The following is a 1,153,433-nucleotide window of genomic DNA, read 5'->3' as shown; positions in this document are numbered from 1 at the left end:
AGACACCCACATTTTCCCTCTGCTCCTGCCACAAAATGTGGACGACTCGTGACTCTTACCCCACGGGGCATTTCTACGCAGATTCCTACCTCCTCTGGCCCCTCCAGAAGTGATTTTCGATAGCTCCCTTATGAATTCCCATCTGGTTCCTCTCTCACTTAACGCTTTCCACCTAATGTGTAATTGTATGTGTATATCTCGTCCCCCAATAGACTGGAACCCACCTGAAGACAGGGGCAGAGTCTTCTCATTTTTGCATCCTATCAGCCCTCTGACTGGGGTTCCCTCCCCCTGAATCAGAGAAGACACTGTGACCCCAGACCAGCAATCTCAACCACTACGGTTTACGTCTGGGGCTACGTCCCAAGCGCCTCAAATTCAGCATGGCCAGCCCTGCAGCCCTCATCCCCAGCCCGTCACACAAGCTGCTCTTCCTGTGCCCCCTGTTGGTTAGTGGCATCGTTCCCCGCCCACCTGGCGGTGCCCACTTCTCTTCATCCTCACTGCACCCACCTTAGCCGGGACCCTCACTGCTGCACCTGTATTACGACACCTTCCCACTGGTCAAATCCTTCAAAGGCCGGTGCACAGGGCTCTCCACGTCCCCTCCTGATTTCCCGATTTCCCCTCCAGCCTCACCTTCTGTCCTGCGTGTGCAAAGCTGGAGCCGCTGCCAGGTGGGAGCCCCTGCAGGTCCTTCACACACCTTGATAACTCCTACTGTCCTCCTGTTACCTCCTGCTCCTCCTTGCCTTGCTTCTCCCAGCTTCTTCCTGTAGTGAAATCCTCCTTGTCCTTTATATACCAACTCAGGTGCTGTCTCCTCTGAGAAAATTTCTCCCAACCCCCAATCTGGGTTTATTGTGTTTCCTATGTGCTCCTTCGTTCAACTCAACAAACATTTCTCGAGCAGCTACTATGTAACAGGCATTATATTAGGCGAGGGTGATAAACCCACCCTCACAAAATGAAACATGGCTTACAGAGGTTCCTGCAAAGAAGTAACAGATTGAAGGTAATGCTAATAGTGTAAGTACAAATGAATAAGAATTTTCTTCTGAACTGACGTTGCCTCATACAAGCTCTTTGTCAACCACATTATGAGATAAAAACAATGATTTAATCAGACCTGACAAGAAAACTGCCAAAAGAATACAAAATTATCACCGAGTCTTCTTGAAATATGGATTTGCATCCTCTGTCGTTAAGGGCAGACCTTGCCCTATTTATAATTCTCATCTTGATATCTTAGTTAATGGTGATAATGCATGTGTACAATTTATAAATAAATATACATACCTTGGAGTATATACATAGCTCTCTCTCTCTCTCTCTCTCTCTCTATATATATATATATGAGCCTAGAAGGTTTTGCTTATTTATTTGTTATTTTCTAGTTAAGGTGTACAATCAAGACTTTAGAAACCATTTCATTCAAGAACTGAAAGAAGACAATATGGTAGAACTGGGGAGTAGAGGAGAGAAATTAATCTAGCAAGGTAAGCAGGGCACATATCTCTATTTTAGTACTTATCAGACTATTTATAATTGTTTATTTTAGGGATTCTTAACCTGGTATGTAGGGTTAAATTATACCCAATAATTTATGTGTATGAGTATTTTGTGGAGATGATTCGTAACCTTCATACAATTCTCTAAATGTCTATGTCTTAGTAAATGTTAACTATTGATTTAGTTAATGGTCTGCATCTCCCAACTAAACTGTGTTCCTTGTTGTCAAACACCTCACCTTTATGATCATCACAATAACAGGTATGAAACAGGAATTCAATAATTATTGGATGAATGAACGATTTACTTATTGCTTTCTCCTCCAGCATTGGAAGACAAACCAGAAAACCACATGCAGCCAAAAGCAGTTCTTTCCCATAGAAAGAAAGTTTTGTAGGTTTTATTCAATACACGCTTACATAGCACTTACTGTGTTCAGAGACTAGTCTAAGTCTTTGAGCAATATTAACTCCTTAGTCCTTGTAATTAAACTGAGGGGGAAGGTACTATCATTGTCCTATTTCTTGAGTGGTGAAGCTAAGTCACAGAGAGGTTAAGTGGCCTGTTGAGGGAACACAGCTGGTAAGTGGCAGAGGTAGGGGTCAAACCCAAACAGTCTGGCTGTAGAGTCTGTGCTTGTGACCACCACACTGTGGCATAACCTGCATGTCAGCTCATGGGTAAAAGTGTCATGTCTTCAGAAGATACTCAGTGTAACCTGACAGCAAAGACACCGGCCGTAACCTCCCTTACTCTGTGGCAAAGAATGCCCTTCGAAAACAAAGTAGGAAAAAGCAGAGCTAGGTTCAAAGGGCTTGGGTTCCTACAGCTGTGAATGATGGGGCTTGAGTGGATAGATGTACTTTGTAAGATAAACTGCTGACAAAGTTGTGAGATTATATTTAACGTTTGATTGTGGAAATTCTCAAACATATCCAAGGGTGTAGAGAAAAATACAATGACCCTCCATGTACCCCTCACCCAGCCCAACAATTACCAACACGTGGCCAATCACATTTCATCCGTACTCTCACTTGCTCCCCCATTTTATTATTTTGAAGTGAACTCCTGATATTGTGTGATTTCATAGTGGGACTTTAAAATATTGTACTACTCACTTAGAAACTGTCTAGCATGGAAGTCAGGAGACTTGAGTTTGAGCCTTGCCTCTACAACTTTCCAGCTGTGTCCTTGGGCAATAACGTCTCTGAGCCTCAGTTGCACCATCTGTAAATTATGGATGATAATACCTGTCTCACCGCATAGTTTTGAGGTTCAGATAATTCAACACATGTGAGAGTAATTTTTAAACTGTAAGGTCTTAATTGAACCTCAGTGTAACTCTGTTTCCATCATGCCCCACCATGAGAACTGTGATGATTAATTTTATATGTCAACTTGGTGAGACTATGGTGACCAGTTATTTGGTCAAATACCTGTCTGAATGTTGCTGTAAAGGTATTTTTAAGATGGGATTAACATTTACAGTCAGTTGATTTTAAGTAAAGCAGACCACCCTCCGTAATATGGGTGGGTCTCATCCAACAAGTTGAAGGTCTTCAGAGAAGACTGAGGTTTCCCCCAAAAGAAGAAATTCTCCCTCCAGATTGTAGCATAGAAATTCTCCCTGGTTTTTCAGCCTTTGGACTATAGGCTGCAATGTTAACCCTTACTCAAACTTGCAGCCTGCCACTCAACTATGGATTTGGGGCTTGCCAGCCACACCGTCATGTTTGACTTCAAATTGGGATTTGCCAATGGGAGTCAACAGCAGGCAATTGGAGGGAGAGAGAGGTTGGGGTATTTATTCCCTTGGCTCTCTCCTGGTCGGTTGTTCCAAGCTGCTCTTCCAAAGTCGTCTTCTCCACTGGCGAGGTTCAGTACTGCTTCCTCCCCTCCCCTCCAGGTGATGGGTGACAATGCTCTCCCCACATTGTCCCCAGCCCCAGGTACTATCCCTTGTGGTTTCCTCACACTGTGCCCACACTTTTGCAAATAGTCCCTTTATTAAACTCTTCTCAACTACCCATTTGAGTATGCCATCTGTTTCCTATAGGGACCCCGAGTGATACACATGGTAGAGAAAGCAGTTTAACAGACAATCACATACGAGGTATGTGGATTAAACAAATTCACCAAGAATTCCATTAGGAACACTTCAAGTGCTCATCAGCATCACTTTTCCGGAGTCCCCAGACTGCCATGTTCCAAGCTCTCCAGCTCTCTGGGAAACTCAGCGAATGCCTCCTCCACCCCCTCCCTCTCCAAGGTGTTCTTTACTGGGAGCTGGCACTCAGATACCTCAAGTCTGCCCTTGACCCTTTACTGCATCTTAGCAGGGGGGGAAACCAACTCCTCCCCTTTCCCACAGTATCACTTCATCTCCTTCCTTCCACGCCACCTGCATCCTCTTTCCCCATCCTCTGAGCCTTGCTCCCTCTGGGACCAGCTAGCCCACAGCCTCTGAAACCAGCTCGGTCAAGGCCAGAATTCCCCATCGATGCCTAATGATCGCCTCCCCAGTTCACCCTCCCTCACATACACATACAAATACAAAAACACTTTGGTTATTTAAGTTGCTACTGTCATTTTTCTTCTAGATGTGGTGACTCAACAGTTCGGCCATTTCTACAGGACTACACGGTTAATTTCCACGCAGAGCTAATTGGATATCTTTTCATTTCCCCACTAGTCCCCTAGCCTGGCTCCTGCCACCCCTCACTCCCATAAATATTTATAACTTCACTCCAAATATTAGCAGTATGTTTTGAAAAACACATCTAATTATACCAGGAATCTGATATTACATTCGAAGCTAGTCACAGCCTTTCCTTCCTTGGTAGCTTACTTTGAAAGCTGGAAAACAAGCTTTCTTTTTTATAAAAATATTAATAAATAAAAACAAAAACAAAAACTTGCCCTCTATTCCACCAACAGTGTGTGGAAATTTTGCTTTAAATAATTAAAAATATTAATAAACTACAAGCAAGAGATATCCATTTTAAGGAGACATTGATACAATGTAGTGATTTTGATGTTCCCCTGATTTCATTAAAATGGGATTATGGGTAGGTGGGTGTGTGTAGCCATAAGAACAAACTCAAAGACCAAAAAGTACAAAAGCTCTTCGAAAGCTGGTTAAAATGGCCTTCAGGATTTGGGGAGCAGCAATAAAGTCAACACCATCTCCCTGCCAACCGCCCTCTCTGTCACAAACATGCAGTTTGGATTCAGCCAGCATTTCTGCTTTTGGAGTGTATTACTCAGCTGGTGAATGGCCCTTGGACACGAACATTACCCACCTCAGAGTCATCAGTCAGCAGGGCTCTCTTTGACATCTTTCTCCACCCAAACCTCCACTAGACCATGGCACCTGGAAATGGGGGACCTTCCCCGAGCAAATCCGCTCAGCCCATGCGGCCAGGGAAGGCTCTTCTACTCAATAGTGGGGAGAAGTAGCGTGGGACAAGGCTGAGAGTCTCTGGGAACCAGGCCTGCTGGGGACCACAGCAGGGACCCAACCCCCCACCCAGCCTGACCCCCTCACCTGGCCTCACTCCCCACCTAGAAGAGGTGGCAGAAACCAGAAGGTCCCCACAAGCTTCACAGCTTTTAAGAGGCAAGTAGCTTTTCTTTGTCCTTATAAGCCATTAGCCTCCACACCTTGGGAGGCACTTAGACACAGTAAGTGAGAAGTAAAGAAATATGCCCAGACTTTCCCCTTCTGCACACACTTCACTATCCTACTCTCTAAACTCTTCTTCTCCAAACCCGCCTCCTTCACTCACTCCATCGTTTCTCTCAAACCCACTTTGAAAGAGGGTATCAAACAGCCAAAGGAAAGAAAGAGGTTTTGCATGGAAATGTTTGTCTTCCACATTTTCTCTCTGGAATTAAACCCCAAGGCTGTGTGATGAGTGTATCTGTTGAGATGTTCAGTTCTTTCTACTAGTCTGTCTTTGCATGTCTTAAGAGGGGCCTGGGCTTCAGGATCAGGTAGATCTGGGTGCTATTAATTACTAGATGACTTTGCAATAGTATTTAACCTTTCTGGGCCTGCAGTTCCTCATTTGTCAATAGAGCCTCATAAGGGGATAATTATGAAGATTAAGTTTAATTAATGAATACAAAGAAACTATGGGCAGAACTTAGAATATTTCGGGGCTTCAATCACATAAAAGATACCATGCTATATACCCAAACCATTACAGGGGCACAGAATTTGCATATTCTTTTCAGATGAATAGTTAAGGCCCATTCTGAATGTAGACAGTATGAGACTTACCAAGGGGGAAGCCCCAGCCTGGAAACTCTGAGAAACAGGCAGAGCGGCTTCACCGCAATACTCCCATCTCCTAGGTTTCTAAATCTCTCCTGACAGTTAAATTCTCCCCATGAGTTTGCATTCTCCCAGCTGCACTGGGCCCCAGTGTCTTCTGTTATTTAAATGGATCAGAAGTTCAAATGTGGACACGATCTTGTTTCTGTGTTTAGCTATGACACTTCTTCCCACCAAGTCTGCAGGACTTGCGTCAGGTCTCCCGGTTCCATTCTTGTCCCCACTACAGTCTGCACTCACAACAGTGGGAGGAAATTTCTTTTTTGTTGTTTTTTTTAACATCTTTATTGGAGTACAATTGCTTTACAATGGTGTGTTAGTTTCTGCTGCATAACAAAGTGAATCAATTACACATATACATATATCCCTGTATCTCCTCCCTCTTGCGTCTCCCTCTCACCCTCCCTATTCCACCCCTCTAGGTGGTCACAGAGCACGAGCTGATCTCCCTGTGCTATGAGGCTGCTTCCCACCAGCTATCTATTTTATGTTTGGTAGTGTATATATGTCCATGCCACTCTCTCACTTCGTCCCAGCTTATCCTTCCCACTCCCCACATCCTCAAGTCCATTCTCTAGTAGGTCTGCGTCTTTATTCCTGTCCTGCCCCTAGGTTCTTCATGACCTTTTTTTTTTTTTTTTTAGATTCCGTATATATGTGTTAGCATACGGTATTTGTTTTTCTCTTTCTGACTTACTTCACTCTGTATGACAGACTCTAGGTCCATCCACCTCACTACAAAGAGTTCAATTTCGTTTCTTTTTATGGCTGAGTAATATTCCATTGTGTATATATGCCGCATCTTCTTTATCCATTCATCTGTCGATGGACACCTAGGTTGCTTCCATGTTCTGGCTATTGTAAATAGAGCTGCAACGAACATTGTGGTACATGACTCTTTTTGAATTATGGTTTTTCTCAGGGTATATGCCCAATGGTGGGATTGCTGGGTCATATGGTAGTTCTATTTTCAGTTTTTTAAGGAACCTCCATACTGTTCTCCATAGCGGCTGTATCAATTTACATTCCCACCAACAGTGCAAGAGGGTTCCCTTTTCTCCACATCCTCTCCAGCATTTATTGTTTGTAGATTTTTTGATGATGGCCATTCTGACTGGTGTGAGGTAATACCTCATTGTAGTTTTGATTTGCATTTCTCTAATAATTAATGATGTTGAGCATTCTTTCATGTGTTTGTTGGCAATCTGTATATCTTCTTTGGACAAATGTCTATTTAAGTCTTCTGCCCATTTTTGGCCTGGGTTGTTTGTTTTTTTTGATATTGAGCTGCATGTAAATTTTGGAGATTAATCCTTTGTCAGTTGCTTCGTTTGCAAATATTTTCTCCCATTCTGAGGGTTGTCTTTTCGTCTCGTTTGTGGTTTCCTTTGCTGTGCAAAAGCTTTTAGTTTCATTAGGTCCCATTTGTTTATTTTTGTTTTTATTTCCATTTCTCTAAGAGGTGGATCAAAAAGGATCTTGCTGTGATTTATGTCATAGAGTGTTCTGCCTATGTTTTCCTCTAAGAGTTTGATAGCATCTGGCCTTACATTTAGATCTTTAATCCATTTTGAGTTTATTTTTGTGTATGGTGTTAGGGAGTGTTCTAATTTCATTCTTTTACATGTAGCTGTCCAGTTTTCCCAGCACCACTTATTGAAGAGGCTGTCTTTTCTCCATTGTTTATTCTTGCCTCTTTTATCAAAAATAAGGTGACCATATGTGTGTGGGTTTATCTCTGGACTTTCTCTCCTGTTCCATTGATCTATACTTCTGTTTTTGTGCCAGTACCATACTGTCTTGATTACTGTAGCTTTGTAGTATAGTCTGAAGTCAGGGAGCCTGATTCCTCCAGCTCCGTTTTTCGTTCTCAAGATCGTTTTGGCTATTTGGGGTCTTTTGTGTTTCCATACATGTTGTGAAATTTTTTGTTCTAATTCTGTGAAAAATGCCATTGGTAGTTTGATAGGGATTGGATTGAATCTGTAGATTGCTTTGGGTAGTATAGTCATTTTCACAATGTTGATTCTTCCAATCCAAGAACATGGTATATCTCTCCATCTGTTTGTGTCGTCTTTAATTTATTTCATCAGTGTCTTATAGTTTTCTGCATACAGGTCTTTTGTCTCCTTAGGTAGGTTTATTCCTAGATATTTTATTCTTTTTGTTGCAATGGTAAATGGGAGTGTTTCCTTAATTTCACTTTCAGATTTTTCATCATTAGTGTATAGGAATGCAAGAGATTTCTGTGCATTAATTTTGTATCCTGCTACTTTACCAGATTCATTGATTAGCTCTAGTAGTGTTCTGGTAGCATCTTTAGGATTCTCCATGTATAGTATCATGTCATCTGCAAACATTGACAGCTTTACTTCTTCTTTCTGATTTGGATTCCTTTTATTTCTTTTTCTTCTCTGATTGCTGTGGCTAAAACTTCCAAAACAATGTTGAATAATAGTGGTGAGAGAGAACAACCTTGTCTTCTTCCTGATCTTAGTGGAAATGGTTTCAGTTTTTCACCATTGAGAACAATGTTGGCTGTGGGTGTGTCATATATGGGCTTTAGTATGTTGAGGTAAGTTCCCTCTATGCCTACTTTCTGAAGGGTTTTTATCATAAATCAGTGTTGAATTTTGTCAAAAGCTTTTTCTGCATCTATTGAGATGACCATATGGTTTTTATTCTTCAATTTGTTAATATGGCGTATCACATTGATTGATTTGCATATATTGAAGAATCCTTGCATTCCTGGGATAAACCCCACTTGATCATTGTGTATGATCCTTTCAATGTGCTGCTGGATGCTGTTTGTTAGTATTTGGTTGAGGATTTTTGCATCTATGTTCTTCAGTGATACTGGCCTGTAGTTTTCTTTTTTTGTGACATCTTCGTCTGGTTTTCGTATCAGGGTGATGGTGGCCTCGTAGAATGAGTTTGGGAGTGTTCCTCCCTCTGCTATATTTTGGAAGAGTTTGAGAAGGATAGGTGTTAGCTCTTCTCTAAATGTTTGATAGAATTCGCCTGTGAAGCCATCTGGTCCTGGCCTTTTGTTTGTTGGAAGATTTTTAATCACAGTCTCAATTTCAGTGCTTGTGATTGGTCTGTTTATATTTTCTATTTCTTCCAGGTTCAGTCTCGGAAGGTTGTGCTTTTTAAGAATTTGTCCATTTCTTCCAGGTTATCCATTTTATTGGCATATAGTTGCTTATAGTAATCTCTCATGATCCTTTGTATTTCTGCCATGTCAGTTGTTACTTCTCCTTTTTCATTTCTAATTCTATTGATTTGAGTTTTCTCCCTTTTTTTCTTGATGAGTCTGGCTAATGGTTTATCAATTTTGTTTATGTTCTCAAAGAACCAGCTTTTAGTTTTATTGATCTTTGCTATTGTTTCCTTCATTTCTTTTTCATTTATTTCTGATCTGATCTTTATGATTTCTTTCCTTCTGCTTAGGGTTTTTTTGTTCTTGTTTCTCTAATTGCTTTAGGTGTGAGGTTAGGTTGTTTATTTGAGATGTTTTTTGTTTCTTAAGGTAAGATTGTATTGCTATAAACTTCCCTCTTAGAACTGCTTTTGCTACATCCCATAGGTTTTGGGTCATCGTGTTTTCATTGTCATTTGTTTCTAGGTATTTTTTGACTTCCTCTTTGATTTCTTCAGTAATCTCTTGGTTATTAAGTAGTGTATTGTTTAGCTGCCATGTGTTTGTATTTTTTACAGATTTTTTCCTGTAATTGATATCTAGTCTCACAGCATTGTGGTCCGAAAAGCTACCTGATACGATTTCAATTTTCTTAAATTTACCAAGGCTTGATTTGTGACCCAAGATATGATCTATCCTGGAGAATGTTGCATGAGCACTTGAGAAGAAAGTGTATTCTGTTGTTTTTGGATGCAATGTCCTATAAATATCAATTAAGTCCATCTTGTTTAATGTATCATTTAAAGCTTGTGATTCCTTATTTATTTTCATTTTGGATGATCTGTCCATTGGTGAAAGTGGGGTGTTAAAGTCCCCTACTATGATTGTGTTACTGTCGATTTCCCCTTTTATGGCTGTTAGCATTTGCCTTATGTATTGAGGTGCTCCTATGTTGGGTGCATAAATATTTACAATTATTATATCTTCTTGTTGGAGTGATCCCTTGATCATTATGTAGTGTCCTTCTTTGTCTCTTGTAATAGTCTTTGTTGTAAAGTCTATTTTGTCTGATATGAGAATTGCTACTCCAGCTTTCTTTTGAGTTCCATTTGCATGGAATATCTTTTTCCATCCCCTCACTTTCAGTCTGTATGTGTCCCTAGGTCTGAAGTGGGTCTCTTGTAGACAGCATATATACGGGTCTTGTCTTTGTATCCATTCAGCCAGTCTATGTATTTTGGTTGGAGCACTTAATCCATTTACATTTAAGGTAGTTATTGATATGTATGTTCCAATTACCATTTTCTTAATTGTTTTGGGTTTGTTATTGTAGCTCTTTTCCTTCTCTTGTGTTTCCTGCCTAGAGAAGTTCCTTTACCATTTGTTGTAAAGCTGGTTTGGTGGTGCTGAATTGTCTTAGCTTTTGCTTGTCTGTAAAGGTTTTAATTTCTCCGTTGAATCTGAATGAGATCCTTGCTGGTTAGAGTAATCTTGGTTGTAGGTTTTTCCCTTTCATCACTTTGAATATGTCCAGCCACTCCCTTCTGTCTTGCAGAGTTTCTGCTGAAAGGTTAGCTGTTAACCTTATGGGGATTCCCTTGTATGTTATTTGTTGCTTTTCCCTTGCTGCTTTTAAAATATTTTTTTTTGTATTTAATTTTTGGTAGTTTGATTAATATGTGTCTTGGCATGTTTCTCCTTGGATATATCCTGTATCGGACTCTCTGCACTTCCTGGACTTGATTAAGTATTTCCTTTCCCATATTAGGGAAGTTTTCAACTATAATCTCTTCAAGTATTTTCTCAGACCCTTTCTTTTTCTCTTCTTCTTCTGGGATTCTGGGACCCCTATAATTTGAATGTTGGTGCGTTTAATGTTGTCCCAGAGGTCTCTGAGAGTGTCCTTAATTCTTTTCATTCTTTTCTCTTTATTCTGCTCTACAGTAGTTATTTCCACTATTTTATCTTCCAGGTCACTTATCCATTCTTCTGCCTCACTTATTCTGCTATTGATTCCTTCTAGAGAATTTTAAATTTCATTTATTGTGTTGTTCATCATTGTTTGTTTGCTTTTTAGTTCTTCTAGGCCCTTGTTAAACGTTTCTTTTATTTTCTCCATTCTATTTCCAAGATTTTGGATCATCTTTACTATCATTATTCTCACTTATTTTTCAGGTACACTGCCTATTTCCTCTTCATTTGTTTGGTCTGGTGAGTTTTTACTTTGTTCCTTCATCTGCTCTGTGTTTCTCTTTCTTCTCATTTTGCTTAACTTACTTTGTTTGGGGTCTCCTTTTTGCAGGCTGCAGATTCGTAGTTCCTGTTGTTTTTGGTGTCTGCCCCGAGTGGCTAAGGTTGGTTCAGTGGGTTGTGTAGGCTTCCTCGTGGAGGGGACTGGTGCCTGTGTTCCTGTGGATGAGGCTGGATCTTGTCCTTTTGGTGGGCAGGTCCGCGTTCGGTGGTGTGTTTTTGGGTGTCTGTGACCTCATTATGATTTTAGGCAGCCTCTCTGCTAATGGGTGGGGTGTGTTCCTGTCTTGCTAGTTGTTTGGCATAGGGTGTCTAGCACTGTAGCTTGCTGGTCATTGAGAGGAGCTGGGTCTTCGTGTTGAGATGGATATCTCTGGGAGAGCTTTCGCCGTTTGATATTATGTGGATCTGGGAGGATCTGGTGGACCAATGTTCTGAGCTCGGTTCTCTCACCTCAGAGGCACAGGCCTGATGTCTGGCCAGAGCATCAAGACCGTGTCATCCACATGGCTCAGAATAAAAGAGAGAAAAAAAGAAAGACAGAAAGAAAAAATAAAATAAAATGAAATAAAGTTATTAAAGTAAAAAATAAAAAATAAATATTAAAAATAAAAAATTTTTTAAGTAATAAAAAAAAGAAAGAAAGAAAGAAAGAAGAGAGCAACCAAACCAAAAAACAAATCCACCAATGATAACAAGAGTTAAAAACTATACTAAAAAAAAAAAAAAAACAAAAAACGGACAGACAGGACCCTAGGACAAATGGTAAAAGCAAAACTATACAAACGAAATCACACACAGAAGCATACACATACACACTCACAAAAAGAGAAAAAGAGGAAAAATATATATATATCGTTGCTCCCAAAGTCCACCTCCTCAATTTGGGATGATTCGTTGTCTATTCAGGTAATCCACAGATGCAGCGAATATCAAGTTGATTGTGGAGATTTAATCCGCTGCTCCTGAGGCTGCTGGGAGAGATTTCCCTTTCTCCTCTTTGTTCGCACAGCTCCCGGGGTTCAGCTTTGGATTTGGACCCGCCTCTGCATGTAGGTCGCCTGAGGGTGTCTGTTCCCGCCCAGACAGGGCGGGGTTAAAGGAGCAGCTGCTTCGGGGCCTCTGGCTCACTCAGGCCTGGGGGGGGGGGGGGGGAGTGGTACGGAGGAGGCGGGGCGAGCCTGCGGCGGCAGAGGCCGGCGTGACGTGGCACCAGCCTGAGGCGCGCCGTGCGTTCTCCCGGGGAAGTTGTCCCCGGATCACGGGACCCTGGCAGTGGCGGGCTGCACAGGCTCCCGGGAGGGGAGGTGTGGAGAGTGACCTGTGCTCACACACAGGCTTTTTGGAGGCGGCAGCAGCAGCCCCAGCGTCTCACGCCCGTCTCTGGGGTCCGCGCTGATCGCCGCGGCTCGCACCCATCTCTAGAGCTCGTTTAGGCGGCGCTCTGAATCCCCTCTCCTCGCGCACCAGGAAACAAAGAGGCAAGAAAAAATCTCTTGCCTCTTCGGCAGCTCCAGACCTTTTCCCGGACTCCCTCCCGGCTAGCTGTGGCGCACTAGCCCCTTCAGGCTGTGTTCACGCCGCCAACCCCAGTCCTCTCCCTGGGATCCGACCTCCGAAGCCCCGCCCGCCCCGGCGGGGGAGCAGACAAGCCTCTCGGGCTGGTGAGTGCTGCTCGGCACGGATCCTCTGTGCGGGAATCTCTCCGCTTTGCCCTCCGCACCCCTGTGGCTGCGCTCTCCTCCGCGGCTCCGAAGCCTCCCCCACCCCCGCCACCCGCAGTCTCCGCCCGCAAAGGCGCTTCCTAGTGTGTGGAAACCTTTCCTCCTTCACGGCTCCCTCCCACTTGTGCAGGTCCTGTCCCTATTCTTTTGTCTCTTGTTTCTTTTTTCTTTTGCCCTACCCAGGTACGTGGGGAGTTTCTTGCCTTTTGGGAGGTCTGAGGTCTTCTGTCAGCGTTCAGTGGGTGTTCTGTAGGAGTTGTTCCACATGTAGATGTATTTCTGATGTATTTGTGGGGAGGAAGGTGATCTCCACTTCTTACTCTTCCGCCATCTTGAAGCTCCTCGGAGAGGAAATTTCTTAAAAATAAATCAGACCGTGTCTCTCCTCTGCTCATCATCCCCCAGGGGCTCCCATCTCCCTCGGGGTAAAATCCCAATTCTCCATAGTGACCTGCAAGGTGCTCCTTGACATGGTCCTCCCCCACCCCACCCCTGCTGTCTCTTCCAGCTCATCCACTCCAGCCACATTGATACCAAACACACCAAGCACATGCCAGCCACAAGGCCTCTGCACTTGCTTCCCTTGATCTGTAAGGGGTTGTGTTTTTTTTACACCAGAAGTTTGTATGACTTGCACCATCACTTTTTAAAGACTTCTCAAGCATCACATCATCAGTGAGGTCATCCCTAACCATCTAAAATATAAAATAGTTTGCACACACACACACACCACACCATTACTTCTATACCTGTGTGTTGCTTTATTTTTCTTCATAGCACACAACATCATCCAACGTACTATGCCGTTTCAAATGAATAGACTTTATGTTTAGGACAGTTTAAGGTTTACAGAAAAATTGAGTAGAAGGTACATAAAGTTCATAGTTTACATTAGGGTTCACTCTTTGTGTGGTACAGTTCTATGGGTTTTGACAAATGCATAAGGTCATGTATCCACCGTTACATGTTATATATCCCTCATTGTGGTATCATACAAATAGTTTCACTGCCCTAAAAATCCTTGTGCTCCACGCATTCTTCTCTCCTCCTTCCCCCAAATCCCTGGTAACCACTGATCTCTGTTCTGTCTCTGTAGTTTTGCCTTTTCCAGAATGTCATACAGTTGGAATCATACAATATGTAGTCTTTCAGATTGGCTTCTTTTACTTAGCAATATGCATTTAAGATTCCCCCATGTCATTTGGGTGGCTTAATAGCTCATTTATTTTTTTTAAATCACTGAATAATATTTCATTGTATGAATGGGTCACAGTTTATCCATTCACCTATTGAAGGACATTGTGGTTGCTTCCAATTTTTGGCAATTATGAATACAGATGCTATAAACATTTGTGTGCAGGGTTTTATGTGGATATAATTTTCAACTCATTTGGGAAAATACCAAGGAGCATGATTGTTGGCTCATACAGTAAGAATATGGTTAACTTTGTAAGAAACTACCAAACTGTCTTCCAAAGTGGCAGTGTCACTTTGCCCTCCCACCAGCAACGAGTGAGAATTCCTATTGTTCCACATGCTCTCCAGCATTTGGTATTGTCAGTGTTTTGGATTTTAGCATTCTAATAGATGTGTATGATATCTTGTTGTTGTTTTAATTTGCAATTCCCTAATGATATATGACATTGAAAAAGCCTCTGTATTTTTTGCCTAGTTCATCAGCCCTATGGTATCAAAGACTCCTCTGTTTCACTCATTGCTATTTCCCCCAGGCCTCAGAACAGCATCTAAATAAGGTAGGCTCTTTGTAAGTGTTTGTTAAATTAATTAATTAATTTTAAGGAGAGCAGATTTTATAATTTTTAATTCTCAGTTGCACCTCATGTCCAAGATGACCCCCCAACATCTTGTGGAGACTGGTCTTCCACCCATAGACCACTGTGGACCTGACATTGTGAGACCGAACACAGCTCCAGAAGGGGCAGGGTGACAAAGGCAGTCTTTTATATTTTTTAATTTTATTAAAAAAATTTTTGTTTTAGTCTTTTTTATACTGGGGGAATGTGGTGGGCTGAATAATAGCCCCCTAACGATGCCCACATCTTAATCCCCAGAACCTGTGAATATGTTGCCTTAAGTGATAGAAGGGATTTTGCAGGTGTGATTAAATTGAGGCTCATGAGATGAGGAGAGTAGCCTGAATTAGCCAGGTGGGTCTAATTAACCAAAAGGGTCCATACATAAGGGAGACAGGTGGGTCAGTCATAAAGGTCACGTGATGATGGAAGCAGAGGTCAGAGTGTTGCAGGGCCATGAGCCAAGGAATATGGCAGCCTATAGAAGCTGGAAAAAGTGAAAAAAAAAGATTCTCTCCAAAGCCTCCAGAAGTAACACAGCCACACCGACCTCCAGACCGGTAAGAGAATAAATTTGTGTTGCTTTCAGCAATTACGTTAGTGGTAATCTGTTTCAGCAGCAATAGAAAACCAACACGGGAGGCACCTGCATATAAGAAGATAATGAAAATGTGTGAGAAATGCTGGAATCAAAACTCATCTCTGTGATAGGCTGAGCTTGAAGATGAGGAAATGATTAAAACCTCTTTAGATGAAAGCATTGTATTTTCAACAGTGTGCTCAAAAGGCAAGGAGGAATAAGGGGTCAGTCCCCTGGAGCTCAGCCCACCAATGGTGCAGAGAAATTGAGCATTTGTTTCCTATAGACTGTGTGTTGTTTACCTCTGTACGCGCAGAGCCTGCTGAAGCTTTAGGCACGGAGTAGGTGCTCACTGAATGCGTCTGGAATGCGTGGCGTGACAGGGAATGGAATAGAAGGGAAAACTGGGGCAGAGGTAGAGGTCTTACTGGAAACGGGAGAGATTTAGTTACTGGCAGCTGTCCAGGTGCCAAGACTCCTCTGAGCCTGTAGAGGCACCTCCTGGAAGAGGGAAGGGGACAGAACTACAAAGAAGGTCAGAGGAAGTGCTTGTTGAGGTCTGTTTTGCTTCCATTTTCAGTAGTGCCTGAATCATTCTGTAGTTCCTAAGCTGCACCTACCCTGACCTACAAACCTGTCTGAGCTCATCCTGGGCCCTGATGGGGCACATCCCCTTGGGCTCAGTTTGTATAATCAAGGACCAGGTGGGCTGCACAGGTTTGATTTCAGACAACGGACCTGGTATAGCTATGCAGATGGCAACTGGCCTGTCTCCCCTTCCTTTATCTGTTTCTGTGGCCTCTGTTTTGCCCAGACTCAGCATATGCACAAGGTCAGCCCCCATTCACTGGTTTCCATAAGAAATCCAAGCAAACCAAGCATTTTATGGTTTTTAATAATATTAGTGAAGAAGAATCCCACTGTGTAACCCATGATCTCCCACCATCTTGGTATCTTATTCTTCCTCCTTTATACTCTCCTCTTTCCCATCTCCAAGACAAAATAAACACATAGATAAATAAGGTTTGCTTTCTTAAGCAGAGTAACTTTGGCTCTTTCCCTGAAACCTTGGCACCAGAGAACAGCTATGCTTCAAACGAATTGACTACACATGTGGGCTTATCAAGGCATTTTTCTCAAAAAGGCAAGTCTCTTCCTAAGATAAATTCTTGTACCAGCTACTAAGAGGATAGCATTTTTTTCATCTCATTGTGCCGGGGAACTGCAGCAGAGTGGAGTAAGTCATCTGTCACACAAACCACCCCCTCCTGGCTCGGACCCCAGGTGCTCATGGCTGAGCTCTGCAATAAAAGAGCAAGTCAAATCTCCCAGAGTTTTTCATCATTATCGCCACAGGGCTCTGAGAACACAAGACACTGCCATACTGGTCCCAGCATCTCTGCAATGGTGGAAGATAGCGCCAGGGACTTCAGAAGTGCCACATGAAAACTCCTTTGCTCAGATAGTTAGGCCTTCAAATCAGACATCAGCTAGTGGCAGCCGCAGTGAGGACCTAGGTGGAGAATTCATGCCTAGATGTTGCTTTTGGAGTTGACCCAATCTGGCATCATCCAATGAACAGGAAAAGGAAAACTGTACTGTGTAACCAAGATAACTAATGCATAGAATTCACATGAGACACCCTCACTCCAGGGTGCCTGGAATATTCTGGGAGGAATTTGAGCTTTAAAAAGATTAACTGCCCTAGGTTCTCAGCAGGGAATAACAAGGGGACACATTGGGGTCTCTCTGCTAGATTTCTATCACGAATGGGAAATAATCCATCAAATAAAACATGTGCTTTGTCAGTTTGTCTTCCATGGCACATAGCAGTGTGGCTTGTCTTGCTCAAGTTTAAGAATAACTGCAAAATGTGGAGGAAAGAGAGCTTGGCTATCTTGGCCCTCTCTTGCCTTCTCTAATGCTATCCTGTCTCTCTTTCTTCTTCCCCTCTGTGGGACACAGATATGGAGACAAAGCTTCTTTTTTGCTGATCCAGGAAAGGGCAGAGTTAGTTCCATCTCTGATTAAAGATACTCCTGAATTTTCATAACAAATTCCTTATCCCTCCATCTTTCCCACACCTCCCAGTCAACTCTGTTGATTCATGTGAGCTAAGGTCTTGGTACCTTTGCATAATGGATGCTAAAAGCTACTTCCGTATGGTTAAAATTCCTGTTTCTATAAACCTCAGATCAAGCCAGTGGCTTTATAGCCTGCTCAATCATATAATCATTTTTACAAAGTGTGAGGTAGAGCCCTTTCTTCCATTTACTCCACACTCATTATATTGTCATCAATATCCTTCTAATCTCTTTAAGTTGTAAATAGATGAGCCACAAATTGGGAAAGATAAGAGATTACTAGAAGAGAGTTGAAAGTTCAATGCTATTGTAAACTTTACTTGGTGTCAATACCAATTTATTTCATCTAATGATCTGCATGGGAATAAGCATAAAGAGTGTAAGCATGTTTGTGCTCATGGTTATAAATCTTGTACTTGAGTTCACAGAGACCCTTTGGTCTGTGCCTGACTCTCTCCCATTGCTCAGGACTGTTTGCGCCTTCCCACATGCATGGGAGCCACCAGACAGAGGTCACCCAGGCGCAGCAGGACCCTCTGACCTCATGCCATCTTCCCCTTCCTCCCCACAACTCTGTGTCCTCCCTAGCACACACGAATGACGTCTTAACTGGCTTCTCAAAGGCTGGATGGGGGTTTCCCTGTTGGCGCAGTGGTTGAGAATCTGCCTGCTAATGCAGGGGACACGGGTTCGAGCCCTGGTCTGGGAAGATCCCACATGCCGCGGAGCAACTAGGCCCGTGAGCCACAACTGCTGAGCCTGTGCGTCTGGAGCCTGTGCTCCTCAACAAGAGAGACCACGACAGTGAGAGGCCCGTGCACCGCGATGAAGAGTGGCCCCCACTTGCCGCAACTAGAGAAAGCCCTCGCACAGAAACGAAGACCCAAAACAGCCAAAAATACATAAATAAATAATTTTTTAAAAAAAGGCTGGATGTTTTAGCGTCAGCATCCTTTCTTTCTCCCAAAGCTGACTTGCCAGTGCTTCTCTGGACCATCCACTCTACCTGCCTTTTCTTCTTTACACCAAACTTCTATGGATTTTCTCTTCTGTGGGTTTATTAGTATTTTTAAACCAGCATTAATATGTATAGTTTTCCCCCATAGTGTACATCATAAAATTTTTAATCTTTATTATTTTTATATTCTCTCTTCCTGCCCCATCACATGCATACAGTGAAAACATTATACCCCATACGTCCCCTGTTAGAATTCCTTTTGCCTACCACATTTATGTATTTTCAACTCATTTTCTACCACCCTGTGATGAGAAACTTAGACTTACAATGACCACAGTCTTTTATACCAAGTAATATTGGCTACCATTTGTCTAGATCTGTGTAATACCTGATATAGAGACCAGGAACTTGGGAGTCTGTGTTTAAGGGACTTGTTTATCATTAGACTGCTAGCAAGTGGAGGAACTGGGGCTAATTTCATGGTCTTTTTGACTCTAGAACACATTTTCTTAACCCATGGCCTGGTTACGGTACGGAGTATTTGAAATCAGCACTGATACTAACATTTGATTGTTGTACTACTCCCCCAGACTTTGAGACTCCCCATCTTTCCGTATAACACTTGTCATTTTAGGAAGGTTGGAGGGAACTTGCGCATTCTGTCCCACATTTATTCTACTAGCCCCAGGCGTCCTGAGCCTAGTCAATCCCACTCAGCAGTTTCCCCAAGCCACACCCCCGATCATCAAAACTCCTATCCTTTCCTTCAGATGGTGGATGAAAGCAACCTGTTTTATTTTTAGACCTTAAGTATAAAACAAAACCTACTTGAGAATCATTCTAGCAGTCACTTTAGAAATTGTTTACAAATGGTAGTGTTTGTCCTTGAGCAATAAAGTTAAAATTTGAACATGGCCTTCCCAATCTTCCAAGCCTGAAGATGAGAAAAACCTATGGACTGAAAATAACCAAAAGGATTTGAAATGGCTTGTGCATGCCAAATCCCTTTTGTGATTAAAATAGACTTTTTAAAATAAATAACAAAATTCAGTAAACACATATGATTCCACTTGAATAAGATCCAGAGATATTTATGGTTTAGGGTTTCACTGTTTTTCTGGGCTCGTTGAGGGACATTGAGCAATTTATTTTCAACCTGTCTTTCTGTTATTAGATTTGGAGGTCTGTGCATCAAAGAGGCAAAAATATCTAGAGCTGGGGCTGAGTAGGTGTGAATTCCAGATTAATGACAATTAGTACTTTAATAAGGTATCAGGTTGAATAAGGTCCTTTTTATACTGATGTCACTCTGCTCTCAAAATAGCTTTTCTTCTGAATCTAGACTGTTCTGATGAATTTAACATTATTAGAATGTTTTCAAAACGTTCTTAGCCACTCTCACCTGTTCTCCAGATGAACCTTGTAATTACATTGCCAATTTCCCCAAAATAGTCCCATCAACATATTGATTGGGTTTTTAATAAATTGATAAACTAATCTGAGAAAAAGTAACATTTTTACAATATTCAGCCCTGTTATATAGAAGTATGCATATGTCTCCATCTTTTTAAAACTTAAATTTATAAGTAGTGAATATATTTTGCTGTTTCACCTCCAAAACTATACTAATTTTATGCTATTTTTTAAAAAAGTGATTTCTGCTTTTATCTCTGCCATTTTATTTCTTGTGTTTTCCTAACATTTGTTTTAATCTTATTATTTTTTTTTTAATTGAAGTATAGTTAATTAATAAATATCATATTAGTTTTAGGTGTATAGCAGAACGATTCAGTATTTTTACAGATTATACATCATTAAAAGTTATTACAAGATAATGGCTCTGATTCCCTGTGCTGTACACTATATCCTTGTTGCTTATCTATTTTATACATAGTAGTTTGCACCTTTTAATCCCATCTTGCTTCTCCCCCTTTTCCTCTTCCACTAGTAACCACTAGTTTGTTTTCTATATCTGTGAGTCTGTTTCTGTTTTGCTTTATACATTAATTTGTTTTACTTTTTAGATTCTACATATGAGTGATACAGTATTTGTCTTTCTCTGACCTATTTCACTAAGCATAATATTCTCTAGATCCATCCATGTTGCTGCAAGTGGCAGAATTTCATTCTTTTTATGCCCAAGTAATATTCCATTGTGTGTGTGTGTATGTATATATACATATTTTTTTCCCCACATCCTCTTTATCCATTTGTCTGTTGATGGACACTTGGGTCGTTTCCATATCTTGGCTACTGTAAATAGTGCTGCTATGAACATTGGGGTGCATGTGTTTTTTCGAATTAGTGTTTTTGTTTTTTCCAGATATATACCCAGGAGTGGAATTGCTGGATCATATGGTTGTTCTAGCTTCAGTTTTTTGAGGAACCTCCATATTGTTTTCCATAGTGGCTGCACCAATTTACATTCCCACCAACGATGTACAAGGGTTCTCTTTTCTCCCCATCTTCACCATCATTTGTAATTTGTAGACTTTTTTGATGATAGCTATTCTGACAGGTGTGTGGTGATACCTCATTGTGGCTTTGATTTGCATTTCTCTAAGAATTAGCAACATTAAGCATTTTTTCATGTGCCTGTTAGCCATCTGTATGTCTTCTTTGGAAAAAAATGTCTATTCAGGTCTTCTGCCCATTTTTTGATTGGGTTGTTTTTCTGACATTGAGTTGTATGAACTATTCATATATGTTGGATATTAACCCTTTGCCAGTAATGTCATTTGCAAATATTTTCTCCCATCTGTAGGTTGTCTTTTCATTTTGTTGATGGTTTCCTTTGCTGTGCAAAAGCTTTTAAGTTTAATTAGATTCAATTTGTTTAGTTTTGCTTTTTTTTTTTTTTTTTTGTCTTGGGAAACAGATCCAAGAAAATATTGCTATGATTTATGTCAAAGAGTGTTCTGCCTATGTTCTCTTCTAGGAATTTTATGGTATCATGTCATACATTTAGGTCTTTAATCCATTTTGAGTTTGTTTTTGTATATGGTGTGAGGAAATGTTCTAATCTCATTGCTTTACATATAGCTGTCCAGTAATTTACTGAAGAGACTGTTTTTCTCCACTGTATATTGTTACCTCTTTTGTGGTAGATTAATTGACCATAAGTGTGTGGGTTTGTTTCTGGGCTCTCTCTTCTGTTCCATTGATCTATGTGTGTGTTTTTGTGCCAGTACCATGCTGTTTTGATTACTGTAGATTTGTAGTGTAGTCTGAAGTCTGGGAGGGTGATACCTCCAGCTATGTTCTTTTTTCTCAAGATTGCTTTGGCAATTCGGGGTCTTTTTTGTAGTTCCACATGAATTTTAGGATTATTTGTTCTAGTTCTCTGAAAAAATGCCATGGGCATTTTGATAGAGATTGTACTAAATCTGTAGATTGCTTTAGGTAGTATGGGCATTTTTAACAATATTTATTCTTCCAATCCAAGAGGACAAGATATCTTTCCATTTCTTTGTATCATTTCTTTGCATTTTTATTATTCTTTTTTTTTTTCTTTTACAAAATAAAAAAATTGTTTGAGTCTCAGTTTATGTATTGGTAGTGCTTTGGCTGCCTTCCATTAGACTTTGTATCTTCATAGCTGATCTATTTTATTATTTTTCTCTTTAAACTTTTATTTGGGGTAAAAGAGGATGTGACCAAAAAATAATAACAATAGTAAAATTACCAATAGCTACTATGTATTGAGTGCTTATTATGTGCCAACCACTATAATAAGCTCGGTAAAACTCATTTTCTCCTCACAATATGCATAGAAGGTAGGTATTATTAAGCCTCACGTCTTACAGATTAAGGAACCAAGGTTCAGTTAGTAAGCCAGAATGTGATGCCGCAGTTTCTGCATTATGTTTTCAATCCACATAATTTCCACTCATCTGAATTTATTGAGTTTGTCATTATGGTCTCGTATTTAAGTTCAGCATTGGTAATGCAGCATAGGTGCTTGACAGAATGCTGTTGAAACTTACAAGCTTTGAAGTAGATCTATTATTGGACATTCTCTTTGTCCTTATTTATATTGCCTCCCTCATCAAAGACTAAGAGGTTTATTAAAGTTTCAGTGATCATGCTTCTCTTTGTCTCCTGAATGTGCCTGGAACAACTAAGCCTTTTAAATTTAGTAAAGGCCCCATCACTGAGCCTATTTCCCACAGTTTCAATTCTGTCCTTTATTGCCTCCAAAGTGAATTTTTAAAAATTCTTTAAAAATGAATGAATGAATGAATAAATAAATAAACAAATAAATAAATAATTTTGCCTTTCATTTCCCTGCAAGCCTATCTCCACTGTCTCCGTTTTTATTTCACCCTGTTGCCTTTTCATCTCAGTTTCTCCCATTACTTTATTCTGTTTTGTAGAGCCAATATCTTCTTACATACTACTAACAATATCACATTACCCACTAAAATTTTCCTCTGATTTCAGAGAACTGTCCTCCCGCTGAGCCATGGAAATTGCATCCTTCTTTCTCCCCATGTTTTCTCTTTCTCTCTGTTTATTCCAAACTTGGTGCCTGCTAAGAGACAGGGCATGGGAGTATTGTTGGCCTTACTCTCTGCCCCTTTCCTGCTCTGTATTTGGCTTGAGTGTCAATGTGCAGAATCCCTTCCCTGGTTCCTAGGTCCTTCAGGCTTTTTGTACTTAACTTTGCTGAACAGAGATGGGACCTCTGCTCTCCCACTTCTCAACTTTCTGATGCTCTGACTAGTGTGAACAGTAAAATACAGTCTATGCTTTCATGATGAATAGAGCTCTTCCTGTCTCCACCTTGGCTTCCAACAATTTTCCTCAAACATGGATCCAGAAATCCATGAGTTCTAGGAGAGTCTTAAAATCCTGTCCTTTTATTTTTATGATAATCTAAAAGCATTTATTATTATAAAGATTAATTTCTGTTTCAGTAATAATTTGCCAATGAAAGATATTTGCATAAAATTGGGTTTCTTTTTTTACATCACAGTTCTTAAAATTATCATGAGTCATTATTGGGATAATTAGCAAGATTGGATTAGATAATACTACTGTATCAATGTCAGATTTCCTGATTTTTGATAAATATTTTTTATAAAAAGAGAAAGTTCTTATCTCTAGGAAATAGACGTTGGAGTAATTATGAATGTGAATAAAGGCTGCAAACACCTTTCAAATGGCTCAGTGAATGTGTGTGTGTGTTTGTGTGTGTGTGTCTGTAGTAGGTTGGTAGATAGATTGATAGATGAGCAAATGGGGCAAAATGTCAACAATACATTAACAATTGGTGAATCTGGGTAAAGGTTATATGGGAGTTCTTTGTATGTCTCACAATTTGTTTGTAAGTGTGAAATTATATAAAAATGAATTTTAAAAAAGCATCATGAATTTCATGGACCTTGGTCCACTAAGTGCTCTTAGAGTGTACAAGAAAAATTTTTTTCCCTTAAAAGTTATTCAAGTTGAGAAACATGAATAAATCCTCCACTCTCCCACTAGGTTGATCACTCATTTAAAAGTTATTCAAGTTGAGAAACATGAATAAACCTTCCACTGTCCCACCAGGTTGATCGCTGGATAGACCAATTTTAGAAACCCCAACTATTTTACTTTCCTGCTTGGAATGTTCTGCTGGCTCCTGAGCACCGTGTTCCTAGCCTGGCCTACAAGACCCTCGTGACATAGCCCTTGCCCAGTCCCAAACGAGGCTACTCATTGCATTTAATTTACAAACCGTAGGTACTTGTGGCTTCCTGGGCAGACTCTGGTTTCACTCTTCTGTGCCTTTGGCCACGTTACTCATGTTGTGCAAACTGCCACTCTCTAACTTGCTCCCCTTACACACCCTTCTCTCTTTAACGGGATAACTGTTAAGCATTTGTTAAAACCCAGTTCAGAGAGTTCCTCCTCCAAGAAGCCTTCCTTGAATCCTCCCAGGCTAAGCGTGTCCACTCTGGGCTCCAAGAGCCCCCCGTGGGACCCTCTGTCACAGTCCTCTTACTACTCTCTTGTCTCCACTAGACTGTGAGCTCCAAGAAGGTAGAGAAGTCTGCTCTCTCAGTGCCCTCCACACCTAGCACAGTGACCAGGAACAGAGAGGACATCAGTTGACCTGAGGAGTAGAGAAGCTTAGCAGGTGGCTCCATTGGTGGGGTCCTGCCGTGTGTGCAGGAAGAGAACATAGCTGCTTTGTGATGGATGAGTTAAAAAGTTCCAGAAAAATCTGCCTCCTTCGAATGTCTTCTGTGGTCTTTTCCCCACAGTGGTCGAAATTTCCACGAAATTTCCACCAGTCCTTTGTTAGAAGTACTGGTTCTAGAAAGATAAAGTTTAGCTACACTTATGTTTTCTGGTGTGGATAACTTATTAGTATGCATTATAACAGCATGAATTATCATCATTAATGAGTGTCCTATAGGTTTGTAGAGCACTTTATGATTTATAAACGATGTAATTTTCTTGAGGGTCTCAACTGTCTTTACATATATTTTTGTTCCTTCCAGCCAAGCAAAGTCCCTAAACATAGTAAGTGCTCGATAAAAGTGTGTTGAATAAATAAATGAATGAACAACTTTCACACGTTATCGTAATAGATGCTCACATAAAAACGCAAAGCCAGGAGAGATCGTGACTACAAACCTCCTGATATCATTTACCTAAAGGAATGGTCTCTTTGGAGTCAGACAGGGGGCTACCCCGATGTGCCACATTTGTCTCATGGGTGTGCATGTTCGCTCACAAACTGGGGCTGGAGAGCGTAAACTCTTTGAAGAGGAAGGACAATGATGCATTTACCTGAGCCCAAAAGAGGTGCTGAGATACCTCTTCTGAATCTCGCCGATTCAGCAAGGGGTTAATGGAAGCTTTGAAGCTGGCTAGGTAATTAACAGGATTAAATCTCTACCTGTCAATTAAGCCAATATATTTGAGTATAATGCTATTTAATTCGGTACCAGGAACAGTGCAATAAATCAAAGTTTACAGATGTCTTCAGCAAGCCCGTGATGGATGAAACACTAACTCAGAGGTGCATAGAAAATCTCAAATAAGATAACCTCCCATGTGATTAATATAGCTGTCTGCATTGGCATTGGCTCCAGAAGGTTCTAATCCAAACATGTGTAACATCACCTACTTTATTGTGACAGATTTAGACACCTGAACTAACTAACCAGGCAAATGGTGCTTAATTATACTGACTCATTACGGACCTCAGCAATAAAGCTGGGACATAGAATTAGGTGTTAATTCCCATCACACACAGTCACATACAGCACAAGCAGCCCAGTGCCCAGAGGGCCTTACAGGGTCTGGTGCACATAGCACAGAGTAGGGGAGCAATCCGATTCCTCTAAGGGACACTTTCCTTCTCTCTGTTCAATGGTGCTTATTTGCAGGCCTCGTCCAGACCACCAAATGCATATTACTGTTCGCAAGGGGAAAGAGCAAGTGGACATGAATGTATCTATGAACACTTCCCCATTAAAAAACAAAAAGAATTGAGGTTCAAGTCGTTTTTTATAAACAAAAGACAGTACGTACATATGCATGACTGGAACTCTGTTGTTGAAGAGGCTAAACCAAATGCTTGTCAACCTTCTGGATTTTTTCTGGAATGCAATTCCAAAAGCATGGCCTTCTCAACAGGTATACAGGTTTGAGTTATCAAAAGTGGGCTAGAAACATCCAGATACAAAACTCAACTCCCAGTCCTGTTTCTAAGCTTAACTTACTCAGAGGGGACCTCTCTCTGTCCCATATGAGTAGCAAAATGTGCACATATAATGTTAATTTTTCCAATAGGATCAGGTTGTTTGATTCCATCTGTGCTAATGTCACAGTGTAACCATGAGGAGTGGGTCTCAGTCATTGCTTGCTGATTGAAGGATCAATCAGGTGTGACAAATGTGCAAAGATGGCATGGGACAGAAACGAAGCAGAACAATAGTCCCTGCTCTCAGGACATGCTTCATTTATTTGGGGAGAGCAGCTCAACACATATTAAGAATCAGTTGTGGTGTTGGCTATACCTGAAGTAAGAATTCGGGGAAGAGAGGTCAGCGTGGGCTGGAGTTAACCAAGAAAACCTTCATGAAGAAGGTGAGTCTGAGATGATTAAAGAAAGCGAAGGGTTCGGACAGACAGAGACAGTGAAATAGGATGTTCAAGATGGGAGATACAACACAGAAGTACAGAAGCAAGGAATGATGTGTTCGGTGAGGGAAGCCGTGTGGAGAGCCACTTGAAGAGCGTGGGTTGCCTCTTAGTGGTGGATGGGGTCCATGTGATAAAACCACCCAGACAGGTAGAAGCACCCAGAGAAGTCTGCGTCTAAAACCAATGGCAAGAGAGAGACATTTGATGTAATTAGATAAAGATGTGACAACATGAGAAGCAGGTTTTAAGAACCTTCATCCAACAGGAGATGTGTACAGCGGACTGGAGAAAAACAAGATGAGCCAGAGCAGGCAGATGGGAAGTTATTGCAAAATCTTGACCTTGGTAGTGATAGAAGAATTAAGATACAAGGGATCAACTCAGGAGAATCAAAAGAAAAAATGACCCAGAATGTCTGTTTCTGTGACTGCAAAATGGAAATAGAGATAATGTCTGTGATAGACTCCCCAACGTCCATTCCACCCAAATGCTCACCCTCTTAAACCTGGCCTAATTGTTCTGAACCAATCATGACAATTTTATCCTTCTCACCAGTGATAGCTTCAGGATTGGGCATGTAACCACTTCTGGCCAATAAGAAGTAGCTTCTGGGAAATGTTTCCTCTCTTAAGTGAGAAACACAAGATGAGACGATCTCTTTTCTTTTGGACATCATCCTGTATGGATGTGGTGTCTGGATCTGCTGAACTACCTCGCTATCAGCTTTGGAAAATAATCTGAGTCCTTGATAACGTGATTGAGTGCTGGATGGGCTAGCCCGGAGCCCCACAAAGCCCGCAGGCCCTCAGTAATGTGAGATAATTCACATCCTGACTATTTCAGCTAGTTTGGGTTGGCGGGGGGGGGGGGGGTTTGCTACTTGCAGCCAAAAACATCCTGACTGATCCACAGTTCTATCTTCTTGAGCCGAGGATAGAAAACTTTTGTAATGCACTATAGAAGGAAAAAGGAGGGGAAAAAAGGAGGAGGAAGTAATGATTCAGAAGGTACAACACAATTTAAGACTTTTTAAAAAAAATTTATTTATTTATTTATTTTTGGCTGCGTCTTTGTTGCTGCATGCGGGCTTTCTCTAGTTGTGGCGAGCAGGGGCTACTCTTCATTGTGGTGCTCAGGCTTCTCATTGCAGTGTCTTCTTTTGGTGCGGAGCATGGGCTATAGGCACGTGGGCTCAGTAGTTGTGGCTTGGGGGCTCTAGAGCGCAAGCTCAGTAGTTGTGGCGCATGGGCTTAGTTGCTCCGCGGCTCCCGGACTAGGGCTGGAACGCGTGTCCCCTGTACTGGCAGGCGGATTCTTAACCACTGCACCACCAGGGAAGTCCAAGACTTGTTTTTAAGTCATTTCATGAGTCTATTGCTAAACAAAACATAAAATTTTAATTATGGCACAACAAACTTAGATTCTTTATTCCTCAGATTCACTAAAATTGGTATCTTCCTTCCATTCCCACCAACAGAGATGCCACTAACTCAAATGGAAATTAGTGCCTTCCTGCTTACCTTGCGGGAGTAATTATTAATGATGGCAACTGATATTTTGATTATTCTTTACGAACGCTGTGGGATGGTGGCTGAGATGTTAACTTCTAATATTCTGTGTGATTTCAGTTCATTTTGAGAGTTGACTCTAGCTATAGCAAGCTAAAAGCCCACACTGTGCCAGTTAGGATAAGCTAGGTGAAGCTGCAATAACAACATGAATATCTCAGGAGCTTAACAATAAACATTTCCTTCTCCCTCACACAAAGTCCACTTCGAATCTAGAAAACTCTCTGGGCAGCTGTCCTCCATGTGGTGGCTCAGTGGTATCAGATACTCTTATGACTCTCTTCACACAGGCTTCCAAGATCATCATGGTAGGAGAAAAGAGGGCTGAAGTTTCTCACCCCAGCAAATAAGCTTTCAGCCCTGGTGAATGACACCTCAGTTACAGCCCACTGACCAGCACTAATCACATCGTCTGCCTCACCGCCAGGAGAGCAAGAACGTGAAACCCACCCACATGCCCCCAAAGAGAGGAGAACTAGGTATGAGTGAGCACCAGAGTCTCTGTCACGCATCCTAACATGTGATGCACCCTACACATGCTCTTTTAGTTGTAAAGTTCTTTTTGAAATTTTTTTATTTTGTAAAGATTTGTTTTATTGAAGTATAGTTGATTTATAATGTTGTATTAATTTCTGCTATACAGCAAAATGATTCAGATGTATATATACATTCTTTTTCGTATTCTATTCCATTATGGTTTATCACAGGATGTTTAATATTGTTCCCTGTGCTACACAGTAGGACCTTGTTGTTTATCCATCCTATATATAATAGTTTGCATTTGCTAATCCCAAACTCCTAATCCATCCCTCCCTGACCCCTCTCGTCCTTGGCAATCACAGGTCTGTTCTCTATGTCTGTGAGTCTGTTTCTGTTTTGTAGATAAGTTCATTAGCGTCATACTTTAGATTCCACCTATAAGTGATATCATATGGTATTTGTCTTTCTCTTTCTGACTTATTTCACTTAGTATGATAATCTCTAGGTCCATCCATGTTGCTGCAAATGGCATTATTTCATTCTTTTTTATGGCTGAGTAGTATTGCATATTGTATTGTATATATGTATCACATCTTCTTTATCCATTCCTCTGTCGATGGACATTTAGGTTGTTTCCATGTCTTGGCTATTGTGAATAGTGGTGCTGTGAACATAGGGGTGCATGTATCTTTTTGAATTATAGTTTTGTCTAGGTATTTGCCCAGGAGTGGGATTGCTGGATCATATGACAACTCTAATTTTAGTTCTTTGAGGGCCCTCCATGCTGTTTTCCACAGTGACTGCACCAATTTACATTCCCACCAACAGTGTAGGGGGGTTCCATTTTCTCTACACGCTCTCCAGCATTTGTTATTTGTAGGCCTTTTAATGATGGTCATTCTGATCGGTGTGAGATGGTACCTCATTGTAGTTCTGATTCGCATTTCTCTAATAATTAACGATGTTGAGCATCTTTTCATGTGCCTGTTGGTCATCTATGTGCTCTTTGGAGAAATGTCTATTTAGGTCTTCTGCCCATTTTTTGGATTGGGTTGTTTGTTTTTCTGTTATTAGGTTGTAGGAGCTGTTTGTGTATTTTGGAAATTAAGCCCTTGTCAGTCACATCATTGCAAATATTTTCTCCCAGTCTGTAGGTTGTCTTTTCGTTTTGTTTATGGTTTCCTTTGCTGTGCAAAAGCTTATAAGTTTCATTAGGTCCCATTTGTTTATTTTTGCTTTTATTTCTGTTGCCTTGGGAGACTGACCTAAGAAAACATTGCTATGATTTATGTCAGAGAACGTTTTGCCTATGTTCTCTTCTAGGAGTTTTATGGTGTCATGTCTTATATTTAAGTCTTTAAGCCATTTTGAGTTTATTTTTATGTAGGGTGTGAGGGTGTGTTCTAACTTCATTAATATATGCAGCTGTCCAAAAGTTGTAAAGTTCTGAAGGACATTGCCCCATCCTGCTAATTAGGGTCTGAAGAGAACTAAAAGGTCTTTAATAAAATGAACATGACTTGGGAATCTGAACCACTCCCATATAACTCTGGTCTTGATGGACTTTCAAAAGTGCTGCCTTTCATTATTATTAGGTCTCCTCACTTGAACAGTTGTCCATCTTGACTATTGTCTTCCCTGTGACTCCTAATTCCCTGACTTCAGTACCTGTATGGAAAATAGAATCAGGGAAACAGTAAAGACAAGTTGGAACTGAATCTAGCTTGAGTGGGAGAGGTACTGGGAATAACATACCCAAGGAAGTCAGATATCTCAGACTTTTAAAAGCTGTACCACGTGGGAAACGTCCTAGATTAGGCAGGCTCTGCTCCACATTCTCCTATTGACAAACTATGAAATGCTGTCGGATGCTTTGAGAATGGACGTAATGCAGTGTGGTAGATTTCCCCCAGATTTCTCAGTATTTGGAGCAAAGAAGCTGTTCAGAAAAAGTCACCTTTCAGTCCTATGGGCTTCAAGTAAGCAGGACAATTTCTTTAACCAAATTCTTGAGGCACAGCCTTCAAAATGTCACTTCTACTTGATAGTTAATTGGCATCATATTTTACCAAAATCTTTGAGTTTCCCTGGCGATCTTTCTTTAAGATGGTTAATAAAAATATAAAATAGTTCTCTCTGAGATTTGGGAGATTTCACTATTTATATTTCTCTTAGAGTCCAATGGAAATGTTGCTCACATGTGAGTGTGTGAATGAGCCAGATGGAGGTGGTAAGGGGGATCCCTCTGCCCTGCCCCCTCCTCACATTTTCACCTCTGACCTCTTTTGCTGCTCTTACTAGCTCCTCCTCCCCAAGGACTGACTGACCAGAGAATAGGACACTCACTGAGCTGCATATTGGGATATCTGCATCTTGAGCCAGTATTGTGGGCTCTACTATCTCTCCTCCTGATTCTTGGGGGCTTAACTAACCATCAATAAAGTGAAAAGCTGAGGGAAAAAAAGGCCCATCTTGATCCGTTCTCCCACTGCAAGCAGCTAGCCTAGCCACAGCCTCTACAGAGCAGGAAGTAGACAGAAAACTCCCAGAACAATCTCTAAAAAGCATCTAGTCTATGTTTAAAGAAGGGTAATCTGCTGGATGTGTCACAAGGATCTACTACAGTGTCTGCCACTTAATAGATGCTCGCTAAACACTTTTTAAAAAACAAATAGCTGAGTAGGTAAATTGGATTTGCATCTGATAATTTTTTTCTCTCTCGTAATGTAAACAAGCCTGTTTTGAATCCCAGCAGCACTTTGTGGCTTTGGGGAAATTATTTAGCCTCTCCAAGATTAGTTTTCACTTCTGTAAAGTGGAAATGAGGACGATGATGGTAAATACCTCACAGTGTTTTTGGGAGGACCAAATGAGGTAAAGTCTACAAAACTCCTGATAAGTAATCATAATAATGCTATGATAATAATGATAATAAACCTTAAGTGAGCTCTCCACCCTCTTTCCACAATCAGTGGGTTTGGCTGGAGCACTTTTTGGTCATTCCTATCAGAGATCCTAATGATAGCAGAGCACTAGGTTTATTAGGTGATTGTGAGTTTGCCCCACGTCCTTTGTTATTAGAATTTCAGTTCTGTCGTCAGTCATCTGGTAAAGCAAGTCAGCTTCTATTTCCTAGCTACCTTTTCCAGTTTTTATTTGACAAAAGAAACCCAGGAGAGAGCTGGTCTTGGTTTTGTTTGTTTGTTTCCATTTTTAATTATTTTTAGGTAGATGATACATTGGGTCAAATATCAAAATAAATAAAAAGTCATACATTGAACAAGCTCATTCTCACCCCTGTCCTTGCCCACTTCGTTCCTCAGCTTCTGGCCTTCTCTGGTAATCATTTTTATTATTTTCTTGTATATTTGGGTTTTGCCCTTCCATATACAAATAGTAGCATACTTTATAAAGTGCTCTGAACCTTGCTTTTATCACCTAACAATATATCCTAGGGTTCTTCCATATTAAAACATACAGAGTTTCTGGATTTATTATTATTATTGTAACAGCTGCATGGGATCCCACTCTGTGGAGGTACCATGGTTTATTTAACCCATACCCTACTGTAAACATTTATGCTGTTTCCAATCTTTTGCTCTTACAAAAAATACTGAAACAAATAATTTTGTACTTAAGTATTTCATGTGTGTGAAGATAATCAGGAGAATCAATTCTTAGAAGTGGTTTTGCTGGCCCAAAGGGTAAATGTCCTTATCATTTTTTGTTTGTTTGTTTTGTTTTTTGTTTTTATTTATTTATGGCTGTGTTGGGTCTTCATTTCTTTGCGAGGGCTTTCTCTAGTTGCGGCAAGTGGGGGTCACTCTTCACCGCGGTGCGCGGGCGTCTCATTATCACGGCCTCTCTTGTTGCGGAGCACAGGCTCCAGACGCACAGGCTCAGTAATTGTGGCTCACGGGCCTAGTTGCTCCGCGGCATGTGGGATCTTCCCAGACCAGGACTTGAACCCGTGTCCCCTGCATTGGCAGGCAGATTCTCAACAACTGCACCACCAGGGAAGCCCTGTCCTTATCTTTTTGATAGACATTGCCAACTTGGTCTTTATATGAATTCTACCATTTTCTACTCCAGTGTCTACAAGTGTGATGCAAGCAATATTTGAAGCAATTTAACGAAGGATAAGTGAGGATAAATAACAAAAAGTAAGCAAGACCATGGGTAAAGAGAATTGGCACATTGTAGACTAAAATTGCACTATCTATTAGAAATGGGGAAGTTGTGTGTTGATTGCATGGAAGGTGAGGAGATGAGATTTACAGCCCAAGCAGCACTTATACCACTTTCTGTAACAGCAACAGCAGCTCATTTGTGTGGTCCATCACAGCCTGCAAAGCTCTCTGTATATATTAGCTCAGTTTGACCTTCACAACATCACTGTGGAATATTTGAGGCAGGCAGAATTACTATTCCTATTTACAGAAAGGTCAAGAACTTGTCCAAGTGAAACAGCTGGATCCCAGCAGCTCTGCGACTTAAGCCCCAGTCTTCTCATTCCAGATCCTGGACTCTTTCTTGAAAGAGAATCTAGGTGAAAGCCAAACACTCCTCCCACCACTAGTTCACACCCCCCCACACATATTTGCCACCCCCCATGCGTCTTCTCATCCAACTACTCACTGACTGTCCTGCCTGCTCTTCATGTCATTTTTTTCCTTGACCCACAACCATCTTAACGGTGGTGAAGCAGACCCTTTGATGTCCAGGTGCCATCCACTCAACCCACCTCTGATTTCAGCTGCCATCTTGGAGGAGAGTTCCGGTGCACACCGTCTCCACCATTCCCACTTCCAACACTGCCACGGCTCTTTACTTTTTTGCCGGCTCTTTACTTTTTTGCCTTGGGGCACCTTCTGAAGCCACAGGATCTCACTCAACCTGGAAATGCAGGGGCAAAGCTCTTGTGAGAGATCCTCAACCAATGGGGGCAGGAGTTGGCAGATCAATACCCCAGCTGCCATCCTTTGGAGGGAAATCTGAAGTGCATTTCACATGGTTCTCTGGAGGACCCCCAGCAGGACTGAGCCCCAGTTGTTACATCTGTAATCAGCTTTTCTCCTTCTTCATCTCACTGTCTCTACACTCTTATTCCTGCTTCCTGGGATCCCTTCCCAAAAGACCACCCACACCAGAGTCCTCGTCCAGGTTCTGATTTCAGGGCAATTTCATGCAGGCAGGTCGGCTCGTGTTTCAACACACATCACAATGCATACTAATAAACTGGTGAGTTTTATGCATTAATAAACTGGTGCGTTTCTTGGGGTGGGAGGGTTGGATAGGGAGCTGTAGAAGCTTTGGACCATCCTGGGACAGGCAAAAGCATGACCAGGAGTCCAGTAAGTTGAACTATTCTTGGTTTGCCTCTAAATTGTTTTGTGATATTGCGCAAATCACTTCACTTCTCTGAGCCTCAGTTTCCTTGGATGTAGAATGGAGATAATAAATATTCCCTGCTGGAACTTCCCTGGTGGTGCAGTGATTAAGAATCTGCCTGCCAATGCAGGGGACATGGGTTTGAGCCCTGGTCTGGAAAGATCCCACGTGCTGTGGAGCAACTAAGCCCGTGAGCCACAACTACTGAGCCTGCGCTCTAGAGACCACGAGCCACAACTACTGAGCCCTTGTGCTACAACTACTGAAGCCCGCACATCTAGAGCCCGTGCTCCGCAACAAGAGAAGACACCGCAATGAGAAGCCTGCACACTGCAACGAAGAGTAGCCCTGGCTCACCGCAACTAGAGAAAGCTTGCTTGCATCAACGAAGATGCAACACAGCTAAAATAAACAAACAAACAAACAAACTGAAAAAAATTCCCTGCTGCCTCATAAGGCTGTTAGTGGTGTTCCTGTCCCATTTAACTTCTGCGGGAGTTCAATGTTTTCTTTTTGCAACACCGACTCCACTCTACCCTTTGGGGAGAATGGTTGATCAAGTCAAAACTCATTCCTGGACCCTGAGTTGGAGGGAGGAATTCTTAGGAGGAGGGCAAAAATGTTAAAATTCTTCTTGTTTTAAAAATTTATTTTATTGAAGAATAGTTGATTTACAATGTTGTGCTAGTTTCTGGTGTACAGCAAAGTGATTCAGTTATACATATATATACATTGTTTTTCATATTATTTTCCATTATGGTTTATCACAGGATATTGAAAATAGTTCCCCGTGCTATACAGTAGGACCTTGTTGTTTATCCATCTTGTATATACTAGTTTGCATCTGCTAATCCCAAACTCCCAATCCATCACTCCCCCTTGACCACCACAAGTCTGTTCTCTATATCTACAAGTCTGTTTTTGTTTCGTAGATAAGTTTATTTGTGTTGTATTTTAGATTCCACATATAAGTGATATCACACGGTATTTGTCTTTCTCTTTCTGACTTCACTTAGTATGATAATTTCCAGGTTCATCCATGTTGCTGCAAATGGCATTATTTTATTGCTTTTTATGGCTGAGTAGTGTTCCATTGTATATATGTACCACATCTTCTTTATCCATTCATCTATCGATGGACATTTAGGCTGTTTCCATGTCTTGGCTATTGTGAATAGGGCTGCTATGAACATAGGGGTACACGTATCTTTTTGAATTATAGTTTTGTCCAGATATATTAAAATTCTTTGTTTCTAAGTGGAGTGCCTTCTTTTGGGGATTGTCTTGCTGTCTTAGAACTGTTCTCACCTTGGATATTTTTTGGCTCTTCTTTTTCAAGATGGTCTTGTATTCTCTCCTCATGTCCCAGTGCAGTAAGACCAGGGGCTGTCCCTACTTGAAAGGGCCCTGCCTTTGGGAGCCTCAGAGGCGTAGGCCAGTGTCCCATGGAGTGGAGGCAGCAAGTGGCTGACCTGGGCCAGATCTGGTCTGGTCCCTAGGAAGAAGGGGTCTGAGTAGTACAACTCAGATGGCTAAGACCAGGGTGTATGCCTTAGGGAAAGGGGGCAGGGACACCCTGCAGCTGAATCCAAACTAAGCCAAAAGCTCAGGGTACTAATGGAGTCATGAACAGTCCCTCCTGGCCTGGCCCAGCTCACCAGGGAGGAAGAAGGGGCTAGAGCCATCAAGGGTGCACATCACTTCCTTGTTACTTGTCTTTCCCTAAGAGACACACCTAACAGAATCAGATGAGATAAAGAGCAACGGGGCCAAAAGGGGTGCAAATCTTACTATGGAACAAAAATGAGGAATCAGCGGGAGCTGTGCTCCATGGCCTGCCATGTTCTGCTGCCTGCCCCCGCCCCTTAACCCCTCTCCTTTTCCTGCTCGGGTCCCCACACCAGTGAGACCTGCCGAGCGAAAGGGCTGGACCGTGTTTGCGTCTTGACAGATGGAAACTTGTGAATGATCTACGGTTTTTAATATCTGCAAGTGGTCTTCAGTTGAGCCTGTGGTAACCCCACTGTCTTTCCATCCCTGTGACTTCTAGAGAGGGAGAGATGGATGGCGTTTCAGCCTGAGGACCTGGAAGTGTGTGGGAACCCAGCCCAGCTTGCCCCAGCCTCAATCCAGGTGGGCAGCCAGCTGATGGACTGTTAGAATTGTGGGCATCTGGGAGGTGCACGGAGCTTTATTTAACCATCACATTTCGAGGAATTTCTTCAAAATCTGAGTCTGCCCTTGAGAGTGTCGAATATGTGAACGCCGTTCGTCGTGTGTGTTATGGGCGGCTGCGGGGCAGGAAAAACTGAGAGCTACTGTCTTGGGGAAGGCTTTTTACATGACCTCTTTCCTATTTGGCTTGCTCAAGTGCCAGTGGCTGGACCACTGGGTTAGGGTACAGCGGAGACTGTGCCAAGAAGAAAACTAATGGGCGGCAGACTTCCACGTGAGGGAGTTCGTTCCTCTCTGAGCGCTAGGTCCTGGGGGGGCGGGGGGGGCTGGCCTGGTGGGAGGGGCCGCTCTGTTCCATGCACTTTCTCCCTTCTTGTTGCCCCCCAACAAGGCGTTGGGTCTGGATGGCCAAAGCTGGATCACCTCACCCACATGCCAGCTTGCAGAAATTTAGGGAAAGCAGTTTTATTTTAAACAACTGTTGCAAATGTAGGGGGACAAATTGCAGTCTGCCACACCCACGCCAGCCAGCTATTCTCTACTCCCTTCTCCTTGGTAATTCTGCGAAGGGCCAACTCTATTGGTTTAGAAACAGCAGGAACCCAGAGTACTAGGGGTAAATATATTATCATAAATGCAGAGTGTAGCATTCGCCGTGACCAGCTGTTCTCCATGTGCCAGTGAGAACAGAATATAAAACATAGACTTAAAATTCAGTGCAGAGACACACAATTGATATAAGAAGGGACTGTCCTATTGGAGGGTTAAAACGTGCAAGCTGGGATATTGAAAAAGACTCTCCAATCATCCTTCCTGCAGACTCTTTCAGAACGCCATTGTTAGTGATCATTTCCGCCTGGAAACCAGAAGCTGAGCAAGGTGACCGCTTGAACTCCCTCCAGATTTATGATTTTTATTATTCTGGTCCCTAACAGGCTTGTCACTCCCTCCATACCCCACAAAAAAATCAACTTAAAAAATAATCTGTGTAAAAAGAAATGCTACCAGAGGGGGAAAAAAATCAATTCCTAGATAATTCATGTTAAGAAATCTCCTTCGTTTTATTGTTCTGATTTAGACCATTTGCATGGAAACTGAATCACCATGCATCCGCTCGTGCTATTTCTCTATGTGTCTGTGTTCTTGTCTGCTCTGGGATGTGACAATTAGTCACCATGGAGATGCCTGCGTGTGGCAGGAATAGGGACTGTCATCATTTCAGGTGTAGGATGACTCGCTCCATCCTTGGCTGATAGCTTCTGTGATAGTTCTGGCTCTTCAGCTCCTCTTGTAAGAGAAAGAAAGGTCCCCTGTTGAAAAGAATTCTTTTGATGAATATTTTGAAAACTTATTGAATTCTTTTCTTATTCTCGACTCGCAGACACAGTGCCGTCACTGTAAAGTCGCCGTCGCTTTACAGTTGTGGCAATTCCAAATGTCGACTGAAGAATATCTCCTGGTTTGCGGTCTTGCAGAAAATAAGGTGATGATATGCATCATATATGATGATATCATCATATCAACAACAGAATCCCCGGGGCTGGGAGTGAGCTGACATCTGGCAGAAGCCCAGAAGGTAACTTATTTCAAGGCTCTGGGTAGATCTCTGTCTCTCCCCCAAAATATTTCTCCATCAGCTGACATTTCATAATTGAAAATTCCTTCTTTGTTCACCTGCTAAAAGGCAAAAGCTGCCTTTGAGCCCCCATCCCCACCCAATTACCTGGAAAGGAGACAGGGAGTAAGGACTCTGGGGGGTGGGTTTGGAAGGGAAACACACGAAGCACAGGAAGAGGGGGAAAGGGGGCAGCTGGGAATACTGGATGAACGTCCCTTTCTTAGAGTTTTCCTTGAAAGCAAGAAGAATACATGGCAGAAGCTGATGGTGGCCCACCCATCTCTCCTCTGCCCACCTGAAGTCACCTGCAACTCAGTAGGAAGTTTCCATACGGGGTGATGGCTGACTCCCTCAAGCACCTGTTACTCTTTTTTATGTTTATGTTTTGTTTTAAATTGAAGTATAGTTGTTTTACAATGTTAATTTCTGCTGTACAGCAAAGTGATTCAGTTATACATATATGGACATTTTTTTTCATATTCTTTTCCATTATGGATTATCACAGGATATTGAAAATAGTTCCCTGTGCTATACAGTAGGACCTTGTTGTTTATCCATTCTATACATAATAGAATAGGTAAACTGTTAACTCCAAACTCCCAATCCATCCTCCCCTACCCCCGCTCCCCCTTGGCAACCACAAATCTGTTCTCTGTGTCTGTGAATCTGCTTCTGTTTCCTAGATAAGTTCATTTGTGTCCTAGTTTAGATGCCACATATAAATGATAGCATACAATATTTGTCTTTCTCTGTCTGACTTACTTCACTTAGTATGATAATCTCTAGGTCCATCCACGTTGCTGCAAATGGCATTATTTCATTCTTTTTTATGGCTGAGTAGTATTCCATCATGTGTGTGTATATATACCACGTCTTCTTCATCTATTCATCTGTTGATGGACATTTAGGTTGTTTCCATGTCTTGGCTATTGTGAATAGTACTGCTACTCCTGAAGGCTTTCTCTGGCCTCATGCTGGGAGCACACTCAGCTTGTGGGTAGGCCAGAGTGCAGGGAGTTAAAAGTCCAGGCACAAACTTCAAGCCAATAAGATGGAACTAAATAGATCAAACCCTCAGCTTTCTCATGCCTCAGTGTGGGACCGTCCTGAAATCTTATTCATGACTGTGTCACTGTTCATTGTCAAACTCCATTGGAATGCTTTAATTATGCTTGATAAATGCATGTTCATTCTCAGCCTTATTTCTAGAAGCTTAACCGCTAGGTCCACCTGGAGTTAGTCTTCATGGACCATTCTCATGCTTCATCTCAAGCTAAATGTAAAGGGCATTTGCAAAGTTTGGATGAAATTCTGTTTACCCATTTTCAGTTAAGTATGAAGAAAAGTGTTGGTATGTTTAAAAATTGAAATTGTTCGTTTTGTGACTCATGATCAATTCCAAGAAGAAAAAAACACTTGAGTGTTCCTCAAGTTTCTGGGAGGACCCCAGCGGGATGAACCCCACTCGCCCACAGTGACAACCCTCTCGTTCACACGCTTTGCTGGCTTTCCCTCCTGCCGTCTCACTTTCCCACTTGCTCGCCATGTTTCCTGGGATCACTTCCCAAATAAACTACTTGTACCCAATTCCCTACTCAAGGTCTGCTTTTGAGGGAACTCAAACCAAGACAGCATGTCTTCTCAAAACAGTAACTACTCATTTGTTTCCCATAATGCTACATAATGCTACCCTACATCAATTTCTCATAAGTGCCCACAGAGAAACATCTGCTTCAGTCACACCCTTTCCCTAGCTGTTCTCCCATGCCCACTCGGTCCTATCTCCACATCTTCCATCACAGTCTTGCCCTCCCTGGAAGGGTGTTCCAGACTTTCTCCCTGCCTAAGTCCTTCAAGACCAGGAGGCCAGTCCTTGACATTTCTGACAAACAAAATGATTTGCCAACATTGTAAACTTTTTGATGACTTCATGTCATCTACTTTTCCTCATGACCATCTCTCTGTTCATTGCTTCATTAGATATAAGTCTGTGCCAGTGATCCTATCAGAAGATAGAAAAAAGAAATCCACCCTTGAGTTAACCTGATGACCGATGGTCCCTCTGTATACCTCAAAGGACAAACGTTAGTAGCAAAAACAGCTGCACAGACATAGCCTGATTAAAACAAGGTGGATTGTGCAGGAGGTGTGCATGATTCTCTTGGCAGAAGCAGTAGTGGGTTCTTATTTTCCATCTTAGTGGAAAATGGTAAATTTTACACTCTTGGAGAACAAATAGAATTATGACTTATGCTTCACAATTTATGTAACTGATTTCTTGGATTTTTGACAGTTCTATCATGCTTTCGACAAATATTTCTTTCCTCTCTAGGAAGTTAGTCATATGGTATTGGAAGGGGGTGGTTCAGGGGGCCCTGATTATTTTCCTTTCTTTCGATTGCAAGGCAGTTACTGCCTAAGTCATTTATTTGGCACTTAGCAGAAGCCATCTTGCATTTTAATTCCTTTTCTACCCACAAAAGCCTAGCTTCCCCAGGCAGGCATCTTGCCTTGTACTTCTCCCAGGATCTGATAATTGCCAGTCATCTAAAATTAGAAAAATAATTTTTTCTTGTTATTGATGAAAATGTTGACACTTTTCTGAAATATATTATGAAATTCTCTGCCTTCCTCAAGAGAGGTGTCAGCAGAATTGGCTCTCAGCGATTGCACCGTGTGCTGTTAGTCTTCTACACTGAGTTTAGATTTCTGCCTTCTTCTCCCTTAACCAACTCTTCTGCTCCCATGGCACCCACCCACCTCAAATGCCTCCTCTTTCTACAAGTCCCTTCCCAGTGTCTAGATTATAGTCTGCTACAGGCTAGCAATCCAGTATCCCAGCTGGGACTTGGCTTGAAGGGAAGAAGGCACCAGATGTCTGTCCTCTGTTCAGCTCCATGATGGACATATCCAGTGGTCAGAAACCATCCCCCTCACATCTCCAGGCTGGGGCTGTCAGTTGCAGAATACCTCCCTCTCTATATACTCAGGGCCTTGGGTGAGTCTCGGCAGTGCATGGTCAACATTAAATGCTGCAGAGAAAGGAGTCATTGACATCCTAAAAGCCAGCGTGAAACCCCCTGTGCACGGCTGTGACTCATGCAACGTCACTTGGTTTTCCACGATTCCAGAACTGGAAAAAATAAGGCAACTCATTAGATTGTTGCTTAGATTTCAGCAACACCGATTGATCAACAGCAGCTCTGCTCACCTAGAACAACCTTCAATGCTCCCCTCTATTAATTTGCTTTGGCCCATGGCTGGAAAACCTCATCCCTTACAGGCAACCTTGGGCAGCCATCTTGGATCCACTATAGAAACTAACTTCAGCCTGTGATCTACTCGAGGTGATATGGTAGCATTAAAGTTCCCATTCCAATGGGAAAAGAAACGCAACATACATGGCATTTTTAAATGTTTGCTGTCTCTTTCTTTTCTACAAATGAATTACATTGGTTGTACAGGCAACCTGCCGTTGCACACAGAAAAAGAGCCTGTCTAACTGAACAACTGGTCTTGTTTGTAATTCAGGATCTTGGGTAATTTGAGCTGCATCATTAGTGGGCATTAGGCTTCTCGGGTTTTTTTTAATTTTTTTTTATATTGGAGTATAGTTGATTAACAATGTTGTGTTAGTTTCAGGTGTACAGCAAAGTGATTCAATTATACATATACATGTATCTATTCTTTTTCAAATTCTTTTCCCATTTAGGTTATTACAGAATACTGAGCAGAGTTCCCTGTGCTATACGGTAGGTCCTTGTTGGTTACCTACTTTAAATATAGCAGTGTGTACATGTCAATCCCAAACTCCCGATCTATCCCTCCCCCCATCCTTCCCCCTTGGTTCATTCTCTAAGTCTGTGAGTCTGTTTCTGTTTTGTAAATAAGTTCATTTGTATCATTTTTTATAAGATTCTGCATATAAGCAATATATGATATTTGTCTTTCTCTCTCTGACTTACTTCACTTGGTATAATAATCTCCAGGTCCATCCATGTGGCTGCAAATGGCATTATTTCATTCTTTTTTATAGCTTAGTGCTCCACTGTATATATGTACCAAAGCTTCTTTATCCATTCATTCATCTGCTGATGGACATTTAGTTTGCTTCCATGTCTTGGCTGTTGTAAATAGCGCTGCAATGAACATTGGGGTGCATGTATCCTTTAGAACCATGTTTTTCTCCTGATATATGCCCAGGAGTGGGATTGCTGGATCATATGGTAGTTCTATTTTTAGTTTTTTAAGGAACCTCCGTACTGTTCTCCATAGTGGCTGCACCAATTTACATCCCGCCAACAGTGTAGGAGGGTTCCCTTTTCTCCACACCCTCTCCAGCATTTATTGTTTCTAGACTTTTTGATGATGGTCATTCTGACTGGTATGAGGTGATACCTCATTGTAGTTTTGATTTGTATTTCTCTAATAATTAGCAATATTGAGCATCTTTTCGTGTGTTTGCTGGCAATCTGTATGTCTTCTTTAGAGAAATGTCTATTTAGGTCTTCTGCCCATTTTTTGATTGGGTGGGCTTCTCAGTTTTAATGGACTTAGTCATCACAATACTTTGTACACACGTACCCTCCTGCAGTGTCAAAACCCTGCCAGAAAAGCTTGCTCTGGCAGAAAGAGAACTGAGAGAACTTTGGTTCTCCTTTGATAGAAAATCCTGGGAAAGTGCCATTTTCATGGATATTTTAGGTGTTGCACATGCCCAATCAGAAACAACCCCTCTGTGCTGCCAGCGTGCTGGTAGTGAGTGTTGGTGGAAAGTTTCTGCAGTTGAGTGAAGTTAGCTAAAATATGTCCCATGTCAACCATGGTCCAACCCAGGAGAATCATGGAAAATGGTAGTGAAACCAGCAATTCCTGGAGAAAATTCACCACCTTTTTGGTAGTCTAAAAGGGTATGCATGCATAACAGATAATTTTGCGAATTCAATGTTAGACCAAGGTGTTCTTGGAGATCCTGTGACTACAACACTAGCTGATGAGCAATATGGCACCTCAGGTAGACTTTGTATGGACAAAGATGAGGCCAACGAGCTCTTGTTACAGCCAGAGGCTTTACCCACATTCATTTAGTCTCACAACATGCTGCATAGGTTCTGGGGTAAGTATTTTTTATTCCCATTTTATAAATGAGTCTCAGAAGATTAAAACAGTCAGACTAGGGTGACCCAGCTAGTAAGAATCGGGGTCAGCGTTAGAACCTGTGACTTTTCCACTGAAATTACATACACATTCTGAGGAAGATGCCTGTTTGGAAACAAAGTTGCTGGTGACACAAATTCTTCTCTGGGTGACAATCAAAATATGTAGCCACCCAAGTGCCAGGGCACCAACCAATTGGAAGCTGGCCAGCAGTGAATTATGTGTATAACCATATGGGGGCATATCTGCTGAATATCCACCCTCGAAGTCCATGAATGAGATTCGGAACTCTCTGGGTGATCAGAGAAGAGATCATGAGTGGCCATTGTCATCAAAATATTTTTTGTTTCAAATAATATTTTCAATGATGAAGAAATTTAGATTAATTGCAAAAAATTACAAAACATTTGAAAGCACAAAAGAGAAAATAAAAATTGCATGTAATTCACCCACCCATACACTCCCACCATGGGTAAGATCTTGCCTTTTTTTTTTATTACATATGTTCCCATGTCACTTAAAAAACCTCTGATGACACTATGTCTATAGCTGCTTAATATTTCATTTTAAGGATGTAACATAAGTGGTTTAATCTTCCTCTTCTTATTTGAACATTCAAATTTTGAATATTTCCAAGTTTTCATTTGTATAAACAATATTTTGATAAATATGTTTATGCCTGAAGCTCTGTTTGCATTTAAGTTTATATCCTTCAGAAAATTCTTAGAACAGTTGCTGGTAATCACCAGTATTATAAACCTGAACTCTAAACTGATTATTATTTCCTCAATTCACCTCCTCAGTGAGGGAAATTTCCCTTCCACTCAATACAGTTACCACCCATGCTAATAATTATCATCATCACTATTACGGTTATTCCCTTTGTGTGATCTCTCACCTGGGACCTGATCACATTGCATCTCATACCTGCCAGCAGCCCTCAGTGGTGCCCCCACTGCCATCAGGATAAGGTTCGATCCCCTGCATGAGGTTTCTGAGGCCATGCATGGAGCTCACTTTGTCTTATCCTTCCTGTCTCATCTCTTGCTCTTCCACCCTTGAACTTCACGCTCTAGTAATATTACCTGACTTACCATTTCCTGAATGTACAGGGAGGGCTCCAGGACTTTGTATATGCAGTTTCCCCTGCCTGGGCCACTTTCTTCACCACCTCCTTAACTCCTACTAATCTCTCCAGTTTATGGTTTGACATTCTTTATTCTAGGAAATGTCTGGGACACCACAGTGTGCCCCCTCCCAAGACTGGGCCACCTGCCCCTCCTAAGGCCCCCATTGCATTGTTCTGTGTCCACCCCATCATCCATCACATTGTAGTGTAATTGACTGTCTTCCCCACTAGACACTAAGCTCCTTGAGAATACGCTGCCTATTGCATCCTCAGTGCCTTTTGCAGGCCTGGCATATGGTAAGCAGGAAATAAATATTTGTTGAATAAATAGAACACCATCTATATTTAAAGTATTGGTTTGCTGCTCTGATTGAATGAATCAGAGAAAGTATTGTACTTAAGAGCTGGGCAGTTGTGGATCTTGAGGAGTTACCATTTTCTTGAAGGATTTTTCCTGATTAGAAAATGATACACTTCAGCAGAAATGGCAAGAAAGTCAAAGCCAAATGTGTAAGGCTCTGGTTAGTGGGAAAACATGGAGAGGAGGGAAGAGTGCATCCACCCCTCATCACACAATAAATATAGATAGTAGATCTAAATGCTGACTTCAAGTTGGAAATTCCCCTTCTCACAGATCAACAGTGCAGGAATAGATGAATGATTTCTACTTTTAAAAGCCCAACCACAATCTGGAGATGATAATCCCATCATGACCTGGAGAGCAAAAAGAACCAGGTTTAGGGAGGGAGCATCCTCAGACCTGCCATACCTGCTTTCCAGATACCAAAGGGAAATATCTTCCCATGTTTATCCAACAGTTGTGAATCAGCCCCCTAACTTGTCCCATCACTTAGAATCTGGTTGAGCTTCTAGATTCCAGCACTTTCTAGAATCTTCAGAAGAGATGGACTTGTGGTGACTCATTTCTCCATGATCTGCCCATGCTCTTTTCACCCTTGAGCTGATGTGTCAGTGCAAAGACCTTGAGGTTGGTCAGCTTCCAAGCTACCAGAAGGCTTTATAGTGCAATGGAAGAATACAAAATTGGACATCAAATAACCTACATTCTGATCTAAGTTTATAATTAACTTGGTTGTATATTTCTTTATGTGTCTGTTTCCTTGCCTCGAAATTGAAGTGTTTGGGACCAGGTCACTTCTGAGATCCCTTCCAACTCTAGATTTTTCTAATTCAACTCCTGCATAACCCTGTGCTTGGCATTGTTGGGAACTGGTTAAATATAAAAAATGATTTCAGTCTTTTGGCAAACTTGGGGAGAAAAGACTACCTGGAGTCTTACTGGAGACTACCTTCACTTATTTTCCCATTTGTGTGAATGCCAAATAAAGGGTTCCTGCCACACTGTCGAGACAAAGGAATGGCTTCAGGAATGGGTGAGACTTGAGCTGGTCTTTGAAGTGAACCATTCAGCAAAGGCATCTGGCAAGAAACAACCTCTGTGGTGAGCTAGAGGCAGAGCATGTTATAGCATTTACCCTCCATCAGGGTCCTAGAGGCTCTCTAAGAGGGGTGTGTGCTCAGGAAAGCTTGTGGGATGGGATGGGACAGGTATATTCATGTCCAATCTGTGCTTTACCACCATACTTGGCTATAATTCCTCATTCAGAGACCAAGTCTCTTAGTGCTTTTCTCTGTGGAACCACTACTAATAATACTTCAAAAAATAGCTTTAGCTCAGCATAGGTATGGCATGCTTATATTTGCAAAAAGTGTTGCCATCAGTCCATGGAAATGGAGTCTCCATCTCTGACCCTTCACCTGGGAGGAAAGAGGGAGAGCGAACTGAAGCTAGTCAGGCTCTGAGTCTGGATTAGACTGCACAGCCCTTCTGTGACCTGGCCCTCTACCTACCTTTCTCCCCATCTTGGCCTCCTGTTACCCCAATGAGTCATCTGCTGCTTCCCTCGTCTGGTAGGTTGGCTGCCTGATGAACCATGGGATTTTAATGGCTGAGAAATTTTCCTACTGTTCACCGTGTCCAGCTTTCACATAAGATCATGCCTCCCTTCCTGTGTCTAAATTTGGATTTCCAACGGGAAAAAAGAGCACAGAGAAATGGAGGAAAGGAAAAGAGAGGGAAAAAAGGGCAGAAAGGACGTTCTGGAATTGTTTATCTGGCTTGGATAGGGGACTGAAGTGAAACCAGTGGAAGATTATCTCTGTGCCACTCCCACCGACCCCCAAGTCCAATCTCAGGCTTCAAGCCTCCCTTCTGTACATGGTTGCCAGGAGCTGCAGCACTGTAATCTGTAAATCACGTCGTGCGGATTCACTTTCTCAATTGCATTTTTCATAGGCTATTAAAACAAATTTGGACTTGACCTTATTAAACAACAGGGAACGATCACAGGTTCTTAGTCAAGGGGAATACTTGAATATAGCAGCTTACGTTTTGTATCTGCCAGAATCGTGGCAGGAAACAAATGGCATGTTCCAAGTGGGTGCTTGAAGAATGTTCATTAAAGAGACTAAGTACAATGGTGTGGGCAGAGAATGGGGAAGCCAGCAAGAGAGAGTGCAGGAGACCAGAAACGGTTACTGCAACAGGTGACTGCCTGCTGGAAGCTGTGGCCTCTGGTGGAGGAGCCCCTGGGGGAGGAGCCGAGTGTAGCTGGAATGGAGGGAGCGGGAAAGAACCTGGCTCTCACCCTCCAGTCTCCTGCGAAAGCCTCCCATTGGCTAAACCCAACGTGAGACCCAGTGAGAGGGCAAGGAAGCCCACAGACACCACCCATTCAGGTCAGCTTCCCAGAGTCGGAGCAGGGTGGGGGCATGAGGTGCTGGGTCTGCAGGGGCAAACAGAGAAGATCTAGTCTACATTTGTGTGGTGTATTATGACATCCGGAGATAGAGCTACCTAGATCTGGAGACAGAGAGAGATAGAGATCTATTGAAAATGGTTTTAAAAATATTTTACAGAATCTATTTTTTTAAAATTATTTATTTATGGCTGTGTTGGGTCTTCGTTGCCGCCCAGGCTTTCTCTAGCTGCGGCGAGCGGGGGCTACTCTTTGTTGTGATGCGCGGGCTTCTCACTGTGGTGGCTTCTCTCATTGCAGAGCACCGGCTCTAGGCACACGGGCTCAGTAGTTGTGGCGCTAGGGCTCCGTAGTTGTGGCTCGCGGGCTCTAGAGCACAGGCTCAGTAGTTGTGGCACACGGGCTTAGTTGCTCCGCGGCATGTGGGATCTTCCCAGACCAGGGCTCGAACCTGTGTTCCCTGCTTTGGCAAGCAGATTCTTAACCACTACAACACCAGGGAAGTCCCCAGAATTTATTTAAAAAATTTTTTTACTTTATAGTGGAGTATGGTTGATTTACAATGTTGTGTTCGTTTCAGGTGCACATCAAAGTGATTTAGTTATACATATACATATATCTATTCTTTTTCAGATTCTACTTGCCATATAAGTTATTACAGAGTATTGAGTAGAGTTCCCTGTGCTATACAGTAGGTCCTCACTGATTACCTATTTTATATATAGTAGTGTGTATATGTTAATCCCAATCTCCTAATTTATCCCCCACCCTCACCTTTCCCCTTTGGTAACCATAAATTTGTTTTCTAAGTCAGTGAGTCTGTTTCTGTTTCATAAATAAATTCATTTGTATCTACTTTTTAATCTCGTTTGATCCTCTCAACAACCTGTAGGATATTCATGATTTTCCAATAAGGTAACAGGCTCTCAGAGATCAAATCATCAACCGGACAAGAGAAGGTATCAAAGTGAGGACATAAGTCCAGGATTTTGACCCTTACAGATGTCACTCCCTGCCTGTCTCTTTTCATACTCCCCTTCTCCTCACCTACTCAGGGTTGACCTGTACTTCAAGTCTAGTTCAAACTTGTATGAATGAAGTAAGTCCATTGATCCACCCCTTCTGACTGCTGAGAGCCCTTGGTGGTGATCAACTACACACAACTTAGCAACTATTTGTTTATTGACTTTGTATTGTCCTGGGGTATTGGTCCCTGAGCTACAGAGTCTCTTTTGTTAAGATCAGTAGAAGATTCCTTTGGACGTCAACTTCTGACAGCAGGTGGCACATTCTACCCCTAAGCAGATGACCGATAAATACTTCCCCAATAGAAATCAGTGGTGTGGGAAGGCAGCCAGAAATACATATGTGTATGTGAGTGAGCATACGTGAGTCAGGCAGGAAACAGAACCACTCCTGCTGAAAGGGACGGAACGTAGGGAATCAGGCACTCCCGAAATCATCGGGCAGGCAGAATAAGGGGCCACCTTTAGACTATTGGTTTCAAGATCAAATTACTCCAGCTGTGATTCCCAGGTCAGGAAGCTGGTATCACTGATGACACCACACAATCACCTCACAGCTCTGTCTGCTTCTCCACTCTTCATGGAAGTTCAGCTCACTGGCACAACAGGGAACGATCACAGGTTCTTAGTCAAGGGGAATACTTGAATATAGCAGCTTACGTTTTGTATCTGCCAGAATCGTGGCAGGAAACAAATTGCATCTAGAACCCTAGCTCTAAGAAAGAATGAGAAGGCAGCCTCCATGTGCTGCCGTCATTCGGAAATCAAGAGAGTCATGGCTGGGTATCTAGGAGTCAGGAGGCTGGGCAAGGTGTATTCTTTTGAGGTATTTTAGATTGAGCACTTTTCTTCCAGTTGGTGAAATTTGATGGGGGTCTTCAAGATCAGCCTTGGAGGGACGTGATGTCAAAAAAGACAATCTGTAGCACGAAGGGGTGTGTGGAGATAAAAGGCAAGCATCCTTCCCTTAGAGCCGCCAGGGGTGCAGTGAGGTGCAGCCAGAAAACCAGAGGCTTTTAGGTATGTGAACCAACTGCTCATTAAAATCTCTCTCCCGGAGCCTTCTACCACCACCCCACCACGCCCTCCACCCCACGCACTCTGGCTTCCATCTTGAGCCTTTCTTGATCAACAGGGCCCCCTAGTGGCATGGCTAAAAACACTGACTTTTCTGTAGCCTAGCAACAAATTAGCTTGGGTTGAACTCAACTTTTACATGGAGGAAAAACACAAATCTAAACTGAGACAGTGAGCAAGTTGGAACTGGACCTCAAAAGGCTTAGCTCCCGGAAACTGGGGCAGGCCCTACCTCTCCTGATGTGTCAGGCTGACTCCAGCCAGTCCTGACTTAGCACAGTGGTTCTCAGCTGGGGGCTGTTCTGCCCCCCAAGACACACTTGGCAATGTCTGGAGACATTTCTGATTGTCACAATTCTGAAGAGGGGCTACTGATATTTAGTGGGTAGAGGGGATTCTGTCTAAACATCCTGCAGTGCACAGGACAAGAAAAAAGTATCTGGTCAAAAATGTCAGTAGTGCCTCAGCTGAGAAATTCTGCCTTTAGAAGAAGACAGTTGTCCCCTCAGGATACTCCTCAGGGTGTCACCAGGCTCAAACCCTCTGCACTACTCACAGTTCTCTTCAAACCTGAGACACGACAGCAAGGACCTACTGTATAGCACAGGGAACTATACTTAATATTTTGTAATAACCTTTAAGGGAAAAGAATCTGAAATATATATATATATATATATATATGTATAACTGAATCACTTTGTTGTACACCTGAAACTAACACAACATTGTAAATCAACTATACTCCAATAAAAATATTGAATCAAAAAAAAATAAAGTACCTCTAGAAAGAGGAGTTTATAAAAAAAACCTGAGGCACGAGAGAGATGCAAAAAATAATGGATAAAACCCCACAAACCTCACACCCATTAAGATGGCCATTATTTAAGGAAAAAAAAAATCAGGAAAATAACAAACATTGGTAAGGACGTGGTGAAACTGAAGCCCTCATACAATGCTGGTGGGAATGTAAAATGGCACAGCCATTGTGAAAAACAGTATGGCAGTTCCTCAAAAAGTTAAACATAGAATTACCATATGATCCAGGAATCCAGTATGTACCCCCAAAGAGCTGAAGACAGAGACTCAGATACTTGTGCACCCATGTTCATAGCAGCATTATGCACAGTAGCCAAAAGGTGGAAACAACCCAAATGTGCACCAACAGAAGAATGGACGAAGAAAGTGTGTTATATGCGTACAATGGAATATTATTCAGCCTTAGGATGTAATGAAATTCTGATAGATGCTACAACATAAATGAACCTTGAAAACATTATGTTAAGTGAAATAAGCCAGACACAGAGGACACATATTGTGTGATTCCACTTATGTGAGGTACCTAGAAGAGGCAAATTCATAAACACAGAAAGTCGAATGGTGGTTGCCAGGGGCTGGGAGATAGGGGGCTGGGAAGTTATTGTTTAATGGGTAGAGTTTCTGTTTGGGAAGATGAAATAGTTCTGGAAATGGATGGCGGTGACGCTCACACAACACTGTGAATGTACTTAATGCCACAGAGTTGTATGCTTGAAAATGGTTAAAATGGTAACTTTTATATTATGTATATTTTATCACAGTAAGAAAACCTCACAAACTTGGGGCTCTCAGCTCTTTTAGACCGAACAGCAGCCATAGTCAGCAGGGCCCCCAGCTGGCCAAGACCCTCTGACAGTGACCCACAAAGGCCCAAAGTGTGTTTACCAGGACTTATGCCAGGTCATGACATATTAGCTGAGGACTGGCTGCACATGGCTTTGATTACCCCGGGCTCAGCCTGGATTTCATGGGAGCGGGTACAGCTGGCAGCCACGTGACCGCTGCTTAAGCTCACCAAGATGGCATTACTTAAAAGTCTGAAATGCGGCTCCTCGGAAGCCCTTTTGGCTTCAGTTGCAGAGTCAGCAGGACTGTCTTTCTGTGGGAAAGAAGATAAAAGAAAGGGGCTAGAACTCGTAGGAGGAATGAGGATGTTGCCAAATCCTTCTGGCTGTTCTTGATTCTCTGCTGTGCCTGGGAGGTGCCAGCTCGGCTCAAGACAGGGCTACATTACTTACCTTAGTCCATTTCTCTGTGGCATCTCACTGTCTGTTTGTAGGTGTGCATGCAGGTGTGTGGGTACAGCCATCAGCGGTTTATTTAACATTTTCCTCTAAGCTAGTGATCTCAGTCTTTAGAATACATGGATGATGGGTCCAAGGTTGTTAGGTTCAATTCCAATTATAAACCAGCTAGCATTACACAGTGAAAACTGTTTTAGGTCACAGAGTACCCTTGCCTCAGCTGGCCAGCTGGCACAGAAATAGGTAAAGGAATAGGATGACTCTGGGCAAGCCATCCACACCCAGCCATGCCCAAGCCCTCCAGGAAACAGAAACCCTTGTAAAGCAGTGAGTGGTGCTGAAGGACACCAGTCACTGGCATATAGCACATGCTGTCGTTCACCCAGAGGATGCTGCAGAACCCAGAAATACCCCATAGCTGATATCAGTCACTACCACCAACTGAATAAGCCTCAAGCAGCATGATTTCACAGTTGTCTTTTTGTTTTGTTTTTTTCAGGTAGATACTTTTTTTTTTTTATACAGCAGGTTCTTATTAGTTATCTGTTTTATACATATTAGTGTATATATGTCAATCCCAATCTCCCAGTTCATCACACCACCACCCGCCCCCCACCACTTTCCCCCCCTTGGTGTCCATACGTTTGTTCTCTACATCTGTGTCTCTATTTCTGCCTTGCAAACTGGTTAATCTGAACCATTTTTCTAGATTCCACATATATGCGTTAATATAGTGTATTTTTCTCTTTCTGACTTACTTCACACTATATGAGAGCCTGTAGGTCCATCCACGTCTCTACAAATGACCCAATTTTGTTCCTTTTCATGGCTGGGTAATATTCCATTGTATATACATACCACAACTTCTTTATCCATTCGTCTGTCAATGGGCATTTAGGTTGCTTCCATGACCTGGCTATTGTAAATAGTGCTGCAATGAACATTGGGGTGCATGTTTCTTTTTCAATTATGGTTTTCTCTGGTTATATGCCCAGTAGCGGGATTGCTGGGTCATATGGTAATTCTGTTTTTAGTTTTTTAAGGAACCTCCATACTGTTCTCCATAGTGGCTGTACCGATTTACATTCCCACCAACAGTGCAAGAGGCGTCCCTTTTCTCCATACCCTCTCCAGCATTTGTTCTTTGTAGATTTTCTGATGATGGCCATTCTAACTGGTGTGAGGTGATACCTCATTGTAGTTTTGATTTGCATTTCTCTAATCATTAGTGATGTTGAGCAGCTTTTCATGTGCCTCTTGGCCATCTGCATGGGGTATTTGTGGGGCCATCTTCTTTGGAGAAATGTCTATTTAGGTCTTCTGCCCATTTTTGGATGGGTTTTTTTTTTTTTTGATATTGAGCTGCATGTGCTGTTTATATATTTTGAAGATTAATCCTTTGTCCGTTGATTGGTTTGCAGATACTTTCTCCCATTCTGAGTGTTGTCTTTTCATCTTGTTTATAGTTTCCTTTGCTGTGCAAAAGCTTTTAAGTTTCATTAGGTCCCATTTGTTTAATTTTGTTTTTATTTCCATTACCCTAGGAGGTGGGTCAAAAAAGATCTTGCTGTGATTTATGTCAAAGAGTGTTCTTCCTATGTTTTCCTCTAAGAGTTTTATAGTGTCTGGTCTTACATTTACATCTTTAATACATTTTGAGTTTATTTTTGTGTATGGTGTTAGGGAATGTTCTAATTTCATTCTTTTGCATGTAGCTGTCTGGTTTTCCCAGCACCATGTATTGAAGAGATTGTCTTTTCTCCACTGTATATCCTTGCCTCCTTTGTCATAGATTAGTTGACCATAGGTGTGTGAGTTTATCTCTGGGCTTTCTATCCTTTTCCATTGATCTATATTTCTGTTTTTGTGCCAGTACCATACTTTCTTGATGACTGTAGCTTTGTAGTATAGTCTGAAGTCAGGGAGTCTGATTCCTCCAGCTCCGTTTTTTTCCTCAAGATTGCTTTGGCTACTCGGGGTCTTTTGTGTCTTCATACAAATTTTAAGATTTTTTATTCTAGTTCTGTAAAAAATGCCATTGGTAATTTGATAGGGATTGCATTGAATCTGTAGATTGCTTTGGGTAGTAGAGTCATTTTCACAATACTGATTCTTCCAATCTAAGAACATAGTATATCTCTCCATCTGTTTGTGTCATCTTTGATTTCTTTCATCAGTGTCTTTTAGTTTTCTGAGCACAGGTCTTTTACCTCCTTAGGTAGGTTTATTCCTAGGTATTTTATTCTTTTTGTTGCAATGGTGAATGGGATTGTTTCCTTAATTTCTCTTTCTGATCTTTCGTTGTTAGTGTATAGGAATGCAAGAGATTTCTGTGTATTAATTTTGTATCCTGCAACTTTACCAAATTCATTGATTACCTCAAGTAGTTTTCTGGTGGCATCTTTAGGATTATCTATGTGTAGTATCATGCCATCTGTAAACAGTGACAGTTTTACTTCTTCTTTTCCAATTTGTATTCTTTTATTTCTTTTACTTCTCTGATGCCATGGCTAGGACTTCCAGAACTATGTTGAATAATAGTGATGAGAGTGGTCATCCTTGTCTTGTTCCTGATCTTAGAAGAAATGCTTTCAGTTTTTCACCATTAAGAATGATGTTTGCTGTGGGTTTGTCATATATGGCCTTTATTATGTTGAGTTATGCCCACTTTCTGGAGAGTTTTTATCATAAATGGGTGTTGAATTTTGTCAAAAGCTTTTTCTGCATCTATTGAGATGGTTTTTATTCTTCAATTTGTTAATATCGTGTATCACATTGATTGATTTGCATATATTGAAGAATCCTTGCATCCCTGGGATAAATCCCACTTGATCATGGTGTATGATCCTTTTAGTGTGTTGTTGGATTCTGATTGCTAGTATTTTATTGAGGATATTTGCATCTATATTCATCAGTGATATTGGTTTATAATTTTCTTTTTTTGTAGTATCTTTGTCTTGTTTTGCTATCAGGGTGGTGGTGGCCTCATAGAATGAGTTTGGGAGTGTTTCTTCCTCTGCAATTTTTGGGAAGAGTTTGAGAAGGATGGGCGTTAGCTCTTCTCTAAATATTTGACAGAATTCACCTGTAAAGCCATCTGGTCCTGGACTTTTGTTTGTTGGAAGATTTTTAATCACAGTTTCAATTTCATTACTTGTGATTGGTCTGTTCATATTTTCTATTTCTTACTGGTTCATCTTGGAAGGTTCTACCTTTCTAAGAATTTGTCCATTTCTTCCAGGTTGTCCATTTGATTGGCATAGAGTTCATTGTAGTTATCTCTTAGGATGCTTTATATTTCTGTGGTGTCTGTTGTGACTTCTCCTTTTTCATTTCTAAATTTCTTGATTTGAATCCTCTCCCTCTTTTTCTTGCTGAATCTGGCCAAAGGTTTATCAATTTTGTGTATCTTCTCAAAGAACAAGCTTTTAGGTTTATTGATCTTTGCCATTGTTTTCTTTGTTTCTATTTCATTTATTTCTCCTTGGATCTTTATGATTTCTTTCCTTCTACTACCTTTGGGTTTTGTTTGTTCTTCTTTCTCTAGTTCCTTTAGGTGTAAGGTTAGGTTGTTCATTTGAGAATTTTCTTGTTTCTTGAGGTAGGATTGTATTGTTATAAATTCCCCTCTTAGAACTGCTTTTGCTGCATCCCATAGGTTTTGGATTGTCATGTTTTCATTGTCATTTGTCTCTAGATATTTTTTCATTTCCTCTTTGATTTCTTCAGTGATCTCTTGGTTATTTAGTAACATATTGTTTAGCCTCCATGTGTTTGTGTTTTTTACGTTTTTTTCCCTGTAATTCATTTCTAATCTCATGGTGCTGTGGTCAGAAAAGATGCTTGATATGATTTCAATTTTCTTAAATTTCCCGAGGGTTGATTTGTGACCCAAGATGTGATCTATCCTGGAGAATGTTCCGTGCGCACTTGAGAAGAAAGTGTAATCTGCTGTTTTTGGATGCAATGTCCTATAAATATCAATTAAATCTATCTGGTCTATTGTGTCATTTAAAGCTTCTGTTTCCTTATTAATTTTCTGTCTGGATGGTCTGTCCATTGGTGTAAGTGAGGTGTTAAAGTCCCCCATTATTATTGTGTTACTGTCGATTTCCTCTTTTATAGCTGTTAGCAGTTGTCTTATGTATTGAGGTGCTCCTATGTTGGGTGCATATATATTTATAATTGTTATATCTTCTTCTTGGATTGATCCCTTGATCATTATGTAGTGTCCTTCCTTGTCTCTTGTAACATTCTTTATTTTAAAGTCTATTTTATCTGATATGAGTACAGCTACCCCAGCTTTCTTTTGATTTCCATTTGCATGGAATATCTTTTTCCATCCCCTCACTTTCAGTCTGTATGTGTCCCTAGGTCTGAAGTGGGTCTCTTGTAGGCAGCGTATATATGGGTCTTGTTTTTGCATCCATTCAGTGAGCCTGTGTCTTTTGGTTGAAGCATTTAATCCATTCGTATTTAGAGTAATTATCGATATGTATGCTTCTATTACCATTTTCTTAATTGTTTTGGGTTTCTTTGTGTAGGTCCTTTTCTTCTCTTGTGTTTCCCACTTAGAGAAGTTCCTTTAGCATTTGTTGTAGAGCTGGTTTGGTGGTGCTGAATTCTTTTAGCTTTTGCTTGTCTGTAAAGGTGTTAATTTCTCTGTCGATTTCTGAATGAGATCCTTGCTGGGTAGAGTAATCTTGGTTGTAGGTTTTTCCCTTTCATCACTTTAAGTATATCATGCCACTCCCTTCTGGCTTGTAGAGTTTCTGCTGAGAAATCAGCTGTTAACCTTATGGCAGTTCCCTTGTATGTTATTTGTCATTTTTACCTTGTCGCTTCAGAAAATTTTTCTTTGTCTTTAATTTTTGTCAGTTTGATTACTATGTGTCTTGGCATGTTTCTCCTTGGGTTTATCCTGCCTGGGACTCTCTGCACTTCCTGGACTTGGGTTGCTATTTCCTTTCCCATATTAGGGAATTTTCGAGTATAATCTCTTCAATATTTTCTCAGGTCCTTTCTCTCTCTCTTCTCCTTCTGGGACCCCTATGATGCGAATGTTGGTGTGTTTAATGTTGTTTCAGAGGTCTCTTAGGCTGTCTTCATTTCTTTTCATTCTTTTTTCTTTATTTTTTTCTATAGCAGTGAATTCCACCATTCTGTCTTCCAGGTCACTTATCTGTTCTTCTGCCTCAGTTATTCTGCTATTGATTCCTTCTAGTGTCATTTTCATTTAAGTTATTGTATTGTTCATCTCTGTTTGTTTGTTCTTTAATTCTTCTAGGTCTTTGTTCAACATTTCTTGCATCTACTCGATCTTTGCCTCCATTCTTTTTCCGAGGTCCTGGATCATCTTCACTATCATTATTCTGAATTCTTTTTCTGGAAGGTTGCCTATCTCCACTTCATTTAATTGTTTTTCTGGGGCTTTATCTTGTTCCTTCATCTGGTACATAGCCCTCTGCCTTTTCATTTTGTCTATCTTTCTGTGAATGTGGTTTTCATTCCACAGGCTGCAGGATTGTAGTTCTTCTTGCTTCTGCTGTCTGTCCTCTGGTTGATGAGGCTATCTAAGAGGCTTGTGTAAGTTTCCAGATGGGATGGACTGGTGGTGGGTAGAGCTGGGTGTTGCTCTGGTGGGCAGAGCTCAGTAAAACTTTAATCTGCTTGTCTGCTGTTGGGTGGGGCTGAGTTCCATCCCTGTTGGTTGTTTGTCCTGAGGTGACCCAGCACTGGAGGCTACAGGCTCTTTGGTGGGGCTAATGGTGGACTCTGGGAGGGCTTATGCCAAGGAGTACTTCCCAGAACTTCTGCTGCCAGTGTCCTTGTCCCCTCAGTGAGCCACAGCCACCCCCTGCCTCTGCAGGAGACCCTCCAACACTAGCAGGTTTGTCTGGTTCAGTCTCCTATGGGGTCACTGCTCCTTCCCCTCTGTCCTGATGTGCACACTACTTTGTGTGTTACCTCCAAGAGTGGAGTCTCTGTTTCCCTCAGTCCTGTCAAAGTCCTGCAATCAAATCCCGCTAGCCTTCAAAGTCTGATTCTCTGGGAGTTCCCCCTCCCATTGTCGGACCCCCAGGTGGGAAGCCTGACATGGGGCTCAGAACCTTCACTCCAGTGGATGGACTTTTGTGGTATAAGTGTTCTCCAGTTTGTGAGTCACCCACCCAGCAGTTATGTGATTTGATTTTATTGTGATTTCGCCCCTCCTACCATCTCACTGTGGCTTCTCCTTTGTCTTTGGATGTGGGGTATCTTTTTTGGTGGGTTCCAGTGTGTTCCTGTCGATGATTGTTCGGCAGTTAGTTGTGATTCCAGTGCTCTAACAAGAGGGAGTCCACAGTTCTCCTTTTGAAGTTGTGGGTGATGTCCACTGTGTAAACCCAAGATTTTCCCACTGATCCCTTTGGGGCCCCATTGAGAGGAGCCAGTGAAAGTAGGAGCTGAGTGAACATGGTTCCTTAGCTGTCAGGACTGGAGATATCTATATGACCAGACCAGCCCCTGCAGAATCCACAGACCCTGAGGACACCCTCTTGGGAGGGTCTTGCCCAGCAGTGCTAGAATTACTACATTCCAGAGAAAAGCACTTTCACCATAGAAATGGGTATAGGGTCAGGAAAGCCATGGACCTTCTAAAGCCTACATGTAATGGTAACGTCATATGGCCACACCCTGGGGTCAAGCAGTATCCCTGTCCGTAGCCTATTTGTGAAGGGTTTATGGCAATATGAGAAACAGCCTATCTCTTAAATATCTTTGCTATACCTCCCCACCTGAAATTCTCCCTGAATAGGATGCCTTCCCATCCCCACTTCTTTGTACAATCTTCCCCAGTTTCTACCCATCTTTATACATCATATTATTTAAGCAAGTCAAAGCAAACCTTCTTACAAACCGTTTTCTTCTGGAGCCTTTTATTTGCAACTCCAAAATCTGCCACCAGGTGGCGGTGGCACGTCACGTTTTGCAATTCCGGTTCCCAATGGAACAGAAACCTGCCAAGTGTCGGGCACTGCGCCGGGAGTGATCCCTGCATGGTCTCCCTTTATTCTACAAGGACCCAAGATATTACCATCCCCATGTTACAGATGAGGAGACTGAAATTCTGAGAGGCTGACTAACCGGCCCAAGATCACACCACTCATTGGAGGCAGACCTGGAGTGTTGAACCCCAGTCTGGATGCCTTCCAGCCCACAGGGTGTGCACTGAGCTTTGCTGTCAGGGCGGAGCTTCCTGAACAGCCTCCTTACTATGTGCCTGCCGCCTTTTCTTCTAATTTTACATGCCGCACGGTTTGCCCACCAATCAAGGCCGCATCTTGTTTGGCTCTCACCTGGGGACTAGATTGCCGGTTTCCACGTTCTGAACCTCCTGACCTTTCGAGCTAAGTGAGACTCACAGAGTGGGTTCAGCGCATTTTGAGGGCTCGCCTGAGCTCTCAGCGTGGGGGTGGGGTGATTACTGAACTTTACCTGTAGGGGAGGGGGGCTGCCAGACATCCCCATCATGAGGAGGAGATGAGCAAGGCTGTGCCTGAGGGTTAGCCCGCCAGGGCAGCCTAAAGCAGCTGCGGTCCAGGCCCAAAGGGTGATGCAAAGACCCCACACACACACACACACACCGGGATCCCCATCTTCCCTTGGGTGCCCACAGCTCTTATGAGCTGTGTGAGTCACGCTTGCTTAAGGAAGTGTCTCCGGAGAGGGGTGAAGGAGGGAGAGAGAAAGTCTGGGGCCAAAGAGCTGTTGAGAGAAGGGCAGGTGAAGTAAGCAAGGAGGAGAGATCAGAGAGTGCTTGTCAAGGCTCTCGGTGTTCCTGGGGCACCGCCAACGGGAGGTGATTACATCAGCCGGAGGCAGGGCAGTGGGAGCAGCTGTGAGGAGAGGGCGCTGGGGAAAGAAGAGCCCGGGATGTGTGGGAAAGTGGCAGAGATTCCAGTCGGTGTCCTGGGCATGAAGAACACGGCGAGTGGGACCTCTTCCCATTCCTGTCCCTATGATCCTCTCGGGCCCAGAGGCTTCTTTCTTGGTTCTGGGTACCGTTCCTGCCCAGATGATCCTAAACAAGCATCACTTGTTCAAATCTCCCATCTCCCCAGAGGAGGGGCAGAGAGGCAGCTAGCTTGATGGGGGCCCCTGCAAGGCAGGTGCACGATGTTTTTCACTAAGTATCTGGATGATCACAAAAGCCGAGGAGCAAATAGAGGCCAGAGCCCAGTTTTGAGCAGAGCATGGAGATCCAGGAGGTGGAAGGGGGAGCTCACAGGCAGGCACACTGGACTGAAAGGACAAGAAGCAGAAAAGAGGTCAGAGAATGGGGCCAGGAGTCCACAGCCAAGGAGGCAGGAGCAGGACACTGGCAGGAAACCGGGAGGGTCCAGCCCTCCCTCCAGCAGGTGCTGTTGGTCTCACCTCCTTTTAACGTGGCTCACGGGGCCTGTTGCCGGGGAAGCTCAGCCAAGTGTGAGAGGCAGGTGGGACCCCATGAACGGAAAACGAGGCTCTGGGGGTCAGCCTCTGACAGTGGCCTCCAATCCTCAGAAAAATCCCCCGAATCCAGCCCCCCCAATTGTACGTGAGACACCCCGCACCTCATGATGTACCTCCATTAAAAGTGGCCCATGATATAGGACAGCAATACCACAACATGCTGCTGCGCTAGGGAAATCTCAAGAAGCCACCGGGCTTCTGAAGTGGCCGGAACGGGATTTAGCTTGAACTAGATGATGGTGCAGGGAGCGATTTCTTATGAACCTTTTGAAGTAACTGAATGGGAAACAAGAGGAGGAGGACCTGGGTGAGTCTGGGAACTTCGGGAAACATCTTTAGGATACTTTTGTAGGAATTCTCTGGGATAGAGGTTCTGAGGAGGGGGAGGAACGTTGCAGGGCATTTACAGAGTCCTCACCTGGTCAGGAAACCAAAGGCAAAGCACTGGAAAGGAAAAGAACACAAACACCAAACAGGACAGACAGACCCCGACTCACTCCCACCTTGTGCCATCAATACTGTCACCAAAAGAGACCCCCAGAACCCCTCGTGACTCCCCAGCCCTTTCGCAGTCAATAGCCCTGTTGCCAGAGAAAGAATACTTCGCCCCTCAAAGCAGAATCTCTGATGAGAAGCCGTACTGTCCGCGCGGCTGGCGTGAAAGCATCTCTTACATCATTTCAGTCCTACAGGAAGGGGAAAATCCCCAGCGTGCCCGCAGGCTCCGGAGTCTGGGTGTAGTTGACCTCTGCCTGCCTCCTGACAATTCACAAAGCCCTTTCACATATGGAATCTCACTGGACCCTCACAACCGTCCCGAAAAGGGGACTTATCGTCCCTGTTTGATGACTGAGAAAACTGAGGCTGAGAGACAGAAAGTACCTCTCCCCAAGCCATGGAACCATGGGTAAGTGGGTCAGGAGTTGAGCCTTGAGCCAAATCTTTTAATCTTTTAATTCCAAATAACGCCCCCCTCCCACTTTTTTTTTTTTTTTTTTTTTTTTTTACAATCAGGGGCAAATGATAAAAAAAAAAAAAATCAATCTGGGGAGTTCCTAAAAAGCTACATTTTTCATTTTATAAGATTGTCCCGTATTCTGTGATTTTTTCCTTCCTGTATTTTTTGGCATTAAAATGTGTTTTCTTCATGAAATGATTCTAATTGTGGATGGAAGATTAACATTTTTTTTGTCAGGTTTACTTAACCAGATTGAGAAAAATGATAACCCTATGTTAGCCCCCAAAATGTGTATTGGGGACCTTCCCTGGTGTTTGACATCGGAAAGCCCAGGAACCAGCAGCCTGCAGTGCGCTGTTCGCAGAGGGCTACTGAGTCCGTTTACACTCCCTGGTAACCACTAGAGGGCAGGCGTGTTATGTTACGGCTGAGTATCCAGCCCCATGCCTGAGGAGTCTTCCCGACCAAAGCCAAGAGTGGAAGCAACATCTTCTTATGAACGTAGGAAAGCTACAGAGACACCCACCCCCGACCCCACCCCAAATGTGACGGGCTTTGGAGTATCCCTGGCACCTGAATGCCTTAAAAACTTATTCCTCTCTCCAGAATGTATGGGTCTATATCGAATTAGCAGCAATTCTTCTTACTGCCAAGGGAAATTTCCAGGTCTATTTTTACATTGTAACACTTTGGCAATCAAAGTTATTCAAAACTCTTTAAGCTCTGGGAAACCTTGAAACTGTGAAAGAAGTAATTTTTCTTAAATTTCAACAGTCAAAGCAATATATTTTAATGAATCTCTGAAAGCATCACTCTGAAGGTGAAAATGGGGAGACATAGTTACCATTTTTGAACAATTGTGTCTATTCTCGGCTGTGTGATGCTTACTTGATTGGCACTCGTTGACTGTATACAGTCTAAACAGCCCATGGAAGATGGTGGGCAAGCATCCATCAGCAGGTCATCACGGGGCGGGCTTTGTCAAGCCTGGATTGGAAGACATTGGTCTGTCCACCAAATCCACATCCACTGTTGTTTGTAGAAGCTTATGGCAACTTCACTGATTATATCAACTTCCTCCCATTTTAAGTTGGAAAAGAGCTGATACATGTGGTAACATCACTTCCAAGTGTAAATGTTATGCAGTCAATGACAAGAAAAACTGGCAAAATTGACATCCTTTTATGAAACAGAAGTTATCAAGATAACAACTGCTCAGGCACCCCCTCAAAAGCCACCAGCCAAGATCATTGCTCTCCCCTTCTTCTTTCTTGTGCCTGTAACTTCATCAGCAAGTTGGCCATGGTGCCCTCCTGACAACTTGTCTGGTCCTGAGAGTGGGCTGAATGTAAGGCTTTATCATCAGCCAGATTTATTTTGCCTTAAGCTTCTCACAGTCAAGGAAAAGAAACGCTCGGGCCATACTGCTTTCTGGCAAATAAGGAAGCAATGTCCACCAGAGGACCCTTTCTGGACCCTGTGCTGTTTTTGTGTTTTTGTGATAATATGGCCCTGGAATGTTTAGTGACATCGTTGTGTCACCTACCAAACCACACAGAGCATGTTACCAGCAAAAATGCAAGATTCTTTTTATAAATAATCTTCAGTTCGCTTTGTGTGAATATTTACATAGATCTGGGGTGGCTTCCTACCTTGGACGAGTGGAATTACATGTATTCTACATTCCACAGGACCTAGCCCTGTGCCTTATGCCAAACAGGTGCATAAGAAATGTTGCACTAAATCCTGGATGGGTTTTAAGTCAGCACATTATAGAATGCCCCGTGGGGCAGACTCCCTAAGAGAATTTCTTGTCATGTTAGAGTTTGGATCTATAGGAAATACGGATGCAGTGTTCCTGAACCATGCCTTCCATCTAAGCATGCAAGAGGAACTTTGAAGATGATCAGAGGAGATTCATATTGGTGAAGGAAATGAAAGCATTTGAATTCCACTTGGCAGTTCCAGAAATGTCAGTTACTCCCAGAGTATATATAGCCCTGGAAGGTTCTAATCCTAACACACCCTAGAACAAGTTGATGGGTTCTGGCTTCAGGATGAATCCAGAGAAGCCAACAGAGCAACTCTAGCATTAAGCACATAAATATTGAATGTCGTGTGCCTATAAGATGCTGCACAAGTGGAAAAAGAATTTTCACTATTTTGATCAACCATTGCTGAAAACTGCAGCTAGTAGCCTAGAGGAGACATAATAATTTCTTCATGGTTCACAGTTTACAAAATACTTTCACATACCATATCACATGGAATCCTTCTAACAACCAGGTGAAGTAGTTGTTATTTTCAGAGAAGGAACGCTTAGAAATGTTGCAGTTTGCCCAGGCTGGGTGGGAAAATAGTGTCTCAAAACCGGGATATTTGACTCCCAGACTAGTTCTCTCCCACTAGGCATGGATTTAGATCATCTGACCCTATGAAACTTACTTAAATGAATCAAAAGGACAATCTGAGCACAAACTCAATTTGGTTAAAAGGTATTATCTTACACCTTAGTAATTCCAGTGCATCGTGGGATTGTTTTGTAGCCTTTCTTGCCTTTTTAGGGAATTCTATCAAATTTTCAGAGTTCCTCGTGAGAAGTTTCAACCCTTTTCTTCTCTACTTATAATTCATTCCCAGTGAGTGATTCCTGATCTGCCTTATTTGTAGTTGCAAAATATTGGAGCAAACAAAACGTCCAGCCACAAAGGGTGTGTTAGATCAACCTCAATAACTTGGCTTCTCTGCTAGAGTATAGGGAATTCTCTCTCTGTTCACTCAGCTGTGATGTTCTGGAATGTGAGTTCCAAAGCCCGCTGGTCTCAGGAACCCCTGCTCTCTCAGGCTCTGGAGTTCAGGGGTCACGTGACCACAAGAGTGACAGACTCTCTGCTCAGAATTGCCCCTCCTCACTGCTGGATGGGGGGAAGCCACTGGTAACATGTGTCACTAACACCAAATATTAAGTGCCACACGGTGATGGGCTAATAAAACATTAAATTGTAAAACAATAAAAACATCCACCCCTTCCCTTTCCTAACTTCAGCTGTAGACCAAAGCGATCTTTTTTATCCTAAGCAAGATTTCATACACTTTTTCTCCTCTCCTCTCCTATCCCCATCCTATTGCATCTGTGTGTTGCACACACACACACACACACACACACACACACACACACACACACACACACACATACACACTCATTTCTGAGGCCCAGTCCTCACATGACCAGAAAGATCTAAAATGAAAAAAGGTGGGGGAGGGATGGTGGAGGAAAAGAAACAAGCCAGCTAGATGGACGGGCCTCCAAATCTCAGGGGGACTGGCTAATGTTACTGTAGCTTAGAGACAGCCTAGTCATTTAATGAAACACAGAGAAGAGAGAGATTCATTTGCTATTCTAAAAAGCCACAAGTCAGTAAATGCAAATGTGCCCTATTGGAGAAAACCAAATTAAAGGAACTGCTGGGAATTCTCTGCATAGTTAAGCAGAACAATTTTCCCCCTTTAAGGCCATGTTTACCCTTCAGAAATCACATACCCTAAAGCACAGAAACCTAGACATGCATCATTTTCAGGAAGGATATGTTGCATTAGCCTGGCCCTGTCCTTCAAAGGCAGAAACACAAAATCCATCATTGCCCTGAATGGCTTCTACAGTGCTGCAGCCGCAAAGAGAACTCCAGGGCTCACATCTAACTCTGCTTCCAGGTGACCGGTGTCTGGGTGGTCAGAGACTTGGCCTTCCTCAGCCACAGCTACATTCCAGCATGAAGACAGTTGGAGAGACTGTAGATCAGAGAAGGGCCCTCCAAAGCCAGAGACAGGTAACAGGCAAATCAATGGGGATGTGGAGAGCTCATGCCCCAGTTCCTGAAATTTGTCACTGGGTCAGTTGCAGCGAGTAGTTCAAGATGTATATTTTTTGCTTAAATTGCTAAGGAAATTTTTTCCAATTGTTCTGTCTCTGTCTCCAACCAGCCCCTGTTGGTTTTAGGTTATAGAAGTGCACTCAGCCTAGCCCAAGCTAAAAGGGGATTGGTGTGAGGATTCTGAGATTTTATAAGGAAAAACAAAACAAAACCAGAGCGAGCAGGGGTGTATCTGCCTCTCTCTGGGTTTCTGTCTCTCCACAACTGGGTCTATGTCACTGTTCTTGTGGGAGTCTCTCCTCTTGCTTTCTCTTCTCTGGCAAGAGACTCGTTCCCACAGCTCCCGGAGGATTTGTCTTCAGTGCAGGCAACTAGCAGAGACTGACACCATCTCTGATTCTCAGTTCCAGATTCCTAGAAAATAGAAACTTGTGAACAACAAACAAAAAAATTACCACCAGCCTTTATGGAGTTATAATTTAGTAGAGAGGAAAAGATACTACCAAAATTGGCACATAAATTTATAAATTACAAAATGAGAGGAAGTAGTATGCAGACGTACAGACTGCTATGGTAGAGAAGAATGGTTGGGGGTGTGCTATAGACTGAATGTTTGGGTCCACCCCCAAATTCATATCTTGAAACCTAGCCCCCAGTGTGATGGTATTAGGAGGGGCCTTTGGGACGTGCTTAGGTCACGAGGGTGGTGCCCTCATGAATGGGATTAGTGCCCTTATAAAAGAGACCCCAGAGAGCTCCCTCACCCCTTCCACTGTGTGAGGACATGGTGAGAAGGTGGCCATCTATGAACCAGGAAGAGGGTCTTCACCAGACACAGAATCTGCCAGCTTGATCTTGGACTTCCTGGCCTCCAGAGCTGTGAGAAATACATTTCTGGTCTAAATAAGCCACCCTGTCTATGGCATTCTGTTATAGCAGCCTCAACAGACCAAGACTGGGGTGTTATATAAATTGGTGGTTCAAAGTGCTATCCTGAGGGAGTGACATTTAAGCTGAACTCTGAACAAGAAGTAGGAATTAGTCATTCAAAGGGAAGGGAAAGAATATTCCAGGCCAAGGAACCACACGAACGAAACCCCACAGCAGGGTAGAGCTGAGTTTATTTGAGAACCTTACATGCCAATGTGGCCAGAGGCTGAATTGGGCTGAGTCTCAGGACTCAGCTAGATCTCATAGGTGTGAGCTAGATCTCACAGCCAGGTTGAAGTATTTTACTGGCAGTGCAATAGGGCACAGTGACAGAGTTTTAAGCAGATGCATCATTTTTTGGTTTAGTTTGAAAGATCATTCTGGTGGCAGCATGAACTGGTTACTGGGAAGGAACAGTGGAAACAGGGAAGTCAGTTAGGAGCAACTGAGGGTCCAGAGGAGAAATGTGCTGGCTTCTTAATCCAAGGTTATAACAACAGAGATGAAGAGAAGAGAAGGAAAGGATTCAAGATAAATTTGGGAGACAGACATAACGGGTGTTGGGATGTATTTTATTGGGAAGAGGGGTGGTGAGATAAAGGGTAGAACCGAGAATGCTCCCCAGATTTCTGGTCTGAGCAACTGGGTGGGGGCAGGTGCCAGTACCGAGACCAGAGCCCTGGAGCAGGAGCAGATGGGGCAGGAGGGGAAAACTGCTCTGCTTCGGACACGTGAAGCAACAGCTGCCTCTGAGACGTCAGAGTTGAAGAGCAGGTCATTGTACATATGAATCTAGTGCTTAGAGAGGGCTCTGGCCAAGATGGATAAATTTTAGAGCCATCAGGATAAAGAGGGTTTTAAAATCACAGCAGTGGGTGAGTTCACCCAAGGAGAAAATACAAAGCAAGTGAGAACATGGCCCAGGGCTGAGAGTGAACAACTCTAACATCTAGAGCTTAGGTAGGGGAAAATCAGCTAGGAAGTCTGAGAGGCAATGGCTGGAGAGTAATGAAGAAAACCAGACAAGTGAGCTGTCACAGAGCAAGGAAAGGGCAGGAGTTAAAAGCTAGAACAACAGCTGCTGATATAGTCACCTAAACCAACACCAGTTCAAGGCCTATGCATGGGGGTGGTGCTGCCAGCGCCCCAGAATTTGTCTATTACACATAGCTAACGATGGCACTATCCATATTTTCCTCCCAGCCCCTTCCTGCTTTACGGCTATTCTAGGTAAACTTTTAACTGTAAACATCCAGTCATCCATCTGCCTGCCTATCCATCCATGCATGCATCCATCCATCCATCCACCACCCACCCAACCACCTATCCCTCCATCCACTTACCCATCTATCCATCCATCCATCCACCTATCCCTCCATCCACTTATTCATCCATCCATCCATCCATCCGTCAGCTCCTCCTTCCATCCAAGTCCCGGACTTCCCACTAAGGTGCAGGTCACACAAGGGTCCACAAGGAGAAGCCCTCAGTCCCCTTTCTTTTCATTTTTCCTTTTCCTTTTCTACTAGTTTTTGTTTTCTGCCTCTGAAGGAATTGTGCAATATTTGCCTCACCTTCACACCATGATATCCATCCTGGTGTTTGGTCTTGGTAAAGCACCTCGGATCCCAGTTTAATTATTGAGTTGAGTTCGCAGTAGTAACCATAGCAATAATAGGAACACCATGACTGAACAATCTTCCTCTTAATGAAGAGAAGGAGTATTTCTAGCTTCCAAATTATGCACACTGTGTTTTCACACAGCCTAGATTGCCTCCAACCAATTTAAGGCTCCTCACCCTCAGTTCACTCAGTTTCTTTCAACATTTGCATTTTCTTTCAGCCTGTCAGCATGAAACACTCTTCTGTAGCGATGCCTTAAAGGTCAGCGTAGTACCTTCACAGAGACTGATGAGTCTCTTTCCTGTTGTGCTACACATGATAGCAAGCCTCCTTCTCCCCTTGCAGCAGACACCATCCTGGCTTAGCCGGCATCCCTGCCCGCGGTCAACGTCTTCCTTAATTCCTGCCACCACTAGAACCACAGGTTCTCCCTTTCCCAGGAGGTCCCTTCCTCTTTCTACCACCTGGACTTGCCTTTTTTTCATTCATCCATCCAGCTTTGGAATGAGGGCAGAATTCACTTGAACTTCCCCACATAGACGCACAGATTCCTTAAGGACCCTCCGTGACACAGGTTATAAACTAAGACCCTAAAATTTGAGGATTACTTCCTCAAACCTTCTACTGTGTCAGAATTTACCTATTGCCACTTTGTTCTTTCCCTAGACTATTTCAAAGCAACTTACAAACGGTTCTTTCACTCTGCACCAGCTATAGCCCTGGGACTCTCTCTGCTCCATTCCAATTATGCAAAGTCCAGCGCAGATGTTCACACACTGAGGCCATCCTTTGTCTTTCTTTAGGGCAATGCATCACATAACGGTCAGCTTTTTTACATTCTCTTTTCCCTAAACTCTGAACCAACTCCATCAGTGGGTTGCCTCACACACATTTTGGAAGTATGTAGGGGTATATATCCTTAGAAAAATAGACCCCCTCAGCTTGTGTTTGCTGCAGCAGGTGATGAATTAGGGGGATTAAGTTTCTGCAAGCGAGAGTTGTTAACACTGCAATGGCTCTACCAAAAAGAGGTTTCTGAGTGTCTTTCCCTGGGAGTCTTTCAAAATAAAATGAACCTGCCTTAGATGATTTAGGGGGACAGATTAGATAACTTTTCAAAATTCCTTCCCGTCCTGAGTTTCTACTATTTGTTTCTCCCCAACTCTGCCCTCTGATTTCAGAAGTTATGCCCTGATGGACTGCACCCATCCCCCTACCTGTGTTCTCTGTTGCCCCGATTTTATTGATGGGGTGAGGTGGACATCCTTGTAAATCCATCAGAAACATATGTTGAAGCATACTCTGGGGTCCATATTAAATCTAAGAAACTTATATCCCTTTTATTTCTGTCCCTGAACAACAGTTAAGCATCTATTCCCATGCTTGACCATATCTTGGACTTGCTGATTTGCTGATTTTCCTTGCCCGTTCATCATTCTAAATTTTGAGTGAATGGGCACTTCTGAAAGGCATTGAAGGTCTCCTGAGATAGTTAAGCCATGGAATGCTTTGCTTGAGAGGGTAACTATGAACTGAGAAGCATATTCCTGTGAAGGCTTCTAAATTTAAAAGCCAAAGAGGATTGACTCTCGCCATCTTGCTCAGCACAGGTGCATTGTGTGGATTAACTGGGTTCATGCTACTCCAGCAATTCACTTGTGCGATGTCCAAAGACATAGCCCAGTGTTGGTGGTGCAGTGGTGAGCACAGCTGCCTTCCCAAGACATAGCATCTTCTATAACAGAGGAAGAACAGAGTGCAGGGAGAGGGAGAACACATGGACTCTGGAGCCAGATACTCCTGCGTTTCTACCGCTTCTACCTTCCTTCACCGCTTCACATCTGTATGACTTTACTAAATTTGCCGGCGCCTTCATCTTGGGTTTTCCAGCCTCCATAACGGTGAGAAATAAATGTTTGTTGTTTAATTTTTTTAAAAATTTAAACCCTGCTAAGGCTTGGTTTCTTCCTCTGTGAAATGGGGATAAATGTAAGAATGCTCTAAGGGTTAGGTGAGCAAATGAACATGAAGTGTTCAACCACTGTCACCAGCGTCCAGGGCACATTAAACATGTCAGGATTACTCCTGTCCCCTGAATTTAGCTGGGTTGTTTTGTTTAAGGCATGTCTCAGTGCAGGGCTGCATTCGAAAGAAACACCAATTCCGTCACAGAAAACTGTGGAAGGTAATATATGCCTTTCCTGAAAGTGTCTTAAGGAGGCAGAGAGAGAATTGCTTTTTCTTTTTAATTTTTTTAAACTTTTTATACAGCAGGTTCTTATTAGTCATCAATATTATACACATCAGTGTATACATGTCATTCCCAATCGCCCAATTCAGCACACCACCATCCCCACCCCCCACCCCCGCAGTTTTCCCCCCTTGGTGTCCATATGCTTGTTCTCTACATCTGTGTCTCAACTTCTGCCTTGCAACTCGGTTCATCTGTACCATTTTTCTGGGTTCCACATACATGCATTAATATACGATATTTGTTTTTCTCTTTCTGACTTACTTCACTCTGTATGACAGTCTCTAGATCCGTCCACGTCTCAACAAATGACTCAATTTCGTTCCTTTTTATGGCTGAGTAATATTCCATTGTATATATGTACCACATCTTCTTTATCCATTCGTCTCTCGATGGGCATTTAGGTTGCTTCCATGACTTGGCTATTGTAAATAGTGCTGCAATGAACATTGGGGTGCATGTGTCTTTCTGAATTATGCTTTTCTCTGGGTATATGCCCAGTAGTGGGATTGCTGGATCATATGGTAATTCTATTTTTAGTTTTTTAAAGAACCTTCATACTGTTCTCCATAGTGGCTGTATCAATTTATATTCCCACCAACAGTGCAAGAGGGTTCCCTTTTCTCCACACCCTTTCCAACATTTGTTGTTTGTAGATTTTCTGATGATGCCCATTCTAACTGGTGTGAGGTGATACGTCATTGTAGTTTTGATTTGCATTTCTCTAATAATTAGTGATGTTGAGCAGCTTTTCATGTGCTTCTTGGCCATCTGTATGTCTTCTTTGGAGAAATGTCTATTTAGGTCTTCTGCCCATTTTTGGATTGGGTTGTTTGTTTCTTTAATATTGAGCTGCATGAGCTGTTTATATATTTTGGAGATTAATCCTTTGTCCGTTGATTCATTTGCAAATATTTTCTCCCATTCTGAGGGTTGTCTTTTCATCTTGTTTATGGTTTCCTTGGCTGTGCAAAAGCTTTGAAGTTTCATTAGGTCCCATTTGTTTATTTTTGTTTTTATTTCCATTACTCTAGGAGGTGGATCAAAAAAGATCTTGCTGTGATTTATGTCAAAGAGTGTTCTTCCTATGTTTTCCTCTAAGAGTTTTATAGTGTCCCGTCTTACATTTAGTTCTCGAATTCATTTTGAGTTTATTTTTGTGTATGGTGTTAGGGAGTGTTCTAATTTCATTCTTTTACATGTAGCTGTCCAGTTTTCCCAGCACCACTTATTGAAGAGGCTGTCTTTTCTCCATTGTTTATTCTTGCTTCCTTTATCAAAAATGAGGTGACCATATGTGCGTGGGTTTCTCTCTGGGCTTTCTATCCTGTTCCATTGATCTATACTTCTGTTTTTGTGGCAGTACCATACTGTCTTGATTACTGTAGCTTTGTAGTATAGTTTGAAGTCAGGGAGCCTGATTCCTCCAGCTCCGTTTTTTGTTCTCAAGATTGCTTTGGCTATTCAGGGTCTTTTGTGTTTCCATACAAGTTGTGAAATTTTTTGTTCTAGTTCTGTGAAAAATGCCATTGGTAGTTTGATAGGGATTGGATTGAATCTGTAGATTGCTTTGGGTAGTATAGTCATTTTCACAATGTTGATTCTTCCAATCCAAGAACATGGTATATCTCTCCATCTGTTTGTATCATCTTTAATTTCTTTCATCAGTGTCTTATAATTTTCTGCATACAGGTCTTTTGTCTCCTTAGGTAGGTTTATTCCTAGGTATTTTATTCTTTTTGTTGCAATGGTAAATGGGAGTGTTTCCTTAATTTTTCTTTCAGATTTTTCATCATTAGTGTATAGGAATGTGAGAGATTTCTGTGCCTTAATTTTGTATCCTGCAACTTTACCAAATTCATTGATTAGCTCTAGTAGTTTTCTGGTGGCATCTTTAGGATTCTCTATGTATAGTATCATGTCATCTGCAAACAGTGACAGTTTTACTTCTTCTTTTCCAATTTGTATTCCTTTTATTTCTTTTTCTTCTCTGATTGCTGTGACTAGGACTTCCAAAACTATGTTGAATAATAGTGGTGAGAGTGGACATCCTTGTCTTGTTCCTGATCTTAGAGGAAATGCTTTCAGTTTTTCACCATTGAGAATGATGTCTGCTGTGGGTTTGTCATATATGGCCTTTATTATGTTGAGGTAGGTTCCCTCTATGCCCACTTTCTGGAGAGTTTTTATCATAAATGGGTGTTGAATTTTGTCAACAGATGCTTTTTCTGCATCTATTGTGACGATCATATGGTTTTTATTCTTCAATTTGTTTTTTTTTTCAGTTTGTTAATATGGTGTATTACATTAATTGATTTGCATATATTGGAGAATCCTTGCATCCCTGTGATAAATCCCACTTGATCATGGTGTATGATCCTTTTAATGTGTTGTTGGATTCTGTTTGCTGGTATTTTGTGGAGGATTTTTACATCTATATTCATCAGTGATATTGGTCTGTAATTTTCTTTCTTTGTAGTATCTTTGTCTGGTTTTGGTATCAGGGTGGTGGTGGCCTCATAGAATGAGTTTGGGAGTGTTCCTTCCTCTGAAATTTTTTGGAAGAGTTTGAGAAGGATGCATGTTAGTTCGTCTCTAAATGTTTGATAGAATTCACCTGTGAAGCCATCTGGTCCTGGACTTTTGTTTCTTGGAAGATTTTTAATCACAGTTTCAATTTCATTACTTGTGATTGGTCTGTTCATATCTTCTATTTCTTCCTGGTTCAGTCTTGGAAGGTTATACCTTTCTAAGAATTTGTCCATTTCTTCCAGGTGGTCCATTTTATTGGCATAGAGTTGCTTGTAGTAGTCTCTTAGGATGCTTTGTATTTCTGTGGTGTCTGTTGTAACTTCTCCTTTTTCATTTCTAATTTTATTGATTTGAGTCCTCTCCCTCTTTTTCTTGATGAGTCTGGCTAATGGTTTATCAATTTTGTTTATCTTCTCAAAGAACCGGGGTTTAGTTTTATTGATCTTTGCTATTGTTTTCTTTGTTGCTATTTCATTTATTTCTGCTCTGATCTTTATGATTTCTTTCCTTCTGCTAACTTTGGGTTTTGTTTGTTCTTCTTTCTCTAGTTCCTTTAGGCATAAGGTTAAGTTGTTTATTTGCGAATTTTCTTGTTTCTTGAAGTAGGATTGTATTGTTATAAATTCCCCTCTTAGAACTGCTTTTGCTGCATCCCACAGGTTTTGGATCGTCGTGTTTTAATTGTCATTTGTCTCTAGGTATTTTTTGATTTCCTCTTTGATTTCTTCAGTGATCTCTTGGTTATTTAGTAACGTATTGTTTAGCCTCCATGTGTTTGTGTTTTTTACGTTTTTTTCCCTTGTAATTGATTTCTAATCTCATAGCGTTGTGGTCAGAAAAGTTGCTTGATATGATTTCAATTTTCTTAAATTTCCCGAGGCTTCATTTGTGACCCAAGATGTGATCTATCCTGGAGAATGTTCCGTGCCCACTTGAGAAGAAAGTGTAATCTGCTGTTTTTGGTTGCAATGTCCTATAAATATCAATTAAATCTATCTGGTCTATTGTGTCATTTAAAGCTTCTGTTTCCTTATTTATTTTCATTTTGGATGATCTGTCCATTGGTGTAAGTGAGGTGTCAAAGTCCCCCATTATTATTGTGTTACTGTCGATTCCTCTTTTATAGCTGTTAGCAGTTGCCTTATGTATTGAGGTGCTCCTATGTTGGGTGCATATATATTTATAATTGTTATATCTTCTTCTTGGATTGATCCCTTGATCATTATGTAGTGTCCTTCCTTGTCTCTTGTAACATTCTTTATTTTAAAGTCTATTTTATCTGATATGAGTATAGCTACTCCAGCTTTCTTTTGATTTCCATTTGCATGGAACATCTTTTTCCATCCCCTCACTTTCAGTCTGTATGTGTCCCTAGGTCTGAAGTGGGTCTCTTGTAGACAGCATATAATGGGTCTTGTTTTTGTATCCATTCAGCAAGCCTGTGTCTTTTGGTTGGAGCATTAAATCCATTCACGTTTAAGGTAATTATCGATATGTATGTCCCTAGTACCATTTTCTTAATTGTTTTGGGTTTGTTTTTGTAGGTCCTTTTCTTCTCTTGTGGTTCCCACTTAGAGAAGTTCCTTTAGCATTTGTTGTAGAGTTGGTTTGGTGGTGCTGAATTCTCTTAGCTTTTGCTTATCTGTAAAGCTTTTGATTTCTCCATCGAATCTGAATGAGATCCTTGCTGGGTAGAGTAATCTTGGTTGTAGGTTCTTCCCTTTCATCACTTTAAGTATATCATGGCACTCCCTTCTGGCTTGTAGAGTTTCTGCTGAGAAATCAGCTGTTAACCTTATAGGAGTTCCCTTGTATGTTATTTGTCATTTTTCCCTTGCTGCTATCAATAATTTTTCTTTGTCTTTAATTTTTGCCAATTTGATTACCGTGTGTCTCGGCATGTTTCTCCTTGGGTTTATCCTGTATGGGACTCGCTGCGCTTCCTGGACTTGGGTGGCTATTTCCTTTCCTATGTTAGGGACGTTTTCGACTATAATCTCTTCAAATATTTTCTCTAGTCATTTCTCTCTCTCTTCGCCTTCTGGGACCCCTATAATGCGAATGTTCTTGCATGTACTGTCGTCCCAGAGGTCTCTTAGGCTGTCTTCATTTCTTTTCATTCTTTTTTCTTTATTCTGTTCTGCAGCAGTGAATTCCACCATTCTGTCTTCCAGATCACTTATCCGTTCTTCTGCCTCAGTTATTCTGCTATTGATTCCTTCTAGTGTCATTTTCATTTAAGTTATTGTATTGTTCATCTCTGTTTGTTTGTTCTTTAATTCTTCTAGGTCTTTGTTAAACATTTCTTGCACCTTCTCGATCTTTGCCTCCATTCTTTTTCCGAGGTCCTGGATCATCTTCACTATCATTATTCTGAATTCTTTTTCTGGAAGGTTGCCTATCTCCACTTCATTTAGTTGTTTTTCTGGGGTTTTATCTTGTTCCTTCATCTGGCACATAGCCCTCTGCCTTTTCATGTTGTCTATCTTTCTGTGAATGTGGTTTTCATTCCACAGGCTGCAGGATTGTAGTTCTTCTTGATTCTGCTCTCTGCCCTCTGGTGGATGAGACTATCTAAGAGGCTTGTGTATGTTTCCTGATGGGAGAAACTGGTGGTGGGTAGATCTGACTGTTGCTCTGGTGGGCAGAGCTCAGTAAAACTTTAATCCACTTGACTGTTGATGGGTAGGGATGGGTTCCTTCCCCGTTGGTTGTTTGGCCTGAGGCAACCCAACACTGGAGCCTACCTGGGCTCTTTGGTGGGGCTAATGACAGACCCTGGGAGGGCTCACACCAAAGAGTACTTCCCAGAACTTCTGCTGCCAGTGCCCTTGTCCCCACAGTGAGCCACAGCCACCCCCCACCTCTGCAGGAGACCCTCCAACCCTAACAGGTAGGTCTGGTTCAGTTTTCCCTGGGGTCACTGCTCCTTCCCCTGGATCCCGATGTGCACTCTACTTTGTGTGTGCTCTCCAAGAGTGGAGTCTCTGTTTCCCCCAGTCCTGTCGAAGTCCTGCAATCAATTCCCACTAGGCTTCAAAGTCAGATTCTCTCGGAATTCCTCCTCCCGTTGCCAGACCCCCAGGTTGGGAAGCCTGACGTGGGGCTCAGAACCTTCACTCCAGTGGGTGGACTTCTGTGGTATAAGTGTTCTCCAGTCTGTGAGTCACCCACTCAGCAGTTAAGGGATTTGATTTTACTGTGATTGCACCCCTCCTACCATCTCATTGTGGCTTCTCCTTTGTCTTTGTATGTGGGGTATCTTTTTCGGTGGGTTCCAGTGTCTTCCTGTCGATGATTGTCCAGCAGCTAGTTGTGATTCTGGTGTTCTCGCAAGAGGGAATGAGAGCACGTCCTTATACTCTGCCATCTTGGTTCCTCCTGTGTGAGACTTGCTCTTTCTTCTTACAGAAAGATGCTATGGAAAAACCCAAATGAACTGTTTGGCCCACCCAGTATAATTAAGAGAGAGCCAGGCTCCCCAACCAGTCTGGTTACATCCCTCCCTCCCCTGAATCCTACTTCTTATTCAAAGACCCTGCCTCTCTACTTCTTATAAATCCTCCTCACCCACCCCCACCCCCTGGCTCTCATGCTTTCCTCTTTACTTCCAAACCACCTCCAGCTCACCCCAGCCACTTTCCTGCAACTAGGAAATCTCCTACAGGGGCGTCCTGTGTTGGTTTTAAGCCATGCTAGACCACGTATCAGCATTTCTAAGGACTGTGGAGACCATTAGCTTGAGGGAAGTGATTTTTCCCATTTGTGTTGAACAAGGCTTGATTGTAAACAGAAAAATCTATAGACGAATCCGAAAGGATGGAGGAGAAAGCAGGAGAAAGTGGAAGGCAAATTTCTCCCCTGCTTCGCAAGACAGAATGACACCTGTCCTGCCAGGGCAGGGAGGGCATAACTGCTCAGTACATTTACTCAGGAGGACAGAAGTGTCACAGGTCACAGGGAGGTAGGAGTGGCTTGTGTTCCAGTCCTCCGCAGAGCCTGTGGCTACTCCCCAGCAGCACCACGAGAGCAAGCCTTCCTGCAGGAGTTCTGAGAATGCCATTGAGCACCCCACACCTCTCTCTTCTCTGGGACCCAAGGTGGAAGTGCACGTGCCTGACCAGGCAGCAAGCATGGAAGAGAGGCGTGTCTGGTCGCTTCACTGATCATCCAGGCTCCCCACGCCCAGGTGAGGCTGACTTCCCCAAGGTCATATCACATCTCCAAAGCGGAATGAAGCATTAAAGGATCTGGATTCTAAATGGAGTTGGTGTGCAGTGAGCAGCTGCCCAGAGCCCCCTGGGGGCCCCGAAGCCTCCTGAGGCTGTGGGTTTGATCTGGCCACCATGAGACCGGGTACCTGGAGGCACAATCAGCAGCAGCTCTCTCACGCAGGAAACAGAGCCTTCTCCATTAACCTCGGCTGTGCATTTCATCTGATGCATCTTAAGGTGGACAGAGGGTGGAAAGAGGTTAAAGTTAATTGAGTGCATCCCATGTGCTGGGAGCTTTACATATGTAATATCACTGAATTCTCGGGTTTATAATAGATGATATTATTCCCTTTTACTGGTGAAGAAACAGAAGCTGCAGGTTTTTAAACAACTTGCGTAACGTCACAACACCTAATAAGAAGCCGACTCAGGGTTTGAAGCCAGCATCTGATTCCAAATATGTGGTTACTTTTCCCATAACTCCACACGGTTTCCCCTTCTTCAGTGTTTTACGTTAAAATTCGAGCCCATTAACTCTTATAGACCAACTTTACGTTCCTAAATTAAAGCTTGATAGAGAGAGCCTCAAAAAAATCATTTGCACACACAAAAAATTACACATACTGAACTCAATTAAAATTATCCCTCCACCCAATGCTCAGAATGCTGCCCACATCCTGCCACTTTCATCTCTGGGTTTATTTACCTCTGTGCATGTTCAGGAAGACATCTGACTGTGACATCTGACATATAAATCAGATAGAATTTCTCCGCAAATGGAGCAGGACATTCTCTTTTAGAGAACTCTATGGTCCAGGTTTCACCTCAGCACAGGCTCACCGAGGAAGCCACAATGCCCAAATCACACTGAACTTTCAACTCTGTCATTCACCATTTCGGAAGCCAAAATAAATCTGTGTAAATTTTTTCCACAAAATGCAGCCTCAAACAGCAAATAGACCTAATTCCTTCCCTTCTAAAGCACATTGCCCAATGGGCTCCCTTTGGCTACCCGGTTAATGAACTCTCCACACTGCCAGGTGAAGAACCGAAAAGAAAAAAGGATATCTTTGATTAAAAAGAAAGAAGAGGGGTCCCTTCATCATTACCCACTTAGTGTGGAAAGTCTGCACAAAGCATCTGAGGTGGCTCCATTAATGCTTTCTTTCAGAAAAGGTACTTCTTAACTGGCACCTGGCTTTTTTGGTCTTGTATTTCTAATTTGACCTTCTCAAATAACATCTGGGTCTGTGAGAAGATGGCGGGAGGGGGGGATCCTCAGAAGGAATAATTTGCAAATCAAGGGAAGTTAATGGGCTCCAGAAACTGTTCTTTTATCATTTCTTCTGCCCCTCGTAAGTGGGACCAAGGGGTCTGCCCTTGCTTGCAGAGCTGTTGGACAGAGAAAACCTTCTGCAAAAATGAAGCGGAGTATCAACTCTCTGAATATCCAAGGCAGTGTTCAGGAGACAGGGAGAAAAAGCCAAGCCCAAATGTCCTCTCTGTCACGCAGCCTCACAGCATGTCCCTGGAGGTTTTGTGTCTGAGACTGGTCCACCCCCCTCCCCTATCACTTCCTGGCCACCCACAGCATATGCTCAGTAAATATTAGCAAAGTGAGTTTACTTGATGTATCTTTTCGGTGTCTCAGAATAAGGGAACCTTATACATTGCACATGTAGTTTATGTCTGCAGCATGTTCTTAATCTCTTAAAATTCTTACCCTTACAATAGTCCTATGGGATACACTAGTGAACTTCTCTCCAATTTATAGATAGGAGCACTGAGGCACAAGATTACACCTCGAGGAAACTTCACATTGTAGGAACTAGATTTAAAGCTAGAGCTCCTGAAATTTTAGAACTATCTTGGGACCCATGGTCATCTCCTACGGGAGTCCAAGTTTTATGTCTATAAGCTCCTTGCCTTCTACTTTGCATAAACTTGTAGAAAGTTGTAAAGGGATTATAAAGAAACTTTTCATGCAGAATTGGATATATGTATAAAGTAATGATCTCATCCTAGGGAAATCTATAAATCCAGGCCAACTCCCCCCTGCTGCTCATCACAGGTACCTGAAGTCTCTGGCACAGGCTGTTTGCACAATGTATACTTCGACTGGCTGTATGTCTCTCTGTTCCAAGTAGCCAGGAGAGTGGAAGAGGCGCTTTGCTGCTGTGCTTTTTCTGCCTTCCACCTGGTTAAGAATCTTAATGGCTGGTAATGTGTTTTCCAACCTAAGTTTTCAATGATTGTCCTCAAGCTGTAAGTTGCTGAAGCATCAAGAGGATTCAGAGGTTTCTCCCCTCTGGTTCCTTTATTGGCAGGTGTCAGCATCCTTTTCATTTTTTGTCCTTAATGCAGAGTCAACAGTATGCCAGGTAGCGATATGGGGACCTGGAGGAGGCGGACACCATCCTTGGTGGGGGCCTCACGAGAGTTGCATAGGAGATTTGAGAAGCAGAACAAGCAAGTGACTTGTTGTCTTGGGAAACGAGGCCGCCATATGCTACTTGTCATGTGGGGAGCCTCTGAAACCACTTCATTTAATCAAGGGTGGAGCAGCCATAGACACAAAACCTCCAGGGACATGCTGTGACACCGTGTGACAGAAAGGACATCTGGCCTTGGCTTTTTCTCCCCATCTCCTGAGCACTGCCTCAGATAGTCAGAGAGTTGATGCTCGGCTTCATTTTTGCAGAAGGCTCTTCTCTGCACAACAGCTCGGCAAGTAAGGACTGACCTCTTTGTCCCACTTACAAGGGACAGAAGAAGTGATAAAAGAACAAAGTTTCTGGAGCCTATGACTTCCCTCAATTTGCAATTATTCCTTCTCTTTGAGACCCTCCCTCCCCCTCTCTCCTTATAGATCCCGATGTCATTTGGAAAGGTCAAATCATTTTGGGAAGGTTAAGTGTAACATCCAATGACATTACTGCTGCTGGTGATGCCACAGTGGATGGAACAGGTAAGCCCCTTTCCTGAAGGAACTTACGTTCTAGTCAGAGGAGACAAAATATGTGATATATGATATGATATGATATGATATGATATATGATATATTTCGAGTGTTGATAAATACGCCTTAAAAATAATGAAGGTAAAGGGCTGGAGGGTAACGAAGTGGCGAGGGTATTGCTATTGTAGAAGGGTCGCCAGATGCACCCTGTCTACAATTTGGCATTTAAGCAGAAAGCTGAATGCAGTGAGGAGGTCAGTCATGTGGATATTGGAGGAAGGAGCATTCTAGGCAGAGGGAACAGCTAAAGGCAAGTCTCAGCACTGCTCAGCAACACCGTCAGAAAAGGGACAGAGATTTGCCTCCTCCAGTGAAGGCTGAGAAAGCTGAGGTCCAGAGAGAGAGACAAGGGACTCTGCCCAATTCCTGAGGGTCCAGGGTCTGGAGGGGAGCAAGGTAGAGACCCAGAGGTCTGGCTGTGGTCCCTGGTCCCTGCCGCTCCGGCAGGTAGCTGACAACCTGAGCCTGTGTTCAGAGCTGAGCTGTAGCAGCCTCTGTGGTTTTCTGAGACCTGTACTTCTCGGACTAGGAAGGTTTTCTTTTTTCTGTAAAACAGGGTTGAATTGTGTGTGTCTCTGAAAATGGCAGCAGAATACTTGGTAAGTGGACTTACTTATACAAAGCAACCCTCTCATCCACCTCCACTCTGCCCGTGAGTAGGCAGCAGGCAAAACATAACCAGGGCTCTGCACTTCATACACAAAGTGCCCATTACCCTCTCACTAAATATTATTTTTTTGCAAAAGCTTTAGCTAAATTACAAGCCGCTTTATAGCCTGAATACACCCCACTGTAGGGTATATATTATACTGAGCTATAAAATGTGTTGAGGTTTCTTGGGACGGGAATAGGTATAAAATTACAGTCTATTGTTATTATATATTTCTTTTCATTACTCGTTGTTGTATTTCTTAGGTCTAACCAAAATAATTCTTACTCTGCTGACTGTTTGCAACCGTCAGATATGAGTAGATGGTCCCCGAGTTCCCCCAGATCATCATTTACGGGTCTCCACCATTCAGCTCTTTTAATCTTTCTTCATAAATCCAGTTTTATAAATCCTCCATCACTCTTGTATCTTTCCTCCCAACACTCACCCCATTTGTCGGTACCCGGCTGGTAATTAGATGCTCAGAGCTGAGCACAGTCTTCCAGGTGGGGTCTCAGCAGGGTCGTCTGTTACTCCAAGTATTGCTTTGCAAATCCATTTCTTTTTTTCCCTGGGCCTCACATTTCACTCCAGACAGGATAAGCCAAAGAGAGCACAAAGGAGAAAAGCACAAATATTATCCAGACCCATTGAATGGGTCCTGGGAGGGAAGATGACAAAGCTGGGCTGAGTTCTACTTAGAGCCCAGAAGCAGTCACAGGAAGATGGTGTGAGGAGAGCAGGGATCCACTTTCTCCTCCATCTTCAGCAACAGAGACATTTTGTCTTAAATGTTATTAAACTCTGAATGGGGCTGAGCTTTCTGAGGTCTCTCCTTCTAGAAGTCACCAGAAGCCTCCTCTACAGTGAGGTGAGATGCAGGGAGGAAGGTCCCATCCCACAAGCATGCTGAGGACACCACTCAGCATTGGCCACGCCCCTGACCTCTGCACCTGCTCCTTCCTCTCCCAAGGCACCTCAAGGGCACTTTCCTAGCTACTCGCTCACCATGATCTGGGATTCATTCATTTTTTCATCAGCAGGAGAGAAAACCACATCAGCAGATAGCCTGGATGAGTTCGTATGAATCAATCACACCTCTCTGGCAATTTTTTTAGCTCTGTTTTTCCTCTTCTTGGGTGCCCACCACAACCACATATGTAAAATTTATCACAGAGTAGGTGTCTGGCAGACACTTGGGAGATGGCCCAAAACCGTGGATTAGAATGTGTTTTTAAACCAGACAGCACTGGGTTTGTCGCCTCATCCTCCTATCAGCCATGTGATTTGAAGTAGGTTATTTCACCATCCAGGCCTCCTTTTCCTCATGGATAAGACAGAAGCAAGCATCTCACTGGGATTCTATGAGATGTGAGAGGGCATAAGTAAAGCCCCTGATACATAACTGCCATTTATACAATTTTAGTTTCTCTCCCCTGGAGGGAAACCCGATAACAGTGGCTGGCTCTGGTAGACCTCACAATCCCTCACGCTTACAAAATTTCTGTCATCATCTCTACTTAGGGAAAGTTAGTGTTTGGAAAGGAAAAAAAATTCAAAGAATGCAGTTAGTCTAATCCATTAGCAAGACAGCACAGAAGTTCATAACCTAGCTTTGATCTGCAATTTGGAGGAAGGAGTTTCCAAATACTTGAGGGATCATTTCTCCCCCTTGATGTGATGTTGGAATTTAACTCCCATTAACCATTACAGGCTTAATGAGTCTCATCCAGGGGAAACATACCTTTTAGTGCTTAATGAACACAAAATAAAACATTTCCTTTTATCTTTGACATCTACCAGAAGCATTTGAATAATGATATTCATATTCATGATGCATAAGACCCTTCCATCAGCTCAGAATTGTCACTAAGGCTTCTATAGAATGCCAATAAAGACACTGAGATCTTTTTGATGATACTGTGGTATGGAAGCTGTTGATGCAGATGAATCACGGGGTCCCAGGTCAATAGAAGGTAAAAAACATTCTACAGTAGCTGTGTCTTTCCACTCAAACCAATGGAATTTGGTGGCCTTGAAATGATAACCTCCAAATAGAGCCCAAATCACCTATAATCCAGCAGGGACGCTCTACCACCTGATAAGATAAAAACAGGCCAGTGGCAATAGTGAAGGCCATTCCTCAAGCATGAGGTTCTGCAGTTTGCCTAGCTGGGACTAGAAGGGGCAGACTTGGGGGTTTAAAAAGGACTGGGGAGGGACCAGCACAAGTAAAGACACAGAGGTGGTACAGGAAGTGGGGGTAGATGGTTCTAGAACAGTGCTATCCAATAGAACTTTCTGTTCTGTTCTAATGTTCTGACGATGGAAATGTTCTCTGATCTCTCCAGCATGGTAACCACAAGCCACACATTTCTACTGAGTACTTGGAATGTGGCTAATGTTACTAAGAAGTGAGTTTTCCATTTTATTTATTTCTAAATTCTTTAAATTTACATAGCCACACAGGGCTAGTAGCTACCAAATTGGTCAATGCAATTCTAGAAGAAAAAGTGAGGGGAAGCGTTCACAGCAAGAGGGCCACAGATCTGATACTATGCTTTGGACATTGTTCTGTGGGTGATGGGAAGCCACTGAGGAGTGTTAGTCTTGAAACGACTAGTGGTCAGATTTGTGCAGCATTGTGCAGGATACACAAAGCACGGGGTGCCACAGGGGCTTTTTTTTTTTTTTTTTTTTTTTGGCTGTGTTGGGTCTTCGTTTCTGTGCGAGGGCTTTCTCTAGTTGCGGCAAGCGTGGGTCACTCTTCATCGCGGTGCACGGGCCTCTCACTATCGCGGCCTCTCTTGTTGCGGAGCACAGGCTCCAGACGCGCAGGCTCAGTAGTTGTGGCTCACGGGCCCAGTTGCTCCGCGGCATGTGGGATCTTCCCAGACCAGGGCTCGAACCCGCGTCCCCTGCATTGGCAGGCAGATTCTCAACCACTGCGCCACCAGGGAAGCCCGCCACAGGGGCTTTTAAGCCAGAGTCCCAACTCAGGATGAAGTCGGGGGAACTGCCTGGAAGATGAGGTCACACCTGAGCAGAATTGAAGAAATGAGCAGACATTTGCCAGGTGGTTCTAAAGCGAGGGCTTTGGAGACAGAAATAACAGATGCAAAGCGGCAAGGCTGGACAAAGGTGGTCAGCGCATGCTGGGGGAGGCCCAGGTGCTTCTCGTAACCCAGGCCCCAGTGCATGGGATGGAGAGTATGAAATGAGGCTGGGAAGATAGGGTGAGAAGGGCCCTGGAAGGAAGTTTGGATTTTTTTTTTTTTTTTTTCTGTAACGATATAGGAGATCAATGAAGGCTTTTAAATAGAGAAGTGAATCTTAGGTAAGTAACCTTGGGTTAACTATCAACCTCTCTGAGCTTCTATTTCACCGTTTGGGGATTGCAAAACTGTGGATAATGAGATCCACCTCAAGGATCTGTCTGTGTAAGGACTGCCTGCAGCCAAGTAGTTTCACATAAATGCTAGTTTCCTAGAATCCCCCAGCTGCCTTGTCAACACATGGCATCTCGGGATTAGCTGCAGCCTCCTTTCTCAGCTGTTGCCCCCACAGGCCTGACGCTGAGCAGACTAGAACTTCCTCTTTTCAGATCCACCCCCCCTCCTCTGTACCACCCTCCACACTGTTGCATGAAACTGTGGGTGTTGGGGGTCTGGGGGAGGAAACCAATGCTGACTCTATAACAATGACAAAAAGAGCATCTGTATTGTTACAGGGTTTGTTAATAATGAAATGCTGAAACTTTTATTTTTAACAAAAACCCAGACTACCACATTGGTGCCTCAGGGTAAACAGAGTTGATATTAATTCTGGGTTGTTTTGATTTTGCAAGAAAGAACTGCCTTCCCTCACCCTTCCCCTTAAGACCAAGCTAAAGCAAGTGGGGTAGGTTTGTTAAAGACGGAATCTTCCAGGTCCACATTCAGAGAATAATTATTCTCCAGCAGGAGATCAGGGACCAATGCTCCACTCTCCAAGGGCCTGATGCAACTTCCAGCAATCAGAGCAGTGCGAGGAAAGCAGGATGCAAAAACCACACTTGGAAAAAACACCCGTTGACACATCATTGAAAACTTTGGAAAATATTCTGCGTAGGAACAAGCTTTCCTTGTATTAAAGAGGTGGGTAGGAACAAAAAACCTCCTCTGCCTTGGAAGTGCTCTGGCCACTCTCCTCTCCTGGTTACTGCTCACGGAGTTATTTGTTCTTGATAAGCCATCTGTCACGGCTGAAATAAAAAGTAGGGCCATCTAAAGCATCCTGGAGGAAATCGGTCCTGGACAAGCAGCTGTCCCATGTGCTGACCCTGGTGAGGCTGTGCCGTGGACGTTAGGCTGAAGCTTAAAGCTCGTCTTCCAGTTATCTTCTCTGTACTGCTAGAACTTGTTGAAATCAGTGCAAAATGGAAGAGAAAACTACTTTCTGCTAAAAGTTTTAGAGATATAGACTGTAGCTCTGCCGGAAAAATAAGCCTGGGGAGAATGAACTCTCAGGACATGATCCATAGTGGGAAAGAGCATGTTCACATGCCAGCTCAGCCAGTAACTGCCCTGGAGCAGGTTATTCAACCTCTCTAAACTTCGGTTTCCTTGTCTGTACCTATAAAGTGAGAAGAGGTGGGGTCAGCAGACGCTCTGAGGCCGGAGCAGGGGCGGGAACATCAGCATCAGGCCCAGCGGCTGGAGGCCAGACTCACCATACACACCACTCTCTTTTGAAAGCCGTGTGGCTGACAGGGTCTTGGTGCTCTGGCCTGGTGTCAGGCCTGAGCCTCTGAGGTGGGAGAGCCGAGTTCAGGACATCGGACAACCAGAGACCTCCCGGCCCCGTGTAATATCAGGTGGCAAGAGCTCTCCCAGAGATCTCCGTCTCAAGGCTAAGACCCAGCTCCACCCAATGGCCAGCAAACTCCAGTGCTGGACGCCCTATCCAAACAACTAGCAAGACAGGAACACAACCCCACTCATTAGCAGACAGGCTGCCTAAAATCATACTACGTACACAGACACCCCAAAACACACCACCAGATGTGGCCCTGCCCACCAGAAAGACAAGATCCAGCCCCACCCACCAGAACATAGGCACCAGTCCCCTCCACCAGGAAGCCTACACAAGCCACTGAACCAACCTCACCCACTGGGGGCAGACACCAAAAACAACGGGAACTACGAACCTGCAGCCTGTGAAAAGGAGACCCCAAACACAGCAAGCTAAGCAAAATGAGAAGTCAGAGAAATCAACAGCAGATGAAGGAGCAAGGCAAAAACCCACCAGACCTAACAAATGAAGAGGAAATAGGCAGTCTACCTGAAAAAGAATTCAGAGTAATGATAGTAAAGATGATCAAAAATCTTGGAAACAGAATGGAGAAACTATAACTTTTAACAAGGACCTAGAAGAACTAAAGAGCAAACAAATAATGATGAACAACACAATAAATGAAATTAAAAATTCTCTAGAAGGAATCAGTAGCAGAATAAGTGAGGCAGAAGAACGGATAAGTGACCTGGAAGATAAAATAGTGGAAATAACTACTGTAGAGCAGAATAAAGAAAAAAGAATGAAAAGAATTGAGGACAGTCTCAGAGACCTCTGCGACAACATTAAATGCACCAACATTCGAATTATAGGGGTCCCAGAAGAAGAAGAGAAAAAGAAAGGGTCTGAGAAAATATTTGAAGAGCTTATAGTCGAGAACTTCCCTAACATGGGAAAGGAAATAGTCAATCAAGTCCAGGAAGTGCAGAGAGTCCCATACAGGATAAATCCAAGGAGAAACATATCAAGACACATATTAATCAAACTATCAAAAATTAAATACAAAGAAAAAATATTAAAAGCAGCAAGAGAAAAGCAACAAATAATATACAAGGTAATCCCCATAAGGTTAACAGCTGATCCTTCAGCAGAAACTCTGCAAGCCAGAAGGGAGTGGCAGGACATATTTAAAGTGATGAAAGGGAAGAACCTACAACCAAGGTTACTCTACCCAGCAAGGATCTCATTCAGATTCGACAGAGAAATTAAAACCTTTACAGACAAGCAAAAGCTAAGAGAATTCAGCACCACCAAACCAGCTCTACAACAAATGCTAAAGGAACTTCCCTAGGCAGGAAACACAAGAGAAGAAAAAGACCTACAAAAACAAACCCAAAGCAATTAAGAAAATGGTAATAGGGACAAACATATAGATAATTACCTTAAATGTAAATGGATTAAATGCTCCAACCAAAAGACATAGACTCGCTCAATGGACACAAAAAGAAGACCCGTACATATGCTGTCTACAAGAGACCCACTCCAGACCTAGGGGCACATACAGACTGAAAGTGAGGGGATGGAAAAAGATATTCCACGCAAATGGAAATCAAAAGAAAGCCAGAGTAGCAATTCTCATATCAGACAAAATAGACTTTAAAATAAAGACTATTACAAGAGACAAGGAAGGACACTACATAATGATCAAGAGATCACTCCAAGAAAAAGATACAACAATTGTAAAAATTTATGCACCCAACATAGGAGCACCTCAATACATGAGGCAAATGCTAAGAGCTATGAAAGAGGGAATCGACAGTAACACCATAACAGTAGGGGACTTTAACACCCCACTTTCACCAATGGTCAGATCATCCAAAATGAAAATAAATAAGGAAACACGAGCTTTAAATAACACATTAAACAAGGTGGACTTAATTTATACTTATAGGACATTCCATCCAAAAACAACAGAATACACTTTCTTCTCAAGTGCTCATGGAACATTCCCCAGGATAGACCATATCTTGGGTCACAAATCAAGCCTTGGTAAATTTAAGAAAACTGAAATTGTATCAAGTATCATTTCCAAATGCAACGCTATGAGACTAGATATCAATTATTGGAAAAAACTGTAAAAAATACAAACACATGGAAGCTAAACAATACGCTACTAAATAACCAAGAGATCACTGAAGAAATCAAAGAGAAAATTTAAAAATACCTAGAAACAAATGACAGTGAAAACATGACGACCCAAAACCTATGGGATGCAACAAAAGCAGTTCTAAGAGGGAAGTTTATAGCAATCCAATCCTACCTCAAGAAACAAGAAAAATCTCAAATAAACAACCTAACCTTACATCTAAAGTAATTAGAGAAAGAAGAACAAAAAAACCCCAAAGTTAGCAGAAGGAGGAAATCATAAATATCAGATCAGATATAAATGAAAAAGAAATGAAGGAAATGATAGCAAAGATCAATAAAACTAAAAGCTGATTCTTTCAGAAAATAAACAAAATTGATAAACCATTAGCCAGAATCATCAAGAAAAAAAGGGAGAAGACTCAAAGCAACAGAATTAGAAATGAAAAAGGAGAAGTAACAACTGACCCTGCAGAAATACAAAGAATCATGAGAGATTACTACAAGCAACTATATGCCAATAAAATGGACAACCCAGAAGAAATGGACAACTTCTTAGAAAAGCACAACCTTCTGATACTGAACCAGGAAGAAATAGAAAATATAAACAGACCAATCACAAGCACTGAAATTGAAACTGTGATTAAAAATCTTCCAACAAACAGAAGTCCAGGACCAGATGGCTTCACAGGTGAATTCTATCAAACAGTTAGAGAAGAGCTAACACCTATCCTTCTCAAACTCTTCCAAAATATAGCAGAGGGAGGAGCACTCCCAAACTCATTCTACGAGGCCACCATCACCCTGATACCAAAACCAGGCAAAGATGTCACAAAAAAAGAAAACTACAGGCCTATATCACTGATGAACATAGATGCAAAAATCCTCAGCAAAATACAAGCAAACAGAATCCAACAGCACATTAAAAGGATCATTCACCATGATCAAGTGGGGTTTATCCCAGGAATGCGAGAATTCTTCAATATATGCAAATCAATCAATGTGATACACCATATTAGCAAACTGAAAGATAAAAACCATATGGTAATCTCAATAGATGCAGAAAAAGTTTTCAACAAATTTCAACACCCATTTATGATAAAAACTCTCCAGAAAGTAGGCATAGAGGGAACCTACCTCAACATAATAAAGGCCATATATGACACACCCACAGCCAACATCGTTCTCAATGGTGAAAAACTGAAACCATTTCCTCTAATATCAGGAACAAGACAAGGCTGCCCACTCTCACCACTATTATTCAACATAGTTTTGGAAATTTTAGCTGCAGCAATCAGAAAAGAAAAAGAAATAAAAGCAATCTAAATTGGAAAAGAAGAAGTAAAACTCTCACTGTTTGCATATGACATGATACTATACATAGAGAATCCTAAAGATGCTATCAGAAAATTACCAGAGCTAATAATGAATTTGGTAAAGTAGCAGGATACAGAATTAATACACAGAAATCTCTTGCATTCCTATACACTAATGGTGAAAAATCTGAAGCAGAAATTAAGGAAACCCTCCCATTTACCACTGCAACAAAAAGAATAAAATACCTAGGAATAAACCTACATAAGGAGGTAAAAGACCTGTATGCAGAAAACTATAAGACACTGATGAAAGAAATTAAAGATGATACAAACAGATGGAGAGATATACCATGTTCTTGGATTGGAAGAATCAACATTGTGAAAATGACTATACTACCCAAAACAATCTACCGATTCAATGCAATCCCTATCAAACAACCAATGGCATTTTTCACAGAACTAGAACAAAAAATTTCACAATTTGTATGGAAACACAAAAGACCCCGAATAGCCAAAGCAATCTTGAGAAAGAAAAACGGAGCTGAGGAATCAGACTCCCTGACTTCAAACTATGTTACAAAGCTACAGTAATCAAGACAGTATGGTACTGGCACAAAAACAGAAATATAGATCAATGGAACAGCATAGAAAGCCCAGAGATAAACCCACGCACATAGGGTCACCTTATCTTTGATAAAGGAGGCAAGAGTATACAATGGAGAAAAGACAGTCTCTTCAATAAGTGGTGCTGGGAAAACCGGACAGCTACATGTAAAAGAATGAAATTAGAACACTCCCTAACACCACACACTAAAATAAAGGCCAGACACTATAAAACTCTTAGAAGAAAACATAGGCAGAACACTCTATGACATAAATCACAGCAGGATCCTTTTTGACCCACCTCCTAGAGAAATGGAAGTAAAAACAAAAATAAACAAATGGAACCTAATGAAACTTCAAAGCTTTTGCACAGCAAAGGAAACCATAAACAAGACGAAAAGACAACCCTCAGAATGGGAGAAAATATTTGCAAATGAAACAAGTGACAAAGGATTAATTTCCAAAATATACAAACAGCTCATGCAGCTCAATATCAAAAAAACACACAGCCTAATCCAAAAATGGGCAGAAGACCTAAATAGACATTTCTCCAAAAAAGATATACAGATTGCCAACAAACACATGAAAGGATGCTCAACATCACTAATCATTAGAGAAATGCCAATCAAAACTACAATGAGGTATCATCTCACACCGGTCAGAATGGCCATCATCAAAAAATCTAGAAACAAGAAGTGTTGGAGAGGGTGTGGAGAAAAGGGAACCTTCTTGCACTGTTGGTGGGAATGTAAATTGATACAACCACTATGGAGAACAGTATGGAGGTTCCTTAAGAAACTAAAAATAGAACTACCATACGACCCAGCAATCCCACTACTGGGCATATACCCTGAGAACACCATAATTCAAAAAGAGATGTGCACCACAATGTTCATTGCAGCTCTATTTACAATAGCCAGGATATGGAAGCAACCTAAATGTCCATCAACAGATAAATGGATAAAGAAGATGTGGCACATATACAGTGGAATATTACTCAGCCATAAAAAGAAATGAAATTGAACTCTTTGTAGTGAGGTGGATGGACCTAGAGTCTGTCATACAGAGTGAAGTAAGTTAGAAAAACAAATATCATATGCTAACACATATATGTGGAATATAAAAAAAAATGGTTCTGATGAACCTAGGGACAGGACAGGAAGAAAGACACAGACATAGAGAATGAACTTGAGGACACGGGGAGGGGGAAGGGTAAGCTGGGATGAAGTGAGAGGGTGGCATGGACATATATCCACTACCAAATGTAAAATAGCTAGTGGGAAGCAGCTGCATAGTACAGGAAGATCAGCTCAGTGCTTGATGACCACCTAGAGGGTTGGGATAGGGAGGGTGGGAGGGAGACGCAAGAGGGAGGGGATATGGTGATATATATATACGTATAGCTGATTCACTTTGTTATACAGCAGAAACTAACACAACATTGTAAAGCAATTATACTCCGATGAAGATGTTAAAAAAAAAATAAAGTGAGAAGAAAATCATATACCTCTCTCATAGGGATGTGGCAAAGTAATATGTGACATAAAACATCTGGCAAAATACCTGGCACAGAACTGCTGTTTAATACTTGCCAATTATCTTAAAGGATTATTATCTTAATGATCTTAATTCATTCATTTGGCAGGTATATTAAGTGCTACTATGTACCAGGCACCGTTCTCATTGCTGGAGGTGTACACAAAGTCCTTGGCTTCCTGGAGTCTGCTATCTAGTGTAAGACACAGGAAATAAAAAATAAATCTATAAAAAGGTAATTACCATCATGTTAGGTAATGGTAAAATAAAGAAAATAAAGCAGGGCAGGGCCAGATAGAACGTCAGAATGTCTGAGGAAGTACCATTGAAGCACAAAACTGAATGAAATGAGGAAGAAAGCCATGGATGTACCTGGGGGAAGAGTGTTCCAGGCAGAAGGAATAGCAAGTGCAAAGGCCCTGGGGCAGGAATGTGCTCAGCATCCTGCAAAAAAAGCAAGGAGCCCAGAGTGGCTGGAGAGCAGATGCACCGGGAAGAGTGGTAGATGAGCGGAAGAGAGGTACCAGGGGCTGGGTTATATCTGGAGTGTTCTGAGACGCCTTGGTGGTTTCACGTGTGTTTATCTTGTCTCTCTGATGAAACTGAAAACCTCGTGGGTCACTGGAGCAGAGCAGTTATGACTCTGGTCTCTAGTATCAGATAGATCTGGGTGTTAACCAAGTGCACAACTTTATATCACCTTGGAAATATCTCTTAATCTCTTTGAGCCTCAGTTGCTTCCCCTAGAAAATGGAGATCATAATAGTGCCTATGCCTATCTCCCTGGATTTTTATGAAGATTAAATGAGATAATTTGGGAAAGGTGCCCAGCATTCAGTAAGTGCTCCATATGTTAGTTATTATTATTGAGGGTAGCAGACCCATTCTCTGCACTTTTCCTTTATCCGTCAACAGATCCGTATGAAGCTCTTACCATGGGCAAGCCTTAGTGATGTATAATCCCATAATTCCTAGCATTGTGTTGACCACATAACCCAACGCCTACTGAATTTTTGTAGACTTACAAAACAGCAATAGCTTTCTAACCCAGCAATCAGCTGACTGACAACTCTATTCGGAACCCAAGAACCAGAAGGAAAACGAAATATGTCTTTAAATTCCCAAAACACCTGTTAGAAAGATTATGCGCTAAAGCTGTAAACTTGAATCATGCAGAGCTCTCTATTCCTAACTTGTTTTTAAACCCAATCACGTGGTCAGTCAGTCGGGTTTCTTGGGTTAGAGAGAGTTGGAAGGGACAGTGGCCACAGGCCAACATGCTTAATGTATACAGAGCAACAGTGCAAAAGAAGATCAAATTAAAACCATAAAAAGCAGGGAGGAGAACTCAAAAAAGGAATGCAGGAATCTATTCACTCACTCCTTCATTCATTTATTCAATAATTCATTCACTCAACAAATATTTATGGGTGACGATTGTTGGCGAGGCACTATTGTTGAGAGCTGGGTGCACAAAAGTGGTAAGAACACCATACTTGCCTCACAGAGTTTGCGGTCTGGCGCGGGAAGATAGGCAAGGAAACAATTTCAATACAGTGTTAAGTGATAGACCAGGGTGAGCACAGGACACTAGAGGGCGCCAGAGGAGCATCGATCAGCCTTCACCGGGCACAGTTCGTTTCCTGGAGAAAATGGGAGGCCATTTAGTATCAGGGCGCTCAGAGGCTGTGGTTCATCCAGTGACTCAGTAAGAATCACCACACTGCAATAATGGATGCTCAAAACCACAATGTTCAGTGCACAAGATAAGGACAGTCAATGTTCCCTGTATTAAATGTGATAAAGCAGGGAATAACATGAAGATTTCCATTAAAAATTATTTCAGTACAATTTTCAGTTCTCAAATTGATGCATTATCTGGAAATTTGCTTAGCTGGAATCTTGCCCTTGTGGCACTAACATTTATTTCCTAGTGATAGTATACCTATGAGGAATTATTGTTAGGCCATAGTTTTAAAGACAATGTATGAAGCATACTATATAATATTTTGTCTTATACATAAATATTAGATAAAATATCTACTTTGTTTTTGTTTTTTTCACTATCTGGTTATGGGAAAGGGTTTAGGAAGAAGTATCCTTTGGTATGGGAGTCCTGTGAAAGCTTGGCACTATTTTTTTTTTTTTTAAACATCTTTATTGAAGTATAATTGCTTTACAATGGTGTGTTAGTTTCTGCTTTATGACAAAGTGAATCAGTTATACATATACATATGTTCCCATATCTCTTCCCTCTTGCTTCTCCCTCCCTCCCACCCTCGCCATCCCACCCCTCTAGGTGGTCACAAAGCACCGAGCTGATCTCCCTGTGCTATGCGGCTGCTTCCCACTAGCTATCTATTTTACATTTGGTAGTGTATATATGTCCATGACACTCTCTCACCCTGTCACATCTCACCCCTCCCCCTCCCCATATCCTCAAGTCCATTCTCTAGTAGGCCTGTGTCTTTATTCCCATCTTGCCACTAGGTTCTTCATGGGCTTTTTTTTCCCCTTAGATTCCATATATATGCGTTAGCATACTGTATTTGTTTTTCTCTTTCTGACTTACTTCACTCTGTATGACAGACTCTAACTCCATCCACCTCATTACAAATACCTTCATTTCATTTCTTTTTATGGCTGAGTAATATTCCATTGTATATATGTGCCACATCTTCTTTATCCATTCATCTGTCGATGGACATTTAGGTTGCTTCCATGTCCTGGCTATTGTAAATAGAGCTGCAATGAACATTTTGGTACATGACTCTTTTTGAACTATGGTTTTCTCAGGGTATATGCCCAGTAGTGGGATTGCTGGGTCGTATGGTAGTTCTATTTGTAGTTTTTTAAGGAACCTCCATACTGTTCTCCATAGTGGCTCTATCAATTTACATTCCCACCAACAGTGCAAGAGTGTTCCCTTTCCTCCACACCCTCTCCAGCATTTATTGTTTCTAGATTTTTTGATGATGGCCATTCTGACGGGTGTGAGATGATACCTCATTGTAGTTTTGATTTGCATTTCTCTAATGATTAATGATGTTGAGCATTCTTTCATGTGTCTGTTGGCAATCTGTATATCTTCTTTGGAGAAATGTCTATTTAGGTCTTCTGCCCATTTTTGGATTGGGTTGTTCGTTTTTTTGTTATTGAGCTGCGTGAGCTGCTTGTAAATCTTGGAGATTAATCCTTTGTCAGTTGCTTCATTTGCAAATATTTTCTCCCATTCTGATGGTTGTCTTTTGGTCTTGTTTATGGTTTCCTTTGCTGTGCAAAAGCTTTTAAGTTTCATTAGGTCCCATTTGTTTATTTGTGTTCTTATTTCCATTTCTCTAGGAGCTGGGTCAAAAAGAATCTTGCTGTGTTGTATGTCATAGAGTGTTCTGCCTATGTTTTCCTCTAAGAATTTGATAGTGTCTGGCCTTACACTTAGGTCTTTAATCCATTTTGAGTTTATTTTTGTGCATGGTGTCAGGGAGTGTTCTAATTTCATACTTTTACATGTATCTGTCCAATTTTCCCAGCACCACTTATTGAAGAGGCTGTCTTTTCTCCACTGTATATGCTTGCCTCCTTTATCAAAGATAAGGTGACCATATGTGCATGGGTTTATCTCTGGGCTTTCTATCCTGTTCCATTGATCTATATTTCTGTTTTTGTGCCAGTACCAAACTGTCTTGATTACTGTAGCTTTGTAATATAGTCTGAAGTCAGGGAGCCTAATTCCCCCAGCTCCATTTTTTGTCTCAAGATTGCTTTGGCTATTCGGGGTCTTTTGTGTTTCCATACAAGTTGTGAAATTTTTTGTTCTAGTTCTGTGAAAAATGCCAGTGGTAGTTTGATAGGGATTGCATTGAATCTGTAGATTGCTTTGGGTAGTAGAGTCATTTTCACAATGTTGATTCTTCCAATCCAAGAGCGTGGTATATCTCTCCATCTATTTGTATCATCTTTAATTTCTTTCATCAGTGTCTTATAATTTTCTGCATACAGGTCTTTCGTCTCCTTAGGTAGGTTTATTCCTAGATATTTTATTCCTTTTGTTGCAATGGTAAACGGGAGTGTTTTCTTAATTTCACTTTCAGATTTTTCGTCATTAGTGTATAGAAATGCAAGAGATTTCTGTGCATTAATTTTGTATCCTGCTACTTTACCAAATTCATTGATTAGCTCTAGTAGTTTTCTGGTGGCAGTTTTAGGATTCTCTATGTATAGTATCATGTCATCTGCAAACAGTGACAGCTTTACTTCTTCTTTTCCGATTTGGATTCCTTTTATTTCTTTTTCTTCTCTGATTGCTGTGGCTAACACTTCCAAAACTATGTTGAGTAATAGTGGTGAGAGTGGGCAACCTTGTCTGGTTCCTGATCTTAGTGGAAATGGTTTCAGTTTTTCACCATTGAGGACAATGTTGGCTGTGGGTTTGTCATATATGGCCTTTATTATGTTGAGGAAAGTTCCCTCTGTGCCCACTTTCTGGAGAGTTTTTATCAGAAATGGGTGTTGAATTTTGTCGAAAGCTTTCTCTGCATCTATTGAGATGATCATATGGTTTTTCTCCTTCAATTTGTTAATATGGTGTATCACATTGATTGATTTGCGTATATTGAAGAATCCTTGCATTCTTTTCCTGTAATTGATATCTAGTCTCATAGCGTTGTGGTCGGAAAAGATACTTGGTATGATTTCAATTTTCTTAAATTTACCAAGGCTTGATTTGTGACCCAAGATATGATCTATCCTGGAGAATGTTCCATGAGCACTTGAGAAAAATGTGTATTCTGTTGTTTTGTGGTGGAATGTCCTATAAATATCAATTAAGTCCATCTTGTTTAATGTATCATTTAAAGCTTGTGTTTCCTTATTTATTTTCATTTTGGATGATCTGTCCATTGGTGAAAGTGGGGTGTTAAAGTCCCCTACTATGATTGTGTTGCTGTCGATTTCCTCTTTTATAGCTGTTAGCAGTTGCCTTATGTATTGAGGTGCTCCTATGTTGGGTGCATATATATTTATAATTGTTATGTCTTCTTCTTGGATTGATCCCTTGATCATTATATAGTGTCCTTCCTTGTCTCTTGTAACATTCTTTATTTTAAAGTCTATTTTATCTGATATGAGTATAGCTACTCCAGCTTTCTTTTCATTTCCATTTGCATGGAATATCTTTTTCCATCCCCTCACTTTCAGTCTGTATGTGTCTCTAGGTCTGAAGTGGGTCTCTTGTAGACAGCATATATATGGGTCTTGTTTTTGTATCCATTCAGCCAGTCTGTGTCTTTTGGTGGGAGCATTTAATCCATTTACATTCAAGGTAATTATCGATATGTATGTTCCTATTCCCATTTTCTTAAATGTTTTGGGTTTGTTATTGTAGGTGTTTTTCTTCTCTTGCGTTTCTTGCCTAGAGAAGTTCCTTTAGCATTTGTTGTAAAGCTGGTTTGGTGGTGCTGAACTCTCTCAGCTTTTGCTTGTCTGTAAAGGTTTTAATTTCTCCATCACATCTGAATGAGATCCTTGCTGGGTAGAGTAATCTTGGTTGTAGGTTTTTCTCCTTCATCACTTTAAGTATATCCTGCCACTCCCTTCTGGCTTGCAGAGTTTCTGCTGAAAGATCAGATGTTAACCTTATGGGGATTCCCTTGTGTGTTATTTGTTGTTTTTCCCTTGCTGCTTTTAATATGTTTTCTTTATATTTAATTTTTGACAGTTTGATTAATATGTGTCTTGGCGTGTTTCTCCTTGGATTTATCCTGTATGGGACTCTCTGTGCTTCCAGGACTTGATTAACTATTTCCTTTCCCATACTAGGGAAGTTTTCAACTATAATCTCTTCAAATATTTTCTCAGTCCCTTTCTTTTTCTCTTCTTCTTCTGGGACCCCTATAATTCGAATGTTGGTGCGTTTAATGTTGTCCCAGAGGTCTCTGAGACTGTCCTCAGTTCTTTTCATTCTTTTTTCTTTATCCTGCTCTGCAGTAGTTATTTCCACCATTTTATCTTCCAGGTCACTTATCCGTTCTTCTGCCTCAGTTATTCTGCTATTGATCCCATCTAGAGTATTTTTAATTTCATTTATTGTGTTTTTCATCGTTGCTTGGTTCCTCTTTAGTTCTTCTACGTCCTTGTTAAATGTTTCTTGCATTTTGTCTATTCTATTTCCAAGATTTTGGATCATCCTTACTATCATTATTCTGAATTCTTTTTCAGGTAGACTACCTATTTCCTCTTCATTTGTTAGGTCTGGTGTGTTTTGACCCTGCTCCTTCATCTGCTGTGTGTTTTTCTGTCGTCTCATTTTGCTTATCTTACTGTGTTTGGGGTCTCCTTTTCACAGGCTGCAGGTTTGTAGTTCCCGTTGTTTTTGGTATCTGTCCCCAGTGGCTAAGGTTGGTTCAGTGGGTTGTGTAGGCTTCCTGGTGGAGGGAACTAGTGCCTGAGTTCTGGTGGATGAGGCTGGATCTTGTCTTTCTGGTGGGCACGTCCACGTCTGGTGGTGTATTTTGGGGTGTCTGTGGCCTTATTATGATTTTAGGCAGCCTCTCTGCTAATGGATGGGGCTGTGTTCCTGTCTTGCTAGTTGTTTGGCATAGGGTGTCCAGCACTGTAGCTTGCTGGTCGTTGAGTGAAGCTGGGTCTTGATGTTGAGATGGAGATCTCTGAGAGATTTTTGCTGTTTGGTATTACGTGGAGCTGGGAGGTCTCTTGTGGACCAGTGTCCTGAAGTTGGCTCTCCCACCTCAGAGGCACAGCCCTGATGCCTGGCTGGAGCACCAAGAGCCTTTCATCCACACAGCTCAGAGTAAAAGGGAGAAAAAATAGAAAGAAAGAAAGAAAGAGGATATAATATAGTGAAGTAAAATAAAGCTATTATAAAGCAAAGCTACACAGACAAAATCTCACCCAGAAGCATATACATATACACTCACAAAAAAAGGAAAAAGGGAAAAATTAATATATCCTGCTCCCAAAGTCCACCTCCTGAATTTCGGATGATTCGTTGTCTATTCGGGTATTCAACAGATGCAGGCACATCAAGTTGTTTGTGGAGTTTTAATCCGCTGCTCCTGAGGCTGCTGGGAGAGATTTCCCTTCTCTTCTTTGTTCGCACAGCTCCCGGGGTTCAGCTTTGGATTTGGCCCCGCCTCTGCGTGTAGGTCGCCTGAGGGCGTCTTTTCCCCGCCCAGACAGAAAGAGGTTAAAGGAGCAGCTGCTTCGGGGGATCTGGCTCACTCAGGCCGGGAGGAGGGAGGGGTACAGAGGAGGCGGGGCGAGCCTGCGGTGGCCGAGGCCAGCGTGACGTGGCACCAGCCTGAGGCGCGCCGTGCGTTCTCCCGGGGAAGTTGTCCCCGGATCACGGGACCCTGGCAGTGGCGGGCTGCACCGGCTCCCGGGAGGGGCGGTGTGGATAGTGACCTGTGCTCGCACACGGGCTTCTTGGTGGCGGCAGCAGCAGCCTTAGCGTCTCACACCCGTCTCTGGGGCCCTCGCTGATCGCCGCGGCTCGCGCCCGTCTCTGGAGTTCGTTTAGGCGGCGCTCTGAATCCCCTCTCCTTGCGCACCAGGAAACAAAGAGGCAAGAAAAAGTCTCTTGCCTCTTCGGCAGCTGCAGACTTTTTCCCGGACTACCTCCCGGCTAGCCGTGGCGCACTAGCCCCTTCAGGCTGTGTTCACGCCGCCAACCCCAGTCCTCTCCCTGCGATCCGACCAAAGCCCGAGCCTCAGCTCCCAGCCCCACCCGCCCTGGCGGGGGAGCAGACAAGCCTCTTGGGCTGGTGAGTGCTGCTCTGCGCCGAGCCTCTGTGCGGGAGTCTCTCCGCTTTGCCCTCCGCACCCCTGTGGCTGCGCTCTCCTCCATGGCTCCGAAGCTTCCCCCCTTGGCACTATTTTTTTTTCAATTTTTTTCTTCTGGTAAAAAGTAATATTTTAATGCAATGTTTCAAAAAATCAAAATCAATGCAGAAAAATACACAATGAATGAAATGACTGTTTTAAATATAGTAAGGTGGGTGAGGTGAATATGCAAGTTGAGGGTTGGATCCTGGTGTTTTGTTTTGTTTTTATTGATGTACAATTGACATAAAATGTTATATTAGTTTCAGGTGTGCAACATAGTGATTCATTTGTATACGTTGAGAAATGATCACCCTAATAAGTCTAGTTGCCACATGTCATCATACAAAGTTACTATAATATTACTGACTATATTCCCCATGCTGTACTGTACATCCCTGTGACATTTATTTTATAACTGGAAGCTTGTACTTTTTGATCCCCTTCACCCATTTTCCACCACCCTCCCAACTTCCCTCCCCTCTAGAAACCACCAATCTGTTCTCTGTACCTATGAGTCTGGGTTTGGTTTGGTTTTGTATGTTTCTTTGCTTTGTTGTTTTAGATTCCACATGTAAGTGAAATCATGTAGTACTTGTCTGTCTCTGACTTATTTCACTTAGCATAATACCCTCAAGGTCCTTCTATGTTGTTGAAAATGGCAAGATCTCATTCTCTTTTATGGCTGAGTAGTGTTCCTGTGTGTGTGTGTGTGTGTGTGTGTGTGTGTGTGTGTGTAAAACACCTTCTTTCATCCATTGATGGGAATTTAGGTTATTTCCATATCTTGACTATTGTAAATAATGCTGCACTGAAAAAGCTTGGTACTATTAATCGTACCAATCTAAAACATGAAACTGAAACATGAGTCAGTCAGTTAACTGGACTATGTTTCATAACTAAGGCATGACCAATTGTCCACTTCTTCAGTTTACTCAAAAATACATGCCATTGATATTCAGTGCAGTGCTGTTTGTTAGAACAAAATATTGGAAACAACCTAAAGATCCAAAAACAGGGAACTGGTGAAATAAAAGACAGCACATCCATAAATAGAATATTATGCAGTCATTAAAAAGAACAACACAACACTAAAATGGAACGTTCTCCAAGATGTATTATTAAAGAAAAAAAAATAGTGTCTGAGTGAGAAAAAACCTACATATTTTGTAGTAAATGGAAGAATGCACAAAACATTAGTGACAACGGTAGCCTCAAAGTAGGGGTGCTGGGTGATGGAGGTTCAGGAAAGGGAAGGAAATTGTTTTACACTGGTATCCTTTGTGCCTTTTGAATTTTGTACTATGTGCATGTGTTACAAATTCAAAAATAAATCTACAAAAAAATTTTTTTAAATGAAGAAAAAGTAAGAAGTGTCATCAATCGCAAAGGGAACCTGTTTGGGTGAGATGGTGGAGCAGATTGAGCAGGTGCCAGGTGCGGCTGGGCAAGGACTGCCTCCTTCTCGTCCTGGCTCTGTTGCTTGGGGCGTGATCTGGGGTCAGAAGCCATCAGCCCGCAGAAAGAACCTGGCTCAAAATTCCATGCTTTAAAAATGTGAATTCGAAGGTCTTGAATGCACCTTTCTCCAAAGCAGATATACAAATGGCTGGTGAGCACACGAAAAGATGCTCAATGTCACTAATCACTAGAAACTTGCAAATCAAAACCACCATGAGATGCCACCTCACACCCACTAGGATGGCTACTATTTAAAAAGAAAAGAAAAGAAAAGAAAAGAAACCAGAAAATATGTGTTCACGAGGAGACAGAAAACAGGGAATCTTTGTGCGCTGTTGGTAGAAATAGAAAATGGTGTAGCTGCTGTGGAAAATAGTATGATGGTTTCTTTAAAAATTAAGGATAGAATTACCATCCGACCCAGCAATTCCACTTCTGAGTATACTCCCAAAAGAGCTGAAAGCAGGGTCTCAAAGAAAAATTTGTACACCCATGTTCATAGGAGCATTACTGACAACAGCCAAAAGATGGAAGCCACTCAAGTGTCCATCAATTAATGAATGGATAAACAAATTGTGGTGTATACAGACAGTGGAATATTATTCACCCTTAAAAGAGAAGGAAATTCTGACACCTGCTACAACATGGATGAACCTTGAGGACATTATGCTAAGTGAAATAAGCCTGTCATAAAAAGATAAATACTGTGTGATTCTATTTCCATGAAGTACCTAGAGTAGTCATATTCACAGAAGCAGAAACTAGAATGGTGGTTGCCAGGGGCTGGGGTGGGCGGAGGAAGTAAGGCTGAATGATTGTTTAATGGCTACAGAGTTTCAGTTTTGCAAGATGCAAACAGCTCTGGGGATGATGGTGGTGATAGTTGCACAACAATGTAAATGTATTCAATACCAGGGAACTGTTCACTTAAAAAGAGTTAAGATGGTAAACTGTTTGTAATATACATGTTACCACAATTAAAAATAAAATTAAAAAAATTTGAATTTGAATGTACCCAGACACGGATTACACCTTCCGATTCCCAAAAAAACTCAATACATTCTGCAGTCAGTTTCACCATTTACCTTGAAAATCAGTTTCATGTTGACCTCACATGCATTCAAATTTGTGAGCCTTAGCAAATATATTTAAACATTTTGACCCTCAGATTTTCTCGTAGGAATAATAATCCCCATCTACCTCACATAATTGATGGAGGGGTAGATGGGCTCTGGGCAGAAGCATTTAGAAACTGAAACAGTCACTGTGATGTGCTACGTTCACCCCTGGGGAATAGCAGATCAAAGCGTGTTTCAGCAGGTGGGTTAGTAACATAGCTTAATGCCTGAGATGGGGAAAAGGTGATGGAACCAGGGTAGGAAAATCAAAATGAAATGACCCCATGGGTTCGTTTTATTCTCTTAAAATATTATCAGTTATCCTAGGGTTGGGGAAGATGGAAGCATAGTAAGTAACTTAGAGACATGTCACACGTGATGCAAACACTAGATTCTCTGACATCATTTTTTTCCTAAAAGTGGTTTAACAGTATCTTTTCCTCGTAGTGAGATTTGCCACCTCAATCCAATAACACAATTTAACAAACATCAATTCAGCAACAATGAAGGGGAAAACTGGGAGGCACACAGTTCAAGTAGACATAGTTCTTGCCACCAGGAGCTCGCCCATAGCCCTGAGCACTCAGGATTATTTCTTCAGGTGTTTAACCTGCTTAGTAGTTTCTACCATAGCAGGTACCATTTTCAACCCTTCACCTGTTTTGCATATGAGTTACTTAAATAGGAGCTGGTTTTCCTAAAGGTCCTTCATTCTCCCTCGCTCTCTCCCTCTCTCTCTCCCTCACTCCGTCCCTCCATCCCTCTGTCCCTCCATTCCTTTCTTCCTTCCTTTCTGCCTTCCATCCAAACTCAGTGAGCATCTGCTATGAGCCAAATGCCATAGAGATGTAGAGGGTACCGTGGCTAATAAGACAAAGTCCTTGACCTCATACCACTAACATTCTGGTCAAGAAAGTTTCCTTCCTGGCCAAAACTCCATGTGCCTTAACTACAGTACTCTGAAAAAGGTCATCTGTCTTTGAATAACATCCTTGAAGAAGCTAGATTACATAAATCAATCAACACACTGGGGCATTGCTTGAATCTGACCTATGAAACAAGTAACAAAAATATTTGACTTTATAAATAATACCTCACGTATATTTATAGTGTGCCTTCCCCATGCACAGCGCCAAGCATCTCAAGATTTATGTGATAGAGGAGAAAATCATCCTCACATAATAGATATGAAAACGTTTGTTTTTTTTTAAATCAAGTGACAGATCTCTGTAGGCTTGTCAACTTGAGGACACTTGTCAAGCAGTATCCCACAGGAGTCATCTTACTTAATTTTTTGTCAACAACTTGGTTAAGTGGATTTAATAAATGATTCAAAATATGTCTGAGTGGCTGGAGCTAGAAGCAAAAATGGCTTTTAAGACAACCTTGACAGCTTTTTCCTGCTGACAACACAGGAGCAAAGATGATGGACATTCCCAAAGCAATAGGTCCCTCCACACAAGGGAAGCGGATTGTGCGAGGGTTTAAACACGTTGAGCCCAGCTGCTGTCTAAGATGTCGCTATTCATTCAAAGATGCTTGAATTTTGAACTCAGAGGGGAAAGCAGAAAAAAGCCTGGGAGATGAAGCCTTGCCTGCACTTTGTAACTTTGGTTTTACGATGAAACAATTAAAATATGGAAGTTGAAATGACCCTAACCCCCACCCCACCCCCCCCCACCCCATGGGAGTCTCAGTTGTCGATTTACAACCTCCCAGCTCAAAATCCACCCCTCACGGCCCTGCTTGTGATGCTGGAGTTGGATCCTCTGGACATTTCCCCTCTGCCAGGTGGCACAGTGTGGACCTTTGTCATGACAGCACTGCAGGAACACTGCGGGAGGAGGGGCCTTGTCTTCCTGGTTCTGGTGCTTTTTCCTCTCTTCTTGTTCCTGCAGCACGTAGGACATCCCGTGGCACTCGCCTCAGTGAATTCAGTGGTATCCTTCCAGGTGGTTACCAGGAAGTTCTCCAGAGCCCCAGCCAGCTTCCTGGAAAGTACAACAACCGATGACTTGGCCGGTGCCCCAGCCGGACCCCAGAGGGTGGTTCATGGCTAGTTTTATCAGCACCTGACGGAACTTCTCTGCTAGCTAGTGGGCTATAGCCATGCCCTCTTCAGTAAAGCCTGAGTCTCAATGTGCAAGAGAGAAGGCCCTCTTCCAAATTTGTTCCTTCCTTGAGTGGTCTGCTTCAGTCCTAGGTTGTAGTTACTATTCCTATAATTTTGGGAGTTTCTTAACCCATTATGTTAACTAATCCTCTGTTACTGTTAATAATTCTTTATATTAAACTTTCCTTGTTCGTTACTGTATGACTTCTGTTTCTTGACTAAGGACCTTGATTAACCCACTGATATCCAACAGAAATGTGTGTTTATGTTCACCAAAAGTTATGTACAAGAAATTTCATAGTTGCACTCTTCATAATGCCCAAAATGTCCATCACCAGGAGAAGAGATATATTGTGGTACATTCATACAAGGGAATGTTATCCAGCAATGAGAATAAATGAACTACAAGTACATGCAACAACACATATGAACTGACAAACATATTGTTGAGTGAAAGAAGCAGAAACAAAAGAAAATATTCTGTATGATTCCATTTATTGTCAAGTCTAAAACCAGGCAAAACTAATCTCTGTTGCTAGAAAGTAAAAAACGGGGTTATTCCTGGAGGGGATTAATGATTTGAAGGGGGCACAGGGATCTTTTGGGGTGCTGGTAATGTTCTGTTTCCTGGCCAGGGTATTGGTTATATATCATTGTTTATGCAAATTATTGAGCAGTATATTTTTGATGTGTACATTTTAGAAATGAGTCAAGCTGAAAAATATTATATATTTATTGAATTTATGAGGTGTGAATTATTTGACTCAAATAATGAACTCAAGCTCACTCATTCATTCATTCAACAAAAAGCATATGTACATATTATATACCAGTCACTGTATATAATGCTAAGGATCTAGAGATGAATTAGCTATTCTTGGTTTCTGTTCACAAAGGGGCATGGTCTAAAGGGGGAGACCAACATGAACATGTATAACTACAATACAACATGATTCATGGACTGGTTTAGGTATGGATGGGGTGCTAGAGATATAGAGGAGGGAACCGTGAATGGTGCTTTGAAAAACTACACACAGAAAGGTGATGTCTGAGCAGGGGCCTTCCCCCTGTACAGTGTAGAAGTATCTACTCACTCCTGTGTCCCCCATTGCCATAAAAGGATGAGTAGGAGATGGCCAAAAAGAAAAGGGTTTTCCGAGCTAGCAGAACAGCATGTGCACAGAGGTGAATTTTGAAACTCACTAGAAACTCAGAGAACAGAGCATTTAATGTGGCAGGAGTCCAGGTAGCACTGGAAAGAATGGCAGGAGAGGAAATTACAAACGTAAACTGAGGCTTGATGGTGACATGTTTGTATGCCTTCTACAGAGTGTGAATTTCACACAAGGAGCCAAGAAACATTGTATAGCTAGTCTTCAAAGATGCCCCTTCCCCCCCCCCACAGATGATGCCTTTGCTAGTCCCCTCCCACAATGAATCTGGGTTGGCCAACGGAACCAACAGAATTTGGTGCAAGTGACACTGTGTGTCAGTGTCACACACTGAGGCCACTACAGCTTTTGACTTGATCTCTTGGAACGCTTGTTCTAGGGGGAGCTAGTCATCTTGTAAGAAGTCTGGCTAACCTGAGTCCACAATATTGTGAGGAAACACAGCCTAAGAGAGGCCATGAGGAGAGAGCCATTCATCAGCCCAGTCACACCTTCGGAAGGCTCCAGCCTTAGCTGGCATCTGACCACAACGGCATCCGAAACTCCAACGGAGAACGGACTAGGTGTATGTCGAACATTGTCAACATACAGAACTGTGTGAGAGAGAGAAAATCTTTTTGTTCTATACTACATTTTGAATCACCACATTTTGGGGTGGTTTGTTACACAGTACTAGTAATTGGAACAGACATCTTGGAATAGCAGTGTGACATAAAGAGTTTGAGTTTGTTTTTGGAAACAGTGTGGCGACAGCATGGAGGATGGGTTGAAGAGGGAAGAGGCTGAAGGCACCAAGATATGTTAGGAGGATAAGTAGACATCGATGTAAACTGAAAGGAGAGATTGGAATCTAGAGATACTTGTGAGGCAGAATTGACAGAATGTAGAGATAAAATAAATGTGTGATGGGAAGGCAAGGAAGACTGTGAATATCTTTTAGGTTTTTGCCCAAAGAGAACAGATGGTGGATAATGTCCTTAGTAGAAATAAGGGCCCTATTTGGGAGGGTAGATAATGAACAGTGTATATGCTGTTGTTGAGGGGTTTACAAGGATTTATTGGTGAAAATGTCAAATAAGCAGTTGGAAACTTCGATTTAAGGCACACAGGAGATTGGGGCTGTACATACACATAAGATCTCAGTTACATATGGTGATGGTTGAAGTTATGGAGATGAGATCACCAATAGAAAATGTTCAGGGAAACAAGAGGAGGGACAAATGATGGAGCTCTGTTAGGAGAACTCAGTGGGCAGAGGAGGAAAACCCAAAAAGAAAACTGAAAAATATAAGTCAGAGAAGTAGAAAGAGAAACAGGACGCTCGTGTCTTATGAGCCGAGGGACAGGAGAATGTCAAGAGGATTGAGCTTTCATTGTCAAAAGCCGTGGCAAGATCAAGTAAGGTGAGCCTGTGGTATTTGGTTTGGACAATTAAGAGGTCATTAGGGCTCTAAATGAGACTACTTTCAATAACCTGGCTTTGATGAGAGTAAAAAGCAGAGACCGTGAATATAGATTACTCTTTAAAGATATTCAGTGTTAAAGTGAAGGAGAAGGACAAGTTAGTTTGAGCCTGACTGTAGGCTACAGGGAAAGAGGAGCCTGGGTGGCTGGTTGGCTGGCCCAGAGTCCCTGAGCCGGTGAGACGGGTGGGATGGAAAGGTCTCCAGAGTCAGCTGGTTTATAGGCATGTGCTCTTCAAAGTTTGGTTGACAGATCTGTAGCATCACCGACACCTGGTAACTTGTTGGAAGTGCAGAACCTCAGGCCCCACAGCAGGTCTAGTGAATCAGAACCTGCATTTTAACAAGATGCCCAGGTGATCATCGCTTTTAATCCTCACAACAGCCAGGTAAGATGGGCATTACTGTTCCCATCTTTACCTATGATGAGAAAGCAGTTGCCTGAGATAGCCGAGCTGATTAGTGTCTAAGCCAAGATTCAATCCCAGAACTTCCCGAGTCCGATGTTCTTTTCAAAAGGTAGAGAAGGAAGTTCAGAGAATTTCTACTTTCTCCCAATTCAGGAGAATTTTCAGATACTAGAATACTTCCAACGACCAAGCAATCACAGGTGTGTAGCTCTAGTGCCGTCAGCTGTGAGTTTACCGTGAAAGTGCTGGACGAATCCCTTTCACAGCCCTTGGCGGCCTCTTAAGAAACAACGTTAACAGCGTTGGAACTTCACTTCCCAGCAAGCCCCGCGGCTTGCTACCGCGCGAGGCATGACGGGCACCTCGCTTCTCTCTCCGCTCCGGTGGAGCTGCCGGGCAGAGGCGAGTTAGGACGCAGCCGGTCGTACGGGCGCGCAGCATTCTGGGAAGTGTAGTCTGGCCCGGACTCGGACACCCCTTCGGATGAATGGGGCCCCGCTGACAGCTAACTACAGCTCCTCGCCGGCAGCGTTGGTGGTGGCTGCCGGGAAAAGGGAGACCGCGACGGCCCCGGGAGAGCAGCACTGCGGGACGGTGGTGATGTTCAGTGCCGCGGCGAGGCGGCAGCCGGGTTTCCTGGGGTAGCAGTCTAGGCGGGCGCTTCCTCTGCGCGCTTGCTCCCCTTACCCTGCCCCGGCCATGCGCCCGGCCTTAGCGGTGGGCCTGGTTTTCGCAGGCTGCTGCAGTAACGTGATCTTCCTAGAGCTCCTGGCCCGGTAAGTGACCCCCGCCGGTCGCACTAAAGAAGCCGGAGGAGGGGCGCCCCCACGCGCCGTTCCCCCCGAGCCGGGCGGGGCCCGGGGTGGGACCGCCTGCGCCCAGTGTCTGCCCTGGGCTGCTTGGGACGCGGCTGAGTCGGCTGCTCCGTCATCCTGCGCACCTTCCGCTCTCCCGCCCAATAGTTTCTTAGCATCCCTCGACGGAAACACTGGGGGTGTTTGCTGTCGTCACCCCCTTTTCACATTCTGGGGGATTGAAGCCTGGAGAGTTTTTTTCCCCAAGGTCGGCAGGGAGCTCGTGGCAGAACCCAAGGTTCCTCCAGCTCTTTTCTCGATCCTGCTAATGCCATATATATAACGTGAGCAAAGCTTGGACTTAAAAAGCAGTCTGATTTGGTACACGCTGCAAAGAAAGTTTCAGTTGTTTTAAAGTGGCCTGCAAAGAAGTTCTTTTATTGGCCTTAGGGATGGTTATGAGTACTTTGCCCAACAATGCCTCTCGCGGATGTAGTAGAACGAATTCTTATGCAGGTCGGTCCAATTGACCGGGGATAGCCTTTCCAGCATTAAGATATTAAATCAGGAAGCTTGCATTTTGAGGTGTAACTTTATAAATCAAGAATGGTTATGACACTTTCCCAAAGGGACACCAGGGTAGTTTTATTGAGGTGGCATGCAAATAATGTTGAGTAATAATGTGCAAAGTTCATTGAGTAGAAGCTGTTAGAGAAAAGGCAACAGGTGGACTCTAAAAGCTCAGGACTGAAAATCTCAGGAGTTCCTGTCTTTGGCTCTGTCATCCCCTGGCTGTGTGACGTTTTCAAGTTATTTAGCCTCTCTGGGCTTCCTTTTTCCACCTATAAAATAATATCTATGGTGCTGTTTAGCACCATGTTTTTAAATCTGCACATTATCTCCATTGACCATCAGAACAAGATAGGTCAAGAATTATATTCTCTGTTTTACTGAAAGTGAAACATGTCCCAGGAAGTTAGGTCGTCTCTTACTACTTGTAAGTGGCAGAACCAGAAGTGGAATCCAGGAATCTAAACTCCTAGCCCAATACCTTTTTCAACTTTCCTGTTATTTTTGAGCTTGAGCAGCCCTTAGGCTTTGGTGACCCATTTCCTCCTGTGGTGCCTGCTAGAAATGTATTTTATTTTCATGATAACATTGATTAAGTCATTCTGAAGCAACCAGTTTGCTTAAGGTAAACTCTGTGGGATTAATTTTTGCGATTACAGAGCTTGAAATTTTAATGTGCAAAAAGTGTTGATTAAAATCTTTTATTTGTCATTCTCTGGAGTAGGCGGTGAGGGATGTGAAAATGAAAAAAAAAATGTATCCAGCTGTCAGCTGGTACACTTCAAAGGGAGGTCACTTTGGAAATTGGTTTAAAAATATAAAAATGTGATAAAATCAGGCCAGCCATGGAAATGAAGGTCAGAGAATAATAGTGTAATGTTTGTGTTGAATATGCCATTGAATTAAACCTTGCCAAAGGCTGTATGACATCAGAATATGTTATGTTAGTAACTGAGGGCCTTTTTTAATTTATTTTTTAACCAGTTGTGAGCCCTTAGCTAAATTACATGGTCTCCCTGAGTCTGTTCTCTCAGCTGTGAAAGGGCAGTGATGGCTCTGCCAGCCTCACAGGGTTTTGAAGGATTAAATGAGATGCCGGTGCAAAGCCTGAAGCTCGCAATAGGTTCCCCTTCTAACAACTTTTGTTTCAATATACATATACCCTGTTTTATGAGCTGTTCCTGAAAAGTTGTGGGTAAATCTAACTTTACAGGATGTTTTTCTGCATTATTGGATCTTCTATTTAGAATACTTTGAATAATTTGTTAAACCCAAAAAAACCATCATTCCTTATCTTTCTTGTACATCTGAATGTTTGCATACAGCAATGGGTTTTCATAATGTGGTAAGGGGTACATTTGTTAGTTTAATGAGTGGTACCCCAAACTGAATAGCAGCTTTGTGCTGATTTGCTTGGGCAACTCCAACTTACCATATTTCAGATCAAGAAAATAAGAGCTGGTTGGACCAGATGGTCTTTTAAGGTTCTTTGTAGATTTGGCCTTCTCATAATTTGTGACTTTATCTTGGGACATCACAGTGGAACGCTAATAAATTTTTATAGAGCAGGAACTGTGCTTCTTATATAGCTTCCTTGGGACACTAAGTATGAATTGAAATGCTAAACTGACTTGTAGGGAGAAGTGAGCATTTTTAACCATTTTCCCCCAAGTTGGAGAACAAATTTAGGTTTTTCTTTCTTATTTCATACTTATAATTGGGACCTATAATAAAATATAAAGCACCAATGCAGTGTACAGGGCAGATGTGAAGTAATGAATGAGTGCCTTGATCTCCCTTCTGAGAGAGTTTACATTCTACCTTGGAAACAAGATACACATCAGCTCACTAACTAGGTGAGGTGTCTTATGTCAGGAAAACAATCTGAAACATTTTCTTTTTCGCATTTTATTTTTTCATCAAGTGCCTAATGTTGAATCAAATAAGGAAGTTTTCTAAATCTAGAATAAGAAATACAGAAGCCATAAACTATCTGCCTAAATCTTTCTCTTCAGAGTTCTTTTTTAAAGAAGTAAAAATTTGGATTCTTGCCAAAGAGAATTCAAAGAGAAACTGTTTGCAGTTAGTGATTATAATACCTGAGGAATAAAGTTGAAGATAACAAACAATTCAGGGGAAAAGGATCCAGGTTTGTACTCTGAAGTTTTAAAGTGAATTGTTCAAATTAAAATAAATAGTTCCATTGGTAGCTATACAGCATTGTGTTCTTAAAAAGCTCTGTAAGTTGATTTTTTTAAAAATTGAATTATTTGAGTACATTAGGGAGATATAAAAATCCTATGGAAATAGAGACAAAGTAGATTAGAATTGTCAAGGGGAGGGGGAAATGGAGAGTGATTGCTAATGGATATGGGATTTCTTTTGGAAGTGTCCTAAAATTAAATGATGGTAATGGCTGCACAACTCTAAATATAATACTAAAAACCACTGAATTGTTAAAAAAATAAATAATAACAATGATAATAATAAGGAGGTCTGCAAACACCATTTATTTGCCAGGTGGCTCTGGGAGACTTACCTAATTCTGTGCCATTTGGCGCTCAGTGTCTTAGCAATGAACTGGGCATAATAATAGCTACCTCCATAAATAAAGATAAAATTAAAAATTATTATGATGCCTTTTATTTTTTATTTTAATTTTTTAAATGTTTTCAGTAGCTTTAACTTTTTTATATGTTTGTTGAAGTATATTCATAAACAAAGATTGGACACATTTAATGTATACCAATTGATGAGTATGCATACACCTATGAAACCATCATCATAATCGAGGTAATAAACATATCCATCACCTCCAAAATTTCCTTGTGCTCCCTTTTTTTTATGGTAAGAACACTGAGCATGAAATGTACCCCCTTAACAAATTCTTAAGTGTGCACTACTGAATTGTTAACCATATGCACTACGATGTATAGAGATCTTTTGAACTTATTCACCTTGTATAACTGAAAACTTATACCCATTGAACAAGTCCCCATTTTCCCTTCCCCCCTGACCCTGGCAATCCCCATTCTATTGTCTGCTTCTGTAAGTTTGACTATTTTAGATGCTTCATGTAAGAGGAATCATGCAGTCCTTTTGTCCTTTTGTGACTGACTGACTTCATTTAGCATGCCTTCCATGTTGTTGCAAATGGTGTCATTTCCCTCTTTTTTAAGGCTGAATAATATTTACTGTATGTTTATACCGCATTTTCTGTATCCATTCATCTGTCCATGGACATTTCAGTTGTTTCTGTATCTTCACTAGGTATTGCAAATAGTGCTGCAGTGAATATGGGGACGTTGCTATCACTTTAAGATCCTGATTTCAATTATTTATTTTTAACATTTTTTAACAAATTGAAGTATAGTTGATTTACAATGCTGTGCCAATCTCTGCTGTACAGCAAAGTGACTCAGTTGTATACATATAGACATTCTTTTTCATATTCTTTTCCATTATGGTTTATCCCAAGAGATTGAATAGAGTTCCCTGTGCTATACAGTAGGACCTTGTTGTTTGTCCATCCTAAATGTAATAGTTTGCATCTACCAACCCCAAACTCCCGGTCCATCCGTATCCCTCCCTACCCCCCTTGGCAACCACAAGTCTGATCTCTATGTCTGTGAGTCTGTTTCTGTTTCATAGATAGGTTCATTTATGCCATATTTTAGATTCCATATGTAGGTGATATCATATGGCATTTGTCTTTCTCTTTCTGACTTATTTCACTTAGTATGATAATCTCTAGTTGCATCCATGTTGCTGCAAATGGCATTATTTCATTCTTTGTTATGGCTGAGTAGTATTCCATTGTATATATCACATCTTCTTTATCCATTCATCCATTGGTGGACACTTAGGTTATTTCCATGTCTTGGCTGTTGTGAATAGTGCTGCTATGAACATAGGGGTGCATGTATCTTTTTTTTTTTTTCACACACACACACACACACACTGTATTTTATTTTTACAAGAGATAAATAAACTGACACCAAGCATTGTAAATGGATGACCACGACAAAAGCAACAATGATTGCAATTACCAAACTCGAAACACACTCATACTATGTCATAATACTGACATTCAGTCCAGTAATCCTCCACTGTAACAGCTCCTTTACTTTGAAGTGAAAATTGATTTGTATATTTTTTGCCTCTGAGTCCTTGTGGGATTTTTTTTTTATTCAAACAGAAAGACACAAAAATTATAATCATCCTCATCAGTTCACTCAGTCCCATGTAATTAATTTTTTTTTTCATCTTGATCTTTTGTTAGCAATTTTATGAGTTCATCAGTTTTCCATTAGAGTTCTGAAAATGCTTATTCATTCAGTTCAGCAGTATAGTCAGTTACCAGAAACCTGCACTTGTCAGAGTCTTTTCCATGAATTCCTTGAAGATGAAACCCTTTTATAGTAACATTTTTGCAAAAGCATCAGAGTACACCCAGAACTGTCTGTAAATGAAAAAAGACTTAAAAATGACCACGGTTAAAGATTTGATGAAAGTTCATAATAATGCAATTGACAAGGAAACTTAGTTATTTCTGAGATACACATTTTAAAGTAAGAACTAGAATTATGACTTATAACATTATACCAGAACATATAAGATTTTTAGAAATTTCATGTAATGTCTGAAACATTTATATTAACATAATTCCATACAAATAACCCAATGAAAGTTTAGTATTACTTGTTTTGTTTGTTTGTTTGTTTGTTTATACCATAGGTTCTTATTAGTCATCCATTTTATACACAACAGTGTATACATGTCAGTCCCAATCGCCCAATTCAGCACACCACCTTCCCCACCCCCCTGCCGCTTTTCCCCTTTGGTGTCCATACGTTTGCTCTCTACATCTGTGTCTCAACTTCTGCCCTGCAAACCGGCTCATCTGTACGATTTTTCTAGGTTCCACATACATGCGTTAATATGCGATATTTGTTTTTCTCTTTCTGACTTACTTCACTCTGTATGACAGTCTCTAGATCTGTCCACGTCTCAACAAATGACCCAATTTCGTTCCTTTTTATGGCTGAGTAATATTCCATTGTATATATGTACCACAACTTCTTTATCCATTCGTCTGTTGATGGGCATTTAGGTTGCTTCCATGACTTGGCTATTGTAAATAGTGCTGCAATGAACATTGGGGTGTATGTGTCTTTTTGAATTATGGTTTTCTCTGGGTATATGCCCAGTAGTGGGATTGCTGGATCATATGGTAATTCTATTTTTAGTTTTTTAGAGAACCTCCATACTGTTCTCCATAGTGGCTGTATCAATTTACATTCCCACCAACAGTGCAAGAGGGTTCCCTTTTCTCCACACCCTCTCCAGCATTTGTTGTTTGTAGATTTTCTGATGATGCCCATTCTAACTGGTGTGAGGTGATACCTCATTGTAGTTTTGATTTGCATTTCTCTAATAATTAGTGATGTTGAACAGCTTTTCATGTGCTTCTTGGCCATCTGTATGTCTTCTTTGGAGAAATGTCTATTTAGGTCTTCTGCCCATTTTTGGATTGGGTTGTTTGTTTCTTTAATATTGAGCTGCATGAGCTGTTTATATATTTTGGAGATTAATCCTTTGTCCGTTGATTCGTTTGCAAATATCTTCTCCCATTCTGAGGGTTGTGTTTTCGTCTTGTTTATGGTTTCCTTGGCTGTGCAAAAGCTTTTAAGTTTCATTAGGTCCCATTTGTTTATTTTTGTTTTTATTTCCATTACTCTAGGAGGTGGGTCAAAAAAGATCTTGCTGTGATTTATGTCAAAGAGTGTTCTTCCTATGTTTTCCTCTAAGAGTTTTATAGTGTCCGATCTTACATTTAGGTCTTGAATCCATTTTGAGTTTATGTTTGTGTATGGTGTTAGGGAGCATTCTAATTTCATTCTTTTACATGTAGCTGTCCAGTTTTCCCAGCACCACTTATTGAAGAGACTGTCTTTTCTCCATTGTATATCTTTGCCTCCTTTGTCATAGATTCGTTGACCATAGGTGCGTGGGTTTATCTCTGGGCTTTCTATCTTGTTCCATTGATCTATGTTTCTGTTTTCGTGCCAGCACCATATTGTCTTGATTACTGTAGCTTTGTAGTATAGTCTGAAGTCAGGGAGTCTTATTCCTCCAGCTCCGTTTTTTTCCCTCAAGACTGCTTTGGCTATTCGGGGTCTTTTGTGTCTCCATACAAATTTAAAAATGATTTGTCCTAGTTCTGTAAAAAATGCCATTGGTAATTTGATAGGGATTGCATTGAATCTGTAGATTGCTTTGGGTAGTAGAGTCATTTTCACAATATTGATTCTTCCAATCCAAGAACATGGTATATCTCTCCATCTGTTGGTATCATCTTTAATTTCTTTAATCGCAGTGTCTTATAGTTTTCTGCATACAGGTCTTTTGTCTCCCTAGGTAGGTTTATTCCTAGGTATTTTATTCTTTTTGTTGCAGTGGTAAATGAGAGTGTTTCCTTAATTTCTTTTTCAGATTTTTCATCATTAGGGTATAGGAATGCAAGAGATTTCTGTGCATTAATTTTGTATCCTGCAACAGTACTAAATTCATTGATTAGCTCTAGTAGTTTTCTGGTGACATCTTTAGGATTCTCTATGTATAGTATCATGTCACCTGCAAACAGTGACAGTTTTACTTCTTCTTTTCCAATTTGTATTCCTTTTATTTCTTTTCCTTCTCTGATTGCCGTGGCTGGGACTTCCAAAACTATGTTGAATTATAGTGGTGAGAGTGGACATCCTTGTCTCCTTCCTGATCTTAGAGGAAATGCTTTCTGTTTTTCACCATTGAGAATGATGTTTGCTGTGGGTTTGTCATATATGGCCTTTATTATGTTGAGGTAGGTTCCCTCTATGCCCACTTTCTGGAGAGTTTTTATCATAAATGGGTGTTGAATTTTGTCAACAGATGCTTTTTCTGCATCTATTGTGATGATCATATGGTTTTTATTCTTCAATTTTTTTTTTCAATTTGTTAGTATGGTGTATCACATTGATTGATTTGCGTATATTGAAGAATCCTTGTATCCCTGGGATAAATCCCACTTGATCGTGGTGTATGATCCTTTTAATGTGTTGTTGGATTCTGTTTGCTAGTATTTTGTTGAGGATTTTTGCATCTATATTCATCAGTGATATTGGTCTGTAATTTTCTTTCTTTGTAGTATCTTTGTCTGGTTTTGGTATCAGGGTGGTGGTGGCCTCATAGAATGAGTTTGGGAGTGTTCCATCCTCTGGAATTTTTTGGAAGAGTTTGAGAAGGATGGGTGTTAGCTCTTCTCTAAATGTTTGATAGAATTCTCCTGTGAAGCCATCTGGTCCTGGGCTTTTGTTTGTTGGAAGATTTTTAATCACAGTTTCAAATTCATTACTTGTGATTGGTCTGTTCATATTTTCTGTTTCTTCCTGGTTCAGTCTTGGAAGGTTCTACCTTTCTAAGAATTTGTCCATTTCTTCCAGGTTTCCATTTTATTGGCATAGAGTTGCTTGTAGTAGTCTCTTAGGATGCTTTGTATTTCTGTGGTGTCTGTTGTAACTTCTCCTTTTTCATTTCTAATTTTATTGATTTGAGTCCTCTCTCTCTTTTTCTTGATGAGTCTGGCTAATGGTTTATCAATTTTGTTTATCTTCTGAAAGAACCAGGGTTTAGTTTTATTGATCTTTGCTATTGTTTTCTTTGTTTCTATTTCATTTATTTCTGCCCTGATCTTTATGATTTCTTTCCTTCTGCTAACTTTGGGTTTTGTTTGTTCTTCTTTCTCTAGTTCCTTTAGGTGTAAGGTTAGATTGTTTATTTGAGATTTTTCTTGTTTCTTGAGGTAGGCTTGTATAGCTATAAACTTCCCTCTTAGAACTGCTTTTGCTGCATCCCATAGGTTTTGGATCGTCATGTTTTCATTGTCATTTGTCTCTAGGTATTTTTTGATTTCCTCTTTGATTTCTGCAGTGATCTCTTGGTTATTTAGTAACGTATTGTTTAGCCTCCATGTGTTAGCGTATTTTACGTTTTTTTCCCTGTAATTCGTTTCTAATCTCATAGCATTGTGGTCAGAAAAGATGTTTGATATGATTTCAGTTTTCTTAAATTTACCAAGGCTTGATTTGTGACCCAAGGTGTGACCTATCCTGGAGAATGTTCTGTGCACACTTGAGAAGAAAGTGTAATCTGCTGTTTTTGGATGCAATGTCTTATAAATATCAATTAAATCTATCTGGTCTATTGTGTCATTTAAAGCTTCTGTTTCCTGATTTATTTTCATTTTGGATGATCTGTCCATTGGTGTAAGTGAGGTGTTAAAGTCCCCCACTATTATTGTGTTACTGTCGATTTCCTCTTGTATTGCTGTTAGCAGTTGCCTTATGTATTGAGGTGCTCCTATGTTGGGTGCATATATATTTATAAGTGTTATATCTTCTTCTTGGATTGATCCTTAATCCTTGATCATTATGTAGTGTCCTTCCTTGTCTCTTGTAACATTCTTTATTTATTTTAAAGTCTATTTTATCTGATATGAGTATAGCTACTCCAGCTTTCTTTTGATTTCCATTTGCATGGAATATCTTTCTCCATCCCCTCACTTTCAGTCTGTATGTGTTCCTAGGTCTGAAGTGGGTCTCTTGTAGACAGCATATATATTGCTTGGAGCATTTAATACATTCACGTTTAAGGTAATTATCGATATGTATGTTCCTATGACCATTTTCTTAATTGTTTTGGGTTTGTTTTTGTAGGTCCTTTTCTTCTCTTGTGTTTCCCACTTAGAGAAGTTCCTTTAGCATTTCTTGTAGAGCTGGTTTGGTGGTGCTGAATTCTCTTAGCTTTTTTGCTTGTCTGTAAAGCTTTTGATTTCTCCATCGAATCTGAATGAGATCCTTGCCGGGTAGAGTAATCTTGGTTGTAGGTCCTTCCCTTTCATCACTTTAATTATATCATGCCACTCCCTTCTGGCTTGTAGAGTTTCTGCTGAGAAATCAGCTGTTAACCTTATGGGGGTTCCTTTGTATGTTATTTGTTGTTTTTCCCTTGCTGCTATCAATAATTTTTCTCTGTCTTTAATTTTTGCCATTTGATTAGTATGTGTTTTGGCGTGTTTCTCCTTGGGTTTATCCTGTATGGGACTCACTGCGCTTCCTGGACTTGGGTGGCTATTTCCTTTCCCATGTTAGGGAAATTTTCGACTATAATCTCTTCAGATATTTTCTCTGGTCCTTTCTCTCTCTCTTCTCCTTCTGAGACCCCTATAATGCGAATTCTGTTGCGTTTAATGTTGTCCCAGAGGCCTCTTAGGCTGTCTTCATTTCTTTTCACTCTTTTATTTAGTCTGTTCCGCAGCAGTGAATTCCACCATTCTGTCTTCCAGGTCACTTATCCATTCTTCTGCCTCAGTTTTTCTGCTATTGATTCATTCTAGTGTCGTTTTCATTTCAGTTATTGTATTGTTCATCTCTGTTTGTTTGTTCTTTAATTCTTCTAGGTCTTTGTTAAACATTTCTTGCACCTTCTCGATCTTTGCCTCCCTTTTTTTCCCCCAGGTCCTGGATCATCTTCACTATCATTATTCTGAATTCTTTTTCTGGAAGGTTGCCTATCTCCACTTCATTTAGTTGTTTTTCTGGGGTGTTATCTTGTTCCCTCATCTGGTATATAGCCCTCTGCCTTTTCATCTTGTCTATCTTTCTGTGAATGTGGTTTTTGTTCCACAGGCTGCAGGATTGTAGTTCTTCTTGCTTCTGCTCTCTGCCCTCTGGTGAATGAGGCTATCTAAGATGCTTGATGGGAGGGACTGGTGGTGGGTAGAGCTGACTGTTGCTCTGATGGGCAGAGCTCAGTAAAACTTTAATCCACTTGACTGTTGATGGGTGGGGCTGGGTTCCCTCCCTGTTGGTTGTTTGGCCTGAGGCAACCCAACACTGGAGCCTACCTGGGCTCTTTGGTGGGGCTAATGACAGACTCTGGGAGGGCTCACGCCAAGGAGTACTTCCCAGAACTTCTGCTGCCAGTGTCCTTGTCCCCACGGTGAAACAGAGCCACGCCTCGCCTCTGCAGGAGACCTTCCAACACTAGCAGGTAGATCTGGTTCAGTCTCCTCCGGGGTCACTGCCCCTTCCCCTGGATCCCGATGTGCACACTACTTTGTGTGTGCCCTCCAAGAGTGGAGTCTCTGTTTCCCCCAGTCCTGTCAAAGTCCTGCAATCAATTCCCACTAGGCTTCAAAGTCTGATTCTCTAGGAATTCTTCCTCCCGTTGCCGGACCCCCAGGTTGGGAAGCCTGATGTGGGGCTCAGAACCTTCACTCCAGTGGGTGGACTTCTGTGGTATAAGTGTTTGCCAGTCTGTGATTCACCCACTCAGCAGTTAAGGGATTTGATTTTACTGTGATTGCGCCCCTCCTACCGTCTCACTGTGGCTTCTCCTTTGTCTTTGGATGCGGGGTATCTTTTTTGGTGAGTTCCAGTATCTTCCTGTCGATGGTTGTCCAGCAGCTAGTTGTGATTCTGGTGTTCTCGCAAGAGGGAATGAGAGCACGTCCTTCTACTCCGCCATCTTGGTTCCTCCTCCGATCTTCTGAGACATTAATGTTGATCACTCTCTTGAGTTCCTCTGCAGATACTCTAATTTTTTGCTGTGTCCAGTGTGCTCTCCAAACTCTGGATCACCACACTCCAGAGGCCCTCCTTTCCACATCCTGCCTCTCCCCTTCTGTGCAGGTCCTACGCATGTATCATTCTGAATTATAGTTTTGTCCAGGTATTTGCCCAGGAGTGGGATTGCTGGATCATATGGTAATTCTACTTTTAGTTTTCTGCGGAACCTCCATACTGTTTTCCATAGTGGCTGCACCAATTTATATTCCTACCAACAGTGTAGGAGGGTTCCCTTTTCTCTACACCCTCTCCAGCATTTGTTATTGGTAGACTTTTTAATGATGGCCATTCTGACCAGTGTGAGGTGGTACCTCATTGTAGTTTTGATTCGCGTTTCTCTAATAATTATTGATGCTGAGCATCTTTTCATGTGCCTACTGGCCATGTGTATGTCTTCTTTGGAGAATTGTCTATTAAGGTCTTCTGCCCATTTTTCAATTGGGTTGTTTGTTTTTTTGTTGTTGTTGAGTTGTATGAGCTGTTTGTATACTTTGGAGATTAAGCCCTTGTCAGTTGCATCATTTGCAGATATTTTCTTCCATTCCATTGGTTGTCTTTTTGTTGTTTTGTTTTGTTTTGCTTTTATGGTTTCCTCTGCTATGCAAAAGCTTGTAAGTTTGATTAGGTCCCATTTGTTTATTTTGTTTTTACTTCTGTTGCCTTGGGAGACTAACCTACGAAAACATTGGTATGATTTATTACAGAGATTTGCCTATGCTCTCTTCTAAGAGTTTTATGGTGTCATATCTTACGTTTAAGTCTTTTTTTTTTTTTTTGGCTGTGTTGGTTCTTCGTTGCTGCACGTAGGATTTCTCTGGTTGCAGCGAGCAGGGGCTACTCTTTGTTGTGGTGTGCAGGCTTCTCATTGCAGTGGCTTCTCTTGTAGTGGAGCACGGGCTCTACGCACATGGGCTTCAGTAGTTGTGGCACGCAGGCTCAGTAGTTGTGGCTTAGGGCTCTAGAGCGGAGGCTCAGTAGTTGTGGTGGACGGGCTTAGTTGCTCCGGTGCATGTGGGATCTTCCTGGACCAGGGATCGAACCCGTGTCCCCTCCACTGGCAGGCAGATTCTCAACCACTGCGCCACCAGGGAAGTCCCTTTATTAATGTTTTATAGTTCTCAGCATATAAGTCTTTCACCTCCTTGGTCAGGTTTATTCCTAGGGGTTTTGTGTGTGTGTGTGTGTGTGTGTGTGTGTGTGTGTGTGATTTTTGAAAGGTATTGCTTTTTTACATTCCCTTTCTGATATTTTATTGTTAGCATAAAGAAATGCAACTAATTTCTGAATGTTATTCTTGTATCCTGCTACTTTGCTGAGTTCATTTATTAGATCTAGTAGTTTTTGTGTGGAGTCCTTAAGGTTTTCTATATATAGTATCATGTCATCTGCATATAGTGACAATTTTACCTCTTTCCTTCCAATTTGAATACGTTTTATTTCTTTTTCTTGTCTGATTGCTGTGGTTAAGACTTCCAATATTGTGTTGAATAGAAGTGGTGAGAATGGGCATCCTTGTCTTGTTCCAGATTTTAGCAGGAAGGCTTTCAGCTTTTCACCACTGAGTATTATATTGGGTGTGGATTTGTCATAAATGGCTTTATTATGTTGAGATATGTTCCTTCTATACCCATTTTGGTAAGAGTTTTTATCATGAATGGGTGTTGAATTTTGTCAAATGCTTTTTCTGCATCTGTTGAGATGATTATTTTGTTTTCGACTTTTCTTTTAAGTGGTGTATTACATTGATTGATTTGCCTATGTTGAACCATCCTTGTGAACTTGGGATGAATCCCACTTGGTTGTGGTGTATGATCTTTTTTATGTGTTGTTGGATTCAATTTGCTAATATTTTGTTGAGAATTTTTGCATCTATATTTATCAAAGATATTGGCCTGTAATTTTCTTTTTTTGGTGGTATCTTTGGTTTTGATATCAGGGTGATGGTGGCTTCATAAAATGTCTGTGGGAGTGTTCCCTCCTCTTCAGTCCTTTGGAAGGGTTTGAGAACGATCAGTATAAGTTCTTCTTTGTATGTTTGGTAGAATTTGCCTGTGAAGCCATCTGGTTCTGGACTTTTGTTTGTAGGGAGTTTTTTTGTTTTTAAGGTTTTTTTTGATGTGGACCATTTTTAAAGTCTTATTGAATTTGTTACAATATTTCTTTCTGTTTTATGTTTTGGTTTCTTGGCCATGAGGTATGTGGGATCTTAGCTCCCTGAGCAAGGATCAAACCCACACCCTCTGCAATGGAAGATGAAGTCTTAACCACTGGGCCACCAGGGAAGTCCCTGTAGAGCGTATTTTTAAATTGCAGATTCGATTTCTCTTCTAGTGATTGGTCTGTTCAAATTATCTATTTCTTCTTGATTCAGTTTGGTGGGCTGTATATTTCTGGAAAGTTGTCCATTTCTTCTAGGTTGTCAAATTTGTTGGCATATAATTGTTTATAGTATTCTCTTATGGTTTTTTGTATTTCTGTGGTATCACTTGAGCTTTCTCCTTTTTCATTTCTTATTTTGTTTATTTGGGTTCTCTCTCTTTTCTTCTTGGTGAGCCTGGCCAGAGATTTGTCAGTTTTGTTTACCCTTTCAAAGAACTAGCTCTTGGTTTTATTGATTTTTTTTCTATTGTCTTTTTAATCTCTATCTTATCTATTTCCTCCCCAATCTTTATTATTTCCTTCCTTCTGCTGACTTTAGGTTTTGTTTGTTCTTCTTTTTCTGATTCTTTTAGGTGGTAGGTTAGATTGTTTATTTGAAATTTTTCTTATTTTTTGAGGAAGGCCTGTATTGCTATGAACTTCCCTCTAAGAACTGCTTTTGCTGCATCCCATAGATTTTGTACGGTTGTGTTTTCATTGTCATTTGTATCAAGGTAATTTTTAATTTCCTTTTTGATTTCCTTGTTGACCCATTGGTTTTTTAGTAGCATGTTGTTCAGTCCCCATGTAATCGTTTTTTGTATTCTTCCTCAGTTCTTTTCCTGTGGTTGATTTCTAGTTTCATACTGCTTTGGTCAGAGAAGATGTTTGAAATAATTTCTATACTCTTAAATTTGTTGTGGTGAGTTTTGTGCCCTAGTATGTGGTCATTCCTAGAGAATGTTCCATGTTCACTTGAAAAGAATGTGTGTTCTGGGTTTTTTTTGGATGTAATGTCCTGCAAATATCAATTAAATATAACTGTTCTGTTGTATCATTTAGCATCTCTGTCCATTGATGTGAGCAGGGTGTTAAAGTCTCCTACTATTATTGTGTTCCCATCAATTTCTCCCTTTATGTCTATTAGTATTTGTTTTATGTATTTGGGTACTCCTATATTAGGTACATATATGTTGACAAGTGTAAAATCCTTTTCTTGTATTGATCCTTTTATCATTATATAGCGTCCCTGTTTATCTTTTTTTATAGCCTTTGCTTTAAAGTCTATTTTGTCTGATATGAGTATTGCAACTCCTGCTTTCTTGTCATTTCCGTTTGCATGAAATATCTTTTTCCATCCCCTCACTTTCAATCCATGTGTGTCCTTTGCCCTAAGGTGTGTCTCTTGTAGGCAGCATATTGTAGGCTCTTGTTTATTTAATCCAGTGTGCCACGCTATGTGTTTTGATTGGAGCATTCAGTTCATTGACATTTAAGGTAATTATTGATACATATGTATTTATTGCCATTTTAAACCTTGTTTTCCAGTTGATTCTTTGTATCTTCTTTGTTTTTCTTTTTGTGGTTTGATGATTTCCTTTTATGCTTGTGTTCTTTTTGGTTTTTGTGAATCTATTGTATGTTTTTGATTTATGGTTGCCCTGTTATTCACGTATGTTAACCCCCCTTCCTGTATCTGCTTGCTTTAGATGGATAGTCATATAGGCTCAAACATATTCTAAAAAAAAAAAAAAAGAATCTGAATTTTCTTACCCTCCTTCCCCACATTTTATGATTTTGACGTCTTTTTTACATCTTCATGTTTATCCTTTTGCTGTTCCTTGTGTTTATCTTCACTTTCACAAGTAGGTTTTGTTTTTTCTTTTTGATCTGTATACTGGCTAATTTAAGTGATTTACTTTCCAGTTGTGATTTCCTCCTTCCTGTATCTTCTTGCTTCTTTTCTATTTAGAGCAGACCTTTCAATGTGTCTTTTAGGATAGCTTTAGAATTGCTGTATTCTTTTAGTTTTTACTTGTCTGAGAAATTCTTTATTTCTCCTCCTATTCTAAATGATAATCTTGCTGGGTAGAATATTCTGGGCTGCAGATCTTTCCCTTTCAAGACTATGTATATATTTTGCTACTCCCTTCTGGCCCTCAGTGTTTCTGTAGAGAAATCAGCTGATAGCCTTATGGGGGTTCCCTTGTAATTAACTCTTTGTTTTTCTCTTGCTGTCTTTAGAATCCTCTCTTTAACTTTTGCCATTTTTATTATATGTCTTGGTGAAGGTCTGTTTGGGTTCATCTTGTTTAGGACCCTCTGTGCTTCCTGTATCTGGATATCTGTTTCCTTCTTTAGGTTTGGGAAGCTTTTAGCCATAATTTCTTCAAATACATTTTTAACCCCCTTTTCTCTTTCTTCTCCTTCTGGAATCCCTATTATATGTAGATTGGCATGCTTTATATTATCCCACAGGTCTCTTTTATTGCTTTCCTTTTTTTTTTTTTTTTCATTTGGCTTTCTGTCTGCTATTTTGATTGGGTAATTTCCATTATTCTATCTTTCAGATCACTTATTCTTTCTTCTGTATTATTCATTCTATTCATTGCCTTTACCTCAGCTTTTGTCTTGGCAAATGATTTTTAAATTTTTCTTGGCTCCTCCTTATAGTTTCTAGTTCCTTTTTACAGTAATTTGCATTTCTGTCAATAGCCTTTCTTAATTCTTTCAGTATTTTCATTACCTGTTTTTTGAACTTGGTGTCTATTAGACTGAAGAGGTCTGTTTCTTCAGGGGAATTCTCTTGGTCTTTTAACTGGGAGTCGTTCCTCTACTTCTTCATTTTGCTTGTATTTCTCTTACTGTGTGAGTTTAGGAGGAACAATTATCTACGGTAGTCTTGGAGGGCTATTTATATGCGGGAGTGTCCCTGCGTAGCTTGTGTGGGTTTAATTTTTTTTGGCGTGAGGGCTGTTTTTGGTTTGGATATTTGCTGTCTCTTTCCTCAGGGTGTGCTGGCTGTCTCCACACAGCCAACCCCAGTCCTCTCCCCGGGGTCTGACCTCCGAAGCCTGAGCCTCAGCACCCAGCCCCGACCCTCCCCAGTGGACAAGCGACCCAAGCTGGGGAGTGCTGGCAGCACTGACCTTCTATGCAGGTCTCTCTCTGCAAACAGGGTGCTGCGCTCTTCTCCGAGGCTCTGAAGCTCCCCCTCTGTCCCAGCTGATTTTGCCACCAGTGAGGGGACTTCCCCAGGTGCAGGAACCTTTCCTCCTTCACAACTCCCCCAAAGGGGTGCAGATCCCGTCCGGATTCCTTTCTCTCTCTTTTTTTCTTTTTTCTTTTGCCCTACTCAGTTATGTGGAGATTTTCTTGCCCTTTTGGAAGTCTGAGGCCTTCTGCCAGCGTTCAGTAGATATTCTGTGAGAATTGTTCCACATGCAGATGTATTTTTGATGCATTTGTGGGAGAAGGTGAGCTCCATGTCCTACTCCTCTGCCACCTTGATATGATCCTATTATGATGCCTTTTAAAACATCCTATGAAGAATACACTTTAGAAGTGAATCATTTTTTGAAATAGTTTATTTTTAACTTTCATACAGTCCTCATATTCTAGATCATGTTTGCTTAAAGTGAGGCATCCCACATTCATTCAGTTGCTTGGGTGAAAGCCAGACTCGGTGCCCAGAGATCGGTGGTGTGAAGATGAATAGGACGGTTCTCTAACCATCCCCACAGGGCACTGGGTTCCTACTGTCTCACAGTCCATGTTTGGCAGGGATCAGGTCTCATTCAATTGGCAGCTCCCTCTCAGCCAGCACCTGCCTGCACACAAAATAGGTTCTTGATAATTACTCTTTAATTGAATTGTCCTAAGCTTTCAGGAAAGAGAAAATGGAAGGGAAAACAAGAAGTATAATGAGCTCTTTTTGGACTAAGTCTTGTGCTTGGCGATATATTTTCTCATTGAATCCTCACTATGACGTTAAAAACACATCACTTCTATTTTACAGGTGAGAAAAATTGCTCAACATAAATTTCTTTAAAAGGGTTCCTATACTTAGATTGAAGGTATCCTGGTGTTTTAGTCTTTGCCTTTTTCCCTCTGTTAAGTGCGTTTCAGGGACTGGCTTATTTACTCTACCATAAACCAATGAGATAGGCCCTAATACTGTTCCCATTTTAAAGATAAGAAAACTAAACTTAGGGTAATAAACTTCTACTGTCATAAGGTTAGCAGCATAGCTGGATATCCGGCATGTCATTGTGTGCTTTTAAGCACTGTGGACTGGCTGTCAACGCTGTGACAACAGGTAAGAATTACCTGTGCATCTTACACACACACACACACACACACACACACACACACACACACACACACACACACACACACACACACACACACACACACACACACACACACACACACACACACACACACACACACACACACACACACACACACACACACACACACACACACACACACACACACACACACACCCCTCCAAGCCCTTTCCCCAGACCTGCACTAGTGGTTTTCAACTCTGGATGCACATTAGGATCTAGTGGGAAGCAAGCTTTCAAATCCAGAGCCCCACCCCACCTGGGAGGGTGAGGCTTCTCAGGCTTACGGTTGTTAAAGAGCAGCCTAGCCAGAGTTGAAGAGCACTGTGCCAGGAGCTATCTGGAGCTAAAGCTCCCTCTCCTGTCACTCATATTTAGGCTAATGGTTTTAATTAGCTCCTAGAATGAGGTAAATGTCTTACATGGTTATTTATGGATTCCTGCAACGTTTAGCCCTGTCCCTCAAACATAAGGAGTGCTAAAAGAAAACATTGAATTGCATATAGAGCAGTAGTTTTCAAGGAAACCTTCATAGGTAGTAGAGCCTAAAGCGGGACAAGAGTTCCGCTTCCAATGGTAAGCACAGCTCTGTACGGGAATGGCTTATGCTTGGCGTTATTTATTTTTATGCCTGATGGGAGTATTTAAGAATGTGATCCTTGGCATTGCTGTTTGATATTAATACCACCAATAGAGAATGGAGTTGTTTTTAATAAATAGCATTATATTAATATACAATAATACAATTAAATCCCTCTCATCACTAGGTTTGGGTAAATGTCTTTGGTGAAGATGAAAATACAGAACAGGGCGCTATATTTCGTAATATGGGATTATTGGTAATGTGGGAACTCTGGAGGCCTCAGGAGAGCAAAGACAACTGCTCCCTTTGTCCTTCTTCCAGTGATTGGGCAGTGCCTCATGGAGGACAAGCTCAAGAAAACCACAACATTTTAAGTAACTGACTTTCACAGAGTGCCTCAAGAGGGATGTCAGAGGAATTTTTCTGCCTTGTAGATTTGCTCCTAACAGTCACTGTGGAAGATTCCCCAGCCCTTAAGTAGATCACTGAAGAGGTTCCATTGAATTCCACGAACGTTTGTTGAGTCCCTGATACGTTTGCATTAAGGGTGGTGGAGACTAGTAAGACAGCCGCAGTGCTCCTCAGTCTTGCCTTCATTATTGCCCCTCCCCCCAGCCCCACCAAAGACCCTTTGTAGACATTTTTTCCTAATCATCCCTCTGCAGGTACACTATATATGGACTTATGTGCTGTATGTATATCCCTTGCTTTATACTTAGAAAAATAGTAAGATTCCGCCCCCAGTCTCCCACCATTGTTGCCCCCATGGGGATTCTGTCTAAGGTAACATCCCTGTCATTAACACTGGGTAGGAGTCTTTGATTGACAGCAGTCTCGGAGATATCCTGGTTGGGAGGATATGTAAACATTACAGGAGACCTGAGCATATTTCTGACCTTGGGCCTTGTGCCCAAGCTGACGAGGATCTGGACTAAAGCCCTCTTGGTTAAGTGAGGATCTCAATGAGAACCTATGACCACCTTCCTACAGTTCACTGGGAAAGTTGTATCATAGTTCTAGGAACGAGCGTTATCATTCTTACTCATGGCCTGCTATACCTGTGGAAGAGTAAAGGAAGAAAGCTGACGTTCTTCTCTGTGGGTCTGTTGCTAAGTGTGTGTGATCCGTGGGATATGAAAACTGAGATAAAGCAGGACAGTGGGTAACAGAAATCCATCTTCCCTGTTATTCTGAACTATGAATAAAACAATTCTTAGTGCTCTTTATCTCAGTTTTCTGTGTCTTTTTTTTTTTCTTTTTATTATTCACTACACAGGAAGCATCCAGGATGCGGGAACATTGTGACATTTGCACAATTTTTATTTATCGCTGTGGAAGGCTTCCTCTTTGAAGCTGATTTGGGAAGGAAGCATCCAGTTATCCCAATAAGGTATGGCACATTGAAGTCTCTTTTTAGCCTTTTTTTTTTTTTTTTTAAGTTAAGAGCTTTTCTGGTACCTGTATAAAAGGAATATGAGGCATTGTTTTATAAGATTGGTATCAAAGATATCAGTAGAATAATTCATTTTCTGAATTTAATACATTGTGACGCTCCAGGGAGCCTATTTTTAGAATAAAATTCCTGCCACGACACTTAAAATAACTCTGATGGAGGCAACTATAGATATGTGTGTGTGTGTGTGTCTGTCTGTCTGTCTGTGTCTGTCTGGTATATGGTCAAAGGCCTGGTATAACAACCAATTTTTAACCAGTTATGCATATTTTCCTCTTGTTAGTAAAGTTATCAAATATGTTAAGAGTGGTATCGTTGTTACTTTTAAAAGACTAATGGCTTTTGGAGATAGAGCTGGTAGTTATACAACATTGTAAATGTACTAAATACCACCGAATTGTTCACTTTAAAATGGTGGATTTTATGTTATGTGACTTTCACCTCAATCAAAAGAAAATGAACGGCAAGCTAAGGTAAAATTGTTGCTTCCAGACCTCCATCCATTAGTCCAAAGTTGCATAACTATACTCATGGGGCCAAACAGAAAACAGGGCAGATCTTATAATAAACAGTGTATTGAAAACAGCATTCTTGCTGTGAGAGACTTGAAGTCAAAAGTGTATTTTTAAAATTTAATTTAATTTTTATTTTATATTGGGGTATAGTTGATTTACAATGTATTAGTTTCAGGTGTACAGCAAAGTGATTCAGTTATACATATACGTATATCCATTCTTTTTCAGATTCTTTTCCTGTATAGGTTATTACAGAATACTGAGTAGAGTTCCCTGTGCTGTACAATAGGTCCTTGTTGTTTAATTAAATTAAAAGAAAAAGAAAGAACCACACACATACAAAGTGTAATCCGTCCAGTTGTATTTAGTAGGATAGTGTCACTTCATCTCTTTGAGAGGGATGCTCTGGTGTGAATGCATCCAAGGACTGGCTAAGATTCATTGGTGTTATTTTGCAGCCTTCCTGAGTGGCCCGCTATAGAAAATCTGGCTGAATTTTGTTACTAATATTGTATTTTTAAATATCCCAAGGTGATGCTAAATATTCTGAATACTTTCCCTTCCCCCATTGGCTTTAGTATCTGCATAAAACTTTCTGCTCCCAAGACCAGCATTTATATCAGAGTAGGAGCCCCAGCATTTTTTGATTCCTCTGGTCCTTTCTTCCTCCTTCCACTATTTCTTTCTTCTCTGGCTGCCACTAGCGTAGTTCAGGAATGTATTCACTCTCACCATGACTTTTATAGTAATAGCCTGGTTGGCTGACCTCCTGCCTATCACCTCTTCATCCCTCCATTTCAGCTTCCTACCATTGTATCATGACACCCACTCCACATGCACTCAGGTCACGATTAGATTCAAAGTGAAGCCCAAACTCCCTAACCTGCCCTTGGAGGCTCCCCATGAACCTGCCCTGACAACCATGCTCCCATGTGTGCAATTCGTGCCGGCTATTTTATTTTCTATCTGAGAAGCCCTAATCAAAATCTTGCTTGTGTCATTCATCCCCGTGAGCGATTTCTAGGCAATACTATGTAGGTAGCGATGTGGAATAGTTGGAATTAATTATCCTGAAAGAACTTGATGACCTCTATCTCCAGATGGCATCTTTTCAAGACGGAACTAGGAAAATTGGGCAAGAAAGCTTGTGAAATCACCAGTAGTATATTATTTAGAAGCTGTGAAGTAGCTCTCACCAGTAACTTTGCATGTGTGTATTACTGTGTTCTGCATTCATTGTGAAGCTCTTCAGACTTTCCACACTGTGTTCATTTAGCCCTGGTGTGGCTGCGATAGCCCCCTACCTCACCAGGAACGCAAAATTGGTTCTTGTCAGGGAAGATAACTCAAGACTCAGTGCTGTCACCTTCTCCAGATGTGCGAAGGTGAAAAGGATGGGGATCTGTGCTCAAAGACTTCCGACATTTCCTGAAGAATATGGAACCACTTATTCACTTTTGCCCTGCATTCTTTAGCCATGTACTTCAAATATTATTTTTCTCTTTTTGAATGTATTAGGTTGAATCATATGAAATTGCTGATGTTCAACCCCTTTTGACCTACCAAAAAACGGCATTTTAAATGGTTTAAGCTGATTTGTGTGAAAGGCATCTTAAAAATTATTTAATTAATATTAATTTATTTATAACTTGTTATTTGTGTTCATCCCTTTATCTTTCTAAATGATTAGAGTTCCTGGATTTCTTTTAGTTTTTGCTTTTTATTATTATTTAAAGACCTATACATTCTCAAAAAACAGGGGCCCTAATTTTAAATACAAATCTATGCAAGTCAAATGATGCCCTCATTAATTTGGAGGCCACTGGTTCAAAAGGTGGGATAATTTTAACAGTTGCTAGGGTGAAAGTAACTCTTGACTTAGCACATCTTTTCTTTAGAAACAGTGAAAATTAATAGTATAAACAAGTGTATAGAGGAAATATTTGAGAGAGTTTAACAATTTTTAAGTTCTTTAGAGCTACATGAAAATTATACACAAAGAACTGATACAATAATAAAAATTATCCATTCACTTTAAAAAACCTATTGCTGCCTATCAGGTAACTCTTTTTGAAGCCTCGTTTATAGTTGCTGTACGTACTAGAAAAATATTAAAATAGTGTTTCTTGGAACACATTCTATAGTTCAAACTTTTTCCATGTTATTCTGGCTTTGTGAAGTATTTTCAAATGTACTTGGTGCTTGACTTCACATTATAATAGTGATACGATCTTTTAATCCAGAGGAAATAAGCACAATACTTTTTTAACCAAAAATATGTATTTCCTTCTCTACTTGATTTTCTTGAAATCGTGGATCCTGTGTGATGAGCTGCTGTCTCTGCCTCTCAGGTACTACGCCGTAATGGTGACCATGTTCTTCACCGTCAGCGTGGTGAACAACTACGCCCTGAATCTCAACATCGCCATGCCCCTGCACATGATATTTAGATCTGTAAGTCTGCCGGCTCATGTGAACCTGTTCCTCTGGAAAATGCAGCAAAGTGGGTCCATTAAACACATGACAAAAGTAGAAAGGGCCTATAAGGAGTAAAGTCTAGGGTGTAAGAATAGGTCCATGGATGAATAAGCAGAGGCTGGCTTTCATCTGAGAAGCAGGGCAAAAAGAGAAATATGAAAGTGGATGGTTTACTTTTATTTATCAGAGGTCTTACAGGTGATTAATAAAAGGAAAGTTAAAATTTCCCTGGATAACAGATTTTACCTTTAATTTTCTTCATCTGGTTGGTTTTATATTCGTTCTTGCTATGAATGTTATTTAACTTATTTCTCATCACTTTCTGTTTCTTCCATGAAATTACGTTTACTTCTAGTACATGATATAGATACTTCTCTTTTCTGATTATTTTTGAAAATAGAAACTTCAGATAATTACATAAAAGGAAATTCTTGACGAAGGTAGGGTTTCTCCCAAAGCAGCAGAGGTTTTCATCTTTGCCTCATGCATGGTGGGAGAGCCAGTTTGCATATAAATAAGAACAGAGTGTTCCCTGAAGAACAGGAAAGGAACTCAAGAGGGAATATAGTTAGGATTGCAGAAGAATGCAAAATGGGTAAAAATTGGAATTATAACTTTTCTGTGTGGCCTGAGATTTTTGTGAGATGGAATGTGTGGTCCCTAAAGCAACTTTCCAGAGCTGATTATAATGACTAAGATGACCTTCAGAGCATTGATCACAGAATAGACTTTCAATAGACACTTGCTGGTTGATTGACAACTTTCCAGACAAGAGACAGACCCCTGCACAACTTCATTCAGTCAAACTGTGGGTGAGGAGAAGCTTATTAAAGGCTCTTATAAATTAGATGGGAAATTGGACAAAAATAAGTCTATAACATACTTCATTCCTGCTAGCCCAGCTTCAGCTTTGACCCCTTATTGAGAATTGATCATTTTTATTCTCATTGTCAACTTTAACATGTTGTATTATTTTACGTGTAGATTGTTATGGTTTGTAATTTTTGCCATCCTAACAACATAGTGAACCTCACTGATCATTCATCCGAACCTCCTCCTTTCCAGCTATTTCCCCCACCTTGCCCCTGTTCATACTTATCTTGAATTGTGTTATCTTCTTTCCCTAGTGCACTAAAACTCTGTTGTCTCTTTTCACAGGGCTCTCTAATTGCCAACATGATTCTAGGGATTATCATTTTGAAGAAAAGGTAAACAATACTCTTCTATATTTTGTGTATAGGAAGGATAAGCTGAGCCCCAGCCATAAGCTCATCTGGATTCCTTTTCTCATAGTGATGATAAGTTTGCACTTGGCCATCTGCCTTGTTTCTTAGTTCTGTCTGTGACAGTGGTGCCCATTCCTGAGGCAGTGGACCAGGTAAGAGGCCCCACCTGTGGCTTTGGAGCAGCATATTCTCTGTGTAGAATTAATAAACTCTTGTCATTGTTGAATCTCTAGTACCATACTAATCTACGAAGCCAATTGATCTAGAACTTCAGTGTCCCACGTGGTCACCACCAGCTACATGTGACTATTTACATTTAAATTTAAATATTAAAAAGTAAATAAAATTAAATATATAGTTTCTCCATCTCACTAGTCACATTTTAAGTGCTCAGTAGCCACATGTGGCTAGTGGTGACCGTCTTGGAGAGCCCAGATGTGGAACATTGCCAGCTTCACTGAAGGTCTGTGGGACAGTGCTGTCCTAGGAAGTGTACAACACAATGAGCTAAGAAATAATCGTACGTATTATAAAGAAAATTCCTAACAAAGGCCCAAGTGGCCAAACAAGATGCAATGAAAAGTTTCAGGACCGTTCTTTGTAACTGTCACCAGTGGCTCTATCTGGGTACGGTTGGGAAATATCAGAAGTATCTGGGATGCTGTTTCCAAGCATTTGTCTCTCACCTTCATTCGGAGCCTCACTCCCAGGGAGGAGAGGTGTGTGGGGCAGAGACAGCCCATGCAGTCTGGAACACTTCTCAGGGGGAAGTTCATCCTCACTGTTCAGACCAAAATCGTGCAGGTTGGTGCCTGCTTTTCAGTGTATTCAGTACCCAGCCCGAAGTATTAAAACTCTACCAGCTTGGAAAGTAGCTGTCAGTTCAGTGTGGGAAGCTAGAGTTTTTAAGTAATAAGGGCTGTGTCATGAAAAGGCTCCTTATCATGAGCTCTTTATCTCCTGAGGCTTATGTATTCCCCAGATAAGCACCATTGTAGTTGATTTCTTTTCTAGGTTCTCTCTATTCATGCATACGGAGGTAATGGTCAGGTTCATTATCTTTGAAGTGACCCCTGTGCTTCTTGGTAGTGTAAAGTTCACATTGGGACAGACCCGTGGTCTTTCCAACTTTTGATTTTGGCGCATAGCAGGGATACATATATATATGTATAATATATAATTCCTTATTATAAAAGGAATGTATTCTCCTGACATACCCCAAATGTCAGGGGCCTTAAACATTGCAGTTTTCCTTAAGAGCTTGTTTTTAGTCTGTCATCTTGAATCTCTCTAAGTCTTTTTTGACTCTCTCCAGTCTATATCACCCAGAGAACAGGAATTCCCTAAGCTAACTGTCTAATATCATGGATTAGTAATTATCTCCTTTTGTTTATCTTGAGTAGCACCCTTCAAGTTTATAGTGTGTTCCCCTTTCCAGGATTTGAAGACCAAATCTATATTCACCTTAACCATGACCTTCATTATTGTTTAGACCTCTCTGTCTGATCTTTGCAGGCTGAAGAGTTCCCTTATGTTTCTCTCTGCCTGCAGCAGTGCCTGTGTCCTCGCCCGCCCCTCTTCTCTAGCGTGGTGCTCTTGGTCCCTTGCTCTGCCCCTCAGCCAGTTCCGTTGGCCTTTTTCTGAGGCGCTGTGACCAGAACTATACAAAGTATTTGAGTAGAAAACTTCAGATGTAAGGTTTTAACTTCTTTTCATTCCTGTCTGAGGCCTTTTGCTTTATCACCAAGAGCCTGAGAGGGATGTTAATTGATACTATTTTAGTTAATGTGAAATGCCGCTGTTATTACTGGTAATAGTCCTATTAGTTTAATATTACTTGCTTTATCCAACTATGCCAACATTTAAAAACAATATTTAAGAGACGTAAAAACAGTCCCCTCCCCTGAAAAGGGACAGTTGAATTCTTTTCTGCGTGTGGAGTCCTGCTGCTGGTCCCTGACATTCCTTCCGTCCTTCCTCTGCCTGCTGTGTCTCTTCACACTCAGGTCTGGGCCCCAGAAGCCAGGAGAAGCAACAGGCATCCCTTAAGATCTATCAGGCTTTCATCTGGACTCGAGAGCAGGATGGGCTGTCATGTCTGGTCTGTCTTTGTTTTCTGATGAAACAATCTATTGGTGCCCAAACTATGGGAAACAAACTGTCTTAAACACCACCAGAAAGGGCGTTGTTTAGAAACTCGTCAGCATCCTGATTCTTTCACGCACAGACTTACGTGGACTCTGCTGGGAAGTGATCCCCTTGATTGTGTTTAGGTGATGTGTGCTCTCATGAACCATCTGACTGTCAACATCATGTGGAAATTTGTATCTGTGCTTTCCTGAGGTGCTCTTTTTCTTATTTTTGCAGATACAGTGTATTCAAATATACCTCCATTGCCCTGGTGTCTGTGGGGATATTTATTTGCACTTTCATGTCAGCAAAGCAGGTGGTAAGAATCTGTTCACAAATGATTTCTATTCACTACTTGCCTTGGGGGCCCAGGTACTTATTAATGATATAATAAATGTAAATGCTCATGTAATACAAGGATTTAAATCTCTGAAAGAGAAGAGTAGAGGGAAATGGGTAACATAAATATTTCCCTTGTATTGAGGCCCCTTGAATGTAGTTCTGGTCTCTGTACCTCGTATTTTTTCTTATTTCCTAGACTTCCCAGTCCAGCTCGAGTGAGAATGATGGATTCCAGGCATTCGCATGGTGGTTGCTAGGCAAGTACAGTAATTACAATAAAGCTAATTGCCTCTGCAGATCTGTTTTCAGAGGTTTCTCCTAAGGGATATGTTTCTTGGCAAGAAGCTTCGGCTAAACAAATTATGCCATAGAAGAGAGAGGCATCTGGGATTATTTATCTCTGAACCTTAGTGTTCAAGAAACGAAAAAAAAAAAAGTGTGTATTCATGGTAGCGTGTTCTACAGCATGGATGCTTTCTTGGTTGCCACTGGTGTAGAAAGAAAGTTCTGTGTCTAGTTGTCCATCACACTCTCTGGGAGCAATAGAGTATCATCCATTTCTTTATGATCTGTCTGCTGAGCGGAAGCTTCTACAAAAGGAGGGCACATTACAGCAGTTGACTCTTTAAATTTCCAAGAGACCCATTTCGAAATCTTAGATTTATTTTCCTCATAAGCTGTTCCACGTGGCAATGTTCCCAAACCTGACGGATCACCACAATCTCCTGGGGAGTTTTTAAAAATACAAATATCTCTTTGTTGAATTAATTAAACAACTCCTATAGAGCTTTGCCCTTGCTGTGTATGATAGAGAGGGGAAAGTTAGTGATGGCAATAAGATATTGAGACTGACCAAATGGAAGGAAAGTAGCAATGAAAGAACTGCATTCTCCTCACCTCTTGACTTTGAAACTTTATCTCTTTAGGTTGTTGTTCTTAACATAGAAAGCTCTTTATCAACTATTAGAAAGATACTTTATCCAATAAGAACTTGCAAAAGACATGAACACACAATTCATGGGGACAAAATTAATGTTCAGTAAACTTATGTTCAGCCTTGCTAGTCTAGTAATCAAGGAAATGCAAATTGAAACCAAAATGCAGTACCTTTTAATTTTGGTCTCTTATATTGGCAAGATAATAAATGATTATTCTCATTGCTGCTGAGGATGCAGTTAGGGCAACCATTTTCATATAAACTGTTTATGGTAAATTGGCACAGCCTTTCTGGGAAAAAAGGTATGTGTATGTATTGAGTTTTTAAAATGTCTACAACCTTTGACTCAGTAATCCCCCTTATGAGAGTTTATCCTAAGGAAATAATCAACATTTTGTTTAAAGATTTGTGTTCTAGGGTGTACGTTGATTTTAATGATGAAATAATTGGAAGTAATCTAACCATTCTCCTATTATAAGACATTTAAGTATGGTACATCCACATGATAGAATAATATGCAGCCATACTTTTGAAAAAATTTTAATGAATGACTTGAAGGAAAATCCAGGAAAAAGGTCATGAAGAAAGCAAGATATAAAATTATATATTCATTATGATCCTGTCTCAGCATAAAATATCTACCTAAGTATATATACAGAGAGAGATAGTATTGTGGTTGATTTTTATTTCTTTTAAAATTTTGTACGTGTTCCACATTTAGTGTGTAATGTTTGTAGAACTTAACATTCATTAAGAAAAGATCTGGAAGTTAGCAAATGCAGGCATCTTGTAACCCGATGTTTGCTTTTTAGGTATTGGGGCACTGACTTTCGCTCTTCTGATGTCAGCAAGGATGGGTATTTTCCAAGAGACTCTGTACAAACAATTTGGGAAACACTCCAAGGAGGCTTTGTTTTATAACGTAAGCAGTTTCTTGAACCCAGGGAAGATGAAAATTACTGAGTTGTTATTGTTATTGTAATATGTTATTTCAAATGTGATATGTCATCCTTCTGATGTAGTCGAAGGATCAATTTATTATCCAATAAACTGTTTTGGGGCCCACGGACTTTGGCACTTTTAATAGGCTGCCACAGTTCTCTACACGAGGTGATCATCATCAGTCAGTGTGAACAGAACATGTCTGCCAACCAAGAACAACCCCAAGGGACAAGGAACCCAATGTTCCTATAGATGAAATCAAGTTAAAACCAATATGGAAACCTAGAAAGGGAATAGAAGTTTCAGAAACCCCATGCCAAGGAGAATATGTACGGCCAGGCATTTGGGAGAGTTGGGGAAGATGGGATTTGAGGAGTAAGTCCCTCAGATGGGCTTTATTCCTTTGACGGAGAGTTTAATTAGTTAATTATATATGCTTTCGCTTCTTGTTTGAAACTGCTGATCTAGAGCCACCTCCTCTAACTTTCCTCTTTCTCCTCCGTCTTTTCTGTTGAAATAATGCCCGGCTCCTCAAGGTCATGGTGATATCATTGCCTCCAGATTCAGTAATCTCAGGGATTCCTTCCCTGCCAACCGTTTGTACTGAAGTTGCAGACAAGCAATTTGAGATATTTAATTAGAACTAGAGTATGCAGCTGAGAATTTAAAAAATAAAGGAACATTCTGTTTGGTTTCCGTGTTTCTTTTAGCATGGTACCTGCTGTATAGTTAACTGCTTGGTAAATGTTTACTGTGATTCCTTATTATTGTGGTGGTAGTAGTGGTGGGTTGTTGTCAAGCACCTTATCTTTGCTTACCTATTGTTTCCCCTTCCTCTTCGATCTCTTTTTATTCTTGTCTTCATTTCTTTATCCCTAACTTCATATTATACTCCAATCTCTTTTCCCACTAGTTTCCTGAACTCCCTAAAATCTGCCTGCACATTCCATATAATTTTTAAATCTGTTATATTTGTTGAACCGTTCTCAAAAATAGTAAAATGTAGCAGATCCTTTGGGCAGAATGACTGTGTGTTTCAATTTTCCATTCCCTTTTGTTGAGGAAAGGATGCTGGCTCTATTTTTTTGTTTTGTGTGTAATGACCATCAGACTTCGTAGGGCAAGAACTGTCAGTTGGGGGTTGATATCATGCCCTACAATGTAAGTGGTCAGTAGCACTGGATACTTTTAACTTAACAAATAAGTCTGACTTGCTTTTCTTGATATTGCTTGTTAAACAACTTGTAAAACTTTCAATCATTGTAAAGATACTCTAATTCTTCTATAATGTTTTTGCATTTAAATTTACATGAAATGTTTCTTCCCCTAGCATGCCCTTCCACTTCCTGGTTTCATCTTCTTGGCTTCTGACATTTATGACCATGCAGTTCTATTCAATACTTCTGGTGAGTTTGGGGTTATCCAGTAGAATTACCTAACAGTGTTCAGAGGCAACGTCTTCATTTTACTCTCGACTTGACCACTGCTTTTTTCATGATCTTATCCAAATCATCTGTCCCCCCGGGAAACAGTCCCCGTTCCACCTTCCTGGAACATAGTGCCATTAATCAGTGGTTGCAGCAGCAAAAGCTTTTATAGGCACTTCTCAATTATTTGCAAATGAAGTAAGACAGTATCTTCAAATTTTCTGTTTTGCTGTGGAATTTGTGTTTGCATTTGAAGGTGGAATGTATGATGTTCTGAGAATGCAAACAAATAGTAATAATACTGCAGTGACTGGAGCCGTGAGAAGCTGGGCAGCAGTCCAGCTTCTTTACTCCTGTTCATCCCTCTTTGCTGGGAAAGGCAGTCGCTCACAGATCCAGGCCGAGCTGCCTCTGAGCAAGGAGGAACAAAAATGATGACAGGGCTTTTTCCTAGTTACAGGGTAGGTAGGCAGCAGGAGTAAACAAAATTAGTTCAAATGTCTACAGTGTAAGTTAGCTATTACTTTTTAAAGTATTTAATAAATAAGGTAATAATTGCCAGTTAACTTGAAAGAAATTACTGATATAATCCGATTAGCTACTGAAAGACATAGCTTGTTATACAGACAGATGAATACACAAGGAACAAATACACATTTTAAAAACTACGTCTTTTATGTTGCTCAGACCTAAAATGGTAAGTGTATTTTGTAGAATGACAGTAGGTGCTGAGTAAACATTTGTTTGCTATCTGGTCACAAGTTGTGAAGTTGTGACTGTTCTCTGAGTTTGCAGAATTGCCTGTCCCGTGTGCCTGCAAAAAAGTGTGTGATGGCGGCAGTGTGTAAGAAAGTTTTTAAGGCTCTGAATTACTCAATCATTTCTGACTTTTTTTTATTGAGGTATAATTGACATATAGCTGATTTTTGACACTGGTTTTTAAGGTCTCTTAGAGTCCCCACATAGCAAAGGGCTGGATATAAATACATTATCAAATTCCTTAGGATTGATATTGATTTAGTTACTAGAATGCTCCTTCTAAAAGTCACAGGGATGGGTATTTTTATAAAAAATTTTTTAAGGTCTGCCTTCAAAAAATTGAATCTTTAGAATCATTCCTAAGTTAAGTATACATTTTCTTCTCTTGCTTAAATGTCTCAGATGAACGTGTTATCCTTGAATATTCTAAGGGAACTGTACATCTGTCTAAATACTTTATGTCATATTGATTGTCTTTCCTCAGCAAATTGATACAGTGACTCTCTGAAGTTATTAAACAGTAATAACATTTGTTAACTTTCTTTTCATTTCAATACTTGCTAAGTGTTTCAAAGACAATAGAATACCAAATTATGGGGATTTCCCACTAATCCAGACATACAATTTTAATAAGTTATTTATATATATGAATTTTTATTTTTTGCAAAAGAAAATTAATGTTCATTTACTAACCGGATCTCAACATCACTTTGTTACACTTTCTTCAGTTATGCTGTATAATTCAAGCCCCACAAACAATTTAGCAATATAAAAAGAACTGACCCTTCGAGGATTACTATGTCCTTATTCTCTGATCTTGGATATTTTATTTCCTCCCACATATTTACTGTGCAAGTCTCATGATATAAAACTAACATAAGAATGTATTTAAAGGAAGGAAAGTTACAGTTCCTCACCCTACACGTGAGCTAATTTCATTTTACCAGTTTCCTTCCTGACTCTATTCGCATACATTCTTACATAGTCGTAATCCTTGTGTAGATATAATTTTATACTTGCTTTTTCACTTTCATTCTGAGTTTTTTATATGATGATATATAATCTTTACGATTTTTTTTTTTTTTTGTCAAGTATATAACGCCTCATCTAGTTTGCTTCCCTTTGCTTACATAGTCCTTGCTCTATCATTGGACATTTAGATTGATTCAGAGTTTTTCCTTATTATAAATATGACTGCAAAATATATAAAACCTTTTTCTTTTGAATTAACTAGGATTGATTCCTAAGAATAAGAAGCGATACTTTTATGGCTCCTTAATGCATATTGTGAAATTGATTTTTAAAACAACACCAGGGCTTCCACGGTGGCGCAGTGGTTAAGAATCCACCTGCCAATGCAGGGGACACGGGTTCGAGCCCTGGTCCGAGAAGATCCCACATGCTGTGGAACAACTAAGCCCATGCGCCACAACTACTGAGCCTGTGCTCTAGAGCCTGCAAGCCACGACTACTGAAGCCTGTGCTCTGCAACAAGAGAAGCCACCGCAATGAGAAGCCCGCACACCGCAACTAAGAGTAGCCCCCGCCTGCCGCAACTAGAGAGAAAAGCCCGCGCACAGCAACGAAGACCCAACGCAGCCAAAAATAGATAAATTAATTAAATAAATTTATAACAAAAAAACACCAACTTATACTGTCACCCACTGAATGGCTGCTAGTTCCACTACCACCTTGCCAGATTAGGATGTTATTTATAAATGTTTAATTGCTAACTTAATAGATATAGAATGGTACAGCCTTGTATAATTTAGAATTCTTTGATTAAGGATTGAACATATTTCCAAATGGCATTTAGTTATGGGTTATCTTACATCTTGTGTTAACTGTCAGTTAAGACCATATCATTTTGAACCTCTCTGTGTTTCACAGTCTTTCTCTGTGAAGTGGGGTCCTATTCAGGTGAACGGTAAAGAGTTTACTTTAAAAGTAAAATAAATTATAATTTGTTTTAAGAAACCAGTGTAATGACTCTTGAGGCTGGTGTAGCCTCGAATCAAGGCAAGTAAGTGGTGTATGATCCAAAGGTATTTGCAAGAGAAATAACGCCTCTATTTCTATTATGTTCATCTGTGTTACTTTGTTCAAAAAGATGAAAACATAAGCTGTCAGAAGTGATATAACTCTCTCTCCTCTTAACCTTTGCAGAATTATATCAGGTTCCAGTGGTTGGTGTGATAGTGCCCATCATGTGGTTCTACCTCCTCATGAATGTCATCACCCAGTATCCTTTGCACCCCTCTGCCATATGGCCTTTGCTGTGGTATTTTGGCATAGGAATGTTTATTCTTTTCTTCTAATGGTGCAGTGCCATGAGTTTCGTTTTTGCCTTGATCTCTTCTGCAGTAAGCAGGAGACAGACAGGCCCATCCAGTGAGCTCCTTTGTTGCGAGAAGAGGGGGGGAAGAGATGCTGGTGGTGTGGAGGGTCAGTAAGTCCCAGGGCACCAGGAAGGAAAAGCTCTGGGTGGAGGTGTAGAAATCAATGGGTAATGAAGGATTAGTATATGACAGAAATGCGCTGTGATTTCTACATGGAGTTTTCCAGTGTCCTAGGATGTTTCACAAGCTGCCACAAAATCCTGCAAGAAATTTCAAATTAACTAAAACCTAATTTTTAAAATGGCTCTTTGGAACCACCGTTAGGTCCATTATAAAAATCACTTGAGTCTTTGAAACAGTGAAACAGATTGAGATTGACCTCATTGCTCTGAAGTCATCTCATTCGTTTGCCCTACAGAGTTCTTTTTGGGAAGAGGTGTGATCACCTTTACCGAGAGTGTTACCTTCTGTCATTACTGGGGAGGCGACTTCTCTGTAAACTCTGGCAAGACTCCAGGATAAGAATAATAGGAGGCTTTCAGGCAGTTTCAAGTTAGGATCCACAAATGCAATGGCAGGCCAGGAATTCTGCAGGCTGTTCTAGCAAGGAAGTGCCTCAGGGCAGCTGTAGCCAACCCCCATGTTTTTTGGTTCCTAGAACATGAATGCTGAAGCCAAGAACCTTGCCAGAAGGTTCTCCCACTGATCTCTGGGTTGTCTACAGAAAACCACCTTAACTCTGCCCCTCCAGGTACGTGTGCATCTGGGGCGTCTTCATCCTGACCACAGAATGCGCCTCCCTCACCGTCACCCTCGTCGTGACTCTACGCAAGTTTGTGAGCCTCATCTTTTCCATCTTGTACTTCCAGAACCCTTTCACTCTGTGGCATTGGCTGGGCACCTTGTTTGTCTTCACTGGGACCCTAATGTACACAGAGGTGTGGAACAACCTGGGAACCACCAAAGGCCAGCCTCAGAAGGAGGCCAAGAAGAACTGAGGCCTTCCTGGAGCAGAGAGACCAGAGGCTAGTGAGCCAGGGCCTGGCCACCATTTCACCTTGGTTAATGCTGAATCACCCCCCATGTGCCAGAGAATCCTCAGAGGGACGGACTTCTCAGATTTCTCATGACGATACAGACCAACATTTGTGGACCCTGAATAGAAGCCCCCAACCCTGAAATAGGAAAAAAGAACAGTTCTCCACTATTGAACAGCCTTTCCATTTGTTGTTTCTACCAAAATTTCAGCATTGTAGTTGCTTATTGAAATCTGAGTCCCCAGAGCTACTAGTTTTACATCCACGGTCTTGGACAAGATTTTCCCTGTCCTGATGATTCTCTGCTGTAACAGCCTTTATCCTCCTGTGGCCTTTCCCCTTGTTCCATCACCCTGCCACCCACAGCAGCACTTTTCAGGCAGACGCTCCAGGCACCACCCCCCCACCAGGAACAACCGAGTGGCCGGGTGAACCGAGGCACCAGTGATGCTGGGGTTGGGCTTTCTCCTGTGTGTCGGGAAAGAAGCAGGTGTCCCTGTGCACCCTGGTGACCCTGGGGCAGGACTGGTGGGAATCCTTTCCCACATTTTTCCTTTTTTTGTTTCTATGCAAAAGTAATATGCTTTCACACCTTTTGCTTTCTGTACTTAGAACAAACCTGCAGCATCTCTGTATGGCACAGTGTTAATAAGAAAGAAAGGTTGTGTTTGAATTGGGAAAGAGAGACTTTTTCTCTGTGTCTTCTCTCAGTTTTCTGATTCATTAGCCTCGAGCTGAGATGGTGACGCCAGGATGGCCCAGGAGAAGCTGGCCCCCGGGGCAGGGGCACCCAGAGAGCACAGACAGGCACTGAGGGTGGGCTCCACGTGGGGGAGGTTAAGCCTTTGAAATGCTTCTCAACCAGAGACGTTCAGCTCTGCCTGGCAACTCTGATAGTTATGACCAGCCAGGCTAATGAGTGAACCAACATATTCAGTGGGTGTGGATGTGGTGTATCAGGCCAAATCACAACTAAAATGGAAATTTTTTTTTTGGGGGGGGGGGATGTCATCTTAATGTTCTTGATGGGTATGGGAGTGTGTGTGTTTTATCATATGTATTAATAGAAACATGCCCCCCTTCTGCTAATCATCTCAAAGGTCTGGTTTTCCTCCCATGGGATAACTTTGAGAAAGAAGAACAGTGTCAGGATGGCACATGTAGGTGTGTGTGTGCTCTCGTGTGGTTTGTGATCACTCGGGAGAAGAGGAGAGCATGAAAGTGTTTTTATTTCCTTGTCCTTCACTCAGTTCGGACCTTCATTGTCTTACACAGGTACGTGCTCTGGAGGCCGTCAGACTTACCAGCCCATCTTTTCGCACACAGACAGAGGCCCCTCCTTCTGCGCTGGGTTCAGGTTGTGTTCTTATATCGAGATTTGGCTCTCAGGGTCTCTTGAGCTCACCCAGGGTGTGGTGTGTTTACTATCTGGAGCTGTTCTCTCATGGGTCTGCGATAAGTGTCCTAGAACCACCGGGTTGCTTTGGGGAAGTCACTTAGGCTGCTTGGGTTTTTTGTTACATAAAATGTGGATGCTGTTTCTCCACCTAAGTCACAGGGTTTTCAGATCAATTTGTCGTTCTGGACATTGACAGCTGTTCAGTGCCAGTGAAGGTCTACACTGAAAGATGCGGAATTAGGTGTGAACTTGTTCATGGACTCAAAAGGTACTGTAGAGTTCCTCAGACTGATGGTGCTATAAATACCATGTGTTAAATATCCTCTTAAAAACAAGAACAACAAAAGCTGCTTTTCTTATTGTTTAATAGAAGAACCTGTCCCCAGGGGCTATTTGATGGCTGCACATCTGGAGTCTTGACAGGGTAACTCCTAACAGGATAGAGCCTTACATGACGTAGTATCACTTTTTTTATGTTGATGGGAAATATTACAATTTTTAGTTACTGAAACAGTGTTGATGTACACAGACAGCATTTAACTGGGTCCACGAGGTTTTAGATTCTGGCTTTAGAGAGTGTGTGTTCCTCAGTCTGAACACCTCTGCTGGTCTTATTAACAGGAGGATATGTATGGGCAGATTAAGGCACTCATACAGCGAAATGAGCACGTGTAAGAACAGAATGTCTTAAATGCCCTGGGAATTGGTTTTTTTCTCTAGTATTTGGTTATAAGGAAATAAATCTAACAGACACTAGTTAATACTTCTTTAAACAAGTTATTCCCCTTGGTTAACTTATTTTTCATTCCAAGTTGAAACTGATTTCAATCCCTGTTAAAAGGGCAAATAAACTGTTTTATAGAGGGTCAGACTCATCCCTAATTGGAGGAGAAATGTCCATTAAATGCCTTTCATCTTTCTCTGGGTCAAGACCATGTAATTTTGTGCCCCAGAGATAGAGGGTTTAGTTTGTTTACAAGAGAGATTGGTGTTTAAGGCATCCAAAACTCTACCCTTAGAACAAAGATCAAATAGCAAATGACCAGCCAGAAAATACAGTGTGTGTGGGGGGGTACACCCGTGTACTCACTTCACAGCTTGATCAGAGTCGTGAGGTACCAGGAGAATATGGGAGATATTTGAATTATTTAATGTGTACAGAACCTTTACCACAGTTCTACTGTCATACTAGAAATGCTTTTTCATTTTTTATTAGGAATTTATTTTTGATCCTTTCTTTTCTTTTTCATCCAACTAAAACCATTAATGCATTTGATAAGTTTCTATCTAGTTCTAAAGTATTTAGACACAATCCAAATAGTTTCTTCCTTCTTCATGCCCAGTTATCCAAAATGAATACGGTACTTTAACTGGGTCATTTTGTCGAGTGAAGAAAAACCACGAAAGCTGAGCTGATCTGTGCCACCCCTACCAGACCCCTTCCATTCTTCTGGGAAGGTCACCTGATAATTTTTAAGGATTCTAATAAATATCTCGCGGTTATTCCCTGAGCACGTTTCCTCCCTTCTGCGTATTTTTTTCACTTCTGATCCCCCACTTCCAGTTTCTTCAGCAACCTCTGGTCACTCGCGTAGTTTTCTACTGAGCAACACCTATAATCTTGTATCTGTTTATGCCTCTATTCTTTGGGGCCTCTGGGTGTTTCTCTGTGGATTTTTACAGGGTATACATATCTGTGTAGCATGTATCTTGTTATACATTGTTACAAGCATTGATACTAGGGGGGTGTGTCCATAAGGATGTGAATATCTGGCAGAGTATGTGAATGTATGTGTAGATGAATATGAACGGGATATAATGTAATGTGAAAATATTTATATGTTCTGTTGCAGCTCAAAGTGGGGCTGAGAATCCTTACCACGTTCCTGTCTATATTTGGAAAGCAGTAGTATCCGTATTTTGCTCATTTTTACCCTGCCTCTAGCTGACTTCACTCTCAGTGCCAAATGCCTGTGGTGAGGGGAGGTGGAAAGCATTAGGTCAGGAGTAATTGTAAACCAGTGAATTAGCTCTGGGCTGGTGGACATGCTCATTGGTGGACAGCTGGCATATGAGACAATGTAGCAAAGACCTGAGCATCTCCACAGATGCACATTGAGAGGCACCCCAACGTAGAGATCTGAAATCAAGATCCTACAATTTGTTGTAGTTTGTTTCTCTTTGGCTAGGAGTAAATAGAATTAGGAGCATTTTGGTCTCAATAGCTTTATTCTGAAAATTGTGCATGGAATTTACCTGTGGCAGTTCAGTCTTGGGTTGAAAGAACTGTCAATATAGATAAAATCCATTTTTATTACATATGCGTGACCTTTGAAAAGGAGTATAAACAGTGTCAGTAAAATAACTAGTCATAAGCATTGGAATATGTTCAGTGTGTACCAGGCTGGGGTGGGAGACTCTGTAGTGTGCTGTCTCTTTCTAGCAGCTTCCTCACAGTGGACATTGCAGAGAAGGGAGGGACCAGGGTCTGACTTTTGTCCCATGAATAAATAAACCCTTACCAAGATCTCTTATTCCCTCAAGTTTCTGAGAAACCTTCTAATGGGTTCCTGATACCCATTCCCACTCTTCATCAGTTGATTAGCAAGAAAACAAATAAGACGAAACATTCCTAAGATTCTAAGCCAGAGAGGGAAGGAAGGATACACACCAGGAGTTGTGGGTGTTCGGCTTTTTGTTCTCCAGTTGCCTGGTGGGAGGAGGGCAGAGAATTACAAATTTAGCACCTTCCATCTATTTGATGCTCTGTGCAGGAGCTGCCCTCCGGGTACCATTAAAGATGCTTAAAAGTTTTTGGAGTAGGCTGCCTGGGGTGACCCTTACGTCTCCGAAGCTGGTATAGTTGGTTTGCATCAGCTGATGCCTAGAGCTCATTGTCTTTTTGTCTCCTCAGTATCATACGGAGACACTCCTCTGAGCTTTACCTACTTAAATCACTAAGATCCTGCAAAATGTCCTCAATTTCAATCAAGTAAGGCAAGCTGTGAGGGTACCAGCGATAGGTGGGGGGAAAAGCTTGGTCTACATTTAGAAGAAATAAGACCCATATTTTTTAAGGGAAAAGTTGTAATAATTCTTTGGCACATTGGATTATTTATAGTTTTTAAGATGTAAAGAAGACTCCCGTGAACCGAGAGAAGCAGTAGTTATTCCCCAACGTGATAAAAATGTCTTTGTGTATCACTTGCAATCACAAATCATTTCTGTGTTAGTTGCTTTCATTCCAGAGAATGGCATCATCCTCCAAAGAAAAAGAGGATGATTTTTAAGTAGGATTTCATAACAGATTATGTGTTGTGGGGCTGGGGAGGGATGATGGGGATTTGATTTATCCAGCCTCCGAGCTCTTCATTCATATTGTGATTTAAGAACAGAGATCGGGGGAGGAGGGGACTAGACAGCAGCAGAGTATGTAGAACAGCTAAGACATTAGTGAGTATTCAGATTTTGAGCTGTGTAAACATCAGATGTCGGCTCCCAGCCTTACGAGTTATTTGAGCAGAGAGTTAAGGAGGAAAGGGACATTTTGTGAATAAATTGTTTTGCCAAACAAATTGAATGAGTCTTTTTACCATGATTTCTTATACAGAGCTATTTTCTACCTTCAGAAACAACTCATCAGACACCTGGTTTTTTATCTGGAATTGTACAATCATTGCTTTTTAATAAAAGTGATAAATTTCTTGCAGGTGTTTCCAGTCACCATTACCTTTCAAGTGCTTGTGTGCAGTTTCAAAAGCTCTACAATTTTTGCCTTGTATAGTGGTGGGCCATTTTACTACAAACGATGGTAAGCAACGTGTCTTCTAATGCCTGGCAGCTGGATCAATCACAAACCACTTCTCAGGCTACAGGTCAGTTTCTATTTAAGAAATTTAAAGAGGATTGGCTTACTTTGGGAGATTTTAGAGGTTCATGGCAGTAAGTTTCTGTAGCAAATCTCTCAAAACCTCTTTGCCTTAATAGAAAGGTATTTTTGTAATGTTGCAATGGCCAGCTCTCTTTATCTTCCATCTGTTGCCTTTAAATGAATCTTTTTTTTTTTTAAACATCTTTATTGGAGTATAATTGCTTTACAATGGTGTGTTAGTTTCTAAATGAATCTTAATGCAAAAGCAACTTTCAAAGCAGTTTACCACACGCAATCTTTTTTTTTTTTTTGCTGTATAGTTGATTTACAATAATATATTAGTTTCAGGTGTACCACATAGTGACTCAAAAGTTTTATAGATTATACTCTGTTTATGGTTATTACAAAATACTGGCTGTATTCCCTGTGCTGTATATATAATATATCCTTGTAGCTTATTTATTTTACACATAGAAGTCTGTATCTCTTAATCCCCTACCCCTATCTTGCCCCTCCCCCTTCCCTCTCTCCACTGATAACAGCTAGTTTATATATCTATATATCTGTGAGTCTGTTACTTTTTTGTTATATTCACTAGTTTTATTTTTTAGATTCCATATATAAGTAATAACAAACAGTATTTGTCTTTCTCTGTCTGATTTATTTCACTAAGCGTAATACCCTCCAGGTCCATCCATGTTGTTGCAAATGGCAAACTTTCATTCTTTTGTTTGGCTGAGTACTGTTCCATTGTGTATATACACATCTTTATCCATTCATCAGTCAATGGACACTTAGGTTGCTTCCATGTCTTGGCTACTTTAAATAATGCTGCTGTGAACATTGGGGTGCATGTATATTAATGTTTTCATTTTCTTTGGATATATACCCAGGAGTGAAATTGCTGGATCATAAGGTAGTTCTGGAGCTTTTTTGAGGAACCTCCATGCTGTTTTCCACAGTGGCTGCACCAATTTACATTCCCAGCAACAGCGCATGAGGGTTCCCTTTTCTCCACGTCCTCTCCAACATTTGTTTTGTATGGTCTTTTTGATGATAGCCATTCTGACAAATGTGAAGTAATATCTCATTGGGTTTTGATTTGCATTACTAATCTGATGATTAGTGATGTTGACCATCTTTTCATGTGCCTGTTGGCCATTGTATGTTTTCTTTGGAAAAATGTCCATCAGATCTTCTGCCTGCTTTTTAATTGGGTTGTTTTTTGATATTGAGTTGTATGAGCTGTTTATATATTTTGGATATTAACCCCTTATCAATCTTATCATTTGCAAATATCTTCTCCCGTTCAGTAGATTGTCTTTTTGTTTTGTTGATGGTTTCCTTTGCTGTGCAAAAGCTTTTAAGTTTAATTTTTGCTTTTGTTTCCTTTGCCTTAGGACAAAGATCCAAAAAAATATTGCTACGATTGATGTCGCAGAGTGTTCTACCTGTGTTTTCTTTTTGGTTTCCGGTCTTACATTTAGGTCTTTAATCCATTTTGAATTTATTTTTGTATACGGTGTTAGAGAATGTTCTAATTTCATTTTTTACACATAGCTGTCGAGTTTTCACAGAACCACTTATTGAAAAGACTGTCTTTTCTCCATTATGTATTCTTGCCTCCTTTGTCCTAGATTAATTGTCCAGAAGTGTGTGGGTTTATTTCTGGGCTATTATGTTCCATCGATCTATGTGTCTGTTTTTGTGCCAGTACTATACTGTTTTGATTACTGTAGCTTTGTAGTATAGTCTGAAGTCAGGGAGCATGATACCTTCATTTCCATTCTTCTTTCTCAAGATTGTTCTGGCTATTTGGGGGTCTTTTGTGTTTCTGAACAAATTTTAAATTTATTTGTTCTAGTTCTGTAAAAAAATGCCAGAGGTATTTTGATAGGGAATGCATTGAATCTGTAGAGTGCCTTGGGTAGTATGGCTATTTTAACAATATCAATTCTTTCAATACATGAACAGGGTACATCTTTCCATCTGTTTGTGTTGTCTTCACTTTCATCAGAGTCTTATAGTTTTCTGAGTACAAGTCTTTTACGTCCTTACGTGGGTTTATTCCTAGGTGTTTTATTCTCTTTGATGCGATTATAAATGAGATGGTTTTGTTAATTTTGCTTTCTAATGGTTTGTTTTTAGTGTATGGAAATGCAACAGATTTCTGTGTATTAATTATGTATCCTGCAACTTTACTGAAATCATTGATGAGCTCTAGTAGTTTTTTGGTGCTCTCTTTAGGATATCCTATGTATAGTATCATGTCATCTGCAAACAGTGACGGTTTTCCTTTTTCCTTTCCAGTTTGAATTCCTTCTCTTTCTTTTTCTTGTCTGATTGCCATAGCTAGGACTTCCAATACGTTGACTAAAAGTTGTGAGAGTGGGCATCCTTATCTCATTCCTGACCTTAGAGGAGTAATTTCAGCTTTTCACCATAGCGTATGATGTTAGCTGTGGGCTTATCACATAAGGCCTTTATTATGTTGAGTTATGTTCCCTCTATACCCACTTTCTGGAGAATTTTTATCATAAATGGATATTGAATTTTGTCAAAAGCTGTTTTTGCATCTGTTGAGATGATCATATGCTTTTTATTCTTCATATGGCTTTTATTCTTCAATTTTTGTTAATGTGGTATATCACATTGATTTTCTGATATTGAACCATTCTTGCATCCCTGGGATAAATCCCACTTGATTATGGTGTATGATTCTTTTCATGTATTGTTGGATTTGGTTTGCTAGTATTTTGTTGAGGATTTTTGCACCTGTTTTCATCAGTGATATTGGCCTTTGTTTTCTTTTTTTTCTGATATCTTTGCCTAGTTTTGGTATCAGGGTGATGCTGGCCTAGTAGAATGAGTTTGGAAGAGTTCCTTCCTCTGCAGTTTTTTGGAATAGTTTCAGAAGGATAGGTGTTAACTCTTTTCTAAATGCTTGGTAGAATTCACCTACGAAGCCATCTGGTTCTGGACTTTGGTTTTGGCGGAGTTTTGGGGTTTTTTTGATTATTGATTTGTTTCATTACTGAGACTGTCCATATTTCTAGTTCTTCGTGGTTTAGTCTTGGGAGATTGTATGTTGCTAGGTATTTGTATGTTTCTTATAGCTTGTCCATTTTATTGGCATATAGCTGTTCACAGTAATCTCTTATGATCCTTTGTATTTTGTAGTTTTGGTTATAACTTCTTATTTCATTTCTGATTTTATTGAGTTGATGAGTATAGTTAGAGGTTTGTTACTTTTGTTTATCTTGTTTATCTTTTCAAAGAACCAGCTCTTACTTTCATTGTTCTTTTCTATTGTTTTTTCAGTCTCTATTTCATTTATTTCTGCTCTGATCTTTATGATTTCTTTCCTTCTACTAACTTTGGGTTTTGTTTGTTCTTATTTTTCTAGTTCCTTTAGGTATAAAAAGTTAGGTTGTTTATTTGAGATTTTTCTTGTTTCCTGAGGTAAGCTTGTATTGCTATAAACTTCCCTCTTAGGACTGTTTTTGCTGCATCTCATAGATTTTGGATCTTTGTGTTTTCATTTTCATTTGTCTCCAGGTATTTTTTAATTTCTTCTTTGATTTCTTCAGTGATGCATTGATTGTTTAGTAGCATATTGTTTAGCCTCCATGTGTTTGTGTTTTTTGCAGTGTTTTTTCTTGTATTTATTTGATTTCTAGTATAATAGTATTGTGGTTGGAAAAGATGCCTGATTTTGATTTCAGTTTTCTTAAATTTACTGAGGCTCGCTTTGTGGCCTAGCATGTGATTTTTCCTGGAGAATGTTCAATGTGCACTTGAAAAGAATGTGTATTCTGCTGCTTTTAGATGGAATGTTCTGTATATAGCTGTTAAGTCCATGTGGTCTAATGTGTCATTTAAGGCCAGTATTTCCATATTGATTTTCTGTCCGGATGACCTGTCTGTTGATGTAAGAGGGGTGTGTTACTACCATTACTGTGTTACTGTAAATTCCTCCCTTTATGTCTGTTAATATTTGGTTTATGTATTTAGTTGTTCCGATGTTGGGTGCATATATAATTACAATTGTTATATATTCTTGGATTGATACCTTGATCATTATGTAACGTCCTTGTTGTCTCTTTTAACCATCTTTGTTTTAAAGTCTGTTTTGTCTCAGATTAAGTATTGCTACCCCAGTTTTCTTTTGATTCCCATTTGCATGTAATAACATTTTCCATCCCCTTATTTTCAGTCTAATGTGTGTCTTTATATTTAAAGTGAGTCTCTTTTAGGCAGCATATATACAGGTCTTCTTTTTGTGTCCATTCAGCGACCCTATGTTGTGTGATTGGAGCATTTAGTCCATTTACATTTAAGGTAATTATTGATATGTATGTACTTTTGTAGTCCTTTTTTGTTCCTTTCTTCTTTTGTTCTCTTCCCTTGTGATGATGACTATCTTTAGTGTTATGTTTGGATTCCTTTCTGTTTGTTTGTGCATGTACTACAGATCTTTGGTTTGTGGTTACCATGAGCTGTATGAATGTATATATATATATATATATATATATATATATATATATGTGTGTGTGTGTGTATATGCATAATTTGTATATACACATATATATGCGTATACACATAAATATGATTAAGTTGCTGATTTCTTAATTTTAAACACATTTTAATAACCCTGCCTTTTTACTCTCCTCCCCTCATAATTACTGTTTTGGGCATCATATTTTACGTCTGTTTGTTTTGTGTATCCTTTAACTGCTTACTGTGGATATGTTTTCCTACTTTTGTCTTTTAACCTTCCTACTAGCTTTGTATGTGGATGATTTCCTACCTTTACTGTATATTTGCCTTTACCAATGAGCTTTTCCCTTTCATGATTTTCATGCTGCCTTTTCTTTTTTTGCTTAAGAGAAGTCCCTGTAACATTTCTTGTAAAGCTGGCTTGGTGGTGCTGAACTTTTAGTTTTTGCTTATCTATAAAACTTTTGATCTCTCCATCATATCTGAATGAGAGCCTTGCCAGGTAGAGTATTCCTGGCTGTAGGTTTTTCCCTTTCATCACTTTAAATGTATCATGCCACTCCCTTCTGGCCTACAGAGTTTCTGCTGAAAAGTCAGCTGATATCCTTACGGGAATTCCCTTGTACATAACTTGTTGATTTTCCCTTGCCACTCTTAATAGTCTCTCTTTATCTTTAATTTTTGCCATTTTAATTACAGTGTGTCTTGGTGAGGTCGTCTTTGAGTTGATCCTGTTTGGGACTCACTGTGCTTCCTGGACTTGGATGTCTGTTTCCTAAGTCAGGAATATTTTCAGCTATTATTGCTTAAAATATGTTCTCTGCCTATTCTTGCTCTCTCCTCCTTCTGAGACCTCTATAATGCAAATGTTAGTATGCTGATGTTTTCCCAGAGGTCTCTTATCCTTTCTTTTTATTCTTTCTGCTGCTCAGCTTCAGTTATTTCCACTACTCTGTCTTCCAGCTCACTGATCCATTCCTCTGTATCATTTAGTCTTCTGTTGATTCCTTCTAGTGTATTTTTTCATTTCAGTTACTGTATTCTTCATCTAGTTCGTTCTTTATATTTTCTAACTAACTCTTTGTTCAAAACTTGTAACTTTTCACTCGGTACTCTCAAGTTCTTTGATTATCTTTATGATCCTTACCTCGAACTCTTTCTCAGGTACGTTGCTTATCTCTACCTCACTTAGTTCTTCTTCTGGGATTTTTATCATCTTATTCCTTTGTTTGTTTGGAACATGTTCCTCTGTCACCTCATTTTGCCCAACCTGCTGTTTTTATTTCAGTGTATGGCAGGTTGGTTACATTTCCCGACCTTGGAGAAGTGGCCCTTTGTAGGAGACTTCCTATGAGTCCAAGCAGTGCACGCCTCTCTGGTCACCAGAGCTGTGTGCTCTAGCGATGCCCCCTATGAGGGCTGCGTGGGTCCTTCTGTTGTGGTGGGCTGGCTGACTACTGTGAGAAGTCTGATTGATAGGCATGGCTTGCCCCCGCTCTGGTTGGTTGCCTCACGTGGAGGCTGCTGGCCACCACGGGTTGTTAGGGCCAGATCATGATGCAGCTTGCTGGGAAACCCCTGAGAGCCCCAGGGCTAATGCTGGCACACTGGTGGGTGGATTCAGGGTCCAGGAGATCTTGGGACTGATGCCTATCCACTGGTGGGTGAAGTCAGATCCTGGGGCTAGTTGCAGCCCACTGGTGGGCAGAGCTGGGTCCCAGAGTCTGGCTGCAGAGCTTTGGGTGTCCCAAGCTTGTGTTGGCCTGCTGGTAGGTGGGGCCAGGGCCTAGCAGGTCCCAGAGCTTTTGTCTGCCTTCTGCTGGTAGATGAGACTGGTCCTGAGGCTACAGCAGGCTTGCTAGTGGGTGAGGCCAGAGCTCCGGCAGTTCTAAGTCTAGGGCCTGTGCACTTGTGTGTGGGACTGGGTCCTCTGGTGGGCAGGGCTGTGTCCCTTCCCAGTTGGTTGCTTGGCCTGAGGTGTCCCAGTACTGGTGCCTACAGGTTGGTGGGTGGGGGTGAGGCTGGATCCTGAGGCTAATAAGCTAGAGGGAGGATTCCAAAATGGTGCTTGCCAGGACCAGTGTCCACATGGTAGTAAGAGCTCCCCAAAACGGCTGCCGCCAGTGTCTTTGTGCCCAGGGTGTCTCCAGTTGCCTCCTCCCTCTCCAAGATCAGCAGGTATGTCTGCCCCAGGTCCTGGAGCATGTGAGATTTTGTGTGTGCCCTTTAAAAATGGACTCTATATTTCCCACAGCCCATTGGGTCTCCTGAAAGTAAGCCCCACTGGCCTTCAAAGCCAAACGTTCTGGGGATTCATCTTCCCAGTGCAGGACCCCCCCCCCCCCAGGGTGTGGAGCCCTCTGTGGGGCTCACATCCCTTGCTCCTTTGGGAGCACCTCTGCAATTGTAATTATTCTCCCATTTGTGGATTGCCTACCCAGGCAGGGGTGCGGATCTTAACCATACCGTGACTCCACCCCTCCTACCCATCTGGTTGTTCCTTCTTTATCTCTTTAGTTCTAGAAGATCTTTTCAGGTTCCAGTCTTTTTCATTGATAGTTGTTCTGTAAATTGTTTTAATTTTGGTGTATCCATGAGAGGTGAGCTCCGGGTCTTTCTACTCTGCCATCTTGAGCCTGTTCCCCAGTCTATATTTAATTATGATGTTAGTCAGGGGCCCCTAGGTACAGAACACTAAAAGAATAAAACAAATAGATTTTGCACTAAATATAGCATAATTAAAATTCATCTCTTTCTTTAAGAATCAGCACAGATGGGGGAGACAAGATGGCAGAGTAGAGGGAGGTGAGCACAACTCCTCTCATGAGAACACCAAAACCACAAGTAACTGCTGAACAAGTGTCAACAGAAAAACACTGGAACCTACCCAAAATGATACTGTACATCCAAAGACAAAGGAGAAGCCACATCGAGATAGTAGGAGGGACATATTAGCAATAAAAGCAAATCTCATACCTGCCAGGTGGGCTACCCACAAACTGGAAAATAAATATATCACAGAGGTTCTGCCACAGGAGTGAAAGTTCTGAGCCCCACCTCGAGCTCCCCAGCCTGAGGGTCTGGCATCAGGAGAAGGAGCCACCAGAGCATCTGGCTTTGAAGGCCAGTGGGATTTGATTGCACGAATTGCACAGGACTAGGGGAAACAGAAGCTCCACTCTTGGAGGGTGCACACAGGGTCTCATGCACACCAGGACCCAGGGGAAAAAGCAGTGACCTCAGAAGATCCTGGGCTCAACCTAACTGCTGGTATTCGAGGGTCTCCTGTGGAGGCACGGGGTGGCTGTGGCTCACTGCGGGGACAAGGACACTGGTGGCGGTAGTTTTGGGAAGTGTTCACTGGCGTGAGCCCTTCTAGAAACCACCATTTTCTCACCAATACCTGGCCCCAGCCAACAGCCTGTAGGCGCCAATGCTGGAATACCAAACAACCAACAGGGTGGGAACACAGCCCCACCCATCAGCAGATAGGCTGCCTAAAGTCGTCCTGAGCCCACAGCTGCTCGCTAAACACCCCTTGACACAGCCCTGCCCACCAGAGGGACAAGACCCAGCTCCACCCACCAGCAGGCAGGAATCCACCCACAAGGAAGCCTGCACAAGCCTCTTAGACCAGCCTTATCCACCAGGGGGCAAACAGCAGAAGCAAAAAGAACTACAACCCTGCAGCCTGCAGAACGGAAACGGCAGTCATAGAAAGTTAGTTAGACAAAATGAGATGGCAGAGGAATATTTCCCAGACAAAGGAACAGATAAAACCCCAGAACAACAACTAAGTGAAGTGGAGATGATTGATGATAGGCAATCATCTACCCAAAAAAGAATTCAGAGTAATGATAGTAAAGATAATCCAAATCTCAGAAAAAGAATGGAGGCACACACTGAGAAGATACAAGAAATGCTTAACAAAGAGCTAGAAGATCTAAAGAACAAACAGAGATGAACAATATAACTGAAACAAAAAATACACTAGAAGGAATCAATAGCAGAATAAATGAGGCAGAAGAATGGATAGGTGAGCTGCAAGACAGAATGGTGGAAATCACTGCTGTGGAAGAGAGTAAAGTATGAAAAGAAATGAGGACAGTGTAAGAGACCTCTGGGACTACATTAAATGCACCAACACTTGCATTGTAGGGGTCCCAGAAAGAGAAGAGGGAGAGAAAGGACCTGAGATAGTACCTGAAGAGATAATAGCTGAAAACTTCCCTAACAAACATGGGAAAGTAAATGGTCACCCAAGTCCAGGAAGCAGAGAAACCCAAGGAGGAACACGCCAAGACACATAGTAATCAAACTGACAAAAATTAAAGACAGAGAAAAAATATTAAAAGCAACATATAATATACAAGGGAAATCCCGTAAGGTTATCAGCTGATTTTTCAGCAGAAACTCTGCAGGCCAGAAGGGAGTGACACAATATATTTAAAGTGATGAAAGGGAAGAACCTACAACCAAGAATACTCTACCTGGCAAGGCTCTCATTCAGATTTGATGGAGAAATCAAAACCTTACAGACAAGCAAAAGCTAAGAGAATTCAGCACCATCAGACCAGCTTTGCAACAAATGCTAAAGGAACTTCTCTAGGTGGGAAAGAAAAGGCTACAAACAGAAAAAAGAAAATTACGAATGGAAAACTTTACTGGTAAAGGCAAACATACAGTAAAGGTAGGAAATCATCCACACACAAATATATCAAAACCAGCATTTGTGCAAAGGGAGAGTATAAATGCAGGATATTGGAAATTCATTTGAAATTAAAAGACCAGCAAGTTAAAAAAGCCTTGTATATACATAAGAGACTGCTATATCAAAACCTCATGGTAACCACAAACAGAAAATCTACAATAGATACACACACACACACACAAAGGAATCCAGACACAACAATAAAGTTCGTTATCAAATCACAAGAGACCAAAAGATGAAGGGGAGAAAAAAGACCTACAAAAACAAATCCAAAACAATTAACAAAATGGCAGTAAGAACATACATATTGATAGTTACCTTAAACATAAATGAATTAAATGTTCCCACCAAAAGACACAGACTGGCTGAATGGATACAAAAATCAAGATCTGTATATATGCTGTCTACAAGAGACCCACTTCAGATCTACGGACACATACGGACTGAAAGTGAGGGGATGGAAAAAGGTATTCCTTGCAAATGGAAATCAAAAGAAAGCTGGAGTAGCAATACTCACATCAGACAAAATAGACTTTAAAATAAAGAATGTTACAAGAGACAAAGAAGGGCACTAATTAATGATCAAGGGATCAATCCAAGAAGAAAATATAACAATTGTAAATATTTACGCACCCAACATAGAAGCCACAAAAGGGGAAATTGAAAGTAACACAATAATAGTGGGGGACTTTAACACCCTACTTACACCAATGAACAGATTATCCAGACAGAAAATAAATAAGGAAACACAGGCCTTAAATGACCAGATGCACTTAATTGATATTTATAAAGCATTCTATTGAAAAGCAGTAGAATACACGTTCTCTTCAAGTGCACATGGATCATTCTCCAGGATTGATCACATGCTGGGCCACAAAGCCAGCCTCAACGAATTTAAGAAAATTGGAATCATATCAAGCATCTTTCCCAGCCACAACACTATGATATTAGAAATCAACTGCAAGAAAAAAAGAAAAACTGCAAAAAACGTTAACACGTGGAGGCTAAACAATATGCTACTAAACAACCAGTGGATCACTGAAGAAATCAAAAAATACCTAGATACAAATGAAAATGAAAGCACGATGATCCAAAACCTATGGGATGCAGCAAAAGCAGTTCTAAGAGGGAAGTTTATAGCAATACAATCTTACCTCTGGAAACAAAAAAAAAATCTCATAAAAAAAAAACCTCACCTTACACCTAAAGCAACTAGAGAAAAGAAGAACAGACAAAACCCAAAGTTAGTAGAAGGAAAGAAATCATAAAGATCAGAACCAAAATAAATGAAATAGAGAGAAAGAAAACAATAGAAAAGATCAATGAAACTAAAAGCTAGTTCTTTGAAAAGATAAACAAAATTGATTGATAGACATTTAGCCAGACTCATCAAGAAAAAAAGGTAGAGGGCTTAAATAAATAAATAAAATTAGAAGTGAAAAAGGAGAAGTTACAATGGACATCACAGAAATACAAAGGATCATAAGAGACTACTACAAGCAACTCTATGCCAATAAAATGGGCAACCTAGAAGAAGTGGACAAATTCTTAGAAAGGTACAATCTCTTAAGACTGAACCAGGAAGAAACAGAAAATATGTGAGTAGACCAATCACAAGTACTGAATAGAGGAAGGAATACTCCCAAACTCATTCTCTGAGGCCACCATCACCCTGATACCAAAACCAGACAAAGATACCACACAAAAAAATTACAGTCCCAAATCACTAATGAACATAGATACAAAAATCCTCAACAAAATACTAGCAATCCAAATCCAACAATGCATTAAAAGAATCATACACCATCATCAAGTGGGATTTATCCAAGGGATGCGAGGGTTTTTCAATATCCACAAATCAATCTGTGATACACCACATCACTAAATTGAAGAATAAAAACCATGTGATCATCTCAGTAGATGCAGAAAAAGCTTTTGAAGAATTTCAGCACCCATTTATGATAAACACTCTCCAGAAAGTGGGCATAAAGGGAACATACCTCAACATAATAAAGGCTATATATGACAGACCTACAGCTAACATCATACTCAGTGGTGAAAAGCTGAAATCATTTCCTCTAAGATCAGGAAGAAGACAAGGATGTCCACTGTCTGTCACCACTTTTATTCAACGTAGTTTTGGAAGTCCTAGCCATGGCAATCAGAGAAGAAAAAGAAATAAAAGGAATCCAAATTGGAAAAAGTAGAAGTAAAACTGTCACTGTTTGCAGATGACATGATACTATACTTAGAAAGTCCTAAAAATTCTACCAGAAAACTACTAGAGCTCATCAATGAATTCGGTAAAGTTGCAGGATACAAAATTAATACACAGAACTATCTTGCATTCCTGTACACTACAGAAGAAAAATCTGAAAGAGAAATTAAGGAAACAATCCCATTCCATTTCTATACACTAACAATGAAAGATCAGAAAGAGAAATTAAAGAAACAAACCCATTTACTAGCACATCAAAACAAATAAAATACCTAGGAATAAACCTACCTAGACAAAAGACCTGTACTCTGAAAACTATAAGATGCTGGTGAAAGAAATCGAAAACAGCACAAACAGATGGTAAGATATACACCATGTTCTTGGATTGGAAGAATCAATATTGTCAAAATGACTGTTCTACCCAAGGCAATTAATTTGTGACAAAGGAGGCAAGAATATACAATGGAGAAAATGTGGTGCTGGGAAAACTGGAAAGCTACATGTAAAAGAATGAAATTAGAACATTCTCAAACACCATATACAAAAATAAATTCAAAATGGATTAAAGACCTAAATGTAAGACCAGATACTATAAAACTCTTAGAGGAACACAGGCAGAACACGCTTTGTTTATTTTTATATATAAAAATAAACATATATACTCTATATTTTTCAGTCTGTCTCCTAAAATAATATAAATAAAAATAAACAAATAGGACCTAATTAAACTCAAAAGCTTTTGTACAGCAAAGGAAACCATAAACAAAACAACAACCCACGGAATGGAAGAAAACTTTTGCAAATGATGCGACCAAAAGGGATTACTCTGCAAAATTTACAAGCACCTCATGCAGCTCAATATCAAAAAAAAATCCAATCAAAAAATGGGCAGAAGACCTAAATAGACATTTCTCCAAAGAAGACACACAGATGGCCAAGAGGCACGTGAAAAGATGCTCAAAATCGCTAATTATTAGAAAAATGCAAATCAAAACTACAGTGAGGTATCAGCCCACACCAGTCAGAATGGCCATCATCAAAAAGTCTAGAAACAATAAATGCTGGAGAAGGTATGGAGAAAAGGGAACCCCCCCCTACACTGTTGCTGGGAACATAAATTGGTATAGCCACTATGGAGAACAGTATGGAGGTTCCTTAAAAAACTAAAAATAGAACTACCATACGACCCAGCAATCCCACTACTGGGCATATACCCTGAGAAAACCATAATTCAAAAAGAGACATGTACCACCAGTGTTCACTGCAGCACTATTTACAATAGCCAGGACATGGAAGCAACCTAAATGTCCACTGACAGATCAATGGCTAAAGATGATGTGGTACACATATACAATGGAATACTACTCAGCCATTATAAAAGAATGAAATAATGCCATTTGCAGCAACATGGATAGACCTGGAGATGATTATGCTAAGTGAAGTAGTCAGAGAAAGACAAATATCATCTGATACTGCTTATATGCAGAATCAAAAAAAAAAAAAGATACAAATGAACTTATTTACAAAACAGAAACAGAGTCAGACTTAGAAAACAAATGTATGGTTACCAAAGGGGAAAGGGGGGAGGAGGGATAAATTAGGAATTTGGGATTAACAGATACACACTACTATATATAAAATAGATAATCAACAAGGACCTACTGTATAGGACAGGGAACTCAATATTCTGTAACAACCTAAATGGGAAAAGAATTTGAAAAAGAACAGGTATATGTATATGTATAATGGAATCACTTTGCTGTACATGTGAAACTAACACAGCAGTGTAAATCAGCTATACTCCAATATAAAATTAAAATGTTTAAAAAGAAATCACACAATTAAAAAAAAAAGAATCAGCACAACTTTATCAGATAGACAGGACTCAATGTTCTTAAACAATACTAAGCCTGTAATTAATTGCATCTTTGGAATGGTCTCAGCTGCTTCTGAAGCCCCTTCACTCTGAAATACAGGCATAGAGGGTGGTAATTCTAAAAAGTTATGAACCACAAGCCTAAAAAAAAGTAGCCCTTTGGGAGACTAAATCATGGTTTAACTCCCCAGCAAAATGTATGATCTCGTCAGTGGAGCAGTCTTCTATAGCAGGGGTCCCCAAGCCCTGGGGAACTCTATTAGGTTGGGTTAGGGTTAGGAACCCTATTAGGAACCCGGCTGCACAGCAGGAGGTGAGTGGTGGGCAGGCGAGCAAAGCTTCATCTGCCGCTCCCCATCGCTCACATTACTGCCTGAACCGTTGCTTGCATCACCACCTGAACCACCCCGTCCGTGGAGAAATTGTCTTCCGTGAAACTGGTCCCTGGTGCCAAAAAGGTTGGGGACCACTGTTCTATAGGGTACCCTGTGATTCCAGGGCCAGCAGCAAGACATAACTGCAGATACTGCAGCAGTGTCTCAGCCTTAGATATCCCTCATTAATAAGGGCTCAAGCACACAGGTGGATATCAGAAAAGATTCAGTTTCTTTGTCCTCGTCTTACATTCAGCATTCAACTATCAGAAATAAACACAGATGAATGAATGGAGTGTGTATCAAAACTTTTCTTTAAAAGAAAAAAAGCACATCTGGCTGTGCAAGTATTTAACAGTCAAAGATTTTCAGTGATGTTCTTTATCTGCAAATTAACTTAATAAAATCATCCCATCATCAAAATTATGTTCATCTTTGATTGTTTTTTAATCAGCACTTCAAGAACTTAGCATCTGGCTTTATTATTGCATGTGACTACATGGTGCACAGATGCTTTCTGAAGCTGAGGGAGCATATGATGATAATTATTGGAGGTTTATTATTTCCTGTAATAGCTTCAAATGAAGTTTACTGCATGAACACACTCCTTTCATGAAGGCCACACATCTATATCAATTTCCCAGAATCTTTAACACTGTTACAATAATGGGTTTCATTCCAACAATTAAATGGCATGAAATAGTAGCAATAGCAAATGTATATTTACCATGTGTGAGGCACCTTGCTCCACTTATATTAACTGATGTAATCCTCATGACAAATCACTGAAGTTAGAAAATTACCCTAGTTTCTTAGGCACAGAGGAGCTAAGTTGCCTCAGATACTCATATGTGGGATTGGAGTCTGAATTTGAACCCATGAAGACCAAGTCCAGAACCTACACTCTCGTCATCACTACACTATGCTACCTCTAGAATCTTAGTAAGAAACTGACTGAGCTTCCTTTGCCTTATGTCTCTCTGTTTGGTGTTGATCTCTATATGTCAAATGTCAACAGTTAGTCTTGAATCTGTTTTCTCACCATTATGTTAACCTGTGTCTTTGAATTCATCTTATTATCTACTTTTCCTCCCAAGAGTTTATGATTTGTTCTGTGATACAAGCAAGAACAAAGTATTGGGCTTCCCTGGTGGCGCAGTGGTTGAGAATCTGCCTGCTAATGCAGGGGACACGGGTTCGAGCCCTGGTCTGGGAAGATCCCACATGCCGCAGAGCACCTGGGCCCGTGAGCCACAATTACTGAGCCTGTGCATCTGGAGCCTGTGCTCTGCAACAAGAGAGGCCGCGATAGTGAGAGGCCCGTGCACCGCGATGAAGAGTGGCCCCCGCTTGCCCGAACTAGAGAAAGCCCTCGCACAGAAAGGAAGACGCAACACAGCCATAAATAAATAAATAAATAAATAAAAATTTTTAAAAAAAAGAACAAAGTATTGATAGTAGAGGGGGATCAGAATGGCAGAGTAGGGGGATGTGGAGCTCACCTCCCACCACAAACACATCAAAAATACATCTACATGTGGAAAAATGCTCACAGAAAACTAACTGGAAACTGGCAGAAGATCTTTCATACAACCAGGGTTGCCTGAAAGATTCTCACGTAATTGGGAAGGACAGGGAAGAAACATGAGGTGGGGACCTGTACTCCTGGGAGGAGATTAAGAGGAAAAGGGAGATTGCAAGGGTGGACACATGTCCTGGGGAGTAAGCAGGTCAAGCCACAGACTAGGCACCCCAACCCTGGGGTCCTGCGCAGAGGAGACGAGCTCCCTTGGCTGCTTGGAGAACCCCTTGACAGGTGGAAAGGCTGAAGGAGCCTAGAGTCCACTTGTCAGGAGTGTGTGGGTGCTGGCTTGCCACCAGACAGGGCAGAGAGAGGTCTGCCCTAGCGGCTACCACCTTGCCATGCCCCCAAATCCAAGGGAAGTGAACACCCCAGCCCATTCATTCCATGTCACAGCCTGGCACTGGATCTAGGATGGCCAGGTCCTGGGAAAAGATCCAACCTATTGAGGTAAAGGTGGCCCAGGGGCCTGGGGTGTGGTCCAGATGGGGAGGGGGTGGGTATTGTTGGTGCTTACTCAAAGATACAGAAATTAGTGCATTTCTACTAATTTAGAGAAATTTAAAAAACAATCCTGTTTAAAATTGCCTTAAAAAAATACCTAGGAATAAACTTAACCAAGGAGGTGAAAGAAAGACCTATATTCTGAAAACTATAAAACATTGATGAAGGAAATTGGAGATGATTCAAAGAAATGGAAAGATATCTTGTGCTCTTGGATTGGAAATATTAAGATTATTAAAATGGCCATACTATCCAAAGCAATCTACAGATTTAAAAAATCCCTATCAAAATACCCAGAACATTTTTCACAGAACTAGAATAATCCTAAAATTTATATGGGACCACAAATTGCCAAAGCAATCCTGAGACAAAAAGAACAAAGCTGGAGGTATAACCCTTCCTGATTTCAGACTATACTACAAAGCTACAGTAATCAAAACAGCATGGTACTGGCACAAACACAGACAAATAGATCAATGGGATAAAACAGAGAGCCCAGAAATAAACCCATGCACCTATGGTCAATTAATATGCAACAAAGGAGAGAAGATTATACAATGGAGTAAAGACAGTTTCTTCATCAAGTGGTGCTGGGAAAGCTGGATAGCCACATGTGAAACAATGAGATTAACATTACCTCACACTATATACAAAAATAAACTAAAAATGGTTTAAAGACTTAAATCTAAGATCTGAAGCCATAAATCTCCTAGAAGAGAACATAGGCAGAACACTTTTGACATAAATCATAGCAGTATTTTCTTAGATTAGTCTCTAAAGGCAAAATAAAAGCAAAAATGAACAACTGGTACCTAATTAAACTTAAAAGTTTTTGCACAGCCAAGGAAACCATCGACAAAATGAAAAGACAACCTATGAAATGGGATAAAATATTTTCGAATGATGCAACCGACAAGGGGTTAGTGCCCAAAATATACAAACAGCTTATATAACTCAATATTAAAAAACAAAACAGTCCAATCAAAAAATGGGCAGAAGACATGAATAGGTATTTTTCCAAAGAAACCCTACAGATGGCAAACAGGTATATGAAAAGATGCTCAACATTGCTAATTATTAGAAAAATGCAAGTCAAAACTACAGTGAGGTACCACCTCACACTGGTCAGAATGGTTATCATCAAAAAGCATACAGATTACAAATGTTGGAGATGATGTGGAGAAAAGGGCACCTCGTAAACTGTTGGTGGGAACGTAAGTTGGTGTAGCCACTATGGAAAACAGTATGGAGATTCCTTAAAAAACTGCAAATAGAACCAGCGTATGATCCAGCAATTCCACTCCTGAGTATATATCTGAAAAAAATGAAAACAGTAACTCGAAAAGATACATGCACCCAAATGTTCATAGCAGCCTATTTACAACAGCCAAGAAGTGGAAGCAGCCCAAGTGCCCATCAACAGATGACTGAATTAAGAAGATGTGATACACACACACACACACACACACACACACATACATACACACACAGAGGAATATTACTCAGCCATAAAAAAGAATGAAATTCTGCCATTTGCAGCAATGTGGATGGACCTAGAGAATATTATCCTATTGAAATAAGACAGAAAGACAAAAACTATATGATATCACTTATGTGGAATATAAAAAATAATACAAATGAATGTATATACAAAACAGAAACAAGTTCACAGGTAGAGAAAACAAACTTGTGGTTACCAAAGGGGAGAGTGAAGTGGGGAGGGACAAATTATGGGTATGGGATTAATAGATGCAAATAACTATTGTTATGTATATAAAACAGATAAGCAACAAGGATATACTGCATAGCACAGGGAATTATACCCATTGTCTTGTAATAACTATAATGGAATATAATCTGCAAAAATAATCACTATCCTGTACACCTGAAACTAACACAATATTGTATCAACTATACTTCAATTAAAAAAGAAAAAACCTCTGGGTTTTTTGGCCGTAAAATGCTATTTTGTATACCCAAAGTTGATTTTTGAAATCTTAAAAAATAAAGAAGAAAATAAATACCAGTGAAAACAGGACTCTGAAACAGTTCTGCTTCTTAAATGCTCACATCAGAATGTTCCTGTTATTCCTGGTATCTGAAGCACATGACTTTTGGGTTAATCAACATTATCAAATGTGCAATATGGAAGCATAGGTAATTAAATCACAAAGTCTTTATCAATGATTTGCCTATGTAGCTGTAATTTACAGAATGTTTAATGTATGTGTTAATCATTCTTTTAGTTTCTCCAAGTTCTGTCTCAGAAAGCATTTAAATTATGTTATCTCATCTACCTGGATAAATGCCATCCCTGAATTACACTTTGATAATAAACCTTCAACCATTATAAGAGTTTTATAAGATCATTACAAGAGTTTTCATTTTCAGTGATTCAGTATCTTTGGTACAAATGGAGTTTAATGCATTATACATTATCCACTGGATTGCCTAATATCCCCTTTTCAAACAAGAATAAGTGTTATAGTATTGCTCAGATTTCAGTTCTGGAAAACATTTGTCTCTGCAGATGTGTTTGCATATGTAATTTTGTCAGAAAGTAAAAACTTAACTGTCATCCATTTTATACAAATTTTATCAGAATTAGGTTTAACTACATGTAATAGAAACCCAAACTACAGTAACTTAACCTAATGGTTTATTTTTCACAGGAAGTAGGCAGGTTGGGGCTGGTTCAGCCACTCAAGAAAGTCACCCAGGAAAGCAAGTGGAAGCGTCCATAAAATGGCACATCTGCAAAAGCCCACGTCTGCCTACTGTCACCAGAGGAGCAGCTATACGGCTCCTGTTTCATTTCTGCCTTCCACATCACACGAGTACATGTCATTAGAGGGATCTGTCCCAGAACACTGCTGGCAAAGATTCTGTGGACTGTAGATTCCAAGACTCCCAAACAGGGGAGAGAGTAGGATTAGATGGGGAAACAGCTGAATTGCCAGCAGGCAGACCAGCACAGTGTGTCCCATGGCTGGACTATTAAACAATAATACTTAACTTCCAGACTAACAATTCGAGTAAAACAGCATGCCTCTGCCTAATAAGATGTGACATCCCTCACACAAATGAACATGCGCTCATTCTTTCCCCTTAAGTCCCCAGATCCATTTCTAGTTTGGTTGAAATTCCCCTTTGATATCCTGTAACCTAAAGCCAAAATTTAAAGTTAACCACCACATGTCTTATGTAAAATGAAACAGGTTGAGGGCTGGGGATTTGTTGCTGAAAATAAAACTAATTTGCTAATGTTAATACACTAACATATTCTTAACAATGCAAGGAGCAACACAGGCAGGCTTATTGTTAGTCCTCATTTTAGCTACCGTTTGTGAGGCCATCACTGGTATTTATAACTTTTTATTCTACTCCTTATGTTTTGTTCCCTTTGGTCAAGGGTCTTTACCTTGTGGAATGACCCAAACCTTCATTCCTGAAGGGTCTGAGCCAGTTGCTGCCCGCACTGGTGGTGTCTTCCATTAACTTGAACCTCTGGGCACGTAAACACTAAGAAAGTTTCCCAGAGGATGCCTTGAGTCGCAAACATTTTTTATCTCCATGATGTGGCAGGACCTCTGTTTCCCCTTCATAATCAGGCTCAATCCCCACCCTGTCATCCCCCACCAGCAACGATAACAATCCCCTACTTTGCCTATGGCTTCAGTGACATAAACAAGTCAAAAGTGACCAGGTGGCAGTCTCAACTTCCTCCTCAACTGAACCTGTTGCATTCCTTGGCATTCCTCCCTTGGGACCTAAAACTTGTAGACCGCAGCACTTACAGTTGTGAGAACAAGAAACACACATTTTACAAGTGTTTGGTTAGGGGTAATGGTGTGAAACCACTTCACATCTACCTCCTAATTCTTGGACCCATGTTTTCTCTCTGTGGGTGGAAAGGGAAGGTGTATTGGTTGCTGGTTTAAGCAGATACTTGGCAGGACAGCAGGTTTTAATTGCTCTTGTAATCAGCCCACGTTGAGACTGAACCAAAGGCAAACCAGAGCCTTTTTTTCCTGGCTGTCACACAAGCAGCCAGGGCTCAGGTGTTTGTTCTGGTTTAGAACAGCTTGAGTGGCATGGAGTTGGCCTAGCTTAATATGTCTGTATCTGCATCTTCCTCAAATGCTACTTAAACACATGCAAATGAAACACACACTATTTACAGTGTTTCTGGTGTAAAAAAATCCTGAAAGTGACATTTTTTCTTTTTCTTTTGAAGGCTCCCCGGTCCCCCCAACCCCCTCTCTTTCTTTGGTGGGCCCATTTTAAATGTGTTAAATCTAGGAAAAGATGTCATCAAAAGGAGGAAAACAGGTGGGGAAGAAAGAGATGAAAACACTCTTTGACAGTTCACTTCTGTTTTGCAGCTGTGAGAGCCGCAGATTTGAATTGTGTTACCTCCCTCACCAAGCTAATTAATTCTCTTAAAAAAAAAAAAAAAACCCACATCTCCTTCCTTCAATCAATGTCAACAGCCAATTACAATCTTTCATCACCCAAAGTGCAATAACACAAATGTTATCAAGGAAGGAAACAGTTGGACTGACAAGATTAGCAATTCACTCCTTCTTTCTTAATCTTGTAATCACATGGTAGGCAGCAGTTTACAATAATATACACCCAAGTTTGCCAGTGAATTACTCTAGAAAGGTCTTGTGTAAATTCCCTGTCATGTCATGTCTACTTTTGGCATGGAAGCACGTGTCTTCCTACAGGAGGCACAGGATGAATTAAGATCGGCTCCTTAGGAGAGCTTTTTCCTCATCCATTAACCACTGCAGAAGGTTGTTAATTACGTAAAGAGGGGCACCCTTGGTGGAATATATAACCATGAATGGCATTTAGGGGCGTCAGAAAACCAAGACAGCTGACGGTGACAGAAGGTATTTCACCGATGCTAAGACTAGCACTTTGCTGTCATGTGCTGTATGACAGAAGGCTTCCTGCCTTATGGGGATTTGTTGATATGATTTGGGTTTTTTCCCTAACGTCTTTGGGAAGCCCAACTTTGTTATCGGTGCTCAAAAACCACACTCCCCACCATCCCAGGGGGGTGTGAGTGTAATGGGTATGAATTTTAGATCACACGCGGGATTGTGAAAGCAATGTCACATATAATTGATATAAAGAAATTGACTTAAAGAACTGATTCCCAGCCCCCATCCTGCCAGGCTGGTGGGAGTCCCAAGTTCTGTCTTTGCCATGGCTCCCACATCTCCCTGGGGTTGAACAAAGACCCAGGAGGCTCATGTGATGTTTAGAAAATGAATGGGGGGGGTGTGTTTCTGAATTTCTGATCATTCTTAATGGTGAGGTCCCTGAAGCCTGGTGACCTTGTATTTCCAGTACCTGCCCTGGAAACCCTGTCTTGGTGTCCCCTTGGCTGTGTTACTCTTAGCATTTCTGTGGGTCCAAATGCCTGACTTACCTCAGGTGCAGGAGCACAGAGGCTCTGGAGGGGGAATTAGAGCCAGGCAAAGGCTTTGAATGGAGGAAAAGAATGGAGAGGCAGAGGCAGATCAGTGCTCAGAGAAACAATGTGTGCAATTGTAGATCTTGTTCCTCCTGCCTTGGGAAGAAGGAATGGGGGGGCTCAGTTTAGAGCCTTCTGTCTGCCTGGAGTTCTTCTAGCTTCCAAGAGGACCTAACCACCCTGCCATTAACCCCCCCTCCCCCAGACTGGGGATGGTGCAGCTGGTGCCCAGTGGGGTCTGGGGGGCCCCTGGCATCTGCTGATGCATTCACGCCAATTCCTTGATTCTCGATCCTGAAGGAGGACTTCTCCTTCCTCAGTGGCTACAGCAATTTCGGCGAGTCTTAGAAGAGCTTATCTGAGAGCGAACACACTGTTTTCAGAGCCGCTCTACTGTGGAAACTGGAACACACTTCTTACTTTCCTAAAGCCCTCTTCATCATTTCTGCCAGGGCTCCTCGACGGCCCTCGTGCCAGGAGAACTGTGATCCTAGAACTGAATAGCCCAGGAAGACAGGAAGATCAGGCCTAACATGAACCAATGCTGGAGTCACATACTTTTGATACAGGATCATATCTTGGCAGTCAACAGGTAAGTCAACGAAATCAGAATATTTCTTAATGAAAACATATGTCCCAAATCTCTGAATCATCCATAAGTAGCCAAAATATAACCACTGTAGACAATTTACGGAAGACACGAATTATCTGAGCTCAGCATGCTTAGTGCCTTGTGCTTGACAATCTCCCACCAAGAGTGAATGAAAATACATCTATTTCAAATCAAAGATGTACACACGCTGCTGTGGATACCGCATGTTGAGTTCATTTCACATAGCTAAAGCATAAGTTTCACAAACACGCTTCACTGAAACAGTTCGCAGGCATTTGAAGGTGCTGGTGACAAATCTGCACCTCTGCCATTTCCAGTACCCAGCAGAATGCCCTTGGTGGATGTGGCTGGCGGGGCATGCCAGCTGCTTGTTTTGCAGGCAGGAATATATGACGATAAAGGAAGTTTAAAAATACACGATCAGGGCTTCCCTGGTGGCACAGTGGTTAAGAATCCGCCTGCCAATGCAGGGGACACAGGTTCGAGCCCTGGTCCGGGAAGATCCCACATGCCGCGGAGCAACTAAGCCCGTGTACCACAACTACTGAGCCTGCGCTCTAGAGCCCACGAGCCACAACTACTGAGCCCACGTGCCACAACTACTGAAGCCCGCGCACTTAGAGCCCATGCTCTGCAACAAGAGAAGCCACTGCAATGAGAAGTCCGCGCACCGCAACCAAGAGTAGCCCCCGCTCGCCGCAACTAGAGAAAGCCCGCGCGCAGCAACAAAGACCCAATGCAGCCAAAAATTAATTAATTAAAAAACACACGATCAACGACAAGTTATTGATAATGGGCTATGAAGGATTAAGAATTCTTACTAAAGTGTACTATTCTAATTGATTGTTGACTGTCAACAATTCACAAGTGCTGTGCCAAACTATAAAAATACCAACCTGGAAAACATTGGAACTAATTTCAAGGCACTTACAGTCTAACGCAGCAGTTATACTTATTGGTGGTCCCCATCACCCAGAGACAACTACTGAAAAATATTGGTATATTTCTTTCTAATGAGTTCTATGCCTAGATACCATATACCAAAAGTCAGATAATTAAATATACAGTTTTATGTCCGTTTTATTTACTTCACACCATTTTGTATGCAGTTCTTATATTCTTTGAAAATGTGCGGTTCTTGTATTCTTTGAAAATGGGAGTTTTAATGACTTCATGTCATTCTATTACATAGATGCTCCATAACTGTTTGAACAAATTCATTATCGTTGAATATTTAACAACAGTTAACAATAGTTTCCAAACTTACTTTATTATAAATAGTGATGGACACCCTTGTATATAAATCTGTCTGCCTTAATCAGATTCCTTTCTTAGATTGCATACCTCGAAGTAGATTTATCGGTCCATAGGCTGTGAACGTTTCTATTATAGATTCTTAAAGACATATGGCCAAGTTTTAGTGGCTCTGTAATTCACATAATTCATTAGGCAAGTATTTTTTGAGCAAGCTACTAACGTGCAAGGTATGGTGCTCCACCACTAGGAGAATACTGGTGAGCAAAATCAACGGAATCCCTATCCTTATAGAACTTATAATCAACTGAGAGTCTAGACCTAACCTGAGAACAAGAATCTTTGTAAATTTATTGTTAAATTTCATGCAGAATTAAGAGCTTTGGAGAAGGTAAAAAATAACATAATGAAAACTTTGGCTCCCAAAATACCATTTATGCAAATAATTCCAACAAATTAAAATTTGCTAAGCGCTATAGCAGCTGTCAGATTACTCATAAATTATGTGATTACCCATAAATTATGTGTTCAGTTGGTTAAGGCTATGGAGGAATATTAGAAATTGGTTCAACTCCAAATGGTACTCGGAGAAATGAAAAAAATTATTATTGTACTTTCACAATTTAAAAATGAAAATGACTAACTCGTATGTCAAAAGAGTTGTCTATCTTTCCAAAAAGTTATCTAGGAAAAATTGCCCAAAATGCTAGTAATGGGAAAATTTAAAAGGAAGGGTCTGTTGTGAATTTCTATATAATGTGATGGGTTGAGCTGACATGGATGGGTCCCCCTTCTGTTCCAAACCCATAGATATTCTGGGGGAAAGTGTAACAAGGAAGGTAGGGAGGGAGGAAAGAGGAAAGGAGAAATATTAAGCTATGAAATAGGAGAACATATTTGTTATATATGTATATCCTTTATATATATATATAAAATAAAGACTATCCAGCATTTATAAAGAACTCCTAAAGTCAATAAGGAAAAGACTAACAACAGAACAGAACAACAGGAAAAAAAGACATGAACAGTATTTCACAGAATAAAAAACATCCATTGGCCTCTAAACATGAAAGGATGCTCAATCTCATTAATAATTAGGGAAATACATCCTAAAACCAGAGTGATGTATCATGTTACAGTCATCAGATTGGCCAACATTGGAAAGTCAGAAATTGGCGTGTGGACAAGAAATATATCAACAGGAAGTTTTTATATACTGATGTGGAGTGTAAATTGGTACAGCTGACTTGGAAAAGAATTTGATGTTACCTTTTAAAGCTGAAAACATGTCTGTCCTGGGACCCAGAAATTCCACTCCTGGCTCTACCCAATGAGAAGCTCTTGTACATGTGTACCAGCTGACAAAGCCAAGACTGTTCATAATAGTGCTGCTTGCTTTCCAAAATAAAAATAAAAATAAATGGAAAAGACCAAAATTGTCATTGACAAGACAATGAGAAAATGGAAAAGGAATGAATGAATGAACTATAGCTTTACCCATCAACAAAGATGAATCTCAAAGACAGACATACTGTTGAATGAGAAAAGCAAATCTCAGAAGATGACAAACTGAATGATAGTATTTTCATAGCAACACCAAACAATATGTACTATGAAAAAAACACAAGGTAATGGGAAACTGAAAATTGAGAATTGTGGTTATCTCTGCCTCCTGGAGCTTATATTTAATAAGGGGAAATATACAATAAACAAGATAAATAATGAAAATGAATGTTAGATGGTGAGAGTGCTGGGGAGACAAATGAAGCAGGGAAAGGGGGTGAGGGGATGGGGGCTTTAGACAAGATTTTACATGGGTTGATCAGAAAGACCTAAGACAGTGATGTGTGAGCAAAGACCTGGAAAGGTGAGGGAGCGAGCCGTGTGGTTATCTGGGGGAAGAGTGTCCGAGATAGGGTTACAGCAAGTTCTGATCAGTAGCTTAACTTCATATGTGCGTCAGAACCAACTAGCATCCTTCACCTTAAAGCTACCTTGCCTTTCTGTTTTTCCTTCTTTTGTCTAGCTTTCTGAATTATATATTGATTGGGTTTTTAAGGACCTGCCCCCCAAACAAGCAAGTAGAGTTATTATTTAGGTAAAATTATTGGCCCAAGAAAAAAATCTTTATTTGGCAGAATCCATAGTTAGATCAGGAATTCTGCTACAATTTACAAGTACTGTAATTTCAGGAAGAATAGATTGGATCTCTGTACCTAAGTTCAGTGATCCAGTAAATAAAGAATTTAAATATTCCACAGTGGCAGTTGAGAATACTTCTGATTTTACAATTGGTAGGAAGTACTATTTCTTATAGGAGTTAGAGAATTAGAGGTATGTATTAGATAATAGAATTTTCAAGAGAACGTTACAAACTAGGGTGAAAATTAGATTTGGGGCTTTAGTATCTGGGATTCTAATTTAACATGCTGTGGAATTCACCTCATCAAATTGCTGAACTAATCTCTCATGCCAACAACTGCCCAGGTTAACAAAAAACCTGGAGCTTTTCACATGTTAATAAATAGGAGAAAATATAAAACTGCAGACCTTTCTCCTTCTTAAATACAAGCAGGAAGTACGTGACCTTAGCTGAGCCACTTTGATTGCATGGAGGCATTCTAATTAGTGGATCAAATTGCTCTCATCTTTCATAGTTCTTGTTCAACAAGACTTGCTGCATACGCTTTTTAGAAGCAGTGATACCACAGATTCTGTCTTGGTGCTCGGCTGATTATTATATCAAGGAGCTGTTATTTATGTGTTGATTTCATCATCTTTCTAAACAACACCTTTTGCTATCAGTACAGTTTGGGATTGGGGTGTTTTCATTAATCAGGTACTTCAGGGAAGAGATTTTACACATGGGACCACTTCTCCAAAAAGTATGAACATGATAATATATGATGCTTACGCACTTGGAGATCTGAGTGGCAAAAATGCAGCATCTCACCGACACTGCCATGAGAAGTCTTTGTGTAGGGGGTTTGATATGGTTTGGGAGAAGAGGGTCAGGTCATTCTCTGGGTGCCCTCACACCTCCTGCCCCCCACAGGGACTCTGCTTGAGTCCCGTACTGAGAGAAAGCACCTGAGTACAGAATTCTAGGTGGTGTTGGTGTTCAGTGGCTTTCAGACACAGCCCAGGTTTCATTGTTTCCCCACATTTCTCTTTTAGTTTTTGGCTTATTTGTTTTATTAAGGAGATAAATATTGTGTGTATATAAAACTATTCCATAAATATAAACCTATATGTGTGTATTATATACAGAGATATGTATTATTTTAGTGAGTTTTTCTCTATTTGTATTGTTTATATTCTTATCCTATTTTGCAGTTTATTTAATCTCTGTGTTCTACATTTTGTCTTTTAAAATGTATTATTACACGTCCTAATGTAACACTTCTAAGACACTTATTTTGAGCTTTTAGTTTAAAATAGTTGTTTCACTTTCTCAAATGTTTTTCATTTAACAAGTCCATGGAGAAAAGTCCATATGGAGACTTTTTACTATGGATTTTTTTTTCTTATTTGAGTTTTTATTTATTCTTATTTCTTGATTTTTAAATTCTTGTTCTTAAGCTTTTATGTATCTCACTAATTCAATTTTTAATCTTGCTGTATTTAAATTATTTTATTTCTCACATTGTATGAATAGAAGTGGAAAGACTGACTCCACATGACCTACACATAGCGTGAGCATATCAATTATTATCTACATTAGGATGCTTTTGAGAACGAAAGGGAGCCCTGTTAAGAATTTTGCTGGCACAACAGGTATAAACTGGGACAGCCCGAAGCAAACTGGGATGCATGATGACTCAACCCATAAGGGAATTTTTAGGTCCTCCCCCACCTCAGCATTCCTAGGCACCATGAAACACAGCAGCATTTCTGGTTTTCCCTAACAGATTCTTCATATCTTCCAAACATGTGTTGCCAAAAGTACTTATAAAAATAAAAACAGCTAAGATTTATTGAGCATTTATCGTTCAACAAGCACTTTATATGAACAGTTCTGGAGGGAACAGGGTGTGAACTTCCCCTGAAGGTAGATGTAGTTTCTTCCCAAACTGGGATGGTGTAGCTATTCACAGTATGCCCTTCCCGTGCTGATGTGAGTTTCTGAATGCTCAAACACAGTGGTCTCTGATATCCTTCCCAGTGGATCTGGGGTCAGCCTTGCCAACAACATGCTACCACACAAGAGGGAAAAGTCAGAGGGATGGTCTACTGGCAATGATCGCTCAACAGTCCGGGCTGACTTGGTGAAATAATACATAACCATAGGGAAGTGGCCCCAGAGGGGCCCCTAGCAGGCTGTCCACTTACTCTGTACCTTTTTCTAATTGCATATTCTTATGCTTCTTTGTAGTTTGACTCTTCTCCCTGTTGACAAAAGGAATTTCCTGGTACATGCAGTTCTTTCCTCTCATTATAAGGCACCTGGGGAAGATGGCTAATGCAAGGGTTAGCCCTAGTGGGGCTTCTTTTTAAAATGGGAGAACCAGGGACTTCCCTGGTGGTGCAGTGGTTAAGAATCCACCTCCCAATGCAGGCGACGTGGGTTCGATCCCTGGTCAGGGAACTAGATCCCACATGCATGCCACAACTAAGAGTTCGCAGGCCACAACTAAGGAGCACACATGCCACAACTAAGGAGCTGGTGAGCTGCAACTAAGGAGCCCGTGAGCTGCAACTAAGGAGCCCACCTACCACAACTAAGACCTGGCACAACCAAAAAAAAAACAAATTAAAAAAAAAAAGAGAGAACCATATATCTGCTGACTACCTTCTCAGACAGAGCCTTAATTGGACAGCCATGGCCCTCTTAGATGGCCAGAAGTTTAGAGGAATCCATCCTACTCCCACAAACAGACCTTAGCTGCCCCTGAGGAAAAGCTGGTCTCTTGCAATAATTATCACTATCATATTTTATGGAATCTAAGATGTTACAAATTATACACCATCATTTTACATTCCACCAAGAAAGAAAAACAATGCTGCCAATTCGGCTATGGCATGCCATCAATTTAAAAACGTTCCCTTAGTTTTAAAATATTAAAATATTTAATGTTGAATTAGTCAATTCTAATTTATCAATTAGAATTGAGGAAACACTTTCTTTTTCCTTCAGTTTTCTACCACTTGATTATTAATTCTCCACCAAGACCCAACACAGGGGGTTGGAGACTTGAGGCTGGAGACCTCATCCATTACAGCGGGGTTCATTACAGCCCTTACACCACTACCCCACCCCCAGGTCTGTGAAATGACATCTCCATCAGTCCCTCCATGACTGAGCCCGGCAGTGGAAGAGACGGAGACTTGAGTGAGTTGCCTAAGGTCAGACTCCAAGCTAATGGCTGAATCAGGGTTTGAACTCAGGAATTCTGACAGCAGCCTCACATAGCTAATAACCATTATATCATAGCGCCTCTCCACATATTTAGACAGGGCCTCTCAAAAAATTGCTTTTTTGGGGGTGGGATGAGGTGGGTAGGGATTGTGATTTTATATTACATAGTCTACATTGCAGGACATTACAAGAGATAGCTGTGTCAAACTCAAGACTCTTCAAGGCCTGTAAGGTATGGAGAATGTGGTCCACATGTTCAGACAGCACCCCCTTTGGGAAAACTAGGAAAGAAATGTCCCCCAAGTCTCATTACCAAGAAAGGCTGTGCTGCTTCTGGGCAACTACTTGTCTTTATCTTAAGGTCACCATGAATCTTGAACCTGTGGAACTGCTCGTGCTTCCTTCTTTACTGTGACTACTAGGAAGCTTAATTTTGTGACCCTCCTCCAACAATTAGGGCTTGCACTTGACATATTAAAGCATCATCTTTTTTCTCTTTGCCTCAATATCCTTACTTTTTCATGTGTTATCTGATTGAATTGAATGCACCACTGTACACGTCCTCAAACCTTTTTGGAATGCAGTGGTAGACCATATATACGTACATACATACATATGTTCATCTTTATGAACTCTTGAAAATTTTGTGCTTCCTGGAAATTGAAACGTACATGTCCAGGTTAATATGGCAGCATATTACCAGCTACCTATCCTAACTTCCCATTCAATAAATAGTGAAACACACTGTCCTTATAAAGTCCAAACAAAATAACAGTAACAAAAGTAACTGGTACTCGGAATGAAATCGAAAGTTAAGCTCATATATAAAGTCTTGGAATATTTACTGAGTGCAGGATCCTGGGAGAGTAGAAAGAAAATATATCCTGGGAAAAGCAGAATAAATATTTTAAAAATGTAAAAAGAGTTCAGTCAGCTCTCACCTCTTGTTTTTCCTACTAGAATACAGAAATAAGATTACTCTATTACTGTAGAACTATTTTCTGAAATGCTTCCCTTCCCTCACTTTCCCTTCAGGCTTTTAGATTAAGAATTTGACCATAAGAAAGTAATCATATAAAAGAATTGGTAGTAAATATTGACATTACTGAAAAATCCAGAGAGAAATAAAATAACGTTAAGTATTGAGTATAAAGCCAAAACATCTCTTAAAGATTTATTTGGGGAAAATAGAAAGAGGGCTGAGGTTCTATAAACTGAGTCTACAATTCCTAATTAAATTTATAACTGTGGGAATGGAAAAGGCAGGGAGAATGACAAACATTTTAAATTCCATGATATACATCAGGGTAGGGAAAAATATACCTTCCAAATTACTATAAATGAAAAGAACAAAAAAATATATAGCAAAAGACATATACCAATAAGTGAAATGGTCAAAAAAGAGTCTCAAACTGTCAAAATTTAAGATGAAACGATAGAAAAGGACTGAACTCATCAGTATTAAAAAGAAATAAAAATAGTTTTGCTCCACAACTGAAGTAAAAGGCAGAAACCCAGACTGAGTTAAAAAAGAACATCCAACTGCATGTGTCTTACAACAGTGAGACCAAAATCAAATCACATGGAAAGAATAAGAGTAAGAGGATAGAACAAACTGTATCAGGCAAACAGAAATAAGCAGAGGTGACACTGATATTATCAAAGGAAAGTTCAAAGGAAAAAGGATTCGATGAAACAAAAAGGACTCTTTTAGAACCCTTTTATATTGAAACAAGGTGAAATCCATAATTATGAAATAATAGTCCAGAGCATTTATGAGCTGGTTAACATAACATCAAAATCTAAATAGCAAGAAAACTAAAAAACTATAAAAAAGCAAACAAAATAAAGGAAAAACATTTATATAGCGAAAAACTATTTGATATGTAAGAAGGAAGAGACAGAAACATAACTACAGTGAGATACTATAATACCAAGATCGTTTATGACAGAGCAAATTGATAAAAATAAGAGGATATATTTACTCAGCCATAAAAAGGAACAAAATTGTGCCATTTGCAGAGACGTGGAGAGACCTAGAGACTGTCATACAGAATGAAGTAAGTCAGAAAGAGAAAAACAAATATTGTATAATATCACTTATATGTGGAATCTAGAAAAATGGTACAGATGAACTTATTTGCAAAGCAGAAATAGAGACACAGATGTAGAGAACAAACGAATGGATACCAAGGAGGGAAGGAAGGGGTGGGATGAATTGGGAGGCTGGGATTGACATATATACACTACTATGTATAAAAAGATAAATAATGAGAACCTACTGTACAGCACAGGGAACTATACTCAGTGCTCTGTGGTGACCTAAATGGGAAGGAAATCCAAAAAAGAGGGGATATATGTATACATATAGCTGATTCACTGTGCTGTACAGCAGAAACTAACGCAACATTGTAAAGCAACTATACTCCAATAAAAATTAATTTAAAAAAAAGATGAGTATAAGTCCAAACTCGAAAAAAAAGAGGATATATGTAGATAGTTTGAATAATGTAATTAGAAAAATTGAATTAGTAGATGTAGCAAAATTTTATACCATAGACTTTCTTTTCAATCCCATTCACGATTTTTAAAAATTCAGCACATGCCAAGGCATAAGGAACATAAAGTTTTAAAAATGTAAATTACAAAAGCCATATTTTCATTTCTTCATTATAATCCACCAAAACTAGAACTTATAAGAGAACTCTCAAAATAACTGTCAGCCAAAAAAAAAAAACTCCCAAGACTATGAAGATAAACCCTTTAGAATTGTACTGTTCAATGTAGTAGCCACTAGTAACATGTAGTTATTCACATCTAAATTAATTAAAAGTATGTAAAATTAAAAATTCAGCTCCTCAGTCATACCGGACAATGTAGATATTTTTACGTATTTCCATCATCACCGAGAGCTCCACTGGACAAGCACTGCTTTTAGAGAATAGATTTCATGATCATACATAAGCAAACGCTTTATAAGAAAACATAGAGTTAAAATCTTCTCTATTTAAAAAATCTTCTCTATTTAAAATAAATACAGACCAATGACAAATTGGGATGGATATTTAAAACAAATGGGGACCACATAGTTAATATTTAATAGACAAAGCTCTCACAAAAATATAAAACACTGACATCCCAGGATAAAAATGTAACAAAGATATGAACCAACAATTCACTAAGATGGAAATACTAATAAAAAATAAGCATATGAGAAATATTAAACCTAATCAATAAAATAGCATTTTTCAACTATCAAGTTAGTAATGATAAACAATTATGTGGGAATGTAAACTGGTGCAGCCACTATGCAGAACAGTATGGAGGTTTCTTAAAAAACTAAAAATAGAGTTACCATATTATCCAGCAATCCCACTCCTGGGCATATATCCAGAGAAAACTCTAATTCGAAAAGATGCTTGTACCCCAATGTTCAAAGCAGCACTATTTACAATAGCCAAGACATGGAAGCAATCTAAATGTTCATCAACAGATGAATGGATAAAGAAGATGTGGTACATACATACTATGGAATACTACTCAGCCATAAAAAAAATGAAATAATGCCATTTGCAGCAATGTGGATGGACCTATAGAGATTATTGTACTAAGTGAAGTAAGTCAAAGACAAATATCATATGATATAATTTATATGTGGAATCTAAAAAAAAATGATACAAATGAACTTATTTACAAAACCGAATTAGACTCAGACATAGAAAACAAATTTATGGTTACCAAAGGGGAAAGTGGGGGGGAGGGATAAATTTGGAATTTGGGATTAACAGATACATACTACTATATATAAAAGAAATGACGAGGACCTACTGTATAGCACAGGGAACTACATTCAGTATCTTGTAATGACCTATAATAGAAAAGAATCTGAAAAAGAATACATGTATTTTTATACATATGTACAACTGAATCACTTTGCTACACACCTAAAACATTGTAAATCAACTATACTTCAGTAAAATAAAAATTTAAAAATATAAACATTAAAAAATTATAATATAGTTTATGCTAATAAGGGTGTGGTGAGATGGTCAGTCATCTGCTGAAGACAAAAAAAAAAAAATTTGATAAAATCATTCTAGAAAAGCCCCCACTCTATCTTCCAGGAGCAGTGGTTCTCAATCCTGGCTATCCAATTGAATCACTCTGGGAATTTTTAAAAAATACAATGTCTTAGCCGCCATCCCCACAGATCCTTATTTAATTGGCTTGGGATGGAGTCTGGACACTGGTGTTTTTTAAACTTATGGAGAGAGTGATTTGCCAATCCAGTTGAGAACCATTACTCCACAGATAACTTCAAGGTCTAGGATACAATAGAAATCCTACTTGAATGTGGGACCTGAAGAGCAGGGGTCCACTGCTTGGCTTCCCATATGGAGCTCTACCAGGCAGCCAGCTGACTGAGCTCCCAATATATCCATGTTCTGGGAACTCGGCAAAGAAAGAAGACTGCAAGGGTGTCAAGGCAGAGAGGGCCTAAGACAGACCCCTTGACCCAGATTGGCACAGCAGAGCAGTTGGTTTCTTATGTGCTTTCACAAAGAGAATCAAAGTTACATTAAAAAAAAAAAAGTCAACATACCTGGAGTGGTCAAAATAATAGGGATGTGTCAGCAGCTATAGGCATGGTCCCCGGAGAGTAGGCAAGACCCAAGAATTCCTCATTAATGCAGGAACCAGATGCCTCCCGCTGATGCCTTAAAACTCCCTAAACCCTTAGAAGTTGGATGAAATCCCAGGTTAAAAGCAAGAGAGAGGCAACAGAATTGATTGAGATTGTCCTGAATTGATAGGGAATAAGATTAAATTTCTTTCACTTTGGATTTGAGCTTAAAATTAAGAGTTTGTGGCCTGAGGTACTTGTACTCACCACACACACACATCATCCAGCTTAATCATCAAAAAAAATCCTAACAGGCAATCCCGTTATAATCGTAGGTTTATGCACGAGAGCACTTTCAGATAGAAAGCAATTTACATTTCTAACATTTTTTTGCTTTATATACTTTGATGTTATATGACCCAATTCCTAAGCGTTCATGACTGTTATACCTTAGTAATGGGATGCACCTGTTTTAATGTAAAAGGGTGTCTTATGTATCGTTTAATGATTTTCATCTTGACCTCTTATTTTTTCTGATCATAAAATCACTACCCTACTGTTTTTTTTTAAATTTGTGAGATGTTTATTTTTGATGCTTCTGTAAGCATGCTTTTTTTTTTTTTTTTTTTTTTTTTTGCTGCATTGGGTCTTCATTGCGGTGCACGGGCTTCTCGTTGCAGAGCACAGGCTCTAGGGTGCACAGGCTTCAGTAGTTGTGGCGCATGGTCTCAGTAGTTGTGGCTCGTGGGCTCTAGAGGGCAGGCTCAGTAGTTGTGCACGGGCTTAGTTGCTCTGAGGCATGTGGGACCTTCCCGAACCAGGGCTTGAACCCATGTCTCCTGCATTGGCAGGCAGATTCTTAACCACTGCACCACCAGGGAAGTCCCGGTAAGCATGTTTTTTATGTACCACTAACTTTCCTACGGTCAGCATGTAATCTGGGAAGGGAGGGAGGAAGGAGAAAGAAGAAAGGAAAGAAGGAAGGAGGAAAGAGAAGGGAAAGGAAGGAAAGGGGAGGAGAGGGAGACTCAATCATAGTGAGAGGGTGTTTTTTTTAACATTTCAGTATGAGTAGGTAGAAAAAAAAAAAAAAACTAAGAAAATAACAGTTCGGGGACTTCCCTGGTGGCACAGTGGTTAAGAATCTGCCTGCCAATGCAGGGGACACGGGTTTGAGCCCTGGTCCAGGAAGATCCCACATGCCGCGGAGCAACTAAGCCCGTGCACCACAACTACTGAGCCTGCGCTCTAGAGCCCGTGTGCCACAACTACTGAGCCTGCGCTCTAGAGCCTGTGAGCCACAACTACTGAGCCCACGTGCCACAACTACTGAAGCCCATGCACCTAGAGCCCGTGCTCAGCAACAACAGAAGCCACCACAATGAGGAGCCCGTGTTCCGCCATGAAGAGTAGCCCCTGCTCACCACAACTAGAGAAAGCCCGTGTGCAGCAACAAAGACCCAACACAGCCAAAAATAAATTAATTAATTAATTTTAAAAAAAAAGAAAGAAAATAACAGTTCAAATAATACAATTAATATGATTGAATTAATATATACCTCAAATTTTTGTACCCTACAAAGACAACACCTTTTCAATACTCTTTCATGGTAAAACTCATGGTAAGTCAGGAATTAAATGAAAATTTTTTCCAAAGATTATCTGCCAAAAATCTACAGCAAATTTCACACTTAATAGTGAAACATTAGAAATATTCTTTTTAAAATCAGAAGTGAGACAAGGATGTCCACTATCATTGTTTCTACTCAACATTGTATTGGAGGTTCTCTCCAGGGAAGTTTTTAAAAGAAAAAATAATGAAATGAAATTTTAAAAACAGAATAATAATAGGAATGTAAAGAAAGGGGAAAAAATTGTCATTTTTTATGGTATCTGCATGGAATCCTGAAATAATCTGCAAATATACTGTCAGAATATATAATACACATGATAATTATAGAAATGAACCGCATTCCATATACCAGTCACAGAAAATATAATCTTAAAGAATATTCCACTTAAAATAACCAAAATAAAAGGTACCTAGGAATAAACCTCACTAAAGATACATATATCCTTTATGGAGAAAAGTATACAACTTCATTAAAGGAATTAAAGAAAACGTACAAAAGGGAGCATGTTTATAGAAAGGGAGATTCAATATCATACAGAAAACAAGCCTCCCCAAATTTATGAACTAAATGTAATTCTAACTAACTTCAAATAAGGCATTTGCAAGTTTGATAAAGTCTAAAATTACTTGGAAAGCAAAATGTGAAGAATAGTCAAGATAATTTTGAAGAAAATCAAAGTGCATAACTTGTCCTAACTTGTCCTACCAGGTTGTAAGTCTTATTATAAACGTATAGTAAATAAAACAGTAACATAGAGCAGAGAGCCCAGAAACAGACCCAAACATTTGTAGAAATAATATGAGAGACAAGGTCTTACAGATTAGAGAGAAAAAGAGGTGCAACAACTAGAAAAAAATTAAGTCCTACCTCAGAGCATACGCAAAACTCTATTGCAGGTAGAGTATAGACCTAAACTGGGAGGGCAAAACTTTTTTGAAAAAAGCATTTAGAATAATATCTAAGAGACTATAGTTATGACTATGGCATAGGGAAGGAACACATAAGACATAAAAAAGCACAAACTATCAAGAAAAAGTTTGAAAAATCTGGCCATATTAATAACTTTTACTCATTAAAATATAACATTTTTAAAAGGTGAAAAGATAAGACACGGCCTTTGAAAAGATGTGCAATTCATATAACTAAAGAATTAATAACCAGAATATATAAATAAATCCTGCAAATTGGTAAGAAAAAGATAATAACCCAATTTAAAACTAGACAAAACATATAAATAGGCAACTCATAGAAGATGAGCCATAAATGGCCACTAATCTTATAAAAAATGTTCAACTTTGGAGAAATCCAAAGTACCACAATGAGTTTACATTAACACCTATTGGATTAGCAATAAAAAGATTGTCAATTCCACTCATTGCTGACGACGTAGAAAAATAAAAACTCTTACATATTTGTGAGGGCATATTAGAGTAACCAATATCTGGTAAAGTTAAAGATTTTATACCTATAACACAGCAATTCCACTCCTATAGAAGAATTTTTTCAGCTGCACCTTTTATAGTAGAAAAAAAAAGTGAAAACAAATTTAGCATTCATCAACAGGAAAGTGGATAAATTGCGGTATATTCTTACAGTGGAAGAGTATACAGCAGTGAGAAACCTTAAAACTAAACCAACACAATGTTCATGGATTAAACCCATAAACATAAAGTTGAGAAAAAGTTAATTGATGAATATATACAGTATAAAATAAAGTTTAAAGTCATGGTGAACAAAAGTGTATATTGTTTAGGGATAGAGACATGTACCAAAGTCTTTATCAAATAGAAGAAAGTCTCCTCTATTCCTAGATTTTTATCATGAATGGGTGTTAATCTTTGTTAAATGCTTTTTCTGCATTAATTGATCTGATCATGTAAATTTTTCTTGTTTAGCCTGTTATTATGGTAGATTACACCGGTTGATTTCAACTAGTGAATCAGCACCCCTGGGTTAAACTCTACTTGGTCATGGTGTATAATTCTTTTTATGTAGTGCTGAATTTTATTTGCTGAAATTTTTTAAGGATTTTTTGCATCTATTCATGAGTGATATTGGTTTGCAGTTTTCTTTTTTTGTACCATCTGTCTGACTTTGGTATCAGAGTAATATTTGCCTCAGAAAATGAGTTGGGAATTGTTCCTTCCTTTTTCATTTTCTAAAAGAGATTATGTAGAATTGGTATGAATTCTTTTGTAAACATTTGGTAAAATTCTCCAGTGAAAGCATCTGGGCCTGGAGATTTCTTTTTCATAATTGTGAATTCTTTAATTCAATTTAATTATTCAATTCCTATAATATATCAATATTTATAGGGTTATTCAAATGATCTATCTCATACTGTGTGAGTTGTGGTAGTTTGCTTTTGAGGAATTGGTCCATTCCATCTAAGTTGTCAAATTTATGTGTGTAGAATTGTTTGTAGTATTTCCTATTATCCTTCTGATGTCTGCAGAATCTGAAGTTTCATCCCATTTCACTTATAATATTGGTAATTTGTGTCTTCTCTCTCTTTTTTCTGTCAGTTTAACCAGAGAGAGGTTGTCAATTTTACTGATCTTTTCTAAGAACTGCTTTTTGTTTTACTGCTTTTTCTCTATTACTTTTATGTTTTCATTTTCAATGATTTTTGCTCTGTGTTGTTTGTTTCTGCTTATTTTGGGTTTATTTTTATTTCCCAGGTTCTTGAGGTAGGAGCTTATTGATTTAAGAATCCTCCTCTTCAGTTTCTTTCTTTTTTTTTTAACATCTTTATTGGAGTATAATTACTTTACAATGGTGTGTTAGTTTCTGCTGTATAACAAAGTGAATCAGCTATATGCATACATATATCCCCATATCCCCTCCTTCTTGAGCCTCCCTCCCACCCCTTTAGGTGGTCACAAAGCACCGAGCTGATCTCCCTTTGCTATGTGGCTGCTTCCCACTAGCTATCTATTTTACATTTGGTAGTGTATATATGTCCATGCCACTCTCTCACTTTGTCCCAGCTTACCCTTCCCCCTCCCCGTGTCCTCAAGTCCATTCTCTAGTAGGTCTGCGTCTTTATTCCTGTCTTGCCCCTAGGTTCTTCATGACTTTTTTTTTTTTTTTTTTTAGATTCCATATATATGTGTTAGCATACGGTATTTGTTTTTCTCTTTCTGACTTACTTCACTCTGTATGACAGACTCTAGGCCCATCCACCTCACTACAAATAACTCAATTTTGTTTCTTTTTATAGCTGAGTAATAAATAGAACTACCATATAGTTCCATGTATTTTTTAATTCCCTTGAGACTTTCTCCTAGGCCCATAGATTATTTAAGACTGTGTTGTTTCATTTCCAGATGTTTGGAGACTTTTCTATTATCTGTTATTAATTTCTAGTTTGATTCCATTGTGGTCAGAGAACATACTTTGTATGATTTGAATTCTTTTAAATTTGTTAGGTTTCTTTCATGGTCCAGGGTATGGTCTGTCTTGGCAAATGTTCCATGAGAACATTCATGAAACACTCTTGAAAAGAATGTTTATTCGGCTGTCATTGGAGTGGAACGTTCTATAAATGTCAATTAAGTCCTACTGGTTGATGATGTTGTTGAATTATTATATACTCTTGGAGATTTTGTCTAATTGTTCTATCAACTGTTGAGAAAGAGATGTTGAAATATACAACTGTTTCTCCTTTCGGTTCTGTCAGTTTTTGCTTCACATGTTTTGTAGCTCCGTTCTTTAGTGCATACATAGTTAACCACGTTATGTTTTCTCGGTGGATTGACCCTTTTATCCTTATGTAATGTATCTCTATATCTCGTAATTTTTTTTTCTCTGAAGCCTACTTTATCTGATAACAAATATTACCACTCTTCCTTTCTTTTGATAATGGTTGCATGATATATGCAAACACTTTTCCATTCTTTTATTTTCAACCTATGTTGTTAAGTTTCAAGTGAATTTCTTGTAGACATGATATAACTTGGTCATGTGTTTTTAATCCCCTCTGCCAACCTCTGTCTTTTAATTGGTGTATCTAGACCATTTACTCTAATGTAATTGTTGGTATGGTAGAGCTTAAGGCTGCTTTTGGTATTTTGTTTAGTTTTTTGGTTCTCTGTTTTCTATTTCCTGACTTCTTATGTGTCACTTGAACATTTTTAAAATTCCATTTTTATTTATCTATAGTGCTCTTGAGTGTATCTCACAAAGTAGCTTTTTTAGTGGTATCCTAGGTATTACATTATTCATATATGACTTATCACCGTCTCCTGGTGTTGACATTTTAACCGTTTGAGTGAAATGTAGAAAGCTTACCTCCTTTTAAGTCCTTTTATTCCTGTTTATAATATAATTGCCTTAAGTTATATATACCTTCTACATATATTGAGAACCACATCAGACGTTATAATTTTTGCTCAACCATCAAACATAATTTAGAGAACTCAAGATGAGGAGGAACTTCTATTGTATTTATCCATATTTTCACTATTTCCACTGTTCTTTTTTTCTTTATGTTTCAAATTACCTTCTTTTATCATTTTCATTCTGTTTCAAGAATTTTTTTTTTTTTTTTTTTGCCATTCTTTTAGGCTAGGTCTGCTGTCAATATATTCTCTTAGTTTTCCTTCAGCTGAGAATGTCTTGATTTCCTCCTTCACTCCTGAAGGACATTTTTACTGAATAGAGAATTCTAGATTGACAGGTTTTTTTCTCTTAGCACTAGAAAATGCTGTTCCATTTCTGTGGTTTCTGGCAGTACTATAGTTTCTGATGAGAAATATGCTATCATTTGATTTGTTTTTTCCTTATAATTAAGATATTGTTTCTCTCTTGCTGCTTTGAGATATTTTTCTTTGTCTTTTTGACAAAGTTTGATTATGTGTCTTGTTGCAGATTTATTTGGGTTTTTCCTGTCTGGGATTCATCATCTTCTTGAATTTGTAGGGTTTTGGCTTTTGCAAAATTGGGGCAATTTTCAGTAATAATATTTTAGCCCCATACTCTTTTTTGTTCTTCTGGATCTCTAATGACATAAGCATTAGATCTTTTCATATAGTCCTACATGTCCTTGGAGCTCTTTTTTTTTTTCAGTCCATTTTCTGTTGTTCAGATTAGGTAACTAAAATTGCTCTGTCTTCAAGTTCACTGATTTTTTTCTTCTGTCCTCTCCATTTTACTGTTGAGTCCATCCAGTAAGTTTTAAAATTTCAGTTATTGCATTTTCAGTTCTAAAAGTTCCATTTGTTTCTTCTTTATATCTTCTATTTCTTTTCAAGACTTTCTATTTCTTTGCTAAGATTGTCTCTCTTTTTCAGTTGTTTCAGTCATGTGCATAATTGCTTGTTGAAACATCTTCATCACAGCTGCTTTAAAATCCTTGTCAGATAATTCCAAGATCTGTTTCACCTCTGTGTTGGCATATGTTGATTGACTTTTCTCATTTAAGTTAAGGTTTTCCTGATTCTTGATAAGTATTTTTTTATTATTATATCTTAGACATTTTGGATAGTATGAGACTCCGGATCTTACTTAAATCTTCTGTTTAGTTGACCTTCTCTGACACCATGCCAGTTGGGGAGAGAGCACTGAGTCATTACTGCCAGGTGGAGGTGGAAGTCTAAGTTCTCCACTTGGCCTCTCTTGACACTTAGGGTGGGAAAAGTGGGAATGATGCCGTATTAATGCTGAGTGGGTGTGGAAGTTTAGGTCCTCGCATGGCCTCCATTGACACTGCAAGGAGATGGGTCAGTGGTGAAGGTGCTGGACCTCCACAAGACCTTCTCTGACACCACCTGATGGGAAGGGGAAAAGGTGTGTCATTACTACCAGGTGAGGAATGGCAGTCTAGGTCCCTAAGTGGCCTTCAGTGATACTCTGAGAGGGGGTTCTTATTAACACTGGGTGGTGGTAAACATCCTGGCTCTCCACAAAAATTTCCCGGATACTATCACAGCAGGGAAGAGAAGGGGAACATTGTTACAGCTAGAAAAGAGTGGAAGCCTTTGCTAACAAGGGTGAGAAAAAGGATGGAGCCAGAATTTTATTCACAGTATTTAGCTGGAGTAAAGCAGTCCTTGTCTAAAAGGTTTCTGTGTTGCTAGTCTGCTCCTTTCCTAGTCTTTTAGCTAGAAAGAGCAGGCTCTTTGTTGGAACTATTGTTGTCTGTATCATTAGTGTTTTGGGGTTGTAGCTTCTCCAGCACCCAGTTTAGGATATCTAAGGCAAAAGGAAACCCAGGGAAATTACCATTATGTCATTACTCAGGTCCCAGGGTCCTCAGGTGGTCTGCCTTCTTCCTTCTAACTCTCAATCTTACCTTTGTTTTATATATAATTTCTATGCTTTTAGCTGTGCTTAGTAGGAGAAATTTTTTTTAAAAAGCATCTCTTCCATATTGTTTGAAATCGAAACTATTATTTTTATATCTTCCAGTGTGTCTAAAATATTTCATAATAACTTTTAAAAAGATTAGATGATGCTGGTGAATCCTTGGGGCACAGCGACCCACTCTCTGCACCCCTACTTTTCCAGAGAGCATCCATTGCCTCCCTTCTCCACTCAGCCTTGTACTCTCCTCCACGTTCCCCCTCCCAGCCTCTCCCACCCACCCCAAGAAAAGAACTTTAGCCAGCTCCTGTTGAAAACAGGGCTAGGTGGAAGATAGGAGCCAATAGCAAATCGTGTTACATCCAAATGTGAGTTATGGGAAAGGGGATTATCAAAGGAGGCTTTGATATTTTTTAAAAAGGAAAGCATTAGAGGATTTTGATATTTAAAATATTTAACAATTAGTGCTGTACTATGGGAAGGCTCTTGTTCCCATGAATCACCATGCACAGAGGATTCAGAGGAAAGACCATTTACCCATCCAAAGGGGTGCATTCCAGTGTTTTAACAACCAGCATAGTCTTGCTCACACAAATCAGCCGAATACCAGCCTCGCCTATAACTGCTCAATTTTTCTTCTGCAGATGGCAGGAAGTGAAACCACAAAGACAATGAAAATTGCTTATAAACCTTTCATAATCAGAGTCAAAAAAGGGTGAAATAAAAGAAATACCTGATACTCTTTATTCCTTCATATTGCTAAAGGAAGTTGAGGTATCATGTTGGTCAGAAGTTAAATGGAACTCTATAATTTTTTCATAATGAGAAGAACAAAAATATTTCAATCCTGTAAAGTATACACTAATGTTATAAATGGACACATTGAAATTTCAAGAGCACAATCGTCATTGGCTTTATCCCACAATCACTATGCATGTAGTAAGGCAGAGATCTTGGGAGATTTTGCCATCTGATATTTCAGAGCAGGAAGCAGCTAGAAAATTCATTCATAGCTGTGGGAAAAACTGAAATTCCATTTATAAAAGCTAAGAAAAACTTACATTTTAAAAAAGATAGACACTATTCAGAGAATCACAAAAGAAACTGAGAGAATTAAGGCATATAGAACATTCTTTTGTAGGTAGTTGGTTGAGTGAGGAATAGCCAGGATCCACGGCCAGGTGAGACAAAGGGACTGGACATGATCAGAGCAAGTTTTCCATGTTAAGATCAAACGTCAGGTACGGGTCTACTTGCGGCCCTGAGGGATCGGGGGGAGGGTGGGTTTGGTGTTGGAACCTGGGCGACTGATGCCTGAGATTGTGTGTCTTCTGTGTTGGAGAGATCCTTTTTCACATGGAAATACCTGTTTATGTAGTGCTGTAAAACATTAAGAAAAAAAAGATACAGTATGTATAGTTAACTCCTTGGTACACTAAACAAAGAAAATAAGCATTGCATGATGTAAGAACCAGAATAACTTTTAGAATTCATTCATAACAAACTATAAGAAATAAATGACACCCAAATAAGAAAAATAAGGGCTGAGGTTGAGAATATATCATGTGCGTGGCTGGACAAACCTTGGGCTGGGTAGACTTGCCCAATGACCAGAAGGTTGCTACAGCAAGCAATTCCTATGCTACTCTTCTACCCTGCTCATTCATACCCTCTGTAATAATGCCCTGCACAGTATTCCTTTTCAATCATATGTGAGTAGACTTAGCACACACACACACACACACACACACACACACACACACACACACACACCCTGAAGTCCTTCCTAGAGAAACCTCATCTAATGCCCTTTAAGATTGGCTTGTTCACCCACGAGGAAGACACCAAGGATGAACCACAGAGCTAGGTTCCTCTGGGGACTGTGGAAGCAAGAGGAGTTTGGAAGATAGAGACTGAAGGTGGAAGCATAGTGGCCACAGAGGAAGCCGAATTCTCACTGGGGAGAAAGCAGTGTAGGAGGGATTGAGAGAGTGAGGCAGAGGATTCTACAGGAAGTAAGCAAAATGGAGTGACCTATAATATAAGATCGGGAAGATGCAGCTTATTAAACAAACCAGTGCAATCCAAAATGTTAAAGGCAAAATGGACCTTTTTAAGGTATATTTAGAGCAAGAATGGCATACTCCTTGAGAAGATGATATCATGTTAACAGAGGACAAAAAAAGATAAAAGGGACTTCCCTCGTGGTCCAGTGGTTACGACTCCACGCTTCCACTGCAGGGGGCGTGGGTTCAATCCCTGGTTGGGGAACTAAGATCCCCACATGCGGTGCAGCCAAAAAACAAAGAAAAAAGAAAAGGCTCCTCCTTATTTTCTACTTTTTTTTCACCATGGAGATATTTTTTTAAGCTGGAAAGAGTAACAAAAACATCTTAAGCAAATAAAGACCCCGAAGAAGAAAGAAGACAGTAGAAGAGCAGGCCTCCCTTCTACATCAGTTCCCTTGTCCACACCCAGGTAAGCTACCTCCCAGGGTGCTGAAATAACTGACAGAAGTAATTTTAGAGTGTCTGGTCTTTGAGAATTCATTGCAATGAGAAAAGTACTGGAGGCAAATAATATTGCCATTTAAAAAATGGAAATAAAGGTCTACAAACCAGCACACCTGACTTTAAACCTCAGCAAATTCCAGTTTATTAAAGAAATGGTTTGTGCATTCAGAAAGAACTGTAGTGAGTGATAAGTGTTGGAAGGGATTTGCAAAGAAAAATTATTTCGAATTAACTTAATTTCCTTTTTACTTAGGCAGGGGTCAACAACCTATATAGCCCATAGGCCAAATCTGGTCTGCAGTCCATTTTAGTAAATAAAGTTTAATGGAAACCAGCCCATGCCCATTCATTTACATATTGTCTATGGCTGTTCTCACACCGCAATGGTAGGGTTGAGTAGTTGCAAAAAAGTCTATGTGGTCCACAAAGCCAAAAGCATTTACTGTCTGGTTCTTTACAGAAAGCTTGCTGACCTCTGAGTTAGAAAATACGACTGATATAACGCAAGGCACGCATCGCAGTTTCTAGTGTGAATGCACTAGAGAGATGTGAGTAAGCGTCACAAAGCAGGTAGACTCTCCCTGGAAGTCAGTGTCCAGAGACTTGTCACAGGATGTTTCTCTTGGCCAAGTCCTGGGTCCCAATGTTGACAGCAACAATGACAAAGGCATAGGTGGCATGTTTGCTGGCTGAATAGAAATCTATAAAGTGGTAAATATGGAAGATGAATCAAGACCCCAAATGATCTAATCAAGTTGGAATGTGGGGCTGAAACCAAAAGGATAAAAAGCTGAAGATAAAAGTTGCATTTATGTAAAAAAAAAAAAAAAATTAACAGCACGTATACTGGATGATATAAACTTGGTTTGGCAGTTCGTGTGAAAAAAAAAATATGAGGGTTTAACTGACCCAGAGCCAGTAGTGTGATGTGATTTCTGAGAAAATCACCACAGAAAGATGTTGGCAAGATGCAGGTTAGGAAGCTCCAGGCCCTTGTTCTCCCAGGGAAACATTAAAAGAAAAACTAGAGACTAGCTAAAATAACTTTATAGGAGCTCTGGAAATCAGTCAATGATCTACAACAACCAAGTGAACGCCCAACCATGAAAAAACCACATTAGCAAGGGTAAGAAATCTCATGAAGTTTTTACTCACCTTTGCCCCTACCCCTCCCAAAGGGTTGAAGTACAGTTTGGGGGAAGAGAGGCCTGGCTCCCAGTTCCCTCCTGAGAGCCCATCTAGGGGCAGCCTGATTGGCCTCTGTGTCACCTAACTCATAGCCCAGATGGCTAGAGGTGGCACAGCTGGGATCTCAGGCTAGAGGAAGCCATAGGAAGCAGTGGGCAGGGCTCCTGAAAAACCCTGAGGGGGCACAGACCTAAAGACGCCTGGGACAAGAGATTCTTACTTGAGGAACACCATAGAACAGCTAAGGCCCCAAGAAAAAGCAGGAGGAAGACGCTTAGGGAAATTAATACATTCATTTAAAAGCATCTGTGTATACTGGGGAACTGGAGAAAAGCACACACAGAGGTCAGGGAAAGGGCATGCCCGGAAAGGGGCTGAAAAGACCCTGAGCCTTCACACTGGACTGATCCTGGGCTCAGAACATGCCCCGCCAATCAGTGAAGGGCGTCCCCTGCACGGAGCCGGTCTACGTCCTGGGAGCGGTAGTTGCTTTTTCAAATGCCCAATTTTCAACACGAGATCACAATGCATATAAAGAAACAGGAAAACTTGGCCCATTCACATGAAATAAATCTCCAGAAACCATCCCAGCAGAAAACAACCACAACCTTTTATGTGTATAAAAATTTACAATCATAATACCTAGCAGATATCTAGCACTTTACTACTTACTTACACCATACCGCATCTTGCTGGTCCTGTATTATTATATTATGTATTACATTATAATATATATATATTACAGTAATATAGGATATTACTATATTATTGTGGGACGGATATTATTATTCATAAGGCTCAGACATTAATTGATTTTTCCCAACACTGTACAGCCAGACAATAGTAGAAATGGAACCAAAACCCAGGTCTTCTGATTCCTAATGCAATGTTCTTTCCACAGCTCTGCCCCACGGGTAAGAGCCCCCCTTTGCTCTGGCCAGACTATGTTTGGAATGTAGTTTTCAACTCTAAGTATCCCATTTATAAGTAAGGATACAGGCAGAGGAGAGAAAATGAGATGGGAAAGGTCTGGGAACACGACCTGTGGGAAGCCAGAACCATGATGAGCTTTGGGGACATGTCTGTTCCAGGGCTCCTGGGTTCCCTCAGGTTCTGAAGTGGCAGCTCACAGCCTTTAAAAGAGTTCCCAGAACACTTCACACATCTTGTGAGATGACATAGTATGTCTACTTGAGAATTTGGGATTATATCCTGGAACTTGAGTCTTGGGACTTGTAAAAAATTAATTAACAGAAACCTCCATGAAATGGAGTTGGGAGACCAGAAGGGGGAGCTCTCCCGCCCTGCGACCATAGCAGAGCCCAAAAGGAAGAAGTCTCTTCTTTCCTGGCAAGGACTCAGTCAATGAAAAGCCATGGACTCTTGGTTTACTAAAACTCTCCCAGTTCCCTTTCCCTCTCTATAAAAAGCTTTCTCCTTCCTTTGCCCTGTGGGGCCTTGCATGTGGCTCACTGTGGTTGTAGACCCCGAACTGCAATTCTCTGCTTGATCCCTAATAAACCCATCTTGGCTGGAGAAATACCTGGCAGTCTGTTTATTTCAGGCCAACAGATTCTAATTTATTGCTTCTGTCCTCCCTTATGAGTAAAATGCTGGAAAATACCCTATCTCGGTCAGCTGTCCTGAATACAGCTACACCTGAAGAGGGAGTCCACCCCTGAAATGGTTAGAAGGTGCCTGATTCAGGACCTTCCTTCTGGAGATGCCACCTACTGTGTCCTCTTGTCCCTGGCAACCTAACACGTCTGTACTCTCTTTCTGGCTCCCGTGGTCACCTGAGCAAGCAGGGGATCCTCAAGTCTTCTTCCGGTCTCAGGCAGACCACCCCCCCCCCCTCAGGCTACCAATGGTGGCTCCTCCGAGCCTCCAGGTTCTAGAGAATTCCCCCCAATTTATTCATTCCTCTATCAGTTGCTCACAGAGCCCCATAATGGGTTACTCTCTCCCTTTTCCATTTTCACCTCTAGCCCTTCAGTCTCCCCACACTGTTTAAGGTCTTTACTCAATGTTCTTTATGAACATTGCCAGAGACAAAAATGCGATGGCCATCCTGTCTGTGCCAGGAGACATGCATTCACAAGTCTGTTGGGGAGCAAGGTGTAAAAAGGAGGTGAAGAGGAGGGGCTGGCCTGATCCTTCAAACACAAAACCGTCAGGATTCTGCCAGACCCCCAGAGCAGGAGACTGGTCAGTGATATGAAAACTTCCCTGCGTTTCTTCGCCTTCACTGAATGCAACCCAAGTTGCTAAAACCTCCTTTCGAGAGCACGTGCCCCTCAACCCAGAACGTCCCTGCAGACGGTGTGGCCAGATGGGCAGAGCAGCAGCGTCCACTCTAAGTAGCGAAGTAACCTTGGGCACATTCCTGATCTTTTTTAACTTTGTTTCTCATCTATTACAATGGGGGATAAATAACCCATCCTGCCTCAAAGGAGAGATTCTCACTTTAAGCACTCAATTAATTTAAAAAAATCAGAAACAGAAAGACAGTGGGAAATAATTATAATATTAATATTTATATGAGAACCATATGTAAATGACTCATACCTTTTAGGGGCTGATCCTCAATATCACCTATTGTTGATTCTGGGTGTGAATAAATTCTGTCTTCTGGAGGATGAGAAGGCAAGTCTTTTGACCGTGGACAAGACTCAAATAATGCAGAGTATTTCATGGAATCACTGGAATCCATGCCACTGAAAAATGAAAAATGAATATATCTTTGAGATGCAATACCATTAATGGCCATATGATCATTGGGTTATCTTTGTCAAATCATTCAGTAGTTTGCAAACATATCTCTGTTGAGCTAAAGTTTTCAATGATACATAGGTACCAAGACCTATTAGCAGCTGATATGTTAAGTACTGTATATATTAGCATAAGCTTCTCATCCATTATACAAAACATCACTGAATATTTTCTAAGAGCAAGGCATCCTGAGAGGTGCTGGAGTCTATAAAACAAGATGAGTCAGGCACGGATCCTAATTCCTAGGACTTCAGAATCCAGTGCAATTTATATAGGGCAGTCCCTGCTATTTCAAGGACAGAGAAAAATGAAAGCGTGTTAGAGAGCCTGATCTGGACCACACATTGGGCATACCTAAGGCTAGCTTTTTGTCCCCCTTTTTAGGACAAGGTTGGGGTGTGACCTGGGTGCCTGAAGTCTCTGCGTCTGGGCCAGTGGGCTTCCTACCAGTACGCTGCCCTCCTTTGGGCTCCACCTGCTTCCTGGCTTCCTCTGGGGGAAGCAGCTCCACTGAGGCGGAGCTCATCCTGCAGAAGGGAGCACTGTGAACAGCTGAGCTTTGTTCATGGCAAGATTAAACATTATTTCTTGTATTTATTAATTAGCTTTTGTGAACTATTTACCTCTTTTCTTCATTTCTCTTTTGAGGATCTGAATGTTTTCTATATCAATTTATGTGAATATGTATGTTATATATATTATATATGGAATTGAATATATTATATATTGAATTACATATTAGAAATTGAATATATAACATATAACATATATGAATATTATATTCAATATATTATATGTTAGTTGTTACATATACTATATATCATATATAGTATATTATATAAGTTATTAATATATATTTTATATAGCTTCCTGTTTCCCTTTTTAATTTGTTTTGGACCTAGAGCAACTTGAAATGTTTATATAATCAAAATATATTCATCTTTTCTTCTGCGATTTTACTCATTTCTTTAAAAACATTTCATTAACACTTTAATCAGCCTACTAAATACATATAGTTAGAATTAAGTCATATAGAAGGGCTTAAAATAGAAAGTAACAGTGACCCCAATTTCATTCTCCAGAGAGCCAACCATTCTTAACTGTTTTTAGATATTCTGACAATAACCTTTTTATTTCTAAATAACATGTCACTGACTTTTATTGACTTGCCAGTTTTAAACATATCTTTGATAGAGATTTCTGCTATGATCAGAAAGGATTTAGCTCACTTAATAACCTCCCCCCATTTTTCTCCCCACAAACAGTTCTATCACTATTTTCAGTTCCTCCATCGGTCAGATCTACACCTTCATGTATCGTATTTAAAAATCCCCATTTCTTGTTCCATCAACAGCAGATGATATGTACTCACTTGCCATCTCCACCTCCTAAACTTTGTCATTGGAAATTTTTACTGTCAAAATTCATTGTATTAAGTTTTGTATTCATAGTTATGTCTTTTCATAATTTAGCTAAAGGTTGATTTAAAATGTTGAAAATCAATAGATAATTGTCTACTGCAAAGCCTAGTAGTTGCCTATGATTATGCTTTCTTCTCTGTATCTCCAATGTAATGATTCCCATCTCAGCAAAGTAGTACGAGTCTAGGATCAAGTTCAAGTTGACCTCCACTTGTTCACATTCCACATTTAACTTCAGTTACAGCCTAGCAGTAGCAAAGGCTGATCCAAAGTGGGTCTACTCAAGATAAAGCCTGTCATTTAAGTGAGGGTGTCCACATCTTATCAGGATGATGTTATGACTACCAGAGATGTAAAGGGTAGAAGCAAGTCTCAAGGAGGTGTTCCCAGGAGCTCTATCACTGGAAACACAGTCCAATTAGCTCTCTGGGCCTGTCCTTGACCCAGGATGAAATACAGTGGGTGGTGTAGGCATACTAAGGGGACACGTCCAATGTGTCTGAATGGCAAGCAGAGGCTGCAGCTCTTGGGCGGTAGTTCATGGCTGGAATCCAGAACCAGCGCTCCTGGAAAGCTTCCATATTGCTGAGCATGGACATGGCCTGCTCGCTGGACCTAAGCTTCCTATCAACTACAGCCAGGGCCAGATGGCACCAACATTCCCAGGCAGACATACTCCAGGATGGGGCAATCTCCCTGTGCCTATGGGCTCTGCTTAGAAGTTTTGACTACTGGTTATCAACTAGAGAAGTCTAATGGCTTGCTTGAAGGTGGGGGTACCTCTTACTAGATTGGACAGAGTTCTTGGGTCTGTCTTCCTGTTACTGGACAACAGCTTTTGGACCCCCTCACAGAATGCTAGCCCCCTTCAGGCAGAACACCCATGCTCGTAGAAGACTTTGTTTCCCAATTTCTTGCTTTCACGTAAGGTAAGTGAGCTTGTCCAAGAAGCGCTTCCTAGAGAAGTATATAAACTGAGACCAGTACCGCCAACATCTGGATTTTCCAGTCACTGAATAACTCTTTCCTCTACCCTTGCAGTGGAAAAGGGCCATGATTAACCCATGCTTGGGGTCTTCTCTCTAGAAGTATGACTAGACTGAGTCTTTTCCCCCTGAACACAGCCTTAGACGCATTTAGGTTTTACGGGTTACATCTTTTATTCCAAACTATAGAAGCATAAAGATGTTCTTCCTTCTTTTAGTAAAAAACAATAATCCATAGATTTTATGGCCAAATCTCTAAAGTGATATCAATAGAGTATGTTGAAGGGAACTTAGAAAGAAAATGGCACCAAAAATTTCACTGGATTTTTAATATATATTTTATTTGCCTGCTAGGGTTGCCGTAACAAAGTACCGAGGACTGAATGGTTGAAAGTCATTGTCTCACAATTCTGGAGTCTAAAAGCCCAAGATCAATGTCAGCAGGGTTGGTTCCTTCTGAGGCTGTGAGGGAGAGTCTGTTCCAGGTCTCTCTACTAGCTTCTCTCGTGTTTTGCTGGCAATCTTTGACCATCCTTGACTTCTGCATCACCCAAGCTCCCTTGCTGTGTGTGTGTGTGTGTGTATGTGGACACCAATTATATTGGATTAAAGGCTCACCCTTCCTAAGTCTGACCTCATCTTAACTAACTGCATCTGTAATGACCCTACTTCCAAATAAGGTCACACACTGAGGTACTAGGATTAGGACTCCAATATGTACATTTGCGGGGAGTTGAATTATGTACACGATTCAACCCAAAATACATATGTTTTGGTCTCTTATTTTTGGAAAAGAATACCTCTTCATTTAAAACACATACCAAAAAAGGGATCACAGAGCAAGTTCTGCCTTTCAAACAATTACTTTTCTTTTGTATCAAAGGAAGTATTAAGAGTAAATGAAAATGCTTTGAAAGTCAGGAGTCAAAAAGTGGCTGGGTTGAAAGGCACATGTGTTACCACGAGGGAAGGGTCAGACTTGAGTGAACGTCTGACCCACCCTTTTCACTGTGGGAACAGATGTTAAATAAGCCCACTGCAGCCTAGTAGGCAGTTTTTAATTTTTTTTTTTAATTCTGCTATGGACTGAATGTTTGTGTCCCTACCCCACCCTGCCCAAATTTATATATTGGAATCCTAACCCCCAATGTGATGGTTGGTATAAGGAGGTGAGACCTTTGAGAGGTAATTGGGTCAGGAGGTGAAGCCATCATGAATGGGATTAGTGCCCTTATAAGAAAAGACGAAAGACAGCTTGCTTCCTCCCTCTGTTTTCCACCATGTGGGGACATAGCAAGAAGCCAGCCATCTGCAAACCAGGAAGAGGACCCTCGTCAGAACCCGGCCACGCTGGCCCCCTGATCTCAGACTTCTCAGCCTCCAGAAGTGTGAGAAAGAACTGTCTGCTGGTTAAGCCACTCAGCCTACAGTAATGTGTTATAACAGCCTAAACTAAGATATTCTTTCTCTCACTATACTCCTATCAAGCTACCTAACTGTACTAAAAATCCAGAGTGTGAATAAATCCTCAGAGATCTACAGTTTCAACACTGTCATTATAATTCGTTAACTAACTATAATCTAGAGTCTCTAGTATCCAGTGAGATGTGCAGACTTGGGTGGCCATTTAGTGGGTCCTGTTGTTTTTCATCATCAAATTTATGAAAGGAAACCCAAAGTGTTACAATAATAAAATTCAGAAATAAAGGAAAGCATTACTTCTTTTTTAAATTGACATTCTCATTATGACATACATCACCCTCACAAAACATCTCTTTGCTGTGGCAGACTTTTAAAATTACATTTTATATTAATACTTCAAAAATTATAAAATGCTCATTGTTGAAAATATCGGGAAGAACAAAGAAAATAAAAATTGGCCATAATCCCACCACTAGAAGATAATAACTGATACTATTTTAGTATATATCTTTTTAGTGTTTTTTTCTATACATACACATGAATATTTTTAAACCTATATTATGTTGGATATACATGTGCACCTGACTTTTAACACACCATTTATATTACAAGCACTGATCTGTATTTAACTCTTTATAATTTATCTAAAATTTGTTTTAACATATAGAGTGATGTAAGAAACTTACTTATATCTATAGGACCAATTTTTCCCATTTACTGAATATTTCATCAAATTCTCATGGATTTTTAATAATTTTTTTAGGATATAAAAATAAAACATATATATCCTGTGCAGACGATTTAGAAGTTACAGAAAAAAAAGATAAAGAAGAAAATAAAAATAACTGATAAATCTAGAGGAAGACCCACTGCTAATGTTTTAGTGTGCTTGCTTCCAGTCACCTCTTGTCTATTTTGTTGCCATGCATTCAGAGAGACCAAACCCACGGACCCCTTCTAAAGAGTTCTTTACTTGATTCTCTGTCACTGCTCTGGCCACAAATGATAAGGGCAACAAATCTATAGACCAGCCTGTTACCTATGAGGGCTCTGGCTAGAGATTCTACTCAAGAGTGGCACCCGTAGTAGGTAGTGATTGCCTCAACCAGCCAGATCTTTGCTTGGGAAGTGTGGATTCAAGACCTACAGAGACATAGTCAATGGTAGTGGCAGGCACAGCTGAAGTAGAAATGGAATGTAATAGAATACCCACAAAAGCCAAGCACTAAAATCAGTGGTGAAGGGTCTGATCTGGTCTATAAGGGGTTTAAATATCAAAAAGGGAGTTATTGAAAAGCTATTTGGTAGTTTATAGATTTAATGGACAACTAGAGAACCAGGTTTTTAAACCTGGCAAGAGCAAAGGTAAGCCAGGTGCCAAGAACACAGCCAAGTTGCAGTACAGGAAGAGACTGGTAGACACCATTGCTTGCGCTCCACAATGGATTCTTGATTCTTCCACCACTGGTGATTTGAATGATCTCTAACTGCCCCTGTATCACTGTGTCACTCCCTCAAGTTTCAAAGTCCCAAAGAGAAGCTTCTTAGGTTCCAGTGAACCTAGGTTATAAGCCTGTGCCCTCCTCCCTAGAGGGCCAGGATCTATTCTATTCAAATTCCATGGTGGGAGTTGGGGCCCTGCTTCCCAGCTTTAGGAATTCCCTGAAGTCCAAGGATGAGTGCCACCATTTTAACTAACCAGCAGAAAATACCTTATTCTATTCAATAAAACTCAACTCACCTCTTTTCAGAAGGTCCAAAGGGAGTTTTAAAGTAATCTCCATAAAGCTCAAAACTTTTCTTTAGTTCTAAAGCTGTAAAATAACGTAGACTGTTGATGATGGGTGCTGGTACTAGACCCCTGAAATTGGAAATTTAAAAAAAATCCACAGAATTTTGTGATAATACCAAGCATACACACATGTAATACCTAAATACTGACCTTTACACGTCCCAAGTAAATGCATACGCCAATAAAACCTATTTGGAATAATGTAATATATATACTCATAAGCATTCACGTCAGAGCTTGTCTTAGACACTGGCATTATTACATTCTAATTTGTAGATTAAGCAAATTTGAATTTTTCTGAATATTCCTTATCAATTAAGACATTAATATAGGCAGATTTTCTTCCTACTGATTAGTACATATTCAATTGTAAACCCCCATTCATTTGTTATGTGAAGTCCAGCAATATATCAACTGCTATAAAAACTGAAATAGATATTTTCCAGTTTTCTTTATAATCTAATGCTTTGAAATAATTCCAGAATAAAATATTTACACAAATTCTAATATTGTACTTTCAACTGAACTCTAGCATAAAATATCTATTTTTCATCTATACTAGCCTGTTTCCCCAGAGTGACTTGAAAGAATCATTAACTATTTTTAGTGAATAAATCCTACTGCTATTCACTCTAGACTTGCTAAATAGAGTTGCTATGTGCAAAGTAGCCCGACTGCATATAAATGCATGAAAATTCAAAGCATCCTTCTGCCCTAGTATAACCCATTTGGAGCTCAGATTTAAAACAGCTTAGTGTCCACAGCGTTTCAATAGGCATGGCTGCTCTGCTGGTGAGAAGTCCCACAGGCCCCAGCTTTAGCTGCCCTGGGGGACACTGCCCATCTCCTGGCCACCACCCTCCCATCCCCCCGGTAGAACTTTGTCTATTCCACACAGCCTGCCTTTTGAATCAGACTATCCAAAGATAGCTTACCAATGTGGAGAAGATTAATCACACTTTTTTTTGCTATATAGCAGACAAAGACAAAACTTAATTTATATTGGTTAAAGATTTTTAACAGAGAGCTTAATATTGCAGACAATAAAGAGAAGTGAAATTGAAAAACATTTTTAAATGGCTTTTTTATTCTGCTTCCTCGACTCACCGCACTTTAAAAAGCTCTTTAAAACACTATAATTAAGGTCTTGTCAGTGCTCTTAGTGACTCTCTGAAAACAGGGATTTCACTTTATTACTCAAATTTTCCAAAAGGTCACACAGAAAAGAGAATTCAGAATACTGAAGCCTATAACATTCATGAGAAAATAAAACACAAACATTTCATAAACATCGTGGTTATTCATTTTGAGTAAATCTTAAAGTCTTAAATGTGCCTCTTCACATGTAATAATTAATAGTACAATAATTATTATAGTCACTAATATCTATGAAGCCTCTACTATGCATCAGGAACTAAGTGAAACATTGCATATTAAGGACTAAGAATTCATGGCTTTAAAAAGATAAAATGGTCCCCATCCTGATGGAATTTACAGTTTAATGTGGAAAGGAGACATTAAACAAATGATCCCACAAATCATTAACGACTATTTTTTGAGATTCATGAAGGACAAGTATAGGATATTCAACAGGATATAATTAACCTTCCATCATCAAAGCCTTGGCGAAGGCTGATACTTATATTCAAACACCACCAGAAATATCATTCTTTGCAGTCTTCAAAGACTGCAAAAAATCATCAGTTTCTAGTAGCTGTGAGTATATTGTGCCTTTAAAAATATATATAAATGAAAGGGAAATACAACTTCTAGAACTAGGTTTACTATTGAACCACTGGGTCCATTTTAGTACAAACGTCCCTGTTTGTGTTGATGATTTAAGATTCATTTGGTATATCTGGATACTAAAAAAATCAATCTAAAGATGCCCAGGTGTAAATAAATGTGAGAAATCACTACCTTTGAAACAAGAATGTGTGATGAGGAGGTGTCTTTCCCATTAGGGCCTGCCGGGCTGTCTCATACTGTCTCGCCATAGACTCTCTTTCCTAGGCAAGAAATATGATTTAAAATTATATTGATGTTAAAAATATGTCAGATGATTAAAATAGCTATAATCGTTGTCTTCTTTCGAGAGACTGCCAAATGTGTGGAAAGAAAAAGGGAAAAAACATAGGCCTAAAAAACAATATTTGTTCAGTGGAAAGAAAGAAAACTTTATAAATAAAATAGAAATATTTTTATGAAGACTAAAATTTAATACATAAACTTTATCTGACATCTAAATAATAATGAGGCAATTTTTTATTAAGATATCGTGTTTATATATGTATTTTAATCTTTCTAATGAGATTATCTCTCAAGGATACAGACTATTATTGTCTTTTTAGTTTTACCAGATCTTAGCACACCTAGTAACTAACTGATTGAATATATCCAACGATGTTAAGTATGATCCTGAAATAGGACAGATTGGGAGGTCTTCCTCCCGTGTTTCACCAACACCCCATCACCATCACTAAATACTTGGTGAGCATTTGATTATGGGGATACAAAGATACAAAAAACATAGTCTTGGGACTTCCCTGGTGGTCCAGTGGTACAGAATCCGCCTTCCAATGCAGGGGACGTGGGTTTGATCCCCGGCCAGGGAACTAAGATCCCACATGCCACAGGGCAACTAAGCCCACGGGCCATGACTAGAGAGCCCTCATACCACAACTACTGAGCCTGTGTGCCTCAACAAGAGAGCCCACGTGCCACAACTACAGAGCCCACATGCTCTGGAGCCCGCACGCCACAACTAGAGACAGAAAACCCACACGCCACAACTAGAGAGAAGCCTGTGCGCCACAACAAAAAATCCTGCATGCTGCAACTAAGACCCGATGCAGCCAAAAAAAAAAAAAAAAGAGAGAAAAGAAAGAAAAGAAAAAAAAACCCCACATAATCTCTGCATTCAAAAGGTTTATAATCTGGTGTCAAAAGGCAACTGAAAAGAGGGAAAAACCAAAGATAGCACATGTTGTTTTATAACTGTACATGCTGTTGAGAAATTCTAGGTCAAGCTTTTGAAATTGTTCCTTAGACACATGACATGAAAGCTAACATGCAGACTCATTGAACACAGCCTCTCAGGTGGATATTTGATTGCCAAGACCACTTTACTGTTCCCCTGACCATTATCTCCGTGGTTCTGTGTAAGCATAATGAGGAGAAAATGTCTGCTGGGTAGGAGGGAGGGGATTTATAATGGGATAAGAAAGGAAGAAACAAACTCTACTTACATTTTACCACTTAAAAACTGTATTTTAAATAGCTCCATAAATCCATGTAAATTGTCTCATATTACTATAAAAGTACTACATATCAACTAAATCCACTGTCTTATTCTCATGTTGATTTGTTATTATTTTTCTCCCAAATCACTCTATACTAGTATATACACTTTGTATTGTGATTTTACTTTATACCATCCTTAGTTTTTTCCTATATTGATCCTTGATCTAAATTATATCATGACTGGGAAGATGACAGTGGTAGTGGAAGCATAGTTTTTGGACCTTCCAGAATTTCCACATAAAAACAGATATAGCAACTAAATAGCAAAATGAAAACATATCAAACCTTTACAAGGAAACTAGGTGACAAGCTCCCCTCAAACCCCCCAATACAGGTGACAATAACCACAACACCTGCACGGTATCAGTGTCTATGTAAGAGGAAGGCAAAGAAAGCAACAGGGTGACTAAAAGACCTGAGAACAGGAGAGCCCCAAGATAGCTAAGTATTCACTAGGAAGCATAGCAGGACAATTTGGAAACCACGGCTGAAACATAGGAGGGGTTGTTTCCGTTCTAATAGTAGGTAAGAATAAGGGGTCCACAGTAAGATCTGCAGGAGCTGGATCAACTGTGAATTCTTGAAACTAATTCACTAGGGCTCCCTTCTAAGACACGGTTTTACACTAAAAAAAAGCTGATGGGGGTGGAATAAAAATTAATTGGGAAAGAGCAAACAGAGACATAAGAAAGAGGAAATCTAGACCAAAGCGGGAGAGTGGAACAGAGCCAGGAAATCTCAGGAAGGAAACTGCCATATACCTTGACACTATTTGAAAAAACCACCTTCCTTCTAAATATTTGAGAAAATGAATTTCACATAAAAATGAGAAATTCTCCAGTCAAATCCAATGCAAAGTTATTATAAGAAATAAGAGGAAAAGGAGAATAACATCTCTGTACACAATGAAGGGGAAACAGATAAAATCTTTAATCTACTGTTTCAAAATAAACTAAAAGACATTAAGAAAATGACACAAAACACTAAGGGACAAATAAATTACAATTTTACAAACTCACAAATGAGGTGCTGGAACTCAGGAAAGAATTAGAATATGTGGGAAAAAGTCGCTTAGGAAATGAAAACTAAACTAGAAGAAATACAGGAGTGAATAAACACAACAAATAATGACTTAAGAGAAATAGAAAATGAAGGAAAAACTTTAACCTCAAAAAGAAATGAAGAAAGAGGTAAAAAGATTCAAGAGAAAATGACAAATATTTAAGATAGACAAAGAAGATCCAACATATCAACAATAAGAGATCTTGATAAAGTAAACCAAAACAAAGAGACAGGATAGATGATAAAAACTACAATTCAAGTGTAAAGTGTAACAGACTGTTATCAACAGGCAAGAATGCAGGAAATGGAAATAGTTTTCCCACAGCCCTTTCTGTATCTAGCAGAGAATAAGCTTAGGCAATAAAACAACTAGAGAGACACTGACCTGAGGTCTAATGATGAGTATTAAGTATGAAGGTATTTGATAACTAAGACAAAATGAGAGTTAAAAGGGAGAGAGGATATGAGGGCATGCTCTGATAGTATAGCTATAACATAATCACAAACAATGGCGGGAGGAACATTTGTAAAAAAACTTTTTTATAAACTGTTTTCAGTTTTTATAATGGGTGCTGGTAGTATTTAGTATTGTTATTCTGAGACTCTTCTGTGTGTAATGTGGTTAAAACAAATGAGAAATTTAGTAAGATACTATAATTCTATCATCGCCTCTGTCTTTGAGAAGCAGGACTCTCAGTATGGAGAAAAGAAAAAATATGTAACAGAGAAGGAGTTAAGTAAAAATCCTGAAGTCTTGAATCCAAATGGGAAATATTAACTTGAACTCATGAAATATTTTATCTATCCACAGAATAGGCCTAGAAACAATGGCCACCCCAAGAGCAATGAGCATTCCTAGCAACCGTGATGTGTTCTTTCTTGTACAACCATCTCCCACTTGAAGAAACCAAGACTTCTTGGACAAAAGACTGATTCCAGGTCTAGGACAGGTAATGAACAAAAGAGCATAGACTATCTTGTCATACCAACCAGCAAGATAGGTCATGTTAAAAGGACACAGGTGTCAACCTGCAGAAGCTCTAGCTGGCCAAAGGTAGAATAATTTGAGTTTTGATAAGGATAAGAAATGCAGTGGGTGGATAGCCTTCAATATGCACAAATCAAAATCATAATGATTACAAATGATATTTAAAAATTAGTTGGTCACCTTCAGAGAATAACAGGAAACCAATTCATTATCTTGAAAAAGGCACTTGGACTGCTGATCCTACATGAACTGTACCACTTGGTAACTAGGTGGCAGATAAGAGAAGTATCTCTTTATAGTGTTATTCCAGCTAAGAAATATAGTGTTGAACACCATGCCCTAAAAAATGCACTGAGGAGAAGAAAGCACTTTTCTTTTGGAGTTGAAATAGACACTTCTAAGCTGTGTAATCTTAGACAAGCTCCCTGAGCTGACCTGCCTCACAGCAGTGAAAGAAAATAGTGCTTAGTAGACGTAGAGCCCAATATTTTGTCATTACAGGTCCACTTTCTCACTGGCCTTCATATCTTTGGGTGCTTTTTTGGATTGCACTGGCCTTATCTGCCACACACATACATTCACTAAATTGGCTTTCAATGAATTGGTCATTCAGCAATTTGTTTTCTAGAAAATTGGCTTTCAGTAACTTGGCCTGCCTCAGGAGTAAGGCTGTCCCCTAAGGAGATCAGAGAAGCTGGTTGGAGAAGCAGATACAACTGAAGTTCTGAAAATCAAGCTTCTCCTAGAAGGCAAAGATCTACTCACAATAATTCCACAGCAAAAAATCTTCACACAAACACACACATAAATATACACTTACCCAACAAGTTATGACATGTGGCTATGTGACTACCCAGGAATAGGGCTGGTTTTCAGAAGACACACACAAAACCAGCTCCGTTATTTTGTAATCACACCTTGACATGCACGTAGTGACAAACCACACACAAGGAAAGAGTAGAATATTAGAATAGAGGGGGTAAACTGAAAGACCTCACATACGCAGTGAGTTTAAGGTAGGTTTCAGGAAGAATGCAGTGTTCAACATAAGTGGAAAGGGTGCTTTTGAAAGAAACAGGACCAAAAAAAGCATTGACAATGGGAATTCCTATTTAGTCCATCACTGTCAAATGGCTCTCTTGATAGTTTCTACGGGTAAATACGAACACATTAAATCTACAGTTAAGACCCCAAAAAAGCACAAACATTTCTATCTTTTTTTTTTTTTTTGGAAGATTTATGATATAGGTTTTTGACAGAGATAGTTGCAATTACTTTCCTCAATCCACCATAAAGTTCCAAAAATACCTAGGGATTTATGTTGGGAAAGTAAATGAATAACAACAACATCTCCTAAGGGTTTCAATAAGGGGTACATGAGATAATTTACACAAAAGCCCTTTCCAAACTATAAGTGACGTATAAAGGCTATTTATGGCCTCCAATATAATCATAGTATCTCGTTAAAGTTCTGTGGTGATGATCTTAAAAAGGTTTTGCTCATTTTGCAGCATTATAATGGCTAGGCAAGAGGTTAATAACTTACGAAATATCTTAAAATTTGATAAATACTTAAAATTTCAAAATAGCATTGAATTAATAATCTTTACAAGAAAACGAGGTACTAAAAATAATCTTAGGCAAATTCACCCCATATATATGACAGTGGCAATTAAGTACTACCTTTGCTCTAATTTTTGAGGGGTGAATCTGTTGGTTCTTGGGCGATTTGATTTGCTCTTCTATGAAACTACTCTGTTACATTATATCTCCACCAGTACTGGCAGGCAAAATTACCAGAAGCTCAGGCTGCAAGGGGTTTGAGCGCTGTTGCCATCATGGATGAGAAACTGCCCACCCTCTAACAGAGGACACAGTAGATTTCTACACTAGGCTCTAGATGCCCTGGATTATGGGGGCTGAACAGTTTCTCAGGGAGGTGACTACAGGTAAGGAGTGACACTGGACATGTCAAAATTTCATGAGAATTTTTGACAACACGTGGTCCACATACCTTCTCCCCTCCCGCCACCAAGGTGGCCCCTCTACTCTCGCATTGCCTTTTTATCATACCCTCCACTCTCCAGTTCCCGCATACTGTTCATTAGTTTTACATTGAGATTTTGGAGATGAATTACAGCTGTGTGTGTGTTGTGTGTGTGTTTTTCATCTGTTCCTCTGTTCCTGCTCCTGGGTACCTGAGTGCCCTTGACCAGAGAAAAGCTATCTTTAGGGACTTCCCTGGAGGTCCAGTGGTTAAGACTTCACTTTCCAATGCAGGGAGTGTGGGTTCAATCCCTGGTTTGGGAGCTAAGATCCCACATGCCTCGCAGCCAAAAAAACCAAAACATAAAACAGAAGCAATATTGTAACAAATTCAATACTTTGAAAAAAATGGTCCACATAAAATAAAATCTTAAAAAAAAAAAAAAGAAAAGCTATCTTTAATTAGGCCTGAAAATTTTCTAACAGGTAATATTCAGATTTGTCATATTTAAATAAATCATGGGTACCCACCAACAGGCAGAGGGTGTGACTCAATGGTGTGTTTCTCATCGGTATGATGTTGTGCGGCAGGACAGTCTAACTGGGACATGAGCTGGCTCTGGTTGTCAAGACACAGACTTATCATTAAAGAATAAAGGTGGCCAAGGATGTGTGTTCTGGAGTTTTTACAGTCTGGATATGCCATGTCCTGGGAGATTAAAAAAAGACCTTATATTTGAAAGTCTAAGCTCCAAGAAGCCTAAAGCTGTACAGGACAGCAGGTGCAGAGAGGAAGTGGTAGACTGACTTGAAAAGAGCTGGGTTTCCCAGGACTGCAAGGACACAGGCTGACGGGCTCCTCATGTCGAGTGCGCTCCCAGGGTGTGGCGAGATCTTGGGGGTCGGCACTGGGTGAACATACGAGCATGAAAGGACCTGGAGAATACCAGAGCCCCTGGCTCAGAAAGGAACTCAGGGTTTCAGACAAGGAACATCCCCATGGTAATCATGATAGTCTGGAGACCAGAGGCCCTTCCCTAAGTTTCTAGGATGACATAAACCTCAGGATTCTTGAACTTAATCCAAAGAATGGGAGTGATCCCCATTCCTAATGATTGATGTTTGATTTCCCACAGATCCTGGTAGGTGGGAACAATTCCAGATTTAATTTATTTTGGATAAATAAATAGGACATTTCCAGTACTCCAGTATCATGATACAAATTTATATTATTCTTAGATGTTTAGAGTGCACCCATCCCCTGCTGCTTCTAAGAAGCCAGAATCTGTACCAAGTGGCCCTGCCTTTTGCCCTGCCACAGGTGACAGGACAAGCAGTTTAATTTGATCTGTGTGGTATGGCTTAAAAAGTCCAGCTGTGCCAATTAGATTGTTTTGCCTTCCACAGTATGAATTAAAGAGACAGAGAGAAGTGGCCAGGAATTGTGGGCATAGAGCCACAGGCAGAGAGCCATGGTGAGTCAGGGCTGGCACGCATGCAAATGAGTTCAAATTATGTGGGAGGGAAGCTGAGTGAGTGTAGGAGGCCAGCCAGGAGAGAGAGGACAACAGAGCACGGGAAAAAGAGAAGCAGAGATGAGAGGAACTTGATGCCTTTGGGATGCACTTTCCAGTCTGGTTCCTGTGAGATCTGTACTTCATCCCTGCTCACGATGCACTGTGAATCCACTCATCATATTTTTTTTAATAATGGAACTACCTCTTACTTAAGCTGACTTGAATGGGTATCTGTTCCTTGTACTTCAAACACCCCATTCTTATGACTTAATCAGAGCAGAATGTATAGCTATGCCCATGTACACCACGGCCCTAGACTTTTCATCTGAAGTAACCAGTCTGATTCTTGTGACCACTGCCTATGGTTCTGACTTTAGAAGACAATGTGATTATTTGCTTAGAACAGGCAAGGCTTAGGGAAACACGACCAAGGAGTTGACAACCAAATCGGAAGTTCTGTCGCTTCTGAGGCCAATGGCAACGATTTAGGTCTCTGTATTCCCAGACCATCACAGAAAAACCATCACAAACAGAAAAGAGCATGACCTAATATGGAGGTAGGGCCAACTTCCGCATATCCTGACTTCCCTGAGTTCTCAAAGAACGGGATCCGAAATACGTCATAGGATGGGTCTAAGTACTGCAAGGTTATAAGACATGGACTCTTTGAGTGGACTCACTTTGAAGCCTCAGCACAAGAATACTCAAAATTATATCCCAACAGTAAAGCAAGTTTTCCCTTGAAATACATATTCTACAGCATTAATTCTATGTAGTTCTTTTCTATGCTTGTTAAATAGGAGAACTGAGTGTCAGAACTTCCACTAGGAGCCTGGGGGAAAGGTACTCAAAAAAATCTACACTGTATACTCTGTTTTTAGATCCCATGCCTATTCTTAGAGGTGTAGAAAGAGGGAGAAAAAACTTGTCTTCAGCTGACACCAGTCAGAGGACAGTTTTGGTGAAACTTATTAGTTTTGAAATATCCAATGCCCTTTTTGTCTGACTTTTGTAATGCTCAGTTACAGCTTCCCTCACCCCTCTATCCCTTCTTACCGCTGGCATGTTTTTGCCTGAAAGTTTGGCCCAAAATTTCACAAAGTAGCTTCTGTCTGCAAAATCCAGGGACTCAAACTCACTCGAAGCTCTAAACTTCTTAGAAGTCTTTTCAGCTTTCAGCTGAGGTTTCTTAATATCTGCTAGGGAAAAAAGTAAAGTTTAAAATAAAAGGCATAAAATTGGATAAAGCAACTTTCTGAAGTAAGAGAATGTTTTATATCTGGATTTGCCCAAACACAACAAAGTGTATACTTAAAGTCTGTGCATTTCAACTTGAAAGTAAGATAACTAAAAATTTATGTCTCAGAACACGATAACAATAATAATTATTATTGAAAATTATAAAGTCAGCCTGCAGCTCCTAGTAGACATGTCCTGGGAGTACCCTTAGTGTTCAAATAATACAGACTTATGAATTAAAGGAATTAAAGGAAGTAAAACTTGACAAAAACAATGGCTTACAGATACTTAAGTGAAAAGTCCCCTTTATAATTACTTTCCATTTGACAAAATTGTCCTAAAAGGCTAAAATCATCATCATCATCATCATGCAACACTAAGAAAAAACTTTTTAAAAGAATGGAGTGGATGATGAGGTCACCATTTAACAGAATTTACACATAAATACTGTCTAACGTTCCCTGTAAAACATCAGAATGTCCAGAGGCCTAGAATATAAAGAATCTAAATTTCTATCACTGCTCATGTATAGCGGGCCCAGTCGTACATACCTTTGGATTTATTAGGAACATCAACACTTTCAGTATTGCTATAAAAATGCCAAAATAAATAATCTCCACATGTACGCTAGCCAATGTGGCTGACTGAGCAGATGTGGGAAGCTATCCCCACCCAAGACAAAATAAATACAGGACAATATATAACAGAAATTTGTTTTTATCACATAGCAAAACTGAAAGCAAGCAAGAAAAATTTCCAGGTGCTGGAAGTGAAGTGAAGATTCCAAGTCAGAGGAGTGGAAATTGATGCCAAGAGGTCAGAGTGCCTCAGGGGCTGAGGTTTCTGGACTGAGAGGCGAGGCCAGTCCCTGTGTGCTTAATGTACGAGACCTGGGCTCTCTATTAGGCGAGAAGTTGGAAAGGGAGTGTCTGGAAATCTCAGCCCACAGACCTCAGGACTTAGCCTGGGCACAGTCTCACCTGGACTGAGGGTGGAGACACCTGTGGGAAATCAGGCCTCTACTCCTGGGCTGTGTGCTGGTATGGAATCTGAAATTGAACTCCTACCAAATTGTGTGGCAATCCCCAGCTGACAAAAAGAAGGTAAAAGCTGGACTTCCCTAGTGGTCCAGTGGGTAAGAATCCACCTGCCACTGCAGGGGACATGGGTTCAATCCCTGGTTCGGGAAGATCCCACATGCTGCGGAGCAACTAAGCCCATGCGCCGCAACTACTGAAGCCCGCATGCTCTAGAGCCTGCAAGCTGCAACTACTGAGCCTGTGCACCACAACTACTGAAGCCCGCGCACTCTAGAGCTTGCGTGCCACAACTACTGAGCCCGCGCACCACGACTTCTGAAGCCTGCACACTCTAGAGCCTGCGCACCACAATTACTGAACCCATGCACCACAACTACTGAAGCCCACATGCTCTAGGGCCCGTGTGCCACGACTACTGAGCCCGTGTGCTGCAACTACTGAAGCCCACGCACCTAGAGCCTGTGCTCCGCAACAAGAGAAGCCACCGCAATGAGAAGCCCGTGCACCTCAACAAAGAGTAGCCCCCGCTTGCCGTAACTAGAGAAAGCCTGCATGCAGCAACGAAGACCCAGCACAGTCATAAACAAATAAATTTTTTAAAAAAAAGTAGGTAAAAGGTGTTGCAGACAAGTACAAGTATTGAACCATGGTAGGGAAGCCTAAAGCTCCACAACCCAGCACCAGTCTTGAGAGAGGGGGAGAGACTCAGAAGACGCAACAAATGGGCAAATCCACAGTCAAGGAATTCCAGGTGATAGAGCATTCTGGAAAGGAACATTGAAGTAATTATGTTCATAACAATCACAGAGATAATAGGACACAATTATCATGTGGAAACATACTCTGCTAAATCTTCATAATGGAAAAGCCATTCAACCCGTATTGGTTGAGCACCTACTATGTGCCAGACAGCACTCTGGGTGTTGGGATAGAGCAGTAAATAAAATGTCCTTGACCTGTGGGACTTACATTCTAACGTTGGAGACAGACAATAACACCAGATAATGTCAGGTAGTAGTGATTAAGTGCGATGAAGGACCAGGCAGGCAGATAAGGAGACAGAGTGAGAGACAGCATGATGGTCAAAGGAAGTCCTCCCTAAGATGGTGACATCTGCACAGTGATCTAAAGTCATAAAGAAGGAAGGCATTCAAATATCTGGGGCAAAAGCATATCAAGCAGAGAGAGTGGCTTGGTATAAAGACCCAGAAGCATGCTTAACACAACTGAATTACAGTAAAGAATTCAGCATGGCTGAAACAAGGCAAACAAACTAACAACCAAAAAAGAAATGGAAGGGCTGAATCTTATGCTCATTAAAAAACAAACAAACAAACAAAACCAAAACACTTGTCCTCTTGATGGGACTCTAAGAACAGAGCATTGTGAAAAACACCAGATGAATTTGAAAAAAAAGATGAAATTTAAAGAAATAGAAGCTATATTTATATAATTTCCATAGAAATGACCCTCTCTATATATAAAAGCTTATTTAAAATATAGTATATATTTGTGTCAGGGTTCCTTCTTCCAGCTTTCTCAGACGTAAGCCAAATGTACTATGATGTAAACAAACCAAGTTCTATCTGATGATACAATGCAGCTGTAATTCAACAGTTTAATGTCTTAATGGTTTCTTAGCAACAAAACAATTTGGGTAAAAATAATGTGTTTAGATTACTATTAAACTACATTGTAATGCTACCACTTTAGGGACTCCGACTCCTATAACAAAGAGTTTCATACAGTTCTTAATATAGTTTCAAATGTCTTAGTACATTAATGAACAAGAGATCTTCTCAATTAAAAAAAAAAACACAATTACCAGTGTTATAATACCCTGCAACGAAGTTTCTTAAAGTGATCTTATTCGAAGTATCTAAAAGTCAACCTTGAGGCAACATTAAATTATATATATGTTACTGTACAGTCCACAAAAATTACCAAGTTCTTCAGTATATAAGCTAGTTACATTTACTTAAACACCTACAATGAAGCGTAAGTGAATTTAATGATGTATGACAGATTTTCAAGTTATTTTATGGATTGGTGTCATTACCAAATGTAAGAAAATATAAATGAAATATCTGGAACAACCAGAACTACATCTCAAATTAATTCAAAATAACTTAGACCTTTTGTTTAGAATTATATCCCTTTGCAGTCAAGTGAATTAACATAATATTCGTATAAAACATTTTAAAAGAATAACCACAGAATCCAACCAAAATAACAAATGCAGTAGAAGCCATGCACCTAAGATAAAACATTTGTGTATATTTCATAACACATTATGACACAGACTATACAGGGCCCTTTACTGCAAAAAAGAAAGGAGAAAACAAAAGATGCTGATGATCTGATATTATAGGCACACAGCCATTTCAATAACTAGTAATAAGATTAGAATTTGGGGGTCAGATTGTGCATATTTTGAAAAACAAAAATTCCTATTTTGATAACCAATTTTTCTACAGCAGTAAGATTACTTGTATAGCAAAGCAACTAAGTCAGTCTCCTGTCTAAAAACATGAGAGCAAATTAATATTTAAATAAAACTTTGCCAAAAAAAAAAAAAAAAAAATCAGCACCAGCGTTTGTCTCTCTTTGAAAACACTTGGAAATGTATGACTTGGAAGTAGGCTTTAATTTTCATACAAAAGTTCTCAGATAGCCAGAATCATTCACTTTTCCCCACTCAAATGGGGCTTAAAAAACATGTTTATTTTGGTAGTAGTGCGGTTTTTTTTAATTAGCAAGAGTAATTTATACTACCATGATTAAATACATATACATACATAAAATGTAAATCGCTATAAAAATCCCTGTAAAAGTCTCAATGCGGAAATATGTAACCATAAAAAGCAAATTAAAGCATAATAATCTGCTACACAATTTAAAATATTTATTTATTTTTAATAGGATAGTTACATAATTCGCAGTAAGGGAAACGCTCAATTCATTAGAAAGTATTATCACAAAACTGAAGGTGCCAAAAGAAGCCATTTTTTTCCAGGACAGAATTAAATCTTATAAGTCTTGACTATCTGTGCTTCTGAGAAAGGAATAATGGCAACTAGAAAAATAATCATTTCACATAATATCCATAATAATTTTCCATAGCAAAATAAGCTTTTATAGTAGAAAGCTATCATACAGTAATAATGTTCATGCTATACATGATAAAATGAATGCACATACTGAACTATTCTAACAGTAAAGTGCTATATTCTTGAGTGTCCGATCAAAGGAATAATCAGCTATTTAAACAGAGAACAGATTCTACATCAGGACAAAGGAAGCATGTGAATGTGCCTTCTCACACAGAAAGAATGAGGTACAAAAAGAATGCTTTTTTCCATTGAACTTCACACTTTGAAATGTCTTCAGTAGAGCTGAACTAATGGGTTAAATATTTGGACACTGTATAGAGGATGTCCTAAATAAAACATATAACAATAGTACCCTGAATTTCAGGGTTTTTTTCAAATGAATGAGTTTATCATGAAGTAGTTAACTGACACTTTGAAGGAGAGAGGATGCAGGACAGATAAATTTCAAGAGTGGAAACTTGATGCATAAGATCTGGATGTGTACAGAATTTGGGATAAGGAGAGGAGAAGGAAAGGGTAGCTATGGCTGACAGAAATAGGACAGAAACCTTCAAGGAGCTAGAACACAAACTAAAGGCTTCCTCTCCTTTGAGCAGTACATTTGATAACTAAATTTCTGATGTGACTTCCACCCAACCCTACAGCCCCACCTCTGCTAAGTGTAGTTTTCGTTTGCAAGAGCTCATCCTTCAAGAACAACATTTTCAAAGACGTTGTTTCATTGGTCACTTCTCAAGCAAAGACATTTTTTGTCTTTCTTCCCTTTGCTATCTTTGTCCTTGGAAACCAAGGGTCTTTAGATCTGGTAGCATGTAGAAGCCAGTCTCTGTTTCAACCTACCACAAAAAGAAAACAAAATGCCAGCTATCTGGTAGTTTATTCCTGAGTCAAGTAACTTGATGGCATTTACCATTTAACCAAGATGAAACACAGAATGTAAATGCCTTTGATATTATCAATGACATAATAACAATAAAAATAATAGATAACACTTACTGAGCATACCATGTTCTAGGTGCTATTACAAGTCTCTTCCATGTGTGTCACATGTCAATTTCATAATAACCTCGGAACTGATGTCTCCTCACTCAATTCTCCAAGTGGCAATACTACCTGTGAATGTGCGTGAAAGAATCTCTTGATCTCAGTAACATTTTCCTGAACTGCAATTTCTTTCCAATATAATCCTAATTCTGTTTAAGGCCCTTTAATTCAATTAAGGTTGTCAAAATTTTTAAAGGATTTTCAGAGAAGACCACACCATTTGCCAAATATTTCCACCCAGTCTGAACTATGTTGTCCTCTCCAATTAAGGATAAAATGCTACTGGGACTTCCCTGGCCATCCAGTGGTTAGGACTTCGCCTTCCAAAGCAGCGGGCTGTGCGGGTTTGATTCCTGGTCAAGGAGCTGAGATCCCACACGCCTTGTGGCCAAGGAACCAAGACATAAAGCAGAAGCAATGTTGTAACAAATTCAATAAAGACTTTAAAAATGGTCCACATCAACAACAAACAAACAAAAATCTTGAAAAAAAAAAAAAAAGGATAAAATGCTATTTAAAAAACTTTTTTTACTGCTTACATGTTAATGCTAACAAACACTCATATAAGTACTTACTATGTGCCAGACATTGTTCTGGGTGTTTTTCAATATATTAACTCATTTAATCCTCACAATAATCTTGAGGCAGGTACTACTATTATCTCCATTTTATAGTACATGAGACCTTTGTAAACTGCTCAAGGTCACACAGCTAGATTGTAGTGGAACTGGAATTTCCAATGATAATTTTGACTCAGTGTTATCTGAAATCATGAATTTCTAAAGTTACAAACTTTTTAAAAAAGGTCTCCAGCTTTTGCTAATCAGGACTGCTCTCTCATCATCACCTTTGAGATGAAAGATTTGGTGGTCTAACATTATTTATCATCAACACAAAGAAATAGTCTCTTCTTATTCTCTTTTCTGAATGCCTGGTCACTAAAGAAATGTGATTTCTAGAATGATGTCTTTAAATTCATTTATGGACAGACTGTGATTTGGAGGAAGCTTTATAGTAATGAGGTGATTTTCAGTGTTGTCGTGGAACAAAAGGAAAGGGAACCAGCTAAGGACTTAGTGCTTAAAACACTATCGATCAAGATTGGTTTTTTTAGCTTTACATAAGAACTTTATACTGTGCACAAAAAATTTCAATATACCTTATCCAGAGTCCTAACACTGACAAAGAGCATAACTGCTAATACACTGAATCCTTCTATTGTCACAGAAAATAATTCAGTATAAATCATGCCAATCCATCCCACCTCACTTGAAGGCAACCTGAGCAGGGTAGTATCTGGTCAATAGACCTCTAAGAACAGAACCATAGCAAAGCTCCAGAGCACTCAGTACAGGGTTTTTCAAAAACTGCAGGCTTCAGACTACATTGTGAAATCAATTTAATAGGTCATGACCAGCGTGTTAACGAATTAAGATTGAATAGAATAGAGAGTATCAGAGTTTATCAGCACAGTGAAGGTATTTCATTATACCTTTGTTTCCTATGTGTGTAGGTCTGTGTGTAGGTCATGATATTATGAGCTGTATCCCTAGTTACGGGTTTTGGACTAGAAAGTTTGAAAGCCACTGATCTAATGAGTACTAACTCTGCAATTTTCTAGTACTAGGCTCTCTATTTAATAAAATAGGCTGCTGGGTTCTTCAGAGCCAGCCAGTAGAGCTAGTTGTAGTGAACAGATCACAGATTGTAAAAGGAACCTTAAATTTCAGCCAGTCCAACTAATCACCCAACCTAAGGAGACTTTCTGTGAGATTCCCATCACAGAGCATCTAAGTTATGGAGAGAGCCAGTCTGCTCCTCTGTACATGACTCTGACTCCTAGAAAGTTCTCGTTAAGCCAAATCGAAATAGAATATTAGGGTGCTGCTTTCACAGGACAGCTTTTCATGTGTGGGAATTTACTTCTCTATAACTTTTTCTGAATAAACACAGGCCTGTTGTAGAAAATTTACAAAATACTAAAAAGCATAAAAGAGAAAATAAAGATTACCCATAATCTAACAACCCAGAGCTGACAACTGGAACCATACTAGCTGTACCTCCTTAACCTGCTTTCTTCTTAATAAGTGACAAATATTTTCCTCTTCCAAAATTCTACAACATGATTATAATGGCAACATACAGCTGAACCAGAACTTTTGGCCCATAACTTATTTTTGAAATCCCATTAGCTGGCTTAATTATTTCCAGGTTTTATTACAAAGACATTAATATGAACACCCTTGTACATACCTTATTTCCTTATAATTCTTGGATTAGAATTGCTAGGTTGAAGACATGCAATATTTGAAGGCTTTGACAGGTACTGTTAAGCTGTCCCCAGAAAAGTTGTGCCCATTTACCTTCTCAATGATGACAGAGAAAGTGCGCTGACCCTCAGCCTCACCAAGAATAGGCATTTGTTTTCCATCTTTGCCACTTTGGTACCCAAAAAAGTCTATTCTGTTTTGATTTACAGTGATAGTGAAACTTAAATACTTTTTGACGTATTTTTTGGCCATTTCTATTTCCCCTTTTGTAAATTACTACCAAATTACCCTTTGTCCAATTATCTTTTGAGGTTGAAAAGAACTGATTTAGCTCCTTAAATATTTGAAGAAGGCTCTTGCACCCAGTGGAGGTATCCTCTCTGTTGATTCCAGTACTAAATGCCAGACTTCTTTTAAAAAGCTGAAGATTGTATTAGCTAACAGAATGACTATAAAGTCCACAGCGTTCTTTTTTTTTCCCATAAAGATCACTTTGCTGAGGAACATAGCATATGAAAGTGATATGAACTTTGTTTGTAAATGTAGATGGAAAATGACGATTTTTAAATATTTATATTCTACAATTAAAAAGCACAAGTTCCCCTTATACCGAGAAAATCAATAATAGCTGTTAAAAACCTCTCACCAAGGGAGGAGTTGGTAATCTTTTCTATTCCTTTCCTTCAACAACAAACAAAATGTCCAGCTGCGCTGAATCTGAGATGTTTATACGACCAAAACACAAACACCACCCTGACACCATCATGGACCCCAGGGAAGGGCGCTAGAACTTCTTCCAAGTCAAAAGAAGGGAAATTTGGCATCTCACTTTGCATTAGAACCCTAATGAAAATGCAGCCCCAAATGCCTTAAGGAGCTTCAGAAATAGCTGCCCGAGAAGGAGACCAAGGAAATTTCTAAAGTTTTTCACCTAAGTGAGGTACTAGTGCCTCTAAAATGCCCCATACACAGGTCATAAAAGTGGGTGGGTATCCTGATTTTCCTCCTCTCTTTCAGTCTGCACTCCCCCTACATACAGTCCAAATATCTTGAATCTGCCCCTTCCTGCCACAGTGCCTTATTTCAGCCCCTCACCATCCTGTCAGGACTAATGCAATGGCTTCCCAGCATTTCTCCTGCCATCTAAATTGCCCTCCTTAAAATGATCCTCTATGCTGACTCAAAACAGATACCTCTAAGATAAAAAAAAAAATTTCACCATTCAATGGCTCCGCATTGTCAGAAGATCAAGTTTCCAATCTCATTAGCACAGCACAATGTGCCCTTTGGAGCTACGTATACCTATAGCTCTCCTGACATTTCGGTCCAGAAGATGCTACGCCCGCTCTTCCCTCCACGCTTAGGCACATGCTGTTCCCTCTTCTGAGACCTTCCCTTCTCTCCCATCAGTCTGCTGACTGCTCTGCAACCTTGGGGACTTGGCTGAAAGGAGGACTTCCTCTTGGAAGTGTTTTCTGATCCAGTTCTCACATCCCAGCCTGAATTCAGTGTCCTTAGTATTCTTATGACTTTCTGGAAAAGTTAATAAATGAGTTTCCTTCTCCGTTTGATGCTAAACCTATCCTCGCATGCTGTGGGGCCTCCAGCTGCCCTGATCACATGGTGTTGTAATGAACCCTCCTATCTGTCTCCCTTGATAAGAGAGAGAGCTCCTTGAAGTGTCCTCACCATCTTACTCTATGTAGAAACTATCACAGTGTCTGGCATATATGAAGTACTCAATCAGTGCTTGTTGGGGGACTTGAACTAACTTAAGAAAAATAAGTTATGAGATGCCAAAAAATTCACCTTATTCATTTCGTCTTGGACAAACCAGATAAATCAGAGGGTAATTATTAGTATAACATAGGCTCTTCATTATACAAGAAGAGTCCTGCATCCTGGATTGTAAAAATATCAATTTCCTCTACTGCACTTGAAATAACACTTGACATACACACAATTTTCGTGGACACATGCTCTTTGTGTAAGATAAGACACATTTATACAGGCATGTAGTCATCAGTTACATTTTTAAAATACAGGATGCCAAACACAGCTTAACATGTACACATAGTAAGTACTCAATAAATATCTTGTAAAGTCTTAAGAGTCGAATATTAAACTGGTTGCTTTGCTTACGGTTATTCTCTTTTATGTGCATGCTAGGGTTCACAGGATTGAACCCAATGAGTATATCTAAATGTGCCCTGTCCCCAGCCAGAGTAAATTGGCTGCGGAATGAGCATCTGACCCACGCTGGGCCAATCAGTGTCTTTCCCTGCATATAATTTTTTAAACCTTAGGACCAAGGAGCATGTGAGTTAATCCCTTTCTGGTAGTGGGAGGTGCCAGACGTAAAACCAAATGTAAAATTTAAGAGCTACTGACGGTCATATTCCCTGCCGTGTGCAGAAACTGATATATAGTCATTTATATCATAGAGATGAAGCCAGCACGGAGAAAAAAACAGAGATGAGAAATGCTAAGAGTCCTGGAGATGACAAGATTCTAGGAGATGACAAGGGTCCAGGAGATGACGAAAATACTGGAGATGATGACAGTTCTGGTTATGTTCAGAGATGGTCCCCAATCTCTCTGAGGTCCTGCTGCCCCTCTGCCCTCCCCAGAGTTTGGTTGTGTGACATACTCCCCTCCCTTCTAAAAGATTCACATAAGCTGGCTCAGGTTGGATTCCTGTCACTTGCTAGCAAAAGAATCCTGATGGTATGAAGAGATAAATAAAAAAAGGATTCACCTCAGTTTTCTCCCTACTAATTCTTTTAACCAGCTGGTTTGGCATAACGAAGGCATGAGCTAATTTACGTGAGGTTCCCGTTCAAAGAGAGAAGGAAGGTGTCCATTTCAAACAAAGTTAAGTTTCAGGCGGTATAAGCCAACGCAAATCGGGAGCCCTCGATCACTTGTCATGGGTGTAAAAAACCTGTCCTCTTCCCACAAATTAACTGTGGGTTTGGAATGTTTGTGGGAGAGACCAAGACCCAGAAACCCAGAGACCAAGACCCAGAAAGGATTCCTTTCTCAGAGTTCTTTTTGCTTCTGGACCCCTCGATAACGCAAGAAGCATGAGAGAATTTTCTAATCTAAAAGTGGATTTTCCTAATGAACCAAAGAAAGCCTAATGGCAATTCAGCACTGCTTCAGCCAGAGCCTAAAGTCATGTTGGAATGTGTCCAAGTCTGGACACAAAGCCTCCTTGCTGGCACCAACGTTCCAGACCAGCTCTCTCTGCTGGAGCAGGGGCACCGCTTGCTGGTGTACCCCACCACAGGGCTGCTCTTCCAGGCTGCGAGGGCGAGCCACAAAAGAGGCACACAAGCGCAAAGATTAACTGCCTTCTAATAATCCAACGGCGGGCCTCCCATCTATGCTGACTAGGGGTTGCAGAGGGAAGCCGGTGTACAGACCATAGCGCCCTGGCCATAGCTCTCCATTCTGGATGGCACTGCTTTAGGGGGCGCAGACGTTCATGACCTGGTGGCCCCGGGACAGCTTACACCTTGGTGCTCCGACTGCCCCGGGCTCACAGCCTTCCCTTCCAGCTGCCCTGCTCTCCAGCAGATGCCTGATTCTGGGGTGCTCCCCTGTGTTTCCGGGTGCCTCTCTCTTTGGCTTGCTGCCTGGAAGCACTGTCCCTTTGGACAGAGCTCTCTCTGGTCTGACTGGTCCCCTGATGGGCTTGAGTCTCTTTGTCAGGCTGCTGGGCGGGGGCCACACCATGCTCCTCTGGGGGACCCGAAGCAGCCTCTCCCTTCTGAGACCTTCCCCTTCTATGAACCTCTTTTTTTCCACCTTGTTTGCTCCCTGGCAGCAGAAGCAGCCGGTGCTGACTCTGCAGAGGTCTCCTTTGTGGGGGATGACCCCCTGGAGTTGGCTGATCACCGCTGAGGGTAGCTGTATTTTCTTGAGATAATCCTCCAGAATTCTCTCTTTTCAAAGATGGTCCTTTCTTGGACACGGCTACTTTCCGAACCAGGTCATTTGCGAGGAGGTTGGCATGGGCCTTTCTTCTGGAATAATGTCCTTTTCCCCTTTTCTCTTCCTGTATCTGGGCATCTTTAGGCAATGGTTCAGCGTGGGATGGTTCAGGAATGGCTGGTGTATGGACTTTTCCTCTCCAGTTCCCCTGAGGGCTCCGAGGAGGGCTGCGGTTAGGGTGGCTGGGGGCCTCTGTGGGAGTCGGCTTACTCTGGGATTCTGGCTGCAAGGACGCCTCGTGGCCTCCAGGTGGCGCCCTTCTCAGCTGTGAGGGCCCTTTAGCGGTCTCTGTGGATAGGGTTTTTTTTTTTCCTAGCTCCTGTCTGCTGTACTGGCTCTTGGTTTGGGGGCAAGGCCTGTACATCTGGGATCCTTTTGCTGGAGGAGCGGCCTGCCTTGGGAGCCTGCCTCTCCTTTGCAGGCCTCAAATCATGAGCGGCCCCTGTGTTCTGAGGCAGCTGTTCTGAGAAGGGAGCGGGAATTCGAGGGAGCTTGATTACCTGAACCCCCCCTTCCTCGGGCGGATCGGGGGCGGCCTGTGGTGCCAGCTCCTGCACCGGGGGGCTGATAAGGGGGAGCTTCACCTCCCTGACTCTCTCTTCCTGGACTTGCTGGGGACTGTGGCCCGGATGGGGGCTCAGGTTGTGTGGCTGTTTGGAATGGGGGCTGCTGGTGGGAGGGAGTTTACTGGGGTCTCCTTCCTGAGCTAGCGGGGGCCTGGGAGAGAGAGTCATAGTTTGATCTGAGGCTGTTCCGAGAGCCTCCTGTCTGCTGGGTGAGGGGAGTTTGGGTGTGCGCCTCCGACTCTGGAGAGGAGCGAGGACGCGGGGCTGGGGCAGCCTGGTGGGAGCCAGCCGGCTTCTGGGAGGCAAAGCCACCGGGTCTTCCCTGTCCTGGGTCTGTGTGGTATTGGCTGAGTCCTGGGGATGTGGCAATTCTGGGTAAGGAGCGTCAACCCGAACAACTTCTGCTTTAGGGATTCCCTCCTCCAGAGGTTGCTGAGAATCTCCCAGAGGTGGTCCAAGCTTCTTGGCCTCGTCGGGACCAGAAGGATCTCTTGGGGGATCATGATGGGAACTGCTGGGTGGGAGACTGGCTGGCCCAGTTTCCTCATCCTGGGTTCTCTGGGGGCTAAGGGATGTGGGGTCAGATCCCTGTGGAAGTTCAGAGTGGAGAGGGCCAGTGGGGGTTACCTTGGCCTCCCTTGATTCTTCATCCTGGTCCAGCTGAGGGCTGTGGGCTGATGGTGGGTCAGGGTGCTGAGAAGGCCTTTGGGAAGGAGTGATGGCAGACTGCCCCCCTTCACCTGCTTTCACCTCAGATGTCTGGGCCTCATTCTCAGGGAGATTTGTGGTTACTGTTTTTGAAGAAAGATCTGATTGTTGAGCGTCCCCTTCCTTCCAGTTTGGGGATAAGTCTTGGGCCTGCTGGAGAATACCAAGCGCTGATGAGCTGGGCTGCGGCGGAGGCACAGCGCTGACCTGGCTATTGGGAGAAAGCTCTTTTTGATGGGTTGCTCCCTCCTGAGTCAGCTCCTGGTTCTGGGAGGGAGCTAGGCTCTGATTTTCAGGGACCTTTGCAGGAATCTGCATTCCAGAGAGATGCTCTGTTATCTGGCCATCTGCTTGCAGTTTCGCCAAGCGCCTTGGGGATGGAACCAGGTGTGCTGGCACCCCAGAGGCAGTCTTCTTGCTAGAGGCAGCTCCTGCTTTAATATAAAAAGAAGTTTGCTAAAAACATCTTAACAAATATGACGATGTAACTTTAGAAATTAATAACCAAAAAGATCTTTTCTTTTTTTTGATGCACCTAGGATCTTGAAAAGAATAAAATTACACATATCGAAGAATTTAACCGTCCCTTCTCCATGGGGATACTAGTGCCTATAATTCACTTATTTAGTGGAATTAGAGCAATTTTTAGTCAACTGAAAACAGAAACTTTTACGAATAAACACAGAGAGGCTTCTTCACAGAACCAAAATTTATATCTAGGTCTGAGAGCGGCCAGGAAATTTTCTAAGTGAATGAGATTTTAAATTTCACCACCTTAGGGGGTCAGTGCTGCTTTTCATGGTAGAAACTAGAGGATGGACAGCTAAGCCAGACGAAGCCCCATTTGTTTCCTTGTTTAATGGCCTTTTTCCTTGTCCCATAAAGAAACTGCGAGCTCTGTGAGGAGTCGTGCCAGTTTACCAGTACCTGGCAAGGTGCAGAAGCTCAGCAGGCACTCAGTAAATAGGTGACAAATGGAGGAAGGAAGGAAAGAATAGATCTGATGGAATCACAAGGCACCATGGCTCAGGGAAGCTGCTGCTGGGGATCCACCATCCAAGCTGCTACCCCACCCCCAGGCCAACCGCTTCCCTCCAAGTACTACCCTGCCTTCAAAAACGGCTCTCAGGGGCTTCCTTGGTGGCGCAGTGGTTACGAATCCACCCGGCAGTGCAGGGGACACGGGTTCGAGCCCTGGTCCGGGAAGATCCCACATGCCATGGAGCGACTAAGCCTGTGCGCCACAACTACTGAGCCTGCGCTCTAGAGCCTGTGAGCCACAACTACTGAAGCCCGCGAGCCACAACTACTAGAGCCCGCGAGCCACAACTACTGAAGCCCGTGAGCCACAACTACTAGAGCCTGCGAGCCACAACTACTGAAGCCCATGCGCCTAGAACCCGTGCTCCGCAACAAGAGAAGGCACCGCAATGAGAAGCCCGCGCACCACAACAAAGAGTAGCCCCCGCTCACCGCAACTAGAGAAAGCCCGTGTGCAGCGACAGAGACCCAACACAGCCAAAAATAAATAAATAAATAAATAAATTTATAGAAAAAAAGAAATGGCTCTCAGAGGCCACTAGCCATGCCAGAGTTGCAGAGCGGGGTTGCTTCCTTCAGTCATCGCCACGGGAGCACGTTCTCAGAGTGATTCTGGTCTCCTGACACAATCGCCCCAGCAGGCACTTGTTTAGGGTAGAAGCCCTGGTATATTCTGGTGACCCGTATATCATTGTAACCCAGTCCTTAGGACACAGCTCTGAAATGCCAGTGGTCACTTCAGAGGCGGCACACCGGTCTGGAACAGCCTTGAAGAAACTAGTCTCAGTTTACTCTGGGGGAGACCTGATACTCAGAGAGTCCAAACCGCATCAGACCTCTGCAGTGAGCCCAGGGTGGTCTATCCCCAGAAGCCAGCCAGGCTCCTGGCCACCAGCCCTTCTCTCCCCACAAAGCAGGAGGTGCTTGGACTACTCTGGGTTCTTCCTGAACCTCCTAGGCTGGGAGTGTACCCCGAGCACCCAGTCAAGCCAGATGTCTCCAGGGACGGGGAGGAGAGGGGGAGAAAGGAAAACCTTACCACTTGGTGGGGTTTCTGAGAGGCTGCCCTGTTCGTCATTCTTATCACCCTAGTTTACAACAGTTATAAGTTAAAACACAAACTTAGTCAAGAAACAAGGTTAAAATAAAATGTGAGAACAGTAAAAATATCTAGACTAGGCAAGTTCATAGAGACAGAAAGTAGATTAGAGGTCACCAGGGGCTGGCCGGGGGTGGGGCGGGGTGTGTGTTGGTTATTTTGCCCAATGGGTATAGAGTTTCTGTTTGGAGTGATAAAAAAATATTTAAAATAGGCAGTGAATGTAATTAACGCCTTTCAGGTGTACATCTAGAATGGCTAAAATGGAAAATTTTATGTTTTTTTTTTTTCTTTTACCACAATAAGAATGTATTTTTTAAAAAAAATAGAAAAATATAAGAATAGTGAAATCCAATGCTGAAGGTTCTTCCCATCTATAAGCCCTCCTGGTTTCCTATAATCAGACACACAACGAGTTTTTCCCCCCACCTTCGCAATTTAACAATTCACATAATTTGCCAAATGATACCATGACCCTTATTAGGGACAAAGGCACCACTTTATGGACTAGTAAATTGCTCAGTTTTCCCCTATTTGACTCATCATCACCATCGTCATTTTTCTCTATCATTAGTCAGAATTCTAAATAATGATTTTCAAATAAAATTTTATTTTATGATCTCTGTAGCGAGAACTCAGGGTGGTGGTTGGATCAGCTTTTTAAAAGCTTTGCAGGAAGTACTATTCCAGAAATCAGTTGTAAAGAGACAAATGGAGAGTAAAGGCATGCCATATACTGAGTTCTGAATATAGCGAGTTTTTCCTTATTTTATAGACATAATATTGTTTTACTTAGGATTTTTTTTAAATCTTCCTGCTTTAGAAATGAATATTACCTGCATTGTTATAGGGGAAAAAAAGACAATTCTGTACCTTAATTGATATACGTTTTTAAGTAACGGTAGATCTTGAGGGTTTATAATCACTCTGTACCCAAAGTTACTACTTTATACATGTATCAAATGAAAATTTAATTAGTCTCTCCTCTGGTGAAGGTTTGCACTTCTGGGTCCAGGCTGATGGGCCGCTGTACTCAAATCTGGATAAACATTGGGCTTTCTTTCCTCACTTTATTCCACTCTCATCATTAAGAGTAGAATTTAAAATTGCATTCTCAGTTACAAATTAGTAACATGAAATTACTAAAGATAAAGCTATGTATTATTACTTCAAGTGTTTGGCAATCATTTTCAGTTTGCACTGACACAGGATTACTGCTTCTGTGAAAACAACGCCATTGGCCATCAGATTTCTCTCTGTACTGAGGCTGAATATACAGATGGACGGTCTAACCTAATTAGGGAAAACCTCAACTCTGGAAGATCAGATTCTAAAATGTTCCATAATATTATATATAGTTGTTTGGGGTTTTGTTTCTTAGAAATGGGAGTTCAAGTGCTTTCTCTAATCAAATTAATCATTACTGATGAAAGCTAGAATGCAAAACTAAGGCTTCCCATTTCCAGTCCAGTTTTCTAATTGCTCAGACAAAAGAACTGGCTTTCACAGAATCTTAAATATTTTTTATTTCAATTTCTTACCTTTGACAGCTCAGTTATACATAAAAATTATTCCAGTATACTAAAATTATGGATTTTTGCTTCTAGGGATCCCATTTACATTTATGTAAGTTATGTAAGTCTTTATGTAAATATAGCTAAACCACAGACCCTAAAATCAGAGTGATCCAGCTCAGAGGGGAGGCCAAGAGTTGAGAGCCAGCCAGGCCTGTGGCAGTGAACCTCTGGGGCTCTGGGCCCCCCTCAGGGAGTCACGAGATTCATTTTGAGGTGATTATGGTTGGGCCCTGCTCTCCTGCAGTGAACCTGTTAACATCTGGCCCGTACCTCACAGCCCTGAGACTCAGAGGGGCCGCTGGCTCTACTCCTGGGCCGCTAGAGACACTTATAAGCTTATTAATAAGGACTATGTTAATTACAATTTTTAAATACTTGAATAATATCTGGCCTCCACAAAAATCACCTTATGTGCAAATTTATCCTTAAACTATCAACTGAAAAAAAGTGACTTCCTCCACAGATGAACTGTATAAATAAAATAAAGTGTTTGGCTTCTTAAGAAAACACATTAGTTTACAAATAGTAAACCTGTCAGAAAAACTGGCATCTATTGAGGCCAATGATTTGATATATTAAGTACAAACCTGCCCATCTACTTTTAAAAGCTGGGATTCAATTAGTCAGTAACTGGATGGACCAGTTTCAGGTATTAAATGTATCTGAGAGCGAGAACACTCTTACTTACAAATTCCATAATTCATTAAATCAGACAGGTCTAACCTAATTAGTCCGAATAAATGAAGTTTCATAAAACCCTTCAAAACAGGAGTCTATTTTCCTATGCACACATTATCTGGTCTATTAATTTGCCAAATGGCAGCTACAACCAGTACTCAGTGTTCCTGATGGCTGCAGAGTAAGACCAGCTGGGGGCCGCACCCCGCCGCCGTGGAGGTTGAGTCTTGCTCAAGAACCACAGTTCAGAGGCGCCCTCAGTGCTGCTGATGGAAAACCACGCTTGTCTCAGTTGCTCGGAACTGCTCAGGCTCAGGGGACCGACTCAGGTTTCTCCAGACCCCCGAGGGGCTGATTTAAAAGCCACGGCACCAACTTATTAATTTACAATGGGAGATGGGCCTGGCACAGGGATGGGGCAGGCTGCTCTCACCTAGGGGACAGCCCCATGGGAACAGGTCCATGCAGGGGACCATATTAAACATCAGAGGTTGTTGGGCTAGCAAAGACTTGAAGCAAAGGGAGCCAGATTTCCTCAAGAGAAACTTCCATGGAGCTTCCACGGAAGCCTCATTAGATACACTGCGCAACTGGACAGGATCAGCTTTCTAAAGAACAGACCTGACGTGGAGGAAGAGGCCGTGCGGGACGGACGCCGCCCAACGCGCACTGGACGTCCCCCTCCGCGACACAGCACAGCCCTCCCTCCGCCAGAGGGGCCCACTTTCACAGCGCGCACTTTCTTCTGGTACTTTCCGGTTACTCGTCTCCTAGGAGACGCACCTGGAAGGAAAACCTCGGTCATTATCTGTTGGTTGTTACCATTTTCACACCGACCTCATTCCAGAATTCCATGGGCACCTGAACTGGAGAAAGTGTGTAGAGTTGCAAAGCAGCACCATTAGTCTGAATTCCGGCAAAACCGTGACCGGGCCTGCTTCTGCCTGGCCAGGATGCAACGCGGCCAGCAAGATCCTACGTGGGCAGAGGCACAAAGGCTAAACCACACGTACACACAAAGCAGTGGAGCATCTGCACAGCAGCAAGAGTCTTCCATTATATTCTACATTATGTGATACGTGAATGCAGTTCAGTCCACTGCATGGGGGACATGCTTTTTATTATTATTATAGTGGTGGTAAAATACATGGAACATAAAATTTGCCATCTTAACCATTTTTAAGTGTATGGTTCGATAGTGTTAAGCACACTCACATTGTTCTGCAACCAATTCCCAGAACTCTTTCCATCTTGCAAAACGGAAACTCTGCCACCATTAAACAGTGCCCCTGGTCCTCTCTCCCCCAGCCCCTGGTAACCACCCTCCTTCCTTCTGTCTCTATGAATTTGTCTACTCTGGGTACCTCATATAATTAGAATCATGCACGATATGTGTTTTTGGTTATTTCACTTAGCAGAATGTTCTCAAGGTTTATCCATGTTGTAGCGGGTGTCATAATTTCCTTCCTTTTTAAGGCTGAATACTAGTCCCTTGTACATATAAACCATATTTTGTTTATCCATTCATCTGTCAATGACTGCTTGGGTTACTTCCACCTTTTGGCTATGTATCGTGAATAATGCTGCTGTGAACGTGGGTGTACAAAAGCTGTGCAACACCTTGCTTTCAGTTCTTTCGGGTATATACCCAGCAGTGGAATCACTGGATCATACAGTAATTCTATTTTTAATTTTTTTGAGGAACCACCATACTGTTTTCCATAGCAGCGACACCATTTTACATTTCTAATTTCTCCACATCCTTGCCAGCACATTTTCTATTTTTTGTTTTGTTTTGCTTTTTCATAGTGGCCATCCTAAGGGGTGTGAGGTGGATTCGGGGGGAAACTGTTAAATACATCTCAAAATACTCATGTACTAAAATTCTAATTTAGGGCTTTAGAATTCCTAGATTCCAAGGAGATGCGCTCATATATCCCATGTCATTTGCTGTGCATGATTCATGAGGCAGGTGGGGAGCATTAATTCCACCTAACAAGATGGAAGCTCAGAACAGCTAAGCAGCCTGTCCCAGGGGGCAGCAGGGCCAGGACCAGGCTCACATCCCCTGACCAGTGCTCTTCCATTATACTCTGTAGTGCAGCATTTTGAGGACTATGGAAATGCAAAGAAAGGGGGAGAGAATCTCTTGGATTGGGACAATGCTGTCAAGCAGAACACCACCTCAGCCCCCTTAGGAGCCAAACTTCCAGAAGGTGGAGTTCTGAACTGTGGGGCTGACCCATACCTACTATGAGTAGGTACTCCAAGGTACTGCCCAGCGTGTCCTTAAAGGACAGTCTTGTGAGGTCCATTATGGTCACCTTGACAAGCAGAGGGACTGGTCCAGAGGGCTGATTCATGCAGCTCATTTGTGGGGACCAGAGGAAGTACACGGATTAAAGAGTCAGAACCAGCTTTAGCCTGGTTGATGAGTCCCCAAATAACAACCCACAGATTTGTTTTCCTTTCCATGCCAAACAAAAGGGATGGAGCGGTACCTGTGGTTGGAGCCAAACTCTTGGCGGTTGCCTCAGACAATCCAAGGTATTCTCTAATGAGCTGACTCAGATTTTCGTAGGCAACATCCAGATCATCTACAGTAAAGAAGAGAATGTATGTTAAAGCAACAGAATTATATCAAAATAGAGCCAATCTGTGGTGATGATTTTTTAACTAGATCTAATTTTATGAATAACCGTGGTAGGCAGAATTCTAAGACCCAATGACACTTCACCCTTGTATAATCACCCACCCCACCCCCCCAACTTGAGTGTGGGCAGAACCTGTGAACATGATGAGCTACGACTCCTGTGATTACGTTAGGTTATATGGCAAAGGGATTTTCACGAATGTAATTAAGGTTACTTATCAACTGAGTTTGGGCTAATCAAAAAGGAGATTATCTAGGTGGGCCTACTCTAATCACATGATCCCCATAAAAGGAGGTTTTCTGGTTGCAGAAGAGGAAGGCAGAGACTCGAAGCATGAGTAGGATTTGATGGGCTATTGCTGGCCTGAAGATGGAGGGGGCCATGTGGGTAGGACCTGAGAGCAGCCTCTAAAAACTGAGGGTCACCCTTGGCAGATAGCCAGCCGGCAATCAGGGACCTCAGTCCTACAACCACAAGAAACTGCATTCAGTCAACAATAAGAAGGTACTTTAGAGCAGATTTTTCCCCAGTAACCTTACACTTCAAAAATAAAACTTTGTTGAAAGTTACTGACCTGCATTGACTACTGCATCAAAATATCCTGGATATTTCTGATTAATTTTAATATAAAGGTCTACTCTGGAGACAGCAAATTCGATCTCTATACGACTGAATAATCCTTTTCTCCTCAAGTAGCCCTCATATTTTTTCTTGTCCATGGGTACCACCAGGATGTACCGAGGCTCAAAATAGGAATGTTTTAAACTTCTGACACCCTATGCATTTAAAGAAAAGATAATCAGTTAGAAACAGAGACACAATTTAGAAATCATTTAGGAGATACGTGACAACATGGGTATAATAAGTAGTGTTGTACTGAGGAATTTATTTTACCTGTATAATTAGCTACTATTTTCCTACAAATATCCCAGGATTAGATTACTTCTCTCTGCTCATCAAATATCACGTTATCACTGGAAAAATAAGGATTTGTCCTACCTGGTTATCCTCTAACTAATCATTCTAATGCATATGACTCTTAAAAGAGAAAACTGCTAGAGACAAATAGGTATGCTCACTGCATCTTTATTACTGAAAAGTAATTTCAATTCTACATTTCAAAAGGCATCCTTGCAGCCCCAGGAGACAGAGATCTTACCATAGAGAAAGGCTCCTCTGTTACCCTTGTGTCATCAACTTGGGCCCTTCCTGTTCCTAAACCAGCAACCTGGTTGGCTGGTTCCTATCCTATCTCACAGCCTGTACCCAGAGCATGGGAAGGCCAAGCTCATGACACCCCGCTAACCAGGAGCCCACACGACCCGGGAAGCAGTGGCAGGTAGTGCTCGAGGACCTGGAGGGCTGGGTCAGGACTGCAGCTCTCCAGCTTCTGTGACTCTGTGCAAATCCCTCAAGCTCCCTGAGTAATCAGGGTCCTCACCCGTGAAATGGAGGAGCTACTCCAAATGGACTCTGAAGATTCTTCCATCTCAATCCTACCATCAATAATTTAACTCAATGTTCAAAATCTCTGTTTTTAAAAATTCAGGGGGAAGAAATACAGGCTCTTTTCAAAAACAATGTCTACAAGAGTCAATGACAAGGGCAGTTGGGAAAAATGGTTTAGCTGGGAAGCATCAGGAATAAAGCCTGGTTTATGGACTCAACCTCTTGGAAATGAGTAGGAGAAAGCTCTCAGGAAGGAAAAAAGTAAAACAGGAGCCAGAACTCAGAACCATTAAACTGGAATAAGTTAGACACAGGAGCTGGTGAGTTTCTGCACTCAAAGTTGCATTAATTTTTGCTTCTGCCTTGTCCAAGGAAGACATTTTAGGGAAAAGGTCTTTTTTTTTTGGCTAATTAGCATAGAAACAAAGTAAACCTTCTTAAGGATGTATAACCAATCAACTGCAGAATGATAAGAATTGCAGGATTTTGAAGTTAGGAAAATTAACGAACTGGATGAAACGTGACCAGTTTCACTGAAGCCAGGCAACACTTAGACCAATACAAAGGGCCAAAAAGGAATCACAGTCTCCTGCTCTTTGAAGTCAGACAGGAAAAATGTTTTAAGGGAGATTCAAGTCGATAGTAAAGGAATACCAAAAAACCAATCAACTGTCTCTGAAGATCTCAGATAGTTAATACAGCTACATATTTTTAAAACAAATGAGTAGGAAATTCCTGGTTTTACTCTGGAGTTGATTTTAGAGAGACTTCTGTATATTCTAATTACAGAAGGTCACTGGGGGAAGACGGGATACTGGGGAAGAGAGAAAGATCTCCTGAAATCTGCAAGTCTAAATTGCTCAAAGTATGAAAAGATAGTAACCAGTAAGCAGCTGGAATCAAATGGCAGCATGGCCCACGCGTCTTCCCTGGAGAAGGAAGGGACAAGGTCAGTGGCAGGGCCCTGCCACTGTCCTGTGTGGACAGGGAACCAGTTCCACACCCGGTAGGAAACATTTTATCTGATATCACTAATACAGACACCAGTGCTCTATAAAGAAAAACGGATAATTTAGTGAGGAAATAACTTAGAAAATAAATCTTGAGTGGCAGTTTTACTCCATAGCATTTGGGTGATGCCTAGTATTGTAATCTAACTCCTGTCACTTGAATTATTTATATCTTGCCTCCCCTAAGCTAATAACAAACTTAAAATCTCACACATTTGTACTCATTCCTCTTGGGCCTAGCAGTGTGCGGCCTACACATTGTAGATCCACACACCGTAGCCCCCTCCCCAATCCTAAATATATATATACACATTTACGCATTAAAAAGAAATCGATTGAATGGAAAGTACTTACTTCTATTTCCATATGAACACAGCTTGCTAAACCATCTCTTGCGATACCTTCTATGGTGTCCCTACTTAATCCATACTTGTGATTACCATAATTAAAGGTTAGAATGAATTTCCCCTGCAATGTAAGAAGTACAAAGATTTTGCTAAAACAGCTGCCATCATGGAATTTAATATAAATAAAATGATTTGATGTCTTACTTTTATATGATTCCATAAAACGTACAAATATTGGCAATTGTATAAGGATGACAATGGGTTTATGAAACTTAATACCAAACTGTGATAGAGAAATTCATTCAGAATTCCCAGCTGGCCAAAAAATATTAGGCTTTTGGAAATAACCAGCTGACCAAATGTTAGAGCAGAGTGAAGGCAATGAAGCTTATGATAAACAGATCATTTTGCTTACTTACCCACTTCCTGCCAAACCTGCACTATAAACCTTCATTACTGAGAAAGCAAAACTAATAGTTCACCCTTTGCCTCAGCCATTTCGGCTATGCCAGTACACCAGGTCTCCCCCAAAAGCTTCCATTCTCAAGTGCCTTGCATTCCCAGATAAGCCTGAGGGCCATGAATTACAGCGACATCCATAAACCTTTGCATCCTGAGATAAGCGATGAAAAACAGACCCATCCTGCTTTTCCTTATAAACATAGCTTTTTATTGAAACTGCCCCAAATGTATTATTCAGCATCAGTATTGTGTGCCCTCTGGTCATCTGAGGTACAAATACTGCCTTCTCTCTATATTCTGAAAGCCCAGTTCTTCCTGAAACTGTAGTCTCGTGCAAAAAAAAAATAAGTAGAAACACATCTTTCAAAATTGTTTGAACTGGATTTCCCTGGTGGCGCAGTGGTTAAGAATCCGCCTGCCAGTTCAGGGGACACGGGTTCGAGCCCTGATCTGGGAAGATCCCACATGCCGCGGAGCAACTAAGCCCGTGTGCCACAACTACTGAGCCTGCGCTCTAGAGCCCACAAGCCACAACTACTGAAGCCCGCGCGCCTAGAGCCCGTGCTCGGCAACGAGAAGCCACCGCAATGAGAAGCCCACGCACCACAACAAAGAGTAGACCCCAAGCGCCGCAACTAGAGAAAGCCCACGCGCAGCAACAAAGACCCAACGCAGCCAAAAATAAATAAATGTATTAAAAAAAAATTGTCTGACTTTTCCTTTGATGATATTATATTTATTAAACAACAAGATTTAATCTAAACTGGGACGCTGATGACAACAGAAGGAATAAAAATGTGGACATCCTTGGCCACCGTGACTCCTCAGAGAACATGATTTTGAAATAAATAATGAAGTGAAAACTCCCAAGGCCGAATCCCATCAATTGAAGCCCAGCAAACAGCAGCACCGTCATTAAAAACAGTAGCAGTTAGGGGTCTTTGATGCTGCCCTGTGCCTTCTGGCCCAGACGTTCTGGAGGTTTGTGGGGGGGGGGGGGGGCGGCTGCCTGGCGGGGGGTGTTAGAAGGCCAGGAGACATACGGTGCCCCTCAGGAGGGTGGATCTCTGGGGGATGTGTCTGTTGCGGGTGATGAGGAAAACCCCCATCCTCCATAATCAGAAGACATTTATGTCATATATGCTATAAGTTAAAGACCCAGCAATAAATATCTTTAATACTTTACTCCCTCAATGTCATACTGTGTTCTTTGGGACAAATACTGTGACTCCTTTCCTTTTACTATCTATATTATATCTACATAGATAGATACCTGAATCTCCCGTCAGGTACGACATACTTCATCTTGTTTACTGTGACTCACTCTGTTTTCATAATGTATATTTGAATCACTTTTCAGATATATACTATGAGTTTGTTTACTTGTGCGTACAAGGGCCTCCCTCTGTGGATCCCAAAAACATTTTCTGGAAGGATGTAGGGTTGGGAGAAATCTTGCACTGTACTTGTGTATATAAAACAGGCCTTGTTCAACTGATTTGTTAAGAATTGAGATGAGTGGTCCCCCAGCTTCTGGAGGGTGATACTCCTTTCACCGCTTCCTGCCTGTGGATTTCTTAATACAGAGCAATAATCATATCTCAGAGACCTCCAGATCTGTGATCTTATTTCCACAAGAGTAGAAGAGTCTCTGCAGGTAAGTGACTGTGTATATGGCCTTAAGAAGGGTTCATGTGTCTGTGGGCACATGGGGGGATGATCTTTGTTTCGGGGGGTGGGGTGGTATGGAGCGTATATGGAAGCATGTGCTAGTCTATGTGTACCTGTCAGAGTGGGAAGGTGTGTCTGTCCACAGCAGGCATGCAAGGGTGGGGTGTGCCCGGGCTGTCTGTCAAGGGCTACTGCGATTGGGAGGGGGCAGGCTGGCTAGGGGAGTGTGCGTGGAGAGGGGTTCCGTGGACAGAGGCTGAGTGTGTGGGCGTGGTTGGCTCAGCTGACAATGTGTCACGAGTTTCTAATCTCTAGGTTTGTCTCTCTTCGTGAAGCAGCCTCAAGCTCACTTGAAAGAAAAGAAGATCTGAAGCAAAATTCAAGTTGAATATGTGAGCAGAAAAGGAAAAATGAGTACTTCTCAAACACACAAGCACTCCCATAGAGGGAGTAAAGCTAGAAGACTAAGTATAGTACAAAAGTACAGTGATTTCTCAGACTAGGAACTGAACCAGACTTACTTGATTACAGATATGATAAGGTATGAAACATCAGAGGAGCACATGGGGCACTGAGAACAGTGGAACTGAATCAAGAAAAAATGCCCCAGACTCTAACAAGAGAAATTAACATCAATTTTGGGAACTAGTTGTCTTTCAACCCAAAGAGTCCTAACAGAATGCTTCTTACTAATATCAAGATAACTCCTCAGGTTTCTCTTAACGGCTTTTAGAAATATAAAGTCTCAGAGTACCCTTGGTACATAAAACCGAACTTCTAAAACATAGCCCTAGGAGAGAAACTCATAAAGAATTTCCAAGATGTTCTTTTGACAAGATTAAAGGGAAAATGGCCCAGGGATTATAGGGTTTTTTCACTTGGATTTCTCTGTGAATGCAAGAGAAAATACGCACCATGTGTAAAGCTGGTCATTCAAAATTAAACTCGTGGCAACTGCAGAGCCTATGCTTAAATGCTCCACAATTCTGAGCATTGAGGTATAAGCCAGGTCCATTATTTGGGGATGGGGCAGAAAAAGGACGGAGGATGGAGAAGGGGGGAGAGGGGAGGAGGGATGTAGCTGTAAGAGTATCACTGGTTGGATGGTAATCTTTCAAAAGCAGAAGCATAGACTAGTCCTTAATCCCGTCCTTCAGGAAGCTTCAGGGAAAAAAAAAAGAGTGGTGTAGGATTCATCTGGTGATAGAAAAAATGATAATATAAACAAAAATAAGGCCCACGGTGAAGAGAAAATAAAAGGCTTACAGACTCATCGGTAGTGATGAAGATATGAGACGTTCTTTCTGTTTAACTGAAGTCACGGGTGAATAAGGTTGCCCAGAGCTCCAATGAAATGGACTAGGGCAGGGTAGCTATCCTCACCTAGGAAAGACACAGACCTCAAAGAAATGAGGAAACTTCTCCTGTCTACTGTCGAGAGCTTCCAGATGCATTAATGACCTCCAGGACTTTGGACTTCTCACACAGGGATGTTATGGTGGAAGGTCAAGTCTGTGTATGTGTCCAGGGAAGACCAACTGGCTGGGACACACCAGTGTGAAATGGTGTTTAGGGTCACAACAATTAGAAAGCACCAGTGATACCAAACAGAGGGAGTGGTCTCTGGACAGAACACGCCAACCTCCCGTAAGTGCTCAATTCACAAGCTGGCTGCATCACATCAAGTCTTTGGGAATTGTTTATCTTGAGTAAAATCTGATCAGTAGAGCAGCACCTGATAAACACAGATCTCAAGATCTTTTCGCGATGCTCTTTCTTCCATTTTCTTAAAACGTCTATTTATTCAGTGTCATTGGAAATTTACAATATTTTCTCCAAGATCATAAAATAAAGCAGCATGTGAACAATGATGTATCAAATGGTTTAAGAAAAAAAACAACTCAATAAGAACACATCTCTCAGGAAAAACACAAATATAATTCTCTTTCTTATCACTGTTTCCTAATATTTCTACCAGAGAACATATATTTCTTGTGCATTAAATATAAAGAGCAGTCTTACCATGTTTAGCATTTCATCAAAAACTTCTTGACAGATAAAATGATAATCAACCCGATCCCCTTCTCCAAAGTAAGGCAGTCTTGTGGTGTGACAGGCCCTGAAAACAGAATGTAGATAACTTCGTCTCTTTCTATTAATTTGAAATTCAAAATGGAAAAGGTTTTGGTGTAAAGTATGTTTTTAAAAATTAAAATTGATCCACAAAACATAAAGTAACATTATTCTGAAAACCCTGAGCTCTGGCAGTGCTAGACTACATTCACTTGCTATACATCATAGGGATTATAAAAACTTCTGGATTATCGACACCAAATTTTCACTCATTGTTCTTTATCACCTTCTGAATCACCACCTCTGACATCACATCATAATACTTTAAGAAGTATAACAGTATTTATTACCCATATACTTTCCACCCAAGTGCTTTCATGCTCTCTCTGATCTATGGGCTTTTTCTGTAACGCTTCCCTCCCCATTCCTCCGCCAGGTTAGCCCACTTGTCTTCAGGACTCAATTTAAGGTTCACCCCCAAAAGGCCTTTCCTGACCCCCTGTGGCTGGGTTCTGCGCCTCTTCTTTATCCACCCGGAGCCTCAGTGCCTGCCACCAACTCCTCCCAGCCCCGTATTCAGGACCCCATCTCCTCCGCTGCTTGAGGGCAGAGAGCAGCTCATTCCTCATTCCTGCCACACTTATCAGTACTGTGTACGAACCCCCCACGGGAAGCCATGATTCCAACGCTGAATGGCAGTCTCAGCTCAACCAGAGAGGCCTTTTCGGCCCGTTACCTGAAATAGCATCCCCACCCCAGCCCACCACGCCCCCAATTACTCTCCATCACCCAAATTGCCTTCTCTTATCTGTTTTTTCCTATCTTCTCCAGCAGGACATACAAATCATGAGGAGAGGACTTCATCTTGTTCATCTTATCTGCCACTGCATTCCCAATGCCTGGCCCACAGTAGGCATTTACTAAATATTTGTGACATGAATGAATTAATTGAACATGTGAAGTGGATGGCAGCTGTGATGAGCTCCATTTTAAGACGACTATGAAAATGACCTGTCCGAGGCCACAGAGCAGGCCAGTATCGGTCCCAGAACTAGACTGTGGCGCTCCCATCTAGCCAAGGACTCTTGATTTCAGACCATGCTGACTTCCCAATGTTAAGTTCTGGGAACGCAAACTGATTTTTAGATTATCCTATGGTTTTAAAACAGGAGATGCAAGTAGCTAGACACTTGACATGCTATTTCATTGACTCCTCACAAAAAGACATGAGGTAGGTGCTACTGTTTTTATTTTACAGATGATGAAACTGAGGCACAGCAGTAAAGTAACGTGACTAAGTAACAACCACAGGATGACACCAAAGTCAAGTCCTTTTAGTATCACACTAAGAGGGTAAACTCACAACCTCAAATCTTCTCCACTTCAAAGTCAAAGACAGACAAACTTTTCTAATTCATACCGCTGTTCCCCTTCCTTATAATCAAGAATTAGCTATACTATAAATTTAAAGGTCTTAACATTACATTTAAATTGTATACACAGGAAAGAGCACATTTTAAGAGAAGGCTGTCAAAACACCATGACGTTTGTTGTGCTGTTTGCATGCACTGGAATTTCTTTATACCCCTTGGCAGGGACCTGAGACCTTCTGTCTACTGGTGTCCTTGACAGTCAGGAGAGATAATTCGCTGACTTGGCATCCTGTACCACACACCCTTGGCATAGCCTATACACACTGCACTGAATTTGCATTTTCCAACAAAGGAATTGAGTAGCAGGGATTTTTTCAGAATTTCTAAAAGGAAGACAAAGCAAAGAAGCAATCTGAAGCTCCTAGGCAGGTAAATAAAGAGACGGCTTCGCTGACATGGAGAAAGCTATAACAGAACCAGCATCCACTATGGAACTTTCTATTAAGAAGGACCTAAGATGACCTGCGGTTTTTTGAATCAGTCATCCAATTTTCACATATAGAAATGTTCGCTGTGTAGTATGCTGCCCAAATATGAATGTCTTAAAAAGGAAGTACTTCATAATGAAAGCAATGTTTCATTAAACTCAGAAAAACATGACGCCAGATTTTAGACGAAGAAATTTGCTTGGACCATCACCTTCAACATCTTTCCTCTCTCCTGTCGAAATATAATTTCAATTGTAATTTACATTTCCGTGAGTTTATTATTTACTAGTTAAATCATGGTAAATTAATTAAATCATGGTTTGTAATGGGAGCCATACTCCCTGTTAGTTTCATTTAACAGACAAAAGAGCTGTGTTAGCGATTAACCCCAGAATACAACACTGGCACTAAAAGTCTAAGGGTGAGTCAGGCGTTCTTAAAGGCCAATTCACTGGCCAGCTGTCATTGAGGATCCTAACAAACCAAGTCCATGGAGAGGAGGAGATGATCAGGAGGGAAAGGAATCTGGAAGGCCAGGCCAAATAATGAAATATTACTAAATCCAGGAAAACGTAAGAGGAAGAAGAAACAATGTCTAAGAAGAGCTAGCAGGCAGCTGAGGAAGTAGAAATTTTTTCAGTGTGATTCAGAAGCATGCAGATTTAGAACCTCAACTCTGGACCAGATTGCTTCAAGAAATAATGAACTTGTTACTGCAGATATTTAGGCAGAGGCTTGGCTGTGAGCGCATCCAAATTCAAGCACATTTATAGCATGCCATATTGTTAGTAAGGGAACTCTTTCACTGGGTGTCCATAAAAGCCCAGGTATTCCTAGGGCATTTGGTAGGCAAATTAAATTGGTCCCAATGCCCAATGCAAATATATGTCAATAAACTGCTGGACACAATTTAAGAGATCACAAACAGAGAAGATTCCAGCACATACTGTGTCTGAGTATCAAATTCCAGGAAGCCACTACTCTGTCCACTTTCCAGTAACTGCATACCACTTTCTAATCCATGCCATTATCACCTGTCACTATATCTTAACCAGTCTCCTCATCTCCAGCCTTCCCTCCCCAAGCCCCTTCCCAAACTGCCCACAGGGGACACTTTCTAAAATGCAGCTGTGATCATGACACTCCCCTGCTTAGAGACCCCTTATGATCAGACCCCTGTCTATTTCTCTGGTCTTCTGCCATCTTCCTCCATGCTTCAAGCTTAGCCACACTACAGTGTACTTTCAGTTAAACAAATGTGCCAGGCTTCCCTGGTGGCGCAGTGGTTAAGAATCCGTCTGCCAATGCAGGGGACACGGGTTTGAGCCCTGGTCCGGGAAGATCCCACATGCCTCGGAGCAACTAAGCCCATGCGCCACAACTACTTAGCCTGTGTGCCACAACTACTGAAGCCGGCGTGCCTAGAGCCCATGCTCCGCAACAAGAGAAGCCACCACAATGAGAAGCCCGTGCACCGCAACGAAAGAGTAGCCCCTGCTTGCCGCAACTAGAGAAAGCCTGTGTGCAGCAACAAAAACTCAATGCAGCCAAAAAAATCAAATGTGCCTGTTGTTCTTTCTGCCTGGATCTCAGGCACCCGTCCCACCCTGTCTCAAATCTCACATCCCACTTATCTTTTATTTCTCCTGTCACAGAGGCTCTTTACTTCCCTCATCATAGCACCCATCAAACTGTCTTGTTAGCATTTACTTATCTAATCTCACAGTAGAGTGTAAGCTGCCAGGAGGGCAAGACCCATGTCTGCTTGTTTTACAGTTTCATCACTGGTACAATGCACATGGATGGTGCTCAAGAAACACTGACTGAAGGAATAAATAAACCATTCTACTAGTCTGTCACACCTGTATAAAGAGACATTAGATTAGATGGCACTTGGGGAGCTATAGCTCATAACATCTCATTTAGCTAAATAGCTGCAGACGTTTACTTTACCGTATTATAGTGCTAAAAATAAAATATAGTTAGTAGTCAACATCATGAAAAAGGTTACACAAATAGAGATTGCTATAAAATAGAGATCTAACGAAGAAGTATACAGTTTTGCTTTCATGACTATTCAGATCACTTTCAAGGCCTTAAATCTGGAAGATGAGCAGGCGTGCTGGTATTGTTTTCCGTTTCTCTCATTACCCAGCACTTTTCTAGGAAGCCACTGATTTGTATGGTACTATTAAGATGGGAAATAAATGGAGAGACTCTGAAGGCAGTAAATGCCTATCTCTAGGTCACTTATAACTAATACAAGTAAAGAAAGAACATCCAACCTATTTCTAAAACCAAGAACAAACAGCAAAATCAGATCCTTGGACAAGAGCACAATCTCTCAGCCACTCCAATATTTGTTATACCACCGAGCCATGTTTTTAATATTTATACATCGGGATATGCAACTTAGCATGTGAAAATTTCACTGAATGTCTTGGTCTTGGGTGAATGCAATGTAAAAAGGAAGACAAAATGCTGGGAGAAAATGAGATAAACAGGAGGGAAAGAAAAGATTCAAGCAAATGGCAGAGAAATGACACTGTATTCAGGCCTTTTTTTTTCCATTTAATTAAAAATCAATAAAATTTATGTTGGATAAAGAATAAAATAAAAGAAAATTTAAACAAGAGCAATCACCAGTCCCTCCCATCAGGAAACTTGCACAAGCCTCTTAGATAGCCTCATCCACCAGAGGGCAGACAGCAGAAGCAAGAAGAATTACAATCCTGCAGCCTGTGGAACAAAAACCACATTCATAGAAAGATAGACAAGATGAAAAGGCAGAGGACTATGTACCAGATGAAGGAACAAGATAAAACCCCAGAAAAACAACTAAATGAAGTGGAGGTAGGCAACCTTCCAGAAAAAGAATTCAGAATAATGATAGTGAAGATGATCCAGGACCTCGGAAAAACAATGGAGGCAAAGATCGAGAAGATGCAAGAAATGTTGAACAAAGACCTAGAAGAATTAAAGAACAAACAAACAGAGAGGAACAACACAATACTTGAAATGAAAAATACACTAGAAGGAATCAATAGCAGAAAAAATGAGGCAGAAGAACAGATAAGTAACCTGGAAGACAGAATGGTGGAATTCACTGCCACGGAACAGAATAAAGAAAAAAGAATGAAAAGAAATGAAGACAGCCTAAGAGACCTCTGGGACAACACTAAATGCAACAACATTCACATTATAGGGGTCCCAGAAGGAGAAGAGAGAGAGAAAGGAAGAGAGAAAATATTTGAAGAGGTTATAGTTGAAAACTTCCCTAACATGGGAAAGGAAATAGCCACCCAAGTCCAGGAAGCGCAGAGAGTCCCATACAGGATAAACCCAAGGAGAAACACGCTGAGACACATGGTAATCAAACTGGCAAAATTTAAAGACAAAGAAAAATTATTGAAAGCAGCAAGGGAAGAATGACAAATACCATACAAGGGAACTCCCATAAGGTTAACAGCTGATTTCTCAGCAGAAACTCTACACGTCAGAAGGGAGTGGCATGATATACTTAAAGTGATGAAAGGGAAGAACCTACAACCAAGATTACGCTACCCAGCAAGGATCTCATTCAGATTCGACGGAGAAATCAAAAGCTTTACAGACAAGCAAAAGCTAAGAGAATTCAGCACCACCAAACCAGCTCTACAACAAATGCTAAAGGAACTTCTCTAAGTGGGAAACACAAGAGAAGAAAAGGACCTACAAAAACAAACCCAAAACAATTAAGAAAATGGTCATAGGAACATACATATTGGTAATTACCTTAAACGTGAATGGATTAAATGCTCCAACCAAAAGACACAGGCTTACTGAATGGATACAGAAACAAGACCCATATATATGCTGTCTACAAGAGACCCACTTCAGACCTAGGGACACATACAGACTGAAAGTGAGGAGATGGAAAAAGATATTCCATGCAAATGGAAATCAAAAGAAAACTGGAGTAGCAATAATCATATCAGATAAAATAGACTTTAAAATAAAGAATGTTACAAGAGACAAGGAAGGACACTACATAATGATCAAGGGATCAATCCAAGAAGAAGATATAACAATTATAAATATATATGCACCCAACACAGGAGCACCTCAATACATAAGGCAACTGCTAACAGCTATAAAAGAGGAAATCGACAGTGACACAGTAATAGTGGGGGACTTTAACACCTCATTTACACCAATGGACAGATCATCCAAACAGAAAATTAATCAGGAAACACAAGCTTTAAATGACACAAGAGACCAGATAGATTTGATTGATATTTATAGGACAGTCCATCCAAAAACAGCAGATTACACTTTCTTCTCAAGTGTGCACGTAACATTTTCCAGGATAGATCACATCTTGGGTCACAAATCAAGCCTCAATAAATTTAAGAAAATTGAAATAATATCAAGCATCTTTTCTGACCACAATGCTATGAGATTAGAAATCAATTACAGGGAAAAAAACGTAAAAAACACAAACACATGGAGGCTAAACAATATGTTACTAAATAACCAAGCGATCACTGAAGAAATCAAAGAGGAAATCAAAAAATACCTAGAGAAAAATGACAAAACACGATGATCCAAAACCTATGGGATGCAGCAAAAGCAGTTCTAAGAGGGGAATTTCTAACAATACAATCCTACTTCAAGAAACAAGAAAATTCGTAAATAAACAACTTAACCTTATACCTAAAGGAACTAGAGAAAGAAGAACAAACAAAACCCAAAGTTAGCAGAAGGAAAGAAATCATAAAGATCAGAGCAGAAATAAATGAAATAGAAACAAAGAAAACAATAGCAAAGATCAATAAAACTAAACCCCGGTTCTTTGAGAAGATAAACAAAATTGATAAACCATTAGCCAGACTCATCAAGAAAAAGAGGGAGAGGACTCAAATTAATAAAATTAGAAACGAAAAAGGAGAAGTTACAACAGACACCACAGAAATACAAAGCATCCTAAGAGACTACTACAAGCAACTCTATGCCAATAAAATGGACAACCTGGAAGAAATGGACAAATTCTTAGAAAGGTATAACCTCCCAAGACTGAACCAGGAAGAAATAGAAAATATGAACAGACCAATCACAAGTAATGAAATTGAAACTGTGATTAAAAATCTTCCAAGAAACAAAAGGCCAGGACCAGATGGCTTCACAGGTGAATTCTATCAAACATTTAGAGAAGAACTAACACCCATCCTTCTCAAACGCTTCCAAAACATTGCAGAGGAAGGAACACTCCCAAACTCATTCTATGAGGCCACCATCACCCTGATACCAAAACCAGACAAAGACACTACAAAAAAAGAAAATTACAGACCGATATCACTGATGAATATAGATGCAAAAATCCTCAACAAAATACTAGCAAACAGAATCCAACAACACACTAAAAGGATCATACACCATGATCAAGTGGGATTTATCCCAGGGATGCAAGGATTCTTCAATATACGCAAATCAATCAATGTGATACACCATATTAACAAATTGAAAATAAAAACCATATGATCGTCTCAATAGATGCCGAAAAAGCTTTTGACAAAATTCAACACCCATTTATGATAAAAACTCTCCAGAAAGTGGGCATAGAGGGAACCTACCTCAACATAATAAAGGCCATATACGACAAACCCACAGCAAACATCATTCTCAACGGTGAAAAACTGAAACCATTTCCTCTAAGATCAGGAACAAGACAAGGATGTCCACTCTCACCACTATTATTCAACATAGTTTTGGAAGTCCTAGTCACAGCAATCAGAGAAGAAAAAGAAATAAAAGGAATACAAATTGGAAAAGAAGAAATAAAACTGTCACTGTTTGCAGATGACATGATGCTATACATAGAGAATCCTAAAGATGCCACCAGAAAACTACTAGAGCTAATCAATGAATCTGGTAAAGTTGCAGGATACAAAATTAATGCACAGAAATCTCTTGCATTCCTATACACCAATGATGAAAAATCTGAAAGGGAAATTAAGGAAACACTCCCATTTACCATTGCAACAAAAAGAATAAAATACCTAGGAATAAAGCTACCTAGGAAGACAAAAGACCTGTATGCATAAAACTATAAGACACTGATGAAAGAAATTAAAGATGATACCAACAGATGGAGAGATATACCATATTCTTGGATTGGAAGAATCAATATTGTGAAAATGACTATACTACCCAAAGCAATCTACAGATTCAATGCAATCCCTATCAAATTACCAATGGCATTTTTTTTTTAAATTTTTATTTACTTATGGCTGCGTTGGGTCCTCGTTTCTGCGCGAGGGCTTTCTCTAGTTGTGGCAAGCGGGGGCCACTCTTCATCGCGGTGCGCAGGCCTCTCACTATTGCGGCCTCTCTTGTTGTGGAGCACAGGCTCCAGATGCGCAGGCTCAGTAATTGTGGCTCACGGGCCCAGCCGCTCTGCGGCATGTGGGATCTTCCCAGACCAGGGCTCGAACCCGTGTCCTCTGCATTGGCAGGCGGACTCTCAACCACTGCGCCACCAGGGAAGCCCCCAATGGCATTTTTTACGGAACTAGAGCAAAAAATCTTAAAATTTGTATGGAGACACAAACGACCCCAAATAGCCAAAGCAGTCTTGAGGGAAAAAAACGGAGCTGGAGGAATCAGACTCCCTGACTTCAGACTATACTACAAAGCTACAGTAATCAAGACAATATGGTACTGGCACAAAAACAGAAATATAGATCAATGGAACAAGATAGAAAGCCCAGAGATAAACCAACGTACGTATGGTCAACTAATCTATGACAAAGGAGGCAAGGATATACAATGGAGAAAAGACAGCCTCTTCTATAAGTGGTGCTGGGAAAACTGGACAGCTACATGTAAAAGAATGAAATTAGAATGCTCCCTAACACCATACACAAACATAAACTCAAAATGGATTCAAGACCTAAATGTAAGACCGGACACTATAAAACTCTTAGAGGAAAACATAGGAAGAACACTCTTTGACATAAATCACAGCAAGATCTTTTTTGATCCACCTCCTAGAGTAATGGAAATAAAAACAAAAATAAACAAATGGGACCTAATGAAACTTCAAAGCTTTACTACAGCCAAGGAAACCACAAACAAGACGAAAAGACAACCCTCAGAATGGGAGAAAATATTTGCAAACGAATCAATGGACAAAGGATTAATCTACAAAATATATAAACAGCTCATGCAGCTCAATATTAAAGAAACAAACAACCCAATCCAAAAATGGGCAGAAGACCTAAATAGACCTTTCTCCAAAGAAGACATACAGATGGCCAAGAAGCACATGAAAAGCTGCTCAACATCACTAATTATTAGAGAAATACAAATCAAAACTACAACGAGGTATCACCTCACACTGGTTAGCATGGGCATCATCAGAAAATCTACAAACAACAAATGCTGGAGAGGGTGTGGAGAAAAGGGAACCCTCTTGCACTGTTGGTGGGAATGTAAATTGATACAGCCACTATGGAGAACAGTATGGAGGTTCCTTAAAGAACTAAAAATAGAATTACCATATGACCCAGCAATCCCACTACTGGGCATATTTCCAGAGAAAACCATAATTCAAAAAGACACGTGCACCCCAATGTTCATTGCAGCGCTATTTACAATAGCCAGGACATGGAAGTAACCTAAATGCCCATCGACAGACGAATGGATAAAGAAGATGTGGTACATATATACAATGGAATATTACTCAGCCATAAAAAGGAATGAAATTGGGTCATTTGTTGAGACGTGGATGGATGTAGAGACTGTCATACAGAGTGAAGTAAGTCAGAAAGAGAAAAACAAATATCGTATATTAACACATATATGTGGAACGTAGAAAAATGGTACAGATGAACTGGTTTGCAGGACAGAAATTGAGACACAGATGTAGAGAACAAACGTACGGACACTAAGGGGGGAAAGCGGCGGGGGGGTGGGGTGGTGGTGGTGTGATGAACTGGGGGATTGGGATTGACATGTATACACTGATGTGTATAAAATGGATGAATAATAAGAACCTGCTGTATAAAAAATTAAATAAAATTAAATTCAAAACATAAATAAATAAAATAAACAAGAGCAATGACTTGCCCCTGAGTATGTGCTTTGATTGTATCATTTGTTTTAATTTGAATGTTGCTGCATACAATAGTAGTACTATCTGACTTTCTCAATGCATGAAATTACTAGCTCCCTAATACCTTTTCTTATCCAGTGATATGCTCTCTGATCCTTGCTTTGGTGAATGATGTGCTATTGAACAAGCCCTGATCTCTGCCCCCATGAGGGTGCCCGTGCATGGTTAGGCAAGGTTTCTGAGCCTGTGAAGGAGGTGGATGCATGAGTGTGGGGTATTTATGGGTGTCTTTCCTCTTGCCACTAATCCCATCCAGAGGAGAAAAACAGCAGTGGCAACAGTAACAGTATAGGAGCAGGAAGCTAATTTTAGGATTTTGTTTCATCATCTTGTGCCTCCACACAAACTGCATATGATGCTAACTAAGGTCTGAGCCCCCTACCAGATTACAAGTTTCATTTATGCAAGGGCCTCACCGACCTTGTTCCCACTGTATCTTCAGGGCCTATCACACGGGAAGAACTCAATAAATATTTATTGAAAGAATGGATGAACAAACAAATGAATCCCTTCATCTCTCCATGTATCCATCAGTGGAGGTTGGGAAAAACCACCTACGTTTCTTACCACAGTAATTTCCCACTAAATTTTGCATATAATACCATTTATTCATTCATCCATCCATTCACTCAATCACTTAGTCTTTCATTTAGCAAATATTTCTCATGCATTTATTAGGTTCCTGGCCTTCTGCTGAACAATGAGAACTCAGTGGTGAGCAAAGCTGACATTGGTCCCCACCCTCATTGGGCTTACAGTCGAGCAGGGGAAACAGGCATTAAATACATCATCCCAAGCATGACGGATAGACATTCTAATAGGGGAAAAGCAGGATTTAATGAAAATGAACATTGAGGGGGCCTATCCAAGTGAGAATGTTGAGGCCGACTGGATCAGAATCTTGATGATGAGTTAATAAACACCTCCAAGAACACATCTGGCCCAGCGTGCCTCAGAGTGCATATCACAAACAAATATGAAGGATCGGCTATGAACCATTTGCAACAGAATTGGTGTCAGAGACGTGAAAGGACTTCTAACCGGGGAAAGCTTTGGTTTATGTAAGTCACTTTGGTTCGCTGAAAGGTTCCAGGTTTACACATTAGCACGATAGTCAGGATACACCTTTTTGCCCTAATTTGATCATCCATTCACTGTGCTCCACTTATCTTTTGAAACAGGTTCAGTACCGCTGTATAAGCATAATGACACTCTGTACTTTTCAATTCTGATATTAAGTTTTCATTTATTTTGGTTGCTTCAGGGTGTTTAGAATATATTAATGAGTAAATTATTCTATAGTATTTGTATTCTAGAGTTGTTCAAATGAGGGATGTAATTTTAGATCTCTAGATAACTGGACCTGTTGAAAATAGTATTTACATTGTTTGAACATGTGTAGCTTAAGGGAAGGAACCTGTATGCAACGGCATTAGAAAATAATTTGCATTTCTTTTTCTTGCTGTCCTATATATCTTTGCAGTCACATTCTCAGCTCACTGACAAACATCACTAATCTAACAGTAATGTCTTTGCCATACATAAAAAAATAAAAGAGGAAACCAGTTTAAAAGGTCACAGCAATAACTAAATCTGAGACCCACACACCTTTAAAAAGTCTGTAAATCCAGCTGAAGATTTTCTAGGATGGTTCTAGTCTTTTGGATATATTCTGCTATTTTAACTGAGTCATTAGGGAACCACACAGCAAAATATCTGCTCCAGAAAACTGAAAGTGTATTGAATGCTAACCTGAGGGAAAGGACAAGGAAATTTTTTGCCGCCATTTCTCTTTCCTTCCTTCTGAAATATGCCTCAAAAGAGAAAGACCTGCGTGGAAATAAAGCAGCTGACGTGCTGGCAGCATGAGCTCCAACAGAGATTAGGAGAGGCTGTCACCGGTGCGCAGACCCACCCACCATCCATCACAACATTGTGATTCGTGCTGTCACACCACATGGCAACAGGAGGAGCCCGTGTTCCAACACCATGATGCTTTATTACAACCACGTGTATTTCCAAACCTTGGAGCGTGACTTCGGCTGTCACTGAATTAAGTAAAACATTTGGAGGATTAAAGTAAAAAAAACAAATACAGTGAATATCACAGTGTATATAACTGGCAAAGAAGCTCATAAGCCTTCTATGTACATTTGAATAGCCAACATTAGCAATATCCGACATTTTACAGCCAATAAAAAAACTTACCCATATCTGAAGTAAGTGCTGAACTGTCTGCAGAGGCGGTGAGCGAGTTCTCGTCTACCACATGCTTGAGGACCAGCTAATACCAACATGGGATAAGGGGCATCCAGACTAGGAAGGGTGCTGCAACAGGGCAGAGCAGACATGCATATTAATGCATCCAGTGTGTAAAGTGTCCATGTCACAATCACAATTAATCCAGTAATCCAGCATTTGCTATATGTAGACACTCTATGGAAGGATGGTCCTACTTTCCAGAAGCAAGTCGATTGCAAAATAGCAAAAAAATTTACCTTAACAACATTTTTTAAAGGAAAAATATGGTAAGAGATATTAATTCTTGGTTGATAAAGTATTCTCCCCAAGAACTTCAAAATGAAAGAAATAAGACTGCCCTCTGAGAGGTAAACTTTAACATCTGTATCTATTGAATTAGAACACAGATGTGAAACTAACACAACATTGTAAAGCAATTATACTTTATTATTGGAGCAATTATACTCCAATAAAAAAAAAAGAATACTCATGTGCAAAGAAAACAGTAATCACTGAAATTTACCTGAGCAATTACTATCTGCCAGGCGCTATTCTAGGCGTCTTACATGCATTACCTCATTTAATTATCACAGGAAGCTAATGAAGATGATTCTATCATTATCCCCACTTAACACATGAAGAAACCGAAGTACAGAGAGGTGAATTAACTTGCTCAAAGTAACAACTAATAAGTAAGAGCTGATATATGAATCTTGGCATGGCTTCTGGTCTAAAAGACCACAGGACTAATTTATATAAAATCTCTTGCAACATGCAGAGCTGAAGTGTTTGGGTTCCACTCAAGACACAAATTCTAGAAATATGGAATAAAATATAATATTTTGAAAAAAATCATGGTTGAGGTATAGATTCTGTGAAGAATGGGGGCAGTGCAGCATAATTTTTCAATCTCTCTGAATACTCACAGGAACACAGAAAAACTTGAGAACAAAAGCCCATGGAAAATGTGGATAACAAACCAGATGAAAAGCCACAAACCCGCAAGACTTCTATGGCATTGGAAGCTGGGCAAGAGGAAGGAGGAGGGAGCAATGGGCAGCGTCTGCGAACAAGGGAACCCCAAAACAACAGGTATCCAGCAGAAAGCAGGCAGGCTGAAACCGCAATGTCCAAAAGCCTACACGTGAATGCTCATAAAAGCTGTATTTGTAGCAGCCAAAAACTGGAATCAGCCCAGATGTCCTTCGATGGTTGGTTAAACTAATTGTGGCGCGTTCATACCAAGGAATACTACTCAGCAATACAAAGGAATGAACCACTGATACATTCAACAGAGGCTAAGTTTAAAAAAAAAAAAAAGTCAACCCCAAAAGGTTAAACATATACTCTATGATCCCATTTATATAGCCTTCTTGAAATGACAGCATCACCGAGAAGGGGAACAGATTATTGGTTGCCAAACGTTAGGGAAGATGAGCAGGAGGGAGGTGGCTGTAGCTATAAAAGGGAAGCAAAGGGATCCATGTGACAAAACTCCTGTATCTTGACTGGAGTCATGCTCATATGAATCTACACATGTGATAAAATCGCATAGAACTAAACGTACACAGGAGTACATGCAAAACTGGTGAAACCTGATAAGGTTGGTGGCTTGTATCAAGGTCAGCTTCCTGGTTTTGATATTCTACTTTAGCTAAGCAAGGTATTACCACTGGAGGAAACTGGGTGAAAGATATCTAGAATTTCTCTGTATTATTTCTTACAACTGCATGTGAATCTAAAATTACCTCGAAATAATTTTTTTAAGTAATTAAAGGAAAAAATTTGGAGAGAAAGTGACAAATATTGAGGCTAGGCAAAGGAGATCTTCCTGAAGAAGAAAACCAAAGCTAAGGAACAAATATTAAAGACTGTCATTCAAGAAAACCTTTCTGAAATTTAAAAAAATAAAATAACACTATACAACATACCTGAGAATATTAGCCTAGAACAACTGGGCTATAAATGTTGTCACAATAACGCCAAGACATAGTCTAGTAAAATTACTGGACTTAAAAAAAAGTTGGGGGGATTATTCAGCTAGAAAAAGAGAACACATGATTTATAAGGGGAAGAAAATTAAATTGTCACCAGTTTTTTGACAGCAATGTTTTGCACCAAAAGAAAATGGAGAAACCCTGCTAATATTGTCAAGGGAAAGAAAAAGTGTGAGCCATGGACTTTACATATAGCAAAAATGACTTTCAAGTGTAAAGGGCAGAGAATATTATCAACATGCAAGATTTCAAGAGATACTGATTCCACAGCTCCTCCTAAGGAATCTGCTAGAGAACAAGCTTCATACAACCAAAATGACTCAAGAGGAGGCATCAGTTGTAAGGGCTGGCAGGGAGCAATAAATATGCCGTTACCCAGAGAACTAAGACTAAATGACAGCAAAGGAGAAAGTATAGTGTGTGATGGATATATGTTCTGACAATATAAATACAGTACACTATTTTTAAAATGGAGTGATTGATGCTTATATAAAATATATACAGTAGGCAAATTCATAGAGACAGAAAGTACATTAGAAGTTACCAGGCACTGGGAGTAGCAGGAAATGGGGAGTTATTGCCTAATGTTTACAGAGCTTCTGTTCGGGGTGATGAAAAAGTTTTGGAAACAGATGGTGGTGATGGTTGCACAACATTGTGAATATAATTAATGCCACTGAACTGTACACTTTAAAGTGGTTAAAATGGCAAATTTTATGTGTTTTATATATATATATATATTTTTTTTTTTACCACAATAAAAAACAATGGGGGAATGGTTAATGGGAGGAACATAGGCAAAATATGTTTTTAATGTTTTCAGTAATTGTTACTACTGGTATTCTGATACTGTTGTGGTATAATATGGGACTTTAAAAAAGAGTAATTATGGGATATTCTAATTCCATCTTCCTCTGTGTCTTTGGTGAGGGAGAAAAGGAGATACAGATGTAACAGAGATGAGATTAAGTAAAAGCTCAACTGTAGTCTTGAAATTGAATTGTACCAATATGAATTCAGGAGGTGTTTTACCATCTATCTATAGATAGATCTATCTAGATACAGATTAGATAGATATAAAAGATTGAACAGATGTAATAGGTAGGTACAAATAGGCAAGATAGGTGGATGGATAGATAGAAGAAAGAATAGATAGATGGATCAATGAATGGAGGGAAGGAAGGAAGGAAAGAAGGAGGGGAGGGGAGGGAGGGAAGGGAGGGACGGAGGGAGGGAAGGAAATATATTCCTAGCTCTGTCCACTAAAAGACACGGAAACAATGATCAACCCAGTGCCATGATTGTCTCTAGCACCCACATTATGATTGGGAAATACCATTTCTCACTAAAATAAACCAGGGCTTCTTGGAGAAATGGCCGATTCCAGAGTTCGGACAGGGCTTGTACAAGATCAGCCCGGAGAACCTTGTCATAGGAGAGAGCAAGAAAGCTATCACTGACTACCAGGCCAGAGTCAAGGTTCTGCCGTGTCATTTCAATATTGGATCCTCACCCCAATCCCGCCAGAAGAGGGGACAGTGATTCCCCAATATCACAGCCTAAAAGTCCCAAGACCAAGAGTCAGCGTTCCTCTCCTGGAGCCTGACTCCTGGGGCTGCCAGGGAGCTGCGTCCTGACCCAGAGTGGGAAGGGCATGGCACCCCTGCTCCTGCCTCCATGAGCTTTTCAGAGTGAGCCCTGCTCCATCCCAGAGCATCTGGGGCTGCTTGGCCATTTGCTCTTCTCTGCCTGACAGCCAGAAATGATCCAGAAATACGTGTTTATCAGACATTGCTGTAAATTTCTTTGATACATTTTTTTTTTTAATTTATTTATTTATTTATTTATTTATTTATTTATGGCTGTGTTGGGTCTCCGTTTCTGCGTGAGGGCTTTCTCCAGTTGCGGCAAGTGGGGGCCATTCTTCATCGCGGTGCGCGGGCCTCTCACTATCGCGGCCTCTCTTGTTGCGGAGCACAGGCTCCAGACGCGCAGGCTCAGTAGTTGTGGCTCACGGGCTTAGTTGCTCCGCGGCATGTGGGATCCTCCCAGACCAGGGCTCGAACCCGTGTCCCCTGCATTGGCAGGCAGATTCTCAACCACTGCGCCATGAGGGAAGCCCGATACATATTTTTATATAAATGTACCCTAAAGCATGAAACAACTAGCAATCTCATAAACTAGAAAAGAAATACAATGAGGACATAAATGCCCTTCTTTTAAATCAAATGTGCTTTTCCAGATGTATGCAAATAAATGATAAATCATTTCACCTAGAGAGCTACCATAAATATATAAAACTGTCAACGTCTACATTATTAAATTACATGTAAAAAAATCGATAGGGAGGGTGGGAGGGAGGGAGATGCAAGAGGGAAGAGATATGGGAACATATGTATATGTATAACTGATTCACTTTGTTATAAAGCAGAAACTAACACACCATTGTAAAGCAATTATACTCCAATAAAGATGTTTAAAAAAAAAAAAAAAATCATGTCCTGGATGCAAAATAAAACATTTTCTCTCTGTGGGAAACCAACTGTGTGAAGTACAGGAGCAGACCACATGAAGAAGAGAAGCCATTTATAACCAAGAGATTTTACAAGTAATTTTAAAATGCCTTTGGGCATTGATAGAATTTCTGTATTATACTTATAGTGTAAATGGCCATCTGCTCCAACAGATTGTTTAAAAAGATATGGAGAAATCGTGGTAAATCTGTCTTCGAACTCAGAGGTGAGAGATTCTGTTCCTGTGTTCAACCAAGCTGGGTGACTTCTCCCTGCTAGGTTGCCTGGGGCTCAGGGCAATCACTGTAAAGACTGTTTCGGGTTTCCCTTAGGCGAGGAGGGCCTCCTTCTAGGGACTCTCTAACGTATACCCTGCGGTCTTGGGTGCTCTTTGGCAGGGGTATCTAGCATTCACGCACAGCTAAGGAGAAACTGACAATGGATAGAGGTCATCACAATTCTCTGTTAATGAGGCTAAGGTCTGTGGTTCTATCCTACAGCAGAAAAGTTGGCAAACTTTTTTTCTTTTTCATTTCACCATCCTATGTCACAGGCTAGCCGTCATTCAAGCGTCCAGATGAAAGAGGGAAGTTGAATCCACTCATCACCACCCTTGGGAAAATGCCAACAAGTGAGCCCCGTATTCAAACATGTGATGATAATACGCTATATCTGAGACTACACAGCCTGTCAAATAAAGACTTGATCCCCTCCCTCAGAGAGGTGAGAAAGGAATGGGTCACAAAATAGAGGGCTAGGGAAATGATGAGGTTGTCCCGTGCTGGCCACCCCGAGTTCTACCCAAAGGGTCCCTAAGGAATACCTGTCAAAGATCCTCTGTGGCTGCATCATGCTGTTGACAACGTGGGTCATGTGATCTTGGGCTGCGACCACTTCTGGGGGAGGGTCGTATTTATTCACTGCCGCGACCTTTTCCAGAATTAGAAATGCAAAGGGAAAAGAAATAAATTCGTTTTAAAAGGAAGACAAGCCTTAGATTTTCTTTAATGAAATGTCCTAGACATGCGACCAGGAATCTGTGTTCTGTCTTCACGTCTACTCTAACTTTCCTAAAACCTAAAGAATAATAATTATTTTAAAGTATTGAGCTGGAGCCCCTTGGTCACCTATTTCTTTATACTCCCTGGTTTGAAAGGAAAAAAGCAAAAACAAAATCAAAACCTCTGAAGTCTAAGATGACCTTCAATATAGTAAACATTTCAACTTTTAATGTGAAAAGAAATAAAATTCACAGTTCTAGATTCCAGGTAGTTGTTACTGCAGAATTTTTCCTCATGCCATCATGCCAAGAACTATTCCTATGATCTCAAATTCTACTAAACCTCCCCCTCTTTTAGTGTAACTTTCCCTTTTCAAAGATATGGGCCTTTTCCTCACGATGGACAGTTCTCCGTCCCCCGGCTTTGTCATCCCTCTAAATACACTATTCTTGTCTGCCATACCTTTATCTAATGCGTGGTTTTAAATGTTATTCCCTTCGCACAACGTTAAAGGGAAAGAGAAATCTAATAAGTGCCTTTGAGTGAGAGAATGATAACAGACTAGCACCTGTAACTATTTTTTAACCAAGATTTCAGAGAGGCATTTATGAACTGGAATATCTGCCTCTCTGCATATTTATACCTCCTTTTTCATTCCCATCTCAAATTTGCATCCAGTGTATGAAACCCCTCATTAGTGGAGATTTCAGCTGACACCAGTCACGACAGCATGACAAATTAGCTTCCACAGGTATGGAAGGGGCTGGCAGGTGCTAGCATTCAATGTCTGGTTACTCTCAACTTGTGTCCAGAAGAATCATTATCTTAAAGAGTAGAATAAGGGATTTAAAAATCAGAGTATTGATTTATTTGAGTCCTTTTCGATGATGTGGTAGAATGACATTATAATTCACTTCATTATTAAGTGAACTTTTAGAGGAACACAGATAGGATCACACACCCTCCAAATATGAGAGTTATCCAAACGAACAGACGGCTATACTGCTGTCAGCCTACGTACATGGAGGCTGCTTCTGTTTCCCACAGCCAGTCTCCTCACTGTACCAAGAGCAGGGCTTTCACTGCATTTGTGTTGATGCTCAGCTCTGCAGAGGGTTAAATGGATAGATCCTGGGACAAGGACACGCCCCCTAAATAATGAATGCACATACTGTTATGTAATCATTTATGGATTGCATTGGTCTTGCAGCAGGCAGCATGAGCTTTTGAGCCTATCAACTCATAAACACAGGAAATGATACGATTACATACCTTTTCTTCCACTTTTATCTTCTTCTGATCTAATTCTGTTAATCGAGGTAGCATAAAAATTACGAAGGAACAATAGTCAGATTTTTCCTGTTTAAAATATCAAGAGGGTTATTCAGTTACCTTCCTTTTCCACTAGCAGTCTACTTTCATGAGCTTAGGGCTTTCACCTACTAACGCTGTCATTCGTTCACACACACACACACACACACACACACACACACACACACACACACACACACACCCTGCATAGGTCTTTACATTTTCAGCTTACCAGTCCCCTTATATTAACAACTCAAATGCAGACTGTGCCTTGTAACTTATAAAGCTTTTCAAATGTGTGATCTTGTTAATCTCCCTGTGAGATAAGCAGGACAGTTCTGATTATCTTCATTTCTAAAGAGAAAAACAACTAAGGCTCGGAGAGGTGAAGTATTTCATCTAAGGTTCTATGGCCAGTGAGCCAAACCCTATCTTCTAATTCCAAAGAGTTTCATTAATTTCTCATTATTTATTACTTTGTATTGTTTTATATTAATTTGTATCATTAATTATGAATTTGTTTTACAATAATAAAATGACATTCATTTATAGAACCACCTCCATATTACTCCCTATCATCTTCTGTGTTAGGATTACCTGCCTTTCAGAAATATAATTACAGTTATTTTTTATTAAGAAGCTACATCTCTTTGAAGGGAAAGATATTAAGTGGGTGATGCGTTTTGAGGATGAGAATATACATGAAATGAATATACAATGGTACCTTTTGTGTACTTCAAAGTGCAAATGTGGGGGAAGTTTATATATAAATGAGTTAACATGTGAAAGGGTTTGTGCTATTTATTTATGCAAACACCTAGATGCTCTTTATGGATCTGGAACTGGGAGGGATGGCCACTTTAAACCCTTTCTTTCCCAGGGATGCTTTTAAATTGCCTGCCACTATTCTCATACCAAACATTGTTTTTATTTTTAGATCTTATTTTTCATTTTTTATTTTGATTTTTGCCTGCCCGGACATGTTTCTCAAGACACACAAAAAGAAAGGTACTCAGAGATACACACAAATTCAAGAGTCTATGGAAAGGCGAGTGAAGGATATAGATAGAAAGGGGAATGAATGACATATGCACAAAGAGGGAGGAGGGACAGAGTTGAGGAGAAAGGATCTATCACTGGGGGGGAAAAAAAGAGAATCCTGAAAAAGTCTGGAAGTTTGATATCCATAGGTGAAGAATCAGTAGGAAATATATGATTTTTTTCTATAATCATTTTACAATGCCAATTTTACAACAATCCCCAGGCGAATTTCTTTAAGTGTCTAATCTTAGACTTTCCCCTGTTATAAAACAGGAACCACATTCCGTCTACACCTCAGGCATCGTCCATTCTTTCATGTAAAAGGACATTGCTCTACAATCTCAATAGCTCCCGCCTGATAATCTTTATTACCACCCGGATGAGTCACAAATGACCACACAGAGTAGGCAACCAGCATTCAATTTTAGGCTTTACATGCACCGATGGTGGTACATAGGTGCGACTTTGCTTACCCCTTCTAATAGAGAATGAAGATAAACACACCTTATTCACATTCCTGATGTTCTATCAAAAGCACTTCATAAAGAAGAATTTCAAGAAAGTCCTCATCCCTCTCCCCTGCCCCCAACATAAAGGATGTCTCACCCGAATTGGATTTCTTAGAAGACTGAGAACTCGAAGGAGACGCAGGTTTTCAATGTATTCTATTTCACCCAGCTCAGCAATCTGTTTAATCCAAAAACAAACAAACACACACACAACATTATCAACAGACTAAATGCACCAAGACAACAGAGAACATAATATAAGAGGAGCTACTTTGGATCCTTTAAACTCAACTTATTTTAAAAATTGCTCTTGTGACTATCCAGCTTTTTAATGAGAACTCCGCAAAGCTACACAGAACAAGGGAATTATTGCATGTTCCTTCAGTAAATGCAAACTCACAGCCACATTTTCTTTTTTCCTCTCTGGGTAGAAAACAGAGAGGTAGATGCTCCTCATCTCACCCACGTTTATCTTAAGGCAGAAATAAAACAGTACATAGAATCAGAGAAACTGCAAAAAATGCATGCAAGGGCTACATGCTTCTCCCCATCACTATTCTGCCCAGCCTCCAGCTCCCCAATCTCCCCCCCACAACACTGCTTCTGCTGGTTATCTGTGACTGGGGAAGCCTTCTTACTGCATGTACATGTGTAGCTCTGTCATTTTTTCAATGAGATAATTGTTTTAAGAAAAGGTAAACATGGGAGATTGTATGACATATTTCTTGATGTGAATGTTACATGACTATTCACCTTAAAATTCTTTGCTAAACGGTACGTTTATGTGTTATACACTTTTTTTTGTATAGGTAATGTTTCACAACTTTAAAAAGTAAGAGGGAAAAAGGTTGCTTGATAGTTCCTTAATTTGAGCAGGGATAGAGCTTGGGTGGCAGCAGGCCTGAATTCTCCAGTAAACTAAAGACAAACAGTTTTCCTTAAATGTCCTGTAATTAGCATAATTATAATCTTATTTCAGATGTAGATGCTGAACTTTTGCAAAAAATTAATAATCACTTTTTCATTTTTATCTCTCCCCAAGTCATTTCTGCATGCATGGTGAGATCACTCCAACAGCAGAGTCACTAATAGTTCCTGAGTTATCCAACCACAACATGCAGTTGAAATGTAAGCTATTCCCAAAGCTAAATCAGGGAAGGAACACATGTGCCATGTTCTAAGGATGCCATTTTCAAAGACATAATATGAAAGGCCAATTCCGAGTTACAATATATAACCTGCACACATTAATCTGGTTATAGCAATGTTATGCTTTTTCCATAAGATGACTAGACTGTCCATGAACTGCCATTTGGATCATCTACAAGACAAAAGGATCAATTTTTAAATACTGTGTTATTTGGGAAGGTGGAAGAGTCACTTTGGTTCACACTGCTCAATCAGTCAATAGATCGATTCCCCTCTAGCCTACAGCTCTTGTGTTTGGACCTAACACAAATGTTAGGAGGAGATGTTTCCTCGCAGCCAACACGTCTCACCAACGCATCCTGGCCACGTGCACTTGCAGACATCGCTGGTGGGAGTGGATGTGTTACACATGCACAAGCTATAAACCAGCTATCCCACTTCAAGAGGTTTATACTGAAAAGATCATCAGACAGACAAAAATTAGACACATGAGCATTTGGTCTAACGTTTTTGGTAAAAGTTTAAAATTTTCTCAATTCTGAAAAATTCCATCATTATGTGATTAAATGAGTCATGGCACAGTCCCATAATAGGAACACTAGGCAACCATTTTTTTTTTTTTTTTTTTAAGAAATTCACGTTCTTTTATTTATTTATTTATGACTGTGTTGAGTCTTTGTTTCTGTGCGAGGGCTTTCTCTAGTTGCGGCAAGTGGGGACCACTCTTCATCGCGGTGCGCGGGCCTCTCACCATCGCGGCCTCTCTTGTTGCGGAGCACAGGCTCCAGACGCGCAGGCTCAGTAGTTGTGGCTCATGGGCCCAGTTGCTCCGTGGCATGTGGGATCTTCCCAGACCAGGGCTCGAACCCGTGTCCCCTGTATTGGCAGGCGGATTCTCAACCACTGCGCCACCAGGGAAGCCCTAGGCAACCATTTTAGAAGATGGTAACATCGATGGTGCTTAACATGGAAAGATCTTGTAAATGCTGTGAACACTATGAATAGAATAATCACAGACTATGTAAAATATTATCACTACGATGTCAGTTGGGATGAGCCAGTCTTCTGAGAGTCAAATGAGAGGGATCCAGGTCCCCTCCCAGTCCTTTCAAAGGTAGGATGAAGTGGGTAAGGGCAGAGGGGAACACGTGTGGAGGCACCTGGCTACCAGGGCCCACCTCTGCTGAACTGGTGATGTGCCCCAGGCACGGGCCATCCTGCATGCGCCGCCCACCCCGTCCTGCAGACCTCACCCGGCAGCAGACCCACCCTCACGTCTTCTCTCTTCAAATGCCAAGACCCAAGGCTGTGTGTGTCACAGGCGATCACAAAAGGTGTGCAGACACAACACCCCCAAACCACCTAAAGTGAAACACTGCCAGAAAGATTATATTCTGAAAGGAACTTCAGCCACCTGATGCCAAGAATGTCATACCAGCAGGGCTGATCCCAGATTCCGGTCTACCCTTCTTCCCTGATCTCCTCTGCCCCTGTTGGCTACTCCCCACCAAGCAGAAGCCTTTCAACTTCCACTATGTAGGGAGAAGTTGGCTCCTTTCTTTGACATTTCCTTTTAAGCCATGCTCTCCAAGCCTAACCATCCAGACCTAAAGAGGCCTGTTAAGTCTTTTTCGTAAAATACATGCTAGACAGATAGAGAGATGAAATAATGACACTAAGTAAGACTCAGAGAAGTAAAACAGCAGTCTCTAAGTAACTCCCAGACCGATATTTTGCTTCTAGAAGAAAAGGCTGAGGTTATAATAGAGTTAACGTTTTGAGGATAAGTTTTAAATGATAGAAATGACTTAAAATCTAACAAGGATTGTAGAGTGGAGAGTGACAAAGGCCCTCAAATCACTGGCTCATGATGAATTTGCAAAAAAACTTAAAAGAGATGTTCAAATGATCATGTGAAGGTAAGGCAATGTTTCAACAGCTTATACCAAGTAAATAATACTGATAAAAGTGCTCCCAATAAGACAATATTCCTAACATCAAGTTAATCATATGAGAAGCAATAGCTATGTTATGTTTCTCTTAAATGATACATTTTCCATCCTTGATACACAGTATTCTCAGTAGTGCTAGAGAAATCTCTGAGGAAATCTTTGGATGGCTCGGCTTCCAGAATATTTCACATACTGTTGGTTGTTCCCCAACCTGCCCAGCGGGGAGTGAGGGAATTGTGTCATTGTTACGGACCCAATCATTGCCAAAGGATCCCTCCTTTGGGACGTGTGTCCATTTTTTTCTTTTTCAATGGAGTCTCTTCAACATTTGAAAATTATAAACTCTGTTCTTCCCTAATGATCCCCCTTTTTTTCTTCAACAATTTCAAATGTAATTTGAAAAGTCTCCTGGAATGGAAGAGAACACCATACAATCCATGATGCCTTTCTAGACCTGTGCTACCCAGTATGGTAGTTACTAGCCCTGTGTGGCTACTTACCACTGGGAATATGGCTAGGATAAATTCAAATGTACTGTAAGTGCAAAATACACAATAGATGTCCAAAACGTAGTGTGAAACAACAGAATATAAAATATCTCATCAATAATTTTTATAAAGATTACATGTTGAAATGACAATATTTTGGATATGTTGGGCTAAATAAAGCAAAAAATTAATTTCACCTGTTTCTTTTTACCTTTTTATTGTGGCTACTAGAAAATGTAAAATGACACATGTGGCTCACACTATATTTAAGCCAGAAAGCACTCTTCTAGATCATGACAACACCACACACTTTTCTGAAAGGAGGGCCATTAGCATTTCATTTAATGTATTAGCCTGCAGGGTTAAGAACACTGACTCTGGAGGCAAATCGTTCTGTTTGAACCCTGGCTCTGCTATTCGCTGGATATGGTATAACTTTGGACAAGTTATTTAACCTCTCTTTGCTCCAGTTTCTTCATCTGTAGAATAGCGATAATAATAGGGTTATAATGAGGATTAAATGTGATGATATATGCAAAGTGCTTAAAACAGTGCCTTGTGCATAAATATGCAATGAAAATCTCTGCATTATTTTATGACTATAATTGTCATTATTATTACCATTACTCCTTTTCCTAAATCCTGAGATGCACCGAGTTGAAATGTAATGAGTGCATTCTGCCGTTTGAACCCCACCTGTGTGTATCTGCAAACCATTTTAATGGCCATTTCATGAAAAAGACACTAAAACCATATGAGACAGAGATTGTGCTGACTTCATAAGACAGGTGGGACAGTAAACAAAAGTCACCCACTAGAATTAACCTTAGAAGTTAACAAACAATTTAATATGCAAGTCAAGTGAAAATGAGGAGGAATAGTTTTTGCCTGTGATTAAAAATCCACTTCTTCTCAGACCTAAAGATTGCCTCCTTTTCTTGATTTTTAGAAATCTAATAGCTAATGGAAGCTCATTGGAGAAAGAGTCATCAGACCCAGCTGATAAGCACCAACACAGCCAAACAGAGAAATATCTCCACAGGAACGCATCTCACTCCAGCTAGGATCTATGTCTCTTTCAGGGTTAGACAAAATTTTCATTTTCAAGAAGAAATAACCATTTGTCTTCCTTATGAAATCTTTCTCCAAAATATGAAAAAGTACTCGAGATGAATAAAATCACAATGTAGATCTGATTGCATAAGAGGTGAGTTATAGGTACCAACTTAATACACCATGATTAGGAGCACAAATGCTTTATTAAAAATAAAATGTATTTAAGAGTGAAAGCCAATTGATATAATTGGTGAAGTAATGTGTGCATTAAGCCAGATAGGGTAATCTGAGTAAGTCCAATCCCCAACTCATTCGGGTTGGGAACGTACCCAATTGTTACAAATAGGATATAAGAATTCACTTCCTGTGTCTCTTCTCATTAAATGGGGCACCGGCAACACCAGCCTGAGGCTATTCTCTTGTCTCTAGTTTCCCCCCTCTGACACATCAGACATTCCTAATGCCATCTTTCTACCCCAAATTTCACACGAATATACCTACTTCACAAAGTCATGTGCACCTGGTTGCAGTTTAAACCTTCAAAACAATGTAATTAGGAATCTTCAAATTTTCAAAAATTAAGAATTATTACTTATTAAAAAAAAAAAAAAAAGCAGTGCTTCAACTGTTGCTCCAGGAGGTTTTCTAGAATAACTTTTCTGAGCTGGCATTGAATGTGATAGCACTTAAGAAATAATTATAGACACTAAAACCAAGACATATAAAGTATAATATGACATTACCTTATTATCCTCGAGGTTGATCACTTCCAAGAAGTCATGACTCTCTAAGCCTTGGAGGCTACTGATCTGATTGTGGCCCAGATCCAGGATCTGCAGGACCCTTAGGTCATCCAAACCTGTGATCTTCTCAATCTGGTTATTGCTCTAAAATTGATAAAATACACTTAATGTCCTAAAGGGAAAAGTGTAATGACAAGTTTTCATCCTGGATACTGCCCCAAACCTCTTAAAATCAGTAAGACATTCTTGTCCCCCCTCCCATTCCCATCTTTCACCTCCCTAAACACATATATGTACACCCCAGAAAGAAAGCCCAGTCTTTCAGCTGGAAGACTCAGAACATAATATTCTCGCTAGAGGTAAAGCAGATGAATGTTTGAATCAATAGGAAAGACAAAAGCTAGGTAGTATAAGCTTTTGACATTGCTAACCTCAAGCTTAATGGCAGCATAGCTCCAAGCTTATCTTTAGAAATGTAAATTTAATGCAATTCTCTCATCACCATCACAGAAAACCACTTGAATACTGTAACTCCCACATACACTCTGTTTTCAGAAATATTCTGAATATAATCACCTCATATCATGAGGACTGTAGTAGTCTGGTACATGCCTCCACTTATTCATGCTCTTGTACAGTTTCCATCTCTTGAATCCAGGATAGACCTATGACCTGCCTTAACCAAAAGAATATGGCAGAAGTGTCCCGGTTCCAAATCTAAGACTTAGGAAGGCCTGGCAGCATCTCCTCTTGTGTCTTGGAGCCCTAAGCTGCCATGTAAGAACTCTAGCCACTCTGTTGGAGAGAATTCGTGGAGAGGTCACCTGGAGAGGAGCCCTGAGACTAAACAGAGAGGAGAAACCCAGCCACTGCAGCATCCTGGCTGAGCCCAGCCCCCAGCCAATCTGCTAGCTGGACGTGGCAAGACCAGCAGAACCACGAGCTGAGCCCAGCTCAGATTACAGAACTGCTAGCTAATAAAATGGTTAACTAATAGAATTTCTCCACGCCACTACACTTGCGGTGGCATGTTTTACAACAATAGATATATAAACAAAGTTCTTAAATAATTCACATGTAACCATCTTCTTAGACAATACCATGAAACAGAGAAAGATATAAGACTTAAACACTGTTCTTTTCCCAACCCCCCTGTACCCATAACAACAAATTATAGTGATAACAATAATTTGTATTTTCTTGTACATTTCCCAACATTCTCAAAATTCCTTGGGTTCTTTAGCCTTTGAGGTATAAAACTATGCCACAGTAAAGTTAAACTTCGAGTTGAGAATCACAGTAAAGTGTAATTTTGAGGTTTCAATTAATGCCACATTATACCCATCCTTAAACTTTTTTTTTGGCCACACCACGCATGCAAGATCCCAGGTCCCTGACCAGGGATCGAACCTGTTTCCCTGCAGTGGAAGTGTGCAGTCCGAACCACTGGACCACCACGGAATTCCCCCCATCCTTAAACTTTTAAAACTTTTACTAAGCACTTTAGAACTAAAAAATTAAATTATAGTATTCTCTACCATCTATAATATTTTTCCTAGTACATGTTTCCCAAAGTGTTTAATAGTAAGAGTTCATTTTCACTCAATTTTTCATAAGATTTCACTTCAATAATGAGCAAGGTTTATGTTCATTAGTATAATTCTATGGCTGTTTAAAATATATTAATAGAATGTTGATAATCTATAAAGCTGGATGATAGTACATGGGGGGTCATTAAACTATTCCTTTTATTTTTATATATGTCTGAAAAATTCCATAATAAGAAGGAAAAATACTCATAACTCCATTTGCCTAAGTCAAATTTCCTACTGTTCAAAAAAGTTCTAGAAAGTGTAATAGAAAGGGGAAAGAAAAAAACTACAGTAAACTGAACATAATATCCTTATTAATTTAACTTATTGAAATAAGACCTCAATATCCTATTTAAAATATGCCCACATATCAAATTTATGTATAATACACCTCTTCCCCAAAGACCTTTGAAGTGCTTTAGATGTGGAAGATGAACTGTAATTCTTCTTTAGAGTGTCTCTGATGGCTTTCAAAGTGATAGATGCACAAGAGCAGATTGAGGCATAGAAAAGTTTAATTAGATAACCTATGGTCATAAAAGAGAGCAGAACTGAGAAATATTCCAAATCAGAATTTCTGAGTCAAAGTTATCTAGTAAAACCCTTTATCCAGTGATGAAAAACTGATACATCTCTTCTCAAAGTGCACGTCTAGTGCCTGAATGAACAGTTCTTCTTGCTTGTTTTATCATGATTAGCAGGGAAAAGGGGGTCTTTAGAGAGAAACTAAAATGAAACGAGAAATATTCTCAATCTGCCAACTTGGGAGGGAAAAAAAACAAATGGCTTTTACTAAGACAAAATGATTTTTGAAGTTTGGAATGTATTGTCCTTACTTGCTAAAGGAGGTGGTTGACAGAGCAGACCATAAGTGAACCACATTTCCCCCTAATATTTATGGTAAAAGTTGATGGAAGAGGGACTCCCCTGTTGGCGCAGTGGTTAAGAATCCGCCTGCCAATGCAGGGGACATGTGTTCGAGCCCTGGACCGGGAAGATCCCACATGCCATGGAGCAACTAAGCCCGTGTGCCACAACTACTGAGCCTGCGCTCTAGAGCCCGCAAGCCACAACTACTGAGCCCACGTGCCACAACTACTGAAGCCTGCGCACCTAGAGCCCTCTTGTTGCTCTACAACGAGAAGCCACCACAATGAGAAGCCCGTGCACCGCAACCAGAGAAAGCCTGCACGCAGCAACAAAGACCCAACACAGCCAAAAATAAATAAATAAATTTATTAAAAAAAAAAAAAGTTGATGGAAGAGAATTAACAACTGGTTTGTATAGTGAATTGTTCTTTTTTCTCTAAATTGTAAACTGAATTACTGTCAGTAGTAAACCAATTGGATTACTGATACCACAAATCTTTTAAAAAGCATTAAAAACTGTTGAAACGAATGAGTATCATTTTATTTTATGAATTTTACTAATGTATGGAAAAGAAAACCTTCCTATTCTCAAAAAGTTTAAGGAAAATGAATGATGGCATATTCTGTATTTTCTAGTTCATCTTGGGTTATGAGGATGGGGGTTGGGAACAACCCACCTAATCTACTTGTAGGAAAAATAAGTCTTTTATGCTTGTTCTAAAAGCTACTTGAGATGAGGGGCTTCCCTGGTGGCACAGTGGTTGAGAGTCTGCCTGCCGATGCGGGGGACACGGGTTCGAGCCCTGGTCTGGGAGGATCCCACATGCCGCGGAGCAACTGGGCCCGTGAGCCACAACTACTGAGCCTGCGCGTCTGGAGCCTGTGCTCCGCAACAGGAGTGCCGCGATAGTGAGAGGCCCGCGCACCGCGGTGAAGAGTGGCCCCCGCTTGCCGCGACTGGAGGGAGCCCTCGCACAGAAACGAAGACCCAACACAGCCAAAAATAAATAAATAAAACCTACCTGAGATGAAATTATCAACACAGATTATTTATTTAGTTATTGAAACAAAGTCTTAGGATGAAAGTGCTATGTGATGTCATTCTTAATAATCAGTTCAATTCTCATTCCCTTAAGCACACCCCCAATCTCTTTCCACATATCATGCTCCGCTTAAAGTTAATGGGAATGCCAATGCAAAAAGATATGTAAATAAAGGGATAAGGTTCTAACAAGCTGCAAATTGAATAGAATATACTGCCAATAATCCTTCAAATTATCATAATTTTAAAGTGTGACTTTCTTTTATAATTTTTAAATTTGCAATTCAGCCTACCAAATTCCTTTTCATTTATGCTTTGCTTACATGCCTTAGTGGACAGAAAACAGAAAAACTCAGGGAAATTATTAAACCTTTCCATGCTTCATTTCCAACCTCAGTACTGGGAACCAGTACTTTACCCTCACCTAACTCACTGTAAGAAGTGAAGGCTCTTGAAAAAGCACTTCAGGCTTAACACACAGCCAACCTTCAGCTGTCTGTGGTTAAATAAGACAGGAATTGTATATTGTATATGTCAAAAATCTGCAGATAACCCAAGATGTCATTTCAAACAACATGTTCAACACTCTCCGGTGGGATAGTTCACGGAAGAAATTAATAACCTACTAGCCTCATGGCTTAAAATCCCCCTGTCCACCTCATGACAGATAAAGAACCCCAAAGCCATCCAAGGGTAAGAAGTGAGAAGGAGAAAGAAAGGAAGAAGAAAGAATCCTAGATAATCTACAAACTATATAATCACCCCCAAATTAATGAGCTAGACTGTTATTTCAAAAATACTGTATATATCTTTGGAACAACTACGATCCTGCTGATTTTAAAATAAATTGTATTTTCATTCAGTCATAGTCACATTGTCATACAGCTTAAGAAGCATGCTCTCTGTGGGAAAAAAATTAAAAATTTTAACTTCTTGATGGGAATTGTTCATTTATTCTCAGCACTAATTCTGGTATTCTAGAATGGGAAACTGGCATATAGTGATAGAAAAGGACTGCCAAATTCAGGACCCCGTGGTTCATTTGAGAGCAATGAAGTTTTAACTGCAATAAATATTATGCTTAAATATGTTTAAATGTTATTTCATCAATAAGACATTATAAATATATTCTTTTTTTAACATCTTTAGTGGAGTATAATTGCTTTACAATGGTGTGTTAGTTTCTGCTTTATAACAAAGTGAATCAGTTATACATATACATATGTTCCCAAATCTCTTCCCTCTTGCATCTCCCTCCTTCCCACCCTCCCTATCCCACCCCTCTAGGTGGTCACAAAGCACCGAGCTGATCTCCCTGTGCTAAGTGGCTGTTTCCCACTAGCTATCTATTTTACATTTGGTAGTATATATAAGTCCACGCCACTCCCTCACTTTGTCCCAGCTTATCCTTCCCACTCCCCAGGTCCTCAAGTCCATTCTCTACGTCTGCGTCTTTATTGCTGTCCTGCCCCTACGTTCTTCAGAACAATTTTTTTCTTTTTTTAGATTCCATATATATATGTTAGCATACGGTATTTGTTTTTCTCTTTCTGACTTACTTCACTCTGTATGACAGACTCTAGGTCCATCCACCACATTACAAATAACTCAATTTCGTTTCTCTTTATGGCTGAGTAATATTGCATTGTATATATGTACCACACCTTCTTTATCCATTCATCTGTCGATGGACACCTAGGTTGCTTCCATGTCCTGGCTATTGTAAACACAGCTGCAATGAACATTGAGGTACATGACTCTTTTTGAATTACAGTTTTCTCAGGGCATACGCCCAGTAGTGGGATTTCTGGGTCATATGGTAGTTCTATTTTTAGTTTTTTAAGGGACCTCCATACTGTTCTCCATAGTGGTTGTATCAATTTACATTCCCACCAACAGTGCAAGAGGGTTCCCTTTTCTCCACACCCTCTCCAGCATTTATTGTTTGTAGATATTTTGATGACGGCCATTCTGACTGGTGTGAGGTGATACCTCATTGTAGTTTTGATTTGCATTTCTCTAATGATTAGTGATGTTGAGCATCCTTTTACGTGTTTGTTGGCAATATGTATATCTTCTTTGGATAAATGTCTATTTAGGTCTTCTGCCCAATTTTGGATTGGGTTGTTTGTTGTTTTGATATTGAGCTGCATGAGCTGCTTGTATATTTTGGAGATTAATCCTTTGCCAGTTGCTTCACTTGCAAATATTTTCCCCCATTCTGAGGGCTGTCTTTTCGTCTTGTTTATGTTTTCCTTTGCTGTGCAAAAGCTTTTAAGTTTCATTAGGTCCCATTTGTTTATTTTTGTTTTTATTCCCATTTCTCTAGGAGGTGGGTCAAAAAGGATCTTGCTGTGATTTATGTCATACAGTGTTCTGCCTACGTTTTCCTCTAAGAGTTTGATAGTGTCTGGCCTTACATTTAGGTCTTTAACCCATTTTGAGTTTATTTTTGTGTATGGTGTTAGGGAGTGTTCTAATTTCATTCTTTCACGTGTAGCTGTCCAGTTTTCCCAGCACCACTTACTGAAGAGGCTGTCTTTTCCCCATTGTATATTCTTGCCACCTTTATCAAAGATAAGGTGATCATATGTGCGTGGGTTTATCTCTGGGCTTTCTCTCCTGTTCCAATGATCTGTATTTCTGTTTTTGTGCCAGTACCATACTGTCTTGACTACTGTAGCTTTGTAGCATAGTCTGAAGTCAGGGAGCCTGATTCCTCCAGCTCCATTTTTCTTTCTCAGGATTGCTTTGGCTATTCGGGGTCTTTTGTGTTTCCATACAAATTGTGAAATTTTTTGTTCTAGTTCTGTGAAAAATGACATTTGTAGTTTGATAGGGATTGCACTGAATCTGTAGATTGCTTTGGGTAGTATAGTCATTTTCAGAATATTGATTCTTCCAATCCAAGAACATGGTATATCTCTCCATCTGTTTGTATCATCTTTAATTTCTTTCATCAGTGTCTTATAGTTTTCTGCATACAGGTCTTTTGTCTCCGTAGGTAGGTTTATTCCTAGGTATTTTATTCTTTTTGTTGCAATGGTAAATGGCAGTGTTTGCTTAATTTCTCTTTCAGATTTTTCGTCAGTGGTGTATAGGAATGCAAGAGATTTCTGTGCATTAATTTTGTATCCTGCTACTTTACCAAATTCATTGATGAGCTCTAGTAGTTTTCTGGTAGCGTCTTTAGGATTCTCTATGTATAGTATTATGTCATCTGCAAACAGTGACAGCTTTACTTCTTCTTTTCCAATTTGGATTCCTTTTATTTCTTTTTCTTCTCTGATTGCTGCGGCTAAAACTTCCAAAACTTATGTTGAATAATAGTGGTGAGAGTGGGCATCCTTGTCTTCTTCCTGATCTTAGTGGAAATGGTTTCAGTTTTTCACCAATGAGAACGATATTGGCTGTGCGTTTGTCATATATGGCCTTTATTATGTTGAGGTTAATTTCCCTCTATGCTTACTTTCTGCAGGGTTTTTATCATAAATGTATGTTGAATTTTGTCAAAAGCTTTTTCTGCATCTATTGAGATGATCATATGGTTTTTATCCTTCAGTTTGTTAATATGGTGTATCACATTGATTGATTTGCGTATATTGAAGAATCCTTGCATTCCTCGGATAAACCCCACTTGATCGTGGTGTATGATGCTTTTAATGTGCTGTTGGATCCTGTTTGCTAGTATTTTGTGGAGGATTTTTGCATCTATGTTCATCAGTGATATTGGCCTGTAGTTTTCTTTTTTTGTGACATCTTTGTGTGGCTTCGGTATCAGTGTGATGGTGGCCTCGTAGAATGAGTTTGGGAGTGTTCCTTCCTCTGCTATATTTTGGAAGAGTTTGAGAAGGATAGGTGTTAGCTCTTCTCTAATGTTTGATAGAATTCACCTGTGAAGCCATCTGGTCCTGGGCTTTCGTTTGTTGGAAGATTTTTAATCACAGTTTCAATTTCAGTGCTTGTGACTGGTCTGTTTATATTCTCTATTTCTTCCTGGTTCAGTCTCAGAAGGTTGTGCTTTTCTAAGAATTTGTCCATTTCTTCCAGGTTGTCCTATATTGGCATATAGTTGCTTGTAGTAATCTCTCATGATCCTTTGTATTTCTGCAGGGTCAGTTGTTACTTCTCTTTTTTCATTTCTAATTCTGTTGATATGAGTCTTCTCCTTTTTTTTCTTGATGAGTCTGGCTAATGGTTTATCAATTTTGTTTATCTTCTCAAAGACCCAGCTTTTAGTTTTATTGATCTTTGCTATTGTTTCCTTCATTTCTTTTTCATTTATTTCTGATCTGATCTTTATGATTTCTCTCCTTCTGCTAACTTTGGGGGTTTTTTGTTCTTCTTTCTCTAATTACTTTAGATGTAAGGTTAGGTTGTTTGAGATTTTTCTTGTTTCTTGAGGTAGGATTGTATTGCTATAAACTTCCCTCTTAGAACTGCTTTTGCTGCATCCCATAGGTTTTGGGTCGTCGTGTTTTCACTGTCATTTGTTTCTAGGTATTTTTTGATTTCCTCTTTGATTTCTTCAGTGATCTCTTGGTTATTATAAAAATATTCTTAATAGTTGCTAAAAGTATGCCTTCCTTTCTCAGTGTTAAAGTCAATCTTTTAAAAAATGGAATTTGTGTACCAAATTAGGAAATCATTTTACTTTAGCATGAATTATTCATCACACACACACACACACACACACCCCAGATACGGAAAGGAACAAACAAAACTAAAGACAATGACATTTCATGAAGGAATTAGCTCTTTATAAAACTGAAAAATCCTAACTATCATTCATATATTTACTAAGACATTAACTAGTACTTCTATAAAGAATAATACTTTTGTTAGACTCACCAGACAAAGTATTTTGATCGGTAACATTCCTAAGCCATTAATGGTTGTGATCTTGTTCTTGGCCAAACTAAGGTGGGTAAGACTGCTACACAGCTCTAGTCCGTTGATTTCAGCTATCTCATTGCCTATACACCACGACTATGTTTAAGGAAAATGGTATTAGAAACATTCGGAAGAAAAAATGAATTAGTGTCAAATCATCATTAGAAAAATCAGACAACAGCATAAATAAAAAAGTTCTCTATGATAATATAGGATGAATGCTAAATCTTAAAATGATATTTTTTTCATATAGAAGTTAATAGTGCACCAGTTAAAATTAGTTTGTATTTTTTAAAGGCATAGCTTTTGAGTGTGCTCAATTGCCTTTGCATTCATATGTGACTCATTTAATCAGTGAGGAAAAACATTTCAGGGTGGTTCAAAGCTGCCACCTTGGCAGTGTTTTTTCCTTGGTTCCTTAATGGTCTCCATGAGAAACTCTTGTACTTTTCCACAGGCAGAACTGAATCCAGGGTTGCCCTGTAGAGACACATGCACTTTATCATCCCCGTAACCAGGGAAACAGCCCGGGAGGTGTCATCTGCAGAAAATGGGTGATATTGAGAGGAATAGCCTTTTCTTCTATCTATACTGGCTTCTCTTCTCTTTATAATAAATGAGGCCTAAACACCGCCTTCTTTTCCTCATCTGTTGATTTTCTAGTTATTTTAAAATTTAACTCTTACCTTTTGTGTTCCATCCTTATAGTCACCTAAAAGTGCAAACTCTAAGTCACCAATTCTACTTACCTCTCTCTGTCCTCAACCTTCCTGGCAAATTTCTAGGATTTAATATCACTTCTCCACCCAAGCTCAGTTTTCCCTCCCAAGTAGCCTAAGACATCACCATTTTCTCAGCCACTTGTAATCTTCAGGGCGTCCGATCATCACCAAAACCTGGCATTTTTTGCTTTAAAACATCTCTTCAAATATGTCCTTCCTTTTCATCCACTCCTCTGCCAACTTAATTCAGCTTTAGCACCAGTGGATACCTCTAACATCCATTTCTTCGTGCCCTCAAGTCACCTTACACACTGTAGTCAGGTTAATTTTTTTCAAAATATTGACTGGATATCATGCTTCAATTAAAAAATTCTCACAGGACGAATTCCAAATTCTTCACTCTGGCATTTAAGGCCCTTTACTTTAAGCAAAACCTATTTATCGAATTTCATCCCCATAATAATCCAGTGAGAATGCTCCAATTCTGCCAGGTCAATCTTCTCAATAGTTCTGGAATATACCCCTTGACTTTCTTAATTTTTTTAAATACTGCTTTCCTACTTATTTCTAAACCCTACCCATTCTTCAGGACTTAATTTGAAATTCCACTTTTGAAAGTTTTTTCTCTTTTTTAACATTTGCATTAAACCAACATCTTAAGTATTTCTTTTTGACAACCTCATTTCCCTACTTCTACTAGTTTTTAATTACATAAGTAAATACAGGTGACAGACTGGGAGAATATATTGACAACATATATAGTATACAAAGAATTACTATCTAGAAAACATAAAGAATGACAATAACCCAATAGAAAATGGGGAAAGAATATATCCAGGAAATTCCCAGAAGAGCAAATCCAAGTGGCTAACATAATAAACATATGAAAAGACACTCTGCTTCACCTGTAGTCGGGAGAAAGCAAATTAAGATGCTATCCTTTGCCTATCAGTTTGGCAAACATTTTAAAGCTTTGGAAGAACAGATTCTTTTATACTACTGGGTGAGAGGGTTCATTATGGTATAGCCTCTCTGGAGGCAATTTGGCAGTGACTATTATAATTGTAAATATCAGAGCAATTCCAATTCTTGGTATCCACTCGAGACAAACTCTTTCTTCCTCAAAGCCTTTTCTGGTCAACTTCTAACACCCCACCTATGGAGATTAATCACAGAATCAACAAATTTTTTAAGAGAAAGGAAGGGACTGTAAGTATCACAGAAACACACATTTTGCCTCATAATTATTTGTAGTTATCCTAACTCTACTGCTTACTAGTCATGTGATGTAATTTCTCTCTGCTCAGATTTTTCATCTGTAAAATGGAGACAACATCAGGCTGCCACGAAGGCCAAAAGTTAGATCATGAGAAAAAATGTAGAAAATGTATGTGAGTGAGTTGTACAAGTACCTCACAATTATAAGGCATTGTTATCGTTACTAAATTACAAGCACATGGGGCCAAGGAATCACATCCTCTGCCTCTTGGCCAGCAGCACAAAAAGGAGGATTCAGGCCAGGACTGATTCTGAAAGAACTAAGCCAGAGACAGAATTTAATTAAGAAACTAAAAGCAATGATGAGAAAATATTGCCAAATGAACCAGAAATGCCTCGATTTTCCTCACTGGTTCCAGATTCAATCCTTGGGCTGTTCGGCTTGTTGTCAACATGCATTTCAAAACCACTTTCATAAAGCTTCCTGCCAGACTAGCTCTACAAATAGACACTTATGCTCACAAGCATGATCCTTCTTTCTGCTTCCATTTTCTTTGGGCTATTTAAACAATCACTCTATAGATGAAATAAAATATCCTCAGTGTAGCAATCTTTGGTAAGAAAAATTAAGCACGGAAAACTTCAAATGGTCATTTGTCTTAATCTAGCAGAGGAAGCAACAGTCTTTAAGTCCTATTTCAGGAGCACTAGTGTCTTGGTAGCTCAGCTTCAACAGAAACAAAGATACTCTGAATTATGACAGAGAGTAAAACAAATGCTTGTGGGTGGCTGAGTCAGGAAGCACTCCCACGGGAAGCAGGCAAGGATTAGAAAACTAGAAAACAGGAATCCGGACACCGTCAAGAGATAATGGGTACTGAAAAGGAAAGCCTGTTGACTGTGTATACGGTAATTTTCCAAGACATTAGAGGCTGTTCCCTAGGTGCATCCAGCTTACTCTCTAGCTTTGACTAGTAGGGCAAGTCATGCTTTATGAAATTAGTATGGCAAGGGCCAAAAGGAGGAGGAATACAGATGCCCCCCTGCAGTCATGGCCATGGCTTCTGCAGCTGCCACTGCCATCACTCACAGCACTGGGGCAAAGGGCGAGGAGCTGACTGAACATCTCTGCTGAGAAATAGGTTCATTTCACCGAAACTGCCTCCTATTTCCCAACTCTTCACTCCCCTTTAAATTTCAAGGAATTTTAGGCACTATAAATTACAGGTGACCCTTGACAAACAGGTCTGAAATGTATGGGTCCACTTATACATGGATTTTTTTTTTTTCACTAAATACATACTACAGTGGTACACCATCTGTAGAGGTTGGTCGAATCCACTGGTGCACAACCGTGGATACAAAGGGCTTATTGTAAAGTTATGTGTGGCTATTCGATTGCTCTGGGATCGGTCCCCTAACTCCCACCATTATTCAAGGGTCAACCGCAATCAGGCTCTTAAGTAAAGAGTACTTTTCACAGTGGCGCAACGGCTTCCCCCGCTAATTACTCCCATGGTCACATCATATGTGACTGCCAGCAATGCCAACAGTCAATATGCAGGACTGGTCCATCCAGAGCTCTAAGTTCAGGAATACCTTTATCTCTCCAATCTCCCATTTTCTTAAGAACCTTCATGAAATGTTACTTGCCCTTCCTCCTAACATTATTCTTTCATGTTCTTTCATAAGTCTTGGGACTTTCTGATAAGAAGAAATAGAATCAGATAAGCCACTAAACTATTACAGTGAATTAGCTTACTGAGTTAATCCTCTTAGGTATAGTTTAATTTTAAAAGGTCACTATCAGGAGAAAGAGACTCAAAGAACACAAGATCATCATACTGCATTCCAGCTCTAAAATTGTATGATTCTATGAATAAATCTTTTACAGTGGAATGTTAGATCCTCGTGGAAGCTGAGTGAAGGAATCCAAAGGCACATAAGCATAACTTTACAGCTAGGAAAAAGCCCAACAATATATTTTTACATTATGGCGATGCTGTCAGCAGTTCACAGTGCTTGACATGAATTATTCACTAGTCCGCATTTGCTCTTATTCATTTGTCTACAACCATAAAATATGGGCCGGGTGTACAGAAAACAGTTACTAAGAAATAAATAGGAAATCCATCACAATTCTCTTAGTGGAAAGAACCACAATGATGACTTTAATCAAAACCAATCCTGAAGGATCTATATCACCTTACCAGTGAAAAATGTTCTTCACTATGGGAGTGAATCTCTTTAAGAAATGAAACATGCATACACTTTAAATGGCTATGTGATAAAAGTAGTAATTATTCAATGAATTGCAACATGAGAAGAACAATGGAATGCAGAAGACTAGTCTCAGCTCAACCATTTACCAAATAATATCGGACGTTTCCCTGAGTCTCAGGCTCCTCTCCCATAAAATAACAGCACTAGATGATCCCTGAAGTCCTGTCTGGATTTAAAAATTCTATAAATCACTTTTTAAAAATTTCATGATTCTATAATCATGGAATAAATTCCAATGATCAATTAATATTTATAGGTAAAGAATAAACTGCATCCTTTCTTAAGACTAAATAAATATACTAATCCTCGGCAAAGTTTATCATCTTTCGATTTGGGGTGATTATCAATTAATCATCAGTTGCCCACCTACAGAAGGAAAAAACAGCATAATAAGATTAACTAAAAAAGTTGATATTTTATAGTTAACAATTCCTTCTGAGGTATTAACATAATCTACTACAATCACATTGTCAGCACTACTAGCTTGATTAACTGATTTGTTTTTTATTTTAAATAACTGCTTTTAATATTGATAATTATACTTCTCTTTTAATTTTATTTTAAACAAAAGTGCAATTTTTTTCCCTCAAATAGAAAACACAGATGCTCACTAAGGAAAGCTTGAATAAATACAAAAAGTTTAACAAAAGATAACAGCCAAATTTCTAAAGCATTTTAAAAAGGACAAATGGAATGGCAGCAGATGAGAAAAGCATGACATTCAAGATATAACAGACAGGACTGATTAGCTTAGAGCCGTGGATCTCAAAGTGTGGTCCTCAGACCAGCAATGCCAGCATCCTCCCAGAACTTGTTAGATATGCAAGTTCTCAGGTACCACCCCAGACCTACTTAACCAAAAGCTCTGGAGGGTGGGGACCAGAAATAGGTGTTTTAACCAGCCCTCCAGGGAATTCTGATAGAGCTGGACTTTGACATTTGGTAACTAACTGTTTTCAAGGAAATTAATTTCTAAGTTTCAAATTTAAAAAATTTTTAATGAAGACAGGCACATCATTGGCCATACCTGGCCTGCTTTTATTTACTTTTAAAAATTTGAAGAATATTCTTGAAACCACCACCATTCCCGGCCCAAGAAGTAGAATATTAGCAATAAGTTACATCTACCTCTGCACACCCTCTCCTGTCACGTCTTGACAGCTCCCTCTCAGAGATAACCCTTAGGCTGAATTGCCTATTTCTTCTTCCCTTTCCCCTTTGGTTTTATACCTAAATTATATTTGGTTTGGACTTCCCTGGTAGCGCAGTGGTGAAGAATCTGCCTGCCAGTGTAGGGGACACGGGTTCGACCCCTGGTCCGGGAAGATCCCACATACCGCGGAGCAACTAAGCCTGTGCGCCACAACTACTGAGCCTGTGCTCTAGAGCCTGCGAGCCACAACTACTGAGCCCATGCACCGCAACTACTGAAGCCGGCACGCCTAGAGCCTGTGCTCCGCAACAAGAGAAGCCACTGCAATGAGAAGCCTGTGCACCGCAAGAAAGAGTAGCCCCCGTTCGCCGCAACTAGAGAAAGCCCGCGTGCAGCAACGAAGACCCAACGCAGCCAAAAATTAAAAAAAAAATTTTTTTTAATTAAAAAAATTTTTTTAATTAAAAAAAGATTATATTTGGTTTTATTAACAGTCAACTTTACTGGTGCATGGAGATATATACAGTTCATTCATTTTCACGACTATATGGTAATGCTATTGTATCAGTATACCATAATTTATTTATGCTCTCTTATCAAGGAATATTTGGGCTATTTCAATTTTTTGCTATTACAAGCCTCCAGGTACACGTATGCTAAACTTCCTATATATAGGAATGAAAGTGCTAGATCATAGAAAACGTGGATGTTCAACTTTACAAGATTGCACAAAATTGTTTTCCAAAGCGGTTGAACTAATTTCACACCCACAAGGAAGAAAAATAGAGATCCTCTTGACCTATGTGTTCTCCAACACATGGTATTTTTTGATTTCTTACATTCTGTCAACTGAATGGATATAATATAGTATATCGTGAGCTTGACTTGCATTTCTCTGAATACAAATGAGGTTGACATGTCTTCATATGTTTGTTAGCCTTTCTGATTCATTTTCTATAAAATTATATTTACACATCTTCTCCCATCTTCATATGCAGGAACATGCTATAATATATTTCCCTTTAGTTAGGTCTTTAATACCCTTCAATAAAGTTTTATTATGTTCCCCCGACAGGTCTTATTCATCTTTAATAAGATACATATTCTTGTAAATGGCGTTTCTTTTTAAGGTTGTGTTTTCTGGTTGCTTGTTTGTGGTATAGAGTAATGCAATCAATTTCTGTTTATTGAAGTCATATCCAACTACCTTGTTGAACTCTCAAAACTCTATTATTTCGAGTAGTTTATTGCAAGTTCTTTTTTATATTCTGTAGACAATCATATCATTTGCAAAAAATGACTTTTTCTCCTTATCAATCTTTATACTTTGCTTTCATTTCTTTCTCTTATGATGCTGAGTTACGACCTCTTAAACAATGACGGTTAGAAGTGGCAAAGGCAGTTATCTTGTCTTGTATCCTTGATTTTAAAGAGTGCTTAGAACATGTCCCCAGTTAGGATAAAGTTTGTTTCAAATATTTTTGTTGACATTCTTATCAAGTTGAGGAAATTCCCTATTACTAGTTTACTAAGAGTTTTTATTGTGAATGAAGAATGGATTCTATTAAATTTTCTGTATCTATTGAGCTTCTATATCTATTTATCATATGATTTATTTCCCTTAATCTGTTCATGTCGTTAATGACATTTTAAAATTTTCTAATGCTGAACTATCCTTACATTCATGAGATAAACCTAACTTGGTCATGGTATATTATCTTTTTCATATACTGTCAGATTCAGTTTGCTAATATTTTGTTTAAGATTTTTACATCTATATCACAAGTGAAATAAGCCTGTCATTTTCCTTTCTCTTACTGTTCCTTGTCTGGTTTAGGTATCAAAGTAACCTCATTAAAATGAATTGTGAATATGCCTTCTATTTTAAATCTTTGAAAGAATTTGTTCATTTTTGAAAGGTTTGTTCTTGAAAGTTGGGGTTTTTTGTATGAAGATTTTTAATTTAATTGATTTTAATTTGTAATGAACTAGTTTTATAGTTATAGGACTACTCAGGGTTTCTATCTCCAAGTCATATACATTTCTATCTCCGAGTTATATACATTTGGTGTATAACATTTTTCTAGGGATTTATCCATTTCATCTAAGTTTTTAAATGTTCTGGCATTAAAAAGTTGTTTAGAAATTCTTTTTTATCTCAAAGCTTTTAAGTCTTTTCAAAACTCTAATTACATAATTATACACAATATGATATGCCTGAACAGAACAAAAGAAAGAGGCATAGTTAGTACTGTTTAAAAATTAGCCTACTCTCTTTTCAAAATTGTAAGCTGTGTAAGAAGTAGTTTATGAAGGGGAGCTAGTTCTGGGTATTTGTCTTTGCATTTTTAAAAACACAGATGAGGAATTGTGCCACGGTATTTGCATTCTAATTATGTGTCTACGTTCTGAATTCCAATCAGTTCTGATGTAATAAAGCTTTTTACACTTTGGAGATGAGACTCCATTGTTACATCTAAAGTCAAGTTTAAAAAACCCTGATTCCTTCCTCCGTTGACACTTACAAAGTCACAACAGTTTAGCTTTTTACATGGAAAGATAAATTCATGTCGAAATTAAGACTTTCATGATAGAAATGTTTTAAAATGCATCCTCCATTTTCAGTCCAAAATACTGTGGAGTTGTTTTCTCTGGCAACTCCATGCTTGCACGTAGAATATTTTCTGGGAGAAAGAACTCCAGACTTTTGTGTCACCCTTCTCACTCAGGGTACACTGAAGAATAGAAGGAGCTCTGGATGCTCAATCCCTTTTGTCTGGTTGGAGTTTAGGCGGGCAGCTGATGTCTAGACCAGTGCTCCTCAGCTTTAATATGAACTCACATCACCTGGGGGTCTTGTTAAAAATGCAGATTCTGATTTCAGAGGTCTGGGGTAGCAGCCAAGAGTCTGCATTTCTAAGAAGTTCCAGGCAATGCTGAGGCTGCTGGTGGTCCCTGAGGAGCATTCTTCTAGATGGCCTGAGATGAGTAGATCCCTGAGCCAGACAGCTTCTGGGCCGTCAGACTCTATCTCTTTCCAAATGCAATACATACAACAGTCAAGCTTAAAGTGCAGGTTCTATGGACGGGTGCCGCGAATGTGTACTACTTTTAGTTTGTCATCAAAACATTTCATTTTGATCATTTTCTCATTCGGCTACATTCAGGAAAACTTGTTCATTTCAAGAGCACCCTCTAAATGTCCACTAATTGCTCATTTTCACACACAAGTTCTAAAGAGAGCGATGTGATGTTTTAAGCTTTCCATCCATCATATACAAATAAAGCGTTTTTCCTACAAAACATGTCTTCAAGAAAACGTACCTTCTGTTCTCCCCACATCTCAGCCTCATTACTAGTGTGTACTAGCTGCTGCCACATCCCTGGAATGAGGCACCCGAGGGTAATCAATTCATTCTCCACTCTGCCCTGAAAAATCCTCAGGTGGGTAGAAAGATACTGAGAAAGAGAAGGCGCTGCTCCCTTATCACCCAGAGAACACTGGTCTCTAGGGTAAGGAAGGGATTCAAGCTCATTAAACTCACAGATCCCCAGTCAACCCCTTAGGGTCCAGAAGCTGGAGCGTGTCTATGTTAAAGCAGGTGCTCTGTTTGCACAGGAGCCTGGCTCATGCAACAGATATGTTCTTGAAGTTGGCTGCGAATCAAAAATTGGTTTCACTTTTTAAAAATTTTTATGAAAGCATCATTTGAAATACACTAGAGAGGACTGCTAGTTAAATTAAAGGGAGCTTAGTGTGAATTCTTTTGTAAAATAAATAATCACTAATTTTGGCCGTATCTGGATTTTCAGATACCGAATTTACATAAAATAGGGCCCCAGTTTAAGTAAATTTAAAGAAAGGAGTCGGGTAAAACAGAACTTCTTATCTGGTTCTAGAATTAAAAATAAGCCTATGTTTATCAGAAGAATGACTGTCTTCTTAGCTTTTCAGGTGTCAGATGTTCTTGGCAAGCTTCGATTTGCACTCTTACTCCATGGTCAGTAAAATATCCTCATTTTGTGAATATCAATTCTTAACCGTTTAAATGAGTCACACATCTCTAGTAAATTGCCTATCTGGCACTATTCCAGGTCATCCAGTACACATGTATTAATCGGCCTCTTAATCAAACTTTCCCCTTTAATCATTCAAAGGATACTGTCCAAAATTAGTTTCGTGAGAGACTCATATGCCGACAAATCACACATTTCCGAAATTTGGTTGTAGGAAAAATCCACCTTCTGATAAGAGAAAGAGAGCAGGATGTTATACTTTATTTCTCATTCATCTTAACCACACAATTACTTGCACAACAAGAATGTATTTTCTGATGAGGGGTTACAATTCATAGTTGAAAATACACTCAGCTAACGTACTTCCTTTGTGTTTAATCGTTTCCTAGCTGGGACCCTCGTCTGCCCACTCTGAGGGGTACTAAGGGGCAGACCCTTCCCCGTGGCTGGCGCGGACAGCCGCGCAACAGAAACGCTTTCTGTTTCTTCAGTCACTCTCCCCATTTTCAGCACTTATTTTAAACTTTCTCGATCTTCCTTCAGAGCTTACCTCAGTTTCACCCTTACTAACCACCATGTCTCCGTTTTCGCTGACGCCCAATAGCCTGTGTTCATTTAGTTTATATGCACACCTTGCTTCTGGCTTCTTTGCCTTCTCTGTTTCTGGCTCAATTTACTCTCCTGTGTCACCCCCTAAAGGCCAGAAAAGTCTTTCTTATTCATCCCTCAGGCCATACCTCGTCCACTCAGCACCCTTTCTCAAACTTGACTATCTTAGGAAAGCATTTCCAGCAATATTAGTTGTTCCTACTCAAAAATATGAGAAAGAAAAACAACATTAAATAACTTTGTTTAATTATTCACCTAGTGGCAAAAGATTAAAAAAAAAAAATTTTTTTAAAACACCGCATTAATGTGCTAGGCACATGATAATCATTTTCTGGAAAACTATCAAGCAATTATATAATAAGTACTATTGTTATCTTCTTGTGCCCTTTAAAACAGTAATTTTACCTCCCCCACCCATGCACTAAGATTATTTTTATCAATGTATTAAATATTAAATACTTTAAATACTAAAAACTTTAAATACTGGACACTAAAAAAAATTTCTTTGAAAACAGCTCAAGTGGCAAGTGTAGAAAATTGGTTAAGTTGATTACAATACAGCAACAAGACTGCATAGTAAGTAAAATACAAGTATGTGAATCATGTGAAGAAATAGAAATGTGCAAACCAAATCCTGTTAAAAAAAATCAGAAACAAAATTTTATGCATATACAAATTGCAACTATGTAAAATGCATTCTATGACTTAATTAAAAAGTCAGTTTGGCATGATAAAATGAAATTTCTTATTCGCTTTTTTCTTCTATATAATAATGATGGGCTAGAAATAAACATAATTATCTAGGTTTACTTATAGCTGACATTTTTTCATCAACACCTTTCATTCTTGTGCCACAGCTCGTGTGTGCTCATGATACCTATCTAACTACACACCTGTTGGGACTATATGCCAATACTGTGCCCTCCATGCACTTATGATACTGGGCTTGTTCAGAGACCTTAAAAGGGTTATGATATTGCCCTGACTCCCATTGGGAGTTCCACTGGAACCCAGAGCTTGTAAGAAGTGCCCATCAATCAAACGAACCTTCTTCACCTACTAAGAGCAAAATCATTCTAGGAAATACAAAAAGGGTACAAGTATAAGCTCCTGCTCTTTGGGACATGGATGCTTTCTTTGGTTGGTGGCACAAGGCACATAGATAATAAATGAAACATAAGCAGAGCTATCCGAGAGGGTGGGACATTATACACAAGTGTGATTTACTGGAAAAATGGGCTTTGGGTCTCAGACATGGGGTTCAATGCCAGCCCTGTGACCTCCCAGCAAAGGATAAGTAAGTTATTTAACCTTTCTGTGCTTCTGCAAACTCATCTGTAAAATGGGACCATCCCAGCTGCCTCACAGTTCTATTGGGAGGATTTAGTAAGATCCTGCATTGAAAACATTGGAAGGCCTCAATCATTCCCCTCCCAGGTTCACAAAGGGTTCACTTAGGGTTCACATAGGGTTGAAGTACCTCGTCAGGGGCACTCTGGCACTTTGCAAGCACTTTCCTAAAGTTACCAATACATTTGCTCTTAATTCTCTAGGAACTTAAACATTGAGGTATCTGCCATAAGGATGGAAACACATCATTATACATTTGTCCAAACCCACAGAACGTACAACACCAAGAGTGAATCCTAATGTAAACTGTGGACTTCGGGTGATTATGATGTGTCAGTGTAGGTTTGAGTGCAACAAATGTCCCACTCTGGCGGGGGATGTTGATAATGGGGAGGCTGTGCATTTGTGGGGGCAGGAGATATATGGGAAATCTCTGCACTTTCTCCTCAATTTTGCTATGAACCTAAAACTGCTCTAAAAAAAAAAAAGATGGGGTATCTGATTTGTTTTTGTTTACTTGTGCAGTCTTTTCGGGAGGGGGTGAGGCAAGGTTGTGAATGAAAGAAACTCCAGGCAAGTTTTTCCCAAGGAAGGGGGTCACACTGTTGCCATGGCTGATTTCACTGGGGCTTAGGGCAAGGCAGAAGGGGACAGCAAAGGAGGGAGAATCAAGACAGCTCTGCAAGAACAATTCCTGATGACCTGGAGACCACAAGGCCCCATACTGAGGACAAATAGGCACCTTGTGTGGCTTTTCTGGATAAAGGAATGTCACCACAGCAATAACTGTAATTTCAAAGGGAAAAAACTCACTACTGATAAAAATGTAGCAATGTGAAATAACAGAAGAAAAATTAAGAAAGGTGTCTCACTGACAGTATGGAGGATGTCAGGTTCTTGATTTCAAACAGACTCCTATTTGTGCAAGCTCCAGCAGAATATGTTGGAGCTACATTAATTTGGCTTGTAAACAAAATAAAACTAATAGGTAATAAAAGGCAATCATTGATGTCCACTCCTTAAAACAACTTTTTAATGAAATATTTGAGTCCAATAGAAAAATACTCGCCCCAAGCTGTGGTAATGGTTCCCAAATTTGTCAGCACCTTAGAGCCACCTGGGCGGGGTCTTTTAGAAATTCCCACACCCAGGCCTTACCTTGGACCACTTGAACCAGAATATCTGGCAGTGGGATCCAGGCATCAGTAGTCTTTAAAACTCTCCAGGTGATTCCAGTGTGCAGAAAATCGGAGTACCATTAATCTATGACCTCTCTGCTTACGTGTGGTCCATGGACCAGCCCCAGTGCCTCACCGGGAAGGCTGTTAGAAAGCAGAGCCTCAGGCCCACCTCAGACCTACTGGATCAGAATCTCAATTTCACAAGAACGCCACGTGACCTACACACACGTTAAAGCATGAGACACAGCGCTCCACAGCAGAGTAAGCTGCTCCATCAACCACCGTTCACAGAGTTGCACTCTGCCTCAGAAATGCAAAAGCAAGTGCAGAGAAGCAAGAATGAAGATCTGAAATCACTGCTTTCTAAACAAAAGTAAAGGTTGGATCAATAAAGAAGGCAAAATTTAAGCCCCCAGGAAATTTTTACAGAATTTTCAGGTATAAATTTGTTCTGCTATAATAAAAATATACAAACAATAACTAGTATTTAAATGAAGCAGAGAAAAGGGAAAGAAGTTAGTTCATTGGCTTGGACACTAGGTTTTAGCAAAGCTTCCGAAAAAGATAATCTCTTGAAAGACTATCTCCTTTTTCTAAAATAAATGATACACAAATCCTTCGCCTTTTTTATTTCATTTCTCCTCTGACTTACTCTCTCTAAATTCTCTTTTAGTGCTGTTTTGCTTGTTAATGTATTTCACAAACCAGTTAACACATGTAATTAGTGTATTAATAAAATCTACCTTGAGATTCTTGGGTGGCTTGAAATTGAAGAATGTCGCCAGTTTATTCTGAGACGCATTAAGTTCTAGAAGATAAGGCATACAGCTCACACAAGACAAATCTGGGGGGTAAAATGAATAAAGAGTAAGGTAAGTCAATAAAATAAAACTTAGACAAAGTCATTAAAAACAGCATACATTATATCAGAACATTTTAAAACTATACCAGTTGTAAGCACATCTTAATTATTCCAGATGAGTGAAATGAATAAAAATAGGAATATGCAAAACACACACACACACACACACACACACACACACAGCATGGAAAATGCACCATGAGCCCACAATTTAACCTTCTTCTCCAGGGCCCCTAACCTGTCCCATCCCCATCTTCCATCACAACCAGGAAAGAAATGACCGAGGCCTCCCTGTGGCCCAGCTCACTCTCCCCTGAGCTGCTAACAGTCAGTGCTTCAAAAATGCCAGCCTTGGGGGAGAACTTCAATATGGCGGAGGAGTTAGATGTGGAGATCACCTTCCTCCCCACAAATACATCAGAAATACATCTACATGCAGAACAACTCCTACAGAACACCTACTGAAGGCTGGCAGAAGACCTCAGACTTCCCAAAAGGCAAGAAACTCCCCACGTACCTGGGTAGGGCAAAAGAAAAAACAGCGACAAAAGAATAGGGACGGGACCTGCACTTCTGGGAGGGAGCTGTGAAGGAGGAAAGGTTTCCACACACTAGGAAGCCCCTTCGCAGGCAGAGATGGGGGGGGTGGCGGGGGGGGGGGTAAGCTTCGGAGCCACGGAGAAGAGCCCAGCCACAGGGTTGCGGAGGGCAAAGCGGAGAGATTCCCGCACAGAGGATCCGTGCCGAGCAGCACTCACCAGCCCGAGAGGCTTGTCTGCTCACCCGCCAGGGTGGGCGGGAGCTGGGAGTTGAGGCTTGGGCTTCGGAGGTCGGAATCCCAGGGAGAGGACTGGGGTTGGCGGCGTGAACACAGCCTGAAGGGGGCAAGTGCACCACAGCTAGCCGGGAGGGAGTCCGGGAAAAAGTCTGGAGCTGCCGAAGAGGCAGGAGACCATTGTTTTGGATGTGCGAGGAGAGAGGATTCAGAGCACCGTCTAAACGAGCTCCAGAGACAGGCACGAGCCGCAGCTATCAGCGCGGACCCCAGAGACGGGCAGGAGATGCTAAGGCTGCTGCAGCCGCCACCAAGAAGCCCGTGTGCAAGCCCAGGTCACTATCCACACCTCCCCTCCCGGGAGCCTGTGCAGCCCGCCACTGCCAGGGTCCCGTGATCCAGGGACAACTTCCCCGGGAGAACGCACGGCGCGCCTCAGGCTGGTGCAACGTCACGCCGGCCTCTGCCCCCACAGGCTCGCCCCGCATTCCGTACCCCTCCTTCCCCCCATCCTGAGTGAGCCAGAGCCCCCGAATCAGCTGCTCCTTTAACCCCATCCGGTCTGAGCAGGAACAGACGCCCTCAGGCGACCTACACGCAGAGGCAGAGCCAAATCCAAAGCTGAACCCCGGGAGCTGTGCGAACAAAGAAGAGAAAGGGAAATCTCTCCCAGCAGCCTCAGGAGCAGCGGATTAAATCTCCACAATCAACTGGATGTAACCTGCATCTCTGGAATACCTGAATAAACAATGAATCATCCCAAATTGAGGTGGTGGACTTTGGAGGCAATGATATATATATATTTTTTCCATTTTCTCTTTTTGTGAGTGTGTATGTGTATGCTTCTTTGTGTGATTTTGTCTGTATAGCTTTGCTTTTACCATTTGTCCTAGGGTTCCGTCTGTCCAGTTTCTGTTTCTTTTCTTTTTTGGGATAGTTTTTAGCACTTGTTATAATTGGTAGATTTGTTTTTGGTTTGGTTGCTCTCTTTTTTAAATTTTTAATAATTATTTTTTATTTTAAAAACTTTATTTTGTTTTCTTTTTTTCTTTCTTTTCTTCTCCCTTTTCTTCTGAGCCATGTGGCTGACAGGGTCTTGGTGCTCCAGCTGGGTGTCAGGCTTGTGCCTCTGAGGTAGGAGAGCTGAGTTCCGGACATTGGACCACCAGAGACCTTCCGGCTCCACGTAATATCAAATGGCGAAAGCACTCCCAGAGATCTCCATCTCAATGCTAAGACTCAGCTCCACTCAACAACCAGCAAGATACAGTGCTGGACACCCTATGCCAAACAACTAGCAAGACAGGAACACAACCCCACCCATTAGCAGAGAGGATGCCTAAAATCATAATAAGGTCACAGACACCCCAAACACACCACCGGACTCAGTCTTACCCACCAGAAAGACAAGATCCAGCCTCATCCTCTAGAACACAGGCACCAGTCCCCTCCACCAGGAAGCCTACACAACCCACTGAACCAACCTTACCCACTGGGGGCAGACACCAAAAACAACGGGAACTACGAACCTGCAGCCTGTGAAAAGGAGACCCCAAACACAGTAAGTTAAGCAAAATGAGAAGACAGAGAAACACACAGCAGATGAAGGAGCAATGTAAAAACCCACCAGACCAAACAAATGAAGAGGAAATAGGCAGTCAACCTGAAAAAGAATTCAGAGTAAAGATAGTAAAGATGATCCAAAATCTTGGAAATAGAATGGAAAAAATACAAGAAACGTTTAACAAGGACCTGGAAGAACTAAAGAGCAAACAAACAATGATGAACAGCACAATAAATGAAATTTAAAATTCTCTAGAAGGAATCAATAGTAGAATAACTGAGGCAGAAGAACAGATAAGTGACCTGGAAGATAAAATAATGGAAATAACTACTGCAGAGCAGATTAAAGAAAAAAGAATGAAAAGAATTGAGGACAGTCCCAGAGACCTCTGGGACAACATTAAATGCACCAACATTTGAATTATAGGGGTCCCAGAGGAAGAAGAGAAAAAGAAAGGGACTGAGAAAATATTTCAAGAGATTATAGTTGCAAACTTCCCTAATATGGGAAAGGAAATAGTTAATCAAGTCCAGGAAGCACAGAGAATCCCATACAGGATAAATCCACGGAGACACACACCAAGACACATATTAATCAAACAATCAAAAAATAAATACAAAGAAAAACTATTAAAAGCAGCAAGGGAAAAACAACAAATAACATACAAGGGAATCCCCATAAGGTTAACAGCTGATCTTTCAGCCGAAACTCTACAAAACAGAAGGGAGTGGCAGGTCATATTTAAAGTGATGAAAGGGAAGAAACTACAACCAAGATTACTCTACCCAGCAAGGATCTCGTTCAGATTCGACAGAGAAATTAAAACCTTTACAGACAAGCAAAAGCTAAGACAATTCAGCACCACCAAACCAGCTTTACAACAAATGCTAAAGGACTTTCCCTAGGCAGGAAAGACAAAAGAAGAAAAGGACCTACAATAACAAACCCAAAACAATTAAGAAAATGGTAATAGGAACATACATATCAATAATTACCTTAAATGTAAATGGATTAAATGCTGCAACCAAAAGACATAGACTGGCTGAATGGATACAAAAACAAGACCCATATATATGCTGTCTACAAGAGACCCACTTCAGACCTAGGGACACAGACAGACTGAAAGTGAGAGGATGGAAAAAGATATTCCATGCAAATGGAAATCAAAAGAAAGCTGGAGTAGCAATTCTCGTATCACACAAAATAGACTTTAAAATAAAGACTATTACAAGACGCAGAGAAGGACCCTACATAATGATCAAGGGATCAATCCAACAAGAAGATATAACAATTGTAAATATTTATGCACCCAACATAGGAGCACCTCAATACATAAGGCAAATGCTAACAGCCATAAAAGGGGAAATCAACAGTAACACAATCACATTAGGGGACTTTAACACCCCACTTTCACCAATGGACAGATCATCCAAAATGAAAATAAATAGGGAAACACGAGCTTTAAATGACACATTAAACGAGATGGACTTAATTGATATTTATAGGACATTGCATCCCAAAACAACAGAATACACTTTCTTCTCAAGTGCTCATGGAACATTCTCCAGGACAGATATCTTGGGTCACAAATCAAGCCTTGGTAAATTTAAGAAAATGGAAATTGTATCAAGTATCTTTTTCAACCACAACACTATGAGACTAGATATCAATTATAGGAAAAAATCTGTAAAAAATACAAATACATGGAGGCTAAACAATACACTACTTAATAACCAAGAGCTCACTGAAGAAATCAAAGAGGAAATCAAAAAATACTTAGAAAGAAATGATAATGAAAACACGATGACCCAAAACCTATGGGATGCAGCAAAAGCAGTTCTAAGAGGGAACTTTACAGCAATACAGTCCTACCTCAAGAAACAAGAAACATCTCAAATAAACAACCTACCCTTACACCTAAAGCAATTAGAGAAAGAAGAACAAAAAACCCCCAAATTTAGCAGAAGGAAAGAAATCAAAAAGATCAGATCAGAAATAAATGAAAAAGAAATGAAGGAAACGATAGCAAAGATCAATAAAACTAAAAGCTGGTTCTCTGAGAAGATAAACAAAATTGATAAACCATTAGCCAGACTCATCAAGAAAAAAAGGGAGAAGACTCAAATCAGCAGAATTAGAAATGAAAAAGGAGAAGTAACAACCGACACTACAGAAATACAAAGGATCATGAGAGATTACTACAAGCAACTATATGCCAATAAAATGGACAACCTGGAAGAAATGGACACATTCTTAGAAAAGCACAACCTTCTGAGACTGAACCAGGAAGAAATAGAAAATATAAACAGACCAATCACAAACACTGAAATTGAGACTGTGATTAAAAATCTTCCAACAAACAAAAGGCCAGGACCAGATGGCTTCACAGGCGAATTCTATCAAACATTTAGAGAAGAGCTAACACCTATCTTTCTCAAACTCTTCCAAAATATAGCAGAGGGAAGAACACTCCCAAACTCATTCTATGAGGCCACTGTCACCCTGATACCAAAACCAGACAAAGATATCACAAAGAAAGAAAACTACAGGCCAATATCACTGATGAACACAGATGCAAAAATCCTCAACAAAATACTAGCAAACAAAATCCAACAGCACATTAAAAGCATCATACACCATGATCAAGCGGGGTTTATTCAAGGAATGCAAGGATTCCTCAATATATGCAAATCAATCAATGTGATACATCATATTAACAAATTGAAGGATAAAAACCATATGATCATCTCAAATAGATGCAGAAAAAGCTTTTGACAAAATTCAACACCCATTTATGATAAAAACCCTCCAGAAAGTAGGCATAGAGGGAACTTACCTCAACATAATAAAGGCCATATATGACAAACCCACAGCCAACATCGTTCCCCATGGTGAAAAACTGAAACCATGTCCACTAAGATCAGGAACAAGACAGGTTGCCCACTCTCACCACTATTATTCAACATAAGTTTTGGAAGCTTTAGCCACAGCAATCAGAGAAGAAAAAGAAATAAAAGGAATACAAATCAGAAAAGAAGAAGTAAGACGGTCGCTGTTTGCAGATGACATGATACTATACATAGAGAATCCTAAAGACGCTACCAGAAAACTACTAGAGCTAATCAATGAATTTGGTAAAGTAGCAGGATACAAAATTAATGCACAGAAATCTCTTGCATTCCTGTACACCACTGACGAAAAATCTGAAAGAGAAATTAAGCAAACACTGCCATTTACCACTGCAACAAAAAGAATAAAATACCTAGGAATAAACCTACCTAAGGAGACAAAAGACCTGTATGCAGAAAACTATAAGACACTGATGAAAGAAATTAAAGATGATACAAACAGATGGAGAGATATACCATGTTCTTGGATTGGAAGAATCAATATTCTGAAAATAACTATAGTACCCAAAGCAATCTACAGATTCAGTGCAATCCCTATCAAACTACAAATGTCAGTTTTCACAGAACTAGAACAAAAAATTTCACAATTTGTATGGAAACACAAAAGACCCCGAATAGCCAAAGCAATCTTGAGAAAGAAAAACGGAGCTGGAGGAATCAGCCTCCCGGACTTCAGATTGTACTACAAAGGTACAGTAATCAAGACAGAATGGTACTGGCACAAAAACAGAAGTATAGATCAATGGAACAGGAGAGAAAGCCCAGAGGTAAACCCACATACGTATGGTCACCTTATTTTTGATAAAGGAGGCAAGAATATACAATGGAGAAAAGTCAGCCTCTTCAATAGGTGGTGCTGGGAAAACTGAACAGCTACATGTAAAAGAATGAAATTAGAACACTCTCTAACACCATACACAAAAATAAACTCAAAATGGATTAAAGACCTAAATGTAAGGCCATACACTATAAAACTCTTAGAGGAAACATAGGCAGAACACTCTGTGACATAAATCACAGCAAGATCCTTTTTGACCCACCTCCTACAGAAATGGAAATAAAAACAAAAATAAACACATGGGACCTGATGAAACTTAAAAGCTTTTGCACAGCAAAGGAAACCATAAACAAGACGAAAAGACAACCCTCAGAATGGGAGAAAATATTTGCAAATGAAGCAACTGACAAAGGACTAATCTCCAAAATTTACAAGCAGCTCATGCAGCTCAATATCAAAAAAACAAACAACCCAATCTAAAAATGGGCAGAAGACCTAAACAGACATTTCTCCAAAGAAGATACACAGACAGCCAACAAACACATGAAAGAATGCTCAACATCACTAACCGTTAGAGAAATGCAAATCAAAACTACAATGAGGTATCACCTCACACCAGTCAGAATGGCCATCATCAAAAAATCTACAAACAATAAATGCTGGAGAGGGTGTGGAGAAAAGGGAACCCTCTTGCACTGTTGGTGGGAATGTAAATTGATAACAGCTACTATGGAGAACAGTAGGGAGGGTCCTTAAACATCTAAAAATAGAACTACCATACGACCCAGCAATCCCATTACCGGGCATTTACCCTGAGAAAACCACAATTCAAAAAGAGTCGTGTACCACCATGTTCGTTGCAGCTCTATTTACAATAGCCAGGACATGGAAGTAACCTAAGTGTCCATCGACAGATGAATGGATAAAGAAGATGTGGTACATATACACAATGGAATATTACTCCGCCCTAAAAAGAAACGAAATTGAGTTATTTGTAGTGAGGTGGATGGACCTAGAGTCTGTCATACAGAGTGAAGTAAGTCAGAAAGAGAAAAACAAATACTGTATGCTAACACATATATATGGAATATATAAAAAAAAAAAAAGGTTATCGAGAACCTAGGGGCAGGACAGGAGTAATAATGCAGATGTAGAGAATGGACTTGAGGACATGCGGAGCGGGAAGGGGAAGCTGGGACAAAGTGAGAGAGTGGCATGGACTTATATATACTACCAAATGTAAAACAGATAGCTAGTGGGAAGCAACCGCATAGCACAGGGAGATCAGCTCGGTGCTTTGTGACCACCTAGAGGGGTGGGATAGGGAGGGTGGGAGGGAGACGCGAGAGGGAGGAGATATGGGGATATATGTGTATGTATAGTTGATTCACTTTGTTATAAAGCAGAAACTAACACACCATTGTACAGCAATTATACTCCAATAAAGATATTTAAAAAAAAAAAAATGCCAGCCTTGGAGGAACTAAAGCCTGAGGTAATCCTCTTGATAATTAGCCCCTAAATAACTGCATTAGGTGTTTTCAGAAAGACTAAAAATGCCGCAATTCGTTCTTTGCTATAAATTAAATTTTGTTTTAGATGGACTGAATCTTAAATCTTATTATTTGAAGTGATTTAAATTATTGCTGTTATTTTACTTTGATTTTGGGCTGCTTAAAAAGTATGTCTGAGTTTTGCATTATATCCCAAGCCAATATTCTGAACCTAGAATACTAAGTCAAGGACTATTGTGCTAATACTCGCCTCTAATGAAATTATATACACGACATAGAAATAGTGAAGGATTACATTGCTTTGTTCTGCGACTTTACAGCAGACGGACTTTGGGACAGCAGGAGGATTAGGGAAAGGCTCAGGAAGAATCACATGACAAGGATTTACAGCCCCGTCTCTACCTGTAACTTGCTTCTCCACCCGTCTTTTAACTCTAGATCACACAACCAGCGATCAAAGCCCCTCAGAAGATGGCCTCTGGAGGAGAACAGAGCCTCCACACCTGAAGCCCAGCAAAGTGCTTCTACCCTTCACCAGGTGATAAAGTCACCCCCAGGCCAGGAGAAGGAAGCACAGCTCAGTACTGGGGCCCTGCCCTGGAGTAGGTAGAGCCAGAAAGGTGAGGGCCCCCTGACCCCACCCCCCCAACAACTTTCCTTCTCAGGGTCGTGGAAGCCAGAAGATCTCTACCAATTTCTACTTTATTTCTCTGGTCTAAATCACAGCCTTCTTTAGCCTGTCTTTTTTATGAAATTGTTCTAGGAGGGACAGAACACTGAGACGTCAACACTTTGGTGGGAATTCATGAGCAAATCCAGAAAGGCTGCCTGTGAGAGGAAAGCTAAGAAGAAACTGTAATTGCTTTACAAGTTTTGCCTATTTGTCCCATCTGAGCTCAGCTCCATATCTGTCAACGGTGATCTCAACCCTCTTAATTTCCACGGGCCCCCATATCCCCTTGGAGCTGATCTTTCTGTGGGCAGGTAAGTGCTGTACCATGGAGCTCTGTCTTGAAGCAAAAGCAGCAGCTACCACTTGGATGGTGAGTACATTTCACGCTTTGTAGATGCTCAATGCTTTCGAATCACTTTGATAGGAAAAATCCACCTTCTGGGTTGCTGGGCTTCTAACTCTCCCTACTCGGTGTAGTGACCTCCTTGTCCACCAGATGGCAGGAGCTCCTCATGTCTACAACTGTGGTTCTCAAAGTGTGGTCGTGTACAGGCTTCCAGGGAAACTAAGCAGAAATGCAAATTTTCAAGTCCCACACCAGATCGACTGAATCAGAAAGTCTGAGGGAGGGGCACAGGCATCTATGTTTTAACAGGTACCCTCCAGGTGATTCTGATGCAAGTTGAAATCTGGTCCATATCAGGTCATCAATAAAGCTGTTCTCTTGAAAAGAAAAATATATACTGTGCCTTTACACACAATAAGTTCTCGAACACTTGATGAGTTAATAAAGGGGGACATAAAAGATTGAAGGAGACTGATCTGAAGAGGAAAGCTTCATTTGCTACCAGGGACTGCTTGCTCAAGGGGCAAGGGTATGAAGCCACATCTCTTTCCCCTTCGCCAAGCACAAAAGATTGCTGGAGTCTCCCCAACCCCGCAATCCCTTAACCAGTAAATGAAACCAATCTTGGAGGTATGGGGTGTGGGGAGAGCGCCTGCCAGTAACACTAAAAATTCTTTCTGATGATAACATATCTGGCATTTGCCTTAAATAACCCCGGGAAGGATGGATGAAGCAAGATGCGCCATGGGCCGACAATTGTTGAACCTGAATATTCATTACAAACCTTTCTACTTGTGCACGTTTGTAATTTTCCGTAAAAAAGTTTTATGAAACTAGAAAAAGATTAATAAAAAGCCTTTCAAAACAGTAGCATTTGAAGAATTAAAATATGCTAGAATGCTTCTTAGCCATTGAAAAGAGTGAATTTTAATTATTGCAGTCAGATGGGAGGAAGAAATCAGAAAATGAATCAGAAGACCATATCAGCAACACTTAATTGTCTTAAAAAAAGCTAAAGTGAACAGAAAGGTGATCAATGAAGAAGCAGGTCAGAAATTTCAAATAGGGTCAGAAAATTAGAAACGAGGATCAAGCTTTGAAGAAAATGTGACTAATTTCATTCAATGTGAGCAAGGTATCACAACAGATACCTTATATGGAACTACAAATGGCGGAGTTAGACTTGTAAGAATCCACTAACTATATGGAGACAGCAAAGAGAGGGGGAAAAAATAAATTTCTGAATCCCTGGTGTTCAAATAAGAACAGAAGTAGCTAGCCAGGATTAAGATGTAGATGTAAATGCAAAATAAAGAAAAGCGTCCATTAAAGGGGGAAAAAAGGACTAGTTCATCTACACTGAATAAGCTAAAAGAGGGAAGGAAATGGGAATCAGCAAACATTCAGGAGGCATTAAAGAAGTAATGATCCATCTCTTGAAAGGAAAAAGCAAAGCAAACATTCCATCTGACGCTCTTTAATATCACTGAGTGGGTCTCAACCATCGCATAATGTAGCATGTTTGCTGACCTCTGCCTTTTTCGTTTCTCATCAGTTACAGGTGCTGTTTTTCCATGGAAGACAGAGGATCAATGTGTAAAGTGATCCACAATAGCACTTATATCAAGTTTGGTAGTATTAAAGTATATTACATTCTGCAAAGCTTAAATTTTGAAATAATTCAGCAATCCACTGACTTACTAGAATGACAATTACATACCTTCAATTTTATTTACTGAAAGATCCAACTTCTGCAGGTGAATGTATCCACAGAGGATGCTAATGTCAATTAAATCAAGATCCTGAGAAAATAAAAGGTAAAAGATTTAATGTTGCTTTAACAGATGAGTACTCAGGCTTCTCAAGACATCTGGAAATAGAAGTTGACAGAAAGAAATCCAGAATTTCCTTTGAAAGTACAGTAGAAGTGAGAGAATAAAATCTGAAGCCTACTACCAATAGGGTCTCAAAACAGACTACAAACCCCATCAACAAATGCATTCTTCTGAAGGAAACAATAGCTTGGAAAATTAGTGTTGTTAGCAAGAACATATACAACATGAAAAGGCAAATTAAAGCAGTGTTCATGAACACCTTTAGAGCAGAGTTTTATATTTTAAAAAAACCACACACATAAAAGCAATAAAGCCAAAGCCTTTATCTAGTAGAAGAAAAGAAAAAGCAAATGCCTAGAATTCAAATGAAATGTTAGAAGAGTTCACACCTAATCGAGTGATCATTAATAACAATACTTCTTACGCTTCCTCAGGCTTCAAAGCTCTCTCCCAATAATCTCATCTGATCAAACAAACCTGTGAGATCTGTAGGGCAGATTATCCCCAGTGTAGGGATGAGGAATGTGAGGTACAAAGAGGTACGTAAATAGCCTAAAATCACTTAGCAAGTTAGCAATACAAAAGCAGCTCCAAGTCTCCTGAATCTTTGTCCGAGATCCCTTCCATGAAATCTTGCATCTAGTGAACATCACGAGGGGTTGGAGGGGAATTTGGCCCCTCGGAACAAAGACTCATGTCACTGGTTTATGTTGTGATGTCAGAGTCAGAAAAAGTCAACTAATAAAGTGTCATGATAAGCAAGTTCTCAAATATAAGAATGATAAGAATTTTAATAAAGACCTCTAGAACAGTAATAAGTAAATTACTGATGACCTACTACACACAAGGCATTAAGCTTGGCATGATGAGAAACACGTACAATGTTGGACTAGAGCTATATTTTGCCTTTAAGAAACTTACGACTTTGGGTAGGAGAGAAACTGTGTACACCAGTAATTAGAGAAAGTTAAAAAATTATGTGTAACATAAGTAAGACATAAGGCAGGAAAAATCACTAACCTGGCCAACCCTAAGAAAGTGTATGCAGTAAGACAGGCTATTAGGGCAAAGTAATTCAACATGTAATATCTCAAATGTAAGGAGGTCAGTGGCAAAGTAAGAAGTTTTGGTCCATCTAGCTGAAATAAGATTTAAAGGATTGTGCTTTTTTGTAGATCAATTTAAGGCGTAGCACTACGTATATACGTAGAGTATTGATTGAAAAGGACTTGTCTGCAGATGTACCGCTACTGGAATTATCTTCCATTCCAAAGCCTAACATAGTGCAAGGCACACGGGGTGCTCCCTGTACATTACTGCCTGACTGGCCGAGTCATCCATAAAATGCTGTAAAGTGAAAATTAGTAAAAGATTAGAGCCTTCGTATGCTGTTCTCAAAGGACATACCATGAAACCAGCATGGGTAAAAAGGGCTTAACATTTTTTGGACAGTTTACTAGTTCAAATCCAAGATAAAACAGCCTTGCTATGAATTATATATGCTTGAGGCAAATTAGGGTGCTGTAGCAAAATTTCAGTGTGCTTTTTTCACCTACATATCTGCATTTACTCTGTGGACCTCCAAGGAGTAGTTAGTGCTTTACAATACAAGAAAGCAAAAAAGAAAAAAAATTATTTTCCTAGGACTATAAAGAAACAAAATGAGGAAAGAAGCTGAAATACTCTGAGTACTCTGCTCTTACAGCTTCTCTTATGATAAATTTAGAGTCAAGATTCTGTGCTGGTATTGAAATCTTGAAAATTGATGAATAACAATACATTTTTATCTTTCGTAATAGGTACCTTTTAGAAAGTGAGCTATAGCTCACAGCTACTGATTTCTTGACATACTTAGGGGGAAAAAAGTCAATACAAAAACATTTTGTTCCCTTGGATTCAGATATAAATTGTAGTCCTGGCACTGATCAGAAAGAAAATTCTTAGAGTTTTTGATTGGTTTTACAGAATCAAATTCAACCTCCTGGAAGGAAAGCATTGATTACTATAAAACAGACTGCTTAAGATGAAAGAAACAGACTGTGAAGGAAATGAAAACAAAGGAACTTGGCGGGAGGCAAGGGGGCTGATTATTGGACTGGCCAGGGCTCTTTGATGTCAAACATAAATAACTCATCGCCATTCTCCATCACATGCAAGACTTCGAGATTTGGGGGCCACCAAAAAAGCTATGAGTACCAGAGAAAACGGATGTGGTCCCACCAGTGTCAAGATGTAGTCAGCCAATGGTGACCTTCTCATACTCACTGATAAAGTCAGACTGAGGTAGACCTGCTCAGTCCCAGAGCCTGAGCGCCCCAGTTCGTAGAGTTTCTCAGCCACGACCTCCTCTCTCAGGACCCCATCAAATTCTCCCTGCAAAAAAACCAGAGAGGTGGACAAAGAAAGGACTTCCATTAGAAAAGAAGTAATCCACCTCATCATAGCCAGCACTTATTTACTATATTACATATCTGGGAGCTGAGCCTTCCAAAATTTACCGGCCCCAAAGAAAACTGTGTTGTTGGGACTTCCCGGGTGGCACAGTGGTTAAGAATCCGCCTGCCAATGCAGGGGACACAGGTTCGATCCCTGGTCCGGGAAGATCACACATGCCGCAGAGCAACTAAGCCCATGCGCCACAACTACTGAGCCTGTGCTCTAGAGCCTGCGAGCCACAACTACTGAGCCCACGTGCCACAACTAGTGAAGTCCATGCGCCTAGAGCCCGTGCTCCACAACAAGAGAAGCCATTGCAATGAGAAGCCCGTTGCACTGCAACGAAGAGTAGCCCCCTCTCGCTGCAACTAGAGAAAGCCTGTGCACAGCAACGAAGACCCAACACAGCCATAAATAAATAAATAAATAAAGGAAATGGTAATTTTAAAAAAAAACTGTGTTGAAGACCCATACATACTACGTATGATTAAGAAAATATCGGTCAGATCAATGTATTGCTGCTGAACTTGCAGGTGGTTGCTTGTATTAGGTATTCAAAGCAGAATTAACACAGTAGCAGTAGAAGCGTCAATTATTAGTGATGACAGCTACGTTGATTTAGTGCTTCTGTTCTGGGCACTGTGCTAAGAGCTCTCAATGGGTCCACTCCTTTAATCCTCCTGACAATCCTGAGGGAGGTACGCTTAGCTCCATTTTACAAATGAAGAAACTAAGGCTCACAGAAGTTAACTTGCCTGAAACCACATAGGTAGTATGTGACAGAGCCAGAATACAAATCCGAATCTGTCTGACTCCAGGGCAGTTCTAACCACTGCACTTGACTGCTTGTCCACAACCCAAAAGATGGTTACATCAAATTAAGGCAATTACTTCTCTACATCTGGTATTCTTGTTGGAGAAAACAGGTCCTCAGTTCACTTTGTACTGGCTAATTTTGCTGGATTCATACAATTTACAAGATTAATTAAAAGGGTAATATCATTTGTAGAAGGAGGTTGGCCCTTAGTGTATAGATACCATGGACCAGTGGTGGCCCAGCACACCCCTCCCCCAATAATGACAGATAGAACAGATAATAGATACACTAGTGCTGTGTTTGTGCTGCCTTCAGCTCCATAACGACCAACACATTAACGTCAGCATGAGGACACAAAATACAAGTAACCACATCAGTCGCGCCAATATTACTAACCAATGGAACTGGTATACGGACTATGATGGCAAAATACTCTTTCAGGTCTTCCATATTAATTCAAGAACCAATGATGTTGCTCAGGCTTCTAGTACTAAGGACATACGTATGCAGGCTTGCGCTACTGTAAAGAGTTTTCTTTCCTCCCCAATTTTCACTACCCCAGAGAAGCAAATATCACTCACACGGAGATCCTGCACAGCTGGTTTGAACCCCAGATCTGCCATTTTGGATATATGACTTTGGGAGATAAAGTTTTCTCTGAGACTCATAATTTTTCATCTATAAATAGGATATGTTATTACTTTTTCTTAATGTTTTGGAGAGAATGAAAAATAATTGTGAACATAAAGCTCTTAGCGTGGTGCCTAGAACACAGCAAGTGTCCCCAGTAAATGGCAGCTGTTAGCACAAATTGGTGAATTCATAAATTCCACATCTTGATGTTTCATTCGTCCATACCAATCAACCTGTTCACAAAATGGGGGAAAGAAATCTACTTTTCTAAACAAAGTTGCAATTTTTTATAGTAGGCCTGGGAAGGAATAGAGGTGCGAGAGTGTTACCTTCCCTCCCAAACTTTCCATGTGGCCCACCCCCTCCATTTCCTGGAAACAAGAAACTACAGAATCCCTTATTTACAATAGGTGGACATCTGTTTTTCAACACAGCCATTGATACAGAGACGGGACACACTGTCAGCACTGTCGCAAACCCCCAAGGCAAGACTCCTCACGGCCACCCCCTCACACATCCTTTGAGGTTCCTGCCATTTGTCAGTGTCATGTCTCTCCCTTCTGGTCTTTGGTCATCTTCAGACCTTGACCAGCCCTATCTGTATCTTGGGTGGTTTCAGAATCCCTAAGGAGGGCCACTCAACACCCTGACCACTCCAAGTACATGCACACATACGTGTTCCTTTATCTTCTCAACTCCAGACACCTTAAAATTGATCTCTAGCCAACTTCAGCCACTCACTCCCCTGGGCATGCCCTGGACTTAGTCATCATGCTAAACTGCTCCACCCTAGAAACCTCAGACCTCAAGTCTTCCATTGGTCTCGGCTCCCACAACTGCCCATCCTTCAATCTTTCCAACATCTACTGAACTTGGTCTCTGACCACAACAAAATCTCCGGTCTGCTCATCCTTCCCTTTACCTCAGAGTCTATCTGTCCCCTCCTGACTATACTTCCTTCTCTACTGGGTCTCCGATGGGCTATTTCAATGTGTCTCTACCCTCAAGTCTCTGACTCCTTGGCCCCTGACTGCAACTGCCCCATGCGTACCCAAACCTGAATCAACTTCACGCTCAACTACTGCGTTGAGGCAGGGATTATGTCATGTTCATCATCCATTTGGGATAAAAATCTTTCCAGCATACGAAGCACAGGTCAGACAAGTACACAAACTATTTCAGGAGTTTGATAAACTACAATAGAGGTAGGCGGGGTGATTTCACTAGGAGCAGGGCACCCATTTTATGGCCATTTTAGTGGGGAGTAGGGGGTTAGCAAAGACTTCCTCGGTGAGAGAACCATTGAAACCCAAAGTTGTGAGTTATTCTGGCAAAGGGGAAGAAAGGGCAGAAGAGGGCCAAGAGGGTATTGCAGGTACAAGGGGCAACATGTACAAAATCCCAAAGGCAAAGGCGAGTATAGCCCATTGGGGAAACTACAAAGAGTTCAAATAGCGAAAGTGTAAGGTGGGGAGGAGGAATACAGTACCTAATACATGTTTGGTGCTAAACCATGGGCTGAATGAATAACAAGACTACTCTTCCCCCTGAGGTGCTGAGTGGGCGGGAAAGGCCCACAAGTGTGCCTTCTGGTGCCACATTCAAGTCAGTTTTTAGCTGGGCCTCAGCGCTATGGTGCTATTATGGTCCCCATCTTCCTCAGCTGCCTTTCAAGTCCCCACCTTGCTGGTGAGATCTCCAGCACTCTCCTCAAGCTGTCAGGCGCCTCCACTCCTTTGTCCTCACTCTCAGCAGGGGGCCCTCTCAGTCCTTCTCTTCCACTTCCGAGGCAAAGTACGAATGGTCAGACATCAGCCCCTCCACATCCTGCACCTGTCCTGATGCTTCTTGCTGGGGTCTCAGAGGAGGTCGGCTCCTTCTCCACACTCAGGGTCCAGCACCCTCTGTTTCCCCAGAGACCGTGTTCAGGGACCATCAATGTTGCCCTCTTTTGCCTGTGGTTTCAACCGGTCACTCTCCACTGTCATTCTCCAAGCTGTCACTTCTCCAGCTCTACGAGCACGTGAATCCCTTCTGTCCTACAAGGGCTCTCTTCAGTCCTGCATGTTCCTTTAGCTATAGCTACAGTTTCCCTTAACAGCCAAGCTAGTTTCCCCCTTGTTCACCTCCCATTCACGCCTCAACTTGCTTCACTTAGGCCGCTGCCTTCACATCACAAAATCCACATGGGCCAAGGTCTCCAATGACTGTCAGATAGGCAAAGCTAATGAACCCTTTTTTTTTTTTTTTTAAGAAATATTTATTTGAGGCTTAATAATTTGTTGGGTTTATTTTATTTTTTTAAAGATTTTTTTTTTTTTGATGTGGACCATTTTTAAAGTCTTTATTGAATTTGTTACAATATTGCTTCTGTTTTGGTTTTTTGGCCGCGAGGCATGTGGGTCTTAGCTCCCTGACTACGGATGGAACCCGCACCCCCTGCATTGGAAGGCGAAGTCTTAACCACTGGACCACCAGGGAAGTCCCTAATGAGCCCTTTTTGGGTCTCTTCCCACTTAACCTCTTGGTGGCATAACCCACTCCAATGTTCTCAACACCTTTTCTTGCCCTGGCTTCCCTCCCATTCAGCTCTCTTCCTTCTCCTTTTTCTCTTATCAGTCTTTCCCAGTTTCTTCCCCTGAATCCTCTTCATCTGTCTGCCTCTGAAATACCTGTACCCCCAGGGTCTTTTTCTTGGCCCTCTCCTTCTCTTCTTTCTTCTCTTCCTGGATGATCTCACAGACTCCATTGCTGATGATTTCCAGGTCTCTGACCCTGAGCCCTCCTCTCCTGATTTCCAGAGGCCTACGATTCACATACCCAACTCCTGAATGCACAGCTCCACCTGTCCCTGTTTCCCACGGTGGTTAGTGGCCCTAATATTGCCCCCAGAACACACCACAGACCTAGCAGTCACCCTAGACTTCCAATATTCAATGAGTAAGTGTTTCATCTTAAATATTTTAAATACGTATTTCTCTCTAGCTTCCTTTCCATTCCCGTTGCCTTAATCCAGACTCTTGTCTCTTCCCCATAGATATTGCTCCTCTGTGCACTGATCTCCCTGCCTCCAGGCTTACCATCTTCTTATCTAATCTCCCTCAGCCACAAGAGCAGCTCCCTGCTGCTTAGAGTCAAGTCCACAGTCCCTACAACAGCACAGAGCTCTCCACAATCTGGCCCCCGCCTCATCTGCCTTTCTGCTCTCATCTATAACCCACCACTTGGAAAAGCTGCCGTCTGCCTGCCCACATACCACCTCTGCACCCAAGTAAGGGTTTACTTCCCTTCAAGTCTTCCGCCATCCCTGCAACCCGGCTATCATCTGTACACATCTCTTCATAAGATGAACACTCACTCTTATCTCACCTTGAGAGCTGGGACCATGTATGTCCTCCGTCACATTCTCATCTTTTTCTATCATTACTGTAGCTATTATGTATTACATCTGTAAGTTTTTGAGAGCCCGCACTGTATCAGACACTATGTTAAGAACTTTAACATAGACTTTCCCATTAAATTTGATGTTCATAACTATCCAATGAGCAGGCATTATTATCCACGTAAAGTTACTGGCAAAGAGTGGTTTTCATGCAGCAGAAACATATCACAGGCCCAGACATTTCTTCTGCCCTGTATAGTCAGAGTACTTCCTATATAGTAATCATTTGTGAACGTTTGTTCAATGAAGGCTAAATTAATGAAGTCACTCGATGGGCTGTAGTTAGTAGATAAGAACAGGTAAGTTATTACTTGTATTAGTAACAGTATAAATAATATATTGTGCTAAGTAGTTTACACATAGGATCTCATTAAATTTTCACAGCTCTCCATGAGGTAGATAGTATTATAATTCCTGTAGTGCAGATGAGACACAGAGAGTATGAGTAACTTGCTCAAAATCTCACAACAAAAAAAGGCTTTATACAAATTTTTGAATTCCAAAGGCAATATTCTGAACAGCTGGTCTGCCTTAACTCCCTCAAGTTCATTGAGGCTAATTACATTATAGGCACTTAATAATCATTGTGACCATAGCATTATAAATCTTAATCAGGCTAGGATATGGAAAATAAATCACTGAATATAAAACTCCAAATGTTTCCTCTTAAAACTTTTTGGTTTATTCAGCATATCAAAACATATGAGATACTATAAAAAGGTAAAAGAAAATGTAAGAACACAAAACAAATATTAATTTTAGAATATAAATAGAAGAAATAATAAACTTTTTCCACACAAAAGCCTACAAGCCAAAAAGGATTAACTAGTTCAAGTCAACCCCCTCCCTCTATGGTTTGTTAATGGCATACTGAAGACAGATTAACAATGGTACTAATGAACCCCATAGCTGAAGAACGTGCATTAATTAGAATAATAAAGTAATCTGCTGATTCATTTGTTAATTCCTCTGGGGTGGAAGCCATACAAACACCTCAAAGTTGTAAAAACATCGCTACAGTTTTCCAGTAGTCACTGTTAAGCATGGCAAAGTAAATCAACAAAAGATGAACAAAATAAGTATTAATTTTCTGTGGTCCGCTTCAAGCAAAACTGACGTGTAACTAGGCCATGTAGAAGGAGGTAGAAGAAGACAAAATGGGGGATGAGGGTGGAAAAAAATGGGCCAAATGTGGAAAGTGAACAAAAGGACATTACAAAAGAAGGGAACCCAAGTGGGGACACAATGTAAGTAGTCAATGGCAGAATCGGAGTAACAGAAGACACTGCAAGTCACAGAGGGGAGAACAAGGAAAAATAAGACAAATGAGGAAAGGAGATGGTGAAAGAGAACAGGCATAACAAGGATAAACCTGTTTGGCCTCAAGGGGGAAAGAAAGGTGACTAGGAAAAGATGGAATGATGCAGAGGGGATGCCAGAAGAATATCACAGAACAGGATGTTGGAAACTTTCTCTTTCTCTGTATTATATCTACTTCTGAAAAGAATTTGAAGCAATTTATACTATGAAGGAGGAGGAAAGGGAAGAGAAAAACCTAATCTAAAGAAAAACTACTGAAATTAAGAAAAATACTGAATTAAGAAAAAAAGTTATGTTTCCTGGCAGGTAAGACAAAGAGGAAAACCTAACAGTTTATCAAAAGAAAGCAAATCAAAAGAGTGGATATATGTATATGTATAACGGATTCACTTTGCTGTACACCTGAAACTAACACAACATTGTAAATCAACTAGACTCCAACAAAAATTTTTTTAAAAAGCAAGCAAATAATGTATTAGAAAGCCGAGAGAAAGAAGTGACATGATGTGAAGTGGAAAGGGATAAGAAGGCAGGCAACGGGCTAAGGAAGGAACAGGATGCTAATAAATGTAAGAAGTGGAATTGGGTCATGTTTAGAAGAGGTACTGTAGAAAAGAGGGAATCTGTATTAGTGTGAAAGGCCAAGCTGCCAACGAGGCATTACAGATGGGAATGTTGGGAACATTCCCCACATCCTGAAATACTCTCACAGTGAGCCGTGTGTGTTGTTTGTATGATGCATCATATACCCCTGGCAGAAGTAATATATAAAAACTTTCAAGTCACTTGGTCTTTGAGGAAGCACTTAGATTATTTCAAAAGGGTAATTTTTTTTCTCCTAGAGGAAGGAGGATGAAGGGACTAGAAGTCGGGGAGAGTGTTGGAGTATTTCACAAACATGAGGAAAAGGTTCAGGGGATGCAGAAGTAGAAATCTGTCTACTCACAACACTGTCAAGCCATAACTCCCATACAAATAGATACTTTTCCTCAACGATGCTGTGTAACTTGACTCTTAAGAAATCAAATGTGCTAACGAAAAGTAAAGGATATACTTGAAGATATTTCAGGCAAAGGGTGAGGAAACAGGGTAACAGAAATGGGAAGGAGAGAGGGGCAGTCTCAGAGCAGTAAGGAAGAGGCGTTCCTGGAGGCAAGGAGCCCTAGGAATGGGCTCAGCCGCAGGCTGGTGAGGGGTCCGACCGCTGGAGAAGGAAGTGAGGGGGTAAGGGGTGGGGGGAAGGCACACCTCAAAATTCAGCATTTCGGACTCTGAAGACTCCTCGAACTCCGCTTTGCCCTCGCCCTCTCCCTCGCCCTCTTCCTGGTCTTCGTGATCTCCGTCCACGTCCGATTCTTGATAGCAGTGAACGAGCTGCTGGAGTAGGTAGGAGGAGGCTCTGCGGAAGGTATTTTTCGGTCTCTGTCCCATGGGGAAAGGAGACCAGCAAGACTGACGTTCCTTTTCTGAGTGCAGCAGTTTCGACTGGGCTCCAGTTCGTGAACTGCTCACGCCTCCCTGGAGACCGGAAGGCTTCGGCAACTGGGGATCGCTCCCGGAGGTCGCCATCTTGTTTACCGGGGTTGCCTAGGAGACTGACGCCAGGGGGGAGGGGGCGCCGCAAGGGATTTTGGGGGCTGTAGTCTCCGCCCCTCCCTGCGTCCTCGCTTTCAGCTTGCGCTGCCATTGGTGCACGACTTTCCTTTGTGCGTGCGTGCGTGCGTGCGTGCGTGTTTCTTTTTAGTCCGTTCAATCGCTGGCTTTTTTTTTTTTTGGCTTGTCTTTCTCGTTTTTCACCTTTTTTCTCTGCACCCCCTTTTTTGTGTTCAACTGTTTTCTCTCAACCTCGAGGCGAGGCCCCTCTTAGAGATTTTTCATCCCGCCCTGAGATCACCGGTGAGCACCCCATCCTACTTCATTCATGGATGCTCTTTACGCAGAGTTAGTGTTAGACGTCTCTAAAGCTGTCTGTCGGAAAGCTAATAACACTGAAATTTTACTCTATGCAGAGTGCAGTGCGCATAAATGAAATAGAAGGCATGGTTCCTGTCCGTATTGCGGATAATAAAGAGAAACTACCAGACAACGACTGAGAGCTGGTTGGCAATTAACTTACATTTTTACACCGAAATGATAAGCCATGTCCTTGGGTAGAAAAACTGGCAGTGGTCTAACAATCCAAACAGAGAGAAAAACAAACGACTGTCAAACTGACACTGTATCTGAAAGCCTCTGTAAAGCTATTAGCATCGCATAAATAATTGTATTAGTCAATGACCTGCATTGGTAATTATTTTTATCTTGTTGCATAGGTTCTCTTTGCAGTTTTCTAAAATACTCTTGCAAGATTTCAAAGCATGATTTTATGCTAGCATGATTTCATGTGACCCAAATCCCATAGCCTTGAGCTCCACAAAGTAGACACTGTATAGAAAAGCAGAATGAAAATTATAGTAACTATTATTGCCATAGTGATGACAAAAGAGATCCTTGTGGGGAAGCCACCCTCATCCTCCTGGCCTTACAGGGCCTTTTCTCCATGCTTCAGTGACAGCAGTTGCAAATACAAAATGATCCTGTCAGTGGCTGTCAGGGGAGAAGGAGAAAAAAATTCTTATGGACACCATCCATTGACTATTATCTTTCTCAGTGCTTGAGGGCCCATTAAAACTGACAGAAAGCTTTCAGAATTACCTTCCTTCATTATCTTGCTAGTCATAAATGTAAAGGCCATAATGAAAGTATCTCTTTCTGCTAGGTTCATCTTACTGCTTGCTTGCTTCTTTTTTTTCCAGTGGATTAAAAACTCCTCCAAGGGATTTTTCTCCACCCTCACTCCCATAGGACCTGGCTAGCTAAATGACATAAGGATGAAGGGGGCAGAAAGTATAAAAATGGAAACCCAGTGTGTTTTTTGTAGTTTTCAATAACTTAATCAGCATTTTCAGCAAAGCAAGATTTGGCAGTGTCATTCTATTGAGAAAAGTGTCTTAAGGCAGAGTTAGGTAGGACCTGTTAAAGAGTAAATTTCAAAAAGTTAAAAAGATGATTATCATACAAAAATAGAAACACGTGTGAAAGATTTTATTCAACTCATTAATTTATGAGGGAACCGGTAAGATGTTAACAGGGTATTCAGAGTCCACAAGCAGAGACATTCTGAAATAAGTCCACTAGGTTAGAGATAAAACTGGTTTATGCCCTACGGGACATAAAACTATAGCCTTTGGAGTTATATATTTCTAAATGTTTCTCTCTTTTCATCTGCACATCTACTCTCTGTCTATCCCCATTCAACAGATGAGGTAACTGAGGCCCACAAAATTTAAATAACTAGGCCCAAGGACAAGCAGTGGTGCTGAAATCCAAACCTAGAATGACCAACTCCACTGTCTACCTTCAGCTACCGCTTTTGCAGGTGGAAAATGTGAGGCAAGATAAAGGTACACAAGATGTCTCAGAAAAAAAAAAACAAACATGTTATCAGCTAATGTTCTTAAACATAAATAAAAGAACTCAGAGAATAACCCTTTCATATAGAATCATAGCATGTCAGAACTAGAAAGAACTTAAAAGCCCATCTTATCCCAACTCTCCCTTTTATAGAAGAAGAAACTGATGGCCCTCCAAGGATAATGACTTGCCCAAACTCACCTGACTTGTTAGCAGCCAAGCAGGAATTAAAGTCAACACCTCTCCTTGCTCAATCTTTGCTATCGCTAGTTCACCAAAATGCCCCCTATGCTGGAACTGTATGAATAGAATCCCCTAATTTGGAATTCTGGGCATCAAAATAGAAGGCATTCTCTCTATAAAAGTTATTTTACCAGGTAAAGAAGACAAAATTAGGCAGAGGGAGGGAGGTGAGGGGAGAGAATATTTTGTCAAAAGTCTTCCTATTAGCATAAGACATCAATAATTGCTTCTATTTATTCATTGCTTACTGTAAAGCAAGCCTGTGCTAAATGCTGTAGATATGTCTCAGTTAATTATTCCAACTGCTCTCCAAAATAGGAATTGATATCCCCATTTTACAAAGGAGAAGAATGATGCTCAAAAATGCTAAGCAAGTTGCTCAGTCACAAAATTTGTATCCAAACCAAAATTCCAACTCGAGTCTTCCTGGATCTAAAGCCCCTGATCTTAACCATGAATACTCTGCTTTCTCCAGAAGTATGAATTAGTTTCTCAGGAAGTAATTGTGAGGCACAGTCTGGCCCTGGTGAGGTACTAAAGATGTGTGTGTGTGTGTGTGTGTGTGTGTGTGTGTGTGTGTGCGTGTGTGTTTGTGTGTGTGTGTGTGTGTGTGTGTCTGCTTGTCTGTCTGTTGGGGGCCAGGCAGGAAGACCCGAAGCTTCTGAAGCTAGGGAAGTACAATGGGGGTGGGCAAAGGCAACGGGATATGATAATCTAGGAGAGCAGGGTCTTGTGTGGTAGCTCTGGATCCTTACCCACTCAGGTGAGAGGAAGGAGAAAGTGGAAGAGTGTCACCATGACACTCAAGAGCTCCTCTCTTGAGAGGACATCCAAGACAGGCTATTGAAAGGGGAGAATCAAAGGGGTAAAAAGCTTAAGTTTAAAGGAGGGAGCTAACTACCAGCTTCAGCTACTTGGTAGATTTACCCTGGTAGTATTATTTACCCTAACCCCTAACTTTTCTATGTAGAACAAGGCTCTCCCCCAAACTGGAGCCAACACCCTGATGTATGGCCTTACTTTACTGAGAATGAAAAGAAAAGGCAGGGATGAACCCTTTGTTTCCTGTATTTGGGAAGAAGATCTTCCCAGGAGTATAGACCATGGGCAAAGCAAATAATGTATACCCCGTCCCCAATTTTGTGAGAGGAAAAAAAGGTTGAACAGTGCTCCTCAGGTGTGTTGAGATGGCAGCACCCTGAACTCACGGTGTTTTTGATAGAACACTTAAATTTGCACAGAATATCATGAAATGCGGCGAGCAGATAGGCCATAGAAGGCACCACTGATATAATAACAATGAAAATAGAACCACAACTAACATTTATGAGTAATAACTATGTGCTGGGCACCCTTATAAATACTCTACATATATTAACTCATTTTATCCCTACAAGGACCCTACAAGGTAGAGGTTAATATTATCCCCATATTATAGATGAGGAAAGATAGGTATAGAGAGAGGTTATGCAAACCACTCAACTCATTTTGTCACACAGTGGCAAAGCTAGAACTCAAATGGAGAGAGTCTGGTTTCCCAGCCCACATCCTTAATCAAAACACTGTGCTTCACTCAATAGCTTTAGTAAAACTTTATGGGGGACATTATGGACTGAATTTTTGTGTCCCCCTCCCCCAAAAGTCATACGTTGAAATCCAATCCCCAATGTGATGATATGAGGAGGTGGGGCCTCTGGGAGATGACTGGGTCATGCGGATAGAGCTCGCATCAATGGGATAAGAAGAGGCCAGAAAGATAGCTCCCTCTTTCCACCATGTGAGGATACAAAGAGAAGGTGGCTTCTGCAACCTGGAAGGTTTTCACCAGAACCTGACCTTGGACTTCCAGCCTCTAGAACTGTGAGAAGTAAAGTTTTGTTGTCTATAAAATCAGTCCATATACTCTCCTATAGCAGCCCGAACTGACTAAGACAAGGGAGAGCCTTAAATTCGATGCATTAATGTCATATCCTTTTATATTGTTATTCCTTTCTATGAAGAAGGGATGATTATTCATAAGGAAGGAAGTTTATTATCTAATAACAACTTAGTGAGTCTATAGACATTAGGCAGATAATTATATAAATAATCATTTATTTCAATTGCCATAAGGGCTAAGAAGGGAAAATATAGGAGTCATGAGAGCATCACCTGCAGCCGCCTTGACTCAATATGGTGTGGACGGAGCCTTCAAACTGTCAGACAGACACTTTGAGCCCTGTGATGATTATCAAAAAAGTTGGGGAAAGACAGTACAACAAATGAGAAACTTCATTTGTCATCTTTGCAGAAATCAGCTGTCTTCAGATTATGATGATAGAAATGAATTGGGCTGGTAGGGCCTGGTAAAGTCCAGGGAGGATTTGACTGAGCCAAATAATATCTGTTCTAAGCAAATATCAAGTATTTTGGGGGGTGTCCTAGTAATAGATACCCTGGGGATCAGATACTTTGTTGAGATCACAGACAAAAATTGCAGTCTAGGAAGAGATGATCTTAAAAGCTCATAGACAAAGGCAGAAAAATCAAGCCAATGAAGAATTCTTTGCAAAGCAACTGCAAGCATCGGGTAATGAATAAAATCTGAACAGAGGACTAGATAAGGATTACTGAGAATTTCTAGCTCAGATTACATTCGCAGACAGAAAGGTGGATTTCATCAGGGAAGTCACAACAACTTAAGATCAAAATGATTAAAATGTTAAAATGATGACCAGAAGGGACTATATGCAATCTTTTGGAAGAAGATATGAGGATGTGAGGATGTTATGCTAGGACATTCAGAAGAAGATCAAAGAAGACCAGAAGGAATTCAGGAAGAAATCATCACAGAAGGGATAGAAAGGAAAGGGCGTTTGAGAGACAGAAGGTTTAATAACCAAAGCCTCCCAATGGCACTAAATAATAAAAACAGAAGGAAGGGCAAACAGAAGTCAGGTGAATGAACTGTGCAAGAAATCCCACCATAGCCATACACTTCAAAAAGCACAATATACTTCATCTAGTTAAGAGCAAGTTTGCAATGGTGGCGCTTTGTGGGAAAGCAAACCATGCAGGCTGTGATGTAAAACACAGGAAATACCCAGATCATTATTATCAGCAATTAAATTACACAACCTATGTAAGAGGGGTCTGTTTCAGGTGCTGGGGATATAAAAGTTAAAGTCTGTATCTCTTTAATCAAGAGATTTGCGTTATTGTTGGGGCAGCAGGATATAGAGATTTTCTAAATGAATGAAAAGTACACAGGAGAAAGTAAGTCCCATCTGATTGATTTCCAGTTAATGTTACAGGCCCTCAGGGAGGGACTGAGTTGGAGGCAACATGACCACCACTCTGCCTTTACCACTCTTGGAAAATAGGACTCTCTCCTTGAGGTGGATAAAGCAGGGTCCCAGGCTGGTCCATGGGAGTTGTCCGTTGAGATCAAGTCTGTGTCCCAAGACAGGCATGCTCAGAAGCTTCATAGATGAGGTAAGGGTTGAGTTAGGCCTTCAAGAAAGGAGGAGAAACACAGGAAGAGGTGCTGGACAGTCCCAAAATGGGAAGTGGCATAAATAGAGGCAAAGAGGCTGGCCTGGATGTTTCAGGAAGAATCTCTGAGAAGTCACTGATATTGAAATAAAACCTGCTCACAGGAAGTTGGGAAGATGGGGGAGGGTGCTGCCTTCCTGGGAGAAATGGGGCATGAGTGAAGAAGTGGATGAAACTGCCTCATGTGTCAAAATGTCTTAGCAGAACCTAGGGGACAAGACTTTAAAAGAGGGAGAGAAAAGATGGGCCTGGTGAGAGATTCTGACAGCCATGAGGGGAAGACAGGAACCTTATAATTCTTGTAATGGACAATGTCCATTTCACATAGATGATGCTTTCCCATGAGATTAATAGGAGACTCTGTTGGTCTCTGATATACTGTATATTTTGGGCACTTTACACAACTTACATCTACACCTTATGGCCAAACTTCCTTAGTTACCTCTCTTCACTGAGGGTCCCTCCTTTCCTTGCAAAAAGTGCCTTGTCCATAGTAGATGCTTTATAAACATATATTGACTACACAAAAGCTTGGCTTTACAGTGAGAATACGGAATGCAGCTGCCACTTCATTCCTCCTGAGTGAAATCACACCTGTGTAGATGAGTGTTTGGAATTAAAATAGCAGGATGCCTGTCTCAGAACAGAGTATCTGGACTCTGAAGCTGCCAAAGAAATAAAAAGACACAAACCAGCATTCAAAGGGTCTAATAGGACTTCTTTAGAGTCAGACCTGGCTAATCAAAGCCAGTCCTCATGCCTGCCTCCCAAGGTTACAGAGAGAGTTAAATGAGATGAGTGTGAAATTGGCTGACTCACATTCAGCCAATGGTGTGAGTGGTGGATTGCGGTAGATTGCAAATGTGGCCACCAATTCTTCTTATCCCTGTACACACCCCTTGCAGTGTGACTTTAGCCCCTCCCATCAAGTGGTAGAGTCTACTTCTCCACTCCTAGAATCTGGGCTTGGCCATGTAACTCGCTTTGGCCAATAGAATAGTAGCAAATGTGGCACCAGCAGAGACTTGGAAGTGCTTGGGCTTTGGGACGCTGTGATCACCCTGTGAAGAAGCCAGGGCCAGCCTAGTGGATAATGAGAAGTAATGGCCTGGCTCTCTGTGGCCTTGACCAGCTACTCCCATTGCCAGACACGCAAATGAAGCCAGCCTCGGTCATCCGGTACCAGCCACCGACCTGCCAACTGATCTAAGATTCCTGAGGGAACCCAGCAAAAACCAGACCAGAAGAACTGCTCAGTCAACTCAAAAAATCATGAACTAAATAAATGGTCATTTTAAGCCACTAATATCTGGGATGGTTTGAAAAGGCAGCAAAAGTTAATATACAGTGTATGAACTGCCTACAGTCTCACCTAACTGGTTAGTGACAGATTGAATTTAGAATCTTTACCTTTGACTCTCATTCAAGTGATTATTTTCATATTGGCCTTTGCTACTGTCAGTATTATCTTCCATCAAAAACAAATATTTGCTGCTATAAAGCCCAAAAGAGAAGCTGCAAATCTTTCCAACCATGCAGGTATATTAGTTAGGGTTCTCCAGAGAAACAAAACCAATAGGATATTTATATAATATTTACAATAAGGAATTGCCTCACATGATTAGAGAGGCTAGAAGTCCCAAGAACTGAAGTTGGCAAGCTGGAGACTCAGCAGAGCTGATGATATCAATTCCAGTCCAAGAGCAGAAGAAGACAGATGTCCCAGCTCAACAGTCAGACAAGCAAAGCTCCCTCTTACTCGGTCTCTTTGTTCTGTTCGGGTCGTTAACTGATTGAACGAGGCTCACCCACATTAGGGAAGGCAATGTGCTTTACCCAGTCTACTGATTTCAGATGTTAATCTCAACCAGAAACACTCTCACAAATGTATCCAGAATAATGTTTGACCAAATGTCTGGGCACCCCATGGCCCAGTCCAGTTGACATGTAAAATTAACCATCATAGAAGGTGACACTTATGGGTGGTTTCTAAGTAAGGTATGGAAGGACAGTCCTTTGGAGTCTGTGAAAAAGAACAAATCTCACATCTTTCACTGTCTTTGTACCAACCATCCTGCCCAGCCAAGGGGGCTTGAACATCAGCCTCCAGTTCATGCCCCATTGTATGGGGAGCACTCTTGCTTTCCTTAAGATCTACGATGATGCAAACCACTAAGACTATTACAAAGTCTAGGACGCACACAGAAATGACAGCAACAACAACAACAGTAATAAAGCCACACTTGCATGAAGAAGTACAAGTAGATAAGAGGCAGCTTTGGAATACTTTTCCCTTCAAATGAAACATTATGTATTCAAAAGTAGAAAGAAGATGGTAAAGAGAAATCATACCTTGAGTCATGCCACAGGGCCTTTTAGTGAGTCATGGGACTCTTTGTAAAGAGTCTTGCAGATACAAACAGCTCTGAATACACATAGTATTTTCACGATAAATAAATGGAGGCTTAGGGCATTTTTCAAAGTTCATGAATTAGTGAGTTCACCTCAAGCAGCTCTCACTCTGTCATGTTTTGATTTTTGTTCCTGACCAAGTCAAGTTACTGAAGAGTCCATCTTGACTGTGAATTCATTCAGAAAGTGATTTATGGCTTTTATAAAACTCTTTTGCATAAAAATCATCTTGGAGAAATCTGATTTTAACTATTTAGGTACTGAGTTGCTCTTTATACTATGCCTTTTAAAAAATTGTGGTAAAATACAGATAACATAAAATTCACCATCATAACCATTTTTAAGTGTACAGTTCAGTAGCATTAAGTATATTCACACCGTCGTGCAATCATCACCATCCTCCATCCCCAGAATTCTTTTCACTGTGCAAAACTGAAACTCTATACCCATTAAATAGTAACTTCCTATTTGCCCCTTACCTCAGCCCTTGGAAATCACCATTCTACCTTCTGTCTCTATGAATTTGACTAGTCTAGGTACCTCATATTAAGTACCATAATACAGTATATGTCTTTTTGTGACTGGCTTATTTCACATAGCATAATGTCCTAAAGGTTTATCCATGTTGTAGCATGTGTCAAAATTTTCTTCCTCTTTAAGGCTGAATCATATTTTACTGTATGTATAGGCCATCTTTTGCTTATCCATTTATCTGTCAGGGGACACTTGGGTTGCTTCCACCTTTTGGCTATTGTGAATAATGCTGCTATGAACATGGGTGTGCAGAGACCCTGCATCCAATTCTTTTGGGTATATACCTATAAGTGAAATTGCTGGATCATAAGATAATTCTATTTTACTTTGTAATGAACTGCCATACTGTTTTCCATAGCAGCTGTACATTTTACATTCCCACCAAAAGAGCACAAGTTTTCCAATTTCTCCATATCCTCACCAACACTTGTTATTTTCTGTTTTTTTGTGTGCTTGTTTTGTTTTGTGTGATAGTAGCCACCCTAATTGGTGTGAAGTTGTATCTCCTTGGGGTTTGGTTTGCATTTCTCTAATGATCAGTGATATTGAGCATCTTTTCATGTGATTATTGGTCATTTGTATATCTTCTCTGGCGAAATATCTATTCAAGTCCTCTGCCCATTTAAAAATCATGTTGCTTGTTTTTCTGTTGTTTAGTTGTAGGAGTTCTTCATATAATCTGGATACTAACCTTTCATCAGATATATGATTTGCAAATATTTTCAATATTTGCTCTCATTCTAAGGGCTGCATTTTCACTCTGTTGATTATATACTTTGATGCAGTTTTTTATTTTGATTTAGTCCAATTTATTTATTTTTACTTTTGTTATCTGTGCTTTTGGTGTCATATCTGAGAAACCACTGCCAAATCCAATGTCATGACGCTTTTGTCCTATGTTTTCTTCTAATAGTTTTCTAGTTTTAGGTCTTATGGTTTGGGCTTTGATTCATTTTGAGTTAATTTTTATATATGGTGTAAGGCAAGGGTCAAGCTTCATCTGCATATGGACATCCACTTTTCCCAACATCATTTGTTGAAAAGACACTACTACCTTTTAAAATATTTTCAATTCTTAAAAAAAAAACAAAACCCCAAGATTGTCTCTTCAGGCAGAGAGCATTAACACTATAACACTATTAACACTATACAAGATGGGACTGACAATAGGGTAGGCACTACTGAGCACCTGATCAGTATTAATTTAATAATCTGTAAGACATAGACACTGGTTAGTTTCCCTTTCTCCCTGTCCCTTCTGTTTCCTTCCAATCTCTGTATCCCTGGAGGGGCTAACTCCTGCAGACAGTATCACCTGGATCCCTTGCCCTCTGTCTTTTAATTGATTTTGGCCAATGGAAGGTAGAGGATAGGGGACAGGCAAGAGAATGGTCAGAATTTCCCTCACACCTGTATTGCTCTGTGACCGTGGTTCCTGTCCGAAGGTCCCTTTTCATGGCTTCAACTAAGGCATTGTTTATATACCATTCAGCCATAGAGCTATGTTTACAGTTTGGGCATAGAAGTAAACCCAGGGGCGGATTACATTAAGCAATAATTTATATCAGAGGCTAACAAGAGATGGCACAAATCTGGGACTATCCAAGTATTCTATTCCTTTAAATCTTGCTCCTTTAAGTCATCTCTCAAAGGAATCATGTCTTCCCTTGTCTCATTTCTCTTCTACGCATTTGAATCTAACTGATGGGCAAACTCAATCCACACCAAAGCCTGCCTCAGTTATTGAACTAATCTGATTGGTCCGGAAATGACCTCTACTATCTAGCTATCTACTTGAATTAAATCATTCTGTAAACTACCCCTAGAATTTTATACCTTAGGGGTGAATCTTAGGCACATGTAGTCAGTATAGCATTTCCCACACCTACCATCTACCATTATTGCTGATTCAATTCATAAGACAATGCTTCTGTACTTACAGATATCCCCAGCTACCTCCGGCCAGCAGCTATCAGGTTTACACCTTGGAAGAGAATAATCAGTGAACTACTTGTGGGATATTTTGTAAACCCAACCTATTCCAAGGATGACAGTCTTCACAACTTACCAGGTTACAAGACTAATTCCTAGTCCTTTGCCATCTCAAAAATTACCCTTTATGTTAACATTTTAAAGAAATAAATGGATATGGATCATAGTTATAAATATAGGTGGAGAGATCTTCTCCATGCCCAGTCAGTTCATACTTATTCAAATAACGACTAGGAAGCTAGGAGACAGGACTTCCAAATTTGATTCCTATCTCCCCATCCAACCATTTCTCAAAGAAGCTGCCAAGTCTTCTTCGACAAACCCTAAACAATATTTTATATTTTCATTATGCTTGTTTTAAAAAATGAAAGTAAAAAGACAAAGTATTTTTCACCCTGGCAATAAACCTGCACAGGCAGAGAATTGGATATCAGAATCTTCAGTAGCAGCCGCATTATTTAGCTGATGAATTAATAGGAATCTGTAGAAGAAGAGGTAGGATTTAAAGTTAAAGCTGAATAACAATTAGGTTTTAGTGTCATTAAAATTCTACTTTCAGCTGCTACTAATTTTCTTTTTGACCACAAAAGACAGACATTAGTTTTTCTGAGTAAAGAGGAAAAACATCTATATTGTTTTACAACACTACCCACTGAAGAGGCTGCCACTGCAGTAAGAGGCAGTTGTTTGAATTGTGGAGACAGGAATAGATGAACAGAAGAGAGGAAGATTGAGAAAGGAAAGAATGTGCTGGGATGCTTGCGAATTTAGAAAGCATGAGCAAACTTAGAATGGAAACAGTAATACTGTTTCTAGTCGTAGGAAAACAGATGAAGGAGACTAAGAAGAAATAGCACCTGGATCCCTACCTTGACACAGCGGGCAGAGAATACTGGACACCAAGGTGTCCATTATTGAGAAAAAGATCAGGTGCTTCGAAAGGGAAGATTGGGGGTGTCATGTGAGGCCAAAGACAAGTCCAGTTAATGACAAATTACAGTGTGGCTATTGGTTTTAAGCCTTAAGCAAATTTCCATCATTGAAATACTGGTTGGTATTTGGTACCTACTTGGGGAGAAGGACTTGGATTTATAGCATGGTTATGTTTTACCACCCTTCCTTCCCCTCCCCCAAACAAATGCTGGTCTACTGTTCATGTTGCCATGACTATCCACCCACCTAACGCCCGATTAGCAATATTAAACATGGACATGAAATACATTTCATTGTTAAGCAGGTCCATTAATGTATTAATTGAGAGCAAAATAGCATAAGCATTTTAATATTGTGACTGACTGTACAATCTGGGCTGTAGGCTGTCAAAATTACAATTCTGAGCTCAACCATTCAAAAACCGAACCATCTAAAGAGAGGAAACATCATAGCATGAGTAATGTGTGGAAATCCCAAAATAGGGACTAGGGTTACTGCCAAAACTCAATCAAGACTGTTTAAAAAATTGGACATTCTTCTTGAAGGAAGTCTGGTAAACACACAGCTCCTGGAGAAAAGCAGCAAATTGAAGAGAGCTGACTCCATAAATTTTGATCCACTCTACTAGAATAGAGGAACAAGAACTCCCTCTTAAGGAGCAGCAGTTAAAGACAGAGCTGCCAAGAGAGGCTGAGATAAGAAAGGAATGACTCAGCAAGAAGATGGCAGCCGCTTCAAAATGAAATGTGGGTCAGAGCCTCATTCCTTCCTACCCTTCCTAACGGCTCCTCTGAGGGCAGTTCCGTTAGCTTTGCAGTCATCCCTTAAAGACAAAAACGAACATTCCATGACCACATCAGAGCATTAAAAGGGGTCACAAGTTAGTTAGCAAATGGCAGTCTCTCTTTAGAATTTACATACTAAACAGAAGCTTCTATTCCTGGAATTTCTCTTAGGGAGACAAGATAAATAAGAAAAGGTGCCCATGCTAACCCTTGGTCTAGCAGGAGAAACTGAACTAAGTACAGATGATTCATCAAGATGGGTGGGTTTTGTAATACAATGTGAGAGATGCTAATGATGGAGCCATGGACCAAGAGCTAAGGGAAAGCAGAGGGGGCTGTGGCTACCTGAGCCCTTTTAGAACCCAGCCATTCTCACTATCGTAGGCTAGTGAACAAGCACCAGTGTCAAATCGAGTGCGGAGAGAAAGGGCATGCCAATGGTTTCCCTTTTGTTTGGGTCCCCTAATTCGCTAGACTGATTCTAGATGCCTCCTTTCTTCAGTATTTATGAAAAATACCTCATTGCCCCTGTTTCTCAGGAGACTCTGTGGAACTGTAAATTATTTCATGTGTTTCCCCTGAAAACAAATCTAGGATGTCACCCCCCTAGCAAATTAACAAGTAGCTGGCCCACCCAGTATTGCTACCATTTCTAACACAGATAAAGGAATTTCACAATATGGGCACCTGGTATGTGGCAGGCATTATGCTAGGTTCTTTACATACTCTCTGTTTCTTAATATTCACAACAATGGGAATTACTATTCCCATTTTACAAACCAGAAGACAGAGTTTAAGAGGTTAGGTGACTTGCCTAAGAGTGCATATGGCCAGTAGGTGGTAGAGCAAAAAACATAAACCTAGGTCTCTGACCCCAAAGCCCATGCTCTTTCTACCACATTCTGTGCACCCCGTGGAAAACTGAAGTATAATTAAGTACCAGTGAAATCTCTCAGAGGAAAAAAGCTGATTAGTTTAACAAGTAGAATTAAAAACTGATACCCAGGTTGGAGCATACCCTATCTGCAGACCTAGCATCTATTACCCCCAACCTCCGCTGCACCCCTCCTTCCTAACAGCACTTCAACCTCCTCCAGGAACCCTGCCTTCCAGAAGCCAAGTGCTGCTTCCAGGAGGCTGGCCCCATCCAGCGGCAGCCCCTGCTGAGGGCCTTGATTCATTTCAGTCAATCAGAGTGTCCTGTTCCTTGCTGATGACTGATTTAGGTTGATCACATGGCACTTGTCTGGCCAATGGTATGTCTCTACTGGAGGGGCTTCTGGGTTTCCTCTAAAAACAAACTGGTTCAGAGGCAGAGATGGTCTCTTCTTACGTGGATTGGTGACACCCCCACATAGGGCTCTTGGAACTGTGTTAGTATAACATCACCAACCTTTGTAGTGGTGGGATGGGGTCAGAGGGAGCCTGGATTTCCTAAAATGGCCACCTTCTGCCCAGGCCAAGGACCACCTTGTCTCTTTCATTATTTCCCTTGATGATGGAACTCACTCTTGAATGTTTCCAATGGTTAACCCATTACTTGAGCTATTTAGTGCTTTTTTTTTCCTTTTGGTAGAATCTGGGGCAGTTAATAACGTCCCATTCATTTTCTGTTTTGTAATTTAGAGAGCTTTCTCCGTGAAATGCAGAGCAATTTCGCAGAAGCCATAGGAAACTTCTCTCCCCCTGTTCTTTTATAAGATCAAACAGGTATCTGTCAACAAAGGGCAGTCAACTTGGGCTTGAGCTCTTTAATGTGATAATGAGATAATGCCGGGTCTCTGATTTCTCTGGGGCTCTTCAAGGGTCTGCAGACTGCACCCCGCACGCACCTCTTCTCCCAATTTGGTCTCCTCTCAGCGTGCTCCTCCCACTTGTCTCTGTCAAATTCAAATGAACTTCTCAATATTCTCTGTGTTCTTTATACTCTTAAACTTTTCACACTACAACCTTATGCTCATAGGGCACCCCAGATTTTTATCCTTAAATTCAATTCCTCAAATGCTTATGGAGGACCTACTATGTGCAAAGCGCTATGATAAGCACAGTGCAAAATACAGCCTGGGGGATGTCTCTGCCCTCAGGTAGTGTATACTCTAGTAAGCTGCACAAAATACCTCAAAACTTTAAAAATATTAATTATATGTTGAAATGGTAATATTTTGGACATATTGGGTTAAGCAAGTTATTTTATTAAAATGTTAAATTTTATTAACATTAATTTCACCTGTTTGAATGTGGCTTCAAATGTGGCTATTAGAAATTAATTACTTGTGGTTCACTGTTGTGTATTGGTTTGATATGATTTCAAATCCACTCGCTTATGACAAAGACCAAAAAAAAAAGTTGTTTTTAGAAGTGGTTTTGAAACTGTGCAACTCAGATTGGAACTTGAACCCACAGTCTTTTAATTGAGATCGCACACCTGGTGTCAGGACTTAATGAAGCTCAGTTTCCTGTTGTCTCCTTACGGAAAGAATTCAGTGAGAGACAAAGTGATAGGTAATGAGTGGATTTATTTAGAGAGGACACACTCCACAGACAGAGTGTGGGCCACCTCAGAAGGCAAGGGGCCCTGAACTATGGGGTGGTTAGTTTTTATGGGCTGGGTAATTTCATAGGCTAATGAGCAGGAGGATTTTCCCAACTACTTTGGGGAAGGGGCGGAGATTTCCAGGAATTGGGCCACCGCCCACTTTTTGATCTTTGATGTTCGTCCTGGTAACTGTCATGGCGCTGGAGGGTGTGTCACTTACTTATGCTAATATATTACAATGAGCCTATAATGAGGCTTAAGGTCCACTGGAAGTCAAATCTTCTGCCATCTTGGACCTAGCTGGTTCTAACCAATACTTGTCACGTCCAATGGCTATGTCATTCTTTTAAAGGTTGTGCCCTGCCCCCTTCCCTCCAGTTTCAGTTTTGAAATAAGAATGAAGTAAGCTGTGTCCAGATGTCATCATCTCATCTGTTGTCATTGATAAGCACTCTGAGCTCAGCTGCCCAGGGGCCCCGGTGGGGGCTTATCAATCAAAACATATGAGAAAGCAAATATGGTGAGGGGATATTTAGACTATAATACCCAGAGTTTGTGAGGACTATTTCCAGAGTTTTGGTCTGAGCAAGGTGACTCTTTGCTGACCTAAATAGGTCTCCAAATACCCTTAGGGCCATGGTAAAGGTGACTCTTTTAGTGGCAGTGGCAAAAGTCATGCAACCGCTCTTGGAGATCACCTTGCCCACCAACACCATGGCACCATATTCCCTAGAAACATGCTTGAGCCGCAAGGGACTTTGGCTTTTGTGCTGGCAGCTGGACGTCAGCTCTTGGTTGGTCAAGCCATCTCTACCGAGTACCAACTCATATGAAGGTACCTCTTGAACTAAATTTGGACTTTATTCCTTTTGTCTCCCCTTGCCTGGAACAATAGTGTGATTAATCTATCCTTGGATTGGAGTATGTTCTTTCTTTATTGGCTTATTAAGAGACATTATCCTGTATGCTATTGGCTTGTGAAACTATTATAATTCCTGCAGTGAACCTGTGTTAAATAAAATATTGGCAAAGATGGGCTTCCCTGGTGGTGCAGTGGTTAAGAATCCACCTGCCAATGCAGGGGACACAGATTCGAGCCCTGGTCTGGGAAGATCCCACATGCCGCGGAGCAACTAAGCCCGTGCGCCACAACTACTGAGCCTGTGCTCTAGAGCCCGCGAGCCTAGAGCCTGTTCTCCGCAACAAGAGAAGCCACCGCAATGAGAAGCCCGCGCACCGCAATGAAGAGTGGCCACCACTCACCGCAACTAGAGAAAACATGCGCACAGCAACAAAGACCCAACACAGCCAAAAATAAGTAAATAAAATAAATAAATTTAAAAAAATATTGGCAAAGACAATCTCAGCCTCTGAGCATAATCTGTCCCCAAAATAAAACACTCACATTATATTTTTATAATGAGGCAATGAGGTAGTAAGTAGTTTGGGTGACACGCCACCATGGGAGCTCTTATCCACTTTTACTTGGCTTAATAAGTTTTGGTGATGAGATCGTATGAGCTCTGTTCACTTTTACCTGCTTAAGTATTCCTGAATACTTAAGCAAAGAAGGAGTTAAGTATGGCCATGTATGAGTTAAGTATATTCTTCTACTACCCTTTACTGTTGAACTTAACCAAGGCTTTTCTTACTCTGCTTTAAAGAAAGTACTTTTTCATTCTGGTGCTAAAAGCATCCAAGGGGTCTTCTTCCCAGATGCTGCTTCTTTTGTCTCTTTCTCCTGATGCATCAGTTAAGAATACTTTGATGACCAGCGCTTCCTCTGTCAGAAAGCTCAGTACTCACCAACTAATTAACTCTCCAAAGAAAGCCAAGCTGCTGCGTCTGTCTTTGCTTTCGTACTCTCTTGGTGGCTCTACTTCTGCTTCCTCTTTCCTGCTGTGGCCCAAAGAGCAAAGCAGGGAGATCACCCTCAGGGGCTGCAGGGCCTCAGGCTTGAGTTCATGCTTTTGTTTTTCCAGTTGGTAGAGACCTTCCTTGATAAACAGCTATTCATTTCATTACTTCAGCCTTCCACAGGGAGGGATGACTTTGCTAAAAGCAAGGTTCAAGCAGTTTTTTCCACTAAATGTTCTCTTTGTTAATAGTACTTTAAAGAAAAACAACCCATATTTGAATATATTAGAACAACCTTCAAATGGATTAACACTGTTTTTTTTCACGTTTCATTTCTTGTATAGTAGAACTGTTATTTTTCAGCTGGCTTCAAAATTTCAGTTCTCTTATCTAGGTGAATGATGCCATATTTTCTTCCAAGTTCAACTGGCTCCTGGACTCCTCTGCTTGGGGCCCTCACCGTCACCCCAAAGTCAGTGTGTTCAAAGGAACTGAAACCGAACAGGACATGTGGGGCCTTTCTGTCCCCTGTTTCTTGACTCCAGCCTCCACGATCTTCCCGGAGTCCCAGAGGGCAGATTCCAACAGTTGCTAATCCGGGAAGGGAAGGGATGGGATGCAAAGTAAAAGGAGGGGCAGACAGAAAACAATAGTGCAGCCTTGGGGCAGGGTCCTGGTTCCGCCTCAAGGGATACACATGACAATGTCTTTAAGCCCTTCATAGAATTAAAACCCAGAAAATGGAAGATGTCAGCATTCTCCATACTAGAGAAGACCACCTGGGGCCACACTAAAGGAACCAGAGAAGCTCATCAAGAAGATCACCTGAGACCACATTAAAGGAGTACAGGCCCCGCACACCCCCAATCTTATCAGCAATCCCACCTTGAACCCTTGCCATAAAACTCCTTACCAGGGCTTCCCTGGTGGTGCAGTGGTTGAGAATCTGCCTGCCAATGCAGGGGACACGGGTTCGAGCCCTGGTCTGGGAAGATCCCACATGCCGCGGAGCAGCCGGGCCCGTGAGCCACAACTACTGAGCCTGCGCGTCTGGAGCCTGTGCTCCACAACAAGAGAGGCCGCGACAGTGAGAGGCCCGTGCACGGCGATGAAGAGTGGCCCCCGCTCGCCGCAACTAGAGAAAGCCCTCGCACAGAAACGAAGACCCAACACAGCCATAAATAAATAAATAAATAAATAAATATTTAAAAAAAAAAAAACAAAAAAACTCCTCACCAAACTCCCCTGGATTGGGACACATACCTTCCGAGTGCAGGAGCCCACTGTGTCCCCCTTTGCCTGGCAAAGCAACAAAGCTATTCTTTTGTACTTCACCCAAAACTCTATCTCCGAGAGTTGATTCGGTACCGGTGTACAGAGGCTGAGCTTTCGGCATCAGAACCCCTCAACTCCCCCCACACTGGAAGGAGTTCCTCACTAAATGTGTAAATGGCACTACCGTCCTCCCAGTCACCAAGCTCAGAATGTTGACAACATTATGGTCAATTCCTCCCTCTCCCTTCCTCTCCACTCGCGAACATTTGCCAGGTCAACATAGACTTGTACCTTTTTACTTCATCCCCTCTTCTCTGTTCTGCTGCCACTTGCCTGTCTCAGTCCTTCTTTGCTTCTTTTTCAGATGATCGGCGCAGCTTCTTACCGAGGTTGCTGCTTGCCTCTCATTTCCCTAAGGAGGTGTGGCTAAGTTCATTTTCCCGTGGAGGCGCCAATCAAGTCACCTGGCAGCACACGACCTGGTTCCCCATGACCTACAGACTAAAGGCAGACGCCTCAAATCATTTCCTGCCCAAGTGGATGTAAAATAAATATAAACACAACATACATCAGCTGAGAAGCAAACTCCCCCAAGATAAAAAGTTTCCTGGCATTCCAAACTCTCTATGCCTGACTCTAACATAGCTTCCCCCGGCTCCTCTTCAGACTCTTGGTTGCAGTAAAACTGAACTGTAGGATGCTCCTGCACATTCTCAACTGAATAAGCTTGTGCTCTTCTCTCCAACAAGAAGTTTGTCTTCTCCCATGTCTAAAAATATAGTCCTACGAATCTGTGTTGGTTTGCTAGGGCTGCCATAACAAAGTGCCACAAACTGGGTGGCTTCTTAGAAAAACAGAAATTTATTGGGTCACAGTTCTGGAGGCCAGTCCAAAGTCAAGGTGTCAGCAGGGCCATGTTACCTCTGAAGACACTAAGGAAGGGTTGGTTCCAGGCCTCTCTCTTAGCTTCTGGTTAAGTTCCTTGGCTTGTGTCAGCATAATTCCAATTTTCATATAGCATCTCTGTGTGTGTGTGTGTGTGTGTGTGTGTGTACTTTTCCAAATTTCCCCTTCTTTAAGGACACCACTCACATTGGATTAAGGGCTCACCTTACTCCAGTATTATCTTATCTTAGCTATTTACATCTACAATGACCCTTTTCCAAATAAAGTCACATTCTGCCATACTGGGGGGTTAGGACTTCCTCATATGAATTTTGAGGTGATATGATTCAACCCAAAACATCATACTTATAGCCAAGCTCAGATGTCACCTCCTTATAGAAACACCCTGGATGTACTCTCCATCTCCCTATCCAAGCTTGACATAATCTCTATCCCTCTTTGATGGCCTTTGACCTAAGTAACCCCTATAACTTTTCCGTGCTTTATGACATGAGCACTGGCTTTGCATCTGGTTCAGGTACTTGAATGGGCTCCAAGCTATTTTTTGAAGGGAATGTTGACACTGCTTGCAGGGTCTCTAGTTCCCACGTCCATTTCTCATCTCCCTCGGAAGAGGTAAGAGAAGCATTTGTACTTCAAAGAGGGCTCTCCTTGGCCCTGGGAACCTGCTGTGTGTGATGAGGGGGTGTCCCAGTGGCAATTCCCTGCCACGACAGTTGTCCCCAAAACCAGTGCTGGAGTTTTTTATTTTGGCTGCGTTGGGTCTTCGTTGCTGCGCGCGGGCTTTCTCTAGTTGCGGCGAGCGGGGGCTACTCTTCGTTGCGGTGCGTGGGCTTCTCATTGCGGTGGCTTCTCTTGTTGCAGAGAACGGGCTCTAGGCACGTGGGCTTCAGTAGTTGTGGCATGTGGGCTCAGTAGCTGTGGCTCACAGGCTCTACAGCGCAGGCTCAGTAGTTATGGCGCACGAGCTTAGTTGCTCCACGGCATGTGGGATCTTCCCGGACCAGGGCTCGAACCCATGTCCCCTGCATTGGCAGGCGGATTCTTAACCACTGTGTCACCAGCGAAGTCCCAGTGCTGGAGTTCTGAATACAGTTCTGAGGCCTCCTTCAGTTCCAACTAACGGCTCAATACGAAAAACTGAGCTTGCTCTGAACCATGCTGCTCCCACGAAAAACTGAGCTTGCTCTGAACCATGCCCGCCTGCCAGCAGCTCTCCCAACCAGAGCAGTTAATTTGCTATTTAAGATGCACATCTTGATTTCTCTCCACAGCCTGCCCAGCCACATTTTGCAGTTTTGATTAGGAGATAGCGCCCTGTGTGCAAGAATTGGGTCGGGTCACAGCATTTAATAAAGTTATCATGACTGATGTGAGCACTACACACAAAAGGGAACAGGAGTCACACAGCTGTACTCTTTGTGGCATGAGATCACGCAGCTTCCACTTGGGTAGAGACCTTTTTGATGTCACAGGGTGAGGGATTAAGTCATAATTATGTAGATCTAAATTACCTTCCAGCAAACCCACTGGTGCTTCTTCATTAACATCCCAGCAGGCTTTAATTCCAGCATAAGACTGATCACCCTTCAGCTGCCCGACATCCAGCCTGCAGAATATGTTTGGAATTAAGCAGGGACTTTGGTTGGAAAGAAAATCAGGTGCCGTTTCTCTACTTTTGTCTCAGACTTGATTTCGATGAATAACTTGTACAGCCTCCTTTCATGATAGTGCTGGGGATGCATGTTTGCCGGGTTCTACACATTTGACTTCACTGCCCAAGGCTCACAGCACTGGAATCTGAGAATGCAGTAGTTATTAGGACCTTGGATATCACGGATCACCTGAATTTTCATCGGAAGGCAGTACAATTCCAAGTCAGATTTCTTCCAGAACCTTTTATGACTAAGGTGGCCAACTGATATGATCATGAACATTTTCTAGGCCCAGTCAGACTCAGAATCAGAGCTGTAACATCTTAGTGTCTTTTTCAGGGGCACTGAAATAACCAAGAGGAGAGACTTAGGGATTAGAGGGATCTGCTAGGAACTTGGACGTTTCCATCCCATATCAGGTTGTGGCAGTTGATCCCTGGTCAAAGTGCAGGATGCCTTGCAATTGGTGAGTTGACCCTTGTTTTGTGTCACCCAGGAGCTTGTTTTAGCAAGGATGGCCTATGAGCCAAAACCACCTCCTGCACCTTCCATTGGAGTGAACCAAGGAGACTGCCCCCCAACGTTAGCAAGATTAAATAGCCTTGTTTGAGGAGACTTCAAGGTGGTCCCTGGAAGATACGGACAGTGAGATCTGCTTTTCTCCATTCAGGAGGGAGCTAGGCTTTCTCATACTCACCTTAAGGGATCCATTACAAATCAGTTACAGTGCAACACCTTAAGGTGTTACAGATACATTTTTTTCTATCTGTAACAGGGAATATTCTTCAGTTTACCTTAAATTGGGTAATGTTTAGCCCCTAAGAAAAGCATAGAGGAGATGACAGAGTTGGGAGGAACATTCCAGGCCAGTAGATCCTCCAACCAGAATTAGCTAGTAGGCTTAAAAAAGGAACATACTGCCAGGTCCCACTCTACACCTACTGAGTCAACATCTCCAGGGGTTGGGAGTTGGATTTCTTCTTCTTTAAGCTTCTATCAGGCTTAATTTTGATTGCAATAATTTTCCTAATTCTTCTATGTGGTTTCTGGTCTCTGCTTTTTGTTTTTATCTTAGCTTGTTCATGTATGCGTGTCATAATTCCAGAGTGCTTCAAATTCTTTCTGGAAAACAGATGGCAGTGGTACTGATGGGTGCCAAATTCTAAGTAAAATTGAAGACAGAGGTCATTCACAAAAATCATCTACCCACTGGAGAAGGAAACCACATTCATCACCTATGATAAGTGGCCATCTATCGTTGGTTGAAAGCTTTAAGTGACAAGCAGCCCACTACTTTAAAATGTGACCTGTTCCACTGTGGGCTGCTCTCACTGTAGAAAGTTCTTCCCTGTTTTAAAACAAAATTAGCTCCCTGGTAACATTTCTCTAATGACTTTAGTTCTTTTCTTTGATTATTTTAGAGGATTTTTCCTCTCAGCATGTATTAGTTACTACTTGGGACATAACAAATCATCCCCAAACTTAGCTACTTAAACAACAATTTGTGTGAGACACACAGTTTCTGAGGGTCAGGAATCCAAGAGCAAATTACCTGGATGGTTCTAGCTCAGGGTCTCTCGTGAGTTATTTGGATGTCAGTTGGTGTATTTACAGTCAACTCAAGGCTTGACTGGAGCTGGAAGATTTGTTTCCAAGGTGACCCACTCACACGGTTGTTGGCAGGAGGCCTCAGTTCCTTGCCATGTGGCTCTCCCCATGGGGCTGTTTGAGGGTCCTCATGACGTGGCAGCTGGCTTCCCACAGAGCAAGTGATCCAAGAGAGCAAGGCAGAGCCTCAGTATTTATAGGACCTCATATGGTCACACACCATCACTTCTGCCATAGTCTACTCAGTAGAATTGAGTTGCTTACTGCAGCCCAACTCAAGGGGAGTGGAATTAAACTCTGCCTCTTTTAAAAAAAAACAATTTCTCTCTCTTTATTGATGTTCTCTATTTGGTGAGACATTATTCTTATTCTTCCCTTTAGTTCGTTACACATGGTTTTCTTTAGTTCTTTGAACACACAGCTGATTGAAAGTCTTTATATAGTTAAGTCCAACACCCAGGCTTCCTCAGGCATAATTTCTATTGACTGCTCCTTTTCCTGTGTATGGGCCATACCTTCCTGTTTCTCTGTGTGTCTCATAATTTCTTTGTTGAAAAGTGGACACTTTTGCCTTAAAAAAAATTTTTTTTATTGAGATATATACCATAATATTCACACTTTTAATGTGTATGACTTCAGTGGATTTTAGTATACAGGCATTCGTGGGAGATATTGTGGGTTCAGTTGCAGACCACCGCAACAAAGCGAATATAGCAATAAAGTGAGTCACAAAATTTTTTTGGTTTTCCAGTGCATATAAAAATTATGTTTATACTATACTATGGTTATTAAGTATGCAATAGCACTACATCTAAAAAATGTACATATCTTAATTAAAAAATACTGCTAAAAAATGCTAACCATCATCTGAGCCTTCAGCAAGCCGTAGTAGTAACATCAAAGATAATTGATCACAGATCACTATAATAAAATAATAATGAAAAAGTTTGAAATATTTGAGAATTACCAAAATGTGACATAGAGACATGAAGTGAGCAAATGCTGTTGAAAAAAAATGGCACCAATAGACTTGCTTGATGCAGGGGTGCCACAAACCTTCAATTTGTAAAAAATGCTGTATCTGCGAAGAGCAATAAAGCGAAGCATCATCTTGCTCCTGGATTATATTAGTCTCCCTCTCATCCACCTTCCAATTCATTATTTATCTTCTTCCCAGGGTAATATTTCTCAAGTCAAAACCTGACCCCACTCTATTGCTTAAAATCCCTTAGTGGTTACCCCGCATTCCTCAATGTAAACACTAAAAACACATTCATATCTCCTACGAGCCCCCAAGTCCTTCTCCAACCGCATGTCCCCCAAGTCCCCGCTAACAGCCATAGCTACTTCTCGTTCCTTCAGTAAGCATGGTGCTGAACTTCTTAAAACCTTCTTAAGCTCCTCTCTTCTCATTCCACAAAGAAAATAATGGGGTTTTATTTTTGTTGGTGGTTCCTTTTTATTTGGATTTGAGATGCATTTTAGAGAACTTGGCTCCCTTTAAAACAGCCATTCATTAAGAAAGGGTAGGTTTGGGGACAGGATGAAACTCTCTAATCAGTAAGGTAAGAGCTAATCATGCAAATGAGGGACCTTTGTAGCTTTACTAAGTCAGCAGCTGCAGCTATACGTTATTAATAAGCTATGGGCTGGTGGCATGGCCCCACATATTAACAGGATAAGTTAGATGGACTTTAATTTGGGCATGATAAGGGTACAAAGCTCTACACCCTTGGACAGGGAGCCGGCTTGCACCAGCAGTAGGGGTTAGGTTTCGGGGGCTCTCTCTACTAGTTCATGGTTCCTGATTGTAGGCGGCTAGAGTGGAGCACTTAGTGGGTCAGAAAAGCACCATATCACTGGGGTTGAGCCCAGCCTTGTTTTCTGTGGACCTAGTTAGTGTCTTTGTGCTCTGAGGCAGGTTGGAACTAAAGCCTGGGTCCTGCCTTGCAAATTCGAGTTTTAGGTCTCAAGGTCATATGGACCACTCAGAGCAAAAGCCACGTCCACAACTAGGAAAATGACAATCAGTAGATGTCCTATTGTGGGGAATTAGAAACTGACACTAACGCAGCATCTGCAGGGCGGGATATTAATGAGGGGCAGGATAGCCCGAGCAGGTGGCTCCCTGAGGAATGCTGTCCCTCAAGGCCAGACCCCGGGGCATCCTTCCAGAACCTGTTCTCCAGAGATGGCTGTGGCAAACTTTTTAAGTCCTGCCGTCTAAATCTGACCAGTATCAGAAGGTTGGTTAATTACCAAGAGAGGGGCTAGAAGTGAGTGGTGAGATGTGTTCAAGACATGAGCTTGGCTGTTAAGACTTCATAGGCTTTACTGCCTTCTCATGAATGAATTTGAAAATAAGTAAACCCAGTACTTGACAGCTGTGGACTTTGGACCCAGCACTTTGGGTCCTCAATCCCCCTTGATTATGGAGAACTATGCCTCCAGATCTGACTAGAAGGTGATTCTGATCCTGCTGTCAAAACGTTGTTGCCTTTGCCTTGAAGTGAACATTCCAATAATGGTGGTGGTCAGAGAGGAGGGACAGAGGGTGGGGACTTCGCTGAACTTACAGAGCATGTTGAAAGACAACTTTTGTCCTCGCTTGCTAAATGCTGTCTGTGGCCTGCTTACTTTGTAGCATACCACCTGCTAGCAAAGCCATGGGGAGGAGGTATGCTGCTCCTACGTACTTCTTATGGTTGAAGGCTACTAATGTGTACCAAAGGAAGCTGACAAATAGGAATATCGAATTGGTTTAGATCCATGCCATGGCCTGAATGTTTGTGTTCTCCCAAAATTTATATATTAAAATCCCAATCTCTAAGTGATGGTATTAGAAGGGGCTTAGGTCATGAGGGTGGAGCCCTCATAAATAGGATCAGTGCCCTCATAAAAGCGACCCCACAGAGCTCCCTAGCCCCTTTCACCATGTGAGGACATGGTAAGAAGGTGCCATCCATGAACCAGAAAGTGGGCCCTCGTTAGACACCAAATCTGCTGGTGCCTTGATCCTGGACGTTAGAAGCCTCCAGAACTGTGAAAACTAAATTTCTCTTGCTTATAACCTACCAAGACTCTGGTATTTTAGCAAGTCTCAGCCAGAAGGGACTAAGATAATCAGTCCTCAATCGACGGGTGGAACATGGGGCAAATTACTTAGATACTCTTTCTTGCCTTCTAAACTCTGAGTACGGTTTGGGACAGTGTGTAACCATCTCAGGTGTCTGCTGGGGCATGACCTGCACCACAACTAACTGTATCTAGGAAATAAGGAAAGGTAAATGCAAGAAAATTATAACAGTTAATAAAACTGCAAAACTTAAGGATTTCTATAACCTCTGTGAAAATACTTTAACATTTGCTATATTGTAGATGAGTGAATTGCAGCTCTTTAAGTGCCAAAAGGTCTAGTACCTTGTGCTTTATTAGTCTCTTAAAACTGGCTGAGTTAACAGCATCTCAGTGTTATGTTTTCTCTTTTCAAATTGCAACTTCATACCTCCTTCAAAGCCATTAACATTTACTTCCATTGGGACATCAGAGAAATATAAGGAACTCTGTGCTATTGGAGAAGAGGGTAGAAAAACAGAAAATAGATTTTTCTCCCAGTCTTTTTCATGTTTTGGTGAATGGACCTGTTGTTGTCAGAGGATAAAAACTCAATTCTGGGGACTGGCACTGAATGGCACAGCTATGGAAAGCTTCCAAAGCAAAAAGGGTCTGGTCCATTGAGATGATTAGACCTCAGTGAAAATGTAGTGGTTTTAAGCTTTAATAACTGTTAATTATAACAGATACTAATTTTTCCTCTTTATGTATTGAATATAGAAGCTTTCCTATGAATAGTTAGAAACACTGAACTAAGACCTATGTACATGGCGTACTAATATTACAGGAGTGAAAATAAAGGAAGGAGGCAGAAAAAGCAAAAGACATAAATAAACTGGGGGCTCCAGGGTCACTTCTTGAGCGAAAAACACATCCCTGTTGCCTCCATCTCTAGGACAAACGTGCTGACTGAGCACCTGACGTTGGCAAAGCACCACCTTTTCTCCCTTGAGCCTCCAAACTTGGCTCCTGTGCCCATCACTTCACTCAAACAGTCCTCTTTGATGTAATAACTTCACTACATCTTTGATGTAATCCTTCATTAAAACTCCCTTGATCTTCCCGTTCTCCTCATCTTTGTTATGTGCATTATTCAGGATAGGCAAGGTTATGATGCAGTAACAAACACTCCCCAAATTTCAATGGCTTAAAACAAGAAAGATTCATTTCAGGCTTACATCACATGTCCACTGCAGGTCAAATGGAGCTCTTCATCTTCCTCCCTCTGGGACCCAAGCACACTGAGTGGTCACCATCTGGAATGTTGCTAGATGCTGTGGCAGAGGGGGCAGTGCTGTGGAGGGTTGCACACAGGTAATTAAATGCTTGGGCTGGGAAGTGACACACCTCTACTCACAATTCATCGGCCACCTAATCTTATGGTTCCAGCCAAACACAAAGGAGCCAGGAAATGCAATCCTACCATATTCCTAGAAGGTGGAGAACAGGAAACATTGAGAATCTAATTAAAAATATCAGACTTTTATTTCATATAATGCAGTAACAAACCATCCCTCCAAATGCTGCATCCATGTAATCCCAAGGGATTCAAAGATCCCACGTATCCACTGACTCCCAGCAAGGTTTAGAACAAATGAAAGAACATCCAATGTGCTGGGTCTCCTCCCTGACTAGTTTTCCCTCTTGACTAGTTTTCATAACTATACTCTGCTGATCCTTCTTATATTTATGAGAGTTTTCTTTTTTGCTTAATTTTCTTTGCTTCCTTCCAAACTGTAGCATTTGTCAAAATGTACCCCTTCACCTCAAGTCCCCCCATCACTACCCTAACTCTACACTTTCCTCAAGAATGTGGTCCAGTTCCTACCCCTCCATGAAGTTGTATCCGGCTAACAGTAGTCTATAATGTTATTATTTTTTTCTGACTTCCTCAAGTACTTAGCCTAAACCACATAATGAGCTTTCAGCACCACGCTGGCTTGCAATATTCCCTAGTTGAGTCCTGTCTGTTGCCCTGTTCTTTCCATGTGACGGTCATGTGTTTGAAGGCAGGGCCTTGCCTTCTACTCCTTCACGTGGCAGCCTAATAGGGTGGGGGCACATTTGGGCTCTAAATGCAGGCTCTCTGGAACTGGCAGTCAAAAGACCTGGGTGCTGGTCCTGCCTCAGTCACTAAGCGTCTCTACTCTGTTCCTTAGCACTCCTCCCCTGACCCCTCAGAAAACTGAGATGGTTGGGACAAAAGCTCTCCAAAGTTCTATCCAGGTCTTATGAATCCACAACTGGGCGAGTTACTGAGATATCAGTTGACGTCATCTCCTCATCCCCAACTAGAATGAATACTCCCTCCCTCTGTCGCCCTATGGGAAGGTTATCTGGAGTCTGTTCCTGAAGCCCAGCAGGGCAGAAAAGAAGAGGGAAGGGGGTGGAACTCCCTCAAGCAGGCTATTGTTTTGAAAGGTCTAAGCCTTGGGAAAGGACCTTGGATCTCCCAGTGGCAGAAAGGAGAAGAGATTTTGGCATTTGGAAGAGAGAGGGGAGAATTGTCCAACCTGGAATGTTGAATCCCCCAAAGCTGAGTAGAGAGACGGGGGCCGTAGATTCCATGGCGACTCCAACCTGCGCCCAGCTCAGCGGCTCCAGGTGGGCAGGACGTGGGTGGGGCTGACGGTGGGGGGATCACGCGGGGAGGCTGGTCACTGCAGCCTCAGAACACTGGAGGGGACCTCTACATTCGGAGCTGCGGCACCTGAGGGCAGCTGGCATCCAGAGCAGCAGTGACGAAGAGATCAGGACACACTGATCAGTGTAAAATTACTGAAGTTGGACTTCTGCTAAGAATGGCAAGTGAGAGCTCAGAGCCGGATTTGATTTTTAAAAGTGACCCTTTTCTCACCTCGATTTCACAGACCAATTTGTGAACTTAGAGATCCAGGATCCGACATTCCTCAGCATAGGTGGGCAGAGTGACAGACAGCAAAGTCAAAGCCCAGGCAGGCCATTTCCTCCGTTAAGGCCTGGTCCCTAAACGGTACTGGAGCCTTCAGAGTTTAATGAGATGCGCATAATACTTTGGTGGGCAATCAGATGCAAACTCACTAATAGCTATTGATAAAAAGGAAGCAGGCTTGAGAACCAGACACCGAGGGCAGTTGTCCTGTGTGGGAGAGGGGGCCAAAACAGTGGAGTAACAAAATCAGGAATGACTGTTGGTGCGGTGGGAGGGTGGCTCTTCAGGCTTCCAAATCCTGGGCTCCACCTGGCAAAACCAAGGCCTTTCTAAAAACAGGGCCTGTCAGGGTGGCTGTACTCGTATGCCACATCAACAGGGCAGGTTTTCTAGGTATTGAGTCAATAGCACCTCAAAGAAACAGACAAGATAATATTATTATTAGAATATTATCTATCATGTATATGTAATACTTATTATGTGCCAGGTATTGAACACCCTCTTTTACTTTATAGAGCAACAGTGTTGGATAGGAGCTGTTATTATTATTATTATTATCCCATTTCACAGACGAGGAAACTGAGGCTTGGGGCATTTAATAACTTGTACAATAGCAAACCACTTATAAAAGGCCGAGGTGACCTTCTGAGCCAAGGTAGAGCAGATTCTAAGATCTGAGCGTTTAGCTCTCACCCTCCTGGTCACTCCATCACTTGGCCGAGGGGTGGATCCTCTCCCATCTCCAGCTGGCTGGGCTCAGCCCCTGGGCCAAATGTTTTTGTTTCCAAGAGTTATGTTGATGTACTGGCCGCAGGGGTGGCCTCAGGCAGTGGGGGGCTGAGGAGAAGCAGGGGAGAGAGACAGGTAGCCCCAAATTCAGTCCAGGAATGTGGTTCCCTCTAGGGGCCACAGGAGAGGACAGAGCAAATGGAGGTGTCAGACTACCAGAAAATGTCATTTGGAACTCAAATACAGCACGTGAAGTACCCTCCCTTTGCTACACGGGATGAGGGGTTTTGGCTCAGGATAGAGAATAGAGGGGTTCCAAACATGGACTCTGGCGTCAGCATCTGTCTGGGGTCAAGTCCTTAATCTGAGCCTCTGTTTCCTTACCTCTGTAAAGTAGGGATGATCATAATACCTACCTCACAGGATTATTTTGAGGATTAAATGGAAGTACACATTAAAGCATTCAGCACAGCACCTGACACATATTGTCTTCAATAAGTGGTATCTAAAATAACATAATAGCAACCATAAAATAAAAACGGTAACAAAAAACAGGTACTAAGGGTTTCCTGCTCTCTCACAGTAAATAAATCCTTGTGAAAGAAAACTCAGCCTGGTAGGTAATTAAATAAGTTTGGGATGAGGAGATTGCCAATTTTTCTCCTCCTAGAGTATCTATTTGCAAAGTCAGCAGGAATCTGAGGCCATATTTCTAAATGAGATTGAATATAATGGGAACTCCACTCACCCGACAGCACCTGACTTTATTTCTCTTCAGTTGTATGTACATAAATAAACTGTATATACATGAATAAAATGCATGTGCTGCTTTACAGCTCACTGTGTTCTCTCTCGGGTTCCTAGGGACTCCTGCTCCAGGTGTGTGAATGTTCTGGTGATATTTTTAATTACAAACATAAGTCTGTGGCCCAGGTATGTGAAAGCCAAGTCCTCAAATCAGGCACATTTCCCTTTGAAAGAAATTTCCAGCTCAATTCCTCAAGAGCTTTGCAACCCTTGATAATTAACTCTCTCTCATTACACCCCGGCCCAGTTGGAATAGGCCAAGCTGTTTTCAGATGTGAAGCTGTGGTGGGTTTCCCTCTACACCTCCTCAAAATTCCAGGCAGGTCTTGAGCCTCAGCCAAATTAGGACAACCACCTCCAGCTGTGTACACCTCATTACAATTTCCATCTCAGGAAGAATCTTGGCTGTATTTCACATCTGGTCATCTGCTTATTAATTATGTACTTCTTAGGACAACTGTGCCTAATTAGGACAGAGTCGAGACCTTTGCTGAGTCCAGTCATTCTTTGTTTTCTTGTTCTCGGTATCTCATTACGCTCCCTCCAAATTATGCCCAATTTGTTTTCCATCCCTGCCACATTAAGGCAATTGCTCTCAGGTGTGTGTATTACAGCACACGCTCTGCTTTTCAAAGCTCCTTGTTTTCACATCCTGCTAGAAGGACGGCCACTTCGCCGGTTTCCTCATTGCGTTTGTCTCCAATGGAATGAGTCTAGCTTGCGCTTGTGGGACCCTGGTTACCCTCTGTTGTTTACTGTGAATTTTCTGTGCCCTGGTCCTGGGGAAGCAGCCACAGCTACGCCTCAGAGCAAGAATCCTGAACGCAATGGCATTGGTACATTCATGGAAGCTGTGAAGCGGGAATCCATTTGTTCCATCAACTTCCAGGCTCTTTGCTGGTTAAGGAGGGAAGAGTGAATAGTGAGATACAGCCCAGGGCTTCCAGAAAGGCAAAGCTCAGAGAGAGTAGAAGAGGGTTGGGCTGAAGAGTTCAGTCCTCAGTCCTACCAGATGTCTTCCTAAATGAAAGGGGAGCCTTGGGATATATGGATTCTGACGAGGGCAAGATCAGAGTGGAAGTACCAGCGCCATGTCACAAGGGACTGTCTCTTTTGCTTGCCATTGCATGAATCCGTATCAGGATTTGTTATTGCTGTAACCGGCAATCGTATCCTTTTGACTGACAATGAATGCCTTAGCGCTAAGACATTCATGGATGTGACTTGACAGTAAGAATGACCAGGCTTTGGTTGCCAGTTCAACTTGGCTGTATCTGAGGTTTTCTTCTCAAGCTACTTGAAACATAAATTAATGACAGTCAGGCCGAGAAAACATTCAGGCAAGAACGATGTCCTGGAGAGAGGCTGGGGCTTCTGTGAGTGAGGTCACTGTGCCCAGGGTTCCAGGTGGAGAGTCCCCGCCAGATCCTGCATGACTGGCTGTCTCAAGGGTCTGGGCTGTGGGAGCTTAGGCCTGGTCCTACCGCTGAAGTTGAGCTGATTTGCCTACTCAGAAATGAACTTGTCCTTCAGAGCCTGGAAGCAGGGGTCCTCTTCGGCCAAGGGCTGCACGAGGAACGTATATCCTTGTTCCTCAACTAATCAGCAGAGATGTAATCACGTGTGAGAGGGAAAACGTTCTACTTGGGCAATACAACTAAAAACACCTCATTGTGAAGTCGGAATAAAAACACTGTACAAGGATGAAAGTCCCTGAGAGAAACTGTAACCATAGCACAGGTGTAAATGAGGGCTCATGGGGTGAACGGCACAATATCATCCAGAGTATTGTTTATAAATTAAGAGGTGGGACTTCCCTGGTGGCACAGTGGTTGAGAATCTGCCTGCCAACGCAGGGGACACGCGTTCGAGCCGTGGTCTGGGAAGATCCCACATGCCGCGGAGCAACTGAGCCCGTGTGCCACAACCACTGAGCCTGCGCGTCTGGAGCCTGTGCTCCCCACAAGAGAGGCCGCGATACTGAGAGGCCCGCACACCGCGATGAAGAGTGGCCCCCGCTCGCCCCAACTAGAGAAAGCCCTCGCACAGAAACGAAGACCCAACACAGCCAAAAATAAATAAATAAATAAATAAATAAATAAATAAATAAATAAATAAAATTAAAAAAAATAAAATAAAATAAATTAAGAGGTGTACTGATAAGTAATAATAAGATAATCAAAAGTAACAAAACACTGCAGAAGAAGAAACCACTATCAGCAGTTCTGGGAACACGATTTACCAAAATCTATCAAGAGTTGGATCCTATCCTTTGAATGAGTACCTCTTCTTCAAGGAATTTATTCTAAGGGAGGCTGAGTTGGGAGAGACTCCTTTAGTATTTTCCAATCCCTTGAAAGGAAGTAGTATTGGCGACATGGTTGTGGGACAGCATGCGAAGCACCAGAGAGCAGATGACAGTGACAGTAAGAGAAGGAAGCTCTCTCTGGGGCTGCTCTTGCTTGTGGAGCTGCTTCTCTGATGACCGGGCTGGTCTCACCTCAGGGTCCTCCTTCCTCGTGCTCTTGTCTGTTGTCCCCCTCCAGATCCTTCCTCATGAGCCCTCTCCACGGTGCTGACAGTGGTACAGATGGTATCCCACGTATGTCCATCCCTTTTGTTGCTTTGTAGAAGAGCGAGATAACGGTTTGCTTTGGCTTGGTGCCCTTTCTGGGGAGGCCTATGTTATTGGCATTTTTAGTTGCAAAAGCACATTTACGGAGTGGTTCATGGCTGGAAACGAACTCTTGTGGCTACATATCAGTGTCAGTTGATGCTGGACCCTGACCTTGGCAGACCCTGGCTCTCTCTAGTGATGTCCGGTCATGGCTGTGAAGAGCAAAAAAGCAGTCTCACAAAACATCCCCAAGGTAGGACCATAACAAGTAGAAATCTTCACTGTGTCCCAAAAGGGGGTAGGTCTTGAGGTAGCTGTGCCATCTCCATCTGCATCCACATGACCATCCACCGAGTGTGTCACTGGCTATCCTTGACCTGTTGAAGAATAATGACTGAGGCACCATCTTGCATAGAAATTCGGGACAAAGAACCTTAGATTGCTTTTTCTGTGCAGAATTGACATTTTTCAATCTTATCATCATTGTAAGCAAAGCAGGGATTTCACTTTTCTAAATGCTCCCCCGAAGCAGCTCATGTGGCCATTGGTCTGCCGGTTCTCAGTGTGTTTGGCATTCTACTCTGTCCAAACCCATGTCCCTTCCCACATCCAATCAAACGATCCTAAGCACTCCCTCATCCCACCCTGGCTCTTCTGGCCTCCCTATCACCACTCCAAGGTGCTCTGTCTAGAGTGGACAGGAAAGGGAAGAAAAGGCACAGGAGCTCTGTGGGCAGGCCACGGCCACTAAGGGGAGGCTTGCAAATCACAGTGATCAGCTCTGATCTCCCCTCGTCTCCCTCTTCCCACCCCCACTTCTCGGGGAGACTACTTCCAGCGATGTTGTTCAGGGGCAGTACATTTTTCCATGGTCATCTCCCATATAGATTCAACTTCTTCCCAATTGGGCCTCTGAAGCTACACAGATTTACAACATTCCTTCCAGAATCTCCCTGGAAGACCATCTTCCAGCTGCCTGCTGAGTCCCCTTCACAGCCGCCCCACTGGCCCGATTTCTAACCCAGCCCCGAGTGCACATATCTCTTACGATTTTGGTTAGAATCTGGTTCCCATTCCGTCTTAGAGGTAGGTAATAAGGGTGTCCTCATTACTGAGGATCTGCCCCCCTGCCCAGCAGCATTTGGTACATGTTAGGCTCTCAGGGAATGTTTGCTGAATAAATACAAGAAAAACAATACACAACATTTAAGCTTCTCAAACCATTTTTTAATTTTCTGCTTTTCCCAACAAGACCTAAGTTGTACAAACAGGTGTAAAATTCTGAACCATCAGGGCATAAGGCCTGACCTCATGTGGTCCAAGTCCTTTCCACTCTCCTTTCCACGTGCTTTCAAGTTGTGTCCCGGTCAGTGCATTGCTTTCTTCTGTGATATATGAGCCACAGGCAGGAAGAGAGCTTGGAGATGTGGGGACAGTGGAGAAGGCGAGTGTGCCAGGAGCAGCGAGCTCCCACACCAGCCGAGAGCACTTCAGAAACAGCCTCAGCTGGTGGGTGCACAGAGGAGGAAGGTCACGGCTGTTCCAGCTTCCTTGCACTCGGCTGGAAGGCCTGGGCTACTTTCTAAGATGAGAAAGACCTAGGGGCTCCCAAGGAGAGTAAGCATTGAAGAATCATTCACACCCAGACAATGTTTCAAGTGAGATAAAAAAATTCTCTAACCATCATTTTCTCTTGGAGAACAGAGGAGAAAAATCAAGAAGAGGGTTGAATCGCCTTTCCTTCTTTCATTCTCGTCATTAATTTGATGGTGCTTGGTTTTGATACAGCAGAAAAAAAAAAAGAAGGCATCAAACCAACCTATCACCTGGGTCCAGGCTACTGCATACAAAACTCTCCCAAGGATTGAGATAAAAGGATTTTTTTCCCCAAGCCCTGAAGAGGTCCTGTTTCGGTCAGGGAAATTTGTTGAAAACTGCAGCCAGCTGAGAAGCCATTGGCAATAGAGACAGAAAGCAATGCACATACACTTATTTCATCGAACTGTAAACTGACAAGGTCAAGACAATAAAAATCCTACTGTTTATGTAATAGAACCCTATTAAGTGATTTTAGGGAGGAACTAGAACTTAGGAGCAATCTACTTACCAAAGATTGCTGGGCATTAGTCATTCATGCATTCATTTTTTGCAGAGTTCAATTCGACACAACCTTCCTCCCCATCCCACCCTAGGCCCTTTGGAATTGACTGCATCAAGGTAAATGTTCAATCCAAACATTCTGTACTGCGAAGTCCCTTTACAGTTTATATGAAAAACCAACACTAAAGAGAAAAGAACCCTTACAACTTCTCTCCACTCAAGCATCAGTGTAGAGAAAACTAAGTCAGCTCAGAATATACAAAGTAACATACCAAAGAAAGGAGTATGACCAAGGAAACAAAATGACCAGTGCCCCGCCCCCTCCCGTGGTGCACCCCATTACACCGTAGTTATCTTCTTATCCTTGGTGGCTTGCTTGATGGCTGCCTGCTCGCAGATGATCTCCTTGAGCCGCTGCAGCCGCATGTTCTGGGTGGTCTGGTCTCCCACCCCCGTCTGGCTGCGGTGCAGCAACGTCAGGGCATGGATGTACTCCAGCTCCGTGTACTTCACGCCCTGGTCCACTACCAGGTTCAGGAGTTCATCGGCCGTGTTGTACAGCATCTCGTAGTACTGCCTGAGAAAGCAAGACACAACACTGCTCACTGGTTCCGTGGTCAGCAATCTATGTGGTTTCAGTGGTAATGAATGTGCTATTTATAAACTACTTAGTTTATCTATTCAATAAACATTTACTGATCACTAGACATTGCTCTAAGCCCTATGAATGTAATGGAGAACAAGACAGACGTGATCTCCATCCTCCTGGAGCTCACTTCATGAGAAGTCTAAATGAAGACCCAGGGAGACCTCTCACCTCTCACTCAAGACTTTCTCCTAATTTTGCATTTGCCTCAGGAGATCAAAAGAAAGAGAAGTTGGGGTACAGAAGCAAGAGAGAGAAATAACCGTCTGGCAGGCATTGCTAGTAGTTTCTGTCTCATTCAATCCCTCATTCATTGACTCCTTCATTGGAAGCTCTGTGAAATATATGGTTTTCTCCATAAAGTGGGATAATAATAGTATCTCTTGAAGTTACAGTACCTCTTAGGTTATTGGAAGAAGTAGTTAATCCATATAAAGTACTTAGAATGGTGCCTGACACAATTCTACCTGCTCCATAAACATTAACTATTATTACTGGAAATATATTTATAATAATGTATTAATAGTAATGTAATAATAGTAATAGTAGTATATAATGATGAGCAAGACACAGCCCCTTTCCTCAGATAGCTCAGAGACAAGTAGGAAAAGGTAATGAAAAGCACAGAAAACTGCTAGCGAAGTTAATTTCCACGTACTGTGTCATGTAACCCTCACTCCACCTAGGGAGCTATTACTCCCTTTTCTCAGATAAGAAAACTGAAGCCCAGGGAAGTTCTAGGACTTGCCCAATGTCACAAAGACATTCGTGGCTGTGACAGGAGGAACCCAGGTTTCGGACTCTAAGTCCAACACTCTTCTTCACGGACAAAGACAAGAATGTCCCGAGTGCCCAGAGTGAGGTATCAGTGCTATGAATTTCCAGCAGAGGAAGAAGGAATCACACCATGTTGAAGGAGGTGAAGGATCAAGGAAGACTTCAAATGGGGTAGGATACTGCCAGGCAGGGCTTCCAGGAAGGAAATTCTAGATTAAAGGAAAAGAAAAGAGATGAGCAAAGACAGGGAAGAGTAATCTGGTTAGCCTGGGGAGTGCAGCTGCATAGCGGAGAGTCGTGGGAAAAGGCAGTGAAGGACAGAGGTAGAGAGTCTAACATCAGGATAGTTAAGTCAATAAAGCACTTTAGGCCTAGATAAGTCAATAAAGCACCCCCCATCTGGGGCCCCAAGTTCTGCTGAGAACAGAGGCACCATTCCAAGTTGTGCTTCCGGAAGGTTAATGTGACAGCAGTATGTAGGATGGTCTGGGAGGGGACCAGGTATAATTCTAGCAAAAAGGAAGGGACTTGAGAGCCATTTGGCTCAAAGCCATTGGCCCAGGTGATGGAGAGAAGAGTAGTGCCTTCTAATGGAAGGGAAGCAGGCGTTAGAGTGAATGTGCAGTGCAGAGAAAACATGAAGCTGGGAGCCAAGGATGGAGAGGGTTGCCACTTGCCAATCTTAACACCAACATGATGCCACTACAGTCCTCACCGAGTCTACTGAGCTCTGAGGCTATGACTTGCCCAGCTACCACAAATGCTCCAGGAGGTAGAGTTCAGTGCAGGCTCTGAGCCAGTGATGCTATCATAGCTGGTTAGCCAAAGGACAGAGGAGCCTCCCCAGGGACGGTTTACTTCCTCCTCTCCTCCTCACAGAAAAGGTAGCTCTTCCAGGATTGAGGGGACAGAACAAGGCAGTTTGCCCAAGGCAACTTGGCGGGGCGGGTGAAGGGACCTTTCAGGATCACTCGCTCAAAAATCTTGTACTATTGGACTTGGAGCCTTGGGATCTTGGATTTCTTCTCCATCAGGAACATCCTGAAAAAAAGAATATCCTATGGGAGAACTAAGCCATCTTTATGGTAAGGAATACATTCTGGGAGCTTGGTAATTTCAAGAATACATTATAAACTGCTGCTACAAATGGGAAAGTGGTAAGAGCGCTGGCATCTTTTCACGTGGCTAGTTCATTTTCCTGCTTTGCTAAGCCGCCTTTTCCAATTAACACTCTTTTTAAATGGGGGAAATAATACTCTTTTATGACTACTTCCTAAATGGTGGCAGGAATAGCAGGTGCTCGTCTTAAATTGGAGTGTTTTTTGAGTTACTCCTGGCAGCAAATAGCTCAACAGCCTTGTGTAAAGGGTCTTCTTGGGGCTACTCTTCTGTAGTGGTTTCAAACGCGTGTTCACTCTAACCTCATGGGACCACATATTTAGGAATCACTGGTCAACGGTAACTTTGAACATAGACAGAGGTACTTCTGAAAGAATAAGTGAATGAACTCTAACTTCCAGAGGTCTTGAAGCCCAACATCAGCTACAGTCAAGAATTTTTTTGAAGCTTCATGTTAGCATAAAACTCATGTGAACTATTCCTGCTCCACAACACCTCGGCTGTAATTAAAAAAATACTATTTTTAGGAAAAACTTGATGCTGTAGGAGAGTGCATCACATTTATCCCATGGCTTCACATGTCCCCTGGCACACCTTGGCTTCCTCCCCCATACCAGCCCCAGTTTTCAGAAACGAGGCCCTACATCCTCTAATTCTTCTTACCTTAGATGCACAGTAGAGGGAGAGAGCTGTCCATTTAGGAAACTACCTACGCAAATGTTCAAAACACTGTTCAAGAAGAATACATGTTTGAGTCTAGAATTGCCACATGGAATGAGAGAGAACTGGGGACCCATGGTTCTTTCAAAGCTAGAAGGGACTTGATAGCTGCAGTTCCAGAATGGTGATTCTCGAACTATAGAGTTACTGGGAACTTATGAAAAGTACAGATTCCTGAGGCCCCATCCCCAGATACTGTGATTCCCAAAGGTTCGGAACCAGCCAGGACTCTGAGCCAGAGCCTGTTTGATGGGGGAACAGTTACAGACCCATTCCCATCTGCTTGAGCCAAGGATCTAAAAGCATTAGGGAAGAAGACAGAAGCAGTAAGTGGGGCTGTGATGCTTTTCGCTGAGATTAAACCAAAAGAATTGGGTTTCTTTGTATTATGATGTTGATATTTTCATCATTTATTTTAAGAAGTAACACTGAACCCATTAGACCAAATGAAATTGGATTTCTTTTGAAAAATCTGATGAATTGTTTCCAGGGATACTGGCTGGTTTTCTACAGAGACCGCTGTTCCATGCTGGGAGCAGACAACAAAACAAGGATGCCTGGATTTCTAGCCCTGGAGCCTCCAGCGTGATAAGTGATAAAGGGCATGCCACTTAAGTCCTTAATGTTTCAATATCCTCTGTGCAATGAAGACCTTTATAAATCCCAGAATGACACTCTGAAGTGGACTGAGAGACTAAAAGAGTCCTCAAGAGCCTCAGATGAACAGTGCCCCGGAATTGCAAAGCTGAGTTATTAAACAAAATTGACAGGTAACTGATGGTGTATTTTCTATAGTTAGGGGAAAAAATTCCCCGTTACCATGATGATATATTAGATCATAAAGAAACATAGATATTTAAGACAGAATGGAATTCATTCATCTTTCAGAATAGTACCTAGGAGCAAAGACTATACTAAATCAGCATAGCAACAGTTGTACTTGGAGGTGGAGAAAGGGTGCTACAAGGTGCTCTAAGGGGAAAATATTTAGGAAAATGCCTCAAACTACACAATTAGAATGAGCTTCCATGGTAAACACTGACACACTGAAATGAACATGTAACCCAACTGGAATAAATAATTTATCAGGTCCCAGGGAAATGAAAGCTTGATCTTTATCACCACAAATTAAAATAGCAGCCATGGCTTCCAGGGCACCACATTTTATATGAGATAGCACTTGACTTAGCTGCCTGGATGGGACCAGTGAACACATATTTGATTTAAACCTTTTTTGGCTCATGACTTGTAGAGCAAGTTTCTTCATAGCCTGTGATATTCAGGGTCCAGTTGCTAGATGTGGACCAAATATCCCATTCCAGAAACCAGAGATCCATGTCCCCCTTAGGGATGGAAAATTCTGTGAGGAAGTGGTTCTTCCCTGTGGTTTCTCTCTCCCTTTGCTGTGGGCCTTTGGGCAGAGTTCCCAAAGTGGAGAGGGAGGGGGGTGCAGAGAGAGAAAAGTGATGTCACATAGACTGGTCTCACAGTCTATAACATGACAACGTTTAAATTTTGTTCGGGTCCAAGCAGATAATTTTCTCATATCTTCCTCATGTTTCCTTTATCCACAGACTGTTCTTCCTTGTGTTTTTTTCTTCTTATTTTACTTTAATGGTATTGCACTGCAACTTTTTCTCCCCAGTGATTCTATCTGAAAACATTCATACCAGTAAGGATATGAAGGGCATTTTGATAAGTTGGGCAGATCTTCTTTTTAAAGCGTAAAAATAAAGTTTATTTTGTTTTTCTGTGATTGGAAAATTAATACACGTGTCATATAAGATATACAGACTATACAGAAAGATTAAGCAGAAAAAAAATTACTCATATAATTCCATCATAAAGACGTAACACATTTTGGCATTTCCTTCTAGATTTTTTTCCCTACATGTAGTATCCTACCAATTTCTTTCTTATAGTTGAAATATTTAGGTTGACACACTATTGGACACTTTGGTTGTTTCCAATTTAAAAAACTTTCTTTCCTGAGGACAGATTTCCAAAGCAGAACTAGTCAAAAGATAAGTATATTTTTTTTAGGACTTCGGCAATGCCACCAAGTTGCTTTCTAAAAAAGTTGTATCAATTTATCTTTGTACCAACAGCATATGACAGCACCTAGCCCCTCATATTCTTTTTTTTAAAATTAATTAATTAATTAATTTTTGGCTGCGTCGGGTCTTCGTTGCTGCGCGCGGGCTTTCTCTAGTTGCGGCGAGCGGGGGCTACTCTTCGTTGTGGTGCGCGGGCTTCTCATTGCAGTGGCTTCTCTTGTTGCAGAGCATGGGCTCTAGGCGCATGGGCTTCAGTAGTTGCGGCACGCAGGCTCAGTAGTTGTGGCTCGTGGGCTCTAGAGCGCAGGCTCAGTAGTTGTGGCGCACGGGCTTAGTTGCTCCATGGCATGTGGGATCTTCCCAGACCAGGGATTGAACCCATGTCCCCTGCATTGGCATGCGGATTCTTAGCCACTGCACCACCAGGGAAGTCCCCCCTCACATTCTTTTAATTTATATGAGGTTGAACACTTTTTTATCTACGTATCGGTTTTTAACGTACATGGGTATGCACACATGTATAAGCAAGTTGTCGATATCTTTGTATCTTTTGCACATTAGTGTTTTTCTTACTTCTATTTCAGAGCGCTTCATAAATTTTTACAGGCACGAAGCAAGGAGCGTTCTAGTCTCTCATCCCTGGTTCTCCCTCCCACTTTGCCATACTCAAAGTTATCACTGTATCTCTAAAAGCTACTGGAAACAGATTCAGTTCTCTTCTTTGTCAAGTGAGGGAAGAAAGCCCTAATAAGACCAATTATTCCCAAGCCAGGCACGCCTCATTCCTATACCCGTAGGAGGCGCATAAAGTCTGCGTGTGGGGATGAAAGGAAGGCACTGACTGGGGGACTGTCCACAGCTCCACCGTCTGCCCCCCTCTACTGGATGGTGTTCAGATTCCTAGATCCCCAAATGCAAACTATATTTTCCACAGATATACAGCTATGTCACAGGCTGGGTTTTAGAATTCATCTTGATCGTACTAATAGTTAACAGTAATGTTGAACTTTTAGATGCGTTAACATATTCAACCCTTTGAAGTATCTTCTGAGATCACCCACATTTTACAGATAAGCAAACTGAGCTATAGAGAGTGTGAGTGATTTGTTTAAGGCTTCAAAATGAAGGACTTTGAACCCTATACTTGCTCCAAAGTCACTGTAATACAGAAATATTTGAACCTGTAAAAAGTGAAAGTACTAATTACAAAGGATACTTGTCTAGCTAATTCATTTTTAGTCAGGATTTAGGAAATATGAATTCAATAAAATTCACATTCAACTCTCTGCCTTCCATTGTAATGGAACAAACTGGTATTGTGGCAATTCAAAATTCATTTATACAATTCATAGTAATATTTGAATAACACTGGATTTGATCTGGGAATTCACCGCTCTAAACCAAATAATGAAGTCATGCTGTATATTCAGCATTCAAGAGTTACAGGAAAGACTTTTAGACTTTTCATTCTGTCACCTCTCTCTACTTCTCCCTTTTTGCCCCTCCAATCTGGTAATGGACAAGGTGCCCTTTCTTTCCAAAAGTTGGCTGCCTTTCTGATTCATTACTTCCTCGAGGAAGGGGGATAATTAAGTCATTTCATTGTGAAGACTTTCTCATCTAGTCCTTCCTGAGATAACGATAGTATTAATGTCAATAAGAGAATTAGGTTCTGAAGCTGACTTAAAATGTAAGTTTCAAAGGAAGAAAAATTTACGTGAATATAACTTAGCATCGACTGTAGCCCCCCCAAATTCTTTTTAGCCAATAGTTGCAACATTATGAGCAATTTAATAAAAACCCAGAAGTTGATGGGTCACTAAATTGTCAGGTAAAACATTCAACTCCTGTTTTCTCTACTCACTCAATGGTATACATGGTAATAAGCAGGGAGATGGAAAGAGAAAAGAAAGGAACTGAATAATCCATAAACTAGACAGTCATCCCATGAATAACTGAGAGGCAGTTATAGCAGAAAGACTTAGAGAAGTAAATACTCAAGAGATCAACTAAGCTCAGATTCTGGTTAAGTCTTTCATTCCTCCCTAACTAGCTGTGTGACCTTGGACAATTGCTGTCAGCTTTTTGAATCTCTGCCTCCCACGTGAAAAACAAAGAGGTTACAGCAGACGCTATTTAAGCACTGGCATTAAAACCTTTACAGCATCCTCTGCTTAGTCCTTTAAAATCACGGGCTTCTAGCAGAATTAGCTGATGCTGATTTTCCTTAAGCTATGGGAAGCAAGATGCAGTAGTGATTGATCCGAAACATTCTGAACAAGTGTAAACTTAGCTCAGATGTACTTTCCAGACCAGTAATAAATGGATGGTAATTCTGTGTGTCCGAAGAATAAATTAGTTTATTAAAAAATATAACATAATTGCTCTCATTTGTCTTCCCCTTAAAAGAGCTTAGAGCTTATTACAGACATGATTGAAAATTCTAATTTGAAAGAGTTGAAGTTATTTCCATTTCAGGAATGAGAAAACTAAGGTAGAGAAAAGCTAAATCATTTTCAGAGCGTCAGTGGCAGAATTAGATTTGTATTCTATATGGGGATAGTTATTAACGCTCCTTACAGGAAGTTGTGCAGTTTTTTTGTTCTCACCAGGACAATCTGAAGAGAGGTAAAGAAAGGCAAAGGTAAAGAGGGGTGAAAAGAGGTAAAGAATGGTCTTTAGAAAAAAACAGTGCATAAATTCCCTCAGCTGGTGGCAGCAGAAACCCATTCAAGAGGTAAAGAGAGCCCAGGAGTCTGCTGCTGTAAGGCTTGCAGAGGCTTCTTTGATGGGTCGTCTACCTACCTTTTCTCTGTATAATGAGGCACACACACCACTGCCTCCATCAATGGCACCCATGCTTCAACGGCGGTTATCTATTGGCCTAGTTCTGATAACCGCCGTGCTTCAGCAGGACTAGGGGCGGGGTGGCAGTGTCTCTCCAGGGGAGATGTTAAAATTTAAAGTCAGCGGCCTTCATTCCTCTCAGTAACGGACCCTGATATTTTTGATAGCAGTGGCCAGAGCCTTGCTTTATTTCTCTTCAGAAAATACAACCACTCAAAGGAATTCCTCTCTGAGAACCAGCCCTTTTGTGATGATGACCCTCTCCCCAGCTCAGTTACACTTGCTGATATGGGAAGAAAATGTCTTTTTGTTCCCTTAGCTGGAAATTCTGCTCCCCACCTTTGGAACACATTCTAAATTTATAAATATCTGTGGTTAGAATTTTCTCCTCAACATAACTTATGTTTACTCATGTTACTTATGTTTATGTTAACTTATGTTTCTCCTCAACATAACTTTCTCCTCAACTTAAGGATTCACATGTCACTCTCTGCTACATCAGATAATTTTTTAAATTAAGTTTTCTACAACAGGGCTAGAGGAAGAGCTGCATTGTAAATTCAGTACAATTAAAACTGTGTCTCTTTGGTCTGGCACTGCCTTTGGTCAAACCCCATTTGTATGAATAATTATTCAGTCCATTAAGAAGTCTGCTCAACTCCTTCCCCCATTTTGAAGGTTTTAATAAATAGTGATCCGGCACATTTTTGTTTGCACTTGCCAAAGCAGTTCTGATGGAGTCATCTTCTGATGTTATCAAATAATGAAATATGAAAGAGTGAATAGAATTATCCTCCTGCTCTATGATTTTTTATTTAGGTCCTTCATTTTACTTTCATAATTGTGTTTGTCTCGTACTCCTGTAAATGCTCTTTTGATTATCAAAAGATGAGTCCAGGTTAAGGAGAGCTATGCTGTGCTGAATATCACTTAAAAGAGTCTTTTCCATTAAAAAAATATAATTTATTGAATATCACTTTAGAGTCTTCTCAATTAAAATAATAATTTATCTAATATCATAGGTGGATAAAAGGACATAGTATTATGCACTTTGGTGGCCTCAACACTACAAACTGTTTACCAATTAGCACAAGGCCCTTGTATTGGATATTATCTATATTTCTCAGATTAGCAATCCGGGAAATAACTGCTGAGATAGGCTGAATAAAAATAATTCAAAGGCCCTATGGCTTTTCCAGTTTTAAGTAATGAAATGGAATGATCAACTTTTCAATAAATAATGCAAAGGATCTCTTCAAAGGAAAACCCAGTATTATTATTACTAATGCTCAGGAAGCTCTAACAACATTTTAAATGCTAATATAATATACAAAGGTATAGTCCTTGGCTTCAAGAAGCTTTTTTTTTTTTTTTTTAATCTATACTTAAAAAAAAAAAAAAATCCAATCCAGGCCCAGATCAAAGGTCTCTAAGACACCAGGAAAATGTTTTAATTTAAAGTAAAATAAGTCCTGGGCTTGCTAGCCAGCCTGCCTGCTAATTGCGCTACTCTCTTTTGGTACATGAGAAAGAAGAGTTGAAGGGCCCTAGACAAGGTACAGAAACCAAGGTTTCTGCTTCAAGTGATGGAGAAGTGAAGCGGTAACAGGTGCTGGGTTACTGTATTTATAATATGGACATTCTTCTCCACCTGTAGTGCTTGGGGAGAAAGGTCAGTGAGGATAGCCATGGACTGCATGGTCCGATGGGAGAACACGCCCATTAGACTATTAAGCCAATGAGGCCAGGATGATGGATTGATTCTGGTAAGTGCCAGTTAGTTGTATTCTTTAGCTACTGACTCTGCCCCTAGCCAGCTACCTCACCAGTGTGTTAAGACAAAAACTCGGTGAAGCTGAATGGACAGTTCACTGCAAGCCATTAATAATCCCTGCTGGGGGCTTAAGATGCAAAGATTGCTATCCAGCCCGCAGTCCGCTGAGTTACTCAAACCCTGACTCCTTACCCTTTGGTCCTAGGCAGAGACCCTACGATGCCGCTCAATTTTGTTACAGGAAATTTCTCTACCTTGTCAAGACAAAAGACTGTATCTTTTAGGACTGAAGGGCCAGAAGGGAAAACGGTTTTGGCAGAGGGACCAAAAAATCAGGGGATTATTAGAAAATATGAGCACATGCCAATCAGTAGGTCCCAAAGGCAAACACTTGAGGGGGTATTTACTAAACCCTTAGGTGATTTATGAAAGGGAGAAAAGCTAAACAAACCAAAGCTACAAAATGGGCCACCTGAGATTCACGGATATGTGACTCAGAACGGATGTCAATTAGAAAAATAATAGACTAAATCAGAAGGAGCTAATGGAAATATGTACCGTAACCAGCAGGGTTTAATTAAAAACCCAAATACTCTGACAAACGTGATGGATAGCTTTGGATAGCAGTATGAATTGGTGGATGTAAAGACCACTGTGGCTGATATATATTTGGATGTCAGTGAACCATTTTATACAGTGCCTCTAAAAAACTATAACTAGCAAAATGAATTTATTCTGAATGGCTACCCCTGATAGGACACAGACTGAAAAACAAACAAAGGGTAACAATGAAGGCAAATCAAATTCAGAAGAGAAAGCATCTACTGAATGCTAAGGACACTGCCTTACGACAGTGATCTCACCTAACACTTTAATTAATGTGCAAGAACTACAATGAGTGTTGAAAAGGTCAAATGTTACTAAATGGGGAAAGGCTGGGAACAGCAACAAAGTAATAGAAATAATGTAAAGGACACCAGAGAATTTAGAATTATGGGCAGCTAATAACGAAAGGAGATTGATCTTAGAAAAACCCAAATGAATATGTCTGGAAGAAATTCTGATTTCCTATATTCAACAGTTGGCAGAAACTTTAGAACAGGACTGGTAAAAATGGTCCATGAGGGTGTGCGGGGGTAAGGGCCTTGAACCAGGGCATTTTTTAACTTACTATTAAAAAAGTACCCGTTATAGGGCAAGAAGGTGATGATAATCCCTGTCTTTGTTGTACTTCATAGTTCTGTGTTGCTTTACACTATAATCCACTTGAAATAAAATCAGAAAAGAGTATCAAATGGGATTAAAGGGACAGAAGGCTGGAGGAAAATAGAAGATTAGAAGAGATTCAGTCCAATTTTTGCTCAAATGTCAGCTTATCAGTAAGTGAGGTTTTCCCTGACCACCTTAGGTAAAATGATACCTGCCCCATCCTCATCAAGCTTTGTCCTTTTACTTAGCTTCTTTTCTTTTTAGCCTTCATCCCCATCAAAAGATATATATATTTCCAAAATATATTTTTAACATATATGTTGTATATTTTAAAAATATGTGCATACACACACACACACAATTAGAGACACAGCATAATACAGTGGTTAAGATCATGGACTCAGGAGTCAGGGGCCTGGGTTTGAATCTCAATTCCGCCTCTTACTATTTGTCTGTTCTTGGGCAATTTATTAACCTCTCCGTGCCTTATTTTCTTCATCTGAGAAAGGAAAAAGTAAACGAGGTTGTTACAAGGATCAAATAATGAAGAACAGTGGCTGGAACAGAGTAAATGTTATGTAAGTTATTTATTACATAAATTAATGTCTGCCTCCCATCCTAGAATGCAGGCTCTCTGATGGCAGGGTTGGATTCTGTACCATTTGTTGTTACCCCCCGGGCATCTAGGGAGTGGTGAATAAATGAAAAGGAAAGAATGAATGAGAGAGCCAACAGTCAGTAAATTTCATTAAGTGATAGAGCACAAGGTAAAAAAGCAGTCAATGATTCTTTGACCTTGGGAAGGGAGGAACTATGAATAACATAGGTGCTCTGTGTAACAGGCTAATGGGTATTATTCTGATGTAATTCTGAGAGGGTGATGTGGATGTTTGGGATAACTGGTTGCAGGTGAAAAAGGGGAGGGCACAGAGGGAAGACATCTGTTTTTGGCTAGTCATCTGCAATCCTCCCCAACTATTCTTTTATTCGCTGGCAGAATTAGACATGAATCCCGTATCATTTACTTAACCTGTTTGACCTAAGAAATTTCTTAGCCTGTCTGAACTTCAATTTCTTCATTTATGCAGTAGGGTAAATAATATAACATCACTAGGTAGGTTTGAGGATTAAATCAAACAACATGGTAGAATACCCGCTCTGTAAAAGTGGTAAAAAAAAAAAAAAAAAAAAAAGCAAAAACCACCAAAAAAACCCCACAGGTAACTTTTATTGTACCGGCCACATACATATTATCTCTTTGGAGCCTACTTTACCATAACTGTGTGAGGCATCCTATCCTCCACACTGAAATGATTTTTTATTAATCTTTTCCTGTCGACTCTTGGCTCAAAAGAGGGGTTTCTTTTCTAGCCTTTTTTCCCCTTTCTTTCTAAGACTGGCCTTATGCTTTTAATCCCAATCCCTCCCATTGCCTTGAGGATCTTGCTGGGGTTTTGTTTTCAACTCCTGTATCTAGTATCTACCCCTTTCACAGGTTCTTTCATGTCTGCCTTCAAATATCCTTGTTTCTCATATTTGGACAAAAACAAAACCAAACAACAAACTCTAAGCCCTTCACGCAATCCTGTGTCCACTCTATGTCTCACCTCGTCTCTATTCTCCCTTCCATTGTCAAATTTCTCAGAAAAATCATTTGTATTCGCTATCCTTCAAAAGCCTCCACTTTGTCTGAAACTATATTCAAAAAGGTCACCGATGACATCCTAGTAGACAAACACAGTGGTCTTTCCCCTTGACAGTTTCCATCCTGGACTCCCTGCTCTTGGAGCCACGTGGTTCAGGCTCTTCCCCCAGCTCCCTGAGGTCCTTCCTCCCCTTTAACGGCTCCTATTCTGTCTGCCCACTGCAGGCCTTCCTCCCAGTCAGGGGCTCGCCATGCTCTGTGTTCTTCTCTCTCTGCTTCCAAAAGTCTGTGTATGAGATGGTTTCTCTCTGATGATCTGGTCTCTGAATAGACCAAAGCTTCATTTTCACTGATTTGCAGACATTTCTATCAGATGCCCTTATCAGGTGGCCTCCCTAACTTGCAAGTTTTGCTTCACAGCACTGTAGTTTGCAAAACCTCTGGATGTCAATGTCACTTTTGAGTCTTCACTCTTTTATTTCTTTGCCTGATGATCACCAGGTCTATCAGTGCAACATCTTATATATTCATTTCTTCTTACCAATCTCATTATCATAGATTTTAACTATTTAAGCTCCTACCTGAGTCTCTCACAATCACTAACTCCTCCTAGGTTAATCTTCTCCAGTTCTACCTGCATCAGATCACTATTCTTTGTTAAAACAACAACAACTTGTGTATTCACTAGTGCCAAGAGGATAAAGTCCGAACTCCTAACACTGACATCCAAAGCCTTGGATTTGGTGCCAATTCCACCTTTTTTCCCCACTTTTCTCCTCTATCAACCATCTACTGAAGCCAAACTGAGCTATCAAAGCCCCTTGAACATATTTAGTTCTTTTTGGCTCTGGGTTTGTGTATTCAAAGCCTAACCTTCAAGACTGCTGAAACCCCTATCCTCTATGAAGCTATCCTGAGCAATTTCTTCCTTCTCTGTTACTTACAGATGTGTCACCCATTTAACATGTATCATCCACAGTAGGATCTGTTTATTTAAAATACAAAACAAAACAGAGCAACTAAGATTCTTCTGGAACTAGAGATGCAATTTTTTAGAAAGGTATCAGGGTATTTAGTTACTACCTGTGTGAACTTGCAAAAGTTACCTCTCTGGGCTTCAGTTTCCTCAACCATGAAATGAGGATACTGACAATATCCACCTCATAGGGTTGTCAGGAGGATTAAACTAGTTAATATCTGTAAAGTGCACATAATACATAAGCGTTTGTTAAATAAACAAAATAAAAGGGACAAAAAGCATACAGTGCAAAGTCTCTCTCCTACTCCTGTCCCTTAGCCATCCACCCTGTTTCCTTTCCTGGAGACAATCGCTGTTACAAAGTTTCCAGGCTATCCTTTCAAATACATTTGATATTCAATACATATACAAGCATAGTTGTGTGTGAGTGCGCACGCACGTGTATGTATGTGTGTGGTGAGCTGTGTGTGAGCACGCGCATGTGTATGTACCCACACACACCACACATATTTAAAGAGAAGTGGTGTTTACATGCTCTTCTACAACTTGCTTTTTCCACTTAATATATCTCAGATGTGGTTCCATTTCAGTACATATTGACCTGCCTCATTCTTCTTAATAGCTGCAGAGGATTCAATTATATGGATGTACCATAATATATATTTATTATCTTTTCCCAGAATGCAGCCTTCTTGATGACAAAGACTATGTCTTATGACTCCCCATAGCGTCCTCAGTGCTTATACAGTACCTTTCAAAATTCTTTTTTTGTTTATTTGCTCAACAAATATTTAAGCATCAATTATGCACCAGGTAGTATATTGTAGGTACTGTGGATGCAGAAATGAGCAAAACACAGTCCTTGCTCTCTGGAGATGCAGAGTCTGGTGTGACACTGGCCACGTATTTACAGTAATGTGACAGCAGCTGTAATAAAGGTACAAATAAGACAATCTAAGATCACCAACAGGAAGGGCTGTGTACTTCTTAGATCAGTCAGGGAAGGCTTTTTTGAGGAGATGTTAACGAAGAGGCAAACATGAGGGAAGGAAAGAACTCTTAGAAGTAAGGGAGGCAGAATGTGTGAAGTGGGTGGGAAGGTAGGAAGAATATGGTATTTGGGGGGAACTACAAATGGTTTATCCCTCCCCAGAGTGCAACGGGTGTGTGGAGGGGGAAGGAGGGATGAGAGGTTAGCAAGGTAAGCTAGAGCCAGATGATAGCGGACCTTGTGTGTCACAGTAAAGACTGGACTTTCGTGGGTGGATCAAAGAAAGGGATGCAGGGTGTGACTGTTTTTGAGGTGTTAGCCTTTTGTTTTGCCCAGGTTATTAAGACAAAAGTATTATCATCTATTATTACCAGGATTCAATAAAAGGAGGTATTTTAATACTCCTCAAGCAGGAAAGAAATAATCTCAGAACAAAAGGGACATGTTTTCTTTTATGAGAGACTCACAAACTCACTAGACTGTCATTATTTTTCTCATTTTCCTAAGGAAGACAACAACGGTCTAGCTTCGGTTTCCACGCTGACATCTGGGAACCAAAGCTGTAGTTGATGGGGAGGAATCTGAAGAGAGGATTTTTGGAAGGAGTCAGACATGATGACAACTGGGTTTTAGAAAGACCTCTCCAGGTCTTTCTGTAGGTGGAGGACGGACAGTCGGAGAAGCTAGAGAGCCTTCAGGCTGTCGGACTACCCAGCTTCTCCTTGGTTTGCTCAGATTCTCCTCTATCAGGCCATATCCATCTTCTAGGTTTCCTCACAACTCCTGTTCCCAAGCTTGTAGCTGAACAGAATCAACCTCAAAGAGAGAGAAGGGTGCCAATACCTTGATAGGAAAATCCAGGCCCTCACCTCTAGTAGCTTTTGTTCAGGTCACGACTGGCATGAACTATTACAGTACTCACTGCTGGGCTGAGATGAGGCAGAGAGGAAAGGGAAGACAGGCAGTAACCACAGAAGAAAGCAGGAGGGATACCTTTTACCAGAAGCTACCTTCTATCCCTACTCCTCCACTGGTCTGGTTGAGGGAGCTCAATGTGAGGGAGAGAGGATCTAAGACACTTACAATTACATATAAAATCGTAAATTAGGAGGAAGGTCACTATCTTGTTTAATCCCTTGACAACCACACACATTAGCCTTGATAACCTTAGTTGGCAGATAAATAGAGGGTCTGAGAAGAAGGTCAAGTTCTTCATGAGACTGACCCTAGATTCAGACCCTGGCCCTTTGGATTCTCTACTGCAGTTATGGGGAGCTTCTGGGAACACTGGTACTGGGAGCCTCATATTACGTAGCAAGAATTGGCTGGCACCAGACTCTTAGTTTATAATTGGGATTTGAGTTCCTAGAGGGTGTCTGGAGAAAAATGAGACATAATAGGATAAAATTAACCATAGGAAAATTCATTCTTAGAGTCAGCAGAGAAAATCAGGCCTTGAGGGATGGAATAGCAATTTTTTTAAACTGACCCTTTCCATTAAAAAGACTAATAGTAAGACTGATCAACAATGCCTTTCTCCTAAGTCTGAATATACATAAAGAAAAGGGCCTTTGATGGGGAAAATACATATAGCATTTGCATTCATTTTTTAGGAAGAAAAAAGTATCAGATTTGAAAAACCTCCCAGAAAGGGCAAGTTCTGAGAGAAAGGTCTTTGAGTGTGCTTAATACTTCTAGTTAAATGCTAATGCTAACCTATAGCTCTGGACCACACAGAAACTAAAGTTTTCAAAGAGCAGAAAGTAATTTAAAATGAAAACTTAATTTCTGGAATAAAAGATTTTCTTAAAATTTCTGCAGAGAAGCTAACACACAGAGTTTCGTGACAGGAATACCCCTCTGATCAGAATGGAAACCAGCCGGTGACACAGCAGGTGAGTTTAGTGGCAGAGTGAGGGCTGCCTCCATTGTAAATGGGAGTCTCCCCTCAAAAGGCTTGCCTTTGCAGGTCAACGTCTGTCACACACTGTGCCTGCCCAGAGGTGGTGTTTTCTTTCCCTCCCTTGTAATGGCCCGTGCTAAAGGGAGTGCTGGTGTTTGGAAGGGAAGCTGGAGACCAAGACAGGAGAAGCACGAGGCCTGGGGTCAGGTGGCCCAGAATAGCCGGGAGGACACAGAGTGCACAGCAAGTGGCTCCTGAGAGGTTCAGTATTGCTTTACTTCCCATGGGAACTAACAGTAGTGAATGCAGTGACTGAGGCCCTGAGTGCTGAGGAAATGTCTGTTCTGAAATCAGAGTTCGCAGAGGCTGGGACACCCACATGGCTGTATGGCGGCTGTGCAGGGAACCGAACTCAGAAAAATAAAATCAACCAAAATCAGGAAATACCTGTCCTGGGGGTAGTGACTAAGAAAGGGGTACAAGGAGGCTTCTGGGGTGATGCTAACATTCTCTGCTTTTATCTCGGTGATGGTTATCTGAGCGTATTCACTTTGTAAAAAGTAATCAAGCTGTATAGTTAAGATTTGTAAAGTTTACTGTATGTATATTATACTTCAATAAAAACACATTACCTTCCTTTTCTCTCTTCTCTCCCTACTCCAAACAAAAAAGAAAAGACAAAGAGAGCAGGCAATAGGCCAAGTGTTGGAGTGGGTACCTGGGTTTTTAATTTAGTCTCATATCCTAACATGAAGACAACTGCTAACTGTATGAACCTTGAAAACATCCTAACTAAAAGAAGCTCATCACAAAAGATCACATGCTGTATTTATATGGTATATCCAGATTAGGCAAATCCACAGGGGCAGGAAGTAGATTAGTGGTGGCCAGGGGTGGGGTGGGGGGCTGGGAGTGACTGCTTGTGGGTACTGGGTTTCTTTTTGGGGTAATGAAAATGTTCTAAAATTAGCTAGTGATGATGGCTATACATCTATGACTATATAAAAAAAAGTGAATTTCACACTTTAAAAGGGTTAATGTTTATGGTATGTAAATTCTATCTCAATAAAGCTGTTATAAAAATGCTAGTTTTATGAACTAGAACCTTGACTTTTTTTAAAATTATTTTTTAAAAATTAATTTATCTATTTTTGGCTGCGTTGGGTCTTCATTGCTGCACGCGGGCTTTCTCTAGTTGTGGCGAGCGGGGGCTACTCTTCGTTGCGTTGCGTGGGCTTCTCACTGCGGTGGCTTCTCTTGTTGCCGAGCACGGGGTCTAGGTGCGTGGGCTTCAGTAGTTGTGGCTCGCGGGCTCTAGAATGCAGGCTCAGTAGTTGTGGCGCACTGGGCTTAGTTGCTCCGTGGCATGTGGGATCTTTGTGGACCAGGGCTCGAACCTGTGTTCCCTGCACTGGCAGGCGGATTCGTAACCACTGCGCCTCCAGGGAAGTCCTAGAACCCTGTCTTAACTCTACAGAAGACATACATCCACAGCCAATACTGTTGTGAAGATTGATCCATTAATCAAGACATTTGCTGCAGTTCCATGTTCTTCTGTGACATTTGCAGAAAAGATTCTGTAAGCTGCCAGATACAGAAACATTTTCACCAGCTCACATTTTCACTAAGTGTCCCGAAATGAACTAAAGCCATTTCTCAGGGTTCCACACTTTTGTAGGTTCCGTGACTCCCCAGCATCTTGGCACTAAATGCTTTTGAACTCCCTCCATCCCCATTCTCAAGAAAAATTTATGACAACTTATAATGAATAACCTCCACTAGAAAAAGAGGTTAGGATTGGGAACAATTCTATGTGTATGATTACAGAGTAATAGAAATATAATTGAGTCAAAGATCCACTAACGATTATACGAATGTTTTTATTAAGGGGAACAATGACTACTTATTTAACACCTGCTATATGCCAAATGCTTTAAGGTTTACCTGATTTCATCCTCACAGTCGAGCATCACAAGGGCTAAATACCTAAGGTCAGCAGGCTGGTTAACAACAGCCAGATCCCTATCCTACCTCCCCCAGATCACTCCAGAAAAACTCTGAGTTGGGCCATGAGAAAACAATTTACACCCAGAATCAAGCTTGGGGAGACAAAAATGTTTACTCACAATCAAGAGACTCATTATGATCATATTTGTGACAGCCCTATATAAACTGTAAAGGGCTAATGCAAATACACATATCTGGCAAGAATATATGAATATTATTTTAGCCTGGGTATCAGATGGGGGAAAAAATTAGAAGCACAGGTGCAGATGACTGCTCTGTGAAATAAAATTCATATTTTATGGCAAGACAAGAAAAATTTAAACATAAAAATTCTCTGCCCTTTGGCCTCCCCCCTCCCCCGCTCCACTGTGCATTGTGTATCTGCATTATGCATTGTCCAGACCTCCCCCATCAAGCAGGAATACCTGCTCAACCATAAAGAGCAACATTCTCCCGGCGTCAACAAGACAACTCCTTAAAAGATACCATTCCTTCCTGAGCTTGTGAGGGGTCACATGTCGCACCATGATGACGCTTAGATCTGGATTATGTAAACTGTCAATAATACATCATTTGATGTACAGCCCTCTGTCTCAAAAACTTGTATAACTGTGCCTTGACTTCTAATGGGTGTAACAGTTCGCAGAGCTTTCTGAGATGCTCTTCTCAGGTTATAATCCTCAAATTTGGCTCAAATAAAATTTTCCATTTCTTTCTTAGATCGACTGATTAATTTTTTGCCAACAGCTCGAAGTGTGACTGTTGTGCTACCTTATGCTGGATTAAGTGAAATTTGAGACTTCTTGCACTCATCTGCTTTTTCACACAGCTGACCTTCAGATCTTTATTCCTGGTAACGAGTGACTCCTCAGGGTTGAGCTGAGGCGGTACTAGAAAGGGAGGTGTACGGTGGGATGGGGACAGATTTTACAGAAAAAGTATGTTGATCCATAATGAGAAAAGTCGAAAGTTATTTTAAAAAGCAGCAAGAATAGCCTGGACTCCTGAACCCAGTTTTCCACAAATACTGTAGAATAAAGTGGTAGGAAAGAGTGAGAGGGCTTATTCCATTTTCTCACATCTGCTAACTTCAGAATTAGTGTCTCATAATTTCCAGGGCTTTCAAAAATCTAATGAACTTCCACAGTGCTTCACATACAGTCTAGTGGGGCTCTGTCGGCAAGCAGGATGGGGCCTATGATTATTCTCCCGTGGCCCCAGGGAAACGCTGCTTTCGAGACCTGGGATCAGTATAGGAAACGAAATGAGAGGAAGGTGGCAGAGGGGAGTGAAATCAAGTCCCCCTAAAACTGAGTTCCCCTAGTGAGTTTATGATGAACCTCTTTTTTTTTGTTTTTGGCCGCACCGTGTGGCACGCAGGATCCTAGTTCCTTGACCAGGGATCCAACCTGCGCCTCCTGCAGTGGAAGCAGGAGTCTTAACCACTGGACTGCCAGGGAGGTCCCTATGATGAACCTCTTCATCTAAAACTTTATTCCCTTTCTTGTTCCATCCCTGTTCCCCTCAGGTTGAGGAGTATCAAAGAAAAGGGGGGACTGAAACCAAGCAGGGCTCTATGGGGTTCTCCTGGGTACAAAAGCCCCTCTGTGTACTCTGTTTCCTGTTTGTAGAAAAAGGGTTTGGTTTCCTAGACCTTTTCTGAGGTCCAAAGAGCAGACTAAAGCAGTTATCAATTAGGGAAGTGAGGGAACACAGAAGCAAAGGAAAAGCAGTCAAGCAAGAGTAATGATAGCTTAAACAATAGTTCAGTGATAAAACAGAGTCCTAGCTCCTCCTCAAGGGATATACATAACAATCTGACACATATCTTTGAGTTTTTCTGTAGAAACAAGGACCCCGACCCTGGTAGACAGAGGAAGGTGACTACATGCTGACCACTAGCACGTAGACTCCAGACTGGACAGAACCAGAGGTTGCTGATTAAGATTCACAAAACATCACCCTATTACCCCACCACCAACCAATCAGAAGAAAGTCTATGAACTGCAACCCTCACTCCAAATACTGCCTTTAAAAACCCTTTCCTGAAAGCCATCGAGGAGTTTGGGTCTTCTGAGCACAAGCTGCCCATTCTCCTTGCTTGGGGTCCTATGATAAACGCTGTAGTTTCCTTCATCACAACCCGGTGGCAGTAGACTGGCTTTGCTGCGTCGCAGGTGAGCGGACCAAAGTTTGGTTCGGTAACAGGATTATTTGAGGTAATCCACAAGTCAGAAGTAGAGTTATGATTAAGCCCCCTCTGCCTGGACCCCCAAGTTACTGATCTAGTCACTAGTCCATGCTCCATCATTGATCAGGCCAGTGCTACTAACCAAGGTTAACTTAGATACCCTGCTTGAAACCAGCACTACAGTGTTGAAGCTGCACACTCAGCAGGGGAGGGTGGCAAAAAATAAGGAAGAAACCAGTAAGCCGGCAGTCTGTCCTTTCTACAGTGAGACTTTCTGGCCAGTTTTCTGCCTCTTCTCTCCTCACTTCCCCTTCAACACCTCATCTAAATTCACAGGCACAGGAGGGAACTAACCTGCTTACCCACACCCCCCACCCCCACCAAAAAACCCTCACCTAACCTGTAGCACTTCTTCATGTACCTATTATACTTCAAGACCAAAGAATGTCACAGTCTAAGGTTGTGCTGGGAGATGCTGCACATTCCTTCTGGGCCTGGAAGGAACTGCTGTGCCTGGAGGTCCCTGAATGTCCCAAACCAGGTAGCTGGGAGTGTCCCTCCCACTCCAGGCTTACGCTTCTATCAAGAATCTGCTTTACTGGCACCATTTCTAATGTTTTCAAAGGGAAACATTTCAAGTGTGGGGGGGGTGATACAAACATTGGTTTGTGACCCAAATGTTCCTGCAAATGTTTTCTCAGACTGGGGGGTGCAAATGTTTACAAACCATTTGGGCAGGGAAACTGCAGTGACGTGTTTCAGAAATAGTTGCTTGGGGAAAAAAAAAACTGAGTGCTACCAAGTGCAGCCAGGATGTCCCTAAGAAAATGCCCATGTGGGGGACTTCCCTGGTGGTCCAGTGGTTAAGACTCACGCTCCCAATGCAGGGGGCCCAGGTTCGATCCCTGGTCAGGGAACTAGATCCTGCATGCCGCAACTAAGAGCCCGTATGCCGCAACTAAGACCCGGCACAGCCAAATAAATTTAAAAAAAAAAGAAAGAAAGAAAATGCCCATGTGTTCTTTTATAGTCCATGTGACAGTGCAGACCTGATCTCAGAGGTATCTATTCCAATCCTGGTCCTGCCACTAGCTCACCCGTGATCATGATCATACCACTTAATCCCACTGTACCTCAGTTTCTGTATCTGGAAAAGTAAATGGATTAAAACGAGAAGAGATGACATTTAAAAACCATCCCAATCCATGAGGGAGACTGAAGTAGGCAGCAGGGACAGCATTATCAATATTATTTCCATTTTCCAGGGAAAGAAATTTAGGCGTGGAAAGATTAGGGCCCAGGTCACACAGCTAATCAACAGCAGAGCTTTACATCTGTTTCTCCTAAGCCCAAAGCCTGGAACTTTTCTATCACACCACACAGGCCCTCAACAGTTTTTCTGGCTCGCTGGCTTCCTGGGTGTCTCTATACTGAACAACAGTGTTCCCAGTCATAGATGGCCTACATTTGTTATTTGTCCTCTCACTTTCTTTTTTCCTTTTTTTTTTAAAACCATGCATTGTGTCATTCAATCTGCACTGGAAAAAAAAAAATGTGCTTTTTGACAAGAGCATTGAGCACCCTGGGAGTGCGGTAGATGCGGCTTTATTTCAGTGCATACTCAATGGAAAGTAATAGTGGCTTCATTGTAGTAAAAGGCTTTATTGTGCTTTGTAATGAAGACACAAAGCACTTAGTTGAAATCGGTCTTTTAAATAATCTGCTTTATATTCTATAGCGGAGTCGCAGATACAAGGGAATTCAAAGTGATTTCTACAAAACAATTTATTCAAAGAAGCCATATTCGGGAACCTCAGTTTTGCCCAGGGACTTTCTCTTGGGTCAGGGTTTCTTATCTTCTCCCTTTTCCTGCTGTGTTTATGGTGGGCATTCTCTGATCTTTCTCAGTGTTTATCCTACTTGTGAGAACTGGTAGATTTCCCCATAAGAACCATTACATATTATATGATCTCAATCAGGGTTTAAAAATCCTGTACCACCTATCTGTGTACACACACACACACACACACACACACACACTCACATGTGCACACCAGAATACAAGACAGTTAGCTCAGTGGGAGGAGAAGATTTTAAAGTCTTTAAACAAAGATTATAACTGTTGTTGGACTGCACAAAGATACAGAGTAATTAAAAAGCTCTTCAAAGAATGGAATAAGTCCATTAAATCCAGTTAAATAATTTTTCAGAATCACTGCAAGAAACACTTCTTGCTGTTTCGTTCTCTCACAATGAACTGAAGGAAGAATATCTCATTTTCTAAATGGAACTTTATGGAGTTTTCAATAAGTCCCCTCAGCACTTATCTAAATCTTTAATTAGTTCTATAATATACTGATGATATCGAGCCTAATTAAATTTATATAGATAAGGCGCAATGAAATTCTAACCAAGTGAGCTGGAAAGCATATATTAAATAGTAAATTTAATGGTTCAAGCTGATAACTACAATTTTATATCAAAAAATTAAATTCAATTTACATGTTGTATTCAAATTGATTTTGAGTGTGCAAATTATTGGAAAAATCTCTTGAATGTATCAGTAAAATTGCTAATCCAGCCTGTTTAAATATCAGTTATTAATGTCTGCATTTGCAAATAAGCCACACACATTTGCATTTTTACTGCATATAGTAAAAAAATTATCTAAACCTTATGCCATTTCATTAAGAATACTAAGTGGTTTTTCTTTTGGCTTCATGCATAAATTAAGGAGGCAAAGAAATGACTATTGGCTCTAAAGAAGAGAGAGTCAGCAATTTATAATACAGCAAGGCAAAGATGATATATATATTTTGCTGACTAAAGCAGTTTATGTTAACCTTTGAGAATAGCAATTACGATGGTAAAATTCTTCCTTATATAGGATCAACTGGAATGGAACTGTACACAAACGTCTGATCCCATAATCACAGGTAGTGGTGGATGTATACAAATTTAGTGGTGTTTTCCATCAGTTTGGGGAAGGGAAATGCCTTATGTTTATCAGAGGGTAAAGGTATATACCAGCCAATCTCATTTCACAGTTCAGCCAAGGAATATGCTTGGGAAGCTGTATTAAATATTCATTTGACTGGTCAAAGAGAAGGCCCAGTTACCTATACCATATGTGTTGATTGATGATAGTACCATTCTTGGTTTCCATGGGTGACTGGCTACCCCTTAGAAGCATCAGCATTAAACATGCATAAGACATACAAGTATATTGAAGATATGACAGATAATGTTACTTGAGCCTCAGCGACCTCAGAATTAGCTGTATATTTGTAAAAATGTGTGCAGTGATTACTCTGGACCAGCCAATATCTGCTTTTCCCCAAACATACCTTTTTATTATTCTTAGATTCCATTGGTTAGAAAGCTATCCTTGAAATAATCAAATATTTACTAAATATCTATTATATGTCATGTGCTTGCATTATGGGAGATACAAATAATATGCCAATGACTGTAGAGAACAGAAAAATGAGTGTCAACTGGAGCAGTCAATCATTCCAAAAAAGGTGTGGCAGGGTGATGCATTTTGAAGAGGAGGAAGTTTAAGAATAAGTAATGACAGCCAGAACAAAGGCATGGAGACCGGACTATAAATCACATGTAAGGAGGACTGTGGGATCAGTGGGAACAGAAGATTCTGGAATAAATAATGGGAGAAGCAGCTGGCCAGTTAATAAAGGACAGCGATTAGCAGAATTTTTATTCACACCTGAAAAGTTTGTGCTGGATAGAGTATTTACAAAAAAGTCACTCTAAGGATTGAGCAAAAAATTAATTTCAGGGAGCAATATCACAAAGGATGACCGAAGGGAAGAGACTAAAAGACATAAACGTCAGCTGCAGGACTGTTGCTTTATTCCAGATGTGATATGGTAGTGATGGTGGGAACAGCAAAACAGGAATCAAACTGAGCACCATTTAGAGGAAGAAAGAGTCAACAAGGACGTGAGAGCTTGACATGATGGATGGATGAGCCATGGTGAGGTGTTAGACATTTTTATAACGTAAACTCTAAGGTTCAGGGATGGGGAGCAGAACTAAGGTTCAGATTTGGCACACTGTGAGCCTGCTCTTAGAACCAAATCCAAAGTGAATGAACCAATTATTAATATCTGAAAACTTGGAGGAAGAATTGCTAGGACCAGAAAAGAGTGATGAAAGAGAATTAGGAGCCAGTGACTAACCGGATTTCCCTCCTGAATGGAGAATGCCGTCAGGTTTAGGAATGGGAGCTTGCTTTATGAAAGAAGATGAGCTCTTCTTGAATGTAAACGCTTCAATTAAGTGAAAGCCTGTGTATTCTGAGACTCTATGCCCATGGTCATCAATTCTATTGGGATAGTTAAGCAAAGCAATACGAATATCTGGGGAGGGGTTGTCAGTTCTGAATGGAGGACCATGATGGTGGGCAGTGAAGAGGGAGACAACATTCTCAGGCCTGGGCAATTTTATATCATTTCATCATTAGCATGATTGTCTGTTCCGATCCCTAACTTTCTGTTCAGAATGTTTCAAGGATGACAGAGGGCCGAAGAGAAAGGATTTAGAATTTCATGGCACCTTTCGAAAATTTGGTAAAACCATGGACTATCTTGCCAGAGAAAATTAACATCCACATAAACACAGATTTTGCACATAATTTAGGGGTGTTTATGGACCTCCTGAAGCTCCATCATGTACTTCAAGTTAGGATTATATCATTTATACTCTGAATACCACACATAACACACAAATATATGTATCTAGAGAGACACTCACCTTTTCTACACGAACACGCACCATACGCATGTGCATGCCTATCTATCTACGTATCTATTAATATGGCTGCGTGTAGCTCTCTTTCACCCACTTCTACTTCTGATTAATCAGGATTTCTATTCAGACCAGATGGAAGCAAAAGAGTGGGGCAATGGAAAGGTGGGTGGATCTTTCCATGTTGTAGCAAAGAAAATGAAGGAAGAAACCTCAGTATCACCAGAAGTAGCAACACAGGTTATGGGATTTATTTTATGGACACATATATGGATATCTTTCCATGTGCACCTGGAGTGCTTTGAGGCTGCTGGGTAAGCAAATGTTCATTTATCTTGATTCTTACGGTCCTGACCTAGAGCCAGTCAAGCTCTAGAGAGGTCCTGGTTCAAACATATAGCCCAGGGATCTTACAAAAGCCCCTCATTATCGCTGCTGGTGACACAGACAGGTTGGTAGTGTCCTGTGTTGTGCCTGCTCTGCTTGGTACAGGTCTCTCGCTACTTACTATCTGGGAAGATGAGGGCTTAGGGGCCCTGGAGAACAGCAAAGGAACACAAGGCAAGAAACAGTGAAAGAAGTAAAACAGGGATGAGAAGGCAGAGATAGGGAGAGGTGCAGAATCAGAATGTTTTGCAACTGATTTCTCAAAAAAGATTAATTTACCCACATAATTTAGCTCAGCATTCTAAGACAAGTTAAAAGATATGGAAGACAAATTAGAGAGGCCAACAACTTCTGAAGAACTGACTACATGCAGTGGTTCTCAAAGAGCAGAAATGCAAATACAGATGCCTACAGTATCAATAGAGCACTTGGGGAAAATATTTTTTATGCCGCAGAGCTGGAATTAATAAAGGCTTAAATCTTTTTATGTGTTCACTGGATCTCCACGGGAGAAGTCTCAGGTTGCTACATCTTGGGCTGCACGTTAAAATCCTAAATCTGACGTGTGAAAGTTCAGCAATGTCAGTCCACCTGGTGCAGATGAATGAGTTCAGACAGTCCCCATCTGCCAGATATGCTAATTCTTACACAATCAATACTGCAACTCCTTAGCCTCATACTTCTCAGACAGGTCTCAGAAAATGTGATGTGTGTTCCACTGTGCAGTCCGCAGTGGGTGAAGGAGGCCGATATTGCAGTGGATTTTGTTCTCATCTTGACCTTTTAAAAGGAGGTAGTGGAAAGACAAGTTAACATGTTTTAGTTCCTTGTTATTCACGGTGCTAGGAGTTTTTTGAAAAGAACTCCCTAGGTTCAGCATCAGTCGGTCAGTAGTAAGATGCTGAGGATTACTCTTTTATAATTGGAATATTGGAAACAAAAATATGCGCTTTTTCAAGAACACCTGGGCTATAGGCAGGGAATAACAATGTGTAGAAAGTCACAGGAAGTCTTCAGTTTATTTTGTTGTGACATTTCATTCAACTAGAGCAACTGCTCTAAGGGCATCCAGAGGTTGAAACAAGAAAGGTGACGCCTCCACTCAGGACCAACAAAGCCCCCGAGGAGGGATGGGGATAATCTACTTCCACATTGTGCCTAAAATGTTCATGGCAAAGTATATAAAGCCACGATGCTAAAACTATAGGAACACTGTTCTGCCTCGTTGCCTTAGTCTAGAATGTGAAGAGCAGAAAGTTAAACACCAGGCCCTCATCGCCATTGACTGACGACATCATGCTGTAACTCACTGAGATGATACATGTGAACTTTTTTGAGTTTCTCCACCAGGGAAAAACACTCCAGAAATTCAATTATTATCGAATTGTAATCCTATAATGTATTTTAACCATCATCTCATGCTTTTTGATTATCTGAACCTGATTTCTTTTTATAATTCAAAGTGAAGAAATAAACTTACCCCAGTCTCCTTCTGTGAGGAAACCATTCCGCTGAAATCCCCTTCAATGGCGCTCCCTAGGATCCAGCTCAGGTCAATGTGAGAGCAGCTTGCTGTCTTTGATTGGGGAAACTTGGTCAAAACCACTGATATCTTCTTTCTTTGGTCTTTATCCTTGCTACCTTTCATCTCTCCCCTTGTTACTATATTCACATTTCAAACAAGAATTAAATTCCTCTACCTTGCCCCCTAATTTGATTCACTTTTCAATAATGTCAACCAACTCTCAAACATAAAAACTGGGAAACCAGGCACTGGCTACCCTTTTGCATGTTGCACTAGGAAGAAAAAGAATTAACAGTTGCCCACATCCTCCTTATATTTATACTAGGTACTTCTATTTGCAGGTTCATTTAACCCTTAAAATCACCCTAAAATGTAAACAAATCATTTCCATTTTAGAGATAACTAAAGTGTTCAAAGGTTAAGAAACTACTGGAGGTTATACAGCTACTAGTAAGTGGTAGAGTTGGGATTCAAACCTGGGTTTGCATTTTGTTTCCACTTTACCAAGGTACAAAACATGGAAGTTTTGAGAAGAGACACAGAATCCTTCTCTCTCTGTAGAATCTACATATTATGGAAAAGCTATGGATTATCTAAAGAGAGGAAGGATATTTTAGGATCTATGAATTATATAAAGCTGTTTAATCAAAGGGATAAAAAACTCACTTAGCCATTCCGAGGATTCAGATTTGATACATAAACCAGAAAGAAGGAACCTATATATCTATATCTCAAGGGAGGATTGCCAAAGAAGGAAATTAGATTGTCTCTATAGTCTTTTTTTCTGAACTATGTCTGTAATTGAACTGAGTACAGAAATAACACAGACAACTTTTCTTAGTCCGTTGGTATCAACACTTATCAATTAAGAGAAAGATGAGATTAACAGTTGTCATGCTCAAATCTTAGGTTCATGCTGAGATACAAATTGCCATTTCGAGGGAACTTCCGCCAAGTCAAGTCGGCTGAGTGGCTGCAGGAAGGCAGCTTTCCATTTTTGTTGCCAATGACCGGTTTAGGGGAGGGTATGTGATGCAACTGGGGCCAGTAAGACATGAGAGGAAGTCTGCTGAGGGACTACTGGAAATGTTTCCTTGTTGACAAACCTAAAGCATAGGAAGGGAAACACTCTTTTCCACTGGATATTTCTATGATGCTTGGAAATGCAGGAACCAGCATAGGACCGCTGAGGGGGCTGTGGAAGATGAAGCCAACACACCTTGAAGAAGGAAAAGCAAAGAAATGGAAGAACCTGGGTTCTTAATGATGTCAATGGGCCAGTGAATTAGCCAACCCTCAAGGCACCCTACCTTGGGACTTCACATGATGGGAGATAAAACATTTTTTTAAATAAATATTTTAAGTCATTTATGTCAGGGTTTCCTGCTACATGCAGTCAAAAGTATCCTAATAAACCTCTTGATGTGAAAGATAAAGATACAGCTCACCTCTAATACTTCTCTCCTCTTCCTATATTTTATCATTTTAGTGTGAAAATGCTGTTCTATTTATTTATTTATTCATTCATTCATTCTTGGCTGCGTCAGGTCTTAGTTGCGGCACGCGGGATCTTCCTTGCGGCACGCGGGATCTTTCATTGCAGCACAGGGGCTTCTCTCTAGTGGTGGCCTGTGGGTTTTCTCTCCACAGTTGAGGGGCACGGGCTCAGTAGTTGTGGCGCATGGGCTTAGTTGCCCCGCGGCATGTGGGATCTTAGTTCCCTGACCAGGGATCTAACCTGCGTTGCCTGCAATGGAAGGCGGATTCTTTACCACTGGACCACCAGGGAAGTCCCTGAAAATGCTGTTCTTAGCAATTTAAATAAACTACCTAAACCATTATTTTTACTTCTGCTAGTTTCCTGCCTGTCCCCACTTTTTGAGATGAAGCTATTAATGACCCTTTTTAAAACCGTCCTCCTGCTACTATCCCCGTACCACCCTTCACTCTACCCCTGTCTTCCATTTTCTCGCAGCTACATTTTTACTGTTGCCTGTGCTGTCCTGCAAACACAATCAAGCCTTTCACGCTTTGTCTGCATTATTCATGAAAAACTATAAAAGCATTTACATTATCGTGTGTTCTAAGTACTCTCCTGTGCTCGGCTTGGTGCAGTTAGGGGTATTTCCTGCTCTACCAGTCGGGCACAGCCCTTGGGCCTCTCAGAGAGGAGAGCTCTAGAAGTTTACTTTGTATTTGGACCATAAATTTCTTGTATAGTTTTCTTTTCCCCCTGAAAATTTCCAGTTGACTTTCCTTTTTCTTGCATTACTTGTATTTATCATACTTAGATTTTTTTCCCCCCACTAACTTCTCAATCCTACTATCTATTTTCTTGAGTCTTTCCCCTCCCCAGAGACCTTTCCGAGGAGTTGTATCTTATTACTGCAACTTGGACTGGTTCTCTGCACCTGCTTTATGGCTGCCCTTTCACTGTTTTTCTGAGCAGGAGCAAGTGTTTTTTAAATATTACATTTTTCTAATTTTTTGGTTTATTTACTCTCTTTGCTCAAATATACACTTAATTAGTTCCTCAGGAAGAAGAACATGAGAAGCAAACTTTCTGAATCCTTATAAATCTGAAAATGTCTTCATCTTGCCCTCAGAATTGGCTGATACACTCTTTGGATATATACTTCTAGGTCAAGATGGTTCTTTTTCAGAACTGAGAAGATACCAGTTCATTATTTCCTAGCACTTAGTGTTGTTGATCGCAAGTCTGACGCCAGCTGACTTTCTTCCCCTCCTTCTCTCTCTCTGTGGCTTTTAGTGACTTTACTTTTGGTCTTCTGATCATTCACGAGGCTGTGTTTAGGTGAGGCTGTTTTTTCATTCACTGCACTGGGCGCCCAATACGCTGGTTTACTATGAAGACTTGTGTCCTTCCTCAGTTTTAGAAAGGCATTTCTACTAATTCTGCAGTACTTTCCCTTCCCCTTCATTTTCTGATCTTTCCCTGGGACTCCAATTAATTGGATACTAGGCCTCTAAATATAGGTTCCTAAAAAGCCTCTTCTCTGAGTGGGAGGGAGTTCTGCCTTCGAGTTATCATGTGAGTGGTGCAGAAAGTAGTGTTAACAGGTAGGTTTCTCTTTAGGGTAAGCAGGTAGGGTGCCAACTGTCAGGCTGGGAACCTCCTTCTCTGATGCCACGACGAGGAGGGTTTATCCTGGGGTTCCAACATCCACGCCAGAGCCTTGACTTTCCTTAACTATTTCCTAAGATGGCTCTTTCAGGAATAAGTTCTGGATGCCACCATGTTGAAAGGGTGAATAAAATAGTGCTATATATTTTATCATTTATAAAATTGTTACTAATCCCACTGTTTTCAGTTTTTCTTGGCACTTTCACTTTTTTTGGGGGGGGGGGGCGTGGCAGACTGTTGATTATGAGCCTGGAACTTCTCCAAAGCACTCACTGCACTTCCCAGACTGAGGTTTCCCCCCACTGGTTTATCCAGTGTCCCATCTTCTTCCCATCTTCCAGAAATCTGTTGACATCATTTGTTCATTGGTAAATCCCTTCCTATTCTTTCTCAATTGTGGATTTATTCCTTTTTGTTTCTCTGTGAAAGTACAGGCGTTGGTCTGCCATCTTGAACCCTACATATTATTTAAACCTCATGAGCTTTGTTAAAAATATTGGAGACGTCATTGGCAGTATAAGAGAGTACTTGTTTTGTCACGTCTTAAAGATGATCAGATCTTTAATCTTTGCCAGTTTGGGACGTGAGAATGGCATCTCATTTTAAATTTTACTGTTTTTATTACTAATGAAATTGAATGTTTTTCCTAAATAGAAGAGTCATTTGTTTTTTCTCTTTTGTGATTGTTTGTTTATGTCCTTTTCTGGTCAAATTGTCATTATGATAATTGTGACATTTATGATTTTTTTCCATTTTCCTAGAAGGATGTATTGGAATGCATAACTTTGAGCATAGTGTCTTCTCACTAATACTTAATTGCGTGCCAAATTGGCCTGTATTTGAGGGGAAATCAGATGTGGAATTGTCAAAGAGAACACATCCGGAGGTCATGATGTGACTTGTTGGTTGTGACAGTCAGCATCTGGAAAGTCAAGTCTACCCAGTGAGTACCCATCCTCCCTCACCCAGACCTTGTGGGCATCCCATCATCACCCTGAATCCTGCCCTGTCCAGGCAGACGTGTTATAACGTCTGTTGACAGAGGAATAATAAAAATACAACCTGTTGGCTAATAATAAAAAAAAAATATATATATATATATATATATATATATATATAGGAAATGATGCAGAACATTTTAAAATAACTTTTAACGTATGGCATTGAAATTCAGTGTACGGTCAGGGAGGAGCATAGTATTGCTTGGTTTTCAACTTGCTTTCATCTCCAGAAACAAATAAAGAAGAGAGATGCTGGGTTCTAACGTGCTGACTCTGAAAAGTGCAGGATTCTTTGAGTGCCCAGGGCCAGCCTCGCTGAGAGGCCCAGCTGCTTCCACAGGTAGCAAGGTGACTATCACACCCCCTTCACCAGGGAAGCGATGGTCCCAGCTGGCATCATTGCTGGGAGGGTGGTAATGAGCAGTGACAGTACAGGATGTCAGACGGCTCTGCGCCTGGGGTTGGTGAACAGCTTCTGCCCCTTGATGTGGCACGGAGAGGTGCCCATCAGTCCCATTAGCAGCAGGATGACAGTCGCAAGGGCAACAGCTTGTGTGTGATGGTGATGACAGCAGCCACAGTGAGAACAGGCTGGCAGCTGCCACAGACAGCCCAGTAGCAGCCACTGGACAGTGACAGCAGCTCCAACTGCAGCAGAAAGTGGTGACAGACATAGGGCAACACATGCCTAACACTTGAATGTAATAGATTGAAAATCACTTTCGATATATAAAAAATTGCTTTCTAGGTAATGTGGTTATGAGAAAAGACTTCAGTATGCTTAAAGATGCCTCTGACAAAAGGTGCCTCTGTTAGAAAGATGCCTCTTTCTAGCACCAACGTCAGAGGACCTTATAAAGGGCCTTTGTCACCATCTCTGTATCGAAGATGCTGATTTTCGGCTTGCAAGGGGTTAATTTGTTTCTAAAGAGGCTTGTGTTTCTAGGCTTGTGTTTCTGTACTCTTTGTTGTCATCAGGTGGCAATAAAGAGTCATAATTTATAATCCCAGATGGTTTGGGTTACTTGGGAGATCAGACGTGTGGTATTTTAAATCACGACTTTGTAACTAAACTCACTGCCTGCTTGTTAAAACAACCTGAACTGAGAGATGCAGTGAGAAACAAAAACTTAGAAAAGACAAAGCTTCATTGCAAATACAAAACAAAAGAATGCCCTTACATTTCTTTAGCTGTGCTTAACTTAATGGATCTATAATGAAGTCTTAGCTTCATTTGCACAGAAGTTTCTTTCTCTTCATTAGATGCATCTATTTTAACTTCCGAGTTGTTATTTCTTCTGTAGCTTCTTGCAGCCCAGCTCCTTTGCTATAATAAGAAAGTCTTCTTCCAGCTGGGATGGCAGTATGTATCAGATTTTGAACCAGTAATACCTGTCTCTTCCCTCCCAGTGTGATCTACTCTTTCTCTACCTGGAAGTTCTTTAGTCCTAATTAGCTCCATCTCCAGGACGAATAAAAGCACCCTCTTGCTACCAGAGGCAGTGTTACAAATTCTGTGTCTGTCTTTCCTTAACCAGAGAGAAGAGAGAGAGAGAGAGAGAGAGAGAGAGAGAGAGAGAGAGAGAGAGAGAGAGAGAGAGAGAGAGATGGGGGGAAGAAGAGAGAGGGAGAGAAAAATAAAAGGGGGGGAAGGCTCCCTGTCATTCTATACCACTACTCTCAATTTTTGTTCTTATTGGGGTTTTTTGGAAAACAGATTTATTGAGATATAATTCATATACCACATAATTCACCCATTTAAAGTGTACACTGGTCAGAGATATACAGATCCTCCCTGTCTACCTGGCATTTTAAGGCTACTTCTCTACATTATTATCATGAACTCTGGGCTCAGGAGGAGAACCCATGGAGAAATCCTCATTGGAGATGGAAGACTAGTACCAGAGTCAGCACTTAACAAGGTAGTAATGACATTCAAATTCTAAGCCTAGGCATCTGCACTGTGCCTACCGGTTCAGAAGTCCAGCCACCCTCCACATTGGGGTGACCCCAGAACCCCATGTTCTCCTGTTGAGGACTTGACTTTCCTCTCCTTAGTAACAGGAGAAGTCTCCGCCTACAATATCTCCCTCTCATATAATCACAGTTCTTATATTTTGTTTTGACTTAAGAGTTTAGTGGAATTTAGATGGTAATTAACTGTGTTATCATTTCTACTTTAATTTACTTGAGAAAAAAGATTCAAACTGATGTGGGCAGAGCAGATATTTATAGCTTACAGAGAACATGGCAATATCAATACTAAAAGCTAAGAAAACTAATAATGTTTCTGTGCTTACTTAATAACAAGGACACGAGTATGTGTAGATAATGAACAGAAGTCGTAATTGTTATCACATAGTAATTTCTGTTTATAAAGAAGTGTCCAGCAGCAATGTTATTCTGGTTAGTCTTAGAGAAGGCAAACATTAAGGGGAGTGGGGTTAGCGTGACACCTTCAGAGTTTTATCAGAAACTGGGAGGGAGGGAGGGTTCAAACCACAGGATGATGTCCCTTCTCCTCCGGTTGCCTGCCAACTGCCCTAGGGCATCACGGGTTCCGATGTGAATGTAAACTTGTGAGTGCTTTTGACATTAGCCTGCAGGAAGCATCAAGGTCTCCAGGAGGGAGCCCTGAGTGAGGAGTCAGGAAATCTGGGCTCTAGTCCTATCAGGATCATTTACTGGCCAGTTACTGCATCTCTCTGAGCCAGTTTCCTACGTGTTAAAGGAAGCGGCCAGGTGATACCATTTTGAAGTCCTACCTAGCGAAGCCTTTGTAGAAAGGTTTCTGGGAAGACAATATGATCTAAGAAGTCTGAGAGCTCATCAGAACTCTTCTTACCAAATTCTATTTCTGTTTTTTTATTGAAATATAGTTAATTTACAATGCTATATTACTTTCAAGTGTGCAGCGAAGTGATTCAGTTATACATCTATATATATACACACACATATATACGTATTCTTTTTCAGATTCTTTTCCATTATAGGTTACTACAAGATATTGAGTACAGTTCCCTGTGCTATATAGTAGGTCCTTGTTGGCTACCTATTTTATATATAGTAGTATGTATATGCTAATCCCAAACTCCTAATTTACCTCTCTCCGCTAACTTACCAAATTCTAAACTTCCCCCTACCCTCTACTGCTTTCTCTTTTCACCAATCTTATCGAAACTGTAGTCAGTTTAGACAGTTCAGGTTTTGCTACTGTCTCCTCAGACTCTTGGTTATCTTTCACTGTCTTTGAGACCTAGACGGGGAGAGAGGGAGCTGGGCTCACTTTCTTTCCTTCCTTTGCACATGAGACAGGAGCTAAATTAATTCACATTCATGGAAACTTTCAACTTCACAGGAGGACTATAAATGCAGAAATACAGATTACTGTTATTTCTGGTAATTTCAGCATTTATTATTAATCCAAGTGACAGAGGACAACAAATGAATATATATTTTAAAAGATTTTCTTTGCTTTTGATAGCAATCACCTTGGAAGTTTTATTTTTGTATGAACCCCTTAAACACTTAAAACACCCACATGCTACATTCAGGGTTAAAAAAAAAATTCTTCCTTAGAACCAACTAAATCTGAAACTATACAGTACATACAACACACTATGGTAACCAAACTCTCAATTTTCTTAAAGGTATAGTTTGAGGAGAGCAGTAGCGTCCCAGAATTATACTTTGTAACCTTCTTTTTAATAACTTTTGGTTCTTGAGAAAGTAACCCTTCAGCTGTCTATAATATCCTCCCATTCCTTCTATATCTCACCTCTTTCAAAGTACAGCTCAAAAACTGCTTCTTTTACATTTTTCTCTAATTATTCCAATCCACTCTGAATAATGTCCCAGCAGCACCTCTATCTAACTCTTTCCAAAAAAAATGCCTTTCCATAAAATAATTTTTTAATTGTCTATCTTCTTTGGCATATGATAAACTCCATACTTTATTGGCCATGCCACTCACTTATTAAATTTCATTCATTCAGCAAACTGCTATTAGATGTAGTAGTTATCTCTTTTTGTTTATCCAGCATCCGTCCCACTTCTTTTGGTAACAGAAACTTTCCTCTTCTCTGGGACCCATTCTATGAGGTCCAGGTTGGACTGATCAACCCTTCGCAATAGGTGTGGATGCGTGATTGGACTGTCCAATCAGAATGCTCCATTCTCCTGGGCCATAGCAATTGGCTCAGAGACGGATAGGGCCCATCAGAGTCCCTCCAGGAGATCTGCCATATGGATTTTAGAGGAGAGAGGGTATCTCTTTCCCTAAGATTTCCAGCTATGAGTATGATGTAACTTTGGGGCTACTATTTTGCCACATGGGGAGTTAGGCTATGCAATAAAAGCCTAGCAGATGCAAACAGCAGCAAGAGTTTGACAGAAAAAAAAAAGGTTGAGTCCTGCTGATATGGTTTGAATCCTTGGACAAAATCAAGTCTAAAACCAATCACCCCTTGAATATCCCAGTTTCATGATTCAAAACATTCTCTTTTTTGGCTTAAGCTAGTTTGGATTTGGTTTCTGCTCCTTACCACTGAAAGAATCCTGACAAATACATGAGATATTTACTGTACCAAGCACTGAACATCTAACCTAGGGCCTGAAGTTTAGATACAGTGGTAGCTAAATTTCAAAGATAACCCCTAATGAACCATGCCTTACCTTATTCATGTCTTTGTGTAGTCTCCTCCTATACTAAGTCTGGGCTAGGCCAGTGACTTGCTTTAACTAACAGAATGTGGTAGACGAGATACTGCACCAGTCCTGGGTCTAGGCCTTAAAAAGGCCTGGAAGCTTCTACTTTCATGCTTTTGGGAGTCTTCTTACTGTGTAAGAAGTATGACTACCCTGATGGAGAAACCACATGGAAAAGCTATATGAAAGGGACGAATCTCTGAGACTACATGGGGGTGGGGGGAGGGATCCAGCCACCTGAGCATCCCAGCTGAGCCCAGCCTTCCAGCTATCCCCACCGGACATATGAGGCAAACTATCTTGGATGTTCCAGCCCCATGTGCCATCAGATTACAGACATGCAAAACACCCCAAGACGGTCCAGCAGAAGAACTGTACAGCTGAGCCCTAGTCAATCTTCTAAATCAAGAGACCAATATAATGGTGGTGGTTCTTGCTACTAAGTCTTGGGATAATTTATTATATAGCAAAGGATAATGGAAACAAATGTATAGATCCAGTAATTAAGTTTTCCCAGCTACAGGGAGCCAAGCTTCAGGGCATGCAATCCAGCCAATTTTGTTTTCTCTTTAAAAAAGTAAAGTTCTTGATTAGAATTTAAGTATTCTCTATAATTGATCAAGATAAAGAGATAAGATGTAATTTTTTATATCAAAACTTCAATAGTGACAAGTAATAATGTAAGACTCCAAGCTTTACTGAGGATTGACAGGATTAAAAGCTAAATTTTTTACTATGTATGTATGGAACAATCAAGATTCTAAGTTGCAGAGACGGAATTATCGAAAGGATTCTGGGCAAGTCATAGATGATTCAGGAAGACTGAAGAATCAGACTTGGAAAGTGAGCAGGAGTAAACAAAGCTAGGCACAGTTGGGTTCGAGGCCAAAATCACTCCAGGATCACTCTTCAAGGACAGTTTCTTGAAGATACCACCATTGCTGCTGCTAAGCATAGAACACCACGTCTTAACTCTGCTGCCAGCAGAATTGGATGTTGACCGTGCCATGGCCACTACTGCTGCTGCTACCCCAGGTGACTGAAAGTTGCCACTGCTGCTGATACCATGTCACAAGACTCTATATGACCCCTGCACTCAGAGTCCCGAGCTCCCTGATTAGAGTTTCGAGTAGGTGCATCTGATCGGCCCAGCCAAGGCTGGGTCCCCACCGAGTGACCAAGCCCGGACTCTGGGTTTTTATAATGGAAGATGGGCTCTGCCTCCCTCCAAGGCCACATTCTGGGGAATTCCCTAAACACAGAAAGAGATGTAGAAGCTAGGTGGTCCTAGCTTTGTAGAAGCTAGGCGGTCCTAGATTGACAAATATTAATCATATATCACTATTTTATTTTCCTTTAAAAATGACTCGGTTTTCTATTGATAGAACAAAAGACATAACTTCTTGCTTCCCCCTCCTTTCTGAATACACTAAATTCATTTGGAAAAAAACAACAGCTTCTTAAAAGCTATTTTAAGACAATTTCATCAGTCATTGTATTACCATCACATGTAGACGTTTTACTGATACTTTGGGAATTGAGGTTTGCACTTGGCAGTAAGCCCTCTCTTCCTGTGCTGTCTGGTCTAGCCTTCCTCCCTGACCTGGACACCCTCTAATGCTGCTGCTGGGCCAGGTCTCTTGGAGGTCCCATCCCCCATCCTGGCCTTGCTGGGCCCAACAATGACTATGATCATTCCTAGACAGGCCTTAAGTGCTGTGCTAAAATCCATTCTCATAATCTTTCTGGTTTTCTTTTGTTTATCCCTACAGGCCTACACAACAATCTCTCCTTTAATTTTCCCTCAGGGAAGATAAAAAATTGTTACCCCTCCTTCAAAAGCCCTTTCAGCTAGGAACACCCTGTCATCATTGTTCTGATAGAGTCGACAAGATCATTGAGGCTGTGGTATATCTTCTTGAAATAATAATGCATTACATGGTCATGAGCTGTATAGCACAACAGCTAAAACGCAGACAGACCTGGCTTTGAATCATGGTTCTGTCATTTACTAGTTGTGTACACCTTGGGTTATTTAATCTTTCAGAGACTCAATTTTCCCATTTGTAAAACGAAAACTAATAGCTAAGCACACTAAGTTATTACAAGGATTAAATAAGATAATGTGTATAAATCACATAAGCAGAGTGCCTTACACAAAGTATGCACTCAATACAATAGTTGTTATTAGTAATAGTAACGAATAAAATAATAAAAAATATTTATTTTAAGCAATTTGTTGTTACTACCTAGTTTTACTTATATGTGGAAAAATGAGATGCTATGACCGAATTACAGAGCTATAAAAGCTTCACGATGCGGCATGAAAAGAAAATAGGCGTTACAGTTAATCAGATATTCTGGCCTATACTGAGACATCATATTGAATCATCAATTTTTAAATGGCAGAATACAGTAAAATATACGTAATGCTAAAACTATAACTAAATGCAGTAGTCTTCTTTGATGAGGGACAGGATTTTCCATTCTCAGGGGCAAACATCATTGCACTGAAAAATCACAGAGGTCCCAGGCGGTATGATTTTTCATACAGAAGAATTATCAATAACCAATTCTTAACTGCTCTTCTATCTAGTTCTGAATATGAATAATATTTCAAAGAAAGAGATTAATATGGGAAAGGGAAAAACAAACTTATTGTTCTAAGAAAAGGACAGTCTGATATAGGAGATTAAGCAAACCTTTGAAGTTAGGGTTTATAATGGCTCACTGATCAGGCAGGAATGGACAAGACAGATTAGACAGAATAGAAAAACTTAATATTAATATTAATTATTTAAGTTAAAAAGAACTGTGAACACGTCTAATGTATAGTTCATATTTTTAGGGGTAAGCCAGCCTTAGCGCCAACAGCAGGATACCTGTGTGAGATCGTTAAGTCAAGCCGGCCAGTATCTGCCTGGGTGAGGAAGCCTTTTAAGATAGCTGACAAAAGGAAATTTGTCTTTCATTCTACAGGTGAGCTAACACAGGGGTGGATATTACCCAAACAGATCTGCACAGGTCCTGTGAGAAGAAAGGGATCTCATGAAAGGAGCTGCGGGTTTAATTGGAAAACTGCATTTTTTTTCTAAGTTAAAGGAAAAAGAGCTATTAGAGACTCTTTGGCTTAAGGGCCCAAATTTAAACATATGCCATTGGTGAGGAGCCTCAAAATGCCTGAGAGGACATTCTTTTCCTCTGCACACAACAAAAAGTAAATATTTAAGGCTCATTAGAGGAACTGGCAAATAGCTGATAGCCAATAGCTACAAAATTTAACGAAGGCAATCAGCTCCCTGGCAGACATATGCTTCCCTTGTTCAAACGTTAGTTGTGTGTCATTATCACTTCAATACTTTCATCCCTGGAGAACTAGGAAACCAAGGAAGGAAAAAAAAGCAAAATTTCTGAAAACTGAAAAATAAAAATTCTTCGATGCTATATAATTAAAGTTAACAACAGAAACAGACCCACCGCCACATACATGCAGCGGAGAGAAGCTGAAACTTCAAACGACTGATTTATCACAGCAAGTAATTACTTTATGTTTTTCACAAACATTTGAAACCTATTATTACTTTCACAGCGGCACACATCAACAGAAGACTGTCACCTAAGGGAGAAATGGGGAACTGGGCTGTAATTAATTTCTGGTCGAATATATCATGAAGCCTTTAATGTTGTCAATAAAATGCTCTAGCCGCTAAAAATCCCCAACCTCTCCCTCCCTCCTCTGTCCCCTGCACCCCAAAATGTTTAATCAGCGTCTCTGTGAAACAGATTGCCAAAAGGAGCATGAGATGTGGTATTAATGCTGGCTGCAAAGTTGAGGCCATTGATCCGCTCCTTCCCTTGACCCAGGTATCAAGAGAGAGACGTCAATCAAGAGCTGGCCTCCCCTACCCCCCCTTGTTTTTTTCCTCATTTGACTCCCATCTCCAATTGAGAAAAATAGAAGGTGTGCAATTCTTTGGAGAAATTTAAACATGTGGATGCCAGGCAATGGAAATCATTACAGCAGCAACTGAAGCCTACATCCTTAAAGGTTAGAACACAAAGATTAAGAGTGCCTCCAGGAAAAAGTGAAATGGCTGATCTGAATAAAACCTTTCCATCAATTGGAAAACCACAGCACAGCAAAGGAGATGAAGAGCTACAGCAGATGTGACATTTATATTTTTGAGTACCTACATGTTTATTTTTTGAGTTACTGTTCAGAGCCTTATATGACCTTTATAGGTCATGCAAAAAACAGTAGCCAGCTTCTCTATCTGTCTAAATCCCCAGTACGTGTGGTGAGCAAATGCTACAACCATGATCTTGACTGTGAAAAGAAAGAGGCCTACAATGCTTCTTTCTTCATTCATTCATTTATTCATTCACACACACATGCATTAGTTTGTCCATCCTGTCAACAAACATTAAAGTGCCTGCTTTACACTCAGAAATCTTTACAGTATCTTTATGGAATTAGATGGAAGTTTAACTACCCTCCCTTTAAAAGCCTTTCCTCTGATGGTCTCTTTTGAGAGCCAGGGGTCGAGGTGGAGCTCTAGACCCCTGAACCCCATCTCTGCCTGCACATAGTGCAACTCCGGGCAAGTCTTATCTGCAAGATACCCTGGAGTTGATCTTCTAGTCAAACCCTTATCTTATAGACGAGGAAACTTCAGCCAAGAGAGCTCAAGTGACACGTGCACAAGTTTATGCAAAAATCATGGGCTGAATTTGTTTACTAGCCACCCATTAGATAAAAAAATACTATTTTGTTCACCCCAAAACTTCCAAGAACACAACGTGACTCTGCCTCAAAATAATAATGGTGACTCCGTAGGGGTTTTAAGTGATGATTTAACCTAAGCCATAAACGTGCTTTCAGGTAATTTTTACTTTCACTGCCTGCAGCAGGAGAAGAAAAAAGAGTCATGGGGACTGAAGGAGAATAAGAGGCTGAAAGAAAAATGGCCTGGATATTGTAGAGTCTCAAAGAACATGAGGTTAGGCCAGTATTTCTCCAAGAGTGCCCAAAACTACCTGCATCAGGATCCCCTGGGCGCTTGTTAAACAAACTACAGATGCCCGGGCCCCACCTTCAACCTTCTAAGTTGGAATTTTTAGGAATGGAATCAAAGAATTCCACCTAAAGCAAGTTCTCTAGGAAATTCTTATACCCTCTAGCTTTTTTTTTTTTTTTTTTTTTTTTAATAAATTTATTTATTTATTTATTCATCTTTGGCTGCGCTGGGTCCTCGCCTCTGCGCGAGGGCCCCCTCCAGCCGCGGCGAGCGGGGGCCACTCCTCATCGCGGTGCGCGGGCCTACCCACGATCGCGGCCTCTCTTGCTGCGGAGCACAGGCTCCAGACACGCAGGCTCAGTCGTTGTGGCTCACGGGCCCAGTTGCTCCGTGGCGTGTGGGATCCTCCCAGACCAGGGCCCGAACCCGTGTCCCCTGCCTTGGCAGGCAGACTCTCAACCACTGCGCCACCAGGGAAGCCCCTACCCTCTAGCTTTTGAGAACCACTTGGTTAATCGGCTTGGTGTTTTACATACTTGGCGTATGTACTTGGGATTTCTGATAGAGTTTACCAGCGATATGAATCATGTACTGCTTCTAATTTGCGGTATGGTTCCAAGAGCATGGTCTTGGGCCTCCAGTGCTATTACTCCAGGACGGTTGTTTGGAAAGTGGGCAGGCAACCAACAAGCAGCACCAAGGACCTAATGACTGAGCAAAACCAGCCCCAACACATTCCAGGGTAAGAGGGATCTGCAGAGTCCTCCAGTGACACTGCTAATTAAAGCTAATTACAACTGCCAAGACCAGAGCTCAGTGGAGACACACAACCAGAAAAAATAAAGGAAAAGAAAATGTTTGAAAGATGAGAGCCTAATTGAAAAATAAAATCATATTTTAATTAAATGAAGCAAAACAGAAACCCAGTATTTACCAAATGACAGCCCTGATCTCACATGGTTAAGAACATTCAGAGACTTTGGGGTTGGACTGACCTAAGTTTGAACCCTGAATCTTATTATTCTGTAAACTGGGAATTTACTTAGCCTCTTCAAGCTTTAGTTTTTTTCAACTAGAAAATGGGGTAATAATAGCTACATATATAGTTTCAGGGAGGATTCAGTGAACTAATGTAGGTAAAGCATTTCCTATGGTTCGTGTCATTTACTGAGTTCAATTACATAATAGTAACAATAATTACCCTTTCATTAAAATGGTAATATATCATCATCCTCACTGGGAGAAACTAACTAATTTAGGCCTCTAGGTGATTTACACTAAAGGTACTTGATTTCTAGAAGCTGTCTTTGCTTTAGTGAAAGTAGTCTGGAGTCAAAGGTTTACAAGGCTAGGTACATGTTTATTTCTTGGTAACCTATCTGTAATTAGTAATGGATGCTCTCTGATACATGCATGGAAATTCATATTCATCAAACATACTTGAAAACTCAAATTACATTTTTGAACACTTTAGATTGCTGACTATTATGAAGAAGTAAAGGAAAATGAAAACAAAATTCAGAAACCAAAAGCAAGCAAAATAAATCATGGCAACTAGTCACAGGAACTTTATAATGAAGTGGGGAGGAAGAACACATTAATAAAAATTAGAGCAATAAAATATTAAATGGGGCTTCCCTGGTGGCGCAGTGGTTGAGAATCTGCCTGCCAATGCAGGGGACACGGGTTCGAGCCCTGGTCTGGGAAGATCCCACATGCCGTGGAGCAACTAAGCCCGTGCACCACAACTACTGAGCCTGCGCGTCTGGAGCCTGTGCTCCGCAACAAGAGAGGCCGCGATAGTGAGAGGCCCGCGCACCGCGATGGAGAGTGGCCCCCACTTGCCGCAACTAGAGAAAGCCCTCGCACAGAAACGAAGACCCAACACAGCCATAAATAAATAAATTAAAAAAAAAAAACAAAGGTTAAATGATGGGTACAAATGAAGAACCATATTGATACAATGAGGTATTAACTACAGAGTACAGAAAATCGAGGTGGGAGAGGAAAGAGATTATAAAGCGAGAAATCGATATGGACCTGGCTGTTAGGGGGGCTGAGAGAGCAAAAGGGCCTGGCTGGGTGCTGACCACTGAGCTCACTGTGGCCACCTGGCCTCCTTTCAGCACTGTGGTCTTATTCTCTTAGACTGGCAAATGGTGTTAGGCAAAGCAGCGGGTGGGAATGGAGAGAAAGGCTTTTTGTAAAAGATGGAACAAGAAAGGGAGTGCAGAAGGAAGTCTGGCCTTGATATGGTTTGTAAGGGGTTGTAGCTCTGCCTTTACCACTACAGCAATTGTGCCTGTTTCCTACTTTTAAGCATCAAAATTAAACACTCTATCTTAATTTATAAAACAAGACAGGTCAGCTTTCAGCCTCAAGTTTTTCAGTAAGAATTCTAATAGAGTCAATAAATGGTCATTCACGGGCTTTAGTCACAGAATAAGCTTAATGCCTTTCTAGAACAATGCAATCTTTTCCTGGCAGAAAATGGCCTCACTGGGTGAATTAATTTAATTTCAGCACTATGACGACTAGAGAGGTAGTGCAGGGGATATAAATAGCACAATTTGATGAGAGATTTTGGACAAGTCACTTCTGATTTCTGTTCCTTGGGATCTTTATTGGAAATAATAACACCTGTCATCTATGCTAATCTCTGAATCATTCCAGTTCACGACCACTGGCTGCCAATAATCTCGAGGAACCCTAAATTATACATTGACATTACATATGTACAAGGTATGGTGACATTAATTGAGCGTAATCAAAAGAAATCTTACCTAATCAAGGCCTCACACATCAGATAGGTTTATGAGAAATCAAACACCAGTACTGACAGGTATTACTTTTCCAGAGCCTTCTGAGTACTCATTGCTTTATGGTGCTCTCGGGGGATATGAAAACCACTAGGCATATTCACTTGCCTTCAGAGAGCCCTAATTAAGCAACTGACTATCAATAAATTGTTAGAATGTATGGAACCTACTATAAGTGCAATAAACATAGGAAAAGGACATCAGTAGAAAGTGGTATGGTTAGAAATAGGTATGCTCAGAAACAAAGTCAAATAAAAGTTTAATTAGGGGGATGTAATGCTATTTAAATCTACTCATAAAGATACTTCCAAAAATTTCCTCAGAGATCATGCCATACAAATTTTTGTTTTGTTACTCAATTTTATTAGCTGGCATACTTCCTTAAAGCTATTTAGGCCATTATATTTCCCAATTTACTTGGGTACTTGGGAAAGTCAGGGCTAGTTTTGCATCATCATTAAATTCAAGAGGTATAACAGAATTTTTAGTGGCATCATCATTAAAAGAATTTTGGTAGCAGACTAATCTCTCCTACAAAATCCATCACAAATCCACATGGTTAATGATCTTGAGTCAAAAATCTGGAGTATTGCAGGTAAAGCGTGGAAAAGGTATAGGTTACCCCCGAATCAGAAAGGCAGTTAAGACTAATGGCACAATAAAGTTGGGGGGAAATGTGAAAATGACGTTGAAAAAAAAAATTTTTTTTAGAAACAAGGTTGTTCTTCAAGCAAGGCAAGCAAAGAAACTTGTACGAAATGCGGGGGTGTTTCATATTTTCAGCCAAGTCACCTCCGAAGCGTTCCCCCCTCCTGACTCATCAGAGCGACAGGGAGTTAGGGGACCACAGGTCGGTCTAGATGTCTGTGGGTGCTTCCAGCAGATGGCAGCATGTCATCGCTAATCCCTATCCATCAAACAATGCCCTGGTCACTCCAAATAGGAAAACCCGTAACTTTCCCTGCAGGAAACCAAAATAATGTTCCTGGTACAACAGGTTCGTAGGAAGTAAGTGTACCTAAGCAGCCCCCTTGGAAGGAATTCAATATTCTCAGCTACGCCAGAGGTCATTCCTGGCCTTAGAGAAAGTACAAGGTCAAGGATAAAGCAGGGGTCCAAAACTGATATATTTAAGCTGGCTTTGTTACTTGCTCTGTCACTTTGAGGAAAGCACCTGAACAGTTTACCTCAAAGAGGAGTTGGAGAAGTTAAAATGAGAAGATGCTTTCATTTACTGAGAAGAAAGATGCTGTATCAATTTGTGGGTAAAGTACTATTGCAGTGCAGGCAGCACTTTCACACGCTGTCCTTTTCTGGCTCTTGTACTGTGGGACCATTCCTTCCCTATCCTCTTCAGGGGTTCCTCTCCCTTCTCATGCCCTTTACATGCTGGTGTTTCGCAGGAGATGGTTCGCCATCTCCTCTAATAGTTTTAAACAACAACCCCATGCTGATGATTCCCCAAACCGGCCCCTCCCGTCCTCCACTCTCCTCCAAGCTTCTAGCTTACACACCCTGTTGCATATGAGCCACCTCCACTCGGAAATCTCACAGGCATCTTACACTTGTCACGTCCACTGATGATCTTCCTTCCACAAAGCCTACTCCTCCCTCTTCCTGTATGCGTATCTTATGTGATGGTACTGGGACCCAGCTAGATAGCCATGTCAGAGAGTGGAGGGTCAGCCCTGACTCATTTTTCTTTATCTTCACCATTCAATCACTCTTTAAATCCTGCACATTTTAGCTCGTTCATAACGTCTCAAATCTGTCTCCTCCATCCCCACCAGGACTGACCTGGTTCAGGCCCTACACACCTCTCTCTTTACAATCACCTTCCAATTGGTCAGCAAGGCCTCCAGTTTTATTGCCCTCAAGTCCATTTCCTATACAGCTACTGAAATAATTTTCTTAGAATACAAATCTGACCATCTCACTCTTCTGCTTAAAGCCCTTTAGGTCACCAACAGAATAAAGTTATCACTCCACAAATATTTATTGAATGCCTACTACATGCCTGGTATTGTTCTTAGCCCTGGGGCTACAGAAGTGAACAAGAGTCCTTGCCTTCTGGAGCTCACAGACAGACAAGGAACAAATAAACAAGTAAATATAAAATATGTCAGACGGTGATACGTGCTGAAACATAAATCAGGGTAAGGAATATAGGGAGTGCCGGTGGGAGAAGGCATGGTGTGAAACTGTAGAGAGAAAGCCTCTGATGGGGTGGGGCTTATCCTGAGCTAGTTCTGATTTCTCCTCAGGTCTCATATTTTATCACTCCCTTCCTTGAGCGTCTGCCCCAGTCACTCTGAACTGCCCTTTCTGTTCCAAACGGCTCTCTCCCTACCCTGGATAATTTCATTTAAGATTAGTATTAAGTATCACCTCCTCCAAAAATTAATTCTGCCTCGACCTCCTCTCTCTCCAGATGGGTTAGGGAAACTCAAAAAAGAGTTAGATATTTCCTTTATAAAGTTCCCCATTAATGTGAGTAAAAAACTTGGGCTACTTATTTCCTATGACTTAACATTTAGGACTTTCAAAGCTTTAAAGCTCAAACTTTAAAAAAAACTGAGGTATAATTGACATATAACATTATATTAGTTTTTCTTTTCTAGAAAAAAACCCCAGCTTTATTGAGATGTAATTCACATGCCATACAATTCACTCATTTAAGGTGTACAATTAAATGTCTTTTAGTATATTTACAAGGTTGTGCAACTGTCAGCACAATCTATCTTAGAACATTTTCATCACCCCAAAAAGGAAACCTTGTACCCATGTCCCCATTTCCTTCCAACCCACCTACTCTAAGTAACCACTACTCACTCTCCTTTCTATCTCTATAACTTTGGCTATTTTGGGCATTTCATATGAATGGAGTTAAACAATATATGGTCTTTTGTAACTGGCTTCTTTCACTTAACATGAAGTTTTCAGGGTTCATCCATGTTGTATCATATATCAGTACTTTAGTTTTTAGCTGAATAATACCAATTGTATGTATGGATTTATCACATTTTATTTATCAGTTGATGGTTACCTAGCTTGTTTCCACTCTTTGGCTTTTACGAATAATGCTGCCATGAAAATTTGTGTACAAATTTTTGTGGAGATGTAAGTTTTCATTTCTCTTGGGTATATGTCTAGGAGTAGAATTGCTGGGTCACGTGGTAACTCTATGTTTAACGTTTTGAGGAACTGATGAATTGTTTTCCAAAGCAGCTGCACCATTTTATATTCCTCTCAGCAATGTATGAATGTTCCAGTTTCTCCACATCCTCTCTAACACTTGCTATTGTCTGTCTTTTTGATTATAGCAATCCTAGTGGGTGTAATGTGGTAACTTATTTTGATTTTGATTTGCATTTCCCTAGGAACAAATAATGTTGAGCATCTTTTCATGTGTATATTAGCCATCTATATATCTTCTTTGGAGAAATGTCTATTCAAATCCTTTGCCTATTTTTTTTATTAATAATTTTATTTTTCCCCAATAGTTTTAGATTTACAGAAAAATTGAGTAGAACAGAGATTTCCCATATATCTTATACCCAGATTCCCTATTATTAACATATTACATTAGTATGATACATTTATCACAACTGATGAACCAATATTGATACGTTATTATTAACTAAAGTCCATAGTTTATTCACATTTTCTTAGTTTTTACCTAACATCCTTTCTCTGTTTCAGAATCCTATCCAGGATACCACATTACATGTAGTTGTCATGTCTTCTTAGGTTCCTCTTGGCTACAATAGTTAGTCAGATTTTCCTTGTTTTTGATAACCTTGACAGTTTTGAGGAGTACTGGACACGTATTTTGTAGGATGTTCATGTATTCGAATTTATTTGGTATTTTTTCTCTTTATTATATGCATGATTTATGCATGTTGATGCTGACCTTGATTGCCTGGCTGAAATACTATGTGTCAGATTTCTCCACTATAAAGTTACTCTCCCCCATCCCATATGTACTCTCTGGAAGGAAGTCACTATGTGAAACCTACCTTAAGAAGTAGAATGTTAGGCTCCCCTACCTTTATTTTTTATAAGTTTATTTATTTATTTAGGCTGCATTGGGTTTTCGTTGCTGCGAGTGGGGTTTCTCTAGTTGCAGAGAGTGGGGGCTGCTCTTTGTTGAGGTGTGTGGGCTTCTCATTGTGGTGGCTTCTCTTGTTGCAGAGCATGGGCTCTAGGCGCGTGGACTTCAGTAGTTGTGGCACGCGGGCTCAGTAGTTGTGGCATGTGGCCCAGTAGTTGTGGCTTGCAGGCTCTAGAGCGCAGGCTCAGTAGTTGTGGCGCACGGGCTTAGTTGCTCTGTGGCATGTGGGCTCTTCCTGGACCAGGGCTCGAACCCGTGTCCCCTGCACTGGCAGGTGATTCTTAACCACCATGCCACCAGGGAAGTCCCTCCCCTACCTTTAGAGTACAGTAGCTACATAATCTATTTGGAATGCTTCTGCACAGATTTGTCTCTTCCTCGTTTACCAACGTATTCAATCATTTATATCGTACGGACTTAAGGATATTTATTTTATACTTTGGGTTATAATTCAGTACTACTTCATTTATTTTCTTACTCAAATTGTCCCAACTTTGCCATTGGGAGCTCTTTCTGTTGGTTCCTGTACCTCTCTGACACAATGTGTTATGTGTGTGCATGTTTTTAGTACTTCCTTACTTTCTGGTACTACAAGATGCTCCAGGCTCATCTTGTATATTTCCTGCTCCAGTCCTACAATCAGCCATTTCCCCCAAGATCCCTGCTGCCTTATTTTGAAGAATAATACTTAGAAACCAGATTCGGGTTACTAGGTATGCTCGTTGCTACTGAGATATCTTTATCTAGTCTTTAATTAGATTCTTTGTTTTTGTATTATTGAGTTGTAAGAGTTCTTTATATATTCTGGATATGAGTCCCTTATCAGATATACGATATCCAAATATTTCCTCCCACCCTATTGGCTGTCTTTCACTTTCTTGATTCAATCTCTTATTGAGTTAAACAAATATTGGTGTATTGTACTTCTCCATATAAACCTGTGTTCAGAGGCGGCAGTTCAGGTAAGATTTTTTTTCTCTTTTGGTCCCCAGGTACCAAATGGTTCCTCCTCTACTAGTGAGATTTTTCTGGTGTCTTCTGTGGAGATGTTCCTGCTTCACAGTATGGGCACTATACATGGGAGATACAGAGCTTCACTGGTTAAGTCAGCATATATGGAACAGCTTCAAAGCTAACCTGGAGCTGCTGGAAGAGGGACTGGGGCTAGAGATGGGTGGGGCACCTAGAAGCAGAGAGTGCCCATCATTAAAAACAAAGTCACTTGGTTAGTATCCCTCTAAGAGTGATCACAACTCTGCTACATCATGGGAAACAGACGATGAGTACCTATGCTGGGAAGAGCAGGGCTTTCTTAGTAACCATTCAATGAGAAAAGAGAGGCTGCCAATTTGGTCTTTTATAGCCCACGCTAGAATCACTCTACTCTAATTGCATTTTTGTTTTGCCCTGAATGCTTCAGACCCTACCATGGAATTGAGGAGTGAGCAGCTTTTCCCAAATACATTTGAAGCTTGTTCCTACACTAGGTAAGTTGTATAGGGAAGATAAAGGAATGCAGGTCTCCAAATATGCTTAGAGGTTTCAGTATGTCTATTCACCATCTAACACCAAGGATATAAGAGATTATAATTTTGATTTAATGTGAAAATGGGAAGTGGTAGATAGGGGACTACAAATCAAGTACCATTTATTTAGGAAATGAAGAAAAATTTAATACACTTTGATATTCACTGACAGCTTACAAATTAATTTTCCAAATCCAATATCATCTGTTCCTGAGTTCCATTAAGGTAGGCAGTGCAATTTTCATCAGAGAAGTTCAGTGATTTACCTAAAGTAACACAGCTCCAAGCTAGGACTCTAGCACCTTAAGAGTGGTTTGACTCCCAGCACAGTGTTCTTGTTAACATACTACTACCTAAGTGCCCCAGAATTGTTTGGAGCACTTTGTCTTCTGGAATAAAAAAGAAATTTTAAAAACTGAAATAAGTGTAGGGCTTTTGAGGTTTTAAGAAATGATTTCCTGTAGCACTTTCAACAGAAACTGTATAGGCAGAGTGCAAAGAGGAAACCAAAACTGGAAAAAGAATCTTAAAAGGTCGAATGGTTTGAGAGGGCAGCCAAGGAAGCCATCTCAATTTTAGTATGTTCTTGATATATGGATCTAAACACAATCTGAAAAGACTAACCTAATATATTTTTGACCCAGAGTTGACCCAAACCCAATCCTAACTTGCAAAAGGAGGAAAGCTGAAGTTGAAGGTTTGAGGCCATCAACCTTGTGGCATATCTTAGATGGAAAATGTCAGCAAACTAGCCAAGAAAAGGATTACTGACCAAAAGTGAAGGAAAACAGCTAACAGGTGGGAGTATTCTAGATGTACATAAAAGAGTGTGAGTTTAAATATAATGAAGATCCTTTACATTGGAAAAATTCTCTGTATATGAACTGCTTATGTTTACACACACACACACACACACACACACACACACACACACACAGTAATATCTTTTTTTTTCCAACCAAGATATTCTGAAATTTACATGGAAAACCAGTGCAGGAAACACTGGAACATGGAAAACAATGGAATATTGAGGAAGGGCCAACCTTCTCTCATGAGGAATCTAAAAATACAAAATGTGACTGCCTGTATTCTTCAGCATTCTCCAGAGAAACAGAACTAAATGGATATGTGTACATAAAACTATATTACGTATATATACATGTATCTATATCTATATATATAGAGGGAGTGATTTTTTATTGGGGTTATAATTGACATATAACATGTATTAGTTTCAGGTGTACAATACGAGTCAATATTTGTATATATTGTGAAATGATCACCACAATAAATCTAATTAACATCCAGAAAAAAAAAAAAAAAAGGAATGCAGGTCTCTTGTCAAGTCCACTAGGGGCTGATTTTCTATCCTGAGCTAATTTAACCTACCAGCAGCATTTGACACAGATGAAGACACTCTCCTCTTAAAACATTTTCTTCACTTCTGGGACACAAACCTCTCCTGGTTATTTTCCTACTTCACTGGCTGCTCCTTTTCAGGTTCCTTTGCTGATTCTTCTCCAGTATTCCAACATCTACACAGTGGAGGACCCAAGGACCAATTCTTGGTCAGGCTTTCTTTTCCCTCTACTTGTGTTCTCACTGAGATCTCACCTCTCACTCTGTCTCATGGCTTTAAAATCCCTTCCATATGCTAACAAATCCCAAACTCCTATTTCCAGCCTACACCTCTTTCCTGAGCTCTAGATTTGTATATCCAGCTCTCTCGTCTTTACCTCTATTTAGGTGTTTAATAGGTATCTCAAACTTCGTATTTCTAAATCCAAACTCTTGATAGCCCCTTTGTATTTGCCCCCTTAGCCCAACCCCTCAACTCAACCTGCCTTTCCCATGGTCTGGCTCAATTTCAATAAATGAAAATTCCATCCTTTGAACTGCTCAGAACAAAAACCTTGGGGGCATTTGTTCACTTCAATCCCTCAGCAAATCCTGTCATCTTTACTTTTAAAATGTATCCTAATCTGACGATTTCTCATCCTCTCCACTCCTACGATCTTGGTCTGAATCACCAATATCTTTCACCCAGATTATTGCAATAGTTTTCTAACAGATCCTTCTGGTTTTGCCCTTGTCTGTAACCTCCCCTCCTCAGGAAAAATGGAAAATCGTCTATTTTCAACATAGCAGCCGGCGCGATTCTTTTATGATATAAGTCATATTATGGCATTCTTCTGTCCCCACCCCTCTAACAGCTTCCTACCTCACTCAGAGTAAAGGTCAATGTTATTATAATGGTCTTCGAGATCTCAGCTTCTTAGATTAAACCTCTGACTTCATCTCTTACTCTTTCCTTGTTCATTCACTTCAGCCATACTGGCCTTTCTACTGTTCTTTAAATGCTTAATATATGCCTCCCTCTAGTTCTTTGCTCCTAGAGCTCCCTTCCTCGTAAGCTCATCTAGATATCCACATGGCTTGCTCCTACTCTTCCTTTAGGTCTTTCCTCAAATGCTACCATCTCATTAAGGACTTCCATGAACACTTGAAAATCGCAGGTTACCTTCATTATACCCTGGCACACTCTGTTCTCCTTCTTATGTCTAATTTTTCACCATAGCAAGTATCATCATCTGACATACTTTGTATTTTACTTATTTGTTTGTCTGTCTTGCCCACAATAATGTAAATTCCACAAGGGCAGGACCTAGAGAGAATGCACACTCAATACATATTTGTTGAATGAATGAATAAAAGGATAAGGAAGCTTTCTTATGTGTTAGAACCTTACCACTTCCTGAACCTTAGCTTTCATTTCCTTATCTGTGTCAGCTTAAAGAATGAGAGATACCAGCCTAAAGAAAACCAAAAGGACCAGAAAATCAAGGAGAGATAATAGAGGCAACAGGAGAGAGAAAGGAGAAAAGAGAGGCAACTGTAATGAGAGAGACAGATACAAAAGGGAGAACGGGGGAAGAGATGGAAGTACTAGGAAGAAAACTCTGGGATTTATTTTTTTGTTCAATAATGGCTTCACTTGAACTATAGAGATTGCCAGATAGACCCTGGGGACTTCAGTGCCCATTCAGACTTCTCCCGTTACTCCTGGACTCCTCGGTTGCTTCGAAGCCCAGGACAGCTCAGGGTAAGATGATCTCTGATGAAGGCAACTAAAGAGCACACTCCTAGAGGCCTTCTACTTTCTAGTTAGTCTGTAGTGATTTTCCAGGACAAAGCCTCTTTTTGGGGTCAAAAGGGTTATAGCAGAGAAAATTACCATAGGGGACAGGGTCTCTCTGTAATTCTGGTCATGTTATAGGTTATCTTGATCCTTTGCTTACCCAAGATTTATCCCTATTAGAGATTAGTTGGAGCAAAGGTGTGTGTGAAAAAAGAGACAACTCAACAATACCACTGAGTAGTGGTTTACCACTACTCAACAATCCCGCTGAGTAAAAGAGTCAGCATAAATGGAATCAGTCCAGATCTCTCATTTCTTTATTACGGAAGGAGTGTTCTATTTTCCACTGGCCAGGAAGGCTATGAAAGTAAAAATCTAAAGAGCCTTGCAACTTCTTGTTAAATAAGTTTTCTGACACATGGCAACTAGTGATTAATTACTGTGTTAGAAGATAACATTCCTATAGAGATTTGCTGGAAATACAGATGCTGTCTATGCTTGATTAGACATTGCTTAAGGAATGCTGAGACACATTGCTGCTACAGTCTATTATTTCTGGCTATTTTGGTATCGCTGTTATATTTATTTTACATAGCTTCACATTCAGTAGAATTGATGGAGCCCATTTCATAATACCTGTCCCTACCAAAAACAAGAACAGAAAAAAATAAGGCTATGAAGTGTGTTTATGCATATGTGTATGTACGAGAGCGAGAGAAAATGAAGGAGAAAGAGACTATGAATAGTAGGGATGTAGTATTCCTTTTTGTAACACTTTCTCTCTACAAAGAAAGAATTGCAAGGGAGATGCTCTGTTTCTCATAAGCCAATAAGAAAACTGACCCACGTCAGCTGGTTAAAACGTTCAGGGCATTAAAGATAAACTAAACTTTGTCATTATCCAAGTTCTTTACCACAAAAAGAAGCCTTGATTTGATACCTAGTCATTCATCCAATACACAAAATGAGCACTTACTCTGGTCCGTGCACCGAGGAAACAGAAAAAATCTGGGCTTCCTGGAGCTTACAAGTCTAGTAACGATGTGTCTTTTGAGCTAGGATCAGGACAGAATCATCCAATGCTATATACTGAAGCTAGCCTATCTCCTCTCATAATCCATTAAGAGTAGTGATAGCAGTACCTCTCCCAGGAGGTCACATTTCAGCTTATACCCACTTCCTTGGATACCACTCCCAAATCCAACTGTGAAAGGCATGGCTTTGCTGAAGAATTGCTTTGCCAGTATATGGCCCATCGATGCCAACCTCAATACTGCCCAGTCAACATTTCATTATTCAGATGCTACTGTTTTTACTATGTGTTTGGGCCCCATACTGTCTGCCAAAAGCTGTGTTAATTTACTTATTTCAGCTAAATAAAAAAAAAAAAAATCATTTAAAAAAAGGATGATTGAATTTAGGAATTATATTCCTCAGAGAATTAGTAATGCTTTTCTGTATCCCTCAGGCCTCCATGTTTTTATCTTCCCCTTGTCAACGTTATTATGAATAGACTAATTCAATAATGAGATCATTCCCCATCAGAGAGACCAAATAAATGCAGCATTCAGTCACACCTGGTTTCCCTAATCTGAGCAAGGCACGCTTTCCAACAAATTTAGCCTAAAATAGGGAATTTAATGAACACACACACAAATAGAAAGAAAAAGACAGGGAAGGAGGACAGAAAAGCAGAACAACAGGGTAGCAGTGGAACAAATGGAGTGATAGATTGGAGAAGACAGGTTAAACGTGAAGATACACGGTTATACGATTTCAAAACAAAGATCCTAGCATAGACGTCTTAATAATTGTCAAAGTAATATAACATTTCATCATCCCCTTAAGTGTCTCAAGAATTATTTCAAATTTTCTTGAACTTCTTCAAGAATCAAAAAATCAAGTGAAAAAACACAGAAATACTAAATATTAGGTAGGAGCATTCTGGACTATTAAAAACAAAGGACTTCCTAGCCATAAAGGAGTTCATGGAATAATTCATCTAGGTATAATCGTCAATAAAGCACCAACACCATAATCATTATCCATCCTGTTCAAAACTTAAGTTTTCATTAAAGCTCCAAAGGTCCACTGATTTAAGAAAGGTATGGCTAGTGTTGATACCATACGAAGAGAGAATAAAATTAACTCTTGTATTTGAAAAAGTGTATTATAAGGAAACACTAAAAACTGAGATCAGCAACCCTAGGAAAGAGAAAGTGAAAATGCTATTTAAAAAAGAACCTTCAGTTACATAAAGGAACAGTGCGAATAGTGATGAGTAACCATTTTTCCCCCCAATGAAAAAAAGAAGGGGGGATGGGTTTCAACTGGGAAAGACAGAAGAGATGAGGAAACAGATTCATGTAAAAATACATTCAACACGCTATTTAGAATGAGAGAAAATGTAAAAGATCCAAATGTCTACAAATCTGCATATACTTAGATAAATAAATTATGGTTTACTTACTCTGTGGAACATTTGTTCAGGTGTTAAAAATAATACTTTCAAGGGATATTAATGGATATGGGAAAAACCATGCTTTCACAGATTATTGATATAGGAAAATGCAATTAAATGAGTAAAAAACCCATTAACAATTTTGTAAAGAGAAATGATGTGCATGCCCATGAGAAAACTCACCTAGACACACAGCACATGTACAAAAACCAGGAGAAAGTATATCAAATATCATAGTCTCTAGAGTAAAAGTTTATGACTAATGTTTATACATTCTTCTTTGTATTTTATGTTACATATTTTATGCAGTGAGCATATATTACTTTTACAATTAGAAAATAAAGTTACTAAAGTTCTGTAGTAAAAGAACTTAGGTTAGACAATAGGAAAAATTACCTGTTTAAGAGTTGTTAAACATCCAATAGAATTTTAGAGAATTACCTTCTCTATAACCAAAGTACATCTATTTGTTCCATTTTTTTCCTTTTTTTGAAATTGGGGTATAATTGACATATTAGTTTCAGATGTACAACATAATAATTCAATATATGCATATATTGTGAAATGATCATCACAATAAGTTTAATTAATATCCATCACTTGTTTCATTTTTTTTTAAATTAAGTTTTTAAGTACTAAGAACCCATTTTTAAAAATGACTTGATAGACAATGAGGCCTTGGCTTTGGTACAGGAACTGAGCCCAATCTTTCCCCCTACCTTGCAAAGTCCAGGTCTGCCTCCCGAGACATGGTGATGTTGGTCAAATTCTGCTGAAGGACAAAAATGTTCCTACACATCTTCTTGATGCCAGACTCACTGATGCGCCTGAAGTACTGGGCGCCGTTAATAAGGATGCAGGAGATCAGGTGTCCTAGGCCTGAGGGATCAGCACAGGGCAGTGGGGAGGAAAGAGAAGACAGAGTAATGCCATCTTGCATAAACCGACACAGGATTTCTCTCTTCTACTGCTCAAAAAATTTAAATGACCAAGGAAAACTTATTTCTGATGGTTGGACCAGCTAATCTTACAATGATTTCAGAGTATTTAGACAGTGCCCAAGTAGTTACAAACGGGGAGACTTTCTGCTGACAAAAAACCTGGTATATCTGCAGCTCCAGCACTGCCATATACAGTTAAAGTCACCATGCCAGGGCTTAGAGCACATGCCAGGTTGTTTTAAACTACGGAAGTGCATAGAACTCTTGTTTTTCTGTACAGTTATTTTAAAGTGGAGAAGAACACATGTAAATATGATGATCTGTTTGGTCTCCTTTTCCTCCTACAAAACAGGTAGGGGTGTACTTTTGGCTCAAAAGTTGATTGGCAACCTACATAAGTAAAAATAAGAAAATGGGCTATTGGCATTAATGTTACTACAGCTCAACACTGACAATGGAGTATACTTCTAAAGTAGTAACTGGAGAGAATGTAATCAGAAACAAACTGCAAAGGAAAAGCAGATCATGCGTTAATTGTGGAGTGCCTACAAGACACCTGTGCATTTCTCTGGGGTATCGTTAAGTGATTTGTTCTCATCGCCAAAGGACTGTCTTAAGGTCTATGAAATTCAGCAAAGAGCTGGGTAGTATATCAACAAACTAAGAGGTCCCATTCAGCTTACCCTAGGTAATGAAGTTGAGGAATGCTGGTTCAGAACAACCCGAGGCACACGTGGGTTACCATTCTTAGAAGTTAGACTTTAATTCTAAATACTTGGAAATAAGTAAACCTCTCTTCCTTCTTTTTCTCTTATTCTTACAAAGTTGGACTCTGGCAAGATGTCCTCCCCAGAATTCTAAAGTTAGTCTGACTAGTCACAAGCGGTCTACTATTTTTGTTTCAGGGCGTAATTTCAGGGTCAATGGCTCCTTCTGCCTTCAGAATGAGTTTTCCCTTGATTTGCATAAATATAGAAAAAGGACAGGAGAAGGCAGTGTCTCTTGCTTCAGCTACACTCACCCAGTGTTGCTTCAAGACCACAGATTCGCGTGTATGTGCTACTATTTGAAAGCGAAGTAAAAAGCTTTTCACTCGAAGGGAAAGAAACACACACATGGATTTTACATTTAAAGCAAGACCGTTTATGTGAAAAATCTCTGTAGGTTATTTTGCTGTGATCCTCCTGAGCCCGTAACTTCACGCAGAATTTTGTTCTGCAGTGCTTTAGAGTGGTCTGCCCTACGTGTAGGCTATGAGGCAATGCAATGCTTGTAGAGAATAATAAAGAAAGAAATAAATGTATATACCAATTAAGTATAAGCAATTGTAATAATAAACCAATTAAAAGTTGGTCTGCTTTGTATTATCACTATACATCAGGAATTCTAAACAATATCTGTGATTAAAATACTCCTTTAAAAAATAATAAAATAAAATACTCCTTCTTGACACACCAAGAAGACTGAGACCACTGCCACCTCCTCAACTTGGGAAACTCAATGTTATGCCTTTTGAATTTAGAAAGTGATATCACAGAGGGATAGCTAGCCTTTTAAATAGGAATCCTCAAATTTATGATTTTTTTTTTTTTTAGTTAAAATCTCTTCTATGTCAGAGGATTATACCTGTATCTCAAGAAGATATTGCTGCCCAGCAGAATTAGATGTTAAGAAATGTCTGGTCAAAATTAGAGGAAACCTCTGGGATGTGAATGCTGATACGCGGGGCTTGGGAGAGCCACTGTCAAGAGCCCGAAGGGAATTCTACGTAGTCAGGAAAGTGATTTCTTAGATGCGCCCTGTACCGTCAAGCTACAGAGTATTGCTGCAGTCTCCAATTCACAGTGCCATGGGGCTGACTAATAGCTAACCTTTTCATACTTTCCGGCTAAAGTCGTTTAGGGATACTCCCCTTCAGAACAGATCTCCATCACTATAATTTAATGGGAAAATAGGAATTTTTTAGGGGGCAGGGGGTCCACATTTGCTAGAACAGAACCATTTCATAAAGCAAGACATGGTCATGCATTGACACTCTCTTTCCATCTTCAGGCTGCCACAATCCTTTGCACTAAATACCTTCTTAATTGTTTCAAATAACACTGGCTCAATTCTATGAGATGCCACAGATACTTTTGGCCCCCAAGTCTACATATAAACCAAGCAGAACAAGAAAAAAAGGGGATATAATTTGAAATCCTAAAAGGGGTCCTTTGGAGGAATTCATCATGAAAATGATTTGGCTGGCGGTGCATTGTTTTAAATGTTGAAGGCGAACGCCTTTGGAAAGTACTGTCTTTCACACCCTTCCTGACTTGCTTGACCCTGAAGGCACTTATGGATGCAGCCTTCTTAAAACTGCTGCTCATCAGAAGTTTCTGTTTTTTTCAGACAACAATTCATCCTCTGAGAGAAAACTTCCCCTTCCAGTGATAATTTTAGCCCACGAGGGGATCTTTCAGGGTTGTCTCTGTATGGTGTGTGTGTGTTTCTTTTTCCTTTATGAGCTCCTCTTGAGTTAATCTGTGGTCCACTCCACACATTTACCCAGCTCTCATGAGCAGCATGTCAAGGAGGCAGCCTGGCTGCCATCTGCCTTATCTTGGATTAAATCTCCTTATCAAGAAGGAGCAGATGGAAGCCATAGTGTTGCCTAGGAAGCCACACACGCAGAGGCTAGGTACTGCAGCTTTCATCCAAAAGGAAAAACAAACAAAAAATCAACAACCTTTTCCTACAAGTTTTGAACTTCAGTAGTAGAGAAAATCAGGAAAACCTTCAGCTTTCCTTCCTCCCAAACTCCCAGGGACAGAGGCAGGGTCTGACCTTCAAATATATACTGGAACTTGTGCTGCTGGAGGCTGGCACTCATGGCCTCCTCAATGGCGCTGATGTCTTTGTTGAGCTTGACCACCAGAGGGTCATAATCCATACTTTCCACGTTAGCGACAATGGCATAGTTCCCTTCCTTTGCAAGAGGGATGAGATAGTGGAAACAGTGAACCCTGAAAGGGAGAGAGATGGGGAAAGCAGTTAGTAATAACTCTTTCTGATGAAAATAACCATCTTCTGGTGACAGAGCACCCAAAAATTTAAGACAGCAGTGGCCCTGTAAATTTTTATGTATCCCTCCCCCTTTTCACCAGAAAGCCTTCTAAGTTATTCTATAGAAAAACTGAGTGATCTCAAGCAAGTCAGCTTCTGTGATCCTCGCCTGTTTAATCCATACACTGGGGGTGAGGAGTAGATGAGCTCTAAAATCCTTTCCACGACAAGATTGTTTGCATAGAGTGAAAAGCATTATCTCTTTCAAGCAGATACTGTTGTAGTGAAAATGAGAGGCAGAGGTCACAGATCTTTGCAACTTTGGTGTCTATTGCCATTTACTAGCTACGTGACTTCAGGCAAGTTACTTTCTCTCTCTAGGCCTCTGTTTCCTTATCTGTGAAATGGGGATGGTAACAACACATACCTCATAAGGTGCTCCGAGGAGCTACTACACAGAACGAGTATAGAGCACAGGGGCTGGCACTATTATCATATTTATTATTGTTAATCTATTACTTAACCAAAACACTTACTGAACATGTATGAGTGTGTTAGAAATTGTGCTAGGCCCTGGGAATGTAAGACACAGTTTGTGCCATTAAAGACTCCACAGCCTAATGGGGATGACCAAGAAAAAAATGACCAAAAGATGACAGTTTCTCACTCAGAAGCATGTGTACCCAGGGTGCCATGGAAGTTTGCAGAGGAAAGGTTCAGAACAGGAGGTGATACCTGTCATAGAGGACATATCTGAGTGAGCTTGAGGAAGGAGTACATTCCTATGTTGAAATGCCCCGAGTCGGTCTGATAATGTAAAATTCTTAGGTTCTTTTTGGTAGGTATCACTAACTGCCAAGGAACTCTGAGATGGGTAAGGATTGGCTACTCCATAACCTCTGTATTAAGCTGCAATGAAAGACGTTTCAGGCCAAATAATTCTACCACTCATACAGGTGTTTATTAAAAACAAACATACAAAACCCCTGCACCATCCATTGGCAGGCATAGTTGAAACAGGTTGTTCTGTAAGCTTAGTGATTGTTTTAGGTGCTCTGTCTGATCTTGACATGGAAGGTTGACTGGAAGTGGACATAATGACCATTCAGAGTTAGGATTCTGTTATGCTTAGACTTGGCATCAGGTAACGAGAAATATTCCTAAACAAATGGCCACAGCCTTGGGTATCATCCCTAATGATGCAACTATAGGCTTAACCATAATTTTTCTTTTTTTAAGTCAGGTTTACTGACAGATAATTTACGAACAGTAAATTCACCCATTTTAGTGTACAGTTTTATGAGTTCTGACAAATGCAACCGGTTGTATAAGCATCACCATAATCAAATTATAGCACAATACCATCACCTCCAGAATTCCCTTGCGCCACCCTGGAAGTCAACCCCTTCTTATACCCCAAGGCTCTTGCAGCCACAGCTCTATTTTCAGCCCCCACAGTTCTGTCTCTTCTAGAATGCCATATAGATGCAATCATACAGCATGTAGCCTTTGGGGTTTGGCTTCTTTCAATCTGAGATTTACCCATGTTGCTGCTCATTCCTTGTAATTGCTGAGTGGCCTCCTGCATATGGATGTGCTACAATTTAACCCTTCACCAGCTAACATCTGGGTTGTTTCTAGTTTGGGGTGATTATGAATAAAGCTGCTTCGTGTATAGGTTTTTGTGTAAATATAAAACTTCCCTTTTCTTGGGTAAATATCTACAAGTGGGATTGCTGCGTCATATGGTAAGTATACGTTTAATTTTATAAGAAACTGCCAAACTGTTTTCCAAAGCAGCTGTGCTATTTTGCTTTCCTACTACCAATGTACAAGAGTTCCAGTTGCTCCACATCCTCAAAAGCACTTACTGCTGTCAGTTTTTTTTTTTAATTTAAGCTTTATGGAGGTATAATTGACATTAAATTGTAAGATATTTAGTGTATGCCATGGTAATTTGATATATGTACACCCTGTGAAAGGATTCCCTTCATCTAGTTAATTAACACATCCATCACCTCACATATTTATTAGCCTTTTTATTTTTAACATCTTTATTGGAGTCTAATTGCTTTACAATGGCGTGTTAGTTTCTGCTTTATAACAATGAGAACATGAAGTACTACTCTCTCAGCAAATTTCAATTATACAATACAGTGTTATCAACTACAGTCATTCTGGTTTACATTAGATCCTCAGACCTTATTTATCTTAGAGCTGAAATCTGTACCCTTTTACCAGCCACTTCCTATTTCCCTCATCCTCCAGCCACCACTTTTCTACTCTGTTTCTGTGATATTTTTTAAAAAAGATTCCACATATAAGTGATACCATGCAGTAGTTGTCTTTCTTTGTCTAGCTTATTTCTCTTAGGACAATGTCCTCAAGTGCTTATCAATTAAAAAAAATTTTTTTTAAGTCATTCTAATAGATGTATAGTGGTGTCTCATTGTGGTTTTAATTTCCTAGTGACTAATGATGCTGGACATATTTTCATGGGTTTATTTGCCATCCATACATTTTTTTTTTTTTTTTATTTGGACCATTTTAAAAGTCTTTATTGAACTTGTTACAATATTGCTTCTGTTTTATTCTTTGTATTTTTGGCCAAGGGGCATGTGGGATCCCAGCTCCCTGACCAGGGATCGAACCCGCATTCCCCGCATTGGAAGGCGAAGTCCCAGCCACCAGACTGCCAGGGAAGTCCCGCCATCCACATATGTTTGTGTTCACATCATTTGCCTAATTTTTTTATTGACTTGTTTTCTTATTATTAACTTTTGAGAGTTCTTTATATATGCTGGATACAAGTTGACGTGCATTTTGTAAACATTTTCTCCCAATCTTTGGCTCATCTTTTCATCTTAACAATGTGTTCCAAAGAACTGTTTTAAATTTTGATGAAGCTTAATTTATCAGCTTTTTCTTTTATGGATGGTAACTCTGGGGGTCAGCTTTAAGAAATCTTTGCCCAAGCAAAGTTACAAAGATTTCTTCCTATATTTGCTTCTAGGAGTTTTATAGTTTGAGGCTTTACATTTAGAGCTATGACCCATTTTAAGCTAAGTTTTGCACAGGATGTGCTATAGTTTTATAACCTGCTCATGGAAGGGAATCCAGGTCTCTTGACTACCAGTTCATTTTCATGATAGGTGATCACCTTAACAGTTGCTAATCAACTAATGATTAATTTTGCCAATAAAAACTCATTCTGACATTCATGTGCTAATTATTAAAGTATATGGTTTTGATCAGGATACCAGTAACGGCATCAGTTGCAGTCCCTCCAGAATGTGACATTTTTGATATAATGAAAGTTGATCAACCCTGGAGTGGGATTCGTGCCTAGGGAAATTGATTGCTACTGTGGTTGAAATTTAAACTAAGTAACTCTTAGTTGAAAATAAAATCAAGCCATTAATGCTGAAGTATTTTTACAGTCAATTATAGACATTACAACCTCAGACGATGGGAAGACCATATATCAATACAAAGGCATGAGGGTGTGAATGGAGGACCGTTTTAAGGAATGACCAGAAGTTCCTTTTAGTACATACAGGTCACATGACAGAGGCATGAGGTGAGCTTGGGGAGATGGGCAGGGGCCAGGTCATCATAAGCTCTGAGGCCATCTAAGGACTCTGGACTTTATGTGAGAAGTCACAGGGAGTCTTAAGAGGATTTTAAGAGGTGACATTATATAATCAGATATGAGCTTTGGCAAGATGACTCTGCACAGTGTAAAGGGTGAATTAATGGTGGAGAATGGTAGAAATTAGAAGTAGAGACTACTTAGGAAATTACTATGAATTGGAGGTGAGTGCTTATGAGATCCTGAAGTGAGTGGCAGAGAGGAGAGACAAAAACTGTTCTAAGATATTATCTTCCTCTCCCAAAATGATTAGAGATGAAAAGAAATTAAAATAGTCATTGGCAAATGTCAAATTCAGAAAAAGTGTTTTTTTCTTTTTCTTTTGAATTCTGGCATGTTGTTGCTGACCTTAATACAACTTTGGCATTAAGGTTTTCTGCAAATATTGCTGATTACACAGCGGGATGGTTGATTTTCAGAAAGTGCACACTTAGGATACCAACAGCAGCAGGCAGTTACTGTTCAACCCACTTAGAACCCTCCTGATGGTGAGAGAAATCAGCTGATAAAGGTGACATTCTTAGCATTTTAGACTCAAATTGCAACTTAATTTTCTTCTTCTAAAGTTCAAATAGAAAAAAAAAAAAAGACCTCAACAATTTTTAATGGTCTCACCGTGTCTTTCATCTCTTGGGGGTGTAACATGCCTTATGCTTCAAACTGTAAAAAAGCACTGCGTAGTGGTTAAATGTGACCTACAGTGACACAGGTAAAATGTCACATGCTCTTTGGATGGGTCCTTCAACACAGAACCTACTGGATTTGAGAACTCTTTTCGGTTTTTTTTTTTTTTTTAGTGAAACAAGTAAAGTGTTTATTAGGAGGAAAAAGAGTACGTGTGGATAGACACACAGGAAGGGAGAACCCTTTTTGGTTTTAACTTTAACAATGTTAAACAAAGAGATGGGCTATGGATATAAAATATTTGAGGGACTAAGACAAAGTTTTGGCATTTGAAGTTGTTCTGGACTTGCTAGCTTTCCCCATTAATTTTTTCCCATTAAGTTTTTTTTGTCTATTCTATCTGTGCTCTCTTATTATAGTGGCTTCTTGGGTAAAAGTGCCAGAGACAGTGCCTAACTAGCCACTTCTTCATTGTACCAGCTCCTGGACCACAGGGCCTAAGTTCTAAGTCTCCTTTACAGCCGGATGGGAACAAAACAAACCTTAGCTGACGATGGTGACAAGGATGATGCTGGCCATGCAGTCTCTGTAACCTCTTAAATACACGTCATGGACTGCCAAGTGAAAACGATCTCCAAACCAATTCATTTTCTTTAATGAGCAACAGGTTTTGTTTGGGGAACCCCCACTTACTTTATCTGGGTTTGATTTCAAACCAGCTAATTCTCGAAGAGTCACTGAGCGCTTGTTATGCAGCAGGACTGTTCCAGGTCCTGGAGCCAGAGCAGTGAAGGAGGCACACCTGATTCCTGCCTTCTATGTGCTAATGGTTTCTTCCACAGTCACCCACTGTGGGTGCCCAGAGCACTTAGCCATCTCCTCTGTTCTAGCTTTGGACAACTACAGTGATGATTTATTTGAGATTTTCCTTATTCATTTTCTATCATCAACTGTACAAACAAACAAAAGCTTGTTACTTGTTACTTGTTAATGTGTCAACATTCACTATCTGAGCCGTATATGGAGTGTTCTGTCTAGTTTTTTGTACCATACTTGAACAGGAACAAAGACAATCTGGAGCACATTCATAGGAAAGCAACCTGAATGTTGAAACCATGTTAAATGAAGACATAAGGAAATTTAATTTGGAAAAAATAAACATGTTTAGTGTTTTCATTTAAAGCCAGGGAAAGATAATTCTGCATCCAGGACTCTAAAACTCAGTCTTTTCTTGTTATTTATTCTTAAAATGATCTTTTTCTGTTTTTAAACTAATGATGAAGGAGATATAGCAATAGGTGTTACAGCATTGAATGGTTTCTTGTAAAGTTAATAAACAATGACTAAAATATGTTTGGCATTATTAAGAACAGTACTGCCAATATGTACAAAAATAAAAAGGGCAGGATAGAGGTCAAGGATTGAAAAGATCTTACTCAAAGACCTTTGAGTAAGGCAAAGATGCCTTGAAAGTATCCCACTTGGAATTAACTACACTACAAGCTGATAATTCCAAATGAAGAACACACCGTGAACCCACACAACCAATGGCATATATTCCAGCAGCTGTGATAGTAATTAATTTGATGTTCCCTTGTTTTTGTATGCAACCCAGGTAACAGAGGCATCAGAGTGTTACTGGGTGTTTTTCTTTCCCCCCGTCGACTGCGTTTATCTTATTCACAGAAAATACCCAATTTATTTCACTGTCAGCTTGTAAATAAATAGAAAACAAATCTAAAACTTATCATAAAACAAATCAGAAATCATAGAGGAAAAGCCTTTATTTCTCAACAACTGAATGTAAGAAATAAGATCAGAAATAATGCTGAGTAAAATAGACTCCAAATCTACAATGCTACTTCAGTTGCCCTACTCAAAGGTCTTCACAAGCAATAAAGAAGTAACTCACTGGACAAGATAATGAAGAATGAAAAAAGCAAGCAGCATACAAAAGAAGTGACATCAACAATACATTAGCAATTAAGCTTTGTCTGAGCACACCTGCAAGATAGCCAAGTTCCAACAGGAGACCAAACATACGAACCAAAATCCTATTTACATTTTTAAAACCTAAATCTACCAAAGACTCGAAACAAAAAGGCAATACTCTATCAACTTTAATAATGTCTCACAGTAATACAAAAGAAAATGCATTACTATACACTTTCGGATCCTGATGTTTCAAAACTATATATCCAACTGTCTATTTGACATTGGCACCCAGATGTCTAATAAGCATCTCAAACCAAACATCACCAAAACGGAATTCTTGATTTCTACCCCTCCCCCAACCTTTCTCGGTCCCTCAGTCTTTCTCACCTCATTCAATGGTCGTGGCATCCACATCGTTTTGCTCTGTGGTTTCCCTGGAGTCCTGGCCCCAAAGCTGTGGTTTTCCTGGAGTCCTTTCTTTCTCTCACTGCCACCAGTTCTGCATCCAATCCAAACTATCAATAAATCAGCTCTACCTTGAGAACATGTCCCAAATCTGACACTTCTCACACCTTCACCTCTGTCATTCTGGTGCTCATATCTGGTCTTAACTGATCCCCCTCTGCTTCCATTCATATTTCTCCCTGCAATTTTTTTTCCATACAACAGCCAGAGTGATCTTTTAAAAATGTGAATGAGTGAATGCATGAATGAATATCTCCCCCTTGCTTAAAACCTTCTAATAGCTTCTTGATGCACTTAGAATAAAATATGAACTCATGCTGTACAGCAGAGAATGGCACAACACTGTGCCATTCAACTACACTTCAATAAAAAAAATAAAACAATCCGAACTCTTCACATGGTCTGTAAGACCCTATAATGAGTCGGGCTCCATGACCCCACGTGATCAGGCTCCAGCCGGCCTCTTTACCTTTCCTTCCACTCCCCCCGACCTCCTTATTCACCGGGCTACAATCATACTGGATTCCTCTCTGTTCCTCAAATCTGCCAGTTTGGTTTTGTCTCAGGACCTCGTGAGGGCCCCTCCCTGCCTGAAACTCTTTTCCACTAGGTCTTTGTACAGATGGCTCTTTCTTGGTACCTTGTCACAATTTCCCTGACCATTATATCTATGAAACAGAATACCAGATCCCCCTTTCTCATCAACCCTAGCCATTCTCTGCACTGTCCAGTATATAACAATAGCTACACGTGGCCATTGAACACTTGAAATGTGACTAATCCAAATTTTGACAGGCCGTAGCGTAAAAGATGCAGTAGATTTCAAAGGCTTAGGACAAAAAAATGCAAAGTAGATCAATAATTTTTATTTTAATTCCACGTTGAAATGATAATATTTTGGATATACTGGGTTGGATAAAATATATTATGATTTATGTGTTTCTATATTTTCAAATGGAACTATTAGAATATTTAAATTATTTATGTGGTTCACATGTGTAGTTCACTTTATATTTCTATTTGATAGCGTGGTTTAATTCCATTCTGCTATTTTATTTTTTTAGTTACACTAAGCTGAAATCTCCCTTTTTATTTACTCACTGGCTGTTCACCCCAGTGAGAATGTAGCTCTATGACAGTAGGGACCTTGAGTGTTTTTGTCATTGTTGTATCCCAATTCTTAGACCACTGTCTGGAACAAAGATGGCACTCAATAAATATTTATTGAATGAATAAATAAATGATTGGAGACTTTCTAGTCTTTTCTTCCTACCATTTCCAGAGGTATGATAATAGAGTCTACCAAAGCTAATTAGAATATTCTACACTTCAGGGGAAGAAGCAAGAGTCCAAAAATATCATATCTTGGAAACTTCTTGAATTATGATTGAACTTAATGTCTTCAATTGGGTTTTAGGTTCTTTTTTTTTTTAATATTTATTTCTTTATTTGGTTGCACAGGGTCTTAGTTGCGGCAGGTGGGCTCCTTAGTTGCAGCTCCAGGGCTCCTTAGTTGCAGCTTGCCAGCTTCTCAGTTGTGACGTGTGAACTCTTAGTAGTGGCATGCATGTGGGATCTAGTTCCCTGACCAGGGATCAAACTTGGGCCCCCTGCATTGGGAGCGCAGAGTCTTACCTTCTGCGCCACCAGAGAAGTCCCGGTTTTAGGTTCTTAAAGAAAGGGATCATGGTTCTTGCATCTGTATACTCCCTTCTTAGTATGGACTAGCATAGTACCTTACTAAAAATATCAATGGCAATAAAGTCATCATAGTCGAAAAGCTACCATACTTTGAGCACTTACTCTGTGCTAGGCATTGTACTTATTACTTATCATTTCATTTATAAAATCTCTAAGTTAGAAATTACTGTTTCTATTTTTAAGAGGAGGAAACTGAGTTAGTAAAGTTAATTAACTGACTTAAGATGGCCTAGCCAACTGGTATAGACATTCCAGTCTAGATCATTCTGATGTCATAGGCCATGCAAACTCCAAACCACCATATTCACAATACAGCATGTGCTTAAAAACTTTAACAGTGACTAACACTAAAAAATCACTTTCAGTGTAAAAAAAAGGACATCTATAATACGAACCAAAAATGATAGTGATACTCTCCAGACATAAGCGAGTGATTTATGACCCACAGTGCAATTAAATCACAGTCTTGTGCTTGGCTGTGTCATACCTGACTTCCAGGTGTAGGACCAGCAAGCAGCGGTCAGCCATATCCTGGAAAGATTTTGCAAGTTCGCTCAGAGTCTGCATGATCTGCTCTGACACTGGTGGGAGATCCACGTTCACGTGGTTATCTTGAGCAGGAGACAGATCTGAAAGAAGGGGTGAGGACAAAACACCAATCATTTCATTAGATGCCTACAGATATTTTTTGAAATGACACATGATTTTGTTGTTCATCATGTTGTTTTTATCAATTTGGCTAATGCTAGTGTTGGCAGCATCAGACATCTGAGACACGACAGACTATTTCGGTACTTGATTAAACATAAAAGCCCAGCTGATTGTCTTGCATCAATTCACAGAATGACAGAAACAGGAACTCAGAGTTGGAAGTGAACTTAGTAATCTAGCCCAACCATGTGGTCTATGCTTGTGTTATCTGTACATCTTCAAGTGGCTGTTCAGCTTCTGGTTGCACACCCACACAAATGTTTGTGAAATGAAACTCAATTCCTCTTGCGGCAGCCTATTCCATCTAAGAAAGATATGACCATCTTACATCAAGCCATGTCTGTTGTCATTGACTTCTAATCATTGGCCCTGGTTCTGGCAACTTAACAATCACTCTTACTTGTGTCAGTACTTCAAGTACTAAAGATATCTCTTTTGGCCTTCCCTGAAAAAGGACATTTCCCTTTTTGGGCTAAATGTCCCCAGACTTTCAACAATTATCCAAATAATCCAACTGAGTCATTTTATAATTCTCATAATTCACCAAAAAAAATTCCAATTGTTCTATATTTCCCTTGAAATGTGGGACTTAGGACCAAACATAACAAATGTTTGGAGTGGTCAGAGTGGTCTGACCTGTCAGAGTGGTCTGACCTGTCTAGAAAGAGTGATCAATTCCCTTGTTCTAGAAGCCGTGCTCCTTGCGTGTAAGCCTAAAATTTCCTGGGGTGGGGTGGGGCGAGGGAACAGGATGTGTTGCATTCTCCTTAACTCAAACAGAGCTTACTTACAATCGGCTAAAAGCCCTAAAAAGGTCTTTTTTGGAAAATTTGATAAACCTACCTTCTCTATCTACTGCAAGTAACTGATAAAATATTTAATAGCATTTGGCCATTTTCTACAGGAAAATACTAAAGAGCAAAAATGTGAACTACATTTCCTTATGTCTAGACTTCTGTTGTGTATCCAGTTCCCCATAATTTCTCAAAGATCACCAACAATAATTTGGCAATTTCATTCAAAAGTTCTTCGAGTTCTCTAGAGCCTCAAAGGCTGGCCTTGAGTCCCGTCTCCACTATTTACTTATTATTATAACCAAGAGCTAATGACAAATTCTTTCTGCCTCAGTTCCTTCTGTAAAATGCAGATAATATACCTTCAGAATGTTGTTGGGAACACTGAATGAGTTACAGCTGTTGGGAGTATTGAATGGGTTAATGTAGATAGAATACTTCAGACAATAGCACATAAAACTCACTGAATATTAATACAAATAATAAACACAAGTAATAATTATTCTTTAGCATGTGATTTGTCCAGGTTAAGAGTGCTAAGCTTAATTACAGCAACAAGGTACTTAAAAGATAATTCCATCCACCTTGAGGTTCAATTTCCATGTATTAGTATCTTTTGCTTTTCCATGTGAAAATTCTTCTCCTTCTCAGAGGATGCGGTGTCATTTGGAAGAAGGGCTCCCTGGACTTAGGGGACATGGGATTTGGCGAGGCACTACTGGCTAACTTGGGAGGTATCCACCTTACAGAGCAGGGAGTCAACACATGTAGTGGAAGGCATATCTGCAGTTGTGGGCTTTCAGAGCTGCATCTATTCCTAGACTCAGCCAAGCACAGAGACGAACCTGGAGAGACCGTCAAGAACTGAAAGGCTAAGTTCTCCTCAGTGGAAGCAGACTTCAGTAAATTAAAATATCATGGCAAACACACACAAAAAAGAATTTTGTTCAAGGGAACTGACGTGTAAGGAGGAAGGAAATATAGCGATGGAGATTTAAACTTATTACCAGCCTTGGCATCGTCTGAGATGTTCACTAACTCGGTCTGCAGGACTGGATGTAGACACTGCTTTCCCTCTAATGCTATCATTATTCAAGTTGTTTGACTGCAAGGTGAGATCACTGCCTTCATAATGTTTTCTTTTGGCAGACTGGATGAAAGCAACTATAAGTAACACTATTCTAATATTGCAAGGCATTTTAGCGCTTTTGATTCCTCTGTTGTGTGACACTACCTGTGCCATGAAGAGCAATGTATATATATCAATAAAAAAAGGGAGAGGGGCTTCACTGGTGGCGCAGTGGTTAAGAATCTGCCTGCCAATGCAGGGGACACGGGTTCAAGCCCTGGTCTGGGAAGATCCCACATGCCGCGGAGCAACTAAGCCTGTGAGCCACAACTACTGAGCCTGTGCTCTAGAGCCTGCGAGCCACAACTACTGAGCCCACGTGCTACAACTACTGAAGCATGTGTGCCTAGAGCCCCTGCTCTGCAACAAGAGAAGCCACCGCAATGAGAGGCCCACGCACAGCAACGAAGAGTAGCCCCCGCTCTCCGCAACTAGAGAAAGCCTGTGCACAGCAACGAAGACCCAGTGCAGCCAAAAATAAATAAATAAAATAAATAAAGTTTAATAAATAAATAAAAAGGAAGAAATCAGACCCTAAGGAAATTGGGCTCATGGCCCAAGGTCTAAGGCTATACTAATCTCCCAACCTACCAAAGGCATTTTGGACAAATTTCACCAAGTTAAAAAACATTCCCTTTCTTCTTATAGAAATACGTAATTTCATCATGTGTAGCAGCTGACTGGCCAAACTCTGCAAATTAAAAAAAAAAAGAAAAAAAAAAAAAAAGAATCCAAGTAGAGCAAGTTAACAGCCAGGAAAGCAGTCTACATAAAACTTGCAAGGTAGAGGTGAGGTAGAAGTAGTTTAGAATAGCAGCATGCTGTGCATTTAGCTAGACTGTAATCTACAGCAAAAATAACGTTTTAGTAAGGCACATGAAAACTGATGCGCAGGGCTCCACTGAAAAGCTGGTCTGAGAATTCCTCAGGGCTCACTGAAATTTATGAAGTTTTCTTAACAAGAAGGAATATACTGAGAAAAGAAGTGCTGAGCACAGCAAAGCCAACACAAAACAATTACCTAGCTCTCAAATGTCAAATGGAAATCTACAAAAAAGCAATGCTGAGAGAATCTGCTTGGGAGATTACAGTCAAGATAGGAGGTTCCTGGACACACACACACACACACACACACACACACAAACACACACTCTTTCAGAGGTTCGTGGTTGTATATTTATCTCAGGGATTGCTCTTCACATTGGCGGAGCCCACATATATATTAGGCTTTAACAATATTAGTACTTGATTATTTTATTAAGATATGCACTTTGAGCTGTTTTTCTAATACTGGGGATGGGGCACATCAGATCATTCAAAGTATCCTTGTTCCTCTTACAACCATTGCATAAAAGCATGCATCTTTGAGACGCCTAACTATTTGTGGCAATGAGACTGTGGCTTTCTGTGCTAAACTGGTTGGTTTATATGAGGATGCCGAACCTTGGTCTCTGGGGCAGACACTACTTGTTAGGTGAGCCGACAGATATTGCCAATTCTCTCTTGTTCACTCCACGGTAGACTATGAGAAGCTACATGTCTGCATTCCCAGCCTTGCTTGTGGCTGGAGGTGGCCATATGCCACTGTCTGACCAATGACCCTCTAGGTAGATTCTTCTGTGGCAACTGATCTAATCCTGGGCTAATTCTGCGACTCATCTTTTGACAGGAAAACAAAGTACAGACTGTTGCCACTAACATTTTCTGGATTTTAATCCCCAAAAAGTCTTCACTACCACCTGTCAATCCTTCACTACTACTTGGCCAGTTCCTTTCTCTTTCTCAGCAACTTTCCCAAATCCATGCTGTGCTCCCCAGGCACTTTGTCCTTCCTACTCTTTTAACTCCTCTCTTGAGCACTTCAGATTCTTTTTTTTTTTAATATTTTATTTATTTATTTTTGGCTGCATTGGGTCTTTGTTGCTGTGCGCGGGCTTTCTCTAGTTGCGGCGAGCGGGGGCTACTCTTGGTTGCGGTGCGCGGGCTTCTCATTGCGGTGGCTTCTCTTGTTGTGGAGCACGGGCTCTAGGCACGCAGGCTTCAGTAGTTGTGGCACGTGGGCTCAGTAGTTGTGGCTTGCGGGCTCTAGAGCGTGTGCTTCAGTAGTTGTGGCACACGGGCTTAGTTGCTCCATGGCATGTGGGATCTTCCCGGACCAGGGCTTGAATCCGTGTCCAGTGCATCAGCAGGCAGATTCTTAACCACTGCGCCACCAAGGAAGTCCCTCAGATTCTTATTAAGACTTCAAAAGGACTGTCAGCATTTGCTTTCTCCATAGTCTTGCTTTCCATTAATTCTTCCATGTGCCATAATCTGATTTCTGCTTTCACCTGTTTATTAAATAATTATTCTGATAATAGTCACCAATGGTATCCTAATTGCCAAATCCATTGGGCACTTTTCAATCCTACCCTCAGAAAGGATCTCTGCTACATTCCACAGGACTGCCCATTTCCTTCTAGAAATTCTGTTTTCTTTTGGCTTGTACGGCACCAAAATTCTCTGGGTGTCCTTTCATCTCTCTGCCATTGTTTTAATAATTTCCTTCACTGGATCCTCTTCCTTTAGCGCACCCATAAGTGCTGGGGTTCCCAGGGATTTTTTCTCTATTGGTCTCCCTTGCTGGTCATTCTATATGCTCTCTCTGAGTGAGCTCATCAATTTTCAATTTCAGCTCAAAATTTTTCATCAATTTTGCTATTATCTTGGAATTGTTGACTCCTAAACTACATTCGATCAACTGTTTGCAAGCTATCTTTACTGTACATCCCGCAGGCCTCTCAAATGCAATGTGTTCAAAACTAAAGTCTATCTTTAGCATCTGCTCTTTATCCTGAATTCTCTTTCTACTGGTGGTATATAAATCTAGGAGATCTCAGCTGCAAATATTGAGAGTAATCTCCTCTCTCTCCTCTCTCACTCCCCTCAGCAAGGAATAATTTCTGCCAACTTTATTTCCTAAATGTTTTCTTAATATATTTTGTCTTTTCTATATCTGCTCACTTTCTTGGTGGAGCCCTCATCTCTTTCATGGGCTACTGCAATAGTCTCCTAACTGATGTCTTTGCCTCAGTGCCTGGCCCCTACCTTACTTCAATCTTCCATATTTAGCTAATTAAATATCAGTTAAACAGTTATTTATCTAAGACACAAAAGTTGACTATGTCAATTACTTGTAAAAACAGTATCAATGTTTCCCATTGCTTATATCATGAAGCTCCTTAGCAAGGCTTTCCATGATTTCTGGTTTCTGCCCAACACTTCAGTTTTTCTCCATCTTTCATCACTTTCTCCTTCCTCTCCAACTTCTCTCTTCCGCAACTCTGGGCCCTTTGACCTGCCACCCTTTTAAAGCAAATTCCCTAAACATATTATGGTGTTTTAGGATTCTATCCCTTTGATGGCTCTTATTCCTCTTTCTGAACTATTCATGCTTTCTGGCTCAGAAAGTCTTTCCCGATTCTCCAGGCAGGGTCACTTGTTCCTCTGGTTGTGTTTTTCACACAGTTCTATTACTTAACATATTCCATTGATATTATCTGTTTATCAGTATGTATCCCTACCAGATCATTAACTCCTTCAAGTAAGGGATTTTATACACACACACACACACAAAAACACAAACACAAACACACACACACACACACACACATTTTCAGGGCCAGCAGAATAACAGGAGGCATTACAGGAGCTTGATCAAGCCCTTTTTAAACAGAACAAATGATTTAACTGATCAATATAACATGACAAATAATTCATATAATAACAGATTGATAAAGATCAGGCAAGGAGAAGGAATGACTTGCCATTTACAACTATAACTTTCACTTTAGTTTCTTGAGTATATCCTAGGGACAGAGTAGGGACAGGGAAGTAATTTATAACATCTGGTTTCCTGGGCTGTCTAGGAATCTTGCAAAAGTACAATTTAAGACAATTCTGGCCAATCCCTACAGCCTAAGTACGTTTTCTATAAATTGTATTGCCTTTAGAAGTCACCTTGATTTCATGAGTCCACCTTCCCGAAGCCAAGACTTGGGGGTCTCTCTCTTCTATTGAAATAAGATCCCTGGCATATCGAATACTCAGCATCTCTCAAGGAAAGCCATATACTAACTGTCACGGAGAAGCAATCAGCCTAGGACATTAGGATGTCTCAAGTGGTTCCACATCCTAATATTAAGCAGACTGAAATCTGTTTAGGTCTTAAAATTAGTCAAAATTGAACTCATTCAGACCCAGAAGAGCGTCTGTTTTCAAGGATGCAGCTGCTACACTTTCAATGGCAACTAACTGTGACTTCTTTAATTGATTCATAGGAGGATGTCCTTGTGCATCTGCAATATTATCTAAAATTGTTGCAATATTAGCTTCGACTAGTATCAGCTGTCATGAAAGTGATAAATTGAAAAGAGGAAGATGGTCAAAGCAGGAAAAGTAAGGTTAAATCTGTGAATTCACACTTTTTAGAAGATGGGAAAAGACAATGAAGAATGATCTCATGAGATTTTCTCACTGGAAAACAGTTTATTTAGAAGATCAAATTTTGGTATAATGGTTATTTCTGACTCCTCTTCCTATTTGTACAGATACCACATAATGATCTCTGCTTGAACCTGGGATAAAATTATTTAGTTTTCAATCTTAAGTTTTCCTATTTAGAAAATTGTGGTAATAGGACCTTCCTAACTCCTAGAGCAACGTATTATTAGATTTTGGACATAATTTTGAGATCCTTTGATGCTGTAATCTGGCACACATTATAAAAAAATAAAATTAAGGATGCTGATTAGCCTGTGACACTAAGAACTCCTGGGGCTTACAGAGTCAATGGGGGCTGTGACAGGAGACCCCCACCTAACCTCTTTTGTCTCCTTAAATACCTATGGGATATGCTACTATCAAGGCCAACACTAGGGTAGGATTTAAAAGTGTCCGACACTATAATACCACAGTTCCAAGTTGGAACTCTAATGCCGGCTAGCTCTATCCTCAGCCTTCTTAACTTCTCTGCACCACTATCCCTACTTTTTATTCATTCCCTTAAATTATTTGCAGCATATGTATGCTAACCTTCCTCCACCCCAGTGCTCTGTACACAGTAGGCACTTATAAGTATTCTTTTTTTTTCTTTTGCTTAAAAATATGGAACGCTTCATGAATTTGCGCATCATCTTTGCGCAGGGGCCATGCTAATCTTCTCTGTATCGTTCCAATTTTAGTATATGTGCTGTCGAAGCGAGCACTATAAGTATTCTTAAATAAATTATTTATCTATTTATGAAACCTACTGGCTTCTGGTATGGATAGGTGATCTTCACATGCTAAAGTATCTACTGTCTTATTAGCATCTAATTTGAATTTTCTTATGATAGAGATGTTCTTCCTCCTTAACTAAGCCAATTACTCCAAGCTAAAATTTCATGGTGACTCTTCTGATCACTCTTTCTCTTTCCTGAAACACATTTTTAACACCTAGCTACTCTTTGCCAACAGTCCTACCTTTAGCCCCTATTATCAAGTCATATAGTCACTCTTTCCCACTCTCCTAACAATTTAGAACCTAGTTTTAAGTTCTTTTCTACATAAGTATGGGCCTTATCTAAGAAACATGTTTGGTAGGTTCTCTCCATTTTGCTTCCTATTTCAGAAGCAATGGTTCTTCTGTCCCCAAACAGTAACTACCTCTTTTCAGTCCCAATTACTTTAGAAATTTTGGGTTTAAACTAGCAAAGTCAATTGATTTTGAAAACCAAAATACTGACTCAAATTGCTCCTTGACCTATAAAATTATGATTGTAAAGTATGGGGACATATTGTGCATTATTCAGATAAGAACCTGTATGTACATGCATACACATGTGTATAACCAGCTCTGGAAATACAGCCTGCTCTATGAAATATCATATCCAACCAACAAATCCTTTTGTATCTCACAGCCATGCAACAAGAATGCTAAGCCTTTTCACTGCTGCTTCTGGAAGGGAGCTCTTTTTTGTCCACCCTTATAGAGGAAGAAGGGTAAATAAAAGAGATTTTTTAAAACTGTAAAATGTAAACATGTTACTTCTTTTCTCACTATTAATCATAAGATGGTGGGCAATATAAATTCTTAGTGTTCTTTGGAACCTCTCCCTCTCACTCCCCTCTCTCTCCTCTGAAATGTCCTATAGTCTCCAAACTATAGACAGTAACTCTTTGGGGCTGAAAAAATATGCCTGTCTCACTCACTGCCCAGCCCAATATCCCAGATTTTCAATAACGTTTATTTGGGAACGTATTATTATAAGGCAAAAACAAAAACAAAACAAAACCTACACCAAAAGAACCCGAAGACCAGCTTTTACTAAGAAATTGCACTTTTGCCATTTGCAGCAACATGGATGGACCTAGAGATCATCATACTAAGTGAAGTAAGTCAGACAGACAAAGACAAATATCATATGATATGACTTATATGTGGGATCCAAAAAAATTATACAAATGAAGTTATTTACAAAACAGAAACAGACTCACAGACACTTAAAACAAACTTATGGTTACCAAAGGGGAAAGGGGGGAGGGATAAATTAGGAGTTTTGGATTAACAGATATACACTATTATATATAAAATAGGTAAACAACAAGGTCCTACTGTATAGCATAGGGAACTATAGTCAATATCTTGTAATAACCTATAATGGAAAAGAATCTGAAAAAGAATATATATATACATATGAATCACTTTGCTGTACACCAGAGAGTAACACAACATTGTAAATCAACTATACTTCAATTAAAAAAAAATAACTTGCACTTAATTTTATGGATGATGCTTAAGAGTAATTTTCATCTCTGTGAAACCATACTCTTTTCTATTGTTTCCCAAAGGAGTAAAATTTATTTTTCCACTTTTTAATCACCTCTAGAACACATTTCTTAATAACCCCAAGCCTCGTTTTCCTCATCTCTACAACTCGGAGAGTTGCTGTGAGGACTAAATGGGGAATGTGGTCCCTAACACAGCACCTGCCACAAAGCTAGGGACCGTCCCCTGAACTCTAGTAATTCTCTGCCTCCCTCTTCCGGCCTCACCACTTTCATCTTGCACTGTATTTGCCTATAGAATCCCTAGTAGATTGTGAGATCCATGACAACAAAGGCAATAACTTATTCTTCCTGGCATCTCTCATAGTCTATAGCTCTTCTTTACACTCAGCAATCATGCCTATTGAATTTAATCTTCAAGTTAAGAACAAACCAAAGAATTTCATAAATTTTTTTCCCATTATATCTTCACAATGCTGTTAACCTATGTTTTCCAAATAGTTTAGTAGCCTGTGACATTATTCTATTTCAGGGTAAGAAACTGAAAGCTCCAGAAAGCCTATGAGTGTTTGAAACTGCAGAATTATGCCAAATACTGACCTATATAGGGAAAGCAAAGGAGATTTGTATAAGGCCCATTGTGAGGAACAAATCAAAAATAAGAACCAAGGTAAAAAAGGATAGCTGTTTCCTTAGGCTACCACAGGAGAAGAGGCCAATTCTGAGCCAACAGTTTATACTACACACCGCACAGTTCCACAGTGGGAAAATCACATCCAGTTACTCACGAAACAGTGCTTGATGGTCACAAGCTTGAGCAGGCCCTGGTCCTCCATTACATTTAGCATTAGACTCCTATCTCCATGCAGTGCAAACGGCACACACACATGGTTTTTACACCTTGGGAATGACAGAACAGACCTCAGTCTCTTTCAGTCCTGGGGGGAAACATTAAGATTGATTTTTCTTTTATTCCAAATAATCCTCCCTGAGGCTTGGTAAAAACCTAATCATCTACTAAAAAGGCGTGTGGTATGGCCAATTCAGGTCCTGCCAGATATGAAAGAGAAATGGGGGGAAACGTTAATGAATAGCTCCTGTCCTTCTGTTGAAAGACACGACTGTAGAGCTATCATAGATTTCCATGGACTTTGTAAGCCTTTTGTATTCCTGTAAAACCCTGCATCAAAGAGCATCTTAAAATGTTAATAAATACTTAACCAGATATTTTGGAGAAAAAACGACACAGATTTAAGTTTTAACAGAATTTTAGAGGCAAAAATATTATACAGCAAAGAGATAACGTTTATGCATGTGTTCAAACAGGATCCTTCCAGCTTTGCATTTGTAAAACTTCCAAAGAGCCTTAGGGGATGGCTTATTCACTGGGTAAATTAGAAACATTAGGTCCATTTACAAATGGTAAAACTGAACCAAACAGAAATAAAGCATGTAACCCAATATGACAGCAAAATAGTGCCACAAATAAAGACAGAACTAAAGGAGTTAAAATGAAAATCCGGTATGCCATCTCTCTTCATTTTAATTTTTTCTTTGCCTTTTGTCACGAGTTTCCTGCTCAGGCAGCTGCATCATTCATAAATTTGGGCCAAGTTGAGAAATAAACATTACCTTCTTGACTGACAGCAAGTACAACCTCACTTTTATCTTTGTAGGACCAGCATATAAAGCAGTTTCTGGAACCAGCAGTCAAGTATCAAGTTCAGTGAACTTAAAGAATGGTACAATGAAGATGGTACCCTTTGGAGACAGACCTGAGTTCAAATTCTGACTTTCTCATATACCATTTCTCATATACCATCTCATATACCACCATCACCATTTGGGTGAACTTCTCCATCACAGATTCTCCACTTGTAAAAGGAGAATCCTCATACCTACCTCATGGGATTCTGAATATTAAATGAGAAAATATATAAACACTTAGAATAGCGTTTGGCACACAAGGGCTTAATATATGGCAATTACTATTACTACTACTATTATATATTCAATAAAGATGTGTTGAATGAAAAAAATGACAAAAACCCAGTATTCTTCTCCTTTATCTATAGCTTCAGGTAGAGGAACGATTATACTAGCTTTATGCATTTAATGGCAAAACCTGATGAGCTACTATTACTGCAGAGAAAAATAGGTAGAATTCTAGAAGCACTGGCCACTCTGATCCTATTGCTATGTGGACAACACACGGACAACTGACTTAACTGCAAGACAGAGTTGACCCGGCCACCAAGCACACAGACGATCACCGAGACTAGCTGTGTAGTTGGTGACAGCTCCCTTTGAAGCAGGCTGGAAGTAAGAAATATGGAGAGAATTAACTTGCTAACACACAGTGCAGGGTTTGCAGATGTAAATCTTGCTAAGAGAATTTCTACTCAGTGAGGACAAGTGTGCCCACTTCTCCAGGACGCAGTAAAAATAACAGTTAAGTAGCTCCCCTTTAATTTCTCTTGGGTCAGATATTCCCTGTGTGGGCTAAATTGATGAATGGGTGCCACACACCTATTGACAAATGCCTTGTGAAGGTTCATAATATACAGCCATATTTCTGTCTTTATACATTAGTAACACATGAATACTGTTCACACATCCATTCTGGTCTTGCCATATAATCCCTAGGATAATTAATAGTTCACAGAGATGCTTCCAGAATCAACTTTCTAAAAACCAAAAGATTAATCATCTGTTTTTACACCAGTTAAGGGTAAGCTACATAGAGAAGCAATCATTTATCTATCAGGTGATTATATAATTTCAGGATATTGCCTGAAAATCTAAATAATTTTATTTCCTGAAGTAAAAGAATATGGTTCTCATATTAATTATGAACCTGATTTTTCTACCTACCACAACACTTCTTTGGGGTTAACTACCTATGTTTAGGCTCAGAAAGTAGTGGTTAAATTCTGACTCAACCACTTGACTCAACTCAACTGAATAACCTTGGGCAAATTGTGAAAACTTTGAATTGGAGCAGGTATTGTTTCAGCCTCCAAAGGTCTTTGTAAGGATTCAATGATATAAAAAACATAAAGCTTTCAGAACAATGTTTAGTACATAGTAAGGGCTCAGTAAATCTACGCTATTATTGTTGGATCTCCTAGTGGGAACTCTGGAAGAGTGAAACTCCTAGACTCATCTCCTTACTCATCAAAACACCTTGCAAAAAACCAGATAGCTGTGGGCTTAGTTGTTCCCGTGGCTAACGGACAGAAAGGAAATGACATGTTGAGATATTAAGACATTCAAACTGTATAAACTCATGACATTTTGACCTTAAGATAAGGAACTGCAAAGGTCTGAGAACACTACAGAATTCTCTCAATGTTCAAATCAGTGGAGACATGCAGGAGGAAAAAAAGGATTCAGGGTGGCAGGCTTAAATTTGCTCTTTTCATCCACAAAAGGAGGAGAATGATTTTCTTCAGGGCTGCAAATCCAGTAAAAGAGGGCATTTCAGGCAGGCATGAGCAGGTGGTAGTTTGGTGGGAAAGCAAGGAATGACACTCAAAAGCAGCTTGGGAGGAGATCAAGTAGTCTTTCTCACCTTATTTTGAGGGAGGAATGACAAGGATCTCTCTTTTCAAGAAAAGGATGTCCCCAGTACTTGATTCTTTAGCAAAGTGAACTTGGGTGTTATCTTAGGAGTTCAAAAGGATGTTCAATAAAGCTTTGAAATTGTGTTTTTGCGAGATCAGGTCTTCCTTACTCACATAGGGCCGGAAAGGTAATATTTATATTTATATTTTGAATTAGCATTTATTTCATGGTCACAGTTTATTTTCCCTCCTGCCAAAGGCACTATGAGGAGAGAGAAGAAATACACATGAGTATGTGTCCATGTGGTAGAGGTAAGGGAGTAATGATGATGAATCCATATAGACTCTGAAATTTAGACCTGAAATGATAGAAATTGCGATTTCACTTGAAGAGACTGAAATTGCGTTATAAATTATTTCAATATGCACATAAAGACACTGACAAGTCAGGTCTTCTATTAAGGCTAAAACAGCTGAATCAGGCTTATTTTGGAAAGATGGTTTCTATATTTACCACCATAGGAGACTTGTTATTTTATTCGCTTTCTTGGGACTTGTTATTTTATTCGCTTTCCCTTTGATATCACCCTAGATTAAATTTACTATAGAAAGTGAGATGGGCAAATACTCTGTGCCCTTGTCTGCTGTCATCTTGGCATCGTCCCCAGCCCCTTTCCTGGAAGCACAGGAATGACATTTTCCAACTTCTTGCCAGTAGGGTTTGGAGTTTAGATTCTGCCAGTGAGAGGCACTCCCGAAAGACGTGGAAGGCGAAAAGAAAGGGAGGGCATCATTCTCCTCTTGCAGTGGGAGAAAGACGCTCAAGCAGATGGCAAATAAGAGGCTTGCGGCAGCTTCCAGGAGAGCTCCTGCAACAGCTGCTTCCTGACTGCAGGCAGGTGAAACCACTGGCGCAGTTCCTGTATTTCTTCATTTCCCCGCAAGCCAGCCGCTAGTTTTCCTTGCTCTTTCCTTCCTTCCAACTATCTTCTAAGCCCTTTTAGCAATTTTTAAAACATCTAATTCCTTGTATTCAATTCCCTCTTGCTTGAAATCCCTAAAATGGCTTCTGTTTTCCTGACTGAGCCCTGATGAATAAATATAACCTCCTGCTCATGAGATATTTCTGAGCTATGGCAACTCAGATCTCAGAGCACATTTGGAGCAGGAAGGAGTGGGATGAAGGGTCACCAAGAATCCCTGGGCCACCCTTCAATGGCATGTCGTAACCCCTGAGGCAAGGATTTTCAGGATGTGCTCCACAGAGCTCCTAATCTCCCAATCTCCATTCTCTCGGTTTTGCCCTCCTCCGCCTCCATCGGAGAAGCTCCTCTTTCATTTGTTACCCATTAAGATTTGGCAGGACAAGTCTGCTGCTAAAAGAGCTGTTTGCAAACCACTGCCCTTGAAGAGGAAGGATCTGGTCACAAGCAGACAACGTCCCACTGTACTGCAACCTCCGAGTGCCAGCCAAACATTTAAATTATGGGACAAAGGGATAAAGGCCAAACATTTAAATTATGGCACAACTCCTACAGAATGGGGATGAGTGGCAGGAAGAGTTATATAAGTAATAAAAATAATATTTACCTGGAAACAAACGACTTGCTTTCTCTTTATCATTTTAGTTACACGAACTGTAGGATAATTTTTTTGGTACTTACTGAGTACTGAACAAATTATAAATTGCTCTCATTCTGACTAATGCATGCCAAGATTCCCTTGCAAAGTAGATTCAATCTTCCCTTCAGGAAATGTTTCACAGAACCACCTTGCTGTCTAATTTTTCAGAAAACTGTGCCATGGGGTTTTCTGCAGTTTTCTAAAGAAATCACAGATTAAAGATATAGGCTCAACAAAGTAGACTTCTTTATTTTCTTTTGTTTATTTATTTTTGGCTGCGTTGGGTCTTCATTGCTGCACGCGGGCTTTCTCTAGTTGCAGCAAGCAGGGGCTACTCCTCGATGTGGTGCGCAGGCTTCTCATTGCGGTGGCTTCTCTTGTTGCGGAGCACGGACCCTAGGTGCCCGGGCTTCAGTAGTTGTGGCACACACGCTTAGCTGCTCCACGGCATGTGGAATCTTCCCAGACCAGGGATCAAACCCATGTCCCCTGCATTGGTAGGCGGATTCTTAATCACTGCGCCACCAGGGACGTCCCTAGACTTTTTATCTTAGCAAAGTCACTCAGTTTGGAGCTGCTTTCAATGACTATATAAAAGCTTTGGCTTCATACTGAGGTATCTTTTAAAATATTCTATGTCCGTGAGAACAGTAAGTATGTAGCAACTTCTGGGCCCCATGGTTTGGATCACCGGCCCTTTGGCAATCAGGTTAAAGGCCTGAGGTTTAGAAGGAACCATCTAGGTATTGACCCATAAAGGCTTAGATCTCTTTGTCCTTAGGCTATTCATCAGAACACTCACTTTTAAAAAGTGAATAACATTCTTAAATTTCTACATCTTCCTCTGTTGGACTGACTAATAGAATTTCATGTTCATAGAAACAACAAGTGATTTTGGTAAATCTTGGTTTGATAAAACATAAGAGCTAAGTTGAAAAACATATTCACATCTATTTGGAAATTAAACATACACATTTGAGATTGTGGCTAGACTTGTCTCTGCCCACTAACTAGACAAATATATGCACAGTGCCCCATTCTCTCCATTATAAATCCTGTCCAGTCTCTCTTGGTGGCTCTTGGGCAGCTATGATGCTTTTCTTTGCCTCCTGTGGACCCATGTTGGCTCCTGTCAGCCATCACATTCTTTTCTAGGTGCTAACAATCATATCAGTTCTAGGGATCATTGCCAAACTTTTGTCTATAGTTTCTAGAATTTCTTCAGCTTTCACTGTTTTAAGAATAGGCATATCTCCTGTAATCTGGTGTTCTGTCGTATTTTACATGCTCCACATTTCCTCAAATTCAGAAAGTTTCCTTAAACACCCTAAGATAATATATTTGAACTCCACTTTGGAAGACAGATGCCACCTGATGCTTTCCTCACAACTGTTTCTTACCACGAGTTGTCCTACCCTTTCGTTGGAAGAATAGTCCCCTTTCTAAGTAAGACAGAAACAAAAGAGAAATAGAGTAGTTGTGCTTTCTATTAATGACCTTCACTACTTTACTAATTGTGGGCCTATTCATTTCCTGTTTTCTGTGCCTAAACATCCTCAGCATCTCTCATGACCAGCAAGTCATTCTGGGTTTTGCCTCCCTGACTCTTTGCCTAAAGGCTCACCTTACATTTCGTGTGCCTGCTATGCACTCATCTATGGTTCTTCTATGTGAGCTAATCAGAGAGCTCTCTGGATGCTGTACAGCAGTGTGGTGGTTAAATGTACAGACTGTGTTGGGCTTCCCTGGTGGTGCAGTGGTTGAGAGTCCGCCTGCCAATGCAGGGGACACAGGTTCGAGCCCTGGTCTGGGAAGATCCCACACGCCGCGGAGCAACTGGGCCCGTGAGCCACAACTACTGAGCCTGCGCGTCCGGAGCCTGTGCTCCGCAACAAGAGAGGCCACGACAGTGAGAGGCCCGCGCATTGCGATGAAGAGTGGCCCCCGCTCGCCGCAACCAGAGAAAGCCCTTGCACAGAAACGAAGACCCAACACAGCCAAAAATAAATAAAAAAAAAAAAAAAAAAAAAAAAAAAGTACAGACTGTGGAGGCATACTGAGGAAGTTCAAATTCTGGTTCACCACTTGATAACTTAATAGCTATGTGTCCTTGGGTAAGTAATTTCACCTCTGTGCCTCAGTCTCCCGGTATGTAAAAAATGGGAATAACTACGGTATCCACTTCATGGGTTATTGTGAGGATTAAGAGTGTGTGTGTGTGTGTGTGTGTGTGTGTGTGTGTGTGTGTGTGTATTTTAAAAATACACCTTGGCACAGAGTGTGTTTGATATTATGATTTTTTTTTGAAATTACTTAGCATTATATGGTTCAAATTTTACATTGTATAATCCCCCACCCCTCAATCATGAACTATATTTATATTCCCTTTGATAGGTTCTAACCATTGGATCACATCTATATTTTTTTTCCAAATTTCTGAAAACGTATTTCACTTTCTTCGCTGTGTGAACTCTGATTTGGTAACATTCTCCAAAGACTACTATAATTTTTACTTTTTAAATTTTCTTCTTTTTGGTCAGAATTAAGGACAGAATATTTAGTCGCCATATTTTTCCCTCTTGAGAAGGAAAATCATCTAAAAGACAAGTCGAGAACTTACATCTCAGCCTATTTTAGTTGAATTAGACTTCTGAAAACATCAAGCTAATTGAAACCTCCCATCACGACTACCAGCATATCGATGTCATAATTATATCAAGAAAGCATCATCCGTAGTCTGTATCTCACTGAGTGGTCTGTAGTATACTTTTATAACAATATTACTCGCTGCTTCTTTTTATGTTTCTTTCACTCTTCAACTGAATGTTATTTCTAACCTCTCCTCAGAGAGGTGAATTTCCATAAAATATTTCTCTCATGTTACCTATTAGCAAGGATGGTTGCTAAACAATTGTGATTTCTTCCATATGAGATACAGAACTCAAAATAGATGTAGAAGAATTTCTACAGGGTTTTAATTTCCTTGGGCACCACAAATGGTCCATTTTGTATTGTGCCATTATTTTACATGAAAGCACTGGACATACAGCAAAGATGTTTATAAGTAATTGCAAAATCAGTAGTAGAGTCAATTCCCAATGAAACTTATACAGGATCCCACATTTTAATTTTAGTTGGTAGCATTAACCTCTCCCTTCATTAAGCCATTCACAAGAACCATTGTTGTGATACCAACAATACTAAGTTGAGTTACTTTAGGGGTATTCAGAAATTTATTGCCCAGTCTGGGAATTACCTCTGAACCCTTCTAGGTTATTTATCTTACAATTATCTTAACATGCTTATAATTCTACATGTTAACCCTATTTCACTCTTATCTCCCAACATGGGGCAAACACAGGGCATGAAAAAAAATGACATTTGAATGAGTCCATTTTGCAACATCTAGCAGGTCTGCTAGGAAAATAATAATAATCATCTAATAACAATGATCATCATCACCATCTAAGACTAAATTTGTGTATTACAGATCGATTACTACTAATACAATTATCTCTACAATGAAAGAAATTTCTATGAATCAGTCAATTGAGTATATATCCTAAGGAGAATTTTATACAATAAAGTTCTAGTTCAACTAAATCATCTGGATATTCTTCTTTAGTTGCTTGTATTTAGATGTAAGCTGTACTACACATGCATGATGTGCAGGTAGAGTTTCACTTTAACTTCTGGCCCCGTCTGGCAGAGCTAATTCCACATCCTGGCACAAAGCTTAGCACAGCCATAGTTCACCCAGTTGTATAGACAAGGAACCTTGGAAAGGCCTCGGATGCCTCTCTCTCCTGCACTTTCTCTTTCCTGTATCCAACTAGGAAGGCCTGCTGATCGTAATCTCTAAATCCAACCTCCCTGTCTCCATCGTGGTTCAGGTTTTCACCATCACCCGTTTTTTTTTTTTTTTTTTAATCTAGTATTTTTTCTTTAAATTTATTTATTTATTTTTGGCTGCTTTGGGCCTTCGCTGCTGTGCACGGGCTTTCTCTAGCTGTGGCAAGCGGGGTCCACTCTTCGCTGCGGTGTGCAGGCCTCTCATTGCGGCCGCCTCTCCCACTGCAGAGCACGGGCTCCAGGCGCACGGGCTTCAGCAGTTGCGGCAGGCGGGCTCAGTGGATATGGTTCACGGGCTCTAGAGCGCAGGCTCGGTAGTCGTGGCGCACGGGCTTAGTTGCTCCGCGGCATGTGGGATCTTCCCGGACCAGGGCTCGAACCCGTGTCCCCTGCACTGGCAGGCAGATTCCTAACCACTGCACCACCAGGGAAGTCCTATCACCCATATTAATGTAGCAGGTTTCTAACTAATCTCTTTGCCTCAAGAATTTTTCCTCTGTAGTCCTGCTGAAGAAATCACTCCAAAACCCCATCTGACCATCTCTCTACGTCTAAAATCTTTCAATATCTTGGGATTTCCCTGGTGGTCCAGGGGCTAAGACTCTGCACTCCCAGTGCAGGGGGCCCGGGTTCGATCCCTGGTCAGGGAACTAGATCCCACATGCCGTAACTAAGAGTTCACATGCCACAACTAAAAGATCCCTCATGCTACAACGAAGATCCTGCACGCAGCAGCTAAGACCCTGTGCAGCCGAATAAATAAATAAATATTAAAAAATAAATAAATAAAATAAAATGTTTCAATATCTTGACATTGTCTTCCAAATAAAATCCCAGCTGACCTCTGCCCCATCTCTAGTTTCATGGTTGTTGCTCCCCTACTGTGAACCTCATGTTCCAGCCCTATGGAGTATTTGAATTACCCTGAACTCACCATATTTTCTTTCACATCATAGCCTTTTCTCCTCCCCTCCCCATCCCTTCTTGGTTTTTCCTCCATAAAATGCCCTTCTGTCTGGTGAATTACTATTTAATCATTTAAGATCCAGATCAGCTGCCACCTTCTCCAGAAAGCCTTCTCCGATATTTATATTCTCCTTTAAAATGTGTACTTTATATAGTCCCATAGTATGTTGCCGAATCACAATACGGTGTAATTACTTTCATGCCTGTCTCTCCCATGACTTATAAATCCCCTGCAGGCAGAGGTTGGGGCTTGTTTATTCATGTCCCCAGGGCCCAGCACATAGCTGGAACTGTGTTATTTGTTAAACCAAGGTGATCCATAAATATTTACCGAATGAATGAATATCTTTCCTGATGGCTCCATGAGATAGCGCTTCACTGATCTAGTAAATTAAACTAGATAAATTTTTTATTTATCCAATAGAAATTAACTATTGGATAAATTCAATAGAACACATGATTTAGGAATCCTCGTCTATACCTGTAACCATTGTGACTCTCGAGCTAATTGACCATGTGCCTTTTTGCCTCCTCAGTAGGGGACGCCTACCGGAGAAGACGGATGGAGGGTGCAGCAGCTGGCAAAACCGGGGAACATGACAGAACAGTCAGAGGTCAAAGGCAAAAACAGAGGAAAGCCAAATTTACTTTTGTAAGGAATACCCTTCCAGCCCTTCCTTATTCTCTGCAATTCAAAAAACCCGTAACACACAGAATCACAAGAAGTCCCCTAATACAGAGAGTGAAAATCTGTAAATTTTTGCATTTGCAGTGTTCATCTAAGACTTGCTTTATTTAAACATAAAGACACATGAATAATACTCCCTCTGCACATCCTACCACAGTATACTTTCAAACATGCTTTGATGGGTAGAAGACCTAAATAGACGTTTCTCCAAAGAGATATACAGGTTGCCAACAAACACATGAAAGGATGCTCAACATCACTAATCATTAGAGAAATGCAAATGAAAACTACAATGAGGTATCACCTCACACCAGTCAGAATGGCCATCATCAAAAAATCTATAAACAATAAATGCTGGAGAGGGTGTGGAGAAAAGGGAACCCTCTTGCACTGTTGGTGGGAATGTAAATTGACACAGCCACTATGGAAAACAGTTTGCAGGTTCCTTCAAAAACTAAAAATAGAACTACCATATGACCCAGCAATCCCACTACTGGGCATATACCCTGAGAAAACCATAATTCCAAGAGAGTCATGTACCACAATGTTCATCGCAGCACTATTTACAATAGCCAGGACATGGAAGCAACCTAAGTGTCCATCGACAGATGAATGGATAAAGAAGATGTGGCACATATATACAATGGAATATTACTCAGTTATAAAAAGAAACGAAATTGAGTTATTTGTAGTGAGGTGGATGGACCTAGAGTCTGTCATACAGAGTGAAGTAAGTCAGAAAAACAAATACCGTATGCTAACACATATATATGGAATCTAAAAAAAAAAAATAAAGGTTCTGATGAACCTAGGGGCAGGACAGGAATAAAGATGCAGACGTAGAGAATGGACCTGAGGACACGGGGAGGGGTGAAGGGTAAGCTGGGACGAAGTGAGGGAGTAACACTGACATATATACACTACCAAATATAAAACAGATAGCTAGTGGGAAGCAGCTGCATAGCACAGGGAGATCAGCTCACTGCTCTGTGAGTGCTCTGATCAGCTCACCACCTAGAGGGGTGGGATAGGGAGGGTTGGAGGGAGACACAAGAGGGAGGGGATATGGGGATACATGTATACATACAGCTGATTCACTTTGTTATACAGTAGAAACTAACACAACATTGTAAAGCAATTATACTCCAATAAAGATGTAAATAAATAAATAAATAGAAAGAAAAAACATGCTTTGAACTTAAGCAATTCTGATATTTCAAGTTTGTTAAAATGTCGTTATACTTCTTTTATTAGGTAAGGAAGCAACTTAAATGATAAGAAAGAGAAATAAAGGACTTTCTAATCCAGAAATTAGAACACATGTCCAAGACTCACCAAAACGGATTTTTTAGAAGGAAATAAAGCACTACAGATGAATGATTGCTAAAAAAATCTGTCATATGAGGAAGTGGAGATCACAGATGGACAGACTCATGCTGCACAATGAGGGGTGCTGAAGAGTGAGAAGGACAGAATTTGAGAAGAACAAAGTTAGAGAAGCAGAGTAAAATGTCTTTCTAGTTTAATGAAAAGTAATGTGGCTCCGAGATCGATACCCTACCTCTGTCACTGGCTAAGCATAGTTCACACTGTTTTGCTTCAGGTTCTCCATCTGTAAAATGGGAACAAAGATGTGCTAGAGAGGTTCTGCTGGGGACACAGAAGGCAGTCAAAGAGAAAGGAAGAAAATTTTTAAATACATAGAGTAACTCAGAGCTTCTTGGGTACCCCTGGCGTGCTCACTTCAACGAAGACAGGAGGGATGCCCAACGAAGCTCAGAGAGTGGCGTAAACTCACTGAGACGAGCTGTGATCAGCGGGCCTGACCACGCTCCCCGCCCCAGCTCAGCAGACGCGAATGCGGGAGAGCGCGCGGGCTGCCACTGGTGAGGAGGAGCCAGCCGAACACTTAACTAGCTTTTCATTTCGTGAATTAACCGCCTTCGTGGCGTGTGTACTCCAACCAGTAAGAAACTGTCTCCCTAGAACTGCCTGGGGTACTCCTCTCTGCCTCTGCAAGAAGGCATACATTTCACATGGAAACTATAGCACTTTTAAGGAGGCCATAACTCTTCCAAAAAGTTTGTTTTCAATGAGTTTGTGCAAACATCGTGCCTTAAGAAAACGTACTCCCTTCCTCCTTCTTTCCTTCTTCCCTTCCCTTCCTTCCTTTCTCTCTTTCTCCATCTTACAAAAATGAAAGAAAAAGAGGCAAAACAATTCTCCGTAAGATTTTATAGATAGATATATCTGATTTATATAAGAGCCCAGATATGAGCCGGGAATATTTTTTAAAAACCAACAACTCTGAAGCCCTATTAGTCCTCTACAACAATAAAGAGAAATCAATCTTTTACTAGTCAAGCCTTGCACATGAACCCTGATGACCAGGGTTCTCCATTTGCCAAGGTCCTCCCTAAACCTTATCTCCCCTGCAGAGTTCCAAAGCCAGGCCTGGGCCTCTGAGGCACATCATCGTATTCCATTTCTCTGGGGTTTGTAACCACTGTAGTTCACAAAGGACTACACAGTTAGGGCCTAGGTTCTCTTTTCAGCCTTTAACCAGCCTCTCCACAGGTGGTTCTTAAGAAAGACGGGTCTGGGGAAGGCCATTTAGAAACTAGAGGCTTCCTTCTGGTGGTGGCTGTTTGCTCTATGGCTGACAATCTTGAACCAGTGAAGTGTAGACTGATAAAACTAAGTTTAAAAGCCTGAGAGAAAAATATGGCTGTTTCTTCAACTTAGCTGGCTTTCTGTTTTAATATAAAAAGTTAGTATCAGGGGGACTGTATCGTATTCTGTCATAAAGAACTAGATGAGGAGCCAGAAGACCTGAGTTCTATGACTGGTTCTTTTACTGATTTTTCTAAGGGAGTTTTGGATTTATTTTCTTCCCCAAAGATTTATATACTGCCGATTTTCCTAAGAACTTGTTCTTTCTCATATATTCTCTCATATTAGAGTTGCAGATTTTAATTGAAAAGATTTCACAGGGGCATACAGACATAATAAAAACAATCTCATAAAATATATAAGACAGGCTGCTATTTCTAAACTTACTCTTAACATTCATCCCTTCAAGTCGAGCTACCCCTTTCTTCTTTTCTCCATAATCTTCGATATTTCCTAGGTGACTGTGTTAAAAATAAAACAAAACCTCTGCATAATTGAACCATGTATCTGCATTCATGTCTTATGTAGATAACGGCCCCACTAGGCTGTAAGGCCCCAAATGGCCTGGACCCCGGATCTTCTGTTCACCATTGAACACCCTTCCCCAGGCCTGGGCACAGACTGAAGGGACAGAAGGTTTGGTGTCAATTTCATCCTCCTCTTTCCCTTCATGGGAATTCTCATCTCTTTCTTTTTTGATACTTTAATATCATGGATTCCTCTCTAATAATTTAAGTATAAAATCGGTCTTTTCCCCAAATCCTTGACACTAATTATCCCTGTTTGGTGCCCACGGCTTTCACTATTTGTCACTTTCTTTAAACTCCTTGCCTTACTTGTGAGAAATGCTTCTGAGCGCTGGCACTTCTTTTGCCCCTGGACTGTCTGTAGTCTAAAGAGAAGTTCCTAAGAGTTCAAAATTCCTGTGTTCCACTATGGACCATATTTTGTAGTTTATTATATCGCAACAGTATATAAGGGAGGCTGACGGTTTTCTTGTTGGTCAATTGGCATTTATTAAACACTTAGAGTACACTCTAAAATGTGCTCTAAACCTGAAAGGCATTCCCAGAGCTGGTTCTTTTTTTTAAAAAAAAGTCTGAACCCTTTAAATATTGAAGGACCCACTCCCCCACAAAACGGGAGCCCCACGACAACCTTTTGGGGATACCTGATGTAGGGGAGTCCGATGAGGCACAAAGGCAGGGAGTGATTAGCTGGGGCCACCTGGCAAAGTGGAGGAACCAGGGGAAGTGGCCACAGGCTGTGGTGCTGGCTCCTCACGGAATCATCTCTTTGTTTGTATGATGCCTGCCACCTTCGCGTCGCAAAGCCATTCCTACATGTACCGCATGTGAAAACATATTGAAAGCCTCTTTGGATCACAATACATCTGTTCTAAGAGGCTGAATGAGTGATGCCAGGGGAACATTAACTCAGATTTTCCTAACTCGAGTGCAATTAAAATCTCAGCCACAGTACGGAATTAATGTAGCCCTTTGCATTTTAAATACATATTTTAATTAAATGACACCCATCTGTAGAATATGAGACTGCATTTTTATTGAGGATTGCAAATGATATAATCTGTTCCTATGAAGCGTAAATGGCTTGGTTCATGTTTCCAGAAACCTCCAAAGAATTATATAGATCTGGCATGAGCACATGTGGTGACACTCAATTTTGTTTGAATTTAAATCTGTTTAACTTGCGTGATGTGTTGTTTGTGTGATAAGATTTAGATTATGTACAAAAGTGACAGAAAATAAGAGCACAGCCCTTTCAACGTCTTGGACCATTTCTCCGGAGAGTCTGTCAAAGGAAACACAGGGTCAAGGGCGGTGCATCTCAGACCCAGCTAGAGCTATCTGGTCATGGTGATAATCTTTTAACTCATTTAACCAAATGAGAAGCTTCACCTAGGTAAAAGATATGCTAATGAGCCTAACTACTAAATTACAGACAGGACAGCTACCTGGGGGCTGCACAATTATTTGTGACAGAAACGATTTGGGGTAGGTGTAAAGTTTCTCAGGAAACTGAACTGCACCAACAAGAAGTAGAGAGCAAATGCACCCTTTTCTCTCTAGAGTATGTTTGTTTCAGATTTTTTTTTTTTCCCCACCTGTATTTCCACATTAAGTACATTCTTCAAGAAGATGAAGCCCTAGAGGAGGCAGGAGGTAACCTGGGTTCTACATCTGGCTGTGGCTCCACGTTGATTGGTGACCACGCCAGAGTCAGCCAGCTGGCACTCAGTTTCCTTGTCTATCAACTGCAAGCGGATGGCGAAGTGGTGTTGAGATGAAGAGTGGGGGTACTCGGGTCTGATGGTACAGATTTAAATCGTGCCTCCATCACTCTCTGTTACCTCTCTCGGCCTCAACTTTGTCCTGTAAGAAGTGAGGATGACTACCACCTCCCTCACAGGTTGCTGGAAGGACTAGATGAGATAGCACAGTGGAGACCTTCGGACAGGGCCTGCCTCATTCTTGGTTGGTGTTCCATAAATGTCAGCTACAACTGCAAGCGAAATGTCAGGATTCACTCTTAGGAAACCTGGGAATCACACTGTCCTAGGTTCCAGTCCTGGCTTTGCCACTTACTACCCCTGCATGCTTGTAGAGAAGTTACTCAATCTTTTGAACCTTATTTTTATCATCTGCAAAATAGAGACAACAGTGCTTACTATATTAGTTTCCTATTGCTACTGTGACAAATTACCACAAATGTAGTAGTTTAAAATAACACAGATTTATTATCTTCCAATTCTAGGGATTAGAAATCTGACACGGGTCTCGCTGGGCTAAAATTGAGGTGTCAGAGGCTCTAGGGGTGAATTTGGTTCCTTGCCTTAGCTAGCTTCTAGAGGCTGCCCACATTCCTTGGCTTGTGGCCCCCTTCCTCCATCTTTAAAGACAGCAATGCAGGGTTGTCCTTCTCTCATTGCATCACTCTGGCCTACTCATCTGTCTCCCTCTTCCACTTTTAAGGACCCTTGTAATTACACTGGGCCCACCTGGATTATCCAGGATAATTTCCCTACCTTATTTAAGGTGAGCTGACAAGCAACCCTAAGCCCATCTGCAAACTTAATTCCCCTTTGCTGAACATCTTCACAGGTTCTGGGGATTAAGACGTTGACACCTTTAGGGGGGTGATATTCTGCCTACCACACTTACCGTCACAGCATTAAGAAAGTTAGAAATAATATTCTAAAACTCCCAGTACAGGTAAATGTTTTGCTAAGTTTTACGTTTTGATCATAAAGAAGTAGGCTTCAAGTTCTGATCATATACCTATAAACACCTGTCTGTTAATAGCCAGAATATTGCGCTTCCCTGGTGGCGCAGTGGTTGAGAGTCTGCCTGCTAATGCAGGGGACACGGGTTCGAGCCCTGGTCTGGGAAGATCCCACATGCCGTGGAGCGACTGGGCCCGTGAGCCACAACTACTGAGCCTGCGCGTCTGGAGCCTGTGCTCCGCAACAAGAGAGGCCGCGATACTGAGAGGCCCGCGCACCGCGATGAAGAGTAGCCCCCGCTTGCCGCAACTGGAGAAAGCCCTAGCACAGAAACGAAGACCCAACATAGCAACCAATCAATCAATAAAATAAATAAATCTTTTTAAAAAAAAAAATAGCCAGAATATTATTACAGCACAGTATCTGGCTCTCTGGGTTAATCTGTTGGTAGCAATTTGAGGTAAGTAAAATCTTCCAGCATGATTATTATACTACACAGGGATTTGCCTCAAAAACTCTGTCATATAGTTTGTGGAAATATCTTAACAATAGTGAATTATTTATAATATTACTTATGGGGTATAATGTTATATCTCTAACTATTAAACATACTTGAATTACTTTACCAATTCTTCTCTTGTGCATTTATGCATGCATGCATGCATGCACATATAACATAAGGGCTTAAATTTTTTCATTGTATCTAAAAAAAAGAAAAAACCTAAATCAAACTATCAGGGTTCTACTATTTCTCATGGAATTATTGCTGAAAAACAGAATCTAGCTCGATCTAGTCTATGTCAGGCATCCTATTAATTTTAGCTATCTAATAGTCCTTATGAAACCAGAAAACATCTTGGTCAAGATAGTGTATCCACAAGCAAGGCAGAATGTAGAAGCAGCGTCCTGGGATCTTATTACATACTGGATAGCAGAGCATTTATTATCTCACCCAAACCCAAGCAAATACTTTTGGTAAGATTTGGGTTTGGTGGAGAGTACTAGGAACAAGGGCAGATTACATAGTTACCATAAGCTTCACAGGAGAAATAGTGAAAGCCCAGATTCCAAATGACATTTGGAAGGTCTGTTTTTCTCTAGTTTTTGGATCTCAGGAAGACTGACTGAAACTTTGTGGACAATAGGCTCTTCTTAGATTGGGTCTACCTAACATGTTCATGTAGTAAATTATTCATTAGAATTGATTAAAACTTAAAAATGAGGGCCCAGGGACTTCCCTGGTGGCGCAGTGGTTAAGAATCCGCCTGCCAATGCAGGGGACACGGGTTCTATCCCCGGTCCGGGAAGATCCCGCATGCCGCGGAGCAGCTAAGCCTGTGCACCACAACTGCTGAGCCTGCGCTCTGGAGCTCACGTGCCAAAACTACTGAGCCCAAGTGCCACAACTACTGAGGCCTGCGTGCCTGGAGCCCGTGCTCTGCAACAAGAGAGGCCACTGCAATGAGAGGCCCGTGCACTGCAATGAAGAGTGGCCCCTGCTCGCCGCAACTAGAGAAAGCCCACGCGCAGCAACGAAGACCCAACGCAGCCAAAAAAAATACATAAATAAATAAATATTTAAAAAAATGAGGGCCCAGCGAGGACCTTTACTACTGTAATCATTTTTTAGCTCACTTTTTATTTTAATCAAATCTAGATATGCACATAGATTGAAGAGCCAAGTAGTTTTTATAAGCTTTTTCATTAGGCGACAACTTTCAACTCTTAGTCAATTTCCTTGGTGCTTATCCCTGTATAGTTAAAGAACTTGTCTACTTTGCTACTTTCTTAATTTTTCCGGTTTAGGTGTTTATTTGTTGCCCTCCCACTAAGAAAGATGAGGATTTAACTCCCTCCGCATATGCACTCTCTTCCCATTACTTTCTCACTCAGTTGTCTCATAACTGTGGTTAGATCAGTATTTCATGCTATTATGACTAGATAAATGCTACTGACATCTAGGGCCATGCAAGATGCCACATTTCCCCCTGCACAATAGGTTTGTTTTCTCTGGTGCTAATAAGAGCCTTGTTATTTGTTTGCTTAGTTTTTTTGTACTTGAGAGATAGTTCAACCTCAAACACTTCTCTCTCAATAAATCCAAACACATTGGGTTTTCTATCAACATCACCTTCCTGAACAAACCTCTCCTGTGACCTTCTGAATCATTCCTCTGGGGGCTAGTTACTCCCTATGCCTGTTGCCATCTTGGCACCTCCTGCCATGATCACTTTTTTGGGATCTCTCTCTGTGTTGGAATCTCCATTTCTTGTATACTATGCCTTCCTAATTTTAGGTAAACTCTATCAGTCTGGTAGATTCTGAGGAAGACTGCGTGGAAAGTAAGTTTTTTGAGATTTTGTGTGTCTGAAAAGGTCTTCTTTTCCCCTCACGCTGAATTGATAGTGTGGTTAGGTATATAATTCTAGGTTGGAAATACTTTTTCTTAAAAATCTAAAAGGTATTTTTCTATTGTCTTCTAGCTTCCAGTGTTACCTTTGAGGAGTTATTGCTTTTTTGCTTCATGATTCTATCTATAAAACCTTCCCCCTGCCCCCACACGCCCCCGCACCCCGACAGTTGTGGGATTTTCTTTTTATTCTGAGGGCTCTGCAATTTTGCAATGATTGATCTGGTGGGAATCTAGGTCTATTTTCATCCACTCTGCTGGGCACTCTGGGCCCTTCCAACTTGAAAATTCATGTTGATCCAGCAATCCCACTCCTGAGCATATATCCAGACAAAACTATAATTCAAAAAGATACATGCACCCCTATGTTCATAGCAGCACTATTCACAATAGCCAAGACATGGAAACAACCTAAATGTCCATCGACCGATGAATGGATAAAGAAGATGTGGCACATATATACAATGGAATATTACTCAGCCATAAAAAGAAACGAAATTGAGTTATTTGTAGTGAGGTGGATGGAGTTAGAGTCTGTCATACAGAGTGAAGTAAGTCAAAAAGAGAAAAACAAATACAGTATGCTAACACATATACATGGAATCTAAGGAAAAAAAAAAAAGGTCATGAAGAACCTAGTGGCAGGACGGGAATAAAGACACAGACCTACTAGAGAATGGACTTGAGGATGTGGGGAGGGGGAAGGGTAAGATGTGACAAAGTGAGAGAGTGGCATGGGCATATATACACTACCAAACGTAAAATAGATAGCTAGTGGGAAGCAACTGCATAGCACAGGGAGATCGGCTCTGTGCTTTGTGACCACCTAGAGGGGTGGGATTGGGAGGGTGGGAGGGAGGGAGATGCAGGAGGGAAGAGATGTGGGAGCATATGTATGTGTATGGCTGATTCACTCTGTTGTGAAGCGGAGGCTAACACACCATTGTAAGGCAATTATACTCCAATAAAGATGTTAAAAAAAAAAAAAAGAAAATGTGGTACATATATACAATGGAATACTACTCAGCCATAAAAAAGAATGAAATAATGCCATTTATAGCAACAGGAATGGACACAGAGATTATCATACTAAGTGAAGTAAGTCAGAAAGAGAAAGACAAATACCATATGATATCACTTACATGTGGAATCTTAAATATGACACAAATGAACTTATCTACTAAACAGAAACAGACTCACAGACACAGAGAACAGAAAAGTGGTTGCCAAGGGGAAGGGGGGTAGGGGAGGGATGGATTGGGAATTTGGGATTAGCAGATGCGAACTATTTTATATAGAATAGATAAATAACAAGGTCCTACTGTATAGCACAGAGAACTATATTCAACATCCTGTGATAAACCATAATGAAAAAGAATATATACATATACATATAACTGAATCATTTTGCTGTACAGCAGAAACTAACACAATACTGTAAATCAACTATACATCAATAAAAAAAGTGAACATCCAGATGATTCAGAATAAATTTCTATTATAAAGTTTAAAAAAAAAGAAGGGTATGACCATAATTTAGCCCAGGAGTAGGCAAACTTTTTGTTGTAAAGGGTCAGCTAGTAAACATTTTAGGCTTTGCTGATCTATGACTGTTGCAACTGTTCAGTTCTGGTGTTGTAGTGCAAAAGCAGCCATAGATAGTATGGAACAAGTGGGTGTGACTGTGTTCCAATAAAATTTTATTTACAAAAACAACAACAAAGAAAATTCATGTTTTTTGTTTTGGGAAGTTTTCTTAATTTTTCTTTGATGACTCTCTTTATTTCTTCTTCTCTCTGTGACCCTATTATTCAGTTGTTGGACATACTGGACTGCTCCAGAGGGTCCTTTTTATTTTTATTTTTTTCCTATTTTCTATTTGTCTTTATGTTCTACTTTTTTTTTTTTTTTTGGCTATTTCTTCAACTCTGTCTTGTAACCTTTCTTCTGAGATTTTTATTTTCACAACTCATTTTTTATTACCAAGCATTCTTTTTTGTTTTCTGAATGTTCCTTTCATATAGTGTATTATTCTTATGTCACGGATGCAATATCTTCTCTTATTTCTTTTTCTAGGGATAGTAACTATAGTTTTGTTTTTTTCTTTCTGGAGAATCCTCTAAGTTACTTTTTTTGTTTATTTCAATTACATGGTCTCCTTAAATGTCTACTATCCTTGGCTGTCTGCTCATATTTAAGTGGGGCTGACTGAAGTTTTGTGTCTGTGGAGGTGAAGCCTGTGGACTGAGGTCATCATTGTAGGTGATCTAGCTGGTCTGTTTCATTGGGGAACCACAGACGTCAGTGTCTTTGGTTTTTGGGCTGTTCAGCTTCCTCAGAGAAGACTTTCCAGTCTCTTCTTTGAAGTTATATGCCTGGCTGCCAGCCAATCAGTGAGGGAAGGCAGGTCTCAATAGTCATTAATGTGAACTTTGAATTAATTGCCCTAATGTCAGGATGGTAGCCCCACACTCAACTATGTCTTATGTCTTGCAGTCCAAGGAATTTCTATTTAACCATTTTTAGAGATAAATCTCTAGCGCTGTTTTGTGATTTTGATAGGAGCAATGCCACAGCTACATGAAGTAGGGGAGAAAATCTGATGGTAAATGTCTCATAAACAGACTTTCAACAAGTCTTCCTATTTTTAGCCCCATCTTCATTCCCTCTTTCAGAGGTAGTTAGCTATGCCAATTTTTTTTTTTTTAATGTAAGTTGAATAACTTCTTGGTGTCCTCACTACTGGTACAGAAATTGGCTTTGTTGGATTTCCTCTTCTGCTTTTTAGTTTCTGTGGACTTTCTGTTTTGTTTCAGTGGGGTAAGTGGTGGAAGCATTGATAAATGTATGTGTTCATCCATCATATTTTTTTTTACAATTACTTAAGGCTCATACTAAGTGACAAATTGCTTATCTTTATTAACTATATGGTTGTATTACCACGTGGTTGGACCTGGGTTGTATTTTACTCAAAATGGTATTCTTCCACTTTCCCAATCTATAGGTTCATCAATTTAATGAATATCCTTCCTAAATTCTATGCCAGTCTCCTCCCTGGCAAATTATAATTATCTAATTATAATTAGATAAGTTCTTTAATGTCTTGGGAAGAAATCTACCAGGACAACATAAAAGATGGAGTTGGCAGCCTTTAGTGGTTTTTCAAAGCCTCTGCCTCTGTGGACATGAATGAGTCATAGCTAAGTCTATGAGTTGAGTTCAACACTAATCTCAGTTACTGGCCTAAAATTTAAGAAGGGGCTCTGGTTAAAGGAGAAGGTGGAAAGCCTCAGACTACGCCTGCTCAGGACCCCTCTAATCTATCTGAAAAACCAACGCTCTATGGCAAAAAAAATTGGGGGTCTAAGTCAACAATTCATTAGTCTACTGGAGTGCACCTAGGATTCTTTTCTGGGAAGGATTTTGACGCTGCCCATAGTGCCTGCTTTAGTCCAACTCCAGGCAGGTTTTCTTAATTGGCTCTCAAAAATGTTTACTGGATCTCTGCCACAATACTGCCCTAGTGAGAGAGGCTGTTCTTGTTTATATTATAGCATTGGTTTTGGTCCACATCACATTATTTAAGGTGTAGTCTCATAGTAAGTAAATGTTAGAAATCAAAACTAGGGGAGCTATTGGAACCTGTAGGGGCAGTGGTGGGGAGGAAAGTTCTCTCTGAGACTGCAGAACAGGGAACTGTGTTCTTGGAATTATTCAGATAGAAATATATATTTCCTCCCTGGAATAATATTATTAACAGAGGTTAAGGTCAATTAGTTTATCCATTCATTTGCTGTTTGATACAATCACATTTTTTGAGTCCCTTCTATGTACTAGTTGGTGGTATAAAGAGGAAAGAGACAAAGTGCATACTTTCAAGGCACTTACAGTTTGGTTGGAAAGGCAGATAGAGTATTAAATAAATGCATAATACAGTATGTAAAATGCTAGAGATAGCTCTTGGGTATTTTTAGAGCTCAGATAAAAGTTATTTAATACAGTCTGAGAAGGCTCCCTAAAAGCTTCTTGAAGTGGCGATGCTTAAGCTGAATTTTAAAAGAGGAACAGGACTTAACCAGGTTAAGGAGAAGGGTACTCAGAGGGGACAGCTTGAGTAAAGGCAAGAAGGTGAGAAATGGCATGGCACTGCAGGAGAACTAAGGGCAGTTCAATGCCCATAAAACCATCTAGACTGTGAAGAACTTTCTATGTCATGTTAAGGATCTCCCAGGGGATGATGAGAAGCCACTGTAGCAAGTTAGCTGGTCATATTTGCATTTAGATAGATCACTTTGGTATGGTAGTTGTATCATAGGAGATGGAAGGAGGCCAATCAAGGAGAATGGAAACAGGCCAATCAGTAGGAGGCTACTGAGATAATTCAGGTGAGAAACAATGAAGGTGTAAATGTATAAATTAGGTCAGTGACAGCAAGGATGAAGAAGAAATGACAAATGTATAAATATATATTTAGAAATTAAAATTAGCAGATCTTCATAGCAACTATCAAAAATAGGCATTATTAAAATCTACAAATAACAAATGCTGGAGATGGTGTGGAGAAAAGGGAACCCTCCTACACTGTTGGTGAGAATGTAAATTGGTGTAGCCACTACGGAAAACAGCATGGAGGTTCCTCAAAAAGCTAAAATTAGAGTTGCCACATGATCCAGCAATCCCACTCCTGGGCAAGTACCCAGACAAAACAATAATTCAAAAAGATACATGCTCCCCTATGTTCACAGCAGCACTATTCACAATAGCCAAGACATGGAAACAACCTAAATGTCCACTGACAGAGGAATGGATAAAGAAGATGTGGTACATATATACAATACAATATGCAATACTGCTCAGCCATAAAAAAGAATGAAATAATGCCATTTGCAGCAACATGGATGGACCTAGAGATTATCATACTAAGTGAAATAAGTCAGAAAGAGAGAGACAAATACCATATGATATCACTTATGTGTGGAATCTAAAGTATGATGCAAATGAACTTATCTACGAAACAGAAACAGACTCACAGACATAGAGAACAGACCTGTGGTTGCCAAGGAGGAGGTGGGGTCAGGGAGGGGTGGATTAGGAGTTTGGGATTAGCAGATGCAAACTACTATATATAGAATGGATCAACAACAAGGTCCTACTGTATAGCACAGGGAACTATATTCAATGTCCTGTGATAAACCATAATGGAAAAGAATATGAAAAAGAATGTATATATGTATAACTGAAACACTTTGCTGTACAGCAGAAATTAACACAACATTGTAAATCAACTATACTTCAATAAAATAAATTTTACAAAATAGGCTTTATTATTATATCTAAGTTGTAGACGAGAAAACTGAGACTCAGAGATTAAAAATCATGTCCTGTAGCCCATAACCAGAAATAACAGTGTTTCTATGGGAGAACCACACTCAGAGCTTCTAGCAGTCAATTTACAAAAGAACTTCTAGAATGTAACACATTCATTAGTCAATGAGTGAGTATTGGTGCCAAAACAAATACTGAAGGAAGGGTTATTAAGGAAAGGAAAGACAAGTCAGAGTGGAAGGTCAGAAAGAACATTTTCAGTAAATAACATCCACATTTAGCAAGAGAAAATTGATATAGACTTAAATATACTGCTTTAAATAAGGAAGTTAACGGCCAAAAATATTGTGGAAATCCAAAGGTAATCATACTGTTTAATCCTAGGGGAAATTCTTAATAGAGATAAATGGATGCCTTGGGAGGAACTTTCCTGTGCTATGCAACTGTTGCTATCAGTGCTTGAATTGAGAGGGGAAAGAAAGGGAATGGAGAAAAAGAGCTGGCTCATTTGCAGACATAGATTTACCAGCCAATTCAGCAAATGGAAGAAGGGTAGCAGATTTCAGGCCCTCCCTGGAAACATTTTGTTAATTTAATTCAATTTGATGAAACATTTACTGAGTACCTGCTATGTTCAAGGAGATACGCCTTGAACTGGCTTTATTACTGATACTGATAATTAACACTGCCCTTGTCAACATCTGTATCAACATGAAGTCCTACTCACTAGGCCCTGTGCAGCACGCCTGGGTTAGGTGTGATTTCTACCTGGCGCTTTGGTGTACAATCTAAGCCAATATGGAGTATTGATGAGGGAAAGAAGTCTCAGTACTAGCTGATCTGGCAGTGGTGGCAGGGTTGTTAACTAATTCACATGACTAATTCAGTGTGGAAAGTAGAAAATTAAGTGAACTGCAATATGGGTAAATGATCCCTATAGAATTTAAGCTAAATAGCTAGTTTTACTATTCTTGCTTCTCATCCTTTCTAAGTATATTATTGGGATGCATTTCTCAACTGTTTAGATGTTTCAAATGATTCTGCTGAAGTAATAGAAGCTCTGTGGTAATGAAGTCTTTCTGTTGTTTCACGATGAAAGTGAAACCTTAAGAAGTGATCCTTAGTAAAGGGTTGGTATACGAGGGAAATCATGGAATAATCCATTACCGCAACAGTGGACATAGAAATTACCATATTAGCACTTAAGAATCTTAACTTCTATGAGGTACATATATATAATGGAATACTACTCAGCCATACAAAAGAATAAAATAATGCCATTTACAGCAACATGGATGGCCCTAGAGATTATCATACTAAGTGAAGTAAGTCAGAAAGAGAAAGACAAATACCATATGATACCACTTATATGTGGAATCTAAAATGTGACACAAAGGAGCCTATCTACAAAACAGAAACAGACTCACAGACATAGAGAACAGACTTGTGGTTGCCAAGGGGGAGGGGGGTGGGGAAGGAATGGATTGGGAATCTGAAGTTAGCAGATGTAAACTATTATATATAGAATGGATAAACAACAAGGTCCTACTGTATAGCACAGGGAACTACATTCAATATCCTGTGATAAACCATAATGGAAAAGAATATAAAAAAGAATGTGTGTGTGTGCATATACATATATATATGTATACATATATATGTATTTATAACTGAATCACTTTGCTATACAGTAGAAATTAACATTGTAAATCAACTATACTTCAATTAAAAAAGAAAATCTTAAATTCTTAATCTAAAGACCAGAATGGCTTGAACTCCTTAGATCCTTATAAGAAAAATCCTACTTTGGACTAAGTTATACTTTGCCATCAGAATTCTACTGAACATTACAGACTATAGCTAATAAAATTTTAGTATGTTAAAGTTATGGCAGATGTTTTAAATTAATGCATATTTATTTCTTATTTTAAAAATTCTACCATTTATGGCATTAATGAAGTGTCAGTATCCTATTCACCTTCCTAGGGATATTCAGGGCTACTGAGACATTTAATAGTCTACAGTTATTCTGCTTTTTAAAAAATAAAACAATTTATAAGACATCTAACTGAAAAAAGTCCATAGGAACAATCCACTCAATGAGACATGTTACAAGTTAGTCCCTAATGAACAAAAGAATGCAGCTGAATACAGACAGAATCCTTTGATGCCTCTAAAAGGCCCAAGAGCTTCAGAGCTCCTACTGGTTCTGGGGTTGGATGGTCTGTCATTTTTCTTATAGTTTTTACTAAAACCACAGTGCAGCAGTTTCTTCATTTCCATATCTCCTGACACGGGAGTACAAGTTTACAGAGAAAGTCATTTAATGAGAGCTGAGGTTTAACCTTAAGTTTCACTCACTGTGGCCCTGAATAAACACACCCTGTGCCTGAGTTCAAAGGCCACATGGACCCTGGAAGGCTGTTAAACGTAAGTGCTCAAAGTCGAATTTCAAATGCAATGTACCAATGATCCCTTGGCGGTGAAATTAAATGATCAAGCAGAATGGGCCAGTTATCAACAGGAAGGATAGGAGAAGGGGGGAAACTGGAGGCGGACCTGGGCATTTCACATTGAGCACCATCATGGGCAAATATGGACAGTAAAATGAAAGAGTCGGAAATGAAATATTCTTAGGATGGCTAAGATTGAGGCAACGAGTTTAAAGGGAGAAGAAACAGAAGGAAAAAACTACCATTTATTGAGAGATCACTGTATAGTAGGCACTGGATCAGGTGTCATGCATACAGTAGTTGACTTGATCCTCAAAGCAATCTTGTGAGGGATTTAGGACACAGACGATATCATCGATGATATCAGAAGTGCCTTGTGCAAGGCCAAGGTCATGCTCCTCTGTTATGTTGGTGCCGAGGAACAGAAATAAGGCAGCATTGTAACGTTAGATGTCGGTCTTGCCTCAATATTCCATGGGTAGGGCTGGGTCAGGGGAGAGAAAGTCTAGGCATGGTGTTGAAGAAAAGCATCTCTCCCCGCTTGTTTGTGGGAACAGGAGGTGGTGGGAAGAGTTTCTGGCCACTGGTGGCGCTTGTGGCAGCCATCTGTCTGTCAGCGACCCCTGTTGTGCTTCGCAGATCGAGGCAGATCCAGCAGCATATGCAAAACTCTTTCGCGGGGGCATCTCTCTAGCACACTTCCAAGATTTCTGTGAGAAGCCCAAAGGCTGTTGGCTTGAGCAAACGTGTTAATTGGGCTTGTGGTACCTTTAAACAAATAATACGAGGGTGGATTTTTCATCACGTTCCCTCTTTCAGAAGTAGACATGACAGAAGTTCTGAACATCTCTCTCTGGGTAAAGTTTGAGCAAATATTTTTCCTCATAAAGCTGATCCTACAGGATGGCCTTTATAATTAGTGTACGAAAAAAGACTCTGATGTTATTTCTGTTTTGATACTTACAATAATAATCCATAAATCTTAAAATTAATATTTCAGTGAGAATTTCTCTCTACACGGTCTTTCTCAGTATTCTGGCACCACTATTTAAAGGCTGTAGCATAAAAGGTCAAAAATCTTGTCATCATTTCTTGAGTGAAGTTCTCTATTTCCCTAAAAATGGTGTAACAGACTCTTTTGGAGAAAATGGACAGGTCCTCAGTAGGCCCAAGGAGAGAGTTTCCAATAAAGTCAGAGCATATGTGGCCACTTTATTCTGATCCTTTGTTCGGGCTGCCTCACCCAAATCTCCCAGAGATTCCTCATTATAAAGAGAAGAGGCTTGATCTTAATTTGAAAATAGAACTATTCCACGAAAGTGGCCAAGATAAAACCTGGGATAAAATGTAAACACCTAAAAGTATGTGTCATGGATCTTTTAAAAATCATTCACTTGGAACCACAGGTAGCTGAATTTTTTCAGACTTAAAATGTTAAGATTCTCAATAATGAACTATATATAGAAAGAGATATTGTTTGAACTGGCAATCCCCCCCACCCCAGGTGTTAGGCTAATGACTTCATCATTTTCCTTTCAGTAAGTTTCTCATATAAAGACAATCTTTATATACAGAGACCCACTTGCATAGCTTATCACCACCTTTCCTGAGGTTCAGGAATACAATAATTCCAATAATACCTTGTCTTCTAGCAACATCAGGCTTCATAATACCTCATCTTTGCTGTACACTGTGTGTTTTCGAAGAATGAGGTTCCAAAGAGATACAGAATACACAAATATTGGAAAATAAAAAGAAAGAAAAAGAAGAGAGGAAACCCCAATTGCAGTTAAAATGCAATAGTCTTCCACTGCATATCCCAATGCTAGTTAATACAGACATTTCCAATAACTTTAAGTGGTGATTGTTGAAAAAAAAGAAATCAAGTTTGCGTTTCTTAAAAGACAAGAGGAAAGAAAATGACTTGTCATATCTGGCTGGTTCAGAAATATAAAATCCAATTCTGAAGAAGTAGAGATAAGAGAAGTGCTGTAGAAGTGCCGTCAGCTCAGCAAACACTAAATAATGAACAATGCAGAGACTGTCCAGCATGATAAAATACTCTATTAGAGGGACTGTTTTTAAATGAGTGATAATTGTGGCACATCCACAGTGAAAGGTTATTGAATTTTTATCTGTAGCAAGAAGCTTTTGACAGACTTGCTGAAAAGTCACCTACAAGTAGCACCTTCTTTAGATGAATTTGACCAAAGGGGTTTTCCAGAATGTAACACCTTTCTGACATTTACAGGATTTTTGCTTCCTTGAAGAATCTGATCAGATATTCTTGGTTTCTAGAAAAACATTCAGGTTTTTCATTAGTCTTATAGAAAAGTCCTCATTATTCTTCCTTTCATAAAAATTGGATTACGTTGTTAGTTAAGAACTCCAGTCAAATTCACCTAGGATTCAACGACCAGACCTCAAAGATGTTAGTACACAGAATTAACTGCTATTCATAAACAACACTGTGCCTTGGAGACCTATACCTGATATATTCCTGTACCTCATATGAAGAAGGGAGTTCTTTTACATTTTTATTGTATAGTTTATAAGAGTGGATATAAATTACAATACTGAATTTAGGATAATAAAAGTAAATGAGAACCTTTCCCTAAATACACGACTATAAAATTTGGTTTCAAAATAGATCCTTGGCAGGGGGGTGGAGGTTTTCCAGCTTCGGTTTCTTACAGCAGGTGAAGGTCAAGACCACCCCCTTTAAAGTGCATCCAGTGTCATTCATAGACGCATTCGGGGATGCAGCATGGCATTTATCTTGCTGTTGTGATTTTGGCAGACAACTAAAGAATAGCATTATCCCCGGAGGGAAACAGAGATGCACTAGTTTGGTGTTCTGAGGCACACTAGCAACAGACGATTATGTTGGTTTTTCTAGACACCGTGGTCTGCACTCTGAGAACAGTAGGGTTCAATCTAGATTTTGCCACTGTTTCACTTTGACCTTGCGCCAATGGCCAAACTTCTGTTTCATGATCATGCTTTGTAAAACTGAGAGAATAAAGGCTATTAACTGCAGCTTGAAGCAGGGATAAAGGATTCAGAATTAATGATTATAAAGGTCCTTGAAAAAGTATGAAATGCCGTCTAAATGTTGAGTGCCATTGTCATCATCGTGGCATCCTCTGGGACTGTCACATGCACACACATTTGCGCATACCGTCCCTTTGCTACACTTTCCTGGGGGCTGGCAGACTGCAAAGGGTCTTTGTGTACTACTGATTAACAAGTAAGCTGTCTGAAAGAGCAGATTCAGTTTACATCCAAAAATGTTTTGGAACATTTTTCTAAATCCAATCCCACAAAGCGATACAGATTTCTTCCATTCAGTCCAGGCCAGCCCTCTATCCTCTGTTTCCCCCATCAGGATTCATCTTTCCTGGTCCCCTGCATTCGTAGTACACCCACGCTTAGTTTCGAGGGTGAAAAAATTAAAAGACACACTCTTTTTCTAGTGAGAAGTTCATGAAGTCATGGCTTCATGTTGGTAAGGGGGCTTATCTCACATTTTAAAGCACCCAACTATCTGAGGGCTTTTCCAGATAAGAGCTTAGATTTAATAGCACAATCAGTGCCTTCAGGTACAATCTTTCACTTACTTCTCATTCATTATAAGAGATTCTTTTTTCTGTTTGGCAGCCAAGTCGGTCCCCTCCGATTTCTCGTTCAAAACCTGCTGCCCTAGTAGCCACTGCTCCTCACCTCCGCTCAGGGTGTCAACCCGGGTAATTCTGCACTTCCACCCTCCCCTCCGTCTGGCTCTGCTATTTCAGCATGCCATTTTAAAGCCCTCTCTTGCTTTCCACCTTCTTCTGCCTCCCCCTTTCCCCAGAGATTTTCATTCCTATTTCTTCTTCCTGTTTCCATTTTAGAGTTTTGTTTGAAGATACAATCATTCATCTGGAAGCTCCCAGTCACCACATTTAAGCCATCCATGATATTACCATATTTTCATAAAATATTTCCCTTCTGGATACAAATGTTGGCATTTTCAAAGAAACAGCCACATAATTCTTTACGAGTAGATACTCAGAACTCCAAAATTACATCAGAACGCCCACAGCACTAGCCCTCCAAAGCTTCACAACTGATAATCACCTCCTTGCTGAGGGAGGTAGGGTGCTGTTTTCAAATCAGTACTCGGCATAGGACAATGGACCCGACAGATGACCAGCTGATTGACAAGAAGGAACTGTATTTGGTTCTGGCATGTTTTTCAACAACATCGGAACCCTCTTTTCATAGTTTTGAAAAACAAAAAGGACAGATGTTAACGGGGTTTCAAAAGCAACCACAAGACTTGAGATAAAAGAGAACCCTGAAGGGGTGGGAGAAGGTGAAGACCCAGTATTCGGGGAGCAGTGCAGTGAGTGAGAGCCCCAGTGATAGGATTCATAGTAGTAACCCCAGGAACCCCATATTAAGTTCCCACTCTGTGTCTCATGCTTAGAACTCCAAGGTCATCATCTCATGTAATGGTTACACCAACCCAATGAGGATGAAGCATCATATCTATTTAACAAGTAAGAAGACCTATTTAGTTCAGAAAGGTGAAATAATTTCCCTCTGGTGATACAATAACTTGCCTCATTTGTCCCCAAGTGTACTTGACTTCAAAGTCAAATATGTACTATAAGCCTCCAAGACTAAGGGAGAAGCATAGGAAAGAGTCTATGAATTAAAAGAAGAACACAGAGGTTTAGAGGGAGGCAAAATGACCACGATCTAGGAGCCCTGTGAGGGTATTCAATGAGAGGAAAGGGAAAAAAACTAAGAAATGTTTAAAAAGGGGACTAACCCGTGTTATCAGTACTTAAGATGTGCTAAGAAGAAAGGAACATGGGAACCCCATGGGTCAGCCTGAAGCTTAGATGATAATCAGTAGTAACAGTGCAGAGTACATCAATGTGGAGAAGGAGCTGGAGGGGTCCAGATGTTTTTCCTTATAAAGTGAGAGAATTACCAGCATCTCCATTGTTTGTGACAACACGGGTCTCAGAAAGTTCCTAAGAACAACCAGGTGAACACCCTGAGCACAGGGATTTTCCACACAATTCTTTCTTCATTAAGATAAATTTCAAGCAGCTTATAAGTAACGATAGAGTTCAATTAAGACTGAAAATGAACAAAACTGAATCATCATAAAATTGTCGTTTAGTGTTTTCATTCCTACAAAACATATGATTAATTCGGAAACTGGTACAACATGGAAGTATATTTGGACACTTTTCAAAAAAGTGATAAAGGCTCACACAAAAGTAGAAGTTGTGTCAATGAGATAAGATCAAAACAAATTCCAGATTGGACAGTAGGTGGGAAAGCCCTGAACAAGGTATAATTCCAGTGGTAATGTAATTTTCTTAGTAAACAGTATGTTCATGAAACTAACCAATGACAATGAATTTGGAAGTTGTCACCAACTGAGGAAGAGGAATGATAAGAGTGAAACCACAGAATGAGAGTCAGCTGAAGAAAATGACAACGGATAAGACCAAAAAATGATGATGGCAGAGAAAGCCCAACCTGGAAAAGAGGATTCGAGACACTAAGTATGTAGAGTTAGGCTAAGCAACTGCTGAGGAGGAGCTGTCTGATAAACAGTCTACAAATATTTGAAACTTGTAAATACCGGAGCAGGAGAGAAATTACCATACACAGAGTTTTAATTAAAAATAATCAGATGAAATCATGACAGAAAAATTCTGGCTTAATGGTTTGACAAAAGCAAATCTGAAACGGGACAATGTCCCAGGAGATCTTGTCTAGGGACATTTTTATTCTCATTTGTGTCAAGGCAGAAAAACAAACAGCAAGGGGGGGCGTCTGCATTTTATCTTCCATTTGCCATTAGGGCAGAAAAAGCCCATGATAGAGAGCTCTATTCATATTCAATACCTATTCCATCTTCTAGAAAATGTTGAATCATAGTTGGCAATGTATAAGGGCCTCCTGGCTGGCGACAAAACCATATACTCGAGGGATGGGGGGTGTACAGACACCTGGACCTTGTCCACCTTTACTTTCAGTGATATAATTGACTTGTAAACACTTCTTCATTCATTCAATTGGTTTGGCAATCACAGCCTTTTATGTTAAGAGAGACATCGATTCCTGTGCCCTTCTCATTTCACTGATTTGAAAAAGGTAAGAGGAAGGTTTTTATTTTTAATCAGATCTGGGGGACAGTTTGGCTAACTAGGAACTGCTAAGCAGAAGTGGGCAGCTGTCCTGACTCTAGTATAGACACGAATTACAACACTCTGAGCCTGGTGTTCTTGTCTGTAAAATGGGAAGTCATGTTAACCCCAAACTTTTGAGACTAGAACTGGCAAAATAACTATAAAGCATTTCCCAAATATAAGAGCTCTAGAAATTAAAGAAGAAATTCTGGAGGGCTCAAAAATCAGTGGTTCTCCACCTTGGCTGTTTGTTGAAATTGCCTGAGGAGACTTTTAAAAGCACGGTACTCTGGGCATCTCCCGCAGAGAGTCTGACCGGAAGCTCAACAGGTCATCCTAATATAAGCCAAGGATGAGAACCAATCCTTTAGGACAGTGGTTCTCAACCTCTGATGTGAATGGTTTGGGGATGCCCAGGCCACACCTTGGAATGATTAAATGAAAATCTCTGGGAGTGGGGCCCAGCATCAGTATTTTTTAAAACTCCCCAACTGATTACAATTGACATGCAGCTAACTTTGAGAATTGCTACTCTAAAAGGACATTTGTCAGGAAATAAGTTTCACTTGTAAATGGGTTTTGAGTCAACACTGCACATTAGAAGGACCTAATGTAAATGGGTTAAAGTAAAACTTTATTTTTTGGTGAAGAAAAATTCAGATAGCTCTTTTAATCTCAGCATGGCTTTGTCTGAAATTAATATGTTTGTATACATTTACTAAGGATTGTTTAGCACATGTGGCAACTAAGAAGTAGCTGCAGGCCCAAATCGAGTGGTTCAGGGCAGAAAAAACATCTCCTTCCGTAGGCCTTTCAGACCCACAAGATTATAATCTTTATCAACTGCATAATTGTTTAAGGTGGAGGACGACTATTTTTTTAAGCAGCTATTCAACTTGTCCAAACGTTGGGCTTATAATAGATGCATTCATCATGTTAAAAAATGGTCACTAGAAAGAGAGACAAAAGCAATTTGCCGTGGGAAAGTGGAAAGTCGATCTAGAGTTCAGAAGGAACTGTCTAGAGGGGACTACATGAATTGGAGGCCTAAAAATCAATCCCAGAACATCACTAGTGATAAGTCACATTGACAGGAGTTATCCTTGATAGATGCGATGAGAATGCTTTTATCTTTGTGGTTTTCCTTCCCCAAACCCACGAGCCCTGTCTAATCATGAAAAGAGATTAGGCAAATCCATACTGAAGGACATTCTGCAAAATATCTGACCAGTATTCCTTTAAACTGTTAAGGTCATCATAAACAAGGAAAGTCTAGGAAACTCTCACAGTCTAAATGAGCCTAAAGAGACAATGGCTAAATGTATTATGATATCCTAGAGATGGGATCTTGGAACAGAAAAAGGACATCAGATAAAAACTAAGGAAATCTGAATATAGACCTTAGTTAATAATAATGTATCAGTATTGGTTCATCTGTTGTGACAAATGTAAGATGTTAACAACTGGGAAAACTGGGTATGAGATACATAGGAATTCTGTACTACCTTTGCAACTTTACTCAAAATCTGGAAGTATTCTAAATTAAAATTTTTTCTTAAAAAAATCAATCTCTGGACATATTAACATTCATCAGTGAACTGAGGTGTGGAATTACATTAGTAGCTGGAATCTTTGAGAATTGTGAGGGAAGTGTAATCATTGGACAGCAGCCAGGTTTGAAACAAGCAAAAAAGAAGCCATAGTCATTTCATATTGGTTGACTTGAACATTTCTAAAAATAATTCAATCAAGTAATGAAATAACCAAATTGCAACAGAAGTCATCTGATGGTGTGCAAATCTGCCAATAATATGAAATTACATTCCTGCAGTAGTGAAGCATATGCCCTATCTTGTGCCTATGCTGGGAGAAATAAACGATTCTGAACAAATTATATAAATATAGCATAGGACAGTGTTTACCAGAAGTTGTTCCATAAAAGAAAAGTCCTGTAAGATGCTCTGGGGTGAGAGAATTCCATTGATAAAGAAGTTTGGGAAACACTGCATTGCTGTAATTACTCCGTTGACATAAAAAGACTTCAAAAGTTTTATTGTATGCAGGAACTATATTTAATGTTATTTAACCTAATGTGTCTCAAGTGTATTTAACCACTAAACTCTTTTCCCTTTAGCATCAATAGAAAAACTTTTGGACAAAGCCAGGCCTAACACATACTTCTCTGTCAGGGGATTTGGAGACTGAACAAGTGAAGTATTTATCCATGTCTTGATATAACTAGGTGGACATTTCAAGTATGTTTCAAAAAGCTAACTGTATGAACTGGCATTATTTTAGAACTTTATCAGTAGCGACCTAAGTGTTGATCTATAGCACAATCCAACAGAACTTTCTGTGCTGATGGAAATGTTCTACAACCTCGCTAATACAGTGGTCACTGAACATCTGAAATGTGGCTAGTGTGACTAAGCAAATGAATTTTATATTTCAGTTAATTTTAATTAATTTAAATGTAAATAGCCACACAAGGTTAGTGGCTGCTGCCATAGGAGAGTGCAGTAGCTAGAAGATATTCTGTAACATGATAACAAGACAGGTAGAGTTTCTAACTTTGAAAATATTTGTAGAACAAAAAAAGAGGGAGAAAAATTAATAAGATATTTTATTACAACTAAGATGAAATTCAAAAAGGATTATGTGCAATAGTTCCATATATTTAAAGCATAGAAAGTCTGGTTACACACAAGACGATGATCAGAAATGATCACAAGTTGAATGTAGGCATTAAAGTGCTTTCATTAAAAAAAAAAAAAAAAAATGATGACCTTCCTGGATGGTTTAATAGGAATAGGGTATGAATGGAACTGTTATCACTGCCAGTACTTAACCTTGGTAATGGTCAAGACAATGATGTAGTAGAGAGAAAATTAAAGTGGCAATTTGAGGGCTTGTTTCCATACAAGTTCAGGCAGAGACATGCAGAGTGACCATTCTGAAGCCTTGATTCCTCCATGTGCAGAATATCTGAGTTAGACCAGATGATTTCTAAGATCCCTAGTAATAGTTCTGCTTTAAGAAAGAAGTATAACACTTACGTGTCACTGCAGCATTATTCACAATAGCCAAGAGGTGGGTGAAATCTGAATGTCCACTGACAGATGCCTGGATAAAGAAAATGTCGTATACCCATACAACAGAATATTATTCAGCCTTAAAAAAGAAGGAAATCCGGTCATATGCTACAACACTTTGAGGACATTAGGCTACATGAAATAAGCCAGTCACAAAAAAGACAAATACTGCACGCTTCCACTTATAAGGGGGCATCTAAAAGTAGTCAAACTCATAGAAATGGAAAGTGGAAAGTGGTTACCAGGGGTTGGGGGAGAGGGGGAAATAGGGTATTTATTGTTCAGTGGGTACAGAGTTTCAGTTACGTGAGATGAAAAAGTTCCAGAGATCTGTTGCATAGTAATAAATACAGAGTTCACACGACTCTACTGTACTGCACACTTAAAAACAGTTAAAATGGTATGTTTGATGTTATGTATATCTTACCACAATAAAAAAAAAAAGAATTATATAAATAACTGCATAACTAATACTGCAATTCATGAACCAATTCCAGGAACCAAAATTATGAGATTTATTTGACCCTGTGGTTTCGCAAAAGAAAAAAAAAAGATTACGGTATGACTTTTTATTATCAATGCACGTGGGCACAGCAAGAACTGCGGTAACAGGAGCTGAGGGAGCCAGAAGGGGATAAAACTGGTGTTGAAGGAACTTGCAACATGGGCCACATTCACAAAGGCTAACAGTCAAACCACCATCCGAGAGAGTGTAAGCGAACTTGGGCCTGATCTGGGCTCCTACTTCTGCTAGATTTGGTTGCCCTGGACTCAGAGGCTGGGTGGGACCCTCAGGCCAAAAGTTTTTACTATCCAGAGATGGGCAGGTAGAGACCAGGGAAATGTTTTCAGACACATTAAAGTATTTCACAGAAAAAATATTCAACATTTAATTTCTGAAGAATAGGACAGAAGAAAGAGGTTTAGACTGAAGCAAAGGGACTTTAATAAAAAACAGATGACCTCCTTGATGGTAAGGTTACTTAAAGAGCAGAATATATAATCAAGGAAGTTTTAGATTCTCTGATCCTGGAGATTTTTTTTTACAGAATCCGAGAAAGGAGGGGCCCCCTTGAGGAAGCAAATGCAGTCAAAACAAGCTCTGGAGCCCCCTTCAAGTTCTCTGTACTCTATTCTTAAAGGCAACACATCCTTAAAACAAAAGGATAAAATACAAAAGAAAATCATTAGTGTTCCAACTGAATACACTCTTAATTTTTATCTAGGTCACAATTTGCTGAGAATTTTCTTAACCATAACAGTTAATCTCAGACTTCTCATTTAGGACTGTTACAGACAGCAGATACTACAGATGCTATTCTGTGCCTTTACTACAAGGTTGAAATTGTGATCAATTAGAGAAAATATGTATAAACCTAGATCCTGAATGCCCAATGCTACATATGATCCTGCTCAACTTCCTTGCACTGAAAGCATATTTGTTAAAACAGACCCTGAACATAAAGAGATTCTAGAAGTGGGAGTGGGAGACTGAGTCGTGAGTTGGGGGTGAAGAGTCAGAAAACAAGGCATATACAGAGAGAACCTGAGAGACCCATGAGAGGAGGTCAAGTTAGGTCAATCCAAGTCTTCTCTAGGACTGTTTCAGGAGCTCTTGGCAAAAATGCTTTTTTTGTCTGGGATCAAATAATCTTGGGGCTGCTGGTAGCCAAGGATGTTGCCATACGAAAAGGTCTTACCTGAGATGGAAAGCAATAAAGGGAATACACCAAAAATTGAGAAAGTGGGGGAGAGAGAGCAGGTGTGTAAACATGTCTGTAACATGGTATTATCTTGTGAACCTCTGGATCCAGACACACCTGAAGTCTTTTGATTTACCAGTTTTATAAATCGATGTTTTCTTTGTCTTTTAATTGGGCTGCGACTTTGAACAGAAAGAATCTTAAGTAGAACAGGTTTAAGGAAGGCTGAGCAGGGGAATACCAGGAGAAATGGAGCAGGAACCATGGACTGTGAAGGTAAGAGCAGTGCCTTTGGTGTAGTCAGGATCTACATGAGGCGAGGAGACTCTTTTAAATGTAAAGAACACAGAGTGATGCTTAGGCAAATACTAAAAGAGATGGAAAAACTGTCTTTGAAAAAATGGTCAACTCTTATCTCCTGGGCAAGTGGCCAGCCATGCTCTGCCACTAAAATGCAATACTCTCTTCACTATGACATGAAATATTTCAGGCGGAGGAGAATACTGCTATTAATATCTAAAGAGATTTTCTACTATGAAAATAATTTTCTGCAAACTTCCTCCATTCCATTCCATTAGTAGCTTCTTTTTTTTTTTAAATAAATAAATACATTTATTTATTTATTTTTGGCTGTGTTGGGTCTTCGTTCCTGTATGAGGGCTTTCTCTAGTTGCGGCGAGCGGGGGCCACTCTTCATCGCGGTGCGCGGGCCTCTCACTATCGCGGCCTCTCTTGTTGCGGAGCACAGGCTCCAGACGCGCAGGCTCAGTAGTTGTGGCTCACGGGCCCAGTTGCTCCGCGGCATGTGGGATCTTCCCAGACCAGGGCTTGAACCTGTGTCCCCTGCATTGGCAGGCGGATTCTCAACCACTGCACCACCAGGGAAGCCCGTAGCGTCTTAATTATAATAAAGCATAGCATTTACCATACCAAATAGTTAAAGGATGTGGACAAAAAAAGAAACTTCTACGCTTCTTTTCTTGACTTTTCCCCATCCTGAGTCTCTATGAGTGCTAGACAAAAGGCTGGCATTTTCTTCATGCTATTGAGCCTCCAGACTTGGCAACACTTTTGTTTAGGTAATCATTTGGTTCACTTTTCAAAAGAATAATAAAGAGCTGTCCTTTATTCCCTTTCTAAAGTCACACTGACATGGAGCAATCAAAGTAACCCATTCCCTGCTTTGTTCAAATTATAAACATCAGTGGGCATCTCTCCTGGGAATTCAAAGAATAGACGCGTGTGGGTGAGCGAGGCATGTTGTTAGCAGAATAAACCAGGTTTGCTGGATGCTCTGTTTTTACAAAGACAACATAAGTAGTGATTACAGTTCACTTGGGTTTTGCACTGATCGTCAAAATGCTAACAGTCACTTAAATCACTCACTGGCTGGAATAATCACCCTGAAAGGAACTGAGAGGGTACAACCTATAAAACGGAACTGAGCACATGAGAGGTATTAATGGGCATGGTACAAGAGGTCTTTGCCAGAATAACAGAGGTGCTGGAAGACATGAATTAGACATCAGCTATACTAGGGACTCTCAGTGATGTGAACACAACAGGTAAATGGTGCAATTACAAAGTTGACCATAACTCAGAGAGCATCTTTCTCTTTTTGAGAACAGCTGAAGCCAGGTTAGACTGTGTGAATGACTCAGTGGCTTGCTATGGAGGCTGTGTCCTATTTTGCCTTGTGGAGCTCTTTTAGGATGGACAGAACAGAAATCTGGGAGGCTGTGCTGCCAAAATAAGAGACTACATTATTAAATATTAGACTTTGATGGCCCACCGAACGAGAGGACTCCTTCCAGTCGTCACTAACAAACCAACCCAAGCAGCCCTACATTTGCAAGAGTCAAAGGAAACTAGGAAAAGAGGCATCTGGTCCCTTTTCAGAGCTGTTTATTTTGCAACTAGCAAAAGGGAGTCAGCTCTTTCTGACTTTTTTTTTTTTTTGGTGGAGTCGGGTGAGTCTGGGAGATAAAATGGCTAATTCTGACTACTACTTGTGACAGGTTCCCTGATATGAGGTCGTTATAAAGTTGAAAACCTCTCAAGGATACCTACTTAGGCAGAGTCTGCTCAGACCCAATACTGAGTCCAAACTATCCTTAGTAGGTGAATACATTTCTAAGAATAAACATGTACAATTTTATCATCAGCTAAAAGTAATATTTTAAATACTAAAAAGTGCAAAAATAAGAGTATAAATAAAAAGTAATATTTTAAGAAGAGTTCTAAAGCAGAATACATAATCTCAAAAGCCCCCTCCTTCCATCTGCTTTCTTCACCCCCTGTTGACCCCCAGGACAGCTACACAATCAGCATGAGATCATAAGTAAGTGGGCATTCAAAGGTCTCCTAGACTCTGCCCGTGGGGACTGTGTTTCAGTGCATAATTTACTCTGGTTTATTTCATCCACATCTTCTCCCTCTCTGGGCTGGAAATCATGGTTAATCAAGCAATAATAACTTTTCAAGAGACAATGATAAAAAATAACTTTCTTTGAAGTTCACAGTCCAAATAATACAAGCTTTTTCCTTCTAATAATCTTCTAACAGTTCACTCTAATACTAACTTCAGAGCTGATTCAGTTTCTTTCATGTTCTTGCTGTTCTTTTGCTTTTTTCTATCCTGTTTTCTGTCCCTCCATTCATGCATTCAAATCTCCCATCTCCTTTATTCCTTCTTCATATCATTTTTTCTTTGCCTTTAACTGTTTAACACTTCTGAACTAATGCTTTTAAAAAACATTTGTGCTATACTTATTGAATAAAGTTTATGTGTCTCAAAGTTTTCAAATTATTTTTGAAATAACTGGTCATTGGTCCTTGATAGGAAAAGGTTTCCCATTTTTACTTCAGGCCCTATTCCTTAATTTCCTTGAAATGTATAATGAGGTTATCTTTCAGCCATCTCTTTTCCAGAATAATTGTTTTTCTCATTGTCTCTGTTTTCTAGCAACTTGATCACTTCTATTATTCTCTTTTTAGATACTTTTTCATTCGTTTTCTATCAGTTAAAATGAAAACATCAACCAACCGCGTGCTCAGCTTTGAGCTCTGAGACACAGTCTCTACCCTTGAGAAGTTGTAAGGAGGACAAAACGTATTGCTTTCTGTTCTTGAGACACAGTGGTTCAATCTTACACAATCTGGTGTTTCTAAGGTTTAACATCAAGCTATGTTAACATGGACCTTTTTGGCTTCCCACGCCCCACATGGGGAAGCTGAGATTACTTCCTTTCACAGAATCACAAAGTACCAGAGGCTCAGCACAAGCAGAATTCTTGCACAGATCTTCCAACAACTCAGACATGTCCCCTTATGGCGATGTGTAGACACACTCGCATTTCAAATGAAAGTATTCAGTCTAGTTCCTCAGCTGTCCCCACAGGAACCACCCTGCTGGTACTTACTCTGGGATGTAGAAAGATTGGAGAAAGCCGACTTTGTTCGACCTGCTAACCATTCCAAGCTCTCATGCATGTTGGCCAAGGCTTTGAGGTCGCTGACATCACGGAGGATGTCCTGTGGAGGGATTAATTTATCACCCAGGTTCCCAATAAGAACTTCTGACTCCTTGCCAAAGGCTGCCCTGCAAAACAAATCAGAAACACACTTTACTTATAGCATGGAAAAGATAGGGGTAGACAAGACATTCTAAGGCATGTCTAGCAAAATGGTTGTTATTGTCACTATATTACAGCATGCTATTTTTCCTAGGTTTAATTTTGTGAGAACATTATCTTATACATAAACTGGCTTAAAATTACTCTTGTAGGAGAAAGAGGTCGTGGAAGAAGAATGAAGTGACTCTGATGCTTGTACCTTCAACCAGCATGGGCCTGACCTATACAGTGATTGTCCCTGGGGATGGCTTGGATGCCTGCTCTTTTGTAGGTTTTTCCCTTACCTCTTTTGCTATGGAAGTTGAAGAACAGCTTAGGGTGTTAAGTATATACATGGTTTGAAGGTGATTATAATATATAAAACAAACACATTCACCTGGCAGCTTGAAAATCTTTTAAGCTGTTCAAAAGCAGAGGGCCCAGCCTCTTTGAGAAGGCAGATTATAGTTGAGATGGATGACAGGCCTCATTCATCCATTTATTCATTCATTCATTTACTTGTTCTAACAAGGATCTGAGGCAAGGAAGCTACACAGCGTTAAGGCATTCATTATTCGGACAGAGAAACGAGTACGAATCAACGAGGGATCCTTTTACTGGCTGAAAAAGCATAATCAAGTAGATTTCACATACAGTCCAGTGTCTTCATAATGTTTTTGTTTTGGGGGCTTGAAAAATCATGTTATGTGGGGTTAGAGAAGAATGACATTGGAAGGGATCCTATAGACCATATGGCACAGCCAAGGCACAGAGGGAGAAATAGAGGCTGACGTTCTGCCTATGTGACACACAAGAACTAACCCACAGCTCTCTTTCTTTCAAAAACAGGGCTGAAATGATACAAGATGACTGAAGATGTTAGGGAGAAAAATCATGTCTTTTCAGGAAAGTTATACAGAGGTGGGTAAGCAGAGGTGATGCTGCCGGAAGGTAGAACAGGTTTCTGTAAGTCCCAAAACATTTAAAACTCACAACACCTTAAGTTAATAGAAGCAAGGGCGTTATTTCAATAGAACAAACCAAACTAAGTTTCAAGCAAGCAGTGATTATTAGCAGCTGACACATAGCCAGAATGACGCTTAATTGACACACAGGCATTTAGTGCTCAGCACTACAGCAGACACTCAAGGTTGAGACAGGTTAACCGCTCTGAATTAAATGCCTATTCAATTATTATTAAATGCTACCAAGTAGTGACTCATGATAAGGCTTCTTGCTTCAACAGAGGGTAACATTTTTTATGGGAAACTCACGACTGAGTTGGTTAAGTTGTGGCTACGAAGGCAGTAACAGTGCAGTGGACAGAGCATGGGAACCCCGGGTGTGCAAACAAACCTTATTCGGGGGTCCTGTAATAGGGCTTGGGTGGGGCCTGAAAATCTACATTTCTGACGAGTTTCAGTCTCCTTACCGGGGAAGCATGCTTTCTTTGAATAATAAGGGTTAGAGCACAGGCTTCTAAGTCAGGCAGACGTGGGTCTGAATCCTAAATCTGCCACTCACTCACTGTGTGATGCTGTTTAACTGCCCCGAGCACTGTTAGCTAGGGGTAATAGTACCGACCTCATATGAAATAAAGTAAGATGTAGACGAGGTGATTTAAAGATCTTTACTGGGAAAATTTCCATTATTACAAAAGTAGAGAGAAGAGTATATAAGTAATAACAAACTTCCACATAGCCATTGCTCAGCTTCAATTATTAGCAACTCATGGTGAGTATTATTTCATTTATCCATAGCTACTCCCCACCCCCCTTGGAGGATTTTGAAGCAAACCATTCAGGTGATGTGAAGTGCATAACACAGTGCATGGAACTGGGTAAAAGCTAGTAAGTTGTAGTTACTATTATTCTTAGGTCTGCTGAGATGGCTGGTTTATTTAGCATCGACCCAGGGTATGCTGTGACAAAATAAATTGAAATAGATGAGTGATGAGAAGTAAATAAATTAGATCGCAAGGGCTAGTTCTACAAATGGAACATCATGGCAAATGCCACTGTGTCTCAGAGTCCAGACTTCTCAGAAGCTTTAAGAGGTAAAAACCACCACTTGCCTACCCGGCAGCCATGTTCCCACGCCTTCGACCTTGATATCGCTGTGGTAAGCAAGGTACCCAACAGAAAAACAAAATCAACCAAACCAAAAACCCTGCTCAATTTCCCAGCCCCTCTTGTTGATGTGGTGGTCAATGAGATATAAACTGGAATCAGGAAATGGGCTTCCGAGAAAGTTCTTCCAAGCAGTCTTAGTTGGCAGGGACCTCTTTTGCCTTCCCCTTTCTGGAATTCAGCCAAGGCAAGTTAAGCTGTGGTAGCTCTTCTTCAAATACCAGGTGACCTTGAGTATGCATATCACGCTGAGAATAATGGCGCCAAAGACAGGAGGGCATGGGGGCACGGATGACATCATGGAACTGCCACACGGCCCGAGACGATACATTTCTGGGCTTCATGTTATAGGAGAGAAAATGAAACCTTATTTGTTTAAGCCACTGCTATTCCAAGTTTCTGCTAGTAAGCAGCGAAATGTAATTTCAACTGACACGATTATCTAATTAGCATAAGTGATGTCATCTTCAGAAAACTTTCTCTGAATTTAGATATCCTTAAAATTGAGTTACTGGGGAAAGCAAAACAATATCTCTTCCATGATTTGAGCCCAGCAGACAGTTATAGTATCTTCCCCTTGGCTATCACTCAGTCAAGTTGTAAATATTTAGTTTTCTTAATCTGTCCTTATACATCAACTCTCCCAGCCCCTTAATCATCTTTGATAGCTGTAACACAAAAAATGCCTGTGGGCTGGGTGGCTAAAAAGCAACAAGGGAGGCAAACTGCCTTTGAAAAACAGGCTTGGAGCCATTTCTACGCATGTAGGTGTAACCCTGGGTGGAACGTGACAATCAAGACAAATGTATTTATGTAGCAGTCTAATCTACTTATGCGGGATCTCTGGGGCCCGAGCATGTCTGCCGTGTGCTGCCAGCACTAGACGTCTATCCCATTCCCCTTTGGCTCACAGAGATGTGCTTAACTTCCTCTGACGGGAAAGCAATAGACGGAGAAAAATACAAACTGCCTCGTGTTGAATATATAGTAGACATCTCATTTGACAGGAATCCATAATCACCCCCTAAAAACCTGGAGAGAGCACCAGAGCCATGACATGGAGAATAAATGATTGACAGCTATAACCATTTCACACGAAAAACCATTCCTTCGAGGATTTGTGTATGTCAAAGAGTTTGGTGGACGGGTTTTATGTGTTACAATAACCTTAAGGGGATGGCTCTAGCTGCTCAACTACAGATTTTTTCCTAAACCCTCTAATTTATTAAATAAATTATGGCATATCCACACTGTGGAGAACTATGCAGTCATTAGAAATTACATAGTAGAAAATATTTGATACCATAGAAAAAATGTTTGATATAGTTTATTTTTAGCCATAATATGAAGTTGAGTAAAAAAAACCTGTAGGCACCTTATATTTAAAAAGAACATAATTATATATCTATATGAACTGAGAAAAGATTGGATATCTATATACCAAAATGTTGATTGTGTGACTGGATCATGCTTTGTGTTTCTCTGTATTTTCTATACTTTCTCCAATGAACATGTTTACCTTATGATTAAAAACAAAAACCTGAAAGCCCTACCACAAATGAGAAAACCTTTCAGATGGACGCATCAAACATTTTAACCTGGAAAATTGGAGGACATGGGTATTACAGTTACTTGAGCCAAACTGGAGACAATGGTTGGTTGGTCTAAAAGCTGGTTTGGACTGTGGCTTCAGGCTTGCTCAAGATGCAGTCAGAAGGGAACTCTCCTACACTGTTGGTGGGAATGTAAATTGGTGCAGCCACTATGGAGAACAGTTTGGAGGTTCCTTAAAAAACTAAAAATAGAGTTACCATAAGATCCAGCAATCTCACTCCTGGGCATACATCCAGACAAAACTATAATTTGAAAAGGTACATGTACCCCAATGCTCATAGCAGCACTATTACAATAGCCAAGACATGGAAGCAACCTAAATATCCATCGACAGATGAATGGATAAAGAAGATGTGGTGTGTGTGTGTGTGTGTGTGTGTGTGTGTACACACAACGGAATACTACCTAGACATCAAAAAGAATGAAATAATGCCATTAGCAGCAACATGGATGGACCTAGAGATTATCATGCTAAGTGAAGTAAGTCAGACAGAGAAAGACAAATATCATATGATATTATTTATATGTGGTATCTAAAAAAATGATACAAATGAACTTATTTACAAAACAGAATTAGACTCACAGACATAGAAGACAAACTTATGGTTAACAAAGGGGGAAGGGGGGTAGGGATAAATTAGGAGTTTGGGATTAACAGACACATACTACTATACATAAAATAGATAAACAAGGACTTACTCTATAGCACATGGAACTATATTCAATATCTTGTAATAACCTATAATGGAAAAGAATCTGAAAAAGAATAGATATATATGTATTTGTATAGTCGAATCACTTTGCTGTACACCTGAAACTCTGTAAATCAACTATACTTCAATTTTTAAAAAATGTTCTCAAAAAAACCAAAGAAACAGATGGCAGCCAGTGTCCACTGTGGAGGTCTCATGGCTAGAATGACTACCCCCCAGCATCTGGGTTAGTACTGTTTCTTCTTTGTAGATCTGAATTTTTACTTAGCCTTCATCTTCTGCTTATTATGAAAGCACATTATTGAATGAGGACATTCGATATGTTTATGTGAAATGGGCAGCAGAATAATCATTATCTGGAGAAGGTGAAATAAGAGGCATTCAGTCATGGCCTAAAGATTATCTGATATACCCAGGAACAGACATCAGAACCCAAAACTTGTATGCTTCAGGCACTGAACCTATGTGAGAAGTCACCTTTATTATCAGTAGGCCAGCATGCTCACGTAGAAGCCTAAAACACTGAAGGAGTGTGTTAAACCTGTTAAGTTTAATTTTACCACACAATTATAATCTTTAAAGAGCTTGAATCTGACAAGAAATCATTTAAGAGAACTTTGCCAAGAGTGTAAAACCTGTTTAATTTAATTTTACCACACAATTTATAATCTTTAAAGAGGTCGATCTGACAATTCATTTAAGAGAAGTTTGCCAAAGATGTGAAAATTGTCTCCATTTAGTCTTTAAATCATTCTGTTATTCCCTGAAATCTTAGGAAGGAAAAAAAAAAAGTGCACTTTCAACAGACTAAATGCACTTATGAAAGAAACATCACAAATCGTTTCAAAGTGACTGATTTGCAGATCTGGGCTACATTTGACCACATAACATGCATGCTCAGACCCTGTCCCACTCCCCAAATCTTCGACTACTACTTCCCATTGCTGTCCCGCTGTAACATAACTGCCCCAAGAGCCAGGAAACACTGTACAAAGGGCAGTCCCCTATGATCCAGAACAGAGCAGGGGAAAGACACTGGCTGGCTCAGGTGGAGAAGCAGACGACCAGACGCCTTGCGTCCTGGAGGGGGCAGTGTTGTACCCACTCTGAGAACGGAATTGCTTTCCTTGCCTGAAATGTTTCGAGGGGCACCACTATCAGGAGATTTACTCGAGCTCTTATTTACAATCATGGTGTGCTATTCAACAATGTTGCTGGCCAAGAAACTTACTGGGTGAAATGGCTGATGCAGGACTCAGCTATGGTCCAGTTGGGAAACAACATGTACAAGGCTGGAGTGCTGGGGTACTTTGACTCAAGAGACCAATATACAGTGCTGTTATTTATTTATTTGTTTTTCCAATAACAAGAAAGTATAGGTCTGGGAATCCAAGGATTAGAAGTAGGAATGGTCCCTCTTCTCATTATTAAAACTACTCATGGAGGTTCTGCTCCTGTTCCCACAACTTTGGTCTAGAGGCACTCAGGAAGGAATGCTTCCACCAGAAAATACAACAATGACTAAATTATATGGGTAAGAGAGATTGTCCACCAGCTATTTTGGGCTTCTCACACTACTGAACCAACAGGCAGAGAAAGGGGTCAGTTTGACGCCTGGAAGGACTGACCTCAATTGCCAAGGGCAAAGTGAGTTGCTTCTATGCAGTAAAGGCAGAGAGGACTACGTCGGATTCACTGGAACCCCTTTTAGTATTTCCAGGTCCATAGTAACAGTCATGGAAAAAAAACCGTAGCAGCCGACTAAAGGCAGAACTGCCAAGAACTCAGCCTTTTTCAGGAACAAAGGCTCAGTTCAACACAAATAGGTAAAACACTCTGAGCGGCTGAGCGCTGGCAGAGGGCAAAGGCAACATGGGATGGATGGTAGAAGAAGGAAGTAATAAATGTCACCAATTAGAGAAATGTGACCAGTTATAGAAATGGAGGCTGCAGCAGCCCTGCATTTTTATGCACATACTAATCAAGGGTTTCTTTTTGTTTTCCACTCCCTTATTTTTTTTTAAATTGAAGTATAGTTGATTACCAATATGTGTTAGTTTCAGGTGTACAGCAAAGTGATTCAGTTGTACATATATATATATTCTTTTTCAGAATATTTTCCATTATAAGTTATTACAAGATATTGAATGTAGTTCCCTGTCCTTATTGTTTATTTTATATATAGTAGTGTGTATCTGTTAATCCCAAACTCCTAATTTTTGTGGCACAATATACATAAAACTTACCATTTGAATAATTTCTAAGTGTACAGTTTAACGGCGTTAAGTACATTCACAATGTTGTACAACCAACATCACTATTTCCAGAACTTTTCCATCTTCCAAAGAGAAGCTCTGTACTCATTAAAGAGTAACTTCCCATTCCCTCCTCCTCACAGTCCCTGGTAACCACTATTCTATAGTTTGCCTCTATGAATTTGCCTATTCCAGGTACCTCATATAAGTGGAATCATATATGTCCCTTTGTGTCTGGCTTATTTCACTTGTAATATTTTCAAAGTTCACCTGTGTTATAGTATGTATCAGAATTTCATTCCTTTTTAAGGCTGTGTATTTCATTGTGTGTACATACCACATATTGCTTATCCTTTCTTCTGTGGGTGGACATCTGAATTGATTCCACCTTTCGGCTATTGTGAATAATGCTTCTAAGAACATTGGTGCACAAGTATCAGTTTGAATCTCTGCTTTCAATTCTTTTGGGTATATACAGAGAAATGGAATTGCTGGCTTATATGGTATTCTATGTTTAACATTTTGAGGAACCACCAAACTGTTTTCCAGAGTGGCTGCATCATTTTACATTGCCACCAGCAATGCACAAGGGTTCCAACTCCTCCACATCCTCATCAAAATCTACTATTTTCTGTTTTATTTTTAATTTTATTTTTAAAAATAATAGTCATCCTAATGGGTGTGAGGTGCTATTTCTTCTACTATTTTACATGAGGAGCTGGTAGTATTAACTTTCCATTCTAGTTCAGAGGTCACCATACATGAGGAATCACATCTGCCTTGACATGGGACTGCAGAGATCCTAGACTTGAGATGAATTCAATGATGGATGAGGCTGACTCACCCTTGTTGGGGAGAGAGGGAGAATTCCTTTAAATGATGAGTAGTTACGTTGAATTGGGCAGAAGTACCAAGTTTTAATGGATACAGAATAAAAAAGGGGTGAACCCTGAAAGTCCAGGCTTGTTCGTCCTAAGATCCATTCCTCACCTTTGCTGTGATCTGTATCAGGGGGAGGCAGGGGTTGACTTCTGCCAGCTGTTTTCCAGGTTCTCAGCTGGGTACTGACAATGGGAGGCCCTGATGGGAAACTGAAGGCTAAAGGGAAAGGAGAAGAAGTCAGGGCATTGCTATTCCTCTCCCTCCCCCTCTGCCTTGGGTCATGTCTCCAACAGCAGACACATCTCCTTTTTGGCTCTAGCTCCTACCATGCTCCAAATTTGGGTACCTTTGTGCTCCACTAAATGGCTCTTCCCTTTGGAAAGAGCTAAAGGGAGGCAGTTGCTCCTTGCTGTTGCTAATCTACAGGTTCTCCTAATGTCCTCTGTTTGACACTCAGATCCTCATTCACCTGTAATAACCAATTCCCTACATTTAATTCCCACTTGAAGGAATTTATGGGAACACTTGAAGTGGTTTCTGTTTTCTGGATCAGACCTTGACTTATACTAGGCCTAATAAGATGTCTGACCATATTCACTGCAGCTGGAACTTGATTAAATTCTTTGGCATGGGATTAATTAGTTCTGTTGTATAGACAGAGAAACTGAGACATGTTAAGGTAACCTGTAAAGACCACTTAGCCATTATCCGTCAGAGCTTAAACTGATGAAAGTTATAAAAAGGTCAGGTCACCTACCTAGATTCCTAATAATACCGAGTGATTCTTACGAGATGTGACAATGACACTTCCATCTATCGCTCCTGCTTTTTACAACTGCTCAATCTTCAACACTTTCAAAACCTGTCTAATTTGTCTGTGTCAAAAGAAATGGAGGTGGTACCATTCTGATGGGTTCTTTAATCAGGTTTTTAAAAACTTTTTCTAAAATGATCTTGGCTAAACCCTCATAAATAGGAAGAAATAAAATAGTCCAGTTACCTTGATTACAATATTATTTTTTTCTTCCTAGAAACTGCTAAACCTCATCACTAAGTCTATCCTTCAATAGTTTTCATCACACACAATCATGTGAGTAGCTATTTTTCATATTTAATAAGTAATCTCTCCTCTTCAGAAATTTGTCTCCTCCTTCAATAATCACAATCAAAGATTTTTCATTTGCTGTCTTTGCCTACTGTCTGTCCACGATTTAGAAACTTGCAATACTCTTAATATACTTGCCATATATATGCTGCAGGGGAACTGGAGTTTCTACTCACTCAGAGATGTCAGCCAAAGAAATTAATCATGACTATTATTAAGGTGTGTTGGGGGGTGACCACCAGCTTGTCCCCTTGTGCTTTTAAATCACCTTGTTCGCTGGGACAGGCATAAAAGCACTAGACTTTTGGATTTACAGTGTTCTGGCACTGAGAAGGATCTTGGTAGTTAGTCTAAACCAGTAGCCGTAACCCTGGCTAGACATTAAAAACTTAACTAGAGAAGTTTAAACAAAATACCTGATGACAAACTCGACCTGCCAAAATTCAACTTTAATTGGCATGGGTGGGGCTCAGTCACGGGCATTTTTTAAAATAATAGCTTTACTGAGATAGAATTTATATACCATAAAATTTACCCACTTAGTATGTGCAGTTCAATGGTTGGCTTTTAGTATAGTCACAGAGTCACACAATCACACAATTAACTTAGAACATTTTTATCTCCTCCAAAAAGAAACCCTGCACCTGTTAGACTTCCAATTTATCCTCAACCCCAGCCCTAGGTCACCACTAATCTACTTTCTGTCTCTATAGATTTCCCTATTCTGGACATTCATATATAATTCCTATTAATATAAATGGAATCACACAATATGTCATGTTTTGTGACTGGCTTCTTTTACTTAACATGGTTTCAAGGTTTATCCGTGTTCATGCATACAGTAGTCCTTCTTCTATTACCAAATAGTATCGCACTGGATATATCATGGATCTATCCCATTTTGTTTATCTGTTCATCACTTGGTGGATAGTTGGGTTGTTTCCATTTGTTGGCTATTATAAATAATGCTGCTATGAACATTCACATCTAAATTTTTGTGTGGATGTATGTTTTCATTTCTCTTGGGTATATATACCGAGAAATGGAATTGCTGGGTCATATATGGTAACTCTAACCCTTTGAGAATATGTCAGACTGTTTTCTAAAGTGGGTGCATCATTTTACATCAGTAGTACACGAGGGTTCCAATTTCTTCACATCCTTGCCAACACTTGTGATTACCCATCTTTTAAAATTATAGTCATCTTAGTGGATGTGAAGTAGTGTCTCGTGGTTTTGATCTTCATTTCCTTGATGGCTAGTGATACTGAGCATCTATTCATGTGCTTACTGACGATTTGTATACCTTCTTTAGAGCAGCGGCAATTCTGACGCTTTGATCATTTAAAAAAAAAAAAAATTATTTATTTATTTATTTGGCTGCGCTGGGTCTTAGTTGCGGCACGCAGGCTCTTCGTTGCGGTGCACGGGCTCTAGAGCGGGTGAGCTTAGTAGTTGCTGCGTACAGTCTTAGTTGCCCCGTGGCGCGTGGGATCTTAGTTCCCCGACCAGGGATTGAAACCCGCGTCCCTTGCATTGGAAGGCAGATTCTTAACCATTGGACCACCAGGGAATTCCCTTTGATCATTTTTTTTTTGATCTTTTTTTTGATCATTTTTTAATTGGGTTATCTGCCTATTACTGAGCCATACATTCTTTAGCAGATATTTACTAGGAATCCATCATTACCCAGGCCCTGTCCTAGTTCCTCTGGGGGGTTCAAAGTCCACTAGAATGATTTTTGTAATTCGCTAATATGCCATGACCCACAGTGTGAAAAATGCTGTGTTAAAGTCTGGCTCTGTGAATGTGTTCCTTGATTCTGTCTCCCAAAGATGGCGAACTTCTATCAAGCATTTTATAGAGAAACCCCCCACCTTTCCAATGGGGAAATCTGGCAGTCACTACCTTAAACAAAAAGTCAAGCTTGGCATTGCCAGTAGCAGCACAGCCAGACTTTATATGAAGTGACATAGTGGGAAGCACAAAACACCACCTACATGGGTATTCTTGACAGATACGTTCAGTCTGGATATAATCACAAAGAAACTTTTAGCTAAATTCAGATCTCTACTTGGTAACTGGCCTAGAGTCTTTATCAAAGGATTCCATGTCATGAAAAAGAGAGGGAGCTGATGAGGCTGTTATAGATTAGTGGAAACCAAAGAGACATATTATAATGTGTAAACCTTGATTGGGTCCATGACACTTTTTTGGTAACTGGGGAAATTTGACTATAGACTGTATGTTGGATAAACTTTGAATGAAGGCTGGTTTTGTTAGGTGTGGTGTGGTAGCGAGAACAATGGCCCTTCAAAGATGTCTATACCCTCATCTTGGGAACCTATGATTATGTTACTTTATAAGGCAAAAATGATTTTGCAGATATGATTAAGGTTAAGGACATTGAGATGGGGGGATTATCCTGGATTATCTGGGTGGACCAAATCTAATCACAAAGTGAAGAAGCTTTCCTAGCTGTGGTCAGGGAGAGAGATGTGATGATGGAAGAAGGCTCAGAGAGAGGCTAGGTTGCTGGCTTTGAAGATGGAGGAGGAGGCCACAGACCGGAGCATGAGGTTGGCCTCCAGAAGCTGGAAAGGCGAGGAAATGGATTTTCCCCTAGAACCTCCAGGAAGGAATGAAACCCTGCAGACGCCTTGATCTTAGCCCATTGAGACTTGTATTGGACTTCTCGCCTACAGAACTGTTAAGAAAATGAATCCGTATTGTCTTAAACCACTGGTAATCTGTCACGGCAGCAACATAAAGCACATGGTAATAATGCGGGTGAGTAGGAGAACGCCCTTGTTCTTGGCAGAGTCATGCTAAGAATTTAAGAGTAAAAAGTCATGATATCTTTAGCCTACTTTTAGATGATTTGGCAAGAGGGAAGTGTGTATGTATATTTGGAGAGGAAACTGAGAGGGGATGGCAAGATGTTAACAGTCAGTAAATCTAAGTCAGGGTATATATGCAGTTACTGGACTGTTATTTCAACTTTTCTATGGGTTTAAAACTTTCCAAATTAAAACAAGTTTAAGTTTAGGGGGAAAAATTCAGAAATGAGAAAAAGATGGAAAACTGATGCACGTTTCAAAATCAGTATCTCCCCTGCCCGGAATAGTTCCTATAACAGCAATCTCCTAGGAATTGCTTCCTAACTGGATCTCTTGACAGTACTCTTTAAGTTTCTTCCCAGTGTGCTGAGTTTCGGGAAACAAAGGTTTTGTACGAGGTACAACATAACTTGTATGGTGAGAATTTAATGCACTAAATTAAAAACGTAAACAATATTACTAAAACAGTCAGAGCCCTTGCAAACTGTTCACGCTGTTCTCCTTTCAGATCTGGAGAGAGAAAATTCAGCATGACAGCCAGTTATGTTCTGACATGTTCAATCCACGTAGGCATAAACGCAGAATTTCTTCTGTCATTTCATCTTTCTGTCCTTGTATAGGAATTCTGGAGTAGTTTATGTGCTATGTTCTCATGGGTGAGCACAGAAAAACTATCATGCTCAAATAAGTCTCTTCTAGAAAAGAAAGGCTAGAGGTTTACCAAGGTGATGGCAGGGCAAAGGTCTAGAGACTGAAGCTCAGGCACCATTCCGCTACAGGCAGTTTTACCTCTACCTGGGTTCCCCGCCTGACAGACAGACAGAAAAACATCACCCTTTTTATCAAAAGCCTGTATAGGCTGGGCTGGTGGCAAAACATCAGGGTTCAAACAGTGAGCCTCCAATTAAAGGCCAAGATTTTAATCACAGGTCAACAGAAGATGACTAGGTGATAAGTTCAAATACTACATTACAGGAGATTCATTATGTAGAAAAAACAACCCTGTTCCTATTTGACTCAGAACTGCATAAGTCATTTGACAAGAAATTCTTTAAATTTTCTCTACAGTCATAGTTTTAATGTAAGTTGCCATGTTTCTTCCTGGGAAGCATAACTTTTGTCCCTTTGCCTGTATTAGTAGCAACATACTCTATACATTAAACAGTTAGCCTTTTTATTTGACTAATTTCCAATCATTAATGTAAAATTACAGCTCCAATCATTAATGTAAATTTTACATTAATGTAAAATTACTAATTTCCAATCATTAATGTAAAATTTCCAATCATTAATGTAAAATTAATGTAAAATTACAGCCTTTTTATTTGACTAATTTCCAATCATTAATGTAAATTTCCAATCATTAATGTAAAAAAACAGGTAAAGGTAAACAGTTAAGTATCTTCACCTTGCTATGAACTGAGATGTAGTCCCCCAAATTCATATGTTGAGGCTCCCAACCCCAAAGTGATGGTATTTAGAGATGGGATCTTCCGGAGGTAATTAAGTCATGATGAAGGTGGAGCCCTCATGATGGGATCAGTACCCTTATAAGAAGAAACCTGAGAGAAATCTCTTGTTCTGTCCTTGACCTGTGAGTTCACAGCAAGAAAGTAGGCCTCTGCAAGCCCGGAAGAGAGCCTTTATCGGGAACTGAATTGGCCAGCACCTTGATCTTGGACTTCCCAGCCTCTAGGACAGTGAGAAATAAATTTCTGTTGTGTAAAGCACCCAGTCCAGGGTATTTTGATAAGGCAGCCCGAGCAGACTAATACACACCCTATACTCTAAGACTCCTTCTATGCTATCCTTACTCTTATTTAACTCCTTTAGTTGTATATCAAGTAGTACATGAGTACAGACATACAGTCACCAAGCATTTATTGAGCAACTGTTGTGTGTCTCACTCTAGGCCTGACATTCAACAACAAAATTCTAAAGCAATGATGCTAGAAGCATGCTTGTCATTAACCCTACTCCTTTATAGTGCTGAATCCTGATCTGATCAAGGACCCTGGTTTCAAAAGCCTTTACAGGCACTTTCTGCTTTTATGACGATGTTTTTCTGGAAAACAATAATCATCAAGGAATCGACCAAGTTTCCTTATCAAAACAGCTTTATAATTGAAAGTTGCGATTCTGAAATATCAAATAAATGATGAATGTTTACCAAAAATATGCCAAAAATGTAAACATACTAAAACCAGAACCCTTAGTAGCTAAAAAAATAGAAAAATTATTTTCAAAATTCTACATAATGGACAGAATGTACTAAGTGTACTGATTATATAAAGGGCTCCAACCTATTCTAAAGTGTAAATACACAACATAAAAACACAACTTCACTGGACATAAAATATGACCTAATATGCTAGTTAAAGCGTGTGTGTGGGTGTGCGTGCACACGCACACACACTCACAAAACCAGCCTAGAAGTTTGAGAATCAAAGGTTGTCATTTACACAAGGGCTTAATCTCCAAAATATACAAACAGCTAATACAACTCAGTAACAAAAAAACAAACAACCCAACTGAAAAATGGGCAGAAGACCTAAATAGACATTTCACCAAAGAAGACATCCCGGTGGCCAATAGGCACATCAAAAGATGTTCAACATCACTGATTATTAGAGAAATGCAAATCAAAATTACAATGAGGTACCACCTCACACCAGTCGGAATGGCCATCATTAAAAAGTCTACAGGGGCTTCCCTGGTGGCGCAGTGGTTGAGAGTCTGCCTGCCAATGCAGGGGACACGGGTTCGAGCCCTGGTCTGGGAAGATCCCACATGCCGCGGAGCAACTAAGCCCGTGAGCCACAACTACTGAGCCTGCGCGTCTGGAGCCCGTGCTCCGCAACGGGAGAGGCCGCGACAGTGAAAGGCCCGCGTACCGTGATGAAGAGTGGCCCCCGCTCGCCGCAACTGGAGAAAGTCCTCGCACAGAAACGAAGACCCAACACAGCCAAAAATAAATTAAAAAAAAAAAAAAAAGTCTACAAATAACAAATGTGGAGAGGGTGTGGAGAAAAGGGAACCCTCCTACATTGTACATTGGTGGGAATGTAAGTTGGTACAGCCACTATGGAGAACAGTATGGAGGTTCCTCAGAAAACTAAAAATGAATTACCATATGATCCAGCAATCCCACTCCTGGGCATATACCCAGACAAAACTATAATTCAAAAAGATACATGCACCCCTATGTTCATAGCAGCACTTTTCACAATAGCCAGGACATGGAAACAACCTAAATGTCCATCGACAGATGAATGGATTAAGTTGTGGTACATATACACAATGGAATACTACTCACCCATAAAAAGGAATGAAATAATGCCATTTGCAGCAAACATGGATGGACCTAGAGATTATCATACTCAGTGAAGTAAGTCAGAAAGAGAAAGACACATGCCATATGATATCACTTATATGTGGAATCTAAAATATCACACAAGTGAACTTATCTATGAAACAGACTCACGGACACAGAGAACAGACTTGTGGTTGCCAAAGGGGGGAGCGGGGGAGGGGTGGATTGGGAGTTTGGGATTAGCAGATGCAAACTATTATATATAGAATGGATAAACGACAAGGTCCTACTATATAGCACAGGGAACTATATTCAGTAACCTGTGATAAACCATAATGGAAAAGAATATGAAAAAGAAAGTCGCACCTCTGCTGGGACTTTCAGAGCTGTGCAGTTTTTCTGCCAGGAGCCACTGTATATATATGCATAACTGCATCACTTTGCTGTGCAGCAAAAATTAACACAACCTTGTAAATCGACTATACTTGAATAAAATAAAATTTTTAAAAAAGGTTGTTTACAGATGAGGGATGGAGATGCAGAAAAGTGAGGGAACCTGGCTAAAGACACATGGAGAATTAGGGGTAAGGTGGGGTAGGAACTCAGGGCTCAGTCTCAGGGTTTTCTCCACATTCTGTACCTTCCTTTTTGGTACCAAGTAGATGAGTACACTGATATATCAGTATGTAATTACAGGGAAAATTCCATGAAAATCGATACTAGGTAACAACAAGCAAAGAGCGAATTGGGAAGCAGCACATTATTTTCAGGCTGATGGCACTACTCAGAGTTCTGATTCAGATTCAACTTGGAATAAAGTTGCACTTGAAATGCTCGGTTAGCTTGGAACATGAATGCATCTTTCTTTAGCCAAGCCACTCAAATAAGCCTGGCTACTTTGTAGGATGTTGTCCAGCAACACAGGATATAAACAATAAGGTACTAGGTTTTTTTTCTGTAGGTGCTGGGACTTTCAGAGGTGCACAGTTTTTCTGCCAGGAGCCACTCTAAGTTATGCATTCCTAGAAATAGCAATAGTTTTCTATAAAGAACATTTCTTAAGCTTCAAAACAGATTATCAACATATAGGATTAAAACAACCAATAATTACTTATTATAAGCTAAACATATACTTTAGTTTTTCAACTACCAAGAATTATTATAGATTTCAAAGTCAAAATTTATATAGCATTGAACTTCCTCATAGAGTATTCCAGTTTATTGATGATTCTGGTTATTTCTCAAATTGCCATACAATTTCCTTTTAAGAATTTTAAATCTATTCAGAGCAGACACTAAACAACTGATCTCAAGCAATGGCAATAATTCTGAAACTGAGAAAATAATTGTCATGTCTTCAAGGTAGCTCTCTGGGGAAGGGATTGAGCAATTGGTGGGGGGGGTCTTAGGAGGAAGACAAAGAAAGATATGGGAATCTCTGGGGCAAAGTATACTACAGAGAGGAGTAAATGCTTCACATAAAATTGGCAGAAAAATGAAGATGGCTTAAGATTAAGATATTTTTTCAGGGATAAAAAAAAATGTTAGAATGATAGTGTATTTGTGAACAATTGGTGAACTGGCAGTGAATACTAACAGGGTTTGAGGACATGTGGAAATTTTTTTAAGCAACTAAAAATTTAAAAGCTAAGTACTAATTACTCATGGTTAAATAACCGATAATGATGAACAGTGATCCCCTGTCCCACCCACCCCTCACCTCAGCCTTATGCCCCAGAAAGAAGCACCTACAACTTTTTAAAAAAAACAGTTTCTGTTTCTAATTCTTCCAGTGGTTATATCCACCACTGTATATAAATCTGTGGAAACTGCTATGCATTGATACATTCATTTTAGAATTTTTATACTGACCTCCTGCTCCGTGGATGGGTGAGGAATTAGCTTACTTATGTCCCCTCTTCCCACCCCCCAATCATATCAATTTCCCCTTCTCAGTGTAGTTACATTATTATTTTTCATTTTTCTACTGGTCTCTTTTTAACATATTTACATATTATCTTTACCTCTAGCAGTAGTACTCACCCTGCTCTAAGTTGCTTATTTGCTTAACTCCCCCAAAGACTGTGAGCTCCTAACCCAGGAGGGAAGCAGGGTGAGATGCAGAAAGGGAGAGGGTTATGGGGAGGAGACGCTGGAGGAGTCGATACCTGAGCTGTATCCTGAGAGCCGAACTGGAGAGGTACAGGAGGCAGGGGTGGGATGAGGGCATCTCAGGAAGAGGAAAGGGCATGCGCAAACACATAGAGGGAGGAAAGAGCATGGTAGACTGGGAACAGGAAAAGGTGCAATAAGACAGGGCCGAGAAGGCAAGGGGTCCTTCATCATCCGGCAGGGAAGTAAGCCTGCAGCAGAGAGCAGCTACCAGTAGAGATGGCATTAGGGAGAGGATAGCAGGCCTGGGACTTTTCAGTGGTGCGTGTGCACTGTCTTGTGTCTGCCCCTGTCTTAGGAACACCTCTTCCTGCTCCTACCCTAGAGAGATAACTGGTATCCTTGTCACCATCACAATGGCACAGAACATCATTCTCAACCGCACTTTCTGAAGGGCTGAGTAGGACTAAATTAGAGGGAGTAATTTCTTCTTCTATTAAGACTCCAAATGAGAGAAAGAGGAATGGTTATTGAATGTACATCTAAGTTTAAAAAAATAAATAAATAATTCCATGATCTAAAATTAAACAAAAAATAAAATGTAGAGAATACTATATTAGTGACTTTTTAATGATACTAACAGATAACTACAGTCCTCAAATAACCGTCTCAGTATGCTAGCATTTATGCACTGTATAGAGGAAATTTACATTTTTTTTTCATTTACTGCCAATCGTATGCTAACAGGAGTCATATCATTTTGATATAATAACAAAGTGCCTAATTCAATCATCTTGAACATTAATTGATATGTTTGTAGCTGAGTCTCCAGTTAATTACCTGTCTTTTTTGTTTAATTTTGAGATTTAAATCTACTTCTCATCCAGTCTTGCCTGTCAGTGTCCTACATACGTCTGTGACCTTCATCTTGTGTAATCGAGGGAAAAAAAAACATCTTAGCAAAGCATTTTCTACTCCTGTACTTATTTAATATATTCATATTTTCTGATTCATCTTTCCTTTTATAATTATATTTTTAAAGTCACATTAAGCCTGCAGAGGTAGTGGGATAAATGTCTCTATTCTAATAAACATTTGTTCAAGCTAGCTAAAGTCTTTTTTTTTTCCTGCATCAGATCTTTTACTTATTCCTTCAAATTTTTCTAAAGAGTCTTCAATGGCTGTAGTTATCTAGAACCTTTTAACAGTCATTGCTTATATTGTTTTGAGATGCTTTAAATTTCCAAGTGGAATTTTTCTGAAAATTATCTGTGCTCTACTTTATTTTTTAATTTAATTTTTTTAATGTTTATTGTTTTTTATTGATGTGATTTTTAAAAATTAATTAATTAATTTATTTATTTTTGGCTGCGTTGGGTCTTCGTTGCTGTGCACAGGCTTTCTCTAGTTGCGGCGAGCAGGAGCTACTCTTCATTGTGGTGCCCGGGCTTCTCACTGCAGTGGCTTCTCTTGTTGAGGAGCACAGGCTCTAGGCATGTGGGCTTCAGTAGTTGTGGCACATGCGTTCAGTAGTTGTGGCTCGAGGGCTCTAGAGCGCAGGCTCAGTAGTTGCGGCACACGGGCTTAGTTGCTCCATGGCATGTGGGATCTTCCCGGATCAGGGCTCGAACCCGTGTCCGCTGCATTGGCAGGTGGATTCTTAACCACTGCACCACCAGGGAATCCCCTGTGCTCTACTTTATTAGTACTATGTTTACATTGAAATACATTCCCAGGCTTACAGATTTCTACTTCTCTTGTTTAATCTCAGCTGGATGAAGAAATTTAAGAAGTGTAAAGACCAACCAAAGGCAAAAACAAAACAAAAGAGATTAATTAGTGGCAGTGCTGAGGACTAGAACTCAGGCCTGTGAGCTTCCAAAAGGAACATGCTACTATGCATGTAACTTTCAGGGAGGCCACTGATAGCATTTTCTTCCAATTAAGGCATTTGGCTCACCATTCTTCATATTTCAGTTTTTTTCATTTGAAGAGTGAATGATCCTTCCTATTTTTAAATTCAGTTTCATTCAGTCAACATTTATTGAAGGTCTTCGATGTACTAGTAGGGTCCACAGAAGGTTAAAGTACAAACTTGCTTTCTGCTTCTATTCTGACTCTTTTTATTAAACACCTAATATAGAACTCATGCCAAAGAAAGTCTTAGGAATTGCCTTGCTCTCTGAAAGTTCTTTAAGCACTCTGAGTTCATAATTTTGTAAAGTGACAAAAATCAGTCTTAACATATCACTCATTTGATCCTCCAGATGAAATAAATAGTTATCTTCTAAATAACTAAAAATAGCTAGAAATGTCGTTTAGTTTCTCTTCCTTATTCAGGTCTGTATCACACACTATCTAAAACCTACATAATTTGTTTTATATCATTTTTATATTTTCATCCCTTTTGTATCCTTCTTTCTTTTTTCAACAATAATTGTTTTTTCTTTTCTTTGATTAGGCAAACATAAAACTCAGAGGAAAGATAAGAATCAGTTTTTTAAAATTTAATTTAATTAATTTATTTTTTATACAGCAGGTTCTTATTAGTTACCTATTTTATACATAGTAGTGTATATATGTCAATCCCAATCTCCCAATTCATCCAAGACAATCAGTTTTAAAGCACTGTACATTCCTGGTTTCAATACAGTCTTTCCCTCAAATATCTGGATATTCTGTTACCAACCTGTTACTGGAAGGGAAAGAATGGGCAACAATATAACACATGAAATATAATACCATTAATTCTAATAATAACAAACTAAACCTAGGGTAAAAGCACCTGTATGGTAACTTTCTGCAACATTAGCAAATTACAATTAAAATATCAGTCAAGAGTATGATGATCAATGAAAATGAAGGCATAACTCAAATGTCCAAAAGTACAAATTCCTCACCCAATTTAAGGCTGGATGGTCACTCTGTGCTAGCTCTAGGAGCCAGACTACTTGGGCTCAAATTCTAGCTCTGTCAACTTAGAGGCTCTGTGAATTTGGGGCAGTTATTTAAGTTCTCTGCACCTCAGTTTCCTTATCTGTTACATGGGAATAATACTGCCTGAAACCACACAATGTTGCCATCAAATACGGGCACTGTCAACTTTGATTGTAATAGATTACACAATCTTTCCAGAAAACTTGATTCTTTATCATTCATCTTTCTTCATGCTGGAGCTCAAGACTAATTTTGTAAGTTTTATATATTCTTTGGCTTTTATCACCTGAATACTCTTGTCCTGGTCCTGCCAATCACATCTATCCACTTCAGGATTTTCAAACCTGGCTCTAGGGAAATGACTCTTATTCTTTGAAATTCTGGGGCCCTGAGTGAAATGGGGGTAACAGATCTGGGGGAATAGTCTCTAATGCACAAGGCCTCCCCACCCCCTTTACTTCTTCCAACACCTTATCTCTTCTGTTAATTACATGACCAGAAAACAGGACTGCTTTTATCAGTAGATATTCATTGATCTCAAAAGGATAACTATGCACATATATATGACAGGTGCAAAGATAATGGGCTAGAAAGCCTGCTTTCAGCTTCTTTGGGAACAAAAGGATATTTGCTATTTTTCGTTTTTCTATTAAAGTCCTGGCCTGACCTATTTTTTTCCTTTATTCAAAGTTAAGCCAGGAAATAATACATTTTATTTTTTAGTTAAAAAACAAGAATAGAAAAGGGCCTCGTTTAGTAATGAAGGGAGCATAACCTTTATTCAATGCAAAGGACACTGGATTCTATATTCATCTGGGCGCCAAATAGCTCTCTAAGCTTTAAAAACTAATTACAGGAAGAGAGTGTGATTTTTCAGTCTTTTTGGCTCATGCCACGCTCTGTGGTACTCTAATGTGTGAAAATCAAGGCTCTGTAACTCTACCACATTGGAATATCAATGAAGAGTCTTCCCCTCTACTTACCTTTGCTTTCAGGATAGAGAATATGACAGATTAAGAGAAAAGAATCAATCACATACAAAACAAAATAGATCTAAAAAATTATTTTTCTTCTCTTAAAGCAAATAGAGTTTGTTTTCAAACCATGTCTGTTTGCATGCAAAAACGTGGACAAATATCTCAGTCATAATGTTCAGAAAATAAACCAGATACTATGGTGAAATTTATATAAAATATAAGGACAGTCAAAACTAAACTATGGTGATAAAAGTCAGAATAGTGGTTACCTTGAGGTAACCTTCTGGGGGTGCAAGAAAAGTTCTGTATTTTGATCGGGGAGGTGGTTACATGAGTAAAATCACACATAACATTTCTTTGAGTTATATACCTAAGACTGCATCTTACTTCATGGATATAATAATTCACCAAAAATTTTTAAAAATATGTTTAATTTGCTTTGCCTTCAAATTTAAGATGGAAGGTGACAATGCAGTGAGCAAAAAGGAAATAAAGAAAGCCAAGAACTTAATTCTAGCTCTTCTAAATCAGAAGCATGAGGTGGTATACAGACGTTCATCTCTGGATTAGCCTTCTCTTTTCTGAAATAGGGCTAGAAACCCTTCCCCTTATCTCTAAGCTACTGAAGATAACTAATAAAACTGATTGAAAATCTCTTTGCAGGCATAAAAGACAATAAGCCTAGGAACAACAGGAAGAAGACTTACTTTCAGTTAAAGTAACCTGAAAAGTTGGGGAAAAATAATTATCCCCCAGAAGTTACTTCTAATATAACTACTCAGGTTATAGATGTATTAAATAAGTACACTTAAAGATCAATAGTGGGACCATGCTTACCCAGACCTCTTAGAAATCTAGCAGCAGGAAAACATGATGGTAACATGGCCTGACTCTCCCCTAAGGTCAGTTTGATTATTCCTAGTTGGCACTCTAATTAATCATGTCTCAATAATTCTTTACCTCTTTTGATAAAAAAATCATGAGGCTACTCTCTGCTACTATTGCTATGACAACATGATATAAATTAAGAAGTGTAGAGAGCAGGGATAGGAAATATAATTTTAAGAGTGTATAACTTATTTCATATGCTAGGGAAAAACGTATTCATCACAGTAAAAGTTTCAGAGAAAAACACCTCTGTGACTTTGGCATAAGAAAGGATTTCTAAATAGGAAACAAAATGTCTTATCTATTAAAAAAATAAATTTGACTTATTAAAATTTTAAAAGTCTGTTTATTAAAAGACACCATTAAGAGAGTGAAAAGGCAATTTGTAAAGTGGGGGAAGATGACATTATCTATCTATCTATCTACCTACCTACCTACTACCTATCCATCGCAAAGGAGTTACATCCAGATATATAAAGAATTCCTACAAATCAGTAGGGAAAAGACAGACAACCTAATTAAAAAATGGGCAGTAGATCTGAACAAATATGTTGTGAAAGCGGATATTCAAATGGCCAATAAATACCATAAAAGTACATTAAAATATGTTCAACTTTGTTAGTCATGAGAGAAATGCATATTAAACCACACTGAGATACCTCTACAAATCTACTAGAAGGCCAAAATTAAAAAGATGGAAAATATCAAATATAGATGAGAAACAGAGCAATTGGAACTTTCATACACTGCTATGAGAGTGCAAACTCTTATTACCACTTTGGGAAACTATTTGGCAGTGTGCACTACAACTCAACATATGCATATGTTATGACCCGGCAATTTGACTCCTAGAGTGTAAGCAATAGAAATGTATACATATGATTACTAAGAGGCATATAGTAGAATATACAAGGCAGCACTATTTGAAACAGTTTTAAATTAGAAAGTACCCAGGTACCCAACAGGAGTAAAATAAATGAATGCATATATACACACATAAACATTCAAATAATATTAAAAAATATCTGGGGTGTACCCATATAATGGAATACAACAGAGTACAGAGTAATAAGGACCTATACACAAGAATATGGATGAATCTTGTCAATATAATGTGGAACAAATGAAGCCAGTCATAAAAGAATATATAAGTGCATGATTCCATTTAAAAGGAATCCAAAAAAAGATTAAACTAATCTATGTATTTAAAGGTCAGATACGGGTCATTTTCAGAGAGGAAAACAGTGACCATAAGGAAGCACGAGAAGGCTCACTATTGCTTTGTTCTGTTTCTTATTGCTATTATTCTGTTTCTTGATCTGGATACTGTTACACAATGAAAAGTATGAAAATTTGCCAAGCTGTGCCTTTGACACATGTAAACTATAGGTAACATAAGCAGAGAGATGGAAACTCTAAGAAAGAATCAAAAGGAAATGCTAGAAATCAAACATGCCATAACAGAAATGAAGAATGTCTTTGACGGACTTATTTAATAGACTGGGCATAACCAAGGAAAGAATGAGTATGCTCAAAGAAACATCAATAAAAATTTCCAAAATAGAAATCCAAAGAGAAAAAAGAATGAAAAGAGAACAGAATATCTAAGAACTGAGGAACAAATTCAAAAAGTTATAATGTATGTGTAATGGGCACACCAGAAGGAGAAGAAAGAGAAAAGGAAACAGAAATATTTGAAGCAATAATGACTGAGAATTTCCCCAAACTAATGACAGACACCAAATCACAGATCCAGGGAGCTCAGCGATCACCAGGCATGAAACACACACACACAAAACACCACACACTCCTATACCCAGGCATACAATACTCAAATGGCACAAAATCAAAAACAAAGGAACTTTGCAAGAAGCCATAGGAAAAAATTACCTTCCCTATAGAAAAACAAGAATAAAAATTACATTGGACTTTTCTTCAAAAACCATGGAAGCAAGAATAGCAAAGTGAGATACTTAAAGTGTTAGAACAATCATCAACCTAGAATTTTGAACCCTATGAAATTACTCTTCAAAAGTAAGGGAAAAATGAACACTTTCTCCAACAAAAATTGAAGGAATTTGTCTTCAGTAGACCTGCCTTACAAGAAATGTTAAAGAAGTTCTTTAGGGAGACTTGGACCTACATTAAAAAAGGAAGAGAATTAAAGAAAGAATAATTGAAGGTAAATAAAATCTTTTATTTCTCTTACTCTTAATTGATCTAACAGGTAACAGTTTGTTCAAAATAATAACAGCAACATTATGTACAGTGATTATAGCTTATGGATAAATGCAGTGAATGGCAGCAATGTTATAAGGGATAGGAGGAAAGAATTGGGACTACTTTGTTATAAGGTACTTGCATTAGTTATAAACTTATGTTGCAAATTCTAGGGCAACCACTAAAAAAAGAAGAAAAAAAGAAATATAATATATATACTAAGAGAGGAGAAAAAGTGGAAGTATACAAAACACTCAGTTAAAACCAGACGGCAGAAAAGCACGATCCATTGTTTTAAAAATCATTAAGATTGCCTCCATTAAAATTAAAAACTTCTGCTCTACGAAAGACTCCGTGAAGAGAATCAAAAGACAAGGCACACACTGGGAGAAAATTTTGTAAAACACCTATCAATTAAAGGACTGGTATCCAAAATATACAAAGGACTTTTAAAGCTCAACAATAAGAAAACACATGACCCAATTTAAAAATGGTAAAAGATCTGAACAGATATCTCACCAAAAATATATATATAGTTATTAAATAAGCATATGAAAAGATGCTCAACATCATATGTCATTAGGGAAATACACATTAAAACAATGAGATCACTACACATCTATTAGAATGTACCAAATCCAAAACACTGACAACACCACATGCTATCGAGGATATGGAGTAGCAGGAACTCTCGTTCATTGTTGGTGGGAATGCAAAATGGTACGACCATTTTGGAATACAGTTGGGCAATTTCTACAAAAACTAAACATACTCTTGACATACATCAACGTGATATAGCAATCACATTCCTTGGTATTTACCCAAGTGAGCTGAAAACTTACATCCACAAAAAACCCTGAACACGAATGTTTATAGCGGCTTTATTTATAATTGCCAAAACGTGGACGCAACCAAGAAATCCTACAGTAGGTGAGCGAATAAACAAATTATGGTATGTCCATACAATGGAGTATTATTCAGAGATTAAAAAAGAGCTACCAAGCCACCAAAAGACATGGAGGAACCTTAAGCGCATACGGCAAGGCAAAAGAAGCGAATCCGAAAAGGCTATGTATTGTATGATGCCAACTATATGACATTTAAAGAAAAGGCAAAACTAGGGAGATGGTAAGAAAAAACAGTGGTTGCCAGGGGTTGGAGGAGAGGAAGGCTGGGGTGAATTAGGAGGAGCACAGAGGATTTTTAGGGCAGTGAAACTATTATTCTGCACGATACTGAAATGGTTACCTTCACTGTAACCAATGAATGGGTACACTCATTATACATTTCTCAAAACTCATAGAATGTACAACACAAAGAGTAAACCCTAATGTAAACTACAGACTTAGTTAATATTAATGTATCCATATTAGCGTACCAATTTTGACTAACATACCACATTACTGTAAGATATTAAAAACAGAGGAAATTGGGGGTGAGGGTGAGTGACGGGATATACGGGAACTCTGTTTTTCACTCAATATTTTCTGTAAACCTAAAACTGCTACCTCATGCAAATAAAGTCTATTAATTAAAAAATAAATTATGCACATATAATATAGTTTTCTTATCACAATATAACTAGCTGACAAGTTTTTCTGAGATAATGTGAATGATGAGGAAGAAACCATAAATAGGAAGACTTTAGGTTAAATTACAGGTGAACTTTTGAGTCTCATGATTTTGAGAAAGTTTTAAATGGCACTGTAGCAATTTTTCATAATAAAATGTTGGTAAAAATATGGCACCATAGTGTACGGATACGGTTAACTTTGTGAACAGTAAAGACCTATTTATCTATAGCTGCAACCCACATTCTGAGAGAGATGAGCCCACAGTTCTATGATGAATTAAAAGTAAAATATTGGTCACTACTTCTTTTATTCTTTTTCTGGTCTTTGCTTCCTTAAAGTGTTTTTACTTTATTTCATTTTTTAAAAACTATTTATTCATTCACTTGGATAGCAAAAGACAATAAGAATAAACCTACTTTTAATGTGACAAAACACTACCTCCACTTTTTTCCCCTACTTTACACAGCTCTAAAACGACAGAGGTGAAAATATTTCACTGTGGCAAGCAAGACATGTGAAAATGAGTAGCTTCGTCAAATTAGGTTACATTTTCATGGCTAAGTAAAAAATTTAAATTGTGCAAAGGTAAAAAGTTGAGTGATAAAGTTGAAAGCGAGACCTTACTTTTGTCAAAATAAGTAGAAAACAATTGGATACACTATACGTGAACAAACGTGGGAAGCACATATATATTTCTGGAAAGTTCAACTAACAGTTCTGTGAACTAAAGAACATGCTAAGAACAACTGTAACACACTTATGGGCAGGAACTTTACATTATTAATTGCCATGTTTCCAAGGTATGGCACAAAACAAGGGCAATACAGCTTTGTTGAATAAATAAATGAATCAATGAATAAATTATGAGCTTCCCTAAGAAGGGAGAATGACCTACAAAGTAAAAAATATTTTAACTTGATTTAGCAATGCTCCAAATTTGACTCACATCAATCCCTTCCTTCTAAAGTTTTGAGCACAAGCCATACTTGCACAGGAAATGAGGTGTAGTACAACAGAAACAGACTTTACTAAGTTCAGTTCATTGCTGTTTGATATTTAGAAATGGCCAAAATTTCACGTAGGAAAGAATTAGCTAAATGGATATTTTTCTTCCCACGTTTAGTACAACTTAGAAAATAGACCATTTTACCTTATGAAATCTTCTTCCTCTTCTCTCTTTGCCCTCAGCTGTTTGGGTTGAGCCATGTTAATCCAGTTTAGTAGAGATTTCAAGAGCCTGCTGATATCATCATCTTTTGCCCAAGATGCACTGATGACAAGTTTTTCTTCTGACTGGACAATGCCCCTAAACACGACCAACAGAAAAGACACACTTCAGGACACTGCCTGGCTTCCAGTTAGCATTTTCCATCCACCTTTGCTGCGGAAAAAAAGATACCATGCCCACCTCTCCTATTAACATAATCCGTTATCTAGTTGGAAGCATGACATCCATGAATAGGTCACTTTTGTGGGAAACATCATTCCTAGATTCCATTTTTAGTTTCTTCATTGTTGAGTAATTGTGAAACTAATAATATTAATTAGTTCCCCTTATCATAGTTAATCCCTTAGAATAAATGAAAGTGTATGGTAGGTTTGGGGGGTGGGGGTAGGTAGGGATTCTTTCGAGAAAGATGTTGAACAAATAAAAAGTGGGTTAACCATACAAAAGAGTGCAACAACATAAATGATACCTGAAAGGTGATGGAAGTGTTACAAAAAGTTGTTCTCTGACCTCTTGGTTTAAACTTCCAATTAGCTCTACTTGAAGGTGTTGTTTGAACCATGGACACCCCTCTATTCAAAGTAAATCTACCATCATAGAGAAATCTTCTGCCCCTGATGTCAGGCAGAAAAGTCTTTGATTATTGCTCTCTCCAGTGGGCTTTGACAAATGACCTAGAGTGACAGGCTTCAACTCCTTTAATAGGGCCCATGGGTGAGCTATTAACACGGCTCTTTCCAAAATGTACCTGCAAATTCACTGTAAGCGTTCAATTTCAACTTAACTAAGAAGCTTCCCTTTCTGTTCAACATTTCTGTCACTATAACTAATTTCAATGGTCTAAAAATCCCCCTCAGCAATTCTAGGTGACAGAATGACATTTATTTATGAAGGGATTGCTAATTAGCTGGCTAGTCCTCTGAAGTTGACCAAGACTATAGGAGGTTTTCCCCTCCATCACAGGCATGAATTTATGTTGGTATAAGGGTTATACTGAAGAACATGATGTGCTTCTAAATATACAATATATACACGGTGTATATGCTTGGACATATGGTAAAATCCTTTACCAAACAGACAATTAATGTTTGTAGACAGAAGTTGTTGATGCCTAAAAACCTTGACTCATGACAACCTAACTTGAGGTAACAAGATTTCATGATGTAGGGAGCAATACTGCCCTGGTAATCTGAAAATAAGCTAGAATAAATAAGGGAACCATAGTTGAATTCTTCTCACTACAAGCAAAAGTTTTCTAATAGTAACTATGGTCAGCAATACAAAAATTAGACTACAGAACCTTCTTCCCTGGGATCTCGCAAATCACTCTGACTGATATCTTCCATTTCTGTTTTTTCTTTGTTATTTTCTTGCATCTTTTCTGCAATATTTATGGATTAATCCCACAATATAATTTTTACACTTTTATACGTGGGGTGCCGGATTCAGTCTTACAGAATGGTACCATCTCAAATTTATGCTATTCCACAGCAGAAGAATCCTCAACATTCTTTGGCATTCTTTTTACCTGTCTCTGATTGACCTCCTCTCTCATTTGGTCTATGGCTATTTTTTTTAAATATATACATATTTGTTGAATTTATTTTTTTATACAGCAGGTTCTTATTATCTATTTTATACATATTAGTGTATATATGTCAATCCCAATCTCCCAACTCATCACACACACACCCCCCACCAGCATTTCCCCCTTGGTGTCTAGAAAAGGGAACACTCTTCACCGTTGGTGGGAATGTAAAGTGATACAGCCACTATGGAGAACAGTATGGAGGTTCCTTAAAAACTAAAAATAGAACTACCATACGACCTAGCAATCCCACTACTGGGCGTATACCCAGAGAAAACCATAATTCAGAAAGACACTTGTAGGACTTCCCTGGTGGCACAGTGGTTAAGAATCCGCCTGCCAACGCAGAGGACACGGGTTTGAGCCCTGCTCCAGGAAGATCCCACAGGCCGCGGAGCAACTAAGCCCGTGCGCCACAACTACTGAAGCCCACGCACTCTAGAGCCCGAGTGCCGCAACTACTGAAGCCCGCGCACCTAGAGCCCGTGCTCTGCAACAAGAGAAGCCACTGCAATGAGAAGCCCGCACACCGCAATGAAGAGTACCCCCCGCTCGCCGCAACTAGAAAGAAAAGCCTGTGTGCAGCAACAAAGACCCAACGCAGCCAAAAATAAATAAATAAATACATTTATTTTTTTAAAAAGACACTTGCACCCCAATGTTCATTGCAGCACTATTTACAATAGCCAGGTCATAGAAGCAGCCTAAATGCCTATGGCTATTTTTTAAACCTTTGCCCTTTCTTTATCTCCTCATTGCTTATCCCTCACATTCTTCCCATCCGCCAAAGAAAGGAGGAGACCTAATTAAATACTTTCAAACATCCCACCTCCTATCCCCCACAGAAATACTTTCAAATCTGTTTCATTCTCCTTCACTTCCAGTAATCCCTCTACCTAGGCTCTGGGGGACCCTTTCCCCACCCCACAATGATCCCCTCCTTTTTTCTGCATATTTAGGGTGGCTCTCAAAATATTCCTCAATCCCCTGTGTTATTTTTTTTAAATGAATGAATGACTGAATCTCTTTCTTGATCTAGCATTTCTCTCTAGTAAAGCTCCTCTCTCTCCTTCACACACACTGTCATCAAATGAGTGCAGCCTCCACTCACTGACGTTACTTTCTCACCTGTTGTTCACTTTTTCGACTCGTAAAGTCTCCCTCCAGGATCTACTCTATGATTTAACCCATCTATTCCTTCTTGCAAATTTTTCAATGATCATATTTTTTACTTCTAGACAAATGCACTGGCTTCTCCCCTCCAAACTGTCCTGTGCTTGTATTATGAATTCTATTCCTTCTTTTATCTCTTCAAATATTTTAAAAGCAGTAATTGTAAAGTTCTTTTTATGTGTCTCTGTCTTTTTTGGTAATTCTTTGGATGTCAAATGTCCTGTCAGCTGCATTTTCATTCCTTTCTCATGATGGTGAGTTTTCTCACGTGGTCTGCTCTGCTGGTCTGCAAGCTCTACCTCAGTGGGACACGTCCTCTGTAGGAACCCCACGTTTGCCCTGCATTTTGCAGATGTCACTATTAGGTGGGTTGCATTTGCCTCTCCTGGATCCTAAAGGTTTCACCAGTTCCAAATAAGATTTTAAGATTCTTTTTTCCTTCCTCGTCTTGGCTTAAAATTCTCTCTCCCTACATGGGTGGTACAAATTGAGGTCCTTAGTTGCACATGTCACATGTGTAGGATTCTGATTTCTTTTAGGGGCCACTTTTTCTACTCCAAGTAGGGTGGCTCATTCTCAAGCACAGAGTTTTCCTGGTTCCATTTATAGGTGGAAAAACCCCATGCACAACTTCTGCACCGATAAAATCTCAGGCCACGCAGGTGTTAATATGCTAGGCCCCTATTGGGTCTTCACCTCTGCTATGGTCTGAATGTTTGTGTCCCCCCAGAATTCACATGTTGGAATCTTACCACCAATTTGACAGTATTCGGAGGTAGGGCCTCTAGGAAGTGATTAGGTCATGAGGGTGGAGCCCTCATGAATGGGATTAATGACTTATAAAAGAGATCCCACAGAGTTCCCTAGCCCCTTCCGCCAGGTGATAATGCAATGAGCAGTCTGCAACCTGACTCTTCCAGCACTATGATCTTGGACTCCAGCCTCCAGAACCGTGAGAAATAAAATTCTGTTGTTTATTAGCCACCCAATCTTTGGTATTTAGTTATAGCAGCCCAAACAGACAAAGACAACCTCTATATGTGGTCCTGATACCTTTGTGGGCCTCTCAACTTCAACATTTGCTTGTTGCTATGGCTTTTAGTTCCTCCTTCATTTGAGGCATGTGGAAAATTTTCTTTCTTTTGAATTTGGCTACATATTTAAAATATATTCTTAAAGATACATATTTTTATCTGGACTTTCTATGTATTAGGAGTAGGAAAAGGGTTTCCTAAATCTGTCCACTCCACAATTCTAACTGAAGTCAAAATTCAGTATTAAATCAATTGCAGTCAGGGTTCTAGAACCACCGTTTCCCTGAAACTGCTCTACCAATCCGTGGGTATTTTTTTTACTTTATACTCTGATTATTCAGAAGCATCTGATACTTTTGACTATTCCCTTCTTAAAATATTACTCCTTTGGTATCCACATCATCATCTTCCCCTAAGCTCTTTCTTAGCCGAACTGAGGGTTCTTTTCCTCCGTCCATACTTTACATGTTGGTATTCCACAGCATTCTGCATGGTCTCACTTGGGCAAGCTCATCTTCTTGCCAGACATGACCCACCTGTATTCCAAAGACTCCCAAATTAATATCTTCAGGGCTGCCCTCTCTTCTAAGTCTCGGATCTGCATATACAAAGGTTAACGGGAGAACTGAACTTGGAAGTCCTACCAGCTATTTAAATTAGAGTCAAAGGAGCTCATTTATTATCCACATTTCCCTCTCCCACTGAACATCTAGTATTCCCTATTTTGGTCAACAGTCCAACCATCCATCCTGTTATTTAAGTCAGGAACTCGGAGTCATCCTCATCACCCACAGATACCATAACCTCCCAATTCCATCTGCTTAGTAACTTATAAATCTGTTGTTTCTGTCCAGGTTCACTGCCCTTAGCCTATATTTAGACCCTCATCATTTTTCACTTGGACTTGGCAGTAACCTTATAACTGGGTGTCTTGCCTGGAGCTTCAAGACCATCAGTCCAACTCACCAAATTAGTCGGAAGAGTCATTTTTCTAAAATTGTACAAATGCAGTCATGTTTTCTCCTTCTTAGAATTCTTCACTGATTCCTAATTCTAAGACCAAGTGCAAACCTAGCAAGGCATGAACATCTATCTTCTCAACTTCATCTCCTGCTACTGCTTTCCTCTTTTGTCTCTGTTCACTACTCCCAGTCAAATCCCTGCCTGTGTTGGCTGAACACCCTACCCGCAGTGAGTATTCTAATGGTTTCTGAAGGGGATATACTGTTTCCTGCTTGTATGTATTATCTCTGCCCAGAGAGCCTTTTTCCATCTTCCTTCTTTGCCTCTACTGATCAAACATTACCTCGGCTCTTCCCTTGGGACAGCTGAGTCCTTTCTTTTGTGCCATATCACCCTTTACCTGAGGTTTTCAATCTTGACTGCACCTGGGGAGGTTTAAAAAAAAAAAAAAAATACTGGACCCCCAGGCCACTTCTAAGACCTAGTAAATCAGAATCTCTGGGGATGGGACCCAGGCATCAAAATTTTTAAGAGTTTCCCAGGTGATTCCAATGTACACTCAAAGGTGAGAACCACTGCCTTACACATACCTCTGCTCTCAGTGGTCCTACCACAGTTCTTTACAAGTTGGCATCCCCTACTAGATGATGAGTTCACTGAGGACAGAGTTGATTTCTCATTAGCTTTTGGGCTCCTAGCGCCTAGCACAATACCTGGTATTTGGAAAGTGTATAAGAACTGAACTGGACATAAAAATAAGCCCTCTTCAGTTTTAGGAGACTGGGCAACTGATTAAGCTAAAACCATTTTAGTGGTTTTCCTTTACTATTTCTCTGCACTGAACGACTTAGGTGAGCCATCAAGCCATCTGGCATTTTAACCAAATTACAGATCACATTGCCATGGTCTCTCCATACCTGTCTGAATTCAGTACAAGTCAGAATAATGAATACAGGTGTGTCCCCTTCTGGAAAAAAAAAAAAAGTCCAACATAAAAAACTCCTGACTCAAGACAAATGAACCAAGGAGTGATTACTGTCAAACCTTCCTCTTCACTTATTCATAGGTGGTCTATTACTGGAAAGTCTCCTCAAAACCTCACTTTCTCTGGGAGGACTCTGTTGACTATGTCAGCCTACAGTACTCTTCCCCTTTGGAAAGCAAATGAACTAAAGCCTTCCTTTTATACTTATTGTTTATAACCTCATAATTAGGACTCTGTCCAACACAATGGGTTGGACAAACTATGGTCTGTCTGTCAAATCTGCCCCATTAGCTAACTTTGTATGTGTTGTAAGCTATGAATAGGGTTGACATTTTTTTTTTTTAATCAAAAGAAGCAGAATATTTTGTGACATGTGAAACTTATATAAAAGTTAAATTTCAGTGTCCATAACTACAAAGAACTGTGGCTGACTGGTTCAATTCCTCTTATACCCAACACTACAAGTCAAATTCTGCTCCACAGAGTGAGAAGTCCAAACCCAACTCAGTTTTCTTTGAGCTCATCCATCCTGGCTCCCATCTGCCCCAGGGTTCAGGAGACAGTTTGGGTCTGTATGTGTGAGATGGTACTGTACGTTTTCGGGATCTAGAATTTTTCATTTTAGCACTCGCTGGAATGAAAAGATAGCTTAGCGGGATACTATGTTAAAGGTACTCACATCATTTACTTATGCATTTTTTTTAAGACTGGTTCAATTCAATAACATGGTATTATATTACTGCCTTCACTAATATTCATAGATCCTGTCTTATTAAAAAACAGTAATCCAAATTAACTAGCACGCTGCCTACCTATATATTGCCCTCAACAATAAACTATTAATTCATATGGTAATGCACATCAATCCCAAAAGCAATTCCAAATATCCTGATTTGAAATATTAGCATTGATTAGCAACATACGATTACCCTAAAGGGAATTTTTCATTTTTCATTCAAATGGCAAAGTTCCCATCCTAACTAATTGCATTTATTAGTTTATAATTTTGAGATAAATGGGATTATGTGGGTTACAAAATTCCAGGATATATCTAAATAGCCTCAAAAAAGGAGAACTAAATCTACAATAATTATTCCACAAGAGGAATAGGGTCAATCACCACTACCAGGACCATAATCTACTAATTAATTCACAGCTCAACGGGCCACAGACAGAGCCGTCTGTGAAACTATTTGTACCTGTTCCCGGGAGGAAGAGGAAAATAGGTGGACCTCTTGGAACAGGTGATAAGGCTGCTATGGGAAGAGTCCACCCTCTAGACACAGCCGAGTGAATTTCATGCAGAAAACATCTGCTGGTGTCGACTGGCTCTGATGTGCACTGCTTCCTCTCTGGAACAGTTGGGAAATCCAAGTGTGCCTGGTCCCTGGATACAGCTGGGGTGCTGAGTCTTTCATTAGGTAAACAACCAGGGGCCGGTGGGGCTAATTGGATTCAACTGTTTGGTGGCAGCCTGGGCATGATGTTTATTTTCCCAGACTGAATCTTTCAGACACTTCAAAAACTAGGAGCCAAGCTAGATAAATAAACCCCGGACAAGGCTGGTCCAAATTAAGCTACTGCAGTCAATTTTCAACTGTGAACGACTGGACCTATAGCTGGCCAAACAGCAGTGCAACGTCCAGCAACACCGTGATCATGACAATGACGGATGCAGAAATCAAAGCTGGTACTATGCTGCCGATTAAAACAAAACAAACACAAACACAAAAACAAAACTAAAAAATCTCTTAAGATAAGATGGAGCAGAATAAACAGGAAGAGCAAAGAAACATCAGGTTGTCTTTCACATCACACTCATCATAAAGAGAGCTTTATGATGCTATGTATTTCTACCTCAGAACCACAACTTAAGAAACATCCGATAACTCTGGAGATGGGTGATGGGAAACAGAAACAATTCAAGAGGACCCAGGGAAAAGGACTTGGAATTTCAGAGCTTACAGGAGGTAACCTTTGGGGATAATTTAATAACAACCTTTAAATAGAGAAGCTCTCATATGAAGGGTCATAACTGTTTGATACTTCAAAAACCAAGAAGAAACTAATTATATAGCAGAGTGGACCAAGAATGTAAAATTTCTGAGAAATTTATTTTGTTTGATACTTTGATTATTTTCTATTAATGAGTGTAAAAATCCATTACGGCAGGATGTTGCTTAGTTTATTCACTTCTAGACTCTTAGCTCTAGAGTAACGATGGGCTCCAGAAATGCTTAATAAATAATTATTGAATAAAGTAACAGACTGAATGAATGAATGACTGATATTACTGAAGCACAAAACATCAGGGGTGTAACAGATGGCATAAAAATATTTTTTTGCCATCTTCTTAGGAAATATCAACAATATTATCAATGAATTAATTTAAAAGTAAATAATAACAAGAACACCACTTACAGCCGCAACAATAAATAACATTGGCTGAGACTTATGTAGTATTTACCACGAACTAGGCATTCTTCTAAGCACTTTACATATACTAACTCCTTCAATCCTGATAACAACCCTGTGTGGTAGGCCCTGTTATTATTCCCATTTGACAGATGCTACGCCAAGTTACAGAGATTAAGTAACTTGCCCATGTCTAGTGGCTGATGAGGGTAGAGCCTGAACTGAGCCTATGGTGACTGTTCTGGAGTCTGTGCTCCAATTATAATGTCTCTCTGAACTATTTGAAACCTTTGCTTGAGTTTCCCATTTCCTCTTTAACTCCACTGCCTCTTCTTTGGGCTTCAGAGCCAGACTTAGCTCCTCATGCGCGTACAGCCATCTGCATACTCTGTGACCCGCATGCTCTGTGTTCATACATAAATGGTATGAACCTTCCTGAACCTCTGTTTTCTCATTTGTAAGGTTGGGAGAATCTAACCTTCAGAAGTGCTGTGACTGACGAGATGAATCGATGACTATAAAGTCCCTTGCACAGTGACCATGTACTTTCCAGAGTGCGTATTTCCATTCTAGTCCAGTTTGCTTTGCTTCAAACTGACTGCAGCTGGCTCCTCGCTGATCATGGTAGACGGAGTTAGGTGCGGGGAAATTAAGACTGGCTGTTGCTAGGGAATTCGTGGGACACCTGGTTGGGTGGGCAGCATCTGTATTTGGCAGGAAGGCAGTTGATGGGCACTAGAAAAGTAAAGCTATTCACTTGATCAATAAACATGAGGGAAAGGCCTGAATGCAGATATCATGCTAAATGTTGGGAAAAAGACATAGTAACTTCCTTCTAGAGCCCCAGAGTTGAGATCAGTAACACATACGAGAATCACTTTGGGGATATTTTTGAACTACTCTTGCCCAGGTCCGGGGCTCTGTGGGCCTAGTGTGGGAAATCCAGGTTGTGTGTTTTAAGATCTCCTCAGATAACTCTGATGCGAGTCCACAGTTGAAAAATGGTGTTTGAGAGAGAAAGACATGTAAACCAACAACTGATCAAATAACACATAATAAAGAAATTTTAAATTGCAATACACTGGGATAAATATCAAAATAGTTACGGGTAATAAGTTACAGGAGCACATAAAAAAAGCTCTCATTTGCTGAGTGCTCTCTATGAACCAGATACTGTACATATTTTATAAATGTTCTTTTGTATCTCTTCACTATTTAATAAAAATGAATGTATCAGTGGTAGGTGAACCCAGAGAGTGGGTTGGTTCAGTTTGGTTCATACAGCACAGTTTCAACAGGCAAACCGGAAGACAGGCTGGCATGGAGCTTGCAGAGGGTTTCTCTGGCATATGCCCTTGGCTCTCCTGAGGTTCAAAGTTAGTTAGCTGGCAAAGACAGCAAGGCCAGCTCAACTAGACTCTCATTCATTCAGGATCCTGGTCTCTGTCTACACAGGAAACCCAAAGGGCTTCACAAGCCGTCACAGCCTACAGTGTCTAGTCTCTGCTCTTTGGCACAATGGGGCCACTGAGACCTTTTTAAGATACCACTCTGATGACAGACGAGGTAGGTCATCTTCCTTCCCAAGACCTATGATGGTGCTCCTGTACTTAATATGGGAAGTTTAAAAAAAAACAAAACTCTTTTCTGCTCATTCTTACCCAACTACATTGTCACCTCCAGTCATTTTCATTTCTCAACCCCTCCTCCATGCATCATGTCCCTACTGCTTGCTCATCCTCTCTGGTCTGTCAAGAATTTCCTCCTTCACTCAATAAACATGCTGAGGGCCAACAAGGTGCCCAGCCCTGTGCCAGATCTGGTTTCTGCCATGGCTGATCACAAGTTTATCTCCACGTCGCTCTTCCTTCATGCCCTGGCATGAGTTCTCAGGCCTCTTTGGAGAAGTAGTAAAACGTGGACCCTGGGGATGGTTACACCTTCCCCTAATAAAAACATGTTTGTGTCTTATATCAACTGAGCCTCTAAGATTAGAAGATGTTTTATTTGTATTTTCTACCAGGCCCAACACAATGCAGGAAGGCAAAAAAAAAAAAAAAAAAAAAAAAAAAAAAAATTGATTAATGAACTGATGCTAAATTGGAACAGACAGAAACTTTAAAAAACTGTGATTTTCCATTGTCAAATGACTATTCTGGGACACATAAGCTGCTGCTTGTACCTCAGGACAAAGAGGACGACAAAGGGGGAGAAGCACTCAGCTTGGAAGTAGCAGACCAACAGACCAACTGCCTGACCACTAATGCAGAGCTCCAGAGAATTCACAGCTGAGTTCTCCTTTAAGCCCCAAGGGGTGTGACTAATTAAGAAAAAGACTTCTAGTCCTCACCTCACTTTTAGGAAACCTCTCTTTATCCAAAGCACGTAACATGACATCATTATATAGAACAGGCCTTCTCTCCAGAGTGAGGGGCTCAGAGAAAGGTGAGATGTTTCTGACCTCTCCTCAGATCTCCAGACTCCCAGTGGACACTCAAGTTCTCATGGTAAACTTGGAAAACATGCCAGCTCTCAGCAGAGGGCATTGTGAGCTTATGGACTGGATCCTTTCAGTAAAAGATATCTGCTGAGAAAGAATCAGATTGCAATGTTTCCCTGCTCCCTTCCTCCTTCCCCAGTGTTACAGCATTTTGGATCATTTGAATTGTATATGGATTTCTATTTAAGTCAGCCATTTGCTGGCAGCAAAACTAGAACATTTCCTGTTTTTCCTGTCACTGTAATCAGGATTTGGCTGTCCAAATTAGGACTGCCCTAATTACTCCTCAGCAGGTGCCAATCTGGGGGAGGGCAACAAATGGGAAGAGAGGAAGTAAGGACACTTTGCATCTTCAGACTCATACAATGAGGAAACACTTTCTTCCGAGCCTGGAAAACCTGATTAAGTAATAGGTAAAAGGCACCATGGGGTTATATGTTGTGTGCGTGCGTGCGCTGTTGTGTAACAACTACGTAAATGATTTTCTATTTAATTCCCTTCAAAGCTTCACAGAATTACTCTCCCCAACCCTGAGATAAATTCATCCAGGGCCTGTAATTCAGCAACTGTGGGAGACGACTACAGATAATACCCTGTATAAGGAATGATGTGATAGTGGACACCGATAAGTGGACGTCATTCCAGAGAATTTGGCCATGAGGGATACCAAAGTAGTATAGTCTCTTCGGGGAAGGATCATGATACTTGATGACCACAATATACCAAGAACCAAAAGCAATGGGTATTTTCCAAGAAAAAGTAGTATAATAGAGATAGGTGCATTGTTTGGACAAAATGGTGAAATATAAATGACAGAGAAATAACTCAATTCCTGTGAGAAGGACAGAGCATGGTAAACAGAACCATCCATGTTCCTGCCTAAAGCCAGTTACTACACTTGTTGCACTGCATCCCATTCTCAAACACAATTTCAGCAACTTGCCCTTTCTTTCCGACATCAATAATTTGCCCTTTCTCCTAAATAATTTTCTTCAAATATAAACATGCACTATTTCTATTTAAGCTAACACACAAAACAATTAAAAACAAATTCTTCATGTGGCCTCAGTTCACCAGCTACTACCCCATTTCTCTGTTCCCCTTCTCAGCAAAACTCACTGTAAAAGTTCTGCCTACATTTACAAGTTCTCTACTCCCAGATTCTTCTTTTAAGCCCATATCAATCCAGGTTTCCTGCCTACTGGTCTATAGAAATAACTCTTTTGACAATCACAATGACCTCCACGTTGTTCAATTTATCATTCAATCAATGCTCAGTTTTAATGCTTGACTGAATAGCAGCACTGGGACCGGGGCTCCCTCCATCCCTTTACTTGGTTTCCAGGACTCCACATTCTCTTCATCTTCCTCCTACTTCACTGACTGTTGCTTTCCAGTCTCCTTTGCTCGTTTCTCCTCATCTTGCAAACTTCTTAAGGTCCACAGTCCTCTTCTCTGTCATATTTATATTCAATCCCGTAGAGATTTCATGCAGTCCATGGTTTTAAATACCATTTATATACACTCCTTATATGTCGATGGCTGCCAAATACGTATCTCCAGGGCAGACCTCTCTCCTTTTGATGCGTATAGCCAACTACCTACCCCATATCTCCATGTGGATGTCTAAAAGACACTCCAAATTTAAATCCTGATCCATTGCCCCCAAACCTTCAGTGTCCGCCATCTCAATCGCTGAGATGACTTTTCACCATTCAAATGAAAAATCCTGAGTCATTTTTGATACCGTTCTTTCTCTCACACTCTGTATCCAATCTGGCAGGAATTCTGTTGCCTGGCCCTTCCAAATACAGTTGATCCTTGAGCAACGTGGGGGTTAGGGGCGCAGACCCCCCTGCACAGTTGAAAATCCACAAACTGCTATCTCTGTCTCCAAAACAAAGGATTGATAAGTGACTCACCCAAGGGCAGGAAGCTGAAACAGTTTGGACAGAATCAGGAACCAAACCCTAGTTCTTTTGATTCCACATGTTCTTTCTTTTTTATTGGAGTAAATTGCTTTACAATGTTGAGTTAGCCTCTGCGGTACAAGGAAATGCATCAGCTACATGCATACCTATATCCCCTCCCACTTGAATCTCCCTCCCCCACCCCCATCTAGGTCATCACAGAGCACAGTTGAGCTCCCTGTGCTATACAGCCGGTTCCCACTAGCTATCTGTTTTACACATGGTAGTGTATTTATGTCAAACTTAATCTCCCAGTTTGTCCCACCCTCCCCTCCCCACTGTGTCCACATGTCCGTTCTCTATGTCTGCGTCTCTATTCCTGCCCTACAAATAGGTTCATCTGTACCATTTTTCTAGATTCCACATATATGCGTTAATATACGATATTTGTCTTTCTCTTTCTGGATTCCACATCTTCTGATCTCTAATCAAACACAAACTTTTCCCCACACTTAGTTAATTTAAAGATGTGTAAAATGAAAATACAGGGCTTCCCTGGTGGCGCAGCGGTTAGGAATCCGTCTGCCAATGCAGGGGACATGGTTCGAGCCCTGGTCTGGGAAGATCCCACATGCCGCAGAGCAACTAAGCCCATGTGCCACAACTACTGAGCCTGCGCGCTAGAGTTCATGAGCCTCAACTACTGAAGCCTGCAAGCCTCGAGCCTGTGCTCTGCAACAAGAGAAGCCACCGCGATCAGTGAACCATGCGCTGCAACGAAGAGTAGCCTCTGCTCGCCGCAACTAGAGAAAGCCCGCGCGCAGCAACAAAGACCCAACTCAGCCAAAAATAAATAAATAAATTAATTAATTAAAAAAAAAAAAAAAAAGAAAATACAGGTACTATATTTATTGAAAAAATCTGGGTATTAGTGGACCCATGAAGTTCAAAGCTGGGTTGTTCAAGGGTCAACCATATATTCAGAATTCAATCAGTTCTCACCACCTGTGCTGCTACCAACCAGTATGAGCTGTCTTCATTTCTCACCTGCATCACTACAATGGGCCTTCATCAGTCTCCCTGCTTCCATCCTTGTCCTCCCACAGCCTAGTCTCAATACTTACATTTTAAAATAAAAGTTAGATCATACTGCTCGTAAGCATAATTTCTGCAATGGCTCCTATTTCAGTGAGAGTAGAACTCAATATGCCTACAGTGGCCTACAAGGCCCTACATGGTCTGGCCTTCTGTTCCCTTTCAGACATCCTTCTAGTACCCTTCTTGCTCACTTTACCCCAAACACACTGGCTGCCCTGCTGGTCCTGAAAAGTGTCATGCAGTCTTGCCTTAGGGCCTTTGTCCTCTGCCAGGGCACTCTTTTCAGATATCTTCTCTAACTCCCAAAACTCCTTGCAGTCTTTTCTCAAACCTCAACGTGACAGGGCTTCCTGGGGCACCCTATTGAAAATTGCAACCTCCTTCTCCTACACTCCGGAGTCTATTCACCCTACTCCATTTTTCCCTGTAGTACTTAGTACCTTCTAAAATTCTTTGTAGGTTTATGTATTATATTTATTGTCTATCTCCTCTCTCCCGTCTCCAACAGAGTGTAAACCCCATGAAAGCAGTATTCTGTTTGGTTCATTGCTATATCTACAACCTCTGGTTTAAGTACTCAATAAACATTTGTTAAATGAATGAAATTCTAGAAGCCAAGTAAATGAATGTTTACTTGTTTTAGGATGGAGTAATTAACTGTGTCAAAAGTAACTGAGATGATATAATATTCTGACAGGTTTAATAAATTTAGGCAAGAACTTTGGGGCACAGAAATAATTCAAAGCATAGAATCACCGAACCACTGCTGATAAGCTTAGAGGTAACCTGGCAGATGGAAAAAAATGCCTGAGAGCAAATGCCCTGATGTTCATAAAAGAAAAGAAGGTAAATTACAGAAATTGGGTGAGTTCAGAACTATAGGCAAAATTCTAGAAAAGACTATTAATGATGGTTTTTGAACAATTAGGAAGTGGTACTCACCAGGAGCCGGGAAGACCTCACAATGAACAAGTCATATGTCTTTGTTTCTTTCCTAACTGGGTAACTCACTGACTTAAAAGAAGAAACCGCAGATTTGGCTCAAGGTCAAGAGACCCTGTTTCCAAGGGTAATTTGCAAGCTGTCTAAGACAAGAGTTCTTAACAAAGAGTTTGGCAGAGCAGGGAGCAGTGGGTCCTAAAAGTGAAGGGGTGAGAGGATTCCAGAACAAATAACTATGTATTGTCCACTGCTGGCTTGTACATGCCCAATTTGGGGAGACATAAGAAAGGGTTAGCAGCATTAAAATGATCAGAACTGGGAGAACACCAGTAAGAAATCTAAGTCTCTTCCAGAGTGGATGACGAAATATAGGGTGTGGTCATAGATGGTAGTAAAGGTAATCTCTGTCATCATCGTCGTTGTCATTATCAAAATAGCAGCTACTCATTTGGGAGTTGGGGCTTAATATTTTGTTAAAACAGTTCTAAAAGGTTAACATTTTCAAAACAATCCTATGAGGGAAAAACTATTATTACCTTTTTTCACAGATGAGAAAACTAAGGCACAGAGAGGCTGAGTGACTGTTCAAGGTCATATAACTAATAGGTGAAAAAGCTGGTATTCAAATTTAGGTCCCAGAGACTGCTCGTGAACTAGAGTCTGGATTTACTGTTAGAAAAACACATGAGATCTTGAGTTGAGTGTCCTGTGAGGAGCAGCTTCAGTGCACGTCCGAAGCTGAGGTGTTGGCTGAGCCAGTTCATGAGGAACTCTGGTCTGAAGGGCTGGGGCAAGGCCTCTGCACAGGGCCTGCTATGAGCAAGTGAAACAGACTAAGCACAAAGAGAAAAAAGGTGGATGGGCTAGGCCTGAAGTGAGATTGCCAGATTTATGTCCTTTCCAGATGAAATGTGGATCCTCTAGCAACGGGAGTAATGGAAGATTTCCCTAAATCTGCCTTCAAGCTTTTCCTTGATTGATCTGTGTGAAGAGACAGGATCTGCAAGATGGCGGAGGAGTAAGACGAGGAGATCACCTTCTTCTCCACAAATACATCAAAAATACAGCTACATGTGGAACAGCTCCTACAGAACACCTACTGAATGCTGGCAGAAGACCTCAGACTTCCCAAAAGCCGTGTGGCTGACAGGGTCTTGGTGTTCCGGCCGGCTGTCAGGCCTGACCCTCTGAGGTGGGAGAGCTGAGTTCAGGACACTGGACCACCAGAGACTTCCCGGGCCCGTGTAATATCAATCGGCGAGAGCTCTCCCAGAGAACTCCGCCTGAATGCTAAGACCCAGCTCCACTCAATGACCGGCCAGCTCCAGTGCTGGACACCCCATGCCAAACAACTAGCAAGACAGGAACACAACCCAACACGTTAGCAGAGAGGCTGCCTAAAATCATAATAAGTTCACAGACACTCCAAAACACACCAACGGACGCGGTCCTGCCCACCAGAAAGACAAGATCCAGCCTCATCCATCAGAACACAGGCACCAGTCCCTTCCACCAGGAAGCTTACATAACCCACTGAATGAACCTTAGCCACTGGGGGCAGACACCAAAAACAATGGGAACTACGAACCTGCAGCCTGCGAAAAGGAGACCCCAAACACAGTAAGTTAAGCAGAATGAGAAGACAGAGAAACACGCAGCAGATGAAGGAGCAAGGTAAAAACCCACCAGACCAAAAAATGAAGAGGAAATAAGCAGTCTACCTGAAGAAGAATTCAGAGTAATGACAGTAAAGATGATCCAAAATCTTGGAAATAGAATGGAGAAAATACAAGAAACGTTTCATAAGGACCTGGAAGAACTAACGAGCAAACAATGATGAACAACACAATAAATGAAATGAAAAATTCTCTAGAAGGAATCAATAGCAGAATAACTGAGGCAGAAGAACGGATAAGTGACCTGGAAGATAAAATAGTGGAAATAACTACCACAAAGCAGAATAAAGAAAAAAGAATGAAAATAATTGAGGACAGTCTCAGAGACCTCTGGGACAACGTTAAACGCACCAACATTTGAATTATGGGGTCCCAGAAGAAGAAGAGAAAAAGAAAGGGACTGAGAAAATATTTGAAGAGATTATAGTTGAAAACTTCCCTAATATGGGAAACGAAATAGGCAATCAAGTCCAGGAAGCACAGAGAGTCCCACGCAGGATAAATCCAAAGAGTAACACACCAAGACGCATATTAATCAAACTATCAAATATTAAATATAAAGAAAAAATATTAAAAGCAGCAAGGGAAAAGCAACAAACAACATACAAGGGACTCCCCATAAGGTTAACAGCTGATCTTTCAGCAGAAACTCTGCAAGCCAGAAGGGAGTGGCAGGACATATTTAAAGTGATGAAAGGGAAAAACCTACAACCAAGATCTCTACCCAGCAAGGATCTCATTCACATTCGACAGAGAAATTAAAACCTTTATAAACAAGCAAAAGCTAAGAGAATTCAGCACCACCAAACCTCTCTAGGCAGGAAACACAAGAGAAGGAAAAGACCTACGATAACAAACCCAAAATGATTAAGAAAATGGTAACAGGAATATACATATCGATAATTACCTTAAATGTAAATGGATTAAATGCTCCAACCAAAAGACATAGACTGGCTGAATGGATACAAAAATAGGACCCGCATATATGCTGTCTACAAGAGACCCACTTCAGACCTAGGGACACAGACAGAATGAAAGTGAGGGGATGGAAAAAGATATTCCACGCAAATGGAAATCAAAAGAAAGCCGGAGTAGCGATTCTCATATCAGACAAAATGGACTTTAAAATAAAGACTATTACAAGAGACCAAGAAGGACACTACATAATGATCAAGGGATCAATCCAACAAGAAGATACAACAATTGTAAATATTTATGCACCCAACATAGGAGCACCTCAATACATAAGGCAAATGCTAACAGCCATAAAAGGGGGAAATCAACAGTAACACAATCATAGTAGAGGACTTTAACACTCCACTTTCACCAATGCACAGATCATCCAAAATGAAAATAAATAAGGAAACACAAGCTTTAAATGACACATTAAACAAGGTGGATTTAATTGATATTTATAGGACATTCCATCCAAAAACAACAGAATACACTTTCTTCTCAAGTGCTCATGGAACATTTTCCAGGATAGATCATATCTTGGGTCACAAATAAAGCCTTGGTAAATTTAAGAAAATTGATATCATATCAAGTATCTTTTCCGACCACTACGCTATGAGACTAGATATCAATTACAGGAAAAAATCTGTGAAAAACACAAACACATGGAGGCTAAGCAGTACACTACTAAGTAATCAAGAGATCACTGAAGAAATCAAAGAGGAAATCAAAAAATACCTAGAAACAAATGACAATGAAAACACGACAACCCAAAACCTATGGGATGCAGCAAAAGCAGTTCTAAGAGGGACGCTTATAGCAATACAGTCCTACCTCAAGAAACAAGAAACATCGCAAATAAACAACCTAACCTTACACCTAAAGCAATTAGAGAAAGAAGAACAAAAAACCCCAAAGTTAGCAGAAGGAAAGAAATCATAAAGATCAGATCAGAAATAAATGAAAAACAAATGAAGGAAACAACAGCAAAGATCAATAAAACTAAAAGCTGGTTCGTTGAGAAGATAAACAAAAGTGATAAACGATTAGCCAGACTCATCAGAAAAAAAGGGAGAAGACTCAAATCAACAGAATTAGAAATGAAAAAGGAGAAGTAACAACTGACACTGCAGAAATACAAAGGATCATGAGAGATTACTACAAGCAACTCTATGCCAATAAAATTGACAACCTGGAAGAAATGGACAAATTCTTAGAAAAGCACAAACTTCTGAGACTGAACCAGGAAGAAATAGAAGATATGAACAGACCAATCACAAGCCCTGAAATTGAAACTGTGATTAAAAATCTTCCAACAAACAAGAGCCGAGGACCAGATGGCTTCATAGGAGAATTCTATCAAACATCTGGAGAAGAGCTAACACCTATCCTTCTCAAACTCTTCCAAAACATAGCAGAGGGGGGAGCACTCCGAAACTCAATCTACGAGGCCACCATCACCCTGATACCAAAACCAGACAAAGATGTCACAAAAAAGAAATCTACAGGCCAATATCACTGATGAACACAGATGCAAAAATCCTCAACAAAATACTAGCAAACAGAATCCAAAGCACATTAAAAGCATCATACACCATGATCACATGGGGTTTATCCAAGGAAAGCAAGGATTCTTCAGTATACGCAAATCAATCAATGTGATACACCGTATTAACAAACTGAAGCATAAAAACCATATGATCATCTCAATAGATGCAGAAAAAGATTTGACAAAATTCAATACCCATTTATGATAAAAACCCTCCAGAAAGCAGGCATAGAGGGAAGTTACCTCAACATAATAAAGTCCATATATGACAAACCCACAGCCAACATCATTCTCAACGGTGAAAAACTGAAACCATTTCCACTATGATGAAGAACAAGACAAGGTTGTCCACTCTCACCACATATTATTCAACATAATTTTGGAAGTTTTAGCCACAGCAATCAGAGAAGAAAAAGAAATAAAAGGAATGCAAATCAGAAAAGAAGTAAAACTGTCACTGTTTGCAGATGACATGACACTATACATACAGAATCCTAAAGATGCTACCAGAAAACTACTAAAGCTAATCAATGAATTTGGTAAAGTAGCAGGATACAAAATTAATGCACAGAAATCTCTTGCATTCCTATACACTAATGATGAAAAATCTGAAAGAGAAATTAGGGAAACCCTCCCATTTACCACTGCAACAAAAAGAATAAAATACCTAGGAATAAACCTACCTAAGGAGACAAAAAGACCTGTATGCAGAAAACTATAAGACACTGATGAGAGAAATTAAAGATGATACAAACAGATGGAGAGATATACCATGTTCTTGGATTGGAAGAATCAACATTGTGAAAATGACTATACTACCCAAAGCAATCTACAGATTCAGTGCAATCCCTATCAAACTACCAATGGCATTTTTCACAGAAGTAGAACAAAAAATTTCACAATTTGTATGGAAACACAGAAGACCCCGAATAGCTAAAGCAATCTGGAGAAAGAAAAACGGAGCTGGAGGAAATCAGGCTCCCGGACTTCAGACTATACTACAAAGCTATAGTAATCAAGACAGTATGGTACTGGCACAAAAACAGAAATATAGATCAATGGAACAGGATAGAAAGCCTGGCCAGAGATAAACACACACATGTATGGTTACTTTATCTTTGATAAAGGAGGCAAGAATATACAATGGAGAAAAGACAGCCTCTTCAATAAGTGGTGCTGGGGAAACTGGACATCTACATGTAAAAGGATGACATTAGAACCCTCCCTTACAGCTTACACAAAAATAAACTCAAAATGGATTAAAGGCGTAAGTGTAAGGCCAGACCCTATAAAACTCTTAGAGGAAAACATAGCAGAACACTCTATGATATAAATCACAGTAAGATCCTTTTTGACCCACCTCCTAGAGAAATGGAAATAAAAAGAAAAATAAACAAATGGGACCTAATGAAACTTAAAAGTTTTTGCACAGCAAAGGAAACCATAAACAAGATGAAAAGAAAACCCTCAGAATGGGAGAAAATATTTGCAAACGAAGCAACTGACAAAGGATTAATCTCCAAAATATACAAGCAGCTCATGCAGCTCAATATCAAAAAAACAAACAACCCAATCCAAAAATGGGCAGAAGACCTAAGCAGCCATTTGTCCAAAGAAGATATACAGATTGCCAACAAACACATGAAAGGATGCTCAACATCACTAATCATTAGAGAAATGCAAATCAAAACCACAATGGGGTATCACCTCACACCAGTCTGAATGGCCATCATCAAAAAATCTACAAACAATAAACGCTAGAGAGGGTGTGGAGAAAAGGGAACTCTCCTACACTGTTGGTGGGAATGTAAATCGACACGGCCACTATGGAGAACAGTATGGAGGTTCCTTAAAAAACTAAAAATAGAACAACCATATGACCCACCAATCCCACTACTGGGCATATACCCTGAGAACACCATAACTCAAAAAGAGACATGTATCACAATGTTCACTGCAGTACTATTTACAACAGCCAGGACATGGAAGCAACCTAAGTGCCCACAGACAGATGAATGGATGAAGAAAATGTGGCACATATATACAATGGAATATTACTTAGCCATTAAAAGGAATGAAATTGAGTCATTTGTTGAGACGTGGATGGACCTAGAGACCATCATACAGAGTGAAGTTAAGTCAGAAAGAGAAAAACAAATATTGTATATTAATGCATGTATGTGGAACCTAGAAAAATGGTACAGGTGAACCGGTTTGCAGGGCAGAAGTTGAGACACAGATGTAGAGAGCAAACGTATGGACACCAAGGGGGGAAAACCGCGGTGGGGTGGGGATGGTGGTGTGCTGAATAGGGTGATTGGGATTGACAAGCATACACTGTTGTGTATAAAATTGATGACTAATAAGAACCTGCAGTATAAAAAAACAAACAAACAAGCAAACAAACAAAAAACTAATACTAAACTTTCTTTGGGTTATTTGTATGGAAATATGTTAATATAAATGTTTCAGACATTACATGAAATTTCTAAAAATCTTATATGTTCTGGTATAATGTTATAAGTCATAATTCTAGTTATTACTTTAAAATGTATATCTCAGAAATAACTAAATTTCCTTGTCAATTGCATTATTATGAACTTTCATCAAATCTTTAACCGTGGTCATTTTTAAGTCTTTTGTCATTTACAGACAGTTCTGGGTGTACTCTGATGCTTTTGCAAAAATGTTCCTATAAAAGCGTTTCATCTTCAAGGAATTCATGGAAAAGACTCTGACAAGTACAGGTTTCTGGTAACTGACTATACTGCTGAACTGAATGAATAAGCATCTTCAGAACTCTAATGGAAAACTGATGAATTCATAAAAGTGCTAACAAAAGATCAAGATGAAAAAAAAATTAATTACATGTGACTGAGTGAACTGATGAGGATGATTATAATTTTTGTGACTTTCTGTTTGAATAAAAAAAAAAATCCCACAAGGACTCAGAGGCAAAAAATATACAAATCAATTTTCACTGCAAAGTAAAGGACATGTTACAGTGGAGGATTTCTGGACTGAATGTCAATATTATGACATAGTATCAGTGTGTTTCGTGTTTGGTAATTGCAATCGTTGCTTTTGTTATGGTCATCCATTTACAATGCTTGGTGTCAGCTTATTTATCTCTTGTAAAAATAAAATACAGTGTGTGTGTGTGTGTGGAAAAAAAAAAAAAAAGAGACATGTATCACAATGTTCACTGCAGTACTATTTACAATAGCCAGGACATGGAAGCAACCTAAGTGTCCATAGACAGATTAATGGATAAAGAAGATGTGGCATATATACACAATGGAATATTACTCAGCCATAGAAAGAAACGAAATTGAGTTATTTGTAGTGAGGTGGATGGACCTAGAGTCTGTCATACAGAATGAAGTCAGAAAGAGAAAAACAAATACCGTATGGTAACATATATATATGGAATCTAAAAAAAAAAAATGTTTCTGAAGAACCTAGGGGCAGGACAGGAATAAAGATGCAGACGTAGAGAGTGGACTTGAGGACACGGGGAGGGGGAAGGGTAAGCTGGGATGAAGTGAGAGAGCGGCACTGATATATATACACTACCAAATGTAAAACAGATAGTTAGTGGGAAGCAGCCACATAGCACAGGGAGATCAGCTCGGTGATCTGTGACCACCTAGAGGGGTGGGATAGGGAGGGTGGTAGGGAGACGTGAGAGGGAGGAGATATGGTAATACATGTATAGGCATAGCTGATTCACTTTGTTATAAGGCAGCAACTAACACAACAATGTAAAGCGATTATACTCCAATAAAGATGTTAAAAAATATACTAAAAGTTATGGAGTGGAAAAAAAAAAAAAAGAAAAACATATGAACCCCTGAAGTACTGAGTAATATACGGTCATCAGTCTCAAAGGAAGTGTCAAGAGGTATGTCCCCCAAAACTCTCAACTTAGCCCTGTCCTGTTGAACATTTTTAAAAATGACATACACAAAGAAACTAAAAGATTGCTAATAAAATCAAGAATGACACGGAATTTGGAGGAATAGCTATGATTTTTTGATGACAGAATGAGGATTCAACAATATCTCAATAAACTGAAACGATGAGCTAAAAATAACATTAAATTTAATGGCTACATGTGAGATCTTGAATTTAAGTTAAAAAAAAATCCCTACAAATATAGCTTAGAAAAGATAAGGTTAATTTCACCTACTATTTCTTCTTATATTTCCTTATTCCCTACAGCCAACCAGTGGCCATGTCCTACAAATTTACCCCCTTAATTTAAGTTTCTTGGTCTGCCCCTTCCCCTCCGTTTCCCCCACCTCTCCTCTAATTCAGGCACTCTCTGCCTCTCTCCCCTCCACCTCCACACTCTTGCCTTTCCAATCCATCTTACACAAAGCTCAGAAAAATCTCCCTAAAGCACAGGTCTTCCCTGGCATTCCCTGTTGACTGACCTTCAGTGGTTCCCACTACCGAACTTTAAAAGGTCACGTTCCTTGAGCCTGGCATTCAAGAGCCTCCATTTTGGCTTAGCCATCTTTTCCAAAACCCAAACATTCATCACTTGCTCAGCCTTTTCCTGCTCTTCCCCACCTCCTTGACATTGTTCTGGTTCCTTCACTCCTTTAGCTCCTTCAGTTTAAATCCTGCCTAAATCCTCCTCATTCTTCACAAACCCTAGGTTTGTAACCTTCACCAAACCTCTCTTGTCCTCTTTAAGTAATTTCTTCCTCCTAGAGCATGTCATCATTACCTATCTTACCATATTTTCTGTCATAAATTGATGCTGTGGATACACGTCTGATTTCTTTGTCCCCTATTTTCCTTTCTATCCTCAACCAAGAACGTAAGCTCATTAAAGGTATATCTGTAACTGATGGACTTCTTTATTCCTACACACTCACATGCAATGATGTGTGTCTGGCATTGGGTCCTGCACAAAGAAGGCAGTGGTTTTGCTGAAGAACAAGAGCACACTTGGAACACTGGGCTCAGTGTGGAGTACTCCTTTTTTAAGATAGATACTACCAGACTGATGGCAACAGAGAAAGAAGAGTGGGATGGTTTGCAGACCCAGGACGTATCAGAAACCAAGGATGTTCTGTCTAGGGGAAAAGAAAAACAAAACAAAACTACTAAACGGACCATGATAGCCATCTTCACATATTTGAAGGGTTTTCATGTGTAAGGATGAAACTGATTTGGAATCACTACAGAAATAAGAACTATGTCCAATCTGAATATAGTTTCAAAACAAGAGATTGTTCAACGGTGACCACTCTGCTTTGTGGATTTAGTAAGCTTCCTATCACTTGACTTGTTGTGAGGCAGGATCATAAATGAGGAAAAGGTCACCTACAATAAATAAGGTGCCAAGCTATAAAAACTTTTAAAAAGATTTCTTTCAAAATAACAAGAACAACAATAATATATAAATGACCATCAGTGGGACTTAGAGTCTATTGCCAATTTTGCCATATCTTCGGCAGGTTAGGTAACGTCTCCATTATAATTAATACTCACTGGCATTATTATTTGTTAGAAATTATGGGTTGCCCTTAATGAAATATAAGAAAAAGAAGACATGCCTTGCTTTAAAAAAAAAAAAAAAAAGCTTAAAATCCAATGCAGCTTAAAGTAAAAGTTAATTTTTAAAGTATGTTATTTGACTGTCATTTGGTAGATGTGACATTGGTACAACCATTTTGGAGTTAACTCTGTGGCCCAGAAATTCCACTCTTAGACAACTAACACAAGGGCAATGGCTTTTAAAATGTTCATTTGTGTATCTCTTAAAGGAATTTTGAAAAACTATATTCTCTTCCCCACATTTTAAAATTGAAATTTAGTTTTCTTTTTCTTTTAGCATGAGTTTAATGGTTACAAAATATTGACTAGAAAATATTGAAAAGAAATCAGAGGGAAAACTAAAGGTGTTCAAGTTCATAACTATGATTTTTCATTTCCACTGATGCTAAACAGGGTAACCATCCGTTTATGACAGTAGGAAGGCTATAGGTCAAACATCAGGAGGAATATGTTTGGACAGACTAAAAAGAAATCATATTATAGATTATTAAGGGTTACTAAGAGTTCAAAATTGCTTTACTTTAAAGATCTTTTAGAATCACAAGAGGGGCTAATCAAGGTCCAGAGTTTCCTTGAGGAAGACACATCTTGTGATTCTAGACTTTCATAAAAATCAAGGCTGACACTTCATCTAAGCCACCCAAAGGCAGTCCTAAGTGGCTTTGTCCCTTTGTACCTTCCATTCCCTCTGCTGGTATGACTATACGTGTGTCTAGGAGACTATTTCTTTGGTACTTGTTCTCATCAGGCCTCTTGACAAACTCAAGGATGGTCCTTTTCTATAATGATGGAAAGTTAGGCTACGAAGGCAGTATCAGCCACCACCCCAAAGGTCAAGTTCTAAATTGACGTTGCTTAGCTTCCAACAGAAGCTCTACCTGTAGGCTGCAGTGCAGGTGTCCTTGTACTCCTGTAGCTTCACGCACACCATGTTGAGGAACTGATCCGAATAGGCACTCAAGTCGTGCATCAGGTTCATGAGGTCTTGCACTGTCTTCTCCACAATGATTGTGCTCTGGAAACGAACACAGAGAGGACACAGAAACTCATGAGTGTTTTGCCTCAAGTGATGTTTATGACAAGGAAGGACTACTAAGAGGATGTGATCACTTAAGACACTTGAGCTTTCCTAGAAGGATGTGACATTTAAAAATACTCCTGAAAAACAACAACAAAATAAGTATCTTACATAGTGCTGATCTTCCAAAGACCTGAGAAAGTGTTTTTTATGGAAGGACACAGGACAGGGAATTTCATATTGATTTCATGGAATTCTTGGCATCTACAAGATATCTCTGCGGCTTTTAAGAAAGAAAATTCATATTCAGTTGGAGCCTGATTTATCACCCCCAGGGTTCTACTTTGAGATTAGGGACTCACGACAGGCAGCATAAAGAAAAAGCCTTCTAGGATTTGTTTTTTAAAGTTTCAAAACCATCAATCTATTAAGAATAACAACTAACATTTGTATCGTGCCTTACAGCTTGTAGAATGTTTTCACATATACAGCATATGTTACCTCACTTGAAACTCACAAAATAATCATGATAATCATGAACACTTATTAGATTCTTACAAGCGCGAAGCTGAGCTAGGCACTCTACATGCTTTATGTCATTTAATCCTCTCAACGCACCTACCTATCGGCTGAATCCCTTAATCGTCCCCAGTGTAAAGAGGAGGAAACAGGCTTAGAAAAAGAAAGAAACAAAGCAAGGGCTCCAGACTTTGCTCTTTTAACTATACCCTTCTGCCTCAAACTTTTTCTCATGAGATCACAGTATCTCCTGTTGTTTTTGTCACTGTAGAAGCAGTGTCCAAAGAGACTCAGACACGTTTTTAAACTGAATTAAAGGAATATCCAAGGGAAAAAATAAGCCCATCTTAGACACTGATAGTACTGTGCAGCAAATCGGTGTTATACCTGAAAAGAGGCACATTCAATAAATTCTAAATCTTTGGTTAAGAAAAGACAGAGTTGTTTAAACCATTAGTTCATGCCTCTTTTGAAAGAAGCACAATTACACTGGAGTAAATATTAATCACATGCTTAGAAGCTTGGAATCCTTTGGTCAATAACTGGTTTGATGAATATGTATTTATTTATATAGAATTCCATAAGCAATGTAGACTTAGCCATAAAAGTAAACATTAAAAAATTTTTTTTTCCAGCCTGACACTAACCTTTGAAATAATCAAAGGCATTTTATTATGCTTAAGTACAGACTATGGGGTACAGGGTTTGGGTTAGCTTTTTTTTTTTCTTCTAAAAATAAAAAGAATGGATAAACGTGTACAGCTTTTCTCAACACAACGGAGGATCAGTTTGAGTTATGAGCTTACATATGCATGCTTATTCAGGACTATTTGGTTCTAGAGGTTTCTTCTTTCCTTCTCCTCTCCCCACACTCCAAGTAAAATAATCAGAAGGTGAAAAGGAAGGAGCAGTTATACCGTGTGAGGCAACTTCATAGGAAACCAAATTACAGTCTGTATAGAATCCCCACAAGTTCAACTTCCTTTTCTGTATTGATTTTAAGATTAAAGCACTGCAGCTTCACCCTGATCCATAATCCTGCTCCTCTGTGTTTGTGTGAGTGACAGGAATTGATTCTGCTTAGCTACATGTCCCCATGCTGCTAAGAAGAATCAAAAATCCTCATCCTGATTAAGAACACAGGCTATCCTACAACACGTGGACAGCAATTAATAAAGGAGAGTAGAGTGCAGCCATCCTAACAAAAGCCGTTTGAAATCTGACAAACACTGCAGGGAAGATGAGCACAAGGAAATTGCTCAGATTATTGAAAGAAAGGGCCTGGTTCTATTCCCAATTATACCACTGATAATCAACTCTGGGGCAGTTTTGGGTAGCCCCTTCCTTTCTGATGGCTCCATCTAGCCTTCTGGTAACCAAGGATAATTTGATGGCTCCTCTACTCTACTGGCCCTCATCGCTCAATCAGTGCCTTGGTGCTTGCAGACTTGGGGAATACTGTGTAACTGTTCCAGGTCATCTTAGGTGTGTTTGTTCTTCCTGATTAGATTATCAACTTCTCAAAAGTGAGACGGGTGTTCTTATTTTCTAAAACCTTCCCATCCTTCCCTTCCTTTGCTTGTTTTATAATTTCTAAGGATCTTTAGGACGATACTACTAATCAAAGAAACAGGACTAATAATGTCAACCCATATAAACAATGTGAGGGATGTCATATATGTGAGGGATGCTAGATACAGGCATCTTTGCATCTGGAAGTCTCTTTGGGTGGTTCAGCTTGGTTTGTATTTATGCCCATGTTTTTGGGTGATGAGAACTGTGCTGATGACAGTCGGAGAGGAAGGGGAGATTGCAGCCACAGAGGAATATCCCCTGGAGATAAAGATTTTGGGGGTAAACAGGAAGTACCTGCAGGGAATGATTAGCCTATGTGATGCTATATGATTATACACAATTTTCCAGCTATTTGGTTGGTTTACCTTGTCATGGTAGCACTCTGGATAATCAATCACTACATTCTCTTCAAGGAAAACGATACTGTAGTTTGCCAAATGATGCATACTTTTACAGGGGAAAAAAGATTCCATTTTCCAAGAATTTACAACAATTTCCAAATCAGTGGCTCTGACAGATAAATACTGAAAATATCAAATTTCTAACAAGGTCAGTCCTGTTTTTATTTATCTGATCCCTTTGGCATCACAGATGATTTATTGTCTCATTATTAATTTGGGGAATTGCCAATGTTGACTATAATGACTTCATAATAAGTAAAACCCTGATTTTATTCATTATAATTTCTATTAAACATATCACAAATGATTGATATTTGTTTAAAAATAACTCAATTCTCATTTCTTGCAACCTATTACCAGGTAATAAGTCTGAGCATGACATGAAAAATGAGAAAAGGAAAAAAACCCTCCCAGGATAGCTGAGGCAATTAAAAAAAAAAAAAAAAAAAAACCACTGCTATGAAAAATAAACAACTAAAGTTTCTTACAGGGATATATCAGCAATCTAAAATAAGAGGACAGTATACAAGGACCAGCTCTTTTGGTCTAAGGACCAGCTCTGAACTTAAAAATTTTAACGAATGAATGAATGAAGATGATTGGACACTGAAGACCTTGTCCGTTTAGCCCAAGCCCTAATGGGGTATGGCAACCACCGGTTCACTTCTTTATTAACAGTCTCTTCTGTCACACTACAAAATCCTTTTGATCAGTGACTATACTTTCATATCTCTACTGCCTAGTAGCAAGGTATCTGGAACACTGAAGGTGCTCAAAAGATGTTTATTAGATGAATTAATGCACATTCAGAACACAGTGAAAAGACAGATTTAGAGTACAATTTTAATGCAAAATAGTGGGTCAAAAGCCTGATTTGGTAAAGTGGAATCAGACCATGGCCTCTTTGTTACTACATTACTGTACCTTAATTCCCATGGTTCTAAAGACTGAACATTCATTACGACTAAAAGTCTTAGACTTTGCTACCAAAACATTCCTAATTTCACTTGACTGTATTATTTTCTGTAATGGCAATTAATAAATATATATACACACACAATTCAGGAAGTACAAACTCATAAAACTTTAGTTTGGAAAATGCAGTCTCTGTATGTGTGCTGTTTTAGCCCTTGAATCAGGGATGGTTCAGAGACGCTGCAGAGAACCTAGGGTCCTGGAAAACTACTTTAGGAAGAATTTGAAAGAAAACATAAGAGTAAATCCATTCATCACTTGAGACACACCCCACCACACCACATATATACACCAGCAACTGTGGAGGGAGAGGGCTTCACGAATGTCTGACAATGACAACAATGTTTCTGTTTATGGGGACATATCCAACTACTAGTCACCAAAACTTGTCATTCCATATTGTCCTTCCAATTACCATCAGCTCTAAGTTGTGGTTGGCCATAAACGATAACAACTACAACAATGACAGTAATGACAGAAATCAAAAGGAAATTTGCTTTCTGTTTTTCTATCTATATTTTGATTTGCGTGATGTTTAAAATATTCTGAATGGGTTTGCTCCTTTAATAAGCTAGCTGGTAAAAGACTATGCATCCAGGGAGTTGGTGACTGAGGACATTGCCACGTCTAATGCTCTTCCTAATCATCCTCCACCTCAAAAGCTGAGTAATCTTTTAAAAAGTTATGTCTGGGCTTCCCTGGCAACCCAGTGGTTAAGAATTCGCCTGCCAATGCAGGGGACACAGGTTCGAGCCCTGGTCCAGGAAGATCCCACATGCCGCAGAGCAACTAAGCCCGTGCGCCACAACTACTGAGCCTGCTGCGCTTTAGAGCCCACGAGCCACAACTACTGAGCCCACGTGCCACAACTACTGAAGCCCGCATGCCTAGAGCCCATGCTCTGCAACAAGAGAAGCCACCGCAATGAGAAGCCTGCACACCACAACAAAGAGTAGCCCCCGTGCAACGCAATTAGAGAAAGACTGCGTGCAGCAACGAAGACCCAGTGCAGCCAAAAATAAACAAATAAAATAAATTTTTAAAAAAATCCTTAAGAAAAAATGAATCTTTAAAAAAAAGTTATGTCTCCCACAGAAATGAGTGCTTATGTCCATCAAAAAGACATGAACACAAGTCCTCATAGCAGTTCTACTTATAACAGTTTAAAAAAGTAATAAAAGTGGTCCTTATGTCCATCAATAGTTTATGGGCAAATGAACTGTGGTATATTCATACAACGGAATACTGCAGAGCAAGGAAAAAGGATGAACTATTACTACACGTGACATGGACAAATCTCACAGACTGCATGCTGAGTGAAAGTATTCAGACACAAAGCAGCACAACTGTATGGTTCTGTCATTACTGTAGTTCAAAAACGGGCAAAAGTAATCTCTGGTGATAGGAGTCATAACAGTGGCTACCTTTGGAGGTGGTGGGTCCTGAATGGGAAGGAGAGAACCTTCCAGGTGCTGGAAATACCTTGAGTGGGTAGCTATTGCATGAGTAAAAACATGTGTAAAAATTTTTTGCACTTGAGATTGGTGCACTTCACAGTTTGTAAATTTAACATCAAAAGAAAAAAATTAAAGTTCTATCTGATTATGTCTCTACCAACTTAAAAGCTCTTTAATGCACTAGGCCCCATATTCTTCATATAACCCATAGGGCCCTTCATGGCATGGCTCCTAGCTACCCCTCTAGCCTCACTGTCTGCCATTTTCCTCTTGCTTGTCTAACATCTGGCTACGTGGCATTGCCTCAGTTCTTCATTCTCATTTCAGGGCTTTGTGCTTGCTTGCAAAGTCCTGTCCCTTGTCTTCCTTTCCTAGAGTACTTTTTCTTATCTTTCAGGTCTCAGCTGAAAACTCCTTTGTGTGGGAAGACTCTCCCTAACCTTCATTAGGTCCTCCTGTTAGAAACACCTAGAACATATCTATCTATCTAGCCATCTCCCACAGAGATGGTTCTGTTTCACTTGAGAACCCAGATTAATACCCACTGCAAGGGAGGAGGGGGGAACACTGACTGGGAGGGACATCTGGTTGGTGGTTACATGCACACATGTTAGATCTCAATTTTAAACAATTTATGTCCAACCTTCACACAAATGAATAGGCACCCCTTCAAAAATTTGTCTGAGAATACCATCTGTGAGTGTGTATGTCTTCTATTATAATGGTTTTCACTTAGGGTATATTTTTAAAATGTGAAGATGTAGCAGTATTGTTGGAATATTACCACAGGCCACTGCTATAGATGAGAACTGTTGAGAAGGCTTAGATGTTTTGTGGGGAAAGAGCTGGGAATTTAACGAATTGTTTAAATAGATACATATTTATTAAGCAAATATTTCCTCTATGTCAAATACTAGGCTAACTTAGGAGATAAAAAGCCAGATGAGACAAGTTTCCTGCCCTCCTGCCATCTTAGATATTAGTAGCAGAAGACACACAAGTTCACAAACAAGGACAATAAAGGCTCATAGGTGCTGCTACCCTGGGCATCTGTATATTGGGCAATAGAAGCATGGAGGAGGAAACAGTTAATTGAACTGGGGTCGAAGGGGTGGAGGGAGTCCTGAGAAAGAGGAAGTTACAACTGAACTGAGTCCAGAAAGACAAATAGCAACTTGCCGACTGACAAAGATTGGGGAGGGAAGCACTTCTGGTAGATGGAACAGCGTGAACATGAAGTGGTGTGGGATTCGGGGAATTGCACGTGGTTCTTCACGGCTGCGGATGAAGGGTGTGCATGTGTGTGTGTAGACAGGGTGGGTAGGCTCAGAGAAGCAGTAAGAAGCTAGATCCTCAGGGTCCTTTTACAACATATACATACATGACACCTAAATATTTCGAATATCCCTTCCCCACCAAGAAAATACAACAAATAAGTCCAATATGATGTCACCAATCACTAGATGATCCACTCCAAGTGTAGGAAGATAATTTCAAAAGGTTCCATTCTACCATTCGGAAAAAGACAAATACACTTATAATAACCAACTGGGAAATACGTTCGGAGCTCTGGCAGCCTCAAGCACTAGGTAGAATTTATAAGTAGGCTTAAACAAAGAAAATATGAGGTCAAATTTTGGGCAATCAGAAAAACTATATCCCTTTAGAATTCACAAAAGTAGTCATAAAATTTACTTGCCAAATGAAAACTTGGAAAATACATATGATGTAAATTACAAATAGTATTTATTTTTAACATTTTGAGTAGAGGATCATTTATGGTTGAATAAAATCTGTGCCTAACATATCTTACAAGTACAGCTGGCTTTTTATGAGGTTTATTTAGGAGGTTGTGACTTCATATTCAGAACAAAACAAAATAGCAGGGAAGGGGAAAGAAGTATACAACTGTTGTGCTTAATTAGACTATGAAATCCCAAGGGCATCTTTGTTTCCCAAGCTAACACTAAATAATAAAGGAATGTTTGTTGACTTACATACGTCAAATCAATATAACTCTATGGACAGGTTATCAATTCCCTTTGATATGTAATGGAACCCAGAGAGGAGAAATAAATCAACGAATAGGTGAGCATTAGCACTTGTAAGAAATATCTCCAACTCCACCCTCCCCCCCCCATACACACACATACCACACATAATTCAAAAGCACTTTAAGGTTACTATCCTGCAAACTGCATAGTGCTACATGTTAGGAAGGAGACAGAAGTATATTAGCAACAAGATTAGCAGCTATAGTACTTCTTTTCTTGCCAAGCAATGTTCTTGGTATAAAGCATGGTCTCTTTTCCCAGGGGATAATGATAATCTAGTTGGGATAACATCATTCAGAACAAGAAACAATTGGTTTTCCAAGAGATGAAAGTACAAAAGACAATGGAGGAGAACAGGAGTTGGGGAGCCTGAACTGGGATCTGGAGGATGGGTCAGGTTTGGATACATGGAAAGGAAGGGACAAGGTATTTCAGGCTAGAGAAAAGAGGTAGGCAAAGCCTGGGGGTGAGGAGTGAGCTGGTCACAAATAGCAAAGAGAAGTCAAGGGTGGTTGGAGGAGGAGAAAGGGTTGACTGGACAGTGGGGAACCAGCTTGTGGAAGGCCTGAGTGACAAGCTGAGGGCTTCTTCCTGCAGATGGAGAGAAGCAGCACAGCGTATTAGGTAGTGGAGCTCAGAATCCTAATTCTAGAGCTGAAAGCAACTTGCTATCCACAGTCAAATTCTCTTAAGCCACATAACAATTATGGTCCTAGATGGAATCCTAGTTTGGACAAACCAGTTGTAAAGAACATTTCTGCAACATCTGGGACATTTCAAAATGGACTAGATAATTACATGATATTAAGAACTTACTGCTAACATTGGAAACAGTGATAATGTTATTTTGATAAGAAAATGCTCTTGCTCTGCAGAGAAGTAATACTAAAGTATTTTGGTATAAAATAGCTTGAGGTCTTGGTTTACACAAGAGGAGATATATGAAGCAATGGTTTTCAGGCACTGGAGAAGGAAAATAAATGAAGTGAGCCCTGTGGATGCCCCAGCTGGTGTTTCCAGGCCATAATGCAGGAAGGTGATACTTAAACAGTGCCTGGAAGCCTTGCTGAGCTGAGACAGAACTTGGAGTTTAGGAACATTAAGGTAGCTAGAGTTTTATGAGGCAAAACAGTGGGGAGGAGGGAGCTGCACAAAGAAAGGGGAGAAGGAGGAAGGAGGGAGGAGAGAAGGAGGGAGAAGGAGAGAGATCCAGGGAGGGAGAGAGATCTCTGTAGATCATCAAGAGTCCCCTCAAATCTCTGGCTGAGTTCTGATCTGTGCCTGTGTAGCTGAAACGCGCAAGGCTGGTGAAAGTACTACCTGGAAAGAGCAGGTGGAATTCCCAGAGTTCACACAGGGCAGGAATGGTTCACGTTCCCACCAGCTAGAGTGGGACGCCCAATAGATCTGCTGGGGTCCTCAGAAAGGTACTGGCACCATAGTGAGGCCAAGTTAACCTTGGACTAAAGAGTGCCCTGGACATGTCGACATGTCTAACAAATCCTAGAAGGAAACCTTGAAATAAATGGCATAATTCTAAGTCACTAAAATGTGTCCGAAACAAAGCTCAGCAACATTTAAAAGACTACAGCAGAATCCAGCATCCAATGCTGTATCCAAATTACATGTCCAGCACCCAAATAAGAGAAACAGACCCAGAAAGAACACAGAGAATAGAATTAGTAGACAAGGAGGCTAAAATAACCATTATAAATATGCTCCTATGTTCAAGAAGACAGAGGAAAACATGAACATGACAAGAAGAGAAATGGAAGACATGGCAATAGAAACTATCCAACATAAAGCACAGAGGAAAAAAAGATGAAAATGATGGACTAGAGAGTCAGTGAACTGTGAGACAACATCAAGCAACCTAGTATACGTGCAACTGATGTTCCCAAAGCAGGTGGGGGGTGGGGGGCAGAAAAAAATGATGGCCGAAAAAGTCCCAAATTTGATGACAACTATAAGCCCCAAGGAGCTCAACAGACCTCAAACAGATGACAAAAACTACAGTGAGACACGTTAAAATCAAATTGCTGAAAACCAAGGATAAATAGAAAAATCTTAAAAACAGCAAGAAAAAAAAAAGAAAGAAGTGAGATTTGAAAGGAAAAAAGAAGAATTCAGGTCTTCTGATTCCCATTTCAATGTTCTCTTTACTACCCGATACTGTGCCTTCTCCCGGCAAAAATGGTGTCAGGTGAAGATGGACCTGGCTGGCACATGGGGGTTGATGGAGGTACTAGAAACAAGTACTAGAAAAGCTAAGGGAGAAGAGCTTCAAGGAAGAGAGGTAGTGTAAGGGCTTCCGACTTTTAAGAAATAAACCACCCACTCACAAATCCTCCAGTGGAGAAATAAGAACCTCCAATGGAAGACTTCCTCCAGGTCATAGTCTTCCCAGGAATTTTATTTCCCAGTTGTATATTTTGAAACATTCTCTTTCTGTTCAAAGGACCCAATATTATTCCATGCTCTACAGTCGATACACATTAAAAAAAAAAAACCCAAACTTTCTTTTCCTTAACCCAACCAATACAAGTTTTTTTTTTTTTTTTAAGGTAATTTACTCAAAGAAAAAATTAGTAACAGGAAGCCACATAAAACTAAAAAGGCATGAAAAAGAACAAATATAGATAAGCTTATAGAAAACATACATTCAAAGATAATCAAATTCTAGCCCCTTCTTGACTTGATTAATAAAGGTAAAATACTCAAATACTGTACCCTGGTTTCCTGTCTTATTTTGGATATACCAGCAAATTTAAATAGCATGTATATTATAATATAAATGTGAACATTAGAATGAGCTACCTACCCATCATCCATCTGTCAATCTATCCAACATTTACTGAACACCTACTATGCATTATCTCATTTAACTCTCTAATACATTTTATTTATATAATATGTATTTACTATCTATAAGATGGCTACTATTATTCCTATTTGATAGTTGGGGAAACCCAAATACTAAGAGATCAAAGAGTTGTTCAAGGTCACACAACTAGAAAGCTGTAATTCCAGCTGGGATTTGAACTCAGGCAGCCTGAATTTTTAGTTGCTTCCAGAAAAAACACAGACGTGCTAAGTGATGAGTTAATTTTTCCAGGCATTCCACAGTGCCCGGTGCAGCACAGTCAAGGTGAATGAGGACTGATTCCCGAAGGTTACTGTGACCTTCAGATGACAGTTTCAGCGTTGCGACTGGTGAGACCAGAACCAGGTTTACAGGAAGCTGTGAAGGAGCTCAGCAAGTGGATGGGATGGAGTTAGGGCAGGAAGTAAAGACTGGACCCTCCTGGTCCTAGGCTCTCCGGGATGACCAGCCATCTGGAGGCACAGGTCACTCCAATGCCAGCAGCCAAGAGACTCTTCAGTGACAGTTTTAAGCCAGCAAGGGCTCTAATCTCTTCACACTTTCCTGATACCCTGCCCTCTTAAACCACCCAGAACTGATACCTAAGACAAAAGGTTTGGACATAAGGACATAAGACTGCCAGACAGGCTCAGGCTAATAGTTCAAACTGTCTCAAACTTATCTTTCTGAAATTATATTTTTGCATAATTTTCCATGCCCTGCCAACATCATCACCATCACATTTTCTAACACCCTTCTTCCTGAGAACTCAGAGTACTTCATAAATATCTCAATCAATATCCCAACAGATTGTGAGAAAGTAGAGCAGTCATTATCCCTATTTTTTAGCAAGTCTAACATTTAAAGCAGTTTCAAGCAACAAGTTTAACAGTTCGAAAGAGGTTTTTAAAGGACTCGAGAACACCAAGCTGCCAACAAAGGTGGTCTTAAATGCTTGCATTTGGTTATCTTTCTCAAGTTCTCATTCAACTCGGACTACTTTCTGTCAAGTTGCAAAGCACCTGCATTCACAGAAACCCCTTTCTTGATGTAGCGGTATTACTCAAGCCTATAATGTGATTATTTGGTCCTTTTAAAGACTACCTGTCCCCAGTCACTCCATTTAGTGCCAACAGACAAACAAACCTGGAAATTCACAGAGCAGAACCTTTACAATTCTTCTTCCTAGCAAAGGCAGGGTCTCTCCAACAGGAGGTTCCAATGACCCACAATGGGGCACAATTCTTTAGGGAAGAGCTACAATTATATAAATCAACATGACAGAGGAGGAAGTCCGGCTGAACCCAGTGGGAGACACAGGCTACACACACATTTGTTCCACTCTGTGCAGGCTCACCTGTCTTTGGTGGCTCACACCATATAATCATCAATTACGCTGACAAGTTTGCCTCCAAATCGTTTCAGCCTCAGTTACTCAGGCATCTCAGAAGTGAGAGCCGGAGCCCGCCGAGGAGGAGAATGAGGAGGGAGTTTGGCTTCCAGGAAAAGAGAACATATGGAATTATTTGGGGGAGAGAGTATGCGAGGAAGCATGCAAGCGTGCAAGCGGAAATTTGTTCAAGGGTAGAGATCCAACTCGGTTATGACTTATACTGGGAGGGACTATTTGAGAAGAGCTCATGAATTTCAAAAAGATCTTGTTTTTAACAAAACTGGCTGTGGTAAAACCAGCATTCCAGCTCATTCGATAAAGTTAACCGTTCTATGTGACCTTTGCATGCTGAGCAAAACAGTATGCACCACTGGGCAAAAATCACATCACCGTCAATCAGGAGACCTGGGCTGCAAGCATAGTTGTAACACTGAATGCCTTTGGGGATACTGAACAAGTGACTCTCTTTTCTTCACTTGCAAGGGGTGTGTGATAGTCTTCATGACCCATGGTGGCATCTCCAGCCTGCCCACCGTAAAGTCAATTTGAGCTTTACCTCATTTTCCCAAGTTTAGGAGATGAGTCATTCACACTTATCCTAGATTTTAGTTATCAAAGCACATTATTTGTGCCTATACAAGATTAGAGATTACCAAAATGCATCTGATGAACTCAACTCAATGGCATCCCGCCAAAGTTTGCATGAAAGGAACAGTAATAGAACCACCCACACTGCCCAGGGAAGCAGCTTTTCTCCTGAGTCCAAAAAACAGTTAGTGGTTAAAAATCAGAATATCGAAGCTCTGATGTATTTCCTTCTAAGAGAATTTCTTCACACAGGAAACGCCCACGCCACTGGGAAAGATACAGCCAACACTTACGTGTACAATAATTTCTAGACTTTAGGATTTCAGCAGCCAGGAAACATAAATGGATCAACACAGATCCAACTTTTTATGGTGCTAAGTTACGATGCTTAAAACAAAACCAAAACAGATCACCTACACTATCACTGTTTTTAGAGAAGTATGATAAAAGTATGAGTATTTTAACACCAAAAAATGGGAGGAAAATAATATCAGAAAAAAAGGACGGTTCCTCCCCCAAAAGTAAACTTAAAAATCTTCTCTCTCTTTCTCTCTCGCTCACATACTCACCTACACCCCATCCCCCCATCACCACCCCCACTACATTGACCTTGCTTTACCCATTATCTGTGGATGCCACTTTGGACTGGCTGACCCAGGTCAGTGGATTGGGCTTTGGGAACCACAGCTCTAGGAGGGAGGTGTTAGGTATCATTAACAGAGTACATGTTTTACAGGTCACTATGTCTGATGAGCCACAGATGCTAAGGGACAATGTTCAACTGTTGTGATTGTTTTCAACTTTGGGCTGGGGGGTGGGGGGCGGGTGGGCAGTCATCATTCCACCAAACCAGGGTTTTGTATTCATTCTGGAGTCTCTTATGAGACGAAGGAGGAGAACAGAGACAGACTCACGTGTTTTAAAAAGTAGGAGGAATTAAGCACACAAAGATTCAGCTGTCATGATTTTATCTTTGGGTTGTAGGTACAAAATTTCTTACAATATGAAATGAATATAAAGCTCAAACGTACTAAATGGAATAATAAAATTGTTCAACAGCCTCTGACTGTGGGTAACTTAGGAGGCACCTTAAGAACATGCAGATATAATTTGGAAAGAAAACTCTAACGATTCATAAAATTACCACTGTTCCCATGTAACTGAAAACAATAGAGCCTACCGCAAAATATAGACAGAGCATTCAAATCATTTTAATGGTTTCTCATTTTTTTTCTTTTAAACTCTCTGCTCCTTTTATCACTAAGATTTTTTTTTTTTAATGAAAAGTGGAATGTCCCTGCTGTCCATTTTCTTCTTTTATTGTTTCCCTTTTGTTCTAAAAATGAGGGCAAAATTAAATGCTTAGATCACTAGAGATTTCCAGATGGTCAGACAAATGAGTACGGGGCTCCTAGGCTTGCGTTTTTCATAGATATGGACATGTATCTCTCACTCGGTCTCCGTGGCTCTTGTTCAATACAAATTTGATTTAGCCTAAGCACCTTCAGTATGTGACAAGCAAATTTCTACCTAGAATGAGGGGCAAAATTGGTTTCACTGCTTAAATTAAAATGGGAAATATCTATGCATTATAAAGTATCCCTTAATTTTCTTGGTTTGTATATCTAAAATAAAATAGAAAACGTTTATATTTATACACTTTAATCTTTGCAGATTATTGTGAAATGTAACTGTTTTTCTTCCTATTTGTCTCCCTTCCTGATCGCCACCTTTTCTCCAGGTTATTTCATTAACGCTTTTCCTAGTTCCCTGGGGCTACTAATCCTGTGTTATAACCCCAGGCCATTCTTCCTCTTCTTTTATTCTCCTGTATTCCTTTTGCTATTCTCCTTTCTGTCGTAAACTTTCCACCACACAATAAGCCTGTGGGTAAGGGCTGGATAGCAACTGGAACTGTTTATTCTCTTAAATAAATACGCATATATTTCTTATGATATGCCAGGCATTATTCTAGGTGCTTTTAAAATTATTAACTCATTTAATCACCGTAGTAACTCTATGAGGCAGATAGTAACTATGATCTCCACTTGACAGATGATGAAACTGAGGCATAAAGCCCAGGGTAACACAACTAGTGAATGGTGGAGCCAGACTCGAGGCCAGTCAGTCTGGCATCGGAGCCCTTGTTCTTAAGAAGAATAAGGAGAAGTAGAAGGGGAAGGGAGCTGGAAAACAGAGGGAGAACGAGAGAAATGAACAACTGATTCACTGGGAATGAGAAGGATGCAGGGAAGGGCAGCTTAAAAGTAGCTATGGAGTCATTGTAGAAATCTGGGCTTGATGTTCTCAGGACTCTGGAGCAGAGACACGTATGGCAGGCATGACCATGCTAGTGGAAGAGCGTTGCCATCTTGAAGATAAATGGTAACTTAAGTGGCTCAAGATCCTCAGTGACTGGAACGCCGGCAGCAGTAGACTAGAGCAGCCTGACTGGTCACGTGCTGGTAAATGGTTAGCACCCTGCTCTTCAGGGAGCTGAGGGAGTCCCAATTTGTAATATTTGCTGGTTTCCATTTGTAAACACTCCCACCACGGCCGATTTCAAATTGCCAGTGTGATGTCACCGAACTCGGAGGTGGGAAGAGATGCACAGTAACACCCCTGGTGATATAGTGTTGCTGCCATCAGCTACGATAGGCGCAAAAAACTAATAACAGAGATACTAGTAAAATATAAAATAATCAAGAAGTGTTGAGTTTGAGTAGTTATTACCTGCGTTTTTAATATTATAGAATTTACTTTTGAATAATGTCTGTGTTTAATAACTGGCTTACAAGATTTCTGAAAATTTAACAGCCAACTCTCTGGAGCCTATGGGAGCCAGCCCCTGCACGTCACTGAGCGTGACCACACAAACACATCCATCCTCAAATAAGCGGGTGGATCGTGATCTGGACACTTGACCTTCACAATGTCCCAAATTTGCCGCACCAGGAAATAAATGCAGGAAGAGGGAAACAAACAAAATGAAAGAGCTTTTGAAAAACCAAATAGCCACTCTAATCTGATGAAAGGAGACAGAGGCCAGTGTGAACAAGGGAGTCTGGGAAGGTAAGTTCAGAGAAGGCCTGAGCCTACGTTCTCTAACATGTCATAGGTCATGAGTAGCAAACAAAAGACCATGGTGGAAACCTGCTACCCAGCCTCACACTCTCTAAGTGAGGTCCTGCATCTTCATTCTCTGTTCTACGTAGACGCGTTATTCGCGGGAAACAGACGTAAAGGAGGAGTAGACTAGGACATTCATGAAATGATAGGCCTTAGGTAAGCAATAATGCTAAACTGTATAAAAAGAAGATTCAGGAACATCATGAATCCTATTTCAGTATTAGAATCTATATATGGCATTGAGAAAAATGTAAAGCTCTGATACAGAGAGAAGAAAAAGTCAAAGATCACAGGGAACTAGCAATCTTTGGAGAAAGCCAGTCTGTTTCGCTGACCAAGGTTTCCCCATAGTCAAGCACAGTGTAGTACAGTCATATTCAGTAATTTTTTTTTTCTCTAAATGAATTTCCATCCTATCTGTTCCATGAGGTTGACTGTCTTTGAAATTCTTATCATTTGAATACAAAGCGATGCTTGTGTGTGTGTGTGAAAACCGTCTGCTTTTTTCTTTGTTACTCAAGATTCTAGTAATATTTGAAAATTCATGAGCTTACAAAAGAATGCACATTTAAAGTGTTGACCTCCAGCTCTTCATATAACCTTACTAGGTGTAGTATGACATAGAATTTTATATATAAAGTACTTATCAAATGCTTGTCGAATTGGAAGATTAGTGTAAGATCCATCTCATTACTCCAAACTGCCAAATAATGGGCTGTTTTGCTAACTGACATGTGAACATATAATTATAACTGGCAACCCTACGTAGCAGAGCAGCTTAGGTCAAAAAATCAGCTAGCTTCCAGATCCTGAGTGGCAAACTGCGGACTGAATTGGAAGTTGGTTACCACAGTTCTCAGTTTTATAATTGCTAAGAGGAAGCACAGCTGTGAGCCCCACGTTGGCTTTGGTAAAGCCAATATTGAGATTAAGGCCCTTCCGGTTTTACTGAATACTGTGTTTTTCCTCCCCCAGTGTCCCCTTACTCAAGCGATAAGGATTTCCTGCCATAAAATTCTAGTTTAGAGAAGAGATCCTACCCTCCTGCTAGAGTTGATGTGGTACAGCTTGGATACAGAAAAATAGAATAACTGTGTTTAATGAAGAAACTTTATCAACTTCTTTTTCCAAAGCAATCATTTAGTGAGTATTGTTGAGCATCGACCATAAGGAAGACACTATGCTAAGGAGATACGCACATAGAAAGGGAGCGGGGGAGACTAACCTTTATTAAATACCTCCTGTATGCCAGGGATTATGCTAAGCAGGGCCACATGTTTCATCTCATTGAGTCTTCACAGACCTCATATCACAGAAAAGACAGGGAGCTTCAGAAAGGTGAAGTTCCTTTGCCCAAGATAGCAAAGGGTGAGGCCCAGAGCTGCCCTCAGACTGGTCCTACTCCCAAGCCCAGGCCCTTTCCATTATACCACATGGCAACTTAATCATAAATTAGGCAAGGCCCCGGCAGGAAACAGACTACAATTTAGTTTTAAGCTTCTTGAGGAGGATGTAAAAGATATATACACACAGACTGAGTGACTCATAAGAGGGATATAGGAGCGCTGTTCATCACAGCCTGAGATGCTCTGGAAAGGTTTTACAGACAAGTTAGCATCTGAGCTGGGCCTCCAGGGAAGGGAGGTAGAAAAGGCAGACCTTAACCGTATGGGGAGGGAGGAAAGGAGGGGTCTGGGTGTTCCATCTTCCTCCAGTTGCCTGAGAGGAGAAGCAGGACAGAACCTTATGAGTAGAGGCATAGGAACAGGGATGAGAAAGATGTACTCAGGGGAGAATTCACTTCTGGGTAAAGAAAGCAGATTGAACATACACATCTATTCTCTCTCCCTCCCAAAATCTCAATGAAATGACAGTAAGGAGATTATTTTCATCCAAGACACAAGCCTACAAGGATAAAGAAAATAGGAGGGAGAAGACAAAAGCAATGCAATATTAGAAGCTGGAAAGCAGATCAGAATGGTAAATGCTTCTAACAGACTCAAGAAAGTGGAATCTTATGTCAGTAGTAGGAAAAGGTGAGAAACAATCCACTCTCTACTGCAAGTTCCCGACAGCCCCAGGTGCATCTGGTCATGAGGGCAAAATAGAAGGAGTGACTAATGTAAGGGTTAGTTGAAAGTCTATTTAAGAAAGTAGTCAGATCCACAGATTTCCCCTTGCCCCCCACTGGGTAATTGTCTATCCTCCACTCTGATAAAAATCTGAAGGTTTATTCCTTGAAAAGAGTAAAACAGAAGGTCTCTGGACTCAAGAGACAGGATGACAATTAAAGATGGAAAAAACAGGGGAAGTAAGTGAATTTATGCATATCAGATGCCAAGAATCCCCAGCCCTCTTCCATCCTCTTCCCATTTGGTTCTCTGGATGCTGGCAGTGAGGCCTTCAGACAGCAGATCAGAGAATCTTTCTCTGTGGAGTCTGGTCCAAGAGAAATGACCTAAAGATACTGTCATTGGAAGTGTCCCAAACAAATGGCCCAGTCAAATCTTCAGGGTTCTATGACCCCAGCCCAAGCCAGGAAGTGAGATTAGAAGAATAAATAAAAGCTAAAGAGCTCTAACCCTTAATATTTGAGAAACAGAAAGGATCTCTTTGAACCAAACTCTTTTACTAAATAGAGTTTAAAGTACTTCAATTTACTTATAAAAGGAAATTCTTGTTTTTTACCTTCTGTGTTCTTGGCAATTATCTGATTACCAAATTGATGAAATAAGCTCCAATTCATGCTGCTTTGAATGAGAAGGCCATTAGCACACATGCTTTCAAGATCCCTGGGAACTATACAGTCAGATAACACACCGAGTGCAGTGCACAAAGTTATAATCTTCCTTTAGTTGAGTTAATCAATACGCTTTTGCCCAGGTTCTACTGAAAGGACCTGGTCTCTTTTAGTATGGACACCCAACTCTGAGGCTTCTAAAAATTAGTCTTTGGCAGGTTTAGGTAAGTGATTAGAGTTTTCCACTGCTATCGTACAGGTCAGACCATGTATCACATTTAAGTGCATGTGGCAATAATCTTCTGAGAGACTAATTTCTGTGTTAACTGTCACAGGAAACTTTAGGGGGGGCACTCTAAGAATATTTTTCTCCTTTTCTGCTCCCACTTGTAAAAGAATAACCGGATCTTTGGTTCCCCGGGAAAGGATTAATAGCGGCCTTTTGCTTCAAGGAATTCCCGAAAAGAAAATCTGCCATCCGGGTCTCTGGGAAACGGAGCTAGATTGCCTCAGTGGGAAAGGGAAGGAGGTTTTGCATGCTTTGGAAGGACTGGGCCAGTGATGGTAATGACAATAACAGTGAACTTTCACTGAGTTCTGACTGGTGCCTTAGAAAGCATTCATATTAATATGTAAGTGAGAAATTTACATAGTAATTTACTTAATCCTTGTAACAACCCTGTGAAGAAGGTACCGTAACTGCCATTTTATGAAGGAGAAAATTGAGGCACAGAGAGGGTAGGAACTGTGCCCAAGGCCACACAGCTAGTAAGTGGCAGAACCAGGACTTGAACCCAAGCAGTCTGGCTCAGAGCGCACTGGCTGCGTCACTCACAGTGGAGCCCTGGAGTCTGGGAACGCCTGGACTGGGGGGCCGTAGCTTCCATAAATGGCAGAAGCTGCTGCTATACAGTGCCCTGACAGGCAGCAGGATCACTGATGACACGGAGCCCAAGATTTTGCTATAGACTTGCGAGTCCCAGGACAAGGTCCAATGGTTGAATATGCTTGGCACAGGTAGAGAGATTGCAGGGCACAGAAGAGCCAAACGTTTTCAAATCAGCTATAGGAACTTGCAAATGAGCCTCTCAGCAAAGACTAGGATGGACAAAACCCATTTCTGTAGACGTTAACACGCACATTTCTCTCTTCATTAGAGAAAGCTGCACGATGCTTGCAAAGCTCTAAAACTCAAAGTTTCAGAGCACACATGGGCTCTCCGATCCAGAGATGAATCAAAATGAGTTCTACTTTGGAGGAAAGAGGATAAGTAATTAAATTGGAAGGTGCTCGTCAGAGCTGAGACTTAGTGGAAGAAGGAAGTGGCAACGGCCCAGATGAACCAACCCCACTGCCCACCCCATACCTCCTCACCAAGAATGGTAATGAGTCATTAATGGGGCTTGTCATCAGTGGTCTCATCAGCATGGCCTTTCTAGCTGGCGTTACCTCTTGCCTTCTTCCCCCATGATCCACGGCTGTACTGAACTATACGCCCCCTGCCACATCAGGGCCTTAGGGCCTCCTCTTCCCAATTCCTGAAATGGCCACCCCTCCTTTCTCTGCTTGGTACTCCCCTACTCAATCTGCACGTTCAAATGTCAGCCCTCTGGCGAAGCCTTTCCTGACTTTTTCTGAGTTGGTCCTTCATTCCTTTGTGCTCCCACAGTGCTTTGGACAAACCATGACCGTAGAATTGCTTGTCTGCCTATCTCCCAACCATTTCAACAAAACTAGACCTTGAGACACATGAGGCCCTGCATATACTCAGTGGCTAGTCAGCTTCTGGCCCCCACTAAGCCCAATGCCTGAGGGAGGCAGTAGAGGTCCTAGAGCCAGAGGCAAGAGTTAGAAAGACCAGGATTCAGCCCCGACTCTGCCAGTGACTTGCCCTGTGACCTCAAGAAGTCACTTAATTACTCTCAAGCTCATCACTGTTGCAAAGATTAAATGAGATCACATCTATGAAAAGCATACTGCTCAAGAGTCCCCTCTTCATAAATGACAGTATAATGAATGTAATTTTGCTGAGAAGATATTGAGAAATAAATATATTCTTTATTAAGAAAATACACACAGCCAAATAGATGTCTCCAAGTTCACAATGAGTGGCCAATAACAGAGGTACTGTAATGGAGCAACTAACTAGGATACGAGTATTTCTATAGAGGAATGAATACAAATAAACATGAAAATGCAAAACATGGGAAGGTAATCTGGTCCAATTATATGTTGGGAATATTAACATAAAAGAACTGTTCATACACTGAATTTATATACATTTCTAAGTAAACTACATGAGAGGACTCTCAAGGTTTTCATCACAAACAAACTACCATTTACGTTTTCACCTCTTTGTTTCAATGCATTGCCAAAGAATTTCTTCATCTTCATTTCTACAAATATAAGGTTTCCATTTTTTTAAGGGAATGAAAACAAGAAATTTACTAAAAATAGAAATCTTAGCAATCATCTCAAATCTGTTTGGGCAAATGAAATTAGTCAAGATAATAACTTTGTCCTGTGAAATTTATCTAGGAAAAATGTTGAAGTATTATATAACAGTAAACATCTTTCAAATTACATCCGTAATAATCCTTCACTATTCACTTTCATTTTTCAGGAAAAGTTTCTCAAAATCCTAATTCCTAACAGGTGGTTTACTTATTTCAAAATAATATTTAATAAAACAAAATTTCCATACAACCATATACTTTATATAATTTATATAATTTCTTACACTCCCATCTCTGATGCTTTTTAAAAAATATATTCATACATTTCTGTCCATTGGAGAAGACTCCACAGGTCTTAATGTAACTCCATAATGACTCATTACAAATTAATGACTCATTACAAATTAATGTTTCATCACTATTAATATCGACCTTTCGGTTTAGCAATAAAGCCATGTCTTTAAAGGCTAGCAAGGCAGGCAAAGCAGTTTGCACCCCATTCAAATGTTTCCAAACCAGCATGTCACTTTGTGATTTTCTAAAGTTTTTCTTATGGAGACTAGCAGCTATTAAATTTCAATACTTTGAGTAAAAAATAGCAGTAGATTCTTATTGTTCTCAGTTTCTGCAACTGCTCATTTGCTGCTTCTTAAAATAATGTGAACCAGAAAATCAGATGGACAAACTTTTCTAGAATAAACAGGCTTTGACTAAGGGTGTATGGGTAAAGCACATGGGCTTTAGTACCTAGCTTTATTATGACTGCTGTTTATGTAACTCGGAAGCTTTCGATTTTGCTTATACTAACCAACTTTTGGAACTTAATTTTCTTAATCAGTCAAGTACTTAGAGGAAACAAGATGCAAGAGCATCACTATCCTTGTCAACAACAATAACTCAGGTGTGCAAAAAGTACATGAGAACTTCGATAAATAAGATACGATTTATGACAGAGATATATTTTTCATATACTTGTGTTAAAATTTAAGTTTCTTGAAAGCAAAGCCTGGTCCTATCCATTTTTTATTTTAAAGACTCTGCTTTTTGTACAATTAATTAATTAATTAATTAATTAATTAATTTTTGGCTGCATTGGGTCTTCGCTGCTGTGCGCGGGCCTTCTCTAGTTGCGGCGAGCAGGGCCTACTCTTCGTTGCAGTGCACGGGCTTCTCACTGCGGTGGCTTCTCTTGTTGCGGAGCACGGGCTCTAGGCTCATGGGCTTCAGTAGTTGTGGCACGCGGGCTTAGTTGCTCCACGGCATGTGGGATCTTCCCGGACCAGGGTTCGAACCTGTGTCTCCTGCATTGGCAGGCGGATTCTTAACTTATGTATAGTTATTTGGCTCAATACTGTGTCTGTGAGATTCATCCATGTTGTGGTATTTAGCAAGAGTCTGTTCTTTTTCATTGCATTATATTATTCCATTAAATAGACATACCATAAATTATTTATCTATTCTATTGTTTATAGATACTGGGTTGTTTTGAGTTTGGCTATGAACATTCTAGTTCATGCCTTTTGATGAGCATATGTACATAGTTTTATTGGGTTTATACCTAGGAGTGGAACTGCTGGGTAACAGGATATTTATTTATATGATCATCTTTAACAGATACTGCCAAAGAGTTTCCAAAGTAGTTGTGCCAATTTGTACTCCTACTAGCAGTGTGTGAGAATTCTAGTTCCTCCATCCTTACTGCACTCAGTATGACAGTGTTTTTTAAGCCATTTTGTTATATGGGCAGTGGTATCTCAATATGGTATTTTATATTTCCCTTAAGAATAATGATGCTGAACATCTTTTCATATGTTTATTGGAAAAGCTTATTTTCATAAGTGCCTATTCAAGTCTTTTGCCCATTTTTTATTGGGTTGTCCACCTTTTTCTTACTAGTTTGTAGAAGTTCTGTATATATTCTGGACATGTATCTTTTGCTGGAAGTGTGTAGTACAAATAGCTTCTCTCACTCTATAGCTTGATTTTCTTTACTCCTTTAAAGGTGTCTTTTGATGAACAGAAGATCTTAATGAAGCTCAGAATTATCCATCTTTTCTTTCATCACTGTGCTTTTTATGTCTTGTTTAAGAAATCTTTGTCTAAGTCGTGAAGATATTCACCTACAAGAGCCTTATTTTTAAATTCCAGTTGGATATCTAGTTGATCCAGCACCAACTACTGAGAGGATCACCCTTCCCCCATAGCCCTGCAATGGCACTTTTGTCATAAATCAGGTGTTGGTCTGTTTTTGACCCTCTATTTTGCTTCACTGGTTTCTCTTTAATGTAAAAAAATTGTGCTGATCTCCTCCTGGTGTTATTTGTAAACACTTTCAATATTCATTGATAAAGAAAATATCTAATGAGCCAAAGATACTATGAATTCAGTAATGCTTATAGATCATATTATATTGTTATAATAGTTTTCACCTCTATCGACAAATAGTCCATTTATGTCTGAGATGTAATTATTCAGATTCATGATCCTTGCAAAAACTTAGAAACCCTCAGCCTGGTAAATGCTGCCTTAGAAGTTAATCTTTAAAAGCTTTTACTCACAAATCTTTGCCCTAATATAACTTCTCACCATTAACATAAATCTATCACCACCACCAAGTGTAAAAAGAAACATGTATGTGTGTATACATCTATCTATCTTTAGTTTAAAAAGCAACCTGGACTTCTTGTGGAGATCCTTGAAAATCTTAGGAGCAGCCATCAGTTTCTCAGCTGAAAGCAATGATTTAGCTTACCTAAAGGTAATCTTTTGTGCCGGAACTAGGATTTCAGTTACTTACTCAATCAATCAGTTGAGTAACCCAGGAAATAAAATGGCTCAGTTAATGCAGTCTCCAGGAATAAAGCTCTTTTTAACGAAGCAGGACAGAGGAAAAAAAAAAAGGATAAAGAAAACTAAAGATATGAACCATGTGGGCCAGTGTTGGTGTGTGCCTTATGGCTGTATCGGAATGTTTCTAAAGGTTATGCAAACAACAGCTGATCAAGTATCCTGTTTCATGACCTTGCCTCCTCTACCCCTCATTATCTTGATATGCGAGCTACCTCCCTCTAAACCAGTGTTTCTCAAAGTGTGGTCCAGAAACTTCATCAGTATCACCCTGGAGTGCTTGTTAAAAGTTGTGGATTCTTGAGACCCACTCTGGATCTAGAGAATCAGAATCTGTGCGGTGGGGCCCAAGAATTTCAATTTTAAAACAAGGTCCACAGGCAATTTTGTGCACCCAAATTTGAGAACCACTGTTTCTGGTCCTGTTGTAGCTTTTTCTCAGTTCCTGAAAACCACTGAGGATCTCTTCTACAGCTTAGTGCCTACCCTGCCTGAGCACAGGTCTGCTTTAAAGGAATCTTCCCTTCTCATACCTCAATTCCTTTTTTGACTTGAGAATAGATGGAGAGAATTACTTTCAGCTAAAGAGAATTAGGGGTTGCTTTGTGAAGGAGATGGCAGTTAAGCTAGTAATATTTGGGTAGTTGGAGATGGATGGAAGGTCATTCCCAGTAGAGAGAACTGAAGGAATAAGAATGTAAAAGCAAGAATGCTCTCACCACGCATGGGTGACAGGGAGCAGCTGAGTTGAATTATTTCTAGTTATATAGTATAGAGAAAGAAACATACATGTTGACATCATGTGTACTATGCATATAATACATTTAGGTAGATCATGAAATTATATGTATGTGGAGACTTTTTAAAAAGTTTATAGTGTTTCGTATAGGGTATTATTATTGCATGGACCTAAAAAATTTAAATTCCAGCTCTGAAACCTGGAAATAAAAGAGGAAGAAGAGAAACAACATCCATAAGCACTTAAGTATTTTGGCTCTATACTAGACACTTTACTATTTGATCTTCAATTCACCATTTCTCTGAAATATATTGCCCTTCGTATGAAACCAAAACTAGTAGACATTAAGGTATTTGTCCCCGCATAGCCGCTATAAGGGCAGGAGTGGGGGAGGTATGGGGGAGGGGGGGAGACTTGCTTTTAATTTGTTTTGTATGGTTCCTTCTTCTCTCTCACAAATTGCCAGAATTAAAGTTTTTCATTGTAAGTGGCAGGTTTTTGGAATGAGGAATTGCTGGCTCTTCTACTTCCTTCCTCGGAACTTGTAGTTTGATGATCTCTCATGCTCCGTCAGCGTGACTATATCATATGTTGAAAGGCTGAGGAAAATGAGGCTTAGAAAGGGACAGCGAGCTGTCCAACGTGAGCCCGTCTGTGTAACCAGATGTTCCCCTCGTGGAGCAGTCCTGAGGCATATTTCTGACTCACACAGCTAACAGCTTAGAGTTGGGCTCCTCGCAAGGACATATGGGCAACTGGTCTACAAGCTTTGGATTTTTGTCAAAGGGAAAAACGTATCTATGATGCCGTTGGCCTTCAGAATTCTGTCTAAAAAGCCAGCATTGCATAGGGCGAACCACGTGAAATTGCCAATATCTGACCTTGTGTGACCTACAAAAGAGGTGATTTCATAACCTGACAGAAGCATTCCAGATGTGTTCTAAGGAATGTGTTTTCTAGTCGGCTTCTGGCTCTGCTTTCTAGACGATAATACAACTATTTGTTACAAAATTTCTTACGTTTTAAAAAGTTTCAGCATACAAAACAATGGCAACACTATTACATTTGTAAGTGTTCAGAGCAATTTTCATCTAGCATCTTATTTTATCGTCACAACCCTGTACACCAAAGGCACACAAAAAAAATCCCATTCTTTTTCAACTCTTAAAACTCCTTCATGAATCTCTTAGGTTAAGCCATTTGTTCTATCTCTGGAAGGATTCTGTGGCTTCACCCTCTAAAAAAAAAAAAAAAAAAAAAAAAAGCCAACCAAACTCCCCTAAGTGATGGAAGATGGCAGGAAAGCAGCTCACTAGTCCTTGTCTTCAGTATGACATCCTTCTGGCACTGACGACTGGAAGTCACTACCCTGTGAATAAGCCCATTTAGGTCTCCAATGCCAGCTGCAAGTAGGAGATTAAAGCAAATAGAAAGCCAGGCGCTGCTGCAGTTCCAGTGTGGGTACCGGATCCAAGAGATACTCATCCATTGACCAAACAGCAGCACTTTCAAACCCGGTGGGAACCTGTGGCTCCCTGCTGAGAAACAGAAATTAACTTTGCAAGCAGATAATTCGTCTTTAGATGGTTGTCATATTCAGAAGCGCTCTTCGAGAGAGGTGGTGGGAGCAGTGGGAGGGAAGCTCCTGACAACATAGCCGCATCTAAAAAAAAGCTTATCAGGGAGCCAGGTGGCACTGAAGATTGATGTAGGAAGTCTTGCTACCTTTGGGATGCATGCTTGAAATGCAGCAGTAGCTGGGGTGCCATTTACCTCTAAAAGCAGCTGGGGTGCGGGAGAGGACAGCGCAAACAACGGGTATAGATTTAACTCAACTGAAAAGGATCAATGAGACAAGTGGAATAAGGTCTTTTGAGAAACAGATTGGTGCCACTGGGTGGGGTTCTGCAAGGTTTCGGGGGAACAAGAGTCAAGGACCCAGAGAATGCCAAAGGTGGCAGCAAAGCGAACTGCTGGAGTGGATGGCTCTTCCAAAATAAGCAACTGGAATTTGAAACGCACCCTGGGATTGGACAGCAAGCTGCAACAAGATGTCACTTGCTGTTCAGAACAGATGAAGCATAGAGATGCCTAAGATGGTGACACTATTTTGACTAACTTGAAAATAATTTAATATTTACAGGGTTTGGAAAGTGCCATGGAGTAAAAATATAGGGAAACTCTCTGATGTTTGTGAACTGAGCAGAACACCATCCCATTTCAGAATCCACATTTCCTGAGCACCTGCACAATGCCCAGTCCCTACCCTCAGGGAGCTTGCAAGATGTGTGATTCCAAAAGGCACTCAGCGCGTCTTTACCAGAGCCATCTGGCAAATAAAATGAGGTCTGTTTAGTCTCAAGGTATTAGAGGACAATCATCCAGGTAGATCAAGTGGAGATAATTATTTTTAAAAGGCTCTATTTCCCCACTGCATTTCTGGCTTTAGACAAGAACCGATCAAGCAAGGAACTTGAATCAAGAGGTGTTAAGAAGCCTGGAGATGCAGAAGGGAAGCAGCGTTCTGTGTTTCACACAATTTACATTAACTGGCCATTGCCCTACCAATTCAAATGTTTGGTTATTTTTATAAATACGAGTGATACTTATAAGGTACAACAGCATAAAGGTATAGCCGATGATAAAAATCATGCATTTATTCATTCGACAGACTTTTTCCGAGCTACTACATGTTAGATACCCCACTAGGAGATGCACATGCAGTGAGAAGAATATTCCTATATTCAAGGAATTCACAGACTTGTGGGTGACAGAGAAGTAAATAAGCCATTACAAACAGGTGATGTCACACTGTTGGTAAATGGCAGTGCCAGGAATACGCCTGGGCAGTGTGCCCCAGGTGCTCAACCTATATCATGCTCTCACAACTCTAAGTCGCTACATCATCACACATATATTTTCTCATTTACAGTTGCACCAATAACTTAAATCTGTAGAGCGCTTACATACACAATGCACTTTTATATGCATTACTCATTTAATCCCCAAGCTGATGCTATAAGGGTCAAGTTAGTATTATTTCCATTTTGTAGATCAGGAAACAAAGGCTTAAGGAAGTTAGGCTTCCTGTCAAAGGCCATACAGCTAGTGAGTGGCAGGTCTGGGATCCGACCCCATGTCTAATTCTAAAGATCATGTTTTTTAACTATATGGGCCAGATTCTTAAAAATCAATATTCATGTACGGTTTCCCTCTATGAAGTGCTTTTGCATGTTCTAGATCATTTAATCTTCCAGACAACACTGTAAGGTAAAATATCTCAGATTACAGGCAAGGAAATTGAAGCTCAGAGATGTTAAGGGATAGGATTCGTTTACACAGCTAATAAGTGGTAAAGCTAAAGGCTTACAAGAAGGTGCCAGACTCTAAGTCGATGCTTTTCCCACTAGAGTCTACACATGTGATAACCGTTCACCGACACTGTTGAATGTGAAGGGAAATGCTTTGACTGGCAGACAGAAAACAGGGAGCTGATTTAATGCCTGCTTTCCTGTCACTAGTTGCTTCCACCCTCTCCCCAAAGAAAAAGGTATAAACTCTGCTTTTCAGAATCGTTCATCATTCTACATTAGGTTGAGTACTATCACATCACCACTTGGGCACTTGGTGCAGAGAAAATGAACTTGGAGATTTGAAGGTGACAGGCTAAAACATGGATCCCAGGGCCCTAGACACAAAGCTCCTATCTCCTTGTGCTGGTATCTTGAGAATCGAGACCAAGAGTCAGTCCTGCTTGCTCGGTAAGTCAAAGACATGGGTGTGGGTGTTGTTTAACCTTCTTTTCATATCTTACTAGGCAGAAGAAATCTTTTAGGGTACCTGCTGTAGAGGAGCATGTTAAAATTCACAGGCGAAACTAAGTTGGTTTTCTGGCTTAGATTACTAGATTATTCCAGAAAGGCTGAGAAGGGTTGAGAGAGGAGTATAAAGTGGTAGAATGACTCTCCACTAAATGCCTGGGAAAAGTTGAACATGAGAAGCAACTGTCCACTTCTCTTTGCTGGTAAAAGGAGCTGATTTGCTAGTGCCTTGGTAATAGGAGTGGGGGGCTGGGGCATTTACAAGTCCATCATCAGCTAGAGGGCAGGGCCGTGTTATCTCCTTCCTTCAAAGGAGAAAGACGTGGGGACATTACGAGAGTCACAAGAACTAGAGAAAACATACTGCACAAGTCTCTAGCTGATGGTCTAGATCATAAGGCTTCTTCCTTTTTTAATTAATGCCATCAGGCAAGTTTTTTGTTTGTTTGTTTTTTATAATTTGTTTCTAGGGAGTAAAGGAAAGGGATAGTCAGTGAGGAGGATACATCCAAAAAGAAATGGCTAAGAGGGACTACGGGAAGGTAGGGGTGAGGTGGGAGTTAAGAGGGCTCACAAGTTTCATATGCCTCAGGGTCCCACACAGTCTCTCCGTTTTGCTGATGGCTGTGCTTGTGTTTTAAAAATAAAATATCTGCTGAGTGGATTAAAGGAGTGAATTGAATTCCCGAGGCTCTGATTACCTTTCCCTCTGCCAGTTGTTATCAGCAACGATCAGTAAGACTGTCAGATCTGATGTAAACTTTCTCCCTCTTGCACTCTTTTTAGCTTTAGAGCATATGAAGTACAGGATTAACTTTTTTTTTTTCTTTTGAACAGTTGAGCCCAGGAGGAGAACGTGCTGGAAAAACACCTCGTAACCAGAAAACCAATAAGAGGGGGCATGTGTGTGTAAGGGCTGCTGTCCTCAGAGTCTCCAAAGGCACTTCCCTCCATGAGTCCCAAGTCCCCACGTGCCCTGCGTCCACAATCAGCTCTACCTGCACTCACCCTGAGAAACAGGAAGCAGGACCACCAGTGTCTAAGAGAGGCAGGTGTGAACTGACACGGCTGGTCTGCCTTTAGGAGGCCTCTCCCCGCAGTCAAATGGGATGGACCGTTTCACACACACGCTCTCCTAGGGACACTCCTGGTGAGGGCTGTTTCTTCCATGTGTACCACATCTTCTCGAGGTTCAACACTCCGCCTCCACTAGGCAAATGTACACAGTGTACCCACCAGGGACTGGGGACTGTCAGGACCTGCGAATGAGAACCTCTGTGCTCACAGACAAGTCAGGAAAAGACTGCAGCTGGAGGCTGAGCTCTCTCCGAGGAGGAGGAGCAAAGCCTGGGGCTGGGAAGAGCGTGTAATTCACACATTCTGCTTGGCTAATATGAACCGACAGGTTCTTCTGCGGTTAAACCTGGTTAGAAGAGGTGGGGAATATTAGAACAGGATCTCTGTGCCCTCCAGAGATGAATACAAACATAAGCACATGGTAAGAGTTCAAATAAATGCTTGTTGAACTGGACCAAATGGAATCAGGATGTCCGGGGAGTAGCAACAGGTGTGAATGCTTTGCTGGGCCTCAGGTACGCCTAAGCCTGATGCTAAGCATCTTAGATGTTCGGGCAAAGAAAGATTTTCTTTCCCCACAAAAGGGAGGGGATGATTATCAAAACAAACATGACAAAAACAATAGTAAGAAGAAAGAAGCAGACGGCAACAGAACCCAGCTAGCTATATGGAGCAGGTGTTCTGGCTGGTGACTAAGCACGCAGTTATCTTTGGTGTCGCGCTAAAGGATGGCATTGTTCCCAATACCTTGATTGCCTAACACACAGCCAAATTGCACTTTAACAGGCACTCATCTACCTTAGGCTAGAATCCAAATCTAGCTTCCGGTAACTTAACCACCTCTTGGATATCCCAGGCCTTTCAGGAGGACTTCAGAGCAAAGATACTAGATTGTCTTTTAATTTATTTGTTTACTGTTACATTTTGTGTTCTTAGCAAATCATTGGTCCCTAGGTCAATATGAGAGTACTCAATAAATCTAAACTTATTTTGTGTGAAGTCATGTTGGGCACGGACTTTGGGCAACAACAGATGTTGCTATTCCTGTCTCTCAGAAAGAATGCTTTTCTCAAAGAAGACTCTAAGAGTTTTGCTTGCTCCCTAATCTCCATTCCAAAGACCGGAGTCAGAAAATGCTGAGGGTTTTTTTTTTTGATTTGGGGTTTTTTTTTAGTGAGAGAGAATGTACTTTAGAAAGAACTGATTAAATTTCATCACTTCGCTGGACAGTAGAAACTAACACAACACTGTAAAACAACTATACCCCAGTAAAAAAAATAAATTAATTAAAAATAAAATTTAAAAAATTTCAGTCATCTTTTGGGTTACGAGCATTTAGAAAAGGAAATGTTATCTAAGAGTTATCAGGCATTCACTAAGGTGTTATGTAAATTTTCTTTTCTTATAGGATTACTAGACTGAGTGATCTGTATGTCTTCAGTTATCTTGAGGTCTATCCTTCTGATAAAAATATGGGGTGGAAGACAGTTCGTGGAGTCAATTATTAGCAGGCAGTTGAAAAGCTATACTGAGAAATGGTTGCTTAGTGGATTCCGAAAGGACATCCGTAACAGATTATGGTCCTTGGAGATAACCCGTACAATAATTTTATCGATAACTTTGAGTAAAGGCATATAAGATTTACTTACTAAATTTAAGAAAAACAGAAAACTGAGACTGCTGTTATTACTACTGATGACAAACACAGAATTCAACATCTTCCTGATAAGCAGGAACCAAACCTATGAAATTTAAGAGCGACAAATATTTTTCATTTAGATTCCAAATTACTGGCTTTGTTATTAGCATAAGAAAAAAATAAAGACGTGAGGATTTTATCAGAAATCAATGGGAATTAGAAATTTGATCAGATTCTCAGAAAAATAACAGCAACAACCAAAAATTTGGGGCTGCATTAACAGCAGCAAAATGTCCTATCAAAAAAGTATTTGTTGGGACTTCTCTGGTGGCGCAGTGGTTAAGCATCTGCCTGCCAATGCAGGGGACACAGGTTCGATACCTGGTCCGGGAAGATCCCACATGCCGCGGAGCAACTAAGCCCGTGTGCCACAACTACTGAGCCTGTGCTCTAGAGCCCGCAAGCCACAACTACTGAGCCCGTGTGCCACAACTACTGAAGCCCGCGCACCTAGAGCCCACGCTCCACAACAAGAGAAGCCACCACAATGAGAAGCCCGCGCACCGCAACGAAGAGTAGCCCCCACCCGCCGCAACTAGAGAAAGCCCGCACACAGCAACGAAGACCCAATGCAGCCAAAAATAAATAAATAAATACATTTATTTTTTTTTAAAAAATTAGTATTTGTTGACTAAAAAGTTAAACATTTGTGCTTGGCAGACACAGCACTGTATTTATTTCTAGGTATCGCATTTTGAGAGACATTGGACGTTATCCAGAGGAGAGTAATCAGGATGGTGAGAATTCTAGAAAATTCTTTATATGAGGAAGAGTTGAATAAACTAGAACTGTTCAACTTAAAGAAGAGGAGGCTAACAGGAGACATGATAGTAATCTTGCAGAAAGGAAGCAAACTTGTTTTGCCAATATTTCAGATGGCAAAACTAGAAGTAACGGACAATTTACAACAGATTTTTGGTTCAATTATAAGGAGGAACTTTGTTTTAAAAACAAAGAAAGGAAAGGAGGCCAGAAATGGAGTGGTGAGTTTCCTGCTAAGGTTGGCATTCAGCAGAGGCCGCATGGCCACCTAGCAGGGGTGATGCAAAATGGATTCTGACATGGCGGTGGGAGTCGGGAGAGGCAGCCTAGGTATCTTTTAAGGGGTCTCAGTTCTCAACATTACATGATTCTGTAAGTCTGTTCATTTGTGAGCGTGATACTTCCCAAAGAGTACTCCTTCAAACATCAGGTCCTTGTGATAAAACTCTTGGGAAAAGAATTCATTGGGAAATAGTATATACTGTGTCCCGCTCTGCAATGTGCTATTACAAAATTTTGATTTAATGTTAAACTAATTTTTTCCCAAGCCCATTTTACCTTGGAACCAGTTCTCACACAATACCTATTAATATCCCATAGAACTGGATCCTGTGGAACACATTTGGGGAAATGTTAGCCGACACTGTAAGAGTGTATTATTTTCACCTTAGAATACCTTAAAGTGCACAGATACTAGAATTTCTACGTCTGGTCAATGCCAAGCTTTAGGCTGAAAATATGGAAGTTATGCCGCATCAAGAGAAAATATTATAATTTTCTGCAAGTTTATAAAGAGAAGTAATGTACATATCACAGGAACTGGTAGTGTTCTGTTGATTTAGAAGAACACAAACAGATCAAAGAAATTGACATTCTACTGAAAAATAGTTCCTGAACATATTTATATAATGAGTTATTTCTTTGAACAATATGCCCATGAATAACTCACATACCTTTAGTTACAAGATATTGAAAACATTAATATTTCATATGCTGAGGTGCCTAGAGTGAACATTCATAGTAAGTATATTGTCAAAGCTGGCCAAAACCAAGAAAATAAAACGTGGTTTTTAGAAAAAGAAACCCTTTTCTTTTGTTTCATGGTGTATTAATTTGGTGAGAATGCAAACGATTGGAATAATTTATTCAGTCAACAAATACCTGAGAACCTACTATGTACTAGGCATTAGCGATGCAATGGTGAGCAAATCAAGACACTGTATGTGCTTTCAGGAACTCATTATTTAGGGAAGAAGGAAGACAAATAAACCATTATGATACATTGTGCTAAGAATAGTGATGGGCTGGAGCTGACTCCTTTTGGCTCATAAGAGTGAATTGTTAAATATTTACTACTTTGGCCAAGGAGTTGTTAAACCCAGGCATTACTAAACACACATATTATTGCTATTATCCATGCTCTTGAGGTCATTTGTGTCCATTGTATCCGTACAGTAAAAATTCTATACAATGGTGTTCATTTCTTTTCAGCACTGCATTCAGTACCAAGTTGGTAGATTAAAATTGGCCAGGGTTAACTCCTGGGCATATATCGGGACAAAACAATAATTTGAAAAGATACATGCACCCCAATGTTGGTGGGAATGTAAATTGATGCAGCCACTATGGAAAACAGTACGGAGTTTCCTCAAAAAACTAAAATTAGAGTTCTCATATGATTCAGCAATCCCACTCTTGGGCAAATACCTGGATAAAACTATAATTCAAAAAGATACATGTACCCCTATGTTCACAGCAGCACTATTCACAATAGCCAAAACATGGAAACAACCTAAATGTACATCAACAGAGGAATGGATAAAGAAGATGTGGTATATATATACAATGGAATATTACTCAGCCATAAAAAAGAATGAAATAACGTCATTTGCAGCAACGTGGATGGACATAGAGATTATCATACTAAGTGAAGTAAGCCAGAAAGAGGAAGACAAATACCATATGATATCACTTGTATGTGGAATCTAAAATATGACACAAGTGAACCTACCTATGAAACAGACACAGACTCAGACATAGAGAACAGACTTGTGGTTGCCAATGGGGAGCGGGTGTGGGGGAGGGATGGACTGGGAGTTTGGGATCAGCAGATGCAAACTACTATGTATAGAATGGATAAACAACAAGGTCCTACCGTAGAGCACAGGGAACTATATTCAATATCCTGTGGTAAACCATAATGGAAAAGAATATGAAAAAGAAGGTATATATATATATATATATATATATATATATATATATATATATGTATGACTGAATCACTTTGCTATACAGCAGAAATTAACATAACATTGTAAATCAACTATACTTCAGTTTTTAAAAAATGGCCAGGGTAGGGATAGCTACACCATGGAAATTAACAAAACTACAAATCAGGGCTTCATTTATGGATCTCCCTCCCACTCCCCACTTCTTTCCCCAGAGGGCTGCTTGTTAAATAGTTACCAGGACACCACTGTATAAAAACTACTTTCAACTCCCCAAGGTTCAGGTTAAAATAGATGAGACCTCCATTAAAAGGAAAAAGCTACCAAACAAGGTTTTTGAATCCTGGTATTCTCAGCTTCTGAAAGGCTCTCCTATACCAAAAAAAATTTACTTTTCCCTGAACATATTTCCACTCAACGAACATGTATTAAATGTCACATGTAAGACATTAAGGGGTTAAGAAAATGCCACGTATACTTTTGAGGACAGTCACCAGTTTAATTAGAAACTTTGTTATACAGAATATACCATTCTATCTAAGATACAATTATCTTCCACCCGTTGTCCTTTATGAGACATGTTTACAAGCTAGCTGTATTAGTGTAAAAAATATGGAAACTGGGAAAGTTTCAACATAATGTTCCTTGAGTCTAGCAAATCCTACCTGGAAAGTTTAAAATTTTCACATGAGACTTATCTGGAGAAAACTCTAATTTGAAAAGGTACATGCACCCCAATGTTCACAGCAGCACTATTTACAATAGCCAAGACACGGAAACAACCTAACTGTCCATTGACAGATGAATGGGAAAAGATGTGGTATATATACACGATGGAATATTACTCAGCCATAAAAAAATGAAATAATGCCATTTGCAGCAACATGGATGGATCTAGAGATTATCATACTAAGTGAAGTAAGCCAAACAGATAAAGACAAATATATGATATCACTTATATGTGGAATCTAAAAAAAATGATACAAATGAACTTATTTACAAAACAGAAACAGGCTCACAGATATAGAAAACAAATTTATGGTTACCAAAGGCGAAAGGGGTGGGGAAGGATAAACTAGGAGTTTGGGATTAGCAGATACAAACTACTATATATAAAAATAGAAAAACAACAAGGACCTACTGTATAGCACATGGAACTATGTTCAGTATTTTGTAGTAATCTATCTGAAAAAGAACATATATATAAGTATAACTGAATCACTTTGCTGTACACCAGAAACTAACACAACACTGTAAATCAACTATACTTCAATAAAAAAGATTTTTTTTTTTCACGTGAGAACACTTAGATGGGAGACCATCCATAATACTGATCACCCCACTGACTGCCAGGGTTGATGTAAAAGACATCAGAGACCACGAGGGCATCATCTCCCCTCTCCTATATGATCTTCCTGAAGCTGGGTACTCAGGCAAAAAGGGCCATTTCTGATTTCTTCCCTTTGCTACGGTGATACGTTGCTAGGGTTTCAAACTAGGATCATAAGCCTATGAACATCTCCAGGTGCAGTCTATGTCCCAGTGTGGACTCTCGGACGACTTGTAGGGGTTTTGCTCCCAAACCGTAAGTTCCAAGGTACTGTAATACAGTTGTGAGAAATAATAAGTGAATCCTAATCCTCTGCTCCTCCAGGAAGACTACCCTTGCTAATGTTAATAATAGTCATCAGGAAAAAAGGCTGTGTTTACCGTAATTCATAGTGAATAAATCCTATTCATCCATATCACCCCATCTACCTTTCTACGGGAGGCATGACAAGTGCTAGTTCTACAAATTTTACAAATAAATATACAAGTGATGAGACCCACTTAAGACCACATTGTGATGATAAAGGTTTTAAGCCTCATGTGAAAACCCAGCTCAAAATCCAGCAATCTTGCCACTCTGTCAGGGGTCAGTGGTCTAAACTATGGTCTGTGGCACACATTTAGCCTGCCACCTATTTTTTAAACAAAATTTTATTGGCACTGAGCCACATGCGTTCATTTATGTACTATCTGTCCATGGCTACTTTCCTACTACAAAGGCAGAAGAGTGTGGACACTTTCAGTCCAACCTATAGTGGAGTGATCCAGAGGTGTTGGGTACCGGACAGGGGCTCTCCAGGCCCAGGGTACCAGCAGGGGATGCATACCACCTACACATCAACCACAACTCAGCTAAGGGTGGTAGGAAGACTGGGCTTACAAGGTACTTGACTAACTTCAGGCTGGCCTTTGATTTCTATTATCAGCATTTTGAGGTTTACACAAAACTAAAGAAAAGAACTGAATAAAAAGATAGAACTGAAGGCTTAAAAGATTAAATGAATGCCTAAGGTAATGAAGCAAGCAGGTGACAGGACTAGAAATGGATTTTATGAAATTCCAGTCTCAGCTTTCTTCTTGCGTTGTCTTTTTTCAAATTTCCTTTCACTTTATCCCCTATTTTCTTTGCTTCATTGAAGACCAACTACACAGATATTGAATAAGTGTGCTGTCTTACTATTTTTTGCTATAAATTACATTTTTCCCTGCATGTTTACGTGTGTTCTATGGGGGGGGAGCGAGGGGCAATTATCATAGAATTCATTGCGAAGTCTGTTGGTTTACTATGGTGAACAAACGCCTGCCTTTTATGTTCTTTTAAATCCTATAAGGCTGACAAGTCCAGCCAGTCAACCAGAGACACCCCATTCCTCCACCACCACCACTATTCCACCCCCCGAAAAAAAGAAGAGTGCAGTGTCAGCACCCTGACACCACTGCAGCAAAGACCAGATTACCGAGGCCTGTGTTCATGACGTGATTATAAAAATGGACCTTTAATCTGTTAAAGGAAGCAAAGCTTCCTTTACACCTCACTGCATGGCAACACAAAGTGTGGAGTTTTGTTTCATCCAAGCTCCAAACTGGTACTAAGAAAGATTCGATCTGCTGGGTGACAGGGGGATGACGTGGGTGGGATGTGTGTTAGGTGTCTGTGTCAGGGAGAAAGCCCGCCAAGCCCTACCAAGGGGTTTTGACTTTCCAAGGGAATCAGACACCAGACGGTTTGGGACGAGTCTAAGCCACAGATCTCTTGAGTCCGTACAACGGGAAGAGGCTATATTACTAACCCAGCTATCTGTCTCTGCTGGTTGCCCACATCGCGGCCTCAATGCATTTTGACTGAATGGTATGGTCCCAGTGGGCCATCTGCCATACGATGACCCAGGCAACAGGATGTGCATGGACGATGCAAATGCAGCACTCGCACCAGAAAAACAACATAAAGCATATGCCTACCTAGTGAGAGTAGGCCTCCGTATCATCTTTCTAAATAGGTAACAGTTTATTCACTCTATTTCATACAGACAAAATGCACAAGCAATAAAAAGCTAAGTTCCCATGACGCACAGTCTACTTATACAAATTTCAATTTCAAGATATACGTTTGAATTTACCGTCTTGAGTTGATGAAAGGCCCCCTAAAAGTTAGAAAAAAAAGAAAGAAACCCATATGAGAAAGAACAAAATCTATTACAATCAAAGTAGAAAATCTAGTGTGGTTTTAATGTAAACACAGATATTTTCAGGAGTTAGTTTCGAGAGGGCCGATAATGAACTGTTTTAGTCAAAAATGGGCTTCTGAAGGGGATTTTAAGTTCGGTTGTAAAAACTGAGCGGAATCTGAGGAAAAGGATAAAGCAATGCTATTATACCTATAGAAGCACGGCAGAGAGGTACGGCCAAGGACATGGAGAAGACAAATGAGCATTAAGGACTGTGTGTATTCAAACTGATAAGAAAGGAATGTGTGGTACAGTGAAGAATTGGCCAAATTAAACTGGTTAGCTAAAAATGTAAAAGGGAGTGCGTGTGTGTGTGTGTGTGTGTGTGTGTGTGTGTGTGTGTGTGTGTGTGTGTGTATATATCTATATAGTTTGAGGTGATTATTGGAATTAATGGAGGTATGAAGATAGGCAACTGAGCAGTTTCTTGGTAGGACTGTTGTGATATCCTTACCTGAAGAAGTAGTTATGAATAACAACCTTTGTGTAGAGTAAGAATGGGCCTAAGAGGAGAGAAAGCTATAGCAGGAAAGGCCTCGCCAATCGTGGATAGTATATTCCCTATCTCAACAAAGGCCATCTTTCTAGTCAACAAATTAAAAAATGTGGGATCACGCTAGATCCTGACTTTCCATCCTTAACTGAATCAGTGGCCGTGTGATTCTATTGCCTAATCTCCTTCCTGGTCTTCCATTTCCTACAGCCTAATTTCGAGGATTGATCTTCTCTTTAAAAATCTCTTTTATTGTAAAAAATATATATATATTTCACTACAACATATATATAAGAATTTTTATAATATGTATGTACACCTTAACCAATAATCATAACGCAAACACCCAATGGAATCACAAACCTGGTAAAGAAACAAAACCTTCCAGAACACCAAGCACTCCCCACCCCAATCAAAACCTTCTCCCTTCCCATCTGAGGTATCTTTTTTTTTGCTATTCTTTATGACTGTACCCGTTAAATATGTATCCCTAAACTGTATAGTACCATTTTGCCTGTTACGAATAGAATCATAATTTACAGTCTTTTGGATCTTAATTTTTTTGAACATTATTTTGTTAGATTCATCCAGGCTATGTACACCATGCAGTCCATTCATTTTCATTGCTGTACAGAATTCCATTACAGGCATACACGACAACGTATCGATATCTATTTCCCTTACTGTGCTGTTCTATTTCATGCCTCCGTATCTTTGCTAATGCTTTTTCCTCTATTTCGAAAGTTCTCCCACCTTTCTGTATTCAGCTTAAGTATCATGTCCTTTATGAAATCTTTGTTGAATGACCACTCTTTCTCCTGAACTCCCAATGTTCCAGGTGCATATGTAGATCATGGCAGATGTAACACTGATTTGGTAATACGTCTGCCGCTTCTATTAAACAGGAAACTTGAAGGCAGGTGTAGCTCTGTGTCTTACACCAAGCTGAATGCTGAGTATACACATGAAGCATGTTGGCTAAATATGTGAAAGAATAGTTAGATAACTTTCAAGTATAACACTTCATGTGCTCTAACATCAACAAACAGATTGAAAAGGTGAATCAAATACACTGGCCTGAGGTTCATAAGTTTGGATTCTAATCTTCCCATAAAGCACCAGTCACTATAAAATTGGGGTACTGGCAAAAGTCCTCCATGGCTGATATCCTAAAACTCAACAGTACTCTTAAATGATTACCAGCTTTGCTCTTCATTCTTTGTTGATTTCTAACTCTTGTGTCCATTTCTCCACTACCAGCAGACAAATAGGCAAGTGCTAACCAACCTTGCCAAGGAAAATCCAGTGAAAATGAATTTATTAAGAGCATACATTTAAAAAAAAAAAAAAAAAAAAGAGCATACATTTTTCACCAGAGCACAATTTTCAAAGCAGTGTGCTGCACTGTCATTATCTCATTACAGTAGTTTCAACACTTGCTCCTATTAACTTATTAAAAAACATTTTCAATCATTTTCTTCATTGCAGGCACAACAAACTATCTCATTACCCAAATATGGACCACTGCCAAATGATATGGCAAGGGATGTGATAAAAGAAACACATACGCAGGAAAGAGTCATAGTTCAGAAAAAGGTACACATATCACAATATATAACTGCAAACCACTGCTTGCCAAATTGGAAGTGGTTTTTTAAAATTGTTACCACTATGCCACAACAGTGCTAAAACATTATGCCTCTCACCTTATTCTAAGTCCTCTAGAGGGAAAAGATATCTTTATTTGGCTTTTTTTTTTTTTTTTTTTGCATAATATCTTGGTAGAGCACAAATTAACTTCTAACCATTTTATATATGTTCCTAACACTGTAAAACAATCCTATTCAAACATGTGGATGAAAGCCTTCAAGTTTTAAAAATATATATACGTCATTTCAAACACACTGTCTAAAGCAGGGGTTGGCAAACTACAGTCCGCAAGCCAAATCCAGCTGTTGCAGTTTTTGGTAAGTAAGGTTTTACTGGAATAAAGCCATGCTCATTTATTTACATATTGTCTAGGGTTGCTTTTATACTACAATGGTACAATTGTTCAAACAGAGACCATATGGCTCACATACCCCCACGAAAATATTTACTATCTGGCCCTTTACAGAAAAAAGCTTACTGATCCCTGGTTCATAGCCTTGCTGCTCAAAGCATGGTTAATGCACCAGCAGCATCAACATTCCCTGAATGCTTATTCAAAATGCAGAATCTCAGGTCTCAACCAGACTACCTGAATCAGAATATGCATTTAAAAAAGATCCCTGGTGATTAACATGAATATTAAAATTTTAGAAGCACGGGTCTAAAGAACACAGTCCTAAAGAAATAAAATTACAAAAAAGAGGCGGGCTTACTATTAAGAGTCACAGCATTTTATTACTAGACAATAGAGGGGAGGGCAGCTTGCAAAGATTTTTATAAAGATAAAGAGAAGGAAAAAGGAGGTAGGTTGTAAATTATGGAAAGCATCAATATTGCATATGAAGGGGAGAGATTTCTAGCATCAGTTTATACCCCTATAGAAGATGGGACAAGAGCAAACTACTTTACCCCAGATGGTTAGGTTTTTCTAATAAAAGAACCATTACTGCTGGAAGCAGGTCTAGGCGCCATGTTACTCTCCCTAGCGCAAAAACAAGTAAATAAGAAACAAATTTGCCGATTCTGACCAAGTCCATTTTGTTGTCATATACATTTCCTTTTTAAATACTCCATTTTCCCTGTGTAACAGGAAAACTTGTTTTTCCAATAGGGCAGATGGATTATGATTTGCTCCCTGAAAATAAATGTTATAAAATCCACTCTAAATTTCTATTTTATCGTGTGTTATTTGTGTTCCATTGGTAACAGGCTATATGCTGTCATTTTGGGTTTACTTTATCCAACACTATGCGGATCTGACAAGAGATGAATACCATTTCCCCTTAAAAGTTACAAAGCCTGATCCATCACTGTGTTTATTCCTATATTCTTGAAAGGGCAAGTTTCACCGTATCCAAACTACGCGCTTCCAAAGAGAAAGAACAATATATAGAGAAGCACGAGAACCATTTTGTGACCTTTCCTTCTAGTCGATGGACAGCAAAATTCAGCCTTGTGAAAAACACATGTTAGAATCAGAATCCTCACTGGAAAAGCAGCTCCATCAACTAGCAAGAAGATGTCAGGCAGTAATTTGAGAGGGAAAGTTACTGCTCCTTTGATAACAACTTTCAGTTGCTTAGAGACTGTTACCTTCTGCCCCCAAACACACCCTGCTTTGGGCACACTGGACTTAGCAGGTAGAAAATATATTTTTTTTTAAAAAAGGAATCCTTTGTTTAAGAACTTTGAGGCTGGACCATCTTTGATTTCAGAGGCGACAAACTGACTTCTGTCACAGAAAATTTATACCTTTTACTACCTCCCAATCTTCCAATTAAATCTTACAAAGAAGGAACGTGGCTGCTACTTTATGGTCTTTTTTCAGAGCATCATGGGATGTTATAGCTAGAAGGACATTCTGAAGAGGCACAATATCCTTTATTTAGATGAGAAATTGAGGCCCAGAGAGGTCACTGCCCAAAGTCACAAGTTGGGTGTCACATCACCACGATATCCACTCCCGCAGCACTTTTCATTTAAGTCTTTGTACCTCTTAATGCTTATACCAGTCCAGTGCCTGGTATACAGCAGGCATTCAGAAATTGTTTGTTCAGCTGAATAAATATCCCTGAATTCCAGTCCAAAGTTTTTTCCACTGTACCATGCTTGTTCATGTTTAACAATGGATTAATCTCTTTTATCTTCCAAAAGAATCAGAAGTCACATTTCAAATTATGCTTTTACACAGATATAATGAAATCTTTAAAAGGTGGGGTGGCAAAGAAATTAGAGGCTAGAGCATGACAGACATTTTACAACCTTCAGATGCCAACAGCAGGGGCCCCACCTGACTCCACCCCCTTCCCCCATAGTATAATGGCAATTATATTCCAGGGTGAATAATAGAATTATCTAAATGAAACCAGGAAGGTTAAAAAAAAAAAAAAAAAAGCATACATCATAAAAGGATTAGCTGCTCAAGGACTTGGAGTTGGGGGAAGCAGGAAGATGGATCCAGGCTGACAATTTCATAAAGTAGCCATCAATTATTTAAATCATTGTGACTTTTCAGACAGCCTTCTGGACAGCAAGAGAAAAAAAAAAACACTCTGAAATTCTGAAAACCATAAATTAGGAGAGAGATGCTTGTTATTTGGTTTTGGAGTGAAACGTGCTCTGCCTTTAGAGGAAGGAGCAAAAGGAAAAGTAAAGTCATCCTAAATCGGAGGTGGTTCAAGATGATACTTTTCCGGAAGTTCAGCAGAACAAAGTATTTTTCTTATAGTACAAATGTTGGTGCTGTTAAAAATCCAGTGTAAATAAATTATTCAGTACATGAAAGGGTAGCAAGCTTTAAATAATAGTGCAGGTAGAAAAGAAAGAGAAGTGGGTCAGCAGGAGAGAGAACTGGATTCTACTGCTAGAGTTGCCATTTATTAGACGTGTTTCCTAAGATAAGACACTAAAACTGTTGAGCTTGACTTCACTCAGAGTTGGATTAAAATTCTAGCTCTAAAATTCTACTGTAGTCTAGTCTTTACATGACAGAGAATACCAGCATTAGCTGGTGAACCACACACAATCAGTCATTTACCAAACAGAGTTACGACTTACAAAGAATATTTGTCCCCTGTACATGAGTTTGGTTACAGCATTCCTTGTTTGCTTTGTTATATGTCTGCCATCTAAGTAAACCAGCCTATGCCTATTATGTCCAGGACCTGAAAGAAATACGGAAGTAGAATTCAAATAAACCTAAAATTTTGGCCAGTACTTTAACTATTTGCATTTGCTAAGCTAGCTCTAAAGCAATTGATTATTTCTAGCCAGGTACAAGGTCTGCAATAGGGTTAGTATTCATGAGGTCAACCTGGTCAGTAGTTTCATAAGCTTATTACCTTGGTTTTCCCTCGATATACCTAGTTGAGAAAGAGTAAAAATAGCTTTTAATCCAGTCACTTATGATTATTTCTATACAACTACTCTATAAGGAAGCAGACATTATAAATATATTACTAATCACATAAATAATGACTACATTATAGACAAATATAAGTACTACAGCAAGATTTTTAAAAATACAGTTACCCAGAGACTAATTAAAAACATTCACCAACTAAACTGTAACATTATAAATTACAACTTATGTCTGATTGTTGTTTTGTTTTTCACTTAAGGAGAAATCTTTAATTTTCTCTTATTTATGTTCTATGCATTGAAAAGTTTCTGATCACTTGCAGCTTGCAAACTTCTTGTTATCCAGGGTGCTGGAGAAAGTTCTTTCTGTATTTACAATTTGACCCCTCTACCTACACTCCTTCCTAGTAGTTCCTCTAGAAATGAAGAGGACTTGCTCATCGAATCAAGCCTCTGAGCTTGTGTTATATTTTACTAAAATGCAGGTCACTATACATTCAAGAAGGGTGTGCATGGACCAATTCTTGTGCATTCCATCTCCCAGGCAGTAAACACTCTTTCTCCACCTTCTTCACCACTGACTGGTGAATAAGTCAGGCTCCAAATGGCTCAGTAGAGCCAGCCAGCTAACATTCAAACGTGCACAAGCAGGAAACGAGAGTCCTCCTCATGGGCCCCTGGCATCTCTTCCTGGAAGCTGAACACAAAAGCTCTGCTTGAAAGACACAGGCTTAGCTCTTGACAAAGCAGGATTTCATTTGCCATGTGGCTAGTTCCTTTGGGTTTAGCTCTTTCTATAAGAAATCTCTGGGGGAGGAACTTCAAATCCCAGAATAAATTTACTTGTTTTTAACTCCGAAGGACTTGGTGAAAGAATTATATCTGTTCCTTCGTCCTATTAATCCCAGATTTCCAGACAATTAAAAATCCCTATGCCTTTTTTCTTTTTCTTCTCCTGGGTAAGAGCTGTTTTTTCACCCTTAAGTGGATTTTCTCCCCTACTATTAAGTTGTGAAGGAGTCTGCCACCAGTGAATTCCTATGACTCTCTTTTTTTTTTTTTTTTTAATAGTTTTGTGGGTTTTTTTGTTTATTTATTTATTTTTGGCTGTGTTGGGTCTTCCTTCGTTGCTGCGCGCGGGCTTTCTCTAGTTGCAGCGAGCGGGGGCTCCTCTTCGGTGTGGTGCGCGGGCTTCTCACTGCGGTGGCTTCTCTTGTTGTGGAGCACGGGCTCTAGGGGCACGGGCTTCAGTAGTTGTGGCTCACAGGCTCAGTAGTTGTGGCTCACAGGCTCTAGAGCGCAGGCTCAGTAGTTGCGACACACAGGCTTAGTTGCTTTGCGGCATGTGGGATCTTCCCGGACCAGGGATCGAACCCGTGTCCCCTGCATTGGCAGGCAGATTCTTAACCACTGTGCCACCAGGGAAGCCCTATGAGACTCTTTTTTCAGACAGAATATTTTGGGCCACCTGACTCATGGTCTTCACTGTAGCTGTAGCAGAACGTCTTCAGCAAGCTGGTTTTATTATTTTTTTTGGTGGTGGGGGGAGAGAGGGGTGGAGCTGGAGGGAGGGTGTTTTCCTGGAAAAGAATGCTAAGTTGTTGTTTTTTTTTTTTTTTAATGAAACTTGAGTAAGTTTTAAAATAGAACCTAAGAGTAAATTTAAGTATTTTTACTTTTGCCTTTTTCTTAGATTCAACAATTTACTTATATTCATACGTTTATTAAAGCACTTACCACGTCATGTACTTGTTAATTTGTGAGTCTGTCCTCACCACCGTCCACAGCCCCCCTCATCTGCACAACTTCTCTACACAGTTAAAAACAATATCCAACTGATCTGCAAACTTATCACCACACAAAAACCTGTATGTGGATGTTCATAGCAGCTTTACTTGTAATGGAAGCAACCAAGATATCCTTCAGTAGGTGAAGGGATAAACAAACTGTGGTATTTCTGTATCATATACCACATGCATAATCCATACCATGGAGTATTACTCAGTGATCAAAAGAAATGAGCTGTCAAGCCATGAAAAGCCATGAATGTTACTCAGTGCTAATTTAAAGAAGCCAGTCTGAAAAAGCTAAATACTGCATGAGGCCAATTATATGATTTCTGGAAGATGCAAAACTATGGAGATGGTAAAACGATTAGTGATTGTCAGAGGCATCAGGAGAGGGGACAAATGCTGAGTAGATGAAATATAGGGAATTTGGGGGGGGTGGTAAAAATCATTTTGGTGATACTCTAATGGTAAATACATGACATTATGCGTTTGTCAAAACCCACAGAACTTTAAAGCACAAAGAATGAACCTTAATACATGCAAATTTGAAAAAATTCGTTTAGGAGGTTAAGGGATCCCAGGATGAAGCGCGGAATGTGATAAAACCATGTAACTTTATCACAAATGTATAAGATAACCCTCCTGAAAGGAAGGTGGGAGAAAAAAGTGCTGACCCACGTAATTCTGGAAATTAGTAGAGTTCGTAAAACTACAGGCAAAAGGAACTGCACATAAGGACTGTGCTTGGTTGATAAAGGTGTTTCCCACAGGGCGTGGATTATCGATTCTGATATTGCTGTGCATGTAAGCTGGGATCGAACAGTTAGGGAAACGGACTAGGGGTGGTAGGAGCCAGGTTCTTCCACTGTTGGAGAGGAAGGCCACAGATAAGCAAGAGGAAGAGGCTAGAATGATCCATACGGCAACGCATTTGAGTCAGAGACATCAGTATTACCTCAGTTTTAGCTTAATAAGTGGCCACATACAGAAATATATATATAGATATGGATATATACAAGGGTTAGTACACACACAGATTTTCTTTCTCTGTCAGCTGAGAGGGCCTAGAAGTAATGATGCCCAAGCAGCAGCAAGCATATCAAATCCCCAGATCTTGGTTGCCAATACTATCCTCTCTAATAACAGGAATTGGAGCTTCTTGGAAAAATGTCTGATTCTAGAACTGGGGCAGGAAATAGAAAGATGGTGGTTGGAGCATCTGGGAGTGCCAGAAAATAAGTGCTAAAAAAAAAAAAAAAAAAAAAAAAAAAAAATCACAAAGATGGTGACACAGGAGCTCCCAATGGCCAAAGCTGGAACAACTTGAGCAAGAAAATAAAGATAGTATTGGATTATAATCTACTGTATACAATAAAAATCCATGAGTTTGTACTGACATATATAAATGATTGAATAAACACAAAAAATGGGAGGAAAGAGACAAATCTTTCAGGCAGAAGCATTCCAAATAATTTATGCAGATACTCTCTCCTCAAGGAGGTGTAGCGTAACTCCCCACTTCTTTTTTTTCTCTCCCCACCCCTGAGTGTGTGTGCCGTGCATAATGAATTCCCTCCAAAGGGTAGACTATGGAAAGCAGAGGAAAAGAGTGACTTCCTAGTGGAGAAATCTGACAAAACACAGCCTCGGCCAGGCAATCAAGGTTAACAGTGACAGTGATAAGTCAAGCTGAGAGCATACACACCTGATGTGACATGATGAGAAAGGCGCTTTACCTCTGTGGTCTTCCTCCCCAAAACACATATCCCTAGTCAAGTTATGAGAAAAACATCAGACTAATCGATATTGCAGGACATTCTACAACATATCTAACCTGCTGTCAATGTCACTTAAAAAAAAGAAAGTCTGAGAAACTGTTACAGCCAAGAGGAGCCAAAAGAGACAATGAAACATAATGTGGTCTCCTGGATGGAGTCCGGGAACGGAAGACATTTAGGTGAAAAACAAGGCAACCTGAATAAAGCACGGACTTTAATTAACAGGAATGTGTCACTATTGGTTCATTAATTGTAACAAATTCACCATACTAATATAAGATACTAATAAGAAGGGAAACTGGGTATGGGGTGTATGGGAACTGTACCATCTTTGCCACTTTTCCGTAAATCCCAAATCTTTCTAAAATAAAATGTTTATTTAAAGAACCCTAAAATTTAAAGCTACTTTCCTTGGCAAACAACATAGGTTTACCTCTATATACCCTGTACCTAACTGTAAGCCAGAGGCCATACTTGAACATAACTGCTGGCAATTTCCATTTAACTCATTCAAGCAATGAGTGCCTACTATGTGTCAGAGATTTCTTTTGGCTCTAAAGCAAAACTTGGAAAGGATGGAAGCAAAAGGGATACTTCTTGTTCAAGAGGTAAGAAATCTGCATACTGTCCAGCCCTCTCTCGCTCAGGCAAGCTGCTCATTCTGGGCAAAGCCTTGGAAGCCAGGGGCAAACACAGCAAGCAAGGTCACCAGAGCACTTCTGCAAGCACCTGATAGGCACCCTTGACCTTGGAACGACCAAGGGGAGAACAAATTAAAAAACGCTTTGTGGAATAAGAAAGAAGCAGCAATTAAGCTCCTGTGGTTGAAATGGGGCAAAGAGAGGTAGTGTGGGTTCGATGAGGAGAGTACAGAATGGCTCTCGTTGAAGTGCAGTTACCTGAATTTGACTTTGTGGCTATTTGCAAGTGAATACCCAGGGTATTCTGGACTCCAAAGATATGACCATCCATCATGGGAATAGCTGTAACTATGGAGGGAAAAAAAGCAGATAAAAATGAAGAAGAAAAAGAAAGGGAAACTAGAAGCCTAGATGGATTTTTTTTTTTCCTCCTCAAAAGGCTGTATTTCCAATATGTGCAATCCAAAAAAGACATAATGACATAGATAACCCGTTAATGAGTTAGCTGCGTGTTGCCTTCTCCCCAAAGCAGGACTTTAACTGACTGAGCTCCTGTGTGTCTAAAAAGGTCATAAGTGAGAAAGGTACAGTCCAATCTTTAAACAAATATGAACATGCTGCAGCCAAATGGCTGCTCTTGCAGACAGAGGTGATGAAAGACCCCATCCAGTGGCTGCCAGTGAGGGCTCGGAGAGGAAAACCTGATGAGGATTTATGAGCACAACACTTATCCCAGAAAGTAAGCCCATGTGGTGTGTTTGGCCAATCATGACAATCAATCAGAAGAATGACTTCAAATAGGAGCAAAAGGTTGGGGTCACCAAACCTCAGGCAGCCATGAGGTTACTACCTGAAGCTTCTGTCTGGAGAGAGATACCCACCGGAAACTGTCTTCCTTTCAGAGCTGGATTACTGGACCCCTGCCTTGGCTGGCCTCTCTGACCCCAGGCTCTCTGCCCTCTAATCTTGTCTGTGAACTACCAAAGCCCACTCTCCCTGTGTTTTGGAACTTCAAAAAAAAAAAAAAGAGCATCGATTAGAGTGTACCCTTTCGCGGCTCTGTTAGAAAGGAAACAATTCCGCCAAAGTTTAAGACCTCCGTGGGAGTCCTGTGCCCTGTGAACCTTACTTCTCACTCTCCATTCCTTCACTCACCTAGACTAATCCCATCATCTCATGAACAATCCTTTGGTGTCTTCACTTACGTTATGTTCCTTGTTTGGGTCACTTTCTACCCCACCTTCTCCATTTCTACATATCCTACAATGTCCCAGTTCAGGACCCACCTCTTGGCTAAAGCTTCTTGAATCCTCCGGCCCTCAGCTGAATCCTCAACTCTTAAACTGCAAATCTTCTGAACCATCACAGTCAGTGTTCAGGTACCAAAGGTCCTCTACTGTTCTCACATTCACAGGTGTGAGGAATTCTGATTCCCCAACTAAACCAGAGGCTCCCGAGAAGTGGGAGCCATGCTTTAAACTTCTTCTGTCTCTCCACATCTCCTTGTCCAGTGATAGCACAAAGCAGTTGTGTAATGAGCAAACATTTATCATTTAGTTGCATTAGAATTTCAACAGTGGAAACTATTCAACTGTGTCGTGTCACTCTTGCTACAGGTGATGTGTCAGATTTTCACCAGCCCGTCTTAGAGTGTTTAAGCTAAGATAAAGTACACCCAAGGTTGTGAGTAGGACAGGATCCTTGAAAAGCACGAAGAAAAACATCTGCTTTATTTGAACAGTTCATTTTAAAGGGCCATTTAACGTGCAAGCTTAGAGAGTCTTCTTTCTCCCTCTTCCTTTTCTCACTAGAACATCTCTAAGGAAGAGCTGCACTATCCAGACAGGGCAAAAATGACTTAGGATAAGAACCTCAAAAATTCCCCAAGAACAGCAGTTCTCTGTCTACACTCATCCAGCTCCCACCAGTAATCTTGCCAGATCAGCAATTCTGCTGCTCTCAAGAATGAGAACTATCATTTGCTTGGGCTGTCAAGCCAGCCTTTTCTCCCTTCTTGGTATCTTTTGATGGGATGCTTTTCCTCTTCTCTTGTATTTAATGAAAAGAAATAAATCTGAGAATGCCTTTGTTAGCAAGTAAAGTCAAATCTATTTCAGGCAAAGGCAGCTCTCCAAAGATCTGAGCGACAGAGTAGTTAATGTAGTTCAGCCCCCGTCAGCAGATCTGTCAGAAGTCATTACCTTCTCTCCTGCTTATCCACCAAGGAGTGGACCGAGGCAAGATCAGAACAGACGGCAGCCAATCAAACGTCTCAAAATACTTACCCCCAAATAAGCCCTGTTACATAGAACAGTCTAGGTGACAACCAAGATGGCCATCGGTGCCTGCCTTTATTTAGAAAGTAAATTCAGAATCCTCCTTTAAAACCCAAGGCTTATCCCTATATTGATGTCATTCTGAAAGAGCCCGGTGCTCAGACAAGTTTCTTAGTACCAAGCAAAGCTGGTAAACAAGTGTCACTAACTGTAATTACTTTCTCATTCAGCAGTCCCTCATGACTCCTCTATCCATGTGGATAAGCCCTTCCAGCCCGTTGGTTTTAAACTGACCTCATAACCCAGATATAATAAATGAATTCTTGAAAAGTTGCATCTAAATTAAAATCTGTCCCAAACACATTATGAGAATTGATGGATTGCTGAAGAAAACATCTGGAATTTTAACGGACTTCAAAAAATAAAGACTTCAGATAATTAATGATTCTTATACAATATATGGGGTTGGCTGCAGATGAATTTCTGCAGACAAAAGAAAAATAGTTTCTTCGTTTCGAGCCCCTCTGGGCTTTCTCCAAAAGCTTAGCTGGCTATACTGTATAGACGTTAGTTGAAATATATATGTTTTCACACACACACACTTTTTCTCCCCTCCTCTTCTTGATTTGCAAAAGGCTGCTGATAGAAGCCTAGCTAACCAGGGACTTTCTAAGAAAACCAGCCAACCAGACAAGGTCCTATTTCTTCTCCATCCGGAGATAAGACTATAAAGGTATTTGTAAAATTCAAGTTGATCATATTATGTGCTTATTCTGCCTGTAAATAAAAATCATCTCTCATTTGCTCACTTCACAGCCTTTTTCATCAACAGTTATGAGGGCAAGTTTCCTGGTAGCATCAAGTCAGTAAAGGCAGTACTTACAGATTAATCACAAGCATGAGTTGGTCAACTGCCTGTTCCATGACACCATTTAAAGGAAACGTCAGAATGGGTACTTTTAGAAATGGAACACTCTTAACAAAGCAACTACTTTCCCACTTAATTTATTTCCCTTTATGTTCAGATTTCCTAAGTAAGATATTAAAAACCATGGTAAAGTGCTTAGGGAATGATTGGGAATTCATTTCTGGGATGGCTGAAAAAGAATTCAAATTACCAGGTTTGGTTATGCTATGAAACCAATTCAGAAAAGTGTTAACTGTAGAATCCGGATGGTGAGTGTGCGGGTGTTTTTTTTTCAGTCTTTTTAGATGTTTCAAACATTCTCACGATAAACTGTGGGAAAAAAATTGCCAGATTCTTATGTCGGTTGTCTAATCATGTATGGAACAAACTACTGGTAAAAACTAGTGAAGCCTTTCATTTAATAGGAAATATTTTTCATTTCTGTAGGTGTAAGCATCATTCCCTTCAATGCTAATGGATTTTCTGAATGATCATGTGGGTGTGTGGACCAATAATAATAACAATTATGAGACAACAACTCAATATGCAGAGCAGTTCAGAAAGCCCTGCTGAATACATGATCTCATTGTACTCCTCACCTTAATCTTATGAGGTTGTTTGAGCTAGCATCATTCTCATTCTATAGGAGGGACGTGAAGCTCAGGGAAGATAAGTGGCTTGGGCTTGTCCAAGGTCACTGGACTGACAAGGAGACCAGATCCCCATTTTATATGCTTTTCCCACCATGCCATGATGAAATTTACATTTCCTGAATGACTATGAAGAATCACAACAAAAATTCTACAAAAAATAACAAGTATTAAAGTAGTAATAGAATTAATCATACAAAAATAACACAACTTGATAAGACAATCTGAAGACACAGATGAATGTTATGAGATTCCCAAAGTCCCCGTTAGTACTGAAAGATTTAATTTGCTCAGCTGTCTCAGAAGTGGACAGGTGAGTGTTGAAAGCCACAGTGACAATCTGAACAACCAAAGACAAGAACAAAGGCATCTTCTACTGCATCTTCCTGGATAAAACCTGAAGCAGCCACTAGTTGGTTGGTTACTCGAGGCCTTCATGTGTCATGAAGAACCCAAACAATATTGCTGGTGAATATTTGATTTTACTTTTATTTTACCTTTATTAAGTAAAATTCAAAGAAAATCAAACCCCCACACTGTGTTAGTATTTCTTTCGGTTTAGATAAACACTGAAGAATCAGATTAGACCCGAAGGCATCTTGGTTCTAAGACTTATTTTAGCACGGTGAGACCATTAGCACCAACTCTCAGAGCTTACAGAGGAGAAAAAAAAAAAAAAAATCAGTTGATCAGCTCTCTTTTCCATTTAATGATTTTCATGATGACTTCCTACAGACCTTAAATGGGACTAATCTATTTAGGCTAATAAAAGCTAAATCTATTCTGCACCATGGAGTGCAGTGGCAACAACTGGCCGCAATGCAAATACCACTCAAATCCAACATTCTTCATATTAACATAATTTGATATGATGAAACCATATGCTATTGCTGCTGGCCACACTTCCCTGGGAAACCAACAAGAGGTTACCGGCAGTACCCTGGCTTAGCTGGGGAAATAACAGGCTTGGGCATCAGTGTAATGATCTCTGGCACATCATTACACTGCAAGCAGCTGTGTCGACCAACTTTCAGTAAAGGCTTAACCAGAGCTCCAGCGATCACTCAACCCACCAAAAACTTCCATTTGGAACCTTCCTGACACCTAGAGTTCAGACCACCTTGGCCCTATTGCCTTAACAGCAATACTTCTACACTGCTTCCTGCCAGAGGGTTTTCAAGGAAAATATAGCAAATTGAATATGTTGCATTCTATATAATTTGCTTCCAATTATTAGCTGTAGTGGGATGAATAGTGTCTTCCCAACATTCCACACACAATCTCAGAATGTGACCTTACTTGGAAATAGGGTCTTTGTAGATATAGTTAAGGTGAGGGTTGAGGTGAGATCATGCTGGATTAAGGTGAGCCCTAAATCCAATGACAGTGTCCTTATAAGAGCCAGAAAAGGAAAAACGGAGAACATGGGAGAAGCCCATGTTAGGATGGAGGCAGAGATCGGAGTTAGGCTTCCAGAAGTCAAGAAGTACCAGGACCACCAGAAGATGCAAGAAGCAAGGAAGGGTCTTCCTCTAGAGCCTTTGGAGGGAATGTGGCTCCTGGCCTCCATAACTATGAGAACATCAATTTCTGTTTTTTTAAGCCACCTAGATGGTGGTAATTTGTTATGTCTGCCCTAGGAAACGAACATAGTAGCTTTAATGGTCATAAATACCGCATGCTGCTTCTGCTGCTAACAAATGATCAGTGGGCAAATCCAGGAAAAAGAGAAAGGAAGTGAAACAATACCATCTCCTGCTGTCACTCTAGGGTAGTGGAAACAGAAGTTACAGGTGGGTGCTACAGCACAAAGAACAGGAGTGAGTAAACAGCAAGTTAGTGATAAGAGGAGATGCAGGCTGAAATCTACAAAGAGATGGCAGGGATGGAGAGGCACAGTCAGTACAAATCAGAAGTCTATGAAGGTGAGAGTTAAGGAGCAGGCAGGTAGCCGGTAACAGAGCAGTCAGTGCTGAAGTCCAGGTATCTGTGACACGGGAAAGGAAGGTGATATGTTTTACCACCATTACTCCACCTACACCTTAGAAATGATGCCTGTGTTCCTAGGACACAGATTTTATTATTCTTGTTTTATAGAGGACGAAATAGGTACGGAGAGGTTAGCAATTTGGTCCTGACCACAAAATTATCCATTGAAATGTCTGGGATTTCAATCTATTTGTATCTGTTTCTAAGACTTATGGATCAAGCTTGATTCAAAGTATTAAACAGAGCCCTCTGTTACAAACCTAACTGCATTAAAGAATGCCTCAATTATAATTTTTTTCTACTTCCTCTCAGGGCAAGAATTGATTCTTGGAGTAGAAAGATCCAGGCCAGCGGCACTAATTCTGGCTGCATATGTTGGGATCGTCTGGGCAGCTTATAACACCTGGATGCCCAGGCCCCACCCCTGACCAACTGAACCAAGTCTCTGGGATGGGATCTAGGTGTGTTCAGAAAGCTCCTGGCTGATTCCAATGGGTATTGTTGTTGAGAACCACACCCCTCCAGGTAGCCGGGGAAAGCACGGGAGGATGAGGAAGAGATGAGCGTGGGGTTTGCAGGCCGCCTCGAACCATCTGACTTCTCAGATGTGCTCTGACACATACCGGGGCAATGAGGAAAATGAAAATATGCTTTAAGTGTTTCAAGATTGCCTAAAATTTTTGACTTGCACAGCTTATGTTTTTTTTCTTTCCTCCAATGATGGGGGAACATAAGCCAAAGCATTAGGAAAGCTGTCTCTGTCTCACGTTGCCCTACATGAGCCAGAAAACGTAGTCTCATCCTGTGTCTAGAAAGAACTTTGCAAAATTCAGCAATGTGCTAGACTAGGAAGCAGCTTCTGCTGCTGCTGCAAATATTGTTTTTACAATTTCTGTGCCTGCATGAAACAAAGCTGAATAGCTCTTTGAAGTTAACTATTGTTGTTTGTCTCAAGGCTAAGAGTCCACAGCGTTAGAGCCCCATTTCCTAACCTCCAGCTGGAAACGCTGGTATTAAGACGATGCTTCTAAAAGTTCTGTCTCTATTAAAATCAACTAGAGGGCTGGTTAGACCAGAGATTCCTGCGCCCCACCCCGGAGGGGAGTGAGGCTCAGGAATCTGCACTTCTCACAAGCTCAGGTGCCAGTTCACGGATCACACTTCGTGTTGCACTGGTACAAGGCACTGCTTCTCAAAATCGAATGTACGTACAAATCACCCGGGGAGCCCGTACATATGCAGATTCGGACTCAGAGGTCTGATGCTCCTGTCCACAGACCACTAAGTAACAAGGATACCGGGTATTCCACTGGGAGGTAGGGGAAAACACTTTACTTGTATTTTTTGTTCATACAGATAGATGTCCATTCAGCTGTGTGATAGGTAAGGGATTAAAAAACTTAAGCATTAGTCCCCCCTCCCCTTTTTAGGGTGGAGACACTAAAGAAGAATAAATTACATCCCCCAAACAGTGATAAAATAGGGAACTGAGGGAATTTTTCCTCATGTCTGATAAATGAACAGTTGGTAGATGCCTGTCACATATAAGGCATGAGGGAGTATCCACTTCAAATAATCCATTGTTTCCATAGCTCCATGTCCAGAATGCCAGAAGATCTGACTCAAGAGAAATGAGGAACTTCTCTTAATGGATTTCTTTAATTTGAATCAGTATACTTTGTCTTGCAATGGATGGAGGCCATTTTGCAGAAAAAGTGATGGTAATAGAGGACTCGCAGATGGTGAGAGCATGAAGTACAGTCCATCCTGCTTCCATCTGACAGCATCAGAGGCATAAGAACTGTGACATTTTAATTTAAAGACTGTCATGAATCTTAAACCCAAGACCATGAATCTTACACCATGGGGGCAAAACACGCACACACATGCCCTTGTACTAAGGAAGTCATCATTCATTCATTCATTTTCATTCACTCAGCCATTTATTCAACATTGCCTTCTCTATAGCAGGCATGGTTGCAGGAGCTGAGGATTTAGGAGGGAACCATCTGTAACAAATATCCGAGCTATTCCATCTGTTGGAAAGTGGTTTAGACACTGAGGCAAGAAAGATGGTTGGTTTTACACTTTTACTCCTGTGAGGCAATATACGGATTTAGAGCAGTACATCTCTGACTATGGTGAGAGTCTGGTTCTAAACTCTCCCCCGATCCCCCCAGTCTGTCGCAGATGGATACTTTTATAAAATAAATTAAAATGAATTACTAGAAAAAAGAAATTTTTAAAAACCCGGTGATAAAAACACAAGTCCCAATTTTTTACTGTTAGGTTCAACAGACAATGTCAAATTGCTAAAAAAAAAAAAAAAAAAAAAAGTGTCTAAATGCTTACTCTCAAACTCTGCCCATCTCATAGCAGACTAGTAGCAGATAGGTTAGAGCACGGGATCCAGGGTTAGGTCGCCTGGGTTTGAATTACAGTTCTAGCGTTGCTAGCTAGGTGACTATGGATGGGCAAGTTATTTAATTTCACTGTTTCTCAGTTTCCTCCTTATAATAAGAATGCCACCTTCACAAAGCTGCTGTCATTGCATATAAAACATTTACAAGTCAATACGTATAAAGCACTCAATAGTGTCTGGCTCACAGTAGACGTATTAAAGTGTTAGTTGTCACCATTACTACTACTTACTATTATGAATGCTATCATTACCACCCTTAGACTTCCATTGTTGCTACTAGTACCATGCTGCTCTATCACTTTGGGCATCTGCACAGTTGTTTCACCTATAAAATGGTGCTTGTAATTTCTTCCTTCCTATTTCCTTCCTTCCTTCCTTCCCTCCTATGAATTCTGTGCCTAGAAAGTAAAACTACCAATGCAAAACTACGTTATCGCCCAAGTAAATGCCCCCCTTATAACCGACTGTCTATCCTGACCAATGCCATTTCAAAGAGGAAAGGACAAAGTGTCCTGGGGTTTTCTGCGTCTGCACATCATCGAATAGATGGAAGCAGCACCGAGACAGCTGCCTGTCCGCTCTCTCTGGAGAATCCAGTTGGGCTGATGCTTCATGACACTGGGTGCTGCCTCCAGGGAAAGGCACGATCCTTTCCACTCTGTGACCAAACAACAGTCTAGCAGAGGGAATGACTTTGAAGGACATGTAATTGAATACTTAACCCGCCTGCATTTTTCACACATGCATATATTTCTTCAAGATCCCTTCTTAACAGTCATTTTGTATTCTCAGCTAAAATTGTTGAGAATGATTTCTCCATTATTTTTCTTTAGTTACGTATAATTAGCTGAGAATAAAAATATCAAGGTGACACTGAAACACATTTAAGAAACATTGAAATTTGAGCATGGGAAATTATGTTTGAAAACAATTTACAATCATTATAAAGCAAGAGACTTTCTCAAGATGGGAAAGGAAAATAACCACCTCCTCACTTGCTTTTTTAACCTCATAACTGAGAATATTAAACAAATTTACTGATATGGTCTAACTAATTTGCATTCTCATAAAATTTTTATGAAGAAAGAGAGGACAACAAAATAACCAAGTAAGAAAGCAGGTGTTTGGGCTCTGTAAACATATTTGGAGGTTGACAACTTGCACGGCCTTAGTTTTAAGATTTATTCACTTACGTATAACTATCATATCTCGACAAGGTCAAAGAGAGAAGAGGTAAAGTTGGAGTTCTTACACAGCCTCAGAACGGAGTAACTGACTTAAAGAACAAGAGGCGTAGTAACAGGTACAAATGGCTGGTGACGAGGTCAGGAGTGACTTGACAAGCACATCGGTAGGCTGCCCAGAGATGCCATTTAGCCAGCAGTGTGTGGCCCTGACATGGCCCAGACTGTAGTCAACTAGTGGAGTTTTAATCTGTCTTTGTTACTCAAGTTGAAAATCATCATGTTTAATGAGCCAGCATCTTTAGTCCCCAGATTCACTCTGTAGTGCATTATTTCTTTTAAATTTAGTACACTAAGCATATTAAAGTTGCTCTGTACAGCATACGGCATGACACTTGAGGGATATACATACTGAGAGGTTTTCTGATGGAGAGGATGTTAATGATATTGCCAAACATAATAAATGTACGCAAGTTTTTGTCACTCTCTCTTTCTCATCTTTGCACTCTGACTCTGCAGTTAAGACTCTCAAAATTTATTCACTGTGTCCATCCACCCATCCATCCATCCACCCACCCACCCACCGACACACATAAACATCCATTCAACAAACTATCGAGTGTCTTCCTACTGCCTGATACTGTACTATACTTTTGGAACTTAATTTCTAGTGGGAAAAGATAGGAAATCAACAAGCTAGAAAATAAATGATTATAGTTGTGCTAAGAAGGAAAAAAATTAAAATGTTAAAATAGTGACTAACTGGGGCGATCCATTCATGATCCTAACAAAAGACAGAATTCCATTCAGATGACTAACTGAAGAAATATTAATGAAGAGATGGCTGACAGAGGTACGGGCAGCACTGAAAGAAGCAACAAGGGATGCTGAGGCACCCAGAGACCAGTAACAGCAGAACGCTGTCATCAAGGGCCAAGGAGGAGAGATGGTATTACCAGCGTCCAGTGAGAGCTGAAGCCATACAGAAAGTGTCGCCTGGCAGGACCTCTGGTTACAGAGGGAGGCACCCAAAGCCAAAACTATGATCCAAAGTGGAGAGGAAGGAGATAAGAACCCAACCTCTTTCTCCTTTTACCCTCCAATCTCCTGCTGGTGCTTCCTATTGGCAGAACCTGATCACGAGTCACTTGGCAAGGGAGTTTTGGTGATGCAGTTCATAGAGTTTGGCTTCAGTGTTGAGAATAGATAGATTAGGAGTAGGAGGTGGGGGAGGGGGGGGGATGGAGAATAACCAAGGAAGGAGACCTAATTAGGTAGGATAGTTAGGAAAAGCTTCCCTGTGGAGGTGACATTTGAACTGGCACCAAGAGAAGATGCCGCCCATGCAAAGAGCCAGTGGAAGAGTAATCCAGCAGAGGGATGTGATGAGTGAGCACATGCCTTTGCTATTCTCCCTTCTCTGCATCCCATACTCAGTACAGAGCCTCACTAGGAACACATCTAACATAAACTCAGGCAATGCAAATGAACACTTTCCTGGGTGTGACGCTGTTGTTCAAGTTCTGGTAGAAGTGAATGCCTCTATTCTATTTTCTCAATACCATAGAAGAACTTGCTTATAAAAAAAGAATGCTCATAATGAGGACATTTCCCTATGAAAGGGCCAGCATTTCTATTAATTCTAATGTACAAAGAAGGAAGAACCAAGGAAGACATATATAAAAGCAGGTAAAGGCAGGCAACTGAAGCAACTATATATATATATATATATATATATATATATATATATATATCACTTATAGAGCTTCTCTTTGAAGATCTCAAGTCTTCTACATTTTGAGATATCCTCATATCATGCAACTTACATAAAACTATGCTATTGTACCCATCATTCTCTTAAATGAAGAAACACTATAAAGATTCAATTACAACGTAATAGTAATTAACATATAGCCAGAATTGAAATGCATAGTAATTTTCTTTTAGTTTTATATTTACCGCTAAGTCACTGGCTTAAAGCATATAAAACAAACACCTCAAGTCTAATAATCCATACATCTGACAAATTATCTTACTTCTGTTGCCCAGAAACCATTCCTTTATACAATGAAAGTAAAATTTTCATATTAAGATGATCATCACTTAAATTAATAAATGATCTGACTTTTAAAAGCCAGTTTTTTGGGTGGGTTCAAATTCACTGTGAGCTAGCCAAGTTATAAACGGTAAGTCAGCCCTCAAATGGTACAGAGGGTTTGCTGTTGGTAATTGAGGTTAGGCAGAATAACTTCCTTCCTATCAGTCCTTCTACTCCAGGATGCATTCACCATTGGAAAGAGAGTTCTTTTCAAGGACAAATTCCAGGCCAATAATGAGGAGTTGCCTGCATGTTAATGAGACTCACCATCTCCCATATTCAAAGCTAACCACTTTTTCTTAAAGATCTTCAGGAATTTCCATTATCTCTACACTAGTCCTTAATTTCCCTGGTGCCTGGTTAATTTATTTCCTCTTGTTTCGTCCCTGATAAATATGGAAACAGATGGTAACTCTTCTCCTTCTTTTTTCAATTTGTGACTCTTGCCAAGTCAATGAAAACTGCAGATAAAAATAGGAAGTTCAAAGGATGTGATTACCTGTAGGAGAGGCCGCTGCACCCCCAGCACTTTCATGGTGTCTGCGTTAGCTAGGATCTTCAGGGGGTCAGACGTTTTCGTGACTCCTTCAATCTCCTTGTTGATCTCAGCCAAGACCTGATTGAGGAAGATGTTTTTGATGTACACGGTGAGAAACTCTCGAAGAGGACACTGTTTGGCTGGGCCAAGTCCCAGGGCGTGCTCTACCTCCTGAATGAATCTGGAAGACAAACAGAGCACAGCCACTGTTAAATGCATCGGAAAGATGGCTACAGAAATATGACCAAACACACATGGGTATCTCTGGCTTTTGCTGCTTCCATGGAGAGACGTGGGGAAATTACCAGAATTCTAAACAAGAGCAGGTCACTTTATTATCCATCTACATATGAGTTTTCTTCTAACACAAGTTATTTCACTTATTCAATAGAAATAGGATGAAACAGAAACAAAAATTCCACACTAGGGGGAAAAAAAGGAAAGACAAAAATATTTTTTATTAACTCAAGAAGGAAATAAGAATATAAGAAGCAAAAGAAAGCATGATAAACAAAAAAGCAAATTATGATGCAAAGCAAAAAGTACACCCCAAATACTGCATATTTCTTATTAGGATCTTTATACGTGTAGATAGAACTTTTAAAAAGAGAGAAAAAGAAAGGATAGTATCTAAATTTATGATGCTGTTGGGAGGTTATGAAAGGAAACAGGATGGGAGGTGGGGGCAAAGGAGAACTTTAACTTTATTTGTAATGATCAATTTCCTTTATTAAAAACACTTAAAGCATATATAGCAGAATGTTACCTGTCAAAACTCAGAGATGAGTATGCAGACATTTGTTATGTTATTTTTTGTACTTTTCTACACTGGCAGCTCCTGCTTTCATGGTTCTGATATGCACAAATGGAAGTCATTAAAGTTTAGTGAATAACACCAGTACAACAAGATTTGAATTCCAGTTACCACAGTATGTTAACTGTGAGTAATGGCACGAAATACAAACTCTAGGGCTTCAATCTAGAAATCTCTATGTAAATAATTAATGTTTATCATAATCAATGATCAAACATGTCACTTCTTCAAAGTCAATCAGTGATTGGTCACTGCACATCCGTTACGCAGTTTATGGACAGACAGCAAAGTGTGTAGCTGTGTTGTCTCCTTGTCTCTCAGTGATAAACCCATGTGACAGTTTACAAAAATGGATAACTGAAAAAAGGAATTGGCCCAAACACCTAAAAGTACAGGGGAAAAAAAAAACTGAAAGTAACACTGGGAGCGAAATTTGAATTGAATGTAAATGGATTTACAGAAGAAATAACTGACCCTGGGAACATCGACACTGGCCCCATTTGAGAGGTATCTGCAGCCAGAGTAAAGGTGAACTTACTGACCTTAAAAGAGAAAATGGCTGTGATAAAAGAGATGAAGACATCCCAGAGGAAGGGATGTCAGCAAAAAAATGTTACCTTAAAGGAACCCTTGGAGATGTTTCACGACATTGAAAAGCAAAGAATAAAATGCTGGCAGCTGATCTAAACTGAGAAGGAAGTATGACATTTCACCAACGCACAGAAAAGATGCTCACTGTGTATCGTAAAGCACCCAAAAAGAAGAAGGTGGCGAGCACTGTTCAAATTACTCTTGGTAAGATTCACAAAGAAAACATTTTAATTCTCAGTGTTTCTAATGTTACAGTATATGAATACATATTAGTTTTATTTTTCATTTCTGTATATATTTGTAACTGACAGTAGAGAATTTTTAATGTTTTCACAAAAAATTTTAGAGTCATGAAACAATTGTGATTTTCACCATTGATTAATATTGCTTTGCATGGTGAGTTTTACAGTTCCACAATGCTTTGCAAAGTAAGAGTGGCCTCGTACTTTAAATTTTTCTCAAAAGTGTAGAAGCAAAATAAAATGAAACCGAATCACATGAAATAAAGACAAAAAAATGAATGACTAACTGGGAATACATATGTGCAACTTATGTCACAGATGACAGGTAGTAAAAAAAACCAAAGAACATAGTAGAAAAATGATCAAAAGACATGAAACGACAATCTACAGTAAGTGACCATTAAACACACCAAAAATTTTAACTTCATTCATAATGAGAAAAATGAAAAGTAAACTATACTGAGATACCATTTTTTTGGTAATTAATATATTTTTATTTTTTATTTATTTATTTATTTTTAACATCTTTATTGGAGTATAATTGCTTTACAATGGTATGTTAGTTTCTGCTTTATAACAGAGTAAATCAGCTATACATATACATATATCCCCATATCTCTTCCCTCTTGTGTCTCCCTCCCTCCCACCTTCCCTATCCCATCCCTCTAGGTGGTCACAAAGCACCAAGCTGATCTCCCTGTGTTATGCGGCTGCTTCCCACTAGCTATCTATTTTACATTTGGTAGTGTATATACGTCCATGCCACTCTCTCACTTCGTCCCAGCTTACCCTTCCCCCTCCCCATGTCCTCAAGTCTATTCTCTACGTCTGCGTCTTTTTTTTTTTTTTAATTTATTTATTATTTATTTATTTATGTCTGTGTTGGTCTTCGTTTCTGTGCGAGGGCTTTCTCTAGTTGCGGCAAGTGGGGGCCACTCTTCATTGCGGTGCGCGGGCCTCTCATTATCGCGGCCTCTCTTGTTGCGGAGCACAGGCTCCAGATGCGCAGGCTCAGCAATTGTGGCTCACGGGCCCAGTTGCTCTGCGGTATGTGGGATCTTCCCAGACCAGGGCTCGAACCCGTGTCCCCTGCATTGGCAGGCAGATTCTCAACCACTGCGCCACCAGGGAAGCCCTACGTCTGCGTCTTTATTCCTGTCCTGCCCCTAGGTTCTTCAGAACCAATTTTTCTTTTTTTAGATTCCATGTATATGTGTTAGCATACAGTATTTGTTTTTCTCTTTCTGCCTTACTTCCCTCTGTATGACAGACTCTAGGTCCATCCACCTCACTACAAATAACTCAATTTCATTTCTTTTTATGGCTGAGTAATATTCCATCGTGATATACCATTTTTTATACCCATGCATCAGCCAGATTCCAAAAGTCTGAAAACACACTTTTGGTTTAAGTGTGGACAAAGAGCCATTCTCATATATTGCTGATGGGAGTGGAAAATGTTACAACCCTTCTGAAGGGCAAATTGGCACTGTCATCCAAAAATACAAATGCATTTCCTTTGACCCAGAAATCCTACTTCTGGGAAATTCTTCCGACAGCTGTTATCTAAACATGGATGAGATGATCTATGTACAGGGTACAGAGATCAGTGTAGCACTGCTTTTATGGCAAAAGACTGGAAACAATGCAAAAAATCCATCAATGAGAGATCAGTTAAATAAACTATGGTGAATCTACACATTTTGCAATACTGGGCAGCAGCCCCAACTCTCAAATGTGGAAGCTTTTGATGCACCAACATGAAAAGATCTCTAGGATATATATTGTTAAGTGAGAAAAGCAAGGTATTTAGCAGTGTTCATATTTACTATACTGACCTGCATATAAGAATTATATAACCTCATTTATTTAATTTATTATAAAGACATCCTGGAGGGATTCACAAAAAAACTGGTAAAAGTGAGTACCTACAGGAAGCAGGGATGGTGGTGGGGCCTGGCAGAGGACTGGGAATATACTTTTCAATTTTAACTTTTTATAATCATTCGATTGTTTTAAAAACTGTGAAAATATTAGCTACTCAAATAAAATTAAATTAGATAATGTAAAAACTACCAACATTTATCAAAGACTATATTTCATAAATTGCTTTCCAATTAGACCAACATTTAAAGTTTGGTGTATAAATGTTCCTTAAGTTTAGCCGTTTAACCTAATGAAGAGTTTCCTTTACTTAATAAATAAATACATCATGGTTATTCTTCCATATCACCAGTGAAACATTCCATTAACCTCTGGGGCATGTTGGGGGCGGGGGGTGGGGGGAAGGAAGGAGAACACAGGGGATTATCACAGTCACCCAGGAAAGTGGAAATTGAGAAGCCATGACAAACAGCAATGAGGTTTCTTAATTGATGTAATCAACATGGAAAGGGAAATAAAAGCCTGACCCAAAACAAGATATAATAAGTCTTTAAGAAGAGAATGAGTAGAAGAAGCCACGAAAAAAATGAAGAAATAAAGAGTACATAGTTAACCATGGCTATAATTTTAAGATCTCCAAATACCACGTCGTGCTATGTTGACTCCTGATCTCATCTAACCCTCAGAGAAACCATCCACCCAGGGGCATCTTGGTCCCCTTGGGTTGACTCTGAAAGACAACCACTGTTATTAATTTAATAACAAGTAAATATACCAATCATCAGAAACCCTATTTATTCTTTTCAATGGGACTTAGAAGAAGAGTTTTCTGAGCAGAAGTACTTCTTGCATTTCCAAAATCTTTACCAGTTATTAGGAGGAGATTTTTACTAGTTAACCTGCTCCTAAACAAAGTGACAGAGGCTCTAAATTATCCACTGTTTCTTTTTTTCTAGTCTCTTATTTGTCTTTGGTGCCCCTAAAACATGAAACTGCTCTGAGCAGCACGGATGGAGGCGCTCCCATTACTTTCAGCTGAATGATCTCTTTCGAATACAAATCATTTATTCCCTAAAGCACATACATCAGTCTAAAATGACACATTCAGGTTGATGGTGCCATCTCTAACTCGAGGGGACCCATTCAACATGTTTCCAAATCTGCTTTGGGAGCTGTGAGGGTCCTCAGTGTTTGGAAGGCATAAAACATGCGGAAGAGAATGAAAGAGAAAAATTAGGGCTGTCTCACCAGCCTCTTCTTTACTCTGGAAAAAATGAGAAGCGATCACATTAAATGGCAAAATGCCCTTTCTTGGGCAGGAAGGACACAGAATAAGAACTTTCCTAGGCATCCAGGAGGCGAATCACACTCACAGTCACTGCAGAGAGGAAAGGTTTAGGGAAGTGGAGTGGCCAAGGGCAAGACACGTAAAGTAGGTATTCCTGGGTCTGGATCTTGAATGTATAGTCTTGGGCAGGTTACTTAGCCTCTCTTCATCTTATTTGTGTATTCTGTAAAAATGGATATAACACGCAGGATTTGTTTTGATGATTAAATAAGGAAACGAAAGTTAAGCGCTCAGCACAGAGGTTGACATAAAGTTAACTGCTAATTAAGTGGTGGCCGCTGCTGTTTGTATAATTACTATCGGTACATAAATCCTGATGCGGCTGGAGACTAGAGCAAAGTGTGACGTGTTTTGTGATTTTTTTCACTTGCTCCTTTACTTTCCCGTGCAATTATCTGTAACTGGCAATATGGGCCATTAGATTATTACTTTGACTATTTCAGTAACACATGGATGTAGGAATGACCAAAACCCCACGTGGCCAGGGGTCAAGTGTAAATTTCTCACTGATGTATCCTCAGTGCCTAATACTAGTCTACGGCTGGTACACAGTAGGTTCTCAGGAAATAACTGGTGAATGAAGTGTTGAATAAAATTAATAGCTCCTTTAATTTCAACCCATAGTTCCTAAAACTAGGGCGTGACCTCTCCAATAAATAATGCCCTTCTCCCAAGGATTTGGACTGGAGGCCCAAATAAAAGATTCATAGAAAAAGAAAGAAAGAAAATTATCCCATATCTCCACCACAGATGCCTTGGACTGAAAAAGTATTCTCTAGTCCTTGCCCACCTTCTCACAGTGTTTTCGGCTATATGCAATATGGTTGTTCACAGTACTTCATATTTGCCCTTTCACAGAGGATAATACTCATAATTGTAAGATTCATTCCATCAATACATTATTAACCCAAACATCTATTAGGAAACATTAATGCTGCTTCCTGGTTTTATTACAGATAATCCTACAGTGCACATCTTCATTTTGCTTCTGTTGAATTATTTCTACAAGTTAAAATACTGGGAGTAGCTCCTCATCATTTTTCACGGGCTAGTCTACATTTTATTTCCCCCGGATTCCCAAAGTTTGCTGCATGGATCCATTCACCTATTAAGAACCGTAAAAGTAATCCGTTGAATGGGAGACAGGAGAGTCAGTCACGGGTATAGAGAAGATTCATCAAAAAGCCCTGTTTTTCCAACAGTGTTCCTAATCAGCTTTATGGAAGTAAGAAAACATTGAATTTTGAACAGTGGAAAGAATCTCATTAGGAAAGAAAACACTTCAAAGTTAAGATGGAACACAGATGGAACCCTGTCAAAAGGGTATTATCTAATCTTACGAAGTGCTTTCACACTAGGGATTTCCTATCCTTGTAAATGATGAGAAGGCAAACACAAAGCGCAGGTACATCTGTGTATATGGAAAGAGAGAGAATGAGAATCAAAGAGGGGGATCTACATAATGCTATAGGAGGAGTATCTAATTACAGGATTTTGAAGAAACTTATTCAGATCAGGCTCCCAAACCTCAAGCTGTAGAGTAGGGTAAACCAAAAAACACATAAAGAGTGTAGGCAACCTATTTTTACTGCCTTTGAAAGTCTACAGCATGGATCTTATTTCCTAAATTCTAATGTTGCCATTTGTAAATATTTCACCAAAGATTTTATTTTCAGATTATCATCAACCAGTGGGCCTCCAAAAATCTGTACATATGCAGTACCTGTATTTTAAATTTACTCTTCCTTATAGCAAGTATGTGTCCTTTGGAATGCATACATGAACACACAGTACCCACACCTGACCCAGTATTTTCAAAATTTTTATACTGATTTGATTTCTATCCAGGAAAATTATACTAATTAAAATTTCATTCAAGCTTCCCAAGCCCATTCCTTAACCCAGACTCCTCATCACAAATTCCATCTTATTGTAAAGCTCCATTTCTTCCATTTCATCTCAGCCAACAATTATGGCTGCCACCAGCTGGAAGTATTCTTGAACACAGAGGACCTGTACTGTATTTTAGAAGTTGCAATGAAAGCAATATTCAGTTGAATGAAAACACTTGCTCACAGTGTATAAGTACTCCTTATATTCACAGCCTAGTAGTTTAAAAAATTCTACGGCCAACATTATCAGTAATGGGACAAACTAACATCATGTGCCATATGACATGATGCAGAGAAGAATACAGCATCACTTCTCTGATATTCTTGCCAAAAATGCATAACCTGAATCCAATCAGGGGGAAATAAAATCTTTCCATAGAACCAAAATACAAAATCAAAGGTACAAATTTCAGAAAACTCAAATTCAGAATTCTGGCTTTTGGAGTACAAGGAATTCATTCATGGCTCTCCCACAAACAATGTCACTGTTTTTTGGTAATTCTTTTTTTTTTTTTCTTCAGTGATATCTATTATACTAAGGCTTTATTTATTTATTTATTTTTAATAGATCTTTATTGGAGCATAATTGCTTCACAATACTGTGTTAGTTTCTGTTGTACAACAAAGCGCATCAGCCATATGCATACACATGTCCCCATATCCTCTCCCTCTTGAGCCTCCCTTCCATCCTCCCTATCCCATCCCTCTAGGTCATCGCAAAGCAAAGAGCCGATCTCCCTGTGCTATGCTACTGCTTCACACCAGCCAACTATTTTACATTCGGTAGTGTATATATGTCGATGCTACTCTCACTTCGCCCCAGCTTTGCCCTCCCACCCCATGTCCTCAGGTCCATTCTCTATCTCTACCTCTTTATTCCTGCCCTGTAACTAGGTTCACCAGTACCATTTGTTTTTTTTTTTAGATTCCATATATATGCATTAGCATACGGTATTTGTTTTTCTCTTTCTGACTTACTTCACTCTGTATGACAGACTCTAGGTCCATCCACCTCACTACAAATAACTCAATTTCATTTCTTTTCATGGCTGAGTAATATTCCATTGTATATATGTGCCACATCTTCTTTACCCATTCATCTGTCGATGGACATTTAGGTTGGTTCCATATCCTGGCTATTGTAAATAGTGCTGCAATGAACACTGTGGTACATGTCCCTTTTTGAATTATGGTTTTCTCAGGGTATATACCCAGTAGTGGGATTGCTGGGTCATATGGTAGTTCTAGTTTTAGTTTTTTAAGGAACCTCCATACTGTTCTCCATAGTGGTTGTATTAATTTACATTCCCACCAACAGTGCAAGAGGGTTCCCTTTTCTCCACACCGTCTCCAGCATTTGTTGTTTGTAGATTTTCTGATGATGCCCATTCTAACAGGAGTGAGGTGATACCTCATTGTAGTTTTGATTTGCATTTCTCTAGTAATTAGTGATGTTGAGCATCTTTTCATGTGCCTCTTGGCCATCTGTACGTCTTCCTTGGTGAAATGTCTATTTAGGTCTTCTGCCCATTTTTTAACTGGATTGTTTGTTTTTTTGATATTGAGCTGCATGAGCTGTTTATATATTTTGGAGATTAATCCTTTGTCTGTTGTTTCATTTGCAAATATTTTCTCCCATTCTGAGGGTTCTCTTTTTGTCTTGTTTATGGTTTCCTTTGCTGGGCCAAAGCTTTTAAGTTTAATTAAGTCCCATTTGTTTATTTTTGCTTTTATTTCCGTTACTCTAGGAGGTGGGTCAAAAAAGATCTTGCTGTGGATTATGCCAAAGAGTGTTTCTCCTATGTTTTCCTCTAAGAGTTTTATAGTGTCTGGTCTTACATTTAAGTCTTTAATCCATTTTGAGTTTATTTTTGTGTATGGTGTTAGGGAGTGTTCTAATTTCATTCTTTTACATGTAGCTGCCCAGTTTTCCTAACACCACTTATTGAAGAGGCTGTCTTTTCTCCATTGTACGTTCTTGTCTCCTCTGTCATAAATTAGGTGACCAAGTGTGCATGGGTTTATCTCTGGGCTTTCTATCCTGTTCCATTGATCTATATTTCTGTTTTTGTGCCAGTACCACACTGTCTTGATTACTACAGCTTTGTGGTATAGTTTGAAGTTGGGGAGCCTGATTCCTCCAGCTCTGTTTTTCTTTCTCAGGACTGCTTCGGCTATTCGGGGTCTTTTGTGTTTCCATACGAATTGTAAAATTTTTTGTTCTAATTCTGTGAAGAGTGCCATTGGTAGTTTGATAGGGATTGCACTGAATCTGTAGATTGCTTTGGGTAGTATAGTCATTTTCACAATATTGATTCTTCCAATCCAAGAACATGGTATATTTCTCCATCTGTTAATGTCATCTTGGATTTCTTTCACCAGTGTTTTATAGTTTTCTGAGTACAAGTCTTTTGCCTCCTTAGGCAGGTTTATTCCTAGGTATTTTATTCTTTTTGTTGCAGTGGTAAATGGGAGTGTTTCCTTAATTTCTCTTTCTGAATTCTGTTTTTGATGTATACTTTTGTATATAATGTATATCATTATATAAAATATTTTAAACATAAAATATTTTAATTCTTTTCACTTCGATTATTCCTGATTTTGTCATATCACCACACACATGTTTTGGTAGTTTGGGCTGAATCATGTACACAAAATATTTACCTGATAGGCCTGGGATTTTTCTCCTGATCCCATGTATTAGAACCAGTAAATATGTGTGATTTATCCCTCTGACCTCCTACATTCTGCAGAATCTTGCAATATATCATTTCCACTAAAGTAACTTCTAATCCAGTCTTGCCTCTCTGCAGAGATGTACCATGCTTCCCTCCACCGAGAAGCTCTGAATCTCTTCTACTGTATAATGGCTTTAAAGACATTTTTAAAAATCTGAACCATCTCTTCCCTTCATTTAGTTCAAGGTTTTCTATGTGAAAAGTTATGCGACATTTACGGGCCTGTAGAAGCTCTGCTTAAGTTGTCAAGCATATTCAAAAGTAAGTCCCCATTCTCATGGTCAAGTTTAATATATGTACATTTAATAATGTCCCAGGACACAGATATTTATAAATATCTACATTAAAAACTTAATTAGCAATAAACAGTGATGCACCATTTATGACAGAGACACGAATAAATAATTTTGTGCTTTAAAAGCCAGAATTCTGAATTTGAATTTTCTGAAACTGATTTTGTGTTTTGGTTTTATGGAAAGATTGCAAACAACAGCACTAACCACCACCCTATAGCCTGAATGACACATTAGTTATGAGGAGACAAAAAAAATGCACATTTTCCCTCAAATCCAATAAACAAATAATCTTCAGAGTCGGAAGGAGAATGAAACACTGACTGCCAAATGCAGACCTTTTCTGGAGAAATATGGGCCCATGTGAAAAGATGCCAAGCAGCCCTAATAAGAGTCCTATGTGCTCTTCCTACACATCACTCTAAGGGAAATAGTGGGCTTTTATGAGAACACAGAACTCTCAAAATCCCTACCATGCTTAACTGGTATGAAAAAAATCAATCTACAGCCCAGAGTAAAATCCATTCTCGGACACAAGCCCATCCTTGCACAAAGAACTATGTCCAGTTAGCTGTACTCAGGTAAATGGGCCTTTGGAATCAAACTCAAGTGAGGCCAGCCAAAGGCTGGGCACAACTCAGTGCAAAAAGCAGCTGCCCAGCAAGTATGGCTCCTTTACAACATATTTCTTACTTAGTCAATTACTCTCAGATATGACATTTAAGGCACAGAGCAAACTGAAAATAACTTGGGCCAAGAAAGAAAGAAGCCTCAGAGGAATTGATTGGAGATATATTCAACTGACTCGGGTTATCTGACTCGAAAAAGATCATTTAGAAATGATTTACAAGGGACTCATTCACAAACAGCAGCAACAGGCATATTTAAGACCATAAATCAGTGGAACATGAAAACCGAAGAAAAATCCATAAAGGTTAATGCACTTTGGAGCACATTTGCCTCTTAATTCATGGGAGTAAGTCACCGGCGCATCAGGAAGAGTCTCCCCCAACAGTCTGTAATTGTTCATGCTGAGTGTAACTACTTTCCGTGACTTTTGTATCTGAAGATTTTCTGGGTAAAAGTGCAAAATAAGCTCATCATTGCAGAGCCCAATCATGGCCTCAGTCCATACCCCTAGGAGACAATTTGCTGAACTAATGAAATAAAAAGGGATTTGGGTGCTCTATTTGTAACGAGTGAAATTCATGCTTAGGACTAGAGAAAAGAGGTAAAAATCATTAAGTAAAGGGAGAAAAGAATATTATCTACAAAATTTGAGCTCTGCAGGCTTGTAAACAAATTTAACTTTAAAAAATCTTACCATGAGTATATTGCAAGTGATTTGTGACTACATTTAAGTGTTCCCTCCAGACTGAAAAGCACTTTAGGTAGAATGAAGTAAGCCTCTTTATAATGACAGCTGTTTATGTTTTTTAAGCATATAATTTGGAAATTGAAATAACCCAAATGCTAACTCTTAATATTAAGCAATCTTTTTTTTAAACAAAAAAATCATGTAAATAAGGACTACTGATATAAAACTCAGATAAAATGATAATCCTGCTTCTTCCAATAGGCCTGGAATTCTGTTTTTATGCTTTTCATTTATCTTATTTACAGTAAAATAACCTTTCCTTTGTATTTTTTAATGGAAGATAAGGCTGTCAGGAAAATTTTCAAGAAAAAAATCTCAACTTATTACAAAATGTCTATCATATCACCTGGAAACTTATGTGTAACATATTAAATATACTTTATTTTAGGTGGTTCATATCAGTCTGGCAAATTTCCTCCCTGTTGCTACGTGAGTAGAAGCAGTATTAATAACTGATTACATCTATTGAGTTCTCACCATGTCCTAACTGAAGAGCTTTATATGGATTATTTTAGGTAGTTCTCACAATAATTCCCTGAAGTCTGCCCTATTATAATAATATCTGTATCTTACATATGATCCATGCAGGACTTCACTCTATCCATCGTACTCTTCTAACATTACTGTCTCCCGGATGTTTGCCCCTGGGGTTAGAACTCTTGAGGAGGGCTGGTGAGGGGAACACAATCAATAGAATCCATGCAGAGAACCCTACTAGCGTGTGTGTTGATGTAGTGGAGCCTTGTGTGGATTGAGAGGACCATAATATTGCTAAATACAAATATTTGAATATACCAAATTATTTCTTTTGAAATATAAAAAATCTGATCTCCAGTCCTAACTTCTTTCTCCAAGCTCCTAACCTGCGTTTTTAATCACCTGTTAGATACTTTCTCTGGGTATCCTCTTGTTAACTCAAACAATGTCCAAGATGGAACTTCAGAGCCACCCTCCCATTATTTCAATCCTCTCTTTCTGTGTTCTCTACTTTTGCACCATCCCCATTCAGTTACCCAGTCTTCTTGCTACTCATGCAAGACGCTTCCAGGCTTAGAGACGTTTTCTTTATATTATCTCTTGATTCACTTCTTTATTCCTTCACTTATTTAAGCAATATCTGTGGAGTGTCTACCTTATGCCATGTACTGTTATAGGGGATAAAGCATCCACAGTGAAAGCATCCTGCCCAGGGGCTGTTGTGCCCGTAGCACATGATATGAATGCTACCACCTCAAAGAGTTCCATGCCAGAGCCTGAGAAAACATCCCTGTGTCTCCGTTTGTAACACCTGGCACCATACTTTAGCCTTTCATTAAATTAGACGATGTAGATGAATGGATGGAATTTGATATAAGGTAATTTATTTCCCAGGCCTCCCTAAAACAATCTCCTAACTGGTTTTTCCATTTTTCATCCCTTCTTCCTTCAATGTATCTAACATACAGCTACTATATTAATTTCACTAAAGCACAGATTATATAACTACTTGCAGTTTCACGAACATGCCCTGCTTTCTCACCTCCAGGTCTCTGCCCATGGTGGTCCATTTGCCTAAACACTCCGCCCATACCTCTTTTTTCCAAATGTCATTTGCTCTACAGCCACTAGCTCAGATATTACTTTCTCCAGGACGACCTGTCCCTCGAGTCTAGGTTGAATGCCTTTCACTTTGCCCCCCATAGCACCCTAGGTCCACAGAATATTCCTGTTGAGGTGCCTGTATTCCCTCCTAGTTTGTAAACATCCTGAGGATAGGGGATGCGTCTTGTTCCTGTAGATAGTGTTTAGTACCTAGTAGGTAATCAAGAAATAAGTAACGTATTTCCACTTCCAGTCATTAGCAAACTTTGTTTTCTGTGTCTTCTCCACATTTAAAAAAAATTCCATGTCTTTTTCATGATGTCCATGTGCTCTACTTCTAGTTCATCCAGGCACTTTCTATATTGTGACAGATAAGCTAAGGTGGATGTTTAAAAAACTGTCATTTTCACTATAACCTCCCTTCAAGGACCCATTCAAAGCTCACTCAACTCGAAGTTTTCCCTGATCTGTCTCTTTTTTTTTTTAGTATAAATTTATTTATTTTTGGCTGCGTTAGGTCTTCATTGCCGTGCATGGGCTTTCTCTAGCTGTGGCAAGCGGGGGCTACTCTTCGTTGCGGTGCGTGGGCTTCTCATTGCGGTGGCTTCTCTTGTTGCGGAGCACGGGCTCCAGGCACGCGGGCTTCAGTAGTTGTGGCACGCGGGCTCAGTAGTTGTGGCTCACGGGCTCTAGAACGCAGGCTCAGTAGTTGTGGCACACGGACTTAGTTGCTCCGCGGCATGTGCAATCTTCCTGGACCAGGGATGGAACCCGTGTCCCCTGCATTGGCAGGTGGATTCTTAACCACTGCGCCACCAGGGAAGTCCCAGCTTATGATTATTTCATATCCTACTCTTAGGTTTATCATCACTTGATTAACTGCCAACCTGAATGCAAAGTGCTCTAAGAAAAAGTACCTGGAAAATAGTGAGTGATCCCCTAGCCAAAAATTATGATATACCTGAGTCACAGACATTGCCTGCCTAAACTTTTCTACTTTTATCTCCTTTATTCACAGACTTGTTTCAATTAAGTCATGCTCTTCTTCTCATAACACTGTTGGTTCCGTCCTCTGCTCCCACGTCCCCACTTTTCCAGACCAATATCTATAATTATCTTGCAAATATTCACAAAGTTATTTTCTGTAATGGTTCAAAGTTCTCCTCAAATTTACCTCCTACAGAGCTCTTTCCTATTTGGAAGAAATTATGTGCTTTCTAGAGTCTCACTTTTGGCCATTTATAGTCATATCACACTGTTAGGGTTTCAACATGATAAAATGGGCTGTAGTAATATCAACTTAATATTGAAAGTGAACTAAGCTAAACGTTTTTAAGCCATCTCAGCTGGCATTCTACTATTATTGTCTTACTTTCCTGCCAGAGGCCTCAGAGTCACTTCCTTCTTTATAGTTTCATAAACAGGTCCACTTACTGGAGGAATTAAAGACTTTATCATTCCTACTGTCCTATTTTATTCAAGTTTTCATATCCTCTGTAAGGCTAAATCAGAATTTAAAATTCTGCTCACAAATCTGAGATGCAGAAAAGCATAGATTATTACATTTATATGTAAAACAATACAGAAAAAATAGAGCCTTTTGTCTGCAGATTATTTGTAGGTTAATATCTATCAATCGTAGAGGCATTAAAATGATGGAATACACAACATTTCTGAAGAAAAACTAGACCCTACAGAAGGATTTTGATTACAATATTATCAGTTCCTGCAGAACTGATATTTCTCTGGACTATGCTGATGACAAACATCTAAAACACACAGAAGATAAAAGACCCGTCCAACAGTCAGTGTCTGCAATCAGATTACTCTGTTCACTGAGTTATACTCTTGGGCTGATTATTGCTACTAATTGTAGCTGAATATACCAGAGACAGAAAAAGCCTATGGAGGTAGTTTGAACATTAAGGAAAAAAAAAAAAGCCAACGTCTGCCCTGGTTTCATCTGAGAAATGCTTCCTGTTTTCAAAGCAATGGAAAAAATGTAATGAAAATATGATTTATCAACGCAAAAATATGCAGTACATCTTATGGAAAAATTTATTTCAGAAAACTACTTTGTTTCATATTAAACTTTTGAAAAAATATCTAGTCCATCAGATTGGCTGCAAATTCCCTCGGCTGTGTGTGTGTGCGTGCGTGCGTGTGTGTGTGTGTGTGTGTGTGTGTCTGTGTGCATGTAATTTGCTGAAGGTCACACTGCTATCAAGTTTTAAGATTGTGTCTTGTACCTAGATCTGGCTCCTAATTAGTTCACGATTCTTTCTTCTATATCATATCCTAAAAATGGCAAAACCCATATGCATGGAAATTCAGAAGAAAGTAAAATAACTGGTCACAGATTCAATGATTTTAGAAAATTTCCCAATGTGCTCATTTCCAAAGATGGAAAGGCATATTTTTCACAACTTAGTTTTAGATATTTTGGTAGTTTTAAAAACATTGGCGAAGTCAAATACGTACAACTTGGTTGGAAAAATGAATGGGCAAAATACATGTACTAAAAAGGAGAGACATGACAGGAACCTCTATAGGAAAGGATTCCAGAATGCGTTGTGACATGGCACCAGTGCCACACACAGGCCTGAGGAGCTGCGAGAGATCTGGAATTTTATGAGACTCAATCACAATGTTAGGCTAAGCACAAAATCTGTATCTTTTGCCTCTTGGTTCAATGTTCTATTTTTCAATGACAAAAGTGAAAGAGTAATTAGACTATGTGGGTTTCTCTTTAACCTGGTTGGCCATTTCTCCTCACAGCACAATTACCCTGCTAATGAGATTCAATTTGGTTTAACTAGGGGATTATTCCACAGCAGAGCCCTCCGCTGACTCCAGTTTCCCAAAGGACCCATCGTTTTGAGGTTGCACCCATCTAACATTCATTGGCCTTAATGAAAGCCAGATGGAAGAATCGGGCAGGCACAGTTGCGAAAAAACACAAGGGCTTTTGTTTATATTGAAAAAGAGCCTCATTTAGTCAATCTGAATCTTCCTAATACCCAGTCAAATATTTATTAATGAGTATCAGCGCAGCAAGCCAGAAAGTATTATTTGCATTAATTTAAACCATAAATAATTGAAGGTAGATTTCATTCCTTAAGTCATGGTTTCAGAAAAAAAAATCCTCAGTAGCATGCTAAATAAAAAGAGACCATTAGTGAAGTAAAATGGATTAAAAGTTGAGGGTGGTACATGTTCTGCCTACCCTTGGTCTACATGGATTGCTTCTCAATAATATATAAATCATAATCCTGTTATATGCACCTCAATAGAGGGGACCCAATGAGAAACAGGATTATAGGGAATAGATCTGTGCTGTCAGGCTGGATCGAAAATCAGTTCTGAGCAGATGTGGGTATCCATTTCTTCACTCACCAAACATTTAGTGTGCTTACTGTACAACAGGACCCGGTTGACAAGAATGAAAAATGGACAAAACATAGAACCTGCTCTTAAGAGAGCTCAGGCTGAGGCAATGCTGAATCCAAACCGTAATTAACACCGATGTGGGAACATGAAATAAAATTAAAGGATTGCAATCAGCATTCAGAGAGACAGAGTAGAGGGGAGAGGTGGACTGCATAGGATAGAAAATATCAGAGTGTGTTACATATATTAATGGTAAACACTGATTTGTGTAATCTTTATTTTACATGTATGTATATGTGTGTATTTATTTATTTAGTTTTTTTTAACACCCACATGTAGGAGTGTACCAGATCCTGATGTACAAAATACAATTTTTACTGTGAAAAGAAGTATGTAAGACACTGATCCAGAGAGTAAAGAACTTAAGAATTATACTCCAGACAGGCTAACATCACTCACTGTACCAACCACTTCGTAATTTGTTTACATACCTCATCCCCCTACGTGACTCTAGGTTCTCTGAGGTAGGATATTGGTCTCTATCACTGCATTCCCCTCAGTGCCTAGCACAGCATATTGGCAGAAGCTCAGTGTAAACCTTCCCACATAAAGTGGTGAATGAAACCAGCTCTGAAAATGGCCACAATACAAGCCAGCCAACTTAGGTCTGTGATTAACTGAGCATATGTGAAGAAAATGTATATTCATTTGCTACTGGCCAGTGTTTATGATCATTCTACGCTTGTATCTTCTCTACCCATGACAATTAGATCTAACTTCATTTGTGCAAGCTGTAATTAATTCATAGTTCTTCCTTTAGGAAGCATTCAGAAATTACAAACAATATTGCTGCTAAGACAAACTGTGCCTCTTATTAGCTGGGTAGGCAGTGGTGTAGGGGGAGGGAAGTAGGCCTACTGATTATTCATAAAGAGCAAATATGACATACTCAACCAACTAGAGAACATAAGCACGAGGGGATGGTAGTAAATAATGTCTATCTCATAGCCAACAAGAAGAAAAGCATTGCCAAATACAGTCCATGCCTCTCATCTCATTGCTACCCTTGGAAATTAGCATAGGAATAAATAGCATTGTTAAGAAAGCAGTAACAAGTAGAAAGAGAGCCACCTTCATGCTCTCGAGGCACCCTGGCCCCACGTGCCATGCCTTCATCATCTGCCCTCACTATGTTAAAGGATCCGATGGGCATCTGCCATGCAGGTCGTGGCTCTTGGCCAGGTGTCATGTAACAATTCTTATTTGCATTTGAAAAAAATATAAGCTTGATCAACTTTGACTGTAATACTGAGCCATTCTATTCCCCAAGGTAATTTTTGTAAGTTACAACACTGGAAAGGAACAAAAGCATGAGCGATCTTTAAAATTTTATATCTTTCTCTCTGACTTGAGAAGTTGTGCATGATTGGCACTTTGTAGTATTTTTACCAGAGGATAGAAGATGCCTGCCTGTTAGGTCTCCACACTGGGAAAAAGAAGTTTTCATTAGATGTCAACATTGTCAGTTACTTGGGTCACCTAATCCTTGAAAGCAATGACCAGGAGATGCCCATGAAATGTTGAACTTGAAATGAATGAACTTTTTTTGACTACTGTTCCCCTAAGACTGTTTGAAATTCTGAAACAAAAGGAAGAAAATCGTATCATCAGAGGACTGAAAATTCAGTGCAGGAATATTACTTAACATGACTATCTTTTAATACTGTCTTATGAGGAAAATAAAAGAGATGTTATTAAAACAGCAAAACTTTTAAAGTTGTGCCTCTTTCATTCAGAGCATTATAAAGAGAACCAAAGTGATTATTTTAGGTCTTGAAGAAGAGAAAGAAGACTCTTTTCCTCTTTGATCAGCTAATTTTCTAGTAGAAGGTACTGTCATAAAAATGCAGAAGGAATCAGAATAATTAGAAACTGGATCACTGAAGGATGTATTTATTTTCAAATGCACAAAGTAATACATGTATCTACCTGTCTAATCTAAATATGATTTTAAGAGAAGCCAAAAGGGATGAAAACTAAATAATAACCATAATGTTTCAAATCTGTTTTCAGAATTTGAGTCACTTTCATGTTCATTACCTAATTTTATGCCACCAACATAGTGTAACACTGGAACAGTTATCTGGGGAAGTAATGTGCTTGACTGCGAGTTTGAGTGTAGAGAGGGAGGAAAGAATGTAAGATGGATGGATGGATGGATGGATGGATGGATGGATGGATGGATGGATGAAGTACATTCCAAAAAGCTATAGCTAGCTGATTCAATAATTTCTTTGTACTTAACCTACTCTTTGGAATGTACATCGTTCCCTTTAATGAGATCAAGTAAGGAGAAAAGGCAACAAAATCATCTCCGAACAGGTCCCATCTCTATGACTGGTCTATAGTTCTGGTCTATACCCTCTTCTGGACTCTCACAACTGTCTCTGAATCAGTCTTTCCCAGCCCCACTTCACTATCCACCCTACGCTCCACCACCAGATCACTCTACGTTAAAGAGTCCTTTCACAGTGGTATTCCATTTCTCAAAAACATTCAATGGCTTTGACTTCCATCACATGAATCTCAAATTCTCTCTGGTTTTCAGGGTTGTCCTACCATCTGGCCCCATTACGTTCCCACATCTCTGCAGTATATTCATTTGCTCATTATTTCATAAGAACCCAAAATTATTCCTGCCCTGGACTTTTCACTAATGTTTTTCCACTCATTCAGAGCACACTTCATTTCAGTGAAGTTTCAGAACACCCGTATTCAATATATATGAAATCAACAATACACGGGTTGAGAGAGAGGGCAACGTAAATACTGTGAGGCATTCAGCCTGCCGTTCTGCTTGATGAGAATAGGCCCCAGGATAAGCAGGACAGGGAGACACGAATCCAGGTCTCTCAATCCGGCTCAGCTCCCGGTTCTTTTGGTGTCAGCATCTAGCCACTCTGAGTGTGACTCTGTAACCTGGTATTTTAAAATATGTATTTTTAATACACTATGATGCCTATTATTCATAAGGTGAATACTTCCTTTGGAGCTTAACCGAAGAGGAAAAAAAGACCTGGAGAAAAACCTAGCTGCATTGTCTTTACCATGTTGAGAGACGGCAGTTAATCTCTAACTTGCTAAGTGGTTTTCATAGGTAATCATGATGATATCCGATTTTCCCCTTAGGTGCAGGAGTAGATGCTAACACCCATAGATAATTGAAACTCCATGATATAGCCTACCTAAATTCCACCTGTCTTCTAAAAGCTTAGCTTCGGGCCTATTGTCTCCAGGCTGCATTAATCTCCCTCTCTTCCCTAGCTTTCACAGACTGAGGAACACAATTATGTGTTTATACCTCATCTTTCACTGTCTGCTGTTATTTCTCATGTAATCATCTCTTCCCAACTACATTTTCATTTCTCTGAGTACAGAGACAGTGCTTTTATTTTTTTCTCTATTTCTCATGGTTCCTAACACAATGTGCCACTCATGTTAAGAACTCCATGGTATGATCTTTTGGACAACATCATACACAGGGTTGGGGTCAGACACGCCCAGGTTGGAATCTCAGCTCTCCAGGTATTTAACCGGAGGACTTCCCTGACCCCCACGCCCCCAGACCCCTAATCTACAAAATGGGGAAACAATACCTCCTCATTGTAAAGTTGCCAGTGATGTATGTATTGAACTAAGGCTTAATATTCACCTTATAAGGCATATAAGCAAAGTACCTGAGATATAGTAGCACTCATTACATGGTAGGTAATGCTTCTAACAATTAATTCATTTGTTCACTTGTTTGCAAATGTGCCTATCAAATAAATGATAGAGTATCTGTATCCTGAAAGTTCAGCCATCACTGAGTCTCTTTAAGTAGGACTTCCTTTGAAACTTTTAAGAACTCAGTTAACGATGATGGAGCTTTCTAGAGTTCACTCGGAGCTTACTAACCATATCCATGTCTGTATACTGTTTAGAGTTGACAACACCCTTTCATACACATTATCAGTCTTTCCTAACTTGCAAACAAGAAACGCTGGAGACCTTTTTCACTCAAAGGAAACCAGCAGCACCTTGTGTCTATGGACAATACCCTTCAGATGTACTCCGGGTCTCTGACAGCGCTGGCCCCTCTGCCCGGGCCGCTCTTCCTCCAGTCACACAACTCTCTCCCTCACTTCAGCCAGGTCTCTGCACACATGTCCTCTTCTGAAGAGGTTCAAGGAAGGCCTGACATCTAAAACAGTTTCCCAACCCCTGTCTCCTTCAGTTGCCTCTTTTTTCTTTTTTTTTTTTTTTTCAGAACTTATCGTAATTGGATACCATATATATCTACTTCCTTATTTGCTTATTCTCCATTTGTCTCACTGCAATGTAAGCCCCAGGAGGGCATGAAGTTAGGTTGGTTTACAGGTAGATACATAGAACTATGTGAGCTGAAAAAATGTTGTCTGCTGTATCAGTAAACAAAGGATTTGCAGCCATCAAGCCACTACATTACAGCAGCCCCGACGGTGAGCCCTGAGGAGACTCAGGATGGAAACAGGATGCCCCCCAACTACCAGTCAGCCACTCCAGCCACCCCAACGATTGTACCCTGAGGAGACTCAGGATGAGAAAGCATGGGATACTGGCCCCAGATAGCTGATTTCAATGCGCCCAGACTCTTGCATCTTCCTGTATGTAGAAAAGCGCTAAATTCCTTAACTTGAGATGTCTGGTTTTCTTTAATTAACGGTAACCTTTTGATGTTTTGACTATCCTGGCTCCTCTCTTACCTCTTCAGGACAGTCGCTCAGAGCTATCTGAGAGGCTATGTCCCGGGCCTAAGTCCTCAGCAAATCTGCCAAATAAAACGTAATTCTCAACTTTTCGGTCATGCATTATTTTTGACAACCAGAAAACTGCATAAGACACCGCAGGTGCTCGACACATACTTGTTGAATAAATGGGAACTCGCTGGGTTCTTGTCTAGTTCTAGCTGTGGACTCCAAGGACCAGAAACTCTAGGAGGTGATGGTTCCCCCTGAACCAATCAGCGAATGAATGGAAGCACTATCTCGACCACTTCTCCCCGCCCCCATCACAGCCATACCACCCAGTTGTTCCGAGAAGAATAAAGCTGCAGAGCTTATCTGCTGCCCTACTCTCACACTTAGCCCATCCTACGTGTCCCCTGACATTCAGTGGTGCCAGGCAGTAAAACTGGAATCTGGGAAAGAAAAACAGCGCTTATGTAACATGGTGCTCTAGACCTTGTCACCTTTCTTTCATGACTCTTTAAGACTATTGTTTGATTATCATACCTGAAACGTAAGGAAAGAGCACGGGGCTAATGATATTCCCTGGGCAGAATACCTTAAATTTTTTTTTGGAAAATTATCACCAGTAGCACATTCTTGCACGTTCCAATCCTGCAGCTCTCAATCTGGCCCCCTGTAAAAAGTAACATATGCTCATAATAAATCTTTAAAATGGCTCTATTAATAGAGTGGCTCCAGTGACAGTTTTATAAATGGGCCCCATCTTTATGTAAACTCTGTTTTATTAGATTGCATTATAATGATTTGCAATAAGAATATAGAGATGAATTCTGAGAGCAGGAAATCCAAATGCTCCTAAGCCAGTCAGGGGTTTCAAAGCCCATGAATTCTGTGTGGCGGACTGTGCATTCCGGGAACAACAGACATCATCAGATTAGTTTTCCTACAGCTGTATGCTTCTCCGCCTGCTTTTTCCAATCAGATAATGACAGTCTCATAACTGGCTTTGTGTCTGTCAATCCAATTACTTCCCATTTGGGATGTGCTGACACTCCATTAAGTCGGCAGACAGACGGCAGTGTCTTTCATTACCCTCCGACTGAATAATTAGCTGCCTCCGTACGTAACTAGGGAAGGAGCCCATCTATACAAAGTCAGGTGTCTTCCAAATAAAACCAAAGACACAGATCACTGAAAATAATCTTGTTAGCCTAATGTTATGTCAACGCCATGCATAAAATAGGCAAAGCCATCTAGTTTACCCTTCAGCCAACTTAGGAGCCTATCTGGGCAGCCTTGATCGGGAGGGGGGGGCTTTGGTCATATTTCCACTAGAGCCTTTCCCCCCCAGAAGTCCGACTGGTATCCACTCCAGGAAAAATACCACTTTAGTCTGGAATCCAAATGAGATCCCAGGGATCCCACCATTTCGTCACCTTTGGGAAAGCTAAACTGTTCTTTCATCTGACCTGATTTAAGAAATTAAAGGAGTATGACACTCATTAAAATAAGCTGCCTATGGAGAAAGTTAAGTAGAATTTAACCTAAAACTTTTAAGGCTGAGGACTGGGTAGCTGCAGTAAATTAAAATACAATTATAAGAATTTTAACGATCTTATAATTATAAATCTTCATAGGATGCGTACAGTACTATTAAGAAAAAGAAATTTTAAAGGAAGAACCATCGCGTATCTTCCATATGCTGCACTCTATCTACCATAATGATCAGCATTTAACAGGTGTCCCATAAACTCTCTGTGTATCAACTTAAGGATGTTATAAAGAAGTTGTTAATACTCATGATAATTTTCAAAAGGAAAAATCTGATGTAGTTGGTGAAATTAATGCCCCGAAATATCGTGAGAGTTTACTACTAAGAACCCATATGGTTGACAAAAAGAGACCCTTTTCCAATCCTCTTCCCTCTTGGAGCAGCTATGACACAAAACTCTCACCATCGTGGTCAAATTCTAACTAGATATTTGGCATTTCACACCTTCAGTGGGTTAGAACCCCAGGAATGAAAAAGGGAAATTAATATGGAGACAGCATGATGTCACGGAAAGAACATGGCCTGGGAATCCAAAGACCTGGATTCCAACCTGGATGCCCAATTTATGACTGTGGAACCCTGGGCCTCAGTTTACCGATGAGATGAACGTCACAGATTCTTCGCATATGGCCCCCACCTTACAAGAGTCAATATGGAATGATGGCGTGATTTGGCCCTTTCCTCAGCTTTCCTAGAACCTAAGAGTAATTCCCTCAGGACCCTAAAAGGGACCTGGAATATCACTGCTATCTCATTATGAATATTCATTTCCAAAGGCCACAAAGACTAATAAACTCCCAGCTGCAGGGAACAGTGGGTCAACATACTAAAAAAGCACTAAAAGCAAGGAGACAGTAATGTGTTGAATCACTAAAGCAGACAACTTTATAGCCCTTTAATGAGGATTATATTTTTTCCTGGTTGTGGAAACAACCATGGTTGTGGCTAAAGGAAAAGGCAGGCCCATTAACCATTGTTCTCCCCTTTCTAAGTGTCTTCATTCCTTATTTATTGAGGGTAATAGTTATATTCAACAATAGTTATATATGAACTTGCTTGTGTAATACTGATTGTTTTTTTAAGTTCTTTGAATACACAGTCTCTTTGACTGAACACCTGAAGCACTCACAATGAGTAGCTACTGTGGAAAAACAGAGGGATTAAGAGTGATTAGACTGGGAAATGCTCAGTCAATGGAGCCAAAGAGCTCTGATATTGAAGAAGCAAAGGTGACCAGTGGCAGTTGGTTGTGACACATTCAGGCTGTTAACAACAGCCTGGACGGTGCCCAAAGACACTAATGTAATGATGGAAGGAACACCTGGGCTGGAAGCGTTGCCACCTGAATGAGTTAAATTCAAGGTAGTGCCACTCAGGTGCTATGAGATGGAATAACATAGTGACTAAAGTTCAGTATCAAGAAAAAGGTGGTTTAATTTTGAGACTTTACAAACACTAAAAATTACGTAAGAATTCCAAAGCAAGAAGAGAGAGGCTCTGCTGCCAGGCTCCCTAGGGAGGCCAGGGAACGTCAAGGTCTTTAGTAAGGGTGACAAGGGGCTAGGCTGCCAAGGGTTTTCTGAAGTAATTCACCACTTAAAATGGGAGAGAAACACTTAGTCTACGACTCATCTGGACAGCAAAGGTGAAAATACCACCCTAAGTACTGAAGTCACCTGAATGTATATGAGATGGTATCTCTAAAGGGTACTGACATATTTTTACAGGTAAAGAAGAAAAAGGGTGGGGGTGGGATGGGAGAGAACGCCTCAAGAAAGCCATGTCCACCTTCACCTTTCTGGCGCCAGTCCTGTGGCTGTTCCAAAGGTGAGAACCCTCTGGAAAGACAACTCCCCACATCTGGCGCTCTCTATACTAAGGAGGCCCCCCTCCAGACCTACTCAGAGAACCTGAAGTTGACTATTCCTTCTGATACCTCCTCCTGGAGAGCTATAAACACATATTATTTTTATACACTTTTTTTCAGAGCAGCAAAATTGTCTCAGTTTTTACAGCTCCATTTCCATTTGGGAACAAAAATGCACATTCTATAGTAGCTCCACTTATGGCTTCATCATAGCATAATAACTTACTGTTTTGTTCCTGTGAACAATTTTCTTCTATAGCAGTGTTTTTTTTTCATTTTCCATATTTTCAAAAAAATGAAAATGCCTTAGTTTTAAATAAAATAATCACACTTTCTATGGACAATGTGTATTTTAAACGATGAACCGTTATAGGCTGTTTAATTCTGATCTGAGTAGGAGCAAATGTGAAAGCCCCAAAGAGAACATCCAAAACTATGGGAGGGACAAAAGGAACGGCAGCAGATTCCCTCAACCAGGGTCCTTAACCTGGGGTTTGTGAATCGCCCGATGCTGTGTAAAACTGCACAGGTCTGGGCATACAAGTATTTCTCCAGGGTCCACAGCTGTCACCAGATTCTCTAAGGTAGCTGTAACCACCACTTCCCAAATTCCCTAAACCACAAAATTCCCCTAAATAGAGTCTCATCTGCATGGAAAAAAACAATGTTCAATCTCGTTTCCATGCATCATACATAAGAGTAAGGAAGTAACCAGAGGTAAGTTTTATTTAGAGCCACAGATGTTTGCTTTCTGCATCTTAGACAACATTTTTATTTCATAAAGACGAAACATATAAAGAAACCTAATCAGTTTTAGAAAATATAGTTGGTGCTGGGAACACTGTGTGGACCGCAGCTCTGGATTCTAACCCTGGTTCTGCAGCCACCTTGCTGCTCAGCTCGGAGCAAAGCCAATGAGCTTTTCTGGGCCCTGGCTCAGAACTACGGGAAGCAGTTAACCCACCCAAAACTTAATGTACTAACTCGCTCTCACTGAGATTGTTTTGAAATATTTTTACTAACTAAACTGCATTCATTAAACAATAATTTGTTTCTCCTTTTAAAAATTAATCCAAATTTATATAACTGCCAACAGAGCTTCTGATCCGTGCTTCGACCCCTTTGTCTAACCATGCAACCAACAAATATTTATTAAGTGCCTAGCATGTGTGAAGCCCTATTTGGGAAGCTAAGTACACATAACTGAACTAGGGTAGACCCAGCCTCCACTTCTATGGAGCCTACAGTAAGTGCTACATCTTGAGCTGATATAACACCAGCCAGAATATAAATAAACCTATTTGTAATCTTGCAGCCATATCATGCATGCATCCACACTCACGAATACACTGAAGATAACTTGTGAAGCTTATCACCAACTTCACAGACTTCTAGGAGCTGAGAATCCAGGACAGTCAGCTGCTGAATGAGATCAGCTGTCAGCTTCCTGCTAGTTCTAAAACGTTAAGATCTTACCATCCTAAGTGGAGAAGACAGGACCCATAGCTCAATACCAGTCCCTGACTATCCAGCCCTAATAAAAATGATTCTTCAATAATTAAAACATTCCCACATCTCCCCAATCTACATAAATGTCTTCTTTCACTAAAACCTAATTATGTCTATAACTGAAGTAGATATTTATAATGATAATTCAATTTATGTAATGTACATCTTCCTCCATGCTTCAGAGAGTTGAGTTTAAATGCCCTTTTTGATTACTAATTATTTTCTAAGTGAGTTAATGCTTGTGAAAGCTATTGGGACCACATGCTGGAGGATGAATGTTCTGTTTATTTGACAAGCAGGTTCCACAGAGCCCCCCATAGCGTGCACCATGAAGCTCTACCTGCAAATCTCAAGCTGGAAAGGCTCCTTTTGTGAAGCTGAAGAACGCTTCAGTCATGATGTCTTCCCTTCAGTTACTGGCTAGTTGTAAATCTTAAGTAAAAGAATAACCCAGCTCTGGTAATAGGGGATAAATTATATGAAGAATTTGCCTAATCATTTATTTCAAATGGTATGCATGTGGCCACTCAGAAAATAAAAATTATGTAAAACAGGGCTAACGTGTGATAAAGGCAAAGAGCTTCTACCTATTTTCTACCAGTTGTGTAAGTTCTATCACTTTGGTGCACTTTGAGGTGTTATCGTCATCACCTCCACAGCCCCAGGAAATCGAAGCGTGGTTTTTTGCATCATTTGTTTCAGCCTACTCAGTGCTGAGCAACTTGTATAAGTGCCCCCGGTGGGATGGGCAGAGGCTTTAGTAGCTTCAAGCTTGAGGACTACTAGGCAACCTTAGCTTACCTGAGGGTAAAGACATCGCTCAGACTTTTCCAGTGAAAATCAATTCATCAAACCCCTTTCCTGTCTACACTCCACTGCATGCTCTATTGCTCCTAAAAAAGCTTGATTCTCCTCCACCTGGGGTAACTGCAGTTCGCTCAGCAAGCACTGATTCATTGCCCATATTGCGGACCGTAAAGTAGGCTGACTCTTACTTCTGCTGGGAAGATCACGTTGTGTGACACATGTGCTCATCCCTTACCAGGCTGGAGGCAGCTCTGGCCTTCCTCAGGAGACACCTCGCTCTAATGGCGTCAGGTGGGTTACATGAGAATATGTATTTCTCCTAATTATGTTGTCAGTGGGCTGAAGAGCTTGCTGTCCAGAAAACGTAGCAAGTTCCTGGACCCTTTAAACTAGACGATCAATATGTTGGCTACATCTAAGATGAAGAGTTAGAAACAAAATATGGTAATACGGTTGTGATGGTTCAAATGCACAAGCTTACACATAAAAGCTTTCACTACTTTCAACAACAGTGTATGCTTAGAAACTGAAATATCAACAGAAAGAAAGTCTTTTCTCATTACTCTCCACAACTGACATCAAAATAACATTTTCCCTTTGAAATGGATAGACTTAGACTGATTAGTAGACCTGCAATTATTATAATGGTAACACAATCCTATAACCAAAGTAAATAACTGAGGTATGGAGTTTCTGTAATTTGACCATGGCTAGATCTAGGTCAACACTGGGCCTAGTATCCAGGACTTTGAAATCCTCTTCTGGTCTTCTTTCCAATACACTGCTTTGTTTTGCTTTATTATTAAATGGTAATCCCATATTGTTAGTGTGGTTGACTATAAAATTATATTAGAAAGTTTGCTGGAAATTAATAATTGAACAAATTAAGAGATGCAAAAGAAAAATATGTGCCATTTTGTGTCTGGGTGGGGTGAGGTAGGGAGACGTGGCATAGAACTGAATCAAGGTCAGCAAAATACAAAGTGGCAACAAGGTAGAGAGTTTCTATATAGCCTTAAGCGTGAGGAAAATGCGGTCTCAACCCAGTGTTCCAGAACTTTTCAAATAATTTCCTCCCTTCCTTCCTCCCTTCCTCCCTCGCTTCCTTCCTTCCTTCCTCCAAAGTACCTTTAATCAAGATATAATTCACATACCATACAATTCACCCATTTAAAGTTTATAATCCAGTGGGTTTTAGTATATTCACCGAGCTGTGTAGCCATCACCATAATCAACTTTAGAACATTTTCATCACCTCCAAAAGAACCCCACACCCATTAGCAGTGATTCTCCGTTTCCCCACAACTCCACCCCACCTCCAGCCCTAGGCCACCACCAATCTACTTCCTGTTTCTATACATTTGTCAGTTCCAGGCTTTTCATATAAATGGAATCATACAATAGGTGTCTTTGTGACTGGTTTCTTTCACTTAGCATAATGTTTTCAAAGTTCATCCATGTTATGGCATGGATCTGTACTTCATCCTTTTTTATTCAGAATAATATTCCATTATATGGATATACCGTGTTTTATTTAACCATTCATCAGCTGGTGGATGACCCTTGCTTTTCAACGTGTTAAAAATCCCTCCTCTGGGCTCTTCATTAACTTACAGTCCACATCTAACACTATTGTTTATTTTTCATTCATAATCACTAGTGGAATAGTGACTGAGGAAACCAAGGCAATCCAAAAATGAACTGAAAGCCAGATTAAAGATAACTGAAAGGTCATGGATTGGTGTGAATAATAATCCAATCAACCGTAAACCAGAAGTGGAATACCAAAAGAAAGCAACGTGGATCTCAGGAACTAGGCCATACATTATCTAGGAATGTGCTGGTGTGCAGATTCAGTGGCATCACCACAGAATAGTGACTAAACAGAGACAGCGGGTTTCACAGTGCTTTCATTATGATTTCTCAGTAGGTCATTAGCACTGCTGGCAATGTCACTGCTGGAGTTACTCACTTGCCAGCTCCTGTGTCTTACACATCTTTGAACCTCCCCGAAAGCCTAGAATAGCATCTGGTCCAACTGGAGTTAACAAATATTTATTAAATGATCACATGTTCCAGCTTCAGGGTTTCCTACGAAAATGCCAGAACCTGCCCCTGCGCCGGGATCTCACAGCCAACTTTCTAAGAGACATCTCTTTCAGGTCACTGCAGAGTATGAAGACATTTGATCTGTGGAATTGTACTTAAAATGACTGATTTGTTTCGTGTTGAGTAAACATGTGAACCCAATGGCTAAATCAGTTCACAGGTGTTTGTTGCATATCTACTATGTGGCAGGCGTTGTTCTAGACGCTAAGGGCCCAATAGACAGAGATGCTGATGCAGCTTACATTGCAGTCAGGGGAGACAGACATGACACAGACACGCATCCAGCAGTGACTGATGCTATGAAGTAAAATAAAGGAGACTCGGAAATGCGAAGCGATGAGTGGTTGCTCGTGTACATAAAATAATCAGGGAAAGCCTCTGGAGAAGGTGACATTTTAAACAGAGACAAGAGAGTCAAGAGTGATGCATTTTCTGGTGCTACAGCATTCCAGGATGGGGGAAGAGCAAGTGTGAGGAGGAAGAACACACTTTTTGCATTTGAAAAACATCAACGGGGCCACTGTGGGTGAAGCAGGAAGAGGGAGAGAGTAACGAAAGATGACACCTGGGAAGCTGGCGTGGGGGGCAAGTTAAGGGAGCTTTAAAGGCGATTGGAGAAAAAAATCCGATTGAATGCCATGACCTACCTTGTGTTTTACCGGGATCACTCGAGTGGCTGCCATGTGGACAACGAAGTTTAGCAAGCAAGAAAAGTAGTAAAAGCTTCAGACAGTAATCTACTGAAACAACGCAGATGAGGGATTACGGTGGCCTGGATCAGAGCGCGAGCAGCGGAGATGGCGTAAAGTAGCTAGATTCTCTATATAGTCTGAAGGCAGAGCACACAAGCTTTGCCAATGACCTGTTGTGTATGCGGCATAAAAGACAGAGAGGTGTCAAGCATGGCATGAAGAGCGGTGGTCTGAGCCAATGGAAGGATGGGGCTGCTGTTTACTGAGATGAGTAAGACAATGAGAGGAACAAGTTTGGGGAGAAATTAAGAGTTTTGTTTTGGACAAATTTAGTTGAAGATGCCAATTAGACATCTAAGTGGAGAGATCAAGTAGGGAGTTGGATATATGAGCCTAGAGTTGAGAGGAGAGACTGGCAGCGCAGATAAAAATTTAGGAAATATTAGTGCATAGTTGGTTTTTAATGGCATGAGGTTAGGAAGTGCATCTGAGAAAAAAGAGGAGAGGTCCAAAGACTGAGCCCTGAGATACCCTAATTTAGAAATGGAAAAGCCACGGAAGGGCCACAGCAGAGAGGGAGAGGAAGAACCTACCAAGAACCTAATAATTATAGTGTTTTGAATATATATGAACTTTATTCCCTTTCCACTAGGATATTCCCTAAAATGGTTAAGAATAAGAGCATTGAGAAGAAGTATCAAGGTCATGCCACTACTATCTCTGTGACCTTGAATCAGTTATTTAACCTCTATGAGCCTGTTGCTTCATCTACCAAACAATATCACATATATGTTGAGGGATTAAATGACAGAGCCCATAACAAGTACTCAGTATAGGACCTGACAGAGAACGCTCAATAAATATTACTTCTCATTATTGTTATCCACGAATCCTTCCTCTTTTATGTCTAAAGCACTTCCCATCTATATACTGATCATTTGCGATTTATTTACAACCTTGAAGTATAATGGTAACTACTTCTGTGTTTATGTCTTACATTGTCAACTAAAGTGTAAGCTATTTGAATTCAGAAACTGGTTCAACTTCTTTATATTCTCCACAATTCAGAGCACAATACTCTGAGCATTGCAGAAGCTTGAATATGTGTGTGTGTGTGTGTGTGTGTGTGTGTGTGTGTGTGTGTGTGTGTGTATACACTAGTGGACTAATTTCATTATTTTACATTTTTGACAGGGCAAAAAAGAAAATAGGCCTTTGGGGTTTTCTTCTCCATTTGCCTGGACACTTGGAAGGGAAAATTTAATATGCAGCAACTAATATGTTCCTTAGAGATCCATAAACCATAGCCAGGATGATGAAGTCATCACTGTTAAATCTCACCTGGCCTTTTGTTGGATGGGGGAAGAAGCGGCAAACAACTGAATAAAGATCAGCAAAATGTAACATGACACCAAATGTAGACCTTCTATGCAGCCTTAAGCCTGAGGAAAAATGCTCTTCTAGATCTAGCGTTCCAAACTTCTCAGGTACTAAAGATGCTCTGAGAGCTTTCACTACATTTCTGCAACGAGTGCTGATCTAAAAGATTCTGACACCTACTTTTTGATTAACTAAAATGAAGCCTCTGGAAACTTCAATAAGAACATGGATGCTTTGAGGATGGCCCACCCAGGCCCTTTCTCAGGGAAGAATCCATCATCCCCAGAAAGATGGACTCTTTGAAACTAGTTTTTCTGTTGCATGGCCCTGTCTTTACACAAACTGATTTGTACGGTGTCCAAAGGTAGCTGGCAAAATTGGGAGAGGCTGGGTCAAGTCACGAGCGCACTGCAGAGGGAAGACACATGGACTCCTCTTGCTCAGGCCCCCAGAGCTGCCCTGGTCTCTGTCCTTCCAACAGAAACCTTGGATTCTATCAGATACTCTACTTTCCTTCCAAAAAGTTTCTTTTTTTTTTTTGGTGTTGGTTTCTTTCACTTACAATTTTTAAAAAACCCATCATTAATATATGTGTATATTGGAAAGACTATGAGATTTGAAGGAAGAAGACTTTTTAGTGTTTCTAAAGGAAAACCAAGAATACAGAACATTTGCTCATTTCCTTCCTCTATCTCTTCCTTTGACCTCTTGATTGGCGATGGAGGTAGTGGCTTTCTCTGGGGCTGAGGATGGAAGAGGCCAGGCAGTTTTGAGAAAGTAATTATGTGCTTAGGGAAGAAGGAAGAACTATGGGGTGGTATTTGTCCAAGTCATCCCAGTTCCCTCCTCTCTTACCACCCCCCCTATATTCCTCAGTAAACAAAGGATAAAACGCCTAAATTATGACACAGTGTAATAAACCAGACATATGGGAAGGAAAAACTCCAGTGAGAAAATTTTTCAATTCTATAGCAGTGCCACAGAAAATAGTGACTGAAAACCTAAGACTTGGTCAAGTACCTATATTATTTTTTTTTATATTTAAAAGGGAGCATCACAACTGATAACTGAAAAAGATTAATGTACAAGTATAAGCTGGTTTTAGTCACGACACTTCTGACACCCAATGTGTCAGATTTTTTCCAGCTCTCCGGACACCAACTGCATGTCAAATGATTCAATTCTGACACTAACTACCTAGAGTTAGCACAGACCCCACAAGTTAAAGGCTCAGTCCTACAAGACTGCCCCACTTCACACGCCAGTCACAAGCCCCCGGCCTTTGATGCTTTTCACTGACCAGCGAAATCAGGAGCTAGGTTGTGGGAACAAAGACCTCCTTTTTGGGTTTGATAATTTGCTAGAACAGGTCACAGAATCAGGGAAAACAATTAACTGACTAGTTTATTACAAAGCATATTATAGAGGAACAAATGAAAAGGTGCACAGAGTGAGGTCCAGAAGGGTCCCAAACACAGGACCTTCTCTCCCAGTGGAGCTGGGGTACAGCACCCTCCTCACACGTGGGTGTGTTCACTAACCTGGAGGCTCCATGAATCCTGTTTAGTAGTTTTTAAGGAGGTGGGCATGGTTGATAAAATCATTGGCTGTGGGTGATTAACTCAATCTCCAGCCTCCCTTCCCTTTGAGGAGGCCGGGGGAGGGGGTGGGGGGGGGGTGCTGAAAGTTCCACTAATCATGCCTTGGTCTTTCTGGTCTCCAGCCCCCATCCCGAAGCTACCCAGGGGAACCCAACCACCAGTCACCTCATTAGCAAAGAAAAGACACTCTGGGGACTTCCCCGGTGGCGCAGTGGTTAAGAATCCGCCTGCCAATGCAGGGGACACGGGTTCGAGCCCTGGTCCGGGAAGATCCCACATGCCGCGGAGCAACTAAGTCCGTGTGCCACAACTACTGAGCCTGTGCTCTAGAGCCCACGAGCCACAACTACTGAGCCCGCGTGCCACAACTACTGAGCCTACGCTCTAGAGCCTGCAACCCACAGCTACTAAGCCCGCGTGCCACAACTGCTGAAGCCCACGCACCTAGAGCCCGCGCTCCGCGACAAGAGAAGCCACTGGAGTGAGAAGCCCGCGCACCGCAACGAAGAGTAGCCCCCGCTCACCGCAACTAGAGAGAGCCCACCTGCAGCAACAAAGACCCAATGCAGCAAAAAAATAAATACATAAATTTATTTAAAAAAAAGAAAAGACACCCCGTCATTCCAGAGAGTCCAAGGGTTTTAAGAGCTTTGTGCCAGGAAGCTGGGACAAAGACCAAATAAATATTTCATATAGTAGCACAAGGAATAATACTAGAATTCTAAAAGTTAATTCTAAAAACTGCTTAGCCAAGTAGGCATAGAAGACATAGTTTCATTCTAACAGTGGTGGCATTTTGGGGCTGATCAACAGAGGTTCTTTCTCTAGATCCCCTTTTGCTCTGAGGCAGTAATATGGGGGATGGCTAGCTAGGGTTAGAGAGACAGTAACTGGTGATTTAATTTAGTCAAGTTAGTTGGTCCTATGGGAACTAAACTCACAGCCCTGGTCTCACTCAAACTGGGCTCCAATTAACTACAATATACTATTCTGGGGTCATGTAACTGCTGATAAAAGCTTAGAATTGCACAACTGTTCAGAATGAAAACCAGCAGCCACGCAGTTAACCGCATTGAGGAAAGAAAAAAGCATTTTTTAAAAAATGCCTTCTTTTTTTAAAAGTTAGCCTGAGTGCAGCTGTGATTCTTGAACAACTTGTTCTGAACCACAGGGCCTTCCAGCCTCCTATTCTTCCCACTATGTTCCACAGCTTTCCCGAAGCAACTCTTCAGCATACTAAACTTGGGATTCTTTAACAGCAAGTAACACTTTTCTCTCTTTAATGGGATAATTTAGCCTTCTGACTTCCACAGCAGATGCACTTAAGACCTAGTGATGTCATTTAATTACAGACTCTGAAGAAATCTGAAAGCATCATTATAGCTAGCCTGTGCTGGCAGCTCCCTGAGGGAGCCCACCGGCAGAGCCGTGCACAAGAAGAACAGACTCCAGGGAGAAGAAAAGAAGAGAAAAAGGTACAGGTCAAGGCCTGTGCTCCATCACCTGAATACTGACGTCTAAAGGTCTCCATATATCTATCAAGTTAAATGGAGATAAAAATCAGAAAGGCAAAGACCAAGGGTCCAAATTACAAGGCAAATTAATGATCAGGTCAATATACCTACTGAATTATTATTAAGGTGTATTTTTCTCAATTAGAGTGATCAAATTAAGATAGCAAAGGTACATTTTTCTGTCCTCTTAATGGTCTCTCGAAGTCTTAACCACTAGAGTTCAATAACTACTATGTACTTGCACTTGACCTTTTGCCTAGTTAAGAGAGAGATGAAGCGGTGAGAAAGTGCTTTAAGAAAAAAATTAAATGGCATAATTAAAAACTTTATTGATTTGAATTAACATAATAATTGTTAATAATATTTTCATTGAAAATGGAAGGATAGATAAAATGGATGTTTTAAACTAATGATTGCTATTCTTTAAGAACATAAGGATGGGGATGTGAAGAATTTATCACATTCCTAAGTTGTCCAAAGAAAGCAAATCAAAACAAGTCAAAAATAAATACACATTTCATCTACTGCATGAAACTTTCTCTTGGTACTCAACACCATAAACTAATGATCTGAACAATTAAATTGTATAGGAGAGTTTAGCAAAATTTGAAAACATCATAACCCCAAATCTGTATTAGCTCCTGTTACTGAGAACATATATCACTGGCATATCATACGCAAAGGAAGAAAAATTAAGCTTTGTTAGTTTGTGAAAATCCGAACCTTCCTCCCTTCCAAATAATTTACAATTTTTAAAACCACCTACGAGCAATGATCCTGTACACTAACTCTCCACACAGTCCGCTGAATGCACACTTTATTATGCTACTTAAATGCAAGAGTTCAAGAGCACAGACATGGATGAGTAACTTGGCAAGGTGAATGAGATGAACACCGGCCTTCCGCCACTAGGAGTCATATAAAATTCACCGTTCATAAAAGCAGTTATGTCCTAGGGGAACTGCAAGCAGGATAATGGCCAGGGTCATGGCTTGGTATCATGATGTCACTCACAGCAGTGCTTCATAGGTAAGCAAAGTCTGCATGGGTATTAGAAATGATCCTTTCTTCCATCAGTCAACCACAGATAATCCCTGGTCTCTGGATCTCTTCAGTCAGAGCTGGTCTTGGCAAAGAGTTTAGCAGCTCTGAGACTTAAGCATGCTGTGACGACGTGGAGGTCCTATCTACTCTATGACTGGCCAGGGGCTAAAAAAGTAAAGTTTTCAAGGGATACAGTGGCTCATATCCATGATAGAAGATAAGAGTTACAGAACGTTCTTTAAAAAAAAAATTATTTATTGAATACTATGAACTACAAAAATTGCTACATACGTTCTATATTTTATTTATTTATTACTAACCTTCCTAATATTCCCATGAGATAAACATCCTCATTTTAAAGGTGAAGCACAGTGAAGCAACTTGTCCAAAGTCACTAGGCAAATAAAAATGGCACAGTTGGGATTCAAACCCTAGTCTGTCTTAACACCTGGGTCTCTCCACTCTGTCACCCCCTACTCTCCAACGGCTTGAGCCAGGGACCAGAGCAGAGTCCACTGGTGTGTGGCTTTGTAGCCAGAGGGCGGGTCTGTGGAAAGTTATCTCGTCTGTCTCTATACTCCACACGATACCATCAGGTGCTTGACAGCACATTCCTCTCCCCACATGCACAGTATAATTGTAGTTACATATGTACCCGGGGCCGGGGAACATTTAATCTAAGCACAATAATCCCTGGCATTCATTTAACTGGATTTCAGTGACAAAAGAAAGTGTTTCAGGGGACCCATGAAAGTGTGGTTTGCCCCAGGCTCCACTTCTACTATGGATGATGCTTCGAAGAAGTCTCCCATGTTGGGATCATTTTTCTGCCCTGATTTGAAACTTATCCTTTGACAGCTTTCAGCCTGCCTGATGTGAGTCTCATCTGTTCAAGTAGATTACTGCAAATGAGACGCCTTGCCTAGTGAGATCAACATGCAGGGAGCATCAGATAATCTCTAACTGAATTTTGCAACACTTTGATTAATGTTAATGCCCTCAAGGCCCCAAGGATGGGTGCATTTGTGTGATTTGAAATAATCCAACAATTTTATATAAAACCAAGAAGGGATATTTGCTTACTGGTGAGCCTAGAGGCCCAGGTATCTAACTAGTTTGGATCCCAGAATGACTGCATCCCCTCAGAGGTTACATTTATTTTAGTAAACCCAGGTACATATAAATATAACATTTCCTGATGTAGCATTCTGACAAATAACTGCTGATGTCTGGACTGATGACTTCCTCTGAGCTAAGGAAGCTCACATGTTCTCAGCAAAAGCTTAAAAGATGTTACGAACACAGACAATATTGCAACCCTTGGCAGCCTTTTCATATTGACCCAACTTCGTTGTATTCTCCCCAAAGATAAATTAGGTGGAAAAACTCATACAGGCTAGGATTACAAAGGAACAATAAAATATATATATATATGAGAAGCCACAGGGGAATGAATAAAATTAGAAGAGGTTGATTCTGACACAACAAAAGCTTTTCTGTGTGTTGTCACTCATTAAGTGGCATGTCTGGAAGGAGGTATTATTTGTGTTTTATAGCTGGTGAAACTAAAGATAAGTTAGACAAGTTGCCCAAAGGAATAAGAGCTGTAAGTTAAGAATACATCTGGGAGTTGAGGTTCTACGTCCCTACCTCTCCATTGATCACAGTCAGGTAATGCTCAGCCCCATATGGGAGACACATGTAGGTAAAGGAGGCCCACTGTAAGACAAATTCTCTGGAGATGTACCAATTTTTCCCACAAGCTTCGGCTATGGGGGTGGCTAGGCTTCCATCATATGGAAAAACACCAGACAGAATCAACAGATTTTAGAACTGAAAAGGGTCTCTGCATTCACTGGTATGTCAGTTCTTTTATTTTGCAGATAAAGAAAGCAACCCAGAAAGACTGAGCCATACGTTGGAGGAAACACAGCTAGTAAGTGGCAGAGCTAGATCCCAGACTCGGGTCTACCAACTCCTAGCCCATTTTCAGAGAACATCACCACAGAGTGAACAAACCATCTTAGATTTCAGAACCTACAGAAAGCCGATTTATTTTTATAGTGAATCCAGGAACTCCGAGAATTCTGGTCTAATCTAGAGTTTAATGACCCCCCAGGCTACCAACAAATGAACCAGATAACCTAACACAGCCTTCAAAAGTTTTCAGCTTCCAACAGCCTTTTGCCCAGGCTGTTCTGAATTCTACATTCAGAGAGGGTCTTTTTGCTTCTTGACACTTTATATTTCCCTTATATAAAAAGAAATACTAGCTAAGAGTCATCATTTTCTTTTAGAACCAAAGCGTTAGGGGGAACACACGCAGCATGTTCTACTCTTGTCAGTGTGGCTAAGGCATGGCCAGTGTCGCCTGCTTCCAAAAACTAATAGATGATCATCTGCTCATTTTAGCGATGTCATATGTGGAGTCAGCATGAAGCAAGGCATATTCCAGTCAGAGCAATCTTCAGAGGCTCAAGGCTTCAGTGCTTCACACTGCAGGGGGGGCGAAAGTTAATAATTCCTAGTTTTAAAAATACCAACATGCTAGCAGGGGCTGTGGCAGCCATGGAAGTGCTCCACTTAGCTCTCCCTCTAAGGGAATGTGCTGTGGGGAACAGAGCTGACTGTCAGTCTCCAGACCCTCTGGGTGTTCACGGCGGCCACGTTCTCCAGAGTTGCTCCCAGCCAGTGAGTGGGCATGGCAGGCATACCTGAACCGGGCCCTTGCGACCCAGTGTGGGATTCTTTACGACACTACTCTGCTCCAAAAAGAAGAAAAAGACATTGCTCTTGGGGATTATTAACAACAATTCTGGTAGATTCCCAGTAAAGCTGGGGGAGTTGCTAAGTCCAATCAAGAAGTTGACTCTATTAACATAAAAGGGCAGTTTGAAAAATATATATATATATGTATATATAAAGGAAGAAACTTGTTTGGTGACAAGCTCCTAAACTAATTTATGAGCTCCCAAATCCAACATATCTCAGAGGCTGCTGATACCGTTAACGCTTCCCTTTTCCATAGTTACGAAAACAGAACAAATCAAAAAAGCTCTCATTGACTTGGTAACGCTGTCAAATAAAGTGCTAAAAGTGTGGCTTTTTTAGTTCGTAAAAAGGAATCATAGGAAGAAGATATTATTTCAAATATAAAGAAAATGAAGGATTTTGGGGGGAAAGCATGTTAACTATGAATGTTAAGGCATTTAGGGTACTGCTTGATGACTAGAAATAGAAACATAACGAGTTGTAAAAAAAAACCTGTAGTGCCCCATTGCTTTCATGATAATATCACTTGTCAAACAAAACCCATCCTTCCGGCATCAAACTCCTGCTCTTCCAACCTACCAGAACACACCGCGCTCTGCTTCCCCAGTAAATCATCAGGGTAAGTCCTCCAACCTAGACACCAAGAAATCTAACTGAAATTTCCCAAATGATCCAAAGGCCTAGTGAGTTCTGAAAAGTTTCAAGGAACAGAGTTTCTAAGATATTTGTACCTTTTCTTTTTTCCCTCCACTTTGCTTTCTATTGTATCATAAATCCACACCTTCTCACCCAGCACTACAGCAAAAATAAGAGTTAGCTGTATTGAGAAAGCCATTTAAGGAAAAAAAAAAAACCCTCATTTTTATAGACAAGGGCATTAAATGCATAGTATTTAAACCTCTCACTTATACAATGAAGATGGCAAGTAGACATAAATTTTACAGTATCTAAAAGCAAAACCCTGGGGCCTACCAAAACAAAATTACCTTTCTAATGCAACTTTGCAATGGAAATTTAAACTCCAAAGGTAATTTTGCATCCAGGGTACTTATGGATATATGAATTACACTCAAAGAAATGACTCAATACAATTTGTTTGATTGCTTTATCATTCCTCCATTATATCAGATCTTCTAAGGCAGCAGAAAAGATCATAAGGATGTTTGAGGATTGTTCATTTGAAGATACAGAGGAGGCCAAATCCTATCACACCTATTATGGAAAAGAGCCTGACCATGAAATCTTAATTAACACCGTAGCAATTTACTTAAAAGTCTCTGATGCAGCCCATGCGAGGCTAAATCAGAAGGGAACTGCTGTTGGCATTTTAGAAGAATTAAAAGAAAAAAAATCGACACGGCAGAGGCCACGTTATAGACTAAGGCAATTATTGCTTGGGTATTGTTTCTGCTATGTGATAGAATGAAGGGAAAAACAGGTCTGAATCCTTGGTTAGACTATAATTTTCAGAATTAGTAATGGTGGGATGACAGTAAGTGAACCACAACTTTCTGACTCTATCCCCACCCAAGAAATAGTGGAAAAGTCTTAAATGAGATATCTCAAATTAAGTCCTGTTTAAAGTTAATAAGGGAATCATGAGGAACTTGGTTTACATTTTTTCTCATTAATTATCCCCTAAGATCTGAATCAAGAGGCAGGTAGGATTAATGGCAACTTGAGTTAAAACTCTTACTCTACATATTTTGGACCTTTCTTTTGTCTTAATCACAGCATGTCCTAGGAAGAGTGCCTGGAATTCTCATCAATCAAGTACACTTTTATAAGCCTTTCAGGGACACTTTCCTTTTTATAAATAAGTGATAAAATAAAGAATGAACGTTACTAAATATCTAGGCTGCAAATAGCAAAGAGATGCGGGGGAGATTTAGTTCCAGGGAGGACAGAGTATCACCTGGTTAAGGTATGGTACCAAGACAATCTTCATAATGACTCATAATAAAGGTGCTATATATTTCTAGCTATATGCCAGAGACAGTTTTCAGAACTTCACGTGTATTAACAAGCTTAATCCTTACAAAAATCGTTTAAGAAAAGTTCATCATTATCATCCCCATATACCAGATGAGGACTGAAGAACAGAGAGGTTTAGTGACTTGCTCAAGGTCACACAGCTAATAAATGACTAGGCCAGGATTTGAATCTAGACAGGATATTTTTAAGTCTGCATTCTCAACCATATGCCACATCTCTCATCTATACTACTCACTGGCTTCTTATTGCAATTCCAAATCAGGCCATCCCTGATTCCACCAATAATCATAATACTGCCTTATTCTTCAGAATGGCATTCACTAGGAATGTGAGAGCACTTTTCAGCTCTAGAGTAGCAACTTCTCACATGACCCTCTGCAGGAAGTATTTTTACTATACACTGTGGTCCAAAAGGAGACCTTCAGATGGTCTGAATCAAACCTGGATATACAACTCAGTAATAAGGCTTTCTGATAATTTCTTCCAAAGATATATCTATAAAAGCAAAGTCAACTGACAAAAAAACAAATCTCAGTAGAAATTCTGATAAGCACTATGTTCAAAGAATTCTCCTTGATAGGGAACAAGAATCATTAAAGGTCCTAGTAAAATCATTTTAAACCTATCATCTTAGCAGACGAAATATAAAAAAATCAATCACAAAAGAAAATTATAAAAAAATGTCTGAAAATATAAATTAAGTAATTTTTTTGGCCCTCAAGTGGTCCTTTATTTAGAACAAAATTAAAGCTTGTGCTCTTTTTTGTTTTCACTTTAGTTCCTTTCCAGAAGGCTAAAGACGCCTTCCTGTTACAGGACAGTTTTATTTCATATTTTTAATGTGGTAATGAACTACACATAAGTATTCTTAGATACAAAGCAATTAGGGGGACATCAATAAACCAGGGAACAAATTCATGGCCCCTAACTTGGAATAAAGAAACAAAGAAAATCATACTATGTTAAGAACACCCATTTGAAGACCCAAAGCAATAGGCTTCTGGACTTAATCCAAATTATTTGGCATATGAATAGGTTTATTCTGAGCCAAATGTTAGCTCTTGAACATATGATAACTCTTAAGAAATAATATGTTGATGACTTAAGAGGAAACAAATCAAATATGAATTGAGTTTTTCATCAATTACACATGATTTTAAAAATTAGAGAGGAGAGTGAATGAATCTTGTCCATATTCACAAAGGAACCCAATCCATCATTCACGTGCCGTAGTCCTTCATTCACAAAGACGTCAATTAGCCTTCTTTGGTGGTCCCTTTTTCCACATAAAGGAATTGAACTTGGGGCAACAGATGCCAAATGTCTGGAACAAGGGACAAGATGTTCGATTAACTCCTGAAAGATGACTGAATAAATTAATATAGAACCGAAACTAATGTACATTTCCTGTCAGTGCAGTTAGTACTGGAAAGGGAGAGGAAGAAGAGCAGCCTGCAAGGAGGATGCTGAATTGTTGCTTTATTGGGCAACAACGTGAAAATACCACCATTTTTATTCTTAGCCACCAAAGGGTGGAATTAGAAAACAGAATGTGACAATACATAAGGAGACAGTTAAAAAAAAAAAAAAAAAAGAAATCAAAGAACTCTATCTCCTCAGGCGGCTAACCTATGCCTTAAAACCATACATACTTGCAACTTGAAGTCCCCTCTTCCTTTAGCTTTCTAACCTAGCTAGAGTTATGTCTCTATTTCGCCCTATTTAAGAGTGCTTTTCATCCACAGAATACACATAAATGTCCAAAGTACCTTAAGTCCACTAAGACCGTAAGCAAAAAGACGATAGATGTATTTCCTTCAAGAGAACTGATGATATAGTTTTCTTCTAGCACTGAGTCTAATTCTATACTCCCTAGAAATCCTTTTCTGAAGTTTCAAGAATGCCAAATTTCAGTTTTTCTTTTGTGGACACTACAGCATCCCAAATGGTCTATAGCCATGACTTACCTACATTGAGTGAGGGTTCCATACCAGTCCTACTATATTCGTATGTATTTATGGACTTAGGACATTCAACAGAAGACTGAATGAATAAGCTTGTGGGATTATGGATGCCTCACAAAAAACATGGACGAGGAAAAGATCTCGTATATTTTCTTGGACATTTTGATGCCTTAACTGTGCCACAGTCCTTTCTGTGGTACTAAATCCACAGAAAGCTATAAGGGAGAATATATCGCAGATAACATTAGTGTAAGCTATACATATATTCTTCCAGATGCACCTGCTACATATTTGGCAGGTAAAATAAATTTGTCTTCTTGTCTAACTTCATTAAGGATGACAAACTAAAAGACAAGAGTACAAGGACAATGCTACATTGTGTACCCAGATTAAGGAAGCTCTGTGTTTGCAGATCACCCTGTGGGATTATCAAATTGACTATTTTACATAGCTTAACAAATAGCTTAACAAATGGCTAGAAGTCATTTCTCCATGATGCAGGCTAAGAATGATCAATGTACACTCTTCTAATTTATATATATGCTTAACGCATGGAGGCTGTGCATTTCATCTATGCTGATTTCTATTCCTTTTCCCCAGTGGATAGGCATATTGCAGATTAAAGAGATTAAGAAACCTTGGCATGCGACACTACATAGTAAAGAGTTTAGGAGGGAAATGAAATTCCTCACTTCCTACAAGACAAACTAAGAAAAAAAACCATGTAAATATTCTCTACCATTTTTTAAAACCGCCACAATTATGACTCCATAAAGAGTTAAATCTTCTTAAAATCCATAGACCTGGGGTGCTGGGGTAAAGGCACTGCTCCATCTCATTGCCATATATCTGAGTCACTGCTGTAGGTAATAGACTTTAGTCAGGTTAACCATATTTTCATCATTATTTAATCAACTAATAACGGGGTAGGGGTAAGCTGAGTGGAGGATTAGAATCTTCAGGGAAAAATAATCATAAACTTTGAAATGACATCATGAGTTACCCATAAGCCTCAGTGATTCCTGAAATTGGCCCAGGGATGAGATTCAAACAGCCCATTTAATTCACCTAAAAACGTCTAATTCACTAAAGCCCACTGGAAATATGAACTCAGAACTACTGTCCATAAGTTAAGGACCATATACTATAATATGCACAAAGAGAGTAAGAAGTTACGCTTGAACTAAGTGGATTTTTAAAATTGCTTCTTTCTAAAAAATCAAGTTAAATGTCCTCAAGTTTCTATGCTTAATATCCATGGTCAATATGCCACTGACTATCAGCAATAGCTTGAGTTAAAACAGCACTGGCATAAGAATAATAGTAATAACCTCAACAGGAGTTAACATTTATTAAATGCTTACTATGTACGGGGCTCTGTCTAAACTAACTTTATATATATATATTATATATATAATGTTTTATAAAAAAATATATATAATATTTTTTATATATATATATATATATATATATATATATATATATATACACACAAAATCTCACTATCTTTGATTGCCTTCTTTTTCCAACATCTTTATTCAATGTCATTCTACTTCCTATTGGAACATCTTTAAACCTTTACAAACACTAAGAGTCCACAGCTGGTAAGGGGGCTGCATTCACCTAGAAAGCAAGTGAACCATTAGAGTAACACATATGGAATTGGCTAAGCATACACTTTCTGCTCATGCCTAAGAATAATTCAAGATATTAGTCTGGATCCTCAGGGATGTTGATGGTCTGCACCCCTGCAGCCTTCCCAGCTCTGCCCTGGCTGGTTAGCTCATGGGTAGAGAATCAAACGATGAGGTCAAGACTGTGTGGCTCAATCTGCTTTCTGATACCACTCAGTATCACACACCGTATCCTTAATCCCAGCTACGTGTTTTGAAAATAATGTGTCTTTGATCAGGAGGGGACCTGATGTAAGAGAGAATGGCTTAATATAAACTCAGCCCTATTATTGGGATTGTGGGTGTGGGGAGATTAAAACCACCACTGCCACAAAACAAAACAAATCTCAAACTGGTAATGGACGGCAGTCCCGTCTTCATCGGCACTGCTACCTGCAGTACTGTCCATCTAGGTCGGAAGGGCTGTGGACGGGGTGGTGGTGGTGGTGTTGTGAAGGGACAGCGGGGGCGGCAGCTTTTTTATGTGCGACTATCAGGGCAAGGAAAGGAGAGCCAGCGCCTGCAAGAATTGTATTATCAGCTTACAGCTGACATTTTGACCTCCAAAATGTAAAAGTGAATTAGAAGCCACAAAACAAGTATCCAGGGATTTTAGCAGCTGTGGAAGGCGGCACATTTGGGGATCTGATCTGCCTGGGTAAGCTGCATTTCCCCGGCAGTCATCCAGGGAGCCTGAAAAGCAAAAACAAGTGAAACAAAACCTGGCAGATGTACAGACGATCAGGCTCTGCTGCAAACCTGCTACATTAGATCTCTTCTCAAGGGGGACGGACAGGAGGGCAGACGCAGCACGGGGAACAGGAACCTGTACTTTTAAGAAACTCTGTAGGGAGTCTTACTCTGTCGTGTTTGGAAGACACCCCTATAGCCACGTCAGTGATGATACCTCGGGCTGAAAACGATTGAACTTCCGCACGTGACTTGAGCGGCCATGTCTCTAAAACAGGTAACAGCAACGGAGTGCGTAGCTTGTAAAAGAGTGTTGTTTTCAACCAGAAAGGGGCTGAGAGCCTTCTTACGCTTCTTGGCAGGTGTTGATGAGGCCCAGGCATGCACTGGGCAAAGATGACGTGTGAGAAGAGCAATCAGAGGGCAATACAAGATTCCCTGGAGTCCCATAAAGGACCATGGAGTAACCTCCCCGTTTAGGCTCAGTGTAACCCTGAGGTAGCTATTATCCCTATGCTCACTCTACAGATGAGGAAACTCAAGGCCAGAAAAGTCCACTGATTTTCACAGTCACCCAGATAATCAGGCAGGAGGCAGTGCTACACAGGGAAAGGAGCAAGACTCTAGAAGTCAGGAGAAGGAAGTTTCCGCGCAGGCTTGCCATGAAATTGCTTTAGCGCTCTGGGCCTCAGATGTCCTTATTTGTAAAGTAAAGGCATTAGATTGGATCATTTCTAAGGTCCTTTAAAATGTTACCCATCTATGATTTTAAGCTGTCCCAAGCAGGGTTTCTGCCCCCATGGCTTAGTTTCTTTTACATTATATTTGACTGCCATGTTTATAATGACGTTCAGCAAAAGGGGGCATTGAAAGTCTAGCTTAGGTTCTACCGCAGGAGTCATCCAAATTTAAGGTTTATATATGAGAATAAATCATTTTAATTAATGCACAGCAAGTTCTTTAGTAAAGGTGGAAGACAGGGGCTTGGGGGGAGCTAGACGTTTGCACTCAACAGTGAGAAAAATTCTTTGTGTTCTGACACATAAGCTACAATGATAAGTGGCATGTTCCACGAGACCAGGTGTGTTAGAGGCTGCTATGTGAGATGTTCCTAAATATAACCAGGGCTGCAGTAACAACTCTGTCTGCAAAATGCATGCCCGGCATAGCCTGGGATGCAGAGCACATACTAAGTAGGAAACATAAATGTGCAGAACGGCTGTATAATTGCTGAACTCGTGCCTCATATATTCATAGTTAATTTTGGCAACCGATTTCAGTTATGGGAAGGGGGAAGATGGGGAGGGGGTGACCTCTCCTGTCCTTCAACTTCCCAGAAATGTATTAGAAATGACAGCCTATGATTGCTGCAGACAGTATCTAATTAACTGTCATTATAAAACACATGTCAGAGCCTGGGGCCTATGAGGGATCTGATGTCTAATTTCTCTCTAGAATAATAAGAGTCTCCTTTGAAACAAGCTGGTGAATGAATTTTGTTGTCTTATTAATCAACCGATTTCAATCTGACCCCCTATTTCCCTCCCATACCTTATTCTTTCCTGCTGCATCCCCCTCCCCTAACTACTTTGGAACTCATATTTTAGACAAGTGATGGATTTAAAACAACTTCTGTCACCTTCTGCCTAAGCAATCTCAATAAAGATCCACTGCAGAAATATGATATGGAAATGGAAGCTGTTTGTAAAAACTATTAACTCAATAATGAAACAATTATTCCTGAACAACCATGAAAATTACTTACAAGCCTTATTTTCTCTCATTTTGCCATACCGCAGATTGTGATTCTATTTTCATTGCTATTAATTAGAACAAAGAACTTAATCCTTTTCTCCTTCTATTATGCAAAAACAAGCATGGTTATTAGGGAGCTATCTAGTTACCAATTAATTTTATTTAGGAATGAGCTGCAGAGACGGAATCATTACTGATGTCCTCTAACTAGGGGGGTTAAGACGAAATGCGGCCTGAATCAACACAGAAAGTAAATAATTTCCCTCAGTTCGATATTCCATTCACAAGATTACTCATCTGCTTCCCCAAATGGATCCATGACATTCTGCAACTAAGCAAGGAACATTAACAGATGAGGTCGAATGAAACAAGAAAAAAGACTGTCATTTGACAGAAGTTGTGTGAGATCCTGCGTATAACACATCCATGGTAACTCCCACTCACCCCCTACAAAACTGGTACAATGCACATCCACAACCATGGAGAATGTGCTGGGAGTGGAGGCCACATTCTGTACCTGCTTAATATGTGTTACTGATAATGATCAAAGCAGGGTTTTTCAAACTGTATCATAACCAGCATGGAACGGATTGATATCTGAGGGAATAGGACAGAATAAAACAGAAAATATCAGAGTGTATTATATGTGGTCATATTATCATGATATATGTATGTACATAAGAATGTATGTATGTATGCCTGTATACTGTTGGTTATGGCCAAAATTTTTGAAAATCCTTGGACCAAGGCTAAGAAATTGGTCAACAAATATTCATTAAATACACAGATGACCTCAAAGTAAATTCAAGTGGCCTAATGCTTGTCAGCTACTTAATTTAACTTCAAACTCTACTCATTAGACATATCTGCTCCCATCTTTCTTTTTTTTTTTTTTTTTTTTCCATCTTTCTTCAGTGTGGGAATGATCCTAGTGTTAAAGGTCTAAGGATAAACCCATAACTTCTTGAAGTCAGTTCCAACTTCTCCTGAAGAATTAGCCGAGATCTAGGACACTGGTAAATGTTGAAAAGCTCCATTATGTGAATTACTGAAATGTAAAATAAGCCATAATATTTTATCTAGGTGATCATAGCAGATAACTATGTTCTATTTTTAAAATGCTATGCTCTTCACTACACAGTCAGAAGCAGTCACTTAATTGTGACAGAGAGCCAATAAAATCCACTAATCTACCTATACAGCAGATATTTACATCTGCCCATCGGAGTACTGATAAGTAATTATCGTACTGAAACTCAAATCTGAATTTTCCTACATTAGCTCTGCTGCAATACCTTGTCCAGAGTCTTACGTGGCTCAGGCCTTAGAGGGGGAAACTGGCCCAGAGGTAAAATAAGGCTAATGGACTTTGTGAACTGGATTGCTGTATATAGAGTCCCCTCAGGACAAAATACTTCCTTTGTCCATACGTCTATCCATCTATCCAACTAGTATTCACTGAGTGATAACTACGGATCAGGCATAATGCTAGGTACTGAGGATATGTAGATAAAACTATGTTTTTGTTCTCCAACAACTTACTATCTAATAGGAGGATATCAACCTGTAAACAAATGAGTGCATGAAATATTAGAGATTCTGTGATGCAAATGTATACCGTGTATGGTGGAGAGGAAAGGAAGGAGCAATTAGTTCTCAGGAAGGGCTAATCAGAAGAGAGCTGACTTTAGGTAGGATGGTTGGAGAAGGAGCGGACATAAAACATTTGGTTATGAGTGAGACACAGAAGTAAAGCAGAGCAAAGCAAAAGAAGACCCTGCAGACCTAGGGTCAGATCTTGCAAGCTTCATTAAAGAGTTTGGACTCTACCCAGAAAGTGGGGAAGGGTAGGTAAGGTAACAAAGTAACTGGCTGCGTGTTTTAGAAATATTGCTCTGGGGAGAAAGACTAGAGCCACGACCTAGATGGGTGGGACTGGGGGAGGGAGGTCCAAGAGGGACGGGATATAGGTACGCATAACAGCTGATTCACTTCACTATCACAGCAGAAACTAACACAGCATTGTAAAGCAATTATACTCCAATAATAATACAAAAAAAAGTCATTGACTATGAACCTCTCCATTCAGGGTTTATCTTCTCAAAATTATGCAATCTATCTCCCTCCTAATACTCTGAGGTTATTTCCTGTCTAGAATTTATCACCACAGTACCTTACCTAAGACCACCTTTTAAAAAGGAAAAAAAGGTATTCCTCAAGATTTCCCCTCACTTTTATGTTGGGGTAAAAGAAATTTGATCTGAGAACATTTATTTCATACATTCATTATACTTCTATATAACCAAAGCACCGTATAGGATATCCAGAAATAAGACACCTACTTTCTAGATAAAAGAAAATTTAGGTTTGGTGCATGGGTGATATTTCTCATCCTCAACGTCCAGCCTAAATGTCTTCTCCACCATGGAGTGCACCCATAATCTCCTGGTAACCTTCTAGGGTTGTCTGGAAGATTAATTAAGATGTCTAGTATAGGCTAGGTATATAGTCTGGGCTCCGAAACTGTTGCCTCCTTGTCCTCCTCCCTTGACAAAGGGCTGGGACCGTATCTTTATTTCTTAGAGCGCCTAGGAAGAAGCAATACATTAAATATATGCAACATATACTTGATGGCTGAATAAATGAATGAATGATAAACAAATGAAAACAATACAATAACAATAAATCTCCAGTAGCAGAGTTCAACTGCATTAATAGACTCAAGGGAGAAAGACTTTCGGACATGGACATGTCCCTGGACCCCCTCATATCAAATCATGGAGATGACGGTCTCATGTCTTTATGGAAGGACAACCCCTACAGTTAGGGTTATGGCATGGGAAGAGTCAATCATGTGATGTAATTTTGTGGATTTCTTGGAAGTGATGAAACATGTTGCTGATTAGATGGAGAGTCACTGTGAAATATCACGTACAACTGCCTACTGAAGGTGATTTATGAGTTTCAGTCATTACCCACCCTTTCCCCACCAACCACACCACTGTGGTTCTAGAGGGTGCAAACAGCAGCTTCTCTACTTCCGGCTGAGACTTGGTTCTTTAGAGTCAGTTTCCCACAGGGGCCAGGCATGATGCTTTTATATGTAAAAGATGCTAATCTTTCAGGATTTTCATGAGTAATCAATCAATGTAAGACGTCTTGTTTACACATTGCTGGAGAAGATGCATTTAGGCTACTTTCTTTAGCAATACAGACATACTACAGGACAGAATTTTCTATCAGGAGAAAACAAAGAAATTTTTAAGGAGAATTGCTTCCATGGTACCTTCTATACATAATGATAAACTGTTCCATAAAAGGCAAATTCAAAGCTCCTGATGAAAGACAAGCAACGTTATTTTTGAGATGTGAAGCTACTGAACCCCTTTGTTCTTTTCAGTTTGGGAACTTATTCTTCAAGATCCTCCTCCCACCATCACACTTCCACGCCTCACCTAAAAATATGGACATTGCAATTGATATACTATTTTATCACCAAGTGGTGGAAGTTGTTTGGGTCATAGTTGCGTACAATTCTTAAACATACATAAATCTATAACGAAGCTGCTTAAAAATAAATTAAAAGCTAAGTTCTAATTGGTACTTCACTTACAGATTATTCTTGGCTTCAACCCTAGTCCTAGATTAGAAACCCCGCTGGTAATGCATCTGGAATTCATTTCTTCACATCAAATCCATGTGAAGGCTTGTCAGTGGCACCAAAACTTATTTCATTGCAGCTTAAAATAAAAATCTACTCAGCTATTCTCAAATTGCATTGGAAACACATTTAATGGCTATTCTTTAATTCATGCTGTTGGAGACAATGTCTAGGAGACAGCTGGTAGGATTCTCTTCTTTATTTACACAGGAAACGAGCAGTGAGCCACAGGTTATAGCTATGCTGAGAATAATTTAATTGCCTCTAACATGTTACTTCAATCAATTGTTGCCTTTCCAAAGTATCTTGAAAGATGAGAGAACCCTCTGTCTTGTCCGCACAAGTTTTTTAGAGCAGTCTGCACTAGTGGTGGGCACTTCCTCGGCCACCTTAACAGCTGTCACAGAACATGCTGGCCTGAAAGTGCCAAGTGATCTCTTGACAGTGCGCACGCTCTCTGATGGCTCCACAGAAGCTGACAGTATCACCTGACACCCCCATCATGCAGGGAGGAGACACACTGCTCCTCTTCTATTCTTTGCTACTCCTCCCTTTTTCTTCTCCACTAAATGCTCCTCTTTCATCTCTTCAGCTTCATGTCTTCCATCTAACCTTAAATATAGGTCACCTGCATTTTTTTCACTTTGTATGCCCACCCTCAATAATATCATTTACTGTAGTAGCTACAAGTCATCACTAACACCAACGACTAAATACAAAGTTTATGACCAGTACTTCAGACCCCAAATCTCAACTGCCTGCTGCATCTCCACAAGCATGCTATAGAGGAAAGTCAAATTCAAAATGGACATGATCACTAGGTCCACTAGCTCCTCTCTCCCAACCCAAACCCTTGCTCTTCCTACTGTATTCCACATCCTGGGTGATGGCATTCCCATTTACCCAGATGCTCAAATTAGAAAACCTGGAAGTCAGCTTTGAGGTGTTTTCTTCCATTTCTCAAATCCATCTCCCCTCTCTGTCCTTGCTTAATTACTGCCACTGCCTTGGTTCAAGCCCTCATCATTCTGGACCCTGTTTACTACTAAAGCATCCAAGCTGCAACGAGAGGGAATTCTCCAACACAGAAATCCGATAAGACGACTCCTCTGCTCAAGGCCTTCCCAGGCTTCCCCAGGGCTCCGGCACAGCGAGAGCCAGCGCACACTCCCTGTGGCACGCAAGGCCCTCCGTAACCTGGTGCCAAGTCGTCTCCCATATACACCCTTGTCAGATTCTCTAAGGATTGTATATCTTTGCCCTTGACTTCTGCTCTGCCAGGATTGCCTTCTACTTTTTGGTAAATTCTATTTTCAGTGCCTGAAGCCTCTCTTCCGTGAATCTTTAACTCTATCAAGTCAAGTGACCACTCCGTTCTCGGGGCCTCTACATCTCCATTTACTGTATGGGTCCACAATCCCCTCTGCTACACCCTTATGACCAGATGTATTTCAGAAATGAGAAGTTCAAAATTTAGAAAAGTTATGCAGGGCATTTACTATCAATTATGTAACAACTCCAAAAGGCCACGCAGAGCCTCGTATCAATTCAGGTCAGGTATTAGTGCTAAATGAGCCTCATGCAAAAAACCTTTCATTTTTCAGAGCTTCTTGGAATTTGGAATTGGGAACTCTTGTACATTCTGCCAAACAGATGTGACCTTCTCAAAGTCAAGAGATATCTTTTTTATTTTTCAAACTCCAATGCCTGGTATAATGTTTGGCTTATTATTATTAGCAAAAACATCTTGCTAAATAAATATCTTATTAAGCCTGCATTGGCTTCAGCTTGCTTTTAGTGTTTACAAACAAAAATATTAATAAGCTAGTAAGCAGTATCATACAAGATCAAATTATGCTTTACATTAAGGACTGTCATGTGGAAAGTCTACTTTAGAAGATCTTAGAAGGATTAAAAAGAGGTAGTAGAGCCTAGTGTTTCAGAGCCTGGGTTCTGGAATCAAACAAGCCTGGGTGTGTATCCCAGCCCTGTCAACTGTAGAATAATAGGCAAGTTCCTTGACTTCTTGAAGTCTTAGTTTCCTAGATAAACGATATCACATAAGAGTCTACATGACAGGACCACTGTAAAGATGAATGAGCTAACACATGCTAGGTGCTTTGTATAAGTTATGTGATTAAAAAAATAGTTAACTCATGATTATAATAACATTTATAAGATTTTTAATTGAAATAGCTACATGAGGGATCATGTATAGAAGGCTGTACATGTTGATTTTACCAAGCTCATTAAAACAGTGATCTACTCTTTCTAAACATATAATTTGGTTACTTTCTTGATGTCTCATCATCTTGGCACAGGTGGACATATTTAAAATATAGATGATGAGGCCAGCAAAACAAAGGCACTTGCTATAACCATACAAAAAATGATTCTGTTCTGGGAAAAAGGGTGGCAGATATAATCGGAGTGTAAGGCTCCCTGTGGTGATTGCTAATAGTCCTTCAAACGTGGAAGCTAATTCTGAACAAAAATTGGTTCCTTTGGATATTAAACATTCATGATAAAGGGAATAAGGGAAAAGTTCAAAACTGTCTCAGATTTGCTTTGCTATCCTGGAAAGAGGATTGATAGATTGCATTTAGAGATTTCTTTCCTCATTAGAAAATAACCAGAAGTTTCTCTCAAGTAAGTCTCCTTTTTTTCTTAAATGTTAACAATTTCCCTTAGTTGTTAATAAAAAGAATAATAAAAAGAAATCATTGGTCTTTTTATCTGCTACGTGGCTCAAGGCACCACGTGTGCAGACAGATTTTAAAATTGGAATAAAAACCAGACACAACCCCAGGACAGGAAGATCTGATGGACCAAAAACGTGCCTGTTCAAAGTCTCTGAGAAAAACGGTACGTTAATTGGGAATGAAACTTTCCACTTGAGTAGCCTAACCACTGGGTAGGTGGTTGCCAAATTCAGCCACTGTTAAACACCAAAATTTGGCTTTCTTGGCAATGAAAGCCAAATTCTCAGTGTTTACAATCAAACCAACTTGTTTTTAAACAACTACGCACCAGGTCTCAGTTCGTCCCTTAATATGCATTCTCACACTTAATTCTCATGATGTTTTGTGGTAAACACTAAAAGTAGACGTGGAAAGTGATGTTCAGATAGGTTAATTAAGTAACTGGCCTGTTTGTGGATCACACAGCCTTGCATGTGGCCGGCCGGTCTCTGGAGTATCAGACAGCAAAGCCCTCGTGTTCTCCACTCGAAGAGAAAGCATATAGGGCCTCCTCCCCCATGTCTTCATCGGCCTAATTCCTCACTGATTCTGAAAGACTCAGTTTAAATGTCACAGCCTCCGATGTGACATCCTCTTTTCTATGCTCCCAAACCTGCTCTCTATATTTCTATAGTACTTAACACAATATTCCAAAATTATCCATTTACTGATCTGACTTCTTCATGAGACCTGGGCTCTCTGAGAAGAGAGGCCTTACCTTTTTCCTCTTGTACACAGTGAAGTGTTTGGTATATGGCAGTCAATCAAAAAGTATTTGTTGAATTGAACAGCTATCATAAATTCAGCATCACATTTTAGGGAATTCCTCAGAGTGTTACCATGTACTAATAGACACTACCTTCCTGTGAGCCAAATACAAATTTCACATGATAACTAAGACTCCCTCTCAAAAAAACACTGCAGTACTTCCACTTTTGCCAATTAAGGTTCATTATCTAGCCTTGGTGATGGTTTCAACTAGATGCTTTACATATGTCGTATCATTTGCCTTTCTCTCTAGCCCTATAAGGCAGAGACACCACTTACAGCCCCGTTTCATAAATAAGAAGCCTGAGGCTCAGAAAATTGGCAATTTACCTGAAGAGGCATGTTTTAAACCCATTTCTGTGTGGAGCCAAAGCTAAAGCCCTTGAAATAGGAAAGAAAGTTTTTGATGTGAATTAGAATCAACACTAAGAGTATACTGCAAAACTTTCAAGTTGGTATTTTAGAGAGGAAAACTAGTTTTAAACAAAATGAAGGAAAGGAACAGATAAGAATCGAGCCCTCTGAATAGGTGGGAGTGTACATGCAAATGAAAAGGGGACAATTACATAAATAAGAGTTCCCAGCTCATCACGAGATAAGTGGTGGAAATTTTTTTAAAAAACATCAAGTGTCTGACAAAGAGTGGGAGGAAGAGGAAACCTATAGAAGAATTGTGAAAATGAGAGGATGAAAAAAATGAAATGGAAAAAACTCAGCTCCATTGGGAATCTTATTTTAACTCTAATGAAAGACTTGCAGGCTTGAGAAAGTCTATAAATATACTAAGTATCATGGGTGATCGTAACCAAGCGATCTGGGCAATCTGTTATTAAACAAATGCTTCAGAGAATTTGTGTATTAGAAGGAGAAGTGCACTTGCTGGGTCTTTGCGAATCACAGTCAAGTATTAATTCTCCCCCTCTTTCTTCTAGAGTAGGTGATAAGAAGGTTCTGAAGGGCAGGGAAGGTTTTCCTTAAAGGGTGAAAATGTATTCTTCAGTAGATGAACCATACGTAGCATCGGATGGTGGTTTGGGAATGTTGACCATTATACTCTAAAACTGTATGACTTCCAATTACAATTTGATATTAAAACAGCTCTGTTAAATTTTAGCCAGTCCAAATTCCACTGAGGTAGATAAATACTTTCCAACTACCATTCTAATGAAACGTCACTACTATTGTTTTAGAAAGCATATTAAGTTGAAATTTAATTTAGATAGAGAGCGAGTTGCTTTCCTTTAAAGAATTATACTGTTCCCTGTGTTAAGCCAATAAGAATTGACACAAGTACATACAGTTATATAATTAGCAGGGAATTTAATTAAACAAATACGGCAACATAACCAGATGCATGACAAAGTAATAAGCCTTGCCAACGTATTCTTTCCCATTTCATAGTTCTTACATAGTAATTATAAAGCTCTCTCTTTTTTTATAGGCACAGAAATTCTAAATATGAGCCTCCTAGAAGCCATATTCAAGTAAAAGAATACAAAGAAAAGAAATCTTACCGAAGGGGGAGCACTGGAGGATGCAAATGATTATTTCACTCAGAACTCCTGATAAAAGTTCAATTGGTTTTAATTCTTTAGCTCTGTCTGAACTTCACCAGACTTCATCCTTACTTCAGCCTTATGGGATAGTATCCCTAACCTGGGCAGAGACAGAATTATTACCTGTTTTTAAAAGCCTGATTTTACATAATCTCCTAGAGTAAGTTCTCTGTCCTTCAAAAAGAAAGCAAGTCACCCAGAAATCACATGCCAATGTGAGGCCCAAAACAGTCTCAAAAGAGAGAAGGGGAAATAAATTACAAAAGGGAGAGAAACTATGAATCACAGGTAAAGTCTATAAAGCATACATGCTTACTTAACACTGAAGAAAGAAAAATGATAGGTTAATCTGACATTTTCCTTACAGAAAAGATGATAACACAGAGGAAGATGATTAATGCAGAAAAGAGAAAATGCTATACAAAGATCTTAAAATACATTCCCTTTTTTCTCTTATACTTACAAAACCACGATGCTTTCAGTGATTAAGAAACAAATGATTTGCCCATGGTAAAAGAGCACGTCTAGAGAGACACACACAACTTCTAATTCCGTAGTCTATCCTTGTTAAAAGTATTCCATTAATCTTGGGTTTTCAAAATGAGAATAAGCCATTTTAAAATCCTATCTCTTCTGCATACAAAAAGATTCACCTATTCAGCTTCCACAATTTTACCTAGCACAGGTTACACGTAAACCAGTAATAAATTCAATCAAGAGGCAGGTGCCTCATGACTATATCTGTTAGACATCTCTTCCATCTAAATACTAAGTCCTGAAATCAAGGAGAAAAAATAGTGATCCTAATTAGATATAACATCCAGTTAAAGTGTTAACTCTCCCAAAACAACAGGATAGGCTCATTTTACAGGGAAAAAAACCCCAGACAAAAAACCCCCAAAACTTATGTTCATAGTGTAACATAAAGACAGCAGCCAATAGCCTAACAAGTCCCACCTACCTTGATGTAAGACTTCATAGGTTATAAAGTTTTCACACATTTTACCTTATCTGATGATCATAACAACTGCAATTACCTAGTGATTAGTATCTGTTTTTAATAATGCAGCATCTGAGATTGGAGAGGTTAAATGTTCTGCTCAAGATCACCTACCTAACAAATGGCATACCCGGGATTCAAAACCAGATCTTTGGGTTTTGAATTTATTGTCTTTCCCACCACTTTGCAGATGTCACACAAAGAAGAAAGGCCTGTATACATGTGTAATAAATCTCAACAATCCAGATTAGCAAAAGCTTGATCAATATCAAGCTACTCCTGGCTGGGTGGGAAGAGCAGTGAACTTCTCTCTATCTTTCAGGCAATCTGGGGTCTGCCCGAGCTCTGTCACCCCTACTAGCCGTGGGACGTTCACAGAGTTAACAGCCAATCTATCCATCAGTTCACTCTTTTGTAAAAAGAGAAGAGCTCTGAAGTCTGTTTCCAGTTCTACATTCTAGGAAGACATTGGCAATTGGCTAATACTAGAGTCAACCTCTTTTCCTTATAACTCTGGCAATAGTACATTTTATCAAGGGAGACTCGTAGCAAATCTTTCAAAGTAGGCTCTTAAGCACCCTTAAACTCTCACATATGCTAGAAAATACAAGGCTTTTTATGAGTTTCATGAGTCTGTTTCAGATACTTTAGAAGAAAGAGCGTTATCCAAGCTAATTAAATCATTTCATCATGTGGATCTAAGCAACTGTTGGGATTTTTCCAAAAATGCTCCTTAGGGTATCTACTGCTTACATTTTGTTCAAAATTTCAGAGGTAAATATCAACAGAAAATGCTAATCTGGGGCTTCCCTGGTGGCGCAGTGGTTAAGAATCTGCCTGCCAATGCGGGGGACACGGGTTAGAGCCCTGGTCTGGGAAAATCCCACATGCCGCGGAGCAACTGATCCCATGTGCCACAACTACTGAGCCTGCGCTCTAGAGCCCACAAGCCACAACTACTGAGCCCGCGAGCCACAGCTACTGAAGCCCGCGCGCCTAGAGCCCATGCTCCGCAACAAGAGAAGCCACCGCAATGAGAAGCCCACACACCGCAACGAAGAGTAGCCCCCGCTCAACGCAACTAGAGAAAGCCAGAGTACAGCAACGAAGACCCAACGCACCCAAAAATAAATAAGTAAATAAAAATAAATCTGTTAAAGAAAATGCTTATCTTCCTTTAAGACTTCTTAATTAGGGAAGGTTGAAGCCCTAGTAGATTTATCATTAATACTAAATTCTTAAATTATCAGTTTGTTTCCTCTCTCCCTGACTGCGGATAGGCTGATGCATGCAAATTTTGGTACAGGGTTGTGAATTGGCTGTCTTGTTCTTTGCCATCAAGTTGTATTGGGTACAACAACAAGCTGGGTATTCCGGGTCAAATAATGGTAATGGAAAATCCAAAAGATGATACGGCACTCTTTATTCTGTTAGCATTTTGTTGTATCAAATATTTCTCAGAGTAAAGAGACCATTTCCTAGGCCTTGGAAACATTTTTGTCACACACAACTTTCTGTCATCTAGGAAAAAAGACTTCCCTTAAATCAGCCTTATAAAACATTAGACACATCGTGTGACATTCAAACTTTTTAAGGAAAGACAGTTTTGTGTCAACTGGAGATGAGAGAGGAATGAAAGCCAGGAGATCCAGGTCCTGCCTTTGCTACCAATGTCTTTCCTAAATGAGGCCTAGAATAGTGCAAGGTCAAACCAGCTGGGCAGAAGGGACGTCCCTGGAGGCGGAAAGAAGAACCGCAGGTGTGGGGTACCTCAGCAAGAGAGGTACCAGCAGCAGAGACTTGTCCTGGGAGACACTGGATTCTAAGATTCAAAGGGGACAGGTTGCCAGTGATTGTATAGCCCTCTCTCCCCTCTTCTCCCCCTTCTCTCAGAACTGACATTCTATTAAAAGAAAATATTGAGATGGTATATATCTTTCCATATCCCATCACTAAAACAATATTTTGAAAGAGTTTCTGTGTTAGAGTATTACACATATTCAAATGTAGTTACTGTACAAAGATACTACACAACTAACAAGAACAGGGCCTTCTCAGTGCCTCCATTGTACACATCTGCTTTGACTCAGTACCGTGTGCTGTGTCCACAGGCTTGTGGAAGAGCCTCACTGCACAGAACTGAGCATTACAGTCGGACGTGTAGAAACAGAGGTTACCTCCCAGTGATCTTTCCTGTAAGGGATTTGACTTGTCCTGACATTTTCATCTTTGCTCAGACTGGTGCTGACTTGGACAGGCAATGATTCATGCTAACCTGTACCCTGCTTCTTCTCATTTTGATTTCTGTGTCACATTCCTCATGAAAAGAAAGAGGATACTTCGAGACTGAACTGGAGAGCAGAAGAAGGCTACCACGACCGTCCCACTTTACATTCCTTCTACTGTGCTCCTTCCTCCCTTCCCCTGCCCCCACCCCACCCCCAAAGTCCAAGGGCTGATGTGCCCTTTCTCTTCGCTCCTCTGCCTCATCCTCATCAGAACTCCAACTCAGCAAGGCCCTTCTTTTGCTTGCTGTCACGGTGCAAAGGGGTCAATGACTCAGTGATTCCAGGCTGTAAGTATCTGATGACAACTTTATGTGTAGCATTAAACAGTGCTGGTAAAGACAGAGGTAAGTGGCTCTGGAGTCATTCTACCTGACTAGTTGTGTGTGTGACCGTAAAATGTTATGCAATCCTGTTAAGCCTATATTTCTTCACCTGTAAAATGAGGAAGCTCATAGAATTGCTGTATTTAAATGAGATAATGCATGTAGAACCACTGTGGATCTGTATGTGGGACACAGTAAATACCCAGGGAAGCTTAGATACTACGTTATTACATCATTAATGTTATCATCATCATCTCATCATCATTTATTAGCCTGTCCCAGAGAGCCATTAGAGTTTTAAAAGAAGATTGCTTAGAGAAATAATATCTTAATCCAATAGTCTATGAAAAAAAGTTCTGTGGTCATATACATTTGGGAAGTGCCGGTGTAACAAAACTAAATGGATTTTTTTTCTCACTATGGGACTTTTTAGAATCTTTTTTGTTCTAAGAAGTAATGAACTACCTAGAATGGGATTAATGACAGTATTTTCCAATCTTATTCTTATTGGCTTATGGAACTCTTTACTTGCCCAGAATATCTTTCAACATCTTGCAAAACAAGGTAACTCTCCAGAACACAATTTAGGGAAAAGTGCCCTAACCTAGAAGATTTTAACGGAATAATTTCAGGCACGTTATGAGCTGGAGGGAGGGATTTATGTCATGAGGAGCAATCCCTGAATCCCACAAAATTTCATCATAATTAAAACTGCCCACCCTATGAGTATGCTACTGGCTCTTTTCCGTATTTTTCCTCACCCTCCAGAAATACCTCCAAACTTTAACATTTATTCCTTAAGTGCTTGAAACTGCCAATGCACTTTAAGTCTTGATTTTCCCTAATGAACAACATGATCTTTCTGCTCTATAATCTGAAGGTTGAAAAGGCACAATGTATCCCAGAAAAAAAAATACTGTATATAGTAGTTTGATTATCAAATTGCAAAGATTAATAAAGAGTCCTTTGGGTATCTGGGAAGAAAAATTAATGCTACATTATACACACACACACACAAACACACACCACACCTTTCAGTGTATAACTATATAACACTGTATACCATTAGAACTTTATACCATGTTCTGTTTAATTTATTAAAAATGTATACACATGGGCTTCCCTGGTGGCGCAGTGGTTGAGAATCTGCCTGCCAATGCAGGGGACACGGGTTCGAGCCCTGGTGTGGGAAGATCCCACATGCCGCAGAGCAACTGGGCCCGTGAGCCACAACTACTGAGCCTGCGCTCCGCAACAAGAGAGGCTGCGATAGTGAAAGGCCCGCGCACCGCGATGAAGAGTGGCCCCCGCTTGCCACAACTAGAGAAAGCCCTCGCACAGAAACGAAGACCCAACACAGCCAAAAAAAAAAAAAAAAAAAAAATGCTGGGAGTTATCACCATCATTTAAAAAAAAAAGTATATACATACATAACATGGGGCAAAAAGGAAAGAACATGTGTTCATCCCCAATGCTCCCACTGCCTTTGTAACATGTTTCACTACAGAAGCTCCCTCAGCCTAAGTGTGCCCGTTGGTTTACACGTCTGCCTCTTCTGCAGAGTGGGACACACCCACAGGTACCGAATCCTGGCCTTTTCATCTTTGTACCCCTAGCACCCGACACGGGGCCTTCAATAAATATCCACTCCACTCAATGGATAAATTATGCATTGATTTAATCATTTTATACTAACTTCATGACGTTCTGCCTGGGTCAGAGTCATAAGTGGTACCATTAAAGATATTTCCTAAATAGCTCAGTAATTCAGAATTTGCCTGACCGAACAGAAAATAAAAGCAACCTGAAAAGCAATCTTTCCTGAACCTCTCTGCGTAAGAGAGCAGGCTCTGGAGCCAGACAGCCCGACCTCTGACCCCTGCTTCATCACTTACCTTGCTGTGCCAGGCAAGTTATTTAAAATATTTAAGACTCAGTCTCCTCAAAATGAGAATAAAAATAGTACTGTAGTAACCGGAGTTCTCCAGAGAGACAGAACCAATAGGATGTGATATAGATGGGACTGAGGACTTAGGAAGAGGCATTCGAAAGCAAATTGCTCTGAGGTCACTGAACAAACATTTAGCTAGAATCCAGATCCATGAATACCTGGTCTTTACCAGATCTGCAGTATTCCAAGAATGTTCATATAAAAGACTTTTCCACACATTACACAAGACATCTCATTACAGGATTATTGTTCTTTTTTTAAATCACACAATGGAATTACGTGGCAAAAAAAAGCCTCCCTTAGAAGAATCCATCAAGTAGTTTTGACTCCAAAATCTCTCAGGAAAAGAGCTGTCTGTTGATAGTCTTCTTTCCCATCTCAACCTGGGCATTTCCAAAGCTGAAGCATCCTCATGACACTCCTTTAAACATCTGACTCACAGAGTGAACAGAGTCTACATCTTTAAAAACTGAGATGCTTCATATTTTTTACTAAAATTGCTTTCTTCCCCTATCTTCTTTAGCTCAGCAGAAAAATCCCAAGCAATTTAACTAGAGAGAGCCACAAAATGCAACTTATGTTCAATGGCTTACCTTCAACATTACATCACTTCCCCACTATAATCACATTTTAAAGTGAGGATCCACTAGCTTCACACAGAAGGAGATGATGTTGGAAGAAAGAGTGGCCTCATCTGTATTAAGGCTGGATGTTAGTATCCGCTTACGCTCTCGTTCCATACAGAAAACAAAATCTTGAACAACCAACTTCACAGATAGATTTTCTAATAATGTACAGTGAAGCTAGGGGATATATTTAGTCCATCAGCACACATTTTAAAAAAGCAGCCAGACAGTGGTGATCTTGCCCATTGTTCCCTCTCATTCTAGAAGCCTGAATTCAGTATTTCTATGTATAGCTCTAAGAGTCACCATTTTTTACTACAGTAACAGCGATTCTCCTAAATTAAACAATTAGATCACACCCAAATACTTTAAACTCATTTTGGTCAATGTTTTTATGTAACTTTACAATGTGTTTTATACATGCTTTTCAGAATTTCTTTCCATTTTCTGCTTTCTGGATTACACAATACTAGAGAAAAATCAACCACATCATTTCTCCTACTTCTTGGATATGAAATACTTTCTGAATTCTATGTCATTTCCATATATTTTTTTTTTCTTTCCTTTGCTTAGAGCAAAAGATTCTTGGTTCCTAGATCATGAAACATTTTACGTGTTTGCGCATAGTGGCATTTTTTAACGGAGAGGATCCAAAGCTTTCACCATATTCTTAACGGAGTGTAAGACACAAAAAAACTAAAGAATTACCAGTGCTACAGAGGTTTATTACATTAAAAGAGTCGTAGAGTCACAGACTGGTTATCATGTAAAAGGACTTAGAGATAATCTCAGAGACAATCAAGATCAATATCTTCATTCTACAGGGGGGATAATGGAAGTTCAGAGGGGTTAAGTAAATTTCAAAGAAGTTTTTTAAAAAAACTTACATTATCAAAAAAAAAAAAAAAAAAGAAAGCCTGCACTCTAGAGCCCACCACACCTAGAGCCCGTGCTCTGCAACAAGAGGAGCCACCGCAATGAGAAGCCCGTGCACCGCAACGAAGAGTAGCCCCTGCTCGCCGCAACTAGAGAAAGCCCGCACGCAGCAACAAAGACCCAATGCAACCAAAAATAAATAAATAATTAAAAAAAGAATTACAGTATTTTGTAGTAGTAGTATCTTCATTTTAGTCTCCCTTTCCTCTGACCATTCCTTAAGTGGGATATATCCTAAGGTGTCACCCAGTAATTTTCTTAATTAACAAACTCCCTAGTCCATTCAACTACTGTCATGGCTTTAATTACCACACAAATACCACTAACTCCTTTACATGTTAAGTTACCGCAAGGTAACTAACTAATGCATCCTTCCAGATATTTCATCAGGACCAAATGCCACAAGTTCAAACCTAAACTTAACATCTTTCCCCAGAAACCTGCTCCTGCTCTCAAGGTCTCTATTTCAGAGAAAGGCACCGTCATATCCCCAGCTGCCCAAGGCAGAACTGGCATCCTGGCCTCCTCCCTCTCTTTCACCTCCGACAGCCTGTTCAGAATCTGTCAATTCTGCCGCCAAGATTTCCTCACTCTAGTCTTACTGAAACAATCTTATTTTAAGACCCCATCATTTCTCAACCAAACTATTATAATAAGCTGTTCTCACTGTCTTCAGCTTTGCCTGGTTCAAAATATCCTTGACGCCACTGACACATTACTGTGGGCATTGAAGATGTGAGGACTAAATGAGTTAGTACATGTGAAGAGCGTGGAGTCAAGCTGGTACACTGTAATAACTCATCTCCTCCTCACTTTCCTCCACGTTTTTAAGTTCAAATCTGATCCAATTATTCTTCTGATCTGAACTCCTTCAATACTCCCCAACTCACAAAGTCTAAAATTATTAGCCCCAAACACAAGAAACCCTCAGGTTCCAGCCTGGGCCCACCTCTTCAGCTGCACATTCACCGTGCCTCCGCATACCCCCAGCTCTCCAGGTGCAGTGAGCAACTTGTAGTTTAGCCAACGTGTGAGCATCTTTCCAACTTTATGCAATCCACATGTTAAATTCGCAGGCTAGAATGTGCTTCTTTCCTTGTTCACCTGCAGAAATCTCTGTCATCCTTTAAGATTCAACATAAATAGTTGCTATGGTCTGAATGCTTGTGTTTCCCCAACATTCGTATGTTGAAATCCCAGTTCCAAAGGTGATGGTATGAGCAGGTGGGGACTTTGGGAGGTGATTAGGTCAAAAACAGTACTAGTGCTCTTATAAAAGAGATCCCACAGAGCTCCCTGTCCCTTCCATCATGTGAGGACACAGCAAGAAGTCTGCAACCTGGAAGAAAAGGCCTCACGCAAACACGCTGGCACCCTGATCTCAGACTTCCAGCCTTGAGAACTATAAGAAATAAATTTCTGTTGTTTATAAACTGCCCAGCGTGGTATTTTGTTACAGCAACCTAAATGAACCAAGACAGTGGTGTAATGGTCATAGAGCCTTTCTGGACCTTCTCAGACAGAGGTCATTTAATCCTTCCATTGCATCTCTGCAGCATGAATGGCATCTTGCTGTACCTATTACATATCTCATTTCTAGAGTTTCTGTTTGCTGTTTAGATGTAATCTAAGCTCACCTCTGAATGTTTGTTAATATAATCCTTTACTTAAAAACATCTTGTTAAGTATCTACCAAGTATCATATGCTTGGGTATGCTAGTGATACAGCAGTAAGTTCCAGGACTGCCTCAGTGAGATTGCCACTGCCACTGTAATCTGAAGACTACAGAACTGGTGGTTATTTCAGCTTCTTGGTGTTCATATTACCACTAGATGAAAGTTTCCTATATTCATAAGTTTAAGCTGAAAAGATACAGAACACACAAAGCAGATTCAGAACACACAAAGCACATTCTAAAGAGATTAAGGTCTTTGATCTTCGAAAGAGATGGTCAACACGGTAGAGAAAAACATCAAGAGTATTCTGCAGGATAGGGATAAGAGGACTGGTGTCAGAGAAGCAGAAGGGACCAAATCTCAGGGAAAAGAAGCAGGCTTCATCTATTTGGGGCAGCATTAGCATTAGCAAAACATGGGGCCAGATGCAGGCAATTATGTGCAACAATGTCTGACAGAGCAAGTTGAGAGTTCAAAGGTTGAGACAAATTGGAAAACTGAGACTCTGGTGAAAGATATGCAAAATCTCATAAGGCCAGCAAAGCATGGCCTATTTATAGCTCACCTTCCATGGAAACATCCATTAAGTTAACATTTATTTGCTGAGCAAAGCTGTTCATGACTTCTCTCAGTCTCTCTCCCCCATGAAAAACATTAAAAATACTTGGATGACTTCTGCTATAGACTGAATATTTGTGGCCTCCTAAAATTCATATGCTAAAACCTAATCCCCAATGCGATGGTATTTGGAGGTGGGGCTTTTGGGAGGTGATTAGGTCATAAGGGTAGAACCCTCATGAGTGTGATTAGTGCCCTTACAAAAGACCCCCCAGAAAGCTCCCTTACTCCTTCTGCCATGTGAGGATAGATGGTCATCTGTGAACTAGGAAGCAGGCTCTCACCAGACACTGAATCTGCCAGTGCCTTGATCTTGGAGTTCCCAGCCTCCAAAACTGTGAGAAATAAATTTCTGTTGTTTAAGCCACTCAGTCTACGGTACTTTGTGTAGCAGCCCGAACAAGCTAAAATAGCTTCTCACTGTTTCTACCCTGTCATACTCCTATGGCATTCTGTACTCACTCTTTTTTTGTTGTTTTTAAACAGTGGTCATGCTTGTAACTACTTGTTTCATATCCACTTTTCCCACTAGATTGTAGGCATCCTAAGAGCACAGACCATGTCCATCTTGATGTCCCTAGCATTTGCATGGTGCTCACCACAAAGTGATTGCTCAATACCTATTCTGAACGAATGAATGAAAGAATGCACAAACCAAAGAATGTACAAATGAAATAACAAACGACACCCCAGAAAGACAGGTGCCACTGGTCCCATTCTATTATGAGAATATCATCACTCTGAAAAGTTAGATGACCTGACCAAACTCAGAGATGGTGAGCAGCAAAGCCAGCTGTAAACCCAGAACAATTCAGTTTCTACCACCCATGCCCCTTCCTCTTGATCACACAACTTTCCTTAGGTAGCAGTGCAATAAGAGAAAGCAAATGAATTAGCTAAATTCCTAAGCATTGTAGAGACATAAATGAGTCCACTGGAAAAGGAACACTAACTGGAAGAAAAGATTTTAGATACTGGTCTTAAAGAAAATAAATTAGAAAATTCAGGAGATATAACAGAGTAGCCATTCCAAGTGAAAGGAATAGTATATAAGAGAGCAGTGTCAGCTCTCTTGACACAAGTTAAAATAGAAAATCAGATGTAAGTATTTTGCAGTTGTGTTTTAAGACAACACGTAAAAACCAGCCTGACAAAAAGCTGTATATGAAACTGTGGTTTTGATGAAAACGAAGAACAACAAAGAACCAACAAACACTCAGACCAAGATTCTGTTACATATGGAGTTATTTGCTCACTTACATCATCCACCTAACTTTTGCTTTCCTGCTTTAATTCAGTCCCTGAAAACCAATTATACTTGAATGGAATGGAAACCAAGCAGTTTCTTAGAAGATCTGACGCCCTCTCACATGCTGACAAATCAAATTTGGTTGGAGGCAAAGCAGCAGGGAAATTTCCAACTATTTTGGGCTGTGTGTTTTCTCAGGTCTTTCCCTTGCTAGCCCTTCTCACCCCGGATATCTGACTAAATGGAACTCTAGATTTCAAGCAGAAGTCTGGAGCTGTAATTTGGTACACCTGCTTAGAAATGTGACTAGAATCTCAAAGGATTGAATTGTAACATTTGGGAATGGTGAACACTAGTGCAACTACAAATAACTACCAGGGAAATGCTAATACATGTCACTTTGTTGGGAAAGAAGAAAGACAGGATACAACTTCACGGAAGCAATTAAAAGTGCCTTTGTGACCGTGAAATGCACTGGCCTTCCAAATATTTTTATGGTCTTCAACGGAAACAAGAGATTCAAAGGATTTGGTAAACCAGTTGAGGGGAGAAAGCACTTTCTGTGAGATGCTCCTTCTCCTCAAGGTTAATACACGTCTGGGTATGAAATACACATGACTTCTCTCCAAGTGATCTGCCTCCTGCATTTTAGGAAATTTTACATTCTCCAATAACTGATTTTCTGAAGTCTTCTCATTGACGAAGTTCAAAACAAGTTTATAATCCCCTCACACATCCACTACCCATCTCTCAGGTCCTACACTGTCTTATTTTAAAACTGGACTCTCCACAAAATGAAGTACCAGAGGCACTTCTGCTTTACATATGAGATTCATTCCAGAAGAAACCAGTGGTCTACCAATGATGCTCTGGGTCTCCATCCCGGGAAATGCATACAAAATCAAAATAGCCAAAGACTTCCTGAGAAACTGGAGTTCAATGGACACATTAGAAAAAGTGTTTTAGGCCAATGATTCTTAAATATATTGGGGTCTAAATATGCTTGAAACATAAAACACATTTCCATCAACCACTAATAACAATGGCTCAAAATTAAGGACATAGAGAATCCAGAATCTTGGGGGAAACGAGACAATGGAGGCGGATGCAGGACAGAAACAGAAGCCCATGTAATTCGAATCTCCAGATAACTGTAATATAAAATCTACCTTCTGTGCTGATGACTAGAAAATCACAACATCAGGCCTTCACTTTAGGAAGTAGCTTTCCTTCACTGCAGATAAATTTCCAGCAATCTCATTTCAGTCTCAGAGGTGTGTCTGTTTAGTATTCATGGCACTAAAATCCACTGGCAAAGAAAAAGCCAACCAACCTCTATGAAGGACAATGGGGGAAGGGAGAGAGTATATTAAACAAGTGGCTAGAACTCATCTTTTAGTGAATCTCAAGGTACTATAAAAGGAGACTCAATTTAGTATGAAAACAAATTGGTCACTGATTTGATGTTAAAATACTAGTTCACACTGGATCCTGCTCAGTGCTTGAACTAGGGAATTTTAGACATAATATTAACCCTGTGAAGTCTCACCAGCTTAGAATTACGTATGACTGAACACTCAAAACAAGTTATAGCTTTAGAGTTCTTCAGTCTGATTATACATAAAGCTTTTTAATATAGGCCATCATCCATCAGGACCCAGAGACATGAGTAAAATTGTAAAGTAGGCCATCTGGGGAAATCTCTTCCCTTTCCATCACCTCTTTGGCCTGCACTGAAGTCTATAAGCTAGGGCAGGGAGTCCGGAAAAAGAACAAAAAACAAATTTAAATTTTGGAAGCATTCTCACCTTTCCCTAACTGATAAAGGTGGTTTACTGTGCTTAGATTGTTTGTGCAAACAATGTGGTTCATGCTGAACACCTGCTTTCTTTCTTGCAGTCTGGGATTTTGGGTGCTAGGCAAAGGGTGCCTACATGACCAGGTGGCTAGTCCCTGACCTTGGGCACTGAATCTCTCATACATGTTGCTGCATTTCTGTTGCTGTGAGAAGAAGGTGCCCTGAGTGATCTCATGGGGGACAGAGAGCATAAGGAAGCCAGTCCGTGAATTCCTGAAGACCATTTGTGCCTTTTTCCCTTATCAGCCAGTTGTGTATCCCGACTACATCACTATAATAAATCTTAGCCATAGGTACGACTCTATGCCAACTTCCATGAGTCCTACTGAATCTTTAAACATAGGAGTGACCTTGGGGACTCCCAATGGAACGATGTAATGACTTCCCAATCCAGGATTTCATGTGATTCCTCTTGAGACAGGGATTCATTAATTGGTAGGTTTCACATTGCCTCTCCTGAAGCTTGTCATAGATTAGTTATAAAGTATACCAATGAAAAGAATCATTGTAAGTTTCTAGGACCTGAGGTCTTCCTTCAAAAGTGTACCATTTTTAACAAGTACCCTTCTGAAGAAAATATCCTCAGGCTCATTATCTAATCCAAAGTATTAATTCTGGGGTAGAAATCTAAGGCCAGGCAGAAAGATGTTACTTTAATAACTGATCAGTGCAAGAAGTATTTGGGGGGGGGGGGGGAATTCCCTGGCGGTTCAGTGGTTAGGACTCTGCTCTTTCACTTCCTAGGGCACAGGTTCAATCCCTGGTAGGGGAACTAAGATCCTGCAAGCTGCATGGCATGGCCATAAAAAAAAAAAAAGGATTTGGGGGAAATACAGGCTTTGTAGTACTTCAGCTCATACTACACCAGCAGTTCCTAGATCTGTAAATAGGGTTGGCCTACCACAAAGGGAAGGTTTAAAGGACATACCCACAGGAAGAGAAAATCTACTGGTTTCCTAGCCTCTTTGTTTAGATTCTTCTTTTTCAGTATGAAAACAGGAAGCAAAAAGCTAACGAGCCATTCTAAGTCTGAAAGACTAAATTTTCAATCAGGATGTAGCTGTTGCAATTATGTGGTGATGGCTGATAGGCAAGAAAATAATTAATATTCTCCCTCGTTGCTGGCTTTTCTTGCTGAATTATACAGATTTTAGACACTGCCTCAGAATAGGAACAATTATGTTGAGCTGGGGGGAAGGGGAGTAAAGAAGAGGCTAAGTTAGGCTGCTTGCTCCGTCTGATCCTGTGAAGGGTAAGACAGCTCAAATCATCTTTACTTTTGAACAGAGTAACTCAATACATAAGGGTCTAGAAAGATACATCATCATTTTGCCAACATACATTTCAATGTATGTGAATTTCAAAACCAATTCACAAATTATTTCATTTGACCCTCAGAGCATACCAATATCCTGTGTGATTTTAAATAAATCATGTTACTACTAATCCTCTTAGAGTTATTACAAGTTAAACATGTCAAATTTATTTCATATAAGAAAAACAAAATAATAACAGCAATATAAATCACCCCTACCACTGCCATTAAGAGCAACATAGGGACTTCCCTGGTGGGTCAGTGGTTAAGAATCCGCCTGCCAATGCAGGGGATACGGGTTTGAGCCCTGGTCTGGGTAGATCCCACATGCTGTGAAGCAACTAAGCCCGTGTGCCACAACTACTGAGCCTGCGCTCTAGAGCCCGCGAGCCACAACTACTGAGCCCGTGTGCCACAACTACTGAGCCCGCGTGCCACAACTACTGAAGTCCGCGTGCCTAGAGCCAGTGCTCCGCAACAAGAGAAGCCACGGCAATGAGAAGCCCGTGCACCGCAACAAAGAGTAGCCCCCGCTCGCCACAACTAGAGAAAGCCCACGCATAGCAAAGAAGACCCAACGCAGCCAAAAGTAAATAAATTAATTTTTAAAAAAAGAGCAACATAGCACTTAGCATTTATTCTTTCTACTAAGTATACAGCTGTCTTGATATTCTGGCCTAAGTTACTTTCAATAGTAACTGCTTCTAGGTGTGTTCACCGCAATGCACTCCAATATTATATAATAATTTTAAAAGAATAGGTCTTAATGTACAGCAATAATAGTAGTTTAGAAAACTGAATCAGTAGCAATTTGGAGTCAATCTAACTTAAGGGCTCAGAGGAGAGAAGTCTCAGATCTTCAGAGCAACAAAATGCTAGGGGAGAATTCACTACACGCATCTAATTTATATTACTTCTACCACAGATTTGGAGATGCAGGTGCTTTTCTAAGTGCTTCTTGAAACAACATTATCTTTTGTCTTGATATATGAGTCCTAACCCTTCCCAGATGTAGATGTACTGGGGTAATGTCTGTCTTCTGAACCTCTGACTCTCTCTCCTCAACCTATTTTCTCCTCTCCTTCCCTTATTCTCCTTTGTTTTGTCTTTCTCCAAAGTGCTTCAGTGAGACCCTCTTTAGAAAAGAGAAAATTGTGTCCTGACTTATAAGAACCATGGTAAAATTTATTGCCATCAGCCTGGCAGTTGAATGAGGAATTATGGGAAAGATGAGATGCATCTCTGTGACTGTGAAATTTTTAAGCAACAGATGAAAAGATTTCACCATTCTGTTTGAATTCTCTCTGTATGAAACTGTGTCTATTGTTACAATCTGATTTCACTGAAGTTTCCTCTTCAAAAATGAACACGGAATTTTAGAGCAACCAGAGAACCTTCCGGACCTCAACACTGAATGCCAAGGCCAAGTTTTACTGGAAAGCAAAATATCTGGCACAGAAAAAAGTACTTCCCCTCACTGGCACATTGGCATGTAATTCAGCCTCTGGCAGAGGTGTGCTGCGGCTTAGTGGGTCAAAAAGATACTAGGTAGCAACTCTAGCATTGGGAAAATTTATGATGAGTAAACAACTGAAGGAATCTGTGACTTACTTAGTCAGGCTACCATTTTTGGAGTTAAAAATTGGAGTAATATTTCTTCATCTACAATAAGGTTTTAAGGTAATACTTAACTAACAAAATAACTGAAGCTCTCTATATAACTTGGAACTGGCAGCAATCCTAATTAAAAAAGAGCTGTGGTATGTTTAAAACAAAATCCTGTATTGGTGCTCACTGCCTCGGCCTTTTCTTATCTCGGCAAAAGGAGGCCAGCCAGGGTGAGCCTTTAATCCAGACTCCAACTATGGTTGCAGACTCCTGGGCAGATGGCGGGTTAGTGCAAGTGATCTCGGAATCCTAATGCACACCAGATATCATGGCTAAATAAAAAATAGGTCTTGCAAAGATTAAAAAAAAAAAAAAACCAGTGGAAAATTAACTACCTAGGATTTTTCTAGATTGATTAAAAAGCTAAAAAAAAACAAAATCAAACAGCTAAAATAGATTCAAAGGAGGGCCTCTGGAGTGTGGAGCCCTGGAGGTTGGACCCGTGTGGCTGACGGGGTCTTGGTGCTCTGGCCGGGTGTCAGGTCTGTGGCTCTGAGGTGGGAGAGGTGAGTTCAGGACATTCATTGGTCCACCAGAGACCTCCTGGCTCCACATAATATCAAATGGCGAAAGCTCTCCCAGAGATCTCCATCTCAACGTTAAGACCCAGCTCCACTCAATGAACAGCAAGATACAGTGCTGGACACCCTATGCCAAATAACTAGCAAGACAGGAACACAACCCCACCCATCAACAGAGAGGCTGCCTAAAATCATAATAAGGTCACAGACAGACTAAAACACACCACTGGACACAGACCTGCCCACAAGAAAGACAAGATCCAGCCTCATCCTCAGGAACACAGGCATCAGTCCCCTCCACCAGGAAGCCCACACAACCCACTGAACCAACCGTAGCCACTGGGGGCAGACACCAAAAACAACAGGAACTACGAAACTGCAGCCTGTAAAAAGGAGACCCCAAACACAGTAATTTAAGCAAAATGAGAAGACAGAGAAACACACAGCAGACGAAGGAGCAAGGTAAAAACCCACCAGACCAAACAAATGAAGAGGAAATAGGCAGTCTACCTGAAAAAGAATTCAGAGTAATGATAGTAAAGATGATCCAAAATCTTGGAAACAGAATGGAGACTATACAAGAAATGTTTAACAAGGACCTAGGAGAACTAAAGAGCAAACAAACAATGATGAATAACACAATAAACGAAATTAAAAATTCTCTAGAAGGAATCAATAGCAGAATAACTGAGGCAGAAGAACGGATAAGTGACCTGGAAGATAAAACAGTGGAAATAACTACCCCAGAGCAGAATAAAGAAAAAAGAATGAAAAGAATTGAGGACAGTCTCAGAGACCTCTGGGACAACATTAAACGCACCAACAATCGAATTATAGTGGTCCCAGAAGAAGAAGAGAAAAAGAAAGGGACTAAGAAAATATTTGAAGAGATTATAGTTGGAAACTTCCCTAATATGGGAAAGGGAATAGTTAATGAAGTCGAGGAACTGCAGAGAGCCCCATACAGGATAAATCTAAGGAAAACCACACCAAGATACATATTAATCAAACTATCAAAAATTAAATACACACGGGTTCGAGCCCTGGTCTGGGAAGATCCCACATGCCGCAGGGCAACTAGGCCCGTGAGCCACAATTACTGAGCCTGCACGTCTGGAGCCTGTGCTCCACAACGAGAGGGGCCGCGATGGTGGGAGGCCCGCGCACCGCGATGAAGGGTGGCCCCCGCTTGCCGTAACTGGAGAGAGCCCTCGCACAGAAACGAAGACCCAACAAAGCCATAAATGAATAAATATATAAATAAATAAAATTTTTTAAAAAATTAAATACAAAGAAAAAATATTAAAAGCAGCAAGGGAAAAACAACAAATAACATACAAGGGACTCCCTATAACATTATCAGCTGATCTTTCAGCAGAAACTCTACAAGCCAAAGGCAGGGGCAGGACACATTTAAAGTGATGAAAGGGAAAAACCTACAACCAAGATTACTCTACCCAGCAAGGATCTCATTCAGATTTGACGGAGAAATTAAAACCTTTACAGACAAGCAAAAGCTAAGAGAATTCAGCACCACCAAACCAGCTTTACAACAAATGTTAAAGGAACTTCTCTAGGCAGGAAACACAAGAGAAGGAAAAGACCTACAATAACAAACCCAAAACAATTAAGAAAACGGTAATTGGAACATACATATCGATAATCACCTTAAATGTAAATGGATTAAATGCTCCCACCAAAAGACAAAGACTGGCTGAATGGATACAAAAACAAGACCTATATATGCTGTCTACAAGAGACCCACTTCAGACCTAAGGACACATACAGAATGAAAGTGAGGGGATGGAAAAAGATACTCCATGCAAATGGAAATCAAAAGAAAGCTGGAGTAGCAATTCTCATATCAGACAAAATAGACTTTAAAATAAAGACTGTTACAAGAGACAAAGAAGGACATTATGTAACGATAAAGGGATCAATCCAAGAAGAAGATATAACAATAGTAAATATTTATGCACCCAACATAGGAGCACCTCAATACATAAGGCAAATGCTAAGAGCCATAAAAGGGGAAACCGACAGTAACACAATCATAGTAGGGGACTTTAACACCCCACTTTCACCAATGGACAGATCATCCAAAATGAAAATAAATAAGGAAACATAAGCTTTAAACGACACATTAAACGAGATGGACTTAATTGATATCTATAGGACATTCCATCCCAAAACAACAGAATACACTTTCTTCTCAAGTGCTCATGGAACATTCTCCAGGATAGATCATATCTTGGGTCACAAATCAAGCCTTGGTAAATTTAAGAAAATGGAAATTGTATCAAGTATCTTTTCCGAGCACAACACTATGAGACTAGATATCAATTACAGGAAAAAAATCTGTGAAAAATACAAACACATGTAGGCTAAATAATACACTACTTAATAACCAAGAGATCACTGAAGAAATCAAAAAGAGGAAATAAAAAAATACCTAGAAACAAATGACAATGAAAACACGATGACCCAAACCTACGGGATGCAGCAAAAGCAGTTCTAAGAGGGAAGTTTACAGCAATACAGCCCTACCTCAAGAAACAAGAAACGTCTCAAATAAACAACCTACCCTCACATGTAAAGCAACTAGAGAAAGAAGAACAAAAAACCCTCAAAGTTAGCAGGAGAGAAATCATAAAGATCAGATCAGAAATAAATGAAAAAGAAACGAAGGAAACAATATCAAAGATCAATAAAACTAAAAGCTGGTTCTTTGATAAGATAAACAAAATTGATAAACTATTAGCCAGATTCATCAAGAAAAAAAGGGAAAAGACTCAAATCAATAGAATTAGCAATGAAAAAGGAGAAGTAACAACTGACACTGCAGAAATACAAAGGATCATGAGAGATTACTACAAACAACTCTATGCCAATAAAATGGACAACCTGGAAGAAATGGACAAATTCTTAGAAAAGCACAACCTTCCGAGACTGAACCAGGAAGAAACAGAAAATATAAACAGACCAATCACAAGCACTGAAACTGAGACTGCGATTAAAAATCTTCCAACAGGGCTTACCTGGTGGCGCAGTGGTTGGGAGTCCGTGTGCCAGTGCAGGGGACACGGGTTCTATCCCTGGTCCGGGAGGATCCCACATGCTGCGGAGCAACTAGGCCCATGCGCCACAACTACTGAGCCTGCGCGCCTAGAGCCTGCACTCCGCAATGAAGAGTAGCCCCCACTCGCAGCAAGTAAAGAAAGCTCACGAGCAACAACGAAGACCCAATGCAGCCAAAAATAAAATAAATAAATTTATAAAATGAAAAAAAAAAAGAAATTCTTCATATTTACCTCCCTCCCTCCAACCTGTCCCAGTTCTTGGGGTTTTCCTTATAAAAAAAAAAAAATCTTCCAACAAACAAAAGTCCAGGACCAGATGGCTTCACAGGCGAATTCTATCAAACATCTAGAAAAGAGCTAAAACCTATCCTTCTCAAACTCGTCCAAAGTATAGCAGAGGGAGGAACACTCCCAAACACATTCTACGAGGCCACCATCACCCTGACACCAAAAACAAAGAAAGATGTCACAAAGAAAGAAAACTACAGGCCAATATCACTGATGAACATAGATGCAAAAATCCTCAAGAAAATTCTAGCAAACAGAATCCAACAGCACATTAAAAGGATAATACACCATGATCAAATGGGGTTTATCCCAGGAATGCAAGGATTCTTCAATATACACAAATCAATCAATGTCATAAACCATATTAACAAATTGAAGGAGAAAAATCATATGATCATCTCAATAGATGCAGAAAAAGCTTTCAACAAAATTCAACACACATTTCTGATAAAAATCCTCCAGAAAGTAGGCATAGAGGGAACTCACCTCAACATAATAAAGGCCATATATGACAAACCCACAGCCAACATCATTCTCAATGGTGAAAAACTGAAACCATTTCCACTAAGATCAGGAACAAGACAAGGTTGTCCACTCTCACCACTATTATTCAACATAGTTTTGGAAGTTTTAGCCACAGCAATCAGAGAAGAAAAAGAAATAAAAGGAATCCAAATCAGGAAAGAAGTAAAGTTGTCACTGTTTGCAGATGACATGATGACATGATACTATACATAGAGAATCCTGAAGATGCTACCAGAACACTACTAGAGCTAATCATTGAATTTGGTAGAGTATCAGGATACAAAATTAATGCACAGAAATCTCTTGCATTCGTATACACTAATGATGAAAATTCTGAAAGAGAAATTAAGGAAACACTCCCATTTACCAGTGCAACCAAAAGAATAAAATACCTAGGAATAAACCTACCTAGGGAGACAAAAGACCTGTATGCAGAAAACTATTAGACATGGATGAAAGAAATTAAAGATGACACAAACAGTTGGAGAGATATACCATGTTCTTGGATTGGAAGAATCAACCTTGTGAAAATGACTATACTACCCAAAGCAATCTACAGATTCAGTGCAATCCCTATCAAACTACCAATGGCATTTTTCACAGAACTAGAACAAAAAATTGCACAATTTCTATGGAAACACAAAAGACCCTGAATAGCCAAAGCAATCTTGAGAAAGAAAAAAGGAGCTGGAGGAATCAGCCTCCCTGACTTCAGACTATACTACAAAGCTACAGTAATCAAGACAGTATGGTACTGGCACAAAAACAGAAATATAAGTCAATGGAACGGGATAGAAAGCCCAGAGAGAAACCCACGCACCTATGGTCAACTAACCTATGACAAAGGAGGCAAGGATATACAATGGAGAAAAGACAGTCTCTTCAATAAGTGGTGCTGGGAAAACAGGACAGCTACATGTAAAAGAATGAAATTAGAACACTCCCTAACACCATACACAAAAATAAACTCAAAATGGATTCGAGACCTGAATATAAGACCAGGCACTATAAAACTCTTAGAGGAAAACACAGGAATAACATTCTTTGTCATAAATCACAGCAAGATCTTTTTTGACCCACCTCCTAGAGAAATGGAAATAAAAACAAAAATAAATGGGACCTAATGAAACTTAAATCCTTTTGCACAGTAAAGGAAACCATAAATAAGATGAAAAGACAACCCTCAGAATGAGAGAAAATATTTGCAAACGAAGCAACTGACAAAGGACTCATCTGCAAAATATACAAGGTGCTCATGCAGCTCAATATCAAAAAAACAAACCACCCAATCCAAAATGGGCAGAAGACCTAAATAGACATTTCTCCAAAGAAGATATACAGACTGCCAACAAACGCATGAAAGGATGCTCAACATCACTAATCATTACAGAAATGCAAATCAAAACTACAATTAGGTTTCACCTCATATCAGTCAGAAGGGCCATCATCAAAAAATTTACAAACAATAAATGTTGGAGAGGGTGTGGAGAAAAGGGAAGCCTCTTGCACTGTTGGTGGGAATGTAAATTGATACAGCCACTATAGAGAACACTATGGAGGTTCCTTAAAAAACTAAAAATAGAACTACCATATGACCCAGCAATGTCACTACTGGGCATATACCCTGAGAAAACCATAATTCAAAAAGAGTCTTGTACCACAATGTTCATTGCAGCTCTATTTACAATAGCCAGGACATGGAAGCAACCTAAGTGTCCATCGACAGATGAATGGATAAAGAAGATGTGGCACATATATACGATGGAATATTACTCAGCCATAAGAAGAAATGAAATTGTGTTACTTGTAGTGAGGTGGATGGACATAGAGTCTGTCATACAGAGTGAAGTAAGTCAGAAAGAGAAAAACAAATACCGTATGCTAACACATATATATGGAATCTACAAAAAAAAAAAAGGTTTCTGAAGAACCTAGGGGCCAGACAGGAATAAAGATGCAGACGTAGAGAATGGTCTTGAGGAGATGGGGAGGGGGAAGTGTAACCTGGGACAAAGTGAGAGAGTGGCATGGACTTACATATACTATCAAATGTAAAACAGATAGCTAGTGGGAAGCAGCTGCACAGCATAGGGAGATGAGCTCAGTGCTCTGTGACCACCTAGAGGGTTGGGATAGGGAGGCTGGGAGGCAGACGCAAGAGGGAGGAGATATGGGGATATATGTATATGTATAGCTGATTCACTTTGTTAAAAAGCAGAAACTAACACACCATTGTAAAGCAATTATACTTCAATACAGATGTTAAAAAAAACCTAAAATAAATAAAGGCTGTGAGCTGGAATGACCACATCAAAATAAAAAAAAAGTAAACATGTAATGTGAGAAACATTTTCTTACTATCTGCTACCTTACCATGAACTACAGAGCAATAATATGCCTTTAGGAGAGCTGACATAATGTTTTTAAAGTAGCAATTTTTTCCTATTATAGCAGTTAGAAATTTTTTCTTTTCTTTTAATTGAATGAAAGATTCTTTAAATTCTACCACGCTTTACAATTTTCAAAAGCGTCACACACATGATTTCATAGAATCCCATCATAACCCTTTTTCCCCTGACCCTATATCACCCCTCCCCCTCTCCTCTCCCCGCTGGTAGCCACTAGTTTGTTCTCTAGTATATCTATGAGTCTGCTTCTTTTCTGTTTTATTCACTAGTTTGTTGCATTTTTAGACAGAAATTTTCTATTAGCATAATTAAAAAACAGAAAAGAAAGAAGTAAACATATTCATTCAACAAGTATTTGTTGAAGGGATATATTCTCTGCCAGATATGTGGCACTGGACATGGGCTAGACAATGGTGGAAAAGACCAGCTTGAATCCTTTCTCATAAAACTTCCATTTGAGAGGGAGACAATCAAAACCAAGTAAAGAGATCAATAAAATAATTCTGTACTGTGATAAGTACCTCAAATTTACAAAAATAAATAGATAAAGATTAGCAGGAGGCAACAGTTCTAAAACAAACCACAATTTTGGTCTATTTTATTCTGGTGTCCTTAAAAATGTTTAAGTGTTTGTTAATAGTTGTAATCATAGAGCACTTTATACCCTATTTCTTTCATTTAAAGTTCTCTCATGAACATTTTCTATATCATTAAACATGCCATATGAATATAAATGTAGTAATAGTTTTTATTATTAAATATGCTAACGTTTACAGGGCACTGTATACAAGGCACTTTCTATATGCTAGCTCATTTAATCTTCATAACAAGCCTATAAGATAGGTTCTTCTACTATCCTCATTTTATAGATAAAAAATTAGACAGTAAGTTTAACTAACTTATTAAAGATTACATAGTTAATTTAAAGCACTATCTAAGATTCAAGCCAGGCAGTTGGACTCACATCTAAGCTCCTATCACAGAATTAAACTACACTGTCTCAATGGCTGCATAATATTCCACCACTCTTATTTGGCACTTGGTGCTCAAACTTTTTGTAGGGTAAAAATGAAAACAAGGTAAAAAAAATACGGAGTGACAATGGAAGCAACAAGTAGAGGAAAAAAAAAGCAGAGAGGTAGAAAAAAGTTTTCGTTGGGATGTCTAAATAAAATGGGTCAGGAGGGAAGAGGAAAATAAGCTTTCGAAAATTATCCCCTAGGCAAATTTCTAAAACTATTTAATACAGAAGTGGTTGTGTATTCAGAATCACTTTTTTTAAAGTAAAGGAACAGGGACTTCCCTGGTGCTCCAGTGGGTAAGACTCCACGCTCCCAATGCAGGGGACCTGGGTTCGATCCCTGGTCAGGGAACTAGATCCTGCATGCCACAACTAAGAGTTCACATGCCACAACTAAGAAGTCCGAGTGCTACAACTAAAAGATCCCGCATGCCGCAACTAAGACCCAGCACAACCTAAATAAATAAATAAATAAATATTTAAACTAAAGGAACAAATGTTTATTATGTATTACTTTCACGGTGAAAGCATCAGCTAGAACCTTCCCAACATTTGAGATGGTGGGCAATATGCCGGAAAGAATTCAGCCATCAAATGTGCCCAAGTTTAGCTGCATTCGCAATTCCTTGGCCTCAGCTAATCCAAAGGGTACACAGAATCTTCTGAGGGCCTTCACACAATCTCATAAATGTGACAGACCCAAATCAACAATCAGCACTGGCTTTACTTGCTGTAAGTTCTATTATACATGTAGCAGAGATTCACATATGCAAAGGCAACAGTGGTGGAATAATATACAACCACTTGTAATATTAACAACTATTAATAATAATTCACACCAAAGCTCTAGTTCCACCTGTGACTCCTCATCTTACTGTTCAATGCCCTGGGGTGTACATGTTTTATTCAGTACTCTTCCATCCCCACACCCTAGCATCACTATCATTAATTAGATTTGCATTTATTGAGTAAAGATCATACTTCACACATTTCATCTTCCCCTAGACCGTCTTTTTTTTTTTTTTAAGCTTCAAGTAATAGTGATCCTCTTTTAATAGAGTTAAGCGCTTGTGCTTTGAAATCAGACTGTCCTGGATTCAAATCTTGGCTCCATCACTCACTTCTGATTTACAAACCTAGGTGTTGGGGTGGGGTGGGGCTGTGTGCAGAAAGGCTATTATATTATTTCCTGTACCCAGGGAGTCTTCTGTAATGCTCTGCACATAGCAGATGCTCAATAAATATCTGCATATTATATTCCCCCATATCTAAATTTTCTCTGTATATTTAACCAGATCTAATTCTCTTCTACGTTTTTTTTTTTTTTTTTTCTTTTTGCCTCTAGGAAATATATACCTGGCAGATGTTTAACACAGCTACGTATCAGCAGTGAATGAAGGGATGTTGGTATATAATTTGGTACTAAAGTTGATAAAGTGCTTTGAGCTGACAGAAATAGTGCAAATGAAGACTGTAAATGGACATAAAACATGAAATATCTGTCTCACTAACCTATCTTTTCTCCTTAGATTTCTCTCTCTCAAACTAGGAATTCCTCTGTTTTTTTCCTTCCCCTAGAAGGCAGACATACCAACCTTACACGCAGCAGTCAGAAACAGGGTGGCTCTGATTTATTTAGGACTTCCAGCATCAAGGCACAAAAATGTCAAAGTAGCTCTAAACCAAAGATTAGGCTCACTCACCTAATGTGGACAGCTTGTTCATTAAGGCCCGGTAAATGGACACTGATACCTGTCAATGATGACCACAAGGAGCCATGGCCGAATTATGGCAGCCATACGGTTTTGAGCTGTTTCATGGTTTTGTAAAGGATGGGATCTAATTTCCAAAAAGATCCCATTTCTGAGAGACGTTCATCCACTACCTTCCTCTGGAGCTTTGATACATGACATGTCACAGTGCTTCTGAGTGGGCTTCTGCCAGTGGTGCAAAAACTGATGACATGAAACAGGTACCAACAATGGCACAGCTGCTAATGGGTGCATTTAAATCAACGTCTATTCTTCCCATGCCATCAGGCAAAGCCCCTTTCACTGCTCTAAAACAAATACAGCTTAATTTTATTTCCTGCCTGGCTTTGTATAATCTTGACATGTCCTCAGTCAAACACGACCCAGTCCTTCAATCAGGCCCTATTTTTCTGGAGATGGGAAAACTAGAGGAAGCTAAAGTAATTATGGAAAACCCGTAAGCAGCAGCTTTAGCCTAATTACCTTGACTTTCTTTTTTAATTTTTCTATTGATTGCCTCTTGTTAATATACAAGTATTGACCAAGCGGGTAGAGCCTGGTGCTACTGTGATAAGAACAGATGCCGTTGGGAAGCAAAATGTAATTAGGAGACCCAATATTTCTGCTCTTCTTTTTCACACACGTACAGCACAGACTTTGGTTGGAGACCCTCTTAAGAATCACCAGCAGCACCTACAAAGCCAGAATCTTTGTTTGATGCCTTTGCTGTCTGTTGCGCCTTTGCCACCAGGGGGCAGCTGGGAAAAAGAAAAACCACCTCTTTTTCTTTGTTCCTCTTCTAATGTTAAAATAATATATTTCCCTTATTTTCAGCACATAATCTACTAGAACTCCCAGGTCAACAACTCCAGGGGGACAAGCAACCCAGGAATGAAGGTGACATCCTTTGGAGATGCATGTGTTGTCTTTTAAATGCTGTTGTATTGAAAGTTTCGACTTGAAAACACCTAAGTAATATTGGGTGAGCTGCCCTGAATATTAATGTATCATTGACAAATGCTTTTATCAGTTCCTGATTCCTTTGTCAGGGAGAAATGTGAAGTTTTCTTGCTGTAGAATATGAAACTCATTTAAAAAATAATTATTTCTCAAGCACTTTACACTTTTCAATTTCTCATATATCTAAGTTTTCAAGAACATTAATAATGCGTTGTAGGTTGAAAGTCTTAAATTGCTATTGAGGTCTACCTCAATATAAGCAAACACAATTTAGTAACATTGTGTGGAAATCAGTTTTCTTAGGAGACAAGAAAACCCTGATATGTCAGGGCGTCCTGTTGCATTCTGCTTTATTTCATCTTTTAAAGCAACTCTACGAGAAAATCAATAAAGCAGGAGCAGTTAGCAATGCTAAAAGTAATCAGAAATATCTAAAAGGGGCAATTCTCAAAAAATAAACTTTGGTCACAAATTCTATTACATATTCCAAAAGGAAAGAAGCATTCTTAAAGAAGGACTGGAAATAGCCGTAACAACCAAGTGAGCAGTGCAAAATCCAAGAAGCATGGGGGAAAGTGATAGGAGAAGGCAGCCAATCTCCAAGTGATAGGAGAAGGATCCAAAGGAAAAAATGAATGAAAGAATCATTAGACTAAGGAAGAGGGTTAAGGACTGACTAGTTTCATGGCTATCGAGAGGTGACTGTTGTTAAATACAACAGCATTTAAAAGACAACACACGCATCTTCAAAGTATGTCACCTTCATTCCTGGGTTACTTGTCCCCCTGGAGTTGTTGGTACACAACTGAAATGGTGCACTCAACAGCAGAAGCAGTAGCAGAAGTAGCAGAAATAGTTTAGTCCCCATCAAGCACATTACAATAACAACGAAGGTACATCAACCATAAAGTAACAAGTTTACAGACTTCGGGGGGACAGTTCGTGAAAGGGCAAATGGATTTTTAGTAAAATAACTTCATCAGCCTCTGAGGGCATCACTGTCATCAGCAAGTCACAGGCATAAATATATAATCAATCCAGATCAACAAGGGGCAAGCAATTCATTGGAAGGTGCTGGGAAACAAAGTTATACTACAGTCTGTACAACTGTAGTATGTTATCTGATGCATAACAACATCAGATAACATCACAGACGTTCATCCGTGACATACGTTTCAAACATGCTTTAGTGAAAGATCGGTTCAGGTACCTTACGTAATATTTAAGATTCAGAAACGAAAGCTGAAAAATACCTTTAGGATTTTGAATTAATGAATTCCAACGAGTAATACTGTAATCTGCATATAGCGGGATCAGAACACTTAGACAATGTTTCAGCAGATCAGGATATATTTTCTGAGTGCCTGCTATGTCCCAGACAGTGGAATTCAAAGGCAGATAGGACCTGGTCTTTCTTTCTACAAAGGTCATTGTCTAGTGGAGAGAAACACTCCAACAATTATGATAGAGAGTGATAGGAATGATAATTATCTTATTAGGAACAAGATGTTAACTAAGCCAGCCAAAGAAAATAAGGGGGAGGCTTCATTTTTTAAAAATGTTATATTTAAGGCACATCTTTAAATGTATTTGAAATGACCATAAGAACAGCAGGACTGTAAAGAGAGCAGTGTGTGGAGAGGGACAAACCAGTGTTGACAAGGGAAAGCCTGTATTTAGAAAGACAAGGGTGGGAAGAGATAAAGTCACTGCTGGGAAGCTACTATTAAGACAAAGGGAAAGGCAGACAAAACGAAAGAAAAATGCAGAGTCATCTTCCAGAAACTGTCTTATTGACAACCTAGTCAAGGTACAATGGAAACAGCTATGGATTTACGTGACTAAAGTCCCAGCTCCACTACTTACTATGTATGTGACTGTTTCAACCAGGATTCTTTCAGCTACGAGTAAGAGAAAACTGGCTAAAAGTGGTAAACAGGGTTTTACTGTAAGAAACAGAAACCAGTGTAGTTATTTTAAGCAGAAAGGGAGAAATTTGGTACTTGCGGTATCACAGGAAGGGATGGCGGAGCTGGATTGAAGCTGTGTTTCCAGGAATAATTTGAAAGTAACACTAAACAACTGACCCCACCAGGAACTACTAAACCTGTCCCTATTAGGAAAGTGAGGAATTAAGAGGCTGCCCAGGCTACAATCACCTCTTGATAGCCAGGAAACTAGTCAGTGATTTTTAACATTGTTGCAAAAATACCAACATCTCCATTCTTGCTCCCAGAAAACAGCCAAGCCACAAAAAATAACCTTCACCTCAGTTTCCCCTTCCAAATGTCACATGAATGCACCTAATAGGAAGAACCTAATTCATCCCCTGAATTCTGAGGCAGGGAGATCAGAAATGCACTCCTGAGGGCACACCAAGCAGAGCTGGGAATGTTTTCTGAGTGCCAAACCACCAGCTTCACAAGTAGATTAAACAATAAAAATAACGACTGGCATTCAGGACAAGAATTCCAAAGGCAGGGAATTTTCAGAATTAGTTAATTCAGTGTCTTTACAATATCATTAAGGACTCAGGGTCTTTCCATTTTTCTATTCTTTACCATCAGAGGCTTGTCCCTTTTTGATGGCAAAATGGCTGCTGCAGGTAACACATGCACATTGGACACTGTTGACGGAAACAAATGGGCCTATTTCTTTCTATTATCTTTCAATCAAACAGAACCTTTCCCCAGATGCCTCCGCAGACTTTCTCTCAGACTTTCTGAACAGAACTGTATTATTTATCCCATGGCCCAGACCATCACTGGTGAAAGAAACAGCATTAACGCGACTGGTCTATAGATAAATCATGATGTACCCTGAGGGGCAGGAAAAAAAGACCCTTCCCTGAGCATGTGGCCTTGCAAGAGAAGAAAAATTAGCATTTGACAGCTAGCAAGAAGGCGGGTAGGCAATCCTGAGGTGCAGCAAGCTGTTTATCTCCAACTCTCATTGTCTTACTTTCCTCAATTCTAACACAAGGATGTTAATATCTGCCTCCTCATCTAACAGGGCCATCATTTCTATGGTACCCTACGCCTATGATCCAAGAGGGCCATCATTCCTGGAAGATCACATGAAGTGACATATGTAAAACCTCTACAGACAATGTGATAGGCTATCATCATTAGCACATGGGGGAGTGAAAAAGGAGACTTTTGTTCTCAGAAAGTACCACCCTGCCTGGATAGCGTTAATTGAAAGGGCAAATAATTGTCTTGAGGAAAAGCGGTTTGCTGAGATGAGTGTTTTCCAAGCATTTTATACTGTCATTACGGAAAAGAGGGCTGGATTCTATCTCAAGGAAGACAATCAATAAACCATGAAACTGCCCAACAGTACTGGAGTGCTTCCAGAGACAGAACTTTTTTGTTGTTTTTACGAGAGATTGTCTTGAGCAGTGTTGCTCAGTTGATGAAGCAACCATGTTTATGAAGCATGTTAAGCATTATCCCAGCAGGTAATAATGGATCAAGAGCTTGAAGTTGAGAGGGCAGGGCTTATTATTAATGCACATGCTAATATCCATGCAGGTTTGATATATAAAATTTGTGGATAATTGCAAATTTCAAAGTCCTAGAGTTTTCAAAGGGTCATACCTGTTGCTTAAAGGGTACAAGCTAATGCATATCAATTCCTCCTATCAAGTTCAAGCTCTTTTTTGTACACTCAGTGGAATTTCATTTCCTATGGTTGCATGAGGGTAGCAAGGATTACTGCCTATTAATATGCTCATAGTATCCTTCTGCTTGCGAAAGTTAATTCACTGAATCGAATTACACTATAATATGAAATATTATTATAGAATTGATCTCATACATTGATGGAACTTTTCAAAGGAATTTCCCTTAATATTCTCATTATTTACTCTTAATTTTACTACATTAGAGTCCTACACCCTCAAATACAATGAGCCATTATATAGGATTCTCGGCCCCACAGTAACATCAAAGATGCAATTATATACACTGGCTATGCCTAGAATTTTGTCATACAGATGTTACGAGGTGAGAAGAAGTTTGACCTGTAGAATATTACCCTCCTGAAATGATAGAGAAGTTGTACAGGAAGGCTAATTTGTTATATGGTAGCTGTGTAATGAGCCAACTTGGCTAGGCTAACCTGCATTTCTCTGAATTCTCTTCCCTATGTGTTTCTGGTTAACATGGGCTACAAGGGACATTCTTGCTTGAGATTTGAGGGGTGGAAGTGAAGCAGTATTCACTGTGTCTTATAGATTCAAGAGGTTGGGCTCTTAATGCTGATGCTGGTTCAACCCCTTGGCATGGGACAGTGTTGGGCCCACAACTCCTCCACCTTCCCCTTGGACCCTCGTACAGCTTCTTTGACTCCTGTGCCAGGTGTGTCTTTAGCTCAGTGATGAAGGGGGCACCTTCTCCTGTAGGACGCTCACATCATCAGAGTTGGAGACAGTGAGAACTCACACAAATTCCAGCCTATTCTCGTAAGTTCCAGCTTGTCCACATTATCCCTTACTTTATAACCCTCTCTCCTCCTTCCTGACTATCTGCCCTGCAGACTTCAAATTACAGTAAGAGTTGTAAAGAAACTGTTTAACCAGAGCCCACAACTGCATAAGATCAAGTCCCTGTAACAATTTTTTATTACATGGGTGTTTTTATATAATACACACACATACCTACACATGCTTCTGCTTTTCTGATTGAACACCAGTAATTTAATGCCATAATTAATTTGTTGGAATATCATTTCATGGCATACTGTGCATAAAGATCTTTATTTTGAAGAGAAATGACTAAAGGTAAGCTTTTTTTTCTAAAGTTCCTACAATCCAGTAGTTGACAGATGTGTGGAACCATCAAGAAATGAAGACCTAAGGCTTAAAGAGGCAAGAAAGAGTACTACACATTTAAGAGAGATTTCCATTTGAAAAAGTTCAAAACTAAGTTTTAGCATTAAAAGCTAAATAAACCTCATCATCTGTTAAATTTTGCTTTCAAAACTTCCTATTCTCCCATCATTCTAGAAAGCTTTGGCATTGCTATATTTGCAATGTTGATTTTTTCAAAACACACACCTTAGAGAAAATGATAAAATGAAAATAGCATTAACAATATGTTAAATATATAGATCTCTATAAGGGGGGTTAAGAGCAGCATCTATTGTGCAAAGGGATCAAGTAACAAATGTCTTCTAAAGAAAAATTAGCTAACACTCATATATATGGTTCTACAATGAAATTTCACTAAAAGCACAAGCCTATTTTATGAGTTTTAGGTGTCATATTTTACCTCAGTAACTATTCTATAGGAAAAGTCTATGATTACCTCCTTTGTACTGATGAGGAAACTACGACAAGAGCAAGAACTTTCCTAGGATCCCCTAATAGGAAAGTAGCAGGACAAGGCATTTTGCCAACTCCTGAACTCATACTCTCAGCCAAAATGCCATGCTACAATTTTTTAAATTTATACAAAATGTTTAGAAATAGAAATACTGCTTATAATAATCAATTACTCAACATGTGATGCCTCTTATCTCAATGCCTTACTCAGATTCCCTAACTAAACCATCTAGTTTAGTTTTCTCTGATCAGAATGTAAGCTTCCTGAGGCCGAGTCCCTACCTTCAAGACACTTCAAGATATTTCAGAGTAACATGCATATAGACATGCCTTTTATGAATCAATGGTTTATGGTATTTAAGTGCCAACTGGTATAAGCCTCTTGATGGCATATACTGTATCTTCTATTTCCTTGCATCCTCTCAACTACACACAGTGCTTTACTCTTCAAATAGCGGATACTCAATGAAGTCCTATTAATTTTAATAGTCAACTGCTTTTTCATCTGGCAACGTAAGGCTGAAAGCAAAGACAAAAACATATTTTTTCACTGAAAAAAATCTATAAAAATGATATACAGAGTCATTCACCAAATTGCTTAACTCTACAACAAAGGCGTCCTATGTTGAAGCTTAAAGGTCATTTCGGAACAAATCCAAGAAAGTATCATAAACAATAGCTAGAGGATGTATAGAACTTGTTTTTGTTACTCAAGGAAGCAATACAGATTCAAAATAATAAAGACTGCAAAAGGGTTTTGATAAATTAAAAGTACACATTCATCATCGAGAAAAAAAGACAAAGTAGGTTGATGTCTCGAAGTTCAATGTTGTCCTTTCACAAAATGTCTTTTGTTGCCCTGTTAGAAAAAGCATAGTCCTGTACTACAATGGGTATTGTTAAAAGACAGGAGAGGAGGAGTGTCAGTAGTTTGCATTTATATTATTCTGTATAGTCCAGATGGCACTTTTAGATATCAGGTTTTGTTTCAGCCTTCATCTGGACCAGGTAGTTTTGTTCTCTTCCCCACCTACAAACTGTCAAAACAAGCCATATATTTCATAAATGTGTTCCACATATAAAAAGGAAAACTAGTCCAGAGCGTTTTCATCTCAGTTACGGGGGAAGAATTCACACGGAATGGAAGTAACAACGTGGAGATGGAAGGGAACTTCCAGGCAGGCTGGCTCAGATGGTGCCTAAGCTCCTTTCTGCAGTATCCCTGGAGACATAAGTAACATTATCTTCAAACCAGAAGAAGCTAATAGTTAAGAAAGTTTCTAATAATTACTACTTTAAAAAAAGATTTTAAGTCATGTTCTACTACAACGATGTTCTCAAAACACCAAAAATGCATATCCAAAATTATCTACGCGAAACAGGTCACAGTGACTGGAACAGCACAGCTTTCGCAGAAATGCAGAGCCTGTAGTTAATCTCTGCCGAATGCCTTGTAGCAGGAAGCTCAAATAACAAGAAGTTGTCAGTTTGTCATTCCATCATCCACACCTTCAAGTATAAAGCTCATTCTGCTAAGAATTCTTCTTGTCTTGTAAAATGTTGCACTACGCATTATAATGTTTCCCAGTAATGCTAACCACAAAGGTAATGATGCTGTACATTTAATTTTTCCAGCCTTCATGTGTCTGCCAGCATTACAAATGAGTCATTAACAGTCTCAAATAGACTGACATTATTGTTCGCTACTGCTGAGAAATCTCATTTCTTTCAAGACAGCAGGAGGACAGTTTGGGTTTGATAATGGTGACGCCCAGAAAGCACGCAGAGTTAAAAGAATCTAAAACTATACTAGTCCAACCTTCTAGGTTATTTATTTTGTCACTGAACTCAAAGGCTGAATGGCATATTTCCTCAAAAGGTCCAGGCTGGGAAGACAGGCTCCAGCCTACAGAAAACATGGCAATTGTCTCTAACAACAACAACAGATTTGAAAAACCTCATCTTTCCCTGGCATGGTTCAAAATACAGAACAATTTGCTAGACAAAGGCCCAGGGTGTGCCATGCATTGCAACTGGCCAGAAGGCATCTTCGAAGGTACAAACACACTCTGGTTAAATTATATCCAAGCAACCAGAAACCTTAAGCTACTTAGATCCGTGTTGACTTTGGAAGTCAAATAACATGAGAAGAATCCACACAGCCTAGAACTTTTATGGCAAAAATCCTCCTTCCTAAGGGCTTCAGAAAAACTTAGTAAGCTTCATAAGGTAGAACATTTATACAAGAAAAGGACTGTCAGAAAAAAGCTTAGCGGTGAGGGAACAGCAAACAGCCCAGTTTAGCTGAAGCATATAATCTTGTGGAAGAGAAATGGGGATAGACTGAAAATGCTGGCGGGGACCTATTATCAAATGCCTAGAATTTCTTGATAATTGTATTCAATTACAGTCAATAAAGATCCGTAGAAGGTTTAAGAGATAGTGAAAGGATTGGAACTGAGCCTGAAAATGAAAATAACAGCACTGAGTAGGACACAGGAAAGACCAGCTAATGGACTATTGTAATTGTCCATATGCAGCCAGAACAAGATTAATGACTGTGGAAATATTAAAAGAATAGCAAACCAAAGAGCAGGTCCTAGAATAAAATCTATAGGATTTAGATGATAATTGGTAGTGGCAAAAAGAAAGATAAAGTTGAAGATAAATATTATGCTTGTGGCATACATGGCTGAAAAAACAGAAGCTAGAAAGAAAAAGAACAATTCCAGCAAGATGAAAAGCTCTTCTTTGGACATGAGTGACAATGGCATATGTAGCTAAAGATGTCTAGAAGGCAGTTTATAATGAGGATTCTGGATTTAGGGACAGAAAGTAGAGTAATATTACATAAATATAATGGTAAAGCAAGGATATAAGATCTCTGGTCTAGATTATATAGACTACAAGACCTATTTAGGTTAATACTTCAGGAATAGGAAAGAGAAAGAGGAGGCAAAAGAGGACAGAGAAAATGAGCAGTCACAAAGGTAGGAGATAAATACAGGGCACAGTTCCAACCATGAATATTCATGAGCTTAAGGAAAAGGTTTTTACCTATCTTGAACTAATAAGACAAGGAGAAAACATTGGAGAGAGAACCTGCTGGATTTAACAATTAGGGGGTTATCAGAGTGATCATTAAGACCAGTGGTTCTCAACCCTGGCAGAATCAGAATCTTCCGGGAAGATTTTTAAAAATATCAATAGGGAAGCATATCACTGACGAATTAAATCAGAAATAGTCAGGGTGGTTCCCAGACATTTGTAGTTTTTAAAAGCCATCCAAGATGATTCAAATGCAGCCAGGTTTGAAAACCCCTGTTGTAGACAAAATGATGAAGTAAGAATACATGAAAAGAAAGAGGAGGAGGAGGAGGAAGAGAAGGAGGAAGAGGAAAAGGAAGGGGAAGGGAAAGAGGAAGGGGAGGGAGAAAGAGAAAAGAATAGAGTTGGTGGGTGGTAGAGAAAAGGAGCACAGTCTACTCTATGGATAAACTTGGTGTAGAAAGGAGGGCAGTGTTTTGAGAAGATCTCAAGTCGGGAGGTTTCCTGATAAGGAGAGACTGAGCATGTTTGTAGGTAGAGGGAATGAGACCAGTAGATGTAGAGAAAATAAACATCCTATGGGCATGGAGAGAGGGTTGGGCTGGGGTGCAAAGGGAACAATAAAGCAAGATTCTGGAAAATATGAAGAGAGGAAACAATTAAAAGCACAAATGGAGAGCTAAACTTAGTGGCAAAAGAATATTTATTTCTCATAGAAAGGAATAAAGGAAGAGAAGTAAGAGGAAGATCAAGAGAAGTTTTTGAGGTAGAGTGGAGCAGGGCCATGCTAAGAGAATCCTCTTCAGATGGTCTCAACGGGAAGATTAACAGGGGAGGATTTGGGGTTTCAAGAAGTAGAGAAGGACCACAACATCCCAAAAGGTAAAGCACTTAAGATCCCATTTAACTGAGGCAGGTAAACAATCTTCGAATGTAACTAACCAGATTTCTTATGAGAAAAGCCAGGAAGATGACTGGATTACATGGAGAGGACTCAGATAAACTTGTGAATCGTCAACAGGGCTCGAATTAGAAGTCAGACACCAACTGCTGTGCAAAAAAAAGGAAAAAGACTGAATGAACCAAAGTTTCAACTGACATCTACATTAAGTCTCAAGAAAGTTAAAGATCTGATCAAACTTGGGCGTGATGAGTGGCTTTAAAGCAGTTGACTAACACTAACCTATACTTCTACCTTCAAGAAATACTGACAATGAATTGAGAATCACAATTCGTTAAATCCCTTAAAATTTCAAAAAGTTGCATGAAATCAATACAGGAAAATTAGAATGTCAAGGAATCTCTGCATTTCTAGAAGGCATACAGAAACTAAAAGAAACTAGAAGACAGAACTCTAAATACAATTTTTCCAATAAATGGAGTCTACCAAAAACAATCAGAGATGATCTAAAGTTTCAACCTGATACCTATGTTGAAAAAAAAAAAAGAAGAACTATCATGAGATAAGTGAACTTCAAAGATTCCACTTACATTCTGCCGGGTCCTGTTTAAATAAAACGGAAAACCAATTTATGACCCATCGCCATCTCCCTGCTTAACGTGATAATGACTGCACAGGCTTAAAAGGTTTAATTTTAAATTCTTTCTAGTACTTGGGATGTTCCCATCAATAATTTGAGTTTTTAAGTGTCACCAACTCTCACCCTGGGCTGCTAACGGAAGCTGTCCCCATGATACAATGAAGCTCTCCCGTGGATAACAAACAACCTACCTGTACAAATTTGATCTGCCATGGCCGCTATTGTCTAGTGGTTGGCAAATGGTTTGTATAAAAATCCATATATTGAGTTGAGCAGAAATGAAATAAAGTCTGAGAAGTGACAGAATGTCAATTATGGAGTTGGTAAAATAGCCCTTTTAAAAAGTTGTTAACTTCGGCACTTTTTTGACTCTACAAATTTTATTTAAATATCATATTGCTCTGTCACAAGCCACGTCTTGAAAAATAGCAAAAACTATTTGGTGAAGAGGAGAAAAATAATTCTCTTAGGCAATTATTTCTCAGGACTTCACTAAAAATGAGTTAAAATTTGCATTTTAAATTCTATCTACATGACATGTTTAAAATAGAGGGCAAATAAGCAACAATACCTGCCCCCTCTTATCAAATAACAGGTTACTTGTCTCTGTCATTTGCACAGTATCTTGGGGAATTAGAAGAGTCTCAACAGATCACTACAATATATCTACAGATATATGGTGGTTTCCAAACACTGAAAAGGAAGTCACCATACACTTATAAAAATTAAAGCTTAGGGGGAATTCCCTGGCAGTACAGGGTTAGGGCTCCACGCTTCCACTGCAGGTGGCATGGGTCTGATCCCTGGTCAGGGAACTAAGACCCCGCAAAAGCGCATGGCGCAGCCAAAAAAATAAATAAATTTTTTAAAAAAAATTTAAAGCTTAGGGACAATAATAATTAAAAAATGACATTCACATTTGTCAAACGTAATGACAAAACCTCAATGTAGGATACGTAGACTTGGCAAAGAAAGGCAATAAGAGGAAAACACTCAGGTACATGGAATAACAACATACAAATTAACATGCAAAATGTGAGCCCTGATTTGCAGAATACTTTGATATAATTAACTCCTTGGTTCCTTACAAGTATGCTAAGAGGTAGATAAAGCAAGCTTTTATTTTTATTTTTTTGAGTTTATTCCAATACTTTATTTTTTTTAACTTTCATATTGGAGTATACTAGATTAACAATGTTGTGTTAGTTTCAGGTGTACAAAAAAGTGATTCAGTTATACATATACATGTATCTATTCATTTTCAAGTTCTTTTCCCAATTAGGTTGTTAACAGAATACTGAGCAGAGTTCCAGGGTGCTATACAGTAGGTCCTTGTTGGTTATTCGATTTAAATATAGCAGTGTGTACATGTCAGTCCCAAACTCCCTAACTATCCCTCCCCCCGACCCCATCTCAATACTTTATTATTTTTTTAACATCTTTATTGGAGTATAATTGATTTACAGTGGTGTGTTGGTTTCTGCTTTATAACAAAGTGAATCAGCTATACATACACATATATCCCCATATCTCCTCCTTCTTGCTTCTCCCTCCCAGCCTCCCTATCCCACCCCTCTAGGTGGGCACAAAGCACCCAGCTGATCTCCCTGTGCTATGCGGCTGCTTCCCACTAGCTATCTATTTTACATTTGGTAGTACATATAAGTCCATGCCACTCTCTCACTCGTCCCAGCTTACCCTTCCCCCTTCCCATGTCCTCAAGTCCATTCTCTACGTCTGCGTCTTTATTCCTGTCCTGCCCCTAGGTTCTTCAGAAACCTTTTTTTTTTTTAGATTCCATATATATGTGTTAGCATACGGTATTTGTTTTTCTCCTTCTGACTTACTTCACTCTGTATAACAGACCCTAGGTCCATTCACCTCACTACAAACAACTCAACTGCGTTTCTTTTTATGGCTGAGTAATATTCCATTGTACATATGTGTCACATCTTCTTTATCCATTCATTTGTCGATGGACACTTAGGTTGCTTCCATGTCCTGGCTATTGTAAACAGAGCTGCAATGAACATTGTGGTACATGACTCTTTTTGAATTATGGTTTTCTCAGGGTATATGCCCAGTAGTGGGATTGCTGGGTCTTACGGTACTTCTAGTTTTAGTTTTTTAAGGAACCTCCATACTGGTCTCTATAGTGGCTGTATCAACTTACTTTCCCACCAACAGTGCAAGAGGGTTCCCTTTTCTCCACACCCTCTCCAGCATTTATTCTTTGTACGTTTTTTGATCATGGCCATTCTGACTGGTGTGAGGTGATACCTCATTGTAGTTTTGATTTGCATTTCTCTAATGATTAATGATGTTGAGCATTCTTTCATGCGTTTGTTGGCAATCTCTATATCTTCTTTGGAGAAATGTCTATTTAGGTCTTCTGCCCATTTTTGGATTGGGTTGTTTCTTTTTTTGATATTGAGCTGCATGAGCTGCTTGTAAATTTTGGAGATTAATCCTTTGTCAGGTGCTTCATTTGCAAATATTTTCTCCCATTCTAAGGGTTGCCTTATCGTCTTGTTTATGGTTTCCTTTGTGGTGCAAAAGCTTTTAAGCTTCATTAGGTCCCATTTGTTTATTTTTGTTTTTATTTCCATTTCTCTAGGAGGCGGGTCGAAAAGTAGCTTGCTGTGATTTATATCATAGAGTGTTCTGCTATGCTTTGCTCGAAGAGTTTTATAGTGTCTGGCCTTACACTTAGGTCTTTAATCCATTATGAGTTTATTTTTGGGTATGGTGTTAGGGAGTATTCTAATTTCATTCTTTTATGTGTAGCTGTCCAGTTTTCCCAGCACCACTTATTGAAGAGGCTGTCTTTTCTCCATTGTATATTCTTGCCTCCTTTACGGTCATCATAAAATGACCATATGTGCATGGGTTTATCTCTGGGCTTTCTGTCCGGTTCCATTGATCTGTATTTCTGTTTTTGGGCCAGTACCATACTGTCTTGATTACTGTAGCTTTGTAGTATAGTCTGAAGCCCGGGAGCCTGATTCCTCCAGCTACCTTTTTCTTTCTCCAGATTGCTTTGGCTATTAGGGGTCTTTTGTGTTTCCATAAAAATTGTGAAATTTTTTGTTCTATTTCTGTGAAAAATGCCAGTGGTAGTTTGATAGGGATTGCATTGAATCTGTAGATTGCTTTGGGTAGTACAGTCATTTTCACAATGTTGATTTTTGCAGTCCAAGAACGTGGTATATCTCTCCATCTGTTTGTATCATCTTTAATTTCTTTCATCAGTGCCTTATAGTTTTCTGCATACAAGTCTTTTGTCTCCTTAGGTAGGTTTATTCCTAGGTATTTTATTCTTTTTGTTGCAGTGGTAAATGGGAGTGTTTCCTTAATTTCTCTTTCAGATTTTTCATCATCAGTGTGAAGGAATGCAAGAGATTTCTCTGCACTAATTTTGTATCCTGCTACTTTACCAAATTCATTGATTAGCTCTAATAGTTTTCCAGTAGCATCTTTAGGATTCTCTATGTATAGTATCATGTCATCTGCAAACAGTGACAGACTTACTTCTTCTTTTCTGATTTGTATTCCTTTTATTTCTTTTTCTTCTCTGACTGCTATCGCTAAAACTTCCAAAACCATGTTGAATAATAGTGGTGAGAGTGGACATCCTTGTCTTGTTCCTGATCTTAGAGGAAATGGTTTCAGTTTTTCACCATTGAGAATGATGTTGGCTGTGGGTTTGTCATATATGGCCTTTATTATGTTGAAGTAAGTTCCCTCTATGCCTACTTTCTGGAGGATTTTTATCATAAAGGGTGTTGAATTTTGTCAAAAGCTTTTTCTGCATCTCTTTAGATGATCATATGGTTTTTCTCCTTCAATTTGTTAATATGGTTTATGACATTGATTGATTTGCATATGTTGAAGAGTCCTTGCATTACTGGGATAAACCCCACTTGATCATGGTGTATGATCCTTTTAATGTGCTGTTGGATTCTGTTTGCTAGTATTTTGTTGAGGATTTTTGCATCTGTGTTCATCAGTGATATTGGCTTGTAGTTTTCTTTCTTTGTGATATCTTTTGTCTGGTTTTGATATCAGGGTGATGGTGGCCTCGTAGAATGAGCTTGGCAGTGTTCCTTCCTCTGCTATATTTTGGAAGAGTTTGAGAAGGATAGGTTTTAGCTCTTTTCTAAATGTTTGATAGAATTTGCCTGTAAGCCATCTGGTCCTGGGCTTTTGTTTGTTGGAAGATTTTTAATCACAGTCTCAATTTCAGTGCTTGTGATTGATTGGTCTGTTTATATTTTCTATTTCTTCCAGGTTCAGTCTCAGAAGGTTTTGCTTTCCTAAGAATGTGGCCATTTATTCCAGGTTGTCCATTTTATTGGCATATACTTGTTTGTAGTCATCTCTCATGATCCTTTGTATTTCTGTAGTGTCAGTTGTTACTTCTCCTTTTTCATTTCTAATCCTATTGATTTGAGTCTTCTCCTTTTTTTTCTTCATGAGTCTGGCTAACTGTTTATCAATTTTGTTTATCTTCTCAAAGAACCAGCTTTTAGTTTAATTGATCTTTGCTATTGTTTTCTTCATTTCCTTTTCATTTATTTCTGATCTGAACTTTATTATTTCTTTCCTTCTGCTAACTTTGGGGTTTTTTGTTCTTCTTTCTCTAATTGCTTTAGGTGTAAGGTTAGGTTGTTTATTTGCGATGTTTCTTGTCTCTTGAGGTAGGACTGTATTGCTATAAGCTTCCCTCTTAGAACTGCTTTTGCTGCATCCCATAGGTTTTGGGTTGTCGTGTTTTCATTGTCATTTGTTTCTAGGTATTTTTTGATTTCCTCTTTGATTTCCTCAGTGATCTCTTGATTACTTAGTAGTGTACTGCTTAGCCTCCATGTGTTTGTGTTTTTCACAGATTTTTTCCTGTAATTGATATCTAGTCTCACAGCTTTGTGCTTGGAAAAGATACTTGATACAATTTCCATTTTCTTAAATTTACCAAGGCTTGATTTGTGACCTAAGATCTGATCTATCCTGGAGAATGTTCCATGAGCACTTGGGAAGAAAGTGTATTCTGTTGTTTTGGGATGAAATGTCCTATAAATATCAATTAAGTCCATCTTGTTTAATGTGTCATTTAAAGGTTGTGTTTCCTTATTTACTTTCATTTTGGATGATCTGTCCATTGGTGAAAGTGAAAGTGTGATGTTAAAGTCCCCTACTATGATTGTGTTACTGTCGATTTCCCCTTTTATGGCTGTTAGCATTTGCCTTGTGTATTGAGGTGCTCCTATGTTGGGTGCATAAATATTTACAATTGTTATATCTCCTTCTTGGATTGATCTCTTGATCATTATGTAATGTCCTTCTTTGTCTCCTGTAATAGTCTTCATTTTAATGTCTATTTTGTCTGGTATGAGAACTGATACTCCAGCTTTCTTCTGATTTTCATTTGCATGGAATATCTTTTTTCATCCTTTACTTTCATTCTGTATCTGTCCCTAGGTCTGAAGTGGGTCTCTTGTAGAAAGCATATATACAGGTTTTGTTTTTGTATCCATTCAGCCAGTCTATGTCTTTTCGCTAGAGCATTTAATCCATTTACTTTTAAGGTAATTATCGATATGTATGTTCGTATTACCATTTTCTTAATTGTTTTGGGTTTGTTATTCTAGGTATTTTCCTTCTCCTGTGTTTCCTGCTTAGAGAAGTTCCTTTAGCATTTGTTGTAAAGCTGGTTTGGTGGTGCTGAATTCTCTTAGCTTTTGCTTGTCTTTAAAGGTTTTAATTTCTCCGTCAAATCTGAATGAGACCCTTGCTGGGTAGAGTAACCTTGGTTGTAGGTTTTTCCCTTTCATCACTTTAAATATGTCCTGCCACTCCCTTCTGGCTTGCAGAGTTTCTGCTGAAAGATCAGCTGTTAACCTTATGGGGATTCCCTTGTATGTTATTTGTTGTCTTTCCCTTGCTGCTTTAAATATTTTTTCTTTGTATTTAATTTTTGATAGTTTGATTAATATGTGTGTTGGCATGTGTTTCCTTGGATTTATCCTTTATGGGACTCTCTGCACTTCCTGGACTTGCTTAACTATTTCCTTTCCCATATAAGGGAATTTTTCAATTATAATCTTTTCAAGTATTTTCTCAGTCCCTTTCTTTTTCTCTTCTTCTTCTGGGACCCCTATAATTCGAATGTTGGTGCATTTAATGTTGTCCCAGAGGTCTCTGAGACTGTCCTCAATTCTTTTCATTCCTGTTTCTTTATTCTGCTCTGCAGTAGTTATTTCCACTATTTTATCTTCCAGGTCACTTATCCGTTCTCCTGCCTCAGTTATTCTGTTATTGATTCCTTTTAGAGAATTTTAAATTTCATTTATTGTGTTGTTCATCACTGTTTGTTTGCTCTTTAGTTCTTCTAGGTCCTTGTTAAACATTTCTTGTATTTTCTCCATTCTATTTCCAAGATTGGGGATCATCTTTACTATCATTACTCTGAATTCTTTTTCAGGTAGACTGTCTATTTCCTCTTCATTTGTTTGGTCTGGTGGGTTTTTACTTTGCTCTTTCGTCTGCTGTGTGTTTCTCTGTCTTCTCATTTTGCTTAACTTACTGTGTTTGGGGTCTCTTTTTCACAGGCTGCAGGTTCGTAGTTCCCATTGTTTTTGGTGTCTGCCCCCAGTGGCTAAGGTTGGTTCAGTGGGTTGAGTAGGCTTCCTGGTGGAGGGGACTGGTGCCTGTGTTCTGGACGATGAGGCTGGATCTTGTCTTTCTGGTGGGCAGGACCGTGTCCAGTGGTGTGTTTTGGGGTGTCTGTAGCCTTATTATGATTTTAGGCAGCCTCTCTGTTGATGGGTGGGGTTGTGTTCCTGTCTTGCTAGTTGTTTGGCATAGGGTGTCCAGCACTGTAGCTTGCTATTCATTGAGTGGAGCTGGGTCTTAGCGTTGAGATGGAGATCTCTCGGAGAGCTTTCACTGTTTGATATTACGTGGAGCCGGGAGGTCTCTGGTGGACCAGTGTTCTGAACTTGGCTCTCCCACCTCAGAGGCACAGGCCTGACTCCCAGTCAGAGCACCAATACCCTGTCAGCCACACGGCTGGAAGGCTTTGGAGTTTCATGAAAACAGTCCTCGCTTCTAATACTTTAAATCTGACTCGATCTCACTGTGCAGTATACCACGAATAACTCTATGCCCAGAAAATGGACAACCTGGTAATCCCCAGCTCCTTCCAAATCTCTTAAAGGTGTTGGTCATTTTGCAGTCCTCAGAACAAATGGAGCACACATTTTAGATGGAGAATTCCAAAGCAAGCTTTTTTTACAGTTCAGAGAACTCTGGCTCAGAGAGGCTGAGTAACTTGCCCAGAGGCAACTAGAGTAAGTGCTGGAGCCAGGATTCAAACTGAAGTCTTAGTTAACATGCCAAATCCATGCTAGTCCACGATTCCAGTGAGTGCTGCTCTATTTCCTAGACAAATTACTATTTTATCTCTTTATCCTCTTTCTCTGCTGTTTTGCAATTTAAGTAGTCCAAGAAGTTTATGATTTTTTTTTTAATTGTACCAGTCCAGTTAGCACCTATTACTTTATAAAGAGTCCAAGGATAAAGGACATTTTAAAATTTATGTCCCACATAAAGAAAAGCAATAAAAAGGGGAATGAGGGGAGTTAATGTTTAGTGGGCAGGATCTCAGTTTGGGAAGAGGAAAAAGTTCTGGATTTGGACAGTGGTAATGGCTACAAAGCAATGTGAATGTACTTAATTAGTATCACTGAACTGTACACTTAAAAATGGTTAAGATGGCAAATTTAAGTTATGTATATTTTGTCACAATAATGAAAATAATAAAACATTTCTAAAATCACACTTACACTCTTTGATTAAATTGCTGTAAGAAAAGTAAATAACTATAGGATGAAATCTACTACTGTTTTTCTTTATCTATGTTAAATATGCTGCTCTTCTATTTAAGTGTGACCCATACTTTAAGTAAAATCTGAAGTAAAAAGAAAAAACTAAATCTCATTTCTCATTTGAACTAGATTCGCTTTGTAATGATTATCAAGTAAGTCTTGTGAAGTCAAATGAAATCTAAGAGAGAAAAGGAGAATATTTAATCTTACTAAAGGCTTATGTCTTTCATAGCATTAACATGAAATGACTAAAGCTCACCATAATCTGTTAATGTGAGTTAATCCATACAAAACAGGGAAAAAAGCAAGAAAGCACATAATTCTAAATCATTTAATATTCAATATTGGTATTTTTGGACACTTCTTCCAAAATGTTTTGGATTGTAAGCTCCATGAGCATAAGGACTGGTCTTCTTATTCTTTTCTGCATGTTCAGAATTTAGCAAATAACAAAATAAACAAGGTACAAGGATATATTGTACAGCACAGGGAATATAGCCAATATTTTATAATAACTATAAATGGAGTATAAGGTTTAAAAATTGTGAATCACTATGTTGTACACCTGAAACATATATCATAAATCAACTAAACTTCAATAAATTTCTTAAAAGTTTTAATAAATAAAAGAATTTAGCAAAGAACAGTAGGAAGAGAGGGAGGGAAGAGAGGGGAGAGAAGGAAAACTAATGGTTTATAAACACATCCAAACAAGTATCCAGAAAACTTGGGATATGCCAAATCTAAAATACGTGGTAGTTCACCAAGTTGACTTGATTATATCAAAAAGCTGGGTTTTTTCCCTTGGAGCCATGCTCAGCAGATGTGGCACCATTAATAACATCTTAGCTATCTATCATTTGTCTGAAAGGAAGAATGGAAATTTAGAACATTTCAGTAAAGGGTCATCATAGGCAAGTAATCCTAAAACTCTGTACTTGGGGATTCTTCTTGCTAACCTTTAGGATTTCCCCTATAAGAACCTTGTCCAGGTAGAGAATATAATTTCAAACCCACTTAACAAGATTCCCATTATTGTCACCCATAATTGTTACCCTGTTTCCAATCATCTCATTTGTAGCATAAAGGTCAGAAAGAAGGTCACTAAAAAGATGCTTTATCTGCCTTTAAGATCTATAGAGTATTTTTTTTTTTCTTTTTTCAATTTCTCTTGCTTTATGGATGTTAGAAATAGCAGCACTCTTAGAATAACAGCAAATCAAAGGCATGCTGTTATTTGGTCAAAAGCCTACATCATGTATTCCCTTCACTTAAACCTAAGAAAAGTAATCACAATAGTCAATGATTATTCATTTGAATGCTATAACATTTAATTTCTAGAGGTCAATTACTTTATATCTTCCCCTGGGAGGTGTCCAGATTAAGATTTAATTAATCTTATTCCTTCGATCAAGAGACTAAGCTATTTTAGACCCAGAAAAGGAAGTTTTCTTAGTCTTCTGTAGTAAGGGGAGAGCCTATCTCCTGAATTCATGAGAGTATTTAGAAAAGGAGAATCATAAAAGTTGATTTTGTTTCAATTCTTTAAAAAAATTTTTTAATAAAAAACATGAGTATGAAGCTTAGAAAAAGAAGACTTGTTAAGTCATATATAAGAACCTATAGCTAACGAAAAATAACATAAGGAAAGTTTGCATAAATCTTACTGCACCCCAAGGGCCCAGGAAGATACCCTGTAGGTAAGCACTCCCTTCCAGGCAGGCCAGATAACATCATTTCAATAGGAAGCACGATGAGTCCTTTTCACGACTCCCTAATATGCAGGGAACTGACATTAATGTCTCCTCCTAGCTAAATAAGTATTTACCTCGAAGTATCTTCTATATATTTCTCTCTTCCCCATTCCTTCATACAACAGTTTGCAAGATTTGTCAATTCCAAATCCATTGATTAGTGATGAACAAGCAAACAGTAGTGCTTTAACAATTATGCAATACACTACTGCAATTACTGTCTTTTAAAAATAATATTTGTTTTTAATGGCATAGCATACATTTACTCAATAGAGAGTAACCAAGCCACCTGTCAATCATTCCCAGATTTCTTTTCATAGCCTGCCCCAAGTTTGTAGTTAGAAATGAAGTTTTTTGCATTTAGTATCTGTAACTTTTCTTGAAACTAATTCTAAGGAAAAATAAAGGGAGAAAATTCATCAATAACCAACATTATCTGAGAAACTACAGGGTTTACGGAACTCTGTTCTTGTCATCCAAATATCTGAAGGATTGTTTTGTGGAAGAGGGATTAGACTATTTTCCTTAAAAACCCAAAGGCTAGAACTGCCATGGGCAGGTAAGGCTTTTGGGAGACAGAGCGTTTGCACTAAAAAGCTTTTTAAAAGGCAATTTCACTGAATGATGAAGTAAGTTTCCTCAAAAGGTTGAGAGTTCCTATTAATAAAGGTCTAAACATTGGAATGGACAAACTTCAAGATAAAGGGATACTATAGAGAAGATCATGTCTTAGAATATCCTCAAGGTTCTCAATAAAGTGGCCTGTACATAAAAGTCATTCTTATTATCGTTATAAGCTAAGTAAAGAGAGGGTTAAGAGCCCAGAAGGAGTTTATAGAATAGACAAATTTTACACCATGTTATAGGGGGACATAATGTAGGTTACAAACAGCTAGAAGGCAATGAAGTAAGGAAGGTTTGCACCTAATAATATCAAGACAAACTGTCAGAGAATACAACCATTGTTTTCCAAAGGCAGAAAACCCAGCTCAAATCTGACAAGGGAAGGTACTCTTCGGTTCATTCAATATAGTCAAGAAGGTTTGAGACAGGATATAGCTTCCAACGTCATCTACGTCCTGAAATAAAAAGCTATCTTCAATAAACACTATGTGGCAACATCAATGGGAAGTCTCAGTAAAACTTTCCCCAGTACAGATTGTGGCAGAAACAATTCTTTCAAGACAACTCCCTAGCAAACAGTTACTTTGGGGAAAGAGCAACTATGCTTCTTACTGCTGAAGCTTCACAAAGCCACTAAGCAAAGGTTTAGCTCCCCGTGTCACTTTCCCTTTCTCCACCTGATGCACTACCATATATTTTCAACATTAACACTTTAAGGTCTAATTAAAAAGTTGTAAGTATTGACTTGAGCTGCAGCTCCTTCTCATTCAGAGATGTTCTGTTGATTAACAAGAAAAGTAGCATTTGGGGACAAAGAATCGGATATTCACACGTTGTTATCACGTTAATAAACTGTCAAGTGGCAAATATTTAAAGGAATTTCAACAAAGATTGTATAAAAAAAAAATAAAAAAAAAAAAGAGACAGACAGAGAGAAAGAATTCACCTGTAACTAACTTAAGGCATAAAAGTTAATGCTTAATCCTTTCCGTGTAAATAATTCGAGAGGAAGTACATACAAGAGAAAGTGATAAACTTTCATTGAGGTAACAACAGCAATCTCTTGATGATTTTTCGTTGCACAAACGTATTTGTTAAATTGTTTCCACTGAAAAAAATTAGCTTTAATCTGACAAAGCGTAAATGCAATAAATGTATAAATTTAATACAACTATCTCATTTAATTCTCAAGAAACTTTATTTATCTAAACTTGCACGTGCAGAAATGGAGCCTCCAAGAGTTTAAGTTACTTAGCAAAGTCACAAGCCAGTCATGGAAGAGCTGGTAATTTAAAACAAGTCTGTTTTATACCATTCTTATAATCAGTCTACTCTAGTGCCATGCTCCTGCTTACAGGGAATCTAAAATATCATATGGGAATTAAAACAAACAACTGGAATCAAATGTAAAGCAGAAGGAATGTAAGTAAAGCCATGGCAAAGATTTAAGAATGGGTGAGAAGGGACTTCCCTGGTGGTCCAGTGGTAAAGAATCTGCATTACAATGCAGGGGCCGTGGGTTTGACCCCTGGTCAGGGAACTAAGATCCCACATGCTGCGGGGCAACTAAGCTCACGTGCCACAACTACTGAGCTCGCATGCTTCAACTAGAGTGCCCGCGTGCCACAAACTACAAAGCCCACGTGCTCTGGACCCCGCGTGCCACAACTATAGAGCCCACGTGCTCTGGAGCCTGCGCGCCACCACTAGAGAAGAGAAAACCCGCACACCACAACTACAGAGAAGCCCGTGTGCCACAACGGAAGATCCTGCATGCCTCTACAAAGATCCTGCATGCCGCAACTAAGACCAGATGCAGCTAAAGATAAATAAATAAATGAATAAATAAATAAATAATAAATCTTAAAAAAAAAAAAAAAGGGTGAGGAGAGAGAGATGGAGGAAGGGGGAAGTATTCATGGAGAAGAGGATATTGGAGTTGGCCCCTAACAGACTGCCAAGATTTCAACAGGTAAGGAGGGACAGAATGGCATTCCAAACATAAAGGAATTTGGACAGAATGAGTAAATAAGGAAATGTAAAATTGCAGGGATTACTGGAGACCTGTAAAGTGATGTGCAGCTTGGCTCACAGCCATATTAAAATATAAATTCCTGGTCAAGGACTTGGACTTGATTTGTCTCGGCAAAGGGGAGCCATTAAAGGCTTCTGAACAGAGGGCTTGTATGTTACAACTCAACAGCTGTCAGTATAGAGTGTGGCCAATGATTCCTTGACTCCACAAATAAATACGTGTCTACTATGCCCCAAGAGCATTTGATAAGTATTGATGGATCTCTCTTTGACATGTTTTTATTTGGTCGCTAGGACAATCATTTCTAGTGTTTAGACCCATCCCACCGTCTACTTTGCTGGGTTCTCCTTATCTGTTTTACCTCTACACACTGGAGTATGCCAGGGATCAGTCCTCAGACATTTTCTCTTCTTTGTCAGACTCTCACTCCAGAAGACCTTGTTCATATCCATTATAAGGTTTAATACCATTATTTCTGATGACTATCAAATTGATCTCTGCAGTCCATCTCTCTCCTCAACCCTAGATACCCCTTGGATGCCTACCAAACATCTAAAACTTAACAAGGCCAAGTTGAACTGGGTTTCTCCTCCCAAATCTGCTCCTACCTGAGTCTTCTCCATCTTAGTATATGGCAACTCGATTTTACCAAATGCAGATGACACTTTCAAGTTATCTGAGTCTTCTCTTTCACGCTTCTCATGCAGTCTGCTAATAAACCCTGTCAACTCTACCTTTGAAGCACAGCTTAATCCAAGTCACTACCATCTCCTGTCCACATCAGGGGTTGGCAAACTACAGCCCAGGGGCCAATGACCTAGTAGTAAATAAAGTTTTATTGAAACATACCCATTCTAGTTCATTTATACTTTTTTTTAAATAATATTTTAAATAAACTTATTTATTTATTTTTAGCTGCATTGGGTCTTCGCTGCTGCACGTGGGCTCTCCCCAGTTGCGTCGAGAGGGGGCTACTCTCATTGTGGTGCATGGGCTTCTCACCACGATGGCTTCTCTTGTTGCAGAGCACGGGCTCCAGGCGCGTGGGCTTCAGTAATTGTGGCACGCGGGCTCAGCAGTTGTGGTGCACGTGCTCAGCTGCTCCACAGGATGTGGGAACTTCCCGGACCAGGGCTCGAACCCGTGTCCCCTGCATTGGCAGGTGGATTCTCAACCACTGCGTCACCAGGCAAGCCCTCATTTATATATTGTCTATGCTGCTTTCATGCTCCAATGATGCACTTGAGTAGTTGTAACAGAGACTGAATGACCCGCAAAACCTAAAGTATTTGCTAATTCCCGGTCTGGATTATTACAATAGCTTCTAAGGTCTTCTCCCTGCTTCTGTCCTTCTGCCTCCCCATACTCCATTCTCCACAAAGCAACCAGTGAAAATTTAAAATCCTGCTGTCCAATATGCTAGCCACTAAGCACATGTTGCTATTCAAATTAAAATATTATTAAACAAAAAATTCCGTTCCTTAGGTACATGAGCCCCAGTTCAAGTGCTCAATAGCCACAAGTGGTTAGTGGCTACCTTACTGAACGCTGCAGATTTTTTTTAAAAATTAATTTATTTATTTTCGGCTGCGTTGGGTCTTTGTTGCTGCACGCGGGCTTTCTCTAGTTGTGGCGAGCGGGGGCTACTCTTTGTTGCGGTGCGCGGGCTTCTCATTGCAGTGGCTTCTCTTGTTGCAGAACACAGGCTCTGGGCGTGCGGGCTTCAGTAGTTGTGGCACGCAGGCTCAGTAGTTGTGGCTCGTGGGCTTCGTTGCTCCGTGGCATGTGGGATCTTCCCGGACCAGAGCTCGAATCCGTGTCCCCTGCATTGGCAGGCGGATTCTTAACCACTGCACCACCAGGGAAGCCCAACACTGCAGATTTTTGAACATTCCCATCATCACATAAAATTCTGTTGTTCAGCATTGCCTTAAATTCTAAGGTCATTTCCCTCTACTTCTCTAAACCCTCCAGTAACTTCTTTTTTTATTAAATGTCAAAGTCTTGGCTAAGGCCTACTAAGATCATCTCCTACCCCCAGTGCCCCACCACTTCTCTGTCCCCATCTCCTCTCACTCTCTGCCTCACTGTGCTCTAATCATATGGGTCTTCACAGTGCCATCCAAATGCCAAGCATGCACTCGTCTCAGGCATTCTGCACCCAGTGTTCCCTCTGTCTAAACATCTGTCTCCAAATATCTGCAGGAATCATACCCTCACTTCCCTTGGCCTCTGCTCTGACAGCACTTTCACAGAGATCCCTTTCCTAACTAGCCCATTAGTCCACTTTAACTGTCCTTATGGCATGTGTCACGGCTGACCTATTATATCTATATTTTATTATATCTTTATTATATCTATATTTCCCCACTAGAGTATGAGATCCAAAAAGCAGGAATTTTATCTGTTTTGATCTGTTTTGACGTATCCCCAGAGCCTAGAACAATGCCAGCTACACAGTAGGAACTCAATAAATATTTATTGAATGAATGAATGAGTGAATGAATAAATGGGAACACCCTGCAGAAGAGGCTCCAGAAAATTCAGATGTAAGAGGTTCTGCTTTGAAATCTGCCTCACTGACCTATCTTCCGGATGTGGGTTTAAAATTTTGCCTTTAATATGATACCACTTATATGTGGGATCTGAAATATAATACAAGTGAACTTACAAAATAGAAACAAACTCACAGGCATAGAAAACAAACTTATGATTACCTAAGGGGAAAGGGGGTGGGGGAGGGATAAATTAGGAGTTTGGGATTAGCAGATACAAACTACTATATAAATAAACAACAAGTCCTACTGTATAGCAAAGAGAACTATATTCAATATCCTGTAATTAACCATAATGGAAAAGAATATGAAAAAATATATATATATACACACACACACACATATAACTGAATCACTTTGCTGCATACCAGAAACTAACACATTGTAAATCAATTATATTTCATTTTAAAAAAATTTTTAAAATTTTGTCTTTTACTTCCACCAAACCTTAGTTTTGCTGAGGTCTCTTTTCCGCTGACTTTGGAATAATTGTTAAAGTGAAATTTTCTCAACAGGTCCAGTTGAGTCCTCTCTGCCCCAAGCTGTTCAACAAGAAAGACTGAAAGACTGGAAATATCAGCTTGGGAAAACCAGATCTGACTTAGCAGCCCAAGGCCTCAGATTAGATTTACCAGCCCAAGGGCAAAACATAGCATTGCTAAATCTGCCAGCCTGAGGTTCATTATTAATCATGATAATGGGGTTTTCAATTCTTACATAAATTAGATTGGCACGACTAGTGATTACATGTAAGATTTTTTTGTTTATATAAGTCAGGGCTTTGTTAATTTTGAATAAGTCATTATGGAAAGAAAGTAAACTTCTTTAGTAGTTCAAGACATTATTATTATATTATTAGCCATCAAGTCATACGGCTGCCCAGAGGGAGACACTATTTCTCTTGTTTTAAACTGTGTTTCTGTTTCTCCACCCTAACCAACTCCTCCTAGGATTTAATGAAGGAAACACATAAGGGGTGGAAAGGTGAATGAAACTGCTCAAGGTTTAGTGAAAGCTGCTACAGGGCCAGTTGGTACCAGCTGCAGCAGGGCTGACTTTGTTATGGACCACCTGGCCTCTTCTCCCTTCTTTTCTGTCCTATAAGACAGACTTTTTGACCCACCACCAGAGCCTCCCATCAAGCCTCTTAGATAGCCTCAACCACCAGAGGGAAGACAGCAGAAGCAAGAAAAACTACAATCCTGCAGCCTGTGGACCGAAAACCAAAGTTACAGAAAGATAGAGAAGATGAAAAGGCAGAGGGCTATGTACCAGATGAAGGAACAAGAAAAAACCCCAGAAAAACAACTAAATGAAGTGGAGATAGGCAACCTTCCAGAAAAAGAATTCAGAATAATGATAGTGAAGATGATCCAGGACCTCGGAATAAGAATGGAGGCAAAGGTTGAGAAGATGCAAGAAATGATTAACAAAGACCTAGAAGAATTAAAGAACAAACAAACAGAGATGACCAATACAATAACTGAAATGAAAACTACACTAGAAGGAATCAATAGCAGAATAACTGAGGCAGAAGAACGGATAAGTGACCTGGAAGACAGAATGGTGGAATTCACTGCTGCGGAACAGACTAAAGAAAAAAGAATGAAAAGAAATGAAGACAGCCTAAGAGACCTCTGGGACAACATTAAACGCAACAACATTCGCATTATAGGGGTCCCAGAAGGAGAAGAGAGAGAGAAAGGGCCAGAGAAAATATTTGAAGAGATTATGGTCGAAAACTTCCCTAACATGGGAAAGGAAATTGCCACCCAAGTCCAGGAAGCGCAGAGAGTCCCATACAGAATAAACCCAAGGAGAAACACGCCGAGACACATAGTAATCAAAGTGGCAAAAATTAAAGACAAAGAAAAATTATTGAAAGCAACAAGGGAAAAACGACAAATAACATACACGGGAACTCCCATAAGGTTAACAGCTGATTTCTCAGCAGAAACTCTGCAAGCCAGAAGGGAGTGGCATGATATACTTAAAGTGATGAAAGGGAAGAACCTACAACCAAGATTACTCTACCCGGCAAGGATCTCATTTAGATTTGATGGAGAAATCAAAAGATTTACAGACAAGCAAAAGCTAAGAGAATTCAGCACCACCAAACCAGCTCTACAACGAATGCTCAAGGAACTTCTCTAAGTGGGAAACACAAGAGAAGAAAAGGACCTACAAAAACAAACCCAAAACAATTAAGAAAATGGTCATAGGAACATACATATCGATAATGACCTTAAACGTGAATGGATTAAATGCCCCAACCAAAAGACACAGACTGGCTGAATGGATACAAAAACAAGACCCATATGTATGCTGTCTACAAGAGACCCACTTTAGACCTAGGGACACATACAGACTGAAAGTGAGGGGATGGAAAAAGATATTCCATGCAAATGGAAATCAAAAGAAAGCTGGAGTAGCTATACTCATATCAGATAAAATAGACTTTAAAATAAAGAATGTTACAAGAGACAAGGAAGGACACTACATAATGATCCAGGGATCAATCCAAGAAGAAGATATAACAATTATAAATATATATGCACCCAACACAGGAGCACCTCAATACATAAGGCAACTGCTAACAGCTATAAAAGAGGACATCGACAGTAACACAATAATAGTGGGGGACTTTAACACCTCACTTACACCAATGGACAGATCATCCAAAATGAAAATAAATAAGGAAACAGAAGCTTTAAATGACACAATAGACCAGATAGATTTAATTGATATATATAGGACATTCCATCCAAAAACAGCAGATTACACGTTCTTCTCAAGTGCGCACGGAACATTCTCCAGGATAGATCACATCTTGGGTCACAAATCAAGCCTCAGTAAATTTAAGAAAATTGAAATCATATCAAGCATCTTTTCTGACCACAACGCTATGAGATTAGAAATGAATTACAGGGAAAAAAACGTAAAAAAGACAAACACATGGAGGCTAAACAATACGTTACTAAATAACCAAGAGATCACTGAAGAAATCAAAGAGGAAATAAAAAAATACCTAGAGACAAATGACCATGAAAACACGACGACCCAAAACCTATGGGATGCAGCAAAAGCAGTTCTAAGAGGGAAGTTTATAGCTATACAAGCCTACCTCAAGAAACAAGAAAAATCTCAAGTAAACAATCTAACCTTACACCTAAAGAAACTAGAGAAAGAAGAACAAACAAAACCCAAAGTTAGCAGAAGGAAAGAAATCATAAAGATCAGAGCAGAAATAAATGAAATAGAAACAAAGAAAACAATAGCAAAGATCAATAAAACTAAAAGTTGGTTCTTTGAGAAGATAAACAAAATTGATAAGCCATTAGCCAGACTCATCAAGAAAAAGAGGGAGAGGACTCAAATCAATAAAATCAGAAACGAAAAAGGAGAAGTTACAACAGACACCACAGAAGTACAAAGCATCCTAAGAGACTACTACAAGCAACTCTATGCCAATAAAATGGACAACCTGGAAGAAATGGACAAATTCTTAGAAAGGTATAACCTTCCAAGACTGAATCAGGAAGAAACGGAAAATATGAACAGACCAATCACAAGTAATGAAATTGAAACTGTGATTAAAAATCTTCCAACAAACAAAAGTCCAGGACCAGATGGCTTCACAGGTGAATTCTATCAAACATTTACAGAAGAGCTAACACCCATCCTTCTCAAACTCTTCCAAAAAATTGCAGAGGAAGGAACACTCCCAAACTCATTCTATGAGGCCACCATCACCCCGATACCAAAACCAGACAAAGACACTACAAAAAAAGAAAATTACAGACCAATATCACTGATGAATATAGATGCAAAAATCCTCAACAAAATACTAGCAAACAGAATCCAACAACACATTAAAAGGATCATACACCACGATCAAGTGGGATTTATCCCAGGGATGCAAGGATTCTTCAATATACGCAAATCAATCAATGTGATACACCATATTAACAAATGGAAGAATAAAAACCATATGATCATCTCAATAGATGCAGAAAAAGCTTTTGACAAAATTCAACACCCATTTCTGATAAAAACTCTCCAGAAAGTGGGCAGAGAGGGAACCTACCTCAACATAATAAAGGCCATATATGACAAACCCACAGCAAACATCATGCTCAATGGTGAAAAACTGAAAGCATTTCCTCTAAGATCAGGAACGAGACAAGGATGTCCACTCTCACCACTATTATTCAACATAGTTCTGGAATTCCTAGCCATGGCAATCAGAGAAGAAAAAGAAATAAAAGGAATACAAATTGGAAAAGAAGAAGTAAAACTGTCACTGTTTGCCGATGACATGATACTATACATGGAGAATCCTAAAACTGCCACCAGAAAACTGCTAGAGCTAATCAATGAATATGGTAAAGTTGCAGGATACAAAATTAATGCACAGAAATCTCTTGCATTCCTATACACTAATGATGAAAAATCTGAAAGAGAAATTATGGAAACACTCCCATTTACCATTGCAACAAAAAGAATAAAATACCTAGGAATAAACCTACCTAGGGAGACAAAAGACCTGTATGCAGAAAACTATAAGACACTGATGAAAGAAATTAAAGATGATACCAACAGATGGAGAGATATAGCATGTTCTTGGATTGGAAGAATCAACATTGTGAAAATGAGTATACTACCCAAAGCAATCTACAGATTCAATGCAATCCCTATCAAATTACCAATGGCATTTTTTACGGAGCTAGAACAAATCATCTTAAAATTTGTATGGAGACACAAAAGACCCCGAATAGCCAAAGCTGTCTTGAGGGAAAAAAATGGAGCTGGAGGAATCAGACTCCCTGACTTCAGACTATACTACAAAGCTACAGTAATCAAGACAATATGGTACTGGCACAAAAACAGAAACATAGATCAATGGAACAAGATAGAAAGCCCAGAGATTAACCCACGCACTTATGGTCAACTAATCTATGACAAAGGAGGCAAAGATATACAATGGAGAAAAGACAGTCTCTTCAATAAGTGGTGCTGGGAAGACTGGACAGCTACATGTAAAAGAATGAAATTAGAATACTCCCTAACACCGTACACAAAAATAAACTCAAAATGGATTAGAGACCTAAATATAAGACTGGACACTATAAAACTCTTAGAGGAAAACATAGGAAGAACACTCTTTGACATAAATCACAGCAAGATCTTTTTTTTTTTTTTTTTTTTTAGCAAGATCTTTTTTGATCCACCTCCTAGAGTAATGGAAATAAAAACAAAAATAAACAAGTGGGACCTAATGAAACTTCAAAGCTTTTGCACAGCAAAGGAAACCATAAACAAGACGAAAAGACAACCCTCAGAATGGGAGAAAATATTTGCAAATGAATCAACGGACAAAGGATTAATCTCCAAAATATATAAACAGGTCATTCAGCTCAATATTAAAGAAACAAACACCCCAATCCAAAAATGGGCAGAAGACCTAAATAGACATTTCTCCAAAGAAGACATACAGACGGCCACGAAGCACATGAAAAGATGCTCAACATCACTAATTATTAGAGAAGTGCAAATCAAAACTACAATGAGGTATCACCTCACTCCTGTTACAATGGGCATCATCAGGAAATCTACAAACAACAAATGCTGGAGAGGGTGTGGAGAAAAGGGAACCCTCTTGCACTGTTGGTGGGAATGTAAATTGATACAGCCACTATGGAGAACAATATGGAGGTTCCTTAAAAAACTAAAAATAGAATTACCATATGACCCAGCAATCCCACTACTGGGCATATACCCAGAGAAAACTGTAATTCAAAAAGACACATGCACCCGAATGTTCATTGCAGCACTATTTACAATAGCCAGGTCATGGAAGCAACCTAAATGCCCATCAACAGACGAATGGATAAAGAAGTTGTGGTACATATATACAATGGAATATTACTCAGCCATAAAAAGGAACGAAATTGAGTCATTTGTTGAGACGTGGATGGATCTAGAGACTGTCATACAGAGTGAAGTAAGTCAGAAAGAGAAAAACAAATATCGTATATTAATGCATGTATGTGGAACCTAGAAAAATGGTACAGGTGAGCCAGTTTGCAGGGCAGAAGTTGAGACACAGATGTAGAGAATGGACATATGGACACCAAGGGGGGAAAACTGCGGTGGGGTGGGGATGGTGGTGTGCTGAGTTGGGCGATTGGGATTGACATGTATACACTGATGTGTATAAAATTGATGCCTAATAAGAACCTGCAGTAAAAAAAAAAAAAAAAAAAGACAGACTTTTTTTTTTTATTTAAATTTTTATTTTATATTGGAGTATGGTTCATTTACGATGTTGTGTCAGTTTCAGGTGTAGAGCAATGTGATTCAGTTATATACATAAATATATCCATTCTTTTTCAGATTCTTTTCCCAAAGAAGTTATTACAGAGTATTAAGTAGAGTTTCCTGTGGTATACAGTAGGTCCTTGTTGATTATCTATTTAATATATAGTAGTGTGTATATGTTAATCTCAAACTCTTGATTTATTCCCCCCACCTTTCCTAAAACAGACTTTTTATTTTTGCCCAAAACCCCAATTCAGCTACTTTAATGGGCAACAGATAAGTAGCACAAATATATTCGCTCATCTGACAGCTTTCATCTTGCTAATCTGCAACGAATGAATTCCAAAGCAGGTAAATAATTTAAGATTACTAATGTAAACAGAGAAGTAACATTTCACTTATAAACAATACTCATAAGGAAAGGAATCTTTATTCTCTGAGGCATACGCATAAAAGCAAATCTATGAGATGATCACTGACCTAGGAAAAGGTTAAGAACAGCTTAAATAATAAATGCAGAAGGAGAATTCAGACTGACATAAATTTATTTTTCCTGCTACTGCTCCCATATGGCAATAATCCAATCCGAGAAGCTGAATTTGTGTGGTCAGGGCATAACTCAAAAGCCTGCTTGTTTAAAAATTCAACAGTTTAGGGTAGTTGGGAGTAATGATATTATACACCACTCTGCATTTTGAATGGCAGGGAAATTTTACATTGATTTTCACAGGAGAAACTTAAATGAACACTCTAGTAAAAATTAATGGATTATTTTCCCTTTCCCGGTGACCTTTAAAATGCTTAGAATTCAAGGTGATGTACCTAACAGTTATCACTTCCGCTTACTGCACCAGTTATATTATATCAAAGACCTAAAGTTTCAAAAATGTTTCCAAATTGGCTACTGATAGAGACATATAATTGCTCAAAGCCGAATCTAACAATAGCCAGCTTCCTTTTCCTTGTGAAAAGGATACATTTATTTCTTTTTTAACATTCCTCATTCTGCAGAATCTTGGTTTTTTCCTAAAGGAGAAAGATATTAACTATTTTCCTTCATTGAAAGGGCCTCTGATTTCCCCCCTGAAACCTAGATAAAGGTAGAAGCAACAGGAATTTAATGAACTCAGGTAAAGCAGCTGATTATGTGTGGCCAAAGAAACTGTTTTTCTCTAGTTTTTTGGTCTTAGCCTCTCAAAATCAAAGTGCATTATCCGTAGATGTCTAACATTTCATGGCAATGCAACAATGATTTTAACGCAAGTCTCAAATGGGATAATAGGTAAAGCCTGTTTAGAAAGAAATCTTGAAGTTACATTTTCTATCTTGAGTTCTGCCCTCTTCTTTTGGGCCAGAACTCACACGAAGTTGCCAATTTCACCAGATGTATAACTTCATCTCTGTATCTTACTTCCAAATCAGTATGTTCAAACTCTACTCTGTCAAGAAGTAGAAGGGTCTGAGTTTTTACCCTACTCACAAGCTAAGAAGTTAGCAGTCACAGTTTCAAGGATGCTGGCACAAGAAAAAAGCTCCGTGGGTCAGAGACAAAGTACATTTCATTCCTTTCAGCAATAATAGGAGCCAGAGTACCATCACTTCTTTGTTCAGGTTCCTTGAGGCCCAACTGCCAGGGAGCCATGTGATGAGGGTCAACTAAGTACATGACACATAGCAGGTTACAGGACAAGAGGGGAATCCTGAGGTCCTTTATAATGGGCTGCAAGCAAACCTGCCTAATCTTTGTGCCCTGGAGGGAGCCATTACTTTTGATACTGGACAGTAAACAACCTTGCCCTTTGCTCCAGAGGAGAGACACTACTTCTTCTTCCAAGGCTGTTCACTGTACAACTTTCCTTGAGAAGATAATCCCCCCAAAAAGGGCGCCATGCTATTCTGTCCACGAGATGTGAAGAAACAAAAGAAGCCCGTGGAAAACTGTCTCCCAACAAACATCTTACCATGTATACCTTCCCAGTGGTTACAAGTAAAAGAGACACTCGACTCAGTAGGCGGTCAAAAAAAAGACCTGGCTGACCACAAAGGTTCAAAAATTTCCTCCATCTTACGTTCAGCATCATATTATGTCTGCTTCTTTCTGTTTCTAAATCTTACAATGGCCTATATCCAATGTGATAAAAATTTGGTCTCTGACATAGTAACAAAATTAGGAATAGGAATGAGACCTCTTGACTTTCAAACGTATCAATGTTTGTGCTACACCACACTGCCTCTGTATTAAAAGAGATTCTCTATTTTATTAATGGTTCCAATTAGCAGTTTTGATTCCTAGCTCTTTCCCTAAGGATATTATATGAGCCCCAAATAGGTAACACTCAGAAAGTATGCTTGATGATGTTTCAAAGTATTTTTCTCTATAATAAGCTCCTAAGAGTATGGAACATAGTAAACTGCAAGGTGACGCCACTGCTGATAAATGTGCAAAATATGGTTGTTTTTCTTAATCTTAATGAAAACATGGAAATGAAGCTCCACATTTTCCCACGTCTATCCCAAACCAAGGCCAGTCCATTAATTTAGTGACAAGAAGAATGAGGTCTCTGAATTTCAAGTTCTCCATTTCCCCTTAATTGGATGTAGATGGGAAATGCAAGGGCATGTCTACCAGAAGCAAAAGGAACAGAACAAAACACCAATCCTAACATCAAACACCACTCAGCTGCATATTTACTTCGGAAAACTGAAGGGTCCTATCTAATGCTAAGTTCTATTTTAGCCCCAAATTATTCCTTCTTAAAATTATCAGATAAATTTAAGCCCTGACCAACACTGCATGTTTTGAATGGCAGTCAAGTCAGTCTCAAGTTACCCATCCCCTTGCCGGAAAGTTCATTTTTCACATCTCCAAGCGGTCTATGTTCTGTTTGTCTACCACAGAAATATTGTTTGGTAAACACCACAGCTGGGCTGCCATAAGGAGGCAGGGTAAGAAAAATACCGTTCTGACTCTCTTGAAAGTTCTTTTTCTCTGATATTTTAACAGAAAACCACTGAGGCAGGAGTGCAAAATTTACTACATTGTCAGAGGTTACTAGTTTTACAACTCGAAATATCCCCGAGTAACTACTTCTCTTCGTTTTACATGAATAAGAAAATAAAACGCCTCCCAAATTCAGACCCTAAGGTGGGCTGGTTTGTGCATCAGTTTCCTTGCGAAAGTGGTCATTTCCTTATTGACGGTTGTGCCTTGAAATCTCATTGTTAGGATGGCTCACGGGCAACACTCAGGAGACAAGTCCCTGCATTAGTTGCATATTTAGCAGACTTAATTATTAAAATTCTGAAGTATTTGTATTATATTTCAACCTATCATTTATTAGCAAAATAGGTGTTATACACATTTTTACAGCTAAAGAAACTAAGACTCAGAGATCTTATTAAGTGAGTGGCCCAAGGCCCAGAAATAATCCTTTATTGGTGACATACTCTCAAAATCCCATAATTAATCCTATTTCAGGGGCAGATTCACTTATTCAAGAAATAATGAAAGACCATCCTAGGCATATGAGTTAGGAAATGGCGGACATAGATAGATGGAGATACAGGGAGAACAGGGAATAGATACAGGGAGAACGAGAGAGGCACAGTCCTTGCCCCAAGAGGCCCACGGTCCACTGGTGGTGATGGGGGAAGACACATTAGGCAAACATGCTCCATCAGTCAAGTCCCATACGATAAAGGCCAATAATTCTGAACTCCATTGCAACCCATCATTTCATTCATTCATTTATCCATCATTTCTTGTTCACTTTCTATCAAGCACTACACTGGGCAGGGTTGGAAAACAGAATGCTAAACTGCAAACTTTTCTAAAACTCTGGCTTATTACATTAAAAATAATTATTTCTTGAAAAGGGGAGCATCATTTCTCAGGTTGTCAACTCAGTTTAGTGAGAAATCACCAAAATCCACTTCAAAGAAATGCCTTTTATATTTATTGTCTTATAGTGTTTTTTATCTGTTACTATAATCCTATTAAAAATAACTTAGATGACTTTTTAAACCCTTTGTTTTTAAAATGCTAAGCTTCAAACTCTGCACGCAAAGAACAGCAGCAGATGGACCCAGGTTTGAAGGCATACTGCAACTAAGATTACAACTAACCGGAAGAAGGCTGATGGTAAACCAAATGGAAGTCAAAGTTCACACAACTCAAATCTGCAGCTTCCTGGAAAATAAATTACTTCTAACCTATAAGGTCTTCCTGCTTTCAGTTGCTTTACCTTTTAATATACCTGGAATGCCTACCACCACATTATTTTTCTGAAAAATTCCTCGACATATCATGGTTTGACAAGAAAATCTCCAGTGGCTCCAAACTGACTGGAAGATGGTTCTTTAACTTGCATTAAGGGCCCTCCACAAATCCAGTCCTATTCTCCCCAAAATGAGCCCTTTCCCGGACAAAACTGGTCCGCCCACTGTCCCCAGAACATGCCTACTCCCATACAAACATTCTCACTATTTCCTTCCTTGGAGGATAGTTATCCTTCCTTTTCAGCTAATGTTCACTGAACACTTACTAGGTATTAAATGTCTATTTTATTTAAGTCTCATTACAATACTATGAAGAATGAATTATTATTATCCTAATTTCACATTTCAGCATATTGAGGCTTAGAGAGGTTAAGACCCTACGGTCACAGAGCCAGTAAGTGGGCAAGCAGGGATTTGAATTGAGGTCTTTACTTTTCGGCCCCAAACTATCAACTACTGTGGTGCAATGAGCAGGATTATCTGATGGTGGCCCCAGCCCTCACGCAGTGTCACCTGGAAGACAAACTAGCTGGGGCAAGTGAACACCTTTTTCCCAGCAGAAGGGACTGTACTTCAGATCAGTTATCCACAGCCCTGGTGGCTTCCTCCCTCAGAAGAGGAAACTGAAACTTCCCATGGGTTTGAAAGCATCTAGTCCAGCAGATGGACTTAGACAACTCCTGTAGACAGCTGGGACATCAAACTCAACTGTCTGGAACCAAGCAGCCTAAGTATTCCTCCAATGCCAAGGCTGCTTTCTCATTCTCGCCCTATGGTAAGGCAGAATGACAAGAGAACTCAAACCCACACTGCAGGCTTACAAAGCCCAAACCCGGTATACATCTCTGTGGCACGATGGGAGAAGTGGGGGAACTGTGTCGTCCTTTTTTCTCGTCCTGACTTAGCCGTGCAAGTTTTCTATTTCCCTAGTAAAACCTATTCCTTAACCCATGCTGGGTGAGGTTGCACAATCAGTCTTGAACCTTGCCTGGCACATAATTAATGAAGACCTAGATGGAAACCACTAGACACAAGCACCACCTATGATGCCTTCTGGCATAAATCTTACCCACTCCTTCAAAGCTGAGCTGAAGTCCCATTTCTTCTGTGAAGAAGTGCCTGATTCTCCTTAGTGAAGGGGGGGATCCTTGGGCCTCCAAGAATCCTATAGCAGAGGTTATCCTTTGGTCTCTGTACAAAGCACACCTTTGATATATATGTTATTAGTTATGACATCTTTTTCACAAACTCAGGCAGACCTCAGAGATACTACAGGTTCAGTTCCAGACCACCACAATAAAGCAAGTGCCACAGTAAAGTGAGTCTCATGGATTTTTTGGTTTCCCAGGGCATATAAACTTTATGTTTACACTATACTGTACTCTAGTAAGCGTGCAATAGCATTATGTCTTAAAAAACAATGTACATACCTTAATTAAAAAACACTTCATTGCCAAAAGAAAAAGAATGCTAAGCATCATCTGAGCCTTCAGCTAGTTGTAATCTATTTCGCTATAGTAGCATCAAAGATCACTGACCACACATCACCGTAATGAATGGATAATAAATATAGCAAGAACTACTGAAAGAAGACACAGAGACATGAAGTGAGTGAGCAAATGTTGTTGGGAAAATGGTGCCAATAGACTTGTTAGATGCAGGGTTGGCACAAACCTTCAATTTGTAAAAAACACAGTATCTGCAAAGCATAATAAAACAAGGTATGCTTGCGTGCATTTAGATTCCAATGAAATTGTAACCTTTTCCCAAAGGAGGGGGAGGGGACCTATATATTTAGCACCTTCAACGGGCCCAGTGGCAACCCTATATACAACAGGGATTTAATGTTTATTTGCTGATTGTGCGTGCATGTGTGTGTGTGTAACTATGTTTTGTTCTTCAGAAGGCAACATTTCATTCACTCATTAGATAGATATGAGCACCTACTATATGCCAAGCACTGTGTTGGGCACTGGATTTACAAAGATACTGTTCTGGCACAGGGAGCTCATAATCTAGCAGAAAGATGGCTATATGAACGATGTGTAATAATAAAATTACACAAAACCATGGGGTGGAGTGGGGAGCAGAACGTGCAGAGCTTCACTGACGGGTTGAGGGAGGGGCGCACGTGCAGAACATTAACATTTTAGTAGGGTCTTGATGAGTAAACCAGACTAAAAAGCAGCAAGCTTCTACAACCGAATGAGAGAAACATAGCAACTCTTTAGTTATTAAATGAATAATACTCATTTAAAAGGAGAGGATCCCTATCATTTGTAAAATTATAAAGCTCACCTAATGATCACAAGTTCTTTCACCAGTTATTAACCTTGAATTACACACAAAAAAGGGTAATTTAACTGATTTCATTCTTTGGCAGCAGTCACCCGAAAGGATAAGAAAGAGCAGTGAAACCTTCAGAAGTTCTAATAATTCATCGTTGTCTGGACTTTTTTCTTTTTTCTTCTGTGTGTGTGTGTGTTTTTAAGAGTAAAGCTGAATCTGTGGGAAATATCAAGTAGAATTACTTGCTAACAAGATTAAAAAAAATGTTAAGTGAATGAAAAAATAATTTGTTTCTCTGTTTATATCTGAGTCTAAGAAACACAGAGCTGGTGTAAATTATAGGCAATTGAAGAAATATACTTTTAAAGAATTTCTAAAACCAATGTAAAACAAACTCTTTAATTATAAAAACACTCTAGAACAAAGCTCCAATTTGGGGGTATTTTCATTTTTATATCTCATGACAGGAGTCCAGATCTATATTAAAAATCGTTTTAAGTCTTCAAGTCAAATAGCCATGGCCAGATGTGAAAAGTGCATACAGTTGTCCCCAGAATTCGTCCCTTGGATACTTGGTTCTGATACAGAATCCATGGATGCTCAAGTTCCTTATATAAAATGGCATAGTATTTGCATACATCCTACCCACATCCTCCCCTACACTTTAAATCATCTCTGGATTACTTATAATACTAATACAGTGTAAATGCTATGTAAATACAATGTAAATGCTATGCAAATACTTGCCAAGTATGGCAAATTCAAGTTTTGCTTTTTGGAAATTTCTGGAAATTTTTTTTTTTTTTTCTGAAAATTTTTAATCCATGGTTAGTTGAATCCATGGATGTGGAGGGCTGACTGTACTTTTTCTGAGAACAGGGAGAATTTCTCACGCAGATCCTTCTCAACCTGTGTTCTCCTCTCTCAAAATTTTCTAAATCCATGTTTGTAAACAGGTTGTGTTCACATGTAAGTCTCTGCCATACAGAAGTATTTCAAGCTCTATAACAAGCCCTTGCAACTGTTCAATTTGTTTTTCCCACCATGTTGAAAGCCCTTTGATGGTAAGAGTCCCGTGTCAACTTTTTCATGGCTATGTCCCCAGCACTCTGCAGTGCTCTGCACACAGTAAGTATTCAATAAATATTTGCTGAATGAATCACTAAATGAATAGAATACATCTAGAAAAAGAGTATTTAACAAGTATCATGCTAGAACGAACTTCTCTGAGTGTAGTAGAGTAACAGTCTTTGAGAACTTGTCTACAGTATTTTCAAGCAGAAAAAAATTTCTTGATTGGCATATGGTATGCTTTCTACTATACAAACGTGACTCAAGGCAATGCTAATTGCTTTAATGATTCTGCATCACCTATAAGTGGTTCTCCCCATCTGAACAGGAGTAGTACGCATATTGGATAGTAACTTTCCTATGAAGAAATATGCTTTCTAGAGAGAGAATAAGAGTTACCATGAGAAGTAAACTTCCTAGTTTCATGTGTCTACACTGAAAATACCCCTTCCTCCCCAAGTTCAATAATTAAAGGCACTGGCACCCTAGCACCCTCCCTTTTCTTCCCCTCCTCATGCTCTCTCTCTCTCTCTGAATGTCCCTAACGGTGAAGAGAAAACAAACAAGCAAGCAATGTCTCGTGAAACAACACGCAAAATGCAGAAGTAAGAAGGGGTCATCTTTGAATTCAACAAAATTAATTAGGACTCAAAGTCCCTAAGAAGCAGCTTAAGAAGTAAGAGAAAAATACTGATTACAAAAGAAGACCAGGGATAGGTCAAACATCTTTTAAAGTCCCTACAATACTCAGTCAAAATATAGGGGTCTTCATGTTTAAGACTCTAAATTACTCCAACTTTTTAGAATTTTTAACCTTGGATATCTCCTGTTTGTTGAACTCCAATATTACTACCTCCCACCCACCCCACCCCCCAAAAGTCATTAGAAAACACTAATGATTTCAATGACTACTCCAGGGTCGGAGGGAAATGGTTAGAGACCAGATCCATCTTTTGCAGTCTCAGGTGAAGAAAGACCATTTCCATCTGGGAGTGTTCAGGGGTGGCAGCAAGAAACCAGAGGACAATGAGACCTCTGAAGTCCTCAAATTACTGTTTTGGCACTTCAGCGCCTCGAAGACCCAGCACAATGTTACCCATAATTGTTATTCTCTGCCTTCTAGTCTTCCTCTAGCTCTAAAACCCAGCAAGAAACTGTTGCTCTTTTGTGAAGATCATGATAATTTTCGGAAAAAAGTCCAAAATGGAGAAAAAAAATAATGGAATCAGAAGGTTTATACCAGAAAATTTGGAGATCAATGGATACAACCTACCCCATTCTACGGAAGAGAAAATGAGCCCCAGAGATGGGATGCCTTGCTCAAGATCATGCAGCGACACAGCAGAGGCTTAAGTCCAGAGTCATTTATTCCTTTCTAGTCCAGAATTATTTTTTTTTATTATATTATGACAGTGATTATGATATGAATGGGAAAGAGAGCTAGAGTTGGGTTCCGAAGATGAGGACGCTAATCCTGGCTAAACCTTAGGTAAGCCACTTCCCCTCTAGATCATTTCCACTCTGTCAGATGCTAGCTAACTGACAAGAGTTATTTCCTAAAGTAACACTATATATTTGACTGTACAATACAGACCATCCAAGATGATCTAGCTAACGGTATGCTTTCAGCAGCAAGCGAACACAACAGTACAACAGACAATCTATCTTCTCATACAGCAAGAAGTCCAAAGGCAGGAGTGCATCAGGAATGGGAAAATCAAGGCTCTTGCCCCTGTTGTCTGTGATTCTCTTGGCTCTTCCCTCCTTCACTGTCAACTTGTCCTTAGGTTACCTTCCCTAAAAAGTGCAAAAGAGAGAAAAACCTCTCTCCCAACCGTAGAATAAAAATCCTTCCTTTCAGTCGGATTGGGCCAGAAAATAATTTGAAATTTATCCTCTTCTTCACTAGCTGAGCTCTTAAGAGCACCTAAACAAGCAGTGTTAGAAGTATTCAAGGGCCATTATGATGGCCCTAATTATAAGTATGTACACCCCAGGCTGACAGTCTGAGTTCCTGAAAATGTAGGGGGTCTATCGGTATCTAGCTGAGTCTATTTTCCCTATAAACATCCATGAATTGCTTAATACCATGTACTTTTATGAGACACTCAGAAGTGATCATGTGTATCTTATCAGTGGGTTTCAGTCTGTGCATCCTGCTACAAAAATCCATGAAACCCGCAACTTTGAGTTTCACTAAATCCGTTTCTCTCTCATTTCAGCCTGAGCATTGCAATCTAACTCTATAGGTAGCAAATTGAAATGTTTAGTGGCCCCTTGCAGACAGATTGAATCTGAAAAGAATACGGCAGTAAGAAAGAAGCAAGACATCAATATCTTACAGTAAAGCTCTCGCCAACGACAGTGATGATGTAGGTGAATGACTGAGCATTTGTTAAACTTCTACCATCGTGAAAATAACCTATTATTTTCCTGGTTGTGCACTGAAATGTCTCCATCACCAACAGAACAAGTCAGTTAAAAATGATACAGTTTTTTTTCTATCACTGTTGTTCTATGCAGACAATGTGGCATATTGTACTCCCACCCCCTGAACTCCACTTTACCAATAGTGTGCTTAATTTACCCCTCTCCTTCCTTCATTTTGTAACATGTTCGATGTACTGGTGGTGATGGCTTTTCCTTTTTATTTTTTATTTTTCTTGGCTGTTAAAATACAACCTCATAGAGATTAATTTTAAACCTAACATGACATGATTGTCTGACTGAGGACTGTTTATAAAAAATAAAATAAAAAGAATGGGGCAGTCATGTCAAAGTAAAACAAAGGAAAAAGAAATTAGTAGCAGCTGCACTGCAATACACTTCTCTGTCGCTCTGACTGACTGCACAATAAAAAATAGTTGAAGTTACAGGATAGGTCTCACATAGTAGCATTTTGTATCTGCACCTACCAATTTATATCCCAAAGAGTTTCCATGTCTAAATCATCGCACCCATACAAACAGGAGCCACGGCAGCTGCACTGACCCAGGACTGTAAGCAAGACAGAAGCCACAGGAAGGTGCCTAAAAGATCAGACGATAAGCATATCCCCAAGGTCTGCCCCAACCTTCGAGGTGAGCCCCACCGCTACCTGTGCTGTTTCTGCTGAGCTTCTCCCCAAGTGCTGTGGACTAACGGCTTGTGTCCCCCCAAAGTTTGTATGTTGAAGTCCTGATAACCCCCAATGTTACGGTATTTGGAGGTGGGGAATTTAGTAGGTAATTAGGTCACAAAGGTGGAAACTTCATGAATGGGATTAGTGCCCTTATACAATGGGCACTGTATCTTGTGAAGATATAGCAAGAAGGTGGCCCCCTGCAAATCATCAAACATGCCCTCATCAGACACTGATCTGCTGATACCCTGATCTTGGATTTCCAGCTTCCAGAACTGTGAGAAATAAATTTCTCTTGTTTAAGCCACCCAGTCAATTGTATTTTTGTTACACCAGGCAGGACTAAGACATCAAATATTCTGTCCTAAATGCCTGACTATAACCACATGCAATGTTTTATTAAATTCACAAGTTCTTTTATGGCTAATATAAATTCCTCAACATTCACAGGCAAAGTACTAAGAATCTAAAAAGTAAATGCTCTTGTTCATCTGCCATTTGATGCTAAGAGGATAATGGTGACCAAATTGAATATGCCATGATAAGAAGTCTGTAATAATAACAATACCATCAACAATCATAATAACAGACCACTTAATGCACAGAGTGTTTACCATGGGCCAGGTATTCGTCTAAGTTCTTTACTCACAAAATTCCTATGAAGTGGGTTCTATCGATATCCCCATTTAACTGATGAGGAAACTGAGTCAATGAGAGATTAAGTCATCCGTCCAAGGTTTTGTAGCTAGGAAGAGATCTGCACCAAGGCTATCTGTTTACAGAGCCAGAAGTTTCTTCACTACTACACTAAAATCTCATACTTCCCTAAGAATGAAATAGAAAACAAATTATGATAGTGATGATTCCGTCACAGGAAATCTTCAAAACAATACTAAACTCATATAGGCAATGATTAGATATAATACCCGAGCTACTAGTCTGAGGTTTGGCCAAACACACATTAAATACGATTATGCCTCCTTCTATTAAGCCAGATGTAATCAAAACCTTAATCAGACAAGAAACAAGGTGTCTTTATAACTTGGAAAATAACAACCCTAACCTGCTGGGGCAGAGCCTGGTGACAGGCCACTGCTGATAATCAGCAGAACTTTGCCCTGTGGCTTAATCAGTAACGTGTGAAACTGTCTTCCTCCCTTTATATTTTTATTTTTTTTTTCCTCTTGATGTCATCTCCTGAATACTATTCCTGCCCAAAATCCATATACCTCTATAGCACCCCCCACCAATGTCAGCCTTGGCAGACACTGCCTAATTATAACTGGCTGTCCCTTGCTATTACACCGACTACACGATTAAAGAGGAAATTGCTTATCAGAATCACCACTCTGAAGATACTGCCCATTAAGAATCTTCCTGTTGTTACTGAGGGGAAAGCAGTCACTTGTGCTACCAGATCAGACTAAACATAACAGATGTAATTTCCTTTGAAGAGGTAATCAAGCCTGATACTACAAAATACTTCTCTGAAAAAAAAGCAACTGAATGATGAGCAAACTTACAGGTTCTAACGTTACTAAATGCTGACATTTGGTAACGTATTCTCATAAAGAGTGTGACCATGGGTGATGGTATAGTAGTGGAGCTATGGGGTGAAGGGGTCAGACAGAGCAAGGTTTAACTACCATTACCAACTCCTGTTGCTTACTGGTTGTGTATCTTGAACAACTTACTGGGACTCAGTTTCTTCAACTTCAAATTGGAAATAATGGTAATAACATAGGTTGCTATGGGACTTTTGAGAGAATATATAAAGCACCTAGTACAGTGCCTGTAATAATATAAAACCTTCTCCCCCACCAGAATTTAAGCTCCAAGATGGCAGAGATTCTTGTCTGTTTCTCTCCAGAGCAAAATAAATGCTCAATAAATATTTAATGAATAATAAAAGAATAAACATATTGACTCCTTCTTTCCTTTTAGCCATGTTGATTAATGTCAATTCCTTTTTTTCAGTGATGTACAAAGAAATGTTCTTACTAGGAATAGGTAAGTTACTGAATCCAATCAGTATGTCCCCATGAAGCCATCCAAAATCTTTGTTCTTTCCCAAGTTTAGCATTGAAAACTAAAGAAGAGTTTGTGATAATAAATGCCTTAAACTCTTCATTAATTTTAGTCTCCTAAGTCACAAAGAATTCCTTTTTCCTGTATTGACCACCAGTCTACTTTTTTTGTCTTCTTCTTCTTATGATAATTCTTGTACATTGGGAAATTCACCTGCATTGTAACAGAAGAACTAACAGATCTCCAGTGAGAAGTAGGATTGTCTTAACTGACAGCTGTGTGGCCTTGCCCTAAAACTTCTGTGAGACTGAAGGTTTTCATTAGGTTCTATCTTAAGGATTTCAAAAAATCATTTTGTAAATAACATGAACTATAAAGCACCACACAAATTTCAGCTATTATTTCTATTATTCCATTACCTAAGTAACTGCCCATTGTCACTTAAGATAATCGGGACTAGTCCAGAAAATGGTGGAGGAGTAAGACGTGAAGATCACCTTCCTCCCCACAAATACATCAGAAATACATCTACATGTGGAACAACTCCTACAGAACACCTACTGAACGCTGGCAGAAGACCTCAGACTTCCCAAAAGGCAAGAAACTCCCCTACCTGGGTAGGGCAAAAGAAAAAAGAAGAAACAGAGACAAAAGAATAGGGACGGGACCTGCACCTCTGGGAGGAAGCTGTGAAGGAGGAAAAGTCTCCACACACTAGGAAGCCCCTTCACTGGCGGAGACAGGGGTGGCGTGGGGGAAGCTTCAGAGCCACGGAGGAGAGCGCAGCCACAGGGGTGCGGAGGGCAAAGCGGAGAGATTCCCGCACAGAGGATTGGTGCCGACCAGCACTCACCAGCCTGAGAGGCTTGTCTGCTCAACCACCAGGGCGGCTGGGGGCTGGGAGCTGAGGCTTGGGCTTTGGAGGTCGGATCCCAGGGAGAGGACTGGGGCTGGTTGTGTGAACACAGCCAGAAGGGGGCTAGTGCGCCACAGCTAGCCAGGAGGGAATCCAGGAAAAAGTCTGGAACTGCCTAACAGGCAAGAGACAATTGTTTCGGGGTGCAGGGAGAGGAGATTCCTTCCCTGTCTGCCCACAGAAGGCAGAGCACCGCCTAAATGAGCTCCAGAGACGGGTGCGAGCCACGGCTATCAGCACAGACACCAGAGACGGGCATGAAACACTAAAGCGGCTGCTGCAGCCACTAAGAAGCCTGTGTGCAAGCACAGGTCACTACTCACACCCCAGCCACTGGGAGCCTGTGCAGCCCGCCACTGCCAGGGTCCAGTGATCCAAGGACAACTTCCCCCGGAGAACACATGGCACGCCTCAGGCTACTGCAATGTCACGCTGGCCTCTGCCGCCAGAGGCTTGCCTCGCATTCCAATTATAACTACCATACCCCTCCCTACCGCCAGTATGACTGAGACAGAGCCCCCTAATCAGCCGCTGCTTTAACCCCCTCCTGTCAAGGAGGGAACAGAAGCCTGAGGGCAACCTACACGCAGAGGCGGGGCCAAAACCAAAGCTGAACCCCAGGAGCTGTGCGAACAGAGAAGAGAAAGGGAAATCTCTCTGTGTAGGCTCAGGAGCAGCGGATTAAATCCCCACAATCAATTTGAGGTACGCTGCATCTGGGGAAAACCTGAATCGACAACAAATCAACCCAAAATTGAGGCAGTGGAATTTGGGAGAAACTGTAGACTTGGGGTTTGTTGTCTGTGACTGACTTCTTTCTGATTTTTATGTTTATCTCAGTATACTTTTTAGCGCTTATTATCACTGGTGGATTTGTTTATTGGTTTGGTTGCTCTCTCTCTGTTTTTTCTTTTTTACCTCTTTAAAATTTTTTTATTTTAATAATTAAAAAATTTTTTTAATTTAAATTATTCTACTTTATTTATTTATATTTTTTTCGTTCTTTCTTTTCTCCCTTTTCTTCTGAGCTCTGTGGCTGAGACGGTATTGCTGCTCCGGCCTCGTGTCAGGCCTGAGCCTCTGGGGTCGGAGAGCCGAGTTCAGGACACTGGATCACTAGAGACCTCCTGGCCCCATGTAATATCAATCAGAGAGAGCTCTCCCAGAGATCTCTGTTTCTATGATAAGACCCAGCTCCACCCAACAGCCAGCAAGCTCCACTGTTGGACACCCCATGCCAAACAACTAGCAAGACAAGAGCACAACCCCACCCATTAGCAGAGAGGCTGCCTAAAAACATACTAAGTCCACAAGCACCCCAAAACACACCACCAGACGCAGCGCTGCCAACCAGAAAGACAAGATCCAGTCCGACCCACCAGAACACTGGCACCAGGCCCTGCCACAAGCCACTGAATCAACCTTACCCACTGGGGGCAGACACCAAAAACAACAGGAACTATGAACCTGCAGCCTGCGAAAAGGAGACCCCAAACACAGTAAGTTAAGCAAAATGGGAAGACAGAAAAAAAAGCAGCAGATGAAGGAGGAAGGTAAAAACACAGCAGACAAAGCAAATGAAGAGGAAATAGCCAGTCTACCTAAAAAGGAATCCAGAGTAATGATAGTAAAAATGATCCAAAATCTTGGAAATATTATGGAGAAAATACAAAAAAAGTTTAACAAGGACCTAGAAGAACTAAAGAGCAGGGCTTCCCTGGTGGCGCAGTGGTTGAGAATCTGCCTGCCAATGCAGGGGACACGGGTTCGAGCCCTGGACCGGGAAGATCCCACATGCCGCGGAGCAACTGGGCCCGTGAGCCACACCCAGTGAGCCTGTGCATCTGGAGCCTGTGCATCTGGAGCCTGTGCTCCGAAACGGGAGAGGCCGTGACAGTGAGAGGCCCGCGTACCGCGATGAAGAGTGGCCCCCGCTCGCCACAACTAGAGAAAGCCCTCGCACAGAAACGAAGACCCAACACAGCGAAAAATAAATAAATAAAATTAAAAAAAAAAAAAAAAAGAACTAAAGAGCAAATAAAAAATGATGAACAACACAATAAGTGAATTAAAAATTCTCTAGAAGGAACCAGTAGCAGAAAAACTGAGGCAGAAGAACACATAAGTGACCTGGAAGATAAAATAGTGGAAATAACTACTGCAGAGCAGAATAAAGAAAAAAGAACGAAAAGACTTGAGGACAGTCCCAGAGACCTCTGGGACAACATTAAACGTACCAACATTTGAATCATAGGGATCCCAGAAGAAGAAGAGAAAAAGAAAGCTTCTGAGAAAATATTTGAAGACATTATACTTGAAAACTTCCTTAACATGGGAAAGGAAACAGTCAATCAAGTCCAGGAAGCACAGAGAGTCCCATACAGGATAAATGCAAGGAGAAACACGCCAAGACACATATTATTCAAACTATCAAAAAATAAATACAAAGAAAAAATATTAAAAGCAGCAAGGGAAAAACAACAAATAACATACAAGGGAATCCCCATAAGGTTAACAGCTGATCTTTCAGCAGAAACTTTGCAAGCCAGAAGGGAATGGCAGGACACATTTAAAGTGACAAAAGGGAAAAACCTACAACCAAGATTACTCTACCCAGCAAGGATCTCATTCAGATTTGATGGAGAAATTAAAACCTTTACAGACAAGAAAAAGCTAAGAGAATTCAGCACCACCAAACCAGCTCTACAACAAATGCTCAAGGAACTTCTCTAAGTGGGAAACACAAGAGAAGAAAAGGACCTACAAAAACAAACCCAAAACAATTAAGAAAATGGTCACAGGAACAAACATATCAATAATTACCTTAAACATGAATGGATTAAATGCTCCAACCAAAAGACACAGGCTCGCTGAATGGATACAAAGACAAGACCCATATATATGCTGTCTACAAGAGACCCACTTCAAACATAGGGACACATACAGACTGAAAGTGAGGGGATGGAAAAAGATATTCCATGCAAATGGAAATCAAAAGAAAGCTGGAGTAGCAATGCTCTTATCAGATAAAATAGACTTTAAAATAAAGAATGTTACAATAGACAAGGAAGGACACTACATAATGATCAAGGGATCAATCCAAGAAAAAGAGATAACAATTATAAATATATATGCACCCAACATAGGAGCACCTCAGTACATAAGGCAACTGCTAACAGCTATAAAAGAGGAAATCGACAGTAACACAATAGTAGTTGTTGGGGACTTTAATACCTCACATACACCAAAGGACAGATCATCCAAACAGAAAATTAATAAGGAAACACAAGCTTTAAATGACACAATAGACCAGATAGATTTAATTGATATTTATAGGACACTCTATCCAAAAACAGCAGATTACACTTTCTTCTCAAGTGCACACGGAACATTCTCCAGGATACATCACATCTTGGGTCACAAATCAAGCCTCAGTAAATTTAAGAAAACTGAAATCATATCAAGCATCTTTTCTGAACACAACGCTATGAGACTGGAAATCAATTAGACAAAAAAACGTAAAAACACAAACACAACACAAACATGGAGGCTAAACAATACGTTACTAAATAACCAAGAGATCACTGAAGAAATCAAAGAGGAAATCAAAAAATACCTAGAGACAAATGACAATGAAAACACGACGATCCAAAAACCTATGGGATGCAGTAAAAGCAGTTCAAAAACAGTTATAGCTATACAAGCCTACCTCAAGAACAAGAAAAATTTCAAATAAACAATCTAACCTTACACCTAAAGGAACTAGAGAAAGAAGAACAAACAAAACCCAAAGTTAGCAGAAGGAAAGAAATCATAAAGATCAGAGAAGGAATAAATGAAATAGAAGCAAAGAAAACAATAGCAAAGATCAATAAAACTAAAAGCTGGTTCTTTGACAACATAAACAAAATTGATAAACCATTAGCCAGACTCATCAAGAAAAAGAGGGAGAGAACTCAAATCACTAAAATTAGAAATGAAAAGGGAGAAGTTACAAGACACCACAGAAATACAAAGCATCCTAAGAGACTACTACAAGCAACTCTATGCCAATAAAATGGACAACCTAGAAGAAATGGACAAATTCTTAGAAAGGTATAACTTTCCAAGACTGAACCAGGAAGAAATAGAAAATATGAACAGACCAATCACAAGTAATGAAATTGAAACTGTGATTAAAAATCCTCCAACAAACAGAAGTGCAGGACCAGATGGCCTCAAAGGTGAATTCTCTCAAACATTAGAGAAGAGCTAACACCCATCCCTATCAAACTCTTCCAAGATACTGCAGACGAAGGAAAACTCCGAAACTCATTCTATGAGGCCACCACCACCCTGATACCAAAACCAGACAAAGATACTACAAAAATAGAAAATTACAGACCATTATCACTGATGAATATAGATGCAAAAATCCTCAACAAAATACTAGCAAACAGAATCCAACAACACATTAAAAGGATCATACACCATGATCAAGTGGGATTTATCCCAGGGGTGCAAGGATTCTTCAATATACGCAAATATGATACACCATATTAACAAACTGAAGAATAAAAACCATATGATCATCTCAATAGATGCAGAAAAAGCTTCTGACAAACTTCAACACCCATTTATGATAAAAACTCTCCAGAAAGTGGGCACAGAGGGAACCTACTTCAACATAATAAACGCCATATACGACAAACCAACTGCAAACATCATTCTCAATGGTGAAAAACTGAAAGCATTTCCTCTAAGATCAGGAACAAGACAAGGATGTCCACTCTCACCACTATTATTCAACATAGTTTTGGAAGTCCTAGCCACAGCAATCAGGGAAGAAAAAGAAATAAAAAGAATACAAATCGGAAAAGAAGAAGTAAAACTGTCATTGTTTGCAGATGATATGATAGTATACATAGAGAATGCTAAAGATGCCACCAGAAAACTACTAGAGCTAATCAATGAATTTGGTAAAGTTACAGGATACAAAATTAATGCACAGTAATCTCTTCCATTCCTGTACACTAATGATGAAAAGTCTGAAAGAGAAATGAAGGAAACACTCCCATTTACCACTGCAACAGAAAGAATAAAATACCTAGGAATAAATCTACCTAAGGTGACAAAAGGCGTGTATGTAGAAAACTATAAGACACGGATGAAAGAAATTAAAGGTGATACCAACAGATGGAGAGATATATCATGTTCTTAGATTGGAAGAATCAATATTGTGAAAATGACTATACTACCCAAAGCAATCTACAGATTCAATGCAACCCCTATCAAATTACTTTACAGAACTAGAACAAAAAATCTTAAAATTTGTATGGAGACACAAAATACCCCGAATAGCCAAAGTAGTCTTGAGGGAAAAAAACGGAGCTGGAGGAATCAGACTCCCTGACTTCAGACTATACTACAAAGCAACGGTAATCAAGACAATGTGGTACTGGCACAGAAATATAGATCAATGGAACAGTATAGAAAGCCCAGAGATAAACCCACGAAATCTATGAGAAAGGAGGCAAGGATATACAATGGAGAAAAGACAGTCTCTTCAATAAGTGGTGCTGGGAAAACAGGACAGCTACATGTAAAAGAATGAAATTAGAACACTACATAACACCATACACAAAAATAAACTCAAAATAGATTTGAGACCTAAATATAAGACCAGGCACTATAAAACTCTTAGAGGAAAACATAGGAATAAGATTCTTTGTCATAAATCACAGCAAGATCCTTCTTGACCCACCTCCTAGAGTAACGGAAATAAAAACAAAAATAAATGGGACCTAATGAAACTTAAATCCTTTTGCACAGTAAAGGAAACCATAAATAAGATGAAAAGGCAACCCTCAGAATGAGAGAAAATATTTGCAAACGAAGCAACTGACAAAGGTTTCATCTGCAAAATACGCAAGGTGCTCATGCAGCTCAATATCAAAAAAACAAACCACCCAATCCCAAAATGGGCAGAAGATCTAAATAGACATTTCTCCAAAGAAGATATGCAGATTGCCAACAAACACATGAAAGGATGCTCAACATCATTAATCATTAGAGAAATGCAAATCAAAACTACAATTAGGTATCACCTCATACCAGTCAGAATAGCCATCATCAAAAAATTTACAAACAATAGATGTTGGAGAGGGTGTGGAGAAAAGGGAACCCTCTTGCACTGTTGGTGGGAATGTAAATTGATACAGCCACTATAGAGAACAGTATGGAGGTTCCTTAAAAACTAAAAGTAGAACTATCATATGACCCAGCAATGCCACTACTGGGCATAGACCCTGAGAAAACCATAATTCAAAAAGAGTCATGTACCACAGTGTTCATTGCAGCACTATTTACAATAGCCAGGTCATGGAAGCAACCTAAGTGTCCATCGACAGATGAATGGATAAAGAAGATGTGGCACATATATACAATGGAATATTACTCAGCCATAAAAAGAAACGAAATTGAGTTATTTATAGTGAGGTGGAAGGACCTAGTGTCTGTCATACAGAGTGAAGTTAAGTCAGAAAGTGAAAAACAAATACCATATGCTAACACATATATATGGAATATATAAAAAAAAAAAAAGGTTCTGATGAACCTAGGGGCAGGGCAGGAATAAAGATGCAGACGTAGAGGATGGACTTGAGGACACGGGGAGGGCGAAGGGTAAGGTGGGACGAAGTGAGAGAGTAGAACTGACATATACACAGTACCAAATGTAAAACAGATAGCTAGTAGGAAGCAGCTGCATTGCATAGGGAGATCAGCTCGGTGCTCTGTGACCACCTAGAGGGGTGGGACAGGGAGGGTGGGAGGGAGATGCAAGAGGGAGGGGATATGGGGATATATGTATACATATAGCTGATTCACCTTGTTATACAGCAGAAACCAACACAACATTGTAAAGCAATTATACTCCAATAAAGATGTTTAAAGAAAAAAAAGGAGAATCTGAATTCCAGGTTGTCAAATCTGTCAGAAACAAAAATGGTAGCAAATATTTTTCAGAAATAAGAATTTGGGAGTTGAGAAAAAAATAAGAGGTTTCTATAATCTACTTTACAAGAAGAAAGTATTAAATTAATTGGTATTTTGTTTTCAACTTTATTTTTTGTTTCTATTTACAATAGCTTTTCTTTTGTCACTTTCTTAATTAATCACTGGTGTGTGTAAGTTGAATTCCGTAATTTTACCAGTAAAAGCTTCAATGCAAACCCTTCAAAGCACCTCGCAATTAATTATGTGCTAAAATAAATCTCTTGGCTTCAATTTTACATTGGGTTTTTTATTTATTTATTTATTATTTTTGGCTGTGTTGGGTCTTCACTGCTGCGTACAGGCTTTTTCTAGTTGCGGCGAGTGGGGCTTAGTCTTCGTTGCTGTGTAGAGGCTTCTCACTGCAGCGGCTTCTCTTGTTGCGGATCACGGGGTCTAGGCACATGGGTTTCAGTAGTTGTGGCTCGCGGACTCAGTAGTTGTGACTCACAGGCTCTGGAGCACAGGCTCAGTAGTTGTGGCACATGGGCTCTAGAGCGCAGGCTCAGTAGTTGTGGCACACAGGCTTAGTTGCTCCGCGGCATGTGGGATCTTCCCAGACCAGGGGTCAAACCCGTGTCCCCTGCGTTGGCAGGCGGATTCTTAACCACTGCACCACCGTGGAAGCCCTACACTGGTTTTTAAAAAAGAAAGAAGAGGCAAGGAATGGCCACTGAATGTGTACACACAGAAAATATTTTAAGAACTCTGGTTTACCAGGAATGGAGAGAGTGAAAGCTTGAGATATGAAAGCAATCCCAGTGTCATGGACTGAATGTATGCACCTCCCCAAATTCATATGTGAAGCCTTAACCCCCAATGTGATGGTATTTGGAAGTGGGGCCTTTGGGCCGTAATTAGGTTTATAGTAGGTTTAGATGAGGTCCTAGAGGTAGAGCCCCCCTGATGGGATTAGTGTCCTTATAAGAAAAGGAAGAGCCATCAGAGCTTCTTCTCTCTACTAAGGACACAGTAGAGAGAGACAGCAAAAAGAGGACACAACAAAAAGAGAACCAAATCTATAAGCCAGGAAGAGGGAACTCACCAGAACCTAACTAAGCTGGCACCCTGATCTTGGACTTCAGCCTCCAGAAATAAATTTCTGTTGATTAAGCCACCCAGTTTATGGTGTTTTATTACGGAGGTCCTAGCTAAGACAACCCCTTCATACTCTGTCTCTATATTCAGACTAATTGGGCCTGAGAGTCTGCAGATGCAATCTCTTTGGAGAAGCAAACAACTCTGCACCTGCCCTCACAGAAAGCCGGTCCCAGACCTCCACACAAGGAATGTTAATGGAGCTTCCCATCCCTGCAAGGAGGCTTTTCCTCCCCAATCTGAGAAGGAATCAGCAAGGTCTTGACATTTCTGCGATCCTTATCCCCAATCTGAATTTGAAAAATGTTGCTCTGTCAGCAAAGAAAGAAAAACAATACAGGCATCTCTTTTCCCTGCATCCACAAATACTTAGGAAGCTGTCCTTTTTTCTAAACTGTGTTTCTTTTTGACCTTCAGTAGTAAAGAAGCAGTGATTACTGGAGAGGCTGTTAAACGATCTATGATTTCATCCTAACTTCATCATCCTCTCCATCCCCATCCTCCTCGCAGCTCATCCTGGTGTCCACAGTGATAAGCATCAAGCTCTGGGCCACCCTGCACAGGAGCCACAAGCCACACGTAGCTAGTAAGCACTTCAAACGTGGAGAGTCCAAACTGAGATGTGCTTTAAGTGTAAAGTACACAGTTCTAAGATTTAGTATGAAAAAAAGAATGTAAAATATATTAATAATTTTTCTGTGGCTTATGGGTTGAAATAAAATATATTACTAAAACTTATCTGTTTCTCTATACTTTTTAAAAATATGATACATATTATATTTCTATTGAAAATAAGTTACATTTGTGGGTCATATTTCTTTTGGAGAGTGCTGATCTGTACATTCATTAGTCAACCAAAGCCATGTCTAAACTTGACATTCATTAGTCAACCAAAGCCATGTCTAAAGTGTATATGTGTATAAATGTAAATAGAAATACAAATACAAATATATGTGTGTGTTAATCACCTTTGTAGTATGCTTTTGTAACTGATAAACCAAGTTTGTAAATTCCTAGAAAGTAGAAGGAAGGTAACATGCTGGAAAATGTTGAACCAGATGTTTTCATCATAATAATTTTATCATATTAAAGCTAATGGAACTAATCAAATTAAAAGGTATACACACATATATATTTTTTCATACACACAGATCTGCATACACACATGCACATGGTGGTCATAAAAGTGGCATTAATTCTAAATAGTTGGTAGGAAAATCCATTCATACACCAATAGAAAGGACAAGTGACTACTACACTTTTATTTAAAATTAAGCTTGATCATTTCTAAAGTTATAAATGCACTGGGACTTCTAGCTAAATGCTGCCTAGTAGAAAATATAATACACAAATAAAAATCACACACAATCAGCACAGCAAAGCCTCAGTGGCAGCAAACTCTTTCCCAGTGCCTAAAAAATGCTTTGATTATTAGCTTTTGATCTTGTTTAATGGTGTTAATATTCTCCTTCATTAAAACCTTTAAGGTGATATTATGCTTCAACTCAGCTCCAATTCAAATTATCCCATCTCAGACTGTGAATTATGCAATTCTATTACACTCTGCACAGAACTTTTTGAGGATGTGTAACAGCTATTCAGGTAATGGAAAATTTCTAAAGTCTAGGACTACATTTTAATTTTAATTACTCAGGGAAAAATTCAGCTTGGAAAATTAAGACTTTCTAGGTATTTTTAATCCTTTGGTGTAATACCACTTGCAAATTCAAGATACTATTTATTTTCACTGACATATATCTCTGCATTCTGATTCTCCAATCTACTGCTTACCTGGCCCTTTCTGTTTATTTCACCAGGTAAGAATATGCTGTAAGATAATTGCTATTTTTAATAAACGTAGGAGAATTTAAACATCCAAGTAAGTGTTAGTCTTTCCAAAGTACTTGCCTATGGATGTTAGATATTTACTTCAGAGATGCTGTCACTGTTAAAAATATTCTAGAATTCTATTTTAGGAACTGCCTTAAATAAATTAAATGGTAACTTTTCTTTGTCTGGTATAGAATTTTTGACCATTTAAAATCATTCAAACCTCAGCCTAATGAGTGAAAGCAGTAAACAAATTAGGGACTATCATTTGCTGTTTAAAAAATATATTTATTAAAAATATAGGGACTTCCCTGGTGGCACAGTGGTTAAGAATTGGCCTGCCAACGCAGGGCACACAGGTTCGAGCCCTGGTCCGGGAAGATCCCACATGCCACGGAGCAACTAAGCCCATGCATCACAACTACTGAGCCTGCGCGCTACAGCCACTGAACCCGTGTACCACAACTACCGAAGCCCAGTGCCTAGAACCCGTGCTCTGCAACAAGAGAAGCCACCGCAATGAGAAGCCCACGCACCGCAACGAAGAGTAGTCCCCGCTCATCACAAGTAGAGAAAGCCCGCGCGCAGCAACGAAGACCCAATGCAGCCAAAAATAAATAAATAAATAGATAAATTAAAAAAATACATATACACACATAAAATATATATAAGTATATATAAAAAATATATATATAAAACAATTGTACTTAATTTGGGGGTCATTAAATTTGCTCTAAGGTAATTCCAAAGGAAGATTGTTTTCTTTTAATGTTTGTAACAATGGCAGCATTTTTATATTAAAAAAAAAAAACTCCTAAAGTAAGTATTTTTATGGATAAAATTCAATTAGATTATCAAATCTGGAATATTTTAAAAATCAGTCTATTATCAGGTTTCTAACACGTTGACTCAAAAATCAATTGCAATGACAAGTCTACCCTACTTCCTTTTACATTCCTAGCTCAGAATCATAGAATTAGTCATATTAGGTATGACCTTCATTTCCTCTTAAGTAAACAGAGAGGTGGCGTTGACCAAGGTCACAAAGACAGAAGATGGTGGAGTCTGGTGTCCTGAGTCACACTCCTTCCACACTAATTCACATCTAGAGCTCTCCCTTCCCTTCCAAATTCAGACAGACCCAATATTCTCCTTCTGAAATTCACAGTATTTCTTTTGTGTGGATGTTTTATTCCAGGCCACATTTAACCTAATTAAGCTACTTTTTCCCCTGGGGAAACTATAAGAACACAATTGTCCCTCTACTATTATGAATTCCACATCGTGCTAGCATTAATACTCCCTTGCACTGATTACCCTAATGGGTTCTTTTTCTCTACAACCAGGGCTGTGGATTCTCTCCCCAAATCTACAATCTCTATTAGCTTTCTGAGGTTTCCTTCTCAAATTACAATATAACGACCTCTAACTGCCCTCTTGCAATTAAACTTTAATTCATATTAAGTCTAGGATTTGAATTCGATCAAGTTAAATTTACTAACAACAGATACTATTAAGTTAATATTTAATATTGGAGAAGGGTTTTTTTTTCCTCTATCAACTAACAAATAAACTAAAACAGAGAGTGGTCCCTGAAATGTTCCCTGGACCACGGTGGATAACTGAGTCTCCATATAGAAAACAATTACCAAGCCAACCTCTTTCAGGCAATAAAACATAAATTCAGTAAAATAAACACATGTGGACTGTCTATTATTACTGTTATAATATGATCTGACACATGCATCTTGGCCAGGACTTATTAGGAAAATAATGACTATAGGCTCAAAATCACAAATCCAAAGGTTGAGTACTTGACCATGTGTCTCCCCAGAGATTCCCCTTTGCCAATGAATAAATGGAAACAATTTCCCGCAATTTTGGAATATGTCAAAGCTCATGGAGTAAATCAGAGACAAATCCAGGAAAAGAGTCCACAACCAATATCTTTCAATTTCTTTTGTTCACATACAAAGTCAAGATGACTTTGACATAAAGAACTTGAATCAGCATCATACAGAATTCATTTACTGCAGCTTTTCTAAATTGTATCTTTCAAAAAAAGTCTCTTAAAAGAAGAGTAATTTTAAAAGAGGGGGTTCTGTTAACATATGACTTTGGAAAACACTCCATGTTATAGCAATCTCTTTGGCAATATACACTTCAGCACATTATAGTTCAGAAGAGTCCTGAAGTTTAAAAACAAAACAAACAAAAAACTCTTAAATTTTATTTAACCAAGGGTTTTTTTCCTCCTAAAATTCCATTTTCTCCCTTACTGGCCATGACTCCAGTTATATCTCCTAGGGCACTAGTGTCCTGGGGAGCACAGTTTGGCAAATGCCGATGCTGAAAATTACATAGGATTGAAAGAGAAATGAACATAGTACCAGATTAAATTTAAGGAACATTCTGTATGACTTTAGCAGCTATTTAGCTACCCTGGACCTCAGTTTTCCTAAAAATAAGAGTCGTAATGTATCTAACAACTATACAATGCAAAATTAATTGCTCTAATATATTTTCCATTTCAAAGGCAAATCATAAACTTTATTCCTTAAACCAAAATCCAACATTTAGTGAATGTGTAATGTTTCAGACTCTGCTGGAGCTTCCAGAGATGGTCCTTACATGAAAAAGCTCACATTTAGTTGAGAAGGCATACACTTAGGTAAATCATTACAGGGAGCTGTAGAGGAACAAATACTGATTCAGCCTAAAAAGGGTCAGGCACAGAAAGCTCTACCGAGGAGTGGACCTGAGGGATGAATATCAATTTGTTCCAAGGGCTAAAGGTGAAGGGCATCCCAAACAGAGAGGAGTTTAAGAATATGAATCTTTAAACAGCCTAAACGTAAATATATTCCTCTGTAAATACATTTCACGCTAGCCTCTTCCATGTATGTTCTAATTTCACCCTCGCAAATATTTATATCCTATCTATCACTGTTGATACTAAACAGTAACAGCACTTTTAAAAAGCAACCTTGGGTTAGTGCACAGCTTTATAGAAATAATACATGCATGGCATAAGAACTGATAAAGCACATGCCTACTTTTATTGACTAATTTATTAATAATGGCCCGATTTTTAGTTTCCATATTACAGACACACAACACACACAAGTAAATTAACCATCAACCTCTAAACGTCAACATTCTTTGCAAAATCTCAATACATGGCCTCAAAAACCATCAAGAGAGAAAAACAATGGTCAATATATGTGACATAAGAAAAAACAAGACATTAGATCCTGGTGCAGAGTAATTGTCCACTGAATATTGGTAGCTCTTTTCATAAGCTTAAGAGATAGTCTGCGGTGCTAAAAATAAAGTTGTACAATATCTCTATGCATCTTAAGTCTCAACTCAAATGTGAAGCCACTCCTTGAAACTAGACACAATGATTTTAAAAAATAGCCTAAGGCTTTGTTTTTCCCCATGGAGAGGCACTGATACACAGAGCAAGAGGGAAAAAAATGAAAGCATAGGTTACAAATATAAACTTAATCTTTTTTTTCATAGAGCATTTGAGCTTTTTTATGATGCATTAAACTTATTTGCATTTTTCCTTTGTTCTTAGAACACAAAGGCAGTTACACAACACTTTTTTTTTTTTTTTTTTTTTTGGCCACACCATGGGGCATGTGGGATCTTAGTTCCCAGACCAAGGATGGAACCTGAGCCCCTTGCAGTGGAAGCATGGAGTCTTAACCACTGGACCGCCAGGGAAGTCCCAGCACAATGCATTTTTAAAACAGCTCATTTCAGTTTTATGGTATAGCTTGTTATAGTGAGGGAAAAGAAGGCAGGCTCCTGAGTTGCTAAGCTCTGGTTTCTGAACCATACTTTACCATTAACTAGATGTGTGACCTTAAGTTTTTATAACCTTTAGTGATCCATGGGGGAAGAAAGGGAATAATAATATTTACTTCACAGAGTTATTTTAAGAGTTAAATGAAATATCTTTGTTAAAGTGTCTTCCCATTCCTTAAGCTTAAAAATAAGCCACTTCAACCTCCCCATTTGATTTCTTTTGTTTCCATGAATGAGAACAAAGATAAGAACAATAGAAACAAAGATAATGACAAAATATAAGGAAGCCTAACCAGTCTAGGAAAGGACCATCTTTTCATCTCTCAAACTCTGAGGGTACATTAAAATTACCCTGGGAGCTTCCCAGGTCCCAGGCCTTAACTTATAGTATCAGGCTCACCAGGAATGGAGCCCAGGAATGTGCACTGGTTTTAAAGTTCCTCGGTAATTCTGACACAGCCAACTCCAGACCTGTGCTTAGAAAAAATTTCCTAAAGCAGGTAACAGTCCTAGCACAAAGTTGGTACTCAATAAATGTTTATTAAATAAATACATTACATGTGATTGACTGATTGAACCATTTGTGACATCATTTAAAAAGAATTTCTGAACACTACACTAATAATGTCCCAGGCACAGGATGCTGACAAATAACAATTTTTGCCTTCAGAGTTTAATAAGGGAGGCTGACATGTAAACAAATAAAATAAAACTGTGATAAATGCAACAATAGAAACACAGCAAAAAGGAGACTGGGATTAATGTGCTGCTCTAAAGTAGCTACTTTCAAGAAACCAATAGATTATGTTACTTCAATGTCAACAACAACAACAAAACCTAAAAGATTATATAGAAAAGAGACCAAATTTAAGGGGGACTATCAGTTGGTTTTGCATTTATAATGTCATGCTTTTAAATGCTCCTTGATCAATAGTACATTTTAGTCTTTACCTAAGAAACAGTACAAATGTGGAAAATGCCTGAGCCATATTTATGTGTTAATCTTCATATAAGACAGTATTATTACAAGCAATCCCTAATACAGCTGCATTTCAGTATAATAAATGAATCTGGGGGGCTTCCCTGGTGATGCAGTGGTTAAGAATCTGCCTGCAAGTGCAGGGGACATGGGTTCGAGCCCTGGTCCAGGAAGATCCCACATGCTGTGGAGCAACTAAGCCCGTGAGCCACAACTACTGAGCCTGCGCTCTAGAGCCCACGAGCCACAACTACTGAGCCCACGTGCCACAACTACTGAAGCCCACGCACCTAGAGCCCATGCTCCGCAACAAGAGAAGCCACTGCAATGAGAAGCCTGCACACCGCAACGAAGAGTAGCCCCCACTCACTGCAACTAGAGCAAGCCCGTGCGCAGCAACAAAGACCCACTGTAGACAAAAATAAATAAATTTATAAAAAAAATAAAATATAAATGAATCTGGACAGTGCTTTGGCTTTTGTTTTTTTTTTTTTTTTTGGTGTGTTGGGTCTTCATTGCTATGCACAGGCTTTCTCTAGTTGTGGCGAGCAGAGGCTACTCTTCGTTGAAGTGCGTGGGCTTCTCATCGTGGTGCCTTCTCTTGTTGCAGAGCATGGGCTCTATGCACGTGGGCTTCAGTAGTTGTGGCAGGCGGGCTTCAGTAGTTGTGGCTCATGGGCTCAGTAGTTGTGGCTCCCAGGCTCTAGAGCACAGGCTCAGTAGTTGTGGTGCACAGGCTTAGTTGCTCCACGGCATGTGGAATCTTTCCAGACCAGGGCTCGAACCCGTGTCCCCTGCATTGGCAGGTGGATTCTTAACCACTGCACCACCAGGGAAGTCCAGGCCTTTGGCTTTTACCATAATAGGATTTGATGCATGCAACATAATTGTTCAGATAAGCATAATTCAGATACCTCTAGAATTGCATGTCAAACTTTTAAAATGCTGAGACAACTTAATGGACATCACTAATAATGAAGACTAGAAATGCTGCTGTCACTAACAGTGTAACAATTATCAACACAGGCTTATTTAAGCTGTTAACGGCTTGGTTTTGTCCCAGCCACTAAATAATGATTATAGCAGTAAGTCTTCTCAAAGTTGATAGGTTAGTTGGGAGGAGGCTCAACTCTTAAGGGTAACAGGGTCCCTGTCTTGAAGTAGCTTATAAATGTAATGGGGAGAGACAGATTAACGAGCAAGTCAGGTAAAGTGTCCCTGGGGAGGAAACGCTGAAATTAAGAATTTAAGGTGCTGAGGTGGGGAAGGGCTTGGCATGTATGAGAAACTGAAAGGAGGCCAGTGTGGTTAGAGCACAGCGATGGTAAACCATTTATAACATGTGATACAAGGATTCACATGAGTGATACGTATGGGCATCTCTGCACCGACCCCTGGAAAGCTCAGACACACATAATGGTCTGCCTGTGACCAGCAGACTAACACCAAGACTGGTTCTACCTGAATTTTTGAGCCACAGTTTCCTTCATTTTCCTATTTCTCATACATTATTAAGTTGAGCTTACGTACTTGTATCTTTATAAGCCACCTTAAATCCTTTGTGTAAAAGGACAGACTATAAACGTATGAATCTGTTCGGTGAGATGAAGCATTTTATTCACCAGAATTCCTTCAAGACAAGGCCTACAGCTGAGAAGGACAGGCGTCCAAGGAGGCAGAGTTTGCCTGGGCAGTGAGAGGAGGAAGAAGAAGGCAATGAGAAATAGCACGGCAAGACGGGGCCTGTGGACACGTGTTTAGCAGCTCTTGAGACTCTTAACCTTGGGGTTTGGAAAAGCTACATGCAGGAGGTCTTTTTTTTTTTTTTTTTTGGTAACACAAGACCTTTTTATTTATTTTATTTTATTATTATTATTTTTTAACATCTTTATTGGAGTATAATTGCTTTACAATGGTGTGTTAGTTTCTGCTGTATAACAAAGTGAATCAGCTATACTTATACATATATCCCCGTATCTCGTCCCTCTTGCAGGAGATCTTAACAAAGTTTTGCTGCAAGATGAATTTTCAACAGTGATTTCTCTCCTCTTCAAGAAAACTGGCGGTAAAGATCTTCATTAATGCACAGGTCTCATGGTTAAACTGGTATAGTAAGACTGGGGCATGAGACTGCCCAGGTTTCTGTATTTCATATGTGGTAGAATAGAGAGACGCAAGAGGAACTGGTTGAACACTAAAGAAGGAAGCTTAAACTGATCAGGGAAAGTATTTCAGCAGGGTCACAATCACACTACTATAAGATTTACTTACCAAGAGGTTGCTGATGTGTTGGCTAGTTTACTGAGAGACTGAAACACAGTTTCAAGACTGGATTTCTTTTCCAAACTATTTGACTTGTGTCAATAAATCTGGAGATGAGAAGGACTGGGTTGCATATGAATAAACCATTTAGATAAATAATAACAGAACAAAATATACATAAGGAAAGAGGGCATTTGAACAATTTCAGCGTATACACAGAAAACTGCGAATGCTTAACTGGTAGAGGAGATACCACTGACATCTTTTGGTTTCTCAAGTATTCAGAGTGTAATAAAAATGTCAAAACTTTCACACAGGAACCAATGAAGCATCGCCTGACAAAGAAAAATGGGCCTGGACTGGACCAGGGGGCTATGCCTTCTGAAATGTTTAAAATGACAGACAAGCTAAATTACATTTAAAGGTTTTATTTTTCTAAGGCAGACAAACTACATTTTTACTGATACTGAAAGATAATTTACTTGTTTAAAAAAATATATTCAGGCCTTGTTTTTCTTGTCCTAGAGCTTCCCATACCATTTATAACAGAGAATACTAATGACTAATAAAATTGGGCACCATTTCTTTTCTTAGCAGTCCCAAAGGAGCAATAATCACCACTGTACTGCCATTTCCAATGTAAAGTAAAATCACTAATCCACTGGGACTCAAAGTAAAAAGCTGCAAGATACTGTTTTATGCTGCCACTTTTTTCAATATATATTTTCATTTTGTGGAAGACTTCTACTTCATTAAACATATACATTGATCAAAGGAAAAATGCATGTAGATATGTACATAATATAATGCCCGTTCTATACATTGTGTGCCTACACACAGAATTCCATTTTTAGCTGGCTTCACAAAAAGGTCAGCTTTTTCCGAGTTAATCTCGCTGTAAAATGTACTACCTTCTTCCTGATTTTGGTGAAGATCCCTATAAAATTATGCAAAGGCTTCAGGACATTTCTATTTGCATTACAGGGTGTCTAAATCATGCTTCTAACTCTGAGTTCACTGGCACGTAAAGTGATGCTAAATAGTTCTACTCTGGACAAACTATTTTAAGAGTGCTTTAAGGCAAATATAGATATCCTTTAAGCCTACTCTTAAAAATTTTACATATGAGACTTCCCTGGTGGCACAGTGGTTAAGAATCTGCCTGCCAATGCAGGGGACACGGGTTCGAGCCCCGGTCCGGGAAGATCCCACATGTCACGGAGCAACTAAGCCAGTGTGCCACAACTACTGAGCCTGCGCTCTAGAGCCCTTGAGCCACAACTACTGAGCCCATGAGCCACAACTACTGAGCCCACGTGCCACAACTACTGAAGCCCGCACGCATAGAGCCTGTGCTCCACAACAAGAAAAACCACCGCAATGAGAAGCCCGCACACCACAACAAAGAGTAGCCCCCGCTCACTGAGACTAGAGAAAGCCCGTACGTAGCAACGAGGACCCAACACAGCCAAAAATAAATTAAAAAATAAATTTATTTTAAAAAATTTACATATGCCTGTACACACAGTTTGCTGGATTCATACACTAGTATCTTAGGATGTAATTAAAATACTTATGTTAAATAAATACCCTTATCCAACAAGTTTTTTTTTAAAGTCATATTTCATGGCAACTAATTAATAAATAGTTAAGATAAAATAATGCACAACTGCTTGAATGTATATTAAGGCCAGATTGAAAAATTTAACTAGTTTAGAGAAAGGTTAGTACTTGTAATAACAGTCAGATCCTGAGGTGTGGGGAACAAAGGTGCTAAGAGGCAACAGAGAGAGAGGGGCAAGTACCAAAATAGAAATATAGAACTCAAAATATATGGAACAATAAGGATACCAGAGAAACTCAACTGTTAAACTTAATATGATTCCAAAGCATAACTACTCTTTGCCTAGAGATTTATCAAAAACGTAGGAGCCCAGTCAAATCTCAGTTTGTGCCAGCTGATTAGATGGAAATCATCCTCTGCTGACTGTACATAGCTGCGTGTATTAATTATAATTAGCTCAAGTAACTGCCACAGTCACTGAGGAGATCTGCTCCACATACAGTATCTGTTGATGGAGTCAGCCTAGAGACCTCGTTCTACTGCAAGACTCCATCCTATCAAGCTATAGCTAATTGTACCAAGGGTAAACATCTTATCCAATGGCAGCCAATCCAAAGGCTGGCTATAAGCCAAGCTCAAATTCCTACTCTCAGTAAGTTGAAATTGAAATGAGGTAGTTAGGGGGAGGGGACAAAAAAAAAGGGCAACTAAAGGATTACAATGTAGAGATATACTGGAAATGTCATGATGAGTAAGTTGAAGTTTTAAAACTACAATGAGGGAAAAGCAAGCATGAAAGTTAGTTGAGTAATTTACTGGGAGACGATATTCGTGCGCCAGCTAGCATTCAGATTCCGCTGTCTCTTTTTGCTCAGCTTTACAATGTTTACTGTCATTCTCATTTCCCCTGCATTTTTTAATAACTTCCAAGTACATCACATACATGCCATAACACCTGCAATAACCTGAATGAGTCTCCATTCTTTGCAAAGAAAAGATCCAACTAAAAGACTGAGCAAAAGTTTTGCCAATGTATTTTAAAACTGAGTTAAATCTCTAAGTAAGCTGTCCTCTCCCTCACTCGTTCTTATCCATTTGACCAGATTACCCTTGGAGAGAAGAATGAAGATGGTAGTAACAGCCTCACAACCAGCATTCTTCATAACTTCATAATCAGTAACTTCTTCACTTCCCACCTATCTCTCCACAGTCTCTCCTCCCCAGTCCCACACACTTCCCTTCTCTTTCCCATTCAGACTCACTTAGAAGATTTCACTTACTGTTGACAAATCACAGTGATTGCCAGGTGTTTGAGAAATAAAATATAGTCATCTTCAACAAGATGTTGCAGACTATTTGTCACTACAGATATTCAGAAGATCAGAAGATTTTAAGAATATAAAGATTTTTCAATGGTATCACTAATAATATAAAAGCTCATATTCCACCATGCTCATTGTCAACCAACATATCCCATTTCTAACAATTCCAAGACTTCAGCCATAATGTTCCTTATCTCCTATTTCACTTCCTCCACTCTTCCCCTCCATCCACCGCCACTACCAAGGCTCAAAATCTCCCAATCAAGTAGAACTGATTTTATGCCATGTCTGCTTTTATCTTTTCCCTATGTGATAAACCATTCACTCAAACCAAAAGGTAAATAGGATTTGCTTAATCTCTGTCCTCCAAATCCTTGCAGACTAAATATGTACTAAATATGTACTTCAAGGGGATGTCACACAGCTTCTTATTACTACCATTCATTAAATCTTCATATTCTTGGTCAAATTTTTATTATATAATATTCGAATATAATACTTACAAAAAAGTGTAAAGAATAATGAATACCCACGTACTTGCTACCCAGCTGAAAAAATAAAACAGTACAGAGTTAAAGCATTGAGGGTAATTACACTCCTTTTCCTTCTCCACTCCCACACCCAGAAGTAACCATTATACGGACTTTAATGTTTACCATTCAAAATGTCTTTATATTTTATATATGTATGTATTGCTAAAGAGCACAAAGACATATCCACTTGTACAGTTTCTTATGTTTTTCAACTTTATATGAATGCCATTGCACCATATTCTTCTTTACGTTTGGGAGACCGATTCACCTCTATATATAAAGCTCCCATTAATTCCTTCTTACCGCTGGATAGAATGGGTAGCTTTTTATTGCTGTAACGTATCAATGTATTTATCAATCCTTCTGCCAATGAATGATTAGGCTGTCTCCAGTTTTTTGCTATACCAACTAACTAACGTAGGTTGTGCTCCACTGGTAAGTAATCTATCTGTCTGCTTTTAATATCTTATCTTTGGCTTTGGTGTTCTACAGTTTTATTTTGCTGCATGAAGGCATGGGTTCCTTCTATCTTTCCTGCTTGAAATTCATTATACTTCTGGGACCCAAGGATGTACGTCATTTATCAATTCTGGAAATTTCTCAACTTCTATTTCCTTAGATATTGCCTCTTTCCCATTCTTTCTATTATCTTCATTTGAAATTTCTTTCAGATATATGTTAGAACTTCTTATCTTATCCGTTCCATTTACCTATTGCTAAGTAAGAAACCACACCAAAACTTAGTAACCACCACCATTCTGTGGTTCAGCCATTCACAGGGCAGAGCAGAGATGCACCGTGTTTGTTCCAGGATGTCTGGCACCTTAGCTGGGAATACTCAAACAACTAGTAGTGACCCAAAGAGTTGGGACTGAACTCTCTATATGGTTTGGGATTCCTCAAACCATTGCAGCCACAGGGGAGCTGGATTTCTTTCCTGTCAGGGTTCCAAGAACAATTATTTCAGCAAACAAGGTAGAAGCTATATAGCCTTTTAGGACTTAAGCCTCTGAAATTACATAACAGGATTTATGCCACACACTCAGTTCAATCAGTCACAAGCCTGCCCTGTTTCAAGGGCATGGACTCCATCTCAAGATAGGAGTAGCCCAAAATATACAAACAGCTCATGGAGCTCAATATCAAAAAAACAAACAATCCAGTTAAAAAATGGGCTGAAGACCTAAATAGACATTTCACCAAGGAAGACATACAGATGGCCAAGAGGCACATGAAAAGATGCTCAACATCTCTAATTATTAGAGAAATGCAGATCAAAATTACAATGAGGTATCACCTCACACCGGTCAGAATGGCCATTATCAAAAAATCTAGAAACGATAAATGCTGGAAAGGGTGTGGTGAAAAGGGAACCCTCCCTGCACTGTCGGTGGGAATGTAAATTGATACAGCCGCTATGGAGAACAGTATGGAGGTTCCTTAAAAAACTAAAAATAGAACTACCATATGACCCAGCAATCCCATTACTGGGCATATACCCTGAGAAAACCATAATTCAAAAAGAGTCATGTACCACAATGTTCATTGCAGCACTATTTACAATAGCCAGGACATGGTACCAACCTAAATGTCCATCAACAGACGAATGGATAAAGAAGATGTGGCACATATATACAATGGAATATTACTCAGCCATAAAAAGAAACGAAATTGAGTTATTTGTAGTGAGGTGGATGGACCTAGAGTCTGTCATACAGAGTGAAGTAAGTCAGAAAGAGAAAAACAAATACCGTATGCTAACACATACACATGGAATCTAAAAAAAAAAAACAAAAAAACAAAAAACGTTTCTGAAGAACCTAGGGGCAGGACAGGAATAAAGACACAGACGTAGAGAATGGACTTGAGGACACGGGGTGGGAGGGGGAAGCTGGGGCGAAGTGAGAGTAGCATCGACATATATACACTACCGAATGTAAAAGAGTTGGCTGGTGGGAAGCAGCAGCATAGCACAGGGAGATCGGCTCGGTGCTTTGCGATAACCTAGAGGGAGGATGGGAGGGAGGCTCAAGAGGGAAGGGATATGCGGACATGTGTATGCATATGGCTGATTCGCTTTGTTGTACAACAGACACTAACACAGTATTATGAAGCAATTATACTCCAATAAAGATCTATTTAAAAAAAAAAAGATAGGAGTAGCATCAAAGAATCTGTGGTCCTTTGTAAAAGGGCCACAGCATCCTACATATTTTAACTTTCTTTCCTATTTTCCAAATCTTTTGTCTTTATACATTGCATTAAGTAATTTCGTCAGATGTTTTAAATAGTTTGCTAATTATCTAGAGTGTGTCTAATCTAATATTTAAACCATAAATTAAATTCTTAATGAAAAGATTACAATTTCATCCTTAGAAATCTATTTGGTTCTTTGTTAAGACTGCCTAGTCTTTTTCTGAGAGCATCTTATTCTGTTATCATGTTTTTGATGCAAATTTTATTTTTTAAACGTTTGAAACATACCCTTTTTATATTCTACAATTAGTGATTCCACTTCTAAAGTTACTGGGAACTAATTCAACTGCTTATTATCTCTGCTTGACTCCAGCTCATGGTTACCTATTTTCTGGGGTTGTGAACTCATGCACTAGGAAATTTTATCCATGGGAAGAACCAAGGCCTAAATTAGGCATATTCCTGTAGAGAAGAATTGTTTGCTCTGCCAGGACAAATTTTTTTGTCATCTTCCTTTGCTGATGAGTGGATTTTTTTCTACTTTACCCTTTTACTGAAGGTGTAACCCATCAAAAATTCTAGGCTTTATATGATGGTTTTAATTCTAAATCCCCTCTTGTATAGGGCCAAGGTCCTGTCTCCAGTAGTGATGCAGCTGTTAAAACTCAAGCCTCTTGGTTAGTGAGACTGACAAATGCCCCCAAGGCAGCTGCAATATCAGTATCAGCTTACTGTTCTGGTTCTTCAGTTTTCTCTTTATTTTCACCCCCAAGGGACTTCTTACTCTCTAACAAGGTCAGAAACACAGTTAAAAGAAAGTTTATTACACTATATCCAGCTTTTCTAACTGCTTTGTACTGGCAAAATTTCCAGAGTTTTCAGCCTTCAACCTTGCCAGAAATCAAAGTCCCTTTATTTTATTTGTATATGGTCATTGCTAATATTTTTTCTCCCCCATTTCCTTTGACCTAGAACCCACACATTTGTCACATATTGTGCGAAATCTTTTTACTTCATCAAACCCAATTATTACAAAGGTGATGTAATTTGGCATTTTTTAAATTACCAATCCTTAAATTGAAAATCAAATAAAAATATGGTAATTTTGTATTAAAATTATTTGTCTTTAAAAGCATATCATATAGAATGGATAAACAACAAGGCCCTACTATATAGCACAGGGAACAATATTCAATATCCTGTGATAAACCATAATGGAAAAGAATATAAAAAAGAATGTATATATATGTATAACTGAATCACTCTGCTGTACAGCAGAAATTAATGCAACACTGTAAATGTAAACTTGTATCAAGTTTACATTTAGTGTCGTTAAACCATAATTTTGCATCATTTACAAAGTTACAAGAGTGCATTAAAACTCAAAGAATAAAGTTTTCTGGCATTTAGAATAAATTTTAAATTAATGAATGTAAATTTAATACATCATCACGAAAGATGAATACTTTATCTTTCATTTGTAAAACACTATTTCATAGTTTTCATGTAGTCGTGCCAAAAGGCAGAAGGATGATATGACATTTAGAGACATCTTTTCTGAGCTACAACTTCCTTGTATGTGTGCTAAGCAGTATGCACTAGTTAAGGTTTGTTAAAGCAGCTAATTGGATAAATCATACATGTTAATACTGGCAGAATAATACATCTTTAAAATAGCAAGTGCGATTTGTTGACTTTCTAAATGATCTAGTACAGCTTGCTATACAAGTATAAACAAACTTGACTGTGCATTGTGATCATTTGCTTAATATGCTATGTTTCAATAAAAGGGGAAATTTCTATTTTCTAGGTATTTTATTTTACATCCTTAGATGTATAGGTAAAATATTCACCAGTTTTTCATATCTTGATGTTAATATTTATTACCTGATTTTTATTTCCACATGAAAAAAATAGTGTCATAGAAGTGACAACAATTTTAACAAAACTGGCAAAATTGCTTTCCTTGGTTCAAAAATGCCTAAAAATCTCATGTGAATTCCTGAAAGTTGGGTAAAAGAGACAGTATGTTGTGTAGACCACAAAACTATACTAGGAGTAGGGCTTTTAAATTAGGATTTTGCTGGAAATTATTTTTACAAATTCTAACCTTAAACAATACTTAATGATCAGTGAAAGAATAATAATCACCATGTTTTCTTTGATTCAAAAGCTACAGATATTAGTTCTAATGGCTCAGATGACCAAATTATAAACCAGTCATTCTTCTATTGCCAGTCTCTGAACAGTTTAATATATACGTACATTAGATCATGAGCCCTATCATATGAACAAATGCTGGATATGAAATCAGCACACTGTGAGTGAAATTAACAAGTCAGATGTAGAATAAGCTGCAAACCTGATACTGATCAATTATGCCCCAAGCAGAGCAATCAAGGAGTGCTATCTTTGAAAGTAAGCCTGTTGACCTGAAAGAATGAGACACAACACTCCACACCCCCCACCCCACCCCCCAGTGATTTTACTCCTTCTAATCTGTCTGATAACACTAACAAAATGTGTCAGCTGGAATGAGCCACGTAATATAAACACAGGGAATGAGAAGTGAGGCCCCACAAAGACAGGCAGAAAAGAAGAGGAGAGATGACAATCAAAAGAGTCATAGTGCTCAGAAAATCAAGGTGGGAAGGGCGGTCTTTCAAAGGGGCTCTCATACTTTCTCCCCCTTTCAGAGAATGACAAAGTCTCTGCAAGATCAGAACACCAACTCGTTTAAAGAAAAGCATTTCATGGTGTTCAGTGCAGAGGGGAAATCCATACAGCCTCTTGCCATCTGGGGACCAACTCCTTTCCTTCAAAAGCACGTAATGGTGCTTGAGAAAATAAGTGTGCTCCAGGACCCCGCAGGTGTAGCTTTTGAATCATTTTGACTGAGAGCCTCAGACCCTATGTGGTGGTAAAAGGGTTTGATCATAAACACTACTTTATATCTGGTACAGGACTAGTACGCAATGAAATGATAACATGTGCATGAGAAAGGTGGCTTATGAAATTGTTCAGTGTATACACCTCTTCCATCATGCCACCCGTGGCTACCAGGGTGTTTCTTTAGTAAACATTATGGTATGAACCTAGTAGCATACGAATTCTTAGTAGGGCAAAATGGTTGGTTTGTGTATTGTAAGACTTTGAGCTTTACCTCTGTGACTCAACTTCTTCATCTACAAAATGAGTATAGTTAACAGTGCCTGCCTCATGGGTCATAAGTTTTAGGTGTAAGGATTAAACAAATGAATATATGTAAAGTGATTAAAACAGTGCTAGATTTATACCATTCCGTAGTTGTTAGCTATTCCAATGGCATTATTATCTTTACCGTGCTTAACAGACTTATTTCTATATCATTTATCCAACTTGTCAATTTTCATATTTTTTATGAGCTTCCATCTCAACCATTTGGATATAACATCCCTCCCAGATAGGAAATGGAAAAGTATGTGTTACAATACATGTGTATATTTAAAAATAAACAGATTAATAAAATTTTTAATTATACAGATGACATAGATTTTCTCTAGTATATACAACTGAATATAGTACCCAGCATATCACTTCTTTTGAATAAAGTTGTTATACACCTGTATGATACTTCTCATGTACTAGACTTTTCTTTAACATTTTATTTTGAAATAACTGTACACTTAGAGAAGAGTTGCAAAGACAATATAGAGAGTTACTGTATACCCTTATTTAACCATTGTGTAATTACCAAAACTAAAAAGTCCATCTTTGTATAATACAATACTATAATCTATAGACTTTATTCTGATTTCCCCAGTTTTTCCACGAATATCCTCTTTCTGTGCCAGGGTCTAGTCCTCGATGTTTCATTGAATTTAGTTGTCAGGTCTTAGTCTCCTCCAATCTATGATAGTTCCTTGGTCTTTGTCTTTCATGATTTCAAAACTTTTTGCAGTGTACGTGCTGGTTAATTTTGTTTCTTTGATGTTTTCCCAGGATTAGACCGTGGTTATGGATTTTTGGAGAGGGTACCACAGAGGTGAAGTGCCCTTTTCATCTTACCACATCAGGGGATACATGATATCAATATGCCTTATTACCAGTGCTGTAAACACTGATCACCTGCAAGGCGGTGTCTATCAAGTTTCCTCACCATAAAATTATTTTTTCCCTTTCCAGATACCCTGGTTGTTAGAAGTGAGTCACTACGTCCAGGGCACACTCTAGGGCAAGGGAATTGGCTTTGCTTCCTACTGGAGGGAAGAGTATCAAAGAATTTGTGGATCTATGTTAAAACTGTTGCAGGAGAATGGGGCACAAGAGGATGGTCATGTCCCAGGTCTCCAGTGAGTCCCTGGGACAGGCCGCCAGGTGACGGTCCTTGCCTTTGTGCAGGAACGAATTCAAGAGTGAGCCATAGAAAATGAAAGCAGGTTTATTTAGAGATACGCATTCCATAGGCAGAATGGGGTTGTCTCAGAAAGTGAGAGCAGTCCCCAAATAAGGGGTGGTTAGTTTTTATGGGCTGGGTAATTTCATAGGCTAACAAGTGGGAGAATTATTCCAAATATTTTGGGGAAGGGTCAGGGATTTCCAGGAATTGGGCCACCCTCCACTTTTTGACCTTTTCTGGTCAGCCTTGGAACTGTCATGGCACCTTTGGGCGTGTCATTTAGCATATGCTAATGTATGACAATAAATGTATGATGAGGCTCAATGTCTACTGAAAGTTGAAACTTCTGCCATCTTGGGCCTAATGGGTTCTAGCTAGTTTTCATCCTATCCTGTTTTTCTCAACAGCTATGTCATGCTTTAATGGTTGTGCCCTGCCCTGTTCCCTCTTGTCTCAAAACCACCACAGTAATTAATACTTCGGGAGAGATATTTTGAGGCTATACAAATAACCTGTGTCTGTAATTTAGGTGTTTTCAAAAGCCATTTTTACATATATCATTTTATTTGCCCTTCACAAGAATTCCTTACCTTATGAAGAGATAAGCTGAGCCTGAAAAAGATGGACTCGGTTTACTATAAGGAAAGGGTAAAACAAATTCCCAAGTTCTTGGTAAGACTGTAAATCTACACAGCGGTGCCAATTCTATTGCTCAGTATCAGCACTGGAAGATTTCACTGTCCAAACGGCACATGGGGGCAAAAGTAGGCAAGCCCACTCGCTGGGATTAACTCCCTTTACTGCACACTAAATAAATTTGAATAACAGAAAGTAAAGCAGGGCAGAAATAGAGACACAAATGTAGAGAACAAACATATGGACACCAAGGGAGGGAAACTGGCGGGGGTGGTGGTGGTGGTGGGATGAATTGGGAGATTGGGACTGACATATATACACTAATATGTATAAAATGGATAACTACTAGGAACCTGCTGTATAAAAAAATAAATAAAATTCAAATATTCAAAAAAAAAAAAAGAAAAAAAAAGAAAGAAAGTAAAGAAGAGGGCTGGGCTGGAGACAATTAAATGTTTGATACCAGAGCTATGTGTACACAAAATCGCCATTCCCCTTCTAAATTGAAAGTATTGCTTACTGACCTAAGAATGTCTACTTGATTCTCTTTTGCAATAAACTAGACTCTGAACAACCTAATCAGTTCTTCATAGATATCTGAATCCCAATGGGGGATATAGTGTAGACTGAATCCTAAGATAGAGTTTTAGATAAACCTGTTTTCTAACTATTGAATCAAACTTCATTCATTCTTTCATAACAATTTTAGAAAATATCTTTAGTTAATACCGTTCATACCTGAAAGTTTGTAACGCTGAAATTCTAAACAAAAAAGAAAGCCTAGATAGAATACTTTACAACTTCTAGGTAATATTTATAAAGCACTTTTACATATATTTCCTCATTGCATCCTTTCAACCATCTTGAGATCAACAGAAAAAAATGACCTTATTTCCATTTTCCAGATGATACTTCTAAGGTTTTAAGTCAGTTTCTGGTAGCATAAGGACTTGAAACTAGATAGAACTATATTATGCTGTAATTCTACATTTGCTCTACACTGATGGGTATTCAACTCTTTTTATTTATATCTGAATTTGCCTGAGCATACCTGGATGTATCAGATCATTTCTTCTAGAAAAAATGCATTCTTGGATTCTATGTCAGAGCTAGTGAAACTTTTTTAAATCACATTTTCAAATCATAGAACATACGTTCATCTGATTAAAACAGAAAATACAGAAAAAATTAAAAGAAAGGAAAAATAATACCCAGGGATAACTATGCTTGTTATTTGTTATATTACCTCCTAGTAATATTTACATAGTTAAGATCATATCGTGTCTATAATCACAAATTCACTTGAAACATATATACTTTTTCCTAATAAAGGCTCTTCATGGACATTTGTTAGTGTTTACCACTAATAAGAATAGCAAAAAGCTATATGATGCTTATGTGCCAGTCACTGTTCTAAGTGCTTCCCATATATGAACGTATGTAGTCTTTATCTCAGCCCTATGAGCTAGGTATTATTATCTCCATTTTAAAGAACAGAAAACTGACTTCATGGCTGTAAAATAGAACACTATCTGAAAATACCATAATTTAGTTAGCCTTCCCACTATTCCCTGATGTTCAGGTTGTTCACAATTTATAAAACATGGTTAATGTTAAGTTCTGACCCTGCATGTACTATTAACATAAATGCATGCTGCTTTGGCTGAAACTGTGGATTAAGTAAACTAAGAAGTGAAACATACTCTTTTTATTAGATACTGCTGAGTAAGTGGTACCAAAATAAAAGGTAATAAAAAGCAAGGCAGCCTTTACATTTTCAAATATCTTGGCTTGCCTAAAACACTGATTGTAAGTCTCATGGCCAGAAACCCGCTGAATCACATTTTTGCCTGAAAAACAGTCATTATTGGTGATATCACCTTCCCTCCATGATCAAAACATCTGGTGGTATGGTTTAGGTAAAGGAAATTGTGACATGGCAAAGCAAAATTACTCACGCACGTATCATCAGTTAAAAAAAAGCCAGCTGGATCAGAAAAATCACCTGTCTATCTTAAAACTAAATAAAACGTTCTGAAGTCCTTCAGAAACGTTTCTCTAAACTACAGTGGGAGGACCTAAGTCCATATACTAACAATACTGAATGTAAGCTAAGGCCCAGGGAATGGGCACGCTTGCCTTGCTATTGCCAGTCTGGAATTGTTTATAGGGATAAGGCAGTTGTCCTATTTTGTCATAAACACAGATTTCTTTCTCACTACAGATACAGAGAGAACATTTCTTTTTAACTGAAAAGAAAAGTTTCCCTTCAAAGCAAGTTTCCATCATTCAAAAAGATATCTGGTGCTGAAATGCCCTTTACCTGCTTTATTTGCATGAGAAACATGGCAGAAAGAGTCTTGCTCTCCACCATCTAATTTCTCTAAGCTACAGCCATTGATTCTTTGTAAGTTTATTTATTCAAAACAACAGCACAAACAATTCTTTTTTCTTGGGTCAGCAGCTTACTGAATGAACATCAATCATCAAAGGAGACGGGGCTGAAAGGAAGATGGAAGCCCATTTTCTCAGAGATTGATTTTTTTAAAGCCAAAACACACAGGCATAAGCAGGAGGCTATTTACCATCAAAAAGGTTCAACTTGAAAGTCACAGCTAAAAACCAGGCACTCGCAGGACTGCCCAGTTTCCTTGAAATCTTAAAGAAGTTTTTAGAATCACATATTTCTTTTATGATGGCCTGTGAGAGTTTGATTACTTCACCATACAGAACCCACCTGAATAGCTTAAAACGAGGGGAGGGGAGGTTCCAAAGGAGAGAGCAGTGGATCAATGTTGGTGTTTATTATAATGATTTTCTAATGGCTTTCTCTACTCCCTTTACTTATGTTGATGTATTTAGAGTGGGGAAAGTTCATCACAGACCTCTTTGATTAGAAGCTTAAATGTATTTAAATAACTATCTTTTGCATGTTTTAGAGGTGATCTGCTCCGTAGGTCCTAGCAAAATTATTCTTTGAAAACCTTGACTTGCTTCTTGCTAGGAATTCTGCTCAATTATTTTTCCTTGCAAGATGGAGGTAGAGAGTTCTTGCCTGAAAATGAAGTCAGAAGGGTCAGTATTCCTGAGACTAAGAACTGCAAAAAGTAATTGGTTTATATCCATTTTACACCCCGTCGTGTCAGAGGAATGTGTTTCCTTCCTATAGCTTTTCTGGAGATTTATGTAAGGTAAGGAATGCATGAGACCAAGCATGTATAAACTATTGGCCTCCTATTTCAGCAGAATGTGCTATCTTCGTTATTTTAGATATTTTTAAACATTTGCCATATTGTTAAATCAATTTTAGAAGAAAATGTGAGGTTTTCAGTCCAGGAGACAAGCAAATAAAGATGAAAGAAAAATCTCATATGCCTGGGTTGGCTGGCTGAAAGGACCCTGTGTTATCACTATTTTCTCTCAAACTGAGACAAAATTTATTTCAGTTAAGAATCTGATATCAAGGCCATCCATCACCCTCTTGTCTGAGAATGAAGTGGGAACATCCATTTGCTCTCCAGATGTAAAACAAAGATTTTTAACCTCTAATTCACAGGGATTACACTTAGAAATAAAGGTCACTCCTTGGAAGGGAGAAAATTAATTCATTCATTCATTAAATCAATATGAAGGACTTTTACCTAATTTTTTAAAAACCCCACCACTTAACAATGAGATATGATTTGTTAACCATTCTAAACTTTCTTTTCACTCCCACACTTAGATCATAGACAAATTAGCAAACTAATGCTGTAAGGCATATATTATCATCTACAGCCATTTTGAGTAGTCTTTTAGCATCAACATTCTACAGGATGTTCTGCGCTGAGAAAATGAAACATGTAGGAGGAAATAAAGGCCTGCCACAAAGAACGACCGGCAGTTTCAACTGCTTATAAAGCATTATAGTTAATATAATGTCTATATTCTGTGAGGATTAGTGCAACTCAAGTGAAGCTACAAACACTCCCCAGGGCCAGCTCTGGGGCATGCATGATACAGCAGCCTCAGTAGGAGCGCTGGGAACATCAGGCCGAAGGCTCTGCTCTGAGTGGCTGTGTGGTGGCCATCTGCAGTGAGAATAAAGCTCAGAGGCCTTCAGAGGGAGAGGCCTATATTAGAACACAATCAGCTATGAGAAGCAGAACTTAAAGACAACACTTTGTGAAAATGCTTTGAGACTGTGTAAAAGCATGATTTGGAACAAAGGTAGCAAAAGGAAGAAAAAGGCTTTGTAAAATTCTGAAAACAAAATGGTCTGAGTGGTGGATTCACATGCAGTATGATGGTCCATCTCCAAAAGAACAATTTATGGGAGAGAAGCATCAGACTTCCAGGGACAGTATGTGAAAACATGTCCTGCTTGTCCAAGGTTGAGAGCATTGAAAAATAAAATACTCCAAGGCAAGGGCCTAAGTTATTAACATGTAATAGATAAGAGGTATTTTAAACAAAAGTCATGAGATTAGTTTGAACATATAAAGAATAACCAGAACGATATAAAAATAGATATCCAAGTGAAAGAAGTAACTTCAGATCAACCAAGCAGGAAGGGTGGGTAGAAGTTATCAAGAGCTGGTTTGGTGACACAATGTGAAAATTTTAAAGGGGAAAAAAACAAAAGGAGAATGAGATCAGGTGTGGGATGAAATTTATGACCTCCCCCCCCAAATTTTTTTTCAAAATAAACATAACCTTGAGAAATCAGTCACTTTAATAAAGGGGTCAGCATGAGGAGAACAGTTGGGAGTAAACTGCAGTAAATTATTTCCCTGTGAGTGAGCACACAGAGTAATAAGCTGTGAAGAGCGTAATTCTGTACTTACATCGTGTTTTGCAAGCAAAGTGGGAAATTGAGAATTACTGAACCTTGCTTAAGTTCTTATCCAAACGAGTGTTTCAATTAGTTAACTAAGATTCCATCTAGTTTTAGAACCGGAGTTAGTATGCGGAATAAAGCGGCCCATCTATGGTGCTACAAAACGGCCCAGCATGTTTGTTACACATGGGATTAAATCTAACCAAAGAAGCCTACTTGTATTTATACAGCAATATTATTTAGGTAAGATCTTTTAGGTTCCTCCATGTATACATAACAGCTTTACTGAGATATAATTTCCACACCATTAAGTTCACCCTTATTTTAAGGTTATTCTTAACTTGAACAAAACCGGAGAAAACAGAGCCTTATTAAAACAGTCAATGAAAGTTTAAGAGTACAATTATAGTGATGCATTTTAAGCCCAGTATACTGTTGAACACATAATAGGACATTAAATAAACATTCTAATTCACTAAGTGATGAAGGCTCTCTAAGAAGTACCTACCAGGGAAAGAAACAAACAAAATACACAAAATCTTTAAGTTAAAACTAACAAGGAAAAAAAAAAAAAAAAAAAAACCCAAAAAACCAAAGCATTCTATTTTGATGCTATTCAGCAGAAAGGGAAGGATTTAAGAGTGACTGTTTCCTTGGGTGGCTTTGGAGTGGGAAAAAAGGAACAGAGCTTTCATTTATCTTTGTAACCATCAAGATGCTTAGCACAGTTTTTTGCACACAGTGATGACTTAAATATTTGCTAAATTAAACTGAAGAATGAAGGAAGCTGGAATATAGAAAGAAAGCCAAAGCCAAAGTAAAAAGCCAGAAAAAAGCAAACTTTCACACACAAGCCTGTAATCCCAAATTGAAGCTTTGGAATTTCATTCATATGGTTGATAACTTGGATGACAGTCATTTTTTTTTTTTTTTAATTGCATGCAATACATTTGACATCCGAAAACTTCTACTACATATCCCTTGTGGGGAGATCAGGATGGAGCTGACAAAGACGAGAAGTGTCTACTGATGAAACCATGGAACAAATCTAGCCCAGTAAGTCATCTGGATAGGGTACTCTGATCCATGGATTTGGTAGCAGGCTTGTGCAATGACAAAGACATGGGGATTTGTCATCTGTTCCCATAAACAGCAATGCATCTTAACCGTAACAAAGATGTCAATAAGAATCTTGTAATTCTTTTCTCTAGAACTTAAAAATGAGGAATAAGGGAAACACTAAGAATTACCAAACTAATTAGTTTTGTGTCATGCATAGGAAATAAGGAGTTCTAATAAAACAGAATAATATTCCATACGGATAAGACAAATATTATCAATATGAAGAAGAATTACCATCAAAAAAAAGGAGGCAAGAACGCCAAACCTTGGAGATTGATCACTTCGATCTCATTCATTGATCATTTCGATCTCATTCCCTCTGTCTCTGTTTCTCTCTCTCACACACACAGACACACACGTTTACTATATTTTTGTATCCCCAAATGACAACTGTATACGAATCTTCTAAAAGCTTTCTATAATTATGCATAAGAACTTCTGACTGCAAATAAAAGGTCTTAATCATAGATAATCTTTTCACTAGTGAAAATTATCAGGAAAACAGGAAAGTAAATAGTTCAAGGGCATACATGCTTGGGTATCAGATAGATATTTAACATCCTGTAAATTACTATATTTACTTAATAAAAGAAAAGTAAGGCAACCTTGGGGAAAAAGGAGAAGGTGATAGTTAATAAATGCCTTATGGGAAATTAATAAACCACAGAAAGCACAGTACCCTCCCCTTCACTTTGTCTAGATCACATCCTATCATGAATGCTGTATTCAGTCCTGTTCCTATACATGAAGAGGGACAATACTTTACTGAAAAAGAACCAAAGAAGGGCAATCCAACTATGTAAAAGAAAGAACTGTTAAAATTAGGACTATTTAGCCTGGACATTATACTAATGTGACATGTATTTAATGGCTGTCACAAAAGGATTAGATCTATTCTATGGTGCTCTCCAAAATATGTATAACTAGATCTTGCACTTCTTTAAAAAATAAAATTCTGAGCACATTCTAAATGTAATGTACTATGCTGTGCTAGGTGAGGCAGAAGATACAAAGGTGATCAGACAAGAATCCTGTTCTTAAAGAGCATACAGTCTAGAAAGTAAATTAAGACACAAAGTTAGAGTATGAGTAACATCTTGTATCTGAAACAGTGCCTGGTGTATAATGGGCACTCAATAAATATTTTTTTTTTTGAATGAATTGCAACTCTCATCCCACACTGATCTTGTGACCCTCTGCTTGACTAAGTTGCATTAGCGGATCTGACTCATGTGCTTCGACAAAGCTGCAGGCTCATGGAGTAGGCAACCTTCCCAATGTCACTCTTCTTTATTCATGAGACAAGTATAGATAGTGCACAAGGCAGAAACTCTCAACTGCCAGAGAAGAGAACCAAATAGTGCTATGTGAATTTAGAGGTTGAAATTAGAAGTAAAAATTACAAGGAGGCAGATTTCATCTCCATCTAATAATTGAAACTGTCCAAAAAAAGAACAAGTATTGAACTCCTGGCTTCCCAAATCAAAATTGTGCCTTCTGAAGGCTCTCATCAGAGGGCCCACTCCTACCCTGTTATCTGAAAACACAGTCCAGGGCTATTTATCTTAGCAGGGCCATCAGGAATACAGTCTGCTCTAAATCAAACAGTCTACAAAGTAGGATGATGTATTCACACTGGAAGTAGACAACTAGTAAATCAGCCCTCAGAATCTTTCAGAATAAAGTCAACTCTCCCCTGATCGAGAACCACAGGCTTACACACAGCCTATAGTGTATTTCCATAATACACTGCCTGGTTGTTATGGGTAACCTGGGGTTTTCTAAGGTGGTTTAACCTATCCTTAAATAGAACTATGAAGACAAAAAGCCTTCATAGATTGATATGCTATTACATACATGTACAAATATACCATTCTAGTTGATGCTAAATAAATTTTTATCTAGAGAAGCAACATTGGATCATAGAGACAGATCAGTATGAACTCTCTTGAATATCATATGATAAACAATAAAATTATGACTTTAGCAAATGACTTGGGATGAAATGAGAAAATCCTTTAATATTTATTTTTGTAAAAAAGGTAAGCTTGCAGTTGATTCCTCCGTTTGGTGTTGACTCTGCTTATCATTTGCTAGTAGCAAAACACAATCACCAAGTCACTTGTCTATGACTCTATTACCATAAAGATAAACCTAAGCATATCCCTCTACCATCCATTTATTTCTTAATAAATACTCAATAAAATAAAATTTAATTATATTGATTTTTAAAGATTGAAAAATAAAAATGCAATATAAACAACACTAAGTATTTCGTGTTTATTGAGTTGTATGTACTCTACTTTGCAATACCTCACTTTATTCAGCACCCTTCTTTTAAAGACGTTAAAAGTTTTAAATAATTTACTTTCAAGAAAAAGCCCTAGCAATGTATCATGAGGTAAACTGGCATGACCACGGGGAATCGAAGTGGAGGCACACTCAAACCAGTAGTGAGTGACTGGAGCTAATAGTTCAATAGGAGCCTTGATTGTGTAAACACTTTTTTTTTTTGTGTGTGTGTGTGTAAACACTTTTGGGAACTTATAATTTAAAGCAGAATTATCAAGCTGGCAACCTATGACCCCAAACCAGAGTGCTGACATATTTGGTATGAGACTACAGTATTTAACTTTAGAACATTAGATGACAATTGAATATATGAGGATTTCACATGAAAATCAAACATTAGCTGGACCTGAGTACAGGCTGGCCCCTTAAGATGGAACAAGGGTCCTCCAGTGTGCCTAAGTCATTCATTTATCAATCAAGCTCCCACTGGCGTGTAAATTTGCAACCCTTTATTTCAAGGAACGAATGTCTAAAGAAGGAAATAAAAGCAAAGATAATACAAAAATAACCTGAATAATCTTGGAATATATACACATTTAAACACAGTTTTGAGTATTCATGAGTTAACTCTTTCTGGACTTCAATCATGAAATAGAATAGCTCTACTGACCAATGACCATGTTGAGGGTCTGCCTTGCAGATATTTCATTTATGAATAACTGACCGGGTCATCTTAAAAACCTCCAAATTAATAATAAATTGATAATGAAAGAATTGTGAAACAATGTCCCCCGTCCCCACCCTCCCCCCAAAGTCCAAGAGTTTTCCATGGATGAAGCTGGAGGAAAACACTAACCTAACATTTATTTAGCCCAAGAAATCAGGTGTTATACACTTTTAAGAACAGTTTCTTACTTGAATTGCTAATTTGGAGTTGATATCTTCTAAAATGTTGCTAATATGACTGAGTCTTTTCCCTCTCCCAGTCTCATTACATTCAGATGCCAGTACTAAGCATAATGTTAAGCACTGTAATTCTGCCTTTATTAGATTCAGGTATATAAATGGCATCCCAGTGAGCATGGTGAATTTTGATCATTATTTCTCCACTCAAGTTGTGTTCATCTTCCTGCTGAAAGAATGATCACTGAGTTTTACCACAAGCCCAAGGGACCCATTATTTATTATATTACTTTTTATGGTGTGGAGTAAATAAATAGCATTAAAGCACTAAATTCATTCACAGAGATGAACTGTATTAATAAACTGGAGAAATTCTTTAAATCAAGCCTAAGCTGCGAATAGGCTCTTCATAAAAATGCAGAAAACATTCATTGTAATATGGCAGCCATAAACGGAGGCAGCTGGGTTAACAAATAAGTATTAGAAGGCAAACATTTTAGGCGAGGCACATAAATGGCATACAACCGAATCATGAGGTTAAACACACAAACCTCACTTAATAATCTGTCATTTTCATGTAACTGGATTGTAAAAATTCATACTGTAATGTAATTATCATAATAGAAGAATTCAAAATAAACTAAATGTATGAATGTGTGAAGAATTCAGCAACCCTGACCCCTCCTAAGATGTCCCTTAATTACCGTACATTTTGTCTTATTCGGCTTGTCTTCTATTAAAAGCCCACTCGGCAGGGAATGTGTGTGCCTTTGTCTTTTGTAGTATATATAATCCACTCTCATTTCCATCTCTGATTTCTAGGGTCTCATGCAATTGCTCTAAAAGATTTTCTAGCCACCGATCCTTTGGGATTTTCTTTCCCCATCCCTCACGTGACTTAAATCATTTCAGGCAAGCTACGACTCTGCATTTTTCCCTTGGCAGATTTAAACTCAGAGCTTGAGAGTGACACAAATTCCTTGCCCCCCTTGGACTTCACTACAGAGGGTCAGTGTGGGTCTCAAGATTCCGGCCCCTTACTACCCTAGCATCTGTTCCTTCTTATACAACGCTGCACCAACACTACCCGCGTGGCTGTATTTTAACAATAGGAATGATAATGAATTTTCTGTGCCAATTATAACATTCATTCAGTATTATAAGGTGGTACAATACAGATATAAAGAAAAAAGAAAATGAGTATTAACAACAAAGTATCATAATAAGTATTTAAAATCATACTGAAGAGGATTACCATAGAAACTATAATCAACATATAAAAGGTGGCAAGGAGAAAGGCATGCCTGTTGTCTCTTTGTTTCTTTGAGATTTCTAAGCCAATCAGAGATGATGGGGAGCAGTATAACACACACAGAATGGAACAGAAGGCAGAGCCAGGTGTACAGAATAGAGTCAGAGGTCTGAACACAGGGGAGAACTTCCAAATGGAGGCATATTAGAGTACAGCAAGACAAAGCAATGATGTGTGTGGCTAGCTAGACCAAGTAACAATCTGAGTCAGGGCACAGGAACAGTGAATGGAACTTTTCAAAATAAAGGAATAAATGGAGAAAAGACCAAGGAAAAAACATACACAAGAGAAAAGGCAGGAGAGACAAAGTCAATTGTCAATAGTCAGAGTCTACAAGAACTAAAAGGGAAACTGAGAAAAGAAAAAAAAAATTATATGTAAGTATCACAGGAGTCAATTTAATAAGCCATATCAATGTTTCAGGGATTTGGGGTAAAATCATCTGCTTCCTTCCAGCCGTACCCAGTAACTTCTTCATTTGACCCTAAAAGTTGGTGCAAACCAAGTGTACACACAGCGAGAGAGAAAGTCTAGGGCCAGATATTTGGTTGTCTCATGTCAACTGCTAAGATAAGAGGTGCTGACGCTGTCTCTATCCCAGCTTCTCCAAAATCATGTCCTGTTAAAACTAGGGAGGGTGAGACGGTGGAAAGTACTAGTGAGAAAGAAGTAATGAGCACAGTTTGGGATTTCCAAAAGGTAATAGTTCTAAGATTTCAGTGCACTGACATTAAATTAGGGAGCATATCCCCTGCAAATAAGTTTGTAAAAGCTGACTGAGTGATCCATTCATTTGTTCAATCTTCTTCATTTTGGAATTATAAGGCAATAACAACATGCTAGGCTTGGAGATAAGGACTTGTCTCTCTAAAGACTGCTTAAGTGACTCACTATGATTGAGGGTGACGGACAGCTCAGCAGCATTTGACCCAGTGGCTCACTCTCCTCAAAACACTTTCCTCACTTGGCTTCCTGGAAACCACTTTCTGTTCGCCTTTTGCTTCCTTACCATCTGTTCCTTTTTGAATGTCCTCTGCTGGCAGCTCTGTATCTACCTAACCTCTCTGCACTGTAGGTCTTGATCCTCCGACATCTTTTCTGCTTTACCTATGCTCCCTCCAAGCAGATCTTATCCAGTCTCATGGCCTTACGCAGCACTGAAATGTTGATGACTCGAATTTCTATTTACTGTCTTCCATGCTGACCAATACAGTAGCCTGAACCACCTGTGGCAGTTCAAATTTTAATTTAAATTCATTAAAATTAAGTAAAATAATAAATCAGTTCCTCAGTTTCACTAGCCACATTTTAAGTGCTCAGTAGGCACCCACGGCTAGTGGCTACCATATTGGAGAGTGAAGTTATAAAACATTTCTATCATAACAAAAAGTCCTATTGGACAATACTGGTCTAGTTCTCACTTTCAGACTTTCCAGTCATGTATTCAACTGATTACTCAGCATATTCACTTGGCTATCGGACATCTCAAATTTAGCATTTCCAAAACTGAACTCGATCTTACTCTCCAACTAGCTCTTCCAACAGTCTTCACTCTCTTTGGAAAGCACATCTTCTTCCTTCTTGTTGCTTAGGCCAAAAATCTTTGAGATATGCTTGACTCCTCTTTTTGTTCATACCCATATTCAACCCATTGGCAAATTTTCATAAGACATCCAGAATATAACCACCTCTCAACTCCACAGCTGTCAACCTAGTTCATTCAGATCATCACCTCTCAGCTGAATGATTGCAATGGCTTTCTACTCTCTGCTACTACTTTTGCCCCCTATGGATATTCTTCATATGGCAGACAAAGCAGTACTTTTAGAAAAGTTAAATGAGATTATGACATTCATCTATTCAAAACTCTCCAACAGCTTTCCAACCCACTCAGGATAAAATCTGAAGTCCTGACCACCATCTACAAGGCCTGAAGTAATTTTGTCCCCAGCACCTCTCTGCCCTCATCTTTGACAAAGTCCTTTCCTTGCTCACTTGTCCTCAGCTACTCTGGTCTCAGGGTTTTTGTGCTTACTCTTTCCTTTGCCTAGAATGCTTTTCTCCCAGGTATCTCATGGTTTGTTGCTGGATTTCATTCCAGTCTTTGCTTGGACATGTTCTCTGAGCACCCAATGGAAAACAGCATGCTATTTTACTCTTTCTTACCCTACTTTTCTTCACAATACTTACCACATCTGGGGTATTTTACACTGGTTTATTGTCTGACTTCTCCCATTAGAATATAAGCTCCATGAGAGCAGGGACTTTCTTTTTTCCATTGCTTGGCAAATGATAGGAGCTAAACAAATATTTGTAAAATAAAAACAAAAAATTCTATCATTGTGATAAATGCCCTAACAGAGGAATGCAGAAAAAGAATGTTCTCCAGATCCATCAACTCAGTCTACCAGTTGGGATGACCTAAATCAGGCAAATACTATTCACAAATAGAAAGACTCAGGTACAAACAAACATTCAAGAGAGTGTCCCACTAATAACAAGTTACATGTGAGGAAGAAGAGACACAGAGGGAATCAAGAAAAGAAAGAAGAAAATTCCAGGGGCTCCTGTTCCTGACAGAGGCAAAGCGGTCTTGCAAGCTGGGTGGCTCAACAAATACCCTCCAGCCAGACTGTGCTGTGGTTATCCTGTCTGCTTGTTAGCAGCAGGCCAAGAGCACAGAGTTCAGGAATGGAATCAAACTAAAACAATCCAAACATTTGCTGGGCAGCTAGTAAATGCCAGGACCTTTCCCATATATCATTTTAAGTTGACACTTAGAATAACACTGCCAGCTCGTTGTTATTTGCTCCATTTTACAGGTGAGGAAACAAGCTGAGGTGATTAAAGAATTTGCCCCAAGTCACAAAGCTCGCCAGGTGAGAATTTTAACCTAAATGTGACTCCAAAGACTCTGAAAACGGTGGTAAAGTAATACATCTACTGAGGGCAGAGTTCCAAGTAACAAGGTAGGAACCAACCTTTGAACCAGACGCTAAAATCACCAACAAGCATCCACTCAAATCAGTTATTTGCAATTTTAATGCTCATCACTAAAACCGATCGTGAACTGTACTACCAAAAGTTGAGATAACTAATCTCCAGAAAGTTACCAAAATTTCATCAGAAACTTCAGCCTTAAAAATAAAATGAGCTTTCTAACTACTCCCCTCCCCCAATCTCATAGCTACAAAGCCAAATTAGGTAAAACACAAAACAAAAATCCCAAAACCTATATGAAAATAAAATGTTTCCATAAACAAACATAATAAGAAAAAGAACATTCTTCAGAGTCCTTTTGGGTGTTCCTCAGAAACGAGAATCTTCTCTCTAGACCTTCAAAAAGCTTCAGTGAATCAAGGCACTTTCATGGCATTCTTCTCAAACTCCTCTGAAGAATTTTATCTTGTGTGTCAGCCCCTCTATCCTCCCTCTCTTTTCAACCATCCTCTTTTACCTCAAACACACGCAATTACATTTTACTGGAAATTTCTCTCTTTTAAAAATAAAAATATTTAGAAGATTCAGGGTAAAGGAACATGCTTGCTTGTGTGTTAAACACAGGCCAACCAGTGAACACGGTTCTTCATTTGGTGTGCTGTTTGAATGTTTCCTAAAATCCAGTTTTCCACATTAAATTGTCCAGGATTTGTGTCTATATCACAAATTCTTTTTTTTATGATTTTTTAAAATTAATTAATTTATTTATTACTTATTTTTGGCTGCATTAGGTCTTCGTTGCTGCACGCGGGCTTTCTCCAGTTGCGGCGAGCGGGGGCTACTCTTTGTTGTGGTGCGTGGGCTTCTCATTGCAGTGGCTTCTCTTGTTGTGGAGCATGGGCTCTAGGCGCACAGGCTTCAGTAGTTGTGGCACACGGGCTCCGTAGTTGTGGCTCGTGGGCTCTAGAGCGCAGGCTCAGTCGTTGTGGCGCAGGGGCTTAGTTGCTCCGCGGCATGTGGGATCTTCCCGGACCAGGGCTTGAACCCGTGTCCCCTGCACTGGCAGGCAGGTTCATAACCGCTGCGCCACCAGGGAAGCCCTCTATCACAAATTCTGATTCATCAGAACAGCACTGAGGGCTTCCCTTCAACCCTCCGCCCCCACGTGCACACAGGTGCCCCAGCTGTTTGTCTCTCTACACCCCATATTAACCTCTCTCCCCACCTCAACACCAGCCTCCCCCGGCACCGTGATGTGGGAATCCAGCCCTGTATTCAGGAAGCCTTGTTACTGACACACCCCAGCTGGGGTGCCACAGAAGCGCCTGTTCCACAGCCACTGCCAGAAACATCCTGTTGCACCTCCTTGCACCGCTGCAGACTCTGTAACCCCAGAGGCAAGTCGAGTTTGCTCCTCACCTCTTCCCTCCAGTCATGGCCTCCTTGAGTAAGGGGGGAATCTGTTTTGACCCATGGGAGTGCCAACGTGCAAGAGAAAGATAAATGCCCTCTCACCCAAAGAAAGGGGGTTCACCCAACATGCCTTAATAACTAAGAAGGGCAAGAAGATAGAGTTGGGTACAAAGAGAGAGGCAAAATGGAGAATGAACGATTCCTTTGTGCCTATCAAGAAGGGGCCCACATATTCCCTCCCAAGCCATAAAGGCATTTCTGAAATGCATTTATGATAAAAAGCAAGGCCTTCTTACAACTTACTTTCCATTCATACATTTAATGGGTTTCACTGCCCTCCCTATATTTATTGCACTTCCTCTGACATAAAAAACCACTCCGAATAACCCACACAGGGCTTCTGTAGTAGATCAGGTTTAATAGCGAGTCACTGTAGTATGTATTTGTGGAGGAGGGAGGAGGAGCCTCACCAGTGCCAAAAACACAACATGGTTATTTAGGTAAAACACCCTAAACATTATGACGGAGTAGGCAGCACATGAGATGACAAAGCTATAAAGTAAAAGGCGAACAGCTGACTGATTCAGGTATTTTGTGGGAAAACATTAAAAAAAGCAGTTGATTGTAAAGGCTATTTTTAGCCTATTTGATTGCAAAGTCTAGTTAGGCAGGAGTTTGTACCAAATGTACTGGTTGTTGGAGTTCCAAGTATGTGAAGTAGAAAACTTCTGATCAGGTATCATCGGAGGCACAGTGTGGCGTAATGGAAGAGCCAGGAGACTTGGGTTTTTTTTTTCCAGGCTCTGCTTTTCACTAGTTCTATTATCCCAGGTCAGTCACAAAGCCTTTCTATACTAGCTTCAGACTCCTCTCGAGTTGAATACAGGGGCTAGACTAGGTGATTGCTAATCTTTTAAGAGTCAATTTCCTGCATAAAAATACCTTCTGCAGATCACGCCTAAGTGTGAGCAGTGGGGAGGCAGTCTGCTCCTCTTCCACAGGCTGCTGTTCAATTTGGGGGAAAAAACAGCTTTAAAGAGTAACCAGATTACAACCTCAACAGCTGTTCTGGGAAAGCGGGAATGCCTGCCCGTGCTCACTTCTAGTGCTGTCTGGCAAGTGGATAGTGAAAAATGGCCATGTCACTCGTTCTTTAAGATGTGTCCTAGAGAATACTAGCTTCAAAATAGATTTCTTGAGTAACGCATTTATTGTTCCCATAAGCTTAGAAAATGTCGCATATGCTATTTGCCTCTGGAAATTCACAGTGAACCCTGTATAGTAAAGGCTCTGAAAAGTTCTGCAATAAAGAGTTCCTCGTTTTAAAATCAAGCGAACAAAAAGTATATTACAGTTGTATGGCAGTAAAAAGGATCAACTAGAATAGAGCTTCTTAGGAACAAGAACTGTGTCTAACACCTTTCTAGCCATGGCCCTTGGCACAATAGCTGATATATGACAGTGTTCCCATTTTTTGAAAAACTGGAAAAACCTGGAGCTTGGAAATATGGCTAATGTTTTTTATTAGGTCTTGTCTAGCTAAAGTAAAAAGTAAAATGCATTAAGAAAATACAAATGTAAAAGTAAAATATACAGCAACAATAGTTTTTCATGAGGACAAAAAAGTAAAATAGAGCCAATAGGTTCCATGGAATACCTTCCTCAAGCAATAAGGGGGAAAGCCAGAAACAAAATATACTGCACAGGGCTTATGAAAGTATTATGTTCCACAGGGGCTCAATAAACATTAGCTGATGTTTCCCAGCAGTGTCCGTAACTTATTTATCTAGCCACTTAGGTTCTCAATGCCTCGATTTCCCTGTCTACAAAATAAATAAATATTTACTGTAAAATAAAAACAGCAATCTATACTCACTGAGGACTTAGGAGGCTTAATTTATGCTTCAGAAGCATTTGGCAAAAGGCAGATGATGGATGGGAGTGTCAATCACCATCACCATCACAACTGCTATTGCGGTAAACAGGTTAGAAAGGCAGCGTGTCAGCTCGCCTGGCTCCTGTGCTTCCAGTTGTGGGAGAGGTGTCCTTTTTATAAAACCACACACTGCTCAGGTTCTTAGGGCATAGAGAGAAAGATAAGAATTGCTAAGTCAATAAAACTGGATATAGCTAAATTTCAATGATTTAAATCTGTGACAAATATTTTTACCCAAACACTACATATAAATTATTTCCTAGAAGAACCAAGATATAATAGCTTAAAAAATTTTTAAAGGTATAGGTCAAGGCTTTGAACACAGAGTTGAGACAGGAAAAAAAAAAAATCGCTGATTAGGATCTTGACTGTACACCACGGGTTCCTAATCCATCAGTGTGTAAGTTACTTAAGAACAGAGATTGTGGCAATCACTCTTACAACCCTAGTGACTGGCAGAGTGTCTGGAATACATCAGACACTGAGGAAAGGTTGAATGGAAGAATGGATGAATGCCCATGCCTCAGTGTTTTATTAAGCAATAATCAAAATCTCACCAGCTACGTAAAGGCTCTCAATAATGATTCAGTTGTTTGTAAAATGCTTTAAAGAAAAATTCTTAAATTTTACTATCCCCATTAGCATAAGCCTGAAAGGTAGGGGAAGAGAGGGGAAAAAAGACAGCATCTATATATTCTACAAAATGTCCACCAGCTTAATATATGACAATGGCTATCAATCTGTACACCAGTCACCCCAATCCATTCTGAAGAAAAATCATTGCTTCCACCATAATACACTAAAACAAATTTATAAATTTTAATAAAATTTTTAAAAGGTCAGGTCACTACTTCCTGTAACATATGTCAGGGGGAACCTAATACATCCCAGTATCAGGTCATTGGCAGGACAACTATGACATTAAAGAATGGAGAAAATGAAATTTTTTCTCTTTTAAAATTAGTTAACCGGCACATCCATCTGTTCCCCCCTTGGCTGCCTGGTATGGAGCAAGCATTGTAACAGGAAATTTATTGAAAAATACCATTAAATCAATATGGCAGAGCGCTCTACTTTATATGGGGCTATAAAAGTCATGGGTGTGGGAAAGCTGAAGGAAACAAATTGGCACTGAAAATAAGAACAGAAACGTTTTTAAAAAGTAAATGGATTCCTAGAATTTACAAAGTTAGTAGATCAGGTAGCAAAACCGGTGTCTTGAAATTTGCCGTGTAATCTTTTCTTCTTAGGCTAAAATTAGAGCTAGTCCTCTTATTCAAGAATCTAGCTTGAAAATGACAAACAAAAGTAAGGGTTCTGGCTGAATTACCAGAAGTTACTTTGGAAGGAGTAATAAAACTGGATTTATAGAAAAGAGTCATAGCAGGGTTTTATTTAGTAACAAATGGAGATGTTATTTTTTGGTAGATCATCCATGAGATTCAGAGGTGAGGAATGAAATGTGTTATCAAATAATTCTGCAGTAGAGCAAAATGTGTTCTGAATATCTGAGAAGCAAATGCTGAAAATACAGTATGTGTACATCATACTGACATTCTGAATAGATTTTTTTTTTTAAAAAGTCCTAGACCAGGCCTGACTATTCTATATATATATATATATATATAAATAAATTACATATATGTATATATGTAAAACCTATGGTTTCTAAGAGTTGCACATAAAATATTTATATTTATATATCCCAACTACCTAAAGCATAGAATATACTAGAAACATTCCTTTGGGAAGCCTTAGAATAATTTAGTTCCACAATTAAAAGGAGTCTTGGAGATCAACTGGTCTAGTATCCACATTGGCATTATTAACTTAGATGTTTACAGTAGTTTATAATGCATATTTATCCATATATGTATTTGATCCTCATAAGAATCATGTGCAATAGAAAAAGTCAACTAATTTACACCAGATCACTCAGCTAACCATGTGCAAGTCCAACCGGGAGGAGAAGGACACATAAGGAAATGAGCTCCTTGCTTAAATTAGAAATAGGAAAGAAATGCACAGAAAATGAAATCAACCCGTGTGGATCACTATGATAAAGGTATAAGTGTCTACGAATAAAAACAACAAGCAGGGCTTCCCTGGCGGCGCAGTGGTTGAGAATCTGCCTGCCAATGCAGGGGACACGGGTTCGAGCCCTGGTCTGGGAAGATCCCACATGCCGCGGAGCAACTAGGCCCGTGAGCCACAGCTACTGAGCCTGCGCGTCTGGAGCCTGTGCTCCGCAATGGGAGAGGCCGCGATAGTGAGAGGCCCGCGCACCGCGATGAAGAGTGGCCCCCGCTCGCCACAACTAGAGAAAGCCCTTGCGCAGACACGAAGACCCAACACAGCCAAAAATAAATAAATAAATAAATAAATAATAAAAATAAAGGAATTCCTTTAAAAAAAAAAAAAAAATAACAAGCAGCGAAAAAACTCAATTTAACAATTTGCATGATAATGCACATGCCTCAGAAAAGGAAACAAATGAATTATATCAGGTTGCTACTGGGAATAAAGGGCAGTACATTTCTATTTAATACAGCAGGGAGTCCCCCATCACTGCACAACGGCCTATGTACCTTTTATGGTCAAGATGCATGTGCTTACAAAAAGGAAAAACAAAGAGACACCATGAAAATCACTTTGAACTTGGTCTGCAGATTGTTTCTCTGCATCTTTGGATGTGGTTTTGTTTTGTTTTTTTCATTACCATTAGCAAATAGAAGGAAAAATCCCCAACTTGCATGGCAGCTGAGCCTACAGAGACGCATTTTGTCACAGGCCATTAATGTTCATCATTACACAGCTTAATGCAGTTGTCTGTTCCCTTTAGTGAACCCTGCATAGATTTATCTTTGACTAATGCAGCAGAGGCTAAGGGAAACTACAAAGGTCTCCAGATTTGTTTGCCTTTATGGGATAGCATTTTGAAAACATTCTGGGCCAAAGGGACTCTACAGAATTGGAGATGGTAATATGTCTTTCCCCCATCCCACTGGCTCTAATAGGTAATGGCTGTTCACAGGGATAAAGATCTGGGTACTCAGAGGCACCTTTGTTCAGAGGTAGAAAATTGTCCTTTTGGGACCGGAGCTCAGAAATCAGGAGAAAAACTGTATTCACAGACACACATTTTCTTACATACTCTGATTCCACAACTCTATCTTAGGCTCTGAAACTTCATTCATTCATTCCAACAAACATTAACTGAGACCTAGTATGTGTCAGGCACCATTCTAGGTGACAGGGCAATAACAGTGAACAAAAGAGACAAAAATCCTTGCCCTTGCACAATTTACATTCTTAGTGGGAGAAGACAGGCAATAAACCAGATAAAAGATACAGTACATAGATAGTGATAAGGGAAATGAAGAGCAAAAAGTAGAGCATAGTACAATTTTAAACAGGATAGCCAGGGAGGGCTTCACTGGGATGGTAACATCTGAGAAGAGCTCCAAAGGTATGAAGGTGGTGACTCACATGAATGGCTGGTGGAGGAACAGTAGTGCAAATGTGCTACTGTTCAAAGGTTCAAGGAAAAGTTCAAGGAGACCAGTGCGGCTAGAGGGAGTGATCTACAGAGAGGGCTGTAGAAAACATGCTCAGCATCAACTGGTAGGGGCAGATTATGTAGGGTCTTGTCAGCCATTGTGAAGAATCCTGGTTTTTATTCTGCATGAATTTCTACTGCAGAGTTTTGAGCCAAAAGTGACTTACATTTTAACAGGATCACTATGGCTAAAAGGGAGGAGAGCAAGAGATCAAGCATGAGACCAGTTAGGAGCCTACTTCACTAATCTCGGCAAGCAATGATGGTGGCATGGACCAGGGTAACTCACGATGGTGGTGAACAATGGTTAGATTCTGGGTAATTTTAGGGAAAACCAATAGGATATGCTGATGGATGGCTTCTGGGTGTGAGAGAAAGACATGACTCCTAGATTTTTGGTCTGAACAACTGAAAGAATGGTGTTACCATTTATCTAAGTGGGGAAGACTAAGGGGCAGCAGTTGGTGAACAGATGGTGTGAAATGCTGGGATCTCAGTTTTGGACATGTTAAAGCTGCGATTCCCATATGACACAGAAACAGAAATGTCAAGTAAGCTAAAAACATAATAAGGCTGGAGTTCACTGGAGCAGCCCAGGCTGGAGATATAAATTTGGGAGTCAACAGCTTGATATGGTATTTTAAGCTCTAGGAGGAGATGAGATCCACAAGGAAAATGAGTGTAGACCAAAAAGAGAAGGTGGCCAAGGACTAAAGCCCAGGTACCCTAGGCTACGAGGTCAGGTGGGTGAGGAAGAAACTCACGAGGAGCCAGTGAGGTGAGAGGAACACGGGAAGGGTGCATTGTCCTGGGAGAGAAGCCAGGAAAGTATTCTGAGGAGGAAGCAGCAATAGCCACATCAGATATATGGACAGGTTTAGTAACACGTCAAAGCAGCTGGCCACAACAGTGGAGGCACTTTGTCCTAACCAGCAGGAAAAGTGTAGATCAGGAGAGAATGCACAGAAATGGAAAACTGAGGGTTATATTTGTCCCATGCTATCCCTTTTTCGATTTCAATTTCTCTATTACAAAAAAAAAGAGGAAATTAAGAGCCTTACACATGTCATATTTTATTTTTGAGAATTGAGCATGTCTGTGAAACATTTTGAGGACTTAGTAAAAGGCATAGGAAATCTCACTCTAAATAGAGTCCACTAATACATTTAGCACATCACCTGTTGCCATCTTGTATCCAACTCCTTAGTAAGTCTTCCTGAGCAAGATTAAAAAAAGAAAGAAAGAAAGAAAAAAAATTCTGGTATTATTCTGCTTTCTCAGTAAGGCAGACATCATGTTACTTTTTCCCCCTTTGTTTTATATATGTACTTACTAATTCATTTTGAAGGAGAGAAGGAATGGGACAAAGAAATGAAGGAAGTGTCACACAGGCTCTCATTTGCTAAAAAAATGTTCAAAACTATTATCCTAGACTAAATATCCGAGGACAATCACTGAGTAAACTAATCCAACCCTTCAAAAATGAATGGCATATTGAGATAGGATTGAATGCCCTACTCAGAACTGCTCGAGGCAAAGTTCCCAAAGACACATAATCTCTATATCTAGTAATTTCTCTTTCTTCTTTTTGATTTCTCCGCAGCTTTTTAAAATAATTCTCTTCTCCTCTAAACATTCTTGCATGGTTTCCATAACTGGCTTTGTCCTTTGCTGTCTGGTCACTTCTCTCATCCTCTGAATGTTCTAAGATTAAACTGACCTCAGCTTTCAAATATCTTCAAGGCTTAAAAATCACCTCAAAAAAAAAAAAAAAAAATCACCTCTATGCAGAGTACCACAGGGATTAAAGACCTTGGATTTAAACATCACCAAGATTTCTGTTTGAATCTCACTGTAAAAATTACTAGTTGTGTGATCTACAGCAAACTACAAAAATCTTTTCTGTGCCAGTTTCCACATCTGTAAAATGTGGGTATTAGTATGACCTGCTTCAGAAAGTTTTTGTGAAGTTCTCGTGGAGGTTAGATGAGCTAACCCATGAAAGGTTCGTCACTGAGATTGGCACAAACTGAGCATGCAAAAATTGTTGGCTATCACTGTGACTCCCAAATACAAATTCCCAGCCTCTTTTGGTTTCAAGTTTAATTTCTGTTGCCGACTGGAAGTAGTCATTTGACTCCCTCAAACTCTTTGTGAACCAAAGACAAAATAATTAAGATCTACTGTTGCATCATTAGTGATTCAATTATAGCAAACCATTCTATAAACGTTAGCCTTGGAGAGTGATGACTAAAATGGTCTTTCAGTAATGGAAATGGAACTTGAAATAGTTAAGAGGATCTACAAGATTGTTTCACAATCTCTTTAGCCTCTGCCTCATACAACTATATTACTCCATCTTCTTTGCCTCTGGTCAAGATTCATTCTTACAGCTTTTATTAACAGTACATTTATTTACTCAATCATCTCCATCCATGTCAAGGATCACTGGTCTAGAAAATGTCATATGGAACTTCGGAACCCCATGTTTCCCAGGCATTTTCCTTTTCTGAGAAACTTGTATATAGTAATATCTTTTAAGTAACAAATCATTTCCATTTCAAACATTTTATCTTCTTATTCTAGGAATTGTTTTGGAGGTAATACTAACAGAACACTTAGCACCCATACCTGTCCCCTTCTCGTCTATAAGAACATTCTAAAGTATGTTGTCACACCAAATTCCTGCTGAACTGGTAGCTCACTGTGTATTTTTTAATGGATCCTCTGTATTTCTGGTCAAAACATAAACCACCCAATAATCTACTTTTAAATATAACTTCTCACTGCCATCAAAATTCTCTTTTATTTCACAAATATATAGCTCCTAACCATAAACAGCTAATAAAATATATCCATGGGACCGGTAAAATGTGTATTTTACAACTTCTGTGTGAGCTTTCCACATTCTTTGTAGCTATAATCTTTCTACTTTTGTCCAGAATAAGGGGGCAGAATGCCACCACGGCTCAGGTTTTGGAGGTAGTTACTAAATTGTATAGAATTCCTCCTGTATTGCTCAATGACCAAACGCAGTAAGATGGGTCTATGGTTCACTGATTTTGTGCTTCTTTCCCACCAACAGCAGCTCTTAAAGTAGTAATTCTCAGTGCCTCACTGTGTGAGGCCACAGCTGCTCTGCAAACATGGAGCAACAGAGACTTGAGAACACACACGTGAATTGGGCTGGCCTCCGTTCTCCCTCGCTGGGATGCTCCTGAAGCCCTCTCCCCTACAGCAATCTCAGGTGCCCCTCCTAACCACGCCCCCCCCCCAACCCCACAAATAGCCTGGCTGGGTTGAATGGTGCACTGGGAAGCAAAGGAAAATTCATGCCAGACAAATGTGAGCTCAAATCTATAATTTACCACGTGGTACTATGTTCGATGACCTTGAGCCAATCGCTCTGCCTCTTTCTCAGATTCCTGATTTTTCAAATCAAATGACTGTTATGAGATTTAAGACAAGACGTGAAAAGTAGCTGGTACACACCAGGAGCTTAAAAAAATGAATCACGGCAGTCCCCTCCCTGCAGGCTGTGTGGCCAGCTTCTGCAGGTGGCAGCAGAGCCCTGCTCATCTACTCTTCCCATCAAATTCTGCACTCAACTTCAATGAGGTGCTTACTGTGTATCCCTACAGAATAAAACTGGAACTGCGTCTCCGCATAAAGCAATCAGAAGGAACAAAGTTAAGAGAAGAAGAAGAGAAAAGAAACAGGAAAATGCTAAATCGCCCTCAAAGGTTTAATATTCTTCTGATTGGATGCTTTTAGAATTTGCAGAGTTCCACCAGGCCCATTCAGTAGGGAATTTATCTTTTCCATGGCTCATAGAGATCAACACAAAACAAAAACAACAGGCATTAAAGTGCTACATGCCTGTTATCAAGAGGTCTTTCACATAATACGGCAGAAACATTATCTTAGAGGGACAGGCATCTTTACGATCATTCCTGCTCCCCTTCCGTTTATTCTTTTAAAAAAATTATTGTAGTAAACATAGGCACACAGCTGTCTGTCTCTGTCTCCCTGTTCCCCTTCACCCTAGCTCACAGGCAGTAGTTTTCCCATATTCACCTTTGCTTGGAAAATACTCTGTAAAGAAATGACTAGAAACAAATTAGTCATTCTGCAGTTTATTGATTAAGCCACACTAAATCAGGGTCACACCGGGTGTGCTTTGGGGAAGGGAAGCAATCAATTCAAGGCTGCGAAAAAAATTAATGAAAACACGTGCAGAAGGTTCAGTCCTTTTTTACCTCGTTTTGAACATTCAGGCTGTGAGTCCTGAACATATTGCCCAAGGGCAATAACAAACCCTACAAATGGAAAAGGGAAAGCATGTTATTAACTACATGATACTGAAGGTGGGTAGCAGACAGGTGTTAGCTTCTTGAGTTTTTGAGAAATGGATGCTAGGAAAAGAAGACTTATCCAGAGAGGAAGACAGTTCAGTCATACTTTATTACTTATTTCTGGAAAAATCCATGTAAATGAAAGCTGCAAAACAGGTAAATGGCCATTTCCCCATTTAAAGTAAAGCAAAGAGGGTTTCTCAGGAACCAAAGTTGTAGAATGCGCATACAATAAAAAGAACACGAAAGTGACTGCTAGCTTTCCTTAATGTAGCACCAAACGGTAAGTCAGTGAGAGCACGTGATCTTATTAGGTTACCATCTTCAGGGTGTGTGTGGGAACCACCTAGAGAGCCTATTTAATACGCGGATCCCCCATGCCATGCCCAGAGTTCCGAGTTAGCAGGTCCAAAGTAAGGACCAAGAATCCACATTTTTAATAAGCTCCTCTGCTGATTTGGATGCAGGTGATTCTTGGGAAGCCACTTTGACAAACACTGTAAAAGTATGAAATACAACCAAAATAAGCAATAATTTTGCTTTGGAAAAAAAAAAAAAGAGACAGAAATTCAAATAACAATACAAAAGCATCATTTCCTCCTGGAACAAGGCTAGATCACAAGGCTCTTTGGGCATCCTTAATATTTATTCACTTAGTGAATGAATGAGTAAATATCCTCATAGTTAGGTAATAGTTACCATTTATTGAGTACTTATGTAACCCTCAACAACTTTGTGAAATAGAAAGATAAAGAAACCAAGATTAAACAACCTGCCCAATGTCACACAATCAAAAAAATTGTGGCGCGAAGTCTACCCTACACCACAGTCTCAGTTCCTACGCACTATGAAGAGTCAATGCCTAATGGTCTGAGGGCAGTTTTCCTAAGAGGGGAGAGCATAGTTGCTTCCGTCCTGGAGAAACCAGCCCTGATAATGGCCTTTTGCCCCATGTATCTTAATCAGAAAAAAAGCTTCCCAGAGTTCTAGACACAGGACAGATGAAGGTAATTTTTGACCCGCTGGGATTCTGTAAAGCCCTAGAAATACACTGGGAGGGGTCATGTGGCCTGTGAACACCTGGTTGCATGTTCAAGCCACAGTCATGGAAGAGCAAGGGCTAACGACCAAACAAGTTCATACCAGCACAATCTGGTGACGGTAATATGGAATCCCTGAACTTGACAGTCAGTGTTGTAGACCCACAGAGTCTTCACAGACGTGTGTGGATCTCTCCCTCTCTCTCACTGCCTTTTGCACGTGCCCTACTCTCTGATAGGAAAGTCCCCCCACCCCAACTCCTGACTAAGTACAATTCATCCTCCAGGTCTTAGTTAGGACATTTCTTCTTTTAGGAGAACTTCCCTGACTCTCAAAGAGGGGCGGGAGTGTTAGGCACGTCTGATTTATTCATATTGGCTTGCATAGGCCCAAGCACATGCACTGGTCTCCCTGAAGCAGTTCAAAGTGCCTAAAGGCAAAGACCATGACTTGATTTCTTCTGAAAGCTCAGACCAGTGCAGACCATTAAAAGATGCCTTAAAAACCCCACACATCTCTTGGTTTCAAGTTTTTCCATGGAGGCTCAGTACCACTCAGTTAACCCCAAACATTGATTCCACACTTAACCAAGGCAGGGTCCACACTGATGTCTCAAATAATAGTGCCAACTCTTGTTAGATGAGAGGAAACTAACAAAACACACTCCCCCACAATATGCTCAGGAAATTGAAGATCATTTCTGCTTATAACTGTAATTTATATTAAAAGTATAATGACCCTCTACAGTGAAAATATATTTTCAAATTTGGAACATCACTGAAATTCAATTGTGTTTGTCAAGCGGGTTGGGATAGATTTATATAGAACTTCCTGTGATGTTTAAGATCCATGCGTAAAAAAAAAAAAAAAAATGCTCTCAGTAACAAAATTCTAGAAACTTCTTAATAGCTATGAACGGCAGTCTCTTCTTAGGGGTGAATGTTAATTATGAGCAGAAAGAAATTGATGTCAGTGACTCTTTTGCTGGACTTCATTCATTATCATTAAGTTAATAAGAAGACAGATGTGATCAGCAGATATGCAGTTGTGATCTATGCAGTTGGCATGACTTATATTTTTGTTTTTGTTTCTTTTAAGCATGTCTCAGTTCCTAGAAGAAATGTCATTTTTTTAATAGATCTTTATTGGAGTATAATTGCTTCATAATACTGTTAGTTTCTGTTGTACAACAAAGCGAATCAGCCATATGCATACACGTCCCCATATCCCCTCCCTCTTGAGCCTCCCTCCCATCCTCCCTATCCCACCCCTCTAGGTCATCGCAAAGCACCGAGCCGATCTCCCTGTGCTATGCTGCTGCTTCCCACCAGCCAACTCTTTTACATTCGGTAGTGTATATATGTCGATGCTACTCTCACTTCGCCCCAGCTTCCCCCTCCCACCCCGTGTCCTCAAGTCCATTCTCTACGTCTGTGTCTTTATTCCTGTCCTGCCCCTAGGTTCTTCAGAAACGTTTTTTTTTTTTTTTTAGATTCCATGTGTATGTGTTAGCATACGGTATTTGTTTTTCTCTTTCTGACTTACTTCACTCTGTATGACAGACTCTAGGTCCATCCATCACCTTACTACAAATGACTCAAAGAAATGTCATTTTAATATCTGCCACTTCTGATGATCCCCTTGGCTGTCTTCGTATCTTCATGGCACATGTTAAGTTATATGAATGAGCTTTTTTTCCCCCCTAAATGTCACTTGTTATTTGAAATACTCTTCTGAATTCTTTTCAAGTCCCCAAATCAGAAATTCTCCACCCACCCCCCCACCACGATTTAATTCCTAAACCTGGAAATCAAAAGTAAAACACAGGTAAATATTATATAAAACTTTGAAAGAAATCACTAAAAAAACTGTACTACATAATTTTACAATATTCTAGTTGGTGTTAATTAATTGGGACATCTTATAGAGAGAGTCATGCCTGATTCAATTAGTTCAAGTAACTGTAATTCTTGTTATTTTTGGAAATATTTTCTACTAAAGGTGGAAACATTTTTAAACAGGTAGCTATCTAGCGGCTGCCTATCTTTTTATTCCATAAGGTTCACTATAGCCCTCACAATGAATTTGTTTAATGTAAATGTGTCTGTAGAGAGTAATTCCATCTATATTCTGTATCATTTCATTTGCAACATTATTTTAATTAATGGGCCATTCATCATTTTACTAGATCTTTTTTGTATTTCAGGGGGTTACTGTACCTTCTTAGTATATGTATTTGGGATTTAAAAATAATTCTCACTATTCCAATTACATACTTTGGATACTTTTCTACTTTTTCCAATCCCTAATTTCACTATTGTCTCTGCATAGGGAGAAAAGAAAGTAGCATATTCTATGTACTAATATGAAAGCCCCCAGAATGTTATCTTTGTCACTAAAGCTTAAAATTCAGCCCTTAATAATTTAAGTGTAGGCAATCTTTCTCCAACTCCTTCCATACTTCAATATAGGAGCCATATGTCCTATTACTTTACCATGAATAAGCCCCAAGCAACAGGAAAAAGAAAGAGTTGCTGGTCCCAGTACAGAGATAAGAAGAAAGGGGCAGATATTCCACACATTCCCCCCACCCCACCTCAGTTTGCTTTAGATAACCAACAGCCTCCAAATGCTAAGGCCTCTCAGACCATTAAAAATGGTAATCCATTTAAACTAACAATTTTCAGTTTCTATGACAACAACCTCTACAAATATCATTTATCCAGACCTTACTGTGTTTCAAGTACAACTCTAAGTAATTTACGTACACTGGCTTGTTTTCTAACAATCCCACTAAGCTAATGGCATTAATTCCTATTTTACAAATAAAGAAACTGACACTTAACTGACGTTCAGTAACTAAAATGGGAATGGAACTTAGATGGCTTGACTCCAACACCTGAATCTCAACAGTATTTCTGCCTTCAGGGCTAAACTCACTCACAGCTCTCAGAATTCTAATGAACTTAAGGCCCTCCTGTAAATTCCTACTAAGGCATATTCATTCTTTCATGCAGGCTTGATTTTTTATAAACCCTTACTCACGCGTGCATAGAACCAGTGCTGGAATGACAGAGATCGCCCAGTGCACTACTCGATTTCTTATTACGAAAAAACTCCATATACTAGAAACCCTATTTTATGAGTCCCAAACGGGAGAAAAAAAAACACGTTATCTACGAGGAAATTCATCTCTTCCCATGACTGCCTATACCTTTCCCGACTAGATTCTTAATTACCTCCTATTCGCCCTGGCCCAACAAAATTGAATTCCTCCAGCCCTGAATCCTCTTCTGCCCAGGGCACTATGATGCCTTTACTCTCACCCCACGCCAGTATAAAGACAAGAGCTCAGAACAGAGAACACCCCGACTCTCACGTATCTCTAGTTTGTTCACTTCAAGTTCTGTGCAGTTCAGAAACACGGCAGTTGTTTCGAGAGTGACAACAGAAGAATGCTCAGAAAGTTGGGCTTCCTTATTCTTATCCGTCAGAAGAGAGGAAAATGGAGCTATAGAGGGAAGAAAATTCAGCTACACAGGGAAAGGTATTTGCTGAGATTTGGAGAGTTTACAAGCAATGAGGGGATGTTGGCAGAGCTGAAGACCCTGGGGGGGGGGGGTGGGGGGGAAAGATTAGAGAAGGTATTTGCCCTGTTAACCTGCCAGAGGGGAATGAAAGTTCTAAAAGGTAAATGAATTGCTACGTTTGTGTGCAAACGAAAAACAGTGCCAAAATAGTACAGAGCAGCCTTGTATACCCTTCGAAAGATGACTTTGAGACACAATTTTACAAATGAAAGGGCGTGCTGGTATTAGTGGGCATTTTCAACTGTGACAGGCAAATACACTGAGAAACATTTGATCCTGGTAAAGTGCAGAGTCTTGCCTTGGACTTCAGGGAAAAAAAAGCTTCTGAAAGCTGGGTTATGGTTTTGGATTCCAAACCAATCCCATGTAATAGAGAATCTGAAAGTATAGTATCTACCTACAAATATAAAACATTATTATTGTTAATATTAATGTTTTCCTTCCTCTCTGAAGTTTCCATAGAAGACACCCTTGGGCCCGTCCAAACCTACAGGAAACGCTACGTACAACTGGTCCATGATAGATGCAAATACATCACTTCAGGTTTCACCACTCTTAAAGGACACAATCTCAGTTACTCATTTTGCTCTCTTCCTAAAATTTACTCTAATTAGAAAATTAGAAAATAGTAAGCATTGTTATTTATAGTTTTAAATTTGTCAAGTTTCTTTGCCCTGGAGACTTTTACTCCTTGTTTTTCTTCTTTTCAACCAGGAAAAGCAGGGTTACTGTTTAAGTCCAAAAAGGGTCCACTTTCATATAGTACCTGGCCTGTGAGTTTTAAGATAATGTCACAAAAGCTATTTTTATCTTTATATCTGTAAGTGAAAATGAGGATTATGAATGAGAGTTTGGAGGACGGAGGGACAGTCAAAATTCTAATTAAAAAAAGTAAAAATAGGCAATTGCTCTGAGGCCGACAGACAAAGAGGCACTGAAGGCCATTGGTCCTGGGGCTGCTTTTCCCTTGTCGGCCGCCACCCTGTCTCCACTTCTCTCGCTACGTCTCCTCCCTGAACCCTCTCTCACTCTTCCCCCACTGTTCCCCCTTCTCTCTGGATCCATGTCACTCTTTTCTTTCTCTTTAATTTCCCTTTGTTACTTTCCACTCCTCCCTTTGCTCCATTCCCTCTAAGTGGCTTATTTGCAACTGCGATGTTCTGGGGTTTTTTTAAACAATTGTTGTGTTTATTTAAAAAGTGCTACAATCTCTATATTACGTTAAAGACAAAGTTAATCGCTTATATTTCTCTACGAACAAAAAAAGAGAGAAAAAACTTCATTTTACCCATATGTAGCCTTCAATTTCTTTGGGAGTAATCAGAAGAAGAAACTCTCCACTATGTCCCACTTATCTTCATTAAAAAGACACTGTACCTTTAGGCTGTTTGTGAATGTAATCACAATTCACTCCCTCCCCACACATATACATTTCACAAAATACATCCTTATATTCTGAGTACTTCTGCTGGTAGTGTTTCATCTACACTGAGACTATTAACTGTGGATGTCATAGGGGAATGGCAGTTATAAACCATCAACATTATAGCCAAATTGCCTAGAAAAGGAAACCAACCAGTTTTTCTGTTTATCTCTAAGCTAATAACGAGAATCGATTTACCAAATAGTATCTGCCTACTAGAGTTTTGGAGTTACAAAGTAAGGTCCTTGTGGGCAATTCTGGTATCAGATAGAAGTCCTCAGAGTACTATTTAAAATCATCCTATTCAGTGAACAAGCAATCTGTATCTTCATATTATGGTTTAATGCTATGAGGCTAAATCATACTATAAGTGATCCAAAGCCTATTTCTATTAGAGTCAACAATCCCTTTCTTATGATAATGCAATAATTTTTCAGACTAATGAACCATGATGTTTTTCTGAAAATGTTCAATTCAAAACAAACACAGAATCTGTAGTGCTAAGAGACTATAGGTGTTGATTTTTTAATCATTTTGTTTTGATTTTTAATTTTTGGAAGGTATATCATCCTTTTCCTCAACATTTATTCAAGTTTGAATGAAAAGTTCCTGCTTCAGTTCAGAGTTTTGATCTTCTTGGCCTTGATGTGTTCCTTGGCCGAAACCCTAATGAGACTAAGTCTCCAAGCACGCTGTCAATCATCGACATCAAATGCTGGGAGCGAGGAGAAAGTGACTTTTTATTACACAGCTCTCAGGCCCTCTTTGGGGAGAAAAAGGGGGAAATGTGGTGAATGACTTCCTTCACTTTTCCTTCTTTCTCACATGGAGAGTACTTAGGACATATTCAAAGAAATTTTTATGGTCATCATAATTAAATCAGCAAAGAAACACCCTCTCTCCTTTTTTTCTTGCTTTGGGGACATGTAAGAAATGTCCACTCCAGAAATCAAATGGACCAATCTCAATACTAAGAAAGATTTATTCAGAAGCTAAAATGAGAAACTTCTTCCTACCGTAGGATAAAATAACATAGAAAATAAGAATATGTCTCCTGGCTTTTCTCCCTCTTTGAATTTCTTGTACTACAGTTATTTTACATATTAGAGTCAATTCCCCCAAACAGTAAATATCCAGCAGGGTAGGTTACTGATTATATTTATGATAAGAAAACTATTCCCGACTTGGGGTCCAACACTGTATCAGAAGTCGGCCAGAATTATTAGTATAAAATCTTAATATAAGACTCACTTCCCTGTTCCAAGGCATAATTACTGTAGTAAGGGACCTTGAAATGGCCACTCCATTAGTTTTAAGTGGTATTAATTAGGATTTATAATTTAGATCCTGTGTAACACACAGACACAAACATGGACCGGGTAAAGTTTTGGCTCTTTCTCTAAGAAATTACCAATTTGAAGATTAGAAATATGACTAAGTAGTCTTAAAGGGCACATTTTTCATTCTAGAAAGGACATAAGCAACCTCAAGTTGCTGCCAGTGTGAGAAACAACTGCGTTTAAAGCTCCATTTCACAAATTAAATTCTGGCTGCGTTTTAACTTCAAGACTTTTTTTTTCCTTCACAGTGCCAGAAATACATTCCAGAGCCAATGTTCTCAAGTGAAAACATACAGTATTTAGACAAGCAGTAATTCGCTAGTAATGTTTCCACATAATTATTTCACACACGATTGCTAATCATGCCACGTGAGGGAAATCTCTAAACTACGGAACATATATTGGCCATAAAATTAAATTATCAAACTGATAAATAAAGGAAAAATGGCCCAATAAAAGACTCATTCTAAGCTGGTTCAGAGTATTAAAAAAGTCTGCGTTAGATACTTACAAAAGGGTAGCAATCTGGAACATTACCAAATCTTAGAAATATAAACACTTCCTTTCTCTTATCCCTGAAATGTTTAATTAAAATTATTTTTCCCCAAAGTAGTGATATAATATTCAATAATTCCCCAGTCACTTACTATCATAACCTCTAAGGACTAAGAGCTTAAAAAATTACTTAATGAGGTCAGTTCCAATAGTTTCCCCACCAAACCACATTCTCAATCTTAATACCCTCTCATGCCACTAATGGGCAGCGAGGGAGGTAGGTTAGAGCAACACCAGAGCTTCTGAGGGCATCCTCTTGCTGAGAAGCAAGATATTACATTCAAAGCACCTCCACTTCCCACCTCTTGCTCAAAAGGAAAGGCACAGAAGGTGGTGATTCACAGTTATTAGTGAGGTTCACACAGAGGAAAGCCAAGAGAAACACTCAGAGCAGGCACACCTCTCCCTGCCTTCTTCGGAAACACAAATGAGCATGGAAGAAGTCAAGTATATAAATAATCTTTAGTGGCAAAAAAGTAATGCTTCACACATGGCAGGATCTGGCAGAGCATGTTATGGAGCCAGCTCGTGAAAGGCTTAGCTATCAAATTAATTCCAGTTGGCTGGATATGAACCCTGTCACATACATTGAAAACTAGATGAAACATAACTAAACACAATGATAAAGAGCAATGAAAGTGGCGCTGGAAAAGTAATCATGAAGCTTCAGGCTTGTTTAATGGTTTTGTCAATATCTGGAGAGGAGGAATTCCAGGGAGCCAGAAGAAACCTCAGGGGGATTTTTGCAAACATTAGGAAGAAATTATACAAAGGGCTTGCAATATCAGTATTTTTAAAAAAGAGACAGGGTACTATTTTAAAATAATAAGCTCAAGAAAATGCTAAGCTTAATTTTAAACCTTAAAATTATCTTCCTTTATGAGCGGTATACCGAGACTTACCACACGACAAAAAAAGTCCGCTCGATATTCATTGCAATCCACCACAGAGAAAAATCACTCATCTCTTTCTCTTCCTGATATTTAAGGCAGGCGATGGAAAGCACAGGTATATTAAGAGAAATGAATTAAGAAAAATTAAATACTTCTACTGCTTTCCTTTCAGAAATTGTTTCTGGCATTGTTTCCCCACAACTTCCAGTTTTCAACTGCTCCTCAAGCAAAATACAGTTGACTTTTGAACAACCCGGGTTTGAACGGTGCGGGTCCACTTACACGTGGATGTTTTTCAACAGTAAATACTACAGTACTAAATGGTCTGAGGATGGCTGGATCCCAGGAGGCAGAGGAACCTGGATACAGAGGGCTGACTATAAGTTATAGGCGGATTAAATTCCACATTGTTGAAGGGTCAGCCGTGTTCAACCAGCTGTTCACATTCTTTTTAGAAAAGTATAAACGCTAAATGAACGAGTGAATTTTAAAAATCTGAAGAAGAATGGATATATGTGTATGTATAACGGAATCATTTTGCTGTATACCTGAAACTGACACAACATTGTAAATCAACCATACTCCAATATAAAGTAAAAATTAAATTTTTAAAAATTAATAAAGTTTCTGAATCAAATTGCTAATCATTTCCTCAGACTTTTCCAAATAAACATATAGATGTGTCGACTCTTCCTCATATAAGAGTTAGGGTTAGCAAGATGATATAAACAAATGGTCTGGGTATGTTAGAATTGTTTTCCTCTCCTCTTATGGCTGCTACTCTATCATTCTGCTTTAAAATAAGGAACAAGGAATGTATCATATACACTAAGAGATATATGCGTTTAAAGTCAATTTGTAATAGCAATATGAAGACTAGAATATTTGAGAATATGATACTTGTCATATCTCATTGAAAAAAACAAGAGCTCACAATGGCAGGAGTCACTGGAGAAATAATGTAATGCCACGAAATACATGGAAATGCATGCTTTCCAGAAGATAATGCCAATAGAGAATGTTCATAAAGAAGCTATTCCTGTAAGTAGCACAAGGGTTCTTGAAAGTTTTCATTTCACTTCATATCAAGATTCAAAGCTAATAGGGAGATCACAATGTTCTATTCTAAAAATACCCAAGTGCTAATTCTTTCTTGCAATAGAGACATCCTTAATCTGTGTACAGAAATTTTCTTTCACATAAATTAAATTTTATTTTAAATATGCTTGAAAATTTACCTTGGGTGAATTTATATAATAAAAATTCTTAAGTTATGCAAATAATTACACCTAATTAACCAGTTAAATTCATAGTTTTCTTCTAAGTCAGCCCAACTATTTTCAGATGCTTATCTTTTAGAAGCAAAACTAAGAGAAGGGTATGGTGATGAGACTAGACCACCAGGACAAAGTACTCTGAGGTTCTGCTCTTGACCTGCCCTGCAATGTCTCTGGGACCCAGAGCTAGTCACATTGCATCTTTTACTCTTCATTTTTTTTTAACAGAAAAATCCTGTTTTCTAAGCCAGCAGGAGAATTATGGTTATGATCTACTTCCGTGGAAGAGTCCCAGAGCCTGAGAAACCTCCTATTTTAAGGGTTTTGAATAGAGGCACACCCTTGAAATACAGAGTAGGAGGTAAGGGCTCTGGGGTACTTTTGCCTAGGCTTTAATCCTGGCCCTTCTATTTGCAATAGGGTGATCTTGGTCAAAACACATCAACTCTCTAGGCCTCAGGTTCCTTACCTATAAAATAAGGATAATAATAACCCCTACCACATAGAGTTGCAGTGAAGAATGAATTAGATATACAGGTTAAATCATTTAAAACATAGCTGGGTATATCACTAGGGCTCAATAATTTTAGTTATTTTTATTATTATTTACTTGAGACCTTTACGATACACAAGCAGATTGCATAAGTGATACCCAGAACGTATGCTTAGATGATCAAGTTCATCCCACATTACCTTAACATTCCTAGAATTCAGAATGTTTCAAAACTATTATTTACTCTTTTATATATAACCTGAAACACAAGGATCCAAGATGTATACTCATTATTCTTTCTGGGTACAAGTAGGAAACAATATTAGTGTTCCAGAAATGCCATGTTTGCATGGCATCAAACTTTTGGTGGCAAACTGGATGTGAGCAATGCTGGCAAAATCACTAGGACTGCATCAATAAACTGACTCCTCAGGACTTCAGTAATAGTTTTCTTGGAGTTTGCTGTGATAACGAGCGTAGACAGCATTGATCCATTAAGGACCACGCCTGCTGCCTTAATGCGTTCCCTCAAGTAATTCAATCATGTTTGTTTGGGAGAGACTTTGAGTTATCTTAGGGACAGTCAAACGCCACCTTTCTCAGGATATGCTAATATATTTAAATTACAGAGGGGCTTCCTGATTGCATTAGAAATGCATCCATCTTCCCCTTCTTGTCTGAGCAGAGGGCATGCCACAGGCTTCATCAAAACCAAATGCAAACTTCTTCTAGGCTGGGGTTGCTAATTATATTTAGAAGAGCAACTGGTTTCTTTCTCAGTAGTTATTCACTATCCACCAAATAATATCTGAAACAAGTGTAGCACATATAAACATGTTTCATCCAACTCCCAGGTAAATCCCTATGTGGATGTTTAATACAAGAATGGGTTTGGTAGAGAGTCTACAAGACTGAGAAGAAACTAAAAGGAAAAATAAATTGAATATTTAGAAATATCAAGGCCTATTTTTCAGAGAAAGTAGAAAAAAGGAAATGAGATATAACTAATATTTGGAAGAAAAAATATCTCGTTCCCAGCAGTGCAGTTCACTTAAATTGCTAGAAAGGTTTCAAAATGGCAGCAAAGGCTTCCTTCCTCTCCCCAGTCCAAACTATGAATAAAACTTCCTGCAGACTCTCCAAAGCCTATAACAAAATGCTCCTAACATTTACATCTGTGATGGTTTTTCTCCTCGAGAGAAGAGAAAATATGGGGAAATAAAAATTTTGACAGCCTTTGTGATGTTCAGTAAGTTGGAAGGATGTTTGCAAACTTCAAACCTGAGTGACTTGTTGTCGCACCTTTTCTGACAGGCGACGTTAAACAAATGTCTCACATAGGAAGTACCTCTGGTGTGTTTGCTTGGGTTTGGGGAGGGGAGGAGAGAAAGCGCTTTATGTGCTGTCATGGGAAATTATCGGTCTACCTTAAGGAGTTTTACAGATGATCATTTTAAGTCAAACACAGGCAGCCTCTCAGCTAACAAAAGCACTAAAGATAGCAAAAGAGATGACTTTCTCTCTGCTTCATCCTCATCTCTACAATGACCTAAATAAGAATAAGTTCTCCTTAAATAACTTTACCACAAAACACATTTGGAATTTTTATAATTTATCTATTTGGATATCAAATAGATATCCAAGCAAAGATCTTAAGTTTGAATACAAAGCAACTCCCTTTCTCATCCTTATTCTTCTCCTTCTTCCCAAACATCACTAGTAATTGTAGATGTTACCATTTTCCCACGATAAGGCAGTTATTTTTCTATTCTAACATTTTCACTGGGTGTGGGTATATTAATTTCAAAATTAGACTGTGTCCTGCCCTGAGCCATCCCAAGATATGTGTTAAGTGCTATAATGAAAATATGTCTAAAGCAAGATAACTTAAAAAATTCAAAAGGAAATCTCAAAAAATTCAAAAGGAAACTCAACTCACATCTTGCAAGGGCGGGTGAGTGTAAGACCAGTAAAAGTTGATAGAGAAGACCAGACATGACTGAATCTGAAACAATAAAGCGTATGCCAGATAATGAAAATGAGTAGAAGGTTGGCATGGGTGGGTAGATTTTGGATAGAAATAAATAAATGTGGGTAATAGCATGACAGACCTAGGAAAAGGAGAGGTCTAGTGAGGGTCTAAAGTATACAAGGTGAGTGTAAGAGCTGTATGGATACGGTCAAGAAGGACTTATACCCTACAAAAAGTCATTCCGACTGCAGTAGCAGACAACAGGAAATCACAAAGAAGAGGGAAGCAGCACAATCATTCTGGTAGAGGTATGAAAGACAGACTAGAGAAGTTTAAGTTTAGAGTAATGGGAACCAATTAGAAAGCTGAGGGAGTAAAGCAATGGCAACAGGTATGGGAAGGAGAGAACGGATATGAGACATAATTATGAAGCAGAATTGACAAAAAATGAATGACAGTGCATGAGTCAGGTAAGGAGGATAAGAGCTTTCTAAGTGGATGCCAAGATTTTTTTGGTCTGGATCACCAAAGAGCTGGAGGCATCCATCTCTCAGGACAGGCAATAAAGGAAGATTAGAAGCAGAAGAAGATTTGGCGTAGGATGTAGGTATGCACAGGGGAGTAGAGGCTGGGGATGGAAAATTTAGACAGATAATTATTATTAGTTCAGTTTTAGACCTGACCCTGCTTCCTGGACCTTTGGAGACAGTTCAGTTTGGAGATACCATTTTGAAAGTTATAGCTAAAAATACTGAATGGGTGAGATAATGGCAGAGTAAGCAAAAAAGAGTCTAGGAAGGCTCTGTGAAGAACATGTGTTGAGTGAGCAGGTAGAGAGAAGGGAAACTTAACAAGCCTGAGAACGAATGATCTGAAGAGGAACAAGAGGCCAGAGACAGTGGTGACAGAGAAGCAAAGAAGGAAAAGGTTGAAATACAAAAGCAGGATCAGTTGTGTAAAATAGTAATGAAATCAGGTAAGACAAGGCTGAAAAATGCCCTTGAGATTTGGCATTGAGACGGTGACGGGTCTGGGTCAAGAGTGTGCAAATGAATGGGCGGGGAGGGAAGGAAATGAAGGGCGCAGCATATACTTGAACAGCTTAGTAGTAAGGAAACAGGAAACTTAAGTGATAGGCTGGGGATGGGGGCAGGGGTGTGTGTGATATGCAGGATTAAGAGAAGAGATTTTATAAAATGGGAGAGGTTGAGCATATTTATGGGTCCCAGGGAAGGAGCCAGTAGGGAGGAAACGACTGAAGACAGAGAAGTTATAGGAGCTAACAAAAAGAACAAGATCCCAGAGGGCATGGAGGGAAATGGGACCAAGACTAGAGGAGAAACTGCCTCTGAAGAAGGAAAGGCCACACAAAGAGACATACCTCTACAACAAATAAATGCCTAAGAGTAAACAGGAAAAATTAAGGAAATTTAGCACTGGTGGGATAATGGACTTCTTTGTCATGGATCTTCTTCTATTCTCAAATTACTACAATGCTTTAAGAAGGAACAAAGGCAAGGACAATGTCTGGCACACATTAATCGCTCAATAAATATTTGTTGGAAAAAAGCAGTAAATGAATAAAAAGGAATTCACAGAAAAATATGATTAAATTGAAGAATTTTCCATGAAATTTCAGTTTAAGTACATTCAACTCCTAGTGAATGTCGGAGTTGCATCTTGAAAAATCAACACGTCCATCAAAAATATGTAAAAGAGAAAATGTAATGAATTAAGGCTTATAAAGCAGAGGGCTCCCAACTTTCAGAGAAGGATGTTGGGTCCTTTTTATTCTTCAGTGAAACCCTCATTTCAATTTTCTTGAAAGCTTCAAAATAAGAAAGAAGTGTAGATTCACTCAGATGCATTGCTGAGCATTGATGCACCTCTATCAAACCCACTCAGCATTTCTAATTTCACTTTAAAGGATCGATTTAGTAGCCTCTTTTCATACAATTTTCTTTGCTATTCTTATTTCCACTCTGACATTTAAAAAATAAATAAAATATGCAAACGAGATATTGATGGTTTTGCTGATGCCAGCACCCCAAGCACACTGGGCACAGCAAGAGAGCTGCCCATGGGTGGCAGGCATCTCTGCTGACAGGGAGTTCTCGTGGCCACAGGAGAGGCTGCAGATGGATTAAAACTCAGAAAACAAAGTGGCTATGACAAACGTGACTGGACAGAATATACTATATTCTAATAACCAAGTAGCTAAAGTGAAGGCAATGAATAATGGTAATTAACAGTAAGCTCAAGATAGTATAAAGAGGTTAAAAACACGTATCTTTTAAGAAGCAAGAATTAAAATGCAAGACTCCAAGACCTACTAAAAGAATACTTAATATCCATCAAGTTTATTTTGTGCTTTTAAAACCTGCCTGCCCACTTACCAATGACTCATTTGCTCAAAACATTTTTACTGACTGTCCGTTATGGACCAGAACCACATGATTTACCTCCTCACTACAATTATGGTAGAGCCTCTCAGCTGGGCCTCGGCCTGCTCATTGCTTGCTGTGATATTCCTACGTATTAATATTTGCCTAAGAATGCTGACTTAAGTTGCCAACTATCTTTCTTTGAGAGAGATAATTCTTAATTCTGAGGTCATATGACTTTTTACTTTTCTTAGTGTTGAAATTCTTGTTCTTTATTAAAACTGGCAAAAATTATGTTGGTTCCAATTATTTTTTCACTGACTGATTCATAAATCCCAAAGTCTGGGAAATACAGAGTCAATTAATTTTATCTTCCCGGGCTTTTACTTCCAAGGACACAGTATATATTCATTACCTAAGTAGTCTGGCTTCTGGGCACCCTGGCTCACCACCTAGCCCACCTAGCTAGACCACGCCCCAGCTGTCCCCACAATCTCTTACTTGCATGGGTGGCTCCTTGGTCCCACAAGATAGGAAAGCAAAAGATTTCTTGAAAAGTTGTTTTGAAGGAGTTTAAATTGTACGCAGGTCTTCGGACCATAAAATCCTAAAAAGTTCTCATTTACTCCAAAACAATAATTAAATATTGTGTTTTTATAACTGCAAATTTCAGTGGTATACTGATACAGTGACTGACATAAAGAAACCAACTACTGCTACTACTTCCAAAAACATGGTAACTGACACAGACATAATGTTACACCAAAGAAGCCAGACACCAAAGAGGACTTACTGTAGTGTTCCATTCAGATGAAGTTCAAGCACAGGCAAAACCCATCTATCTACAACCAAAGAAATAGGAACAATGACTACCTATGAGGGATGGCTATCAACTGTCAATAGGAGGAAATCTTCTGGGGCACCGTAAATGATCTATACCAGTGTTTCATATATTGACCTGGGTCGTGGTTACATTTTGGGACACATACGTAAAAATGCATACAAATATATGAAAATATGTATGTAAGGATTTGGACACATTAATGTATTAGGTTGGCCAAAAAGTTCGTTCTGGTTTTTCTGTAAGATGTTCAGAAAAACCTGAACGAACTTTTCGGCCAACCCAATATGTCATATCCCAATAAGAATGAAAAAAATAAAAAATAAAGAAGATTAGTTTTCAAAATATTTACAGATTTTGAATTCAAAGAGCCCAATTAAGTAAAATACTTCAATATTCTTTCACTAAGTAGCAATATCCTAGAAACTTTCTGGCATTACACTTTTTTCTTCTTGCTATGTGTCACATACTTTCTTACCTATTTACAAGGTGGTAGCTTACAGGAATAGGCTTTAAAGAATACTCAATGAGTTTAATAATAATAATCACTAAGTAATTAAAATTCTCCCAGAAGTACTGAAAACTACTCACTCGAGGACATCAAAAACTCCAGTATCTATTTCAGTTGCAAAAGAAAAGAAAGGACAAACCCAGCATTTCCAAGTTCAAAACCAATGCTCTTACCAAAACATTAAGTTAAGGTAATTAAAAATTAAACCTTCTCTTATGGTACTTCCATCTCAATTCTTTAAATCTGGTTGTTCTTGCTTCTCTTGCTTGAATCAAAGAACACTCTTTTCTCACTTATTAAATAACAAAGTCTCAAAAAAATACTGTGCTTAGTTTGAGGTTTCTTTTTGTTTGTTTGTTTTTAACTACAAAAGGAAAATTAAAAGGGTTTCTTGACCATGAAATGGAACATATTTCACTTGCTGTACAACGTGTTTAAAAAAAAATTGTAGGCAGTATTAATAATTAAATGTTCAAATGACAATTACTGAATGTAAGAAAGTTGATAATGACCAAGCAAGAGCCCTATAACAAAGTATGCAAAGCAGAAATAAGAGAACAAAATGGATGCGGGGAGGGGGTGTTTTCTGAGAAGCAAAGGGAAGGGTAAAATAATCTTCCAAATGATACAGAGAAACAGTGTATAGCCAACACCCAGAAGGAATATAAATTATTAAAGGAAGAGACCACATTTTTCCTCTAGGTATTCCTATGTTATTTTTGATACCAAATTACATTATCAATTTAGGTTTCAAAATCAAATGTAAATGGGCCTCCGGCTGGACGGAAACATATTTCATTGAATGCTGAATAAGCATATTTTGGCTACTGCAGTCCAAGACAAATACATGTTCAGAATACATAAAAAGCAACACACAAATTATGCAAACATTTTGCTCTGAAAAGAATCTCCTCTACAGTCTTTCATATGTACGCTTCCAATAATTTTAATTGATCATTAGAAAATTTAATTGATAATGAGAAGAAAATCTGCAACTAGAATATCAGCTTAAATCTAGGTCAACATCATGGCAGCAGTCATGATGATTTTAGGTTTACTTGAAAATATAGTTTTAGTCCCATATGAGCTTTACAGCAGAAGCAAGCATGCCTTCTTTTTGCCTTAAGAGTCACTGTAAGGGTTAACTTATAATCACATGTACCAGTTACTGGCACAAGAAAAAAAAAAAAGGAAAATACAAAAACAGGAGCAGAGAAGAAAAAAAGACAGACAGTAGAAGGAACTCCATTGTAGAGAGGGGCGCAGTTTCTCTAATAATTGCTCTATGTACAGTCAGGGTCTGAGTGTCTCTCTTACTGTGTGTCGGAAAGAAGAAAGTCAAAGCTGTGATGACACAGCCTTGGTCAACTATAATGCCTTGACCTGGTCAGTGATAATCATGAGCACTAAACTGAAACATAAAAAAGGAACCCAAATGAGCAAGATTGGAAGAAACACCTCCAACCAGAGTTCTGAAGCTGCATAGTATATTATAAAGAGGTCCAATGTTGACCTCACAATTCAGCATCTTGTTAACTGCATCTTTTGATTAAGCATCTCTAGGAACGATACTGTCTTCCAAGGAAAACTTTCCTGTTTTTGAATGGCCTTATTCATTAGAAAATTCTCATTATGTAGAGTCAAATCTCTTTACCATCCAACCAACTAACTAGCTCTAATCCAGATTTAGAAAACAACAAAAAACCGCTTTATTTCTTTTAAGTGGCACATATATTTGAAATTAGATATCAAATCCTCTGTTTTTCACTAAGATTTTCAGTTCTTCCTACTGTTTCTCATAAGGACCGGCCTACACTTTTCTGCTAACTAGACTGGCTTGTCTTACCTCTCTTGACATTGTTGCTGAAATGTGCATTGACATGTGGGCTGGAATCGTGACAGACTCTCCAGTTTACTCCATTAATATAAAATTGCCAGTTAGTTGCAATCAGTGTTCAGGCATATATCACACAACATATTTTGAAAATACAAAAGAGAAAGCTTAGAAAAAAAATTTATAATCTCCAAACATTACTTAGTTTGAAGACTAAAAGCATTTAACATTTATTATATAAATTCCAAAGCAGTGACTCAAATGTGGGGTTTGAAATCTAAATATACTGCCACTCAAGTGTTTCACTGGCCTTCACAGGTCAAACAGTCTGAAAAGATAGCAATATTTTTCATAATTCTGAGGACAAGGAAAAAACCATTGTGTTTCATAAAAACGCAATAAGACAGCAAAATTTCCTCCCATGCGTGAATAATGTATGACCTACAATGTTATTTGCTAGGCTGTCTAATCACCAGCATCTTTCAAAATGTCTATATAAGCTTTAGCTCATTAAGAACAAACATGTATCGGTATAAAAATATCACATACCTGTGAACACTCAGAATAATATTCTGCCAAATGCCAATGCACACATCAAACTGACATGGGTGGGCCAACTTTTGTGCATTTCTCAAGGATAAAAAATATTGGGAAAAGAAATACAGAATTACTTCACTCTATGACATTCACACTAACTCCAATAATCAAACACACACACACGCTATCTACCTATCGATCTGTCTACCTATCTATCGATTTATCATCTACCTATCTATTGATCTGTCTACCTATCTATCAATCTATCTAACTTTCTAATATCAAGAAAGAATCCAGGGGCTATGGTACCCTTGTAAATAAAGTTAAAAAAAAAAAAATCTAACAGAAACAGAAGAAGCTACATAAGAAAGCTTTTAAAGCAAGGTTTCTTCTGTTAGAAAAGGTTTTATAATCTTGAAAAGGGCTTCTATAATTCATGAAAGAATAATAAGGCAAAAGCTATTTTATGCAACCATAAGCTTAGAAAAGGTGAAAGGAAAAAGTATCTGTTTCTACTATATAACTGCTATCAATAAAAACAAAATATGAGGCTAAGTTAAAAGAGTTGTAGTTTAGGATTAATGCTATAAAAAAAACCAAATTTCTAAATTCACCTTAACATTTCTATATTTTATCCTTTAACAAACACTTTATAGTTACAACAGAGGTAAATCAATGATAAAAAATGTATACCATTTTTTGGTACAAAAGAAAGATTGACCTATTTCAATATCATTACTAAAAAAATTTCCCTTTATAGTTTTATTCAGATCTGATAAATTCACTTCAAATCAACAAATGTTTGCTAAGCACTTCTATAAGTTACCTATTAATTCTTTAAACAAATATTTACTGTGTACCCCATTCATATAGAAGATAAATCTGAACCACCACTCCCTTAATTGTGGAAGTAGTGCTAGGAAAAGATTTGAGAAAGGAAAGATCATGAAGGGCAGAAATCCAGGATATTATAGGAAAGCAGACTCGGAGTTCTGAAGACCTAAAACAGTCTTACCAAAGTAATTCACTTATAAGCAAGTTAGTACCAGAAAAAGTTGAAAAGACCTTTTGTGCTAGAGCATGTTTAGACTAATAATGTATATAATTCATAGCTAAGTAATTATTCCTGAATTATTTTCTATAAAAAACAGATTTGTTGGCAAAGCTTATTACAAAAAACAAAACAAAACAAACCACAGGCCTTCTGCAAAGCAGCCCATCAAACCATACTACTTCCTTAAGAGAAAACAACAATTTATAGTTCAGCTGCAACTACTGAAAAACTCTCATGTATCTGGAATGTCACACAGGATAAGTCCTTCATAACATGTTGATAGACTAACGGCATAACAACATTTGCTCAGTATCTCTGGATAATACTGTCAAATTTGGCTATACATCAGAGATTTATTTTCCATTTCAGGAGATGTAATTGTTAGGAGGGACAGAGGACTTTCACTATACCAAACAGAGGAGCGTTAATGGCTTCACCCTTAAAAAGAGGGGTTCCTGAGTGTCCAAACTACAGTAAGATGAAGTCTTAGAAAATAGTTTTTACCGATAGCCATTCTCTCAGGCTTTGAAACAGTTCCCTATACTGCTGCTAACTGGCAGCTTCTACAGCTGACAAGATTAACTTTTAGAAGGTCTTCTTCTCCATAATTATGGACAAATATGATTAGACGGTATGATTACAAGTACTTGTTGTTCCAACTGCTGTTTGCCCAAAGAAAGGCACACAGACAACTAGAGAGATACTGTCTATCACCAAAGCCCATGTGACCAGGAAAGTTTCATATCACTAACTGACCTAAATGCCAGCCTACTCCTTACTGACCAATAAATACTTTTGGTTCTACCCAGGAAGTGTTTCACTGCTGCCTGATTTAATGAAGTGTGGGTGAAAATAAATAGTGAAAAATGCTCACAGCCTGGATACTGAACATTCCAGTTGTGTTCAACAGAGGAAGCGTCAGTGACATTTTTGCAGCTTTAAATACCATCACCATCCACCATGTCTCCAGCCTCCTACCGCTGCCAAGTCACCCCAAGACTGCAAACATCTGTTCTTTCAATTATCTCATAAGAAAGTACTGCAGAAATGCAAAGCGCTCATTATTCTAAAGAGTCAAACGCCTTTTAAAAGCTGGTTGAAGCAAATAAGCAAAAGAAACAATGCACTGTCATTTGGACTTTTCAAATTTTAAATGTCAGGCCTTTGGAGTCCCTAAATATTATAAAAGCATTTCCCCATCACAAAATCACAAAACTTTAAAGACAGAAAACAAAATCCAGACCAACCAACTCCTCTATTTTATAGCTACAGAAAACTAAGACACACAGTGATTTGGCCAACATCAAAAACTAAAAAGTGGTCGATCACTTGTATCCCCTACTCCGCCCACTTTCAGTGGTCTATCTTCTCTATCATGCAATATACATAACTCCTTTCCATTCAAACAATGACTCCAGTGCTAAAAGAATGATTAAATAAATCATTTAATAAATTAACTTCCCGAGTTCATTCTAATTGCAAAATTTAATGTACATTCTCTGCAGTAGATAATTAAGGTTAAATGAGATCATGATGGTGAGACCCTAATCCAATAGGGCTAGTGTCCTTGTTAGAAGGGGAAGAGGCTATGTGAGGACACAGTGAGAAGACTTCTTCGGACTCCTGTGTTCTCACTGCTGACTTGTCCTGGCTCTAAACACTTGGAATTTTTGCTTCTCAAACCCTGATGGGCTGCATTAAATCCCACCACCTTTCTTTGATGACTTCACCTTTAAAACTCAAAGCCTGCAGATATGAGATGGTGAGTACAACAGTCAAATACATGACTTTGTTTTCATTAGCAACACATTAGTAACAGTCCCCACTAATGTGCCTAATTGTTCCAGAATGCATGCAATAATAAATGCATACCGTAAAAAGAGAGAGAGAGGTAAAGCTTTAGACTGTTTTCTAAATACTTCAGTTAGATGCTGCAATCATTTAGATTTTTAAGGTAATAATTCTGTTTTCACCCATTTTTTGCTATATGAAAGAACTGTATTAACAAATGTAAGGCGCAAATAATATTTTTAGATTTTTAGAGAATAAAGAATAATAATAAATAAAAAAAATAGGGAAAAATAAATTCTCACTCCCTTCCCTCCCCACAGAATCCCCAAATATAGCAGCCACAAAGTAATTTCAAAGTTCCTGAAATGGCTAGATTACATATTAATTGTAACTAAAAAATATTACTCTATATCAAACTGTGGTTGATACCTCAATAAAATGCACACTTTATTGGTAAAGGTTTATTTACATTTAGATCATGGTTAATAATAACCATGATGTAATTATTCAAAAATAGAAATTTTTGAAAAAAAAATCTGAATGTATATCAGACCTAGACAAAAGAAAGGAAATATGACATTAAAATTTCAACATTAATGTTGAATTAATCTTCCTTCTGTTCCCCCAATTCAAGACCTTTAAAATAAAACCCATTTATTACAGTGAATCCATCCATTCCTCTTAAGTGTTTCCAGAGAAACTAAAAAATAACAAATAAGTCAGTGGGAGCGGGGGGTAGGGGAGCAGGTATTAGTCCTACCATTTTCTAGGTCTATATTTTTGTCAAAGTATTTCAGAATCTACCTAGGTATGGCTAGAAATCTTTTTATTTCAATATGCTTTTGTTCATTTTAGACCCACAGGAAGAAAAATTGATTAGATGACCTCTTATCATTAAAAGCTTACATTAAGGGTTTAATTGCACACAATGTCTTGTTAGGCTGAGTATAGCAAGCAAGATAAAGATTACTGTACCTCATCTTTCTAAAACTTCACTCTCTAAGAGACAAACTGCTGGTTTCTTAACTAGAAAGAGAAAATAGTAAGGAAAAGCATTAAATAAACAAGTCAAGGGGCCAGCAGAGTTCATAGGTAGTGAACCAATTGGGAGTCGGTATATTTGCCTCCAGAACCTGGTATGGTTTCCTAGTGTTGAGACTGCAGTGGTTATGAGAAAAGTACAAGAGTAAGTTTGCAAGGTTACCAGATCTGGGACCTTGTACGATGATTTTATAGGAGGACAGTATAAACAACTGCTAAGAATATATAAAACAGCATAATGGGAATCTGCTATGTGGTCTTCTTAGCAGGATGATTCAGTTTCCAATACTGAAAACCTTTAGGCTGCAAAGAAGGACTTCCAGTTGAATAAAAATTATGAAGAGAATATTTTAAATAAATGAAGTGTAGAAAAGCCATATGCAAAGTTTCAGGAAGACAGAGTACAAGAGTTGCGAGTCAAAGGGGAAGAGCAACAATGAAAAATGAAGGACCCACACACTTGGGAGGGTTTCTCCCTTCCAATAAAAAACACTTGAGTTTACCAAGAGATAGTGTAAGAAAACAGTGACATACTATTTAAATAGGTGTTGGCTTGTGATAAAAGCCAACTGGTGATAAGCCCCTTCCAAACTTACTCTTTGAATATGATGTAAGTTATAAATAAAGATTATTATAATCAATTAGAGAAAGAAAAATTGGGATGGAAAAATAATGTGAGTCACTCCATACAAGTAGAAACACATGAGGAGGCAAACTGGGTAACAGGATATGTAATTGCTCAATAATGTGAAAATGGTTTCAAGAGAAGCTGTACCAATTTACACACTGTGTATAAGAGATCCCATTGATCCACATCCTCTCCAATAATTGGTGTTTTCAAGCTTGTTAATTTTTGCCACTCACACAGCTACCAAGTGAGTACCTTTAGGCAAGGGTTTGATCTTCTTCTTATTATTATTTTTTTGGTTCTACAGGACCTGGCATAGAATCAGAGTCCAATAAATAACCTGTGAGTCAAACTGAGGTAAAGGAACCTAGATTTGAACCTAGATAACTTGTTGTGGTTTCCATTTTTAATTTCAAAATTTGTGCTCTTTCTCCATCTTTCAATTCTTCTACACTATCTCTCCCACTATGTTATATTGTCTTTGAAATAATAAAATGCCAAATCACATTCACTTTGAACTAGCATGGAAAAAAAATAAATAAGCAAGGGGCATTCCGAAGGATAGAAAATGATATCTATACATATTTTATATAAAGAATCTCATAAAAATAAAAGTGACTATTTCTAAACAAGAGTCCACATCTAATTCAGAGAAAAGAACACATCATAAGCATTTAATAAACACTTCAAAAAACTGTTGATTATGAATAACTCAATGACTATAGGAGAAATGAGAAATGTTTTATGATAACTGTAAAAATGAAATAGTATGATAATGAACGCTGATTCTTCTCATTATCAAAACTAAACTTCTAAACTTTATTTATTTGTTTATTTGTTTATTTATTCAATTTTTTGGCTGTGCTGTGTGGTTTGCAGGATCTTAGTTCCCCGACCAGGGACTGAATCCGGGCCATGGCAGTGAAAGCCCAGAATCCTAACCACTAGGCCACCAGGAAACTCTCATAAACTTCTAATCTTTAGAAGAAACAATAAATCCAATAATCAGCCAATGCTGAAGTGTAAAAACTAAAAATAAAAAAAAAAAAATAACAACACTGAAAGATCTTAGTCATTTGAAGTTCCATAATCCCATTACGAGCATTCAGGTGAGGCTCTATAATGGGCCTGAGAAGTAAGGTTAAAATCTGACCCAAAGGCTAATTTAAAGTCTATAATGATCACCTGCTTAGGAAGGAATTGATTCACCTTGTAGACCACATAATAGTCTTGTGACTTCCTCAACTATTTGCACTATGCCACAAAACTTTCTCCAGTTCTCATCAATAATAAATTAAAATACTGAATGAAAGTAGAGACCAAACTAGTGAGTAAAACTAGTAGGAGTATTATCAAGCCTTAAAACACCTCTCCAGGGAAGCAGCATAAATAGTAAAAAATAATTGTGAAGAATACATTAAACTCTATCAGTATTTTACCAGAAATGCATTATATTAAGTGTGAAATAAGTATGTATTTTTTCCATTCTCCTAACTTCGCATTTAAAAAGACAAAATAAGTTTATGGGAAAAAAAATCTCTTGAAAAGTGGTTACTGACAACACTGCTAAAGAAACTTCTAAAGGATTTCTTCCAGAGTTAAAAACAAATGTAAACATAAGGATTCCATTTACTGAAGCCATAGCATAACTAGGCAGTAAATTATGGCGTTAAATCTAGGTTAGAAGATGCCTATAATGATTAAGCTATCTTTCCATTTTCCTAACAATTAGCAACACTAAGTAGAAATCAATTGTAATTGGAAAAGAGAGTAAGTACCAAACTAATTACTGAAGTCAGCTGATATATATGATAGTTGTTAGTTAATTTAGAAATCCTAAATGTAATTTACTTATTATATATTCATATATATACACATATATAATGAATTATATATATAAATTCATTGATTTATATATCTAAATTGACATATACATATAAATCAACTAAATTTACAGAGGAATAGTTTTAATTCTCTTAATTCCATGTTTCTTAACTCACATGAATTTACTTGCTGCTAAAACTTTTTTTTTTTTTTTTTTAAGGTTAGTGATGTTTCTTCAAAAATCTCTTATTTTTAATTGTGTGAAAGTCAGGTATTTTTGTAGTTCAACTTACATATTTGTGCTTTCACATTTAAAATTAATTGGGTAAAATACTCCAGTATAATTTTTTAAACTGGTTACCTAAATAAGAGATTTGAATTAAACTAGTTCTAATGATGTCAATTTAGTACGTGTTGGTTAATGAGAAGGTAGGATAATTCCAGCAATAAACCGTTTCTGTTTTGGGAAAGTATATACAGTGTTATCTCTGGCCAGTTCAGTAGCATTTGTTTAACTGTTATACCAAATGCCTCAAATATTACAGGAGTTACCTGAGAAAGTTAAGGTGATGATCTGAGGTACCTAACTTTTAGTGAGCCCAAGAGTTTCTGGTCCACTGTATGAATATACAGCAAAACTAAACACTGGCTCATTATAGAGAAAACATACAATTAATATTATATTGTATATCTGTGTCCCCAAAGTACTCTTTTTTGCTGTACTCAAAAACACGTAACATGTAATTTGGGCTTCCCTGGTGGTGCATTGATTAAGAATCCGCCTGCCAATGCAGGGGACACGGGTTCGAGCCCTGGTCAGGGAAGATCCCACATGCTGTGCAGCAACTGAGCCTGTGCACCACAACTACTGAGCCTGCGCTCTAGAGCCCACGAGCCACAACTACTGAGCTCATGCGCCTAGAGTCCGTGCTCCGCAACAAGAGAAGCCACCACAATGAGAAGCCCGCGCACCGCAACTAAGAGTAGCCCCCGCTCGCCGCAACTAGAGAAAGCCTGTGCGCAGCAACAAAGACCCAACACAGCCATAAATAATTAAAAAAAAAACACACACACAACATGTAATTTACCATTTCTTAACCTTTTTCAGGTGTACAGTACAGAAGTGTGAACTATATGCACATTATTGTGTAACATCTGTAGGACTTCCTCATCTTATAAAACTGAAACTTTAGATCCACTGAATAACCACACCCCTTCCCTGCGCCCCCCGCAAAAGTACCTTTTTAAAGGTATTTAGGGCTTAGAAGTTTTTTAAATGGAAGTATCACAGATTCTCATTTTCTTAAATCATAGTATCACAACAAACTGAGCATTTCAATAGATTTCATTCTACTCACTAACAAGTTTTATCCTTCAATATATAAAACCACATATTTGATTGATATAATGCTTTTCAGTTTTTGTAAATCATATTTGTTCAGAGACCTGCCAGTTCTCAAAGGATGTGTGAGTCATTAGTTTAAAACAGACAGATCATGGTGCTGCTATTTTTTCCTGTAAAGGGCAAGTAAATAGTTTAGGCTGTGTGAGGCATATGGATTCTGCTGCAAACATTCAACTCTGCAACTAGAGCCCCCAGACTGTTATGGGCAATACATAAATGGATGAACCTGACTCTGGCAATAAAACTTTATTTACAAAAACAAGGGACAGGCTAGATTTCTCCTGTGCGCCATAGTTCACCAACCCCTGAAATAGTTAAGGGATAGTGACAAGGAACAGGACAGGGAGTAGTTAAGAAAGAAAATCAAGTAAATGTATTTATGAAGAATTACTCCTGAGACCAAGTAGCTACTTAGTAGGGTTGACATTAATTTTCTATTGATGCACTTTGATTGTGAGGTCCTATAAAATGGAAAAAGTTCTTTTTATGACTTGTTTCAATGCTGACTGACCTATTGGCACTCAGTACATTAGCATAAATAATGAAAATATTGATCTTCAGTAAGTACATAGGATTTGACTTACCTTAATAATGGATGGAATATGACAGTAATATTTCTGGCTCCAGGTTTGCAGACAAATTTTGTTCCTCCACCTTCAATTAAGTTGTCATCAGGACCCCCTTTCAGAAAAAAAATAAAAGAGAGATTAGCTTATCAGAACTTTTACAAAGAAATAAGCCTATCAGAAGTATGGTACACTATCACAAGGAAGATCATTTTTGAAAACAGCTGCCTTTAATATTTACAAAATTATTTTATTTTGAATGACTTGATCCAGTCTTCCTCATTAAATAAGCAATGGATTCGCATTTTCACTCTGGAGTGAGAACATGGAAGCACAGTAAGAATAACTGTATAAAGAAACAATGCAAGGGTACAACCCAGTTAAAGTTAAAATTTTGATCTCTAATCACCAGGGTCAACCTTGTACAGCATGGCACATGAAAACTTCAGGGGAAGGAAGAAGTGCCATTCAGGCTTGTCTAGGGCTCGAAAGGTTGGAGCAGAGGCCCATATGAACCTAACTGAGCATATTTCATCAAATCTAAGACCCCACTAATTGTAAGATACACTATTGTTGTAAGTAACACTAAGAAAAAAGATCCTGCTAACTAAAGTATACAATGCTTCCTTATTATTTGGAATCTTCCTTTTTTTCTCTTATTGAAAAGTTCTTTACAGTTTAAATACACAGAACTAGGTTAAATAATTCATAAATAAGTAAATTTAAGGATTTATTAAGGTTTTTAAGATAAAGAGATATTTAGCCAAAATCTCTCATACACATATAATAAGGAAACATAAGAAAAGTGAGTTGGTTAAGGTATTCTTAAAACTATTTAATATTCGGAGTCCAGCTCTTCTGAATGGCTCAGAGTGGTCACTATCTTTGTTTTCTAAACACTTTCACTAAGTGGATTTCTTGAAGGAGTACAGCCAGTATTTTACTCCAAGCTGCTGATACCAATTCTGCAAGGTTTAATGTTGACATGTTCTTGATACTATTAGAAGGTTTAGAGAGAAGGTGTACTTACAGCAACCAAGATTAATACTCTTTCGTCAAATGGTCCTTAAGAGGTTCACTAATTGAAATACTGAAGGGTCATGATGTGAAGAATAACCGCTCAGCTCACAAGTACTGAGGCAAAAACAACTCATTATGACTATCTTCCGGTCGATAGCCATTAAGATGTCACTGATTTAAGATATATCCTAATTTCAGAGTTTAGAACGTGACAAATGTACATCCTGGGGTGTTGGGAGAAATGTTCCCCCACCCCCACTTCATGTTTCTATGCATTAGGATGAAGCTCAATTAAAGTAATCCCTGGCCTCTGTCCATCTTTTACCCACTCAAGGGAAGTGAACTAACTCCTTTGGTAAATTGAGAAGAAAAAGCTGGGCATGCAGAGCTCAGCAACCCCCTTATTCCACTTTAGAAACCAGAATGCCTGTACAAAGTCAGCGTTGTCTCACTAAGTTTAGCAGTGAAGGTCCTACCTTGTCAGAGAAGGATAAAGTGGTCCAGTACCTTCTATAATTAAGTAAATTTGTCTAATTTTGATGTTCAGTCAGCAAACTCATTTGGCTCTCTTAACTCTCTTAGGCTACATCTTTCAGTCTAGCTTATATCAACATAAAAGTGGTATTTCATCTTCCATTTACTTACTTATATTATTTCATAATAGTGTCAGAACTCTGACAGGAAAGGTAGATGCTATTTAATAGACTTTCTCAAAACCCTAACAATCTACACTTACAATACTGCATTTGTTTTTGCTAACTTAAAGTTTCTTTTTAATTATAGTTCTCTGCATGATACCAAACATAAATCTCACCTGATATATTATCTGCCTTAATGGTCTCTGAGGTATCTTGGAAATTGACTGACAAAAACATGTGAAGCTTTGGAAATCCATAGCCTGGATCATCAAGACTTCCCAGAGGCATCAGAGTCTAGACAAATCCCATTTGGATCAGTTGTTTCCACCAACTAATCAAAGGATGGCTTTTCTTAAGAAAAACAGGGACTGTAATGGCATGTACAGCTCTAGATTCAAAATCATGAGCTGTTCGTTCTCACTTGGAAAAAAATCCTCTTGTATTATTATATTTGCATTGGAGATGTCAGTGTTCTGCTAAGTCAGTGATTTTGCTCAGTTAAAAGAAAAGCAAAAGGAGAGCATCAACACTACAACAGGCACTACTCCTTTAATAAAAATCTTCCTCAAAAGGTCACATGGCATGGTTACAAACAAACAAAAAATAAAGAATAAAAATATCTTCTTCACTAACACTTCTCTTTCTAAGATCGTAAAATCGAGTCAGAATTGAATCACCAAGGAAATGTGCACATGTGCCGAAGAAATCAGGTTATATTCTGCACTCCAGGAACAACATAAATGACTTCCTACAAAATAAATAAATCTACACACAAAAAATAATGCACTAATCTACTCAATATGAGCATATCTTTAAAGGACAAATATGAGTTGGACTGCATGATCTCTAATAGTTTCTAAAAATCCTGAAGTTTTCTGATTTTAGATACTCAGTAATTAAATACAGGCCTGATTACCCCAGCTCCAAACTAGCATCTTCATGCACACTGAACACACTGTATGCATGACCACCTCAATGCCTTGGTCCACACTGGGCTCTATCTGGGGAGACCTCTCCTCTCCTACCATTCCTTTAGGGCCCAGGTCTAGACCTAAACTGTCAAGTGCCCCTCTCCCAATGTCCAAAACTCCATTAACAGTGACTTTATAAAATAAACCATATAACCTTAACATAGGTCTCTTCTGTTACTGTCACTTGTTTTCTAGTTCTTATGTAACCTTTTCCCCACTTGGAATGTAACATCCCAGAAAGTACTTATAAAAAATATATATTTGGTGAATGAATGAAGGAAGAAACAATGACCTAACTCAGTAGAATGTTATTAGAATTAGATGAGAAACTATATGTGCAAGTCCTTGGTGAACTGCCAAGAACCTAACAAATGTCAGCAATGCTCTCTGTATCCCTAAAGGCTTACAGCTAGTAGATGTGCTTCATCAACTTTTGTTGACGACAATCATATGGGGAACACAGATAACAAAAAATAAAGATGCAATATCAAAAATAAGGCACAACAGCCACTAGAAATGTCAGTGGGAGGAAGATTTGGCTGTGTAAATAAAGGCATGATGACAACGCATCAAGCTAGAAACTAATAGTTTCATTTGTTCTAAATCCGTGTTAGCTACATAAAGGCTATTACCGATTCACACAGTAGGGTTAAACTAATTAAAAAGTAAAGATTGGGCAGACTTGTTAAAAAAAAAAAAAGAAAAGAAAGAAAAATTCCCCTCCCTACCTCAACCTGCAACCAAAATTCCATCTACAGGAACCTTGTATGCTTTTCCAAGCCCATTACCAAGTGCCATCAACACTGCATTTGATGTGATTTCCTCTTCACAGACTACAAGTCCAAATCTAGCTTACTAAATTACTAATAAACAGCACCAACCCAGTGAAAATAGTCCTGAAAATAAAGCTGTCAGGATCACAAGTAAAGGTCATGGCCAAAGACTGCATGGTCTGCGAGTCTCCATCCTCTGAGGTTTATTCTAGCTTTTCAATATTCTGCACGAGAAACAAAACTCGCCCCTCCTCACACGCCTTCCGTTAATCAAGTAATCTGGGAGCTGCCGTCATGAATGTTCTTAGGGGACATGTTGCTCAGTCCTGAGAAGAGCAGGGGATGGGCAGGTGCATCTCCCTCCCCTTCATTCATTATGCTCTCAGTCTAATCCCTGCTGTCCCAGGCCAGGTGACAGGCACCAGAGAAAATGCTGAATGATGATGGATGGCTGGATAGAAAGGGGAACTGACAGCCATATTACGAGTAGAATATATATTGTGCAGAAAGGAGGGGACAAAATGCCCCAGTCATATTTCCTGGTCCTAACAAGGAGGACAAGGCTGATGGGCTCCCTCAGGTGACTGGCAAAAGGCACCAGGGCCACCCAGTGACCGCGGGGATGACAGCATCTTAGTGCACGCAGGCTAGACCCTTCTTTTAGAATTTATTTACTTATAAGTCATTAGCTCCTAAACTTACATATTCCTTGATTCTTCCCAGCTAGAATTTGATGTAGTTTATAATGAACATAGTCATGTTAATAAAACACACAAAAAAACCCAAAGTCTCAGAAAGAAATGGAAAGGAATGTTCTCCCTGAGAGGATTACATACCATACAGTGGGAAGAATGAAAAAGATTTGTGTCCGATCCCGGAACTCTACTTATTAGTAGTATAAGTATGATAAAAATATTTAAATTCTCTGAGTCTCGACTTTCCCATTTATAAAACACAGATTGCAATAAACTCTTTCAGAGACCTGTGGTGATGTTTAGGTAAGATAACATACTCCTGGGCATTCAGTACAGAATTTGACGCATGGTACATCTCAAATAAATGACTGTCTACTTTTTCCTTTAGAATTACCAAGCAGTTAAGGGTCTAAGTGATCACACACACACACACACACACACACACACACACACACACACACACACACATATCATTGGAACATAAACTGAAAAAACAAAAGGTTCAAATTCAAAAAATGTTATCCTTGCTACTTTAGGCAACATCGTACTAGTCAATATCATTAGTGAGACCAATTAAAACACTTTTGTCTTATTTTAGGGTCAATAGAATTGCAGCGAAATTTTTAAAAACTGCTGAGAATACTTAGAGCCTGACAACAGGAAATTAGTCTTTCTCTTAATTTTTCAGTTAAAAATAATCAGTATTAAATGTATAGATGTTAAAATTATGCATGCTCTGTGCCAAGAGCTTAGATGAAAATAGTATAGAATTTGATGGCCACTTTTGTTGAACCACAGAAAGCAGTATGCCTCATCTGACATTTTTAATGTGTTCTGGATGTAAAGTTGGCCTTTCCACATAAAAAAGAACCACAGTGAAGGTGAACTTTTCTTTTCTTTTTAACATCTTTAATGGAGTATAATTAAAGTGGAGTATAATTAAATGGAGTATAAATTAGGAGTGTGGGATTAACAGATACACATTACTATGTATAAAACAGGTAAACAGCAAGGACCTACTGTATAGCACAAGGGACTATACTCAGCTTGTAATACCTATAATAGAAAAGAATCTGAAAAAGAATATATATATATATATAACTGAATCACTTCGTTGTACACTTCAAACTAACACAACATTGTAAATTATTTATACTTTAATCAAAAAAAAAAAGTTCACCTTCACTGTGGTTCTTTTTTATGTGGAAAACCATAATTCAAAGAGTCATGTACTGCAGTGTTCATTGCAGCACTATTTACAATAGCCAGGACATGGAAGCAACCTAAGTGTCCATCGACAGACGAATGGATAAAGAAGATGTGGCACATGTATACAATGGAATATTACTCAGCCATAAAAAGAAACGAAATTGGACTTCCCTGGTGATGAGGTGGTTAAAAATCCGCCTGCTAATGCAGGGGACGTGGGTTCGAGCCCTGGTCCAGGAAGATCTCACATGCCATGGAGCAACTAAGCCTGTGCGCCACAACTACTGAGCCTGCGCTCTAGAGCCCGTGTGCCACAACTACTGAAGCCCACGCACCTAGAGCCCATGCTCCACAACAAGAGAAGCCACCGCAATGAGAAGCCCGTGCACCACAACAAAGAGTAGCCCCTGCTCGCTGCAACTAGAGAAAGCCCATGTGCAGCAACAAAGACCCAATGAAACTAAAAATAAATAAACTTAAAAAGAAAAAAAGAAGAAGAAAACAAAGACAAAATACTTATTCTTACCCTCAAATGACTTACTATTACAGACAAGTCAAGCAAATCAGGATTGGTGATGATATTCTACTGCTACTGGATCTGGGAAGAAAATCCAGGCAACAAGCCCCTTTGAGGAAAGGATCATCTTTTGGACTCAACTCTTACCTAGTGTATAATTATTATCAACAATAATTTTCACATACTGCTGTTCATAGATGTAACTCTTGTGCCTAGAATAATTTCTGGCACATAATAAGCACTTGGCAAATGTTTATTAAATAAATATATGAATAAGCATGGATAGCACAGGGAACTATATTCAATATGTTATAATAACCTATAATGGAAAATGATCTGAATACATATGTATATAACTGAATCACTTTGCTATATGCCTACAACTAACACAATATTGTAAATCAACTATACTTCTTAAAAAAATACATTAAGTTGGGACGAAGTGAGAGAGTGGCATGGACTTATATATACTACCAAATGTAAAATAGATACCTAGTGGGAAGCAGCCCCATAGCCAGGGGAGATCAGCTTGGTGCTTTGTGACCACCTAGGGGGGTGGGATAGGGAGGGTGGGAGGGAGGCGCAAGAGGGAAGAGATACGGGGACATACGTATATGTACAGATGATTCACTTTGTTATAAAGCAGAAACTAACACACCATTGTAAAGCAACTGTACTCCAATAAAGATGTTTAAAAAAATAATAAAAAAAATTTAAAAATACATGAATAAGCAAATGAACAAACAGAAAATGATAAAGAATATCTCTTTTAGAACAATGAATTCTAAGTACAAACCACACAGGACCAAGCAGTTGTATTTTGCATAGAGTTTGCTCACTGAGGAATCCATGTTTCAATAAAGTGCTGAAAAAGTATATTGATTAAGATATTATTTGTAGAAGACAATCTTCCAAATAGAGACAAATTAGTTATTCCCACTATAAGTAAATGGCTTGCCTATATTTCAATGCTCAATTATATTTTATTCCTGGATAGCCTAATGTTGTATAATCAAGACAGGTGTAAAGTATTACACAGGGAGTAAGAAGAAGGTTAAGAGGGGGGAAGGGGACTGATATTTATTAAACATTGACTAGGAAACTGGTGTTTGTATTCACTTAATCCTAATAATATCCCTGTAATATTATTACCTAACACAGATGAGGAAATGGAGACTCGTGAGGGGCTTAGGGGGACGTGTCTTGCTCAAGGTCCCACACATGGTAGGTTCAGTATTCAAACAATTTTTTCCCAACTGTATATACTACAATGTGCTTAATATCATTTTATGGTCCCAAGAAATTCATAGGTTGAATCAAATGATGTAGACGATGGGTGATAGAGGAAATTTCTAAAATAGGGAGCAGTTAAGCCCTGATTTTACAGTGGTTTGACACGTAAAATGCACTTTCCATGTAATCAACACTAAATACCATGGTTGGTTATCCAAGTCAAGGCACACAAAGCCTCTTTGACCAAAAATGTAAGTGAAGCTTAAGAAAAACAACATTCTACGGATAAAACCCTCATGCAGACAATGTTTCTGGAGGAAACACATTTAATGGTCCAACTGAGGCCAAAAATAACACTTTCTAATACAGTCCCAGCAGCAAGAAGCAGAACTCTACTTTTCCCCCTTTCTCCAGGCTTGCCAGTAGAGGATATAAGGGCCCCTCTAAACCCAGTCTACTGGTGAGGACTTCTTGGAGGTCCAGGAACATGAAGGTAGAAAAACAAGGGTTGGGACCTTCAGGGACGGAACTTGGGTAGTCTGCCTGTATTAATACCTAAAACACTGATATAAGCTGATTTTTTTTTCTGTTTCTCCTTTTAAGTAAAAAATTCGAATAGCCCTTCCTTGCTTCTTCTTTTACTGTTACTACAGGTCGGTTCTACATGTCTATTCTTTTGAGGCCCATACAGTGTTTTACGGTTTTTTACTTTACTAACAAAGGAAAAAGGAAAGATGAGGAAAAATGATTGGAAGTTTGGGATTGACATGTACACACTGCTATATTTAAAACAGATAACCAACAAGGAGAGCACAGGGAACTCTGCTCAATAGTCTGTAATAACCTAAATGGGAATGGAATTTGAAAAAGAATAGATACATGTATATGTATAACTGAATCACTTTCCTGTACACTGGAAACTAACACAACATTGTCAATCAACTATACTCCACTATAAAATAAAAATTTAAAAAACAGACAAAATACAGTGATACTATCATCACAAAAATATGTTTTGAAAAGTCTCAAAGGTCTCACAATAAAATAAGCAGTTCTAGAGTGTAAATTTAGTTACTTTTTTCCTTTTAACATAAAACCTTGTCTGTATTTCTTTTTCTTTTCAGCTTTATTGAGGTATAATTAACAAAACTGTAAGATATTTTAAGTTTACATTGTGATAGTTTGATACACATACCCACTGTGAAAGGATTCCTCCCCATCCAAAGTAACACAGCCATAGCTTCATATTTTTTGTAAGAACATTTAAGTTTCATTCTCTTAGCAAATTGCAATTATACCATACTCTTGTCTCTAATAATGTTGTCCTCTGTAATTCTTGAAAATACTGAAGCATGAATTTTGGGCTAATAACTTAATATGAACCCATAACTTAATATGAACCCATAACTTAATATGAACATGGCAAACCCTGTGAGAAAAGCAAATGATGCCGGTGGGTTCTTTTGGTACTCAAAAATTATAATAAAATAGGGATGGCATGCATCACTCAAGATACCATTATTCCCTGTCATAAACATTGTTAGTCATTGCCAACCGAACCAGAATCCTTGGGTGTTCTAAGCAGCCACAACAGTTGTTAGGAGTTGAAACTTACCAACCCTTTGAACAAGAAAAACCATGTCTCTTGCTCAACATTCTATACTCATCAAATCCAAAACCAAACCAAAACAATCAAATAAACAAAACGCTCTCCTGGACATTGTCAGAGTACTTTTATTATACCAAATGGGTCTCTTAGGGGTGGCATGAAAAAGCAAAGAATTAGGAGTTCCTGATGAGTAAATTCATGCTCAATTTCCTTAGTGGGGTGGAGGCTTAAGGTGAGTGGGGCTGAAATGAGCTAATCTTTGAAAGGAATGGGAGAAAAAAAATATTGATGAAGGAGTCCTTGATAATCCTATACTGCTGAGGGCCCAGGTGAGATGAAATAACTGGAATTTACAGCAACAGCATATAATATGGAACATTCTAGAGCAGAAATAAGTGTGGAGAAGAGAGATTTTGAGAGCCAGAGTTAAGGATTTACCAGCTGGAAGAGTGAGAAGGCAACGGGAAAAAAAGAGTTGAAGGTTCTGGTAAGAAAAACAATTCAGGTGATTAACCACAGATGGGTCAAGGCTTGATAAGAAAAGAAAGGAAGTTTGAAAGAAACTTGAATAAAGAATATGGTGGAAGCAGACACTTGAGGGTCTCTATAAGGTCAAAGAACATTCGAGGCTGGAGTGAGAGGGAGAGATTTGAAAGGAACAGGAGGCCATAGAGAGGGACATGCTGAGAATTGTTTCTGTCCTCACTTGCCCTGCGGTCACAAACACAGGAAGCCCTCCCCTGAATTAGAAATGGGGTGGTGAATGTGGGGGGCCGTAAAGTTTGATGTTTGGTAGTTAAAGAATTAGGCAGCAGCAAAGTTTGGGAGTGGGGGTAAGACTGAGCAATGAAAGAAAGAAAGGAAATCCCACGGATCTCAGCCCAGAGGGAAAAGGGAAGTTCCTTTTCATTCTCCCTAGAGTCACTCATAGGTATAAGGTATAATGTAGGGAAAGACCATCTAAATTAGGGACTGCCCAGTGATGGATCATTGTGAGAAGGACAAACCGCATGTGTCTTGAAGCATAAAGAACAGTAGAGTATGTGCACGTGCAGTATCTTATTTTTTGGAAATTTCAACGTGAGCAGGCTGCTAGGAAGCAAATAACTCACCTGAGTTTTGTTTCAAGTAAGACAATCTCTCCTACATTTTCGGTTAAAGACCATGAATAATTCTTAAAAAGAAATAAAAATCGTATCTTGTAGTCCAAGAACTGAATACATTCTAGCTCCTAAGTAACAAGTGAAATTTATAACAATCTTTTATTTTGGGGGTGATCTCTTGGTTTAAAAAAGAGAAGGGAAAAAAAAAAAAAACAACAGTTCCTTAATTATCTTCCTAACGAATGAGAAGAGGTTTTGGAGGATGGGATGACAAGAAACAAAGAGAAATGAAGCAACAATTTTTAAGGTTAATAATAGCTCATCCTGAGCTATCTGTAAAATGTTCACCTGGAGCTCTTCATGAGCATAAGTCAAAAAAAGTTCCGTTAGTAACAGTACTGACAGTTTCTGTAATGGAGTCTATGATGGCATGCTCTGTGAAGAGCATAGCGTGAAGTATGACCAATTACCAAAGGACCCAAAGTCATTGCATGCAGATTTTTAAATGGTTGATCAATAAGGCACAAGGGAACTCTGACCACTGTTGAGGAGCATTCCTACCTTAGTGACACTATCCTCCAACTCACTTTATTTTAAGGCTACATCAGGAGACTGCATTGATCCTTTTTTCTCTTTCCACTCTTTAACAGATGCCCTAGTTTTAATTATCTTCAATCTATTAAATTTATTTTAGTGGCTAGTTGGGTATATCTAGCTCAGAGATTCTCATATATGTAAGCTGGAGTCTGCAACCTTACTTATCGTGTGCCTGGTTTCCTAGCATAATGTTTTCAAAGTTCATCCATGTCGTAGCATTTATCAGTATAGTACTTCATTTCTTTTTATGGCTGAATAAAATTCCAACGTATACACCATTGTATACAAAATTCCATATGTATACACCACACTTATCTATTTACCAGGTGATAAAACATTTGGGTAGTTCCACCTTTTGGCTATTATGAACAATGCTACTATGAACACCCATGTATAAGTTTTGTGTGGACATATGTTTCCTCTTCTGTATATACCTAGAATTTGCACTGCTGGGTCATATGCTAAATCGATGTTTAACATTTTGAGGAACTAGCAGACTGTTTTCCAGAAAGTCTATGCCCTAATGCTCATTACTATTTTTAAATAACTCATTATTTAAAATAAAACCTGAACGTGGGGGGGATGGGGTGCTGCAATGGTCAGCACACAGAGGAAGTATAAGTATCTTGTTCTCCAGAAGAACCCTCTCCCACCAGCCCTAGACCCCGCCCCGACTCCTGTAGGGGTGGCCCTGTCTGTTTCCATCATTAAGGAAGCATTACCAGGTGTCACAGGTGGTGGCTAGGGCAGAAGCATTTGGGCACTGGTACAGCTGGGTAACTGTCTGTACTATCTGTACTGTTTCAACTAAGTGTGCTGGTTCATCACCCACAATTAAAACAGACAATAAGGTTTCTCTCCTCACTCAAGTTTCAGGTTGCAGAAGATTCTACTGTTTGCTCAGTCGTTCTTGTTAAAATAAAGCAAGTGATACGAAGGGCAACAGAATGCAGTGAGGTTCTCTAATCAGATGAGCCCATCTCGGTGTTGACCTAACACGTATGTCTGACCAGTCAGGAGCCTTCTGATGATGTCTTGTCAGCTGAGTGGTAGATTTATGGTGCGAATAAGCATCAAGCTGAAAACACACTGAGACCATCAATCTTATTTTGCCTGTGAAATGGCCTACGGTGGAGCCCAGGCCACTGGAAATGCTTAGCGCAGAAACAGTTCATTTGGAAGAAATGCTACTGTTAAATGCTGTCATTGTCTTCACACTCAGAGATATGCTTAAATCTAAGTACTCCCAAAGTTTGAAAGGAATTATTTTGAAGGGCTTGATGTGACAGGTACAAAGAATAATAACCCCAAATGACTTTGAGAAGTAAGAGAGATAAAGGTCTCTTCAAATACAAATTAAGGGTCAAAATACAAGTGGCACAACATGGTAGCATTTAGCTCACTGACAAGGATAATCAGTGCTGGCATCCAAACAGAAACAACATTATTTCATGGCTCATTGGAAGCATCTGGATTACTGAAGCACAGGTGGCTTCAAATAACTTTACCAATCACTGTTTAGGTTTAATCAGCAATAGTCAACCTTCCAGGCACTCCAGACAACAATTCTTGCAATATTCTCACTGAATCAAAACTGGTCTTCCACTTCAGCTAAACATGAGCAGTGACATGATCAACACTCAGAATTAGAGCTGGCAGAGTCATGTTTTTTGTCTGTTGCTGTATAAATAGAGCACAATATAGGACTGTGCACACCCAATGTTCAGCCAATAATTGATAAAAAACAATCAGTGTTTTTTTTTTTTTTTTTTAATTGCTGCGGGGTGCAGCTCAGTCATCGGTACGTTGTTTTTTTTTGTTTTTTTTTTTTTAATTTATTTATTTATTTATTTATTTTTGGCTGTGCCGGGTCTTCGTTTCTGTGCCAGGGCTTTCTCCAGTTGCGGCGAGCAGGGGCCACTCTTCATCGCGGTGCGCGGACCTCTCACTGTCGCGGCCTCTCTTGCTGCGGAGCACAGGCTCCAGACGCGCAGGCTCAGTAATTGTGGCTCACGGGCCCAGTTGCTCTGCGGCATGTGGGATCCTCCCAGATCAGGGCTCGAACCCGTGTCTCCTGTACCGGCAGGCAGATTCTCAACCACTGAGCCACCAGGGAAGCCCCCAATCAGTGTTTTACAACCTATTTAGACTCTCCATTCCTTGCAGGTCTCAATGTCCAATATACTTTTTTACCATAATGGAATACGAGATTGATTAAAAAATGAAATACAGTCCTCGCGTTCATCTACAACTGAAATAATGATGATTATTTTTAAAAATGAGCCTGTTATGTTTGAAATCTTGACCTCTGTCCTTCATTAAATGCAGTTAAGTTCAATGTCAGCCAACCACCAAAAAGACATGAATTTGTAGTGAATTTTTACAATCATATTTGCTCCACATTTTTCTGGCAAACATATCTTGGACTTATTCTCAAATTTTAAATTTTCCATTTGATCAGTTGTGATTGTTGAAAAGCACATACCCTAAGTGTTAATATTTTACACACTACTTGATCCCAAAATTTCTAGGAATTTCCTCCTAGGCTCAATAGAAAATAATATCATGGGTAAACTTAAGATTTGACAAACAAGGATGTTTATCACAGAACACTATATTAAACTTTAAAAAAAAATCACTTAAAATGCAAAATAGAGAATTGATTACAAAGATACACACAAATATGCATATATATAATTGATACAAACATTTACAGACATAGCTATCTATTACTGGAATATGTATGATGCAGCTATTAAAAACATACAGATACTGCAATATGGCAAGAAAAAGATCTAAAAAGCAGGAGCCCATTATGGCAAAAAGTTATTAATTAAAGTAATATTGTGAGATGAGCCTGTATTATGTGTCTCATAATTGCAATACTGGAAGTCTTTGCTGATCTGATTCTTTTTGGCTCTCAACTCTGCTGAATCTTGTTCCTGGATCTTTTTTTCCTGTATATGTTGTGTATTGTGTGTGTGTGTATGTTTCATAAGATCATTCCCTTAGAAATTTACCCTGAGCAATTCTTTGAGGCCTGGTTAGAAGGTATGTTCCACTAGAAAACATTAGTGATAGCGTCTACTAGTTTACCCAAGGGAACTACCAACCTGGAACCCATTTTATTTTATTTTATTTAACATCTTTATTGGAGTATAATTGCCTTACAATGGTGTGTGGAACCCATTTTAAACTAACTTCTCACTTTGAAATTTTCTCACATCACCCAGAGGATGTATATTTTAGCAACCAAACTGGTTTCTCTAGCAATTTTCCCTCCCTTCAGCCTATGCCAATGTAACCAACTTTCTTTCAGTCCTTTATAGGAGGTGGAGAGATTATGGGAAAGAGATGGTATTTCTAGATGATCCACATACTCTAGGTGGAGTTTGGGGGTACGTTCTACTAGATTCCCTGAGTTGGGTAAGTTCTGGGTTTTGTTTCTCTTCTGTGCCTTGCAAGTTCACTTGGGTTTGGCGAATACCCTCACAGTGAAAACTAACCTTGACAGTACTTTCTCTACTATCTCTCTGCAGTCCTTTTATTTTTTTTGCTTCAATTATCCTAACTTTCTTGCCAGCTCATCAAAGCAACTTAACACCTTCTAAGTGTTTTATCCAACATTTAAAATTTTTTCATGGGAAGTTCAGGGAAGGTACCAGTCATACTGCTAGAAAGAGAAGTCTCCACACAATCTACTCTTTACAGAACAGTCTACAAATAACTTCCCCTCTGAATTCAGTTACTCCAGAGAAAGTACCTTTGGAATCTATTCAGATATCCCTAGCTCCTGGCTGTTTGTTTTTAATCAATTTTCATAGTTATCCTAAGATAAAAATTACAAGTAATACAAGAAGAACAAAAACAGAATAAAAACAATAAATATAGCTCCGGCCTTAAATGTTACCAGTTGACTTTATATAGTGAAATATAACAACATATAATAAAATGCACTTTGATATAGTAAATTATAAGACCAGATAAGGAGAATGAAGTTCTCTTTCCAACTTTGATATCAAGTAATTATATGGCAGTAAGTAAGTTGCTTAACCTCTCTGAGCTTTCTATTTCTCATCAATAAAATAAGGAGAATGAACCACATAGTTTAGTCTTGAAAAAACCCTTCCATCTATGAATTTTTATTTTCTAGATTATAAAATTTCCTTTACAACATATTCTACGCATTGTTTTTTTTACATTTTATGATACTGTATAACATGCATACCTTTATCAAGTAGAAACTTATGCCAATTATTATAATCACTGAGGTATCATATGCAATAATTCTAAATGAAAATGAACTGTATTTTTGCTTTAGGATATTAGTCACGCTTCAGGAAAAAATAATTAGTATCATTTTGGGCTGACATTTTTATACCATCTAATTATGACTATCTTATGCTCTTTTTCTTTTATAGGAAGCTTCTTAGATTCTGCCTTGATTACCACAAGAATTCCCCAATGCAGAGAAATAAAATGGGCAAAATTCATGGCATGTCTGTGCAATTTTAACCTAAAACCTTTCTCAATTTTTCACCCCAAAGCAGGTATCAGAACTTTAATCACTATAATCAACGGTTTTCAGAAAAGCAATTCTGATGGAAACATATTTAACAGGAAAACACTTTTAACTGAATTCAAGCTATAACAGGAATTACAGCATTTTTGTGCCTAGGAGTGAGCGCATGGTGATATAAACCTAACTAAAAGACATAGTTCATGACACCAAGAAGCTCATGTTATGACTAGGTTATAAAAAAAATACACCAAAAGTTAGAGACAAAGATATTATAAAATACACCAAAAGAATGAAAAACTAGCATTCCAAAAAGAAACAACTATTGCTGTTGAGTTTGTAAACCAATTTACAGAAACATAATAAAACTCAGGGAAGATATGTGAAGTTGCAGTTGTTTGGCAGAGAAAATATGATATTGTTCCTCTGCAAAGTAGCATGTTATTAATAATACGAGAAAACAGATTGGCAAAGATAACACGTAATATAGAACTCCTAATATTGGTATTCAATAAATACTCCATTTGGCTGATCAAAAATAGTGACTCAATCACATAACAAAGGACCTACTTATCAACATTTTCTAAATACATCATATAAAATTATTGCTACAACCTCTTCTTGGAAAAGTACTTTTCTTTTGTATTTCTTTAAAGACTGGTGAATCTGCTTTTTAAATGTTGTTTTTCAGAAGTCTAAAATATAGACAAGGCTTTTATTAAAATAAAATGCACAAAAGAATGACTTGTCAATGCACAAAAGAATGACTTGTCCCTCAGGAGGGAGCAGAGAGGCAGAGGTTACTAACAAAAAAGCTCTGAAGACATGAGACAAAGCAACTTAGGTCTAGAAACGGATGGTCCACGGACACATCTTCAGTGTAAACATTTTTTTATCTCAACAGTCAAGCACCACTCCAGCAATAGAGAACTAAAGAGAGACTAGAACAAAAAAAATGGGAGGTGGATTAAATTCAAATCCATTCAACAAGTATTTATTAAGTACCAACTATGTACAGGTACCAGACGAGGTCCTGGCAATAGTAAGAGTATCATCAACCTTTGGCTGCTCATGTCGAAAACCCTGGAGTCATCCTCTCTCTTCTATTTTGTTCACGCCTCTCATCCAATCCATCAGCCAATCCTGGCCGTTCGTCCTTCGAAACAATGAGTCCCAGCGCTTCTCACCTCCCTCACTGCTACTACTTTAGACTAAGCCACCACCATCTCTCTCCTGATTACTGGTCTCCTAACTGGTCTCCTTGCCTCCATCCTTGCCCCCTTTCAGGAGATTCTCAACATTCAAGCCAGGATGATCCTGTTAAAATACAAGGTCAGTCCAGTTACTCCTCTCTCTAGAATGCTTCCTATCTCATTTGAAGTAAAAGCCCAATTCCTTACAATGACGCAGAAGACTCTCTACTATCTGCCCCTGCACTTTTCTGGGTTCATCTCCCACTATTTCTTCCATGTCCCAGTCTGCTCCAGTCACACGGCCCGTCTTACTGTTTGTGAACACACCACATATGCATCTTCCTCAGGGCCTCTGTCCATCCTGTTCCTTCCACCGGGCAACACTCTTCCCAGATCTATATAGCTCATTCCCTCAGCTCCGTCAGGCCTTTACTCAACTACTTCCTTCAGAGGAAGCCCTTCCCCAGCATGCAAAACGAAAGTAAAATAAAATATGAATTAATTTAAGCAATGAATTTAGTCAGTAGAAGGCACATATTTCTATATACCAGCAACTATAAGCCTATAAAAAACTAAGTTGCTGAAATCTGGCCATGGTGATATAAATCTGAGGACGATACTACACAAGGAATGCCTTCTAAAATGACACACTCACACAAGCACACAACTGAAGCATACATATAAAAAATTGAAACCATGTATATATAAATGTCTGAGCCAGCTTTCTCCTAACTTTCTAGCCTCAGTATTTTCCCATGTCATTAAATATTCTTCAAGAACATGATTATTAAAGACTGCATAACATTGTAGGGATGCAACAAACATTCACCCTTCAACAATTAGTAGAAAGCCTGCTGCACGCCAGGCACTGTGGTAGGTGCTGCGAAAAAAGAGTGATCAAAAAAGATATATAGCCCATGCCCTTATGGATTTAACCATGGGGTTATCAGATAGACATTAAGCTACCACACAAATAAATATGTAATTACCAATTGTCTTCTATGTTATGAGGTTGGAACAGAGTGGCAGGAGAGACCAGGATACCTATAATATGTCAATAATCTCTATAATATCTATTAGGGGCTAATTTACTTCAAGGTCAGATGGAGTGACATTTACATAAAGCCTGAAAGATGAGTAGGAGCTGGTCTGTAAAGAGCAGGGGAAGGAGTGTTCTAAGCAGCGGGAAGAGCACGTGCAAAGGCCCTGAGGCAAGAGCTCAGCACAGGCAAGGCACTGAGAGCACTGAGCCCAGTGTCAGAAGGCTAGTGAGGAAGAAGAGTAACACAGAGGGAGAAGGAGGCAGAGTCAGATCACACAGGGCCTGGTAGGTCATGCTAAGGAAAAGAGAGTTTTTTAAATTCTAAGCATAATGTGAAGCTGTTAAAGATTTGGAGCTGGAGACTGATGTGATTTAATGCAAATATAAGAAGATCATGGTTTTTAAAACCCAGATTAATCTCTAACACAACCCTCTCCTTAATTTTTATCCTGACATAGTCTTGCTTCAAATTGCCTCTTACATCTACTCCAAAGCAAATTGAAGTCTCCTTCAATTCTCTCTGCCAAGCAGCACACAGAGTCTGCAGCTCCTGGGACCACCATCAACCAAACTAAGGGCGACAAAACCTCTGGCCACTCGCCCACAGCCTCCCGCACCCCTCATTCCTACGTCATTCACCAATCTCCTTTGACAGTAACTGTCTATTACCCGCCTACTCTCCTCCTAATATTCTGAATTCCCTTGCTCCTGATTCAGATCCTACTTTTCTCCAATCTCCAAAACTCCTCACTGTTACCCCTGGTCTTCTACCATGAACACCATTTCTTCACAGGTCTCTGAAGTGTTGGTTATTTCCTCTCTCACAGGCAGGAGAATTGGTGCTCTAGACTGTGTGGTCCCCCAAATCAGCTTCCAGACCACTGCACCTCCAGCACTTGAATAATAACTTCTTAAAACTTCTGACACTTCTGGGACTTCCCTGGTGGCACTGTGGTTGGGAATCCGCCTCCCAATGCAGGGGACACGGGTTCAATCCCTCATCCAGGAAGATCCCACATGCCACGGAGCAAATAAGCCCGTGCGCCACAACTACTGAGCCTGCGCTCTAGAGCCCGTGAGCCACAACTACTGAGCCCGTGTGCCACAACTACTGAAGACCACGTGCCTACAGCCCATGCTCCACAACAAGAGAAGCCACCGCAATGAGAAGCCCGCGCACTGCAACGAAGAGTAGCCCCTGCTCGCCGCAACCAGAGGAAGCCCACGTGCAGCAACAAAGACCCAACACAGCCAAAAAAAAAAATTAAAAAAAAAATTCTGACACTTCGGGGCCCATCCCACTGTGCTGGGTCACTCTACCCTATCTTCTTTCGCTACCATTTAAGAATTTTGGCTCATGATTCATGATCTACTTCTTCCTTAAAGTTCTTCCAATATACAGGATGATCATCTCAACATTCACATTCACAGCCCATCAAAAACAGGGGCCACTGAGAAGTGTGACACTCTCATCTCCAATGACCTCCTTCATTCTCCCTCAGCCACTGCGGTGGACACAGATGTCACTATCGAGCAGACAGGCTCCGGCTGTCAGCTACCTCAGGTCTGCCATTTCGGAGCCTCTCCTCTGGACGCCCACATCCAGTGACCGAGCTAAGCAAGAATATAAAATCCCAGCTATTTCAGCTCAAGGCAAGACAACTCTCAGGGGCAAAATTCACCCTGTCGATCCCTGCTGTGTTGGCTGAGGCTCTGAGGAGCCTCCAGTTTCACTTTTCTCTCCGCTAAATCCTAATTCCGCCCCAGACACTTTCACAGGCGATGACTCCCATAAGATATCTTGCACCTTTGACTCTGTCTCAGTATCTGCTTCTGGAGAAGCCCACCTGCAACAGCTGCCCACTCCCTCAGTCCCCACCCAGACTCATCACCATCTATTACAGCTCTAACTATAAATTTCTCACTCTGCTCACACATTCTTTAACTCCATCACGACTTCCAATCTAGAGGCCCTTTATCTTTCTCCCATTTCATCACCTTTTTTAATCTTTCACTTTCCTCCTTATTCAACCAAGATCTCATGATGCATAATACAAGGACCACTCTTGCTAATGCCATCACTCAATCAATCTTCTGTCTTTTCATAAAACCAGGCTGATAAAAGCCAACCATGGAGAAGCCTGATTACCTGCCATCTCTGGGTTTTCACCAACCACTGCCACGGAGAGACACCAAATGAGGTATATTGGCTAACAAAAATGGGCCCTTCAACACTGCTTAGCAAGTCAACTACATTTTTTTTCTGGATAATTCATCTCCCCCTGTCCACAACAATCATATCAACCCTTCCCCACTCTCAAACCCTTCAACCCACTACTTTCTCCCTCACTCTTACCAGATGACCTTGCTTTTTATTTTATTGAGAAAGTAGATAAACAACTTGGACATCCTTCATCTTCTCTTTTCCAGAAAAACAAATGTTCCTTCATCTATAAGCCACTCTATTTCTTCTAAGCATTTCGGAGTTCTCCCAACCTAAAGCTAACACCTAAGAGCCCTAGAACACTTTTAAGTTTATTACATAAGTGAAAATGCAGGCCTACTCAAAATAACCAAAGTGAATTGATAGTACACATTAAATTCTGACAGAAATTCAATATTATTTAACGAGGTGTGACAATAAAGTAGTAAGACAACTTCCATAAATAAGATTTATTTTTTTCAAAATTTATTTTCTTATTGTTTATAAAACTAACAATAAATTATTTCTAAATTTTAAAATGTGAAAAGAATGGAAAGCATAATAAGAGAATACAAAATATGTGTGTGTGTATGCACACGTGTGTGAGACAGAGAGAGAGGGAGAGGGGTTGGGGGGAGATCCGGTGAGATCTAAAGACTGTAAAATGTTTATTATATACATATTTATATAATACAGCCAGGTGATTCCGCCTAGGGGAAGGCATCTTTGCCCTATGACATGAATCTCAATGAAAGCTGTACCTCTACAAGAAGGAAAGTATTAACGCCAAATCTTTTATTTCTTGAAGATTCTACCTCTAAATAATTTGCTGATAAACCATCTTTCAGAGAAGCAGGAACACAGTCATGACTCTTTACCTCGGTGAGGTCACAAAAGCCTTTCAGAATCTGGACTGAACTATGGATCTTCTCAGAAAAAAATGCACATACACATGGAGACAGAATTTTGCAAATAATTCCAGGGGGTACACAGACAGCCTCAAGACCAGAGACCCCAGGTGTAACAGAATTAGTCGAGTTTCTAGAATGAGAAAGATCTGGATTCAAATTCCAATTCCACTACTTCCTCTCTCTGTGTCTGTCCTTGGTCAAGGCATTTCAACTTTTCCAACTTCTATTTACTTATCTATAAACAGCATAATAATACATTCCTTGCCCTCAAGGACTTATGATAAAGAATAAAAATTATGTGTGTGAAGCTCTTTGTAAAATGTTTGTAAAGCACAGTGGAAAATGATAGTTATTGTAGCATGGAATCAGTTACGTGTTTTGCTAATCCCCACGACGAAGAAGCTCCAAGAGTCAAATACTCAGAGGAAAGCAGGTTCAAGTCATAGTTTTATTCTCAGGTATTTAAAAAAAAAGGCAGGGGGTAGAAGAAACGGGAAACGTTTAGGTTAGAGGAATGGGAGTGTGGGGAGGAACATGCCTGTTGCCTTCAGATATGTGAAGTGCTACATGATGAAAAAGGATATAAAATTATATTCGGTGGTCCTAGAGACAGTATTAGGACAAATAGAAACATGACGTCTTGCGTTATCCTGATGGAAGATTATGCGTTTTCTGTTGATGAATTCTGGATACTTTTCGTCGAGTGCTGCTTTCCGTTGGTCTAACTGGGAGCAGTACTTGTTGGAATTAATCGTTTGGTTTTCCGGAAGGGGCTCATAATAGAGGACTCCCTTCCAATCCCACCACCTACACAACATCACCTTCTTTGGACGAAGACCGACTGGCCGTTGGCGTGGTTGGTGGTGGTTCATTTCGCTTGCCCCATGATCTCTTCCGTTCCACATTATTGTACAGTATCCACTTTTCATCGCCCGTCACAATTTGTTTTAAAAACGAAACGTTTTCATTACGTTTCAGTAGAAAATAGCATGCGGAAACACGGTCAAGGTTTTTTTTCGCTTAACTTATGTGGAACCCAAACATCAAAGTGATTCACATAACCAAGCTGCTGCAAATGATTTTCAACGCTTGATTTGGATATTTTGAGTCTGTCGGCTATCTCCCGCGTGGTATAACATTGATTGTTCTCAATTATTGTTTTGATTTGATCGCTATCAAGTTTAACTGGTCTACCCAATCCTGCAGCATCGTCCAGTGAGAAATCTCCAGCACAAAACTTCGCAAACCACTTTTGACACGTTCGATCAGTCAAAGCACCTTCTCCATACACTGCACAAATCTTTTTGTGTGCTTCAGTTGCGTTTGTAACCTTTCTTGAAATAATAATGCATAATATGCCGAAAATGTTGCTTTTTTTCTTCCACCTTCAATATTAAAATGGTTACACAAAAATTCAACAATTTTGATAAGTCTTTTTTTAAAATGCAAGCTGATATGACGGCTGTCACATACAATCTAACAAAATTGTTTCGAATGAAGTTAAAGACAACTAAGTGCTACTAGAGCCATCTTACAGAAAAAAAAAAAAAGAACGAACCTTTTGGTCCACCCGATATCTCTCCTCAGCTGACTTCTACACATTCCCTATGCTTACCACAACAGACAGAGAGTAGAGCAATTGCTACAGCAATTGCTATCAGAAAATTATTAATAGTTTCCAACTCACAGCAGGCACAATATACACATATAAGTGCAATATGCTAAATTCACAAAAGTGAAAAACCCATTTGGTATAAATTTCTGAACCAAAATCTTGAACAACTATAAGTTCAACTTAAGTATGGAAATATTTCATACCTAAAATAATATGAAGGAGTTCTGTATTTTTATATTGGATTTCATAGAATAAAAATGATTTCTTTTCTACCACATCCTTTTAATTGGTAAACCCTAAATGAGGCAAAATATATAATTTTGAGTTAGAGTTCCCAGAATTTCCACGGAGCGCAGGACAATACTAAACACTTGTCAGAATTGTAGATATTTAACGAGTAAGTACACTTAGTGTTTAAAGATGCATATTCAGGCATGCAGGAGTAAAATGACATGATGTCTGGGAATTGCTTGTAAATACTTCAGCAAAGAATTAAAAAGAAAAATATAACAGGAGTTGAAGAAAATGAAGTAAACCATGATAACTGTTGAATGTGGATGATGATTATACATAGAAGTCATATATACATACATATATGTATAATGTGTGTATACATACACACACAGTACACACACACACACACACACACACACACACACAGACACATTTCCCCAACTTTTGAGTTTGTTAGAAATTCTCCTCCCCCCGCAAAAAATAAAAAAAGCTGCCAGAAGTACACTACAGATGGTCCCTGACGTAAAATGGTTTGACTTACGTGATTTTTTGACTATGATGGTGCGAAAGCAACAGGCGTTCAATAGCAGCCGTACTTCAACTTTAATTTTGACCTTTTCCTGGGCTAGCTATATGCAGTACGATGCTCCCTTGTGATGCCCAGCAGAGGCAGTAAGCCACAGCTCCCAGTCGGCCACACCATCACAAGGTAAACAGCCAACACACAACCACCCTGTACCCAGACAAGCATTCTGTTTCTCACTTTTAGTTCAGTATTCGATAAATTACATGAGATAGTCAACACTTTATTATAACACAGCCTTTCTGTTAGATGATTTTGTCTGTCAGCTCAGGTTAAGTGTTCTGAGCATGCTTAAGGTAGGCAGCCCAAGCCGTGATGTTCTGTAGGTTAGGTGTATTAAATTCATTTTCCACGTACAATATTTTCAACATACGATGGATTTATAGGGATGTAACCCCATCATAAGTCGAGGAAGATTTATAGGTATATTTAACACAGAAAATGTTTATTTTCCCTGGATCCACTAGAGTTAGTAAACTCCCTCCTAAATCCAGTTTCAGCATGTCTGAATACTACATACGTATTTATTATTATTAACAATTGAAGGATAATAACACAATTTAACTACTCAAGCCAAAACTGTGCACAGTACCCTCCAATTCAAAAGTACTTACTTAAAGCCACAAGACCGTCCCAGGGTTCTTTTTTAACCTTGCACAAATATCTTCACTGTATTCACAATATTAATTGTTCTATTACAGGAGACTCCCTCGAGGTAAACACCTGCCTTTAGTCATTTTAGATCTCTTTTGTTGAGTGCTGGCCTGGCAAATAGTACACACTCAGGAAGCCATGATTTAGGCAAAGTAGAGGCTTGACAGCAAGACACAATGTGTAACATCAGAAGCATTAAGTTTAACAAGAGTTGCTTCAGGGGTGGCATTCAATGGTCTCAAAGATACCCAACTAAAGAAACAACCTGACTTAACGTATGCTTCCAGTACCCCTCCAAATCATAAGGCAGGCTGAAAGCAAAATATCACAATTGGGTACAATTTTGTTGCAAGTTTAGCATAACTGGAGAAAAGTTTTACAATTCTGGGCCCAGAACAAATGATGGTTCTGCCAAGCTAATCTTATGTATCCCATATTTTATGATTTTATTTCATCTTTATTCTCATTGTGTTTTCAGACAGTTAACTATATTGCTCTCTCTCTCTCCCCAGGAACTGTGACCATCTTGAAGGCAAGGTCTTTTTATCTCCTAGTTAAGTGTTCAGTAGTTGATGAACACAATAAATATAACACCATTTTGAGAATGCAGAAAGCAATGACCACAAACTCAAACGACGTTATCAAACATACTGTTAACCTAGACATCTTTGAGGAATATAAGAGAATTCCTGTCTTTTGCCTCCATTTACCCAACCAAAAACCAATCCCAGTCTCCGATTAAACTGTTCTATATTAAAGATCTAGAATCTAGCGTAAAACAAACTCCCAGGAAAATTCTGCTATGAAACTTTGAACATCTTCAAGTTGGAGCGTATTCTACTAAAAACATCTTACCAAAATAAATCAAAGGAAAATTTCCTGACTCCACTTAACTTAAAAAGTCAGTAAAAGATGACTTAAAATTTCTTAACATCATTCATTTGTGCTTGCTACCCCTGCCCCACATCCTTACCTGGCAAATAATAAATTCAAACTTCAGAGCCATGCTTGTTTGCTTTCCTAAAATCTATCTTGATACTTAAGTTGTATGTAGTTTTATGAAATGGCCCATATTCTATCACTCTGTGAACAAAAGAGATGGCCATACAGCTACATTCCAAGCATAAAGCGAGTTCACAAACACTGATGCAAATCTGTCCATTATGAACATTTGCATTTCTACTGTTAATGCTTTTTATGAGAAGCCTATAAAGTGATCATAGTTTCTGATCTTCTTAAAGCACAATAGAGAAGGAAATATTAGAATGATCAGAGAGAATGCTTGTGGTAATACAATTTCACTCTGATCTCTTTCATGTACAACTCCTCGGAGATCTTGAAGGCTCCTCTTGGCGCACTGTAATTACTTATTTACTAAATTTCTGAGCTTGGTGCCATGAAATGGATTTAAATATTGTTATGCAGATGATGCTTAGGTACAACGTCCTTTTGATGCTGCTTAATCTATTTTTACTCCCAGTACTATCTTGTCTAAGATTCAACACCATGTGCATTGAAATAAGTTGTTCTTCAATGTTTCAAAACCTGATTTATTAGTTGTTCGCATTCCGTCTGCCTCCGAAAACTGCAATGTGCCTTTACTTTCGCTGGCTGCACAAAAGGTTGAGGCTCAGTTTTCCTCCACTTTATCATCTGATCAGCATATCTGACACATGTGTTAAGCTCTCCTTTCAACTATATAAATCACTTAAAATTCACACTTTTTTTTTTTTTTTCAAGATCACGCCAGTACAGCAGGAGCTTGACTAATGCATTTGTCATCTTCCATATTTACTAATGTTTCAAAAAACTGGTCTCAAGAAACTGTCCGTGCTATTGTAAAAAACACTGAAGCCAGGCTGAAACACCGACGCTTGCCCAAACTGGGAAAACAAATTATTATTAGCAAATACGGATTGCATGATCCACAGCTAGGAAAGAAAAGGGACCAATGCTAGGGTCTGTAAATAACTACAACAAGAAATAATAACAGATGAAATAATCTGAGGGTGTGAGAATTTTTAAGGAGAAGAGAAAGAAAATGGTCTGGAAGAGGCAAGGAAGACACCTATCACATCTATGTGACAGAAAAGAGCCACCATTTAAAACAGCAAGTAGGGGAAGTAGGCTTTCAAGGGTGAGAAGGGTTTTAGTTCCAATTGCTCTAGGAAGAAGGTTAAAAGAACATTCAATAAAGACACCTGAGATATGAAGGATGTGCAATGATGAGACGGGTAAATTCATTGGACGGAGGAGGGAAACAGAGATGTATAGAGTGGTATTGGGGATAAGGGGCCTGAGAATGTCAGACAACTGGGGACCCTGGGCTCGCTGTGGTAACTGACATGAATGAGATACTGGGCATGACGAGATGGACAGACTGCAGAGATGAGGCGGTAAAAGCTGTGGGGGATTAAGGGCCATGGGAACGAACAGGAATTTACACAGTTATGAGGCCCTCACCTTCACTCTTTCGATGGTGGTATGGAAGCTAACCTCGTGAAATGGTCTTAAGTCAATGAACAATTCTCAATCCTCATCTTTCTTATTGGCTCTAGCAGCATCAATTGGCTCAATTAACCATTCCTTTCTTGAAAGAATTTCTTCACTTAGCTTCCAGGACCTTGATTCTCCTTCTTACCCAGTAGTCAGTCCTCCATTTTCTTGCTGATTCCTCCTCATCTTCCTGATCTTATATCACCTGACTACCCCAGGGCTCAACCCTTGAACCCTTTCTCTGCTCTAGATACATGCCACAGAAGATTTCATTTAACCTGGTGGCTTTAAATAACATCTATATGCCAATGACGCCTCAATTCCTATCTCCAGTCCAGACCTCTCTCCTGAACTCCAGACTGGTATGTTCAAGTGACTCCTCGGTACCTCCACTGGAATGCTAATAGGAATGACTCAAATTTAATACATCCAAAACCAAACTCGGACCAACCTCCCATTCCCTACTTGCTCCTCCAACAGTCTTCCTTATCTCAGTAAAAAAGAATAAAGTACTGACTCAGGCTACAATGTGGATGAACCGGAAAAACGTGATGCTAAGTGACAGAAACAAACCCAAAAGGCCACATATTGTATAGTTTCAATGATACTGAATGTCGAGACTAGGCAAATCCACAGAGACAGAAAACAGATTAGTGGTTAGCAGGGGCTGAGGGAAGGAGGGATGGAGAGTGACTGCTGATAGACAGGAATTTCTTTTTTCGGGTGATAACAATGTTCTGGAACTAGACAGTGGTGATGGTTGCACAACTCTGTGAACACACTAAAAATCACTGAATTGTACACTGTAAAACTGAATATTATGGTATGTGAATTTTATCTCACTAAACACATTTAAAATAAAATAAAAATAATAAAAGATTACAGGAACTTTGCTTTGTTTGCTCTTATCTTATCTCAAGCACCTATAAGAACATCTGACAATAGTTGGTATTCAGAAGATATCTGCTGAGCAACTGATGAATCAGTCTCTAAAGTTCATGCACATATATATACACCGACTACTATTTTGCTGTTCTCTCTTCTTCATACATCAATATCTAATGATGTGTGAAAGAGGAGCAGATGTAAGACCAAATGTCCATTGATCTATCTTGAAATCAGCCCTAAAAGTTAATGGAAATATGAAAAAAGGGCTAAATAAGAAGTACCAAGTGTGCCAATTCTTTAAGTTCAGAACTCTCTCAAGTTAAGGTAACTTTGATTATTCAGGTATCTGTACAACACTGAATTAAAGGTTTAAAATAATTTTCTGTAGAGCACAAAGGGTAAATTCTAAATCAATCCACAGGTAGCTATTACAAAACAGTTTTGTGTACAGGACAGTGAGAGAAAACAAAAGTCTAAGATATGGTATCATCAAGGAATGTATAACCTACATGGGTAGAAAATAAATATCCAAGTCCTAAAACTTCCAAAGACGAAAGAACGGCAAATAAAAGAATAAAATTTGGTAGCAACTGAAAAAGAATCTCATATCCAATATTCTTAATTTTTAAAATCTGGCATTTTTTCCCAATGTGGAAAACAACTTATCATCAACTGGGATAGCAATAGATAGTCACTAATTATTTTTGTTTAGATGACTATGACTCCACAGTACATCTTAAAACCTAGGAAAACACATTTCTTGACAGTCACATGCACTTATTATATATTTTTTCTGCACACATAAGAAAGGAGCTCATTTTCCACTTCCCATTAGTAGGCAAAGAGATCACTCCTAATAGCACGGGGTTCCCAAGTGCTCCACTGCCTGCAGCGCTCATGCCAAGGCACAGAACGCTCCTCTCAAGAAGAAAGGCCCAGCTGAAGCTGAAGTATCTGATTGTCTAGATTTCACCCTGCCATATCCTATTCCTCAGCCTGTTCACCCATAATCTCTTTCAGATGGGCTTCTCTCCCTTCTCATCATGGCAGCATTGTTTCGTCTGAAATTCAATCACAGATGAATTAGACTTTAGGAAACATTCCCATTCTAGCTCTACAGTCACACCAGAAACCCTAGACCCCATGTTAATTTTGTTACAGCTTTTCGTTCTCGCATCTCAATGCAAAATCACTTTCCCCTGGACAATGTTACTGATATTGGCAAGAGAGCACAAGGGGCTGCCACACAACTCAACCCTCAGCAGACCAGGGAAAACTCAACCCTCAGCGGACATTAGTAATCATGGGAAAAGAGCCAGAACTTTAATCACAATTCTTTCAAAAACAGCCAGGGATTTCAAAATGCTATTATTCTAGGATATGACCCTAATACAGTGCTTAATCAAAGCCACTGTCAGGACAAGAATAACCTGCAGACTTTAATAAAAACCAATTTCATAAAAGTCAGTGTGTCGGCATCATGCTGGACCCAATTTAGCAAAATTCTAAAAAGTTTACATCTATATACATTCTATAGATAAGATTTGTTTATGATACCCTAGTGCACTTCTATACTTGCAACTGTGTATTTATACAAATACACACACGCGCACATCCACATATACACTGCCATTTAGGCACAGAGTCACAATTAGGGTTACATAGTCAACAAAAGCAATGCAAAATGTGAACCTGGGTAATTGGCAACCAGCTGGACAGGCAGGTGCAGGATCTGGATTGAATTGCCCTCATGTCCCGGAGATGATCTACAGGCTTTCTTCAAACCGGAAATTTGGGACAGAGCATTTTTGGCGCCAAGGCTCTGTTGGCAAGAGACACAAGTCCCAGATGTTCACAAAGCTACAAAGCTTGACTTAACTCTGCCACCAGCCCTATTTTTAGGCTGCGTCCTGGTGAAATGGCAAAGGCCATGATCGTACCTTAAGATACGGCAGCTGCCACGACTGCTCCTGTAGAGAGCACAGCAGAGCTGTTCTTTGTCATAGGAAAGAAAAGAGAAGCGGGGCACTGCTAGCCCATCCTGCCTCCTATACTCTAGGGCTTTTCTCTTCTCTCTAACGAGGAGAAAACTGGGAAAAGTAGCAGGGAGTAAGGGGGCATGCAGAGGAAGAGAGAGGTTGCACTGAAATGTTTTGTATATTTATAAAGAGGAGCTCCACCAGGGAATGATTATACATACACACACATACACACAAAATGGTGGAATATACGTACAACAATTCAGAGTGGTTTATAATCTATTAGAATCGAAGGGAATGTGTTCACTCTTAATTCTTAAACAACGTAGGCCCCTATGTGTGTATGTACATACACACATACATATATGCATATATATATGCACACATATACACATACAGACATCTCCAACGCTTCCACAGACTGCCTTCTATCACGAGATATTTCCACCAGATCGTTCTACTAATAAAAGGGGAGGGGCTTCCCTGGTGGCGCAGTGGTTAAGAATCTGCCTGCCAATGCAGGGGACACGGGTTCGAGCCCTGGTCTGGGAAGATCCCACATGCCGCGGAGCGGCTGGGCCCGTGAGCCACAACTACTGAGCTGTGCGTCTGGAGCCTGTGCTCCGCAACAAGAGAGGTCGCGATAGTGAGTGGCCCCCGCTCGCCACAGCTGGAGAAAGCCCTCGCACAGAAACGAAGACCCAACACAGCCAAAAATAAATAAATAAATAAATAAATAAATAAATAAATAAATAAATAAATAAATTTCTTTTAAAAAAAAAGGGGAGAGATTCCTCTGAATAGAAATAATGTAACTATGAGTGAATATTCCAGTCCAGTGACACCAATAGACATCAAAATTAAGCATTTCGATGAACTAAAAAACCAATCTGAGATTTTTTTACCACTGAAAAAACACCCCAATCACAAAGAGGCCTATGATCAAAAAAGAAAAGAACATGCCAAATAAATTATTTCTTAATTCAAAAACAAAAGCAGCATATCAACAAGGGAGAGGTTGGACAAGGGAGTCTACATCTGTCACATTTCTATTCACTGTTACCAGGACAATCTTTAGGGGATTAGTTCCAGGATCCATGATTCACAGCAAACCTGCTTTCAAATGTATATTGACAATATTTAATTATATACTTTCTTGGCATAATCTGTATGTAGTTGATGTTTCTATAGAAGCTAAGAAAAAGGCTATTTCGCAAATGTCTATTCCTATCTGACCAGACGAAGGTTCGAAATATTAATAAGTCAACCCGATGATTAAGCTAAGACCCTTCACTGGTTGGAGATACAGATGCACTTCTGGCCCACAACGGGCTGTGGAGGAACAAAGGGATAAGATGGCAAAGTTGTAAAGATGCTTATTTTCTTCTGAATCAGACTCCATTTTTTTTGGTTTTTTCCCTTCTGTCTCCTGAATTATGAATTCTTGGAACATTGGAGGGACACACATGTAAATACTGAAATATTTTCTAAATGATTTTCTAATTATCTGCCTTTTTGGAAAATTTACAACATTGATTCTCTCCATTAGTGCAGATAATAGAGGGTACACAGCACCTAGATGATTGGACAAGTGGGAAACTACAGCACCCTAGTTTCACTGAAGAAGAAAACAAGTCTACACAAATAACAATACTTTATAAAATAACGTAGTTGCTAAATGTCCAAATTGCCTTTGCAATCACACTCTCATCTGAGCCTCACAGTAGTGTGTTACTAAAGCAATTGATGAGAAAATCAAGATACCAAAGGGTGTAGCACCTTGCCCAAGATCCCTACAGATGGTTAGTGGTTTAAAACAAACAAAACTGCTAGGCAATGCAAGGAATGTTCTCAAAAGTCAAGGGAGCTGTCTAGTTTCCAATATCTGTCCTATAATTAACTAGTAATGTGATATTTAGGGGAAATAATGTCAAGTTGGAAATGGATAACTAACAAGAACCTGATATATTAAATAAATAAATAAAATTAAATTAAAAAAAAAATGTCAAGTTGGACATGAATTTGTACTTTGTAGAGTAAGAATCATACCACGTTTTCTCCAAATATCTCATCACAGATACCAAAACAAATGAAATAATAAATAAGAGGTAGGCTTTTGGACACAAGAGAGTCCACATAATTTCAACATTTAACATCAAGCTGGTTCCCCTTTAAAGTTTCTGGAAACTCTTAGATTCTAAAATTCCTCTCTCAGTTCAGGCTGTGATAGTTTTGCCTCAATGACACCCAGAATGGTCAATATGACTATCTTTGGTTTGAGGATAGTCTCTTAATCACTATCCCCCAACTCTACTTGTTGGAAAAATATTACTTATTTTTTATCTCATGTACAGCTAGGCATCACAGGAACTTTTTTGATAAATGCATTTTAAGAAATTATTAAATTCTACTACATCTTTATGTAACCACATAAAATGTGGATTCTGACAGGAGATTAAAATGCATTTAGTCTTGTTTTAATATTTAATCAGAATAAAACAAAACCGGTTTATTTTTGTTTGCTTAATAATTTATTTTGTATATTGTTTTTAAGATGTATATTTTACTATGTTTGCTCTAATATGCTTGCTCATCTATTATAGAAACACACTGTTACAAGAATTTTGGAAAAGTGAGGTATAGGAGTTGTGACAAGTAGATGTAGAAAGAAAAGAATTGTCGTTTAAAGCCAATCCTTCAACGTGTGGGAAACGCAGAACTGAAGAATCTAAAACCAGGAGGGCTGCCTATAATTCAAGAGCTTCCATCCGTAAAGATCTTCTCTGATTATATAGATCTGACCACTGAAGTTCATCAGCTATTCTTCTCAATCCTGACTCCCAAAGATGAGCTGATTCCCGTTATATAATTACATACACATTAGTAATTCAAGGAGCAAGATGGCCTATGGCTGAAAGATTTCTAGCTGGATTATCTCAGGCTCTGAAGGTTATGCCTGCTGGGTAAGGATCACCGGAGTTAATTTCAGATAGTGAACTGGAGATACCCAGGCTAAGGAAGAAATGCCAGCGTCTACAACCAGAACAATAAAGCAGCATCTCCAAGCTTGCCTTGACACATCTCTCCTTGCCTAGATGTTATACATTCTCCTGCTTCACTTGTACAATACTTACCTATAGCACAGAAGTGGTGATTGTTTAGAAAAAGTGGTACTTTTTCTCTCCTGTGTTTCACAACAAACGAAGGCTGAGAAGAATTACTGAGACCAAACTGAGAGACTTTCCTAATTATTTCAAGATGTAAACCCTTTGATTAATATCTATGTAGTAGTTGGATGGAACTTTCAAGGCCTCATTTTTTCCTAATTTTTTGAAGATGTAATGCCTTTGATTAATATCTACGATTTTTGAAGGACTCTCTAGGAAATCTCAAGTGTGTACATTCCTGCATGCAATATAGTGGCTGAAAGGGAATGCTTTCCAAAGGCTTCTTAGGCTGCAAAGAACTCAAGTCCAGATCTTGATATACTTTTGTTTGGCCAAAGAATAATCCCAGCAGGTGAATTTTAGAGATTGGAATGGGAAAAATGCAAAAACTGGTTAGCACACTCAACAGACCCAAGAGACTCAAATTATATTCTCAGGATACAATGTCACTGCCACACATCTTTGTATCTGAATCCACCTTGTTGCCACAGTGCAGGGCAAATGAAAGCAAACGAGCCAATTCTCAAACCTATATTCATTAAATCCTCCAAAACCAAGTGTCATCTTTCATAATCCAGTCAGCTGCCAGTTCTGTCCAGCAGTGTACAGAAAGAGAACTCATGTCTGCAAACAGTTAAATAAGCCCCTTAACAAATTCATATCAGCAACTTAGTTCTAGAAGGCGTACTTTTCAAACAAATATATACAGTGTTAAAAATGAAGGAAAAGAGGCAATGTTGCTAGGAAATAATGACTATATATTTTTTAAATTAGTAATTAAAATGGAATTACATCAAAGTAGCTGAAATGGGAGCAGAAAAGTGCTAGGCCTTCATTTCCTTTTTATTTGGACCTCTTATTTCATATAAAACAAATAGAAGAGAATGGCAAAAAAAAGGCAATCTTTGTTACTGTTTTACTTAATGGCTAATAAATGATTATTCTCCCACACAGAAAACCATAAATAAGCAAGCCAGAAATACTGAGACAAATGGCATTTTGTTTGTGTTTTAGGATGCTATTTAATGTTTCAAAAGGATGGAGTGGGAAGGGTCAGGTAAGGAAAGAGAGAGAAAAGAAAATCATTCATTTTGTGTATGTGGTATTTAATTTCCTTTCTGGATTGAACTGAGGATCTGGATCTCATGAATCTAAATGCTGCCACATGGCCCAGTTCCTAATGATTGGTCTATTACACTATAGTTGGATTTATTTGAACAATTAAATGGCTTGTCCAAAACAGAAGGCATACCTGCCTTCCAGTAGATAAAATACACTAATTCCCTTAGGGGATGAATATAGGGCAAGAAGACAAAGAAGTGTGCCTAACAATGGTAAAAATGTCAGGAAACAGAAAATGTCAAATCCCCAAGGGAAAAACAAGCTCAAACTCTGGTTGGAGTTCAGGTACCACTTTTCTGTGTGATTAAATTATACTCTACAGTCCACCCGAGGGGAAAACAACGGCTCGAACTAATCAAAGTGTAGTGTTTGGTGAATTCTCTTTTTTCAGAGTTCAAAACAAAAGCAAAAGCAACAACATAGCTTTCATGTCATTGTTGGCAGGAAATTTAACTCTTCTCAGGATAACTTTTCTTTGGAAAAAACTGAATCAGAAATGAGAGTTGCACATTTCTGAGTCCCTCTTTCTCATTCCAATTTCCTGCCTGGTAGGCTGGAAGCTAAAGAAATATGGAGGACAAATTTAACTGTTAATTACATATTCAAGCCATCAACTGATTTTGCTGATGGGTTCAAACAACGATGCTAAAACTTGGACATTTTACTTGATGATTTTTGTTCAGTCTGACCTGTAAACACCTTGTAAAAGACAAATGATTTGAATAAAATTGTCTGCAGACTCCTCACCTTTCCAAGGCCAGTCTAGTTCAGTTTCAGCGTGAGCACTGGAGTTTCACTTAGTTCTCAGTGCAGGCAATTTCCCCTAAGAGGTCCAATTTTCATTATGAAACTCAAAGGCACTGCCATCCTCATTCAAAGTCTCCAAAGCACCATAAATAACGCCTGATGGAGGCAACTAGTCTTTATTCTTCTGGTTGATTTTGCAGTCTTAAGTGTCTGGCCTAATAAAAGTTAGATGAAACAAGTATTAAATATTTAACTTTCATGGAATCCCATCAACCTCCTCTTGGATATGAAGGCCTTGCCTTTTGCACCACTTCCAGTTATATTTTGATATTGCATCAATTCCTTGTCAGGATGATATATTTTCACTGCAATAAAAGTGGGGTGAGGAAAAAAGAGAGCTAATACAAATGTATTCCTCAGTGCAAGGAGGCTGGTAATGGAGCTGGGGTCTAAACACACACTTCTAGGCAAACAACAATGCGTCATAGACTAAGTACGAGGATTTCGTCAAGTGTTTCAGGATTTCTAAAGAGAAAACTTCTCAGAGAGGCCTTCCCCAGCTACCCTAGCTAAAATTTCCACCTTCCCCGTTGATATTTCATGTCTCCCTTTTCTTTAAGTTTCCTCTTTCACATTTATCATTATTAAAACATTATACATTTCTTATGTTGTTTACCATCCATCTCCTCTTCTAGAACATACGTTCCACCACGGAAGGGATTTTTGTCCGTTCTGTTCACTGCAGCATCCTCGCTGCCCAGAGAAGTGCCAAAGAAACTATTTGTTGAATGAATAAATAAATGAATGAAATGAAATGACCCAGAGGGACAAAGATCAGAAATATTAACTACTGTGCTTCACATTTCACTTTATTAATTAAACCCACACAACAGCCTATTTTACAAATCAGGAATCTGAAATTCAGAAAAATAAGTTGTTCAAAGTTACTCAGATAGTTAGTAGCTGCACAAGGCTTTATACAAAGTTCTTTATGCAGCACCACACTGCCTCCTCTTCAAAGAAGAAATGAGACTTGAATTGCTGAGTTGGGCCTTTGTGTGAGTGGGGAGTGAAGGTGGTAATGGAAACAGCATAAGAAAAGGCAGGAATGAAAATTCAGGAGCACCAAATATTGCAGAATGGCAAAAACCTAGAATTTATGCTGAGATTTATATTCAAAAAGATAAATTAGAGATAGACTCTGCAGGGCCTTAAATGTCAGGACCTGTCTTTTTACAAATGAACACTTCCAAACTTTATTTTTCTTAAACAGTAGAGCTTTTCTTTGTCATTTGAAAGCTTATATAGAAATCTGACATATTAAGTAGATAAAAGTCTGAGAGAAAATTCTAGAGACAAGAAGGCAGGTTAAGAGAAAACTGCAATAGACTACCAACAAAGGCCTGAAAAACAATGATGCAAGTGGAAAAATATAACAAATGCCAGATTTGAAGAGTATTGTAAAAGAAAAAAAAAAAAAGAACTTGGTGACAGATTAGGCAAAGATAATTGCCAGAGAGGACTAGCAATTTTGGATTCCAACTACATTGAGAATGCTGTTATCTTGAGAGAAAAAGGAAATTTAGGAAGAAGGGGGTTTTGAGGACTCTGACTTTAGGTGAGTGTGGTCTCCATATATCCCTTCATGTCGAGGCCCCCAAGGTTCTGTTCCCCAATTCTTTGTTGTTCTTCTCCTCTCCCTGAACAATCAAATACACAATCACGGTATCAACTACCACCTGAATTCTAATAACACCCAAACACATGTATGGTCCTGACCTCTCTCCCAAGCTCCAGATTTCACCTGAGTACCTCATACATTTCAAATTCAACAATCTGAACTCATCTCTACATCTGGCCTTCTTCTGTCAAAGCTAAACCTTCTACTACCCAATTTCCCATGCCAATGGTCATCTCACACTTCTCCCTGTCCTTTATACCTTCTCCTTCCTCCACCCAATCAGTCAAGAGGGAGTGAAGAAGTATTTTCAATTTTACTGTACCCTTTTCTGCATTATTTGAGTCTATACAGTAAGTATATGTAACTCACATAGCTTAAAATCCATACATTTAACAGAAAATAACGTGTTGATGAAGATGTAGAGAAATCGGAACCTGTGTGTGCTACTGATGAGAATGTAAAATGAAAAACAATATAGTGATTCCTCAACAAATTAAAAATAGAATAACCATATGACCCAGTAATTCCTCTTTTGGTATATATCCAAAAGAATTGAAAGCAAGGTCTCAAAGAGATATACGTACAACGATGTTCACAGCAGCATTATTCACAATATCCATATATTATTACTTACATAGCTAAAAGCAGGAAGCAACTCAAATATCCACCAGATGATTGAACGGGTAAACAAAATGTGGCATATACATACAATGGAACATAATGCAGGTTTAAAAAGGGAGAAAATTCTGACACATGCTACATGAATGAAACTTGAGGAACTATCCTAAGTGAAATAAGCCAGTCACAAAAAGACAAGTATTATATTATCCCACTTATAGAGACTAGTCAAATTCACAGAGACAGAAGGTAGAATGGTGGTTGCCAGTGGCAGGGAGAGGGGGTAATAGGGTGTTACTGTTTAATAGGTACAGAGTTTCAGTTGGGGAAGATGAAAAATTTCAAGAGATGGATGGTGGTGAATGTACTTAATAACACTGTACTATACGCTGGTTAAGATGATAAATTTTATGTGTATTTTACCACAATTAAAAAATTTTAAATTAAGTCAATGAAGCAATTCAAGAGACCCCAACTACCTAGTAATGATAAATAGTAGTGCTTAAAAAAAAAAAAAGAGTACTTAAGCACCAAAAGATATTCATACTATGTCTATGCCTTATTCTATAATCAAGAATGGTCTTTTCTTATGCAAAGAAATGATGCATTACAAGAATAAACAAATTATTTACTGTCAGGTACTACATTTCCATTTCAGAAACAAAAAGCCAACTTATTATACTCTATGCTAAAGCATCCCTTCACTGTTAATCAAGTTTAAATAAAACTCTTTATGGATGGCTGGAGACCTAAAAGTGAAGTATCAGTATACCATTAATATTTTAATTGAACCATGAATATTCATAGCCATTTATTTATTTCAAGAACAAGATAACTAAATTATTCTAATATGCAAATTTCAGTCCTGACAAGGTATCTTACCTTCATCTACATTACAAAAACCAGTGCATTTTAAGCCCATTCATCATTTATGTAATCCTAGAGTTTTCCGGGTTATTATGAGCTATTGAACATAAGCAGCATTTTCTCAGATGAGGACAGAGTACTTGTGGTGTTCCAAAGTCATTTTGCCCTAAGCCGCCTGGAAGAGTTGTATTTGCTTTTTTCATGACTCCAAACTAATTTCAGCGCCACCCCCAACACCTGTTCTTCACTACAAGCCCAAGGGAACAAGGAGAAGGCAATGTTATTAAAGATTTGTTTCTTTGGTTTCTTTCAATGACCTGGGACACTCCAGCTCTAACATTGCAAAGAATGTTTAGAACTTTGACAGCTACACCAACGGTCTTATAAAACTAATAGTTCATCACTTCACTTTTCAATTATAAAAAAAATATATATGCAAGCTGACTGATAATCCCCCAAAGTGAAGCAACTCATTTTGATGCAAAGGTACACATAACCTATTAATCCAAGGAGCTACCCAAAGTACCTCACCATATCAGGATTATATGTATTTTAAATCATCTTTTTATTTCAAGTGAGCCAAGATGATAAGAAATATAATGGCTATGAGAAATTCTAGTTCTAATTTTGAGATACAAAAATATATCCCAAGTTAAAAAACCATGTGACTGGAGAATAAGAAGTCGGATGTTTAGTCGCCCAATAAATAATTAGCAACGTGGGAACAGGATTCAAGGATCTGGGGCATCAAGTAATGTAAAGAGAGTCCTTTCTATGGCTAAGAATGGCAAGGTAAATCATGAAAATCCCACTAAGTATTTGATGAGAGGTGAAACTGAGTTCAAAGGGAGAAATATGGCCAAAAGGGGGGATGATACAGAACCACAGCCTTCCTTTTCTTTGAATCCCATGTTACAATCCCATTATGAAAGATAAATACTACAATTTCAACAAATTAAGACAATATAAGAATAACAATATCAAATGTATATACTGTGTTGGGAAAATCTGTACCTATTGGGGGGATTACGAAAGGATCATCTGTACTATTCTGAAAATCTATAATTGCTACCATGCTCATTTGTCTCCAATTATGAACACGTACTTTTATGATTTGATTGTGCTAGTATTTCACTATGCAATAATGTCCTTCCAAATAAACCAGATGGATCCATCTTAGTTTCTTCTTCCTATAGTCTGGTTTTTTTTTTCCTTTTTTTGGCCGCGTGGCTTGTGGGATCTTAGTTCCCTGACTAGGGATTGAACCTGGGCCCCCAGCAGTGGAAGCACGGAGTCCTAACCATTGGACCACCAGGGAATTCCCTTGGATTTCGCACACACACACACATTTTCTGGGGGGAAGTCAGCAACTTCTTGACGTTTACAGGCAACTCATCCAGACTGCAAATGCGGTAGGAAGCAGCACGATTAGAAGCAAGAGTACTGAGTAAAAACAAGGATATCTGGGTTCTTCTACAGACTCCATGACTTAAGTTGTTGGGCAATCTTAAACCAGTCACTTAACTTTGGGGCGGGGGGGGGGGGGGAGGGTCTCAGTTATCTCCTCTGTAATGTAGACTAGACTTTGTCCAAGAGACCTTCTAACTTTATAATAATCATTGGAATAATTTGTAGGAACAGTTGGCTTAGGAACAGTTACAAGGTGATCCAGGAAATTACAAAGTGGCATTTTTGTAGTTCAAAAATTTTTCATAAAGAAAAATATTATTAAAGGGGAAAAAAAGACAAATACAAGTTTCTTACTTCATCATTTATTTCCTAGCTTCCTAAACTCTGATGAATGCATTAAGTAGACTGAATATTTAAGGGTGAGTGGAAGTAACATATTTTACTTTTCTAATCTAAAATATTATCCAAGCTTTAACAAAGATGTGTCCCAGCTCCATCATCTGTATAATTTATTCTTTTTGATTATGTTTACCTTTAAATTACATTGTGAAAGAGACTGCCAAGTCCAACCTTCTGTGCCTACAAGTATGTGAGCATCTTCCATTTATTAACAAATGAAAATATATATCCAACCTGGAGCATATTATCTTTTTCTCTCTCATTCATGCACTCACATGCACACAAATAGTGAATAATAGAACCAGAAAGTAAAAAACACAAATTAAGGTAATTTACCTTAGCATCTTTTTAGAAGCAGAAATAAATGTCTGTTATCAGCATCACAAGAATTAGGTGTTACAAGAAGACTGTTGTACAATGCCAATAATTACACAAAGGCTGAATTAATAATTAACATGACTATGGATATTTTAAAGGTCATCCTCTTATTTGTCATCGCTGAAGTTAAACGCATGGATTAATTTGCCCTAAACCTCAAGGACCTCAATAAGCACTTGCTGTGTGATGAAAGGGCTCTGTGGGTGCTAAGGCCTCAGTTACCTCTCCAACAGGACACTGCAGTCCAACATTCTGTCTCCATGTTGGTAACCAGTCTTCACTGAGACGGTTTCACGGTCTCATTTCTCACTTGTGAATGTTTATTTTTCTACTGAGACTGCGTAAGATCACCTCTAATGTTATCAGGGTGGTGACTTTTCCTTCCCCTTAAGAAACCATCTTTATAGAGCTGGGATTATTGGGATCCCCTCCTTTGCTCATTTTGATTTTGCTGGTTGTAACTAAACTGGTCAAAGTAAGAGAATGTTTTCAATAATTCAAGCTCAACGAACAGATGCCCCCTATAAATGGGTTAAACGAGTTTTTTAAAAAGGCACAGGAATATACTACATAATGGTAATTTGACTGTGACGGAGACAACAGATTAAAATTAAAGAGACAAGCCAACCAATCCCTTTTCTTAAGGTGTGATCTGCCAATTATCTCAACCAACACAGATCCTAATATTATCATTCTAGGCCATATGTGTAATTCTCAGGCAAAAAATAAATCTTTTAACAAGTCTGTGAGAACTGTTGGCACCCATTCATGCCAGCCTGCACTAACATCTTGAGAATTTTCTCTACTCCAAAAAAATATATAATGAGGGGTAATGAGGGGGGAGTAGAAGAGGTGGGAGAGAACCTCGCCATAAATGTGATATAGTGTTAGGTTGAAAAAAGAGGTAAAGATCCAAGTGATTCTTTTTAAATTTGCTAATAGATAGTAAGAAAAACGCTGGCAGTGCTCACCACTCACAAGCTGAAGGAGTGTACGGAGGCCCAGAACACTTTCAATATTCACTGTGCCCATCTGTCAGCAACCCAGTCACCGAACAGAACGGGCAATTACCAAAGCCCTTTTCAGTTATAATCTGTCAACCACATCTAGTCTTCCTGCCAAAAGAAATCAGAACTGAGGAATGCAGAAACAGACTGGCCTTATGGGACTGAGGAGAAGTTCATTTAAGATGAACCTGGAGGTGAAGAAAGGGAGGGGGAACATTAGAGGACTGTTATAACCACTCCCCACAATATGTCTGAACTGTACACCACTGGGCATCAAAGCAGTGTGGAAGGAGAGAGGCACCACTATGATATAAACCCACTTTGCTCTACTGTGCTTATTGTAACTTGAAATTCAAGAAATTGTCTACTCATTCCCAGAACTTATTCTTTCTGACACTGAACATACAAGATGGACCTCTCTCTACAGCTGTCCCATTCCTATACCCTACCACCAAAGCAGTAAAATTTTAAAATCAATTCACATAAACATGTATTAAATGTTTTCAACATCTAAAGCAGTATTGTATGTGCTATGGCTCCATAACTATCTTTGAAGGTGAAGGGGACCTCTTTTTAAAGTTAATGCTCTACTACAAGTCAACACCTCTCCTGTCCACTTTGTGATCAAGCTTTCCAGTCGAGATGTAAATAACGTGCCCTGAAAACACAGTACACAGAATGGATCAGAATTAGAGAGAACAGTAGGTGTACAGTAATGTGGGTGTGAAGTGATGAAGACTCGGACAAGGTGGGAAAAGTGAGATTGGGAAGCCGCAAGAGGTAAATCTAAAGCAAAGAGGAAATGACAAGATTTGGTGACAGGTTAGATCTAGGAGATAAAAGAAATGTAGTACCTCTGAAAGTACATATAATGAATACATACTAACTTCCTTTTGGGGGGAAAAAAAAATCACTTTAAAACTTCTTAGGCTGAGAATTTTGCACATCTCTTTCTTTTCAACAAATGTGTATGATCATAAATACAATTATTTGATTTTTGGTGAGCGCTTCACTGACCTACGATACGTTTGACTATAATATTCTTATAATATTCCTTCTAAAAACTTGCTTCTAACAGATTTGTTATCACCGCTGAAGACAAAAGATAATATTTCAATTTCAAGAGGCTCCAAACCTTCAACAAACAGCATCTCCGCAGATGACATCTTTTCAGATGCATTTGGGTGCAAAGGCCAGAGGCAACGTTCTAATAAGAAGAAAAGAAGAGCAGCCAGCATGAGACAAGAGTACGATATTAACAAGAGTTAGGACTTGGACATTTCAGAGAAGCCGTGGTTATGCTAATCACGAGCCTCATCTTTCATGCATGTGAAGAGCAGACATTTCAGGAGAAAGGCAGTGAGCAGCAGTGGCAGGTCAGCAACGCTTTTACACAAACTGACTGACAACAGAAAGAGCGAGAGCCCTGACCTTAATTATCCTTCAGAAAAAATCGCCACCTTACTTAGTACTAAAACCAGAGCAATCCACAAATATTTTTATTCAGTGTCTATAAGTGAGAGTAACGACAAGGTTATTTTAAAATGCCTGCTTTCAAGGAGCTTACAATCTAGTTCAAACGATTATAATCTAAATTGAGTGTAATTCTCTCCCTAAATATATCTTCAAAAGCATATGTGTGTGCACGCATTGGTATATGTGTATATAAATATTTAAATACTGTAGTTGTATACGGTTTTTATCTACGTAAAAATTGTTTATATAATCATATATATGACTGTATATAATTATATACATATGTATACACACACATGCAGACACACACACACTGTGGTGCATTCAGGAGCCAGAGGTCCCTCTTCACATGCTACACACTTTCTACTTATTCACATCAGACACTGATTATAAATAATAATGTATAATCACCCACACTATTAATGAGAGCAGTAGCTTATTAGAAGTCTTACCTAATAGCCAATGATATTAAGAAGTACTTTGAAAACACAAAATGTCTTGCATGTGCTACATAATGACTCCAATAATTATAACATGTAACCAAAGGTATTTTAAAATTTTCCAAGGCTGAAGAATAGCTTCTCACAGCAGAAGTAAAGTCCCCAGCATCTTTAATTCATAATTAACACAGGAACATACAACCCTGAAGGCTACAAATCAAAACCCAGGTTGGCAGTTAAAGGCCCAGCTCTAAGTCCACGAAGTTCTACAGGACTGTGTGCTTTGGGGTGCATTACCACACTTTCCTGGGTCCCTAATTCCCCACTTATTAGAGTTGCCTCTGATTATTCCTCAACTGGATGCACCCAAGTAGAGGACCAGGGGTGAAGACTTGGCAGAGGATAAGGCAAGCACCACCCTATCTCCACTATCTGTCACTGAAACTGGTCCTTCCTCCACTTTTCTAAGTAGCTCCATGGCTTATATGGACTGGTGCCAAAAAACCCAAAAAAAACTGGATTCCTATTTTTCTCTGTCCATAACTAGTCAATTCCCCTCTCCAGATCTCAGTTTAGAGACACTTTAAAAATGAGGTTCCTTCCAGCTCTAACATTCTCTGTAAACTTTTGAGTATTATATACATCAAAGACTAGTACTGGCTTTCTTTTATTAATCAGAAGCTCTAAAATCAACATATTAACTATATTCAAGATCTAATGTTCATGTATTATGACAGCCATTTATGACCACACTCTTGTTTTCACAATTAGTATCGTTTCTTTTTTTAAAAAAATAATAAATTTATTTATTTATTTATTTTTGGCTGCATTGGGTCTTCATTGTTGTGCACGGGCTTTCTCTTGTTGCAGAGCACAGGCTCTAGGCGCATGGGCTTCAGTAGCTGTGGCTTGCGGGCTCTAGAGCGCAGGCTCAGTTGTTGTGGCGCATGGGCTTAGTTGCTCCGCGGCACGTGGGATCTTCCCGGACCAGGGCTTGAACCCGTGTTCCCTGCATTAGCAGGCTGATTCTTAACCACTGCACCGCCAGGGAAGTCCCAAGTATAGTTTCAAATTACCCTACATATAGTAGGTGCTTTATCATATGGTCATATCCTTAAATATTACCTTACAATCTGGCTAGGGCTTCATGGTAAATGGAAGGTATCTAACTGAAAAACTCAAAAATAATAGACTGTTTCCCCAAAACATTCCCCACCTTCATAGTGAAGAAGTGAGTTTATTAAATAGGAAATTTTCTAGTAGTTATGAATAGGAGGTGGGGTCGCAAGCCATTTTCAGTCACTATAGATCATATTCAGATATCACTAATCTTGGATCATTCATCAGCAAGCAAAAGCATGCTGTTTCAGCGGGATGGCATTTAGAGATGTCCCCAAAGTTTCCCCAGACTCCCAACGGCTATTCAAATCAGTAATATATCTTCCCTAAAGTTTACTATTTTATTTTACTAAAAGTGATTTTTGTATGCCAGAAGGAATTCCTTTTATTTTTTGTTTGTACTTCATTCTGCCATAACTTTTCAATGGCTAGAAATCTCTCATATACATACACAGAAATTATCAATTCCTTTTGTTTATGTTGTTCAAAGTAAAACGATTATCTAAGCAACTTGGTTGTTTATTATTCTTGATTTATTGCTATTTTTATATTGAGTAAGCTTGTACAAGCTTTTTTCCCGATGCTTATTGATTTTTTAGTTCCAGTTGTCTTTTCCAGGCAGGTTCATGTTTGAGCCTATTCAACTATTCACTGCTATGATTCAGATTTACTGTTGGCATCGCTGCAAATTTGGAACAGAAATTTAAACAGCATTCTAAGACAAGAATTTAGGCTTTAATGATGGGGAAACAAAAGAAAATAGACTGGAATGTTGTGTTAAAATACCTTTAAGCACAAACAAGTATGACCATTCGAATAACTGCCTGGTTGCTTTAATACCTCCTGAAAAAGTCTTCATTCGTAAATACTACTGCCTTTTCCATTAGATTCTCTCCATCAACTTCTAGTTCATTTTCAACCAATGGCTCATTAACGTAGAAAATCTCCACATCTACTTTTTTCGGTGAATCCTAGTTTTTCACTGAATTTCCTTCTAAAGGTATTAACTTTTATGAGTAATGTCTACACTCACTGGCTCCCTTCCGTCTGTTGACACTGGTCTGTATGGAACCTCAAAGGGCTTATCTGGTCACTATTCTGAGTCACGCTTGTCTCTTGTGAACCGTTACATGACGCAGAGCCACAAAAGTAATCACTTAATAACCCCTGTAATATTGTACCTTAATTGTTGATATATTTAAGTTGGATCTTCCATAAGTTACTTACAGGCAGGGTTCTGAAACGATTCTAAATTCTACTGTCTACGCGGGAAAGGCCACCTGGGATACTCAATAGGATAACGATTGGAAAGTGCAGAGAAAACAGTTTTTAAATTAGCACCTCTAAATAGTTTCAAATTAAATCATTTTTAAACATTAGTTATCATAATCTTATTTCTTTTAAATCCCTATTTAAAGGAGGCTTATGCTGGGCAATTTTACTTTGGTGATTAACAAGCCTATGTCCCGTGAAGCAGAGAATCATGCCTATTTTAGCTGCTTCCTAAATCTTGTTCCCAACCACTAGGTGGAATCAGCCACTTCACTTTCCACAACATGAAAACTATACATCAAAAAGGTGCTGAGGAGTAAGTAAAAGTCCTGGTTTCATCACTTCCTAGAAGGGAGACATGGCTGTGTAACATCTATGTGCTCCAGCTTCATGCAGGATGCAGACCACTCATCTCATGGGGTGGCACAAGCACCACCTTCATCTGAGTGGATACTTACTTAAAATGTAGATTCTTAGGCCCAGATACCAGACCTGCCGAAGCAGAATCTGAGGGTGGAGATAAAGAACCTGTATTTTTTTTTTTTTTTTTTTTTTTACTAAGTATCGCTTGGGGTGCACTGAAAATCGAGAACCACTATGGCAAAGGAGCAACACGTGCTGAAAAACACCAATAAAGCAACTCAGAGAACTTGACTGTTAATCACATCTCTGCCACCAAATGGGCCGGTACACTCAGAAAAAAAACCTGCTTTAGGTTATACTCTCATAAACTCTAAAATGTGGCTGAAGTGGATGATCATTAACTGCTGAGGCTGGAAGACCTCAGACTCCCAAATCCCCAGTCTAAAGAGACCTGGCAACCTAGTATGAAAAGTCTGCAGAGGTTCTAAATACATGAGGTCATCAGTACTCACACAGTGCCATCTACTATACATTTCATACTGGCACTAGTAACTTGACTTCTATAGACCAAATTTGAACTATCAAATATTTCCACTTAATCCACAGAGGCCTTTCCTGCCAGCTCACAATTCAAATTCAGCAGCATTGTCATCTTGGTACAGAGGAGTTATATAACTATTTGATATTTTATTGGATTTTGTCATTATCTTATAAAAATGAGTGGTGTGGGCTTCCCTGGTGGCGCAGTGGTTGACAGTCTGCCTGCCACTGCCAGAGAAACGGGTTCGGGCCCTGGTCTGGGAAGATCCCACGTGCCGCGGAGCAACTAGGCCCGTGAGCCACAGCTACTGAGCCTGCGCGTCTGGAGCTTCTGCTCCGCAACAAGAGAGGCCGCGACAGTGAGAGGCCCGTGCACCGCGATGAAGAGTGGCCCCCGCTTGCCGCAACTAGAGAAAGCCCTCGCACAGAAACGAAGACCCAACACAGCCATAAATAAATAAATAAATTAAAAAAAAAAAAATGAGTGGTGAAAAGAAAAAAGTGTGTACACTGGTGATCAGCATAGGTCTCATAAACAAATTCGAGTTGAGATAGAGATGTAAAACATTAGTTGTGCAAATCTCTAACAGCTGCCACACGTACGCAGGGAGAAGCCTGGAAACTTGAGGATTCATTTACAAAGGAAAAGAACAGTATTAATCTTCACGCGTGAAATGTAGAAGACTGCCAAAAAACTGAAGAGTTATTGGATATTTTATACTTCTTTTGGCTCTCTGGGAACAAAACTTAATGCCCACCATAATTTCTGTGTGTGTGTGCACACATATATACACACACACACACATATATATTTGAAATATAATCCACATATATCTTGGGGTTTTCCCCCCAATTTTGAATCTTCCTCATTCTTTATTCCCTTATTAACACTGAGTTAATGCATGTTTAACTACAAAGGTACCTATCTCTACTCTACTTTGAAAACAATTTGGTATCTTCTCCAGTTGAAAATAACTACCTACTGGTGCCTGATATCAAATTTCATTCACTTTTCTGAAGCTTATGTCATTTCTTCCTACTTTCAAAACTTAAGCTGTTCTCTTATCTCTTATGCCCTTTAGACATATCTCATACCTTTGTTGTTCCCTTCATTCAAGTCCTGTAGAGCGACTGAAAACCCACTACTTGCTTTCATCAATTGTACCAAGTGTTAAATATTTCCTCACATGATTAAGCTTCTTTTTCTTTATCACCTCACAAGTCATTCTATCACCTTGCTACTTATCCAAGGCTCTATCTTATTATACTTTGGCCTTTTAAAAACTCTTTATTAATTATTCCTGGTTCTCAAAGGGAGTTCCAAAATCATAAAGTTGGTATGTTATTGTTCTTACATTGCCATCCTCTCCATCTTGAAAACTGGCTCTCTCAAGTTAGTTTCCCTAGTCCTCTTGATTAATTTTTTTTTCCTACACAAAAAAAATCACTGGGGATGCCAGACTTATTATAAATGTGAATCATATCATCAATCTATTCACGCCATACACTGAACACTCTTATAACTCAGACTGTACCTGTTCTTCTAAATCAAATTTGCAATAAGCATCTTATAAATATAAATTGTTTTAAGACACTAATCACTTAAAAATTAGTATGGCTTACACATTTCCTTATGAATCCTGTCCTTTCTTATACACACTTAATCACTCCTCTTTTTTGCATTCCCAAACATCTCTACCATTATATTATACCTGTCATGCTTTTTTATGTGTAATTTGTTTTGGCAATCCTATCTACTCTACTAAGCGATAAGATGCCCTGTAAGAGGGTATCTAGCAAAGTTCCTTGCACATAAATGGAACTCAAAATAAATTAGTTGAATTAGTGAGGTCAAAGCAGAAGTCAAGATGTTCTCATAATTTATATTTAATTTCCAAATGCATTAAAAATGTTAATGTAAAAAATTATAAAATTAATGAAAGAAATCATGAGAAAATTCCTTATAGTATAACCATATAGTGCATATATATAATTTATATTACATAATTTATAATATGAATTCCTCATATTGTAACCTTATAAGCCAGTAGAAGTCTTTTATAGCTGTGTCACAAAGAACCCATAAGAGAAAAGCTTAATATATTAAACAAAATAAAAATCAAATATTTCTGATGACAAAAACTATGGTAAGGAAAGTCAAAAGGTAAATGGAAAAAAGAAATTGGAAACTCATATCTCAAAGTCCTAAATTACCTGATAAAGAATTCCTACAAATCAATAAAAAGGGGAAAATGATGCAATTAAAAATTATTCAAAATACAATGAACAGTTCACAAAAAAAGAAATACAGAAAGTTCTTAAATGTATGAAAAAAAGTGTTGAACTTCACAAGAAAAAGTCAAATTCAGGGCTTCCCTGGTGGCGCAGTGGTTAAGAATCCACCTGCCAATGCAGGGGACACGGGCTCGAGCCCTGGTCCAGGAAGATCCCACATGCCGCGCAGCAACTAAGCCCGTGCACTACAACTACTTAGCCTGTGTTCTAGAGCCGCAAGCCACAACTACTGAAGCCCGTGCACCTAGAGCCCGTGCTCCACAAAGACCCAATGCAGCAATAAATAAATAAGAAAGGAAGGAAGGAAAGAAGGAAGGAAAGAAAGAAAGAAAGAAGGAAAGAAAGGAGGAGTCAAATTCAAACTAAAACAAAACACTTTTTTACATATCAGAATCGGAATGAATCAAGAGTTTGGTAATATAATGTGCTGATAAGAATGTGAAGAAATAGCATCAAACAGAGCTTAGGTAAAGTTTAAATTGGCCGCTGCCACAATAGATGGGCATACTGCCACTACAGTGGGCATTATGGCAGTGTCCATCAAAATCACAAATGTATATACCAACCGACCCACAAACTCCACTTCCAGGAATTTATCTTTCAGATATACTCACACATGTGCAAAAGGACATTCATATTGCAGCTCTACTTGTGATAGCAAAGGATTAGAAACAAGTTGAATGCCCATTAATAGGGGATTAGTTACATAAATTATGATACATCAATACAATGAAATACTCTTTCATCATAAAAAAGAATAAGAAAGAAAACTCCATGACATACTAAATTAAAAGAAAACCAACGTTCAGAACAGTATTTACAATGTGGTACCATTTACGTAAAGTAAGAGAGAAAAGAATATAAATATATTTGCTTATTTATGCAAAAAGTATTTTTGAAACGAAACAGAAGAAGCTTATGATACCAGTTGCCTGTGAGAAAGCTGACAGGGTGGTTGGGGTTAAAGGTTGCAGGGAGATGTTCACCATATACATTTTTAAACTTTGTAATTCTGAGGCATGTGAATTTATTATCTATTTACATTGACTTTTTAAAAATAGAAGTTTTTTTTTTTTTAAGGTAGCACAGTATATCAAAAGGTTCAAAAGAAAGAGGAAAAAAAGTCAAGTGACTTTATTCTCACATCAGCACTTTAAAAAAAAATGCACAAATATGTAAAAGCTTTTCCATTTTTCCTTGACATTCTGTATGATTCTGTATATAAGCCCAGGTTTGTTGTTTAAAATATTTTAAACCTTTAGTTTAACATAAACCCATAAAAACATAATCTTCCAATACAACAAGATTACCTACAGCTAACCCTAAAATCTTTAAAACATAGTTTATTGAAAATGTTTGCCAATGACAGTCATTCTTCATTCTTTCCACAAGTATTTACTGAGTACCTATTATATGGAAGACACTGTTCTAGATAGTAAGGATAAAACAGAAGAAACTAAGCATGGTTCCTGCACTTGTGGAGCTAATCTGGTGGGTAATAAACCAAGTAACTAAGTTTAAATATGCATCTTTAATCAATGCATATAGATTATGAAAACTAAACAAAAACTTGATTTTTGGTCAAGTTGGTCAAGAAAACCAAACAAAACTTGATTCTGAGGATTTATTAGCAATAGCTTAAGAATTTATCCACCAAATTGAAGATCTGAGTTTTGTTAATCCTAACCCCGTTTTAGCCGACCTTTAAGTGTTGACTACATGCTAAGCCATGCTGTATGTGTACTCTCATGCATCATGCTCACAAGCACCCTATGAGATAGTATTTCCACTATACAGATGAGAAACTGAATCTTGGAAGGGTCAAATAACTGTAACTCTAAAGCTCATGAAATAACTACTCTCACGTACTGCCTCTTGTGTGATTAATTTCTGGTCTCTGACTTAAAGAGAAAATATAACGTACAGAGGAGTTTAAAGTTTGGCCCTTGGCCCTCTCACTCCAAATCCAAAATATAATTCCTGGCATTAAAAGGCTATAAATCTGAAATTCATGAAGATATGGCTAAATTAAAATCATGCTAAAAAAAGATGGAATCTATTATCTTCACTTCATTTAGGCCAATGCATTTACATACCTTCATAAATGATGACTTCATATTCCTTATTTTAAAAAATTACACAATATATCTATAGCCCCCACTGAATTGTCACTATTTAGATACTAACATTACTGCATTCTACCTTTGACATCTATCCTTTGCGCTCGCAGGGAACTTTATCTATATCTTGTGCTACAGTTATTTAAAAACAATTGTCAGCACAGTCCTCAGTGTCACCCAAGGCAGTACTGAGAGGTTCTCAAAGTGTGGTCCTGAACCAGCAGCAGCTGTATCATCTGGGAGGGAACTCATTTAACATGCAAATTCCCAGACCCAAAGAGACTAGAGTTGCCAGATTGAGCAACATCAAAACAAATGAGATGCCCAGTTAAATTCAAATTTCAGATAAACAACGTATTTCTTTTTCAGTGTAAGCATGTTCCAAATACCACATGTGACATACTTTAAATATCAGCCGCTGTGTATCTGAAATTCAAATTGAACTGGGTATCCTATATTTTATCTGGCAACTCTACACCAGATTTAAAACCTATTCAAAAACTTTGAAGGTGGACCCCAGCAATCAGTTTTGAAATGTCCTCAAGGTTAATTCTGATGCATGCTTGAAGTTTGAGAACCACTGGCTCAGACTTAACTCCCTCCCTGAGCCATTTCTAACCAAGTCTGTGTCTAAGTTAACTCCTTTGGGCGGCCAGCATCTGTTAACAGCCAACATATTCATTGAACAATATGGCCCAGGCACCATTTTAAGTACTTTCTTAAGGCCCATAAACAACCCCATGAGGTAACTACTATTATTAACTATTATCGTTTCACAGATGAGAAAAGTAAGAAGAAAAGAGGTTAAGCCCAGGATCCAGCAGGCTTGGGAGAGCCCACCCAGTTTATGATCTTCCCTATTGACTCTACCACGCATGCCCTATCCTTGAGATTAGCTTCTCCCTTGGCTCCTAATTAGCTCCCCTTTGCTACGGTTCTGAATGGGAGAAGTCTTTCCCAGGGTCACTAACTGGGATTCTAATTCAAACTAAAAATGGTACAACTGGGCACCCCAATACTACTACTCAGATTAGAGATTTCTATTGCAAGCCCCCACTCACCAGATCAGAACCCTGGGTTATCTGTAGTTGGCTGGGTGAAACTTGAGTTCATGGAACTCCTTGAATACTGCAACTCAGACAGCTAGAACTGACCTTAGCAACCTCAGCTCGCAGGCCTCAACTTGCAGTCCCATAACAACCTGTGGCTCAGCCCTAGGTTAGGATGTAATTCTACTCTCAGTGACTTGCTATAATATCTCTTTCCTCTTTGTCCTCACATTACATGTCAAAAGCCTAACATAGTACAAACCTCGAAACATTATTAAATGAATAGTGAAAATCATCCTGTCTCCTACAAGTCACTCACCAAAACTCAGCATTTTGACTGGTCCTGACCTTCAAAATGGGTCATGAAAAGTTGGTTTAGTAAGGTACAGCTCAAAGTATAACAAAAAGTAACTAAAACATCTTTATTACATCTGATCTAATTTCTTATTTAAAATAAATGGAGAAAGAGGGCAAAAAGGTGGGCAAATGATCTTTCAATAAAACTCAATTTGACTCATACCCAAATCAACAAAAATAAAACGAATTTTCAGAACCTTCATTTTTTTTTCTCACAGTCTCTTTCAATTTCATATGCCATGAAAAATGACCACTAATGCCAGAGTGTGACAACCCACCAGTACAAATCAAACAACTGAAATATAACTCCATTCTATAGAATTATGCCCCCCAAAAGTAACTCAGAAGGAAAATTCAGACAGACAAAGTGGCTGATGTCAAAAGACAGTGATTTCAATGTGCAATTAATTCAATACCTGGCAGTTTTGCAGAAACAAATTTCTGTCATCACCCAATTTTGCATTCATGTTGAAAGTATAAGCAAGTGTATTTGAACCACTGTGTCTTAAGGCCGTATTTTGCAAGGTCTTCATCTACTATAGGAGTTGCCTCATTTTTTTTTCCAACTAACTTATGCCACCTACTTTTACCAAATCCATTTCCATGAAAATACAGACAAGACAAACCACGCACATACCAGACACTTCCCATTCAAACCACACACAACTAGGCTCCAGCTGGTGCAGATCCAATTCAACTGTTCACCGGGGTTTGGAGAAAAAGGCTTTTAACAGATCAGTGCACTGGTCTTTAGGTTCGTAAAAAGAACTAAAGCCTCTTAATTTTTCTACACAAGCAAACCCATGTGACCCAGGCAACGGGAGAAAAGAGGAAACAGAGTGACATGTGGAATGGAGGATCAGCGGAGGAATAAAACTAGAAACCTCCCAGCCAAGAGCAGCTACAAGGCCATTAAGCTCAATGCTTACAGATGTTCATGAGAGAGAATTTGGCCAAGTTTGACTTGCTTTTTAAAAACATACACTTCCTTGGCTTACAAAAAAAAAAAAAAAAAAAAAAAAAAGCCCCATTTCGTTCTGGACATGTTAATAATTAAAAAACACAGTTTTCCTTCCAACACTTCGGTCTCTTCCAATTTCATATGCCATTAAAAATGACCGCTACTGCCAGTGTGACGACCCGCCAGGACGGATCAAGCAGCTGAAATACAGCACGTAGCCGCCTGAACTCCGACCACAGACTGTCCTCCTTGGCCTGCAACGGCCAATTTAAATTTTCTTTTTTAAAGTGACACTGAATGACCAAAATGATTTCATCCTCTTTCCATGACTTCGTGAGTCGCCAGTCTATCCCAGCAGACCAGCACATTCCTAAGGAGTCTTTCTATTATTAAAGTTAATTAGTCAAGTATTCAGTTTGGCCACAGGGGGGCTAGCGATACAAAAATGTGATGACTCGGACTAAAAATTAAAAGCTTTTAAGAGGCACGAGGATTACTAAGGACACATTAAGATCCTTTTACGTTAGATTTCATAAGTAACAAGGTCCCAGTATGATACATGAACCCATAATGCATTAGTTGTATCATTAGAAACTACAATGACCCAATGCCCTCAAACCTTCTTTCAATTTATTGCCTTAGTACAAAACAAGACTATTTCAGCTGTGCTTATCTGAAACTAATTGCAATTTTCCAGCTCTTCACACACTTATGAAAACAGCTATGGCTAAAATAAAGCTAATATTTTTCATAGGTAAGAAAGAACTCTCTGTTTGTCAGGGATCTGTCATAACTGCTGACGCAATGAGACCTAATAACAAGGACAAGTCTGGAAGCGCCAGATGAGTGGGATTTAGAGGAGCACGTGAACCAGCAGTTCACAAGGCAGCAGTTTCAGGAGGCAAAGGAACCTATTCACGTAGAACTCAGGCAACAGAGAAGCACCATGAGTGTCTAGTCTAGAGGTCAGCGTGGCCTTCTTATCATCGGAGCAGAAAGCCAGCCCCGGGCCTGGGCAGTCCAGAACAGGACGGCAAAGTTGACGGAGAGAGCGAAAGCACCCTTCACACAAGTTCCACTATTTCTTCACGGTAAAAAGGATATGGACAAACGCAAACAAAACAGAGTCACCACTCCAACTAATGAGGAATGGCCGAGGCCATCCAATATTAAAGAGTCAAAGAATAACATTTAAAACTGATGGAAATGAAACGTAAATAATTTCTAGGGTTTCCGAGACTCTGTCCTGCATTGTACGGGTGACAGGCAAGCAGGAAAAATGGCTTCTTAGAAAACCTTGACTTTCCTGTGCCAACTGGATACCCCCCCTCCCCAAGGTGGTGCTGGAGGCCTGGGCAGTATGCCTCCTTGTAATGGAAAATGTCTTGTGGTGATAGGCCCAGTGGAGCAATCACCCTTCCAGGGAAGGGGGAATGAATCACACCTTGAGTCCACCCCTGGGCTCAGGGTACCCCAGACACCCTCTCAACAACCCTCCCTCCCAGCATTTAAACTTTGTGCCTTTGACCACCTCCTAGGTCTGAAGATATTTTATGCAAAGAGTTCTTGGGCCCCTGAAGTCAAGGATGGGGGTGCTGACACCTTGGCTTCTGGGACCCCGTCCTCTCCTTGCTCAGCAACCCCTCCAGTTTAGGTCGGGCGAACAGAGGCAGGAGTGGCAGCTGTCCCCTCTCCCCGGGGATACGCAACCCTTAGCGATTGCCTCAGAGCCCCCTCCCAGCCAGCGGGGAGATGGACCCCTCCCTTGCTCAGTGCCTCCTGGGCGGGGCCCTCACCCCAGGGGGTCTACACATACATTTGGTAAGCCCACCCCTCCCATGTTGCATGCAGGCTATACTCTAGAGGCAAAGTATAGCCCTTCCCCCCTGTAGCCTCTGCCCTGCCTCCCCCTGCTGGAGTGGTGGGGGGATGACTGAAGTGTCAGCCTAGGTGGATTTTGTGGAGGTGGGAACAGGGCATTGAGACTCTAAAGCAGTAGACAATCCCCAGATACCATCGGTAGATTTGGAACTGCATTTATTTTTTATTTTATATGCATATCTTTTAGGGCTGTAGATTTACTTTCCTAATTTGTTTTCCATACCTTAGTCCTGAGCACAAAATGATAATAATTGATTTATACGTCACCTTTTTAACTTTTCAAAACCCTTTTATAACTATTGGCATTTTCCTCACCCCTTTGCTGGTAGCGTTATCTTTTCTGACAGACCAGAGGCCGAGAGAATTCGAGTGTGAGCTAGGACTAGAGAAACTTGGACCTCCCACCGCGAGGCTGGGAGGCAGAAGTTTGGCTGAACGAGTGTTAGTTTACAAGGGGAGGGCGAGGGCCGGGGTGGGGGACACTTAAAACCTGCAGTTACTGAATCCCTTCTCCAGGCCGGGTCCTGCCTCAACCACAGGGGAGCTGGCCCTGCTCTGTCATTAGGCCTTGTGGGTAAGGGAGTGTGATCTAAATCCTCACCTCCCTCTTTTTTCTTTTCTTTTTGTTTGGATGTTTTCACGGGTCTCACTGATACCAAAGGGAAAGAATCTTCATTGAAGTCCATATTTCTTCTAAAAGAAAACCTTGAGGGAAGAAAATGAATTAAGGGGTATAGGGAAATACCTGTTAAAGAAGATACAGAGGAACAATCATCTATGGTACAAAACTGGGTTTATACAACTTAAAATATTTTCAAGGGTGATTTTTCACCTTATTTGCAAAGACAGATGGTGTTGAATGGCTACCCAAGGCCAATCCAACCCCACTTCCCAAAACAGAGACTAAAGTGCCAAATGCTTCCTTTTGTCAACCTATCTGCATGGAGGAATGGTCATGTCACCAGACATAAGCCGAGGTGACCGGAAAAACCTTTCATATTTCTGACTAGAGGACAAAATCACACACCCCATCCCTTACCCTCCTGCCTCAAGCATGAATATAATGACTGTCACTGCAGCAGCCATCTTTTTACCACCAGACAAAAGGCAAAAGAATTGTATAGAATCAGCTCTGGTTTCATTGAGTCATTGAACCAACTGCCAATCTTCAGACTTCTTATGTAAATAATAATAAATTCCTGCTGTAAACAGGTTTCCTGTCACTTACAAGTGAATGCATTCCTAACTGACATTTGCTGTATCCTAAAATTTTAACCCCTGTGGAAGATGCAGTCCCATCATGTCTCTCAATGTAAATAGTTATCCTTGACTGACAGGACTGTAGGAAATCTTTATTTACTTCCTTCACTCACATGTGTTGTCTAAATTATTAGTAGTCTATTAAGCATTATTTGGTTAAGCACAAATTAGGAATGAATATTCAGTTGACACTAATACAGCCATGTAACATAATTTAACATAAAAGAAAGATAGGAAAAAAAAATAAAAAGATTCCAGTCTCACAATAAGAAGCCAATTCTCAGCTTATAAATCTATGAATTCAATATATTCCCATCAAAAGACGATGGGCTGTGTAATAGAACTTGACATGCTGATTCTAAATTTCATCTGGAAGAATAAATACCAGCCAGTAGTATTTTTTAAAGAAAAAAATATATGTACAAGAAGTACTTGTCCTACAGTTTTCTAAGGACTATAGCACACAGCACTGAAATCGGAACAGGCATGGGTAAACAGCTAAATTATCATTTCTACAGAGCCCAGAACCAGACCCATATACCTAAGAGCAGGCATCTAAGGAAGTATTAACCTTTTACTAGTCACTGCACCTTTTTCCATATAGTTCTGGCGGGACTGGCTGTGTTTCTATATGACTTCATTTCCAGGACACAATGAAGGGCAGCTGACCCAAATTGAGATTTTTGGACTAGAGACCAAAAGAGTCAATCTCTTTCTGGGCAGCTGAGAAGCTCAGGAACCAGTAATAAAAAGACAGTCTACAGAGAGAAAGAAGAATAAAGTCGATTTGTAGAGACAAGAAGAGATAAGAAATGAACAGAAAGAGAATGAGAACCTGATGGCATGTGAGTCACTGGTCATAGTTGTTCCCAAGGCTCAGCCACATTTCCTGTTCTGGGGTTCTGAGAGAAAGCCCACTCTCCTAAATAACTACCCCTTTTCTCTTAAGCTCACGAAGCTGGCTCCTTTTCCTCTGAAATCAAGAAACCCTAATTATGCATGTGGGGACTAGTATACATTTCAAATCACTGGAGAAAGGCCGGGATTGACCAATAAAAGGTGGGTGGGTCACTGATTTCACATCTGAAAAAATTAAGTTCTATGTCATATTTACACAAAAATAAATTCCATATGTATTAAAGACCTAGATATGATAGGGAAAAATTGAACGATGGAAAGACTTAGGTATAATAAGGAAAAATTTAACTATGGAGTATAGAAAAAAAAAAGTGTTTGTTCTTTTTTTAATATTGAGGTAGGGAAAGTTTATTTAAACAAAATTAAAAATTAAGAAGCTGCAAAGAAAAAAAAGACAATAACTGACAAAAAAATTTAAACTTTTGCATAATGACAGATACTATAAAGGACTAAAAAGTGAGCAGCACACTGGAAGAAAATGATTTTGCCACACTTAAGAAAGTGTATATGTAATATATACAAATTAACAAGAAGTACGGAAAAATCGTCAAGGGATAAGAACAGGCACTTTGGAAAGAAAAAACAGAAATAGAAACATACAGCAAACGCAAACCAAAGTTTGCAGTAATTGGCTTAACTGCTTAAAACCATAGATCTGATAAGCATTTTACATAATTACTGTATATTATATTTCTCCTCCTAAGCCCTTTAGTCTTAAAACAGTACAGAGGGCCAATGAAGCTGGTCATATGATACCCTTGGAGGTACCATAGCTGAGTGCAGACTTTCCTTCTTCTGTCCCTCACGTTTCTCTTGGAGACAGTCATCAGCAGCATTCCCCTTCTGAGCAACTGAAAGTTTATGAGATGATTTGAAGAAGTATCAAGAGTGTTAACCGCCAAATGTCTTAAACAATCAGGATTCCATTAAACAAAATTTATATCTCATATCTCTTCAATGAGCATAACCACAGCCTAAGGGGACTATCAGAAAAACATAATATATATTTATTAATTCCTTTAAAATTGAAAAAAGAAAAAAAGGAATAGAATTTAAAGAATATGTATAGCATTTGTTTGTAATTGCCAAGATTATTGTTCTACCATTAAAGGGAAGAGGGGTTAGCTTAAACACATTTTTCCCATTAAATTAGTCAATGTTTTACTCCCCGAAAATGCCTCAGGTATTTCATGAACTTAAAAGAGAGCATTATTCATACATTTAATTGAAGAAATTGATTATTATGAAGTTGTACCTAGAAAATGAATGCAAATTAAAATATGCAGTAACTCCTTTAATTTCAAGTTATATCTGAACTCTAAGGAGCCACAACTCTAATGCTGTTATTAGATTTTCCTTTTATACATTTCCTGGGAATTACATCTATAACAGATTCCAGGGCAAAAATGTTTTTACTAAAAAAAGAAAAAAGAGAACCTAAATGCCAGCTAGCATTTCCTTTCAGGAAGCATTTCACTGTGGGTGTTTTAACAGATATATTTTGGCTTTGATCAAGGAATAAAAAGCAGATGAATTAACAAACATATGACAGAGGTCAGAAACAATGCGTGAGGGGAAAACACTTATCATTCTAATTCCCCACGCATGTGCTCTTTTAAGTACAATGAAGAATGAACTGTTGGATTTAGACAGTTAGTGTCAGGAGAATTTTCTCTGCTATTCAGAGCTCCGTGAAAATCATACAAGTTTTATGCACCACACACCTGTATCTCAACATCCTGACAGGTTCTAAGAGTATGAATCTAACTCTATTTATTCAAAATAAAATTCATTTTTTTTAAAAGTTCATGAAAAATGGAAAGTTTTGATTTTAAAATCAAATCATTAGCACTGGGCTCATGAAATCCCTCGGCCATTTACAAAATGCATATGGCATGTATCAGATAACGGGCAAAGAACCAATATGCAACCTAAGATTTCTGTGTTTGTTTTCCTTGGGAAGGAAGAGAGAGGCTAGGTGGTATTTAAAGGAATGTGATGACTACAGCATTCTAAGAAAGTCAGGCTGAATAAAAGCCATATTATTTATGTTGAACATGGGTATCTGTCTCCATGGTCAAACACCCCACTTAACTGTTTTAGGTTAGCTACTCTCTTCTGAAGAGATAGATGACCAACACTGAGGTAGAGGCACTTAGAAACTCCAAAGGAGGCCCACCCCTTATCAATCTAACAACATACTCCCTTTCTCTGACTTAACTTCATTCACACTCATTCACTCCCTTGCTGCTGAAACAGAGGGAAGCTGGACATGTCTAAGAAAGCCCTGGGTAGGGAAACTGATCCAGTCCTTGGGTATCAGGAAGGTTTCCTTGCTGGCTTGGCCCCTTTCCTTCTCACTTCCGCATCACTGCAGATTCCCCCAAGACCAAGACCAAGACCTCAGTCCTCTGCTCTTGATCCCCCACTCTTTCAGCATTTCACTCATCATTTCCACCAATACCCACAAAAAATACTCCATTAGTGCCTTATCTCCCTCGTGTACAGCCCCATAACTCTTCCCAAAGTGGTTAATTCCTATCATAATACTCCCTTTGTAGGTCTCCACCATCCAAGCAGAAATGCTTCTCTTACGCACAAACTCACCCCCACCGTGGCACTTAACTTTGTTTCTTTAAAACGCTGACATGATATATCTCATTAAATGTAAAGCTGGGGGCTTCCCTGGTGGCGCAGTGGTTGGGAATCTGCCTGCCAATGCAGGGGACACGGGTTCGAGCTCTGGTCTGGGAGGATCCCACATGCCGCGGAGCAACTGGGCCCGTGAGCCACAACTACTGAGCCTGCGCGTCTGGAGCCTGTGCTCCGCAACAAAAGAGGCCACGATAGTGAGAGGCCCGCGCACCGCGATGAAGAGTGGCCCCCACTTGCCACAACTAGAGAAAGCCCTCGCACAGAAACGAAGACCCAACACAGCCAAAAATAAATAAATAAATAAATAAAAATTAAAAAAAAAAAATGTAAAGTTGGGACTTGACTTTTTCTTCCTGGGCAGCATGGGAGTCATGAATTTGGCGGCGACACGGGATTGAAGATGGAGGTGAACTGTGGGGAGCTAGTCTTCTTAAAATGGGGAGAAAAAGGGACGGGAAAAGTAGGGCAAGAAATCTCCTTTCAAAATAACAAGAATTAACTCTAGATACATAGGGAAATTCCATTTAGGATAAGAATCAGCAACAGGAAACAGCCAGAGGGACTATTTGTACTGAAATACAAGCCAATAACTTGAGCCAAGCTAACAGCAAATGACTGCAGTGGCAACTGCTGGCTGCAGATAATTAGTTTAGAACCTATTTGAACATGAATATTTTATCATGCGGCACAAAACTCGTTATGGAGAAGAATTAGAGAGCCAGGACGTCTGAAGGCTCTGGAGAGGTGATCTGTCAGGTCCCAGTAAAGAGCCCTCCAAGAGAAAGCAGGTTTAGTGATTCAGCAAGACTGGGTTTCACTAAAGTTACAACAATCCATTAAGAACATACCTGGCGACAAGTTGAAGAGCACAGGTACCAAGCTACACTGCAACAACTTAACTATGGGCAACACCTGACAGGAAAAATGAAGTCCATGAAAAATCATGGGATTAGCATTTTCTCAGTGATGCACACACTCCACTTCTGTCAGAAACAACCTAATCTGGCCAATTCCATCATAAGAGCATAACTACCTTATATAGTTACATATAAAAGGTGAATGTTCAAAATTCTGAAAGTTCAAAAACGCAATTTTCATGCTATAAAGGAGTATGCCGAACTGGAATTTTTACTTCAAAAAGTTGCATGTGGATTGTATGTTAGAATAGCTAACCATCATTGTTAAGAATCTTATTTGCATTATTTCATTTAATCCTCAGAATTACTTATGAGGTAGGTACCACTATTGTCTGTATTTTGTAGATGATAAAATAGCAAAAAGATGCTGAAGTAAACTTGTTTAAAATCATGCAGCTGAAGAAGCACAGCCCAAGTTTAAACCCAGGCAGTCTGATTCCAAAGTCTGTGCTCTTTCCCTCTGTATGTACCTCAAGTGACCCCCAGGCTTCTAAATATAAGCCTAGATTCTTAGAGGGGCAACATTAATGTCTTTGAATTTTAGTAAAAAAATAAATAACTAAATAAAAACAGGGGCACATAGGCATTATTCAAAAATATTACTATTATAAAGAAATGTAGCTTAAAAAGAATAAAGTTAGAGGTTATCTTTGAAGATGAGACTTGAAATGTCTTACTTGGGAAAACAGTTAACACATGGCTAATGTACTATATACTCAGTGACCAGCAATGAAAAATGGCATTTTAATGATTGCTAGTTTTACAATCTATTTATATGCCTCAGTCTATACACAGAAGAGCCACATCTAACACAGTCCCTTAGGCTGATGGGGATTCAGTAAATACTTGTTCATTGTTATTTAGATAAATAACTTGCCCAGACCATTCTGTGTGATAGGAATTAATCCATACCCAAGGGGCATTACGGGCTAGATTCAATTTTTCCAATAATTTTACTTTTTAAAAAAAATTTATTTATTTTTGGTTGCATTGGGTCTTCGTTGCTGCACACGGGCTTTCTCTTAGTTGCAGCGAGCGGGGGCTACTCTTCATTGCTGTGGGCAGGCTTCTCATTGCGGTGGCTTCTCTTGTTGCGGAACATGGGCTCTAGGCATGAGGGCTTCAATAGCTGTGGCACGCGGGCTGAGTAGCTGTGGCTCACAGGCTTAGTTGCTCTGCGGCATGTGGGATCTTCCCGGACCAGGGCTCAAACCCATGTCCCCTGCATTGGCAGGCGGATTCTTAACCACTGTACCACCAGAGAAATCCCTATCCAATCCGCTGCTTTCCCAAATATTTTTTCATCCATAGCAGTCTTGGAGGTTTCTATATATTTCATGACATACTGCTGTGCCTAAGGGGAATTAGAAGATGAGGAATCTTATGATTGTTAATCCATCTTTTGATTCTACACACACTTCCTGCATGTAAGTTGCAAGGCAAAGGGTTTTAAAAAATTAGTAAGACATGATTCCTGCCCATTAGGGTTTCTCACAGTTGACCTGTGGAAAGAAATAGACAAATAAAAAATTGTAATACAATGTGATGATTGCTAATGTATAAGGAGCTAATGGAATAGGGAAGAGAAGACATTAAACTGTGTCTGAGAGATCAGGTGGAACTCTATTGATAAAAAGTGACATGCAGGATGCTCACCTGTAGCATGACAGGCAGGCCTAGGAAAAGAGCACGTTCAGGTACAGTAATGAAGAGATGACAATGGACACGAAACCCAAAAGCTGAAATGAGCCCTGTGATTGGAATTCTGGTTCCTGGTAATTTTGTTAGAGGAAAAACAGTCAATTTGGTTGCATGGTTTGAAGCATAGATCATGCAGGTCAGTGTAGATACTGGCCTAGCACTGGACGAAGGCTGGAGGACAGAAGCAATGAAATTCTCTACTGGAGATCAATTTATTTTGAAATTGACAAAGATGATAACAATTCTATTTTTGGTGTAAAGAGCTTAGCAACCTAGCATTTAAACATATTTTTCATGAATCTTATTACTCAAACCTTATTAACAATAAAGACTTCTAGAGAACAGTATTAATTGATTGGGAACTAAAACTTAAAATTTGATCAAGCTGCAATAATACAGTCTCTGAGCATTTTACAGCTTTCAGGAAAAGGCCTGGGCTGCATTCCTATAGACATTACCACTTAGCCTGGGATAAAGTATTACTTAAGAAAGGCTAGAGATTATCGTACTAAGTGAAGTCAGACAAAGACAGACAAATACCATATGATATCACTTATATGTAGAATCTAAAACGATGATACAAATGAACTTATTTACAAAACAGAAACAAACTCACAGACATAGAAAACAAACTTCTGGTTACCAAAGGGAAAAGGTGGGGGGGGGAAGGATAAATTAGGAGTTTTGGATTAACATACACACACTACTATATATAAAATAGATAATTAACAAGGACCTACTGTATAGCACAGGGTACTCCACTCAATATTCTCTAATAACCTATATGGGAAAAAAAATCTGAAAAAGAATTCATGTATATGTATAACTGAATTACTTTGCTGTACACCTGAAACTAACACAACATTGTAAATCAACTATACTCCAAAATAAAATAAAAATTAAATTTAAAAAAAGATAACCTGTGAAATTTTTCAATATACAAAATGAATTTTTACTTTCAGACAGCTCACCTCTGTATTCTTCTAAACAGCATGTTTCCTAAAGAATTTACATAAGATTTATTTAAAATTTGTATTATATATATAATATAAAATGGGAATATTTATAGATCTACATGCAATCCACTTATTAGGTAAAGGAAAATTTAAGCACCATAGAAGAGACATGGGAGGGGGCAGGAGGCACTGGGGGGTGACATGCTAGACGACAGATAAAAACCTACCAGAACTTCTAATTTTCCAACAGCAAGATAAAACCTGAGATCACCTCTCACTGTGTTGGGAACAACAGAAAATCAGACTGGGCCATACTGCCTCCCATCCCTTATTCCTGGTTCCCATTATCTATGTCATTTCTAGAAAAGAAAATTTGGGTCTGGTAAAGTGGGGGAAATAATTAAAGGTAGAAAATCATATTTGAGATGGACCTTGAAAGACAGACCAGATTTTACTGAGTAGATACAAATTGGGTTTGGAAGGGAGAAAAGGATTCTAGGTAGAAGTAATAGCACATTCAAAGGCACACAGGTGGCAAGTAGGGAATATGAAGCACAGCAAGTAGTTCAGGGAATGGAGTGGGAGGAAAAAGGATAAGAAGAAAACAACAGCTGGCAGAGTAGACAGGTAGCACAGTAAAGAAGTCTTGAAAAGGAAAGTAACATATTTGGAATAATATTTCAGGACAACTCAACACATTCTATAAAAGCCAGAGATAGCAAATTTATTTAGTGGATAATTAAACATAATCCCAATGTGAGGCAGGCAGAGGCTTGAATTAACTGAGGCACTGGGAATGAAAAAAATAAATGACAGGCACATGGTAATATAATAGTATCTTTTATATGCACCTCACACTTCATAAAATACTTTATGTCCAGTATCTTATTTGATTCTTATAATAATCCTGTAAAGTAAGTAGGATATAAAATGCTGCCCCTACTTTATCAGTCAAGAATCAGTGCCTGAGATACTGTAACTTGCCCAATGTTACCTACCCGCTGGTCAATGGCAAGAGTAGTATTAGAGCTCAGTGCATGTTAATCCAATATCCTTCAACCACGCAAAAAGCTAATAGATCAGACATGAGGAAGGGTAAATTCTGCTCCTTCCTTTCATAGTTCAAACACATTTTGTTCAAATATTTAATAAAAAATTTTAAAGAGATGAATAAACATAGCACATTAACTTAAGATGTGCCTTGATCTCAGGAACATTTAAATATGAAAAACATGATTTTTTATTATAAAGAAAAGGTGGTGTTTAGTACTTTGTACCAGACACTGTGAAACATTCACGCAGGCTGATCGGGCTGGCTGTGTTGATTAGTTGTGTAGGATCACAAGTTGGGGGAACTCTCCCTCCTCCCAACCCCCAATCCAAGCCACCACTGAGATTCAGCAAAAGGAACCTACAGTAACTGTCCAATCTGCCACATGTTCCTAGGAGGTGGCTGTGGTGGAAAGGAGGCAATGCCTAATGTATCTGGCTTCTGAAATAATTTCAATTATCAAGAATTATGCCTCGGGGGACTCCCCTGGTGGTGCAGTGGTTAACAATCCACCTGCCAACACAGGGGACATGGGTTGATCCCTGGTCCAGGAAGTTCCCACATGCTGCGGAGCAACTAAGCCCATGCACCACAACTACTGAGCCTACGCTGTAGAGCCCGCGAGCCACAACTACTGAGCCCACGCGACACAACTACTGAAGCCCATGTGCCTAGAGCCCACGCTCCACAACAACAGAAGCCACAGCAATGAGAAGCCCACACACCACGACGAAGAGTAGCCCCGCTCGCCACAACTAGAGAAAGCCCGCACGCAGCAAAGAAGACCCAACGCAGCCAAAAATAAATAAATAAATATATTTAACAAAATAAAAAATAAAATAATTATGCCTCGGGGCTTCCCTGGTGGCACAGTGGATAAGAATCCACCTGCAAATGCAGGGGACACGGGTTCGATCCCTGGTCCAGGAAGATCCCACATGCCGTGGAGCAACTAAGCCCGTGCGCCACAACTACTGAGCCTGCGCTCTAGAGCCTGCAAGCCACAGCTACTGAGCCCACATGCCGCAACTACTGAAGACCGCGTGCCTAGAGCCCATGCTCCGCAACAAGAGAAACCACCACAATGAGAAGCCCGCGCACCACAACGAACAGTGGCCCCCACTCACCGCAACTAGAGAAAGCCTGCACGCAGCAACAAAGACCCAAAGCAGCCAAAAAAATTTTAAAAAAAAAGATTATGCCTCAACTTCCCTAACGTGTGGGTGTCAATAAAATACGTCTGGTTAAAAGTTTCCAATGTTCACTACCCTGTAAACAAGAAGTACCTTTTTGTTTTTACACAACAGTAGCACAAAGACATCGTCAACGATTTCTGCCCTAATAAAACAGCTGCTTTGAAGAGAAGCTAAAACATTTAAAATGCATTGTAAAACAATGCTAGCTGACACTTAAACCAATAACTCTGTCTGGAGCTTAGAGAAGCATTTTTGAGGTCTGAAAACCATGGTTCAAAGGAGCCATGTTTTGTTCTTTGTCTTTTGGGTTTTTTTTTTTACATTTCTGAAATCAAAGGTTCTTAATGATATAAAACAACTGCAATACCATGCAGTCAGAAAGCAACCAGTTTTATTACTTTTTATATGCAATCAAAATGCCAAATGCCATTCACAATACCATTATTCCTGAACCAAGAAAATATATTTAAATTCATTATGACTTTTAAAGATGCCCCAAATGATCTAATTCTATCTTCAAATGAAGACTCAATAAAATAAAAAAATTAACTTCCCTCTCCACTCCACAAGTCAGAAATGGATACACTGCTCCCCGCTGTTAATGAGGTGACAGAAAGACTACTGCTATAGTACTAATGCACTCATTTAATGATTTTTTTCCCCCTGGGTAATTACTATAATAACAGTAACTCATCCCAAACTTCAGCATTTTAACACTGGCATATTATTTCCATTTCCATATTTAGTTTGCTTACCTCTTGGACAAATTTAAATGAATGAAAATCAGCTAGATTACAGGTGGTAAAAAGCCCAAAAGAAACACCATATGGAGATTCCATATGCTTTGGCACTATATCAGCATGTGACAGAATCCTGGAATGTAACTTCAGAATAACTGACATTCTCTTGTATCAACTCTCTGTACTGGTGCTCTAGTACATTCACATTTAAACCTTGTGCTAACATATTCTATGTCAAACTACTGAATACAGTAAATCAAAATGCACAGCAGTTACTTTTCTCCTTCCAAAAAAAGCAAACAGAGCAATTACAAAACAACTAAAATTACAAAAACATTATCTCCCTATACTCTAGAGCAGAAAATTACAAGATGAAACTTCCCTTCTGAAGAAAAACCTGGAAAAAAAAAAAATTAAATGGGAAAGCAGTGAGTAGCTACAGCAGTACAGTTGATGGCAGCTGTGCAACTGAAAAGTCTGCAAAGTAGAGGCATTTCTCACATAGCAAGAGTCTTTCATTACCTATAACTCAGGAACAGACTGATGAATTAGGAACCATGCTTTGCACCACACTATTCATTATAAAATTATCAGGAACCACTTCTGTGATAGGGTAATGTATCAGTCATGGTTTAACCAGAGAAACAGAACTAGTAGGAGATACAGATTAAGAGATTACAAGGAACTGGGAACCAGCTAGGGAAATCCGAGATCCATAGGGCAGGCACTAACCCTCAGGCAGGGGCTGAAGTTGTTGCCACAGATAGACTTTCTCCTTCAAGGAAGCTGCAACTCTGCCTTTAAGACCTTTTGCTGGTAGAATCAGGCCCATCCAGATATCTAGGATAATCTCCCACCCAAAGTCACCTGATTACAGGCTTTAATCATATCTACAAAAGACCTTTACAGCAACACCTAGATTAGTGTTTTATTGAATTAATTAAGGACTGTAGCCTACCTAAATTGACACATCAAAAAGAGCATCCCAGGTAATTATTTGGAATCTGGCACCATGCCCTCATTTGTGGGGTTAGACAACAGTAGATGGCAATCCTGCAGCTGTATCTCAGCTAAGTTTGGGTGCTTATGCTTTCTTTTTTTTTATATATAATTCATAAAAATGTGTGATAAAGCACAAAAACTCTTAAACTAATGATGCTGCTGGTGGTAATAAAAAATAGGAAGGTCGACCAGAGGACAAACAGCAGAAGCAAGAAGAACTACAATCCTGCAGCCTGTGGAACAAAAACCACATTCACAGAAAGATAGACAAGATGAAAAGGCAGAGGGCTCTGTACCAGATGAAGGAACAAGATAAAACACCAGAAAAACAACTAAATGCAATGGCGATAGGCAACCTTCCAGAAAAAGAATTCAGAATAATGATAGTGAAGATGATCCAAGACCTCGGAAAAACAATGGAGGCAAAGATGGAGAAGATGCAAGAAATGTTTAACAAAGACCTAGAAGAATTACAGAACAAACAAACAGAGATGAACAATACAATAACTGAAAAGAAAACTACACTAGAAGGAATCAATAGCAGAATAACTGAGGCAAAAGAACGGATAAGTGACCTGGAAGACAGAATGGTGGAATTCACTGTTGCAGAACAGAATAAAGAAAAAAGAATGAAAAGAAATGAAGACAGCCTAAGAGACCTCCGGGACAACATTAAACGCAACAACATTCGCATTACAGGGGTCCCAGAAGGAGAAGAGAGAGAGAAAGGACCAGAGAAAATATTTGAAGAGATTATAGTCGAAAACTTCCCTAACATGGGAAAGGAAATAGCCACCCAAGTCCAGGAAGCGCAGAGAGTCCCATACAGGGAAAACCCAAGGAGAACCACGCCAAGACACATAGTAATCAAATTGGCAAAAATTAAAGACAAGAAAACTTATTGAAAGCAGCAAGGGAAAAACGACAAATAACATACAAGGGAACTCCCATAGGGTTAACAGCTGATTTCTCAGCAGAAACTCTACAAGCCAGAAGGGAGTGGCATGATATACTTAAAGTGATGAAAGGGAAGAACCTACAACCAAGATTACTCTACCCGGCAAGGATCTCATTCAGATCCCATGGAGAAATCAAAAGCTTTACAGACAAGCAAAAGCTAAGAGAATTCAGCACCACCAAACCAGCTCTACAACAAATGCTAAAGGAACTTCTCTAAGTGGGAAACACAAGAGAAGAAAAGGACCTACAAAAACAAACCCAAAACAATTAAGAAAATGGTCATAGGAACAAACATATCGATAATTACCTTAAACGTGGATGGATTAAGTGCTCCAACCAAAAGACACAGGCTTGCTGAATGGATACAAAAGCAAGACCCATATATATGTTGTCTACAAGAGACCCACTTCAGACCTAGGGATACATACAGACTGAAAGTGAGGGGATGGAAAAAGATACTCCATGCAAATGGAAATCAAAAGAAAGCTGGAGTAGCAATACTCATATCAGATAAAATAGACTTTAAAATAAAGAATGTTACAAGAGACAAGGAAGGACACTACATAATGATCAAGGGATCAATCCAAGAAGAAGATATAACAATTATAAATATATATGCACCCAACATAGGAGCACCTCAATACATAAGGCAACCGCTAACAGCTATAAAAGGGGACATCGACAGTAACACAGTAATACTGGGGGACTTTAACACCGCACTTACACCAATGGACAGATCATTCAAAATGAAAATAAATAAGGAAACAGAAGCTTTAAATGACACAATAGACCACATAGATTTAATTGATATTTATAGGACACTCCATCCAAAAACAGCAGATTACACTTTCTCCTCAAGTGCGCACAGAACTTCTCCAGGATAGATCACATCTTGGGTCACAAATCAAGCCCCAGTGAATTTAAGAAAATTGAAATCATATCAAGCATCTTTTCTGACCACAACGCTATGAGATTAGAAATGAATTACAGGGGAAAAAACGTAAAAAACACAAACACATGGAGGCTAAACAATACGTTACTAAATAACCAAGAGATCGCTGAAGAAATCAAAGAGGAAATCAAAAAATACCTAGAGACAAATGACAATGAAAACACGACAATCCAACACCTATGGGATGCAGCAAAAGCAGTTCTAAGAGGGAAATTTATAGCTATACAAGCCTACCTCAAGAAACAAGAAAAATCTCAAATAAATAATCTAACCTTACACTTAAAGGAATTAGAGAAAGAAGAACAAACAATCCCCAAAGTTCGCAGAAGGAAAGAAATCATAAAGATCAGAGCAGAAATAAATGAAATAGAAACAAAGAAAACAATAGCAAAGATCAATAAAACTAAAAACTGGTTCTTTGAGAAGATAAACAAAATTGATAAACCATTAGCCAGACTCATCAAGAAAAAGAGGGAGAGAACTCAAATCAATAAAATTAGAAATAAAAAAGGAGAAGTTACAACAGACACCGCAGAAATACAAAGCATCCTAAGAGACTACTACAAGCAACTCTATGCCAATAAAATGGACAACCTGGAAGAAATGGACAAATTCTTAGAAAGGTAGAACCTTCCAAGACTGAACCAGGAAGAAATAGAAAATATGAACTGACCAACAACAAGTAATGAAATTGAAACTGTGATTAAAAATATTCCAACAAACAAAAGTCCAGGGCCAGATGGCTTCACAGGGGACTTCTATCAAACATTCAGAGAAGAGCTAACACCCATCCTTCTCAAACTCTTCCAAAACACTGCAGAGGAAGGAACACTCCCAAACTCATTCTATGAGGCCACCATCACCCTGATACCAAAACCAGACAAAGACACTACAAAAAAAGAAAATTACAGACCAGTATCACTGATGAATATAGATGCAAAAATCCTCAACAAAATACTAGCAAACAGAATCCAACAACACAATAAAAGGATCATACACCGTCATCAAGTGGGATTTATCCCAGGGATGCAAGGATTCTTCAATATACGCAAATCAATCAATGTGATACACCATATTAACAAATTGAAGAAGAAAAACCATATGATCATCTCAATAGATGCAGAAAAAGCTTTTGACAAAATTCAACACCCATTTATGATAAAAACTCTCCAGAAAGTGGGCACAGAGGGAACCTACCTCAACATAATAAAGGCCATATATGACAAACCCACAGCAGACATCATTCTCAATGGTGAAAAACTGAAAGCATTTCCTCTAAGATCAGGAACAAGACAAGGATGTCCACTCTCACCACTATTATTCATCATAGTTTTGGAAGTCCCAGCCTCGGCAATCAGAGAAGAAAAAGAAAGAAAAGGAATACAAATTGGAAAAGAAGAGGTAAAACTGTCACTGTTTGCAGATGACATGATACTATACATAGAGAATCCTAAAGATGCCTCCAGAAAACTACTAGAGCTAATCAATGAATTTGGTAAAGTTGCAGGATACAAAATTAATGCACAGAAATCTCTTGCATTCCTAAACACTAATGATGAAATATCTGAAAGAGAAATTAAGGAAACACTCCCATTTACCACTGCAACAAAAAGAATAAAATACCTAGGAATAAACCTACCTAGGGAGACAAAAGGCCTGTATGCAGAAAACTATAAGACACTGATGAAAGAAATTAAAGATGATACCAACAGATGGAGAGATATACCATGTTCTTGGATTGGAAGAATCAATACTGTGAAAATGACTATACTACCCAAAGCAATCTACAGATTCAATGCAATCCCTATCAAATTACCAATGGCATTTTTTACAGAACTAGAACAAAAAATCTTAAAATTTGTATGGAGACACAAAAGACCACGAATAGCCAAAGAAGTCTTGAGGGAAAAAAACGGAGCTGGACGAATCAGACTCCCTGACTTCAGACTATACTACAAAGCTACGGTAATCAAGACAATATGGTACTGGCACAAAAACAGAAGCACAGATCAATGGAACAAGATAGAAAGCCCAGAGGTAAACCCACGCACCTATGGTCAGCTAATCTATGACAAAGGAGGCAAGGATATACAATGGAGAAAAGACAGTCTGTTCAATAAGTGGTGCTGGGAAAACTGGACAGCTACATGTAAAAGAATGAAATTAGAACACTCCCTAATACTATACACAAAAATAAACTCAAAATGGATTAGAGACCTAAATGTAAGACCGGACACTATAAAACTCTTAGAGGAAAACATAGGAAAAACAGTCTTTGACATAAATCACAGCAAGATCTTTTTTGATCCACTTCCTAGAGTAATGGAAATAAAAACAAAAATAAACAAATGGGGCCTAATGAAACTTCAAAGTTTTTGCACAGCAAAGGAAACCATAAACAGGACAAAAAGACAATCCTCAGAATGGGAGAAAATATCTGCAAACGAATCAACGGACAAAGGATTAATCTCCAAAATATATAAACAGTTCATGCAGCTCAATATTAAAGAAACAAACAACCCAATCCAAAAACGGGCAGAAGACCTAAATAGACGTTTCTCCAAAGAAGACATACAGATGGCCAAGAAGCACATGAAAAGCTGCTCAACTCACTAATTATTAGAGAAATGCAAATCAAAAGTACAATGAGGTATCACCTCACACTTGTTAGAATGGGCTTCATCAGAAAATCTACAAACAAGAAATGCTGGAGAGGGTGTGGAGAAAAGAGAACCCTCTTGCACTGTTGGTGGGAATGTAAACTGATACAGCCACTATGGAGAACAGTATGGAGGTTCCTTAAAAAACTAAAAATAGAATTACCATATGATCCAGCAATCTCACTACTGGGCATATACCCAGAGAAAACCACAATTCAAAAAGACACATGCACCCCAATGTTCATTGCAGCACTATTTACAATAGCCAGGTCATGGAAGCAACCTAAATGCCCACTGACATGACGAATGGATAAAGAAGATGTGGTACATATATACAATGGAATATTACTCTGCCATAAAAAGGAACAAAATTGGGTCATTTGTTGAGACATGGATGGATCTAGAGACTGTCATACAGAGTGAAGTAAGTCAGAAAGAGCAAAACAAACAAATATCGTATATTAACGCATATATGTGGAACCTAGAAAAATGGTACAGATGAACCGTTTTTTAAGGCAGAAATTGAGATACAGATCTAGAGAACAAATGTGTGGACACCAAGGGGGGACAGCCGCTAGGGGGTGGGCGTGGTGGTGTGATGAATTGGGCGATTGGGATTGACATGTATACATTGATGTGTATAAAATTGATGAGTAATAAGAAAAGAAATAATAATAATAGGAAGGTCATTACTCTTGCCCAAAAACTAGATGTCATTCAACACAAGATTTGCTCAGTGATGTAAGTTTAATAATCTCAAACTTAGAACTCTATTTTTTTAAATTAATTAATTCATTAATTAATTAACGTATTTCTTGGCTGCACTGGATCTTCGTTGCTGCACGCAGGCTTCCTCTAGTTGCAGCGAGCAGGGGCTACTCTTCGTTGTGGTGTGCGGGCTTCTCATTGTGGTGACTTCTCTTTGTTGCAGAGCATGGGCTCTAGGCACGTGGGCTTCAGTAGTTGTGGCACACGGGCTTAGTTGCTCCGCGGCACATGGAATCTTCTAGGACCAGGGATTGAACCCGTATCCCCTGCACTGGCAGGCGGATTCTTAACCATTGTGCCACCAGGGAAGTCCTAGAACTCTATTTTTTAAAAAACCTTTATCATTTAAATTCATGCAGGAAAAATAACTATTATCATAAATGATGACCATAAATATATAATAAAACAAGCCTAAAAAGGGCCTGGTACTTAATCCAACTGAACACGGTACATCCTGCTATGAAAGGGGTTGGGTCTAGAGTTAAAGATTCTTGTTTAGGGAGCACATACTATGGGTCTGGCATTCTGCATGATGCTGGGGTCACAGTGGTACACCAGGGAGACATGGTGCGTGCCCTCAGAAAGCTTATTTGGTAAATATGAATAGTTTACTACTTAACATCTCTTCCTTACCAGGGTAGGGTTGTTTAATACCTAACAAAAGTGACAAGAATTTCCTTAAAAAAACATGGCTTCAATTCAAATATGAAAATGTCGTACAACATACTTCATAAAAGTTTTGATTCACAAGAAAAAGTCAGTTGAGATACAAAGTTCATTGGTTTCTTACCACGTATGGCTAGTGGAAAATACAATACACAAATATTTCAAAATTAAAACCGTCAAGGAACAGATATGACAGAAGAAACATGAATTCTAACAAACAGTACACCAGATGACAAAGTCATGTTAGTGGGCAGAAAAGGTTACTAGACTATTATGTAATGGAAATCCAGGATGAAAACTGTGTTCCAGACTTCAGCAAAACATCTGCCAAAATTTCCTGTTCTGGCCTTGGTTAAAATATACATATAAATATAAGCAGAACAGTAATGTACTTAGGTAGTTTAATTAAAGTACAACACCAAAAGAGACATAAGTGAATAAATGTCAACCTAAGGTTCTTTAGTGTCAAACAAGCGTTCTGCCTTTGCTCTTGTTTTTGGTCAACTTTTTTTTTCCCCCAATAATATGCAAGAAAAATACAGCCAAAATGCAAATCCTATTCATGCAGGTCATGAGCTTGGGAGGACAGAATTAGGATTCCCAAAGATCATCACAGTCTAGAGCTATGCACCCAAGCTAAGATGAAGAAAATTTAAAGAATAAAGACCAAGTTGTAAAAGAGAGCAGAAAAATCAGCCATGTGAATATCGAGTGGTATTGAGAAAAGGAAAACTTGTAAGGACAGAAAGGCTGCCAGAAGCTGAGAGTAAGGAAAGAGACTGACTATTAAGGGGCACTAGGGAACTTCTGGGAATGACGGAAATGTTCTACATATGGATTGTGGTGATGATTACGTGATTGTATGCATTTGCCAAAACTCATCAAATTGTCCACCTAAAAAGAGTGAATTTTACTGTATATATCTCAATAAATTTGACCTTAAAAATAATAAAGCAGACAAATATAGCTTTAAAATAGCACCAGTGAAGAACCTGTTACAGCAAAAATAGAAATGAGACTTTTCTGATAAACAAGGAAAATAAGGAAACAATGAACAGGCTGGGGAAACAACATAAACAGGCCTGAAAGAGTTAAGCAATCTTGGTTATTCTTCAGCTGTTACTACTAACAAACACTTGTAGCTAGACTTGTCTTTCACAAAGCTGACTACTCTCTGACCCCATATGAATTACCCTTTGAACCTGGCATTTCTTCTCCCCCTACACTCCCTTGTAGCACTCTTTATTTCAGAAAGAAGGTCACAGCTGATAACTTCAGGGACACCAGACCGGGTTGCTGAGATGCCTGATGCCAGCTCTGGCCATGAATTTGCAGAAGAAAAGAAGTGCAAGACCTTCATCACTTTTGATCCTTATCATATACCTCAGACTGCGAGCCCCACATATAAAATCTTCTCCGATTCCCCAAAGAGGGGGGAACGGTTCTTGAGGCATTAGCCTACTGTGCCTTCCCTTTGCCTGGCAAAGAAAATTAAAAGCCTCTCTCTATTTCTTATCTTCCAATTCTCTGTCTCCGTATTTTTATTCAGCATCGGTGCACAAGGAGCCAGATTTGGCAACAAACCCTTAACAGTTAATATGAATCAACAGAGTGACTAGCTCTAAAATATATCTAGAGTAATATTAGATTACATTAGCAGATGTACAGTATCAAGAACAAGAAAAGTAAATCGTCCAACTCTCCTCTGGACAGGCGCAAATCTTACCTGGCAAAGAGTTTTTTTTTTTTTTTTTTTTTTTAGAGAGCGACTTGAACCAACAGAAATAGTCAAGAATGTCAAACAGAACGTCAAGGGCACTGGAAACCCAGAAATATAAACTGGAAGCTGAGGGCTTTCACCTTAAAAAGAAGAGGCTCATTGGGACCATGCTGGTAACCCTCATGCATCACAAGGGCTGCCATGAGAGACTGGGATGAGACATTCTCTGAGGCTAGATGGGGTCAAAGCAGGACCAGTACATTTAAGCAACAGAGACGGGAAAACTCCTTGAAGAAGTAATGCAGACAGAATTCAAGCATCAGAAGAGTAGTCAAACAAGATGGCTTTTAAGACCCTTCAATATTTATTGAAAATAGTTCAAGTGAGTGATGAAAAAAATCTGAACTGGGGAACCTGTAGCAAGTATGGAAAGGAAGATTAAAAAAACTGCTTGAATGTAAAATCTAAATGATTCTATGACTATGAGAATGTGAAAAAACAAGAGAAAGTGAAGGTAAATCAAGTTATGATATCTAACAGGAAAAATGAAAGAACCTAATAGGTATTAAATGGCTATTTGGTATCAAGTGCTGTCCTAGGTATTTTACACACATTTAATCCTCAGGATAACCCACCAAAGTAGGTATTATTACAAGTCCATCTTTAGAAAAGAGGAATTGAGGCTCAGAGAAGTTGAACAACTTGCTCAACATCTAGAAACTGGAGGAGCTAGGATTCTTACTTGCATTTGACTCAAACGCCCACACCATGTCCACTGAACACCAATGTAAGTCCCAGAGGTAGAACTTAGTTATCTGGAAAATTAACTTTTGAGAGATACTTTGTTTCTTAATGATGCTACAAATGAGGCATTATGATACCTTTCTCTCCATAAAGCAGGAGTCCTGACCTAAAGTGTAGAAGAGGGGAAATCTCTCATTTCTGTGTATCTGGCAGAGACATAACTGTCACACAAAAAATAGTTTAAGTAGCCTTTTTTGCAGCAACTTTTCAAACATCAAGCATATGTACAGATCCCTTGACTTTTAAAAGCCCAAACTGAAATAGAATTAAAAACAATAATAATAATAATCAGAGCAAAAGGTAAAGAGTTACCTACCCTCCTACTCATTCAAACCTTATCTCCCTCTTAATTTGATGTATGAGATACAAAGCTCTGAAGCATGCTGACCAGGAAAAAGAAGGAAGGAAATCTACAAAATGGAAGATAACAAGGTCCCCCCCCCCCCCTCCGGCAGCCAATCAACCCAGCACATCAATATCCTGTTGCTGTAGAAACAACATGAAAGGTTACTGCTTTAATTCCCTTGACTTGGTTAAACCTCACATTTGACAAAATACCATCTAACAAACTTATTAGCATGGTCCTGGAGATCAAGAATAGAGGAAAGGGAGGAAAATGACAGTGTAGAGGTTCTAAAATTTCAGTTAAAATGTAGAAGAAAAAGGAATTAGACACTGTGGGGTGACCTAATTTAATTTGTTATAGGACCTGATAAAAATGGGTTCTAAAGTCCTTGATCCTGACTAACAAAGAAAAGACAATTTCAAAACAAAGATACCTGAATCACATAGAGAAGTAAGGTAAATCAGTGTCCTACTGGGAAAACAAATGAATGGCGGAAGTTACTGTAAAAGTCACTTTTCCAACAGGAATTGTACTAGATTTCAATTTAACTTGATCTTTAAATGATTAGGGGACTAGAAGGAAGACAGATAAAACAATGAAAACATTAGTCCTAGACATGCTGCGAATATGAAGATTTTAAAATTTATTTCAGAGCTAAAAAAGGAATCAAAGCACAATTACCTGGTAAAAAATTTACCTTAAGCATGTATTTTTCAGTCTATGTGGGTATAATTTTTAAGTTTGGTTGCAGGCATAGATGATGAAGACTCCTTTGTTCTCTTCAGGAAATATGTACTGAGTTCTTAACACTTTCATTTTCCCAGAGCACAATTATTTGGATGCTAAAAGCCAGGCAAAAAATATAGGTATATAATAATAATCAAAATGTAGCCCCTAGCCTTTACTACTTAACTTTGTTCAGAAAGGTATAATTCAAAATTTTCTAAGTAATGCTATTTCTTGGAGAAATAAGATAAACCTAATTTCATTTACAGGCTAACTAAAGACTGAGGGTCCATTTATCATTTTTTAAATGCTGCTGGCTAGCAGGTAAGATTAGTTTCTGTCACTCACAGCACTGTCAAGATGACTCAATATGATAGCAAAGTCAATTTTTATGGCCATATTTGAACAAATAATAAATGTTCCCATAGAGGCTTCAGTTTGAGGATCTCAAAGAATTTGACTGATATAGAGGATAAACGACAAGCACACTTCTAGCAGGAGGTTCATTTTATAATCTCATCCTACTCTTTTCTAAAGAAGATCTAGAAGCCACTAAAATTATTAAAGCCTGGATAAAAGCAGTATAGAAATAAAGCTTAAAGGAAGTGAGATTATTGTAGCTGAAGAAAAGACAGCATAAGGATAATCTAATAATAGTTATTAAATATAGGAAAGCTTATTGTATAAAGGATAGGTGAAGCTGCTCAGGCAAGCAACTCAAGCAAAAATGGGAACGAAGGAATCACCTAAAGAAAGGAACTCGCCCACAGTATAATCATTAGCTACTGAAAGTTATAAAAATAATCCTCTGAAAATTAACACTAGGGAACAGCAAGTAAATAACACCTTGGGTGGAAACAACAGAATTAATTAAATTATATCTGGATAGTCGAGATAATCTACTGAGATTCCAAAAAAAAAAAAAAAAAAAATACTGAATTAAATAGAAACAATAAATTAAATAGAAACATAAAAAGCTGCTTTAGGGAAAAATCTTAAACCATTTAGATTATGTCAGGATACACAATTTACATACAAAGTGAACTTTGGAAGAGTTACAAAAAATCTGATTGCCTGCTTAAGTCATTACCAAAGAGAACTAAATATCGAAAAAACAGACTGCAAAGCCAACCAAGATTTCAAGGACAAATCTAAAAAGCTCAAGTTTCCCAAAACACTCAAGCTGTTATGTCTGTGGTCTAACTAAAAAGAAGGAAAATTTTATTTTTATAACTTTGGTCATTTTATGGCTCTCGATTGGCATATTTCTATTTTAAACACACATAATATTATTAATATTTTTAATCTCAATTTTATTTCTGAATCCATCAACCAGTTTGAGAAAAACAATTCAAATTTTTCTGAATACATACAAGAAAAATAAAACTGGTACTGATAATCAGACAGAATTTAATGTCATTCATTAAATCAGTTTCAAACCATTTCAAAACATTTTGTGGACACTTTTAAATAGGCATTCTCTGGCTATCCTCAAAAAAAACAAGAGATAACAAGTGTCGTCGAGGATATGAAGAAACGCAAACACTTGTGCACTGTCGGTAGGAATGTCAATTGCTGCAGCCACTGTATAGAAAACCATATGGAGACGCCTCAAAAAATTAAAAATAGAAATACTATATGATCCAGCAATTCCTCTTCTGGGTATATATAAAAAGAAAATAAAAACAGGAGAGCAAAGAGATAAATGTACTCCCAAGTTCATTGCAGCATTATTCACAATGTCTAAGACAGGGAAACAGCCTCAGTATCCCTCAACAGATTAATGGATAAAAAAAGATGAATGGATAAAGAAGATGTGAGGGGTGTGTATGTGTATACATGTGTGTGTATATGTATATACATAAACACACACATACACAATGGAATATAATTCAGTCACGAGAAAGAAGGAAATCCTGCCATTTGCAACAACGTGAATAGACCTATGCGAAGTGAGATAAGTCAAACAGAATGTGGAATCTAACAAGGCCAAGCTTGTAAAAACCTTGAGTAGACTGCTGATTACCAGAGGCTGGGAGTGGAGAATTTGGGGAGATGCTGTGTAAGGATCTAGTAGATAAGTCCTAGATCTAATGCACACCGTAGTGATTTAGTCAACAATACTGTGGTGGTAATCATATTGCAATACATTAACACAGCAGACCAACAGGTTGTACACCTTAAACTTACAGAATGTTGTATGCCAATTATATCTCAATAATAAAAAGGAAAAAATAAATAAATGGGTATTCTCTAAGCAACATATTATCTCAAAGTAATTTTAAAAATAAGTTTATAACTGAGGCCTACAGCTAGCAGCCATACTCTCCAGCCCCAGTCAAGTCTTAGATGACAACAGTCCTGACCAGTATCTTAATTATAATGTCATGAGGGGTGAGGAGCCAGAACCATCTAGCTAAACCACTCCTGAATTCCTGACTCATAGCGAGGTAATAAATGTTTGTTGTTTTAAGCTCCCCTCCTCCTAATTTTTAAAAAAATTATAAAATGCACTTACACTGTGCATTAAGAGACAAAGTGATATGAGAGATCAGGACCTTGGATTCTCCTAGGAATCAGAAGGGCATGAGCACCACAAGAGAGCCCTGAGCCTCTGCTTTTCTCACTGGTAGCCCTTCACTCACATGATGCAAAAATAATGCCGGACAAAATTTCTTTCTCCCAAATTACTCCCAATGCTACCTAGAATTTTTTACTCTATCATACTGCTGAAACACCCACCGAGTAAAGGCCCAAGAACAAAGATAATTATTCTTTCAAATACAAATATACCTGGGTGGATGACTCATACCTAAAAAAACCTATTTATGGGGCATGATGTACCATTATTCCTAAGTGTTTATGGCCAATAGCTTTCAAATTTATTAGAGAGATGCTAGCCAGTAGTGCCAAAAATTGGAGTAGATTAACAGTGATGGACATTCAGACATGGAAAATTAACGCAAGTGTCGTTTGGGCAGAGATTCTTAGAGATGGCATACCTAACTTAGGCTTCCGGGGTAGTACACAAATTCTCAATTGTTTGAAAAAGTGGGGAGAATCATTTCCGAAAAGCAAATAAAGACTACAATCAGGGCTTCCCTGGTGGCGCAGTGGTTGAGACTCTGCCTGCCAATGCAGGGGACACGGGTTCGAGCCCTGGTCTGGGAAGATCCCACATGCCGCGGAGCAACTGGGCCCGTGAGCCACAACTACTGAGCCTGCGCTCCGCAACAAGAGAGGCCGCGATAGTGAGAGGCCCGCGCACCGCGATGAAGAGTGCCCCCGCTTGCCGCAACTGGAGAAAGCCCTCGCACAGAAATGGAGACCCAACACAGCAATCAATCAATCAATCAATCAATCAATCAATCAATCAATAAAATAAAATAAAATTTTAAAAAGACTACAATCAGCTTAATCAAGCCTAATTATTTCATGTAGACATAAACATTCAAAAGATGAGCCGTGATTTTCCTTAATGTTATCTATTTTAATGTGAAAACTTTCATGTTCCTAGAATTAAAAATATAAATGTTAGTAATGTCAGAGAAAGGGAAATAGCTAGAGAGAAGTGTAAAAATAGCCCACACATCAAGGGATTCCAAATTTCAAAACAATATTTTTTTTAAGTTTTTTGATGAGAAGTAAATGGAAAATAAATAAACTGATTTCTGCAACAAATCTTTCTCTACTTTATCATGGGAAGCTATCAGCTTTGCAAGCGGAACTGCCCAAGTCCATCAGGTCAATATATTGTCCCATGACATGCAAATTGATAACTGCTGGCAGGAACCTTGCAGAATAAGAGACCCAAAGGTTTTGAATAAGGAAGAAACAGTAATTTACCAGAAAAACACACACATACAGATATACAATGAGCTATGCATTAGTAAATGAAAGCATAGGTTTGGAAATTATGTTTGTAAATTTGAAAGTAAATAAAAAGGCAACTTAGCAATTTAGCAATTGGTTATAAAAATGAAGCCAGGCATGGAAAACTTATTAATGTTCTTTTAATAGTTTTCGGAGGTAACAAGAACTATGATGGGGTAATCAGATGGAGTTACCCTGGTTTTTAATATGTTTTCTTCTCCTGGGCACCCAGTACCATATGTTCCTAAAAAATTTCCATTAGTGGCTCACTGACAAATGGGATAGAAACAGTATTCTAAGGCTGGAGTTTGAAGGAAAAAAGAAATCCAATGGCAACATTTAGATGATGTGTGGCTTACCACAGATTACATAATGACAAAAAGTGGCCATCAGGATAAAATTGCAGCTCCTGTAAGCAATTGCATTAGTGAGGCAGGTGCTACATAAATGATAACAAGTAATGGTAATAGTAATAACAAAAAATGCCTTATGTTTATCTAATGCCTTCCTTCTAAAATACTGAAAACTACTGACAGGAAATGGCTAACCACTCCTCCCAGGTTTTGGAGGTTGCTGGTAGTGATTATTTTTAAATAGCTGAATTATAGAAAGGTTTATCGAAGAACCATAAAGCAAGAAGGGATTCTGAGAGATTATCTACAGCAAATCCATAGCCTCTAAAGCAGATGTGCCCCTCGGCATGCCTCCTTAGAACTTTCTGGGAAAGAGTCTATAAATTCTCAGGTCTAGGGATTCATACTTCACTGAGTGATGAACTTCTTCCAGACAGACAACTGAAAATTCCCATATCCATGATGGGATCTAGGGAAAGTTTTCCTGCTTATGAAACCATATTATAATTTCCTTTCCTATACAGAAAACTATGTCATACACAAAAAAGGAAAAACTCCCAATTATTAAATTGTCACAACTTACACAGATATTATGGTTGGCTTTTAGAGAGAACCTATGTCTGAGACAAATGGCTATTTCTATTATTGATTAACGGGTACTACGAGAGCCTGTCTTCCCTTAAGTCAGCAAAGAATAGAATGCAACTGAGACCCGGAACTCTGTTAAGAATGAGTTAAGTTCATTTTAAAGTTCAGACATTGGCAGCTATGCAAAATGGAAAAATACAGCCCAGGAGGTAAGGTTAAGGACAAAATGAGATACAGGAGAGATAGCTATTTGCATCAGATACCAGCTGACAACAATAGAAGAAAAAAGTCTCTTACCTAATCAAAGCATCACAAGTGCTTGAAGTAGGTCAGTATGAAGAATGGTGTGATCCCCATTTCCATGCAGAGTAGGACACTCTGCCACTGCCTTCTTTCCCACTCTTTGCAATTATAAGATGATGAAGTGAGTGTGTATGTATAAATATAAGATTGTTCTTTCCAGAAGTAATGGAGTAAAGCAAACCATGACTACAAGGTACATGGGTAAAAGATAAACACAATTAAGTAAACATTTCCGGAACAGAGGATAACAGAGCAGTACTGGTTTATATTAAAAATGTACTGGATAAAGAACACTAAAAGAAGAGAAGAACATACACATGCAGCAATTTCACTGAGACAAGTGTGGCAATGTGACCCTTTCCTGGTACATATATTATATATCCCTAAAGAAAATGTAAGTTCCTTGAGAGCATGGACACAATTTTTTAACATATATAATAAATTCAATCATAGAAAAAAGAAGGCAAAAAGGACCAAGTGTAAAAGATGTTAAGGAGAGGGAAGGAGATCTTTACTAAGCTATGGATGAGGAGAAAACCGTTTAACAGGAAGTAGGGGAAAACAACTCTATTCCAGCTAAACAGTTTGGTAGGGTTCTTCCATGAAGGATGAACCATCCATTATCATCCTTTACGGAAGAACAAAAAAAAAAAAAACAGCAACAGGGAATCCTGAGAATTCACAATCTGTGCTAAGTGAAAGACTGCACTTATTTTCCAGCTCTTGTACCACAGTGCGAAAGGATTTGGATTCCGACTCAAAAGATCTAGGTCTGAATTTTAGGTCTGCTGCTTACTAGTTACACGACCTTGGACAAGTTACCCAACCTCTGAACCCAGTAGCCTCATCTATTAAAAGTACTCTTATGGCCTGTCCGTCACAACAAATTATGTGAAAAAAAGCAAGGAAAGTTCTTATAGTTGTTGGTACTAAGAAAGGAAACATTTATTTATAAAAGAAAACAAAATGAACCAAAAGAATGGCCTATTGCGATAAATATGTAAAACTTTTTATAATTACACCTTCAAAACTGTTCACAATTATACTTGAGTACTGATATATCTTAAGTATGGACTCTATTTCCACAGATTTTTAAAAAATTTTTTATTCTATATTGGAGTATAGCCTATTAACAATGTTGTGAGAGTTGCAGGTGCACAGCAAAGTGACTCAGCCATACATATACATGTAACCATTCTCCCCCAAACTTCCCTCCCATCCAGGCTGCCACAAAACATAGAGCAGAGTTCCCTGTGCTATACAGTAGGTCCTTGTTGGTTATCCATTTTAAATATAGCAGTGTGTACATGTCAATCCCAAACTCCCAAACTATCCCTTCTCCCTATCCTTCCCCCCTGGTAACCGTAAGTTTGTTCTCTAAGTCTCCACAGATGTTTTGAGAAAAGTAAGCTGAAGAGTTGTACAGCACCATTATTCTGCTTGAAGACAGTATTAATATCCACATGTTGAATTACTTTCAGAGGAACATGGAGGAAAAAATTCAACATGACATTCTACTAGATCCGCCTGCTAAGCGTGCAAAGATCATGGTAGCTGATTCATTAGGGAACAAAGAATCTGACTAGTAGGGACACTTTTCTCTTGGTAAGAGAATGAACAAGACAGATCACAGGTAGTATTCTATTTCCACAGATAATGTAGACTTAAAAAGATACAGTACACGAAGAGGGACATGTCCTAGTTTGCCCCTGCCTAATTCCTGACTACTAATACGTAGATGTGATGGCAAGAGCTCAAGTACTCATCTTGGACAGAGAGGAGACATTAGGAACCGAGCACATGCGATGAAACTTTAATAAGAAAGAGCCTGGGCCCCTGAGGACATCATGGATCAAGGCCACCATGCCAGGACTTCACTGCCAGACTTGTATGTGAAAGAGAAATAAAATTCTATCTTGTTTACACCGCTGTTATGTTGAGTCTCTGTTACCTATAACCAAACCTACTCCTACAGCCAAGAGAAAGATGTTTGGCAGGAAGTCTGTCAACTTGATAAGAAGAGTTTTAAAATGGACTGACAGTAAAATAAAGAAGTAAGCTCAGATAAAATAGTTAAGTAACATGGGAGATAAAAGGTGACTGGGAAACGTAGTATAATGAAGTAATACTTCACTGAAATAAAAAAGCTGGTTAGAAACAATACTGATGACCCTATTTGCCTAAGATAATGACCAGACAGCATAGTCAAAGCAATCTCCCAAGTCGATAAGTGTGATCTCCTAAGAATCACTAACACTTTGGGGTTGTAAACAGAGAGAGAAAGACAAAGAGAGGGGGTTGAAGAGAGAAAGTAATAGAGGGAGAGGGGGAGGAAGGGAGGGAAATATCTAGTAAAAAGTATAGGAAACAGTATTGCATATAAAAGAAAATTATAACTTATTGAACACTCACTCTGAGTAAGGGACCGGTAGCCATTTCTCTTCAGTTGCCCTATATAATCCTCACAACAACCCAACTAATCCTTATTATTATAGATCAGGACCGTGTGGCTGGAAAAAGTCAGTAACTCAAAAAGCTAGTAAGTGGAGAAGCAAGAATCCTAATACAGAGGTCTTTGTCTCAAAGGCCCACAAGTTTCCATTCCATGATGTTGCTGCCTCAAAGTTCTATTTCTGAACAAAACTAACTAGACTCAAAATAGAAGTAAAACACCCAATTCGGCATAACAGACAAGAGAAATAAATGTGATAGCACTCTATTAATCTGAGGCACAGATTAATTAATTGAAGACAGTATTAATGTCTTCAATGGGAAAGAAAGAGATAGTGTGATAGTAACAGAAATTTTGGAAAAAAATGAGTATGTTCACTTTATAACAGCAACAAAATATATGCTGGAAATCCTTAAACATGCACTCACTAATCTCAGAAAAAGATAACAGCATGTTTAGAAGATAGATAGATACAATTCCAGGGCTAGAGTCTACAAAAGAAAATAAAAATCTACTAAAAAGTAAAAATAATTTTTTAATCAGATGAAAGAATTGATATGACGTTACAGATATGCATTACACTGGCTTCCATAAAATAGTACCAGAGTCCTGATCCCCATGCTGTCCTGAGTTTGAATGCAAATCCTACAGTCCTCTGAGAGAATGCTGGTGTAAACGCTGCTGTCATCCTTGCTTTCTACCATGTTTCCAATGTTAGTGCTCATCCTAAGTGAAGTCAGGATTCACAATGGCTGTGGTCACTCACATAGGACCGTCAGCATCAAGGTATGATGCATTTTTCTTAAATGCAATCCTTAGAACACTATTTGGGATAAACATGAAAAGCTATCCCAACTACCTCATCGTTTTCCAGTTTCCATCCCCAAGGACAGTATATTTTCAGTCAAGCAGTTCTTCAGCTGGATATGAATGACTCAGTGAGACCAAAGGTAAATATGCTGTTTCTGTTGGCTGACTTGAAATTGCAAGGGAAGCCATCCTCAAGGTCTATTTATTTCCTTCCTTTGTTTGATTCAGTCTGATTGACTTTGAATGCTAATGTAACACTACTTCTGTGTGTGTGTGTATGCTAGGGTATATACATGTTAAAGTAATTCAATACTACAAGGTTAAACTGCAGAGAAAACATTTCTCAGCCCTTGATTAAGGCCTGCATTAAACCATCAGACCCCGTCACAAGCCTTGCTGATGAGTAGCTATTTGGACACACACAGAGCTGTGATTTCCATCCACTTTACTAATCAGCAGGTTCAAATTTGCTGTTAATGTGACACTGATGAACAGGAATGATGCTAATGTGACAGTGATGAACAGAAATGACAGCTCAGGGATGATTAAAATTAGCTAAGGCTCTTCGACCCAGGACAAAATGAAGGGGCTTTGGAAACAACTGCAGCCAAACGTGCATCTCTGAAACAGAAAGGGAACACCAAAAACATATGTTTACTGATTACACACAAATTTGAGCAAGTACACACTGCAACGTGACATCGTTTAAAATGTAGGCAGTCATTATTCAAGTCCTACACTAAATCAAAACTGACAATAAAAACATGAATATACAGAACCAAAGTGCTGAGCAAAACAAAAATGTCAAAAGGTAGAGGGTATGGTTTGATTATGAAAATACAGGGCATACTAGAAACACAAACCAAGTGCTTACTGGAGCTGAAATAAAATTCACTGATCTATGCTAATTTGGGAAAAGCATTCTCAAATGCAATGTGGACTTCACGCACTTATCATTCTCAAAGGCCTGGAGTTAGGTATCTCATCCACAGCCTTCAGGACAATGACCTCACCTTCCTTACCTTCCCTTTTCTCACCGTGTACTCCCCTACCACTAGGCCAAATCAGTATATATGGGAAAACTGAACTGGATTTTTAAGAGTCAAAATGTACTCCTGGCAAAACTGAAGGAACTAGTAAGGTATGTCTATTTCCCAATAGTCTTCTTAATCCATCCACCAATGTTTCTAGCAGCACAGTATAGCTTCAAAAAAAGCAAAACTAAACCAGATCTACACAGAGATGGAGAGTCAGCTGTGGCACTACTACAGCTTTTTATGGCAAGAAGCTGACCATAAGTAATCCACTCTGTACAGGCTACCCCCAGAGCTAGAGTAGAATAGGATACAGATGTCTTTTTTTTTTTTTTTTTTTAAGTAAAAGTCCATTAATACATTCTGCCACTGTAAAATTCTAAATAAAGTAACCAGATTCTCATGTTGACAGCATCGAATTTAATTCCTAAAGACAGATTTACTCAAAACATAACCTGCACCAATGAGACATTCGAAAAGGGCTGGCATTCACAAGCTACAATGCCCTGGCATAGGCCCTCATTCTAGCCCTCAGGATCAAGAAGTATTTCAACACAAACATTCACATATACGAGGCTGTACAAAGAAAAAATAAGTATATTACCTGCCAAAAACATGCGTCTCAGAATTCTAGTAATATTTAGTTCAGGTTTTGTACAATGTTAATATTGCTATCAATTGAAATAGTCTACTGATAAACACTAAACAGAAATGGTTTAGTGACCTTCTAAGAGTCCAAAAATCTATAGATAAACCAGACACATCTTACAAGCATTTCTGAAAAGAGGTAACAAAGGAGATCAAAGAATAAGATACACTGCTTAGAGCTTCTGTAATCAGATACTGAAAGTCAATCAACACAGGCAAATCTTTAATTACTGTATTCCCAGTGGCAATCATTGACAGGGCTGCTTCTGGGTCATACTTCATCCATGTAATTTCACCCTGAAATCTCCGAGAAGAGACTATTTTCAGAGAGAATCCCTCATTTTAAACTCTAACTATAATAACATTACTCCTTTTTGAGTAAACAGTCTTTTCTCACGCATAATATAATTGTCCAAATTATCCTTTATTAGAATTCCTTCCCAAAAACAAATTTTCTGAAATTATCTGAATTACCTTATTGCTTCTAAATAAGTCAATTACATACGCCTGCAAACAAATTTATATTGGAGTAAATAATTCATTTTTTCCCTTCTGCTAAGGTTCAAAATCAAACACGGTTTCCAAACCTAAGAACAGACGATGCCAATTTATATCTTAGCCACACCAAAGTCCCATTTACTTCTAAAAGAAAAGTATACCAAATACAGGCTTTCTCCTAGGTCAATGTTTTCTTCTAGTTTTGGGCTTTGTTTTCTGGCATTAACTTATGACCATAGCATCATGTATGAAAAGCACTCAGCACTCAGGAAAACTAATTACCTATTAAACTAAGCTCCACCTCCTGGTCAGTGTGCTTGGTTTCTCGGCTCTTCTCCGTTTACAGTGGGAGAAGGCAACTGATACTCACTTCCTAAAAGGGCTTTCCCTGAAGCAATTTATCCTAAATCTTGTCATTTTGTACCCATTCCTCCTTTTATTTTTCTAAAATACTGAATTATGATGGGGCATATGCTAATGAATATAGTTAAAGAGTCAAGTTTAGGCTAAGAGAGTGAAAAAGTTCATATAACTTAGGGCTCCCCAAAATGAGAAATAATAAATACTGGGTACTTGTAGGCCTGCCTGCCAGGCCTCTATTGCTCAAAACTAATTTCTAAAAACTGAGTCTAAGAGGTTTTCTTTGTTGTTGTTGTTGTTTTGGATTAAAAAACTATCACATTATTAAAAGTCACGTTCACTGAAAAGAAGCAGTACAACTGAATTCTCAACTGCAACTCCAAGAAGGATCCATATCCTGAGGACTAGTACATTTTTCACATGAAAAAAAATTTTTTCATGTCTTTTTTCTTATTGAGGTTGATAGACCTGCTCTCAAGCCTTGCCTTGGTCTCAAAAGAAGTGGTAGTGCCACATGCCCTGACAATAGTCTTTCTTGGTTTTATTACAATGTTCCTTTGTCTCCCCTCCAACTTTCAGCTACTTTTCAAATTTAACAAAAGAATACAAATTTAGTTAATGAATCTGTAGTTAGAAGCCAAGTAGACTATACTATAAATCAAAAACGCTAAACATGAAATGGTTTATCACATTAAAACTGATTAAAGATAAAACAAAAAAATATTTTTAAAAATCTGACTAAAGAAGCATGGATACTCTCCAACATGGATGGCTAAGATTCCATAAAACTAAGTCTCATTTGTTTACTTTTGTTTTTATTTTCATTACTCTCGGAGGTGGATCAAAAAAGGTCCTGCTACGATTTATGTCAGAGAGTGTTCTGCCTATGTTTTCCTCCAAGAGTTTTACATTTAGGTCTTTAATCCATTTGAGTTTATTTTTGTGTATGGTGTTAGAGAATGTTCTAAATGTAAAAGCTTTTGCACAACAAAGGAAACCATCAACAAAACGAAAAGGAAACCCACAGAATGGGAGAAAATATTTGCAAACAAAGCAACCAACAGGGATTACTCTCCAAAATAAACAAACAACTCATGCAGCTCAATATCAAAAAAAACAAACAACCCAATCAAAAAATGAGCCGAAGATCTAGACATTTCTCCAAAGAAGACATACGGATGGCCAAGAGGCACATGAAAAAATGTTCAACATCACCAGTTATTAGAGAAATGCAAATCAAAACTACAATGAGGTATCACCTCAAACCAGTCAGAATGGCCATCATCAAAAAATCTACAAACAATAGGGACTTCCCTGGTGGCACAGTGGTTAAGAATCCGCCTGCCAAAGCAGGGGACACGGGTTCGAGCCCTAGTCCAGGAAGATCCCACATGCTGCAGAGCAACTACGCCCGTGAGCCACAACTACTGAGCCCGTGTGCCACAACTACTGAAGCCCACGCGCCTAGAGCCCGTGCTCCGCAACAAGAGAAGCCACTGCAATGAGAAGCCCGCCCCTGACAATGAAGAGTAGCCCACGCTCTCAGCAACTAGAGAAAGCCCGTGCACAGCAAGAAAGACCCAAAGCAGCCAAATAAATAAATAAATAGATTTATTTTTTAAAAATCTGCAAACAGTAAATGCTGGAGAGGCTATGAGGAAAAGGGAACCCTCCTACACGGTTGGTGGAAATGTAAATTGGTACAGCCACTATGGAGAACAGTATGGAGATTCCTTAAAAAACTAAAAATAGAGCTACCATATGACCCAGCAATCCCACTCCTGGGCATATATCCAGAGAAAACCATAATTCGAAAGGATACACGCACCCCTATATTCGCTGAAGCACTATTTACAATAGCCAGGACACAGAAGCAACCTAAGTGTCCATCAGCGGAGGAATGGATAAAGACGATGTGGTACATATATACCACGGAATATTACTCAGCCATAAAAAAGCACGAAATAATGCCAATTGTAGCAACATGGATGGACCTAGATATCGCCATACTGAGTGAAGTAAGTCAGACAGAGAAAGACAAATATCATATGATATCACTTATATGTGGAATCTAAAAAATTGGTATAAATGAACCTATTTACAAAAGAGAAATTGAGTCACAGATGCAGAAAACAAACTTATGGTTACCAAGGGGGGAAGGGGGAAGGGATAAACTGGTAGATTGGGATTGATGCATACACACTACTATATATAAAAGATAACTAATAAGAACCTACTGTATAGCCCAGGGAACTCTATTCGGTGCTCTGTAATGACCTATACGGGAATGGAGTCTAGAAGAGAGTGGATATATGTATATGTATGGCTGACTCACTTTGCTGTACATCAGAAACTAACACAACATTGTAAATCAACTATCCTCAATTAAAAAAAATTTTTTTTGAAAGATTCCATAAAACACCAATGGCAGAATCTGTGGTTCAGGAATGAACTTGGGAAAGACCATATAAGTGCATTTACAGTCAATAAAATAAAATAAAGATATCTTCTCACATAAAGATAACATAAGCTATATATTTAAAGGACATGAATAACAATGGATATCATACTACTAATTTTAATTAAAATCTTTTCCTAACTAGAAATTTCCGTTTTCCTAGTTTTGCTTTGCTACAGAAAATATGTATATTAAGAGGTATCTGCATGTATATGGATACTAAGAACTGTCTATTACTCCACCCAAATGTTCAGTGATTACAGTCTCTACTAGATCCTGCCTCCTTGAGTCTTGCCATGATGGATGTCAGAAAAGTCACATATCTTACTGTGCTTTAGGAAAAAAGATCAGGGTAAGCCCCTCCACTACACTCAAGGTTATGCAGTTAACAATGCCAAAGCACTTGACATCATTCCTGGCTTACTCACAGATGCTGTGGCATGAGAAGGTGAATCAGATTCACATCCTTCATCTCCTTTTACCTTTGACAAAGCTGTGTATGTGTCAAACCTGTAGCCTTTCTCTGTCACTGCTTTTAAATTTTTTGTTTTCTAAACCCCCAGTTCCCTCCACTTATACCCAACTACTGGGACTTAGAAATCATATAACCAACTTTCTTGGATTAATCAAAAGTATACAAAGTAAACACACATGTACTTTAATTCCTCTTTATGAGATTAGTATTCAAGGAGGAACAAACATACCTCCATTTTCTTAATATTTCTATTTCGTCGATGGCAAAAGAAAATATGCAGGCTTTCAAATCATTTACCTTTTTCTAGGCTATGATATCACCCACTCTCAAGTTTGAAACTGCCACTTCTTGACAAGGTAGCATAAACTGACATAGTGAGTTCTGGAATCTGATAGCAGCTCTCCCCAGACTGTATACTTGCAGGTTATGTTGGCCACACTGTTTAAGTGCTTTGGCCCACATTTTCCACATCTATTCCTATACTTCTAGAGGATTAAGTGAAATAATGCATGTACAAGGCTAGCACATTGTAAACTCCAATATATGTTAGCAGAGAAGTTGAAATGTTTCTTTCCAATCACAAAGGAAGCTCCGGATTACTATTCCTGGTCATCCCTGCCAATTTCATTGGCAAAGACCGAATAATCCTCCAAACAGAAAAATGATGATCTACATATGAATCTGAATCTCCAGATAAAAGTGGTATTTGTAACATACTTTCTCTAGTTGTCTTTATTTTTGTTCTGAATAGATAATCATGTCTCGTAAGTAAACAACGATGCCACATGGAAAATGAACATGGGCGTTTGAATTTACGTATAACTCACCAAAAGTCTGCATAAGTAGTAGAGAGAAAAATTACAGAGTCAGAAAGTCACAGGTTTGAATCCTTGCTCCACAATTTATTAACCGAGTTATTTCATTTTTGATGTTTAGTGCTCCATCTACAAAATGGGATGATAATACTTAAAACTCATGGATTTATTACCACAGTCAAGTGAAGTGATATGACTGAAGCACCTGGCACAAAATAAGCTTACAAAATGTAAGCTCCCTCTCCTGATAAGCATGATGAATTTAAATTGCAACCCCTTCCCCAGCAAAGTTGCCTTTCATCCCCAAGGGAGCAAGGATGTTTGAGTGGTAGGGATTTATTTGTGGAAATCTGTTCTTAATATTCTTCTAGTTACATAAACAATTATGTACTAATCACACTGGGGCTTTATTTTTTGAAATAAAAGGTACAACATATACCATAAACACAATAAAAATCCAAAGAAGAGGAAGAAGAGATAATAAGGGAACAGCTGGTATAAACTGTGCACATCATTCAAAGAGGTAATGGGGCCAGTAGAGTTTTTCAATAAAAGCAAAGAGAACACTAGGTGGTAAGGAAATGGATACTTTAGATGTGGGGAAGCAAAACATATTCACTACTCTTCAGGATGCCAGGGGAGGCTTGGATAACATCTCCTGTCTTTTTTTTTTTTTTTTAATTTATTTATTTATGGCTGTGTTGGGTCTTCGTTTCTGTGCGAGGGCTTTCTCCAGTTGTGGCAAGCGGGGGCCACTCTTCATCGTGGTGCATGGGCCTCTCACTGTCGCGGCCTCTCTTGTTGCGGAGCACAGGCTCCAGACATGCAGGCTCAGTAATTGTGGCTCACGGGCCCAGTTGCTCCGCGGCATGTGGGATCCCCCCAGACCAGGGCTCGAACCCGTGTCCCCTGCATTGGCAGGCAGACTCTCAACCACTGCGCCACCAGGGAAGCCCCATCTCCTGTCTTAATAAGCTATACTCCATTCCCAGCTGTTCATAACAATGACAGAGTTCACTGCGGCAGAGAATCCATATACAAAAACTCCATAGTTCCTAGAGCCAGAGGTGCAGGGCAAATGCTAAATCATACATCTGTTGGTGCTTGGATGTATAAATGAAGAGGGGTTTAAAAAAAAAAAAAAAAACACCTTGCACATCCAGGATCTTCCTTCTCCAATAACTGTCAAACTTATGTATATTTTCTAATCTCTTTTTTTGTTGTTGGCTCTGAGCACTTTTTAAAACATCAATCAACTTTATTTTTTAGGGCAGTTTTAGGCTTACAGAAAACTAAATAGTATGAAGAGTACCCATATATCCTCTCAAGCTGAGCATTTTTAAGGGTCCTGGCTCATTTAAAATATTAAATGGCCACCCAGAATTTGAATGAACCAGTAAATAAAATGACCAAAGAAGAGAATTTGAGACCCTATTTAGATCTGCATAAACCAAGTGATGGTTGGTGACAAACAACCTAAAACCAATATAATGATCAGTCACCAGAAAAAGAAAAAAAAAGTACACCTGCAGATTTGACCAAACCTAAACAGGGCATCACTAAAGCCAAACTCAAAATCACAGTAATGAATAAAACATTTAAAGTGTATTTGTGGACTCCCCTGGTGGCACAGTGGTTAAGAATCCGCCTGCCAATGCAGGGGACATGGGTTCGAACCCTGGTCCATGAAGATCCCACTTACTGTGGAGCAACTAAGCCCGTGCGCCACAACTACTGAGCCCGTAACTCTAGAGCCCGCGAGCTACAACTACTGAGCCCATGCGCTGCAACTGAGCCCACGTGCTGCAACTACTGAAGCCTGCACGCCTAGAGCCCATGCTCCACAACAAGAGAAGCCACTGCAATGAGAAGCCCGCGCACCACAATGAAGAGTAGTCCCCGCTCGCCGCAACTAGAGAAAGCCTGCACGTAGCAACGAAGACCCAGTGCAGCCAAAAAAAAAAAAAATGTATTTGTAACAATCAGCATTTTCACAGCCAGTTAACAACATTAACATCTCCTTAACCTCCATATTTGCTAAGACTGTAAGTTAACATTTCATAATGGACCTTTCTCCAATCTAAAGGACTCTGAATGTTCCTGAGATCAAGGCTCAGAGCGTCTTATATGTTTATTAGACAACTTCTTTTAACTATGGAACTGATTCCTCTCATTTTTAATAAGAGGAGGTGCTCTATTGGGTCACGCAGATGGATTAAGCAAAAGATTATTTGGAAAGTCATCACTACTGTTAGGAAACAATTAGAAGGATAATAAAGTGCAGAGGTTCTCCAAGTGTGGTACCTAACTTGTTAGAAATGCAAATTTTGGGGTCCCACTCCTGACTGGATAATGAATCAGAAACCTTGGGGGGTGGGAGGTACACACCCAGTAGCCTGTGTTTTTAACAAGCCCTCCAGGTGATTTTGATGCAAATAAAGTTTGAGAATGATATATTCAAGGATGCTTGACCATGGGGGAAAAAAAAAAAAGGAAATGAGAAATGAACAGTAAATATGTGTTCCCATCACTTTTTTTTCCTTTTTTCCCCCTGAAACAGGAAAGAATTTTGATTATTTTTAGAAAAATGTCATATTTCATTTAGGAATTTGATGACTGTCTTGTAGGGCTTGCTACAGTGGCCTACACAATAGAACACTTTCAACTACTGCCATTTTTCTCAACTGGATGCAATTCACATTTTTCAAGCATCCCAAAATGAAATGAAACCCTTTGCTTTACCTACATACAATTTTTCCCTTGTATACAATCTGAAATTTATACTAACTAGGGTTTTTAACTTACCTTTTTTCTTTAGTTTTCCAGAGGCTTTCCAACCTTTCCAAAATACCTTCCACTATACTGCCTAAATCTTCTCATTCCTTTACCTATAGTTCTGGATATAATACAGCAGACATTTCTAAGGAAGATCTGAGATAATGGTCTCTACTTGTATGCTTGGAGCCCTTAGTTAACAACATAAAAGGCCCCAACGATCACATGACTTAAATACGTGTTATTTACTTCAAATCAACTAGTTCTATGCAAGAAAAATCCAGTCGACAGGATTGGTTATTATGGCTAGTGTCCCTGTAACTTTGCTCCCTTGTTTACTGTCTTCTCAATCTATTTCCCATTATTAAGTCTCTCCAGTAAAATTAGTTATATTCTTATTGCTGACTCTACCTAATGTGTCCGGAGAAGTGAAATGCCTTTGTGAACTGATGTGCTCAAGTCACTATACATTTGTTTGCTGCACCAAGCTATAGCCCAGTAAACTCCTCTCTTGAGAAATAGAGACCAATGAGAAAAGTTTTATAGAATCTTAGCTCATGTGTTTAAAAAAATTCCCTGCAAATCAGTTTGGTCTTTCCTCTTAGTCCAGTGAATCATTGGTTTATTTCAGGTGACTGAACTTCTACCACAAACAAATTCCTAATCTGGCATCAACTTAAATACAGGAGAAGTGTTCAACATTTATAAATGAGATTAACTTATTTGAGCAAATTGGAAAGAAAAAAGAGTAGGGACTCTGTCAGACTGATTTGTGCTTTGGTCTACACCATCCCCAAAAAATAAGAAATTTCTCAACAGTTTGGGTAATAAAATGGTATTGGTCTCTCAAGTGAAGAAAGAGCCAATTATCGGGGAAAGGAAAATAATGCACCAAACATATGTCTCTTCTGGCAGAAGAAGCTAAAGAGACTGAAGTCTTAGCAGCATTATGGGCCTCATCTGCTAATGTGTAAGAAGTCAGTCCTTCAGGAATAAGAGGCAGATAACAGTCTCTCTCTGGAATACTGGCTCAGGAAGAGTACTGATCAGACAGGCAGGAATCCCTTTAGAAAAGGAGAGGTCTTCATCTGAGGTCCACGGATAGAATTCAAGGAGTATAATGACCTTGGATGGGGAAAACATATCTGTAACTTATTAACTGCTAACTGATATTTAGCATTTTCTTCAAGTACGATTTTAGGCAATAACTAAAATAATATGAACATATACGTAACATTGTCACCAATAGAAATCAATATTTTCATATCATATTACAGTTGTTGCAAGTAGTTAAAAATTACACTAATGCTCGTAACTGCTTTGAAATTACAGTGTTATTAGACGTGCCATTAGATATTGTTATTTATTACAACTATTTCAATATAGTTGGTTCCTTTTGTGCTTCTATGCAATTTTAAGGCATTTATCTCATTCTAAGAAGGGGTTCATGATTCAAAAAAGGCAAAGAATTCTACTTTAAAAAGAAGGAAGTAGGACGGAGAAGAGAGAATACTCCCAAGTAGTCCCAGAAATTCCAGCATAAACCCCATCATGAGGAACAACTTTCCAAGAAAAAACAGATGCATATTGTTCTCTTCTGAAATCCACAAACACGTTAGGAAACAATACCAGCTTATTATTCTCACTTGGAAACTACAATAAAACCTTTAAAAGGTTGAGATGTTTTATTTACTCTAAAGAGAAATAAGTTTCACCAATCTGTTTGACCTTTATTAACCTAGCAACGGTGGTTGTTCTGGGAAAGGAAAAGGCAGCTCAGGGAGAACTCAGCTAACTCATCATCAGGAGCCACATTTTCCTCTGTCCAAAATACTATCTACGGTACCACTGAAGTGACACTATCAGGCACTCCAAATATGGCCCTTATGGTATGCAAGGAGAAACTAGCATATAACCTGTGGAGGACAAGTAAACTGGCTAAATGTCACACTTAAAAGATGGAACAGGTCAAAGCTCTCTGTTTGTATAAAAAGGATTTCAAATGCCTGACAACAGAATAACTTTCTGAAATCCTAAACAGGAGATTAAAACAATCGCAAACCAACATCTTTATAATTATCAAGTATGTTTTGACAGTTCAATCACCATGCATAAGGGATATTCCTGAAATAGTGGTTTGTAAGTCAGATACTTTCAATATACTAAGAAAGAGGTCGTTATCGAAAGGAATCTTACAGTAAGATTTGAGTGGTCTGGGACCATGCTTAGAAAAAAAATGACACTAAACTATCTCAACATTGCATGGATCTACCCAAACTAACTTATAGGGAGCTGTTAACCATTAATACATTTAAATCCTTACTGAATTCAAGATGTAGCATCTGCTTTAACAGAGGTATGCAAGAGCTAACTATCGCCTCCCATTTATGTTACGAGATTCTAAACTTTCAACTTTTCTTTCTGGCATGATGTTTTCCTCTAAACTATCCCCAAAGTGGGCAGTCTCAGGCAATCAGTGCATAAGAAGTTGTGGCACATTATAGTGACTAGCTGGAATTTTAACTAAGGGTAAATAACAATTATCACTACGATGAAGCTTTAGAGGTATTCCTGTGTGGCGTCAGGCAAAAGCAAGACACAAAGTGGAAAGTGAAACCCCAGTAGGCAACCTGACTTGGCTCAGAAATGAAATGCTACAGACTCCAGTTTATGAATGGTACAGTTTATGAAAAGAGTTGAGAACAAAACATTTGACCACGGCTTTCATATGGCCGTGTCGGAGATCTTGGGCAGACAGTCTCCTGTTTTTACTCTAGTCACTCATAAAATGAAACTACTTAAAATCATGTGTGTGCAAGGCCCTTACAAAGGGATATATCCGGGACAGATTCTGTGCATTTAAAATGCTCGGCAGCTGAAAAGAAACACCTTTTCCCTCTTTGAACAGTGAACTTTCTATTTTCTACAGTACTGTGCCACCTAAATTTTTTTTTTAAATCTGCACACGCAATTATGATTCAGTTGAAAACAAAGATAGTGCCACTATAATTGTGCCCAATGAGCCCAAAATATTAAACGTTTATTTTCAAGTATGGCTTTCATTACTCCCTCCTCCAATGCGGTATATATGATAATGTATTATTTGTTATTCAGAGGGGAAGAGTTCCATATAAAATGAATGACTTCAATTGCCTTATAAATAAAACATAGATAGATGTCTTGGTAAAATAAATTGAAGGAGCATTTCTATTTGATCACTCCATCATCTTACTGTCTTTATCTACAAGCAGAAGTTGTTGTTACGTATTTCCTGAAATTCATTATATGTAAAGTCCATAATGGCTGAAACTCAAACAAATCACACATATTAGCCACCTCAGAGAGACTCAAAACACATTAAAGGCATGAAACTCAGAAAAGATAATGGTGGCCCACACCTGTAGATTGGGGGATTGTTTGTATGTTTGTTTTGGGAAAGCTTTTGCTAGCTTGACTATTTTAAAAATTAAGCTGTAACACATTAGTAAAGGTTGATACTAAACTCCATTTTCACTTCTTAAAATTTACTAAAATGGCTGAAGAGGATGAATAGTAGTCCTGATGAAATGTCTTTGCTGATTTTGATTTAATAAATAGGATCATTAGATAAACTATTAAAATCAATTTTTAAGGAAAGCTGAATCCACACCATTATTATTGCATTGTTAAAGTTACAAATACTATATGAAACAGAACTGGAATGAACAACAAATAATAAACACAGTATATTTTGCCCTGGGGTGTAATTCTACGTTATCCTTCATTTTTCCCATTACTATTGAAACACCTTGGGGGCAATACAAATTTCTAAAACTATAGAAATACATAAGGAACGCTGATTGTTTAAGAGAAAGTATTTGTACATAGAAATGACAAAAACTATTTTCATTGAGAAAATCATGAAAGAAAAAGCTTTCTTCTCATGTGCAGAGTGATTTACAAACAAAATCTTAATTACAATCATCATGAAAGAGGAGGTAAAATAAAAATCATTTAATTTCTAAGGATTTCAAATTTTCATCTAGTGTTTCCCATAGCATAAACAGCTCTGGAAGAATGATTAAAATAACAATAGTAAGTGTATTCAATGCAATAAAAGTTAAAGCCCGATTCATAAAAATGTCACTGTGCAGACTTATAAACATTGTTATTTCCAGTAGCCAATATTATTAAGGTGGCTCAGTTTACCATCCAAATCATGTAATGAGCACATACTAGCCCTGAAGGGTCAACATTCCACATAAAATCCTTTATTTTATACACCATCACCAACAGTAATCATCCTGCATCTGAAGCTTATTTCCCATCATACTAGGGCTATCTTCAACACATACTTGGTTAATTTTTATGGCTAAGTGGAGAAAGGCACAAATGAAACTCAAAAACTTCCCTCTCTTGCTGAGCTTGTGGTGGGGAGGGAAAGAGAGTGAGAAAGGGGGGAAGACAAGAAGCAGGGACAGACAGAGAAAAAGATAAAGGAAAAAAAGGAGAGAGGTGAAGTAAGACAGGAGGAATGAAGGTAGGACTTTCGGAACTAAAAGGGAGAATTAGCAAGAGCAACAGAAACATCGTCCATAATTAATTCATGTAAACTAAAAACGTACTATTTGCATTTAAAATGTAACTTCAATAACCATTCTTCTTCATTGGACTATATATTTTATCTTTTTTAAACATTCTGCACCAAATATTGTATTCGGTGCAAATAAAATTTGTACAATATTTTAACTGAGCACTGTTTTCCCCTTTCCTCAAAACAGCTTCATCAATTGACAATTTCATCTGTCAACATTTCACATCTCAGTAAAACAAGGGCCCTGAAATCCAATTCCTTCACACTCAGATGCTACTGAATTCCTTCTACGGGCTAGATTCTGTGCTTGTCCCTGAAAACATCAAAATGAGTAAGTTACCCCCACTGAATGAGACACACACAAAAACGTTAATAAAAAAGAATTTGCTAAGTATATTAAGAGACATCCACAGGTCTTCTGGTGCATCCAAAACAAGCTTGTATCTGGTTAAGAATGAAATTTTGCCATTTGTGACGACATGGATGGACCTGGAGGGTACTATGCTTAGTGAAATAGGTCAGAGAGAAAGAAAAATACTGTATGTTTTCACTTGTATGTGGAATCTGAAAAATAAAACAAATGAACATATGTAATAAAACAGAAACAGACTCACAAAGAACAAACTAGTGGTTACCAGAGGGTGAAGGGAGGGGCAAAATAGGTGAAGGGCATTAAGAGGTACAAACTACTAGGTATAAATAAGTTACAAGGATGTAATAATGTGCAGCATAGGGTACACAGTCAATTTTTTAATAATAACTTTGTATGGAATATAATCTATTAAAATATGAAATTACTATGTTATATACCTGAAACTAATACCGTAAGTCAACTTTACTTCAATAAACACAAACAAGTAAAATAGATATAAACTCAGTTTCTCAAATATTCTGAACTAGCTTTACCATTCTGCTGGTTTCCAATTAATTAAATAAATCTTTCACATATGTTCATTTAAAAATTAAAATTAAAAATAAATACAGTGTTAAGCTGTTGGGAAAAAAACGCTTTAGCCTTTCTGACATAGTTTTAATTTATTTTATTTATTATGGTGATGGTTGTACAGCTGTGCATATCCTAAAAACCACTGCATTGTACATTTTAAATGGGTGATTTGTATGGTCATGTGAATTATACCTCAATAAAGCTGCGTTTTAAAAAGTAACAGAAAAAAGATGCAAAATATCAAAACGAAAACAAAAAAAGCTCCCTAAAACCTTCTAGTGTTCATATAGTTGCTGAGACTGTCATATGACCCATGTTAGAGACAGTAATTGCAGTAGTGATGCATCAAAATCCTCCCAGTACTTTATTTTTTTTTTTTAAACTTCCAGTATTTTTAAAACACTGCCATTGAGCAATGATTCAATTCAAAGATGTCTTGATGAGACGTCAGTTAACGTCAAAGACAAATTTTCTATCCAGACTGATGAAACCACAGTTACTGACAATAAGGCCCTTCAATGGCATATTTTCATTATTTTGATCACGACTTTAAACTGTAAGAAGACATGCTGTTGGCAAATTCTTTAGCAACTGGCTGTAGTAGAGCACCTATTTTTGCTACTATAAAAACGTGCCTTGATGAAAGACAAGTCCCACTGGAAAATTCAGTGTCCTGTGCTACTGATGGAGCAACCTCCAGGGTCGGAAGATGTAAAGATCTTATTGCCTGCCGAAAGAAAGTACATTCTGAAGTTCTTACAACACACTGTATTGTGCATCGATATTAACCAACTGCAAAAAGATAGTCCATCCAGTTCTTTATCCCTCTCACAGCATAATAATTAAAACCAACAGTAATATAAAGTCATACCACAAAAAAATGAGCAGCTAGTAATCACAGTAAACTATCTTTAGAGATGTATACAAAAGAAACAACACACTCTAAAAAATTTATTCTTTTGACAGTGTAACAAGAACTAGAATTTAATACTTGGTTTATCAATCTGAACTTCTCAACAATAAAGAATAGAGTAGTGATGGCAAAAAGATAAGTTTGGAATATTCTTAGTCTACAACATCAGAGAAAACCTTCTTATACGCAAAGAATATATTGAGTAATTGACCATGGTATAATGAACATAAAATACTGAGTCAAAAATAATCCACAACCTCCTGGGGCACCCAAATTTTTCTCATTATAGTGCCAGGTTCTTAGCACCCTTAAGTCTAAGTCCTCACTTTCACTGCTATCTAATCAACTCAAAAATGTTAACCTGTACCTTGTTACATAGTTTTGCATTTTTCATTACCCTTCCTTTGAGAACTCCGATGCATCTTGTTGCCTCCATGGACAATTTATAAATCTAGACTAGGTAGCCTCTCATTAATAATTTAGATACTGAAGGAGTTATCTGGTGCTGCACAGAAGTACCTCGTTGTCAAATTTTCTGGAACATTCATTGTAAAAGTGAATTTATACGAAGGAAAAAATGGCTACTTGTTTTAAATATAGGGATGCTCCTCTGAGTTGAATGTTAGAACGAAATCAATCAAATTGAATTCCACATTAGTAAGAAATTATTATCAATATCATTAATACATGCAAATCACCTAGAGCAATGTCTGGATATAAGAGGCGCTTAATAAAGGTTATGTATCACACTACATACATAAATTAACAAGCATGATATGGGACACTGGGTCAGCCGCAAATGTGCCAGAAAAACACCATTCAATACAACAACCAATTGTGTCCCCTGCCCAATTACTGTCCAGTAATTTGGAGAACAAAAAGAGCTCACATATACCCAGCAATTTCATGAATCCAGATAATAATCAAGAATTGGAAGTAAACCAAAAAGGCTGCTCAAGGGACAAGGTAGATGTTACAAATTTCATAAGCCTTACTCCTCACCTCAGGTCTATTTATTTCTACTTTACAGAGAGCAACACAGTCTTATATCCCATTTCTATGTCTAAAGAAAAGAATGAGAACAAAGATGACTAGAAGGAAGTAAGCTAAGAGCAGAAGAAAATATCGACAATAAGGAAAGAAAAAGAAAGGGAAGGGGAAGCGGAGGGGAAAAGGAAGGGGTGAAAATTAAATTAAACTAAACTAAATTAAATTAAATACCAAGAACACAAAGAGCCAGGATGCTGGATGATTTGGATCAAGGACAAACGGACCTAAACCTTTGTACAGTATCCTGTTTGAACTTCATAATGATGATTCGAATTTATCAATAAAAGTTATCTTATATTTAAAATATTCTCTTCAAGAAGACAAGACAGACATGAAATATTGTAGAAAGCTTTTTTTTTTTTTTTTGGAAAAGGGTAAAAATTTTAAATATAAAAATAATACCAAACACAGGGCTAAAAGCTGCCAATACTTTCTCTTCAATTCTAACTGCCTCCCTAATTAAAATATGTATTTGCACACTGCAATTTAGAACTATAAGATGGTTCTGACCTGCCAATCCATGTGAACAACCAAACATCACAACTACCGCATCACCAGGAGTATCATAATACAGTCACTACAGCTTCTGCTGTGATTAGTACCACTCTGTCCATAATGCACTTAACAAACGTTGATGACAACACTAATTAGTCATTTGCAGCCCTGTAGGTTGCATTATCACCACCCACAGTGCATTACTGAAAATCACTATAACTGTGTGATTCATTTTAACGTATGCTTTTAAAACAATGTTATTGCTTGTATGCCCTCCAGTGTTTATAGGTTTCTCAGTAAATAATCTCTTATAGTACTTCATTTAATCCTCATAGCAATTCCACAAGACTATATCATCACCTTTTAGAGATGAGGAAATCACATCTCTTAGAGATGAGCAGTTAGGCAACTTACCTGAGGTCACCAAGCTATTAAGTGGAGGAGCTAAGGCTCAAAGCCAGGTGCAACAAAGCCTTGCAGATCAACGTTCAGAGCAGCAGTATTCAAAAGAGCCAAACAGTGGAAACAATCCAAATGTCCATCATTGATGAACAAAATGCAGTATAACCATGTAACAGAATGTTATTCATCAATATGAACTATTGATGTATGATATGACACAGGTGAACCTCAAAAAATTAGGCTTACTAAAAGAGGCCAGATACAAAAGACCACGTAATTGTAGGATTCTATTTATATGACATGTCCCGAAAGGCAAACCTATAGAGACAGAAGGTAGATCAGTGATTGAAGTTGGGGTAAGTATTTACTGTGAACAGACACAAGGGATCTTATTGGGGTGATAAATAATGTTCTAAAATTGGACTGTGACAATGTTTGTACAACTCAGTAAATTCATCAAAAATACTGAATTGTACACCTAAAATGGGTGAATTTTATGTTATTTTAATTATGCCTCAATAAAGTTGTTACAAATAAAACAGGTGTATCTGACTCTGAAAGCATGCTATTTCACCAGGAGGAAAGAAGAGGTGTAAGATGACAGGGATCTAGTCATTCATGTGGGATAATTTATAATGAATTTACAGGGTCAACACTGAAAATACCTCATAGGTTTTAAAGATAAGCCCTTCTTTAAAAAGAGAGGAAATGCCACCTCCGACATTAACTGCAAGGTTTACTTGCAAATAGCAAAAAATCCAAGTAAATTGCTTAAGCAAAACAGAGGTTTATTTCTCTCTCCAATCTAAATGTACACAGTCCAGGGCTGGAATGCTGACTCAGGGTCATCAGGGACGGCTCCTTCCTGCTCAACCAGCATTAGTGCTTGGCCCCCAATATCAAGGTGGCCTCAATCCTGGATGGCTGTTGAAACTTCAGCTACCACACCCAAACTTCAAGCAGAGAGAAAGAAGAAGGGTTTATAAATGGGAAGGGCCCAGCTGAGTCAGCTCCTCTTAAGGAGTTAGTTGTCGCAAAAGCCCTATCCAACTACCTCTGCTTATATTTCATTGGTCACACCCACTTGCAAAGGACAGTTGGAGATATGTTTTTTAAGCTACGAACACTACCATCTAGAATACAACCAGAAAGGGGACTTTTTTTTTTTTTAGAAAAAGGAGGAGAAGCAGGCAGGTGAATGTATTCTGACTAAGCAACCAGCAGGTTCTGCTAGATTCCCTTTAAAATTGCTCAAGACTAAAAATAATCAAAAGAAAGTATGGAATAAAAACTCAACACTAATACACAACTAAACACCTAGCACAAAGACAGTATCTTTGTATAGTATTTTATTCTTCTCAAGAATGTGGTGTTCCTATTATAAGCATCTAAACTGACTATTCATTTTTAATACAAAATTAGAGTCTGCAATCTCTATTGGAATAACAGTTTGAAAGCTAGTCCTTCATCCTTTCCCGAAACATTCTCCCATCTCCAGCTCTGCAATTCATGCATAAACCCAAATGAACGAGACTTGCACAAACACCCAATTATAGAGCCTGGTAATTGTTAATTTGTTACTATAGCTACAGGTTTTATGTCATTTGATGGGAATGTCTCTTTTCAAATTGCTCTAGGCCCAGGGGAAAAAGTATAAGGTTGATGATCTCTTAATGCACGTGCATAATTCTATTAGGTTTGATCTTCTCCAGGGAAAATAAGATAATTCCTAAGTACTATGGTATTAAAGAGGCAACAAAAGTAGCTGGTCATAGACAATAGGGCTATCCTGATTAGCACCATCTTTTATGGTTTTATTACCAGGTTTGGAGGGGAGGTTCTCAAAATGAGTTCCCTGGACCATCAACATCCCATAAGAACATATTAGAAATGCAAACTCTCAGACTCCACCCCAGACCTACTGAATCAGAAGCTCAGGAAATGGGGTACAGCAGTCCCTGTTTCAATAAATGCTCCAGGCTTTCTGATGAACCCTAAAGTTGAAAAACACTGTCTCAGGATACACCCCATATTGCACTTCTCTCGCTGAGAATACGTAAGTTTTCAAGGACAAATAAGAGATGTCATTACACATTCAATTAGGTACCTCTGTGGCCATGGATAAAATAACTGTATTTGTTGATTTCGGATTTTAAGAGGAGAGGAATTATAATGTCCTACTTTATACCTTAGTTTATACCTTACTACTAGCTGCTGGTGATGGGGAAAAAGTCACGTAGTCATGCTAGAATTCTTTCCAGCCATGCTCAGCTATGGAGATAAGCCACCATGGTGGTAACCGTTCATAGAGGTGTTGAGGAATAGAACACTGGAGTGATTCTGGTGCCTTTTACAGGAAAGACCACAGGTTAGGCCACATATTGCTAGACAAAATAGCTATGCCCTATTGGCATGCCAAACGTATCTTTTCTTGAGAGCACATCTAAACAGAGCGAGATTCTGATTTCTGGTTCTGCTGTGGTACAACCCACAGCAAGTTATTGGACATCTGTTCTTCCCTTCTAAAAAGTGCAGATGCCCACGCACAACTCTATCCAGAAGGGATACTGTGATGATCACAGTCTACAAAGCAAACTAATTTTAGGAAGAAAAACTGGAGCCAAGTTGCTACTTAGTAATGAAAAACTTGAAACATTAATTAGAAGACAACAGAATCTTGATATTTTATGTTAAAATTTTTTTAGACTGCTAAGTAAGCTGAATACTCAAACTAATTGAGGATGTTCATTATTCCTTATTTAATGTTCTTGTAAGTTGAGTAAAAGTTTATAAGGACTTGAGACATTAGAATAGATTACCCAGTGAAAACTGTAACAGCTACTTACTTAAGAATCTTTTAAAAATATCTATCCACCCATCTGAAAGAAGTCATAGCATCAAAAATATTGCTAGTTTAGGGAGTTTAAAATTATTTTTAGAAAAATAATCCTTTCCCCCCAAATTAAACGTTACCTAAGTGTCAGACTATGGAAGAAAAAAAGTATTTATAATCTAGAACATACAGAAAGTATCTAAAAATCATTAAAGAGAAGTAAAAACAGACAACCCAATAAAAAGTAGGAAAGGGATTAAGATCAAAGAGTTTTCAACTCTATAATAATAATAGTAATTCAGTGAAAAAACTACATTGTCAAATAAACGTAGAAAAAGATATTAAACCTGGCTAGAAAGCAGGTATACACTCCAGTCAAGTTTTGTCAAAATTGATAATATCAAGCGATGTCAAAGATGTACAGAAATGGACTTCTGAAGGGAGTGTGAACTGGTAAATTTTTTGGAAAGTAGTTTTTTTTTTAATTAATTTTTTTGGAGTATAGTTGCTTTACAATGTTGTTAATTTCTACTGTAGAGCAAAGTGAATCAGTCATACACACACACACACACACACACACACACACACCCTCTTTTTTGGATTTCCTACCAATTTAGGTCACCACAGAGAATTGAATAGAGTTCCCTGAGCTATACAATAGGTTCTCATTAGTTATTTATTTTATCTATTTTATAGTGTATATGTGTCAATCCCAATCTCCCAATTCATCCCACCCCCACCAAATGTAGTTTAGTAGTCTACACAAATTCTTATTTTCATATTCAAATTCTGAAGAGACTTATCCTCTTACCCAAGAGTTCCTCTTCTAAATACCTATTTTAAAGTATTCAAAAGTGTTCACTACAACATTTTTGAAATAGCAATTTGGAAAATATGTGTATGTGACATCACCTGATACATATTATAAACACAGAGAACAGGAACTAGCAGGATACACACTAAATTCCTTACAGCGGATCGTCTGGGCAGGTGAAGAGGAGAGGGTAAACGGTTTTACTAATGTTTACAACAATTTCACGTATAAAATTCAGTCAACATGAACAACAATTTCATGTATAGAATTCAAAACACACAGAATTTTACAGAGGAACACTTGAAAGAAAAAAAATCTTACACTGAATCCAAACATATAAAATAAAAAAGCAAAGACCTTAAGCCTCCCTGATTGGAGGTTTCAAGGGAGGACTGGGAATCTTGACTGGTCAATTTCCTAAACCTTTCCGGGCATCTAAGTGTTCTAGAACAAACACAGTTTTAAAACCACTAAACTCTATTAACTCAGAAGATTCTTCCTATTCCCACAGTAGAATATAATGTTTTGAGGGATTTAATGTCACTAAAACCATCCAAATTTCATTTCCACACATGACTATATTTAGATTACTCAATCACTACCATGGAGTTTTACCTTCAACTTAAATCAATCCTACATAAATATCAAGAAATGTGTCTTCCTAATCCATTTAGATATTCTAAGATGTAACCTGTCATCCAATTGCCAAATATAATGCAACTATCAAGTAAGTCAACTTCTATGGAATAAGTATTTTTGAAAATATTTCTTCAGCATTATCTCCCATTTCAAAGAAACTCTATTTGAGGAAGACCATCTGCAAGTATGTAGACATTCATTGAACACACAAAGAAGAGACTTGTTCATTCATCCTGTACTAAATGCCACTGATGGGCAACGACTGCATGGTGAGTAAGCAGGAGACTTCAGCAGTGGTTAATGGCAACTAAGTTGAACACAACCATAAAAACATAGCAATTAGGACCCCCTGAGAGGGACGTGGGAAGTCATCCAAGCTACTAATCATTTATAACAGTTTTTACATTATTTAAGGGAATCCAGCTACAGAACCTCAAGCTTTTGTTATTATACCGTCAAGCAATTAGAGAGAAATCTGAAAACATTAATGTGATTTGCAATAGCACTAAATTCTTAAAAGAATCAGAGTGAGTCTGGAGTCCTCTCAGGAACATGGGAGGTTTTGCAATTACCTGGGCCTCAAAGAAGTTTCATAAAAGAGATGGAGAGAAATTCTTGGTGTTACCTGTTAGAAAAATTTTCATGGCTCTGGTTCATTTCATGTCATCAGAACAAAACATTTAAAGACGTGATGGCATTATTTATCCAAAGATTGTATTTCACTGACCATTATCACAGTGGTTGCAAAAGTCATACAATTCTAACTTAGAAACCTGCATTCAAGAGCAGACTATTAAATCATTAAAATAAACCCACAGCTTTGGATATATCGGGCTCACAGACAAAGGTATAATTATCGAAACTGACAAAAAGGTTTTGTCAGAAAACCTTTTTGTAGAAGCAAAAGCAAACATTTGATTATGGTTATTGGGAATCATTAAGACCTCATCTATGTGAGTTTTTTAAAAAGCTGATGGAGGAAGATTTTTATACTTATAAACCTTAGTTATCTGTTTGCCCACCCTCTCCCTAACTTATTCAAGACACTCCTTATGTCTCACGAGCTGTGCTTCTTCAACCAAGACTTAGTCCTGAGCTCTCCTGTGCATTTATCCCTACTTTTCTAAAAAGCTCAGCAACGCCGGAGTTTCCGTCTACCACACAAATGACTCAGATACTTCAATTCCTGATCTAATCTCTCCCAATCCATTGCTTTGAACCCTGAGGTTTCAGCCTTTCATTTCACTGGCCAACACCAACCCTCATGTTCATAAAAACCTAATTTCATAAATTAGATTGATCAAAATCCTAAGAAAATGGATTTCTTTTCCCTACTATTTCTGCTAGAATAGGATATCCTTACCAAATCAAGTATTTCAATGGGAAATGGGATTAAAGAAGATCAGAAACTCAATAACAATGTAATTTTCCCAGTACAAATTTCAATAATTAGGTATTTACACGTTTAACAGTTAAATATTATGCGTACATGTATAATCATATAAACATACGTGAGTCAATCACTATTAAAGACTGTATCATACTTAAAGTAAAAGCCTTCTTTTCTAATCATCGCCAGCAAAGATTTTTAAGTATTCTTCCAAGTCCATCGTTCACCACTATATACACGGAACACATAGCAAGCCAAACAAAGCAGAAATGTTGCCAGTAGAACAGCTGACACCCTCACCCAACCCCTGGGAATTCCAGAATGTAATAAGGTTATTACCAATTGTAAGCCTCTTAAAGCAAATCAAGTTCCTTAAATAATTGATCGAGCTGTATCAGACTATAGTTTTTAAAAACCTAACATTAGAGGAAAAACCCTAGAATCCTCTTGGTTTTTCCACTCCACTAAACAATAATCCTTGTTTTCTTTAAAATGATTCATATTAAATTTACTATGCTTTTCTTGATTAATTTTCCCAATTTTTATAAATTCATTTATTTCTGCCTACCTTTGATATTTAAACATTTGAATATAGGTATGTATGTATTTAATTCACACTTGTTACAAAAGGATATCACTTTATGTGCTTTTATTGAAGTTATTTGATTGTTTTCTTCTATAGATAATAAGGCTAAGTTGGGAACTGTATTTTTATATGTACTTGTGAATGTGCGTACACACATACATGTGATAATAGTATTTTACAAACCTAATGAAAACTAGGCAACTTCTCCCCGCCTCCCCCACAAACCTGCACACATTGATGGGGTCACTGATTCCCTGTAAGCCACCCATGCACCCTTCCCCCAAACCCATGCATCTGCTAATTCATCTGCTTGAATCCCTATGTTATGGATTTGGAAATGTAGAAACATTTTCCAACGACAACAACAAAAGGTCTATAAACATAACACTATAAATTCTTCAGCAAATATTTATTAGACACCAAAAAAGCATATAATCATCAACATCCAAGCACGTGAAGATCAGCATTGAGGCTGACGGCTACAAATCTGACAAGACCAACTCTTCAGCCTCTGACTGGCAGTTTTTCCTCCACCTCTCCCAAACACTAAACTGCAGCCAATTGTCATCCAGCCAGTGATGGATGCTCTTCACCAAAAAAGGAAGGAGGATTAAGCAAAACTACAAATAAAGCTGAGGGTCCATAGTGGGATTGCAAGAGTGATAGACGAGATCAACAAATCATGTTCCCAAATCAGAGATGCTTTAGAGAGAAAAATGTAATGACAGAAATCACTGATTATACAGATGTCACATGGTCTCCTCCGTTCATGGTCAGCATAGTCCAGAAACTGCTTATGAAGCTGTTTTTAAAAACAGCCCTCAAGAGTCTAACAGAAGCTCCTACCCTTTATGGAAATAGAAAAATCAAATCTGGGAGAACATGAGATAAACCAGATTCAGACAGGCTTGTCCACAAATCTTAACCCCCAACCTCCATTCCCTGGCCTAGGAAGGGACCCCTTCACCTGTGTTCATCTTAGCACTGGAAGGCAATGGTTGCCCTGATGTCAGTACGCAGGCAGTCCATAAATAGTACATATCAACAGCTTCAGATACACAGAGCACCATCATAAGCACAAAAAAAGTGAAGAGAAGGACTGGTGATTTTAAAATACTGACAAGGTCCCTTTACTTAGGAGTCTTAGAAACTAACGGATGAAGAAGGGAAAGACAGAAAGCTACCCTGGCAGAGTGAGCTAACACAAAAGATGCGTTGCTCCTCTATTTCTCAACTGAAATTAGATGCCTAAATTAAGAGAAGGTGAAAAGTATTTTCCGGAATGAATGAATTTTCATTATGTTCTATCTCCTTAGGGAGCACCAATTATGCTGATGACAGCATCCACTTCGTTTTACAGGCGGTCTAGGGTTGCCTTACTTCTTACCGCAGACACCTAAGCTTGACAAAGGTCACTTACCATTAAATGGTAATCTATGTCTTGAGATAACTCACTACCTCGACTATGTCTCAAGTGATTTAAAATAATTAAAAACACCAATGAAAATAAATAGACTCCAAAAACAGGAAACCACCATTTAGAAAAGAAACTTCCTTTTCTAATGAAAGAAATTTTGGTTTGTCTCCTAAGCATACAAACATTTTAAATATTTGTTCAGCCACTGAATATCTGAAAGAAATTTACTGGAGAAAGATTGAATAATAAGTAATAATACAGGAACAAAATATATTGCTGTGTTTCTAAAACATATTCCAAGCAAACATTTATAATAGATACTTTGCATAGCAAATAAGGCCACTAAAGAATCAGGCATTTCAGGTTCTTGCATTTTCAGATTTTTTGTTCTTCCACTTCTCTGAATTTTCCATTGCCTTAATAGCAATCTCAGAATTAAAATCAAAAGACAATTTTTTTTACATATAATTTCACACTTTCCCACCCCCGCTTTGCTGTCAAGTATCTGACCCTGGTTTGATAATCTCATTTCCTGAGAATCAAAAAGCTGGAAATTTAAGCTTCCTAGAGTGTTAATTGCAGCCCTGCTCCACTGCTAATCAAAAAATTGGATGTTTTGCATGAAAATGCTTCTCTAATTAATTCTCAGTCATAAATAGCCCTGGTTTTAATAACCCCTCCTTGATTGGATAGCCTTTGAAGAGACAGTGCAGCTAATCCGCTAAACTAGAAAAAACACACGCAGAGGAAATGATAAGTGGGCTTACAAGGTATGAACTACATGATTGCATTAATACTGTCAAACCAAAAAAGTGAGTCTCCTTTCCAGGCCTTTCATGCCTCACCCTGCACCCCAAGTACGATAAACCATGAAACTAGGAATCATGAACAAAGGCAACTGCAAAGAGGTCAGACACCAAAAGTCAAATCTTTTCACCTTCCTTCCATAAAACAGCTATTCCTATCATTTTTGTAAAACAGGTTTCCCTTGACATTTTTCTTCCTAGAAACTGGAGATCCAGCAGTCCACTTGTCACGTTGCCTATTTTAATAAGCCAGCGTTTTTGCTTCCACCTTTCCCTCTGCTTCTGACTGACAATATATTATCATACATCTCAAAGAGGTGCTGAACTGAATTTTCATTATCCCAAATGTCAAGATTCGTTTTTGTCATCAGAGAACACAGCTGGTCTACACCAGCAGCCCTTTGAGTAATTCAAATGGAACAAGTCACCTATACATAACTTCATTTTCCCTAGACTAGGTCTTGCATTCTGCAAGTTTTAATTTACAGCTTGTCAGTTTAAGATACCATTTGCTGCCATGGTGGCACGCAAAGAAAAACAGAAAGTCTTAATTAGCAGCACTTTGCATTAGTCCTATGATTACTAATAAGGCAACAATTGGGAATTTTTAGCTTCAGAGCATGACTTATTTAGAACTCACTCACTACTGTTTAATAATATTACACAAACGTTCAGAACATGCCGGAACTATATAGATACACAATAATCAGTACTTTTAGTAAGCACTGTTTTTAACATATGAATCAATATAAATATACATGGCTCTACAGTTGACTTGTAAAATAGTTATGTCTATTTTCTCTATACTTAAAAATGCCATAGAGGTAAATATTTTAAAAGTTATTTCAAAAGAAATAACAGAACAACAGGTCTGGACTAGTTATTAGCAACAAGAGAAAAAAGATTTGAGATGGATTCTAAATTGAATTTAGAATGTTCAAATCCACAGCTACACAATACATCAATAAGCTATTACATTAAAAATCTACAAGCCACCACAATAAAACACCATTATACACTCATTTGAAAGTCTGAAATTAAAAAGACTGGCAAATCCAAGGTTGGCATACACTGCTGGCAGGAATATAAAATGCCATACTCGCTTTAGAAAACTGGCATTTTCTTAAAAAGTTAAACACACACCTACCATATGATCTAGCAATCCCACGCTCAAGTATTCCCAAGAGAATTGAAAATATACATCTCACACAAAGACTTATCCATGAAAGTTTAGAGCAGCATTATTTACAACAACCCAAAACTGGAAACAACTGAAACATACATCAACAGCTGGAAGGATAAACAATGTGATATACCCATACCTACCGTGTATATCCGTACCATAGAGTACTACTCAGCAATAAAAAGGTACAAACTACTGATATATGCAACAATATGAATGACAAAGTTATTATATTGAATGAAAGAAGCCAGACACAAAATGGTATACTGTATGATTCCATTCATATAAAATACAGAAATTGCAAGCTAATCTCTTGACATAAATCATTTCAGTAGCTGCCTGAGGCTGGGAATTGAGGGAGAAACAGACTACAAAAGGGCACAAAGAAACTTTTGAGGGATGAAAATGTCCCGTATCCGTGTACACACCCATCAAAACTCATCAAGTTGTTCATTTTAAATGAATGTAGCTTACTGTATGTAAATTATCTCAATAAAGTAGAGAAAGGCACAAGCCATTTCAAATGCAAGTTATTTTGAAAACCTTATATAATGAAACTCTATTAACTGTTCATCTCTATCATTTATTGGTTTTGCGACTTTGTTCAGGTTACTTAACTTCTATAAGCTGTGGTTTCTTAGCCATAAAAAATTAGAAAACAAGGCCTACTTGACAAAATGATTATGAGAATCAAGTGATAATTATGTATATACTCAAGAATGCCATCTCAATAACTTCACTCTCTTCTCTCAAATAATATTAGTTTCCCTTATCTCCCTTCTTAATATAATCTATGATATATTTGCTCATCTCTCAAGTATTATTAACATACTGGAAAAAGCTCTAAGCTTGGAGAGAAAAGACCTAGGCTTCTGTCTAGTTCACCATTTGGTTAATGTGTAACACTGGACTTCTTTTCATTTTTAAAAAGCCTGAATAATTATTGGGAACTTACTATATGCCGGACACTGGACTAGGAACTTGGTATGTAAGGTAAACACAACTGACAAGGTTCCTGCCTGTGTGGAACTTTAAATGAATAAGTACACATTTCAAACAAACAACAACGAGTAATTAGCTGAATAACTATAAGCGTGCCATGTGCTACAAATAAGGAACCTAACCTTGTCTGGGAAAATTTAAACAAACAAAACAAAAAAGCTTCCTGAAGGAAGTAATAGTTAAGAAGATGAAAGAAGATACTCCATGCAAAATTTTTTAGAATACTGATTTACACATGGTAAATACTTAATAAGTATTATATAAAAATATTTTTATAAAGCAAAGAAGTACCTTAAAGATGACAACTATTTATCAAGGAGAAGGAGAAGACAGAGGCAAACCAATTCCAAGTAAGGAGGCCTCAAGGCCTGAATGAGCTTGGCAAGTTCTGAGAAGTCCAGTAGAAGGTCATGAGAAGTCCAACGAGAAGGCCACGGTGAGAAAAAGGGGACAAGAAGAGGCTGTGTGTAACTGGTGGTCAAATTATACAGAACCTTATTAGGCATATTAAGGACATGGGGTTTAGTACAAGGGACATAAGAAATCACTGAATACTTTTAAATCACGCTGGTTCCAGTATAGCCAGTGGTTTGGAAGAATTTAAGGCCGAGGCAGTAACAACCAAGAGGTGATAGCAGTTAGAACCTGGGTAAGGCAAGAGCCATTTATAAAAACAGTAGACAGGTTTGTCACAGTAGATGGGTTTAGGAGGCAGTATCAGTAGGGTCTGGTAACAAACTGTGTAGTACAAAGGTGGAAGACAAGAATGACTTCTGAGTTTAGCAACTGGTAAGTCAACAATGCCATTTAATGAAATCAGGTACACTGAAAGAAGAGCAGGCTTGGGGGTGATGGGGGTGATGGGGGTGATGGGGAGAAGGGGAGATCATGAGTTTGATTTGGACATGTTCAGTGTCTGGTGCACATGAGACAGCCCAGACAGGTAACAGGTTCTGTACAGCTTGCCTTAGAGGGTTATCATGATGATGCTTTTTATTGTACATATAAAGTATTATAAAAATGTTTTAACCTCATCTCATACTGTAAAGTCTACAGAAACATATTAGACCTCCATCCTTTCTCAAAGTCCCTCTCAGCTTCTAAGTTAAAGTCACAGAGACCTGGAGGAGCAGGGAATAATTGCAAGACTGACAGCTCAAGTAAATTTGGGGTCAGAAGAAAAAAGGTGGTTCTTTTCCTAGCTTACAGTAAGGGAACTAGTTTAGCAACTTCCATCCATTTGTCTAAGGGAATGTTTGGAAGTCTAAAAGGAAGAATCCTGAAGTATCAAGACTGGGTAGTATATTAATTTTCTATTGATGTGTAACAACTTACCATAAATTTAGCAGTTTAAAACAACAACCATTGATTAGCACACAATTTCTGTGAGTTAAGAGTCCAGGCATGTGTTAGCTGGGTCCTGTGCTCAGGGTCTCACTAGGCTGAATACTAGGTGCTAGCCAGGGTTGCAAACTTATCTGAGGCGTGGGGTCTTCTTCCGAGCTCATTCAGGTTGCTGGCAGAATCCAGTTCTTTGTGGTTGTAGGACTGAAGTCCTCGTTTTCCTGCTGTCTGTTGGACAGGGGTCACTCTCAGCTCTTAGAAACCATCTCAGGTCCTTCACATGGCCCACTCTTCTCAAAAGAATTACTTCTTCAAGGCTAGTGTCTGTACTGCTTCTTGTCTCTTTTAAAGACTCACTTGATTAAGTCAGGCCCACCAAGGGTAATCTCCCTTTTGATTAACTCAAAGATAAATCATTAGGAACTTTAATCCTACCTGCAAAATCCCATTACAGATGCAGTATGATATAACCTAATCATGGGAATGATACTCTATCATATTCACAGATCTGGCCCACACACAAGAGGAGGAATTCTAAAGGTCACAGGTCATTGGGGTCAATTTAGAGTTCTGCCTACCACCAGTGAGAATATCAATAAGATACATGTAATAAAGATGTAATTCAAAATAGAAAGCCACTGACCAAAAAAAAAAGGCAAAGAGAGAAGAGAGGAGATATCTTTATATTCCATCAAGTGACGACAGGTTAAGAGGTGATTTCTAACAAGAAAGGCCACCCAAGAATTCTGGGTAAGACCGTATATACACAATCAGGACTTCCTAGGAAGAACACAGGGTCACATTACTATGAAAAGCTGTAGTACTATAAATCAGTGAATCGGGAAATAGCCTGTAAACTGAATACTCATATCCAGAAGTAGGGAGACCTGAGAGATTTTTTTTGTTTTTTCTAATAAAGTAGACTACACATCCACCAGAAAAGAGAAAACTTAACAGGCTGATAAAATCACGTTAGTGAGAATGTAGAATAATGAAATTCTCATAGAATTTCTCAATAATTTCTGTAACTGTAAAATGCCTGTTAGTATCTTCTAAAGGTAAACACGTGCTTAGCTCATGACCCAGCAATTCCACTCCTATATTAATTCCCAAGAGAAATGAGTGCATATGTACAAAAGTCTTCACAGCATATTTATGTATCATAGCCCCAAAGTGGAAATGACAAATGTCTATTAACAGGGGGAATGAATAATTTGCCCTACAATCATACAATGGAATATATAGCAATAAAAAACAAACTATACCTTCAATACCATGAATGAATCTCCAGACATTATGTTGAGCAAAAGAAGCCAGATACATAAGACATTGTATGATTCTATTTGTACAGAGTTAAATAGGCAACACCAAGTGACAGCATTAGTATGAGAATTATCGTTACCTTGAAGGGGGGTGAGGCTGACTGGGAAATGACATGAGAAAATCTTTTCGGTGCTGGTTACATGATTTACATATATATGCAAAATTTTAGATGTATATTCAAGATAAGCACACTTCACACACTTCATTGTAGGTATATTCTACCTCAATAAAAAGTAAAATAAAATGGCAATAATAAAGAAAATAAGGTAGAAAAAAAGGAAGAACAGAAAGGATTCAGTTCCTAGGCTCATATGTCAGAGAAAATTTCTATTTGTATAATTTATATCATTACTTCTAAAAACATTTAAGGCAGCGACAAATTTCAAAGTGTAAAATAAAACAATTATGGCTAAAGACTAAGCAAACAGCATCTAAAATTAAGCTAATTATTCCCCTTGGGGCATTATATTTGCCTAAAATTGTCCTAGAAGTGAAGGTTAAAAAAAAGAACCATACTGACTGATTTGGGGATAACAAAGGATTTCAATTCCTTAGGAAATAAGACCAAATTCTGTATCTATTCTGAGGAAACTACATCTACTAAGTTAATCGGAGTACATAGTTTTGAAATGATCGTAGTCAACAGCTCAAATTAGATGCTAAAAGAATTTCTGTAGCAAAAGATCTTCTCTTGAAAATTTTTTTTAAATGACTCATGAAATATTTAAGAGGAGTTAGAATTATTGATTCCAACAGATTCCAGAAAGAATCACAGAATCTACAAAGGGTAGATAATCATAAACGAGTGAATGGTTTGTCCTGTCCACAGCCTCGCTTTGAACAGTCCTCTTTCCGTAGCCACGCTGTGGAGAATAATGTCCACACACAGTTCATTGCTCACCTTCCAGGCTAAGTCAAAAGTTCCCCTTGCAGATTAGCTGTAATTGTTTTTGTTTTCTTACTTCATTTCAGTCATACATCGTTTGTTGTTTTTAAGAATTTATGTTGTTTTCAATAGATCATTTCAATTTATTTCCCTTTATGGTACTAATTTGAGCTCTCTGCTACCTCTAGGATTTTTTAGTTTAAAAGTTAGAGTATACCTTCTTTTATTTTTCATTTTCGCAAGTAGCAAGGAAATGATTTAAAACTGGAGGAAAGAGGAAGACAAAACAACAAGGTATATAAAACACTGCCAAATGCTCAGATGTAGTTAATTCATAAATAGAAGTCATGTCCATTCCACTTTAGCCTCCTCCTTTTTTTTTGCCATATACTAATCATTCTAAATTATTTGTGTAGTAAAGTTCAGAGTTAGTGTGACAAGATCAAAATAACTTCGAAGAGAAATGGCTACTTTCATTATTGCCATGAATATTTATCTCTGGGGAGGATATAACTGGGAAGAGCAGATCACTACAGAGTCACTAAGTGCTGCCCCTGTGGTTAGAGATATATGTAAATTCCACTCAGACTACTGCAGTGGATGCCACTTAACATTATAAGATTGGGAGGATCACTGAAGTAAACATGGTTTCTCAACCCTCTAACTAAAAGGACTTTTGTCAAAGAAAACAGAAAATAAGCAAAAGAGTTTCTAAGGACCATTACAGGAGATTCTACTTAAATTTATTTGTCCATTAGCATGCTTATTCATTAATTTTAAAAGAATTTACTGTGTGTCTCCTATGTGTGAAGAATGATGCTAAGTGCTGGGGGTGTCTGGGGGGGGGCAGTCACAAAGAAATTAACATTTATTCAGTACTTAGTACATTCTAAACACTTTACACATATTAACTCATTTCATCCTCACTATGGCCCTAAGAGACAGGTATATTATATTCACAGTTTATAGAAAATGAAACTGACACACAAAGGGGTTAATTTGCCCAGTCACCCAGATAGGAAACCTGGCTGCAGAGACCACACTCTGAACTACTAAGTAGTCCTCAGACCCAGAACAGAGAGTGTGACTGATTGGCTGAGACTCAAGAATCTAGAGCTTTGGACAGAATGAGAGTCAGAGAGAACACTGAGCTTCTCTTTACAATTGAGAAAACTGGTAAAGTGACTTGTACAAAATCAAAAAGCAAGTTATTACGAAAGATGGATGGTAGCTTGATTTTAATAATAATAAAAATACAGGAGACACCTAGAAATAAAAATTAAAGAATTCATATTCTTCAGAGACTTATTAGGGCACTAAAGTTAACAGATAGTCAAATCCTAGAAAGGAGAAAGCAGTATTTGCAATTTAAAAATAGAAAGAGGAGGAGGGAGGGGAAAAAACTCTAACTCCAATACCCTGCACTTCGGAAGGGGAATGGTAATGCGTAATCGAACATTGCGGAATGCCTTAATCATGAGGGAGTTGATAATAGATTAATTCAATTAGTTAGTTTAGCTAATGTTAGATTATATAGATCTAAACAAAACTAGAAGAGAAACATGAAAATATATATTTTAAAAAGCTATCTTCGCCGCTAACACTCCATAAAAACTACTTCTCTTCTTGTATTTCCTATCTTAAAACAAATAACATCATGATCTACCCAAGTCACCAGATTGGAAAACTGGGAACCAAGCCTATCTCTTGCTCAATCTCCACACAGAATGAGTCATCGTGTCCAACTGACTCTACCTCAAAATTAGCTTTTGGATCTATTCCCACCTCTCCATCCTCACTGCTATTACCCTCCTAAAAAGCTGGCATACTCTTCTATAAGCTTTCACCTGAAACAGCAATACAATTTGCTTTCTTGTCTCCAACCTCACTGCATTGATTCTCCTCCGCAAGGCACCAGAATACTTTTACTAAAATACAGATTTGATTATGTGACTCTCCTGCTTTAAATCCTTAGAGGATTCCTTAACATTCACAGGACAGAAACCATGCCTTCTTGCTGTTATAACAGGTCCCTTGAGATCTGCCCACCCGTCTCCCTTGATTGGGTCCAATATTCCCACAAGGCAATACCTACAGTTAGTTCCCTGAAGCTCTCACACAGCTGTGTGTTTTACATCCTCTCCCTACTTGCAGTGAGTGCCCTTCCCCTGGTCAGTATGGTTAACTCATCTTTCCAATTTCAATATAATGATTCCTCCTTTGTAACAGCTTCTATGACTCCCTCGGGAATGTTGTGTTTTCTCCTCCATGCTCCCCAAGGTACTTCTAACATTTATTAAAACTGCCTCTGTTTGCATGTCTTGCCTTCCATGGCACCTAGAACTCTCCCATATGTAAATGTTCCAGGAGCAGTGCCTAGAATATGGTTGGCCTAGAAATGTTGATTGTATGTTGTCAACTCCAATACATCAATTACAAGAACCTTAAGAAAGAGGCAGGGTAAGTATCGCTACTTTCACTACACCAGCTGAGTAATCTGGGGCTCACAAAGGTAAAGTGACTTGCCTAGTAAAAGCAAGATGAGTAATAGGTACTCCTCCCGCTAAACCACAAAGGTCCCCTAGCTACTCAAAGCACAAACAGCCGCACCAATATTCCACATATGAACCTCACTAACCAACTAAACAGGGATATGTAAACGAGTTAACTGGTGCTGAAATCAGGCATTAATGTGCAAACAAACAGGGACTTATTTGAGCTAAGTGGGCATGAATATGCAAATGAACTGGCTGCAGTTCAGTAGATGTCATCACAATTCTAGGAATGAACATCCTATATTATGACTATTACAGTATTCATGTAGCATTCATACAGACTATCATAAATTACTGTAATACGGGATTTTCAAGTTTAAAACTGTGGTGAAGCCAAAAGTAACTTGATGCATATTTTCATCCACACCACAATTACAAGCTGGAAATCCAATGTGAGCACACAGAACTCTGCCATCTCCATACAGAAGCAAGCTGCCATTTGCAGCCTACGCTGAACAAGGGACTTTGGAATTAGGTTGGGCTGGTCCTTCACGATCCAGACGCTGCCAATATCTCAAGTCGAAGCTACCATGCATGGTCTGATTTTGATACTGCTACCGTAGTTGCATTTAAAACAGTTATTTTCCCTATAGGATTTTTAATAATAAAGTGGCAAGGCTATACTGCTTGAACACTGCTCAGAAAATCCAGTGTGTGATTATATGTAGCTTTTGCTCTAGTATAATCATCTTTTATATTCCTATCATCGCCAATACACCATTGGTTCCTATCAATTCTTCATCCCTTAACTGTTATGATGCACAATGGCCAAAGCCATTCACAACAGCATTGGTGTCCTTTCTGTCATCTCTGGTTCCCAAAAGTAACAAATTATAATCAGTAGAGGTCAGTATACATGAACTGATTTCCTTAATTAACAGAAAAGGTTACATCCAATTCATGTTATGAAACAAGAAAAGCCTATACTCTCACACCTGCATGCATTTATCCCTCCATGCCCACTGCCTGAAATGCCCACCCCTTCTTTCTTTATCTGGAAAGCTTCCTTTCATCCCTTATAAGCAGCTCAAACCTTAAATACTTATGAAAGCCTCCCTGCCTTTCCCAGAACTTGTACACACATCTCAGTTACATATATATACAACTCCATCATAGCACATATCACAGGGCTGTGACCACTTACTTGTACGCTGAATTAATTAGAACATAAGTAAGGCTGCAAGTAATAAGAGAATCAAACTACTAGTGACTTAAACAAGACAGTTTCTTCCTCTCTCACAGAGAAGTCTGGGATGGGATGGTGGCTCTGGTCATCAGAGTGTGACACTCCACGGTCCCAGAAACCCAAGCTCCCTGTATCCCATTGCTCTACCATCCCTACAGTTCGGCCTCACCTGTGCGGTCGAAGATGACTCCCCACCGTGCTTCATTCACACTGTGTGTATGAACATCTTCACACAACACACAGGTGCCGGGCTGGGAGAGGAGAGCCTTCCCTTTAAATGTAAGACCTGAAGTTATGCATATCACTTTCACTCACATTCTACTGGTTAGAATTATGTGTCCATGGCTGGCTGCAAGGAAAGCTTAGATATGTTTATATTTTGGGGTGGCCATGTGTCTGGCTAAAAATCAGGGGCTCTGTTAATATAGAACAAATGCTGGGAGACAAGTGCCAGTCCCTCTGTGACACATTCATGGTCCCTTTCTATTCTTCTGACTTTCAAAGGCAAACATCAAAACTTGGTTCTGTTCATTACTGTATCCTAAAGGCCAAGTGAAGTGTCCAGTACGAATACATGTGATAGATCTGTACCGATTCAGTAAACAACCAGAATTCCTAGAAAATACAGGAAAGAAAAGTAGAATAGCTGTTGACCTCGCTTAATGCTAGGTTCTGACACCCAGATGGAGGATGAGGGAGAGGAAGGTGTGGGTCAGTGAGGAGGGAGCCCTCCTGACCCTGAGGTTATCTTCTCATGAACTCCTTAAGGTACAGGACTAGTTCAGTAATCATTCACAGCTTCGGCAGGGACACGGAGTGTCAGTGGAATGCTGCAGGCCCAAGAACCAATCCAGCGGTCACAGAAAACTCCAAATTTGGTTTAGACTTCTAAACAGGGGCATTATACTACATATATGGTTTTGTCTCTGGACACTTAGAGGCCCTTTTAAAAATTATTATATTTCTACTTTTTATGAAATGTATTATACATATGAGTATCTATGACATTTGTATGGTTTTGAAAATAATAAAACAAGCAATACCATTTCCATCACTTAGCTTAAGAAACACAACACCACCATTATCCCCTTCAAGCCCCATGTGCTCCTCTCTTTGATCATATCCTCCTCCATCCTCTCCGGAGGAGATCCCTTTCCTGAGTTTTATATTTATGCCCCCATCTTACTTTTCTCACATTTTCATCATATAAGGAAGTACGCCTCAAGGAGATACTATTCAGTTCTGACTGCTTCTGATCTTCATGTAGATGGAACTAGACTATATATATTCCTATGTGATTGCTTTGGAGACTCAACCAAGCTAATGTATAGCAGAGTTCATTCATTTTCGCTGTTATAAAGTATTCCACCATGTGGAATCATGGCTATACTGATTTATAATTCCTTTTTCCTGTCTATGGCATTTGAGTTGTTTCCAGTTTTCTGTTATTCAAACAATGCTGCTATGAGCATACTTGTCCACAGGTTTTGCCTTTCACATCTGAGTTCTAACCCATCAAAAATTTATTTTCCTAAATGATATGAGGTTCAAATCTAATGTCTTTTTTTCTTTATGGATAATCAACTGTCTTAACACCCATTATTGATTAGTCTGTCCTATCCCTACAAATCTGTAATGTCATCTCTCTCCCAATATCAAGTTTTCCTTTGCGTAGGAGTCTGCTTCTGGGAGTCTGTAGTTTTGTAATGGTGCCCTGGTGCCACACAGAGGAAGGGGAAAGGAGCAGATGGGGGTGGGGGCGTCTAAGCAGGTGGGGCTCTGAGCCCTCAACCCCACTTAGTCAAACCATTTGAACTATGAAATAAGACTTAAACAGAAGACAGGTTCTATGACTGAAAAATGAGTTTAAAAGCACTAGATTATGAGTTCTAAAGCACATTCTACCATTAAAATCTACTTTTTCATTTTCCAGACATTATACTATGTGCACGTTTACATCAATTTCTTCTGAATTTTGGTAATAGATCACTTTAGATAAGGTAATCTCTAACTATTAGCCTTCCTGAAGGACCCAACCTTCATTTTGAAAATGTAAAATTACCTTATGAATAGTGTCTTACTGGGACAATGATAAATTTGTTATGCAGCATTCTCACTAGTTTCTAATAATTACTTTCCTCACTACATACTATAAATGTTTGTGGTCTTCTCTATCTTCTAAAAGAGCTCAGGTCAGAATTATTAGTTGCATCATATAAACTACTAGGGTTGCCAAAATGTAACTTCTTATGGTCCTAGAGAAAGTCTAAGAAAATAAGGAATAATAGCAAAGCTATCATCTTCACATTATTAAAAAATTAACGTGAAACAAATGATGAAAAATATAAGAGAAGCTAACATTCAAAATTCTCTGTGTACATCCTGTTAGAAGTTTCTGATGTTTTTTCATACTTTGGTTTAAAAAAAAACTTTTAATTGAAGTATAATATAGATAGATATGCATACATATCACTTTTAAAACTCAAATATATATCTCATTTAGCAGCATTCCCTCTTCTCCCCTATCTCTGTATGGATGAATGAATAAATGGGTAGAACAAAGTTTTTTAAAAATAAGATGATATAGCATCAACTAGTTCTGCACAATGGCCAAGGGTCATTTCTCAAGAGTGAGGCTCTTAGACTTTACTAAATAAGGCTTTGTGATGGTCACTTTGCACTCTCATGATCCATTTTCTCATGACCTTCCACATGGTTCAGCTACCAGTGGTTTGTCCACTGGGTAGAAAGGATGTTTTATGAACTAGACTTATTCAGAAAATAAATCCATTTTATATAAACTAAATCCACAAAAGAACATTTTTAAATAAAATAAACATCTATCTGGCATAGATTAAGACTAAGGGCTGGTACGCTCAATAACAATTGTGGCATAGGAACACTTTTATTTCCTACATGATTTGAAATAACACATTTGTCTGTTCATGACCTGAGGAAAGTATATTTATTACTTACTACTTCTTAGGAAAAGATAAAGAAATTAGCACTTATAAAAATATTATAATTTCATATTAAGACATATCTTACATATAAGTTATGATCTGTCTTTTTAAAAAGCAAGAATATAAATATACAAAAGGAGGGGGAATCAATTTTCATACACTATTTTACAACCTAAAACAGAAGAGATAACTGTAAGAGATTAAGGTTATTTTGAAATAATTATGTGCAATTTTAACCCCCCAAGAAAGTACTTTTTTCCCCATGTCGCTTGCATGTAGTTACTCAGTTATTACCAAAGTCATTAAGCAAAATTTTAAAGACTACAAAGAATTTTCTAATCAAATTTCACGAATATAAAGCTTTACAAGTGCTTCTTATATATAAGGCGGTGGAACAAAAGGGTGGTATGTGTCTAAAATTGCTGTACCTCACTTCAGCCAAAATGTCCCTGAAAATGTGTGCATAAGTGAAATCTTGCTTTAAATGCTCCATTATAGAACAGCTTGCTACTTAGGAGACTCCTATACTAAATCCTCCTGTAATAAATCCTTCTGTAAAAAGGATAATCAACTCATGCTTAATCTATTTCAAATATTGCCTTACCTTAAGAGAAGGCACCTCCAAGCAGATTAATTACATACAATACTATTAAGTATTCACAACTCCAGTTACCAACAACCCATTACAGAGAAAAACTCAGAAAATTCAGGTCAGGTCAGTATAAGAGCCCAGTTTTCCCTAATGTCAGTACTTCCATATTTACTATGTAAAGCAAATCCTCTTAGAGAAGTCAATTCTCAAGTGGTTGTAGCTTTACAGACTATTTCAAATGGTTGTAGCTTTACAGACTATTTCAATGTCAGGGCCATAGAAATGCCACTCATTTAACTAATGGGAATAAAAATGGCACTCTTAAAGGTAATATGATTGAGTACAAACAGAAGTACTAAGTAGCCCCAAGACAGAGAAGAAACTGTAATCAAAACTGAGTATACATGTCTACTTGGATTGGTGACAATTAACGTACTCTACCTATTAGTGAGTTTGATCATCTTTAAAAATGAGCAAAGACAAAGTACAGAACTCTTAGTCTGTTTATTAAAGCTCCCACTAGCATTTCTCGAATAAGTAGGATTGTACATGCAAATAAGGAGATATGGAGGAAAGAGGCCTCCTTCATCATATATTTTCTAAGTGCCTAATTCAAGCCAAGTATCGTCCTAGGCACTGGAACGCATTAGTGAGTAAGGCTTGCATTCTGTGTAGAAAATTAACAAGTTGACAAGATGTACATATTTTTTTAAGTATTATGAGGAAAATAAAAAACATGCTGAGGTTAAGAATGATAAGATGTGGGGAGGGGAGATAGGATGCTGGAAGAGATCAGGAAACAATAATGATATTTGGGCAGGAGACCTAGATCTGCAAGTCATCTGCACCTGGCCTCAAGCAAAGCTTGGCTTTGGCTGAGATCATCAGGGGAGAGTGTACAGAGGGAACACAGGAAAGCTTTCAGGACCAAACCATGAGACACTCCAAGGAGCCCTTGAGAAGGCTCAGAAAGAACATGAGAAAGAGAAAGGGAAAACAGTTGCTGAACGAGCAAGTGAGATGAACACAGAAAAGCAAACACTGAATCTGCCAAGATGGAGGTCACCGGTGACTCTGAGGTGAGCCGACCCAGAGAAACAGTGAGAGTGAATGGGAGGAGAAAATGAGAAATAAAGAGGGGGATGCAGCTCTCCTCATTCCACAATAATAAACTTATTTTAAAGCACCATTTTAATTTCAATCAATTATAGCTATTCTAATTTTTCCAGAATTTTGATATCTAATTTTAGAGTCACAATATCCCCCCCTAAAAGAGTTAGAACTGATAACAGCTCTATTTTTCAAATGAGAAAACCGAGGCACAGGGGATTAACCAAAGACCTTGCTTTGGTCATGGGCAGCAGTTAAGTATTTTGACTTTTTTTTTTCAACCCTCATGGGACAATGTGTTCGTCAGTTACCTTATTCTCCTGAAGAATCACATATTAAAACTCAGACACTAGACTCCCACTCCCTCTTGCGAGAGCACCAGAATCACAACTAACTGCTGAACAACCACTGACAGGAAGACAATGGAACTAATCACCAAAAAAGATACCCCACACCCAAAGACAAAGGAGAAGCCACAATGAGACGGTAGGAGGGGCACAGTCACAATAAAATCAAATCCCATAACTGCTGGGTGGGTGACTCACAAACGGGGGAACACATACCACAGAAGTCCACCCACTGGAATGAAGGTTCTGAGCCCCAAGTCAGGCTTCCCAACCTGGGGGTCCGGCAACGGGAGGAGGAATTTCTAGAGAATCAGATTCTGAGGCTAGCCGGATATGACTGCAGGACTTTGACAGGACTGGGAGAAACAGAGACCCCACTCTTGGAAGGCACACACAAAGTAGTGTGTGCATTGGGACCCAGGGGAAGGAGCAGTGACCCCATAGGCAACTGAACCAGACCTACCTGCTAGTGTTGGAGGGTCTCCTGCAGAGGGAGGGGGTGGCTCTGTCTCACCGAGAGGACAAGGACACCGGCAGCAGAAGTTCTGGGAAGTACTCCTTGCCATGACCCCTCCCAGAGTCCACCATTAGTCCCACCAAAGAGCCCTGGTGGGCTCAAGTGTTGGGTCGTCTCAGGCCAAACAACCAACAGGGAGGGAACCAAACCCCATCCATCAGCAGACAAGCAGATTAAAGTTTTACTGAGCTCTGCCCAACAGAGCAACAGCCAGCTCTACCCACCAGTCCCTCCTATCAGGAAACTTCCACAAGCCTCTTAGATAACCTCATCCACCAGAGGGCAGACAGCAGAAGCAAGAAAAACTACAGTCCTGCAGGCTGTGGAACAAAAACCACATTCACAGAAATACAGACAAGGTGAAAAGGCATAGGGCTATGTACCAGATGAAGGAACAAGATAAAACTCCAGAAAAACAACTAAATGAAGTAGAGATAGGCAACCTTCCAGAAAAAGAATTCACAATAATGATAGTGAAGATGATCCAGGACCTCGGAAAAACAATGGAGGCAAAGATCGAGAAGATGCAAGAAATGTTGAACAAAGACCTAGAAGAATTACAGAACAAATGAACAGAGATGAACAATACAATAACTGAAATGAAAACTACACTAGAAGGAATCAATAGCAGAATAACTGAGGCAGAAGAACGGATAAGTGACCTGGAAGACAGAATGGTGGAATTCACTGCCGTGGAACAGAATAAAGAAAAAAGAATGAAAAGAAATGAAGACAGCCTAAGAGACCTCTGAGACAACATTAAACACAACATTCACATTATAGGGGTCCCAGAAGGAGAAGAGAGAGAGAAAGGACCCAAGAAAATATGTGAAGAAATTATAGTCGAAAACTTCCCTAACAAAGGAAAAGAAATAGCCACCCAAGTCCAGGAAGTGCAGAGAGTCCCAGTCAGGATAAAGCCAAGGAGAAACACGCCGAGACACACAGTTATCAAATTGGCAAAAATTAAAGACAAAGAAAAATTATTGAAAGCAGCAAAGGAAAAATGACAAATAACATACAAGGGGACTCCCATAAGGTTAACAACTGATTTCTCAGCAGAAACTCTACAAGCCAGAAGGGAGTGGCATGACATATTTAAAGTGATGAAAGGGAAGAACCCACAAGCACGATTACCCGGCAAGGATCTCATTCAGATTTGATGGAGAAATCAAAAGCTTTAAGGACAAGAAAAAGCTAAAAGAATTCAGCACCACCAAACCAGCTTTACAACAAATGCTAAAAGAACTTCTCTAAGTGGGAAACACAAGAGAAGAAAAGGACCTACAAAAACAAACCCAAAACAATTAAGAAAATGCTCATAGGAACATACATATCGATAATTACCTTAAACATGAATGGATTAAATGCTCCAACCAAAAGACACAGGCTCACTGAATGGATACAAAAACAAGACCCATATGTATGCTGTCTACAAAAGACCCACTTCAGACCTGGTGACACATACAGACTGAAAGTGAGGGGATGGAAAAAGATATTCCATGCAAATGGAAATCAAAAGAAAGCTGGAGTAGCAATACTCATATCAGATAAAATAGACGTTAAAATAAAGAATGTTACATGAGACAAGGAAGGACACTACATAATGATCAAGGGATCAATCCAAAAGAAGATATAACAATTATAAATACATGTGTACCCAACATAGGAGCACCTCAATACATAAGGCAACTGCTAAGAGCTATAAAAGAGGAAATCGACAGTAACACAATAATAGTGGGGGACTTTAACACCTCACTTACACCAATGGACAGATCACCCAAACAGAAAATTAATAAGGAAACACAAGCTTTAAATGACACATTACACCAGATAGATTTAATTGATATTGATAGGACATTCCATCCAAAAACAGCAGGAATATCACATCTTGGGTCACAAATCAAGCCTCAGTAAATTTAAGAAAACTGAAATCATATCAAGCGTCTTTTCTGACCACAACGCTATGAGATTAGAAATCAATTACAGGGAAAACAATGCAAAAAAACACAAAAACATGGAGGCTAAACAATACATTAAATAACCAAGAGATCACTGAAGAAATCAAAGAGGAAAATAAAAATACCTAGAGACAAATGACAAGAAAACACGACGATCCAAAACCTATGGGATGCAGCAAAAGCAGTTCTAAGAGGGAAGTTTATAGCTATACAAGCCTACCTAAAGAAACAAGAAAAATCTCAAGTAAACAATCTAACCTTACACCTAAAGAAACTAGAGAAAGAAGAACAAACAAAACCCAAAGTTAGCAGAAGGAAAGAAATCATAAAGATCAGAGCAGAAATAAATGAAATAGAAACAAAGAAAACAATAGCAAAGATCAATAAAACTAAAAGCTGGTTCTTTGAGAAGATAAACAAAATTGATAAGCCATTAGCCAAACTCATCAAGAAAAAGAGGGAGAGGACTCAAATCAATAAAATCAGAAATGAAAAAGGAGAAGTTACAACAGACACTGCAGAAATACAAAGCATCCTAAGAGACTACTACAAGCAACTCTATGCCAATAAAATAGACAACCTGGAAGAAATGGACAAATTCTTAGAAAGGTATAACCTTCCAAGACTGAACCAGGAAGAAATACAAAATATGAACAGACCAATCACAAGTAATGAAATTGAAACTGTGATTAAAAATCTCCCAACAAACAGAAGTCCAGAACCAGATGGCTTCACAGGTAAATTCTATCAAACATTTAGAGAAGAGCTAACACCCATCCTTCTCAAACTCTTGCAAAAAATTGCAGAGGAAGGAACACACCAAACTCATTCCATGAGGCCACCGTCACCCTGATACCAAAACCAGACAAAGATACTACAAAAAAAGAAAATTACAGACCAATGTCACTGATGAATATAGATGCAAAAATCCTCAACAAAACACTAGCAAACAGAATCCAACAGCACATTAAAAGGATCATACATCATGATCAAGTGGGATTTTACCCAGGGATGCAAGGATTCTTCAATATACGCAAATCAATCAATGCGATACACCATATTAACAAATTGAACAATAAAAACCATATGATCATCTCAATAGATGCAGAAAAAGCTTCTGACAAAATTCAACACCAATTAATGATAAAAACTCTCCAGAAAGTGGGCACAGAGGGAACCTACCTCAACATAATGAACACCATATACGACAAACCCACAGCAAACATCATTCTCAATGGTGAAAAACTGAAAGCATTTCCTCTAAGAACGGGAACAAGACAAGGATGTCCACTCTCACCACTATTATTCAACATAGTTTTGGAAGTCCTAGCCACGGCAATCAGAGGAGAAAAAGAAATAAGAGGAATACAAATTGGAAAAGTAAAAGTAAAACTGTCACTGTTTGCAGATGACATGATACTATACGTAGAGAATCCTAAAGATGCCTCCAGAAAACTACTAGAGCTAATCAATGAATTTGTTAAAGTTGCAAGATACAAAGTTAATGCACATAAATCTCTTGCATTCCCATACACTAATGATGAAAAATCTGAAAGAGAAATTAAGGGAACACTCCCATTTACCATTGCAACAAAAAGAATAAAATACCTAGGTATAAACCTACCTAGGGAGACAAAAGACCTATATGCAGAAAACTATAAGACACTGATGAAAGAAATTAAAGATGATACCAACAGATGGAGAGATATACCATGTTCTTGGATTGGAAGAATCAATATTGTGAAAATGAATACATTACCCAAAGCAGTCTACAGATTCAATGCAATCCCTATCAAAGTACCAACGGCATTTTTTACAGAACTAGAACAAAAAATCTTAAAATTTGTATGGAGACACAAAAGACCACGAATAGCCAAAGCTGTCTTGAGGGAAAAAAACGGAGCTGGAGGAATCAGACTCCCTGACTTCAGACTATACTATAAAGCTACAGTAATCAAGACAATATGGTACTGGCACAAAAACAGAAATATAGATCAATGGAACAGGAGAGAAAGCCCGGAGATAAACCCACACGCCTATGGTCAACTAATTTATGACAAAGGAGGCAAGGATATACAATGGAGAAAAGACAGTCTCTTCAGTAAGTGGTGCTGGGAAAACTGGACAGCTACATGTAAAAGAATGAAATTAGAACACTCCCTAACACCATACACTAAAATAAACTCAAAATGGATTAGAGACCTAAATGTAAGATCAGACACTATAAAACTCTTAGAGGAAAACATAGGAAGAACACTCTTTGACATAAATCACAGCAAGATCTTTTTTGATCCACCTCCTAGAGTAATGGAAATAAAAACAAAAATAAACAAATGGGACCTAATGAAACTTAAAAGCTTTACTACAGCAAAGGAAACCACAAACAAGACGAAAAGACAACCCTCAGAATGGGAGAAAATATTTGCAAACGAATCAATGGACAAAGGATTAATCTACAAAATATATAAACAGCTCATGCAGCTCAATATTAAAAAAACAAAAAACCCAATCCAAAAATGGGCAGGAGACCTAAACAGACATTTCTCCGAAGAAAACATACAGATGGCCAAGCAGCACATGAAAAGCTACTCAACATCACTAATTACTAGAGAAATGCAAATCAAAACTACAATGAGGCATCACCTCACACCAGTCAGAATGGGCATCATCAGAAAATCTACAAGCAACAAATGCTGGAGAGGGTGTGTAGAAAAGGGAACCCTCTTGCACTGTTGGTGGGAATGTAAATTGATACAGTCACTATGGAGAACAGTATGGAGGTTCCTTAACAAACTAAAAACAGAATTACCGTATGACCCAGCAATCCCACTGCTGGGCATATACCCAGAGAAAACCATAATTCAAAAAGACACATGCACCCCAATGTTCACTGCAGCACTATTTACAATAGCCAGGACATGGAAGCAACCTAAATGCCCATCGACAGACGAATGGATAAAGAAGATGTGGTACATAATACAATGGAACATTACTCAGCCATAAAAAGGAATGAAATTGGGTCATTTGTTGAGACGTGGATGGATGTAGAGACTGTCATACAGAGTGAAGTAAGTCAGAAAGAGAAAAACAAATATCGTATATTAATGCATATATGTGGAACCTAGAAAAATGGTATAGATGAACCAGTTTGCAGGGCAGAAACTGAGACACAGATGTAGAGAACAAACGTATGGACACCAAGGGGGGAAGCGAGGGGTTGGGGAGGGGTGTGTGTGTGATGAACTGGGAGATTGGGATTGACATGTATACACTGATGTGTATAAAATGGATGACTAATAAGAACCTGCTGTATAAAAAAATAAATAAAATAAAATTCAAAAAAAAAAACAACTCAGACACTGTATTCAAGCTAAATGTTCTTTAAAATGAGTACCTTTCTAAGCTACCACATGACTGTGTGAGCAGTACAATGAAGCAGTGGAGGGGCTCAGAACAACAGGACATCCATGATTAACGCAGACACATACCCAAGTCTGACTTCCAGCTGTTGCCCTGCACACTTGGGAACAGCACCCCGATGTCCTCAGCCCAGCTGCCCACAGCACACGATGTAATGAACCACCTGTACCCTGACAGTTAGACCCAACTGAGATGGGTTGATGATACCAAAGAAATCTCATGTTTTCATTCTTTTGTCCCCCTTGTGTGTTGTTAATTTGAACATTTTTTAATTGCATGATGAATAAGAAATGTTGGCAGGAGCTTAACTTTAGTCAGATGTGAGCCTTTTAATGTTACTTTGATGGTCTATCTTTACCGCTCTCCTACCACAGAAGGATGAGCTTACCTCACAAACCAAACCACTGGGAAGCGAAGCCTGCAGCTTCGTGGCTCTAAGAGAAGAGACGAAAATCTCCTGCCAGTCTCTTATGACGTGACTGAACTATTTAACTATGCCTTTTCAGGATAAGGTGAAATGCAGATCTCATTGTGGTCCTCGGACCAGTCAGATTAATAGAATAACTGAAAAAGAATGACCGTTTTTAATGGAAAAAAGATGTGATTCCCCCAGCAGCTCCTTTTTTCCTGCTGCAATATTAAAAGCATTCATCAGAGAAACTTTGGTTCCTAAATGAAACTCCATCAAACTTGCACAAAAACTGGTCAGCTGATACAGCCTCTCACCAAGCACGAGATGTGTCAGCTCAATTAATTTTAATGATTATTATGAACATGATATGTTTGCTAGCTACTTTCTCCCCTCTAACCAGAGATAAATGCTCCTATTTTGCTCAACCCTGGTAAGTACAATAGACTGCTGCTTGAAAGTTCCATATTTCAACTAACTTTTTGAAGGATGGGAAAGTTCCTACTTAGATTATGATGATTCTTCAATTAACCATTCTCACAGAATGAAAGTCCTCTGTCTTAGTTGGATTTTTCAATGTTTTTCAATTATATACAGCAATGTTGCCCTAGGCCAGACAGCTCAAGGGCAACATTTCTATTTAATAAAGCCATGTATAACTGCAAAGAACAAAAATGTATCTACGTATAGGCTCTACTTCGGCTTAAACTTAAAAGCTAATGCAAACCTATGAAGCTGATAATGGCTGTCAGTGGCCCCATCTCCTTTGGGGCCGCCTTCCTAACCTCTCACTAATAAGCTGTCCATCCTACTTTAGACTTCTGCCGTCCTCATTCCTTCTGTCAGTGAGTCAATCAGTATTTACTGAACATTTACTATACCAGGCACCGTACTAAGCACAGGGAATAAAACAGTATGTCCCTCATGGAGCTTATAGCTCTGTGGCAGACTCAAACAAGTGAGCAAATCCACAATATAGTGTGGAAAATGATATAAGAAAGGGAACAGTAAACATGTGAGCACACAGCAGGGGCCACGAGCCCAGAGAGAGAGATAAGGAAAGAGAGACAGAGAGTGTGTGCTTTGTTTTTTTTTTTTGGAGGGGGGTACGTTAGGGAGAGGAGACACTAGTAAAGAGGGCTCATCACAGTGACAAACTGAAGTTGGAAAGCTGAGCAGGGTTTAGCCCAACGAGGAGACAAACAATGTATGTGAAAACTCTGAAGTGACAAAACTAGTGATAACAACATTTGGAGAGGAGGAGGAAGGCATAAGATTTACTACACGTCAGGTAATTTTCTCAGCACTTTTCATAGCTTACTCACCTAACGTTCACAACAACCTCATGGGGCAGGCACTGTTTAGAGATACGCCCATTTAGAGATAAGGAGGCACAGAGCTTCTGAAGCTAGGAAAGGGGGAGCTAGATTTTAAACGTAGGCAGTATGGGCCCAGAACCCTCTACTCTTCACTGACTGGCTGTACTGTCTGTCTCTCAAGAGGTCATGGACCACGGGTGGGGGTGAGGATGGGGCAGAGCGAGAGCAAAGGGCACAGTGCTCACTCACCGCGCTCGCTGTCTACTAAAAAAGGAGAAGCTGGTATCTGTCATTTATCCTCGTTCAGTAACGATGCTTGAAGACGAGTGAATGACAAGTTGCACTGCTGTCCCATTAGTTACGTGGTCTACCTTTTCATCTCTAAGTGTCAAGTGAAAAGCTTTACTGTGGTGCAGGCTGTCTGCTGCAAGTCGGGGAGGCTGTGTATACGTATGTAGGGACGGGGCTGTTCTCTGTACTTTCTACTCAGTTCTTCTGTGAACCTAAAACTGCTCTAAAAAATTAAAATTTTTAATTAATAAAAATGAAGTGATCAGGATTCAAGCTAAAACAGAAGAAGAAAGGCTCTGGGTGTCCTCACTAAACGAATTTCATATACTAGAAGCCAGATGGAGAGAAATTTTGGAGGTAAACTTAAACTACTCCTTAGGTCAATTCTGAATTTATAAGTAGGACACTGTGATGGAAGGTGGAGATATGGAAGAGCTCTCCAAACCTAGGTAATCTTCTACGCCCCCTAAGTGTCAGTGCAAGTATGATCAGTCCTACAAGAATGTGTGTTCCAAAACTATCATTTCCGTCCAAGCCTTGCAATCCACCCTATGCTGCAGAAGCCCAGGTCACCCTCCTCCCTCCCTCCTTGTGTGACTGACCAGACAGTGGCTCACTCCTTCATTTGTTCCAAACCTAACTACTCTCTGTACTCCTCCACTTCAAGACTCCAAGACACACACTTCATGTTTTCTAGAACATACAGCAATACTTTAATATTAAATAAAATGCTTGTAAGCTAATTTCCTTTCCTTATATCCGCAAATGTATTTCTAGGCTTTTAATTCTGGTAACTGTATGTCTGAGCTGGGGAATTATTACCGTGATATAACTATGAGACAGCATAGCAGCGTCTTTGGAAAAATTTACAGGTATTTACTGATAGATTAATAATGAAGGTGAAGGTAGGAATGACTAGTCTTTTAACTCTAGAAAGGCTGGCTAGTTGCTTCCTGATATTCTGATGTAGAATTATGATGAGTCTTAAAAACTAAATATTTAATTGTGTAGGCTAGTCACTACAAAATATTCCAAGTGCCTGCAATGCATCAGAGACAGTGAAAGTGTTCTTCTCCATCCCTCATGGAGAAAGCCCATAGTTCTAAAATAATTTAAAGAATCTCTCCCCTCTCAACTCCTCTAGCAATTTTATCCATACCATCCACTTAGTTGTTACCACTGACTGCCTTATATTGTGATTGATATTCATTCCTTACTTTCATAACTGGATCTTAAGGTTTTTATCTTTTATTTCCACGTACTCAACAACTTCCATCCCTTCCAGTGCTTGGATGCCTTGCACTTAGCAGACCTTCACAAATCTTTCTTAATTGATCACATTTACCATGATTAGCATCCTTTTGGTCACAGGAAAAAATGTTATTAGTGTGACTTTTTTTATTTAAATAAATTTACTTATAATTTATTTTCTTAATTATTTTCTTCTTCAGATTCCAACTTTCTAGTAACCACACATGAACATCAAATACCCTGCGTATCAAAGTTAGGTTGATCAGAACGTACTGTTTAAAGGCATCCTTCTTCCCTTTAAATAACGACAGAGGCTGCATCTGTATTTTTCCAAATCTCAAGTACTCCTGCCATATTCCAGAAGGTACTGAAAACAATAATTAAAATAACAGTGGCAGCCACAGAAGACTGGCATTCCCCTAGACGGTGACTGGAATCATGTCTGCCATCTTTAAGCAAAAAGGAACTGCCCTCATTTCTTTTTACATTGAGTTCCCACTTGAATGGTAGCAGGTCTATAAATCCTGTGGCCATAGTAATAGTTTTAGCTGCTTGGCAGCTGATGCTGGGAAATGATAGAAGAAACAGATTACCAAGTCTTTCAATCTTTGCTATCTTGAAAGAATCCTGTGAATGCAGACCTCAAATTCACATGCTATAAACACTTCAGATCTTCCTCCAGAAAACTAATTTTTCCAGAGAAGGTCGATTACCCACCTTGAAGCTCTCCACTCCGACTGTACAGCTCCCTTCTCTGTTCTCGCAAATAGGCACTCATACTGATGGCATGGGAGGATGATTCGAACCTGCAACGAAATGCAGCGTAAACAAACGATTAGGTAGTAACCAAACAGGTGGTGTCCAGCTCTGTATATTCCGACAGTATTCTACTCCAGCCCGTGTGACGCTCCCTAGTGTTCCACAACCAAGACGTTCTGGCTGTTCCAGGCCAGGGCAGGCTGCCATAGACCTTGATTTGTGAATGATATTCCTGCCTAAACGCTCCTCCATGACAGTGTTTGGATCTTCTGCTCCTTCTCTATTTCAACTGATACACTCGATCTTGAAACATTCTTTTGCCTCCAGATCCCTTGCCAGGATCCCTACACACACAGCAACAGCAGTACCCTCTAAAGGCATTCTGATTTTGCTCCTAGGCAGCTCAAAAGACATCAGTGTCTGCCAGCTGCCACCACAGAAATATGGGCTCCTCAGAGCTGACCGCCGGCCTTTCTAACTCCCCCAGTGAGAGGACTAGCACAAAGGGCTGTGAGAAATGATGTTAAATAACTACACCAGAGAAACAAGGCATCTATGGTCTCTCCTTAAAAGTCCTCAAAAACAATATACTTTCTAAACGGCTGCCAGGATTCTTACCGGCCACCTGTAATTCTTAGAAGGATTTCTCCTGTCAGCCTGTTATCCTGACAGAAAATCTCAGGTTTGAAATGTAATTTCTTACCACATCAAAGGATTTACGGTTTGATACAGTCATAATTTTACCTGTTTTTTTTTTTGGTTGTTGTTGTATTTTACCACATAAAATACTTTCAAAAATACCAAGCTACAAAATGTTGTTCACACCTCCCCAGGGACTGCTTCAGAGGTTAGAAATATGGGGGATGGGTTCGTGATATAGAACATGGTTTTAAAAGCTAAAACAATGACTACAAAATAGAAAAAACAACAACAACAAATCACAGTCTTAAAAGTAACTTGCAGGTAAGGAAGAACAACAACAACAAAAAAAAAAAAACAGGTAAAACTATGACTGTATCATCAAACTGTAAATCCTTTGATGTGCTAAGAAATTCCATTTCAAACCTGAGATTTTCAAAGTCAGGATAACAGGCTGACAGGAGAAATCCTTCTAAGAATTACAGCCACTAAGGGGTAAACAGCAACACAGTGAAAGAGCAACAGTGATAACGGGATAGGTTTCTGGCCACAAGGAAGGAGCACCAACGTTTTTCTTAATTATGCCTTCTTTATCGGTTCTTTGACAAGGAAGATGAATACCAAGATGAATGTCAGTCTGAGGGAAACAGCTGAGTTACTTGATCCTTTCTCTGCACCCTGCCAAGAACTAAGAGGGCACAAACAGCCAGAAGAAAGGCAAAGTGTGCAGTACTTCAAAAGTGTCACCTGCCAGTCAAGTGCTGACGAGAAGCCACTGACCTCCAAAAAGCAGGCTGACAGCTATTGATCAGAAACGGCAAGGGAAAAAATAAACTCTTGAGCAAAGAACAGAGAGACACACCATATACAATAAGAAAGAACTTAAACACACTTAATTAACCTTGGCTAGGGACAATTAAAGAGAATAATAAGGTTCTTCACAGATGTGACAGAAACAGATGACAGCTTGCCAAAATCTGAATCCTTTATGACCTGATGCACTTTCACTACTCAGGAATCCTTTTTGTGTTTGCAACAAGTCACAGATGGATATGATTTTACAGTAAAAGAGGCATGAGGGATTAGCCAGTCTCACCTCCTCACTTTACAGCCAAAGGCACTGAGGCCACTGAGACAAGAGAACTGCCCTGACTCACATGGCTCATTAATGGTGGAACCAAAACCAGAAATGGGCAAATTTCTAAGAATGGCCTAATTCTGTGCAGGTGATGAGTTTTTATTACTATGTAATAATAACAAATGTGTAACGATTACTTAAGAAATCGTTCACTTATTCATTTCCAGTAACTTATGTTTTCCTACACCACAATTTCAGGATTGGCTACATGTCTGAAAATGTTTACGTGGTCTGAGGTTGCAAGTTAGGGGTGAGGGCTGACAGCATGAAATCTAAACACCCCGAAACCTGCTTTCTGCAATAGGCGTAGACTGAGAACGGTCAGTTGAGCTTGAAGAGGGGTGGGTAGGACGGGAAGAGGCGGAGGGAGGAAGGGAGGGGAGAGGGGAAAGAAAAGGCCTAACAGCAGGCCTTAGGCAGTATCTGAGGCAGTCTTAGTTGCCTCCATCAAACACCTTTCCTCCCACTATCTATCTTGTTCGCTGGCACAGGCCCGATTCTATCTGGACGTCTGCGTCCTTGCTCCCTCTCACTCGGCAGGGTGCTCAGAAGGGGCTCCCTCTCCAGCTGCAGACCTATCACTGGAGATGAACTCTGATTGGTTTAAGACTGTCACCATGGTCTGCTTCCCCTTGCCAGTGACTGCTTTAGGAATGGGCCTCAGACCCCGGTCCTATTAGTTTTCTTGAGAAAAACTTGCAGAGGGGCTTTGTGACTGGCAAAAAAGATTAACAGATGGATAATTAATCATTAATAAAAACGGATTTGTAATGATATAGCCATTTTGGAACACAGTATGGCAGTGTCTTACACAGTTAAACATAGCCCTACCATATGATCTAGTAATCATGCTCCTGGGTATTTATCCAAATGAGTCGAATACTGACACTGACACAAAAACCTGCGCATGAATGCTTATCGCTGCTTTATTCGTAACTGCCAGAAGCTGGAAGCAATCAAGATGTCTTTCAATAGCTGAATGGAAAAACAACTGTGGTACATCCACACAAGTAGTATGATTTAGCGATACAAAGGATGCCACAAAAAGCCACAGAAAGACATGGATGAACCTTAAATGCATACTGCTAAGCGAAAGAAGCCAGTCTGAAAAAGCTACGTACTGTATGATTCTAACTTTAAGACATTCTGGAAAGGGCAAACTATAGAGATAATAAAAAAGATCAGTCATTTCAAGGGGGTAAGGAAAAGGAGGAGGAATGAATAAGTGGAAAATCGGATGTTTGGGGCAGTGAAACTATTCTGTAAGATATTATAATGGTGGATATATGACATTGTGCATTTCTCCAAACCCACAGCACTATACAAAGAGTGAACCCTAACATAAACAATGGACTTTAACTAATAACGATGTATCAATATGGGTTCATCAATTGTAACTAATATGCCACACTAATAATAAGAGGAGAAACTATGGTGTTAATAAAGAGGAGAAACTATGGTGTAAAGGGACATAAGGGAAATCTCTGTACTGTCAGCTTAATTTTTCTGTAAACCTAAAATGGATAAAAATAAAGCCTACTAATTAAAAAAAAAAAAGAGATTTGCAGGATGAATCGCACACTATTTCCTGGGCACCACCATTTTTATTGGAGTGGGATTGAATGCAGAGAAGCTGAAAGGGCTGAGTCCTTGATGATACTGTACCGGTGAATTAAAGAATCCTCTATATTTATTCTTATGTGTGAGATAATAACTTTCTTATAGGTTATTCTATTCATTTGGGGTTCCATGCTACTTGCAGACTAAAGCCTTTTAACTGATACTGCATCCAACCTCTGAATAAAACTGTTTAAAAAAAAAAAAAAAGAGAACGAATTCAATAAACAGAATGGATTTCATTCCAGTGTGGGCACAGTAAATCTCCTCTCCTCTAGACCACAAGATAAATGAACTGTTGAAACTTTCCTTAATGATTAAGAACTCTATGAATCCTTGACAGAAAACAAATCTCAAAAGTGCATCAACAGAAGATACTGGACTTTCAAATATTTAAAAAGAAGAAATTCAGAATACTGGGATGATACTTATGTAGTCACTTTACATGCTTAGATTTACAGATACAACTTCTTAAATATCTATTAATTCCTTAGAAGAACATAGGTCTGGCAAGATTTAAATCCTATTTCTACCACTTGTTAGCCATGTGAATTTGCATAATTTCCTTAACCTCTTGTGCCTTGATTTTTAAAAAAAATTTTTAAAAACAAATTTTATTTTGGAATCATTAAGTTTATAGAAAAGATGCAAAATAGTACAGAGAGTTCCTGTATACCTTTCACCCAAATCTCTCCCTAATGTTAATGTCTTACATAATCGTGGTACATTTTGTTGCATCTAAGTAATTAACATTGGTATGACACAAAACTACAGACTTTATTTGGACTTCACAAAATTTTCCACTAATATCCTTTTTCTGTTCCAGGATACCACATTGCATTTAGATCACACGTAATTCTGATAAATAGATTGGGGTTTCCAATAAACTTTTTCTGTGCCATGTATGTGATCCAATAATCCCCTCTGACGAGTGCTGAGGAGAGAAAGTCATTGACCATGAGAATAAACAATACCCAATACCGCATAGGTAGTGTTTGGTAGCCTTTGATTCCCAAGGCACTGTTAACTCAGTGGAAGAGTTGGCTTTGCTCCCAGGAGGGTAGTGTGAAGTTTCCTGAGAAGCTTAAGAGCTGATCCTGATTGAGAGTCCCTTCCTAACCTCCACTAATACCATGTGCTCATCTCATACATTTTACTACATGGAACTGTCACCAACTATTTACTTGTCTGTCTTCTTTTCTGAATTATATGTTTCTGTGCACGCGCCTCAATTTTTTTTTACCGTGTAATAGAGGATGAAAAATAGAACCCACGCCCATTAGATTGTTAGAATGAATAAATACATGAGACAATCCATGAAAATGGCTTCATGCCTTGGCTAGCACTTAGTAAGGACTCAGTAAGCATTAACCACTACCCTGCTGCCCAAGTTTGGTATAATCTGAATCAAATTATGTTTGATTGAGATTCTTCTGAGAAACTCATTTACCACAGTGCCTGGTACATAGTAAGCACTCAAGCAATGGTAGCTGTTATCGTTATTATTATTAATGTTAATAATAATATTAACTGTTACCTGTTACCAAGTGACATACACTTAGGATACATGGCCAGGTGAGGGTAGCTAATCGTAATTTGAAAAAAAGAATTTCCACATTGTTCTTTTACTAAATCAAGTAAAACCCAATACTACTTAGGTAGAGAGATTTGCGTGACTATATTAACAAAGGTTGTTTCTTGGCACTTGGGGCTTTCCAAAGGCTGAAATATTTCATTTCCTTTCATTTCATATAAAATTCCAAGGGGAGAATTTCATTTCTCTTCATTTTATATGACTCCCCAGAAACAAATTCCAGAATTTTTTTTATTAAAAGTTCTAGAGGGGCTTCCCTGGTGGCGCAGTGGTTGAGAGTCTGCCTGCCGGTGCAGGGGACACGGGTTCGAGCCCTGGTCTGGGAAGATCCCACATGCCGCGGAGCAGCTGGGCCCGTGAGCCACAACTGCTGAGCCTGCGCGTCTGGAGCCTGTGCTCCGCAACAAGAGAGGCCGCGATAGTGAGAGGCCCGTGCACTGCGATGAAGAGTGGCCCCCGCTTGCCGCAACTAGAGAAAGCCCTCGCGCAGAAACGAAGACCCAACACAGCCATGAATGGATAAATAAACAAATACTTAAAAAAAAAAAAGGAAAAAAAATATATATATATACTTTAAAAAAAAAAAGAAAAAAAAGTTCTAGATAGTCCAGTAACCATATTCCAAAATAGTCACCTCCCTTACAGAAAACGGAAGTACACAAAGTTGAATATATAGTCACTTCCTATCAATTATTTCAAATCAACTTTAGATGGGTGAAGTAATGGCTATCAATAAAGTAGAAAACCGTTCAACTGGGATCTAACACATCTTGACACCTATCTTACCAGCAGGGAGATACTTACTTGAAAAGTGAATTTTTGGGCCTTTGAGGTTTCTTCTTGGCAAAAAAGGCTGCACACTCGCGCCCAGTGCTGGCATAACTTAGTTGAGCTGAGGGTTCAGAGGCTGCACGAGTATTTTTCATATCCAAGTACTCAGTCAACAGCATCTGTACAAGCAGACAAACAGCTTAACACACACATTTATGACGTGCTATTAAGAAAAAGCAATTTTAAAACCATGAAGACCTAATTCTAAAACCTCCTTGACATTCAGAAGGATATTAACCTAGCTATTCATATTTCTAGCTGTAGACCTAAGGGAAGATTCATTATAGCCAGAAAGTCAGCAATTTGCTACCTACTCCTAAAACTGGGAACGGTGTATAGTGAGCATTTGCACATGGGGGTAAAGGGAACATTTTTATTGAGGGTCTACTATGTGTCAGGCACTGGGCTGGGTGAGTTAATCAATATACTCCTTTAGTCATAATTTAATCCTCATTATTCCAAATTGCAACAGCAGCAGCAGAGATGCCGTAACATTTACTGAGGGCTTACTATATTGCAGGCAAGGGGCTAATCCATTTAGATGTTTTACCTCATTGAAAGCACAAAATTTCATCAGGAAGATCAGTTCTCAGACTATAGGCAAGGAACTGGACCAGTACTCTAACAAACCGGCCAGCCAGGTTAGCGAGCCCACAGCAGACTAAGTGGTCCTGACCTGCAAATAATTTCTAGGGCCCACTACTCATCTTCAGAGTTTCAAAGCAACAAAAGCAACAGCTTTTTTGATCACTGCTGCCAGCAGATCCTGCTTATAAAAATCAATCCACTTTAGAGCCTCAGGGGTTTGGGGGCCTGGGCTAGAATCAGTTGTACTATTTCTAAGACAAGTGTAGAAAGTTCCTGCTGTTGTGAAAGACAATAGCAGATCTGGAACAGAAATCACTACGGTTTCTAAAGATTATCTAACCCGGGACTAAAGTGTATCAACTCAACTCATTTCTGTAATCACTTGCCACGTTTAAAATTTTAAGATAACCAAGTGGTATACAGTACATGTAGACAAACAATTCTACCCATGACTGAAGTGAAAGCTTTTCAGAATCAGGGTCCCATATAACTATTATTCTTGCATAGATGTATATAATCATTCATCCATTCAACAGAGATGTGAGGGCCATATCAGGAATTATTATCAAAACATTTATGAAGCACACCTGTGACTATATTGCTCCAAGTAAGTTTTAAAGCCAATTATGTCTATAAGCACATACACATTACTGAGTACTTATCAAATATCAGACATTTTAAAAACATGACCTTACTCAATCCTCAAATCTATGAAGTAAGTATTACTAATTGTAATTTAGAGATGAAGAAACTGAGAATTACTGGTATTAAGAAACTAGCCTATATGCATGCCTGGAAGCAGGAGCTAATGGGAAATCTCTGTACTCTCCCCCTCAATTTTGCTTTGAACCTTAAAATGCTCTTTAAAAAAAACTCCAAAAACGGAGGGAGGGAGGGAGGGGGAAGAGGAGGGGGGAGGGGGAGGGAGGGACTAGCCTAAGGCCTTATAATTAAAGAATAACAGGCCAGGATTTCATCTCAGGTTTAGTTGACTCCACAGTCTGTTCTCTTCCCCATGACACTCCATTCTCACTAAGAGCATAAAAACTATCAATGAGAATGACCATGGGTGGCAGTAAATGGACTTTATTTCATTTTCTGTACAATAAAGAGTTCGCTGGGAAAGCATAAAACATGTTAAGAGATTGGTCAATGTTTTTTTATTTATTTACAAGGCCACTGGAGTATTACTCAGCAAACTGATGAAGTAATATAATGACAAGTACTATCTCTGTTACTATATCACTGAAACTGCACAATAATCAGGGAGAATACTGAACTGGGTCTCTACTTTAGTAACAATTCCAGTGATGGACTCAATTATTTTGTAGATTTGGCACTGATGTTAATAAAGTTTGCAGGAATCTGTGATCAAAAGAAGGCTAGTAAATCAGAAAAGAATTTCAAATTGTTGATATCTTTCAAATTTCAACACAGAAAGATGTCTACAAATGCCCTGGTTTCACTCAAATGGTGGCTATTACACCAATATGACAGAATTATGTTTCTACCGAAGCTTGAAGACACACTACACCAAGTAATTCTGTCGAGGTAATTATTGTCCTAAAATTCAATGACTGTCCTTTTACAATAAAATATTGACTGACCAGGACCTAACTAAGCAGCATCCTTAAATCCAGGTATTTTACGATCACTGTTCCTTTTTCTCCACATCAATGAAGTCCCCTTAATTATTAGCTCTCAGGATTCTTAGTCTATTTCTATTCACCAGCTTCTCCCTTTCTATCTACACAGATGTACTATTTCTACCCTCTCCATAAAAATCTTGCTTTGGTCCTCACGATCTATACTCTTATTTCCTTTTTATCTTTAGGTTCTAAACTTTAAAAAGCAGCCTCCACATATATTATTTCTCTTACCATGATGTGGTTTTTATCCCTCATTTCTCTCTCAAGCTCCAGTCCCACATCTGTGGACTGCATGCCTGACCTATTTACCTATTTCACTGATAAAATCAACCCTAAATTCTGAAACCTAAATCATCTTGCCATAAAATCAGTAATTCCTTCTGCCAACTTTGTTTTTTAGTATTTTCTTATTCTCACTGATCTCCAGGTTTAAAACTTCAGAACTGTCTTTAATACCTTTCCTTATTCTTTGTACCCACAAAGGAGTTAGTGTTCAAGTTCATTAATCACTCTATCTCAACTCTATGAGTTTCCCCTTCTGGTCTATTCTGACAGCCACCACCTTAGTTCACCTCACGTAGTTTTCCTCATTTAGCTTTCTGCCTCGCATCTCTTACTCTTCCAATCTTCCTACATCCTCAACAGAGTGATCTTCCTAAAACACAGCTGCTCCAAAAAAAGGGTACAAATGAATTTATCTACAAAGTAGTTACAGATGTAGAAAACAAACTTATGGTTACTAGGGGGTAAGGGGGGGAGGATAAATTGGGAGATTGGGATTGGCATATACACACTACTATATATAAAATAGATAGCTAATAAGGATAGATATAATAGATAACTAATAAGGGCCTACTGTATAAGGGAACTCTTCTCTATACTGTGTAATGGCCTATATGGGAAAAGAATCTAAAAAACAGTGGATATCTTGATATGTATATGTATAACAGCTTCACTTCACTGTACACCTAAAAGTAACACAACATTGTAAATCAACTACACTCCAATAAAAAGTAAAAACAAGAAACAAACAAAATAAAAAACACAGTTGCGGCTACCATCACAAGGCTCCTCATCATCTACAACTATCTGACCTCAATACTCCAATCATATCTTATTCTCCCTAACATGAACCCAACACTCCAATCAAGATCACCTAGTTAACTCTCCCCTGAATATGCCAGGGCCCCCTCATTTCTGGAAGGCCTACCCTAGATTACCCTCTCTCCTAACTCCTAACAGACCCTTCCAAAAAAACAGTTCCAGTGTTCCCTCTTCAACCACTCCTTTCCCAGGCCACTCTAAGTCAGCTGTCCCCTTTTCTGAGCTCCTCAAGTATCCACTTTACACATCATTAAAAAAAAATTATTCATCCCAAACTGCCTAAGACTATTAGCTATTATTTAATGAAAAGACACCTCACCACTGATAAACATGAGGATTTTTTACATTCCTTAAAGCACTGTATTTCTTCATTTCCACCACAGAGCCATGCAACATATCGGTGAATCAAAAAATATAGGGAACCACTGAATTTTAAAAAGCATGTGATAAGAAGCCTTGATGTATATATCGTTATATGCAAATTAGAGACAGTCTCCAAAGTAGAAAGAGTCCAGAGTACAAAAATCTACCCTGTGAGTAAAGTAAAAAAGGGATAGCTGCAATTTTAACCACAGGCTTTGCGATGTTTGTTTCCTTCATTCTGTTTGCCTCTTTTTCCTAATAACATTCACCACCAGTTGAAAAATACTGCTTTAAAACAGGTGAAGTTTTATGTTGACACTCAAATTGGTAAAAGTGCATTTTTTAATATCTCAAAGAACAAATAAGCCCCTACTTCTAAGATGCCTGAAATGTGTTTGAATTATGCTAAATCTTCTACTACAAAGTCTTGACACAAACACCAGATGCCTGGTATTAAAATATAACCATATCATTTCTTGGTGATTCTACATCATTGTGGATAACGTACTGCATCTTCCAAATTGTACATAAATATCCTAAGCACTCACGGATGAGTTCAAATTTCCATTTTTATGAAAAGAAATAAGCTATACAGCTTGTCTTTTGCCTGGGGGAAATCACCCAAGATTGGAATTCTGGGGCAAAGGGCATTACATATAATACCAAATACATTCTGCCCACAGAAAATCTGTAGAAGATAATCCCGTGTGTGTTCTTGCTGCTTCTAAATTCCTTCCTATCTCATTCATTTCTTTCTCTTTTTAAGTACCAGGAATTGCTATTTCTTGTTGATCAAGAGTTCAAAAAATTAAAAGTCATAGTTTATTTGTGTTTTAAGTTTAACTTAAAAGGTATTTGTAAAACTGAAGACAAGAAACATGAAAGCACAGTTGAAAAGCACCTGAAAACTGTATATACACCAGTGATATCATAATTCACTGTATTTTTTGATTATCTGGTATGTTAGATGGTTCTGTGGCAGAAGCAAAGAAATATGATGCTTTAATAGAGCATACAAATTGGAGTGGTTAGGCATCTCTTCTGCTATAAGACTGATTAGCAGTTGCTAAGATGCTAGTCAGTAATCCCATGATATATAAAGCAGGGCCAAGATTCTGAGATTTATAACATGCTCTAACATTGGTAATATCATTCTGAATGGACCCCTCATTTACCATTTAATCCTCTTTATTTAACATATTGCCTATGGCTGCTTGTGGTTATACACATAGAATTTTCTAAAAATAAATGTGGGATTTACAGACTTAGAATTAACACATCTCCTGTCTTCAGCCTCTGCATTTATCCAAGTAGCTACTCACTGAAACACCCAGATCCTTCTAGATACTTAATGTGGTAGATCCTTTTTAGTATCTTCCCAGCTTACAAAATCTTTGCTTCATCTAAGGACGGTTCCCCACCCACGCAATGGACTTGGGTAGCCAGGCCTGGGATCCCACTGTCTAGGTCAGAGCCTACTTCACCAGGGAAACAGCCAACCCTCAATTAGCCAATCAGATTCTCTTTCCCAGGACTGTGTTAGTGGGATATGGTCTGTGCTCGTCAATGTGAGTGAGGAGATGTAAATACTTTGGGGCAACCACCTTTTACCATGTGGATGAAAAATCAAAGACAGCCAATCTGCAGAGAGAGAATAAAGAATGCACCAGATGACCAGAGAGAAAGAGGAGACCCACAGGAGAGAGATTCAAAGGTTGCAACTTTAAGTTATCCATAGTGCAAAGGTCTCAAATCCAGTCGCTGATAAGGTCTTAGATTTTCTACCCTTGGGTTCTACAATATATCCTTATAGCCTTTAGTATGTTTTCCTTATTTTTTCCTTATGATAACTTGAATGAGTTTTTGTTTCTTCACTAAGCTCTCTATGGATAAACAATTATATACTAATATGCATCCAGTGACAGTTATATCACAAATACTATTTTTGTAAAACACTGGTATCTTATAAAAACGGGAGTAGTGGTTTGCACAGATTTCAATCTCTGCAACTAGGAAACCAATTCTCCTGACTACTACCTTCAAATGTTTGATGATTTACAGCAAAGCCATACTGTGTATGTGTCCCCCTACCCGCACCCACCCCCAACTGTGAATCTGAGAACTAGACTGCTTCATGACGGGAGCAAGTCTAAGGTGAAAAAAAATTCCCTTGAGCTCCCAAAATGAAGTAAGGCTCAACCTTCTTGTGCAATATCTTGACTGTGCCTACAATAAATACTGTAATTTTTAATAATTTGCTCTTTTAAAATACAGATGCCCAGGAGTTTTTGTTCCAGGAACAGCAAAGTAGCTTCCTTGGACTATCTCTCATACTGATGATAATTATAACAGCTGAAAAAACATATTAAAAAAATAAGAATTTGAAGGCCCTGGAGAGGAGCCAAATTAGGCAGAAACTGGTGGCTATGATCCCTGAGAGAAGAAAGGAAGCACATTAGTTCCTGTGGATTTTTCCCAGAGAACCCCTTCCAGCATCCATGGAGCAAGAGTAGAACCAAGCAGAAACCAGTCTCACTGGATGGAGGAGGCAAGGCCTAGCAAAGGGAGACCAGGAGGTCCAGAATTTGAAAAGAGAAATCCAGAGGTGGAGGAGGAGCAAAATCAGGGTAATACACCCCTCAAACTATCACCTTGATTCCAGAAAATATTAAATAGTAACAATGAAACAAAGTAACAATATTTTCTAAAACTAGGACCACCATTTAAAATTACTACAAACTATCAGATTTCCCCTGTAAGGCTGCTAATGGATGAAATATTAGTGACAAAGAAAAAACAAAAGAAGTCATCTTTTGAAAATAGCAGTCTCATTTCCCCACTGTATAAGGACTAAAGTATTCTGCAGTAAGAAAACCAAAAGAAAAATAAACAGTCATTCTGCAAATGGAATGGCTGCCTGCTTCATTATACTCATTATCAATGGCAACTGTATCATTAAAACTACTATGTATGGTCTTGTGAATAGTTCCTTAGTGTTCAAAGTAAAACAGATGAAAAAATTCCAAGACTATGCAAGTATTTCCTGGTCCTCTGTCAAAGCCCTGACAAGCAGAGTCTCAAAGAGCTCACATTTACCTCCCCCCACACCCCCAACAGAAGAGCTTTTAACAAAGAAACCCCAGTTTTAGATAGCTTTCAAAATAAAGTTTTCATTTATTTTAAATTAACGTATTTACTTAATACGTAAAATATGCAAGGTATTATCCTGGATACAAAAACAAGACTAAAAAAAAAAAATCCTTCCCTAATATTAAAACAAGTGAATTTTACTATATATAAATTAAAAATTTAAGTGAATTAAAAGCCAAATCAATCAATCCATCCATCCTTCCCTCAATGTGCTTATAGAGACAAACATGAATGACTACAAAACATGGGAGAAGGTGGGAAGCATCAGCTCTAAGAAACTGTTGTGAGCATTTATAGAAGGACAAGATTGATCCCAAGTAGGACAATAAAAAAGAGTTTCAAGATCATAGGACATAAATAAAATCTTATAATGTGTAAAAGGCCAAAAAAAATGGCAGAAAGAACAGAATAAATAAACAGTGCTGGGGAAATTCCGGGTGTCTTCAATGAACTGCAAATAGTTCAGGTAACATAAAAATGAAGTCTGAGAGGTAAGCCTGGAAAGGTGGTAAATGCACAAACTTCTCAGGGCCTCTAACACCAGGCTCAGGTACTGAAGTCAAGTACAGAATGAGGAGGGCAGTAAAAAGCTTTCAATAGGTAAATAAAATGTTGATAAACACACTCTAAGTAAATTAATCTGCTGGCATATACAATAATAGATTAGAAGGCAATGGGATTTGGGGAAAAATGAATGATTAAGGTAATAAGATAAAGGGAGGGGGACAAGAAAAAAAACTACCATGATAGTTGAAATTAAAAAAAAAAAAAAAAGGATTTTAAACTAAAGTAGTGGTAATGAGATTTTACAATTAGGGATACATTTGTGAGTTGACACAGAGGAAAAAAATGAAAAAATTTAAGCAGGTATTCTACGAAGGAAAGAAGAGAAATTTTAAAATGCTAAAAGATTGTACATGTGAGGGACTAAAACACTGTGGTTCAAGAACAATGATCAGGAATGCAGGAAAAATGAGTTTGATAGGGACAATAAATTTAGTTTGGAATATAATCCCTTGTGAAGCATATGAATATTCATGCATACCCTCAAATACATAATTGTGAAAGGGGAAATAATGTTGATGAGATTTCCATGATTTATACACTAATTAACTTCCATTAGGACTGTTAAGTGTTTTTCTACAAGTTCTCTGAAGGATACTGTGAAGGACATATATCTTCGAATATTTGTAATCTGATTTTATCCCATAATGTTTTTAAAACAGCTTTGTTGAGGTACAATTTATATACCATAAAATTCACCTAATGTTGTGTACGGCTGAACAGCTTTTAAGTAAATGTATACAGTTGTGCAACCATCACTACAATCATTATAGAACACCTCTAACACTTCAGAAGGTTCCGTTCTGATGTTACCTGCAGGTTTTTCACAGAGACTTTTATCAGACGGAGAAAGTTCCTTTCTAGTTCTAGTTTGCTGAAGGTTTTTGCTTTTGTTTTGTTTTCTTAGTCATCAATGGGGTCAAGTGCTTTCCTGTGTCTATTGAGATAGTTATGAAGCTTTTTCCTTTATTCTATGAATATGGTATATTACATTCATTGATTTTTTTTTTTATAAATCCCACTTAATTGTGGTATGTAACACATACCACATACATTCATACATGTGGTATGAATCCACACGTTGATGGATTCAATTTACTAGTATTTCGTTTGAGATTTTTGCATCTATGTTCATGAAGGACATTGCTCTATAGTTTCCTCTGCTATCTCAAATTTTTATCCGGGTAATAATGGACTCGTACATGTGTTGAAAAGTGTTTCTCATCTCTGTTTTCTGAAAGAGTTTGCAAAGGATTGGTATTATTACTTCTTCAAATGTTTAATAAAACATTTGTGTACTTATGTATGTGTAGGAAATTTTTAAATTATTTAATTTATAGGCATAATTTGAAGATATTGTGGGTTCGGTTCCAGACCATTCCAATAAAGTGAGTATCGTAATAAAGCGAGTCACATGAATGTTTTTGGTTTCACAGCACATGTAAAATCTATGTTTACACTATACATGTGCAAGAGCATTATGTCTGAAAAAATGTACATACCCTAATTAAAAAATAATGCTGTTGAACATACAGCACTGATAGACTTGCTCAACACAGGGTTGCCACAAACCTCCAATTTTTAAAAAATGCAGTATCTGCAAAGCTCAACCAAGCAAACTGCAATAAAATGAGGTATGCCTGTATTTGTTACAGGACAATTTAGATTTTCTATTTCTTCTTGAACCAGTTTTGGTATTTTGTTTCTTTCTAGGAATTTGTCCACTTCGTCTAAGTGGTCTAACTGGCATAACTGTGGTCTCACTGGCATAAAGTTAGTCATTATGATCTTTTTAACATCTATATGGTCTACAGTGATGTCTCCTCTTTCATTCCTGATTTCGGCATTTTTTGAGATTTCTCTCCTTTTTAATTTATCAGTCTAGCTAAAGATTTATCAATTTTTGATCTTTTCAAAGAACCAACTTTTAGTTTCATTACTTTTTGGTATTGTTCCTCTGATTTTTATTTGATTTTTCACTCTAATCTTTAACATTTTTTCCTTCTGCTTGCTTTGGGTTTGATATTCCCCCCCCCCCCCTTTTTCTAGCTCTTAGGGTAGAAACTTTGATTGTTGATCTTAGGTCTTTCTTCTTACACCCATGGTGTATTCAGAAGTTTGTTGTTTTACTTCCAAATATTTGAGAAGTGCCAAAATTTCTTCCTGTTGTTTATTTAATTCTGTTATGTATAGAGAACATACTTTGTGTGACTTCAATCCTTTTAAATGTATTGAGACTTAACTTCATAGTCTAGTATATGATCTATCATGGAGTATATTTGACGGACATGAAAGAATCTGTATTCTGATGGTGTTAAGTAGGGTGTACCATCTATGTCACTTTAAGTCATGGTGCTTGATAGTATAGTTCATGTTTTGTATGTTTTCTGTCCAGCTGTTCCATTAATTATTTTAAAGGACTATTGAAGTCTCCAACTGTAAGTGTTGAATTTTCCACTTATTTCAATTCTCCGTTTTCCCTCCATGCATTTTGGATCCCACAGTATTTTCATGATTTTTTATTTATAGCTTACCCATAGAAAACAGAATACAACAAGACCATGTCAGGGGAAGACACAGAAGTGGTCTCAATGCCCAAAGGCACATTCCTAACTGCAGCTTCATTCTCTGCCCATTTCACTAAAACGTATTTTAAAGTTCATTCTACATATTTACACCACTTTCTCTCCTTTTCTCATCAAAGTTGACACAACCCCCATGGTTTTCTTACACCATTACAAAAATATTAGCTGCTTTTACAGTTTTACTCTGTACTACGACTCACAAGTTTCATCAGAATATATTAATGACTCCTTTTTACCATTACACAGTCTTTCTCAGTCTCCTCAATCCCAATGACCTCTATTACTCTTTGACATTCTTTCTCCGTTGGAAATACTCAATCTCCAATGTCCCTAATTCTGAATTCTCCTCTGTGACCACAGTGTTTTAACTCCTCCCAAAAAATACATACACCTCTTCCTTCTTAGTTTGTGCTAAAATTCTAGAAAGACTGGTCTATACATAGGAATCACTTGGAGAACTATTTTAAAATAAAGATTCATGCACCCCACCTTAGAACTGCAAATTGAGAGGACAATTCAGAAACAAAAAAGTCTGTGCTTAAAACCAGTTCTACCACTTACTAGCAATGTGACCTTGGCAAGTTACTTAATCTTGCTAAACTGTATCTCCCTCAACTGTGAAATATGGGTAATAGAATCTACTTCACAGAATTAATATGAAAACTAAAATAAACAACATACATAAAATGCTTGGCTCGTAACAGGCTATTATTATCTCTGAGGATAAGGCTCAGAAATTTGTTGTTTTTTTAAAATGCATCCCAGGAACCAGGTAACTAAGATATTACCTCTCTGTGCCTGAGAACCTTGGTTCCTCAACTTTAAAACAGGAATAATACTACCTACTCCCACAGAACTATCATCAGGATTAAATGAGTTAATGCTGTAAATCACTTTGAACATAACCTGGGGCATAGCAAACACTTTATAAATGTTATCAAATAAATAAATAAATAAAATTATCTCTATATCCTCATCATCTTCTCACTGATATCATTCTTCTCCTTCTTCTTTCCTCCTCCCCTTCTCTCTACAGTAAAGATCTCAGTCTCTAAATTCAGGCTCCTGCTAATATTCATCTCTAAACTTTTGAAATTTTTTCTTTCACTTCCCTGAGATTGACTACCACATTTTTCTTCTTAACTATCTGAAGTTCGATATCCTTACTCTTACTCTTGTTCTCTTCCATTTTAGTTATATCTTCATTTCAGATGATTCCCAAATCTCCCTCTACAATCTTACTTTCTCCCAAGCGCCAGAGGTGCACTGTCATTGCCTGCAAGAGTGTCTTAACCACAGTAAGAAAGTGAAAACAGCACAACAGATATTGAGAGTATCGGGGCATGGGGTCAACAAACATCCTGACCAAGCAAACTCTTTATTATCACCTCTCTTCAAAAGGAGGAAGAGGGGGAAAGAAGGAAGAAACAAAGGTCTTCTTAGTTTCCCTCTTTGTTAACACCACTGTCATTTCTCTGACCTCCCAGGATCACAATCTGTAGTTAGCTGACTCTTCTCAGGCGTCTTCTCCAAATCAACTGCCAAGTCCTATATTATACCACACATCTTATGTCCATTTCCTCTTTTAAACGTTTTCATTCCTACCCTCATGTCTTTAAATCTGATCCTCATTATCCTTCACACAGCTTAGTACAACAGTCTCCCAACTGCTCATCCCGCCTGACACCTCTCATGACAATCTATCCCACAACCCACTACACTCACTAACATAGAGCCCAATGCCATCATTCTTCTGCTCAAATCCTTCCATGGTGCCCTCCTTGCAAGCAAAATAAACCTGTATATCCTCCTGTCATTCAGCACCTTCCACAACCCAACTGACTTCGGCAGCCTTATTTCCTCTTAGTTGTTTTTACATAATTACCATTTAGTTAACCTAGATAATTTCCTGTTCCATAAATAAATCCCAAGGGTTTTTGTCATGTCTGAGTTTATCCTTTCTTCCCCCTGCTTGTAACTACCTCTATCATTAATCAAGCATGGGAGAATGAGTTCAAGAAAGTGAATTTAAGTATTAACTTGATTGATTTTTAACAAATTACGCGTTCACCATCCAGATGTTACTAATCACAACCCACATGCCCAATGGAGATGTCAACCCCATGCACAAGGAAGCAGAGGCTGGTGTTACACCTTGGAAGTTTCATCTTACGGTGCTATCTCTACCTTCTTTTCTCCCACAGTGGTCTTTTATGTTACTTACCCTTAGTCTTATGATAACAACTAGCTGCCTCTATCTTCACAACAGATATAAATGTGTAACATGTGCTGGCAGGTAGAACAGACTTTTCTTATCCTCTTTACTACCTGAAGGTCAATATTCCATCAGTAGGCTGACAGACAAATTGAGACAATCAGACAATCAGGGAGCATATCTCCAAAAGATGCTGGCTTTTTTTCTGGTTTTCACATCTTTACCATACTCATTTTAGATTAACACCAGACATTAATAATTCGTATCTCACAGTGGGGGAAAAAAGCACATGTGTGAAAATTGTGGGGGGGGAAAAAAAAAGCTTCTGATTGATCCAGCTCATATTTTACCATTATATGTGTGTATGTACATATATTTAACTTTTCCTCTGTTTATCTCCTGAACTCCCAACAGAGAGAATAAACATGAATAAGCACATTGTGTGAACAAGCCACGGTCCCTACCTTCTGGGAGGTTATCATCTATCTTAACTGTTAACTATGGTATCTCACTCTCATTAAAACCCACACTGTAGTTTGTATCTCTCAAGGATTTTATCTTGTGGTTATTTGCCTTCTCTCCTGCCTCTCAGTGCAAGCCATGCCTTTTCTTTGTGTCTCTGTTAACATCTAGCACAGTGTCTTGAACAAAGTAGATGCTCCCTAGTTGGTTACCTAAATTGAAAGTAAGATGCTTGAAAGGGCAGCTCCTTATTGACGTTCTACATTCACAGACAAGCTCCTTGGAGTAGAACTATAACACCCATGATGAAACTTCAGGCTTTTTGAGGTACATTAATTTACTCACATCACAGGAATACCATTTATTAAATTTCTGCTCCAATGAGATAAGTGCTACCCTAATGACCTGAAAGAGTTAATGCATCTTGGAAAAGACCCAAATTGCTCTCTGGAGACAGTTTATTCAATTAAGAGGCTACAACCCAGAATTTTCAATTAGCAGTTCAGTTACTAGAGACTCCTTCATACTGGTTATCTCTTATCTGTGAACATTGACACACCTACAAAAAAACAATGTTTGCTTATAGTTCATTCAAAATGGATTATTTAGGAATAACAAGTGCAGATTCAGACTTGATTAACATTTATTTTGTACCTACTGAGTGCCAGGAACTATGTTAAGTACATTTCCCTTAGGATTTGAGGGGACTATTGTTAAGACTGGGAGATAATGAGATTTAGAGGCACTGAGAATACAAAGCACACGGACAAAGCAGTTCCTTTCTTTAAGGAGTCCACAAAGAAGATTTCAACTGAATTCATCTAAGGCTCTTCAGAATCTGCTTTCTGTCTATCTGATCACATTTTACACCCCTCTGTACAAATTGTGCATATGGTAAATTCAGTAAGGTACTCACTGTTGGCATACATGCCTGTTATACCTACCTAGAATGACCTGCCCACTCGCCTGAAGTCTAGCCTTCCTTAAAGAGCCAGCTCCTACTAAACACACAAAACCTTCCCTGACCAATCTATCTTAAATCATCTCTCTAAATTCCTACAGGACCCACAGCTGATTACCCAGATTTGGCAATTAATCATATACTGCTGGATATTTAACTTTACCTCTACTTATCTCAAACTCCCAACATGACTTGATGAGAAGGCACGTTGTCTAATACTTCCCTATATTACTACAGATTCATGCCACGTTGGAATACCTTAACTAAAATCCTTTATAATTGAAGGAGCAACTTAATATCACTCATTTGTATACTTAACTCTTGCATCTACAAAAAGATTCCATCTATAAAATAAGCAAAATTCTTCTATCTGAAAATGATGAAATTATATATATATTATATAATATATATAATATGTATAATTATATGATTATAATTATATATTATATTAATAAATTATATTATAATATATAATATAATATAAATTATAAATAATATATAATTTATAATTTATATATATAAATTATATATATATAATTTATATACAATTTATAATATATAAATTATATTATATATAAATTATATTATATTATACATATATTTTATATATATAATAAATAAATATAAATATATAAATTATATTATATTATATATATAAATATATAATTATAATTATACTATATATATATATATTTCCCTTAAGTAAGATACTAAACTGATTAAAAAAAAAACAAACCTGTTGACAGTTTGGTTAAACAAAAGTAATCCTGTTTTATCAGTTTTGTGGCCAGAAAACAAATTTCCAAATCCATAAGAGGCCTGTGATTATTATATGCTATTTCTACTGAAATATTTTATGTTAATTCAAAACATGGGACTAAGCCATTTCATTTACCTACTACATTTGAGGTTAGCCTATAATTTAAAAGATTAACCAATTAACTGCACTGCTGATTTAAGTAGGATTAAACTTAAGTAAGTTTATAGTAAACATAGAAACTCTAGGGTCCAAAAATGGAGAACTATTTCATCGATATTTCTGGCATCGAATTTAATTATTTCAGATCAATTTTTCTATTTAAATTTATTTTTCCCACATACTACTTTGTTTTATTTTTATCTTTTATTTAAAAGCAATATATGCTCATAAAAATTTTACCTGGTATGGAAACATGTAAAGATTCAAGTATTCTTTCGAGAGGATTAACCAAGATGGCAGAGTATAAGGACGTGCTCTCACTCCCTCTTGCGAGAGCACCAGAATCACAACTGGCTGCTGGACAATCATCAACAGGAAGACACTGGAACTCACCAAGGAGGATACCCCACATCCAAGGACAGAGGAGAAGCCACAGTGAGACGGTAGGAGGGGCGCAATCAGAGTAAAATCAAATCCCATAACTGCTGGGTGGGTGACTCACAGACTGGAGAACACCTATACCACAGAAGTCCACCCACTGGAGTGAAGCTTCTGAGCCCCACGTGAGGCTTCCCAACCTGGAGGTCCGGCAACGGGAGGAGGAATTCCTAGAGAATCAGACTTGGAAGCCTAGTGGGAATTGATTGCAGGACTTTGACAGGACTGGGGAAAACAAAGACCCCACTCTTGGAGGGCACACACAAAGTAGTATGCGCATCGGGACCCAGGGGAAGGAGCAGTGACCCAGGGGGAGACTGAACCAGACCTACCTGCTGGTGTTGAGGGGTCTCCTGCAGAGGCGGGGGGTGGCTCTGTTTCACTGTGGGGACAAGGACACTGGCAGCGGAGGTTCTGGGAAGTGCTCCTTGGCGTGAGCCCTCCCAGAGTCTGCCATTAACCCCATCAAAGAGCCCAGGTAGGCTCCAGTGTTGGGTTGCCTCAGGCAAAACAACCAACAGGGAGGGAACCCAGCCCCACCCATCAACAGTCAAGTGGTTTAAAGTGTTACGGAGCTCTATCCGCCACAGCAACAGTCAGCTCTACCCACCACCAGAGCCTCCCATCAAGCCTCATAGATAGCCTCAACCACCACAGGACAGAAAGCAGAAGCAAGAAGAACTACAATCCTGCAGCCTGTGGACCAAAACCCACAGTTACAGAAAGATAGACAAGATGAAAAGGCAGAGGGCTATGTACCAGATGAAGGAACAAGAAAAAACCCCAGAAAAACAACTAAATGAAGTGGAGATAGGCAACCTTCCAGAAAAAGAATTCAGAATAATGATAGTGAAGATGATCCAGGACCTCGGAGTAAGAATGGAGGCAAAGATTGAGAAGATGCAAGAAATGATTAACAAAGACCTAGAAGAATTAAAGAACAAACAAACAGAGATGACCAATACAATAACTGAAATGAAAACTACACTAGAAGGAATCAATAGCAGAATAACTGAGGCAGAAGAACGGATAAGTGACCTGGAAGACAGAATGGTGGAATTCACTGCTGCGCAACAGACTACAGAAAAAAAAATGAAAAGAAATGAAGACAGCCTAAGAGACCTCTGGGACAACATTAAACGCAACAACATTCGCATTACAGGGGTCCCAGAAGGAGAAGAGAGAGAGAAAGGACCAGAGAAAATATTTGAAGAGATTATAATCGAAAACTTCCCTAACATGGGAGAGGAAATAGCCACCCAAGTCCAGGAAGCGCAGAGAGCCCCATACAGGATAAACCCAAGGAGAAACATGCTGAGACACATGGTAATCAAATTGGCAAAAATTAAAGACAACGAAAAATTATTGAAAGCAGCAAGGGAAAAACGACAAATAACATACAAGGGAACTTCCATAAGGTTAACAGCTGATTTCTCAGCAGAAACTCTACAAGCCAGAAGGGAGTGGCATGATATACTAAAAGTGATGAAAGGGAAGGACCTACAACCAAGATTACTCTACCCGGCAAGGATCTCATTCAGATTTGATGGAGAAATCAAAAGCTTTACAGACAAGCAAAAGCTACGAGAATTCAGCACCACCAAACCAGCTCTACAACAAATGCTAAAGGAACTTCTCTAAGTGGGAAACACAAGAGAAGAAAAGGACCTACAAAAACAAACCCAAAACAATTAAGAAAATGGTCATAGGAACATACATATCGATAATGACCTTAAACGTGAATGGATTAAATGCTCCAACCAAAAGACACAGCCTTGCTGAATGGATACAAAGATAAGACCCATATATATGCTGTCTACAAGAGACCCACTTCAGACCAAGGGACACATACAGACTGAAAGTGAGGGGATGGAAAAAGATATTCCATGCAAATGGAAATCAAAAGAAAGCTGGAGTAGCTATACTCATATCAGATAAAATAGACTTTAAAATAAAGAATGTTACAAGAGACAAGGAAGGACACTACATAATGATCAAGGGATCAATCCAAGAAGAAGATATAACAATTATAAATATATATGCACCCAACATAGGAGCAGCTCAATACATAAGGCAACTGCTAACAGCTATAAAAGAGGAAATCGACAGTAACACAATAATAGTGGGGGACTTTAACACCTCACTTACACCAATGGACAGATCATCCAAAATGAAAATAAATAAGGAAACAGAAGCTTTAAATGACACAATAGACCAGATTGATTTGATTGATATTTATAGGACATTCCATCCAAAAACAGCAGATTACACTTTCTTCTCAAGTGCGCACGGAATATTCTCCAGGATAGATCACATCTTGGGTCACAAATCAAGCCTCAGTAAATTTAAGAAAATTGAAATCATAGCAAGCATCTTTTCTGACCACAATGCTATGAGATTAGAAATGAATTACAGGGAAAAAACGTAAAAAACACAAACACATGGAGGTTAAACAATACGTTACTAAATAACCAAGAGATCACTGAAGAAATCAAAGAGGAAATCAAAAAATACCTAGAGACAAATGACAATGAAAACACGACGATCCAAAACCTATGGGATGCAGCAAAAGGAGTTCTAACAGGGAACTTTATAGCTATAAAATCCCACCTCAAGAAACAAGAAAAATCTCAAGTAAACAATCTAACCTTACACCTAAAGGAACTAGAGAAAGAAGAACAAACAAAACCCAAAGTTAGCAGAAGGAAAGAAATCATAAAGATCAGAGCAGAAATAAATGAAATAGAAACAAAGAAAACAATAACAAAGATCAATAAAACTAAAAGCTGGTTCTTTGAGAAGATAAACAAAATTGATAAGCCATTAGCCAGACTCATCAAGAAAAAGAGGGAGAGGACTCAAATCAATAAAATTAGAAATGAAAAAGGAGAAGTTACAACAGACACCACAGAAATACAAAGCATCCTGAGACTACTACAAGCAACTCTATGCCAATAAAATGGACAACCTGGAAGAAATGGACAAATTCTTAGAAAAGTATAACCTTCCAAGACTGAACCAGGAAGAAACAGAAAATATGAACAGACCAATCACAAGTAATGAAATTGAAACTGTGATTAAAAATCTTCCAACAAGCAAAAGTCCAGGACCAGATGGCTTCACAGGTGAATTCTATCAAACATTTAGAGAAAAGCTAACACCCATCCTTCTCAAACTCTTCCAAAAAATTGCAGAGGAAGGAACACTCCCAAACTCATTCTATGAGGCCACCATCACCCCGATACCAAAACCAGACAAAGAAACTACAAAAAAAGAAAATTACAGACCAATATCACTGATGAATACAGATGCAAAAATCCTCAACAAAATACTGGCAAACAGAATCCAATGACACATTAAAAGGATGATACACCACGATCAAGTGGGATTTATCCCAGGGATGCAAGGGTTCTTCAATATATGCAAATCAATCAATGTGATACACCATATTAACAAACTGAAGAATAAAAACCATATGATCATCTCGATAGATGCAGAAAAAGCTTTTGACAAAATTCAACACCCATTTATGATAAAAACTCTCCAGAAAGTGGGCATAGAGGGAACCTACCTCAACATAATAAAGGTCATATATGACAAACCCACAGAAAAAAAAAATGCAACGTGGTAGGATGATTAACCTGACTCCTTACAACCTGAGAATGAATGTTTGTAAACATGACTTCAGAACATCACAGGGAGGGAGGAGCCTAGCTCTCCTAGTTATGCAAATTGCTACAGCTCCACCTAATTTATCCTTGGCCCTATTCTACCGCTGGGTAACAAGCTCATACCATATAGCAAGTCATAGGAAAGAAAAAGACAGCATGCTATTTAAATACCAACCACGTTAACTCAGAAGCAATACAGTACAATTCATGTACCTCATGTTCTCTGCTAATTGCTTAAGACATCCAGCTATGGAGAAGACAGCAACAGTAGCCAGGCCCTATTCTTCTGTAAATGCCAGCTCTTAATAACAAACTCCAAAAAGGTCTTAATCGCATTTACCAAGAGCTCATGAACTTTAAAAGTTGTTAATCAGATTTCCATGTAAATGGAATGACGATTAAAGGTTAAGTACAGATTTCTGAAATTTCAGAAGTTAGAATATATTGCCCTTCACAGGGGAAATAAAAACAAAAAACGATCAGTCCTCACAGGAACTAAACATCTTCATTAAACGTGCAGAAGTACCATGCTTATTTTTACGTGAAGTTCTATTTTCAAATGTCAAAGTTAATCATGCACTTGACTAAAAACGTGCAATATTCACTCCGCCAGAGAAGAACTGCCTTAGTATTCTTTTCTGAGACAACATCTGCAGGTCTCCAAAATTTTCTCTGGTGTCCCCTCAGACCTGATCCCTGCCTGTGCTGTGTGAAAACCTGAGAATCACAGTGAAATGCCTTCTACAGAGAGATCTTAATTGCTCTCCATATAAGGAGTAATCAAAAGCCACACATTTTCAATCAAGACGGCTTCATATTTATGTGGCTCAGGAGGAACACGAGGTGCTTCCTCCATAAGTTTGCTGCACCTGTGTCCCTGGACTGACATGTTGACAAATGAACATGACATCTCCTCACACTCCAATAAGAATTTATGATTCTTTGAAAGAATATATTTGATCAATTACAGTGTCATCACAGTTGAAAGCAAAACCACGTCTTTGGAGTGCACTTCACTGAATTTGTGAGTGTTTGTATTCTGCAATAGGATAAATGGCAGATCCCAAACCACAGATCAGGTCCTCATTCCAGCTTTAATACTCAATCTCAGATTCTCCAGCTTAAGAGGAGCTGGGTACAACCACCACTGAGTACGATAATGACTAAGATAAACAGCTATGTAGTGCTCTAGACAAAATATCTGCAGAACTCAAAACTGTAAATCATTTATAGTGTACTACCTAGCCAGTAAAAATAATTATTCTTTAATCTAGGTACACATTTAGGGAAGGAAAAATATCCCTTCTGCAATCCAACTCTTTTTCTTCTTTTGTCTCTGATTATACTTCTAATTCTCCCTTCTTTTATTCCTTCTAAACGTCTGAGAAAAGTTCAGTGTTTGCTCAATACAAAGTACCTACAACACACTTAAAAGGAAAAGCATGTAGTGTAAGAGCTACAGCTACCAGTGCTGTTAGAAGTATTTCTAATAATCGTAGTATCAGGATTACTTTTCCCTAAAGAACAAACCAAAACTCATGCATTTTTAAAAAAATCCGTAAGTGAAAATGTAACACAATATACTGGTTAGCCAATTTAAGGTGAAAAAGAGAGGAAGCAGAGAAGAATTTTTAAATGGCTATTTTGGAAAATGCTTCTGCTAAATTATGAGGTCCTTTTAGCAGCATCTGTAGTTGCCTCTCAAGGGCTGGAACAACAATGGGACACACCAACTTTGAACTAGAGAGGGCTCCTCTTCCAGGGGATAATTTCAGAATTTTACATTTGACTCAATCCACCTAGTGTAAGACTTTTTATAAGCAATCTGATTGAGAAAATGACCCCACTCAATATGGGGAGCTCTAAGCTGCAGGAAGGTAGGTGTGCTGAGCTACCACACTTGTTTCTTGCTAGTGCCCCTTTGTCACCAACAGCACACAGTAAGGCACCTGATTAAGAGTTACATTAGTCTGTGAGGATTTCAGTAGAAGTGTCATTTCCCCCAAAGAAGCATACACTGAGTCTTACTGTGTATGTGCGTAAGTGTGTGTGTGTGTGTGTGTGTGTGTACATGTGCACACGATGAATAGCAAACTGAATTAATGTTTTTTATGAAGATGAAAACTGTAAGCCTGGCCTCATTAGTACTCTGTTCTCCTAAAGTAGTTTTACCCAACAAGATAATCAGGACAGGGCATCAATAAAGACAGAACACAAAATTCCTGGGAACTGGTCTTTAAAACAACCCCATACAACCATTACCACCACAGGCCTCTCGTCAGACTGACTTCTCCAGTGTCTCACAAAATCAGTTAAGCTCATTCCAATAGCTATGCCTTTATTCACAGAATTCTACTAATTTGAAAACCCGTCTCATTCCCCTCTGCTACATCAAATTCAACCACCTCTCAAGGCCCAGCACAAACATCAACTTTTCACTGATATTTCTATTCATTCAACAAACATTTCTAAGTGCAAGGCACTGTACATACACAGATGCATAAGACAGTTTATGCCCCAAAGTAGTTCGTAGCATTGCTCAATGGTCTTCCATTCCTTTGAACTACAGCATTTCGTTTCTCTGTTGGCTTACACAAATAATTCTGTAAATAAAATTAACCTTTAAAATATTATAAACATGACACCAAAGTATATATTCAAAAAAGTACCACTAAAGCAGAAGAGCTTCCAGCCACTGACTCGACTTTTATTTTTGTTCTCCATATTCTCTGGCTTGTTGCTGTAATTTCCTTTATTAGATAGTATTGATGAGTGCCTTCTATGTGCTAGGCACTAATGTAAGTACCTTCATTTGTCACCTCACTGTCTATGTGGAGTGACCCATTTCTCCACATCACCTATCATGTTTTTCAACCATGAGCTCTGATACCTGATTCTATACTGGTAGCAGCTGCAGCCCAATAGTAAGCTCTGAGAACTGGAGAAGGCACATCTATCTACCTTCAAGTACAAGATGATTATCTGCACCATCCAGAGCAGCTCGTGGAGCTCAACTGATGATGTCTCCTAAGTTTTCTCTTATCAGAGACACTGATTAGACAGAATAGAAACTAGTTTGCTATTATTACCCAATTTACCAGAGTAACTCCACCGGAAGTTCCTCTCCCTCCTGAGGGTGTTCAATTACATGATCACATGAATGTAAATGATGATGGTGTGCTCCATAAAGGCAACAGAACTTATCATTCCTGAGAGTGATGTACTTCCAGGTGGGGAAGATATAATAATTAGTGACTATTTTGTTGGCCTTGGAACAGCTATTCTTTCTTCTGGACCCATGAAGCCATTATCTAAACATTTTCTAGCCGCATGTTGACCCCTCTGGAATCTGGTGACCCATATGAATACGGTGATTCTAGGATTCCGTTACAGTAACTCGTTAATGACCATGTATAGGCTGAAATACAGTAGCTTTCATTTCCTTTACATTTACCTTCAACTGAAAAACACATATTTCCCATTAAATAATAGCTTCCATGGAAAAAGGCAGAATACACCTAGACTGAATACAGCATGTAGCACAGCAACCAAAGACGTTCTGATTTAGCCCAACATGGAAGGAAACAGACTGCTCACAAAATTAATTTCTTATAATTTACATTCTCAGAGAATGAAGCTATTATAATCAATAATTCTCAGATTAATAAATAATATAGGTTATGATTTGGGACATGATAGGCACAGCAAGAACTGCACCGCGTATGTTTCAGGGAATTCTGTTACTTTTGCTGCTTGAAACGACACAAGGACCATAAGTAGATCATTCAACTTATAAGTCAAAATAGCAGTAAGGTAAAACTCATAAATCTATAGAGTGTCAATTATGCATATTATACATGCAGTTTTTTTTTTACCATCTTTATTGGAGTATAATTGCTTTACAATGGTGTGTTAGTTTCTGCTTTATAACAAAGTGAATCAGTTATACATATACATATGTCCCGATATCTCTTCCCTCTTGCATCTCCCTCCCTCCCACCCTCCCTATCCCATCCCTCTAGGTGGTCACCAAGCACCGAGCTGATCTCCCTGTGCTATGTGGCTGCTTCCCACTAGCTATCTATTTTACATTTGGTAGTGTATATATGTCCATGCCACTCTCTCACTTTGTCCCAGCTTAGCCTTCACCTTCCCCGGATCCTCAAGTCCACTCTCTAGTAAGTCTGCATCTTTATTCCCATCTTGCCCCTAGGTTCTTCATGACCATTTTTTTTTTTAGATTCCATATATATGTGTTAGCATACGGTATTTGTTTTTCTCTTTCTGACTTACTTCACTCTGTATGACAAACTCTAGGTCCATCCACCTCACTACAAATATCTCAATTTTGTTTCTTTTTATGGCTGAGTAATATTCCATTCTATATATGTGCCACATCTTCTTTATCCATTCATCTGTTGATGGACACTTTGGTTGCTTCCATGTCCTGACTATTGTAAATAGAGCTGCAATGAACATTTTGGTACATGACTCTTTTTGAATTATGGTTTTCTCAGGGTATATGTCCAGTAGTGGGATTGCTGGGTCGTATGGTAGTTCTACTTTTAGTTTTTTAAGGAACGTCCATACTGTTCTCCATAGTAGCTGTATCAATTTACATTCCCACCAACAGTGCAAGAGGGTTCCCTTTTCTCCACACCCTCTCCAGCATTTATTGTTTGCAGATTTTTTAATGATGGCCATTCTGACTGGTGTGAGATGATATCGCACTGTAGTTTTGATTTGCATTTCTCTAATGATTAATTATGTTGAGCATTCTCTCATGTGTCTCTTGGCAATCTGTATATCTTCTTTGGAGAAATGTCTATTTAGGTTTTCTGCCCATTTTTGGATTGGGTTGTTTGTTTTTTTAATGCTGAGCTGCACGAGCTGCTTGTAAATTTTGGAGATAAATCCTTCGTCAGTTGCTTCATTTGCAAACATTTTCTCCCATTCTGAGGGCAGTCTTTTCGTCTTGTTTATGGTTTCCTTTGCTGTGCAAAAGCGTTGAAGTTTCAGTGGGTCCCATTTGTTTATTTTTGTTTTTATTTCCATTTCGCTAGGAGCTGGGTCAAAAAAGATCTTGCTGTGATTTATGTTATAGAGTGTTCTGCCTATGTTTTCCCCTAAGGGTTTGATGGTGTCTGGCCTTACATTTAGGTCTTTAATCCATTTTGAGTTTATTTTTGTGTATGGTGTTAGGGAGTGTTCTAATTTCATTCTTTTACATGTACCTGTCCAGTTTTCCCAGCACCACTTATTGAAGAGACTCTCTTTCCTCCACTGTATATTCTTGCCTCCTTTATCAAAGATAAGGTGACCATATGTGCGTGGGTTTATCTCTGGGCTTTCTATCCTGTTCCATTGATCTATATTTCTGTTTCTGTGCCAGTACCATACTGTCTTGATTGCTGTAGCTTTGTAGTATAGTCTGAACTCAGGGAGCCTGATTCCTCAAGCTCCGTTTTTCTTTCTCAACATTGCTTTGACTATTTGGGGTCTTTTGTGTTTCCATACAAATTGTGAAATTTTTTGTTCTAGTTCTGTGAAAAATGCCATTGGTAGTTTGATAGGGATTGCACTGAATCTGTAGATTGCTTTGGGTAGTAGAGTCACTTTCACAATGTTTATTCTTCCAATCCAAGAACATGGTATCTCTCTCCATCTATTTGTATCATCTTTAATTTCTTTCATCAGTGTCTTATAACTTTCTGCATACAGGTCTTTTGTCTCCTTAGGTAGGTTTATTCCTAGATATTTTATTCTTTTTGTTGCAATTGTAAATGGGAGTGTTTTCTTAATTTCACTTTCATATTTTTCATCATTAGTGTATAGGAATGCAAGAGATTTCTGTGCATTAATTTTTGTATCCTGCTACTTTACCGAATTCATTGATTAGCTCTAGTAGTTTTCTGGTAGCATCTTTAGGATTCTCTATGTATAGTATCGTATCATCTGCAAACACTGACAGCTTTACTTCTTCTTTTCCGATTTGGATTCCTTTTATTTCTTTTTCTTCTCTGATTGCTGTGGCTAAAACTTCCAAAACTATGTTGAATAATAGTGGTGAGAGTGGGCAACCTTGTCTTGTTCCTGATCTCAGTGGAAATGGTTTCAGTTTTTCACCATTGAGGATGATGCTGGCTGTGGGTTTGTCATATATGGCCTTTATTATGTTGAGGAAAGTTCCCTCTATGTCTACTTTCTGGAGGGTTTTTATCATAAATGGGTGTTGAATTTTGTCAAAAGCTTTCTCTGCATCTATTGAGATGATCATATGGTTTTTCTCCTTCAGTTTGTTAATATGGTGTATCACGTTGATTGATTTGTGTATATTGAAGAATCCTTGCATTCCTGGGATAAACCCCACTTGATCATAGCGTATGATCCTTTTAATGTGCTGTTGGATTCTGTTTGCTAGTATTTTGTTGAGGATTTTTGCATCTATGTTAATCAGTGATACTGGCCTGTAGTTTTCTTTCTTTGTGACATCTTTACCTGGTTTTGGTATCAGAGTGATGGTGGCCTCGTAGAATAAGTTTGGGAGTGTTCCTCCTGCTGCTATATTTTGGAAGAGTTTGAGAAGGACAGCTGTTAGCTCTTCTCTAAATGGTTGATAGAACTTGCCTGTGAAGCCATCTGGTCCTGGGCTTTTGTTGGTTGGAAGATTTTTAATCAGTTTCAATTTCAGTGCTTGTGATTGGTCTGTTCATATGTTCTATTTCTTGCTGGTTCAGTCTCAGAAGGTTGTGCATTTCTACGAATTTGCATTTCTTCCAGGTTGTCCGTTTTATTGGCATACACTTGCTTGTAGTAATCTCTCATGATCTTTTGTATTTCTGCAGTGTCAGTTGTTATTTCTCCTTTTTCATTTCTAATTCTATTGATTTGAGTCTTCTCCCTTTTTTTCTTAATAAGTCTGGCTAATGGTTTATCAATTTTGTTTATCTTCTCAAGGAACCAGCTTTTAGTTTTATTGATCTTTGCTATCGTTTCCTTCATTTCGTTTTCATGTATTTCTGATCTGATCTTTATGATTTCTTTCCTTCTGCTTTTGAGATTTTTTTGTTCTTCTTTCTCTAATTGCTTTAGGTGTAAGGTTAGGTTATTTGAGATGTTTCTTGTTTCTTAAGTTAGAATTGTATTGCTATAAACTTCCCTCTTAGAACTGCTTTTGCTGCATCCCATAGGTTTTGGGTCATCGTGTTTTCATTGTCATTTGTTTCTAGGTATTTTTTGACTTCCTCTTTGATTTCTTCAGTAATCTCTTGGTTATTAAGTAGTGTGTTGTTTACCCTCCATGTGTTTGTATTTCTTACAGAATTTTTCCTGTAATTGATATCTAGTCTTATAGCATTGTAGTCAGAATAGATACTTGATACGATGTCAATTTTCTTAAACTTACCAAGGCTTGATTTGTGACCCAAGATATGATCCTGGAGAATGTTCCATGAGCACTGGAGAAGAATGTGCATTCTGTTGTTTTTGGATGGAATGTCCTATAAATATCAATTAAGTCCATCTTGTTAATGTATCATTTAAAGCTTGTGTTTCCTTATTTATTTTCATTTTGGATGATCTGTCCATTGGTGAAAGTGGGGTGTTAAAGTCCCCTACTATGATTGTGTTACTGTTGATTTCCCCTTTGATGGCTGTTAGTATTTGCTTTATGTATTGAGGTGCTCCTATGTTGGGTGCATAAATATTTACAATTGTTATATCTTCTTGTTGGATTGAGCCCTTGATCATTATGTAGGGTCCTTCTTCGTCTCTTGTAATAGTCTTTGTTTTAAAGTCTATTTTGTCTGATATGAGAATTACTACTCCAGCTTTCTTTTGATTTCCATTTGCATGGAGTATCTTTTTCCATCCCCTCACTTTCAGTCTGTATGTGTCCCTAGGTCTGAAGTGGGTCTCTTGCAGACAGCATATATACGGGTCTTGTTTTTGTATCCATTCAGCCAATCTATGCCTTTTGGTTGGAGCATTTAATCCACTTACACTTAAGGTAATTATAGATATGTATGTTCCTATTACCATTTTCTTAATTGTTTTGGGTTTGCTTTTGTAGGTCTTTTCCTTCTCTGGTGTTTCCTGCCTAGGAAAGTTCCTTTAGCATTTATTGTAAAGCTGGTTTGGTGGTGCTGAATTCTCTTAGCTTTTGCTTGTCTGTAAAGGTTTTAATTTCTCTGTCAAATCTGAATGAGATCCTTGCTGGGTAGAGTAATCTTTGTTGTAGGTTTTTCTCCTTCATCACTTTAAATATGTCCTGCCACTCCCTTCTGGCTTGCAGTTTCTGCTGAAAGATCAGCTGTTAACCTTATGGGGATTCCCTTATGTGTGATTTGTTGTTTTTCCCTTGCTGCTTTTAATATTTGTTCTTTGTATTTAATTTTTGATAGTTTGATTAATATGTGTCTTGGCATGTTTCTCCTTGGATTTATCCTGTATGGGACTCTCTGTGCTTCCTGGACTTAATTAACTATTTCCTTTCCCATATTAGGGACACTTTCAACTATAATCTCTTCCACTATTTTCTCAGTCCCTTTCTTTTTCTCTTCTTCTTCTGGGACCCCTATAATTCACATGTTGGTGTGTTTAATTTTGTCCCAGAGGTCTCTGAGACTGTCCTCAATTCTTTTCCTTCTTTTTTTCTTTATTCTGCTCTGCAGCAGAATAAAGTTATTTCCACTATTTTATCTTCCAGGTCACTTATCCGTTCTTCTGCCTCAGTTATTCTGCTATTGATCCCTCCTAGAGAATTTTTAATTTCATTTATTGTGTTGTTCATCATTGTTTGTTTGCTCTTTAGTTCTTCTAGGTCCTTGTTAAACGTTTCTTGTATTTTCTCCATTCTATTTCCAAGATTTGGGGTCATCTTTACTATCATTATTCTGAATTCTTTTTCAGGTAGACTGCCTATTGCCTCTTCATTTGTTAGGTCTGGTGGATTTTTGCCTTGCTCCTTCATCTGCTGTGTGTTTCTCTGTCTTCTCATTTTGCTTAACTTACTGTGTTTGGGGTCTCCTTTTCGCAGGCTGCAGGTTCGTAGTTCCCGTTGTTTTTGGTGTCTGTCCCCAGTGGCTACGGCTGGTTCAGTGGGTTCTGTAGGCGTCCTGGTGGAGGGGAGTAGTGCCTGTGTTCTTGTGGATGAGGTTGGATCTTGTCTTTCTGTTGGGCAGGTCCACGTCTGGTGGTGTGTTTTGGGGTGTCTGTGGCCTTATTATGATTTTAGGCAGCCTCTGTGCTAATGGATGGGGTTTTGTTCCTGTCTTGCTAGTTGTTTGGCATAGGGTGTCCAGCACTGTAACTTGCTGGTCGTTGAGTGGAGTTGGGTCTTGGCGTTGAGATGGAGATCTCTGGGAGATTTTCACTGTTTGATATTACGTGGAGCTGGGAGGTCTCTTGTGGACCAGTGTCCTGAACTTGGCTCTCCCACCTCAGAGGCAGAGCCCTGATGCCTGGATGGAGCACCAAGAGCCTGTCCTCCACATGGCTCAGAATAAAAGGGAAGAAAAAAAGAAAAAAAGAAGATAAAATAAAGTAAAATAAAATAAAATAAAGTTATTAAAATAAAAAATAATTATTAAGAAAAAAAATGTTTAAGTAATAAAAAAACCCCAAAAACCCCAACAGACAGAACCCTAGGACAAATGGTAAAAGCAAAGCTTTTTTTACCTCCTCAATTTGGGATGATTCATTGTCTATTCAGGTATTCCAATCCCACACATGCAGCCTATATCAAGTTGATTGTGGAGATTTGATCTGCTGCTCCTGAGGCTGCTGGGAGAGACTTCCCTTTCTCTTCTTTGTTCGCACAGCTACCGGGGTTCAGCTTTGGATTTGGATCCACCTCTGCGTGTAGGTTGCCTGAAGGCGTCTGTTCTTCGCTCAGACAGGACGGGGTTAAAGGAGCAGCTGCTGTGGGGGCTCTGGCTCACTCAGGCCGGGGGAAGGGAGGGGTCCGGATGCGGGGCGAGCCTGCGGCGGCAGAGCCCAGCGTGATGTTGCACCAGCCTGAGGCGCACCGTGTGTTCTCCCGGGTAAGTTGTCCGTGGATCACGTGACCCTGGCAGTGGTGGGCTGCACAGGCTCCCGGGAGGGGCAGTGTGGACAGTGACCTGGGCTCGCACACAGGCTTCTTGGTGGCGGCAGCTGCAGCCTTAGCATCTCATGCCTGCCTCTGGGGTCTGCGCTGATAGCTGTGGCTCGCACCTATCTCTGGAGCTCGTTTAGGCGGTGCTCTTAATCCCCTTCCTCGCGCACCAGGAAACAGAGGCAAGAAAAAGTCTCTTGCCTCTTCCGCAGCTCCAGACCTTTTCCCGGACTCCCTCCCGGCTAGCTGTGGCGCACTAACCCCTTCAGGCTGTGTTCACGCCGCCAACCCCAGTCCTCTCCCTGCCCCGGCCCGCCCCGGCGGGTGAGCAGACAAGCCTCTCGGGGTGGTGAGTGCTGCTCGGCGCCGAGCCTCTGTGCGGGAATCTCTCCGCTTTGCCCTCCGCACCCCTGTGGCTGCGCTCTCCTCTGTGGCTCCGAAGCTTCCCCCCTCTGCCACCTGCAGTCTCCGCCCGTGAAGGGGCTTCCTAGTGTGTGGAAACCTTTCCTCCCTCACAGCTCCCTCCCACTAGTCCAGGTCCCGTCCCTATTCTCTTGTCTGTTTTTTCTTTTTTCTTTTGCCCTATCCAGGTACGTGGGGAGTTTCTTGCCTTTTGGGAGGTCTGACGTCTTCTGTCAGCGTTCAGTTGGTGTTCTATAGGAGCAGTTACACGTGTAGGTGTATTTCTGATGTATCTGTGGGGAGGAAGGTGATCTCCACGTCTTACTCTTCCGCCATCTTGAAGCTCTCCCCGCTATGCATGCAGTTTTAAAGGTGCAGTCAGCACTCTCCTATCCAGTCACCAGCTCAGACTTCTCTATCGATACTGGTTCACATATATATCTACCACTTGAATTTTCAGACTCATCAACTCTGAAAGAGCTTTCAAAAAAACCTAAAACTCTCCATAATAAAAAGGTTCTACAGGTAACAACTTTAGGAAATAAAGATTATTATTTTGTCTCATGTGTCAACAATACTTGAACTAAAAATCAATGATATGAATCTAGATGGTGGTATTCCTAAGCTTTGTCATAGATGAGCTGAAAGTTGCCAAGATAAAAATTCTATTAAATAATAATCACATATTGCCACCTTAGAAATATGCTCTATTCTTAGCAGGGAAGGAGTTTGGTGTTTCATAACCTTCAGCCTAACAACAAGCCAAAGCAAACCTTCTTAAGGAATAAAGGTAGTTTTGGAGAAATAATTAAAAACATAATACAAAACATAAAAACAAGGGGTTGTTTTAGTACAGAAGAAATTTCCTTTTAGAAATGAATTAAGGAAAACACCTTATCTATTGGAAACTGAATATTCAGAATGTTTTCAGTCCAGTTATGTGTGAATAGGACTAAAAAAGTAATAGTAGCCTGGCTCTAGTTTTCTTTAAGATTGACATTTAAAAGCAGCCTGAACCACACAATTCAGAACTTAATCATATATTGCCTTGAAATGTCAGTGCTGTTAAAAATAACATTAGTTTGATCTCAACTAGGACGCAATCTAAGAACAAACACTGTCTTATACTTTTTCTTTATCTCCTGCATTATCTATAGAGGTTGCTCAATTCAAATGACACGAATAAAGCACTTTTTACAAAGAAAGGAAATCATCCTGCTTTCAAAATAAAGTTGTGCGTTTAACATACAACTCTTAACTGTATAAGAGTTACATACTGTAAAGAAAACTTCTTAAAGCAAAATATACCCTCTTTGCTAAAACAGCTAATTACCAAGAGATGATGCTTTTAGTATATAGAATATTCTCTTTAAAACATGTTTTTAAAATTACTTATATGTTTATGATAAATTTTCCTTAGAAAATTTTGTTAAAATAAATAGGAAAAAAATTAAGGAGGTTCTCTGGATGCTTCATTAATAAGTAACCCAAAAGTTAATCACTAATTTCAGATAAATAACTTTTTAATTAAGTGAAAATATCAAGCTTGAAATTTTCAATACAGATTTTTAAAGGATTAAAAATCTATACATTATTTTCTAAGAGCAAATGTAAAGAGAAAAGGGAAAGATTTCTTTTGACAATACCTTGAAAACAACATAAAGTAAATGCAATTCCAATAGCATAAGTAGCATCAGTGTTCCATGCTATCAATTATCACCCAGAATTTTTACTATGGAACTTTCTACTATATTCCACAACGAATCTGGTCAACCAATGTTATTAAAATCATTGAGCACTATTGTAAGAAGAAATATATCTGCTTTCATATAAAATGATTTCTATAACCCTGCTGTCTTATTTATAATTCACAGTGATTTTTATACTCTCACAGCCTACTACAGATTTTTCTTAGTGATTTATGTTAGGCTCTTTTAAAGCCTCGTTCATATTTATGGTTTATTCTCCTCCCAGAAAAGATCCATTCCATGTATATGTGTCATGATAAACTTACAGGCTGACAGAGGGTAGACACACATGGAGTTTACATAATGGAAAGGAAATTGATAAACAATCAGTGATGCCATTATAAGGTACTTTTCACATAGAAAAAGACAGAAGATGGACTAGAGAATTGAACTAAGCTCACGTGACAGAATTTTAAACTGACATATATTTCAAAATGTCCATATATTGCTCATTTGCTCGGAGTAAACACAAAGGTTAGTACCTCACATATGTTACATTTTGTTGGCTATTCTGTCATTATTGCTAAGAACATGTTTCCACAGTATGCATTTGTTAGACTGTCAGCTGCTGTCAACAGCCCTTAATGGTGGAGAATCAAAGCAACCTACTTGAAAATAAATTTTATAGAGGAAAAACCCCTCTTATCTAGAATCAATGAGCATTAGCTACTCTGGACACAGGAGATGGGCAGAGTGGAGTATGAAGAAGGCGGTGGTTGAGGTTGGCAAGATGACTCTTGGCCCCTCTCTACGCCTGGGCTGTGCCACTGTTCTGCCTCTTTGGTCACCAGCTTTCCCCTCAGACACAACATGTGCTGCTTCTCATCACCATACATAACACTTCCCTGTATTTCTTAGATTCTATAATACATATTTTCTCACATTTTAACATATCTAAAATAATTATATCTTAAAAAATAGTTATCAACAGTTGTTTTACAATAGATGTACACATTGAAGGTACTTTTCCTTTTTTCCCTAATCTTAAACTTCTTAATGTTTTAGATAAAGGAAATGAAATATTCACTAATACTGCTGCTATAGGGACTATTTCTTTTTTTTTAAATTAATTAATTAATTAATTATTTTTGGCTGTGTTGGGTCTTTGTTGCTGCATGCAGGCTTTCTCTAGTTGCTGCGAGCGGGGTCTACTCTTCTTTGTGGTGCGTGGGCCTCTCATTGCGGTGGTTTCTCTCGTTGTGGAGCACGGGCTCTAGGAGCGCGGGCTTCAGTAGTTGTGGCTCTCGGGCACTAGAGCACAGGCTCTGTAGTTGTGGCACACGGGCTTAGTTGTTCCGCAGCATGTGGGATCTTCCTGGACCAGGGTTCGAACCCGTGTTCCCTGCCTTGGCGGGCAGACTCCCAACCACTGTGCCACCAGGGAAGCCCATATAGGGACTATTTCTAATCTAAGCTTTATCCCTCTTCCCTCCTCACTGCTTTTCTTCTTTATTTTATTTTATTCTGTCTTCAGCTGTTTCTTTCACGTGAAAAGCTGGGCTGTTCAACAAATCACAGTGCACTGGACTGAATAATTAGAGCTTCACCTCTTCTCAGTAGTAGGAGGAAAACGTTTAAAAGCGACACGATAATGTGAATATACTTAACACTACTGAGTTGTACACTTAAAAATGGTTAAGATGGTAAATTTTATGTTATGTGTTTTTATCACATTTGAAAAAAATTCTTAAAAAGTTAAAGTAAGGAAACAGGTCATTCTGGAATCATCCCAGTATACAGCCATCTTCTTGACTCAAAATCATTGACCTCTTTTCACCAGGTCCATCAGGTATGGGCTGAGCAGGTCTAGCTGATAACACGCTGTAAGCTAGCAGCATGCTGGAGACCTTACTCAAAACAGGTCAGAAGTGGTGCTCCGTTTCACATTCTCTCCTTAGCGTGGCAGCTCACTGATGGGCAGCCACCATCTCGAATCCATCAGTAAACCCCTTTAACTCTGCCTCTGACTCAAAGTTTTTAAATAATATACGCTTGGAGATATACAAATATACAAACAGGAAAATCTACAAATAGGGAAAAAAAAGTGAAATTTTTTAATACTATTCGTCTATCAAATGAATGAAAGAAAAATTCATTTGGTCAAGAATGCAAGAAAGAATGTCTTATATTAATAAATAAAATATTAGTAAATTACCTAAATTAATAGTTATATTAATCTGTGTTTAAAATAGACATTTAAAATCCCATTTCAAGCTGAAGAAAGTAAGATTAAAAGATGATCTCGCCCTAAGTTACAAGTCAACAGGAAATCTATAAGTAGAAATGACAAACCAACATCAGACTTTCAAGTTAAAATGTAAAGACGGTATTTGGCCAGTAGTACCCCACACAATCTCTCCCACATACTCATTAAAATACCTATGAGTGCAAAAGAAGACAAAAAACAACTCACAATGCCAAAACTCTGAACCCACACACAACTACTACCAGAATCTTTAAAGAATTTCCACTAAATACAGGTTCGTGGAATAGGGATTAAAACCTACACCTTTTTGGTTTAAACTTAATAGTAACCACTGCACCAGTGGAAGGAAATTGAGTCTGCTCACGTGGAAATAGGTACAGAAAGCCTTTCCCACTCTCCCACTGTCTGTACTCTCCAAACCAAACAAAACTGGGCAACCATTCACTATTACATAGATGCTGGCTTGAGAGGCAGCTAGCCCTCCTGCTTACCACCTGACACAAACACTTCTTATCCGATATCCACTGGAAACAGCACTACAAATTCATCAATATGCTACAAAGTAGAACAAGACTGGCAATGGAGCTCTGACAAATAGAATCTTCTTATGTAAAAGACTGTAGATAAAGACAAAAATAATCATGGAAGATGCACTTATGTTTATTATAATGTGTTGTCTATTTTCTATGTACCAGGGAGTCAGGTAGTAATGGAGGATGAAGATTCCATCTCAAGGAAATAGATTTGCATTATATGAAAACTAGGAACTGAGTTGGCAGACATACACATGAAATTGACTTCTAGCAATAAAACTCAGAAAATGATTTCATTAGTACCCAAATGTTTAAGTAATAGGTTAAGAAGCAGTCTTCATATTGGAATAGTCGGCAAAAATTGGGTCTAGAGGAACTTCCTCTCATTTGAGAATGAGTAAACAGGAAAAAGAAAAAAGAAAAAGTGAGGAAGAGATACAGTTCAAGAAACTAGAAACAAGAAAGTTTCAATAAATTCTGGCATCTTCAAGTAGCATGTAAGAAGAACACATGGCCTCTTGCAATAGTACAAGAAATCATTAAAGAGAAAAAAGGCTGAAAAGACACCAGGATAAAATAAAAACAAAGGAAAGATGAGGAAAACTACAAAGAAAATAAAACATCATAGCAGAAGAGAGAGCTATAATAAAAGGACAAAGGTTATCAGTGATATTCCATCAAGTACAATCAGAGGTATAAAAAACAAACTTGAGAAGTACTTCCAAATGAAGAGGGGAAAACAACAACAAAGGTGGAAAAGGTTGAGAACAGATGATATGGAGGTTTGAGAACAAGGTTTTAATCCAAGAATTTAGAAACAACATTTTTTTAAAAATATATATGTGTACACGCACACACATGCACGCATGCACGCACACACACACACACCCTGAAGTATATTTTCCTGTTTTGGGGGAAAAAAATACCACGAGTAAAACAAAAGTTTACCACATTTGGGGGAGGGGGAGCGATGAAATGACCTTTTTCTAGATAGACCTAATTAGTGAGGCAAATGAAAAAAAAAATAGGTAGAACTAAGAACTTACAAAAAGAACAAAAATCAGGATAGCTTTATACCTTCTGCAACACTACATGACAGAGAAGACTATGGAACAATGTCTACAGATTTTTAAGGGAAAAGTGCATGCCAAAAATAAATTTTTCTCACGTTTAAGAAATCTCAGAAGACATAACCTGTGAGAGTTCAGAAAATACGGCACCATTGTTCTCGGGAGTATATTAGTTTCTTAGGGCAGCAGTAACAAATTACCCAAATAGGGTGGTTTAAAACAACAGTAATTATTCTCTCACAGTTCTGGAAGCCAGAAGTTTGAAATCAAGGTGTTGGTAGGCCATGCTCTTTCTGAAAATTCTGGAGGAGGATCCTTCCTTGCCACTTCCTAGTTTCTGGTGGTTGCTTGTAGATGAATCACCTCAATCTCTGCTTCCATCATCACACGGCACTCTCCTTGCATGTCTTTTCCCCCTTCTTATAAGAACACTAGTCTTTAGATTAGTCTGGGCCCACTCTGATACAGTATGACCTCATCTTAAACTGATTATATCTGCAAAGAGCCTATTTCCAAATAAGGTTACATTTACTGGTACTGGAGGTTAGGACTTGAACAAATGTTTTTGGGGGTACACAATTCTATCCATTATTGTGGGACAGTTTTAAGACATACTTTAGGCCCAACTTTAGGTTGAGTTTTCCCAGTCCCAGTGTTAGTAAACCAACTGGACTACGTGTAGCAGGGTGCATTGTGCAGTTCAAGGGCAAAGTGCAGCCAGAGAATGCTTACCACACCTGTGCCTTTCCTCTTCTGCCCTTCACCTAGAACCACTTATTTTGAATCCCAGTCAAAATATTTTAGTTATCAAATTACCCAAAGATTCTACAATCTTTGACATAAGATAGTAACAGCATTATTCTTTCTACCGTTAATTAATGGTAGCTCAACTATTTTAGACACATTCAGGACAATATTCCAGGAGAACTACCAAAACGAAAATTGTATTTTCTCTATAAAAGTGAATAATTACATAGAGTAACATATTAGCCTTCTTTTTTTTTTCATTAACTTTTCTCTCACCTAGGTCTTGTGACTATGCCTATATTAGGTATGCTTAAAAATAATTAGGATATCAGGAATTCCCTGGCAGTTCAGTGGTTAGGACTCGCCGCTTTCACTGCCGTGACTAGGGTTCAATCCCTGGTCAGGGAACTAAGATCTCACAAGCCATGCGGCACGGCCAAAAAAATAATAATACAGTAAGTCCCCTACATACGAACCTTCAAGTTGAGAACTTTCAAAGATGCAAATGTGCGTTTGCATGTCCAATCATGTAAGTTAGTTCACATGTCTGGTGTACATTATCACGTGTGTGCATCATCTACAAGCGGTTGTGCTTTTGTGTACTTTACTGTACAGTACTGTATAGAGTGCAGTAGTGCAGTATCTTTATTTCAAGCCCAGGATATCCAGAAGCAAGCATAAAAGCAGCAGTGATGTAGCTGGTACTGCTAAGAAGTGCCAAGCAATAGCAATGGAAACAAAAGTGAAAATAATTGAGAGAGTGAAGCAAGGCAAAAAAGATGGTAGACGTTGTTCGTAATGAAGACCTGATGGAACTGGAGGCCCAGAGAGAGGATGAAGAGAGACAAGAGGAAGAAGTAACTGAAGAACTGAAGAGATTCACGATGCAGGAAATGACAAGGGGGTTTTCTTTATTTGAGGAGGCGCTGTTAATTTTTGAGGCATAGGACCCAAATGTAGAATGGTACACGAAGGTTGTAGCAGCCGTTCAGAATGCAATCCAGTGCTACCGTGTCATCTATGACGAGAAGAAAAGAGCTACTACCCAGATATCACTGGATCGTTTTTCCAAGAGGGTAGATAGAATTGAATCCAGCAAGGAACCAGAACTTGTGCCATCAATGTCACGCATGAGTGAAATTGCAGCCTGCCCTCCATCTCCTATTGGGGATGATCCTTCAGCTCTACCATCTCCTACCTCCTCTCCCTCCTCCAGTCAGTAACTCTTTGTGCCTGTTCACTCAACACCAGCCCCTGTATGCCAGCTGTTGTACTGTACTACTTTTCAAGGTACTGTACTGTAAGACTAAAAATGTTTTATTTTTTGTGTTTGTTTTTTATGTATTATTTGTGTGAAAACGATTATAAACCTATTACAGCACAGTACTATATAGCCAATTGTGTTAGTTGGGTACCTAGGCTAACTCTGTTGGACTTACGAACAAATTGGACTTAACGAACGCACTCTCAGAACGGAATTCATGCATATGTAGGGGACTTACTGTAATAATAACAATTAAGGATATGAACTCAACTATGCTTTTAAAAATCAAAAGTAAATAAATATAAGTGAAAGTTAAAATTTACCCCTGGGATGTAGGACTTGGGTGATTTTTAAATTTTCTACTTTATGTTTTCTCCATTTTCTAAGCATGTCTATAATGCATATGTAACTACTTTTATAAACTGAATAAAGTGGCTTATATAAATAATTGCATAGATTTTTGCATTCCCAATATGATGACAACTTTGTGATTTTTTTTTTGGCTGCATTGGGTCTTCATTGTTGCACGTGGGTTTTCTCTAGTTGTGGCGAGAGGAGGCTACTCTTCATTGTGGTGCGTGGGCTTCTTATTGCGGAGGCTTCTCTTGTTGCGGAGCGTGGGCTCTAGGCGCGCAGGCCTCAGTAGTTGTGGCACGTGGGCTCAGTAGTTGTGGCTCATGGGCTCTAGGCACGCAGGCCTCAGTAGTTGTGGCACACGGGCTTAGTTGTTCCATGGCATGTGGAATCTTCCTGGACCAGGGCTTGAACTCGTGTCCCCTGCATTGGCAGGCGGATTCTTAACCACTGCACCACCAGGGAAGCCAATTTTGTGATTTTTAATAAAGCAAACATTTAGAGAACAAAGTCCACTAAAATGTAACACCAGTTATTTCTAGGTGCTGGGAACATGGAAAAGTTAACTTTCCTTCTTCTATTTTTATGAATTTCCCAAATTTTCTATAATGGTCATGCCTTATTCTTACAACAGGAAATAATAGTGTAAGAGAAAAGGGGGGAATCCGGGTGGACTCTGCGGAAATCACAGAGAGCGAACCAACCTTCCTTTCTCGTCTGTAAGATCTATATATCCTAGTAGGGAAAAAAGCAAGCAAAAGTCCTTGATTGCCTAAAACAATGTGTAGTGAAAAAGGATCAACACTGATGTTTTCATGCCTCAATATGCTTTAGAAAATGATATATCTTCTAGAACATAATAGTGCAGAGCCAAAATACATCTGAACCCAAGAAGTGATGAAATGCTGGGTGGACCTGGCCAGTCTCACTTAAAAATGGAAACATAAGCTACCAAAGCAAAATGAAAATGATTTTTCCCCTTTAATACTTGACTCGTGGTTAAAAATCCAACATTAAACCTACCAGAATGTCCCTGTGTTTTCGAAGGGATAAATAAACATACGGAAATGTAACTGCAGACTAAGGAGGGCAGGTGGCAAATAAAGTGTCAGAAACAGGTTTAGAAATTTATAAGTTGAGGCTGAGTTGTAGGCTGATTCCCACTGCCAAAACATGAAGTTTACCACTTGACGGTTTGTCACTCTACATCCTCAAAAATAGTCCCAAATCAAGTATATTATCACTATTCATGTGAAAAAAGTAGGGGTGGTCCTTAGTCTTCTCAGTTCCTGCTGGGTTCAGAGATCTAGTCCATGGCTTCTGACATTATCTGTGAGGATGGATCAGTTTTGATACTTTCTCAAAACACAGAAAGAGTAAAATTTTAGAAAGACAAATATGAACAAAACCTAAGCTCCAATTTTATTTTTATTATTCAACAGACATAAAATTACTTTGTCCAATCACTAAGAATTTCTAAATGTTTAATCTCAATCTCTGTATTTATGACGGCGAGTATAGAGCCCAGCGAGTATACTGGCTGGTGTGACCAGGTTAATACCAGGTTAGTAGCACTAATCTGGTCAAGCAAGAAACTGGCATCTAGTCACTAGTTAATAGTGAGCACATGAGAGAAGAAGCCATCTTCATTTCACAGACAAACCTGCTTTAAAAAGCTGGGGGTAACCATTCAAAACACAAACAAATCACCAGAGGGAATTTTACAACACGAAGAATGGAGCAAAAATTACAAAAGCTTATCTCTCCATCCTAAAATCTGGACAAAGTCCCCTTTTAAATGAGAAGACAGTTGTATTGACAGTCTTGGATTGTAATTATACTGGGCTGGGAGAAGAAAAGAGTCAGTCCAGCTTCACTGGTCTCATGTACCTGCAGAGAGAATGCCGATGCCAAAGAAACAGAATGTGTGATGCCTTCAAACTCACAGAGGCTGAAAACAGAGTGAGAGTAAGGGCTCTCTACCTGAGACTTTACTGGAAAGAAAAGAGAGGCCTTCCTTATCAATGTCGCTACAAAGTGTCCCAGTTGACTCGGTAATCTCTTAGAGTTAAAGAGACAATACATCTGATGTCAACACAGCTCCTGGGAAGGCAGTTGGTACAGGCCAGCGGCTCACAACGACAGCTGCATGGTAGAACCACCTGGGGAGTGTAAAACAACAATCACTGTCCTAGGCCTCCAGTACAGAGCCCGGGCATAGTGGGTTTTCTTTTGTTTTAACTCCTTAAGATGATTCTGATGTGCAGGCAAGGCTGAGAACCACTGAGGTAGCAGAAAGAGCCCAGGCACAGACATTAAAGCCGTGGATTCTACGGCTGCCCTTAAAAATTTTCAGTTGTGCTGCCCTGTACAAGTCACCTTGTATTCCAAAGCCTTACTCTGTACAATTGTAAGGAGTTTCGGAAAGCCGGATGTGTGTTAGCTGTAAAGCACTTTCCACATGTTTCAGCAATCCTTTTACAAATACAATATTTACCAAGAGAGCGATTTCAGGGACTCTTAATAAATCTGAAGATCAGAAACCTATGACTGCATATGCACACTAGAGTAGATTCTATAATGAGTTTAGAAAAATTTCAATTTATCAGAAGTTGAAAACTTTGAGAAATGCTGTCTCTTAGAATCAAGTACATGGTAGAAGGAACTTAGCAATCACTATACATATGATCCAGAAATATGGAAAAAAATATGCACATACAAAATCATATTCATGCTCCCAAAGTTCTGCCTAATTAAAAAAAAAAGTGTCCTATTTAAAATAAGAATTCTATATGCACACAGTTTATCTCTAGGCAAATATACATGATTAAAAAGAGCCCCACAGAAGTGTGAATAGATCTCACCCAGTCCTGTAACTTTAAAATACAATCTCTCAGCCCAGATCTCTCCCCTGAGCACCCAGAAGCATATGCCCACCTGCTAGCTCTGTATCTCATGTCTCACAGGCACCACAAACAATATGGCCAAATAAAGCCCTAACTCTCCTCTCCCTTTCCCCAGTCTTAATGTGGCTGGCTCCTTCTCATCATTCAGGACTGAACTCAGATGTCATCTCTTCAGAGAGCTTGCTGACCACCCCAGCTTGAAGAAGACACCTCCAGAACAAATCACACCCTACAGCATTGGTCCCTTAATGCTTCTTTTTCATAGGAACACATCAGGAAGGAAATCATCGTTCGTATGTACGTATGTATATATGAGTTTACTGCCTCCATCCCCCCTCTAGGATGTAAGCTCCATGGAAGAAGGAACTCTTCTCTGTCCCAACAACTATGTTGTTCACTGCCATGGTCCCAACACTAAAACATTATCTAATACAAAGCCAGTCCTCAATAAATATGACTCTCCAACTAACTGTGCCTAAATAGAGGCAAATGGAAGGAGAAAGATTCAAGAAGGTTAGTAGAAAAGGAATAAACTACTCACAGATGGTCAGGCTCTTTTAAAGAGTTCTTTTTTTCACACCTGAGACCCCCATGTACCCCTATATAAAGATACTCACTTTGGTGCAAAAAACTTATTCAGACTAATTGCTATTCTCTACTCTGATCCTTCCTTTTCTGGTCTCCTGGAGCCTATTACACTGGCTCTCATCCAGAATCATCCTTGCCCCTTCGGAGTAAAAACTCCCTTGGTCAGCCAGCTTGACTCTGTAGTTTGGCTCTTCCTGAAGACAGTGCTCAGCTTGAACCCTTGGCCAACCACAGCTAGTGAGTGAACTACACCCCACTCTGATGCGGACCTGGTTCTCAGCATACCTTTTTGGCCAGAATATCAGTACACCCAAGTCTCCTGGGAGCAAGAGAACAGAACGTGATCATAATTCCCCGAACCACACGGCTCCTGCGGTCTATCATTTGTCACCAGTCCTGGCACAAGGGCCAATGTAAGGGAAACACTCCACCCCAAGCTTTTGTTGTCCGGGCACCATCCTTATTGCAGGGGTTTCTTGTTTGCTTTCTGTGCACAGAAGACAACACCTCACTTAACCACCTTCCACTCTGAGGGGGCATTTTCCAGCTGCCCTTTCTGGGAATATAATTTTGAGAGACAGGGATGAAGCCCCAGGGCCCTCAGGCACTATGCTTGGTTCTGGGCCCTCATCACAGCCAAGAAGACAGGGGAACTTTCCCTAAAGGCCACTGTTACCACCCACGGACATCCCCCAACAGAGGGCAAGCCCACAGGCAGGCAGCTGAATCTGTAGAGCAGCAAAGAGAAGCACTCATCCAGAGTAGCTGCTGCATTCTGCACCCTGCTGCTTGCCCATGGGAAGGGACACAGAGAAGTTTTTAGTACTTGAGTTCCCATCACTGGAATGAAGTGACAACAGACTGTAGGGCAACTGCACTTCACAGACCAGGTCCTTACCTACGGGCCTGATTTCTTTTTTTTCTTTTTAATAAATTTATTTATTTAATTTATTTATTTCTGGCTGCATTGGGTCTTCATGGTTGCGCACAGGCTTTCTCTAGTTGCGGAGAGCGGGGGCTACTCTTCGTTGCGGTGCACGGGCTTCTCATTGCAGTGGCTTCTCTTGTTGCGGAGCACGGGCTCTAGGCGCGTGGGCTTCAGTAGTTGTGGCACTCGGGCTCTAGAGCGTAGGCTCAGTAGTTGTGGTGCACGGGCTTATTAGTTGCTCTGAGGCATGTGGGATCTTCCCAGACCAGGGCTTGAACCTGTGTCCACTGCATTGGCAGCTCCTGCATTGGCAGGTGGATTCTTAACCACTGCGCCACCAGGGAAGCCCTACAGGTCTGATTTCTGATTCCATCCAAGGCTACCCGGCTGCTCTCTGGTAAAGAAACCAGCGATGAGCTCACATTCTACACTGCACAGGAGAGACTCTGCCAAGAGGTCGGTGTGTCTGCTGTTCATCTTTCCCCTTGCACTGGGCCTCTCCTGCTAGGACTTCCTGGAAAGCCATCCTTCTGCTTCTAGCACTACTTACATTTCCCGCACCAGGTCTAGCCTCCACAATCATTCCATGCCTGGGATCCTGGACAATGCATCACCTCTGGAAGAACTTAAAGCTCACTCCATGCCTTTCACAGCAACTAGCCCTCTCACAAGCCCCCCCATTCTCACAGACACGCACTTGGTATGATAGATTACATTACCATTATCCACCTCCTCTGATCAATGGTGCTCACCCTTATCTTTCACTGCCTTATCAAGCTTCACTACAAGCTTCCTATTGGACTGTCAGCACCTCAGACTCAAATGGGCTTAGAACAAATCCATCTTCTCTTTATTACAAACAGTACCACCATTCTTTCAGTTAAACAAAACTGATTTCCTCGGTCAACTTTAATTTATTCCTTTCCTCCCTGTCTGGCCAATCTTCGAGTCCCCCAAATGCCTTCTCCTTGTAGTCAAAATCCATTTACCCTTAACCCCTCCATATTTCACTTCATTTAGTTTTCTCTTCTGTCTCCTCAATCATAAACCAAACCCTCCTTCTCTACTAGCTTCTCTCCTTCAGCTAACAAATAAGCTCAAATACCACTCCTTTTAAGCTCCCCTTGAGTCCCTTCCCCATCCCCACTAGACTGAGCAATCCCCCTCTGTTTCCACAGCACTTCAGCACAGTTCTATCCTTAAGTGCATCATGTTATCACAATTTACATGTCTGACTGCCCACTAGTGAGGGCTGTTTGAAGCAGAGATTCCAGCTTTTTCCACTGTAAATCTCTGAAGTATAATAAATTTCAATAAACGTTTACTAAGTGGATAACTTCTCCCTGTATTCCTTTCTTTCTACTCTCACTGTCCTTATTCTGTCCCTCCTCGTCTCATGCTAGACTTTCAAAAGGGTCTTTTCAATTGGCCTTGAGCGATCCCCTCCAACTCATCAGAAAACTACATCCAGCACACATCCTTTCTAACACAATAATTTCATAATATCAATTCCAGCATTTAAAACACACACACACAAAACACACACACACAAAAAAAACCAAAAGAAATCTCCAATGCTTCCCACTGCTTATGGCAAGCCTTGTCAGCAGGTTGATCATTAGAAATTAAGAGATCTGGAAGACCGGGTAGTTGGGATTTCATTTCACAGCTTTCCAAGATTACTTACAAAAGGAGAACTCTGCCAGCAGTGCTGTACTCTCCTCCAGGCTGTTCAGGGCCTCCCATCTCAAGAGGGACTAATATCTATTAGTATGTATATTGTGTTTGCATACGTGCACATACCTACACAGACACACATACCACACACACAAAGCCTTAACGATTTTAGTCGGAATGAGCCCCACTGTGCCATTCACCAGCCCTATCCCTTAGAGAATGACTGGGGTCTTACAGGGAGTGATAAATGCCTCATTAAGATGTTAAAAACTCTTGCTCCATAAAATAAAAAACTGAACATTTTTAGCTGGGATTTCTAGACCCTCCATGATTCAGCCCCAACCTACCTGGACAGGATTTCCTCGCATGCATGTCTCACATGCACAGCCTCCGTGCTAGTCCATTCAGTACAGTCCCTCCCCCACACACTCCCCATACTTTCCTGCCTCTACCTTTCTCTGGTACTGCTTCCCAGACCTTACTTGCTTACTCATCCGTAATACCACTTCTAGCTTGAAGCATCTTCCAATAACTCAGTGATCTCTCCTTCCCTTTAACTCCCCTGGTACCTGGAGTCCATCTCATTTATTTGGCAGTTACCTCTAGCTGTTAAAGTTACAACTTTTGAAATGGAAGATTTTAACCAGAATCTCCCAGTAGTACTAAAATATCTCCACAGTCAAGTGATGAATATTGATGACCAAATGTAGCATGAGGAGTTAATGCTAAGGCTAAAAGTGCATGAAAGGAAGAGGGAATTGAATGGGCAGCCAGGGGTAGAGTTAAAGGTGAGGATAACAACAGAGTGAGAGCCTTCATAAGAGTACAGAGTTGATTCTAGTACTGTCCTCTGTATCCGTTAATATGTCATCCAGGAACAGTAAGACTCAGTGAAAACATGAAGAGAAATAAGATGGCCCTTGCAGTTTCCAGGAACTACAATAATTTTTTGAAAAGTCTAAAAGGTAGTTGATGTGACCTATGCAAAACCCTAGCCTGGAAATAGTTAAAGTTTGTGGGGCTGGGAGAGGGTGGCCAGTAAGTGATTATTCTATTGGATCACTACACGTGCTTTTAAAAATGCTTTTAAATGAACACATTTAATTAAAAGGAAAAAATAAAGAGGGTGTAACTCACTAGAAGCGTTGTGTTAACCTGAGTTTGGTTTCTCTGAGCTGTCTGAACTGAGCGATAGATGGAAGACTTGCCCACTGAGTTACAGTCACCCTGATTACTTTATTGTTAGAAATCTCTAAACACTCCACAATTCAATAGGGAGGCAAATCCAGGGGAAACACAAGAGAAGTCAACTGGGCTGAGGGACTGATAGACTCCCACTGCATCTTTGCTTCTTTTGTGTTACAGACTTTATGTCTTTTAATAAGTCCTGACACATCCATGAGTGTCAGGCCAGTGATACTTTTTTTTTTTTTGGTCCCAGTTAATCATGTGTCAGGAGTTAGAAGGTAGCTTCATGTAGTATCACTGTCCTCATAAATACAAACACACACACAAACGCATAGGCAGTATCTCATTGGTTGTATGATGCATATTATTTCACAGTTTAACATTGCTCAAATTGAGAGGGGTCTTATACATGATGACATATTAGAACTGATGAAACAGGGTACATTTCCTCTAAACTTGACTATAAGACCTTAAAGGCATAGGGGCACAACAGAGTCAAACACTGACTGAAATGAACATTAGCGAGCTCAGCCAATCCACCTCCTTTCGTAAGACATACACAGTCAGAAGGAAAAATAAACCTAGAATCCAAATCTCCTGATTCCCAGTTATTGCTCTTATGTTCTATAAGCCCCTTAGCAAAAAATACTGATGAACTGACTCAATGTTACATGTAAACGAGAGGAAATCAAGAAAGTTTTTGAGATGAGGAAGACAGGAAGAAAACAATTCAATATACTATAAGCATTGCAAGATCAAGGACAAAGTCCATTTTGCTTATTATGATATTCTGAGTGCCCAGCACAGTGCCTTGCAGATAGTAGGTATTTTATAAGTTAATTTCTGGATGAATGTTCTGAGATGAAAAATCTGGCTGTTGAACTTAAGGTAATTAGCAGGCGGTAGCTGTAGTACACAGCAGTGTAGTCAGAGGACCACGTCATCAGAACCTCTTGGATGCCTGTTCAAAATGAAGATATCTAGGCTATTCACAGGCTAGATGAATTAGAATTTCTGGGTTGGGGCCCCAGGAATCTGGACTTTTAAGGAGCAATCCATGGTGATCCTCATGGCTGTTAAAGTTTGAGAACCAGAGTGTAAGAGAAAATAATGACCTGCACTGGAGGCAATGGAAAGAAAGGAGAGAAGATCACAGAAAATAAAAATTTAAATCTAAAGAACATCGGTCTTTAGAGAAAGAAGAGACAGAACTTGGGCGATGGAAGGAAAAACAAGGGAAAGATGGTTATAAGCTAATGTAAGAACCATTTAAATATAAATGTACAAACATTAAAGAATCAGGAACTCTGAGGAGCCCTGGGATGAAGGATTAATTCCATCAGTGCGCAAGAGGCCAGGAGTACCGTATGAGACATCATTCGGATAATTAAATAATTAACACACGTGGGATTAAAATTCCTCTTGGGGAAACCAATAATGAACAAGAAACACCTTATGTAGTTTCACAAATGACTCTTCAAATATCTACAGACAAAGACAGATCTGAACTAAATATGGGGAAAAGTGAAAAGTATCTTGTTACAGTCAGCTAAAACCTACGGAAGAGAGTTGGAGGTAGCAAATTCATTCATGTTACTCAAATAAGCCAGACATGAGAAGACAAACTTTTAAAATTATCAAGGGGGAAAAAGAGGAGGAAAAGAAAAATGCTGCTAAAAACAGAGTGGGGTATGGAATTAATGAAGACTAAACTAGCTCAGAAACTGAACTGATTCTTTTTAATTTGTCTTTGACAAGAAAAATGAAGAAGACATATTTGTATAATTAAAGAGAATGAAGACTTTGCAAAAATGCAACTGACAAAAAGCAGATGGGGAACACTTAACAAAACTGAACTAATTCCAATCAGTAGGCCCGGATGATGGGAAGCTAAGCCTCTTAAGGGAATTCACTCACACACTTGAGAAGTCATTTACAATCATTATGGAAATATCACAGAAAAATGGGGAAACAGAAGATGTGAAAGGGGGAAAAATTAGATAATGAAATACCTATCAATCTTAAAATGGTTACAAAGAGACATTATGGAAAATGTTAGTGGTAAATGAGTCACAGGTATGAAATGTAAAGTTGTGGGGAATACAGTCAGTCACCATGTAAAATCTTGTATGGTGACGTACTGGAACTAGACTTGTCCTGGTGATCATTTTGAAATGTATAGGAGTATCAAATCAGTATGTTGTGTAACAGGAACTAACATAGTGTTGGAGGTCAATTATACTTCAAAAAGAAACAAACTCACAGAAAAAGGGATCAGATTTGTGGTTACCAGAGGCGGGGGGTTGGGGGGAGGGGGAATTGCATGAAGGTGGTCAAAAGGCACAAACTGCCCGATATAAGATAAAGAAGCACTAGGGATGTAATGTACAACATGATAAATATAATTAACACTGCTCTATGTTATACGTGAAAGTGGTTAGGAGAGCGTAAATCATAAGAGTTATCAACACAAGGAAAAAACTTTTTTCTATTTCTTTAATTTTGTATCTATATGAGATGATGGATGGTCACTCAAATTACTGTGAGAATTTCATAATGTATGTAAGTGAAATCATTAAGCTGAACACCTTAAACTTACACAGTGCTGTATTTCAATTATACTTCAATAAACTGAAAATAAATAGAAAGAAAGAGGAAAGAAAGAAAGAGAAAGAGAGAGAGAAAGAAAGAAAGGAAGGAAGGAAGGAAGGAAGGAAAGGGAAAGAGACAGAGAAAGAGAGAGACAGAAAGAAAAAGTGAGTGGTAAAATCAATGCCCTTAGGGCCTGAACCAAGATGGCGGAGTAAAAGGATGTGCTCTCACTCCCTCTTGTGAGAACACCTGAATCACAACTTTCTGCTGGACAATCATTGACAGGAAGACACTGGAAACTCACCAAAAAAGATACCCCACATCCAAAGACAAAGGAGAAGCCACAATGAGACCGTAGGAGGGATGCAATCACAGTAAAATCAAATCCCATAACTGCAGGGTGGGTGATTCACAGACTGGAGAACACCTGTACCACAGAAGTCCACCCACTGGAGTGAAGGTTCTGAGTCCCACATCAGGCTTCCCAACCTGGGGGTCCGGCAACGGGAGGAGGAATTCCTAGAGAATCAGACTTTGAAGGCCAGTGGGATTTGATTGCAGGACTTCAACAGGACTAGGGGAAACACAGACTCCACACTTGGAAGGCACACACAAAGTAGTGTGCGCATCGGGATCCAGGGGAAGGAGCAGTGACCCCAGGGGAGGCTGAACCAGACCTACCTGCTAGTGGTGGAGGGTCTCGTGCAGAGGCGGAGGGTGGCTGTGGCTCACTGCAGGGACAAGGACACGGGCAGCAGAAGTTGTGGGAAGTAAATCTTGGTGTGAACCCTCCCAGAGTCTGCCATTAGCCCCACCAAAGAGCCCAGGTAGGCTCCAGTGTTGGGTTGTCTCAGGACAAACAACCAACATTGAGGGAACCCAGCCCCACCCATCAGCAGTCAAGCAGATTAAAGTCTTACTGAGCTCTGCTCACCAGAGAAACAGTCAGCTCTATCCACCACCAGTCCCTCCCATCAGGAAACTTGCACAAGCCTCTTAGTTAGCCTCATCCACCAGAGGGCAGACAGCAGAAGCAAGAAGAACTACAATCCTGCAGCCTGTGGAATGAAAACCACATTCACAGAAAGATAGACAAAATGAAAAGGCAGAGGGCTATGTACCAGATGGGAACAAGATAAAACCCCAGAAAAACAACTAAATGAAGTGGAGATAGGCAACCTTCCAGGAAAAGAATTCAGAATAATGATAGTGAAGATGATCCAGGACCTCAGAAAAAGAATGGAGGCAAAGATCAAGAAGATGCAAGAAATGTTTAACAAAGATCTAGAAGAATTAAAGAACAAACAAACAGAGATGACCAATACAATAACTGAAATGAAAACTACACTAGAAGGAATCAATAGCAGAATAACTGAGGCAGAAGAACGGATAAGTGACTTGGAAGACAGAATGGTGGAATTCACTGCTGCTGAAAAGAAGAAAGAAAAAAGAATGAAAAGAAATGAAGACAGCCTAAGAGACCACTGGGACAACATTAAACGCAACAACATTCGCATTATATGGGTCCCAGAAGGAGAAGAGAGAGAGAAAGGACCCGAGAAAATATTTGAAGAGATTATACTCAAAAACTTCCCTAACATGGGAAAGTAAATAGCAACCCAAGTCCAGGAAGCGCAGACAGTCCCATGAGGGATAAACCCAAGGAGAAACACGCCGAGACACATAGTAATCAAACTGGCAAAAATTAAAGACAACGAAAAATTATTGAAAGCAGCAAGGGAAAAATGACAAAAAACATACAAGGGAACTCCCATAAGGTTAACAGCTGATTTCTCAGCAGAAACTCTACAAGCCAGAAAGGAGTGGCATGATAAACTTAAAGTGATGAAAGGGAAGAACCTACAACCAAGATTACTCTACCCAGCAAAGATCTCATTCAGATTCGATGGAGAAATCAAAAGCTTTACAGACAAGAAAAAGCTAAGAGAATTCAGCACCACCAAACCAGCTCTACAACAAATGCTAAAGGAACTTCTCTAAGTGGGAAACACAAGAGAAGAAAAGGACCTACAAAAACAAACCCAAAACAATTAAGAAAATGGTCATAGGAACATACATATCGATAATGACCTTAAACGTGAATGGATTAAATGCTCCAACCAAAAGACACAGCCTTGCTGAATGGATACAAAAACAAGACCCATATATATGCTGTCTACAAGAGACCCACTTCAGACCTAGGGACACATACAGACTGAAAGTGAGGGGATGGAAAAAGATATTCCATGCAAATGGAATTCAAAGAAAGCTGGAGTAGCAATACTCGTATCAGATAAAACAGACTTTAAAATAAAGAATGTTACAAGAGACAAGGAAGGACACTACATAATGATCAAGGGATCAATCCAAGAAGAAGATATAACAATTATAAATATATATGCACCCAACATAGGAGCACCTCAATACATAAGGCAACTGCTAACAGCTATAAAAGAGGAAATCGACAGTAACACAATAATAGTGGGGGACTTTAACACCTCACTTACACCAATGGACGATCATCCAAATTGAAAATAAATAAGGAAACAGAAGCTTTAAATGACACAATAGACGAGACTGATTTAATTGATATTTATAGGACATTCCATCCAAAAACAGCAGAATACACTTTCTTCTCAAGAGCGCACAGAACATTCTCCAGGATAGATCACACCTTGGGTCACCAATCAAGCCTCAGTAAATTTAAGAAAACTGAATTCATAGCAAGCATCTTTTCTGACCACAATGCTATGAGATTAGAAATGAATTACAGGGAAAAAATGTAAAAAACACAAACACATGGAGGTTAAACAATACATTACTAAATAACCAAGAGATCACTGAAGAAATCAAAGAGGAAATCAAAAAATACCTAGAGACAAACGACAATGAAAACACGACGATCCAAAACCTATGGGATGCAGCAACACCAGTTCTAAGAGGGAACTTTATAGCTATACAAGCCTACCTCAAGAAACAAGAAAAATCTCAAATAAATAATCTAACCTTACACCTAAAGGAACTAGAGCAAGAAGAACAAACAAAACCCAAAGTTAGCAGAAGGAAAGAAATCATAAAGATCAGAGCAGAAATAAATGAAATAGAAACAAAGAAAACAATAGCAAAGATCAATAAAACTAAAGGCTGGTTCTTTAAGATAAACAAAATTGATAAGCCATTAGCCAGACTCATCAAGAAAAAAAGGGAGAAGGCTCAAATCAACAGAATTAGAAATGAAAAAGGAGAAATAAGAACTGACACTGCAGAAATACAAAAGATCATGAGAGATTACTACCAGCAACTCTATGCCAATAAAATGGACAACCTGGAAGAAATGGACAAATTCTTAGAAAGGTAGAACCTTCCAAGACGGAACCAGGAAGAAACAGAAAATATGAACTGACCAATCACAAGTAATTAAATGGAAACTGTGATTAAAAATCTTCCAACAAACAAAATTCCAGGACAAGATGACTTCACAGGTGAATTCTATCAAACATTTAGAGAAGAGCTAACACCCATCCTTCTCAAACTCTTCCAAAAAATTGCAGAGGAAGGAACACTCCCAAACTCATTCTATGAGGCCACCATCACACTGATACCAAAACCAGACAAAGATACTACAAAAAAAGAAAACTACAGACCAATGTCACTGATGAATATAGATGCAAAACTCCTCAACAAAACACTAGCAAACAGAATCCAACGACACATTAAAGGGATCATACACCATGATCAAGTGATTTATCCCAGGGATGCAAGGACTCTTCAATATACACAAATCAACCAATGTGATACACCATATTAACAAATTGAAGAAGAAAAACCATATGATCATCTCAATAGATGCAGAAAAAGCTTTTGACAAAATTCAACACCCATTTATGATAAAAACTCTCCAGAAAGTGGGCATAAAGGGAACCGACCTCAACATAATAAAGGCCATATACGACAAACCCACAGCAAACATCATTCGCAATGGTGAAAAACTGAAAGCATTTCCTCTAAGATCAGGGAAAAGACAAGGATGTCCACTCTCCCCACTATTATTCGACATAGTTTTGGAAGTCCTAGCCACGGCAATCAGAGAAGAAAAAGAAAGAAAAGGAATACAAATTGGAAAATAAGAAGTAAAACTGTCATTGTTTGCAGATGACATACTATACATAGAGAATCCTAAGGATGCCACCAGAAAACTATTAGAGCTAATCAATGAATTTGGTAAAGTTGCAGGATACAAAATTAATGCACAGAAATCTCTTGCATTCCTATACACTAATGATGAAATATCTGAAAGAGAAATTAAGGAAACACTCCCATTTACCACCGCAACAAAAAGAATAAAATACCTAGGAATAAACCTACCTAGGGAGACAAAAGACCTGTATGAAGAAAACTATAAGACACTGATGAAAGAAATTAAAGATGATACCAACAGATAGAGAGATATACCATGTTCTTGGATTGGAAGAATCAATATTGTGAAAATGACTATACTACCCAAAGCAATCTACAGATTCAATGCAATCCCCATCAAATTACCAATGGCATTTTTTATGGAACTAGAACAAAAAATCTTAAAATTTGTATGGAGACACAAAAGACCACGAATAGCCAAAGCAGTCTTGAGGGAAAAAAACGGAGCTGGAGGAATCAGACTCCCTGACTTCAGACTATATTACAAAGCTGCAGTAATCAAGACAATATGGTACTGGCACAAAAACAGAAACATAGATCAATGGAACAGGACAGAAAGCCCAGAGATAAACCCACGCACCTATGGTCAACTAATCTATGACAAAGGAGGCAAGGATATACAATGGAGAAAAGACAGTCTCTTCAATAAGTGGTGCTGGGAAAACTGGACAGCTACATGTAAAAGAATGAAATTAGAACACTCCCTAACACCATACACAAAAATAAACTCAAAATGGATTAGAGACCTAAATGTTAAGACCGGACACTATAAAACTCTTAGAGGAAAACACAGGAAGAACACTCTTTAACATAAATCACAGCAAGATGTTTTTTGATCCACCTCCTAGAGTAATGGAAATAAAAATAAACAAATGGGACCTAATGAAACTTCAAAGCTTTTGCAAAGCAAAGGAAACCACAAACAAGACGAAAAGACAACCCTCAGAATGGGAGAAAATATTTGCAAACGAATCAACGGACAAAGGATTAATCTCCAAAATATATAAACAGCTCATGCAGCTCAATATTAAAAAAACAAACAACCCAATCCAAAAATGGGCAGGAGACCTAAATAGACATTTCTCCAAAGAAGACATACAGATGGCCAAGAAGCACATGAAAAGCTGCTCAACATCACTAATTATTAGAGAAATGCAAATCAAAACTACAATGAGGCGTCACCTCACACCAGTCAGAATGGGCATCATCAGAAAATCTACAAACAACAAATGCTGGAGAGGGTGTGGAGAAAAGGGAACCCTCTTGCACTGTTGGTGGGAATGTAAACTGATACAGCCACTATGGAGAACAGTATGGAGGTTCCTTAACAAACTAAAAACAGAATTACCATATGATCCAGCAATCCCACTACTGGGCATATACCTAGAGAAAACCATAATTCAAAAAGACACATGGGGCTTCCCTGGTGGCGTAGTGGTTGAGAATCTGCCTGCTAATTCAGGGGACACGGGTTCAAGCCCTGGTCTGGGAAGATCCCATGTGCCGCGGAGCAACTAGGCCCATGAGCCACAACTACTGAGCCTGCGCGTCTGGAGCCTGTGCTCCGCAACAAGAGAGGCCACGACAATGGGAGGCCCGCACACCGCGATGAAGAGCAGCCCCCGCTTGCCGCAGCTAGAGAAAGCCCTTGCACAGAAACGAAGACCCAACACAGCCAAAAATAAATAAATAAATTAATAATAATAATGAAAAAAAAAAGACACACGCACCCCAATGTTCATTGCAGCACTATTTACGATAGCCAGGTCATGGAAGCAACCTAAATGCCCATCGACAGACGAATGGATAAAGAAGATGTCGTACACATATACAACGGAATATTACTCAGCCATAAAAAGGAACGAAATTGAGTCATTTGTTGAGACATGGATGGATGTAGAGACTGTCATACAGAGTGAAGCAAGTCAGAAAGAGAAAAACAAATATCATATATTAACGCATATATGTGGAACCTAGAAAAATGGTACAGATGCACTGGTTTGCAGGGCAGAAATTGAGACACAGATGTAGAGAACAAACGTATGGACACCAAGGGGGGAAAGCTGTGGGGGGGTGGGGATGGTGGTGTGATGAATTGGGCGATTGGGATTGACATGTATACACTGATGTGTATAAAACTGGTGACTAATAAGGAACTGCTGTATATAAAAAAAAAAAAAATCAGTGACCTTTTCTCCCATACAGATTGTGAGCTCCGTGAGGCCAGAGACACTCTTCCTCACTATCCAACATTAGCACCAAGTTTGCAGCAAACAGCAAGTGACCACCAGATAATTGAACATGTATACATTTAAAGAGCTAGAAAGTGAATGCTACCAAACTTTTCCATTTCTTCTGAGCAGAAAACTGTACCACAGAGAAAGGTTATAGCTCATTTTTCTCTCACGTATGAAATAATATAATAGCAAAAGGTAAAATACTTGAACATCTGGTGGGTAATTAAATCATCAACCATAATCAGAATAAAAACCTAAAAACTCTAGTAACACAAATATAGTAGATTTGAGAAACACAAAATGAAAGCCAAAAAAGGACAACGTATACCATAAATTTGAGCAAACATTCTCAGTACTTTCTTTAAAAAGAAATCCTCTAATGTATTTGGAGGACATGCTAAGTTTAAAGAGAAATCAAATATAAACAGAAATCCTAAAAACTACCTTTATTATGATCATTATATAATTTAATGATTCATGGGAGCTCCTCACACACATATTCCAACACAACCCCCAGCCACAAACACTCAAATCTATTTTTATTAATTTATCCTCAATTTATAGACAGGGCAGACAGGCAAATTTACATAGAGGCATAGGCTTTCAGGAGGTTGACACTAAATTAAAGAGATCTCAATTATAAACATAAGCCAAAAAAACTATCTGCTACATTTCCTACAAGCTAAATTAAAAGGGGAGGGAGACTTCATTGTGGGGTCTCTTTTTGTACAGCATAGTGCATTCCATGTCGTACATGTTAATAACTACACACTGATTAAACAGAACTGAAAGCCACTGAACTCACATACAAAGGCTGTTTACTTCACAGGTCAGTCCTAGTCCTCTTATCAGGTTGCTAAAACTGACCTCTACGGCCTTAGTAAAGAAGGATTAGGCCAGAAGACTATCTCGTAAGGTTGGAATGATATTAGGCTTTTTTTTTTTTTTTTAATTGGCCACAGTGCCTTCTCTCAGGAAAAAGAAGACAAAGAAGAGAAAAAGGAAAAGGGTACTGGTCTTGATTATGGGGAAAGTGTGTTTCATCATTTATGAGTCTTCTTAATGCCACATGAGGAGTAACAGAGAATGACTCAAAGGTAATATCATTTATATGCGTAACAAAAGCTCTGGCCTAAAGAGGGCAGTGAGAGTCAAATTCGGGATCTTCTCATCAGAAGGCCAAACTCAGGATGGATAGATGGGCAAGTACAGACCTGCCAGTTGAGGGAGTTAAAAGGACAAGGAAGGCCCAGACCACTCTAGGTCTGACCAGTTCATATCCAGTTTGTCTGGATGCAAAAAGAAAAAAAATTTCAAAAACAATCAAGCTGATATAAGAGCACCATCCTCTTAAAACAACTGTCAAGAATAAATTGTCTCCTTTTAACAACACATGAAAACACGCTGCTTAAGATAATTCAAACACTTATGCTACCCTTAGGGATAAAAGATCAACAAGAACAAATTAAGACATAGTTTCCATACCTTGGCTATTGTGAATAACGTGGCAACCTAAGTGTCCATCAATGGATGAATGGATAAGAAAGATGTGGTATGTATGTGTATATATCACCTGTTTTAAGTATCATTTTTTTTTTAACAGATCTTCACTGGAGTATAATTGCTTCATAATACTGTGTTAGTTTCTGTTGCACAACAAAGTGAATCAGCCATATGCATACACATGTCCCCATATCCCCTCCCTCTTGAGCCTCCCTCCCACCCTCCCTAGCCCACCCCTCTAGGTCATCGCAAAGCACCGAGCTGATCTCCCTGTGCTATGCTGCTGCTTCCCACTAGCTATCTATTTCACATTTGGTAGTGTATATATGTCAATGCTACTCTCATTTCACCCCAGCTCTCCCCTCCCCCCACCCCAGGTCCTCAGGTCCATTCTCTACAACTATGTCTTTATTCCTGCCCTGCCACTAGGTTCATCAGTACCATTTTTTTTTTTTTACATTCCATATATATGTGTCAGTATATGGTATTTATTTTTCTCTTTCTAACTTACTTCACTCTGTATGACAGACTCTAGGTCCATCCATCTCACTACAAAGAGTTCAATTTCATTTCTTTTTATGGGTGAGTAATATTCCATTGTATATATGTGCCACATCTTTTTTATCCATTCATCTGTCGATGGATATTTAGGTTGTTTCCATGTCGGCTATTGTAAATAGTGCTGCAATGAACATAAGGGTACACGTCTCTTTTTGAATTATGGTTTTCTCAGGGTATACATCCAGTAATGGGATTGCTGGGCCATATGGTAGTTCTATTTTTTAGTTTTTTAAGGAACCTCCATACTGTTCTCCATAGTGGTTGTATCAATTTACATTCCCACCAACAGTGCAGGAGGGTTCCTTTTTCACCACATCCTTTCTAGCGTTTACTGTTTGCAGATTTTTTGATGATGGCCATTCTGACCAGTGTGCAATGATGCCATTGTTAGCCTAATAATATCTAATTTATCTGGCAACCTAGACCACTGAGAACTTAATAGGAAAGAAAAAGGGACATATCGACGGCCAAAATTTACCTATGTTACAAAATTCAAAGTTACGAACTCAACCACTTGATGCCACTTGATGCCAGAGAGTGCTGTTTACTTATTCTACACACAATTCTAACCACCTTGCTTCCTGCCTTTGCAGTTTATACCACAGTAGTTGGGCAACTCAGAAGGCAAGAGGAGCCTGTCTGAGACAGACACGATAAACAGCTAGATATGATAACCTACAACCACACAGCAAGGGAAAAAAAGACAGATGGCATGAAAAGCAGACAAGGAGATAGAAAGACATGGAAGTCTGGGTCTGATTCAAAGTGGGGGCAACACCACACCTTACTCCAAAGGCAAGAAGGTGACCACTGACACACCATAACAGAGTCAATAAGGGGCAGGTCTGCAGAGTTCAAACAAAGCATCACTTAACCAGGTTCAAAATCATGGCCTTCAATCATCAAGAAAAGTCCCAATGTGTTCAGGATTTTGTGACAAAAGGGACTGAAGGAGTTCAGAGCACGTCACCCCAAAATATGCCACTCTGGCATATTAACTTCTTTTGAGTCAAAGGCATTAAAGAAACAGCAAATATAAGAAAAACACTTGGATCTTCCTTCTTTTTCTTAAAAGCAAGAGATGAAATTCCTATATGAAAGATATCCTCTCTATACCAGAAGGAAAGTAGCATTCTTATCATGAAGGACGAGAAGTTGAGATGCAAGGGATTCTATACAAACAGACCTTGTTAAAATAATTATCGGGAATTCCCTGGCTGCCCAATGGTTAGGACTCAGCACTTTCACTTCTGGGGCCTGGGTTTGATGCCTGGTCAGGGCTCTAAGATCCCATAAGCCGTGCAGCGTGGCGGTGGGGGGGGCGGGGGGGGCAGGGGGGGGAGGGGGAGGAATTCTTATCTTCCTTTGGCCTCCTCACATAGTTGAGTCACTTTTCCATAATGGCCTCTCTTTGTTCAACCTAATATTAGAAAGCAAATAGGTTTTGCCATGTCTACGAGTCTTCATTTCCTTATGAGGGTTCCCTTATTGCATAAAACTAACTTTAAACAAATTTGGATGTTTTTCTCCTATAATCTGTCTCTGTCAGTTTAATGTTCAGACCCAGTCAGGGACCCTAAAGGAAAGGAAAACTTCTTCCTCCCCTACAGACCCAATTTGAGAAACGTATTATACAAACTTTTCCGTTTAAAAATGTTAAAATACAACCTTTGGTGCTTTAAAGGGGTGAAATTTTGTTTTCTGAAAAATTAAGCTACATTGAAAATCAGATTCCTAAGCAGTGCTAAATAAATTGGGCATTACCAATCTTCTTTTTAAAGAAAATATGATTCAGTAGTTAGGAGTTTACTTACAATATAAAGGAATCAGTCTTCATCAGAACAAAGATAGCCATTTAAGCAGAAAAAGAATAAGGATAAAGCTTTAATTGCAAAAACAAAGAGCCATATGGATCTGTCTATTATGACAGCACAATCCTGAGGTCTGTGAAAAGGCACCTCATTTCAGTCCTGGCACACGAGCCTTAAAAAATGGTTAAACAAGCTCAAAGCATCTTTGAAGCAACATCAATGGTGCATTGGGTTTCCGATTTTTTCTGCACTGAATTAAAAGTTAATAAATGTTCCAGGCAGTTCCTCTGCCTTCCTTAATCCACAACCCCAGCCAAACTCTAGGAAATAAAAGCAGCCGGAACCATCACTTACAGTCTAGAGGGTTTGCAAAATGACATGGTGGGGGAGCTTTGAAGTTTGTAATAATAGAAAGAGAAATATACCATGAATGCCAGAGGGGGGAGCTCAGAGCAAAGGGAAAGATCATGTTTATAATAGGCAAGAAAGGGAAATTCTGACAACCTTCTGAGCTTTTTACACAATATCCTTTTTTCTCTTTTTTTCAGTGTTCTCTTTTGAAGGATGAGTTCCAATACCCTTTGAAATAAACAATCTTTCCCCCCCCTTTTTTTTCTAGGTAGAGGGAAAATAAATAAAAGTACTGCTGAGGGTAATGGGTTTAAACAATGGGCAGGTGTCTGAAACTCTGCTTTAGGGAAGTCTTCTGCACACAGCCTCCCCTCTAATCAGTTTTGTTTGCAAATGAACCTACACAGTAGGATTGGCATCTAATGATGCTGGAGGCACAGTGAAAGAATTAGCCCAAGACCATTATTTTAAAGAGGTGTTAGGCCTCCTCCAGATTCCTTTATATGTTTACTTCTAAAGACAAAATGGAATTTTAATAGGCTCTTTCCATAATTAAAGAGACTATCTTTGTGTATTCACTGCCCTTTTAACCACTAAGGAAATACAAACAAGAAAGGAGCCACTGGCCATTATCTTTTCCTAGAAACAGCTTCCAAGTATAGACAGGTTTGCATAGACAGCCAGGGTCAACCAGAGCCCTTCTTCCAGATCTGAATTGTCAGCATTCCTTTTAACTGAGCTTTTAATCCTGAACAGAGACAAAAATGGCATTAAAATAGGTACAATCAAACAACAAAGTGTTCTGATTCTACAGGGAAAGTTAAGGCTCCCAAATCAGTGCCCAAAGAAAATATTTAAAAGAAATCAGCATCTCTTTGTATCTGTTAGTTACTGCCACAATAATACTGAGTAACAAACCACCTCAAAACGTAATAAGCTTGCTCACATATATGCTGGTTGTCTGGGATTCAGCAAAAGACCTAGTCCAAATGCACAAGCACAGTTCAAGCCTTTGCTAGTGGTATATATCTGTGAATGTTGCATTGCCCACGGTAAGCCACATGTCTAACCCCAATATCAATGATAGCAGGAAGCATATTGGTCTCATAGAGGCAGGGCTGCATGGTGGTGGAGCAGGCTGCGAATGAATACTTGCTGAACAATAATCCAATCTACCACATCCTCAGATTCAGGCCGCTAGACATTTTTTTGTTTACCCACACCTGGCATCCTGCTGGTATCCTGCTGTTAATGGAATACAATACAAAGGTCTTGTCACTTACACCATCTAGGTAAAAGAGACCTTATTTTATAAGCTTAGCATTTAGAGGACTATTAGAAAGTAAGAATTAAACATGAAAAAAAAAACTTTAAAATTGGGATTATATTGTATTTCTGAGTATAAATGGACATGATTAAAAGCTTTATTAGCACCTCAGTAATCTGTTGACTAATAAATTGTCCACCTTACATCAGCATCAACTACCTTTTATTCAGTATTAACTTTGCATAGAAATAGCCTGCTAGGCAGCAAAATCACAAAGCAAAGAGAAGGCAGAAAAGATTTCCAACTTTGATAACGTAAGTAGTAGTGGTGGTATTGACAGAAACTGGCAGAGAATGGAAAGCACTTGACAGATTTACAGCAGCTCTATGAACAAGTCTTTACAGGAAACAACATTTGAAGATAATTGTTAAAGGCTCCGATTATCCACATACATTTAAGAGTTAACTTGTCAACCACCTAACCAGTTAAATCCTACTGGAAACAAGATGTGGGGTGGAGACAGCTGGGCTAGGAGGGTAGGAGCGTGTGCTGTATGTATATATGTACACATATGTATGCATATAGCAAAACTTTATTAAAGCAATCCAAGGAACCCCAGGTTCAGATTCCACTGACAACTACTGAATGCCTACTATGTGTTTCACAGAGTATCTCAACAAATACAAATCTACGTTGTAAGGAATTATTATTATCCACATTTTACAAATGAGTAAAGTTAGCCTTGGTGAAGTTCTGTGATTTAAAGATTGCACAACTAGTTAGCCATAGAACCAAAATTTGAATATAAATCTTCTAAATAAAAGCCTGGGTCTTTCTCCCTACCACCCCACGCTAATCCAAAAAAAAAAAAAAATCCTTTATTTCTTACCTTAGCAAGAAGGACATTTCTTTTATATTCTCTTACCCTTAACTCCTAATAGTACAGGGATGTAGTAGATCAGAAATACAATTAGGCCCTTAATAGCCTTATGATCCTCCCTATGATATGTCCCACAGATCTGGACAAATATGACCAAAATTCATAATAATCTACTAAACCTGTTACTTTAATACCAGGTATCAATCAGCTGATGAAAAGTTTCAAAAAGGGGTTAATCTCAATACCTTCAAATGTCTTGATATTCTGTTTCCTGGAATGAGTTGTAACTAAAGTAATTGAACCAACTGTTTCCCATAAGGCCTTATAAAATAAAGGCTTCGTCAAAGGAGGTGTAATACATATTTTTTGCCTTCAAAGGCCCTAGATTTCTACCTACAGCCTACAGCCTTTGCACAGTGATTCTCGACTTCATTATGGGTCCAGTCTATAAACCTATCCATCAGGGCACACAATTCCACTTAACATGCAAATGTGGCTCCAAGAGCATTGCCTCCAGTACAGGCTAATCTACGCTTACTTACGCTAAGCTACATTTAATTTATACGTATATTACTCTGGAAGAGCAGAGTATGGAGGAAAGACTGATAAAATGGATTCTTCCATCCACAAGGGTGATTAAGAAAGAAAGGAATACTAGTAAATAGATTGCAAATCTGCAGTAACTTGTCTCACTTTCAGATAATTAGTTGTGAATTTTTAAGGCAAGTGACTCACAAGGGAGGGGACAAATTTATTGTCTTCCACAATCTAATAATCCTGGCAGCTATGAAAGTTATCTATTTATTGATGGGCAACTGTAATTTATCTTCCCTAGGTAAAATGCAGTTATTTAAATGTTTCTCTCCTTTTATGAATGCTGGCCTCAGCAGCAAACATGTAAATGACTTCACAAGAACAAAAACACTCACTAAACGTCAATAAACCCCCAAAGCAAAGCTGTAAAACTGTCAGAAAATGCTGTACCAGGTCAGCAGTGGACCACCAAACTCAGGAAGAATTGTGAATTCAAGACGATTGTGATGGTAAGATACTGGCGAGGAAAGTATTCTAGCCACTGCCCTGCTGTTAAGACTGTGACCTCTAGGAAGTCACCTGACTTCTCTGAGCATCATTTTCCTCATTAAAACACAGAGGTATTTGAAAAGATTCATTCATTCAGAAACATATACTGAACACCTAGTATTTTATAGAACTGACCTCAGAGGAGCAGATACAGCAGGGAGCAAAATGCCTGACCTCAGGGACCTTCTATTTCAGCGGGAAGATGAATCCATTAGAATCCCTCGAGCCCTAAAATTCTATTACCTTTCAAAACTTCAGGTAATAACTCATTCCAGTAAACATGATGTCCAGAAGGGCAGGAAACAAAGCACAGATAAACTTATTTATTTATTTTTTAATTTATTTATTTATTTATTTATTTTTGGCTGTGTTGGGTCTTCGTTGCTGCGCACAGGCTTTCTCTAGTTGCGGCGACCGGGGGCTACTCTTCGTCGTGGTGTGTGGGCTTCTCATTGCGGTGGCTTCTCTTGTTGCGGAGCATAGGCTCTAGGCGTGTGGGCTCGGTAGTTGTGGCTCACAGGCTCTACAGCGCAGGCTCAGTAGCTGTGGCGCACAGGCTTAGTTACTCCATGGCATGTGGGATCTCCCTGGACCAGGGCTCAAACCCGTGTCCCCTGCATTGGCAGGTGGATTCTTAACCACTGTGCTACCAGGGAAGTCCCGATAAACTTATTTTTAACAGTATGTCACTTAATTTCAAATAGCATAACCAATATAGTGGGAATATAAAATTGTGCAGCCAACTGGAAAACAGTTCGGCAGTTCCTCAAAAAGTTAAAAATAGACTTGCCATATGACCCAAAACTTCCAGTCCTAGGTATATTGAAATTGTAAATATACCTTCATGCAAAACCATGTACATGAATGCTCATAGCAGCATTATTCATAACAGCTAAAAAGTGGAAACAACCTAGATGTCCATCAACCGATGAACGGAAAAATCAAATGACCATACAACGGGATACTATTAGGCAATCAAAAGGTATGAAGTGCTGATACATGATATAACATGCATGAACCTTGTAAACACTACACTAAGTGAAAGAAGCCAGCCACAAAAGATCACGTATTATACTACTCCATTTATATGAAATGTCCAAAATTGATCAATCCATAGAGATAGAAAGTAGACAAAAGCTGAGAAGGAAGAATGGAAATGACTACTAATGGTGGGTTACTGCCAATGACCAAGTTCCCTTTGGGGATGATGAACAATGTTCTGAAATTAGGTAGCGATAACAGATACACAACCTTATGAGTATACTAAAAATTACTGAATTTACACTTCAAAATGGTGAATTTTACGGTATGTGAAATATATCTCAATTTTTTAGTCTGGAAAATTTTTTTAATTATGGAAAACATATTGGGCTCAATATCTAATAAAATCACTTACCTTAGCAAAACTTGGAAAATGGCTTATTGAAATAGAAAGTAGAAGATTTGCTTTAAAAATACTTAGTGAAGGGCTTCCCTGGTGGCGCAGTGGTTGAGAATCTGCCTGCCAATGCAGGGGACACGGGTTCGAGCCCTGGTCTGGGAAGATCCCACATGCCGCGGAGGAACTGGGCCCGTGAGCCACAACTACTGAGCCTGCGCGTCTGGAGCCTGTGCTCCGCAACAAGAGAGGCCACGTAGTGAGAGGCCCGCGCACCGCGATGAAGAGTGGCCCCCGCTTGCCGCATCTAGAGAAAGCCCTCGCACAGAAACGAAGACCCAACACAGCCATAAATAAATAAATGAATAAATAAATTAAAAGAAAAATACTTAGTGAAATATTTTAAATATTCAGATTATGATTTCAAAGTAAATCTTACACTTGGTCATTATTTTAGGTCCAAGGCAAAAACACTGTTAAAGTAGATTCAAAGACATGAAAAGTCATGCTTCTATCAATTCTGTCTCTAATATTCTAAGACTCCATTGTTCCAGTACCCTTGCACCAACTAAATCAATATACTTTTTCTTTCTCCTTCGTCACTGTTTTTCTTAATCCATATTATTAATTACCTCAATCCCCATTCCCAAGTCGTCTCTGTCTTGGTTCATACATTCCCTGCCTCTTCAGACTTTCCAAGGCATCAATAGTTCTACCGTCCCCCTTAATCAGCTTTTGACTCATATCAAGTCAGGGTTCTCAGATACACACATCTGTATAACATTCATAAGGTAACTTTTGGTTAGTGAAGAGGAGGAAAACACAAAAATTAAGAAGATATTCATTGTAAGCAATTTTATCAAAATTAACTTTAAATCCTGGTATAACCCAATTCAGAACTAAATATACACAACAAGCACCAATAAAATGGTTGTGGAGTAACAAGAAAACACACTTATGTAGAATGTAGCTGAAGGAACCTGGAAGTTATGTTAAACAAGTCTTAAAGCCACAACTATTAAATCACTTTCCTGATTTATAATTTCTACAGCAGCAAATTTCTGAACATTAAGTTTGTGCATACTTAGGCAAACCTACAGAAGCTTCAGGGATTTTTAGAAGAACCGTATGAGTGCCTACATAATAAATATAAAATATTAGCACAGAGTACTATTTGTTCTGAGTTGCTTCTTCCTAAGGTATGTACTCCAGTTCCAGGCACAGGCTATGGCTGCTTAGAATAACAAATGGCATTTAGATGTCAATGAAGAACAAAGTCAAGGGTGAAGGACATGTTAGTAATTCTCTGAGAAGTCCCAGAGGGAGAAACTCCCTAAAGTTCAGTTTGGTTGGCCCTGACCAGAAACTCACCTGCGGTTGAGAAATTTACATTCTACTACACAAGACTACAGAAGGCATAGCTGCTCCTCACATCAGACCAAGGGATTAAAATTGGAAATTTTTAAATTAAGACATTCTCTATGCTGAGGTTTAGTACTCCGTAGACATACAAATCACTGTCAAATATGATCCAGCAATTCTGAGTACTGCATTTTAAACTTCCATTAGGCTGGAGTACTTTCACCATGATCCTATCAGTCATAAGTTGAGAAGTTAAATACCCTATTTCTCAAACTCTTGAAAGCATCACAGACTGAAAGCAAATAATTTGCAAACACAAGGTGGTTATGTCTCTCATCCTTTTCTGTAATAAGGGAATCGATTCTCTCCTCAAAATCTACCAACTGATTTTTCTCTTTTTCTTTTAATCAGGATTATTAAAGGTAGTATAATTTCTCTACCCGGGAATCTCAATCTGAAAGGAGGAAAAGCCGAACACTGTATCCCCACGGTGTGTATGTGTGTACTGCCCTCACCCCTCATCCACCAGAAACACAGTAAGAAAACATTTGGCCACCAGCCTTTTGAACCCTAATCTCTACCACGGCAATCGATGGAGAGGACTGGCCAAGAGAGTCCCCTAAGGCAAGATCCTAATTTCCAGAGTTCAGTGGGTCAACCTTCCTACGCCACCCCCATGTTCTCCTGCACCCTAACCCACATGTAACCACTAGATGGCAAAATGAGGTTGAAGAGTAACTGACACAAACTAATCCCAGATACAAAATGCTGTTTTCCCTTTTGATTAGATGTTAAAATTCCTTCTCCTGCAAAAATTAAAGCAAAAGTCCATTTCCACTCTACTTCCTGTTTTGTGAACAGCAGGTGATTAACCACAATGTTTGCATGCTGTAAGATAATAGTTTCCAATTATGTCAAAATGTCAGGGCTGTTGATGAAAATGCATAGAGGTGAGCAAAATGCCTGAGACTCAGCATACAGAGAGTAAACAAAATAGTGACATAGTAGCGGGGAGACTCATCCTCTTGAGGGAGGCATTCCAAGGATAAGCCTAGCCTGGAAAGTTGGCTAGAAAAACAATTACTCCTTATCCCAACCAAAATGTTCCTTGGCTTATGAGGCATCCGATACACAATCCAAGTTCATGACCCACAAGAACTGATCATCTTGAAAGAATGAAAGAACTCACCTCATCATCTCTGATGTACCTCAAGGAGCACGGAGAGGCACAGCGGGATGCAGGGGGTTCTTTGGAGTGTGTGGAGCACTAGGCAGAGTTTAGGGCCATCTTTTCAAAATGAACCCAACCACTCGTTAGCAGAAAGGGCAGAGACACACACCATGGACCACACTGTCAATATGAAATGCTCAGTTCCCTGTGTTGCTTTAAGAGAGGAAACGTCTGAAGTTTACCAAGAAGCTGACATCAAAAATGTGCATGAAAGTCAATCTGGACTGAAATGACATGAGTGCAATAATTCAATTCAATAATAAGAACCTCTATATTACATAAGGAAGCTGATGATGGCAGCCACTTGTTTAAGGCAGGAAACAAACACAATTAACAGTTCTTTCTTCACCATGTGTACACAAATACTGTCTTTAGAATTGCCTTTGGCAAGGCAATGATAGCAAGTTAAAGTAACGGTTTCCACAATTTCTATAAAGTATTTCTGAAAGAAAGGCAAAGGGAACCAAGTATTTTTCATTTTCCACGGGAAAAGTAGCAGAAAATTGAGCCATGTAAATAAACTTACCGTAAACATCCAAACAGATACTATTATTATGCCACACTTCATAAGCAACAGTTATTTGCATGTAATTAATTTGCTTACTTCTGGTGCCTCAGACAATGTAATATGCTTATCAGCTTCGTTTCTAAACAATAAGGGTTTAACTCTTCCTTTTATGTTTATGAGAAAATATTTATCTTGCTCTTTCCTTGACAGATTCACAGCCATCTGCAGGCGTAACACACAGAACTGCTTCTGTGGCGGTTACAGACATAACCCCCAACTGGGGCATGATGTCACCAACTTTAAAGTAAACGTGGAATTAACCAAGGTTGAATTCATTTGACAACTCTACTATCCGGGCAGGCATGTTGACCAGTGATATGTTCTGTGTGAAAAGCGTTACCAGAAACAGAAAACACATCTAAGGGAAAGGGGCAGGGGAGGGGCACAATCAACACTAAACCCAACTACTAAATCCTGTCCTCCAGGGAAAGGGCAACTCCCTACCAATGTCCCCCAGTCCTCTGCAGCTTTCATGGCTGCTCAGCTCACTATCTTCAAAGCCTTTCTCCCTAGAGACCCATAACTAGAATCCATAGAGCACATTCCCCTCCCCCAAAGGGTACCATGACAGTGTGTTGCCCCACTCCTGAGCTCTGGCCTTGGGAAAACAGCATTGCTTCCTACACCGGAACTGCTGCCACCACTGACTTAGTTTGCCGCTGTGACAACTCCTCTAACCTTGTCTGTGCGTTGGCCAACCTAATTACTAGAAGCTTCGTTCCCCAAGAATTTTGGTAGTCATTTGCCACGGCATGGGTTCAAAATGATAAATGTCCCCACCTATTGATCCCTCCCTTATTCTTCTCTTTTCTTGTTTTAAGGTTAGCTTCTGACAGAAGATAAGAAATAAGAGTCAAGGTGATCACATTTTTTATGGAGTATTGACTGACTATATTCATAGTGCTAAACCTTACATCAAACATACAATATTCTAAAGAGCCAAAAAATTGTTACTTATAATATTTCTGGCATATCTCTGTATGAGTACTACTTGTAGAGTGCAGGGTTATGCAAATAAATAATAAATATCCATTCATTCAATAATGACTAAGTGCCTACTATGTCCAAGGACAGTACTAGGTACAAGGTACACAGTGAAAATAAGGTAACCACATGGTTCTCATTTTCAATGAACTTAATATCTAGCAGAGAAGAAACTGACAAATGTATACAAATGTGTACACATGTACACACGTGTATGAGTGCACACATGCACGTGTGCACATACACACACACAATTTCAAAATGAGCAAAATGATGTAAAGGTAGGATAAAGAGTGCTATAATATAAGAAAACTATGGATGGCTTATCTAAGACTAGAAAAAAAGATAAGATAGAATATCTAAGCCAGTATTAGTTTTTACCTGTTGTTCCACTCTGAATTATGAAGTCTCCAGAACAATTTTAGAATTAATCTCTAGAAGAATTCTCACTTCAAAGAAAATTACTTAGCTCCTCCTTGGGTTATTCCATTTGTTCTATTACTTTCCCTAATGATATTTTCAAAATAAGACTAATTAGTTCCTTTTATTTGAAAAATGTAAGCATTTCCCACAATTTCTTTAGTAAGATAAAGCTTCACATATTTCTCTAAAATTGTTTCTAACTACAGATTTTTTTTTTCTATCATTATAAGGAATGAGATTCCTAGTTTTTTTTTTTAATTGCTCCTAAGTCCCCAGGGGACTTTCCACCAATGAACACTTTAATCATCTTTCTCTAAGTTGAATGTCATTCTGAACTGGGTCATTTTGAAGAACTGCATAAGGCAGTAAAACATACAACCTATATAACCTCCATGTTAAGAAAATGCAGTTCTAAAATCAGCCCAATGCAGTTTAACTATAATTTCACTGGCTTCCATCTAATTTAAGCATCATTTTACTATGTAATACTAGCTACAGGCAACACAGAACTCTTATATTGGGTAACCTTTTTATTATGCAATGCAAGCTGTATAAGTACCCTTTTATTACATAATGTAAGCTATAGGGAACACAGAGTTCTTATATTAAGTACCTTTTTTTAGTATATAACACAAACTATATAAGCACCCTTTTATACACAATGCAAACTATAGAGAACACAGAACCTCTAAGACCAACCTTAAATATGGAAATGTTCAAATCACCCCAGGTAAGGGTGACTTAGTTATCTCAGGAGAGCAAATAACTTCACCAAGTTGTTTTTGTTTTTGACCTCAGAGCTGAGCTTCTGTTTTGACTTGCTTTCAGTTTTGCATACATCATTGTAATTCCTGCCACCTACTTTATTTAATAAAGAAAGGCGTACGTGGCCCGACTGCCTGGCCTGCTTACAGGGCTCAGAGGCAAAGGCAAAAACGATAAGTCCAGAAGCATGAGTCAGGACCTTAGCATCAGTCAGAGTCAGTTACTTCCAAAAAAATGAAATTTTTAAATGGCCTTAAGTAAGGCTATCAAGCAACAGATAAAGATCACCTCATGTAAGTTGCACATAGTACTTATTTCTTACTTCTGCCTAATATTATAGGTGGTCATTTACATGTCCATCGCCATCAGTAAATTAAAAACTGATGAAGGCAACGATCATATTTCTTCATCTCACATCTCTAAAGTATCCTGAAAAAAATATTCAATGACTATTCAATAAATTAAGGAATATAATTGGCCTTTGAAAACGAACTATGTAGACATGAGGGGAGAAAAAGAAAGGAGTAGTTAAGGAATTTTTTTTTAAAATGTTTAAGTACCATATTTATTGGGCTCTCATTTCAGCTCTCTAGCTGAAAGTAACAGAAAACAACTCAAAATATCTTAAACAAATAAGAGGAATTTATCATATAAATTTAGAGGTGTCTCCTGCACCTCTAAGGGGGAGAGGGGAGGGGAGGGGGAAGGGAAGGGAAGGGAAGGGAAGGGAGGGGGAAGGGAGGTGAAGGGAGGGGGGAGGGAGGGGAAGGGAGGGGAGGGCAGAGGGAGGGGAGGGGAGGGCAGAGGGAGGGGAGGGGAGGGAAGGGGGGAGGGAGGAAAGGAAAAGCACTTGATGACATTAAAATTAAAAAAAAAAAAAAAAAAAAAGACTGGAAGCAACCACTTTCCCGTGGATCCTCTGAGGTAAACCCAGCCCTGGCCAATCCCTTGACTGCAGCCTGGTAAGACACCCTGACAGAGTAGCCAGCTAAGCTGCCAGGACTGCTGACCCACAGAAACCGGCAGATAATAAATGTGTGTGCTACTTCACATCACTAAGATTGTGGTAATTTGTAAGGCAGCCATAGAAAACCAATACAGTCTGGGTTGAGGCCTGAGACCTGAGATTCCCCACTCTGAATAGCAGTAGTACTCATCTGACAACAACATATGCTGTCCTCTGTTCGTGTTGACCTTTCAAGTTGCTCTTGCCCCAATCAGACTACAAGATTCTTAAAACACCAACCGTGTTCACCAAGGCTCCCAGGACAGTACTCAATAAACACTTGAGTACTGGCTGTGTCTGATCATGCCACTGTATCCTTCTTGGTATCAGTCATTCAGACTTCAGTTTCCTTTTTAAATCTGCTTCACATCAAAACACCTTAGACAGGTGGTAAATTTCTTTACTGTTGGTTCTTAGAACTTACTTTAAAAAACAAAATTAACTGATATAGAACTGATATTATATATTATATTAGTTTGAGGTGTACAATACGACTGACTCTCTCTCTCTCTCTCTCTCTCTATATATATATATATATAAAGAAAATCACCACAGTACGTCTACTTAACATCCACCACCACACAGTTACAATTTTTGTGTCTGTGATGAGAAATTTTAAGATCTACTCTCTTAACAACTTTAAAATATACAATACAGTATTATTAGCTATATACTCCCACGCTGTACGTTATATCCCAAGACTTATTCACTATATAATCGGAAGATTGTACTTTTTGACCATCTCACCTATAAAACCTAGTTCTTTCAATGATGAATACCAACTTGAAAAACTGGAGAATTTCAAACTTGCCTCTGTAAGTAAGCCTTTTATCTGTTCTATGCTATGAGCCTCCTTTCCTGTTGTTTCTTGGCATTTTCCCAGTCCTACTGACCATACATCAGCTCATCTGTCCCTGTACTGTTATTCCATAATCACCAACATTTTCACTAGATGATTCCTCTGATGTCCCTCAAATTAAAACCTCCTTGTAATTTTCTTGAAGTCACTACCCTACCTTCTTTAATTCTGCTTAGACATCCTGCTACTTGAAATGAGTTATTCAGGAGTCTCTTCTGTCTCTTCTTCTGCCCAACACTCCTTGAATTCACTCATACCAGGAAGATTATATTGAACCACTTTCCATATTGAATATCACTTCTAAACATAGTCAAGGATGACCTTTTCTCAACACTGAAAACATCTATCGTCCTTACAGTACTTCCCCATAAGTGTTCATTCTTGTTTCATTTTTAATTAAAATTCTAAAAGCTTCTCATGTATGAGGGCTTTATCTAATCCCATATCCTACCTAAGAGTTTGCTATAAAATAGCTAGGCAATCAATTACAATCGTCTCCCAGCCCCAGAGTATATTCACCTTATATCTAACAATAATCATAGTAAACCTAACAGTAGTTTTAGGTAGTGAGTACATATCGTGATTCAAAGTAGGATAAAAGAAAATGTAGAATCCCAGGAGTGATGGCTATAACAGAAGTTCAGGAAGTGGATCACACATATTTAGCAAAGTTTTAACCAAAGATTCTGTTGTGGCTCCTTGAAGATTGTAGCCTCCATTCTTACCCCAAAAGAATCAGTGTATGGACCCATTTTTTCTCACCAGGGCTTCACCAACTTGTGTAAATTTTAGATATTCTTCTCAGTAATTTCTATACACGTTTTTCAAGAATACTGACTTTAATTCAATAGTATCTTTGCAGTACGACATGAAAGTAAGAGACAGATTATTCAGTGTTCTCTAGAAACCAACACACAAACAAAGCAAGCAAAAAGAGCTAACTGGCCAACCTTATGCTCCAAGATACTTTTCCATTCCTTGCACATTCAGATCAAGCAAGAGAAACTACAGTAATCAATACTAACATTCTAGACACTAATGTACCACATCAAAAAAAAGTGTTGAGTTTGGGATCCTACAAGATTACAGCCTATAGCTTATATAATGTTAAACACTGAGCCAAGAAAGAAACCAATACATGAATTCTGTGTGAATTAGTTGTCCCTTGTCCTGGACTTCATGGTACATTTGATGACATTCTCTCCATGAAATGAGTAAAACTGATAAAACTACTAAAAGGAGATGAAAGGGGGGTGAGAAAAGTTAGGAAACAAGAATTCGTAATATAAATGGGAAAAATTTAGTTAGTAATAGTATAGGCTTCACTCAAAATCAAAAATTCACCTCTCGATTGATGCCAGTGAAAAGAAAATCAGGCAAAAACTGGAAATGTATTTAAAACATTCATGTATCACATGTGCAATCTACAAATAAATTTAAAACTCCTTGGTTTTTATTTCAAAGAAGTTAATTCACTCTAAAATGAAATTTTTTTTTGACTATCTCCATTGTCTTTTTTTTTTTAACATCTTTATTGAAGTATAATTGCTTTACAATGGTGTGTTAGTTTCTGCTTTATAACAAAGTGAATCAGTTATACATATACATATGTTCCCATATCTCTTCCCTCTTGCATCTCCCTCCCTCCCACCCTCCCCATCCCACCCCTCTAGGTGGTCACAAAGCACCGCGTTGATCTCCCTGTGCTATGCGGCTGCTTCCCACTAGCTATCTATTTTACATTTGATAGTGTATATATGTCCATGCCACTCTCTCACCCTGTCACATCTCACCCCTCCCCCTCCCCATATCCTCAAGTCCATTCTCTAGTAGGTCTGTGTCTTTATTCCCATCTTGCCACTAGGTTCTTCATGGTCTTTTTTTTTTTTTCCTTAGATTCCATATATATGTGTTAGCATACTGTATTTGTTTTTCTCTTTCTGACTTACTTCACTCTGTATGACAGACTCTAACTCCATCCACCTCATTACAAATACCTCCATTTCATTTCTTTTTATGGCTGAGTAATATTCCATTGTATATATGTGCCACATCTTCTTTATTCATTCATCCGATGATGGACACTTAGGTTGCTTCCATGTCCTGGCTATTGTAAATAGAGCTGCAATGAACATTTTGGTACATGACTCTTTTTGAACTATGGTTTTCTCAGGGTATATGCCCAGTAGTGGGATTGCTGGGTCGTATGGTAGTTCTATTTGTAGTTTTTTAAGGAACCTCCATACTGTTCTCCATAGTGGCTGTATCAATTTACATTCCCACCAACAGTGCAAGCGTTCCCTTTCCTCCACACCCTCTCCAGCATTTATTGTTTCTAGATTTTTTGATGATGGCCATTCTGACCGGTGTGAGATGATATCTCATTGTAGTTTTGATTTGCATTTCTCTAATGATTAATGATGTTGAGCATTCTTTCATGTGTCTGTTGGCAATCTGTATATCTTCTTTGGAGAAATGTCTATTTAGGTCTTCTGCCCATTTTTGGATTGGGTTGTTCGTTTTTGTTATTGAGCTGCATGAGCTGCTTGTAAATCTTGGAGATTAATCCTTTGTCAGTTGCTTCATTTGCAAATATTTTCTCCCATTCTGAGGGTTGTCTTTTGGTCTTGTTTACGGTTTCCTTTGCTGTGCAAAAGCTTTTAAGTTTCATTAGGTCCCATTTGTTTATTTGTGTTTTTATTTCCATTTCTCTAGGAGCTGGGTCAAAAAGAATCTTGCTGTGATTTATGTCATAGAGTGTTCTGCCTATGCTTTCCTCTAAGAGTTTGATAGTGTCTGGCCTTACATTTAGGTCTTTAATCCATTTTGAGTTTATAAAATGAAATTTTAAGTGAGAGTAAAAACACATGGAGCCCAAAGGTACTGGTACTGGTTAAGATAGGCTGGTTGAGCATGACTGCAAGTAATGGGAGATATAATTGATGAAACCATGATGTTAATGTTAAAAATAAAGAGGCAGAAAAAATGCTGCAACTATGGCATGGATGTTTCCCAACTGTCTTAGATCTTTGGCTCTTTTCTGGCTGCAACAGACATCCAATCTAGCTTGGCCTCCTGGTCACTACTTATTTTTCTGCTCTTAACTACAAACCAGATCTTCTTACCCCACCAACCTTTTGATCATAAAATCTTTTCAACACCTTCAGTGTTAAAAAGGTTTTTTAGCTGACATGCAGTCAGACCTTCCATCTTCACATCCTGCCCCCCTCTCTCTCTGAATCCTTCCCCTGACAGGAAACTCCCTCTCTCCCAAAATAGTGTATTACAATATTGGATGGCTTATTATTGGTAAGCACTTTTACTGGGCAGGAATCTTACATCAACTCTTTAGCCTGAGTTTAGTCCTCTAATAAAATAGAATTAAAAGAATTACTGGGCTTCCCTGGTTGCGCAGTGGTTGAGAATCTGCCTGCCATTGCAGGGGACAAGGGTTCGAGCCCTGGTCTGGGAAGATCCCACATGCCGCGGAGCAACTAAGCCCGTGCGCCACGACTACTGAGCCTGCGCGTCTGGAGCCTGTGCTCCGCAACAAGAGAGGCCGCGACAGTGAGAGGCCCGCGCACCGCAATGAAGAGTGGCCCCCACTCGCCGCAACTAGAGAAAGCCCTCGCACAGAAACGAAGACCCAACACAGCCAAAAATAAATAAATAAATAAATAAATAAAAGTTAAAAAAAAAATTTACTTATCTATATGGGAACTGTTCAAACGTTTAAAAGGAAATGACTCTGTCTCCACCAAATCTTTCATTTGCAGCCCTGTGAATCCCCTCCCTTATATTACACACTGTGTATGCTTTTCTTCAATCTCAGCTTCCAAAGCATAAAAATCACACATTCGCAAAGACCTCGTCATTCATACTGTCTAAATTCAAGTGAGCTCTCAGTGTGACCAGACGATGCATTTAGTCACCTGCCTTTTATTTCTTCACTCATACAAAGATGTTCCCAAGGCTCTTCCTCTCTAATAGCCCACAGCACTGCCTCCAACAGCGCAGGACCCCGCTGACTCCACGGAGGGCACTGACCACCCCGCTCACCCCACGGAGGGCACTGACCACCCCGCACACCCCACGGAGGGCACTGACCACCCCGCTCACCCCACGGAGGGCACTGACCACCCCGCTCACCCCACGGAGGGCACTGACCACCCCGCTCACCCCATGGAGGGCACTGACCGTGCACTACCATCATTCCTCCTCCCCTCCAACACTGGCTTCTGCTCCCTCTCTCCATCCCTCCCTCTTTAAAAACTGAACGCTGCCAACCTTTCAGAGTCTTCCAGATTGGTTTTCCTCAATTTTTTCCTCTCAAATATCTGGGAGAGGAGGGGCCATGAGGAAATACTTAACATTCATGGACCATGAGTTAGGTGCTTTGCGTGCACTTTGTACACACTTTCCTCAACCGTTCCATCTTTTTGAAGGTTTTCCCATAAGGTGTCTCCATGCTGAATAAAGTTGCTCCTTTTAAAATTAAGGTATATTATTCATGCATCTACCATATGCAAAATACTGTGGTTGGCAGTGGTATAAAGATGAATAACCCATTATTCCCTCACCCAAAGGATCTTAAGAGTTAGAAAGAGAAATAGCCATATATGCAAATAATATAATGTTTTTAACAAAGGAGAAAGGAGAGAAGATATGAATAAAGTAGCAGTCACTCTCGAGTTTCTAAATCAGAACAGTGTCGCTGCAGTGGCACTTAGAAATTCCAAGCTGTTCACATGAATCATGGTCAAGTACTGTATCAAGTTTGATGCACAGGCTAAATAAAGTTCTTTGATCCATCTTTCCTTTTAAGCTATTGCCTTACTGCTCTCCTTCAATTCACTGGCAACCTTCTTAATGTGTTTTACTCTATCTCACATACCACATACTGGCTTCCCTCCTACAATTTAAATTTGAACCTCACTTCTAAAGTCAAAACCCCATCCTCTGAGAATATTAATGAGCTGATTACCAAATAAAAGGTTTTGTTGTTTTTATACAACAAGACCACATTCCCTCCCTTTCGGCAACATCTGACATTGTTGACAACACTTACTTGGTATCTATACTAATATATGACTCTTCAACTTATACCTTTTCGACCAATCTTTATTTCCTGTTTCTCCTATCTCACCAAAATGGAAGCATGAACCAAAGCATTCCTGGGATTTCCATTTTCTTATTCTTCCTCAGAAGAATTTTCTGCTCTCACCACATCAACTATCCTTTTGCTATAGTTGCCTGTATATATAAATATAGAGAGATACAGGTTTTATATATATATATATATATATATATATATATATATATATACACAAAAATAAAGAAAATGTAACAGACACCTATGTATCTACCATGCTTTAACAAATGCTAATATTTGCCTTACTTGTGTCATGTCTTTCTTTTCTTTCATTATTTAAGAGGTAAAATGATAAAAATATATAGCTAAAGTCCACTCTCCCATCTCTTCCCATTTTTTATACTTTGATTATACATATATGTATTGAGAAACAATACATACTAATGTTCTGTATGCTTTAAAAACTTGTACACAATGTTCATAGCAGCATTCAAAATAGCCAGAAAGTGGAAATACTCCAAACGCCCATCAAGAGATGAATGGATAAAATGCGGCATATCCATACAATGCAACAGTATTTGCAATTAAAAGAAATGAAGGACTGATACATGCTACACCATGGTTGAACCTTGAAAACATGTTCTATCTGAAAGAAGCCAGTCACACACCATACAACTCCATTTACATGAAATGTCCAGAACAGACAAATCTATAAAGACAGAAAGTAGATTAATGTTGCCTAGGACTGGAGAAGATGGGAGACTTGTTGGGGGGGCGGGGGCTGGCAGCTAAGGGTTTCTTTTAAGGGTAATGAAAATGCTCTAAAATTGATTGTAGTGATAGATGCACAACTCTGAATATACTAAAAGCCATTAAACTTTAAATAGGTGAATTGGATGATATGTGCATTAGTATCTTAATATGGCTGGTTTATCATTATATATATAAACACAGTATACATATATTAGGTTACAATTATATTACATACATTACATCCACTTATAATAGTTATATTATATTACACATATATATTATAGTCTCTTAAAACTTATTCGCTTAGTACTATATTTATTTAAACTTAGTACAACTAGTTTATCTTAACTGCTCCAGTGCATGGGGAGATAAATTACACTACATTTATCACCTCCTGTACTTTTTTTTCTATTTCAAGTATTGCTACAATGAATATCCTTGTACATGTCTCCTTGTTTTACACATGTGACAACTTTCTGAACCCTAAAAGTAGAATGGCTGAGTTGCGAAATACGCACATCTTCAACTGTACCAGGTATTTCCAAATTGATCACTAAAAATAAAACAGCAATTTATTCCCAGCAGTCATATACAAGAGTTTCTGTTTCTTCCCATCCTTGCCAGCACTTGGTGTTAGCAAGCTTATTAGGTTTTGCCAATCAATAGGTGTAAAATGGAATCTCACCAGGGTTTTACTTTTCATTTCCCTGATTATTAGTAAAGTTGAGCATCTTTCCTAATTGGCCATTCAGTCTTCTTCCTCTGTGAATTGCCTAGTCATATCCTTTGCCCATTTTCTATTGAGCAGTTTGTCTTTTTCTTATTGATTTGTATGACTGCTGCTGAACTCTGGATACTTATCTTTCATCACATAGAAGAGTTGCAAATATATATTCCCATTCTATGGTCTGTCCTTTCATCTTGTTTTTAATACCTTTTGTTAGTGAAGATTTTTATGTTAATGTATTCCAAAATGGCAGTCTTTTCTTTTCGGGCTTGTGATTTTTATGTCTTGTTTAAGGAATTCTTCCCTATCACAATATCATGGAAATATGCATTGTGTGTTTCCCCTATGAAAATCTTAGAGTTTTTCTTTTCACATTTAGACTTATAACTCATTTGGCATTTATTTTTCTGTACAGTATGAGGTGGGTGTTTAATTTTAATTTTTTCATATACATAGCCAACTGCTCTAGAGTCCTTTATCATCTATCAAATCCATCCTTACCCCTGTTAATCAGTAACTGATACATTACTTTCAAATCTATATTACCTATTTTATAGCCACTATTTTACAGTTTATGTAATAACTGATTCAGGCAAAAATCAACAATGATTCGGTAACAGACTGTTAAGAAGATAAGCAAATAGTCTTTAAGTACCACTTTATAGATTGCTTATTAATTATAAAGGAGATCTGCCCCAAAATACAGAGTTGGAATAAATACTTTAATCAAGTGATCAAATTCAGCATCACCAATAACAGAATAAAGAAATATATACTTCCTGCAGTGACAAAATGGAAAGTACACAACACCTCCTATGTAGTACTCTTGCCAAAATTTGCCAAACTGAATCTCATCAGGAGGAATTAACTGGACAAATCCAGATGTAGAGCATTCTAACAAAACAACTGGACTGGGCTCTTTAAAATATCAGTAAAAACAAAAAAGGTAAAAGGACTACTCTAGATTAGCATGACAAACCAAAATTTAATACACAACCCTTGGGTAGGACCCAAATTATTCTTTTTTTTTTTTTTTTTATATACAGTAGGTTCTTATTAGTCATCAGTTTTATACACATCAGTGTATATATATGTCAATCCCAATCGCCCAATTCATCACACCACCACCACCACCCCACTGCTGCTTTCCCCCCTTGGTGTCCATACGTTTGTTCTCTACATCTGTGTCTCAATTTCTGCCCTGCAAACCGGTTCATCTGTACAATTTTTCTAAGTTCCACATATATGCGTTAATATATGATACTTGTTTTGCTCTTTCTGACTTACTTCACTCTGTATGACAGTCTCTAGATCCATCCACGTCTCAACAAATGACCCAATTCTGTTCCTTTCTATGGCTGAGTAATATTCCATCATATATATGTACCACATCTTCTTTATCCATTCGTCTGTCGATGGGCATTTAGGTTGCTTCCATGACCTGGCTATTGTAAATAGTGCTGCAATGAACATTGGGGTGCATGTGTCTTTTTGAATTATGGTTTTCTCGGGTACAGGCCCAGTAGTGGGACTGCTGGATCATATGGTAATTCTATTTTTAGATTTTTAAGGAACCTCCATACTGTTCTCCATAGTGGCTGTATCAATTTAGATTCTCACCAACAGTACAAGAGGGTTCCCCTTTCTCCACACCGTCTCCAGCATTTCTTGTTTGTAGATTTTCTGATGATGCCCATTCTAACTGGTGTGAGGTAATACCTCACTGTACTTTTGATTTGCATTTCTCTAATATTTAGTGATGTTGAGAAGCTTTTCATGTGCTTCCTGGTCATCTGTATGTCTTCTTTGGAGAAATGTCTATTTAGGTCTCCTGCCCATTTTTGGATTGGGTTGTGTGTTTCTTTTAATATTGAGCTGAATGAGCTGTTTATATATTTTGGAGATTAATCCTTTGTCCGTTGATTCGTTTGCAAATATTTTCTCCCATTCTGAGGGTTGTCTTTTCGTCTTGTTTATGGTTTCCTTTGCTGTGCAAAAGATTTGAAGTTTCATTAGGTCCCATTTGTTTATTTTTATTTCCATTACTCTAGGAGGTGGATCAAAAAATATCTTCCTGTGATTTATGTCAAAGAGTATTCTTCCTATGTTTTCCTCTAAGAGTACAGTGTCTGGTCTTACATTTAGGTCTCCAATCCATTTTGAGTTTATTTTTGTGTATGGTGTTAGGGAGTGTTCTAATTTCATTCTTTTACATATAGCTGTCCAGTTTTCCCAGCACCACTTATTGAAGAGACTGTCTTTTCTCCCTTGTATATCCTTGCCTCCTCTGCCATAGATCAGCTGACCGTAGGTGTGTGGGTTTATCTCTGGGCTTTCTATCCTGTTCCATTGATCTATATTTGTTTTTGTGCCAGTACCATATTGTCTTGATTACTGTAGCTCTGTAGTATAGTCTGAAGTCAGGGAGTCTGATTCTTCCAGCTCTGCTTTTTTCCCTCAAGACAGCTTTGGTTATTCGGGGTCTTTTGTGTCTCCATACAAATTTTAAGATTTTTTTGTTCTAGTCCTGTAAAAAATGCCATTGGTAACTTGAGGAGTCTGGCTAATGGTTTACCAATTTTGTTTATCTTCTCAAAGAACCAGCTTTTAGTTTTATTGATCTTTGCTATTGTTTTCTTTGTTTCTATTTAATTTATTTCTGCTCTGATCTATGATTTCTTTCCTTCTGCTAACTTTGGGTTTTGTGTGTCCTTCTTTCTCTAGTTCCTTTAGGTGTAAGGTTAGATTGTGTATTTGAGATTTTTCTTTTTTCTTGAGGTAGGCTTGTATAGCTATACACTTCCCTCTTAGAACTGCTTTTGCTGCGTCCCATAGGTTTTGGATCGTCGTGTTTTCATTGTCATTTGTCTCTAGGTATTTTTTGATTTCCTCTTTGATTTCTTCAGTGACCTCTTGGGTATTTAGTAATGTATTGCTTAGCCTCCATGTGTTTGTGTTTTTTACATTTTTTCCCTGTAATTCATTTCTAATCTCATAGCACTGTGGTCAGAAAAGATGCTTGATATGATTTCAATTTTCTTAAATTTACTGAGGCTTGATTTGTGACCCAAGATGTGATCTATCCTGGAGAATGTTCCGTGCGCACTTGAGAAGAAAGTGTAATCTGCTGTTTTTGGATGGAATGTCCTATAAATATCAATTAAATCTATCTGGTCTATTGTGTCATTTAAAGCTTCTGTTTCCTTATTTTTTTTCATTTTGGACGATCTGTCCACTGGTGTAGGTGAGGTGTTAAAGTTCCCCACTATTACTGTGTTACTGTCGATTTCCTCTTTTATAGCTGTTAGCAGTTGCCTTATGTATTGAGGTGCTCCTATGTTGGGTGCATATATATTTATAAGTGTTATATCTTCTTCTTGGATTGATCCCTTGATCATTATGTAGTGTCCTTACTGGTCTCTTGTAACATTCTTTATTTTAAAGTCTATTTTGTCTGATATGAGTATCGCTACTCCAGCTTTCTTTTGATTTCCATTTGGAATATCTTTTTCCATCCCCTCACTTTCAGTCTGTATGTGTCCCTAGGTCTGAAGTGGGTCTCTTGTAGACAGCATATATATGGGTATTGTCTTTGTATCCATTCAGCCAGTCTGTGTCTTTTGGTTGGAGCATTTAATCCATTCATGTTTAGGTCATTATTGATATGTATGTTCCTATGACCATTTTCTTAATTGTTTTGGGTTTGTTTTTGTAGGTCCTCTTCTTCTCTTGTGTTTCCCACTTAGAGAAGTTCCTTTAGCATTTGCTGTAGAGCTGGTTTGGTGGTGCTAATTTCTCTTAGCTTTTGCTTGTCTGTAAAGCTTTTGATTTCTCCATCAAATCTGAATGAGATCCTTGCCGGGTAGAGTAATCTTGGTTGTTGGTTCTCCCCTTTCATCACTTTAAGTATATCATGCTACTCCCTTCTGGCTTGTAGAGTTTCTGCTGAGAAATCAGCTGTTAACCTTATGGGAGTTCCCTTGTATGTTATTTGTCGTTTTTCCCTTGCTGCTTTCAATAATTTTTCTTTGTCTTTAATTTTTGCCAATTTGATTACTATGTGTCTCGGCGTGTTTCTCCTTGGGTTTATCCCGCATGGGACTCTCTGCGCTTCCTGGAGTTGGGTGGCTATTTGTTTTCCCATGTTAGCGAAGTTTTCGACTATAATCTCTTCAAATATTTTTTCAGGTCCTTTCTCTCTTCTCTTCTCCCTCTGGGACCCGTATAATGCGAATGTTGTTGTGTTTAATGTTGTCCCAGCGGTCTCTTAGGCTGTCTTCATTTCTTTGCATTCTTTTTTCTTTATTCTGTTCCACAGCAGTGGATTCCACCATTCTGTCTTCCAGGTCACTTATCCATTCTTCTGCCTCAGTTATTCTGCTATTGATTCCTTCTAGTGTAGTTTTCTTTTCAGTTATTGTATTGTTCATCTCTGTTTGTTTGTTCATTAATTCTTCTAGGTCTTTGCTAAACATTTCTTGCATCTTCTCGATCTTTGCCTCCATTCTTTTTCCAAGGTGTTGGATCATCTTCACTATCATTATTTTGAATTCTTTTTCTGGAAGGTTGCCTATCTCCACTTCATTTAGTTGTTTTTCTGGGGTTTTATCTTGTTCTTTCATCTGGTACATAGCCCTCTGCCTTTTCATTTTGTCTATCTTTCTGTGAATGTGGTGTTTGTTCCACAGGTTGCAGGATTGTAGTTCTTGCTTCTCCCAAATTATTCTTTAAAGCACAAAGCAAAAGATATTTTTGGATAATTGGAGAAATTTGAATATGGACTGTATATTAAATATGATTGTATCAATATTAAATTGTGTGTGATAATGGTACTAAAGCTATGTAAAAGAATGCTCTTATTGTATGAAGATATAGGCTAATATATTTATGAGTAAAGTGTGATGTGTGCTATGTCATGTGTGTTATAAATACACACAAATATTTGTACAGTTTTGTACAGATGTGTGTATACATATGATATATAATATGTATACATTCACAGAGAGAGAGAGAGATTAAATACTGGGAAATGTTAAGAAGTGGCAAATCTAGGTGAAGCGTATATTAGGTTTTTTTTTTTTTTTCATATATTAGTTTTTATTTTACTATTCTTTCAGTAGTTTTCAATGTTTGAAATTTTTCCCCAGAAAAAGCTGGGGGTAAAAGTTATATTGCCTCTCCTGACTTACATCTTGAACTACTGCTGCCTTTTGGACATTTCATCTTAGATGCTGATTGTTATTTTAATATTAACCTAAGATAAATACATTTTCCATATAGCCTCTCTTTCTGACTTTCCTACTTCTAGTAAGTTCTTTTAGCATCTACTTTCCCTATTATTTAGACTCAAAATACTGTAGTCAACTTGCAGGATACTATTAGGTTGATAATTAATAAATACTACAATAATTACTTACTGAAACCAATTTTACTCATTATTACAATTATAGTTGAAAAATTATTCCTCCCAAATAAACCAGTGAGTAGAGAAAGAATGTATAAGTCTGTGAGGGAATAAGCTTATAAATCTGTGAAGGATAAGGTAAGTCACAGGAGAACTTTTAAAGAAAGCTAATCCAAAGACATTCCTCAGCAGAGAGTGAACTGACTTGTTCCAATTTCCAACCTCTTAGAACAAGAAAACCATCACTGGCAAGACATCTTGGAGCCACAGGGTATAGGTGATAAGGTATCAGGGATTCAACTGACCCAATGCCCTTGGGTGCAAGTCATCGACCTGCAAAGCAGATCTCTAAACCTGCCAAGCAAGTGGTGATGTAACGCGGAGCATCTGCGCATGCACCCCGGCACTGTGCAGTATCCCCAGATTCTGGGAACCTCTCAGGGCCACAACCAAGCTGCCCTGACTTCAGGAGAATCTGACCACAGTTGGCACAACACAGAATCTTTCCTCAACCTGCTTTCAATGAACATTTATTGAGTGCCCGTGATGTGCCATACACACCATTCTGCATGATGAGAGGTAAAACATAAATACAACATGGGCCCTGGGTCCAAGAAGGTCACAATGCAAATGGTTAAGAAAATACAAAATTACCACAGAGTATAAGTCAGAGAAACAGAAATGTATACAATATACAGACCAGGAAGTCGATCATTGTTTTTAAGGAATAGGTTATCCACACAGGGACTCTGAAAGTTTCTCAGGTGGACCAGAGCACCACCAGGGCACATCAGCAAGAGTAAAAAGCACGTACACAGGCAAAGAAGCATGAAAAACATGAAATGTTCTGGCCCGTTGCATGCACTGTAGGAGGATAAAGGGTAGAAGGTGAGAGGGAAGCACCACAACAGAGGAGAAGCTTGTGACCACCACACAAAGAAGATCATGAAAGGCAAAGCTGAAAGGTTTCTAGCCAAGAGTCAACTATGTGTGCAGAAGAAGGGGTGTGTGAGTGTGTCTGTGTACTTGCCAGTAGTGAAGTGACTGTGATTAGTACATCTATTCAAAGGAAGTAGCACTTACTAAGCACCAAAATATGTGCCTGTCATTAACTCACTTAATCCTCTCAATAGTTTCATGATATCTATATTAATTCCCTCACTTTACAAAGCAGAAATCTAAGCCTTAAAGAGACTAAGTAATCTCTCAAGGCCACACAGCTGGTAAGCAGCAAAGCTCCATTTCTCTCCCCCAATTTCATTAGTACCTATTAACTATTGCTTCATTCATTCTCTCAGAATTATTACTCCAGACTCTCCCCTGTGTGACCCATGTGGAAGCTAGATCAAACATCCTAATACGCTGCTTTCAACTTATTACTTCTGTGCTCAAATCATCTCAATGATCCCTTACTAACTATAGGAAAACATCCGAATTCTAAAATTTAATCTCTATCCTCCAAATTCCCAAACTGGGATCCCCAGAAAACAGATCCTCTGGGACACAGTTTAGAGTATGGAACATTCAATAAGGAGTACTCTTGGGATGAACACCCACAGCTTCCTTTCAGATAAGTAATGGAAGCCAGATGGAGCAGAGGGAGATGTCAAGCCACAAAAAAGCCAAATGACAGCATCAGCTGACACTGGGGGGAGCTATGGAGGTAGGATGGCCCTTCAGTGTCGTCCAGAATTGGGCTGAGACGGCCTGGCCTTTCTACTCTCTCACTGCTCAGTCAATGTAAGCCAAGCCAAGATGAGGCATCTTGGGTGATGTGGCCCAGACTTCTGAAGGGGCTGATAGCTACAGTCCTGGGCACCAACATATCTGGTCTGATCTACAATACAATTATGAACAGTCCCCTATTTAAAACTTTTCAAAGGCTCCACTGCCCTTCCAACAAAGTCCAAGCTCATTAAGCATGGCCCACAAGTCCCAATGGGGAAACCAGGGTTTATAAAAATTAAGTCACTTGTACAAAATCCCAGAGCCAGCCGAAGTGGCTAAACAAAGTCAAGCTTCAATCTGACATCAAAGTCACTTCTATTAAGTATCCATAAAATGCCAATGTGAGGGTATGGAAGGAGATTCAAGCTCGGGATGTCTAAAGAAAGACTATCTACAGCAACATTTTCCTAAGGGCAGTTTTACCACCTATCTAGGTCCCAACAAAACATAACTATTAAATAGAGTGAATTAAGAATGCTCCCTGATAACTCCTTTGGAGGTAAGCAGTAAGCAAAAAGACAAGGAATTTGATTTTGAAAAGGCCAAATTACCAGTCTCGGCATAACCTCCACTGAAGTTTTAAGTCCAAAGAAAATTCAATGAGCTGTGCAAAAGGAAAATAGTTGAACTCAATAGAAGGAATCATTCTGAAATGGGCCTTCAGTAGATGGAGCTCTCCCCTCTGAACTGATGCTGAACCACAGAGCAGGGAAATCTGAAGAGCTGGAAATACAGTCATTCAGACAAAGGTTCTGAACATTTGCATTGATTAAAACGCCAATCACCCTTCTCCTAAGAGCACTGGCATTAACCCTGGTGTGCCAGCCACATTTCAACCCTGAATAATGTTGTTATTAAACATGAACTGAGCACCAATAATGCCTTCAGCACCTCTAAGAAAGAGACAGAGTCCCTGCCTAGTACTTCACCATCAAACAAGTGTTTTGAGAAAGACAGCAGAATGACTGTAAACCACTTCTGGATTTTATTGTCATGGGGTAAAAAAAGAAACCCTCAAAATTTATCTCTCCCCTTAAATTATAACACAATTTGGGAGTTTGTTTACAGAAGAATGCCCTTTATAATTGCTTCTTTTTTCTTATGGTTGCTGTTGTCATATAAATTAGGCTTATGACCAGGCTCTGCTTTAATTAAGAGGATATTTGATTCTACATGTTGGTTTGGGATTAACATATAATTGTGAGGTTGCAGAATTGGGCTATCCTTAGATGCTAAAAAGCCTTGTACCTGAATATAGAAAAAGAATTAGACACTACCCCCAAATAAAGATGGAAATATTAAAATATCCAAAAACATTCCAACAAAAATATGTCTAATCCTCCAAACGCCCCGCCGCAGCACACCACGTTTTTATCGGCTAACTAATGCCGGCCCACCAACTGCTGGCCAAAAAAAAGCTGAATTCTGAAGTACTCAGCAAGTATGAATCACAAATACTGCACAGCCCAGAAACTCTTACAAGGCTTACGATTAGATTGCCTGCTGCAGAGCAGGACTAACTTTGACCAGCAGCCAAGTAACAACCTCAAAAACAATACACCCTACAAACAAGCTCAGTAAAAGACAGGTGATTATTATTTAATGATTCACTTTAAGATGTGGGGTCTTACCTGTTCCTTTCAAAGGCCACACTTAGAAGTAAACTGTATTATTAGAGAGGAACAAAAAACTTGCAACTCAACATGAAGGAAAAAAACTGTTTTGTTATCATGATTTATTTTGACTTTTAGAAGGCCAAAGACAGCAGGTAAAAACACACATTCAAGTATTTCAGTATAAACAACACTGCATGAGTTCCAAATAAACTATCATGGTCCACTTGACATTGGGACACAGCTTTTCCTAAGCCAGCACGCTTTTGTGACCTTGAAGATAAGTCTCTCTTAATCCGATCATAATTTTCACCTAGAGGTGCCTTCACTGGAGTATTTGATGTTGGGATTTCTGTTCAAATGACTTTGAGAATGTCAATTCATGTTTAAATGAAATGTAAAGACCAAGAAATTGTTCCACTTTTGCTGATGCTGAGTCCTGAAAACATTAAATCAACAGATACACAATCTGTGATAACATCTACTTAGAATTCTGCAAGTGTAAGGATGTGCTAAATGTACTGGCAGAGGTCAGGAAAGGCACAGGAAAAGGGAAATGTCTTTAAAATGCATAAATAAAAATATTTCTATTTAACAATAAAAATTCTCAAGTTTATTTCTTTTTTTTATAACATCTTTATTGGAGTATAATTGCTTTACAATGTTGTATTAGTTTCTGCTGTATAACAATGTGAATCAGCTATACGTATACATATATCCCCATATCCCCTCTCTCTTGCGTCTCCCTCCTACCCCCCCTATTCCACCCCTCTAGGTGGTCACAAAGCACTGGGCTGATCTCCCTGTGCTATGCGGCTGCTTCCCACTAGCTATCTATTTTACATTTAGTAGTGTATATATGTCAGTGCCACTCTCTCACGTCGGCCCAGCTTACCCTTCCCCCTCCCCGTGTCCTCAAGTCCATTGTCTATGTCTGCATCTTTATTCGTGTCTTGCCAATAGCTTCATCAGAACCATTTTTTTTATATTCCATATATGTGTGTTAATATAGGGTATTTGTTTTTCTTTTTCTGACTTATTTCACTCTGTATGACAAGCTCTAGGTCCATCCACCTCACTACAAATAACTCAATTTCGTTTCTTTTATGGCTGAGTAATATTCCATTGTATATATAGGCCACATCTTCTTTATCCATTCATCTGTCAATGGACACTTAGGTTGCTTCCATGTCCTGGCTATTGTAAATAGTGCTGCAGTGAACACTGTGGTGCATGTCTCTTTTTGAATTATGGTTTTCTTAGGGTATATGCCCAGTAGTGGGATTGCTGGGTTGTATGGTAGTTCTATTTTTAGTTTTTTAAGGAACATCCATACTGTTCTCCATAGTGGCTGTATCAGTTTACATTCCCACCAACAGTGCAAGAGGGTTCCCGTTTCTCCACACCCTCTCCAGCATTTATTCTTTGTAGATTTTCTGATGATGGCCATTCTGACTGGTGTGAGGTGATACCTCATTGTAGTTTTGATTTGCATTTCTCTAATGATTAGTGATGTTGAGCATCCTTTCATGTGTTTGTTGGCAATCTGTATATCTTCTTTGGAGAAATGTCTATTTAGGTCTTCTGTCCATTTTTGGATTGGGTTCTTTGTTTTTTTGATATTAAGCTGCATGAGCTGCTTGTAAATTTTGGAGATTAATCCTTTGTCTGTTGCTTCATTTGCAAATATTTTCTCCCATTCTGAGGGTTGTCTTTTCGTCTCATTTATGGTTTCCTTTGCTGTGCAAAAGCTTTGAAATTTCATTAGGTCCCATTTGTTTATTTTTATTTCCATTTCTCTAGGTGGTGGGTCAAAAAGGATCTTGCTGTGATTTATATCATAGAGTGTTCTGCTTATATTTTCCTCTAAGAGTTTGATAGTGTCTGGCCTTACACATAAGTCTTTAATCCATTTTGAGTTTATTTTTGTGTATGGTGTTTGGGAGTGTTCTAATTTCATTCTTTTACATGTAGCTGTCCAGCTTTCCCAGCACCACTTATTGAAGAGGCTGCCTTTTCTCCATCGTATACCCTTGCCTCCTTTATCAAAGATAAGGTGACCATATGGGCGTGGGTTTATCTCTGGGCTCTCTATCCTGTTCCATTGATCTATATTTCTGTTTTTGTGCCAGTACCATACTGTCTTGATTACTATAGCTTTGTAGTATAGTCTGAAGTCTGGGAGCCTGATTCCTCCAGCTCCGTTTTTCTTTCTCAAGATTGCTTTGGCTATCCGGGGTCTTTTGTGTTTCCGTACAAATTGTGAAATTTTTTGTTCTAGTTCTGTGAAAAATGCATTGGTAGTTTGATAGGGATTGCATTGAATCTGTAGATTGCTTTGGGTAGTATAGTCATTTTCACAATGTTGATTCTTCCAATCCAAGAACATGGTATACCTCTCCATCTGTTTGTATAATCTTTGAGGAATTCTCAAGTTTATTTCTAATGACATCACAAACTATTAAAGACAGTGCTTTAATAGGTAAAGTGATTCAATGAGGATCTACAATCTATAGATGGTTGAAAGATGCTTTGACTTCCTTATGTTTGGTTAATACTTAATAAACTATTTAAGGCCCTTTCCTTTCTGTCCAGAAATGACTTTACAGATGTAAGACATGAAGTTTAACTGTTTTTTATAAAAGAGGATACGAGTTTACACTAATATACACACATTCCTTTGCCAAGTTCCTTTTGATATGAAAGATGGATATCTTTAAGATGGCTGACCATAACTTATTCATACAGATCAGTAATTTATAATCTATAGCCAAAATAAAAAACAAAGTTAACTGACCCAAAGATGCTAGTATTTGTAACTTCAGCCTCTTAAGATCATAGCCCCATTCAATGTAATACCAGTCCTAAACTTTAGTAAAACAGGATGAGAGATGTTGACCCAGCACAATTTAAATGATCTAGAGCTATAGACGCTAATGTAGGTTTCAAACAACAAATTTTAGGACCATCTTTAGGGGAATTTTTTTTTCTTTTTTTTTTTTATTGGAGTATAATTGCTTTACAATGTTGTGTTAGTTTCTGCTGTACAATGGAGTGAATCAGCTATATGTATACACATATCCCCTCCCTCTTGGACCTCCCCACCACCACCCAACCCACCCATCTAGGTCATCACAGAGCACCGAGCTAAGCTCCCTGTGCTATACAGCAGGTTCCCACTAGCTATCTATTTTACACATGGTAGTGTATTTATGTCAAACCTAACCTCCCTTTTGGGGACTTTTGATGTACCTATCCAAACAAAATACAAAATAAGACAGTTGACAGATCCCCACATATGCACAATGTGAAACACGTACAGAGCCACATGCAGAGAAGAAATTCACACAAGTACAGACATACATTCATCACTCTTAAGGTGTTTTTGATAACCCTAAGCAAAACTCTAATTTCCTTAATATAATGCTTTTTTCTCTAATACAATGCTTTCTTCTCTGCTTCCTCTGATATCCTATAAGATATAAGTCCAGATAAGAAGAGCATGAGCTACCTTGAAACACATGCCCAACACATTATGATGACTCCTGCAGGCTAGCTGTATGGTGCTCATGGACATAAAGCCATTTAAAAAGTACACTCACTGTGTACTGGCTCGGCAGGATGGGCTGTCTGGAGGTAAGGAAGAAATGAGAAGGTGATAAGCAGGCAGGCCCAGGTAAAATATCATTTCATTTCTTAGCCCCGAAAAGAGACTCCCTGCAAATCTATATGCTTAGTCTCTATGTCTGTATTTGTAAAACAAGGCAAATAACTCTGAATATTCTCTTAAGAAAATCATACAGATAGACTAATACAATGATACAGAACCAGGAAAAGGCAAAATTCTTTTAAAATGTTAACTGACATCACGTTTAGCGGCAAGTGAGATCCAATAATTTCTAGTTCTTTCCTTCAATTCCCCACTCTAGCCCTGTAAGCCTAACTAACCCAGAGCTATGAAGAGCCAAGTAATATTTCCAACACTTATCAAGCTGGCCAAAAGTAACATTCTTCAGAATACCAGATCCCTGGGGTAATTAAAACATAGAGAAAAGAAAGGAGGAATTAAATGAATGACCACAGCCTGCCAAATGAATAAGGCTGAAAAAGGCTAGTTGGTAATAGATATGTTCCACAGTAAGAAAAGTTGAGCAGGGGTCAGGATGAGGATAGAAGAAAGCACACCCACTACTCTGAGCTAGTGATCTCGAAAGGTAATAATGGAAGTGCTCAGAAAAGCCAAAGCAAATCAACTCCTCTGGCCATTTCTGGAAACATTTTGAACATAAACAAAGAAATGTAGCCTCCAGCACCTTCTGCCTCTCAGAGCTGGTGACACTCCACATGACTGCTTTGAGAGGATGGGGTAAGCACCGTGCTGAGCTGCAGCACGGAGCACAGACATTACATGCATCTCTCCCCTCGTGTGTGCAGCAGGCAGGTTGTGCACAGGGAATGAATTGAGAGTAAACCAAATACTCCTAAAATTCTGGTATTTTTAGGCCATCAAAATGGTAGCTCTGTAGCAGGAAAACAAAACCTCAATAAAGTGGCAATAAAACTTGATCATTCTGTTACTGTATTTTAGCTAAACACATAAATTTGCTAGTTGATTGTACAATCCCTGATGAGCAATGCAGAGGCACAGCCTGTGAGTAAGAAGGACAATGATTTATCTATATACTAACCTACTGGGAGGTTTATCTGATTTTGATTACACTTCTCTTTCTATGCAGTCACTCAAAATAGCTCCAGCAACAGAAAACTGTCTACATAAGATGGTCCCAACACAGGCTATGTATGGTGCTTCAGAAAGGGCTTTTGGTCTTATAAATAAAGTGTTAAATATTAAAATATGCAAAGGTAAATAAGAAGAATCATTGATACCTGTTTGACCACCTCCTCCTATCCCCACAGTCCCAGAACCCATGGCTAGTGTCACCAGTCTATGAAAACATATAGAATTCACAAATGGTAGACTGAAAAGAATATAGGAAGCAATCTAACATTCCAGCAGACTATTTAGACTTTGGTGTCAGACTGATTTAGGTTCAAACCCAATTCTTGCCACTTGTCAGCCAGGCAGTAAAACATGGACAGAACATTGAAATGTAGGTAAAATGAGATCATCACAGAGCTTAGAACAAATGAAACCTTAAGTAAGGAATGCCACCACTACACCACCACCACCTAAATCATCACCATCAACACCTCTACCATTACCACACCAACTCCATCATCACTACCAATACCTACATCATAACTGCATAATTACTGAGAAGACAAAAACAAATTAAATGAAACCAAGTACACATTTAGAAATCAATTATTAAGAGTGATCAAACATCCTACTCAACTCACTTAGTAGGATTATTGCTAAAACTGGACTCAGTAAAGAGAAACACAGAAGCCCGAGGTCAAAGTCTAGTCGAGAAGAGGGGTAGAGGAACCGAACTAAAGTTTGGTTGAGGAGAGAGTCTTTGTCAAATCCAAGAGTAAACAATCCCATAGTGAGGGCAAGAGTGGTTGTCCTAATAAAGAACTTGAGGCTCACTGCACACACTCTGGGACATGCATATTGGCAGCAATGGACTGTTCCCTCTCACTCTCTGTCCAAGTTCAAGATTATAATACCACTTTACATTCCTATGGCATATGACATTTAATGAACCATGGATACATTCATTTTTATCAATTGATACTGTCAATTGATAAATGGCTGTTGCCTAAATGAAGACTTTCTTTACAAGCACACACAGAGCTAATTTAAACTAAAGTGAACTATGAAAACTGTATTTTATTTATATGCTAGAATTCTAATAATAGGTTTCCTTCTCTGAAGCTCCTTCTAGCTATAAGAACTTCACCCTTTGTATTTTATCAATATAGCAAAGAAACTACAGGAGGTGAAAAGAATCAAAAGAAATTTCAAGAAATACATACCCTCTTTTTACCACTAAATTAAAAATACAATCCTAGAAAACATTAAGGGTAAAACCATGTTTTTAATGTTTTAAAGCAAGAGAGACCCGGGACTTCCCTGGCAGTTCAATGGTTAAGACTCCATGCTTCCACTGCAGGGGGCCCAGGTTCAATCCCTGGTCGGGATCCTACCTATTGCACAGTGCGGCCAAAAAAAAGAGAGAGACCCCCAACAGGTAATACAATGGACACAAATTTAGTTACATTAGTCCACAATGCTCAAAAATTACTAAGCATTGGAACATGTGCCATAAATACAAAAAAAAAGTATTTTTCAAACCATGATCTTGCTAGGGTTCTGTGGAGGTACTTGCACCGTAGCTCATGGAGGCATTACAGATCATGCAAGAAAACAGCATGGGATTTGGAATCAGAATCTCTCCTGGGGTCAAGTTTACTTTTTCCCCTGGGTAGCCATGGAACTTTGTGTACATTACTCTCAGCTTCAGTTTCTTCATCTGTGATGTAGGAATAAAAGGAGATAACGCACATCAAAGAGCTTTGCAAGCAGTAAATCACTATTCAGGTATTACCTATACTGAGAACACCAAAGCAGACTCACGTTCGAGATGTTTTTCTAAGTCTTGACATGTTTTGTCTTTAAGATAATATGTATCTTGCTTACAACCTCAGCATCTTTCTCTTTAAGATAATATGTATCTTGCCTACAACCTCAGCATCTAACACAGTGTCTTGCCCACAGTAGGCACACAAATATTTGCTAAGTTGAAGTGGATGGATTGGTGGGTAGATGGATGGATGGATGCAATTTCTCTTTTGCTTGCTCTAAATTTATAATCCTATTACCATCTTAGGGTGGTGCATTTGTCCCAAAAGGCAAACAAAAATCACATTCAGAAAACAGGAGATTGTAATATTAACATTTATTAGTAATACTTATATTATTTTACCATGATCTGAAGAAACCACAAAAAGGAGAATGAATTTTATTTTTTACATTTTCCACAACCTCTCTATACCTTCTCAAATACGTGTTATTGGTCTTATGATTATTATTCCAGATCTTTTCCCTCTTCCTTCATGTTTAATACAGGTCACGGCCTATATACTAACATAAAATTATAAATTTTATTGACATTTGTTCTACATACCTCATTAGAACTTTACTACCAAATCAGCATTGTATGATGTTTATAAACATAAAGTTTCCATAGACTCAAAAACGTTGTAAATTCTGCCTTAGACAAAATAAAGACACAATACCTAACTTCTGACTTTTTCACTCAGTCTCTTATTCAATAAATACTTCTATGCACCAGGCACTAAGAATACAGCTGTGAATCTTTTCAACTAATGACACTGGGAATACCGGATATCCACAAGCAAAAGAATGAAGTTAAACCCTTACCTAACACCATATACAAAAATTAATTAAAACTAGATTAAAGACCTAAACGTATAAACCTAAAACTATAAACCTTTTAGAAGAAAACACAGGGCAAAAGTTTTACCACATTGGATTTAGCAATTTAGCATTCTTGCACATGACACCAAAAGCACAGGCAGCAATAAATAGGCAAACTGGACTTCATGAAAATTTGAAAAGTACATGTGTCAAAAAACAATTATCAATGGAGTAAATAGGCAACCTAAGGAAAGGGAGAAAATATTTGCAAATCATCTATCTGATAAGGGATTAATATCTAGAATATATTGAGAACTCCTAAAGCTCAACAACAAAACAACAAACAACCTGATTCAAAAATGGGCAAAGGACTTGAATAGTTATTTCTCCAAAAAAGATACACAAGTAGTCAATAATATTGCACATGAAAAGATGCTCAACATCACTGATCATTAGGGAAATGGAAATGATATACCACCTCACACTTGTTAGGATGGCTACTATTAACACACACACACACACACACACTCACACACAAACACACACAGAGGACAAAACAAGTGTTGGCAAGGATGTGGAGACACTGGAACTCTTACACAATGTTCAGGGGAATGTAAAATGGTACAGCCACTGCACCAAAAAATTAAAAATAGAAATTACTGTATGAGCCAGCAATTCCACTTCTAGGTATATACTCAAAAGAATTAAAAGCAGGGTCTCAAAGAGATATTTATACACTCATGTTCAGAGCAGCATTATTCACAATAGTGAAAACATGGAAGCAATCCAAGGGTCCACTGACAGATGAATGGATAAGCAAAATGCAGTATATGCATACAGTGGAATAATATTAAGCCATAAAAAGGAAGGGAATTTTGATATATGTTACATCATGGATGAACCTTGAATACATTACGCTAAGTGGAAAAAAACCAATCACAAATACTATATGATTTCACTTATATGAGGTACTTAGAGCATTCAGAATTAGAGAAAGAAAGCAGAATGATGGTTTTCAAGGGCTGTGGGGAGGGGGGAATACGGAGTTATTGTTTAATGAGTACAGAGTTTCAGTTTTACAAGGGTTATCGAGATAGATGGTGGTAATGGTTTCACAATATTTTGAATGTATTTAATACCACTGAACTGTACACTTAAAAATGGTTAAGATGATATATTTTGTGTGTATTTTGCCACAATTTTAAAAAATTGAAAAAAAAATATATAGCTGAACAGGAAAGTACACAGGGCTTTAGAGAAGTCCACAACAGAGGTACGTAATCCTTCTTTGGAGGTCCAGAAAGGTTGACATCAAAATTGAGAAATGAAAGATAAATTATAGTTACCCAGGGAAGGAAAGCTGAGAAAAAGTATCTTAGGCAGAGGGTAAGTTAAGGGCGAAAGTTGGGGGCAGGAAAGAATAGGACCCCAACAAATAACTCAAGTGAGATGTAAAAGCTGCCAAGGCCAAACTCAAGGAAGGCCTTATAAGCCATGCCAAGGAGTCTGGACTTAATCTTCAGAGTTGGGACATTAAAGAACATAAAATGAGAGTAAATCAGGCTAGAAGATCAGCTTACAGAATGGTACAGTGACCTGGGGCTAGTAAATGCTGCCCTGACCTAAAGCTGTAGACTTGCAATGAGAGAGAAATTAGAGGGTTTTAGAGATGTGAATGTGGTGGAATTATTAAACTTTAGTGATCAATGTAGGATGTTTTTAAAAGATGTGGAGCATCTGGAATGGTAATATTCAGAAGTCACTAAGGTGGAGAACATAGCTGGCTTAGCACCTAGCACTGAGTTAAGCAAAGACACAGGACTCAATAAATAATGTTGGCATCACCATAATGGCCAGTCACTACCACAGGCCAAATTCATTTCTACTAACGTGGACAACCCACAGAGAAGTTCAGAGCTTGAGTTCTAGGTCAAATGTGATGCCCAGCCAGCAGTCCTTCCACAAATGCGGTGGGATCACAGGAATTAGGGGAAAAGGATACTGAAGAGGCAGGAGTAGTGACCACAGTTCTTTATAGACTTTAAACAGCTCCCAATCTCTCAAGATGGGAAATGCTAAAGGATGACATGCATGTGGTTCCCATGAATAAAAAGATCTCTCCCTTTCTTTCAAGAAATATTAGTGTCTTGTCACTCAAAAAGTGTGGTCCACACGGCACTGCCATCACCCGAGAGCATGTTAGAAATGTAAATTATCTAGCCGCACCACAGAACTACTGAATAAAAGTCTACATTTAAAGAAGATCAACAGGTGATTTATATGCATGAAAGCTTGAGAAGCACTGAATTAGGGATCTGTCCACAACTCACCTCCCTAAAGCTAAAATAAACACAGCCTTGCTGCCCCCATAACTGAAGGAGTAACTCAACAACAGCCTTCACATTTTGCAGCTTACAAAGCAGTACACACTGGTACTTAATAGCAATTAGCACAAGTCAGAAAGTAACTACAGGGTATATTCCCAGTAGCAGGATTGCTGGGTCGTATGGTAGTTCTATTTTTAGTTTTATAAGGAACCTCCATACTGTTCTCCATAGTGGCTGTATCAATTTACATTCCCACCAACAGTGCAAGAGAGTTCCCTTTTCTCCACACCCTCTCCAGCATTTATTGTTTGTAGACTTTTTGATGTTGGCCATTCTGACCGGTGTGAGGTGATACCTCATTGTAGTTTTGGTTTGCATTTCTCTAATGATTAGTGATGTTGAGCATCCTTTCATGTGTTTGTTGGCAATCTGCATATCTTCTTTGGAGAAATGTCTATTTAGGTCTTCTACCCATATAGCTGATTCACTCTGTTATACAGCAGAAACTAACACACTACTGTAAAGCAATTATACTCCAATAAAGATGTTAAAAAAGGACTTCCCTGGTGGCACAGTGGTTAAGAATCTGCCTGCCAATGCAAGGGACACGGGTTCGAGCCGTGGTCCGGGAATATCTCACATGCCACGGCGCAACTAAGCCCATGCGCCACAACTACTGAGCCTGTGCTCTAGAGCCCACGAGCCACAACTACTGAGGCCCACGCACCTAGAACCTGTGCTCTGCAACAAGAGAAGCCACCGCAATGAGAAGCCCACGCACCGCAATTAAGAGTAGCCCCCGCTCGCCGCAACTAGAGAAAGCCCGTGCACAGCAACAAAGGCCCAATGCAGCCAAAATATAAATAAATTAAATAGATAAATACGGGCTTCCCTGGTGGCGCAGTGGTTGAGAGTCTGCCTGCCAATGCAGGGGACACGGGTTCGAGCCCTGGTCTGGGAGGATCCCACATGCCGCGGAGCAACTGGGCCTGTGAGCCACAATTACTGAGCTTGCGCGTCTGGAGGCCGTGCTCCGCAACAAGAGAGGCCGTGGTAGTGAGAGGCCCGCACACCGCGATGAGGAGTGGCACCCACTTGCCGCAGCTGGAGAAGGCCCCCGCACAGAAACGAAGACCCAACACAGCCATAAATAAATAAATAAATAAATAAAAGAAGAGCAAATTAAACCTGAAGCAGGCAGAAGAAAGGTAAAAGCAGAGAGCAGAAACCAGAAAAACTAGAGAAAAATAAAGAGACCAAAATCTGGCTTTAAAAAAAAAAAAAAAGATAAATAAATTTATTTTTTAAAAAGATGTTAAAAAAAAAAAGTAACTACAGGATTTCCTGCATTCAGTAGGCCAGAATACTTAGGCAAAACTAATATAATTATGATTTCTTCTTGTTTTAAATACTTTCCATAGAAAAAATTCATTTCCACTACACATGTATTAGGCAGAACAATAGATAATTTACATTCTTATAACTCATCCCCAGTTTTCTAGTTTCCCAAAGGGCTTTGCAAAGTCCTTAATTATATGCTAGTCTGGAACAACTATTTCATTAGCTAATTTTCTGCCCACCCCCTTTTGTCAGGTGAAACTGTTACCACAGCTCTCAGTGGAGGCACAGTTACTGTGTTTTGGATAGTGATTTGCCTTAAAAGGGGTAATTAATATTCCTGTTCCAAAATAAACACCACCTCTATTAACAATAATGCATTCAGGAATAGATTAAAAGGTTGAAGAAGCTAAACTTACATCAAAATTTAGACCAAAAAAAAAAATATTCATGCAAAAATCACTGTATACACTATTCAATACCTTGTCATTTAAAAAAAATCTTCAATTAAAAAGATTCGCACCGATGATTTATCCTCTAATTACTAAACAACACAAAACACTGTCCGTCTATGACAGACCAAATTTTAGGGTAGCTAAACTCACTGAGAGGTTAAAAAACTGACTGAAGGGACAGAGAAGAAAACAGATACTTCCCTATATTTGGATCAATATTAATACAAAAGCCACTACGAAGAGGCTCCATCTCTTCAGACTGCCCAATAATCAAACGTGCACTTGGCATCAAGGAACAATATCGTATACAAACAGCAGTGGTAACTGGGATTCTTAGGCACATCCTAGAGGGGTGTGAAAAGTCATGGCAACAATTCCAGTTGGTTAAAAGAACTTGAAAGACATTTTTATAACTTGTACTGCTCCCTGAACAACTTGGTGAAGAGTTTCAAAACCTGACTTCAGCCATGAACCTCTGGCTACAAACAGTTCAAGTCACAAGGCCAAGGTCTCACACTTTTCATTTTCTCTGTCCTGTTTTCATGTATGTTTTAATTCCTGCAACTGTTCTTCCTTCCTTCTTTCTTATTCCCCTAGCACACAATTCATGTTCCAGAATACCCACTAATCTACCAATCTGTATACCCCGTCTATCTCTATACTCATTCTCTCATTATCTAGTTTTATTAACCCATCATGTCAACACAAAACAGGAACAAGACGGGTGATGGAAAGAAAGGAGGGCCCGAGACAAACCTTAGATAGTTGTTATGGCCAACAAGCGCTTAAAACTAGGAGAAAGAGGTCAAGAGAACTTCCTCAAAGAGATCTGGCTTTGGTTGCCAAGATGATGAAATGAGAAACCACGAACTAGACTCAATGCTCTGACATTGACATGCTGCCGTAAACAAGGAAAGCAAAAATTCCTAAGAAAAAAATGGAGAGAACATTGTTAAACCTCAATCTTCAGTCAGTACTGTGACTCCTCAACAATAGATTACATACAAGTATTAGAAATTTATTAAAGGGCTGCCCCAGTTTAACTAATGCCAAGTGAGCAGAGGGGCAGAGTGAGCAACCCATCAAACCTAGTAAAGAGATGTATCTATAGTAGGTGATTGGTAAGTATCTAAGAAAATCTAAAGTCTCTATTCTTTAGGTCCAAGATCTTCAAGTAGCTGGATTTACAAATTTCAGGACTAAGCCTACTCCAAGATCTCATCATGTCATGTCTGATCAACCCCAATAGCTGTCTAACTGCTTCTCCTGCCTCCAGTCTCCCCATTTTTCTCCAGGCTGCTCGCATGTCTTTAGTGCCACTAACCGCTGCCCCTGCAGCCCCAACTGTCTTGAATGTACACTCAAAATGCATATAAAAGCACTATTATGCCTAACAGATAAATGATATTCAGTAAGTGTCCGTTACTACGAATCCTTAGCTGACATTCAAGATCCTCAAAAATCTGGCCCCTACTCACCTCTCAAATTTGAACGCTGACTATGCCCTTATAGGAATCATCTACTGCAAACAAAGGGGGATACTGACTCACTGTAACCAGCAACGCCACACGCAAGATATCTCTATTTTCCCTGCTTGGAATATATGCCACTCTACCCTCCTGCTTTCTCCGTCTCTTCACTCACTCCTACTCTACTGTACAAGCTCTCTATCCCCAGGAGCAGTCCGGCTCTAATCCCACCTCTAAAAGGGCCCAACTTCACTCCTGGGATGTCCAAGAGCTTATTTTCTCTACACCACGCGTGTGCTGTGCATCTCTTTCTGTGAATATTAAGCGCTACTTTAAACTGGTGAGATAAAATTTTTGGAACGTATAATGATGAGTTTCATAACTGAAGCAACATCTCAGCAATGAAAACTCATTGTGCCCAAAATTCCAACTATTACTGATCTTTATGTCTCTAGGCTGTAAGACAGAATCTTGCCCTCAAATGAACAAGTAATGAGAGAGCTTCAGAGTCCCTGACAGTGTCTTATTTCTTGACCTCAGTGTTGATTACATGGGTATGCTTAGTTTGTAAAAACATGTGAAAAATATACACTTATGACATGTATATTCTTGTATTTATAAAAAAATACAAAATAAGCAGGTGGAGAAGGTGAAAGAAGATTAAAAGAGAAAAACCTAAGATATACAATCTGTACAAAGGAAATAAATTCATTCTCAAATATTGGCCTGGCAGCCATGTCAGTAGTCCCAGGCACCTAGTTATCACCAAGGGTATTGAAGAATGCTTACCTTTAGTGGTTTAAAAGCTATTAATCACTTTTACCCTTTTAACAAGGTGTAGCTCAGCTGAAATAAAAACTATAAACTAAAAATGTCAACATTTCAGAGGATAATACCGTCATAATTTATAGAAATACCAGGAGGACCAGCTAATTACATGAATAAAGCACTTTGGAAATGTAAATGGTATACAAATTCTAAATGATGATGATAATGATGGCTGAGTTATCTGTATTTTTACCCTTATAAATGTAATTTAAAAATAATAAGCACTTACATACCGCTTTACATTCTCTAATCAGCTTAGAGATACTAATCAAGTCACAGGTCATCCTCTGAAATACATGCAAATAATTCCATACAGAGAAAATGGAAGCGAAGTCACTAAGTTAGGCTCACACTGAAAGGAACTAAAGGGAATCCAGCTCTCTTTGGTCCCTAGGACTTCAGTTGAGAAGGTGGAACATGAGGAAATAAACAAAAGAGGACAACAAAAACTCAACTTTGTTTTGCTTTTAGCTCCCTTTTTAATACTGGCTTCAAGAAAGAACGCATTATTAGGGAATGTCTGGAAAGGAAATGTTATTAAAATGACGACCTGGCCCCACTATGTTTTAGTCCACATAGTGACTAAAGCACACATGTAAATAAAGCAAATGTGGAGTGAGTGTAAAATAAAGAAAAAGGTTCACATGCAAGTGTACAAGGTCACTGAGATGCGGGATCAAAAGCAATTGTCTGTAACCATACTAGGGAAATGCTGATATAACCCTATTTCCTAATAGGACCATGTACACACATGTATCCTTTCACTTATACTGGAGTCGATGGAAAATGGCACCCAAGCTTAACTATGAACTAAAGCGAGGAGATAGCTTGAGCTATGTGAAATAAAACTTAACCTGGGAGGTTATAGCCCATATGTACTTATGACATTCAGGTCCATCCATCTTGTAGAAGATTCCCAGGACTTTATATGTGGGAGTTCTGCCCTGGAAGGTCTGCCTAATTGTCTCTACAACTATTTTTTTCAGATTATGACAAGCATGTTAAGCCTAATACGCGGTAAGGTACCATAATTAAGGGAAGGAGACAAAGCCATAAAGGTTTATATAATTTTTGAAAACAATGGAGACAATATATCATGGTGGTTAAGTGTTTAACTGGGATTAGACAAAGCTGAGTTTAAATCTCTGCATCACCACTTAATGGCTGGGCAAGTCACTTAGCCTCTTTAAATCTCACTTTTGTCACCTCGAGAGAAAGAATAATAATGGCATTATCAATGTGGGGATTAAATGGGATAATGTGTATACACTATAAACATGTGGTAAATGCTCAGTAAATGTCAACTGTAATTTATACACTTTTTCATTATTAATGGAGAAAATAGTTTAGAGGGAAGAGAATGGTGTATCTACACTAGAGGAATGGCAAGTACAAATGCTCAGAGGTAAAAGAGGATGAATTATGAATACTGAAAGATAAGTGAAGATGGCAGTGTGGGAAGACGCCAAGTTAGCATCTCCCCACAACTAGGGCACCTGTCGGCCGCTGGTGGGGAACCCTAATGCCCAAGGTGACGGGAGGAACTCCCAAGTGAACTGGTAGGACGTGGGGGGATGGAGGAGGGAGGAGACGTGGAGGCCAGACAGGATTGGTGCCCCGGAGGCCGGGGATATCAGGAGAGGCAAGCGGGAGAGACCCTCAGGGAAGAGGGGGAGAGGAGCGGAGGGCGACTGCCTGGCCCACTCGGGCCAGGGAGCCTGTTGAGCTCCCAGGCTGGTACCCCCCCACCAAAGCCCCCTGCAGGACACGTGCGTTCTGGGAGCATAAGAGGGAGGCCGGGGAAATCAGGAGAGGCAGGCAAGAGGAGCCATCCGGGGCGGGGAGCGGGAGAGGAGCGGAAGGCAATTGCCCCACCCACCTGGGCACGGGGAGCCTGCTGAGCTCCCAGGCCAATCCCCTGCCCTCCAAGGCCCCACCTCCTCCAGGCTGCATGCGTCCTTGGGGGCACAGGAGGGAGGCCAGGAAGACCAGGAGAGGCAGGCGGGAGGGGCCCTCCCAGAGGAGGAGAGGAGCAGAGGGCAACTGCCCCACCCACTCGGACCCAGGGAGCCTGCTGAGCTAGAAGGCCAGTCCCCTGCCCTCCAAGGTCCCCCCCTCCCCCACAACCACATTGGTCCTGGGGGCATAGGAGGGAGGCCAGGGAGATCAGAAGAGGCAGGGAGGAGGGGCCATCCGGGACCGGAGGAGCAGGAGAGGAGAGGAGGGGGTTTGCCTGGCCCACTCGAGCCCCAGAAGCCTGCTGGACTCCCAGCTGAGGTCCCGTGCCCACTGAGACCAGGGGTAGGGGGCACATCTGGGTCCCTTCTGTTCCTTGAGCCTAAGCCCCACCCCTCGTAGCCCCACCCCTCGTAGCCCCCAGGACCTTTTCCAGCCCTGTGGGTCCTAAACATAGGCCGTGCACACCACCGAAACCTCACCCTTGCTTAGGCCCCCACCCTCCACAGCCAAGATCTTCCCCACAACTTTTTTTTCTTTGTTTCTTTCTTTTTTTTTTTTCTTTTCCCTCCTCCTGTTTTTTACTATTGTGGTACTGATGTACCTTCCGGTTGTTGATTCATCTATAGTTTTATTTTTCTATTCTTTCTAAAATATCTGTTTGTTTCCCAGTCTAATTTTGTTTTTTACTTTGTTATTGTTCTCTTTTTATCCGCTTTTTTTTTTTTTTTTTTGCCACCCCACACAGCTTGCAGGATCTTGGTTCATGAGCCGGGGGTTGGGCCAAAGCTCCGGCAGTAGGAACTTGAGTCCAAACCACTGGACTAACAAGAGAACCTCAGACCCCAGGGAATATTCATCAGAGTGAGGTCTCAGGGAGGTCCTTATCTCAGCACCAAGACCCAGCTCTACCCAACAGCCTACAAACTCCAGTGTTGGAAACCTCAGGCCAAACAACCAGTAAGACAGGAACACAATCCCACTCATTAAAAAAAAAAAAAGACAGAAAAAAAGTGTCACAGATGTAGGAGCAAGGTAAAAACCTAACAGACCAAATAAATGAAGAGGAAATAGGCAACCTACCTGAAAAAGAATTCAGAGTAATGATAGTAAAGATGATCCAGAATCTCGAAAATAGAATAGAGGAACTGACTGAGAAAATACAAGAAAAGTTTAACAAAGACCTAGAAGAACTAAAGAACAAACAAACAGAGATGAACAACACAATAACTGAAATGAAAAATACACTACAAGGAATCAATAACAGAATAAATGAGGCAGAAGAACAAATAAGTGAGCTGGAAGACAAAATGGTGGAAAAAACTGCCGAGAGGCAGAAAAAAGAAAAAAGAATGAAAAGAATTGAAGACAATCTCAGAGATCTCTGGGACAACACTAAATGCACCAACATTAGAATTATAGGGGTCCCAGAAGAAGAAGAGAAAAAGAGAGGGTCTGAGAAAATATTTGAAGGGACTATAGTCAAAAACTTCCCTAACATGGGAAAGGAAATAGTCACTCAAGTCCAGGAAACATAGCAAGTCCCACACAGGATAAACCCTAGGAAAAACACGCCAAGACACATATTAATCAAACTAACAAAAATTAAATTCAAAGAAAAAATATTAAAAGCAGCAAGGGAAAAACAAAAAATAACATATAAAGGAATCCCCATAAGGTTATCAGCTGATTTTTCAGCAGAAACTCTGCAGGCCAGAAGAGAGTGGCAGGATATACTTAAAGTGATGAAAGAGAAAAACCTACAACCAAGATTACTCTAACCAGAAGGGATCTCATTCAGATTCAATGGAGAAATCAAAAGCTTTTCAAAGAAGCAATAGCTAAGAGAATTCAGCACCACCAAACCAGCTTTACAACAAATGCTAAAGAAAATTCTCTAGGCAGGAAACAGAAGAGAAGAAAAAGACCCACAAAAACAAACCCAAAACAATTAGGAAAATGGTAATAGGAACATACATATCAATAATAACCTTGAACGTAAATGTATTAAATGCCCCAACCAAAAGACAAAGACTGGATGAAGGGATCAAAAACAAGACCCATATATATGCTGTCTGCAAGAGACCCACTTCAGACCTAGGGACACATACAGACTGAAAGTAAAGGGATTGAAATCAAAAGAAAGCTGGAGTAGCAATACTCATATCAGATAAAATAGACTTTTAAAATAAAGACTGTTACAAGAGATAAGGAGGGACACTACATAATGATCAAAGGATCAATCCAAAAAGAAGATATAACAATTATAAATGTCATAGGAGCACCTCAATACATAAGGCAAATACTAACAACCATGAAAAGAGAAATCGACAGTAACACAATAATAGTAGGGGACTTTAACACCCCACTTACACCAATGGACAGATCATCCAAACAGAAAATAAATAAGGAAACACAAGCTTTAAATGACACAAAAGACCAGATAGATTTAATTGATATTTATAGAACATTCCACCCAAAAGTGGCAGAATACACCTTCTTCTCAAGTGCACATGGAACACTCTCCAGGACAGATCACATCTTGGGTCACAAATCAAGTCTCGGAAAATTTAAGAAAATTGAAATCGTATGAAGCATCTTTTCTGACCACAACGTTATGAGATTGGAAATCAATTACAGGAAAAAAAACTGTAAAAAACACAAATATATGGAGGCTAAACAGTGCACTACTAAATAACCAAGAGATCACTGAAGAAATCAAAGAAATTAAAAAATACATAGAAACAAATGACAATGAAAACACGACAACCCAAAACCTATGGGACGCAGCAAAAGCAGTTCTAAGAGGGAAGTTTATAGCAATTCAATCTCACCTCAAGAAACAAGAAAAATCTCAAATAAACAATCTAACCCTACACTTAAAACAACTAGAGAAAGAAGAACAAAGAAAACCTGAAGTCAGTAGAAGGAAAGAAATCATAAAGATCAGAGCAGAAATAAATGAAATAGAAACGAAGAAAACAATAGCAAAGATCAATAAAACTAAAAGCTGGTTCTTTGAGAAGATAAACGAAATTGATAAACCTTTAGCCAGACTCATCAAGAAAAAAAGGGAGGACGCAAATCAATAAAATTAGGAATGAAAAAGAAGAAATCACAACTGACACCGCAGAAATACAAAGGATTATAAGAGACTACTACAAACAACTATATGCCAATAAAATGGACAACCTGGAAGAAATGGACAAATTCTTGGCAAGGTACAATTTTCCAAGACTGAACCACAAAGAATTAGAAAATATAAACAGACCTATCACAAGTAATGAAATTGAAACTGTAATTAAAAATCTTCCAACAAGTCCAGGACCAGATGGCTTCACAAGCAAATTCTATCAAACATTTAGAGAAGAGCTAACACAAATCCTTCTCAAACTCTTCCAAAAATTGCAGAGGGAGAAACTCCCAAATTCATTCTATGAAGCCACCATCACCCTGGTACCAAAACCAGAAAAAGATATCACAAAAAGAAGAAAATTATAGACCAATATCACTGATGAACATAGATGCAAAAATCCTGAAGAAAATACTAGCAAACAGAATCCAACAACACATTAAAAGGGTCATACACCATGATCAAGTGGGATTTATCCCAGGGATGCAAGAACTCTTCAATATACACAAATCAATCAATGTGATACACCACATTAATAAATTAGGGGATAAAAACCATATGATCATCGCAATAGATGCAGAAAAAGCTTTTGACAAAATTCAACACCCATTTACGATAAAAACTCTCCAGAAAGTGGACATAGAGGGAACCTACCTCAACATAATAAAGGCCATATATGACAAACCCACAGCAAGCATCATACTCAATGGTGAAAAACTGAAAGCATTTCCACTAAGATCAGCAACAAGACAAGAAAGTCCACTCTCGCCACTATTATTCAACATAGTTTTGGAAGTCCTAGCCACGGCAATCAGAGAAGAAAAAGAAATAAAAGGAATACAAACTGGAAAGAAAGAAGTAAAACTGTCACTGTTTGCAGATGACATGATACTATACATAGAAAATCCTAAAGATGCCACCAGAAAACTACCAGAACTAATCAATGAATTTGGTAAGGTTGCAGGATACAAAATTAATACACAGAAATCTCTGGCATTCCTATACACCAACAATGAAAAATCAGAAAGAGAAATTAAGGAAACACTCCCATTTACCACTGCAACAAAAAGAATAAAATACCTAGGAATAAACCTGCCTAAGGAGGCAAAAGACTTGTACTCAGAAAACTATAAAACACTGATGAAAGAAATCAAAGATGACATAAACAGTCGGAGAGGTATACCATGTTCTTCGATTGGAAGAATCAATATTGTGAAAATGACTATACTACCCAAAGCAATCCACAGACTCAATACAATCCCTATCAAACTACCAATGGCATTTTTCAGGTTTTTATTTTAAAGAAAAAGGCATGGCTCTTCATGGCATATGCTTTCCCATCTGTCTAGTCCTCTGATTAATGATCCCAGGAGATGAACAACACCTCTTCACATATACTGGAAGGGTGTTTATATGTAGGTAGAAGAAAATTATAAGAGTATTTTATATTAAAAATGCAAGCTTTCTTTCAAGTGAGCATTTTAAATATCCCTATTTCACTTTAGGAATTTCACCTTTACCCTTCCACAAATAAATGGATTTTTCATCATCTCCAACTGCTACCAGGTTTTAAAAAAACAAACAAACAGGCGAAAGTACTGCTCTTTGACCAGCAACAATAATATAAAGACTTGGTGACCATGGCAAAATTATACTAATTACTACAGACTAGCTGGGCATCTTCAAATTGAGTCTCTCAGAAGTACTTTACTGCCATAAACTGACTCAATTTTGGCAATTTTAATTTCATATTCTTGTAGTTCCTTTTCTCCATTTTTTTTCCTCTTGTAACTTTGCTGGTCTTTAAAAAGGGCACTGTCACCTTTGGTCAGATCTTTTTTAATGCTAGATTTGTAACATTCTCTTGAAGCTTGAAATTAAAATTTCTTTCTCCTACCAATTTAGTCCCTTCCCACTTGGCAAACATCTTTTTTGATTCTTGCATCTCTAATGGAGCTGAAAATTAATATGACTTTTTTGCTTAATTCTTTGATTATGCAAAAGAATCATCAATGAAGTTAGCATGGTTCTTTCTGTATAGTAGCCCAGAGTTATCATAAAAGCCTTACCTTACATTTCTATAGCACCTCATCTCCCAGAGGACCACAGAACACTTCACAAACTACACTCAGAGGACACACCTCCACACTGCTCACTGGCAGCTGTCCCTAGGTGAAATGCATGCTCTGATTAATAGCATTTACTCAAAAGAATACCATAATAGCAGCTTTAATGATTCTAAAGAAAGACTTAACGCTCAAAGAAGGTAATTACACACAAAAGATATTACTGAAAGAAGTGGAGCTAATTTACAGCAAATGTTGTTCACTTATAGCAAGATATGAAAGAAAACTTTCTTAATAAGGATAAGAAAATCAAAATGAAAAATCAAACTGTAAAATCTTTTCTTCCAAAGAACTAAGGGCAGTTTTTGGATAGTTTTGGCTTAAACTACCATCAAATTTGTCACCATTCTTCCAAAAGTACTGTCACACCCACAATAAAAATGATGCCCATGAGCAAACATTGTTATCTAGTAACAAAACCATGATAGTCTCAATTATTACCAGTTTCTTGCCAACATTATTTCGTGCCCCTTACTTGGAACCCCAAGCTAATCTGTCTGGCCAATAGAAACCCTGGGGATGATTTAACTGCCATCCAGTGTAAGAGAGGATGAACTGGTCTCCTGGGAATGCAGCAGCCTTTCAAATCGTCACCGTAACAAAGTTTTATGAGCCCTTTGCTACATGGCTTTTAAATCTACAAAGTTCATCACATTTACAAAGCATTTAAAATGCAATCCTAAATCAACCAATCAACAGATATGTAATTGGGTACCTACTACTCATTCATTCAAGAAATACAAATTAGCTGCGTACTGCACATAAGAAGCAGTGCCAAATTCTGAGGTGGGCCTCAGGGGGGGCCACAATTAATAAATAATAGTCCCATCCCTTCTCTCAAAAGGCTTAGAGACTAGTTGAGAAAAAGGAATTAAAAACTGAAGGTGGGAAAGCACTGTGAGAAACTCAATGACGTGTAGGAAATGGTCTTCCAGAGGACTTTTATCTGATTGAGAAAGAAAGATGTAGATTCAGAAGAGAAACGATATATTGGGTTGGCCAAAAAGTTCATTCAGGTTTCTGTGCGACGGTACAGGAAAACCCGAATGAACTTTTTAGCCAAACCAATAATAACTACGAGACATGTGGAATGAGTAGTAAAACAAGAAGAGCAGTGAGTTTTTGAAAGGAAATGCTCAGTGAATGCCTCCAGAGGAGATAAGATAGAGCAGACTGGAGTACATTAGAGAAGGTATTCAGGGATGGGGGCAAAGACAGTGGGAAAGATGTGCAGTATCAACAAGTACTAGTGTGAGAAAGGACAATGTCATATTTGGAGGACAAAGAGAAAAACTAATTTAATTAGAACACAGCATTTCTAAAGGAAGAGAGTAAACTAAATGGAAAAATAGGCTTTGTCCAAATTGTGGAAGCATTTGAATGACAAACTAAGAAAAAAAAAAAAAAGATTTATCCAACAACCTAATTAATACAGGGAAACATAGACCATTTGTAATAAACTTAAATTTCAATTTGCATTTCCAATTTACTTCTTTGATTATATAATGATGTTACTACAAAGACTGGCACATACATCACCACCATATCATAAGGAGTCAAGCTGTTCTTCAGGAGCCCTTAATCATCCAAAATCTTGAAATTACCACATTTTTACAGGACAAAGGAAGAGTCCACAGTCACCTAGCCTGCTGAATATCCTTTTGCCTTATATGAAAATCCTAGGAGGAACAGGAAGGATAGAACTGGTATTCACTCCTGCAGCTCTTCTACTCCCAGAGCACCCCAGGGAGGCCACCTTGCAACCCTACTGGGTTATTAGGTGTCTTTGAAGAAGACCACCATAATAATCCACACACACAGCAGCCCACTCTATCAAAAGTATCCGCGTTCAGTAAGGGACCCTACTGACCCTACTGGTGCTGTATCCCAAACAGAGGGGAGTAATTCTGTAAGATGAGGGTGGGTTGTTGCCAGGTCAACCTCAGGGCAATGAATCTCCAGTTTAGCTTATGTCAATCAGCAGAGCATCTAAAATGTGCCCGGGTGGAGAAAAACAAGAGGTGGTATTTCTTTCTGATCACAGCAGGTGAACAGATCATCAACCAGGGCCCAGAATCAGAGAAGAAAGAAAGAAAAAAGCCTGTGGGGATATTCAGTCTATTTCCCGACTGATACACATTCAATTCTGTCAGGATCAAATGGCCAATGAAATTCAACCCCACTTTCCTAAGGGACTATCCTATGACCCACCAGTTTTCACTGTAGAAATATTCCCTGACATTTCAGTTTACGTTCTGTATTTCTTGATTTCTTTCTGCTGTGCTCATCTTACTATTGTGGAAAGTAAACCATCCCTTTATTTCATATTTGAATTTTAAAAAATTACTGTAAAGTCTCACCCCCACTGTTCCCAAGTTTATCATCTGCATTTGAATTTCCACTAAAAAGCACCTGACCTACATTATCCATTATGATTCTCGTATTCCTTTTCCCACTAGAGCAGACACTGCCATACTCGTTGATCACCTGATAAAAACACGGTTGACAATAAACAAGTAGTTAATTTTACTTTGGAGCCCTTTTTGATGATCTGCTCTCTGTGAAAATGCTTGAGTAAACCCCAAAAGTGCTCTGTATTAAACCAATGCCAATTACTGAGGAGTCATACCTCTAAGTGACTAACTTTACAACGACGCTATTTCTTCAGTGTCATCCTATCTCTGAAAAGGTTAACATCTCTTTGCTTCCGTGCTTGTTCCTCAACAGGCCAGTTCTCCAAAAAGCACTGAAACTTGCCTCATCTTGAGTCCTTCATCACTGCAGATGCTCGGCTTGGGACTCCCACCCATTTGTCTTTCTTTCTGGTGTACACGTGCCTGACACTTAAGGCAGCAACCCAGATGCTGCCTCCCCAGAACCGGGAAGACAGGGATGATCATCCCCGGCTCCATGACGAGATGCTGTTTCGTGCAGCACGGCCAAAAATAGTGCTGGCCTTTTTCATCGCCATATCATGCTGCTAACACATACCTAATGTGCTGGCATTTATCACCCCCGTGAGACTGGCTACTTCGTGCTGAGCATCCGTCATCTGCTGTAGTTCACTGGGCGGCAGCCCTCGTTTTCCTTAGATGGAATCATATCGAAGCGGTGAATTTTGTTGTCATTGTTCACTTTGTATTTTTTTAAATCCTTCAAAGCTTTTAGGTAGCTAATCAAAAAAGGTTCATGCCACCCACTACCGTGTCACTTTGGCAACACCAACAAATACTTCTGGGAAGACCAGAACTGCTAAAAAATAAATAAATAAATCTGCACCTTTGAATGCTAGAAAATTTGCTATATAATCTTAAGGATAAAAGAATTAAAATAATTTTGAAGAAAATTCCCCTGCGAAGGGCCCAGGTTTTTTCAACACCTGATTGTATTACAGGTATAGATTTGGCAGCAAAACTACAATCTAAAAGTGTACATAAAACATAGGTGGTGAATGAGATGCTGTTAAACAGTTTGAGAGAGATCTCTGAGTAACAGTTTCTTAAGATCCTTTAAGTTAGGAGAGACTTTTTTTATGACTATATAAAATTTCTGTGGCTTCCCATTAACCACGTTCTCTGGAGTTCTAGTGGCTATGAGAGAAGAAACAGGAGAGCGTATCAGGAAACTCCTGGTGCCACCATCACTGACAAGTTCTCCGTCATGATTTGGCCACGGTGTAAGCTAATACAGGGATTGTAAGGGAAATAAACCTCAAATCACCTCAACTCCAAGGTCTTTTGCTAATGGCTGGCCCAATGTATTTTTGCCCTGCTTGCTCTGCTTCTTCACTTCCTTTGAGGCTCACTTCCATATCTGTTAAAACAGGCTTTTATTCCCTCTCCAAAATGTCTGTCCACATCCCCTAAGGAATGGTCAACTCCTGAAAGCCACCATCCCTAACCTGAACAGCACTTGGGTCCTGCTCACAAATTTGCTGCCATATCACCCACATATAATGGAAAAATGCAGAAGCAAAGAAAGGCAAAGCATGGCATCACTATAAGAAGCTCCAATCTCTAGAGACTATAAAATATGTTGCTTGTGGCAACAATGGAGAGCTGATTAAGTTGATGAACTACCGAAGGAAAGTAGCCCTCACTTCACTTTTACACTCATTGAGTTTCTGAGCTGGTCCATTTGTATAGCTTCAGCTATTACCCTCAGGCAGATAGATGATCCCTAAATTTCTATCTCTTGCCCTAACCTCTCCCCTAGCCTCCAGTGTTCCATCTCTAGCTGCCTGTAACACAATTCTATGGGGATATTCTGCCAATACCTCAAATTTAACAGGCACAAAGCACCATCTTCCTGATCCTAATAACTACGCAGGCTCAAAACTTCACCCTGACTTACGGCTCTCCATTTATTAGAGTAAATGGTAAAAGGTTCTGAAAATTCATTCTTCTTTCAAACTCTCTCTAATCTCAGTCCTCTTTCTTTTCACTGCCCCTGCCCTAGTCTAGCCCTTCCTTCCTGTACTGATTGAACTTGACTTCTAATTGGTATCTCTCCATCCACTTCCTTCTCCACCAATTCATTCTGTACACTGTTGCCAGATTAAACATCCTAAAAATATTACCTTCACCATTTCACTCTTCTACTGAAAAAGCCTAACAGCTACTATCATCTGTGAAGTAATCATGCCCTCCCCAAAACAATTTAAATCTGATTAAGCCTCTTGGCCTAAGTTAGGGACATCGATAAATAGCAAATGACTCAATGGGGAAGCAATCAACAAAAGCCAGAATGTGGGAAATTACTATAGGACAAATGATCTAGCTTCTTCAGTAAACAAATTTCAAGAGGTAAAAATGAGATGCAGGGGAACTTACACATTAAAATAGTTTTAAGAAACTTACCAAGCACACTGAAATATTTAAACCTTATTTAAATCCTGATTCAGACAAACTGTAAAAAATACACAATTATGACATTTGAGACAACTGGAAATGTGAACCCTGACTGGATATTTCACAGTAAGAAAACTATGCTTTTAGGTATGATCATGGTTTTTAAAAGGAGACCTTATCTTTCAGAGATTCACATTGGAATACAGATGAAACAATATGCTCTCTAGGATTTTTTTTAAAATAAGGGAAAGGAAAAGGAAAAGGAAAAAAGGGAAAGGGAAATGGGCAGGGGTAGAAACGAGACAATAGTACTATAAATTGGTAACATCAGAAAGTGAATTTGGACAATGGGTGCATGGGGGTTCATTATACATTTCTATGTATTTCTGAACACGTTTGAAATTTTCCGTAATAAAATAAAAAGCAAAAACAAAAAACCGTAACGGCAGCCCACAGCCAAAAGAGGCAAGCCCAATCTCTTATTCAAAGATCTCCCTGGCACCCAAAATTATTCAATCTTATTTTGGTAACACTTCCCCCCCCCAAAAAAAAGCTAACCAAAAAAACCTCCATTCTTCCCAGCTCTCTATAATACTACATGTGTTACGTATTCAACCCTAACCATGTTAGGGTGTGCCAAGTCTCTCCTTGTCCATGAACTCAAATGCTTTAACCCATTCTGACCTTGTTCTTCTATGATCTCCTCTGAAATTTTTCCCTGGGACCATAAACAGCCCTGTATTATTGTTGGTTATGTTTTTGTCTTAACTCCCTGCAAGGTTAAAATAATTTCATAAATTTCTTTTACATATACACCTTAAAAAAGAAATACCTTTTCCCCTTAGTTAAAAACAACAACAAATTTCCATTAATATAAATCTGAAAAACTCATACAGGTAATAAATAGGGGTGGGGAGAGAAGAAACAAAGAAAACAACTCTTTTCTTAATAAAAAGACAATCACTGGGCTTCCCTGGTGGCGCAGTGGTTGAGAGTCTGCCTGCCAATGCAGGGGACACGGGTTCGAGCCCTGGTCTGGGAAGATCCCACATGCCGCGGAGCAACTGGGCCCGTGAGCCACAACTACTGAGCCTGCGTGTCTGGAGCCTGTGCTCCACAACAAGAGAGGCCGCGACAGTGAGAGGCCCACGCACCGCGATGAAGAGTGGCCCCCACTCGCCGCAACTAGAGAAAGCCCTTGCACAGAAACGAAGACCCAACACAGCCAAAAATAAATAAATTAATTAATTAATTTTAAAAAAAAAAGACAATCACTAAGATTCTGATATAACTATTTCCAGTCCAAAAACTTCTTGAATGAAAAAATGTATTTTTCAATGTTCTCAACTACTCAAGTCAGAAATAGGAATTGCCTATGTTTGCTGTCTTTGGGCTGCTAACTCTAAATAAAGTTGAATCAAAATCTCTAAATGGAGATTAATTACAGCACAGTCATTTGGTTTTTCTTTTCCCTTTAATATATGTGTATATTAAAGCATTTCCCATCTTTATGGCACTTCAACATGCTATCATCGTTTGCTATATGTCATAGAACACACATTCCCTCCTAAACATTCCACAGTGATGCATCTTTCTAAATAAAACTAAACTCACTTTTTGTAAATTTCTCCCACCCCTTAAGACTGTCTTCTAATAGTCTTGGTTTTAATATGACCAAGCCTGTAATACTTGCTCATCGTAGCTCTTACCCAGATTGTGCATTAGAATCAGTTGGAATCCTACTGAAAGAGGCTTTTCAGATGTGGGATCCACAGGTAATTGGAGGAAGGGAGGAAGAAAGGAAGGCTCACTGACAACTAATAGCTGTGACTACCAAAATATTCAGAACATTCAGATGATCTAAACTGAAGCCACTGCAAAAACATAAATGAAATAATTTTCTTGTCCCTATAGGGTAAAGCAAAGGCTTAAACCAATTTTAGTGCATTTAACAAAATATCCGGCATTTTAGAACTGGAAAACCCAAATCTCTATTCAGTGACTGCTATTCTTTGAAACATGAAATCCTCAATTTTCACAATTTGAAAATATGTATACATATATAGGTGTAAATATACTACTTTATATACATACACTTAGTAAAATGCCTAGTGAGACATATTCCTCAACACAGAGTCTTTATTTTAAAATTATGAGAACTAAGATCATTTCAACTAAATGAATCAACTAAAAGTATCACAGATTCTCAAGTGAAATGTCAAGACGTCAAAATCCAAGCCCGAGTAGGCGTGTAAATCACTGACTTAAACATTTAAAAAGAAAGCTAGTGGGGCTTCCCTGCTGGCGCAGTGGCTAAGAATCTGCCTGCCAATGCAGGGGACACAGGTTCAAGCCCTGGTCCAGGAAGATTCCCACATGCCGTGGAGCAACTAAGCCCATGCGCCACAACTACTGAGCCTGTGCTCTAGAGCCCGCAAGCCACAACTACTGAGCCTGTGTGCCACAATTACTGAAGCCCGCGTGCCTAGAGCCCATGCTTCGCAACAAGAGAAGCCACCGCAGTAAGAAGCCCACGCACTGCAAGGAAGAGTAGCCCCTGCTTGCCGCAACTAGAGAAAGCCCGCGCGCAGCAACAAAGACCCAGTGCAGCCAAAAATAAAAACTAATAATAATGATAATAAAATAAAATAAATTTATAAATTAAAAAAAAGAAAGCAAGCTAGGGCAAGCTGAGTTCTACATTTGACTCTTTAGTGCAATAACCATGATTTAAAACTCTTATCTCAGTTTCTCCAGCTCTAAAATGGGAACAATATGACAAATGGTAAAAACAGAAAGGACAAAGGGATTCATAAGATGCAAGAAATCATCTTAGTGCTTGAGTCTAAAGTGACAGATGAGTGAAATTACTTAAGAATTTCATAAACTCACTTGAACCAAGTAATTCCATGAAAGAGCTGTATTTTCCTAAATGTATTTTAAATGGTCTTTGTTTTAATATGATTGAAATGGTAAGATTTGTTGAGCCTGATAATCATTTAAATATTCTCTAACCAATTAAGATCAATAGGCAAGGGGCTTCCCTGGTGGTGCAGTGGTTAAGAATCCGCTGCCAATGCAGGGGACACGGGTTCGAGCCCTGGTCCAGGAAGATCCCACATGCTGCAGAGCAACTAAGCCCGTGCGCCACAACTACTGAGCCTGCACTCTAGAGCCCGTGAGCCACAGCGACTGAGCCCGTGTGCCACAACTACTGAAGCCCACGTGCCTAGAGCCCGTGCTCTGCAACAAGAGAAGCCACCACAATGAGAAGCCCGCGCACCGCAACAAACAGTAGCCCCCGCTCACCACAACTAGAGAAAGCCCGTGCGCAGCAACAAAGACCCAATGCAGCCAAACATTTTTTTTAAATAAATACATTAAAATAAGAAAAAAAAAAAGATCGTTGGCAAGAATAAAATCTTGATCTTTATCTTGTGACAAAGACCCACCAACAATAATCTAATGCCAGTGTCTGATGGATTATTCTAAAAGCAAACTTACAAACCTTACAATGTTGTGGTGGAGTAAAGATTGCCAAGAATTCCTTGCTACTCTTCCCACTGAATGGACTCTATTTTCCCTCCACTTTGACCAATAGAATGTGGCAGATGTGACACCGTGTAATATACAAGGCAGGGCCTTAAGGGGTCATCAGCCTCCACCTTTACCTTTTTGAATGCTCCGGACTGGAAGCCAGCATCCACGTAAGAAGTCCAACTACCCTGAGACTGTCATGCTATGAGGTCCTACGGAGAGAGACAGAAAGCTTCTAACCCAGCCCAGCCTTTAGCTGAAGTAGCCAAGTGAATGTTCTCAGTTGACGCCATGTAAAGTAGAAGCACCACCCAGCTGAGCCGTGAGTGAACTTCTGACTCACAAAACTGAGAGCCAATAGAAGCCATGAAGTTTGAGTAATGCGGTACGCAGCAACAGACAATCAAACCACAAGAACTATAACTATACTCAAGAATTCAGGCATACTCTCAAATCACTTCCACAATCAGAACAGGTTTAAGGGAAAGAAAGTTTTTTTTAAAAGTATTATCAATTCAGGAAGATATCATCATTGTTGCTCTAAAATCTTCTCAGGTAGGCAAGCACAGTATCAGTGAAGCAATGCCAGTTGCTTTAATTTCACTCAAATCATATAATGATACTGTACATCACACTATCCCACCTATTATCATTAATCATCACCACTTATTATGGCCTCTTGGTTACTAGCAACCCCCTTGCTTGGGCCCAGGTGCACCAAGCCTTGATAAGCACACAGCCTCCTTAAGGACTAAGGCCGTTTAAATCACCAGGAGCAGTACAAATCTGCCTTGGCTTTCAATGGTCCACCCTCCAGTATCAAAGACAAAGCCAGACAAAGAGAGGGACTTCCCTGGTGGTGCAGTGGTTAAAAATCCTCCTGCCAATGCAGGGGACAGGGGTTCGAGCCCTGGTCCGGGAAGATCCCACATACCACGGAGCAACTAAGCCCGTGTGCCACAACTACCGAGCCTGCTCTCTAGAGCCTGCGAGCCACAACTACTGAGCCCGTCTCCGCAACAAAAGAAGACACCGCAGTGAGAAGCCCACGCACTGCAACAGAGTAGCCCCCGCTCGCCACAACTAGAGAAAGCCCACACGCAGCAACGAAGACCCAATGCAGCCAAAAATAAATAAAATAAAATAATTTTGTAAAAAAAACACAAACAGACAAAGAGAAAAGCTTTGGAGGTGGTGGACTGTAAGGAAGCCCTGTCATTTCTACCCTTGGGTCCTCTAGACCAAGACCCAATCAGACCCAAGCAGATACTTCCTGGGCAATTAGAAATTTAAGGAGAGCAGACCAAATCCACCAAATTCTGGGGCATCAGCCACCGAGCTACTATTTTTTTAAGTTTGGCCCAGTGTATTAAGATATCCATGACATTCACCACAACTTTCACTGGGCCTCAGACACCCTAGCACTCTGACTTGTGCAACTGCCACACGTGCACGGGGAGCCAGAGGAATCTCCTTGGCTGCCCATCATTTCCTGCTTTAAGTAGTGAACATAAAACAACCTACAGAGAGTCCTGGTGCTATAGAAGCTGACTTCAATTTAGAGGAAGATTTCTACTTTAACTTTCACATGTTCACTTAATTCTATGCATTGGGCAGCATACTATCCATTGACCAGACAGAACAAAAATTCGAGGAGCAAGCACCTTCCTGGAGACTCAGTGGCCTGGCCGACAACATGACTTTAATATGCCACCCAAAACAGAGGCTATCAAAAAGTGTTAAACGTTGAGAAATGAAGAAAAACTATTTCTGCAAGAATAATTGCACAAGTTATCTGGCCTAGAATACAGCAAAAAAAAGCTAGTTTTGAGGAATGGAATCCTCATCTCACCAAAATATCACATGAAACAAAAGCTAAGAATAACCTAGTTTCAGACCTGAATTCAAAATAGAAATTGCATCTGTCTCCTTGAAAAACTCCTCTAGGTCATGGATCAGTACCAATAAGATTTGTGGATTTTCTTACCTGACAGCAAACTTCAAGTTCTCTCTGCATGAGGTTAATTTTATCACTATTTAGACATTTAAGTGGCAGTTAACACAAGTAGAATGATTTTCCATTCTGTCTCTGTTAAGCTCCAGAAAGAGAGATCAGGGCACTAAAAAGTGAAGTGACTCGTGGTGTCACTGTCAGTGGTTCAACAGTGTAATTACAACCCACAGCCTCCATCTGTAGAACACTACTTAGCACACTCGGGGTTACACACTTAAGCCGACAATGGCTAAACCGGCAGTTTGGTTTTGAAAAGTGATGTGAATAAAAAAATGAGATTTTTTTCAGCATCATAACACCTGAAAGATAGGTTTGTTCAAAGTGATCCTCTTATTTCCTCTGTTATGTTAAATCCCACAGGAAATGGAGTATTTTGTGTTTCTAGTGTACCTCGGTCTTAACACACTTGAAAATGTGCAGCCAACGGTATGACAGGCATGTCACCAAGTAGGCGACGTTTCGGAAGGTGCTATTGCTACTCAGAAGGGCAAAAACATGTATTTCTATTATCACAGTTCTAAAGAGTGTGTAAAACTGAAAAGGGAGCTCAATGGTGTGTGGTCACAGGGATGACACCAGGAGAAAACTCTGACACCCTGTTACTATGATAGCGACAGCCGTGTCTCCACACACGGCTGTCTCCAGACACAAACACGCCGAGACAAATGAGCCTTCCAACTACAGGATGGATTCTGCCTGCCAGGGACAGCCCAGGTTCCAGTGTAGAAAAGCTGCCGAAGTCTCTACGTGATCAAAAATTATTTTCTTTTCCAAGATTTAGTAAACAAAAGAGCATTTCCATTTTTCAGCAAGAAACATTTTCGATTCAAAGAAACACTGAAATTTGAAGTCTAAACACCTGTAACTCCATTCATCATATGATCCCATCACCTTCATACATGCTGGTACATGCTAACTGCAGGCGTCTATTGTTCTCAACTATGTCTGTTCTCCAGAAATGATTTTAACCTAAAGAGCATTCCACCAACAAGTATCAGAAAACTAAATTGGCCCTAAGCATAAAACTCTGCATGCAAACTTAAACCAAAAGTCCTCTTTTCTAAGCCCTCCATGTTGGCAAATATTCTCCTGTGTTACTTCCCATGCCAGCTGGCTAACACTGAAGTAAAAACACACACTCTTGCCCGCTCCCCTCACTTCACCAGAGTGAGTTCTCTGACTATCTTGTGTTCAGCTTTATTCCCGAATACTTAGCACATAGTTGGCCCCAATAACTTAACACTAAAACATCACTAAAATATCTGTCATACTGGAAACCAGCATGACAAGTTGACTACGGGGTTTTATAGATTTTCTAAAAGACTCCCTAAAGGTTTACAAATCCTTCCCTCTTCTTTGTATTCCTCTAACATGCTCCATGAAAGCCTGTCATTTATTCTACTATTAGACAATATCTCAAGTAATATAACCCACAGACTCTCCAGTAGCCTACACAATAGTTTCCTTGCCTTAGTCTCCAGCCTCTACACCCAATCCTTTTCAGTGCTACCATATTAATCCTACTTCATCTCACCACATGCCAATCCAAATCCAAAATGGCCCAGTATCACCTAAAACAAAGGTCCTCAAAACTTGAGCGTGCATATGAATCACCTGAAGGGCTTATTAAAATACAGATTGTATGGCCTCACTCCTTGAGTTTCTGAATCAGTAACTATGAAGTAGGAACACAAATTTGCTTTTTTAACAGGCTCCTAGGTAACACTAATGCTGCTGGTCCAGGAAACATACTTTGAGAACCACTGACCCAAAGCAACAGTTCCCAATTACAGGATCCCAAACAAACTATCAGAACCATCTTAGGAGCTAAAAAACAAACAAACAACAACAGCAACAAAAAACCCACAAAATCCAGTCCTTATCCACAGTGATCCTTAATCAGAAGGTCAAGGATGGGACTAGGAATCAATCCAGAGGTAAATCTAATGCACACTCAGCTTCAGGAGCCATTAGCCTAAAGACAAATCACAATCCCCTTAGATGACACTTAAGGGCTTCCACAACCTGAACCCAAACCTACCTATCTGAACTTATCTTCTAGTTCACAAAATAAACCCTCAGTTACAGCTAAACCGTTCTTTTCTTACTTATCCCTGAATGTCCTTGTCCATTCATTCCTTCTGTGCCACTTACCAGTATCTCACTTGCCATTCCAGTTGTCTGGAGTGCCATTTGCATCTTCTCTACCTCTGCAAAACCTCCAAGGATCAGCTCTTCAACAATCTTGAACACCTTTTTTGGTCCATTTAACATGTTTCAGGATGATTATATGACACACTGTGCCAACTACCATTCTTACATTTAGCAACATTAGTCCATTTGTGTGTCTGTGCCACTGCATATCCAGTTTATTGATGGGTATATAACCTAATATTACACTGTAAGAAATCTGTAAGTAAGCTGTAACCTGAAAGAATTTTTGAAGGAACTAGAAAATACAGAAAACTAAAACCGATTTTAAAATTGTATAACAATTTTTATTACATAATAGTAATCATTTAAAATATGTAGATGACCTCTTACTTTAAAATGCTTTATTCTTAAATCTGTGGATTAATAAAGATGAGTACAATAGGGAGCTAAGAAACAATCAACCAGAGATTAATTCAAGTCATGACTAATATTCTTAAACAACATGTCTAAGAAAACACAAATTGGGGGCAGAAAAGTAGAAAAGTAAGAGGAGGAGAAAAATGGAGGAAAAGAAAGAAAGGAAAAAAGCAAAGAACACTGTCATACCTTGACCTCAAAACAATTAAACATAATACATGAAATGAAATGTTATTTCTACGTTAGACCCATCACCTTGTACTATTAGATCAGTTTTAGTTTTATGTTCTTTATCTGTCAAATAGCTTACACTAACAGTACATGTACACATTAACATGAAATAGCAACAGTATTGCCAAGTGTATGATTTGGGGACTACAAGTTACTCAGAGATTTAACACACAATTGATGCCTCTTTAGTGTCTTAAATACATCTTAAGGGTGAAGGGAGTGGGGAATGGGAAGTGATTTCTAATGGATACAAACAGGGACTTCCCTGGTGGCGTGGTGGATAAGACTCCATGCTCCTAATGCAGGGGGACCGAGTTCGATCCTTGGTCAGGGAACTAGATCCCACATGCATGCCACAACTAAGAGTTCGCATGCCACAACTAGGGAGCCCACATGCCGCGACTAAGGAGCCAGCGAGCCACAACTAGGACCCGACACAACCAAATAAATAAATATTTAATAGAAACAAACAAGGTTTTTTTTTTTAGGGTGATGAAAATGTTATAAAATCATATCATGGTGATGGTTGCACAACTCCATAAATATACTAAAAAGCATTGAAATCTATACCTTAAACAGGTAAACCTTGTGGCAGGTACATTAAATCTCAATAAAGCTCTTTAAATAAACAAATGAATAACTCATTCCATAATATAGAAGACAGGATCCCCAATCATCTTTTGAAATGACATGTGTGAAAGGTATAACTGATTTAATAAGCCAGAAACATACTTTCACAATCATTTTTTCATTTCAAGTTAATGTCTGATGGAACTTAAAATTCCTTAGTTTATTATAAACATTTTTAATATGAGATAATGGGTTTTATTTTCAAAAGTGTAGGAATTATATACATTTGACAAATCCAAAGTAAGTAGGGCTAAGTAAGGCATATCTTACTTTGTTCATAACCATAATTAATTCTTCATAATAGTACTATAAATAGGATCCTAGTAGATTCAAAAGTTGTTTTAAATTTAGAACATTAGTCCTATTCAAATATCAGAGATCAAAAACTTATTCATAAAGCATTTTATAACCTTGTGACAATAGGATTACATAGTCTATAACATACTTCCTAGGGCTTAATGTATTCAGGTTTTAAATGCCATAAGTACTATGATACAAATAATTCCATTTGATAATATATTCTAATACTGTCCAATACATTTGCATAACACAAATATTTTTATTAGTATTTCATGGTACATCTCTTTCCATTCATATACTTTTAATTTGTCTGTATCTTTATGTTTAAAATCTCTTAAGCCCAAAATGAGGAACTTGAATTAAAAGATGGGGATATACTCTTCAAAATGCCACTGCTATAATAAAAGGTAAAGAAAGGCTATGGAAATGTTCAAGCTTAAAGGAAACTAAAGAGGCATGAAAAGCAGATACAGTATCTAATGCTAGACTGGATTCTCTACTGGAGGAGCAAAAAAAACCCAAAACTGCCCTAAAGAACATTACTGGGTCAATCGACAAAACTAGAATATAGAAAATAGATAACAGAGAAAACACACACAAGTACATATATACATAGAGAAAACAATTGATAAAGTGACAAAATGCTAACAATAGTTGAAATTGAATTAAGGGTTATATGTGCACCCTTTGTACTATTCTTACAACCTTTCTAAAAGTTTGAAGTTATTTTAAAATTTTTTAAAAAACAACATAAAACGTTATCTCTTGTAAACAGTACGGTTGGGTTTTTCTTTTTTTTAAACCAATCTGACAAACTCTGCCTTTAAATTGAAGTATCTAGTCCATTTACATTTAATGTAATTATTTATATGGGCAGTATAAGTCTAACATGTTGCTATTTGTTTTCTATTCATCCTGTCTTTGTTTTGTTCTTTATCTTTTCTTTCTTCATTGTTCTTTTTTCTTCCTTTCCTGCTTTTTTCTTTTGGATTAATCAAATATTTGTTCACTATTCAGTTTTATGCCCTTTACTGGCTTTTCAGCTATACCTCTATTTTACAATTTAATGTTTGCTCTAGGGATTATAATATGTATCCTTAACTTACCACAGTTTACCTTAAACATTGTACCTCTTCATGTATAATGTAAGAAACTTACAGCAGTAGAGTTTCATTTACCCTATTCCCATCTTTTGTGCAATTATTGTCATACATTTTACTTTGAAATATATTATAAAACCCACATACATTACTATTGGTTTTGCTTTAAACAAAAATTAAGAAATGAGAAAAATATATTTTATTTTTACCCACATATTTACCACTTCTGGCCTTCTTTATATTTTCCTGTAGATGAGTTACCACCTGGTATTGTTTTCCTTTAGCCTGAAAAACTTTCTTTAACATTTCTTTAAGTGCAGGTCCAGTGAAAACAAATTCTTTCAGCTTTAGTTAATGTGAAAATGTCACTATTTCACCTTCATTTCAAATGAGTTTTTTGGTGAATATAAAATTCTAGATTGACAATTTTTGTATTTTCCAGCACTTTCAAGATGACATACATTGATTTCCAGCTTGTATTGTTTCTGATGAGACATTAGTGAAAATTTTTATCACTGGTTCCCTGTAGGCAATGTACTCTTTTTCCTCTGGCTATCTTTAAGATTTTTTTCTTTGCTTTTCAGCTACCTGATGATAATGTGTCTAGATATGGTTTTTTTTGTGTTAAACTTCCTTGGATTTGTTGAACTTCTTGATCTGCGGGTCTACGTTTTTCAACAAATTTAGAAATTTTGGGTCATTGTTTCTTCCAACAATTAACTGCCCCAATCCCTCTCCCTGCTCTGCCTCTGTACTTCCAACCACACAAATGTTAGACAGCATGATACTGTCCCACAGGACATTATGGCTTTGCTCATTTTTCTTTTCAGTCTATTTTCTCCCTGTACTTTAGTTTAGATTGGTTTTGATTGATTTTTCTTTAAGTTTTCTGATCCTTTCTTCTACAGCATGCAATCTGTTGTTAAATCCATCTGGTAAATTTTTCATTTCCAATATTAATTTTCATCAAGTTTTTAAAATTCTGGTTATTAGTCACATTTTTCTGCTTTTTTGCAAGTATAATAATTGTATGCTGCACAATGTGGATGCTTCATTATTGAGATACTAGATTATATTACTTTATTTACAGGTGGATCAGACTAATACTGTAGAGACTTGGTTTGGGGCTTTGTTACATGAAATTACAGTATCACCTACACTATGGCTAGAACAGCCCAATTCCTGAAACATCTGAGGTCACATCTGAAAGCACAGGATGTTCACCAAGTTCTCCCCACACTGGCTGGTCTGAACTCCACCGTTTCTGAACATTTGGCAACTTCTGCAATTTCCATTCAGCTCACAGTCCCACAGTAGCTATTTTCTGCCTTGGAGTGGGTGAAACTTCACACCTGACCAAAGGCTCGACAATACTCTTTTCAGATTTCTGGGGCTCCTTCTCTCTGCAATTCCCTCTCCTTCAGTATCCTAAACCCACAAACCGCAGCTGCCTCCGCACCCCTGAACCCTGAACTCTGCTTCATCTACTACTTAGAGCCTGCTGATGTATGTTCACTTTCCTATGTCATAGTTTGAAAGTGTCCCCAGAGAAGAAGCTGGGATGAATGTGAAAGTGACCTCATGTACTCTCTTCTCTCAACTGACCATGCCGATTGCCTGAGTCCACCCAGTTTTCAAGTTACTTATGGTAGGAGGTAACCACATCATGGACAGAACCAGAAGTCCTTAATTCTAACTATTTTTGAAATAGCTTTAAAATCTATTACCTTATTTCATCCTTAAAATAAACATGTAACCTGAAAAGCATATGTTTCCATGACAGATTAGCAAACCAAGATATAAAATATTAAATAACCAGTTTCCAAGCAATAAAGATATTTTATTCAACACACAAATATTCATCAAGCACCTACTATGGGCACATGGTAATTGACATAGCAGCAAAACAAACTCATGGAATATAGTTGCAACCTATATTCTTTCTACTGAACCATCAATAAAGCACACAGACCGTATCCAAAAAATTGTCTAATGAATGAATAACCAGGAATCAATCAATCCACCAAGAGCATGCCTATACTCTCAAAAATAACTACAATTTATATACATGATTTATTTTTTTCCTGCAAAGAATCCTATTTGCCATGCAAATAATTTCATTTCTACACAGTTATATTTTTCAATTCCCTATATATACTTAATTTTTTTCCTATTAGTAGATACTGTCTAACCAAGTCACTTCTATTTAGCTATGTCAAATTTGCTTCAGCTAGCTCTTAATCGTATTTCTCATTTTCATCTGGCCAAATCAAATATATTTTCCTGGCACATGGAGAGAAAATACAATAAAATTTCTAAATACCACCTCTGCAGCATCATACCAAACAGTAATATCATTCGTCCGATCTTCAACAGATCAATCAAAGTGGTACATTTATACCTTACAGGTTTATCTTCATCTCTTAAAATAAGCTCTTGACCTGTCTTTTACCCCAACATATGCAAGAGCTGACTGTAAGAAAATGGTCATAAACTTAAGCTATATATATGTTTATAAAATAGTGTTTAAGAACATTTTAATATTGATTACATAAACATATGACTAATTCCAGTGAAGTAAAATACATTACAACAGAAAGCCAGATACTATAGATCCTTGATTGCTACGTATTGAGAATCTCCTAATTTTAAAGCCTGGCCAAAAAAAGTTTGTTTAAAAGGTCTTTTGAAAATGATATAAGTCCATAACATCAGCAAGCATCACCTTTAAATAGGAACACTACATTCTCACTCTGTTTATGGTTAAGAGAATATTTTAGGTGGCTGATTTTTTTATATTCCTACCTGTTATTCCGAATCAAGATGGCACCCTCTGTAAAAGGATCTTACCTGCAGAACATCTTGGATCTTCACCCACACGTCTGCCATGTCATACAATTTGACATCTTCCTGCTGAGTCAGTGGAGTCACAACAGTGTCTTGCAGGTATCCCAGGACCACAGAGTGTGCAGCAGCTACAGCATTAAACTTGTCAAACAGCAACTCCAGCAGTTCTAGAAGTAACCTAGTGAAAAAAATAAACATTTACATACAAACAAACACAAAATGATTGACACTGGCCTGCAAGAAAAACATCAAACTAAAGTGAAGTAGCACACTACCATGTAAACAGCTCACTAAATTTCAACAGATTTCATTTCAAACAGTAATTTTGAGTAATTTTTGAAAATTTATCTAAAATTTATCTAAAATTTATCTAAGTGTCAGTTTCCTCTGCTATAAAATGGACATGGTGAAGTCAGACAGACAAAGACAAGTATTATATGATCACTTATATGTGGGATCTAAAAAATGATACAAATGAATCTATATACAAAACAAAAACAGACTCACAGATGTAGAAGACAAACTTATAGTTACCAAAGGCGGAAGGGAAGGGGGAAGGATAAATTCGGAGGATGGGACTAACAAATGCAAACTACTATACATAAAATAGGTAAGCAACAGAATTTACTATATAGTGCAGGGAACTACATTCCATATCTTATAATAACCTATAATGGAAAATAATCTGAAAAATATATATGTCTAACTGAATCACTTTGCTGCACACCTGAAACTAACATAATATTGTAAATCAACTATACTTCAATTTTAAAAAATGGACACAGTGTAAAAATTTTAAAGACAATTGTAAAGTCCCTAAACCAGCAGTAGCAGCTCAATAAACATTTGTTTCCTTTTTAACATAATTCAGTGATCACTATACTCTCTATTTATATAGGTAGTTTTTCTAAGGAATTCAGGCAATTTTTCAGACAACAGTTCGAATGTTACAGAGAATGTGCTATTCTCTAGCAATAAATTGGGCACTTTGGTAAGGACACTAATCCTTTTAGTCATGGAAAGCTGCGCTTACTCCCATTCAAATGTATGGCCTAACTTGCCTGAAAAAGCTACACACCTGCCAAGCAATCTGACTTTCACCACAGGGAGCAGCTTGGACCTCCGCATTATCTCATTTTTCATCTTGAGAGATGGACACATATTATTACATCAATTTTATATACTCAAGGACACAAAATGAGGTTGCAAGGCAGCTGACCCGAGAACAAAAGTTGATTTCCATGTCAGAGCACTGAGCCACCTACCTCTCTCTATAGTTTTACAGTGTAGATGTATATTCAGAGATGGCTCAGAGCTTCATGTCATGGATGCAAAGTAATTCCCCCATCACTGAGCCTTACAGCATCACTGATCACTCACACTTGGAACCATCCTTTCCTCCTCTGAAGTTGTATTTTATTCCACTTTTAAGGACCTTATCACATATGGCTCACATATGTGACTCAATCAATGTGGGTCACATTTATTTATATATAGACATTTTACCTCTCTTCCCCATTATTAGCCTTTTAGAGCAGGCACTGCTTTATACATCTCTGTACATGCAGGAGCACTCAGAACAGTGATCAGCAAATATTTGCTGAATGAATTTAATGTGTATACCATGAATGAGTGCAGACAATTTTGGAATGTGACCTTTATTGTATAATCTGTGGCTCTCAGTTCATAGTTCCTAAGTAGACTTATAAACCAACCTGGAAAGTAGAAAAAGCAAAATATCTTGTCAGCAATGTCGATTAACAAGATTTTATTACCATAAATAAGAGGCTATAACTATAATCTCATCAAAACGTATAGCATAATATCTATTCCTATGGCTTCTTTATTGCCCAATTACTGTAATTAATGTGCCAATGTGACAGGCAATAATTATCTTATGATAAAACCCTAATATCTCTGACACTTTGATTTAGACAAGACAGAATCAATAAAAATGTACATATTCCTCCAAGTCTAGAATATACATATATAATCCAGAAATTACACATCGTATTTGTAAATAGGAGCCATTCTACCTTTGAATGATGATTTTTTAAAATCTTTTAAAGGTAAATTCATATTTATACTCACATTTACCTAAAACAATTCTTCACTTTCATCTGTGTTATATAAGAACTACTCAAAATCATCAGAAAGAGGTACAAAGTACAGGAAGATGTATCTAACTTAACAACTAAAATAGTTAATTCAGAGTAGGTAAATAATCTGTGTAAGACTGGTATCTGGCATCATACAGAGAAAACACCTGATTAAGTAAGGTTCTACTTTTCCAATAAAGATTTATGCTGAGTATGTAAAAGCCTGTGGTTCCCAAATGTCAATCCACAGACCACAATGTATTTTTCAGTGGTAGACAGAAAAATAAGACCATATATTCACGTTTCACAAAGGTAAATTTGTTTGATATTTTTGGTATTCTCTTGGTAAGAAAAATCTGTTATTTTCTTCCATGACTGCAGTTATATTGCCAAATGTCCTTACTTGACAAAATCAAAACGTAGTAACCTTACGCTATACCCCAACATTTCTGGAATGATTTTAATTTTAATTTTATATTGGTGTATAGTTGATTTACAATGTTGTGTTAGTTTCAAGTGTACAGTAAAGTGATTTAGTTATACATATATCCATTCTTTTTCAGATTCTTTTCCCATATAGGTTATTACAGAGTACTGAGGAGAGTTCTCTGTGCTATACTGTAGGTCCCTGTTGATTACCTATTTTATGTATAGCAGTATGTACATGTTAATCCAACCTCCTAATTTATCCCTCTCCCTCACCTTTCCCCTTTGGTAACCACTAGTTTGTTTTCTTTGTGCGTCTTTCTGTTGAAATGATGTTGATTCACGACATTCAGAAGCATAAGGCATGCTGGTATCCAACTTCCCAGTGGCATGAAGTTCTAGGTACAGGCCTACAAACCAGCAATAAAGCAGAAAACACTGGAAGAGGAGTGGCTCCTCTGAATGGAGGGGCTGCTGTCTCGTTATCTCTAGGGCCACTAGACTCCATGACTGCACACACCTCGGCTGCCACTCAAGGACAAGAGCAACTCAGCAACCAGGGGCAGTGCTCTGTTTAGAAAAGAGACCTAAGAGGGAACTGAGGTGTAAAATGAGATCCACGGTATCTTAACAGTATGGAAATAGCAATCCCTGGATAAAATGCAACACATGACCACCTTCTGCCACACCTGGAGGATCAAGACCAAGATAGATGTATTGTAGTATGACTGTCAGAGCCATAAGACAGGTTACAGAAGGAAGAAAAAAAGAAGAGCCAGGCCGGAAGTCAAGAGACTCTATTTGCCACTCTGCCTACTTTGAAACATCCACCAATTTCAAAGAGAGGGAAGCTCTCCTCTGCCTCACCACAGCACAGTCTCGACAATACTAATAAAACCCGCAGCTCCGACATTAAAACTTAAAACTTCTGTGCTGCAAATGATACCATCAAGAAAGTGAAAAGAAATGGGAGAAAATATTTGCAAATAATTTACCTGATAAAGGATTTGTATCTAGAATACCTCAAGATTTCTTACAACTAGTAACAAGAAGACAACCAAATTTTAAAATGGACAAAGGATTTGAATATGCATTTCTCAAAAGAAGATATATGAATGACCAATAAGCAAACAGAAGATGCTCAACATCTTAGCCATCAGAGAAATGCAAATCAAAACTGGGAGATACCGGTTTTTGGATGGGTATAATCAAAAAGACAGACAATAAAAAGTACTGGTAGGGGCTTCCCTGGTTGCGCAGTGGTTGAGAATCTGCCTGCCAATGCAGGGGACACGGGTTCAAGCCCTGGTCTGGGAAGATCCCAAATGCCGCGGAGCAACTAGGCCCGTGAGCCACAACTACTGAGCCTGCACGTCTGGAGCCTGTGCTCCGCAACAAGAGAGGCCGCGTTAGTGAGAGGCCCACGCACCGCGATGAAGAGTGGCCCCCACTTGCCGCAACTAGAGAAAGCCCTTGCACAGAAACGAAGACCCAACACAGCCATAAATAAATAAATAAATAACTAAAATTTTAAAAAAGTACTGGTAAAAGGATGTAGAGAAATTTGAACTCTCATACAGCACTGGTGAGAATGTAAAAATGGTACAACTGCTTTGGAAAACAGCTTGGCAGTTCCTCAAAACATTAAACACAGAGTTACCATATGTACCCAGCAATTCCACTCCTAGGTATATACCCAAGAAAAACAAAAACACACATGTGCACAAAAACGTGTACACAAATGCTCACAGCAGCATTATTCATAATAGTAAAATATTAAAATAGTAGTAAAATAGTAATAGTAAAATCATAAAGTGGAAATAATCCAAATGTCCATCAACTAACAAATGGACCAAAAAAACCCAAGGTATATTCATATAATAGACTATTATTTGGCTATAAAAGGAGATGAAGTACTGATACATACTACAACATGAACCTTGAAAACATTATGCAAAGTGAAAAAAGTCACAGAAGACTACTTTGTGACTTGTGTGATTCTATTTATATGAAAGATCCAGAATAGGCAAATTACACAGATGGAAAATATGTTAGTGGTTCTTAGGTAGGTGGGAATTACCCACTAAAGCATATGGGGTTTGTTTTGTAGGGGGGACAAAAATGTTCTGGAACTACAGAGCGGTGATGGTAGCACACCCTGTGAATACACCAAAAACCACTGTTTCAATGGGTGATTTGTGTAGTATGTGAACTATATCTCAATTTATCTGTATTTTTTGTTTTTTTGTTTTTTTAAATCATCAGCTGTGGCTCTGAGTCAGGACAGTGAGGGCCCAACACCTCCCCTGTGGTGAAGTAAAAACATATAGAACAGTGAAAAAAGGAAACTGATGTCTCAAAAAGTGAAGTATTATGAACACTGACTGACTCCTTCAGAATCTTACTACCAGGAGGACATTAGCTTTTCTCTTTTGGTTCACTTGTTTTTTGTTTGTTTTTCCTTCTTACATAAGTAACCGGTAAAGAAACAAAAGATGCACATTCTTTCCCAACATTGATAATTCCTAACCCTGTAATTATGAGAAAATCTCTCAACTTCTTCAAGTGTTCCCATCTGTAAAACCAAAGTATTAATTAATACCTGTTCCAGGAGCCTCACACAACTGATGGATGGATCACATTAGAAAATGGACAGAATTAGTTGAGGTAATGGTACTGTATTAAAGAGAGAGGAGGTTTCAGGATCCCTTTGTCTGGATTTCTGGCTTGAGCAACTCTGAAGACAATGGTTACCCTTCCTGAGAGAAAGAGAAAGAGAAAGAGAGAGTGGGGAGAGGGAGAGAGAATGAGAATGAAGTGAAGACAGAAACTGTTGAAAAGGAGAGCCGTTGGGTTTAGATGTGAAGATGTTAAGTTTAAGGTGTTACATACCGGTCCTTGGTTATGCAAGTCTGGAGCTCAGGAGTGAGACTGATATTGGAAATTTACAAAGTGATAAATATTTGAGAGGATGAGATTACTCAGGGATAATATGCAGAGTAAGACAAGCAAGCCAACATTCCCCAAAATAGCAGCAGTGAAGAGATGTTCAGGAAGTAGCGAGGCAGGAAAACGACGACAGGAAAGAAAATTGTAGAAGACAGTGGAGAACAGAATAGCAACAGAGCCAAGGCTACATGGCAGCCAGCTGAGGTAAAGACAAAAATGTACAACTCAGGTCCCAGTGACCTTGGCAAGAAGGGTTTCAGGGGAGCACTGGATGCTGAACTCAGCAGTGGGATAAGGAAGTGAATGGCTAATAAGGGAAAGAATCCAAGTCAATCACACACTTTGCAAAGGCTGACCATTCCTCACCAACACATGCCCTCCTAAAAAAAGAAAATGAAAAAGCAAGTGACTCTCTCCCAATGCAGCAAGAATAAGAAAGACCAGGAATCACTAACATAAACAAGACATAAAATGCGCTAGTCTGGCCCAATTTAAAGCTACCAGAAATAAACTGAAATATGCTGTTAATATTCACATATACTCGCTGGCTGCCCACCCAACACTAGATTGAGAAAACAAGTGTTTCCCTTTCACTGCAGACACACTCAGGATAACCTGCACACACAAAGCCCCACAAAAGTCATCCCCTGAACTTGAGGACACAGGGAGGGGGAAGGGTAAGCTGGGACAAAGTAAGAGAGTGGCATGGACTTATATATACTACCAAATGTAAAATAGATAGCTAGTGGGAAGCAGCCGCATAGCACAGGGAGATCAGCTCGGTGTTTTGTGTCCACCTAGAGGGGTGGGATAGGGAGGGTAGGCGGGAGACGCAAGAGGGAGGAGATATGGGGATGTATGTATATGTATAGCTGATTCACTTTGTTATACAGCAGAAACTAACACACCATTGTAAAGCAATTATACTCCAATAAAGATGTTAAAAAAAAGTCATTCCCCACCGTACTCCGCCAACAAAATATTGACTAAATGAAAGAAGAAATAAAACATGACACTGCAACTAGCTCAGTTGCTTAAATCCTGTTAGGATCAAGGTTTTCACCACTGATCCAAAAGACAAAGGAGCAGGCAGAATCATTAAATTACTAGAGATTCCTTAAACTGAATTGAATAAGAAAAGGCCTCAGACAGGAATAAGCTTAAGAACCATAGAGATTAGAATTTCAATTAATTGCAATTTCTACCAGTCAGAAGAAAATCGTGTGTGTGAATGCACACACACACACACACACACAGAGGTTATTTCCAGAGTCACAAAACAGTATGCAATAATATGCAATACAACATCACAGTCATTGAAAGAATACTTCAATCCTGGGATGGCAATGTGGTATAAATGCCGGTATAAAGGACTGGCATTAGAAAGCTGGACTTGGTACCAGCTCTCTGCTGAATAGCCATGGGATTTTCAGTACATAATGGGACTGTTCCAAGTCTCAGGATCCTCAAACACAAATTTCCTCAATTACAATTTCCTAATCACAAACTATGAGAATTAAATGCAATAATAAAAAGCAAGCGCAAAACAACAGTAAATTGCTTCCTATACCTTTAACGGTTACCATCTAGAGGGGGAAAAGGGGGGGGGGGGACAAGAGATACTTCAGATGTCCCCATGGCCCAGCTGCATCTCTGTCCTTCCCCCAGCTTAGTAAAGTCCTGCTTGTATTCCGTAAGATACACTAGTATCATCCCAATAGAACCCCTCTTTAATTCTGTTAGTTGGAGGTGGGTTCTGTCACTGCTAACTAAAAGAGGTCTAATTCACAGAATAACAGCCAATTCCTTCATTCCCCTTTCATTCTATAATCCCTCAAAAAAAAAGCAGATGATCACAATGGACTGAGAGAAGTGACAAAGGAGCAACATGCATGGCCTCCTGGGCCAGAGAGTAAGAACACAGTCCCCGTTTATGTGTGGTTATGTACCCACACCTCTCCCCCAACACATGGCCCAATGCCTAGAGTGGAAAAAACAGTTAAGTTGTGTGGGTGCCTGAGTACATATGAGTAAAAGAATGAGCAATTTAGGGTGGCAGTATTCGGAGAAGTCTAAGACTAGAGCCACCAACCTGGGGTCCTCTGCATGGGGCCAGGAGCTAAAGCTGTCATGACGGATGAGAGCCCTTAAACGGTGAGGCTGGAGTGAGATGATGATGACAACGACGAGGACTACAACAAAGACACAACGACGTCTTCACAGCCACACTGATGACAACAGGCCAGGCATTGTGTGAAGTGCACACTTTATCCTCGGGAGAACCCTATGACGAAGGTACTACTTTTATCCCCACATTATAGACAAGACAACTAAAGCTCAGAGATAGAGACCAAAGGACTCGATTTTGGAGAATGTTTCTTTTAAAGGATGTTAGGAAAAAAAGTAATTTAAGAGAAGAGGCCAGAGTTATCAGTACTATCAAATGCTACAGAAACCAAAGCTGGAAAGAGCGTCAACAGAACAGTCTATCCTGCCTCTATTTTCTCACTGCCAACCAGTTTACCCCTGGTACTCTACTAAAACAATTCCTGCAAAAGTCTCAAATCATCATTTTGCACAATCTAAGATATACACACTACTCTATATAAAATAGATAACCAACAAGGACCTACTGTACAGCACAGGGAACTATACTTAATATTTTATAATAACCTATAAGGGAGAAGAATCTGAAAAAGAATAGATACATACACATGTATAACTGAATCACTCTGCTGTACACCTGAAACTTAACACAACATTATAAATCAACTATACATCTAAATAAATAAATAAATAAGACCTCTTCAGTCCTTATTCAAGGAGGTGCAGTGCTTGTTTCTACTGACCACTCACTCCTCCCTGAAACACTGCCTTCCACGGGCTCCAACCCTATACTCTTCCACTCTCCTTCCACCTCCCTGGTTGTGCCTTCTCAAGAATCTCTTCCTCAGCCTGTTCCTTAAATGCTGTCAACTCTTCTCAATCCTCATGTTCTCTCTGGGTGAGCTCATTCACCACTTATGTCTTCAATCATCCACCCGCTAATGACTCCCAAACGTATCTTCTGTCCAGATGGCTCTCCTGAGCTGTAGACATCAAACCTAACATGTCTTAAATAAAACTCATCATTCTCCTCCCCAAACCTACTTTTCCATTTACCTAAGTCAGTGAACGGTATCACTTACCCCAGAAAATCATCCTCCCCTCCCCTCTCCCTCAAATCCAATCAATTACCAACCTCTTTTATTTCTACCGCTTTACTACCTTTACCATGGGCCTACTTTAGCCCACTGCCACTGTTACTCTGCTAATGCAGGCCTTATCATCTCTTCCCTGGATTATTAAAACAACCCTTAGAGAAGTCTCCTTTCCTCCAGTCCTTGCCTCTCCCTCTCTAGACTGTAAATTCAATGAGGGTAAGAACTATGTCTGATTTATCACAGTATTCCAGTATTTGTCATAATAGTAAGCATATGACAGGCAATAAATGAGTACTTGTTCAAAGAAAGAATGAAACAGTGAGCTCCAGCAGATGAGGGAGATAGAGACCGGATTACAGATAACAAGTGGCAAGGAAATACGTATTACTGTCTGTAATCTCCTGGAAGGAAATTAGAAGACCACAACAAAAATATTTCACACAAAATTCTCCTCTCAAAAAGATAACCTCATCAACATAAACATGAGAACGAAAAGAAATATAGTTACAAGCTGAAAGATATATATGCATTCAGAGCTACTTTTAATAATACTGTGTTAAAATCTATTTTGTATTAAAAAACATGAAAGAGTCAAGAAGAAGCAAATATTTGTTCTTTAAACATACTTCCGATTACCTGGCCGGTTTTAAAAACAGCCTTCTTATAAATACAAGCAAAATGTTACCTATTCTCCCAGATAGCCTACTAACTTCCCACCCATAGCTACCCCTATGTATCTCATCTTGGAGTGCCACCATGAAAAAAGGCAGAGGATTAAGGAGAAGAAAATGTTAAGGAATAGTCACAGTTGCACAAGTCAAGAAATGTCTATGGTATAAAGCTGTATCATCAAGCTGTGAAAAATGTTCAATATGTAAGGTGAGATTCAACTATCTGAATCTAAATTTAACATCCAGGAAACCTTGAATTAGTCATTTGGCTGGAAAATCCATGTTAGCAGCCAAGAAGCTGCCTTACTTGGTCACGAAGTAAAGATACACACACAAGGTAGAAAATCAGTTCTGTTCTACTACTTATCTGCTGAGACCTTAATATCAGGGTTCTGCATTTTCCCACTGACAGACAAAGGCATTAACCACAGAATATTTATTTCCCTACTTCTATGTTCTAAAAGATAAGAAAATACTGAACTCTGAGCTTAGATTTTATATGAAAAATTAAAAGAAACTGATCATGAATTATTTCATATCAAAATGGTCTTAGTTTTACACTCCTGTATCTCACATACACATTTTCATAATAAGCTTGGCTGAGCTAATATTTTTCATTTCAAACAGGACATAGATGCCATTTAATCTTCAAGGTTACCTAATACCTACTTCTAAGGGATAGAGATTAGTTCCACCACTTTTATTAATAACAATCTTCATGTAAAGAGCAGTTACTATTTGAGGAGTGCTGACTAATTCTCCATCTGCACTATGAAAAGAACAGGAAAAAACTATTAGCAATATAGAATGAAACACAGTAAAAATAAAAAGAACTGGTCCTGGCTCTAGTAATTGCCTTCCTGTGTCACTTCCCCACTTGTCAAGTCAGCCTCTCATGCTCAGTTTCTGAATTCTTAGTAGATGACCTCGAATGAACTTCTAGTTCTAACGTGTGGCAAATTAGGGACTGAAATTAGAAAATAAACCCAGGCCCTTTTTCTTTGAATTAAAGTATTAGTATCATTCTTTCAAAAGCCTTTCCCAGGACAGTCTCCTCAACAAAAGATGATGAAAAATCTGAATAGTCATATGCAAAAGAAAGAAACTGGAACACTCTCTTACACCATACACAAAAATCAACTCAAAATGAATTAAAGACTTGAACTTAGAACTGAAACCATATAACTCTTTCATGAAAACACAGGAATAAGAGCCTTGACATTAGCCTTGGCAATGACTCTTTGGATTTGACACCAAAAGCAAAGATAAACAAGTAGAGAACCACATCAAATTAAAAGCTTCTGCACAGCAAAGGACACCATCAACAGAATGAAAAGCAACCTACGAATGGGAGAAAATATTTGCAAACCATACATCTGATAAAAAGTTAATATCCCAAATGTATAAAGAACTCACACAACTCAAAAACAACAACACAAAACACAATCCGATTAATGGGCAGAGAAACTGAATAGACATTTTTCCAAAGACGACATACAAATGACCAAAAGGTACACAAAATGGTGCTCAACATCACTAATCATCAGGGAAATGCAAATCAGACCATAAGGAGCTATCACCACACACCTGATAGAAGGGCTATCATCAAAAAGACAAGAGATAACAAGTGTTGGGGAGGATATGGAGAAAAGGGAACCCTTGTACACTGTTGGGTGGGAATGTAAATTGATGCAGCCACTATGAAAAATAGTATGGAGGTTCCTCAAAAAATTAAAAGAACTACCATATACTGCAATCCCACTTCTGGGTATATATTCAATAGAAATGAAAACAGACTCTCAAAAAATATCTGCACTCCCATGTTTATTGCAGCATTATTCACAAGAGCAAAGACACAGAAACAACCTAAGTGTCCATCAATGAATGAATAGATAACATATGCACACACACACACAACTCCATGCTTCCACTGCAGGGAACAGGGGTTCGATCCCTGGTCGGAGAACTAGGATCCCGCATGCTGCGTGGCATGGCCACAAAACACACACACACACACACACACACACACACACACACACACACTGTGGACTATTATTCAGCTATGAGAAAGAAGGACATCCTGACATTTGCGACAACATGCATGGACCTTGAGGGCATTAGGTTAAGTGAAATAAGCCAGACAGAGAAAGACAAATACTATATGTTCTCACTCATATGTGGAGCCTAAAAAAGCCAAAGTCAAAGGAACAGAGACTAGAGTGGTGGCTGCCAGGGGCTATGGAAAAAACGGGAGATGGTGGTCAAGGAGTACAACCTTCAAGTTATAAGATGAATAAGATCTGAGGAGCTAAGGTAAAGCATAGTGATTATAGTTAATACTGTATTATATACTTGAAAGTTACTAAGACAGTACATCTTAAAAGTTATCACCACAAAAAAGAAATGGTAATTATGTGACGTGATGCAGGTGTTAGCCAATGCTAGGGTGGTCATCATTTTACAATACTTAAGTATATCAAATCAACACATTGTACACCTTAAACCTACACAATGTTATGTCAGTTATTATCTCAATAAAGCTAGGGGGAAGAAAAGCCTTTTTCACCCATCTGAAAAATCATATTTCATCATAATGGAACATTGGAAAATTTATCCACAAATTCACTTCCCAAAGACAAGAAAAGTTATGATTTTAGGTGTATATTCTTAGTACTTAGTTGTATACTGGTCTTAGTACAAGAACGTACAAGGTTTCTAGGGGAACTGTTTACATGTCTCTAAGTCATCAGTCTGATTCTCAAGTGAGTCAATTAAGACTCATTTACTCTGTGGCGGCTGATCACATTTCTTAACATGTCCAGCTATCGCTGAGAGGCCTGCCATTGATCACAGCGGGGCTGGGGGTGGGGACTGTACGGGTGCGGGAATGGATGTGTCAGCGCAAATACCGCCCTTCTCCTGAGGAAGAACAAAATCAGGCCCAGGAAATGAGTTAGGACCGTCATCTTTACATAAGCCAGAAAGCAAACTTCCATGGCGGATACAGACAACTTATCCTCTTAATTCCACCACCAACCAGCTTTGTGAAACTGTCAAATTATTGCAGCTTTCCCACTTCCCTGGGTAGATCTGGTATTAATAATAAGGCCCCTATCTGCGATGAGGCCAACAGTAAGTCTCACTCAGGTGAGATGCCAGATGGCAGACTGCTTTGCAAAGCATAAATGCTACAAAACTACAGGACTCCGTGATGTCTGTGATGTTATAAAGAGTGTTCTCAAATCTTAGCATGTGTAGAATCATCTAGAGACTCCTGGGGGCCCTGCACTCAGGGATTCCAATTTAATCACCCCTCTCCACAGGGATAATTTGCATTTCTAACTTTCAAGTGACATTGGTATTGCTGGTCCTTAGACCCCACTCTGTGTAGTGCTGAGATTTTTTTAAAAATAAAAATCGTGGGGGCTTCCCTGGTGGCGCAGTGGTTGAGAATCTGCCTGCCAATGCAGGGGACACGGGTTCAAGCCCTGGTCTGGGAAGATCCCACATGCCGCAGAGCAACTGGGCCCGTGAGCCACAACTACTGAGCCTGTGCGTCTGGAGCCTGTGCTCCGCAACAAGAGAGGCCGCGATAGTGAGAGGCCCGCGCACCGCGATGAAGAGTGGCCCCCGCTCGCCACAACTAGAGAAAGCCCTCGCACAGAAATGAAGACCCAACACAGCCATAAATAAATAAATAAATAAATTTATTTAAAAATTTTAAAAATTAAAAAAAAATAAAAATCGTTTCCTCTAATTTAAAAATTGTCTTCTTTGCATTTTTCTTATTTATTCCTTCATTAAACTTCCTGGGCACTTAGTATGTGCCCAGCCCTAAATCAGGCTGCAAACACAAAGTTAACCCCCCTCAAAAACTTACAGCCCAATCTGATTAGAGAACATAATGATGATATGGGCCAGGAGCTAGAGGAGCCCAGAAAAATAAAGTACAGCCTAAGATACACACAAAGGTGCTCTAATCATATCTGACCTCACTCCTAAACATCACCAAGGGAAGAATTTCATTGGACACACTTTTTTTTTTTTTTTAAGCAGCACACAGCTCAGCTTTATATTGCATGTGTTACTAAAGAGGTTTAGTCAAAAAGAGCAAAGCCCATGTCATCGTCAGACTCTTCAGATTTTCTTTGCTTCCACCTTCTTCTCCTCAGCTGGGGCGGCAGTGGTGGAGGGGGCAGGACCTCCTGCTGGTGGTCGGAGGTCACCTGCCCCGCACCGCAGATGAGGCTCCCGATGCTGACACCGGCCACGGCCTTTGCAAACAAGCCCGGCCAAAAAGGTTCAACATTTACACCGGCTGCTTTAATGAGGGCATTGATCTTATCCTCCGTGACGGTCACCTCATCGTCGTGCAGGATGAGGGCCGAGTAGAGGCAGGTGAGCTCCAAGATGGAGGCCACGGTGCGGGCGAGCGCTAGGCAGGGTCTGCCGGGCGCAGTGCTGGTCGCCGGATGAAGTGAGGGCCTCACCCCAATGCGGCCTTAGCTTCCTCGGAAGGACGGAGCAGCTCAGCGGTAGCTGAGGGAAGCTGACACAAGTTTTTCTTTGAGATTCAGTGCCAGTTTGAGTGTGGAGTATCTTTGGATTATGACACCAACAAGCACACAGAAAATGAAAAGCTCTAAGGCAGCTCCTACTATCTGACAAATAAAGAAGTGTCCTTGATGCAACACAAAGGCAGACACCTAAATAACGTTATCGATAACCTAAAATGTAGATTTTATTCGTCATTTCCTTAACTGGCCCCATCTCTAATATGAACCTCCTACAGCATGCAAAACAAGAGAAATAAAAAGCATATATATATATATATTTTTTACCCTGACAAATATAAAACAAAGATTTAAGAAATGTAACACTAAGTAAGACCTCCAGCGCATTCAGCCAAGCTCCCTTTCTCCAGGGACTATAGCCAAAGGACAACATAAGGATCAGAAAGACATCTGTCCAACTGCACGTTTACCAAAGAGCTATGAACATTACCCACATTATTAATTCACCTGATATGCTAAGAAGCTACCATCTATCGCTTACGTGGGAAATCTAAAAAAAAACAACAACAACAAAATAATACAAATGAACTTATTTACAGAACAGAAACAGAGTCACAGACTTAGAGAACGAACTTATAATTACCAGGGGCTGAAGGGTGGGGGGAGGGATAGTTAGGGAGTGTGGGACTGACATGTACACACTGCTATATTTAAAATAGATAACCAACAAGGACCTACTGTATACCACAGGGAACTCTGCTCAATATTCTGTAACAACTAATTGGGAAAAGAATTTAAAAAAGAATAGATACGTGTACATGTATAACTGAATCAGCTTGTTGTACACCTGAAACTAACACAACATTGTTAATCAACTATACTCCAATATAAAATAAAATGTTAAAAAAAAAAAAAAAAGAAGCTATCATCAATTTAAGTCTTACAAGAAGGTATGTAGATTTGGGACCAGTACTACCTTCCATGGTAATGAACTGTATATTTTAGTTAACAAATGGTGTAATAAGCCCCATATGTAAAGAAGTAATTCCTTTCATTTGTTCTAAAAATATTTTAGTAAAGCTGCAGGGGATTATATTCTAGTTGAGGAATAGTAGAATTTCTTCCATATGTCCCTGGTTCATCCTATTCATACTCTTCCGTATTTAATAGTTGGGTGTATTTAGAGCATGTTCTCACTGATACATGTAATCAAAAGTAGAGATTTAATCAAATGGAATCATAATCACTGAAGTTAAATTTACTTGCTTCCCGCTTGCTTTGATTCGAATTAACTACTCATCTAAATTACATCGAGGCCCTTCCTGATTCCAAGCATGTCCAGGTGCTACACACAGTGCTTGGGAATGGCTACAAGAAGCCACAAGGACAAATGCTTGACCTTGCTTCAAAGCTGCTCTTAAATGATTTTTCTGTAAAATAAAATGACCAATTCCACCAAATCCTACATTTCAGATACTTACGTGAAGAGTAACTAATAGAGAAGAAGAGATGAAAGGAAATGCTACTTATTTGAAAAAGAAATACATGCCTGACTCTAGCCACAGATATAAAGAAATCATGAGAAATATTTATTTCTCTTTCCATAAACACCGTACTTGTACCACAAAACTAAACTTGGGGCTTGAGCCTTTTGACTGTCTCATAGATAAAACCACTTTGTATGACTGGCCTATTACAACAGTATGCCCTCATTTCAAGTTCTGGACTCCAAATTTTTAAAGTACATTTTTCTAACTTTTAGAGCAATAATTCAATGTATCTCTACAAATCTATAGCCTGCAGAGACTGAGAAATCGGAGGCGGGGGAGTGAGGAGTTTTAGGAAATGAGGCAAATACCAACTATGAAGAAAAACATGACTATAAAGTGGATGATTCAATGTTAGAATTATTCAGCAAGTATTCATCTAACACTGACAATCAATTACATGACAGACACTTAGGAGGCAGAAACGAAAAGGGTATACAGTCCATTACAGTACAATGTAGTAAGTGTTACGACTGTTTAAAAGTAGCATGGCCACTCCTTCAGATTCCAGATCAAAAATATAAAGACTAGAAGAAAATTTGGGAAATTTTATTTATAATCTAAGAGTGAAGAAGACCTAAGTTCTGACACAAAACCCAGACGCTTTAAAAGAAAACACTGATAAATACAACCTCATAAAAATAAAAACAATGTATATATGATCAGACATCATAAAGTCAAAAGAGAAAGAAGCTGGAGGGAAATTAGAATATAAATCCCAAAGAACTAATTTTCTTGATATATAAAAAGTTCCTGTAAATCAATAGAAAGACAAACATACCGGAAAAACAGGTGTTCACTATTTTTCAGTAAGGAAATAAAACATTATTTGACCACTGTACTATTGAAAATTTCAACTTTTAAACAAGTCGGCTTTTAGAATAGGATAATGAACCATCCTGTACCTATCACCCTGATTCAATAAGTATCATTTATCACTAATCTTGTTTTACCTATATCCACACTCACCCTCAACCCAGATTATTTTGAAGTAATATATCCATATATAACATAGATCTCATAACAATGAATTACTTTTTACACAAATAAGAAGTTTAACCTCACTCAAATTTTCTCTAAAAAATACAAATTAAAACCACCTTGGAAATACCATTTTTCACCGATCAGATTGACAAAGATAAAAACGTTTTGATAATATAATCTGTTTACTAGAGACTACAGGAACTCTCAAACATTATTGATGACATGAAAACTTGGTATTATCTCTAAGAAAAACACACTTGGCATAATGATCAAAATCTAATAAGCCACAAAAATCTAATCAACCAGCAAAGAACTCTGAAAATAGCACATCAAGAATCAGACGCTCTCCTTCTCACATCTTATATGTCAACGTCAAGGTCACTGCACACCTAGAAGAATAACTAGTAGGTGCTATCAAATGAATGGAGCTTGATAACCACAACTTGTATAAAACAACAGTAAAAGCTGCCTTACTTTATTATGTAAAAGACACACACACACATCCCCCCAGACACAAGACACACCCTAATGCCCACCCACCCAGACCAGATTAGGTCCCCATGGTTATATGCTCTCATGGCACATTTTGCTTTTCCTCTGCAGCACTTATCACAGTTTGTAATAATACACTTATCTAAAGGTTCTCTTGTTAATGCCCTTCTTCCCCTCTAGACTTTAAACTCCATAAGGACAGGGATCATGTCGTATTTGTGTGGCATTCGAGCCCAGTTCCTGGTCCATGACTGATATTCAGTATAAGTGGAATTCATTCTTTCATTCAAAATATATTTATTATGGGTCTGGTGGGCTCTGTGCCTACATTCTGGAGATATGGTGCTGAACAAGGCAAACTAGTTCTCTCTTCTCTTGAAGCTTCCATTCTAGGAGTAGTCAGAAAATAACCAAACACACACACACACACACACACACACACACACACACACACTCACACATATACATTCACACACACATACACACCATAAAAAGTAACTTAATGAACATGATCCAGTTGGTCTGCAAACACGTAGTATGTTTTTCCACACTAATACCCCCACAATCAGCATTTCCATTTGTAATGATTTCTTTTGATTAAAATAACTTGAGTAATACTTTAAATTAATTCTTAAATAATGAATTTATTTTTCACTATAACTTAATAACAGTTGCAAAATAAAGGGGGGAGCCTATAACCTTACTATCCAAACACAACTACTTTTAGCATTAAATTATATTTCTCTCCCGTTTCTTCCATGAATTTTTCCTCAATATAACAGTGAGCACAGAATATGCAGTGTTCTCTGCTTTCTATATCAGATGCTTAATCTTCCCTCATTCATAATAGAGATCAAGGAACATCACAAAATGGTCTCCTTCCAAAAAGGGAAAAGGTCTCCCAGGCAGCCATTGTCCACTCATTCAATCCTTTCTGCCCTCTTCCAGACCAATAGTCTTACCAAAGTGGAGTGGGCCTCCAGCACCTCCCCAGTCTGCTTTCACTTTTAAACAGCACCATTTTCAAATAAGTCAAGTAGCTGTTACACACACGCCAATCCTTCTCTTTTCCCACATTCTTCTCTCTCCCATATTCTTGACAAGGTATCACAGCTTTGAGAAGATTTTGTTCCATGTATTTTTCATGCTTTTCTTATTTGCTAAATAGTAAAGGACTTCCTCCAGCTTTTTTGAACAAAAATGAAAATGCTCATGAGCTAGATTTTGGGAAAGAACCAATAGCTAGGCAGCAGTTGAAGAAACTGGTTATGAGCTGCACAGGCTGCAGACCACACAAGCCATCTGATATTGAAGACATTGCCTGCCTTTCTGAGGAAATTATGGGTAGCAGGTGGTTCTGGGAGATTTAAAAAGCCCTTGTTACCCTAATGTTTATCAACTTGGCAACAATAGTAGTTGAATATTTTCCTTTCATAGTAAACAGAGGTTTACAGACATTAGATAATGAATGAACAGGAAGACAAAATATTTCTCCTATAAATAGACAATAGATAGGTTGGGGGATCAAGAATAAAATAAAATAATAAGTGGGTGACCAAAGTGATTTTTGAAAACTGTCTGTGAAAGTATTCTGGCTCTGCAGGAAGTGAAAGCAAAACAGAGTTCACTAGTCTGGTTCCTACTACTTTTCTAGCAAAATAGCACACAACATTAATTCTCTTTACATAAAGACAAATGAAAACAGGCCTGCAATGCATCACAACCAGAATATATTTAAGAAGATGATGCTGAATAATGAGACTTTTAGGGAAAGTTACAATTCTGGTACCTAGCCTCAGAGTAGCATTTATATGCTAACGATTTGGAATAGGTTATTTTATTGGGGTGGGGGGGACAGTGAGGGAGAGAATCATTTTGTGGAACAAGGATTCATGCTCCAACTTCCTTTCCTTTAAGGAAAACAGGCTCTTACACCTTTAACATAAGATTCCTTGAATGGTTAAAAGATAATATTAATAATAATGTAAAGTATTATGACTTTACTTCTCTCTAAAATAATGCCACTCTAAACTTCTAAACCTCTAGAAGCAACAATGCAATCACTTTTGAATGAAGTTTCCCAGGTAATTAATTCTTGAGGAGTTTTAAAGCATTTGTTGGCACACAGCTACTATAGACTAGCTCCAAATTATCAGCCATTTGGAACACCAACCCAAGAATTTAATCTTTGATTTTCGACAACAGTGGTTCCAAATATTAGCTTACTCTGTACTATTTAATCTAATAATAAGGAGTTTTGGCCCAAAATTTCAGATTTGTACATTTTATAAAATGGGATCATGTTATAGGCATGAAATCAAGACAAACAGCTTGTTCACTTGCCGGTGTCCAATATATCCTACCTACAAAAGCCTTTAAAATACTGACAAAAAAACGAAACTTAAAGAGGGAAAAATACCCTCCTGCTGACTCATTCTTCATAGAGAAACATTTATTATTTCCTGGGGTAGTATGCTGAATTTCCACTTCTGTTGCTGTAATTTCCACTTGTGAATTTTGAAAGCTGCCGAAGCAACGGAAGAGGAAGAGGTCAAAATCCTAAGAAAGACACACTGCTGTTAAGGGGACTGTAATAAGAACTACAGAACAGTTATTGACCCGTGCCCTTTTCGTTTTATTTCCAATATACACTATAGTCATGCTATTTCCCTATGAAAGTTCACTGTATTCATCTAGGGACTTGCAGCAACTGGGCAAACAGCAAATCAGAATTCTGGAGTGTCATTAGTAAGGAGGCAAAAGGTCTACACGAAAATCCAGGCACCAGGCAAAGAAAGAAGAAAAGCACAGTTCAGTTTAGAACCATTCCCAGCTTCTCTGGATCATAGTGTGAGTGATCAACGAACATGAAAGTTGAGAAAGGAACCAAGAATAAATAAACTTATGTATTCACACACACACACTAATGCAAGTAATGGTACCTACTGGCACTGCTCTACCAAGCTCTAACCATATAACCTCATCTAACACGAGCAACCTTGTAAGACAGGTATTGTTTTCCTCAGTTACAGAGCTGAAATTCAAAGTCAGGTCTGCTCAGCTCCAAAACCCATGCTCCTCAAAACATGTGCTTTGAAATACTCTGTGGCATAAGAGGGGTGGAGAACGTTTTCTTCACCAAATGTACTTCTGAATGAAGTTTACCAGGGAATTAATTTTTGAAGACTTCTAAAGTATAATTAAGATCACTATTATTTAGAAAAACAAAAGAATATAGAAAATGTAAACAGAATACATTAATTTCTTCAAAATTTTAGAGTGGGGAACTCCATACTAAGCTATTATTATTTCTCCTTAATTTTGCTTATCTTCTTTAAAAAAAAAAAAAAAAAAATTTAAGTCCTAAGTACAAACAGTAGAATTTCCTTCACGACGTTGTCAACAAGATTATGAACTCTGTCTAACACACACTATCTCACACCTCCCAGGAACACACATTATTTGAGCAACTCAGAAGAAATGCCCTACTTTGCCCTCTGTTCTCAGATAAAATTGTAGTTTCCGTTGGCCTTTTCCCTTCAAACGACAAATTCCTGCCTTGCCCATATCTGGCGTACATGGAGGTTTGGGGAATAGAACAGAGAAAGGGAAGGAGGGAACAAAGATCCATGTAGAGTGAATCTTGGATTTTCTAGGAAAGCCTCAATTTGAAATATCTTCTCCCACCATCAGATGACATTAGACTAGTGTGCCCTAAGCTCTGGTTTCGCAGACATGAGCTCCCAGTGTATCACAGTCAAGACAGAGTTAGGATCAGAGGACAATTTCAGTTTTCCCCTTATGAAACAAGAATTATGAAATCCAAACCTTATTAGTTGTTTTAAGTACATAAAGGAATTCCTGAGACTGATTTGCCTATTGGCAAATATCACTACACATTAAAGAAGAAAGCATGGGACAGAGGAAATACCATGGACTTGCATTCAGCTCGAAGGCCAGCCACTTGTTCTGTGATCTTGAGCTAATTACTTCCACTCTGAACCCCAGTTTCCTTAACTATAAAATGTGGATACTAAGTAATCAGCTCAAAAAGTTGTAGTGAGAATTAAATAATATACATAAGTTGCCTTGAATATAGTTAAGTGCTTAAGAAATATTCAATAATTGCTACATTCTTTCATTTGAGTATGGACAACATGCTTTAAAACTTCTCAACTACCTCAAAAACCAGCTGAACTATGCCTCTTCAAGCTGTTTTCACCAATCTGAGTTTGTACGGGCCATAGTATACAAAGTTCAAGAAACAACATCAACCTAAGATATTTACTTACCCCACCCACCCTAGAAAAGGTAAATACAATTATCAAAAACACAAACCATGGGACTTCCCTGGTGGCACAGTGGTTAAGAATCCGCCTGCCAACGCAGGGGACACAGGTTGGATCCCTGGTCCGGGAAGATCCCACATCCGCGGAGCAACTAAGCCCGTGCGCCACAACTACTGAGACCGCACACCACAACTACTGAAGCCCACGTGCCTTAGAGTCCAGCATGCCACCACTACTGAGCCCACACGCCACAACTACTGAGCCCACATGCCACAACTACTGAAGCCCGTGCACTCTAGGGCCCACAGAATGCAACTACTGAGCCCACGTGCCTAGACTCCACACTCCGCAACAACAGAAGCCACCACAATGAGAAGCCCGTGCACTGCAACAAAGAGCAGCCTCTGCTCGCCTAAACTAGAGAAAGCCTGCACGCAGCAGTGAAGACCCAACGCAGCCAAAAAACAAAAAACAAAAAAAACACACACAAACCACACCCCCACCTACCTTGGTTGGTTCTCAGCCGTGAGGTTCTCTCCCCTCTGATAACCACTGTCAGCCACCTGGGTTGTAGACCTCTTCACAATTTGCTTCAGCTCCTGCTCCAAGCGTTCTTTGATCGCCTTAACTGTCTCTGGGATCTTCTTCAGTTTGGCCAGCCCCTTGATGAGGATGCCCATAAAAAGGGTGCTGTTCTCCTCTGGATCCAACTCCAAATCCTCCTTGATGTCCTGAAGGTTTATCTCCTTCACTGTAAAAAATTAATAAATAGCCACAGATTCTATCACCAAATAGAAAAACAGAATGGGTCTAAAAAAATGCAATCATTCCCTTAAAGGAATCAGAGAGGTTTTTCAATTAAATTTGAAATTAAATTATACTTACACAGTAACTATCTAAGAATCACACACATACAAAAAAACAGTTATGTTCCTCATATTATACCCGTCAATTAATAAGAGAGAGAAGCAATTAAAAGTAAGCAAATCTCCACAGAAATTTTTCCATAGACTACCACTTCTACAATGAGTCATTTATTAACATTCACTGTTTATAAAATGCCATACTTGGTGCTGCAGGAGAATTCCAAAGAGCCAGACCATAGTCTAAAATTCCTATTTATTAGTTAAAGATAAGTAGCTTGATAAAAAGACATTATACACACATGTGGAAAAGAAAAGGTAAATAAGTTAAAATTATAACCAATAAGAGAGATGAAGAAAAAGAAAGGAAAAATAATATGTACAAGTGAGACAAGACTGAGGAAAACAGTAATGAAGAGTATTTCATAAATACCAAAGAACAACATTCTATTTTTCTTTAAAAACATGTCCACCAAAACATCACTATCTATTGAAGACAGGTCTTGCTAAACCATGGAAGTTTTCTGAGTAGTATTATATGTCAAAAGTCTCTGCAGATGTTTAGACTACAGCTTTCATCCAAACCATCTGGTTTCGGAATGAAAGAAACAGCTTCTAACGGTGGTTCTTAACCCCTGCGGGAGTTGGGGAGAGGGCAGAACTGGGATCTGAGACTTCTGTCACCTACTGAAAACCATAGGCCTTTCCCTCAAACTAACATGGATATACACAAAACTTCTCATATGACTTCAGGGGTTTCCACAACTACCAAAAGAACTACAGGTTGAAAACCTCTGGCCCCAAAATAATTCTCTCATTTTACAAACGGCTGGATTAAGACAGACAAAAGCCAAAGTGAATACAAGCCTGAAGATGGACCCTAACGAAGTTGTCCCCAACCTCCCCTCTCCTCCACTCCTCTGAACAACTGAAAGGTTTTTAAAATGTGATATCCTGAAAGAACATATACATTCTTTAGTAGATTCAAGCTCAACTATACTACACAAACCACTCCAAGTTGTTTAACACCACTGGAGTGTTTTGAAATCTACTTATTTAAGGAAGAATGAAAATATCCCAGTATATGCAATAAGTCCTTCTAACCACTGTATAAAGTCTCTGAAACCTCTGCTTCAGATGACATGTAGGCTATTCTCAATCTTTTTTGCTCGCAACTCATAAAATGCACTTAAGTACGAACATTTAATGTTCATTTAATGACACCCATGATATAGTTACTTACACAAATTTGTTCTTAAGTGAATAAGTCCTCTACAGATTTATGCATAATTCTGCTGCCTTACTTCAACTCACTAGACCCCTGAAACCCACAAGAGAGAAGCACACAGAATGACCAAATCCATATGGTTTCCTTCACAGTGTAGGGGGCATTTGATGATACCATATTTAATTTTAAATATCTTAATAGTAGCAAACTGGGCGTAGAACCAAGAAGGCTTAAAGCCTCTAAACTGACATGACAATTCTGAAGGCAAGTCGAAAAAAGTCATTGATATTTCCAGACGTGACATTCCAATAACAGACATTTTAGTTACTGGTTTTGTTTTACATATGAAGAGCTAGACACCTCAGGCCATAGAATCACTCCATGCTGCAAAACCAACCTCAACAGCAGCAAAGTACTTAGCAGCCAGGGAGCCATCTAAATTCAGCATGGCAGAGGGGGAAAATGAAACAAAACTATAAGCAGAGCTTTAGGCAGGCAAGAAAGTAATAGAAATTAAGCTGGGACAAAAATGATCTTGACAAAAGAGCACATATGAATCACAGACAGGACACATGCAAAGGGCCACCTAAACATCTCAGACACCTGCTGCAAGAGTGCTTGGGTAATGAGGTACAAGTAGTTGAAATCAATAAGCCCCTAGATTAAGTGGCGTACTGCTACTTATATGCACACTAATATGATAGCCTATTAAAAAATAACAAATAAGCAAGGTATGAAAAATAAAATATCACAGCCCCAAATGGCACATTTGTTTACAACCTTATCTTTCTGTTTGTCTCCCAAAATCTCCTAGAGCATAAACACTGAACAGAGCCAGTATTAATTAATTTATATTACCTATTTCACTTATACCAGCTGAAAATTAAAAGGCAATTTAAAAAAATAATATAGAGCTGAGGCTCGGGCTTCGGAGTTCAGATCCCAGGGAGAAGACTGGGGTTGGCTGCGTGAACTCAGCCTGAAGGGGACTAGTGCACCACAGCTAACCAGGAGGGAGCCCGGGAAAAAGTCTGGAAGTGCCTAGGAGTCAAGACACCATTGTTGCGGGGTGGGCGAGGAGAGGGGATTCAGAGCACCACCTAAACAAACTTCAGAGACGGGCTCAAGCCGCAGGTATCAGACTGTACACCAGAGACAGGCATGAAACGCTAAGGCTGCTACTGCAGCCACCAAGAAGCTTGCATGCAAGCACAGGTCACTATCCACACCTCCCCTCCTGGGAGCCTGTGCAGCCCGCCACTGCCAGGGTCCCATGATCCAGGGACAACTTCCCAAGTAGAACACATGGCACGCCTCAGGCTTGTGCAATGTCATGCTGGCCTCTGCCGCCGCAGACTCGCCCCGCATTCCGGACCCCTCCCTCCCCCTGGCCTGAGTGAGCAAGAGCCCCCGAATCAGCCGCTCCTTTAACCCCCTCCTGTCTGGGTGAAGAACACATGCCAGAGGGCGACCTACATGCAGAGGTGGGGCCAAATCCAAAGCTGAACCCCAGGAGCTGTGTGAACAAAGAAGAGAAAGGGAAATCTCTCCCAGCAGCCTCAGGAGGAGCGGATTACATATCCATGATCAACTTGACGTACCTTGCATCTGTGGAATACCTGAATAGACAACAAATCATCCCAAAACTGAGGCAGTGGACTTCAGGAGCAATTGTAGACTTGGGGTTTGCTGTATGCAACTTACTAGTTTCCGATTTTTATATTTAACTTAGTATAGTATTTAGCACCCGTTATCATTGGTGGATTTGTTTATTAGTTTGGTTGCTCTATTTTTCATTACTTTTTTAATTTTTTTATTTTAATAATATTTTTTTATTTTTTATTTTAATAACTTAATTTATTTTATTTTTTCCTATCTTTCTTTTTTTTCTCCCTTTTCCTCTGAGCTGTGTGGTTGATAGGGTCTTCACGCTCCAGCGGGGTGTCAGGCCTGAGCCTCTGAGGTGGAAGAGCCGAGTTCAGGACACTGGACCACCAGAGACCTCCCGGCTCCATGTAATATCAATAGGGGAGAGCTCTCCCAGAGATCTCCATCTCAATGCTAAGATCCAGCTCCACTCAACGACCAGCAGGCTACAGTGCTGGACACCCTATGCCAAACAACTAGCAAGATAGGAACACAACCCCACCCATTAGCAGACAGGCTGCCTAAAATCATAATAAGTTCACAGACACCCCAAAACACAGCACCTGACGTGGTCCTGCCCACCAGAAAGACAAGATCCAGCCTCATCCACCAGAACACAGGCACCAGTCCCCTCCACCAGGAAGCCTACACAACCCACTGAACCAACCTTACCCACGGGGGCAGACACCAAAAAATGGGAAGTACAAACCTGCAGCCTGCGAAAAGGAGACCCCAAACACAGTACATTAAGCAAAATGAGAAGACAGAAAAACACACAGCAGATGACGGAGCAAGGTAAAAGCCAACCAGACCAAACAAATGAAGAGGAAATAGGCAGCCTACCTGAATAAGAATTCAGACTAATTACAGTAAAAATGATCCAAAATCTTGGAACTAGAATGGAGAAAATACAAGAACTGTTTAACAAGGACCTAGAAGAGCTAAAGAGCAAACAATGATGAACAACACAATAAATGAAACTAAAAATTCTGTAGAAGGGATCAATAGCAGAATAACTGAGGCAGAAGTACGGATAAGTGACCTGGAAGATCAAATAGTGGAAATAACTAACGCAGAGCAGAATAAAGAAAAAAGAATGAAAACAATTGAGGACAGTCTCAGAGACCTCTGGGATTTTAAACGCACCAACATTTGAATTATAGGGGTCCCAGAAGAAGAAGAGAAAAAGAAAGGGACTGAGAAAATATTTGAAGGGATTATAGTTGAAAACGTCCCTAATATGAGAAAGCAAATAGTCAATCAAGTCCAGGAAGCACAGAGTCCCATACAGGATAAATCCAAGGAGAAACACACTAATACACATATTAATCAAACTATCAAAAATTAAATACAAAGAAAAAATATTAAAAGCAGCAAGGGAAAACAACAAATAACATACAAGGGAATCCCCAGAAGGCTAACAGCTGATCTTTCAGCAGAAACTCTGCAAGCCAGAAGGGAGTGGCAGGATATATTTAAAGTGATGAAAGGGAAAAACCTACAACCAAGATTACTCTACCCAGCAAGGATCTCATTCAGATTCGACGGAGAAATTCAAACCCTTACAGACAAGCAAAAGCTAAGAGAATTCAGCACCACCAAACCAGCTTTACAACAAATGCTAAAGAAACTGTTCTAGGCAGGAAACACAAGAGAAGAAAAAGACCTACAAAAACAAACCCAAAACAATTAAGAAAATGGTAAAAGAAACATACATATCTATAATTACCTTAAGTGTAAGTGGATTAAATGCTCCAACCAAAACACACAGACTGGCTGAATGGATACAAAAACAAGACCCGTATATATGCTGTCTACAAGAGACCCACTTCAGACCTAGGGACACATACAGACTGAAAGTGAGGGGATGGAAAAAGATATTCCATGCAAATGGGAATCAAAACAAAGCTGGAGTAGCAATTCTCATATCAGACAAAATAGACTTTAAAATAAAGACTACTACAAGAGACAAAGAAGGACACTACATAATGATCAAGGGATCAATCCAACAAGAAGATAAAACAACTGCAAAATATTTATGCACCCAACATAGGAGCACCTCAATACACAAGGCAAATGCTAACAGCCATAAAAAGGGAAATCGACAGTAACACAATAATAGCAGGGGACTTTAACACCCCACTTTCACCAATGGACAGATCATCCAAAATGTAAAAAAATAAGGAAACACAAGCTTTAAATGACACATTAAACAAGATGGACTTAACTGATATTTACAGGACATTCCATCCCAAAACAACAGAACACACTTCCTTCTCAAGTACTCATGGAACATTCTCCAGGATAGATCATATCTTGGGTCACAAATCAAGCCTTGGTAAATTTAAGAAAATTGAAATCATATCAACTATCTTTTCCGACCACAACGCTATGAGACTAGATATCAGTTACAGGACCACCTCACACCAGATAGAATGGGCATCATCAGAAAATCTACAAACAACAAATGCTGGAGACGGTGTGCAGAAAAGGGAACCCTCTTGCACTGTTGGTGGAAATGGAAATTGATACAGCCACTATGAAGAACAGTATGGAGGTTCCTTAAAAAACTAAAAATAGGGCTTCCCTGGTGGCACAGTGGTTGAGAATCTGCCTGCCAATGCAGGGGACACAGGTTCGAGCCCTGGTCTGGGAAGATCCCACATGCCGCGGAGCAACTAGGCCCGTGAGCCACAACTACTGAGCCTGCACGTCTGGAGCTTGTGCTCTGCAACAAAAGAGGCTGCGATAGTGAGAGGCCCGCACGCTGCGATGAAGAGTGGTCCCCGCATACCGCAACTAGAGAAAGCCCTCGCACAGAAACGAAGACCCAACACAGCCAAAAATAAATGAATAAATAAATAAATAATAAAAATAAAGGAATTAAAAAAATAAAATAAAATAAAAATAGAATTACCATATGATCCAGCAATCTCACTACTGGGCATATACCCAGAGAAAACTATAATTCAAAAAGACACATGCACCCCAATGTTCACTGCAGCACTATTTACAATAATCAGGTCATGGAAGCAACCTAAATGCCCATCGACAGATGAATGGATAAAGAAGTTGTGGTACATATATACAATGGAATATTACTCAGCCATAAAAAGGAACGAAATTGAGTCAATTGTTGAGACGTGGTTGGATCTAGAGACTGTCATACAGAGTGAAGTAAGTCAGAAAGAGAAAAACAAATATCGTATATTAACGCATGTATGTGGAACATAGAAAAATAGTACAGATGAACCGGTTTGCAGGGCAGAAGTTGAGACACAGATGTAGAGAACAAACGTATGGACACCAAGGGGGGAAAACTGCGGGGGGGGGGGGTGGGTGGGGATGGTGGTGTGCTGAACTGGGTGATTGGGATTGACATGTATACACTGATGTGTATAAAACTGATGACTAATAAGAACCTCCTGTATAAAAAAATAAATAAAATTCAACATAAAAACAAAAACGAATACTAAACTTTCTTTGGGTTATTTGTATGGAAATATGTTAATGTAAATGTTTCAGACATTACATGAAATTCCTAAAAATCTTATATGTTCTGGTATAATGTTATAAGTCATAATTCTAGTTATTACTTTAAAATGTATATCTCAGAAATAACTAAATTTCCTCATCAACTGCATTATTATGAACTTTCATCAAATCTTTAACCGTGGTCATTTTTAAGTCTTTTGTCATTTACAGACAGTTCTGGGTGTACTCTGATGCTTTTGCAAAAATGTTCCTATAAAAGGATTTCATCTTCAAGGAATTCATGGAAAAGACTCTGACAAGTACAGGTTTCTGATAACTGACTATATTGCTGAACTGAATGAATAAGCATTTTTAGAACTCTAATGGAAAACTGATGAATTCATAAAGCGCTAACAAAAGCTCAAGATGAAAAAAAGATTAATTACATGGGACTGAGTGAACTGATGAGGATGATTATAATTTTTGTGCCTTTCTGTTTGAATTAAAAGAAAATGTGATTAAAAAAAACAAATGTAACTTTAAAGATCTGCATAGTATGTCATAGTATATTTAACAATTTCCTCACTGTTGAACATTTAGTTTAATATTTGTTCGAGCAAACAACATTACTATATACACATATTTGTCTGCATTTCTGTCTGTTTATTCCTTATGATTGATTTCTAAAACAGTGCCATTTTATTGAATTATATTTATTTCCTACTGGAACACTGTGTTTTATTTATATTTTGAAAGTCATATTTTTCTGTCTATTCAAGTATGTATAATACCTGGTTCATTGCAAAATAGACAAATTCTTTCAATTCAAAAAAAAAAAACCGTAAAAAATACAAACACATGGAGGATAAGCAATACACTACTAAATAACCAAGAGATCACTGAAGAAATCAAAGAGGAAAACAAAAATAACTAGAAACAAATGACAATGAAAACACGACGACTCAATACCTATGGGATGCAGAAAAAGCAGTGCTAAGAGGGAATTTTACAGCAATACAGTTCTACCCCAAGAAACAAGTAACATCTCAAATAAACCACCTGACTTTACACCTAAAGCATTTAGAGAAAGAAGAACAAAAGAAACCCAAAGTTAGCAGAAGGAAAAAAAAATCATAAAGATCAGATCAGAAATAAATGAAAAAGCAAAGAAGGAAACGACAGCAAAGATCAGTAAAACTAAAATCTGGTTCTTTGAAAAGATAAACAAAATTGATAAACCATTAGCCAGACTCATCAAGAAAATAAGGGAGAAGACTCAAATCAACAGAATTAGAAATGAAAAAGGAGAAGTAACAACTGACACTGCAGAAATACAAAGGATCATGAGAGATTACTACAAGCAAATTTATGCCAATAAAATGGACAACCTGGAAGAAATGGACAAATTCTTAGAAAAGCACAACCTTCTCAGACTGAACCAGGAAGAAACAGAAAATATAAGCAGACAAATCACAAGCACTGAAATTGAAACTGTGATTAAAAATCTCCCAACAAACAAAAGCCCAGGACCAGATGGCTTCACAGACGAATTCTATCAACCATTTAGAGAAGAACTAACACCTATCCTTCTCAAACTGTTCCAAAATATAGCAGCAGAAGGAACACTCCCAAACTCATTCTACGAGGCCACCATCACCCTGATACCAAAACCAGACAAAGATGTCACAAAAAAAGAAAACTACAGGCCAATATCACTGATGAACATAGATGCAAAAATCCTCCAGAAAACACTAGCAAACAGAATCCAAGAGCAGATTAAAAGGATCATACACCATGATCAAGTGGGGTTTATCCCAGGAATGCAAGGATTCTTCAATATACGCAAATCAATTAATGTGATACAAAATATTAACAAACTGAAGGATAAAAACCATATGATAATCTCAATAGATGCAGAAAAAGCTTTCGACAAAATTCAACACCCATTTATGATAAAAACCTTCCAAAAGTAGGCATGAAGAGAACTTACCTCAACATAATAAAGGCCATATATGACAAACCCACAGCCAACATTGTTCTCAATGGTGAAAAACTGAAACCATTTCCACTAAGATCAGGAACAAGACAAGGTTGTCCACTCTCACCACTGTTATTCAACATAGCTTTGGAAGTTTTAGCCACAGCAATCAGAGAAGAAAAAGAAAAGGAATCAAAATCAGAAAAGAAGTAAAACTGTCACTGCTTACAGATGACATGATACTATACACAGAGAATCCTAAAGATGCTACCAGAAAACTACTAGAGCTAAACAATGGATTTGGTAAAGTAGCAGGATACAAAATTAATGCACAGAAATCTCTTGCATTCCTATACACTAATGATGAAAAATCTGAAAGAGAAATTAAGGAAAAACGCCCATTTACCACTGCAACAAAAAGAATAAAATACCTAGGAATAAACCTACCTAAGGAGACAACAGACCTGTATGCAGGAAACTATAAGACACTGATGAAAGAAATTAAAGAAGGAGAAATATACCATGTTCTTGGATTGGAAGAATCAACATTGTGAAAATGACTATACTACCCAAAGCAATCTGTAGATTCAATGCAATCCCTATCAAACTACCAATGGCATTTTTCACAGAACTAGAACAGGAAATAGCACAATTTGTATGGGAACACAAAAGACTCCGAATAGCTAAAGCAATCTTGAGAAAGAAAAATGGACCTGAAGAAATGAGGCTCCCTGACTTCAGACTATACTACAAAGCTACAGTAATCAAGACAGTTTGGTACTGGCACAAAAACAGAAATATAGATCAATGGAACAGGATAGAAAGCCCAGAGATAAACACACGTACATATGGCCACCTTATCTTTGATAAAGGAGGCAAGAATATACGATGGAGAAAAGAGAGCCCCTTCAATAAGTGGTGCTGGGAAAACTGGACAGCTACATGTAAAAGAATGAAATTAGAACACTACCTAACACCATACACAAAAATAAACTCAAAATGGATTAAAGACCTAACTGTAAGGCCAGAAACTATAAAATTCTTAGAGGAAAACATAGGCAGAACACTCTTTGACATAAATCACAGCAAGATCCTTTTTGACCCACCTCCTAGAGAAATGGAAATAAAAACAAAAATAAACAAATGGGACCTAATGAAACTTAAAAGCTTCTGCACAGCAAATGAAACCATAAACAAGATGAAAAGACAACCCTCAGAATGGGAGAAACTATTTGCAAATGAAGCAACTGACAAAGGATTAATCTCCAAAATATACAAGCAGCTCAATTTTAAAAAACAAAGAACCCAATCCAAAAATGGGCAGAAGACCTAAATAGACATTTCTCCAAAGAAGATATACAGATTGCCAACACACACAAAAGGATGCTCAATATCACTAATCATTGGAGAAATGCAAATCAAAACTACAATGAGGTATCACCTCACACCAGACTGAATGGCCATTATTAAAAAATTTACAAACTATAAGTGCTGGAGAGGGTGTGGAGATAAGGGAACCCTCAAACACTGTGGGTGGGAATAAAAATTGATACAGCCACTATGGAGAACAGTATGGAGGTTCCTTAAAAAACTAAAAATAGAACTACCATACGACCAGCAATCCCACTACTGGGCATATACCCTGAGAAAACCATAATTCAAAAAGAGTCATGTACCAAAATGTTCATTGCAGCTCTATTTACAATAGTCAGGACATGGAAGCAACCAAAGTGTCCATCAACAGATGAATGGATAAAGAAGATGTGGCACATATATACAATGGAATATTACTCAGCCATAAAAAGAAACGGAATTGAGTTATTTGTAGTGAGGTGGATGGCCCCAGAGTCTTTCATACAAAGTGAAGTAAGTTAGAAAGAGAAAAACAAATACCGTATGCTAACACATATGTGGAATCCAAAAAAAAAAAAGTGGTTCTGAAGAACCTAGGGGCAGGACAGGAATAAAGACGCAGACGTAGAGAATGGACTTGAGCACATGAGGAAGGGGAAGGGGAAGCTGGGACGACCTGAGAGAGTGGCACTGACATATATACACTACCAAATGTAAAACAGATATGTAGGGCTTCCCTGATGGTGCAGTGGTTGAGAATCTGCCTGCCAATGCAGGGGATACGGGTTCAAGCCCTGGTCTGGGAAGATCCCACATGCCGCGGAGCAACTAGGCCCATGAGCCACAACTACTGAGCCTGCACGTCTGGAGCCTGTGCTCCACAACAAGAGAGGCCGCGATAGTGAGAGGCCCACACACCGCGATGAAGAATGGTCCCCGCTTGCCGCAACTGGAGAAAGCCCTCATACAGAAACAAAGACCCAATACAGCCAAAAATAAAAATAAATATATAAATAAATAAATTTTTTAAAAAACATAGCTAGTGGAAAGCAGCCACACAGCACAGGGCGATCAGCCAGGTGCTTTATCACCACTTAGAGGGGTGGGATAGGAGGGTGGGAGGGAGACCCAAGAGGGAGGGGATATTGGGATATATGTATATGTATAGGTGATTCACTGTTATACAGCAGAAACTAACACAACACTTTAAAGCAATTATACTCCAATAAAGATGTTAAAAAAAAGAAGAATATAATCAACCATGAAGACTAGTCTGATAACCACAAAAAGCCTGTGAGGTCAGATAGAATTATTGGTGTTTTAAGGAAAAAGCCTTGTATAAAAATAATTTAGCTGAAATTCAGTAAGGCCTCACACAACCATTAGCACAAAATATACATCTTTCCAAACTAATAAACCCTAAATCATTCTCTTGTATGTATCTCTATTGTTATACTAGGTACTCAACGTGTAGGTTTTAGAACACTTTAAAATTATAAATACTTTACTTTCTTTCCCAATTCTCTTATTTTTTTTAAATAAGTTTGTTTATTTATTTATTTATTTATTTATTTTCGCTGCCTTGGGTTTTCTTTGCTGTGCCCAGGCTTTCTCTAGTTGCAGCGAGTGGGGACTACTCTTCGTTGCAGTGCATGGCCTTCTCATTGTGGTGGCTTCTCTTGTTGCGGAGCACAGGCTCTAGGCGCGCAGGCTTCAGTAGCTGTGGCACACAGGCTTTAGAGCGCAGGTTCACTAGTTGTGGCGCACGGGCTTAGTTGCTCTACGGCATGTAGGATCTTCTCAGACCAGGGCTCTAACCTGTGTCCCCTGCATTGTCAGGCAGATTCTTAACCACTGCGCGACCAGGGAAGTCCCTCCCAATTCTCTTTTTTATTTTTGCTGAGGACCTTATCAAGTGACGATTTCTTCAACTTGGTTTTGAAGATTTTCACTGACAGGACAGTGCTAAATGTTAACATTTAGCACTGTTAAGACTCTGATGTTTTTAACCAATTATTTCTACTAAAATGCTATTGGTCCCAATTGTTTCTTTTATACACACACACATATTCCTAGACAGATAAACAGATACATCAGACAGATAAGGCAGACAGATCGGTATATATCTGTACAGACATATATGCCTAAGTGGATATAAATCATGTCCATGTGGAACCATGGAAGGAGGGTTTAACTAGGACACTTTGGTAGTCATGAAAGGATTAAGTAGATGCTATCTAATGTCTTTTCAAGCTCTGTAATTCCCTGATTCCATTAACTAGGGTTTAACTCTGGATATCTCTAGCTCCAAGGCTTATAGCTAATTATGTATACCTATATTATAAAAGCCCATTTCATAACAGATAAGCAAGGTGAATAATCCATTTATGCAGCTAAGTATCTTATAAAAGAAAGCTACCTTTTTGTTTCCCAGTGAATATGGAAAGCAATCTAGACTAGTCCCTGGCTGCTTTCTTTTCTCAGTATGTTTGGTAAGAAGATCAGTAACACATGCCATGCCTATACACATATGTCATCAAACTGCAGAAGATAAGGGCCCTGGTAATACACTTAAATTTTTATTAAATTTGCTATTTTATTTCATTTATCATTTATATTTATACATGTCAATTAAAGTGTAAGAGATAATAGTAGTGTTTACTATAAACTCCTATAGACATCACTCCTTACACTATGCATAGGACATAAATTATGTAAAGTTCATATAAATGATTTCAATCTATAGAACTTAATTTACATGTTGTGTTCAAAATCATTATTCTTATTTAAGAGGAGAACTGTCTGCCACTATTGAACAGAATTCAATATAAGAAAGAACCTTCAAAAAATTACCAAGCTTAATTAGACCATAAAATATCCAGAGAATTACACATTCACAATGCTGCCCCCACAGATGGGAGCCTGGCCTCAGAACACTGTCAGTATTCTCAAGTAGAAAATAAGAAAGTTACCACTTAAAAATAATTCTTATGCTTCTGATCAAAATGGCACTGTAAATTCATACTTGAGATATCCAATCTGCTCAAAACACAATTATACATAAAATATAAATTAAGAAATTAAAAAGAAATAGTGGGCTCAAAATTGAGAATAACATGTCTGTGGACAAGAAATGCAAACAAGTCGAGCCAGAGTGTGTGTGCAATGAGCTCTGGGTGGAGAAGCAGGCAGTCAAGCAGGATTTGGCCCACGTAGGGTTATAGAGACTTAACATCCTCCACTGGCCAGGTGAGCTGACAAAATCCTCCATCAAAGGCTGCAAGCACAGGGCCAAACAAGCTCTAGACCTACAGTGGTAGGCTACTGGCCTCATCAAATCCTTATCCTCCATTTACGTCCCAGTGGAGGGACTTGGTCAACTACTTATCTTAAATACCATTCCGTTCACCAATGAAAAATTACCTCTAACATCTTTTATTCTAATTAACACACCCACTGGTGCAGATTGAGAGAGCAGTATCTGATGCACTGGTTGCCTCTGGAGTATAGAATCTTGATTAGGGGCTTTCAAATGTTAAGTAACTACCCCTAGAGTATGCATTCCTGATTAAGGTACTTCAAATGTCAACTAAGCACGCCTAAGGTGCAGATTAAATTACACCCCAATCCTGAAAGGAGACTGCCAAAAGCTGTTGCCAGCTGCTACGTGGGGCGATCATTTACATTGAGCTAGGAGATTTTACAGCCTCAGCACAGGGATAGTTTCAATTCAGCAGGATGGAACCTCACACTGCAGTGAGTTTTGAAAACACAATGAATGTACACTGATCCTTCCATAGTGAAACTGGGCTAAGGGGGAAATGACGGCATGTTTGATTGGGGAGAATGCAGAATGGAATACTCTATTAGGATAAAAACAAACAAAACTAACATCTATTGAACCAATTTTCCTTGGGACAGTACTTAATGTGCATTGTATCACCTAGCGCAAGGAGGAAGCACCTTTGTAGGTCAAGGAGTAGCAACCAATGGAGAAGAGGCTACTAGAAATATAACAGGGACACAGGATAAAAGACAAGGAACAGATGAATAAATTGACAGTTTATATTAATATTCCCTAAAATGTATTAGACTGTGGTAGTTGTTAACGTATGAGTTTGTACGTTCAATTGCCCAGGGAGATAGTATGTAGAAAGAACAAGAACTTGGCATCACTTTAGATCTAATTATCATGTCTACCACTTTCTAGTTGTGGAATGTCTCTCAAGTTATTAAATCTTGCTGGACCTCAATTTCTTCATCTGTAAAGTGGAGATAACATTATCAATAGAATTGTCCCTATTAATGAGATAATATGACATCAAGACAAACTCCCAAAAGTAAAAAAATGTATTTTTAAAAATTCTAGCTTTAGGAACTCCAGGGTTGCTGAAGACAAGGGTGGTGGCTTAGATCCCCATTTCTCAACATTTCCTCCAAAACCAACATAGAACAACAAGAAGAATAAACAAAACTCATAAAAACTATGCCTTCGGGATAACCTAAAGACAGAAATTGCCCCAAATTCAAAATAACTGTAAATAAAAATAAGAAAAAATACCCCACCTAATCCCAGGAAGTAATATCTCATGCTCCTGCCCCACCCCTGCTAGGCCACAAGGCTTTGTTATAAGCAAAGGTAGACTGTGAAAAACTATGATGAAGAGATTAATTCAAAGGGAGTTAGTGATGAGCCTAAGATTGATCTAAAACCATCAGTTTTAGAAAGACAAAGTCCACCCTAAGTTTCAAAATACTAAAAAAGTATCCAAGCAGATCACAGCATGGACTATAGGGACTTAAAAGCAGACACAATTTGAAAGAGCAGTGTTTGAAAATACACAGCCCCTGAGAGAGAAATAAGACAGAAAGGAAGAGATAAATCCCCTTTGGCTATTGGATGATGAAGGGATAAAGAAGCAAAAAGAGAAACAGGAGAGTCAAAATTCAGAGAACAAACAAGCTTCCCCCTCTGCCAAAACAAAAAGTCAGCTAAAGTATCTGGAATTTGCTATAATAACAGAAGAGCGAGCCAATGAGCTAGGAATCCTCAAAACATCCCAATATCATAAAAATAAACAGAAAAAACAATGAACACATTCTCATGAGAGTACTACCAAAAAAAAAAAACCCAACACACATCAACAGAGGAAAATTTCATCCAACAGAACAACCATGAAGGACAAGAAAACTAGAAGATGACACTCCACGTGGAATTAATATACTCAAACAAGAATTTGGGAATATGAAAAGCCACCTTAAGTCAAAAATCCAAAAATTATGACAGACATGGACAATCAAAAGCAAAGTGTGAAAAGAAAACTTACCAAACTCAGGAAAGAGATGGAAGAAAAAGACAAAATTATCTCAGATATGAAGAATAAAATACAAAATACCTATGGCAGAATAAACTGAAATGAATAATTTATAAAGGATACTGAGGAAATGCAGGGAACCAAAGTAGAGGATAAAGAGGAGATTAAAAAAAAAAAGAAGAAGAAGAAATGAAAAGACGAAAGAGAAAGCAGTAGAAATGGAAGACAGGAGAAGAAAAAATAGCAGTGATAAAGAGGGAAAGCAAACAGCAGAACACTTAAAATTGTAAACCAAGAAAAATTGGGAAAAATAAAAAAATAATGAATGTACAAAATGAAACAATAGCCCATTGGGTATCTTGGAAAATTAATGCCAAAAAAAAAAAAAATCAAAACTTCAAGACATATCCTACTAAAACTATTAAGTTCCTAAGATTAAAAAATCCTTAAGGTCTACAGAATCAAGGAACTTACAGGGGAAAAAAAAAATTAGGCATCAGAATTTTCCTAAAGCACTCAAAGGAAAACAACAATAAAATAGCATTTTGTAAAAAAAATTCAATAATTGAAAGTGTAAACCAAAGAATTCATATACCCAATTTGTCCTTTAAGTATCAAGGCTACAGGGAAAGGAAAAAAAAAAAAAGTTTTCAAATAAAAGAACTCTGCACCCATGACCACTTCTTGAGGAATTTTTTAGGTAATGAACTTCATCCAATCAAGAGATGACTAGGAAACTTCAACAAAAAGTCTAATGATGAACATTTAGAATACTTAAATGTAGATTTAATACAAAAACAAAAGTGTGGAAGAAAACTAAGCAAAAGTAGTATGTTGTGAAAAAAGTAAAAGTATGCAACTAAAAAAATGGCATTAGAGAGAGAAAGAGGAAAATAGAGTGAGTTTATTGTTTGTTATCTAGGCAACAGATGGGAATTAAAGGATAATCAATAAAAACAGAGAAATCTGAGAGTAAAGGTTTAACAAAAAAATAAGGCTAAGAGCATTTTTTAAAGGTATACATTAAAAGACAACCACCAGGGGATAAAAACTGTCCTAAACAAAAAACTTCTGCATAAGTTAAAGAACAAAGAACACACATCTCAGAGAGAAAAAAACATAGCATACATAATACACATATTTACAAAATACTATGATACAGTTGAGAGAGAAGACATCAGTCATATCAATATATATCAATGGATTCAACTCATCTATTAAAAAAAATTTTCAATTTGGCTTACAAAGCAAGGCCAAACTATATATGCTGTACACATATTAAAGCCAATTTAGAAAGGCTAAAAATATAGAATGAACAGTATGCCAGTCAAAAAGCATTAACCACAGCAATGAAAGGCAGTTTCTAATGCCAAAAAGCACAATTCACAACGAAACTACAACACTTATGACTATTCATATACCAAAAAACAGAAATCACTGTTTTTAAACAAAAACTATAGGTGATGGAAACAGACAGAGAAGAACAACACTAAAAATAAGAATGGAGATAGAAGACCTAAACAACATAATTAAATAAGGTGAATTTCATGAATATGTAGCAAACTCTACACCTGATAACGGAAAATGCATCTTCTTCTCAAGTACCCCTGGGATATTTAAAAAAAAAAAATTGATAATATATTAAGTCACAAAGAAAATGTCATAAGTTCTATAAAGCAGAAATATTATAAGCAACACTGAATTCAGCACAATAAAGCTAGAAAATATTAAAAACAAAACAACACAAAAGACCCTTTCATCTTTTTTTTTTTTTTTTAAGATTTATTTATTGATCGATTGATTACTATGTTGGGTCCTCGTCTCTGCGCCAGGGCTTCCCGTAGTTGCGGCAAGCGGGGGCTACTCCTCATCGCGGTGCGCGGGCCTCTCACCATTGTGGCCTCTCTTCTTGCGGAGCACAGGCTCCAGACGCGCAGGCTAATAAGCAGTCGTGGCTCACGGGCCTAGCTGCTCCGCGGCATGTGGGATCCTCCCAGGCCAGGGCGCGAACCCGTGTCCCCTGCGTTGGCAGGCAGACTCTCAACCACTGCACCACCAGGGAAGCCCCAGACCCTTTCATCTTTAAATTTAAAATTCTTTTATTGAAAACACTTGGATGAAAGGGGAAATGAAAACTGAAGTAAATTTTTGTAAATGATAAGAGTCTATGGGATACATTTAAAGCAGTAACGAGAGAACAATTCATATCACTAAATACTTTTATCAGTAAAAATGAATGAATTAAAATACATGACTTCAATCTCTAGTGCAGGAAAAAAATAAACCAAAATAAAGCATGAAGAAGGAAAGAATAAAGATAGAAGCAGAAAATAATGAGGTAGAGGACAGAGAAACAATAGACCTAATCAATAAATCAAAATCCTGGTTATTTCTGGGGAGGAAAAAAAAACTAACACAATAGACAAACCATTAGCTACTTTGATCAAGAAGAAAAGGGAGACAGCATAAATTAAAGATAAATGACAAAAAGGAAACAAAAGAAAATTTCAAAACCATAAAAAAATACTTTATAGACCTCTATGTAAATAAAACTGAATAAATGAAATTAATAATTTCCTAGAGAAATACAGATTATTACAATTGATCCCATTAGAAACAGAATGTTTAGAGAACAATTTACATTGATGAAACCGAAAATTATTAAAGAATGAAAGTAAAAATATTAAGTACCAGATCCAAAAGGTTCCACAGGGAAATTCCTAAATCTTCAAACACCAGATAATTCCAATGCTCCATCAATTGTTCCAGAGCATTGAAAATGAAGAAAAATGTCCTAATTCCTTTTATGAAGCAAATTATTACATTGAAACCAAAATCTAGTACGATTTGAATCGTACGATTTGGGTCATTATTACTCATGAACATCCATGCAAAAATCCTAAATAAAATATTAGCAAACAGAATTCAATACTCCATAGAGAAATTTTTTTAAAATCCATTAACGTATATTAATAGATTAATAGATTAAAAATAGATTAATAGATTAATAGATTAAAAATAAAATTTAAAAATGGATAAAAGATGAACAAGTCAGCCCTCCTTATCTGTGAGTTCCACATCCACAGATTCAACCAACCATGGATAGAAAATATTGGGGGGAAAAAAAATTCCAAGAAGTTCCCAAAAGCAAAACTTGAATTTAGATGCATGCTGGCAACTATTTACATAGGATTTACAAGGTATCTACAACTATTTACATAGCCTTTACAATATATTAGGTATTATAAATAGTCTAGAAATGATTTAAAGTATATGAGAGAATGTACATAGGTTATATGCAAATTCATTTTATATTAGGAACTTGATCATCCAAGGATTTTGGTGTCCTCAGGGGGTCCTGGAACCAATCCCCTGCAGATACCAAGGGATGACTATAATGATAATTCACAAAAAAATTATAAAAATGGATCTTAAATATAAGAAAAATTGTTCAAACAAACTCTTAGAGAAATGCAAATTACACAATATTGTGATAACCATTTTCACCTATCAAATTGGCAAAAATTTTAAAATATGGCCATACATTCTGTTGGCAAAGCTGTGCGGAAAACAATGACTCACACACTGGTAGTGAGAATGCAAACTGGTACAACTCTTCTGAAGAACTGTCAATACCTTAAAAAACTACACATGGGCTTATCTTTTCACTTAGCTATCCCTCTTCTAGATAGTTACCCTAATGATATACCTCCAACAATATGAAAATACATAGTCATGCATCATTGCTTGTAATGGCAAAATATTAAAAACAACCTACATATCCATACATAAGAGAGTAACTGAACTATGGTAAATCAACACAATGGAGTACTATGCAAGTGTAAAAACAAATCTTTATGAACTGATGTGGAGTGATTTCCAGGATATATTATAAAGTGAAGAAAAGCAAAGTTTAAGAGAGTATCCTATCCTTAATGGAAGAAAGAGAGGTAGAAGAAAAGATACATATATCTTCTTTTTTGTGCAAAAAAACACAAGAAGGATAAACCAGAAACTAATGAGATTGATTAACTATACAGAATGGGTAGAAACAGAACAGAAGGAATAGGAGACTTGGGAATAGGATAAAAGAGAAAGGCAGGTGACAAGTCGGCATATCTGTTTATATAATTCTGATACTTAGAACATAATAATGTTTCATATGCCACCCCCAAATAAATAAATGGAAATCAACCAGGATCTGGGGGGAACCAAATAAAATACAAATATCAATAGAAAGAAATGAATCTAAGTGTATTACAAATAAATAGCCATACTGAATGAATTAGGGGAGAAAAGAACTAGCCTAAGTAACTTTGAATTTTGACTGTTTTGACCACGTACCAGAAGCCTTGTGTATGCAAATAGAACTGTACACAAATACTGTACTCAAATTAATAAATCTGATTTTCACTGGGACATGAGTTGTTTTTCATGGGTTAGCAATCCTGAGATTGTATCATGTGTATGCTAGGATTGTGCAAATAAATAAAAAAGAAGTGTACACACACACAAACATGAATTTATTTATTTATTTATTTCCTAGTTCTGTCATCTAAGAGGGACTACAGTAATGACACATCAGTAGCAATGACTACAAGTAGAACACAGATCTTGGCTACTAGGTATCATTCACTTATAAAAGAAACCAGAGCTCATTCTCTAATGGTTAATTCCAAGGCTAGGATAGGGAAAGTAAAAGTGAGCCTGAAATGTCTTGAGCTAACAGAATGTAAGGAAGTCTCCAATAAATGATGGTGACATATTGGAAGGACACAGGAAGCAAGCTGAATGAGCTACCAGTGGCCAAAACTGGGACAAATTAAGCAACAAAATAACGATGGCAACTGATTATAACTCACAGAACAAGATAAATATCCATGAATTCTTACTGATGTAATTAATGAATAAATAAATGCAGAAGTGGTCGTCCTTCATCACAGGAATTTCCAAATAGTAAATGTATAAAGAATGACAGAAGAAAACTACAACTTGGCCAAAGACCTAATAATTGCTGCAGGCAAGAATCATAGCTTGGAACATGTACTGCATTTGAAAGAAGAATAGATGGTTGAGATTTTTTTAAATATCTCTATAGCACAGTAGGTACCAAAAAAGAAAAAAATAGCATCTATAGCTTCCTACGCAGTGTAAGAGTAAATAACTGGTCAAAAATGAGGAGTAAACATCATACTGAATGGTGACATTTTAGAGGCATTTCCATTAAAGGCAAGACCCACTATTGCCTCTGCTATTCAACTTTGTACTGCAGGTTTTCCTGCTACGGAAAAATTAACAGAGAGAAAAGTAAGGGGGGAAAAGTAACTTACATTTTTAAGAAATAAAGACAAAAGGACATCAACTAAGACATTAGTTGAGGACATCAACTAAGACATTATAACTGTTTACATACAAAATCCAGGAAGATATACAAATATATTTTTCAAATATACTCTTCTAATTTTTAAAAAATAATTCAGCAAAATTGCTAGAAAAAAAAAGATGAACAGGAAAAAAAATTCTGGGTCTATATATTTATATATGTGTATATGTTATACAGTATTTATTCATATTTATAAACTATATTATTAAATACATTTTTATATATTAAAAATTAATATTTTTCACAAAATAAACTCTGGTCTTGCTTCATTTTTACATTTAGAAACATTTGAACTATTAGTTCTATTTTGTCTCCCTTGTATATATTCCTCAACTCTACTTTTGACCAATCACAGAAGTCAAAGATATTTAATAAGAGCAAATGCAAGAATACTTCAGAAACAGTTGATTTAAAATAGTAAGGGAGGGAACTTCCCTGGTGGCTCAGTGGTTAAGAATCTGCCTGCCGGGCTTCCCTGGTGGTGCAGTGGTTGAGAATCTGCCTGCCAATGCAGGGGACACGGGTTCGAGCCCTGGTCTGGGAAGATCCCACATGCCGCGGAGCAACTAGGCCCGTGAGCCACAACTACTGAGCCTGCGCGTCTGGAGCCTGTGCTCCGCAACAAGAGAGGCCGAGATAGTGAGAGGCCCGTGCACCGCGATGAAGAGTGGCCCCCGCTTGCCACAACTAGAGAAAGCCCTCGCACAAAAACGAAGACCCAATACAGCCATAAATAAATTAAAAAAAAAAAAAAAAGAATATGGATAGTCCATAAATATTACAAAAAAAAAAAAAAAAAAAAAAAGAATCTGCCTGCCAATGCAGGGGACACGGGTTTGAGCCTTGGTCCAGGAAGATCCCACATGCAGCGGAGCAACTAAGCCCATGCACCAAAACTACTGAGCCTGAGCTCTAGAGTCCGCGAGCCACAACTACTGAGCCCGCCTGCCGCAACTACTGAAGCCCGCGTGCCTAGAGCCCATGCTCCACTACAAGAGAAGCCACCGCAGTGAGAAGCCCGCGCACAGCAACGAAGAGTAGCCCCTGCTCGCCGCAACTAGAGAAAGCCCACACGCAGTAACAAAGACCCAATGCAGCCAAAAATAAATTAATTAATTAATTACAAAAAAAAATACCAAGGGAGGTCCTGTCCTGAGGACAGAAGTAACTCAAAAGGTGTCAAGATTCTGGAGAATCAGATCTTCACTATTCTAGGCATTTGAGTTCCAAAAAGAGAAACTTCATCTCCTTTTATGTTAGGATTCATAGCTCCCAATACATGTAAAGAGAATTTTTTAAATATCAAACCCAAAATTCTTAAGATAAATATCAAGTCTCAGAACAAGGTTTGATGAAATAAAACACACATCAAGAAAACAGCAGCAAAAGAAAAAAAAAATCATTTCATTTGTGATCTCTTTAAGTTTTATTGCTTAACCTATGCTGGTTCCAGAAAGAAAGGGAGTTAGAAGTCCAATTTCATTATAGTTATATTCACAGCAATCCCAGCAGGAGTGTGAATAAAATGAATAAAGAAGCCACAATGAAATGCCTGTGTACCTTGGGAGTAACTGCTCAGTCAAAACGTTCCAAAGGCAATTTGCCAAATAAAAAGACATACTGGGAATCCAAAAGCTTAAACCAACATTTTACTGTGATTATTGGCTTTTCTCCACACTTCGCCCATCCTTCTACCTAAGTTATAGTTGAATTACTGTTTCTAAATTAGACTTTAGTTTCCCTGTATATTACAAAATACTGTGACTGATGAGAATAATAGAAAAAAGGCTTGCAAAATACATCTTTTACATATTCAGAGTGAGGACAGCATGAGGCCAGCCTCCAACAATTACAATCTTGGTTGAACCTGGACCAATCACTCAACCTCCCTGGATTCAGTTTCCACATTTGTAAAATGAGTTTTAAAAATAACACTTGATTAACTGGAGTATAAGCAGTTTTTCATATATTTACTAGCATAGTTGTCCTCTTATGCAAACTGCCTGTTCATATTTTTGCCTATTTTTCTACTTGCTTGTTTCATTGATTTATAGGGATTCTTTATATATTCTGAATACTTAACGTCTGTCAGATAAATGCCAATCTTTCCATGTATATAGACTCTTCTGTGAATTGCACGTTATTTGCCCAGTTCTTTATTATGCCATTGCTTTTCTTCATTATTATGTGAGAAAATTAAGTGGATGCTAATCATTTTCCTCTTAATGGGTTGCTTGCTTCTGCCAATCTGTGCCTTGATTTTGCATTTTGTAATTAAATGTTTTATTTTTTAATTAGATGATGCATAGATATATATAATTCCATACAACTTTTAGGATAACTTAAACACCTGATAATACACTTAAATATGTCATATAAATATAATAATCTTAATGATAATGACAACAGTACCTGTCCCAACTACCTTGTAGGACTGCTGCATCAGTTGAATAATGTAATGTATCTTGCAAGGTATAACATGTAAACTATGATAAGAACACCTCTCAGGGACTTCCCTGGTGGCCCAGTGATTAAGAATCTGCCTGCCAATGCAGGGGACATGGGTTCGAGCCCTGGTCCAGGAAGATCCCACATGCCGCGGAGCAACTAAGCCCATGTGCCACAACTACCGAAGCCCGCGCGCCTAGAGCCCGTGCTCCGCAACAAGAGAAGCCACCACAATGAGAAGCCCGCGCACCGCAACGAAGACTAGCCCCCCCACTCGCTGCAACTAGAGAAAGCCCGCGTGCAGCAATCAAGACCCAACGCAGCCAAAAATAAATTAAAAAAAAAAAAGAACACCTCTCATAGAAAAGTCACTCACAATTCTACCTCTAAATAAGACATCTGAAAAACGACTCATTCACAAGCCATCAAAATTCTCATTTAATTAATAATAATCTGAAAGTTTTCAGGAATCACCTCTAACTTTAATTTATGGCACCCCGATGGGAGATCCATTCTACCCAGGGATTCCCTATTGCAACTTCCTCCATAAAAATGTCAGTTCTAATGGATTACACCCTCAATCCTACTATTTCACAAGATGAAAGAGGAGCTTTAAGAGCCTATGTTAAATTCCCTGCTGAAAATGACTATTACTTTCTAGGCTGACTTGCAGAGCACTTCACAAATAGACTCCCGGGACTTACTGTTCATTATTAAGAATAAGACAAAATTTCTGTCCTTTATTATAGTATATTTCTTCAACCCCACACTTTTATATTTACTTAGTAACAGTTTATGCAGTTCTCTACATAATTTACATCTTCCTCATTTATACAATCCCCTTTAATAATGTGACCCAGATTAATATAGTCCTAAAAACTAGAACTGCAAAGACTTCACACATAATTTCAAGAAAGTCAAATTTGTATACATTGGCTCCTAAAAATAACTTAAGTCAGAAGATAGGTAGTGCAGAGTGTGACAAGCAGAATAATGGTCCCTGAAAGATATCCATGTCCTAATACCCAGAGTCTGTGAATATGCTGCTTTACATGGCAAAGGAGACTTTGCACGTGTGATTAAGGTTAAGGACCTTGAGATGTGGAAAGGATCTTGGATTATCCAGGTGGGAATCAATTTAATCACATGGGCCCATAAGAGAGGAAGAAGGAAGCAGAAGAGTGGGTCAGAGAGATGTGAGGTGGGAAGGATGTGACCCGAGAAAGATGTGACCCACCATCCCTGGTTTTGAAGATGGAGGAAGGGAGCCACAAGTCAAGGAAAGCAAGAGCCTCTAGGAGCAGGAAACGGCAAGGAAATGGATTCTCCTGTAGAACCTCTGGTAGGAACATAGCCCTGCCCACAGCCTTCATTTTAGCCCAATGAGACCCATGTCGGACTTCTTACGGACTTCAACTGTAACATGATCAATGTATGTTGTAATTTGTTGCAGCAGCAATAGAAAGCTAATACCTAGTTTTTGGTTGTTGTTTTTTTTTTTTAAGATTTTTTTTGATGTGGACCATTTTTAAAGTCTTCATTGAATCTGTTACAACATTGCTTCTGTTTTATGTTTTGGCTTTTTGGCCACGAGGCATGTGGGATCTTAGCTCCCCGACCAGGGAAGGTGGAGTATTAACCACTGGAACGCCAGGGAAGTCCCATAATACCTTATTTTCAGGAAAAAAAACTGAGCATACTCTGGAACCCAGCTCCCGATTTGAAATCACAGCACTACTATTTGTCAGCTGTGTCAACTTAAACCCATTATTAACCACCCTTAGTCTTGGTTTTCTTATCTGTAAAATGGGGCTAATAGTGCCTCTCTCATAATATCGCTGAAGGACTGAATGAGTTAATTCATGTAAAGCACTTATTTCTACTGTTTCACAGATAGACGGTACTAAACACATCTTAACTACTGCTACTATTGACTTTAATCAATAATAATTTAATTACCTTCTTTTTCAGTCACCTCCCAGAAAAATCAAGAGATCGACAGTCTTCCAAACAGTCAAGGAAATGAGCTTTTCTAAAAAGAAAGGTTTGTGCACATATCTACAAGCCATCTCCATAATGGTCCCAAGCTCCACTCATCTAACACCCAGTTCTTCCAGAGTCATTCCCAAGAACAAACGGACAGACTGCTGAAGTCAAAGTGTCACTATGAACTCCACTCAGTGATAAAGGCTATCTACAGGGCCTGACAGGAAAAGTGTGCAAAGAGGAAGAGCTGTCTTATTAAAAATAATAGATGTTGCAAAATTAGTTTCTACTAAAGTTTGCCATCACTGGCATTTTCTTCAGCTTATTTGGTATTTATATTTTTCATTTTCAAAATGCCTGACCCATCATCTCTTCATGAACAATTAAAATTTTTATTTCACTTGGCCATTGACTCAGCAACATTCATGTAAATTGATATAACCAGGCTAAGCAATAATTCACATTATAAAAACACAAAGATCTAACAATTGGTAATTTCCACAAAAGGTAGAGGTAAAATACAAATCAAAAGTATAAATGCATTTTCTATTTCATAATTCCACACTCTATAACAGCTCACAGCAGTGTCAAAATTCAAAGAACAGCAATATTACACCAGAAAGGGGGAGAAAACAAAACCTGTTAATTCCAGGAAGAAGCTTGAGTACAAACCTTTGTAAAGTGTCATAATAAAAATAAGTGTTTGAGTTTTAGAAAAAAAAAAACAGTAACTAATAGAAAAATTTATTATAAAGCAATTCCTATACTTTTCCTACAGTAAAAGCAATAATCTTCAAGATTCCAAGCCTAAATAACCCTAAATTTTAATTAAATTATATTTTATAAAGTAATTAAATATGCCCCAGCAACAATATATTGTTAGGCTCTCAAAAGAAACACTTTCAGTTAGTTGCACAAAACACATTGACTGAATCCAAATGATTTTTCTACCTCTTCATCATTTCAAGCTCTATATGACTATAGAACTAGTAAGAACTAAGTTTTATCTGAAAAGCCAATGATAATCAATATTACTATTTTCTTTAAAAGGCACTGAGAACTTTAGCCGTCACACAAAGGCAACTGTGGGACAGCCCACAAAAAACATCCAGTCACCTTCTCCCTAGCCCAAAGCTGCAACAGCAGGGCAGGTGTTTGCAGAGGCCCAGAAGGTCTGAATCCAGCTGAGCTGAACCTTCTGACGGGGCAGGTCTGAGCCACTCCAGAAGAATTCCCTTAAATCTTTGCATCCATATTCAAAGTACACCTTCCCTCTCCCAACTTTAAATATAGGCAAAAATGGCTCTCATTTGTCTTATTCAACACAATATTAGGTTGCGCAGGAAGAAACAAGATTAGTTTGTGGATATGTCCTCAAAGCGCATCGTGTGTGTCCGCGTATGCACACACACACATGCAGGCGCATGTAGACGTGGAGAGGCCACTGGAAGATATAAGGAATCAAGATAGAGGGCAGGGGTCACACACTCAAAAGCTCTCACAGACCAGACAAGGAATGTACTATGTGCAGCAGCTGGGTAAAAGCTAACAGGATCAACAGAAGTTATAGCAAAACATCAAAACAAAAAGCCTATGCTCCATCAAAAAGCATGCAAATTCAACTTCAGAAAAACAAGCCGTGCTGGTCACACAAAACACAGCTGGAGTCAGCAGACAGGCCAGCTCCAACTGCCAGTTTTTAAAACTGATAATGCAATAGGCCCAACCAATCATATTCTATCTTCTTCCCTCTGAGGGCAGCAAAGGGCTGATCACAGGCTCCAAGGCAGTAACCTCAGGCCCTCCCCACCCTGGCCCCGCAGGCTTCCCCAGGCCTGGGCCCAGGAACCGCAGCCCACGACAGGCTTCCCCAGGCCTGGGGCCAGGAACCACAGCCCACGACAGGCTTCTCCAGGCCTGGGCCCAGGAACCGCAGCCCACCAAAAAGAAGTTGAGTGGCTGAAGAATTAAATACTTACCACTTGAGCTTCCAGGAGTAGAATACTGAGAGGTATCGAGGAATTTTCGAGGAGTAGGAACGTTTGTAACATCCAGCAGAGGAACAGGAGAAGTATCTTTCACGAGGGAGCTGAAGGGGGAAAGTAGCAGTAGTTACTTAGCACTTTCTCCAAAATCAACTTAAGTCCCACGACATGCCCATCCTTTATTGCTTTCCTTCTGTCATGAACCCGCTTTATACTCTGACTTCAAATATCTCAAGTCTATTTCAAGTAAAGTGGTGGTCACAGACAGGGGAATAAAAATGTATTTGAAGGATTCCAAATATCAATATTTACATTTTCATCTTTTTATTGCAATACTAGGTTAAAAAAAATAGTTTAAGTATATTCTGATCATCTGGATGACCACCTTATAACCAAATTCTGCCACATAACTTCAGTACCCCCTTTGTTTCTATATTAAAATTAATTTATCAGCAAAGAAAGATCAAATAACACCTTATCATGATAACTGAATGAAAGTTTAAGTAGTTAAGCCTAGATTAACTTGTGTTTTTCAAGCTGGACCTTTTTTTTTTTTTTTTTTTTTTGACATATACTGGGAGTTCACTGCACTTAGTTTCCTTTCAAAAAAAAAAAACATTCATAAATTTCATCAAGTTGAGAATCGGGTTTATAAAAGATGATTTAAGGAATCGCAAACAGGCTAATTCAGTATTTGATTACCCATTTCACCTTTTCCAAAAAGGCCTAGCAACTCATCTTAATAATTAACTTTGGAGTCTCCAAAATAAACACATAAATTTTAAACGACACAAAGACTATAAAGAACAAATTTTCAAGATAATTCCCATTTACAGGCATCTGTTAAGTCCAAGAATGTAGGCAGTGCCAAGGCAAATAACACCTGTGCCCTACCCTGAAGAAACTGAATCATCCAATCACACTGCATCTCCAACAGAAAGCTTCTCTAACTCATGTTCCAAGGATAGACAGGTCAAAGCCACGGTTCTCACCTCCTTCCAGTCCCAATAACATCACCAGTAAGAGTGGCTACCATGGAAGCGATTCTCAAAGTGGGCTGTAAAGGGAGGGCAGACAGAGGGGAGCAGGAACAAGGCTACACCTTCAAGAAACCTTCCCCCAAATGGGAGAAAAAAAATGTGTGGAAGTTTGAACACTGACCCCCACAGTGATATATCCCCATCTCCCTCCCACCACTCCTTTGAAACCCACGTGCAAGGTACATGTATATTTCTAAGCTAATAAAAAAAATAATAATAAACACGTTTCAGAAAACTTTGAAAAACAAACTTTAGGTGAAAAGGCAAAATTATCTTTCAAGGTATTATTTTTATCTGGTGTTAACAATGTTTACAGCCACTGTTCTGGGCACGGAGGTTAACTATGGCAGTCATTAGCTTCTCCCTTTTCACTTATTACAGGGAAGGGGGAATCATTACTCAAACAAGTCTCAGCATCTGTTACGTGCTTGGCACTTCGCTCAGCGCTGAGGGTCCAAGTATGAGTAAGATCTGAGCTATACACAACTTCACGCATTTCCAAGTGTTGGAATCATTTGCAGACTAACGCGAAACCTCAAGTGAGGAATGAGACATAAAAGTAACAGAAATAGCATTTACCAGGATCTGAACTGACATAGTTCCAGTGACTCTCCTCCTCCAGTATAAAGCTGTAAGTTCCTATTTGCCTACACTATCTTAAGAAAACCCAGAAGAGCCTTCAAATCCACTGATCGGCTATAATAGTCTAATCATAAAATCAATTTGATCAGATTTGTCCATTCATCTTTTCTATACTGACTACTGTTGTATTCTCATTTTTCTCCTCAGCTACCTCTCCTCCTTCTACCTGCATTTTACTCACAGTTGGAAAACTAGCTCTACACACCTCCCCAGCCTCTGGATACACATGCCCAAAGAGACAGAGGATAACCACCGACATTGACAGTGCTGTTACTGAGTAATTAGGAAGAAGTTGATTTCAATTTCACATGATAGAAAAAAGATTTGATAAATTTAATAAATATATCCATAACAGAAGTGGAGGAGTTATTTTTAAAGCATTAATAAATGAAGGTATCCATTAGCAGGAAATTCAGGTACATAGCTGGAAAACTGCCCGCCAAGGCTGTAAATGAGGCAGCAGTTAGTACAGATTTGTGTGCACAGTGCTATGTATATCTGTAAGTATAATACACACTTCTATAGATACAGATGTGCACATGATTCACTTTAGATTAAAACCTACAATCATTTTCTCAGTTTTAACCTAAACATGTATTTCAGTTAAATATAGGGTGATAAATGGCTTGCCATTTTAACTTTGAAAAAACATAACCTGCTGACTTTATTATCAGAGCCAGAAGGGCCCTCAAACTCCATCAATAAACTCTTAGAAAGTCAATTTACTATAAAACTATTTGCATAGACTCTTTTCTCTTTCTAAAATTTTCCCTTGGGCTTCAATTTTCTCCTTTGTGAACACTAACCCAAAGGCAAGTAACTCTGGAAATGACTTCTGGTTTTTCTCTTGTTCTTTTATGGAAGGACTTAGTCTTAAGAGTTCAAGGGACAGGGGGCACACCCACTCATGCAGTTACCTCAGATGTGAAACTCAACAGAAAGGTACCTGCTACTATAGAATATCACATACCTTAGTTTCCATTTCAGAAGAGAGAAAAGTTGAAATAAAGAAATACATACATCAGAAATAAAGTTGAGAAGTATTAATTAATACCTTCAAAGGGTTTTGAATCTCTCAGAGGAAGTATTTTTGAGAACAAAAAAATAAAATCAAAACTAGATTGTTCTTAAAAGGAAAGAAATAACAAATGTTGGAGAAAATGTGGAAAAAAGGGAACCCTCATACACTGTTAGTGGGAATGTAAATTGGTGCAGCCACTACAGAAAGAAGTATGGAGATTCCTGGAAAAATTAAAACTAGAATTACCATATGACCCAACTACTCCACTTCTGAGTATTTATCCAAAGAATACAAAAACACTAATTCGAAAAGATATATGCATCCTATGTTCATAGCAGCACTATTTACAGTGGTCAAGATACGGAAACAACCTCAGTGCCCATCAACAGATAAATAGATAAAGAAGATGTGATACATACACACCCCCCCCACACACACACACACAGGAATACTACTCAGCCATAAAAAATATGAAATCTTCCTCGTTTGCAACAGCATGGATGGACATTGAGGGCATTAGGATAAGTGAAATAAATAAAACAAAAAAAGACAACTCTAGGATTTCACTCATGTATGGAATATAAAAACCAAACACAAACAAAATAAATGAGCAAACCAGAACAAAACAAATAACATTGATACAGAGAACAGAGTAGTGGTTACCAGGGGGAAGAGGAATGGGAGGAGGGCAGAGGAGGTAAAGTGGGTCAACTGAAGGGTGATGGATAATAATTTTTTGGTGGTGAGCACGCTGTAGGCTGTAGCGTATACAGAAGTCAAAAGATAATGTTGCACACGTGAAACTTATATTCAATATAATGTATAAACCAATGTTACCACAATAAAAAAATTAGATTGTTCTTTGAGTTTCTAATTAGTATGAATCCTCTGAACAGCTTTATTTCAAAGAAATACTGATAGAAATTATTTTTCTTCTTAAAGATCTATGATTACAAATTTTTATTTTAAATCCATTCAGAATCATTCATAGCTGAGGTGAAAAAGACAGGTGATGCACATAAAATCCTTCCCAGTATAAGATAGCTCCCCCAAAATCAGTAATTGTATCTTGTAATTGAGTGGTTTGCTATTTAATACCCACATGGTGGCAGACAGGAAAACTATAAAGCAAATTTAACCATACCAAAAACAACAACCCCCTACCACCGTAACTCCTAGGACTTTCTGGCCATTCAACACTCATCCAACTAGTAAGGATCTACTTCAAAATGTGTCTGATTTCAGTATTTCAAGCCATGAAGTCTTTTTTTTTTTTTTTAAGAAGGGTTAGAAGTGCTAACAGCTTATTAAATATTTGCATTTTAATTAGAACTTATTTCTGTTCCTTCACTTAATAATAAATATGTCCTATGTCCAAAATTCACAGCAGCAGGTCATTTGGTTGACTTTATTGTCAAACTGAAACTTAACAGAGGTGAGTTGAACTTTAAGTTGTAAATCTAATAACTAATATATTCACCCTATAACCCCAACAGCTGGCACAGGACCTATCAAAGAGCAAGTGCTCATAAAAGTTTGTCAAATCAAACTCAGCTGAGAAGTATCTGTCAAAGATAATATGCCCTTCGTAAGAAAATGTAACAGAATAATGAATCAGGAATGTCTGGCACAGTAATTCTCTATAGTTCTAAGATCTGCCTGAACGTACAGAAAGAATAATGATTCAGAGGGTAGAAAAGTCAAAAACAGTCATGGTCTCAAATGATAAACCAAGAGTGAAGACATGCAATACAAAATAAAGTGAAGCTAAAATCTAAGCAAAGCAGGAGGGCCAGGGGAAGCAATGAAAGATAACAAAAAGAAAACAGACATACATAAAAAGAAAAAATTAGTTAGGGAGCAAGAAATACAATGGGGTGAAGGACACCCTTTAAACACCTAGATATAAATATGGTCACCAAAATCCATGGGTCTGAAATTTTCTCCTCCACAAGCTAGAGTGTCCAAGGAAGCAAGATCAAATCAAGTATTAAACGAGGATGCATGCAACAAGTAAAAGGATTAACCGTTTTTAAAATAATTTATCGATTTTATCTGCTTATAAAGGTATTAAATGTTCTTTTTTGAAAATATAAAGAAAATGAAAATAATCTACTAATATAATTATAGTATAATGTCTTTCAAAACATTTAACAGAAAAGAGGCTGTCCATCCCTACACACACACACACACAGACCTACTCATGCATACACACAAAAATGTACACACGCTTTTTCAACATTCTTTGGATCACCCTGTATAGAATATTAAATCCTAGGTTCTCCTTTTAACAGTAAACATTTTGCCATTTCGTTAAAAGTAATCTTCAAAAGTATTATCAATAGTATTACTAATATTATTAAAGTAATAATACATGCTCCTGGTGAATACATTACCAGTACAGAGGGTATGAAATAAGTTCTTCTTTTCTATTCCCTGCCACCCCATTTCCATTTCCCATAGGTAATTCCTTTTATCACTGTTTTTCAGCATTATCCTTCCAAGAAATCATCTACACACACACAAATTTTTACATCTATATATAAAGGATATATATTTAAGTATATATTCTTTCAATTCTTACACAAATAGGTTCATAATGTACATGCTGTTTTTCACCTGGCTTTTTTGAACCCAAGAATACACCTTAGAAATCTTTTCCTATCAGCACTAAGAGATCTTTCTCATTCGTTTTAATGTCTAGTATTACACAGCATGGATACACCATAATTCATTTAACCCTAGTCCTCTTGAATATTGAACTTGTGTATTTTTGTTGTTCTGCCCATAATGTTCCAGTCAACACCCTGTTACATGTATTTTTATGAAATGGTACTATTTTTGTAGGATGTGGACCTAGAAAGCCTCCCACATACATATTCTCCTATTTTTTCCTAATGCTAATAAAGTTGCATCATGTGATTTTTTTAAACCAAGTTAGAATTTTTTGTACATAATAACAGGTAGGCAGCTAAATTTCTTTTCTTCACACAGCTGATTGTATCAACATGAATTACTAAATAGCCTTCATTCGCTTCTGAACTACTATTTAAAAATATTGAAGTTTCATATATCCTGGGGTCTGTTTCTAAATTCTGTTTCCTTCCAACAATCTGATTTTGTGTTTGCATGTCTATACTGTTTTGATTAAAGAAGCTTTATAATATACTTTAATATTAGATAAGGAAAGCCTCCCTTACAATCTCCCTTCTCAATTTTTTTTTTAAACAATCCTTACACATTTATTCTCCATGTGAACTACAGATTTGACAGTTCCAAAAACCTCAACTGAGATTTAACTGGGACTTAACATCTTTATGAGCTAAGAACATGGAAAGTCTCCCCATTTATACGGGTTTTGTTTCATAGCCTCCAAAAACCATTTTTATTTTTTCCATGCAGGCAATTCTACTAGTTTCCCACTTCTACTTCAAAAATATCTGTTCTACTTTATAAGTGCCTTCATGTGACTTCTTTTTGTTTCCTCCTTCAGTAGAAATCTGTGTTTTTGTGTTTGTTTTTGGATACCAACAATTGGAACAGTCTTTGTATTTGGAGACACTCTCCATGGTCTGGGTCAAAGCAAAAAGGGAAGAGGGCCTGGCCCTTCTTCCTACTATACAAGTTGACATGTCTCAAGCTCAAAGAACTGGACGCTTCCAGCCAGGACTTTGAATCTTGAAGAAATAAAGGCAAGATGCAGCAACATTTAGAGATCATTCACTTGAGAGTTAAAAATCCAGCAATTGTAGGCATGATGCAGCAACCCAACCAGACCCTTCCTATGGCTTGTCTGTGATGTACGCTCAGCTGCTGCATCTCCCTTGGTCCCTCCAGGGTTTTACGGCCTGATTATACAGACTTCCTTTCCGTAGATTCTGTGACCTACCTGATAACTTTCCACTAAATTTCTTTCCTTGTTTTATTACCAGGACTGATTTCTGCTATTTGCTATCAAGAATGTTGGCTAAAACATCATCCTTTGTAATAAAGAGTATGTTTTATTTGATTCTGTCTTCTCTAGTGACTTTTCAATATAAAAATCTTTAAATATACATATCTAGGTTAATAAACACAAAATTAAATGAATTAAACATTTTCTCTAATTATTAAAACCCAAAACTTCTGACATCTTAAGAATACAGCACTCCTTTGCATCTCCTGCTTATCCAAATTTCCCAGTCTCTACTAACTTAATATGGTGATATAAATCCTGTTTACTATTTTTTTAACATCTTTATTGGAGTATAATTGCTTTACAATGGCGTGTTAGTTTCTGCTGTATAACAAAGTGAATCAGCTATACATATACATATATCCCAATATCTCCTCCCTCTTGCATCTCCCTCCCACCCTCCTTATCCCACCCCTCTAGGTGGTCACAAAGCACTGAGCTGATCTCCCTGTGCTATGCGGTTGCTTCCCACTAGCTATCTAATCCTGTTTACTATTATAGAGTAGTCTTCAACCACACAGACCTTCTTTTTCAAAAATAGTTTTCAGCTTATATTTTTGATCTTACAAAAATATTTTTCAGTTATTTATATGCAAATTTACATATTTAATGTTATGCAGTCAGTCCTGGCAGCAGTTTGAAACCACCTACAACTTTATTGTTCTCAAGTTGCTGATTTTGGTTTACATCTTATAGTTCATTTTTGAGTATTTTTCTCAGAAAAAGAACACTAGCTTTTCATTTTGTATTAATTTATATCTGTTTTGTCTCTGTGCTGCCTATGTCCACTTGGCTGGGTACAGAAATCTTTGGTCCCAATTCTTTCCCATTCAACGCTTTGTAGACTTTAGTCTGCTGTCTTCTTGCATTTCGTGTTTAGCAAATCCCGGTGAGCCTGATTTTTACTCCTTTCTGTTTATCAGGACTAAGTTTAACTGTATAAAACAGAAGACCCAAATAGCCGTGGCCTGAGTAAAACAAAAGGACTTCCTTCTTCCCATATAAAAGATACAAACCCATTCAGAGCCATAATGGAGGCCCCATGTCATTAAAAAGTTTACGATTTGGCTTTCATCCTCAAGGTCACTAGTGTCCAAGACGATGGCATCAATCCATGCCCTCGACAGAAAGTAAAGGAAGGCAAGTGAAGAGTAAAAGAGTGACCATACCAGTTTAGTTCGCACCTTTAAAGAATTTTCCTGTGAGTCCTGATTCAACAGCTTGCAAGTAGCAGTCTCAAGAATCACCTTTAGCTATACACAGGAGGAAGGAAAATGTAGCCTTTTAGCTGGACATATGGCCACCATGAACAAAACAAGAGTTGTCACTAAAAATGAAGGAGAGAGACTCCCCTGGTGGTCCAGTGGTAAAGAATCCGCCTTCCAATGCAGGGGACACAGGTTCCATCCCTGGTCAGGGAACTAAGATCCCACATGCCGCGGGGCAACTAAGCCCACACACCACAACTACTGAGCTCACGCACCTCAATGAGAGAGCCCGTGTGCCGCAAACTAGAGACAGAAAACCCACATGCCACAACTAGAGAGAAGCCTGTGTGCCGCAACGAAGAACCCACACCGCAAGGAAAGATCCCACTTGCCTCAACAAAGATCACACTTGCCACAACTAAGACCCGACATAGCAAAAAAAAAAAAAAAGAAAAAAAGAGAGAGAAAGAAAGGAATTAAATAAATCTAAAAAAAAAAAAAAAAGGAGAGTGGATATCGGGTGAGCAAATAACTGTATCTGGTCAGGGCAGGTAACATAATTTTTCTCCTTGGTGCTTACAGTATTTGTTTTTGAAATTCATAAAAAACGTCATGATCATATCTAACAGTAGGTTTTTCACTAATTTTACCTTGAATCCTTTTGATTTGCAGACCAAGGTCTTTTTTTTCTGTTTAAGTTTCTTTCTTTACACTATAATTACTGCTACTATTTCTCTCTGTGTTAGTTTGCTAGGGCTGCCATGACAAAGTACCACAGACTGGGTAGCTTAAACAACAGAAATTTGTTTTCTCACAGTTCTGGAGGCTCAAGATGTTGGCAGAGTTGGTTTCTCCTGAGGCCTCTCTCCTACGTTTGTAGACGGCCGTCTTATCACCGTGTCTTCACATGGTCTTCCCTCTTTGGAATTGTGTGTCCAAATTTCCTCTTCTTATATGGACACCAGTCATATTGAATTAGGGCCCATGCTAATGACCTCATTTTAACTTATTTACCTATTGAAAGACCCTATCTCCAAATTTAGTCACAGTTAGGTACTGGGAGTTAGGACCTCAATACAAGAATTTTAAGGGGACACAATTCAACCTATAACACTATCATTTTAGTGTCATTCTGTAGAATGCCTAAAATCATTTGATTGATCACTATTCTCCACCTTTCACATAATCTTTCTTTTATCATCTTGCGTTTTTCTTCTTCACGATGAGAAAAGTTTTCCCTCGTATCACTGATTTAATTCTTCTAATGTTTTAAAAAAGACTTAATTTCCCTATTATCATTTTGGTTTTTCCTTACATTTTGTTCCTGTTGTAGTTAGTTCTTTTTGCATTTCTCCCAATCCCATTCATATAGCTCCCCATTATCATTTCATAGAAGCTATATGCTTGCTGCATACAACCACAGAATCTCAGTCATGTTCAACAATAAGCACATATTTTTGTGACTGGCTGATTCAGGCTAGGCAGCTCAGCTGAACATGGCTCGATTCCACATGTCTCTCCTCCTCCTCCTGGGACCAGAGCCATCATGGCAATGGCAGAGGCATGACAGGGCATGCTCCCTGGCACAAGCAAATTTCAAGCCCCTAATGTTACATGCTAACAATCAGCAAAAGCAAGAGCCCAAAAATCAAAGAGAAGGAAATACACTCCTCCCACTCAACTGGAGGAGAAAGGGTGATAATTTTGAGCAAAAATCTAACCTACTACATCATCTTGCATCTTTTGAGAAACTTGAGCTTAAGTCTCCTAAACTTTTCCTATTTTGCTTTATAAATCTTTTTCTTCAAATAAATGCTCTTCTTTGAGACCTCAACTTAATGCTTTTTCCCTAACGCTTATTCTATAGCATAAGGGAAGATAAGTATTTTTCCCTTGGGCTTATAAGGGAGTGGGGTTATTTTGTTTGTTTTTAATCCTTGCACGGGTAGAAATCTATTTAGATCTGCTATTTACCACCAGACACTCTGGAAAGTATTTCCTTAGCACAGCTCCCATCCACCACTTTACTCTCCAACAAGATTGTATTCAGACGCAGTGCTGAAGTTAAGTCTAAGGTACATAACCCTTAGCTCAATTTGTGTGCCTAAGTTTTTCTAGTGCCCATCTGCAGAAAAGAGATGGAAACACCTCTTTCTCTGTCAGGGTCTCTGACTAAACTGAAGCATCACACACAAAGTTGGAAATTCTGGTTTGAACAGAATAGGATTTTATAGACTTCATTCCCAGCATGCACTGCTTCCAGTGTTCCTCTCATCTATAGCCTGATGAAAAAGTATCAACAGTACATAGTGCTCAACTGCCCTCTGAAGAATCTTATGGCTATTTTAAAGGAATGTTGGAAGGACATATGATGTGCACAGCTATCTGATACATGCTAATAACGCCAATGTTCTACTGTCTTACCATCTGGTCTTATTCCCTACCAGGTCTCTCCTAACCTAATAAATGTCCTGAGTCCACCCAGGCCCTTCAACATAGGACTGTGCTACAATGAGCCCAGGCGTAAAAAAAAAAAAAATGCTCTCTCTAAACCTTGCCTAAACTACTCCAGAAAGAGGACTGTCCAAAGCTGAACACAGCCCTAAGTAACAAAGAGTCTTCTAACTTCATATTCATACACCTATATTTCTTAATTAGGCGGACTTCACTATCCAATTTAAGGATTTCTTTTCTCTTCCTTATGAAATATACCAGAGGTCTCTCTGATCCAGTTACAGACCCACAGTAAATGTTTCTTATGTATCTTTACATAAAAGGACCACAAGAAATGTGCAGTGAGGGAATGAACAAACTTTGAATGTCAGCCTTCAGAACGTGGAGTATTTGGTATCATAAAACTATCTTACATTTTCAGAGACAGTATGTTAAAAAGAGAAGTAAAATAAACTATAACAATATTCTGGGAAACAAATAATATTCCTTAAAATTCTACATGGCCACAAGACACTGTGGCAAAGAGCGTCTTTAACCAACCTCATCCTGCCTTTTTCCTTGTTCTGCTGCACAACTCGGCTAGTGGATTTGATGTACAGGTGCCGATGCAGCTCGTCTATGAGAACTAAGTGGAGGTTCATCTTCTTGCTGTGAAGCTCCAGCCTAAGGTCACTCAGTCCTTCCACCTGCAGCAGGGGACCCTCCAAAGACTCGACTGCAGACACCTGAAAAGGGCAAAAAAAAAAAAAAAAAAGAATAAGACAATGAAATAATCTAGTAATATTATAAATATGAAAGACTATCTTTCAAAAGACACTGCCGGGACTTCCCCAGTGATCCAGTGGTTAAGAATCCGCCTGCCAATGCAGGGGACATGGGTTTGATCCCTGGTCCGGGAAGATCCCACATGCCGCGGAGCAACTAAGCCCATGTGCCACAACTACCGAGCCTGGGCTCTAGAGCCCGCAAGCCACAACTACTGAGCCCACGCACCACAGCTACTGAAGCCCACATGCCATAGAGCCCGTGCTCTGCAACAAGAGAAGCCACCGCAGTGAGAAGCCCGCGCACCACAACGAAGAGTAGCTCCCGCTCGCCACAACTAGAGAAAGCCCGCGCACAGCAGCGAAGACCCAACGCAGCCAAAAATAAATAAATAAATAAATTTTTAAAAAATAAAATAAACATAAAAGATACTGTCAAAAGAGTTTATGAGAACTTTATCAGCATACTTCAGACTTTCAGTATAATGTGGACAAGCCTAGTTATGCTCTTGAAGGGTTTAACATTGGAGACAGATAATGCTGAAGAAAACAATCACGGTAAACATGAAGGCATCTAAAGCACCTCAGCAAAGCTGTACATACTATTTACTCCCGCACACATTGCCTATCCATGGACACAAGTAAAATGACCTCCTACTGAAATAATTATAATGTTTATATCCTCACAAGAAGTCCACATACTAATGATTTAGATCAACTTTTAGTCAAACTTAGCCTCTTATGACTAAGACTCAATAAAAGCACACTATATCAGTTTTTTAATAATTCTCATGGCCATCATGAATCAGAGCTTGGTTAGCCTAAGTCTACAAGTGTACTTACAGTCATCTCTAGCTCTTTCTCATATTCACATACACACAGAGGAAAATTCATTTTTACATGAATGTTACAAGCAGACAACAGCAGTCATCACCTCTCCTTGGACTGACTCAGTTTGACAGAAGAAATGGGATTTGAAAGGTGAACAGAAGATAAACTATGAAGAGGGAGATTCTCTTGGCATAAAGTGCAATTTGGGAGATTTTAAGACAAAAAGGATTGAATGAATAAAAATGGTGTAGAAATACCTACAACAAATGGACAAGACGAGGGACTCAGGGAATTTGGAATAATTCACTTTGAAACCAAAGTGAGAACTGCAAAGGGAAAAAAAGACAGTATGTATTATATAATCCCATTTATCCATGTACATAAAATTTTATTTATGTCTTTCTATGTGTAAAGACCTTACATATTTTTCTTAAAGAAAAAACAAAGTGAAGAGGTACTATTCCTTGGGAGATAAAAAAGAAGAGAGAAACACAAAGACTAATAATAATAATGATAGTACCAGTAGTAGTAGTAATAATAACAATAGTAATGGAGAAGAGTTGACTACAAGCTGAACTCAGGGAAAAGAGCCCTACCAAGCTCCCTGAAGGAATTAATGTGCAATGACTATTCCCTGCTTTGGCTATACATCTAAATATTCCTCATTTGTACAGATAAAGGCAATAACTAATAACACTACTTAAAAAGTCAAGCATTTATACAAAAACAATCAATAGGTAATAGAAGTCATGAAAGATCAGTGATCAAAAATGTTGATCGCAGATCTATCCCAGTATATGCAGTCACTTAGGAGACTGTGGACAGTGCATACAGAAAGCTTTGCAGCTGCCAAATACAAACCGGCCTGAGATGGGGCGGAAAATGCAACGGCTTAACCACAAACACATCACTTGTTTTGTGATGTGCTATAATGAAATGTCAGCAACAAATAAGTTCCCTTAAGTTGACCAAGACAGAATCGAGGAATGAAAGAGTGACAAGCCCTGGGCCAGCTCTGCCCTCTGAAGCCTGCCAGTTCATTTTCACACTGACTTGCAACTGCCCCTGCTATGAGAGCCCCCCTGCCTGGTGGAAGCTGCGGGCAATTCCAAATGGAAAGGCTGCCTCACGAAATGACCAAAGTGTCCCCAAGGAGGAAAGACAACAACAAGTTCATTTACACGTGTGCTCTAAAATGGATTTTAACTCAGGTCTCTAGCAGAGAAAAGAGGATGCATTAACCTTTAGTGACATCAAGATTCAGAAAATGAAAAATAATTTGGTAAACCACTGGCCCATCATGTAGCCTTATCCCTCAAGGTAATTAAATCCAGCTGAGATATTTAAGCTTAAAAACCACCCACTGCACATCCACACTCAATTTGTTTGTAGGAATTTGCATGAAGATTTTTAACCCAAACATTTCATGTTCCAAGTACAAAACTATATGACGACGTCAACTTTCAAAGCCGCTTAATTTTTCTTAAATGTAGGTAAAGCACTTAGCAACACAGTGCCTGGCACATACTGAGGGCTCCTCACATTATTTTTAACAGAACCTATTTACCATGTGGATAAAGAAACCTCAGAGGGTGTTTCCAACATGTTTTAAGGCAGCATTTTCAGTAAAGTGCTGTTTCCATCATGGAACTATTATTAACCACGTAGATAACAAACTTTCTGAATATGTTTTCTTGACCCAAAATACAAGTACAGTTACCATATATACAATCAAGAGTAGTCTCAGAACTTCAAAGATTTAAAAACCTTACCACAAATAGGAAAATAGCCTCTATTTCTGTATGAAGATACAGTGCTTTATTTTCTGGCCTTCACAAATTAAAAGTCTATTTATAAAGCTGTAATTATGAAAGCTAAGCAAGGCCACTGTCTTCCCTGACTCTAACCTTGCTTAGTGGTACTCGAAACAATTTGCAGAAAATAGTTGTCAATGCATATATTTCATCTCTAGAACATCAGTTTAGAAACCTGATATTTATCTTCTGTGGTTCTAAGTAGCTTGTACCATAAAGCTTACACATAAGGAAAACTCGGTGGGGCAGCAGTCAATCCAACCATCACTGATGATTAATTCTGTTGTACTGGGGGGTCTGGTTTCTAGGCATTTCCTAACATTTAGCCTTTACTAGAGGACAAATACTTAAATATTCATCTACAGTTAGAAATGTGCATAATTACTGATAAAAATACCACCAAAGCAGTTTTTTCTTTAATGTATGGGAAGTGGTCATTTTGTAAATTATTTCACTGTTTTCTAAATTTAATGACTGCAGAGCACTTTTTAAAAAACACACTGATGAAACATCAACATGAATTCAAGAGATGCAGCTGGATTAAAGTGGACAGCAACAGATTCATTCTTTGAGAAATAATCAAAATCGGTTTCAGAAGTGTGACATACAACAATGAATACTGTCACAAATAAATATTAAAATTACAGGACAAGACACGGCAGATGAAAGATCAGACAACATACAGTGGAACTGTTCACTGGAAAATGCTGTCTATACATCTACTCACAGATCGAAATACGATGAATTCATGTGTCAAATGATCTCTACTGTGACCTCTAGAATTCTCAGGTATGCCACACTATTTCTTTTTTTTTTGAATTTTTGAATTTTATTTATTTTTTTATACAGCAGATTCTAACTAGTTACCTATTTTATACATATTAGTGTATACATGTCAATCCCAAACTCCCAATTCATCCCACCACCACCACCACCCCCTGCCACTTCCCCCCACTGGTGTCCATACGTTTGTTCTCTACATCTGTGTCTCTATTTCTGCCCTGCAAACCGGTTCATCTGTACCATTTTTCTAGGTTCCACATGTATATGTTAATATATGATATTTGCTTTTCTCTTTCTGACTTACTTCACCCTGTATGACAGTCTCTAAATCCAACCACGTCTCTACAGATAACCCAATTTTGCTTCTTTTTATGGCTGAGTAATATTCCATTGTGTTAGTTCTGCATTGAACATTGGGGTGCATGTGTCTTTTTGAAATATGGTTTTCTCTGGGTATATGCCCAGGAGTGGGATTGCTAGGTTATATGGTAATTCTATTTTTAGTTTTTTAAGGAACCTCCATACTCTTTTCTCCGTAGTGGCTGTATCAATTTACATTCCCACCTACAGTGCAATAGGGTTCCCTTTTCTCCATACCCTCTCCAGCATTTGTTGTTTGTACATTTTCTGATGACGCCCATTCTAACTGGTGTGAGGTGACACCTCATTGTTGTTTTGATTTGCATTTCTCTAATAATTACTCATGTTGAGCAGCTTTTCATGTGCTTCTTGGCCAACTGTCTGTCTTCCTTGGAGAAACGTCTATTTAGGTTTTCTGGCCATTTTTTGATTGGGTTTTTTTTTTAATATCGAGCTGCATGCGCTGTTTATATATTTTGGAGATTAATCCTTTGTCCGTTGATTTGTTTGCAAATATTTTCTCCCATTCTGAGGGTTGGCTTTTCGTCTTGTTTGTAGTTTCCTTTGTTTTGCAAAAGGTTTTAAGCTTCATTAGGTCCCATTTGTTTATTTTTGGTTTCATTTCCATTACTCTAGGAGGTGGACCAAACAAATTCTTGCTGTGACTTATGCCAAAGAGTGTTCTTCCTGTTTTCCTCTAAGAGTTTTATAGTGTCCGGTCTGACATTTAGGTCTCTGATCCATTTTTAGTTTATTTTTATGTATAGTGTTAGGAAGTGTTCTAATTTCACTCTTTTACATGTAGCTGTCAAGTTTTCCCACCACCACTTATTGAAGAGACTGTGCTTTCTCCATTGTATATCCTTGCCTCCTTTGTCATAGACTAGCTGACCATAAGTGCATGGGTTTATCTCTGAGCTTTCTATCCTGTTCCATTGATCTATATTTCTGTTTTTGTGCCAGTACCATATTGTCTGGATTACTGTAGCTTTGTAGTATAGTCTCAAGTCAGGGAGACTGATTTCTCCAGCCCCATTTTTTTCCCCCTCAAGACTTCTTTGGCTATTCGGGGTCTTTTGTGTCTCCACAGAAATTTTAAGATTTTTTGTTCTAGTTCTGTGAAAAATGCCACTGGTAATTTGATAGGGATTGCACTGAATCTGTTGATTGCTTTGAGTAGTACAGTGATTTCACAATATTGATTCTTCCAATCCAAGAACATGGTATATCTCTCCATCTGTTTGTGTCATCTTTGATTTCTTTCATCAGTGTCTTACAGTTTTCTGAGAACAGGTCTTTTACCTCCTTATGTAGGTTTATTCCTAGGTATTTTATTCTTTTTGTTGCAATGGTGAATGGGATTTTTTCCTTAATTTATCTTCTGATCTTTCATTATTAGTGTATAGGAATGCAGGAGATTTCTGTGCATTAATTTTGTACCCTGCAACTTTACCAAATTCATTGATTAGCTCTAGTACTTTCCTGCTGGCATCTTTAGGATTCTCTATGTATAGTATCATATCATCTGCAAACAGTGACAGTTTTACTTCTTCTTTTCCTGTTTCTTTACCTTTTGTTTCTTTTTTTTTCTGACTGCTGTAGCTAGGACTTCCAAAACTATGTTGAATAAGAGTGGCGAGAGTGGACATCCTTGTTTTGTTCCTGATCTTAGAGGAAATGCTTTCAGTTTTTCACCATTGAGAATGATATTTGCTGTGGGTTTGTCGTATATGGCCTTTATTATGTTGAAGTAGGTTCCCTCTATGCCCACTTTCTGGAGAGTTTTTATCATAAATGCGTATTGAATTTTCTCAAAAGCTTTTTCTGCATCTATGGAGATGATCATATGGTTTTTATTCTTCAATTTGTTAATATGGTGTATCATATTGATTGATTTGCATATATGGAAGAATCCGTGCATCCCTGGGATAAATCCCCCTTGATAATGGTGTATGATCCTTTTAATGTGTTGTTGGATTCTGTTTGCTAGTATTTTGTTGAGGATTTTTGCATCTATATTCATCAGTGATATTGGTCTGTAATTTTCTTTTTTTGTAGTATCTGTCTGGTTTTGGTATCAGGGTGATGGTGGCCTCATAGAATGAGTTTGGGAGTATTCCTTCCTCTGCAATGTTTTGGAAGAGTTTGAGAAGGATGGGTGTTAGCTCTTCTCTAAATGTTTGATAGAATTCACCTGTGAAGCCATCTGGTCCTGGACTTCTGTTTGTTGGAAGATTTTTAATCACAGTTTCAATTTCATTACTTGTGATTGGTCTGTTCATATTTTCTATTTCTTCCTGGTTCAGTCTTGGAAGTTTCTACCTTTCTAAGAATTTGTCCATTTCTTTCAGGTTGTCCATTTTATTGGCATAGAGTTGCTTGCAGTAGTCTCTTAGGATGCTTTGTATTTCTGTGGTGTCCGCTGTAACTTCTCCTTTTTCATTTCTAATTTTATTGATTTGAGTCCTAACCCTCTTTTTCTTGATGAGTCTGGCTAAAGGTTTATCAATTTTGTTTATCTTCTCAAAGAACCAGCTTTTAGTTTTATTGATCTTTGCTATTGTTTTGTTTCTATTTCATTTATTTCTGCTCTGACCTTTAGGATTTCTTTCCTTCTACTAACTTTGGGTTTTGTTTGTTCTTCTTTCTCTAGCTCCTTTAGGTGTAAGGTTAGTTTTTTTGAGATTTTTCTTGTTTCTTGAGGTAGGCTTATATTGCTATAAACTTCCCTCTTAGAAGTGCTTTTGCTGCATCCCATAGGTTTTGGATCATCGTGTTTTCATGGTCATTTGTCTCTAGGTATTTTTTGATTTCCTCTTTGATTTCTTCAGTCATCTCTTGGTTATTTAGTAACGTATTGTTTAGCCTCCATGTGTTTGTGTTCTTTATGTTGTTTTCCCTGTAATTGATTTCTAATCTCATAGCACTGTGTTCAGAAAAGATGCTTGATACGATTTCAGTTTTCTCAAATTTACCAAGGCTTAATTTGTGACCCAAGATATGATCTATCCTGGAAAATGTTCCATGTACACTTGAGAAGAAAGTGTAATCTGCTGTTTTTGGATGGAATGTCCTATGAATATCAATTAAATCTATCTGGTCTATTGTGTCATTTAAAGCTCGTGTGTCCTTATTAATCTTCTGTCTGGATGATCTGTCCATTGGTGTAAGTGAGGTGTTAAAGTCCCCCACTACTATTGTGTTACTGTCGATTTTCTCTTTTATAGCTGTTAGCAGTTGCCTTATGTATTGAGGTGCTCCTATGTTGGGTGCATATATATTTATAATTGTTATATCTTCTTCTTGGATTGATCCCTTGATCATTATGTAGTGTCCTTCCTTGTCTCTTGTAACATTCTCTATTTTATCTGATATGAGTATTGCTACTTCAGCTTTCTTTTTATTTCCATTTGCATGGAATATGTTTTTCCATTCCCTCACTTTCAGTCTGTATGTGTCCCTAGGTCTGAAGTGGGTCTCTTGTAGACAGCATATATATATGGGTCTTGTTTGTATCCATTCACCGAGCCTGTGTCTTTTGGTTGGAGCATTTAATGCATTCATGTTTAAGGTAATTATCAATATGTATGTTCCTATTACCATTTTCTCAATTGTTATGGGTTTGTTTTTGTAGGTCCTTTTCTTCTCTTGTGTTTCCCACTTAGAGAAGTTCCTTTAGCATTTGTTGTAGAGCTGGTTTGATGGTGCTGAATTCTCTTAGCTTTTGCTTGTCCTTAAAGCTTTTGATTTCTCCATCGAATCTGAATGAGATCCTTACTGGGTAGAGTAATCTTGGTTGTAGGTTCTTCCTTTTCATCACTTTAAGTATATCGTGCCACTCCTTTCTGGCTTGTAGAGTTTCTGCTGAGAAATCAGCTGTTAACCTTATGGGAGTTCCCTTGTATGTTATTTGTCATTTTTCCCTTGTTGCTTTCAATAATTTTTGTCTTTAATTTTTGTCAAATTGATTACTATGTGTCTTGGCATATTTCTCCTTGGGTTTATCCTGCCTGGGACTCTCTGCGCTTCCTGGACTTGGGTGGCTATTTCCTTTCCCATGTTAGGGAAGTTTTCGACTATAATCTCTTCAAGTATTTTCTCGGGTCCTTTCTCTCTCTCTTCTCCTTCTGGGACCCCTATAATGCGAATGTTGTTGCGTTTAATGTTGTCCCAGAGGCCTCTTAGGCCGTCTTCATTTCTTTTCATTCTTTTTTCTTTATTCTGTTCTGTGGCAGTGAATTCCACCATTCTGTCTTCCAGGTCACTTATCTGTTCTTCTGCCTCAGTTATTCTGCTATTGATACCTTCTAGTGTATTCTTCATTTCAGTTATTGTATTGTTCACCTCTGTTTGTTTGTTCTTTAATTCTTCTAGGTGTTTGTTCTTTAATTCTAGATCTTTGTTAAACATTTCTTTCATCTTCTCGATCTTTACCTCCGTTCTTTTTCTGAGGTCCTAGATCATCTTTACTATCATTATGCTGAATTCTTTTTCTGGAAGGTTGCCTATCTCCACTTCATTTAGTTGTTTTTCTGGGGTTTTATCTTGTTCCTTCATCTGGTACATAACCCTCTGCCTTTTCATTCTGTCTATCTTTCAGTGAATGTGGTTTTCCTACCACAGGCTGCGGGACTGTAGTTCTTCTTGCTTCTGCTGTCTGCCCTCTGGTGGATGAGGCTATCTAAGAGGCTTGTGCAAGCTTCCTGACGGGAGGGACTGGTGGTGGGTAGAGCTGGGTGTTGCTCTGGTGGGCAGAGCTCAGTAAAACTTTAATCTGCTTGTCTGCTGATGGGTGGGGCTGTGTTCCCTCCCTGTTGGTTGTTTGGCCTGAGGCAATCCAGCACTAGAGGCTACAGGCTCTTTGATGGGGCTAATGGCAGGCTCTGGGAGGGCTCACACCAAGGTGTACTTCCCAGAACTTCTGCTGCCAGTGTCCTTGTCCCCACAGTGAGCAACAGCCACCCCCTGCCTCTGCAGGAGGCCCTCCAACACTAGCAGGTAGGTCTGGTTCAGTCGCCTGTGTGGTCACTGCTCCTTCCCCTGGCTCCCGATGCACACAATACTTTGTGTGTGCCCTCCAAGAGTGGAGTCCCCACACCACTTCTTAAAGGTAGAGTACTACATAATGAGCCAACCAGATGTATTTGGAAGTTTTCTTACACATATTTTCAAAAATAAATCCACGCGGGGAGAGGGGGAGGGAGAGGAGATAGATACTACCAACAGGGAATCTTTTCACAGAACACCTACTATTATCTGACAGAACGTTAATGTTCTAACTCATAAGAGTTAGAAACTGCTCGTACAGACAACAGAAATCTGTTTGAGTTGAAAACAAATATTTCTTTCAGGATTATGAAGATAAGCAAACATCTACAAAATGTTTTAACACATGCTATTGAACGGGACAGTACGTTTCACTACTAAAAACCTATCCACTTAGGAAACAAGTTCTGAGAAATATTTCCTTAACTCAAAAATATAGGTCAGAGGTACAGTTAAAATGTACATAATCAAGAATCGTCTGGTGTTTTCAAAAAAGAAATTTGCCTTGAGTTGAGAGATGAACCTACAACAAAGGAAATCTTTGTAATTAGAAACTACAGTGCCCTTAAATTTTCTTTCCCTAATGTCTATTTCTCATTTTCAGTTTAGTTTAAACTAGGAATAATGATTTCATAGTTAAGTGTTTGTCTTCTACCAATCTTACTCAAGCTGATTAGGTAAAAAGATCTAGTTTTGTGCTTTAACACGAACCAATGGAAATGTCTTTAAGTAACACCAAAGTCAGCCATTCTCAACAGCTACTTCATTGAAAAAAACGCTGGAAAAGAAACCACTGATCTTTAGTTTATTTTTTTGGTTGGGGGAGGTGAGATACACAAAGGTGAATGACAACTGTAACTGTTTCTAAATAGAACTAAGGTTCAAGCCAAAAAACAAACAAAAAAATCTTTTAAATTTAAGCAAAAAAACCCAACCTGATAACTAAACCATCTGCTAGCTAATAAAAATGCTTATTTTGGCAACAGTGTTCCCTACAAAAAGCAAATGTGTTGCCACTGTTGAGTCCAAAACAAATACTTCCTTCAGGACTCTTATAATTACATGGTTCCAAAATGTTCTATCACTTTTCAATAGGTCGGTACATCTCCCTTAAGGAAGCATTTTCCTAGTAAGACAACATAACCATCCTGAAAATGTTGCCTCGGCCCAACTTACAGATATAATAGAAAGATATGAAATTAGGCTATTCTAGAGAATCGATACCATCCCTTCCCATAAGTATATAAAAAGACACAAGTCTCAACAGTCTCAACTAAATAAGAACACCAAAAACCTTTGGCTATGAACAACAAAAGAAACATGCCTTGGAACCTGAGATTTACTTAGCACCCAGGTCACCAGCCTGCTGCCATGGACCCCTGAACTGTGGGAAGGCAAACTCTGGTGTCTTCAGGCCCTAATCCTCAAGACAGTAGTCTACCTAGAATTCTCCACATTCAGGCTCAGGGGGGCCCAGATGGGCCCAAGAAGTCTCGCTCTGAATCAAGTATGATTCCTACCCATCCCAGCACAAGCAGGGAAGATGTTTCTCACAAGAATCCCAGATCATTCACTTAGCAAACATTCCCATTTAGCTATACCGTATTTCCCAAAGCAGAGATTTTATTCTTTATCAGACAGAAACTGGTAAAAGAAACCAAATGCAAGTTTAAAAAAAACGTGATTTCATGTATTAGTTTGAAATACGAAACTACTGTTTTCATGAGTCAAAAATGATCAACTATCGGCTGTTTCAATCTAACAGTTTAAGGAGCCAGTCTGAAAGCTTTGATGCATCTAGGAAATCACTGTACTCTGTAGAATGTTGTGGCCCGTATAGAGTCCTAGGTATTTAACTGCATAGAGAAACTAGCAACAATTTTACTTGCAGAATACAGTATCATATTATATGGGATATAAAACACAAGCATGTGACCCCAAAGGATTTTGTGCACAAAACTCCTACCTGTTAGATATAAACTTGATAATAGCACTTAAAAACTTTCTTAAGGATAAATGTCATCCGCTCACTTGTGTTTATAGCATGACACGAGCCACCACATGTGGCCTAAGCAGAGGACGGCTTAGACTGCTCTGCACGCAAAAGTGGTTGGTGGAGGGAGGAAAAGAGTATGGGACTTACAAGGGAGAAAAAAGGGCTCAGGCTACTGTGGAGGTTTCAGGGAGTCCTAGGGGTCTAGAGGAAAAACAGAATCCCTGATCCCAGCTTCACTGGAGAAGATAGAGGTTTCTGGCTCCCTAGGGTTCAGCGTGGTCTCTGACTGAAGGCCCCAGGGCTATTGACAGTTTGGTACTTAAGACAGACTTCCCAAGAAAGCTGCATAGGGCAAGGCCAAGTGTCTGGAGCAAGAACACTTTTTTTTCCCCTAACTCCTCAGCTTGTAGCCCATCAACAGCGATCAAATCAGGCCATCAAAAAAGCCCATTCTTAGAACAAGTCAGTTTGCTAACATTAATATTGATCAGCCGCATTCAGGTGCCCTTTCTTCTCCCTCAGGAAGCCCAATACCTATTATGCAGACTCAGCAGGCTCTCACCACCACGAACAGGATGCTGGCCACCTCCATTCTCCCTTCATTACTGCCAGGGTTCTTGCATGTTTTGTATTGAATAAACCTTCATCAGCTCAAATGGAGGGTTGTTAGTAGTTGAGGTAACAGCCAAATGATAAGGCTCCAGAGAGATATCAGTGCTTGTTGGCACATTAACAAAGAGAGGACAAGGGCTGAGGTCAAGCACATGTCAATGTAAATGAGGTGATATTAGGTACTAAAGGCTTAATGCAATAGACTGCCTGGGAGATAATGGAATTTACAGGATAAAGCAAATGAGATGAAGTTATTGGTAAGTGAAGGAAGGGAGGGGGGCCTGTAAAATAAAGTGCTGTCAAAGAAAAGGCCTTTTCCTTGTGAATTTCTCCTGTAAAGGATCTTCAAATCTATCTCAGAAAAAAAAAAAAAAACTCAAAAGAGATCAAATGTGCCTTCTAACTTCATCAAAGATCTCACCCTATGACTGCCATGAACCACTGACTTGTTCTAAAAGCGTATCAGTCTACTAAACTATTCTTAAGCTTTTTTGAGGGTTCTCCCTCATTTTTGGTTTTCTTAAACATCAGGGCATTCTACCACATCTAATTCCCATATTTTATTAAAGCAAGTCTTTTTTTTTTTTTTTTTTTTTTTTCTCTTGTAAAGTATGGGCAACCAGGTCTTCTAAAATAGCCATCCCATTAGCACAAGCCTCACAGAATGACAGTATCCAAGAAATGAAAGGTAAGAATTTTCTATTTTCAGGTGTCTTTAAAAGTTGTTAAGACTGAGGCCCCATGCCAATTTTACATATTTAAAAAAAAAAAAAAAAGTGAGGCCCAAAAATGTTTTTCTTAACCTTTTCCTTTCAAATTAGAAAAGTAATAGATGTGCAATCAAGAAAACTTGAAAAACAGATCACAAGGAAAAAAAGATCCATATTTTTACTGATCAGATAAAATACATTTTAAACTGACTCCTTCCAATCATTTTCCACACAGAGTTTTTACAAAAATACTGTTACTTTTCAATATGCTTTTTTCATTTGGAAATATTTTGGGACCATCTGCCCATCACTAAACATGCTTTTTAGTATTTTCTTGCTAGTCCATACTATGAATATTCCATAAATGACTTAAACCAACTCACTATACTTAGGTAACTGCTAATTTTTTTTACTTCCATAAATCTTACTGTGATAATTATCCTTGTATACATATTTTTGAACACTTCACAATTAAAATTCTTAATTCTTTCCTTAACATAATATTCAAGAAGTAGAATTCCAAGTCCAAAGTTATTTAGGGCTTCTGATGCATAATGCCAACTTAAGAGCATTATTTTGTTCTAAATGGACTTAACAGCTCTGTTCACAATCACTTTCCTGATGAAATTAAACTATACCTAATACCTTATAAGAACTGTAATTGCTTAGGGAAAAGCTCATGAAAAAATCCTTCTTTGTTCCTAATTTTATGATGCCTTCAATTCTCAGTTCCCATTGTTACCAAAAGCTCTTGGCCTCTCTGTACACTGGTGCCAGATCGAATCTCAGAATCTCAAAGACAGAGTTTGGGGTGAAGTAGAAAAGAAGAGCTTTATGACTTTGGCAGGCAAAGGGAGCCACAGTGGGCTCCTGCCTTCAATGTGTCCCAACCCAGGAGGATCTGCTGAGGGTTTTATAGCAGTGGTTCGGGGGGGGGGGGGGGGGGGTCTCTGACAAGATTAGGGGGTGAGCAGGGCTTGCTCTCCCTTAGTCTCCTCTCAGGTGGTCTGTCTCCTCATCTTGATGAGCTTCTCTGGTCCCTTTAATCTCGCCTCAGGTGGGTTCCTGCCTGCTCCTCCCTTGATCAGCGACTGTTCAAATCTGCCCTTTGGAACTCAGGGCAGGTCATGGAGGCTGGACAAGAAACGGGGGACAAAAGGGCCTCCATGCCCGGGAGACCCACGGGGCCTCACTTGGTTTCACCATCAGTGCTCTGTAAAAAGAGCATTGGAACTTAGTTTTCTACTCTAAAATACAAGAAAAGAGGGACTTCCCTGGTGGCGCAGTGGTTAAGAATCCGCCTGCCAATGCAGGGGACACGGGTTCGAGCCCTGGTCCGGGAAGATCCCACATGCCGTGAAGCAACTAAGCCCACGCACCCTAGAGCTTGTGCACTGCAACTACTGAGCCCATGCGCTGCAACTACTGAAGCCTGTGCGCTCTAGTGCCCCCGTGCCCCAAATACTGAGCCCACGTGCTGCAACTACTGAAGCCCCTGCGCCTAGAGCCCGTGCTCCGCGACAAGAGAAGCCACCACAATGAGAAGCCTGCGCACCACAACCAAGAGCAGCCCCCGCTCACCGCAACTAGAGAAAGCCTGCGCACAGCAACGAAGACCCAACGCAGCCAAAAATTAATTAATTAATTTTACTAAATAAATAAATAAATAAAAATACAAGAGAAGAGACGACTGGGAAAGACAGTCTCATTTAACAAATGTCCCAAAGTCACTTACCTTGTCATCTTATTTGTTGTTTGCGGACAACAAAAAGTTACAGGACACTCTCCTCTTATGAGGTGGCAAAGGAGGTCTCTGAGAATCACTTCAAATCACTTAAATCAACACACACATTCTGCAAGAGCCCCAAACCCATTAGAAATGCTCAGCACTTCTACAGCTCTTTACTAACACGAACTATTAAAATCCCACAAAAGAATGTGAGAGGAATATGGCTTTTTTTCATTTTAAGAGCTAGGCAACCACAAGTAATTAGTATTGGGATGGATCTCAAAGAAAACAGACTTCCTTAGCAAGCTCCCCCTATCTTGTCAAAGCCAAGCAAAAACTACTGATCAGCATTCTCAGACCACCACCAGGTTGAGAGAGGGCTCCCAGCAACAACAGGCGTTGCCATCTGCTGCCATTTACACATACATTAGGGTCCCCACCTGGCCACAGACTGACCAGTCAAAATCCTGTTCGAGCAAATCCATACGTGAGGCTGAAACCAGACATAAGAAGGACGATATCAGCAAGGGACTTGTGTGTTATTCTGGACTGAGATCATTCCTCCTACAGACTTGAAGTGTGTAAATGTAAGCACGTGCGCATATGGCTGAACTGATTACAACATGTAAGCATTAGTGATGGTAGGACCAGGAGAGAAATGCTGCTCAACGTCAGAAGCCCCAGACTACCACTTTTTCTTGTCACCTGGCGCCGTGTGACAGTAATGACTATCATGCTACCTACACCACTGGAAATGTGTATACTGCCTTCTGTTTCCCAAAGCACTTTACCGGCACAAAGTTTCATTTTTATTCTCACAACCATTCTATAATGTACACGGAGTAAGTATCTGTATATCCACTCTACAGAAGAGGATACTGGAGAACAGAGAGAAAGTGATATATCTGTCTAACCTCACAGAACTAGTGGGTTGTTGGGTCAGGACTAGGATTAAGAACGTCTGGTTTTTCAACCCATTTTGTTTTTACTATACCATGCTGTACCTAGCCACCACTTGTCAATAAGTAAATGTACTGCCCCAATTTCAATCCATTCAATCCCAGCAGTAAGTCAGATAAGAACGCACAGTAAAGATAAAGAAATCAGAGCACCAAGATGACAGCTCTAAAGAGTTCCAAGTCAGCTCAAACCTGGAGAGCATCTAATTTAGCCATTCAACAAAACTCATATTGACCAAATAATCGGGCTATAAAATCAGAATAAGAGCCAAATACTCATCAGCTCTATCCAAAAACTGCACTAGGGGACAGCAACAAAGTAACTTTAGTCAACCTACAACATTTCTACATAAAGGTCAATATTGCCATGTGATATCTGTCTTACACAAATATTTGGTTTCAAATGTAAGTGTTAAATGAAGTCAAGGACAATTAGTTTTGGTCTACTGCATAGCATAGGCTATACACTACACATCACTGGTTCCAAATCTGTCTGAACACTGGAATCCCTTGGAAAATGCCAACAATTATTGAAGCTAGCGTCCCACCCCCAGAGATTTCAATGTCATCAGTCTAGGGTGCAACCTGGGCTTTAGGATTCTTGAAGGATTCCCTAATGTGCAGAGTTTGGGAACCACTGCCCTACACCCAAGTGAGCCAGCTGAAAACTGCTGAACCTTATGAGGTTTAGTGAAATAAAACAGAATTTCTATTTGCTTTAAAATAAAAGAGGCAAATGAAGACCAGATAGAAAGGGCAAACTAAAACTAAAAGAGAAGGAAAGCTATTACAATAAGCCAGTGCCTATCAAACAGTGTGGCTTTAAAAAGCCTCAGCCTTCAAAAACAAACATAAATTAAAAGGGCAATGAGCAGCAAGAAAAATAGTTACTACAAAGCCCTGTACTTTCACTCTCTAGGAGAAACATAACGCTGCCACACTCAAGCTACTTACTTAATTTGGGATCCAAAAACCGAGGTTACTCGTTTACTAACTTTATCTTCAGCTTTTCCTTCATCTTTTTGCCAAGAAAATCAGATGTAGGTGTTTGAGGGAATTCAGGGTTCCTAAATGCAGCTGAAAGCAGCTACGGCTGACCAGACAATTAAAATAGCACACCAGACTACCCCACTCCCAGCCCCCGTATTCCTGGAACTCCTGTTGCACTGATGATGATATGAGATGCTGTTTATTTCTTCATCATCTGCCTCTTCCTCCTAGCACATAAGCTCCTTCAAGTTTAAGGCCACCTTCACAGATCCACATACCAACAACACAAGTAATCAACAATGGCATCGTCACATTCATTTGTCTGTCTATCAAAATATGTGCCAAATTCTTTGCTGACAAATTATGAGTATAGAATACTGGCATCAGTCTTTCAGATCAGTATTCTACACTAGGAACAAATGGGCTTGAATGGTGGCTGTTTCATTATTGATCACTGATACATTTTTTTTTTTTTATCATGTAGGGAAATCTATATGGAATATTGAAACATTTTGCAGTCACTGAGCCACTTTCGGGTTAGGTCTAATAAGTTCGCTAGAGTTTCGGCTCCTGATATTCCCAGTGCTTTCACCTCAATACCACTCCCAGAGTCAGGATAAGAAAAATCAGTCCTGTGAGATCTCAGAATCTTTCAAGCCAGATGAAAGGGATATGCACTTTGGCCCCTTTTTTCTTGCACATGAATCAGTGGATGCATGGTCACCCCTTGCCTGCCCATAATCTGAGAAAAGAGGAATTAGTTTATTTGCTGATGACACAGTTTTACTGGCACCAACAGGACCAACCTCACTGGTCCACTGGTCCTGCCATCTAAGCGATGACAGAAAGAATAACTGAACATCAGCTACTCTGATACTAAAATCGACATTTGTGATAAGCACTCTCTTATAGTGAACTGGCTTGTATCTGATTACAATACCCAAGAGATTAACACATCTAGTCACCTAAGATTAGATTTTGCAACCAACTGGTCTTGGATAGTTTACCAACAAATTACATTGCTCATAATTGGACAGTCAGTGGGTACCCACTGAACATATACTTGATGTAGGCTGAAGAGGTGATTGATGACACAGAAACTGAAATTTGTTCATGCCAAATCCCGAAAATATGGCCTAGAACTCTGGGGTCTTGATCATCCATCTGTGCCTGTGTTAGAGCAGACTAGACTTGTTTTCTGAGAAAAATCCTATCTCTGCCTGCAGGAATTCCTTGACCATATAAAATGTGGAGTGGTCTTTCATTCAGGGCAAGAAGAAAATGAATCAAAAATGCCTAACTTAGCCAGCCCTACTTCAACTCTTATCAGCTCAAAACAAGTCCACCTCACACGGGTTTTTGAGGGTATAACATGATAGCAATCACTACATCCTTTCTTACAGTATCAGTAAACATAATCAATCAATTATAAATAACATTTCTAAGGTCTTACTATGTATACTGTGCGTGCTTTACATACATAGCTTAATATTTCATTTAATCCCTTCAACAACTCTGGGGGCATACAATTATTCTCAACTCCAACTTTCAGCAAAGTCAAATTAAATAAGTAGCCCCAAGTCATCCAGCTAGTAAAGGTCAAAGCTGGGATTCAAGCACAGGTCCACCTGACCCCCACTAAGACCCACGCTGACATTCACAGCCTTGAATGTTGTCCAACAATTGCAAAGGCTCTTGTAAACTAAAAATATTACACATATACCTATTTTTATTATAGGATCTTAAAAAACTATGCAATTAAATAGCTGTTTTACTCTCTTCACCCCAGATGTGGCCACATCTTCATAGGGTAAGTGAAATAATTCCACCATACCATTCTTTCAGCAAAGCACTCTGGGATCCTCTGGGAAGAAGGCAGCCAACATATATATGTTGTTATTATAATTATCATAATAATCCTTATCTGACTATACACCTATGGATTCTTTTTTAAAAGGCATATAAAGTTAAAAAAAGACAAAATGATCAAGAGACATTCAAAATCTCTACAATCTCAGGAAGCCTTAGAAATGAAAAATTTATTTTAGTCACAAGCCTTGTGACTGTCAGGTAAAGTGCTTCAAAACTATTCACACTGGCTTGGTTTCCACTGATTGAATGCAATTATGAATTGACTTCTATGGGCTGATAAATCAGAACTTGTGTAAGTGGTTTTCAAAGCTCATCTATGCAATTTCAGTTCGACGCAGACTGCCACACAAAATTCTCCTTAAAAAAATAGTTCGTGAAAATATTAACTATCATGAAATACCTTCCTGGTTAGCTCATGCCACTGGGAAGAAGCTGCTGTTCTTACACTAATAATTCTTCCCAGAATTAATCAGTCATTGTACATTAGAACCAGCAGCTGGAGTGTTCTGAGTGATAATGAAACCTGTAACAAGGCATCTTCAGCCGTCTTTTCAAGACAATAAGGGAATTAAAATTTCAATTTAAATGCAGAGGTTTGAAACACGCTTCACTGGCAAAATTACTTCAATTAATGTGAGTGGAATACAAAGGACAAACTGCAGAAATGTGATGCAGCAACCAGAAATTATGTCATTAATGCACTTGCATCAACCCAGCACAATGACTGCAGAGGTCTAATTTAAACTGTACATATCACAAAGCTACAGGCTACAGTATTAATCAAGTCTCTGATTTCAATGTGACGGATACAGGCTTCTTGTTGGATCACTTTTAGCTTTTCATAGGCTAACAGCAGCTGTTTACCTTGAAGGAGGAAACAAAAGGCCATGCCTATTTGCAGACATCTCCTGTCATGACAATTTATTTTATGCAATACTCAGGTTATCAAAAGACATAAATATCCCATCTAGAAGCCAAGTGTATAGCTATCAGCCCAGGCTGATGGTGAAATAGGAACTGCAGGAGCTGACAAGAGCCATGGGTCACCACTGATTTATTTACTCTGAATTTATTAACCTGAGTAGGGATTAAATTACTGGGCATCTGCACCGGCCTTAAAAATGGAAAGACAAAATCTCTTGATAAAAAGATCTAAGCAAATCAGAGGGGTTTGAAAGACTAGATTGTTCTGTCTTCACTTTCCTCTGATGTCTTTTAAAGGAAAGTACGTTTTCTCTTTTTTGTAATTTATTTTTATTTATTTATTTTTGGCTGTCTTGGGTCTTCGTTGCTGCGCACGGGCTTTCTCTACTTGCGGGCGAGCGGGGGCTACCCTTCGTTGAGGTGCGTGGGCTTCTCATGCGGTGGCTTCCCCTGTTGCGGAGCACAGGCTCCAGGAACATGGGCTTCAACAGTTGTGGCTCACGGGCTCCAGAGCACAGGCTCAGTAGTTGTGGCGCACGGGCTTAGCTGCTCTGCAGCATGTGGGATCTTCCCGGACAAGGGATCAAACCTGTGTCCCCTGCATTGGCAGGCGGATTCTTAACCACTGCGCCACCAGGTAAGTCCTCCTCTGATGTCTTTTAGCAAAGATTTCCATTTGGACCCTTGAGATGCCTTAAGTAGATTTTACTTCTAATAGCACATTACCATGGGGAAAGGCAATGTGATTATTTTCTCATATGAAGTCCAATCAAAGAGCAATTATAGACCTTACTATTTACTCATATACAAAAGACCAAATTGAAGAATATTTCCAACCTTTTGAGCACATCTTAAATCCTACCTCCATGAAATCGTCATTGTATATTAGAATATGCTAAACCCCCAGGTCATCCAAAGCAACTACCTCCTCTGGAAAATGGGGAGGATATCAGAAACCTATCTCTCATAGGGTTGTTGTGAGAATTCAAAGTGTTAACAAATGTAACATACTTAAAATGGTACCAGCACATAGTGAGGGCTCAACACATATTAGCTACTATTATAATTATTGTTTCTGTTGTCCATTTAAATATTGCAGAAAGGAACGGTTAGAAACTAGAGAACCTTGCCATTAAAAAAACAAAAACAAAACCTAACAAAAACCCCAAACCAGAGGAGAAAAAAAATCAGACCAGAGCTCCTAGAGAGGAATTTTCCTTTTCTCTGTTTAGTGGTATCAAAGTCTTCCACAGAGTTACCCATTTGGCTAATCATCTGTGAACTCTGACCATGTGAAGTACATTATGCTAAGTACAGGGTAGACAAAAATAGGTAAGATATAGTCCCTGCCCTCAATGACCTACCACACAAACAAAAGCAATTATATTTCAGTGAAATACACACAACTTATGGAAACAAAGAAAAGCATCTACTCATGTCAACTATTCTTGCCACAATAAAAATATATAATAATTCTTTTTAAAAAAAAGAGAAGCATCTAATTACCTGGGACATTCAGAAACTTGATGAAATTTGAGCCAAGTCTTAAAGAATAAATCATCATTTTCCAAGCAAGCAGGATAAGGATTAGGTTCAAGGAAATTTACACTTCATATAAAAGGAATCTATCACATCCCTATACATCAGCAACAAATAACTAGAAATTATAATTAATAAAGAGCCACTATTTTAAAAAGCAACCAGGAGCTGATAGCCAGAAGTAAAACTAACAAAATACATGTACTGTCTCTAAGGAATACATTACTAAGCATTATTATAAAGCACATAAATTAAGACTTCAATAAATGAGAGATACCCTGTTCTGAAAGACCTGATATTACAAAGATGAAATTCTCCTAAATTTAATCAAAATCCCATCACACTTTTCATGGAACTTGACAAGTTGATACCAAAATTCATATGGAAGAGAAAAGGGCCAAGAATAGCACAGACAGTTCTGAATAGCAAAGTGAGGGAATGTCTTCACCTGCTATCAAGATATATTATAAAATTATAGTAATTAAAACAACATGGTTTTGGTGCAGATACAGACAAGACCAACTGAACAACATAAAGAGCTCAGAAACAGACCCATGCACATGTGAAAACTTGGTATGTGACCAAGATGGAATTATAAATCGGTAGGAAATGAATTCAATAAATGGTCTGAGCCAAGTGGCCACAGAGAAGGTAAAATTAGATCCCTAGTTCACACCATACATGATAATACATTTTAAATGGATTAAAGACAATGATATAAGAGATTCTCTTTATGACAGTAGGATAAAAAAATTTCTCAAAATAAGTCACATAACAAAGGAAATAAAGAATGAAAAACATTATTGAATTAAATTTTAAAACTTTTTAATAAAAGACACCCTAAACAAAAAGATATACCACCAACTGGGAAAAGATATTTACAATCCATCTAACAGACAAAGGATAAGTATCCAGAGTACATAAAGAACTACAAACAGAAAAAGAGGAACTTCTGGGAAATATCTCTCTCACACTTACTCTTTTCTAGAGGTGACTGCCCTTCCTTCCCACACAACTCCCCAGGACCCCCCTGCCCCCAACCACATAGTTTTAGCTGGAACTGACAATCACAGTACCCAAGCTGCCTAATCTAGATCTGACCCCCATTTTTGAATTAGAAGATTATTTTCCTCTGCAAAGCTGGAAAAATGTAAAATACAGCTCACAACCCTTCTTTTCCCCACACACCCAAACCCCGCCCACATGTGGAAGAAAGTCTATAGTAAAACAATGAAAAAACATGCAAAAACATACAGATGGCATTGCACATATACTCCTGTTCTTTTAGCAGATTGGTTACATGAGTAAAGCAATTCTTTTACCTAAGCTAGCTAGAGCTGAATTTCTGTAACTTACAGCCAAGAATTTAAAGAAGTATTTAATGAGGTCCTTAAGTCAAAACAAAAAAAGAAAAGACAGTGTTCATTATTAATTAGCTCTTAAATAAATTAGCCCTTAAGGAATAAAGGCTAATCCTAAAATCTGAAATCCTAAAATGAACATAATTAACACCAAAATAAATTCTAACAACCTATTTTTAATATATGGCACTTACTTAAAAGCAGGCCCACTACAAAAAATCATGATTCAAATAGATGTGTAAATGCTACACAAATATATATAAGCTTATCTATTCAGATTGCTGAACCTTGAATATTTAGCACATATATACCTTCCTAACACATAAACCAACAGCAAAGCTAAGAGGTGACTAACTTTTTTGTTGGACACCGTATAGTCATTATTAAGGAAGATGACACTATAAAGATACCAAAAATACCCAATTATTTTACCACTCCAAAGAAAAGACCATTATTAATCTCCCTCCACTGTGGAAACTGACTATTCACTATCACACAACCAGGTTTTAATATATGAGAGAATATCACGGCACATTTCATCTCTTGGTGACCAAATTTCCTTTAAAGCTTCTTATGACGGACTTAGAGCAAAATTCCTCTTGAAAGTCTGAATGAATTAGAACCACTTAGGGGATTTAACCTGTTTTTCTCCCACTAATTCCTCTCAGTGTTTTTTTTTTTTTCCCCAGTGTTACAGTCAATCTAATTTGTTGAAACAAAGATAAGGGACTTTCACCTACTGTGAAAAGAAAATCCAAATACAGTCCATCTACTCCTGAGAGTTTCCGTAGTCGCCAGACAACTGTGAGAAGGAAGTAGGGAAGTTTGTGTGGAAAGAGGAGGTGGAATGAGCAGCCCTTGCTAACAGCCACAGGCCCTAGGAAAGTTAGCGCTTTTAGGGAGCAAGATGTGTATTTTTATTTTTTTATTCATTATCTTGACGCTCAGCCACATGTACCACCAGCTGCAACCTTCTCTGAATTTTCATTCCTAATTCAAAAAGTAGCAAAATGGGCTTCCCTGATGGCACAGGGGTTAAGAATCCACCTGCCAACGCAGGGGACACGGGTTCAAACCCTGGTCCAGGAAGATCCCACATGCCGCGGAGCAACTAAGCCCGTGCACCACGACTACTAAGCCTGCGCTCTAGAGCCCACGAGCCACAACTACTGAGCCCACGTGCTACAACTACTGAAGCCTGCATGCCTAGAGCCCGTGCTCCGCAACAAGAGAAGCCACTGCAATGAGAAGCCCACGCACGGCAACAGAGAGTAAGTAGAGAAAGCCTGCACACAGCAATGAAGACCCAACGCAGCCAAAAATAAATTAATAATAAATTAAATAAATTATTTTTTTTTTAAAAGTAGCAGAATGGATGAAGATACAGGCTAAAGGCTAGGCTGTGGAATAGTCCTGCTGGACAAAGTTATTCCAGAATTATTCCCCCCAAAATTATTTTCTTTCTTATCAACTTAAAGGAAAAAAACAAAGCCCTAATGTAAATAGTCCTTCACAGAATTTGTGGAACATAGTTTATAAATCTCCTAAACTTCTCTCTCATGCAGATTTCATTCTTCAAAATGGGATTCATTAACTATCTTCCTCTGAAGCTAAAACAAACACCTCTCATTACCATTCCAACATGACTTAAGTACTGGTTTCTTACCATTATACTTCTTGCCGCTGTTCCAAAGGCAGACAATGTAAATAATAATCGCCTACTATTGCAAACACTGACATTAGGAAGCGAACCAGGCAGGCTTCACCTGCAAGGGCACGTGAATCCCAAGAGGGCAGTTTGTCACGTGCTTCATACAGAATTCAGAGAGAACAGAAGGAAGCACTCTATCTTAGCAGAAATGCCCAGGAGCGCAGGCTGTGCTCTTACCAGCATGTCGGTGGCACTGAGATAGTGCTTGCTGGCCATGCACTGTTCCAGCTTTTGAGGCACTTGCTTGATATTCTCGATTTCATCCAGCAGGTTCAGGACATGCTTGTGTTCAATTCCTTCAATCCACAATTTCCGAAGCTCATCTCGTTTGCAGTGCAACAACATCTTGCATGAAAGCAGATTCTCTTTTACCTACAAGAGAACAGTTTCAATCTTGGGTCAGTCCAAAGTCATTCCAGCCTAAACCCACAATTTGGTTAGTATTCTTCACCAGTACTGCTATAAGTAACACTTCCTAGTTATCACTGCCACTCATTCTGCTGTGGTTAATCTGCTTGCGAAATTCTAATCCTGGTTATGACACAGACTCACTTGCTCAGGTCTCCACTTCTCTGCATTTTCTCTCCTGTGAAAGGAGAAAATTACTCAGGATATAGAGCATATACTCTGAAAATATGAAGTTCCACACCAAAGTTAATATATCTAGAAGGGAATGACTGATTTGAGAGTCCGTGCTATTATTCCTTCCCCATTCTTCCTGGCATGTTTCCTATTCAGCTGATAGGTCACTTGGTCCATCCTTCTAGGTCTAGAACTTTAGCTGAAGTTGATAACGAAGGAAATGGACATTCGTCTCAACTGACTAAAATGAAGGTAAGCCCAGTTTCCAGAAAAGAGTAGACGCTTCCAGAGACAGTCGTGAAATAAAGGGAATTAAAACATACCAAGAATTTTTTCCGTGTATTCTGATTTTAGGTATTAAATAAGACAGTTGCAGGCATTCTCATAGATCTGCACAGTTTGCTGACCAGCCTAGGCACAGCTTGATAACATAGGAGGAGGAGGAGAAGAGGAGCATGGAAGGGTAGTCACTTACCATGTACATGATAAGTGTATTTTCATGTTCTACCCTAATTAAAAATTTGATTTTTATAGCGTGAAAAAATAAAAAGAATCATGACCTTTCACAATTCATGGAACTACTTTCATATACTTTTGACATTCCTTTACATGTATTTTTATTTAAATTAGAATTTCATGTTTGTTTACAGTTTTGGTTTTGTTTTCTGTTTGAGGTAAAATTTATGCATGAAAGTGTATCACTTGATGAGTTTTAGCAAATGCACACACACCTGCAATAATCCAAACCTTCATCAATATATAGGACATTCCCATCACCCTAGAAAGTCTACCATGTTTTTAACAATTAAAAATCTGTCTTCTTTTACAACATTTGGTGTGGTGGTACACAGACTCATGATGCTATTTTTTGGTGACTGTAAAACTAAATTTTGACATTTTTCCAGCAAACATGGAAAATATGAAGATTGAATGCTAAAATTAGAAGGTATCTTGAGACAGCATCTAATCCAATCCTACAACTTTAGGACAATATCTAAATCATGCTTTTATCAAACTGTCCAATGTAAAAAGAGCCCTGAATAAACAGATTTTGTAATCTGTCTTGATTAGCACAGAAGAATGACTGTTAGCTTTTGGGGGAGTTACAGACCCCTTTGACAATCTGTTGAAGAAGGTTCTAATCACCTCTACTCCTTCCATCAATCCCAAAGAGTTAACAAAATAATTCTATTTATTTTTTAGCATAAAATACCAAGAAAAGACAGAACAGAGAGGAGGGAACAGCAAGGATGGCAAGAAACCCTTGGAAGCTGGTAAGAAGACGGCTGGCATCAAGTGGGGTTTGCTAACACTGAAAAGGAGGCACCAAGAATATTGAAGGCAAGAGTACAGGATTGAAACTAAGTATTTTGAGCCCGCATCCAACATCCTCATCAAACCACACAGACATGTAATTCCCTCCCCCACGGCACTGGCCAAATAGGAGGTTTACAACCTGAAGAAACTGAACTAGAAAGAATCTGGACCAGGAAATGCCAGACAGCTGAGAGGAGGGTGTGAGGCACTGGACAGAAAAGAGGAAGATGAAGTCAAAGTGGACCCACCGACAAGTAAGGTCCTCAGCCCTCCCTGGACCCTCAGCCTCCTTCCTGGGTTGGCTCCGATAACACTCAGCTTGACTTTGAGCCCCAACACAGGAAACTGATGGCTTTCCCCTGGGAAAAACAACCAAGTGAAAAGACCTATCGATAGTGATATTTGAGGTTTCACCAAGGAAACTGCTGGGTCCCTACCCAATCATCGCTAGACAAGCCCCACCACATGCTGTGAGCTCCGTCTCAGCTTTGTAGTATACCTCCCTCCTCCATCCAAACAGTTAGCCAAGGATCACCACACAGTCAAGGAAAGCCTGTAATATGGAAAGACAGGCATCAAAACAAAGAAAAAAGTGCTGAGGGGAGTAGGGGAACAGAAACTAGGCAGGAAAAAGAAATTTTAAAAAGCTGTAATTAATATCCCTTGGGGGAAAAGATATTACACCAATGAAACAAGAATAGGATGCTATAAAAAATTCAGAAAATGAAAAACAGCTATTGGAAATTAAAAATATGATAGAAAAAAAAAATCCAATACAAAGGTTAGAAGAGACTCTTGAAATCTCCAAAGAGTAAGACACAAAAAACAAACAAAGGAAAATAGGAGATAAAAGAAAATGGGGTTGGTTGATCCGAGAGGTCCAAATAAGAATTCCAGGGGAGGAAAAGTGAGACAAAGTGGAGAAAAAATAATAATAAAATGAAAGAAAATGTTCCAGAGCAAAAGACATGAACTTTCAGATTGAAAAGGCACACAGAGTGTTCGAGACAATGGAGTGAAAAAAGACCCAGGGCACATTATCCTGACTCGTAAGAACACAAGGATACAGAGACAATCCTAAAAGCTTTCAAAGGAGGAAAAAAAGCCATACGAAGGACTGTGAATCAGAATGTGTCTCAACAGCAACACTAAAAGCTACAAGACAAAGGAATAATGTATCTTCAAACTCCTAAGAGAGAATTATTTCCCAGAAAACCTATCAATCAAGTGTGAGGAAAAAATAAAGGCATTTTCAGACATGCAAGCTCTTAAAAAATAAACCTCATATGCACCATATCTCAGCAAGCTACTGAAGAATGTATTCCATCAATATAAGAGAAAAACAAAAGGAGAAACAGAGGATCCAGGAAAGGGGGAAACCAATTAAGAACAAAGGCAATGGGATTTTACAATCATTAACTCCAAGGAAAACGAAAACAAAATTGCACAAGCAAAAATAGTATGCTGGATGGTTTAGATGTAAATATTTACGTTGTTATGATAAAATAAGCACCAGCTGTTTAACCAAAAACTAGGACACAACTATAGAGAGAGGATGAGGGAAGAAGATGAGGTGGGGTGGGGGAAAGAGTGAAGGAGAAACCATAACTGGAAGCTCATATACAATGTCTAAAATAGAAAAATCCAGAAAAGTAGTACAAGCATATTACTTAGAAACACAAATATCTGAAAAAAAACAAAAACAAAAACTAAAAGAGTAAAATTCCGTACCTCTGAAGTGTTGGAATTAGTACTGTGGTAGGATGAGGTAGGGGAATGCTGGTTTTTATCAGCATTTGTGGTTTTATTTGATTTTTTAAACACATTTCTCAAGGCCATTCCTAGATCCTCTAGGAGTTCTTGGTGCCTGGGTTAAGAACTCTAGCTATTAAATCCATTCTATGTTAAATCTTAGTTAAAATCTCTCAGAATCTAATTTCTGATATTCTACTTATATCACCTTGGTTCTATACTTCTCAGCTTTTCCCTCTGTGTGTAATGGTTACTATGGAAACTGTTAAAAATAAATTTTATGTCATACAACACCCAACTAGGCTCTTGATCCAGATAGTGGGAGATAAACTTTCAGGGTGTCAGTAAAGCTTGGCAAACTCCCTTCTGATTGGAAAAAAAGACCATTATGGCATTTCACACTAGGATATATACAATGTAATCAGCTCACTCCTCATTTTTGCATACTACATGGAGGAAAAATGAAAAGGAAGGTAGAATGTGTGTGTGTGTTTGGGGGTGGGGGAGATGGCATCAGGCTGTGTGGAAAATGAACATCACCAAAACTATTTCCTAAACAGTTTAGCCAAAGCTGCAGACATAAGAAGCTAAAAGAACTTTTAATACTAAATTGCCCTGAGGCTTCAGCTTTTTGATCAGAAAGTCAGTTATGAAGAAATGTTCTTTTAAAACTTAGGGTGGCAGTGGGAATACCAGTCAGCAATAAAAGGGAAGAAATGTGAAGAATCTCAACATTATACTGAGCAAAAGAAGCCAGACACAGGAGTATACACACTATGAAGTTCTATAACAGGTAAAAATAATATATGGTGATAGATTTCAAATCAGTTATTTGTTTGGAGCAAATGGGGTTGGGGGTATGGCCTATAAAGAAGGAGGAGAGAAGTCTCTGGGGCAATGGAAACACATTCAAGGATATATACGTTTGACAAAACTCACTGAACTAAAAATAATGCATTTTATTGTATGTAAACGCTAGCTCAATAAATATGATTTTTGAAAAAGGGAGGGGAGAAACAGGGCTATGTCCATCAAAGAATAAATGCAGGTAAATGTAAGAAAGGTACCGTATTCCACCTAAATGTTTATTTCTCAAAGCCCTGTTCTTTTAGAAATGTGGTGACAGCATTTTAATTCCATTCTAATTTAATCAGGATAGTTAAGATTCAAAAATTCTGTTACTCTGTTTCTTCCTTAAATAAATCCATGAAGAGTCAAGCTTTTCAAATCATGACATCAAAACCCAAGTAAAGGGCTTCCCTGGTGGCGCAGTGGTTGAGAATCTGCCTGCCAATGCAGGGGACACGGGTTCCAGCCCTGGTCTGGGAAGATCCCACGTGCCGCGGAGCAACTAGGCCCGTGAGCCACAACTACTGAGCCTGCGCGTCTGGAGCCTGTGCGCCGCAACAAGAGAGGCCACGATAGTGAGAGGCCCGCGCACCGCGATGAAGAGTGGCCCCCGCTTGCCGCAACTGGAGAAAGCCCTCGCACAGAAACGAAGACCCAACACAGCCAAAAATAAATAAATAAATAAATAAATAATTTTTTTAAAAAAAACAACCCAAGTAAAGAAATCCTTCCTCAAACACAAGTTTCCTTTGCTTCCTTAGAATTCTAGTAACTTCATTTGCTCCAAATCACCTGTTCAGAAAAAACAAGAATTTCAGTTTCAATAAACAAGAACTAAATCACTTTAATTAGAGACTATTAGAAAAAGAGAAAATAAGGAACACAGGGCCCAAGAGGTCATTGTGAATGGATATGTGAGATGACACAGAAAGCCGAGAGATAGAGATTTTTGCAACCCTGCCTTGAGAAAGATCAAGAGAGGAGGAAATGAACTGGGGCCTCTGAACAACACGTTGGGACATATGACAGAGGAGGATGCTGATGGAGGCACAGGGGAGGTGGTGGAGGCCCTAACTTTTAAGTCATAAAATCAGAAAAGCATTGAACTTGGATGAAGCATTAGGGGAGGAGGGGAATGCCTTTGAGTGTGCGTATTATCTGTAATAAAATACAACAAATGTGCAAGCACCTCATTGATACTGTAGACTAGAAATATCCTGTAAAGTTCCTCAGAAGCAAGGGATGGTAAATGAAAATTAATGAAACAATCAACGTTATTCTTACTTCTAAAAGTACAGAGTATCATATTTTCTCTTTTTTGTAGTAAAAACAAATCCACATATAAGCATTTTCATGCGTATCCTCCTAACACATGTCCAAGCCATTTTTTCCCATAGTCTTAACAGAAAGTGCCTAGAACAAATGAACTTCAGAAACACTACTCACTGCTCTGTTTAAAAGCCCTTTAGAACTAAAGATCATTTTTTAATTACCCTCAAACTTTTATTTCTCATGCTTTTTGCTCCTTAGTTTTTCAGCTTCCATTTTAAGGTCTTAAATTCTGAGAGGCTCCACTCAACCTTTTCCAAAGGCAACACTATCCTTCTGAGTTGCAGAGTCTGGATACAGAACACAAATACAGATACAGTTAAACTTAATGAAAAGACTGCCTTGTAGTTCTTATGACTGCATTAACGATCCAGACCACTGCCTAGATTTTAAATGATGATATCTCATTCTTGCCCACAGTTTAGCATGTCCATTTCTAGGCTTTTTTCCCTTTCTCATACAAGCAGCTGGGATTTCCTATCTTATGTCTGGGCTTTAATAACTTCCTACCAAAACCATGTTGTCCTACTGTGACTTTCTTTTTTATATCAATTAAGGTTATTCTTCATTCTAATTCTACCTCACAACATATACTTTCATATAAAAAGTCACAAAATTATTTTAGTTAAATGTTAAGTAATGAATGTTACATTACTCAAATGATCAAGCCCTAACAACTTCACTTTAACAATCACATATGGTTATTTCCAATTACAGGCAAGAAAAACGAGTTAAGAGCTCGATCAAGCACTAACAGAACAGCCAAAACTGGGGCGAAATGTAAAGTGTTTGTGCGCACATCACAACAGAGACAAGTATCTGTGTTTTCCCTTCAGTTTACCTGCTTCTATGACAAGCATTCGATGGATACTTAGTATCTTTAAAGAAATCTGGTATCATCTCATCTACTTAATACAGGATGGAAGAAACACTCAAATTCAAATACTACCAACAAGCATACGGCCCAAGTTCCCAACTCATATCCATTCACATTCATCTATTCTGGTGCTGCTATAACAGTCATTATAACAGACACTGGTAGAACCTATAAATTCTGACGTTTTCTAATGCAGTAACATCTCATTTGTACTCAACAGTAATAAGACAGCCCAACTATTTTACTTATCCACATAATTGACCTGATCAATCATACATGGTATTTTATTTGCACATTTAATCTCGAAAAAATTCCAGGTGGACTTGACTGATATAAAGAAGTCTGGAGCATCGAAGAAGAGTCAAATCTATCTGTCAGCTCATATTATCCTCAAGGATAGAGATTCTACCAACAAGAATCCATAAATGAAAGAAATACCAAAATGGGAAATGTAAACAGTTCGGTGTTCTCAAGCTTTAAAAGCTAACAAAGCATGAATGTGAACACCTTCATCTGCCTTGGCCCCCACTAAAATCTATTCTCAGTATAGCAGCTAGAGTGGCCCTTCTAACATGTTAGACACATCGTGCCGTTCTTGGGCTCAAAACCTTACGATGATTTCCACACACCCAGAGTTAAAACCAAACTCCTTACAGTGGTCAAGACCCCACGTGACCTGACCCACTCTGCCACACACCCCCCACCAGCTCCCTCGTCTCCCTCTGCCACTCTCCCCACTTCTCACTGTGCTCCAGCTCCGACCTCGCTGCTCCCCCAAATTCCAATCATGTTCTTGCTTGAGGATCTTCCTGTACCTGCTATTCCTTCTTCCTGGGGTGCTTTTCTGGACTCTCCCTCACATTCTTCTAGTGTTGGCTTCAATATAACCTCAGTGAAGCCTTCCCTGACCACTCTGTTCAAAACAGCAACTCCCTATTCTCCTTCCTTGCTTTTATTTTATTTTATTTTTTTTTAAGCACAGCATTTCTTACCATCTGTTATACCCACTTACTAATTTATAGCCTGCCTTTCTTGACTAGAAGGTAAACTCCACGAGGACAGGAATTTTTGTCTGTTTTACTCACTTCTATACCCCAGGACCTAGACCACTGCTCAGCACAAAACAAACACTTAATATAGAGACTAAATCAATGTTGCTAAATATCATCTATTTGTTTTCCTGTGTCTTCCCACTAGCATGTAAGCTCCATGAGGACAGGGACAGGCATTTTCCATTACATGGAAATCTAAAACAGATTTCAGTATCGAAACCACCACCAGCACATAGCTGGCACTCCACAAATATTTACTGAGTGAATCCTCGTTCCATTCTTTTGGCAGAGAGCAGAAAGAAAATTTCAACTCAGATTCACACATTCTCAACATCTTGCTTGGCTCTGAAATAATGTAAACCAATGATTACTGAATCATCCCCATTTTTACTTTAAAAATATACATACCTTTATTTTGTATACAATCTAAAGTGCAATTAAAAACCAAAAATGACAGGCAAAGATTAGTGAGGAAACATTAGTGTTTCCTTGGTGATAAGAAACACTTTCACAGTACAAAACTGTCAAATTATACAATAAAAACAAATTCCCTTTCATTTTTCCCTAAAATTTTCTTCTCCCATGTATCAATTATCAAAGGCTTTCTTGAAAAGAGATTTAGCCTTTTATTTTTCTCTTGCCAATACTGAGGCTAGTTCATAACACTGAGTTATGTGACATTTACTTTCTTGACAACTGTCTGATATAATAAAAAAAATTTTGTTGTTGTTTCCTTTTGCTCAAAACTCCAGCATACTTGAGAATGAGGAGGACGGTGAAAAGACTGGCTACTAAAACTAATGTGAAATAATCAAGATGAGACTCTCTTTTTCAGTACCAGCAAACACTCTTTGTTTGGGCAAAGATACTATAGACTCAGAGTGATAGGGAGTCAAGGCAGAGACCACTGCAGTGCCTCCCTTGAGATTAGGACAAAGTCCTTCCAGTCAAGCACACTCATCAGAAAACACAAATACCAAGAGGTCCTTCACTCTTACTGTGATTACCCGAGGCAAAGCCAGAAGGTCAGCAGCTCTACAGATTCACTTTCTGACCCCTCTTGAGCTTAGTATATTGGGTCAAAATGGACTACAGTTCACTTTATATCTAGAGCTACTGATCTATAGCTTTACCTAGCTTCACCGATAAATCCACAGGATGAACTCACCACTTGTAAAGGCTAAGAATTATAGAATTCCTTTTGAAAATGCCCAGTTAATTTTAAAATGTAAAGCGGTCACCACATTGCTTCAAAAAAGGTTAAGAACCTACTGATTGTGGAACTGTACTCTTCAAGGCTGAAACTCACATATAACAGCATTCTTAGAAGAATCATTTAGGTACCTATTACCAAATCATAAGGTCTAGAAGGCAGGGAAGAAACATGTGAGGAGATCGTAGGCACAGCCATCACTGGGCAGGTACATCCAGAGAATTCCCGAACCAATCAAATAGCACAGGGCAGCGCACTTCAAATGGTCTATGCAGCCCTCTGGCCACAGAGGTGCTTGAGGGCCAGCTGCTGAGCACTAAGGAGGGGAGCCAGCATGAGGCTCTGCATTTCCCAGCCCAATACCAAACAAGAGGCAACTGGTACGTTGGGGTTCTGCAAAATATCTCATGTACAAAGAAATGGGGGGCTACTGCTTAAAAGATGTCTGAAAACCAGCATCAAGGACCTCAGAGCAGGGAGACCAGAGTTCAAACCCTAAATTTGTTGAGTGGGGAACAGACATAATTCTGCCCGACAAGGAATCAGTGCCAAGTAAGTGGGAGCAATTGTTATTTATCAGAGAGCAGTAATACAAGGTATTAAAGGAGTGACCCTCAAAGTACATAGCCAAGAACCACATAACTATGATGTGACAGTATATAACCTTTATTTGATCAGTTCATCCCTTGGCCAAATATAAAAAATACCCCTTATGAACCCACTTTTTCCTTTAGGAACTAAAGATGTGGCACCCAGGAACCAAAAGTTTTTCAAAGACCAACCACAGAAGGAAGGGGGGAGGGGAGGGAGGGAAGGAAGGAGAGAGGAAGGAAGGAAAGAAGAAAGGAACCAAGTTCTGCCTTGCAAACCAGAAATAGAGACACAGATGTAGAGGACAAATGTATGGACACCAAGAGGGGAAAGCGGGGTGGGTGGGAAGTGGTGGGATGAATTGGGAGATTGGGATTGACATATATACACTAATATGTATAAAATAGATAACTAATAAGAACCTGCTGTATAGCACAGGGAACTCTACTTCACTTCGCTGTACAGTAGAAACTAACACAACATTGTAAAACAACTATACCCCAATAAAAAAAGAAAGAAGAAGAAAGGAACCAAGAAGAGGAAAGAAGGAGAGGAAGAGAGAAGGGAGAAAGAAAAAGAGTGAAAGAAAAACAGCTCCAAAATATGAAAGACAATTACAAAATAAAAATTAATACATGCTTGTCACTACTAAAGAATAATATCAAGAACTTCAGTATTCATAAATATTTACGTTTAAATAATTTGTGAGTCAGATTTTCTTCTCAAAAACCACCAAGAATGTACAATGACTGCAGAGAAATCACAACCAACTTCAAATGGGGTGACATACTCAAAACCAAAAATTTTTTTTATTTTCAACTGCTACAGCAATACACACACACAGAATGTGTGACATGAGCACAATAAATACATTTAATACATTATAACGAGAGCCTCTAACAATAAAAGGCCCTAGAGTCTTAAAACAGCTCCCCTTTTAGGCTTCCTCAAGTTGAGGCCATCTCCTCTGTGCCATTTCACACTGCAGTGAAAAGTAATGGCAGAGGGACTTCCCTGGTAGAGCAGCAGTTAAGAATCCACCTGCCAACGCAGGGGACATGGGTTCGATCCCTGGTCCGGGAAGATCCCACATGCCACAGAGCAACTAAGCCTCTGCACCACAACTACTGAGCCTGCGCTCTACAGCCCACGAGCCACAACTACTGAGCCCGTGTGCCCCAACTACTGAGCCCACGCACCTAAAGTCTGTGCTCTGCAACAAGAAAAGCCACCACAATGAGAAGCGCGCGCACCGCCACGAAGAGTAGGCCCCACTCACCGCAACTAGAGAAAGCCTGCGCACAGCAAGGAAGACCCAACGCAGCCAAAAATAAAAAATAAATAAATTTATTTTTAAAAAAAAAGTAATGGCAGAAGCCAAGGATCAGACTTAAGGGAGAAAAGAAGCAAGGCCAGATGCCCTCTGCGATCCTCTGCACCCTGGCTTTCCAGAAACCTGCAAAACTCCTGCAAAGCATCAGTATGAATCACTCGTTAAGGCTATTACCACTACCAGGGCACCTTCAAGCTATAACACCTGGACTGATGGTAGATGCAACAATCACCAGATATTAGAAGGATGGAGGCTTACCTGCTTTATTTTGTTTCGGGAGTTGGTGATGCGCTCTGTGATGCTCTGGTACATGCGAATGGCTGTTGTCAATTCTGTGTAGTGCTGCACGATCAATTCATCCAGGTCACGATCACACTTCTCATAGGCTTCTTCAAGACGCCCCTTCTCGTTTTCTCTGTCTTCAACATCATCACTGGTAGACAGGGTCCTGGTAAAGACAGAATATATCAAGCTGAGGCAAACTTAAAACCCAAAAGTAGACGAAGGATGAGTTAGTCAATGAGAGCACATTCACCTCACTGACTAGGAAATGAAACAAGTTACTAAGAGAAAATATGAAACCGCCTGCATAGTAAATTCCAGTAGCCTATCTAAATGGATTTATTGGTTGCTGATCAAAGGAGTCTTTCTCTTCACTTTTCCCCTTGGCATAATCAGGTAACAGGCAGCATGAGCTCTGCAAGAGCCTGGGTAGGTCTTGATTTGTTGGAGTGAATTCAAGTACTTGCATTCCCCTTACCAGTGACAAGTCTGGCCAATGAGACCTAAGGACTTCTAGTTTTCTTTTTCTTTTTTTTAAATGATATTTTATTTATTTTATTTATTTTTGGCTACTTTGGGTCTTCGTTGTGGCGCACGGGCTTTCTCTAGTTGCGGCGAGCGGGGGCTACTCTTCGTTGCGGAGCATGGGCTCTAGGCGTGCGGGCTCAGTAGTTGTGGATCGCGGGCTCTAGAGCACAGGCTCAGTAGTTGTGGCACACGGGCCCAGGTGCTCCACGGCATGTGGGATCTTCCTGGGCCAGGGCTCGAACCCGTGTCCCCTGCATTGGCAGGCGGACTCTTAACCACTGTGCCACCAGGGAAGCCCCTAGGAGTAGTTTTCTTGCAAGAAGGTTAACAGGAAGCAGGTCCCTTTTCCCAACACTGGGTATCGTTATACAAAACTAAGATAATCATACATTAGCCATACTATAATCCTGGAAGGGGAAGCCAAGAGAAATGCCAAGCTACTGCCATTACATCATTGGGCCACTGAAGCAGCCAACCCACAGCTGCCTTACGGAGGGACTCCTTGTTAGGGGAGATAATAAATATCCATTGTTTAAGTCACTTTCGTTTGGTCTTCTTTTATATATAGCCAATAGCATACTTACTATAAAACTGCTTCTACACTGAGGAACCGCCTTCCAAATAGTTCATTCAAATGACCTGAATTTAGTACAGAGCCCCCCAGCGGCCTGGAAATAAGGTCACAGTCATTCTAAAATCCATTACAACAGCAATATCAGCTATACTACAAGGCAGTTCCTGCATCTACTATTCTTCCAACAGCACTAACAAGATTGATACGAATCAACAATAAGCAGGGAATGAGATAGATACACTTATTTAAAATCTTTCAATAACTTAGTTTGATACATGAACCACAGATCTTGTTTCCTCTTTTATCCTTCTTGGATAATTTTTTTTTTTAATTTAGTGTTATAATCAGTAACAAAGAAACCTTTTTCTCTTATCTGTTGGCTGCGGTAATTTAGTTTCATTAAATTCCCTCAGATTTGTCAGCTTATACATTCAGCATACTTTATTTCATTTATCTTTTTTAATTTAAGGAGGGGGTAGTTTAGGCTCTCAATGATGGATGCAATCAATTATAAGTCCATCATTAGAACTGCTTTCAGAGATGGTCTGTCAGCGAATCAGTCACATATCCCCTTCCAGATTTTTGCAAGCAAAATACTGTACAACAGTCCTCTCCAAAATGTCATTTAGAGCAAAATATCTTAAATCATGAGTCATATAATATATAAAACTTATCTTCCAATTTAGAGGGTGATTCAGCAGGCCAGTCTCTGACTTCAATCTAACCTCAAAAAAGAAGTTTTTAAATGTGTTAGGGATGTCAAGAGATGGGGCCCAGCATGAAATGGGGAGCAGGAGGGACAGAAATGGAATGAAGGAAAAGGCGAAGCCTGTGAGGGCTACAGGATACACTCCAGGCAACACACTGGGAACCCCAAGACTTGAAGGAAGGCCTTTACCATGCCAGATCCTGTGTCCTCCTCTGTCAACTGGTAAGCCTACACCAGACTACCTCCAAGCTTACTTTCAGGTAGAAAATACCACACAAGCATTTGACTAACAAAGTAAATCAGAGTAGAGAACTTAGAGGGAACTTGGTTTCAAAGAGAGAGCTACCAATACTACTTGCAGTATTTGGCTACAGGGTGGCTAAGCATATCATCCTGTTGTTTCTGTGATCTATAACTTTGCTCTTTAAATCTGAAACCTTCCAGGCTGTTAATCTCAAGTAAAGCACAATCAGAAAATGCCTTCAATTTATCAAGTGTCCCAAAGGGAAGAGTTCCCAGGTATTTAACTATTATATCCCCCCTTTCACAGCAAATGGCCACAGACCACTGTGCAAATGGCTACACTGGATCAGTTTGCCATCTTTACGACGCTCTGCATGATTTCCTCCCCACCACCGTTTGTGGAAGGAAACATGCCAAGCATTTCACATCGTTTACATTAACTAGTAGAATTACCATCAAGGAAGATGTCAGGCTGAGAGAGAGGACACCTGCTCGGGCATCAGTGGTCACTGTAACACATTACCACAGCATTAGGAATTATTTAGAAAACAGAAAGGGTTACTAAAATGAAGATGAGAGAGTAAGTTGGGCCTATAGGGGGTTTTAGCTCCTATTTTCATTTGCAGAGAAAATATTTATGTAAGGAAATAGCCTGTGCCATGTTTGCCCCACATTTGAATTTCATCCTCCTGATGTAAACCGGGCTGAATGACATTTTGCCTTTAGTCAAAAATACCTACACAGGAGAACTCTGAGAGAACAAAACCATTAAAGTTTTTTTTTTTTTTAAATTAGAGAAAAGGAAGGCAGCGATAACAGCCACTAATATCTAAAGGCTGTACATTTTTTTTTGGTTACAATATTTTTTTAAATTAATTAATTTATTTATTTATTTATTTATGGCTGTGTTGGGTCTTCGTTTCTGTGCGAGGGCTTTTCTCTAGTTGCGGCGAGCGGGGGCCGCTCTTCATCGCGGTGCGCGGGCCTCTCACTGTCGCGGCCTCTCTTGTTGCGGAGCACAGGCTCCAGACACGCAGGCTCAGTAGTTGTGGCTCACGGGCCTAGCCGCTCCGCGGCATGTGGGATCTTCCCAGACCAGGGCTCGAACCCGTGTCCCCTGCGTTGGCAGGCAGACTCTCAACCACTGCGCCACCAGGGAAGCCCAAGGCTGCACATTTTATAGAAAGTATGTTTAATCCTCAGAACAGCCCACTGGAGTGGGTCCCGTGGTTATCCTCCCTCTCCCTTTTTACAGGAGAGGCATGAGATTTGACCTCCCACTTCACTCCTCCATACTGTCAAGAAATGCGAAGTCTGAGACTTTATCCTACTTAGAAGCTAACAAGTTAGCCTGCCGCAGTTCCACGGATGCTGGGGGAAGTCACAAAACTCCCGGGTGGGTCACAAGCTCAGGACTTTATTAGTCACAGCACAGCAAGTAACACGAGCATCAGCATATTTGTAGCAGGCCCCCTGCCCCCAAGTCCCATGGGCGTTGGAAAGATGGGCCCAAATGGATGCCTGCACATGCTGAGTTGCTGGAGAGGAACCCTAAGCTTAAACATGCCCACTTAAAGGCAGTAAACATGCCTGCCCTTTGCTCTGGAAAGATTATCGCTATCTTCCAAACACGTCAAACAAACATCCTTGACAGTCTAAAACGAAGGGCACCCGTACTTTGCTCACAAGAACTTCAGAAACACAACCTTCCCAAGGAGAATTGTCTCCCAACAAAAATGAAACCTAATTCATTGGGTTCCTCCGGGGACTGCATGGTGTCAAGCAATAGTAGACCATAAACGAAGATTCATTTCCAACCTGTTTTCTTTTCTGCAAAGTGAGACCAGAAATACAATGCCTCCCACAATAAATATCTGCAAAATGAATGAATGATAGACCATAAATGCAGACTAACTCTAGGGAGAAAGTTCCCACACATGCTACCAAAACGCAGCAAATTTCAGTGTAGGATTATCCTACTTTAAGCAAGTCACTTGACCTGAACTGAGAGCAGGGTAAAAGAGAACGTTTGTCGTCTGGCTCACCCCGCTAGCCAGGTCAGGAACTTCTCCTTGGCCTTCTAAGCCTCTGTACAAGGGAAACCTCACTGGCCCACAAAGCCATTCACTGCAATTTTGAACTGCTCTACTTGTTACAAGGTCTTTCATTAACATAAAGCAAAATCGGCCTCTTTGTAATTTCTACCCATTGATCCTAGTTCCACCTTTTTCAGCAACATAAAATTAGTCTATTCCCTCTTTCATAAAGTCTCTCTTTAAATGGTAAAGGACTCTCAATAGTTCTTTCTCACCTTCAGCACCTCCAATTTCTTCATCTGTTTCTTCCACAACATGGCAGCCCACCAGCCTTGTTACTTTCTCCTGAAGTTCCCTTGAAAATGGGTAACACTCACATAGAACTTACTACATTAATCTAAGTGGTTTATATATAATAATTTATTCCAGACAACACCTGTGGAGTAGGTGCCATTGTCCCCCCCTCTTCTTACAAATGAAGACTGAGTTGTGCGTTTGAAGCACAGAACTTTTAAGTAGCAGAGCCAGGCCTCAAACCTGGAGACTCCGGTTCTTAAAAGGTTCCCTATCCTGCCTCAAGATGTGGTATTCAGAACTGACACAACATACTTCTAATATGGTGTGACCATCCAAACAGAAAGAGGCTTTATATCCCACAATATAGGCACTCTATTTCTAATCATGTAACCTAAAACTACACAGCATTTTTTTTGTAAATGTTGAGTCCAAAAATGATCCAAGATCCCTTTGACTGTAAGTACAGACAATCTAGCTCTCACTTACCCTCTACTTGGGAGATTTTAAAACTAAATGCACAAATTTACATGCATTCCTGTGTCCCACATTTTGGGAAAAGAAGGTCAAAAGTGAGGCACAGGATATAAATTACTGAGTGCCTATTATACACCAAACAATGCAGTGGTTATTTTGTACACGTAGTTTAAGGTGACTCTCAGAATGGTCTGGTGAGATAGTATCACCACTTTTTTACAGATCACGAATCAAAGGAACAGAGAGGTAAAGTTGCACACATGCACACAGCCAACATCAAAAATGAAATTAAAGCTAAATATACTTGATGCCAAAACCCATGCCCTTTCCGCTATACATGCTGTGAAACCTACTTTCCTGCCTTCAGCTCCTGAGCTGCAGGACTGCAGCCTAATCAAGCTACAGCCCACATGTCAAGGGAGGAGTGAACAGCTAGAGATGTCAACAGAGCACTTGGCAGCTTTTTCAGTAGTAATAGTCTTGAATCTGGACAAGAAGGTTTAAAAAGCATGAGCTAAAAGAAGACACGGAGCAGAGGAGAAACTATTTGAAGTTGCCATCCCAAGATGCCTTCAAGTTACTGAATCATTCTTTAGAGCTTTTTCCGTTCCTATCTCAAAATCATTATGCTTTACAAACTATTGCCAAGTTCATGGATGAACATAAAAGCGTAGATTCCAGTTAAGCTGGACACAGACGTCTCTGGATCACTAAGAATTTTTCACTAAGACAGCTCTGGCATTTGCATGATGAATTACATCACTAACCATGACTAATTAATCCCAGGAAGGAATTTATTTACCCAGTGGACTAAAAGGACCACGGTACCCATGCTAAGCTATTGTTAACAACACCTCGTAGGAACACGTACGTTAAATGGGTCTAGTGAATTTACAACCACCAGCTCCAAGAAAGCCCTATAAACAAGCATAAAAACCCAGGGGAAATATCTGCAGGTCTAAAATGAAATTTGTCAGTTTCCTCTTTGATACCAGCTTCTGTATTTCAGTGTAGCCAGTCAAGTGTTTTGAAAGGAAAATAACTAGTCACTGTAACTGGCTCCTTCTATGGAACAATTTTGCTTTCACTTTGGACTTAATAGAGTAATGGAGTCCAGACAGGAGAAAGTACACAGAAGTCGATATTACTCTTTAAAAAAGACAAAAGCAAGATCAAATAAAAGAAAAAGCACACGTATGAAAACAGGGTTAGTCACCCAAAGGTAACCTATCACTCAAGAGAAACAATAACCTCCAGTCAAAGGCAGAATAAGATGAAAAAAACAAATCTACAATACTACCATTAGGAATACAGCAGAAGCGTCTTACTTCTCTGACCAAATAATGTCAAACATGAGGCGTCTGCAACTTTCAAGCTCTTTGACCCTGGGCAAGTCACTTAACATGTCTGGGCCTGTTTCTTTCCTTGTCAAACAGACAAGGTAAGAGAACCTGCCTCACCAGGTTATCGTGAGGATTGGAAGAGTGTGTGAATGTGCTTTGTAAAATATAAAGTGCCCTCAATGTGTGGGCTGACACGTTATTAGGAACAAAATAAATCATTTGTGAGTCACAACATTGTTAGCCCAAATCCCCTAAAGCCTCCCCCAGTGGAAAATTCCTGCGGATATTTATGAACTGATATTTTAGACCTTTTCTCTATATTCTTATGGTGCCTGGTACACTAAGAGCTTAGATAAAGCTAAATAATGAGCAGCAGCAAGATGCAGGATCTGAAGAGGTCATGGAGGGTAGTTACCTGCCTTAAGAAACAACTGCAACTAGACTATCTCACACAAAGAAATGTCAGTTCAAAAATCTACAGGAGAGGACAATCAATAGTTACATTGACCCTATTTAGTCCATTTAGTCATTGAACAAATAGTTATGACACACCTACAACTTAGCAGGCATAGCTGTAAGTGGCTAGAGACACAGCTGTGAACATAAACTAATCCCTCCCTCATGAAGCTCACACCCTGGTCTAGTGGGGGAAGCAGGCATACAACACGTGGAGGCCGGGAGAGTGAGGGAGCAGCTATGGAAAAATGAAGGCAGGGTAGGGAGGAGGGAAACTCTTTTACCCAAGAAGGCCAGGAATGGTTTCTCAGATCAAGAGGCCATTTGAACAGAGCTTTCTAGAAAGCCGGAGGAGGGGGGAGGAGCGCGGCTGGCACTACCTGGGTAAACTGATCCCAGAGACAACAGAAGACGCACAGGCCCTGAAATAGGACATGTTTGGCCTGTTCAAGGAACAAGGAATGGTCAAGAAGTCAATGTGGCTTTAGAGAAGGGAGGAAGGATGACAATGATAGGAGACGAGGTCAGAGAGGAAGCTGGGAGCCAGATCAGGACAGCTTTAGGGGCTTTTACTCTAAAAGTGTTCTCTGAAGTCACTTGGGAGTTAGCACCAAAGAAAAGAATGACAGCTTTCAACCAACAGTTAATGGTGAATAATGAATAACAATATTTACTTTCAAGTTTCATTTCAATTCTATCCCAGTTCTTTCCAAAAAAGATCTGAGATGGTTTGTATATACAAGAATGTGGACAATACAAATGAGAAAGAGGAACTAGCTAAAGACATGCAGGACAACAATGCCATATAAACGTAAAACACAGGTACGCAGGTCATATGGACAAATGTAGCATGTATGAAATGAGCCCCCAATTTAACTTTGGTGTTCCTAGTAGCCGATGCAAAAAGAGAACCCTAGCCAATTATATATAATTCCCATTATCAAAAAGACACATTCCAGTTGCTCTAAGCAAGCAAACTTTAAATTAGTACTAAATTCTAAAAAAAAAAAAATCTTTCACTTAAAACAAGAAGACATGGACTTCCCTGGTGGCGCAGCAGTTAAGAATCCACCTGCCAATGCAAGGGACACAGGTTCGAGCCCTGGTCCGGGAAGATCCCACATGCCACGGAGCAACTAAGCCCATGCGCCACAACTACTGAGCCTGAGCTCTAGAGCCTGAGAGCCACAACTACTGAAGCCCTCTTGCCACAACTACTGAAGCCTGTGCGCCTAGAACCCGTGCTCTGCAACAATAGAAGCCACTGCAATGAGAAGCCCGCGCACCGCAATGAAGAGGAGCCCCCACATGCAGCAACTGGAGAAAGCCTGCGCGTAGCAATGAAGACCCAACGCAGCCAAAAATAAATAAAAATTTTTTTAAAATAAAGTAAAAATAAAAGAAGACATTATACAATATAGTGACCAATGTCCTCAACAACCTTCTAAAAACAAAGTAATAAATTTTACATGGCCATTTCTTATAAGTTCCTTCAAGAACGTAACATTAAAACACAACTCGGACCTAAGAGATTTTCAAAGACTCTGAATATAGTCCAAAGTATTAAGCTTTCCAATGATTTTAATCTAAGAATAGAATTTAGGGAATTTAAAGGACTAAATGGATCTAATCATGTTTCATTAACTTCCTCCTCTGAGCAAGCCTTTTGATAGTTCAAGCTGACCAGACAGCAATTCTCTGAAGAGAGTCCACAGTACAAGTATTCGGTATTGGAGGGCTAACAGAGGACTGTTAAACATTGTAAGACAGAAAAGCATGTAGTAAGACTGACAACCAACTGTGAAAAATTAGCCTGACCAGGGCTCTTGCCTGAGCCTCAAGATTGCCAGACTGTCACTGTGGAAGCATTTTAGGGTATTTTAACAAATAAGAGTGCCCAGAGTACCATATGTTATGGACTGAATTGTGACACACACGCCACCTACCACCACCAAATCCATATGTTGAAGCCCTAATCTCTAACGTGACTGTATTTGGAGGCAGGGCCTAGAAGGGAGGTAATAAAGATTAAGTGAGGTCATACAGGCAGGGCGTTAATGCGATGGAACTGGTGTCCTAAAAAGAGGAAGAGACACAAGAGAGCCCTCTCCCTCCCCACACACTCAGAGGAAGGGCCATCTGAGGACACACAAGAAGGTGGCCATCTACCAGCCAAGAAGAGAGGCCTCACCAGACACCAACCCTGATGGTACAATACCGTGATCTTAGACTTCTAGCCTCCAAAACTGTGAGAAATTTTGTTGTTTAAGTCACCCAGTCTATGGTATTTTGTTATGGCAGCCTGTGCAGACTAATACACCACCCTATAAAACACAGGAGGTGTTATTCTGGTTGGGTAAAATCTCAAGGCAGATGTTATCAGTAATCCCCCGCTTAACCACAGCAACACAGATTCTTCCCCAAGAAGAGTTAGCTGCCTGATAGAGTCTCAGATAACTAATTAACCTGCTATAAGAAATATTTAACATAATACACCTGAATTTTGGTGACACCTGCAGAATAATCAGCATTAAGTCAGGCTTCCTGAAAACAGTTAATACGCTTAATTGTCTTCTAAGGGCATTCCTTGTTGACATCCAGTGACCTCTCCTCCAGGAATAATGAAGATTAAACAATTAATGGAAATCACTTCAAGCAACTCAGAAAAACTAATTACAAGTAAGGCTCACATATCCAGAAATCACTTACCAGGAAGCTACAGCTCTATAGATCAAAATCTACAGTAAGAATCAAAGCTCCTCAGTGATCCCCATTCTGGGAAGTACTCAAAGTGGGCCCCTTAGCAGATAAACTAGATGTCACTGAGCCCCTGTACTTTTTACTCATCAAGCACCTGAATCCCTCAATCAGTACCACCTTCTCTCTTTTTAGGACAATTCTTATTAATTTTTTAAATTGCATAATGGAAAAAGCAGAAGACAAGGAGTCATCTTTACAACATATTCTAACATATTATCATAAGGCCCAAACTGAGTATTTTTAAACTCTCAACAAATATTCAAGGGTTAACTAATTTCTGAACCTCACCCCAAGTTGGACGAAAATGAACAATTAACTTACTGATCTTTCTAGAACATAGTATTCCTTTTTGTTATTGATCCCAACACAAGAAAAAAAGAGTCTAGAGCTGACATGATTCTTGAAAACGTGAATTCTATTTTCTTTTCCAAACTGCTTTTAACTAGAAGATATTAGGTTACACTATTAGATCCACTTAGCCGTTATTTCAGTGTGAGTCAGATTTTCTTGTCTTCTAAAATATGTAACAGCCATCCTAAGAAATGCCTGACAGTAACAATATACCTATTATGTCAGGAGGGACACTAAATACAGTTCTGAGTAGTGTGAAAGTACAAACTGAAAAGGAGGAAAAGAGTTTATACTAAGACTATGAACCCTAACCAAACAAGCTGAGAAGTGGTCTTCAAAGCCTATTAAACGAAGCAGACCCCTTTGTATAAGAAGAATAGTCTACGAAGGCTTCCAATGAACTATAAAAACTCATAATTCTGAGTTTAAAAAAAAAAAAATTACACATTAAATATATGAGATGTGTATCACTATATAATCACATAAGATATGGCTTCACTCAAAGCATAACCAAATCTACATTACGCTTTTAAATCAGATTTTATTATACTCAATTAGACACTGTAATTGCTTGTTTCTTAATTATGTCTTATTAGATCCCACAAAATACAAGATAATCCCATCCCAATTGATAGCGAATCCCATCCCAATTGATAGCGATTCACAATGACAAGTCCCTCTGAAAAAGTTTTCTGACGCATAAAAACAACATCCCCTAATTCACTACAGAGATTCACTTAATATCAAGTGACAGTAAACAATTTCTGCTTTAAAGTCAATTGAAAAATTCACCGGCATCTTGCTTCAGACAGCACTTAGGGCCAATTACTACACCTGACACATGCAGTTTTTCTATATTTCAATTAACTCGGTTATATAAAACACTTGTGGGGACTGGAAGTATAAATCTTGTAGCCAACAGAGAAGGCCATTACCAAAATTAAGTAAAATCACCTCTACCAAAAGCATACAACAGTCTAGGGTTGACAAAGTCAACTTAAAATCTCCCCCACCCTTACTGAACCAAACTCTACCTCTCTTTCACTCCCACTTTAAACCCCATGTCCTTAAAGCATTGTTTTCAGTCATCTCATTTTTCACCTCCAGTGGAATGTTTGTTACTACAACGCATTACAGCATTCGATCATTTTAAATGTGTATGCTATTTCCTAATGAGCAGTTTCAAGTGAGTTCCTCAGAAAGTGTTTTATAAGATATTAATAGATATTATGTGGTAATAGGCTATTTTGGAAATTCTGGGTTACTCAAATTGAAGGTTTCCTAACAACAGTCATTTTCAGGAGACTTTAATATGTTAATGTACAAGGTACCTCTGGGGGGGCGGGCGGGTGTCTGGGTAAGGGCGGGGTGGATAGAACAGGAATATATTATGCAGCATTTCTGCAATTTATTAACCTACAGAACCTTGTCATTCCCACCACCTTCCCTCTCCCCAGAATATACATATATTATAAACATACATACACATGTGCATTTTTATGGAAATTTTCAAACACAAAAATTAAGAGACTCATTGAATAAACCCAGCTTCAACAATTATCAACACATTCCCATCTTGTTTCATCTATACTCTCACTGACTCCAACCTTCTTCCTTATTATTTTGAAGCAAATCCCAGAAGTGATATCGTTTTTACTGGTATGTATTTCAGTATTTATCTGTTAAGAATAGTACTTTTTTAAAAAGAAAAATAGCCATACCATTATCTCAGCTAAAAACAAGCTAACAATGCTACTTGGTTCCTTGTATTTTCCCAAATTATGTCCTAAGGGCTACTCAAACTAACATTTATTTGACTCACCTGAGACTCTTGTTAAAAAGCAGATTCAGGTTAGGTGGTTCAGGTGGTGCCTAAGAGTCTGCATTTCTAACAAGCTCTCAAGTGACATTTTGAGTATAAAATAATGTCTCCCGTAATATTCAGCACAATGATACGGCACCAAGTTTCCAACAGAAAAAACCTGAATTACATGCCACGGTATTTTTTGCAAAGGCTTTATAAAAACTTTTAAAAGAATAAATGAAAGTTAGAAAAGGTTCTAAGGATCTTGAAATACTTATTTTTCTTACAATGTCAAATGATACACGAGAATTTTCCCTTATAACTTCCCGTTAAATGGTGAGTCCCTGTGTTTTTCAAGGTGAAAACCACAAAGGACTGGCTACCATAAAGACCAAGGTCATAACTCATTTCATAGCTTGAAAGCAGTTAACAAAAACGTAAGGCGCAGCAGAGTATAAGACAATAGGGAGCAGAGCCCACCACTGCAAACTGAAAAAGGCCAGCACAGGTTGAAAGCATCCCAATGCAAAGAAAAACAAAACAACAACCAACAGAAAGAGTCTAAGTACTATGTCACCCAGAGAAAACCCATTTACCAACCACACTAGACCTCAATAAACAATACCATCACAGGCATTACATAAACAAAAAGAACTATATTTTTTAAAATAAGTACATAAACGGATGCAAACTAGTTCCAAGGCATTTCTACGAGTTCTGGAGGAAAAGTTGCTGAAACAGTACTATACGAAATGAACTGTTTAATTAAATACTCTGTAAAATACTGCAAAATCAGAAAGACCATCAGCGCTGAGATACCTAGTTCACCTTCGCGCCACAACTTCATTTAGCACATCTGATTACCTTATTCTTCCTCTCTGAGCATATGCAACCCAAAATTTGACCCATGACGATTAATCTTCTGAGATATTTTTTAAAATATGAAGCACTGATAGACTTCTACTCCTGGAACCGATGAAATAACAGAAAACAGATTTACCCTCCCATCTGAAACAACAAACAGAACAGGTTTCAAAACCTTGGACTTTCTGAAAGCTGTTCGAATTTGCAGAGCAGAGTCCCGGAGAGGAGAGAGCTACCCAAAGCACCCTGGAGATCTGTGGAAGAGCTCCCGCGAGTCTTCCCCTGAGCATGCGCGAGTCTTCCCCTGAGCATGCGTGGTAGAAAACTACTCAAGGCCACAAAAAGAACCACCTGAAAGCGCTGCGAGACACAGCCCGAGTGAAAAGTCTCATCACTCACAGAGCACTGGGTGGGGTACTCAGAAGGATTTTGCCATAGTGCTGAGACAAAATGGCCCTAAACTAATGTTGCTCTGCTCCCAATTAGCAAAATTTAAAACAGGACCTTAAAGGGCCACACTGTTTCCAAGTAACTTAACCACATCCCAGAACAGTGCTCAAGAATATTTATAGGAAATCAAAGATATCCAATATCAGTACCCAACCAGGTAAAATTCACAAAATCTAGCATCCAAAAAGTGGCAAGGCACACGGGGGTTGGGGGGGGGGTAATTAATCAACCGAAACTAACCCCAAAATGACCGACAGATGATAAAATTAGCAAAGAAGAACATTTAAAGTTACAACACCTGTATTCCGTATGTTCAAGAAGCTATGGGAAAGACTGAAGATATTTTTTTAAAATACCCAAATCAAACTTCTTAGAGAGCAAAACCACAATCTAATAAAAATTACATTACATGGAATTAACAGCAGATTAGGAATTGCAGAAAAGATTAGTGAACTTTAACACACAGCAATAGAAACTATACCAAAAAAAAAAAACCCACCAAGAAAAAAAAAAAATCAAAAAAATAAAAGGGGGCGTGGGGAGAACATCAGCATTCAGTGAGCTGTGGGACAACTTGAAGTGTCTTAAACTACTTAAAGGTAAATCTGACAAACAATACGTGGACTTACACATTGAAATCTACAAAAAAATTGCTGAGAGGAGTTAAGTGGAGAGAGATACCCTGTTCATGGATCCGAAAACTCATATTGTTAAGACGTCCATTCTCCCATATTAATCAGGACATTCAATGCAATCCCAACCAAAATCCCAGTGGGTTTTATTCTAGAAATTGATTAGCTAATTCTAAAATTGATATGGAAATGCAAAGGACCTAGAATGGCCACAAATACTTTGAAAAAGTAGAACAGAGTTGGAAAGCTTACACTATCTGTCTCCAATACTTATAAAAGCAGTAATCAAGACTGTGTAGAATAGTCATTAAGATAAACAGATGAATGGAACACACTAGAGAGTCAAGAAATATTGATAGCTCCACACTGGCCACCTGATTTTTGACAAAGTTGCCAAAGAAATCCAGTGAAAAAAGAAGTCTTTTAAACAAATGGTGTTGGAACCACAGGATATCCTTACAAAAAAACTGAACTGGAAAAAAATTGACAGGGATGCTGGAAGTGTTCTCTATCTTGACACGGGTAATGGTTACACAGGCAAAAATTCATTAAGCCATATACTTAATATGTGTGCACTTTACTATATGTATGTATACCTTAAAAACGGAGACATTAAGCTATCGTGTTAAGTTTAGCACACAGAGTAAGATCCCATATTTATCTTTTAAAATATTTCTATCTATCTATCCAGCATCTCATACAGAGAGATAGAGACACACAGAGAGAGATCTAAAATTAGGTTCACCTAATATCAATGATGGTAACTTACGGAGGATAAAGTTTGGAAAAATATTTTTTATTTTCATCTTCACATTTTTCTGCATTTCCATTGTTTGAATACTTTATAATGAGTATGTACTATTTTTATAATAATGCAATGATTTTTAAAAGCTGAAAGCAAAGTTATTAACGATGGTTAATTCTGGGTGAATATGAGTAACTTATATTTCCTTCTCTGTAATTTTCTACCACTTTAAAAATATTCATACAAAGATATAATATTTATACTATTTTGTTATGCTAAAAAAAGTGTTAACTTTGTTATAATTACAACCGTTAAGCCCTGTAGGTACCTGGACAGGATCCACACAAAAACCTTAAAAACAAAAACAGTATTTTGGGAAACAGGATTTTTGGACAATGTTTCTCTTTGATGACTTTTTTTTAACAAGTCTGTGTGATATGATTTTTATAAAGGAAAATGGGAAATGTTACAATGACAAGTGTGCATAGAAAGAGAACAAAAAGCATAGAACATTGGTGAAGATCTCACACATATCCAACAATGGAGAAAAGATAATCTTTTCAACAAATGGTGTGAGAACAACTGGACAGTCACCGAAAAAAAAATCAATCTAGACAGAGATCTTACAGCCTTCACAAAAATTAATTCAAAATGAGTATGAGACCTAAATATCAAACACCTAGAAGTTAGCATAGGAGAAAATTGAGATGACCTTGGGTACAGCAATGACTTTTTAGCTACACCAAAGACATCATCCATGAAAGAAACAAGTGATAAGCTAGATTTTACTAAGATTAAAAACTTCTGCTCTGGACAAGACAAATTCTCTGCCTAGAGAATAAGAAGAAAAGCCACAGACCAGGAAAAAATATTTTCAAATCACATATATCCACATACATGCAACAGCACTGTCTAAATGACAGTGGGGCAAACACTTCCCTCTTAATCATGCAGTAGAGGAGAGTTAACAGAGACAATCATCCAAAATACTCCGTTTCTGGCAAGAGCATGGGAAAACAGGTACTCTAATACACCGCTTGTGGGGATGTCAATTACCGTCTTTCTGGAGGACATTTTGGCTCTGTCAAAACGCAAAATGCACATATACTCTAAATCAGCTATTCTCTTGCCACTGCCATGGACTTACACCATGGATATACTGCCCAATGTACAAGAATGCTCATTGCAACATATTTTTAACAGAAGAAAAAATAAAACCAAAAGTATGTGCTAAAAAGTGGGGGGGTAGGGGCCACCAATTAAATAGACTATGGTGTATCCACGTGACAGAATACTACCTAGCCACTAAAAACAATGAATAAGATAAACGTGTGCTGCTAGAAAAGATCTCCAAGATAAAGAAAAACAAATGAACAAAGGTTCAAAAGTGCACATAGTATGATCCCATTTGTTTAAAGCACATAGAATACATAATTTTTATGAATATTCCTTAAGTGCATATAAAATCATAAACAATATTAGATATTAATACATTAAAGAATATACATTATTTTGTTTAAAGATTATACATTCACACATACTTAAATACAGTCTTCTATTTCCCTCAGGACACTTAAAAGGGGTATGTTTCAGGAGGGAGATGAACAGGGGGAAAAGTCTACTTTTTATTTTGTACCTCTTGAAATATCTGAATTTTCTAAATATGTAACTAATTGTAGAAAATTATGCATATAATTTTAGAAAATCACATATATAATTTTTTAATGGCAACAAGGGTTATGTAGGCAAAGAGACCATGGGCCCTTCGGTTTGCTTGTTTATAGTCTTTTTATCTTTAATAAATGTTTTACATTTTATGTCTGTTCATATTTTACATGTTTCATATACACACATAAGCATACATATATTTAAATCTAGCTTCTTTAGCTGAGTCTCAAATTATCAAAGAATTACCATCTTAAGTCAGCTATACAAGGTTTCTTAGTTACAAAGAGAACATTCTGACAACTGGCATCAAACATTCTAGTCAACATAGCAAGGATATTTCTGATGGAAAATTATATCCTGGTTGCTATCTGGCAAACTTACTCAAATCAACTTTCTAACCAGAGAAGCTGGGGCTCCTGGAAAGGAGGAAATGAACATTTGGGTGCCTTCTCTGTGCCAAACTGTGAGGCACTTTTACATACTCTTATTTAATTTTTCCAAAACCCAGAGCACATTGTATGATTATCCCATTTTACAAATGACAAACTAAGACACAGGGCTTTTTAAGTAATGAGTCCAAGGTCACTTTACATGGATAATACAGTTAAGTCTCTACTACCTATACCGAACCTCCCACTGAAGACTCTGACAACATTTATCTATAAGAAATGGCTTGGAAAAAACCTGATCATATCACCCCAAATTAAAACTATATACCTCAAAGCCTTTAAGAAATTTCAATGCTAAAAATTACACGAGGTTAGAAACTTAGACATGGGTTCCCAAGGTATTAATTCTGTGCGTTTAGCCAGAAAAATGGGAATTCTTTTGCCCCTTACGTCCATATACGCTTCCAGATGCCCCAGGGCTTCCAAAAAGTCTATACGTGTTTAGTTTCCAGATATACCAGCAGTAATTTTCAAACAGTACTGCATCACTAGTGTCAAGACTCCCCAGAGTACAAAGAGAGCTGGAAACCCTAAAAACCATTATGAGACAGGCTCAGATGAAGAGAGGAGTTAGTGCTGTAAAAACAACACTAATCCCCTAACGACTCCAAGGACTCTGCTCCGAACCGTGACCACACTCCCTTCCTGCCACAGTCTGTGGCACGGACCTCAAAGCTGTTTGTTCAAAGTTCTGATCAAAACGTGGACTCCTTCAACAAAGTTTACTTTGAATTAAATACAGGGCTGACCAAAATACTCTGAGGAGGAAGGGGATTTAACAGGTGTCTACCATAAAGGATTTTCCAAGTTTTTGAAATTCCAACTTCTGTGAAGACATAAAAGTTGATGACAATGTGAGCCTTTAACTGCCTTCAAACCTCCTTGACATCTGTGAGCAGAGTCTGTCCACAAGAGCTACGCTCCGAGGTTTCAATGAGGTCTCCTCAAGTCACAGCCGAAGTTTGTCTTCCAAATTAAACCAGCTATTAAAGGCCAACTTATAAAGAGAAGAGAGTCAACATGTAATTGGGAAGTAAATCACCTAACAGTAAGTGGTAGACACATTTCCCAATTAAAGATCTGACAAGACCTCACAAAAATAAAATAGCATCTCCAAAATGCCATCTTGCTTGTTTCCTGTTTAGAAGGGCTGCCTGCCCCAACTTCACACCAAACAGAAGGTTGGGGCAGGGGGGGAATCAACAGAAAAGTAGGAAAATGCTGTGTGGGTACCTGTGTGTGTCCAAATAGTACATGAGCAGGTAATTAGGACTCTGTCCACCCAATTAGTTCCATTTTAAAGGGCCAGGGGCAAGACTTAAAACCAAAAGCTGTGGTTAGCAGCAGCCTCCAAAAGACTCAGTCCCAAACACCATGTGTCTCCTCATCAAAGCACCGCATCACGACAGAACAACCTCTTCTCCAAAACCCCAGAGTCCACCCTTTGAAACATCTGACCCTCCTGAAATATTTTTATTCAGCATTTTATAAATGGTTAAGAATTTCATTTATGAGTCTCAAGGCACTTAAATAACCCATCCACCAAATGTAACACTTCCATTACAATTACACTATACTTCTTCAAATCATTTTGACTTTTAAAGGGGACTATCACACTAACAAAATAGTCATCATTTAACTATTTGGTACCATGGCTGCAAATAGTGATGAGATTTGGTTACTCCCCATATATACTCCTACCCTGTCCTCAGGTCAAACCCTTATCCACCTATTGTCTTTTTTCCATTTAAAAGATGCTTGTAACAATAAATGCTGTTTATTGCTAATAGGAAGAGTATGAAAATATAGTGTTATGCTAATACATAATGTAGTATAGAAATGACAATTGTTACATATCAGAACGGATTTGAAGGAGAATTTTTAACATTCATTATTCAAAAAGGAAACACAACTGCTCGTTGATAGAAAAAGATAAAGCTAAACTAATCAAACTTTTCAAAGGACAATGGACTCTATCACTAACAAGTAATTTATTTTGTGACAAAATGACAGGTCCAAGGAAACACGGACGAGAACTGGCACGTACCAGATACATCTTCAGGGATGCTCAGATTTTATACACATGAGCCTAAAATGGTTTTCCTTTTTTAGGCTTGTTGCCAAAGCAACCAGGAAAGCTACAGTCTTTGAGAGAGAATTTGAAGTAGAGGTTAAGGATAAGAGGAGGTAATCAAAGTTTTATGTGAGAATTTAGATTCATGTATACAATGTTGCAAGAAGGGTAACACAAAGAATACAAATTGAACAGATAAAGCAGCAACTTCAGAGTCACAGAACAATTTACTAACAGGAGATACGCATCCTCCGTTCTTTTTATTTTCATTTTATTGAAATGGGGGGTTTGAAAGAGTTCTCCACCCTTATAATTTATTTCACTTAAAGAAAAAAGAGCCTCTAAAAGGTCGACCACTCCTACTCCCACCATATATAGTCTGGGAAAATGATATGCATAGAGGATAACGTGAAATTTGTTCTGTTTTTTAAAGACTAGATCGGGATAGGAAGGCAGAACAAAAATCAAACACGGATGTGTGCTTTCAAACCCACAGCCCTTCTACCAGCTCACTACAGGCTCTTGTATTTGAGGCTGTGGCCATTCACAGGTGGTTGGAGGTGTCCAATGTGTGAGAACAGTCTGCAACTCGTGACAGGAGTCTCCGGACTTCAGGGCCTGACACCCAGAAGCCCAGGGAACAAGATGCCTTCCACAGTGAGCGCTGCTGAAGGCAATCAATCAATAAATGTATGAATAAGTGAACACACCTGGCTTTCTCTACCAAGTCCCAAACAGTGTGCTTTTAGGGCCCCGGGACCCTATTGCAAAGCTCTGGCCCTAAATTAGGAAAACACTGCGAGGCCGGGCTCCTCCCTCTAGCCCAACCCCAGAGAAAAAGGCAGAACTGCGGGGGCCCTTGGGAGGGGCTGAGGGGAGGCAAGGAGGGAAGGGAGGGGTCAGCAGGGTGGAACCCAGCTAACCCTTCTCCCTTCCAAAGCGGAGGTCGAGCCGCTGCCCCCGTCCCCTGACCCTGCCTCCCTCACCTGATCACAGAGATGAGCAGCCCCGAGGGGTCTTTGCTTTTGCTGACTGTGCTTCTGTATTTCCCACCAGCTCCTTCTGCCGCCATCTTGGTACAAGGTGGAGAGCGGCTGAGCTAGAAGGAACAGAGGGTAAACTCTGTAATTGACCTCTGGAGAGTGCACCAATGGGAGAAGAGAAGTCCAGAGCCACGGAACTGGATAATCCAATCGCTGAAGGGAGGAGGCGGGACTGAGGCAGCAAGTTTCGAGGGCCGACGCGCGCTCTAAGCATTCTGGGTACTGTAGTTTTCTTCCGCGTTTCCTGGGCGCGCAGAAAAACTGATCTAGTTGCGACTTGGTGAAATCTCCTAATGTCTTCATTTATATTTATTCTGATCGTGGGTTTTTTCCCAGTTTCCTTGTTTTTAGAATTTTATTACTTTTGAATCAAATTTATCTGACATTGCCAAAGTGCGTATGTGGGGTGTGTATTTAAGTAGGGTCGGTGCTTAATGTCTATATACAAAGTTTTTACTTTAAACACAAGTGGTTAAGAAAAATCCAATAAAATGCGAAAATGAATAGACACAGAAATGCTTTTCTTTAGTATTCTCTAAAACTAAATGTTTATACATTCGTTTAATGCGTGAGTTCGATTATTTTGATATTTCCAGATAATCCTAAAAAACATGCAAGCAGGAACACACAAATGGATATTGATAAAGAAAAGACAGAAAAACCGAAAAGCAACACTGACCAGATTGCAGATTCCTTTTCTTCCCAAGCTAAATAAAATATAGTTGGTAATGATGCACAGTTGTGCTTTATTAATATTTTTACTGGTAAGTTTTCACATGTCCTGCATTCGACTCTACTGGCTTACTCACTAATTCAGCAGATGAACTAAAAAAAAGATCAGAGTAAGAATAGAAAGTGCATAAATCGAGGAACAAGAAGAAAAATAAATATTGAAAAGGAGGGAAGGAAGTGAGTGATCTCCTTAGTAGAGGCAGAGATTAAAGAACTTCAGAGATGGATAGAAAGCAAACTCAGAGGTCCTGGAGTTATGAAATAGCAAGCACAGAGAATGTCCACTGCTTTGATTAGGCAGCTATAAGCTGGTAGAGGTTCACAGTGATTTTTTTAAAATAAGTTGGAAATATATATATTTTTTTTTTCTTTTTTTTTTTTAGTGTTCCTTGCCTTTGGCCCAATAATTCCAGTTCTAGGGACTTTGATCCTAAAGAAACAGAGATACAGAAAAAATACTGAAAATTTTAAAACAGAAGTATTAAATAAATTATGGAACGTCCACAAGAGGATAGATATATTATAACATATAGCCATTGGAAATCACAATTTTAGTGAGTTTTAATGAAGAGAAGATGTTCGTGATGTAAGTGCAAAAAGCAGGCTATAAAATTAAAGAACTTATATATATGGGGGGGGTTTGGTAATTGGGCCTAGTGGCTAAGGATGCAGGCAGTAGCGAAAAAAACACATGATCACCTCAGTTGATACCGAAAAAGCTTTTGACAGAATCCAACAACCTTTTCATGATGAAACACTCAGGAAACTAGAAATAGAAGGGAATTTATTCAATGTGATAAAGGATGTTTATTAAAAACCCACAGCTAATACTCAATGGTGAAAAACTTAAAGCTTTCCAGCTATGATCCAGCTTGTATGAGGTACAAGACAATGATGTCCATTTTGCCACTTGTACTCAACAAAGATCTGGAAATTCTAGCCAGAACAATTAGGCCAAAAAAAAAAGAATGAAAGGCATTCAAATTAGAAAGGAAGAAGTAAAACCATCTCTATTTGTAGACAACATGGTTGTATATATGGAAATCCTAAAGAAATTTTTAAAAACTATTAGAGCTAATAAATGAATTCAGCAAGGTTGCAGGACACAATAGCAAGACAAAAATATCAATAGTGTTTTTAGACACTAGCAATAAACAATCCAAACAGGAAATTAACAAAACAATTCCATTTACAATAGCATCAAAAAGGATAAAATATTTAGGAATAAATTTAACCAAGGAGGTGAAAGACTTATACAGTGAAAACTACAAAACTTTGCTGAAAGAAATTAAAGAAGACATAAATAAATGGAAAGACATCCTGTGTTCATGGACTGGAAGACAATATCATTAAGATGTCAATACTCCCTAAAGCTGTCTACAGATTCAATGCAATCCTTATGAAAATGTCAATGGTCTTTTTGCAGAATTAGAAAAACTGATCCTAAAATTTACATGGTATTGCAAGGAATCCCAAATAGCCAAAACAATCTTGAAAAAAATAGCAAGGCTGGAGGACACAGACTTCTTGACTTCAGAACTTACCAAAAAGCTACCGTAATCAAAAGTGTGGTACTTGCAAAAAGATAAGCACATAGATAAATGGGATACAATTGTAAGTCCAGAAATAAACCCATACATCTATAATCAACTGACTTTCTACAAGGGTGCCAATATTATTCAATGGGAGAAGAATAGTGTCTTCAACAAATGATGCTAGAAAAACTGGATATCCACATGCAAAAGAATGAAGTTGGACACTGTCTTAGTCCATCCAGGCTGCTATAACAAAATGCCACAGATTGGGTCACTTATAAACAACAGAAATTTATTTCTCACAGTTCTGAATCTTAGGAAGTCCAAGATCAAGGTGTCATCATGGTCGTTTCATGGGGAATGCCCTCTTCCTAGTTCTTAGCCAGCACCTTCTCATTGGGTCCTCACATGGTGGAAGAGGCTAGGGATCTCTGTGAGGTGTCATTTATG

At 39.3% G+C, this 1,153,433-nt stretch overlaps 3 protein-coding genes, 1 non-coding gene and 1 pseudogene across 5 annotated transcripts; 1 reads left to right on the top strand and 4 right to left on the bottom strand.

Annotated features, from left to right (window-relative positions):
• Positions 1–105,889: 105,889 nt before the first annotated feature.
• SLC35B4 (solute carrier family 35 member B4) lies at positions 105,890–140,872 on the top strand. The gene is made up of 10 exons (XM_068549478.1): positions 105,890–106,277; positions 125,883–125,996; positions 128,926–129,028; positions 130,211–130,260; positions 132,646–132,727; positions 132,947–133,007; positions 134,500–134,609; positions 135,960–136,035; positions 138,982–139,057; positions 139,906–140,872. The coding sequence occupies exons 1-10, from the start codon at positions 106,201–106,203 to the stop codon at positions 140,150–140,152; spliced, it is 996 nt and encodes a 331-aa protein (XP_068405579.1). The 5' UTR covers positions 105,890–106,200; the 3' UTR covers positions 140,153–140,872.
• Positions 140,873–187,361: 46,489 nt separating this feature from the next.
• On the bottom strand, positions 187,362–303,917 carry LRGUK (leucine rich repeats and guanylate kinase domain containing). Of its 2 annotated transcripts, none has more exons than XM_068550106.1 (20): positions 303,597–303,917; positions 295,966–296,073; positions 293,586–293,667; positions 283,188–283,288; positions 279,451–279,532; positions 269,870–269,994; positions 261,515–261,658; positions 256,224–256,304; positions 254,538–254,624; positions 253,088–253,194; positions 247,722–247,841; positions 235,447–235,543; positions 231,299–231,412; positions 229,060–229,261; positions 228,333–228,428; positions 208,514–208,656; positions 200,522–200,610; positions 198,551–198,670; positions 192,777–192,925; positions 187,362–187,887 (listed from the first exon to the last, which is right to left on the bottom strand). In XM_068550106.1, the coding sequence occupies exons 1-20, from the start codon at positions 303,915–303,917 to the stop codon at positions 187,757–187,759; spliced, it is 2,499 nt and encodes an 832-aa protein (XP_068406207.1). In that variant the 3' UTR covers positions 187,362–187,756. The 2 variants fall into 2 exon arrangements, with proteins under 2 accessions (XP_068406207.1, XP_068406208.1); XM_068550107.1 differs by having other exon boundaries at positions 208,514–208,653.
• A 33,537-nt stretch (positions 303,918–337,454) lies between these two features.
• Positions 337,455–1,150,754, bottom strand: EXOC4 (exocyst complex component 4). The gene is made up of 18 exons (XM_068549476.1): positions 1,150,660–1,150,754; positions 1,131,193–1,131,382; positions 1,120,217–1,120,411; positions 1,096,579–1,096,763; positions 1,085,713–1,085,822; positions 1,058,566–1,058,809; positions 1,036,888–1,037,062; positions 913,047–913,192; positions 907,213–907,301; positions 772,600–772,696; positions 567,820–568,039; positions 509,066–509,202; positions 483,749–483,904; positions 456,848–457,026; positions 406,677–406,818; positions 397,594–397,772; positions 394,546–394,705; positions 337,455–338,926 (listed from the first exon to the last, which is right to left on the bottom strand). The coding sequence occupies exons 1-18, from the start codon at positions 1,150,743–1,150,745 to the stop codon at positions 338,689–338,691; spliced, it is 2,928 nt and encodes a 975-aa protein (XP_068405577.1). The 5' UTR covers positions 1,150,746–1,150,754; the 3' UTR covers positions 337,455–338,688.
• LOC137768962 (U6 spliceosomal RNA) lies at positions 413,963–414,069 on the bottom strand. The gene has a single exon (XR_011074881.1). It is a non-coding gene; the product is annotated as a U6 spliceosomal RNA (small nuclear RNA).
• LOC137768722 (large ribosomal subunit protein P1 pseudogene) lies at positions 1,050,330–1,057,336 on the bottom strand (annotated as a pseudogene).
• Positions 1,150,755–1,153,433: the final 2,679 nt, after the last annotated feature.

This window comes from Eschrichtius robustus, chromosome 8 (assembly GCF_028021215.1).
Source record: "Eschrichtius robustus isolate mEscRob2 chromosome 8, mEscRob2.pri, whole genome shotgun sequence".
In the NCBI taxonomy this organism is placed as follows: Eukaryota; Metazoa; Chordata; class Mammalia; order Artiodactyla; family Eschrichtiidae; genus Eschrichtius; species Eschrichtius robustus.
This window is presented reverse-complemented; position numbering and strand designations above follow the sequence as displayed.

Coding starts and splice junctions, on each gene's coding strand:
- SLC35B4 (XM_068549478.1), top strand. CDS start 106,201: ATGCGCCCGGCCTTAGCGGTGGGCCTGGTTTTCGCAGGCTGCTGCAGT. Junction 106,278..125,882: donor TTCCTAGAGCTCCTGGCCCG/GTAAGTGACCCC, acceptor TTCACTACACAG/GAAGCATCCAGGATGCGGGA. Junction 136,036..138,981: donor AGTTCTATTCAATACTTCTG/GTGAGTTTGGGG, acceptor TAACCTTTGCAG/AATTATATCAGGTTCCAGTG.
- LRGUK (XM_068550106.1), bottom strand. CDS start 303,917: ATGGCGACCTCCGGGAGCGATCCCCAGTTGCCGAAGCCTTCCGGTCTC. Junction 293,668..295,965: donor ACCTCAGTCTGACTTTATCA/GTGAGTATGAGA, acceptor TTATTTTCTCAG/GATCTTGATTTAATTGACAT. Junction 229,262..231,298: donor GTGTTCATATGGAAATAGAA/GTAAGTACTTTC, acceptor TTAAATGCATAG/GGTGTCAGAAGTTTAAAACA.
- EXOC4 (XM_068549476.1), bottom strand. CDS start 1,150,745: ATGGCGGCAGAAGGAGCTGGTGGGAAATACAGAAGCACAGTCAGCAAA. Junction 1,120,412..1,131,192: donor CCCGAAACAAAATAAAGCAG/GTAAGCCTCCAT, acceptor GTTCTCTTGTAG/GTAAAAGAGAATCTGCTTTC. Junction 397,773..406,676: donor GTCCTACACCTGGAAGTCAG/GTATGACACAGC, acceptor TCTCCCTTTCAG/GGTTCACTGTTTCCACTATC.